The sequence below is a fragment of the Falco cherrug genome, chromosome 3 (assembly GCF_023634085.1).
Source record: "Falco cherrug isolate bFalChe1 chromosome 3, bFalChe1.pri, whole genome shotgun sequence".
Lineage (NCBI taxonomy): Eukaryota > Metazoa > Chordata > Aves > Falconiformes > Falconidae > Falco > Falco cherrug.
Window position 1 is genome coordinate 105,795,727 of NC_073699.1, and position 813,347 is coordinate 106,609,073.

The following is an 813,347-nucleotide window of genomic DNA, read 5'->3' on the forward strand; positions in this document are numbered from 1 at the left end:
CCTGGAAAATTATTCCACTGGGACAGGAAGACTTAAAAGTGGATTTGTCAGTTAAATGGACTCTGACCACCATGCACACCAAAATATTACAGGCTTCAGGAAGAAGGAGTACTAAGTGTCCTTCTCATTAGTCACCTGACTGAATTCAGTAGGTGAAATTGGCAGTAAGCGAACTGGGGCGAGCTGTAAGGGGATGTACAGCAACAGGGAGCAATTTGAGACTGTATTTTGCACACCTGAGAGGAGCTGTCTCCCTTATCCATATGACACCATCTGAAGGTGAGTGCATTGTAGATGAAAGACTGTGACAATCATTTCTTAAATTTGTAAGTCTAAACCATTGTGTTTCACTAAAATCTGTTAACTACTTATAGGTCCTCCAGAAGGCTGGTGTCATATGCATAAAGAATGAAACAGAAATGATACAGCATACAGACACTAAAGTATTTTACCCTCTGAAACTGCATGGTTTTCTAGATGAAGTCATAAAGCTTTGTGCAAACATAATGACTTATGTTCAACCTGCCTTCCCCTAGGAGTTAATCAAAGTTCACAGAAACTGTGTTCTGAAGTTGTCTCTTGTTGTGGTTTTTATTTCTTTATTCTTTTTTTTCTTTACACGCTTCTCTCCCCTGCCTCCATCAAAAGATTCTTGGGAATATTGCTTGGAAATACACCTGGGATTACAGGCACAAATCTGTAACTCCCTGACAGTAAGCTCTGCCGGCTGAAAACTGTTAAAACTATAGCAGAAATTGAAGGGAACTAGAAAAAAGCCAGGGGGTAACTTGGGTGCTAATTAGGAAAAAGGAACAATTTTGCTCTTGTCCCTCTGCAGTTACACAGGACGCGATCGAAGTTGTGTGGGCAAAGAGAATGGAAGAGTACCTAAGTTAATACAAAAGCTTGAGGCTCTCTCACCTACTTGAGATTTGTAGGTAACTGGGTGGAGAGATTCAGCAGTGTGTGACTGCATGGAAATGTCTGCTACAAATGGCTGAGCTTGGCAGAGAAGTGTAGCTCTGCTGCGCCAAGCTAGTGCCTGTGATGGTGTAAGAGTAACTTTGATTAAGAAAACAAAAGTTGTACCTGCTTGCACTTGGAATTAATTCGGTTGCCATTTTAAGTTGTTGGAAAGAATGCAATTAAGATACTGTTGATATCTGAAGTGTGCTTGTGTTGCTCTTGCTACCAACACTGAGATTTGTTGAAATGGCTAAAGGCTGCTTTGCATTTTTGTCATTTATTTTTAAAGCTCCCTGCTGAAGAAAAAAACCTGAAATGATACAGTGTTTATCATTTTAATAGCCTTGACATGGTTTTATTGCTAACTGATTAGAAGCAACAGTATTCAGATAATTGCACTTCCTGTTTCAGAGCCTGGTGATATACGTCCCTTAGTAAGTGCTAAAAGTGTTTTTAAATGATAGTTTCAATAAGATGTGATGCAGCTCTGAGGTGTTCGCTCCAAATGATTCAGTCTTTACCATTGAGGTTGCTGTATTCTGTAACAGGACTAATACAGAAGGGGTTAGGTTTTAGATGTGTCATACTGATTTTGTAATGAGTGTTGTTTATAAAGAAGTCATCTGTTTTGTTGCAATTCTACATCTATCAAATTGTAATGTTCTCTTCTGCTTCGCAATCCCAGTCCCCACAGGAATGCTCAACTTCCTAAAATGCTCAGGCTGTTCCACAGTGCTGTGGTATAGTCCATCAGCTCATCAAATTACCATAACTTGATGCCAGTGCCTCTAAAACTCCAGTTATTTTCTGATGGAGATTACTCCACTTTAAATACCAATGCGTAACTGTTCTTTCCTACAGCATGATCTTTTCTTACAAACGTAAACCTCATTTTGCTGCTTTCTGTTATTTCCATTGTGTTCACGCTGCAGGTCCCCAAGATACAACCTACAGAGGACAGGAGGTGGCACCAACATTTGTAGGTGCTCCTTATTACGTGAAGAATTATTAGATGTGTAGTGAAATCTGAAACTTTCAATGGGGGTAAGGAAAAGGGAGACCTGCAGAAAGAGTTCATTTTAAATATATATATTACACACACACAAGGAAGCTAATTTTAAATGCTGCTCAAACTATTTTTGGCAGAACTTAAGACAGCTACAGAAATGTTTTTAGCAGTAATTGTGCTGAAGATAACAATTTAGGAATAAGTCAACTATGGGGAGGCATCTTTTTTTGTATGCAACTTTATACATTACATATTAGCTGCTAGTTTATAGTGTACTGAGAAATGAGCCATTAAGCAGTAAGGTTTAGGACCTTACTTGACTGAGGACACTTGTGATTAGATGTTACAATGAGGAAAAAAAATGTTTTTCATCAGCATCTGCTGCCATTTCACACTGAGCCCAACTCAGTGACTGCAAGTTTCTCAGCCTGACTGCTGTGGAATGGGTTTGGCAGTCCACTTCCCAGCACACAAAATTCTAGACAAGACAAAAATGGCAGTCAGTCATATTTCAATGGCGTTGGCTGGACCACGACCTTTAAAATCAGAAGCAAACCACAAATCAGTCTTGGTAGTGCAGAAATTATGGATGAGACACAAGATTCTTCAGGTCTTGGGACCCTTATCACTACAGAATTATTTTTAGCATGACCTTATCTGATAAGGGCAAGTTTACATAGGTGCAAACAGTCCTTCAGTAGCTTTGTTGCTGCCCCGGTTATAAGCAGGATTTGAACAAATTCTCCTCCAAACCCCCCGCAGCCCTGATAGTGTGGGAGTGCACCCAGGCTAACGCATCCGTCCGAGAGCCATGGGCTCTAAGGAGCTCTGTGGGTAAACAGTTCCTGAATCAGTGCTGGCTTCTGTCCTGCTGCCTCAGAGAGCGGGCAGGCACCAATACACAGTTTTACATATCTGTCCTCGAGCGTGCAGTCCTGAGCCTCCATATCATACTTCACATGCCTATGAGATAAAACCCTCGGGAACCTTCTTCCTCACTCAGTAGAAGTCAAAGAGGCAGTAGGTGTGATCGGTTTCATGTTGTGCTTTGAATCCAAGCAGCTGAGAAAAAGCATGCTCTACAGCACTCTGCTCCCTCGCCGAGCCTTCAGCATCCGCGCTGACCTAGCTTTCTCTATTGCCTGCGCTGACAGACTACATAGACGAATGTGATAACAGCTTTCTGTTATGGAACAGTTGATGCAAGTTGTGATAATCCATTTGTATATATGTGCCAACAACTGGATGAAGTAAACCATACCTTCTTTCTTAAAGGAATAGGTTGCACCTGCAATTCCAGGGTCAAATACCTGACAAAATGCAAAGAGCCCCAGTGAAGGTGAAGGATAACTTGAACTGGATGCTTATTTGATGAGAGTTTACAGTCTGTACCTTAACTAAAGAGCCAGTTAAAGCAGGAGAGGAGGAGATTTTACTTAGGCCAGATAGTTATGTTGCTATCGCTGGAGTGATATAGACAATTATCTAGATGGAATATGGTGTTGCACACTGCAATTTGGTATGAAATTAAACCTCATATCTTGGCTTTGATCATGCCCTGATTTCTTGGTGCGGTTTGTATTCCTTAAGCACGGTGGCTGGTGTCACAGATGAAGATTTTTCTGAGGTTTTAAAGTATTACTTACGTGATACTAATTTCATCAGACTCTTCTGAGTTTTGTAGTCAGGGCGGCATGGGGCATAGTGTTTTGCATTTTGTTTTTATGGGTTTGGTATTTTGGGGCTTGGGAGGTTTTTTTGTTTTGTTACATTCTGGATCATAGTCTTTTGGATCCCCAAGCAAGATGAACCAGAAATACAGCTCTTGCTCTTCTGTTGAGTTTGCACAGGCTAATCTGAGACTTGAAGAGTCTGGAGTGTCCTATCTGCAGATTTCCACAACGTGGGTACAGAAGTAGAGCTTCCCAAACTGTGGACAACCCCACTTATCAGTAGGAAGCTGAGCGGAGGAGGCTCTGGGATGCTGCGTGTCTGTCCTGTACTCGCCTGAGCGCCGGCCCTCCCAGTGCTCGGTGTCGCGCTGCCGGTTTGGCGCGTGTGGCTTCTTCAGGCAGCGCAGCGGAGCTTGAGCAGGCTCCCAGGTGGTGTTTGGTGCTGGATGTGAAGGCTGCTCCTTGCCTCTGAGGTGGTAAAGATGGCCCCAGTACAGCCCCTGCAGCCCGCCGCCGAGCAAGCGGCTCTTGAGAACGCTGGGATTGGCGCTGGAACTGGCCTTCCAACACCCGCGCAGAGCTGCGGTCCTGAGGATGTGAGGGCTGGGGCTGAAGGGGCTCGTGGCCCCGTTTCTGCGGCGCACGGAGGGGAGCTGGGGGCTGGTGCCTCCTGCAGCGGATCCCTCTGGTCACTGCCAGGGTCCAGGCAGGCGCAGCCCCCCGGCACACGGGCTGGGGCTGCGGAGCGCGGAGCGGGTCAGGCAGAACTGCTGGGGGTACTTGGCATGTGCCTTCGCGCTGCTCCAGGTGCTGGGGCGGGCCGGGGGGCTGTGCTGCAGCCTGGCCGTAGCCATGCAGGGGTGGCTGGGGAGCGGTGGGGGGTATCTTGGGAGGCTGCGAATAGCACGCAGAGATTGTGGTAAACGGCAGCCCCAGGCGTGCGGGCAGCTCTGGTTTGTGGGTGCTTCAGTCCCCTGTAGCTTTGCTCTGCGTCTGTCTGGGTGTTTTTAATGGCTTGTCCCCCCGGAGTCAAAGCTGCCTGCTGGTTTCTGCAGCTGTACAGCCGATCCGAGATCCATCCGGACAGGAATGTTAGGTTGTGTATTTGCACTGTCCTCTCCCCCACCCAATAAAAGAAACAGCAGCAGAATTCAAACCCCCATTTTTCTTCCTTTTAGTTGTGCTTTCCGTACTCTCTTGTGTCGGTACTCGCGCTTTGTAGGGTGGGGGGGTGTGAAGAGAGAGCAGGGGAAGCACAGTCGGTGAACACTCCTTTCTAACGTGTTGCTTGTGGGTGGCGTCAGGAAAATTACTGCTGGATGATGTCAGTCTTCATCCAAAGGCTTCGTTTGGACTTTCTTTCGGGTTTGGATCAGTCTCCAGCTGACTGGTGCCTCTCTGTGGGCCTGGCTTTTACTCCTGGGCAAAACTGCTCGGGGCTTTTTTCCAACCCCAGGAAAGCACATCTTGCTGACTCTTAACCCTTTTCAAATTTATTTACCTTGGCAATCCTGAATCTGAAAGGGTTGCTATTTTGCAGTTAGACTTCCTTTATGCTTTACATAGTAAGAAAGACAGGTTTTATCAAAATAAAATGTTTTCTTAAGAAACCCCCTGGGAAGTTCAGTCAGCCCAGTGATGATGATTGTTTTTATGTTCCTGGTAGAAAGCTGACTCACGGAAAGTAATGGTGTAATTCTTTGTCTAGGTTTAACATTGTCAGTCTTGAAGATGGGAAGTGAAATGTGAAAAAAGACTAAGAAGACATAATGGAGAAATACTTCCTGTTGTAACCATGATCAGGAGAGCTTAATTGTGATTTTCGTTGCCTAATCTCACTTTGGTAAGGCAGAAAATAGCTGAATCCCCTAGCATCAGTTGTTGAATCCGTCAGTCCTTCAGGTGTCAATATTCTAGCTCTTCAAACTAGGTGAATGGGAGGTGGTTAGTTAAAGGCGGTTGATTTAATGCTAGTTACAAAATAAGGAAGAAAAGAAATCCCTGCCACCTGATTTGGGTGCCCTGGATTTAGCCTGCAGCCGGGCAGCGCTGTTCTCGCGCAGCTGAAGGGCTCTGTTATATTCTCTTCTGACTTGGGTGCTTAGTCGGCACTGTTGGAATCTTTACCTTGCCTTTCTCCTTCTCCGGAGTTTGTGATGAGGGTGCTGTGGGTGGTTCTGCCTGCCCTGCCATGAGTTGTAAATATGATATAGGAAGGAGCAGGGAGCGTCTTCTTGTTCCTACAGGTCACTGACAGTGCTGCATGGGGTGCATTACTAGCCCACGTCTGGGCTGGGCCAGTGCAGCGTTCCTGTTTGATACGAATGCGGAGAATCTCAGACAGGGGCCAGATTCACACACCATGAAAAAGGGGACTCTGAATAACTTGCTGGCTCCTGACTTAGTGGTCTCAGCCATGGTCAAAGATCAGGTAGGCTACCAAGTGAGGATGCATTTTATCACCTGTAAGGCACAAATTTTTGTGCTAGCAAAGCAGTTGGCTCTGTTCATATTGTTGCTGCTCTGCACTTCCATTCTTTATGGGCTGTCAATCATTCTGGCAGCTTTTAGGAGCTGTAAGTGAGCATCCATTGTTAATTATTTTTTCATCAATTTCCAAGGAGGATGGCAAAGATACTAAGTTAATTGTGTGGTAGATTAGGGTGTGCTCTGAACCACACAGAGTGTTTCACTGCTGAAAACCTTTGGAACATTAGCTTTTATCCTCCTTTTTATAAAAAAAATAAAAAAAGGAAGAAATTCAACTTCAATACAATTTAAAGGAAGCATTGTTTAAAAAAAAATAGCTACCAAGAGGAAACCAAGAAATTCCAAATGGTGTTGCTCCAGTCTACCAAGTGTACTATTATAGTTCTGCTTTCATAATTTGGAAAATGTTTTAATTATCTCTTGAGAGGCATCATCTTAAATCTGCCCTCAACAATACTCACAGCCTCAAGTTGCACCAGGGGAGATTTAGGTTGGACATCAGGAAAACCTTCTTTACCAAAAGGGTGGTTAAGCACTGGAACAGGCTGCCCAGGGAGGTGGTGGGATCACTGTCCCTGGGGGTGTTTATGATACGCATAATTTGGTGCTTGGGGACATGGTTTAGTGGTGGGCTTGGCAGTGCTGGTTGGACCTGGTGATCCTAAAGGTCTTTTTTAACTTAAATGATACCATGATTTTTTTTTTTTGGTGTGTGTGTGTGTATCAGTTTTTTATCATTTTAACAGCCCATTGAAGCATGGGGCAGAGGTTCAGGCTGAGCAAGAAACACGGGCATAGAGAACTACATCAGGCTTTCTGTATTTGTAATAGATATCATTGATGCAAGTTTGCAGCAGCTTTCATGAGCTGATGAATTTGAGGAGTGTTTACATGCCTGTTGATATGAATATTGTCTTGAAACTATTGTTTGTGTTGCAGTTTGTGCCTTCAGGTGAGGATTGGGAAATTAGCCTGCAGGCTTCACCCCTGTTCTCTCTTTATCTCTTCCATTGTGCTTCAGTATTAGAGTTATGTTATGCTCAGAACAACATCCCGAACGAATGAGAGTGTATTGCCTTTCTGTATGGATTCAGGGTGAGCAGAGGGATAATTCTGCGACTGCAATGCAAGAATCCTTCCTTTAGGCTTTCCTCATTGACCTTCAACAAGTTACGTGAGAACAAAAAGGCAGCATTATTTTCAGACTTAGTGGAGAGCATATTGAGGACTGGCAAGTGCTCAGGCTCTATGTAAGTGTGTGATGTGATATCTAGACTTTCTAGCTATATGGTGTTAGGAGTGCAATGCAAATAGAGAACTTAAGCACCACTTGAAAACTCAGGGAGTGAGTAGTAAATGGGAACAGCTTCAGACATTCTCACCTAAGAGTGTCATCTCGCAGTAGCTCTGCCTGTGAGCCCGTGTCCCTGCCCTCCTCGACATATCCAAGTCCTGCTATAACTGCAAAGGAATGCTGAAGTACTGGGGAAGAAAGGGTGAACAAGAAGATCTGTTAACAAAACCAGCTCATCCTGAAGCTTGCTAAATCCAGTGCCAGGCCAACAATAGAAGTCAGGGAAGTGGGGGAGGAAAACAGTAGTTAAAGTATTGCTCCACAGGGAGCCAAGCCACAAAGTAAACGCTTGAGGGAGGCAGGTTTTTCTTGGGGAGTTGTAGTTGCTCCATGGAGAACTGCTATACTCTGTGACAGAGGTTCCTATTGGGAGAATGGACTCTGGTGGTGATCTGAAAAATGGGCAGGAGATCTGGAGAGTGGTAGCTATCAGACATCAGGCTCCGAAGACCCATGAGTTGCAGGTTTAAACCAGGACTGAACATGTAACTATTTTGAGAGGCAAAGCAGATTTTTACTCTCCCATATACTCAGCCTGATTGCTTTGTCTTTCTCTGTCTGAAGGGCAAAAGCCATACCACTCGCATAACTGATGCTCCAGCCCAAATTCTGAGTAGATCTCATGTGAGTAGGTCCATGGTGAGGGGACTGGGTGACCTAGCTGAAAGGTTTTGACGTGCTAGTTATATTATTGTATGCATTCAACTCTCTATGGACTTTGGAAATGAGGAGGATTGTTGAAACTTCTTTATAATATTGCTCTTTGTGTAGATTACTTTGTGCATTTGAAGTATTTCCTGCGTTCCTCTGGCTCATTCAAAGTTAGAACAAAGCTGTTTGTTGTTCTTGCTGTTTAAAACGACCGTTATTATAAATTGAGTACAACTATATCAGCAACATTTAGAAGCTTCTCTCTTACATCACAGCAAACAAGTGCTAATTAGTTTTTAAGGCTTACTATAACACAGCCAGGCTCCTAACAGCATCTCCAGATTCATCAGATGGGATCCAACTTCAGACACAAGGGTAGGGGATTAGGTGCAGGCTCAGTCTTAGGACAGGTGTGGTTTGATGTTTTTGGAGTATAGCATGTATAAAGAGGATTTCTCTAGCTCTCCCTTGGATTTATGTAACCGAGCAAAGATTTGGCTTTTAACAGCAGAAATGCCCTTGTGAGTGTATTGATTTTACTGAGGCCAGACGGGCTCAAGGAGAGAAGAGGACTTGTCCTTTATATCTGTTTTTCTGGGCAAAGATTCTAGCTATTGGTATGTGGTTGATAATCTGCTACCTCTGCTAATCTTCCAAGTATTGGCAAGGAAGACTGAAGAGTCTGAGAAGCTCTGAGGCTGGTACCATATCTGCACATAATAAATCTGGAATACCCAATCTCACCATGGAAAATAATGAAATTGGATGATGCTTATTGCCCAGCGACAACCTGGGCTTCTCGCATGCATCTTCCTGAAATAAATGCATGCGAGGAAAGACCATTGCAGTGATGAATTTGTGGTCTTGCAGCCCTAACGATACTGACAGCAGGATCTTTTCTGAAAATGTGTGGGTTTAGGTGGACTTTTTATGTGGGGAGTCTTAAACCCTGTTCTTCTACACCAGAACCTGGTCTGTTGTCTTTGGTTTACTGAATTGCATGTGGGCAAATTGTGCTGTTTACCAGCTTTCTGTGTTACACGGACCCTCTAGCCTGCCACCAGGTTTATGACCAGCTGGTGCATGCACATCCCAAAGGCCAGGTATACCGAGACTGATGCTGCTTTTCCTCTTTGCTACTAGCAAGGAACTCTTAAATCTGCTGTGCATTGCCACCCTACCCTACCCCTTTCTTGTACAATGCGGTTCCCACTGCCCCAGGCGCTATCTCGAAGGCCTGTCTGATTGTTCTTGCTTTTACCAGCATTCCAGTAAATATTGTTTGAAGACAAGGTATATATTACTGATGTGTCATTTTACAGCACACCGCACAGCTCTTTATTGCTGGGTGACACAAAGTCCAGGACCACGACCTTTGGAAAGCTCTCACTCTCCCCTAAGGAATTTCACAAGTAAATCACTGACTTGTCTTGCTTTAAACAGTGGGGAACAAGTGCCCTGTCTAGTTTTTTTTTTAATATATATATATATATATATATAGCATTCTATCCAGTGAAGTATCGGGTATTCTGATGGTGACTGTCACTTGGTCTGTGTGTCCCAAAAGTTTTAGATTCTGTTTAGAGTCTTGATACTGGAGGCTTCCATTTCCTTCAGGACTGACTTTGTGTGTTTGTCAAACTGTTTTAAGTTTGATTTATGAAAATCATGATTCCTGCCAGCTACAAGATCCCCTTTCTGCCTTATGTACATTCTCTGCGATATCTGTGCTTTGCTGAAAATGCACCTTCTAAAGACAAGGTAAATGAGAATTTTGCATCTCCAAAACAGAACTTATTTTCAAGAGCCATCATGCAGGAGCAAATTGAAAAAAATTAACTGGATGCTTGCTGGAAGGGAAGCTTCTGCCCCTTCTGGAGGCAAGACTGTTCTCTGGAGTCAGAATATCTAACTAGGTATAGCTCAAAGCAAATGCTAGTCCTAATCATGAGTGCTCTCTCTTGACTTGTTTCTAAGAATTCTCCTCTTGTTGAAAGAGCTAAATCAGTCTGAAAACAAGTTTTACAGCTAAATCCCAGGGAAGAGATGGCTGGAGATACCTGTTCTTGTTTACATTTGAACACTTTGTAACTGCGTCAGTTCTTGAATGAATTGTCTTTAACAATGATGGCTCAAAGAGATAAGTGCTTTCTTTATAACCCCTGACTTACAGGAGTAAACAAAAAGCTGGTTATGACCAGTATGGAAACAGGACCTGTCCTGTTGCAGCAAAATCGCATTCCAGCCAGACCTGCAGTTCTTGGGGCTAAGAACAATTTGCCTAAAAGGGCAGTTGGGTAGGCACAGGGGGGTATGTGTTCGTTTGTTCATGCCCATCTGAGGAGCAAGGGTTCTGGTAAGCTGCTAGTGCTAATGGTGTTTACTTTAACTAAAAGGAAAGGATCTTTCATTGTATTCATGTTACATGAATACTACAGGAGGCCTGTGATGCTGAGTGCGTAAAAGCTGTGATGTGTGCAAGAAACCGATTCTAGTGATTGTGGTTTACACCACTTAGGATTTTTATTTGCGTATGGATCTTTGGTATCTCTTTAAAGCAAAAGCTGTAGGCAGATACCGATAACCAGTTCTGCCTCTAAATGTGTCTTGTAGTACGAACCTGTGTTTCTGTGGAAGGCAGGTGGTGGCCCGTGCCAGCAGGGTGCCGGGTACTGAGGACTTCATGCAGCATGTTTTTTCCTTAGGGTCCCGGTGCCCTTCATCAGGCTGTGGAAGAAAGCTAACTTCCATTTCCAGAGCAAGAGACTTTTTGTCCATGCAAGCCCTCTGGCTTAGACCCCAGCCATTTTGATTTCCAGTGTCTGTTTCGCAGAAGATGGCTTGTGTGCTAACGCACTTTGCTGAGCACTCGGTCCTGTCCTCCTCCAGAGTGCAGTAGGGTTAGGAGGGCTCCGGAGGGATACTGCCACTAGCTAGGTGGTGTTTCCTCCTAGAGCTCGTGCATCCTGCACCCCTGCAGCGGGAGATGGGGTGTATTATAGAGAAGCGGTTGCTCTTTATTTGATGTTTGCATGGCTGATGCTCCACCCCTTCACCATTGTTCTACCAGCACTTACCAGGGCTTCATTCAGCGCTGGTTCTGTGCCCCAGCCCGGTGTTGGAGGACTCTGCTTTTCCTGAGAGGTTCAGAGTCCTGTGGTTGTATCTGTATTCAGGAAGAAAGGCAAGCCTGTTCAGTTGGACAAAGCTGGCATTGTGCTACATGCTCAAATAGAGGCTTGTCAAAGGCTTCATGCTCTAAACATCTCCTGGGCAGCGCTTGCTCCAAAACCCCAGGCAGCTGAGCAGAGTGAGTGCCACTTAGGTGAGGATTCTTTGTCTCCAGGGAAAGGAGGCGGCAGCCTCTAATCAGAGTTTAATGCGCTCTGCTACCTGATGGAGTTGGTATCTAGTGTTTCTAAAGAGTGCTGTAAGCACTCGGGCAGAGAGGAGGGGGTGGCAGGAAGCCGTGGCACAGAAGCAGCAAAGGCAATGCAGGAATGCTGCCCCTGCTCCCAGCTGATAGAGGCTCCCGACAGAAACAGGCAGGAGCCTATTCATGCGCGAAGTTGTAAAAGATTTTCTCTACTCCTCTGAGCTTCCTGCCTGCGTGATTGCGCAAACTATCTTCATTTAAACTATCTCTTTGGTAAACTTCTGGGGATGTAGAGCTGCCTTGTAATTGGCATAGACCAGCTGTCAGAGGTTTTTCCTTTCAGAGAACAGCAAGCCAGCTTCACCAATAGTGCAAACTGCACGGCCTTAATAAGTCTTGCTACCACACTTTGGAGGATCAAATCAAATTGTCACTTTCCTTCTATGCTTATTTGTGCATGTTTGCACCGTGATGGTTGTTGGATGTGCAAAACTTTTTAGAAGCTTCTTCTGAAAGCTCATGTTTCCATGTTTCTAAAAGGTTGTTTTTCTTCTTTTCAACCAGTAGTAACTCTGTTCTGGTCAGCTGCACCGAAAACTTCTAATATTATTTTGAGGGGGATTTGAAAGAGTTTAGCATAATTCTGATGGCTGGGAAAGTTTTCATGCCAGGGTTAGTTCAGAAGGCTTTGGGGTGTCTGTCACCACCACTGAGTAAAACGGAGGTGCTACGCGTCATGTTCTGGACCACCCTTCCTTAAAAAGCTCCTTGTCAAAACTTTGACCAGCTCGGAAGGGAGGACCCGTTCTGAGCAGCGGATTCGCGGGATGGTCAGTGGTATGTGAGTGACACCTTGTGGTACACGCACGATCTCAAAACCTACGCTTCATCTGGCACACCAGGAGAGATGCTGAAGCAGCCCCCAGCTCTGCGATGAAGTGTGCGCGCACCAGCCTGATGTGTCTGTCACCAAATTTCATTGCCTGTCTGCTCCCTTGAAGCCAAAATAGAAGCAGCTGGTGGAGTTTTGCCAGTGCAGCGGTTGTTAAAACAAGAGATTCGTGTCTGTGGCTTTGGAATATGCGGGACGCCACTCCAGAGCGGATTCTTTGCACGTTGTAGCACCTCGCAGCAGTGGAATGGCAAGACAGAAAAGAAAGTATGAAACGTGAAAAAGAATCCAGTCTTTCTGAGTAGTGGTCTCCAGATTACATTTTTATAGTAGATCAGGAATCCCTTCAGCACAACTATTTGACATTTGAATTGGCTTTTGAATAATTTTTGATATGTACACCATGGAGATAAAATAATGGTGGTTGCTTTACTTTTCATTACAGATTATTTTGTCATTCTACAATACAATTTCAGTAAGAAAATTTATTTCTGATTAAGTGAGAGCGGTAAATAGAATCTTACTATCTGTCATGATGGTAGGTGAAGGGCTCTGTGTTGAATGAGGAGAGAAAAAGCCCTAATGTTGCATTTAATTTTAGTTTGCAACCTGTCAAAAATCTTCTACTTCATGAGGAATTCTCAATTGGAAAATATAACAAAGGGAACAAGTGGAGAGATAATATTTGAAAATCTAATTCAAAGCATATGCTGCCCTCAGATAACAGAGCAAGAGCTAATCTGGTTCTACAGGTAAATATCCTTGCAGGAGATTCAGAGCTGAACAGTGATTAAGATGAACGGAGCGTGTAATTTCATGAATTATCCAGATTCCCACTTCACATTCAGCAGGGAGAGTACTTAATCTAATTCCAAAAGGGAGACAAATGTCTGAACTGCTCTCTGATGGAACCTTCATTATCTCCAGTGTAGATTTTTAGAACAAATTTTAATTCTCAGAAACACTGTTGGCTTGAAGGCTTCTACATTTCAGGCAGAGCCCCGAAAGCATGGTTGACAGCAGTGTAAGCATAGCCCAGGTGAATGTGGGGTTTGGTTTAGTTTTTAGTCTGTGTTCTCCTGTGATGTGAATATCTACTGCACTGTGACTAAAGGTCAGTTAACACAGTGAATATAAGTTACTGAAGAATTGCTAGAACTGAATTTTTATTCAGCAGAGAATGGAAATGTAAGCAAATCAGTCTGTGATGCAAAAAGCATCAAATTTAAACTGCAAGAAAATAAGCACATTTGGAAGAAAAAAAAATCTTTCCTGAGTGAGCTTTTCTGTGGAAAACAGGATTATTTTTTTTTTCTAACCAAAAGGTGAGTAGATTTGGATCTAAGCAGTATGAATTCTGTATTGTCCTGACACTGCACCTCTGCAGAGGGATGTGTGCAATGGGGTGATGATGGCAATGGGAACTTGTTAATTGAGATGTTACTGTACTTCTTCTGCCTGGTTATTGGGACAGCCTAGGCAACCTAGAGCATGGATGTTCCATCCGAAGGGATCCAGTGCTCTCAAGTACAGGACAGCTGTCAGCGTTGCAGATCCCAGGTGCTGACAAGCACGCGGAGTTGCCTGCTGCTCGCTGCCCAGATTAGATGGCTGCTGCCTACTCAGCACCAAAAGCACCAAAACGAAGCAGAAACCTTCCAGTAAAGGTTTAGGATCCGGTCCGTGTGTGTGTGATATGAACCGAGCACTCCGGTCCCACATGCTGCGGTCCCTGGACACCCAAAACTGGTGGAACTGGAAGGGGTGCCCTTTTCCTCTGTGGGGGTGGTTTCAGGTTGGGGGAGGCTTTGCGACATTCTGACCTGGGAGACTTGGCCACGATACTCTTGACACGCTGGTAGCTGGCTGTAGGGAATGGCCTGTGTTACTGCTCGGCTGCCCCAGCAGCACTCTGCTATTGCCTTCTTATTATGACCCTCTTCCTTCAAGAACATAACCCTCCTGTAAAAGCATCATCTGTGGTGAGAGGCAGCCTGCTGAGCTATTGGTGCTCTGAACTTAGAAGAAATTACACAAGCCTTTGGTAAAAGGTTAGCCAAGCACTTGCTATTCACAAGCTGACTACCGTGAAGGAAAAAACCATAAAATCAGTCATCTACATATTGTAGCTCTTCCCTCATGCTGCTGTCTTTAGAATTAGTTCTCTGTTACAGGGGCTGTGATAATTGCACTTTTATAAGGGAGTAAATGTTTAATATCACTGTTTAATAGTGCATGTTAGGCTGATAAAACCCACTTTAAGAGCCTGAGTGCCCCTGCTGCTGCTTCACTTCTGTTTACCACCGATGAACACAGAGGGGATTGTGCAGGAGCTTGGCCAGTGGATTTTGCCATGGTGTCTCCACGGATTTACTGGATGTGCCACAGGGCACATTGAGGATGGGAGAACCTGGCTGGGAAAGCCGCTTCAAGCTTTATCTGTGGACCCTTACCCTGACGGTGAATCCATGCTGATGCTTTCCTGTTTGTGTAGTACCTTATTGGTGGGAATTTTGCAGAATATGAAATAGCTACTATATGTGGACTCTCACAATGAATAATTAAATGATTAAGTGAAGGTGGAAGTATAAGGACACCCCTCTACTGCATGTACATTTATGCACAGCAGGGCCAATACTTGTTGGTCTGCCTTAAAACAAGAAATCTGTTGCGGAGCTGGTCTTGTCCCGAATTTGGCAGCTAATTAATCTTTCTTAGAAAGTGAGTGCAGCTGCACCTTGAAAGCCGAAACACAGAGCAAAGTCTTACAGAGCTGCTCCACAGTTGACAGGACTGTGTCTTGGGGACAGTTTGGCAGAGCGTGGTGGTTTGATACTTGGAGGATTCAGTAACACAGAAAACACTTCAGGTAGCAGCCTGAGGGTAAAAGCCTTGGGGAAGGCATCTCGCTGAATCTGTGCCCAAGCAGAATCTATTACAGCTGGGCTTTTTTTTTTTTTTTTCCCCTGACGGAGCTGGGGAACCCCTCTGGAGCACAAGGGCACCCCAGGGGCTGCTCACCCCGGGAGCGGGGACCTCGGCAGGCTGTGGCAGCGAGGGTGCAGCTGCTGGCTGCTGCACTGCACCGGGGTGGGCACTGCCAACCTCTTCAGACTGAAGGGTAGTGAGTACAAGTGCCTTTTCACAATCAACTTGATATTGTTTTATTCTTCTCCCACCCCCCAGCCCCGTCTTTGGGAAGACAGTCTCTTGGGCAGCAGACCCCATCTATCTTAAGACTGGAGGAAGAGGATTGTGAACTTTTCAAAAGTGTTTTCCAGTCGTTGTACCAAAATACACTTTATAGGTGTGCTGCCCTGTTGCGGTTGCAATGCTGGGACTGGTATGCTGTATTTACAATAGCATGTCAGCACTTACTGGGCAGGGAAGCCTTTGGTAACTTGTTATAAAGCAATGTTGCTCCTTTGAATTCTGTTTCCACTTTCAGGAACTATCAAAACTGATTTAGGGAAGAAATGGAGTTACAACCTTAACTAGCTGGGGGACTTTCTCATAAAGTATTTTTCATTTTAGTCCTATGTAACGTATAAAGTTGCTCAGAAAAAAAAAGGAAAATAAGCACCATTCATTTCAAAGCTATAAAACATGCTTCCACAAATCTCATTTCACATCTGTTTCCTTAACCCCACGGACACCATTCTTTAACTCTTTAAGTAATTCTCGTGCTGAAGAGGATAGCCGTTAGAGTTGAATGATAATGAAAAAGCTGATGTGGAAGCAGGGGATCCCTAGAAGTCAGACTAATGAACAGGTGAGGTGATTAACATCTCTCCCCAAGTAAACTCCAGTGATCTGTCAGGAGGCTGTAATAATGTAGGGCTTGTAGTTCAGAGAGTGGTTCAATTAGGCAGTATACAGTACAATTAACTGCCTGCAATTAGAATGAGCGCCTTAATTACTATGTTTACATTTTGTAACCTCTCAGCTCTGATCAGACAAAGCCTTCTCTGCATATAAAGCTGGGCATAAACATTTTGCTTTTCACTCCTGTTTCCCTACCATATGCTAATTTAAAGATCTAAGATTGAGTTTTGGCAAATGATTATCTAGCTCAAATAACATAATGTAAAGCAACAAAAGCAGCAAAGTTCTGACAGTTGTTTTGGTCTGCCTTTTGCCTTTATACTTAATAGATATGGATGTTTGCTAACCACTTCACATTCATAACTATTTCTCCCAATTGCAAGCATACATAAAATGGATTTTAAAGCCTCTTAAAAGATATTTTGCCTGCAGTTGCTTTTCCCTAAGCACTTTGGTTGAACAGGGATCTTTGCCTACTGTTGCAGGCAGCAGAATATTTTCTTCCCCCCCTATCACAAGTGGCTGCCATCTAAGGCTTGTTTCTAAGGTGTTTCAGAAGTTAACAACACAATATTCTCAACTCCTTTGTGGTGTCAGATTTGACTTTTGAAAATCCAGAACTTCCATGCTATGTAAGTTTGGCTAATTGGCTTGATCTACAACTTCAAGACCAGTTTCCAGGTATGGCCATCCAAACATGTATCATCTAATGTGAGATGCTGAGATATTTATACATCCACTGAATGGACCAGAGAGCCCTATGTTGCTATATTGTAAAATGAATTGCTAACTTGCGTCAGCAAGTATTAATAACATCAAAGCTGCAGAGGCTGTCCCTGGCCAGGTGTTTAGCGACTGTGCCATCTTCTACCAGAACAACCAGGAAGCAAAACATCCTGCAAAATTTGTGGAAGAGCAGGGAGTGAAAAATGGGCCTCCAGGCAGGTATTCCCTCTTCTCATTTATGGAGCACCACCATTCTCCTCTTGGTCCAAGAACTGCACCATCATGGATGGTTTTGGCCACAGAAGTGCCTTTCACTTAAACAAGTTCACCTATGCATTTTTTCTTTCAAAAAGTAATATCTTTAAAAGTGACCGTGATAAGAGAAGGCATTCTTCCTGCCCTTTGTAAGCCTATGAAGTTAAGGGGTTTGTTGGGCACGTACTGGGAAGAAAGGGAAAGTTAGCCTTTGGCCACCAGTCCATGTGAATATGCTGAAACACTAAGCTAACGTACCAGGTTCATTTATGTTCGTTTATCTTCATAAGAAGAACAAAGCTTAATCTTTTGGCTTTTGTATCTACTCAGCCCATCTCACTTACAAGGAAAGGGGATTCTTTGCTACTTCTAGTTATTTGTTTGCTATCTTCAGCTCTTTCACATGAACTAACTGCTTTTGGAAAGCAACAGTTGTTTAAACTTGCATGATTTAGTTCCACTTTGTGTTGACAAGGACCCCTGTGCAAGTCTTTCCTGGTTCGCTCTACCACTGTGTGTTACATGGTAGAATATGCTCAAAAAATGTTTTAGTGCCGTGAGTGTTGCCACTGCGAGAAGCGGGAAGTCAATAACTACAAATCACTAAGTGTTATTGTCTGTGCTTTGCCCTGGAGAACAGATGTGCAAACAAGTGGTTCAGACCCGGTGGGGGAAAGGCAGGCGCTGAGCCCAGCTCTCCTCCTGTCCGCCTGGTGTCAATGGCACTGCCAGCTGGCACGCACCGGCACATCGCCTAGAGATGGTCTTTTGTTTGTTCAAAGCTTCTGCTCCAATATCAAAGCACTAAAAGCTCAAGGATATTTATGTCTAGGCTTATTTGAAGGCCTGTTTCGGCTGTGGTTCTTTTAAAATATATTTTTAAATGTTGTTTCTCTGTGTTCTTTATTGTAAAAACTCCGCTGGCAGCAGTGGTCTCTGTTGCAGTTGTTTTATCCTCAGCTGATAAACAGGAGTATGTGAGAGGCTGATAGGCAGCATGTACAGCAGAAGTTCTGTGATATCTCAAGATTTTGGGAAAGTGAGGAAGAGCAGCGTGTGTAAAATGTGTCTCATGGTCAGTGTATTAGGAAACAAAAGCTGGTACTGTTCCCATTGAAGCGGAACTGGTGATGTCGTGTGTCACCTGCCATACTGCACCTAGCTTCATACTTCTTGCATGTATCTTGTCATATTACCAAGCTTCCACCAAAAGCAAGACAAAAAACAGTTTCACTAAGACCCATTATCTTACTCAGTTGCTTGAACCTCATCCTCCTGCCAGCTCTGCTCACTGCTGGGGTCTGTACTGAGGCCCAGAAATTCTAAATCTGAGGGGAATGTAATGGTCAGCTGCTCTGGTCTCTTTTGATAACAGCCCCTAACCCTGGGATATGTCTTCTTAGAAGACACCTAGCCTTTATTCTAAAGATTTCACATGGGGAAATCACCTATGTTCTTAGGTAAATGGCTCCCATCCTTTAATTTTCCTTGTGATGCAGTGCTTTTTACATTTGCAGACCACTTCCAAATTAAAGCAAGATGAAGAATGATCTGTTTATTGATGTCTTTTGTGTCCCACCCCAGTGCCCTTGGCAATAGGACCTACCGCCAGGCAAATATTTACTTTACAAATTGGGTTAAACAGGATGGAGAGACTCAAGTATTTTGTGCTCTAATTGGAGTAAATTATCAGATTATGTGAGTAAATCTATGTGGGAGCGATGATTTATCTGTTTGCCTTATCTTAATGCATGCTCAGAAATAGGAAGGCAATAAGGGTGGTTTGTGAAGGGAGAGAAAAGGCTGAAGAGGCAGAAGTCAGAGGACAGAGGGATGAAAGTGAAGCAGCTTATAAGTGAATATCCCAAACCTCGAGGATTTAACTCAGTATTCTGCTGGTGTTAGAGGCTGCTCAGAGGCTGAAGGCTTGCATACTTCAGGGTAGGTAGAGTCGAATGCTTTAGGTCAGTGTTGCCCCCGCAGCATACAAGACTCTGTATTCTGAAATAGCTGATATTCTCTCTTTGTATCACGCCCTTTTTAAGGGTATTTCAGATTTGGCAAGTTGAATGACATAGTCAAAGAATTCTGAAAATACAGCTCCTCTACTGTAATAGCATCACGGACAGCAGAAAATGCTTTATCTTACTTATGCTGTTCTTTTCTTTGGTGACGTTATCTATTTTAAAGGTATTCTTATTTCACTGACTATTAATGAGCCTTGAGAGGGAATGCAGAAATAGAAACTTGGTAGAGACATGTTTGCATATGCAAGTTGATTCCATGAGCTGTGTTTTATTATTCGACTCGCTAGTAGTGGACTAGTGAGCTCTGCGGTAGCACATATTCTTGCTGCTTTGCTAGTAATAGGCATTTTTTTTAAATGTTGGGCAAACACATTGTGAGTGTGAGACTATGCAATAGAATTAGAAGAACAAGTGTATTCTTATTACTTTCCTTATTGGATAAATATCTATTACTGCAGCAGATGTCTGGTTTTTATCCTTACAGTTGCACGGTAGCAGTCTTTTGGGCTTCAAATGTGAGAGGCTTCATGCTGGATGTATGCCTAACTGTGACTCAAACTGCTGATGGAGAGAAGGAATGGAGTTAGACAAGGTGGAACAACAAGTGCTATAACTAATCAGTGACACGACTACGTGCAGGACTGATTAGTGTCCGTATTTGCTCTTTTCCTAGTGAAAGCTGGCAGATGAAGGAAGTCCTTGTGAGCATTTCTGAAGTACCTTTATTCAAGTAAAGTAAACCACTACAGCACTTTTACATTTTATGTGGGCTGTATAACTTCAGTGTCAGCTTGCCTTGGTTTCCCTAAATACCCTAAGTAGTATATGAGCCATTTATCCTTGGGCAGATACAGAGGTTCCCTCTTCAGGTACTTTTCTTGCTGGACAGGTATTTACATGCATAGCTGTCAATAACTCTGGGGGTTAAATAGACATATACAACAATGCCCATTTATTCTGTAAGAAATATAGCACCCTGACTGAAAGGAATGGTCTCTGCAGCATGCAGAGCATGAGTTTGGTTCACTTTATTTTAATTGGGTCTCCCAGGGAAATGCATGAGAGTCGTGAGCTGTTTTTTCTCTTCCTTGCTCCTCCCTCCCCCCATCAATCTTGGGGAACTTTTTTGCAGTTAATTGCTAATATTTTTGTTGTGTATGTGGAATATCACAAGGCTGCTGGCATAAGCTGACATAGGGCCACTGCTGTATTTAATTTCACTGAATGCTTACAATGATTCCTTATGTAGTTCTAGGCGGAACTAGGGTAAGTGTAGTGGTGTCACTTTGCAATGCAGTGGTGCCTTGCTTGGAAAGCTACAAGCTTTTCATAGTTTGCAACATGGCAAAGTATCTTTGGCATACCTTGGTGGCTGCAGGCTCTGTGGATTTCAGGTCTGTCTTTGGTGAGACTCAGGAATCGGAAGTTGTAATGCACCCAGAATTGTCAGTACCTCTGCTAGTGAACCTAACATGCAGCTGAAGAGGGAAAAAGCCACAGCAGGCTAGCAATTAAAATGGACATGGCTATAAAAGGAGGTCACCAATCTGCTGAAGCGGACAGAAGCGCGTTGGATGTATCTTTCCGAGGAGCTGGCTGTTCTCCCCCTAGTACGGGGACAGAGCTCGGGATTCGCTGATCAGGACCTTCCCTACCAGAGACCGCTGCTCACGGTTCTGCCGCTACCTTAAACACGCGGGCTTTCTGCTGTGCAAAGGCTTGTGTGTCCCCCTCCTCCTGCTGCACCTCGGCTCAGTGTCCCCCCGCAGCCCGGCGCTCCCTCCCCGCCCCCCCGCGCCGGGGCAGCCGCAGTCCCGAGCGGGGCGAGCCCGCGGGGCGGCGGCCGCTGGGGGGCGCCAGAGCGCCAGGCGGGGCCGGGCGGGGGGGCAGCTCCGTGTCCCGGGGGTGCCCCGGTCCCTGTGCCCGACTGTGTCTTCAGCGTCAGGAAACTTGGTGGTGGGTGGCGAACACAAACAGGTAGCAATTTAGAAAAAACAAACAAAAAAAAATCGTCTTAGCAATTCAAACGAAGCCATTCTCCTTCTGCAAGGGTGGGTTTTCTCCAAAGAGGTTAATTTTTTGGCTTACGCACCCACCTGGGCTGCAGCCAAGAGTCCCTTCTCTTGGTGGTGTCACACCCGCCCCTCGGTGTTGTTCGGCCCCATCTGCGTCCCCGACGGCAGTGACCCCAGCACTAGCCCCAGCACTGACCCCAGCACTAGCCACTCGCCATCTGCTGCTGGCCTTTGGCTGGGGCCTCAGTCCGGCTGCCACCTCCTCCAAAGGCAACAGGACACTAAACGCAGGCAGCAATGGTGCCGTTTCTGTACTGTGTTTGTGTGCTCCTGAAAAAATACAAGTGCTACTTAAGGGCACTCCTGTAGGAGAAAAAATAAAACTTAGGCTCTGATTAAACTTTGAACTAGAAATAGATATGGATGGGAGGAGCATGGTGAGCTTTTCATCCTCATGGGAGCTTTTGAATATTTCAGGATCATAAAACAAGTGGACTTTTTGAACGCAGAAGTTTTGTTGTAACCAAACTTTTCATATAATCATCACCAGCAGGTTAATCCTCCCCTCTCAACACACACCTCCTCCTGCAAGCTGTTCATTTGCACTGGTTGCCTCTTTGCTAATAAGCTTTGAAAAGCAAGTTCGTTAATGTGCTGACTGCCAGACTGTGCTTTAATGAGCCTTTCTCAATGCCTCCTATCTTATCTTGAGCTTGATAAGTACAAAACGTTCCTGTGACATTGCTATAAATCACATTTTATTGATGCATCTCAATATGAAATGCCTACTGCAGTTTGATGGTGTCTGTTTGCCTTGGAAGGGATAGTGTTGTACAAATACAGGTCTGAGGTTTTCTTGTGACATGGGGATTGCTGGGGAAAGATTTTTTTTTTTCTTTTGAGGTACATATGAGGCTTTTGCCTGCATTTGAAAAACGAGGGCGTTGCCAGTTGCCTTCCACATCAATCGGTTCTTGAATTGTGCAAGGTTATTATTGTTAATTCTGAGCACTAATTTTACCTGAAATTAGGGTTGGGGTTTTTTCCCCTTCCCCTTCCCCTTCCCCTTCCCCTTCCCCTTCCCCTTCCCCTTCCCCTTCCCCTTCCCCTTCCCCTTCCCCTTCCCCTTCCCCTTCCCCTTCCCCTTCCCCTTCCCCTTCCCCTTCCCCTTCCCCTTCCCTCAGAACTAGATGCAAATACTGGGTTGTCTTTGCTGCATACAACAGGTAGGCTGCCTGTGATTCAGTCTGCCGAAGACCTGAGCTGATGGTTAAATTAGGTACTTCTGCTCTGCTGTATTGGCACATGAATGCACATAAGATGGAGTAATTGAGAAGGCACGTGTAATAAATAAACTATCTGGTGCAAGCTGTACAAACATAGTGGTGATATGAATTATGCTCAACATGAGGAATCTACAGACAAAGGTAATCCATGCTGGACCTGTTTGTTTCCCACAGCGATCTTGGGCAGCTTTGACTGCTCTAATGGCTTACTGCATCAGTGTGCAGGAGAACATGGTGGCTGAGTATCATTGGGAGCCAAACCAGTTTGGCTGCACCTTCTACTCTGCTCCGGATAGAAAGGTGGAAAATTACTTTTACAAATGTTACTTAGCTGCTTTTTCCAGAGTGAAGATTCCCTACCTGCTGGTGCTGCACAAAGTAGCCCTGCTCTGGGACATACGTATCAGGAAAGTTAAGCTCCTGTAATTAATCCTGTAAGCATGATTTTAAATACCTCCATGCCTTCTGTATCCAGAAAAGAAACACAAGTTGTTTGTCCTTCATCACCTGTGTGGGTGGGGAAGTGAGCTGTGGCTTTGAACTCGCTGTGATGGATGTTGCTTAGTGATAGTTTCCAATTGCTATGGGCAGCATCTGTTTAAGAAACACCTGTGTGCGTGTTACTGAGTTGTCCAGAGATGGGCGTGATTAGGTTTACATTCAGCAGCGTCAGTCACGGATGTTTTGCAGGTTTTTTGTTTCAGTGCTTTCAGCTAATGTACATTGTTATTCATGCTGCTGTTTGTCTACCTGAAAAACAGGCCAGCCGGTCCTTCAGCCCTTCCCCATCGGCCCTTTTTTTTCAGTTGATGCAAATTTTAATGGCTATCAGGAAGTTGAATTTGGGGAAGTTTATTGTTTTCAGATTTCAACGGTAAATCTCTGCAGTTTTCATTGAGCCTAACTGTGCACATTTGTCTGTACTTGCATATAAGAGTGTCTCTGTGAAGTCACACTTCAATAATAATACAAAATAACTTTTAAAGTGTATGAAAACTGTCTATAGGCTCAAATGTTGATGCTTCTGCTAGTGCTGTAGTTGAGATGGAAATTGCTTATTTCTCTAAACTCTTTATTTGTGCTTTCATCAAATCCTACTTCTATGTGTTATTTATCTGTAACTGTGGTGCTGAGTGCTTTGAAAATAATGGTTCCAATCTTTTCCTGGGCTGGATGGAGTCTTCGGAAGCATTTGAGACTCACATTATGCCACCTCTTGCCTTTACTGTAAGCCATTTTTTTGCTCATTAGACAGACTAAGTCCGTACCCGAGTTTAGAAGCAAGCTCGTTCCCCCGCTTCGGCAAACACAAGAGCTGTAAGTCGCATTGTTATCTGCCACGTATCTGATGATCCATGTGTTCTGAACAATTCCCTTTCCATCATCCACCTGGAAGGTTCCACATTTTTTTTTATCCAGGTTCTTGCTTTTATGCTTTTGACACAGTTAAACAACGCAACCCATCAGTTCTGTATTATAACTACATGCATACCTGTTTATACATCCTAGACAAGTGTTTGCTCAACTGTGTTGTGCAATAAATGTGTGTGACAGTAGGTATACAGAAACATTCTTTTGAGTTAAGAGCACTGACAATTTGTTTTAAGAGGATGCTTCCCTCTTCTCTGAAATATATCTGGCTGTGCTATATTTCCAGCTCACTAATGAGGACAGACACTTCAACTTCCCGAATTACACATTCTCTATGTTAACTACAGAAAGCAAGATGGGAACAAACCAGGATATTTTGTTTGCTTCTTCCTGACCAGCTCCAAGGCTTTATTCAACTGATTTTTCTGGTCTAACAACATGTAATCAACAGAGAATAGCAGTTTTAAATGTCTCTTTTAATGAAGCTTTAATTGCGCAGGTGCTCAGCAACTATATTACTAACTCCAGAGCTTTCAGTGTGGAAAAGGGCAGCTGCTGTACGGAAGAAAAGCGATCAAACCTGGGTATAACAATGACGTACGCAATAATAACATGGTGCCTTGTGAAAGCGCTGAGATATTTGCAATGGGGCTCAGTTGGCATTGCCAGGTTTGTGGTTTAGTACGTCTGCATGTGCTTCTGCCTGCAGGAAAGGAGGCGGTTTCTGCATGGGGCTTTGTTGTGAGAATAGATGTTTCTTACCAGACGGACGGCAGAATGTACTTGAGGCCAAAAATCGGGGTGATGGGACAGATTGGTAAAGCCTTGACCGAAGTGTGCTGTTCTGTCCTGCTCTCTGTGGGCTTTGGGTTGGGTTGTGACTGTTTGCTGAGGACTTCACCACCCTGGAAAGAGAAAGACATCACTTGGAAACATCACCTACGAGTGGAATGAGCATGGGCCTAGGATTCAGGGGCTTCTTGGTTTTGTCTTACTGAATGGTGCAGTTCGCTATAACTCACAATTTCCTGGCCCATGTTGCCAGATGGAAGAGCTCTTGAATAATTCACATTACACAAAGGTATTTGAACATCAGTCCGTTTGAAAATCTGATCTTTTAAATGTCTGGGTACAGTTCAAGAGATGAGGTTTATTCCCAGCTCACCCACTTGTTTGATATGTAACTTCTTTGCAGGGCTGAGGTGACTTGTTCCTTTGTTTCTTGGCCTAGATTTTTGCATATTTGTTTTGTGCCTTAAGGTAGACTGCCCTAGTTGGTGTTGGTAGTGTGCCTAGCACGGCGGGGCCTGAATTTCAGCTGGCCCTCTACAGAGATGACATAATACAAATAATACAGTTGATTAGAATTGCTAACTACTGTTGGTTTAGCAGTTCTGATCGGATTAGGTTTTACTAGCCACAAATATCTAAAAAAAAGAAAAGAAAAAAAAAGAAAAAAAAAATGAACCAAGAAATGACCTAATGTACAGTTCCTGAAAGATGCAGTCTCTCAGCTTTGCGTTACCTCTTCAGTTTTCCCAGAAAAGTTCATCATCTTTGTGCTAACCTCTTCCCCTTGTTCCCTTCACCCCAGGGCAGCAGCTGGAAGGGATGTTGCCTGTGTTTCCCCCCCTTCACAATTAGAGTTCTCTTCCCATTAAATAAATAAATAAAACCTAATCAAGCAGACAGAGTGTACGAGACCCTGTTTTTCCTCCCAGAGCTGAAGTTAAAAATTATTCAATGTAAAATTCCTGGCCTGTGAAACAGAGGCTCTGTACTGTACCAGGCAAAGATTTTCACCAGCATTCTCTTGCTTAGCCAAGGCTGAGATAACAGACACTGTAAAGCACTTGGTGGAATAAATCTACGGTTCCGAGATTCCATCGGGGTGTTCATCTTCCACCTTGTTTTTCCTTTGCTTAATAAGGTATTGCGTGAACTTAGAGTTGATATTTGACTTGACTTTTTTGCTTAATATGAACAACGCCAAATGAGGCTACATGTTGTTGTTTTGGTGTTGTTTTTTTCTTCACATTTAAATGACAGGAACGACTGGAGAGAACAAGTAAGTGGTTAGACTTTTAATTAAGAATTTTCTTGAGGGACAGTTTTAATTGTGCTCTGCAATATTTTGATGCGGTTTTGAAAGTGGTTTAGGAACAAAAGGGTAAAAATTACTGAATTTTGAGACACTCAAGTCAAATGAAATAAGGCTGAATGGTAACAGTTCTCTGGTGTAAGGTGACTTCTTGAGACAGTGATTAGTAGCAAGCTGCTGACCTGTGTATTAAAAAGAGCTACCTGCAAATTGTTTCCTGGCTTTCCGATAATTTCTGAAAACACTCAGCCACTGATACAGTTGCTTGAGAGGCAGGAGGGAAATCACCATTGAAAGAAAAAGACAAAACATTTACTTTCTAACTTCTTTTTTAAACAACAGAGCTCTGTAGTGATTTATATTGTTTGTAACCATATCTTGGGTATCTACGTGGGGATGTGAACTTCCATTGTTGGCTTATTACTGTAATCATCAGTCACCTGTGAGAGCCATTTCCGATTCGGAGGGATCCTGGATTTCTTGTACAAGTGTTAGCAGCAGCGTCAGGAGATTTACATTGCTGTCTAGGTTTTTTTGGAAGTAGGATGCAGTGAATCTTTCAGCAAAGGAGTCCGAATACAAAATCTGTGCTCTTTCTGATAAGTGGATAGCTAAAAAAAAAATGTGGCTGGGTAGAGGGGGACAGTTCTTAACCAGATGTAACATGCATGCAAAGGTTAAGCTGTAGGAGTATTTCCAGCTTACTGTCTGAAAATGAGTGAGGTACTAGCAACTAGGTGCTATTTTATGGGGAACTTTATATGTCTGTGAATGCCCAACATCGACAGGGAAGGGAAATTATTTTTACTAAAAAAAAAAAAAAAGATACTGAAACCCTAGCAAAACTAGCTACTGTAAATTGCAAATTCAGGTTAATACTGTAGCAGAATGCAGGACACAGATGTGAGTTTGGGCTTGAAATACAATCATCGAGAAGAACATAGCAACAATAATTTGCAGCCCCTGCTGACATGGTGACAAGAGTTCAGGGCAACTTGAAAACACAAATTAAGCCCTAAGGTCACTTCAGCTTGCCCTTGAGAACACTATAGGAATATTTATTTCAGTGGGAAATTTTCAGAAGACTGAGTGTCTGTCCTTTCCTTTTGGGAATCTGTGCATACCTGTAAAAATTTTCTGGGCTTTATTAGTTCCAGTGATAAGCACCCTTCTTATTAGTGCCTTTTCTCTACAGTCTGGCAGGGAAAGTTGTGCACAACAGCTTCGTGCTGTTCCACATCGGGTACAGATACCATGGAGGCAAATCCCAATGTCAAAGGAGCCAGGATTTTTTAAGGAAGTGTTTGCTTCTTGCTGATGCTTGCATGCGATTATTTTGAAAATGACAACATATAAAAATGATGTGCTGGACTTGCAGGACCTCCTTTATTTCCATTCTTTCTTTCCTATGTGCTCTTCTGCTTGTGGGTCTCTTTGTGTTATTTCTAGGCAGGCGGTGCCACAACCTGCCCTGAGGTGTCCTGACCTTTCTTTTTAGTGCTGTGGCTTTCAGTTGAACTGAGGTGGTAATGGAGTAACATCAGCGATTCTGTCATTGGGGAGCTTTGCTTGAATATACTGGGCCAGATCCAGTTGCAGGGGATAAATTAACTTCACTTTGGACTACTGAAGTTTTCAACTCTTTAGATAAAATCACCCCCCTGGACTCAAGACTATAAGTAATATAGATATATGCTATATGTAATAAAAATTATAAAAAAAGCCCTGTAGATCCAAAGACCACAAAGGGCAACAGAAAAGCTCTGACCCACTTCCCTGGAATTTGGATCAGGAGTTTGATGAAGATCTGCTATCTCTTTTCCAACAGAAAAATGTTTTGTTTTGGTTTTATTTTGGCTCAAATGAAAAGGAAAATTATTGCTAATGATTTATATGACAGTGAGAGGTAAAATGAGTCAGGTTTCTTGGAAAAATAGTGGTGGCTTCCTCCCTTGGTTAACAATCCAGGAGAGTGTAATGATAACACCAAAAGGAGCTCTTTCTAAGTTTAAAGGCAACAGAAATGGTTCTTGGGCCCGTGAAGACCAGCATCTGGGATCACAGCACAGGCAGCAAACCTGGAGTCAAGGGCAGGACCTTCTGATCCTCAGCTACTAGCTGGAGTAAAATCTGTAGGTCAGAAGTGACTCCTGGTGCAACCACCACCAGCTATTGCCGTTGGCACGCCGAGGAGCCACGGGGGAGACCTGATGTCCTATAAAACATCTTAAACTATGTCTTGCGCTGCGGTGGCAGGGTATAGAAACAGGTTGTTGCTGCTTGTCCTTCAGGGGTTAAAGAAACTGCGTGAGGAAGCTGTCTTAAAAACCCAGTCTTCTGTGTGTCAGACATCCCTCCAGGTGTCCTCTGGGGTGTAGCTGGTGTCTGTGCAGGAGGCTCACCGAGATCCTTCCTCCCCAGCAAAACTGACACCTTTCTGCTTGGAACGTTTGCAACCTATAAAGTTTTTCACCTTTTGGTATTTATTATTAAACTTTGGCTGCAGGGCTGCTTCTTAGTGCAGAGGTTTGCCTCTTTGTACCTAAAGCAGGTTGAATATTTGTAACAACTTCTTGGCCAATGCAAATCGGTGTAGTTATGTGATGTGCACTCAGCTGAGCAGTTCATGGGCCTGAGCTCTGGAGAGATTTAGAAACCTGAGAACGCTCTTGTCCTTCTGTGCACAAATGTCAATTTGTGTATTGCATAGACCCTCTGCTTTTAATTACCTCTTGGAGCTACCCATTAAAACCTCAACCAGAAGTTTCTGCCTTCCCATGGAAAAACATTACTGTGCATTCCCTCTTATGCCTAGGTCATATTTTAATCCCTTCTTTCAGGAAACATCCCCCAGCAGGAAGAACCAAGTCTTTGAAACACATGAATCACAGTTGCAAAGAGCATTTGGGGTATTTTAAGCTGATGATGGTCTCTTCCAAGGAACAGGAGTGGCACATGCCCTATGAAAAGAAAAAAAAGATTAGAATATATGTAGTGAGAGATAACAGTGTGAAACTTGCCATAAAATTAATCATAAAACAAAGTAACTAGAAATCAAATTGGAAGTGGGTGCCCAGACAGAGAAGCTTTAGAAGTTCCACTATGAAACAGTTTTACCAACTCAGAAATGCCTATTTTGTGAAGTATTGCAACAGCACAGAAAATAACTCCAACCTGCACCCAAGTAATTAAAACCAAAATATTCTTTGGTTTTACAAGCTCAAGTAATATAATGAAGAAAAACGTGTAAGGACATTTTTGCTTCTCAGATGTAGTTAGATATTATAGGATGGAGTTCTCCATTACTCACAAAATGCACATCCTTCCCTGTCCATGAGCACCTGTCTGTCAACGTGTTACTTTTGGGTCTGTCATCGTGTCAGATCTACTCAGGTGAGTATGTTACATACATGTTACCTGTTTCTTCAGAATCTCATCAGCCTGTCAGAGTAATTTCCAACTCAGAAGGCTAGCAAAAAAGGGTTCATCTTTTTATAAAGATGCTCCGTTCTTGAGAGTTAAGAAGCATTGCAAACGACAAGAATGGTAGAAGTTGTAGTACTAAGGGGCAACCTGGAGCTTATGTAGAGGCTTCCCATTGATGTAAGACCTGGAATACAGCAATATTTAAATAACAGGTACAGTGTACATTTTCTCTGTTTCACAAACCGGGCGGTATGAAACTAAGTGTGCACGTAGGAATGTGTCTGGAAGGAACAGATTGCATGGGCTGCCAGTTGGCCATAACCTCCTTTTTTCCAGGAAGCGTAGGTGGCATCAGGGGGTTGAAGTCCTCCATTTTGTATCTGTTGATCTGGACTTCAAGCAGCCGGAGTGTGGTGCTGTATTAATGGAACTGTTCATTACAGTAAGTCACTCCTGGTTTTCAAGTTATGTAGGTGGAGGGATGCTTTGATTTCATGCTGGTCATGTAAATCTGGGCCTGCTGGAGGAGAAGCAGAATTAGGGAGAAGGGATTGACAATGGTAACCACCGATCTGAACCTCTGGTGATTCATGCCAGGGATGTGCAATTCAGAGCATTAGCTCACATGGTTTCTTCTTCCTGATTGTATAGATCTGCACTCTCAGTCTGAGGTTACTGGATTCAGGTCGCTCTTGCGTTATCCTGGTGGGACTAGCCCTTTTGATAGATTGCGGTGACTCACGCGAACCTTACAGTGTTTGCATGTAGGTAACTGGGCAAATAAATGTTCTAAAGGCATCTTTCCCCTACCTTAGTGCCTGTTTCCAGACTTGGACCTAGTAGCAGGACTGAGTTAGTCAAAGATTGCATCATATAATTAATCCTTCTCTATCTTCTACCTTTGGGACTGCTTTTTAATGCAGCCTTTGCTGAAAGGACAGAAACCTCGTTAATGAAAATACACCATAGGTTTGTTTCAAGGTCTAATGGTGTTGAATAGCCCCCAAACAATTGCTTTGCCTCCTGTCAGGGTGCTTTGAACCAGATATGCTTGTTCTGCATGTTAGTAAGGAACATAAATTCAGGAAAACAAGATAGTTGATGCACTTTACTGATTCCCTGCAGCCCATGATGGAGGTAGGGGTTCTCTCTGAAATGTCTGTTCTGATCAGCATACAGAGAATCAGGCTTGGCTTAAGTCTCTGGGTAGAGTGTGTAAATTTTTATTTTTATAGCTGAAACAGGGGGAAAAAAGCATTTTCCATTTCTTCTTGTTTCTGCTTAGTCCCCCTATGGGGAGAGGTGCTATAGGCTTTGGGGAAAGAACCCGGTGTGGGAGGCTGTATCCTTCACTTTGATCAGCTTCTGCAGCTCTCTGCCCAGCTGCCAGGCGGTTAAACACTGATGGTGAGAACTGGCCCAGCGGTCCTGGGCATTTTCAAGCTTTCAAACTTTTTGTTCTCTTGCTCCAGTGTCTTTATTTTCCAACTTCAATTTTCAACAGATTTCAACACCAAATCGATTTGTCTGAAACAAAAGGGTTTTGGCTTTTAAGAAAATAGGCCTTTAACCTTCTGAAGGTGCTGAACATTTGCTGAACTTAGTAGCAGAATAAAGTATGTGCTGCAGAACTCCCAGGAAGGCAACAAAGCTGAACAAACTCCCAGAGGTTTCCCCTGTGGAGTTCTCCATTGAGCTGTTCCCTGGAGAAGAAGAGGAGGGAGGAGGGAGTGGCTGACAGGATGGTGGGTTTTTTGGTCTGATTTCATGGTGTGTGTTTGCAGTGCTAATAGGAATTTCTACCCTGATTCTCACTTAAACAAACAGTTATATCGGGGAGCTGAGAACCCTAGACTATGTTAACTGTTAGGTGGAGTGCTCGTGTTCAGAATAGAGATCAAGAGCCCGTGTGCAACCTATCTGTTATGAAGATGTGGGCAGGATATATAAAGAAGTACATGAGGGAAATTTATTCAGGCTTTCAAGAATCCTTAGCTAAAAAACTTCCTGGAATGAGAACAGAAGTATCTACTCGGTCCCTCCCGATTAAATGATATTTCAGTGGACCTGAAGTTTACTGCCAATTGTACGTAGAAGTAAAGCGAATGAAGGTTTCATGGTGTTCCTTATCTTTTTCTCCAATCTCTACTACCAGGATACACACTTGAAATCTTTCCCCTTGTGGAGTTTCAGGCAATTCTTAGTTTTCTTTAAAGATTAGCAATGAAGACAGCATAGTGTTTAACCTTCTTGCCCTGATTAGGATGGAATGTTAATTAATACTTATTCACTACTTAATGTCAAGTGCTGTTGAATGTGCAAAAGAGCAATGCAGCTCAAAAATTATTATAATGAGGTTCATCAGATGGAACCTTTGATTTTACTACCGTTATAATTCCCTAGATTTCTGTTAATATTCTAACTCATTAGATACATACTTGATTTTTCCAAGCAATTGCTTTGCTTTGAATATATGTGCTAATGATCTTTCTTAGCAGTTTAAGCTTTCGGATGAGTTAATGGTGTCACACTTACTCATTCACTGGCCACCTACTTCAGCTCTTGTAGCGCTGTTCACACAAAGGATGCTGTAGTCAGTATCAAGTTGAACGTTTGGATCAATTAGCTAAGAAATGTAACTGCTGGTTTTCCACTTAGCTACAGGTCTGCCAGTGTATCACCATCATGGTTAGCATTACTTCTGTGGTCCTTAACTCTCACCTGCAGATACAGCTGTCTGCCTCGGTTCTTGCATTAAACATATCTGCTCAGCTTTTTCCGCCGTGTCTTAATTGGGCTCTGTGGAAGGACTGTGTTCCTAGACTAAAGCGGTTCTGCTTTCTTCTGCTGAACTTCAAGCACCTCTCTGAACCTGCGGTATATACCTTACTCATGTTTATTGTGTGCTAGTCCTTGGTCTCTCCTTGGCTGACATAGTCATCTTGGCAAAAGGCTGACTGCCTCTGCATGGGAAAGTAGGTTTAGAATTGCAGTATAGAAATGAGACAACAAATCCCACATATCCCATGTAAAGGGCCAAACCTTTGGTGATAGTGGTTTGGGAAAGGCAGCGAGACGTTTCAATGTGAACCTCCAATAAAGCAACACTGGCCCTTGGTCCCTTGTTATTTATCCAGTACAGCAAACCCTATACCATTAGGACAGTAAATCCAGTCAGTGGAGAGATGACCAGTGGATATCATTGGTAATTGTAGGATAAACACATCAATAAGGATGAAATAGCAAAGCGAGGGTTTAATGTGCTGTAGGTCAATTATTTTTTTTTCCAGTTCAACCCAAACTGCCAGTGGATCCGGTTCCAAAGCTTGGTTAAGTTCCTGCACAACCCCTGATTAAACAGGAAAAACCTGTGAATTGTTGGCTTTGAATCCTGGTCTGAGGACAGGGTGCACTTGAGTAACATGCATGCTTCAGTGTTTCATTTAAATTTCTAAAGCTTCAGAGGAAAGGGGAAAAATCTAGGTCTTTAAATAAGAGGGGGGAAAGATCTAATCTGTTTACACCCTGCATTCCTTACATTCCTTTGATAGTTTGCTACTGTAAAAGCCTTCAGTCCCACCTACAGCATGAGTTTAATGGAGCTACAGAAAAGCTAAATCCTTTTGTAGAGGCAGATACGACATGCTGTATCTAGATGTCCTGTCTTATTTAGACACCAGTGCATCTAAATTGTGTTTGTGATTATTTAGTGCTCTGAGCAATCTTGATTTTCCTTCAGAGGAGGAGATGGGCATGTACCCACCTTAATTCAAAAAGGCTCCTTTCCCTGGTGAGAACTTAAAAGTGTCCTGGTGTGGGAATGCCCTTTTTGGAATATGAAGCTCAGGTTTTTGGGGTTTGATTATTTTTTTTTCCTCCTGTTTGAACGTGATGACTCAAACTTGGTGCAAATCCAAGGCAAAAAAAAAAAAAAAAAAGGTGCAGGCACCTACAGCTGGTTAACTCCTGAGTTGCTGAGATCATGAAGTAGTCTGAAACTGCTTCCCACAGTGTGGGCTGCACCACTCTCGCTTCCCAGCTTCCCAGCCCTTCTCAGGTACTGTAGTCTGGGCACTCTCCTGCCTAAGACACTGAAGGACCAGATGGGAGCTGAAGCTTTCTTCTCTTCTGCTGCTTTGGTTATTAAATGGTCCCCTTCACTGCAGTTTATCATAGTGGTGGGGTTAACAGCACCTGGCTTACTGAAGTTTACTTTCCCATGTGCACTTTACTTTTGTAGAACGGAGCCAGATGTTTGGTTATTTTTGTTCACGTAACACTGTTGTGTCAGGCCACTGGAATCAACCGGCAGTGGTATGCCAGTAGGACTTGGATCAGAACCCATGAAATGTGAGCCTGGAGTGATTATTTTTGCCATGTTTAAACCGTGATAAACTTGTAAAGATTGAAGCAGAATATTTGGAAGTTGTTTTGGTGCGGGGGGAAGGGGCAGCTGAACCTACGTCTGGTCTGTAGCCGGGACTTACAGCCTGAGCACAGCTCCAAAGACTTGGATCAAGAAGCCACTAGAGCCTTTGGGGAGGGGGAGAAAGGGATTTAAAGACTGGGCTCTAGCTGTTGCTAATGAACTTTTAAAATACATGATCTCCACTTGCAGTGAATTTCACTTCTGCTCCACTTGAAGCACAGCCAAAAGATAGGTGTACAAAAAAACCCACCAAGCCACTAAAGTCCCTACCACCCTACCTAACAGCACCTCTTTCATAAGACTAGCCTGGATACTAAACACTTGGCTGTTGTGTGTATGTAACCGCTTTGGAAGGAATTGCTGCTACAACTGAGTAAACAGCACCTGGAATGCTCAGAAACAGTACAGTACATCTGAGTAAGGCAAACCTCACTGAAGGGCTTGAGTGAAGGGAACGCTCTATGCTTTGGTCCAGTTTGGGTAGCAATGTTGTATTTAACCTGGCGGTGTGGATGCTGATGCACTGAGCTTCAGTTCTGCAGAAGGTGGAATTAGCTTCTTCACCTATTGGAACAAAGGCTCTTCTTCAGGTGGTTGGAGGGGAAGGGAACCCAAAAACCTTAGCAGCAGTGCCATAAATGCAAAGGTAAACATCTCCAGGGGGTGTAATATAGCCACAGCTTTTAAGTTCTACAATATTAAATTCCTTGCTTTAAAGATCAATAGTACATTTTGTCTATCTTTATACTCACAGGTGCAAAGAGATTAACTTTTACTTTCAATGAAAGGACATAAATCTCACACATTCTACTTGTCTTCCTGTGAATATCTTTCTCTAGCTTTGCTTTGAGAAGTCACTGAAGAAATCAGTGGCTCTAATAATTAACATTGGAAATAAGGGTACACTTTGCATAACTAAACATTAATATCCTGTCAGGTGTCTCTGAAACAAAGGCAGTATGTGGAAGAAATGGGAGCAGAGTATCAACAGCTCCCATTGGAACTAATCTAAGTTCAGTGATCAGCATTTCATAACCAAAAAGTGATTTGAATAGCGTAGCCTTGAATCACAGCTTCCTTCTATGATTTACGGTAGGTCTGATTTTATTTGCAAATGAAGGCAATAGCACAGCAATATTTGTTTTAATATTAAAATATTTTCTGGAAAATACTCTGAATATAATGGAACAAATCCTCAAGGTGTTTAAAAAAAATCCATTGAAATCAAACAAAAAGAAAAACCCTCCTGAATTCTGCACAGCTCAATCTTCTTTTATCATTTGTGGGTCACGCTCATTTCTTCCTGCTACCTGCCTTTGCCTTTCCCTGTTCCTCCCGCTGTCCCCCTTAAAAAATGAAAAGTACACAGTCTTGCATGGTTTGAGATAGAGACACTTGTTCCTTTTGCACAAATCCTTGCTGGAATTCCAGCCAGGCCCCGGAGTTTTTTTCAGTCCTACCAGAACAGGGGAAGGACCGCTGAGCTGTGACCTGTTGCAACAGCTTCTTATTTTCTGCTTCAGAAAGAAACTGTGTATTGCTTTGAACTATTAATATAAGCTGAAGAATCTGCCTCTGCCTCCATAAAAATAAGTTTTCCCTCTCAACAGTCAGAATTAGGAAAAGACCTCGTTACTTTGAAGGGCTGCAGAGTTCTGCACAATTAAGGATGCGGAACTGATGTGCTAAGTCCTGCTTGCTGGGGTGTGTTGAGATGCAGCAGATGGAAGACCATCAGCCCTTCCCCGGGGGTCAGCATTCCCACCTGGGCTGGAAAGTGGGAGGGTAGGGGTGGTCACAGCAACAGAGCTGCTTTTGGAAGCTCTTGAGCAACCTGTATTGCGGTTGGGTCAGGACTTACCAGGCTAGCTAGGAAAAGAAGTATTTAAAACAAACAAACCAACCAACCTTTGCAGCACCACTAGTTCAAGAAGTGCTTAGGAAGAGTCTTATCTCCTGAGCTGAGCGCAGTGACGCGGTGCAGCCCTGCTGATGGAGAGCCGTGCTGCTTTATACCAGACACGAGCCTTTGGCTGCAGGCAGAGCAGGGAATTCATGTGCTGGCAGCTGGCAGGTGAGGGGGCTCTGGCAGTGATGCAGATTTGTTTTTCCTGTTCCGCATTTATACCCTAAGCTTTGGTTTTACTTGGTTTGCGTGTTTGTGCTGCAGCATTGGACCCATTCAAGTGCCTTCGGCTTTGGCAGGGCTTTGGTGCAGGGCCCCCCATTAGGGGAGCCGCCATGAAGTGCTGGTGAGAGGTCTGGGGCTCGGGGGGCTGGTGGGTGCTGCGCAGCCCAGGGCTGCTGCGTTTCTCCAGCTCAGCCGTGCCTGGCACATCACGCTCAGCCCCGCCAATATGAGGGGAGAGCACCATGCCTGGCGTTAGGGGCACAGCAAGGGCTGCGGAGATAAGCTGCAAGTTAATGAGTTACAGAGGCACTAAGAGGTGACGTAACCAGCTACAGGAAGCTTACGCTAGCTAAATGAATTACTTCAGAAATTTATTTATTAGTCAACCTGAGTAAAAAGATGCTTCCCAGAACGCTTCATACTCTCAAACCTCTCCAATTCCCTGTAGGGTGGTTTTTTTGTATTTTTTCTTTTTTCTTTTTGCTGTGATCTACAATTTTTCACAGGTGATTCACAACATTGTCACCTGATACCTCCTCCTCTGGCTGAGGGTTGGCTGTTAACCACCCATCCCACCTATCTGCCAGTCTAAGATTAGGCTTGTGCATTTTCCACCCTCTGTATAATGCTGTTATAGAGGATGCAAGAATAAATAGATGTGGCAGACAATTTACCAGCACAGTATTAGATGCCTCACCAGTTGCAGGCCTGGACTGGGCAAGGGCAATTTTCATTAGCCTGCTTCGATGTGGAAATGGTGTAGAAAAAAGCATCCTCCATCACTAGCACAGCCAGGCTTCCTGGTACCATGGCTGAACACAGGGCATGTTCCTCCTGTGTCTCCTATATATCCTGTGCACATTTGCATGGCCAGTAGATGCAAGTTTTTTATACTCCCTACTTCTCACTGACTGCAAAAATGTATAAGCAGGACTAGAGCAGCAAACTGCCATGGCATCAAGGCCTGCTGGGCATTCCCCTTTCTGTAATGTGCTGCTTCCACTGTGTGACAACATCTGATCTGATACAGTGATGTAAAAAAAGAAAAAAAAGAATTATTTCCAGTATGAGCACTTGGACTTGTCTAAAGGCTTGTTCCGCACAGCAAATTGGATAATGTACAAAAAAACCCAGTCCTCAAATACAAACTTTTTTTACAGCATTCTTCTTGTTTCATCATTTGCATCCCTTGGCTTCCATTTGTAATTTGTTTTCCTGCTTCTGTTTCCCCAAAGGAACCTCATCTCAAAGGAATGAAATGTTTTGAGCCAGTGCCTGGAGGCCCTGTGTTAATTTGTTTTATGGCCCTTTTCTCCAAGCTCATCCCTCCTATTTTTTGCAAGCAGAAATTCCTTTTTCATCTAGAGTAACTGTTTGAATCAGCAACTTGAAAACATCACCATCAATCAAATTCATGTTCAGTCTAATTTTCAAGCGTCCAAGTGATTTAGTGAGTTCTATTTGTAGAAGTGATCAAAGCCCATATGCCAGATTTGAAGGCATTTCAGAGTTTACATCCATTGATTTGCAGGGGAGTTCAGTTCCTAAACACATGCCGTAATGATTTCATGCTTAAGGGCTGACATCCTCTAAGGTATGTAGCTTTCCAGCACCTACTGAAATCATGGATGCTATGAAAAGATGATCTCAGTGTTCCAAGATGCATTTTTCAATATTATGGACTAAATTCAGTAACTGAGACTTTTTTAAGGTCCCGAGATCTACAGTTAAAATACATAAATGTTAGTGCAGGCAGGAATTTCACATCTCTTTCTCTGCCTTCCATCTCTTCTACCTGGTCACTGCCCCCACAGCTTTCCTTGCTTAGGAAGGATTCAGATCTTGGGGTACATGGAGGAATACTATCCTGTAAGCTCTTATTTCAGACACTGACTTGGATGGCTTTGTCTTTTCTGCTTGACTGACGCATGTGGACTCCAGCAATCCAAGTCAACCTCTGGCCTCAAATACTTCCAAAAAACATGCTGCATAAAATTATTACATTTGTCTAGGATCTCCTTACAAAACAGCATTATGTGACTTATTGATAATAATTTTTTGTGCTGTGTGAACATCCTGCAATAGTTGTTGTACTTCTCCTTGGTCGCTGCCTGGCTTGGGCTCAGCATGCAGCTCCGCTCAGGTGCTGTTCAGCTGCTTCTCAGTATTACCCAAGGCTTGGGAAAGGTAGTCTTGGACATGTGGGCTTTTTGTAAGTGGCTCTGGTGGCTGGGTACCCAACCTCAATTCAAACCACCTTCTTAATGCTAGGCCAAAGCCCCTCGTACAGGCAAAGTAGGCAAGTGCCTGCCATGGGCTGCAAGGGGTAGCAGTGGAGCGGTGGGTCCTACTCGCCTACGCCAGCTCTGCCACAGCCCTGGAGAGTTAGACTGGCAGCAGCTGCTCCAGAGCCATCAAGGCGTCAAATGCTCCAGGAGGAAGAAGGGAGGGAGTGGGTGTAGGAGGAGGCCGACTTCCTAGGAGTGGAGACTTCCCATCAACTCCCCTTGCCTGGGAGTGGGAGAGCAGCAGCCGCTTCTCCAGTTCCAGCTGCTTCCCCTTCGCTCCGTGCCCTCCCTCGGAAGGGGAGCTCCTCTCCTTCCCTTTCGCCTACTTTTCTGGGAAGGCTTGAGTTAGCTCAGCCACAGGACAGCAGACAGTCCCAGCCTAGCCTTGCTTTTAACAAACATCCATCTACTTTGCTACTTCTCCAGAGCAAAACAAACAGCATCACCTATATATATAGGCAGGCATTGGCCAAATAGCCTTGGGGCCGCAGCAAGAAAAACAACCAGCCTTTACCAAAACTGCTGACCCGGGTGTTTTGGCTACTGTCATATCAAGTTTGAGTATTTGATCCATTAAAAACCAAGGAGAGTGAATTCAACCACAGCGAGGCATAATCAGTCCTGCTCTGAATGTTTAATAGAATGAAGCACTCTCCTGCAGCTCTGACCTGTAGCTTAGCTCGTCTGTCACTTCCAGGTTTTATTTTGTTCTCATCAATAAACTACAGGTTAGAAGGAGGGTAGTTTTGAACCTATCATAACTTTTCTGTCTGATATAGATCAGTTTTTAGCCCTTTCAGCAGCAGAAAAATGGAGCATAGATTGGTAAAAAAGTTAATTTTAACTTTTTCTTAAGGAATTAAAGTAGTATAAGATACCATGTCATTGGGACAACAGATTAAAAACTGGATTTCTTTCAAGGCAACATACACAAGCTTTTTCACTGGATATGCAATTTTAAGTGTCAGATGGATTAGAAAAGTAAGAATACTTTTTTTCGCCCAAAAATATACTGATAAACTGACTTATTGGACCAATTTCTCCATTTCGTGAAAATTATCAGCAATTGGTTAAAAAGAAAAAGAGCAGAATGAATTATGTGTTATTGACCCTACTTCCTCCCTGTCCTGGTTTTGTTTCTTTTAAGAAGACAGGGAATCAGGCAAAGCAGTGAAAGAGAAATCTACATGTTTCATGATGTTTTAATAATCTTGCAGCATGACGCTTAAGGAGAGGATTGCTTTACAAATAAAACTTACTAATCCCCGTGCATTGCAAAGGGAACAGCCCGAAAAAGATACAGTCCCCTTGGTGACCACATTTACAGCTTCTATTGCAATGGGGATTCTGCATGCTACGCAACGTCAAACCGTGTGGGGTACTTCACAGCAACGTGCTGTAGGCAGCAAAAGGAGCGTGGGATGGTAAGTGGCGAGATGGCTTGGTGTTAGCTCTTGGCAAATTAATTCATCAGCAGCATTATTACTCATTTATATGTTGCCATCAGCTAACAGTAAAATACAGCAAACAAAATGTGCCTACCAAGTGCTAGATTCTTTGCTTGAAAGGGTCAAGTCCACTGGTGCAATGAGTTATTACAAAACAACAAAATGATGCAGGAAAATGATGAGAAAGCCATGGACTGTATGATGAAAAGGAGGACCTTGGGAGGTCACCTAGTCCATTCCTCTGCTTCGGGTAGGGTGAACTCTGAAAATCATCCCTAGCAGACCGTTGTTAATGCCACTGGTGTCTTTCACTGACAAGTATTTTGCATTTTCAGAACAAGTGAGCTTCCCTGTTTTCTGAGGAATGCACAAAGGAATACTTGTACATCATCTACGAGGCCATTTCAGGTGTCTTGGAGGTGAGCTGAAAACACAGTGCTGCTGGAGTTCACCTGACTGGAGAACTGACGAGTCTGTTGAGGTGATCAAGCGGGGCAGGCTTCAGCTGTCTTGAGCAATATCATTGCCCTCTGTCCCAGCCTGAAGTTAGATTGGTGGGAGCTAGAGGAAGAAACACTGGAGTGATGCTGGAGGAAAAAGTTTTGGCTTGCCTATGAGGAGGGAGAAGAATAGGAACAGGGGACATATACATAAATGTTTTGTAGATGTTTTGGGATTTTGATGGTAATGCATGCCTCCAAGATTTTTTTTCTCTAGCAACTATTAAGGGAGTAGCTTTTGTAAAGGGAGCTGTTTCGTCATCCAGACTGAAATCTTTTGCCTTTGGTACAGTGGAGGAATGTTTGTAAACACTGAAAATGCTTACAGTGCTGAAAATCATGAAATGATTTGAGCAAAATTGCTAGAATCTGATTTTGTCCAGCTGGGTGGCAAATATTTGCTTTTTCTCATACTCTCCTTTTTTTTTTTTCTTTTTTTTTTTTTTCCCCCCAGTTAGTTTCATTATAGTGATCCTCCTCTTTTTTAAATGCAACTAGGTGCCTCTTAACTTTCAATTTTAAAATATCTGCATTCAATTAGCTCAAGAGTTCCTGTCATTAGGAGACAGATTTCTAAAAGAGCTAAGATGGGAGGAGTAGCAGCACAGAGCTTGTCTTGTCTAATGAACCAAGCTAAGCAAGGCCATGCCAAGGTTATCTAGGTATGGTTGTATTTGATAATGACTCATCCAGAGAGCTTCCTGGCTGGCCAACACCCTTTCCCATTAACTGCTCTGGTGGGAAGCATGATTCAGTGTGCTCAGTGACATGCTTGCTGCTCTGCTGGGAACAGTGTTCTGGTGCCCTTTCTATAGAAAGGGGCTACCTTGGAGGGTGCCAAGAGAGAAAAAGACATGCTCTAACTAGCTGTCTTTTCATGAGTGAGGTACCTTTTTAAACAGAGATTGTTTTGTTCAAACTTGGAAAGTAAACCAGGAAATTCAGAGTTAAGGACAGTACCTTCTGATCTGAACCTGATGAATATCCGAATATCCGCTGGATCACACCAAAACGTTAGCATTCCCGGCAGGTTCTGTGGAAACATACTCTCCTTATGCTGCTAGCACAGTGTGGACCTGTGTCTCACGTGGTCAGCTACACAATCCTGACTGGTCAAGAGCAAGGAAGGGGATGTTTTTTCCCATCACACTTCCCTTGATTCACGTTGTACCTGAGCAGTCTGTCTGGATTTGCATGGGGCACATCTCAACTCAGAAGCTCAAATCTTGTCTCTGTGTGCTTGACAGCGTGTAATTTAAGGGCAAAACCTGGCCTTTTGTCCAAAGGAGTCACTTCAGGGAAGCTGCAATTCATCTCCACCTCCCCATCCCTAAAACAGGAAGAATGTTAATTTCCTTCATTAAACGGTTTAAGTTCTACCAATGACAGTGAGAGAGGTAGATGTTTCAGTAGCTGGTAACAGTTATCCCATCACAGTACACAAGCAACTCTTTGAAAACATAAAGTTGTAATCATATCTTGCTGCAGGAAAAATAGCAGTTTTAAGGCAACCCTTTTCCATCTCAATAACACTTCAGTGATGTTTTAAAGACATAAGGCTTGGGCTCCTCAGACATCATCAAATTAATATTTTTTCCAGAAAATGTTCTAGAAATATGTAGCATCAGATGAGATTTTTTTCAGAAACTGGACTGAAATGTCCCTGAGTCTATTGGCCCCAACTGTTGGCTTCAGCAAATCAAATGAAACCTTTTCAGAAGTTACAGACGCTAAATACTGGCTTTAACTGTGTTGTTTTAATCAGCAAAACCTGGACACAAACCTTTTCCCTTCAGAGTTATTTGTTTATGGCTTTTCTCCCTTATATTTTTTCTGTTTGGTTTTGTCCCAGATTTTTCTGGGTTTGATCCCCCCACCCAAGACCAGATGCTTAAAAGTTTGCTATAAGCATAGTTCTGTGGAATTTGCTCATGCCATCTGCTTTATTAACTTGGCAAGTTAATGAAAAATCAGATAAAACCAGGCTTTCTGTATAAGTATTAGCTTGGTGTATAAACTGATTGGTGCTACCCGACATACTTATTTTTTTTTCCTGGCTATAGAATTTCTAGGGTTTCAGAACTGCTGCAGTATTAATAGTGATTAGTTTTGGAGCTAATTGTTATCCTTGTTTATGTGCCTGCTCAAATCTAATTAAGGCAGAAGAGAAAATGCACTCAAAAGATACACTTGTATTCTGGGAAATATGATAATGCTTATAAGAAATGACCAAAACTGTTACCTTAAATACTCTGTATTTGTGAACAGATCTTTCGTTATGTGTAGAAACAAAAGGTTACCTTGAATAGTGAAAGTAATGGAATAGTTTGTTTAATTGATACTTGCACGGGCTGAACTCTAAGCACAGAGTAAAAGCCTACAGGCCATGCCATACTAGCTTCAACCAAAGACTGATGTTTGCACATGCTCGCTCTCTGACAGTGGTTTGGGTGTAATGTGCGAAAGAAATGGCTGTAAACAAAAAAGGTCTTGACTTAAGTCCATTGCAAGCAAGGGCAGGACTGACCGTAAATATCTGGGAGCAGTTTTGGTGAGCGGTTCACAAGAAAGAGAACATTCATGAAATCAATCCCTTCCCCTTTTCTCCTTTCAGGAAATTGTAATCTAAACGTTTGTGTTTAGAGGGTTTTGCATCTCTGTGTTCCGGCTTAGTCCCTGTGAAATCTCTCCAAAACTTGATGGAGAGGTTTCAAGCAGCGCTAAGTATCTTAATGTTTGCTATCAGTTGACTTTGATTGCTCTTAGTCTAAAAGCTTTTCAGGATGGAAATGCCCAGTGCACTACTTTAATACTGCTATAAGGATACTAAGGACGAGTTAAGACAACAGGTCTAGCTTCTTCTCAAATTTTAGATGCTGATGGGGTACTGTAGCTTCCACCCCTCCACCAAATAGCAAAGCTGATCCCATGCAGTTGGATGCCTGCTGCAGCACACTGTCAAGAAAATAAGATGCTACGTTGAAGACCCTGTCTTCTCAAGTAGCTCTCCTAAGAAAAGCACACCTGTGCAGGCATATCCTAGTCTGGAATAAGTAGCAGCATATGGAATGTTGTTTACACCTCAATTGGTGAGACACAAAACAAAATGATGTTGGAAGTAGTAATTATTTGATATGTGAAAAAAGAATCCATTATAACTGCCTAGTTCAGTTCTGCCATGTTATTGAACTGTGTGGCTAATCTGTAGAATGTCCTGTTTCAACGTGCTGGCATCATCTGGGCTTATTCTGCTGCCTTCTTTTTCCCTACAGAGTTTTTTAAAATGTATTTATTTTTATGCAAGTGTTGATGATTTAAGTAACAATATTTAACTCTTCTATCGGCAAAACCTGCTATGATGTATGTGTGGTGGAGGCTGTGAATTTAATGGTCTCCCCATCTGTTTGTTTTAAAAGGGAAAAAAAAAAAAGGTCAAACCCCATCTCACAGCTGATGTAAGGCTCAGCCTTTCTCCCCTCCTCCTCTCCCTCCCCAGTAATCACATTATTCACTGGGATGGAAAAAAGAGTTGGTGTTAATTTCCTCCATTCCCACACCTTGCAACCCAGCACAAGTTACTGCCATTTCTTGTCCTTCAGAGACCAATTATTGTAGGTGAAGTCAGACACAGAAGCAGCGTTGCTAGGAGTGGGAAATGGGGACTGGGGCTTTATGCAACTTCTTGAGACTGGCAAGATGCAAAACCCTGGGTTGACCCTTTGTAAGCCTTGTAGAATTGTTGGTGTGAACCTTTTCAGGAGTTTCACCGACTCCTCTTCCACACGAGCATAGAAGACTCTGCTCTGTTGCTTCTCCAAGACCCAGGTTTGTTTTCCCGTGAATTCTTGTGTATGTGCAGTAGGAGCGTGCAGCCCAGACCGTCAGGGAGGGCACCCAGCTCATGCTGGGCCACGAGCCAAGATGCTTGGACCCAAACAGACAGGCACCCACCATAGAAGTCATGGAGCTGAGAGCCTGTTATGGATGCGAAAGAATACCACAGGACCTAGCAAATCCACAAGAATAAAGTATGGAAGACCTTACTGTTACACAAATCCTCCATAGCATCCCTCTTCAAGCTGTATCAGAACCTGCAGGGCAAGCGCCATCTCAGGGTCCCATCCAGACGTCACCCCTCACACTCCTCAGTGCATCTATACGGCATCATATACGTGAGACTTGAGTCAGGCAGTTTCCTAGCAGCTATCATACATGCCATTTCCAAACTGCCCCTTTCATGCCTCTGCCCCTGCTGTTTTCCTCTGACATAGAAGGAAAAAATGAGCTATGGATGGCTTTAAAAAATGTCTAAAAAAGCAACAGTGGCTACCACGGAGAAAGGGGCACAGGGCGTCATGGTCCCTTGCGGCTGCTGCTGCTTTTGTCGGGTTTTGTCTCCTTCAGCTCAGACAGGGCGGGCACCCCTTCCGCTGCCCGAACGCATTTTAGATTTTGCTCGTGTGTGTCTGTATCAGGACCTCTTTCTTGAGAAAAGGCCCCTTTTCAGCTTTGTTCATATAATTACAGCGCAGAACAGGATAGACTGGGAGAGAAGGACCATAATTAGGATTTTTTTAGAAAAACATTTCCTGTGCTGTCTGCTGATCTACTAGTCCTGCCACTGATGTCTCCTGAGTAATACCTGCCTCCTTTCTGTACTTAATGCCACTGATGAGGCCAGCTGTCAGAAAGGCACAGTATGCCTCCTTATTTGCTTTGCGAAAAGCTTTCTTTTTTTCTTCTTTTTTCCCTGCTTCTTTCCCTGATGGTGTTGTCATATGAAGCTCACTGTAAAATGACAGTGCTCTGTGCTGCTGTAGCATTTCTTCATCTCAAGCCTTAAAAAGTGCAAAGTTCAGTATGAACTAGCTATGCTTTTATTTTTATTCATTTTCTGGATGGGTGACTCATGTTTCTTAGGTTAAAATTAGGGCTACTGATAGCTTTCTCAAAGGTTTTTTCAGCTACATCTTTGGAAACCTCAGATACAGTTCTCTTTCTGAACGGAGGTGAGCAGTGTTGGAAATGTGGTATTTAGACCCCTTGGAGAGTCCCATTGCTAAAAAGTTGTGGCAACAGTATCTACCTGAAGATGCTCCTTCCAGAAGAGATTTTCCATGTTGGCAGACAAATGATCATTCTAGTTTTTGGAGCGATTTCCAAGACAGTATAGTAGGCTCGAGTGGAGCCTAGAATCAAGCCCAGTAAGCAGGTCTAAACAATTGCTTTTTCCAAATAGCTTTGTTCCAGGTTTCTACACTGACAAATCCATATAACAAGAAAAATAGAGAGGTTTTCCTCAAGTGTAATGTCTTTGGGACAAGTTGACATTTGGTATTTATAAAACTGCTGTACCATTTCCTATATAATGAGAAATTGTTTTGATGGGAAGGAAAAATTAGCATTGGTTTTCTGTTGGTGAGCTGAAAAGTGTTATTTTCTGTTTTGCTAACTACATCTCTAATACTGAATGTGTGATTTGTAAAATGATGTGTTTGTGTTAAGTAAAAATATTTTAAAATGCATTTTGATACATTTTTTTTTTCTCCGCTGCTTAGTTTAAGTAGACCCCTAGCTTGCTGGGGCTTCATTTGAGACTCTCACTGCTCTGATTAATTTAAAAAAAGCAATCCTTTCTTTTTATGTCTACTTTAATGCACACTGTCGCTCTAGCAGTACATAGACTAAAAGGTCAAAAAGCCACTATTTGTGATTCCTTGTACAAAGTGTTTGGTTTTCCCAGTCCAGATTTCCCCCCACCCCACCCCAGGGAAGATATTAACCAGGATACTGGAGTTGCCCATTGCTTTCCAGGAAGAGCAAAAAGGTTCTCGCACTCCATCAGGCTGGGTAGCGTGAAGTAAGGAGAGAGGAGCTGCCTGGGGAGTGGCTGGGAACGCGGCGTGCTCCCCGCTCCCTTTGCCTCCTGTCAGTGGGGCTGCCTTGACTTGCCTGTCCAGGCTCGTTCCGAAGCATGCAGTGCTGCCTGATGGCGTATGAAGCTGCCAGGTGTGCTCAGACCCAGGCTGTCCTGGTGTCCCGGGTGCTTCTTTGGGTCTGCCCGGTACTGGCCTGTCTGGACAGTAAATACGGTCTTTGACGTAGCTTCCTGCATTTCTCAAAAGTCTGCAAGGATGTGGCTGCAGCTTCATCTTTGCTGATGCTTTCCCTGGGTCTGATCAAATGAAGTTCTAAGTGATTCAGATAACCAGAGAAACGATGGGATGCCAGATCTCAATGGGAAGAGAGCCCAGCCTGCAGTTAGGTAGAAGTGCATATTCCCCACCTTGGAGCAGGAAGGAAAAACATCTCTTCTGAAGTGTAAGATTTGATTAAACAAAAAGCCTTTTTTTCTAACCAATTTTACCATTAAACACTCAAGGAAGACCCTGTAGAAGGGTCACTGTGCATCAGTGTCCTATGGCTGAGTTTTTGGTGATGATTTGTGGTATTTTTCCTTTACAGTGTCCTAGGATCTGCTCAGCTGAGTCAGTTTGTGTTTTTATTGTTCTATTATTTGGCATTCAAATATGTGCAGTCAGTGAAGCACTAGTCAGCTCCCCCATTTGAATTATCCATGCAAAGCTGATCTGGTTTTGAGATGTCAGTTTACTCCCTGGCTTGTTGCCTGTTTGGGGTCCAGACAATCTAATGAAACTGCAGCGCTGCTGCTGGAGTTGTACCACGAGCTCTTGTTTCATGGGCATCATCCACACTTTATTTGGAGAAGAAGCAGGAGGAATTGGTCACCAAGTATAAATGTCCGTAGGACAAGGACTGCTATTAATGTGCCAGCTTTTGAAATCTTGTTGTAATAGAGTATGGTCTTGTAAGGACCTAGGAAACTGGCTGTATTCCTGACGTCCTCAGTTTTCACTGTGTAGCACGTTTATAGCTGTGATTTTGGTCTTCTTTCTAGTCCTAGGGTGGGTTTTTTTTCTTTACCACCTGTCTGAGGATGAGACTTGATACTGCTTGGCCTGGTGATGCACTTACCCTCTTAAAACTCTGTGAAGCAGATAGAAAAGGCACCGTGTCAGGTAGTGGTTTTGTCCCATTGTATATGAGACTGCCTTGCTAATACTGCTTGCGGTCTGCAGTCAGGTCTCTGTCAAAGATGAGTTATCAAGATAATTGACCGCCTATTCAAAATTTTGGGGAGTTTTTCAGCATCTGAGGGGGGGCATTTGATCAGGTTTGCTATTGAATTATTGGTTTGGATTACTTATTTTAGTCTTTCTAATACTGCTTTACATGGGTCTGAGTCTGATTAGCTTACTGGGCACTAATGTAAATTGCTTGAGATGGATGGATTTACTTCAGATCTGCATGACACATCAGAATGCAAGTGGCACTCCCACTAATTCTAAAATTTAGCTGGGATAGGCAAAGATAACTGGTAGCCCTTCCATCTCTCCCCTTAAAATTTCTCTTTGCTGCCATCTCATCCCTCCAAGACCTAATGAAATACCACGTCCGCATCATCTTTCTGCCCCTCCTCCTCACCAGTATGTGATTCTAGTCTTTTTGCCTTCTTGTGTTTGTGAATTACTTTGAGCTTGTCTGGGGAAACCAATATATTTGTATCATAAATGGGTGGGATGGCAGGAAGGAAACTCCATCACACCCACCTTCCTTTTGTATTTGCTCACATAATCTGATAGTTAGTCAGGCCCTGGCACCAGCCTTTGAAACAGCTTACATCTGCTGCTGAAAACAAGCTAAGTGCTTGCAGGCACTGAAATGTGCTTGGCTACTTGATATCTGTCGTGTCCCTACCTGCCTAGGGGGGGATGCATCCAGCGAGCAGTGACTGTCTCGCAATATTCCAAAATTGGTTGGACTTACCCAGGCTTACTACATCTATTGAAAACAGATGCAGTTGCCAACAATATGGGTAGTAGCAGGTGAACAGGTGTGAGTATCAGAGATTAGGAAAGCTGGTTTAAATTTAATAGCTGGACAGTTGGTTGGAGTTGAAACAATCCCAGTGGAAATAATCTCCTACATGCAAACCAAGTCTCCAAAGCAAAATGTTAGTTACCGTTATAACCATGGCCCCGATAAAGCACAGCTATGCTCAGAATTTCGGCCAGAGAAGTGATTTTCTGGGGCGGTGGTGTGTCTGTGCTGCAGGGGTGGCCGGGGACAGCATTCCCAAGTGGTGCTGCTGGGAAGTATCTGCCTAGGAAAGTAGCAAAGCTGAGGCACAGCAAAATTTTTATTCTCTGAAGCTACTGAGAACCCCACACACTTTACATTTCACAAGGTCAAGGCTGTTAATTCCTGGATAACTGCACATAATCATGTCAAGGGTCAGCATGTACTGTGGGCCTTCTCACCTACAGGGATCGATATGTGGCTTTGCTATCACTCCCCCACCCCCTCCCCCAAATAAAAGTAGAGCTCAAAGGTTTGCTAGCTGTAGTTGGGGTATGCCATTTGCTGGCATGAGGTAACACTGGTATCTTCTTGTCCTTTGCATATATTTCATACTATACAAAATGGTAATGACTTTCTTTGTACAAGCCTGGTATCTCCTTTGCAGATACACACTTACCATCACCCCCATCCTCGCCACCTGTGATTTGAATGACTAATTCCTGACGTTTTGTTTTCGAGCAGGTGGCTGTGACACACCCTGTCTCCTACATTCAAATACGGGAGGACTATACATACGGGAAGGAACATGGACATCACTTGATTCCATGGAGCTGAACAGGAACATCGCTCCCTCAGGTAAATGTACAAATGACACTGCATGAACATGTCTTGTGCTATAGGAAACTGAAGGGATACGTGCAATTGCAAAGGTGGATTGCTATGGGAAGAGTAGGTCTTCCCCAATCTCTGTTTTTACGTTAGAGACAGGTTCAGCTCAAAACTCCCATCAGACTCCTGACAAACCTTAGGAAGTTTTGTCACCTGCCACAAAATGACATTTGGGCTTGATGTTCCTGAACACTCATAACTTAAACCTTCTGCCTATGTCACATGAATAGTAAAGGTGTCTAGCAACTTTGGGCTGAAGTTGTGCGGGCTTATTGGAACAATTCTGACTGGAACACTGCTGAGTCTTCTGCTCACACAAGTAGGTGACCATACATTGTGAAGGAAAGCTGAGCTATTCCATACCACCAAACAGTCTCATGGCTGTGAGATGCTCTCAGGTCTAACAGACATGCGTTTCTTAGAGCAAAATGCTACCCTGATGATCTGTGACTGACCCTTACAGAAACTGTCTGTGCGCTGCATACTCATAGAGTAATATTGTTTAGAGTTTGGAAAAACTCATTAAATAATCTGTTTTTTACAGATGCTGTTTGGTTTTTATATGTGTTACTAGCAAACTGATTTTTATACACCCTTCTGTTGGATGCTGTTCCATTTCTGTGATGAAGACTATTTCAAAGGCCAGGTTCTGTGCACTGCTCTGGGTGTTCCCTTTCTGCCTGGAAGAGATGGCTGTTCCATGGCTTTTTGTCTACACACTTGACTACTCTTTCGCTGTAGATGATGGATGTGGATCTGGTACTTCTATATACACTGACAACTTCTTGGGGAATGCTGTATCTCAGCCATAAAGCAGGTGAGTACTGTGATTTCTGGCCCAGCCCTAAGATGAGGAGAAAACACACGGTCTACTTGTTCCATTTTTGGTGCTAGGACAGTTCCAGCTTGGCTCAACCAAAATCAGGAGGCTTAAATTAGGTCACTCATTACTCTGGCAGACTAAAGGCCTTCTTCAAAGCTAACTAGGTGGAGAGTCTTTCTTTGTCCAGCAGATGAAGACATCAGCACATTAAGTACAAACAGTGAAACCCCCACCTCAGCATGAAGGCACCTTTCTTCACCCGACACTGGGTAATCAAACACTTTATGTGTGTACTCAGCCGAGCCCAGAGAAATAATTTGTACAAAGTAAAACTTCAGCATTGCCTGTCCAATTAGGCAAAGCAGATTTGTTTTTTCAGTTACAAAGGGCTTCTTAGCAGTCAGTGCTAAATGCAGCTGATCTTGGCTGTTCAAAGCATGAGGTTAATCAAGGTGTTAGCTCTGTTTTTGCTACACAGGACTCTGTTGCTTTAAACAACAGTCTGTTGTATCAGACACGGGTAAAAATATACCAGGAAGCAGGATTTTTAAAGCTGCTCAGGAAGACAGTCATATGTTTGTTCAGCACTGCATGGATTTGTATGTCAGAGTTGATGGTCTCGTGCATTAAGCCAGAAATGAGACGAGCTTTTTGTTCTTTTGCCTCATCATTTTATCATTGGTAGAAATGGTAGGGATGAGCTTTGAATGTATCAGTGGAATTGTTTAGCTTCTTTATTTTTGCAAGGACAGAAACAAGATGTATTTCTGTCATGTAATGCAGCTGGTTTTTGCCTCTTCTGGAACACACAACACTGTCTGGTGCTGTAGGAGTCGTGAGCAAGTCTGTCGGCTGTGTTAGCTGGGGCGCTGAAAGACAAGCGGCAAGGCTCGTAGGCAGCTCTGAAGTGTGTGTGTCCTGTAGTGGCAGGGCCACTGCGCGTAAGATGGAGTGCGATCAGAACCTCTGTCATCCTGGCAACATAGACCAAAAGCTTTGATTAAATTCTTAAGGATCTGATCTGGAAGAAAGGTGTCATCTCTTCCTCCCAGGTTGTTTCTAAATATTTACAGGGAGGAAATATTCCATGAACTGCTTATCACTTACAATTTCAGTTGTCTGTGTTGTGGGTGTGAACCAAGGTTTAGCTGCACACAGGATGTTTGCTTATCCACAAGTATTTGAACTTGAGAAAAGAGCAGGCAACTTCCCAAAATCAAGCGTGATAGATTTTTAAGCATCTGTCTCAGTTGTTTCAACACTGTGTTCATCGTTCAGTAGAATTTTTGATGGTGAGGTATGGCCCACCAGAACATTTGTCCTACCCCACTTTCCAAAACAGTAGGCTATCAGCATCAACAAAAAACAGATGGAAGCTCTAGAAAAACTCAAGTTAGTCATATATATACAAATAGATATGTATAAATAAAATTTGTGTGTGTAGGTATACATATACACACACACTCACATAGCAATATCACAATGGGCAAATGACCTTGCCTGTATGCTCTGCTTCTTTTGTCATGGTAAAGCTGAACCTGCACAAGGATGGCTGTGAGGTGGGCAATTTCATATGGATACCTTGGGAAAAAAAACATTTGCCACATATGAAGAAAATGTGAGTAACTGTAGAAAAACAGTGGGTTATTTAAATGGACAGGTTGAACAAAGATAGGTTGAAATGTCAGTGATCCACAGTGGGCTAGAATATATACTCAGTGGAAATGCGAATGAGGGGAAACAAGAAAGGATAAAGCCAAGTCTCCTTCTCCAAATAGTATCTCTTCCTATAAGAAGGCTTTAAAAGTTCCATGGTGCAGTATCTAAGAAAACAATGAAAAACAAGTGTCAGAAGTCATACCTGGCAGGGTACCACATGCACTTTTAGAACTACCTTGCTCCAGACTGAGCAGAGCGTGCTTCTGTTTGTGGCCGGGTCCTAGGCATGCTAGGGGAGGAAGGCTCAGCAAGGTTTTGGACTTCACAGCAAGGATAAAAGTGAGCTGTAAAGAATTGGGCAATGCTATGGCTCAGAGCCTTGCATTAAATTTATGGGGAAGGAAGTGGCTAGCCTAAGTTGTACCAAAGCTGGCCTAAATCTGCTTTCCTGAAGTCAATGATAAAATGCCAGCTATCCTCAGTGTGAACAGGTCTGAGTGTAGTGGTGTAGACTGAAGTGAGTAAGCTTTCAGATGGGTGGAATTTTTTTGCCTCTAATGTAAACACTGGGTAAAACACTGGATAAACACTTTTATGGTATATTCTGTCTGTCAGGGTCTTTTATGATCTATTCTGGGTCCTGCACCTGACTCTGCCTAACAAGATTCTGCTCCCCCTGGTTGGTGTATCCCTACTCTTGCTGTAATCTGGAGTTTGCACGCTTTTAGGAGTGAAAATTGTGCCCATTGTTCTAGTTTTTGTGGGTGTTTATGCTGTAATTCACTGACTTGATCTGCAGCAAACCTGTTTTTAACTGCAGATCTAATGTGGGAGATTGTTCAAAAGGTAAGGTGTGTCTCGCTGATTAGCTGAGTTGAAGTCACCTGACCTTGAACAAATAGTTCCTGACCTGAATTTTATGTTAGCTTTATTTACTTAATATAGAAACATTAAAATTGTGCTGCAGTGAGCTGTGTCTTTAACCATTTCCTTTCTTGTATCATTTGTATTTTTATAGAGGATTTAACTTAAAGAGACAGTGTTAAGCATTGAATCATGCGGTGGATTTGGCGATTTTGCTGTTAGGTCGCTTCTCCCCATGGATTCATCAGCCTCCTAGGTGCAGGATTGCGAGTAGCAGGTACATACGTTACAACATGTAATGGAAGTGTGATGGGAGGGGTGGGGGAAGGAAGAAACTTACTCACTGGGGTGTACCATGGGCTGGTGATTCAGAGGCTGGCGTGCCATCAGCTCTGCCCGGTGAGCTGCAGTTTGGAGCCAGCACCCTTGCAGAACTAGAGTGCTGACTCTCCTGCTCAGGCTCACTCCTGGCACGGGATGGTGGTGAAGTCAGGGCTCTATTTGCACTGTCACGCGATGCCGTTAGGGAAGATTGGCTCCATTGGTGACTGCTGTCTGAGCTAGCGACTGTGTGTTAGAATTGAAACTGTCTCTGTGTGGGCAGAGATGTTGTCAGGGCTCCTTGGTTGCCCAATAGGTTCCTGATTACATATTAAGCAGGTCTGAGAGGAAAGGGAATACTGTTTGTCCTAATAAAACGATATAGTTTGTGGGTGGGGAGAAGAAAACTAGTGGTCAGAGGTTCTTTGCTGGACTGTGACAGCTGGAAAAGCACTGCTGCTGCTAATTCTTGAAAGGCACGACAGGCAAATAGCATGCAAGCCATTCTTTCTCTCATAATCTTAGGTAACTGGCTTTTCTTTACCTGTAGTATGTGCTGCAGCATTTGGAAGTCAGTCATTCCAGTGAACTACTGTGGCATTCTCAGCTATTGCCTTTATTTAGACTTGTGGTGCTGTGGGTATGTCCACATAGCCCTTTGCGGGCTTGCGAGAGTCTTGACCCTGCTGCCCTGACAGCCTTGCTGTGCTGCAGCACTGGGTCAGCGTGTGACCCGACTGGGTGAGCTGGCCAGCCCGCGCTCTGGTACCAGCCTGACCGCACTTACCTACCGGCTGCGCTCAGCGCCTGGTCCAGCAGCTCTGAGCACAAGGAACTGCTTCATGTCAGCCAATAAAACATCTTAAAATCTAAAACCCAGCATGAATCAGGGCTGCACACAAACTATGGCTGTACAACTTCGAAAGACAGTGCTTCTGTTCAACTGTAAGTGCTTGCAGTTGTGATTAGATTAGATCTTGGTGTGGGGTCTGTAAGAGTTAAAGTCTGGGGGCTGTTGGCATTTGCAAATTTGCGCTGCTAAAATAAGCACAATCCCATTTTTTGAAATAGTGTGCTACATGAGCGCTGCTGGACTGATCATCTCTAGGGCTATGAAATAATGCAAGAATATGCAATTATTGCTGTGGCCTTCACTGGTATTGCATTCAGGACCCTGCCATGTTCCGTGAATGGATTAAGTATCAGAACTTCCCAAAGCAGCTCAAAATCTCACTTCATTTTAGGAATCGTCATTTTAAGAGCAGATGTCTGTGTAAGGATGAACTGTGAAGAGGGAAACAACACAAACTGAAGCTGCATGCAAAGGGAAAAGCATTTAACAGGGCTGCTGGATGGGGCCGTTAACGTGGCTACCTGCCACGGCGGCGAAGTGCCTGGCTCCATTTACCTGCCTGGGACACAGGAGCAGTTGCTAGGCCTGTCTGAATGTACTAGAGATTAGCAGGGTAGGAAAACACCTGCTTCCACTTAACTGATGTGAGAGGAAACAAAGGGCAAGAAAAGCGATGGCCTGAGCAACACAGGACTGGATGGAAACTAATATGTAGCTTCAGATTGGCAGTTGGCAGCCCTAACCCTCAATTTAAAGCAGCTGAGTGTCCTGGCTCTTTAGATCTAAAATCTTGCTGCTATGAAGATGAAAGACTTTGTTCCATACACCCCCTCCCTTTTTCTTTTCACTCAACTGTGTCCAAATGGGGAGTAGGCAGATGGGAGCTCAGGCCAACCCAGATGCCAAGCTGTGCGCTGCAGCAGGCAGGGAGGAGTGGCAGGCAGCTCTGCCAGAGGGAAAAGACAGAAACTTTATGATCATTGTTTAGGAGCTCAGGGACCCCCTTCAGCTGTAGCTCAGAGGAAGAGGTTGGCTGGGACTCACCGGTGATCATGGTATAGGCTTCAGTTCAGGTGTGGGATTGAAATTCTGGTGGCAGAAGGGGAGGGAATGTGGTGCTTTCATTGGCTTCAGTGAGGGCTGTTGCTCAGCATCTCTGCAAGCAAGGTCTCAGGGAAGGTTTTTTAAGTTGGGTTCTCGGAAGTTACGTGCTGAGTCCAAGAACATTTAAAAGGTGAGCAAAAAGGCTGGAGAGGCATCATCTGAGGCTCGGTTTTGTTGCCTGGCTGTGCTGTGTTTCATTCAGAAATCAGATTTAGCATCGTTTTAAGTACACTGTCATTAGCCTCTTTTTTCCTCCCCTCTGTTTGCTTTGATTGGAACAGGAACAGTTCTTGTAGCTGTTAACAGAGATACACAACACTGCAAACCAGGCCCCTTCGAGGGTATTGTGCCTTGATTACTGGGACAGCTGATGGCCCCTCCTGCAGCTCCCTTCAGTGCCATGTTGCTGTGTGGGGTGTGTGTGTGTAATATCTTACCGTTTGCTTGCTCACTGGCTTGTGCCCTATGGAAACATGTCTGGCAGATTGGGCGGCTGCCCTTAAGTTCGTATGTTTGCAAAGAGAAGGTAAGGCTTGTAAGATTATAAAACTTTCTGTGTTCCAATAAACACAGGTGAGTCCGACTTGCCTGCCCACCGCTTGTGTCGTCTTCGAAGCAGTAAAACAGTGAAATGTACCTGTGACCTTACACACTAGCACTGGCAAAACATGTTTTAGCTGTGGAGTGTTTGATTGCATGCAAGCTATCCCTCCAGGTTATTGTACCTCTGCAAATGCTGCAAAGAGCAATATACTTCTCCCCTCCTCCTTTGCTTGCTTAACTTGTTAAGACATGGAAGGTTACTCCTGCTATGACTCCTATTCCTGACCTAACAGGTGGTGCCTTGAACTGAACTTTGCTCTCACAAACACAGTTGGGTTTCACGTATCAGCCTCCCATTTAGTGGACTCGCCCATCTGCACAGGATTTAGTAATTCTGGTGATGTGCGCTGCCGCGACCGTCTAGGTGCACCCTCCTGGGTGCAGGGCCTTGCTGCACAAAGAGATGAGGGCCAAGGATTCCACACGTTTAATCTCATGCCTTTAACTACAGATTGTGCAATGAGTTGCTGGGTACAGGTAGGAAGATGAAAGAGACTGAGGTCGTGCAGGAAGTGATACTCATGGCTATAGCCCCCAGATGAAAGAAACAAACACCTTTATGGATCTGCACCGCTGTGACCCCTTATGCAGAGCTGCACCAGGAACAAAGAACTGTAATGTTGGATAAGAAGCCCAATGTGTTTTGTAGCCTGAAGAACTGCTCAATAGGAGCTTATTGAAGAAAGATGAACTGCTATGAAGAATGGCTGTGAAATGATTTGTGATAGGAGATGTTTATTTTTGAGATAAGAAATGCTACATTTGTATTGTGTGGCAAAGAGTGTTTGCATCCTTCCTTTCTCTACCCAGTCTCAAGCCATAGGCATTCTCCTGTAGCCATATTCAGTGTTTTCTTTTGATCATTTGTTTCCTATCAAACTTTTGGTGTCAGTGACATCCTGTGGTCTAGTTACACGTTAACTGTGTCTGGTTTTGGTCTTTTTTTTTCTTTTTCTTTTATCTTTCCTTCTTCACAGTTTATCATCCTGGTTTTTAATACTTAGCCATATCGTGCTAGCCTCTCCCTTGATTCTTATTGTGAAAGCAGAATTAGCTATGCTGTTGGTACCAGTCACTATGTACCCCAGGACACAGCACTTAACAATACTAGTTTTTCTAACCCAAATTTGTTTTGTATTTGTTTTTCTTTTATTAATTACCATAGGTTTTGCCCAGATGCTATTTGGGAAAGATTCCTGTTCGCTTTAGCTTATCTGCATTTACCTGAAGAGGGACTATTAATGTGGGGATTTGGTTTGCTGTTGAGTATAGATGGCCCAGATACAGCTGAATTGTTTTGATAACCACAAAAATGAAAGTTTCAGTGGTAAGTGTAATAAGTTACACATTAATCTTTTCAAAGATGAACAGTACATAGTAAGGTCTTCTCTGCTGTGCTTCATGGAGCCTTATAAACTGTAGATCCAACATCTTCAGCATAAATACATCATTGCAGTGTTCCGTGAACAAAATCTCAAGCTTAATATTCAAAGATGATAAAGCCCTCAAGAAGTCTCACCTCTGCAAATGCCAAAAAATATTTGTTTGCTTTTGCTGTATTTTAAGAGAAAACCAGCTGACCAGATCATGATAAGGCACCAGTAGGTATTGTATAGCTTAGCCTTCTGCTGTGTTATATGTATTCCATGTAATGCTGCTGCTAGTTAATGTTCTTGCTCTGTAAATCATTTATTGAAAACTTGGGTACTTCTGAGTCCAGCTAGTCTGTTACTACTTCTAATCAAAATACGTGGTTCAGAGTGTAACAATTTCGGAAGAACAGACATGACATTTGTTTTTAATTATGTTAATCATGTCCAGTATGGCAGTATAATCCACTGGCTACCAATAGGAGTACTGTCTGAAATAGAGTAGGAAGGCATGAGAAAATCAAAGTACTGGGATGGAACACAATAGCTTGGATTTTTCTATATGATCTTGAGCAAGTCACTTCAGTTCTCTTAATCTCTCCCATTTGATTCCTCAAATATGAAACAATGCACTTAATCTTTATAGATGTTTTCAGGCTAACATCGTGACTTTTGTAAGGTACCTAGGCACTGTGCTGTTGCACTGAAAAAAAAAAAACAGACGCTAAGCCGAGGCCTTTCACAAAAATGGGTCAGTGGTCAGTGGCATTACCATACATGAGGTTTTCAAGTGGGAGCTGTAGAGACATCAAAGAACTTTGTAGACAAAATTATCATAACTCTCTTGATACAGACGTCAGATAAGACTTTCTGACCTGCACCTTATAGTGTGCAAAAGATGGGCTACTGTTCTTGGCTTGAATCAAAGTACAATAGCCACAGAGAGATGGGATTGATACGGTAGAAAGGTGTTGAGGATTATCATCAAACAAGTATGTCCTGTGTAAATATTCTGTCTTTGCAATCAAATGGCTCCTGTGTGTTAACCCAGGACAGGGTGCAGTTTATTGCTGATAATTAATTGGGTTTTTGTTACTGATAACAGAGAGGCTCATTTGCAGTCATTTCATGACTCTTTCTAAGGAAAGAGATGATTGCCTGTTTCTGTCACGATAATTCAGTTGTTTGTGTGTTGTCTCTCAAGGCCAACTAGAACATTGTAAATGAATGGAGGGTAGAAAGGTGCAGTTGTGGGGGGATGGGGTTTGGTTGGGTTCCTTAGACTGCTACTGTGTGGATTAGAATTACTGTTGCTCAAACTTAGGGGTGGCTTGAATAGGACACAGGAAAAAGAAGTCAGAAAGAGGGTGGCTCCAGCAGGTGCCTGTACAACAGGCAGGATGGAGATGGTGACCCATGGTGGGTTATGAAAATGGGTGGTGACTTATGCACTAGAGAAGGGGGAAAACGTGAATTTGTTTTTGCCAGCATGAGGTAGATCAGAGATCCAGGTTCTGTTCAGACAGGGAGAGAGAGGTCAGGAGCAGATGTAGGCCTTGGAGAGTGGTTGAATCAGAACACGGTTCATGTAGCTAAGCCATGTCCTGGCCATTTACTGATGCAAGAGAAAATAGGTCTGCTTGTGCGTCAAGTGCATATTGTCGATTGGTTGGATTGTTTTGACTATTCATGAACTGTCTCAAAATTTTCAGTGATGGGTACCTCAGAGAGAGAACAGGAGGGTGGTTTCTAAGAGATCAAACCTGCTGATCTCCAAACAGGTTAAAATCTCAAATAAATGTCCTAAGTGTCCAGATGGCCTCGCCTAATATGGATGCGGACTGTATCTATTTTGCAATACAGGATGGTGTCGCAGCATATGCTGACAGACTTCTGCTGGTTTTATTCATTTGGGTGTTGAATCACTTTCAAGACATAGCTGAAAAGATCAATGAGAAATAATACTTCAAGAAATGTAGGACACTGGGACCAGGATATTACCACCTGTGTCGGGGTCAATGTCACTCTAGCATCACACCTACAAACAACAGTTGAGACATGCCTCCAGAGACCTCTGTCACATCTCTCAGTTGCACTACATGTATCCCAGTGGGATTTATTTTTAGGGGATTCGTAGTTTTCTATAGTTTATAGATGCTATTCATGCTAACTATGCTTTCTAAGGCATTTGGCACAGAAATCCTGTATTTGGAAAGCTATTTATTAACTTTAACTTTTAAATTCTTTTGAGGGTTCACCAATACAGATTAACTTTAACTTTTAAATTCTTTTGAGGGTTCACAAATACAGCTTCAGTTATTTCAGGCATAAATTTCTTCCCAAAAATACTGTGGACTAGACTTGTCTGAGGTTAAAAATTTGTGTCTTGAAGCCACAGCTCTAGCAAGTTGGAGATGAAAAGGAACGAGCCAGCTTGCTCAGAAGCACAGCTGACAGTATAACTGAACTACAAACTGTGTGATACCCTTGCAGGAGAAATCAGTCTTTCACAACTAAAGGCTTCCAAGGTTTCTCTTGAGTTACTTATGAGGATAAGTTGTGTCTTAGGGGAATTCTTCTGCCAGTTGGACTAATTAACATGATAATTTGTTGTTTCATTAGCTACATCTTTCATGGGAAATATAAGTACATTTTCTTCATAACAAGGAGAAAACATTGTACTTGTTTTTCTTTTTTCATGACACTGGTAAGAATATTCTGAAAACTTCCTTGAAAGGGAATGAAAACAGCATTTAGAAAGCCACAGTTTTAATTTTGCTTTCTTTTATTTTAGGTGCTCTGTTACTAAGCATGCTTATAACTGAACATCAGTTCTGTCTGAACCCCTTTACCATGTCCTTCAACACTTTCAAAACTAGATTATGTCATTGAGGAGATTCCAGTGGTCAACATCCAAGAAGCATTTTGTGCAGGGAAAGGGAAGTATGGCTCATGAGAGGGCATGATATAGCTAAAATAGGGACTTTTTTTTTTTTTCCTTAGTCTTTCCATGTGTCCACATCAAAAATGACATTTCTACCTAACTCATCTAGGAGTAAATACCACAAAGATAATCACATCTGTCCCGTAGTCATTGTAACCTCAATCATGGTGCCCATGAATGGATGCGGGAGTCCAGTTTTAGGCCTCTGCTCTTACTAGTTTGTATATTGGGAGACCTAAGTTCTGGCTGGACTTTGTATTAGTTTCTGAAGTTCTGTTGCATGGCAAGACTAGGTGGTGATGGGATTCAAGCTTCTGCCAAATTTTTGGAAAAAAAAAAAAAAAAATCAGTCCTTTTGAATTTACCAGCAAAAATACAATGGATGACCTTCAGCCAGTCCTTGCCTCTGCCTGAGCCTTAGATTGTCCCTGCACATGTTGCATCTGTTTGGCAAAGCCGTCCTCAACCCATCGATGTCCCTGCTTCTCTGTTGCAGGGCGGATGGCCTAGGAGAGTTCCAGCTAAATAATCTGATCTCCGATTCAACGGGAGCCACATGCTGGTCGGCTGAACAATTAGCTGGCTTTTAAAATATCAGCGTAGCAGTGTGGTGGTTGTGGCAGTCAGTGGATGGGAAGTGGTTTGCAACAGTGTCTGGAGGCTGGTTTTGGAAGCGGAGGAAGAACGCCCCTTTGCCCTGAACTTGGGGGTGCTGGCAGACCTCTGCGCTTCAGCGCGCCCTAAGCTGCACAGCCGGCCGGGGCAGGAGCCACGCCAGCGCACGGCGGTGTGGGAGCCGGATCGGCGCTCGGTCAGTGATGGGGATGGGGAGCGTGGCGGGCCAGGCCCGGAGCCCCTCAAGAGGCTGGGCCGCAGCGTGGCTGGGCAGGGGCTGGGCCCGGCCGCTCCCGCAGGACACACCTGTCGGGGGCTGAGCCGGGGGAGGCTGGGCAGGAATGCACCTGCGCGGGGAGGGCGCGGGGCTGCATGTAAGACGAGCCTTAGACACTCGCCGTCTCTTCTCAATTCCAGCTTAAACAAGCAACATCGCTCTGGGCTGCGAAGGAAACTCTGCGCCTCTCAGGGCTTTGCTTTCCTTTTTTTAAAATTTTGGTTTTGTTTCGGTAGTCTAATACAATTTCCAAGTGTGTTGTTTTTTCAGGTACAGTTATATTTTTGTCTTCGTTTGTTTCGTGTGACTTTCACTGCGAAAGCCTTTCGCTCCAAGTTCGTCTTTTCCAGGACACGGAAAGATCGGAAGACGAAAACTCTTGTACGCGCTCTCCTGATGATCATTTCGTCCTTTTTGTTACCCACTCGAAGGCTGATGATCTTGGTTGGGGAGAAGGTGGTTGTGCTTCCAGCACTGAAGTGGCTTGCGTGTGTGTGTGTTCATGGTCCTGGTAAGCCATAGTGTCCAGGTACTGTGGTAAAAAGCTATCTGACTAGCGTGGAGAATGGCTTCTTTAATGCCTTTCGTAACCTGTTCATCCATACTCTCCTCTCAACGTAACTTTCTATAGGACTCTGTCCTCTTTTCTCTTCCTCCTTCTTTCCCCAGGTAGATTAAAGAGGGTTTTGTTATACATATCAGGTTTTGTCTGCTCGGAGTTTGGGGGGGAGGGGAGAACAGCACATGAATTCAAACGTTCATTTTACAACTAGCCAAACCAGTCAGGGCAGGTAAAAGCAGAACCGAGAAATTGAATAGGAGGGAGCCAGTGGGGGAAAGCTGGTTTCGCCGAGATGTCAGGGTGAGCTTGGAAAAAAAGGTGTCTTTGGAAAAGGTTTACTGTGACTAAAAGAACAGGAGTATAAAATTTAAGAGGGCTCTCTCAAAAGGGAATCCTTGCTTTTCAAAGAGCCTCCAGCTTCGGTACTAACACCACTGACGTTTCTAAATACAAGTGTGCTCGTGGCTCCCTTTCAGTTTCTGTGTAGCGATTGCCATTTCTCAATTAGTTTTTAAATTAGCTGGCATTTTAATGCATCTTATTGCAATTGCAAAATGCCTAATCCTCTAGTTTTAGCTTTTCTACTGATTTTTGGAGGCAGAAGTGACTCCTCAGCTAGGGTGCTGGAAGTGAGGGAAACAGATTTGGAATTTTTCAAACACCACCTTTGTTTAAACAAAGTGGAAATCAAGGAAAGATCTTCTGCTTTAGTCATCGGTTTCCGCTCATGGCATGGAGGAGCCATTTTGGGTTCGTTTTGTTTATTCTTTTCTTACCCGAGGCTTTTTTTTGTGCATGACAAAATGAGCATAATTAAGTCTTCTCTTCACTCTCGTGCTAGTTGACTCTCATTATGGAGCTCCCGTGCCAGCCGTGACTAGCCTTTACTTGCACTGGCTAGTTGGACACCAAAGAGACAGAAGACAAAACAAAGTGGTTTGCTTCATTTGTGAAGTGTGAAGTCTAGTTGTGGGTTGGATGCAATAGCTGTGCTGCTTTCTCAGGCTGGAAGATCGAGGCACCTAAAAAGCCCCTTCTCGTCTTTTATAATTTGCTTGGCAGCTGGTAGGTGATACTGTTGTGATAATTTTGGATGAGGAGTAAGAGGTGTTTTGTAAGCAAGCAGGCTTCTTGTATAATTCATCTGCCCAGATTCAGGAAGAGGCACTAGGCTTTGTAGACACTGAGGGAGTCAGCAGAAAATGTTTGCTCACTCGTTCCCTCCACCCCTTTAGTAAAACAGCCTTCTAGAAAGTTCTGTGAGGCACAAAGCTTGAAATAATTTCAGCTGTCGGCCAAAATAATTTCAGTGTGTCCAACTTTTCAGAAATAAGGAGGCAAAGCTTGTCCTGATCTGAAGGCTGCTTGATTTATTTAGTTTCAAGAAGGTCTTTAATAGCTCTTTTCTGAAAAATTTTGTCAGGAATGCATGAAGTATTGCTAGTTTATTTACCCCTCATTTTCAGTGAGGTTAATTATTGATTTCCCCCCCCCCCCCCGATATTTTCATCTTGTAGTTGCAAGTATTTAAATTCAACTGACTTAAATTTATTTGAAAAAACTATGATTTAAATATTTTTTCTTTATTCTAGACTCCTCTGTAACAGAAGATTAGTTTATGCTTGCTTCCATCCCAGAGAACAGCATTAATATAGAAAAATGGTGTGCTGTTCTATCTGTATGCAAATACCAAAATAATTAGGCCAGTTAAAAGGTTTTATTATATATTTCTAACATTTAATTTTGACTTCGCCAATTCAGAATGAGCTCAGTCTTTTTAATTGGTTTTGATAGCTTTTTTTAAATTTGAAATTTTGTTGCAGCTTGTGAATGTGGGTGTCTTAAGTGCCTACATGGAGCTGGAGGTGTTACATGACAAGACTTTCGAAAGCACCTTTGCTTTGTGGGGGTCTAGATCGTTCTCAAAATTCATTAATTTAACTGTTGATTTATTATTATAAATTGTTACCGAATGCGAGTTTTGGCTGTTAAGACACTCTTTGGTATATGTGCAACTAAATTCAGGCAACCAAAATGTTACAGAATTGTAGAAAATTATATGAACTCTGGGATTTTGGAAACTGTTAGCTGAGCACCGAGTTCTGTCCCCTCTTCCCATTCTGCCCAGTGAGCGATAATCCCAGTGAAGGCAAAGGTACCTCTCACGTGAAGTAACTTACTCGCCGAAGTAATCATGAACACAGCCTTGGCTATTTCAATACATTTGGGGAAATCTAACAATCAGAACTTAAAAATCTGGCATCTTACAAAAGTCACTGAGACCTGGGGGTGACCAGCACAGAACTCAAAATGCCAGATAGAGCGATGCTCTTCAGTTTTTCAAATGGAGCAGGGGCTGAATTCTTCTGATGGTTATACTGGGCAGTCCTGGTCTGGAGCCTGCCCCTGTTTAACACGAACTGAAATGTTGGTCTGTGCAGCGAGCGAGTTCAAAGGAGTGTGAGTCCTGACACTGACCTGGTGACACAGTTTTACTGGTATATATTCCTGTATAAAAGTTGAGTAGTAGTTCTTTATTTCAGAAAGATAAGGAAAGTCCTTCCTGAAGCAGTGCTTTTAATTTAATTGGACTCAAAATCAATGAAAGAACACATTAAGATACATACCAGTTAATGATAGTGTTTGAAAATTGTTCCCATATGCTATTCATAATACTTTTTAAAGTCTCCTGGGCTTCCCTTTCTTTGTGATGGTTTACTTATGCAAGAAATAGTTTTCTTAGTGTCCTTAGTCTAAAAAACTTCAAGGAAGGCTGAAGTGATAATTTTCTGCATTTCTACTAAAAAGGCACATGATGAGATTTAGAATTACAAAGATGCAAACTGGATATAAAATATGTGCAATCAGATGTTCATTTGTTAGACATTTTGTTTGCAAAACAAGTTAATTAGAGTGTTCTTACCATATTTTGGGCAGGGGAAAGTGGCCCAAGGAAATTATATTTTACAATTGAGATGCACATTTCACTTTAATCAGTAGGTTTTTAAATAGCTCTGTCGTTAGAGTCAGATAAGTCAGTTTTAGGGTCTTACTTTTATTTAATCTCAGCGTGTGGCAGAAATAATCATGAATCAACAAGCAGTCTGAACTCTAAAAGAGAACTTAGTTTGCATTGATGCTTTTAAGCTTTCAAATAAGCCTGTCTGTCCTTTCAAACTCCAGGTATAGCTTTTATCTGATGGAGCTCAAAGATATAAAGGCTTAAGTTTCACATGCTTTGTTCTTTTCATCGTCGTTGACTATTGATTAAGGCTCAGCCCTACAGGTTAACTAACAAGTTATTTTTTCCCCCTACTGGAGCTGCATTCTTTTTCAGACCTGCAGCTACCTGGGTAAAAATGAGCATCTCTGTATTCCTACTTGCAGGATAATTGATACCCAATTGTTTTAAGGCTGCTGGAACTTTGTCCTTGCACTTGTGAAGTGAGTGGGGGAGGCAAGTAAGGAAGCAGAAGATGGGAGGAGGAAGGAAGGTAATATAGGAACAAAGCTAATTACTAGTGCAGTTAAAAAAAAACCAACAAAAAAAACCCAACAAAAAAACAGAAAAAAGTGGGGGTGGGGTTCATTTAAGTCCCTTGTTTTCCACTCCTCTTCAGTCATTCTTTCCTTTTTTTCTCAAGGCCTGAACATTGGTAATAATGGTGATGATTAACTAAATGAAGTCGGTAACCTGGGCGACCATTAGGGTGGTTTTATATTTCATGGGTACCGAATAGCTAGAGAAAGCACACTATTGAGGACTCAGAAAAATGAGATGGGGCGTTTGGGGTTTTCTGGTGGTGGAGTTTTTTTGCATTGTGGTTTTTTACTTTGCATTTTGTTGCCTTGATGTTTCACAACGGTAAGGTTATAACCACCTTTTTCCGTGTTTCCCTCCTTCTCCTCTCTTCTTCATTCCTTCTCTTCTTGACTTGCCACTTCTGAAAAGTTCTGCATATGACTGAAGGATCGTTTCCCCTGTTTGCTGGCCTACCTGTAAAATACTATCTTGGGGAGAGGAAAGGAGGTGAAAGGGAGGATCTATTTCTCAATATATTAGGTATACACTAGATTAATTGGCTTGGAGATTTTATTTTATTTTTTTATGATGTATCTTAGACTTGTCCTGCTTCTGCCATAATAACTTAGTGTTATTCTCTCAAGACAAAGCATTTAATTGATTTAATTCTGCGCTGTTGTCACGCTTGCAATGAGTGTACTAAAACCAAGTGCCATCTTCTATGGAACCAGAAATTCTCCTAATTCTCAGGCCTCTGGTGGGCATGAATTGCATATTTCACTGGCAGTGGTAATGTAAGCAGCAAGCTGATTGGATAGTTTGCAATTTTTTTTTCTTTTTTTGGTAAATACTCATAATTCATGTGTTTGCTAGGTATTAAATAAGTCTCACTCAAAACAGACTTAATAAATGAGCTGAGACTGTTTATTAGTCCAATGGGAAACAAACATTTCTAACAAACTACTTTGGGTTTTTTTGCTGAACTAGATAGAAACAAACATGTGGGGTTTAGTGTTAAAAAAGCCAAAGATTGAGAACTACTGTTGGGTGTGAAATGAAGCTTCATCTGAGAAATGTGTGCATTGAAAGTGAATGCTTCCATTTGACTTGTCTTCATGCAGGTTGAGCTGGTTAATAGAATCCAAAATTCATTTGTGTAGTATACCATGCATTTTTGGGGGGTCTGTGCCTTATGGTTTGAAATGGCAAGCACAGCCTTGGCTAGCAGGTGGCTATGGTATGTTGATTATACAGCATTGGCTGTGTCTCTGAGTAACCTTCTTGGGGAACACAAAGCAAAGTATTCCTTAGTTTATGAAATTCTTGGCAGCTCCTGCAGTAAAGAAAAAGAATTGTGAAAGTTCTTTCCATCCGGTGTACAGAGTTGCATGTTATAGATCAAAATGCAGTTCTCAAAATATCACACAAAATTACACAACCATTTAATCTAATTTTTATAAAATTATTTTCCTAACTCATACTAGTCGCTGTTAAACTTTTAAAGTAGCAGCTACTCCATTTACTAAACCCATGATTAAAAAAAAAGTTAATTTTTGTTCTCAATCTTATGATGATAAGGGCAGTTTAACTTTATATTTGGTATTGGAGATGTATAACATCTTAGTAGGGATCAAGGTTTGGTGTTGGCCTTTTGCCTGCTAATATAAGCATGAAATTGCACATTTTTGTATGCAGGGTAAGTTTTCCTTGAATTCATTATCTATAATTCACCTCTGAAAGGTCTTGTTTTCTATATAAAGTGTCTCCCATGGTACTAATGGGAAAATAAACAAATGCAGGACTGTGCAGAAGATGACAGACTCTTTCTCTTGTGCTGGATCTGTTATTGACAGCAGTTAGGCACGCCAAAATTATTATTATTTTAATAGATAAACTTGAAGAGTTTCAGAAAGAGCCCTGCGAAGGACTTAGGTCTTCTTGAAAACTGTTTCACAATTTTTTGTCTGTTACAATGTTAGATATTTTTTTCCCCCTGCAAAAGACATCATTTTCATTACACTGTGATGATAGATAGGCCATAAGTGATAGGAAGTTTTGAAAAGAAAATTCACCAGCCGTTGTCAGGTTCAATAATGATTAACACAACAGCAAGGTATAAGGATGGCTTATTAGAACTGCATTACGCAGCTAAGAAATACGTGCCTTTGTAATTAATCGTGGCACGCTATCGTTCCCCAGCTTAGGTACAAAACCTGTTCAGGGGGGGTGGGGGGTGTTTTTTTGGGGGGGAGGGGCTTTTTGTTTGTTTGTGGGTTTTTTTGTGGTTTGGGGTTTTTTTTGTTTGTTTGTTTAAACTCCAGATGCAGGTTCTCCTGGTTAACTTAACCTTCAGGTATTTAGCTCCTGTCAGTCAGTACGGGAGATGGCCTTAAGGAGGGACTGGTGAAGCTCGGACTGGGAGTCAGCACAGCACTGGGATGCAGTTCTGATAGACTTGTGAAGGTGGTGGAAGCAGCAGCCTGACCTATGGTGTGGTGACCGTACTCTCTTGGTACACTGTACACCAGTAAAGAGTCGGTATTGTCACTGGAAACGGGTTTAGGAGAGATTGTGAAGAAGGTGGTTAATGCAGGGGTCTGCGGGAGCCGGGCTGGGTAGCCGAACCCCTGGGGGGGCAGCTCTGCCGGGTGCTGGGCATGGAGCGAGGGCCGGATGGCTTGGCAGGTCTCCTGGCTGCACCACAGCGCGGTGTTGTCTTCTCAGAGTCACACGCCATGAGCCAGACCCTGCTCCTGGCCCATCAGCCTGACACGGCAGCCACGGGGGTCCGTGCTGGGGCTGGCTGGGGGGAGTGGGGGCAGAACCGAACTGGCCCAGACCCCTCCGCCACCTCGTGCCACCTTCACCGTCCTGTTTCTGCTGCACCGGGGCTGTGCATGGCTGTCGGCGTGCAGCCTGCGGAGTCAGGACAGACACAATGAATGAATTGCAAAAATCATCAGTGGAGGGGATGGTATATTAAGAAAAGGATTTTAATTAAAGACACCTTTTTTCCGTTCCTATAAGGAGATGTAAGAAATTGAGTAATGCACTGAGGCCTTCCACCTGTCCGCAGTGAATTTAATCCAGGCTGGCATTTTTGGTTTTTTCAATCTTTCTTTCGGCATGTGTGAAGGGAATTGATTGATCCAATTTAATTTCTTTTGGAACAGGTGTATATGTTGCCTCTCGCTCCCTCATAGATTACTTAGCCTTTTGTTTGCAATTACAAAAGGCAAGGTAAGAAATGAAGGAGCTTTAAATGAAGATGGACAACGTTTCTCTCCAGGTCGTTGGAGAGCTGCCCGAACACCTGGGCTGAGGCTTTCTGACAGACTGTGCCTGGCTGTTGTGTGGCATGGATGAAAAATGCCCATTGCCCCTTCATGTACCTTGTGGGTTTTTTTGCAGTGAACCCATCTAATGTACTCTCCTTGCTTTAGGGAGGAAACTTTGACCTTTCAAGCAGCATTAGTAGAAGGAAGGGCATTTCTAGTGAGAGCTAGAGTAAGCTTAGAGCTGATTTGACCTCAAGAGGTTTTCTCTATCACAAAACGTGTCAAAGTCAGGAGGGTGAAAGACTTCTTAAAGGAAAAGGCACTAATAAACTCCTTATTTCCTATCCCTTTTGACTTCTCCTTCTCCCTACACCTGTTGCAGAAAGAACCAGCACTTTCCTATTGAAGTATCTCTTTATTTTAGGTGTTCTCCACCTCTGGTGAGCAGGAGGGATATGAGAGATTGTATAATACTGCTCGCTAGGTACCAGTGCACTCGCACCATTTTGTACATTCTGGATACAGAAAGAAGTGTCCTGTTGAAACTCTTGGCAAGATTTGGATTTTGTACCTTTTAAGTGTTAGTTTGAGGCATTTACATACATGGGTTATGGCTTGAACATGTGTCTGGGTCAGTGCAACAGCTCTGAAATTGTTGAAAGGTTCCAATAGTAAGAAACTGGCTTAGGGAAAGGTCCGCTGAGACCCAGGAGGGGCAGGATTGGTGCTGAATGCCATAGGGCAGTGACTTACTAGTTTAGCATATATACCTAGGACTTTTTCTCATGCTTATAAAAGCAGGAGATGTCACCTTCTAGCTGAGCCATTGATAAAAATACTTTGCATCAGGCTGAAATACTCCCATGACACTGGAAAACAGCAGGATCGTGCCAACACCTCTTCCTGTTGGGTTGATTCCCACTACATCAGAAATTAAATGGTGATTGCCTTGAATTGCCCTTATGGCATCTTTGAGATGTCATCAGAAATACTAAATCACAGAAAATTTAGTTTGGGTTGGGCTGATAAAACCCAGCCTTCTATGTTCTCTATAAACACTGACATCTCAAGTATTTTCTAGTCTGAGTTTGAGGGAGAAACGCTCCCTTGCCCACCTCAGCTGTAGGAAGCACTGGCAACCTGCATCCCTGCAGCAGCTTCCACTTGCAGCAAAGGGAAATCACACATCATGTTTGAGGGCAGAACTAGATCGGTACGGTGAAACGTATGATCCCACGCTCACTCTAAAGTGACGGGTTAGATCTTGTCATAGTGCATATTAAAGGGACTAAGTTTCATGACTTTAGACAAATCTACGAATGGATTTTTGAAGATACGCCTTCCGTGGAACAGCATCCTTCGCTGTAAGTCTGTAGCGTAACAACTCTCGGTTTGAGCTCTTGGATCAATGTCCAAATCAAGGAGCTTAAAAAAAGCCTTTTTGTTACTTGACAGTAAAAGGGATGGCAAAGGTTTGAGCGTGGCAACAGCAAAATTGTTATCTGTTCTGACCCCCCCCTCAAAATGTCTACCTCACAGACACATAAAACTCTCCCAACAGAGGAGACCGAACCCCCAGTCAGAATCTTTCAATGTGTTTCTGGGCTTTGATTCTGCGCTGCTGAACAGACCCTTCCACCCATGGTCTGGTTTCATTTGTTAGGGGTTTTAGGTCTGACAATCCAGGCCACTTTACATGGCTTCATCACCTTCATTCTCTAAGGATTTAAGGAAAATTCAGCTGTTCAGCCACCAGTGTGGATACCAAATAGGAAGGATTCACTTCTCAAGCAATGAAAGACGTATTGTCTGTGCTGTTAAAATATGACACGTCAGTACCAATGGGACACTGGCAGAGAACATCTTGTTATATCAGTTACTTAATTCTGGCCATTAAGTGGGACTCTGTATGATATGGTTCTAGTACAATTGTGCAAACATCTACTTTCAATGCACCTACCTTACTTGAAAAACATCTGTAAGATTTGAAAAGAAAATTGCCAGAGTGCAAAGAGAAGGGAAAGGGAGAAAAAGGAAAAAGAAAAGAAAAAAGCCACAAAACCTTCTAAAATAGAAGTTGAAGCAACAGAATGAGAACTTCAAACTTTTGGCTACTTCCACTTCACTGTTCTATCAATATGGCAGCAAAGAAAAAGGCTTACTAATCTCACCCTGGTGAGATGCTAGACCTCAGGCAACAAGGGTAAAATCAGTCAGAATCTTAGCTTATTCTCTACAGTGTTGTCAGTTAGCTAACATTTCCAGAGTCAGTCATGTGCAATTGTATGTTTTTGCTCTAATTATAACTAAGCATCACAGGATTTTTGTAGACTGTGGTCATTCTAGCAAATTGTGTTTATCCATATTAAATGGATAACAGATCTGGTTGCTATATATCAAAAGAGAGTTTAATAGAGCCTGGGGTTTTGTTGTTCAGAAAGCCTCTCTTCTACCCACTTTTATTTCAGTTGCAGCTATCACATCTAACATGTAGGGTCCTTTAGACAAAGAGCTATTGTCTCCATCTTGTTGACTGACTTTATTCCGTGTTATTGATGTAGGAAAGACACCTTCTGTTGTAATGGAGAAGTGGAGCGTGTCAGCTTGTTACCTGCTTTAGTGGAACTGATGAAGCGCAGTGTCATCTTGTTAAAAAAAAAACAAAATGCAAAAAGCAAAAGCAACCCTCCTTTTCTTTTTTTTTTTTTTTTTTTCTTTTCTTTGGTGGTGGTTTACTTAACTCCTTACAGAATGTCAACCTGAAATGGAGTGCGGGATTCAAGCATGTATTTGTATTCCAATGCCATGGTAAGGACACGGTGTACATTACAGGACTTTGAAGTATGGGGTAGCCTCATGGAAGAACTTTTGTAATGTAAGTTCCTTACATCAGAATTTGACTATAATTTCTCTGAAGTGAATCTTGAGGTGTTAAACGCTGTGTAGTGACCCATCTAAACTATCAGGTAATGTACATAATTACCTGACAGATGTTATCTTAAACTGGGATGAGATTCTAGTTGCAACAATGACGTTACTTGTCATTTCACCACATTTTGTTGTAGCTATTTTTCACTTTCTTTTCACCATCTATCCTCATATTGAATGCAGTCCTGCTGTTCAAATGGTTACTGTGCTGCCAAGAGTTCCGGAATGGCCTTCACCTTATGGCAGCGTTGAAGTCCTCAGTGCAAGCAGTACAGGTATTTTTGTTCTGGCTGCTTTTGCAAATTAAAATGCTAGCTCCCTTTATTCAGGAGTTTAGTCTTTCTGACCTGGAGTTGAGTTGAACCAAACAAATTTATCTTTCCTTACTTTTAGCTGCACCTTTTGCATTCCTCAACGTTTGCTGAGTCATTTTATTGTCATACCTTATCACTGATCAAAATGGCCTGGGTTTGGTTAATGCACTTAGCGACTGCACCGGTGAAGGAGGAAATGGGTGGAGGAGGAGGATGGCAAACACCACACGGTGGCCACTAGGCTGTGGAAGGTTTCTCTATCAGCAGTGTCTGGCAAACAGAGATTTCCAATGGGTTTCAGAATGCACTGGAAGGTATGTTTGTCAGGTTACAAGCCTTTTCTTTTCAAGGGTATTAAATGTCAATGCTGAGTTTCTTGGTGGTGAGCAAGATGTAGTAATTTCTTAAGCAGGTCCAGAGCTGTTTAGAGGACTAGGCATTTTTTTTTTTAATGTATATGAGTCAATTATCGTAAAAAACCCGACATATGGAAAAATCTTGTGAGCATTAAGAGTTAACAGGAAGAGTAAAAGGCTCCAAATATTCTTAGCATTTAAATATTCACAGTCTCTTTGTAATAACTACAGTCTGAAAGATCTTTGGACTCCCCAAATATAAATCTGATTAAAAGGTGACTGAAGGAATCAGCAAATATGAATTGCCTAATAAAAACATAAAGCTTAAATGGTTGGAGGTACTGGAAGAAAGGTAAGATTTATATACCTAAGTCTGCAAACATACGTTGCTTCTTGGATTTTGCATTTCCCCTCATCTTTAATTTGCAGTAGCAGACAGGGCAATTAGAAGCTCATGCCTCAAGTACCATTTTTCAGTTCATAAGGGTATTTTGTTAGGTGTAACTATAAACGAGACCACTTATTGGTAAGTGACAATTCTGAAGGTGCGTGTGGGGAGGCTGAGGCTGGTGGGAAGAGGCAGGACTATACAACCTGTACCAAATTTCTGGGATAACTTTTCAGAACATTGTGGCTTCTGGCTCTCCCAAATGAATAGCATTTGGTAACTCCTGAAATCACAAAGGAGGGACAGCTCTATGGGTGGTATTCTCCGCCCCCCCCCCCCCTTTTTTTTTTTTCTCTACTCCAAATAGCCAGGCTTTCTAGCTTGTGGTATATCTGCTGTTTGTAGACCATGATCCTGAGATGCCATTACCATCTTACTGGGCAGCATTGGATGTTTTCTGTTTTTCTAATACTGCCTGGTAATGATGATTATGGTGTTTCGTGTACAACGTGGAAAAGTTCAACAGCGAATTTGGAAACAGAGGTTAGTGGCCAACAGAGAAATCTATGCTTGACTGTCAAATCTCCCCAAGCATAAGTAAATTTAAAATTAAATGCTTTGGGTTCTAGAGTAAAGGGTGAAAGCAACCATAAGAAAATCTCATCCTTATTCTAGAATGGTAAAGTAATGTTCAAGTAAGCCTGTAAATAGAAAACTGTGCAGAACGTGGAGCAGAGCACTGCAATAATAGAATACGTTCAAATGAAAATGTTCCATTTTGTAGCAGTAAGATGAATGTAGGTAGTCTGCTCCAAACATTCTTTTTATTTACTTTTAAACAACAGTAGCTTTCCAGAGAATGAATGTACACATTTTCTTTAAATGTAACATTGGAGTTTTCTTCTTCATAATTTTCTCTCAGAAGCAAAATGTTCTTTTCATCTAAATATAATTTAATAACTAGGCTGCCAAAGTCAGAAGTGGAACTTACTTTTTCAGCTTTGCTATTGTAATTCACAGCAATTCCTCTAGACTTCTCCAGTACAATGTTCTAATAGCAAAGCCATTTATTTTAAAACTTTGAACTTTTATGTAATGTATACATTTTAAATTTTGCTTTTATGCAGATGTACTTTTACATCCACTTGTCACTTCCTGGAGTGGAGGGAGAAAGAGAATGAGACTTAACTCCCGTTCCCTTTGGTTGTTTTCATTACTTTAGTGGACTAATTTTAGAAATAATTTTAAAATATGATGGGCTTGATTCGTATTCTGTGAGGTTTCTTTCCCTAAATTAATTATACTAGTTAGAGTCACCTTGAAAGAACTAGCTCAGTCTAAAGGGACTTAGTGGAAATGGGAATGTTGTCTTAAATGGTTCATGGAGGCTTTTTGTTCTTTAACTTCCTGTATTGTTTCAATTCTCCATATAATTCCCAGTTATCAGATACTAAAGGTACAGTAAATAATGATTTATAAAGGCTATTGCTGACAAAGGGTATTATTGCTGCTAGATGTTTTTATCTGACACATGACTTTATGGGCAGGTGTCTCAGTGTACCTGCAGGTGTTAAGCACCAAAATGCAACAATAGCAGCATCCTGCCCACCCCCATCCCACCCTCCCTCCCAGGATCTCTTACCGATCTGTGGGGTGCTGTGGTTTTTAATTACTTGCCTTGAGAAGATTGGTTGTTTCCTTGAACCCGGTTCTGAGGTGTCAACTGAATGACTCACTGAAGTGTAGCTCGGATGCAGTGTATTCCTTTACAGTTTAGTTTGATAGAAAGGTTGTATATATACACCACGTGAAATGCTGTGCTGGATCCACAGACACTTATAGTATCTTATGGCTACAATAAATATTACATGCAGTATAACGTTACCTACACAGTATAGCTCAGATCAGAGCTCTAAGCTACCGCAGAGTGAGAGGCCGTTAGTACCCCGAGAGATAAGACTAACAATAAGTGGTGAAGAGAGGACAACAAAACAAATCGTGCTGCCTTCTCACGCGTGATGCAGCGGGTCAGTGCCCGAGCCAGAACCCTGGCGTCCACAAGCAACAGCCCCGCTTAGACCGACACAGAGCTCCCGCACAGGGAAATGCTCAAGGCTGAGAAACGTGCTAGGTTTTTACCTTCTCCGCTACATGTTGCGCTACAAGCAAACTTCCCTTTCTGAAAAAAAAAGAAAACAAAGCAGACACCTTATTATCTTTAGCATTAGTATTGACTATGCTTAATTACATTGCTGTCTAACAACTGTACACCTAATTCTGTTCACTGTCAGTTCTACGTAAGACTCAAATTTGTCTGCATCCCTTAAACTAAAGCTAATACAATAAAGTATTTGTTGTAAAAGCAACTAACTGTGTTAAACGCTAGGCCATCTTTGTCACTTTTCTGTGCCCTTAGTGCTGTTTTCATTACATACCAGTTTTCAGTATGTCTTTTTAGTTGATTGGAAAGACTTGAATTGGTATCTTTGCGAGTCAAAAGGGAGGAGGGCATAAGGAAACCAAGAAAGAAAAACACAAGAACTCTCACTGCTTTTATACCTCATGTTAAAATAGAACCTAACCTTATGTTTCTATTTTAGATCTTTATTAAATCAGCTTTTTACGTTACCTTTGTCTCCTGAAATCCACCATGATTTTCAAACTATTCTTTAATACCAAAAGTCTTCCTTCTGCCCATCACATATTCGGGAAATTATTTACACAACCAGCGATATAAGGCAATCTTTCTCAAGCCACTTCTGTTAGTTTTTATGGAACACTGACATCCTGAAGAATGTGGAATCATTAATAGATGCTTCATTTCTCCAACTGCTGGACAGATTATGGTCCTCTGTGGGCATCTTACTAGACAGTGCTGGATTTTTTGGATCTACTCTAACACTGTCTGGTAACGATGTTTAAAGGGTGAACCAAACAACAACATGCATCAGGAGGAGCTCTCACAGAAAGACATTGTACCACAAATTAGGCCAAAGTGGAACATTTGGACCAGAGGGTAAGGATGATGGCTATCATATTAACAAGTATTTTTAGATATCGTAAACAGCTATAATACTTCCAACAAAGAAGTTGCTGGAAACCACTCTGTTAGGTGCTACTGAACCTTGATGTGGCTGTGAAGGAGGTGGGACAGGACACGCCAGCTCTAACAAACAACACGCGTGTCTTCCCAGAGACATGGGGATGCCGCTTTCTCTCCCAGCGGTGGTGAGAGCTGTGATGTATTTGCACAGCACAGCCCTTGTCCAGGGGGCTGAAGGATTTGCTTGTAATGTTGCCACGCTTGCCGGTGGAAGGTGGTTAGGGCAGGATACTGGTTGTAAAGGTCATTTTTCCCAATTACAGTTCAATTTTGCCTCCATGGTTGAACGGCCTATGAACTTTCAACCTTATCACCTGCCCTGTTACGGGCAGCGCTTCCAGCTTATGGAACAGGTGGGTTAATCACTCCAGTCATTCCATTAACGAACAAAGGAATTTAACCCGGGTGAGGAGCAGCTACTGAATGCTTACCCTGCTCTACCTAACCAAGGAGAGGAACATGAAGAGCTGCTGCCTCACAAGAACTCATTCTGTGTAGCAGCTCACGTAGACCGCTGCACTGAGTGTGAGACTGGATGAGGTTTTGGTTACAAGCTGGGATTCCTCACACAAAGAAGTACTGCTCTCAAGTGACACGGAGGTCAGATTTAAACAAGTTTCCTGGGGTGACAGAGGAGCAAGTGCTTGAGGAGACCTCTTCTTACTGTAAGAGCATTATCTTGGTGACTTATTGCATCATATTTGAGCCAGGCAGTCCAGTTCCACCTGCTTTAGTAAAAAAGCACAGGTTTCAGCAGTGCTAGTGGCAATACTGCTTGCTGCATTAAAGATCTGATTCTGCAGGCAGATTCTGGGATTGCTCACATACCCAAAGCAAAGCATGTGTTTGCAGGCCAAATTCAGGGACTAAATTAGGCACAAATCTTGCCCTCCTCTAGTGATTTTTAATGGCTCCTGCCTGAACTGCATGTACATACCCAGGGCCTCTGCTTACCCTGCAGGTCCTTCCTAGTCCTTGACTGATTAATCCAAGTCAGTGTTTTGCAGACACCTTGGGCCACCTGTAGAGGATAAGAATTCATGTCAGAACTCATGAGCAGTCCATTATACAAGCCAAGATTCATCTTTACACAAAAAAGCGTTCATACTGCCCACGCTTCTGAAAGACCATAGAATTTTAGCCCTCTTGGGGGTCTAACGAGGTGGGATGGTGCACAGACCTTGTGCCGATTCCTCAGCATTCAGCTCCTTCCTGTGAGAAACACAAGGCAACGTTACACATGCACTCTGACCCCACGCTCCTCACCCCAGATCTTTAAATGGATTCCAAATATTGATTTGTGTTTGAATCACAGTACCAAAGCATTTTCCTCATCCTCAATTTAGTGTTAACCCCCTCCCTCCCAAATAGAACTGATGTAGCAACACAGCAGTGCACAAGCAAATTCTGCATTCTCTGCCTGTGTTGCTGGGAAAACTCTAAATGTTTTTTCAATACCTTGCAGTAAGCTGGGTGTATGATTTCTTGCCAAAACTACAAGGTAATATAGGAACAGTAGGAAAAATGAACCAATTGGTGTAACTTAAACTTTTTTCCATTACAATGCAACCAGCTTGAAAGGAGCTGACTGTGCCTGCTTTAACTCCACTGCCTGACGCATTGGAACAAGCTCAGGTTTGTGTTTGCCCTTGCAGGTTGTAATTCTCAGGAAAACAAGAGAGAGAAGGAAGAAGCAGAGAAGCATTTTTTGGTGATTAGCCTCTGTGTTAATGAGTAACTAGTTCACAAGGGATTAAGGAAATGGTGTGAAATTTGAGTGACTCTGCAAATTGGCTTTTAACAAGCATTTAAATAAGATTAATTGGAGGGCACACCTACCTCCCATCCATCCACCTCTTCTTAAAACAAACTGTGGGTCCTAATCTTGGATGGAGTTGAGTAAATAAATAAAAAGATAACTCTAACTGGGCATCCATAGCAGGCACAGGAATGGCAACTTAAAAAAAAATGAAAATGAAATGGAGATGAGGGAAATCCCCCCTACCCTCCCCCATGATGATGTATGCTTAGGAAAGTGTCCATTCAATCTTGTCTTAGAGGGAGACAGTTAGTCATGAGAGCCAGGGGCAACCCAGAAAAAAAACCCATCTGCCTTAGTATCTTTCTCTCCCTCCCCTTCTCCTCCAGGTTTTTATCTCGCCTAAATCAGTTCCACAGGAGGGCAATTCCACAGGCAGTACTGGTTCTTAGGATGGTTTAGGAGCTGTCGGAGGTCTGGTCTGCATCAGACTTCATTCTAAAAAAGTTGTCTCACTGAAGAGAGTTTTAATATTGATGAGTGCACAGTCTTTAGAGTGCAGCTGAAACACGTGCATCCGCAGTCTTGCTGTGCTACTGTTGACGGAGCTGCACCAGACGCTGGCATGGTGAGCCATTTCACAGCAGGATGGATGCACTGGACAGAGCTGTTGGTAAGTGAAGTTCTTTACCATTTTTTTGAACTCATATAGCAGTGAACTGGAAACAGTTGTGTTTTCATAATTGTACTGCCTCATAATCAGCAAGTATTTAAAGTTAAATATTTACTCGTTATTGCTTTGTCTAAGGGAGAGGCCCTCAGCCTTTCCCTGCCCTATCCTTTTAGTCCTGGATCTGGAGAAACTCCTTTAATGTTGGTGGTTTCCTTTAGCCTGAGTGCCTGCTGATTGCTGTCTTACCAGGCAAAGTTAGATCTAGCTATTTTTGTCTAATACTGTCTGGTAATGCCGTCAATTGCATTGGCAAAAATCTTCGTCTTGACAGAAATACAGAGAAAAAAAGCTTGCCTTTGTCAGAAGAATCAATGAAGTCCGATGTCTGGGTCTCCTCACTGGAGTTTGGGCTCATGTTGAAAGCTTATTCAAGTGCACTGGTCCTCTGCCTGTCTTATTAACACTCAAACATGTACTGTAATGCCTGCAGAAGTACAAAGAGAGAGGAGAAAAGTCAAGAGAGCATAACCCTGCACGCCCACAATTTGTAGGTAGGTCAAGATATGTTTTCTGAACTTGCTTCCTGAAGAAACTAGGCTCCTGTACCCACTAGTTATTGTATGTTAGTAACTTTTGGACCTGTTGTCAGCCTTTCCTGAAATTTGATGTGTACAACACAGTAGCTTTGAGAAAGACATCATAAAACTGAATCAGCTAAGCAGAGACCATAGGTGCTTGCGGTGGCAGCCAGAGTGCAGAGGAAGCATGGCTGAAAGCTCCCAGTGCCGTGGCACAGGAGGTTGATAGTTTCTGAATCTTATAATCTTCATTGTAAAGAGTTACTCATACTCAATACTGAAAACACTGAGGCTTTTTTGCTGTTGCTTAAGGTGAAGAGGATTTTGCTGGGTAACCTTGGGCCATTTAGCCATCTGAGGCTGCTGTCATTTGAAGTAGCTGCTTCTGTTTGGAAATTATTTGTTAAATGAGCAAAATTCCACAACAGATCAGTGCGCCCTGTTACTACGTTGCAACTTCAAATAAGGTCTGCTTTATCTTTACATTGACAGAAAAGTACTTTTAAGGGTAAAATAAATTTAAGGGTAAAATAAAAGGGTTTGCAAAGCCCCGAGTTCAGCAAATCTTCTATTTTAGATGTGGTTAGCCAAATTATGCAATAAGAAAGGTCGCCTCCCTGAGAAGTGCTCCGAATCCCCGCACATGGCTACCAACCTTTATCTTCCCCATGGTGAGAGCAGCAAAAGCCTGTGCCAGTTGTTGGATGTCTTAATACAGCACCCCTAGTTGTGCAATACAACAGCGGTGAAAGGCAGCAGCGTGATTCCTGACCTCAGCTGATGAGCGCCCTGTGCCCCGAGGCATGAGAATGAAGATAGCATAGTTCTCTACATCAAGTCTCACCAAATTGTCAGGAATTTCCCAGTTAGGAAATCGCCTTACTCAGATGGTGAAGATGGTATCTATGTCCTGGTTAAAATGACTCATGCTGGCAAGTCTCATTTTGCAGGGTACAAATGTTATTCCTTTTCATAGTACAATTAATTTATGGAAACTTGCTACTTCTTTCAGTATATTGCACTGTCTCATCAAGATACTAGTCCACTACATTTTATGCTTTTACCTGTGCTGTCCCTGAACTTCAGCTGTTGGATTCCTTGTTTTCCTTTCCTCTATATGCCTCTCTTTGTCCAACACTTACCCTTTGGATTTCACAGAAGCTACAGCTTCTTATTGGAAGCTTTGCGGTTTCTACTTCTGTCTTCATGAGATGCTCAATGTGATGTTCAAGGGGGTTTTTTGGAGATAATGGTGTTTTCCAAAATGAAACAAATTTGACCTTTCAGCCACATTACCCTTTGCTAATTACCTTTAACAGAAGTGAAAACAAGTACTACATGCCTTTTATTAAAATGTGTTCTTGGGTAAACTGGTAATAAAAAAGAATCCTGGAGATGTCCTATGCAGTCAGTTTTTTAAAGGACAGGTATGCATAATACCTTCACCTCTTTACCTGCTCTGAGAATGTATGACTCTAGTCCCTCGTGCTGCACTCAGATATTGTTACCAGTAGCCTACTGTAATTATTCTGATGAATACTCTACCATCACTGTTTTTATCACTAGAATCCATATGTGTGGATAAACACACATGAAGATTTCTTTGTAGAAGCAGGAACAACTGTTTCAGTAGCTGCTGTTGTATAGATACATTTTTATATCTTACATGCTATTTAATGTGCTGTTTCACTGCCTTAGAGCTCATGTTACTAATTTTAGGCATTTTAGTTGTCTATTTAATAAAAGATTTTAATCTTAACCCAGCTCCAAGTCGAATTTATTATTAATCTGTGTGTTTAAACCAAGTAAACAACATTCCCTGATGCTTTAATTCAGTCTAATAGTTCCTGTCCCAGAGCAATAGCTGCTTCCCAGTATGGATACAGCTCCGCAGAGGATTCTCCTGGTTGGGGTATGATGTGGCACTGACACAGCTGTATGCCTGGTGCACTCCGGAGCTCTGCTACTCATGCATTTGTGTCAGATGGGCTGTGTAGGGCTGACAAAATTTATGACCAACTATTCAAAGGGGTTGCACTTCTGTGAAGCTGAACTGGAGCTCTAGACAGCACCGATGAAATATTGCCTTATCCTCACCCCACTCCTAAAGTTCTAGCCAGCCACGTGAGACTGAAACCAACTCAACAGCATTTCAGCAAGCTGTACTTTGAAATACCCTTGATTTCTAAAAAAAAGGACCTGCCATTGAGTGTGTTGAGGCAGGGACGAAGAATTTCTCAATAAGCTCCCACATAAAAAACCCCCTTTACCCAGAAAAAATGGTCCTTACACAAGCCAGGAGCTAGAGTCTCTCACAGAATACAAGCATTAAACTCTCCCTTAGTACTCCTTGACATATACATACTTAATGTAGTCTGGAACAAGCCAAGGAGGCTTTTGACTTGAATACCCTCTTATGATTGTTGAACTAGCAAGGCAGATACCACCTTCACAATGGGGGACAAACCCCAAAACAATTCCCCTCTGAAGAAAGCAGCGAGAAGGGCACAAGCAAGATCTGTTCCAGCAAAACCACTATTTCTCTTTCTTTGGCTGACAAGTGAACACCCTGGGTGGGCTACCTGAATTGAGAAGCAGAGAGCAGAAAGATGTATTGCTATCGGATAGCATGGGCTTGGACAAGGTGAAAACCGAAGCGATATATTTCTGCCTAATCTAATTACATCTCACTTTGTTGACTGAGGACTTATCCTAAGAGCAAGGCAAGTAGGAACCTTCCAGCCATTTAGAATATCTTCAGCAATACTCAAAAGGCTACAGGAGACTCCAGACTACCTAGTACCATCTTTGGTTTGTAGGTACAAGCACAACTCCTTCATCCCTGCTTTCACTATTAGTACCTAATAGAATTTTTTTGTTATTATTTTTTGGTAACAAAATTTGTAAGCAAATTATTATATTGGGGGCAAAAGACACAGAGCAAACTTTCATTTTGGTCTGCCTCTATTTTATTAATCTTAGACTTATGTTTTGGTACTAAGAGTTTTGAAAAGCAGTGACAAATACTGGGTTTAAAGTTGTGAAAAGAAAATTTGTTCGGCCTTATTTGTCCCCCTGAAACCTTAAAGCCCTTAACTTGATGTGCTTAACATTCTGACATGATCACAGGTTCTCCTAAAGTTAAATATCTTTCTACCCGCCTACAGCTTGTGCTGTGGCTTAGAGTTCTGAATACTCTGTTGCATTACACTTTACATACCAGTAGGTAAAATACGCAAGTACATTCTCATCATCAGGCAGCAGGCCATTACACTTCTGCATGATTAAGCACAGCATCACAGCAGGGAGAGAATTGTACCAAACACTGCCCTCAAACACCTCCTGTTTGCTTGGCTCCCCCTAAGTACGCAAGTTTTATTGACGGCTCCTACTGCTGCTTATGAGCACTAAGAAGGGTTTCAGAATTGGCTTTGTTTGCTGTCATAATACTATGTAGCCGCATCACCGGTCTCTTAATGCTGTAGCCTTCATCTTACAAGAGCACCGTCCCCTTCTTCCCCAAACCCTTTGCAACTGTTAGCTGATGACAGCATTGCGATCAAACCACTGTGTGTTACCTACGTGTTTGTTGTGGTTTAAACCTGGCCGGCAGCTCAGCCCCGCGCAGCCGCTCGCTCGCTACCCCCGGTGGGATGGGGGAATAGGGGAGAGATTTGTGAGTAAAAATGAGAAAACTCACGGGTTGAGACAAAGGGAGTCTAACAGATATAGCAAAAACCACACAAGCAAAGCGAACAAGAATTAATTCACCGCCTCCCGCCGCAGGAGGTGCTCGGCCATCCCCAGGCTGGCCGGGCTCCAGCACGCCTGACGGGGACTGGGGAGGGCAAGCGCCATCGCTCCCAGCGTCCCCCCTTCTTCTTCCCCAGCCTGACATGCTGGGTGTGATGTCCTGTGCTGTGGGGTGTCCCTGGGGTCGGCTGGGGGCAGCTGTCCCGGCTGTGCCTCCCCCATCTCCCTGTGCCCCCCTGCTCACTGCGGGGTGCGGCGAGAGGCAGAAACCCCTTGGTGCTGTGCGAGCGCCGCTCAGCAACAGCGAGAACATCCCTGCGTCATCGGTGCTGCTTCCAGCACAACTCCAAACCGTAGCTCCGTACCAGCTACTATGGAGAAAATTGCCTCTACCCAGCCAAACCCAGCACAACGATAAAACTGGAGAAAAACTCTGGCCCACACAGGAAATAACTTGTCTGGACAGTTGCAGAAGAAAATAACCAAGAGACTTTGTTGTAGACTCCAAGTATTCAGGCTTCTTATTTGGCTTTAACTTACTATCATTAAAGTTTAATATACTGGTGTAGCAACATATGGGTTAAAAAAAAAAAACCAACAACGAAAAATCAAGTTCAGCACCTCCTTTCCTTTCCTACAATTAACAATTTTAAAACCAAATGAAAATAAACCAGGGATTTCTGCTGACCTCTAACAGGGAGCTCAGCAAAGACAAAGAAAAAGCATTTAGTTTTCCTAGAATTTTGTATGAACCAAAACATTTAAGGGGAAAAACAGCTTGAACCCTTATAAATAGCTTATTAGTCATCATGAAGCAATAAAAATTCCAGTTCATTAAAACCACTTCATATTACCGTTAAGCATGATGAAAGCACAATTAATACAAAGGATTGTTCTCAGTGTGGTATGAATGTTCTTTACATCTTCAGAATATCAGCCCTAGATGTAGTGTAGAAGGCTAATTAGACACTTGGACGATGGGTAAGAAAAATATACCTAGTCCCCTTAAGAAACTTCTCCAGGGAGAAGCCCTTTTCATATTCCCTTGTCAGTTTATTTTAGGCAAGGAGAGGTGGAGTCAGCTCCCAAGGCAGTCAATTTACCAAGCGCCTCCTGGCACAACTGTTAAATCTAAACCGATTCAAGAACAAAGTTCAGGACATTTAAACTACAGAAACTATGAACATGTAATTGATCATTTAAATCAACGAAAGTGGATTTAAGTATTAAAGAAGCTGCTTAAGGAGTAATTCACACTTCTATCAAACTCTCTACCTTTTTCAAAGAAACAGATATTTTTTTTTTTCCCCCCCAGATAGCGTGAACTTGCTTTAAAAGTACATGGGGTCAGCAGCACTTCCAAGTTCAGGTTGGAGTATTCACGGGGGCTGGGGTCACCCGGGAAGCACCTCCGCGGCACCTCCCCAGCCCAGCCCACATCTTCCTTCACCTTTAAACAGTGCTATAGCCACAGATCTTAAGGGAGGGGGGGTTGGAAGAAGCAAGAGGATCTGATATTTAATACAGGTTCAGCTTTGGTGTCCAAACACAAATCACAATAGACTACATCAAGCCCATTCCTCAGTCCCTCCAGCCGGGAGCCACAGCCAGGGAGAAGCTAAGCAAACACACGGGAGCAACAGCCTCATCTGGGTTGCTAATTTTGTTTGCATACCAAACACCACTTTAAACAAACCCATTTGGATGTCTGTGCTCGAGCCTAACCATTATGCACTGCCTGCTGTCGAGGGCTGGGAGGCTGTCCTCTTGAGTACCGCTGAATAAAGGGAACCTAAGAGCAAACTGGGATGAGTTAACAACACCCAACTCTTTCAGACTGGTTATTGTCTTTGGCCTTTATCTCAGAACACATCCTAACATCAGGACCATTTTAGAACTGTTTGAGAACAAAGGAACTGCCTGTAAATATACCTTTAAAAGCAACAAGCAGGACTAACTGTGGTGAATAAAGTGAATTAGGCACAGCCCGCATTTAACTTTTTTTCTTCTTCTTCTTTCTTTTTTTTTAAATTGGATTTCTCCCATAGCTGCAGCTTCGAAGTTTCAGGCATGACTACGGTGGGACTTAGAGGCCTCCTATTCCCTGTCACACCCCATTTTCCTCCCCTTTGTCTGGATAAGGGGACGGGGGGAGTGGGATGTGTTTTGGTTTATTTTCAATATTACTAACCTGGTAGCTAAATAATTGGGAAGAGGTTTAGTCCCCCCTCCTCCTCCCAGCCTCACGCTCTCTCAGTCACTGCGCTTGCTGCCTCCGTGCCCACACCAATGCCAGTGCTTGCGGGTCCGTGCTCTCTCTAGAGCACAGCAGGAAAATGAAGCAGACTGGGAAAAACACCTGCTTCTCCCCAACACGCACCTTTCCTCTGGGCAGGAGAAGGAACGATTGCACCACGTTGGAGCAAGCCAGCGGCCAGCACCAGTGCTGAGTTGTCCAGCACCGATGCCTCAGCTCCAAGGCACTACAGCAACAGGTCAGAGCGGTTAAAGACAGACACATTTCTTACCTGGAAGCGCCTCAGCACTGTGCTGGAGTCACTGCTGGTCGGGTTCTGAGGGCCAGGTGATTCCCAGTATAAATGACTGTGTGAGCCAAGTCCCTTCAGCTGTGCTTTGCAGGGACCCTGGCTCCCAGAGCCACAGCCTGGGCTCCTCACACATGCCTCTCTGCTGGCCTCCAGCTTGTACCCAACTTTTTTCACATTTCCCCAGCCCCGGTAAATTTGCTCATGGCCTGGACTCCTGCTTGCTCTGTTTGCTGTCCTGGAGCCGGCCCTAACTGCTGGTAGGGTCTGTAACGCAGAGGTTTTCCATTTGCTTGTGGTTACAAAAAACAAAGCAGTTTTGCTTAAGCTCTCAAATTTCCAGCAACCAGGAATCTGGTTTTTGAACACTTTGCAACCTTTTTATGGCCTCAGTCAGAACTATATCCTGGATGAAAGCTCCCCATCAGCAAAGGCTCAGTACATAGTGGGTATATTTAAGGGGTTTCAGAGAAATGTGGGTGTGAGCCTGCCATGTCCCTCATTCCTGTTGTGCCTGAGTATATCCTAATCTTTTTCCTGTTTGTACCTCCAGTGGATCTCTCTGATACGCTGTTTCTAAATTCAGCTAGTTCTATTAACGAGTACTATGGTCAAACCACTGCTGATACTGGAAAGTTTTACTTTTTTGCCAGTTAATGCTATAGGTTCAGCTTGAGAGGTCGGCTGTGATTCTAACTGTACGTTTTACTCATTTCTGTTTCTACTGCGAGGTGCACTTCCCTGCAGAAACACTGCATAAGCAGCCGGGAGACGCTGTTTTTGTGGCAATGAAATGGAGAGTTAATCATTCTTTCAGCACTGTAAGCATCAATCTTGGGGAGGCCATTCAAGGCCAGAGCTGTAGCTGTCAGACGTACTGATACCTAACCAGCCCTTCAGGGCATTTTCAAAAACTTGATAAATCAAAGACAAGTTAATCTGTCATCGAGCTACACGGTTATTCATAGCAGACTGTACTTTTCCAGTAAGGGACAAGTAGTTGGTGCAGGTAGCTGATGCAGACAGAAGCTAGCTCTGTCTGTAAAAAGCCACCAGAATACTGAATGTTTTTTTAAAAATAGAATGTACCGGCTGCATCTGCATGTAGCTCGATTCTTAAGGGAGCAGTCCACATCTATTCCAGGTTGATGTTGCCAAAATCACAATGACCTTCTACTGATATTTAGTGACCGGGCTGAAGCAAGGGTCTCTCCAGCCTAGCTTACAGTGACCATTTATGTCACAAGGACTTGAACCGGTAGATGCTAATTGAGCATCTTAACGGAGAAGCCAAGTTCTGGAGCACTACGAGGGAGTCTTTCCTGATCTGAAGCTATAGAAGGGCAGAGTAAACAGTTTGCAGATGACTGGCTGTGCCAAATAAATGGTTAAGTTCACTGGGTTGTTCTCCATGGGGGAAAAATAAAAATAGCTAGCAGCATGGCTCCGTGGGATGGTCTTTGTGGTTTATGCAATACACGATTGACAACATGCATGAAAATTTGGCCCCATCTGACACTGTGAAGCAACTGCTTCTTTGAACTGCAACACACTGCCAGTAACTCGCAGCAACAGATGGGGCCCTGTCAGGGTTTGAAGCGCTCACAAGGTGCTGAAAGAAATAACCAAAGTGAGACATAACCCATAACGATCTGATTGCCTTGAAACTCTACTGGAACAATTGCCATAGTTTGCCCCTAGACTATTGGAATATTAGCTTCCATGGGAAGAAATATTCCAATATTAATTTCTGAGAGCATCTGGGCATCCCTCTCACCTCACCAAGGAGGGTAGGCTGCTGGACGGTGGGTGGAGCCTCCGACTGCAGCTCACTGGCATCACTGCCGAGTCCTGGAGGCATCCAAGAGACAGGTCTGGACTTGAGCTGCTGTGGATTCCGAAATGAACCAAAGGGCTTGTTGAAAGGGGACGCATGCCGAGTTAGCCCGACTGGTACAGCAATGAGAAACTTGTCTAGTCTCGGGAAAAGTCCTGCCAAGCAATGGTTTGTACTTAGAAAGCTTTTGAGAGCCTCCCAAAACGGTATATGAAATAAAATGCCTGGAGAAAATACCACAGTAAATAAAAGAACACTGAAACTCATCTAGGCAGGCAAAGGTACATAGCTCGGTGCAAACAGGGATGGCTTTGGGTCTGTAACAGCTCTCATCCCTGACAGGCTGGCTCTCCGCTGGCAGCGCTGACAGCGTTGGTGTGCTGGGGAAGTTCAATAAGGTCACTGCGGTTATTCCAGCTTCACAGGGATGCAGCAGGGTGCAGGCACGACTGGAGAACTCACAGCTGGTGGTTTGGAAGGAGCCAAAGCAGCAAAGTGGCCAAATCAATGGGAATTCAGAGGGATTTGGGTGCTCAGTACCCCACGACCTTTGAAAATGCCACAAATTATTTGAGAACCTGCATCTCTCTGCCACTGAATCAGCCCAGATGCCTAATTTTATAATGGCTTCATTCCATAATGAAATGGAATTTCACCCTTGCCCATCCCCTGGAGTTTGACTGTATATATCAAGGGACAAGAGCAAGCAAAGGCAAATGGAGGGGGGGCACTTTGAATAGTGTAGTGACCCTCTGCTGCAGCAACAGGGAAGAGAAACACCCTGGCAGAAGTTTATCTGTAAAAAACAAACAAAACAGTTTTGGTTTTCATTCACAACTAGTACTCCTGCTCATGTCCATCCTGCATTTCCTATGAATTCTGGAAGTCGGCTCTCCTGGTGGGGAACTGAACCCAATGAAACCACATGTGATCTGTTCTGTGAGTAAAATCAGAACGTGGTCCTTGTGTGTTACACTGCTTTCTGTTTTGTATTAAACTTTTTGTTCAGTGTCCAATCCATATTTAAAAGGCATGATATATATATGTGGCAGTGAGTTGCTGAAGTTATTAATTTAGACATTTCACTGCTGCAAAGATGAGCCACACAATCCTGGGATCTTCCAGATGCCCCAGAATATGCAATATATACTTGGCTGAGGGGGGTGCACCCATGCGTCTCTGCCGCCAAGACAGACAGCTTTGCAGGAGAGCACAGCCTTAGCGTCAGTCTCCATGTGCACCTGTGATGGCAAGCAGTTTTGGTTTCTATTGTTGAGCTTATTTAAGAAGATTTGTAGTTCATGAGCATTGGCCCAAACCTCTGTCAGTGCCAGACTTGTGGCAGCAGTTCGCTGTTGCTGCCCTACGAGTCCGGGTACCTGTAGCAATGATTTTAATGCTCTACAATTCCACTGCAGCTACTTAGTGCTTCTGTAAGTGCTTCCTCCAGCTCTTTGTCACTTTCGTGAGTTACTGCCTTGTGTTGATTTCTGGTTTTCCTTCTGGCACAACACAACATGAGCAAAGCAAACAGGTGGCAGGTAAAAGCTGATCTTTATTTCTCAGGCTTCATTATGTGGTGTACATTGTGCTTACAAAAGCTCATAATCCTGTTTCATAGCCAATGTCAGTAAGACCCTGGTTTTCAAAGGCTGGGTTTTTTTACCTGGGAGACAGGTAAAAGAGGGTGTAACTGGACCTGAATGATGGGAAAGCTGCAAGCTAGGGCAGTGGATGGAAGTTGGCACAGGTTGGAATTGCTTTGTGTTGTGAGAGGCTGTGTGAGTTTGTTGGAACAGCAGCCTCAGCCCCGGTGCGGAGCAGCAAGCAGATGTTAGTGGAGTTCTGCGGGCAGGAAAGCAAAGTGCTCCTCCTGCCTGCAGCGTTCCTGCCTTTGTTAGCGTGGAACAAACACCTACAGGTCTTACGCACAGCCCAGAGTCACTTCTTCCCCAAAGCCACCAAACTCGGAGGTTCTGCTTCATTAACAGCTGCAGAGCAAACATTCTGCCCTCCCCAAAGCACGCTCCTCTTTTATTGTAAACCATCCTCTGCTTTGTTCTTCACAAAGCCATCACCTGCTGCATGGAGACAACTCTGACAGCAGTGGATTTCAGTGCTCTTGATAAAGCTCAGCATTTCATGTGCCACTTGCAGCGATGCACCTGCAGCTGCAAAGAGCCGCCTGTGGCGTGGCCAACTGCGGATTGAATCACCTGAAAAAAATGTAAAGGGCTCCTCAGGGTCCACCCAGAAACAAAGAACTTGGCAAGTCTTCTGTCGAGCCTGGCGACTGGGGTTGGCCACAGGCTCTACCTTCAATGCTCTGCCAAGAACAGGTCACTTCCTTACCTAAAGGGGAAAAGCCAGGGGAGCAGGAGGGGAGGGAAGCGGTTCAAACAAGGAGAGAGCATTTTTAGAAACAGCACAGAAAAACAAAGGCAATAACAGGCAGGGAGTATGACACTTTCCCAACAACTTCTCCCACATATTCTCTTATTTTGTCAAGACCCGAGAGGTCCTGGCTGCAGGGTGGTCCAGCTCCACCAGAAAATGATACAGCATGCCGTCCAGCTCTGCCCAGCTTCACCAGCCCTTTGGGTTCGCCCCTCCCCCCCAGTGGTAATCTTTCCATGCTGCCTCCAGCGCCGTGACCCCATGCCTTGTCCAACCTAGTGCCCTGCAGCCCTCAGTACCCTGAAGCTCTTTCTCATTGTCAGGGATAGGGATGAGGCCAGGCTGGTGGCCTTAGGTCTGATCTTCATGCGGAGGTCCTATGTTCTTGCTGGTGGAAGGTGGATGGCTAATGAGGTGTCAGGAGGTAAAGGGCTGAAACCTGTTCAGGTGGAGCCCTTGGTCTCTGCTTGGAAGATGAGGGCAGTTTGGTCAGTTGTTGGTGGGAGTGAGGGGGGACTGGTCACAGAGTCAATTCTTATGGCAAGGAGGAGGGGTGGAAGCTTGCTGGTAGCCACGCTCTGGACAGAGGACTACCTTACTACCTCTGTTCAGCTGTGACTCCTGAACTGAAGCACCCTGTGACACACAGCAGCGGCTCGGAGGATATACACACAGCAACAGGAGCATCTGTGCATCCACCAGGAGAGAGGCAGGTGGGGCAGCTGGCTCCCACACAGAGTGCTGCTGAGTTTGGAACTGAGCAGCGGGAAACCTGAGCAGCAGGAAGGACCTTGGTCAACGGCTGTTTGCTTGAGTTCTTTCTCACCTTTCTTTTTCCCACTGCCACACCTCAGATGATGGGTTGAATTTTGCTTAAGCTGGGGTGGCTGGCGGCATGTAACGTTACTCCAGTGGTTCGCTGCTTCTTAAGTTGCAGCTCTAAATCAGAGCAAGGCAGAAGAACAAAACATCAGGAAGGGTTCAGCACAAAAACAAAGCAGCAAAAACAAAGCAAAAGAGGTAGGTGATGAGGGAGAGAAAGGGAGAGCATTTTCTAGGGAATGTTCCCAGTTTCTTCAAAATACTGATATGAAGCCCTTGGAAGTTTCCCACAGACTTCAGTGGACTTCAGGCCAAATTCCTTTTCCCATCATTGACAGTCTTTCCTCTCACAACTCTTGCTCTCATGAAGTTACGCGCTCCTGTCTGCTGATTTCAAGCAGGATGGTAGGTGCTCAGCAACACTGAGAATTGGTCCTGTTATGAGAAACTGGTTTGGTGAAATCACTGTGCAGAGAATTCACCTGTTGATGCAGGTATGTAGGTGCAAATCGGGATTTAGCAGATCATCTCTGTTGCTGTTTTCCCACTGTGCTGCCAGAAACACTTGCGGGCAGGGGATGGGTCAGTCTCCCTGCAAACGTGGGGTTTCTGAGACAGGTGCATGGAACGGGCACCTGTGCTGAACCTTCCACAGTTGTAGGGTGGCGTTGAGTGGCCTCAGTACAAAACTATGACAGCAGCCAGCCAAAACCCTTGGATTTCATGTTTGAATCTGGAGGTTTTGTCTTCTCCTAACTTCACAGCTTTGTTTCAGAACTTGGGCTTAATCATTAATTTCCATGTGTCTGCAGCCTGCATGCCTGCTGTGCAGTGAGAGGCAGGGCCAGGCCAATGCGCTTCCCTGGGAAAGCTGGTACATGTGCACTGCTTCCTACTCCATCCCCTCTGGTACTGAAATAAAACCTACGCACACCATGACTGCGGCTTGATCCGGGGGGGGGACCACACAACCCACTCCCAGGAGGCCCAAGTATGCATTGTTTAATAAACATATCAAAGCAATTTATTGATTAAGTCCACAACATGTAGATATCAGGGGTTTTCCATTGTCCAGGTGAGAAAACTAAAGTCTAGGAGAGCGGCCGAGTTTCCCTGTCTCTCACAGTGGCTTTCTTGCAGACCCCAGGGGAGATTGTGCTTTCTGACCCCTGCAGCCCTGCTGCACGCCCAAGGAGACGTGGGTACGTGACCGTGCACAGCCCTTCCCAGCCACCTGCACCAGGCAGCCTTCCCCCTCCCAGATGGTGCTGTAACCCCTGTGTGTGTAAAAGCGTTCTCTGTAAAACACACTGCTACTGTTGGAAAACAGCAATGCCAAGGTAGGGGAAAAAAGACCAAACCCAAAAAATCGCATTGGAACTGACCTCATCTCGGCTCCAGAGATATTTTGGGACTTGCTCTATCTGTGTGTGCAGGGAGGGGGGTGGCAGTGGGAGAAGCAGCCTCCAACCATGATTAAAATCTTGTTTTCTGAGAGATGTGCCGTTCTGACCCTGCAGTGAGCGATGAAAAAAGGCACTCAGAGCACACACACCAGCACATGAGTCACTCCTAAAAAATCTTCGAATGAAAGAGATTGTCTGGGTAGCGCTGCGCTCCCACCGCCAGCACCCAGGGAAACCTCCGTGCTGTCGCCTCACTGGCACCCAGCCCTGGCTGTGCTGGTCCCAGTCCCCAGTGCTGGGTTTGGCTTAGTGGCTTTTGGATGGAATAGTGCCACTCATCTGAACACGGGTGATCAGGATCAGGGGCTGCTAAGGCACCTCTCCCAGGCCATGGAAACAGTAGTTTTCCATCCTCAAATTGCATCTATTTACAGAGAGAAGCACCAGAAAGCATAATACTCCTGCAGTAAAGCAAAAATTGTTTTCTTCAGCAAGAAGATATCACCATGTGTTTATGTAGCTTTCTTCCTTCCACAGTACACTTTGTGAAATCAGTCTGTTTGGTGGTTATAAAAACTGAGACAAATTCAGACCCTCGGAGACCTGCTGACTTTCTGCCTGCAGCGTGTGTCGCTGTTTGACGGGAGCTCTCTGTTCCATTGTTTTCCTGGCTGCTGAATACCAAGGCTCAGTTGCTTGCTTCAAGGTTCTGCATAAGCAATGATGTAGAAATTTCTTATTTTTTTTAAAGGAATTTTCTGTGGTTTAATATTTGAATTTTTACTAGGTTTTTTACTTTAGACAGTGCTCCTTGCTTTTGTAGCTTGGATTTCATAAGAACCTTGAAAAAGAATTATAACCTTATTATTGTTTCTTCTATAGTGGAAATATATTTCTTATATAAATCTTGATATATTTTATAGTCGAGGGACTAGTTTGTTATACTTGTATTTTGTATAGACACCATCAGACTTGCAGAAATAACGGAATACGAATGGGCCTTGAGCATCAAAACGTTCCAACTCTATATACTTCGACAACAGACCAAACGCAGCAGCAAGCTGTCCCACTGATTCCCAAAACGGATGACCTAAATGTAACTTGTAGAGCTAATCAAGTCACAGAAACCCTCTGACAGAAGAACCACCTTGGACTGAACACACGCTGTCTCTAACTGCACCTGTGTTGGCAGCACACATTGTTTCTATTGCATGTTATTTTTTTGACCCTGGTTTTCAAGGATAGTAAGGATCACACAGTCATTTTGTCTTTGTCACTTTGTACTGTAAGGAATTTTAAACCTATTGGTCAAGTTCTACAAAAGTTGGTTTTTAGCAGCCTCCTACGTTCCTGCAGGTTTCCTGTAAACAGGTGGCTGTGTAGAAGAGGAGGAGGTGACGAAAGCCCGCTCCCCCTCCCCACCTCCTCCCACCCCAAGGAAAACCTCCAGCATTCTTCGAATGCTCAGCGCCAGAGATTCAAAAGAAAAAGGCGGCAAAATCCGTGTCAAGGTGCATTCAAACCAGCCCATGTCAGGACCGCAAAACACAGGGCGAATGCAGAGTTTAGCCTTCTCTGGGAATTCTCTGGGAACATCTCATTTCGCTGGACACGAAGGGAAATGGAGGCAGCCCATAGGGATGCCTTAGGTGAATGAAATGCCTCCTTTAACTCTGTCGCTGTCGGCCTCTCCCCTTCTCCAACAATTAGGCAATATTTCCTAGAGGGTGTAACATTTGCTGAACTTATTTGCAGTGTGGAGGGTTGCAACACCGCCGCTGCTCTCGGTGTGGCCAGGTAGATCAGGCTGGGCAGGTCGGCTGGGAGAGGTAATCCAGGAAGGTGCAAGGTAAGGCAAGGACAGGATCCTGACCGGCTCTGCCCGAGCGCTGGGGCTAATTAGAGGCATTGTGCATGAACAGGAAAATACAGAGAATGTTCTTGAAGGTCACTGTGACCGCCGGGGAGGAGTGCCAGAGCATTCACACTGCCCTGGCGTGTCCACACGGGAGGACGCAGGGCCAGCCCAGAGGGAGACTGACTCTAAGCCAGGTTCCACCCTCCATCAACTTTTCTCATCCCTTTTGGTCTGAGGGGGTGAGGGAGTTTCCACAGAAGAAAACAGGGCTGTACGGCTGGATTCTCATTCTTCCTCCATTGTGGTTCGGATTGCGAGGAGCTGCCTGTGGTCCCTGGATGGGGATCTCATCCTCACGGAGCAGATTTCTGCATCTCAGGTGCTGCTGGCCGGTGTGGCAGCTGGTTTCTGGGCAGGCCAATAACTGAACTGTCGTGTTGGCAGCTGGAAGCCTGAAAGCCTGGCAGTAAATGCAAACCTTGCCGAGATCCATCTTCTGAAGTTAACCCTGAGCGTATACAGCTGAACTCACAAAAAAACCCGAAGCACACGTTATTTTTTTGCTTTTGCATGTGAAGGACAGAAAAATCTATATAGAGAGAGGAATTTAATGCTACATAAATAGGCCTTTCTATCTTTATATTTTGGACCGAGGCTCCATAAGTGTCAAAATCCTTTATTATAGCTAGTTTGGCAGCACTCAGCAGCTGCCTGCAAAAATCAAGGTCCCATTGTTTTAGCCACTTCTCACTGCACACGGGTAATTAATGGTCTAATAAAAACAACAATGTGAGGGGGGAAAGGCTCCTATAGAAATCGTGATTTGTCATAGCTGTAAAATGGTTCATTTAGTCATAAAACTGGCAATGGGTGCACTCCATTTGTTTTGAAGAAGCACTCACAAAAAAATATGGAGTGGGTTTTTTTCACATTTATCTCAGCATTCTCAGACTCCTGGAAATACATGTAAAACCTTATGAGGTTTGGGGTGAAGAGGGGAATGCAGGACTCTCTCCTATCTTCTTCCCTTGCCTTTCTTTCCCTTTTCTTTACGCCCAGTTAATCCCTGGGTTATTGTAGGTTCAGCTCACCAGTAGCTGCAGCTTTGTGACACAGTAAAACTGCTCAAGGGATTCAACAAGCAGTTGCAGGGAGTGTTCTAAGAGAAATCTCTGCATTTGGCAGTGATCTCACACTATCATTAGCTTACTCCTCTTTTTAAAATTATGTCTGAATTTATGTCTTCTATATAAATCGGTGTCATTTTGTATCAGCATGAGCTGTGCTTTGACATTGCCACCACTGCCTTTTTTAATGGCTATCAGTGAGTTTGCAGGTGTGCTTTTGATCACATCTGGCATGCAGTTTTCATCAAAATATGATCATTCCTCCTCACCACACTTTGGCTCAGCCCTGAGCTCACAGCCCCGATTCTGTTTGGATGGAGCTGAACCAGGGAAGGCATTCGCCCTGTCCCACCAGGAACGGATGGCCCTGAAGGGCTGGTGCCCACAGTACCCACGCTCTGGGATGGCGGGCTGCCTCTCCCTACAGAGCCGCTTCTATTGCACGGATCTCGCTGCTGACAGACCTCACCTTTGCGCAGAGCAGTTTCCTTGGCTCACGCGGCTGCTGCAGCAGCTGCCTTTGGCCTCTGAGTTGCTTTTCAGAACTTTGCGGAAGGTATTGCCTCTGTTCACTGAAGAAACAGAAGGACTTAGGAGGATTTAGGATGCTAATTTTTCCCTGTTACTGGTTTTCATGATCTGATTTTGCAAAGGCAAATTTAACAGTGCACACTGCACTGAACCAGCTCCAGTGCTCAGCATTAACGAAGTCCAGCAGAGCACCGAGCTGTTCAAACTCTTCCTCAGAAAGGAAAACTACATTATAGACAAAGCATATATTTTCATGTCTTTAGTCTGTTGTCCTATTGGTGATTGCACACTGGCGCGAATGCAGTTGGACTTTCTAGTTTGCTATTTGGAGCAGTGTAAGCAGCAAGGGCGTCTCAAGCAGAGGTGGAGCCTGACCTTTAGAACTTAAGGAAAGCCACAGGAGAGTGAGCAGAAAGGGTGCCAGCCAGCAGCCGCCCAGGGAGCTGAACTGGTTTCCCTGATTTTCTGTTACGCAATTCTACTCTGATACACACATGCCAGTTTGCTCGGCAGCCCTCTGGTAACGCTGCCATTGGACAGCTTTATCTAAAAGCACATACATTTGTGGAAATCCCTTCACATTTGTAGCATTAGAACCTCTTGTGTGATTACTGGCAGTAGCCAGGCAGCTGTTGGTAGGGGATCAGCTTGTGCCCACAGTGCTGAAGGATTCAAGAACAGAACCTTGGTATTACAAAGCAGAAGCAGGCTGGGTTCTGAGCTTCCAGTTGCTGTTGTGAATCCACCGTTCTTCAGGCAATTAAATAAGGTTATCTTTGCTCTTCCAGAGTGCAAACCTGCTCTACCACAGGATGGTTTGTTTCTTTAGAAGCTATCTGGGGTCTGACTGGAAGTCAAGTGCAAGTTGTCCAAACTGAAGGCAGGGCAGGGAGCGATTAAAGCTCTGCTAAAGTATTTAGAAACTGCTGAGGAAAGGGTAGAATTTCCATTACTTTTGGTTAACTTAAGATATGGTCTTAGCCCTGAAAGAAGGGACTAAAAGGCAAGAAATTGTGGTTGTACAGAAAGCCTTTCTAACCTCCATGAAAATACAGTACAGGGTGATTTATCAGTAAGATGCTGAAGCCACTTTGTGTCATCTGATGACAGGAGTGCTGACCTGGTAAGCTAAACAGCTATTTGCATCTATATTATGATATTTGGAGTGAATGTTCCAGGCCCTCCCTCCAAACACAACTTGGAAAATCCCCAAAGCCTCCTCTCTGAGATCTCGCCAGATCACTAAAACTGGGCAACCTGCTGCCATCAGATACACTTTGGTAAAAACACTGTTTTGTTGAGTTGTTGCAGGACACCTACCTCTCCAGACAAACAAGACAATGCCTAAAATGTTGTTCTTTAATATAAAAGGCTTTACATAAATTCTGGATACAGCAGCGCCATTTTTTTATATCACCAGCAATCACTGTATTAGTACCTGTTACTAAGAAGGTGCTACGGAGACACACGTCATTGAACAGACAGACATAAGGAGGAGGCATTTCACTTACTGCAGACTTTTCTTTCTACTGTTTTAAAATCCTTTTCTCTTGCCAGGAGAATGCATAAAATAAGTTCCATACAAGTTGGTATTGGCACACACAAGCTGTGAGGCCAGCAGGTGCATTTGTTCCTCACAAGCAGTTATTTGCCCATTTCGAGTCCTTCAGCCTCACAGGGAAGTGATGTGTATGTGCTCGACAACACAAGGAGAGAAACTTCTGAGAAGCATTTATCCTAAAGCGAAGCTACAGGAAGAAGCTGGGATAAGAAACAAGCAACTATTAGGATGCCAGCAGAACAGAAGAGCTGCTTCTGTCTGAGAGGAAGATTTCTGCTTTTGATGTTTGACACCACAGCAGGGACAACTGGAAAAGGAGCATAGAACTAAGCATCTTCTTCACATGTGTTTTCCAATTGCGTGCTTGAGCTTTGCTCTTTTCCTCATACGTGCACCTTGAGAAAGCACTGCAAGATTACTTCCTGCAACTGGCCTACGAAATGCAAACCCACCCGAACACCAAACACCACTTGCAATTCCTGTTCCCACTCCACGTGTTCCCTCTTCCCCTACAGCTCCACCCAGAGCAGCGCTGTGCTGGACTCATCACCTTCACTTCAGTCTGACAAATCCCTACTTTAAAAACTCTTGTCAATTCTTTCCCTGTCAGGATGCCTCCCAGTCTGAGGGCGAGGGCGTTGGTAGATGCATAGCTTCTTACTCCATCGCTCTTCAGGGGATCTTAAGAGCTTCATCTTAGGGTCTGGCAGAAGCCCTGGGCCAGGCTCTTTTGGGTGGCAGCTGCTGTGTGTGATGCCAGCGCCCACTCCTTACCTTCCACCGGCATCTGAAAGAAGCCTTTTCTTCTAATCTCCCTTGTGGCTTTGCCAAGCTGAGGTTTGGAGAAAGGCAAGAGCCCTGAGGTTCCACACCACCTGCCTTTCTCCAGACCTCAGATTTTTTTTGAGACAGCTTCTTTTTCTTTAACATGTACAGTCATGGGAAACTGCAGGGGTCTTTGGCCTCCGACTGGAAATAAAACTCCATTAGAACAAATAGAGCTGAACAGTCGGTCTTTGTACCACAAAATGAGAATTCCAGTCCCACCCAGGTGCAATTATGCAATTATCACTCAAACTTGCAGACAGGGGAACTGGCACTGCAATGCTTTGCAACACAGCCAGAGCCACAGGGAATCAGTGACACTGGCACGCTTGTCTACCTCCCCTGCCTACCCACTCCAACAAATCACTTTGGGGAGGACAGTTTTTAAAAGGAAATGTGCTTTAAATATATCTAACTGTAGATTCAGCAGCTCAATATTGTAACTCAGCTTATTGCATGGTACCTTCCTACATAAGAGTACTTACAGTAACTGGCACTTTTGCATTTGTCCTTCTTACGGACTTTAAACTACACAGTACCTATGCTCCATTTACTTGGCGTTCTTAGACTATATGTTACTTTTGCTTGTAAGTAAAAATAGCAAATATCTATTTTCCTCTCTAATTTCAGCTGACGTTTTAGTTGCCCTGTGCTTTCTAAGGTAAGCATCCTTCCTACAAGAATAGTTGCAGCCTTGACTCAGAACAAGTCCTTTTTTACAACTGGCTATTCCAAGCATGAAACTTGCTAAAAACATTCTGCCTCCCCTATGTCCAACAATTATCTGGGATTACAGTTTCTGTCTCCAGACACAATATCTCAACTGTTGTACCTATTGCAAAGATGAAAAATGAGTCTGGGCTTTCAAGCTTCCTGAAAAGAAGCCTGTCTTATCCCAAGGCTGAACAACTGGAGCCCAAGGATGTCAAAGACAATGAATACCAGATATATTTGAAAAAAACTCCTCTTGGATGCTGCTCCACCATGAGCAGCAGACTTGGGGAAAAGCGCCCAGTTACAGCAAATGACAAGGCAACCCAAGGCGTACACCAAGTGCTCTCAATGGGAAGGAAGCTGAAAGAGCACAAAGACTAGATACAAAAGCACCCAGATCCCCAGCACAGCCACCAGTAAGCTTATCACTAGAGACCGCCTATAAGAAGCTGTAGATGGAAAGTAGAGCCTATGTATTCCCAGCAAAACAACCAAGTCAAAATAAAGATTCTGAAGAAATGAAAAAAACCACAGAAGGTGGTGAAAAACGGCACCTACAATCAATAGAGCAAATGATGACAGAGAGACAAATAGATCATACAGACTTTCACAGGTCACTCATGACTGGCAAAGTGGCTGGCAATGATCTTTCCTTTTGCAGGCTGGGCTGAGATGGCGTTTGTGCCAGCCAACAGGACAAAGAACACCAAATCCACGAAGCACGGAAGAAACCAACAACAGGCTGGATCCTTATCGGCCAGCAGAGGTGGATCTTGTATCCTTGGTTTTAGTTATTAATCATGCCAAGTCCTACGACCAGGTTCTAAATTGATGCCAGTATCAAGGGAGTTGTATCTTCTTACACTAGCCAAAGTGCTGGCCACTAACTTATGGCATAAATTATAGACATGTTGCATGTAACTTACACCATTTTCCTTTAAACCCTGTGAAAATACAAGCCCATGCCTTTGCTTCTAAAATAATTAAAGACAGAAATTGTCCATATTGGCTGACAAATATCTAGCGAAATTAGAATATGCTATACTAACATTTTAAGTGTTTTGCTAAAAACATGAAGAAAAATACAAGCTATCCATTAGCAAGCAGTTCTTTTGAAAAGAAACCATTACTTTTTTATGCAGAGCTAATGTGGCCAAAATGCCACAGATCTTTCAATGACTAAACCAACAGTATTATTTATCTGACATATTCATTGTTGAACCCAGCTCTGTGCATTGGCAGTAAAAAAATAGATTCATTTATTTCAAATGAAAGTGTGTTTAATACAGAGGCAATATTTAGGGCAATGTTTGTCTTTAGAAAGATATCTACACCACTTAGCTTTCTTCAATGAAAATTTCAGCTAGACTTAAACTGGATTCTAGAGAAATCAGTCAGCTACAGTTCTGTTAAGCCTTGCTTTACATGGAAACATGGAAAAAGAAGATCCATCTTCTAAGGTCTGCTTTGTTTTTTTCTTTTGGTAGTAAGTGATACAAAGCAGACTGCATCTCCCTGCCGGTGTCTTTATCCCCGTGTGCCCTGAAAGATGAGCTGAGGTGAGACAGGGGCTGCTTATACAGACCCTACCAACACACAGGTACTGAAGAAATTAATGAGCCGAATTCAAAATTGTCTCAAGCAATTTAATTTACTGGCTGTACCCAGCGTGAAGATGATCTCTGTGGGCTCTCTGGAAAGAAAGCATACTGTTTAATCTCATGCTGCTAGTTCATGTGCCAAGTTAGAAGACTGTTTCCCCAAGGGCTCTCCCCCCTCCCCACCACAAACACCTTTTGGGCAGAGAGAGGCTCTTGCACGGGACAACGTAGAACCCAGTTCAGATGCACAAACGCAGCCCCTGAAATATCCACTCCTCTCTGCTGATTAGGTGTGCAAGCCAAGCCGCTCTGCCTGCTCTTCCTAAGAGCTCAAGTCCCAACAAGCATCTAATCCCACCTCTGATAAACAAGTGAAAAGGCCCTTGCCTGAAATTTATGCAATCAGGCAATGAGAATAACCCCCTGCATTCCTGTTTTTCCTTACCTTTTTAATAATTAGCCATCCAAGGGTGCAAAACACACAAATAAATGAAGACTAAGGGGACTCATGCTTAAATAATACATGTCAAAAGAGTCAATGAAATGAAGGTTCAGCTTGAATACTGGGAGATTCCATAATTAGACAGAAAAGATGGTAAAAGGCTCCCACCCCATGTGTCTCTGCATAAGGATTAGAGAGGGAGAGACAAGTGCGTGTTCAGACCGATGGAAGAATACCTTACCAGCACTTCAATCACTGCAGGAGATTTCATGTATCCGTGTCTCAGGATAAATGGGGCTGTTTAACATAGGTTATTTTCTTAGCAATCCAGGCAAGGAGAGAGATGATAAAAGAGCCAAAACTCTCGTAGGAGGTATGAATGAGCAATTAAATGTTAAAAATAGATAAATAAATATTTACATTCCCATATCAAAGAGTAACAAGAACAGCACTATAGTACACCGTGCTAAGGCAGACGAGAGAGATCAGCCTCCCTCGTGGAAGGTACCAGTAGCCGGAGGGGTGGTACAGCTTTGTGGTACAACCTTTTCGTAAAATGCATTGAGTCTGGGAAGCAGTTGAGCTGTACTCCTTTTCCACATGTCTTTTAATTTGCCTGACACTTATGCATAACGCATTGACCCCAGCTTTGAGCTACTTTCAAACAGTTTGTTCAAAAATTTTGACTGACACGCTAAGGACAGTCTCTTCTGGAGGAAATCAGGGTACGTTGTGAATTTGCCTGGTCTGGTGCTACGATGGCAAAATGAAATAGTGCCCAAAGAGCCAGGCACTGCTGGCCACTGGAGAGTCCTCCTGTGCAGCTGCCCCACTGCCCCACAACCAGCAACCACAGCCTCGGCTCTGCAGCACCAGTAACAGGCAGCTGGGAATTCACTGTGGAAAAACCTCATTTCGGCTGGTTACAAGACATCACCAAGGCAGTGTTCTCCATTGTGGACGTTGTGCCCTGGCTTGTTTGAACTGGTTGTTTAGTATGTTCTTTTGGTTTGTTTTGGTTTTAATTTAAGGAGGAAATTCAAGGCATGAGTCCAGGGATTAGCACTGATAATGCTGCAGTTTGTAACAATGCTACAGCTTTTGCTGTTAGAACCCTTTGGTGCCAAGTACTACATGAAGCAGAAATTTAAAGCAAGTCCCACCTCAAAGAATTTGCAACCTGCTCCTTTATTCCAAAGCAAACTGAGCCAGGTGTGGGCGCCTGCTGGGGAAGTCAGTAACTGTGGGCACACAGTTCACTGCGGACTGCACCTGTGCTCATAGGTGGGGTGCAATGAGGACATGAAACAAGTGCTTGTAAATTATGAGAGATAACAATGCCCAATACCTTTGCTCCACTTAAGTCAAAGCGGTTTTGTCATTGAGAGAGAAGGTTTTTCTCATGTGATCACAGGATGTACTACAACAAATAATGATAAAAGAACAGCCCAAGTAGATAACTCCAGTCTTGTCATGGCTTTACTGTTCCCAAAAGCTTTGTGCATAGCCAAGCTGAAGACATACCAGAGGCATCGTTTCTCAGCCCCAGAAGTATTAAGCCTTTGTATGTTTTCCATAGGTTTGGACTCAGTGATTTGGGTATCAATATCCCAAATGCTAGTGTGCAAACGCCAGACTCACAAATCCTATGAGTTACCAGCCAAGAAATCAGACCACAAACAGAACTTTCTTGCTAAGACCAAGACAATGGGTGACAAATCCAGCAATGGTTTTGAGGGTGATGACATTACATCAGATATCACTTCTGAAACCACAGGGTTCATCCTTCTGAATTCCTTTACCAGCAACTATATTCAAAATAAAATTTTCCATTACTGGCCATTCTTTCATTCATACCCAAATGTGATTCAAGTTCCAAACTGATAATGTTCTTCACATCATTTATGTGCTATAATGTCACTGGTCTGTTTTGAGAACATTTGAACAATGTGAAGATTGATCAGATAGAAATTGCTTATATATTGTATTTTTTTCCAACAGTACAGAGCGTATAACAGTCTAGTTGCATCAGGATATGACCCTGAACAACTTTTGCTACTTTAGTTAAAACAAATACATTATAAAGCATGGTGTTGGATCTCTGTCAGGGTGAGATGGTACCCAAGTTGCTTCATCTGCTTTGAAGCATCTTTATGCTCTAGAACATGATTGTAGACTGCACCAGAGAATTGTTTGTGCTGCCTGAAAAACATCAGAGACATGAAATACAGACAGAGCATGGAGGTGTTGGTGAAAAGTCATGGACTCTCATTTTGCCTTACAAAAGAAAAGCTTTTGCTATGTGTTATACAGGGAAACCTCTTGGCAGAGGAAGGTCTAGAAGTGATGTTTTCAGTTTAGATTATCATTCCTAGAAGGCCAAGAGTTAAAGTTCTTCACAACTGCTAAAGCTAGTTACAAGCCCTGACATTCTCCTCCACAAATAACCCAGCACTTACTGGTTAGGCAGATCTCATTAACTTTGTACTGAAAAACGTTATTATCCCTTACAGATTCACCACCTTTTGAGCCCTGGGGTCTGAGAATAAGTAACAGAACCCTTGCAAGCCTGCCGTGATTAGTTACCAATTTGAAGTAGAGTGTTTCCTATTGACACCATCACCACAGTTTACGTGTGCCGTTCCACTTTGCGGCCGCCTGCCAGGGGGACCTCACAGCTGTCACATCCTGGGCTTGTCAAAATTCCTGTAGGCTTTACCAGTTGAAAGGAAATCTATTTCAACGTATGGTGTGTGGCTAACACTTTTTAGAAGGCTCTTCTTGCCCTTCCCCTTTTGCATTTCCATAGCTCTCCAGACCTTGCAGTCTTTCAGACTCTCCCACAGCCGCCCCCAGCTTTCAGCTGACCGGCGCAACGCTTTGTGCTCAGCCTAGGGCAGAGCTGAGACCCACCTAGGCAAGGGACCTGAGAGCCCTGTGGAGCAGAGCCCCACCAAGTAAAAGAATGCCATTTAGCACTGACAGGCTAGGGCGCATTGAAATGTTCCCTTCTAATACATATTTTATTTTCTCTGGTTTTCCACTTAATATATCACGGTACCTGCCAGCAGGTTACATCAGCAATAATTTCTGAAATGTTTTGAGACAGTGCCTTAGTGATGGCTATAAAACCCATTGAGGTGGTCCTTTACCTTGTAGCATTTTCTTCTCTAACAGCTGTCTTTCTAGATGAGGATTTTATGCAGAAGATCCCAGATCATCTGAAGTTTCTTAATTTCCAATTTTGCATCTGCTTCTACCAACACTGAAGTGAAGCTTGACAAAGCCAAGTCTAGTGAGACTAGAACACAGGGTAAGGCATGCCCTCAAGAAAAACAGCCAGAAGAGATACCAAAAGCACCAGTGAAACCAGGACCATATTTTCATATGAGTGGATCTAACGGAGCCGAGCTGTAACTAGATCCTCTCAGCAGACTCCTATGAACAGTAGTACCACCATATATGAAGTCATGCGATGTTACCTGTTATCCATTGGCCTCAAATAATTTTCTTTTGATTTGCTGTCTTTTTGGAGTGGTACACCTGGGGAACCATTTAAAGATAAATGAAATAGAAGGTATCCACTGGAAGGCCACTAGTGGTAAAGTAGCTAACTACTATCTCTTCGCAAAGAAACAAAATGCTTCTATTTGTTTAATGACAGGGGTTTTTTGCTGGGGCTGTCCAGAAATTGCTTAGCTACACCATGTTGCAAATCTGCTAGCATCATCACTACAGCTAGGAACCACTGTTATTGATCAACATTCTGTTGTGGTAAATGTAAACCAAGAAAATAATAAGAAGAGATTTCTGCCCAAGAAAACTGTCGGATCAGAAGTTCCATTCATTCCTTCCTGAGTTCTTCCCAGCATACTGGCATTCTGCTCTAGATGTTGTCACCAGCAAGCACCACAGAAACTCTGCTGCAAACAGCACTTTCCTTGCTATGTTTCCATAGTTTTTTCTACAAGTAGTTTTTCTATCGCTGCTTGTCATCTCTCCCTAAACTCCTCAGCAGAGAGGCTCCTTATTAGGACTGGATGCTGAACATTTCTGTTCCATGGGTACCAGTTGCATCCTAATTGGAAAAACCCTGCTGAAATGGTACCAGTTCTCATTAGAGCTGCTGAATCACAATGTTCCTAGCATCCCCAGTTACTCCTCCATCCTCTCAAGTTCAGACCAGCAGGTACACTAACAGCCATTCTAACTACTGCTTCCCACCTTACCCCCCCACCCAGCGGCTTCTGGGCATGTTAGGTCACGCTCCCAGAGAAAATTGCTAGGATTTAGAGGGATATGAGCTAACTATGCATTTGTTAATAGAAGGGAGGCTACTTTTCTGTGTTGTTTTCCTTGTGCAGTGTGAGTGCCTATAGCCAGAGCAGAGGATGGCAGCGTATCTATGACAACAGAAGAGAGGATTATGCACTGAAATGGTGTGGAATCAAGTGCCGAGAGACCTATTACCGTTTCAAAGAAGGTAGAGGTGCCTGAGGGCCGTGAGTGGGAGAGGTTAGTGGGAAAAACCCGAGAATGCTGGACTTGTGACTCCCACGGCAGAGGAGGTCACCTGGGGGTAGGACAAACAGGTAACAGCTCCTTGGCAGACTTCAGAGGGGACACCAAAGCTGGACTGCCATGGTGATTAAAGGAAGGGATTTAGACAAGAAAACACTTTTGGGAGAAAAGATACCACTGAAATGAACTAAGTATAGTGAAATGAGCAGTACGGAGATTTTTAAACACAAATGGTCAGAATCATTTCTGAAAGGCACTCGTCCCTCTTTGGGTTTGAGCCCAGGCTGCAGTCAGACTGACACAGCACAGTGGCACAAGAACAGCACACAGCCTACGCTGGCGCCTCTCAAGCATGAGTCCAGTCCTTGCGTACCTTCGCAGTGTCCGACGTGTAGAGATGCTCCCCACGGTGGAGGTGGGAGAGGAGAAAAAGGAGGAAGGTACACTAAGAAGCAAAGTAAGCTCAGATGGGTCACCCCACACATCCCAGCCCCAGCTCTATCTAGGGGGAACACAGGCACTAAAAGCCAAACTACTGCATTAGCAAGCAACCTTCTGAATCGCACTCCACCCTTCATCTCATCAGTACATCCCGACCTCACCAGGTCCAGCCAGCTTTCCCACCAGAAAAGCATAAAATCAAGGACTCCCACAGGAAGCGTCTGGCTGGCACCCTCAGAGCCTAAGCACAGCCCCTGGGGCAATTATGTTCCTTCTGGGAGCTGGTCAAGACCTGTGCCCTGGCAAGCCTGAGCATCATGGCGCAGAGCTGTGGGCCTTCCTGCGGCAGGGGGAGAGTGTTGTCACCCCACCACCACTCCACGTGCAGCAGCCACCTTTCCCCTCCTGCCAGCTCTGATGGCGATGCGGTGGCTGTTTGCCAGGCTGCACCATTACAGCAGTTTGCCTGGCACACGGCGATGCGGACAGGCTGTGTTCCAATGCAATTCCGCAGCTGGAATGGTGTGACAGCAGTGGCACCTTTGGAGCAAGCAGGGGATGCCTGTTTCATGAAGCGCCACCAGGTCGGTTTGTCCCGCTGTGAGGTTGGACAGGAACACGTTTACACAAGTGTTCTCACTGCTCCGTGAAACTGTCACTACGGCCTTAAAGCAAATTGGTGAAAGTCAACAAAGTCAGCTTGACCCTCCAGATTCCACTGCACAGGACAGTGAGAGCAAAGCTCTTTTTTCCCCCTCATACAGGTGAACAGCTTCTCTACCAGATTCCGAACAACAGAGTCCTCACCAGTCAGATAGGGCTTTAGTGCTGCCTGAAAGAGCAAGAGCGGATGATGAAAAAGATCAGTAGGAACCATGATTCCAAGTAAGAACCTCTCACCTCTTTGAACCTTGACCAGAAACATGCCAACAGAAAGCGAGAACACGTAAACAAAGGACCATTTCCTTCTGGAAGCATAACAGTACAGGACTCGAAGTGTATGGGGTTTCATTTCTTTCTTATCTTCTAGAAAAATCACTTCCCCCCCTCCAAAAAAAAATAAAAGTACATGCATTATTAGAGACAGAATTTCCTCTTTGTCTATGTCTGGAGCTGTAGGAGTGTCAGGTCGCCCAAAGACAACAGCCATAGTAATTCCCCTGTTTTGGGTATATTGTCCTACTAGAAAGGCCACAACTTCTCATGCCATAGACACTGCAAATATAAGAGAAGCTTATTGTCATTTCTGCTCCTTTATTTTTGACCTACTAAAAACCCAAATAATCCTGTACCATGGTTACCTGCAGCCATCTCAACTAGTTTTCAAAAACCTGAGTATATGAAAAATGTCTGAAGGCTAACGTATATTCTTGAAAGCTTATGGAATGAGGTAGCTCAGAAAAAACATACAACAAACACACAACTGTCCACAAGCAGGGGAAAAAGCCATTTCTTGCATTTCTACTTGCACCATCCACTCTGAAAGTAACCAAGGAATGAATGTGTTGGAATAGGGTTTTCAACTTGTATTTGATTCTCCCAAAGGTTACTGAAGATGAAAGAATTCTTCCCAGAAACTTTTTGCCTGGACTTAGAGGATGAGAAACATGCTTTTTTTGAGCTTCACAAAGGTGAATTGTCTTAATCATGGTGGCAATCAATTTAAATAGCTATGTGATCCTCTGAAGCGTTCATAAAAGTATACACAGTAATAATTGGTATCTATATGCACGTGTATCTACATACATGCACACACATTTAAGTGAGCAGTTTCTAGAGCCCACTGATGAGTGCATCAGTGTTTCATACGGCTTTGTTATAATAGACTCATTCTTTCTGCAGAAGAACAGATTTGGATCTGCCAGCTGTGTTGCTCTAACTGAGGTCGAGGAATCTTCCTGCTGAGAACTGCAGCTGCTGTCAGCACAGCATCCTTCAAGGATTCTTGCTTCAATCCTCCGCAGTGCTGAGGACTACCTACTTGATAGAAGGGTGCCATACAGGGTTCCCCGGGCAAGAATAATGCAAAGGTAGAGACCAAAGCCTGGGAATTCACGTGTGAGTGTTTAAGCAGACTGGCCTCAGAGAGCAGAATTGTTCCATAGGTGTTTAATGTGGTTACACAACATCTCATCAACCCATGAAATTTCATTTTGTGGGAGACAGTCTATTTCTCTGGTTGGTCTCTCTTACATCCACATTGTCATCAGAAAGATCCGAGTTTACCTTTGTCTGGCAATTTAAGAATGACTTCAAAAGGCCAGATGTTACAATTCTGTACGAGTTCTATATATAAAGCCTTGTGCAAAGTAATTTAAATTAGATATTATTCCAGTTTCTTATACAAAGCTAGCATTTTACCAATTGTACAGCTGCAACATCTGTTTCATGCCATCTAATAAAGCCTCCCAAATATCTTTTTAACTCTGCCTCAATGCTGCAGAAGTCTGGACCTCAATCAATAGGCAGTGGCTAGCAGTCACTAAAATTTGGGTTGGCATGGTTTTATTTTTCATTCCTTGCATGAATAAAGGAACTGTATGTTCTTTGTAGAACATGCAGCCTCGCAGCCATTGCTAGAATATTTTCCAGAGAAGCAGAACAGCAGAAAAAGGAAGGGGAAAGTAAGGCAGCAGTCACAAGAACAGTGTCAGCTACTGAACGTTACTTGCTTACTGCTACACATCACTTCCCTTTGCCTCAGCATCCCTCCCTCAGCTGAGGCATGCATTATAATTAAATCACTTCAGTGCTTTGAGATGAGGGAATAAAACTTTCAGAGAGAAACACAAAAGAGATGTTTTCATTATTTACCTGGGAGCTGCAGTTCCCAGATGCCTGTGGTGTGCACGGCTAGGCGTACAGGGCACTCCAAATGTCATGGTGCCCATACATGCATGATATTGCCTGGCACAGTCATGACATGCCAGCAACGACCATGTGATACACTCATGACAGCGCTGTGGTGTTGGCATGGCAAAGGCATGTGATGGCTGCATGTCCTGGTAACATGGTGATAGCAGTTCCTCACACTGACCCTGTGCCACTTCCCTGGTGTTCTGCTGTCTTGACCTGGCACCTTCATCTTGCAAGAGAACACAGTGAATAGCAAGAGCCTTTCCAAGAGCTTCCCTCGCCAAAGCAAGCAACAGTCGCTCTTTATGTTCATCCAAACATGTCTTTTCATAACAAAGGAACGGTTGGCCTCACTGAAAAGAGCAAGAGAGATTTGTAAAATGGTAAATGGGAATGATGATTTTACAGGCTTTCTGAAACAGGCTGGACTGCGTTTACGCAGCAGTAAATGTAAAGTCAGCACAGGGGGCAAAAAGGTGACTGCCTGACAAAAGCAGACCAAGGGCCCTAGTCAGGCCAGTGTGGGGTCTTGGACATAGACAAGCAGCAGTACCAGGAGAACAAGTGGTTGGATCCTATCTATCAAGATCTCATCTTGATTTCTATTAGTGAAGAATGGCTTACATGCTGAAGAATGAGGCTCCATATTCCTTTGAAAACTGTTGTTAGCACTGATTGCTTTAACAGCGTATCCTAGTTATTTATATGGACATCCAGCAACCTTTGATGATAAAGAGAAACAGTTCCCAGACTACATCACTCTGGCAATAAAAGCAATGGTGCTGTATGAAGGGCTCTTTGTGTTCAGATGTAAACTTTGCATGTTTTCCAGTAAATATTAGTAAATCTTTAATTACCTCTTGCTCCTGAGACTCAGCACAGCTTCTATTCTTTTTGAAAGGAGCTGTTCTTGGCATTTCTATCCTCTCCTATGAGCACCCTCTGCTGCCACTCACCGAAGAGATTAGTTCTGTGGCATGAAATGGACTGGCTGTGGGGGTTTGTGCGAGCTTTGAATTGCCACATATTATGACTGCTTGTTGGTGATGCAAGTTAAAATACCACTCTCACAAGCATATTCACAAGCCTCTGCTCCTGGAAGGGAAGAAGTTTGATATCCAGTCTTACCTCCTCATTGCCTGCACAGCACCATACGTGTTACTTTTCACCCAGGGTTACGTCAAGTTGACCTTCATCAAGTATAATGCTGCTTCTGAAGGTCTGACTGTTCATCTGACCAACCAGGCAAACTACAGTCACTTCGCTCAGAAGAAGAGGAGGGTGTGTTGGCAGAGATGGGAAGCAAAAAGGATTTTTGAAAGGCTAGAAATAAATGCCTCATACATGCAAAATCCCTGCACCCAGGAAATGGATGTGGGCTTATGGTCAGGCATGGCAACCAGGCTCAACAGAAGCAATACCAGATCAGGTTCTGTTCTCTGTCATGGACCAGTTCTCTGCTTAACCTGAGAATTTCTCTCCCTGGACCTCTTCTTCCTGCCATTTTTCTGTCATGTATCTGTAGACAATAAGCTTCTTAGGGCAAGAAACCTTTGATGGCAACTACCTAGCACAAAGGAGCCTTAATCTTGGCTAAGGATTTTGCCAATCCTGTTGTGCTTAAATATAGTAATCATAATGGTGTAAGATATGGATGTATTCTTCAAGAGCCATCATTCTTAAACCTCCATCTTTGCTTGTCTTGCTTCTCAAATGAGAGCTGTAATAGAATGAGACTGTTCTGGCTTGTACCAGGATACATACATATCTTGTCAGACACAACAGAAGCTCAGACCTACCTGAGTTTTTACTTCAGATGAGGTGTTTCAGTGGTTAGAACTGGCCCTGATGAAAGAGAACAAACAGAATCAGAAGGAAGAAAACAGTTTCCTTTTAAAGCCCTTCTCCCAGTGTCATGCTGCATTCTGACAATGAGCAAAATACATATTACAAGCGGTACCAGCCAAGCCCGCTTCAGTTGGAGTTTACGGTTCGTGGAGAAGTGCAGTTCGGGACAGCAGATTATAGCTGCTTCCTGCAATATCTGCTATTATCAGTACGTGACTTGTTTTCCTGGAATAGTTTGTTTGCTCAGCTAGAGAGCTATCCACATGGGAATTCAGGTGCTCCGGTAGGATCCCATGGCACAGGTGATATTAAACAAAGGACAGGTGTTTATGAGCAAAACACAAATTACCTGGGTTCCTGCTGGGTGGAGGGAAACAAAATTTGCAGGAACAACTGGTAAACGGCCAGACCTTCAAATTACAGTTGATTCTGCTCTCATTCCCTCCCTACCCTTTCATCCCACCCGGAAATAGCCATTTTCCTACTATATTTCCAAAAGACAAGAGGTGGCAGAGACAGTGTCACTAACCAGCAGCTTTGCACCCTCACAGCAGGTGTCCCACAGAGGGAGGTGCAGCCGAGCCGTTTCACAGGGAGTGGGGACTTGCCTTTGAGTGAACAACGTAAATACCCCATTAAATGCCAGCTGACACAGATGAGACAGTGGAAGAGAGAAGCCCTCTCCTTGGTTTCCTCTGGGGATACATCCATACATCTCTCCCAGGCAGAGTCTCCTCTAAGAGGGTACTAGGCAGATGGACACTGGAATTGGATGCGCTCCGAAAAATACCATGACTCGGACTCGAAAGCCCCTCTCCCTCTCTGCCAGCCACTGGTCCAGACATAGCACACATACACGCACACGCACCCACACTGTTTGACAGAGCCCTTGGGTAACTGGCTTCGCTGCGTCCACGTGGCTCGGGCACATCTCTGCCCCGGCAGTACTGTACAGCGGGAGTCTGACATTTGCTCAGGTTTAGCTCACTGCTGGGGGACTCTATTCCCTCCACATCTGTAACTTAATCCTGGGGTTCTTCCCAACTCCAGATGCATGGAACAACTCAGGGCAGCGGGATGTCTGCCATGCAAGTCACTTCCAGAAATGCAATCCTCCCTTTGCTCTGCTTTCCCGTCTCTCAGTACAAGCAGAAGAAGAAACTGCTGCACAGCCAGGTGAGACAGTTTGGCACACGGAGCACTTCAACAGCTACGTTAATGAGAAGTTCAGAAAAACCAACGGCCTCCCCAAAGACTGGGTTTTCACTGTCTTTACTGTAAGTGCAAGCAAGTGTATGGTGTCCTAGTCTGCCTAATTAGGGTGACAGGAGTTGGGAGAAAACCCGTCAGTTCACTGGAGCCCTCAAGGAAACACATGCACTGAGCGAGAAGGTATTGATGGTCCCTTGGTAACCATTTATCCGCAAAATGCAACACCCTTCTGAGTCTAGAGAGGAGCTCTGCTGGAGGCTTGGGAAGGAAAAATGTCCCTAAACCAAGAGGACACCTATGACTTACAGTGACTTCTACACCTTGGCATTCACAAAGATCAGTTACCCCCATCCCCTGTCTTCCAGTTCTGAAAAGGATGCAGCAGATCATGTTGCGGTGCTTCTTGGCAGCCAAGCACAAACTCAAGCGCAAACTGGGCTACTTCGATCTCACCAGCTGTGACATTTTAATTGATGAAAACTTTAAGGTATGAATACAATATTGTCAAATACTGAATGTGATACGGGCCAGATGTCTAATGCCAGCAGTACAGCACGGTTGACACGGGCTCTGGTGCTAGGAATTAAACAGAGCATTCAGTCAGCCAGCTAGGAAGTACAGGATTCATTTTTTTTCTCCAGTTCCATTGTCCAGCACCAAGACACGGTACCTATGCTGCCTGCACATTTACTGCACAGAGAAACCCTGCATTAACAGCTCAGGATGGGAAGAAAAGTACTTACTGCAGGTGAAACTGTTCTGTGCAGAATTTGCACAGGGAAGCAGAGTTCATAGTGGAACATATGGGAATTTTAATGCCCATTCAGTTTTTTCTCTCTCCAGAAACCAAACACACCAGATGATCAGCCCACATAAATCAGTGTGTAATGCTTCTAACATCACATGAAGTATACTGATTTACACCAGCTGAGTATCCATCGAAGGCTACGAAGAACTCGCCCTCACCATACTGAAGAATCAGTCATTATCGGTTGAGATGTCAGTACCAACAACTCCATGTTCACTGTAGGTTCACCATATAGCAATAGGTCAGCCCACTGAGTCTATAAAATCTGCTAGAATTACAACTCAGACTTGTAAAGAGTGAATGAAACACAGACAAGAAAAGCCAGAAGAAAGGGAAATGTTAAACACAGTGATTGAGGTGCTTTCAGTACAGCACAGTCCTTCAAAACCACCTGGCCTAAACATAACAGAAAGCCATCTGGCAGATTCTGCTGTTGCTAAAGCAGAAAGGAACTCAAACATACTCCAGCAAAGGGCAGCGGGAACAGCAGACCCTATGAAAGAAGGGAACAAATGTATGCAGCAGTGGGTAAGGCACGCGAACAATAGGCTCCTTTGTACAGGGAGTCAATGGCAAGGGAGAGTAAATGGCAAAGACACAGAAACTGGTGCCTCTCAGATTTCAGTGGGGATTGTCTTCTGCAACGCTGGCATGCAAAGCCCGGGCTGTGTAAACTTTAAGTAGAATAGAAGATCTAGTATCACTCTATTGTGGCAATTCGTACTTGGCTAGTTAAAAACTTCAGTGTTTTTAAAGACCATTACCTCCCCAGGTATTTTACATATGGAGAGATAAACAAAATCTGTTTCTTGAGAAGTATTATCTGTAAGAATGATGATGATTTCTGGGCACTTAGTGGTGACAGAGTCAGCTGGAACCTGGAACTTCGCTTTGAGAGAGAGTAATGTAGATCTCTAGGCATTTATTTGGCATAGGTTTGTCTATCTTTTCTTGCCCCTGCTGGGGAGCAGAAAGCCTACGGTTTTATTGGTGCGGTGCCATCTCACGAGGCAGCTGTGCGCTCCCTGCAGATCAACAGCTGGGCACAGGACCAGCAGCTTCAACCCACAGTTAACACCGCTTGCTGCCGCAAACTCCCAGCTCGCTGTGGGCTGACCTTGACTTGGTGGCCTGACACCCTGTGCTTTCCACCTGTAACACACAACAGCCCGATTTCTCCCTGTCATCCTGTTTCACGGCACATGTAGAATCTGCTTTATGCTGATTTAACATGGCCTTATACGTTCAGTCCTAGAGCTCATCATGCCTTTCCCTCTTCCTTATTTGTCTGAGATGTAAATGCCCCCAGCATCATTCCTAATAATCCCTGAAAGGACGCTCCCTGCAGAATCCTGATTCAGTCTTTGGAAGGTGTTTTGCCTGCCTCAGAGTTCTTAGAAGTAGCACGGAGTATGAAAGCAGGGCCTGCTGAGAAGCTTTCTGTAGAGCCTTGCATATTCATGTGTAAGCTGAGAAAAGAGTGAAGTGCTTTAAGAGGAAAGGGAGCAAAAGTGATGGATGTGGTTTTGCTGTTGTTGGCTTTTTTCCTACTGTTTTCTCAAGCTTCCTTGTGCTGCCCTGTAAATGCCTAAGTCACTACACAGCTTTGGACAGTGTCATTTAAATCCTCAAGGAACCTGTTTTCCAAAAGCATTGCATCAGCCATGCAAAAGGGCTTCTCTCCAGAGGTATGCTGGGAAGACAGATGTGTAAATTTTTTATCAGCCATAAAAGGTTCAGCTATCTATCAGTAGAGAACAGACTGAACATAGATAAGCCATTTGCTAGTTTGCGATAGATGTACACAAATGAAGATAACACTCAAATCCCTAGTTAAAGCGGGAATGGTTCCTTTGATTTGAGTGACATAGCTTTTCATTCACCCCAGGAGTATGAGGTATATCTACATGGATACTGTAGACTTGGTTGTGCCCACCCCAGGTCACGACGATAAAAAAAGACTGAAAAAATTTGTTAAGACTGTGGAAAACAGAACACCACTGCCTTAGCCTGAGGTCTCCACTATCGCTAAGCAGGTCCCTTTCTGGGTTGGCAACATCTGAGTAGCCCTTCCAGTGCTTGGTTTATGACTGCGCACATGGCTTCTGCTGTGTCCACACAGGATACAGAACAAGTTATTTTATTCCTATTTCTGACTGGTATTTCAGTGCTGCTTAAAGCTTCAGCCGGAGGTCAGTCTCCCTGGACACCTGCCGCTACACAAATGCAGAACAGACAGCCCTGCTGTGGGTGGCTTTGGGCTGTGAAGCATGTTACAGTCATCCTCCCTAAGAACAAGTTCTGATGTAGAGAGATGCAGACATTCCCATGCAGTCTCGGCTATCAAGTCACTTGGAGCCTCTGGGAGCATGGACTGATGCCCTCGCCCTCCCTGAGACCACAGCAGGACGTTCAGCTTCTACCTGGTGAGCTCTAGCAAAGACCCACACAATTAAATTAACGAAGTGTTTTTCTGGCTCAGTCATGCATTTCCTGCACGCCAAGTAGCCTTACCTCTGCCATATCGGCAGGGAAAGGACCGACCTCTGAGATGGGTCTTATGTTGTCTGCTTGTCCCCATGTCACCACGTGACAGAGCCTAGTCTCATTGCCCAGTGCTCCTTTGAAAGGCCAAACTCCTGCTGTAAGGATGGTTCTACAGCAATAAGACAACAAAAGTAATCAAACCAGATGAAAATCAGAAGTATTCAGCAGATGCTAACACTGCATCTAGCACTATACAAAGCTCAAGACATGAGACCTCAGATCCTGGTGTGATGCAGGATCTGACTGCAGTTGGCATGTTGTTCAAGAACCCATGGACAAATCCTATTATTTGAAGTTTTTAAGCCTAGCTGTGATGTCTTGACAGAGCAAGTTTAGGATGTGACAGAACATGGAGCTGTACTGCCAGGCTGCAGGGAGCCTCTTCATCCCAGAGAAACATCCAGAACAGCCCTTCTGACCAAAGCCACAGGGTACTTGTTTTCTCATCACTTCAAAAGCCTAAAGAAAAAGGACAGTCCATGGTTAGGAGGTCAAGGACAGACATTCTGGGGTTTTGTTTCCTTTCTTTATCATATGTTTGCTAGGAAAGTTTGAGCAAGGCACCTGTATGCCAAATGGAAGGAGAAGCACAGGGATTCCATTCTATATGAAATTCCCATGAAATGGGATATTCACAGAGATATGGTGAATCCTGGCCTTATCCTCTCCGCCCTTCCTGAAATAGAACAAAGGGCATGTACTAACTCGCCCTGGTTTTGAGAGGTTAAGTGCATTTAAAAACTGAGACATTCAGACAGTACAATAATGGGGAATGTGGAAGGTGAACAGCATGACAGGTATCACAGAGAACTTTCTTCCTCCTGTTTGTCAGCTTTATATGTTTTGAAGGAGAAAACCCCAAAACCTAATCAAGGCGATTAAGAAAGTTCATTGATTTTGTCTGCCAGCACAAAATCTTCTGAACTTTTAAGAGGGAAAAAGAACACTTACTGAGAAGCAATGAGTTTGCCAAGAAAAATGCACGTAACTTAGGTGCCCTCTGTTGGCATCTGCAAAGCAGGGTTTTTTGAGCAGCTGTTCCAGTTCTCCGGAGGAGAAAAAAAAAAAAAAGAAAAAAAGAAAAAAAGAGAAGACATTTTACTGCCCTCACTATTTGTTCAAGAAAGTTTTTCAAAGAAGTGAAAAATACTTTTGTGTTTTATTCTCGGCAAAATAAAGGGCCAAAGAGAAGGCTATCATATTGCCAAAATCTAGCAAACACTTAAGACTTCATTTCGCAGGTACTTGCAAGCAAACTCATTGCTGTTTCATGAAAAAAAAAATTATTTTTAAAAATCAATTAAAAGAGAGTAGAATTCTCCTGGGGCTCTTATATTATTAAATATTCTTCCTTACAAAACACTGAATAGTTCCTACATGTCTTATATACAGGATGCAGCACACACGGTGGAGGCAGGAAGCAGACAAAAGAGTTTCTCTCACTATAGGGAAAAGAAATAGTAAACAGAATTATACACAAGCCAGCTGTTTGGTTTCACACAGATATTTTTAACTGGACCATCACATTCTGTGGATTGTAGCTTCAAATGTTGGCGTTTCAGAGGGAAATGGAGATGAGTCCAGTATGGGTATATAAAATCAGTATCTTACATGGCTCCTACCTGAAACTAAAGCTTACCCAGGAAACCAAGGCCAAGGGTGCACTGAAAACTCAGTACCAAGTTTACTTAGTTTTGATCCCATGTCTACCTCAAATCAAAATGATTCCTAGATTCCTAGAAACTTTATTTCATGGTATCAAAAAAACTCAACTAGAAGCTTTAATGGAAACCGGTATGTTAAGAAACACAGTGCCTTCACGCACCTATAGAGGAAGAGTTAATCTAAAAAGCATCGGCTAGAGACCCAAAATAATGTGTAGTGTTGTTTTCAAGTAAGTAAATGTATCCAAAAAGGGATTTTGTTTTAAACCATCCAGTCCTTATGAAAATTTTATCCTGCCTGCATTCTGTGTTATGGAATTCTGCTGGGATTTATTAGTACTTCCACCTCTCAAGGTGTTCACTAAGTCAGTAAAAGGGCATTGCTCTGACTCTGAGGTGATCCAGCCTAGTTTTCTAATGGGCATTCACTTTTCCTAGGTCTGGCTTCTGCAGATCAATGCAAATCCAGCATTGCCTATCAATGCAAAGCCTTGAGAGATGTCAGCCCAGCTGTAGTCTTCGAGAGCCTTGGTAAGCGGACAAGTCACAGGGTGGCCAGCAACAGCTGATCATGTCACTCCACTGGCTGCCAGATGGAACACTCCTGTTTATATCAGCTGTAGGTCCAAAAGGATCTTTGAATAAAGATCTCTCACTGCTGAGTTTATAGGCAACTTAGAAGGCACTGACAATTCTAATCCATGTAGACCTAAAAAAGCTACGGTCTTTTTAGCCATGCACCCATTAGAAAGAAAGAAGTGGTTAAATTTTTTTCATTTATAATTACTTTTAAGAATATATTTATGTACAAAAGGCTAAATGTTAAGACACGTCCCTATAAAGTGCACCTGCACGCTTTTCTCCTGCCTGTTGTTCCTCCTGCCAGGTTAAGTTGGTTTGTACAATGTGCCTTACACAGCCTTGTAATTCAGGTGGTGCTTGAATGCCAGCGTACTCCACTGCACTTCACCAACAGAGCTGGCAACTGCTAGGTGGACTATATAAAGACTGAAAAAATCCTTACACCGTCTGATATACATCAGCTAGAGCTGCTCTTGCCTGAAGGACCGCCATCTGTTTCACCCCCGATTTTCTGTGAGATCACTGTATGTGTAAGGAGTAGCAAAGGGAGAGCCTATGGCTACATGAAGGGTGTGAATGATAACCTGCTCATGGTTACTGTCATAGAGCCAGTTTCCTCCCTGTGTGCATGTGTATTTATTTGGGGGTGTATTCCTATCCTGTATTGCACTGTAAGCAGTTTTACAGTATTTTCTCTACCAATTTCCTAAAATGTTTCCAGTGGAGCTGAAGCTGCTGAAGTGAATGCAAGCGTGGTGTTTGGTTTTTGGTTTTTTTGTTTGTTTGGTTTTTTTAATTGTCTTAGAGTAATAGTCCACCGAGGCCCCAGATCACAGGTTGGAAACCACCTCCCCTCATCCTTCCCTCGCACACAGCTGCTTTGCACACACACGTTGCAGCTTGGGTGTATTTTAGTGCCAGAGTGTTCCCACCACCTCCTAACTGCATCTTCTTTCCCAGATTTGGTTCTTGTGGTTTTCGACAAGCGCCCCATAGGTCAGAGTATTTTACCTTCAGAGGCATTTGGCCACTTTGTGCTCCTCTGTCATGAGGATACTGCAGGGCTTGGCCAGAAACAACCCCCGAAGCTCAGAACTGGCCCGTGTACAGGCTGAAATACGCAGCCACAAGCAGAGGTGATGGCCACTCAGGCCAGAGCCCTGCCAAAGTGCTGGAGAGCTCTTCCAAGAAGCCTAGTGGCTCTAGAAAAAAGGTTGCTGTTGCCCAGAAAGAATTGTCAACAAACTGTCCCAACTATGCCACACGTGCAGCTCTTCAACCAGCATGAAAAACAGCCCTGAACCATTACAGAGCAAGAGGGTTTTCACAAGTTAATAAAACATGAAAAGAAAATAAAAGCTAAACTTGCCTGCGTTACGCATACCCAGCTTGCTTTCACCTGACTTGAACAAGCAGGTATCAACCTCAACTGGAAAACCAGTGACTATTTCTGGAAGTCCTCAGCTCTTTTGCAGACAGCAGTGCCTGCACCAGCCAGCCAGATATTATAGGAAAGTTACAGAAAATGAGACAATTGCTAACCACATTAAAACTCATCCCTTTTACAATGTTGATCTGACCGGCACAATCCAGCCACACTTTTTACATACAAAGCCCTTCTACAAAAACGCAGGGAGAGAAGCTGCAAAGACTAAACCTCAGGCTCAGCAGCAGAAATCCCCCAGGCTGGGCACCATCCTTGGCAGCTGTGTGACCAGCGCCCTCACTCACCAGATCCCCTGTGCCTTGCACCTTGAACCGCGCTCTGTTGACACTCCCTTTTGTTTTTCCTTCGATCGAGGTGACAGCCAAGCAGCAGCACATACTTCTTGTATCAGGCCAACATCTCAGCAGGAAATGATGATGCCTGGGGGACCAAGGAGAAGGGGAGGAAGGGAGAGAGGTTTAAAAGCGACATCAAATGTCAGACACTGCTCTTCTAACCCAAGAGGAATGTGAATGAGCAGTAAGCTGAAGGGTACGTGCGTGATTCCTTCCTCTCCTGTGCTTACTCTAACAGGGGAGTGCAGGCATGTTCACGTGATCCTGTGACAGCAGCATCGGTTTGAAGCGAGCATCATCTGGGGATGGCGGAGACAGCGACCGTACAGGCTGGCTGGGTCTGCAGGAACAGGGCCGGGGGAGGTGAGCTACTGAAGATGGGCAGGATCACATAGGTAGTAATTTGGGGGGCATGTGAAAAAGCCTATCAACTCTGCTCAAACAGAAAGACATTTGGTGCTCGAGCCTGAACCTCAGTGGCTGTATTCATTTTCCAAATATGACCCCCTTAAAGGAAAAGCTTGCTCTTCCCCTTTTCTAGCCAGAATTTACAGGAACACTAAAGCATCAGATTAATTTAAGTAGAGCCTCCCGGCTTCTCAACATGTTCCCCCAGGTGTCACAGTCTTTGAAGACAAAGGGTCAGCATCTGAGAAACTCAAGGTGGGACAGTCCTTCCCACCAGGGGTATAACCCTGCCTGTTTTGGGTGGGCAATCACAGCTAACTCCTGGGGATCTGGCAAGCACTGCTCGTGTTTTGTCAGGACACAGCCAGGACAGATGTTTTCCATCTGACTGCCACATGTCAGAGACAAATCGGAGGCCTGAAAAGAAGCTCAGGAGACTTCTAGTCCTGTTCCCACCTCTGGAGCAGCCTCAGTTCTTCCTATATCTTGCTTGACAGATGCTTGTCTGACCCATCCTTGAAAACCTCCAGTGACGAAGGCTCTGCAATGTCCCATGCGAGCCATCGTTTCTTCCTAATAGTTAACCTTTAATGCAGGTAAGGCTGCTGTCTCTATCTTATGCAGCAGACAAAAAGTAAAAATTGTTCTCCTCCTCTTTCTAGTGGCCTTTTACATATGTGAAGGCTGTTACCATACCACCTCAGTATTCTTCACTTCAGGCCAAGTGTTGTGCTACATGATACATTTCCTTCTATAATTTCACCATATTCTGTAAGAACAGGAGTCAACAGCAGAGAGAGTTAGGAAAAGTGTATTGGGGGACAGACATGGTGTACTAAGGAGAGACATATCCACAAGAGCTGCCCTCAGCACAGCAATGTCACCCAACGGCTGTCTTTGCTGTAAAGCTGCACAGACTTAAACCAAGCATGCCTTAGGGTTAACTAGAATTCCTCACATGCAAGGCAATATACATTAATGTTTTTCCTTTACTCCAGTTTTCTACTTAAACAGGTGGCAAATGCTGGTGCCTGGATGTAGAACAAGGGAAGCTACCTAATTGTCCCAGTGCCAGCCCAGTATCTGGCACCAGGAACAATGAGAGACAGATGCCAGCTTGTTTCATCATGAGATACCAAAGCACGGGTGGAAAGTGGCTACGGAGGGGATGTGAATGAGGGAGCAGGGGGGCAGCACACAGAATTCACCCACGAGGCTCAAAGGCAGATCGTGACGGTCCTTCCTCAGAGCCAGGGGTTGCAGGTTTCTTTGCACAGGGTCCCTAATGGAATCCAGGCTCACTTGCTGCCAGAATTCATCTGGCTTCGAGGTGGGTTCAGCACCTCCAGCACCAATCCAGATGGCAAATGCTCACTGCCCAGTCAGTCCCAACAATCACATCTTGTCATGGTTTAACCCCGGCTGGTAATTAAGCACCTGCAGCTGCTCGCTCCCTGCCCCCTCACCCGGAGGGATGGGGAGGAGAATAGGGAAGGAGTGTAAAACTGGAGGGTGTCCTGGTTTCAGCTGGGATCAGGTTAATTTTCTTCTTAGTAGTTAGTACAGTGCTGTGTTTTGGCCATGATGTGAGAACAACGTTGATAAAGTGCTGATGTTTTTAGTTGTTGCTGGGTGATGTTTATACTAAATCAAGGACGTTTCGGTTCCTTGGACCCTGCCAACGGAAGGGCTGGAGGGATATGGGAAATTGGGAGGGGACACGGCGAGGACAGGTGACCCAAGCTAGCCCAAGAGGTATTCCATGCCATATACCATCATGCTGAGTGTATAAACTGGGGGAAGCAGAAGGAAGGGGGGACATTTGGCATTGTGGCATTTGTCTTCCCGAGTAACTGTACATGTGGTGGAGCCCTGCTGCCCTGGGGATGGCCGAACACCTGCCCGCCCATGGGAAGTGGTGATAATTCCTTGCTTTGCTTGCGTGTGCGGCTTTTGCTTTGCCTATTAAATTGTTCTTATCTCAACCCTTGAGTTTTACACTCCTTTCCATCCCTCTGAGTGAGGGGGAGTGAGCAAGTGGCTGTGTGGTGCTTGGTTGCCGGCCAGGGTTAAACCACAACAGAAGGTTAAGAACAATTCAATTGAAATAGAATAAAAATGAAAGAACAATAGTAACAATAATGACAATAACAATTATAATGAGAAGGAGGGAAGGGGGAATAAAATCCAAAGGGAAAGGAAGAAAGAAACACGCAATACACAGTGCAGCAGCAATGCCCAGCCAGTCCCTGAACAATGGTCTGCCCAACCTGCCAACCCCCCCCCCCCCCCGGTTTATATACCAAGTGTGACACCCCGTGGTATGGAACATCCCTCTGGCCAGTTGAGGCCAGCTGTCCCAGCTGTGCCCCCTCCCGGTTTCTTGTGCCCCTCCAGCCCTCCCACCAGCGGGGCCTGAGAGACTGAAAAGTCCTTGACTTGTTATAAACATCACCCAGCAGCAACTAAAACCATCAGCACGTTACCAACATCGCCCTCACGTCAGAGCCAAACACAGCACCGCACTAGTTCCTAAGAAGATGATGAACTCCATCCCAGCCGAAACCCGGACACAGCTCTTTTCCGGTGAGCTCGTGCAGGAGAAATGCGAAGAGAATGGGATGAAAAGAGGAAAGAGGAGCAGCTTTGAAAGTGGAGGGGGGGGGGTTGGGGACTTTGAGAATGCAGGCTGGAAATGAACAGTTACTCGAAGCTGTTCGAGGCTACAGCAACTATGCTACACATAAATTCGCAACTGCTGCCCTATGCTCGCAAAAGAGTTTAGAAAAATTGCTGCTCGGTTTTGTTCCTGGGATGTAACTACTACACAGGTTAAAAAAAATAATATTACATTCCCTTACAGTCACAAAATAAAGACTTATTCTTCCATACGTGCTGTCACGCAAGTGACACGCTGCAACATGCACAAGAGTCACCAGGTGGCAGGGTCACACTGCCACCGAGCCACCCCCGGCTGCGCCCTGGGGAGCGGGCACACACCAGTGCTCCCAAAGCGTTTCCCAGTGTGTGGTGGTACGCTCAGATTCCTGAGGGGCAAGAGGCAACTGAACAGCCAGCTTGTCTTCGCCCCCTCCCTGGTGTTATTTACTAACAGTTCTAAGGTTTCTCCCTTTTTACACAACCACTTGAGGTTCAGCATGACATAGGCTCTACGCACCGTGGTACCTTAGTTGCACGCTTGCCTTCGGTCGGGGGGCAGAAGGTGCAGCCGGGACCACCCATCCTTAAGAGCTGCTGATTTCTGATGTTCGTAGCTGTTCGTAACCAGTGGATAGAAGCTAAACTTACAGTAGCTGTTAGCCCAAGCGGTCCTGCTCTGAGGATTCAACGCAGGTTGCAGAAACCCACCCAGGACCCAGCACAGCCACATACTGGGAGCCCACATCGAACCTCATTCCCGTTAGCTGGGCAGCAGTACTGGGAAGGAAAAGGAAAATATCCCCCCAACAAAGGGACTTGAATGCCAAGCCCAAAGGGCTTCAAACTAAGGTGAAATAAGCATACAAATCAAACCAGCATCTCAAACAACCTCTTCTGAGAAGAAGGGGGAAGATGAACCTTTTCCTTTTAATAGCTAAAGCTGTTTGGCTGTCTCAGCTGCTGCTCATGAAGCCACAGCACACATGATTTTCTTCAGGTGGGTAGGAAACCTGCTGCAAATTAAGAACTTCATCATGGGTTTCCCAATTTCCAAGCATATATCCTAAATATCTTTCTTTTACCACCCCATAACCCTGAAAAATATCATACTTGTACGTTTACCTTACTTTCCTCTGTCTCAAAAAAAAAAAAAAAAAAAAAAAAAGAAAAGATGCCATCTGATGAACAGTGGAAGAAAAGGGAGCTGGTGAGACATCTGTTGTGTAAGACTATTCTGAAGTGAGAAGGAAAACTTTTTCGGCATCTGGGAAGGATGTGAGTGGCTAGTGGCTGCACGGGGGTCATGTACAATGTGTACTGCTCTGACACCTGGGTGATCTTAAGAAGACTGGAACCAGCAGAAGTTTAGGCTCGCATGGAACTGATGCTTAAAGAAAAGGAAAAAAAAAGAAAGAAAACCCCCAGGCTAATTATGTCGAAGTCCCACAGTATTAAAGAGTTAAAAGGAAGTGCTGTTGTACTTCTGAAAGCTGCTTCTGACAATGTGTCCAAACAGTCACACCGCTTCCACGGGACTGAAGCTGGGAGGGACAGTCCATCCCTTTCCCACCACACAGCAAGATCAACATTTTCTAAACATATCCCTGCAGATGTGTGCCTGCCCTGTTCTAAAAAGACCCTCACCACTTGCTGAGATCCTACCAGCTTTCTAAGCAATGAATATCCAGCCTGAAGAAGAATAGTAACCATGGCTGGCAGAGGAGCAACTGGGAGCTGCAGACAGTCCTGAGTTCTGGTGTGTTGTCATAGTCATTAAACTTCATATTCTGCCTTTGACTGAGAGCCACTGAGTGGAACTTACTGCACATTTTTGCTGTCTCTGAGATGCCTCGTTTCCACAGGACTCCGAGGAAAGACTGCTGATCCTCTTTCCAGAAGATCTGCTTTTCTCTCTGTGGATAAGGACAGGGCTGCAATCACATACAAGGTAACAGAGGAAACATTGGAAATGGTCAAATAAGTGAAGAACTAAAAGGAGTTGGAACTAGCGAGCAGCACTGGGTGACGAAAATGTCTGAACAGCAAGGAGAAAAGGGAGAAGCTGGCGGAAAAGCATCCTTTTTCTTTTCTTCTTTGAAGGGAAAACTCCACCTAACTGGAATGCAGGCAAAGCAGAAGTCTGCTGTGTGGGGAGGTTACAGTTTGAACTTACACATATGTAACTGACAAAAACAAGAGCTATGAAACATGGGGGTGTCTGTCTGAACACAGGGAAACAGTTTTTTAACGGTGAGGGTGACTGAGCATGGGGACAGGTTGCTCAAAGAGGTGGGGCAGTCTCCAGCCTTGGAGATACTCAGAAGCTGCTTGGGCATGGTCCTGGGCAACTGGCCCCGGTGGCCCTGCCTGAGCTGGGGTTTGGACCAGGTGACCTCCAGAGGTCCCTTCCAACCTCAGCCAGCCTGTGATTCTAACGAGAAACTGAGCCACACCGGTGCTCAGGCTTGCCTTGGGGATGGGTTTTCTTGTGAAGGTCTCCCCCAGGGGATGGTCCCCGAGGCTTTCCTGGCTGGAGGCTCACAACTGTGTGCCACCGCAGGCTCTGCACACTTCCATCCCTGAACTGTTCCCTGCTATGTCTTGCAGGAAGCTTGACAGAACCAACCTTTATCACCTGTTCCACAGCAGAAGATTATGAAAAATGTTTTTTCTACCTACAAAAGTTATTTATCAGAGAACTTCACTGCAGCAAAATCTCTTTTCAAGCCTGGGATATTCAGGATTTTCCCAGCCATAGATTCATCTAAGACATACCAACCTCCCAACTTTTCTCCTCCTTTTCCACAAAAGACTCACCCGAGCAGGGAGTTGTCTTCAGGCCCATCTTTCTCCTGATGAGATTCATCCATTTGGCCAGTGAAGTATCAGTGGGTATTCAAAAAAAGAAAAATGCTCTGTCAGAAGGGGTTGAATTTGGGTCCTCTTTGGCAAAACACCTACCTACTCTAGGAGTGAAAGACTGATACCTAAGCGCTCAGCCCGCACTGATTTCGGTGTAAATGACATACTGAAATAAGTAGAACTGCTGAGGGGAGGAAGCAGGGCATGGGACTCTGCTTGATGAAGCTAGACAGGCACATCATGCCACTCTGCATCCCAAAACAGTTGGATCTCACTACTACCTTATGACCTGGTTCCCTGGAAGTTACAGCCATGTAAACAGGAGTTAATACCAAGCAGGTCCTTCAAAATGCCACCTTATCTAGGTTCTAGTTTGCAGTCTCACCATTTTTTGCTGGCCAGCAGATGTAGCACACCCTGCACAGTGGATAACCCTGCCTGGGCTCAGGAGAGAGAAAGGTGAATTAGCAGTGGCTGTGCTGAAAGCAGGGGAGATGTCGGGCTCAGCGCACTCATGGATGATATGGCTATTCTATAGTCCAGCATGGCTATGTTTGTTTATCCAGTGTGGAAATTCTTGGCAGAGCTAGAATATTCATGTGCTGAAAATATGTTCCAGCCAGAGAAAATCCTTGATCCTCTGGCTCTCCAGCTACCACCAACCATCCCGGAGAGACCCCAGCAGCATCACTAGGTGACAGTAGCATCCAGTGACAAGAAGAAGATATTTTGAATCCAATCCCAATAAAAAGTAACGAAGATGCAAGAACGAGTAAGACTGGACTGGAAATTGGAAGCCAAGTTTCTTTCAGACCGAGAGGTGAACAAGGATCTGCGCACAAACTGTGCTCCACGGGCTGTGGTTTTGAATGGGCCATTGCAACCAATGCAGGATCTTGTGATTCTGACCTCAGCTGTACACATATGCTTCAAGCAGAAATCTTTCTCAATTTTCTTAACCATATTTATTACTTCATTCTTATCAGAAAAAGAAACATTGTAAAATACTGTGTAAATACTACAAATAAAACTCTTTTACCTGAACCTAAACGATGTGTAGAAAACAGCATTCAGGTAAGTATCAGTTCGAAGAGCCATTGTCTTCCTTTGAAATGGCAGACACGCTGCAGTTCTTGATGGTGAATAGTCCCTTTTCTATAGCTTTTCTTCCTTGTGCAAATCAAGAAGAAATATTAATCCTGGAAGTTTTCATAAACCAAAAATCATTTCCCAAATACTCAAATTGCTGTCTTCTACCCTCCAGGAAGGACAACCCAAAAACCTCCAGGCTGAATCAAATCTATTCATTTTGATGATTTCAAAATACTTATTTGGATTGTGAACACCTTAGGAATTTTTTCCCTGACCCTACATATGTAGCACTGAAAAGGAAGCATTGCCACAAACCAAACCAACCAAGCACTGAATTTCAAACAGAAGTTCTTAGTTACCCGTAGCTTAATCACCCAGGTAGCATCCATGGTGCAACTGCAAAGTCACCTGAACGAGCTTTGTGTGGCCCTATGTTCTGTCCCAAGTTTTCCTTTATGCGGCTTGCACTGGCCACATGTCAATCAAGAGAACAGGCAACTGATTATACTGGGAAAAAAAATAATTCAACAATATTAGAAGAAAAAAAAAGAAAACTAACAAAGATATGCCTACAAGCACCATAAATTATGAGCCACCTTTCTGATGCTTTTAAGAACTGAACAGCTCTGCCAGGTTGGGCTGAAACTAGGCAGTAAGTTGTAAAGTTATTTGGAAAAAGTTGTGTAACCACACAGTTGCTTAACTTCCCTTTCCTTGGGAAAGGAGGCAAAAAAAAAATAAAAATTAAGGACAGGAAGTCCCATGAAAATATTGGTTTACCTTCTTCAGTTTTAGAACACAAGTAATTTTCGGGGAACATGAGCAGACATGGTAGCAGAACAAAACACTGCCTGCTCATATCCTTAGTTGCCTTCTGTTTGAGCAAGACCTCTAGCAGGGGAAAAGCCGTTTCTGTACCTCTGGCATTTCTCTTACCCTGTTACTCTTTTGCAGCTAAAAAATGAAGAAATCCCCAGAGCTCATGGGGCCCCCACATACCTGTGATCACTGTTCACGTGTGTGGGTGAATGGCTGTAGGAAAGGGTATTGCCTTGCTCTCCTGACCACTGCCCTGCATTCCCTAAAACTGTGTGGGAAGGTCTTTATCTGATTATGAACAGCAAGCCACTTCTAAATAACAAATATTATTTTAAACAAAGCTTAAAACTTTGTTTTAAGAGCATGACATTTCTTAAACATTTACAACCAGAGAAAATCCAGAACAAGTGTAGATCTCGAAGAATTTTTTCTATTAAACTCTCGGAGAAGGTGCATGAAAACAAGGACAGAAACATAACTCCTCTCCTCTGCTAGGTGCCTTTTCCCTGCCCTAAAATTTTGCCACCTTACCTTTTCATTTTAAAAGTAAAAATTTAGGAATACTGCTCCAGATTAGAAGCACAACATGCTAAATGGTATCAGGGAAATAATAGACGTTGCTCAGAGAAAAGCTGCTAAATTTGGTTCTGACTTCAGAGCTCGGTCCCTGGAGGGTGGCAGGGCTCACTGGAGGGTGGCAGGACCCACGGTGAGCCGAGGTTCTCCCCTGAAGGCCAGGTTCAACCCCCACTAGCCAGTCACTCTCCCTTTCAGGTGCAGGGAAGGGACTCTCGGGCACAGCTCAGCCACCTCAGCTTTTTAAAACACGTTGTGTTAGTAGCCTCCTAAAACTTACCCCTCACGGGTACGCAGCTCAAGAACTTTTTTTACAATGAGCTTCCCCAGTTCATAGAACCCACAGACAAGTTTAAGATATGTGCTGGACAACTCCTAATAAAACAAGGACTAAGTGTTACCAACTGTCCCACAAAAAATGGCATTTTTTTCCATAAATGTGAAATATACCTTTTAAGCTTCAAGTACACATCATGTAAGACTTACTGTGTCCTCAGTCGAGCCAACATTTGATGTTGTAATTTCCGAACCTGCATAGTTGCCTTTTTGTTAGGACAGTCAAGGAATCTTTTCTTTGTTTTTTAGATATCACCATGTATCGTTTAACTACTACTACTACATTTAACTACTCATGGCAATAACATTAATGAAGCGTTGTATTTCTAAATGTGTTTGATCACTCAGCCTCTAGAAACCTTGGGATATTTTTTAGGGGTGTTTTATTTTCTCTTTTGAAATAAGACTCATGCAAAAAATAAAATTGTTACAGACATCGAATGGGATGTAAATGATCTGCGGGAGAAGCCTTTTTTAACCTACAGTCCATATACAGAGATCAAACCGAAATTCAAATCAGACCTTGAAAAACGCCATAAAGTCTGGGATTTGAGCTGAAAATTCAGCCATGACCCGATTCAAATACTGCAGTAATTGCACACTGATTAAATAAATCTGTTGTCCTTTCTGAATGGAAACTTAAATCCAGTGTTTACTTACAAGCTCACTGTTCTCAGCCCATAGCTTTCATTTCCTTTGATGCAAAGAACAGCTTTTTTACAGAAATTCTCCAGGGCTTAAATGATTCACAGTTTGGGTTTTTCCCTCTGAATTGGAGCTTTAAGAAGTCAGGAAATCGGTGGCTTTTCCCATCAACAAGCAGCCGTCAAGTCAGGTGGTTAGGTAAGCAGGAGGTGGAACTGGTCTTGAAGGTTGGCACATAGAAACCCAAAAGGCCGCTGTGCAAATTTCCAGTGAATAACACAGCTCTGTTCATCGTGTTTCAGTATTAACTGGCAGTGGCGGCGGCCATTCGACACCCACAGCCCAGAAAGTCTTCTACACCTCACCAAGATCTGCTGCATGTTGCCAGAGGCACAGACTTCCACTAGACGCTCAAACCTTTCATTCCCCAAATAGTAATCTCTGCTGAATTTTTTTTTTTTGCCCAAAATGTTGCTGCTTCTCTGTCAGGAATGGAAAAAACGGTCAGTCCCAGCATCCAGCTGCATTGGGAGCAGGTGGCTAAGCAGCTGGTTTAGCCAGTAGCCAGGAATCGGTTTGCCCCTTGCTTAGAAACGGAAAAAAGCACAAGTGCACCACCCTAAAATCTGGTGACAGAAGAATTTGCTTGGGGGTGTGTTGCTGAAATAGCCAGAGTCCCATAAGAGAGGGGAAGTGAACTGGGAAAGGAAAACAAAGTGCACTCCAGGACACTGGGCTAGGATGACTTAAAGAATAAAACCTTACGTTTCCAGTTGGCTTAATTACATCACATAGGCACTTTGTTCAATTTTCAAGTTTATTTTAAAAGGTCACAATCAGAAATCTTGTCGAATACATTAAAAAAAATCAAGAAGGGTCAATACAGAGCCCAGAATAAACACGGCCAACATAGAAGGAGCAGTAAGAAGTGTCTTTATTAGCCAGCGTTTAGACTGATGACTATATTAAACCCTACAGAGAAACTGCTTACAAGGCAGAGGCAGTCTTAGACTTTTTAAAAGTTTTCACATTTAATCCAATCCAATGCTTTTATCTTTCTTTGGCTGAATCTCCAGTTCATCTCAATTAAGAATTTGCACATTTCCCAAAGCAATGGAGGAAAACACTCTCTTTTAAAGTGAATTTCACACAGCGATATCTATGGGGAAAATTATCAGTAACGCAAGAATTAACAGTAAGAGGATCAAAGAAGGCAAAAATACATTGGAAGTACTAATTATGTCTCACATCTTTTTAGGGTTGAGAAGTATCACTGCTCCCCTTCTGCATGAAGGGAAAGCTAAAGAAAAGGGATATCAGTTGCAGTAAACACAGCAACAGAGAAGGTAGAAGATTAAAAGTAGCACTATGGAGGAATACACTACAGTGAACAAGGATAACCGTTTGCATTTCATTTCCCCTTACAATTATTTCACGCAGTTACAAGATTCTATAATGTGCGCGCGCGCGCACACACACACACACAAAGAAAGGCAGAAGAGACAGGATAACTCCTCTTGACATAATCACTGAAGAAATGTTCAGCAAGAAAACCATGTCCATGAATCATAACATTAATCCTTCAGCTCTGTTCAAGCTTGCCAAGACCTCCTCCCGAGAAGGCTTCAAGAAAGACCAACTGGAAAGAGCTTAGAGAGAGAGAAAGAGGTCTAGAAACCACAACCTGTGAAGCTGGGTAAGAGCCTAGAGAGACCAAGGAGGTATGATAGCTTATGAATGCTTTAAAAGATGCTGAAAAATCCAAGTTTTTTTCTCATAATCATAATGGATAATATAAATGTTAACTAACAAAATCTCTCTCCTTCTCTGACCTGAAGTCAGTCACTGGACTGGATTGCCCAGAGAGGTCATGAAGCCACCTCTGGGCCAGCTGAGCAGGCAGATCGTTGTCCAGTCTCGCCAAGCCCTGGCGCACAGAGGCTATGTGAGTAGCTTACCCAGGCAATAACCTGTTCCACGTCCCAGGGTTCTCCGTTCACAGATGTGGAGGCAATAACTTCTGCTCCACAGCTACTGTAATTTCACAGAGGCCTACTGAAAACAGCATGTCATTCAGACTTGGAATAATCAATCCCCTTTGAGTATTTAGTAAGGTGATTAACAGAAATGTCATTATTCTGTTAGGGTTTAATTTAGAAGTCCTGTACTGTTTACATTATCTGTAAGAAATCATGAGGAAGTTGCTGTAATGTGAGATATTTATAACCTTTCATGTGAAGACTGAGTCAAAACTCATTTTTGCCTGGAGCTGATTCAGTCATAAAAGAGCCTACTCCAAGCAGCCTTCATCAGAAGGCATCCAGAGCCTTGAATCTATTATTGCAGTCACATAACACAAAAATAATTACATTAAAAAGACATTCAGGTTTTAACTAGTTGAAGCCACAAGCTAGGTTCATATTTGAAATCACTGTCAATTCACAGCAAGCAACCAGCTCCAGCTAAACCCCTGTCCCTTTAAACTCAGGCAAAACAATTAATTCTAGCCATGTTAGAGCTCTATGAAACTGGAGGAGTACTAATCTAACATTTAAAAAAAGTCCTCCATGGTACAATTTCCAGTAAAGGCAACATCTTTTAGCTGATGATCAAGTCACTGGAGCTATGCTGGTATATACCAGCAGATGCTCTCCTTCTTCTGGGGTGGAGAAAAAAGCATCAAGAACAAATGCAGGGCTTTTCTCTGCTTTCTACTATCTTTTTCTGCCATATAAACCAGGTGAGAAGAAAGCACAAAACCCAAGGATTTTCTCTTGGCAGCATGATCCACATCTGAGCCTTTCAGAAGTCTCCCTCTTGTATTCTAGTACTCCAGGTACCAAGGATTGCTGAGTTACAGAAGAGAAGGAGAGAGATGTTACTCCCTTCTTCCCCTGGTTTCCCTGGAGGGGATGAGAGGGTCACAGAACATGCACAGAAACACGTCTGCAAGCACAAATGATGGGCCGGTGGCACCCACACCGGCACCTCTGTGCACTGAGACCGGCCTAACCAACACCTTCTGTTGGGACTGGAGAGGAGGGTATGAATGATGGAGAGCCCTGGCCCTTTGCTGCGCAACAAAGAGGGCAATTTGGCAGGAGTGAGAAGTCCTGTCTGCTCAGCAGCAGGTAGGGTGGCTAGGCACAATGCCTCATCCCCTTAATGAGCGTGAGGACACATCCTGGGAACAACGATAGCTTGTGGAAGCTGTGAGAGCCCTACCGGTACCTCTGCCTTTCCCATGCACCAAAAGGATGACAGTGGGATGCCATCCTTCACCACAGAGACGTGCAGCAGATGCAGAGGGGAATAATGACAGGAAGGGTCCCTGGTCCCAAACACAGTTGAAAAGAGCATCAATGAGAAAAAAAAAGAGAGAGAGAGAGGAAAAAAAGGTCAGGAAACTTGCAATAGTGCCAGACAGCTGAACCAAATGTCAGCCAGACTTGGTACATTTTCTTTTTCTAAATGTTAAGTTTGTTGAGAAGAAACAAAGCGAAACTCCCCCCAAACCCATCCCTTGTTGCTACGTCTGTAACGATGCTTTATGCATCCAGCCCCTCCCTTCTGTTTTTTTTTGAAAAGCTGAGCTCAGCTCCCCAGCTCTGACAGCACATTGCAATTTATCTGTTTTCATTGTTGGCTCTGAGGGTGGGAGTAGCAAGGCTTTTCTTCTGGTGTTTTGTCTCCGTGTTCTTCTTCTGGAAACTGGCAGCTGTAAGTCTCTTCTCCAAGGTGTGACAGTTCTGGAGCCCCCGGCAGCCTAGGGAAGTTATGTTCCAGATCTGCAGTGAGAATAAGCAAAAGCACTGCACATACAAAAGGTCTTCACACATGTCAGCTGCCCATTACCTTTACCAACACAGCCTCTCTCTGAGGAAAGGACAAAGAAACTAACTCACGTGCCCAAAATCACAGAGTAAATCCATACTGACTCAATTTATTCAACTTAATTTATTCCATTCTGACTCTGAATCAATGGACACACTGCTCACCACTGAAAAGCTGCACAGAAGTCCACAAAGGTGCACTTACCGTCAGCCATGTGGTATTTTTCTTTCTTCAGTGACCATATGCAGAAATGCAAGAAGAAGGTCAGCAAGATGAGAACAAATACAGCCACTGCGGTAAGGATAGCCAGGATGGTGGTATAGAGAGAGTCAGTTGTAACAGGAGCTGCAATTAAATATATTTAATAAAGATTAAGAAATCATGTGCCTAGCCTATTGTTAAAGGGAAGGCAGTTCTTCCAAGGAAATTTAGAAATTCATTTCCTCTTTCTGTTGAAAACAATTTTACAAGGAAAAAACCAAACACTGCAGGTATTAACAATAAAACGGAGAAGCTCCAAGTCAAGGGTGCAGTAGGTCACTGTCTGCGGTAAGAAACATTCATGCTAAAAACCCACATGCCTGATCCCTTCGTTGTTCAGCGCCTGTCTCTCTTGCAGCTGTCACTTGTTCTATCTGCTCTGTTTTGGCTTTTGCTTTTTTTGGGGCATTTGGTTTCGATGTTTCCCTGATTAGCACTACAGCATGCCAAGTTTTCACACTTGTGTCTGCCTCATGAAAGTTGAAAGTAGCACCTTTCAGCAATTTGTCTCAGCAGAACTAGTAATTTCTCTGAATGAAGGGCCCAGACCTGAAAGGCACCAACACATCGCAGGGACAAGGGTGGGGGGGAAAGCAGGAGCAGTGCAGCTTGCTGTTTTCAAGCTACTCAGTACCTGCAAAGCCTGTACCCATTTATTCCTATATAATTTGATCTATGATAGGATGTGAGATTTCAGTTATGGGTGTTGACTCAACCAATACTTGCAAGGGAACTGGATGACTAACTAAGTTATTGCCTTCCTAAGAAAATCTAGCAAAACAGCAAGAGCAGTTCAATGGAAAACTCGTAATTTGCCAAATAAGCATGCTCTATTCATTTTCTTCATTAGTGACAGTGCTTTAATGGTGGAATCTTTGCCCCAGTCAACAATTCTACATATATTAATATTGCAAGAAACACAACAGTAATTTTCAAAGCAAATTTTCATGATAGCAAGCTCTGGGTGATAACTATGCAGCAAGTCACCAAGAAGCATAGAGAAAAGAAACAAATCATTGTGAGAAGGTACCTTGCTCCAGATCTTTAGCAGGGAAACCACATATTGCATTATGTGTACTGTTGCCTTGCTTGATTGTTAGAAATCCAGAACTTTCACAACTAAAAGAAGAATAAGAGTCACATTTAGAAGGTCCCTGCCTTTCCCTTCATTTGTCTCCAGCCTCTCTTGGCTCCCTTTCTTCCTTTCCTCCACTCCTCCCACAACCTGATTCCTTTTTTTCCCCTTTTTATAGCAGTGCATGTAAAGTTATGGCTGTTCCCGAACAAGATAACACACATCACAACTGTTTATGTGCACAATTTTTTTAGTTTCTTTGTTTCAAGTGATGTTCATATTTGGAATTATTTTGCATCAGTTTGAGCTGAACTTGGAAGGAAGTTGAACACACAGCAGTTCATCTTAAGTGCCGCTTTTAGTATTTATAAAGCCAGAGGAGGAAGAAATATCATCTAGTGCTGAATTTAAAAAACCTCATCATTTAATCTCATTGGTGATCTTGTCTTTGAATCAATTTTATTTTCTAATTTAAGTACTAATCATTTGAGAATTTTATCACACATATTTCCAAAGAAGAAAAGTATCAATAAATACATACTCAGTCCAGTTACGGCACCAGCCATTCTTAACATTGGAATAGGTTCCTATCTCACATGGTTTACATTTGAATGTGAAGTCTAAAATGCCTACAAGAAAAGAGAACATGATATTATCAGTCAGTGCCTTTACTGAAAGATGTGGATACAACAGATTAGAGCACGATGCATTCCCTCTACACTCTTTCTGCATTATGAATCACCCCCCTGGAGAAATACATGAGCAGTTCTTGCCACCCTCGCGTTTTGGGAAATGTATGGGAAAACCCCTTACAGAAGAGGTACGGAACAGTCTGATCTGACAGCAGAGGGTTTGAAGTTAAGAGGCAACACAGAATAAAAGTCTTCCACTGACAGTTCTAGCAGCTTGGAAGAAAAGTAATACCGAAAGTCTAAGCATAAAAGTGAAAGTCTCAGAATTTAGGAAGGGAAGAGTTTTAGTCACAGAGATGACAGTATAAAAGCCATTTCTCTCTGCATCATAAGCCTTCCCAAAAGTAGGTTGTAGCAAGTGATGGAAATTGCTGCTCAGCCAGCCACTTATACTGAGCCCTGTTTAGCGCCACTGGCGTTTCTTTAGTTACCGAGCTTAACCAGCTCCTCGCCCTCTGCGCATTCAGGAAGTTTTTTGCAGTAGAGACATGTGTTATCGATACAGCTGTATCCCTGACGACATCTGCAGTCATGGTCCTCAATATTTTGGCATATGCTGTTGTCTCCTGCCAAAAAGGAAGAAGTTAGACTTGCCTTTGTCATGGAGGACGGAAAACAACTTAACCATTTGTCTTACTGGCTGATACAGGTGAAATTACAGGTTCCTTACTGTACTGTGGTGGAAAAAATGGACACCAGCAAGATATCACTCCCATGCATACTGGATAAAGTTTAGAGTACTCAAATTCAGCACCACTCAGATTTTTACACCACGGTTATCTGAGCACTGCATGACTTACCACTGTAACCCCTCTCTCTTATCTGGAATACCAGCGCAGGTCGTGGCAGACAGAAGCAAGGCAGCAGGTTTGCTTGACTACATTGTGCAGATGTAGACATTGTGGGGTGAGGAGGGCACTGCCAGTGTCCCAGGGAAGCACTACACATTAACAGGCCGCCCAGTCAGCCCTCAAGACACTGCCAGCACCCTTCTCAGTTAGGCTCAGCCAAGTTAGACGAGGGATGCCCAAAAGACCCTTGGCCAGTGAAGCCAGAGCTCCTTTTCCATGCCTTTCCTAACAACAGCAGCTGCTTCCTACACTGCTGGCAGAAGTGGGTCTAAATCCAAGCCATAAAACCAGCAACCCTTCCTGCCCTCTGTCCTTCTATTTCTAGAGGAAATCTGCTGTGAACTTTGCTTGCACTCAAAAAATATCACCTCTAATTCTGACAGGCTCCTGGGTTCATGAAAGCAAAGGATTGATCATATATACTGATCCCATCAGTAAACAGTATCAAGCAGTCCTTCGGGCAGTTGGAGACCAGTTAGAGGAAAAGTGCTGTTCAACCAGGAAGCCGTATAACCTTAAAGGAAAAAAAAATACAGAGGGAAATGCTGGCTAGTTTGATAGCATGCTTAAAAACCCACAGTGAGCAGCAAAGATCAAGCAAAGATTATTTCCTGAGGTTGGTGATGGAACGTACAGGGCCACCAGGGCACTGCCCACATCTTCCTCTGCCCACTGGCCTCCTCTTACTGGCCTTCAAAGCTTAATGAAGACTGGCAGCTTGGGGATGCTTCCTTCGGTGTATGACCAGCGGGTGATTCTGGAGTTGATCCCACTAAGCAATGACTCTCCTACCTCACGCCGAATGACTTTATCTCAGTGGGAAGGGAAATACCTTGGGATCTCCACACTACTGAAGACTCTACAGCTCTTCACCTATTGCTCATTCCCACAAATCCCGTGTGCCTGCTCACTCCTTCCACAGGAAGCTCAGTGTCCTTGCTGTCAGTTGAGGCAGATATATTCAAGCTACGATTAGATGGGAGGCTGACTCCGATCTAGGCACCCATGAAAGATGTAACTTCCCAGATAAAGCTGTTGCTAGCCTGTGGGACACCACCACGACCACACCAGCCAGACAAGTCTTCCAGCAACTCTGTTTTGGGACAAGCACAGAAGGAAGGTGCGTTCCTTGCTGTAGGTCACACAAACAGTTGCATATTCCTTGCTGTTCAGCTCTGGCTACTGTCACAGACAATACTAAATTAGGAAGAATAGTATGATTGCTCCTGGGACCATGGAAGAGGCCCTCAGAATCACCTGTTCTTGGGCTGAAGCCCAAGAAGCACAGAAATGTTACCCAGTAAGTCCTGCGGCTAGCCTGTTCTACCTCTCATGCCTTAATTTGACTTAAAATTACAGGCAAGTGAGAATCCATTACCATCTCCCCACCATCCCAAGACCAGGCAAGGGCACAGGTTAGACCAGGCTGTTGAAACTAATGATCACCTGAGACCTTGCCTGTGCATCTACTTGTGGGCCAAGCACAGGTCAGCAGAATGGAGGGACTGAAGTGGGATTGCCTCCCACTCTTCAGGACCACAAATTGCGGAGGACAGCCTTACAGAGAGCATCAAGCCCCATATTTCCTCTGAGGCCTGAATGGCACAGACCAAGTTTGAAACCATGTTTGAATGGAGCAAGGGCTCAGAATCAGTGTTAAGCAAACGCTTTCTTTCCTTGCAAGCAAGACCAACCCACAGAAACTTAGCTTTTGCTTTCCCTTTCCCACTACAGGATAACAAGTGTAAGCACATAACAATTCTGAAACATCAGTCTACTCAGAAGTTTATAGCTAAGGCACATCATGAATTTAGGGGGCAGGAAGGAAGCCCTTGCTGCTTTGTTTTGCATATAGAGTTACTCAAGATACATTTACATACACGCACACACACACACTGCCTGTTCCCCATGCTCAGTTACCCTGGTTGACATAGAACAATGTTGACAATCAGAAAGACAACAGGCACATCATTCCCTTACCTTTACTTGAGCTACATTTGGGGCAGCATTTCTTTTCATATTTATTGATTATTCTCAGTTCACCATCCTGGCATGGTGTTGCCAGAGTTTGCTGTGTCCATTGCCATAGGCACACCACCAGCAGCAAGCAAGCTCGGATCTTGATGTGACTGACTTCACTTGTCTGTTCAGTCATGTCTTGAGCTATACAACCCCCAAAGCACACTAGGGGGCTTGTATCAGGACTTCCCTGCAAAAGTACTCTTTCCCCTGATGCTGTGGAAGGCGCTGTGCTTTTTGTGGCTGCACTCTTCCTGTTCCTTTAGGGGGCGGGGAAAAGATTTTATTTTACGTCATTAGTTTCTTAAAAAAGCAGGGCTAAGCAACCGCACAACTGTGACTCCATTAAGAGAGCAGCAGGTTAAAAGCAAGATGTAGTATCACATAAGTTTATTTTCAAGGGGTTTTGCAAGTTGATATACAACTAAAAATTAATGCAATGCAAATTAGTGTGTGAAATTCAGTGCTCTCAGACTACTTTATTCTGACTTAGATATCCTAACGAATGTAGAAACTTGCAAGGATTTAACTATCAGATTGCAATGTATAGTCAATCCATCCATCAGACATTTTGATTCTGTTAATTGTTTTCAACTTCCTTCACTCTGGATCAGAGGACTCTTGAATTATTTTCCAGAGCCAATGTAACTCCTGGATACCACGAAACCAAGAAAACAAATACTGGCTTCCCCATAGGCTGCAAGATCAGCCCTGGGACCAAAACTGAAAATAGCTGCAATGGGCTCTTCAGAGACACATACAGCTGCTCCGACCACTGACCACTCCACCCTTGGGATTTAGACAACAAGACAGCTGCTCAGCAAAACTGTACATAGGCACAGACATGTTGCCTGTAATCATCACCCGCTGCTGGGTTTCAATTCCAAAATGTGTTGCCTTATACAAACACGTATGGAAACACCCATCTCTGCTTTATGCGTAGACAGCTTGCTTTCCCCCTCCTCCCCTTCTACTTCCACTATACCCTAGGGTTTACTTCTACCCCTGTAGCTTGCGGTTGCTTTTATGTGTGCACAGTGATGACAGTATTTAAAATCTGACCTCATTCCCAACTGAACGGATGAATTCCGATGCAGAAGGAATTTTAAAGGGATTCTTTCCCACGCTGCCTGTGATGACGAACAGGTCAAGGCAAGGGCGAGTCAGACCTGTGAGAAGACCTGTCTCTAGAAAACGCCATGCCTACAGCATTTGACACTTGCCCTGTTACTTCCTTAGTTTAAAACACAGCCAAAGAAGCCTGAATAAACTTCCCAGACATCATCGCTCTTCCTTCAGTGTGTTCTATGCTTTCTTCCTGAAGATAAATCTATGGATCTCAAAGAGTAGGTCAGTCAACACACTCTTCACTTAGTCTTTGGTCTGTTCAGGGATCTGCTTGTGTTCCTGTCATGGACTGGAAGCAATCAGATTAGTTTGGTACACAACAGAGCCTTCTGGTTTTAAAAATATATGCCACAAAGCTGCTCGTAGTCTTAAATGTGCTCGGTGAACCCATTCTATTAAAAGATGACATCCAAACTAGCTGCAAGTGGGCAAAAGACACCTCTCTGCTGTCAGTTTTTCCCACATAATTAATGCCCCTAGAAGGCCAGCTGTTATGGTTCGGAAAATAAAAGCCTCTTACTTTGTACTTCTGCTGTACAGGAGATCCCCTCCTCTTCCCACACAGCACGGCTCCTCACACTTCTCAGAGCCTGCACCACTCACGCTACAGTGGAAACAGAGACTCATGGCCAGCTCAGCTGCTGCCCAGCTTACCAGGACTTTTTACGAGGATGTGTAGCGATAGAACAAGGGGTAATGGTTTTAAGACAAAATAGAACCGATTTAGATTAGATATTAGGAATAAATTCTTCACTCTGAGGGTGGTGAGGCACTGGCCCAGGCTGCCCAGAGCAGCTGTGGGTGCCCCATCCCTGGCAGTGCCCAAGGTCTGGCTGGACGGGGCTGGGAGCAGCCCGGGCTGGGGGAAGGTGTCCCTGCCCAGAGCAGGAGGTTGGAACCGGATGATCTTTGAGGTCCCTTCCAAACCAAACTATTCTATGATTCTATGATCTGGCCATAGAGAGTCCTGAACACCACGGTTCTTGGGTTCAGTCACCCAAGTCAGGATTCCTTTCACCAGCAATTCCAATCAGCATAACCATGATGCTGTGGGCAGCACAGGGACGGTTTACAGCTACTGGTCAGGGTGCTGCCCTTGGACAGAAAACACGGTGCACTCAGCAGCATACAAAACTTTCTCACCCTCTTCAGAACTCTGCAGTCTTACACTGAAAGACAAGTTATTAGGCAAAGCACTTCAATGCTGCAGCAACATGCTCTGCAGACCTTACCTCCTCCATATTCTTCAGAAGTACAGCAGTAGCAATAGACTAGACCATGGCTCTCAGAAAAGACAAGGACAGTGCAAATGTTCCAGATGGAGGAAATAGCCTTTCCCCATCAAGCTCAAAGACAGGTATTAATAATTAGCACTGCCTAAATACCAAATACAAACATTAATCAGACTTTTTCTGAGCATCATGAACACAGCAATAGAGAAGGGACCTCCAAAGGTCATATTGAGACAACTGGCAGGAGGTACACAAGGGATCACCAAGCCTGGCAAAGGTGGCAGGCAGGCAGGCAGTTAGCATATGTGTTATCTGATACCTGGTGTTTATCAGAACAGGAACTAATAGTTTCTTTCCTTCTATCTTTTTTGAATGTTGTTTTTTCCTGAATTGGTCTCTACATGTTTTCATTCTTGTTCAAGCATTACAGTCGTGCACAGATACTACCCAGATGATGGAACATTTACAGTTAGATCACAGACAATAGCTGTACATGCCAAGTCTAAAGCTCTAGAGTCAGCAGTGACCTTTCAGAGACAACCTGACTATCTGGCTTTAAAATCTTTGGGGGTTTTCTAAAGCTAAGCTTGCCTGTCTCTGATGTACAGTAGTGACATTTCATCTGTCAATCCCTTTCTCACTCAGTTCTGTATGTGATGTATGTCAGTACTGCTAGGCTTCATGCTGCTGCCTGATCCAGTAGGGTTCCCAGCTCTCTCTGCACCTATTGATAGAACAAATGCCTATTTCACTCATCTATAAGCAGCAGTTCTCACCTCACCACCACCTGACTGCATGGTGGTTTTATTCAGCAGCAGCTACAGGATTAACTAGACAATATTTAATTAAGACATTTCAGAAATCAGGAATCCTTACCATCTTTTATTTTCACACACAAGCAGAGGTTCCATGGCCTGCAGAGCTCCTTTTGATTCATGTGACCTGTGGTCAAAATGATAAGCCCAAGAGTTAAAAGGCCATTGGAAGCAATGTGGTCTTTGGGGTTGTCTGAGCACACATACCATGAAGTGCCTTCTTTGCATGAAACACGAAGGCAGAGCAGGGTCTTGAACAAGCAAAGAGAAGCAGATGGTGGCCGAGATGTTCAGCAACACCTCAGGGTTCAGAGTTTAGTTGCCACTAAAAAGGAGCATCCAAATGCTGCTGCTACTGTCCCTTTGAAGAGAGACTCTGCAAAGGCTTGTGCCGGTGTTTGAACCAAAGGGTCTCTTGTGTGCCAGGCTCTAGTTCCCATTCTTGAATGAAGAGGTCTTAATGTTTTATGACTGTGTCCAAGAAACAAACCTCAGTTCAGAGTGCGGGGCCTCAATTTATCAGGAGACCTGAGGAAGACAAGTTTCATCTCCTTCCTTCAGCGAAGGAAGGGAGGCACAAAAACACACGGCAAAAGACCCCAAAGGCAATGGCTGGCTTCCTCCCTTGACCTCCACAGAAGGACTCTCTTCCAGCCATGCCTGCCCACACCTGTACATCTCTCAGGGCAAATTAAGGCTGAGACGTAAATGCACACTGTGATGGAACAGAAGAAAAGATGTTACAGATCTCCTAATCCTTTCTTCCTCCCCTGTGCTACCATGACCTGGACATATAACATGAGGAGGAGTGCTCAGGGATGAGATCTGAAGGAAGAATCAGTAGATTCCTCCACCCAACTGAAACGCACCAATGTGGCAGCTCTTACCTCTCTCCTCAGGGCACACGTTCTTAAGAGTATTTACAGAACTGGCTGCAAATCCTACTTTTGCCCATCATAAGGATATCCAGCCATGAGCTGAACGTCCCACACATCGCCAGGTGCCTCATTTTACAGTTTCCTTTTTGCCTGGGGCCACTGGAGCCGCCAGTTTTCTGAACTGTCCGAATGACTAACCTTTTGGAAAGAACAAAGAAAAAGAAAACAAAAGATTGCAACCACTTCTCAACCACATAGTTAGTTCTTGCAAGTCCAGTGCCTTTAATGACACTCCTTGGACTTCACGTCATCAAGAGCATCGTTACTACAGAGAGTGTCTGGTTTCCTGACATGGAGATTTTTCTGATTACCCATAATGGGTGACCACAGAAGCCATGAAGTTCTTCTACAAGTGAAGAGGTTCTTCACATGAAATCTACGTAATTTCTGAATGACTATTTCTATTTGTTAGACCAATGTATAAATTGCCTTGTAAGCTCCATCTTTTAAGTTGCTTTCATCCCACTGTAGAAAAGTCCACTGCTAGCTACAGGATTCTCATTCTGTCATACAGAACTTGTCTATGCTCTCGGGAAACAACTATCAGTCGGTCTTTAAGATCCCTTTACTATGCCGTGATAGCTGTAAGAAATGTTACCTGCACAAGGGGAAGTGACTTGCCACACCAGGGAACCCGTGGTAGAACAGCAGTTTTAATGGGCTGCGAAAAGTGCAGAGAAACAGTCAGCGCAGGGGGTCAGGTCAGCACTGCAGCAAGGACGTGGTGGGGCTGGCAGCAGAGGGGGCACAGGGACATCGACTCCCCGGGAGGATACCACACGAGCAGTGACAGCTCACACAGTACTGTCCAAAGACTGGGGTAACCAAAAAGCTTAAGGACAAATAACCTGAAACTGTAAGTCAAAACTGTTGCATTCCTTTCAGTTCTGCTGCCCTCCAGGTTCAGCCTGGAGATTTTGCAGTGACTAGGACTGGCTGCCCGAGGGGTTTCCAGACGTTGGGGTATTTGCGTGCCTGCCCTCTTTTGGCACACAGGGAGAACCGCTGCCCTGCACACCTGCCCCGGGTGAGGCTGGGGGCACAGGGGGCAACGGGGCAGAAGCACAGGTGATCCACAGAGTGCCACACGTGGGCTCCTGCGGCAAGTTTAATTCTCACCCCGAAACATTTAGGGCTTTGTGGAGACCCCTGGGTCCTTCCTTCCAGCAGTGCCCAGGCCCCTGCGGCACGCACCCGCCAGAGCCACTGCCTCAGCCAACGGAACGAGGCTCCTGGTCACCTCTCGGGGCTGTCCACACAGCCTGGTCGCCAACAGCAGTGACTCCTTGCACGCTATCCCAGCGGTGCAGAGGCCAGGTAGCAACTTAACTGACATTTATAGAGGGAAACCAAATCAGGCAGAGGCAAAAACCCCCAAGTTCCCAACGCTACCACACTGAGTACTTCCTTTCCAGCTCAGCAGCTGGCACAGCGCGCATCAGCGGATGTGACCTTTCTCAAGTGTCTCATGGCAAACCTGAATCACTTTGATGCACTTCTCAGTCACAGGAGAAGGTGAAGAGAAAATGCAGGAGATAAAGGATCTGGCGTAGCCACAGCAGCAGAAACTTGTCATATATTCACAGGGAGGGAAAAAAAAAAAAAGGAGGAAGTGAACATAAAAAGCATAAACTTAACGAATCTGTGGTTTTGGTGTTGGGTCTTTTTTAATTATAACTACTGAAACATGAAATACATGTTAAGTGCCAAACCTGCAGTCTGAAAGGAGCATTCAAGAACTGCAAAACTCTGCTCATTTACCCAATTTTTCCCCAACAGCTCTCTCAAACACCATCTATTCTTGTCTTAATCCTTCTCCAAAACTGAATGCAGCAAAGCAGTGAGCAAAACAAACTTCCATGTTAAACACACAGACCTGTTAAAACTCCAGGCAGCCCTATGTGATAGATGTTCTCACATGCAAGAGAGAAAAAGTTTTAATAGAAAGCCCAAAGACAAGAGGGATTAGTGTTTTGGTTGGTTTTCTTGCTGTTTTTTTGTAGACCTAACCTCTGCCTGCAGCTAATTACAACCAGTGCAAGGGGCTGGCCGTGTGGCCTGTAACTCACGGCTGAAGTGAAATTATTCTTAAAAAAATGGCATTATTCTCACCCATAAACACAAACTTATGGGAATTATTAGTCAGTTTCATAGACGGTTCTTAAAACAATCAAGAGGCCAAATTTTAGTGACAACAGTTACACAGAAAGTTTGGTGTCTGCTTAAGTAACTTCCCAAATCAGGGCCCTATGGCAGCCAAGATGCATTTAATTTACAAATCATATAGGTTTAACTAAGTACTCTGACTGCCAATGCAGTTCACACTAAACCCAGTTAGCACTGGTTTGCAAGAAGAACCAACACCTCAGCTTACTGCATTACGCCGGAAAAAGTTTCCAGTACAGCCCTTTATTTATCTTCATTTGCTTAGATGAAGCCGCACAGCGCAGCCTGAGCGTCTCCAGCGCCTGGACGAGGGGAAACCGGAATGGCTGAACAGCAGGGACTTTGCTCTTGACACAGGCCCCTGCCTCTGAGGAGGGAAAGTTTCATTTCTGACACGTAGGAAGACAACCGTGGGCAGAAGGCAGCGCCAATTTGTTAAAGATTCTCTGCCTATTTTTAAACTACTTTCTGCCATGGTAGGGAAGACTGGAACAAAAAATCTAAGCAAGTTTTTCACAGAAAAGTGACAAGACTGAAGACGGCAATTAAAAATATTTGTTATTTCTCTATTCAGAGTGAAATATCTACATTAGTTTGTTTAAACCGGCAATCTACCAACACCCCAAAAAATACCGGACCATAAATGCCTCCACTCCTATCAAATGTTATTATGATTTAACTCTTCTGATAGCATGGGACGTCTTGGCACAGTGCTTGGACACAGCTCTGCACAGCCCTGCCAGCAGACAGGCTCTTGGGCGGGCGCAAGCACCGAAGCCAGCAGCCACAGCGTCTCCAATTTTCCAAATGCTGACGAGCAACCACAACCGGCCCTCAGCACCCTCAGCACCCTACCTCTGCCATGCACTTCCCTGGCCAGCACCAGCTCTTTCCTCAGCCAGGGAGAAGCTGCGCCCTCACCTGCGGGAAGCCTGATGGGGGGCTGAAGGAAAGCACTAGAACACGCTGCACCCCGGCACCTTCCTGTGCAGCTGCTCTAGAGGGCGGAAAACAAGTAAGATTCGTGGAAACAGCTGATGAGCCCACACCAGAGGAGCTCTGCTGCCACAGCAGCACTTCTGTCCAGCCAGCAGCTCCTCGGTTCCCGCGGGCTGTGTTCTCACCGTACCGCCCGCAGCCCCGCACAGCTCCCCAGTTATCTGCGCCTTGCTCCGTTACATGGAAATGCGGCACTTGCTGCGCTGCCGCTGGAGCACGGCCTATGAACTCGGTAAGCATCGTTTCTGAGAACGTGTTGGGTGTTCCCTGGAACGTGCTCCTCCGCTCCGTCCGTCGCGATTCGCCATCCAACCCCCTGCAAGATGACAGCACCTAGGCCACAGCACACTTGCGAAGACCTCTACACCCACGACAGGGGCTCCATGTTTTTGAAGGGGCTGAGCCTTATCACCTCGAATGCCCTGGCAACTCTCAGGTCAGAACTGCTGCCAGGCCAGATTTACAGAGAACACCACGACACAGCTTCCGCGAGTCGCACAGAAAGCCAGGGCAAGGCAGAACGCAAACTCAGCGCCCGCTGAGCTGACCATTTGGAGAACCTGCTTTTGAATAACTTTTTGCTCATTTGTACTCTCCAGTCACACACATCACGCACGTGCATCTAGCTGCTACCACAATTTATTTCAGAAAGACACTATCACACTTTGTGTATAATACAAATGTTTATATACATTGTATATGCTCTTCAAAATAGGAAATAACTGCCAAGTACACCATATGTATAACATATAAGAAAACATATGTTTAAAAACATGTTTCTAAACACCAGTTGTATTCTTGAATACATTTCCTATTGCATATTTTGGCATATGCTTTGGTACTGTGTAAATAAAATACTTATTTCTAATGAGTTATCTACTAAGGAGTTAATAGTTCAAGTAAAAAACACTTCCGTATTATATAACTTTCAAGTTTACTTCTTCTTGAACTTTTAAGCTGAGGTATGTAAATCACACCAAAATTTGCTCACAATAACGCTTCAGGTTACTCTCAGAGACTTTAGATTTTGAACTTGCTACCTAAAATTTGAATGCTTTCCAAAACTGCAGCCCGATTAACTTGTGGAAAAACATTACAGAAGTAAAGTTCATCTCATACAGCGTACAGGCAAAGAACCAGGTACTTTAACTGCACAGAGACCGAATCAACAACACTTGCTCAGTTCTGAATGCAGGTTGCACTGACAGCACGCAGGCACAAGGTGATCATCCAGATGAATGGTCGGAGCACTGCTACGTGATCTTTGCACGTCTTTGCTCAAATGCAACCCTTGAAGGCCTGGCCAGTAGGCACTGTGTTAGGAGTTCAGCTCTTGCTTCTTATCAACAGAGAACAGCTAAGGAGTTACTCTTCCCTGAACCATCACAAAAGTATCGTTCATCAGCAGAAAAACTCCAAGTGTCCACGTATGTGCTCCTAAGCCTAAGACATAAACAGACTTTCCCCAGATCCAGAGCACTGCCTGGAACCAAACTTGCCTGTGGGTTTCTCTCTACAGCCACTGCGAGCAATCAAGCCCCACAGAAATGATTTAAGCTAAACAATTTTACTGTGGAGATGTGCAAGTCTGACTGAAGCATCAGCCTTGCTGATGACAGACAAGCCCGGCTACTCAGCACAATGGCGTGTCCACCGCGAGGAAGCACACAGCGTGTCAGTTGCCCAGGGCTTATAGATAAAACATCAGTTATACATGGCAACTTCTGAAGTTTACAGTGCAGACAAGTGGGACCCTACCTTTCCTCCTATTTTCAACTACAGTTTCTACTAATAATATTCTAATCAGAAATTACCATTGTGTTTGCCTTCTGGCAGTCCACATATTCTACCTTCCACACACAGAGTAAGATCTTCAGGGATATAACCAAACACTCAGAGATCTGGAGCTACCTGGTGATCGTGAGTAATTCCACTTGTTGGCCTGACAATGGGGATGCTGCTCAGTGTGTTAACATGACATTTTCTCGATAGGTATGTTTGAAGAAATGCAGAAAAGAGAGGTGGCATTGAATAGCCATCTCCCAGCAATCACTTAACAGCTAGCACCAGAATCCCGGCACTGTTCTGGTGCATGGCTAGCACGAGAGTTACCAGCAATGACAACTATGTCTGAAGGCATAGCTGACATATGCCACTCAACACGATCAAGAAGGAATAACTTTTAAAAATGGAAGCACAAAGGAAGGTGGCTAGGTTCATCAGGGGAGATTCTCCACCTAAAGTGAAGAGAGTTCATTTGGGAACTACAGTGAAACACTGAAGGTACCTGAGAAGAGACACGTGCTCTGCTTAGCAACTGAGAATCCTAAGACAAAATATAAATGCAGTCATAAAGCAGGTCTTTTGATTTCCCTGTTTTTCCCTCTGCTCAATGATCAGCTCTTACACCTTTCTAAACACTTTCTTCAGTCCAGGGACAATTGCCTATCACTACATACAGAATTGCTAGCAATGCACAGAGGACTAAACTAACGCAGCCCTGGCAACAGGATCTGCCTAAGAGAAAGAATCACATGATTCCACCAAGAACAGCTACTCCCATGGGTCCTAATGCCAAAGGGGCCGCAAAACGAGACCCAAAGGAACCAAAGTGCAATTAAACAGTTACACACACCCACACTTAAAGTCACAGCACGCTCTGTCACATCACTTGTTACGATCGATTGGCTCAGAAATGCAGGAAACAGTAACGTAACATGGAGTCAGTTTTTGATGAGACTAGAATTGGAGTCAATATGTTCTTCCTGGATAGGAATTCGAAAGCTCTTTGCATCTGAAAAACAGATAATAAAATAAATAAAAAATACTGTATAGAGCAGAAGAAGCAGGAAAAGGGAAGCCAGGGACTTTTCCAGTTTCATGGATGACTAGGCACCTATGAATGACATATGGCTCAGTGCTTGTCTTTCCAGCCAGTGCTAGAAAACACCAAGGATAGGGAACAGTGTATTTTCATTCATTGCTCTATGAATGGAACACGAGGCAGCTGTGGGCTGACTCAAGAGCCAGGCTGCCACTTAGTTCTGAATACAGAGTTCAGCTCTTCTCAGTCAAACCTTTCCTGTGTTTACAGGAGACAGTTCAAGACAGTTCACCTCTGCGTAGGCAAAGACTTCAAAATACGCTTTTTAAAAGACTTTTAAATATTTTGATTCTGGGTCCTCTCTGTACTGAATTCCCTGCACAAAATCATTACATCATTTTTCAGGGACTAGGTGGGGGGCAAGGGGAAGTTATAAGGCATTAAAATCAACGAAAGAGAGAGAAAATGCTTCTGCGTGGCAACAGGCAGGGGAACCTGTGCTCTGTAAGAATGCAGACTTGAGACACTATGACCTCCAGTGCATCAGGACTAAATAGAGGATCAACCACTGGTAGTAACTGCAGATGACACTGTGCTACTTAGCCAGGTAAACTTCATGATTGAAATTATCAAAGTTCAAATAGGGGGCTGTGATCATTCTTTCCTATATATTTTTCCCCATAAAAAGAAACTCACCGTGATGGTTGTTTCTGAAAGGCCTCCTCTTGGTCTCTTTTTTGGCTGCTTGGATAATCAACAGGAGGATGGACATTCCACTCACTATGAGCAGTATCAGACAAATGAGGATAAGGAATAGAGACCCTGGAAGAAAACCAGAAGAATACACTAAAAAAGATTCGTGTTTCTAGCTGGAGTTCCCACAGCTTTCCAGCTTCAAAAGAAGGAACCAAGAACCCCACAAGTACCCCTGAACCACAAAGCCTAGAAGTCCCAGCTGCCAAGCAGACTAGCAAGAAATCTGGAATGCTGTGTGTGTCTCACTGAAAAGACTGTACACAATACAGACAAGGTTTCTAAGAAAGAGTGTGATTTCATTTCCAGTGAGGTCAGTTTCAAGTGAAAATTCCTGTCCAGCTGTAGTAAACGGAGACACTAGACTTGGCCATTCCTGCTCCTTACCCCAGTTAGGCTCTGTGGGGCTCTCTGTATCCAAGCAAGTGAAGGGAATCACACTGGGTCTGGATGGCGAGAACACTGTGGTCGACATATTATTCCTGTGGTCAGCGGTGGAGAGACTCAAAGCAGGTGTTGCATTCTGAGAGGCAGCTGCCTGTGTGACATGGTTGCTGCAAACAGCATCATCTGTTTTTGTCCCTGGTCGAAGAGTACTTTTCCCAAGAATGCTGCAGCTAGAGGTGGAAAATAAATCGGTGCAGTTTTTCAGACAGTTGCACTAACGACTTTGTAAGTGATCTCCATGGAACAAATGAGTGAACATTACAATCCTTGTGTTATCAATACAAACTCAGGCTTCACCTTTCCTAGATTCTACAGATATGTGAAAAATAACTAAGCTAACTGAAGTTATTATGGAAAAAAACTGACAATCTGTGTTTCTTAGCATCTATCTGTACGTGTACAAACGCCTTGAAGCACTGCTGCATTTGGCAAGGGAACCTTTTGCTATAGAAACAAAACATCCAGATGTTAAAAAAAAAAACAAACCACAGGCTGTTTTTGTTGCCGTAGGTGGAGAGAGAAAGGGCAGAAGGCAGACAGATGCTTCAAATCAGTATGCAGACTGCTCAAGGCTCCTGGGAGGCATGAGGAACATAGTCGCAGTGCACCCACTGCAGGTTTACTCTACACACCACGATTTGGGCATCAACTGCTTACAGAAGCAAACCTGAAACGTTGCTCTGAACATGTTTGGAGCAGGGATACATACTTGGTCCAAGGTCGACAGTTTTCATTTCCTCCTACAGAATAAGACCCTTCAGGACATGGTGAGCATACTGCAAAAAAAGGAGGCAGCAGTTGAGTTCAGTTAGCAACGTAACTGCATGATAGCTACACAGTAATTTTACTAGTAGTCTAGCCTACAGAACAGACACAACAAAACCCACACACCCTCTGAACGCCGTAGTCATTGGAGCAGAAGTAACACAACATGCTCAGTGTTCATTTCAGCCTGCAGCTGGCAAGGTTTCCTTTTTCGCTACTGGCTAATTATGGCTATTAACAAGGAGAGCATTAAGATTTCTGACAGCTCAGGAATCACAGGGCAACAGTTTGCTACAACTACCCTGCTACAACACTTGCGCAGAAATATCAATGAGACAAATGACAACAGCTTTCACACCAGAGATAACGACCTCATCTGAAGCGAAGGCAAGAGCTGGAGCATCTGACACGTCACTAACTTACCACTTCCCAGCGTGTATTTGGCATGTGGCATGTAGCCCGCAACACACATGCAAATTCTGTCAGATGTCTTCTCACACTTCTTCACTTCCACGCTCCCCTTCCCTAGCAACAACAGAATAAAGGGCAAGTGAGAGACAAGAAAAAAGTTAAGAAATAAAAAAATATATACATTTACTAGTCAGTGCCTATCTGTCATGTGTAGAAACAACTGCAGAGAACCATTTATTAACAATTCTGAAAACACCTTTTTTCAGGCAGTACAAGCCTGCTTCCTTCGAAGGCTCTACCATCAAAACCAACCAGGAGATATCAGCTATTGAAATGGTAACCCAGTCTTTGGGCTCGGTCATCTCAAGTGACAGGCTGTATGCCATCAGCCTTTGAGGAGCACGCAAAGAAAGCATATGAAGACTGGCTGCCTCCCAAACTCGTATCAAGAAATGTCCACCATGCAGCTGACTTACTAGTGTTGCAGATTGTACAACTCTTGCAGAAGTTGTGGTTGTGCTCACTACTGAAGTACTCGTCTTGACAGGGGGCACAGACTGTGTCTGCTGTTGCAGTGCAGCGCTTTCTCATTCTTTCACCTAAAACAAAGACCATGTAGAAAGGAGGAACTGATAGTTATCAGAAGGAAACCCTCTTTGTTTTCATGCACTAGAATGAAAATGTGCCCAGAAAAAAACGGTTCCACCTACAACTCTGGCTGAAAACATTCAGCAGATTTAGACATGCCAGAATCCCTGAAAGTTTTGACCCATAGCATCACTGTAGATGAAGCAGCTAAACTGGGCTAGCAGGGGCCTGGTGACTTGCCCAGAGTTGAGGCAATGCCCCAGATGATTCTGCCAGTGGATTCCAAATATCACTTCTCCAAACCACCTTTTCATATGGTTTAGACATCACAGCTTGCAGCCAGTGTCAGTTAGGAAAAAAAGCAGGGGTTTAGCATAGCAATAGGTCTGATCTCCAGCATAATACAATGGTTTTACAAAAGATCTTGCCTTTCCTTATGAAATAAATCATGCAATTCAACCCAAAGTAATCCCAAACAGGTACAAAAGATGGTAATGGACTGCTCAGGTTCACAGAAAATTCATTAGTGAAGCAGTCAAAAAATAAATGTTTCTAGTACCTTTGTGCTGGCATTCTGAAAGCCCATCAGGCATGAAAGAATGTGGTTATATTTTGATATGCATCTGTATTGGCACCCAACATCAAAGTTGTTACTAGCTTCATTTCATGAACAGTGAGACACAGCGCAAGACGCAAGGCACGCGTTTATTACTATTCCAAACAGTGTATCTGTATCACACATGACGTTTAGAAACAAGCTCTGAATGCTTGGTACCCCCAAATTTCAACCTGTACGATACACAGTACTTACACAGAATTCCAGATTGATGTGCTAGGATGACAAGTTTTGTGAGCAAAGCCATTTGCCCAAACTGAAACAGCAAGTTAACAGTGAATTTTGGAAAAGGAGTTAGACATGTTCCTTCTATCTCGCTAGCTTGTCTCCATACCGCGCAGCAGGAACTACGGACAGCTTTCATGACCAGCATTTTTACAGTTGAGCTTAAATACATCCTCATTCTCACAGACTGTTTCATTTTGGTTCTCCATTTTCCCATTCTGCACATGAACAATGAGCACCAAGTCTCTTGCTCGCTCCAATTTTCTCTTCATTTATTGAGTGCTATCAGTGGCAAAATACCAGATCTCTTTAACTATCACAATATAAGCAAAACATTTCTGCATTTCTACCATCTACACAATCAGGAAGAAACTATGAAGCAACAGCAGCAGATTTGCTAACAATGCAAAAAAACTGATGAAAGTTCTTTCAGTGTAAAGAGGAACAAAAAAAGTTTAGAGATAAAGTATTATCTGTATCTGCACGCAAATACACCTTTCTTTAAATTGAGTTCAGAAACACTCAGATTCAAACATTTTGAGAATGCAATAAATTGAATTTATTCCAATTAGCATCTTGAAGACAATACTACAGCATCAGTTCACACCATATTGTGTAGTAGACTTAATTATGAAAAGAGAAGTAACTATTCTGAAAAGATGCACATAAAACCATATGCAAGACTTCAAGTTGCAACTGCATTTAAGACATGACTTACACCCTCTCTAGGTGTGTACATGCATGTACCTGTCTTTTAGTACAGTCAATATTGACTGTACTAAAAATAACCCCCTTTGTTAAGGGGATTGCTCCTTGAACAGCTGTATTACCTGTTAATTCTTGTTACACTTCATCACTAAGTCATTTCTATAATGAAATCCCAACTATTAAAATATTTGAGGTTTGACATTTTGCATTTGTTCTTCTCAATACTGCATTGCCTTCAGAGATAGTCAGATTGTGGAAAAAACCACACACATGCAGAACTCAGAATTCAGGCTCATTATGTTTCTACAATAAGAAAGGAGGAAACAAATACATTACATGTCAAGTTACGCTTTGCTAACCTCTGCCTATGAATCAAGCATATCTTTTTCCTCCATAAAAACACTCCAAGCAGTATAAACCTCGTAACAAAAGGAAGCTTAAAATACATCTATACCACCAGAATTAATTACCTGACATTTTCCATTCTTCTGCAAGATTTCTGAGCTTCTTTCTGTGGCAGTAAAGGACAGTAACATAAATGCTACCATCTTTTCTCAGCTAATGCTCCCACAATGAAAATGCCCAGACTGACACATTAAGCCAGCTGAGCCACACAAAAGAAGTCAAAGAACATGTAGCTCTTTCAAAGAGGATTCCTAAATTAATTTATAGAAATAATCTCGGTCAGTCTATACTGAAAGTCTCCTCATCAAATGCTTTCTCTCCATATTATGCTTCCTACATTTGCATGGTATTTCCATCCATCAAGCTGTTTTCTACCAGTCATGAGTTATTAACTGATAAATATTACATCAAGCAAGTATAACCAACATCCAGTGAAAATTACTTACCAGGGGCACAGTCCTTGCAGCATTTTTCACCAAAAAGATATTCATGTTCTTTGCATTTCAGTCCCAAGCAATGGCTAACAGTCACTGCCAGCAGCAAGAACAGAACAGTAGAAAACTGTGAATAAAAACCCAGAGCTACCATAATGCAGCCCTACTGTCCCTGAAAAATTCTGATAGCAGCAAACTCTTGGAGAAGAGATTCTAAATCGCTGGTGACCAGCACAAATTCATGTCAGTTGCTGGGAAATTCCCAGCATGTGCTCCACGCCCCCATCCTTCTTCCCACACCCCACAAACCCACTTTTTTTCTTCTGTTCACAACTGAAATATTCATAGGTAGAAAGACAGCATGATGACTAGTGTTATGAAAAGATTTCCAGTCACAGCCTTAAACCAGAGTGGCTCCAGCCAGGTACGTACCTCTCTGCACAGTGCTAAACACAGGTCTTGAACGCCAGGAGAGCTGGAAGAGATGATCCTTGTTGTTGTGAAGAGTGATGTTAAAGCCATACAGAGGTAACACCTGAAAACCTTCATGAATGAGAGCCACAGGCAGAATGAAGCGTAGCCCACAGGCTTGCTGCTTAAAAGACGAAGTACAGATTCTCTCCCCTTGGTCTCACCCTAACCACAGACCCACAACTTATTGCTGCATAACAAATAAGGTTGTTAATACATTTCTCTTCCCAGGGAGAGTGCAGAATCATAGATCATCAGTCATCTTGGTATTGCCCTTGGTATTTGGAGACAGCAAAAGCTACAAATGAGAAGCGTTCGCAGTGTCCATTTCCCAGTCCCTTACCCCCAGGCTCCCCGCTCGGCCGCTGAAGAGCAGTAAGCCTCTGACTCCGGACTCGGGGACTTCTCTGTTACCCCCACCATTTGCTCCCATGGAAATAAAAGCTTCCAGCAGAGGTGTGCCCCATGAAAGCACAGGATGCAACATTCATGTGCCAGCTACTTCTGATGCCTGTTTTGTTCCACAGAAGCATGTTAACTCTGGAATCCACACCCCCAGAGGGCTTCTCCATCCAGCTGTGCAAGCCAGCAGTGACAGAGCAGGCTGAACAGCCCACTGGCACTGCGGTCCTGCCTGCGCCCAACACAAGCATGTGGAGTAGAGAAGAAAAGTGATCACACTAAGAATTAGTGGCTTTAACTTTCCAGGCTCACTACCGGAATTTTTGATCTAGGATCCAAATTTTAGGTCTTCCAGTTCTAAAAGACTTGAGCAACTCTTATGCAAAGGCCCAAGTAAACAAGACATCCTACAGCGAAAGATGTTTTATTTACGTTGGTTAAAAAAAATTGCCAGACCTCCCAGACAAAGCAGATCTACAGTCAGTTCACACCTAAAGGCAAAGGAGATGTGACTGGAACAGGAGTACACGTGGAATCCCAATTAGCCTGCACTCTTCGGGAGGACTGAACAGCAACATCATGGCGTGTTTTATCCAGAACTGATGCTTTTCATTTTTCTTAAGGTTCTGTAAGACTGCTTAAGAGTGGAAAGGACACAAAAGCGAGGCAAAACAGTAACTGTTTTCCTACTTCTCCTATTTTCCAAGCATTTTGGAAAACAGCCACTATGGAATGGAAGTTATACCTTAAAGACATTCTTTCCACAAGGGAGCAAGGCTCTGCCAGAGCAAGTAAACCACACCAGCTGGACTTCAGCTACCTTCACACTCGGTACTTGCATGTGGGAAATACCCAAGACTCTTCCCACTGCGGTATCATGCTCCATGCCATTTAAGTGGCTTTACGCCTTATGATTCAGTCACTCCTTCGAGCAATATTTAAGCAGATTTATTTTTCTCCCCAATTCTTTTTCACAAACAGCAGCAGGCTTTATCTATTCAATAAATCAATTATTATTCAACAAGAACTGAAAAAGCAAACTCCTATGGTGTTCACAAACCGGGTAAGGTTAAAATTCTGCTATATACATTTGAACTGAGAACTCCCAAACCACAAGAGCAGTGATGATGAAGCATTGATATTCTTGCTAAAGATACTTTAATACAAGTTAAATGCTCATTTAATAAAAGCAGTTAGCCACATACCATCTTCAGAATTCAACTTTTCTTCAAGGCACCCCTAAGCGTTACCTGGCTTGATACTGCCAGATTCCTTTACATGGCCATATTATGCAAGTAAACAAAACAAGGAGAGAACACAACAATTAGCCAAAACATTTCACATCTAGCACACTCCTTGGCTGGATTTTCACCAATGCAAATTAACCTCTCCAAAACGCTGCTTGGCATTGCCATGAGGATCACATGTGCCGCAGGCTGCTCCCAGAAAACAGCCTGCATGCAGCTACTCTGGGTGTAGTAAGAGAGGAGAGCTTCAGAGTGGTGAATTGAACCATGTTACGGGTCAGAAATAAGAACCTGTCCTGATTTTATTTCATACACAGGTATCATTTTTGACTATAGGTCCTTATCCTAGATGATACTCTATACAAGCTTTTGAATTCTACAAAGATGAAACAGATGATACAAAGATGATGTCCAGGAGACAGCAGCACTCATAAACCGAGACCTATTAACAGCAGGCAGATTGCCTGTGTACTTGAAGAACAACCAAACAGCAAAACCTCATATGGAACTTGTAACTTGTGCTTGATGAAAGGCTTTAAAGAAAAAGTCTCTAGATTCCTTAGACATCACAGGCAAGTAAGGGTTCACCTATGGGAAAGAACCTAAAAGAATCTGAGAAAGATTGAGTACCTATAAAATACTTAAAGGATTATTAAAAATAAACAAGTCTACGGACAAACATGGATAGTTTGTACTTCTAAAATTCCAAACCAGGAATATTCTCATGTACCTCCAAATCTCACCATGCAGTCCACTTTATCCTTACAGCTCTTAGTTAACATGTGATCCTGATTTCTGGCAGAGAAAAATGAAACATGTTAAGATGTATAACTCCATGCATACTTTAAAAATTAATTTTTCACAGTTGTTCCTCAAGTTTCAGATTTATCAGGTGTGTGGCAAAGACAGCAACAGTACATACTTTAACATTTTTGCAGTTACTAGCTAGATACTGCTAACCTTGTATTTTTCAAGAGATTCCATGCTCATATTATCAAAAGATTAAACTAAGATCGCATATGCATAATCATTGCCTTTACTGACAGATAAACTTCTAAATTTCATCATCATATTTCAGCTGCTCAAGAACCCCTCTGCAAACTAGCACTTGCTTTCTGAGCATCAGGTGTGACAAGTTAGAACTTGTCCTCTCAAATTATATCTAAATAATTGAATTGTGCAAACAACTGGAGTGTAATACCAGAATGCAGTCAGGACATTTATAAGATTATGAACTAATATTGCTAAAAATTTTGTCTTAACTAGACCGGGAACAACCACACTGCAAAACTGTATGTTTGCATGTACGATTTTGTGCTAGTTAGAAGTGCAGGCCATTATGTGCTTATGAAGTCTTAGTTAAAACAACAGCAAAGCAAAACCTAGACCTTTTGCCAATCAATCTAAACCAATCATACCTAGGACTTCTCCCAAGCACCATGGTTTTATACACTGGATTTTGGTTTTAACATCTCCAGACTCTAGCCATATTAAAATTTCACTACCTTGCAATCAAGTACCTGTGGAGCGCTGGAATGGGGGTGGAAGGGAGTGGGGGTTGAATAATACGGCAGACATTCTGAGCTCATTTAAACACAAGATTATCAACTAAATTTATCCCTCTCTTAAAGTTCTTTCAAAATCGTGTGTTAATTTGTCTGTCCTCTGAAGAGTTCAATTTTTTCCCACTCACTGACAAACCTAAAATCAGCAACATTTCCAAAGCATGGAGAAAAATATTTACTGGAAAAGATATGTATATAAAAAGACTGATACGGCCATTTAACACCCAAAATAAAAAAAAAAAAAAAAAGAAAAAAAGAAAAAGAGGGAATACTGAAACAGAAACAGGTAGCAATACTTATTTTTACATTATATTAAGAGAACAAATTTAATCAAATATAACATCTCACTTGGATTTTCAAGCGACTGTTCAGAAAGAGAGGTTTTTACAGTAAAGATGGAAGCAGAGTAAAAATACATTTTCTATTTTAAACAGTAGCGGATATGACCCTTGTGTTGCAAGATGCTTTCAAAGATTACCCAAAAGCAAACCGATTATAAGGCTTCCCAAGTGCTGACTGTGCATTGCTCTGGCAAAAGCAGCTCAAAAGCAAAGCCTGTATTTCCCCCAGCTTCAGCATGCATGAGTTCATCAGCATTGTTAACTTGCCCAGAGGCAAGTAATTATACTAGTTTTAACAATGAATTTTAGTTAAGTGCTAATCATACACCTAGGTGAATCCCATTGCTCTATCCAACATCTTTAAGTCCACAAAGAAGCCTTCCCCATTGTTTCATTTTAGAAGGAAATTTGATTTTTTGAGACATAAGCAATCACAAGTCTCTCATGTCCCCAGTGCAACTGCAAACAAAAAACCTGTCACACTATAACCAGTTTGCTTTTTAAAGGAGATGCAGAAGCTTCTCTGTAACATTTGAAGTAAGTTCTTCCTACAGCTCCTAAAGATATTCAGCGGTGAAGGGAGAACTCGTATTAAATTCTCAACAATATGTAGGCAGGTTGAGATGCATTGAGAAAAATACTGGAAGATTAGCCAGCCGGTCTGTGTATGGATATTCTCATGAGGTCAGAACACACATATTTGACCTACAATCCCCTTTACAAAAGCCAACACCTTTCAGTGTTATTTGTGATTTCCATAGATCAGCAGCTATGAGGGCTACAAGAAGAGTTAAATATTTGTGAAGCATCCACCAAATATGATTAGCCAAAAACAGCTGAATCTTCAGCTGGATTAACTATACAAACCAGGGTGAGCTGACGTAGTCCAGTACCTGCCCCATGTAATATGGGCCTTTTTTTTCCACTCACACTGAAGGCAACAGAGCTGTAGATCTTATGTATGGACAGAAGGTTTTTTTAAGTCTAGGACAACATGCTGTAGGCATGTAACACAGATAGCAGCAAAGTAACTTCCTGTTTGGGGGTTGGATTTTTTTTTCTTTTGTTTTTCTTTTGTTTTAATTGAAACCAAGAAAGTGCTTCAGAGCTCTGGAAAAGTGAGCAGGATCAGAACTCCTCATGACCATTACATACATAGTCCATAAGCCTGCTGTTTGCAAAGTATTCACTACATTTCAGGATCTCCTCCAGCTCTAAGTGATAGTTTTGATTTTCATCTGCTACTGCTGTCATTTGCTTCACTTCATTCAGGGCATTGTATTCATTCATAGGATCCATATATTCCTAAAACAAGTAAGAAAAAAATTTTCAATCACTAAGCACACATTTCCACACATCAGAATTATGAACCTTGGCTCTATGTAAGCTTCAGCAATTAGAAGACCAACGTAAGCCATCCCAAAGTGAAAGTAAGTCAGGTGTTAACACCTTTTTCTGTCTTTTTAACAGGCTTACATCTATCTCCTATTTATTTTTTTTTATTATTATTCACTGCTTCCTTGGCTGTTCTAACAGAAATCCAGATTCTCGGCTTATGCCAAGTGTCTACATTTTGGTTGCAAACTAAACTCATTATCAAATCTGGTGTCTTTTGTGAAGAAATCTCAATTCAAAATTCAGGAGCAGCCCACTGCCGATCTGTATGACATGAGTTTTCTGGTTTCTGGAGATAATCTTTGAGAACGTGTTCCATTCAGAACTTTCTTGTTCCATTTTCAACGACCAAGAAGACGTTACAGAGGTCAGAAGTCTCAGAAACAAAGGGGTTTGCTCCTTCACTTCACTCAAAATAGTTTAAAAGTTTTCAAGCAGTGCACTTTAGTTCATGCCGTAGAAGACTCAAGATTATCTTCAATTTCTTCCTAGAAGTGACATATACATGCATGCATCTATGTGTGCATACATATGCAAAGACTTCACAGATAAAGCACCTATTTTTAAAGGAAAGTTCTCAGTAAAAAGGCTATTAACATTGTCTATGTCACAATACAACCGTTTATCCCTACTAACACCATCATTCATACCCATGTATTTGCATACTGAGGTTAGGAAATTTAACATTCATCCTACGTCAGGGAAAAAGCCAACGTTTTACAGGTTCCCCTTTCACACTGCCTATGCTGCAGCTTGAATTCTGCTAATTCAATAATAACTGTCAAAGTACATTCTTACATCCAGAAAGAAAAAAAACAAGCCCAAAGTGAGCCACGAGCCTCCTCACTGGCCACGACACTGCCACAACTATAGGGTGCGAAATATTTCATGGTGTTTGGTAGACTCTTCTGCAGACAGAATTATTAGAAGAAAGCCTTTCTTCTGCAAACCAAAGTCTAAAAGGCCACAAACTAGAATCCACATTTGAAAATAATAATTTGGTTTTGTAAAAAGAAAAACACACTAAAAGACAAGAGATCTCTGCTATTTTCTAGGCTACTGGGGCCCAGGTTTTGTTGATTGTTGGCTTTTTTGTTGTGGTTTGGTTTTTTCGAGTGAGTTTGATTTGTGCTGGTTTTTCTTTTTTAAAATGAATATAGGTTGCCAGTTACTCCATTTGCAACTGAAAGTATGACTCATTCTCCCAATAACCAGTGCACCTAATGAAGTCTGTGACTTGCTTTCTTGCACTCCATATCCATACAAGTGTCTGTGTGACAGAAAACCCTAAAAGCATACCTGTGAATAACAGTTATGCTAGGAAACCCCCTTTAACAAAAAGCACGATGACACTATCTGCAAGCACTATTAAGCAATACTGTAACCCAAAGTTCTGTGAAGTAGACACACACTGTACTGTTAATTCAAATATTTTTGGACTTCATAGTCTCTAAAGCAGTTTCAATCCTGTATTGAAAAATTAGCTATTGGTTTTAAAGTCACTAGAACTGAGGAAGACTTACCTCCAACTCTGCCATTGTGACAACACCATCATGGTTAGCACCAATGGCCTCGTCAAATTCCATCCTTCTGTCTTTTACCCAGTCATCATCAATATCTTGAGCTTGCTGGTTCTCTGCAGTACCAACAGGTAATGAAATTAACTCTGAAAGGGTAAGTTTCTTATCTCCATCTTGATCTACAACAGAAGTACACAGTAACTGAAAAGTATTTGCTTAATGTCCATTAAAAATGAGAAATTCCTTCAAGTCAGAGATGCCATTGGTACAGTCTGCCTGGTTTCAGCAGTCCACAATCCTGACTCCAGCAGAGAAGAGTAGTTATCATTTGTATCTTTTGTTAGCAAAAAACTCTGTATTATGGTATACACACAATGTTTTAGAAGGCTAAAAAATATACACTCATCAATATACTAAAAAAGTATTTTTCCGGACCTGAAGGACACACCAGGTGGCAAGCTGGGCTTTTTTTTTATTATTTTATTGTTGTTTGATTTTTTTCAACAATCTACTGCAACAGCAATTTTCTTACATCTGTATCCAGTCTCCCCTTGCATTAGCGCTCAGGTAAATTAACTCTCATAAAAGACTGCATACTGGAGTCGTCTGTCTGTGCGTCACATACTCAAGTATCACTGGAAACTCTTCATATTTATTAAGCTAATAACTAGCAAAGTCGTAGCTTGTTGGGGGTTTTTTGGTTTGTTTGGGTTTTTTTTAAGACAGGTGTTCTAGCAGTTTTAAATATGCATCACTATTGACTCAATAGAAGAAGAAAGATGTGTGCCAATACTCATGAATTAAAAAAAATATATTTTCTTAGAAACCTCAACCATTTATTTCCAATTTCATGACTATATAACATGATTCTTACATGGCTGCTGTAGTGGGGAAGTACAAAGCAATTAATGCCCTCCTCATGGAACATTCACATCAATATATTTTATAGTATTTTATTGTTCATCAAACCTTTTTTACTTTTGCTACAGTAACCCTACAATGCAGTAGCACTTCAGTGTGCTACTTTACTGTCAGCTGATCTTCTTCATATGAAGTACTGAGAATGTCTTTCTAATAGGTAATGTTGTGCTGTTCTTTAACAACCAGAGACTAAATTCAGTTTTGAGATGCACAGACAATTCCATAGAGATGCCAGCATTTGTTCTAACAGTTTCTTTTTCTTACTCATCACATTAAAAGATGCGTAGAACAGAGCAAATAAGATATGCCAAAATTTCACATTGAACCATGACAGCATAATGACGTAAGGTTTACCCAATAAAATGGTTTACAAGTAAACAGCTCCCAAGAAATGCATTTTAAAATGGCATACCCAAATCTCAGATGATTTCTTTCACCATGAACTTCAGCATTCCCCTACTATGTTCTGGATGAAAAAAGGGCAAGAATTCTTCGTTCAAGAACAGATCAGGAGGTGGGTTGTCAGCTTGGTACCACTAGTCCCTCAGGTTATCTGAAACTTCCTGTGCTAGAAATTTCAGAAAAAGATTTAAGCTATCATGTTCAATCTGTTTAGAGTTCTTAAAAATATGTACTTTCCCCTGTTACTCAATTGTTTAAACAAGGATGACCTATGAAACAGTTATTTTACAGTTCAACTCTCAAGGAAAGTGGGTGTTGAGAGAAAACAAAGTGCAATTAGTTTCATCTAGTGTGCGCTGAAACACTAGGAAAGATCCTTTAACCAAACAACTGAACTGAAATTAGGAGATGAAAATAAAGACTCAGCTACACCTGTATCAAAACTTCAACACATCAAGTGAACACTGCTGTCCTACCAGCATTGTTAGCTGGTTCTGGTGGAAGGTAGGAATAATCCAGCTTTGTTCAGTACTTGTTGTTCACCTTTCTTATTTTCGTGTTTTGAAGCCCACCGCCAACAGACATCTTTCGCCTGCCTGAATACCAGTAGTACCTTTCCTCTGAAAAAATCATCTTTGTTTTCTACTTCACACCATCCCTGTGCATTGAAAGAGCCAAAACATTCTTCACATTTAAAATATACTTCAGATTCACTATCTCTTTGTATTGCAATTGTGACATCACACACCTGGTTAAGATCTACAAGAACGGAAGATGTCAACCCATTCTTCTCCTACCCAGATAATAACTGTAGAGCTACAAACCCTTTAACATTTAGCGTGTTTTCTTCTAAGACCAAGTAACACAACTACCATTACACCTAGAAAGATGCTGCTGATCCGTGAAGCACTCTGCACTAGTGCTTTGGCTAACATCATCACATAGGTTTATTCTACTCCACAGCACTCATTAAATCTACTACAGGTAAGAAAATATTCTTTGCCAATACAGCGGTTCCAAGCATGATCAAAAGGGGCATATTTTATTACTCCAATGTTACAACATTCAGCTTTTCTTATTTTGACTTGCCATTTCTTAATACAACATTATCTGAACCATAACTAGCTGTACTATTGTTTTGAACTCTTTTTAGGTATGTTCAAGCTCACAGGATCTGAATTAACAAAATGGTACAGAGATCCACAAAATGTTGTTATGCATACTACACACCATTTCGAATGTAGGTTTTCTTCTCGAGCCACACCACAATTCCAGACAGCACCCTCACCCTTCACAAAACTACATATGAATTAAGCTTAAGAATTGTATTAAACAGATTATAAAAAAGAAAAATCAAAGCCTAATTTTTACAGTGATCAGCAATACATTTCAAAGCATCTAACTGAAAAGACAGTATAAGCAAAGCCATAGAGGACTAGGAAAGCTATGAAGAGACTCCTGCCCTGCCCCTGCTCCTCCCTTCTTCCTTCACCCTGTCAGAGGCTCAGAATTCAAAAGAATCACCAACTCAGAGAGAACTTATACCCTTAGACTCAAGATGCATCATCCAGTATTTCAGCCTAAAAACGTCATTCATTGGAACTGTGAGAGATTTAAGAGTGTAGCTCTTCAAAAGAAGTTTGGAAACATCAAGAACAGATGCTAAGTCAAGCACCAAGAAACACATTTAGTTTTCAGTTACTTAAGGATGCAAGTACTTATTACTCCTTGTCTATTCTAAATCAGAAAACATTCTGACTTCAGACCTAAACCCTGCACATGTTTTAGTTAACACTATAATTCAGTAAAGGGAAATATTTTTGCTGCAAGGAGAAAACGCAAGTACAGGTGTACAGATACATCAGCACCAAAATCACTTCACATTTCCACTTCTTCATCTTACACCATGCAGACAAGCACTTTCAAAGTGCTGAATTTTTCCTAAACTCAATGGAGAATCATAATTTGCGCATGAGTTTCCGCTAAAACCATGCATCTGATCTGAAGAAAAAACCACCCTGCAACACACAACGTGACTGCTGTGCACCTAGCGGTCCTGAACATAACCAAACAGGAAAAAAATACCTGTACAGAGTATTCTTTTTCTGGTGTAGGCATTTTCTAAATGACACACTGGAAAAAATACTGTGTGTAGCACACTCTGCTATCTGCAAAATACACTAACACAAATCTGAACCATTGGCTTTTCACAAGTTTTAAAAACACTCTGAAAGACTAAAGTCTTCAGATAAACTTTTTTTGTTTTTAATTTAATAAACTGCCTTGAATTGCTCTTGCATGCTTTTGCTTTCTGAGTTACAGGTGGGGGAAAAAACCCAACAGTTACATCTACTTTTTTTAACTGCTAGCTGCACTTAAGATTTAAGTCTTCAATAAATGTTTTTTTATGAAGAGTAAAGAAATCCTTCAGAGTCTTAATATGAATTTTAGGGCAGTTTTTAAACAGCAAGTTTTACTTGTGTCCTTGATATAACTAAGCCCAGAATAATCAAACCACTTGCTTACAGTTTTCCAGTGTAGCCAACCCCAAATGTTCGAAGTCACAAGTCAGTCTCCCTTTGCCTACTTTTCTTAAATGAAACTCAGCTGTCAGTCACCAGTTGAAACTGTTGTTATCTGCATAAGTTAAGTTGTGCCCCTAGTTGGGGCCCAGCATCCAAACTACAGCACACTTCTGCGCGAAACTCAGAACATGCCTTAAGATCCACACATTCCTTTATTTTTTATTATATAGGCCAAAAAAAGGTACTTTTACACTGCACTAGAGTACAAAAATTTTTAAGTTTTGCTTATCATCCTCAGGAAGCTGTAGATAACTAATCTGACTTTCCCAAACAAGGCTTGTTACCCAGGTAGAAAAATGATTCTGTACACATTTCCCTTATTCAGCACATCTTTTATCTGATGAGCATTCCTGTAAACTGCAGTTAACCACACTGCCATAGAACACGCTACACAGGTGTTTTCCCTGCCATAAAATTCAAAGGCCCATTTGCATTTTAGTTGCTTTTTGATAAATGGAAAATATAACACAACCCACTTTTAAATGACTAATTCCTGCAAGGAAAGGCTAAGGCTTCGTGTTTTACTAACAGTGAATTTAAATACTTTTAGATGAGGGGAGCAGGGAGATTACTCTGTTAAGAGTTCCCATGTTTATACCAAGCCAGACTCAAATGAAAGTTTCAACAGTAATAAGGAAGAAATGATCAATCTCTCTCTAGAGAACTTAAATGAAACATAAAACAATTCTTAGGCAACCTTCTGCTATCAGCTGCTAGCGCAGTGCCCAAGCGCGTGCCCACCCAAACACAGCCCCTCCGCAGTGCCAGGACCAGGCTCGGGGTGCAGCAGCTCCTTTCATTCGGAGCAACAAGGGACCTGGGTCCCGTAGTAACAATACAACGGTCCACGCACAACACAGGTCTGACAAATTTTAGCAGACTGTTTAACTGAAAAATATTCAAAGAGTAACAAATAAGTAACCAAGATTTTCAGTGTTTAATATTTACAATGAGAGTGTTGGGAAGGCAGATGTGAGTCGGAAGGAACTCTAGTATTTCTGTCTTATGCCTTACACATTCTACATTTTTGTAGAAGCAGAAGCATAAGTAAAACATTCATCTTAAGTACAGTTTTGACATTCAAGTTTTAGGAAAGTAAAAGAAAACCCAACACACACCAACAGTCTGCACTTACTTTCTTCATCTGTCTTCAGCTCTTCATTGTTTCTGATCTTCTCTGCAATCACTTTTTCATTAAAGCCCTTACTTGCCAAAAATTTAATTTTGTATTTGGTCCGTGGCACCTGGCCTGTAAGAAAGAACCATTTCTCAGACATGACATAGTATGCTTAAATGACAAACTTTTGGTTTCATTACTTAAAACAGTCTGTGATAAAACATTTTGGTTCAGCTGCATGGCCATCACACTCAGCTTTATGAATGGCAACATGAAAACTATCACCTGATTCACTTTTGTGTTTCTTCAGACCAGACAGGCCTTGTGAAAACAACCTGTTTATGTCACCATCCTCACCCCATCCCCAGCAGAGCCACTTAACTTGTTATAATTTCCTATGACCGCAAGTGAAATAACACAGCGGTTGACATAGGACTCGGGTGCTGACTGGAGCACCTCACTTCTTCACTCTGTTGTCTTCTGTACGGATCAAATCAGTTGCAATCACACGCAGTCCAAAAGAACTTAGATTTTGTCACAGCACATCTGAAGAGCAGCCAGTAGGTCTGGCCACTAGCAACTGGCTTCAGATGTCATCAGGAGATGGAGGAATCATTCGTCTTACCATCACTATCAGGGCCCACAGCTCGGAAGTGCATTTCATTTTCTTCCACAGTTTTCCTCTGATCCAGCACCACATCTCTTTCGCACCTATCTTTTTATCATTATTTACACCCACCCTATGGATGAAGAGCAAACAAGATTTAGATTTGAGGACTGGGGGGTAGGTGGTATATTTTTTCATTCTAAATGAATTACTTTATTCTACAAACATAGGTTGCTACAGGAAAGAGTATATTTATAACCCTTTCTGAGATGTTGTACATTCTTTGAACTACAGAGTAAACAAGTAGCAATTCACCTACTTATTTCATAGTTAAATTTAAGTAACTACAACATGTAGGTTACTACTCAGTGAAAATCCAGCCACGCTTCATTTTGCTGTAAGTTAACCCATTTCGGTATTGTTTTTGAGTAATTGTTTTAAGCAGAGGAAACCACAGCCAGCTCGCTGATGGCATCCTGGCTCATTTCCGATTGGGTCAGAGTCGTCAACTGCCAGCTGCTGCAGACTTTCACTACTTTGAAAAATTTCTTCTCTAACATCCTCTCAAACCATTAACTCCCTCTCAATTTATCTTTTCAAGTCCTTTTTACCTTGATCTTCCCAAGATCTCTGAAGTTTACTGATGAGCTGCCTCCCTGTGTCTGCCTAGATCACATCCCAACAGTTATGACGATTAAAAACAATGAAAACATGATGTGAATAACTTTGGTGCAAGGACTTTCAAACTACTTAATACTTTGGCTGTAGTACTCGTAACTGGGAAAAAACAAACAAACCAAATTTCCTTTATTAAACCTTGATCTCTGGTAACACATTGCAGCTGACAGTTTTTAATGCTGAACACATTTAGAAGTTCTGCACATACGTTTCCTTACCATTAGGTTTCTGAGTTAACAGGTTCACTTTGTCAAAGGATATGCTCGTACTCAGTGCTACTGAGCTAGGGAACTAAACTTTTTTCTAACTGACTAAAATTATCAGTAAACAACCAATCTGATAATTCACTGTTCTCCTTAATGTACTACCAATACTGCTTTATTGTATCAAGATACACTGCCATACCATCAATTTCATTAACACTTATTTCATTAAAAAGGAGTTAATGTAAAAGTTACAGTTGAAGAACAAATACAAAAACAGTAACGTGCCACTTTAAGAGGTTTTTTATTGAGCATATCATTAAGTATTTATTTTAGAAAGATATAACAATATTTAAAACTGAAAAGACATAACTTTCAGGAGGCAAGATGTTATTCAGAGCACACCAAAACCACTCTTGTTCAATTAAAAAAAAAAAAAGAACCTAAGAAAAAAGAAACAACACAACAAAAAAACCCACCCAGCTTAACTCTGGCTTTTTTATCAGTTTGTATCACCGTCTCAACAGTACTGAGGTGTTATCATTGAAACTCAAGTTATTAGATATGTGATTTGCCTTTAAATGTCAACTAAATGTTAAAAGCTTAAGCCAAATAGCAACTCTAGCACCTAATCTTCTACAACACTTAGCTCTATTAATAAATGCAGTATTATTGTATCATGTCTCTCCAAATCTATATGCACCAGCTCAGTATTAGCAACTTTTCAGCACCAAAGGCAAGACCAGTAAAATGGTCACGTTCTGCTTGCACCACCTTGCACTTACTAGGTGAACAAATGTGGGTTTCAATGCAGAATAGGTACTGCCAAAAACGAGACAGGAAAACAAAGCGCCTTCTCAACATTTAACATTCTAGTTTCCTTAGATCAAAGCTATCATTGAACTTACTTCTTCCAAGCTGTACTTTCCATTTAAATCACATTGTAACTAGGGAGAAAGGTAACAAATCCCATTTACTGGTGTTCTAACGCACGAAAGCAGCCCTTTGTTCTGCTGCCACAGTGCACAAGAAGCCTCCAATGACTCAGATCCTCATGAACTAGCAGGCATCCACTGTACAAGATGAGCTGAAACCCTTCGGTGTCCATAAACAGCACTCTTAGTTTTGAGAGGAATATTTACAACCGCATGAAATATCAGATGTGATCCTGCTGTGAGGTTACCATCCAAGGCAATAAAAACAAAGGACTATCTATGCTTCCTGAGGTAACTATCTCGTTCAGAATGGACTGCTTGAAAACATTCCCACTAACACTAACAAGCTTAGATAATTACCTGTTTGTTGCTGAACAACTTAATACTGGTAAATCATGGAAAACTGATTTTCATGGAAAATGCTGATGGGCAATCACTTTTCTGAGGCACACAGGCCAGAACACTCAAAAGATCTTAGGAAAGAGTGGTACATTCTAATGCACTCCTTAAAAAAACTAGCAAAGAAAAGTACTGCCTAAAAAGAATTTAAGTTCAAGAAAACAAGATGAATCCAAGGAAGAATATCATCCCCGATTACAACTTTGCTCAAACCTTCCTTGGCAAACTATGTATAGAAATCTCGTGATGATTTCTCAAACTTCATGATATACCAGCTCCAAATCAAAACCCAAACAAAAAAAAAAAACCAAAAAGCTTGATTGCACTTTTTCTACAAGAAGCATAGTTTGCTGCTAGAGTGACATCGCAAATTTGTAAAACTTTAGGTATGTGACATACTGCTACCCAAGCTGACAGCAAAGAAAGTTTTTGTAAAAGCAGGGACTACCATTAGCATAAATTTGAATTAAGAAATAGACCACAGAGTCCTTTTTGATTGATCCATATTGATTACTTGTCTGATTCCACAAAAATTATAGATAAACCACAGCCCAGACAGTAGTTGAGGCAATGTGATAAATACCATTAGCATTAATACATTTCAGTAACAGGCAGCATCAGACATAACAGCTCCTTAAAATGTCTAAGTTCAACGTTAACACTTCACTAACTATTTAAACTATATTTCATTATCTATTCACAGCCAAAATGTTAATACTACTGTTGAGTAAGAAACAAGCAAGCATGCTACTCTGTAGGATAATTCTAAATTTTTCCTTAACAAAAGCCTGTAGTAAGGGCTGCACTGAATACAGATGTCAAGCCTGGAAGAACAGATTTTAAACACTTCAGCCCAGTTTCTCAGCCACAAGCCATTACAAATCAGATTTTTGTGGCCAGCTTTCAAAAGAGCCACCTCTGAAAGTATTATCAATAAACATTGGCCATTCAGGTTTTCAGATTCATGTTTGCAGGTTCCTAAATGACAACACCGCAATACTGCCCAAGGGCCTGGGGGGAGCAGGAAGGCAGTGTTCTTACCTAAAAGGACTAAAGATAATAATTTTCTCGAGCACCTAATGCGTATCACTTTAGAGTTGGTTTCTGCTTCACCCAAACAATGAAAAGCAGATCCAGAAAATATTTTTTAATAACAGAAACCAAAGCAAAGCCCTACATAGCAGGAGGTATGCAAAATTTGTTAGATGTATATTTAAATGTACAGGTTAGGAAAAAAACACAAATCAGGGTCCACACACTACTTAAAACCTTCCAATGGCATACAGCATAAACAGTTCTTTCACTGAAAAATACAAGTCTGTATTCTAAAGCAAAGATATCAAAATGGGGAAGCTTAAAATGTCGCCTCTCCACGTTCTTTATTCTACCTGCTACTGTCCAACACGGTCTGTCCATACCGGCAGCTTCCCAGCACAGATGCAACGCACAGCAGTAGAAGTGAATACTGCGTTAGGCCATGAGATGAACCCCATGTTAAGAAAGCCAGCACGGATCTGGCCAAAGCCACCCCGTCTGTGTGACACAGTCACAGCTGTGGAGCCCCGCGCTACCCTTACAGCACTGTGGCACTCCGAACGGGTTCTGCTTTGGGAAAGGGTAGGTTCATGACAAGGAGGAAAAAACAAACCAAAAAAGCTCTGTGCATGGCAGTAGTTACCAGAAGCTGTATTTAAACCCATGACCTGATGAACACTATCAAGGTAAGGCACTTAGCTAACACAAAAATTTTAATTTTTAAATGGCTACTGGGGCTGCAGCTGAGTAGCTGAAAACATCAGGAAAATGCAGATGCTAGGAGGATTTCAAACTCGCAGGGGTAACTCCAGCACAAAAACACCCTGAGAGAAACCCACACGTATTACATTCTTCTGTACTTTAATTTATTTGGTTTGTTCGTACATGTAATTTAATTTAGAATACAACTGACCCTTAGAAGCCAGGCTCACCAAACTGAATTCCAGTACCCAGTGCCACTGATTTAACGAAATCAGTGTCACCACAAGCACACTTGATGGCTTTCAATATCCTTCCTCCTGCCCTCCCATGAACACCTACCCACACAAGCTAAACTACACCACCCAGCAAAAGAATAGAAAATCTATAGATTCCAGGCTAATTTAAACTATTTAAATGGATACTATAGCAAAATGGGTTTTCTGGCAATTATGAGAAGAAGGAAGGATGTCAAGCAAGCCCCTCTCACAGATTTTCCTGACCTGAAGGTACCTGAACACTTACTCTTGGCGAGGAATGAAGACTAAAAAGATAAACCTAGGATTTCTTGCACCATGCCCCAGTTCCACAGGGCAAATTTGGTTGAAGTACTGGTTAACTTATAAAAAACCCACTTCTGTAGACAAGTAAGGCTTGTCCTCCCAGTAAAGAGTGACTTCAGAAACTAAAATACAAAATTGTGAAATGCCACTTGTTCTTTCAGTCACATGTAGGTTGCTTGCTTAGAAAAACATAGTTTGGGGAGCTTTGCTTCCATGGTTCAACTTTATTTTCAGTAATCCTATTAGACAATAATTTATACTTTGAATTGATTACTTTATACCATACTGGCATGCTGTAGAATCTCAGCTTTCATTAATCAAAACCATACTGTGTGTTTTCTTTGTCTTCAAAGAAAATATTTCCAAAGGATCTGGAAGCCTGTGGCTTACTAGCTTTTCACAGAAGTTCATAGTATTTCTCTTTTCCCTCAGCCTTTAAGAGTATGTCTAGAAAGCAAACAAAACCCTCAGAATGCTGTCCTACATTCCTAATCTGATCATCAGGTGGAATGTAATTTTGAGTGAAGCTGATCTTTAATCCAATTGCTTTAAGTTTCCTAAGACAATCGCTTTCATAACAAACAGGCAGAACAGCACAGAGCCTGCAGCTTGCGAATGACAGTTCACTAACCAACAGCTGAATGTTTCCAATAAGCACAGAGCAATGAACATGAAACCTTCTAAGCACCATCTTAATACTTGTATATATCCTACCAATGACACGAGTGGTCTGAACAGCAGACAGTTAATAAAGGATTCCACGCTAAATGAAAAAGGCACACTTGCCTATTTGCTTTAGCAACCTTTACTCAGGAGAACACCAGAAAGAAAAAAAAAAATCCAATGTTACTATTGATACTCCTTCCCTGCTAATGAAAAGGTTGCAGAAAAAAAGCTGTTAAGCCTTCTCATTTTATCTCAAGTATATGAGCATTCCCACACCATCACGAGCATTAAAAGCACCAATGTAAGTTTCTGTTCTAATTAATCTTCTATTGCAAAAATGCAAATAAAGCAAGTTCTACCACCTAGCGTCTGAAAGTAGGAACTCAAAATCAGTGCCGTTTCCATTACGTTCACTGAACTCCAAACATCTGACAGTCCATTAGCTGACACAAACCTTATCTAGCACAAGAAGTGCTTTAATGCCTAAAAGTAAAATTAGTATTTTTACACCAAGAGTAGAGCTAGATTAAGTTTTCAAAAAGGCTACAAAATATAAGTTTAATGTTTCTTTTCTCATGTTTCACTCTCATTCTCTTTTCTTTTTCTACATTCTGGGGAACTAAATGTTTTGTTAACTGCTAAGTGCTAACGTAATGAAGCAAGCTGTCAAGTTCTGAACTCTTGGTATGTGCAATGAGGCATAATTATTTGTAACCTGGATGTATTTCATGTGAAACACTCAAGTTTTAGACACTTCACATCTACTAGAAAGTTTTATGAACAGAAAACAACTGTTAGTCCATTTACCGCAATCTTATCCCATTGTTTGTCCCTTTTCATCCCTTTTCTTCCCTTCTGCCTTTACTACTGTCTTTTCAGTGTCTTTCCTCTGTGGTTATTTGCAGAAGTCACAACAGAAACAAAAAACAAGATCCATATGGAATATGAGACCAAACAATAAATAAGCAGCTTAGATCGTCAATTGAAACCAAACTTACAGCAAAGCCATAGAGCGTATGACTGCTAGAACAGAGCTGGAACAAACTCCCACCCTCCCAATTCATTGATTGCGTGGGCATCCCACCACTAAGGCAGCCCTTCCTTACCAATTCCTTGCTCTAAAAGGCAAGTGTAATTGACTATTCATTGAGCCAGGAAACCAGGAAAAAGTAATACTTCCATATCTGAAGAGGTTACATAGGCTTTTTTCACACAGAAACAGTACATTTTGTCATAAATTTTACTAGACCACAGCATTAGTCCTGTATTACTGGTTGTGACTATCGGCACATGACTTCTGACTCCTGAGGATGGCTTACGTGAGTATGATCAAACCTCCTTAACATGAACACGGCACTTGTAGTATGATACCTTCCCCTCATCATGGCGATTTTTAAATATTACAGAAAAAATTGCAAATTTTACTCTGATGATCAGAGAAAGAGGCTGCAGTGTTCTTGGCAATGTATGTAGCTTACTTTGAAAAGATGACCATGAGCTTCTTCCTTTTTTTTCTGGGGTCTGAATCTTCCTCAAACTCTTCCATCTCTTTTCCTAGAAAAACTTCTTGATGCCTCCAGCAAAGCTGAGAGCACACCAGGGCCGTTCCCTCGGCTGAGGAAGCAGGTAGCCCAAGCTCTCTTGTGCCAGGTCCGTGGCTGCCAAGGGCCAGCAGCGCAGCTCCTGCCTGGTGCCTGCCCTGTGGGAGCAGAGCCGGATGGTCTTAACGTGGGCGTCAGGCTCCATTAAGAGTGCAAAAGCGAGGGGGCTCTTTTCTTGGCTCACAAAGCCCCTAGCCCTGGTTTTGTTGCAGCAGTCCTATGGCTGCAAAGGGAAGGGGCAGGCCAGCGGCAGAATTCCTTCCTGGCACCTTCTGTGTGGGAGCAGTGGCTGTGTTACTGAAAATCATAACCAGGAAAACCCTCCACGCCAAACGATAGTTAGAAAGCAGACGTTGGTTAATTGCAGTGCCGGGTGCACAGGGGATCTTCCCTCCTAACGCACACACCAAGCTACTCAAGAGTACACATTACACACACTAGAGTACTTGCATAGTCATGGTACCTGACATTTCTTCACTGACCTTGGTGTCTGCAGGGCTGTTTCACACTCACATTTTCTCTGTCACAGCTCCTATGCAGCATTTTTTTTACCCCTCCCTAAACCTGTCATCACAGAGGTGCCAGCAGCATTGCTGATGGGCTCAGCTTTAACCAGCAGCAGATCTGTCTGGGAGCTGGAACCAGCTGTGTCCAACATGGGAGCATCTCCTGGTGTCTCCTCACAGAAGCCACCCCTGTGGCCCCTGTCCCTCCCCACCCCAGCTAACAAACCCCTGCCATGTAAACCCAATGCAGCCGTCAGCGGGCAGAGAGGGGGCACTGAAAAATAGGGAAAGGGAGCTACAGAGAGAGAGGCAGAGGTGGGGGGAAAAAAACAGTGATGGGCTACAGGCCAGAGAGGAGGAAGGGAGGGGGAACCAGGCTGAGAGATGTAGAAACCCAAAAAGTAGTGATGGGCCACAGGGCAGAGTGGGAGGAATTTGAAAAGGGGAGAGTGGGCTGGACAGAGAGAGGCTGAGTAACACCCAAAAAACTCTGAGCTAAAGGGGAGAGACACAGGAATTAAAGAATAGGGAGCAGACAGAGAGAGTGATGAAGAGAAAAACGGACTAGAAGGACTGGGGGATGTAGAAAACCAGTGAGGGACAGGGAGCCAGAATGTGGGATACAGCAAAAGAGAGGGACAGGGAGCAGGACGCTAAGGGCAACAGAGAGAATGACAGGGAGGCGAGCCAAGAGAAAAAATAGGGACAGAGGGTGGGACAGAGGTGAAGCAATAAATAGGTACAGGGAGCAGCAGAAAGAGTCAGTAAGGATAAAAGATGAACGCGAAAGAGGCCAGGGCAGTGAGATACAGAATGAAAGAAATGACAGTGAGCAAGACAAAGGGTTGGAGGGAGCAAGAAAAGGAAGGAGAGAGAAAAGAAGGCTGGGACAGAAAGCGGCACGTACAGGAAGAGAACACCAGGGAAGCGCAGAGGTGCAGAGGGAAGGGCAGAGGTGCAGAGGGAAGCGCAGAGGTGCAGAGGGAAGCGCAGAGGTGCAGAGGGATGCGCAGAGGTGCAGAGGGAAGCGCAGAGGTGCAGAGGGAAGGGCAGAGGTGCAGAGGGATGCGCAGAGGTGCAGAGGGAAGCGCAGAGGTGCAGAGGGAAGGGCAGAGGTGCAGAGGGAAGCGCAGAGGTGCAGAGGGAAGGGCAGAGGTGCAGAGGGATGCGCAGAGGTGCAGAGGGATGCGCAGAGGTGCAGAGGGATGCGCAGAGATGCAGAGGGAAGGGCAGAGGTGCAGAGGGATGCGCAGAGGTGCAGAGGGAAGCGCAGAGGTGCAGAGGGAAGGGCAGAGGTGCAGAGGGATGCGCAGAGGTGCAGAGGGATGCGCAGAGGTGCAGAGGGAAGGGCAGAGGTGCAGAGGGAAGCGCAGAGGTGCAGAGGGATGCGCAGAGGTGCAGAGGGAAGTGCAGAGGTGCAGAGGGAAGGGCAGAGGTGCAGAGGGAAGGGCAGAGGTGCAGAGGGATGCGCAGAGGTGCAGAGGGAAGGGCAGAGGTGCAGAGGGAAGCGCAGAGGTGCAGAGGGATGCGCAGAGGTGCAGAGGGAAGGGCAGAGGTGCAGAGGGATGCGCAGAGGTGCAGAGGGAAGTGCAGAGGTGCAGAGGGATGCGCAGAGGTGCAGAGGGAAGCGCAGAGGTGCAGAGGGAAGGGCAGAGGTGCAGAGGGATGCGCAGAGGTGCAGAGGGAAGGGCAGAGGTGCAGAGGGAAGCGCAGAGGTGCAGAGGGATGCGCAGAGGTGCAGAGGGAAGTGCAGAGGTGCAGAGGGAAGGGCAGAGGTGCAGAGGAATGCGCAGAGGTGCAGAGGGAAGGGCAGAGGTGCAGAGGGATGCGCAGAGGTGCAGAGGGAAGGGCAGAGGTGCAGAGGGATGCGCAGAGGTGCACAGGGAAGGGCAGAGGTGCAGAGGGATGCGCAGAGGTGCAGAGGGATGCGCAGAGGTGCAGAGGGAAGTGCAGAGGTGCAGAGGGAAGGGCAGAGGTGCACAGGGATGCGCAGAGGTGCACAGGGATGCACAGAGGTGCACAGGGAAGGGCAGAGGTGCAGAGAGAAGGGCAGAGGTGCACAGGGATGTGCAGAGGTGCAGAGGGATGCGCAGAGGTGCAGAGGGAAGTGCAGAGGTGCAGAGGGAAGGGCAGAGGTGCACAGGGATGCGCAGAGGTGCAGAGGGATGCGCAGAGGTGCACAGGGAAGCGCAGAGGTGCAGAGGGAAGGGCAGAGGTGCAGAGGGATGCGCAGAGGTGCAGAGGGATGCGCAGAGGTGCAGAGGGATGCGCAGAGGTGCAGAGGGAAGGGCAGAGGTGCAGAGGGAAGGGCAGAGGTGCAGAGGGAAGGGCAGAGGTGCAGAGGGATGCGCAGAGGTGCACAGGGAAGCGCAGAGGTGCAGAGGGAAGGGCAGAGGTGCAGAGGGAAGGGCAGAGGTGCAGAGGGATGCGCAGAGGTGCACAGGGAAGCGCAGAGGTGCAGAGGGAAGGGCAGAGGTGCAGAGGGATGCGCAGAGGTGCACAGGGAAGCGCAGAGGTGCAGAGGGAAGTGCAGAGGTGCAGAGGGAAGGGCAGAGGTGCAGAGGGATGCGCAGAGGTGCAGAGGGATGCGCAGAGGTGCAGAGGGAAGGGCAGAGGTGCAGAGGGAAGGGCAGAGGTGCAGAGGGATGCGCAGAGGTGCAGAGGGATGCGCAGAGGTGCAGAGGGAAGGGCAGAGGTGCAGAGGGATGCGCAGAGGTGCAGAGGGAAGGGCAGAGGTGCAGAGGGAAGGGCAGAGGTGCAGAGGGATGCGCAGAGGTGCACAGGGAAGCGCAGAGGTGCAGAGGGAAGGGCAGAGGTGCAGAGGGAAGGGCAGAGGTGCAGAGGGAAGTGCAGAGGTGCAGAGGGAAGGGCAGAGGTGCAGAGGGAAGGGCAGAGGTGCAGAGGGATGCGCAGAGGTGCAGAGGGATGCGCAGAGATGCAGAGGGAAGGGCAGAGGTGCAGAGGGATGCGCAGAGGTGCAGAGGGAAGCGCAGAGGTGCAGAGGGAAGGGCAGAGGTGCAGAGGGATGCGCAGAGGTGCAGAGGGATGCGCAGAGGTGCAGAGGGAAGGGCAGAGGTGCAGAGGGAAGCGCAGAGGTGCAGAGGGATGCGCAGAGGTGCAGAGGGAAGGGCAGAGGTGCAGAGGGATGCGCAGAGGTGCAGAGGGAAGTGCAGAGGTGCAGAGGGATGCGCAGAGGTGCAGAGGGAAGCGCAGAGGTGCAGAGGGAAGGGCAGAGGTGCAGAGGGATGCGCAGAGGTGCAGAGGGAAGGGCAGAGGTGCAGAGGGAAGCGCAGAGGTGCAGAGGGATGCGCAGAGGTGCAGAGGGAAGTGCAGAGGTGCAGAGGGAAGGGCAGAGGTGCAGAGGAATGCGCAGAGGTGCAGAGGGAAGGGCAGAGGTGCAGAGGGATGCGCAGAGGTGCAGAGGGAAGGGCAGAGGTGCAGAGGGATGCGCAGAGGTGCACAGGGAAGGGCAGAGGTGCAGAGGGATGCGCAGAGGTGCAGAGGGATGCGCAGAGGTGCAGAGGGAAGTGCAGAGGTGCAGAGGGAAGGGCAGAGGTGCACAGGGATGCGCAGAGGTGCACAGGGATGCACAGAGGTGCACAGGGAAGGGCAGAGGTGCAGAGAGAAGGGCAGAGGTGCACAGGGATGTGCAGAGGTGCAGAGGGATGCGCAGAGGTGCAGAGGGAAGTGCAGAGGTGCAGAGGGAAGGGCAGAGGTGCACAGGGATGCGCAGAGGTGCACAGGGATGCGCAGAGGTGCACAGGGAAGGGCAGAGGTGCAGAGGGAAGGGCAGAGGTGCAGAGGGATGCGCAGAGGTGCAGAGGGATGCGCAGAGGTGCAGAGGGATGCGCAGAGGTGCAGAGGGAAGGGCAGAGGTGCAGAGGGAAGGGCAGAGGTGCAGAGGGAAGGGCAGAGGTGCAGAGGGATGCGCAGAGGTGCACAGGGAAGCGCAGAGGTGCAGAGGGAAGGGCAGAGGTGCAGAGGGAAGGGCAGAGGTGCAGAGGGATGCGCAGAGGTGCACAGGGAAGCGCAGAGGTGCAGAGGGAAGGGCAGAGGTGCAGAGGGATGCGCAGAGGTGCACAGGGAAGCGCAGAGGTGCAGAGGGAAGTGCAGAGGTGCAGAGGGAAGGGCAGAGGTGCAGAGGGATGCGCAGAGGTGCAGAGGGATGCGCAGAGGTGCAGAGGGAAGGGCAGAGGTGCAGAGGGAAGGGCAGAGGTGCAGAGGGATGCGCAGAGGTGCAGAGGGATGCGCAGAGGTGCAGAGGGAAGGGCAGAGGTGCAGAGGGATGCGCAGAGGTGCAGAGGGAAGGGCAGAGGTGCAGAGGGAAGGGCAGAGGTGCAGAGGGATGCGCAGAGGTGCACAGGGAAGCGCAGAGGTGCAGAGGGAAGGGCAGAGGTGCAGAGGGAAGGGCAGAGGTGCAGAGGGAAGTGCAGAGGTGCAGAGGGAAGGGCAGAGGTGCAGAGGGAAGGGCAGAGGTGCAGAGGGATGCGCAGAGGTGCAGAGGGATGCGCAGAGATGCAGAGGGAAGGGCAGAGGTGCAGAGGGATGCGCAGAGGTGCAGAGGGAAGCGCAGAGGTGCAGAGGGAAGGGCAGAGGTGCAGAGGGATGCGCAGAGGTGCAGAGGGATGCGCAGAGGTGCAGAGGGAAGGGCAGAGGTGCAGAGGGAAGCGCAGAGGTGCAGAGGGATGCGCAGAGGTGCAGAGGGAAGTGCAGAGGTGCAGAGGGAAGGGCAGAGGTGCAGAGGGAAGGGCAGAGGTGCAGAGGGATGCGCAGAGGTGCAGAGGGAAGGGCAGAGGTGCAGAGGGAAGCGCAGAGGTGCAGAGGGATGCGCAGAGGTGCAGAGGGAAGGGCAGAGGTGCAGAGGGATGCGCAGAGGTGCAGAGGGAAGTGCAGAGGTGCAGAGGGATGCGCAGAGGTGCAGAGGGAAGCGCAGAGGTGCAGAGGGAAGGGCAGAGGTGCAGAGGGATGCGCAGAGGTGCAGAGGGAAGGGCAGAGGTGCAGAGGGAAGCGCAGAGGTGCAGAGGGATGCGCAGAGGTGCAGAGGGAAGTGCAGAGGTGCAGAGGGAAGGGCAGAGGTGCAGAGGAATGCGCAGAGGTGCAGAGGGAAGGGCAGAGGTGCAGAGGGATGCGCAGAGGTGCAGAGGGAAGGGCAGAGGTGCAGAGGGATGCGCAGAGGTGCACAGGGAAGGGCAGAGGTGCAGAGGGATGCGCAGAGGTGCAGAGGGATGCGCAGAGGTGCAGAGGGAAGTGCAGAGGTGCAGAGGGAAGGGCAGAGGTGCACAGGGATGCGCAGAGGTGCACAGGGATGCACAGAGGTGCACAGGGAAGGGCAGAGGTGCAGAGAGAAGGGCAGAGGTGCACAGGGATGTGCAGAGGTGCAGAGGGATGCGCAGAGGTGCAGAGGGAAGTGCAGAGGTGCAGAGGGAAGGGCAGAGGTGCACAGGGATGCGCAGAGGTGCAGAGGGATGCGCAGAGGTGCACAGGGAAGGGCAGAGGTGCAGAGGGAAGGGCAGAGGTGCAGAGGGATGCGCAGAGGTGCAGAGGGATGCGCAGAGGTGCAGAGGGAAGGGCAGAGGTGCAGAGGGATGCGCAGAGGTGCAGAGGGAAGGGCAGAGGTGCAGAGGGAAGGGCAGAGGTGCAGAGGGATGCGCAGAGGTGCACAGGGAAGCGCAGAGGTGCAGAGGGAAGGGCAGAGGTGCAGAGGGAAGGGCAGAGGTGCAGAGGGATGCGCAGAGGTGCACAGGGAAGCGCAGAGGTGCAGAGGGAAGGGCAGAGGTGCAGAGGGATGCGCAGAGGTGCACAGGGAAGCGCAGAGGTGCAGAGGGAAGTGCAGAGGTGCAGAGGGAAGGGCAGAGGTGCAGAGGGATGCGCAGAGGTGCAGAGGGATGCGCAGAGGTGCAGAGGGAAGGGCAGAGGTGCAGAGGGAAGGGCAGAGGTGCAGAGGGATGCGCAGAGGTGCAGAGGGATGCGCAGAGGTGCAGAGGGAAGGGCAGAGGTGCAGAGGGATGCGCAGAGGTGCAGAGGGAAGGGCAGAGGTGCAGAGGGAAGGGCAGAGGTGCAGAGGGATGCGCAGAGGTGCACAGGGAAGCGCAGAGGTGCAGAGGGAAGTGCAGAGGTGCAGAGGGAAGGGCAGAGGTGCAGAGGGAAGGGCAGAGGTGCAGAGGGATGCGCAGAGGTGCACAGGGAAGCGCAGAGGTGCAGAGGGAAGGGCAGAGGTGCAGAGGGATGCGCAGAGGTGCACAGGGAAGCGCAGAGGTGCAGAGGGAAGTGCAGAGGTGCAGAGGGAAGGGCAGAGGTGCAGAGGGATGCGCAGAGGTGCAGAGGGATGCGCAGAGGTGCAGAGAGAAGGGCAGAGGTGCAGAGGGAAGGGCAGCAATCGCTGCAGCACTGGCCGGCCCAGCACAGCCCCTGCCCACACCGGGCAGCGCCCGCCCCACGTCGCGGGGGGAGCGAGGCCGGGTAGGGGCCGCCCGGGCGAGCCCAGGGCAGGGACCGGCAGCGGCGGCCTTGGCACGGCCCCGGGGCGGGAGAGCAGCAGCGGCCGCTGCCAGCGCAGCTCGGCCCGCGGGGGCTCCGCAGGCGCCGCTCCCTGCCCGCACCGGGGCTACCGGCACCCGCGCCAAGGCAGCGCCCGGCGCACCGGGCCCGGCTGAGCCGTCACGGCAGGGCCGGGGGTGGGGGGGCTGCGGGCCCGGCTGCAGAGGAGGGGCTGGGGCGGGGGGCAGCTGCGCGGGGCGAGCGGGGCCGGGGCAGGTTCAGGGGGGCTCTGGGGAGGCGCCCGCCGCCGCCCCCCTCCCTCGGCTCTCGGAGCCCCCGGGCCGCCCGCACTCCGCTCGCCGCCCGCACACCGGGCTCTGCCGCAGCGGCGGCTGCAGCCCCCCCGTGCCGCCCCCCCGTGCGGACAGCGAAGAGGAGCCCCCCCGCCCCCGCCGGGACCGGCCCCCGCCGTTACGCGCCGACCCGCGGCAGCGCCGGTTACTCGCCGGGCGGCAGCAGCGAGCAGGGTGGGAGCAGGCGCGGCACCTGCAGTACCGCACCGCGGCCGCCGGTCGGCAGCAGCGAGCGCGGCGGTTTGTCGCTGCGCCGCGGGGGCGCGGCACTCACAGCGCTGCAGCGGGCGGCGCGGCGGGTCCCGGGGTGCGGCCGCTCCGCTCCCAGGGCCCGGCCACCGGCGCGACGCCCGCGGATCAACGCCCGAAACCGGCACCCAAGCTGCCCCTCGGGCCGCGCCGCGCAGCAGCCGAGCCCGCAAGCGCGGCAGCCGCGGGAGGTGGCCTTCCCCGCTGCCCCGAAACCCTGATGCACAACGGGCACCGCGCCTGCCTCCCTGCGCTCGGGCAGCTCTCGGTGCGGGACACGCATATGGTCAACACATTTCCCGGAAGGAAAAGACATACACCTTCACGAGATTACCCAAAACTAATGATAATATTCTCTTTTCCCCTGGTGCATGCCCCGTTGTCCAGAGCAGGGGTCTTTGGTGGTCTCGAGGGTCTGCAAATCCACCCGGTGCTCCACGCAGCTGGCCAGAGGTCCCCCTTGCAGTCCCCACTACAGCCTTAAACCAGGTCAGCTCAGCCTCTTACTCTTCCCTGGCCTGGAATCGCTGGCCTCCAGCTGGTTTTCCTTCATCCTCCAGGGCCACCCCTTTGTTAGAACCTGAATTTATTGCATACAAGTATACAAAGATTGGTTTCAAACAATCAAGGTACCTTCATGCTTAACTGTTCAAATCTAGGATGCATGACTACTTCTAAATTACTAAGATTAAACTCCAACCCTTCTGTAACAGCCCCCTCCTGTTGTTACCACACAGTTCCGTCTGTTCTAGCTTTGTAACTATAGTTCTTAGATATATATATTCTGGTTTAGCTTTGCATCTATAGTGTTTGTTTCAGTGTGGTCGCTATGTTGACGTTGCCATCCGACCCTGCTTATCTAAGAGCCATTTAAAACTTACGGTCACTGAGGGGACCCATCCCATGTAGAGGTGGCTTTGAAACAAACTTGCGTTCCCCATGTAAGGGAACTAAATGAAGGTTCGGTGATGGGTCAGCTGTAACTATAGGGTCGACTATTGTTTGAGACCCCCGAGAAGACTCAGAGATACCTGTAAGGCGCATGCATGATGCTTAATTAACATAGTACTACCTGTTGAATGAATATGATTGATTTTTCTAAGAAATGTAATGCATAATCATAAATGTGGACTATGTAATTTTGTTTGAATGAAACATATGGCACACACATTAGGTGGAGTGATCCATCGTGCATCCAGGGCTGCAATAAAGGATGCCTGCTTAATGCTACATTGGTGTTAAGGAGTCTTCTTATTTCTGATTTTGGTGACACCTTGGCTCACAGCAGCCCACCACCACTGGGGACACAGCAGCCCCGTTACAGGGAGGGGCTGCTGCCACCAGCCTCCCTGCCTGCACCAGGGGTCCCCCCACCCCAGCCCTCAGCTGGAGCCCAGCAGGGACAGGGGGCCATTTCCCGACAGCCCCCCATGCCTGACCTCCTCCCCTGGGCTCCCTCACAGCCCCTCACCTGGTGCAAAGGCAGTGCAAGCACAGCCAGGAGGGCAACGGAGACGGTGAGCGGTTATTTAGTCACACACGTAAGTTCCAGGAGTGAGTGTGCTCCGGGGCTCCGGGCCCCCGATGCTCCCCCTACCCCAGGATGCCTCAGCAGTTGTTCCCAGAGCTGCACTCCTTGGTCTGGTGGGAACAGGCAAGCAGGCAGTCCATCCCTGGAGTGACAGGCTGCTGGGCAGGGGTGGAGGCTGCCAAAAGTGAGAGGCAGGGTGCCGGACGCTGAGAGGCAGGGGGAGAAAAGTGGCACTGGCTGAGCAAGGCGTGTGTAAAAGGAAGCATGAGGCAGGGAACAATGAGGCAGGGAACATGAGAATGAAGCAGCACCGAGAAAGACAGGGGGCAGCAGAAAGAGGGAGAGGGACAGACACTGACATGGATGTCCCACAGGATATAGAAGCAGAACAGACGGGACAGGGAGCACGACAAAAAGGGAGGGGAAAAAACAGAGGCAGGGAGAGAAAGACTAAAAAAGAAGAGAGAGAGATTACAGGACAGAGAGGGAGGAATTAATAAATAGCAACAGTGAACCAGACAGAACTAAAGAACAGCAATGGGCTGCAAGACAGATAGGGGGAATGAAAAACAGTGGCACGGAGCCAGACAGAGCAAGATAGTGAATGAAAACAATAGCGAGGGGCTACAGGGCAGAGAGGGAGGCCCTAAAAAATTGGGACTGGGTGCCAGTCAGAGACTAAGAATGAAAAAACCACACTGTAGTCGACTGGCTTGCAGATATGTAATTAATAGAAGGCTAGTCTGTTACTTAACTTGAAACTTAGAAAAAATATGTAAATATCTAAGTGAAAAACAAAGAATTTGAAAAACAGAGGATGTTAGTTAATCCTTACAAACAGTTAACAAAACATGGCCTTGGAAGAAAGAATAGACATGGTAAATACCACAAGCTAAGAAGTAACAAGGTAAGCTCAAGAAGAAGCAAATGGTTAATAAGACTAAACAGAAAATTACTTGAATTACGTGTGAACTATCCTAATTAGCATGCTAAAAGATCCACCCTCGAACAAAGACCCCTACTCACAAAGCCCTTTCCTAATGTGCCCTGTGGGGGGAGGGAGGGGGGGAATGCTGTACTTTTAAATGGAGATGAGGCTTCTAAAAGCCAATGAAAATTAAGTGTGACTAAACATAATAGTGAACAACTGTTCAAACTGTGTAAAAAGTTTTACTGTGTGTGAAGAGGTGTGCCTGCTTTGTAGTTTTATGAGCCAGCACCCATCCCTGCACAGACACGTGAAAATACCTCAACTTGGTGTGTGAACTGGCGCTGCTCACCAGGTAACAGACCCGTTTATGGGACAGCGATGGGCTACAAGTCCTTACAAAAGGAGTTAAAAAGTAGGGACTGAGAGCCACACAGAGAGAGATGGAGAAAGGAAAATAGTGACAGGCTGCAGGAAAAATAGGGACAGGGAACCAGACAGATAGCAGGAGAGAAAGAAAAAAATTTGCAAAGGACTACAGGGCAGAATGGGAGGAATTAAAGAATCGGGACAAAGAGAGATGAAGAAAGACAACCCAAATATCCCGCTTCCACAGGGAAGCCACAAATCCAGCAGACTTTCTCTCGCAAAGTTTAGAGACAGCCAAACGAGGGGAGGAAGCTGCACATCCCTCCACATCACCCCGCTGCTCCAAATAGCTGCCACCTATGCCCCAGCCTGGGCTTCCCGTAGCCTCTTCTGATACCAGTGACACCGGAAGCTTAACGTGTAACCTTAGTATATGTAAAGCCTTAGTGTATTTATGAGACTGTAACCAAGAAGTCCTTTTATTGTATGGATGAGATCTATGATTCAACTGGAAAGGCACACCTGGGACGAAAGAGAACAGCTCATTGAATCTCATGGAAACCGAGCACGTTTTGCCAAGAAAACATCGTAAGAGAACTAAGATGACCGGCTGACGTGTCTAGAAATGGATTTGGGTCGGTGGTCGCAACAGCAGCCCTTCGGCTCACTTCAGGAGACAATTACGCATGCGCAAAAGGACGGATTCATGTAAAGGGATTCCAGGAAATAATCGAGTATGTACGGGACTTGGGGAAACAGCGCACAGGCATGCTTGCCCAGAACGCGAGGGACATGTACCGGAGGGCAAGGTGTCCGTGTTAGGGGGAGACACCCGCCGTACTCCCGGCGCCGCAGTGAGGAATGCCGGCCGTCTGAACTGCAAACAACCCTTAGGACGCGTCTTCGGCCGGCCTCTGGGTAGCGCCTCGAGCCCTCCCCGCTCCCGGCAGGCACACCCCGCGGCCCAGGGAGGCCAAAGACCCGCAGGGCAGCCCCCGCCGCCCGCTCCCCCCGGGCACACCGCAGCGGGCAGGAGGCCTCCCGCCCTCCGCGGCGCCTCGGGGGCGGCCCTCACCCGCTGCCGGCACGGAGAAGCTGGGCTTCGCCCCGCGCCCGCCTCTGCTCCCGGGGCGGCGGGGGGGGGGGGAGAGGCTGGTCCCCCGGGGCGGAGGAGGCCGGTACCCCAGGGCCGAGCCGCCCGCCCGCGGCCGCCTTGGCCGCCGCGCTTCCGGGCCCTGACACGTCATCGCGGCGCGACACAGCGACAGCCCTACAGCCGCACTTCCGGTCCCTGGGACGTCATCGCGGCGCGACGCAGAGAAGGCCTGGCCGCCGTCATGGTGCAGCTCGGTGAGTGCCCGGTGAGTGTCCGCGGGGCCCGGCCCGGCCCGGCCCCGACCGCCTCGCGTTCTCTCCGCAGGTGGCCGCCTCCTGAAGGGCTACCGCGGCGGGCACGTCGTGATCCGCTTCGCCCTCGGCGGCTGCACCAACCGGCCCTTCTTCCGCATCGTGGCGGCGCACAGCCGGCGCGCCCGCGACGGGAAGTACCTGGAGCAGCTGGGCTGCCTCGACCCGCTGCCTAACGCCTACGGCGAGAAGGTGGCGGGGCTCAACCTGGAGCGGCTGCGGCACTGGCTGGGCTGCGGCGCGCAGCTCTCCCGGCCCGCTGAGAAGCTCTTGGGTAGGCCCCGGGCGGGGGCTGGGGCGGGGGCCCGGTGCGGCTCGCCCCGGCTCACCGCGGCTCCTTGCAGGTCTGGCGGGGTTTCTGCCGCTTCATCCTATGACGGTGACCGGCGCTGAGAGGCTGCGGCGGCGGCGGCGAGCGCAGGAGGCCACCGCGCCCCCAGCAGACGGCTCGCCAGGACCCAGCGAGGCGGCCTGAGAGAGACCGCGGCCGCCGGGCGAGCAGAGCAGCCCCAGCCCCAAGCTGCGTCTGACCTCGTTCAGTGCCAGCTGCACGCTCTACGCTGCGTGCGTGCTGCTCACTCCAGACTCTGCTCTGACAAGTTTACTGTTGCTGTCGAATGTGGTGCAGCAGATATTAAAAGGGGTTTTCTTACTGTGATGTAGGTGTGGAACCATTCCAGCAGGTGTATACGGCTTTTCCCAAAGGCACGTTATTAGCTCTAGAGTACTGCTTTTTGCACGGCTCATTTGTCAGGTGTTCTGACTCGTTGCTCCAGTTTACTGGAACAGACAGTCCAGTGGTTCACAAGAGGCCTGGCACAAATGCAAATGGATGGCAGCTGCGTTTCTGTTTAATTTCCCCAGGGAAGTTCTGCGCCTATTTGTTCATTTACAAGCAGAAGGGAAAGATTTCCGTTTTGGATAAAGAGGGAGTGGGGTTTGCGAGACATGAGATACAAGTCTTACTACTTCATCACATATTTGTGAAACCCACTGAAATCTTTCTCCTGTCTTAGATACACATCTTGTTTTTTGGGGTTTCATTTGGCGCAACTTCTGCACAACTCTACAAAGGTGAGGCAAAGACAAGTTTTCCATTTTGCATCTTGCTAAGGCTTACAATGTAACTGTGCCAATACAGGAAGAATAAACAAAACACAAGGGGGCTTGCTTGCTTTTAACAGAATCACAATACTGAGAATGGGTGGGTTTATTTCTGCTTATGGGTGAAAGATCAAAGTAGATGATTAAAAAAATACTCAAAGAATATTTTCTTAATCATCTGTGAAAGGTGATGGTACTGCTTTTCTACTACCTTCCTGTTCTTCCATGCATTTGATATGTTCAGAATCACATTCTACGTCAAATGCTGACTGTACTCTGGTACAGGGCTTCTAGGAAGTTCCTTTCCAGCTTACTCTAGATTTCCTTGCTTCGAAAGTAACTGCATCTGCACAGTTCTTCCCATTGTAACCTAAAGGCACCAAGCAGCTTTCCCTTTCTGGAGCTTACCGCTTCAAACACAAGAAGGTAGATCTGTAAGGTTTCTTCTGATACAGTTTTGTGGAGGCCTGGCTTTTTTTCCTATTAAAGAAAAAATACTACTTTGTTATTAAATAAAGCATCCCACAACCACACACGAGGCAGTAAAGCAGTAGTTTTACGGGGGTGGTCTGTAATGCAGTAGGGTGAGTATCAGCATCAGACACTGCTGTTGCAAGACACAGTTACAACATCAGGTATGTGGAGGAAGGACCAAGAGGAGAGTCTGGCAGTGCTCAGGTTGTGCATTCTATAGTGGCTTCTCTCAGCTGTTCTCTTGCTCTGCCTATTGCCCTGAGTCCCCTGCTAAGGCACCCGCTACACTGAGAAACAACATGCACCTGATCGGAGTGGACTTAGAGAAAACGATGTGTTTCTCCTCACGTAACTCCCTCTTCACAGTCCATGCAAGTGGTGGGTCTATTTCTTCTCATGGACCAAACGAGTAGCTGTCAGGGTTCCTGAATTGTGCCTGTGGATCAGAAGGGTAGTGCATGCAGCAACACGCAGCCTCTGGGCCACAGTACACCCAGCCTGCCACAGGAGGAGTGCATTTTTCTGTGTAGATGTAGAGTGCTGTGCACTAGTGCAGGACAGCTCAAGCTTTTAAAAGAAAAATTAAAAATTGGCATACTGAGTTTGTAACATGTAATTCTCAGACAGCTGATGCTGTCAGCAGGTGAAGGCTGCGAACAAATTACAATGAGCAATTCTAATATCTCACAAATGGCAAGAGGTGCAGTGCTGGAAAAGGTATGGCTGAGGCCTCCCAGAGTTTGCTACAGAGAACCAGTAGCAGTTAGCTATGAACACTGAATGCCATTTATGCTTTGGGCTGAACCTGTCTTTTCAAGAGGTTAGTTGATGCATTTTCTTGGAGCCATGATGACCTGTTGCTTAAGGGGCTGTACATAGCAGCGTAACATACAGGGATCTAGGTTCAAGGGTGTACATGTTACTGTAGACGCTGCATTAAATACTCTAGAGCTAGGGAAAAAGGAGCAAGAATTTTCCTTTCTTGGTAGGAAGAAGCTACCACACTGACTCAGCTCATGTCACCTTCCCCTCCTCCACCAAAAGCTGTGTGGGCTAAAAAAAAGTAACTGTGTAAAAGGAGTGAGCGTAAGCCAGAAGCAGACTGGAGTATCATCAGGCTGACACACAGCAAAAGCTAGGGTTGAAGAAAGCCACAGATGAAGCTCAAATCTCTAGCATAGTATTTCTTCAGAGCATTTGACAGCAATACTGTTAAACTGCCCATTGTTTAAGTAGCTCTTGTAAGCTTGGTTAGCACTGTACTCACACAAACCAAAATCTTCATTTCTGCTCTGACGCTGTGATTTCCTCTGTTGGCTGTTCCATTGGCTATTGCAACAAAATTTGTTATCCTTTGTTCAAGAAAGCTATTCCTGGATCCTAGAAAAAGCAAAGACAAAACAAACAAAAAAAGCTTACATACAGCTTATATGCAGGGCAAATACCACATCATCCCCACTGCAGACTGCTCCTCCATCTGCAGACCAGTTCTCCGCACATCCTTCACATTTGAATTCATCATTTGAATTCATCTAATTAACATTACTCATAGCCCTGCTTTCTTCCCACTCCTGGAGTGCTTCCGTGTTCCAGACGCTGGGCAGGCTGACGAAGCAGTCTCCCTTTGGTTACCGTTAGCCATTAGCGCTGTTTGGGTGTTGGACTGTGCTGTTGCCTTTCAGATTTGAAGTAAAACTCCTTGGCTAGCACTGTGGGTGGAGGTGTTAGGCAGCGAGCCGCATACACCGAAAAGTCCATGCATTTACCATTTCTGCACAGGATATATGAGAGAGAGCGTGTTGGCAAGGCTTTTGATGTGAACTCCTTGTACAGCGTCGAACACTGTCTTCCCAGAACCTTCAAACCTGTTAGGAGACAGCATGGATGATACCAAGAAAGCTAAGGATTCTAGTAAAAGGCTTCCAGTCTGTCCCAGCACTGCTGCCCTACAGCTTCTGTTGTTGTCTTGGGTGTTGCAGCCTGAGATCTGCCACCCTAAACGCTGCCCCACTTTCACTAGGACCTTCCCTTCCACTGACCCTGCTACAGAAGCAGCAGCCTGGGGCAGAGGAACAGCAACGGAAAGTTGCTGCAGCCATTTCCTCAGTGAACGCCAACAAAAACCTTCCCAACAGAAAAGCTCAGCTAAATGACTCATTATGTCTTAACAACCAGAGGTATGAAAAATGTCAATTTAGATAAATTAAACAGAAGCTGGGGATTTCCCTCAGCATTTCAGCACCAGCAGAATTCTCAAGATATTTATTGTACTTGATGCAATCCATTGGGTGTTGTTACAGTAATGGTATCTAAAAGGCTGGCTTCCAGTCTGAGGGAGGGAGAACATACATTAAGAAAGCCACCTTTTACCTGAAGACAAATTATTTTTTTAATAAAGTAAGGTGCATCTCCTATAGAATACAAGATGACTAACTGCTTGTTAGTAGAAAATAAATTGTCTAGACAACTATTTTCAAATAGTTCCCTTTTTTTATATATACAGTCATGCAATTTTATTTTCTTTGATTCTTGAAAATACTTATTTTCTTCATTCAAAGATAACAGCAGAAGTTCCAAAATCGTTAGGTTGTCTTTCTTGAGAGACACGGCAGAGGCTGAGTGAACGCAGACACATGCTGAAATGGTTACAGCTAGCTTAATTGCAAACTTGAGACCATTGACTGGCGCTTTCTCCATCCTTCTCCCCATTTTCCCTACTTTTGTACATGTGTTATAAATACATTTATGAACATCCACAAGTAATTGCCATCCAGCAAATTTAATGATAAGGACTCAATCAAAATTAACCTTTAGGTACTGCTAAAGAGATTAAACTACAGCACAGTGTAAAATCACTTTACTGTCTAAACTCATGCATCTTACTTCTAAACAGCAGCGTGCAGATTTAGACAGAATATTTGAAGCATTTGGATTCCAAAAGGTAAATGTCACTTTGCAGCTCACAGTTCAACAGTGACCACATACAGTAACGTCTGTAAAACACAAAACGTATGACAAAGGAAAAGAATAAGCAAGTAAGCAATGCCTCTTTTTAAAGTTATGTCTATGGATTTGGTGCAACTTCCAGCTCTGCATGATGGTGACAGGATCTGGGTTTTTTTCCAGACACCCCCAGTATTGCTCAAAGCCCCAAATTAACATACGTTGATGCTGACTTAAAACTCCTATGTATGTATAAATACTACATAAATACATATGCAAAATAATGTCCCTATCCAATAAAACAGAAGAAGTAATGTATATTCTATTGGGCAATGCATATGAGCGTAGCAATAGTTTTGTAACTATATAAACTTATTTTGTAATATTATTTACAGATGGAAGCAGAGACAAACGTTACCATCAAATACATTGATTTCATCAATTCTATGAATCTTTTGAAAATCCTCGCTTGCAACAAAATCACCTTCAACTCTAGCGACCTAGAAAAGGGAAGTGCTCATGATCCATTTAGTGCAATAATGCTGGGTACAAAACTTAAGAGGAGAAAACAAAGAACCAGTACTGCATTAGCTAGCAGGAGACACACAAAAAAAACCCCAAACTCAAACACATTTTGGAGTTTAAAAGTTTGGTAAGATAAGGAAAAGAAATTAAGGTTACACAGCAGACCAACAAGAAAACAAAATTTCTCCAAAGTCATGTCTTTAGATTGTCAGAAATCAGAAGTAACAAATGTACAGTTTCTCATGCTACTTTGTTCCAGCTTCATCCTGAACATTCCTGGAGACAGCTGTCCCATAATCAAGGAAATGGCGCATCACAGATATTCCTGCAGATATGATACTACATAGGCCCAAACAAAGAAAAGAAAGATTAACAGACTCAGCAGTCTGACAGTCCTTTACCTCCAAGTGCTTCACTTCATAACTTCGGTAGTGTTCCTCCATTTAAGTAGCATGAAACTTGCTTCTCAAATTAAAAAAAAAGTAATACGCGGGGGCAGATGATAAAAACAAGAGGTTCTTATAAGTTGTGCATTATGCTTTCAGCACTGGAGTGTAGCAAGCCACAACAGCTACAGATCACACGAGTTATTTCATCTTGGCATCGTGGATCAAGCATCATAATAAACTTAAGTGAACAGTCAAGTACAACTCATCTAAAAGGAGTGACCCTCCAGAGAAAACCTTTCTTTTGGACCTGAAGATCAGGTGAGCAAAAACCAACCTCTGCAGGGGTGCCATGCACAGCACATGTAAACACCAAAATGCCCATCAGCCTTGGTAAACGTTGGCTGCCTACCCAAATACGGAGGCAGGCTGACAGGGCTTCTAAGAAACAGTTTTATTTCTGTTCTCATCTTTGCTCTCCAAAGTCTCCTGGGCTTAACTGGAACTTGTACAAAATTCTCACACACTTACCAACTTCCAAAATCAGAATAATTGAGAAATCTCTGAGAAAATGAAACCCAAAGCCCTTTTAATAGTTTCAATGAGATATGGAAGATGCAGCACTAGCTGACATGTACTTAATCACTGATGCCCATGCAGATTTTAAAATGTCACAAGGTACAGCTGTATGAAAAATGACTGATGATGTGCTGCAGGCTTTCACACAAATGATTTTTCTTCAAATCCCAACGTAACTTTGAGAGTAAGTTTCTACCCAAGGGGAGCTGACACAAAGAGACCCTTCTCCCCAAAGCTGGGTTATGGACAACTGCCCATCCTCCTGCAAAGTCATCACAAGCCCTTGTAGCCTTCATTAAAAGTCCCATGTGGAAAGAAATACACACATATTGGCAACCATCACCACGGACCACAGCCAGAACCTACAGAGCAGGGTTTGGGAGCCAGGCTGCTGTGTTTTCACCCCACAGCAGCCTCCTGGAGCAGTTCTGCTGGTGGCAGCTCTATGCGCCCAGAAGCACGGCTGCAGTGCTAGGTGGAGTGCTTACACCACCAGAGCAAGACCAGTCGTTCTCAGCCTTTCCAAAGTTTTGTAAAGCAACCTCCAGAGTCAGGCCTACCACGGGCAGAGGCCGGGACCTGCAGGTTGGCCCCACCACTCCCCGGGGCCTCACAGGAGTCACCGCTGCCTTGGTGACTGGGGCCTGGGCCTGGCCATGAGATGGCACCTTCTGCCCACGAAGCTGGCAGAGCACCATGGCCCCAGGTGCCCACAGCATCGTGTGCAGCCCTGCAGCTCGCTGTTGCCTGAGAGATCATGGTCACCCAGGCACCGGCCTGCCAGGTCCCCTGCCTCAGGCCAGACGTCAGCCGTCCCCCTGGGACACCCTGGGGAAGCTGGAGGGAATGGCCCCACGCTGACACCACCACCTCCTGTTGCCGTGGCCCCAGGGGCACAGACGTGCCTTTGCCACCTCTGGGGAGGGATGAGTGGTGCCAGGTGCTGCTGACTTGCCCCTCACCCTCCCACAGGCAGGGGAAAGGTCGGCGAAGCCAGCGCAGAGCTTCTCGGTTTGCCATGCCCACTGCTGCCATCCCGGGGGCGCATGAGCCCACCATGCTGTGACGGGGAGGCCGAGGGCGACGCAATGAGGCAGCAGAGGCTGTGGCAGCTTCTCCCATTTATTCATTCCGCGCACGGGACAAGAGCGGGCGCTGCTCCTCAGTGTGTGGCAGCTCCTCGGTGGGTGGCAGCTCGTAGGTGATGCAGAGGGAGGAGAAGAGACAGCCCAGGAAGGAGACCAGGCTAGCGAAGTACATGGCGCCGCTGGCACTGCCCACAGCTGCCGTCAGCGGCCCCATGGCCAGGGCCACGAGGATCTGCGCCAGGAAGTACTGGCAGCTCAGCAGGGAGATGTCAACGCCCATCCCGCGCCGCGTGCCCTCCGCCTGCGAGCCTACGAACTGCGGGGGGGACACAGCACAGCGTCAGGGGGTGGCATGGGAGCCCCTCTCCCCTCCCTGGCCCGGGGCTCACCTCACGGCTCTGGTAGTAGTCGCAAAGCAGGGAGTAGGGCAGCGTGCAGAGCGTGGCAAAGAGGATGCCGTAGGTAGCACACAGTGACAGCACCACATAGATGTTTCTGGAGAGCGTGGCCAGCCCTGTGCCCAGCCCGAAGGCCAAATACGCCACAAAGTACAGCGTCCGTGTGCTGAACCGCTCCTCCAGCTTCTCCAGTGCAGCTGCAAGACAATGGCACAGCATTCGGGGTGAACTGTGGCCCTTCCTGCTGCTAGCCAGTCAGTGGACCCCAGGGGTGCGCCTTTGGGACCCACAGCCCAGCCGTTAGGCAGCCACATTTCAGCAGCAACCCTCATGCCTTTGATTAACTGGTGGCTCACACGTGAGCGCCAAGGACCCCTTCCAAATCCCACTGCCATGATGCAACCTTGCTGCCCTACCTACATGGAGGGCACGGCAGAGTTGAAGCATGGCTATGCCCCTGTCCTGGAAGGGTAAATGGGAACTGCTGGGGCCAGGGGGACAGACACACGACACACACAACAAGGTGCTGAGGTGGTGCATGACACCAGGGTGCTCTGTCAGGGGTACATGGGCAGAGTGCTGTTGGACCAGAACTGTGCCTATGGTGGCTGCGTATATTTCTGGATTCAATGGACATTGAAAATGCCACTTGTGAAAGGAACTGTATATTAACAGAGATGTGTTTTCACTGGACTGCTGTCCTCGCCTGCTGTCAGCACAGGCCAAGCTAACTAGCAGAAATAACACAGTGAAAAAGAACACTCTGCTTCGGCACTTGTGCCATGCGGTAGCTATGTGCAATATAAAAGCCGGACTAGTTGTTGCAGAAACACTGCTTAAGAAGCAGGTGCACAGCAGTGGCTAAGGTGGCTGTACCAAGTACCTGAATAGAAAGCAGCACTGAACGCATAGATGCACATTCCCCAGCAGCCCATGGTGACCCCAGCGTTGTACTTCTGATACTCATCTGAGTTGTGAGGCGCTTTCGGATTCCCTTGAAACACTACTTCTCCCATGAAGTCGGTGTAGAAGAGTAACATCCCCTCAAATGAAAGCCATCCTGAAAGCCAGAAGTTAACCTATTAGGATGCGGGGTATCCATTTCCCCTTGTAAGCTTACATGGATGCTGTTAGCTGTGTAACAAACCGTAACTGAAGACAGGTTGTGCAAGTTATTACATAATGTTCAGCCACATTTATCTGAGATTGCTGTTCCCTGTGCATTATGCTACAATGTTTGTCAAAGACATTCAGGATTTTAAAGACCAAGATTTATCCTTTGAATTCCAAAGTGGTATCCTAGAGGCTAACTGGGGCCCACAGAATACTGGTTTAGCAAGACAGAAAGATAGATTACAGCAGTCTGAGCTGCTTTCAGGTTTTGACAGGACACAACGCTCAGCTTCACAGAGCAGCTCATCACAGAGTTGTTTCAGGTTGCTGTTTTCCTCCCACACAGAACTGGAAGCAGTGCTTCCTGTGTCGCGGCTTGCAGCCTCTAGAGCACCTCTGACAGAGTTAAAAACTCCTATCACAAACCGGTGTCAGGGCCACCAATGCAGGCAATCTCTTAATGCCTTTCAGAGCCAATGAGTATTAACTACCTGTTATCTTCTGTCCAATTTTGTGTAAACTGGATTGCTTGCAAGGGTAAAGGTAACAGTGCACTGGTTCTGGGCTCTCCTGCAGCGTCACATTCTGCACTTGCTCACAGCCTGTTCTGGGACCCCTACACATGCGCTGTCCAAGGGAGGAAAGTGAATGCCGGTCTCAGGTGTAAGGAAGGAAATAAAACTAATTCCTTTCTGCTCAGTAATGCCAGCTTCAGAGTGTTAAAAAAAAAAAAAAGTCAACAGTTTCAAGTTCTCAGTTCAGTGGTGTTGTCTCATCCTGGCATAAACTTTCCATTTAACAGATGTGCTGATTTAGGCTCTTATTCCCTTTCTAGGACTGTAGGCTTTACTGTTTTGTTCGTTTGGGTTTTTTCCTTTCTCAGTGTTCTAAGAAACTAAATACCAGAAAGTACCTTACTGGTGAGCGTATATGGAACAAACCATGCCCTCTCTAGTTAGCAGCCATTGCAGCAACAGATAAAAAATTTTAAAACATTCACCCAAGACAGGCTACTTCATGGTGAAAGCAAGACAGGACTTTGCGAATACCTAGGAAGTGGTTGATGCAGAGGTTACGAAGAGCCTTGGGCATCTGGCAGATGGTCGAACAAAGAAGTTTCACAGAGAGTGGTTGCTCCAAGGTCTCGCTTGATCCATTCAGCTCGCTCTCATACTTAACGCCGTTCAGCAAGATGTTAGCAACCTGCACCGTAAGAACTCCCAGGTCAACACATACAGTCAGAAAAACCCAAACCTATGCAGTATTACACACCTATCTGATCACCTGGAAGTTAAACTCTGCTGCTGCAGTATGTTGACTTGAAGACTGAGAACAGTGTATTTGGCTAAGTAGTAAGCTCAGCCTTGGAACAAGTGTTAAATGGCAGCACTGTGCCACAGCTTTCAGCATACTTGAAACAGTACTCTTCACTTCTCTAGGGTATTTGGCAACCATATCCAGTAGCATAGGGAAGGCATAAATTCCATTGTATTTAATAAAAGCTGTACCCACATCCAGGTGAATTTGGTTTCTGAAGTTCTAGAGACATCACGGAAGAAGAGGCTGGTTTTAACTGAAACACATTCGCATTGCTTGCTAACGTTGATGCTTGATCTCTGTGTGCACAGAATATAAAACCCTGGCCCTAAGAAAGCCTGCTCTCACAAACTGGGTCAAAGTACAGCAACAGTAACAAACTAAACAAAACAAACAACCCCCACCCCCCAAAATAAAAACAAAAACCAAACCACCAACCAAACAAAACAAAAAACAACAGAGGACAGTTTACCTCATCCCGGATCATAAAAAAATGGGCCAGCATACAGAGGTCTCAGACATTCCAAGTTATCACCAACAGTGGGAGGTGAGGCCAGAGTCTTATCCCTGGGTAAGGGAAACCTCACCTCCCTGATGGAACCAGATGTAATGACTGCCATAAGGAGAAGCTCATGGGAGAGTCCTATCCCTGGCCCTATCTTGCGGATATTTCTGTGGAAAGGGAAGATACAGGCTCAATAAAAATGTGTCTTTTTCTGCTCTCATGTGGTAGCTCCCTGGGTGGTGAAGCAGGGCTAAAAATACCAACCTAACTTTCACACATGGCCTGGTGAGAGCGGAACACTCCCATTTCTGCCATGGGAACAATGGCAGTTGACAGACTGCCAGTCATAATTCACATCCTACCCACTACTTTACCGATAAAGTCATATCAGGTATGCTGTTCCCATACTGACTTTCATAAGCAAACTGTCACGAGCAGTCTTTAATGATGAATTTGTATGTCACACATTTAAAACTATATGAAGAGATCAAATGAATGCTCAGGTTTACAGGGTCATATCATTGATTTTCTGCCCTTACCTGTTGGCTGAAGGTTACATTTCTTCTTCTATTATTTTCTGGACAGTGTCCTGTTACGATATCTGGAATGGCCAAGGTCTGAGGTCTTTTCAGGATCCCCGATGACCGTGGCTTTATCGCATCCAGTGAGCCCACCCTTAGCGGCTCGCCGTCAGGCCCCGGTGTTATGCTGCTCTCCCCTTGCTCCAGAACTCCGTTTTCTCCTTGGTAACAGCCATCAGGTACCCGAGGAAAGCTGACACTGACAGGCTGCCTGGGCAAGCTAGCTGGAAGTGCTAAATAACTACTATGCCCGCCTGTAAAACAGTCTATAAGCACACTGTCAATATTTGAAGTCCCAAATGATGATGCAAACTCATTAATTCCCGTCAAGGAATTGTCTCTGCTGATAAAACTGCCATATTTGGGTGTGAGTGGGCTGAGGGGGGAAACGGGACTTGTAAAACTTTCATATAAGTGAGCTGAGTTATGAGAAGCAAAGTTTTCATTTACACCCTCCTCAAAGAAGAAAGGTGGAGAAGGAGGGAGAGGAAGACTTGGACTCTTCATCACCTTTTTCTTCCTGCTAAAGGACCTTAAGGGTCTTTCTGGAATGCTGATTAGAGTCAGCACAGTAGTAATAGTCAGTATAACTGAGGTGAAGACATAGATGACTCGAAGTTGCCCTCCCACAGCTTTTCCAAAACTGGTTTTATCCCAGTGTATTCCTCCAACAACATAACCAAAGCCACCTCCAAGACCTGGTGGAAAAACAGAGCCGAGATTATCTTCCCTAGCCAATACGGAAGTCAGTAACAGCGCACACCATTTGTCTAATGATTATTCATAAGTAGAATCTGACATGTTACTTCTGTTTTACTACTCAACCCCTTTTCAATCCAAATGCAGTAATAAACAGTTATCCGCGCCACAAGGACAGTCTGGAGGTACAAACATGGGACAGAAAGAGGGAGAAGGTCAGTGCTGTAAAAGTGATGATACAAATAATCAAAAATGGTAGTTCTTTCTTTGCTAAGAACAAACCACTTTACCTTCAGCTATTTCAGTCCGTAAAACAGAAGTGTCCACCAGCCTCGTGGCAAGGCTCTGCAATCAGTCAGCTAAGACTGTTTTCCTGAAAGTAAGTGAAAATCCATTTTCCTCACTCAGTTAGACGAACGCAGATCTAACTGCGTCCAAGACAGACTGAATCACTTCAGAAGCGTAGCAAGCTCATTACTCGGCAACATGTTGGCAGTATATAAAACTGCCACTGCATTACTACCAATGAACACGGAAGTTCTGAGGGCACCGGATACTGTCTCACTCCATTCACATGGTGAAAGCCTTATGACACTATTCTTTCTTTCTTTCTTTCTTACAAGTACGTTCAAGAGTGTGAAACAATCTCATGACGAAGCAAACTAGACTATGGCAGCACAGTGACTGAAGACGACAACAATGAGGGATCATAGTGCCCAGTATGCGCTCTCCCCTGCAACAGAGCGACTGAAAAAGGCATTTCCCAGACTTGCAGAAAGCCGAACCTCCTCCCTGGAGGGATTATTTTGTTTCTGTAGGTATTATAAATAACATGAGGGACCTTCAGGTGATTAACCCAGGAATGTCTTGTTTGACTTTTGGTAGTTACAAAAGCCTTCTGCAGTAAGCAGAGTTTGTTTTCAAAGTTAATTAGCCCTACCTCTCCAGGTATTCGGTTATTATGCTCATACAAGAAAAGACCAGTGATTTACACTCTGCTTTCTCACAGTAGGTCTTGTTTACTTAAGGTTCACATCACCCAGGAAGCATCAAGCAAGCATACCTGCTAATAAAGCGTGGATGTTGAGGCCCCTGTCTTGATCCACTGGGCTGCACACATCCATCATGTAGGCATGACTGGGATTGTCTGCCGAATCTGCGCTGAAGTCCATGAGCACAACACCACAGACCGTAAGGATGATCCCCCATTTGTGGTTATTTGCAGTGTCAGACAGGGCACTCCCTATATCTTTGCCATTCAGCATAAGCGAGAGCCCAAGCAACGCTCCTGGGAACAAAACCAAATCAAAATCAACCAACTGCTTGTAAGCACAAAAACCTCCATGCTCCAAGCATTATACTACCTGCACAGCCTTGCAGCCAGCACTACTGTCCTTGTTGAGATCACCACAGTCTGGGGAATGAGCATGGCTTATAGGATATACATAATCCTTTTCCACTGTTCAAGCTTAACAAATGTCTGGAGCTGCTTTTGGCCAAAGACAATCATTCTTCACCCTCAAAACATCATCTCTTCAGACTCTGACAAAAGAAGCTTTTATGTGTGGATCTCCAGCTGCCAAGGCATCACCTCACCATCACTCACCACCTTCTTCAGACCCACAAAACCCAACATTTCGGGGGCATTTTGTTCAGGGACATCCTCCCTAGTGCCAGAGGGGATGTTGCAGAAGAGAGATGAACCATGTTTGTACTTTACAAGTGTTATGCCCGTTGTTTCTAAAAGACGCACCTACTGCTAAGACCAGAATGAAAGGTCTTCTCCTCCCAAATCTTGATGTGCATCTGTCACTCCAGGCCCCCAGCAAAGGCTGTAGCAAGAACCCTAGAAAAAACAAATCCTCAGTAAGCAGCATTTTTCTACAAGCCTGTTTCACAGGGGAGTTAAAACAGGTAGCTTAAAAGGCAGTTAAAGGCAGAAAACCATGGCACAATACTGTCCCCAGTTGGTACTAGTCACCCAGGTGCACACAGGCACACACAATGTACTGCCTGGCATTTCCCACATCGGGGACTGAATAACGTAATGTGCCGCTGCTCGTTGTCATGGCTGTTGACTCTGCATCATCAATACAGCAGAGACTGACATCAGGTGAAGAGTACAACAGTTATATGTTCTAAAGTACTCTGTTACTTACAAGCTATTTCATTTACCTCATCTTAGATGGGAGATCTCCTGCAGAATTAGCTTGGAAGACAGCACGAAGCAAACATACAAGTTAGAAAGGTGCATGTGTTACTCTGGGACAGCCTGTGAGTAGGGGTCTGTCTACTCTTGTCCTGGTTTCAGCTGGGATAAAGTTAATTTTCTTCTTAATAGTTAGTACAGTGCTGTGTTTTGGCTATGATGTGAAAACAATGTTGATAGGACACTGATGTTTTTAGTTGTTGCTGGATGATGTTTATAGTAAACAGGGAATTTTTGGTTCCTTGGACCCTGCCAGTGGAAGGGTTGGAGGGGCACAGGAAATTGGGAGGGGACACGGCCAGGACAGGTGACCCAAGCTAGCCCAAGAGGTATTCCATGCCATATAACATCATGCTGAGTATATAAACAGGGGGAAGAAGGAAGGGGGTGACATTTGGCATTATGGCGTTTGTCTTCACGAGTAACCATTATGTGTGATGGAGCCCTGCTGCTCTGGGGATGGCCTGCTAATCAAAACTAGCGAATAAATTCCCTGCTTTGCTTTGCTTGCATGCATGGCTTTTGCTTTACCTATTAAATTGTTCTTATCTCAACCCTTGAGCTTTACATTCCTTTCCGATTCTCCTCCCCATCCCTCTGGGTGAGGGGGAGTGAACAAGCAGCTGCGTGGTGCTTGGTTGCCGGCCAGGGTTAAACCACGCTTCTTCTGAAGCACATTCAACAAGTACAAGAACAGGCAGAACAAAGTTTCCAAGTGGTAATAGCCCATGCTATGGTTCTTCCCATAGTAATGGATATGCTCCCAGCCCAGCCTCTGTGTTAAGGCAGGTAATTCAATGCCTGTAATGGCAGCGTCAATGGTCCTTCTTCACTGGAACACCTTGTTTGTTTCAGAGAGTTAAACAGGGGAAGCCAACCCTACTCTGCTTTTTTCACACAGCCTTGGGAACTGTCTCTGTATGCTTTTTCTCACAGGGACCTAAATGGAGACACTGATACTCTTTTGCTAGTGTTTAAATATAGGAACATAGTAACCAAAGCTTACCCTCCTGCAAGACATAAGATGTCGAGAAGCCATTGAAACGAGGCCTTTTGATCACAAGGGCCCATTTCAGTTAAGACACAGCAAGAATTACTCTCCATTCAGTTGTCTAAAATTATGGCTAGTGCTTCTTAACCTCAACAGCACACAGAATGTACTTGTTAACAGCTGAGGCAGAGAAAACAAAACCATATGACCCCCATGTAGTGCAAAAAAACAGAAGAGAAGAAATAGCATAAAGAAAAGTTACCTAATATAGGGCTGATGAACCACACCATTCCATACAGTTGGTCTGGAAGCCCCATCTGAAGCAGAACAGGGGTAACATAGGCTGTTTCCATGGCATAGCTGAACTCCAGCCCAAAGAGAATGCACCCATTAAAGAGGAGTTCTAGGAAAGACCTCTGCGGTTGGAGATCCCCAAAGTCAATCAAATCAATAGGACATGGAGTGTTCGGTGGCGGTGGCGGTGAAGGGCGAATGTGTTTTCTCCTTTTTGGATGTCTCTTGAAGTTATTGGCCCGATGACTTATGTGCCCTGTGACCGATCCAGAATAGCCTGGAACTTGTGACCTCCAGATTTCCTGAGAAGCCCCGCTTGGCAAGAGCGCAGCATCACTGACGGGGGGTGTTGCAGATTGTGGAATCATCACGGGTAGATGTCTGTAAGAAAAACAGTTCAGAATAAAATGGTTGAGTAAGAAAAACTTTGCTTAATTTCATTTACTGAAGTTCAAGCCTTTTCTCAACACTCCACATACTGAGCGCAGCCTCATATTAGTCACAACCTTTTCTCTCAATCTCTTGACATAAGGCATATATGTTTTATAGGTAAGTCTCCATCTTTGCACAATTGAGACAGCAGAGATCCTATCTTGGTTACCTAGGCATTGCCTACCATCACTGGGGATATTATGACTGAAATATTTAAAACAATTAGCAGTTAGACATGTCATACTTCCCAGGAGTTCACATAACAGCAATACGTTTACATTTATCTGCAGTTCACTTAGACTGAGGTCATCTTAATTTAGTTCAAGTTTATAATAAAGCAAAGCTGTGGCTTGGCTGCAGATCCAGACCCCTAATGCAACGCAAAATCACCTTTCGGTATTGATCCTACCATTCCCGCTGCCTGTGCTGAAGCCAAGGCTCAATGCAAAACTTTTTTCATAATGACTGAGTTTGGTTTTCTTCCTATTTACATTCCTGAATTCAGCAGACACTACTGCAAGGACAGGGCCTGATCCTCTGCTTCTTTCTGGTTCTATGTCTGTTAAGACTTTACCAAAGCACTCAACAAATGTATTTTTGAAGTTCAGACTACACAAGCTGAACACCCGGATGAGGTCAGCTGACAACAAATATGCTTGGAACCAGAAGCTGGTATCATTTTTCAGTGCAGGAATCAAAGTTTCAAACTAATACCCGAGAAGAAGATACATGCCCCGCCACAAGCCACCCTCAGCACTGCTACTCCTCTCTCAGAGATGGATGGCATTCAAGTGCTGAACAGCCTCCTTGAGTCTCATTAGAATCACTCCTGTAGCCAAAGCTTGCATACTGTGGCAAGTGAAACAGCCAAATGGGTTCCCAAATAGCATCTCAGGATAGATGCCAATAGATCTGCTGAATTAACAAAGCACATGTGATTTCTTGCCTCTTGTTGCCAGAAATGGAAACGGCTTGTAAGTGAAGTCTGACCCTTTCTTTATGCTTTCTTGCCCATGGGACCAAAGGCTGCTGCCGCATGAGAATGGCTCCATACCACCCCACACCTCTTCAGGAAAACCCTCACAGCTGCATACTAGTAAGCAAAACAAATATCTTACTTTTTTGTTTACAGTTCCCCTAGGGAAAAGAATCCCAGCTGTTCTGCTACTTTGGCTGCACAGAACTCCCACAAATCTGCTTTTTGCTACTTCCTCTGGCACATTTCACATGCCAGTCTTTCTTCCTGTAGCCCTTAGCCTACACAGCGCCATTCTTCACTGCATATCCCCAACTATTATTGAAAGCAGAACTCTGTAAACCCACATTTACCATCACGCTGATGCAATGGCTGTTAAGCATGGCAGGATGATGGTCTACACAGAACAATCCCCAGCTCCATGCAAGCGTCCAAAGAGAGTTATTGCGCAATGCAAAATTAAATACCAAGCACATCACAGAAGACTGCAGTTGGGGTAACTTGACTGTGTTTGGTGCCTGAGGGGGAGGAGGAAGGGTGGGAGAGATAAGACATCTACTAAAGTGTTGATAACGTTGTACCACAGATTTCCTCAAGACTGCTCCTCTTCAGACTAAGATGCATACCACATGAGAGAGAAGAACAAGCAATTCATAATTGTAACTCCATGCCTTGACAACCCCCATCTCACAAGGCACTGACTGCAAGCTGCATTTTGGTGGGTAAGCTCATTAGATACAAAGGCCCCTCAAGAGACCAACAAAACGAGAAGCATACGGAGACTCTGTGAAGATGCCCACATTGCTGTTCCCCTTCATGCTGTTTTCACAAATTACTGAAAACTTCTTATGATTCATGTATTCCACAGACAGAGTACGTACTTTGTAGCAGTACCTTTATTAACCTTTGGGTCAAAGTAATTTCCTCACGATGAGAATTTGTTAAAAATTAGGAAAAAGATAGCAGAAAAACAGACATAACGAAAACCCAATGAGTTTCATGACAGCTGCTTTAATGACCCTTTCACAGAAACATCACAATGCAGTTGTGCTAGCACTCCACCACTGATACACCTTGCCATTTGCACCCAGGGTGTCGATCTCCCTACACTTGATCTATCAGTTCCATTTCATACCAGATCCTCCTTTATCTTCCTGCTCCATACTGTGCGTTGCAAAGAGGTTGTATCACAACTCGTAAGTGGCAACGTTGTAGTGACAGAAGGAAAGAACCCCTCCACGTGACTCGAAAATACACATGGTGGTGATCTGCAATTACTTGGAACGAAAGGCTGTCATTGACAGCGTGCCACTGGTCCCACAGAAAGTCAGCATAGAACTGCGAGCTCAGCCCCTCTTCCTCATCTCCTTTTCCCCAGCGGACACCTTCACAGGGCTCAAGCCTGTCCTCAGGTGAATCTACCTGGTGATCACAACAGCTGCAAAGCAGGAAAACTCTCCTTCAACCGTGTCATGGCTGTCAGCTTTCACTGTCAACAGCTATTTGCCATTTCTGGCACTCGACGTTGGCCACACCAGCAACGGCGCATCTCAATCCGCAGGGCCTCGCGAGGCCGGCCCTGCCACCCGCCACCCGCCCGGCCCGACCCGCACCTCCACGCCGAGAATGAGTTCCTCCTGCTTCCGCAGGGTCTGCTCCCGGTTCTCCTGCAGTGGGTCCCGCGGGCTCCAAACGCCCCACGGCCACCAGCGCTGCGGGGACCGGCCCTGGCGCCGGCGCTGGCTCGGCGCGAAGGCCGCCGCCCCGCAAACGCTCCTGTCAATGGCGAACGCGCCGCTCCCCCGCCCCGCGACCCCCAGGCCCGGCCCCGCCGCCCGCCCCGCGGCCTCACCTCCGGCGGCGCCCGGCCCGGCCCCGCACTGCGCCGCCGCGCCGTGACGCCGGCCCGGCCCCGCTGACGTCGCTCCGCAGCCGGCCCCCGCACCGCAGCCGGCGGAAGCGGCCGCCCCCCGCACCGCCCCGGAGGGCGGTCACGGCCGCGGCCGCCCATTGACCGCCCCTGCCCCGCAGCCCCGTCTTTCGGGCGCCCAGCAGCCGCCGGGGCCAAGCGCTGTCCCCCAGGCGCACCGGCGGCCCCCAGGCCCCGTCCCCTCAGGCCTCCCGCGGCCCCCCCCGGGCCCCGGCCCCTCAGGCCTCCCGCGGCCCGCCCCGTACCCGGCCCCTCAGGCCTCCCGCGGCCCGCCCCGTACCCTTCCCCTCAGGCCTCCCGCGGCCCGGCCCCGGCCCCCAGGCCCTCCCGCGGCCCCCGGGCCCCGGCCCCTCAGGCCTCCCGCGGCCCGGCCCCTCAGGCCTCCCGCGCCCCGCCATGCCCCGCGCTGGCCCTGGTACGGCGGGGCAGCTGACCGTGACAGTAATGCTGTCACCTGCAGCAGTGAGATTTTTTGATAGGCCCGCAGAGTAGATGCCGTAGATGATGCTACACTCCGGTAATGAACAGTAGCGCTCAGTCTTCCCCTGCTTTGGGTAAGGCAGTGTGGCAGCTTTGTTTTACAATGCCACGTTTTTTTGCTCGTGTTCAAAATTTCCTCATGGTTTGCAAAGAAAGATGCCACTATGTAGTGCTGTCAGCTGGGTGTATTTAAAAAAAAAAACACTTCAAACTCGGGGCATTAAGGATGCTTGCCTTTATCTCCAGAGGTTACCATAACACTGCATGGATCCTTATCATACATTAGTATTTAGCTCTTATAGAATTTATTGTAGCAGGACAATGGCTTCCCTGCACATACATCACTAGTCACAGTAGGAATAAATGGCACCATTTGCAGAAAACTAGCCCTCCTTTATGTGGTAGGTGGTGCAACCGCAAAGGCTGAAAAAGATGCCAGAGCACTGTCGGAGGCAGGTGAGGTTCAGCTAGTGCACAAGTACATAGAAAACCCAGCAAGAAATTGTGAGAAACGGAGTAATGTTGCAGCACACACAAGGACAGGCACAAGAGACCACTGAATGTTCCCATCGCCATGGATTCCCTGTCACATGATCTGCACTGTTCAATATTTTTATGTTAATTTGGCCATTATATTGGCCAAGTATAATTTATCAGTGTTTCTGTGACCCAATGGCAGTGTAAAGGACTGTTTACAACACTACAGGTTATTCACTCACAGCACTGACATTCACAGGGCAGAAGGGTGTTTGTACTGTCTAAATGAAAAGTGAGACGGTTCCTCACCTATCCTCACAAATCATCATTCTCAAAACCTCATCCCAGCCAGCACATCAACAACCACAGCAAAATTTTTCCCTTTACTGCTTTCTAGGACAGGGCCCTGTGTAAGCACGTTGTTCCCAAACATGTTCCTTAAGATACATGCCTAATTCTGCCAGACCAGGTAAAAGCGAGCAAGAAACTTGTCAAGCACCAGCGCTGCTGCTCTCAGCTATTTGATCCAGTTCACCTTTTCACCTCCTTCCTCACCCGTGTCAAAATGCTCATGCAGATGAACCAAACACAGATGGGAGAGTCAGTCTGATGTCACAGACATCTCTGAGTAACGGACTCATCCCGAAATACTACTCTTTGCCCCAAACACCACACATTCTTTTGCTGCCATGCCAGACACTGCTGCAGGCTTCAGTCAAAGATGCTGCAGGTTCCTCATTTGACAGACATTCTATCCCCAGTCCTTCTGGCAGATTTGAGGCAGTTCTGGTACTGAGATGTCCCTCACCTGTCTGTGCCGAGTCTTCCTTTCAGCTGCCCAGGTATGGGACTTCTGGAGCCTCCATCAACCCAGCCTTGCCACACACCACTTTGCAGTGCTGGTGGCTGTTGCCACAACAGGATGCTGTGTCTTCTCCTGCCAGAGGACCTCATCCACAATAGAGCAGTCACTGTTCCATTTGCTGCCTGTTGAGAGAACAAACTGGTTTTAGAAGCCACATTCTTAACGAATTGATTAAAACCATCGGTGTGGCTCTGCAAGAAAGCAGTCATGTTCTCATTCAAAACCATGGGCTGATGACATCCCTTTCATTTACAAGCCTCCAATGCCACCACCACTGGCAAGATCCTTCCTGCTTCTGAGCACCAAAGGCAAAAAAATGAAGATTTGCAACCCTAAGGATGAAAGGCAGGAATAGGGGATGGTCCAGGCAGGTGCTACAGCTGCTAAGATAAGACAAGCAGGCAGGTCTGCTGCCTGCCAAAGGGATCAGGCAGGTGGGGCAAGAGACAGCTGTTGCTGGGAGAAGCCAAGCCACTACCATCAGCAGTAGTTGTAGTAGGACCAGCTGTTGCTGACCCAGCTTCTAGCCCTCAGGGACAGTTAAATGGGCTGAGATTATGGCTGTCAGACCACCCACAACTGCTTGCAACCTTCTTTGCTCAAGCCCCAGCATCAGCCATCTCTTCAGTGACCACAACTGAGAACACGGTGCCAGCCTCTGTCCCACCCCCCTCCACGCGCTGGAGAGCTCCATGGACACTGAGCACACGAACCCAGTATTTAATAGCCCCGTTCCTTGTGATTGAGGACAACTTTCTGTTCCACCTGGGCATGGAGACAGGGTTATGTTATTAATGCTGGCAGGCAGTCATAGCCATCATATCCAACGATTTTTCCCTGTGGACACTTGAGACATTAAACTCTTACTTATTCCATGTTCAATTAAATAAAGTTGTCTGCTCAGAACTTAGAAGAATTAACTCTCACACCATTTAGCACAGTTTGTTCACTTGTGATGGTGGGACAGGCACTCTACTTCTTCCCAGGGTAACAACAATGGAGAGAACGAAAGCAATTCCTGCCATGCATTCATCTATCAGCATCCTTTGGGGTTTAGACAAAACAGAAAACACAAATCTCCTCTCCTCTGTGAGCTTACACATAAATTGCTGTTGAAATGTAAAGATATTCATTTACTTTGTACTAATTTAACCCAACAGCATTCAAAAGAGCGAGTTTTGGTGATGAATACCTACTGCTACGAATCTGCGCTGTTCCCTCCTACCTTCTCTGGGTGCAAGATCTTTTGCATTCATTAAACTCCTTGGTTAAGTCTTTCCATGAAGCAGCTTCTGACAGAATATTCATCTCTGCTCCTTTACAGCTTCATGTTAGGCTCACTGTTTCATTTGCGAGCAGACCTCATTATTTGCCTCACTCAGATCAGGACCATTCCTTTGTTTCCTGGAAACCTCTCTTACTATCTTCATAATCCTTTTCCCCGAGGTAAACATTAGCTCCAGTCAAGTGAAATTCTGTGCAAGCCACCAAGAGAGAGTATGTTGTTCTCTCGTTTGAAGAATTGGGTTTTAGTTGTGTGATGTTGGGTGTTCCTTTTACTCGTTTTGTCTTAAAATGCATTTTAAAACATCTTTCAGTTAGGCTCAATGGCTCTGCAATGTCATTCAGTGATCCGCCTGGAACCGTCAGCTTCTTTTCCAAGCCGATTTCTTCTGGGGGAGACACAAAGTCTGTACCAAACAGAATACACGCTGTGGAAGTTGTTCTGTGTTCGGGGGCTGCACCTCAGAACACTGAGGGCCATGTGAATCCTGGAGCAAAGATCAATCTGTGCTGGGTGACCCAAAGAGGGAAAGGCCAGATGGGTCACCAGGTTTTTATGTCTGCAGAGGGTCCTGTGCACACCCTGTGCAAGCTGTCCTCTACTTCCTACAGAAGAGCAGACAGCCTGCTGCTATACAAGCCAAGAAGTAAAGAAAAAACTATGACAGTAGAGATCACACATGATCCCTCTTCCTTCAGAAGGGCCATGAACGTGCACATTCTGCACTGCTGTGTTTCTGTGGGAGACCATGGGCACAGCCACAGAGCTCCTCAACAAAATGAACAGGCTTGTGATCACGGCATGGCTTGGCCGCCCTTGACACAAAGGCATTGCCTTGCCAATACTGTAAGAAAACCTCAGAAACTGTATTGTCTGAAAACACAAGGTGGGGGGAAGGCCCTCAAAGTTAACTTTTTTTTATTTTCTAACTTAGCATAATTCACTTCTTTTAAAGGGCTGGGGAGAAGCTGCTTAGTTTGGAGGACTCCAGTTTGTCCCCTCCTGAGCTCCACAACAAAGGAGGTGGAGTAACAGGGCAGTAGATGAGGAGAACCCAGAGCAGCGTAGGTTACAGAAGGACAATTGTCAAGCCTATCTCAAGTCAGTTTGCACAATTTCATCACAAACTAGAGAACTTTCCATAGCATGGGAAAGACTAAAGCTTTCCTGTACCCAGTATGAAACATTGTGTATTTCTTGCTCCACAGGAGGAATAAGAGGTCTAGCTCAATCTGTCATTTTTGACCACCCCAACCTGGCAATAACACAGAAAGAACTAAATATCCTTCTTTTCCTACTCCACATTGAAGTGACAAGTTAATTATTGTCCATGTGCTGAAGTCTTTCAAAAGGAAAAACAAAAAAGCCTTTGTCTTGTTTGGGAGAATGAGATTCAAGGTTGCAGGGGCCAGGGCGGGGGGTGGTGATGGGGTTGGGGCACCACTCCTTATTTGTTAATTATTAAGTGGAAAGTGTAAAGAATGCACTCAGAATTTATGAAAAAGTTGAGATCTCTTACCCATTTGTGGCCAGTGTTGCCAGCTGAAGGAGTATTTGACTGAGTCAGCTCGGCTGTGCTAGCCTTTGGTATCATAGCTGGTTTGGCACATGCGTTGCCAGTGATCTTACACAGCACGTAATGCTTTTCAGCACTTGGTGCTTTTGTAGTGTTTGGGAAAGAGAGAGATGTATACAGACACAGCAACTGTCTAAGGTTCTTTCAATTTGTGTGGGCTTTAGTGCCATGGATTCAAGCCATTTGTCTGATATAAATTAAATTGTCCAATAAATTTTGTGTGAGTTTTCAGAACGGATTAGGGAAGAAACAACCACTCAGCTTATATGGCTTTGTACAACAGCTTTTTTTGTTTGGTTACTGCCTCTGAAACCATCGCATCCCAGTCTGTTGCATCTTCCTATTCTACTTAGGCAGGCTTTGTCTTTCAGCAAAAGCACACTTTCAGAAAGCTACAGTCAGGAACTCTTACAGCAGAGAAGTGAGATACAAAGGTCTCAGCTCACATCCAGAGAACAAGGTGTCACCATCTGCACTGCCTCCTCTGGTATACAGGCATGACTCTAGGTATTGCCACATGCACAAAACCAGCCCACTGATTTTTCATAGTACCTTCGTAGGGGGAAAAAAAAATGCCTCATGCCTGTCATTGTTTAAGAGGCAGTTGGACTCTAGTGTGCTTGAACTTCTGGGAAGCCTTGAAATAGTCATGCAGTTGGACTGGATGATAGTTGTAGGTCCCTTCAAGCTGAACGAATCTATTCTACTCCCTGAGACTTTCTTGTTGAGAACTAGAAAGCAGCATGATTACTTAAAAAGATATGAGTAAAGCCCTGTACACTTGCTACTAGGCAACAGGCTCATCTCTTTTAAACACGGTCTTTTTCCAAGCAAATTCAAAGCTCCAAATATTCCTGTAATCCCTCAGAAAGCTTGATGCGACTCTTCCTTTTATGTAGTATATTCCCCATTCTGTCCAGTGCAGTTAACAAAAAGTCACATTATTGATTAACTTTCTTAGGGCAATGTTGCAGTTTTCTTGATACTATCATTCTTTGGCACTAGAATAGTTTAAACAGGTTCTAGCTCGACCCTAGACTATTTGCAAATCAGGTACCAAGGTGTTTCTTCCATGGCAAGTTCTTGACAATCTTATGCCAATGACAAAACTCGCAGGAATTAGAATCAGAGAATATCTGAAGTTGGAAGGGACCCATAAGGATCGTCCAGTCCAGCTCCCTACTCCTAGTGTAAGGACTACCTTACACTAAATCATATGAGTAAGAGCATCCTACAGGTGCTCCTTGAACTCTGACAGGCTTGGTGCTATGACCACTTTCCTGGGGAGCCTGTTCTGGTGACCGACCACCCTCGCAGTGAAGAACCTTTTCCTAATGTCCAATCTGAACTTCCCCTGAGTCAGCTTCCATTTCCTCATTTCCTATCACTGGTTACTGCTGGAGTTACCTAGATGAATACAGGCATTTATCATAGGGGCTGAAGCGTTGTGTCTATGGCACCCGTCCTTGCTTCTTCTGCAGTCCCCTTTCCCAGATAATTTCTAGAGCCAATGCCATTTTGCCTTCTTCCCTTGCATTCTTCCTGTGCCTGTATTCCAGGCACACACGAGCTTTTACTCCATTGACAAATCAAAAAAACCCTCTGCTTTTCGGATTTATGATATCAGTTGAAGAAGCAATTTGTATTTCTGTAAATGCCCAGTCATGCCAATAAGGTCTGTGGCCTATGGTATTGAACACAGAACAAATACAGAGTAAGACAGAAAAAAAAGAAGCAAGTTCAAACAAGGTGAGGTGCATTTCAATTATATATTCTTAATGCTTATATGGTAAGAGGAGCTTACCACGTAAATTACACCGCCCTAGCATCCCTTACATGCCAACTGAGTAGGCGTAAGGAAGTTGGTGGGAGGCTAATACAATGTAAGAACATAAAGAAGTCTCATATATGCCAGTTTGCACACCATCTCCATATCTGGCCCTTAGCATACTGTCGTATGACTTTAATAGCCCAGATAAATCAGTTCCTGAACCTGAATTCACCAAACTCCTACGCTGGCTATATTAATGGATGCAATTAAACATTTAAAAGGGCACTTGAATCTTTACTTATAAGAAGGAAAAACACAGCCAACTCCCCACCCCCCCCAAAAAAACCCCACACACCCAAAACACCACCAGAAACAACCCCCAGTATTTTGCTGCCGAATGAACAGCAATGGTACCAGCACTCATCCATTTGCATTAAAATGGCATTGTCAGTTCATTGAGAAAATAAATTCAACGCGGTGAACTACTGTACAAGAGAAGAACATGAATTGTGAAAGAAACAAGTATGCATGTTCTGACAACTGCTGTCTGCAGTTCCTAAGTCTGCACTTGTGTGGATATATATACCAAGGTTAGTGTCTGCTCCCATCCCTTCCAGGAACAGAGCAAATCTACCATGTTCTTTCCAGGTGAGGCCACGCTCCTGAAACAATCCATTAAGCAGTGTCTTCAAAGTGCCCCCGACAAGTGTGCTGGATAACTACAACGCACAACATTGCACGTAGAGCTCTAATAATAGGAAGAGACAGAAATGCTGCCGCTATTGACGAATACACAAAGCAGGACATAGTCTCGGACCATAGCTCAAATAGTTTTGTAAAATAGATGAAACCTTTTCTCTAAACAAGCAAAGTCTTTAGTAACAAACCAATTGGGTTTTAGAAACACTAGAATGCTGTCACAGTACAGGTGCCAGTAATCTATCAGCCTAGTCTACAGCTGCTGTATCACTTGAAAACCAGAATGCTGTGGCCCCTTCTCAGACCTTAGAGGATAATTATTCAGAAAAATGTCGCTAATGCCACACTTCACTGAAACCATTCAAGTGTTGTGCAGTGACAGCCCAATAGGGGTTTTTCCACCGGTTTGCACTTGATTTGACTCGTGTTTCGGCTCAGACGCGCTATTCCCACAATAGCAGCAGCCATGCATTCAGTCGTTTGCTTTCCTGAGCTTTGTGCAGTGACCCCTCAACGAGCATTACTCTGCTTCTGCAGCACAAACTGGTACTGCCGTCGGAACTGGGTAAGGACGTTACCCAGCCCCTGCCCCCACAGCCGAGCCCCCCCAGCGGCGGGTCCCTCCGACGGGGAGAACCCAGCGCGGTGAGGGAACCGTCACTAGAGGGCACTTACAGAACCCAGGAGGCTGAGGATGCTCTCAGTACCAGAAGGCTGCGGTCCTGCGAGCCGCTTGAAGAGGCCACACAACCACTTTTGCATTTGCTTCCTAACCAGCTCCTGCGACCAACACTTTAAGATACAGAACCAGGGAAATAATTATATTTCAGAAGCTCTTTATCATCTTCTGGTTTTCCAGCAACTGAATGAAAGCAAGATGAGGAAAAACTCTCTGAGACAACCTGTGTGCCAGGCTACATTAACCGTGCGTTCCCGGACAAATGCTGAACACACGTGTGAAGCACAGGTATGTAAGGTATTTCCCACACAACATACTGGTGCTGAGTGGTGCTGTTGGGCGCAGCTTTGCAGAAAGAGGTGCAGGAACACACAAAGCAGCGTGGCAAACTCACTGAAGTACAGCATTTCACAGTGGTGCCTCAGGCAGACCATGCATTTCATGTGAGACAAGAGACAAGGATGTGATTATGCCCCAAAGAACCTGCAGGGTTTTTTCTGGACGTGACAAACCACAGAAAGGTGACAGGCAGTACATCAGGAAAGCAGGAGCAAGAATCCTGGATGCAGGAACTTGTGGTCACCCAGAGCAGGCATAGGCTACATGTATTTTGGAACTAAAGTCAATTTTCACTTAAAGATAGAGCACAAACAGAATCTACTGTCATCCCTGCTATGTTACCTGAACAGCTCATTTCCTTGCTTCTCGTATTAATTGTGAGCTGCAGCTTCCAGCCAGTAGGTCCTGTCATTAGTAAGATCAAAGTTTTCTTGGCTACCAGGTGTCTTATTTCTGTGATTCAGTACACTTCTGATCTTCTGTTGAAGGAAAGCAGAACTCACATGATCAGCGAGTTCTGGAAAACCTCAAATCACTGCTCTTGTGAAGGCCAAGTGCAGGGCAGCACAAGGAAGGGTCAGGCCACTGCTGTACCAAGGGCTGATGTTTAGAGGTGGCCAGCTGAGGCACTGGGCTGCAGGCAGGCACAGCAGGCGGTGTCCGAGGTCCGTCAGGCAGCATCACCCTTGACAGAGAGGTGGGGAAGGGTACCACAGCGATGCTGCGCCGAGCTGCATTCTCTAGCAGCTGCACTGGCAGGGGATTGGGCTGGCTCTGCCCAGACAGAGACAGGGTACTCAGAGCTCAGGAAAGAGAGGCAGGATGGCACCGAGTGGTACGTGGTGGGCACTGCAGGAAGACTGGAGTTGCCTCTTCCTAAGCATTCATTAAAACTTTGGTTTATAAATTGGCTCTGTACCTTGTCTAAATTGACTTTGGAAGCCTATGGGAAGTATTGTCCCACTTCCCTGTGTTTACCACAGGGGAAATGAGAAACCACCAGGTCCCTGGGGCTAATTACTTTCTTCAAAACCCAGCATTGCTCTATGTTTCTGACTCAGTGCAGCATTCAATTTTCTGCTGAGATTGTATCTATATCGCATTACAGGATGAGTTGCAATAGCACTTGATGTTAATTGCAGTGCACAGACTGCTCCCTTCTCTCCTTTATACCAGTTATCAAGAAAAACCAGAAAGTCTACTTCTGCTGTTTTTAATTTAGCCTCTTCCATCCATACAGAGTGCCTGTCAGACAGGAGAGGCAGGGGCTGTCATCCCCTTTCTGCCTCAAAGTGTCTAGCAACAAGGCAGAGACTATAGGGGTGTCTATGTGCCACCCCAAACAATCAGTTACCCTATGGAGACAGACAGAGGCTGGGGTGCGGTATGGCCACCTGGTGTAAACAGATAAAGACAGGCACTTTAATATTCCTGGGTGGCCCCAGAGCCACTCGGACAGCCGTCCTTGCCTCTCACATCCACTGAGGCAGAGAAAAGGGCAGAGATGAAGTAACAGAAGCAGGACACCCCTGTGTGACTCTCAGAGCCTGGCAGTCTCTTTCAGGGGCTCTGTCTGCCTGAAACTCCAAAGCAACCCTCAAAGCACCCGAGTACGGCCATGAGCTGGCTTCTGCAGCGCACAGAAACAAGCAGGGGCTGTGCATCCCGACAAGTGCATGTGGCTCAGCAAATTCTACGGGGTCTAAATTTGAGAACATTTGTTGGGTGATGAGTATAATTGCCCTTTCCATGAAGCATGGTCAAAGGGATAAGTGTTTTTAGCACCTTGTCCTTATTTTGTTTCCCTCCTAAATGTCTATCTCTGACAGCAGTATTCCAGCACCTCACCATTGGAAACAACCATTTATATGACACAAGTCATTTGCTAGTTTATCATCTCCTACTCCCTGTCTGTCACTAGCAGCCAGGATTTCCACCACTTTCAAGTGTTAAACAGCATTGGTTACTACCACTTGCCCTGCATCACACGTACACCGGGAACGGTACGAGCTTGTATGGTGCTCCACACTCAATGCAGTGTATGAATAACATTTGAAGAAAATTGATTAATCAGTGTACTGGAAAGCAATGCCTGCAGGACCAGCACGGAGGTCTTTGGAGATCTTTTATGCAGATCTTTTAAACACAGCCTCCTACTAAAACAACAGGAGGGCAGCCATACTAGATCAGATAGCAGTCCTGTTTCCAACAGGGACTATTAGTGGACGCTTGGTTGCTGCTATTCTGAAGCCTGCTTTTCCCTTCTACTGATAAATAATAGAGTATTTCCTTTGGTATTCAAGTTGTTGAGTGTTTCCAGGTACATCAAAGTGCTGTAAGTTATCTCCTTTCTTCCAATTTCTTACCCTTTTGTTAAAGGCCCTTTCCCTGTTTGGCAGATCATTCTCAAGACATTTTCTACTCTCCTCCATCAGCAGTAAAGAAACTCCTCTGGCCAGAGTCCAGCCTGCAACGTGATGTTTTCAGCCTGGAGTTGCTCTGGGGTTAGCCTGCATTTTCTTAGGGGGGGGGGGGGGGGGGGGGGAAGGAAAGAAAAAGAAAAAAAAAAAGGAGAGAGGAACAGAACATTCTGTCAAGTAAACATTTGATAACGCTCTTGAGCAAGAGAAATGGAACAGGTAACAAACAGTAATGCAGATTAACTATCTGCTAGGGCAAATACACAGTACGTAAAGGTTCCCTGTACACTGTTTGGATGGCATTTCTGTGTTGAGCCTGATACACTGGTGTACTAATTGAACTCTTCAACAAAAGACATGACCTTTGGATACAAAATTGGAGGTCAGCCCTCAAAGTAATCTAACTAATCTCCTGCCTGGTAGAATAAAAACAGGCTTGCTGTTGGTTTGACTTCTCTAATTTTTATTTTTTTTTTTCTCCCCTCCCCTCTCCCACAAAGAAGTGATTTCTGCATGTGCACAGTTACTCCGTTTCTTAGTAATATTACCAGCTCTTTGGTGTAGGACTGGCAGAGGTTGCCGAGAATCCAGGGGTTTGATTCTACATGAAAGTTTAATGCAACTCCTAGGTCAGCTTTATGTCTGAAGATCGAACACATAAGAATCAGTAAATGAGGCACTGGTTTCTCCCTCCTGAGGCTGAGCCACACGGAGGCATTGCCCAGCAAGGGCTCTGATCACAGACCTGGAACACCTTAACCAGCAGCGAGGTTGTATCTGTACTAGAGCTGATACAGATGAAAATGCTTCTGGAGCCTGAGTCTAGCCCGGGGGTCCAAAACTGAAAGCTAGCATTGAAAAATGGCAGAAATTATTTATGAGTGGGAAAATATTTTGCAATCATCTAATTAAATAATTCTATCTGTTGAAGTCCTGAATAAGACACAGAGCAACATCTTCTAAAGCAGCTGGTCCAACCAAGGGCTGAAATTTAAAGCTAAGCAAATTCAAATTACAAGTAAAATACATGGTTTTCGGAGTTAGAAGAGATCAATCATTGCAGTAAGCTACTGAGGGAAGCAGTAGACATGTGCTTCTGTGGAACACATGCATTAAACAGAGATCGCTGAAGGAAAAGAGAACAGGGATGGAAGATGTTTTTGCTATATGAGAGCTCAGTTCCCGAGACTGATGGTCCTTTGCAGCTGTAAGGAAGAGAGTTTTGCACCTATCTAACCAATCTCTTCTCAAAGACAGTAGGGACAGCGCTGGAGCACATCCACTTCACTTTAAGCCAGTTTACTATCTTTTGCAAAGTAAAACAATAACTCCTCTTGAGGTCTTATGGTCAGGCAGAAGAACATGATAACCTGAAAACAATTTCTTCAAACAGACTATATTCTCCTGGCTGTCCTTTTCACATTGTCCAAGATGCTGGACAACCTTCCCATGGCCCACCAAGTGACAAATGCTTCCAACCAACCCCCCTGCCTTTTTTTTTTTTTTTTAAATAAAAATCCAAGTGCACTAGAAGAGTTGCTCATGTGACTGGGCTACATGGAGATGGTAAAACAGGAGAACTTTTTTATTAAAAATAAAGTGGACATCCTAAGAGACTGGAATATGGGCTCATTTAAATTTCAAGTATCAAATAAATGTGATACAGAGATCAGATTTCACAGCTGAAGAACAGCCACAGAGGACAGAGGTGAAAATTAGTATTTGAAATTTATACAACATAAAGTAGATTTTTGTCACTATCTTTTGTTCCTGGACAAGTTGGATAGGAGAAAAACAGGTTTGATACAAGTGTCTTCCTGCAGATTAATTTCCTGCCTACCTTTGCACAGCTCCTCAAGCCACCCACTTGCCTAAGGAGAAATGTTGCCACCAAATCTAGTCCATGAACCTCAGACAGGCCCTACCCTTTATTTTCCATGGATGATAACAACAATAAAGCCTGGATACACAGCTCACAGATACAGGAGCATGTAGTCATCTTCCGATACTGGTCCTGGGAACTGTGTGCATACCATACATTCTCCCAAACAGAAGAGATGACCAGGGCTAGTCTCTCCCTCAGCTTTAAGGCATACTGGGCCACACTGATCTGGGCATCCCCTCAGAATTACCTTCTCTTGAGAACTTCAGTAGGGCAGAAACATGTAGGCTCTTTTAAGACCTTCCACACCATCAATAAAAGGGAAGGAAACAACCTCCTTTAACTTGCAGAGTCAATGTTTGCAACCCTTTGCAAGCCCCCTTTAATTTAAAATCAAACCTTTCTACCAAGCCAAGAGACTCCCTCTCTCTCCTCTGTTCTAACGCAGCCCGAGATCAGGCGGCCAGAGCAAAACACAAAGCCCCTGCCGTGGGGGCAAAGCAGACCTACCCAGCAGCATTTCTCCCTTATGCCCTAATCCAGCCCCCTCACTGCAGGAGTTTGTCCTAGTGAGCACGTTGCATCATTTTTCACCCTCCACTCGAGGGTTTCCCCCATGTTTTCTGTCGCAACAGCATTTCTAATGCCCTGTCCTCTACCTGTTTGATAACAGCATTGCTGTGGACAGGTGTGTTTTTTACCATTACCGACCTTGCAGCTAAAACAACGATCTGTGTAGTAGTAGTTCTGTACAGGAAGAGGGAGCTAGAATTCTGACATGCTTTTACTACATATATCATACCCAGAAACAACGAGTTGGACAGCTGGTGTAGAAAAACATCACATTCTCCACGACGTTCTCAGAAAATACATGCATCTTAGATTGCCTCTACTTGTCATCCCAAATGGATCTTCAGCCAGATCATCATCATCTTTATTATTCTTCAAAATGGGATTTGCTTCCCTTTGCAATTCTGTATAAGCCCACCAACACCTGGACACAGCCTAGCTTTGCACACTCCTTGTGGATACTGAGAGGTGAAATGCACACAACTGGGAAAAAAGTTTTTTTCATGTGTTTTAGCTCAGCCACAGCTACAACCCCTGAAAGGAGACTTCCAGGAAAGAAGGAGTTGGGAAGGAAAGTTCTATTAAACAGACCTGCATCCGGCTCATCCCCAGAAACCCCAGCTGTCACCTTCTTCTATGTCCATTGACAGAAGTCGTGAACCCCGTGCCAGCTAAAGCGTACGTCAGAATAGCTGCTCATCTCTTTGTTTTGCACAGTGTGCACCTATGTAGCAACATACACATTACATAATAGTAAGTCATACACTAAAAGGAGTCGGATTGCTAAATCCATCCACTGTGTGGATGAGATTTTTACTTCCGTCACCTGATAATTTAATTGCTCAATTAGCTCTGCCTGAATGCCTTGGCTGTGGTAGAGGAATGTTCCCTTGCAGGTCATAGTAAATCAGAAGACAGGAGGTAAGCAAGTGATGCAAAGGTAAATGATTCCTCCACAGCAAACCAAGTGCATCACCCAATTGTATTTTCTCTCATCTGCTCCTTGCACTAGAGTTTTGGGGAGAGAACAGGCACCTGACAAATGAAAGACCATAAAACTCTAGTCAAAAGCCAGTGTCATAGGAGGCCTCCCCTACGCGGCTTAATCTCCAAACTTTCTTTGCTGATTCAAACCTAGCTCTGACATTTCTGTGTTTTTGATATTCCATAATATGCCTAATTTAGGTAACAGTAATCTCCTTGTTGATGAGGACTTTGAAACATCTGCTGCATCACTGAACATTACAGTATTGCTTTCCTTTAGCCAAGAGGCAAGTGGAGAAGATGTCACCAAAGTGGCACCTGTTGATCCCCCTGGAGCAGTGGGTCTGGTGGTGGGTGGGCTTGTGGATGTGATCCTCGCGCACCGACAGACTGCAGCACAGAGGGGTTCGGCTGCCGTGAGCAGGGCCTGTAGGTAGGAACAACTTGACGGACTTTGTAACTAAGTATTTTAGATGTAATGAGAAAGCAATTACTTCTGCTGCAGACACAACTCTTGAGCGTACTGCAGGCACCCAGATCACAAGAAACTGATTGCATCATAGCATTCAAAGAAATCAAAGAACAGGCAGTTACCAGAGAAATCTGTGCTTGTAATAGATGGGGTGCTGGGTCAGAAGGGCCTGGCTCTGAAGATGTGCGTGTGACACACAATTCCATTCTGAATGGTCTTGCCTGGCACTCTACAGCGGAGTGCCTGCTTCTGCCCCCCCGCAATCCCACCACCACCAATCCAACCCACGACCAGAAAATCTGACGCCCTCAACCCTTCCACTCGCACTTGCCCTCTTTCCCTTGCAGCCTGAAATCGGCTTCAAGCATTTTCTGGGCAGTGGCTTTCCCAGACTTCTGTTTCTGGATCACATTGATCCCAGGCTGCGCTGCAAGAAAAAGTACCAAATGGACAGATAACTCAAGAGTTTGGACAAAATAATCGGCATCCACTGTGTTGCCTTCAGGGCCTGATTTTAAACATTAGTAAATACACTTTCTCTGTGTGCTTTTTAAGGCATTATTCCTTCCAAGGTAAATCATTACTGTGTGCCCTGATGTGAAATACGACCCTAATCTGCACATCACTTATCCGTGTTTGTCTGGCTCTAATTTAGTCCCTTTCCTGTCTCTCTCCCACCTGTGTGTCTATAACACCAGTTTTACAACAATCCTCACTGGAGACAGGAAACACATTTTCATTCATGAAACCAGCAGGAGCAAAGATAAGGAAAACATGTCAGAATAAATGAAAATTCTTCAGGCGACAGAACCTTAAAGAAAATCAAGGGGCCTAGAGGTGAGGGGGGGGTTCATTACTGCAGCAAACTACACATACCTTAATGGTGCCCTTTCGTGTGGTGGGTGGCACTGGAACATAGAATGAAGCTACAGCAGTTGACTTCATAGCACTCTCCCTCTGCTGCCCACGTCAAAACCTGAGTGCTCCTGTACGATTAATGAAATCAAGTTGGTTTTTTTATTTTATTTATCCTAAGTTAGACGGGGGGGAAATATTTCTATTAAAAATAATTTCAAATTGCTTAGGGAGGTAGGAGAGTCTCTATCGCTGGAGACTTTTAAGATCATCTGCCAGGATGCTTGAGAGCAGATTAGGGTTATTAGATCCTGCCTTGGGCCAAGGAGATGAAATAGAGGAACTCTGTGACCTTGCAAGGTCTTTTCTAGCTTTTCCTGGAACCATTCAGTGAAAGTGGCCTGGAAAAGCAGCAAACTAAACACTGGTAAAAGACATGCTTCTGGTCTGTATTCAGCTGTGGAAGCAAAAAAAGCCAAAAGAGGCTTGGAAAGTCTACATCTAGCAAAGTGACAAAAGAGAAAAGAGTTTACAATTTAAGTCAAAGAGAGCGCACAAGGGAAAAACACACTCTGCCGCATGATCCCTATTTAAGGTCTTCTCATGAACACCATCATTAAATCCCTACCCACATTATCATTTTAAACAGTTCCTTCAAACCTCCATTTGTGAACCTCCCCCTGGTAGTGCTCCTTGCCACCATCATGAGAGCTCACATTAAGTTATTCTGCAATGTGCCTTTCCTAAATCCCTCCCTGAAGCCACCTATCAAACAGGTAGAGGTGAAACAGAACTTACTTGGCAATGACTGACCCCATTTTGCTTTTATTTAGGATGCAGTGTCTCCTGAATTCTTGATCGTTAGAAATCATCAGCCTGTTGATTCTGCAAGTACTCACCGTGCTAGAAAATCCTGTTTCTGCCTCATGCCATGCAAAGTCTGACTGGATGTTACTTTGACCTGAAAAACAAGAAACAAAGTAGGTTTGTAGCCAAACCTTGGGCTGCCAACTATACCTGTGGTAGGAAAAAGGTGCATCTCTAGCAACCAGAAATTACATTTAAAATACATCTTTTCTTGGTTGGCTCCTATAAATCGGTGTAGTTCAAAAGAGGCGAATTTAATTAGAAAACTCTTGTCCCAAATGTGGTATTGACAATCTTGGAAATTCAGGATTAATTCAAGCCAGAAAGGAGCTAAAAATAGCAGCAACTATACATTACCAGCTTAGTAAACAGGTAACGGAAGTAAAAGGCAGTGAGGATGCGGGGGGGGGGGGGGGGGGGGGGGGGGGAACCCAAAACCAAAACCAACAAATAAAACCCCACAACCACCTTCCAGCAATCAGAAGTGTTTAAATACATTGGGATAAAAACAAATATCACCATCTACAAATACATCTGTAATAATCAGATTGTCCGTTGCTATATTCACAGGGTAAAAATCTGTCAACAGTAATATTGAAAAGGTTGATATTTCTTAGTGACTTCCGCTCCGCACTGCAAGATGATACGTATCATAGCTTAAAACCAACAGCTCAGACCGATATTTAAATAGTACCGCAGGTGAGCTATTAGTGATTCAGCACCCGAGAGCCCTACGAGAGGTCTGAAGATATGATTGCTGACACAAGTTTCTGCAAGTCATTGAAAAATAAGTAAGCTCCATAGGTCAGAGGGAAAGCCAGTCTCTGGGAGTACAAACAGGACAATCTAGGAGCTCAACACCAGTCCGAAAGTGGGAGAAGGAACTCCCTTTTTGTGGAAGGAGGGAGGGCATTCCACAAGCAAGCAGCTGCCACCTAGGTACTCTCTGCAGACCACCCATCACACCCTAGCCAAACTGCTTCCCAGGAAGCCACAGGCACCAACTTTTTCACCAAAAGCCTTAATAAGCGATGCTCGGGGTCCTGTGTTTGGTCAGAGACGCTCCAGAGCCACTGACTGATGACAGCAGCAACGGCAAAGGGGGCAGAATTTTGTTCACGGATGGACACTGAACTGGGAGGATGCTGGGCTGTAGACCAAGGTTCAGCACCAGTGCAGTAGGGTGCAGGGAGCAAATAATCTCTTGAGTATTTAGTGACAATGGCCAGGAAATAACTAAAATACCTCTAAGTCTGCACCATGGAAAACTTTACTGAAAAACAGGAATACTTTTAAGAATCATGAAGAACTTGGGAAATCTTGCAAGGAGAGATGATGAAGAGACAAAAACCTGTGACTTCCGGCCTCCAACTAGAACTTCTCTGCTAGCAAATAACAGTGACATCAATAGTGACAGAACACCAAGTAAAAGCAATTTTAATTTCTAACGTTTGGATTAAGGAAACACAATTGTAGCTTAATGTATTCAGGATGCAATCAGAAAATCACAGTGAAGATGGTAAATTTGCCTTTTTATTCCACCTAACTTACAGAAAATTCTGCAGAACATTTCAGTGTAAAGATAGAACATTCTGGAAGAACTCGATGATTGTTACTTTACATATGAAAAGCGTTTCTATTCCATTCTTTGAGATTTTATCATGCAAATCATGCAGAAGTGGGTGACTGAACATTCCAAAAGGCTTAGCACAACTTTTACTGTGTTTGCTTAGGCAAATATTCTGATACCTGTCACCAGTTCAAATTTAATCTTGTCCAAGGGTTAGAAAACAGGTCAGGGTACGTTATGTTTGCCATTTTGTTGCAAAACTTTGGTGCATTTTTATACCAAGGACACATGAAACAATTTCTGGGCCAGCTGACTTCACTGGTACCCCAGCTTCCTCTGGACTGCTGCAGGATTCCCACATATTTGGCTTCTGTGAAGAGCATGGGAACAATGTGGTCCTTGAGTTGTTTACAGAACTTAGGAACGATTTCTCTGACTGAGCCCCAGCGAAGTGCCGAGTTTTAATTTCACCACTAAGTGCCAACCTGAGCCGGAGCCTGGCAGAAAGCCCCAGAGTTCTGGCGCTTGAGAACTGGTAGCACCGTGGGTTTCCTTTCGCGTTGCAAGCTCATCAGACCTGAAGCACATTTCCATGTTTATAAAGCAGCTGAGCTGACCCAACACAAACGAATAGGTGGAAAGCCACAGGAAACTGAAGCAGCACCAGCTGCCTGCAGCTGAATACCACTGCTCAGAGAGGCAGCGCAAGCCGCTGATGACATGCGGGTTCACCCCTGGCACGCGGTGCTGTCGCTGCGGGCTGCAGCCCCCGCCAGCTGACCCGCTGCTGGCTCAGGGTGACTCAGGGCTGGGCGCTGCCGCCCCTGCGCTCCCGGTTCCGCTCCCGGTTCCGCAGCTCTGACTCAGGCCGGCAGCCCCCGCTCCCGGGCAGGACCCCAGGGCCTCCCCCGGGAGCCCCGGTACGTGCCGCTCCACAGGCCCTCTCTGGCACGCCCGGCAGCCCCATGCCCGCAGCCTCTCGGGGAATCTCCCGTTTCAGCAATAACAGAGCAGAGTTCGTTAACAAAGTTAGCGCAAATATCTTCTCCTTCGGATCCGAAGGAGCGGAGCGCATCTGCTGACTAACAGCGGGACGGCGGGGAGGGAAGGCAGCTGGCATCTCTCTGAGGGAGGAGACACGTTCCCGAGTGATGCTGTGGGCAGTGCAGGAAAAGCTGTCATCTCCAGCAGCAGCGCATTGCCTGGCAGGGATCCAACACCCACTGCTTCCACAACGCTCCTTTCCCTCCTGGCAAAAATGCATGTTAAATGTGATGAGCCTGCAACACTGAAGGGGAGTTAAACTACAGCTGGAGCTCTCTGGCTAAAAGCGTTAAATACAAATGGAAAAACCGATGCAGTATTTGTGAAGCCCTGAAAAGAAAAACTCGGGGTACGTAAGTGTGCTTGTAGTGAAGTAACCTTCCGTGAAAAACAAATGTGAAGGGGCCTGATGCTCCCCCTCCCCGCGACCCCCAGGCACTGCCCAGCCAGCAGATGCGGCTCTGGCCAGCCACTGACGGCACCCACGCGCCCTCGCCGCTCCCTGCACATCAGCCCTCTGCCAGCCGGGGAGGAGAGCCCGGGCACAGCCTCCCAGACAAAGGCAGGCACATGGGCAGGGTGGCACACAGCACTTCCAGCACTTTTTGATTGAATTTCCTGAGGAAACTTTTACATGGCGAAGATTTCTGGATCCCTTCAAGCTTTCTGGGGTCAAAGGCACACAGATTCCCAGAATCAGAATCTCCCAATGCTATCAACCACTGCAAAAAAGGTTCAGTTTTTTTCAATTCTCTTCCTTGCACTTGACCAGCCAAGACCACTCCATCTTATCTACCTGCTCATGATCAAAACCTGCTAGTCAAGTGCTCCACAAGTCTCCAAACACCGTATACCCTTCACCTCGTGCCTCTACTCCATGCATCCTCACCACAAAGCAGTGACTCACAGTCTGCCTGTCCAGATCATGGCCTAGACAGCTGCCGATCAGGATGTGGAGGCATCAGCCACATCCTGCAAATGGAAGGGGCCACAAGGCAGGACAGACAGAACGGCACTGACAGGCCTGTGAGTCAGAAGGCAAGGGAGAAATGAAAGATGTTGTCGGTATCATGCGGAGCCCAGAGGTAACAGGGAGCCTAATTGCTAGACACGTACAGAATGGCGAAGCAAGATAAAACCCCTCCGCAGCGGATGCTGTAACTTCTCTCGCCACACGTTCCTGGGCACAGGGTCTCACCGTGGTGCCTTCGTACCGCTGCCAGGACGGCATGAGCGGCTCTTGAAGACCCCCACAGAGGAAGGCGGCTTTGGGGAGACTTCTGGGGATTATTAGTTATGTGGGAACAGACCAGACCTTTGTCTCTCTGTTAACTTTTTGAGTCAACTCAGTGGGTCACCAGCCAGAAAACCCAACATGAAATGCAGTCTGGTGTTTTGTTAATAATATACTCCGTGTTTGTTCATGCTCTTTAATCACATGGTTTTTTGCTCTGTGGAACATCCTGTCTCTCTGGCCTAAACCAGTTCGGAGGTAAAGGTGCTTTGGACTGAATCCAGACTACACACATGTATATTTTTGTCTTGCCCTGGAAACCCCATGTCAATTTAAAGCCAATCACCAGATTTTGTATTACTGTATTTTCCTGAAGAATAAAAGCAACCTGCGTATAAGACAGACGAACAGATAGCCCTGTGCCCCCGCTCCAAGGGGAAACCCTTCGCCTCTCCAAAGACAAGAAAAAACCCAAGGGGACAGGCCAGCACACCAATACATTTGTGAAGACTAACTGCTCGCCAGAAGCCATTCATCTGTTGCTACTGCTACGTTTCTTACACATCAGCAAAAGTGGCAACTGTTTAGTTTTCTGTATTTTCACCCGAAGGTCATAGCATTACTGTGTCAAACTAAAGTGTGGGGGGGTTGAGGTTTCGTGCACTTTGGGGTTTTGGGGCATGTTAAACTAATCTTAAAAACCCGTACTGTGTTTCTACTTCCAAGTACTAAGAAACCACCGAATACGGCTCCAAATCACTGACACTGTTATGAGCAGAACATATTATAAGTAAACTTACCACTAAACTGCTAACACCACAGATTGATGGATAACTTTCACAAAAATTCTGGGTTCTACCACTGCTGCTTCCTGAACCATGCATAACCCGGAGAGTATGCATGACGGCCACTGGAGAAGGGAATGTTCCAACAGCAGCAAAGCTTTCTTGAAGCCCCATCTAGCTGATTCATGCTTTCACAAGTTGGATAACAGGTTTTTATTCAGTCACTTCGACTTCTACCACATTGCTCAAAGTTCACAGAGCGCCTCAGTGTTTCTCCCTCTGCCCCGTTTGTGTAATACCTAATAGATAAATTACTGAAACTGTGTCGGCATACTTGGGGGTAGGGGGTAGGGGAATGGGATGGGATGGGACATGGGCAACACAAAACCCCCAAAAAAACCAACAACAAAAAAACCCCTCCAGACTTCCAGAGCTCTAAAATAAGAAAAAACCTGTAATTCAAAAGCTATACTAACATGGAGTTATTTTTATAATAAGACCCAGTAAATAAATGTACTGGACAAATGCAATTTCAAACCAAATTCATGTATTATTTGTAATGAACAATGCAGTAGCATAAAGGAACAGAATGACCACCAGGAATTTACAATAAAACAATTTACAGGGACATTTTACTTAGTCTGAAGAGACCTATTCTGAAACTGAGCAGGTGAATTAATCAATAATAAGCAAACTACTGCAAAGTGATTTATCCATTCCAAGAGTAAGTGCTGTCATTTGGAACATTTAGCTATGTTCCCCACATACCAGCAAGCATTTGATTCCTGTCTTACAGGCAATACTCAAGTTAGTCTTCACTGTGGAACAGGTACAAAAGTGTCCTTCCTATTAACTCTCCTGTCAGACATTAGCCATAAAATGACACAGCTACTTAGTGCTGGTGATCCACTACAAAACTGGATTTGTGGTTTTAATCTTTCATCACAAAATAGATTAAATCTGCAACTTTAAAGAAGCATGAGCACATAATCCTAATAAGAGCCTATTTATCCTACACAAAAATAATTAAATATTTGATTACTGATTTTCTGAGCAACAACTTCTGTTTCTCTGGTCAGGGACATTATTTCTCATACATAATTTAAAAGGCTAATGCTAATTAACATACGCTATATCCAGTAAGAATGCTGGGGCAACAGTGAGAAGGGATCTGTTGACTGCAGTGCAGCTCTCCCAAGGACTTAATCTTAATAGGAAACTTAATATGGAAATAACATGAGTATTTTATATATCCCAAAATTTTGCATTTAGGATGAATATGAACAAAGCAATTGTTTGGAGCCACTGGGATCACTGTGAACGAATGCCATTCTAATTGACAGGACCACCCCCACCCTGCCGCGTGTATTTGCAGACGGAGCCCCTGAAGCACACCCACCACAGGGCATTTCTACGGGTGCAGTTTGCTGCGGAGAGGTATGTCCCAGAACTGGCTATCGACACTGGGCATCTCTCCTGACCACCTAAGTTTGTTCTGCTGATCCTGCACTTGTGTCAATTTGATTTTGTAAACTGACTCCTACCAGGCCCGCCGGCACAGAAGGATGCTCTTCTGACCAAGAAGGAAATATCGAATACACACTGTGCAGCTTGTTTCGCTGCCATTTTAGCAGAAAACAATTTACTGACCTATCAAAGAAAGCAGCTCTGTGAGCAGCAGCAGTCGTGGAACCCAGGTTTTAATGGATTTTGCGGCTCCTGCCCGATTTACAGTTCTTTGCTGTCCTCAGCTCATGCCAGTGAAATTCCCCTCTGCTTCCCATCACAACAGGCTCTGCGAAGCAGCACGAGGGCTGCCACCCTGCCCGGAGAAACCAGCTGCCGGGAAGCGTGGAGAGACAATAAACTTGACAAGCTTTGACTTGGAGCTGTCTTGCACAACAGCTCCCTCTTTTCCAAAATGAAAATAATTCTACCTAAGACTATTTTTCTTCTCAATTTGCTAGAAATTGTCATAGATGGGATTGTACTCACTCTCACCAAATGCTCAGACACCCATCTAAAAAGCAATTTTGAGGAACAAGAAACACAGAATTCTGACATTCAAAATCCCTTGCTTTGTCCTTAAACCTATTTCCCAAGTAACCTGCAAAACACAGAAATTAAATAGAATTAAGTGTTACACTTTAATCACTAATATTTCAATTTATTTGAAAGCAAATACTAGGACATGTGAAATTATTCAATAGGTGGTCTGAGAACTCTGGACCTTTTATTCAAAGGAACGCTATTTATTAGAAAAAAAGATATTTACCTCACACAACCTGAGTTTTTACCTCTAGTAAAAATTGCCTCCCTGTTAGCAAGACAGAAGGGAAACTAATGCTCCCCCCCCATCCCCTCTTGGTGTCCTTTCATTTCTTTAAAATTCAGGCATCATTGACCTCTCCGGACACCTTTGGAGGTAAAAGCCTAGTATAAAAGCCTGCTCCCAAAAACTCAACGTCTCCCTTAAAGCCTAAGTTAAAGCTACAGACCCAGCAGTCTGTGTCTCACTTCTAAGTCTTTTTACAGCCTATCTGACAGATCCCATCCATCCTAAGCCTGTATGCCTGCAGCTGCTGTGAAAATTTTGGGACGGTAAAGCCATCGGAAGAAATAACAGCACAGTACTCTTGTCCATAAGGCATATTTTAGACTTGCGTAAACCCTCCTGTAGCGTGTTTACATTGCAGTTCTTTTTTAGAACTGCAGGAGAGAGAACAAGGGAAGGGTTTTGTTACCTCTTCCACAAAAAGCGAAGTGGAGATCCTTGGGGCAGCACAGAGCAGCTGTGTTGGTGAGGAGCGGGATGCACACCTGGATGGCTGAATTGCCAAAGACTGGGAAAAAGGCAGAAGTAAAAATAAACGTGAAACTTCCCAGGCTGCAAAACACCTGGTCTGGGACATACCTGCTCTCCTCTCCAGAAGAGGTGCAGGAGAGGACAGACTCCCATTTCTCCCTCTCCTCTCACAGTTCTGCCATCCATCCCTCCATCCCCCTTCCCCATCCTGCCACCCATCCTGTCCCCCCCCCCAGCTCTGTCCTTCTGCCAGGTCCTCCTGCAGCCCAAGACCTCCGTCTGCCTCCTGTCCTGCCTTAGTGGGTTTTGATTCCAAAAGGTTTCTGCGATTTCACTTTAAAAGCAACACACGCTTCAGACTTCTACAGAGGTAACTTTTGTAAGTAACAAAACTTGTCAGACAGGTGGGTCTTGAAAAAGAAAATTCTTAGAATTTGAATCTGGAGAAGACCTATGTGGCGCTCTGCTGTGCTCTGACACCACAGAGACCTGGAGTTTTACACAGTCATTTCTGAAGGCAAAGAGTGAGTGTGAGCTGGATAAAGCCCTCAGGAAGAAGCCCAGACAGTGTTTACAAATTTCAAATGACAAAATAATCACCTCAGAGTAAGAAGCCCTAGCAACAATTCATCTTCATTTTTCAAATACTGTGCCTTTAATAATTTTTTAGAACTAGCGAATTAAATATTTTTCTTCAAGGAAAGGCTTGTGGGGTTTTTTTGGTGGTTGTTTTTTTGTTTTCATGTGTATATATATCTATGTCTATGTATACGCCTTTTCAATCTTTGATCCTGACAGTTTACACGTAGTTTTCCTGGAAAAGTTGGACACCATCCAAAAGTTCAGTGGCAATGCTATGGTGTTATCAAAAAAATAGCTGGAGTCAATCCTATGAAGCTGTTTATTTAGAGAAGCAGAAAATTCTTTTTAAAATACCAGCTTTAAAACTCTCCTACTTGAGATAAGTCTAAACAAACCAATGCCAGTGCTTTGTTTCAAGTCTGAAAACTTAGGGTTGGATGAACTCCAGAAGGACCGAGTGAGTTTCAACAGGCAGGAAGAATCATAAATTTTGCTTCTGGAAAAAAAGGGCTGTGTTTTGCTTGCCAGCAGGACACCAATTAACCTTCCAAAGAGGGAAGGAGCTGAACAATAATTTTTTAAGCCATCCGTCTGCACAGTCTTCTATTAAATTTTGAGAAGTTAAAATAATCTTCCAGAGATGAAAGTCTAAAGCAGAGAGATTATGTCTCCGGAACAAAAGTAGGGAAAGAACATGGAGCAAACACACCGATTGGGACCTGTAACCACGCAGAGATGGCAACCCCACCCCCCAGCCCCAGCATGCAGGTGACACCCAGCGTGAGCAGCAGAGAGCCCATTTCCCCTAGGCACAAAAGGACAAAACCTTTTCAGTCTCTCTGTGAGAGATGACTCCTCCCTTACATTCCAGCCCCTAAAGTCAATTCACTCCTTTTCCCTTTTTCTTCACCCCCCACCCCCCGACTTTGGAAGACGTTTTCTGTTTAGACATAGTTACCCAAAACCAGAGCACTACAGGCAGGAAAGCCTATAAGGTGTAGCATTAGGAACAAGCCTTGGAAAGCTCTGTAAAAAAATCAGTGCAAATACAGTGACAAAATAAAACCGAGGCAGAAGTGAGGCAAATACACATGGTTAAATTTCTCGCATGACAGTATATAAAGAGCAAGATACTGTTCAGTCTGATTTCATTGCTTCTGCTAGGCAGTTGGCTTCTCCATTATTTCAAGTTTGGTAGAAACAAGAGGGCATAGCAGCTTATTTGCATAAAGTTTAAAAAAGTTTTCAGTGACTAGGATGGAAGAAGCATCGGTCAGCATCTGGCATTCAGGCAGTATCAGCTTCCCCCACAATCCTTCATCCACCCAAGCAAAAGCAAGATAGAATTTCCATGTCCACCCCTGATCAAAATTTGACTTCAGGAATTAATCAGCTTGCTACAAAGGATTAAAACATACATGAGTGCCTTCGTCCTGTCTGCGCTTCCAGCAAAGCCAGCCTTGGGCTGTAACATTCACTGCCAAGAGTCAGACCGCTCAAACGGTGCAGCTGTTTAAACTCCTTTTCTCTTTCAACATTTTAAACCACAGAGCAGAAGTAACAGGTATTATGATTTGTATACGGTATAATATTTTTGCACAGCCCACTTTCAATGCACCTATCAAAAACCCCATCAAGTTACAATCCAACAAGTCCAGCTAACAGAGTCACTAGCAGGCAGCAGTGAAACATTAGGAGAGCTTGGCATAGCAGTGAGCATGGTGGCAAGTGTGAGAAAGCAATGAACCTTGAAGAAAATGAATTTCAATGAGAGTTTAGTAATTTCAGACTGCTGTCTGAACTACAGCTCTTGAAGTTCATCCTCATTCAAATGGAGCCTGGCAAAGCAGACGACATGAGAACTCCGGCCGGCCTAAGTCACAAGAATTTGCAGAGATCTGCACGTCATCTCCTAGGCAGCTCAAGGTGCTCATCTGACAAAGAACTGATGCACAGTGGTATTATGAATGTACAACAATTTAATGAACACCCAACTGAGAAGACATCATTGCATACTGGGTTATAAAAAAATTCTTCTGTGACTAACGGGAACTCATTTACATTGGGTGGTGCTGGAAGAATAAACAGAGGAGCAATATGTTTGGAAAACTGGGGAAGTGTCAGTTTTAAAGCCCTTAATTTTTCTCACAGAGAAGTGGCAAGCTTGCCTTGCCAGGCTAGGGACTTGGCAGATCAAAGTACATGACATTTAAAAGTCCCCCTAGAAAACAGCTTGGGAAATACAGGCTTGTGAAATCCATCTAGGACCCAGTCTCAGAGAAAAAGAAAGTGGATCCAGGGAGTTCAAAACAACTAAGGCTTCCCCATTCACAAAATGGCAGGGCTCAGTAGCCAGCTGTGTATATACCGCCTATGTTGTTGATTTTTTGACATTTCCCCCAACATATTCTAATTCTGCATACATGGCAGAAGTAATGAATTTCAAGGATCATCCAGGGCAAGGGCTGTCCGTAGCCAGAGCTCAGAGGGAAAGATGGCACAACATGTGGACATCATTGGTCCCCAACTCCCTTCACTTTTTAAGAAAGGGATTGTCTGTCCGGACCCGTTTCACTAAGAAACGTTATTGCAAAGGTACATTGGCAGAATCGTCTGTGGGGAGACTACCAGAATACTAATTAGGTATGTGCACTAAATGAATTGAGAACTAAAGCAAGCAGAAAACCTACGGATAATACCAAAGTGCCCCTCACCTATATGAACACCACCTTGAATATCTTTTTTTCACTTGATAAGAAAACAACAACAAAAGAAAACTAAAATTATGCACAAGACAACTCCCTGACTGAGCAGACTGAGAATATACAGGTGCTGTAGAGAGGAAAAGGCTCTCTGGGGACCAAGGGATGGATACAAGGCAGATATTGTCACGCAGCTGGTACACCGCATTTTTTGCCCAAGGCTGATATTCTTTGAAAGCAACAATGGTCCAAATGTAGATTTGATTCAGTCTATCAAATTAATTACAGGAAGTCAGAAGGGACTGGCATCTGCCTTCTAGCACAGTTGAGAAAAGAAAGTAAAGCTCCTTATAAATGTAAGTGCATTAAAAGTCCACGAAACATGTACCATCCTTACTAACAAGTAATCTGTTTAAAAGCAACTTATTCATCAATCTCCTCTAAAATAAAAAAGCCTACAGTTAATGAAGTAGGACAGCAGACTTATCAGATGGGCAGGACTACGCTTGAAATGAATGCATTCCCAGACTCTCTCTTTCTGCTTGTAACGTTTCCTTACTGTACCTGCATGGACAGTAGACAGTATTTTAAAGGCAGGACAAAATGTTCTCATGGACTGTATGCAGAAACACACAAGGTTGGTGGCAGTGCCTCAGCCTTGGCCAGATCTTCTCCAGAGGCAGTTATGCAAGCTCCAGCATTACGACAGATCACCACAAGCACAGTGGAGGACTGGTATGAACTGGTAAGCCTGGAACAAGGGAATAGACTACTTACATCTAAGCTGGATGAACAATAGTTGAGGCAAATTTATAGCATTTTTGGAAGCTGGGGTTTTTATTCCCACTGAGAAGCCTACCTCAGCTAGGAATGCCGAGTCATGGCAGTGCTGAGATGAAGGAAATGAGTCTGAAGAATGACTCCTCTTTCTGCAAGGAACACATCTCAGCAGTTCCACTCTGGAATGGTTATATCATTAAAAAATCCAACCACTCCCACCAACCCCCACGGCACAGCTTTGAAGACTTCAGTATTGCAAACCAATTTCCTACGCTACAAACGAAATACTTTTGGAAGGGCCCTGGCCGTGGGCAATCCTCAGCAGCCCTGCTGTGTCCAGGACACTGCCAGGGACCAAGCCACACACCACTCGTATTTCTGCTTAAACTTGGGTCTTGCCCAACGAAAGGCCTGGCTTTCTTCCACTGCAGTGCCATTAGCGTTGCCAGCGAAGAGAATTTATGCAGCGAGAGAAGGGACTGGCCTTCCTGCCACAATAGGGCCAATTGTCCCAGGCTGCCACATCCAGTTAAATGTTTACTTTGTTGTTTCACAACTCAACAGGAAGCGAAAGGTCGGAGAGGCCCCACTGCAGGACAAAGATGTTGTCATTCATCTATTCACCTCAAGCCAGGATTCCAGTGGGACACTACTGCTTTCCAGTTTTTTCCCCTCCTATTCCAAGAGACAGGCACCAGGTAGTAAATTAACACTCCAGCAATTCTTCCAGTCTGGTTTCACATCCTAGAAGAAACGTTACTAGTCTGAGGGTATTCTATCAAGGTCCTGAAAGAGGAATGTTGCCAGGATTTGTTCACCATTACTGGTTAATGGAGAAAGATTAATCTCTTGAGACTACCCTTGAAGACCAGCTCTTTTGGCACACTTGAAAACGAGAGCTGTAGCACACGTAGAGCCGTAAGCATGCAGAGCTTCCTGAGACACAGAAGTTCTCTCAGCTTAAAATGGTGAGGGCCCTACTCAGAGTCCTTCATAAGCTGTATTTGCCAGCATGAAGGTAAAATAAGAACAACCATTTAATAGGAATGAGACTGCTATTCTGGGCTCATTACGAATGGACAACCTGCAGTGCTTCTCTCAGTCAATAAAGCATGAATCCACTTGGAGGGCCACTTGCCCACCTAATCCATTGAAAATAGCCAAAAACTTTCATCACCTGCATGTATATTCTTCCTCAGTTCATTTAACAGGAGGATAAAAGCCACTGAGTTTAGCCAATGCAAACCTATCACAACAGTAATCAAGCTATTAATTTCAGGAGGAATATGCATGGGTCAATTAAACATAATGTAATTTCCAGGTAATTGCGAACATGCTCAGAGCTCGTGAAGAAAACATGGCATATTTAGCCCTGGCATGAACAAGTCCTGCTCTGATGGAACTTTGACCACACTGTTTCGGATGGTCTGAGCGGCCAGACAGTCGCTGGGACACAGCCCGGGATGGGATGAGTCATTCCCCAGTAACACCTGTTTCCCTCCGCTGACTGGTGAGGAAACCGAGACACCTGCTCCAAAGCAGAGGTAGATCTGTGTTTGGAGAGGCAAATCCTTCCTGATTGCGCCCGTCCCGCGCACAGCACACGCCTGACAGGTTAACCAACAGTTAGTTAGTTAGTTAGTTAACCTAACTAACGCTAGGACCTGAAGAAACCGGTGTGCCTGTGGAGTCGGGGCAATGTCACCTTCCCCACAGACTGTACCCTCAAAAACACAAGGCAAGAGCTGTTCTGGCGTGCACAGGGGAATCCCAAATCTGGCGGGGGGGGGGGGGGGGGGGGGGGGAGGGAAATCCAAAGCCCCCCCCTCCCATGGCTGACTGAGCAGATGTGTATGAACCGAACCTTCCACCTCCTGAGCTGCTCAGGCATAAAGCTAGCAGTGCTTGCTCTGTAGCTGGTGAAAAGCACGGGAGCCCCATGCAAACTGGCCAGCAACCTGTGCACTCTTCCAAGGTGGCAAGCACGTATCCAACGCCCGCCCTCAGCACAGAGGCTGAAAAATCTACCATTGACCTAAGGCGGCAGCAGGATTATGCATCGGACTGGAAAAGCACAGATTCCTTTAGGACTGTCCGGTCTATAAACAGCCAGCCACATAACTCAGTGACGCACTGAAAATCCCTGGACACAACTCAAAAATCTTCCTCTCAAAGCTGACGGGAACATTCCTGGGCCAGCTATTCTGGCCACAAGTACTCTCTCCTCATCACTGGATATGAGCGTTGGCATTCACAGCAACCTTATGCCAGTAGAATCCTGAATCCCCTAGGTTATGAGGCAAAGCTCAGGTTTTTACAGATCAGACCCCACCAGCCAGACCAGGCTCTTTACTTCAAAATGGTCAAAAGTCTTCAAATAACCTTCAAGTTCCCATATGACAGTGGGCATATTTTGCCAAGTCAGCAGGATTCTCATTCCCAAGTCAATACTATTACAAGAGAAAAAAAAAAATCCTATACAAATATTATATTGCATACTATCCTATTCAAACAACATTTTAAGCTGTGTTTGGAGACCAAAACACCACCACTGGTAACCCAGCAAAAGGGTAATATGATATAGAGCACTTTAACAATATTACTGTATTCCATTCTAATTCCACCAAAGCACTTCATTTACAAAATGGGAAACAGAGATGCAAAAGGGCTGTTACTGTACTGCACTTGTGATTTCAGATTAGGTAAAAAGGTACTGACCTGTCACAGAAACAATGCCAGCAGATTCAGAATTTACATTTTGCTCATAGTGTCACCTAAGATCACCATGAAAGATACTGCATTTTTCTTCAAAATGACTCAAAAAGGACCACAACGCAATAAAAAAAAAAACCAAAAAAACTGTCGGCAAGATTTCTTGGAACATTGGATGTCTGCCACGTTACTCAAGAATTACATGTTTCTCAGCCTTTTGACTCACACAGAATTTAAATAGGAACATCCACAGTGGTTTTTAGAACATGCCACCATATCTTATTCTAAAAATCAGAAGGACAAGCCCTCTGCTTTACTATGTGTACTTGTGTGTTTCATCTGGTTGACTGTAAATACAGCTTCCCAGAGCTTAATCATTACAGCTTGATGACACCAAGTAAACGGTAATGACTCGTGCTCTTGTGCAAACAAGTGGGCAAGAACAGCCTCAGTAGGATGCTGCCCCTCATCTTTTGAACCTTCTCGGATGGGGAATTTGAGTGCGTGCAGCAGCAGCACAAACATCAAATACATTTTGTGAAGAGCCTGAAGAAGCCCCAACCTCTGTAGCGCAGAGATCTTGTGCCCTTCCCATGGTGCAGAACACATTAAAGCGAAAAGCGTAGTGGGGACACTTCTAGCCCTCTGTAACACTCAGCACAGCAGTTCAGGCTGTGATCCAGAGCCTAATTTGATACAGCATAGGTGTGTAACCTCGGCTCTGCTGTGCTGAGAAGACTGCTCTTAAGGTGTGAGAAAGTGTACAAAGCCATGCAAGATAAGAAAAAGTAAAATTACGGACAGAAGTGTAACCATCAAGACATGAATAACAGGACTCAAGGAAAGAAATACTGACATGAAAAGGTAACACAAAGCCAAAACATTCTAACAAAAAAAGAAAACAAAAAAATGCCATGTTTTGTGCCACTTCTACTCTCTGTGAGGTCCCAGTGCTCCTGCAGATGTTCATGCAAGTGTTCCTCACCCTTGGTTACGATTCACTAATATCCTTTCACAGTTGGAGAAGAGGGTTGGCATGAAAGCGAGTGCCACACATCTTCCTTTACAGCCCTCCAGGTGATTCATAAGCAATTATTTACAAGTCATAAAATTCTTCGTCTATGGGGGTGAGTCAGAGAGCTAGGAAGTGACTTGTATTCCAGACAGCCTCGGTGGGCCTTACAGTCTTTCGGCACGATTCCTACAAGACCAAAACTATTTCTAAGCCCAATTGCTTTGTGACACAAGCCCTGCTGCCAGCTGATTACAGAGACCCTGTAAGAAGGAGAGAGGTGAGGCTCAGGGTGCTGAGGACAAACACGTTTCACTGGCCATATTTACTTTTACACATACAGATTACGAACATGTTTCCAACAGCCTATTACCACGCAATGGAATGCAAATAACAGTTTGCTGATGTTATGAGAGTAAATAAAAACCCTTCACTGTTATGTTTATGAGCACAACCACTTAAAATTATTGATTACAAAGATAAACATTATCTACCATTTGGTAACACCTAGGAATGCATATGGCAAAATATTTTTAAAGAACTAGCCCTATGTGTGAAGGTCTTCCAGGCACCTTATGAGCTTATTTGTTGGGGTTTTTTTCCTCCCTTGAGAACTTAGCTGAGTAATAATAAAGGCATATCAATGTTAAACTCCTTTCTGGATGCTAAGTACTGCTATAGATTGACCATCATCCAAACGGTATATAATTCACAGACATATGCTACAGTCATTTTCTGCAATGCACACTCTAAGCAAACCAAAAGTAAACTTCATCTTTCCTAGAGCTTTACTCATGTTCAGTTTTAGTGCCTGTTCTTTATAGTAAGTGGTTCATGATAGTATGTAGGTGGAAACTCGAAGCAAAAGGCTGTTCCTCAGTCATGCCATGTGCCAAGAAGTTAATTTCATTATTCATGTGTTCCCAGAAAAGGCCAGATGGACACAGGCATGACTCTAAAACAGACTCTCCAGTAGTTTTCATATGGGGATTATTTCTTATCAGCAGGAAGGGGAAGCTTTATCCATCTGTCGGAAACCATTAAGGGCCATTGGCCCGTTACTATGAAATCGGAGTAAAACTACTCATGAATGAATTCAGATTGTAAAAAGATGATTATGAACCACAGAGGAAGAATGAAGCCCTCCAATTTCTGGTGTTTGTGGGATTTAGGTTCATATTACAACACTAATACACACTGAGCACACTTTTACTCATCTTTAGTCAGCCTGACGGCAGTAAACTGTGGGGCCCTTGATAAAACCCTGGTGTTTAACAGTATCAGTTAGCCAAGCTCGGTTACCCTTTTTGGCATGAATCACCAGAGAATGCCGGTTTTAAAAAGTAACTGTTACAATTGCAGCTATATATGAGAGATCAGCAATGCCTTTGAAATGTAACTTCATACCTGGTGGGCAGGCTTGCCGCTGAAGGCAAACTGAACTGAAAACAAGCAATATGAGTTGCAGTACAAATTGTGACATAGCAAATGCCAACCATCTTGTCAATCAGCTCCTGGGACACAAAGCAGATTCTAGAAAGGCCGTCTCTCAGCATTTGTGGTTTGCAGCAACCAATAGCCCAGAGCGTGAGGCTGATGATGAACGAGCGGGGAAGGGCGCGCTGTGGCAGCTCCAACACGCCGAGTCCTGCGCGCCGCTGCGCGGTGCTAGAGACCGAGGCTGCTCAGCCTTCGCTCCCAGGCGGCTCCGCAACACCCACAGCCAAGACCAGAATGAGCCTACTCACCCACGCTGCCCTCGCCTGTCCCTGGGGAACGCATACAGCGCTTCACGCCGTGCTGCGCATCACGCGGACCCCGCACCGCTGAACTCACCGAAGTGGGAGAAACAGCCTCGGACCATCTGCAGCAGTTCAAAGGGAAGAACTGCAAAGATACACACGCAGAGCATGACGACACAAATTCTACCACCTCACTGCCTGCCTTCCATGCGCACGGGTCCAACCACTCGGCCGAGGAGCCATGCGCACAGGAGCCAAGCCGCCAGCTCACAGCCATGCCACAGCAACCCTGGCACGACGGCAGCAGGAGTGGGGGCATTGCCTGTTCAATCTAGTTCACAGAGTTCAGCACAACCTTGGACTAAAGCTTTCGGGGTCTGCTGCTTATACAGGTTACCAGTTCGCTCTTTGCAATGAAATCCACCATTTCCAAAAAGAAGCCAGGAGTTTCACTGAGGCAGCAGTAACATGGAAATGTAGAAGCTGATTCTCAACTATCTATGCAAAGTTCAAAGTCATTTCTTGCTAACCTTGCCTTTTTAAAAACTTTCTAAGCATCGTTTAGCACTGTATTTTAAATTGACCACAGGAAGCACAAACAGGAAAGTCCAGGAGAAGCCTTGTCTACCCTCAGGCGCTTCCTGCACTAGTGACAAAACTGCTAAGAAAATGCTTCATGTTTAGGTTATATTTTCCCTTCTTTTTAGGCAAGAAATAATTGTTCATCAAAAATCAGAGTCTGGAAGCAACAATGCCCCCTTCTGCATCTCGGTGTCTAGCTAGACCCAGAGCTGCTGGGAGCACATCTCTGATAAACCAAGTTTGGCAGTAAACTCAGAGAATGATCCAAACCAAAGTAAAGCTCCTAAGTTATCCTCCCACTCCTGAAGTGGAATAGGTGTTAACAGTCACTCGATCTACTAGGCCACTCACTGCTGAAAAGGAATTACCTGTACTCCTCCTCTCCAATCCTTGTAATCCCTTGGCTGATGGAAGAAAAAGCTCAATGGTCCCTTTAAGGAGAAAGCAGATGATTCATACATTCCCATGTTAAAAACAGACACTACAAACAATTGAAAAGACCACAAATTGTTTCCCTATTGTCACAGCTATGCAATATCCCAAATCCTAATGCCAGTCAGCAGTGAATTCTCTCCTCCTGCTCAGGCATCTAGGCAATAAAAGCAAGGATACAAAAGACAAACATTCACAAGAACTTTATCACAAGTATTAATCTTTTTCCTTCCCGTACTCTCTACATGGTTGCTTAAAGGGCCTTAGTGTTACAGATTTTGCTCCGTGGGTGTACAGTTAGGCTAAGCCTCAACACGTGTTTGTTCCAGCCACAATTTGACCCTACACTGAAGTAAGAGTTGGGCATGTGCTAGCGATTCATTTCCCATCCCTGCTTCATTTCCACAGACAGAAAAGGAATATGCGCACCAGCAGGTAGACAGAGCACACTCTGTTTTAGGTACCTGACTTGGATGACTGGAGAAGCAGGATCTTGAAGTGTGTGCTGCTTAATCTGGACACAGCATCTGATCTCTGCTGAGTATCAAACAGGGATGCTGCTCTGCACTCTTCCCTTTCTCATGATGATTTGTGCTTGCCAACTCTCACTGAAATCTCCACATCCTAAGTAATCAGCACACTTCTTCCCCCACAGTTCCTGACAGTCTTGGACAAGACAAAACTAGAGAGCAAAGATTTAGTGGTTATTGTGAGTTGTGTGAATACACATGCAAAGGAAAAGGGGAGGGAAAAAAAGCCCAAACCAACCCCACTCCCCCCACCCCCCACTGGACTCAGAGAAAGCTTCCATTTGGTTGGGAGAGGTTTTAGTGAAGGCTCCAAGACGTTGTCACAGCTCACTGAAAGAACAGCACAAAGGTTTTCTCTTTAGGTAAACGCTCCTGGGGGCTTAACAGTCTTTCAACTCATGGTGGTCGTTACCACACAGATGGATTTGTGTGTGAGTTTCTGCCAGCCTTCTGGTACTCCTTCGATATGCCTCAAAACATGCTAGTCATCTTGCCACAAGTCAGAGGGGGCTTTCCTGTACTGTAAGGAAACGCTGCCTATGTTCAAATCCTTCAGCAATCAGCTGTCAACTATGGAAATCAGAAGGCAAAGACTTTTTTTACAAGAGGATATTTTCTAGAAGGCCTAGATAGGGTGGGGCAGACTGCAGCAGGAGAATCTTGCTTGTGCCGAGTGATTTCAGAGTGCAAGAGACAGATAATGCACATGAATCAGCAGCGCCTTGGGCTCCATTGTAACAGCATTTCTCTCCACATCAGGAGAAAGATCCTGCGCCTGACAAGAGCTAAAATCAGGCCAGGAATGCAGCTTTCTAAATCACCTTGTAAACTGAGGGACTGCAAATCGAGGACTTCAGTGAATTTGACTTCAGCTGATGCACACACAAACAAAAGGCATGGCGGGGCCTGGGGCAAGAGGAGGAGATCAGCCCTCTAAAATGCCCATGGTCATTCAGCTCCTTAACTGCATCTTGGTAGCACCAATTCAAACGAAATCAGTTCCTCTAATCCAGGCTAAAATGGTTCTAATGCCACATTCCCCCTCAAAGAAGCTTATCTTCCCTGATTTTTCACTAGCATAGACAACCCATAGACGCAGCCCAGACTGTCCGTCCTCCCTCCACCCTCTCTCTTCACAAAGCCCTACCTCCATGGAGTCCTCCAGGTGATGGATGCACAGTAACCTATTGGCAAATCATTCCAGATTGCGACCGTCTGCTGCAAGATGCTGAGAGCATCTATAACCTCGTGACAAGCTGACACCAGAAATGACGTGAGAACACGTGGCCATAGCAGCATATGGACAATACCCGAATCAGCACAGTTCTGCACGCAGCGGCACAGTTCCTGAGCAGGGGTAGTTGGCAGGACCATCATGAAGATGGCAGCACAGTTCTGTGGGCAAGTCTTGAACACAGACACGTTCATAACCGACGTCTGAAAAATTGAGAACAGCTTCAGGGGGTTTTACAAACAGTGAAGCCCACCACTCCAGACTGAAAAGACCACACCAGATAAATGCATTCCAGCTGATTAACATAAACCCCTTCAGAAATAATATTATATTACATTATATTCCCCCACTACAGAAGGTTCCAAACTATATAGTTCCTTCTCTGAGACATGATGTCTTCATTGCAACCTAAAGAAACATACAAAGTAATCTACATCAGAACACAGCAAAAATGTCTTCCATTTGGAATATTTTTATGTCCTGAGATCAAACTCAATTATGCCCTGGTGAAACCAGAAATAAGGCAGTTTCTATTTGCTTCAGAATAGGGGATATTCCTCCTGATTTAACACATTATGGTGTATGGAAGACATCTATCTGTCTGTCTGTCCCCAGTCTTGAACCCTTTGAGATCTGCCACCCTGCATCAGCAAATTCAAGCGCTGGTAGTATCATCACAGGGAAGCTTTAAAATAAGTAAATAAATAAAAATCCTTTTAGCAAGGTTTTAACTATGTCTAGAATCTGCTGTCACCTGTGTGGGAATGCAGGACACACACAACCTGGCACCTATATCCTATATAAAGAGTTCTGCCCAAGGTGAAAAAAGCATTCTGCATTATATACTTCCAAAGTCTTACCGAAAATCTGCAAAACATTCAGATTCATCATCATAATGAGAACTTGTACGGTAGCTAACTAGAATCTACAAGAAAGTGAATATTCTTATAAATGAGAAGCTTTGGAGGAATACAACATGGTATCATTCCCCTACTTCCCCAGGCATGCCTTCCCATGCAAGAATCCTCTCTCCTAGCAAACAGATATTCAGGTAATTGTTTTCCTGATGATGCAAGTGTTCCTTACTACTACAGACAACTCTCTGTTCCTGATGCTAGTGACTGACAGACTCGTGAGGCACGTAAGTAGCTAGGGGAAAATAAGACATTAGGACAGCCTGTAACTCTTTGTATTTGTTGGGCAATGTGACGCATATTTTGCACTCAGAAAAACTGAGATCTTTAGGGGCAGATGTGCCTCAGAGTGTGTGTGTTAAACCTAAAGACTGATTATTCTTGCAGGTTGGCCTTTTCGCTTTCCATGCAGCCTGCAGCATGCTGCTTTACAGATAACAGAGACTGCCTCCTGTACACAAAGCCACGTCAATGAGATTTCAGGAAACCATGGATTTTTTTTTTTTTTTTTAATCCACAATATAAATCCCAGACACACACCTACCAACTGCTTTTCTGTACAAGACTCACAGACTGCCTGCAGGTACTGCTGTGCTCTCTCTGGCTCCAGGAAAGGAGATAAATCTTACCAAGAAATAATTAGACGAGGGAGCGAACTGTACTGTCAGCTGAGCCAACGCTGGTACACCCTGTTACAGCTCCCTTGCTTTACCACTGCTTACTTGCTAAATAAACTGACCCAATGAGTCAGGCACTGCAACAAAATGATGTCATGCATAAAAATTCTGAACTAGTAGCCTCCAATACTCTTTGAACACTCGGGAATAACCCCTGCATTAGTCAGGGAGCAGCAAGTACAAGCTGCCACTGCCTTGGTGAGTCATGAACAAAAGAGACTTGGCATCTCCTACAGCTTTGTGTAACCCTCCTCCTTATGTTCTTCCACTACGAGCCAATGTTCCCAAACTGGGTACACAGCACGAGCACATCTCTGATGCTGGCTACATCCCTACTACATCCTACTGATGGCTCATCCATGTGTGCCCCAATCAACTCGTACTCTGTGATCTGTGCTCCTCTGTGTTTACACACATCTAGTCATTAGAACAGACACATGTTCTGTGCTGCATCTTTATCCAGCTAACCTTCACCTGAAGATACTTCGAGTCTCTAACTTAAACAGTCTAGTCCTATGCTTCCTGTAGGCGTTTTGCACCAACAGAATTAATTTCCAATCCCTCATGAAATCTACCAATTTACAAACAGCACTTTTCCAGTTATGCAACTGGTCTTCACTGGGTTTGTCAGTCCTTCTGTCAAAAGGCAAACTTCAAAACCTACCATCTTGGGAGATGTTTCTGAAAGCTTCTCCTTCAAGCAGCAGGCACTGCAGATTAACACCAGGTCTACTCAAAATGCCTGGATATTTGTCAAGGCCAAACAGCCACCAAATTGTCTCCTACAGCTCTTTCCCTGCAGGAATTGGAAACTGAACCTTTTGAAAGCTTCTAATTTGCTTAAAATAAGGACTAAACACAGTCTAAAGACATCTGCCAGTGTCTAGGAAGGCTGGGGCTCTAGAAATGCAGGATGTATGTTACAGTTACCCAACATTAATAGTTTTAAGAAACATAAGGCAGGATTGCCCGTTGTATTTAATTGCAGACTAAAATGGATTCAGTCAACATTTAGATGAATGTATCACTGCTAAGGCCTGAAAAGGTGGGGTCGGTTTGTTTGGTTTGGGCTTTGTTCTTTTCTTTTTTTAAAATAAAGTCAGAACTAGTTCAGGAGTTGAGCATGAGAGACTTAACATCTCCAAAACAGACAAAGAATGCCCAACAGAACAGATGTTTACTTACTGCCAGTGCAGTGTTTTAAGTTGGTATTTGTCTCAGTCACTACAGGTGATCTCAAAGGACACGCAGAAGAATTTAGAGCTATTAAAATGACAATTCAATAAAACTTCCTCTCTCCACACAGAACACAAAAGCAAAGGTTTACTCTACCATCCCTCCTAATTTTCTGGTGCTGCATTACTCTGCATGGATTGCTAAGACAACAAAAAGACTCCAAGTGTAGCAATCCCACAACACTCTCAGCAGGTGAGTTTATGCAAGGTAACTTGTGCAAGAAGCTCTTATGAAAAAAGCAGAACAGAGAACATGACATACATCATCAAGGAAAGCAGAACCCTTGGCTATGTGATCTGCAATTCAGATGATTCTTTGCAAAATGAACTCCCTTGTTTCCTCCCAAATCCATGGTAGCTGCTGGCATTCCATAAGAATTTCCCATTGTACTTTGTGATACTGTAATGTACCTGGATGCATTGCAGAGGGAATGTCCATCTCTGTGTCCAGGAACCACAGCCACTCTCTCAAACCAACATACACCGATGATAATAATCATACTTCAACTTATGATAATTGGATTCACATACCTTGCTTTTTAATCATTCACCGAAGGTGCACAGGACAATGAAAGTAGAAATGGGAAATGCATGATTCCATGCAGGAATCTAGTAAAGAACTGAAATGCCGTTTCCTAAAGGATATATAGAGAACCTTTACTGTGAAAGTAGAAGCTGAAGCTGCTTCTACCACTGCTTCAAACCGACAAATGTTAGAAAAGCACTGTTAATTCTACCCCTACCTTCCTTCTTTCCAATTATTTCCCCCATCCAGTCCCAGCTCTAAACTGAATGCTGAGAAAACTGAAAAGAATTCAAGGTATGTTGCAGAGGACCAGTGACTTCCCCCTTGCACTTTGAAATGGAGAATCACCCTTTTCCTGCTCCAGGTCATGATCAGTCTCACCAAACCAGAAAAACCTTCTCTGGCCCCAAGAATGCTCCACTTTTCTTCTCCATACAAAGGCACCAAGAGATTTAAAATTTTAAGTACTAAAAATTTAACTTAAAATTGCAAACAGTTTTTTTAAAAAATGCCTAGCAGAAAACACCTTCGTATTTGCCAAATTCTAACATAAACACGTATTCACTTATTCTAAGGCTAAATACCTGAAAGCTGGCAAGGCCAGGATGCAAGGCAAGCTTGCGCTGCTCTACCCGCCAGCTCCAGTAAGCCCGGTGAGTTGCCTTCTCAGCCACACAGGCCAGGATCTCTTAAATCTGAAGTGGAAAGAAAAGAAATTGGCATGTTCAATTAAGAAAAAGAGTCTGCTGTTATCCATGCAGCTGGAAATTTGTGTGTATTTGGACAGCAGACCTGAGTTAAAGCTTCTCTAGCCTCTACGGTTGATGCAGTCAAATCAGAGTGGTAAAGAAGCTTAAAATGAAAAAAGACAAATAGGAATGGGTAAAATTCTCACACACCCCGCAAGTAGTTTCTTACACAGCTGACAAAGTGCCCTCACAAGCTGCCTGTGCTCTCTGCAGTGACGCCTGCCTGATAGGTCCGTGGTGCCCAGTATCCTTGGAGTCCCACAGGTGAAGCTGCAGTTTCTGCACAGCCCTGATACCAGCGTTTGCGACAAGGCTGTGGGAGCAGGTGAACAAGGGAGAAGGGCAAACAGCTGAGCCAGATATTCTCCTCTGACCAGCACACACTGGTATAAGCATCACCTCCCACCTGAGGGACAGGAGCCTCTGAGAACTCCAGGCTCTCCATCACTGATCACCTCCAGTTTTTGCTTTGTCTTTCTGTAAATCTACTTCTCTTCCACACCAGAAGCTTTGTGGACTTCTACTTTCTTACCCTTAAAGATGCAGATAGTTAGCCTGACTATCTCAGCTTCAGAAAAATCAGCTCAGGACCTTTGTGCTGCTGGTCCTTGATGGGCACAAGTGCACTTCAAAAAGGTTGGAGGAGGCAGATATTAAAAGCATACCTTGCCTTGCCAACTTTCAACAAAGCAACAGATGACGCGTTAACCTCACACTGACTATTTCTTACAGAATTCTCTGCTCCTTTATTCCCTTTGGTTAGTAAGAAGCGGAAATGTTTTGTCCCAAGAACCACTGGCGGCTCAGTAAGCATTCCAGCTTTCCCTCTCAGCATTCCAAGCAGAAGAATCAGCCACAAAGGGTTTTTTCCTTTTCCTCTGATTAACACACACACACACATAAGCTTACACATGGCAAGCACTGCACATATTTTGGTATTGCTTAAGAAACATCTGGGTTAGGCAAGCAGAGGCTGGAGCAATGGAAATCACCTTACTGGTTCTATGAAAGACTAACTGCAGAAAAGGCCAGGAGGTGAGGACAACATTGCTGAAGTTAGCACATTCAGCACACAGGGGAAAGCTGCAGAGCAGACCCGAGCTGCCTGCTGTGACAGCTCCAGAGGTGCTGTTCCCAGCCCAATGCAAATAACTGCTCTAACTCCCGAACAGCACCACCAGGAGTGATGGCAGTCATTGCACAAGCACAGAAAGAGGCAGGCTCTCCACTACTAGTAGCGATAAAGGAGTAGACGTTCTGGACCAAAAAAAGAGATCCATCTAATTCTGTGCCTTGCCTAAGGGAGTTGCCAATACCGACATCCTTAAAGCAGGATGTAAAAAAAAGCCCTACAGGTAAGAGCTTTCCTCACAGAGGATGAGCTAACCTGGTTATCGAGTTTCCTTTGTGCAATGCCCCATCACTTCGAGCCAAGGAGGCCAACAACACCCACTGCACTCTAAGTGATCCTCCTGGCGCGCCTCCGGTGTGGAAAGATCACAGAAAGACAGACAGACTCAGGCCAGAGCTTCTCCAAGGCCCAGCTCCTGCTTCACAGCCTCGACAAACAGCTGTAGTAGTTTTATGTCTGGGGAAAATGAATCCTCCAGCAGGTGACCACGGGGGGGGACCGCCGGTGAGGCAGGATAGATCACAGGTGCGAAGGCCAGTACCCCAGACATTCTCTGACGTGGGTTTTAGGTAAGAGCCTCTCTCAGCTGCAGGTAAGGGATGCACGGGGCTGTGTGCGGCTCCTCCATCCACCACGGCTCACCCCTTCTGGAGGGGACTTCTCGAGGAACCCTGGCTGGCTCACTGTAATGGTGCTTTAAATACACAGTATGGCGAGAGCCTAGCCAAACCAAGCGCTGCCAGCCCCAGGCGGCCTTTCCGGGGCTGGAGTCACCCCTCGCCAGGGCTGCGGGCCAGCGGCCCAGCGTGGCAACCGGCTGGTGGGCTGCCCACTCCAAGACACCCACAGCCCCCGAGCCAGCGGGCTCCTCCGGGGCCGGCAGCGCCCACCCAAGCAGCAGCCCAAGGAGCGTGTGGCATGCCCCTCGCTGGGTGACACGCAGCCATGCCCCTTGCTGGGTGACACGCAGCTGGAGCACCGCTGCATTTTCCCCTTTCCACAGAGAAGCTGCGCTGAAGGTGATACTTAGGCCCAGCTTTTCCCTGGCTTCCCTTCCCCAGGCTGGTTTCTCCAGAGGCGGCAGGGCGCTCACACTCCAAGGAGGGCTAGAGGCCTCCTCTGAATCCGACCCGACCTGAAATACTGGCTCTGTGGGCCAGAGGCCCAGGTGAGGCTGTAACTATGACACTCCGCAGTACCTTTGCTTAACTTTTTCCCTCCCACACCGCCGGAATGCATTTCAGATATTTTGATATCTTAGCAACAAAGACTATTTCGTACACAGCTTTTTATTTCCCTTTCCAGCTGAGCGTGCCCAACACGCTGCTCCGCGGCAGGTGCCATCAGCGCGGTCCCCTCCAGCCTCCCAGCCAGGTGCCAGGCTGTGTCCCCCGGCGTCACCAGCACCAGAACTGCGTTGCCAAGTGCCTCCAGCCCGGCTCGGGGACGGGCTCAGCAGCACCCTCACCTTTGGCCAACTGCTCACTCTGTTCCACCCCTCCTGACTCAGCCTCACAGAGCAGGTGAGCAATGCCCTTTTCTCTCTTACCGTTTGGTCCAAGGAGGGGTCCGTAGGCTTCCAGACACATGGCACCCAGGTTCTCTGCACAGACGCACTTTCAGATGGAGAATCCTGCAGCTTCACGGAAACTCAAGATGTTTATAAACATTTCTTTAGCCATGCCACAGCTAGCTGACTGGGCAAAAAAAGAGTTAAAGTAAGTGTTCCAACAAATTCCTGGGACATATTAGAAGGAGCTGGGTCTGGCAGTTGTGAAACTCACTGTCTTGAACAGGAGGTTCTGTCCTTAGCTCCTTATCAGGGAAGAGGATTTCTTCTGAAATTGTAAGAGGGCTTTACTCACCATAAGAACAAAATGAAACAAAAAAACTCAAGAAAACAAAAACCAAATCAAAAAACCCACCCCCAAACACCAAAAAACCTTATGCTACTATATGTGATTCCTCAGTCTACTGTTTTTAGAAGGGAACTTCTCAAAAGTTGATCGCTGTGTTCGTTTTAAGCATTGTGAAAGCAAACAACGCACATATATCCTGGGCAGGGTCACCTGGAAAAACAAAATTCAAGGAAGCAGGACAAAGGCACTCCTAAAGCTTTCTGTTTTCCTGTGCTCAGTACAAATTGGATCACATGACAATTTACAGCGGGAGAGACCTCAGGAGAGACCAGGCAGGATCACCAGCCCAGCTGTTAGGTCAGACCAGGTTGCTCAAGGGCTTGATTCACTCTGGTCTTGAAACCCTCCAGGGACAGAGACTGCAAAACTCCTGCGAGCAACCCACTCCAGTGATGGATGCTTCACTGCAAGGCAGTTCACCCTTACATGCACCTGCAGATGACAGAATGGTCTTTCCAACGACAGTTTTTCTTCTGACAGTTTCTCCCTTTAGTCTCCTAACTTACACAGCGGCATACTCATCTTCTCAAATCCCTGCTCTCATCTGGCTCCTACTTGCCTCCTCACTCATTTGCTCGCCATTGACTTCTCACCTCCACCACATCATCCCCTACCCTTACAACAGCTTGCTGCTTTTTGCTTACAACTGCTCCTGGGATTCCCCACCCTTGTTCTCCCCTCAGCTTACTCCTTAAATCTCCTCATCTCTAAGGATGCCTGCAGGTCCCTGCCAAGACAGATCCTGTGTCACCCTTTCTGCTTGAACTCCTCAGTGCAAGATGAAGGATGCCCAGGACTTTTGCACTCTGCAGGTAACTGCATCCCCAAGCAGCACTGAAGTCCCTCCTTCCTCCCCTCCACAGCATTCCTCAGGGTGTCACCAAAATATCTCTCAAAAGCAAACACCGTGAACAGCAGCGACCTCCTTTCCAGCTCCTGCCCTGGAGATACCGGACAGAGCGGTGTACATGAAGCCACAACTTCTCCTGTGAGGCAACACTGTCGTGACTCCTGTGGCACGTGCTAGTTTCTACAGAACCTTGGGCAGATGAGACACGTAGCCCAGCTGTGCAAGCTACCCCTGAAGGAATTCCAGGTGAATTCACAGTAACATATGGAAAATGCTGACAGACTGCTTCCCCACCCCCACCCAAGGGGAAAAGGATTTCAACTTTACAACAACAACAACAAAAAAGATTACAGACTGGGATATCCCAGCTACCTTAAACCTGACTTCAGCCGTCAAGTCTTACTTTGGGTGACTCAGGGTTACTCAGCTATCAGGACAAATTATCAAGCCAACCCTTTCACTTTGACACCAAGAAATAATGACTCTCGTGACATTTCTTCCTGTTCACTTGCTTGCCAAATAACATTGTTGGTGCCTTCTTTACAAAATAAACACCAGCTAACAGAACCTGATGTACAAGCAAGCTGCTCCAGCTTCTCTCAGACACGGATAGCAATGGTACAGTTCCCAGAAACTGTAAATTCAAGTGATTAAATACACTTAACATGACTTTTATGGCATAGAATATTCTCAGGCATCTCTGTTTTAAAATGAGCAAAGCGGCCTCTAAAAATACCACATAGCAAAAGTACCCTGGAGAACCACAGGCACCCCTGGAGCTTTGGGGTGAGGTACAAAGCCCTGCTACCTCATCTGGCCCAGCCACCAGGCGCTGCCACCAACTCCAGACCAGTCAGCCTTACAGATGCAGATGAAGACTTTGGCTATTGATGGAACCTCGAAGAGGAAAAGGGAAAGCCTAAAAGAATCTTTCTTACCTAGGCAGAACCTAATTTATGCTATTATCCATGCAATCTCCAAGCACGTATGGAAGGGCACTCAGGTATCACACGGCAATTCCTCAGCAAGCAAACAGGCAGGGATGGCACCATCCCTGAGACATCTGTCAACCCCCTCCTCCTCCAGCACCCTGTGGTGGGGTTGCCTACGCAAGACCATTTTATCCCCACCTGGCAAGGTGTTCTCGTGCTCTACCATAAGTTTTGGTTTACACCAAATGTGATTTGTTTTACACAACACCATCCTCAACTCCATCCCTGCGTGCTGCCTCTGACAGAATGCCACTAGCAAACAGGGGAGTAAAATGCTGCAAATGAGGCAGAGGAACCTTCACCTTCTGTATACCCCGTTAGGGCTTCAGCAGTCAGCTCTAGTGACAGGTCACAGATGACGGGCTGATGGTTGGCCACCTGCTCCAGGCCCTCCTCCTCTTCCCTTGTACGTGGAGACACGGGGCACGCAGAACCAGCCCTTCAGAGCCACCATGAGCCCACCCTGCCCTGAAGAGGCACCTTTGCTGCTGGCTGTGCTGGAACACAGGCTGCTGATGGACACCCCTTCCTCATGCTGCATGTTTGTTTTAAAATAACCCATAACCAGCTCATGCGATAGAGTGATTTAAGAAACTCCAAGCCTTAAAATGTAAAGCATACCCTCCAACAACTCCCGGAAGAATGCCCAGAAAGCGAACTCAAAAGCTTGCAAAGAGCCGCCGTGCTGACTGCTGAGATTGGCTGGCAGCGATGCCCCCACCCCAGCAGATGGAACAGCCCCCTCATCTACTGTACTTCGTACTATTTAGCTGGCTGCTCCCACTAACACAAGCATACACTTTTATTCCTCAGCAATCTCTCTCTACACTGAAAATGCTTGACAGAGCTAAATAAAAAAGTAGATAAATCAATCTTCCTTCCCTCCAACCAGTAACAGGGTAATCACAAGTGAGCAATGGCCGTTGCTATCTCAGAGAAATTTCTGTAAAAGCAAAACTGTGTAAGTACATTGAAGCTATCTAAGTACATCAGCTCAACAGGAACTGTGGTGACCTTTCAAGGTCATTACCCATACATTGCAGAGAAAGTAACTCCTATGGCCTCTGCTTGCCTTAGGAAGCAGAGGAGCTTCAGTGCAAGTAACGCAAGCTAATGCATCTGGGGAAAATCAATGTGAGCCAGGTCTGTGCAATGTTGAACCCAGAACCGGCAGATACAGCTCCCAAAAGACCACCAAGCCATGCAGGAGAGCCCCCAGCACTCAGCGGCTCAAACCGGGGCAGCTGCCAAAAATAGACAACAAAAAATAGAAGGATACAGCCAGACAGACGGAGCGCCTGTCCCACGCCTGGCTGTGGTCTCTGAACCAAGGGTGATGGAGAGAGAAATGTAAATACGATGATGGAAGGAGCAAGGGCTCATGAGGAGGGTCCACTGGGGCTGGGGTTTCCGTCTGGAGGGGAGAGAGCGCGGGAGACTGGCAGGATTATGATCCAGGTTAACAAAGCCCATAAAGGCAGTAAACAAGCTGAGTGTGCAGCTCTCGCCGCGCGTAGTTATTTGCCAGAGCCTGTAATTTTAGAAGCGGGTGCTCCTGCGGAAACTAGCAGCAAATTGGGTTAGAGCAGATAAAAGAAAACATTTTTTTACGCTGTGAGCAGGGAACTCCCAGAGCCTGCTACCAGCAGCGGCTGTGGAGGCCGCTGTGCCCAGCAGGTTCAGACTGGGACCAAGTAAACGCACGTGGAAAACCAACCTGTGACCAGAAGACACAGGTCCAGGCAGGGATGGCACCCGGCTGCAGCAGCCGTGGCTCTGGGGGCGTGCGGGAGGAGGGGCACACAGCAGTGCCTAGGCTTGCCAGCTTTCCCCAAAGCAGCCTTTCCTACTGCTCCCACGGGAGCCCGGCCGCTGGCCCAGACGTGCTGCTGGTCTGGCCCGTTAGGGCATTTCTCATATTATGTTTATTGCCCTTCTCCCCTCCCCAAATCTTTTGGCTTTTGTTGGATCCGTAGCCAAACAGAAGATTCAAATTCAGCCCTTCAGTGTGTGCATGGTCTCGATATTCACGCACATGCCCAAGATCCGGAGCGGATGTTACTCTCATTACACATACTTCTGGATGATCCTTCTTTTCCATTGAAATACGGGCTGTCTTCTGGGAGCCAGCCAGCTGACTTCAGGAGACAATGCTGCCGAACTGCTGTCAGCTGCTGCCCTGGAATACAATACCATCTGACTGACAAGGAAAACGATTCTTAGCGTGTTTACCAAGAATGTGCCAGAGGTTAATACCACTGTTCCTTGTGTGTGGAAGACAAGCGAATAAGCAAATGCTCACATATACAGTGAGCAGCTTGGGAAAGGGCAAAATAACACGCCTGCAGAGTACTGTGCAGCCACCCCTCTGCATGTGTGCAGTTCTGTATGCAAAGCTTATTTTCCAAGTCGTAAAAAGAGGATTTAAGAGAAACCATTAACCCATCACCAGAGAACCTGTCCTCTGCGTAAGCCCAAAGTTCTCCATCAACATGCAGACAGCATCTTTCCCAGCGCTAGAGTGACAGGATACTAAAGCAACTTGGAGATAAGGCCTGTTATTACTAGAAATCATTTCACAGCAGAAACTTCATGAAGGCTTTACTTTGAAACTACTGTGTCCAGCAAGACCAGAAAACATTGGCGATCACACCAGAATTAGAAAGTGCCCGGGTACCAAGCCTGAGATTGAGCCACATACCTTTCTGTCCCCAAAAGACTATTTTGATAGCAGACTCTGTTCAGCTTATTTACAGGTTTGCAGGTCATTTTTTAACTTGTCAAAACACATGCCAGGCATGTGTGCAGCAGCCAGATAACTTATCATTTAAGTAATTTCTGAAAACAACATGCAGAAACAAACATTTAATACAGATGATTATCACTTATACTTTGATTTTGGCTTCATACTACTATCTTTGCATCACTGTATTTAATTACACTCCACATTTCCTTCATGATTCATCGTTGCATAACAAACTAGATAGCCACTTTATGGGTGTGTTGCAGGTTTGCACAATTAACTGAGTCTATTGGACTGGAAATGACGATTTGTATTAACTGAAAAGATCATGTGGCTGCATAGTTTGTGGGTGTTGGTTTATTAGAATGGAAAGTGCCAATTAGAGAAGGAGAAAACAAAGACAAACTCATTATGTTTTAAAGAGAAGTATCTATGACTTCCTGGAAATGTTAAAGTTTATCTGGGATAGGATTCCCAGTTGCTAAATTACAAAGAAAATCACTCTTCCTGTGTTCAGGAGCACGTAGGAATGGCAAAGGAGCAAAGGAGGAAGCATAGGTGATGGAGGGAGAGCAAAACACGCAGCGATCCAGGGGCAGGACGAGAAAAGAGCCTCCATGCCAAGGCCACCTCCATCGCCGCTGCCACCTCCCAGCCCTGCCCAGCAAAGCCTGTGCCTGCTGCAGGCCAGGCACATCAGTCACACTGATACCAAAAAATCAGAGACAAAACTCCCTAATACCTGGTTTGGAGCATGGAAAGCAGGGATGCTCTGTTTTCAGCACCAGATGCACAGGGTATATGTTCCGCCCAATGCACATCCCGACTTTGTTCACTGTTTATCTTTATATGTCCCATCTATACATATTAATGACATTTCTGAGAAAATATTAGCATATTCATTACAGTCCTGTGAATAACTTATCATAATCACACTCTTACTATGCATGTGTGGCCAAATGGGTCAGGGGTCCTCTGGTGGTCGTTTGGGACATCTTCATCCTCTTCTTTGTCATCTTCCCTTTCTTCTCATCCTTTTCATGACCTTCTCCTGGCCCTGTTTCAGCACTCTGGGCTCATGTCTTGGTTTCGGACTGGTGCTTAGCTACTTAGTAGCTAAGCTATACAACGCAGCATTCTACTAGTAGCTGAACTACGTAACACTGTGTTGTACAGCTCGGCAATGCCATGGATACGTTAGCCACAGCATCTACAGTTAAGCACACTGGTAAAATTCCCTGGGTACCAGCACAACCCACAGCATGGACCCACCGCTTGGCCCCAAGCACAGAAAGATGCTCAGCAGATCCTGGGAGGAAGAGATGGTGCTTCCATAAGGAAACCCGCAGTGACCCTGCAGAGGAAGGAAAGGGAGCACTGTTCCCAGGTGACAGTGACTTCTGGAGCGGTGGGCGCTGGGCTGTGGCTGCACCGCAGGCAGGGGCAGCCCCAGTGCCCGGAGCTCGCCTCCTGCTCCCCCCGCCAAGCTGCCTCCAGCCACCCAACACCAACGCTCTTTTCCTCCCTGTGTTTTAAGCTCAATAGCAAATTCAGTTCGAACATACTTTACTCTTTACATCTACTTCTAACAGCTTCATCTCATTACTACACATCTACATTAAAAATGTAAAACTCAAATGCCTACACATATATTTATAATTACCTCTCTATATATATCTATATACATAGATATATAGGGAGATAAAACTAAAGCTTACATATTTGACTATGGTACTCACACCATTCTGATTAGCAATTAGAAGGCGATGCTTATGACAGAACAAACGCCATATAACTTCACTAGTTAAAATCATAGATTATCTAAAAACTCAAGCTACTTAGTTGCTCAAAAAACCTCCACGATCATCTGGATCACTCTCACATCAAGTGTGGTATTTCCCATTAATTTTCTGCAACGTACTTAAAAGCAAAAGATTGTGGACATGAATTATCCCTTGTAAGTGTCTTTAACTTGAACACAGAAGGGAATTCAATTCAGCATTTGAACAAGTCCTTGATATATTTCAATGTGGTACATTAAAGAAGGATGAAGTAATTTTTTGGTTTTCTTTTTTTGGATGGGGAGGGGGAAGCAGGGAAACAGACCGAATCAGGTTGTTCCCTTAATTTGTATTTTTATAACTCTGTCCATGTTTATGTGAGGTGTGAAGATACTGAACAGCAGAGCAAGACCCTCAGAATGTCATGTTTCTCACTCCTAAAAGCAGATTATTATTCCCACAGCACTAATAAATCCTGGTTCACCTTGGAAACCTCCCCCCCCACCACCACCCTGGATTTCACTGTGCAGCCAATATACATAAAATATCAAGTGCACATCATGTAGAAATGCTCTCACAAGAACATAAGTAATCAAGTAGCTTATTTTAATGCAATTATGTGCAAAGGTATCTCTCTGTCGGGATTTCCACTAACTGCCAGTCAACACATCCCCAGCTTTGCTTTTCCTGCCAACGTGTATTGGTGACAGCTGGAAATCCCAGCAAACTGCCCCAAGGCTCAGAGACACGACCGAGCTCGGGGGTTCACTCTGCAATGCTTCTCCTGCTTAAACCAAGAGCTGTGTGGGCGCTGGCAGCAAGCACGGAAGGAATTGCATTTTCTGTCCAAATACATCAGGCTGCTGAATGGAGCTAGAAAATCAAAGACTAAGAAAAGAAAGGGGGAGACAAGTTGGGAGGTAAGAAGATTGTGAAATGATGCACGAAATCTTTGTGGAGAGTTACTGTGAACGCACCAGCTTCTTCCCCTGCTTATGTGCTTGCCACCAACGCTGCTATGCGGGAGCACAGCGAAGACCCGTCTTGTACGCACTCACGCATATATGTGTACACACTCATATGACATATACATTTAAGAGTGAAAAGCTATTCTCATGCCTCAATTTTTGAGATGCCCAGTTTGAAACGTTTTGAGGCAACCTGATCTTAAAGACATGACCCTAGTTTTTTCACTAAAACCTCACAAAGGTTATTTTGATCACATATAAATAAACCTTAACTAGAGACAGGGGACTAGAGACACCCACATTTAAAAATACTTCTGAATAAATATTTTTAATATCAGCTATTGAATTCCACGTGTAGACAAGTAAGAGCTGAAATTCAGAGATGTTGATTATTTTTTTTCCCAGCAGCATCATTAGGTCTCGCAGTGCTCAGCTTCTCAGAAAAATAGTGTTTTATTAGTAGGCACATAGATGCACTCAAGTACCTAAGTGTTAGGCTCTGGAATGAAATTTGTCATTCATAAATAGACATAAAAAAGACATGTCAGATTTTGACATGACAAAAAAAAACAGAAGCAAGTTCCGCAGCACAGTCTCACTTTGTTGGGGATGTCGGCAGCAAGGAATCAGTAGGGCAAATACAAGCACACATCTCAAAATACAAATCCGTGGCAGACTGTTGTGTCCCCTTCCACATGCCCTATACAGGCAGAATCTCAAATATGAATAAAATTAACTTTATACTATTTGGGAATCAAGTTACCGAACTATTAATTTCTACAAGGATACGCTTAGAACTGTTTCCAAGTACCGTTTCTATAAATATATAGCTTTTCAACTGAAATTACTGGTTCAGCATGAGACTCAGCTGAGCCTTACCCGCACTGCCCTTCCCACTCAGCCTGCTCTTACCTCCTCGGCTCACCGAAGCCACACGCTATTCCACCTTCAGATCTTGCAAAATCTCCTTCCCCTGCTCTTGGAGGTCTCACAGATACCCACCTGATACGTAAGGCATCCCAGACTTTCCTGGGCTGTGTTTTTAATGGCATGCTATACTTCTAGGCTGTCAGTTTTGCTTACTATTTATTTTGTAGAGGTCATAAGCCACAGCTATTGATGATACTCTATAAACAATTTTCTCAAAAGAACCCAGTATGGCATTGCCTTTAATAGGTCAAAAGGATAGAACAAGCCACAGGGAAAGGCAGAAAGCAAGCAGAGAGCTGACCGTTACTATTCTTTCCAGTCTCGGTAAAAGCCTACCGCCCAGCTATGACTGTAAAAGACTGACAACATCTAGGCTTGCCAATACAAAACACTGGAAAGCTATAGATGCTGACAATATTTTGTTATTTTTCAAGACTTTCTGTTTGGCCTCTTGACAAACGAGGTTCTGGCCACAGCAGCGCACGCATCTCATGCTGGGTGAGGCAACAAGGTGTGCCTGGAGATCGACTCAGTGGACATGGGGCCTCAGCAGCGTGTGCTGCAGTGTGCCAGATCACTCGGGACACTCCACAGACATCCACCTGACCTAACTGATGTCCCAGACCTTGGTGCCCTTGATCAAGTACTTTACCTTGAGCAAGGACCAGTTCAGAGGCCCCTGCATCAGATACGCTCCTTGCAGTGGGCAAGCCAGTTGAGATCTCTTGGAGCAGAAAGACATCAATCCCTCCCTGGCAGGTGTAAGAAATGCTACACACACACACACACAGAGTTTTGCAGTTTTCAGACGCAAGTTCACTTTGGCTGCTTATCAAAGCCAGCTTATGAGGCAGGGGATAACAGCTCAAGCTGAGCACTATGCTGCTGTTCACATCGCTTCTAGTTGTTTTGAAGAACAGCCACCACAAACACCTCTAGCTTCAAAATACCGTGTGACTGCATCCTACTATTCTTGGGCCGTTTAGCATTGGCACAAAGACGACATCTGCCTGTGTAAAGAGATGACCACGGCAGAAAAAGCCCACCAAAAAAGAAACGGCGTAATAGACGAAGGTAACAGAATACAACACGTTCTTGGGAAGGATGAAAAGGAACGTCACCGGTGCTGCAGACCCTAACTCTGCGTGTGGGTAGGCTCCAGGACATTCCCCAGACTGTCACTGTGCATAGCCCTACACACGTGTGAACCACTGTGCCCAAAGGGCACAAAAACACAGCAAAGCCAGCTGACAGCAGCCTCCGGCTCCACGAGGAAGGAGATGGGATGCAACAGGGCAGTTAGACGGGGATTTGAGTCAGCTCCTCTGCTTCTGCTGATTTGCCCAGCATCCTGCAGTGCAACACCTCTCAATGCTGCCCCAAAAGCCTCTAATCTAACAGACTAAGCGAGCTCCAGGTATTCCACCAGACTGGAGCCCAGCTCCTGGGTGACCAGTTTGCACACCTGAGAGCAAGAACGAGCCCAGCCTGGCAGGGCTGTATAACAACGGCCCTACAGCAGTGGGACGGACGCAACATTTCTGTGAGGCATTCAAATATTACAGAACGGATGGTAAAAAACAGATGTGGCTGTGGCCATTTCTGGGAAACACAAGTGTGAACAACCAGCTATTTTTAATCTATCAAGTTCCATTCCAGTCTAAGCTGCTACAGAATCCGTGTCAATCTTTGTGTCCTTTTTTGATCTCTTCCCTCACTGAGCTTATGCTTATGTACTGAAAAAGTCTGAGCACATGATTACCCCGTCCAGGCAACATGCCTTTGAAATGGCTTTTTAATCTAGACTCTCCACTCCCTGACAGACTGACTTTTGCAGTATGTCTGTATTTGCTGTCTAGACACTTGAATATGCTAACCTCTAATTTAGCCCTCCTTTACTGACCCATGAGTTTCCTCCCTTCTGTGGGTCTTCTGGCTAAACTGGAAATGCAACACACTCATTCTGCCCTATACCTGCCTGGTGTAACTGCATTCATACAAATCTGACCAGTGAAGTAAGCACATGTTCCTCATTCACAGCAACAATGAATCCTTACACAGAAACAGTTTTCTAGCACTCTCCTAATGCTGTTCCCTTCTTTGCCGTCTCCAAACCGAAATGACAGTGCAGTCCTTCCCTAGGAGGATTCAGAACACATCTGCAGAGACAAAGACCTGAGCTGAATCTTGTGAGCAGAATTAAATCATTGTGTACCCAGTTATGTCGGCAGAAAACGATGGAAGAGTCCAACTGACATACGAAAGGGAGAGCAAAATACAGCTGTATCCTAACAGTGGGCATAGCGCCTCAAATCCTAAGGTCCAGCTGACCCAGTACTGCCCTGTACCGGGGAAAAAGGAGGCAAGAGACATTTGGGGCAACAGTCTCCTCCTAATTCCCAGCAGCCTGACACAAGGCACTTTCTTTACAGCCTTAATGGATTTTTCTTTCATCAGGCTCCCTGTGCCTAGTTTTTGAAGCCATGTAAAACCTCTGGCCTTTGCAGCATTCAGACAGAGATGTAATCAAGGTGCACAGGCAGAGCTCACAAAGGCCACGCTGTACTTCCACTTTAGATAGCATGTTTGCATCACAAACCACTTCCACATGCCTGAAGCATGAAAGATTTGCTATCTGTGTCAGTTTCTACAGATGATTTAAGAGGCAATTTAGCGTTATCCAATTGCTTGAAAGTCTTGTAGAGGGCGAATTCGCACAAAGCCTGAGTAATGGCCCCTGTGGGAGGCTGAATTTCAGCATCAGGTCTGCACAGCAGTGTGCTGCTACCCTTGCAAGGCAGGAGTCTGCGCTGCTCTCTGGGTACGCCTTATGCTCAAATTCATTGTCTCTGCCCCTTCCTTGCAGCCTGTCCACCTCCCTCTGTCCCACAGCAAGCACAGCGTGCCACACAACACCCCCATATGGGAAGAACAGGAGTACTATAGAGTTTAACTCCTTGTGACTTGAGCAATGTGATTTCTCCACTCACGTACCAGCGCCGGAGCTCACCAGGACTGCACCAGTCTCTGGCCTGCTACCAGTTCAGTGAGACTACAGCAATAATGATGTGTCCCCTATGTATTGTTTTTACCTGGAATTAACAGATGCTCAAGCTGATTTCCCTCACTTCAGGGCGACAGACATTCAAAACTTAGGTAACTAAGAATGTTACTACCCGTGTACTTTGTTTACATTGCCATAATGCAGACATCACCAGAGCCAGTGCCATGCAGGCTCCTTCAGCTCAGTATTCATGTAGGTCCATTCTGTCTGACTACCACAAAACAGAACAGAAGGACCTGAACAAGACCTGCGAAAGAAAAGTACGTAAGGATCACACACAGTTTAACTTCTACAGTGCACATCTTGATCCTTCCTGAGGTAAAGGCCATGATTTTTAAGAAAGAGCTAAGAGGGACGTGACAATTCACTTGTTTTGGAAATCAGCATCCAAGCCAAGGCCAGTGTGTTGGATTTTAATCTATTGAACAATGATAGAATATGGGACTTCTCATGATGGAAAGATTTATTCACAGATCATCTTCTGCACTGCTTTTTGCTAGGCTTGCTTTTCCCAAGCAATCCCTTTCTAAAGGGTTCATAAAGGCTACAACTGAAATGACAAAAGCGACAGACTGTCTCACATCTGCAGAAGCACCTCTGGAGGTGCTGTAGGAGCGTATCTACACCATCCTCGTTCCCATAACCAGCCAAGCAAAAACTAGCACCACAGCACCCAACTTACACTTTGTTTACTTCAGAAAAGCTTTTCCTCTCTGATGACTTACCACAATTACCTTTTCTAGTCATTAATAAGGCAGACAAGAAGAGTGTCTAAGCTACCCATTCCCTTTCAGGTAACCAGACCAGAGGCACGCTTCCCAGAAAACCTGGGAAAAAAAGCCCAAGCTTCCTGCTCAAGAGCAGCTGTCACAGATAAGGAGAATTAAGCAATAATACAGCAGCAGCTACCGTAAAACAAAGTTATTCTTTACAGTAGTTGGCTCACCAAAAAAATCATGACTATCTACAGAATGACGGTACAAGAGCTGTATCTATCATTCTGTACTAAAAATACCTATTACTTCCCATGTTAACCTTTCACTGTGAAATTTTACTTCCATCGTTTCCTAGCTTCCTAAAGAGATTTTGCCTTCCGCTTCTCTGGCTGCTGCCTTTCTCTTCTGAAAACAAACAGAAATAGCAACCAAAGATCTTAAGTGTTGAATATGGGAAATATCAAAGGAGCTGAGACCCCTGGAAGGCATACGCTGCAAAGCAAGCTAGAAATAGGACAACTCTGATCAAAGAGCATCCAGTATCACAGGGGTTCCCTCTGCAAAGGGAATCCTTGCATGAAAGGCAGTATCACAAATGAAAGTCTGCGATACTCTCTTTTTTCAGAGAATTCGGACATTTCATTTATTACATACAGACAAGTCTACTATCCATCTCCAAAAGAGGGTACGAGAGGTTTAAAGCATCTTGTAATTCTACCTGAGCTGTTTGGGGGGGGGGGTTGGTTTGGTTTTTTTTTTTTAGCAGACTTGTTATTAACTCGTATTAACCAACCAGGATGTCCAAGATTACTTAGGAGTTAGTCTTCAGGGCAATTAGCAAATTGCAAAGAGTGGTTTACACATGCCTACAGAACCATGAGGTTGTTTAAGAGTCCTGAAATAACTTCATATTGTAAAGAAGGGAGAGAGAGAGGGGAATGTAACTGTCAGTGTACGGAAGTCGATTTCCTCTGTGCACAAGCCAGCCCAGGAACTCTGACAGGCGACACCATTACTAAATGTTTTTATTCAGTAAAACAATCAGAAATTGAAGGCAGTGGGGGTTTAGTGATAAAAGGCCACAGGTAAAGTCATTTCACAGTACGAGACAGAAATTCCACACCATTAGACGCACGTGCACTAACTCCTAAGTTACCCAACAGAGCAAACCCAGGCCAGCTGGTGGGCGCCAGGGGCTGTAGGGTCCCATCCACAGGGAAAGCCAGAACGCCTTCTCCAGGGCCAAGGGTTCTCAGGGACAAGCCAGTTAAAAAGCCAAACATCTGTTATTCCTCATGTTCCACCACTGAGGCACTGCAGGAGTTTGTCCCACTGAAGTCCTGCCAATGCTCTGAAATGCTTTTTTCACAAAAGGTTGTCCTTTGTATCCATTCATAATAGCATTTAGGGCCATTTGCACCACCAGTGAGTATGTACCTCAACACACCAAAATTTAAATTAAAATAGTAATTAAAAAAAGATGATGACTTTCTCCTCAATACGTATATGCCACCAGGACAATTTAAACTTAAAATAACTCATGCTGCACATGCAGTTCATCCACAGAAAAAATAGTCACAGCCTTCAAGCCCCGAGCAAGTGTAGCAGGGCACGGTGTGGAAGCAGCCTCTGAGCAGGGACAGCTCAGCGCGAGGACCCCCATGAGCTGCTGCCCCCTCTAAGCGGGCACCCAGGACACGACAGTGCAGTCCCACCGCAAACACTGCGCGCCCCAATTCGTCACAAACACAAACCCTCCCTTGTCGGCCCTTTCTTCTTTCTTTGGACAGCTTCCACACACACACACCCCAGTTATCTTCTTTTCGGTTTTCTCTCATCTACATAATGCATCCAGCCAACTTTTGAGGACCTCTTCATCATTTCTCACATCCAAGGGAAAAAAAAACACCCCCAAAATCCCTTCTGGTTTACATTCCTGCCCTTGCCTCTCACACTGCCTTCATCTGTACAACCACACTGCAGCTCCCACCACACAACTGCGCAGCACGAGCTCGCTGACCCTGAGAACAGTTTCTCAGGGGTGCAAGGGGGTGGTGGGGGCCCTTCAGCAGGGGTCGATGGAGACCCCGAGAGAGGCAGCAGAAGTCACCTGCAGACACACACCCACAGCACCACGAGCCCTCTGCCCTCCTGGTGTGATCGGTAACAGCTCCTGCCTGGAGCACAGAGTCAATCCCACCATGAACACATCCCAGTGCTGGGGGGTTTCCAAGCCCCACACTGACTTTTTTTTTGTCCAACAGAAATGACAGCACTGTTGATACCGGGGGAATGTCACCAGTGCCCTTAACTGTAAACATTGCAACTAACACATCCACCGCACTGCCGAGCTGCACAACGCTGTGTCATGTAGTTTATCACGGAAGCGCGATGAATATCCTAATAGTTTATCAGAAATGTCATTAATATGTATAGATGGGCCATGTAAAGATAAGCAGTGAACGAAGTCGGGATGTGCATTGGGCAGAACTTATCTCCCCCCTCCCCCCCCAGTGCATCCAGCACCAAAACCAGCATCCCTGCTTCCCAGCGCTCCAAGCCGGGCACGTGGGCATTTTGGCTCCAGTTTTTTGGTATCAGTGTCCAGCAAAACCCACCGCAAGCAGGAATCTATCACCCGGTCCCCACTCAGCAGGATCCCCCCGGAGCCCCACTGCGCGTCACCACCGCGGACGCCAGTGCCAGACCCGCACCAAAGCGCCACCGGGCAGCCCACCCGCGCAGTGTGCTGGCCGCCCCGGCAGGCGCATTGCCGCACCGAGCCGCGGGCAGCGCTGGCCCGGTTCCTCCTGGCGACACCGGGGGACACGGCCCGGCAAAGCAGGGGGAGGCGCGGGGGCGCCCCCTGCTGGCACCGGGACAGCCCCGCCAGCATCGCGAGCGGAGGCCGAGCTGGGGGGGGTGTCCCCAGCCCGGGGCGGGGGGGGGGGAACGACGCGGGGAGACGAGACCGGGAAAGGGGCGTCCCCAGCCCGGAGGCGGGGACGAGGAGGAAGGCAGGAGGGGACGGGGACTCCCCAGCCCAAGGAGGAGGGGGATGAGGCTCCCCAGCTCTCCCCGCAGAGCGGGGGAAGGGGGCGGGTGGGCGCCAAGCGGAGTGACGGCCACGGGCAGCCCGGGCAAGGGGCTCTCCCCGGGACAGAGCAGCACCGTTCCGCACCGGCCAGGGAAGGACCCGAGCGCCGACGAACCGGGCTCCCGCCCGCTGCGGCGCCGTCCCCAGCCGTCCCTCCCCCGAGCCGGGCCCAGTCACGGGCGGCGGCCACGGCCCCGCTCGCCCCCACCCCACAGGCCCGCCCCGCGGGGACGGGGGGCGCGCCGAGGCGGCGCTGCCCGGGGGCCGTTCCCGCGGGCGGGCCCGTAGGATCGGGCAGTGCCACCGGCGCCCACGCTCCCACCGGGGCCGCGCTCCAGCCCCACCCCCGGAAGCGGGGCGGCACCCTCACCGGCGGCGCGCGGCCATCGCCCCTTTAAGGTTTTTCCCGACGGCGCCCGACGTGCGGCGGGAGCGGCCCCGGCCCCGCCCCCCGGGATAAGAGCGGCGGCCCGCGCGCGGCGCGGCAGTGACCGGGTGCTGTCGCGACTCGGCGCATGCGTGTCGCGCCGACGGCCGAGCGGGGACATGCGGAGCTGCGCGACGCTGTCGGGGTAAGTGCGGACCCCGCCGCCCCCATCGCTGCTGTGGTGCCGGTCTCACGCCCCCCCGCTGGGCCGGGGCCACACCGGAGCCACTCGGTGGGTCTCGGCTGGGGCCACCCCCTGCTGGGGAGCGGAGCGCGGGGGCCGGAGCGGGCAGTCCCGGCGGGCCGGGGGCCTGGCACGGAGGCGCCGTCCCGGCGCGGCCCACGCCGGGGGTGGTGTGGGGGGCAGCGGGAGCGCGCTCGGTGCGCGGAGCCGAGGCGCCCACCGGTGAGGGGGCGGGAGCTGCGGCGCGGGGAGCCGGGCCCGCAGCCCCGGGGACGCGCCGCTCGCCCCCCCGGCTCCCGCTGGGCACCGCGGCTGTCCCGGCCGCTACCGCACAGCCCCGGCCCCGGGCGCGCTCGGCCGCCGCTTCCCCGCGCTGCCGGGGGCGGCTCCGCGCCGGGAGGTACCGGGGCGCATCCCGGGGCCGCCCCGCGCCCCCCGCCCGGCGAGGACTCCGCGCAGCCCGGCTGGAGCAATAAGCGACGAAACTTAGTGCGCTTGCTGTAGAACTAACCGTGCTTAATTGTATATTGATGAGCCGGGGGGGAAGGCGGCGGGGGCAGGGTCCCGCTGGCCAGCTGGGGGCTGCTGGAACCAGTGCCGCACTGGTGGGCGCTGCCCCGGCACGACCGAGCCGCCCCTCTTACCGGGCAGAACTTGTGACGAGGGAAGGCAGCCTGCTGGGACCCCCTGCTTCCTTAGGCGTTCCTTCCCAGGGATTTACCTCCACGGGGCGGTTTTTTAATTTATTTCACAATGGAAACCTCTCCCGAGGGGACGGATCCCCGCAGCGGAGCCCTGCGTCCGCCATCCTCCGCCACCCAGGGACCCGTTCGGGGAACGCTCCCCCTGCTCCGGGGCGCAAAGCAGAAGTAGAACTTATCGCAGCGTGTCTAAGGCTCGGGGCATGACTCTGAGTCAGCTACAGAGGCGGGTTTGCTTCCTGCGTGTAAGCTGGCCGTATTCACGTTAAAATTTGCAGGAGGGTGAAGTACCATACCTTAAGCATGTATCTGAAATCTGACAAGCAGAGGCAGGGCAATTGTCTTGCTGTTTAATTATTAGTTTTCTACTGGCAGTTTACTGGTTCCTCCCAGTTGCTGTGTAGAGCCCTGAAATGGTAGCCCAGATGTGAGCTGAACTGAAACTCCTCGGTGAACTGCAGTTCTTCGAATATACTCCGAAATAGCTGACTGTTACAATCTGAAATTGTTCGTCTGCTGTTCAGTTGATTTGTCTCTTTTGAGTTTATGTCCATCGGCCATCTGGGGTACACCCATAAAATTAATTTTATTTGCATCCTCTTATGATTTGAGCAGCATTTTTATCCGGCTTTACTGAGTGATTGTAGCCTTAAACTTCCTCCCGCAGAGTGGTCTGCTTCTGGTTGGCAGAACGTGTAGAAGAAAAGTCTTTCGGAGCTCAGAGTATGCCTTATTTATAAAACGACTGTAAAGAATGTAATTCCTATAAATGGGGGGAAAAAGTACCTTCTGAGGCCTGTATCTGAGTGTGACTTGGTGTGTGATTCCGAGGAATACTGAACAGCACTTAGGAGGTTTGGTGCACAGTTAATAAGATCTAATTGTTAAATGAATAGATTTAAACTAACCTTCTTGTGAGGCTGTTTCTGCTAGGTGTGGGTCGCTGAGCACTCGGCTAGCTGCAAAGGCAAAAAGCACTCAAGGGATGATACGACCACCAGAGATACAGGATTTTTTTGTTGTTGTTAAGTATATGGAGTTCTGAAAAGTGTACTAACAGCTCTTGGGCTTTGTAACGCCCGTTTAGAAGTCTGAAACACTGAAATGTTAAAAGGGGTGGCTCTATCTCAGGTACTTATTTTAAATAGAAAGTCAAAGGAAAAAAAGGAAATTACATCACGTTGTCAAATAAGGAACAGCTAGCTGGAGCAGATGACTTGTAGTGCAAAAATGTGCCCCTCCTCCTGTGAATTGCTTCTGAGATTTGTTAAAGATATGTGGTGGTAAGGTGAGCAAAAATAGGTTGTGGATTTAAGGTAGCCACATTTCTTCCCCTCCTGAAAGCGTTAAGTAGGTCTTAATCCCCGCCGCCTTCTTACAAGAGGTATATAAGCTGCTTGTCAAGAGTATTGCTTTTATAAAAATCTGTCCAAGATGTGTGCAGGCATTCAGAAATCTGTATTCCATGCCCGTGAAGTGAAACATTCTAGAGCATGCTTTGGGCTGCTGTGCATACTCCAGAAAGGTTTTCTTTTATTATGAACCTGACTTGCCTCAAATATTTGGTTGCATCGGGGCTGGGAGAGCAGGGAACCAGAGTAACAAGGTTCTCTGTGTGATCAGGCGTAAGTGTTGAGCTAAAATACACACAGATGCTTCTCAGTTTCTGAATGGAGGATTACTGCTGCTGTAACATGAGTATTTATTTAGCAATATGTATCTGTATGAAAACCGTATTTTGGATGTTTTCTCGTAACTCAACTTCATGTCACAAATTGTCTGAACTATTTATACATTCCTCCCTCTGTAGATACCCTGCTGTTTATGGATATATTTGACTATTTTCAGCTTACACATATCCAGCCTATTATTCATCACTCATCGGCAAGTCTGAAGGTATATTTGGCCTTGTAAAAAAACAAAAACAAAACAAAACAAAAAAAACCCACACCAAAAACAAAACCCAAAACAAAAAACCCAACCAACAATCATTTCCAATATTTAGAATAATTCTTATTTGTGAGGGTGAGCAGGCATGAATGATTAAAAAGGTGTCGCCTTTGCACACTTGCCTGGCCTTACAGCGGACGGTGTTGATGGCTTCCTAATATACCGACAGACCTTTGAATTGCCTTGGCTTGTATCTGCCCTGTAGTAATTACTGCTATAGTTTTAGTTAAACTAACTCAGTTCCTTATGAATAACACTGAAACATCTTCAGAAGTGCTCAAAGCACGTCGATCTCTGAGTGCTGTAATTTGTGCGTAACTAGGGCAGAGAAGCTGAGGCACCACAAACCCATTCTGTGCAAATGAGCAGCAGATAAGTGTGAGATCCCGAATGCTGTGTTTCTGCGCAGTGTCCATTTTCTTTAGCAAACATGGTTTGATTTTATTTATGGTTTAGATCCTTAAGTCTTTAAGGAGGCAGGATCGGCTAGCAGTTACAGTGGAAACTGTTGGTGTTTATTCATGACTGACTTCTGTAAATCTTTTTTTTTTTTTTTTAAAGCCCATTACTAGAAAATAGCAGCTTCGTGAAATACATACAGCTCGGCTTTAGTAAGGGCACACTGAAACGCAGCGTTTCTACTCCTGTACTCCCAAATTGCATGTCCTCATAGCTCCCTCTGAAGATACTGTTTCTTCAAACAAGCTTATGCATGTTTTAAAATATAAGCACCGACTCTCCAGGCTCTGCTGAAAAAGTAACTAGGCTATTTAGTGAGAGAGCACATGCCTCACCGCTCTCCATACTCCTGGCTTGAGGAATGGAGGACAGTTTCATAACTCCATCCATTCACAACTCCCTGCTGAAACATTGAGGAGGCAAGTCACCTTCTGTGAATTCACAAAGCAGTTATTGTTGCAAGCCAGCGAGTTTTATGGCTGCAGAATTTGTCTGTGCTTTATTTTTGAAAAATAAAGAGTTGATTGAAACAAGTGAAAATTACCTTTTCCTAGAGTATGTAAATATTTGTCTGTTTCAGAAGTTGAGCTTAGCATTCCAGAGGGATTTCAGAGAGGCAATTGTGCAACTGTCGGTCTTGAGAGCCGAGATTTAGACAGCATTCAGAGAGCTGACACAGTAATTATTAGCAGTGGTTTTGGCGTGGGCTCTGATGGAGGTTGGGCTTCGTAACAAGCCCTGCGAGGGCTGTGTGTTATCATAGTGAGTGCATTACATGTGCTCTCAAACTACAGTGCTGCCACCCCCCCCCGGCTTATTTTTTATATCATAATCAATGTCTCGCTGATGGTCTTGTCGGATCTTGTATGCGCGCTGAGGTGGAATACTATCGTGTGCTGACTAATCAGTGTTCTGTATCAGTGATTTGTTCAACTTGAGACTTGCATTTGACTTCAGAAAATACTGAAAGCGCAAACTCCTTTGCAGGCATTAACCTTAAGTACGTGCATTTGTTCTCCTTCATTCCTTTTGCAGTTTCATTGCTAGTAGGGCAAGGTCTGTGAGGCACGAGAAAATCACTGCTGGGTGCAGCGTGAGCCGATGGGACAGATGTTTTATTTGCAAATTGCGTTAACATGATAGGAAGGTAATTTTAGAATTGGTGCTATACTCGTCCTGCGCTGCTTGCATCCTTCTGACAGATGGGTTTCTCGTCTCCTGCTCCCTCACAGGCAGTGGCTCCGCTCGCGCTTACAGGGCTGGAAGGAGGAGCTGCTGGTACAGGGCTACTAGAGATTTGGAACTCGTTTGCTAATCAGAACTATGTTATTGCTTCCTGGGGCTCTATGTTTATATTTAATTTTACTGTGAAAATCTGCAGTTCCCATTACTGGGAAGGATCCAGCTTGACTGTGTAATGCAACAGTGTCCAGGGTTAAGCTAGCTTTTAAGGAGATTGAGAAGGAAGAACATAGTCTTTACTAAAATGAGGTGGGCTGAAGTAAGTAGGACTAAGGGTGATGCTCTGCTGCAGTAGAGAACATGGTTTGGCCCTTGTTCACATCTGTTAAGCTAATAGCCTCCTGTCTTAGTGTTCTTAAATGCCTGGCTCAAATATACTGCATATCTGGTAGTGAAGAAAAAAAAATAATAATCCCACTCCTGTTAACACAAGGGTGATGGCTGGTAGACATGATCAAGAAAACCATCATGCATAAAGCAAATGTGATGAGGTCTTGCACATCATAAACACACAAACAGACGAAGCTACGTCACATACACCATGTGCTCAGATGGTCAGTACTGGGCCCAGGTCAAACTTGGAAAATCACAGCAGATGGTCCTTCTGAGAGAATTGTTTATAAAAGGCAAAGAGTGGTGTTAGATTGCAAATGAATCCTGGGGCACCGCTGCAGAGTCCTGCCTAGGAGAGTGCCCATCCCTCCTGCTGCAAATAGGTAGAACAGATCTCTCCTTTTAAAGGCGAAGTAGGATTACACATCCGTGCAGAATGCCTGGTTCTGGACAGGTTTTCCGTAAGCGTGAGCTGGTCCTTGCTCCTGTACCTGTTTCCCTGCAGTACCCTGCTGTGAAGGGCTTTTCTTGGCACATACCCTGCACCGATGTAGACAGCCCTCACTTGTCGCTTGCATTTTCTTTCAGGTGCAGGTTTTTTCTTTCAGGGGAAGGAAGCTCATGTTAAGAAACTGGACGTACTCTTTGATTCTCAGGAGAAACAAATCAAAATGTTGGGGGGGGTGTGTGTTAGATTATTATTATTTTTTTAAAACAGCTACCATAATGTACTTGGTGAATTTAGGGTGTTTGTGTAGATGAAGCACGGACCCAGAGAACACCTTTGCTTACAGTCTTGAGGTTAATTTCTCCTGCTTTCGGGACATTGACTACTTTTACACTGTGTTGTGTCCCCCCCGGTCCATTCTGAATTTCCTAAAAAAAAAAAAAAAGCCCCGTGAGTCGCCTTGTTCCTTTGACTATGATGATTTATTCAATATAAAGCAGCTGCCAAGACATTTTTTCCTGTTGTAAATGGGCCAGATAAAGCATTCTTCGCACTCAAAATAAATCTTGAGTACAGCAAGACAGTTTAAGCTGAGATTATTTCAAATCACTAGATTTTCAGTTTGTTGGAAATAGCTGGGAGACTTGATGCTGATTTAAAGTATCTTAATGCTCAAGTTTGATAATAATAGCGACTGCTTTATATAAAGGAAATGTTGGAATTCTGATTTAAGTAGTCAGTAATTCTGTTTATTGGAGCAAGGGCCATTTGTTAGGCTATTGATGGTAATACTTAAAAACAGCCTAGGCTACACTGGGAGCCACAGACTGGTTAGCAAGGAGATACAGCTAAAGATAGATGTCTACTAGAAAATTGAAGAGATTGTTCTGGAAAGCTTATTTTGCCTGAATAACTAGCAGTTTATGGACGAGCACTGAAGTTGGCGATGCACAGTTGCCATATATTGATGGCTTTACTGAACATATTTTTTCTTTTTTTCTGTACAGTGTAATTCAGTGGAAGAACTCGCCCATTTTGCACGGCAGTTTTGCACTCAGACACAAAAACCTGGTAAAGTTTCCTTGTGGGCAAGTAATAGGACAGAGAGAGGGCCTTTCTGCAGAGCCATTGAATTCCTTGAAATACCAACGTTTCAGCTGTGAGATGGACTCGTCAGGTTTGCGTTGCTGATATTTATTTATGTGCTTCTTTCTTTTGAAGGGAATGAAAACCGCAGGAGGGCTGTCGGGGACTGACTCTCTGGGGCTGTGAGGTGCCGCCGGCGGCAGCGCACAATGTCAACGGCAGGAGTGGCTGCTCAGGAGATGGGAGTCCCGTTAAAAGCCGGATTTCTTCACACTGGTCAAGGCATGGGGAGTCTGAAAACCTGCTGGGGCAGCCACAGCGGCTTTGAGAAGTGAGTGAGGCTAAAATTTGATCTCTCCTTGAAGACGCGATACGAGATGAGCATGAATACCTGTACCTGTACCCGCCCGATGGTCTATTTACAGCAAAGGCTTTTTTCCCCCCCCCCAGTACTTTCTTTACCGTGGACCCTATAGCGATGGCGTATGAGCTGAGCCCACCGGCGGCGGAGCGGTTCCCACCCGTTGGTGAGTCGGGGGCGGCCCGGGGGGGGGCGGGGGCGGGGCCGCGCCGCGGTGCTGCCGCAGGGGCGCCCCCTGGCGGCGGAGAGCGCACAGTGCGCCAAGCGCGGTATCCTCGCGCTTTTCAATGATGCGATCGAGTTCAAACAAACCCCCGCATTCCGCCCCCCCCCCCCCCCTCTTTTTCTTGCGCTTAGAAGCCTCTGAGCTGCCATGACACAGCTGAAAGAAAAACCATTTGGTAAAACAGCGCTTGTTCTGCCGCGGGAGCTGCGCAGCTGCAGCTCTGGGCTTTGCATGGGGCTGGGGTCTCTCGGAACTACCTCGTTTCACTGCAGCACTGGCCTAAAACAATTAATTACCCTATTGTAATTTAGCCTATTGTAACAGCCGCTCTGATAACTAAATTCATAAATCCGCAACCAGGAAAGATCTAGAATAGCTACTTCTGGTTTCAGAGTCATTAAGCAGACATTACTCGTTGCGTTAGAAGGAATTAAATAGCTAAATATGCAGCGGCAGAGTCTCATGCTAGAGTGTTACTTAGAAAAGTGTTCCTACGGCTTTCTTGCCTTTTTAGGGCACTCTGCCAGTGACGCTTGCGTGACCGACCACAGCTTTGCTGAAAGCTGCACCCCAGTCCCGTCTCAGAAATCCAGCCCACCTCCTGTAAGCCCCAAAAATGAACAGCTGATTTCAAGATATGAAGACCATCTCATCCCTGGCTTTAGTAAACTGTCGTTAACTATGGGCTGTGTTTCTGAAGAAACACCTCCTCACATGCCAATAAAACATGGGCCAATTCAGTTTCTGTCTCCATCTTCCAATGACCGTAGCTCCAGACCGCTTCCCCCTCTGCCTGTTTCTGAAGACCTTATTCCCGATGAGATGGACAAAGAGGTGGAGTTCCTGACTAGCTCAGATACCGACTTCTTATTAGAAGATTATGAACTTCCCTCTTTTAAATCCAGTGCTCCGAGCCGGCGGAGCTTTAGGGGCTGTGGGCAGATCAACTACGCATACTTTGATACTCCAACAGGACCAAACCCAGAAGATGCCAACCCTACACAACGCCTAAATGGATACGTATCCAGTATTTATCCTCCTCCGCAGCAGCTGCATCGACGTTTGCGAAGGTCCCATTCTGGGCCAGCTGGATCTCTTAATAAACCAGTAGTAAGACTATCTGGACACTTAAACAGATCTTCACCGAATTCCGATGAAGATAAACCAGAGGTTCCACCAAGGGTTCCCATACCTCCAAGGGCTCTCAAACCGGATTACAGAAGGTGGTCAGCAGAAGTTGCTTCTAGCGCATACAGCGATGAAGACAGGCCTCCAAAAGTGCCCCCAAGAGAACCTTTGTCACGCAGCAATTCCCGTACGCCAAGTCCCAAAAGCCTGCCGTCATACCTCAATGGGGTTATGCCCCCCACCCAGAGTTTTGCACCTGATCCCAAGTACGTCAGCAGCAAAGCTCTGCAAAGACAAAACAGTGAAGGATCTTCCAACAGGGTCCCTTGCATTCTTCCGATCATTGAGAATGGTAAGAAGGCCAGTTCAACACACTACTATCTGCTGCCTGAAAGGCCTCCATATTTGGACAAGTATGAGAAATTCTTCAGAGAAGCAGAAGAAAGTAGTTCTAGCACCGGGGTTCAGTCCTGGTCTGGTGACTGCACAGCCACTTCAGCCCCAGCAAAACTGGACTCAAAGCCTAGAGTGGACATAGCTGGTCATCTGAAACGAAAACACCTGTCTTACGTGGTTTCCCCGTAGCCTCTGGGAGCACGGTCTCAGCTCGGTTGTTCAGGATGGAGCTGAACTTGATCACGTTACAAAGTTCTTCAGGTTCTCAGATAATGAAGTAGGACCAGTTTGTCCTCCGAGAACTGGAAAGTGGCTGGTAAAGTCCTCTTATGCTGCATATCTCTGATATGTTTCTTAAGACTGGTTTTTGTCTTGGTATATATAGCTGAAAACCTGCAAAGATTCCATAGAAACGTATAGAGGGATAGTCGTCACAGTTGGCCAGTTATATGCTACCTAGATGAACGTGTTTGGTAGCCACGTTATAACGAAAAATATAAATAAATCTAGCTTTGCTGAAGAGTCCCTTATAAAGCTGACAACAGAGCAGACCACGCAGTCCAGTTTTTGTGTCAGGCTTTTCCAAAATTTCTTTCATACTGTTAACTCTGCTGAGGACAGAGCCTGTCCCCTTTGACCAGGATACGCCAGCCTGGTGAGAAGGTAACTGCAAGATCCGATGTCTGCTGCAAGACTTGGCAAGCACACTGGAAGTGCATTTTGAAAGATGAATTTGTTTTACAACTGAATTTGACACTAATAGACGTTTGAAGTGAGTTAGGTTTTGTCGCTTCTCTCAGTTGCTAGACACACTTGACTCAGTTTTGCAGTTTTCCCTAGGAGAGACTCAGACCAGCTACTGCGAAGCCTCTGCTGCTGCTCTTTTCCTGCTGGATCTAGAAACTTGTGGAAGTGTCCCAAAAGCGGCAGAGGGTACACGCAGCTGTACGGTTGCTGTTAGGTAGGCAGTAACAGCTACATGCTCACCTAGAGTCTGAAATTCTGACTGTGTTACATACAGAACTACAGCACAAGCTGGTCTTGTGTTTTGGTTTCTGTTCAGTATTTTAGGGGAGGATGAGGAGGGTCTGAGCAAAACCCACGATTCCATTTATGAACAGTGTCAGTCCCATCTCTCGCTGCTTCAGATGCTGCTGCTTGCTGTTTAATTTTTCCTCATCGTGCCTCGGCGATCCGTTAAAGTTCATTGAGGTGCCACATTCGTGCGTTAGCAGTTTCTCATGCTCATTTTGATTACATTTATCCTCTTACAGATAAGCACAAGAGAAAGGGTGCTCATTAACGGAGGTACAGAAGATGAATGTGTTCCTCCTAACAGAAATAAAGAAGCTGTTTACAGTTTAAACTGCTGAATGAGATGTTTGAGCTGTTTTAAAGCTTACTTTTTATTTTAGTACAAACTAAATGAAGGTGAAATACATGCTATAGAAATGCACTGATATTTCTGCATCCTGTACAGTATTGAATAAAAAGAGAATTCACTTTGTATTTTGAATATTGTCATGTCTCGAGTTTAATAAAGTTATAAAATACTTATTTATGATACATTTTGGTTTTTGCTTTATTGAATAGTGCATGCAATTGTATGTGTGACTTCTGCATTTCCTGGAAAGTTCACAGTAAATACTGTTAAATGTGCAACAACTGTTGACGGCAGCTTGCATTTAAAGTTAAGAATTCTGCGAAAGGGTTCAGTACCTCACATTGCACACCATTAATTTTAATTCCTCCTTACTATCTGGTAGCACAGTGTCTCTACTTTTGTTCTGGCAATAAAGCATCCTGTAAGATTAAGTTACTCAGCCTATCATTATTAATAACTTCTGTTATTTTTAGAGTCATCCATAGCACATTAGGCACCGTCACAGAGAAAAGAGAGGGCAGCAGTGTTCCCACCTTCAGTTTCTCACCTGTTAAAAAAGAACTAAATTGTGCATGGAGGGTGATTGAAGAGGGGCTACTTATATTCGGGGGGGGTGGGGGGTGGGGAAGCTTGAGTATAATGTGGTAATTTTTTTTTTCTTCTTGAGAAAGAAATTGCCAATGCTAATCTCAGAGTATGTAAGCCATGGATAAGGTTGTAAAGTATGTAAAACTGTAGTATGTGAGCCATAGATAAGGTTACTGAAGATACGAAACATCACATTGCCTTGCTGTGTCTGCAGGTAAATACTTGCCTCGATCGGGCAGCCTGAAGCCCTCACGTTTGCTGTCATTGAGCTTATTTCCAGGTAAAGCAGGTTGCCATCCTTGGAGTTGTAATGGAAAAAATGTCAGATGTAGTTTTTCAGTAATGCCTAATTACTTGGCTTTTATAGCTGGAGGATTGCTAAGCTTCACTTACGTAAGTCCTCAAACCCCGCTGCTGTGCGGGGCTGCTGGGGACCCCTGCGCACCGGCCGCCAAAGCACAGACAAGTTCTCATCCTGTGCAAGGCTGCTGGCTGTAGCACTCGCCCTACCGACAGCTCCGCTTCCTCGCCACCCCCTAGGTTTTTCTACAGCAGAAAAAGTCAAATTTGTATCTGCCAGCTTCCCCTTAAACCTGAGCAGCTTTAACGCCAGGGCCCCACAGTAACACCCCTCTCCCTTACACCATTGCTGCCACTGCGGAGCTGCGGCTGGTTCCCTGTGGGCCGTGGCACCGACCCGGGAGCTGTGATTTCAGTAGAACCCCATCTAAAACCAAGCAACTGCCCTGCAGATCTCTAGCTTTTTGCCTCTGGGTCCCGCTGCATTTCCGAGGCTCGGCGCCCCGCTTTCAGCACATGGGCAAACTGCTCTTTGCCCCTTACACGGCAGCACTGCCCCCCCCCCCCCAAAGGCTCACACTCCATTCTGCCTTGAGTGGCGTTTACTCTCAAATTAGTAGCGAAGCCGCTCTTGCATGGGAAAAAGCAGCAAGCTTCCCCATCCAGATACCCCACAGTGAGGGTCTTCCCTGCTTTCTGTGGGGTTGGTTTGGCTTAAAGCATCAGGGGAGAAGCCGTGTGGCTAGTGTACCCACTGAGAGACGAGCCCCTCCGCCCAGGAGGGCAGCCCCGGCATTCTGATTGCTGCACGTGCGAGGCGTTGCGTTGGGATGGAGTAAACCTTCGAGTCGGAGCCATCGTACCTGCTGCCAGGTGTCACCCTCGGGTTTCCTTGTGGCTACAGTGATGGGATAAGCTTTCTCTCCTGGCTCACTGCGCTTCATGCTGGCCTAATGCTATTGCTTACTGTTTGGGCAAGGTGAGCCAGAGACCCCTCAAGTGACTCACAGCTGAACACATCTCGGACAAAACAGGGGATTTGCTTACAATTTCCCCAGCCCCACAGCCCAGCACTTGCTTTCACTTCTGTCAGCAGTGGAAGTTCCCCTAGTCATCGGGCTAAAGGCTTTTCTGCTAACGTAGCAGCAAGACACTTTATACTTCCTCAGAATAAGATCTACTTCTGAATACAAGCTTTTCACATTTATAGTGCCGAAAAGCTTAAAAACCTTACAGAATTTGTGCTTCTGAATGGTCCTACATAGCCTTTTCTGAAATTCAAAAAAAGTGTAAGAGGCTTAACCTGACTTCCATTATAGTTTTTCTCCTGGGGGGGGGGGGGAGGGAAAAGAAAGAAAAAGAAAAGAGAGAATTAAAAAAAAAAGAAAAGAGAGAATTAAAAAAAAAAAAGAAAGAAAAAGAAAAGAGAGAATTGCATACTCCTTTCCTGAAAGTATTGGTATTGTCTACTCAGTCCTGAATATTAAATCATTCCTGAATATTCAAAAAAACCCCAATAATAATTACTCTTCAGTCATGCTACCTTTCCAGCTGTGTGTCGGCTGCGTAACAGCACAGCGTTAAGTCTCACCCCCGAAGCTGAATGAGGAACGTAAGTTTAGTGCAGCTGTCGGTGGAGTAAAACAGACCAAACCTGAACTGAACGCAGTGATGGGAACGGCTCGGCTCCGGGCGAGACATTCAGGCAGGTTACAGAGCTCACGTGCCCCTTCGCTGTGAGGAAAGTCTTTCACAGGCAAGTCTTCCAGTATTTCAGTGACTTGGCCATTTTCCCTTGAAAAACCCAGAGCAGCAAGGTCTCGCTGCGGCCGTGGGTCCGCGGCGGGTGGTTCTCTCCGGGTGACGGTGGGGGGTCACCGGGTGGAAACCTCGCTTGCAAATTCTTAAGACACCAGATTCCTGTGCTTTGGGGGACAAAGTTTGCATGATCCAAACGCTGTATTCCGTTTTCCAGGTGAGTAATTAAGGCCTGTAGAGCTGTGGGGGAAGCTTGGCAAGTTCTGGCCAGAAGACATTTCCCTGCTCATGCCCTGGCACATGATAAGACTTGTCAGGACACAACGTGCTTTTGCAACAGCCTGATCACAGGTTTGAGTATTTAGAGCTTGGGCTCACCTGGGCAAGGCCCGACAGCTTGCCTCTGAGGAGGAAGCCCCTTGCCAGATAGATTTGACTGGAATAATCGTGCTTCAAAGGGCTGATATGCTGAAGTCTGAAGAATCAAAGAATTGGTGTGAAAGCAGGGAAGACAGATGTGCATCTACGGAAAGGCAATGCCTCCCACAGCCTCCCGATTCCAGAAGCGGGCTACACATACCGCTCGCTCCCCCACCCCCAGCAGACTCTTTTTTTGCCTCAGTGACACTGCTGTGACCGCCCAGCCATGTCCCACAGGTCCCAGAGGCAGCTCTGCCGGGGCAAAGGGGGTCGTAACGCAACAAACTGCAGGGGGGCTGGGTAGGAGCAGCCCCGCAGTGAGCCCCTGGCCTCTCAATGAGACGTGGCCGGCAGCAAAGTTGGCAACAAGGGGAGGGGTGACCTCTCCCACAGGCTCAAAACTGTCTCAGTACCACAGGCCAAGCATGCCCTGAGCAAGCAGTGGCAGCAAGCAGCGTCTGCCATGTCTACCCTGTGTAAGGGTGGGTGTTGCCTGGTGCTGCCTGGGCCGCCCTGATGTTGGCGAGATGCGTCCCCGTCTTGCTGAGTTCCAGACTAACAAACCTACCCAGAGGAGCTGAGCCTAGCTAGCAACTGAAAGATGGGCTGTTTGCCTCAATATACCTTTTCCAAAAAGGAAGAGGCTGTGTTAGTACCTGGTGACTTGAAAAACCTTAGGTTCTCCACCACGTCCACTTGCTTCTAAACAGTGTCAGGAAAGAACATGCAGCTGTAGTGGGACATCACTAAAAAAAAGCCTCTCAATCGTCAGTTTCTCTTGCATCATAGGAGACAAATCAACACAGAAAATAAACCTGATTTGGAAGCATGCTGATTGACAACGTAATTAAATTGTGCAGTCATTTAAAATTACCGATCACTGTTGTTGCTGTCACTGTTAGTTTTCCATTCACTCCCAAACTGCAACAGGCACAATTGCTGCCCTACTGGAATGGCAGAGGAGCTCTCACTCAGGCTGCATTTCCTCCTGCGGCAGCCTTGGGTTTGTTTTTAAACAGTCTGAGTGAAGTGGTAGGTTGGACGTACCAAAGGAAAGCATCCGTCTAGTCCAGGACAAAGAAACCAATTTTGCAAAAGCAGTTATTACAGCAGGGAGTAGTTGCTGATGGTGTTCAAACTGAGTCTTGTCAGGAATTCAGGGTTAAAATGATGACCAGATCAGTCACGGTGGAATTCCCACCCTTCAGACTCATGATTACAGACTGTGGCCCTTATAAACACTTTTAATAGTACTACAACCTGTACGTTAAATATATACTGTCTAGATTACCGTCAAGAAGGAAATCGGAGACAGAGGTAACAAGGTGCATCATTTTATCTACTTGCAGGGCCTCTGCAGTTGGGTAACCCAGCGGTTTCTCTGTGTTGTATGTTCCTGGGGTAAACGTCTTCATTTTTTTAAAGCAGGCTAATCTTCTTTTCTTGAAAGCTTGCTTTCAGTTCCAAAACAGAGAACATGTAGCAAATTTTCTGTTTCTCATAGGTCCTTGGCACTGAAAATCTAGCACATGAAGTTTAATTATACTTATTAATATTTGTTAAATAGCACTGCAGAGATTTCTGGCTGCTGAGCTGTGATTAGCATTTGTAAGCTGAAAGAGGTGTTACCCCCACCCATCCTGCGTTGTAATTCAGGCCTTGCATAATCCCCAACCAAATGCCTATTTTCATCCACACAGCTCATTATTTTTTCTGAATCATATATGGAAGCCACACCCATGATTGCTCATAGACTGTTGCTATATTATTTATATATTGGTGTGCACCTTGATCCCAGTTGCGGTTAATTTTGGAAAAGGTGTTAGGCATTCCAAATTTTAAGTGGCATGCCACTGAAACATGGGAACCATTACTGCTATTCATTTCCTTACAAAGTGATTCAGAGGAAGGGATGCTTCTGTGTTTAAAACCTGCAGCTTCTTGCTGAAGATTAAAACTGTCGCCCACAAATTGTTAGCATGTGAAAGCCGCAAAGGAAGAAGAGTGCAAATATATGTCCATGAAACAGCAGAGAAAAAACCAGGCCAGATCACCCCACCATCACCACCCTGAACATGCTCAAGGATGCTCACCACTGCACCCTGAGCCGTCGCGATAAAATACTGAGATCCTCCACGCACAGTCTCTGGATCAAGCACTGGATCATCAGGCCTGACCCAGACAAATCATCTCCTGCCCACCGCCTACCGTCAGGTGCCAGAGGGGCATGTTACTGTACCCAAAATATTTATTTTACCTTTGTTAATGATTTTATTATGCTCATAACAGCTTCAAGGGCAGGGGCAGCATTACAAATGCCCTTCTGGAAGGCAACCGGAACCGGCCCTATACACTTGGCAGTCTTTAGACTTAAAGCTCTCAGGGAACTTACTGGTTTCAGGGAAGTTCACACTAAGGACCACACCAGCTCGTGCCACGTCGAGTCCAGCTGCTGCACAGCAAGGTGTGAGGGAGACACAAGCGAGCAGCAAGGGACCTTTGCAAGGTTACTCATTGCCTTGCAATCCCTGTGTTGTCATTTACTGGCTGTTAAGCAAGGTCCAGAGGAACCCAAGACTCCAACCATATTAGGTTGCACTTGGTGACTTCACTGGCCATCTGTCACGTTGACAAGTTATTCAAGAGAAGTTTTCCTGCATCCTGGTTGCACGCCCCTGCACTTAGAGCTTAAGCAATTTGAACTGGGATGGTGCTCTGAGGATGCAGCATCTACATCACGCCAGCGCAGTAGCAGGCATGTGGCAGTGCAGAACCCTCTAACAACTCAGGGCTGAGATGAGATTATGGCACACACTCCAACACGTTCTGTTCCTCATGGGATTAAAATAGCCTGAGCTGCTTTTGCTGGTGGGAGGGAGGGCTGTGTTTCCACAGAGCATCTTCTCATCATGCTGAAGAAAACTAATTAACTGAAACCATCACTTCATTAAAAGCCGAAGGGACAGTCAGTCCTGTCCCAAGGACACTCTTAAAAATGGGTGGCAGTGAGGCAAGGGCCAGTGAGCTCTTGGCTTATGCAGAGGCTGATGGAGAACCAGCACGGGGCTGGCAGAGGAAGGGCTAGCCTGAAGGAAGAGCTGTCTAGCGCCCAGCTTGAGTTAAGTGGTTTAACACCAGCATTTTGTTAAGGACCAGCAGCCTAAACAGACGTGTCTTCAGGGGTGAGAAGACCATTTTCTTTATAGGTGTTATCAGTCACACGATGCCTTGTGCCGGGTGCAACACACAACAGTATCGTTCCGTGGGAATGGGCAAGGGCCCCGTCACTCCCCGGGCAACTGTTCCGCTTGGAGCGCGGGCTCCGGCTGCACCGGGCCAGGCAGAGCGGGCACAGGCAGCAGCCCAGCCCCAGCTCTGGGTGACACAACACGGCACTCGGGAGCCGGGTCGCTCGGCCTCGTCGGCTGCCCTCGACCACAGCGGCCGTTGAGGGTGCTCCGGGGTCTGGCACTGGCCCCCCTGCCCCCTGCCCCGGGCCGGGCCTCGACCGAGCGCAGCCTCCACAACGTGGCGGGGTGTCACGGGGGGGTGTCACGGTGGGATGTCACGGCGGGGTGTCACGGGGGGATGTCACGGGGGGGTGTCAAGGGGGGTGTCACGGGGCGATGTCACGGGGGAGTGTCACGGAGGGATGTCACGGCGGGCCCTGCAGCACACGGGGCACGGCGGCCGTTGTACACGCAGGCCCGCCCGCAGGGTCACACCGCGCTCTGCTGAGGGGCACCCCGCGGCAGCACGGCGGGGGGGGGCGAGCACCCCCGGGCGGGGCCAGCAGCGGCGCGCAGGGCGGCAGGAGCGGGACTCGCCGTGACCACACGGGGGCGCGCTGGCGCTGCTCCCGCTGCCACCGTTGCTCCCGCTGCTGCCGCTGCTCCCGCGGCCGCCGCTGCTCCCGCAACCCCGGCCCCGCGGGCTGGGCTCCCCGCTCCCTGCGGCCGGGGGCTTGGGAGGGGTTGTTTTTCTTTTTTTTCTTATTTTTGATTTTTTTTTGGTTTTCTGTTGGGTTTTGTTGGGGGTTTTTTGTTGGTTTTTGGGGTGGGGTTTTTTTGTTTTGTTGGGTGTTTTTGGTGAATTTTTTTCTTTTGGGTTTGGGGATTTTTTTTGGGGGTTCTGTCTATTTTTTGGGGTTTTTTAAGTTACATGTTAATGCTTTGTAGTCCTCCGAGGAGGAAGGAGAGAAACCCCACACTTTATTTTTGCTCCAAGGGGGTTATTTGAAGGCTGATGGCAGAGCCTCTGGCTTTGTAAGCCCATACAGGATCCTAGAGCCACGCTGTTCCTAGAGTTTCCCAGCACGAGCATTCCCTTCCCTCCTGCACAACCAAAAGCAAGGGAAAGCACTTTGCAAAACCCCGTGAAAGAGCGACAGATGAACATGTCAGATATGACTACGAGAGAAGCAAGCACAGGTGACAAACTTCTGTTGCCATTTCTCTTAAGGGACAGCAATTCCTCACCCAGCAGCAGATTTCCTGTTAAAAATGCAGGTGAGAGCACTGTGCCCATCAGCGGTCCAATTCACCATGGCTCGGGGCAGCTTGCTTCCTATCCACCAGGCACTGTCCTGCCTGGCTGGTGACTCCAGTGTGAGAGGGCTTTTTCCAATTTACATACAAAATAATGCAGGAGAAAGTGTGAGTCTGAGACTCGAGCTGTGTATACATGGAAGAGAGCAATGCTTCCTTAGGATAACTCATTATACCTTGGAAACATTTCCACGTGCACAAGCAGGCAGCTTCCAGAGCTGACAGTATTTACAGTGCAACGTGCACAGTTTAAAAAGTGGTTTTGAAACTACATAGACCAGACTCCCACTACAACTCATTGAAACTTCACAGAGAAGCCAAACACCTAGCTTAAAGAGCAGCTGTAACTGAAAAACCTCAACCGAAACAGACCTCCTAGGAGTACAGCAATTCAGAAATTCTAGAAGCAAAATCCACACAGAGCCTTTAAGAAGTAAACTGCAGAGCAGAACGCAGCCTTGCTGGGAGGCTCAGAGGCAGCGAACGCCGCGCTGCCCAGCACCAAACCTGCGTTCCCGAAGAGCAAACACTGCAGCACTGACTGGCAGGGAGCAACAGCAGCAGCTCCTCCATGGCGGCAAAGGGAGCCGAAACGCCAGTGATGCCAGGCAGAGCAGCACCCCGCGCCAGCGAGGGGCACAGCCCCACTGTACCTGGGCAAGGAGAGCTGAGCAGGTCCTGGGGACACGGGGCAGCTCCAGAGCCCAGAGGCAGGCCCAAAGGCAAACCAGGAACCCCCACAGCAAGTCAGACTCATCTGAGACCAGAGCTGGGCACCAGCCCCAGCTCACATGGAGCTCCCGGGCCTCGGGCAGAGGGGCTGGGGGGGCCTGGTGAGGCTGCTCAGGGCTGTGATGGACGCTCAGGATCCGCGGCTGCTGCTCAGCCCTGGAAAAAACTGTTTCCAAGCTGTTTGAAGAAATAATGGTCACCGCTCCAGAAAATTTTTATTTTTAGGAACCAGCAGCAAAATAGGCCAGAAATTTGGGTGTCCTGAAGTAGAAAGTGGTCTGTCTCAAGCACGTGGTGCTGTAATGTGCGTGAATTCAAAAGCTCTTCTCAAAAACCTGAAAAATTACTCTGGGCATTCCTGGTCAGAATGCAGATTGATTTGGACAGCTATCAGTGGGGAACCTTGCTGATGCTTTAGAAAGGAATTACTTCTCTTTTCACTAAGTCTTGAACAGCAAATAAAAATGCAGAATTAAAGAAAATTCAATTTGCTACTAGACTGGAAGGATTAAGTCACAAAATTACACCTTAAATTTATACTCTGCTGAAAAATAAAGATTTTAAGTATCTGGGTCTGTAGCTGGACTCGAACTACGCAGTTAATAGCAGAAGAAATCCTCTATTCAACACAGAGCAGACAAAATTGTCATTGGAGAAGCAACTGCAGAAACGCTCCTGTTCACATTCAGGGGATCCCTTTGATCCAGAACAGCAACTCTGCGAGATGGCAAGGAACACCGAGAATCCCCAAGAAGATTCTACCGTCAGCGCCCATGAGGATGGTCGCAGGCTTTACAGCTGTTACTGAACCGAGTACACACCTGGGCTGCAGGCGGGTTCTGCCTGTGCCTCGGAGCTCTTGCCAGTGTAAACTATAAAAATAGTTACACCATTCCTATTTAGAAGCCAGAAAAAATCTTCTCAGAAAACCATTATGTGCCTAATCCTGCTTCAGCCGCTGAGGAAAATGTCAGTGTCGGTTGTTACACAAGTCTCTTCCCAGACGTGTCTGCTCTTTCTTTAGAACACAGGTGCTTGCATGGGATCCTCCGACAACTTTACTTCTTCCTCCCTCTATCATTAGTGAAATGGCCTTGAATTAAATTGTTAAAGGTACGTATCTACAAGACTCAAGGGCCGTAAACCCTGTGTAGGGAGGAATTATTTAAGGTTGCACAAAGGTTATAATTAGAAGCTGTTGAAGGAAGTTAAGCAAAAGAACAAGCCCGAGTATAAAAGCTTACCTCAATCGCTGACGCCTTCAAGCACAAGCAGTTTTGTAGGAAGCACAAAGGCTCTAGAGCTGCTAAGGAGATGGAGCACAAGACAGAGCACTGTAACACTTAACTGCTGCGCCACCCAGACGGGTCCTTAACGCACCTCAATGACACAGAGGAATTGAGTTACCTGAAAAGATGATACTGGGCTTTACAAGCCTGAACCTGCTTCTGGAGCCTATCACATACATTAGCCCCGTTTCTCAAATAGTGGTGAGAAAAAAACAAACAAGTAATGCTGCCCTACTCCCAGTAATGTTCCGGTTAGAGTAGTCAGGAAGGAGCAGACCTGGATTCAGTTCCCTCACCTGTGGGCTGTGTGGCTGGGACTGCTCTGCCCGCAGAGCTCTGCTGAGCGCCCAGGTACGCAGAGAGGTGGATGCTCCTGGACGTGGAAGGGTCACGTACAGCAGGTCTGGCGGTTCAGTTTTATGCAGAGTCATTCCCATACTGTACCAGGCACTAACAATAAATTTCTCCTCCATTTCTCTTTGACATTTTGTTTTTTCATATTCTTTCTCCAATGAATGAAACATTCTGCCCTGCTCCTGCAACTGATTTTTCAGAGCCTGAATCTCAGGAGAACTGAGATCTGCCTGGGGACGCCCACCCCACTGAACACACGCCAACTGAAGGAGCGGGGCCAGCATCTGAGGCGGCACCAGCTACAGCGACCCAGCCAACCTGCCCTTGGCCCCTTCCCTTCCTTGGACGCTTCTCAGGAGATGGCAGGGAAGAGGCTGAAGGCCAGATAACTTGTTCCAGCGCAGGCAGCCTGTCTCTTTCTGCTGTTCTTCTCAGAAACCTCTTAACTTCCTGCCATGTGATGCTGCTGCAAGAACTGCAGAATCTCCATGAAAGGTCAGAGCGAGGAAACATCAGCAGAATCAGCCACTCGGCTGACACATCAGGGCAGCAGGCACATCTGTGCTGGGGCCTGCCCGGCTCTCATTTTACTTATTTTGCTTTCTTGCCGTAGTGCATTTTGCACAGACATACCACAACGCATCTTTTTGTTAAAAGAATATACAGAATAATCTGATTAAGTGGCCATTCTTTGCTCTGCCAGTCACTGTGGGTTTCACACATTGTAGTTAGATTATAGCAAACAGCATGCACGATCAAAATGGCTAGCAAGCCGTCCAAGGCTTGTAATTACTGGATGAAGCACATTGCCTTCTGTACTTTTACAGCTGTAAATACTAGCGTGCAGGCTGTTTTGCATCCGTTACGGTCGTGTTTGTCTCCACCTATTTTAAAAGTAATGCCTTTCTCTTTCTCTAGGAGAGCATTCTTTCTCTGTTGCTTGAAGGGACATATTCCTGGGTTAGGATTTACACTTGCTTACAGCACAGCACTGTGTACTTTGCTTTCCCTTTTCAGAAAGAAACTTGCCAAAGAATTGCAGCAAAACCAGATTGTTCACCCTCCACAGGTTCTTTGTTTCTTCTGGCTCAGAGCTGCTTCTTCGTTTACAAGCTTCTTCATTCTGAAGGAAAATATTTTTCAGTATTGCAAGTATTCAGTGCTGGTGCTAGCATCTATGCCATCTTGTGCACATTCTTGTTCCTAAGTCGTGCAATACCTCTCAATCCAGTGAAAGCACTCACCCTCAGTTATGCATTCAAGCCTACACAACAATCAGAATAAAGAGAAAAAACCCCACACTCTTCTTGAGAGGTGATACGAGGCATACAGCAGGTGCTAACAACTGACTACCTTCTCAGCAGGAAAACAAGCAGTCCTCTAGATCCTCTACCTGTCAGGGAACAAAATGGTAAATGCTAGCCAAAGAGTGGATGCACTCTCTGTACTTTAAGCCAAGTTCTGTGGCAGCAAATATCCACTTACCGTGGGCTCTGAAACTAAAGCTTGTCAATAATAAAAAGGCACAAAGTTTCTAGTGTTCACAAAACACTCAGCAGAAAAGTACCTCATCTCATCTTTCAGCAGCAGATGAAGGGGATTTCAGGGAAACAGGCTTGTAACAGTTAGGGAACCTCTGTATGAAACAGGTAAGAAAAGGAAAAAAGCATTTCACAAATTGGAAGGCATTTTTTTTTCCTCTCTCCAATCAGTGAACTCCTTCTTAACACTTCCCCTAGAAGAAAACTAGCCTCATCTTAGTTCATACACTTCCCTAACTTACAGGCTGAGTTAACGACAGCTTGGTAGAAACAGAGAACCCATGTAAATTCAGGCTTGCTAGACATCTGCAATGTAAAAGGTTGAGAACAGGGTCAGCTTTATAAAGGGAACTGTGGTGCACACCGCATAGCCACATTTCATTAACCAAGTCTTTTTTGGTGAACACAGTGAAAGAATCTGCGACAACCAGATAGATACATTAATGGACGCCAAGCTCATTTTATCGAGTGATTTTCCTATTACTGCTTTAATAGGAGCAGGAAAACCCAAACGTACACACTGAAAACTTCATTTCTGTAAGTGAACTCTCTCAGCCTTAGAATAAAAACCAAAAATGTAGAATCAGATTTCTGGCTGCTTTGTGAATACCTTATATTAAAAGATTCTGGAAGCTGAAATATAATACAAGCATGGAAATATTCTCCTTCTAATGCTATAAAGCAGTACTACAGCCTAGGAATGCACAGCTTTTCCTGTATTCTGAATCATGCCCATCTACAAGCCAAGTGTTTATTCCAGATTCTAGGACAAAGGATCTTTCCATCATTTGGTTTACATTTGCATGGCAATACCAGTTAGACGTGCAGATTTAACGAACAAACATGTCCAGTCTTACACAGATTACGACTTTTTGCATATCTTGAGCATATTTCAAAGCTAGAGAAACATATGAAAGATTTCCTAAACAAATTAAACGCAGAGCATACAGCTAAAGCAGTTCTTCCAGTAGATACTAACAATGTAGAGACATTTCTTAATTCTGTATTCAAAAGCACCCTATGTATTTCATTACCAAAATGCAGTAATTGAGAATGAACTTGTTTCCCATTAAAATGAGCAATCATAAAGGCACCTATGCAGTCATTTTCTAAAGTTCAGACTGTACACTTGAGACGTATGCAGAACCAGGTCTCCAGATGCTATGGTAACTCCAGAGCCCAGTGAGGTGCCATCTTGTAAGCATGACTGCTGACAGAGCCAGGTAACAGCAGTGTTATGTGGTAAAGAGAAAGGCAGCAAAGACAAAAATCGATCCCGAATTCTTAATTCCCACAGGGCTATAGCTCTACTACATCCTCCAGTGACCTGTCCAGCAACTCGTTTAGACTGACATATGCTCACTTAAGCCAGGCTTGTGGCGAGTTCCGATTTATAGCAAGCAGAAACAAGCGCTGCTACTGGCAGCAAACTACTAAGTCCAAACTTCCCGCTTTATGCTGATTATTAGCTGCCTACATAGCTCGATGGATCTCTAACCACTCAATGTAGAAAAATTCCAAAGCTATCACGGACAACCTGCTAGCTGTAGGAACTCTACGGTGCTTGACAAGGTAAGAATATTCCCACTTTTAATTTAGTTCCATGCTGCCTTAGAATTAACACTAGTTATTGGCCTTATTTGTATACAGGAAACAAAATATTCTAAATTACAACTTAGCAATCTATGTCACAGAAACACAGAACATCCTGAGTTGGAAGAGACCCATGAGGGTCATAAAGTCCAGCTCCTGACTCACCACAGGGCAAGCTAAAAGTCAAACCACGTATCTTAAAAGCTTTGTTCAAATGCTTCTTGAACACTGACAGCCTTGTGGCCATGACCACTTCCCCAGGGAGCTTCTTCCAGTGCCTGACCACCTTCTCATTTCAGCTCATACTTTAGAAGAACCGTGCGAGATTCTAGACAGAAGTTGTTTTGAATAGTTCGTTGCTAGCCATTAGGGGTAAAAAGGTTTCATAGGGCCGGGCTGGGAAAAAACACACAAAGAAAGAACACACAAGCAGGGTTGCTTCATTTTTATTTACTCAGCAAACATTTTCCCATGTGATTTTTAAATGCCATCCAAGCGTTAAGTAAGATTATTAGATGCTGGCTACTTTTTTTGTGATGAAGCCATTTGCTAACAGGATCTTTTTCCAGAAGCAAAGAGCATTGGTTTGCTAAGGTATCCCAGTTTACACAAGTACAATTGCTAATCTCACCCACAATTAAATTCTATTTACAACAGTGCATCTTACAGTCATTCTACAAAGGACAAGACTCTCTACCTGAAATTGTCCTACTCCCTGTCCCACACCAGGATTTCAGTCTTTCAGTATTAGGGGTGCCTTCACCTGTTCAGCCACTTCCTTCCCCATCAGCGTTTCAACAATGGCCAACCCAAATTCAAAGCTGGTACCGGGGCCGCGGCTGGTGATGATGTTCCCATCCTTCTCCACGCGGCTCTCAGAGTAGGAGTAGTGTGCTTGGGGGGACACACAACAGAAAGAGGGTCAGTCTCCACCACAGTGCCCGCAGCTGCTGCAGAGCACAGACCTGCCTGCCGCAGGGCACTGCCTCCCGCTGCCCGCAGGCTACAGTGGCTGAGGAGCGCGGCTGAACGGCTTGTGCTCTGCTGAAGGCACCTCCACCACCTGCGTGGGCCCGGCCTGCCTCGGGCTCTGCACCCCTGCCCCTCTGGAACCAAGCAGCTCATCACTGCCCGCAGTCCTCAGGGAGGAAAAGGGCCCGCAGGGAGCTCTGGCAGCTTATTCACGTGGTGTGGGAATGCACCTCTGATTCTACAGGCTCATCAAGAAGCACCCGCTGTGCCTGTCAGTTTCCGCGAGGTTACTTTCGGAAGCCAGACTGCTTTTGTATAGCTGTTCACAACTTTCTTTTTTCCAAATGCATGCAGAGGAAACTGGAGGAACCCTGCCATCTCCTGCTTGCCTTCAGACTCGTTAATGTTCACAGAATGACTTCCTACCAGTGCTTCACAACCACTTCCTTTAGGTACAAGCAAGAGGACTGGACACATCAGCTGCTCATAGCACCAAAGCACCGCTCATGGGAGAGCAGGAAAGGTGCTGCTGGGGTTTGCTGTTGGCACCACTGAGGCAAAGAACCAAAGGGGCAAGAGATGGCTCAGCCTCAAGAAGAGAAGGGCAAAAATGCTCCTAGTATGACACCAGCGGCGTATTTTCCCCAAGGATGAAAATGTTAGTACAGCCCTGTATTTTCAGGTTAAACAGACTTAGAAATACAGCCTTAGCATACTCAGCTGAATTTGGGTTACATTCAGGAAAGCATTAAGGAAATTCAGAGATACAAAATAAGATACAAAAGCTATTTTCCTTTCTTTAAATCAGGGGTTCAGCTAAAAAAACCTAAAATTCTGAGAAGGGGTTCAAGAGAAACTTACAAAAGTCATTACATACCTCCATTCATCATTTTATCTTTGGCCAAAGGATGTGTTGTGACTTTGCTTCCAAACGCTATCCCATGTGCAAGAAGGGCCGTAGGACCTGTAGAGGCACAAGGTTACACCAGTGAGGAACTGTTTTCTGCTACAAACACTTTTAAGAATGCACGTTCAGGCACTAGGCCCTCAAGGGGCCAAAGCTCACTGTGACAGACTACTTTTTGTAAAACCAATGCCAGCCCTATCTCTGAAGCAAAAAAGCCTCAAAAAGAACACAGCTGTATCATCTCTCTCATTCTGTTACAGATCTGCACAGAGACACAGATGAAGAAAAGAGAAGGTTTAGGTAACGCCCAGTTCACGCCGCTGTCCCACCAACGACTGTGCTGCCTTTGAAGGAGTCGAGACCAATGGTCATTTCATTTCCAGGTAACATGTTATTTAAAACTGCTTGAAACTAAAGGAACAAGAAGTCCGAGTTTCAATCTGAACATCACCTAGGTACAACTACTTTACGACCTCATTAGGCCTTGAACTTAGAGACTTAACAGACAAAATTTCATTTAAGGAAGTCTTTGCATGTACGTTGCAACTGTGTGCCAAGCAGTATTTTAGACACATCACAGGCTAACTGCCAAGTTTTTGCCTTTCACAGTCTTTCCCTTTTCTTTTCATACTTCCTCCTTGGTCTGACTTAAGGAAGGAGTTTGTATCAAGAAGTCTTAGGTCATCTGACAGAAAATCCTTACGGAAATTCCAAAAGAAACCGAAGGCAGGATTTGCCTAATATGAGTTTCATTTCTGTACATTTAATTCATTTCAGATATAGTCCAGGAAATAACCTTCTCTGTGTTCAGTTGGAATCAGCTCTAAGAATCATTATACCTAAAGAAATGAACTGTCCTGATTACAAGTAAAGGCCTTTATTGGGCAACTGTGGATTTGCCATCATTCTGCAAGAGATACAGATAGAGAAGTGGAAGACCACCACTGCCAAGTTCAAGAAAGTTCACAACTCTGTATGCATGGCATCTAACTGAAGAACAAAAGTAAAAAAAAAACCAAAACAAACCAGCAATGTACCAGAAAACAAAAGTGAAAACACACTCCACAAACACGCTTTTCCACACTCATCACCTCTCCTCCCTCTCCGCTACGGGTACCAAGGCCAGCCTCTCAGCTCAGCTGGGAGTATTGCCAATTGTTCATCTTGCTTTTTTACATAAAATCTTACACAGGAATGAACTGGGTGCCTAGCTGTGCAGAATATGTACACAGACAACGCTCAGAGCAATTCCATCTTCTGCAACCACTCAGATGACGAAGGGTGAGCCTGTAATTCTATATTTACAGCCTCCCTTCTGAAGCTAAAGGGCAGGAGAGGTGACGTGAGATAAATTTACACCAATGATGTTCTGCCAGCACTGTGTCCTTGCAGAAGGATCACCAGAATAAGCAAATATTTTGTAAAAAATCCTAGCACGTTACCTTTCACTTTTTATTTTAAAGACAGTAACTCAACTGATTGGAAAGAACTGGGTACCATGCAGAACTGGCAGGATGAAGCATTCACAACATTTGAGATTCTTCTGCTATTAAATTTACAAAAAAAAATCAGACACTGATGGGTACATATATAGTACAAATCCCTGCTACTAAATTACAGGAATACAGATTTCTAAGGTTGGAAACTGTGTGCACACCCTTTCAAAATATCCAAATGCTTTACAAAGCAAGACGCCTTGTTAACCCACCTGCACATATAGCAGCAATCAGGCCTTTTCTGCTTTCCTGGTCCTTCAAAATGTCTTTCACAGCAGGAGACTGTATGAAGAAACCGTATCACCAGTCATTGTTTGGGGTTGATTATATGAAGCACAGTTGAAATATTTTCCACTGCAAATTCATGAACAAGTTTTACAAAGAAAACCAGCTGACAACTCTCCATCCTGCCTTAGGACAGAGGGCAATCAAAACACTAAGGAGAAAACCTGAAACCAATAAATACTTGCTCCACAAGGGAAGAGCAAGGAAATCAGAAAGAACTACAAGGAAATACTTGGCCCGCATAGAAGCTTGGTTAATCCACGGCCATAGAAAGTTGTTGTTCAAAAACTTCACAAGACAAATAGGAAAGAGTATTCATGAGTTACCTCCAGACAGTCTCTGTCATTGTTAAGAAGATTATATGGGATATTTGTCTCATATGCCAGGGCTTACACACTGTGCGATACCATCTAAATCCTATCTGATAAATCAACTTGTTTGTCCACCTGCCTTCCACAAGGTATTCATGCCACCACTACAACAGCCTTGCACCACAGACAGAATACTTCAGCAAAGGAAAAAGAGTCCTGTGGGTTCGGCCTGTTTTATATTTCATGGAATTAAATTTTCATTTGCAACCGTTTCATCTCCATGCGATTATGAACAGAGATTTTCCCACAATACAGAGCACCCTTGCATTTTTATGTTGCTTAACTAGGTACTCAAGTCCAAGAATTTACCCAGTTGCCCCACCTGTGTATTCACAAGAAGGCTTAAGACAATTAAATTTACCGATTCATTCAGAAGAGTTTTCAGATGCTGAACTGAGTTTGCAGGATTTCTAAGGCAGTGTGGACCACCCCACTACTCATGAGGATGCCCACGAAGCGTTAAAATACCAGAACTTTACCTCTGACAAGTTTTGAGCTCCAAGGTTACCCCCAGGCAGGACCACAACATCGTAAGGCCCCTAAACAAACAAAAGATGAAACTGTTCTGTTGAACAGAGGCTGGTACATACATCACACTCTTTTAAGGCCACTACAGCTGAGTGTCCTGGTTTCAGCTTGATAATTTTCTTCTTGGTGGCTAGTGCAGTGCTGTTTTGGCTCTGGTGTGGGAACAGTGTTGATAACACGCTGAAGTTTTTGGTTGTTGCTGGGTAGCATTTGTACTGGGTCGGGGACTTTTCCAGTTTCTCAGGCCCTGCCAGCAGAAGGGCTGGAGGGGCACAGGAAACTGGGAGGGGACATGGCCAGGACAGCTGACCCCAACTGGTCAAAGGGATATTCCATACCATGGGATGTCACACTCGGTATATAAACTGGAGGGGTTGGTGGGGGCTGCTAATCGCTGCTTGGGGACCAGCTGGGCATCGCTCAGCAGCGAGGGCGAGCAATTGTATTATGCGTCACTTGTTTTCTTTCCTCCCTGCTCTTTGGGTTTCATTCCTCTTCCTTTCTCCCTCCTTTTCATTCTACTATTGTTATTATTGTACTTCTGTTTTTATTTTATCTCAATTGTTAAACTGTTCTTACCCCAACCCTCGAGTTTTACATTCCTTTCTGATTCTCCTCTCCACCTCCCCCGGGTAAGGGGGCAGTGAGATTAAAAAAAAGGGGCTGCGTGGTGCTTAATTACTGGCTGGGGTTAAACCACGACACTGAGTCAAGTGAGAAGCAAAGGGATCTACCTTTTCTTCCACTAAACAACACTTTACCATCACACAACCAGTGCCAGTTAAGGAAAAAAATACTGCTTCCTATTCCAGAGAGAGCCTATTGCTGATAAAGTCTGTCACAGAACTTTTAAGCCTAGTGCATTTAAGAGTTACAGTGCAAGAGCTGCCAATTGTTTGCTGAAAGGACAAGTGGTTTTGCTCCAACCTCACTGTACAGGTCTAACCATAGCATTGTTTAGCTTCCCACCGCAGCTTTTCAGTTGTTCCAGCTCATGGTGTTTTGCTGGGCCAACTAATGCACAAACTAAAGCTCTACATTTGATGTTTTGCAAAAACAAATACCTGTACAGAATTAAGAAATCTGTTTGATCCTAGCACGCTATGAAGCGGGACAAGACTGAAGAGGAGCACTGCAGGCGGTGCAGTTCTGTGATTCACTACTGCACAGAGCCAACATAACATGCAACCTATTTCTAAATGAACGCATAAGCTTCCCAAATTCACCTCTGAAACGGTGAGAAAAGCTATGTCGGCCATTATATCAGATCAGGGTGACGACCAACCTCTTTTCTGGCATCTTCAAGACTGGCATCAGGACAAATGAAAACATCTCGACTGCACTGCACTGGTTCTTTTCCTGTTAGGCCTGCAACAGTCACCTTGATCTAACGGAAGAATACACGTATCATTACAAGTCAAGAATTTAGGGCATTTTTCTTCTATGTTTGTTCTTAAGTAGTACACAGAATGAGCGAAGCAATGCTGAAAGCTGTTCAGAACGGAACACTTCAGCTTCCCCAAACCATGATTAAGTCCAAACACACAAGGTAAGCAGCGATATCTGGAAATCAACAAATTTACCTCTAACAGTTCAACTTTTCAAACAGGACATTTAGAGAATATCTGATCCCACAGGTTTTAAACAAAAGAAAACAATACAACCCAGGAGAGCCAGACTAAGGAGTTCTGATAATGAATTAAAGTCCCTCTGCAGGCTCAAGCCATTATCAAACCCACTTATGGTGTATTCTGTTTTCTCCCTTGACTTTTAGATGCCCGGTCACAATACCATAGGTGTGCATGGCACAGCTCGCATTCACTAAATAAGCAGACAAGCTTCTGTTTCTTACGGCAGGCAAAACGGGGAGTACATTAATGGAATGACAAAGGTGGTGGGAGAAGGTAGTTTTTGTTTTAGCCATTTCTATACACATGAAGTTGATGCATTTATTTAAAATCTTATTTTCACACCTAATCAGATAATAACAATCTGTACCACTACAGCTGCAAAAGTAACAAACAGCATGAGGAATCCCACCAGAAAGAATTCTAGTTAATAACAGAATCTCAAAAGGTGCTGAAGAAAAGCTAAATAATGTCACAAGCTGTAACGTACTGGTTCAGATCCCTACAAAAACATCACTTCTTGTTACTACGCATGGGAGTAGCCATGTTTTCTGACATGCTAAGATTTGCTTGACACCTCTGCTCTAGTCTACATCAGGCTCCTATTTTTAAAAGTTATCTATTGCCCCCATGTCAGTTGTCACGCATGCTTATTTGGGGCCTGGCACAAACATTTGCTAACCAGTACGAAGGCAAAAGTAAGCTTTCACCTCACATGACAGACTGCACCTTGAACTCCTAGCAACGAACACCAACTGGAGGCAAAGACTTTCCCTTGACCAAACACCCACAAAAAGATTTTTCATTGTCTGTATACTCACCCCAGCTCTTCTCATAACATCAGTGGGGATTACAGTTTCCATTTCCTCTGCCCCTTTTGCTAGAATGACCAATGCTCTTTTCGAGGCCATAGTTTTGAGGGGTTGCTATTAGGTGAGATGGTCGTGAAGGGATGGGCTGAGGTGGGCAGAAAGAGACAATGTGGTTAGAAGGCAAACCCCCAATACAAATCCTTCCTAATGCTGAAGTTTAACAGTGAGTCATTTGCATTTTTGCATTATCTTTCATTTAAGCCTTCTCAAAATGGTTCCACGAGCTTTAATAAATATTCACAGCAGTCCCACTTAACTAAAAAGCTTTTTACAAAGAATGCACTATGATATTAAGGGATTAAGATATTTGTGCAGTGGGAGGCACAAGCACATCAGCACCAGCAAGGGAAGCAAGCAGCCTGGCCTAACCAAGACTTTACGTGATGCAAGTCTGCCACAGAGAAGGGTTCAAGGTGGGTGGCATGTTGCTTTCAATTTGCACACCCTCGCTCATACCCAGACTACTGACACCTCTCCTACCCAGGTCAGCATTTGTAAAAAGGGCTTGCATGAGCTTTGACCTCACACCTGGTATTTAGTTTCCACACGGCAGGCTTCATGAAGAGTTTCCCGTGACTTAGAGTGACTTGCCCAGTGCCCCTGCAAAACCTCAGCAATAGATTTGCTGGGTATGTCATCATGTTGTGGGGGAGAAACGTCTGTGCACATGTGTGATGGGGGAGCAGACCACAGAATTTAGCAATGGAACAAACTAGGCTCAAGGCTTTTTTTTTTTTTTTTGGGGGTGTGCGTGTGTTCTAAATTCAAGTTAAGATGAATGGCCAAATTTCCACTTGAAGGTTAAAGTAATTTTAACTACATCACGTAAAATACACGCTAACTCATAGTGGTCTGACAGGTGCCTGTGAGAGCATCTGTGTTGTGAGAAGGCATTTCACAGGTCATCCACTCTATGAAGATAGGGATTTTTTTCCCTGTGTAGGGCCTTTCCATCCAGAAATGCACGTAGCAGCTGGGAACTCCTCATAAAATGAGATCCATGTTTAGTTGCCTACACAAAAGAAAACCATCCCCTCATCCTGCTTCAACTTCACCTGTTTCCAGGTTCACTCCCTGCTGTTAGCCTCATTTAGAAAGATGCTCTTTCTAGAATGCAGTAACACACAGTAGAAGGTCCTGTGGCATGCAGAATCAGCCCAAGCAGACCAATTCAGCATGGGCAGCTTGATGTACTGTCAACATAGGGCCAAGTGAAGAAGTACACTTAAATCATAGATATCAGCAGTAACTTCAGGACAACCTGAAACTTCTTAATAATTCATCTTGAAGGTATCTGTTGACTCTGCAAAATTAATTTTCGTATGAATTTGACAAACTAGCAACACACTACCTGAATAGCCACAATGCAGAAATACTGTATTTGCTTTTCATTGTAGAAAACTTTAGCTCATAGTCTGTATCCCTCTCTCTCATTAGTTCTTTAGATGCAAACAGGCACCTGATCCTGGAAGCTTTTCTCTTTCCAAAGTGCAGAGTCTCACTACTGTCCTTAAGACATTTACTGTAATACAGACAAATTCTTCAGCATTAGAACGGTACTTTATGTGGGTGCCCATGTAAATAGCTGTCACGCTGTAAATGCTGACAGGGTCAGGCTGTTTTCCAAGAAGGCTGAACCAAGTTACACAGACGTAACAGCCACTTTTTGACACGCTATCTACGCACAGTAAATACGGCTTCCACTTGCCTCTTGGTGCCAGCATATGCACAGGCTGTCTCAAACCTCTGAGCTAAACGTATTCTCTTACGTGGGTACATGCACATTTCTGAATCAGAAGTTCTAAGAAAACTGGCTTTAAAAAAATCACAGTGCCCTGACGAAGCAGCCAGCTACGAGCGGCCAGGGTCATGTTAAGGGCCATCAGCTCAGCCAGCCTGGATGGAGGCCGGGGCCCTGCATACTGCTGGGTTTAGTGGAGGCCACGGCGCCATTTGGCGCAGCGTGGAACCCAGCGGCCCCAGCGGCACGGGGTGGGCAGAGCCCCTGGCCGCGGCGGCACAGGGCAGAGGGGGCAGAGGGGGCAGCGGGCCGCGGCCAGGGCCCCAGCCCCGGGGGCGCAGGGCAGAGGCGCAGGGCAGAGCCCAGGCCGCGGGGGGTCAGGGCAGAGGGGGCGCAGGGCCCCAGCCCCGGGGGCGCAGGGCAGAGGCGCAGGCCCGCGGGCAGGGCCCCGGCCGCAGCAGCACAGGCCGCCGGAGACGCGCGGCCTTCCCGCCCCGCCCCGCCCGCCGCTGTGAGGGGGCGCCCCCCCGGCCGGCCCGCGGCCCCGCCGCCCCCCCGCCCGTCCGCCGTCCCCGGGGACCCTTCGGCCGGAGCCGGGCTGCGGGGCGGCCCGCGCGGGCGGCCGGAGCGGCGGCGGCGACTCACCTCAGCCGAGGCGCAGGCGGCTCTGGGCGGCCCCGGGCGGCTCCGCCTTCCCGCCGCCGTGACGCCGCCGCCCGCCCGGCCCCCGCAGCGCGCCGGTGCCTCGGGCTGGCTCGGAGCGGGGCCCCGGGCAGCAGCGCGGCCGCGGGGCCGGGGCCCGGCCCGGTTTCGGTTGGGAGGGGGCTGATGGTCTTCGTAGCTGGTGTGGGGCCTCGCGTTGGCTCTGGAGGGAGCGGCGCTGGCAGCGCGCCGGCGGGTCCGGTGGTCGTACCGGCCCGGGGCGCTCCGGGCCGCCGGGCCGCGCCGGGGGGGGCACGGGGGGGACCGCTGAGCCCGGCTGGCCACGGGGCGTCACGCTCGGTATATAAACGGGGGCGGGGGTGGGTTGGCCGGGGCTGCCGGGCTGGGGCTCAGCGGGGCTGGGCCACTGCACCGTGCATCGCTTGTTTTCTTCCCTCCCTTCTCCGTGGATTTTACCCTCCCCTCCCTCTTTTCATTATAACTGTTATTGTCATCAACATTATTACTGTTCTTCCATTCTTGTTCTATTTCAGCTATTAAATTGTTCTTAACCCTCCAGTTTCACATTCCTTTCCGAGTGCCCTCCCCATCCCTCTGGGTGAAGGGGAGAGTGAGCGAGTGGCTTCGTGGTGCTTAATTACCAGCCAGGTAATTAAGCACCTTCAGGTACCTTGAAACCACGCTGACCCTCGGGCAGCTCCCGCACCTACAGAACTGAACCGAGTGCTGCTCGTCCCCCATCCTGCCCGCAGCCCCCCAGCCCGGAGCATCCCCCAGCTCCGGGATAGGGCTTCCCCTGGTTTTAGGGAGAAGTGCCCGTGGTTTGGGGGACAGACAAAGAAGCCCGAGGGGCCCAGGGCTGCAGATAGCCCCTGGCCCAGGCACTGGGCCATCAGAACTCTGGCAGAGCAGCTCCAGCCCAGGTCGTGGTGAAAATTCCATTGCTTACTGTTTATCAAAAAGTCTTTGTCTTAGGAATCGCGTAACTTGGACAGGGAGCTCAAGGACAACTTGAATGATCAGGTGGGGTTTGTCCTGAACCCCTCAAACAAGGAAGATGTAAGTGGGACCATCCGGACAATAAATATCATGTGTGACTCTGTTGTGACAGTAACTCTGTGGCTCTCCGGCATCTGGCCGCCGTCCCTGGCCTGTGTGAGCCTTACAGTGCGTGTCTGCGCTTAGCCTAGACTTAAAACTTGACATACGCTAGGTGCATAAACTATTTTTGCTTTTCACCAAGTATAAAAGTGGGCAAGCTCTGGGGACTGGGCCAGGAGCCTCACCTGTGGACGGATGCACCGTGAAGGAATTTTCCCAGTTCCCAAGAGACTCCTGGCACCGGCTGCAACGGAGCTTCCAGCCGCAGGGTGGGCCTGGGTGCCATCAAGGTGGCAATCGGTGATGTCTCCTTTTCTTACTCTCTGTGATGCTTTGCAGTAATGAACTGATGCTTTGCTCCTATCGCTCTTTTATCATACTGTGCATAGGAACTAGTACTGTTTCCTTTTATCACATCAAACAGTATTTTCCTTTATGATACTGTACCATAATAAACTGCATTTCTTCTTATATTTGATTTGGAGTTCATTTGTGCTGGGCGTCCAGCCAGTCAGCAAAACACGGGGCACCGGAGGAGTGCGGGAGCTTTCCCGCGCTGGTCCAGGCACTGCCCTGCCGGGGCTGCCCCCGCGTCCCCAGCTGCCACGCATTCGGGATGCGCCTCCCGTGCTCCCGTTATCCCGGCGGTGCGGGAGCCGCAGGGGCCGGGTGGCGGGAGCCCCCGTCGGTCTGCGAGGCGGCCCCGGGGTCGGGCCGTTTGCAGGCAAGCCGGTACGGGCTGCCCCCCCGGCTCCAGCCGGTGCCCCCCGCACCCCCCGCCCCGCCGCGGGGATTCCGCGCGGGACTCACCGGGCAGCCCCGGCGGGGAGCGGCGGGCGCTGCCCGGCAGCGATGAGCGGGCGGCGGGCGCTGCCCGGCAGCGCCGGGGGTCGCGGCGGGGCGGTGCAAAGGACCGGAAAGCCCCGCCGGGCCGCGGGGTTTCCCCGCCGCCCCCGGGCTGACGCAGCGGGGACCCGGGGGCGGCCCCTAAGGGCCGGTGCCCGCCGCCCCACGCGCACTCGGCCGGGCTGCGCCGCTACGCACCGACCCATGGGCCCGGCGCTGCTGCCCGCCGCGCTGCTGGCGCTGGCGCTGAGCCCGGGGACCGCCGCCGCGCTGCCCTGCGCCGCCGCCTGCCCCGCGGGTGAGGGCCGGGCCGGGCCGGGCCGGGCCCAGGGGGGGGGGTGCCGGTAGCGGCCCCGTCGCAGCCACCCCGTGTCTCGGCCCGCAGGTACCTACGCGGTGGGCGCGGCGAGCTGCGGGCGGGCCGCGGGCTGCCGGCAGTGCCCGGCCGGCACCTTCTCCAGCGTGGCGGGACGGCGCGGCTGCACGCTCTGTCGGAAGTGCGAAGGTACCGGGCGGCGGCGGGGCCGGTGCGCGGCCCCCCGGCTGCCTCCCGGCGGTGGCGGGGCGTGCGCCGCTGTGGCGGGACGGGACGGGGTGGGTGCGGAGCCGCCGTCGCGCCTGCGGGGTTGTGGCCGCGGCGGGGCCGGTGCGGGAGCCCCGGGGCGCGCCCCGGTTACCTGCGGCTCGTTCCCACCCTCCAGGACGGTTCCAGTATTTAAAGGAATGTTCCTCCACCAGCGACGCGGAGTGCACCTGCCAGGAGGGCTACCGCTGCGGCGGCGCCGGCTGCGCCCGCTGCGACCCGGGCTGCGGCGCGGGCAGGGAGAGCGGCGGGAGCGGTAAGGGCGGCCCCCCCGCCGGCGCCGCGCAAGCGACCGGGCCCCGGGCCTGGCGGGGGAGAGGCTGGTGCTGAGCGGCGTGTGCGGGGCGGGAGCGGACCCGGGGGCAGCCCCGCCGGCCGCCGCCCCCAGCCCCGCCGCGCTTTGCTCGACGGCTCGTTTGCCGCCAGCGTGCGCAGAACCGAGCCGGGAACTAACGTTAACCGGGGTTGGTGGCGCCTGTGCCAAAGCCCGCGGAGCTGTACCCCAGCACTGCGCGGGTGACGGGGGGACACTGGCCTTGCCCGCTCAGAGCCGCTTAAGGAACAGCAGTTCTGTGAGCGGGGGGCACAGGCCTTGTACAAGCAGGCAAAAATGATGTTTCACGCGCTGTTTTAAACGCTCATCTCCTACACGTTTACCCATCCTTGTCTATCGAAGGTTGCCAGGCTTGCCCCTACGGAACTTTTAACGATCAGCCCAGTGGCTCCTGTAAAAACTGGACAAAGTAAGTAATCTCAAAATAAATGCTATAGGTATTGCACTTAACTGGATTTTTTTCCTCAGTGTTTTTGGGTTTTTTTTTCTGGATTTCCACCTCCTTGCTCCTTGTTTTGCTTTAAAAATGTCTTTCAGGTGCTCTGCAAACGAGGTCCTGGTGCCTGGAACTGCAGAAAAAGATGTCATTTGCAAACACTCTTCAGATAATCCTACTTCAGTCACTACCCTGCCTACCACACCTCCTGCAATTCCATTTTCTATCCCTGTGGCAGGTGAGTCATTGCATAACGTTGTTTACAGGGCAAAAGAATTGACGACCTACTGTGGAACATACTGTAGCTCATTCAGTTACCAGCTAAAGCAAGGTCCTTTCTTCTGTCCCTCTCTAGTGTCGCAGACTTCCCCCGAAGCAGAGTTGGAGGCAAAGCTGTCAGCTAATCCAAGGGCAGTAGGATTTTGCTCTGTAACACTTCTTAGAGAATGTTGTTTGCTTCCTAGGGAAGGACATCCAGATGGACATGCTCAGAATTTCTGTTGCTGTAGCTGGGCTGCTGTGTGTAGTGTTCCTGCTACCGTTGTGTGTATGCTTCAGTATCTGGCAGAAAAAGAAACTACACGCCATCTTCAAGAAAAGTAAGATAGATACACTCTTCAATTTTTCTTTTTGAAACTAGACAGAAATCCTGAAACCAGGTTTTTAAGTGTCTGTCAAAGATAGATAGTTGCAGATAGCTTCACGTTTTGGCCTTGTAAATTTGAAACAGCAACTGAAAGGAAAACAGTTTTGGAATTTTTATTGCAGAAAGCACTTAATTACCTGTGGGTGTTCTGCCAGCATTGGAGGTTAACTGCATGCATATCCATAGAAGGGAAGTATGCATGGGAGGTGAAAAAACTAGCTGAGCCTGGCTGAACTGGTTAAGGGTCAGTTCAGTTTATTATGTCCAAGTACCATCCTTGGCACGGGTGGCAATAGCACTGTGCCGTTCTGTCTGCTCAGCAGCAGTGTGCGTGGCCTGCGGTGAGCGCCTGTGGGCTTCGGCCGCAGTGGCAGCCAGTAAGCCCTGGGGAGGCTCAAAAGTTCAGCACAAAGATGAGGTGGAATTACATCCAACATTGTTTATAGTTGGGATTTTTGTTTGTTTGGGTTTCTCTCTCTTGCTCTGCCCTTTCCTAGAGATAAGGGCTTCATCTTCTCACAAAATTCTGAATACAGGAGACAACAGCATTACTGCAAAAATCTAACGATTCCATGTTGGTCTTCCTCTCATCCCTATGGCAAACAGCACTAGCCGCCCCTGTTGCATTAGGGAAAGTAAAGTATGATAAGTTAGTTTTATCAGATATACATGCTGTAGAGGAATAGTTTCAGGTTATTGAATCATTTGGAAGGATTTTTCTCTCTGACTTCTGCGCTTGTGGCTGAGGGAGGATGAAATAAGATGGCTAAATACATACAACAGATAGCGAGCGTTTGATCTTTTTCTTTAGTGCATACCACACCTGAACAGTCAATGCAGGAAGATGATGCCTGCAGCTGCCGCTTTCCTGAGGAAGAACAAGGTGAATATCAGGACCATGGCAAATCCACAGAATGCAGAGATCTTTTGGTGAACTAGGAATTGGACTGTCCAGGTCAACCATGTATGAATTTCCTTCTGGAATACAGAACAAGAACCTCTTTACAGAAATAGAGAAGGTATCAGAATCTATGAATTTTGGAGCACTAAATAGCTCAGCCACTTTTCCATCTCTTAAAAAAAAATAAAAAGAAATAAATACAAAGATCTAGTTTGCTGACTTCCTTCCTCTAGGATTAGGAACCATATTTCTAAGAAGCAGTGTTTGATACTACATATAGAAAGTAGTACTGCACTTGAAAGCAGTACTGGAAGGGCTTTCTGGTCCCTCTTACAAATGGTGCCTGAGTCACAATTACATGCGGTCTGAAAGCATTTGATGCTAGAAAGGAGATCTGTAGCGCATAGTAGAGCCGCGTGTGACGCTCACAGTCACTACTGCTGCTACCCGCCATCCTCTTACGTCTAGAGCTGTGGCTTCTGAAGTTTGGCTCAAACCCAACAGCCTTGGGTTTCTGGTGTAAATACAGCCAGACCTGATTTCAGGTCCCATCAGCCCTAGGAGCAGGTACCTGGCCTGGCCGCTGCACGCCTCCTTGCACGTGGGAGAGGGGAAGGCATAAAAATCTAGAGCTGCAAAGTGTTCCGTAACAGCTTGCATCTGCTGTTGTATTACACTGACTGGCGTAAGAGGCAGTGGAAACACTGAGAGCAGCTGTGGTTGACTTGATCTCAGAAACAGGTTACTGTGCAGCTGGACCGCACCACCTTCAGTCCTGCATCATTCCACTTTGATCTTTTAGGTGCTGTAAACATACTATGCACGTTGCAGATGTGGTATACGAAGATGTGATACATTTCTGGTGCTATTTTTGTAACTGAGGTTGGAAAGATTTTAACATCAGACACTGTATCTGTCTCTTTGATCAATTAATGCACCTTTGGTCTTAAAGATACATGTTTGAGTCATGGCATGCACAACACCATTTTTAACCTTTTACAAAAGCAAGTATTATATTTTATTGCTTTGGTAAATATTATTCAAAAAATAGAATGAAAACCCACCCATATGTCACGCAAAGTGTCATGTTCCCCTCTGTGATTTCAACTTAGAGAATGCTATTCTCGTATTTGGAGAATGACAGCCCCTCTCTCCATCCAGCAAAAGATGATGGTTAACAGATTATTTTCACCAAACCACACTTACACATGTTGATAAACTTGTATACAAGTAAATGTAAAACAGCATGTGAGAAAATAAATGTAATACTGAAGCCTGAACTGTGAAGTTATGTATAAATAAATCTCTTTTTACCCCTAGCCTAAGTCTCCTCTCCTCTCTGTTGGTACTTCCAACTGTGAGAATTAAGCGACCATTACATCAAGTTCACAGACTTAGAGACATGAACGGGACACATGAAAAGCCACCAATCTATTTATAAATCAGAGAGCAACCTTTGCACCAGTGGGCGATGTCTTAGACAGGATAAAACAGTCTTGCTTGTGATTAGTTTCTAATCCACATGTAAAGGGTGAGAATTACTGTACACATCCTGTAAAAACTGACAACATCTGGCATTTTCTCCTTGAAACAAAGAGGGAGCAGCTGGAATTTTATATTTTCTTAGTGCATTCTGCGTGTATTTGGAAATGCTCTGAAGACAGTGCAAACCCCTTATTTTCCTTTTCTGTACCTGAAGCAGAAGTAAATCTATTTACTGAACAGTGAGGTGCTCATTACAGTGCTTGTCCCAGTTTGATTTTGCTGGTTTATGCTGAAGCTTCAGAAGCAGCATAACATTCCCATGGATCAAAACAAAGCCTGTGGAGGGGGGGAAACATCTAAAAATCCTAAATAAGTGCAAATTGGTTTGTGAGAATAAAGGGCACACATAGACCAAAACTGGCTTTCTGGTCTGTTTCAAGGAGTCATTCACAGACAGAAAATACACCTGAATAAAATGTCAGGAGCAATCTTCCTTTCAATCAAAGGACTATGTGGGTAATTCTACTTGTGACTTCTGTCATTTGAGAGCGCAGAAACCTCAATTAGTGACAAAACAGATTTTGTTGGCACAAGAATCTGTTGTCAAACAAATGCAGATATGCCTGAATCTCACCCCAACGCACATCGCCTGGCCTCAGACACAGGGAAAGAGAAATACTTCTGTGAAATACGGCAGTTACATCTACAAAGCAGATGTGTTTATAAATAAGCAACGAGAAGCCCCGAAAGCAAAGACCAAAAGACATGTTACTTTCAAAAGTGAAATAAATCACAGCACCAATGCAAAGGGAAGACCAGGGCGCTTTACAGGCGGCAGCGCGGGCTTGCTCCCGCCTGCCTTGGCATCTGTGACCATCACCGAACTGAAGAGAGATACCAGTGAATTAATCTGGTTTGCTGCCGAGCACCAGAACAAGAGGTTACAGTTCATAGCAGCACCATTGTAAATACTCAGATAGTTAGAGTGCTTTGCAGTTTTCAGATTTATACCAGATTCAAGTTCTGCAAATTGTGGCTTTCTATGAAGAACTCAAATTACAGCCATAGAATCGCGCACTTCCTTACACATAATTCAGTGTTGTCTGTTGTGTAATTTACCTTCACTGTGATCACATAGAACAGATGTATTAGAAGCTTGTTCCCATTCTAGACCCCACATAGAGAGGTTTGTTATTTTGTTTGTTGTTTTTTTTTTTAATATTGAAGAACTTGTTTACATCCTCCTTTTCATTATGCACGTAGCAGACAGCTGTAAAACCGCTTCTGGCAGTATGCTATGGAAATGCAATGGGCAGACTCATCGATTAATTGCATTTGGATGCTTGCATCTGCAAAAAAAGCCACCCATTTGTAACTTCCTTTATTCCTTTTAAAATTATTCTTTTGTCTTCTTAAAAAAATCCACATCAGCTAATAAAACTGCAGTCAAAGCTAGAGAACGTGCAGCTCGCTACTTGATGAGCAGCTACTATCCAAGGCACAGCAGCAGGAATAGCGCTGGCATCTGACCTCGGTCATCCCGGGTGCCACAGGCAGGTTTTTTGGATGTTTTGTTCTCTCAAGTTTTTGTAAAAAATGTTGCACAGTAAGATTTAGGGACCTTACAGTGATTAAAGATTAAAAGAAGCACTGTCATCAGAATTAAGCATCTTCTAGCTTTTCTGAGCAGGATTTGTACCTGAACTCGCCTCTTTCTTCACACAGAGGACAACAGCCTACCTGCGGGCACACCGAGCGCTGCAAATCCTTCATCCAGCGAGGGCGAAGGGGAAGAAACTGCGCCCCATGTCTTTGGTTGTTGGGGACCGGGTGGGGGGTGGGGAGCAAAGCCTGGTGCCCGTAACAGAACCAGGCTGTGGAGGAGCAGTGCGTTTTGGTGATGACAAAGCCTCCATAGATCACATGCATCTCGGCTGCACGGGGAGCTTTTATTGAACATACAGATTCTTGAATACCTGGATAAACTTACCAGTTCATGTTGAAATAATGCGGATCCATCCTTCTAACTCTTTGAGTTCTAGGTCTTGTCTGCTTTCTGTGAACGTCTCTTTTTCTCAACAGTCTTTTTTATGTAGCAAGCAAAAAAAAACTGGGAATGCCATGACGACTCTCGGGCAGCCCAGGTGGCTGAGGATGAGGTAACAGGCCAGATGCAAGCTTTTTGCATTTCCATTTGTTTTTCTTGGAAGTCAGAAAGCATCCTCTTAGCCAGACTGTGTGCAGAGGCCCGGGTGATGTCAGGCAGAGTTCTGAAGGCATGGAAAAAGGAGGCAAATCCTTCTTAAAGATAAGTTTAAGGAGGGGAACCCACTGCTTTTTTATTGCTTCCAGAACCAGCACCATTTCCTGGCACAGTTATTGTCATTGCTAATTAAAACTGTGTTTGTCACATGTCTTGGCTTCATCATTTCTTGCAAGGGTTGTATGCTAAGGAAAACAAAAGGTTCACAGCAAAAGGCTTTCTGTTTTCCTGTTCTGCTCTCCCTCTCCTCCGCAGACATGCTTTGTGTTTCGGTGCCCAATACTTTTGGATGACAGAGACTCTGAAACTGTAACAGCTCCTCGCAAACACCTAAACACCCTATGATTTTTTAAAAGCAGAATACAATTTCTTATTTTCAGTCTTTCTATCAGATCCTTCATAGCCTTCTCCAACAGTCGTTCTGATACTAACACTGATGATGCAAAAACCTTCACAGGACATGGTCTGCTTGGAACGGACTTAACACATAGGAAAGAGTATTGAACAGGCAACTTGCACCACTCGGCTTGCATTTTAAACAGGTGATCAAAAGTCAAGGTAAGTTTCACTATTAAAATTACACAAAGTTGTATTCTGTCACTGAGTGTTACCTTGGTTCCTCTCAGCTATGAGCAAGCCTTCCCCAATACGGTGCTTTCTCCAGAGTCTCTCCAAGAAGGTTCTCCATCCCTCAGGTTTTGTGCTAGCCCTGCATCAGGAATAGAGGGCTGAGCATCCTTCTGTCCCTGCAACTGGCATGAAAAATGCTGCTGGATACTGTCATTGCCCTCACTGTAAATAAGAACTTTTAACACCATCTACAAAGAAAATGGAAATTCCCTCTAACCTCAATTTGGCAACAGCTTGTTATGATATCACCTACTATGTTTCCTTTCACCTTCCAGATCCTGGGCACCTGCCAGTTAAAGCAGCAGGCTACTCCTGCGATACCCTGAAGCAAACTGAATTGTATTTTAATGAAAAAACCCCCAACCCTGGCCAGCTGAACACCCACTGAAATCAGGGAAAAATCTCTCCTGTTTGTGTAACCCGTTTGCATTAAGAAAATAAATCAGGTTTTCTTTCATTTACCAAGTGTAAAACCCCATACAAAGACACCTAGTTCAATTGAAGGATGACTTATCATAGCGTACCTTAAACCTGTTAAATCTGCTCTCAGTTTACATAATCCCAACTTAAACAAGGCATTTCAAAACTGAAATAAAATGTCCAACTCCCCCATTTAAGTCAGTTTTAAAGCAACTCTTAGTTTACATTAGCTCACTTTTCTCCTGTACACAAGCATTTCGGCAGGTTTAGACACAATCCTGGAAAAAAAGAGGAAGGTGGATGGAGAGATGAAAGAGACAATTTACCTTTAGCTACAACACTATAGACTTGAGAAATGTTTACATTAGGGAAAAAAAATCTTTCTAATATTCGCAGTATTTCTATTTTGATACTTTAAATTTAGAAAAAGTATAAACCATTTAACCGGAAAAGAACACTATACAGGCCTGTAAGTAGGCAAAAAAAGCAAAAGAAATAAACCCCCAGATTTTACTCGGTGCACCTTTATACACATTTTAGAGCAACTTTGAAAGAGCAGAACACAATTCTAAAGAAGTACATATATGCCTAAAACAACATTTTCTGAAGTAAAGCATATTTTTGTTAAACTAGAACAGAAAAATACACTGCACAGGTATGTGAAAGGAGCAGTGGACAGAAACATTACTGACCCCAGAGGAGCTGCACCATCGCAGTGCAGCACCACAGGTGCCTTACCAAGCTACAGTCCCATCAGAAAGCCAGAGATTCCCCTGCCCCCCCTGCCATTTACAGGTGTTACAGCCACCCTTAATAATGCATCTCTTTGACTTGCTGTGGTACTCCTCAGGAAGTGTATTACCTTGTAGAGGTATAACAACAGAAGATGGTTGATGGTGCTCTCAAACTTAAGACTTCTCATTAGAGAAAAGGAGGCTGCTGCTCTTTAACTTGAGAGTTAAAGGGTTTGGAAAACTGAACAGGCACTCTTAGGAAGCCAGCAGATACGACAGTAACGTATTTTCTTGTCACTGCTTCTCACTCTGTCTGCACTTACTGATAGGGTAGGCTGTGATCAGAACACTTCTCATGTGAAACAGCGAGGCTGTAACACATAACCTTTACGTGCTTTTCAAGAGGGATTAAATAAGCCTCAGGGAATAACAGAACAGGAAAAGGATTTACTGTGCTGTGGCAGTACTAATTATCCTACCTTGCATAACTGTTTCTGCACCTTTTTCCAGTCATTCCTAATGACACAGCAAGAGATCATCATGCAAATAACATTGTAAGGTGGCAAGAACGAGTAGTAAATTAGGGTGGCTTTGGAGGCTTCTTGCACTGTCCTGTTTCCACAGATGGTGGCTGGCAATGGATTATTTCCTTCTAAGCATAAATCCTGCTTGTCTTGTCGAGGATTTTTAGAAAAGCTACATGGGTCCTGGGCTGGGATACTATATGCCTATATGCATGCTCAAGACTTTGTAAAGCAATCCACTTCCTCAGCTGAAAAGGCCAAGAATACAGCTGAGCAGTTACAAAGCCAGAAACAGCCCCCCCCACACACACACACTCTCCAGCTTAAAGAAAGGAGGATTGTCATGAGGACTAGTGGAGAAATGGATGAAATGAGAGCAGGAATCACAGAATCATTTCAATTGGAGAAGAACTGTCACAAACGGCACCTAAAAGCTAGTTTGAGGGTTGTTCTTTGTAAAGATCTGCAGCATTTCCTCTCCTGGTCCTGTGTGTCCTTCACCTCCTGCTATATGAGGGTTCTTCTTAACCAGGTGGTTCCTCTGCACCTTAGAAGAAAGGAACTACACAGGTGGCAGCAAGACCATAAAGAGAAAAGACAGGACTGTGCTAGAACAAGCACATCGGATATAGATCCCTCCTTGTGATACAGGTCCTAATCCCACTCTTCCAAGCACAGAAACTATACATGTCCATGCACAGGTGGATTTGTTTTGTTTCCATCTCTCTGCTGCAGAATTTGCTCAGAAGTAACCAATTGGTCCTGTCTGTTACAAGCCTTACTCATAAGAAATGCATACGTAGCAAAGGAGTGGGAGTAACAGGCTAGTTAGTGACTGTTCTTCAGAACTCTTATATCGTAAATCTGCCCTTGCAATTCTCACAGGAAAGAGGATTTTGCTCTCGTTACTTGGTCCCAGTGTAGCTAGAAACAGTAAACTTCCAAATCAGAAGACAAAGATCTGACATCTGCTTCCTTCACCTTTGTTAATTCCTACTCCTGTTGATCACTCCCACCCCCAGGGACAGCTTTTCAGTCCAGTCGAGTTCAGTCAGAAAATCAGTCAGTCATCACAGAGAAAATCAATTAATGCTTGTAGCAGGAATTATTTGATAAACTGGAATCTGTCTCTTAAAGAGTGAAGGGAAGATTCTATGTGGCTGACTGCCAAGAAACACGCATTCATTTACAAAATAACCTTGAAAGAACCACTTTAAACCTCAGGTTGCCCAGTGAGACCTATGCCAACTTTCCCCCGTTAAGTACACGTATTTGTCCTGAAATGTGAATCACTGAGTCTGCAGAGATTCCATTTAATTAACAAAAACCTCCAAGTAGTGAAGGATTAAAGGGATTATGCATTTGGAAAGCAAAGTAAAAAATTAAAGTCTGCTTTTGTGATCCATTCATTTACTGCCCACGCTAAGCAGGACAGTTAAATACCAATGATTAGTAGAATACCTCTTTAATTAGTCAGTAGCTCCAGCCCACGCACCAAACTTCTACAGAACTACCTGAAATTTGTCCTCTAACATCAGTTATGGATATTGGAGCGATAAGTGTTCCTATACCTCTGCGGTACGAACGGGAAGAACACGTGTACATCAAATGTGAAGATCTGGACAGAAGACTGAAGACAAGCACAAGGACACCTCTGACAAAGCTGCCTTTGGTCCATCCCCACTGTAGGTGCAAGACCTTGGCCTCTTGCTCTTATAGTCAATGAGACAGGGCACCATCTTTGAAGAGAGCAAAATCTTTATAGATTACCAATAAAATGGTTTGTAATGAGAAACTAATGAGGCAGAGCACCGTGCAATTAACAGAGTATGAGGTAATTTCAAGCAGGGGAATCCAGAAGACAACTCTTATGCCTCATCTCGCTTTTGCAATTTGCTGCTTTAGTATTTCTGCACTTCTTCATTTTGAGCCAGAAAAAGTGCAAGACAACAGCCTGGCCTGCTCACCCCATCATCCAAACAACTAAGAAAAGAACCAGCAGGGTATTGCTGCGTCCCTTTTTGACATTAGTAGTACCATCTTTTTAAAAGTTGCATTTGAAGCCTTCGGAGACAGAAATATTAAAGCTGAAATTCGTTCCTTTAAATCCTCAGCTGTATAGAGGTCTGCATGGGCAGGCTCCAGAGACATAGTTTGTATGGAAAACCCCTGAACAGTCTATTTAAAAAGTAACAAATGGTCTAAGTTTAAGAACAGAACAAGAGTGGAAACGTCCTATAATATATACAGATAGAAGGGCACTGCACTGTGCTTGGCCATCCACAGTGAACATGAACTTGTGCATTTGTGAGCTTTGTTTTGGAGCAGATCGGTTGCCTCTGACAGAAGATTCAAGCACAACGGCCGTTCCCATCATTTGCGGCTAAAACTGCTATAGATGCATAGCAGGCACAAAATTTGATTCCTTTTCTCCAACACAATGCCCCAAACTATCCCAGCAAGTGTTGCTCCTGAATAGATTCCCTAGACCATGTAGGCATCATCATGCCCTGCTCAAAGCCTCCAGCCTGTGCTTTTGCTGTGGCAGACAGAAATTGATTTAATTAAACCATACTAAAATAAAAATTATATGATCTGTGCTGAGATAGTATGGTGATGGACAGTAGTAGAAAAAACGATCCGGCAGTTTCATATGGCCCTCGCAATGTCATGATATACATCAACCTATAGTGGTTTTTTTTTTTGTCCTCAGGGCACAGGGCTATTCCTTCATGCTCTTTAGCTCTACAATGCACAAGGATTCTGTTTCAATGCCTATACAAATTAAAACCAGTTTCCAAATAATGTTACTACAAAATATATGAAAAGTACTATTTGTTTTATTACAGGTTGTTTAAACATGTTCAGAAAAAAGCTACTGACATGCTACATGATGTTTTCAGTTACAAAGGACTGTAGCTGATGGGAATCATCCAAGCTGAGCATCCTGAGAACCAACAGAGGAACTACATCCCACTGCTAAGCTCGTCCCTAGAGATGCTGTCAGACACCCTGGGAAGATGGACCAGTAGGGACCAGGGCTGACGGGGAGCTGCAGGGAGGCAGCGATGCAAACAAGCTGGGTGCTCAGGGATGGAGGGGAACAGAGAGCAGTGCCAAACGCAGCGGCTCTGTCTGCAGAGGACGTCCGTTTTCTCACCAAACTAGAAGGCAATTAGTTTTGTGGTTTTGTTTGGGGGTTTTTTTTGTTTTGTTTTGTTTTTTTTAAACGCCAAAAAACCCGCTTTATTGGGTGTGTTCGTTAACAAATACGACCGGCAGCCACGCCGCGCCCCAGTGCCACCCTGCGGTCCCTGTCCATGGTCCTGGCCCGAGGCACGGACCGACCCCGGCGGCACCTCCCCGCGCCCCGCGCCCCGCTCCCCGCAGCAGCCGGGGCAGGCGGAGCACCGCAGGCAGCGCAGCAGTGCCCCGGCGGGGAGGCGAGAGGTCAGCGAGTGCCCGAACGGAACAGGGGGTGAGAAAGGGCTGTCAAAGGAGCTGCTACGTAGGAGCCCCGTGAAGGTCAAGATTCTGCACAGAATGCTTTAGTTGTGGTATAGCGAAGGCAGGTCTTCCAGGCTTCTTAACGTGACAACAAGCCTTGACAGCTTCTAGAAATGCCAAGACAGTAAAGGCATTAGGAGAAGGAAAAAAATGGTCATAGTAAATGAGAAAGCGGAGCAGATCATGCCACTCTTCATGCAAGAGCCATTCAAGAGTGAAGACTCTGTGCTGACCCGACTGCCTGCTCTACTTTGTTCTACACAACTGATGTGGTGCTCTTCAGTAGACCGGCTTCCCATGCAGTTCCAATACCAGCAGCGATGCCGACTCCTATCAGTGAAGTCACTCAAGAAAAACTAATGTCTCGGGAATACATTGTATGGATCCTTCCTCCCAAGTGACAGACACTTGACCTTATTTAATCATTCATCAAAAAAAAGGTAAGAGTTCTTTAGCTGAGGAGTGTGTATCTATGCAAGAAGGGAAGAGAAATAAAATCTCTTTCAGAAGAGAAAAATGGAAAAAAACCCAACCCAACCCGAACCCAACAGCACAGGTTTGCTTTCCCCCGGTGCAGTTACCTTTTGCAGGGTGCCAGCCCACACCCACTGCCCACTGGAGGGGATGCGCTGGCCCATGGGCACCCTGGCCCCTTGCAGGAGGGTTCTCAATGCCACCTCCGGGGCAGGAGCCCCCAGGCAGCTCCCTGGCCCCCTGGGGACACAGCCAGCCAGTCCAGAGACAGGTCCCTCCTTTGTAACCAAGTCTGGAAAAGGAAGGACCCGTTACTGGCCGAAGCACACTGGAGAGCAATGAAATAGTACAGCCACCCAAAAGTTACCCTAACTCAAGTCAGAAAGCCAAATAGGACAATGCATTCACCTGCCCCAGTTCTTCCTCAACCGTTTTTCTCCCTTCACACCCCCACCACAGGAAGGAAAGGATGCCTGTGCTGTCTCTAGGATCAGAGCTGATTTGGACTGCTTTGGATTATTGGAAGGTCTCTCCAAACCCAGCACTTTGCCTTGAAAATGCCCCACAGCAGACTGCACTGCAAGAAAGAAGCCTGGATTGGAAACTCTTGTTATTGTTTCCAAGAGGCAGACACTCACCTCCGAAGGAAACGAGCCCAAGGCTCCAGCTTGCCCTGTGGCTGGGACTGGGTAGGCAAGGGTGCAGGTACGGACAGCCACCGGCCCGCAGCCTGTGGCTGCCTTCTGTGCAGTGCGCTGCCCAGGCAAATGAGATAAAGAAGTTTTTATTCTGCTTTTGTCCAAACCATAATTTCTTATTAGGGCTGAACAGATTATTTGGATATACCTTCAGAGAGCAGGAGAAAGGTAAAAAGAAAGTTCCATTCTTGCTGCAGAAGCAGTCCTCTCTTTCCCTACACTGTCTGCTCTCCTATTTTCAGTTTTAAAAATAAACTGTAATTGCATAGTTAGTTCCATTACACTTTTGGTGGAAGAACTCTTATTTCAAGATCTGGTTTCTACTCCTCTGTTTGTGCCTCCATTATCCAGAATCCGACTCCCATAAGATATCGGCGCTGTATTTCCAAGCTCCAGTCATGCCAGACTTAACTTTCCTTCATGTCAAACAGTGTGAAGTCACACCAGCACAGAGAGGACAGGGGAGTTAAGGACCAGTTTGTCAAGCTTCACTTGGAGAATATACCCAGACTACAGTGTGCCAGCCCAGCAGGGCCAAAAATCAAGACGATTTTTTTCCCCAAAACTGGTGGAAACTATGCTACAGAAGAGAAATGTTTTGGCAGCTGTGATCCTGTACTAGAGACTTTTTAAGACCACTTGCCAATTCTGTTGCAAATTAAAATATCTTCAGAAAGGCCTACGGACCCACCACCCTCGTTTGTTCAGTTCAGCACAGGCACTCCCTATGCACCTTCAGCCCACCACAGAATGAGAAAACCTAGGTAAGAACCTCTTGGAGATCTTACAAAACTATGCGATCAATTCAGAAGATCGAAGTATTACCGTGCGTACCCAAAGATGTCACAGAGTGCAGCTTGGCTAGGCAGAACGCACGCCACTCGTGCTCCGTTACAGCTCGCACACAGTGGGCAGAGAGTATGGAGGTTTACAGCAGGTGCCCGGCTCCAGTTGTTTTTTTCCCTTTGATTCACCAAGTGTCCAAACAGGCTGTTTTCAGTATGCTCTGAAATGCAGAGTATGCACAAGGCAATGCAAGCTCGTGGCAGGGAAATGCACGTATGACCTCACAAGGCAGCTAATTCAGTATGCAAAATAGATGTAATAATCACGTTATGGAGCTGAATAATTAGCTAAAATGAGAAATTTTATGTTAACTTCTTAGGTGTTAATGAGGACAGATACCTGCTAAACCAGCAGAGACAGCAAAGCAAAAACCGCCAAACCCCTAAACTATATGCTAGAGCCTAGCAGAGTAGTAAATAACACACAAATATTCTTTCTCTCACACCAGCCAACATGTATAACTCATTGAAACAAGACGTTCAGTCAAAAAGTCTAGTAAAATTCAAGGAAGAGCTGGACATGTGTGTGAGAAGCAGCTCATCTGCAATTACAGGATAAACACAAAAATGCTCCACTACATGCCTCTCTTCAGGCAAACAAAATCCAAGCCAAAAAGTTACACCAAAAGTCATGTCCTAGGAAGAAATAAGTCCCTTATACAAATACCACTGCTAAAACACGTCTTCTCTGAAATTCCTGCTTTTGCCAACTGTCACAATACTTGACTACAATAACAACTCATGCTTACTTATCACAAAGCACTTCAAATCAGGGGAAAGAACTGTTGCATGACATTAGATTTCATCCTCATTATTTTACTTAGATGGGGGATAATTTTGGGGGTGGATTTGGTTGGGTTTATTGTGTTGCTTTTTTTGTTTGGTTTTTTTTTAAGTTTTCTTGACTTCATTAACAACTTCTTCTTCATAAGCCATCACTTTAAACCAAGAATAGCTGTTTCTTCTGATAATGAAGGATAATCTTTTATGATAGGGTAACATATACTTATTATTTAGAGTTTGCTCAGTAATTTATCTGAACTACTGCTGCCCTGTTATTTTAAACTGAAGCACTTGAAAGAAAGTCTATTAGCATAAATAACAACTTTAAAAAGTTTCCCCACAAGACAGTAGTTTTGCCAAAAAATAAGAGTTTCTTGCAAATCGATTTCCAAGTTTTCAAAGTGCAATTCCCGTTTACCTCCCTCACCCATGCATTCAGGGTTGTGTACCTTTGTTTAGGATGAGCTGTTGCTTTGCTTTGCACGATGACGTGCGCACTGTCCCCTGAGGAAAATGCCTTTGACATTTTGGTAGAGGGAAGAGTGTCTAAAGTGACAACTGCAAATCTGAGTAAAGGCAATAAGCTGCGGGCACGCTGCCCAACCTCCACATGACGCACTTCACGATGGCTCTAAGAGGCTGAGTCTTCCTTGAGAGAAGACAAAGGACATAAGCTGCTTGTGAAGAGTGCTTCATTAGCTTTCCTTGGAGGATGCTCAGAGTGAATATTGCTAATGCCATTGTCATTGATAGTTCACTGAAGGAGAAGCATTTGTACAGAGCATCCAGCACCAACAGTGAGATCATGCATCAAATCAGACCTAATTACTGTCTGCAGTTTTGGAACAGAGAGTTGCATGACTCAGATGAGGAGAGAGAATTCCTCTCTTGTTTCTTACTGCTATCGTAGGGAAGCACAGGGAAAGGGGTGTCCAAAATGTATTAGGCTAATTCTGTAGAGAAATTCTTTTGTCATATCCACTCACTTCAGCAAAGAGAAGTCCAGTTTTTGATACCTGCAGCACGTCTTCTATAAGTCAATACCAGACCTCTCTGTGCACGCAGGACGATGGAAAAGCTTAGGCTGGCAGGACTTTGAAGGTCGCCTCTCCCCCTCCCCACCCCTGCACCCAAAGCATTAGAACCCACACGGGGATGCTCAGGGCCTTGTCAAGCTTTGCTTTGCAATTCTGCCCCATTCCATCCTTGAAGCTGTTCAAACCTGACTGGACACACTCCTGGACAAACTGCTCTGGCAGACCCTGCTCTGAGCAGCGGGGGTTAGAGCATGATTTCCAGAGGTGCCTTCCGACCTCAGCCATTTCCCGATTCACCAAGTACACAGCTTTTCTGGACAACCTGTTAACCACGCACATGTGGGGCACATTCTCCGAATCAGACCCGGAGCAGAAATACAGCTCTTACTATATGATCGATGTAGCTAATTTGAAATGTCTAGGAGCCACAGAATTTGTAATAGAAAAATTAATCTTCAACAGGACATATTAATAAAGGAAAAAGGAAGCAGGTAAGTTCAATCCTTTTGCAACTTACAATTATCATGCAATTCAGCACAGGGAAAGAGCTTCAGTAACATCAGCTGAGGGACCAAGGCAGCCAGTCCTTGCTCTTTGACACGAAAAATGAAATTGTGAATAGAAAAGGCAAAATACGCTAGACGGAGGGAAATAAAGACTACAGTTAAGAGATTATGTATGGCAACTACGGCGTTAGCATTAAATAAAAGCAAAAGGCAAACGGGGAAAAAACTTAGCTAGCACACACGGAATTAAGTAGTTAGTTCCAACTGATGGAAAGAGAAGATAAGTGAAATGGAAAAGGGTCTCCCAGTCTAGCGCAGGACCTGTGTTTAGTATCAGCCAAAGTAGTTTATATGTACCAAGCAAGTCTCCAGATGGAAGCTGAACTTTCTCTGCCAAGACAATTCTCTAGGGCAACATTGGATGAAGTCTTCTCAAATAAATAGATGTGAAATGCTACAGGGGGAGAAAAAAAAATTAAGAATAATTTAAATACTCCCCTTACATTCTCTTTGTAAATTAACTAGAAGTTTTAACTCCCCTTCTCTTTTACTTTTTCTGGCACAAGAACCCCAAATACAAGACAACACATCCATCCATCTCAGAAAAGGGGAAAAAAAAAAGTGCATTTCATATCAGATGCTTTGCGTCAAGCCTGCTAAGGCTCATAAATCAGCTGTCTTATTGCCCTGGTCATTTCAACCAATGTCTGACCCTTTTGTTAACTCATGATTTATAACTGGAAGTTACTTTTTTTTTTAATGCCAGATTTATAAACTTTACTGTGCTTGGTTTGATATAATACCCATTTTGTACACCAAGCTATAAGACAGTAAATTTATTGTCTATGAACTGTTACCTTGAAAAATTACATCAATGCAAAGTGGTTTCCATTTAGAATCAATGGGCAATAAATTCATTGGATTTTTTTTTTTTTTGAAGGGGGTAGAGAACATGATGATATTTATGAGGTCATGAGCGGCTATATAACGGGTGAAACTGGAAGCAGAGGCAACAGACAGGAGTTCTGAGTTACAGGGGTAGACAAAGACGAAATATATTCAACACAGCAACGATGCATAAGCTGGTATTCTGCTGTCTCATTATTATCAGCTTCTCCTGGCCTCTCTCATCTCTCCCCGTCATCGACGCCAGTGAGATGTCTTATCAGCTCTCAGGTAAGAGTCCTTTGATTTTAATGGTCATAGCAGGGGCTGGAGCAGACAAACCAGAAGAGCAGCAGGTATGCTTTCTGAGGGGCCTTTATCTGTGCTGAGCAGCTGTAGAAAAAGCAGGAATGTCTTCAGGATACTGGCAGCACCAGTGACATCATCAGTGGGTGCTAGCCTTGTAAAATGGGGAGGTTGGGTGCCCTAAACAGTTCTTCCTGCCGCTTGGAGATGCAGGAGACAAAGGTATCTGTGCCTTCTAGCACTGCATGCGAGCTGGCATGTACAGCGTCTGGCTTTGAAGCAGCATTAGCAGGCACTGGGTAATTTAGAGAAACTTGGCTATACGGTCCCTTGTCTTGCTACACTTTAAAATGAGCCACTTTTAACTGAAGTTCTAGTGAAGGGGGAAACCTACTGCAAAGATGCACACAGTCCTGCTTAGATCAAGAACAGGCGCGTCTGTCTCCCACTACAAAAATAGCACCGTACTGAGCGTACTGTTTGTTTGTACTAATGCAGATTCCATCCAGTCCAGTGAGAGAATAAATCTTTGCTTGAGAAAGCTGTCCTTAAAGTTTGAAATTATACTGTCAGTCAAGACTGAAACGGCTCAGTAACAACGCACGGCAGAGCCTGGAAGCTTGCCGTCATCAGACCTGACCTGTGCTGGAAGAGTTTCTGAAATGAGCTCTGAAAGAACAGGCAAATCAAACCCAAAGTTATTGCATCAGGCTATTAAAAAGCGGCTGTTCTTACATGCTTTGCAGGTGCAACGGCTGTTGCTCTGGCTCATAGGTATCGGTAGTCCCTCGTTTGCTTTGAAAATCTTGGACTCAGCCAGCAGCATCTTCTCAAGCCTTCCACTGTGTAACTCGCATTTACAGGCAACCATGACTCAGTACGGATAACATCTATCACAGCACAGGTTGAACAAGCTGGCTCTAACAATTACTGCATTTGTTTGAAGACATCCATTAAGCTTATTAAATCTTCCTTGCTAATATAAAGAATCTCGAGGCTGGGTAAGATAGAACTCTGTATTAAAGAGGGTTTTCTTTGGTTTTTTGTTTGTTTTTTTTTTTAAAGTTGTTTTTTTAAAACCTTAAAGCAAATTTACCGGTTAACACTGCTTTGAATCAAAAAATAATACAAGGCTAGAGGTACAAACCATCTCCACAAAGCATAGGGAAGTTATAGTGCTGTTATTCAGAGTCTCACACCAAAATCCCCACTGTCCTTTGGTACAGTGAACAAGCTAACAACATGGATGTCCAAGGTCTTCAAGTTCTTGAACTTGGTCCAAGTTTTTGAAACGTTGGGGGATTATTTTCAGCCATTTATGTTTTCTTATCTATTCCCTATTGAGGCACTATACAGTTTCACCCATCCCTGCAGGTAAGAACAACTACAACTCCACAGTATCATCTAAAAGTGCAACTACAAAGTGATATTCATCTACATAGCTGGAGTTTGATAATAGCACCACCCTCTTGTTGCCCACAATTTTGAATGTCTGCTATATATTAATAAGGAAGAAATTTACTGCTCAGCTTACAAAAGCCTTATTTACCTCAAGTATAACATCGCTAAGGGCTCCTGTTGGTAATCTGCCTTGGGGCACAGGCTAATTACAGAATTCTAAATTCTCTATGTACATACAAATTCATTCCATCAGGTATCAGCAGTCTGTTGTTTCAGAAAAAGTAATATCATCTGTACTGGTATGCAAAGTAAATGAGAGAGATGATTGAAATGCACTGAGAAGCCTAGCTGCCAAAATGTGGGTTAAGATTTCCTACACTTATTCCTGCCCTTCACCCCATTTTATTGCATTTAATACTTGGGAAAATGAGCAGGTTAATAGGCCTTGAGCAAGAAGTTCTGTCTTTATTCATAGAAAAGCTCCAGCATAGGAAGTAGTTGATAAAGAAATGGACTAAAAAAAATGAAAAACCTGCATGCAAGTCTGGGTTGCCTACAGCTGGGTACCAGAAGGATTAGGTTGTGAGTTTCCCAAGCAATGGGAGGGGCTGCTGTTCATCAAAAAAATTTCTTAAAGATGGATCTGCCAGAGAAACGAGAATCAGAGATTAACATCAGGAAGGTATCTCTCCCCAAAGCTTTGGGAGGAAAAAAAACCAACCACCAACCAACCAGCCATCCCCTACTATATTCGTTAAACGAGGAGGGATGACCAGTGATGTCATGATAATCTTCAACAGGTGGGGCCAAAAGACCTGATCAGAAATCCTCTGAGATGGATCGAAACCAGGATACAAAGCAAAAGAGTCTTACCGTGTGCCTGTCTCTGTCATCTTCCATTTGCAGCCGATGAAGATTCGAGATTAAATCTGGAGCGGTCAGGCAGCCTAGGGAGCCCTTCCCTGCTGCAGTTTCTGCCAGAGCTCCTGGGTGCTCTGCCTGAAGACAACCAGGCAGGTGAGGATTTGTCACAGCAGTTTACGGGAGGGTGCCCATGGTTTGTATGTCCAGCTTCCACAGGTGCCATGCCCCAGCTCCTGGGCATTTACTGAAACGCAGCAGCATTATGTGTAGGCAACAGACAGCAGTCATTTTGTCACCTGGGACCTTGGGGGAACCCGCTGAGCAGCCAAGCCTGCAGCTCAGTACTCGCTGGAGAAGTCTCCAAATTAGTTTAGCAAAACGGGGGCAAGGCAAAGACTGGCCTAGAAGGAGCTAGCAGGCCAAACAGAATAGCACAGTCTCTTAAAAAACGTCAGGACTTGCAGAAAGTACAGAATCAATAGCAATATATGGTTTGGGGGGCTACATGACAGATGCCTGCTGAAGAGGACAGCACACCTTGTGTCTGCAGCCCCATGTCCTGCTGGAACTGCGTGCTGCAAGAACCGCAGCGCTGTAGCAAAAGCGTTTTCTGTCTGGTCCTCTGAACACTCCAGTCCAAGGCTTCTGCCCGCTCTAGCACCATGGCACACAAGAACAGCTTGTGTAGGTTCACAATTTCCAAATGGTAAAACATTTCATCCTGTCTCCCCTCTACCAGGTCTTAGCCCCAGCAGCTACAACCCAAGGCAAAACATTAAAGAGGTAAGTGAATGACCATCTGTCACTGAAACAAGAAAAATAAGACTTCCCCATTTTAAAATACACGCAATTGTTACCAAGACATCACTTAAGATTCACAGATTTCATAAGCAGTATAGACTCGAGTATGCTGCAGTGTTCTGGAGGCTGGAATCACTTAGCAGTTAGATAAGCAGGGAAGAGAAAAGAAAAAAAAAATACAGAAAGAAGAAAATAAAAAGAGAGCAAGTAATCCAGAGCATTTCACTATAGACCCCCTGCTTTTTAGCCCAGAAAAGCAGCTTTCTAAATAAAGGCCAATTTCCAGCTTCCCCAGGCCACGCCAGTACATTAACCAGTATGAGCTGCGTACCATTCCGCACACCCCCCCCCCCCCCGCCCCCGGGCTACAGAGTTATTACTAGATTTGTTATGAATGATTAGATAAATGGAGAGCATCATTCCTGTTCATGTCTGCTGAATTAAATACAAAGGCAGAAGACAGGGACTGGTTTTAGTGCATCACCTAAACCAGAGGGCACACCGGGCAGCCACCTCTCCTTCCCCCATCAGGCTGGGTGCTGGGTTGGGGCAGCAAAGCATGCGCTTTCCCACTGGGAACGTTCCCCATGCACCAGTAACCTCTCTAATCTGTTTGACTTCAGACTTCCTATGAAAATCATCCTCGAATTGCTTTGCTGGGACGCTTCTTGACCAAGGACAGGAAGCAGTACAAGAAACGTGGGAATCTTTCCGAGTGCTTCTGGAAATATTGTGTGTAAACAGGAGGAGAAAAATCTCCCTGACTTTGGTTGCATAATTTATACAGATGTCTGAAAACATGTATATAGATTTGCTTGATTTAAAATTAAGACAGCTCCTAACTTTAGACTCTATGCTACTTGGAAATTAATAAATTCTTGATGTTTTGCAATTATGCTGTGAGCAGTGTGGTATTTTCTCAGAGTTCACCACTATGGGACGAAAGTAATGGGACAAAGGGATAAATATGCAACGCGAAGAGAACGCAGGCAGGGGAAGCAGGATTCCCACGGGGTGCTGTAAAACCTCCCAGAAGAGCGATGCCTCAGCTGCGTCTAAGCCCAGAGGCAAGAGGTCTTCCTCCTGTGCCAGGCAGATCAGGGTGCCAGGAAGAAAGGGTCATTGCTGCACGCCCTGATGGTGCTGAGCCGGTGAGGGATGGCAGCTCAACAGTGCCCAGTCCCCGCTGCTGCCATCCCCAAGGCACCACAAAACCAATAAGCGCCTGTCGAGTTCGCACAGCTGCTCCCACTGCCCCTGGGGGGAGAACTGGTTCTCTTGGTCACTTCAAAGACAGACCCACAAACCTATTTCCTTGCAGCACCGCGCCAGGTCCCCAGCTGCCCGGGACACCAGGGTTATCTGTGCATGGCACAGGCCTTCAGAATCGTGCCCCATTATCGCACAGGCAAACGTTACAGCTGTCCGTGCAAGGTTTTGCACCCAGACTGCAGATGCTCAGTGGAGGCAGACGGGGACGGCAGGACTTGGAAGATGCTATGACTGTGACCTGCACTCACGTGGCTCCGCACACAGGCGGTGACCCAGGGACACAGACCACCAGTGTTACTAGGGCAAGCCACTCACTCGGGTGCTCCAGGACAGCGAGATTTGTTCCCCAGAGCCACCACGGGGCTTTTGCACTCTTGTTGCGTCTTGGCACCTAAAGCAAAGGAGGGAGAAGACAAAACAGCAGCTGGCAAAAGGGTTTGTCTGACACTTTTGTATGTGGAGTATAACCAGCACCTTTCTCAGTCCCAAGTAGTTCCTGATAGTATCTGCAACGAATAGAGCTGAAGAGTCAGGAATTGTCTCTGGGGGACGCAATCCTGGTAACACGCACAAACACCCCGAGATGTGAAGCCCTGCCTTGTTCAACACACGCTTCACATAAATCTTGCACTAATCACGGCTCACAGAAAGCTTGAAGTAAATTTCACCTAACAGCAATACACATGCTACGTTGGTCTCAATAATATACATCATAAATCTCTGACTGCTGTTTAAACAAGGCCTACAGGCTTGATACAGTTTGTTCACTTCACGTAAATTGTAAGACAGATGAAGCCAGCTATAACAAAGAAAAATGTCCTTACAAATGCAGAGCAGCTGGATGCACTGTGCAGCTACTTGAAATCTTCTAAATATTCATCCTTCTCTTAAACAATGGAGCAAGTCCGTGCCTGTCTGGAAATTAGTCCTTTCCTGCCACCTCAGTCAATAAAAACTTGTAAGAAAAGATTTCAAATTTAGTTAAATGAATAACCATCTAAGACAGATGTATTGCACAGAGAGGGAAAGGTGTAGAGCCTACAAAGACTAGGGCGGCGGCAGGTAATCTGTTCAATCCCAATTCAAAAATTGCAAACATAAAGCAAAATAAGTAAAACCACAGTGAATAGTAATTAAAAAAAATATTACAAGTATTGAGAAGTTCACTAGTCATCTATGTAGGAGAGTGAAGGAATGAAGAGAGCTATCAGGTGGTGGGCATGGAGTCAAGACAAGGTGATCGAGCTACAAACCTTCAAACATTTCAGCTGTCAATACGGTAAAAATACTTGCTAGCAGTTAGGGCATCTAAAGCAGTGACACTCGCACAACTCAGGGTATCCAGGCTAGGCCAGGGCACCGCGGCAGGGGCTGCGGGGAATCCAGGTAATTCTAATTAGTGCAATTTCAGCAGAGCACGAAACCTCCAGCCATTCACAGTCCCCACCTCTGGTCGAAAGGAGTTCAGACCACATCTGGGCATGAGTGGTAGCTCTCCAACAGACAAGTGAGACGCTGCCGCACACCCAGCTGCATCCTTCCTTCCCGAAGGGAACGCTCGTGGCAGATGCCAGATAAACGCAGTTCCAGGGTCCATGAGAGGGGAGCCCTGCCAGTCTGCGAGACAGAACGGCAAACTGCTTCTCCCTGGTCCTGCTGCAGCCTCCAGCTCTGGCCAGCTCTCAGCTCCAAGCTTTTTCTCTCTTCCGCAGGCCAGAGACAAGGAGCTGCCGCAGAAAAATGCAGAGGCCACAGGAGCTGCTCCAGCGGCCAGGCTGCCCACCTGCCCGGGCTGAGCTCGGGAGCCACAGGGAGGAGCTGGGGAAGCCACAGGAGTCCCGGTGCGAGTCGCAGCAAACGGAGCATCCTGTGGCGCCCGGCAGGCAGACACCCGCCCCAGCCGCACAGGAGCGGCAGGTAACGTGTTCACTGAAACTTAATGCAACTGTGGAGCAAACCTACCACAGAAAACCCACAGCCCCGTTACTTTTAGCATTGGGGTAAGTATCTCGGGTCCGACAGTTATCTCTCGTCATCCACCAGCCATACAGCACACCTCACTCAGCTCACCTCTGACATCCACACAGAGGTGAAAGCTACAGGGTTTAACTGCGAGCAAGAACTTCAGTGGGCAGGAGCGTGACTGCCACTGACAAACCGGGGACACAGAACTTCAGTGGGCAGGAGCGTGACTGCCACTGACAAACCAGGGACACAGCTGGACCGACACTGCCTAGGTCTGAATAAAGACACAGCACCACCTTGAACTTTTTATTTCACAAGCCTGTCCGCTTGTCATCATTTTTGGACCAAAAATACCTACTAGACAATTTGGCTCACATTTGTAAGTATGTTTAGAGTTGCCAAAACACCCTTTTAAAAATTAGTAAGCCATCAGCAAAACTATAGCCGTTACTTTGAGACACCTGTATTTCCAGGAACCGCACCGCTTACCTTGCCAGAAGCACCTTCAGTTACATATACTTATCTAGGATTACTTCTTTCTTTCCCAATTTTAGTAAGATGCTACCATCTTTTGTTCTGTACCTTGTACTCCCTGCAGTGACTTTGCCTTTCTCCTACAGGCTTTTTAAGCACTGCTGACCACACTTCCCTCTAAAGTCCCTTAAAACAGAAAAAGGTGAGAGCAAATTGTTTCTCTGCAATTAGTTAAGAACTTCATCGCTCTGAGACATGCCTGCAAATTAAACCAATTTTCTTGTTTCTTTGTACCTCCTCTAGAACACCAGTTCTAGCACAGTGGGGCTAAAGCACTCCCAGAGCGTTTATTATTTACCTTTTCTAACAAAATCAGCAGACAGAAGATTTCAATCCTGCATGCCAACCCCCAACCGCTTACACACCCAAACATAATCCTATACATTCAGAAGGTACTTGCCCTTCCTCGTGAGATGCAATTAGAAAGGAAATAACATGTCTTGAAGTGGGCAAGGTAGAGCGAGATAAAAAAACCACCACGAAACTCCACACAGAAGAGGATGAATGGCCACTACCCGACCATTTTCACTGTACCCACAACCTCAACACTTACGTACAATCAGGAAAGCATAACAAATATTTTCTTACAAGTCTATTTGGTAGAAATTACCAACAACAAAAGTAAGCACACACTTGAAACAGTTCTTTGCCTCATATTTTTCAGTTTTATTTATAAAAGAGAAGCTCCTGTAAAGTGTACAGTTAAAATCACAACTGTAAATTCAACCACAGCCGAATATTATTTCAACAAAATATTCCTATCAACTGACATAAAAATTCATTCCATTGTGATTTAAAACTTGATTCAGCTGGAAGATAAACTTAGCAATACACTACTCATTCAGCAAATACTTATTGTGCTGTAAAAACACACTAGGGTCCCTCCTGTTCATAGCAAAACATAATTCTGTATTTATGTATACAGCAACAAAAATTGCCAGCGAAATCCAAGGGTTTCCAAACTGCTGACACCCCCACAGGGGGTAGTAACTGCATCATTACTGTACTTGTGTGTATTCCCTTTGATCACCAAAAAAGCGACCTTCCAAGCAGCTCTAAACTGTCTGCCACATTTTAATTATGCCAGGCAAAATAAAGTCACCAAAACAAAATCACAGGTGCAAATCTGGCTGCAGGATTTTACTCCACTGGCCTTTCGGATCAGAACTGGAGCTCACTTCAACTACTTTAGCAAACTACAGAGACTGAAAAAAATAATATAAGCTGAAGTAAAAACTACTAGTTCCTGAAAACTTAAGGAAACTAGGTCCTTCCCAAAAGGAAGGCTTGATAAGGCATTTGATTGCAAGACGTTGTGGTTCTAGTGGGGTAAAGAGTAGCTTGGGGAACTTTTTTTTTTTTTTTGGTAAACCTGGTTTTGCAGCAAAGACTGTTTGCGTTTTTGGGCAAATAATTTAGTTACACAGGGCACTAATTCACCTCCTACATTTTTCTCCCATACCATAATTTTTTCTGTAACCCAGGACTAGGGTAGCCCCAGACAAGGAACCTTGCACCTAAGATTTAGCCAGGATTACAAAGTTTGAATTTCAACTCCTAGGCACATGCACCGTCATTATTTATGGTCAGAGGGTATGGTGCTCACAGCACTACAAACTGTCTAGGGTTTCTGTTCTGTATGATCCTACTGGGCACAAATTCATACGGACAAGTTTCTACGTACAGGTCAGAATCTCAACTGCTTGTGGCAAAGGCAGCCCAGGACACAGCGAGTGAAGGTGCCCAAATGACACTCCCAGGTCTGGTATGAAGTGGGGGTATGCATCTGTGCAAGTCCTTTGTGTCTCTGCCTCTTTTTACACAACTGAGACATGACAGTCATCTTTTTGATGTGTCTCCAGAGCTACGGATGAAAAGCATTATTCAATTGTTAGGTACGTATTACCATGCTCCTACTGCTTTATAACATGGATGACATACATGCCTGCCAAGACATCGCAAACCATTTTCCTATTCAGGAAATAAACAGTAGAAACAATGTGCAGCAAAAGAGCTGATTATCTAACCTTTCCTTCTGGCTTACACTTTTAAACTATGTTGAAGGAGACAGCTGTCCTTACCTGGAGTATTCAAATTAATCTATTTCACAAAGTCTCAAAATACATTACAGCAGTCATTTTAATTTAAGCATAGCTAACTAGAATGGATTCTAGTGCATGAGTAATTTGACAGCTAATAATTAGATAAGAAGCTTCCCAGTTAAGAAAAGAACCTATACACAAAGCATCTTATTACACATTTTAGAGCAAATATTTTAGGTAGTGTGGTTATAAAGCAGAATACTGTATTTGGAAAGCGCTGGAGAAAGACTAGGAAAGGTGTACGGTACTGCCCACGTTTTCCTACTTGAGTACATAATTTGCTATACGTAAATACCTACGGAATTCTCTCATTTCATGAGGTGTTTAAAGTTCAAACACAAAAAGTACTGAGGATGTGTGGACCTCTTACAAACGCAAGAAAAAACAAGTTCAAGCTAAAACACCTGAAGGACAAAGAAATGCAGCTTAAGAATAAATAGAAAGCAATTGGTACAAACAGAGCAGGTAAGCGTACTGTAAAAAAAAAAAAAAGAAGTTCTTTTAAAAAACCCGCCTGAGTAAAAACAGCCTTCAAAACTAAAAAATTCTGTAAAAATAAACTTTCCTTGAAATAAGCTTTAATGACAAAGATTATTACTGAATTGGTTTTAAAAAGTGACAAAACCCTTTAGATAAATACAGTTTTCCTTCCAATGATCTGCAGATGACAGTATTTTACACTTGCTCAACAACTCGAGGCTTACTAGTAACTGGAAAAGTGAAAATTCTCTACACAGCAGAAAAGGAAGAGTTACATGGAACAAAAGGGTGAACAACTTGTTACATTCCAAACCCCTTTGTTGAGAAGGCTAAGGTGATTAACACCACCACCAGGAAAATTTGATTACATTTAGCTTCTGATAAACAAAGGGGAAATCAGACCAAATTTGCCAGTTTTTAGTGAAGCATGTCCTGTTTGAAGAGCACTTTGAGACATTCAGCTTTAAGGTAGAAGTATTAATGTGAAAAAAAGTCCTTTTACAAACTGACAGAGAAAGTGGTTACCACTTCCTGAGCAACAAACTTGCACTAAGCACAAACTCATTTTTCATCCATGGATTTCAACAGCCAGAGACTCCATGACAAAGAAAGAGGTTCAGACGTGTACAGGAAGTCAATAGTGGTAAGAAATAACGAATACGTGGTTTGATGTTCAAGTTCAGCTCCACAACATGTGACTTTTCAAGAAAGCAGGAGAAATGAAGCTCAATCTCTTTTTTTTCTTTTTGTTTTTGGCATCACCGCAACAAAAACAAAATAGGGAAATGGCTTAAAATTTCCTATTTGCTATGTCTGGATTCAACTCATATAACTACTCTAACACAACAACAAATTTCAGATACATATCTGCCTTCCAAAGTGCTAGCAACAGAAAAGATTGCAGGTGTAGCTCCTTGAACTGAGAACTAGGCTTTAGTGCCTTGATAGAGCAGGTTTTCCATGGGTCTTTCATTAAAAAGCTGATCCTGTATAAGGAAACAACACCCAAATTGTTACTTCTGGTTTGGTGGTTTTTTTTTTTTTTCTTGATTGCTATTTATAATTTGATCTCTAGTAGGTTTGCAAACCAGTTACCCTGAACTAATTTTAAACACCTCTCTTGAGAGACACAGCTTTAAAAGCAAAAGCTATAAAACAACTTGGTTCCAAAACACTCATCATGAAAAGCATAGGGAATAGCTTTGGTTCTTTTCACTGCAGTTTATTTTGTTGATGGGCACAAGCTGGCGAAAGGCATTTTGATGCAGAATAACTTGCCCAGTTTTCAACTGCTCATTAAAAAGCCTATTGGATTCTCGAACCAGCTACAGTGATTTTAGAGCCTCTGAGTATTAGGATCTTCAGTTTAGACCTTTAAACACCAAACAAACAAAAATGAACAGCACCCTGCTGGCAGCTTGGTTTCAATACATCTGCCTTACTCGGAGAGTAACCGCTCTGAACTGGTAGGTTCATCGCTGTAGGTTCTTAACCACTGCATCTTTTCAGACTCTCACTTGCAGAGTCCAAACAAACAAAACCTAACCCCAAAACACCTCTGTATTTTGCTCGTCACTGAGCAATCAAAAGTCAGAAACATAACCCATTCTGCACCAAGTCTGTGAGGTCAGGAAGGGAAACAGCCCCCGAGTGAAGGACTGTCTTCAAAGTCATGCCAGGAGCAGAGGGGTAATGGAGGAAGATTCAGTTTCACATGGGAAGAGATAGCCAGATAGATTCACCGCCAGCATGTAGCGAAGCCAGAGGAAAAGAGAACGGGAATTACACCAAGCAGTTTTACTGACACAAGTGCCAATGTCTTCAGTGTTGCAGGAGTGAAGGTCATTTTCCCTTGTTTTCCATACCGTCATCAGCCATTGCAGCCTCACAACTTGCTTCCCTGACGTCACATGTAACACAGCCCTTTAAAAAGGAACAAGAATGTAGTAATTTAAACTCTCCTTTTTATGAGTGTATTTCAAGAAGTCAAATCCTGATAGCATGATATGTTCTGGTATTGTTCTAGAGCCAAGGACATGGATTTCTCAGTTTTTCTGCTCCAAGAATAAACAACACAGCTCAGACACCCCACCCCGCCTAGCACACAGAGCATGCAGTTCTATAACAGACATTAGATTTTTCTGCTGTGTGAGTACATGAATGCAGCCCGCTCTGCCTTGACATTTTCTACACAACTCATCACTGGAGCTTTAGAGCTTTAACTGCAGGACTAGTTCTGCCTTGGTCTTTTCTTCTCCATAGCACCTGCGAGCAGTTTAAACTGATTAGCATGTTCTCTAATGGGTAGTGATATAAATCAGGAGTTTATCAGAGTGCCCAAGAGTTATACCAGATAATCAGGTATAAGATATCAAAATCCTTAAAGAATGAATCTGCCTACAAAAAGGCAGCTATTTTTGTGTTTCTTACTATATGGCTGAAGCTCCTCTGTGATTATGAGCATTTTTCAGCTTACTGAACACATCTGCTCTAATCTTCACTAACGTCCCAGTGCTACACGCTATTCAATCATAGCGACAACCAAGCCTGTAAGAAAAAGAGCAAAAGACCTAAGCAGAATAGAAAAAACATCACTAGATACGGTCTCCGATGTGAGAGCACGATACTATTCCCATTCAGCCAAAAGTGTGACTGACAAAACTTTGCTACAGGTGGTTCCTACATGTAGTTTGCATATCTTGCAAAAAATCCAATGGAAGGACCCGCTTTCTGGCATTCCTCATCTAGCTAACGTACTCGAGCTCATTTCCTTCTTATATTTACAAGTAATAACAATCAGCAGCCCCAGCACTACGAGACCTGGCATCAGCCAGACCTGGCACTGCCTCTGACTAGCCAAGGCATGAATAAAGGGTCGATCGCTTTCACAGCTCCTTACTTGGGTGCTGATTTGCAGCGGGACAGTCTGGGTCCGGATCCACGTATGCACCTCAGCGAGCTCCTTCTTTTGCCCATCTGTAAACCACGGCTGCTGCTTTTGCATGACTGTCAGCTTCTCCAGATCCTCCTTTAAAACTTCCTCTTTGATTCTGCAGGTAACAGACACCTGTGAACACAGCTGTACTAAATGAAGCAAGGCAGGCACTGATTATGATTGTGTTGTAAGAGCCTCTTTGCCAGACTCTACGGACAGCATCAGCCATTGAAAAGGAACTACATTTTGTTATCCCTTTTTTGCTTTGTAAGGCTTCTTTTGACACTGGTCTGTCAGGGGTTTTTTCTTGGTTTTGTTGGGGTTTTTTTGGGTGTTTGGTGTGGGGTTTTTTGTTTTGTGAGCTTTGGGGCTTTTTTAGGGTTTTTTTCTTAATGTGGAATCTCATTATGAATTATGCATAAGCTAATTGCAAGCAACTCGCAAATAACACAAGTATTTTTACCCCTTTATGCATTCAAATTACAGGACAATAATCAATCCCCTTAACACTTCAGCAAAAAGTTTACATGTTACTGTATTTTAACTGATGAGGGAAACAGGGAAAAACCAAGACAAAAGGAAATAACCAGGGCTTCAAATGCACAAACAGTAAATTAATACACCTTCTTGGAGTTCCATTGGTATGTACGCTGTTCCCACTCTCATTTTAATTCTACAGTTCTATGCACAATTCCAAACTACATGTCAGAAATGGTTGATGTTTTCCAACCTGTTTGGCATTTGGTAAGTCATTAGAACTTGTTCAGATGTGTGATCCATCATCACGCAGGCTGACTCATGTTTGGATTTATGAGCTGTCCCTTTTTCTTCTGCTTCCCAATTCTTCTCTTTGGAAGCTTCAGAAGAATCGTTACTGGCAAAATACTTGCTGCTTTTCCCACTACCTGCTGAGAATTACCACAAAAAAAAATGAACGCAGATGCCTGAAAAATCCTAGTAATTCAGTACAAAAAGTAAAAGACCATCAGTGTAGTCTTGTGAGCTAGTTCTGTGATACGAACACAGGTACTCCCAGGTGATTGCTCTAGCAAGCAATTACTACCTATTGAGAATTCAGACATAAAGTGCATTCTATTAAGTTACTCAAGATCTCCAAAGCTCTATTCACTCTTCTCAAAGTTAATTGGCTCAACTTCTCTACTTGTATTTCAAGAGGCCCTGGCCTAGGCAGATCTAGCTTTATCCAAATGAGACGTAAGCCAGTATCTAACGCAGAGTAAAGTAATAATGAGCAAAACAGATGAGTGACTGACAGGTTAAAGGAATACTTCTTAGATTCCCACTTCCAGCTACAGTGACCAAAACAAACTTGGCTTCAAACACTGTACACTGGTGAAAGGCAAGGTCTACAGGTCCTCTTACTGGGATTTCCTATTCCCATTATGGTATTTTGTTAAGAATTACCAACACGTTAGCAAGTAACCCAGCACCAAAGCACCCAACATCCAAATGTTCAACTCCCCTACCTGTGCCACAACCAGAAGTCTCGTTGGAGCTAGAGCCTACAGAACCAGATAAAGCTAATCCACTGCCTGATGCTGCTGAACCTGCACCTGAGTGGGAGTCCTCGTACAGCGAGCGCTCAGTAAATTCACTAGAGGTGCAATGGCTAGCGCTGTTACCACTACCTTCCGGATCATTGTCCTGGAGACAAAAAATCAAAACACATGCATCCACGAAGTTATATTTAAGTTTGAAACAGGAAGTTCATGCATTTATTGCATTTGTCACATGTCGACTAAGTTCTTGTATCAAAGCAATAGGTTTGGAGTTTCTAGCTCTGAAAATGAATGGTGGCCTAGAACTCAGAATTAATGGGAGAAATCAACAAACATCTGGACTCTAGGTTACTGCTGCAGATCCTTCCCCACTGGGTCAAGACATTGTACTGCTGTATTAAGTTAATATTTTTGGCTGACAAGAGAGCAGGAGTCAGTTACCTTCACGTCCAGTTAAGAGGGCATGAAGCAGCCACACACATCAAGCAAGGTGCGCTACAGGGAAAATGAGAGAGTCTTCCCCTGGTTTGCTACGCGAAGCTGACCGCTTCAGCGGCTGCGGGTACACCAACTCCCCTTTCAGGACCCTACCCTGCAGTTTCAGCTGATCCAGCCTTTCCAGCCCAATCTGGATTCAGGAGCCAACATTTTTTTCCTTGCCTGCAGAGCTCAGATTCCTGCCTCTGCGTTTACCGCGGAAGTTGGAGAGGCCTTTTCTATGCCCGTGTATGGAAACCGACCCACACGGATCCCTGTTCTTCGTTCATTAGCTGCATCCCTGGGAGACAGAGGGAGTAATTAGAAGCGGACCTTCCCTTTGTTTTGGTTCTCCACAGAGACTGTGGGACTGACTGAACAAGGGTGCGAATTGCGCAGCGCTAACCGATTTCCACATGCATAAAAGCCCCAAACCCAATATTCCGGCTGACAATTTAATCGAAAAGGCTGCTGCTAAAACACCGAGCAAAAGTGGCTTGTGGCAGCCTGGACCAGAATATCCCACATTTCTGTCATTTGCCAGGTGCCAACCCTGTACTGTTACAAGTTCCCACAGGCACAAGTATAACCAGCTTTCTCTGCCTCCTGTGCTATTTCTGTCCTGCAGTCTACACAGCACTGGAAAAAGCAGCTAACAAAATCTGGTGACCCTGAAACACAGATCACGTAACTGGTTTTGGTGACTGAACACCATGAAAGTCGGAGTTTCTCCTCTATGTTAAAAATTTGCGTTACTTACACATTTAGCTTCTGCATGTGCTTTACCATCGGTACTGATGGAAAGCTCCATAGGTTTTGGCAGCTCTTCTTGAAGCAAATTCAGCTGAAGCGGGGAGCTGCTCCGTGAGCTACTCAGCAGTAGGGCCGGGTTGTGCTGACCCTCTTGCTGGTCCTCCATGGACGTGGCAGAAGAGGTTGGAAAGGGCTGATCCACAGAGCGCAGGACTGCTGGTGCCAGAGGTGGTGGGGCTGGACACAGCACGGTGCATGGGTATGAAGCTGGGGGATAAACGTACTGAGGGCTAGGAAGAAAGACATACTGAGGCATCTGAGCACACGTGGGGAAACTCTGAAAAAATACAGCCGTAAACATGCCTACGTTTGGGGGACAAAGTGCTGGTGCTTCACAGTATAGTTGCGGTGACGATGTGGACTCAGGTTTTAACGAGCGGAGGCCAAGGTCCTCTTCTACGGGAGAGGCTGGAAAACCACATAGGGGATCTGAATAGACTTGAAATCCCGTAGGAGGAATGACATTCATACTGGAGGAGCTCAGATAGGACACTTCTGAGGGAGAGAATGACTGTTTCTGAACTGTTCTCTTCCCACATGGAAGACTATTTCTATTTTTATTAGAAAAGTGGCAATCTGAGGACTGTCTATGAGGTTTCTGGCGCTTGAATTTTCCGTGTTTGCCTTTTTTACAGCTGGCTGGGTTCATCTGCTTTGAAGGGGAATCTCCTAAGGAGAAAGAGAAGAAGACACGTTCACTGAAATGACTGACTGGGGGGTGGGGAGTGGGGGGGGGAGCGGGAAAGAAAAAAAACCCCAACCATCCAGGTATCTGAGTGTGCCTTATTCGGACAGCTGAATTTTCTCTGGGTAATTCTTCCATACACTACAGTGATGGATTTGCTGACATATCTACAATGTTCTCCTTCATGTCATCAATTTTTGTATCAATCATTTTGGCCTATCCCAATCAGATCTTTTCCATTCCTTCAAGGGGAGGCAATAAGCTACTCGGGATTTGCAGGATTTATTGCAATAATTATCTGCTTTGTAAAAAGTCTAAGATAGTAACATCCAATGTGGAGCAGATCTCTGTGGACAATGCTGTTGTCAGGCCTTGTCAGTTCAAAGGAAGTATTCTGTTTGCAGCCCTAGCAAGACGCTCGCTAAATCATACGAAGGAGAACCAGACTCCACTGCTAGGGTGCTCTTTGTAAGTCATCTGCAAAGTCTTTATTTCTCAAAGCTAGTGCCTACCTCGGCCACAGGAACGTCTGTTGTTACTTTTGCTCCCCTGTTGAAGGTAAGTCCTAAACGGAGACAGCAAGATCCTCTGTCGGAACTTGTCCACATAATTCTGCTCCTCCTTTTGGGTGTGGGCTGACAGCGTTTCTTTTGTTAACCCAACTGGCTTTAACTCCTCAGGCACCCCAGTGAGACTCTGAGCGTTCACAGGAGGCAGCTCAATGTGTTCACTTCCAACAGTAGTATCCTCCACTGTGGTCACTTCTTTGAAGAGGGAAGAAAAGAAATCACTCTTTGTTTCCTGTGTAACCCTCTGGGTGTTGACACCAGAAGGCCAGAGCAATCTCGTCTGAGCTACAGGCTGCAGAGGTGGGGACAGAAAACACCTTTACATTCAAACACAGTTACACTAACATCAACTGACCAGATTTCTTTGCGTGATCTGGAAAACTTCAAATTCACAAAGTTACAGACGCACTTCTTTCTTCATATTTTCTTAGTACAATACCAGTTAAATACTAATTTTTACACTTCTTTCTGCATTAAAATTAAGTAACACTGGCCCATTAGCCATTTTCATTTTAATCCTCAATGGCCAAAAGTATATTGTTGTGTCTGAGAGGGACTCTGTCAAAACCAGGTTTTATTACAATACTGTAAACATTTCCAGGCTCAAGTTTTCTCCACAGTGTCCCTAGAAGAACCTTAATTATACTTCAGAGTTCACATGCATGAGAACAAATCTCAAATGCACAAAACTTTCTCACGGTGTACTTCAGTCTGGAAACACTGTGTTAACTTAAAAATCAGCGAGTCTTTTGCAAGCGCGTACAGTACCTGATTCAGGGTGTGGGACATGCACTATAGTGCTGCTGTAACTGCACTGGCTGGTGACAGACACCACACTGGGAGCCTTGTTGGACAGGGTCAGGTCTGCCAGTGGAGACCCCACTGTGCCTGCAGCTGTCTGGTCCTTCAGCGTCTCTTCCTGATCAGCAGGTATCGGAGTTTGAGAATTAGCTGCTGAAAGCATAGCAGTGTCTATTGGTAACTGACAAAGCTTCTACGTGGAATTTCATTCCAAGCACTATGCTCCCAATTTATCAAGTCTGACTGGTTCAGAAACGATCATTAACCATGCAGACGATTAAATAAGACAGTCTAATATACAACTAAACGTAACATTCACATGCCAGTGCAATGTCAGCACATACTAAAAATGGCATAAAATATGCGAGCAACGGGAGGTTCATTTAGCAACAACAAACAATTCTTTCAATGCATTTTAAGTTCAAAGACTTAATATTGTAGCTCATGCTTCACTGTGAGATCTAGACAAGGTAAGCGGATATTTACCACATAACCACAATATCTGTGCTGTTAGCATGACAGCAATTTAAAAAAGTAGACTTAAACTCTGAAATGTGCAACAGTGGCAGGTAAAAAATAGATCAGTTGCGGTTCTATTATGCTTGTCAGTAGACTGTGTGTTACCTTCCAACGCCTCCACTTCCTGCTGACTTTGCTGGACTTGCTTGTCATCTTCTGAAGATGACGATGATGTATTTGCAGAAGATTTACATTTCCTTTTCAATGCTGGAATACTGCAGCTCTCTAGATATCTGAAATAAAAGCATATCACAGGAAGCTCTCCCTACTTCGTGGGTTTTCTCCATTTGGAGAGACAAACATTTGAACAATCCAATCTGGAGATCCAGGGGTTCTTAACTAGTATTTTAAATTCACTGGAGGAAGCTCTGAACATGTATCTGATTTCCAAAGAGTATTTTAAATAAAATCTATCAACTATGCTTCAAAAAAAAAAAAAGAAAAAAGAAAAAAAGAAAAAAAATACAATGTTATCCACTGGGTTAAAAAATACTGACATACTATAAATTGTATCAAATTTCTGGTTTACATGGATGTTCTCAAAGCATATATTGAGAAGACATCAACATATTATGCCCATCAAAATTCTCTTAAACTCCTATTGCACCAATGGTGAAACCAGCAGCACCCAAACATCAACAGCAGCAAACAGAATCTTAGGCCCTAAATTCTTCATTACTGCGTAAGGCAGATTGACTGAACACGGGGATGGATTGCCTAGAGAGGCACTAAAATTTACAAACAACCCCAAATTTATCTCACAACTCAAACCTCAGACAGTTTAGACCAATGCAAATTGCTTGGGTATTTACCTTCCACCGATTAATCTTAAACTTCTACTACTAAAACCACTTCATAGTTTATTACCTGATGATACTATCAACACAATTGATCTGCTGATAGGAAGGAACACGCGGAGTCTTCTTTGAATCATCATAAAATGCATCGCCTGTTTCTTCTGTGCTATCACTTCTCAACGTCTGAAGAAAACAGGAAGCAGTGTGCCTTTTCCCTGGAGAAGAAGAAATCCTCTGACTCCTCTCAAAGGCATCTAAACACCACCCCCACCGAGACACACACACACGTATCCATACTGGGATACATATATATATTATACAGGGATATATAGCCTATGACAGCTCTGCTCTCACTACAAAGTTCTGCATTTTCATCTCGATTCACATGTTTCAAGGCAGGGCATGGAGAATGGGAAAGAATGCGTCAAAAGACAGAAACCCCACACAGCACCTTAGACATCCAACTCAGAACAACTAGTAAACACAAGAAAAACAGCATACAAAAAATTTATTGTATTTAAATTGTAAACAAAGCTGCACCTAGTATTACTTTTATCTCAATTTATACATCAGAGAATCCAGTCCATTAACAGTGATTTACAGCTTTTTATAGCACAGATACACTGGTCTGAGCGGTATCAACATTCCCAGAGCAGTCCTCTTACCAGCAAGGCGAGGACTTACTAACTTTCATAGAGAGTATCACAGGGCAAGATGTTTTAATACAGACTTCTGTGACACTGAGCAAGCATCCACGTTTCTCCATATATTTGTGCTAGGTACTAACTGCAAATAATGTGTATTAGCATAACGTTAAGCACTCAGTAACTAAACCACTGCTTCAGTGGGAAGTGGGGCAGTGTTTTCAAACTGATGGATTGTTTCTGAGAGTCTACATGAAGTAACTAAGGGAACCTTCCATAGTGGACTTCTACTTGCTACAAGCAAGTCTGCATTTTCACTAGAAAAAGTTAAAATTAAAAAAAAAAGTCTATTAACCTAGAAGAGACAGATACATTCCTCCAGATCTCAGGCACAGTTAAACTGTCATTGCAACTGCTGAGGGTTTTTTTCAGGGTGGCTTTTGGGTTTTTTGTTTGTTTGGGTTTTGATTTTCTTTTTAAAACCCAAGCAAACAAAAACATTTCCCACATTTAAGCCATGCTAAAATGCTATCTTAAGTTCTTCAGCATAACACCAGCTAGCTAAACTCACAGCTATAGAACTACAGGAGTTTGTGTTACCTTAATGATCATAATTACATGAACTTACCTCCTAGCATTTCTGAGCTCACAGCCTGTTCATTTCCATTCTGTGGCTTGCTCCTTGATGCAATATACAGCTGCTGTCCCAGATTCTTTATTCGGTTGACATCCACACAAACTTGTTGCAATGTCATCTTGAGATACGTGAAAATGTGAAGTCAGAATAAAATGAATGAAAAGAGGCCACAGGAGACCATTAAGATGGGCCTGCATTCTTGTATTCTCCAGACTGAAAGGGAGTAGACTGTCAGCCTAAGCCTGATATCTATTGGTATTCGTAAATTTAATGAATCTACTTATCAAGGTTAATTTAATTAAATTAACTACGATAAAGCTCAAACAGCCTCAGCGCTGGCATGTTTTAATACTGATGCAAGCCTTGAGAGTGGGAATAAACCGAAGACTTACCCAAGAGCCTCACAAGGAAATTGGGTAATTGCAATGCTTGTTTTAGGACAGCACTGTGTTCACTCTCTTCTACAGCAGCCTACACTGTACCTCTAGTGCCCTTTTTAAAAGAAAACAAAATCCCAAGCAAACAGAACCCCTCCATATGCACCAATCCTCTTTCTGATTGCATGGTTCTTCCACTTTTTTCTCCCAGTCCACTGGTTTTTTGAGCAGGCTGGCCTTAAGCAAGCCTTCAATTTACTTTCGTGAACTACCGTAGTAGTTATCCGCTCATTTTAGTCAGCAAAATTAAGTGCAAAACACAAAAGCCAGCATTCTGTAACTGACCAATTTAAATATGTTTAGCGTGAACATAGCTGTATCTTCTCCCATCAGTAAAATTCATGATGAATAATATGTATGTACACAGTAAAAATTTTCATTTTTAAAACTGTATTTTTACTACTCTGCAGGCAGTGACACATTTATACACCTACTGGTTCTTGTATTTCATCTGCACAATTCCCATTGGAGTCACTTGAAGATGCGATGCTGATATAGTGCTCATAAGAACCATTGCTTCCAAGGCTTCCGTAACCACTGGAAACATTGCTGTGAACTGGCTGTATGGGGGGGGGGGGAAAAGTAATTAAAAAAATTATCCTCTTGGAAAACAAAATATTTGCAACACAGGACTTCAAGTAAACAAAGAATATTAAGCAAAAAGTCAGTATCGCTCTGCGCTCTACCACTTGCTTGGGAAAAATTCTCTACCATGCTTAAAGCTGTTTCAGGATGCAGATACAAAGATTTGGCAAATATGTCAAACAAAATATTTTTTTCAGGTGGGCTACCCAGAGCAACATTTTTAATGGCGTTGCACAAGCCTGTCTCCATTTAGAACTTCCCTTTCAGACTTTTTAAAAGATCATCCCCAAAGCTTTCTGCTAAACAGACCCAAGTTTCTTTAGCCCCTCCTTAGAAGGCCAGCCAGGGTTTCCACATTCTTTCATCTTCTTTACCTGCAGAAGCAGCTTGTAAATTTGTCCTTGCAATTCTCTTATCTCTTTCTCAACACTGCTCATTTCTTTACTTCTTGCAGCAAAGACATCTTCATTCAGAGGGCTTCTGGAGAGAGCCAACAAAATTTCACTATTAATTTTAATTTGATGAAGAAAAGGTAGCTATAAACAAAATTAGAAAAGATTATTACAATTTTTTTATTATCTTTATTTTATTCTGACTGCTTTGCTGAATCGACACAAAGGGCTGTCATCTGTTCCATGGCAGCTCTGCTGGGGTAGCGCTCCACGTGAAGCCCCAGGGAAGTGGGTACACCAGCACAGAGACACAAGTTAGTGCTGACAAACATCTACCCCTTCATCCAGAGTCTGAATTCACACCCCATAAAAACCCACATAAAAGATTACTTTGAAAAGACAAAAGGCCATCCCCAAAAGCCATTTTCTAGAAAAGAAACCAGGAAAGAGGAAGGCAGTCATATTTCCAAGTCTCTGATTTGAGAACTGAGGAGAAACATCTGAACAATTACCTTGGACATTCAATACTAATTGCATTTTAAAAAGAGGTTTCCTTGGTAAATATTTAGATTCTGTATCAAGTGAACATTTCAGAAGAAAACAAGCCAGAAGGTGATCTTGATTACATGTCTGTCTATTAGTGGGCTATATTTTTTTGGTGAGCTAATTATGAATGAATGCCAATTAATTATTTGTTAAAGTGATCTACTTTTTACTTTGCTTTTTAGCTTTTACTTGGCTTGTCTGAAACTGACATTTTGTTTTAGACATGTCTATTGTCACAGTATTTGAACATCAACCATGTACAAAAACATACTAAAAAAAGTTGGCTTTGCCTTTTGCCTCAAAGTAACTAACTTATTTTTATACTTAATAAACAAGACTAACACTGTTCTGAAGGAAGGGGCTGCAAGACAGATGCTAGGTAGTTATCACAGACTGCAGGAGCGACATGTCTCTAGTTCAGTACTAATACAGTTTTGTTTTGCAGAATATTCAATGAAAAGCACTTTAATAAATCAATTCTACAACTGACTTACGTCCGGACTTTGTGTCGGCCAATGATGAACGCTACTTTCCTGCTCCAAGGATTCACAAAACTGGACCAGCTGGTATCCAGTATGACATAATCACCATTTTGAGTACAAAATCTAATCGGTAAATGTTCAAAAGGGGGTTGGCCAGCAAATTTCAGGACTGAAAAAAAACCAAACAATCAAGAAACAAGGTTCAGTTTACATGATGACACAATAGTGCAAGCACTAACAACTGGGGTCCTTTAAAATGTTGGGTCTGAATTTGTTTCAGTCTGAAACTGGTTGCTTTAATTCATTAATTTCTGTCTAGACTGCAGATCTTCCATGTGTTAAGCAATATGATAACAATAGAATGTTAAAACCAGTAGAAATTCCTCTTACAACAACTGTACTTACTCTTCCGGTGAACAGCAATCATCAAAGGACGATCTTCTGGATGCAAATACATCAGTATGGATGTTCCAATTAAATCTTGAGGTAAGTAACCCAACAAAGGCACTGCTCTGAAACCCAAAAACATTACCACTGATTATAATATAGTTTTGAGTATTTATATCCTTAACCCTCTGCTTGTCAGCAAAGTCCCCATGCACGATCTACAGGGGCATGAACTAAGGCTACAGAACATTTTCCAGCACATGTAATGATCCTCCAGTGCCATGCAGACACGTAAATACCAATGACAAACATTTCTGTGCCCAGACATCTAACAGATTTTCACATTTTCAGGCAGTTTTGTACCTGTCTACAGGTAAAGAAAAAGAAAAAAAAGAAAAAGGGATCTTGAAGAAGCAGGTCACAGGCAGAACATCAGAAATCTGACACGGATGCTGCAAAGCACATTGTAAAAACACTCTTGTGGCTTTGCAGGAAATAGCTTTAATCTGGCCAAATTTATTTGACCCAGCTCAGTACAGCTGTATCTCTACACTCCGTGATCCTCAGAGCTTTGCATTATGTGGATTTTCCACTGCCTGTGTTATCACATTGCCCTGGATAACGAAAACTGACAGCAGTTCTGTTTAATTCACATTTGAAGTCAACAAAGGAGATTACATCTGTGGAGTTCTAGATGTTCCATGAGACGACTAACCCCAAACTACTTTGTTGTTTAATTAACTACTGCCAGCTGCAGAGTTCACCTACTTTACTTGGGTCTCCAGCTGCATCACCGAAGGATTTTTTGCTACCTCTCCATACACACCTCACAGGTCATATGATTCAAATCTCACCTGTCATCTATATCAAGAAAAACACATCCAGGGGTGTGAGTGGTGGTGAAGATTCTTTTATCCATAGGAATTCGAGGAGCTAATAGAAAAAGAAATATTTACTGAAACAAAATAAGCACCAAGACAGAAAACCTAACCGTTAACTTTTGCTCATGATAAAGAGGTTTTTGTCTCCTGAACTTTGTAATTGCTCACTGCTTTCTGACCAGTAACCCAAAGAAACGTTACAAATTTTAAGTGCTGGCAAAGAAGGCACAGATGCTCTGGATTCACACACACACACACACACACACACACGCACGCATGCGCACGCACACACAGACACAGACACACACAGACACACACACACAGACACACACAAAAAAAAAAAAAAAAGTGGAAGTTACACGGGTGAGACTAACCAAGCACTGTTCTAAACCAAGGAAGCAGACTTTCATATACTGCATTTTCCTACCAGCTTGGTTTTTTTCACTGGAGCCTCCCTACTTGCCTTCATATCCAGAGTGAATTTTCTCAGCCAAAGCTAAGCAACAGGATTCTGCATCCACGTGGACAGAAGTACACACGTGGACCAAGTACGGGGTGATCCGGAATGGGTAACAACGCATTTCTTGTTCTCGGTCTTTACCACCCCTGAGGAAAAGTAAAAGGGATTAATGCTCTGGTTTCAAGACTCAGATACTTTATGCCAGGGCTGAGAACTCTGCACAAAGAAGTTATGCTGAGCACACAGACCCAGACAATCAGAATCTCCCAAGGTCCTATGCACACTCCCCACGCGTAGGGATCCTACGCGATCCAAGGCCAACGCATTCAGCAATGCTGATCTCACTCCCCTTCAAACAAGTAGGTGTTCTGCCTCCAATACTTGCACCCAGAGGCTGTTCTAGAAATGCCAGTACTCTAACGGTTAAAGAAGACCTTCTAATTCTCAGTCCAATTGTATTCACAAGAACCACTCATTTGGTCTTGGGCTCTGCTTCAAGTGACACAGTCCTTTCTGTCTCTTGTTTATTCTGTACCATTTTTAGGAAACATCACCCACGCACCCCCAAAAATAAAACCTCTGTCTCTCAAGTTTTGTTTTGCTCAACTATGTAAGTAAAAGTCCTCCAGCCTCGGTTCACAAATAGTTGTTGTTCTTGGACTGTCCTCCTCCCGTGAGAATTTGTCTTCCTAGAACATGTGTGAGCAGGAGCAGCACACAACATTCTAGCAACGATCCTAACCACGGCTTCGCGACAACTGTGTTAGTGACTGCCTGGTCCTATTGCAAGTGCTTTCTCACCTGTTATAACTGTAGCATCTTACCTGGCTCTGACTGAAAGGATTGAGATGAATTTTTGGACATGATGCCTTACACTAGAAGTTACTTTCTTACTCCACACTAAGTTTTGTAAAATGTTTCTAGGGAGAAGTTACTGTCATGAAAACTACTACTGAGAGCTCCCCCTTTTGGAAAAAAGATACAAATAGAAACTGGGTACAGCAGCAGTTTAACCCACAAAAAAACACTTTCATACTTCAGCCTAGTGTGTGCTTGTGAAAAAAAATAATTTTACTCGTGAAGCCCACATAACCAAAAGCACCCGTTATACAAAGGAAGGAGAGATGTGGTATGAAAATCTGAAGAAAAACGATTGCAAAATGTTTATGTATGCTACCAAGAGTTTCCCCAACTTAAAACTGGTTGGTCCTGCTATAATTATTCCAAGCGCCCTTACATGATTCAAGAAACAAAGGTGACTTTAATGCTCGGGTTTTTGAAAGGCAGATGAATGACTCGGCGATCGACTGAAAGATGGAACAAGTATTAGGTCCGCTCAGAAGCAGACAGCTCTTACCAAAATCAAGAGACCACCCAGGTCTGTAACAGAGCTGCACTGAAGATTACAGGCCAATGTCAATTTTTTAAGATTTCTTTTAGCACTGAGATTAGCCAGAAACTGTATCCATAGTGACAGCAAGTAGTATCTCATGATTCAGGTCTCACACTCAGGTGACTGAGTATCTGTTATCACCTCTGTCACAAGCTCTCGAGCAAACTTAGGCAAAACACCCTTTGCCTCCACCCCCAAAGTGTAAAAGAGGGAATAGCAATTCTTCACAAGATCATTCTTCTCCTGCACAACAGCACTGAAGGAAACCAGCACATCCAAAAGAAACATGTACAGTTTTCCTTCTATGCCCATAAAAGTTTAAGCATCTATATGGGAAAGACATTCAAAATGTCCTGCTGGATGCCAATATTAAAGACAATAAGTCAGTTTTGTAATAGAGTTCCATGAGCTCCTGCTGGTCACTTGTAACAACAGAACACTATTTCTGCTCCATACTGTACCCTTTGCCCAGCCTTCACCAATATAAAACCATAACAATGTACTTGCCTGATCCTGCAGAAAAAGGATTTCACCTGGGCATACTCATACAGAGAAGCTAACAAGAAGAACACATTGAAAGTATCAGTTATTATCTATAAAAAGCTCACACCTAACAGAACTATTTTAAATTCTGCAGTCTCCAGACTTTCTGAGCAAGACCAAAGTCCCACAACCTGCTCTTTATCAGCTACCGAATGAGCTGTTCAACAGTCTGCTCCCACCTCAAATGCTATCTCAGCTCTCCAGCCCACTCACTCTTGGAGAAATGGCTGACCTGGAACTAAATTCAGAGGAAACACATATCATCTAAAAAACTCCTTTCCCCAGTGCACCACTATGGAAAGGAAGGGCAAAAAATTCCTGGTTTTGAGAGCCATGTACCAAAACAGAAAGAGTTATGGGGAGAGGAAAATTCAGTAACAGTTCACAGCAATAAAAACCCAATTCCATAGGGGTGCCACTACTCTGCTGGGTAAGCACATGACTGGCTTCCCAGTTGTGGAATCCCTGGCACATTAGCAGCCTTGGATGTCTCATGTCCTTTGGCAGCAAGAATTTTGGACTTCCCATTTCTGATGCCAGAACAGCCCCACAGCTACATGGGCAAACAACATGGCCTTGGCATGCAAGCTACAGTTGAATTGCTCACAAATAACACAGGACTCAAAAGACACCATTTAGGCATGTCCAGCACTAAATAGCAAGTCAGCTTAAAACTTGGGTTCAGTGAGCTGTGTTCACAGCAAGCAGACCATAAAGACAAAGCACTGAAGCAATCGTAAGACATGGATTAAACAACTCTAAGCTCACAATTAGAGACCTTTAGTTTCTTTTCAAATCAGCGGTATTTGGAATGAGTAAGATGGTACACAAAACAATGAAGTATTACTTACTCCAAGAGTTAAGCCTCTAGGAAGCTAGCCAGGACTAAGTGCATAGCTACTCGAGTTTTCTAAGTGGAAAGGGAACAAGTGTTGCCGATGTATGTTGCTGGCATAAGCATTTGCAACTAACAACTATTCTATCCTCATTCTGCAAAGACAGAAAGACACATAAAGCATTTAAGAGCGTTGCCAAGTCCCACCTGTTTGACTATCCATGTTCCAAAGCGGCAGGTGGGACTGATCAGTGTGTGTGTAGAACACACTCACATCCCGAGGGACAAGCAGCTCTACAAACCGGGAGGAGTCCAACACTTTCTTCTTACAGTTTAGAATGGATGCTGCCTGCTCAGAAATGTGCACTATGCGTCCAGAAAGCAAGGAAAACACAGCCACAAACGTGTCCTGGAAAACAGACAGTGTTAAAGGCAACCCTCCCCCAACACATAGTAGCAATATCGTAAGGATAAAAAACCAAACCCACCCTAAACCAACCAACCAAACCAAAACCCACCACAACCCAAGACAGAGGTTCAAAAACATGTTCTTAGCATCCAATTAAAGTTGTATGTGAGCTACTACAATCTCTAATGCTACAGTAGCTTACTCCTGATTTACAAATCCTAAGAAGACTGCAATATCAGAACTGAAACAGATTACAGCGATGCTTGCCATTGTCCAGAATGACTGGTTATCCCTCCGCACACTTCTTTGCAAATCTCACACAATTCCATGTACAAAAGTGTTTGGAGAACTTCTCAAGTATAAAGCATTTGCAATGTATCTGATACAGCATCTAACAGTACTGAATTGCAAGAAACACTCTTTTCTTTGAAGCACAGCCAGAAAGCACAACACATACCGCAAATCAAGAGAAAAAAACTTAAATCCAGGAGTACAAATAGAAACAAAGTCCTTCACAGCTATGGACTTGACCGACTTTGAAAACTTTCTGTTGTCTGTCTCAAGGGATTACCATGCTGTAAATGAATTCTCACACACGATTCTCAAAGAGATATGTATTGCTTCTGGGGTTGGGGTGGGAAAGAAAACCTGGTATTTTTTCACTTACTGCTGTTGGGTACCCTGAGTCAGCACAGAAAAGTAGTAGTCTTGATCTACCTTTAAAACCACAAAAGCCTGTTGGGCTAAAACTTAAAGGCTTTTCAATTTTACACATTCTATTTCCTCAAAACGATGTAAGGAGACTAAATAGAGAGTGAAATAGCATGTGATGAACTCCTTGAGTGTCCCTGAATTCCTTACAGTGTTTTTTGGAGTGTGTTCAGATGCAACTGCCACCAACTCTTCTATGCTGTATGTCATCCCATCTGTCTGAAACACTCTTCGGTCATTCAGAGCCTGGAAAAAGTCATTGTTTGCTAATTGAAAAAAAAAGAAAAACAAGAAAAGCAAAACAAACACAAGGAAGTCAGTAAGGAGACTATTTTTGAAGTATTTCTTACAGCCCTTGTACTTTTGTCATCTTTTTGGTGAAGTCCAAACTGAGATGAGGAACGTCTGTGTAGTGACAAAGGAAAAGGGAATACCAATTATACTATCGGAGCAACCTATTTATGTTAGAGAAAACAAGCACGAGGAAGTAGAAAGGACAGAACATGATGGCAAAAGAACAATTTTAGCTACTTAGTTCTGTTGGAAAACAGAGACTATCCAATAATTTTTCAAAGTATGACAGGAAGGCTGTTTTTTCAATATACACAGAGAGTTAAGAGTAAGCACCTATTAGCTGTAGGATTCTGAAGAAAAGAGAAGCAGCAGGTGGGCATTTCAATAGAAAAGATAACAGGATTATTTAAAAAAGAAAAACAACCCACAGTGCTTCAGAAAGTCAATTGTTTGCAGGTTAACTGGAATACTTTAATTTATTTTGATGTTATTTGTTGCCAGACCGAGCTGCTGTATAGCTTCTATGCTTCCAGATTTTTTCTACACGTACCTTGGACCTGTTGGACGCACTGCAAGGCATAGTTGAGAGCACTGATGGTACTGGGCTTGCTGGAACTCCTTTTCTCTTCAGGCAAACACCTTTTAATTTCTTGGATCATCATCATCAGATCTCTGTGAGACTGGCTCCAATTCAGCTGCTCACTGTTAAACACAGGTTGAACTTTACCAGAGACTTGTGGTACAGGAGCTTTTTTTTTCTGTCAACTACTTACGATTATTCACTAAATTAACATTTTCTGGGCTCAGCTGTGGAGTAGCAGAATATCCAGAAATGTCCTAATGCTCATTCACTACGTTTCCTGATGTATCTTTCTCACTTATTTCCTACTTAACCTTATGTCCTGTACTTTCCCCCTTTCCAACTCCGACATGTCACTGGATGGCAAAGTCACATCACAACCAATCTGCTCGCTAAGGTGCTGAGCAACTAAAAGTGAGCCGACATTTACTCTGGATTTTCTATATCTCACCAGTATTAAAATCATGAACAGATGCTGATTGTTTCTGTGTGTCTTTCTAGCCTTGAGGTCTGCATTGAGGGAAATGTGAGGTCCTCAAAATACACCTGATGCCAGGATCTCATTCCTCATGTGACTCCGGAGTCTTCTCAACAGAAACCTCAGCCTCAGCAGCTGCAAGGTTACTGTCAGCTGCAAAATCTCCCTCTTCTTACTTTTGCTTATTTCACTGACTGAAAAACAAGCAGTCAAAATCCTCAAAATGCAGATTGATTCTAATCCTACAGATCGGATACGAACACCATGATTTTAAATAACTTTTGGCGGTTTGGCATTTTTATTTGCAGCACACTTACTAAATAAATCACTAAGGAAGTTCAAGTGCAGCCTGTTAACTTTACATGCCAGTTCAACGTTGCATAAATTGTAGCTCCTGAACGGCTGGGATTTTCTTAATAATAACAGCACCTCACAATTTCTGAACTTTCAGGAAAACTACAAAGTCATTTCTGCTTTGCTACTGCTAGAGCCAGCCTTCAGCCGCGGCCGCCAGCGCGGGCGCGGCAGGGCCAGGAAGAGCCGGGCCGGGGGCAGGAGGCCGGAGCCGGGGCAGCCCCGCAGCACCGAACCGCCCCCGAGCGCAGCCCCCGCCTCCCCAGGCTCCGCGCAGCGACCGGGGCCGCGGCTGGACGCGCCGCCAGTTACCTGCGAGCTCCGCACCGCCTCGCCCAGCTCCCCGCCGAGCCGCCGCCCGGCGCCGCGGGCGATTCCCCGCCGGAGCTGGCCCCCGCGGCCGCCCGCCGCTCCCCCAGCCCCGCTGCCCCGCGCTGCCCGGCCGCGTCCATCGCCGCCCCGCGGAGCGTGGCGAGCCCGGGGCACGGGCCCCACCGGCGGCGGCGCTGACACCGCCTCGGGGGAGGAGCGGCCCCCGCCGCCGAGCCCACCGCCCTCTCGGGGTCCCCCCCCCACCCCGGGCCGCCAGCGCGGATGGCAGCGGCCGGGCCACCGCCTGCTCCCGCCTCCTGCCCCCCCCCCCCCCCCCCCCCCGGTTACGTAACGGCGGCCGCACGCGGCGGCCCCGCTCCCCCACACGGCGGCCACGTGCGCCGCGCGCCACACGGACTAGGCGGAGCCACTGGCAGGGTCGGAGCCACTTTATTGGAGGAAAACGGAGCGGCGGGGCGGAGCCAGGGGCCGTGAGGGGCATCTCCCCGCCCCCTCACGCGCCGCTGCACGCGGCCCCCGTGCGAGCCCCGGCCCCGCCGCCACGTGCGGCCCCGCCCCCGGGCGGCAGCAGCGCCCCCTGACGACGAGGCCGGGACAGCGCGGCTCTCCCGCTACCGGCCACCCCGCGGCTCGGTCCCCACTATGGCACCGGGAGGGGCGGGCAAGGAGGAGGAGGCGGCGGCCCAGAACCGTCCACGGAGCCTGTAACCGGTTACAGCAGCGACCGTGGAAATTCCCGGGCCGAATCCCCCTCGACAGCTCCGCGCCCCTCTATCAAGGCACTGTGCACGTGGCTGGCTGTGCTTGTTAGTAATTAGTGACAGGAGTGTCTTAAGGCAACCAGGTAAAGTTAGTTAGCATTTCGGTAATCAAAATAGGTTTGCTTTGAACAGCAGTGCGTGGGCTGGAAGGACAGCAGGCTCCAAGCGGAGAGGCATCAGGTGGCACCTTCAGCTGATCCCAGCTTCCTCCCGTAACTCACGAACTCACAGACCAGACTACAAAAGAAAAAGTAGGACAAAGGGTGTTCTCCTTCAGCCCATCAACCACAGCAACCCTGCATTTTAAGAACTTTAGGTATTGGGGATTTAAGAGTTTTTCCCATCTTGGTTTTCCTAGCTTTAGTCTCCCCTGGTGCCTGTGTGCCGACACTTCTCACCCAGGACAATGTTACCTGTTGCCAAACATTACCGCAGCGTCTGTTACTGTATTACAGCACAAGCTTCAGCTTCTTCCTCCCATGAAATACTTGGGGGTTATGTGAGAATTACACCAGCGAGTGAGTGGTACATTCCCTGCCTCGCTATTCCAACCCAACACTGCTATACCTTCACCCAGCAGCCAAGCCTCTACTTGTAGAATGCCTCCGGGCTACAGACCTGCTGCACTGAAAAGGGTTCATCCCGCAAGAAGCTGAGACAGATGGAAAGCAGCTTCCAAACAAGGGAGGTACATGGCATTCCTCCTTATACTTCTGCAATCTGCAGCTGTAAAAAGCTGAGGTTGCTCCTGGTTTCCAAGCCCTTGCTATTTGCACCTCACCTGTGTGCCACTGCACAGGCCTTGGAGATTGAGCTATTCCAGCTCCCACAGCCCGCCATTCATTGTGGGCAACAGCTGTTAAAGCAGTCGCTGCTATTTCAAATTAATGTCTTATGTGCTATCATGTGGGTATCCTGGCTTTACTTCCACTGTACCAGTCAGTGAATCAACATCATCTATTCCATCTCTGTGAGAAATCCCCATCTGGATGAAACTTACCAATAATGATGATGATGACAATGAGAACAACAGCTATCAATATTGCCCACATCTGTGAAAAAAGCCATACAACACTTACTACAAACTGCAGAGCAGCATTAACCGGCCTTTAGGGTGCAGGAAAGCAGCCCCTGCAAGGTGCTTTTGCACTGTGCGCCAGATCTAACAAGGCAAGTAGAACTTCTTCAGCAAGCAAGCTCGCTTCACTACAGCTTGGAGATGGGGGGCCACGCACGCAGGCAAAGCAGACCAACAGCCTCTTTTTCACTGAGCCTCCGTGCAAAGCCTGTTTCAGGTGACTATACAAGCAGGAGTCAAGAACTACTAAACATCATTTCTACTCTTACCCTATACTGCCTCTTTCAGAGTCTTGCTGCTCACCGAAGAGGATTCCAACCTTCGCCAACAGCTACAAGTACAGAAGTCTCCAGAAGCTCCTTCTACTTCAATGCTTCCTGCACGTTAACTCAACCTATGCTTTTTTGGCCTTCCTGTTCCCCAAAGCCTCAGGTTACTGAAGCATTTCCCTCTGGCCATGACCATCTTAGATAAGGTTCCCGCATCAAGTGGCACAGCTGGTAATCCAGCTCATGGTTACTTCACCTAACCACTATGCCATATTTTAAAAACACAGATGCTGGAACTGAAATAACGTTGGCTAAAGTCTCTTTTCCTTCTGCATTTTGAGACACAAACTGTAATGGCATTAACTGTAACACTGCGTAGCATAAGTACACAAGCCATGGTTACCTTACAGTTCTTCCACCAATACTTCCTTTTCAGCTTGGCTGCACTGGTCTCAAACTGGGATGCTCCTGCTTGCAGCGCATCAGCACGGTCATCCAGCTCTGACAGCTTCTGATCTCGCTCCAGCACCTTGTCCACATTCACTCTCATGATGTCAACCACCTACATCAATTTAATGTTTACAGTAAGTCACCGGCTGCATCACCCACTACTGAACTGCAGGCAACAGACAGCAACACACAGTACTCTTCATGCTCTCTTCTCACGAGGTAAGAGCTACTGCCTTTTAGTATATCCAGTCATAAGGTGAAACAAAACTCACCTGCAGCTGGAAGCCCAATATCTACTTTAAAACGTTAGTCATACCAGGCATTCCCTTAAACCCGGGAAATAAATCCTGACTCACTTCAGCAGTCGAGATGTATAAACATGATAGTCAACCATGTGTCAAAAGAATACTGTCAGTAGCCAGCCTCGACTTTGGACTCCTCAAATCTGGACATGTCATATTTGGCAGTCAGCCTTCATTGCTACTGATGAGAGAAAGGCTTGTTCTCTGTAAGAGCAAAAGTTTTTATCTTTACTTATGCCAAATCCTCAAGCACTGACCGCAGCTAGTGTTTGGACACCGGTAACCTCTCTCTACTGCCCCACTCCAGCTGAATGGGTATTTTTTTTTTAAACCTTTGCAAGAGTTAAGATGACACAAGTATAATAAAGCAAGCTGAATGATATTAGGCTTCTCTGTCGTATAACGAAGGGGAACCTGCTTTGGCCAAAATATCCCTTCCAGTTATACTGGTGTCCTGAAGGACAACAATGACACTGCTATCAGACTAGACTTTTACCTCATCTACTTGGTGTTGAGTCTGCTGAAGACGACGGTTACCACCAGCAGCCACATTTGAGCTTCCAGGAATAGTGGCTGACCTGCAGCAAAGAAAATCACCATTATTCTGTTTAGCTTTTGATAGGTTGTGGGTTTGGCTTTAAGCGGATATGCTTAGAGTACACAAGTTATCTCATTTTCCTGAAAACAGGAAACTTGTATTCCTAGAACAAATATGGGGCAGTTTCCTATTAGAGAAGTGATGTCTTAACAGCTGGTAATAGGTGTAAGTCATGCAGCATCCCAAACATCTTGCTTGATGTGCTAAAAGACAGCAGCAGCTTGCTAATGCTGGTTTACAGTAAGGCATATGGCAATTCCCTGTGAAATTGTTCACAGAGCCCAGACATTCCAGAGTCTAGGCTCAGGGCTGTTCCTCTTCTCCAGTATGAACACAAATACTGCACTTCAAGTTAGAGCAGTTCACAAAAAATTAAATACAGAAAGTTAACGGTTATTCTAACTGTGTGCTCTTCCAGTGGTTGCCTCCATCCCCGTTCTTTTGAAACGGCCAACAGGGAGCAAGAGAAAGCACAAGGAAGAAAAGGCACCCAGCATACACAATTTACCTCCAATCAGTCTGAATTCATACTCTCAGGCAGTCGAGTTCTTTTTACCAGCTGCAACACCCTTCACCTTTGTAACAGACACAAGAGCCTCCGTACACACATCTCACACCCTTTTCAGCACTCCACTGATTTTTTTTTAATTGTGTATCTCTAGAACCACCTGTACTCAACTTGCCCTTCCGTGTTTTCATTTCCTCTGCACCAGAAGCACGTACCATTTCATGCATCCTGACACTCAGAGGAGCTGGATTTGAGCACGGGCTGTACTTACCCACTTGCACATTGACTTCTAACGTACATTTAGCAAGAACTAACGCGCCCAGAGGCACAAGGGGCGAACCAGGAAGGTGTGACGAGGCTCGAGAGCAGCAGCAAGACAACCAGCCCTTCCGCGCCGTTCTGCTGCCGGTGCCAGCCCGGGGAGCCTCGAAGCGAAGCCTCCTCCTGAGAGCCGGGCACCGAGCGCCGCACCCGCCCGGTCACCGGAACGCGGCCGCCAGCGCCCGGGCAGGCGCCGAGAGCGCCGGGACCGGGACCCGGCCCGAGCAGCGGCCCAGGGCGTGCGGCCCAGGAACGGGCGGGCTCGGCCTCCCGCAACCCCACCCGCGGGCGGCGCCGGCCCAGGCGGGGGGCACCCAGCCACCGCCGAGCGCGCAGCAGGCCCCCTGCCCCTGGTTCCCGTCCGCGGGGTCCCCCCGGCCCGGCCCGGCCCGCACTCACATCCTGCCGGCGGGGCGGGAGCGCTGCCGGTCTCAGCCTCGGGCGCGGCCCAGCGACAACTGCGCGCCTCCCTGGCGGCGCCCAGGATATGACGCAATCGGGGGCGGACCCGGGGCGGGCACGCCCCCCGGGTGGGCGGGGCCAGCGGGCGCCGGGCGCGGCCCGGGGTGTCTCTCGCCCCTTTCTGGAACCCCGAGGGGAGCGGGCCGCGGGGCCGCGGGGGGAGCGGGGCCGGGCCAGGCCGCCGGGGGAGCTGCGGGCGGGCTGGGCTCGGCTCGGCTGTGGCGGGAGCTGCGGGGCCGGGCCTGAGGAGAGGCGCCCCCCGCCCGCGGCTGTGCTGGGGGGGCCTGCGGCGGGGGCCCGCGGTGCTCGTGCTCCTGCACAGCGCCCGTCCCGCGGCCGGGGCGCGGGGGCAGCACCGGGTGTCTAAACGTCCCTCCAGCTCGAACCGCTGCGAGGTTCTGACCAGTGGTTCTGTGTGCAGCCGCCGCAGCCCGGCCCCCCCCCGGGCAGGAGACGGCCCGGCCCCTGCCCGCTTTGGTGTGTTGATGCGCCCTGGTGTGGCTTCGGGGGTGCTGCCGGGGCGGGACACTCCGGTTCTCGGGGGCAGCACCCGCAGGGGCGGTGCAGTCACGCTGCCGCGCCAGCAAACGCCTGGCCCGAGCTGCTGGGCCCAGGTACGGGCGCCGAGGAGCTGGGCTTGGGCGGTAGAAGTGGGCACACTTGTTCTTTACGTTAAACCAGCGTGTGCCCTGCACCTGAGGGGGAACGCCTGCCCAGGCAGGCAGGTTGCCCTTATCCCTCCTGCGGGTTGTGGAGGGCTCTTGGCGCAGGCCAAGCCTGGGAGTGCAGCTGGGCTCTGCTCGCAGACCCGGGGCTCATGCCTGCACTGGCCTGGCTGGGACGGAGCTGTGTTCTCCATCGCGCCGTGCCGTCGTAACACCCGTGTTTTGGCTGTTGCATCAAGGCCTTGGCCGTTTCCCCAGCTGCCCCCACAGCGCAGGCTGGGGGTGGGTGAGGCTGGAGGGGACACGGCTGGGCAGCTGTGCCAAAGGGGCCGAAGGGTTGTTCTGACCCAACAGCAATGAACGTGGGGGGAGGGGGGTGCCATTCTTTCCATGGTATCGGACAGCTGCTGGGAGGTAGCACGTGACTGCTTTTTCATCACTTGTTTTTATTTTTCTTCTTTTCCTTTTTTCCCTTCGCTTACAAAACTGTCTTTATCTCACCCCAGGCATTTTTTCTCCCTGTTGCTCTTCAAATTCTCGTCCCCCACAACACTGGGGAGAAGGGGGGGAGGTGGGGGAGCGAGCAAGCAGCTGGTAGGTGCTTACTTTCTGGTCAGGGTCAACCCCCCACAATGCTAAAGAAGAACCCAGGAATTAACAGGCACGTAAAACGGAAAACATGGGAAGTATCACTGAGCAAATGGGGGAGCTTAATGCCAGTTTATTCTTGAAGCAAAACATAATTAAACTCGTTCCTCTGTAGTCCAGAAGAAACTCCTAATGAAAGCTCATCTTCTGTTGTGGTCCTGGGTTTTGGAAGAACTTACTCATAGTAGTACTAACATAACCTTTCACCGGCCAGATGATGAGTGTATTACAGCTGTCTGTCCCTGCTAGGCTGGCCTGGCGCTCAGCTGCAGGAGTTGCGTTATTGAGGGCTGGTTCCTGTACCGTAGTATCTGTTCCATGCAGTAGTTATTAGTATTACTGTGCTATTAAGAGAGACCTCTTAGGCTCTTGCATCAGCAGGGCTCTTGAATTCCACCAAGATTCACCTCTGCTTTGTACACAATGTAGGATTTAGTGTTCTACTTCTAGGTCTGCGTGGTTTCTCACGGAAAGCCTGGATGCCCTGCCCTGGAAGTGACTGTCTACTGGAGAGGAACTGAAAATAATTTTATCCCAGAAAAGCTGGTCGTCCACAGATGAACACGTTTATGCTACTGTATAGACCTGCTTGAAGTTGTGTTAGAGAACCTGATCAGAACTGGGGCCACCTAACAGCTGGTGAAACATTTACAAATATTATATAAACTTAGATAATTTCACAGACTTTCTGCATTTGAAAAACTACAGCCTATTGCCTTGAAAACTTTAATTTCCACCAAACCAGGCCACTAGCTGCAGCTGGGCTGAACTGGGACCTTAAGGAGAAAGGGATTTTTCATGCTTTGTGTAGTTGTGGTCATCTTGACTCACTCTGTAATCCGAGGCTCAGATTTATGGGTGGACGGGTACCCAGCTTCCATGGGTTGGGAAATTTTCCTTTCTGCTGCAGGGGTGCGGAGAACACACAAAAAGGAAAACTTTCTGCTTGGGGAGAGGGCCTCGTGGGAAGGAGAGCGGGCGGCTGATGGGTGCGTTTTGTAGAGCAGCAGCTCGCGTGGGAGCTGCGGCAGGGCCCTGGGTCTGAGCCGGTGGCGCACAGCAGCGTCCTGGAGCTGCGGGCTGGCCTCGGAACTGGAGCGGGCCCGGGCTGGCAGCACTGGGCAGGGCAGCAGCACACTCCGGCAGCGCTCCGGGAGGTGAGGAGCTCCCCTTGAACACGCTGCTTTACGGGCTGGATGAGGGCAATGTGCCGGGATACCGCAGCAGAAAGGGTGGCAGATCCAAGGGCTCGGCCCCTCCTCGTGGGGAAGCTGGGGGCTGCTCAGCTTCTGACCCCTGAGAGACTAGGTGCTACTTACAGGCAGGTGATGTAGTAGAAGAAACACATTTTCTTCACGGTTGCTTTACGGCAACTGAAGCACCCGTGTCACTTTTAAACTAGGATGGAAGAGACGTGTTTAAAAAAAGGCGCACGCTTTGTATGGGGAAATTTTCTTTGTTTTTAATTTACAGCAGAAAGAATATAAAGCATTCAGAAAACATTTTCCATATTTTAAGGGCAATTCAAAACATTTTGCATGGTTCCAGCAGCTGAGTTCTTCAACAGATCCATTGATTCAGTGATGCTTTACATGCACGGTTACAAAAATAAAACTTACAAAAGAGAAGACATCTATACTAGTTTTACATGCAAGTCTTGGGGACCCCCCATTGGGCACCAGCTATTGTGTGGAACTGCCATAAGCGTGCAACCAGAGAGGGGGTTCATGTTATATTCTGTATTTCTTTCACACAGTATTACTGCTGTCGAATGTGTTTCACAAAGGAGCAATTCCATTATCAGAAGACAGAAGATCTGGCTCCTGGCACTTGGGAATTCGAATTTTCCCGGAAAGCTGCACTTACTTATCTTCCGTGAAAACGTTAAGTTCCACAACCAAGAAAAGGGTGAGCAGAATCACTTCACTGCGGGGGGAGCCTTTCTCACTCCCCAGCGATACACTGAAGGGTTATGGCCCGACACAACAAAGCACTTGGAAGCTGTACTTCGCTTCAAGCATGCAAGTAGTTCTGTTGCGCCTGTGGAATTGCTTGCATGGTTAACAGCAAGTACACGCTTAAACGTTTGGCTGAAGCAGGATCTAGATTAGTAGATACACCACCAGGCCCATGGATCTGGAAGAGTAATTTGAAATAGCTCTGTATATTACTGAATCTTTTTCGGTAAAGAGAGGGAGTTAAAACATTTCCACTGAGGTCACTACTCTTGTTAGGAAAAGGTCGATTCTATATTGTCACGTATCGGTCAATGGGAGCAACATTTTGATTTCAAAATGTCAGTTCTTCCAGTATTAATACAGAGCATTTCCAATTCATTCCAAAGGAGATTCTTCGGCGTCTCCTGTTCTGTTTTTGCGTGAGAGGAAAATTTAATGGTTAAGGTCCCAATTCCATACAGTAAATCAAGGCTATGAGGCTGCCCACAGGCACAGTGTGGGCGCCAGGCCATTCGTTTTTCTTTTTTCCTTTTTTTTTTTTTTTTTCCCAAATTGAATTAGGTCATAAAGCAGCAGTTCAGAAATGTACAAGAGAATTCTGATAATGAGCTATAGCACATCTACTGTAATTCAATGCTGGCAGTGAAAAGAAGGAATTAAAAACAGGTACAATTATAGAAAAGGCACCAAGAGCACTGACCCCAGTTTTTTTGCCACAATCTTTGTTTTTACTCTTCTTTTAAAGACACCAGTTTAAAAGCTTCTTACGTGTGAATATTTTTAGGCTTCACAACAAGCCTTGTGTTTAAACATTGTAGTTGGTGGCCGGGATCAAGCAAGAACAACTATTCCAAAACTAACAATCTTAAATTTACACCAGTCCGTTCGGCAATTTGAAAATGCCACGAGCAAAACAAACACACAGGAGCAGTTTCTGATCTCAGACACATGTACGTAACCCACAGTAGCAACACGGACTTCAGGAGTTTCTTCCATTACATTCCTGTGTAAGAAAGATCAGAACCTGGTTCCCGTCGTTGAGAACGTGTGACGGTTTTAAATTAGTAGTTCAATTTAAAAAAACCCTAATTTCTTTGGCTCCTCACTATGTGGAAATAGCAATATACCATGACACCCCTACAAGATCAGTTTGCATCTTTTTTTACGTTTTACTTTATTTTTTTAAATTTTTTGTGCAATTTTTATGACATTTTCTGACTTCCAGCAGGAGATATGAAAATGTGAAACATATTTTCTACTTTTGTACTATTTTTTTTTTTTTTTTTTTTTCAGTTTATGTTCATTCTAAGTGTTCTTTATCGGAGTGAGTGTATGGTGTTAAGCTAGATACGGTTTCTGTACTCTTATGATTATCTGCTTTGCAAAAGTAACTTAATTTTCTTAAGCAATATTAGCATTCACATTACTTGGCACCATTGGCAAAAAAAAAGAAAGACGGGGGGAAAAAAAAAAAAAAAGAAGGAAGGAATCAATAAATTAAATCCAACCAAACCAAACTCCTGGTAGCCAAAATCAAATGTAAACATATCCTTTTTTTTTCTTTTTTTTTTTCTTTTTTTTTTTTAAGTAATGTTGCTCTGCCTTTTTTTCCTAAGTCTAAATACAGTAGCTCTTTTTTGCCATTTAGTCATGCTTTAGCAAAAATGTTCTTCTAAAGAACATTTAAAATAAAGTTTCTTATAGTGAAATAAAGTTTTTGTTTCATTTTACAGACCATAGCCACTAATGCTTTGCTTTGTTCATTTCTTTTTCTTGAGTTCATGCACATATCTCTTTGTTTTAATATATACAATATGTACAAACAATACATCCACACTCTTCTCGTTCATTCAGACAAAACTATACAAATAATAATTTTATCTTGCCAAGTTATTGACCCTTTGTGAATAAAATATTTAGTAATTAATCAATATATTCCCTTTCAAATATTTTTTTCTCATTTTCCATTTCTACCTTCTATATATACAGAAACTGCCCAGATTTTGATGAAGTAGCCAAAATAAGAAATTTACTGGCCAGAATGCAGCACCACTCTGATCTTTAGGTGGTATAAAATGTCCAGGCAACATATGTATGTGACTCTGCAAAACGACAAGAGGTTTGACAAGTACTTAAGAGAAAAAGCTACATGTTGGACCGACTCTTTTAAGAAATTAATCAAAATAATAATAGCACATGAAAGTAAGGCTACAAAATAAAGTGCTGAATATGAGAGAAAGTACGTGACAATTGATATGTTTGCAGGTTCTAGTAAAAATACCAAAAAAACGTTTTAAAACGTGCGTAAGCTGCTCTCTCGGTTCCTCACGCGTTACCCGTTTATCTCACACACCAACCCCTTCTGTACGTTCCCACGGGATGTATTAAAAACCTGCAGATTTAAAAAGTTGCATTAAGTGTGCTGTAGAGATTGAAATCAAACACAAAGGACAGGAGTGCGAAGGAAATGAGGATGCATGGACCCAATAAAGATGTCCTGATCTAAGCCCCTCCACTGAGACTCTCAAAGCTTCAGTTTCTTGGAGATGACTGACAGGTGCAGGAACAGCATTCTTGTGTTGCTTGTGCATTCCCACCTTTTCTCAACAATATTTTTGGTATAGTATTTGTACAGTTCCACATGTTGTTTAATACAGCCCTATATGAAAAGGATAATTAATCGCTTCTTCCTTCTCGGAGAATGAAGCAACTCACAATTTCCTCCTGGTGTCTTTTGTTTTCCCCATGATCCAACAGAAGATTGAGTTCCAAGATGTCTTGCTGAACAAATTAAAAGTTGTCCATGAAAGTGCAAATGCAATGACCAAAACATTACTGTTAAAATCCTGCAGCTGGTATTTCCAGAACTGCAGTGGGTATTTTTGTTGTTGTTGCTGTTGCATGTCTCTGCTAAAAACAGAAAATGAAAACAGTCTGAAAAGCAATGTCACATTGCTACGGGATGCTGCTGCGGATCTTCAAGTTCCTTGGCCTTTTTCAATTCTTTCACTCTGAAAAAACAAAGAGGAGCTATATAACACTTCTATCGCAAATCTCTTTCAAGACAGAAAATCAAAATGATTCCTCACTCTAACCTCCCGTGCAAAAGAGCCAGCTCCCAGAGAAATGGCAGGAGGCTAATACGTTCCTGACGCTGTGAACAGTTGGAAGCGCAAGAAAGGGCCACTAGAAATCTGAGACAAACGTGTTCGGAAAGAGCTACTTATGTCCGGCTGCTGTTTTTTCCTGACACTGGTAACTGCAGCTGGCCTTCCTTCTGGGGCTGCCCTATGGAACTGCTTGGGGGTCTTGGACTGCCGTTCACTAACTGCTTCTGCAGCTGCCTGCTGTCCCAGCTGCTACAGCAAAGGGGCTTCTCAGCGCTGACCCCTTTTCTCCACGCATTGCTGAAGCGGCGACAATTTGCTGTCGTGCCCAGCACGGCAGGGAACACCAGTCAGCTGTACTTACAGGGGAAGCACAACGCGATACAGAACCTTGTGTAGGAAAGCGTGCAGATGTCAGCAGAAGAACCGGTATGGGTGTGAAGAAAGATAACCTTCACACTTATTCCAGCTGCTAGCGCCTGTATTTTTGAGCATGTTGTTGGCAGCAGATTCCTATTTTTTCCCGCCAGCAGTGGAGGATACTGCGTGCCAAGGGACACGAACCTACGATGTGGAAGAATTGCTCTCCCTAGATGCGGCCCGATGCTTTGGTTCTCAGCTCTTTAAAACATGTGCAACACGTTACCTCCTCTAGCACTTGTCAGCATAAGAACTAAGTCATCACTGAAAGCTGAAATAATTAAAAATCAAATTAAACGATGAAGAGAGGGGAACAGTTTCAGTCCCATCGAGTAAAGCAAAATCCTGCATCAGTGCTGGAGCAGCAGCGATCCTCTGCTCAGGCCAACAACCTGGCTGCGTGTCAGGGAAGGCTGCCCGCCGGGGAGCCCAGCGTGGCTCTGCCTCCTGCTGCAGGCAGCCCCTCTCTGCAGTGCCCTCTCCCTTTGCCACCTGCCTCCACGTGTCTTCCCTCTGCTGCTGCGAGGGGAGGACCCCCCCAAAAAGGGGGAGAACACAGCCTGAATTCAGGTGATCTAGCAAAGCACATACATGCCCAACTGACACAGCAAAAACTTGAAAGGACAGATAACGAAGGAATGGCACGAAGAATTGTGTCAGAGCTCAAGTCTGTGTAACAGAATCCAACTCAGAGCAGATGAACTGAACAAAGCCTAAGTAAATACAAGCAGCAAAGGATGTCGGGAGAGCTCAGCAGCAGCAACGTCGGTTTGTAGCTTTTGTACGTAGACTTCCACTCACACATCTGCTTTTGGCTCTTGCATGAGCCTGCTACGTAAGGACATGATGAAGGCTGTAAACTGACCTCTATAAATACACCTCCATTCCACTGTTCTACTTACTCATTTTTCTGCACATACTAAGAATCGCAGTCAAAAGGGAGGTGGCTGCCCCTAACTGTTTTAGCAGACTCAAAGCTCTAGCACTCAGAGGTGTTCTTCTCTTTATTTGTGGAACTGGGGGAAACGGGAGTCAATGAGTAGTAAATCACACTAACTGATACACAGGTCAGGCCTTTGCTAATTACCTTAATTACACCAAACTGTTTGGGAATATCATGCACGGAAAAGACAGAGGGCTCTGCTAGCCCAAGTGCACGTGTCGTTTCCAGAGCCTGGGAGACCTACATCCGAGGGGCCACGGCACTCCTCCGCAATCCGAGGCTGGCGGAGGGCTGCCCCTGTACAGCTCCCCAGATGCCAAGCAGCGCTCTGACCCCCAGGCTGAGAAGGGGCAAGGCAGCCAGCAGCACCGCTAGCTCTGAATTCCCACCTGGGTAGCTGTGCTGAGCCTAAACGCCTGCTACAACGTCACAGAGACATTTCCTACAGGGAAATCCTGGCTCCCTGCAAGCTGGTGTCTAAAGGGCCCTGCTGCCATCGGGGTGCGGGGGCCGCAGCACCACACAGAAGGCAGTGGCAGGGCCAGGCTCGCCCGCAGCGGGTGACGACATCCTACAGTGCTACCTGCTGGGAACACCCAGACCAGCTTTTTACTAAAGGAAACGCAGGAGGACTGGTACGGTGAACTGAAAACGCTCACAAATGACAAACTGACCATCTTCAGCGTATTTGGGTTTCCTTCCTTTCTTGCAGCAGAAAAGCAGCTTCTCCCTTTTCATTATTACTAATACTTTTATTACTGCACCACTTCGAAGCAGAAGGTCAGCCTAGACCCCTGCTCTGCTAGAAAAATGTGGTGTGCCTTTGCGCACTAGGTAAATTTTAAGGCTTAGATTAACTACGTTCAAGATACCGTCAATTAATACATGATTTGCAGTGCAACTTCCAAGTGTTTTCTGTTGCACTTCAGTACTGTAATGTAAAATTAACCTGTTATTATCAATCTCTTACTGAGAACATGCACATTAGATAAGCCAGTGGCTCTTTCACTGAGACATGCTACACCTTAGTTTAGCACTTCAACATGCAAGAGCTACACTAACAAAGCACTTTTGCTGGAAGAATGCAAGACATGCTTCGCTGCAAACTTCAACCTACGGCATGCAATTATCTGTACTGGTGCAGACCTCTTGAATCCGTTTAACTGCAACACACATGCCAAAGGACGTTAATTACTACAGCACTCAATATTTGCATGAGTACAGATCCTATTCAGAAATACGCAACACTTCCCTTGATCAAGTTTTTTGCTTTATGTTGGTTTACAGCCTTTCAGGCTTCTAAAAATGTTGCAGGTGCAATGATAATTACTGCTTAAAAACACAAGCACATACAGTACAGAATTTCCCTACGGCAAAGTTACAGGCTTGGGAATTTGTCACAGGTACATTACAGAGAGATGCTGTTTAGTATGTAATGGCTTAAAACAAACCCTGCATTTACAAACTTAAGCTTCAAGGTGATGACCATCCAAATTTATTAAGCTACCACATATTTTTTTTTTATTAAACTAACCTCTGTGGTCCATGTACATAGTTGTGCATGTTACCTGCAAACCAGGAGTGCAGTAGGTACCACAAGGCCTGCCTGTGGGGAACACGCTGCCTGGCAGGTAAGGAGACCTGCGCTGACCTCCCCCCCGTGCGCAGAAGAGGTGGCGTGGGAGGCCAGAGAAGTTGCTCTTCCCTCTCCTGGCAGCTGGCTCAAGGCAGCCTCGCTCGGCTGGGGGATCTGCAGCGCAGCATGGCCAGAGCGGGTCTGAAGCCCCTCTAACTGCTAATGAGTCACTGACGAATGCACAGCCAGACCGACACCTGGGGAGCACCAAAGCAGTGCTGCAGACGCCCTCCTTCCCCAAAGCAGGGCTAAACACAAAGTGCCAGGACCACTGTATGCATCAAGCTAGATAGCAGACCAACGTCATCCGTTTATTTTATCCTTTAAAATAACTGTTCTTAAACAAGTCTCTGAATTGCTTCATCAAGAGAACCTAAATCTAACTGCTTTCAACCAATTAATTCTTTATTGGATACTCTGTAGTGCAGCCCTCCCTGTGTCTTAAAAGTCCTTGTAGTCCTCATTTAACATTTCTTTTCAAGTAAGTTCCTTACTCGGTGGGACTCTGCTTTGATTTTGTTACAACAATACAAAGTGTCAACTGGAGGGGGGGGGCTGGTATTTCCTCTTCATTAATGTTTGGTGTAATAAACCCTCTACATTTTAAAATGCGCTTAAAAATACAGTTTGACCAGGGAAGAATTTTGTATGAATTAGGCACTTGAAAACAGAAATCCACTGAGTAAGCGCTGCTAGAAGAGTTTATAAGTGTACAGTACGGCACTGCCTTCATGCTAGAAGGCGATCTTTGGTTCCTATTTCTCCACTCTTAAATTTGGGCAGGGGAAGAGGGCCAAAGTGTGGTATTTGCAGTTACAACCATTAATAAACTGCTCTAAGAAAAAGAACGCTACTGGAATTTATAGAATAGTACAGCAGAAAGGACGTTCTTGGAGAAGATGTTTCAATCCAGGTTGGCAGACTTACAGTGACTTTCTAATTTTTTTAAAATGACAGAAAAAACAAAGAGGGCTGAGAGCAAGTAATACCAGCAGGCCACATGCTGACGGATGGCACGCAGACCTTTCCAGAGGTCTACAGGCACTGGTGTGCTGGTTTGGATCAGTTCTGGAAGTGCCTCCAGCGGCACGGGGACTGGATGGAGGTGAGGACAATTCAAGTGACACAGGGCTGTATGCCAGAGCGCACCAGAGAGGGCAGCGGGCTCCGGCTGTTGCAAGACTCAACCCAAGAAGTACCATCCTAGTTCAGCAGCTACTGAAACCATGCACAAAATCGCAAGGACCGTACGTTTAGTTTTTCACTGATGAAGCCTTCGAAAAAAGCCCTCCTCAGATAACATTCCTTCCAGACAGTGAGTGCCTCTAGGGTACAAAGTCATTCCCTCAGCAATTGCTGAAGAGCGGATGGACGGAAAAAGCACGTGCAATAGGGATGATTACTGAAGGTGTCGGAATCACAGCCGTGGTACTGACACACAGAAAGGGAAAAGAAGATTATTTCAACTACGAGCTTCGAATCCTGACCTCAGGAGCTATGTCTCGGCTCCCAGATCACTCCAGCCAGACAAAGCTTCTGCCCTTCGAACAGTGTCCCCTGCCTGGGCGCCATACAGGAGCTTGCGTTGTTACGTGCTGAAGCAATGTGGAAAGCGACAGCCCCAGAAGCGAGCACAGCAGCTCCTCTCCCACGTGCCCTCCCCGGTCTGTATGGGGTGTCAGCAAATGAACCAGGCCTACTTCGGAAAAGTTACAGCAACGATGGCTTCATGGGTAAAGCGTAACACAAAGCTGCTTCATCAAATTTACTCCGTAATGCCCAGCCAGGGAAATGTTTAATGAATCTGAATGCAGAAGATCAGTATAAAGGACAGGGTGCAGGAGCCAGAGGAGGCCGTCTGGCGAGTTACCTGTTGCTCTGAGAGCTGAAATGGCCTGTGGGACATTTAAGAAAAGGGAGCTCTCGCCTTTTTCCAGATATCTCATTTGGGCAGCAAAACAAAAAAGACAGAAAGGCCCAATAAGAATGACACCCCAGAGCATGCGGTCTGCGATTTAACACACCCGTTTGAGCTCCAAATACATTCAGCCCCTGCAAGAGGTAAATGAAAACAGAAATTACTTTGACAACTGTTGTTGCAGGTACAGTGACGCACACCCCTATATGACATTTTCTCACGTCATCCTGAACTCGAACCAATGGGACTTTTCAAGCCCGTAAAATTTTCCCCCATTCTCCATCTTCCTAAGAGATGCAAGAAACCAGGTACTTAAATGCAACAGCTGCTGCATAGCACATATTAAAAAACCACAAAACCCACAAGTGTGCACAGGAGTAGGAAGGGTTTGTTGCTGAAATGCCAAGAGAGGGAAGGGTATGCAGACAACAACAGAATATAGTAGATGTTGTTTATTCAGGTATGAAATAAAGTTGTACTTACCAGAGAAACTGACTTCAGCTGTTACATGCACACTCCCCAAACCAGAGAGCAGCATTTAACCAAACCGTAAGAAAATGCGGTGGGGGCAAGGGGATCTATTTTTAAATGAAAGATGCCGTGAAAAGAATACATCCTTCATTACTCATGATCGGAGGAAACAAGCGCACTTGTTCTGCCCCAGAGAGGACCGAAGTTTCGCCGCAGGCAGGAAGCGGTCAGCTAGCCTAAGGACTCAGGAGAAGACTCACTCCTCGCCCTGCTCCAGATCACCTGCCTACCGAGAGCACGGCAGAGGGTGGCAGCTCAGCGGCCGTGTGTTTCTGTTTGTGCCCTGGACCTGGACCTTGAGCAAGGCTCTCCTTCACAGGAGGCTACAGCAGATGCCGTAACTGTTGAGCAGGGAAAGAGCAGTGTAGCAGGCACTGTGATTAGCAAAATCTGTCCGCTGGAGTGCGTTCCCCTGAGAGGAAAACTATTACTTTAGGGCAACAGTAACTTGATATAGTTTGGTTCCCCCCCGCTGCCCCCCGAGAGTCTTTTCATTTCTCCCACAGTTTTGTCTCACATGAGTTGGCCAATAAAATCTCCCACCTCTCCCTCCTTACTGATCCTGGTGTAACGTAGCCCAAATAAATCCGGAAAAATTAATGAAATCAATTTGAAAAGAGGTTTTCAAACTGAAACGTGGAAGCGAGTGCTGTGATCATTTCTCTGCGCGCGCAGACTACAAGAGCATGGTGTCAGGGTACAGAACACATCAGATTGGTATATTACAGACAGACATATGCTTGCATGCATCCCTGCAGCACATATGGACATGTCAGCTTGTGCACATCAGAAGGCCCAGAAATACTTTCCTTATGTGCATGCACGCCAGCAGCGTATGCACATAGGTTGCTATCAGAATGCAAAGCAGCAAAGAATCATTTGCTGTAACAGACTTATTTTGGCAGAACAGCAGCTAACACATTTTGTGATAGCTCACAGCTTACTTTTTCCAGAGAACTCCCTGATTTCCCAATCAATCCCACACCACTTGCCATTCAAGGCAAAACCTGCAAATGCTACTAAACTTCCAGAATCTGCCTCCTGCTAATTTCTCATACACAGTTACATACACAAAGCCTTGAAACGCACTAACTAATGCTCCTCCAACACTGACGTCAGCTGCACCTGGAGCAGAACCACCACATGGTACCTACCCTCAGGGCTGGCTTCCCCACCTCGCTCGAGCCCAGGGGTCCATGCACTAGCTGCAGGCCTGGACCCTCTGCTCCCTCCTCTTTACAGTCCCCTCTACCATGCACTGACCATGCAAGTCAAGTCTGTTTTAGCGTACCTGGAGACTGCAGCGTGCATCTCTCTTTTAGGAGGAATCCCAGCCTTGAATGGAAAGGCACAACAGCACAACTGCTTTACTCTCCTACATTCTAGTCATGGGTGGCACACTCTTTTCAGTTTTGAATATGTCTAGCCCACTTTGCTGGGTACATTTTGAGTTTATATTATTTTTCCTACTTGTAGGACAAAGGTCTAAAAAATACATCCCCTCCTGCCCGGCATGCAAAGGTTACACGCGGTGCAGCCAGTGGCACACGCAGCAGAGGCTGCAGCCTGCGCCATTCCCCGGGGTGCGGAGCACGGGGAGCAGGGTGTCCTGCTGGCAGCCAAGCCTGTGGCCACCGGGGCAGGCGGAGATGCCCCAGAGCAGGGCACAGCAGGAACTGTGCCGGCGTGCCTCCACGCAGCCAGCCAAATCAGCTAAGCAGGAATTCTCTGGAGAGAAGGAAGACTGCGAAGAGCACCAAAACTGCAACATTAGGAGTAGCTGGAGGCAGGAACGTATTTGGAGCATACCAGCATCTAGCTGCCAACATGCACGCGACTCCCTTTCCTCACACTCTGTGGTCCATGGCTAGCCAGACAAAACCAAGAAAGACTGGGAGACCCCAGTTACTGTGTGGTTGAACCAGCCCCAGGCAGCTAGCCCTGCAGCACACTGCTCTACCGCCTGCTAAAGAAAATAATTTCCCTGCAGCATTCATTATCGTCCCATGGATATGGTAACTGACCCCAAGATTAAAGATGATTAAACATGCTAATGTTTTTTCACATAAAAGTAGGCACTTACTTACGCCCCTTACAACAGAGAAAGGAAAATTTATCAGAACGAGGTGGGTTTTTTAAGTTACTTACAGGAAATTTTATTTTTCAGAAACAGATTACATTTTTTCTGCAAGAAGCTTCTGAAACCAGACACCCAACTGCAGACCAAAAATTACCAGCCCTAGTTACACACAAAGCATCAGGTTAGTAACAAACAAGTCACTCAGTCAGTTGCACCATTAAGAAAATACAAGCTATTTTTACACGGTTCCTAAATTAACCTGTGTTAGTTGTAAAGCACATTACCATACGTGCTAAGACCTGGAGCTAAGGTTTTCCAGCTAGCAGATTCACAGCACTGGTGTCTTTGTAATCAGGAGTAATGTGTCTTTTCATCAGAGCAAGATCCATGGAAGCAGCACTTAAAGAGTTAAGGTGCATCCGGGCCATTTCCCCCATTTCATCCAATTCTTACTTCCTTGATCATTAGTGAAGAACCAGAATTGTTACTTGTGAAAAACTGAGGATATGCAACAAAACATGGCAGCACAAGGGTCAGTTTGGAAAGAAATGTCACTATTGGAAAGAAGCGACATTAGAAGTCACCACTCCTCCTCTGTTAGGCTCAATAGTTAAACAAATAATGATGCCTCCAGCATGCTTAAACCCTGTTCATACTCTCAGTCCCGAGCCATAAAAATAATCTCTGCAATTCAAAGCCAGTAAAACCCCACAATGAACAAGTCTGTTTTCTTTTCTGAATGTTATGTGGAAGTAGGAGTCCAGGTCATCCCTCCCTCTGTCCCTCTGCCTCTCCTCCCTTGCTGAAACAGCAGGAATAAACACACAGGTGGTGTTATTTCCAACTGCGGTGTCTGACAAAAACCCTGCTGTCCTACCACCTCTCAAATGCAAGACGGTACTCGGCAGTCCTGCTGGTGACCTGGGCATGTGCCTCGAAAGCTGCAGCCTTCCCCGCTCATACAGAGATCGTGACCTGCCATGGGAATGCTTTGGCATATTCCCACGCTGCTGGCGGAGGACTGCCCAGCCTGCTGCTGTGACTGAGCACAAGGCGAGCGGACTCTTTTCGTGCCAAGAACAAGGCTCCCGACAGAGGCTCACCTGGCATTTGCTCCAACACAGTTACAGCATCTTCATTTCAGGTGTTTTGTTTTCCTTCCCACTACACAGGTTAACAGCTGAGAGAAGCAGTTGTCAAAAAGCTGGCTCTAGTAAGGTAACCAGACGTGTAACTTACCAAAGACCAGCTTCTGGAAGGTAAGCATTGGTGCTTAACCACCTCAGGGAGTAAAAAGCAAGTGTGAAGAGCTCTTCTGCTTCTCTCTGGCTCAGGCAGAAACAAATACCCATCTAGAGTAGGCTGCATCTGTTCTGCAGCTTCCTACGATCTAGCCTGAATGCTGTCACAGTCCCATGACAAAGGACATCGTTACTCATTGAGCGTGTGTGAGCGCAGACCCCATCAAGCTCCAAAATCTACTAACAGCCATTTTGGATACCAAAAAAATATCCCACCGCCAACGCCACCTAAGCATGCCCATGATGAATATACATGTCCTTTTTCACACATTCATGCATTGGTAACATCTACTGCAGAGCTCTGTCCTGTTATCAAAGCAGCAGTGTTAGTCATTGCAGTAGGGTTAGTTTATACAGGATTCTGTTTTATATAATTAATGGAGGTGAAACTTACTGGCATATCTCGGCTGCAGCCCCATGCAAGCAAGCAGAAAGCAAAAATATTTAAAATGGAAGAGAGGAACTGGCTAGCAGGCAGCTACACTCACCCTTTTGTACAGCCTATGGTCCACCAGTGGGCTTCAGATTGCAAAACAATACCAAAGAGCTATTAGCACACACATGGTAATAACCGTACCTTACCAAGAGCTTCACTTCAGGGAGGAGGAGACAACACTTCTGCTTGCCTGGAGAGAAAGAACCCTTCCCACTCCTGCCTACTGGACTCCTCCTCCTTACCAGGGAAGAGTAGTCCTGTGCTTAGGTGTTTTAGGGCAGGAAGTAACAAGCAAGTAAAACAAACCCCACACTGTCATCCCCGTGGCATTTCTAGCTGCATCCTGCTTCCCCTTGCAGCCATTGTCTGTCTTTACCTCATTGCAAATGCTACTCCGTAAAAACCACTGCAGATCATAATCGCAGCCTAGCAATGGTGTCAATAGCTCTCAGAAGAATAACATTTTCCTAAGAATCAGAGAAAATAGGAAACAGGAGGTTGCCTTCCCAGTGAAAGCTGACTGTACGGACCATATACGGATTCAGCTCTGAAACCCAAACCCACTTCAGAGCTCCTGGACTTCCTTGCAGCTCTAGATGTGCTGTATCTGGGGGTCACTAAGCAGGTGGAGCCTTTCCAAAACCATTAAATTGCAAACCCTTGATCCTGCCTCATACAGGACAGCGTGCCAGGAGGCAGCTCAGCTCCCCGTGGGTGTAACGGCAAGTTGTGGTTGACAGTTAGCCAAGCGCCAGCCAACAGGTTCAGGCACCACAGGAAGATGGGCAAAGCTCTCCTGGGAGGCCAGGAAGTTTCTGTTTCTCATTCTGAACAAACAACACTTCTGTGACAAGTCATGTTGATACCATGTTATGGCTGATGCATGTTTTTCACCAGATTTTTGATAACATGACAATAGATGGATAAATAAGTTTGTGGGTTTTTTTTTTCCAAAGTCAAAAGGAAGCGATACATGTCTGACCATCGGAATGACTGCTGCTGATGAATGACCACTTTTGTTTCCATGACACCTGATAATATCCAGCTACCAGAGCTCCAGTATCTTCTCTAAGAATACATTAAACTGGAACTTCCCATTTCTTTTCCGATTTTCATCAACGTCTACACATCCATTGCTGAGAGAGCTCCAACTGCAGAACCTTGCTCATTAACTCTTAAAACATCTGAAAAACCATCTGAGCAGGCAACAAGCCTAAGTTCAGGGGGTCCGAAAACACACGACCAACATGCCTATGCACCCTAGATCCTCAACCAGACAGGAATCATGTTTGCACTACCAAACCTTTGTGCCAAAAAGCTAATAAGCAAAACAGGGCAAGACGACCATTTAAGTGGTTCTGAATGCTAGCAGAGAAAGAGTTCTCATAATTGGCTTAAAATAGACTAATTTAAAGTAGGAAAAAACACAACCAGCTAGAGGGTTGCCAGAGGAAAGCCTGAGTAAATTGTGCCTAAAGGCTACAGAATAAGCTCTTACTAAGAGGCATTTATTGGCCCAGCAACAGAATCTGCTTGTGAACAAAACCCCAGGTTAAACAGTTCTATCACTTAAGGCTGAATTTCTGAACTTTAAGAATTTACTGCCTTTTCACTTAACTCACTATCCTTACAACAGACTGCAAGTGGCTTTTACACCCTCCTCCCCATCTCTGTCTATCAGCTGACAGAAATCTGCTACAACATCCTGTTTCTTTGATGTTCCTGTGCATGCTCTTTTTTCCTCACTCCCTCAGATTTTCTAAAAATATCTTCATTTCTATCCCTTGTACTGACGAGGCACTGTGTGGTTTTATAAGTGGCTCCATCATACCATTTTATGCTACAAAGCATTAAATAACATTAGATGCTAGTTGTTATGGCTTGCTTCTGGATGTTCAGGAGCTTGGATGGCTGAAGTGTTTCTTTACGGAACCTGGGGCCGCCTTATTTGCTTGTTTATAGCAGCAGTGTGCTAATTTTGAGCATTTCAAGAGGATTCCATGATGAGATTCCAACAAGCAGTACTCCTGAAACAGTGTGTGGGGCTGTTAGCCTAAGTACATCATCACCTGTATCCCATGTGAGCATTGCACAGGACGCACAGTAGACTGAATGGACATAATTAGGAGGCTTATACAAAGGTAGATTTAAACTTACTTAACATGTATGTTTTATTACTCTATCCTTAGAAAGAGGTAAGCAAGGAAAGTCAAGCAGTGAGGAATAAACATAATTATTAAGACACAGAAAATTCAGAAAGCTTGAAGAAGAGCAGATGAGAAGGAAGCAATTCCCTCATCTTCCCCCCGGTATCCCGGTGCACGTGCAGCACAACTATGGATGAATTCCCAAGTAACCACAACCGCTAACAAAGTGCCTATGGACGCAGACAGGACTGCACTGTTGCAGAAAGTCAAGTACTGCACAGTGTGACAAGCCAGAGAGAAGCTACTGACAATGGATCCCCCTGCCCTGCTTCTTTGTTTTTATTTCTTGTCTATAAACACCCAAGACCTGATCTCCCAGAGATGCACAGCACTGACCGTGCTGCTGAAAAGAGAGAAGACTGATGAAGGAAAGGGAAGGGTCCTGCCTGCAAACCTCAGCGATGCAAACGAGTAGGATCTCACTCTGCAAAGGAAACAGGAGATGCTGAGAAAGAGGAAGGCAATGAACTGAAAGCAAGGAAAACTGCTGGAATCACAGGCAATTTAAGCCCTGGAGAGTCCTGACAGCTGGAGACTTAACTGAGCATGGCTGAAGCGCATGGCACATCCTAGACACTGATGAGAAACTCAGGGATACAGCTAGTTGTGAGATATTCTCTGGGCTCGTGAGAGTCAGCTGTTAAGAGCCGTGGGCATGCTGACCCAAAGCCTCCAGGGATGTAAACGGGCACGTGGCTTCCCCAGGGACTGCCCGACAAACACCGTGAAACAAACCTCCTCTTCACATGCCCTGCCGAGAGCAAGAAGCCACTTGTGCTTCTTCATGAACAACTGTGGCTGTTTCAAGTGCATTTGGAATTGGCCTGGAAACTATAAAGCCCTCTTTCTTGTCTCCACATGTGTTATTCCCGATTGAACCTGCAGGTAAGACGTCCCTCCACAACATGAGCCACACTGACCTCCTGCAAACTGCAGCTTTGAAATCCTACGAAAAGGACTGAGTCTATTTCTAAAATAAAATTTATCACGTGCCTCTGCCTCTCAGAGCTCTCCTTGCTCAAACATCACTGGGCTGAACTAGACATGCTTCAAAATGCATCAGGTTTGACCAGCCCCCGAGTGGATGAAATGCATGTGTGGTGAGAATGGAGGGAGCAGAGCCAGAAACATCTGAATTCACTTTTGTCTAGGCAAAGTTCCAGTTTGCAACCTGATCATATATGGGACCCTTTTCAATGAAAATCAAAACCAGTGCCCTGCGTGTAGCAGAGTGCTGGTACGGTAGCGCTCGCTGCCACACGTAAGCACTGTGGCAAGCCTGCGCAGGTTCCCACGCTGGTAGGGAACAATTCATCTTCATGTCTGTGTCTGTACTCCCAGCTTACTGACATGTGTGGAGTGGCTGATGTGAACTAACTTGTCTACTGCTCTGCTGGCACATTCCACTCATCTACATTAAAAAGAACCCGTATTTGATGAGAGTTTACCAAATGATCCTGTGACCAAACTAAAGGCATTTCCAGCGTACACCAGATGCTGTCACATTTTGCGCATTCCCACATACCACGAATGCTTTGTGCAGCACTTACAAGCTGTAGCTATGATTCGTTAAGTTTTTTTCCAGACTTCAAGTCCAACTTTTGTAGTCATGTGCCTTGCTTTGCTCAAAGTTTCCTTATTCTGTGTTTGCCCAACACAACCTGGGCTGCTTTACCATATCAGCAATGAAGCTGAATGTGATTCTCTTTCAGTAACAGTCCTAAGTTAGAGATTTCATTTTTGTCAGTGTATCCTGGAAGCAGCTGGGCTTCGTTGATTGATTACAAGATCTGTAGTGAGCTGATTCTAAGATCCTTTATATTGCACTCATTGCTGACACACTTGAATACTGTTGCATTGCTCTAATGAAGGGCAGATACCAAAAGATAGTGTCATACCTGTGGCGGCAGCGTCGTAAAAACCGCATAATCTTGCGAGCAGCTTGATCCTGCTTCTTGGTAAGCAGACTGCTTCTAAACACAAAAAACCCCAACACTGAGGTGTAGGCAAAACTGGGGAGAATAATACTAAATGCAAGAATTATTATCCTACGAAACACTGGTCTTTTCCCACTGGCCTTTGTCTGTAAATTACAGCACAGCCCTGGTGACTGTAAAAACAATATATGAAGATTCCTGGTAGAATCTGACATCCCACCAGCTCACCTGAGTTTCTGTTGTACAATGGTGGCTGCCCGACGGTTTTGCCTCCTCTTCCCACATTCTTTGTAGCTGCGATAGTACTGCTGGATCAGCATCGCGGCTCGTCGGCTCTGCTGGAATTTTTTCTGCTCATAGTAACTTCGGAATTTGCTCTGGATGAGAATGGCAGCTTGCGTCATCTTTTTATAAAGTGCATACTAGAAGAGAAACAAAGAGAAGCTGAGGCGGTCCAATAAAACCAGCAAGAAGCAGGTTCCTACAGTGAAAGACACTTGTGCCACTAAGACGTGATGAGAAGCAAATGAGTATCTACTCACTGATTGGGAACTGCATGAGAGAAGGGTGACAGCAAACTGCAACAACTGTGAGACCAGCTGCAGAACCCAGTTGGCATCAAGAAAGCAACTACCTGTTTTGCTGCCTGTGGAACAGTCTGAGGGGATTTGTAGAATCATAGAGTGGTTTGGGTTGGAAGGGACCTTTTAAAGGTCATCTAGTCCTCCCCCGCCATAAGCACGGACATCTTCAGCAAGCTCAGGTTGCTCAGAGCCCCGTCCAGCCTGACCTTGAATGTTTCCAGGGACTGGGCATCTACCACCTCTCTGAGCAACCTGTGCCAGTGTCTCACCACCCTCATTCTAAAAAACTTCTTCCTTACATCTAATCTAAATCTACCCCCTTCTAATTTAAAACCCCCTGGCCTACTGCAACAGGTCCTGCTAAAAACTTTGTCCCCATCTTTCTTATAACCCCCTTTAGGCACTGGCAGGTGCTGTAAGGTCTCCCCGAATCCTTCTCTTCTCCAGGCTGAACAACCCCAAACTCTCACAGCCTGTCCTCATAGGAGAGATGCTTCAGCCCTCTAAGTATTTCTTTAATATCTAGCTAGCAGACTCTACATATACATGCCAATGACCAGATCCAGCTGTACTGTACTTATGAACAACTTTGGATCAACTGGAGCTGATCCTGAGCTGTTTTTACACTGCTCCATATTTGTACTGCCGTGGGTCTGTGTTAGAGATAACCCACCTGACTACACTTAGAGGAATTGTCTGTTTCCCTTGCATATAGAAATTTCATTACAAACTTCAGGATTGCTTATTTCTCTGCAGCAAAATATGCCCAACCAAGTGCTTGTAAGGATAAACCAGTGAGTGCATAAGAGAAGATTAAGTGACCACTCCAAAACGCTAACAAATTAACTAAAACCAGAATACAATTTTTTGTGTCTTCATTTAAAAATATCTGTTAAACAAATTGCTTTACTAAGAACTAAATTTGCTGGTGACAAGCGTGTGGATATACCTTCTTAGGACAATTAACTCTTAAACAGCTCATTTCTTGTTTCTATGCCATAGCACAATATTACAAAAGTTTTGATTGCTCATGTATCTATTTAAAACCAAGCATTTAAAATGGAATAACACACAATTCTAATTTAAAAAAAAACAGAACCAAACCCCCAAACCCACAACAGTTAATTAAGCAAGTCTAATACTGAGCCTGTCACAGGCAAAACTAAATCTCGTTAGAGGTTTGTAACAAGCATCCACTGAACTTGCACATTTGCATGAGCAGTCACACACATCCAAAATTCCCTCTAGCACTTTACTATTTCTAGCCCCATGATTCCAAATAAAGCAGGCACAAATGCTTAAAAAGAAAATCTTCTTTATTCTACATCCTTTTCCTTTTAAAGCACACAAGTAGATGGCCGCTTAGCAGAAATCATATGCATTCATACGTATTTTTAAAAGTCCTTTATAAGACGGAGATGTAGAATAATGTATAGATGATGCATCATACCTCTGAACTAACACTACAGCAGAGGTTTTCAGTGTTTATCGATCTTATTTTGAAAGTTCTTACACTTTCAAAACTTATGTGTCTTTGTTCCTGGATATTTTATCAGCTATGACTTTGCTCACTTTATCAGACAGATGAAATGCAGAAACAGCAGCACTGTGCCCTGTACTGGGTAATGGCCTAACACATCTCAATGGAGTTTACTGTCTACTGGGGAAAAAACCCTGAAAAGCAAACAAACACTCCCACCCCCACCCATCACCCCAAAGCAAAAAACCCTCCAGTATCATCACAGACCACCATTTACCAAATTTCACTTTTTGGAATTGAAGCAGTCATTAGGTGCAGTTATATTTTGCCATTATTAATTTCCATTGTTTTGTTTTGTTTTCAACATTTTTAATTAAACAGACCAGATTGTGGTTTTCAATTAGCTATTTTAAGTTTAAGTCCACTCAGGGCTGGTCATGGTTTTCCTTCAAATTTTTAGCCCAGATGGGACTTCTGTGGCTGAGTTACAAACCCCTGAACAGAAGGGTTCAAATATGAAACCGTGATGTGAGCTATGACTGTTCAAATCTAGTCATAAACCTGCGCTGATCTCAGCAATACGGCAATGCAACAGAGGAATAAGGCATGTGAAAGGGAAAACAGCAGTCACTGGATAGACTAGACCCCCAGTGTCTTTGCATTCAACTCTAAGACCCACTTAGCTGATTCGCTGCTCTCTCTCCTCTTTTTCCCTCCAGCTGGGAAGAGGGTAAACGGAGAAGCCCCCTACCCTCCACGAAGTGCCAAGCCTCAGCTAGTACAGCGGCCCCAGAAAGCTCAGCTTGCTTGTGCTGATAGAACAAGTACTCTGACCGATACACAACCACAGTGGCAGGAGGAAGCTGTGGATGGAAAATCACCCTGAGGACACATTCTCTCCAGGAAGAGCATGCCTTGCCTCCTGGGCAGCTCTGAGAAAAGCTCAGCTGATTCTAGTATCTGATGAGAGCAAGATGTGGCACAGCTGGGAAACCCATCTTTACAGTAGAAAATTATTGGCTGTGAACAATTTAAGACCAGCATCAACAGCCATGCCTCCAGCATGAGAGGCAACATACATCAGGTAGTGGTCTTAGGAATTCAGGGCACAGGTATTTCAAAGATGAATGTTCAGAATACTTTGGTAGGCAGAATGCAGAGGATGTTGGCTGCATCGGTGGGATAAATGTTCTGTAACAGCAACAAGGGAAAGCTTGTCCTCTGGAAACTGGCTTCAAACCTTCCCCGCACCTTAGCCCATCACTGCTTATGAGTACCTGTAGAGGGAGGAGACTTTTCTTTTTCCCTTTTTTTTTTTTTTTTGCATTTTTTTTTTTGCATTTTTGTATTTAATTGTACTACTACGTTGATACGTTGTAGCACAGCAGCCCCTACATATCTCCCGTAAGGTTTGGTTTGCCAGTGACTTCTCAACCACAGGTATTTATTAGAGGACACTATTAAAACATTTCTTTAAATGCCAGGTTCTCCTGGTTTATATTGAACATGAAAGTTAGTGACCCACGGGGAACTGTTTCCAAAATAGTGTTTGTATTTGTATTACCTTCAAGGCTATCCAAGTAAGCTTAGGGAGAAACAGAAAAATACACAGTTAATGTTAGTTCTGCAAATAAAGAATGAAAAAAATAAAAACCCCAAACTATCTTCTTTCAAAAAGAAGTGATTCCAGGATCCAAGACAAAGCAGTTTGTCAAGCAGTTTTTGAAAGGAATTAAGCTTCTCTATTACAGGAAGCATCACTCCAGAATAACAGCCATGTGACAGGTTGAATGTGAATCAAGATGCAGTCACCTAACACTAGAAAGGCTTCCCAAATAAATGTTTTCGAAGGTTGTAAAAGAGCACAGGCATCTTGCCTTTCACTTTACGTAAACACGCCGCCAGGTATCAGACAGCTGGAGTCTAGCTGGGCATACTGAAAAGAGGGATGTGGGCTCTAGTCCCCACAGCAAAACCCAACCAAAAACCAACGAGGAAAAAGCAAGAGTATCTTCTTTTTCTGGGGTTGAGAACTCAGCCTAAAAGCACGTCTCCAGCTAGAGTCTGGAGAGCAGTCTCAGTCCTGGAACAACTCGCATCAAGTTAAAACACGTGACTTCCCATAGTTTAAAAGTTTAGTATGTGCAAAATAAAACAACTTATTTTTCATCTTCGCCTTTATCAACGGCAAAACCAACTTCAATTTCACAATGAAATTTGGCAAGCAACTAGTCAGAGAATAGTCTCACCAGGCTACAGCATGCACAAAGGCCAATATGGAATGCATCATTGCCCTCTATCTCATAGCAAAAATGCAGGTATCATCACAAACAAAATCCTCTCAAGGATTCCCTCCAAAATTAAGATTCAGGACATGAATTTTCTTCCCTTTTCAATTTTGCCTGAGCAGGGTATTTCATGACTGCATGCTGAAAAGCATACAAGAGGAACAGTGGGGTAATTCCCATCACAAAGGGCTGTGTTCATGGCACTTACGTGTGCTGCATAAAATTTCACTTCCTTGATTACCTGTTTGTATTTTCGGTAGCAACGCTGAATAACAGCGGCAGCCACCTCTTGCTGTTCCCGGAGAGGACGACCCTACACAGAAGGAAGAGGCAGTAAGTAGTCAGAGTACACCAAACACAAGACAGATGATAAGTGGCTCACAGCAGCTTGCAGGGCACCTGCTTCTAGATCTCTCCTATCAGCGTGACCTGCTCCGATTCAGGTCTAGGCACTTCTTGTTTCTACTGTCAGTTCATGTAAGGGACCAACCCTCAAAATTGATCTTTACACCAAGCAGGCAACCAACCAGAACCGCTGGGGTATATTTTGAGGATATGCTTTATGAATGCTGTTCCAGCATGGAAGGCATGCTATGGCACAGCATGCTCTCTCCAGTATGGCAGCTGCTGGGTAAACTTTAACAAGGAAATGCTAGAAACATTGAAAAGGTTATGAGAGAAATGGTATTTTTGTCCTGGGAGAGGGTATTATCCACACTTTGGTTTGTAAGAAATTATACTACTCTTTCACCCCTAACAAGGAAGACATTGGACATTTTGGCCACGTACCTTGTATTTCCTGAACACTGTCTGGACGAGTTTGGCAGCTTCATAGAGTTCTCTCTGCTCATGATCAGACAGAGTTAACTGTGCAAACTCATTTTCTACCTTCTCGCTGGTGGATGCACTCAGAAATTCAGACCAATCTGCTGCTGAGGGAAGGCTGGGTTTCTCAAAACCTATTTCACTGATTGGTGAGCCTGCAGGGCTCAAGCTGGTGTTCGAAGAAGGGGTCAGGGGTTCACTATACAGATTTCTGAAATACCAATCACAGTAGGAATTATTGGCTCACAAAGCACCTGGGCTGGCATCACAGATAAAGACTACAACATTTCTGAGTTCAAGGCAGGCGCCCAAGCTCCCCTCCCTCCCTCCCTCCACGCAGCATCCCACATTCCTGAGCCTGCCTGTAGTAGTGCACCGCACAGACTTGGCGCTGGAAGAAAAGTCAGACCCTGCGGCCACTTTCCCCTCCTGCTGCATGCACTCCCATTCTTCCATGAATCTGTAGCTGTGCTGGCAACGATACGTTTGACCATGAGAGTGTGGCTGGGCTTAGAACACCAGCCTTGAGTCCCACTGAGAAACAGCATCTGCAGCCTAAAGAAATCGGTACATGCTGCACAGCCTTCAGACTACTCAGAAACCCAGAGCATCTTCACAGCTCTTACTGACCTTATCTGTGCAGCACTCGGCAGATGATCGACATCAGCAAGGTAACTGGCCAGCCAGCTCATCGTGGTGCTCATGGCAGCACTGTCCGTCCTCTCCACCAGTGGTGACTCCATTGGCACAAAATTCTCCCGCTTGATCCTGTCAGGCGTAGCTTCAATAATGTGCTCTGCAAGTGTCATCATGTTCACCTGGGAAGGAGGAGAGGAGAACAAACTTTTGCTGCCTGGTATCAGGAGCCTTGTGCTTGCATGCTACAGCCCAGCTTTAGACAGACTGCCCCATTTTCCCTAAACTTGTGGTAGCTGGAGCCTGCTGTTTGTCTCAGCATGGGAGACAAATTCATTAACCAAAGCTCATTTGCTTTTCTGTCTCTTCTGACAAAGCACTGCAGGGTTTCATATTCCCCAGACCTCTTTTTTGTTGAGTGTATGGGGAGCCCAAGAGATCTGGTGAAAGGTTTATGTCATTGGGCGTTTGCTGCACGCTACTGACAGTGGTCACTACTATCTTGTTTCTAAAGGAAAAATGATCTTGCCACTCTTTGCCAAGAAGTGCAGTAGAGCATGACATGACAATAATGGCACATCAAGAGATGTTAAAATCCTTGGGATCACAAGTTTGTCAGGAATCCTTCTGAACCACATCCCCCTGCCCACCAAGGTTCAGAAGACTTTTTAATACAGAGGTCAGAAAACAGTTCTTGTTTTACAAAGATCTGCTTCATCTGCGTCACGCCAGCAAGATGAGATGTTTAGAGGTGCGAAGGCAGTGCATGTAGGCTGCCCTCCCGTTACTCTCTGTGCTCAGAAGACCAAACACAGTATCTTTCAGCCAGTGACTATTTCTCATTGGTCTGCCCTGCTTCTGCTATTTCCTCTATTCCACAGCTGGCGGGATCTTTCCTTCCCCAAAGCCACTGTTTCTCCCCTTCTCCACGCTCATCTCCTTGCCCTGCAAAGTGCAGTGGCTTGGCCCGCAATGACAGCACTGCCTCTCTCAGGTCGCGCTGCCTCTGCAGGGACTGCTTCCCAGCTCCCGAAGGACTGTGGGGCCACCTCATTCGCCTCATTTACTGACGTGACCAGGAGGCTCTGCTTTTTCCTTTTAAAATTGCAAATTTTATGCATTCTGTACACTGTTGAAGCATACACCAGTGCATGACCCTAAATGCTAACCATTAGCCTTTGTGTCTGCGTTGATACCCTTTGAAACCAGAAGAAAACATTCATTGATTGTACGGCCACCTCCTTTCCCAGAGCACAATTCAGCCTCTAAAGGCAGCCACAGAATTTGCTCACAGTCAGGCTCCTCTGTGCAGCCACCATGTTCTCTGAGACTGCTGATCCTGGTGCAATGGGTATGTTTACCTGCAAGTCATCCATGTGGTGTAAGCAGTCCTCATCCCCTGCATTGTCCCTATAGGACAAGAGCTCTGCATCCACCATCTCCCTGTCAGCCATCATCAGCACGTTCATCTGCTCTCGCTGGCGTAGCCGATGGGCTACAGTGTCCTTCCCCAGGGCAGCTCCCTTCTGGCTCCCTGCCACCTGCACTGCAGACACACCAATATAAATGTCTTTTGGGTTCCATTTGACACCTGCTTGGCTGCCAGAGCCTCGGTACCCAGTAACTTCTGGGATGTGCTGGGAGAGCTCCCGGCCATAGTCCCTGATCCCTTCACTGGGGCTGATTGTCTCAGTGGTGGATTGCTTGGAGCTGGAGTTCTGCTTCCTAATGCTTGGCTGTTCCAGGCTCAACGCAGTGGAAAGCAGCTTCTCTTGCCGGGCTTGAAAATATTCAGGGCTCAGCTTATGTTTTTTGGGTGCAGGGTAATCTTTCTGAGTCTCACTACTGTAGTAACTGGAAGGTTCTGATCTTGGTCGTCTCAGCTCTAGAAACAAACAGATCAACGGTCAAAACAAAGTAGGCAACCGGTGTTCACTGTAGGAACTACAATAGCTTCTGCCACAGAGCTGCAGGTGCAAGTTTGGGCCATGCCCTAGGATACCTGACAGTATGTGCAAAGAGAGTAACTATCACCCAGGGAGGATACTACCTCAACCACTCTTAAAATACACACATCTTCCTAAAGCAGGCATTCACTCCTCTTCCCGATGCTTATGCAAGTGCATGGAGCGGGTGACAGAGCCCCCACCAGAAAAGAATTAAGCATGGACAGCAGGGATACAGGTGGCATCTGCTGCCTAGGTGAGCCCCTTGTCCCCAGGTTTTCACATGTCAAATGTCAGCAAAGCAGTGCATGCCCTCAGGGTTATCTTACCTGTGTTTGTACTGGAAATCACAGTGACTCCCTTCTGAGGCTCCTGAGAGGCAATAAGCTCACTGTGCCACTGGGACACCCAGTTCTCTGTGTTGGAGTCTGTGCTCGAGGGGCACTGAATCCTGGGGGTTTGCCCAAGCTGAGTTTGCTCATCTCGCTGCAGCTGCTCCAAGCACTCTGCCAACTTCACGTGGCCCCGAGACCGGGCAATGGCCAGTGGCAGTCTCCCGAGGGAGTCAGGAATAGAGATGGCTCGGCGGTCCCACTTGTACAGCACGACGGCTGCATCCATGTGGCCCAGGGCGCATGCCCACATCTAAAAAAGATGACAATTGACCTACTGAGTGACCTGCCTTCTCCTTTCTTTCTTGCTAACACAGTGGAGTCTGGTCCCCAGCTCATGGAAAAATCTCTCTGATAAGCAAAACCACAACATGCTTGAACTCCAGCAACTGGCTTCTATAGATGTCCTGTCCCAACAAAAGGCCATTACAGAGGATTAGATGCATGTTATTCTCTCCTGTGACAGAGAAACCTCCATCTTCCAAATGAAGCTGACAGTCTGACAGCTTCTTAATTAGCAATAAATGTTTCTTGGGTTTGGATTATTTGGTTTTTTTGGACACTGGCATCACTGCAGAGACAGAACAGCCTCATACACAAAGGAATCTTTGTGATCAGAGATCACAACAGAATCTTTGTGAGATCAAAAATGCGCAGACAGGACCAAAGGTTGGGAACAATAAAACCAATGCTCTGCCATTGTAAATTTGCACTTCTGGTTCCACCTGCTTTGGCTTTTTGCTTGTCTAATTCTCAGTCATGATTCCAATGACTAAGATATCGTAATGACTTTACAACCTCTACAGTCCATTAGTCAAAGAGAGCAACCTGAAAGAAGGCATGGAACCTCCTTTCCCCAGCACAATAGTGGAGACTGGATTCTGGGTACAACTCAAACCAGGGCTACCTGTCCCATTTCCTCATGTTACTCAGTGACGAGCTTCCTCCTGTGTAGCCTCTCTCAACAAAATGCCAGGAAGCTGATAGTGCCATGTCTTACCATTTACACAGCAAGGACACACAAGAAACATCTACTCTTAAGCATGAAAGCCATTAGGAAAATAACACACCAGGAAGAACTCCAGAGGGTCCTCGGACTCTCTCAGAAATTTCAGTCTCTGCTCTTACCAAAGGAGTGCAGGAGAAATGATCCACATTCAAAGGGTCAACTTCCAGCTCCAGATCAATGCTGTCTGCATGTTTGGTGCTGCAGAGGAAACAACAGAACAAATGATGCTCCGTAGCCATGTTAGGATCACTACCTAACTGCACAGTTTTGCCCAGTGCACCATACCACAAAGAAGTGGCCACGCACATGCCCACAACACACATTTACTATGGATGGTGCCCCCACCAGAGACTTTAAGAGCATGATACATCCAGTGATTGGACTCGCTCTCTTCCAGAGACAGGGCCTGTCAGATCAGGGGACAGGAATAAGTTCAGGGATTTGGCTGTTTGTAAGGGACACCCAGAAATCTGAACCAAGCGGAGCTGACATATGTTTCTGCCATGCCTGTACTGACACCCAAGAGTCCAACGGGCTGGGTCTTACCGCCATTTGATGAGGGTCTGGATCAGTGTAGCATAGCCCTGGGCAGCGGCTAGGTGGAGCAGTGTCATTCCTCGGAAAGTCTTTGAATGGATCAAGTGTTTGGACTTTGCCCAGCAAGCACGACTCATCATCTTCTCGCACACCACCACCACGCGGCTCTCAAAGCAGCTGCCCAGTGTCCCAGTCCCAGAAACGCACTGAAACACCACACACATCCCAGTTTAACCACTGAGGGGAGCTGCAACCTGCCCTGAGCAGGCAGCCTTCCACTTTCAGAAGTACTGAGACAGTGGCAAACGTGAGTGAAAGCCAACTGCTGTTAAAAGACACCCACAAGCCAGACTTGTTTAGGAAAAACGATAATCCTTTCCAATCCCCCCAAAACCAAGCTCTGGCAAGAAAGCATAAAGGTGCCATGTCTGGACACAGTGGGGGTCATACCTGCACCTGCGTTCCTCCGTTCCCATTCCCATTGCTCCCGCCTCCTACTCCTTGTTTGTGCTGCTGGGAGCCTGTCATTTCAGCCATTCTCCTCTCCATCTGCTCAAGTCGCTCCAATATTGACATCCTGAACTGGTTATCTAGGTTGGAGAAAGCCAGAATAAGGACATTTCCATAGAATGAAAGCTCAGGTTTTGGCAACCTACTGCAGCAAGCCACTAAGCTATCCTAGAAGTCACACAGAGCTGCTTTGCTTGGCAATGCACAGGGACACTTGCCCCGCAGCATCCTAGCTCTTCAAGTTCCTGCAGCAGCCCTTTGACTGCAATTCCTGAGAACTTCCTTAAGGAAAACAGATAGAAAAATGAAAAATACAGGTGGAAGATGGATCCCTTCCCTTGTGATTCCAGCCGTATCCACACAGTAAAGTACTGGGGTAACGCAATTTCTTTGAAAACACAAGTAAACCCTAAGCAAATACAAGCATTCAGACATCATTTCAACAGGATCATAGCTGTCAAAATACTCTTCCCTTTTAGAGTCAATCCCCCTATTTTACAGGAGTCCTGAATTCAGCTTGACTGGCCTCCTAAAACCATGCCTTGATTCCTCTGCCTCCTTCCATGCTTAGAAAAAGGAGCCTTTAAAGGGCAACTGCCCCAGCAGGCTCCCTTTCCTGGCAAACAGCTTCAGCCAAGTGTCAGAAACAGAACTACCGGAGATCACAGACTACAGGCACTGATAACCCAGTAACATCATTGTGAAAAGCAGTACAACTCTTGAGCCCTGTGGTCTCTGCAGAAGTCTAAAAGCTGTATTAATTACTTTCTCCTCACTGCATTCTAACCTAGCACGATGATACATCTACCAAGGCTTGATTAGCGGAGCAGGGAGATTTAGATACAACCTATCTAAATAGATAGGACAATAAAATAAATAAATAGGACATTGCTAAACCTGACGCTGTAGAAATCAACTCAAGCAATCTTGTGTTTTGGGCCAGTCAGTGCAGCTCAAACTGTGGCTGCAAACACGGAGGGCTCCTGTCTCGTGACCCATGAGGGAGAAGCTTTGTGTAGCTCATGTGAAGCTGGGCCGGGTAATTTTGTGGATAGGCAACATTTAATGAATCTTGCTATCACGCTAACAGTGTGCATAATAAACTGTGGGGAAAAGGACAACTGTCATACTGCTTGGTTTTATGCATCTGTGGAGATGACGTGTTGGTGCAGAGCACTGATAAGCTTAGAAGAAAGTGCACTGACAGCAATACGAATATGCGCATTGAAATGAACAAACTCTGATCAAGTTTTGAAAGAGAAAGTCTTCTCCAAGTGGTTACACGCAAAGTCCTCCCTGGATGGTTGCAGGAGTGCTTGTATACTACACTCTGCAAGGCACAACTCTCACTACAGGGTATTAGAGATACAGATCTCTGCTGCGCCACGCTGAAGACCATCCTGCAGACCATCGGTAAGGGACAGCTCAGCCCCACTGGCTAAAGACATCCCTTTCTCCCTAAGAAGCTGCTGCAGCCTGGCAGCAGATGACATCTGCTCCCTTCTGACCAGCTCCAACGGGCTGTAACGCAGCATCCCACCCTGGCAGCTCCAGAGCCAGGGACAAAGGAGTGCGGCCAGCACCCCCCTCTAACCTCATTTCAGAGGTGAGCTCACTACGGTCTTGTTTTGCCTAGTCTGAAACATGATTACTTATTATTAGTGCCTTATTAATAATTCAGTCGTCCTGTTAATTGCAAAGCCTCTGAGAAAGCAACTGACAGTTACACAAGGAACTATTTGTAACGCAGATGCAGTCTCCAGGCCCGTCTTGAGCTGCGGTCAGCACGCAGCAGCAGCAGCAGCAGCGCCAGTCGTGTTTTCCCAGCAAGCCTTTGTTCGGGAGTGCTGCAGTGTGCTGCAGTGCAGTCCATGTCGCTGCCTCCTCCTTCCCCATTGCCAGGCGGAGCACGTACGCTGCAGAGACTGACAGAGACCTGGCATCGCTGAGCCATCCCCCCACTGCGGGCCTGTGCCAAACACAGCTACAACAACTCAGGCACCAGGAAAAGCAGCTGCGTTTGCCATGCAGGTCAACGGCTCCGTTCGGCACATTTCACACCACTCTCTCTGGCTGGGTGGCCAGCACTCGCGTTTTATTAGAGCTAAGAGTAGCAACACACACAGGGTATTGCAGCTGAGCCTTCAACCTCCTTTGGGCAGAAGTAGCTTCTTTTTAAAAGAAGAAGAAACGTGGCTTGTTAAAGAGCAACAAGCCTAGGCTGCAAGATGCTAGGGATTTGCTCCTACCCATTTAGCTGTCAAAGAGAAAAATTATTCTGTACAGCCAGAAACAGCAGGAGAAAACAATTCTAAGTGAGATGCAGAAGTAGACTGTGCAGATTATTGGGGTTTCTCCCTATTTTTTTTTTTAAGCCGAAATCACTGTGGACCAGAAACGGAGGGCCCCATGTTTGTGTCTGTTTTCCAGGCTCTTCAATTTCTAATGAGTGAAGCCGCCACTTTCCCTGATACTGAGCTAATGACACTGAGCACTTCCCGGCACTTTTTACCGGAAGACTGAAGTTACTAAAAGTAGGTCTGTCACCACTGCTGTCCCTGGCTGGGCACACTAAAACAAAGAAAGAAAAGGAGGGAACTTTTCTTAGGAAACCAAATTTGAAACAGCATCTAGTGCTCCGACATATTCCTATGCAGACGCCTGGACAGTACTCCTGGGAAGTATTTAGGGCAGGACTACCTGATTTTAGGTAGCAGAAGGTATCTGTTTGACTTAACAGCACAGACATAAACTCATCAGAGTCTTAAACCTGTAACCAGCATCTTGCCACAACAACAGTGTTTTTCATAGATGGTTGTAAACCGCTGCTCAGTCTACAGGCAGGTCAGAAATACACCACTAAAATGGGAAGTGGAAACAAACACCAACACAGAGCAGAGAGCCCCTTCCATGTTCAGCAGAGACTGCCAGCACCTACCCAGCAGCAGGGTGTACCCTTGGATTAGAAAGCTTCAGGCAGCAAATAAGGTAAGTGGGGCAGGAGTGCATGGGAAGTATCTCCATGCTGCCTATCTTCCAGGCGATTAACCTTGCTAGCTAAGCAGCTAGGACAAAAGAACAAAGCCACAACTGATGGCAATTTCAAAATTATTTATGTATATACCATTTTCATAATAAATTCTGTGGTTATCAAGTACACCAAGGTGTCCCCTTCAAAAGTGACTGGTCACTTGAAGCGTATGCACTGTGCTAGTCTAGCAAAAAAATATGAAAAAAACCCACAAAGGTGGTGGGGAAAGACCTAGAACAGGAAAGGGGTGACAGCAACTCACGATGCTGCAAGGGCTGGTACATCCTCAACAAAACAAGGACACCTAAGCGCAGAGGAACCGCCAAAGGGAAGGACACCTTCCCCCAAGGTTCCCCCTGGCCTCGGCAACGAGACAAATGACAAACGGTGGCTCCTCCTGTTCCCCCCGAGGCCTGGGCACACTCCAGACCAATGGCATTTGGACCTCGGTCAGCACAACTCACACACTGCTAATAAGCTGACAGATGCCTTGCCCAGGGTGCAGCGAGAACACCACACGTCACTGTTTGTGTGGAAGATCCCTGGGTCACTCAGCTCCACAAAGAGCAGATCTCCTTCCTTCCTGGCTTGGAGCAGGGCCACGGAACCCGCTTGCTGTCAGTTAGGCTCCCAAAAGTAAACCACATATGAATACCGATTCCTACAGACTCTCCTCCTGGTGTACTCCTGCAGCACCTCTCAGGATCATTTTAGAAGTCAACTGTCCATAGGCAGGTGAACTTCCAAACTGTTTTACCAGGCTGCACTAGTCCTGTGCTGTTAAAATAAAGTTACAAAGAATAAAGATTATTTTGTACCATGAAAACTTAAGATTTTGCAGGGGCCTAATTAAAGGGCAAATCTTTACGTGACCTCCTAGGCATCAATATTCTTTAAGTCCCAAGTTTGCCAGTCTGTATCAAAACATTATCACTCCTGTATTCTCAGCAACAGGATTTGGCCAGCTTCATCCCTAAGGACAACAGCATAATGTTGAAAATAAAAGTACAACTGAAGTCACAGAAACTGGTGCAACATCTTCCCTTTATATAGTCCTGGGTTCAACAGTGTCAAAACAAAATCAGCTTTACTTACCATGAGTCTTATGAAATACGCCTGGTTTATCTTTAAAACTGATGTATCTGTATTCGTGTTAGCAGCCAATATAGAAAGATGACTGCTACAGCCACGTAGGAGGAACCAGGCAGAAAGAAAACCCCTCACATTTGGGAAGCAAAGGGGTTGTGCTTTCTTTTTTGTATGTTGTGTGTGTTATGTACTAAATATAACTGGGATCCAAACCAAGATCCTCCAGCTCAACAATAAAGGTACCTGATGACACCACAACACATTCTTTAAGCAAAATACGACGTTCCATCACAAAAGAAAACAATGTTTTCTGGTAAGGAAAACATGACAAAACCTGTCCCAGTCCTGCTGACTCTCTAATGTGTTTTCCTGTGAAAACCCTGATTGCCAAAAAGCACTGCCAGCAGAGCCCAAACACCACAAACGGGATGAAAATAAATTGCAAACCAAAAAAGACAAGCTGTCTGCAGTCATGCAATTTACCTTGCAATAACTAAGAGATGGGCTGTAAGAGCCATAGGGCTAAACGTTACAGGTATTGCTCTCAGAAGTTCAATACCCTTTATCCCTTATTATTTATTTTGCTAGTCACACATTCTCTGTCTTGCTTACTTCAAGGGTCTGCAGAGAGCCACCTGCTTCACAGGCAATGAAGTTACAGGAACACAGCTTCCACATTCTTGTCTTCTATATTCAGAAGACCTCAAGACAAGCGTGTGTCTCACAGTGCACTGAAGGCAAGAGCTCAACAGCATACCAATCATCAAAACGAGCTTTTCTCCTGCTGCTAAAATCTAAACAGCCCCAGCCCAGCACAAGCAGCTCTTTTGCTCTGGAAGCACCCTAACTCTTTCCAAAGGCAACAAAGATGCACGTGGCTACAAACATATCCACATATTTGTGGTATTACCCAAGGACTCTGCTTTGGATGATACAATTTCAGACTTTTTTGTGAGCCAAAAAATTGCAAGTTTTTCCATTTCGTGAGATCTCCCATTACATATAAATCTGAAGAAACATTACAATAACATTTAATAACATGTGGTTAAGAAACCACAAAGAAGGTTTCTGAAGCTGTTCTTCAGGGCTGTGCCCACCAAAGGTGATGAAAATGACCACATTTCTCTATCTCCAAGACACCTCATAAATTCACAGAAAACATTCTGAACATTGTGTCTTTTCTGGAAATCATTCTATTCTTCCTCAAATTTAACAACAAAAATGTAACACCAAAATTACTTCTGTTACTCCTTTGCACAGCAGGAAGAGGTGGTGGCTGTAGGTCCTCAGAGCCTGTTCTGTGAACAGCCCAAGCCCCGGCAAGGCAGGAGAGCCTGGTCTCGCAGAGCTTTTCCACCAGCAGCTGCTTCCATCGGATGGGAGCTCTGAAGCTTTTGTGATCTGATCGATGGAGCCACAATACTCCACCCCTCTCACGCTGCACCTCCTGTGGAACTCTGCAAGCCCCAAGCACACCCCTGGCTCACAGGTGAATTTAGGGATCTGTTCCATCACACACAAAGCCATTTTCACTGCCATTGTCCTCAGCCCTTCACAGGGGAGCGAGAAGCTATCCCACGGATTCAAAACCAAGCTTAGGAAACACAGTAAAACTACTCATGGTGGTATTTCTTTGCAGGGTCCAGTCCTCCTGAGAAAGCCAGCCGCTGCAGCGTTGTCAGGGCTGGGATGCTCCCCAGCGCTGGCAGCGAGGGCAGCCCGGCTGTCCCAGCAGGGAGGAACAGGAAGGAGACACTTGGTCAGATTTTGACCCGCGCTAAGAAATTGGTTTGAATTTCATCCTCATTTCCCTGAAACATGAACAAACATTTGAGAGCAGAACAAGCTTCTTTTTAATTTGTACTCAAGGGAGCCTACTACTGATTACAGTCACGATAGCAAGTCACGGACAAAACATTTCTAGAGATGCAAAACTACTCTGGTACTAGTCTTCTAAGGATGCATGGCTATTTACACCAGCTGGCATTTTACAGAGCTACAGCACGTACACTTGCAGTTACACCCAGACAACCTGGATATAGTTTTGCACTGTCTCTTTTGGCAGGGTTGCTTTAAACCAGTGGTGTTTTCTTAGCCCAGATCCCTTCACCAATGAATTTAAAGCAGACCTGCACCAACAGCTCTATGAGCCATCATGGCAGGCACAGTGAATGGAAAATGCAGTGAGCAGAAAGGTTAATCTAGTTTAACTCCAGACTCTGGAAGCCTCACCTCCACTTTCTCCCTTAGCGACCTCCATTAAATACTGAATTTCCTCAGTAAGAATCTAAACAGATGCTTGCCATTTACACGACAAGTTTTCACTGGGTGGCTGCAGAAGCACCTGCCTTGTGAAGGCTGCTAACAGCTTGTGACAGCTCCTGATGGCATGTACCCTATACTAAAAGGGTAGCTAAAACGCAGCACTTGCATAGCAAAAATCTGTATGAGGTTCACAAGGTTGCTACCAGGAATGCATGTGATTATACATCAAGTGGGACAGTTCCAACAGAACTACAAAAAGACACTCCATCACTTCCTTGCTCAGCCATGTGGTCCCACCAGCAAGAGGCAAGACACTCCAGACTTTGGTAAGGGTGGAATCCCCACCCTAAATGCTACAGAAAAGCAGGGACCAAATCTGGGGGAAACTGCTTGTGCTGCAGATCATAGTTATAAGCATGATGCTTCACCTGCCCTCTCTGCAACAGCCCACTCCTCTCATGCACTCCCCCCCCCCCCTTCTAACCCAAAGATCTCTTCCAAAGACACTGCATTATTTCCCTTTCTGAGTTATGCATGCACTGTTCCCAAAGAGCGGGCACCAGCTCAAACCATTGCCTCCTGCTCACACTTTATTACAAAACACAGTAAAGCCACACGTTAGCAGCCACTGAGTCTCAGATCTTGCATTTCTTTGTGCGGTAGACGAAACACCACTATGGTCCAGGTACAGAGCTAAGAGGATACCAACACACAGCAGTAAGTGACAAGACCTCCTTTGCTTGACAAGCTACGTTTAAGGAGTTACACAGAGGGCTGCTTTTCTAATCTCTGCACACTGCTTTACTGGATAAGTAAAGACTTCCTTTTGCCAAGCAAGCGTCAACCAGCAAGAAACTCTCTGTACCTCTCATGATGGGGAAGTGAAGCCAGAGCTATTACAGAGGAAATGCTGCTTTGCACTGGTGAAAAATAAACCAGCAGTTCTTAGCAGTGAGCAGCATCTATACCACTTGCCTCTGTTTTTTGAGGGGAGGTTGTGGGGTTTTTTTGTTTGGTTGGGGTTTTTTGGGTTTTTTTTTTTTGTTTTTTTACAGTCTCACCTGGAGGTCTGTTTTTTTTGCCATGCTGCACAAGCTAAATGATAGGCAGCATTTGACTGGAAGGACTAAGGGATGAGGGTGCATGATCTCTTCTTGCACATTCCACTGGGGCAGTTTCTGCCCAGGATATAATTATTTCCCCACAGACTTCTAAAGACTGAACTAACGGTGCCATGCGAGATCTGCATCTGCACATGTTCCCAAGTACTGGCCTTAAATATTCAAGAGATAAGAAGCTACTCCGAGGGCACTGGCTTCTCAGCATGTGCAGTTTCTGTGTTACAACATTCACTGTATGAACACATGCAGACCGAATGTAACATATGTGATAGCTGAGCACCATAAAAAAAAAAAAACCAAACATGCAGCGCAAAGACATTTTTCTGTTTTGCAGAGCAAGACAGGTACACCATGTTCTCTCATCCAGTGCAAGCTATGGGTGGGGATGGAAGCAATCTAAGGGCATGTCGCTTCTCGTAGTGCCACTGCTCTGTTCCTGTTTTACAAATCATCTGTCACTTGCCTGTAAAATCTTGCTCAATTCCTCTATACAGTAAAAATCCTGAACACCTTCCATGCCACAGTATCAATTTGATCTGGTTTAGTAATTAGTTCTGAGGTGTCGTCATTGTAGGAACATATATTTCTGAAATGTAACTGTAGTAACATCCTCAATGCATCTTACAAAAAAACTCTTAGCTTTTTGTACCGATAGCAGTAAGCTATCACAGGTCATGCTCTCTACCAAGAAATATAAGCACTTAAAATTTTTAATTAATATTCTAAGACATCTGTGCCAGCGAGGCAGGTCACTTCCAGACCTTTTGATAGTGTGAAAAGCCACAACTCCCAAAGCACAAGATGAGGAAAACACTACTTACACTCTAAGCCTAAGCAACAGCTGAACAAAGTCCATGCTTTCACAGAAGAAAAACACTGCTGGGCACAGGCAGGAATAATGATGCAATCCAGACTGGCACATATAGCCATTGTCACTGATTTTAAGCCATTAATCCACCTACCAAGCAAGACTTCTTATCGGCAACGCTTCATAGTTCTTCCAAAGCTGTAGGACTTCAGCTATTACTCACAGGCCACCTGGGACTATTCTGTTCCCCTCTAATCCCCAGAAAGGGACGGTTCAGGCTGACTTCTCCCCGCACCCCCACCCCCCCGCCCAGGCTTCTCTTCCCCAGAGCTTAAGGACAGCAAGATTGTCAATACTATCCAGGAACAGCTACTTCAGCAAACCAGGGAAGGTTTTAGACACACCATGTGGACCTGATGTATTTTAGAGGTCGGGCAGATTGCTAAAGATGTCACTTCTTGTGCTACTTTGTAATTTGTACAAAACCAGTTGGCTGCCTAAGGTCACTCTCTGCATCTCGGGTCAGAAATTGGCTGTGCTTTCCCGTAAGTGTCAACACTATGAAAGATGTTGTGTTTGTGCATGTACGCAAAGAGCAACAGCCTCGCAGGACATGCTGTGCTGCTGCTCACCTGCACAGTGCTGCTCACTGCTCATGGAGACTCCCTCCTCCACGGGTTACATGCTAAAAGAGCTATAAACAGGAAAAAAAGCACCTCACAGGGCACTATGCAGTACCTGTGCTATGGTACTGCAAGTACGATAAAAACACTGACCCAAGTTTTCTCTCACAAAAATTGCAAACATAAGAATCAAAATATTCCCTCAGAAATCACCAGACAGATGAGCAGAATAGTATCAAATAGGCTGTTTGCTGCAAAATCAGGTAAATAGCAACTGCTGCAAGCTACAAAACTGTGAAACACTAGAACGGGTCAGCAAAAGGGACCGAGATCTCCTTCGCTGGAAGCATTCAAAAAGTCAGACACCAGTCATCTTCACCCCATCCCTATACTGGGAGTGGCCTACACCGTCTTCTGAAGTCCTGCTCTTTTTGATGAAGCGCTCTGCAAAACAAGTTTTGCAATAACCTGGCACGGAGCAGGCGCGTGCTTCAAGCATCCCTAAGCTCCCCAGGGAAGGTTTGGGCTACTGACCTCATCCTACAGCGTACCGACTCAGGAATGCTAGACTGTGGAGTTAGGATGCAATCTGTCCTTCTGCACACGTGATGCTACAATAAAAGTGCTGTCACAACTTGAGCTTGTGTTGTGACATTGCCCTGGAAGGACTGGGGGCCAACAAAGGAGGGCGAGCAGACAGAAACACGGCCGTGTCCCACAGCTGGGGGCACAGGGAGAAGAAGCGGGAGGCACAGCAAGCTTAAGAAGGCACGCATTTACATTGTAATTATAGCAGCGTGACAGACAACACAGAAGCATGCAGATTTAAACCCAAACAAATACTGCACAAATAAAACACATCACCCTTGTAATACTTACTGGAAGCAGTACTTTGTCACATCTGCACATCCACTTGCAAAGGGTGGGGGTCCCGGACCCCTCTGTAGTACCTCTACCTGCTTCCAGGTAAATAAAGCGACACCCCTGACACCAGAGGACTGACCTGGGGGTCTCCAAAGGCATCAGCGGAGGCTCCAGCCAGCACCCGGCGCAGACCCTGCGGCAGGGGCGGACACAGCGGGCTCGCCCCCAGGCCGGGCTGTCGCCCTTCGCATCCCCGCAGCCAGCCGGGGCTCCTCCGTCCGACCGCGGCGCCGGCGGGATGAGCTCTGCCCCCGCCGCACCTGTGCGAGCGCGGCGCTCGGGCTAGCGCCCGCTGGCCTGCCCCGGCACCGGCCCGCCCGCCGCAGTGGCAGCCGCCGCCGAGCGCCGGGCGGCGGGCAGGGGCATGGCGCTGCGCAGGGCCGGGCGGCGGGGCCGCCCCGGGGAGAGGCGCGAGTCCGGCCACACCTCGCCCGCCCCGGGCGCACCGTGCCCGCCCGCCCCGGGGCCAGCGCCGCCTCACGGACGGGTCCCGGGCTGCCGCCCGCCCAGCCTGTGCGGCGGAGCCTGCGGCCGAAGAAGCGCGGGCGCGCACGGCCCGCAGCCGCACCGCTGTGCCGGGCGGCGGGTCAGGCGAGGCGGGGGGAGGCCGGGAGCCGGCGGGGCGGCGGCCCCGTTACCCCCGGCGCGCCCGAGGGCCCATCGCCGCGCCCGACACCCTCTCGCACCCGCGGGCGCCGGTACCCGCCCCGGGCCGCCCGGACAGCGGGACTCCGCCGGGCTCGGGCCGCCCGGAGCCCGCCGCCCCGAGACCCCGCCGCCGGGCGCTTCGGCTGGGGCTGCCTCGACGGGGAGCGGGAGGGCGCGGGAGGGCGCGGGGTCCCGCCGCCGCCCCTCAGCCCACACCGGGGCCCCCCGGCGCCGCCATAGCGGGAGAGCAGCCCCGTCCGACGGCCTCCCCACCCCGCGCTCAACGGCGGCCCGGCGCGGCCAGGGGCGGCGGGAGGCGGCTGCGGCCGCCGCCTTCCATTGTCTGTGCCGGCGCGGCCGGACGGGCGGCCCTGCCCTGCCCTGCCCCGCTCCGCTCCGCTCCGCTCCCGCCGCCGCCGGGCCCCGCCCCGCCCCGCCCGCCCCGGGCGCTGACGTCACCGGCCCCCATTGGCAGCCGCCGCTGTGTTTACAGCGCGCGCCCCGGGCCCGGCGGCCGCGGCTCTGGCCGCCCCCCTCCCCCCCCCCCCCCGCCCCTTTCTCCGGGGCCCGGCGGCCGCGGGACACCCCCCTGGGCCCGGTGCCCCGCTTCCTACCCGGCTCCCCGGCCGCCTCTCCCGACGCCGTGCGGCTGCGGGACCCCCCTCCCCGGGCGGGGCTCCCCCGCCGGCCCGGCCTGGGGCTGGCGGTGGGCCCCCCCCGGAACGCGGGGGCCATTCACACACCCGTGCCCCAGCTAGAGTGGGGTCGGGCCTGCGGCACCCCTGAGCGAGCGGCTCTGAGGTGCAGTTCTCACGCCCTACACACGAAATAACGACCCTGTTACTAATTGCCCTAATGGGGGCCGTTTGCAGGGCCGGTAAAACCGAGACTGAGCTCCAGGGCAGGACGGTGGGGTACCTGGGCCCCAGGGGCTCCACAGCTCCCACCAGCCTGGGAATCCACAGCGGCTTTCCAGGGGAGTCGGTGTCTGCCCGGGCAGTCGGGCTGGCTCAAAAGGCAACCACCAGCACAGAACACAAAACGCTCCTCACCGCGATTCAATCGCATTATAGCCAACGTGGAGAAGGACAGACTGGGAAATGCAGCCAAAGCAATAGAAGACAGGCTTCCTGAGACACCTGTAGCACAGCAGCCTGTCCTGAACCATCCTCTTGAAAGAAAAAACCAAACAACCCTCAACAGGAAAATAAAACAAGGCAAAGCCTCCGCACAGGCTAGGTGTAGTAAGTGTGACAGGAGGATGGATAGAAACGTTTGAAGCCCACAGGGTAGTTCCCAGCAGTGAATGAGGTCCCGAACGAATGCTCACGCGTCCCAGCAAGCTGCACCACAGCCCTGTAACACAGCACGAGACGTTCATCCCTTCTCCTGAGAGCCCGACACACCATCTTTTCTGGGAAAACCCGAGATGTAAAGTTAGACACACAGTCACCTCAACCTGGATGGAAAGAGGAGCGATAAACAGAGCAAAAAAATTCTACTGTGTATGGACTTTTTTCTACCAAAAGTCTCTTACAGCTGCAGAACAACATTTCTAAGGAACCTCACTGATACTGAACATGTCTCTTCTACAAGACTGTGCTGTCTGCATCTCATCACATCTGCATGCTAGGAAGGCAGTCCGGTCCCGGTAAACAGACCTCTGCCGAGGATTTGGTGATGAACACCTGCCATCTTGCACGCTTACAACTGCGTTACAGAAATCACGTACCTGTCAGACTGTGAAATGCCACAGGTCGCACGCACACGCTGTACTGTCACAGTCACTTGAATGCACGTGATCCCATCCACCTCCTGGTGCGCCGAAATGGGAGCCTGGGTGCCACAGGTATGGCCACGTCATGCTAACGCAAGCGAGCCACCAAAGACCCCAGTCTTTTTTATGTTTTCCCGCCACAAAAGACAGCCAAATCTTAAACTGAGAATCCAACAGTAGCTGAAAGGCTGCCTGTTAATGCTCTCCTGCATCAGAACCATTCACGTTCGGTACCAGTCACACCCTTGTCCATCCCATACACGCTTGACTCATCAGTTCGCATGTCGTCGCCTGCCTGTATTTTTAAGTCCTGTTTGGGCTCCCTATGGCAGCACTCACTCCTCCACAACCTCTTTTCTGCAGATGCATAAGCATAATGGCAAGGAGCACTCAAACCAATCTCCCTGGAATTTCTGATCACGTCCCATGCCAAGGAAACGTCATCTCTACAAATGCTTTTTGAAAGCAGTAAAGGCTTCAGCGGAGGGCAAGCATACGTGCTTGCCACTGGAAATCTGTACTAAAAAGCCTTTCTAACTTATTACACATCTGTCACTAGAAGGTCTCTGTCCTTCAGTTCAGAAGGGGTCTCATTTGCCTTTTGTTTTTCTTTCTTAAGAGAACCTCTCTACAGACAGTGAATGAAAAGTGAGGTCAAATGGCTATAGCAGCACACAATAGCTTCTGAAAAACTCAAGTTTTATACAGAAAAAAGAAGAGGCTGCCAAGTTAATCAGAGGAGATCAGGATCACATGGGAGTGATGAGAAAGGCTTTCTTTGAAAAGAAAGAACACCACTATTCCAATTAACTGGGAAAAAAATGCAAGAACAGCAGCAGCTGGTGTCCACTGCCCATTTGTGAAAGATCTAACTCATCTGTGGTGTAAAACAAGGAAAACTTGGAATAAAACAAGTGTGGCTGTGTACAGTTCAGAAAAGGGTGCGCTATCCTTTATAGTGCAGCACAGACAGCGAAAAAGGAAGAAGCCCTTCAGAGGATGGCCACCCAGCGTGCTGCCCCTTAGAACTCCTTCTCTACTCATTCCTTCGCTTGGCTTGACACAGTCCTAGAAACAGGAGGCATGGAGGGATGTGGTCTCACTAAACTTCCCAGTCATTTGCAGTACTGCTCCCTGATCCCAATGGCCAATATTTGCTCTGTGCTCAAAAAGGTGGGATTTTATCCTCACCTGAAGCTCACCACTTCCACGAGTAGCAGTTACTACAAACAAGGAAGTAAGTTAATGGAATGTTTTTCTCTGGGGAAAAAACACAATTCCAGTTGTTTCACTCAAAACACCCTCCTGTTCATTGTATCTCTCCCAGACCCCGAGCCCTACAGGCACTGGTTTAATGTTCCCTGAATAATCGTTAAGAATTACCTGCCTTTTAAAAAACCTTAACCCAAAAGTTCCAGTAACTGCTTATAAGAAGGAAGTGTGATAACATCATACCACTGCTGCTCTCTGCTAGCGCAGTAGACAGGTGGAAGCAGACCCTGCTGTGACGCTGCACAGGCACATGCGTGGATCTCATGGCATTTCTCTGTGACAGAAGGCACAGCAATGTCCCCCAGCGAGCAGCGTCTCTCCTCTGAGCTGGCACCAAGAGCTGCTCAGCACGCAAAAAGGTTTGGGCTCAACTTTTTCCTGCTGGTCACCATGGAACTCCAGTTTTGAATGTTTTGTTTCAGACGCTTCTTTGCTAACCCATCTTTGTTGACATCCAGAAGCTTCTACAGAGATGTGATTCCAAGTGTGCCTACTACCTTAGCATGAACTGGAAGCCATCCATACCTGAGAGCGGCAATTTTATGTACATACCTATTTTAGTTATTGGCTTTGTTCACACCATATTCTTTCATGACTGAGCTACTATTTTAATGTCTGGAGCTGTGCTACAGCCTGTGTAGCACAGCCTATGACTGCAGAGGCCTGCAATAACTACACGAGTCCTGTAACTGGACATTCTCAAGAAGAGCTTGCAGAGAAACCGAAGCCACTATGCTGTGAGCTGGATACGGTCAGGCAGGTACAGACTTGCCTCCTTAGGAAAGAAAGAGAGGCTGAAGGTTTTCAGGTATCTGCAGAACTGAACAAAGGTGGCGGATTAATTTTGTCTTACTGTAACTGAAAATACACGGGTCACATGTAGGAGGTCTTTGTCTTTATTTTAAAGAGGTTTATGGAAGACAATGGTTTATCTAAACTTCTGTACGATGGAAATTGCTTATCCTTTTACTAGGCTGTTCCTGGGGTATGGTTGGCTGTTAACCCTGCCTCTCTTGCAGTGGTCCTGCTAGCTGGAATCATTAACTTTGTTTTAACAGTGTAGTGCAATGGAAAAGTGTTCTACTGAGTTAATAAAAAAGAATTTTAAAATTCTAGTCAATATTTTGGACTATAAGTATTCCTTGAAAAACCTTCCCTCAAGACTACGTAACAGGCAGTAGGGCAAGGATTTGAATCAGGGCAATTAAAGTCAACAGAGGAGGCAGGGATTTGTGTATTTATTCTATTGATAGAATCAACTCACATCAGCTTATACCTTAGCTAGCTAAGCTAACATTTGTTCTCTAAGAATAAACGGGAAGATGATGCTGGTCCTTTAAATAAGAATGTAATGTGCTCCCTTTGGAGCACTGTGCATCAAGGCAGAGCTTTCTGATAAGTCATGGTTAGTATAATTATTCAGTCTTTTTCCCTGAAGGGCCTCTGCAATGCAGCGGTCCTTTTACTTTTTTTTTTTTCCTCCCTGTTAGCAATGCCCCAGTTTGTTCACTGCTGCAGTCCCCCTCCCTTCCACTGTCACCACATCATAACAATCTCTTAATTGAGAGCTTGTCTGCTAACCAGGAGCTCCCAGACAAACTGCAGGCACACCAGAGACAGCACTCACAGCCACCTTCTGCAGCTCCTACAAATTCACCAGCACTGGGGGAATTGTCAAGCAAGGGTTTTAAAACCTATTCACTTTGCATGCTATGCTGGAGGGACTGCTAACAGCTGAATGTCAATCCCCATCACACCCATATGGGCTGTACTTCACATGCAGCACCCAGCCTCAGTAGCAGATGAAAAGCACCTGCAGACTCTTCCAGTACCCAGAAATCAAACAAACTCAATTGTCATGGTGAGCATAAGACAATGTGCACTTCCTCTTTAAGAACCATTTCCATTTCTGTTTGCAAGTATGCCTCTACAGCCAAGTCACACACCTCTCTTTACACTGCAATAAGCACAGTGATCTGTCTCCATTCTGCTCGCATCCACAAACGTCGGAAGCAGTGCCGCCCCAACTTCCTTGAAACGTCCCTCTTGTACGTGGCGTGAGAAACACAGCAGGCACAGGTCAGTGGAGACAAACTAAATGTTTGTGTTCTGTGATGCTACAGGGAGGGGGAGAGCCAGGGAAGGATGCTCCACTCTGCTGCTAATATTAATGGATAACCTTGAACAGCTGAAGATACAGGTACTGTGCCACTGAAATCATGCCTGATGCTACTTTGAAGGAAATTCTATTTCCTTACTATTTCCCCCCCAATTGTCTCCGAAAGCATCAGCTCAGACTCTGCACATGTACATACACCGCTCTGCCAGGACCCAGCTAGAAATGGCTCCTCCTCACCTGCCCATGGCGCTCACGTTTTACAGATGAGCTGTGGATGCTCTAATCAGTGGTGTCAGGGTGCTCAGATTTGACTTGCCTCACTAGTCCCCGGGCTCACAGCTGCTAATCGTATGGAGAAAGCTTATAATAAATGCTTTAATGAAGAAAGCTTTTCCTGTCAGGGCTTCCCAGACAGAACAAGAGAGCCCACCAAAAACCTTTCAGACACCACCTGCCTACACTGACATGTAGCTGGCCTGCATTAAGCTTGAAACTGTCAATATTTCTCCCGTTAAATTAAAACAGTTCTAAGCATTTGCCATGTCCATCAAAGATCTAAAATAATAACAACGACACAATAACATATGCTTCAAATCTTCACCATGATAGCAATATTTTAAAGGCATTGAACTGGTGTCAAAAGTAATATCCACAGTAGATTTCCCAAAGCACGTGTAGTATTACAGTTACCATGTTTGCAGCTGACAGACAAAGTAGGATGAGGTTAATTGCCTGAGGAACAAACTGCATCAGTATAGTAGCTCATTATTTCTCTTGCCTGCAGTATGGCCCTGTGCAAACAACTACTCCCATGACCTCTTTTGTGTAACACTTTGTAACATCGATATTAGTTTCTCAGCTACCAAATCTGTGAAGACTAAGGATCCAACCTTACCACATTTGTCCCCTTTATTTAGCAGAGAAAACAGACACTTTGCAAATGGGTCACCAAGCTGGAGTATTGGGACTTTGCTAAGATTGCACAAAACGCAGCGCCCCAGTAGCTGACTCCCACTGAAGAAGAAACATGAAAGCAGTATTACTGGTCCTTTCCCAGCACGTCATACAAAACAGCTTTTTCCCTGCATCTCCTTGGTCAGAGTTGGAAGCTGCATCTCTCTAGCAATTGTGCACAGGAAGGGAAATGAATGTTTCAGGCTCTTAAGTTCCCCTGCTATCCTTCTCATCTTGCTCCTTTATAAAATGCATTTTGGGGGCAGAGCGTTACCAGCTAAACCTGAACCTAAAACCTGCATGCACCGAGCTGCCATACAAATCCGGAGCCTGTGTTCCCATCCCTCAGTGTGACATTTGCGTTGTAGAGAGATCTATTTCTGATCAATCATGGATTCTTCTGCCAACTACTTGGCTAAGAGCTAATGCTGTTAGGGAGTCCATCTCGTCCCTGCAATGCACAAGGGATGCTCTTATGAGTCCAAAAAGGGTGATTATGGCTGTCATGTGCCACAGCTTGCCATTAGCACTGACTGGTCTGACACTGAGACTCTGAAGCGTTTAGCAGAATGTGTGTCTGCCCCATTTGGTAACTCCTAGGAAACAAGGTGGATGTGGACATCACAGCAGTGGTTGGCTAAAGTCCCCTCATTCCTTAAATTGTCTCACCATCTTCCCACTTTCTGCGTATGTTAAATACACTTTTTTCTAAACAAGCTCAAGTTTCAGAGTTCTCAGGGAAGACAACTGCAGGGTAGATGCTCCTCTGCTGTTAGGGACTGGGTAGTCCCTGTTCAGCCTTCTTTTCAGACAAAGAAAACACCCCTTTGTCTACTTCCCATCAAATGCAGCCACATAACGTTCACATCAAATGAACTAGGAAGAAATTTCAGCCAGAAGACTTTGATTAATTGTGTAACAAACCAACCAGACCTTCCCCAGAGCACAAACTTGCCCCTCTACATCCCTCCCCCACAACAGGAGCTGCCTCTCACATTCACAGTCCTACCATTCATTGAGCTCTGTTAAAGACTATCGCATGCTGCTTACCATCCAAGGACAGCCAGTCATGCTGGGAGGAAGGCAGGGTTGGCAGAGCTCTGGCTTTATATTCAAACACCACAGAATTGGAGATGATCTGATTGTTGAAGGCAACTTGCAAAGTCACGAGCCCAGTGTCATGAGCTAAAAGGAAAGCGCATGTGGTAAGACAGAGACCTCCCCACAGAAATGCATGGCTAGGTATTATCCTATTGATCTCCTCATGTGCTAAGTGGCAGGCTGAGAGCAGATGCAAAGAGAGGAGAGGGGGCATTTGACAATAATTTTCTGACTAGACAACCAAAGAGTCCACAATACCAGTCTGTATTTTCAAACACAAAGGTTCTAAGTCATCTAATGCGTTGTTTTGGCAGGAGGCAGAATCACATGTGTTCCTAAAGATTAACCAGCCTCGCCGCATTTCCAGTGGGAAGCTGGGGCCTAACAATAAAGCTAAGTTATTTTCCATACACTTGATGCCATATACTGAGGGCCAGCACTACTGAAAATCTCTGCAGGGAGGTTGAAGGTGCTCTCCTGTGAGTGCCAAGGACAAAGTGCAGAATATATGCGAATTAAGAGTCAGTAGAACAGTGATCGCACCCCTGAATAACAGCTGCTCTTTAATCTGCTATTTCAAAACTACATAAATGCTTAGAATGACTTTATATTATTTCCAATAATTATCTTAAAGCTAATTCAGAGCTTCTAAATATTTGTTGTGATCTGCTGTGATGTATCAAGATCCAAAATTGCTGTTCTCACACTGAATAGGCCAAAGAAAAAGGAAAAGCTTCTCGATGTGTACACACTACCTTTCGCAATGGGCCCAAGGGTTTAGTTGAGACATATACGCGACACTATCAGGCTAAGAATTTGCTCTAAAGCCACCAGCTCTAGGAGAGGGGTGTTCCTTACCTGGGCAGTAGCAGCGCAGTACCCCTGGCTGAATTAAAGATGCAGGCACTGAGATCTGATCAAACAGACAGCTGTAATTATTGCTGGCTTCCTGCCATGGACCAGTAATTAGGACTTTTACTCCTCCCTGTGTGGAAAAGAGGGAAAGAAAAGGAACATTATGGAAGAAGCGATCCCCAGGGAGGAGCATGCACTGAAAGGGCTGAATTGCAAACAGCATCATGAGGGCTAACAAAAGTGCCAACTTAACACAGTTCCTTGGCACCAACCAACACAGATGCCCCAGTATCCCACCAGCATGGGAAAATTGCAAATAGCATTCCGTAGCAGAGTATCTTTGTTGTAGAGCATCTTTATTTCTCTTCACTCACTCTGTTCCCCACTCCTGCCCATACACTCAAGCCCAGTGCTTGGCCAGCGTGACCCTCGCTGCAGACCCAGCACCGAGACCAATCATGGCAAACCATACCAACACTGCAAGCCACACATCCCTCCCACCGGGCAGTTCCTGGGAACTTCTGGGTGCTCCACTCCCACCTCCCGCCCACCATCGCCTCCTCAGGCTCCAGGTTTGTCACCTTGCCACGAGCAAGTGCCGCGGGTCGGTCACAGCAAGCGCGCTGTGTTTGCCACGGCTGCCCTGGCCCTGCTGACGGGGATGGAGGCTGCGTGCGGGGCACTACACATCGCCTCCAAAGTCCCAGCTGGAAGCACCAGAGGAGCGGGACCCTGGGCCTGACCCGTGGTGGCGGCAGATCTCTGCTGAACACAGCAGCCCGCAGCTGGTGCTTTGCTGGGTGCTGGGGCACTCGGTCAGGCAGGGACGCGGAGCGGCCCCGAACGGGGCTGTGGCTGGGGGGGGTCCTTCGGCCCCGGCACCCCGGGCCTGCCCCGGAGCTCTCCCCCTCCCGCCGCCGGGGCTCTGCCAGGCTCCGGTGCCGCCGGGACAGCGAGCCCCGGGCCCCACGCCCGGCCCCTCGGGCTGCCGCAGGCCCGCAGCGCCGCGCTCCCCCCGCGGGGCTGCAGCGACGGGCCCGGCTTCCCGGGGCGGCGGGGGCAGCGGGGCCGGCCCCGCTCAGGGAGAGCGGCTGCCGGGCCTCCCCCCGCCCGGCCCGGCCCCGGCTTCCCCTTCCCTTCCCCGCGGCCGTGCTGCCCTCGGGCGGCCGCCGGCGGGAGCGCGGCCCTCGGAGGCGGATCGCGGCCGCCTCGCCTCCCGGCAGCCCCGTGCGGGGGCAGCGGCACGGCGCCGGGAGGTCCCCGGTGGCCATGGCGCCCCGGGAGCCCCACCGCCGGCGGCAGGGCTCGCCCGGAGGCGCGGGGGCTCCTTCGGGGGCTCCTCCCGTCCTGCCTGGGGTCCCAGCGAACAGGGCGGACCAGCCGCTGAGGTGTCGCTCCGAGCCCCCTGCAAATCCAAACCTGCAGCTCCGCGCACAAACCCACGGCACCAGAACGCGATCCTGGACCTGCACTGGCTTGGGAAAACGTTCTGGTGAGTCTATGCAGACAGATTAAGCCTTGCGGTCTGGATAAAACAGAAATAAAACAAACTCTGCTAGCAGGTGTGGAACAATTCGTTAGTGTAGCAACGGGTAACAGAAAAAGCGTTTCCATGGTAGCAGCAAAAAAGAAAAGACTTGCACCAGAAAGGCTGAAGGATTGCTGTCAGGTCTTTTTTGTTGGTTTTTGGGACCTGCTACGCAAGCAAGCAGGAGTCTGACTGACTGTCGGACAACAGGTACGGCAGAAGCAGTGTCTGTAGCCCAACACAGCCAAATGGCCCCGAAACACTCTGCTTCTTGCAAATGAAGCCCAGCTGGGTTCAGTTGCTAGAAGGCCATCCTTGCATTGCTGAAAGTCCATCATTGCATTATTCACAGAATCACAGAATCGTTGTGGTTGAAAAAGACCTTTGAGATCATCAAGTCCAACTGTTAACCCAGCACTGCCCAGCCCACTACTGAACCCTGTACCTAAGCACCACATCTACGCGTTCTTTAAACACCCCCAGGGATGGTGAATTGTTCCATGTTACTTAGGTGGCACCAGCAGTGACCACCACAGGGCTGACACTTCAGCTTGGATTATACTCCAGAGAAGCATGACTGGCACATTCAGACCCAGTTTTCCACCAAGACCCAGAGAAGGTAAACTCCAGCTGGTGGTGAGCGGCACGGTCAGGGACCACCTTGTCTCTTAGAGAGGCCCCTGGGTTTGGCAGCTGGCAGAAGTGAGGCCCCTGGGCACCTCCTGGCCCCGGCAGTCCCAGATTTCTCAGTCAGCTGCGGGCCACGCAAGCGGTGGGTGAGGCTGTAGCGAGCAGCAGGATGCCTTCAGCCACCCACTGTGCCTGAGCCTGCACCGCCGCCTCGCTGGCCACGATTGACTTGTCTGGAGAGCGAGCGACTAAATGGAGGGCAGAAATTCCCGAAGGCGGCTCTTCATCTGTGCCTGTCAGCCATTCCTGCATGCCAGAAACCTCAGTTTATTTCCACCTGCAGAGCGAACACCCATGTTTTCACACCAAGTCCCTTATTGCAGAGTATGTGAACTCGCTGAGCCACTGAATACCAACTCATCACCTGCTCCTGTACCAGCATGGTCCTGGAGCTGTCACAGGATCATCCAGCTGAAGGTTAAACCACCTCATCTGCTTATTACTGTGTATTTCTGCGGTCTCGCCCACTAGCAAACTTGCCATCCAGTGGTGTCAGATGCACACTTACTGGGGGTGGCATCACAGGACTGATAATCGGATAGCGCTAGTCAACAGGAACAGAGAGGTCTTTTCCTGAGAAGTTATGATACGTCTCTGTAAAGTAACAAATACAACAGTGCTCCAAGGCTGGGCTTACAAAACCACAAAGGACCATTTTTTCCTTTTTACTCAAAACAACCTGCTTCTCCATTACTGGCTCAAAACAGCCTCTTTCCTCCAGCATTCCTTCACGTCATTCTAAGCCTGTGCTGCTGCCATTTTTAACTTGGTGCGTGTGACTGATTTTGGATAGTCTGTGGGATGGAGGTAAGTGCTGAACTCATCGAGGCAACGCAGGTCAGGAATTATTCTACTAAGAACATCAGAGCTAGATTTCAGGATCAGCTCCAGTTTGCAAACTCTATTGCTCTAATGTGGATAGGTAGCACCATGAGGCCCTTGCGTGGGAAATACTTTGCTTTTCAATAATACAAAACATTTCTTGTTGGATGCTTCCTAAGTGAAGAAAAAGCCCTGTCAGGGTAATGAAGTGCTTAATTAAAAGTACACTCAGACATGCAAATGGCCTTGGATACTCTGACTTCTAAGAGAAATGTTTTAAAAGCCTTGTCAAAGCTTTAACAAAACAGTTCTTGGGAGCCCTTATGAACAAAGCAATGAGAGATAAGGCAGCAAACATTAATGAGTAAAAGCCCTAGACTTACCTCAGGGTAAGACCATTCTGGTGAATAATCTGTCACCATGAACAAGCGCCCACTCTGCTGTAGCAACCCCAAAGTGCCTTGTGCTGCAGCTGCTGAGACCACCTCAGCCACATGCATGTACGCCATCGTGCTGGCTCCGTTCTCTGTGCTGCTGAGCTGCATGTTGGCTTGCTGAGGACTGCAGCAAGGAATGCACATTTCAGCCTGGTTGTAGGTTGCTCTGTTACTGTCTTCAGGCTGAGACAGTCCGGCACTGTCACCTGACACCAGCTGGTGTCCATAAAGAGCATTGCTCCCACCTTCTACTGATATGAAATCATTAATTAGATCAGAAAACTGGTTGCTGAAGGAGATGTCAAAGTGGTCCAAGTTAAGCTCCATGTTGGAGGAGTTATTTAAGCTGGGGTGGGCCACAGGATAGAGTCCTTGTACCATGTTTCCTTGGAGAATAGGGAGATTGTTCCCATTCCTGATACCCCCGTTGGCCTCGGGCTGCAAGTAATGCTCTGTACTGCAGGCTTGAAGATCCCCTGATTTAAGTAGATTTTCATTCCCTTCTGCCTGCTGGGAGGTCTCCATGGGAACTTCAGCTTCTGCAGTCATTGCCTGGAAGTTTGCTTGGAACTGCATGAGCTGGAGAGAAGAGGTGGACTCTATTCTGGTTTCCACTGTGCCGTTACAGTTGGAAGTAGTTTGGGACGAGGACTCTGTTTTCACACTGGGGATTCCTAACGTGTTCACAAATGAGCCACTTGTGTCATTCAAATTGTTGTGAGCGTTTTGCTCAAGGGGAAGAGGTTTGCTGGCATCCTGCAGAAAGAAGCTGGGGGAAGGGGTCTGATGAACGTGAGGGCTCTGGACGGTCTGATTGAAGCTGGAAGAATAGTCCTTGTTGGAGTCAATGGCACTGAAGTCCATCTGCTCCAGGGTGGTACTTGGGCTCAGACCTCCTCCAGATGGAAGCAAACCTGAACCAGTAGTGAGGGTGAGAGTGTTAGATGCAGAAGTGGAGGAAAATGCTTCTTTGGACATCTGTTGTTCGAAAGATGTGTCCTCAGTTTTAATTTCTTTTGTGAGGGTTGTGTTGAAGTTGAAGCTACGTTCCGTTGTGGGTGACTGCCTTATGTTGGTACTGATGCTGTCACTTTTCATACCTCCTCCACCATAAGTCTGCCCTTGCTTGGGATTGTTAAGAAAACAGTCCGGGTCAAAATTCATGGTGGTTTCTGGAATTTTTCTATTTCCATCTAAAGTTGTGGAGAGCACAAGTTCCTCGGAGACCGTGCTGGGTAGCATCGACAAGCTCTCTGAACTGCCAGTTGTTGGAAAAGCAAATTTGTGTCCATCTGAACTCACAGCAAGTACCAGTCCTTGTGCAGCTGCATCTGAGGACAGAAGGTGTTGATTTGGGCCAGAGGTGGGTGACATGGTATACACAGCTTCACTGGTGACTTCCGACATAAATACGGTGGCACTTTGTGACAAGCTTCCCATAACTGATGCTACAGCCATACTGGACACACCAGTGACAGCCGGGCTATCTGCCATATCCGGGTCGCTATTTAATCCACTGCTGATGGACACAGGAGAATTCTGGGTCGTGTCAGGGACCTCCACCTGGTTGGTGGAAGAAACCTCAGTGCTGTTTTGATGGAGCAACACTGGTTTCGCCACTTTGCCGTTCCTCTTCTCTCGGCTGGAGGCCTTGCCATGACTGTGCTCATTCTTGCCTTCAGAGACATCGTTATTTTGTACCTCTGAATGAGCGCTGTACCCACCTGTCCTTGGTTCGACCTTTGGTGATATGATGCGATGTTTGGCACTGTTACACTTGTGATGCACACTGCTTCCTGCCCCTGTGCCAGAAAACAACATTTGCCATTCAGTAGATAAAAAATTAAGGCAATGCTAGCTGCAAGTGTTACGGCTGTAGCAAAGGAGAGCCGTGCTTACGCACGCCTGTGTGTCAGAGTGAATGAGCACACATACAAGACAGCAAGCACACACATGAGAGGTGTGAGGGACCTTGGAAATAAAATTAGTTTCTCGCCAGTGCCAGACTGACAGCTCCCTTTCCATCTAAAGCATAAATCCACTGCATGCAATGACAGCCACCGGGCATGACTGCACCCTTCCCCTTGCCCCACCTACCCCTACTTTAGCACCTACCCCCTTCCTCCCTGCCCTGATCACACAGCACATCAGAAGGAGAGGAACTGGCATCTGCGACAGGTTTTGGACTTATGTACGTGTGCCTGTTCTCAGTGCAAAGCCTGCAATGTGAGGGCTGCTGCTGTCAGCTGTGGCAGAGTTTCTGCCTCGCAGGCCCTGTTTCATCTGCACCATGGACATAACCTCAGCCCCCTGTGACACAGACGCTCAGCTCTTCATGCTGGCTGACATCGGGTGGCTTGACAATCGCTTGACAATCGGTGGTTTGGATGCTGACTGGCAATCTGGAGGTGACAGGTGCTATATCATGCTCCTGTCCTTGGCATGACCCTGGTGCCTAGATTGCAACCCTTATCTTCCTGTCATCATTATGTCCATTACAGCTGCCAATCAAATTCTTAAAGAAGCTTTATTAAATTATTAAAGCAGCACAAAGAAAGCTTTCCTTCCCACAGGGATGGTGATGTGTTTCTCTTGTTCTAAGCTGTTCATATGCTGGGAGATAAAACATTTTGTACTTTGAGATGTCGCACCCAGAGTCAATGATTGCTATCGGAGTGGCTGAAGAACGCTCAAGCAAAGGTCACCAGAAGACAAGCCCTCCCCTGAGTTCAGCCAGCTGGTGCCTTTACTGGCCCGACAGAAGATGAACATCCCCCGAGTTCCTGGGAGCTTGGAAACCAGGTAGGATGAAGTAAACACTTCTGCCTGCAAAGACATCTTAGCCACAAACTGGTACAGGGACTGCTTTTGTTGTTTAAAGAAGAACAGTCCATGAATTTTTGATGTTTCTTTCTTTAATTGATCCATTTTCCCTAGAATGGAGTAAGAACATTAATTATGGTACTGTATAATGACTAAAGGGGGAAAGAAACCTCCTTCTTACAGCTAATGGCTACAACTGTAAATGCCATCTTCTGGGTAACATAAAGCGTCTGTGTAGCCGCTGCAATTTGCTAAATCTTTTGTCCCTTGCCCTTGAAGGGGAACTTCTCTATTATGTGCTCAAGATTTGAATCAGGTCACTTAAAGTAGTTCAGGACACTGCTTTTGAGACTAAATGCAATATTAAATCTCTCTATTCTCCGAGGCATAGAGATGAACAGGAACAAGGGAGAGGCTTTCATGCCGCCGTCTTTGCGGATGACAGTAAGGAATTGGGAATGTATGTGTCAATGTGCAAGCCGTTACAAAACAAAGCAATACTGTTATGTTAAGAAGCATGCAGCAGACTTAGCACAAGGCAAAACATCAAAGGGAAGAATAAAAGGATTCATGTTCAGATCCGCAAGCCTGGATCAAATGCTGAGCCTTAAGGGTTGAATTTTAATACAAACTCAGGTATTTCAGAGGTCATAATTCTTACTTAAGTCTTGATTGTATAATGCAACTGCCCAAAAAAAGAAGAAAAAACAAACCCTTTGAAGCAATGACAGCTTTCCTCTATACATTTTGCTAAAGACTCATTAAAGTGTCATATATTTTACTTGACCAAAGTACTAGGAAGGGGTGCCCTTAAAGCAGATGAGTTGGAAAAGTGAATCACTCAGCTTCCCACTCTCTCTATAAAATGATAATACTAAGGATGCCATTTCTTGCTGTTGTAGTTTCACTCAAAACAATGCCATCTTCTTTAACAGGAAAAAAATCTCCCACATTTTCAGGATACCTAAGTAAGACCTCTTTTATCCTGGTGATACCTTGTGATTAACCACCTGAGCCCATTTTCTTCAGCAAAGTGGGCTGCAGGGCAAGGAGTTCAGAGGGTGAAGTTGGAAGAACATTAAATTTTGAGGCTTTGGTAACAAAATTTGAGCACGTAGAAGAGAATATGCCTGTCTGAGCAGGTCACATACAGACAGCATCTATTAGAACTTGCACATTACAAAACACTGACATTTTTTTCCAGAAGTTCCAGCTGCATCTTCTTGTGCTCAAGACTTCTGTCACCTCTGAGTTCACTGCGTCTCAGCATTTCATGATACAACACTTTCAGGTGCTTCAGTACTACAAACCCTACTCCAAGTCTGGATTAAGCTGTGATCATTTTGTGCCCTCCCAAGGTACTCACCCAAGGTACCAGTGCAAAGACAGTTGTGTGTCCGAGGCTGCGGTTTGGTCTGGTGACTATCAAGGATCTGCTGCACGAGCTGTTCCACCGAGAACCCTGAACTGCTGTTTCCATTGCTGCATGTCCACTTAATGCCATGAACTGCAAAGAGAACAGTAAAACTTCCCATCAGAAATGTGCCAGAAACCATCAAAAGCTACTCCGAAAGAACAGCAGAAACCCATTCCTGCTGCTTTTTGCCAGAACTGAAGGAGAGCAATAAAAAGCAACAGTAATGGTTGTTGTTTTACTATTCTCTGCTCCCTGATATCCATAGGCTTCTAACTAGGATTCCTGGATGAGGTACATACAGAGAAAAAAAATCTCAGTAGAGTATCTTGCTCTGCTTCAGTTTGCTGTTAATGGTGGGTCTTGTAACTAGGCTGAAAAATTGTAAGGACTGCCTAAGCAGTGCATGTAACCTTCATTAAAAACCTGAAAGCAAGAAAATACTTGTGTTTCATCAAAACAGAACAGTACAATTCCAAGGAGCATTTTGGAATCTTTTTCTGTCTAATATGAAAACAAAATTACTTAGCTTTATAATAAAATCAGCAATCAAAAATATACCACTATAACAGCAAATACAAACCTTTTGCCAGGTCTTCATTGTCACACCCTGGTGGGCAGCAGTGAAGACTGACTCATTTTTGGGGAGTCACTAACAGACATTGTGTGAGCTTCTCCTCAGCCTTGGACAACTTTTTAGTAATTTGGGAAAACAGGCAGGAGGGTGACATTACAGAACTAGTTGCAAACTGAAGGTCTTCTTCCTTGGCTTCTCTCTCAGACTGTTAGCTATTTAAATAAGAATGCTAATCCGCATGCACATAAATTACTTGAATAAAGGCTCCCTCTCAGAGGTTTTTTAGATGCAGAATTTCACCTAACAGTGATACTCTCAACCTGACTTTCAATGGAAGTAGCATTTATAGAATATTTTCTCCATAACAAGTGACTCAAAGCATCTTCTGTCTCCTTTAACATCTCTCTAAGCAATTTATATGTGCATATTATTTACTTATCCTTTGTGTGCACTAGAGCTCACTTGCAGATTTTGGAAAGCACTGGTTGGTGGCAACATTTCCAAGATGTCCCCGTGCCTGGCAGCTCATGCCTGAAGAGCCGCTTCCTTGCACGAGTGTGTCATACTCCAGCAAAGCAAGTTCCATGGATGTTGTGTTCTAAACCCCCTAAACAGAATATGCTGAATCAAAGTCAAAAATCCTACAGACTTCCCTTTGTAGGATTAAGCACTAAATACACAGATCACTGCGTGGTGAAGGTCCTCGATGTGAGGTCGTGAAATACTGCCAACAGCACATCGGGCTGATAATCCCTCTATAGCTAGACTCTGCAGACTCTGGAGCGACAAGCTGTAAGCTGCTTCATGCAAGAAGATCAGAAGCAAATGAAGGCATGTTTATGACACCTAATGACCATCGTCAAAGAGGCAGGATATCGTGTGAATCTCCTACTCTCCTCTTCAGTGTTCCTTATTTAGTATGTCATAAGCAGCCGGCAGAACAGAGTTCCTGGATCTGCTCTGTGAAGCAGTTTTATTGCCTTTTCTTTATCACCTGTTGCTGTGTTGCCTCATCACCCACTAATGTTACTTTGCCTAACAGCATCTCATCTTGGTATAGTTTTATATTACAGAATCTGTATTTTTATTGGCCAGGCTGGATAACTTGCAGAAATATTGTAAATAAGGTTTACAAGTATTCTTCCTCATATCACTGTTTAAAGTGCTGCAGTTAGTTTAGTAATGAGTCCCTCTATGCTTGCCTGACAACCACATTTACTGTTATCGTACCCAACAGATTTTGCTTTCTAGTACGTTCACAATTTTGAATTTCCTCTTAACGCTCAGTATCTGTTATTATGTCTAAGTTTAAGTTCATATACACTTACCACTTCAGTACCTTCACTCACATTCATTTTACTGTTCCAGGTACATTATTCTGTCACATGTGATGTTATGCCTAATAAGTGATGTTCAAATAGCAGTTTTGCAAAAAATACATTGGCAGTGAGATTAAAGTGCAGTAACGTATTTGGAATACTTTCGGCTGTACTATATAAAGTTACTGAACTGTAATTATTACGAAGAAACTTTTCACTAAGTTATTTCCGGTTACTCCAGAAATGCTTTGCTAGAGAAGTGAGCTCACACACGTGTTACTACGCATAGGAAGTCTGTTTTACCCCAGTATGTCAGAGTTTGTGCCCTACTGCTGCTAAATCCTGCGATGAGTGGCATGTTACAGGGGGCAAGTCTGGCAAGTGAATCACATCTCACGGGTTGTGTATTCATGATGATGATTCTTAAGTCTGAACCAAGCTGTGAGGTGGAAGCTAGGAAATAATGGACGGCTTTGTAGTTGGATACTTATAGTACCATGCCCATTATTTTCAGGTCCTTCCAGTATAACCAAGTCCCATCACGGATCTGTCGCTGCTAGGAAAGGTCCTTCTCTAGCCTTGCTCCAGCTGATCCTAAAGGCTCCGGCTCCAGCCTCTGTCCACCTGGTGCCACTTCTTTTAGTGCTTATGCTCCCTGTGTGTTATGAAGGTCATAAAATAAAAAGCCAGTGAAGGGTGACAGATTGAAAAAAAAAAAAGAAAAAAGAATGTCTGGATGCTTAATGCAAATGATCTGCTATCTTGGCACATCCAATATGCAGATTTTCTCCCTCCCCCTTTTACAGAAAAACTCCTGTGAGCTGGTGAGCTGTTAGTACTGAATACCAAATACTATCAAGATGGCTTTTAACGTGTCATGCTTGGCTTCCTGACACATAATGAATCAGCAGGAAAGGAGATTTCTATAGGGAAGAAAGTGCAATATGAAAGGAAGGTTAATAAAAAGCATACACACAGAGTCTTCCAGTTTCTTAGCAGTTCAAAAAGTGAAATCACAGTAGAGCTACATTTCATTAAATACAGCCATAATGTAGGAACAAACACACACACACACACAAAAAAAAAAAAAAGGAAAAAATATTGAAGCTTAACAGAAATTCTGGGAAGTATTTTCATCTGGATTTCTGTTCAGTCTCCTCCTGCACTTCCTTATAATTTAAAATGAAAACTGTGAACTGCTCCAACACTTTCCAGTGATACCACGAATGGGTCTAAAAACTGCTGCATTACAACAGCGTCATATTCCTTGCCACGCACCCTCTGCACAGCGCCTGTAGCACTGAGGTGACAGAGCAGGGCGGAATTACTGGTATTTCACTGGGTGCTTGAAGGAGAGAAGTGAGGCTGGAGGAAGGTCCACAATTCAGACTGTTAATGCTGCTCCTAGCAGAAATACCTCCAATCTTTTGTGAGTATGGGCTCACACCTTTCTTCTAATTCTTCCCTTTTGAAGAAAAGAGAATAAAAATGACCTTCCGATATTGGCCCAGTGGCTCCCCATTCATTAACGCTGTCGGGACTGTGCCCAACCATCATGAGCAAAGGAATGAGAAATCATCTAAATTACCAGCAAAAAGGCAGCTCACAAGCCAAAGCAAACTCACACGCAGACAAATATTATTGTTCAGGTTTCTTACAATGGGCCGGTTACTTCTGTCTTCTGCTGCTGGTGGTACTCAGACCTCTGCAGCTACCAGGTCTGCAGTCCTCCGGTCTTGCAGATACCTTCCTCCCCCCCATCACTCTCCACCACTTCAAGCCTACCTTGCTGTCTCACCTTCACTCTAGACCGATCATCATCAGTGGCTAAAACCCTGACCATTTCCCTCTCTGCAGTCTCCTCCACACTAAGCAAAACTTGTCTCTGAAATACCTTCCCACATCTAAGTCTTACCGTTTCACTCTTTCTGAATGCTCTTTGGCACTTCATCCATTTTATGCTTCCTATTTTGATTCCAAACCTCTTGCTCTTCTGTATTCCATACATACAATGCAGCTTACATGTACATGTTCACTCCATAATGAAGCCATTCCCTATACCCTGCGTGCTGCTCCTTTGCCCCATTTTGACAAGTAAGGGCCCAGCTTTTGTTTTTTTGAGTAACAGTGGTGACATCCCCCAGATGAGACAGATAAGTTGGATAGACCGACAGAGCTAGAATGTTTGGAATAATCAAGGTCAGATTTCTGTTCTTCTGTCCCTCTTGATGTATTCTAGGTGGCCCGCTGCAAACCCCTGTGTCAGAGTTCTGCCCTCGGCCGCTCCTGACCGATGCAAAATACTTTAAAAATCCTACAAGTGCTGCCGGTAGTGCGAGCGGGTCCTTTGTCCTACGGCCCTGGGAAGGAAAGCCCTCGTGCTTCTCCTGCTCCTTCAGCTTTGACACCGAGAGGCTGTTTCCATGGCGATGGTCAATTGGAAATGGCAGCCTTGTCCCTTCAATTTTCACCACATTGGTGTTGACAGAAGTAAAGGCCTCGCTCTGATTTCTCAGTTCGGCTGGAGGAGATTTCCATGAGATTCATCCTTCTGTACCCAGGTGCCCACATGGAATTCAGCTTGGGTTTTCCAGCTCTGCACTTCCACCCATCATTGCTTGGGAGGAAAGGTTTCCCCAGCCTCGCTGGGCAGGGAAGGTCCCCTTGCACATTGCTGCCTCTTCATGACACTTCCTGAATGTAACATCTTCCGAAGGACTCGTACAGGTGTTTCAGCCGTTCCTTAGAAAGTCATCTTTCCTCCAAGTCAGACCTTTCCGTGAAGGCTCGCTCAGGTGCAGCGGGACGCTCCACAGCCGGAGGGAAGTGCGGGGGTCAGTTGCGCCCAGAGGACCGGCGGGACGCGGCTCCCCGAGGCCGGGCTGAGGCCTCCGCGGCCGGGCTGTGCTGCAGCCATTTTCTCTCCCAGCCGCCCGGGGTTCAGGGCTGCTGGCGGGGAAGCGCAGCCCGAGGCCGGCTCCCCCCTGCTGTTCTAAGCCACACGCGGCACAAACCCCTGATAAATGGGGCGTTCTGGCCTCGGTGCAGCGGGTCAGGACAGCGTCGCTACTGCCCCGCTCCCTCCCTCAGGCCTGGAGCACCCCAATGGCCGCCCCTCAGCCGGGCAGGGGGTCCAGGCCCCCCGCCTCCCAGCTGCAACCACCCGCCGCCGCTGCCCAAGCTCTGCCTCCCCTCAGCAGCGGGCCCCCTCCTCCGCTTGCAGCTCAAGGGCATCAGCACCAGCACCAGCACCAGCACCAGCACCAGCACCAGCACCGCCGTCCTGCGGGCCCGGCACCCGCTCCGCGCCGCGCCGCCAGGTGGCGCCAGCGGATAAGGAACGAGCGGCGGGCCCGGCCCGCCGCCCAGGCCCGCCCCCCTGCGGCCTTTATTTATTTATTCCCCCCCTAATTATTTCCCAGCGATTTGAGTGAAAAAATAAATAATCACACCCGCCACCCCCCCCCTCAGCAGGGTGCACGAGGAAGCCCAGCGCTTCCAGCTCTCCGGCTGGGTCCCCGGCAGCACGGCTCCGGTCTGGCGCACCCCCCCCGCCGCAGCCCCCTCACCGCACCGGGAACAACCTGCGGGAACTGCCGGGAAGGGCGGCCCCGGGGCGCTCCGGGAACCGAGCCCGGCGGCTCCTGCACCTGGATGCTAAGAGGGGAGATAAAACACTGAGGAAGAACAGAACGTAAAGGGTGGTGTGCCCAGGGCGTCCTCAGAGAGGGTCTGCAACTGCTGCGCCTGGTTAACCCCCGGCTTTGGGGACGGTGTTTAACCCCCGGCTTTGGGGACAGTGGTTAAAACCGGCTTTGAGGAACAATGGTTATCACCCGGCTTTGGGGACAGTGGTTAACACCCGGCTTTGGGGGGACAATGGTTAACACCCGGCTTTGGGGGAAAATGGTTAACAGCCGGCTTTGGGGGGACAGTGGTTAACACCCGGCTTTGGGGGACAATGGTTAACAGCCGGCTTTGGGGGGACAGTGGTTAACACCCGGCTTTGGGGGACAATGGTTAACAGCCGGCTTTGGGGGGGCAGGAACCCATCTGGTTCAGCTTTCCTCAAGGTAAGCCGCACTGCTGCCACCGCCCCTTCACGCCGGAGCCATCGTCGCTGGGCTGCAGCCGGTGGGGTTATGTCACTGCGCTATTCCCAACGTGCCCATCGCCGCTCTCATTCTTTTGACAAAGTGGAACTCACCCACCAGGAAACCGCGTGTCCCCAGGAGCAGCCATACAGGCATGGGCACAGGCTCCTCTGGGGACAGAAAGGCCACCATGGATCTAAGAGGGAGAGGGAAGGTGAAGTGCTTGCCTGTGAGCCACGTTTAGAGCAGCGCACCTGCAGTAACGAAAGGGTTAAGAGATGCATCTTTGTGAGGAGATGAGGAACCCAGCGGGTAGCTGATACTGGCCATGGGTGGCTGATACTGGCCACGAAGCTGATGTGAACAGTAGGCACTCAGGGCCCGAGTGGCCGGTGGGATATAAGAACCTGTCTAGCACGTACTATTGTATTGTTGTTATAATAAAACCCCCACAGGTTATTATAGTAATACATAAATACTATTCCAGCAAAACCAGACATCTGCATTCCTAAAACCCAGGCCCTTTTTAACGAATCTGAAATTATGTTTTAGGTGGAGGTCTGCTGGAACCAAGCTGACAAGCTTCAGTTTCCATGGAGGGTTACTTTGTAGCTTTGACAAACTGGTTGGGAAACAGTAAAAATCACCCCATGTAGCATTTTTGTACAACTGATCTTTTAGGATTAAATATAAAAAACTCTTTAAACACAATTACTGAAATTGAACATAAATTTACGTGAAGATAAAAACACCCAACGGCTCGATTCTTCAAACCATATTAATGCCCATTACTGCTATTTAAACTTCGTTCTGAGTTACAAGCGTTTAATGGCCTCTCCAGTTGTGCCAATGCCAGGATGCAGTTTCAGGTCACCTCCAGGAGTCCCAGATCATTTCATTTATGCAGACAGAACAGAGTCGGTGACTCCAGGGAGAGGCAAGAGCTGCCTATGCCCAAAGGTGTTAAGTCTGATGGGTGCCACGTGAAACCTCCAGCTTCCCCAGCTGTGGTTGCGTGCGGGCGGCACGAGCAGGAGCAATCAGTTTCCAGGCAGCAGAGGAATGAAAAAAGCTTTTTTCCAAAAGAAAGACAGCTCTTAATTATAGTGGACCTGAAACAAGGATTGCAACGTAGCACCAGCTGTGAGCTTGTAACTCATACTTTGCCAGCTGAGGGATGAGAAAGCCAAAAGGGGATGATTTGGAGAAACCCCCAACATGAGCTGGCCCACAATTTGCTGATCATATGGAGTTTATATACAGAATTCTGCTGTGCTGGATTCTGCCACTGCATTTTGCTTTTACCACCAGATGCCTCTAAGGACATCTGCTAGTCTGTTCAGTGAAATCTCAAAGCAAGACTGTAACGGGGCACAAGAGGGGGGGAAATATGAAAGCAATGCCAAATTGAGGCCCGTTCTTCATACCAGGCATCCTGAAATGACTTACAGGTGTCTCGGACAATGCTCCCACAGAATTTTCATGTATTATCACTATTCATTCTGCACAAATGTCCCAAAAGAAGCAACACGCACGATGACCCTTTTGAAACAGACAGCCGACAGTCAGGTTATCACAGGTCTGCCACCAGGAGCAGCGTGTGTGCTCCCTGACCACGCTTACACCTCTAAGACCGGGTGCCCCATCTCCTGACCTGGAAGGAGAGGGGAATCATCCTGCTGGACGTCATGAATAGTGCATCCAGCCCTTCCAGGATCTTCTGCTTCAGTCTCAAGGACCACCGAACTGAGGTCTGACTAGCCAACAGGAATAGCCCAGACAGGACAATCAGGAGGTCATGGATGTCCCAGTGTGAAGGCAGGTGACAAATACATCACAATTAAATCAAAAATCCAAAGCCATGAAAACTGAAATCAGGCTGATTAATTAATTGATTATTTCGATTGGAGATGCTGAGAAAACCCCAAATCCTCAGAGCATCTGCAGTGAGTGTTTACCTTTGACGGATGTTCAGATGGGTTTATTTCAGTCTCTTAATTAGTTCACAGACCAGCTATGCTATGTTAGAACAAGTTAATGGTGCTTCGATAAAGCCCTCAGAGCTGTATGGTCACCTGGAAAAGGAATTTTTTCATCCACAACCACCAGCACAAGCACAGTCACAGCATTAGGAAAAACCACTCTGGAGCCAGCCCAGAAGCTCTGGGTTCGCAGAAGTCTCCTTCAAGACCAGGACAGGAGGAGCCACCTCTCAGCAGCCCCGACCTCACGGCATGGCTCTGCTCATGGAGGTGATGCGGTCTGGCACCAGGAGCCGTGCCTGTCCTGGATGCCTGCTGAACACCTGCTGAAGCCTGGACTGACTTTGGGATGATGCAGAGGGGAAGGAAGAGGGAACCAAGTGAATTATGGATGCAAGAAATGTGAGCAAACTCCCTGCTCATCCCAGTCAGGGTCTCTCTGCGTTTCAGGAAAAACAGTTTGATATATTTGTCTGGCTCGGACTCTCAGACTGATGCCTCTCTCCCTGCCAGCCATCTGCCACATCACTTTTAGTTCTCCAGGCACACACGGCCAAGAGAACATGTTCTCAGCCTTTGGCTGCCATACCACTGACTCTCCACTATCCTAGATTCAGATATAAAAGCTCTAATACCTGAGAGAGGTCAAAAGCTTTAATACCTGACCAGTCCAGGCTGAGTAGGACTTGAATAAACAGCACTTGCTCTCGGCGAGTCAAGAACTGGATGCCGTCACTAGCCTCTGACCAGGAGGAGGCATGTGCCCTGAAGGCAGAACTAGTATCAGCTTCTCCTCATAATTCTGAATGACAGCAACGGTCAGGATTGCAAAAACCTCCCTGCAGGTACAGCATTTGGCCTCAGACCTCCATGCACACCCTGGCTGTATCATCACTAACTTGTCTTAAACATGAAATTCTTATGAAAGATGGCAACTAAGAAAACAAAAGAATCAACAAAAATCTCACACAGCTTCCAAGTCCAGAGGAATAAAACTAGATGAATGGCAACACAGAACAGGTAAAAGGGTGAGGCTGTCACTTCAGCAACACCAGTCATACCACTTTGATTAAGTCACTGACAAATCTGCTTTAGGGCAGAGAAATTTGGAAACATCAGGCAATCAAACTGTGAAGTCTGTGCAAGAATGTGATTAATGCAAAAATGTGATGAAACTAATGTGCTTGGCTCCAGAATTTCATGGCACACCCAATACTGGAACCAAATCTGATGGCTTCTTGGCGAGCAGTGCCCCTCTGTGTTCCCTGAACATGGTTATCTGTGTCCTCTTTGTTTTCTAGGTCTGATCAGAATCCAAAGCTTTTATTTTAGCTACATTTCTAAAGATGCGTTTCCCAAGATATGTACCCATAAACAAAGACGTGTACATGCATATAGACACTGAATAATTGTGCAGAATTTCACTCTTCCCTCCTGAGACATAAAAGAGCCAAGTGTTATTAAATTTACGGCGAGTTCGTTGTAGTTTTCACATAATTTTCTTGATGCACTGCAGATTTTTTAACAGGCTGCCACTTCCTCTCCTGTTTAATGTTAAGGTACTCGTCCAGTCTCAGCTACACCTTCAACATCTTGGATTTCTGTCTAAGGTTATTGGTCCCAGGGGCAACATTCTGTTTAGCAAATGTGTCATTTTCTCTCTTCTGCTTGTCTTCTGCCCTCCAACTTTGCGTGGAAAAGGAATACATGGGCCTGCAGAGCTCAGGATGCAACAAAGGAGCCGTGCAAACATAGATTATTAATGCTGCAGTCAGTGTGAGACTGATCTTTCACTAATGGTGGAGACACGTCAGAATGCACTTCATGGCTGTGACCTCTAATTATAGAAAGCTGGGCATGACACCAGTGTCCAACTGGGGGCAGGGGTGAGGGAGAAAAGCAGACCTGGTCTTTGTTGACTCAGGTGCAAGCACCTAGATTTAGTATTGTGGCTCCTGCAGTTAATTGCTCTTGCTTACAGATCCAGGTTATGCATAATCTTTCTTTCATTGCAAAAAGATGTTTGCATGCACACTGGGACATATTCTCCAAGGGAAGACAAAATGTAACGGTGACATGGAAGAAAATATCACACTCCAAGGCAGATGCAGAGAGGTCCAAAGGACCACCTGTTTGCAGAGCAAACTTCCTGATCACTCTGCCCACCTAAGCAGCCTTCTCTTCAGACTGCAAAAAGTTTACAACAGTAGTAAACGAAACCCACCCTGAAACATTCAGCTCCACAGAGTCCGTCTGTAAGCAACAGCAACCTGTTTTGATGTTGAACCACAGGAACATGAAATGCCTTTGGGGGAAACCTCTCTGCCAGTACCGCAAAGGCTCTTTGCAAGCGAGTAGGTACCTGCAAAGGGCGCTTGACAACGCAAGACCATAGGTACAGTATTTTCCAGTGTGTGGAGGGGACCTTTTTTAGGACAAGACCTTTTTGGCACAGTCTGGGTAGCTCTCATACCACGCATCCCAGAGGCATTGAATATTGGGAGGAAAGAAAGTGCATGCAGATGTAAGTTGAGTTTGATGGTGACAAATGACTCCTTCACAGGGATGGTTCGTGGCAGTGAGAGACATTATATTCTAAATTAACCCTTTGCAAAGCAAAAAAGCCTCCAGATACTCACACATCGGTTTGAGCTGTCCGATGAGTTCCTCTTTTGTCCACTTTGCCCATTCCTTCTTGTCTGTGTTTATTGAGCACAAGATGGGGCCGCATGGTTTCCCGCAGTCCTCAATGGCAGGGACGTTCAGGTAGTGCACCAACACGATGTCTGGGTTCTGCAGGGCATGGAGAGCAGAAGTTACATCGCTGGGCCTCTCCCCCACTCAGGGCTTTCTGCATTTATCTTCCTAATTAAAACTATGGCAGAAAGCATCATAATTAGATCCCAGGATGTACCAGCTTTCCCCAAGATTGGAGCTGTTCTTTAAAAGAGGCGGCAAAAGACGAGGCAGAGGTGGCACACAGCTTCCCCCATCCCGACCACCCTTTGCCTGCAACTCTCCTGCTCCCTGTGTATGCTCAGGGTGAACCTTTTCTCCAACCCATACAACACCAAATACTTGCAAGAGTCCTGCAAACACCAGTCGTGACAAACACCATGTAATTTGCTTTGATTTAAGGGACCTGTGGTCTGTTTGATCCAATATTTTCATCAGTTCTGGTCCATATCGGGCTATTTAGAATATATGGAAATTCACCCGAGGACATCAGTAACAGCCACGCTTTCCTATGGCCACAGGGAGAGGGAGGGAAGAGCCAAGGAGGCTCACAAACAGCATTACAGAGTGCCTGAAGGACAGGCTCTTCTTAGACAAGCCCAAAATTTCTTGTCTTTTGAAGATTTTGCAGCTTTGCGATGCAAACAGCGAGCTGCAGAAGGTTGGGAATGGAAGAGACCGTGTCCTTTGCAGAACTGCTGCAGAACGACTGCAAGGCGCTCGCTCCTGCGGGGCTGTTCAGTGCTCCCCTCTCCCCCCGCGCACCTTCCGACGGGGCTGACAGAGGGGATGCAACAGCGCTTTGACGCACTGCGGCGCCGTCCCACTGACACAGACGCTTCAAGTAGGGAGCTGAGCAGCGTGTTACCACCCTGTGAGTAAATGAATCATCTTAACAACAGCAACAGAAACAACTCTGCTAGTTTCCCAACAGCATCCCAGGGAGATTGTACAATAGATAATAACAAGATTGAGAGGCCGCCTTCTTTCCCTTAAGTCATTTACTCCTAAGTTCACCAACTTTAATGACTGCTTTGGAATTATTTATAAAAATAAATAGGATAATGGTGTAATTAAAACTCTAATGTTTCATTAATGCTGTTAAAGCCCTGTTCTGAGTGGGAGAGGGAACACGAGCCATCACTCGTTTGCAAAGGTTGCACTAATGGGAGCACTTGCTTACGAAACCCGCCAAGGGCTGGAGCAGTATGTGGACACCCGCACTGAGGAAAGACCAGCAGAAGGGAACTTCTGACGGGCAAACCACGGCACTGAAGCCAGGCACGGCGTGCTGGGCAGCTGCACCTGGAGCCAGCCCGGGCCAGGGCAGCGCTCGGTGCTGCTGGCTGCGGGGGTCACCACGCACCCCGTCCCGTGCCCTGCGCGCAGGGAGCACCCTGCAGGTCCCTGAGACAAGGGGGCAGCTGGTTGTGTCTCCCAGCTCCTCGAGGCTTGCCAGGATGGTGCTGACAGCTGAAGGGCCACCCCTTCACGTGGTGCCCACACACAGCAGCATGACAAGCACGGCAGCCCCCACGGATGTGCACTCCCTCTGCCCACACCCTCTTCATGCTGGTACTCAGCAGGGCTTTAGTAACCACACGTGTCCCTCTGCCCTTTAAATTAGGAAGACATGCAAGTGGGAACTTGCATTTTTTCCCCTCTATTGATGGAAACTGCAAGCAGGTGATTTTCAGTGAAGATTCAGTGAGATTGCAGTGTCAAATTCTTGCAGTCTGCATTAAAAAGAGTTGCCTTGCCCAGGGAAGAGGCAAGAAAACCTAGTAAGAAACCACTAGCAACTTATTTTTGAGCTTTATTAGAAAGCACTAAAGCAAAGAAAACCATTGTTTCTTTTATTCCTGAGATTCTCCTGGAGACAAACAACTGGATCTTCTATGTTCAATTTTTACGTATTCAAAACCTTCCGTTTCAGAGGGCACATCCACCCTGGATGAGAGACAGCCAGAGAAGGACACATTAAACCACCGTATCCTCTCTTTCCACACCACAGTGCAAATCCTCAGGTTACTACGCAAAGTGGAGCCACATTTTCCTTTCAGCTCTCCTGTTTTACCCTTTAAAGGTGATGGAGGTGACAGCCAGGGCTCCCAGGGAATTAACGGGGCGGTCGAGCTGCTTCCAACACAGGCAGACAGCACTGCTCAGGACTGGGGAGGTGATGAAGGGGAGGTCTGAAACATTACGGTCCTCATGCATAATTCAGAAAAGATTCAGATAATAAAAATGATTACCTATATACCCAAATAGTCTCCATCAGCTAATTTAACGTAATTAGTGGTTTAGATGATGAAGTAATAAAAAGTAATATGCTTCAGAGATTTCGTGTAAAGACACCTCTTGCTCTCAGAGAAGTTTCAAAAAAGAGAGCAAGGACACGCTGCTGCTGCGGCGTTGGGTGACCTGGCAGTTCTGCAGATGCTTCTTCCTTCGTTTCAGATAAACTGTATTTTTCACAGCCTGATAGTGCCTGTTAGTCACCAGCCAAGTCAGGACAACGGGGCTTCCTGACTTCACTGCAGTGGAAACAAGTGGTCCTCAGTGGTGGATTGGCACTGGAATTTATACCTTTTATAAATAAAAGCATGTAACATAAATAGAGAGCCAACAGGTTTGTTCCTTATGTCTACATCTAAAAGTTGACCTCAGACTGGCAAGTCTCACAAACACCAATCTATGTAGTAAACGGAAATGTTTTGACACAAATGAAGAGAATACGTGTGTTTTGGGAAACTGTATCAGCCGAGAACCACTGCTTCTTTGTGGAGACCTACCAGTAGAACAAGAGACATGCGAAAGACTAAGAGAAAAATTACAAGCATAACTTCCATGTGGGAAACCTGCCAGGACAGTGGACATGCCATGGCAGAAGCCCTTCCCTAGCAGTGGGGAAGTCCCACAGGGAGCCCTGGACTGGCTGCAGACAGCTTTGGAAATGTGCCCATTGGAAAGCTGCCCGTAATTTCAGTGCCCAGAGCCTCTGCAGAGCTGCTCCGCTTCCCACGCACCCGCGTCAAAGTTGCTGCCATCTGTCCCTGACCTGGGCAAGGCTCCTTGGCACGCAGCACCCGAGGCATCTAGTCCTCCTCCTCAGCAGAGTCTCCTCAGGGTGCTGGAGGAGGACTTTGTTCCACCACCCCTGGTGCTGTAGGATAAGCAGGAGATGGCACAACAAGTGGTTAAAAAACGCCACAAAAAGCTGTTAGCTTTGATAAAAAAAATGCAGCTGCAACATCTGTCTGACTCTTGTTTGCAGCTTCATCAGCACTAAGTGGTCAATAAATCAGACTGGCATGGTGTTATGTTTCTTCCATGGCTTAACTGTTACTCTAGTGCCAGTTCTCATGAAAAATGAAGGAGAAAACCTATGCGATAGTGAAAGTGTATGCATTATCCAGAAAGTAATAATAGCGCGTAATGGCGCTGCAGACCTCCCTCCCAGCATGATCGCTGGAGCAGCGATGCAGCCTCCCTGTGCTACCCACGACACGCTATTTAAATTAACCAAGTAAATCAGCTATTGTTTGTTCCACCAGCCCACTCCATGTTTGTATTTTTCACATTAGCAGAAACACAAAGCTGAAACACGCTGGCCTGCTCCAGCTCCCCAATTCCAGCAGGTGGGGAGGGCAGAAATGCAAAGAAAAGAATGGACAGCCTGGGAAGGGCTGATTAATGCTTGGATGGAGGAATGGCAGGTACCAGCAGCCCTCCAAGCTGGCAGGAAAACCTTTCTCCTGTTTCAGCAACTGCCTTCTGCTTGCTGGTTACTACCCGGTCAGTCCCCTACACAAGGGGAAATCTCCCTTCTCAGGCAGGGCAGAACAATCACAAAAAAATCTCCCCCTTCTTGCCGTCCTCCCATCCCGAAGCATGTTTGGTTTTTTTTTTTCCTGTTCTTTTTTTTTAGAGAAAAAAAAATGCAAGCAAAAATCAAAAGCCATTTCTGGCCAGCTTTCAGCTGCTCTTCAGCTGTTCAGCAATGGCAATCAGCTCAAGGCTAAATCTCACTGGCAGGGGCTTCCAAATCACCGATGACCACAGCTGAAGATATTTTATTTTGAAAAATACCTCTGAGCTGGAAGTTTTGCATTTGTACTCCCTGCTGGAAGGATGAAAGGAAATAAGTCATCCTCAGGGATGATGAGCGTTGGTGAATTTAATCCCAGCCACCCTGCAAGGAAATTACCCCCAGATAGAGCCCTGGGCGGCGGGAGCAGTAGCCATGGGCTCTGTGCTGCTGTGCGGCCAGCTGCCCTGGCCTTCGCTGGCTACCCGTGTTATTTCTGTTGTGTCAAACTTGCCCAGTACTATGCATTATTAAAAACGTGGAAGGTGAAACCAGCCTTTTCTGGCCCCAACAGCTAAACCACAAAGCAAAAGGGCAAAAGGAGCAGAGGAGTGTGGCAGGGAGATGCAGAGGCGGCTCTTGTGCCTCTTCCCTCTCCTTTCACCCCCCACACTCTAAAACATGTTTTTTTTTTTTCTTTTCTGATGGCTATTCATTCACAAGGTTTACTTTGTATTCCTCAAACCATCCAAAAGATTGTAAAGGAATCTCGGCTTTCTGGGAACATAATTCACCTCTGTGACTGTGGGATGACTGGATTAATACCCAACAAATTACCACCCAGAAAAAGCTAACAGAAAACTGTTTCCCCAGTTTTGGAAGGCTGACGTTACATGATGCTTTGGTACCCAGAGGTAACTCGGAGACAGGTACTGGGAGCACTTGTGTATCATCTAAAAACAAACCAAGGAATGAAACCATTCCCAGCCATATGGAGGTGTGGATGACAGAATCTTTGGCTATTTATAGCAGTGTCTATCTGGAGGGTTTCCTCTGTATTTTTAATGCTTTGAGAGCAGAACCTGGGATACCTGAAGTACAAGGCATGAATACACAACACGGACACAGAAGTAATGGGATTTTTTCCTTTCCAGAGACCAAATGCTAGCTTTGGGCAAGATTACTGGTTTGAATCCCAGCAATTTCTTTATCCTTGAACTAATTTCTAATTGAGGTCATGCTACAGTAGGCAACCTGGCGGCTAAGGCGGTAGAATACATTAATCTTTCACACTAACAGTGAAAACCACAAAGTCTAACACTGACTTTAACTGCACAACCCATTGCCTTAAGTTATCTTGAGCTGGGCATGTTTAATTAGGGAGAACGAGACAACAGACACATAGCACAGCCCTGGCACCTGGGAGATGAAGCACCGGAGCACCTGGAAGAGAGGGGGACCCCAAAGCTGGATGCAAAAGCAGAACGTGTTCTGCAGAGCAGGACCCCTTTTGCTGGGAAATCCATTTTAGCCTGTACAGCTCTTGGAATTAACCTTCCATCCTATGCCTCCAGCTGCGTGAAAGAGCCGGTGGAATTTATGCCCCTTCAACAGCTTCCTCAGGAGGAGAGGACACCTGGGGTCAGCCAGGCAGAGAGAGACATTGGTGCATACATGGTTTCAAACCTAGCTAAATCCCCCCCCTGATATGCACTGGCTCAGAAGAGGTTGCTAGATGTCCCTGTCCTTGCCTGGGCACCAGGTCCCTCCAGGGCGCTGGCCATCCCCTCCATCTCCCCCCCAGCCACATCCTGGCCATGCCTGGAGTCACACCCTATGGATACCACAGCTGTCTCCAAAGGTCAGTCAGCCCGCCACACCAAAACAGAGTCATTTTCCCAGTTTTTCAGCCCAAAGAGTTTTGAGGGTTTTTTGTTTAAATTCACTAATTTTTGAGACAAGAGACTGGCGACAGGCCGACGCAGCTCCACGCACCGCAAACAAGGGAACAATGAATTGTGAAGGGCTTAGAAAGCTAAAAAATTATTTCAACCCTCATGTAATTATAAGAGTGAGATTTCCTGCAATTGTTTTAAAGGGAATCAAGATTTAATAGGGCTGTATGCTTTATAACGTGCTCCCCAGTTCCTCTTCAATACCTTGGTAAGGGAAGATAGAGTGTAATCAGGAAAGTAATTGTACTCTGTTCTACATTTCATGTCTCAAAAGAACAACTAGGGGGTACAGAGCCACTGCAGGGCAGGGTTTGGATTAGAAAAATACAGGTTTTCCTTTTGTTATTTTCTTTTTTAATCCCTCTTCCCCTGGGCTGCTCCTGGTGTCCCTGGACAGCCCCTATGTTTCTCACAATAAGAAACACTGCCTGTCCCATCCCTGTGATGCCAATGACATGGGCAAATCCCCGTTGCTCTTCAAGAGTGCTGCTCTTGGATCCCTAACAGCCAGCCAGCAATGAGCATCCTTGGCTGCAAGGCTGACTTGTCCTCCATGTGCTGGCAGTGACACCTGGACACGAGCGGGAGCGAGAGCCCCATCCCGAGCACCTTCTCCTTGAGGCCTGCAGAAGCATCGCCCATGCAAGATCTCCAGCAGAGCCAGATGCAGAGGATCCCACCAGAAAATCTCAGGAGAAGGCAGCTGGGGAGTGGGAACGGTTAAAAAAAAAAAAAAAAGTTTTTTTCCCCCCCCCCTCCTTAAAAGAAAGGTCCAGGGTGGTGTCCACGATTTAGCAGTACAGGTGGTTTGATTTGCATCGCCCCCAGAAACAAGCAGGGTGCTGCCCAGGGGGAGTCAGGAGATCCCTGAATAAGCTTTTCTTTGTAGGTGAGCCTGGCAGCAATCCCGTGGGGTTACAAACAGCACATGGATCAGCCCGGTCATCATCAGGCAGCATTTAAATAGTGCAAGCAGCAAAGTAAGAGAGTCTTAATATAGAACAAATACCAAATGCTTACTAATACATCATCAAATGTGATATATTTGAAGGTATTTTATATACAAAGAGCTGCCTCTGAATACTCCTGGGGATCATGTTTATTTAACATGCACTTTGAAAGATACAGAAAAATACAGCGCTGTAATTCCTGGCCTTCAAAGTTCCAAAAAGAAATTGATTTCCGAGTTGCTTATTATCTTTCATAGCAATACCTCTTCTGCTAGTAAAAGGTATAACAGAAGGACAATACTGCACTGCTAGAAGCATGCAGCAAAATAAAACAAAAGGCACTTCTCTTTCTCATGCAGGTATTACTCTTCCGGACAATAAAATTTCTTTTCATCGGTGTCACTGCTCCCAGCTGGAAGCTTTAACTTACACTGGCAGCTGACAGGGACAAGGTAATTCTGCCACAAGCCGGGACTGCTTTTGTTTATCTAGAAACATCCAGCAGAGCCGGTGGCACTGATGCAGAAGTCCCGTGTCCTGGTGCCCAGGAACAGAAATGTGGCAGGGAAGTCTCCCATCCTGCTTATTGCTCGGGAGCAATGAGCCCACCAGAGACCGTGAGCGTGCTCACCTGGGAAGGGCCAAAGAGACCTGAGTCTTGGGCCCCCGAAGGCTCACGGTGCCGGCAACACCCAGCCCATGGGCACTGAAGAGCAGCGTGTCCCTCTGCTGCGGCACCTGCCACCGCGGCACAGCTCAGCTCCAGCCTGCAGCGCCTGCAGGGGGGTTTCTCTGAGAACAGCGGCGGGCTCCAGGCTTCAAACCACAGCACAAGGCAGAGGAGCTGAAGGAGCAAAAGCTGCTCTTGCCTCTTTCAAAACCATGGTTTCACTGTTTTCCACTCGATCCTTTATGACTGTACATCTGGATTCTTAAGAGGCCAGCCTGAGTCTTCACTAGCTCTTGAACAGTCGGTCACAGAAGGTGCCTGGGCAGCTGTTGAGTTAGTTCAAAAACCATCTAAAGCTGCACCATTGCTCACGTATAAAAACACAGCCCTGATAAAAGCATGCAGAGAAAGCTTACGGATAGCAACTTGCCCTACTTTGGCTTGCTTAGAGATATTCTTTCTTAACACACACCCTGCTCATGAAAACCACATAACAACGGCAATGGATGCACTTAACCCAGCTGCTGCATCTAGTATCGATTGCCTTTTAAGTGAGACAAATTTGCCGTGGAAATCATCAAAGCATCTCCTCCTCCTTTCTGTCACTTGCTCTCTCCAGTTGTCCAAGGTTTCACAACTCATTCTGCAAAGGCCCTGAGAATTTTCAAACAATAACTCTGAGGGCAAAGCAAAGGTTCCTTTGGGTTGGAATTCCTTCGAGGTACTCTGCCTGACAAATGAGGCTTATTACAGACATATGCATTTCCTGCTATACTGTGCATATACTGCTGCTCCAACTCCCCACCTCTGAAGAACTGACACTTAAACAAAGCCTCTGCGTCTTCCTATATTAAACCTGCATGCTGCGACCATTTCCAGAACGGTGTGATTTCTTCTACGTGGAGAGTGGTGCAGAGGAGACAACCAAAGCCATCTTATATTTCAAAGTGTCCTACACTTGAATTGTGCTTTTAATTTTCAGAACATCTCAAAGAAGTTGCTAACTGATGCAGCCAAAGTTATACACTGCGATTACTTAATAGCAAAACACAGCTCTTTCGAGGGTAAAGCAAAGCAAAAGCCTGAGAGCACACAAAGTGTCAGTAAGAAACCTCACGGCCACCAAAGCTGCAGATGCAGAGCAGCGCTGCTGCCCTGCAGTTGCATTAATAGTTCAAAACTACGCTGCACTATCCACAAAGCAGCATCAAATCAGTGCAAATGTAAACAACTGAGGTACTGAATACGATGTAACCGTGCCAGCCTCTGCAGATTGCTACTCTGCAAAAGGTGTGCTACTGCATTCAAACTGTTCTTCCCCAACAAGTGTCAGCCAGAGATTCCTCAGCTGACGTTTGTGAGGAGTTTTTATTTTCTTCTTCATTCTGAAGTCCAGAATCTCCTCCCCCTCCTGCTTTTACCGCAACCTTTACATGGGAATTCTGTCATTGCATTTCAAACGGGCTCAGACAGAGCTGAGCTTGCAAACACTTCCATCCTCATCACCTTCCAGAAATGCCAGCATTATAAAGCATGCCCCAAGTGGCTTCTACCCTTTCCCGGCTCACCCAAGCCAGAGATGCAACAATAGCTAGTCTGAAATAAGAAGAAATTTAAATTTCAAAGCTCCACTGACATTCACCAAGTGCTTTCTAAGTTTGTATCAACAGAATGCACAGCTTCAATTTCTGGTTTGAATGCAGATGGTGCAAGTTTTTCTCTCATGTGCTGATGGCCTAGTTTGCCTCAAAAGCAGTAGTAACTTTTAAATATTAATGCATTTCTGTGACTTAAGAACAGTTCGATGTGTACCTAAAGATACCTCAACCTTTCACTTTTAAAATCGGTATTGTTATAGGTGGACCAAGCAGTAGCAAGCTGACATTTCCAAAGACCAAATGGGAAAACCCTAGGAGAACGTACCCAGAGCTTGCAAAAAGCTTTCCCTCCAGAGACATGCTGTGCCTCAGCACTGCTCCTAGAGCTTCAACAAGCTCTAAGCTATTTTTGTAAGTATGCAAAAGCATTAAAATCATCTGGAAGCTGATTGCCCCTCAAAACCTGTGAATGCTCCCCACAGCAGCACATGAACATCAGCATCACAAGGACGTAGGACTAAGGATGCACCCAAGGGTTTGCACGCGTGTGAGATGAAGAGAAGCAGCAGCACGGTGTTTCACAGGGTGCTGTGGACTCCAGCCCTGCACAACCCACTGGCACACACACCGGCCAGCCAAGGAGCCTTCTGCAGCCCTGGGGGGCTGGAGCTGTGCCAAGCAGCCCACTCTGCCACGGCTTCCCACGGCCAGCCGGGAGGATGCGGGACGCTCCACTGCCTCTCATCAGGCATGACGGACACCCCATACAGCCGTGCTCTGCTATTATGTGACTACCTATTATTGCTGGTTGGCAGAAATCTGGATCAGAGGAATGGCTTTGACAAGCCTGATGGGGATGTGCTGTCCCTCGCGACACGTGCCACTCCTTCCCCGACTGGGACACGGTGCTCATCAGACCTGGCCTCTCCCCAAACACCTGCACAGCACAGCAAGTGCAGAGACACGGGCTCCAGGTGCCTGGGAAGGATGCAAGCGTGACCTTGATGCCTGCCTGGAGGAATAGGAGATAAATGCTATTTAATGTTCCACACAGCCTATATGGTACGTGGTAAGCCAACGAGTCCTTTTTATTTTCACTCTTTGCTCTTGCTCCGAGGGCTTTGTCATTTATAGCTTCTTTAAATTTGTTACTTTTGATATCAGTGACTGGTAATACAATTCCCGGAGGAAGAACATCAATAACCTTCAAAACCCTTTCATAATGTTGGCTTTGATAGTCTTGCAACATTTTTGTTCCTATGGCATAACCCTTATGACACTGCTATACAGTATATAGATTATTTGCTGAGGGTGGTGTTGTGTCTAGATAATGTTTCCAGACAAGAGTAACCCCCAGTGCCAGAGAATCCAAAGTTCTCCTCCTACGGTACAGATTTTGGAGTCCAACTTTACTTTGTGTTGGACATGAGGGCCCATCAAGATGCATGAGTCCAGATTAAAGAGGCACAGGGAGGCCAGTGACACTGGGGCTGTCTCCAGCGGTGGAGACGGGCAGGCACCGGTGACACACCAAAGTGCCATGTCAAGGACACGCAGGACTCCTCCATGCTCACTACAGCTGCTGGCTTTTATTGTTAGATACGGTGCCCTAAAACGGACTCACAGCAACCAGCTGGGAACTGATGCAGCACTTTAGACTGGAAACATCGAATCCTACAGCAAAAAAAAAAAAGTATCAGACTTTAATTTCTTCTGAATTGCAAGAAAAAGATTATTAGACACCCTTCTTTCTTCTTCACTATCACTCAGAAGCCTCGAATTTCCCCAGGCAGAGGAGATTAACAAACAGAGATTAGCATCTAAGAGCTCCTGCTGTAGGCTGTGTTAGACTGAGCTCAGCTCTCCAGGCCTCCTGTATATGTATTTCCAGATCCCAGGCGGATGCCTTGAAATCTTAAAAGGAAACGTGAACCCTGCCAGTGCTGCTGTGAGGCTCAGAGGGGCTCCTCCAACCTGCTGACGAGAGCAGAGTTATCTCCTTGTCAGACCTTTCCGATGACTCCAAGTCCTCTCCAACCATGTAGGTATTAAGGGTTCTTTTAGGGAGATCTTCTCGTACCATCTGACGATCAGATTCTGTTTCCCTGTTTCATGTAAAAGAGGAAATAAAGAACCACTCCCAGAGTGGACAACAGCTCCGGTTAGCAACTCTGAATTCAAAGGAGAGGCAAGCATTCCCTCCTGACTCCTTTTTTGCCCCAAATCAGGGCACTCTTTCCCAGGAGTCTCTTTCCTACGCTGAGAGAAGAGAACGGTAAACTGGATAGCAAGCCCGTCCTGCCTCAAACTCCCAAGGTAGAACAAGCAACCTGGCTGCTCACTAGAGATATTATTATTATTTACGATGAGCAGAAGGGGTGCTACAGCTTGGCTAAAGCAAGGTAAATTGCCCTTCAGCCTAATCCATCAGTCTCAAATCCACTGCATGGGAGCAGCCTGGTAATTTCCTAGCAGATGACGGCGTACCGATAACCTCAAAAGCTGTGTTATTTAAGCAGAAGAAGGTGAGCTTTGTTTAGCCCTTGGGCTCAGGCTGAGTGGATGACAGATGCCGATGCTACATCCAATTAGATTTTTAAGCAGTGAGAGCAAATTTATCAGGTGAGCGTTTGGAGACGCGGCACATGGGTAACTCCATGGCTGTGTCACACCTCATCCCTTTGGAGATTCTCTCTGATCTCCATTTCACAGCATGCTCTAACATTAAGAGTGAAGCTTTGGCAATAACTTCTGAAGAACATAACAAAGAGCAATGCATTTGCTGCTTTATGCACAAATTCTCTTTTTCTCCCTTTTTTTTTTTTTTAAAGAATTTACTCACCAAAAGTGTCTATGAAGTGGAGATAGTTTATAAATTGAGTGCTGCTGCCTGTGGACTACACTCAAGACTAGCAAGAGAAAAGATGACACAATGCCCATAACATTGTACACTTTACAAAATATGAAAAGGTAGGGAAGCTTCTGAATTTCAATAACAGACAGCGACTATTACACACAGCGAGTCATTATTCATTTTACCCATCAGCTGCTTGACCCAGCAACATACACGGGTATCTTCTGAGACATCCCAAAAAAGCAGCAGTAGTCGGAACATCCAGTGCCAGACACAGAAATAATTAAAGTTAAACACCAGTACTTTTAAGTTTGTAAATGGTAGGGAAAGTGAGCGCAGATCAAAGTTTTTTTAGCTTAGGCACTGATGCATCTATGGCAGCATCAAAGAAACAGGTAACTCCGAGGAATGAAGAGCTTATGAAAAGTCCTTGAAATGTGAGAAACAGCAAAATTCTCCACTACCCAGACTCAGAGTGCTGCGTGCACTTCCAAATTTACTGCTTTTGCATTTTTTCCTTGCTGCACAGAATGTGGGACAGGAATGGAGACCCTTGTCTTACTGTCCTTTAAAAAAAGGATAGACCAGTTTTTCCGCTTCAGCTTGCACATCTCAGATCCTGAACTTCATCAGACAGTGTTTCTTGCACATAGTTACAACCCTTTCAACACCACGAAGAATTTTTAGTATTATTAATTAGTATTAATAGCTAGAAACACCACCCCTGCAGGCGTGGGACACAGGGGGGAAAGAAAGAAAAGAAAAACTGTGATTTGGTGCTGCAGTGAGGGAAGTTGTTGCTTCCACCCCTATGGCAAAGGATGTCTGCTGCCGTGGGCTGTGGGCCCGCAGGGCCAGACTGCAAAGCACACCCCCCCCCCAGCCAGAGCCCCCCACAGTTCACCAGGGCTCTGCCCACGGCGTGCCCCGTGCCAGCAGTAACGCTGGAGCATCAGGTGAGAGGCTGCAGGAGCTTCTGGCTACTTATCAGCCACGTATGTAGGTCACTTTTCACCATGCAGTGCCTCGAGAAAAGATAAAACCAAGAGAACTGATCACAGGATCTGTTGTTAGATGTGCCACACGTTACTGCAGGTGAGATTATTTTTGAAAGGAATTGATGTTCTGCGCCTGCCCTCCTGGCTGTTTCTGGACACTCGTGGCAGAGCGTGTCTTTTTCTCTTTTGCTCCACTTCCCGCTCCCTTTCGCTGGGACAGATTCTAGTCCCCTCATACCAGTGCAACTGCACTAAACTCCAGTTTAAAGGCACAATCGTATCCTGTACGCTGAGGGATGGAACTCATCAAAAGGCTTTTTGCGAAGTTATCTTCATCTACCTTGAACAAATATACAGCACTGCACGTTGCCAGAAAATGCCGGTATTCAGCACTGCAGCATTCATTCACATCCTGCACAGGTCTTCTGCCTGGCAACATTTTTCTTCCCCCAGCAAAGGCTGCCTTTTTGAGTCAGAGACCCTGCCCAGATGCCTCCCATTTGTTGCTAGATAAGAGCATCTTCACTCATCCAGCCACAGATCATTACTCTCTAATACTGTCGGAATGGAGGCTTGGTGCTCACTCAGCAACAGCGTGATTTGGGGTGACTGCCGTCGTGCTTCCTCGCAAACAGCTCAACAGGAAAGATGTTCATCTTGGCAGAGACACAGGAGCTGTGGATGCTTTCTCCATTCATCAGGAACATTTCTACTGCCATCAGGAGTGTTCCTGTCACCTGCCACGACTGCAGATCACAAGAACCGGCAGAAACGTCAGCGACAGCAGAAATTCAAGTCACCGGGATTCCCCTTGTTATTGCCTACTCGTTCTCAGAAAAACAGGCATACGAAGCGGCAGATGCCCTGCACAGGAGCGGCTGCTCTCACCGCGCCTGCTAGCACCATAACGCCAGCACAGCCGGTACCCACCGTCCGCTCGGTGCGGTTATGCCAGCACTGCCATCCTTCTGCCTCCACCGCGTGTTCGCAGTGACAGACACAGAGCAGCAGAAGAGCAAAGGGGATTCTGTTCTTGCTGCAGACGGAGGAGCTGATTACATTATTCCTAAACCCTGGGGCTGGAGAAGGGGCACTGCCCATCCCAGGGCTGTTGGAGATGTTGTGATACTGAAGCCCGAGGAAGACCACTCCAGCTTGAAGGGCAGATATTCCACGTGATACATGCTGTCTGCCTGCCACAGCAGGGAGTATTAAATAAACCTGTAAAGGAATATGTAACGAGACTACAGGCAGCAAAAGGAGTGTGGGTGAATGCACGGATTCCCTGCGGAGTTTCCTTTTGGCTCTGCATTAGTGAGCGTGCTCTCCAAGGAACGCAGCATCCCTCTCTTTAGGCAGAGGATGTTTAATGATGAAAAGCCCTGCACAGCCAGAGGAGATCCTCCATCACAGCTAGTTTGAATTTTGTCTTCTCCAGGCTTCCTGATGTTTTGGCGTCATGTCAGAAACATTTCCACTGGCTTAGTACTGCAAGAACTTGGAAAGTGTCACAAAAATCTCCCCTACCAACTTGCACACACAATTTGGAAATGACCAGAACAACTGCCACACCTAAGGCAATTAAAGCCAGGTTGTCACCACGTGCTGAAAAGCAAAGCACATCCCTGCCATGCAAAAAGCTGCGAGGTACCAACCAGCGTTTCTAGTACGACGGGTAAAAAAGCCTGTATATCACCACAGTTTGGTGACGTGGGGATGGCAACAAAAGCAGACCCCAGAACTTGAGGGCAAGTTCTTGGTAACAGCACCAACTCCCCGCTAAGTTCACTGTGTCGTCAAGTCATTCTTTTTTATAGATAGAGACACAAGGAAAAAATGAAATCTAAAAAGCATTGTCAACTTGAATGATTTTCCAGGTTCTTGTCACTAAACAACCATCATCCCTCAAAGCATAAGAAAGGCAATAAAACCAATAGAACTAATAAAGGAAAACTGTGTGGAGCTTGACGGATCTGGCTGTCCCTGGCATGTGACAGCCTATTTTACCAAGCAGGCAAATGGAAGCTGCAGCAGACTTGTCCACAGGATAAGTGAGACCCTGACAAAACCAGCACGGACGCCCAAGATTATTTTTTTAACGCCGTTAGGTTCTCCTAAAAACAGGTCCATTTTGAAAGACCATTCCAAAGATTTTGCAGAGTGTATTTGCGGCTGATACAAACAGCAATTATTGAGCAGCTGTTAAGTTCTCGCCTCTGCTGAACATCAGCGCATGGACCTAGCCTGTTTCCCAACACCAGTAATTTTCCACAGCTGCTAAAGGGATGCACCTCACCTTGTTAGTCGTCTTGTCCAAAAAACCCCAGTATTTTTAGCTGAAGCTGAAACAATGGGGGGAAACCAAACTAAACAGCATTGCACAATAAATACAGTGTGAAGAGGTATGCTTCGAAGCTGCAGACATCAGTGGGAAGCTAAGCCCTGTCCTGTTCCCGAGGCTGGCGCTCAGGCGTCCCTCGCTGGTACTGGTGGGATGGGCTCAGTGGGAAGGGGCGCGTCCCCCAAAGGTGCCCACGGGGGTGCCCAGCGTGCCCCTCCGCAGCCCCGCAGGCTGCAGGCTCCTGGGCTGCTCCAGAGTCCAGCCCTGACTGCTCCCTTGTCTCTGCGTTTCTCTGAGCAGGGGAAAACCCGTCAGGAGCTTTGTTTGTTCTGGGGAAGGTGGAATCCTCGGAGCTGTGCGGCAAGCAGACCCTAAATGGTTTGCAGCAAAAGAGTTACCAAATCAGAGACTTAATTTATCCAAGAACCTGTTAACATTTCCTCTGTGCACTCGCTGAACGAACACGTTTTTGAAGTCACTTATTTACCAATAAATTACAATGGTCTGAAATCATTAGCAACAAAGTAAATTGTTTTAATTGATCGGAACTTTTTTACGATGCGGGAACTTCGTTTCTATATAACTGCACTTTCTAAAGGACTAAAATAGCAAATTAATCACTCTTGGAGCTTGCGATCTTTAAAATGTTCCTTGTTGTGAAAGGCTGCATGGCTGAAATGAAGAATAAAGTCACACTTTCACGACTCCTCCGCGTTCATGCTTGTAACGAGCCTTGAACCTGCCGCAGCAACCCTGTCAGGGTTCAAGGACTTTCCTGCCTCACAGAACGCACCGAGCGCGTCACACACAGGTATTTTGCAGGGCAGGAACAGCATTTCAAGCCATGCCTACCCCCGTGGCGCTATCAGTACACAATATTTGCAGGAATTTTTGCTTTATTATTTTTTTGGGGGGGATCAGAGAAGATGAAGACTATGCGGATGTAAATCATTTCCAGATTTCATTTGGGATAACCTCAGCCAAATACAAAGGTGCAGGGGTCCTATTAATAAATACCTACACCTAGCTCAGCCCCCTCCTGTCTGAGTAACGGCAGGCTCTGCAGACAGCAGCAAAGCAGCAATCTAAACCAAGCAAGGTGCACTGCCATCTAGCATAAAAACATTTTCTATTCAAATTGTTTTTTGGGGGTGGGGGGGGTGGGGTGTCTGAGGAAATATTCAATTTATGAATAGAGTATAAATGGCATCTTTCAAAATAACAGTTTTAGGCGCGGATTAGCTCTCCGTCCTCGTTGCTTCTGATAGGGCTAATCACCACCCTAAATCAGTGTTTCAGCTGAACCTGACATTGGAAATCACATATAATTATACTGATTAATTTTGCTGAAAACATACAGCGTTTTGCTATAGAAATGTAAACATAATAAGGTGAAAGGGTGATACAAATAGCAAAAGCTGACTGCTGTTCAGAAAAAAAACCACTCAGGTGCTGAAGACATCAGAGTGATTGCATTTATTACAAGAGCGATGCCAGTTCCCACATCTGCCTGCCGATTTCTGAATGCACACCCCCAACAGCGCCCCCCACCCCCCACCCCCCAAAAAAAAAAAAAAAAAAAGAGCAGAGGAAAATTGATAGATCTATGACTCGGCAGTATAGCTGCAACCTACTAATGGCATCCAATTATTTACATCTACACACATCAGAATAAAATCAAGTGGAACAGTATAAAAGGACTGCTGGAAACAGCACCAGTCCTGCAGACCATTTGCATAATAACGTGCCTGATGTGGCCAAAGAAACAGGTAGTTCAAACTGGGGAGCCCTGGCAGAGGGAGCTGAAGAGAGAGGAGCTCCAGTCAGCTCCCTGGGAGTGAATTATTTAACAGCTAGTAGAAGAAATGGAAAAGGCATTGCAACACAAGGAGATTACAAGAGGAAAAAAACCCTAATATTAGGAACTCCTCTGTCGTCACCCTTGTGTAACAGCAGCATTTCAGAAGTTGTAGCAGCTCTAGAAACACGCTTGTTGTCAGCACCGAGAAACAAGATACAATTTCTGCGAGGGGCAAATGGGTGCAGAATTTCAGCTACAAAGCCTGGTAATTTCACAAAAGAAACCAGCATTAACACATAGCACTTAAACCGGAGAGAGATGCATTTCTGTATGCTGCATCTTGCCGCCCAATGTTCTTGAAAAGCCACTGGAAGAAAATTGCTCGGGTTTCACTTTTAAAGCTACACTTAACTAAATACTATCCATCTTCAGACATATTGGCAAGGAAAAGTAGCAAATTACTTGTTTCTCCTGTAGTACCTAAAATTACAACAGCTATCGTGTTGGTACCTCGTTACCCCAAATCAGCGCTCAGGGAGAGGATAAATGGCTGTGACCGTTGCGGCGGCGCGCTGCCTCGCGGGGCGGTGGCTCCGACCCTGCGGATGGTTCGGTTTATTTCCTCCAAACCCCAACCTACAGCGAAGCACCTGCATCCCACAGAGCAGCAGTGCAGATTCCACTGAACGGAGCATTTCTCCGGGGACCTTTCACAGAAATTCCAGCGTGGGACGTGTTGCTCCCATGAAACGGCATCGCCTTGGCACAGGGCAGCACTCTGCCTCCCTAAAGCACCGGCACCAGAAGTCATATTCTGGTTTGCCGTAGATTATCTCTGCAGCAGACAGCTCTTGGTAAGGAGCACCCAGGGTTTGCTCCGTCCTAAACCAGAGCCTGAAGATAAACGGAAGGGAAAGGCAAACACAAAGCTACAGCTGAATAAGTAACATTAAGTCTGACATGGGGAAGCTGTGATGCATTACTCACCCTGATAAGTTTAATGTATAATTTAGAAAGATATCACCAAAATGGAAAAGAGAAGCTCTTAAGCAGCTCTGAAGGGTATTCAGCTCAGGCATCGCACGCAGTTAGTGTTTAAGGGAAGCTGCCAGCCCCGTGGCAGAAACCCACCCCTCGCCCAATAATTTGATTTAGCTGTGTCTCAACACTGAGGCACTTTAGAAAGAAACCATTCCTTTTCATAGGCCAGATTTAGGCTTTTTATTGAGTCTTAGGTATTACCTCCCTGCTTGATAACCAAAAGCCATCAGATCGGAAAGCCCTTATCCTCCAAGTGCTGCTCAGCGCTACCAGGCAGCCCCAGCCAGGCAGTTTGAACCTGCACCTTGGAAGTCGCAAATAATCCCCAATTACATTAGAAAGACCTTAGAGGACACATTGTCACAAATAATAAAATAAAATAAATAAAAACACAGTTCACAATACATCAGGTGATATTATTTTGGTTTTAAAAAAGCGTAAGTGACAGCCACCTTGCCATATTCCTTTGAGGAAATATTTATGTTGGGGAAAAGGAGAGCTTTGCCAGGGCTTAGGGAATCTTCTGTCCTTTCTGCTTTGGAGGGACGGTGCGGAAGAGGGACGGTGCAGCTGCTTTTTGAGGAGGGTTGTACGTGGGTGTCTGTCAGTCCAGGACCTGCCTACAGGGGAAGCATTAGCAAGCAAAGGGGTTTTGCTGGCTGAACTTGCCGTAAGTGTCCCCCCGAGTCCACGTTTCAGAATTAATGACTTCTGATACCACTCACGCGATCACCAGAGCTCCTATGAAAAATATTTTGATGATTAGGGATGCCATTCATTAACAGGAAGAATATGAAGAGCACCTAATGGAGTGAGGACACCCCCAGGGCACCTGCTGGCACAGAGCACACCCACACCGCCGACACCGAGGAGGGGACGGTGCAGCAGGGTCGTGACGGCGCCTGCTCAAGCCCGGCATCAGTGTTAGCTCAGCATCATTTTCTTCCTGCTGGAAGAATTCCAGCAATGCTGACGAATCTTTAGCTGCCGCCTTGAATTATCTCTGTATCGCAGCGCTAGGGGAGGGAGCTCAGTCAGGTCTCCAGCGGACGCCCTGGCCTCACAAGGAAAACCATCACCCCTAATTGGGAAGGACTGGCAGGCTGTGTCGGGGGAGCGCGGTGCCGGCATTTCAATGCGATCCAGCCCTGTCCCACCAGGGATGCTCCTCCACCCGCCCACGTCCACATCTGCGTCACGGCTGCCACGGGCCACGACAGGTGAATTTCAAGCAAACTAGAAATGATGGATGGCAGCAGGCTACACCTGAGACAGGGAGGAAATTCATCCACGGAGCCGAAAAAACGCTGTGGCATGGGAGGGAGGGAGGGAGGTTGCACAGGGGGAGGCTGACAAAAAGCCCCAGGTGGCCCCAGAAGTACGGCCAGGCCCAGTAACATCAAGCTTTGACGTCCCTTCTGGCAGTCCCCCTAACAAGGTTCCTTGTCATTTCCCTGGATGCTCTCACCATCCACACGTATTTTCCTTCCATTTTTGAGTTCAGCACACGCAAGAGCTGAACGACATCTCGCAGCAGTTTCATGGTGTTTTCTTTCCTTAAATCACATTTGACTTTTGCTGCTCTTCAGTAAAATTCATTGTCCCCTTATTCAGTATTGTAAGATAAAAAGGACAGAAGTGTCTTCTCTACAGTTTTGGGAACAATTCCTCATTTTACACAGTATGTGTATGACACCTTCTTTTCCCTTTTCTTAGTTTAATATTAATCTTCTCAGTTCTCTTTAGGCAGGACCTTTCCAGGGAGCGATCCCTGCTGCCTCCCTCAAATCCCCACCCAGCCCCAGCTCACGGGACCAGCCCAGCATCACCTGCAGCATATCGGATACGGCTGCGCCGCCGAATTATGGAACTGTTTTATGGCAGGCTTTGTTTTATTCAATCCCTCTGCTTTTTGGTTTTATGCAAATATCTTTTTTGCTTCTTGACCTCAGTTCACATTAAGAGAAACACTGATAACCCATGATTGTCTCTAATAATATCTTAAAAAAAACCCCACTCCAAGCACCTACAGAACTAACGAACAGCTTTCCAGTTTTGTATCCCTTTCCCAGTCCACCATTAATAATATAGATTATAAAAGGTGTTGATTCTTGATGGCCCAGTAGCCAGAGCATCCCAGGCTCGGACACCAACCTGACCCCGAGAAGTGGTTTCCTACCCCAGTGGCATGGCTCTCCTGGGCTCACCCATCCCTGAGGAAGGTGGAGATGCTTTTTCAGGACCCATCATCACCGCAGCTGCTCCGTGAAGTGTTTTATCACACATGTATTTTAAACTCTTGATAACACTCATGCAGAGATAAGCAAACAGGAACCTGGGCCACAGTTTTATAACATTTTCCCGATTTCTAGTGGTTTATCTCCAGAAAATATCAATATGTCTCTCAAATCCTTACACATTAGTACAGCTGGTGATATCAGCCTTTCCGACCTCAAACAGTACTGCCTGCAATAATTTACTCAGAAAGATGTGCTCAGAAAAGAAAGCCCTTGTACCAAAAGCTGCCTGCCTCCATCACTCCAAACCCCAGGCACCCATCCCCGCAGTGAAAACGGGAATTTGCTGGGCTGATGTGCTGCCATTTACTCAAAGCAAGTCCACACACCTTTCACACAATGACCTCTGGCATGCAGGAGAAGGGCAGACAGCAGCCCCAAATTTCCATCCTTTTGGAGGTTCTGGTGCGGCTGGGAATTAACTTGCAGTGAGCGTTTCTGTGCTGTGCAAGCCAGGGCTGTAAAACGCCTGGAAGGAAGATGCTGGCTGCTGCGTCAGGCGGCTTTTACAGACCAGCCCTGGACCCCGAGGTGCAGCCAGATCACGCAATACACAAAAAAGGTGCCTGGGACAGAGAGATACTGAACACAAGAATAATCCAAGCCAATTCATCTGAAAGCACACAGCTGGACCGTGTAATTCTGGATATGGCAGACAGCACCTGGGAACAACCCAGCCCCTGAATGTCCTGCGGCTGAGCAGCACCAGCACCTGACTGCTGGGGACATGCGTCTAATCCCTGGCACACTGCTAAAGCCTGCGCTCCCTCTGGATACGGAGAGACTAATCCTTGGGAGCTCTCAGCGGAGATTTGCGAAGAGCTGTTTTACTTTGCGTTGACCAGGACCAGGAGTGCTCACGCAGCCAGAGCAATCCGAGGCTGCACTATTTTTATTTTTTTTTTAAACGAGCACAGACTGTGCCCACAGAATCTGCCATAATTTGGGTTCAGAGATGCAAGAAAAAATAGCACACCCTTCCCAGAGCTTTTAGACTCAAAATCTCATCAAAAAGAAATGCAGTTTCATAAATTATGCAGCCCTACCCTGCCTATCACATTCGGCTGCTGCACAGAGTCTCTTCACCTGGCAGTGGTTTTAAATTATGAGAGCTCCTTGAAAATTATGAGGGCTCCTGCCTCACGCTGCTGAGAGGGCAGCCCCGCGCTGGGCTGCTCAAGCCTGCTGAATTCAAACATCGTAACCAAAGATGACTATTGCTTTTGCTGCAAACACTCCTGAACAGCTATCCGGCTCAAAGGGGTAACGGTGCTCGTGCCACCATAGCCCAGCCAAAGCATCCTCTTGGTAGAGGAAAGCAGCTTTCCCTGAAAGTGTCCCCTGAAGGATGCTGGCCCCGGCAGCATGGCAAGCGAATACCCATGCCGGTGCCGGGTGCTGCTGGTGTTACCTGTGCTCACGCACTAACGAAACGGTGCAGCACTTTTTGTTGTAGCCAGACCTTGGCATGGCACGTGACAGAATCCTTCCCAGCATTGCCAGTGTGCTGAATTTAGCAGAGAAGGGAGCTGGGGAGATGGGATTCCTACAGACCAAAATAGAAAATTTTAAAGCTGCAGCGAAGAGAAAGACTGCTGGAACATGGAGTCCTCTTTAGCAGTATCCAGCCAAGCAGCAAGAACCAAAAGGCAACAACCTATAAATAATATAGAGCAGATCTGCTCTGATCCAGTAACCTACTTCAGGACAGGTTTACAGTGAAGAATAAAAAGAATTTAAGCTTGATTGTGGTGATTTAGAAAATGTCTGTATGGTGCTGATGTATGTTCCTTGCCCTGGTTTCTCAGCTGGAATTAAAACAGATAACTGACTCCAAGTTCAGGAAAAAGAGCTTGTCCATCTTAGGTTTCTTTTTTTCAGAGAAGGGAGAGGGTGCATTGCAGGTGCTTCACTGCATGGCTGGGAGAGGTGCCCTTGGGGAGGATGAGACCCTGGATGCTGTGACTGAAGCACAATGGGATTAGAGCATCTCCACCAGCACCGCAGCATCCCCAGAGAAAGGAAAGCAAACGCAAATACGTCACCATTTATCAGCTTGTAAGAGCTGCCCTGGGATACACAGCACGTGTAATGCTCGTGTATTAACAGGACATAACAGTAAATAGAGTATGGGTGGTTAATTGCCATTATGGAGTAACTGGTGTTTCTTTATAGTTACTTGACAGTGCAGGGGGGTGGAGGGGGGAGAGAAAAGCCAGCTCACCCCTTCTGCAGGCTGCAAGGCCACGTGCAGACATCGCTGAAGCCTTCTTTCCACCGTTAGGAAATTCCTTAGTTTTGCCAGCTGAATGCGGGGCAGACCCCCTACGACAGCAGTGCTTTTGCCAAAGCATCCTCTTGCTATGACAGGACCGTGGCGAACCCAGAGAACAGCCCTGATTTTACTTAGGCAATCCTGAGTAGAAATTCCCTGTAGATTTAGACTGAATACAGCAAAATGGTGACCGGTAACTCTTGGCAGTGTCGCTGGATGCCTCAGTCAAGAAATTCATAGAATCATTTAAGTTGGAAAAGACCTTTGAGATCATCACGAGACTGTTAACGCAGCACTGCCAAGCCCACCACTAAACCACGTCCCCAAGCACTGCATCTACATGTTTTTTAATCATCCCCAGGGCTGGTGACCCCACCACCTCCCCAGGCAGCCTGTTCCAATGCTTGACCACCCTTTTGGTGAAGAAATTTCTCCTAATCCTCAATCTAAACCTCCTCTGGTGCAGCTTGAGGCCGTTTTGTCCTGCCCTACCACTCATCACCTGGGAGAAGGGACCAACCCCACCTCGCTACACCCTCCTGTCAGGCAGCTGTGGAGAGCGAGAAGGTCCCCCCGAGCCCCCTCCTCCCCAGGTTGACTCTCCCCAGCTGCGCCCCGTCAGCCCTGTGCCCCAGCCCCCTGCCCGGCTCTGGACACGCTCCAGCCCCTCAGTGTCCCCTTGCAGTGGGGGGCCCAGAGCTGACCCCAGGGTTTGAGGGGTGGCACCACCAGTGCCAAGTATGGGGGGATGGTCACTGCCCCGGTCCTGCTGGCCACACGTTTCAGGTACAAGCCAGGATGCTGTTGACCACCTTGGCCACCTGGGCACCCTGCTGGCTCGCATTCAGCTGACCACCAGCCAGCCCCCCCAGGCCCTTTCCTGCCAGGCAGTTCCCAGCCCCCTGCCCGCAGCTCCTGGGGCTGGCGTGCCCCACGGGCAGGCCTGGTGACCCTCACACCACTGGCCTCGGCCCCTCGGCCCAGCCCCCCCTGCAGAGCCCCCTGCCCCCCAGCAGATCAACCTGGTGTCACCTGCCAGCGTCCTGAGGGTGCACTCCATCCCCTCGCCCAGATCACTGATGAAGATGTGGAAAGGGCCACCCGTAGCACCGAGCCCTGGGGACACCCCCTGTGCCCGGTGCCAGCGGGACGTGACTCTGTCCCCCACCGCGCCTGGGGCCCAGCCCGTCACCCCGTTCAGGGCACCCTGGTTCCTCCAGGAGATGCTGTGGGAGATGGTGTCAGAGGCTTTATCGAGGGCCAGGCAGACACCCCCGCAGCCTTCCCCCAGCCGCTCGGCGGGTCACCCTCTCCTAGAAGATCAGGTTCCCCAAGCAGGACCTGCCTTCTGTGAGCCCGCGCTGGCTGGGCCGGTTCCCCGGTTGTCCTGCACGTGCCACATGCCGGCACTCGGGATGAGCTGCTCCATAACCGTCCCCAGCACCCAGATCAGGCAGTCAGGCCTGGAGTTCCCCGCATAAATTCATGGCATGGAACCCCCTGGGTCTTACGTCACCATGTTCTGCCCTCCTCAACCCTGAAGCTTCCAAAAGGTGCCAGATACCAGCTAAAAAGTTCTTCAAATAGTATTAAGTAACACAGGTTACGTTAGTACAAGTAACATTACCAAGTACCCTTGGCCCAGGGCCCTCTGCTCCTCTCTTTTCCTCTTCTATTCATCAGCAACGTCTTCATTTTAAGCACATTCTGCCAAGGCAGACTGAGCCTTAAATGACCTCATACTTCATCATTTCTCTTCTTTCAGCAGCTAACTGCCGCTGGTACCAGCAGAGGCAGCCAGCTCTGCTCCATCTGAGGAGGGAAGCCATTTGCTGCGTTTTGCTTAAGTGCATTTTAATAATGCATTTTTGCATGTGAGGAATGGCGAGCCGAAGCATGGTCAGGGAGCTGGAATGCACAGCTAGTCCAAAAGGGAATCTCAGGATGAGCAGCACTTGCACAAGCTTTAAAGATGACCAATTACTGTTACTTTCCTGAAAATGCTTTGAAAAATAATTGTGAACATGGTTTGAGCTTAACAAGCAAACATGGCTTGTGCACATTGACATGGGCAAGTTCTAGACAACCACATTGATAACCTGTTTGCTAATTTATTACACGAGGCTCCTCAAACCTGCTGTACCTTCTTAGCCACCTCCTCTTCCTATTTCCCATATATTTCCATTTCCTTTTGACCTGAAGGAGAACTTTTGAAGAGCAGTGCAACCTGAATGGCACGGAAAAGCTCAGCCCAGGTCTTGCAGCTGCAAGATTTCGGGTTGCACAGGGTGGGTGCTCTCAGGAACGCCGAACACGAGTTTCCTTCTGCACTGCGACCTTGGGGAGGTGTGAGCAGCACATCCCACCCCAGCTCCCTGGCTCCACAGCATGCTCTCAGGAGGTCCAGGAATTTTAGGAGCAAAATGGACACGTTTAGGTGCAGATCTAACCCCCAACAGCATGCAGAATGAACACAGATGTCCTGCATCCATCCTTAACCCTCCTGCATTTTTCTCTTCAGTCCTTTCCGCGGCTCCCCTAGAGTGGTCTCTGGGCCATAGCGTCTCACTGTAAGCGCTGGCTCAAACACCACAGATGCAGTAAAGAGTTTAGCTATTATTTTTCAAGGACGGGGAAAAAAATAATCGTTAAATTAGTTTGCCACAAGTATTTTTAGAGCCAAGTCCAGATGCCAATTAAAAATATCCTTGTGCAATAAGATGACATATGGAGCAGCTGTGAGACAGCCTCTGGTTTTGGGTCCTGTGAGAAGGCTATACTGCAGCTGCCACAACCTGTACGGCAGCTCAGTTCATCCAGCTAAATCTGCTTGATCATAGATATGCAATAGTCTATTTTCTGTTTGCTTACAGAAATAGCAGCCAAGAAAGGAAGCATCCACATTCTGGGGAAAAACTGACCCTAAAAGCTTCCATCAGAAGTGAATAGTGATGGCGAGCAGAACCCTACATGGAGACCATGTGAGACCCATTAGAGGGTGGGATAAGAAAGACGAGCATCGTGGACACAGATCTCATGCACGGCTTGCAGAAAGGTAACAAAAGCTGGCTGTGAGTGCCGTACTGGCCGTGCAATTCAGCATGGCCCAGCAGAACGGGCACAGGGGTGGATGCACACGGTGGGAGGCGGAGGGCTGTGGCTGCTCAGAGCACATGCAGGAAGATGGAGCGGTTACGTTGGCATGGTGCTGCTTGGCAGCCCGAGCAGTACAGAAAAGCCTGCGAGAGGTGGATCTCACAACACCCGTGGTGAGATGCTGGGGCAGGGCAGCCTGCACCGCTCCAGTTCCACCCGCCCCTTGTTCCTGGAACTGGCACCTTGATCAAGAGCCCTGCAGCTCCTGCCTGCCAGCCATGGCCACCCAGCTGGGAACTGGTGGCACTGCCCGCTCCCAGCGTGCCGACAACGTGCTGCACATAGAACCCAGGCTGTGCTGCTCCAGTGGCTCCAGTCCACATCAGAACAGGCAGACCAGTTTTGCCATCAGGCATTTCTTTAGCTCAAGAGAACCCAAGAGTCCCACACTCAAACTTCACTGCTGCTCCATATGGGAACACACCCAACCACGTAACAAAATACTCACTCATGTAATCAAGCATCATATTGCATTATTATATATGTTAATGCTCCACACAAGGGAGCAGATCCTCTGCTTTTGTACGCATACGTTCCCATTTTCCCAGTTAACAAAGTTTAAGCAGACGCTACTGTTTGGGTTGGGGGATGCCTGTAAGTGCTACCAAAGCGTGGCTCTGGCAGTAGCAATGCACCCTGGCTCACCAGGGGTTAAACACCGATCCCACCCAGGGACCTTTGGTGGATCCCAGCCACAGCAGCAAGTCCCAGTCCCACTCTCGGACCTTTACCCCTCCGCCAAGCTGCGGGATAACCAGCAGGCGCAGGCTCAGAGGGGTCGCCCTGCCATGGGCCACGCTTGCCTGGCCCTGACGGACTGTCCCGTGTCACCAGGGCAGGCTCCGGGTGCTGGGAGCCACAGCCTGCTGCGACCGAGCTTATGCACTTTTTTGTACAGCTACGACTGCTGTGTTTTGCCTACATGACATGCAAATTTGCACAGTTGTGTGGGCAGATAATTTCTGTACAACATTCCCAGCGATCATGCACGGAGTCTGGCACTTCTGGAACAGATTCCTGGCCTTCCACAGCACCCGCCCTCCGCTCCTCACCCGCTCCGTGCCGGTTCTGGGATACGCCGCCTTGCCACCTCGAACTCCTGCCTGTCCTGCTGCTGAGCTCTGCTTCCAGCTAACCCTCCCTGACTAACTAGCTGTGCTACAGTTACAAGCAGCATACATCGCAGACCTATAGATGGCATATGAGGCTCAAACGACATCCCGGATCAGACCGGGATGTGAAACCAGCATCCAGCAGCCCAGGGAAGGGAGACTCCATGTTTTCTTCCTCAAACAGCCCCCGGCTGCATGCAAACATGCGGCGAGCCAAGCGTTACGCTTCTGGACTTTTCTTCCAAATTAAAACCAAAGCCATGCACGCTTTTTGGTAGGGGGAGTTCATTTCCAGTCCAAGCACGTGGGAGCATGTCCCTAGGGAGGAGCGTAATGAGGCCCTGGTGTTGGTTGCAAAACAAATAGATAAATCAATGTTTCAATTTGCTCCACGAGAGCGAATGGACCACAGTTGCTTAGCAATTCAGGGGACGTGACTGCAGGCTCCTCCTGCGCAGCCAGAGATGCTGCCAAAGGTGCTGGGGTTTTTACCATGGTAGAATTAAAATAAAACTTACCTTCTGGTGACAGCAGCAACTGAAGGGCCAAAGGAAGACGCTACGTCCTTGTGAAACTCCCTGAAAGCCTCAGCTCATAGCCAAGCAGCAAATACTTTCTGAGAGTATTTTCAAGTGCAGGCCGCATGTTGCAGCGATGGACGCGCCAGGTTCCGTGGTTTGCCGGAAAAGTCATCTCAGCATCAACGCAGAGATGCTATGGCCACACAGGCCCAGACAAAGCCAGACACCACGTTCATCGAGCCTCCCTGCCTGGGTACTGGGCCAGGACAGGGCTGACAAAGGATTCATGAAGCTATGCTCTGTATTACAGTGATTAGATCTCTGGAATGCTCTAAACCCATTCAGGTGCAGCAATGCTGGTAAAACTGGGGGCTGAAACCAGCTCCAGGTGCCTCCTCAGGCAAGCAGACCTCTGATGAAGATGAGATCTGCCTGGTTCTTTTAGCTTAGGATGGGGCCATTTGGGCAAGCATTTCTCCATACTGAGGACAGGGGGAAAAAAAAAAAAAAGATTAAAGAAATAAAAGAGATCCCAGGTATTTCCTTGGCTAACAGGGTCTAAGCAGTCTCGCTGTCACACCGGTCTTGTACTCAATTCCCCCACAGCCTGTGCTGCAGATAATTTAGTGGCTCCTTTTGTTTTTATTGCCTGCACGACATCAAGGTTTGCTGGCCCTGTGCGAGCCATGAGCCCGTCCGCCCTGGCACCCCCCCTGCTTCGGGCTTGTGCCATCCTGTCCCCTGCCGCTGGCCTGCCAGAAGCAGTCAGGGAAATTGGTTGGTTGGGTACCCCCACTTCCATCTGAAGGCTTTTTTTCTTTTTTTCTTTTTCTTTCTTTCTTTCTTTTTTTTTTTTTTTTCTGGACCCCACAGAGACGCCCAGAGCCCACCCTGAGAACAGCCAAACCCAAAAGGGCTCCAGCTCACCCTGAAGCCAAATGACCCTTCATGGAAAATAAACCCCCCGAATTTTAGCTATGCACTCCTGGGTTCTTCCGATTAGAGAGCCTGTGCTAAACACTTCTAAAAGCTCTTTTGGCCCCAGGTAATTCCCGGCATAATAACCTTGCTGGTAAATTGGTTTTGGGGGGCAGGGGACTCGGTGCAGACTAACTCCCTGCATTTTGCTGCCAGGTCTGTAACAAAGACATGCTCCATTGTTCGAGAATATGGCAATCCCTCTCTCTCAATCAAATCTGAAATCACAAAAACACATTCCCCCCTTAATTCAGTTTAAACCCTGAGCTGTTCCCCAGGTAATTAATAATGTTTGCAAATGTGCCTCCTTTGAAGGAATATTATCGTAGTTTAGGTGACAAGCTCAGACTCTTACTCCTCTTTATAATTCCTAACATCTACTCAGGCAGCATTAATTGGATTCAAAGCAATTACAGAGGAGTCATGTTGGCCACTTTATATCAAATCCTAGAAGAAATTCTGCTTTGCACTGCTCCGAGCCGTGGTGCCGATTCCCAGCCTTTCCCCTCCCAGCTGCCTGGCGGGCACCCGACAGGAGGCACCAGGGCAGGTTGTGCTTTGGCTTTGCAGAACCAAAGGAGCTGAATTTATTGACTGTAGACAGATGCCTATAGTGTATTTTTTATGATTACATGAGGCAGGACCACAAGATCGAGACCTGTCATCTGAGGCAATGAACAGGCAGCTCTGTCTCTGGGCATCTGCCCCAGGATGGAGGAGTAGCAGCAGCAACGAAGGATGCGCGCGGTGTCATTCTGTACGTGCCCTGCGCTTCTGTGATCTCCCTTGCCCTGGAAAGCCATAAAGCATTGCTGGACGTTCCAGGAACAGACTTGGCTCCAGAAGGGAGAAAAAATTAAAAGGGATGTCTGTCTCTGTATAGCGCTGACCCATTTCTCTGTGCTCAAACGAGAAAGTTCCTCGGTTGTTTTATGATGCGCAGACACACGCATGCAGCCAAGCAAAATAAAGCCAACACAAGGGCCTGATGGACGCGTGCCTGGGAAATGTCTGGAGCAGGGACTGCTGAGAAGCGCGTAACATTGGAAGAACACCAATGCGATGCTCCACTCACTTATTTCATAATCATTAAAGATATCCAATACATGATCCAACAGAATTTGAGGATCCTGGCTGGTACCAGGAACAGGCAGCCAAGCTTCATCTCATAAACTCTGCTGTAGTATCTCTGGCTGATTGAACATGGTTTGGGGTTTTTTTCTGCAAAGAATAAGCTTTCAATTAAATTCCACTCTTTGTAGACAAGACGCACCGTTTTCCTCAGGTGTATGTTCTCTTTTCTCATTAGAGACTATTGAATAAAAGAGATTATTTTAATAGCGAGTCCAATATGTAGCGCTCATTCACTCCCAGAGCTGCTGGGCAAGTCATGCTGCCAGACCTGGCAAGGCTACCTGAGCCCTGAACGACTTCCAGGAAAGGGCTGTGAGTGACCCTGGGATGAGGATGAGGGCTGGGAGAAAGGCACAAAGCATCCCTTCTGGTGGCGAAGGGTCCCAGCCAACAGGGCTCCAAAGCCAAGGTCAGAGGACCCAATGTCTGGGGCACACCATCAACGGGGGCCCTGGAAGAGCAGAAAGGCTGTTGGGGGGATGAGGGAGAAGAGGCTGAGGTCTGGGGTCAGGGGGTGCCAGCTGACCTGCTAGGAATGGAGCAGGGCAACATTGAGAGGTGGCAATAGGCCTGCCAGAGCAGAGCCAGAGCCTCGTGCGAGGGACGGGGGGCACAGGGACCTGGAGGCCATGGCATTAATACAGTATTAAACCCAAGGAGCTGCAAACCCATTTGGTGAGACTTTTACACCGTGCCTTGTTTTGAAGTGGGGGAAGTTAAACCCAGCTCTGAGCCATGCTGATGGCTTTCAGCGCCGTAATACTCTGTCTCTAATATCACTGTTCCAATTATCCTTGGGAACGTGCAAATAATCAACATTTTGCAGTGGTTTCCAGCGTGCGCCTGTAGAGGAGGGATCTGCAGAAACTGCTCCGATAGAGTTAATGGGCTGCTCTGCCAGAGCCTATTTAAAATTCCAGGCAGCGCTAATTTAGTTTTAATGGGCACAAATTCAATTCCAATGGCTAAAGTATGCAAATAACAAATAAAAGGGAACCCCTGCTCCAGCAGCTGCCGGAGAGAAAACGAACAGCCGCCCAGCTCCCCACCTTGCCCCGAGCCGCTCTCTCCCCACCCATCACCTCCAGCAGAACCTGACCCCGCGGCCGCCTGGGCTGCTGGCAGCGATGGGGCTCGCCCCCACACCACTGCCTGATGTATTTATTTGCTGATGAGCACAGAACTGACACTAAAGGGCCCTCAATAATACCAAGCCTCATTAAATTTTAATCAGGGCAGCCTTGCGCTCACTCTTCAAACACCCAGACTTTGTGAGGGAGGAGATGCTGCGGTGGGAAGCCTCTGGCAGGGCAGGGAATGCCTTGGGAAGACCCTTCCCGAAGCATGCACTGTTGTCACCCTGCCCGCTGGACCCAGAGGAGACAGGCTGCTACCATGAGGTGCAGCACTGGTGTCACTCTGACCCTGCCGCTACATCAACCCCCTGCCCTCCCGTCGCAGGATCCCCTGCAAAAGGCAGTCACTGCCACGGTGTCTTACTGGAACCCACAGAAACGATTTTCTGCTTTGAGCAATACAGCAAAGGGCTTTTGCTTGAACTCTGAGCTGCAAACAGGACGGATTGTGCCAATGCTTAGGACGTGGTCACCTCTGCACAGACCAGGAACCAGCACCACTACCAGTGCCTTCCCAGCTGGGAGGTGTCGGCTCCGGCAGTCGCTCGTGGCTAAGCTGGAGCAGCATGCACATGCCTGTATGCACTTGTGCCCTTATACCGAGAGCTGGAAAAACATGTGAGAATAGAAAGATGGATGCCTAAGAAATCCTTTGCTTCTTGCTAAATATCGTATCAGCACCACATGATAGATGCAACACAGTTAGATCCATTCAGAGACCACGTGCAGGCAAACCTGGAGGTGACGTTAATAACCTGCTGGCTACCATTGCGGCTACGCCACTCGTTTGTTGGGAGAACGTGAAAAATAAAGAAGTCAGAGCCAATGAACCAGCTGAGAACAGACCAGAGGCATAAACAACCAGCAAACCCCAAGCCATTCTTCAGGTGAGCACAAGCTGGGTATCAGAAAGGAGCTGGAAAAAGGCCAAGTCTCAGGTTCGCCGCAGCATGACATGCCAGAGCGGGTGAGCAAACCTGTCAGAGGGACACTGACATTGTGGCAGGACTTTTGTGGGTAGCAATCAAAGATCACGTTTCCCCAAACCCAGGACCCTTTTCCACGCTGCTGCTACAGAAGCTGAACTCAAACTGAGTTATGCTGCCCAGCTACACAGGAAAAGTGCTGAAATAAACAGCCTAGTAACTTTATGCACTCAAACCAGGGCAAAATACCATAAAATATGCTGAGTAACGGTTGCCTAATGTAGATTTCTTTCTTAAAAATGGCTAAGGCAGCAGAAACTAAGCAGGCGAGCACTGAGAGTTTACATCCTCTGCAGCTACAGCAGAGGCAGACCCTGTCCCTCTCCTCTCCTCGACATTATCTCTGCAGCCTTTCCTGAGATCACGGCGGCTGCAAGGACGCTAAAGGCAAACCAGATGTCAGCAGCTGGGACACAGAAAAGACTAGCTTTTATCCAGGGAAACTGAAGATGCTTCTCCCTGTTAATCACTTCGACCTGTATTTAGCAAGGCAAGGACTGCAGTAATTTCCAGCTTCCCATCCTCTGTCTACGCTGACTGCTTGCTTCCCAGCAGCTGCAGAGAAAGACAGGCCAGGGTATTACAGTTCTGGAAAAGGCAGCTCCGTTCGGCACCTGTGGGCTCGCCCTGCTCCATCCCAGGCAGCATCACTCACCGCTAATCACTCGCAAAGCGTTGGGTCAGGTCATTCCTCCTCTAAACTCATTTACTCCTTGACAAAGGCTCATTATGTCACCGGAGCAGCACCAGAAAAATACTGATGGATAAAGGACTCTGCAAGGACACCTCCAGAGCCTTTACACAATGCTGCCAGGCCCAGCAGGGAGATGGCGGGGTAATGTGCCACAGGGATGGAGGGATGCAAGGCTCTGCCACCCCAGAACCGGGCAGATCACAGCCCTGCCCGGAGCCTCCGCTGTGTGACCCGTAGCTCTGCCGTGTAGAGGGAAGAGCAGGCAGTTACAACGAGGGTGCATCCTCGACTCTCGCAGGGAAAAAGGGGATGCAGGGCTACGCACAGGGGCTGCGGTGAGCACAGCCAAGCCTGGCTCCTCACGCCTCTTGCCATATGGGGTTACACTGTCCTCATCTTTGTCCTCGGTGCAGCAAAGCCGGTGCCGATGGCCAAGTACAGACGAGGCACAGCGCTTCTGCCCGCTGGTGGCGGCACCTGCAGACACATGGGTTGGGCATGCCGCCAAGCACAGCACCCTCCTGCTCCGAAAATCCTCCTCGCCCTGCCAACAAGCAAGGACTCATGGAAGGATTTTTCCAGCAATTGCCTCGGCAGACGTAAAAGGCATTAATATTGCTGTCTGCTCCCTGCAGGTGCTGTGAGCCTCGCGCTATCCATATGCTGCATTACTCCCATCAGAGAAACGTCAACGTTCTCCCCGTTGCTCACAGTTGCTCTTACTCGTTTCAAAGATGGGGTTTTCCCTTAAAAAAAAAAAATATAAAAAAAGCATCAAACTGGGATGCAGTTTCTAGGAATCACTCCAATTTGGCACTGGAAGACACACGCTCCGTGAAGGGCTGGCACCAAAGGCCCATGGTTCAAGCGAGCCGGAGTGTGTGTCACGCCACGTTCCCCTGGCCAGAGATGGATGCCAGGGATGCCAGGGATGCCCCAGCCACCCCACCACAGCAGTGAGCCCCGGAGCTGCCTCTTTCGTCGCCGTTTTCCCTTGGCCTTGTTGTACCTGACTGCCAGCAGAAGCTCACCGGGTAAAAAGGCGCATGCAGCAAAGAGGTGTGTGTCCCACCAGCGCCTGGAAGGACGGCTGGAAGGATGGCTGGTGGGAGCCCCACAGCTCTGGCTGAACGTACAAGCGGGGAGGCAGCGCCATGGTGAGTAACCCACCACATCTGCACAAGCACCTGGCAAAGACCTGCTATCGGCACGCGATGCCTCCTGTCCAGTGCTTCACTTCTTCTGGGGTACGCAGGTGGCTGCAGAGCGATGGAGCCCCGTACAGCTGAGATTGGGATTTGTTTGCTCTGGCACCAGCAGCAAGACCGGGGAGTCCCTCCCTTCTGCTCCAGGCACAGCATCCAACACCTCCTGACCTCTGCTACCACGAACACCTAGTGTGGGATTCACGTACGTTTACAGCATCACAAAGGAAATGGAAATTTAGGTGAAATCACTGAGGTGAACTATGGAAGCCTGGGACCACTTACTCCAGACACGGGGAACGCTTTCTGCACTTCTCCTCAGCATCAGCAGATCTCCCAGCACAGATTTTTCTCAGGCTACAAGTGAACTCTGAGCTGTGCTGGCCATTACTCTCAGGCATCCCCTTCTGCCCTCCACAACCTCAGCAAAGCCCTCCAGCACACTCCTAATTTAAGATGTATCACATTTTCTTTGCCTGCCCCACTCAAGTAAACCCAGACATCCCAGACACCACGTCTGAGCTGTCGCAGGAGCAGCCACGGCCGGGCAGGAGCAGGCTGCAAGCAGGGCACGCAGCACACTGCAACCGCCTTACGCTCCTAACAGGGTCGCACCCTTGGCATGTTTCTTTGTCTGCAGTTATCAGAGGGCAGAATGAACGTGTCCTCTTTTATAAGTAAGGATAACATTTTGCAAGGTACAAAGAGCCCTGGATGTCAGGAAATTGAATCTTATTCAAATTCAACAAAGATACTATGAGCAGAAGAAACGCACATCGTCAGGGCAAAGCCCGGCTGCAGAATGGACCGCGTGATCCTGATCAAGGGCTGCACTTACTGTATTTGAAAAAAAGAGAGACCGGGTCTTTTCATACCTTTGGCTGCACAATATAATTCTAAGGCTGTGGGATTATCGCAACCAGACTTCTTCAAAGACTGTATCTTGAATACTTTGTGTCAGTGATTTCAGTTTAAATCTGAATTCACAATATGATTTCCATGTATAGGCTCCCATTCTATTTTTGAGAAATAAAGGAGTTTATTTCAAAAGCAACACCTAGAGTCATGAAAGATCCGTCTTTGCAGAAGAATTAATCTCTAAAACGATGCACACTGTTCACCTGAAATGTAATTTTACAATTAATTGCTGCAAGATTGCCTTCCAACAGCAGAAGATCTCTTTAAAAAGTCTTTTCAAATCAGGGCCACAACTCCGGACTATTTATTGTAGCACATCTAATTTCAGAAAGCATCAACTACATTTGCAAATGCTAATATAGCAAGAAACGATAATGTGTGCACTCTCCGCGGTACGGAAAGAGCCCATGAAGGCAGAAGGTCAATGCTCAAAGCACGGCCGAGCAAGCAAAACCAAGAGGGAGGAGGGAGGATGCAGCACGACGCTGAGCAGCGCCTGTGTGACACACCGTGTCCCGTCACGGGGAGCCAGCAGAGCAAAGGGCCCGTGGCACGTCCCCCCGGTCAGACGGCCGCTCCCCTGGCCCAGGCAGGGACACAGCACGCAGCCCCCGCCGCCTCCCCACACCTCCCCAGACACGACACCTTGCTGCTTTCCCGTCTGGAGCTGCTGTCCTCAGCTTGGGGACGCATGTGGCAGTGCTACTTCCCGCTAAGATCTCCTAATATTGGAAATCAGTACCGTGTTGCAGGACCTTGTCTCTTTTCTCAAATTAAGAAAGAATCCAATTAAACTAAGAACTGAGGACCCAGTAAGCACCGCCCTATCAGAGGGCCTTTTATCATATTGACTTTGGCTGCTAAAATCACTCTCTAGATATCACTGTTTTTTGCTGCAGGGGAGTGCCGATTTCAGGGTATGACAGTAAGTGGAAAATCCTGATTTGAACCGTCTGCTTCACAAGAGAAAACGTTGCTCCTTCCGCAGGTGCTTCATCGCCCCTGGGGAGGCGGCCGCCGAGTCAGGTCCGACATCAGCCGCAGAAGCTGCCCCTGTAAATACCAGCACGACCCCGCTCGCCTGGCTTCCCAGTGTCAGCCCCTCGGCAAGGACAGGGTTAACGCTTTGTGCACAAGTTGGTGAGAAATAAGTGTCCCTAAAGAGATATTACTGGGTTTCCTTGTGGGAAGGGCTGCCCAGCACCATGCGGTGGGGGGGCTGAATGCATCCCTGCGGCACGGAGCAGCCGCCACTCGTTCTGGCTCTACGGGAGAAGAGCACGCGGGAGGAGAGAGGGGGCATCCCCAGGGACACAAGGGTCTCCTTCTCCCGCTTCCTTCAATTCCTGCACCAGCCTGGCAGAGACGGAGGGACGAGGAGCCTGGCGATGGGGAGGTGATGGTCGCCCTGGGACTACAGGCATCATAGCTGTCACCACGGGTGAGCGGCTGCCCCAGAGCGAGATGGGATGTCTCCGGCTGGAAACACAGGGAGCGACTTGGGAGAACAGATCCCCTGCAATGTGTGATCTCTTTAGTACTTCAAAAACCGAATCAAAAAGCGGCACAGAAGGCAGCAGCAGCGTGAGGTGCCCATCCCACGCTGCCATCACTTGAATTTGCTTGTTCTCCTGACCCGTGGGAGGCAGCGGAGATCTCGGACCCACCTCTGTGCCTCCGGGTACCACCTCTGCTGGCCACCGCCTTGGACTGGCTGGGAAACAGCAGACAACAAGGAGTAAATAAAAGAAAAATCAGTTGCTGCTAATTATATCCCAACATTCTCACCTTTAAGCTTTTAAATCACAAGTGACATTTCCAAATCAATCCTATTCTTTTTCAGAGAGTTTAACAAGAAACATTCAGTCTCCGAGAGCACTTGGATTTATTCTGATCAGTAATTTGACAAGAATCCATTAAAATATACTGGAGGTTGCTTTACCCCCTACGGAGAGACTTTAGTCCAAGGGCTTTTTCACAGCTGCCTTTTGGCAGAAAATGTAAATGGAAGCTCATTTTAAAAGTGCAATGACTTGTAATGAGCAAGCTCCAAAATGCTAATCCTAGCAGTCCCTTTTCATTCAGCGCCTGATGATGAACTGTACCTGGGTGCGTCGAAGGGAACAGAAAACATTTTCCTCTGCTTGGGTGTACCCAAGCGTTTGGCAGCTACACCGAGGGTCCCACCACATCCCAGAAACGGGCTGAAATTGGCCAGGAAGGAGAGGAACAGAACAAAGCAAGCCCAGCCCCGCACCCCGAGGAGCACACGGTGCCACTGGGGCATCTGCAGCTCTCCCACGGAGCAGGTCAGGGCAAGGGAAACCCTCGCTGTTGGGGACAGAGCGACCCAGGACAGGAGTGTCCTCCTGCTCCATTCCCATCGTGTCCTTCCACCCTTAAATCACAGGGGAGCAACCTGCCCTGCATTCGCAGCAGACGTTCCGTACCCAATTTCATCTGTGCCTTTTCCCCAAAATTATGAACACAGGCAGAAGCCCAGACTCACACTATTGCACTTTAGCATCCCCGCATAAAACTGTTATATCATAAGCATGATTAACCTCAAACTGTTACACCACACTGCAGCATGCCAAACCCAAAGCAGATTTGCAGCATCGCTCCGCAGTGTGCGTTGGTACTAAGTTTTTGAGCCCAGCAGGAGAAGTGTTACAGGGTATTTCTGAATGCAAACTGTAACTGCATCACCAGCGCGTACCTGCCACATCTCCACCTACACTTTTATTCCTTTTACGCAACAGAGCGGGCCTTAAATGTATCACAAATGAATAAATACAAATGAATAATAATAGCTGTGCTTTTCGTGTCATCAATAACTCTAATTATTCAAGTAATCAAGTTATTCTAATAAGGAAACTGGGATTTTCATTTAATGTGCAGCAGATCGCAATGACTCTGTTTGTCTAACACGTGTACAAATGCTGTTCTAGTTCCACTTTGCTTTATTGATCAGATCAGGTTGGAGGGCCATGACACTGACCCTTCTACCAATCCCACCCCACAAATTCCTGCCCAACGACTGTGACTATGAGAGAGACGACATTTTTCTTTTAAAAATGGGCTGCTATTGATAAAGGTATTTTTGGAGCTATAATCAGATTTTAATTCATGGTCAAAACCTATCTGTTTAGGTAATTTTCCAGCAGCATCGGAGAATGAGCTTTCCTACTGAATGTACGACAGAGCTATGCAGAACAGGAGAGAGGGCGGCAAGTTCTTCAAACACATCAATGCAGCAAACGATGAGGCAAAAAAGAAGGGAAGAAGGATGGAAAACCGGAATGCACAAGCCAGCTAGTCTGACCAGTGTTGGGATGCTGGAAAATAACAGAAGGAGCCGCGCACTGCAGGGTTTGCAGAGTTTTAATGCACTCTTCTCTGTCACGCTTTGCACAGGGTCTGGGAACCTCATTCACTCCACCGGAGTGAGAAAAAGAAGTCTGCCTAAAAGCATCATTCTGGCAGTTTCCAGTCGAGGTCATTTTCTGGAGACCAACCACCTTCCCTGCTTTGCTGCGGTGAAACAACTTTCTGTAACTAATCAACTAATTCATTAAACTTCCGTGAGGTAGGTCAAAGCCTCTCTAATTTAGCCAATTAATAAAGCTGCTACGGCTCCATTCAGTGCTTAGGTCTTGACAATCGTTTCTGTGACCCCCTTGACCACGAAACTATCCCTCTGAAGCCTTTAGCCCAATGCATTATTCATTGCCAACCGGCCAGTTGGTTGCCACCTGCACAGAAGAGAGCACCACTGATAAGGTCTATGGATCCAAGTTGCTGCCAGTGAGAATTAAAGCCGAGAAACGGGCAAACTCCAGCTGCCACGTCTGGATGGAGGTTTTCAAAGCCAACTCTGGCTTTCTCTCCTGTCCCCAGGACATGAGAATCCAGCTCAGCGCCACTTGTCTTCCCTGGTGGCATTTCTGGAGGTCATCCTGATAGGTGCCTGGGCTCCACCGCCGCATCTGTCTCCCTGGGGACACCCTCCTGCCGACTGGTCCAGAGGGATGCGGCTCCCCACAGTTAACCAGCAAGTGCCTGTTTTGCTGAAATGCACCACCTCCAGCAGCACAGCCTCAAACTCGGAGGAACACAAGGACAACCAACATCACCTGCCACGCTGTGCCAGGGGAGAGACGGCAAGCAGAGCTGCACGTGGGGTCTCGTTAGCCCAGCGCCACCCCTTCTGCCCTGTGATGCCGCTGCCTTTCTGCGGCTAATGAACTTCCAGGCAGCACATCCCGTAATCAGAAGCACCACTGCTGTGGTCCACCAAGGGAAGCTATTTGGGATGTCGTCTCTCTGAGACACCTGAATGATGGTGCTGGGAAAGGATCGTTCAAAAGGGGAAGAGTCAAAAAGGTTCCTGCCCAAATTCCCCCCCGTACCTTAAAGAGGACACTGACCCACCTCGGCCCACACGCAGCCTGGTTTCTAAACTACGTTGGAAAAGCTTTACCCCCTGGAATTGTGCTTGCCCTCCTGAGGAGGAACAACAAACCTACAGTGAAAGGTGCTCAGGGTGGCAGCCTGGCCTCTCAGAAGGTGCCCACAGTATTGCACTCGTCCCCGTTGAGCTGAGATACAGTTTCACAGTCCCCGCCAGGCTCTCCATACCCCCAGGTACACACACCTCTCTAACGGGGTGCTGCTGCGCCTGCGCCCACCGCTCGAAGCACCGCACCGCCTCCGCACAGGTTAGGGAAAGCCTACGACTGCTTGCAGCTCATGATCCAAGGGAAAGGGAGATGAAGCAACTTGTTCCAAGCAGGGCTAGGAACGCGTGACCGGCAGCCAGCCCCTGGCACAGCACCAGGCGGACGGGACGGGGCCGAGGAACGCCGGTGGCGCTCAGCACCCTGCAGCTCTGCAGGCACAGATGAGCACGCAGCCTGCAGAGCCCAGCCGAGACCAGAAATGCCTGGAGAGAAAACAGCAGCCTATTCACTTGGGCTGTATCCATTTTACAATGCCACGTTCATTTTCAACGTGGAAATCTTGTAGCCCGTGGATGCGGTTCTGAAGCATATATAGGAGCATCGTCCCACCTTATAGCTTAAAGCATCTAGTTTGTTTTCTGCATTAAGTCCTGAAGCTGGGAATGCCTTCCTTAACGGGATAAGAGCAGAGTAACCTTTTGCTCTCAGGTGGATCTCTTGTCAGGGAAGGAAAATGTTCAGTTCTCCAGCAGGTTAAAGGTGCTTTCCGCCGCGTACTGCTGCAGCCTTTCAGCTGGCATTTATTTCAATGCTGTGCACCTCATTCATAATTCAGATACACAGAGTAGGGCTTTTTAACGAAGTTTATTTAGCACCAGTTGGAGTCTGCAGCTGAAAAAAGCAACCGTCGTCAAAAAAGGTACAAACCTCTTCTAAAAGATCTTCTGATTAGCAATATTTACCAGAAAAAAAAAGATTGGGAGAGTCAACACCCCGAGCCTACAAGGAGATCAAAGTACAGATACAGTCACAAACTATCATCTGAGCATGAACTTTCTTTTAATAGCTGCCAGTGGATCCCCAGTAATTAATTACTTATCGTGGTGCCCTTAGCTTTGTGCCTAGCCGAGGAACATATAAAGTGAGCGTAAGCCATGGGATAATTATGGGATGAAACAGGCATCAATCTTCCTGCACCAAAACCTGGCACCCTTCAGCAGGAACAGCCTGTGTCGAGTCAGCTTCATTAGGTATTGTCTAGAGCCCCAGTCCTAATTTGTTTGCATCAATAATACATTCAAAGGGTTTATCTAACTTGCAAATGTGAATTCATTTATTGGTCCCATAAGCAAGAAAGAGCTGTGACCAGAGAAGTGTTTCATGTTACAGGTTGGGTACTAAACTGGGACTGCTCGCTGGAATTTCAACAATCACACTCGATCACAAATGTTTATATTAGTATAATTTCCCTGTGCACATTCTAATAATGAATTTTAACATAATGTTAATCTGCAATTTTAAAGACACATATTCCTTATAAGAGCAGAGCAAATGCATCAGTATTAAAGAGATTTGTTTCCACAGAATAACTCAGAAATAAAGTTCGGTAACAGAGTCAACAGCGTAAATCTGCAGGAGGTTAGCAAACTGCCGGTGTTGACCCTAGATTTTCTTCATAACACCGATCCTCTTCTGCACAGTAATTTTAATTACAGTCCCCTTCCCTGGTCTCACTTTCTACACTGAAGCATCCAGCAATGCTATTCCTCGTCTGGAAGCATGGTCCTTGCTGCGTGTCACAGCCTGGCGGTGCGGCGTGAAGTCACACGTATGGCTACTGGTTCTACCTGGGATTAGGCAAACAGGTGAACACCGCAAGATCACTCAGTGACCAAGGCTCTGAATCGCCTCCTTCCAGCCTGGTGCGTGTCCCAGCCAGATTTGTCACCCTTTTGGCATCTTTTCACCCACGCCGTGGGGAGCTTTGGGACAGCCAGCAGCGTGCTGCTGCGCCCGGCTCCAGCCCAGGCTGGTTTCTGCTCCGACTCCAGCAGAAGCATCGGCAGCACGTCGGATACCTGCATCTGGCGCCCACCTGCCAGGGCTCTCACCCACAACAGATGCTGTAAAGACGAAGCACCATGCAGAGAATGTCTGTTGCTAAACCCCTGCTAGAAAGGCAGATCAAGAGGCTGGTTTTATAGGTGGTCCCACATTTTCTTCTTGTTGCTTGCTCCAAACTTGTGTCAGGACGCAGTGAATCCTCACAAAATGGGAAAAGCCCAGAGAGAAAAAACCATCACGGACTGGCAAGGCTCAGATTCTGCCATTAACTGGATTTCTTCCTACAAAAGGAACTGGAAAATAGCAACAAACCTGGCTGAAACATTCACCAGCCACAGCAAAAGCACTCTGTGATCGCTGTGGCTGTCAGAGGCTCTTCTGAACCCTTTTTTTGCAGCAACATGGTTGAAATTAAGATGGCAGGGCAATATTTTGCTCTAGCAACATGCTCTGAGGTTTCTGCCTGTTTGCTGCAATCGTGAGATGTGGGAAAGCTAAGGGATGCTGCTGCTAGAAGGGTCAAAGCCTTCCAGGTCCTACCGGTTGCACTTCTAAGAAAAGAAAGAACTGTCACTTGCTTTAAAAAACCCAAACCCAAATAAACCACCAAACAAACAAAAAAAGAAACTGGGGACTAAGACAAGATAAATTTCTTTGACAATTAATGCATCACTGCAATGCCTTTCCCTGTGTCAGCAGAGCTTTCTTCAGCACCTGCTTGGAGGGGGCGGGGGGGGGCTCAGGCAGTTCAATTCTGCTGGATTGAAAATTAATGCTCCGAACTGGACAGTGACGTAGGTTGAACCCAGCAGCAGAGCCCGCATGATTTGGAGCGCGTCATCTGCTCGTGTTTAGCAGAATTTTGCTATGATTCTCACGTAAAGGGAAGACTAATGGATTTCTTCCTTGAGGCAATTAAAAAGTGATTTGTCACAGGCCAAGATGCATGGTGCTGTGTTGGCAGCCCCTGCTCCGCTCTCCCCCCGCCGGCGAGAGGGAAAGGCGTCAGGAGCCGATGGCAGAGGCGGTTGTCCCGGGGCACCAGGAGCGGATCCGGGTGACAGTGCAAGGCACGGCCACTTCCCTACGCCGCAGGTTGCCACAGCAGGAGAGATGTACCAGCGGCAGCAGGACCCCGAGCCTTTGGAAGCTGCCAAAAGTTCTATTCCCGACTGCTTAACTTCTCCAGGCAGCCATGCGTTTCTGGGACTTTGGAACTAATTCTGATGATATTTCTGAATAATGCTGAAAATTGGCTTAAGTGTGGGTTTAAAAAGAGGCTTCCCAAATTCACTAGAGCCCCTGAAAAAATGGAGCAAGAGCGCTGTCCAGAGATAGAGCAGACTTTGTCTCCTCTGCCCCCCCAGCCCACAGCCAGACCCTCGCTGCAAACATGCCGAGCCCCCGCTCCCCCTGCCCAGCCCGGAGCTGGCTTCTGCAAGAGGGGCAGCACAGCAAAGGGAAGGTGGCACTTGCATGTCAAGGTGCTTGGGACGCCACACAACCACCGAAGGTGGCACAAAGAAGAGGGAGAGCCCATCTAAGCCCCGCGGACGCCTTCCTGGGTAAGATATGCTACAGACAGCGTGAAAGCCTTGGCTCGTCCTGCAGACCCAGTCTCAACATCTCCCTTACGAAGCAGCTTCTCCGGATAAAACAGCTTTGCTGAGAGCTTCAGCTGGGGCCAAAGCAAAGCTGGCAGACGCTGTGGGAAAGGGACGGGGGCCCTGCCCTGCCCGCCAGCCCCGACCCCTGCCCGCAGCAGGCTCGCTGCCCCACGCCGGCTGCTGAGCAACCCGGTGGCTTGGGTTGAGCCTGACCGCCCCCACGCCGCCCAGACGCTGCGGTGGCCCTGAGCTTGCAGCCGTGTTTCCGCTGGGCAGCAGGCAGGACGTCCCGTGTCACCCATCCCAACAGGACCCCATTAATGCCACCAGCCCCCCCCCCCCCTTCTCCCGCCATTTCAAAATCCTTTGATTCCCCTCAAGGCTCCCAGCGCATCAAACATTGAAAGACTAACGTTATTTTGAGCACACAACAACGCTGAAGTTCAAGATACTCTGCAGATGGATTTTAAAATCTTTTAATCCATTGTGAAGGCAAAATCCTGCCATAAACACTCTGCGGCATGCTCCAGTTAACTGCTCATGCAGATATAAAAAAAAGCCTTTCCAGCTTATTCTCTGCAGATGACCTTGCAGTCCCCCCACCCCACGTCTCAGGAACCTCAGGGGACTGGCGAGGAATCAGATAAAAGGATTTCATTTATTTTTGTTGGCATTGTTTTACGAAGCTTCCCTTTTATCGACACCTCGACTTCAAACCATTTTCAAACGCCGACTGAGGCACCAGAGATCAGCAGATATTGGAGGGACGCGCTGAAGGTGCCTTGTCTTTATTCCCACCAACCCTTCCCGTGAAGGAAAGTCCGTATCGCATGAGTGCCGGGCTCTAACCCAAACCCCGGCGGCACCACGGTGCTGCTCCCCTGGTGCGCAGCCCACCGCCGGTGACACGCCTTTGCAGGGGGACGAGCCGTGCCAGAGAGCTGAGCAGAGATCTGCAGTCAGGCCTTACACGGTCCTGGAAGCTGCTCCATCACAAGGCTAAACCCTACCTCATTTTCCCAACAGAAGTCCTAGCAAAGATTATACTGGATGTTTTGTCCCGGCTTTCTAGAGGAGTAGTTGGGACATCGCGGTCCTTCCTATCGTGCTGGATGCTTATGCACGTCATCTTTTTCCATGCTGCTCGTGGAGGGGGGAACACTGAAGTGCAAGCCTGGCCTGTGCTGCTGGAAATGGGAGGCAGCTGTTTTCCCAGGGGCTGGGGAGACGTGGAGGACACAGACAAGCGGGTGTGCGTGCGCGTGAAGCACTGGCCACCTGTTTCCAACACCACCGCATGCAAACACCTCATTTAAAAGGCTCATGTATCACCAGCCTCCTGAGCTCCCGCTGAGCGTCCTCTGATCTGTTCTCCGTGTGCCAGACACGCGGGGGTCTCTCTGGAAACCAGGCAGGAGGTCAACTCCCAGCCTCTTGCTCCGGGAAGTGGAATGATTTCAATCTGCAGAACACGCTGCATCTTGCGCAGTGCTTCCTCCAACGCACCCTTCGCTGCCAGGAGCAGGGACCTTGCTTTGTGCCCAGCAGCCTGATTTCCTATTTGATTATACACTGGCAATCACTCGGATCAGTTAAATCCAACACTGAAATACCAACGCACGTAAAAACATCAGGTTCTTTTAGCCCCAGGTTGCCTTCAAACATGAAACCACAAAGGAAAGGTGCCGCCGGCCGAGCACATGCCCTCTGCACAGCCTCTTCCCCCCGCTGCGGCTGATGCTGGGCACCCCTGCGATGCTGGCACTGGCACTGGCCCCACGCCGGCAGCCCCAGCCCCCTGCCCGTGCCAGACCTCATCCTCCCGCTGCCTGGCGAGCTCTGGCCCTGCTGGGGTGGGGGGGGTGCACCTCACGCCGGCCTTCACACCCTCTCTCCGCTTGTGATCTACAGTCCCACGTGCCACGCTCCCTGCGCAGCGACTCCATCGGCACGGGCTTGCCTGCGCAGCCACGTCCTCCCTGCATCTCCTTCCACCTGGAACAGCCCTCGGACTGGCAGCCTCAGGCTTCCCAAGATCCTTCCGTCAGAAAATACCCGATTCCCGCACTCCAGGCACGTGGGTCTCCCCGGGTGTGCGGCCACTGCTCTGCCAGCTCAGGCTGGGGCATCGGCTGGGATGCTGCAGCAGCATCTCTCCGCTGCAGAAAACTGACAGATCTTTGACTGGAGTTCAAGATGGAGAGTCGGGAGAGAGGCAGGGACCAAGCTTGTGCTAAAACACGGAGCGCACAGTCCAGCCAGCCCCTAGCCAGGGCAGCCACCTTCCTCCCCCGCCACCGTCCGCCCCAGCCGCAGCAAACGGCAGGAGAAACCTCAGGGCTACCAGAGGGCTGTTTCATGTGTGTGTTGAAATGGATGTTTTATATCCTTTCTGCCACTGTTATTTTTGCTCTCTGAGTACGGATTTTCCCCCTTTATATTAATATCAGTTGAGTGGCACAGCTTTAAATGTATGTAAATATACCCAAATACTGCACTTCAGAAAAAACCAGGAGGCTGTGCTTTGTTCCAAGAAACCATCCAAGACTTCTTAAAAGAACATTTGTGTTCAGAACACTCCAACTGAAACTGATATACAGGAAAATACACTGGGTTTATACTTGTTCCTAATTGGTATTTATCCTTTTAATAAAGAGAGTTGCAACACAATACAACCACTGAAGCCCGAGGCACCCGGTGTCACCTCCTGCAGCTCTCGGACGATGGGAAGGGGATGGTCCACCAGGGACGAGGTCAGGGCTACGGCACACCAGCCAGCGAGGTACCAGGGCAGGGCTCTCCTCACATTGCACTTGACCCTCATACCCTCCCTGTCACTGTGTCATGCATCAGGACTGAAATAGCATCAGGAGAGTGCTCAGATAATAGTGCATTTACAATTATAATTGCTCGTGTCCAGGAGTAATCCAGTTTAAGCCCTTTACCATCTCAAATATTTAGAGAAATCCTGCCAGCTGCCTGGAGGGGAGAAAGTTAGGAGCCCTGGGAGAGCACAACAGATTTTCATCTTTCCAGCCCTGACAGTCTTTCATGCATAAATATCCTCCCAGCTCTGCTTCCCCGCCGCCCCCCCCCCGCGCCCCCCTGCTCCGCGGGCAGCCCACGGCAGCTCCGGCTGCTCTGGGTGCAGTTGGGCAGCAGGAGGGGGGCTGCTGCCCCACACACCGGCTGACGGGCTGGGGTCTCGCTGCCCGTGCCCCACACCTGGCACACATCACCTGCAGCCCAGCCCCCCACAGGAGCCTCTGCCCCAGCAGCCTCCCCTGGAGAGAGGCTTTGTTTGGCTGGCACAGGGAGTTTTGGGTTTTTTTTTTTTGTTGTTTCTTTGAAGCAGGCAGAGCGTCAGCATCTCCCGGCCTTTCTGCTCCCTGAGAGGCGGCACACGAGGGTTGCCAAGCTCACCGGCATCGCCACCCCCAAAAACCCCACCACGAGCATCCCTGATGCGCAATTCCAACCGTCTCCCTCCTCTCGCCCAGGCTCTCGCTGCCATGCAAGAGGTTTGGGCAGAGACCCCGCAGACCTGCCGGTTCCAAGCTCTGTCAATGACCACCAGGCCGAGCTCAGTGCTCATCCTGTGAGCGTTTCACATTCCGTCTTTTTCTGGCTTGTAAGGCCGGAGAATGGCAGTGCCAAGCAAGCCTGACTCCCCGCACAGCAAGCTGCTGCCCCCGCCAGCGACCCCCAGCCACGCAGGACGCGCATCTCAAAACCACGGCGTTCATGCTCAAACCGCAAACACAAGCCAAAGTTTTAATTTTGCCAACTTCGGCCACAGGTACTGCCTCTCTTGTTGAGCTGTTCTCTGTTAAAAATGCCTAAATGTGAGCGCAGTGAGTAGGCTCTCCTCTCTGAGCTGCTTCATTCTCTCACTAGAAGCTCTTCTCTAAAACCTCTGCCATTTCCCACCTTTACCAGTGCAAGGACCACAGCTGGGCGCATGCTAGCACTACTCATCACAGAACCGTGTAGCATCCCAGCTTCCACAGACTGGGACATCTATGGATTGGAAGCTATTCCCAGAAACATCGCTGGTTGCTGCTACCCTGCAAGCCTGCTCTCACCTTCTTTTTGTTGCAAAAGCTTGCTTTTCAACTACAAAACCATGTTGATAACTCTACCCATCTCTAGTAACCATGTTCAGATGAATTTCTGTGACCAATCTTCATCAATATTTATTACCTTGCAAAACTTCACAAATGGAAGTGGCGATAAAACTTACAGATAATGATTCTACAATTTCTTTCAGATGGTTGATAAAATATTGAATACTACTGGGCTCAACAGCAGCCTCAAAGGGACGCTACCAGAACGGCCATGACAAACTGATAAATTCCCCACTAGCGAGGAAGCGGGGAGACCCGCCAGCACGCTGCTGCAGCCTGCAGGGCACGTGCCAGTTTGACAAACCCTGTGCCTGGCATTCACACTGATGCTAAGAAGAGCGTGATGATAAGTCCAACGCTAATCCTTCCCCAGCCTGAAGTTTGGTGAGCGCTGCTCTGCAGCCCGGCAGGAACACACCTCTGGGTGTGCTACAGGAACACCACGTCTGCACTTCCATGGTACGGCACGGTATTTCCTTGCTAAATGATGGGATGGTCTACAGAAGGAGCAGCAGTTGCTCTTGAAGACAGGAACTCTGCAGGGATGAGAGCGGGGCATGGACATTCCTTGCCTTCGAATCCACGGGGACTGCTGGATGGGACTTGCAGCTCCACCCAAGGATCACCCCATGCCCTGAAGCACGCATCCCATGGGCTCTGTACAGGACCTGTGCAGGATTGGTGCACAGGCTGTGAGCTCTGTTTTTTTTCGGTACTGCAGCTGGACTGAAGCAGAATGTTGAAAAATATATTTCCATGTGCTTCACTAAAATGACATCTAGTATTTCTTGGCTTTGCATCACAACTTCCAGTCGTCACAGCACAACCAACACCCTGGTACAGGGAGGTTAGATTAAAAAAATTATCATATTGGCTTCCTACGCATTCTCCATTTTCTGTCTAATGCTATTCCAGCATCTGACTGGATGGAAAACCTTTGCAGCTGATGAATGCAGACAGACTGATATTAAGAACTGTGGAAGTTTTGTCAGCGAGAAACCATCAGGCTATCAATGCAATATTAAAGAGAGAACACCTGGAGCTCTCCCGAGCTATTACGAGAGCACAACCATAGCAAAGCGAATCCCCCCGTCAATCTCACACTGCTGAAGAGAAATAGTCACCATTAATACTTCAAGCTGGTAAGATGAAGCACAGTCAAGAATGCAGGTCTACCTTGTAAATTTGCTATCAGTGCTAGGTAAGACCACTTGCATCTTTTCGCATTTCCCCCATTTATGTAAGTCGCTTTCTTCACAAAGGAACCACGCGTTCTGTTTACAGATGCGCTAACGGGGCACCCTAAGCTAAGGATGAACGGCTTGGGGAAAAGACGCGTGGGCTCACCCTAGCGCGTCATCTCCACCTCTGCTCATGCTGGGCAGCAAGAACCCGGGAGGGACACGCTCCCAGCCCGACAGAGCAGGCAGCATGCCTATCGGTGCCAAAAGCCCCCTCCCTCCCTGCACTGCCCACTTCTTCCCCTGCCAAGGCACGGCAGCGGCGTTTGTTTCCACTGGGAGCTCGGCTGGAGGCACTGGCTTTGGGTGTGATGTACGGAAAGAGGGGAGACGTGTTCAACGGCCAACCTGAACGCAGCCAGCACCAGGGCAGGTTTCTCAGGGGGGTCTGGTAAGGCACATTCACACCTCCCTCTTAGCAGACACCAAGTCCGAAAGATCAGTGACTGCCAGGAAAACAAGCCCTGCTCCACATTCTACGCGTCAGTGGTTTACCACCAGGCGTGCTCCGGCACCAGGGTGCAAGCAGGGAGCAGAGGAAGGCACGCGCGGTAATAGGCTCCAAAGGGACCAGAAAGCACGAAGATGGAGAGAGAACCGCTTTTCATCCCGGTACGCCTTCTCTTTCCAACCAGACGATAAAGTGCTTGCACGTCAAGAGACAGCTCCAGCTGTTGCTGCAATAAGAAGATCCTACGACTTCTCTTATATTCTTGCTTACAGAAAAACATCCTACACACAAGCGGAAAAGATTTGCCAGGAGCAGCCTCCTCTTTGGAGTCCCCATCTGAAAGCCGCCCGACACGTTACCCTCTGCCTTGCTTAATACTCCTACAAATTCCTCCAGGCCTGCCACTGTTATTCTGCAGTATTTTTGCACTCCCCTTCTGCAGCACACATTTAATGAGAAGTGTGACTTCAACTAATGTGCTCCCCAAAGAGAAGGGGTCAAGGCACATATGCGAGGAATTTCTGATCCGGTGATGCGGGAAGTGGGGAGATCTCCTCTGACAACCTCTGACTGCACAGAAAAATTCATTCCCCTTTCCCGCAGAAGTTTATAACAATAAAGCCACAATATCAAATTGTTAATGATTTTGCAGGCACCAAATCAGTGTCGCTGAGTGAAATCTCATTCTCTTAACTTCACTCGTAATGAAAGACTGCGGATGTTGGATATATTTATATTACAACTTGAGAAATGTTTCATAGTTTAGACTTCATCTATGCGGTTCATTTACGGTGACCTCGATACCTGAGCTAATGTGCACAAATTTTCAATTGTACTCCTTCGCAGTGGCCCAGACAGTCTCTGTGCCAAACCCGAACAGGACCTGCTACCTCCACGGGGAGAGCCCACCTCAGCCCTGCTGGTTACTGGAAGCATTCTTCATGACTTCTTTGATAGCCGTAACTGGAAGCAAAGCGCCAGCATAACCGCGCAAGCCTCAGAGCCAGCGGAGCTCAGCCCTGCACGCAGGGACCCCACGGCGCAGGGCGCTGCACTGCACCAGCACCGAGTGAAACCAGGCACTCGCCGCAAACCCCAGCCTCACCCACCAACAGGCCAGCAAACGCTTGACTTAGGAGAACCTTTAGGCTTTGGACAAACCCTCGGCACCCTTTGCTTTGCCGTCTCTTGCATGCTCCAGTGTGCACCGCCATTCCTGAGCAGAAATAAGGCACTAGATGATGTGTAACGGCAGCACGCCGCGGCACTGGGGATGTGCAAGGGCTGGAGGAGGGAAGTCCTGCCTCACAGTTCGGTAGCCCAGTGACTGCAGAGCCCAGACTGAGGGGATTAACCATGTTCTTGAACCAGCTTTTTGCTTCCTGTTGCTGCTTCAGGCTGCTCAGAGCCCAGCACGTGTCCTGCAGACCCGCTGAGCCGCCTGCATTCACACATACGCAGTGTACGGCCCTTTGCCGCGTTGAGCTTCGTGCTCTCTGTGCTGCACGCCAAAGCCGGAGCCCACTGCAGCCGGTACCAAAACTTCATTAATGTCCACGCACACAGGCTTTGGCACTGCTGGCGGGGCAGGGCGGGCAGCGTGCACGGCGAGGGTGCTCAGCCATGCGGTCTGGACGAGGTACAAGCCGTACTGCCAGCTATAGCTGTCCACGCTCTCGGTGCCCTGGGAACAGCAGCGCAGAGATGATCCGGTCGGCTTCCAGCCACCGACACAAACTTTCCTGTTGAATTATTTGTTTGACCTGCTCTTAAATGCAACCAAAGAATTCCATTATTCCAGGTAAAATGAGTCCTCCTTTCCTGCTTATACACTGAACTGATAAAGCTTAAAACCATTCTGCTGAAAACCCTAAACTCAGCTTCTCTTCCATTCAGCTTGTGCAAGCCTGAGGCAATGCTGATAATATTATTACGGAGGCCATTTGCATAGGAAGAAATTTTTCTTTTGATTAAAAAAAAAAAAAAGAAAGCCTTTCTATATTTCCTGGTCTGCTCGTGGTGGAGAGAACCATAGCAGTTGCATCACTATGCAATTTTCCAAAGATCTGAAACACCGCACCACTGGAGTTTGCAAGTCTGGCGCATACATTAGCGAACCACCTACTCCACATCACTGGATGCACAAAAAGCACTAAAAAGACACCAAAGTGCTTGCCCCATTCTGACTCAGCTCCCCAGCAAGCACACACAATGCTTTCAGACACAAAAGGAAGCTCCAAGCCAGCAGGTGAATGACAGAAGAGGTCGAGTCTCTGCGCCCAGGGGTGCCGTGGGTGCCTATGAAGGACCCAGGAGCAGAGGGCAGCACACCTTCCCGACTGCTGCTTCTGGCAGGACAGGGGTTACTGGTTTATGCAGCTCTGTCTAGGAAATCCTTGGATCCAGGCAGGCTCCAGGGCACATCTACTGGCTTGGGTTTGGATTCCATCACACTTTTGGGAAGTGCTCACTCCAATCGTTTTGCTGAGCCTCTCTATAATAATCACATCTCCCTCCTGCTACTTAGATGATTAATGGCTGGATTTGATTGAAAACCTGGTGCCGAGCCCCGTTTTCCCAAACCTCCCTGTCAAGAAACCTTATTCTGCTATTTTGAGAGGAGACCTCACCTTGCTGCCCATGCCATTAATTGAATAACTATCAGTTCCAATTTATTCCACTTGGCTACAAATTAGATTTCAGCTGGCTATTTCCAAGCCCCGCTTCAACAGAACCTTATAAAGCTGTGTCCCTTGGCTGATGCCACTTGTCAACCTGCATCTGTTCTTGGTGTATTAAAAGACAACAAAGCCAGAAACCCGCCAGTCTCTTAATGAACAGAACCCAATACGTTTGGCTTTGCTCTTTTTGAGTTTATCGTTGCTTTAATGAAGACAACTAGGCTTGGTATTTAGGAGGCTCAGCCTGTCTACCTGCATCCCTCAACTCTCTGTTTAGAGCAGGGATACAGCAGGATCTTAAAAACCGATCTCAGGAAACCCAACAGCATCAACACTCGCCCAGAATAAAATGCCTTAAAACTCAACATGTGCAGAAACGACGACTTGTTTGCAGTTAATGCACGGAGCTACGCCTGCGATGCCACTTACTGCTCACTCGTCTGGGGCGCTCCCCACGCCAAGGGAGACACTGTGCAAGGGAACTCCTGCTGTCCCTGGGGGATTATCACTTGGAGAGACAGGGCATTCCATGCGTTCCCCAGAACCACAACTCCTTAGCAGCACAACTTGCCATGCTAATGAAGAAAGCCACACGCCTCGGAAAACCTGTATTTCATTTTCAGGCGGCTTATATTCTTAAATTCTTATCTTCTCAAACTTTTACCTAACTTTGCAGCAGCTTTATTTCTGCCTGCTAAGGACATCTTCACAACATCTTCTTTATGGCAGTTTCATCATTGTGCTTTTACTGCCATGGTCATGTGGTCATGTGTAACTCAGTTTGCTCTCCTCGACAGTGAACGCGTGCTGGAAAGACTCATCAGAATCTGCAGGACGGGTCGGATAAGGCATCTGGGAAAACGGTGGAGGACACCCACCGCAGGTGAGACGTGGAGTCTGCGTATTAGAGAGGGAAGATTTTTCTTCCTTGATAGCCGCTAGCCTCCATGCATGCTCTTCTAAGATTGCTGGGTTGACCATCTCAGAAGGTGCCCAGGTTCCCCATTTGACATCTCCTGCAACTTCTGATGGGAAATGGAGTCAGGCAGAATACGGACAGCCACCAGCACGTTTCCTTAGAAGTGTCTCAGCACCGATTGGTGGCACAGTGTAGCACGAGCAAATACTTCTAACAGAAATGCAGCATCTCGGGCTTATTTTTTATACTTGCTAGAGAATCCTGCATTTTTGTTGGTATAAAAGCTTTAAATGTCCTTTGAGGAATTAATATGTTTGTGAGGGAAAAGAAGCTGTGAAGCTCGAAACTGCATCCTTCATATAAATTAATCACATTTGAATGAATTTGGAAGGTGTGTTTCCCAGCAAGGACTGAAAGAAGATGCAATTAGGGAAACCACTGCCAGGTGAAAGTCTTACCTGGACAGAAGAGGCGTTTGTTTAGAATACACTGTCTTGGGACAAGGTGTGGTACAATGCAAAATATTTTGTCCACTGCTTGCAATAAACTTAAGAATACTCCTCCTTAAATGACTGACCAGGTGACTGGAGGATTTCACCAAAGCCAGTTCTTTCCATCGCCTTCAGAACAAACCCAAACGAAATCCCAGCACTTTCTCTGTAATTTTGTTGTCTTCTTGCAAGCTGCCAGCAAACCTTGCACCTCGCTGCCTGGCGGGAGGCCCACGGCCTCTCCCCAAGCCCCTGCAGGATGATGCTTTCCGTTTGCATCCCTGCTACCCAACAGGGCAGAATAACGCCATCCCGGGCTTTAACGCTGCAGCCTTGGGCAGCGAGGGCTCGTAAGAGCATCCTCCCCAGCCCCACAACAGGCACCTCCAGCGCCGAGTTCAAACTGTTGTTCTATGGTCGCAGGCTGATTTAATCCCTATTAGAGTATAAAAATTAATAACAGTAAAATGTCATGATCATCTCAAACTAATTACGCATCTAATGAATAATTAGCTGTGGACACATTTGACATTTTTGGTCATTAATTTGAGCAAGTGTTTTAAGCCTTGAACTCCTCTGCGACTGTGACTTGGTGCTGAGCAGCACAGAGCTCTGGCATCGAGACTCACCCATGTCGGACAGGCAGCACCCATCAGCTCCAGCTCCTCTTCCCTGCGAATGGGGGGAGCCTCTTCCCAGTGAGAGGGGCCCAGCAGCAGCCCCAGCACCTTGGGTTCAATTCGGCAGAGCGGCTGAGTGGCTCCATGCCTGCTGGTGCCGTGTCAGTGGATGGAAAAACTGTGGTTTAAGAGGAGGATTTCTGCACGCCACCCTCTGCGCACCACACCGGGATCTCCAGGCGTGAAGCTGTGAGAAATATTATTTCCTACATGTGCCACAGATTTTGTGTAAACCAAAACTCTAATTTTCTGCTATAACCTGTAGCTATTTTTTATGATAACATCATTACGCAAAAGCAGGAAGAAGGCAGACCTCTGCATCTTATATATGCATGCATTCCTATGTACACACCTCTTTCCCTGCCTGGCTCAGGACTCTGTGCCTCCTTTCCCTCCAGCTCCACCTCTACCATTCTGCTTGTAAGGTCTCGGGAATGAAGGGAAATAAGAAGAGAAGAAATCTCTCCTAGAGGTTAGACGTGAACTCTGAAGCAATTCAGTTCAAAGGTTGCAACACACATGCACAGCTAATGAGCAAAACCCGACTCATATTTAGGATGAAGAGACATATAAAAAGGTCACAAAAGGCCAGAATTAGCACCAGATTGAGCACTAAAACTGAGACAGAAAGCAACAGATGTTTCCCTCCTAATTTACTCCATTAGGATCTTCTCCAGATAACATGCAACGTTGCTTGCTAATGAAGCATCTCAATCTTCTTGCTGTATCGCTCATAAATAAGCATCCCTGAGGTCAGCGGCAGACACACATCCACTCCTCCTGGGCAGGCTTTGTCTAATTTTATAAATCCTATTTTTTGTAAAAGAGAAAATCAAAATCTGTTTCCAAATTCACAAGTAATACCGACACAACTTAATTAACTCCTCTTGCTGAGTTGCCTTTCTTGAACAGCGACGCTTTCACCTCATGGCGACCCCCCGTTTCCTTACACTCATCACAGCGGCTCTCCATGGCGCAAACAGCTGCGTATACACCAGGCAGATCCATTTTTAAGCTACAAGAGTGAGCCTCCACATACCTAAAATGAGGAAGTATTTTACCTCCCCTATCGCCGCTCTCGGTGTTTTATACGCAACTGACGGGACACCCCAAGCCGGCCCCACAGGGCACCCTCCCACCCCTGCATCCCGCCGCGGTACCGGCTGGACCCGGGCTGCAGCCGATGTGGAATAAACCACCCACAGCACCAAACCCAGCGCTGGGACTGGCCTTCCTGCTGCTGGGTCGCCCGCGAGCGCGCCGGGGAGCTGCAGCCTTCCCTCAGGCCAGCGGCTTTTCGGAACTGCTGCCTTCCCGAGGCTGTTCTCCATCTCTCCAGCCTGCCAAGCACAACCTGAGACCTGTGGCAAGCAGAGGCGCATCGCTCCGGGCAGGCGGTATCTCTCGGATCATCTCCCACCACACAAGCCCTGGGAGTGTAAGGGATCGCCCTTATGATGAGACAGCTCCGAGAGACACCCTTTCCAAGCATGGCACACTCCTCCCCATTGCACTACAGCTTAATTATAATGCCGTTGCAAAGAATTTCAATTTTTCCTGCCATGGGAACAAGCTCTGTAATGAAAAGGCTTTATTAAAACGAAATGTAAAACATGATATTAATTAATGAGGCTGTGCAGGTGCGTTCAGGAAAGCAGCCTAGCTCCGTGCGCGTTGACAGAGCCAGATTAGGGGTTAGCCGCGGCGTAACGCCCCGATCACCGTGCAATCCGGAGTTCCCTGTCATTACAGCTTACACACGCAACACAATGTTGTTACTCAGGTTGGAATTCAGATGAGGAACGCTGAGGAGCACCTGAGGAAGAGACGGTGGAAGTGTGCTCCCTGCAGCAATTCAGTCTGACTCCCAAAGCAAAGCTGCTGCAGGGAGAGCGGCTCGGGTGCCTCGTCCCGGGCAAAACCTCAGCGCCGGAGCACTGAGTCCCAAACGCCTTCACGTACAGAAAAGCACAAGCTTCAAGCCACCTATCCAACACTGACATTATACAGATGGAAAGCCAACAAGAGCCAAAGTGTCAAGCAAGATGCATTTAGCTGCAGTTAGTTTAATGACAACTTGCAGATTGTCTATTTTTTCCATTTATTTTGTTTTTCTGTCCACGTTCCAACCGAATCGGCATCCTTCATCATTTGGCTGCCTGTACATATGAAACCGGTTCTGTGCTGATGACTGAACTGCACGTATAAAGACATATTCACAGTCGTGTGATGGCTGCGTACAGCGCAGGGCCACAAATAGCCCCTTTTTGTTTTCTTTTGACAGGAGCGCTTGCAGCACTGTGGAAGGATATTCTTCATTCCTTTGAACTAGCTTATTTGTTGAAATGCAGCAAATTATAGCGAGCATTATGCAAGGCTATTAAAAGGAGGCTGTTGGTATCTTACTCATGTCAACATAAGAAAACCTTCTGATTATACACATTCAGAGGCTCGTAAGCACGTACATAATATCGGAGGTATAGCCTGTGTGGCAAATACATTTTCAGTGGATTTATTTATGTGGAAATATTTATGGACAGTTCTTACCGTGAAGGCTAGATACCCCTCGTTACAATTAATACTGCTACCAGCTAATCACTCCAAGTAAGCAAAAGCCATTAGCAGATCCATTAGCTTCTGCCCTTCAAAAGGTTGCATCCTGTCTCATAACTCCAGCTTGAGAAAAACCGACCCCAGCCTGAGAGGCTGCAGCACCACGGGGTCTGGGAGGGGTGCCCGTCTGCAGGGACCCCCGCATCCCGCCTGGGTGACCTCCACGCCAGCTGCCTGTGCCCTGCCCGGAGGGATGGAGCAGGGCTGGGCTCCGGGCGCATCCTCCGGGGCCAACACAGCCCTTCCTGCTCCCAGCGCTCCCTCCCCAAGGGCAGCAGCCTTGCTCTGGCTCCGGGCACAGGCAATCCCAGGCAGTCTTTAATTACACCCCGGGATCTGTTATTCCTGAAGCTGCGCCCTGCCTCAGTGCACAGAGCAGGATGGCAAACAGCGAGAATTAAAGCGGCACGGGCGGCCAGAAAGGGAGCATTCCCTAACTTCCAAGCAATTAACTTGAAACCAAAAGTCAGGATAAACTTACACGGGTTTTTAATATAATTATACAGACCTCTATGTACAAGCGTACACACAGAGCGGGCTTTCCTTTGCTTGTAAAAAATACATGCAAACATGTATTTTTTTTCCAAACAACAACAACAAAATACACCCTCTGCACGGTGGAGATGCAGCTGTTACATTCTGAGTCCCAGCATACAGTGAATTTTTATAGCTGAGCTATAAACCTCTGAAAAATGAGGTTTATAATAGAAACCCTGACACCATCTAAAATATAGCAGCACTATTGGGTGCTGCTGTAATATGGCCCTAATTTATAAACCACAGAGGAATCCTGTTCCATTTTGAAACTTACAGACAGTAATCTAGAAAAGGGTAAACCACGAGGAAAAATGGTCATGTTGTCCGTGAGCTATAGCGTCTAGTTCATCCACCAATTCAAAAATCAAATAGGATGCCACAATATTTAGGCCACGCACTGAATCCTGGACTGTCACAAAATAAAAACACGGCGTATCCTAGGACAGGGGGATATTTCATAAAGCCATGTGCCATTTCCCATGCCTCTGGGCAGTGTTTTTCGAGTGAAAATTTGATACGAGAACACTAGAAGCGGGGGGGTGGGGAGAAAGGGAAAAAAAAAAGACCAGAGAAACACAACCCAAACCCTCTGGTTTTGCTTGACGCAATAAATGTTTTTGCAAGAGGGCTTCAGTGTACTCCTGTTTAAATTGAAAAAAAGTGGCAAAGCAAGCAGATTGTTTACTTGCAGGAGACAAAAGTTTATCACTGAACATTAGGAACAGGCTCTCAGTGCCTCGAGCCTCCAGCTCTGTGTTAAAGTGTACGGAGGAGACGGTAATTCATGGGGGCCTCACTGATCGGGATCCATTCCTCCACAGCACGCTGGACCAGAAGCTTGTTAGAAATCTTTATGGTGACCCTGAAATGCTCAGCAGAGGTTTCAACCCTGGAATTTATGTTTGGAGAGTCACTTTGTGCCTCTTTGGTCATCACTGCCCTGGGATGTCTCTCCCAGTGCGGCGTGCGAGGTGGGAGCTGGACAAACAGCCGTCTAATAAAGCGATGCTCACTCGCAATTTTGGGAAACAAACGGGAACCTCTGGGCACAACAGTCAGAAATCAAGAAGGCGAGCAAGGATTTCATCCATCGCTGTCACTTGCTTTGAAGCCTGGAAAAAAGTCCCTTCTCCCCTGTGCATGGGAGTTAACTCATCCTAGATGCCAGGACCGCCCCGCTTACTCACAGGGACGCTATTCCACAGCAAGAAATGGCACTTCAGGGGCTCACAGCTGTCAGCTTTACCCTGACATTTTCATTGTGGCCATCCCGGATGCCTTTCCTACTTCCCCTAAACAGTCTCCTTTTGCATCCTGAGCATCAAAGGAGAATAAATCCAGATATATTGCACTTTTCCTGCTGAAAGTATTTCCCAGTAGACTTGCCATAAATCAAGCGCACCATATTCTTGTCGGCCACATCACTGCCTGCCAGCGTGGTAACCTTTTACCTACCGCAGGCTTAGCCCCATCTCCTCAAGCAAGCCCGAAGCCCTCTGGTCTCTTCATTAGCAAAGAACACGGATTTGCCTGCAGAAAAAGCCAACAGCAGCAACCCTCAGTGGCACTCGGCGCAGCTGCCCCTTCCCCCCCAGCTGCACCAGCAGGCACGGCAGAAACGCTCTGGGCAGCGCCGGGATGCTGGGATCCAGGTGCGAGAGGGGCTGAGCTCTTCATAAACTGTTAGCAGGCTAACGAGGGCATCTGCAGAAGGAATAGGCACTAAAACTGAAACTAGATACAAAATAAATATCCCAGAGCTGGATTTCTTAAAAAAGATTCTGCTGAGCTATAGTTCCACATCAAATTTTTATTGAATACATTTTCTACTGAGAATTTGTGCACTAAAACCAGTCAAAATCATATGAGAGGACTATAAATTTCATGTACAGTTTTCACTGCAAATATCCTTCAAGAGAAAGAGCTAAAACACTTTTTAATCAAGCCCACTCCACAGCCTCTCCTCCCTTTCCCCTGCAACACCAGCAGCAGGCTGGAAATCGGAGCCCCAGTCCCCAAAGCCCCAGAGGCAGCGGGAAGCCTCCGTGGGAAGGATGCTCTGCTTGAAGGTCACAGCAAGGGGGACAGATTATCCACCCTTTGCCATGCCTAAAGACGGTGCCTTCATCTGCTTCACGTAGAGTAAAGCTACAAGGTAGGTGACATCAAGAAACAATGAATGTTCTTAGCTCGTGATGTTAATTCATGCGATTTCAGCAAACCACTATGAAAATCCCAACTTCATACTGCTTCCTTCCCCAAACTCGAGAGTTGCCCCTCCAAAACTTACACTGGTCACAGTAATTCCTGAATCTGGAATAATGGATTTCACATTTGATTCCACAAAACCCAAAAATGAGGGCTTAGTTGCATGGAAGGATGATGATGATGTTGCTCACTGTACAAGCAAGATTATGGGTGACTTTGAGGTCGGAAAGACTCTGGGATCTAAAACGATATTACAGACAGAAAAGCTGTTTTAGATAACTTCTTTTAACAGCCTCCCATCATTTAACAGCTGTAACTTCTTCTCCCCAGTGACTACAAGGTGAACTCAGAAAAAACTTCTTCTCTCAAAGGTCTCCAGATTTGTCAGCATAATGTAAATATTAAATGGGTCTAAAGTGGAGCACCTTTCGGAACTGAAGCGGGTCGCAGCCTCTGTGCTGCCCCGGACACCCGTACGGCCAGTCTGCCCTGGGATGTTCAGTTACCTGGGCTCCTGAGAAGAAAATTACACTGAAGAAAAGGTCAATAAACGGCGGACAGGAGATGATATCCTGTAATAGTTATAATTACTGTTTATCAGAGTGCCTCACTGCGCAGGTAGCAGGTTACAGGATGCATTTGCTGTATTTTTCCATGGAAAGAGGAACATTGCCACGCAATTTGGAGTTCGTACTATGAAAAGTATGGATTCCTGCACCAACGCCGCTTTATTACAGAAAGCCCAGTGCAGTAACATCGCCTCCAGGGAAACAAGTGACCTTGAAAGATGTTGTGTTCATTTTTCTTTCTGCATATTTTTGTGATGGATTTAATGTTCAATAAACCTGAAAGAATAACAGCATTTGAGGCTCAAGCTATTTGTGTAAGCGGCAAGCACTGCAGGAGTTCAGGGCTGATTTCTGCACCTCGCTCGACCCGTTCTCAGCAAAACTGATGTGGTGGCTCCATCCTCTTCACTGAGAGTAGGCTGAGAAGGCGATTTGAGAAGGGGATTCATTTTCTACACAGACTCCTTTTCCTACAAAGTTTTACACTATGCACATGAGGCAAAAATTCCTAGCAGGACAGATGCACGAAATGCAAGAGCATGAGTTAAGCAAAATCTGACTGGTGCGTTTCAGAAAGGCAACAGTTCTCCAAAGTATTAAATATCTACATGTGCACACTATGGAGAGACACTCATCGTGTCCACCAAGACTGTGCCTCCGTACTGGACCGCGGAGGCTGAAGCACATGGTGACCCTGGCTGACCGACGCCTGATGAAAGCCCTCCTTGCGCTCTGACACTGGTGCTGTATCCTAAAAATGGCAAAATCCCTAAGGAAGAAGGCTCAAGTGTAGGTTACAGAGAGAAATAAGCACAAGCCTTCTGCATTTGTAAATAAAGGCTGGGATTACGGAGCTGTTGATGTCGGCTTCTAAAGAGCACCAGGAACAAATATAAATGGAGACCGGTGAAAATCCCGGCAGCCTCCTCTTTCCCTTTTCCAGCAGAAAGCGCCTGTGACAGCTCGCTGAGTTATGAAAGGCGATTATCACAAGCACCAAGCGAAAGGGCAGCTGAGAGAAGCAGCGTGGATGCCATCCCTCTGGCCAGGACAGCACCGGGACCTCTGCCAGTGCCGGGAAGGCTGGAAACAGCCATTCTGGTCTTCCGTGTAACGACGGGCACGCGGCTCTCACCGCTGCAGCATCCCGGCACAGCCACCTGCTTCCTGCATGGGACGAGCTGCCCGCAGCCTCTTTTGCAGGTTTAAGTCCCTGATGCAGTACTATTTTGCAGGTTTAAGTCTGTGATGCAGTATTATTTTGCAGGTTTTAGCCCTGATGCAGTATTCTTGCAGGTCTCCTTCATAGCTCTCATGCTTTTCTCAACAAGGCTTCAGCATTCACACACTTGCCTGTCTGGTGGCTGACCTTTGCTGCAGCCAAGGCTTTATTTAACCTGTTTGATCCCATATATTTAAAGTAAAGCTCTAGAACAGCCTTCCCTCCTCAGACAAGTACTTCTGACCTAAGAAAAACACCATTTCTTCAACCATTCATAAATCAGGCAGGGCTGGTTTTTGTTTGGGTTTTTTTTTGTTTTGTTTTTGTTTTTTTTGTTTGGGTTTGGGTTTTTTGTTTGTTTGGTTTTGTTGTTATTTTGTTGATGGTGGTGTTTTTTTGTTTGTTGGTGGTTTTTGGTTTTTGGTTTTTTTTTTGTTTAATTACTTTTTAAAAGACATTACAGAAGTTACAAAATCACTTTCAATCCTAGTCTCTCTTGTCAGGAAACAGCCTCAAGCATACCTAAAAAGTAGCGCTGTGTATTCCTGTCCCTTCCCCATCAGTATCTGGCATCAGGGCTGGTAGTGCTGGTGTGTCCCCTCTTACTGCAACAAGGGTCAAACTGACCCTGGAGTCCTCGCCCTGAGCCCTGGCAAGAACCAAGCCAAAGTGCTGTGATACTTACAGATAAATAAAAGTAAAGGCTTCTCCCTGAGAATCATCTGCTGTTTGAAAACTGGGCAGGATTCTGCCAGAATACTTGGTTTGGTCTGGATACGATAAATAAGCTTTTTCCAAGGTGATCCCACTACCTACAGACACATTCACTAATGAACAAAAGGAACGAGATAGGCTGAGAGCATCTCTGGCATCTCCAACCTCCATATGGATCCAGCACAATCTGAAAGAGCATCAGCTGAGTTTCTAAGAAATAATGAAGTGGCACCAGAAAAAAACTTTGGTTTTCACTTCTGCTCGGCACTCCGGACAGCCGCCCACGGCGCATGCGCGCACACGCTGTGTTTGGGCGGACGAAGTGACTGCCAGTGCATGAGCACTGTTTTTCCACAGAATATCAAAATACCAGAAAGAAAAGCTTTTACGTTAGCAACACAGGCCTGTTTTGCGTGGAAAACATTCTAACCCTAGACAATCATCCAGCATCATCCAAATACTGCAAATAGTCTCGATTTCGTCCCTCGCAGGTGACTGACTGCTCCAGGGCTTGGATTTATTTCTCTCCTCCCGTTGCCCTCAAAGTGGGTTTCCTCCACCTTCACCCATTGCAGCCATGCCCCACGCAATAGCACGCGCCGCCCTTACACAACCCCTTCTCCCCAGCTTCTTCCCAAAGCACACCCACTCTCGAAGCGTCCACCGTCAGACAGATGCCGGCATGTCCCTCACCAAACAGCCTGTGATGGCTGCAGTGCCCGGCACGTGCACGCTCACGGCACCCCGACCTGACGTGGCACCCCCTGCCCAGCCTGTCCCGGGGAGCCCCCGCCAGCAGGAACCAGCACGTGCCCGAAGCCCCAGGGCAGGTCCCGGTCACGCAGACTGATCTGACCTTCTGCATTTCCTCCCCCAACAACACAACAGTGATTCCACACTTGGAGAACTGACTTGTTACAGGTGGCCCCACTGGGTCGGGCAGAGCGTTTAACAGCCGTCCTTACCAACGCAGCCAGTACCAGTGATGCCAGCCAAACAGATTTTTCTAATGCAAATATTGTCCTGTGGGTCCCCAAGGACTGTGGGCAGACAATACAGGCAGGGGCTATGCGCCCACGCTGGGTCACCCACAGGCTGAACGTCACCCAGGTTGTCCTCCAGCCACCAGGGCCGTCCTCTGGCCACCTGCCCTGCCCTCCAGCCACCCGCCCCTGTCGTGAGCGCATCAGTTTCACTTGCTGCAAGGAGATCAGAAACACTTGCAATCTTTCTCAGGACTCCTTTGCAATATTTGGTTGTAAAAGGACGATATGAAGATGTATTCAATCCAACAGACTTGTTTTGTGCTGGTTACATTATCTGGAAATCTAATTTCCTGGGAAGAGGCCATCCCATTTTACAGAGACTAAACTGCTAAGAACCTCAGCCTCTATTTTACTCTATCTAAATTGTGCTTTCCTTGCTGCTGATGGCTAATAACTCCGGTGTGAGCTAGCAGACTGTCACACAACATACGTCTCGCAGCAGCACAAGGAGCAGATGCAAACCGGCTGACATTTAACTGAAAAGAATTACAGTAAGAAAAATTTTGCACTTTTTCCTTGACACACAAAATGATGCACTGAGGTACGAAGCCTGTTCAGGAGGGAAAGCTGTTTAGGTCATTCTCATCTGGCTTTTGTTCCTTCTCTAACACGTTAAAGACAACCATGGAATGATCTCACAGAGGACTATGACTGCCATCCGTATACACCATTCCCACGGCTTCAGAGATGGGCACATCGTTTTATAGCGCCAACCATGAGCTCTGGGCCATTTTTAATAACCCCTGCTGACTTTCACTAAGGGTAGCGCACCATATATACGTTCATGTATGTGATGGCCCCTTTCCCATCCATCGGCCTGACGCGAGACATCATCACAGGCATGGACCAGCCAGAGGGATGCAGTGATGAAGGCGGTGGCCGTGGGAGGTGGCTGGGTCAGAGGATCCTCGTGCCAGCGGGGCTGGGCGAGACAGAGGCATCGCAGCTTCATTAACTGGGGGCAGGCGGCAGCAGCGCAAGACACGGGTGACCGCTGAGGGCAGACATTCAATAGAAAGGGAATAGAGAGATAGTCCTGCAGCAACAAAAGATGATTTTGAGAATAAAAGCAACCAGGGTAGTAAGCGAGACACTCATGCAGGCAGAGGGACAGCAAGAGAAGCACTCAAAACTGCAGGCACCTGGGAAGTGATTTATTCGAAACACTTATAAAAGCCTGCCTTAGCAGATAAAATAAAAAAGGGGGGTAACGTGCTGCAGGCCAAAACACTGCATATTAAAAGAAGAAAAAAAATAATAAAACCCACCCTGCGCTAGAAGGAAAGACTTCAGCCTTGGCAGCATCTGCTACGAGTCCTCCTCTGCCCACGCCAAAACAAACTCCAAATCTCCAAACTCAAATTATAATTTGCTTCACTACAGAATTCCCAGCCCAGTCCCCAATTATGCCTCTCCGGCGAGTGTGAAACTTCAGCCGACAGTGTAATACATTCACCGACACCTGCAGACCTAATAATTGACCAGGGAGGATGTGGATGAGATCAGCACAACTGCTGCATTGCTACTGCAAGCCTCGGTGTCCTACACCAGGAAACAGCTTTGCTACTGCAAGGTGCATAATTTAATAAACCATTAACTCAAACCTGAGGTGAAGTAAATTCAGCGTATTATGTATTTCAAAATAGCATTAGAATTCAATTTAAGTGTCACCAAAAGCCTAATCCTCAGTATACAGAGCATATTAATAAGTGTCTTGGAGCCTGTGGTTTGATTTAATTTCCAGCTGAGTTGTGCTGTCGCATGACTGCGATCCCTGCCGCGAGGATATCTCGGTGGTGGCATCACCGGTCCAAACCGGAGCAGAATCGGAAAGATGCACGGTCCCGCTTTCTGGGGTCTTCCCAGGTAAACAGGTGGGCGTACGCTCGAGCAAAAGCAACCCAGCTTCCTGTCGCGTCCCTCCCGGGTGCCACCCTTCAGCTGCTGATGTTCCCCCTGTGACAGCAGGGTCCTCAGCAGGGTCCCCAGGCTTCCCCCGAGCAACCCCGCTTTCACCTTCCCTTGTTGCCACGGGGACAAAACGCATCTTGGTAATGTGGGTGCTCCTCCAGAAGCTGCTGGGAACGGGCAGAGGGCAGGCTGCGCAGGCCAGGCTGCCGTCACATCCATGCCGTGCTCCCTGGATTATGCAGAAAGAGCCACCGCTGGCTTGGGCAGGGGCTGCCCCCCCCCCAGCCCTGCCGACCGAGATGCTGCTCACAACCCCCCAAGTCAGGCATAACGTGCAAATGGTGCATCATTTCCACCAAGGGCCAAAAGCATCACATCTGCTTTCCATTTCTGTGGGAGCTGGCCACGTTTTGGACTTTTTTACACCGCCCCTGTAATAACTCCTCTTGATTAGCAACCCAGGCACGTCCCGCAGCAGTTTGGGAAACGCATCTCTTCTATAAATGACAACAGATTATTTAAGCAACAACTAAAGCACTCTGACTGCTTTTTAGTTTGCTCGCATTAACGTCAGTCTCCTCGTATATCTAGGGAATGAATCCGGGATTTTCTTGAAAATGGTGGAGAGCGATACAAAAATAGCAGACTACTCGTCTAAAATAAAGTTATGTGTTCGAAAGGGTTGGAAATTGTTTTTTAATCACTGGCGTCTTTCTTCTGGAATATAATCTGCCAGCTATACATTTTGCTTTTCTATCCAATTTCTCAGGAAAATGCAGCAAGTGTGTTAATAAATAATTTATAAAAACATTACAAAAGATAAAGCACTCCTGCTAAAATGTTTCCAGCCTCTGAGATACCAGTTCATTTGTAATCCTCTCCTCCTCCCCTTCGCTGGAACATCAGCAGAGGGTTATTGCTGCCTTTCTCCGCAACCCCATTTTACTCATCCCGCAGATGTCAAAGCACATCTTTGTTTTGCAGGTAGCCAGACTGATAAAAGGGGACGGTCCCAAGCTCAACGTTCCCCACTACAGAGTTTTGTCACAGAAACTGTTTCTCAGGAAAGCAACACTGATTTATTTTCGCGGTCCTGTGTGCAAGGAGGGGTGCGAAGCGTGGACGCGCCGCTGACTCTCCTGAAAAGCTCTTGCAGCTGCTGCTCACTCCAGCGTCGCATCCTTCCCCCAACAGCGAACGCCCCACACGCCCCGTGATGCCAAACGGGGACTTTGGAGCGGTGCACAGGGCGGCTTCCTTAGGAGGAAGGAGATGGCCGGGAGGAGGAGCGCGTGCGATGAGCACTGCCAGATGGATCTTAATTTTAGTGAAGGTGCAGGCTCTGTGAGAAGCTAGCATTAGTGAGCAAGTAAAACTTAAGGGAGGAAAACCCAAGCAAAAATAGCCTTCAGCTTGAACAGGTCCTCTCCGTGCCTGCACTGGAAAACCAGACTGCAGGACCGGAGCAGGGCTTCAACCCACGCAGCCGCTCTGAGCGCACGTTAGGGGCTGAGAAGACAAGTGGAACACAGAGCGTTACTCAATGGGATCACCCCTGGGCGACCCCCCGCAGGCACCGGGGCTGCCCCCCTGGCCGTCCCTGCAGCCCTGGCCGGGCTCAGCCACGACGTCCTTCACCTGGGTGCCCAGCGCCTTCAGGCAAGTGCCCTGACCAGCAGGAGCCACGGGGCAGCTCGCCACTAGCCAGAGCTGGCAATCATGCTGCCCCGAGCGGTGGCCCAAGGGGCAAGCTGCAGGCTGGCAGGGCTAGCAGGGGCGGCAGGGCTGACAGAGTTAGTAGGGCTGGCAGGGATGGCAGGGCTAGCAGGGGTGGCAGGGCTGACAGAGTTAGTAGGGCTGGCAGGGATGGCAGGGATGGCAGGGGCGGCAGGGCTGACAGAGTTAGTAGGGCTGGCAGGGATGGCAGGGCTAGCAGGGGTGGCAGGGCTGGCAAGGCTGGCAGGGATGGCAGGGATGGCAGGGGTGGCAGGGCTAGCAAAGCGGCAGGGCTGGCAGGGTTAGCAGGGCTGGCAGGGGTAGTGGGGCTGGCAGGGCTGGCAGGGCTGGCAGGGCTGGCAGGGGTAGCAGGGGTGGCAGGGGTAGCAGGGGTGGCAGGGCTGGCAGGGCTGGCAGGGGTAGCAGGGGTGGCAGGGGTAGCAGGGGTGGCAGGGCTGGCGGAGCTAGCAGGGGTGGCAGGGCTGGCCGGGCTGGCAGGGGCGGCAGGGGTAGCAGGGGTGGCAGGGCTGGTGGGGCTGGCAGGGCTGGCAGAGCTGGTAGGTTAGCAGGGCTGGCGGGGCTAGCAGGGGTGGCAGGGCTGGCAGGGCTGACAGGGCTCCCGCCACTCGGCTGCGAAACCCAGGAGGTGTCACAAAAGCAGCGAGCGGGCGCGAGTGTTGGGGAGGAGAGCGCGGCTGTCACCGCCTGTGATGCTCAGTGCCCATCACGGCAGCAGGCCGCGACAGCAGCCCCGGGGAGGCACGGGGGCGATGGGGAGGGGGGTGACGAAGAGCAGCCCGGCAGCAGCTGGTTCCTCTCAAAGCCAAACAGCTCCTCTCCAGCTTCTGCTGCCCAAGGCGAAGGCGAGAGGTCTTCCAGCAGCGCAGCCTGCAGCGTCGTGGCTTTTGCTTCATTTTTGTTTCACTCAAATGCTGTGGTATGGCAGAGCATGACGGGAACTGTTACCGCCACAGCCCTCTCTAGCGAGAGTTAAGATGAAGTTTTGGGGCATCCGTGCTAAACCGAACTCCAGTTCTACCCAGCATGTGGAGCCACAAAAAGGCTCCTTCAAACCCACTTGCTCGCCCCGGGGTTCAAGCTTTGCTGAGGGCAGTGCCAGCGGGGCCCGGGGCTGGCTGTGGTGGGCAGCTGGGCACCAGTCCAACGCTCCCAGCAGCTTCTGCCCGCCGGCCAGAAGGAACGAGAAGGGTTAAGGTGTCTGCGAGGAGGCACGGCTAACACCCCTCTGACACGGTTTCTCTGAAATTCATTTCCAGGAGTAAATATTGGTTAGAAACATGACCAAAAATCCCCTGCCTCACAAAATAATGAAACCAAAAAATTACTACAAGAGTGAACAAAACCCCTGGGATTTCAGTTGGACCGGGCAATACTTCTTGCACAGCTCCACCGACTCCAGGAGTATTTCAGATCTTTAATGAGCCCTGAATAATGTGATGGGAAGTCTTGAGACACGGTTGTTCCTGTGATCGCACGGCAGCAGAGACATGGCAAGGAGCACTGTGCCTTCAAAAAGAGCTGTCAAGAAGCTGAAAGGAGAGAAAGGAGAGAGTGGTCTTTCAGAGAGATCACGTCAAAGGAATATTAAGGAAGCATGAAAGGGGCATCCACAACTTTTTCTTTCCTCCAAAAACACTTTTGCACACAGAAGCATCATGAAGCCTGGCAGAGACACAAGGGGACTGCTGGATACCATTGACTTCTGGCCGGAGCAGGTATCAAAAGCCCTTCTGCTGCTGCAGCTCAGAGCTAAATTGGTGCAGAAGACAATTCTCTCTCCTGGCAGCACCGTGTGCTCCCGCCGCACTTACCGTCTTCTCCCACAGCACAGCTCCAGGTGCACACTTTACACTAACAACAGGAACCTGAGGCAATTAAAGCACCTGTTGGTGGCAGGTCCTTGTCTGGTCCTGCAGAAACGAACCTTTCCAAAGGGATGCCTGCGCTGAAAAGGCACCAAGGTGGATGTGTCTGTCTGAGAAATATCACCAGGGGTTCACATTCGCTTCTCCCCATCACAGCACTGCCAAAGGAGAAGGCAAAGCTCGGGTCGGACAAGGCAAGAGTGTTACAGCAGTTGGGAAACCTTTAGAAATGGTGGCATTTTCATGAGAAAGGCAGGACTTTTTCTGCCTTTCAGCCATGTTTGTGGCCATATGTTAGGAACACGGGAGTTTCTCTGTCCGTTTGGTATCGTGGTCCATCTCGTTTGGTGTTGTGGTCCATCTTGTTCAGTGTCATGGTCCATCTCGCTGGGGCTCTGCCTGTGACACACTCTGCATTTTTCAGCAGAATTTAACCCTCTGATACCCACAGCCTCTGACTGTATAAAGACAATAAACTGTATAACACCTTGTATTCTCTTCTAGATTTCCTTAGCTTTACGGCAAGCAGCAGCCAACAGCCTCTACAAGGGGGCAGAGACCAGGCATGAAGACATGGCAGAAGTAAATAGCGTAAAGGCCACAGGTCCCGAAGTGCCTCTACCACAAGTCACGAGTGCTGTTGCTGCCATCACTCCTGGATGGGATCCTGGACCTTGGACTGTTCAGTCGCTGCCCCAAGGTCACCCAGCCCATCTGCACTATGATGCTGTGGGTCGTCGCAGCAGCGTGCTCAGGATGCTGAGCCACGCTAGTGCTGGTTAAGTACCCCGTGCCCTACTCTGCTATACATCAGTACACACTTAATTTCATCATGCCGGCTAAAATTCACTCTGGGAAAATGTGCTAGCATAGCAGCAACAGTTTATATTCCCGTTAGAAAAAACGCAAAGGCTCATTATGCTGAGAGCCTAACCTACACCTTTCTCCCCAACAATATGGGACCGATCTAAAGCGCCCACACACTGAGCACCATCTTCAATGCTTTATTGCCCAGTCATTTCTATTTTACCCCAATGAAAAATAAAACCCCATTACTAAGCAAAAGTCTCAGGAATTTTTATGAGGTTGTAATGCTTCCAATTTATGTTGAAAAAGACCAAAATCCTCAAGCTGTCTGTTGCTCCTCCAGCCAGGGACGTGGAAGATGCTGCTGACACAGCCCAGCACAAGCAATCAGACAGGGAAATGCTGCTCTGCCGGGGCAGCAGCAAAAAGGAATGGGAAGGTTTTCCTCTGGCTTAGGTTGTAACAGAAAATTTGAGGCCAAAATATACAGAATGAACACCAAATTTCTGCAGGGCAGCTGCGGACATCATGTAAAACATTTTAACTGATTTTCAGGCCTTGATGCTTTCTGCCCACAGCTTTCAGACGAGCTGCATTTGAGGAAGGGAACACTCAGGGAACGTCAAGCATCGGTGCAGACATTAACACTAATAAGCAGCTGAATATTCAAGTGCATCAGAAGGAAGAACCCAGGAACAAACAGTTTAAAGAGAAAATATTGCGTAAGTCTCTGACATTAAATCAGTGCCGGTGGATACCCTGCAGGGTACAGCTGGCACAGGCAGAACCACAGGGGGGGTAACTGAAGACTGCGAACAAAATATTGCCCTGCTACAGCATCCCCTGAGCGTCTCCCACGCGCTCCTTCCAGGGCAGGCATCTTGCCTGGACCTCACCACTGGCACAGCCGCCGGTGGCCCCTGACTTTCCTCTGCCATTTTCTACGCCGCGGTAAAGCATCCCAGTGGCTCCTGCGGCTGCTGAGAGCACCACGTGAGCGTGCAAGCAATAAAGATGAAATGCAATTCCCCCCCCCCCGCCCCCCCCCGCCTCCGAGAGGACTGGATTATCACATTTCAGCAATTACTGCGAAAGCCAAATTTATGAGAGGGCTCTGAGGGGCTCCGGCGTCTCCCCATGCCAGCACAGCTCAGCCCACACCCCGCTCCGCTTCTCCCCCTCGCCCACGAGGACAGTGCCGCTCACATGCTTCTTCATCGATTTTGAGTAATTCGGTGAGCAGTTCGTGCGCACACCATGTGCAATGGGTATCTACCTCCACATTGCCCTCGAGGGCTGGTGGGTCTTTGACCAGCGGAGATGAACAGGTAGACACCAACAGGCTGACCATCCCTACCCGCTCATATCGGTGTTCCCCGCTACTCCCATGTCCACCTTTATCAAGAAAATCCCACCTGTTGGCAAACAAATAAGCTAATGAACATTCTCTGAACAAATGCACGGGCTTTATGGGAATATATGATCATAATTCATTCTGGTTTATCGCAAGTTTTCTCTAGCTGAATAGGAGGATGGCCTATCCTGTCGGCAGCACACTGTCAAGGATTCCTGATCTCGCCCTGCTGTGACTGTTGCTGTTATTAAATTACTGGAGAAAGTGGGGAGTCATTCAAAAACCCAAACAAATAATAACATTAATGAAACCTGTGTGCCTAAAACACTTTCCCCCCATATTTAGGCAAACAATTACAGAAAAGATGGCAATATATGAGAACTTCTGCCCCATGTCATGAAGAACTAGTATTTACTTACTATCCAAATTCACAAAAAGTTTTTAGCACGACCTTACAGCACACTTCAAGTGCTTAATTAAAAACAAGGGCAACACTTTCTTTCTTTTCCCCACATTATTACTTCCCATAACCGCAGTACCTTAACACCAGCACTACAAAATATATCAAAACCTGCTAAAGGCAGGATGGAAAACGATGAATGTCCAACAACCAGCTGCATGGCACAAGCGTGGAGGAGAGCAAGGGACACATCGCTACTAATGGGTAAAGACAAAGCCTGCCTCCAATAACCCTTGCAAACAGCAGCCAGCCCTGGGAGCCTGGAAGCTAAATTAATTTCCAGTTCCTGGGGTGCCAATTACCAATACACAGAAGGGAATGCTGCGTTTTGCCACTCAGCTCTGCCAATGTTTGAAAATTGTCTGTATCTGAGAACCCACATTTTCCCTGCATTAGTCATTACGAGCACAAACAGGTTTTTTTCCTCCTTTTTCCGTCGACAGAAAAATCTGGTGCCGTTTTGAAGGTCTAAACAGGCGTAGCGCAGGTGCCCGGCTGGTGGACAAACCCAGTGCAGTGTCTGCGCCAGAGCCTGCCCAGGAGCTGGGGACCGGCCATCACCCACAGCACATCACCGGCCTGCGCCCGCCAACAGCCAGGGCACCGCTTTTATGGAGCTAACAGGGAATGCAAACCAACAGAACCCCAAACAGGCTACTGAAGGGTCCTACCCAGCACCCCCTGAAGAGCCCATCTGCAGCCCCAGCCCCGTCCTTTCCTCTGCCTGTCACCCAGGGCGTGATCTTCTGTTTCTAGGCATCAGGAAACTGGAAGAAGAAATGTGAGAAAGCTGGTGTAGGACACCACCACCACCACCACCTCGGCTCCAAAAGGTCCATGTGAGAGGCCACCAGCACCCAGGGCTGGACCGTCTCCTGCTGAGACACTACAACACTTGCTCGGCAATTACAGCATCTATTAAAAATACTAAAGGTGTTTGGGGTGAGGAGGCATTTAAAATCCATTACCAAGAAAGCTTGAAATGTCTCAGAAATGTAACCCCCTTCTGAACAGCGAGGAGACCTGCGCTGCAGTGCCTTGTGCAGCAGAGCTGCCACCACCACGGCTCCGTGCCAGCCAGCACTCGTGGCCACCGCGCCACAGCCTCTGCCGACGGCAGGGCAACTGCTGGCACCAGAGACTCACACAACTGCGTCTTGCCCGCTGACGGTTCGAGCTGGCTGGTTTTCATTTCTTATCCCTTTGACCAGTCTGCAGGGAGAAGGCACGTTGTGTCAATCATAAATGACAGGGCAAAGTTGTTTCGTCAAGAAATCGGCTACCACCGTATAATTAATGGCTACAGCACAGCATAAATGCACAGGAGAGACTGCTGGTCTCTGTGGCTTGTGTGAGTCTTGGCCTTTATGCTGAAAACGCTAGTCAGAAAAGATCAAGAACAACTGCATGGGGATTTTTAATCAATATCTAACCTGACAATAGGATTTGGAGGAAGATCATCCCATAAAACACAGGCGGCAGCACAGACTAATTGTATTTGCTTCCTATTGACCTGAGGCTCACGGGCAGAGCGCTCCGTATCCCAGGAACGTACTTACACGCCTCTGTAAAAAAACGTGAAAGTCACCCATTCGCCTCTGCGAACCGAAAAGCTCTGCCGGAGGCTCACGTGAAACACCGCCCTGCCCGTGCCCGTCTCAGAATATCAAAGTCATCTGCTGGGTGGTGCTGAAGCAGAAGACTCAAGACACAGAAACCACCTTCTCCCTCTCTCCTTCTGGTCTCGCTCCCCCTGACTCCGATGCAGAGCTGAACAGAAACATTGTGCAGATGTTAGAAAAGCGTCATCTATTCTTGGCCAGCTTTTTTCTCTCCGGCTGCATAACCTTGAGCGCATGATTGAAGGATGCCCATTTATGCCTGGGAGATGCTGTCATGAATCACAGACCCCTATTCCTCCCACAGTGAAGGCACAGCATGTCCTTGTTTCAGAATACCGGCATACTACATCCCCAACGAGATGTGCTGCATCACATTTTATAAATAGGCTCGTAAGAAACGTACTTCCCATCCACTCATCTCAATCCAAAGCAATTACCAGGGCAAAGAAGATGCTTAAGCGTCGACAGGCACCCTCGGAACGTGAGCCAGCCAGACCTCAGGGTACAGGTAAGGATGCTGTGGTGCTGCAACACAACTCATTAGATAGAAGCTCGTTAACTGCCACAACAGCCAAGTCCAGCAACACTTGTAGGTAGGATGCAACAAACCAAAAAGCAATACAAAGCTTGCAAGATAAGAGGGATGATGTACGAGGGGAGAGCCAGCCCACAACTGCGCAGGACCTGGGACTGCCCATGGCCAGGGAGCACTCGGGCTCTGTGAGCACCACTAAGGCTGCTGGATAACGGGTTGAAATCATGGGAAAATTCCTGATGGAGAGATGGGTGAAGCTAGAAAATGCTCTCTCAAAGGTAATGGAAAAAGCTTTGCGGTTTGGGAGCGAATCTCCCTAAAGGTCACAGCCCAATTTTAGTTTGGAGCTCTGCAATTTGATTTTGCGTCATCTGTTCCTCTTGGGATCTAATAGGAAGGACTCTGCTGTCTGCCCTGAATTTCTTCAGAAACAGGGCCCTCCCTTAACATTTTCAGTTTATGTGAACACGTTTCATGAGCCGTCCCCCAGGGACTCCAGAAACCTCCCGGCACCCATATGGCGACTGCACCTGGGCTGACAGGGGGACCTGCGGCACCTTTTGGCCCTGGGCAGTGCTGGTACCTCCCCGAGCTCTTGGGGCAGTGGATGGAGGATGCTCCCACCCAGCCCCAGCCCCAGCTCCTGTTCTTCAGTTGGCAAGAGCTGAGGAACCAAGTGACCTGCTATCCTGCCCACTGTGGTCCTCCCTTCCTTCACAAGGATGCCCAGGAGAGACGCTGGCTCGGGAAGCACCGCCATGCCATGCCAGCAGTTATTCAGAGAGAATTCTGAGTTTTCTTTGGATTCCTGCATCACACCACACATCATGGGCACTGGCAGAGATGGATGCTGAACAAGGCGAGCAGCTGCCTGCCGCCCTGGGCAAAGGGGACCGTAAGTTTAGTGGTTTTGCGCAGCTCGGCACACCGAACCACGAACATTTAATGGCTTCTTTAGGCACACCTGCCCCCACTCCCCCTCTTTCTTCTGCATCCAACCATGGATGCCGGTCAGGACCTCGAGAGGCTACAGGGAAAAGCGCTAAATGTCTGTGGGATCAGTGCGGCCGTGCTGTGTTTTCAGTGGAGTCACAGCTTACCTCTGTGGGGCTGAAACACTGCTCCCACTGCTGCAGCAAAGCCTCTTCCCCTTTACTTACACACAGCATTTATAAGCAGAGGATGCAAACGGAGCCGAGACGCACATAAACATCACAGAGGACAGTGACATTTTGTGAATGTTCCCTTTGATTACATCCACGGTGTGGGCACCACCCTCTGTGGGTCGTGGGGTGTCTTTTGTGCAGCAGTGACAGCAACAGCAATTTCTTTTTTAATATGCACGTGCAATTGCAAAACCAGGGGCAAAAAGGCAATGCTTTCCATTTGTTTCTTGAAACAGATGTGGCTTCCCTTAGACCTGTTTGTTTTCAGGACTGCAGGGGTTTCATCTTTAAAACAGTTGTATTATTACAATATGTGTCAAACGCTCTGTTCTAACAAAAGAAAACAAACTGCTTTCACTTTGTAAGCAACAGTAACCAGTCAGTAATATAAACAGCTCTGCAAACATAAGGGTGAGCATCTTGGTCCAGCCAATGCCCACCCTGGGCAAACTCCCACACGTGAACTCCAGGACACCCACCGCAGCCCAAGGAGCCTGGTGGGGATCAGGTCACTACCCAAACCCTGCAGAAATAAAGAGGAAAACCGCCTGACTCCTCCAGGGGCTTCACTGTGCGCACAGCAACCAGAAGAAAAGTCACTGAGCAACGCCAAACCCCTCCATCGAGACTGAACGCCCCACTGGAGGAAAGCAGATCCCCTGCCAGGCTGGCCAGAGGGCTGCCCCAAACACAGCCACGGGGTGATCCTGCCCCACAGCATCGCACACCGGTGCAGCACTCGGCAACCCGAGCTCCTGCGCCTGCCTCGCCTCAGAACAGAAAAGCACAAGCAAAAACCTAAACGTCTTCAAAATGGGAAAACCCAACCGAAAACCTTCAAAAAGTCTCACCTGAGCTGACTCTGTTCAGGGAATGTTTGAGCTGGCATCAGCTCTGTATTTGCAAGAGAAAATGCATCATCCCTCTGAACAGACACACACAACAAAGAAAAACCACATCCCCTTGGGACACCCCCGACACACACCCCACACCCCCCCCCCAACGAGAGGCAGGAACGCCGACCTCCCCGGACGCAAACCCGGCCAAGCTCTGCCAGATCACCCCCGGGGCGAGGAACTTTTCATCATCCTACCTGCAGAAGCCAGTAGCACCTTCTGTGAAACGTGGGGATGATGGAGGAATGGACGTAGCAGCCGTACAAGCACTAGGGACACAAAAAGAGAGAAAGCAGAGTGGGGTTAGCGAAGGAAACCATCACCCGAGGTGGCGGCGCTGGGGACGGGAGCAGCGGTGTGCTATCCGCTGCAGGACGTCATTGGGAAATCGGCCCAGGCAACACCAAACACCAGATTCTAGCACCCCAATATATTTTTTTTAAACATTGCTACAGGTTACCGAATCTCTCTGCAAGCCCCCCGCCGCACCGCCACTCAGCTCCCCGCGGTGCTCTGATCTTTGCTTAGCTGCATTTTAACCTTTGCTTCAACATATTTTTATTTCCCAAAACACATGGCACAAATATCTCTTTTTCAATCGTTTATCACCTGGGTCTGTAAACTGAAAATTTAGGGTTTGTAAACTGAAAAAATTGCTGTCAGGTGATTTATACAGCAAAATGCCAAGACAGTTGCTTTCTTTTCTTCCTTTTTTTTAAATGAACTCTGCTTCTCTGATTAACTGAAAGCAGTAAGGCTAAGGAATTCCTTCTGCAGGAAAAAATCAAATTTCCAGTACGTTAAAACTTTTCAACACTGCTATGGGTTGGAAGCCAAGCCCAGCGCAAACCAAACACACAAAACTCTTTTTAATTTAAAAGATCCCAGTACAATTCCTGTCCACAAGATTTGTTTATTATTAAGAAAGTAATATTATTTTCTGACTCTGCTGGCTTTTAATATAGCACGCATGGGGGATGGGTGTGCACATAATGATATATTCTGCCATACTGAAGGTGATTAGTTTTCCTTAAATGTGAGATTGCAACAGCCCAGCAATCTGCTCGCAGATATTTCCCCTGGAAGATTGTGGGCCATGTATATTTTAGGCACACCAGTATTCTGCCATTACAGAAAGAAAAAATAAATCAATCCAACTGCAGGGATTTTTACGGGGAATTTCCTTTTTTGTTGTACTCCATCAATGGCATCGATGACGACTCTCACAACGAATGCGCACTCCACTCGCTGGCTGCCCTGCACCCTGCGGGGCGTCCTCACCGCTCTGGGTGCGGGCATCGCCACCAGGCACCCTCCCGGCAGCAGCGGCTGCAGGACAGGACTGCCCCGGCCAGACTTCAGCGAGACTTTAAACCACTGAAGTGGAACTTGAGCAGATGGATACTGGAAAAACGTATTGCTGTATCACCGTCCCAGTTGTCTCCAATACCTGTTTTTGCAGATACGGGTGCCATGGATCGAAGGCTGATGTGTGGCACTGAGGCTTTACCGGCACTGGTGGGGGTGACCCACTCTCAGTGCTCCAGGGACACCATCCACCTGGCCAGGTGGGACACGGCTCTGTCCACGCCATCCCTCAGCGCAGGGCGCCGGCCATTCGGCATGAACACAAAGGGGCCAGGAGATCTTCATTTATGCTCCTTCTGCCTGGAAGGCACCTCACAAAGCGCAAAACCACAAAGTGCAAACCCACTCAGAAACTGCAAACCCACCCAGAAACTGCAGACCCACTCCCAAACTGCAAACCCACTCCACAAGCAGCGAGCTCACCCGCCCTGAGCCTGCTAGCGTGCCCCGCGACGCGGCGGGCGCAGAGGCGCATCGTCAAGCGCGCGCTTATCGGCGAGCACACGGGGAGGCTGGCGGCAGCGTCTCCTCCCCAAGATCACCGCTCACAAGGTCGGCCTGAATTAAAAAGGATTTAAGGACCGCTGGCTGCTATCACCGAGTTATTTTTAAAATACAAATGACAAAGATTAATAATGTTTTTAAATGTGTCAAGGGTACATCCCACACACAGGAAAAAAAGCAGGGAGGAAAAATAAGAGGGGGAAAAAAAACCCAACACCCTGCGGAAAATAATCCAGAGAAAAGCTTAACATTAAACCCCCACCGCTCAGCCTGGGGACAGGCAGTCACCATTTAAGATAATCCTTGACAGCAACTCGGGGCTGCACGGCACCCGGGGCTGCATTAAAAGGTTTTTCATGTTCAGTTCTGCTGACCCAGAGCGCGCCCTCCCCCCTCTGGAAAGCGGCTTGGCGGGTGCAGCATCTCCCAGTCCGACCAGCTTCCCAGCGAGGACAGGGAAACTGGTGCGGAGTGTGTCATGGGAGGACCCCTGTGACAGCTGGGAACATCCGTATCATCTGGTCCGACATATATCCATATATACACCGGCACCCCCCCACGGGCGTCCCAGCCCCCATTTGCTGTGAAGCCCTTTGAAACGCCACCTGATAACAACACACCCCCACGACAAGCCCTGACACCGAGCTGCCAGGCTCGCTGCATCCACAGGTAGGAACGCTGCTCCCCGTCTCCAGATCTGTCTCGCACATCATTCCAGAGGTGTCAATAATGAATTACATAAAAGCATCCCTCCTCCATGAAACCGGTTTTCAACATCTCAGCAAACTGTTAAGCAAATCCTAACGGTTCACAGAACTGACAAAGCATCCAGAATACAGATACAATTTTTTTCCAGTTTTCTTTTCTCCGTGCCTCCCCCCTGCCAGCAGCACGGCATGGGAATCTAGTTCTAGATGGATGTTTTGGGCCTGGATGTTCTAACTTGGGCAGCTGGGCTGAAGGAGACCCAGGCACAAGCCAGCCCCCCGCCTCGCAGAGACAGCGGGAAGCGTCCCCACGGCACCGGGCACTGGCACCAAGGGAGACCACGGCTGCGGAGAAATGCGCTGCGGCGGGAGACACGGACCCTGGAAACCCAGCATCTGGGAGGGAGACAAAACGAGTGATGGTGGCAATAAAACCGACATTAATTTACAGATAAAAAGGCGTATAAAAAAATGTTCAAGATATAAATAGAAACCTTAGAAAACTGAGCTTCGTTGTTTTGGAGGATTTTCAAGGTTAATGAGTTAAGCGCTGTTGGACGACGTAAAACCTGAGGTCTGACAGCGCGGTACGTGGGGGTTCACAGGCAGAGGGTGCACGGTGGCGATTTTCCTGCGCCTGGCTCCGCTGACCCCCGCCTCCGAGATGGGGTGGCGATGAACCCCCCTGCCCCGCACCCAGGCTGGGCCACCAAGCGCCCGGGCAGTGGCGGCCGGCTCGACACACCACGCTGCAACTAATTAGCAGAACGGAATTACCTCCCTGGCTGGCCTTAGGAGACAGGGAATCAGGGCACACTTAATGCCCCTAGCTAAAGGAGTCTTTAAAATGAATTCTTGCTCAAAACACGCAAAAGGGGTTTCATTAGCTGAGTTTTCTTTTTTTCTCTTCTTTTTTTTTTTTTTTTTTTTTTTTTTTTATAGGAGAGGTAAAAAATGCGTAGGGCTGTGTGTCTGTGGCTATGTTAATGCCAGGCTGGGCGCTCAGCCAACGCATTAAGTGAAATCGAATTCCTGAAACCAGCTTTAATCAGCAGATTTTTAAGGTTAGAATGACTCTCTCCTCTGGAAGGCTTGCCAAGGTTAATTCTGTCCTGAGCAGGCTGAATTAATGGGCTGGACAGGGGAGAGCATTTTTTTTTCACAATTCTCTCTTAAGTTTACAAAATCTCCAGCAGAACAGAAATGGCATTTCTGAACCATCTGAGGAGAAACGCCACTTCAGCAGCTTATCGATTTCTGGTTTGAGAACAGAGACCGAGACGTGAGCGGCCGCCACTCCCGTGGGAGCCGGCAGCACAGCGGGTCCCCCGGCGAAGCCCCTGGCGGCACCGTGGATGCCGCCCACAGGGATCGCTCCCATCCCTGTTGCCATGGCAGGACCGGGATGCCCACGGCGGCGGCATGGTCCAGTGCTAGAGCATCGGCGCCCGCAGCCGCGGTTTGGGGAGGGCTGTGCTCTGTGCGAGCCGGGGCTGGGGGTGCAGGGAGCCCGGCGTCCATCCCAAAGCCCTGCGGTGGTGGTGGGTCCCTCTGGGGGCTGAGAAACCAGCCGAGAGCAGCCGTGCAGGCAGCTCCCCCTGAGCATGAGATCCATACCTGCCCCCAGACGTTCACGCTACACGCATCAACTCTGCAGCCCCCGCGCTGCTCCTGGGGAGCCAAGCCCTGCCAGCTCTACTTCATCTCGCACCTTTTTAAAATCGACAGATAATTAAAGAAAAAAGGCCCTTCTCTGGGCAGAGGGGGAGAGCTGTGCAATTACAACTGCCTGCCCCTCCATTTATATGCAGTCCACATCTCGCATTATCAAACTTCTGAAAAGTGGAGGGAGGGGAAAAAAAAAATCAAAGTATTAGTGGATTTTTTTATCCTGAGCATCTTAAAGTGATTGTGGCTTATTTAAAAATAATACAATAATGCTGAGGTATTCTCCCTTAACAAGAACACCTTGGGAATGGGAAAAGGAAAGCAAGAGTATAAAAAATTCAAGATAGGGTTGGACAGGCTTTGAAATTCTTCTCCCTGGTGAGTTACACTAGTGGATATTTAAAAAAAAAAATAAAAACTGCCTAGATTTTGTTCAGATTTTCACACTGAATTCCCAATTCCCTTAATAAGAAGCTAAATCAATCTTTAGAGAACAAATCACATAAGACCTGTGGCTCTAAATTATTAAAATATACTTGAGTAATTTTACGGTGTGAGGCTTCAACTTCCAAAACCCCAGCAGCCTGAAGGCATCACCGACAGGATCCGTACAGGTTTTGGGGGATAAAGCATGGGGGGGGCAGGCAGGGATGGACCAGGCTCCCTGCTGGGTGCTGCACCCTCCTGCCACGCTGCCCCTCCCAAACAGCAAACCCCGGGGATGTCCCCTTCCTCCCAAGGGACACCGTGCTGGCCTCCCTCTCCCCCTGCCAGCAGCGTTTCGGATCCATCTTGTTTCTTTTGGAGAGGGAGGAATGAACCTGCGGGGAAAGGGCACGCGTTCCCTGCGCGCACCCTCCCTGTGCGGGATTTGCACGGGAATGCCTGAACGAACAGTCTCTTCAAACGAATGTGGGCATGGCAACGGCAGAAAACAATGGCCCAAATAATGGAATCAGTCGACCAGACAAGTGAAATCCAAAACATGGTCTAAAAAGAATTTAAAAAAAAAAAAAGAAAAAAGAAAAAAAGCAAAATCACCCAAATAGGGGATGTGAAATTCCTTATGAAAAGGTTCCTGAATAAAGCGAATGCACCTGCAAAAGGAAGGGCTGCTGCCTGCTGCGGTAGGAGCCTGAAGCCCACGTAGAAATGGCCACCAAACGCCCCAAGGAGCCCAACACAAGGGAAGCATCATGCCCTAAGATCCGCCGGGACGTGCACTCCGACACGGGCTGGCCTGAGCCATCCCGCTGCCCCGCGCCAGCGGGGTGTGCAAGGCAGCGCTGGGAGCTGCTGCTGGTGCCGGCCGCCCTAGAACTGGGCGCAGCGCTTCCCACAGCCCGCAGCAGGACCCCTGGCAGGAACGTGATGCCGATGTTCAACATCCAGGGACAGGGACAACGACCACTTCAGTGGCCTGTGACACCGGTAGCGTGGGAGGATGGAAAGCCACTGCCACCACCCTCGGCTCTCGTGGTGGTGCTGAGCAGCACTCACTCAAGCCTAGCAGCTCATCGCATCCCCGTTACAGCACCGCACTGCGCGGGATTGCTCCTGTAATTACATCAACCATTGCAGAGCTTCTCCCCCAACTTCCATCAGGGAATAGCATAGTGCTTGCAGCAGCAGCACTGCCACCGTGCATCCCGGGAAAGCCAACCGAGGCGTTAGGTTCGTTCTTCTCACCATCCTGAGGACAGGGCATGGGTCTCCCAAATTAGCAGCTGTGCCTGAGCCCAGCTCTGCTCTCCCCAGCCCTGCCGTCAGCTGCGCAGCCATGCACCGCCCTGGCACGGGCACAGCACGGGAGCCGCAGCCCTGCAACAGCATGCAAGGCTGCAGCTGGCACAGGTTTCTCAGACGTGGTAAGGGAAAGTGGAAAAGCAGCTTGTCGGTTCTGTCGGCATCCTCCAATGCAGTAACCTGCGTTTTGGAGACACCAATCAAAATGCAACGATCAAACCCACTCTGCCATCCCTGTCACAGGTACTTCCATCACCTGTTCACACAGACACCACTGTTATCCCCTTCTTCTCACCAGCTTCTTCGCATCCCAGCAAAGACACCATCCAATCTTCCCAATACCGCTTTCCCTGGTTTTCATACAAATCATGATCAGAAAAACGTGTTAAGTTGTCCATAGTAATACACTTCTTTTACATGTACGAGTGATTTTCCATCTGCATCTGTAACAAGCACCCACAAAATTCTCTGCCGATCTTCTCCAAGAGGGCAGAGCGCGGTCGGAAAAGCAAGGCGACTGAAACCCTCCAGTCTCTAACGTGAGCTGCCTCTTGGCCACTGCATCAGCAAGCATCGGAGAAACCCCTCAGATTTTATGTGTCACCTCTCTTTTCAGAGAGCGCCAAAGCAAGCACCCTCTGAGATCGGGTTATCTTGTAGCAGATGGTCCTTCCTTCAGGACGGGGTTGCTGGAGCCACAGACACGTTCCAAATCCATTTAAACATCAGATTAGGCTCGCCCCTGTCAGCCGCAGGAGCTGGGAGACGGCAGCGGCTCCCGCCTGCTCCATTAATCAAAATTCAGTGAGAAAAGCCAACGTGCTGCTATAAACCCCCCTGACTCGATGCCAACACCACGCACGGGGAACCTAGTGCCATCAATCTTAGTTTTCCTCCCCTGGCAGCGAGATGTGGCTGGGGAGGGGGGAGCAACAACGGGGGCTTGGCCAAGTGAGCGGAGAAGCAGGTTCTTGACAAGTCTCGGAGGGCAAAGCGATGCACAGTGACACCAAGCTGATGGGGATGCAACAAGAAACCGACCTCAACGTTTCCCCGTACAGATTGGCGCTGGTTTGGCTTTTTAAAAGAGGGAGGTGTGGTGGCGGCTGGAGCCTGCGGCGCTGAGGGACCACCGGGGGGGCAGGCGGGTGGCACCCGTGGGTCTTATTTTGATCTACAACAGGGAAAAGTGTCATAACACAGGGAGGCATCCAAAATTTCCCGTTACTGCAGCAAATCTTCAACTGAAACACTGCTAAACACGTTTTCTCACTCCTGATCTCAGCCAAACACAGATGTTAGGCAGGTCGTGTTTCGCCCCAGCCGTCTACAGGTGGTAACTTTGGTTCTGCAAAGCGCAGGAGCGATGCTCGGCTCTCAGCGCTGGGCTGATTCACACGGCTGCCTTTTAGCAACGTCAACAGAACTTAAACAACTGCTCGTAGTTTGCCACTTAAGCTGTAGCCCAAAAACAAAGGCTCGGGTTCTGCGGGACTCTACAGCCGGCACGGCTGCGGCACTGCAGCACGGCCTCTCTGCAGCACCGGGGCACCAGCTGCTGCTCAGGCACTCAGCCTGGGGCAAGAATCTTGGTTTTAATCCTACTGGATCTTTTTCTGGCGTGTTTGAAATGCTCCTGATGCCCTTGGTGTCACCAGCAGTTACAGCTAGATAAAGTTTCTGGATTGAGCCCAGGGATCTCGTTGGATGGCTAATCGCAGGAGAGGTTACCGCAGCCTCAAAATCTAGAGCCAAGCTCCATTTGTTGCAGGACCTTGTCACTTCTGGTAGCTTTTGTTACCAAATATTGTTCTGTTTACCTCAGGAGTCATTAGAAAGCAATTTTTGAAATGTTCAATATTTAATGAAATATTTAAATGTTTAATGGGTTCTTTTTCAAACCCTGTTTTCCCTCTGTGGAGTTCTGAAGTCACTGCAAGGATTGCGGGTTTTAACTTTCTTACTGTTAGAAATGATTCCTCTAACGACGTCAGCTAATGGGCAGAACTCTGCATATATGGGTACCGATCTTCAGTGCCCCAAATTCCAGAATTTCTATTTTATGCCTGCAGCCCCACACTGTACACCTGACAAGACGTGTCCCCCCGTTCCCAGTCTGACCCTCAGACCTTTCTTCATGGCAGCCCCCTGCACAGACTGCAGCTCTTCACTCGAAGACTTCTCACTCAGATCCCCGCGAATGACTCCTGTCTTTGGCACACTTCCCTGCCTCTTCCTTATATGCGGGAAGGAGAGCAGTCCCTAGAAAGTGATGTATTTTAGCATCTTCCCTTGATTTTCCCAGTGAATGCCATTTTCTTTAAGTCTACTCTTTAGCCTCTCTACGTATTGTGTTGATGCATGAAAAAGAGATACGCTAAACTGCGTTACCTGCCTAACACTGAAGGACAGTGACATTTTTCCTCTTTAACATATATGAGGGGTTTTTCCCTCGTCCAAAACCCGCAGGTCTGGGAGTGTGGTGCTGCAATCGCTGAGGCTGGCTGCGCAGGCGGCACGGGGTGCTACATTGCAGGGAGAAGCGGATGGGGGCTCGGCAGTTCCACCCTGGCAGAAGGTCCCGCTGGGTTCCCACCTTCCCTGTTAAGATGCTAACGGCGTGTGGCCGCTCCTCCCGCAGGACGGGGCTCAGTAGCCACAGCCCTGCCCACTGCCTTGTGCGGCCGGGCACCACTGGATCCTTTCCACCAGCCCTGCCGCCAAGGAAAAGTTACGCAGGAACGTGATGATGAACCCAGCGACGCTGTCATGCAGTGAGTTAAATTATTATTTAATCATCATGTCAGTAACGGCATTTTCCAGCCTGCCCAAACCTCTCTTTTCTTCATGCTGGCAGCCTGTGCCTTCAGTCAGAGCGTTTACCAGTACCGTCCGCTGGCTCCTGCATCCTCCAGCACTCACCCACCCATCTCCCACCTGCAGCTCCCCAGCAAACCGCAGCCCAAGGTCGAGCCTTCCTGCAGGCTCCTCTCATCCTGTGCAAGCCCCCTCCTCTCCCCATCTGAGGGTGCCTGGAGCCGGACCCAGTCGCTGCCCCGTTTGCCACCGCCAGCAGCATCACCACAGAGAGGTTTGCCTGGCTGCGGTGGCGAGAAGCACGTTGGCTCCTTGACCTTCCAGCGCAGACTACAGCCACACGCTACGCACCAGCTATCAAACTCTTGATTTTTTTTTATACTGGTAATTCTTTTAATAAGAATTCTTTAAATATTTATGGAAAGAAATGCATGAGGTCGGTTTGAGAGGAAGCGACAGCTATAATCTTGGCACGCTCTGCAGCAGTCCTGCCAGCCGCTCTGCAACAAGAGCAACGACTTGCAGAGCCTCCCGATCCCGCGGCAGAGAAACTTCAGCCCTGCTGCAGCTGCTGGCAATTCTGGGCCTGGCTGCAGCGTGGCGGGGCTTCAACACCCTTCCCAAGTCACCTAACCCACGTCCTGCAGGACGTCATGGTATGAAAAGCGCAAGGCGCTGTTTCTCCCGAAAGTGAACACTAGACAGCGTCTCTACAAGTGCACAACGTTGATACGGTTTTTCTGTTATTTGTGATGCTGTCAACTGTGAGACGATCCAACAGGAACTGCCCACGCCAGCCTGCTACTTTATTGCTCAAATTGGTATTAGCCACACACTTGCAATTGGGTTATCCTTGAGTTTTGACTACAACTAACCTCATAAAATCTTTCATGAATTCCGTAGGAAGCAAAATCCACAGCCTGGTCCTGCTGTAGGATCATTGGTATGCAGCCCTGCACACCCACCTGCAGTAGCTGCCTGTTCATAAATGCATATTTCTTTATTAATATGGGGATACTTTAATCTCAGTCTAATTTTACCTTTAGGGAAGCTATATCCCGAGGCTGCCAGGAGCTAAAACCCTCCAGATGCAGCGGTGTAATTTGTATTCAAAGCAGCAGGTCTATCTGTCAACATGTTTGTCTTCCCTATCTGCCAACTCTTATTTATAATCCCATTCAGATTAATGAATGACAGTAGTTCTCATCACAAGAAATTTGATTAATCAATTTAAGTGCTTAATCACCCTGGCCTGGGTGAGAACTGCACGGGAGGGATGCTGCCTGGATAGGGGCAAAGTTGTGAGAGGTAGGAGGAAAACGGCACAGCTTTCCCTCGGGAACAATGCAAGCAGGGAGCGTGCACGGGATCCTTGACAGGATTACGAGCTTTCTGGTTTCCTTAGGGCCAGCAGCCACGGCCAACGAGCCACGAAACACCCTTTTCAAACTACCTCCTAATCTGGCTTCACACTACCCTGCTACTCGCGTTGCTCATCACCAGCCCCCAAACCCATAAATCATAAAATACCCCACAGCAGAGAGGATGACGGTGACAACCCAGTCAGGCATCCTGGAGGCCGTTGGACTGCTCCGAATCGGCTGCCAACCCCGCCAGGCACCCTGCACCGCATCCTGCTCCGAATCAGCTGCCACCACAGCCAGGCATCCTGCACCGCATCCTGCTCTGAATCAGCTGCCACCACAGCCAGGCATCCTGCACCGCATCCTGCTCCGAATCGGCTGCCAACCCTGCCAGGCATCCTGCACTGCATCCTGCTCCGAATCAGCTGCCACCACAGCCAGGCATCCTGCACCGCATCCTGCTCCGAATCGGCTGCCAACCCTGCCAGGCATCCTGCACCGCATCCTGCTCCGAATCGGCTGCCACCACAGCCAGGCATCCTGCACCGCATCCTGCTCCGAATCGGCTGCCAACCCTGCCAGGCATCCTGCACTGCATCCTGCTCCAAATCAGCTGCCACCACAGCCAGGCATCCTGCACCGCATCCTGCTCCGAATCGGCTGCCACCACAGCCACGCATCCTGCACCGCATCCTGCTCCGAATCGGCTGCCAACCCTGCCAGGCATCCTGCACTGCATCCTGCTCCGAATCGGCTGCCACCACAGCCAGGCATCCTGCACCGCATCCTGCTCCGAATCGGCTGCCAACCCTGCCAGGCATCCTGCACCGCATCCTGCTCCGAATCGGCTGCCAACCCTGCCAGGCATCCTGCACCGCATCCTGCTCCGAATCGGCTGCCAACCCTGCCAGGCATCCTGCACTGCATCCTGCTCCGAATCGGCTGCCAACCCTGCCAGGCATCCTGCACCGCATCCTGCTCCGAATCGGCTGCCAACCCTGCCAGGCATCCTGCACTGCATCCTGCTCCGAATCGGCTGCCACCACAGCCAGGCATCCTGCACCGCATCCTGCTCCGAATCGGCTGCCAACCCTGCCAGGCATCCTGCACTGCATCCTGCTCCAAATCGGCTGCCACCACAGCCAGGCATCCTGCACCACTTCCTGCTCCAAAGTAGTTCCTGCCAGTTGCCTTCCTGTACCGCAAAAAAAGACCCCCATGCCTTGGCGACTGCCAGCCTGAATATTCTAGAATAATCTCCAGGGTTTTCTGGAGACCTGAGAGATGTTTCAGATGATGGGTAAGAGCAAGGCTGAGCACAAATCACTGGTTTTGAGGAGGATTATCCAGGAGAGAGGCCATGCAGTGTGAGCACTGCTCCAAAGCTACTCTTGTGGATGCTCTGAATGACATGATAAAACTAAAAAAAAATTATAAAACATCTGAATCTCAGCAATAACATCGTCTTCTCTTCCATGAAAGAGAAGTTTACAGAGAAGTACTGCTCTTTGCTGGCAGACAAGATGTATCTGAACTCTGTGACAAAGAAGCAGGCGTTCGTCATGAGCTGGTTCTGTGTATTAAGATAACAGGCATCTTGTGATTGCACCAGTCAATATTGCTCCGAAATAAGCAACAGCTGTCCGACTGCCAAGCCTCGTCTCGTGGCCACTCACTGGAAATTAAGATCAGAGTCTCCCAGTCACGCTCTTCAGGAATCGAAGCCCAGCACCATTAAATCTTTGCATCAGTGATCTGACGACGAACAGGGAATTGCTGTAAACAAAAGCTGCAAGCGACCAAAGGAGCTGGGAGGCACAGGCAGTGTGAGCAGGGTCGTCATGCTGAGGGAACAGGGTCTTTTGGGAAGATGAACTCTCCTCAAGGAAAACCAGCGTCTGGGTAACCATTTCTCCAAGATGGGGGAACATTTCTTGGAGGGTAATGAGGGCTCTGGAAGGACTGCACAGCCACAGCTCTCACACACCGCTGCACCCAACGGCTGCGCAATACTGGGGTGAAGGGAGGCAAGCTGGTCCCTGGATGCAGCACCAGGGGATGCTGGAGAGATGAAGGAAACCAGACATAAAAAAGAAACAAACAGATTTGGTACCCACAGCTGAAAAGCTGGACGGGGCATAAGGGAGCAGACTGGAAAAAACGGACTGTGGTGGGAGAGCTGGAGCACAGCCTACTGGGTTTATTTTAAAAAACATAAAGCAAAAAGTTCACAGAAACCGAATGTCTGTACCAAAAGTAGTCATGGAGAGGCAAACATTGGCTATTTAGTGACAAAAAAATTTAAACTAAACTACCCATGTGAAATATCAAAGGTTCCTTACTAGAACGAATTCTGGGAGAGGTGCGTGGTCTTATCTCCACCTCCCGCTCTCTTCTGTGCCCCTGCCAGCCTCTGCGAGACATGTGCTGGAGACAACCAAGCGAGGCCAGACCCAGGTACCAAGCTGAGATCCATCATGTCTGTGGCATGCATGAGGTCAGGCCACACCTCATGTCTGTGGCATGCATGAGGTTACGACCAGTCCTGCGCTCGTACCGTCCCCGGGGGACACAGGGAATATCGGTACGGTGTCTGGGAAGCTGCAACAGTAGGTCAGGGTTGGAGCCCCGGTGTCATCAGGAGAACCGCCTTGGCACAGCTGAGCTAGAGGCGTCGGGGGCACTGACTGCTGCCATCAGTCGTGCAAGGGTAGGAAAGCTCATCGGTGGGTCAAGCCACGCATGCCGCGCACTCCAAGCGACCTCTGCGCCACCGGGTACGGAGGACACAGGGATTCTCACTGGGAGAGACTTCCAACATCGACCTCCACCATCTCACCTCGAAGGGACTCGGGGACAGATGTCCCGTTGGGACCTGGCTACAACCAGGGTGGCAGAGCTCTCCGGACGGATGGTCTGACAACACCTGTCAAACTGCTGTTATTACGAGCAGCCCTGGGTGATGTAACCTTAACGCGAAACCCAGACTCCCGTATTCTCACACTGGGAAAAGCATCCGAATGACCTCGGCATCAGCAGGGGGTTAATACGAGGAAAAGCGGGACGAGAGGCTGCTTTGGCTCCACGAGACGGTTTTCTCACCCAGCGCCGCCTTGGCAGTCACTGAAGTGGGATACATAAAACCTACAGGACAGAGACATTACCCGGGTCCCTGCACATCATCTCGACGCCAGCAGCTTGTGCAATCGCATGTTTCCCCAGGTACGAGGGTTTCTTGACTGTCACCACAAGGTTAGAAGAATTGTGAGCTGGAAAATCATGGAGCATATTAATGTCAGGCTGAAATATGACCACAATACGCAGAAGTGTTTTATATTTATTCTCTTTTAGAAATGTTATAAAGACAATATAATGAGAACGTTGCAAACAAGTCAAGTGTTTTCCTCCTAATCTGGCAATAAAAATATGTCAAAGAAATGCCTAAAATCCTAATAGAAGAACAAAAAAATAATAGGCTAGGCTATGACAGGATTTAGCTGTGATTCTTCTCGAAGGCTTTAATCATCTCTACTACAACGTAAACGGAAAATCAGACACAAACCTGTACGAACCGTTAATGTCTGTGTTGGTCATCTCAGCTGTTAGCGGGGCTGAGACCCAACAGATTAAGCAGAGGTTAATGAAGACAGTTAGGAGTCTAAATACGTTTATATCTGAGGACCCATCGCACACAAAAAAAAGATTATTGAGCCGGCCTTAGTGGAGACTTGACTGTGGTAGCAAATACACAATTATAAAAAGACTTAGAAAGTGATTAGTCATTCCATTTTAACATCTGCTGGAAGAAAAGAACAAAGGGTTTCTTGATTCAATTAATGTCTGATAAACTTAGAATGAACAAAGAGGCAATACTCTTTTTTTTTTTCAGGGGACAGCCAGGCTTTGGAAGTCAACACCACGGAAATGGGGGAGTGCGCCGTCAGACATGGATCGCAGAGGGCTGAATGCTGCACCACCTCGGCGCGCAGCGGAGCTGTGATGAAAGCTGGGGCCAAAGGCATCGCCAGGGAGAGCACCAGCACCTCTGCCGGACCTCGGGTCTGGGCTGCAGCCAGGGTTCCTGGCGGGATGCCCTCAGCTGCGCTCTGCTCAACAGTGACACCAGGAGAGGGGGGAAGCGAATCCCACGGGACATCCAGCGCGGGGCCGGGAGGGCGAAAAGCAAATACAGGACGGGCTTGAAGTGAGAACGTCAAATATCCGCTGGCTGCCATAACAACACCACCGCCCTTCTCAAGCCCAGCTGCCCCAACCGCGGCCGTCATCCAGGCAGGTTGTGCAGGAGTTAGAAAAGTTTTTATTATCCAGCTGAATCTCTTTTTGGGGAAAAAAAGGACCATTGCAGCAGGGGGAAACAAGGCAAAATCTGACAGTGCCCTGGGGAAATGCAGGCTGAGCCAGTATTTTTTGCACGTCTGTGGCAGAAAAAAGCCACATCCACTAATGACCGCAGCAGGGTGCTGGGCACAGGCTGCGATCGCGCGAGGCACACAGCTCTGTGCACTCACCGTCTTTCAGGTTCGGGGAAATAAGGACAAGTCTAACAAATGCAACTTACAGCAGATATATAAATACGTAAAAGAACTTTGGGGAGCTATTAATTATACATGCAGTTTTATCTTGGATTAATTTTGTGCTGGAATGGACCAGAAGCCTTAGCCGAAATATTTTTTTGGCAGTCTCCCCTGTGCAAAACAAGCCCTGGAGTTACGTGCAGACATACTACACTGTGCCTAAATGACGCATTCAACCAGTTTGTGAGATACCCAGTGTCTTGGTCCTGTTCTCTTTATACCCCTTAGTGGCATTTCAGACCAGAAGCTGTTGGAGTCAGCGATGCGATGGTCAATACGCAGTCTTCCCCGCCAGCTCACTTCAGACTCTTTGCAAAGGCAGCGTAACTTGCATTACAGCATCACAAATACCGAGAGGAAAGACAGGACGGCTGTGGCAAGCCATCTACGCCATCAAGGGAGCTTCCCAAGTCAATATTCCCTTCCCCACTTCAGGAAGTCATTTAAGGTCTTCAGCAGGTCTTGAATTCTGAAAGCTGAATCTAAGTGCACGGAAAACCTGGAAGGACCTGACCTTCAAACCTCCTTCCAACGAATCACTTAATTAAAAAGCATTTACACAACCTAAAACAAATGATTGTGTACGCCAATATTAAATCGTCCCATTCCCATTTAAAACCCTCAGAGCTTCACTATTCCTCACAAGCAATGGCAGGAGCTACAGTAAGCAAGCATTTAGGAACATCTTTGTGGACAAGCTGTTGTAGAAACACTAATCTTATATTGCTTGCAATCAACTTATAAATATTTCATTCCTGTCCCACAAACCCAAACAGCAAAGCATTAATTTCTCCAGATCAGTGTGCCTAAATTTACTGAAGTTCACCACCAGCAAACAGCTGAGTGTTTTTGACATTCAATAAGCAGCAAAAAAGGTCGACATCTGACTTGTATTAATTTTTTATCAGAGAATGGAAAGCTCATTTTCATGACAGATAACGAATGTCGGAAGAGGTCTGCTACGGCAAGATACACAAGACTGGTGCATCCTCCGTACGAACAACGGCACAATTTCGGAGGCCTGCCTTGCATCTTCCTGAGGTGACAATATATCTAAGATTTTACAAGTTATTTCTCTGCCTTCTGAAGAGTTCTTCAGGACTATTGAACTGTTATGACGCTTGGACTGTTGAGGAAGGAAAATACAGCTCTTAACACAAAAGCCAAGCTCTTCCATATGCCGAGTCACTATGGAGACCACAAGCAAAAATTGTGAGCTAAGAGCATATTTCCTTCTCTTGTACAGTATCAGCGGTTTCTAAGACCAGCATTCGAAGTACAGATGTATAAAGAGGATCTGTCTACCCGTGACAGTAAAAAGTTTATTTGTGCTCCTCCAGGTGGCATGGGATTTCAAGCGTGAGGCACTTTGGACCTTCGGTCTGGATTGTCCCTTCCCTGCCGCCCTCGGGGCTGCCCAGCCGGGGGGCAGAAAGGGTACCGGGCTGCACCGAACGGGCTGTCCCCATGGACCTCTCCATTCTCCTGGAGCCTCCGACTCAGAGTCCCACCATGTATTGCCCATGTAGCACCAGAGGTCTTCGACTCCCCCGTGCCGGGGCCGTGTTCCCACCACCGGGTAAGGCTGTATGCCCCCACGCTTCCCCAGCCACTCGGCTGCAACAGCAACGACCAGATACATCCCCACAGCCAAGGTGCACTGATGAAGGGCGTCATCTGCAACGTCTCCCAGACACAAATGTGACATGAAGGCATTTAATTTTGCTTTAACTAACTTGTCACTAGCATCCAATTATAGAACGGGTGGGCTTTGCTGATTAATGGTGGATTAACTAGGTGCAAGCCTTCACACAAATTAATCTTACAAATTGCTCACACAGATGGGATCTTACACATCCCTCCTCAGCCTTCTATGCTTTTTAACCAGGAGGCTCAAAATGCTAACAAAGGGCATCAATTGAACCCCTAGGTTATTTAGCAGGTCATGAGGGCTGCAAATTCCATGGATCTGCACATTCCATGCAATGGGAGGTCACACAGACCCAGCTGCTTCGAGGGGATGCAGGACCCGGGCAGTGCCCCGGCACGGCACAGCACGGCATGGCATGGCACAGCTCAGCACGGCATGGCACAGCATGACATGGTATGGCACGGCATGGCACAGCATGGCATGGCATGGCATGGCACAGCACGGCACAGCATGGCATGGCACAGCACGGCACGGCACAGCATGGCATGGTATGGCACGGCATGGCACGGCACGGCACAGCTCCCAGCTGCAGGGTCCTGCCATGGTGACAGTGCGCGGGGAAGGAGACCCAAGCTGTCACTGGGCACTGGCAGATGAAAGTCAAGTGATAAGCTGGCAGTTTCAACAGTTCTGCTTCTAAACTGCTTTCTGCTTGTTTCCTCAATAAGAGCAAGACAGTGCTGATGAGGTATTTGACAAAACAGAACGCTGAATCATTTTTAGCACATCACCTCTTCTCAGGCAGAGGGAATCTTCTGCCTTCCCCATCACAGCCAATTAAAACATTCAAAACATTTCTTCTAGGCTGAGAGTGATTGGGAAAGACCACAAGACTTCGTAAAATAAACCCTTAAGCTTCATGCTGTTAGGTCTGTTCTTTTCAATCCCTCTGGTGCTCGGCACGGCAGATCAGCATTTTTCTCAACCCAAACAGCTTTTTTCCGTGAATGCAAGTACAAAGTATGGCTGCACCCATGTAAACAGAAAAGGCATTTTTCCTTTAGAGCAGCAGCAGCAGCATGACCAGGTGGTGAACTGCTGCACCGTGTCTCATCTCCCCATCTCCTGCAGACGAGGCGCTCCCAAAACGCCTGCTCCTTCTGCAGGGATGGACGCAGCTGGCCCAGCACACAGAACTGCTGGAGAACAGCGCTGCCACGTTATTCCTGTTCCTCCCTCTCCCAGCGCACCAGACAGCTCAGTTCGGACATCAGCAGCTCTGAGGTCCTCGTTTTCCCCATTTGTAAAGGCCGACTTCCCTGTTTCAGAGGGCTGCTCCTTGTCTCAGCTCCCCGAAGGTGCAATGCACCGATCTAATTAAGCGTGTCATCTGAGCAAGAACGGAAATGTTACTTGGACATGAAAGTCCTGACTATTTCAGCTTTTTTCAAGACTGAACTGGTGAAATGCCATCCCTTGAGAGCAGTCCCCTCTTATGAAACCGGTATCCATACAGGGAAACTTCAAACACTTTCTACAATTTTCACTGGTTAAATATAGCTCAGAAAAAGATCAATACTTTCACGGATAATTCACAGCGTCCAGACATTCACGGTGTCCAACAGATCACAGGAAGGCACACAGCAACATGCATAAATTTAAAAATTATTTGTTTCATTTTTGTAAACAGGAGTTTTCCAGCGTTTGGGAGCCAAGGCAAGAACATGCGCTCATATACTTGTTTACCGCCAAAATAAAATGCTTCATTGAGACCGACTTAAGCCAGCTAAAACACAAAATCGAAAAGCAGTATTTTCTCAGTCACTGAAGCCTACTCATGTTCAATAGTCAAGGAAAAGCAGAAGATAACACAGAAAATTCTGGGTTGCTGGCTTCCCCAAACCACGCGTTACGACCGCAAGAAGTGTCATTAGAAACGAGTCCCTGGAGTGGACAGAAATCTGTTCCCTCAGCCGTCCAATTCATCATTTCCATCCAATACGCTGCCTGTAGGTTTACAAATCACAAGGAATTTACTGAGGGTGCTTTCATAAGTAAAAGTGGACAATGAATCATCATCGCACCAAACCTCCTCACGTAACACGCACAGGTCGGTTTCCAAGCCAAATTTCATTATTGGTAACTGTAAAAAAATCCACCCCAACAAATCCCCCCGTCTGAGTGGTCTTCAAAAATCACGATGAAGAATACTATTAAGGCTGGATACGAGCCCAATTATTCCCATATTCCTTCTTCTCTAATCCCACGCTGAGCCCAAAGGGGTTCACAGCCCCCACAGAGCCAAGGCTACACTTTGCTTCGAAGAGTTTTTAAGAAGTAAATGGTTTTATCTGCATTAAGCATAAGGGTGTGAAGGACAGGGCTGCTCCCTCTGAAACTCCTGCCACCGCTGTGCGGCGGCTGCTGCACCTCCACAAACTTTTGATAAATCCTCCTCCAAAACCACAATTAACACCTTCTGCAGGTCGCCCCACAAGATTAATTTTCCGAGCATAGATTAATGAAAACGCATACAGAAATGTTTAGAAAATATTTTCTCTATTAATCTCCATCAGCAGCAGATTACCAGCAGGGCGGCTAATGAAGACATTGTACCGTTAAGGTGAGAGCAGACAGGGGGAAGGACGGGGACGCTCCTGGGCGCCGCGAGGAGCACCTCTGACAGGGACAGCTTTGCCACTGCCACATCCCAGGACCCTGCTCTGCGCAAGGTTTATTTGGGTTTAGAGCCACACGTGAGAAGAGTGAAACTTTGAGACCCAAACCACAGCCCCTGCAAGACCCCGCTGCGTATTTAACATAAACTTAGAGGACATAATGCTATAAAACATTCCTTTATTGGGAAGCAAGCGGCATCATTCCTTAAAAACCCATCCTTTGCTTCTTCAGGGTTTTTTCCCCTTTGTGCTTTGTTTTTGTTTCTTGCAAAGCCTGAGAATCGCCGAGCCCGGCCGCAGCGGTGGCTCAGGAAGGCTGGAGGGTGCTCCCCGTGCACCACGTCCCACAACGCAGGGGCAGCCGCCGCTAGCCCACCGCCGCTGAGATCTCAGCTCCCCAACAACAGCTCAAACAAATATGCTTAAAAATCTCCAGCCCCCCCCTAAATCTACCAACAAGCAGATGCTATTTTACGTTTGTGTTGAAGTTTACCCTTGGGACGCAAAGGCTCCTCTTCTAAAGAACTTCACCCCAGACCAATCTCAAAGAGATGTTCCACAGGATTAGATAAATAATTTGAAAGAAACACGAAGAGGATCCTGCAGAGCAAACCTCAGCCCTGACAGGAGCCCATGGTTGCCACCGAGCTCACGGCAGAGGGCTCTGTAAAGAGGACTGAGTCCATCCGCCTTCACGAAGCAGGACCTCCTGATCCCCCAAACGCCTTTTGTCCCCCAGTTGACCAGAGCATCTTTCACGGTTCTTTCTCTAAGAACGGCATCTCCTGGAGTTCAAGCACATAACTGTTTGTTTCCTCATTATCTTTTCCTTTACAGCATTAAACTCTCTTTAGAATCGAAAACCGTTCCTTTGCCTTCATTTTCCCCAGCTCACTGGTTGCAACACTGCGTTTTGATACAGTCTGGCTTACAGCCTTGTTTGCTTTTAAAAACAGCAGACGTGGCCCTTTACCTACCCTGCCTCAAGGAAGGAAGCCTGCTCTCACCTGGCTCGCTACAAAATCAATCACAACGTGTACTTAATGCTCTCCTCGAAGGAAGGGAAAGCAGCGGGATGAAAAGCCGCAACCACATCCTCTGTCCTTTGTCAGCAGCACAAAGCTCTGCAGCTCCCGTACCCTTCAAAGCTCCTTGCTCTTTGCAGGCGGACGGCAAACAATTACCGCGGACCTGCCTGTGCCTCCTCCTCGGCAATTCCCCCGTCCCCATGCCGCTCCCTGAACCAGCGCAGCCTTTGCAGCCACACCGAGGACTTCTTCCAGGTCAGCGTTGAACCAAACAGGGCTACGGCCAAGAGTAATATTAACAAAGGTTATCTTCAACCCCTTTTTAAAAAAAAAAAAATATTCAGTATGCACTCAATAAATTAGGCATTGCCTTTTTAACATTAAGGATGCCACCTCACAACACTAGTGCTTGCTTTATAAAAAGCAAGTGTCATTGCTTTATTTCAAGGTTCACTTGCAAATGGAATTTGGAATAAAAAGGTGTTTCTCTAATGACGTCAAGGAAACGAGAGGGACTGACTCGTGCTAAGGCTGCTTTTGACCATGATGATCAGCCAAGCATCTGGCTCTGGGGAGGGTAAGAGACCCTTGGAGGCTCTTCTGAACCACACTGGTTTCCCAGTGCTCATTCGGGGCCGATTTTGGGCACCTGACCACAACCCAGGCTAAAACGGTGGGCACCTCGTTTCTTACAAATCCTGGTCACTCTTGGGCATCTTCAACTGTTTGACAAAAGAAGCTGCACGGCGCAGGCGAGCGCGGTGCTCCAAGGTGTCTGACGCATGGCTGGCACGCAAGAGCCCATGCCTGCAACCTTCGCCATGCCACCCAGCCGGCGTCACCCTCAACCGCTGTAGGGCTGGGAAAGCTGGGATTTATCCTGCTTCAGCTCCAGCCCCAGAGCCCACACGGACGAGCTGCTCCTCAGCATCCCGGCAAGCACTTTGCTCAGCAGCAGCTCTGCAAACGGCTCCTTCCTTGGGCCAGTGGACCAACACTGGCGCCGTCGGCTGGAGGTGAGCGGGTGAGAAACACCAGTAGGTGAGAGATCTGTCACAGGGCGGCTGCGTTCGCATCCATCAGCGAAACCCACCAGAAACGACGCCGGTACGGAAACCCCGTACGACCCGGCGCAAGCCGCCCTCCCCTGACCAGATGTGCACTTCTCAGCTCCATGTCCAGCACGATGTCCCTTCTGTCAGCGCTTCCCAGCACCAGCCAACACAGCGTGATTTAGGATCCCAGACGTTTCCCGTGGGATGTATTTTTGCCCTCATTGATGTACCCTGCAGCACAAAGCGTCTCTTACGTTCAAGTCTTGCCCTACATGACACACGCAGCAGGGAGACAGTGATGTGGCACCGAGAAACAGCTGTTTCATCACTCCTGCGTGCAGATCTATGATCCTGCTCGTGCAGATCCTGCAGCCAGCACCGAGCCTGTGCTGCCGAGAGGTTCACCGGCAACCCAGACCTCCTCTTCCTCCCGTCTCTTTACACTCACGATGCCGGCAGAGCCAGACATGTGCAAGAAAGAGGGACTGGAGAATGATGGATGCACCACGGTGACTGTTGAGACACCAACTTATCTCTCCCTTGCAGAGCAGGGGAGGTCCAATCAGTATAAAGTTTAATGCTACCCTGTTTAATGATATTTTCACTTCAACCGAACTGTAAAATTAACTGAGAACTTACAGTAAAAAAAAGACTTTTATTTTATGCTGATCATTAACTAAGGAGGTTTCACACTTGAGATCTGTTATATTAAAGAGAACTGAAATTGCTTGTATCAATTACCTTATTCTAAGCGGACAGACTTCTCATAAAATATTGAAACTGTTTTGTGACTATGGAGAAGGAGAGAACGGCCGCATTATGGGTGGGGAGGGACCCCCGGCCGCTGCCTGTGCAGTTCAGCCAGCACGGGGAAGGCCATGAGCAAAAGCAGCTGCCCGAGGCGTCTGCAGCCACCGGCTCACATCGACCACGAGTGGGACGCCTGTGCTGGTACTGCACCATGCCCTGGCGCTGAGAGGATGGTGGGCAAAGCCTGGGCTGGGTGACCACTGATGTGGTCGCTGCTTATTTTTCCCTTCATATGGGCACTGGTCCAATATCCAAGGCATCAGCTTGGGCAGGATTCGGAGCAATGATACTAGCAGCGCCCCAGGTAACTGCCCCAACCCGCCAAGCAGCAGCCCCATCAGAGTGCTTTACCTACCTCTCCAGCCTGATTAATGCCACCTTTATAGCTTGCTAATTCTGTGCAGCGCACAGATAAACCTGCCTCGGAAAGAAAGAGAAGGAGGTTGGAGGAAAGGGGAACCCATGGTCCTGCTTGCTTTGTCCTCGCTCTCCCTCAGTGAGAATTCACCCGAGTCGTTCAGGGCTCAGACGCTGACTTCAAGGTGCCGGCAGGACCCGCGGAGCTGCAGGGTGACGGGGTGGCAGCCGCTCGCGCTGCCGGGCTCGTTTGCTCTCCCTCACAGCACTTCTAATAACCAAGACAAATTACTCTGCACGCCACGTGCCCCAGCAGATCTGTCCTGAAGCTTACCTTGCCTGGGAGCTGCAGGCATCTATTGCGGGGGGACTAGTCAAGGGTAAACCAGTGAAGCAAGCTATGCCCATTATTCATTAATTATAGCTATTTATTTAACGATAATAACGCTCTTCATTATTTGAATAACAGCGTAAGTGCTGCAGGATGAGGAGAAATGCTCTCTCATGGAGGGGAGTTGCTGGTATCTCAGGCCAAGAGACCTGGGAGGGTCAGTCACACCAAGGATTAGAAAACACGGAGTAGCACCGATACCCTTAAAGGCTTAACCCCCCCCCCCCCCCCCCCCCCCCCCCGGCACATGTAAGGACATGTAAGGAGGTGGGGCTTTCGCCAAGGGCAGACACTTGCCTGAGCAAACACAGCTGCAGGATGACTTCAATAAAACAGTGCTTTTGGGCTAGTAGTTGTGAAATATATAAAGACACAAGAGTAAAAATCAATTAACTTGACAAAATTTCCTAAAAGTGCTTCAAAGGATTCAGTCTAACCCAAATCCTTCCGGAAAATACACGGCAATGTTTTTTAGAACTCCTTTCATTCATAGCTCTCTGCACATCTGTGCATAGTCTTTGATATTATCTCAGCACTATCAATATTTAGAAATCTGTTTTCTGTGTTCATTCATGTATTTCCATTGGACACAAGAGCCTGACTTTGTGTGACAGTACATAAAATAACGCTCCTTGCCTTGATAAAACCTAATTCCTACAGAACTCCAAGACTGGTTGTGGACTCTTTGCTTAAGGCAATTCCCAGCACAACGTTTATGGAGATGTGGATTTTCCTTACACAAGGGGTCTCAGTCTCGGGCTGCACGCGTTAGCAAGCAGACGGCCCAAGTGCAGCATCGGTCACTCACACATCATTCAAAAAGGTTTTCTTTTTTTTTTTTTGGCCCTATTTCCCAAACATCTGAATTAAAGCTGAAGAACGTCTCGCAGGCTTCCTCCCTCCATTGCTACGAGCAGAACACGGAGGGGGGTTGGTGACACGAGGCATTTAAACCCTGACCGGTTGGGGGGGGGGGTCGCAGCAGGGACCTCCCCTTGCCCCAAGGCAGGCACTGCAGCTGTTGGTGCTCGGCACAGTCCCATGCTACCTTCTCTGGACCACAGGTGTTATATTCTGCCACTTAAATGGTCTTCTTCAGGTTCTAATACTTAATACAAACAAAGGTAGGTACAGTTCGAGCCTCATTACTTTGTTGTTTACCTTGGTAAGTAAATATACCTACAGCAAATGCAGTTCAAAGACTAATAAACTAACAAGCTCGGAAGAACCATCCTCAGCATAACACAAACACTTAGCAAGTGGACAGGAAAAAATACTCAGGAGAAAATTGGTTAGACAGGAAAAGCACGGAGGGAAAGCACGGAGGGAAACCGGCAACTGGGAAAAAGCCGCTGGTTCAGAGGAGCACAGTGCAGTGAGCAAGCGGAGGAGAGTATTGCCTCGAACATCAGCATGGTGAACAGGAGCTCAGCTGGGGGCTGAGCATCCCCCTGCGCCTGTGCCCGCCACCGGGACCCGGGACCCCAGCACCCTTCGGCTACTTCTGCTGCAAAATACCTTCCCTGGCTGTCAGGATTTGCTATTAAGAGTGACAAACCAAGGTGAAATAACTCACCTAAATTTACACTGTCAGTGTCATACAGTGTTATGCACAGAGGAGGAAAGATCCTCTTCCTTTCCAGCCAGCGAGCGTTTCTGCTGAGCACCCAACGTCTCTTTACAGGCTAGCTCATTCTGCTACCCTCTGACATTGAGGGGGGAATGACTTTACGAACTGTTCCCCAAGATGCCTGTCTCACCTCACTTGACAGCCTTTGCGTGTGATGAGGAAATTTCAACATTCAAACTGTCCCTACAGAGAGGATGCTCAAACAAAAAATGAATTGAAATAAATGTATTAATGCTGAAAGATAAAAGCCTAAAGCAAATACCTGTGCAGACTTATTCATCCAAAAAAACATTGGTTGCTGTTGCCCAGCTAAGATTAAATACTCTATTACAGTCAACAGACAAAAGGAATGAGCGGTACAGCTGCCGCCACAATGGCAGCAGGGACCCAGGGATGCTCCTATCAGTCCCAGGACCAAACACCACCCCACCTCTTGGAAAGGATGCTTTACCCTTCAGTATCATCAGTTCAGGTAAGGAAGCTGACCATGCCTTAACAGAGAGAGCAGAGCCCAGACACAGCCTGCCAGGAGGGGTAAGAGCATCGCCTCCGGCAGGCAGCAGGACCCCGCGGCACATGCGGCACACGCAGTGTGCCGGGCGCTGGAGGCAGCACACGCCGCTGCCTGCACTGAGCAGATGAGGACTGGGGCTCCACGAGCATCCTCAAGACATAAACCAGGCGGCAACAGCCACTGATCAGCTGCTCTGGAGAGCAGCCCAGGTGGCCTCCCACTCCTCACCGCTCACTTTCCAGTATCCATACTGGAAAGGCAATTCCTGATCTTCCCAGCATTCACACGACGTGACTTGCTGGGTTATGGGGAACATACTGTGCTGCCCAGGTCAGGAAGAACAGCAAGCAGCCCCGCAAAAATTAAAAGTGCTCCTGTAATTCTCTTGCTGTAGAGTTTCTGATACAGATCTGCGTTGTTACAGGTACGCAGTTAATTACAGATCAGTTGTTATGCGCTTTGCAAACAAAAATTCTATTAAACTGCAATTAATAATTCTATTAAATGACAATTACCAATTCCACAAAGATGTAATTATTATTTCTACAAAAAATGTAATTATTAATTCTATTACTACTACAGCCCAGGGCACAAACCCAGTTTGAGATATAAAACTCCCCCCTCAGGCAACTTAAAAGACACACAATAAACAGTGCAAGGAAACAAAGTGTTGTTTGTGGCTCATCCGACCACCACAACTTCCCAAGCACAACGCAACTGGCACAAATAACTAACTGTGCTTGCACAACTATCTTTATAAAAATATTTTTTGGTGCAGGTAGCATGTATACCCATTTTGTTGTGATCATCCTCTTCGCCTTATTCTCTTTTAACATATTAAAAAAGGCATTTTTAGTATCAGAAGGTGCTGACTCGGCAAGATTGGGTTTGCTGGCTAAATACTTATTATCCACTGGTTTATACGATCACGCGCTCCTGATTTGGGTGGGATGAGCACCGGGAAGTGCCCAGCTATCCGGCTCAGCTGCTGGCACCTACAAGCAGAACTGCTCCTTATCGCACACAGCCATCCAGGAGGTTTCATGAAGCCAAGCCCTAAATTTAGAAGTCATCACCTAGAAGTTGTACGTGAAACGATTCATCACAATGACAGCAGCAGCATGAAATGGAGTCATTTGGAGAATAATGTAGACAGGTATTTATAAAGTACAGGGATAACTGCAATTTTCGGAGCCTTCTAAATATTGCTTGTGCCGCCCCAGGAAGGTGTGGCTTTTCCAGTGTCTTACGATGAATCTGCCATGAAGCATAATTAACCAGCAAATAATGTTTCGGCACATCCTAACACACATCAAAACCCTAACTATATTCTGGAGAGGGGGTGAAAAAAAAAAAAAAAAAAAAAAAAAAAGAAAGAAAGAAAGGAAGAAAAACCTTCCTGGCCTGAGCAGCCCATGCCGTAGCTTTCCCCAGCGCTGATGATTTCTGGCCACTGAGCCCATTGCTCCAAATGGAAATGCCATGGGCAACCTCCATCCTTGGCTCCCAGCTGGCTCCATCCTCACACGAGCCCTGCGGATCGCAGCCTGACACCTACAAGAAGGCTCGTCCAAAGGCTCAAGGCTCCGAGATGAACAGAAACTACCTTCCCGTCCGCAGCGTGCGTTCGCCCACAGCTGCTCTTGCTCCGTCTTGTGCCGGTGCCAACCTTCCATTGACGTGGCTCTTCAGCTCCCACTTCATCCCTTTGACATTGGTAGATGGAACGATCGTACCACCTCTCAGCCTTGGTTTTGCCAGATGAAACAAGCTAAACAAGCTTTTTACTTCTGCTCATAAACCAACCCACTTTCCCTATCTCTTCAACTTGTCCTTTTCTGCTCTGCTCTCCACTGATGTCTCTTGAGCGCTGCTCTCCTCCGTTGCGTACCGCTGTAAATAATGACATGCCACTTTGCTCACTGGCCTCATCGTGCCCTACGGCTACCGAGTAGCCCTTCATTGAAGCATCCCAGGATTGCATGTGCCACCATACAGCAATTAGCACACGCTGTCTGAGGCGAGGAAACTCCAAATAACGTGCAATTACGTGTGAAAGGCATCCTATAAGAACATACGATGTGTCAGTCTTGGCTACAAAGATTTCCCGGTGCACCAAGTATTGCTAAATACACGCGTTTTAACCAAGTGTGGTTTTACACAGCGTGCAAGTGGAACATACGTGGGGTAGAGGGAAATCAGAATGCATCTCCAAGAATAAAAATAATTTAAAAGCTAATCTCCTTCTTTCTCATCGTTATATTCCCAGTCACAAGCTACGCGTTGATTATCTCCCATTAACGTATTGTGTCCTCTCCCTTAACTTCCTAATAACATGTTTATCTCCAAGGAAATTCTGTAGAAAGGATTGAATTTGCATATAAATAATAGACATGTCAAAACATAAGATGCCAGGATTTTGTATTCTGACTAGAAGTGTTATACATGATTTGTATTAATTTCCTGAAATTCCAGTGCACCTCCACAGAACTCCATCGCCACCAGTGGCCCTGCCCAGCTAATTGCATTGCTGTTACATCTGCTGAAGTTACGCCTGTTAATTAGGAGCTGCCCTTTCTGGCTATGCATATTCTTGGGCGATCCTTTCCATAATCTAAATGCAGCATCTTGATTCTGCACTTCACGGAAGGAAAACGGGACAACAGCAAGGATGGGATAAAATCTGAAAAACACACAGAAGGGAAGGTTGTTTTTCCGGAGGCGGAGGGAAGCTCTGAAGGCAGGAGCACCACGTGCAGGGGACCATGGTGGAGCCAGCCCCCCGCAGTGGGCAGCAGCCCCCAGCCCCCTGCGTGCAGCCCTCAGAGGGGCTCTCACCACCCAGGGCGGCCAAGCAGGAGGCGATGGGCAAGCCCAGGACACGCGGTGCGTGGGCTGTTTCTCTGGCTGTGTGCGTTGGAGCTGCAGCATGGGAGGAGGTCCCACGAGAAAGCTAATCTCGCCAGATAATGATCCACTGCCACAGCTTTCAAACTGGAGCCAGAAGAGCCCTGAATGCTAAAGGTGAACTTCAATTAAAGATCTGCTGCACATTTCACTCCAGACTATGATAAAAACTTCTTTCCCTGCCAACAGCAAAGTCTCCTGTGAGTTCTTTTTTTTTTTTTTTTTTTTTTTTTTTGAAAAATGGCTATTTTTAAAAGCCAGCTTAGAAAACACATGTGCTCTAGGGTATAAAGAAGGCAGTGCTGTGTGTAAGATGTAATACTGGGAGGTAGAGCTTAGTATATTGACATTATAAAAACCGGGTAGCAATGGGAAATAATATTTTTACAAAGGTTACAAACATGAATGTAAGACCTAAGGGCAGTTTTCCAGATGCTGCTTAGTAACACAGTACTGTGCATTCCCTCTTCTTCTGCTGAGCTAAGTGAGGTGAGTAACACAGAGCGGAGCTGCCACGCTCACCAGCTACCTGGCTGTGCTGACCAGTCTCCCGGCACCAAAAGCAGGCGCCGTGTTCACTGGGGAAGTACCTGAGCTCTCAGCCGGCAATTCCCAGCACCAGAAGCGTCCTCCCAGCTCCCACAGCTGTATCCCAGTCCATTCGCACCCCTGGTACCCATGGCTCCTGCAGTTCACCTGCTGTCACTTCTGCATCTGTAAATCAACTCCACATAACACACCGACCCGGGAACAGTGCAATAAAACGCACCCTTATTATTGGAATATCAACGTTTGTTTGCAAAGAAACTGTTTTTTTCTATCAGTTCCCAAGGCAGCTTCCTCACTTCTGTCGACCTTTGCACATAGCACGGCACAGCCGTCTGCTGCACCGTACAGGGAGGCGGATTAAAACCCCAGGGAGCAAACTCTCCTGAACACCGGCCACCACTCCCAGTGCTTCAGCGCCGAGGAAAGCAAACCACACACCACCCCTGGTAAAATGGGGGATAACAGAAACTTCTTACCTCCATATTTAAAAAAACAACACCACTATTTCAAGTAGTCAGGCAAACATCACCCAGATGGCAAGTTTGCTGCATCCTTGCTGAAAAATACTATGCAGCCAACAAACCCATATGGCCAACCAGGGAAGCCACATAAAGATAACGATATGCCTGTACAAGCAAAATGTTAATGAATTGGGCCCAAAGTAGATAAAAATCTGCTACCTGGTACATTACACCTGTTTATGAAATCCATACGTATGTTTATTTTAACGTTTAGGAAATCATGAACAAGGGACAGGCAGGTATAGTAAACTCAAAGGTGTTGGCCGCAGGCCACCTGTGCAGCACGTTCTGCTCCCCCCCTCACACACGTATTTGCCCCCTCTTTCCTCTGGAAGTGGGGTCTCTCAGTCTGTACATTCCCCTGAATAGGAAAGGGATGAGACATTCGAGCAGATGGTCGATAAATAAGATTCTGGAAAAATCTTTCACTGCCTGTGGATTTATCTTCTTTAAGAAAGTCTGCCCAGTTCGCTGGAGGATTATTATGCTCACTTCCACGTACCTGCAGGCAGTAAAAGAAATGCAGAAAGGGCTGCATGCTTTCAGCCACTGGCTCAAACGAATGCCAATTACCGATGCCTTCAAGGCAATGCGTAACACGAATAAATACAGTTAGCATCAGACAAGGTGAAAAACCAGTGACAGTATTTAACCATACCGGGAGTTAAAGCACAGAGGGAGCGAGAGACTCATTATTCACCCCACCTTTATTTAAGCTACATGGAAAATCAAGGTGGCCCCAGGTCCCTCGCTGCGATTATAAATAACGTTATAACAGTGCTGTGGATGCAAGAGACAGCGGACGGGGACCGGACCCTGCTGCGTCACGTAGGAGACCCTGTGAGACATATGGAGAAGTGATGGGAAAAATGATGTTCTGCCTCACAGGCGACGATCACAGCACTTCATGGGATGAAGCACTGGGAAGTCCTCTGTGGGCATCCCGGTGGAGGACAGTGGGGAGGAGAAGCAAGGATGCGCCTCACCCGACACTCATGAGAAAGGCGTGAGGAGAAGCAGGTCCAGCCAGCGCGCGCAAGGGCGTTTGGCATCAGGGGTAACAGGAGGCACAAACCAGCCTCTGAGCACAGAATGAGACACGCACCTGGTGGCAGACAAGCCAAAAAGAAAAAACGAAAGAAAAAAAAAAAAAAGAGCTGCAAATGCAAGGATGCACAGAGGGGGGAGGCTGTCGGAGGTGTCAGAGGCTTGAGACAAGGCGAGGAGCACAGGGGGAGAGGGTGGCTGAGAAGCATCTGAGCGAAGATGACTTTGGATGAGCTTAATGTGGGAGAGGAGAGGGCAGGGCAACAGAGGGTGACTGCAAGTAGTATGCTCAGTAAGGTCAGACATGAGAGGGAAAACAGAGAAGAGGCAGGCAGGGATGTAGGTGCTTTGTTTTACAAAGGGAAAGGCAAACTTTGATATTAATATCTGAAAAAATGAAAAGGCTTTGCATAGGACACCTTCTCAGAAGCATGCACATAGCTCTGTGATTTTGAGGGAAGCCCTTCACTTGTTTTTAAAATGTTGAGAAAACATTGATGCAACCAAGGAATGAACACAATAAGGGAAAACAAGGATAGCTTTCTCCTCTTGCTTCTTTTTCCAACAGATAAATTCTGGCTGAAGCCGCAGGATGCATCTAGATGCAGGGGCAGACTCTCACGAGGCTCCTGGGTATCATCCTGCTAGTGATATCATTACCTCAAACATTTTTATAGCCCTGCTAGACACAGAAAACCAGCTGACCACCTCCTGTGACATCCCAGGAGAAAACCCCTGGGAAGGTGGGTAGCCACCACAGGATTTATAGGGAAGGCTTGGGGATCAACGTGCCAAGGTAAGACCAGCAGCCACAAAGAGAAACCTGCCCTGAAGGAAGAGATGGGGCGGGCAGTGCGCTCCAGCAGCTGCAGCTTGGTGTCCTCTCTGGTTTTCATCACTGGATGACCCGCCGGTGCAGTCAACTGGCAGAACAACTGCAGTCGGCTCCCGCCAGCAGCGGCACAGCATTTGGCACTCGGGGAAGGGCACTCGCACCCAGCTGCTGCAGAGGCTGCCCGGCTCTGCCACTGCCACCGTGCTCTCCATGGCTCATGTCAACGTGAGAGCCGTTTTTGTAGGCTGCCGAGATGACACTGAACCGAAAAAGCTGTGGAGGGAGCTGACAACATGAATCTTTTATATTAAGATTAATCAATTAAAAGGCCATTACAGCAGGAAACGTCAGGATGCTAGATGGCCAAACAAACCTGTATTTATGCCCTTCTGCCTGGAATTCCCCACTTGCTATTCACCGTCACCCTGAGTCATCCCTCATTTAGCCTCCTCTGAAAAGGAGGGGTTGCCTGTCTGTGAGACCCCGGGCACCGGGGGGAGAAGGGTATTTCTGCCGCCCCGAGCCGCGCTGCGGGCACGGAGAGGTCCTGAACAGATGCACGGTCACACAAAGATGCACTAAAAGGCACAAGCCCTTTAACGGGTTTTTAACCTCCCAGAGGCTTTTGAAGGCCGTACGTGCTTCTGCCTCCCCTGCACTGAATTATCACAGATGCCCCCCTCCAGGTCGGGGGGAGCCCACGCGGGTACCACCGCGGCGGTTTCCGTGGCAACAGTGCGATCTGGAGCAGGATTCCTTTCTCATCAGTCGAGATGGCTCAAGTATCCATTACATATTACTGTGGCGGATTGAATAACAAACACAAATGCTAACAAATCAATGAGACGCGCAGAATTTTAAGCCCTGCAAAATGCTTGCTTTCTTCTGTATTCCCACAAGCCTGCGGCTCCCCAGCCGAGTTAGAGCGAAGGGATTTCAGATTTGGCAAGAATCTAGGTGACAGATCCTCCTGAAGTGCAAATTGCCACAGTTCCACTGAAGTCAGCAGAGATATGACAATTTACACCCACTTAGGTTCTGCCACCGGGTAATTAGCACATTGCAAATAACTGGAAACATATTCCCAAATAAGAACACTCTTAAGCCTGAAGCAAGAATGTTTAAATAGGAAAAAAAAAAACCCACCAAAAAACCAAAACCAAAAAACACTGCATTTTTTTTTCCTAGGATTAAGCAAACTTGCAGGCTTCTCTGCTGGCTTGTTCTAATACACTACTGGATGGAGCCAAAAATTAAATCAGGTTACTGTTTTTTTTGTTTCCCTAATGAAACCAGAATGAAGCCCCAACAGTGTTACCTGCCCTGACACACCTGATGTGCTGCATTCGAGCCATCTCCCACTAGGTCCAGCCCCAAGGCTCTTTCACCGCTGACCCGTTTAATCCCCCCCTGTGCCACCCCAGCACCCAGCACCCCCAGTCGCTGGCTCCAGCCAGGTGCTCCATCACACCCACGTTTTGCCGCCTACCCAATTTTACAGACTTCTGCCTCCGAGACAGAGGTACAGTGCACATTTGCAGGAACGCTAAGAGATTTTGCAGTTCTTAGCATCATGGCGCTCTGCTTTTTATCAAGTCAGCAGAAAAATTTTTGGCTGGCATTAATTATTAACTACACCAAATACCTGTATGCAATATATAGCAGTATGTAATGAGAGGAAGTAAATAGACTGTCATGTTTGCCTCTTGTAACGTGGGAAGGGCTACTAACTTTTAATCACATGTAATGCCTAAGTTGTGTATAATTTCTCTCTTAATCAATACCCAAAAAGGTCAAGCAGAACGAACCTCTCATTCTTTCACGTTGGGCTGACTGGTTTAACATCAGTCCCGGGCAAAGCAGTGGAAAACATTGATATGAGATCCAATTAATAAGAAATTAAAGGATGTGAATACATCTAATGCTCGCCAACCTGGTTTGGTGGAAAACAGCTCCTGTCAAGCAAACCTGATTTCATTCTTTGAGGAGGTTCAAAGTCTGGTTGACAATGGCAACGTATTTGTACAGCACTTAATGTTTTGTATGGCACTTGACTTAGCACCAAACAGCTTTCTAATATTAAAAAAGTAGTGCTATACATTATCTGTAAAACACACGTTTAATGGATGAAAAGCTGGCTAGCTGACAGACCTCAAAAGCAGTGGTCATTTGGGAATTATAATTGAATAGTGAGCTTTAGGAGAGGAGGCTGCACCCTGGAAAGCAATGACTCTGGAAGAGTTAAGGCTTTGGAGCAGACAAATGACTCAGCCCACATGTGCATGCAGCCGTGAAACCGAATTGCTGTCAGGATTGGCACTCGCAGTGGAGAAAAGTGGCTGGTGAAGGCTTCTGCGTGACAGCTGGATGGAGACGCCAGCAGATCTCTTCCCTTTGCCTGAGTGATAATCGCACGGCTCTGCCGTACTGGTTTGCCCAGTTTGAAAAGTTTTGAAAAGGGGAAATATCTAAAGCAGCATAGCAAGGGATGCCCTTCCCGGTCTCTTCCCAGGATATGGATGCTCCCTGTGCCTACCAGCGTGCACGAGCTGTTAAATGGTGCAGGCCAGCCATGCGAGAGCGAAGGCACCCACTGCCCTCACCCATAAACCGTGCGCAGGCACTTCATCGATCGCCCCATGTGCGAGCTCGTTGGTGGGAAGTCAAAAAGGCAGAGACACCTGGCAGTCAGAGGTCCCTGGTATCTGCTGCTTCCCATCATTGTCAGTGGATGCTCAGGGACTCCCGAGAGCTGCCGAGCTGGCCCTGCCTGCGGTCCAGCCCTGGCACCGAGCGCACCCTGCCCCACATCAGGCTCCCGCGGAGGAGCCAGCGATGCCCCGGCCATGGCTCTGATGGCAGCAGCTTGTGCTTCACCGGCAGGTTATTCCCAAGGCCCAGAGCGCTGAGACTTGGAAATGTAAAGTGATTTCCACACCTCCACAGGAAACAAACAAAGCCACTAAAACGTCCCTGCCTTCACCCGCTAGCAGTGCATTATCTCCCTCTCTCACCTGCTTGAAGGACCTTCTGCAGGGAGAGCTGGGGGGGAGCAAGCGCAGGGCAGGGGGTCCGCCAGAGGGGCTGGCGGTGGCTGATGGTCGGCGGCAAGATTTGCTGTACCCACCCGAGCCCCAACACTGGTGGAAAGAGAGAGAGAAAGGGAGAAAGGGAAAGGAGAGGGGAAGGGGAAGGGGAAGGAAGAAAGAAGAGAAAGGGATGGGGTGGGGAGAGAGAAGGTAAGAAAGAGAGAGAAGAGAGCTGCAGCCCCAGAGGTACAAGGCAGGGGATGTACGGCCCCGAACGACCAGCGTTAAGCCAGCACCTTCCACCTGCAGCCCTGCTCGGGGTGCCCGACTGCCAGAATTAATGCCTGCTGCAGCAGTGCCTGCAACAGCAGGTGGCTCAGGGCTCTAAGCAACGTCCGCGTGCCGTAACGCCATCCGACAAGAAGCAGGAGCTTTTCTTCCCAACGCCTGCTTTGCTGCCTTCCCTCGCAGCAGAGCCATCCTTCCCTGTCCCCTCCCTCGCAGCAAGGTTCGTTATTAGCTGGGGAAGCAGAGGGTGTCCGATGGCGAGGGGGGAATAAATCATTGTTCTCGGCTAAATGGAGTAACGCGGATCTGCTAGAAACGCCGCCTTTTACCAACAGTGCAAATAATGAAGATTGCATGCACTGGGGACAATGCAATGAGCCGCCGCACTATTGATGGGGTATTTGTACAACTCCAGGAGTTATGTTTCAAAAGCAAGCTCTATTAAAGGCAGCATCTTTGTTCAGAAGCTGAGGATTAATAGTGCTCCTCAGACAATGCGAAGGTTTCCCCGGCTAGACCCAGGAGAAGTCTGAGGAAAAGCAGCTCTTGCTCGTCTCCGCTCCAGCCGTCGCTGCCTTTCCGAGGGGATGGCCGCACCTCCCGCCCGGTGCCTCTGCCTCAGGGAGGATCATCAGAGCATGTCGGTAAATGAATCTTCATGGGAACATGTTCAGCATTTAATCTGTGGGGGATTACCCACTGGCAGACATGAAATAAAGACATTATCACACGAGACCCATCCCCATTTAGCCTAGCCTCCCATCTCTGACAACCACCAGCATGAGATGTGCTGGAGGAAGGCGGAAGACTTTTGCTTGAGACATCAAGAGCTCCTGCAGGCATTATCCTAAATCCTAAACCACCTTCCATGCCGCAGCTACTCTGCTAGCAAAGAGCATGAGATCTAGGAGAAACACAACTTATCTATACAATTATAATTTACATTTTAATTAACGATGCTGCAACAAACACATCAAGCTATCTCATCTCTAGCGTCTAATTTTGTCGATGCCAGTCAGCATGTTCCACCGCTTACCATTTTAAATTTGAAACTCCTGGGACCACTGACTTTGTAACCTTTTACGCCATTCTCCAGGCAGGCCAGCTGTGTTTATGTCCAAAGGAAAAAAAAAAAAAAAAGAAAAAAAAGAAAGCACCCAAGTGGTTGACAGGTTGACAGCCACCGTGCACTGGAAACCAGGACCCCATCCTGCTCCCATCTGTGAGCCAGGACAGACGGCCCCGGCAGGGCACCCTCTGGTTGTCCAAAGCACGGGTGAGACCACTGCACCAACAGCCCAGGGACGCGGCTGCCCTCTCTCCCTCCTTGTCCCTTCTCCTCCCGTGGCCACCCGCCCACCCCATGGGACCGGGTATGTGGGGCCTGATCCGGCGCCTCACAGCGGTGCGCAGGGTGCACCAGCATCGGATTGTCATCCCAGATGGGTCTGACCTGACAAACGCTCGCGACGCAGCCGGTTTCAGCTGTATATAGGAAGAGGGGTTAATGCACTTCGCTGCCATCAACCTGCTAAGAGGCAGAGCTGAGCCGCTACACTTATGGAAATGCTTTTAAAATATTGTCTAGTCTGCGTATACATCCAACAACTTTTTATTACACAGAGACAGTGGGAGCTTCAGTGCAGCACAACAGAGAAGCCCAGGCTATGGCAGCCGCCTGCCAGGACAGTCACCGTCACCGCTAAGCCAGGAGAAGCAGCGGCTGCTGCCCCACTGCCAGCCTGCCGGGTCAGCCCCTCCTTCCCATAACGCAGCTTGATAAAGTGTAAACTTCATCAAAACATGCGTTTATACCAGTACTTTTAAAGGGAAGTGTTCGATCTGGTGCCCCAGCTGCCGCTCAAAGTCAGTGGGAAGCCTGAGCCGCGGACCTGGGACCGGATCGCACAGACCCAGCCTGGAGATGCTCAGCGGTCGGGATTTTTAAATGCCAAGTAACTGAGCAATTTCATGGCTCCCATTTTGCAAATAAAAAGTTTGGATAACTCACCTGAAAGAACTGGGAAGGCCATTCCAGCTGTTGGGTACATCACTACACGAAAGAGCAAAATCCAGTTAGGTCTGGATTCTTTTCTTTTTTTTTTAGGGCGGTTTTTATTTTTCCAATGGCATTGCTACAAAGCAATGCGCTCAGTAACAGGACAGAACACCTGAACTAGTATCAGGGAAAGACTTATGGGCTTAATTCTCTGCAGTAGTTTGCAAAAACTGCATAAGAACATATTATTAGCGTAGAAAGATGAAAGGACTACAAATCTGTGCAAGAAAGCACAATATCTTTAAAAAAGAAATACAATGAGAAATAAAATTACAGATGAAAACTAGGCATCAGCTGTGACAGCGCTTGCTCAAGTCAGAAACGAAAACCAGTATTTCAAACCGTTGAAATACATCACTCTGGGTGAAGCAGCTTCTCCTCCTGATTTTTTCAATGTATTTTAAAATACCGATTAGCACACTATTGCAATTGTGATGGTGTTTTTGGATTGTTTCTTTTTTAAATAGAAGAACCATAACACAGTAGAGATACTCCGAGCCTTCAAAGCTTTTCAAAATGGTATTCTTTAAGTAGTCATACACATTGGTAAATAATTACCTGTGAAACAGAACAAGTCAAAGAGGCTTTTCCACTAAAAGCATCTCTGCCTATATCCTACCTGCTCTGCAGCGGAACCTTTTATTCTACTCCTTTATATGCATGCTTTTTACATATATCTTGAAACCCTTGGGTTCAACCGTGCCTTATTACATTTTAAAGCCTTTGGATGGCAGCAGAAAAGTGTTCTGCACTATAAACCAGAACACAGCTGAGGTTTGATGGGTTTGCTTCTCCTTTCTACCCCACAAAACACTTTCTAAATGCTATTAAAATTTAGCATACGCCATAATAACCAAGCTGCATTTTTTTCCACATTTAAGTCAATTGACTTTCAAGTTTTATCTTTCCATATACTTTGAATCAAATAAAGTTGTTTCCGCAGTTCAGGAGGAGGATACTAAGGAGTATCTCATTCTGATGAGAAGCAGTTCCACGAGCAAAAGTCCAGAAAGTCAATTAGAAGTGCCAGTGGTCATCGGCGACAAAGTAGGAAAGTTCAAAAATTTTCTGTCTTTTCAGCTAAGGTTAGCTTCAAAAAAAAAGGCAGGAAAATTAAATACAAAATATTTCTGTGAGAAGAAAGCGAGGTGTGGCGCCAGAGCGTGCATGGGGATGGCCAGGAGCACCCTGCCCCTCGGAGCATCTCACCCTTCGGCTCCCAACACCCAGCGCCCACCGAGGATGTCGAGGCACGTGCTTTTGGAGGACATCGCGGTGCCGGTTCCATGCGCAGAGGCCCCAGCCTGACCTTGCACGTGTCGCCTGCTGGCCTCCCTGTAGCCCTGGCAGCTCACAGGGTTCACGGGCGCGCTTCCCCACCAAGGGCACTACCTTAGTGAACCTTCTTCTGGGGTGTAAACGAGTTTCAGCAGGATGCCTTGGCTTCCAAAAACCTCGACCCCTCTACTTTTACCTTATCTCAAGTCAAAACAGTTTCTGCTCCCCAGCCCGCGCAGGGCATCCAGGACTGCCTCCCCCACCCTAGGTCAGCACCGCAGCTGCAATGCCAGCACCGCAGGAAAGCCGTGGGGTGATCGCAGGGAAGCCGCGGGGTGATCGCAGGGAAGCCGCGGGGTGATCGCAGGGAAGCTGCGGGGTGATCGCGCAACACGCGACTGAGGGGAGGTTCAGAGCCACAACCCCCCTGGGAACCCGTGCGAAACGGCGCGGGCATCACGCGAGATGCATGGTGGGTCAGCACAGCAGCGAGGACGGTGCACAGCATCGAGCTGCCTTGGACAGCTGAACTAGAGCACCAGCGCCCCAACAGCACCTGACAGAAGCACAATGAAAATAGAAGTGAAAATAAAAGTGAAAATCAAATGGAAGGGCTGCTGCAAGGGGCAGCTGGGCTTTGTGCCTCTTGTGGGTCAGGATGCTCCGGGCCAGGCTCTCTCCCCTTACCAGGGGCTTTACAGCAGACAGGACCTCTCCCTCGGAAAGACACCCCCCCTCGGAGGAGGGGAGCCGCTGGGAATGCTGATGTGAGGCCCAATGTCACCTTGCCAGTCAGCGAAGGGCTCTGCCTTGGGCTGCCTCCAGTGCCGGCTGTGCGCTCCGGATGGAGGTCACCTCTCCGCAGGGCTCACCGACGGTCTCCAAAACGGCAAGGAAGGATGAGAGCTCCTGTCAGCACCCTGCGGGAGAGAGCCTGCGAAGGGAGGGCGGCAGCAGGGGGAAAGGCAGGCAAAGGTCACTCTTCACGTAAATCGGAGGGTTACTGATGCACGGCCGGGTCCAGCATTACCTCCCGGCAATACGGAGCCTGGTGCGGCCGGGGCAGGGGACCCCCAGCAGGAGCTCAGAGCCCCCGGCTCAGCCGGCGGGACCCTGGGATGCCACCTTGTCGGTCGAAGCGGCACAGGGTGCGCTGTCCCTGCTCTGGGCTTCAAGCACCCGTACAGCAGAACAAGCAAACGCAGGCGCTGCGCTGCCCGAGAGGGGAGCAGCACCAAAGCGGCGGCATTCAGGGACGGTTCTCGTGATCTGCGCAGTTACACCATCCCTGCGGCGTCTCTAACGTTACAAATATAATTACAACTGCCAGCTTGTGCTAACGTGTGGGAAGGGGAATGATTCGCATCCGAACTGTAGCCAAGTCAAAGCAGAAGCCGCTCCAGAAATAGGACCCAGCAAGGCACAGAACTAGAAAATCCTCCCCTTCAAAGCTAAAACGTAGGGAGTCGCATGAGAAGCATTCCTCCTTCCAGCTGAGTCAGGATAGAGATGCTAAAGGCTAAAGCGAGCTAAATCAAAGTTACCTTCAAAATATCCAACACTGGGGAAGAAAGAAAACCAGAACCCAAACCAGCGCAAGGAGCCTGGCCCCAGCCCAGCCCCCCGCTCTGGCTGAGGGAAGGATGCCGCTGGAAAGCCTGCAGAATAGAAATCATCAGACATCAAGACAAGTATTTTTGTAGGTGGTAGGGAATTTACAGTAGGGAGAAACAAGGAAATTCTTCCTCAACTCAGGCAGAACATGAAGGAAACCTTGGTGGCAGTAAGATTGATTATGTTTTAGAATCACCTCCTGGCCTGGTGAGGGAAGTTCCATCATTTGGAACACTTCAGGTGCTGCACAACGCTAGAAAATACACTGCAGGGCATAATCCACCTTTGGCTCAAAAGGCAGGAGAAATCACTTAATAGATTTTCCCTGCGTCTGGTTCCTATGATTCAAGGCATTGGAATTACGAAGTAGGGAGGAAAGAAAATTTGTACAGATCCTATTGCCGATGGTTTCCTTCCTCTGCCGCACTATTGCTGGGGGCGCCGGGGGGAGCAAACTGGAACATATGGCCCGGTGGGCTGCTTATGCCCCAATCCGAGGGGATGAACCCGCATGCTTTTAACAAGTACTTATTTATTAGCAGTTTGAAAACCTGAGGCCTTTATCCCCCTGCCATCTCTTCTCAAACGACGCGCCAAGCCACACGCGAAGCTCACCCTGTGGCAGACCAGGAGCGTGCGCTCGCTGCGCCTCACCTTCTTATCTGCAGGTGACCGCTGACTGCATGCTGGATCCATTTGCTAGGAGCACACGAGAAAGCCCTAACTCAAAAGACTTGGCGAGCTCTTTCCCTGGCTTTTGCCTTCTTTCCTGCCTTCCCAAGGCCAGACAATACAGCAAGGGGAAAACACAGCAGCTGTAAATCCCAGTTATGATCTAGTGTCCCACGGATGCTCTTAGACACTCTCCCTAACTCACAGGGTCCGGGGACGTTCTCAAGCTGCCTTCCTCTGCCACATGTATTTGGTCCCAGGAGGGTTGTTTATAGTCACTGGCAGTTCCACAAACATCCGTGATTTAGTTCCCCAAATATTTGTCTCCCATGAAAGTTGGGAACCTCTCAATTTTGCAAGAGTTTTTACAAGTCAGACAAAAGCTATTAATAAGAGCGAAACCTACAATATCCCCCAAAGGGGGATTGGAAAAGAAATCAACACTGGAAGTAAAGATCAAGTGACGCTCCAGTGACAGATGGTGCTCTACAAAAGGTCAACCCTTGGCTCATTCTGCTGTTCATTATTTATTAACAATCTTTCCGACATTGGCAATACTGCAAGAGTCCAGCGTTATGCTGCTATTTTATAGTTCAACGTCTCCTGCAGGCACAGCAAGAAGTTTGCAAAGTGATTCCAACGTGTTGCATGGCACTTCTGAGGATGCACATGCTAGGAAGTGCATGGGCAGCTTGCAAAGTGAAGGCAAAATGGCAAAGTTTCATGGCTCACCTGCCTGGCCTCCTGCTTACCGACACTTTTCCAGCACCGTTTCCCCTTTCTCACCAACAAGACAGCCAAGGTTGCGTATGTGACAATCTGCACCAGCTCGGACACCACGCGGGTTACCTCTCCTGGAGTCCAACAGGAAACCTTCCCTATGCAGCTCCCTTACACCCGAGGTCATTTTAAGAACAGAGACTGCATTGTTCCTTCCAAAGCAGCGATGAGAGCGGCAGGGAGAGGGAGCTGGCGCAGACAGCAATGCAGCACAGCAGAAGAAACCCTCTCCAGTAACTCTGGAATTCTCGTATCGCAATAAATGCGCCAGAAGAGTTTCACGTTTGCCAACAGTCCCAGTGACGAGAGCCCAGCCTCGCCCTGCCAGGAGCAGAACACGACCCTGCCAGCCCCGCCACCAAACCCGCTTCCCCAGAAAGTCTCACCTCCCCGGCTCAACGGGCACCTGCACCAGCGCGGAGCGGGAGGCTGGCTCAGGTCTGGGGTGTGCGGCTGGGGGGTATCTGCAGCCCCGTGCCTGCCTGCAGCTGCCCCTGATGGCTCCCCCACGGCAGGGACCGTGCCCGATGTGGAAGTCCCAGCCGCACCAGGGGTACCCAGGCACGTCCTCCTCGGCTGTGGCTCAGGACCACAGCCCTGGCTCCTACGGCACACGGCCCTGCCTTGCCGCCGCTGCCAGCACGGGGTGACGGCTACCCCAGATCAACTGGCAGAGCCCGCGGGACAGCTACTCAACCTCCCCTGCCCACACAGGCCCAGGTAACCAACGCCTGCGTGCGGCCCTCCTGCCTCCCCCCAGCCTGCTGGGTTAGGGGATGCCCCGAGCCGGGGGGAGGAAGAGCGGACGGCAACCTGTGCTGCTGCAGCAGGAAAAGATCTCTGTGCTTGCTTTCTCAGTCTAGCGGGACAGAAGGACAGCAACAGGCTCACCCCCACATGATGAATGCAAGCAGAGCAGGCAACAAAGAGTGAGACTTAGGCTGTGCACCCGGCAGCCCCCTGCCCCGCAGTGCCTGCGTACGGGATCGCCTCCCCACCGGGCGAGGAGCGTTTGGGAAGGAGCCTCATCAGCCCAGGTGAGAGACAGGAAAGTGACGAGAAGCCAAAAAGCAGATGGGAATCCGCATATCTGGAGTATCTCCAGATCTTGCCAAAAATAACATTCAAATACATCACTCGGCATCTCTGCAAGGCGCCAGGTACCAGTGTCCGACACCGAGGCAGCACTTTTAGGCTTGGCCACAGTGCTAAGGCTGGGCGGATCAGCAGCACGACACACAGCGCTGAGGCAGAAGCCCAGGGAGTAAAATCTGCATTTGTTCACTTTTTTTTTTTTCTTTTCTTCATTTGGAGGACATTTCATCATAGAATCGTTGAGGTTGGAAAAGACCTTTGAGATCATCAAGTCCAACCGTTAACCCTGCCCAGCCCACCACTGCATCCCGTCCCTAAGCACTAAGCCCCGCATCTATGCGTCCTGTAAACACCCCCAGGGATGGCGATTCCACCACCTCCCAGGCAGCCTGTTCCAGTGCTCCCATTTCTTTGCATTCTTTTCATTAAAAAAGAAGCAGAAGCACAGCAGATCGCAGTTCGTCATGAGTTAAAAAAATGAAAAGGCAGATGCGTTCTGCTTCAGCATTAAGAGTCCTTCCTCTTTACTGGAGGAAACAAAGTGCAATCTGTTTTTTCCAGCTTCAGGTGTGAGTAATCAGAAAGATGAGCTTAAGCAATAGCAGTGTTACTGTAAAGACTGCCAAACAACAACAAAAAACCCTGCAAGATCCCACTGACAAAATCAGAGACATTTCTGTTACAGTGCGCCTGCTATTGCCTCCGAGGAATGATCGGCATAACCGTGATTATATCAATAAAAAATAAAAACATCATAAAAAGTAGTCAGGCAGAGATAAGTTTATTACTAATTATGAGCAGCATGACATGCCCTGACTCCTTGTAAAATAAAATGCAGTCCATTTTTAATATCTGCTTCCACGACTTCCAGATAATAGACAAATTTACTTCCAAGGTCATATCTCGTGTAACACGTCAAGAGTTTTAACCACATGTAGGGAAACCACCAAAGGCCTCCTGCTGCCCACAGAGCCGACCGAACGGACGAGAGCGTGACTGTGTTTTATCTTCCTCCTTAATTAGTGGTTATCAGCAAGTATAAATGGAAGTTCATTTTAGAGACAGGGCAAGTTTGCCATGTAGGTCTACAGGATTTATAAAGTCCCACAATATGTAGGATACCCTGGGTTTCCACCCAAGAACAGGAGCAAGCACCCGCTGCTCCTCCACAAATGCAGATCAGGAATTGATGCTGGCAGCGGTACGGGAATCGGAGCTACAAAGGGAGAGGAGAAAGGCTGGATCCTACCACGGGCTGATCCTGAAGATCACACCCTGCTTTTTTGGGCTTCAGGCAGTGAAGAGCCAGCAGAGCCCTTGCCGTGCCAGCAGCGTGCGACACCAGCGTGCCAGGGATGCACAGCGCTGGAGGCTGCCCTGCGCAGCCTGCCTGGCACTTCCCAAACCCGGCTGGGAAAGGTAAGAGCACGCTTCCCATCATCGGCAAGCAGTGGCACGGCTTCCCCTGCCGGCATTTCCAGCAGCATCGCCACTACCTCAGACTCAGCACCTCCTAGAAATCATCGATGCTGCACGAGTGTCAGCCGCCGAGTGCTTCCCCCACCATGCGCTGATGCTACGCACATGCTGCCTCTTCATCGGCGCAGGCTTTTCTTGCCATGCCCCAGCCCTGACGCTTTCGGGATGGTTTCCATTTCCTGCTCTTCGCTTCTCTGCTTTACAGCCAGGGCTATTCAAAACCAGAGCACATGTACTCTCTTTTCGACAAAAGCTGCTTTCACTCGTGCTCTCTGGCTTGCTTTTTCCCTTGGAGCCTTCACCTGACTCTTTCAGCATCACAAAACAGGTACCGTTCAGCCAAACTTGTCCTAGTCCTCAAATACTCTTGAACATGAACAATGACATTTTCTGGTTCAATTTTAACTAAGCAGATCTGTTAGAAAACCGCTCAGGCAATCCGCCTCCGAGTTGTGTCAAAAAAGTACAAATCCAGCCGCCCTGTTAACCTTGCAGAAAGAAAAATGAAGGTAAAATTTGCTGTGTTTATAGGTTCATGTGTTCCTTTCACAATTCTGCGTTTTGCTGTGGGATTTTTGTTGTGGGAAGAAGTTTTCTAACACCTTTATCAAGTATATGGCTTTGAGTCCAGATGTAATAATACGGATTTCAAAGCGTTGCTTCTGTTGGGAGTCTGGGGATTTTTATTCTTTGCTACTGTGCACTTGTGGGTGGGACAGCACCAGGAAGGACCTGCTCTTGCATACTGGTTTGAACTGGTCTATAGGAAGTAGAGTTTTAAATTGTATTTTATCATGTACGTTATTGGGCTCTACAGTTGGACTCAATCTTAATGGTCTTTTCCAACCTAAACGAGTCTCTGATTTGGTTGGAGCAACACAATGTTTATAGTCACCATAAATGTCAAGCAAAAGTAACACAGAACAATTGTATTTTATCCCACAACGCTGCGGTTCACCTACAACTATTAAAAAAGCTCTGGGAAGTACTAAATACTCTTTTTATGCTTTCTCCTGAAGGTGCAGCACAGGGCACAGAGCCGAGATCTTGCTCCTCCGACCAGGGACCAGTCACATAGAGAAATCCTCACTTTCAGTTCCATCTGGAACTTGGAAATCGCAAGGTTAAGGAAAAAAGATCAGTGAGTCATTTACGCAGCTCCCGTACGTCAACAACTTCAAAACGCTGATTTAGCTCTTGTCCTGAGACAAAATACCCCCAGCACGTTTCCACTGAGCACACGGCATTACCTGCCGGTGCTGCCTCCGCGGTGCCGTACGCCACCATGAAACAACGCCACGAGCTGGAAGCCAACGCACGTTTTCCCAACGGGGTGCCCCAGTTTAGCCATCCAAACTGTTTTACAGCGACTAAGTAAGATGACTCAACAAGAAACGGAAAAGCCTTTCATATTCTCCTCGCATTTTCTAAACCCCAGCAATTTTCAGCACTTTGAATTTATGTCTGTAAAAAGTTTAATGAACTTTTAATGGATTCCTGAGAAGGAGCAAGCAGCAGCTGGCGTTATCTTTGGGAACTGGTCCTCCGATATCACAAGGGTGAACCAAAAAATGAAAGAAATGGAGGGCCCCCTTGGACAACTCGGAAAATGGCCTGTGGTGCAAGGAGCTGAATGACAATGCTTGCAGCCTAGTAACGGAGTACTAGCCATGGGATATTCTACTTATCAGGTGCTTTTTAGAGCCTGGGTTCTGCTGACTGTGAATGAAAACGTGTATAAATAAACGTAGAGCACACTGGCAATGATGTTAAATGATGCTTCGTATAATTATCGCTATTCTGTGGTACCATTAACAGGCAAAAGCACAGAATCCTAATGACCACATTCGCATGGCAGTCCGGATTTGTTGTCTGACACCACGTGGCCGTAAAACCTCCCCATGACTGCAGCTGCTGATGGCACAAGACCCACAGGCAGACGGCAAGAGTCTGTTTTGGCAACAGACAACCCATTTTGTGCATGAAAAACAGCAGCACTCTTACTGCCACAGACTGAAATAAGGCTTTCTCCTTTCCTCCGATAATGGCCAGAGCACAGGCAGCACTGACAGGACTCAGGCTCTCACACAGCAGCAGTATCTTCCCCGTCCATAGTGTGTAAGTTCATGTGGCCAGCACAGACTGGGATGCTTGTGGACCAGGATGCTCGTGGACCGGGATGCTTGCAGCTGGGATCTCCATGACCAGGCTTGGGTCCTGCTTCCCAACACCTCAGCCCTTGCTTCAACAATAACAACAAATCCAGGTATTTGCAGTTCTCAAGATCTATGTGAGTGCCGTGACAGCTTCTCTGACCTGAGGCAGCGAGCTTCAGACCGAACATCTGAAGGTTTCTGTGACAGCACCAGTGCAGACCCGTACACCACGTCTAGTTACAAGACAGCCGGCAGCAAGATTGGACTAAGTCAGTACTGAAGCCCCTTCCACAGGAAAAAGGATCGTCTTTACATCTTGTAACTCTCCTAAATGAAACCAAGCCATCATCACAACATAAAGCCCTACACACCTCCAAGGCACTAAGCCTTGGTATTTTATTTCTCAACTGTGTACCTACCACTTAACGCTGAAAAATATCACTTATAAAAGATGATTCCTAAAAGCAAAGTTTGGAATTTTATTACGCCTCTGGGCTAGATCAGCTGATCTTTTAAGAAATAAGGTTGTACCCTTTTCATTTGATATCCACAGGACAATATTTTAGTGGTGAGACAGGTCGGAAGAAGAAGATCCACAGGGCTCTTGCCATGTGATGCATGTTTCAGGCAGCAAGGCCAGAATCACCAGGCTCAAAGGGCCCCCAGGTAGCCTTAATAATGCAGCACGCTGGAATTTGATGGATTACCCCTACCAAGGTGGGAAAATACCTCTCGAAAGGCTGCGAAGCAGATGGAGCACATGAAAAGCACTCAGAAATGCTAACAAAAAAAGAAACGTTCAAAAGGTTAGAGCAAGAAGTAAGAAGGAATCCTTGTGATGCCACGCTTGTTAGCAGTTCTTAGAGACTTCTTAACCTCAATAATCAAACATCCCTTCCCACTTTATGGAGTGCTCTGTTTATAATAAGCACTTCTATTATTATTACTGTGTTTTAACTTCATGTTGCCGTGTGAGCCACCACGTTTGTCCTTTTCAGAGCCTTATTCACTCCTCGGAGACCGCGGGGTGCCCAAATGGAGACAACTGTGACGGAGAACTCTGCGGAGGAGCTGCTGGATGCCAACCAAAGCCCCACATCGCCTGCAGGTAATGCCCGCGGAGGATGCTCATGGTGGGGGAGAACAGTCACACAGTTGCTCTGGGCCCGTCCCGCACTGCACAGCCACCAGCCAGCCGGGCTCAGCGACTAGAAAGCAACAGCAAAAGGAGAACCGGAGCGAGGAAGCCCTTCGCCAGCCACAAAAATCAGCTGCCAAGAGAAGGCAAGGGCAGCAGCGGCCGTGCATGGGCAGCAGACGTAGTGAGCAGCCTATGGCCTTCATTACATGGAAACCTGGTTAAAATCATGCCCTTGCTTTTAAAAAAAAAAGAAAAAAAGGAAGGGAAAAAGAAAGGAAGACTCCCTCCCTTTAATGCTCTTCTACAGCCTCAAAAATGTCACCGCATCTGCAGGAAGGGAACGGCTTATTGCAAGGTCATTTAGCTGAGTTCACTCTGAAGGTCAAAGCATTCTGCTATTTTAAAGCCCCGTTAAATTGTATTTTTATTTCCCTATCAGTCTCTAATCCCACATCTTCCCAGTTACAGTGATGCTGCAGAGGGACCAGTGCAACCAGTAAGCATCGCCAAGGTCACTACAGGCAGCGCTCTGGTCCAAAGAGAGCCGGTGAGCCATCTGCCCGGGACGCTGGGACCGCGGTGGGGAATCCACAAGGGGACACCGAGGGAGCCGCATGCTGCGATGCCTTCCCCTTCCCTTCTCCCTCCGCACAGCCAGCCGCCGCTTCTGAACACAGAAGTTAAAATTCTGCCGGAGGATCTGGTACCTTATCTGCATTTGAAACAGCGCAAAGCATTCCCACCGCCGACTGTGGGGAAAACCAACGGAAAAGCAACGTGTCGCCAGGCTCCGCTGACAAACGCGCAGTGCTTTCCGTGCCCAGACACCACCACAGGAGCAGAACAAAAGGGAGACGTGGGCACAAGAGGGTCCCCAGGGGATCCCAGGGGATTGGTTCCCACCGTGCCTCCTCTGCCACCACCTGCCGGGCCAGGAGCTGGACATCGCCCGCGCCGAGGAGCTGCCGTGGTGCACTTCAGACAGTGGTGAGGACCTGGGTAACTTCTCCTTGAATTGAAATTCTTCTTACTAAAAAAAGAAGGTAATGATTTGTTCCCAGTGACCTAATTCATGTGCTTCCCGGGGTGAAGAACACGCCTTGACTCGGGACACGGCGCAGCACTACATGTCAAAGACCAGCTCAAAAAAGGCAGAGTGTAACGAGCTGACGCTTCACAGGAGCAAAAGCTGAAAGCTGCTGCCTTTCAGAAATAGCTTGAAATCGCTGTATATTGCAAACTAGCTTCTATTTTAAATACAATTTAATCCATACTTTTTCTTTGGTAAACATGCCGATAGGTGTTTGTTGCTTGCAAATTGTCATGCTAAGCAAAACACAAAGTCAATTTGCTTTAAAAGAAATTGATTCGAGAGCATTAGATTCATCAACATTCACTTTTTCCAGCGGAAAACAGGGTCTGAATAACGATTCAATATTCCACCCCAAAACTTTGGTTTCACTTTCTAAAGCACCTGATAAACTTTTTAAAGCAACGCTCAACTTGGGGGATGCTGCCTATCCATCACCACCGCAATACCCATCAAATCAGCGCCGAAATGTTTCCAAGCAGGAGCTTTGCAGACAAAGCCGTTTGTCCTGAGCAGACCTGTATCAGCTCTAGCAAACAGATCCATCAGCCCAAATTGCCTGCAGATTGCAAAATCCAGGCTTCCTCCTAAATCATGCCATGCCACGTTCTGGTTAGAGCACCGACTTCTGCAAGCCCTGCGGGCGGTGAGACGTGCCGATGTGCCGCTGGCACCGGAGCGGTTCGTGGCGTGGCCTGGCAAGGCTGGCTCTGATTCAGCTGCACCCACGGGTGCACGGAGCGGCAGCCGCCGAAAGGTCACGGCACAGCATCGCCTGCCCTCAGCCCATTCTGCTTTTGCTGCCAGCAACCGGGCCTTCCAACCAAACACCTGGCAAGCCGATTTCTAAATGGCATCTGCGGTTGGAACGAGCTGCCTCCTGGGAACGTGAGGAGAGGCTTCCCCAGGGAACGTGGCTGCTCACTCCATGCCCCATGGCGACAGCAGGAGCTGCCAATGGGGCACCGCGCCACCGGCACCACCACACAGCATGGCGCCACCGGCACCGCCGCGCAGCATGGCTCCACCGGCACCACTGCACAGCATGGCTCCACCGGCACCACCGCATAGCACCGCGCCACCGGCACCGCCACGCAGCACTGCGCCACCGGCACCACCGCACAGCACCATGCCAACAGCACCACAGCACAGCACTGCACCACCGGCACCACCGCACAGCACCACGCCAACAGCACCACAGCACAGCACTGCACCACCGGCACCACCGCACAGCACCACGCCAACAGCACCACAGCACAGCACTGCGCCACCGGCACCACCACACAGCACCACGCCAACAGCACCACAGCACAGCACTGCGCCAATGGCACCACCACACAGCACCACGCCAACAGCACCACAGCACAGCACTGCGCCACCGGCACCACCACACAGCACCACGCCAACAGCACCACAGCACAGCACTGCGCCAATGGCACCACCACACAGCACCACGCCAACAGCACCACAGCACAGCACTGCGCCACCGGCACCACCACACAGCACCACGCCAACAGCACCACAGCACAGCACTGCGCCAATGGCACCACCACACAGCACCGCGCCACCGGCACTACCGCACAGCATGGCTCCACCGGCACCACCGCACAGCACCGCCGCGCAGCATGGCACCACCGCACAGCACCGCGCCACCGGCACCACCACACAACCAGCACCACCGGCACCACCGCACAGCACCATGGCACCGACATGCAGCACCGCACCACCAGCACCACTGCGCAGCACCTCCCGCCCTAGGGAAAGGGGCACAGGCAGCCCCTGCCTGCCCATAACCCCACCACATGGGCATGGCACCGGGATCGCCCTCAGACTCAGACTGCAAACTGCTCCTTCGCCTGCACGTATCCAGCAGGGTTTCCCCACCAGAACAGGAGTAGTGCCGCCAAATAACCCTTTGCTGGGTTACCTCTGCCCTTCCTTCCAGATGTTCTTCAGCATCAGACAAAACGCCCCCAGTGCTGCTACAAAGGCAAACCATCCCTCAGCCACAACATATTCTGAACGAGCTATTTCAGAAGCTTACGTACTTGGCTTAATTTTGCTTTTCCAAACGAAGGTATTGGAGGTCTCCTTTTCGGCATGGAACAAAGAGATGTGATCGTCTGTCTCCTGCTCATTTTATTCCGCCCTGACATTGCTGAAAATTTTATTTTTAAATGGAATTCTTTTCTGATAACGGATATCAGCAATCAAATACAGGCACAGCACAGTTACCTGACACGTTAAAAATTCTATGGGATTTTCCCCTAAACAGTTTCATGTACTGATTACTTAGAAAAGCGTATTCTCTGCCAAGCAGCAACCAGGCACTCAGTTTTTGCTCTTACTGATAAATGTAAGCAATAAAAACATGTTCTATTCTACAGCAGTGCCTATTAAAATGTAAACACAGCTAGAAGATTTTGAGCAGGCTACAAAAATGCTTTATTCAATAGTCAAAGCGAGAGGCTGTCTCAGGCTGCTGAAACCTGGCACGGCATGTAAATACGTCAGCTGGCGCGTTCCACGGGAGGTCAATGTCATGGTTCTGTGGGTGTTAAACCAGGCAGCGCTGGCTCTGGGGCTCTTCATACCCTGCTCCCTCAAACTGGGAATCGCCAAGGTGAGCGGGATGCAGGTTTGATGGGTGCAGCAGCACCCGGCGCGCTGCTGGGCTGGGGCGAGAGCAATCGCATCGGGACGCTTCCCCATCATTGAATGAAGCCCTTAGGGGAGCTGCGGGGAGGCGAACGTGCCCGATATTGTGGTGAATTTTCCTATCTCTGCGGTCAGAAATACATTTATAGTCTGCGTTAAAGCAAGATGCTGATGAATTAAAATTCAAAATGTCCCTCATGAATAATTCACGGAATGTGTGCAAGTAAATTATAGCAATGTAAATATATAGACGTATATAAACAGATACGTATATATGCAAATTAATACATTAAGGGGCTCAAGTTATCCACTAGGAAAAATACCAGCCACATGAGAATGTTTGCTTAATACCAGACCAAACATGTAAAACTATCACTAAAGCAGCAGCCTGTAAATTTATCAAAATATGGCGTAAAGCGGTCCTCACACCATGCGTGATTGTGACGTTACGAATCCTCCCAATTTTTTACATCTATTTTTTTCTCCCCGGTTCAGGTTTAACTCTCACCCAAGCCAACCTTGGTCTGCTCCGAGGTGACGGCTCTGCTCAGGAGCGCAGGCTGCAGTCACCCACCGGCTGCGGCGCTCCGCAGAGCTGCCCAGCCACCAGTCCAACAGCACCTCGTCAATCTGTGCTCTGCGGCTAAATTACATGAATAACAATTACCGCGGTAAACTAGCAAGTGCATTAAAACCCTTGAATTCTTATAAATGACAGAAGAATATAAATGCTAGACATAGGTGCGGAGTCCATCGATCATCCCTTTCTCCCTCACAGCAAGAAAGGTGGGATCACATTAAAAATAGAACAGACACCTGCAAATAGACGGGTATTTATATGGAATATTGTGACAACTGTCATTTCGCATTAGTCAGAGAGATCCCACAGGACTCCGGCAAGTATTAAATGTACCAGTTTTTGTTTACTGGCAAAATATAATAAAATCCACCCTCCCCAACGGTTTCCTGGTGGGGATTGCTCTCTCCCTAAAGTCATTCATAAAATAAGGATGTTCCTCCAAGATCCTGGGTAGAAAACACTTTATCAGGGCACCAGGCTACAGAGGGGGTGGGGTGGAGGCTGTGGGGAGTGTCTGTGATTCCTCACTTGGGCTCCTCCATGTTTTCCAGGATGGTTTGATGCTGGGTGAAAAAGCGACCGTCGCTCACCCAAAGTCATCCTGGCCCCACAGCGTGGTGCTGGGGGGTCCTGCTCCCCCGCGCTGGTGTGGAGCCACCTCGCAGAGGGACGGCACCCTGGGCACACACAGCAGCACCCCCTGCGCTGCCAGAACAGCGGTAAGTTGAGCGACGCCGCGGCCAAAGCTGCCGTGCTTTCTGGGGGAGACACCTGCAACACCCCCCATGCAAAGCTGCAAGCGGCGCTGCGCCTGTGCGTCCCCTCAGCTCTGACGGAGACCAGAACTGTGACAGCAGAGCTGCACTCTGCGAACCTTGGCAGAGGGATTTCTGTGCTGGGTTTGGCTGGGTAGAGGCAATTTTCTCCATAGTAGCTGGTACGGAGCTACGGTTTGGAGTTGTGCTGGAAGCAGCACCGATGACGCAGGGATGTTCTCGCTGTTGCTGAGCGGCGCTCGCACAGCACCAAGGGGTTTCTGCCTCTCGCCGCACCCCGCAGTGAGCAGGGGGGCACAGGGAGATGGGGGAGGCACAGCCGGGGCAGCTGCCCCCAGCCGACCCCAGGGACACCCCACAGCACAGGACATCACACCCAGCATGTCAGGCTGGGGAAGAAGAAGGGGGGACGCTGGGAGCGATGGCGCTTGCCCTCCCCAGTCCCCGTCAGGCGTGCTGGAGCCCGGCCAGCCTGGGGATGGCCGAGCACCTCCTGCGGCGGGAGGCGTTGAATTAATTCTTGTTCGCTTTGCTTGTGTGGTTTTTGCTATATCTGTTAGACTCCCTTTGTCTCAACCCGTGAGTTTTCTCACTTTTACTCACAAATCTCTCCCCTATTCCCCCATCCCACCACGGGGAGAGAGCGAGCGGCTGCGCGGGGCTGAGCTGCCGGCCAGGGTTAAACCACAACTGCAAAGATTTTACCTTGACCTGATTAAGCTTAACCTTAACGATTGGGGCACTCCTAACTTCCCTTAAGGCATTTGCCAGCAGTTCCAGAGAACTTCCCAGCTCCAGAAGCAGAGGGTCATTCCTGCCCACCCACCGCGTGCACCGTTTCCACCCATTTTTCCTGATCCAGGCATTTGTCACCAGTGGGGAGAAGCTACGGAAGGAAACAAACGCGGTGACACCAGCCAGCCCGCCCGCAGCAGCGCCTCGAAGTTGCTGAAATGACAGAAACACGTTGTTCCCCACTTAGCCTAATTGACAGGCTGTAACTGTTGATTAATTACGTAGGGAAGGAGCAAGGAAGCCGCGAGGCAGGCTGCTTGGATTTCCCACATCTTCCAGGTACGATCTTCAGACCCAGCGGGCAGCATCCTGCTGGACGCGCGGCGCTGGCAGGGGAAGCGCCATCTCCTTTCATTACCCCAGGTTCGGCACACACTTCTCCTCGCAGCTTCCCACCGGGCTGTCTGACGAGGACTGCTTCCTTGTTTTCCTAGATTATGCGGGGAATTACCGACAGCCAAGCTCTTGGTTTAAGAGGTTCAGGTTCTCGCCGCCTCCTGGCCATGCCCTTCCCTGCTCTCTCCAGTCCAGCATGGAAAGCCACAGTCCGGTGTGGAAAAACTGTACATCTTGAAACTCGTTACGTTTAGTGAAAGAGCAAACCGCTATCGGAATTCCTCCATTGTAAAAAAGATGGTTATCTGATTAACAGCTCAAATGGTGACCCCCAAAAAGTGAGGCTCAGAAGAGGTCTGTACACTCCTGAGGGGCGTGTTTCTTGAACATGTTCCTCAAGGGTCTCGGGGAAGAAAATCCCAAAATCCAGAGCCAGAGCTACTTCTGTTTACGTACAATAACAAAACCCACTCGCCTGTACAGATGAAGCATTTCAAGGTCTTGCTTGTTACCCTGAGCCTCGTGCAATAAAACCAGGACTTTCGTGAAGGTCCTAGATGCTCCTTTCAGTTGGTGAAAGATATTTACGTCACTCAAAGCAGAATGTATCCTCAATGGCAATGTAGCTCCTACCCAAAACCACGCCATGCCCTACATTTCACCGTCAGCGTGGTTAATCATTTATACAGCCCTGCAGATGCACGCAGCGCTCTCCAAAGAAGATGAAGGCACATTGTGTGCCCCACAGAACGCACGCGTGTGTCCCATGTAGCGCAGGGAAGGCAACAAGGGCAGAGGAAGGAAAGGCGCTGGCTACAACCTCAGATGGACAGGGCTGCAGAGGTGAGAGATGGGGACAAGGGGACAGGATTGGAATGGAAGGGGTGAAGGGAATTACAGAACTAAGTGGGAAATCAGGACAAGAAGACATCAGTGGGGTAAAACTTGAAAAACATTAAAGGTGAAGAAGAGCGCCTTGAAGCCGGTGTGGAAAGAGCCAAGGTGCCACCAGCACGTTCCAAAGAAAAGGAGACAACTGGGATGGCAGGCAAGGACAGTGTTGGCGTGGGTCGAGGAGAAGGACAAGGGAGCTATCAGAGCGCGTGGGAAGGCTTTTAGCAACAGCGGCTAGAGGGAATGGGGAACAACAGTAGTCTTCTGGAAAGAGCAACAAAAATAATGTTTTAAAACAACTCACGCAAGAGGAGAGACAGAACTGCTCAGATGAGAAATAACACATAAAAAGTAACGTGGCACAGCAGAAAACGGAGAACTGATCCACCTGCCATGCAACGCCACCAGAAGCATTTTATAAACACGCATTAAAATTCACGTTCTGTTTCCCAGTGCCTCTCCCAGGTCGGTTTTGTGCCTCTTGCCGAGGTGACTGGAGAGGGCATGGCCTTGACTCATCTCCTGGCCAGCACCGAGGTCCCCGGCTGTGCCGGCTCGGATACGTGCCCCAGACAAAGGCGATGTGTCAGCGGCCTTTGACACCCGGGTTTTCCCTCTTGCGTTGTCCTGATGTCCAGGGCATCTGCGCCTGTTTGTACCAACCATGCTCGTGCCACTGCACAGCCTGTCGAGCAACTCCCTGTCATCTGGGCTGGGAATTGGCTCAGTGATTTGACCACATCTCCCTCCCGCCTCGTTAGCGGTCGGGTGGGATGTACGCCCTGCCCCAGCCCCCTCCCGCCCAGCAGAGAGGGACCAGCCGCCTCTCTCAGACCCTGCTCAAGCAGATCGATGACGTCCTGATCATTTTGCCTCTTCCCATGCAAACCCACCAGCCTGACCTTTGCTGGGCAGCTTCTTCAGCTCCACCGATTCTGCTCAAAGCACATGCTGTCCTACCTCGTAAATTTTCCATCACAGTATTTTTACAGCCCACTAAAGCTTGATTTGGTAGACTCTCTTTAGCTTCATGCTCTTGCCAGCAGTTGGGTTACTTCTCCACACCACACAGACCAAATTTACCTCTTTTTCCCACGTGCATCACCAAGGGCTCCGGCTGCATAGCAGCATCAGCTAAAATCCACAGACTTCGCTTGAGTTTTCAGCAGGAAAAAACCCACCAAACATTAAGTAAAGCTATTTCTTGCAACCTAAACATCACACTTAAAAAAAAAAAAAAGTAAGAAAACTGGTTTTCTGAACAAGAACAGAACTTTGCTCTTCTTTGAGAAAATGTGCCCCTTTGACCTTCGCCCCTTTGGAAGGCAGCCAAAGACCCCCGTGGCCAGCAGCCTGGGAGCAAGGGAGACAGACCTTGGGAGGAAGGGGGAGAACCTTTTTATGGAAGCCAGGGGTCCCACAGAGAAGGGATGGGTGGCAGGGAAGTAGCAGGAGTTGGGCAGCACGTGCCGTGCACAGGGCAAGAAGCCCTCACAAAAGCCTGGGGCATATAAACTCAGAAATACCGAGCAGAGGGAAATTGGGGAAAAGTGGCGAGATCTGCGCAAGACTCACAAACGCATGTGCATGGCCTGCATTACCCAAGGGAAAATAAAGGAAGGGGGAAAGCTGCAGGTGTTTAGAAAGGTTCTCTTCAGCCTAGCTAGGTTTAGGACAGCTTATTTCCACAAGCCCCTTCCACAGCCAAAGGACTTCATAGAGGTATCTTTATTGTGCCTGCAGTTGACGTCCTCCTGCCCACCACCCTGCCGAGCAGCCCCCGCTCTGCACCTCCATCTCCACGAGGGGCTTATAGAGACACTGGGCTTCTGAAAGCACCGTGAGCCTCCACGATCGGCACTTCACCTCCCCTAATCACGGCACTGTCAGCCCTGCCAGGTGGAAGACATCCAGTGTAGGCTACCAGAAGATAGGGGACAGAGCCAGCGTAGCGATAAATGAAGCATTTGAACGGTACAAGCAATTAGCCCCTTGACGCATCACTCCTAAGCATGCAGCAGATTCTCCGTCTTTTCCCACCTTTAAATCATGACCAACATCTTTTTGAAAGGCAAACGCTCAGTGAGAAGTCAGGGACTGAATTCAGGCATCAGTAGGTGGAATTTTCCAACGTGTGCTACGCAGGTCGGATGATCACAGTTGTTCCCTTTGACCTTGCAATCTGTATTTTAATTAATGTACCCTCCCAGTTATAGGATATCAAGAAACATTACAGCTAACAATCTTCTGATTGGGGTTTTTCCTCCTACAAAGGACTTTCAACAATCGTTACATGTTTTTCTTTGATTTTGAGAATCTAACATTAAAATCATGAACTATCCCAAACCCACTTCAGATTTTTGTTTGCTTAATGAAGGGTTGAGCAATTTCAAAGGTGTTTTTACAATTCAAATACTGGGTGGTTGCACGCTGAGAAGATCCTTTGAAATCTGAACAGTCCTCCAATGACAATCTCATAGTTTTAATCTTTCTGGTATTGAAGGCAATCCAGTTGATCTTAGAGATATTTTTGATGAAATGAACCTTCTTCTCTTCCCCAGTTTTCACACAAATGTATAAAATATTTACAAATACCATACCATGAACTTTATATCCTTCTTCTGCTTAGGGCCACACAGGCAGCTGATATTTATTAGCCATTAAAGAAGAAGAAACTAAACCTAAGATTTGTTAAAACTGAGTATTTTATTCAATACTCTATTGGGATTTTCCTGTAACACCACTCGCTGCACAGCCCATAGGTTATACATAAAAAGAGTTATTTTTGTGGATAAAAGTCAACAACAAGTCAATAATTTTTGGCAGATAGCCTTCCCTGTTCTGCTAGCACAAGCGCATCCAACTGCTGATGAACCTTAATGTTTCCCTGATATTGTTTTCTGCTATAAAATGGAAGATCTAATCTACGGTGAAGGTCAGTCCACACCGAAGGCTGCAATCAGTGACAGCATTCATAAAACCGACTGAAATTTGTAATATTGTGCAACATCCCTTGGACTGTCACAACAGCAGCTCTATCGATATGTCCTCTACCCAGGGCACTGCAGCGCTGGGAGCGCCCCTACTTCTGCAACTCTGCTTATGCATGAGAAATAATTGATCCCTGGATCAAACCGGAGTCCGTGGAAGCTGCCGGCGCAGCCAGTTTAACCCCATAAGGCTGTATGAAGAACGATAACATCCTGACCGGTTTCGCCAGCAGCACCTGCCTCGGGTAGGGACACCCACCCTTGTTTAGAACATCAGCTACTGAAAGTCCATCCCTTCCAAGTGATCACCTTGTACAAGTCTAAACGCACTACATCTTAAAAAAAAAAAAAAAAAAAAAAAGCAGCATAATTAAAACCTAGACTTCTCGCAATACCTTGGAGTCAGGCAATTATGAGGCACTTTTAATGAATAATTTAGGTAATTAAAGAAGTCAAACACATAACACGTGAGAAGCGCTATCAGTGAGTTCCTGCTCCGTGGCCCCTCGCCCTCTGACCCCGGCCACGGCTCGCTGCGGCACACGAGCACCGGCTTCTGCTGCGGTATCGCCTCGGCCAGAGAGCGGCTCAAGAGGCTTTTCCGCAGAAGCTTCAGCGGCGACTCATGTTTAAGCGTGTTTAATACCAACATGTATAAAGTAGGCTGGGTAATTGCCGCTGGAATTCAACATGTGCTGTATCTCATCTAGGATATGCAATTTACTGGCTATATTCTAGTAAAATAACTTTATGGCTTTCTGTCATGATAAATAACAGTTTATAGCATAATGGAATTAATATTTACTTTGAAACCTATGCAGAGTATTCAAATAAAGGTGCTATATATAGAATCATCTCAACCGCTGCTGGTTTTTTGAATGCTGTGAATTGACAAGACGACACACAAATATTACATTCCAGTGCCCTCCAGCCATTAATAAACCTTCAGATTTTGGATTTGCAATCAAAACCCTCCCGTATATTTCATACAGTCACCGTAGTTCAAAGAGCATTAATTCAAAAGCGTGACGAGCTGGATGCTGCAGGGCCTCTGGGGTTTGGGAACCTTTCTGTGCCCGCTCTGCCTGCCCCAAGGATGGAGACGGGGTGGAGCTGCGGTTTCAGACTTCAAGGCTCGAAGCCAGAAACCTCAGCAAGCGTTCACGAGAATGTTCATGATTTACCACACAAAAACTGGTCATGTTTTTGTTTTTGTAGTTGTAGATGTCTTTTTTTATTGTTCCAACAAGGAGAGATTGAAAAGACACTGAAGTCTAAACATGGCTCGATATGAAAGTAAGAGGGGGGGAAAGGAGCTGACTCGGTTTAGATGGATGTTTTTCAGATATTTTAAGTTCATATACCCCTGTCAAGGCTCAACATGTATTTTTATCAACCACGTACTGCATCACCAAACTCCCATCAAAAGCAGCGCATCACGCAGTCCTGCCTGCCTCGCACGGGTGCCTACAGACTGCCAGCCTGGGAACTTCTACTCAACACACATCCCTGCTTCTGGCATCTTCAGCCACAGGAAATTCTGTTATCATAGATGGAGAACAAAGCAATGAACCAAAAAAGCATCATCATCAGTGGCCAAACACTGAGCCATTCTCCTGAGCCCCAGACGCCAGTCCCCGAGCACACAAGGTCACCGCACGCAGAGCTTGGCCACCAGTGTCTCAGGCTCAACACAAGCTGAGCCCAATACCCAAATTATGGGCTGAAGGTCAAGACAGATGGACGCCCACACCTAACAGGTATGTTACAAATAGATATCTTAATCATCAGGTAAAAGAGACATACTTGTTCTCCTCATGGTTTTGCATCATGTGTGTGGCTCAGAGCGCAAGGCAGCTCTGCAGCGGCATCGTCCTGTGCCGGCACCCCAGCGGAGGTAAATGCCATCTCCTCAACTGCCCCAGTTTGTAAACGTTTTGTTAAGTTTAATACTATTCGTTTGGTTTCTGAAGAGTCTGCAGCTCTGTCTTCAGAGAGCTACACATAGCCTAGAAAAAGCTGCACAAATGGAAAGTCTCTGGTTAAGTCCAAGCATCGGACACAGCCTTCTCCCAAGGACAGGATGGGAGTGAAGGGAAGCACACGGGAGCAGGAAAGGAGAAAGTATTTCATCTTTTTAAGCTCAAAGACATGCTTCCCTTTAGTAGGAAAAAGCTAAAATAAATTATGCTGCCCATGACAGGTAAGACATTACATACAGAATGGAAACCTGTCCCCGAGGAGGACAGCGAGCCTGACCACCACAGGGCATGGAAGGGGCAAAGCTGTTGCTCCCGTCTGGCACGCTCAAAGGGAGAAGCAGCAGGAGCATTAGCCCATGCAGCAAAAGCACAGGCATTTGTATAACCAGCTTCCAATGCTTAAGCATACCAATATTTCCTCATTCTTGTTTTATTCAAAATTTGTTTATGGCAACAGGCATACAAAAACTGCAGGCAAAGTGTAACCATCAACAGAAACGCCCACGCGGTATTATAGAATATACTTAGGTCAGACAGAAGGCATAATCTTCAAAAACATATTTATAGTGCTCTAAAACGCTGCAGTTCTTGGTAGCACGGGGACCTTTAATGGAAAAATACAACACATTTGTTGCGGTAAGTGACAAGAAGCAGCCACGAGCAGGCATGGAAAAGCCGGTCTGAAGAGGTGCGGGGTGGGAAGGTCACGGCCGGGGTCCGGGGTGGGCTGGGATGCTCAGCCGGAGCCAGGGAGCCGAGGGATGGGTGCCTTGGCACAGCCCTCCAGCCCCCTCCCTGCCAGGGTGGCCGTGGCGTGCCGGCACGTGCCAGCGCCAGCCCTCGCGCTTCGCACCTTTGCAGAGCCGGATCTCCATTTATTAATTAATTTGGAGGTCTGACTCTTTAACGCCATGAAACCCAATCCTCTTGTAACAGGTCAGGGTTACCGGACCTTCTTTTGAGAACTCACCAAAATCCTACACCAAGCGCGGCTTTGCCAAGCTCTGCCATGGCAGGTGAGCATCAAGGCTCCCCTGGTGCTGAGCAGGAAGAGCGGGAGCTGCTGTGCCCCCCACAGCCCGGCAGCCCCCGCAGAGCAGCCCCAGAAGCAGCCGGTGGCTCCGAAGCCCCCCGAGGGGCCGGGGGAGGCTGCGGTGGCCAGCGGGGAGCACGACGGCGGCACAGGGCCGGTGCGGGGCAGGCACTGACCGCTCTGGCCATGGAGGGGTGGGGGTCTCAACCCACCGGCAGCCCCCCCAGCTGCCCTCAGGGTCTCTCCCCGCACGGGAGACTGCTGTTCATGCCCGGCAGCCACGCGATGGCAGCAGAAATACGGGAACACCGGAACAGACGCATGCATTATCATACAGTTATAATGAAAAGATATTTCGCAAAGACAAGGGAACTGCTAAACGTAACCCAATGCCCGTGACATTTCTGAGATAAGCAGGGAGCAGAAAAACAGGTTTTCTCTCTGAAATACAATAATTTACATTTGCTCCATTGCTTTAATTGCCAAGAGGGTCACTTGTGCTTTCTTGTCGCAGCAGTGACACACTGCAGCCCTCTCCCCCTGGGATTCCCACCTGCCCTCTGGCACACGGCAAGGTGCAGGGGACGGCTCCCCTCTCACACCGATTCCTCCAGCTCTGGGGACCTGACTTGTCCCAGCTTCGGCTACAAGCGCATCCCGCAGGGTCTGCGTGTCTCCTGGAAAACACCAAACAACCTGGGTTCACCCCAGTCCCCATGAGCACATCTGTTCATTTATTCTAAGACACGGAGCGTGTGGCTTGCTCAGCGGCTATCTGTACCATCTGCACCATGGTTTCAGACCCAGCGCGTCCACTGAATGGAAAACACCCACAATCTTGTTCCTGTCAGCTCCGTCCCATCACAAGCCATTATCTCAACTACGTTTGCAGGGGCCAACATCTCATTAGTGCCCTTTAGTTTAAGATGCTTGCCTGCTTTCTGGTTTGTGGTTTGGATTTTTTCATTTGCTTGTTTGTTTTTTTGGGGGTTTTTTTTGCAACAAGGTTATCTTCCAGGAGCCTGTTGAGGTGCTTTTTTATTTTGCAAACTGTTGGCACCCAAAGTGAGACCATCTATAAAACCCTGACAAAGCACAAAGCTGAGCCAGTAAGCACAGCTCCCACTGTCTGCTGCTCACAGGCACACAGCATCCCAGCGCCGTCACAGCATCCCAGCACCAACACCAGCATCCCAGTGCTGTCACAGCACCCCAGTACCATCACAGCATCCCAGCACCGACACCAGCATCCCAGTGCTGTCACAGCACCCCAGTACCATCACAGCATCCCAGCACCGTCACCAGCATCCGAGCACCAGCACCAGCACCCCACCCTGTCACAGCACCCCCTCGCCATCACAGCATCCCAGCGCCGTCACCAGCATCCAAGCGCCGTCACCCAGCATCCCAGAGCTGTCACCAGCGCCCCAGCACTGTCAGAGCATCCCACCTGCATCCTGGGGCATTTCAGCTCCCCAGACTTCATTCATGCACCCCCATCACTAAAAGCAGGTACAGGCATTTCCTGGGGACTACAACTACAACTCCAAACACAGGAAAGGGGCACTGGCACGCACAAGGGAACCACTGTGACCCCCGCTGCGCCGGGCTGTGCCAGGCAGGGCTTCCCGCACAGGGCAGAGGCACCGGCTGGGAGCCCGGCGAGGGCAGGTGAGCCCCGTGCCAACGGCGCTGCCGGGCCACCACGGCCCCATGCCTCTGCACCACGTTAGCCTGTCGCTTCCAACGCTGGGTATTACCATGCAATTAATGCTTTATATTTCTAAAGAGTTGTACAAACACCGGCTAATTAACTCCTATCTCTTGCCTATAAAAAGGGTGAATAAATAATATCCTACAAAGTGGTCGCCACTGAAACGTGCAGACATGCAGGACAGGGCCACGCTTTGAAACCCTCTTCTGCCAGCCTCTATGCCTGTACCGCGTTTTGCAGACAACACCAGATTTTGGTTAGGATCTCCAGCACCTCCAAACCCTCGACGCGGCTCTGCTCCTCCTGCTTCCCTCCCCATGCACACTTCGGTAAGCAATACCCGTCCTTCCAACAGGAACTCAGGAAATTAAAATGTTTAATGCATCTCTGATGCATACAAAATTAGCAGCAATACAGCAAATGAGGTCTGCTTTCCTTTCCAACACACCGTGAAATAAATAAAGAAATATAAACACATTAAAACCCAGGCGCATAATGCAGAGACACTGAGGCTCCTCGTTTCCAGTGGAAGCCCTTATCTCCGTCACAGCCCACAATGCAATTACAAGATTACAAGGCACATGCTGCTTCAGCATCTGGATCCTCCATGCAATCACAGGGATCCCTACAGAAAAAGGAAACCTCTTAATCTTGCAAGGAACGGCAGCGCTTTTACCTCGCCGCGCTGCACCCCACTGAAAGCGCCCCAGGAGCTGCGTGATGGGTGACCTGCGGTTAAAGGCTTCGCTTCGGCGCTACGCTCTCCCTGCGCACGCACAGGAAGGCAACGGCGTGGCCAAAGGAGTGACCACTGCCTCGGGTCCACAAAGTATTTACGTTTATTTTGTTTTGCTGTAAACTCTCTCATCTAAACCGCAAACCCTGGGATCAAATCCGGACCAATAAACCTCCGCTCCCATCTCCAGTCCCCAGCACATTAAACCAAGACCACAGACCCAGCAATCCAATCTCCATATATTGTATTCTCAAAATATTTCATTTCTGGCCACCAATCTTTAGATCTCCTATTGGATTTTGTTTTTGTAAATGGATTTTCCCACAGAGCTGGCAGAAAATAGATTTAATTTCGAATTTCTCTAAACTGGAATAGTCAATATAAATGTCAATGTGTATTTGTGCTGTGTAGCCTTTGCAGTGACACAAACCTCATGTTTCAGAGGGGGATACGGGAGTGCCTGCCAGCTTCTTTTGTGTCTGCACACTTGTTCTAACTTTTTATTTAATAAAGATGGCTAAATAATATAAAAGTTGTATACGCATTTTTTTTTATTATTATTATTTGTTTTAGTAGGGGGGGGAGAGTGTCCAGGAAGAAGTATGATGTCTACCACTGTTCAGCAAGCACATCAAGAGGAAGATGCAGAATTTGGAGCAACACCCATCCCAAGGCATGGACCCCAGCATGGGGGCTGACGTGTGTCACCCCACTTCTTTAGACCCACCCAGCACATTCAGCCTCCCAGTTCCTCCTCAACAGAGGAGTGTGCGAACTCACGTCATCATGGAATCGTTGAACGGTTGGTTTGGGTTGGAAGGGACCTTAAAGGTGATCCAGTACCCTCCTGTCGTGGGCAGGGACACCTTCCACTATACAAGGTCACCTGGTTCCTCCTCTTTTTCCTCCCCAGTTTGTGGTGCAGTTGCAGCAACAACTACTCAAGCAATTTCAATCTATCTAAACTCTAATGTCATTAGTCCACAGAGATCCTTTTGGAATAATTCACATCGGAACTGCCTTTACATGCTAAATGAAAAACATTCAGACTTTAGTGAATGGGAGTTGAATTACAATCCTACCACATGTGGCTCAGCTTTATTCATGCTATTTATTAAACAGGGGGAAAAAAAAGGTGATGCAGTCAATTACAAAGCAATTACCCGAACCACCACTGCAAACCTGTTGCCTTGCGCTGAAGGGACCGTTGCCCTTGACTTGGGCAGAACTTGCCTACGAGCCACCTGCCCATCACCCAAAAAGGGTCCTGCCCCCCCATATGCTCAGAAGAACAACACACACCCACCCACCATTTCTGGCTGGCTTTGAAGGCTCCTCACTAGTACCCTACATCTACATCCTATATCCTTTAGCCCCCATTCCTCAGCCTTTCTGCTTTTTTCACCAACCTCCAGCCACAGGATGAAGCGATACCACACTCTGTAAGTGGGCGTAGCCATTTGCCATCTTACCCCAGAAACTTTGCTCACCACATGACTGCTCTAAATGCCTTTGCTCTGCTTCTCCAACATATTTTAAGATGACTTGCGAAGTCGAAAGATCACTTGGTTTTTTCATCTTATTGCAACAAAGATTTTTGTTTGCTAAATGATATTAAAAAGTTTGTTTTTTCCCACTGTGTTCAAAATATCCTAGCTGGTATAGAAGCAGTAACTCCATGCAAGGCTTCACGGCACTGTCACGGCATTCAAACCACAAGGATAACGAGGGCACACAAGCCCAGCCTGCCCTACAGGTACCCTCTGCTGCTCCAACGCGTGCAGACGCCAAACCCGTTTATCTTCCACTGAAACCAACAAAAATGCTCAAGCTGAGCCGCAATCCCAAAAGATCTTGCTCTTTGCTTTGCTTCATAGTGTTTCTGCAAAACCCTCAGCTGTTGCTATGAAGCAAGTTGTTTTCAGAAAAGACAGTTCAATCCGTTAAGTTTTAAAAGTTGTCTTTCGTTAAAGGCAGAGTAGGAAGGGTCAGGAGCCCTTACCCCATGGAAAGCACAGAACTAACAGTGGAAGGAATCAAACTCCAGGAGGAAAAGCCCAAGAAAGCAATTTAATACTTTTATATCACCTTTTCTCCTGTCATACAAAACCAAAAATGTTTTCCATTCTGGTTCATGTCCAAAATGACGTGTGAACTAATTGAGCATAAAAACAGCTGCTTGGCATTACATCGGTTAAAGTAAACGCAACGTTTGCTCTTCCCACCCCGCAGCTCTCCCCCGTTCCTGCTTCTGCTGTAAATCAGACCATTCCCAATGTGTCACTGGAAGGACTATTTGCAAAACGAGGCATAAGAAACAGATTCTTTATTTCTTTCTGAAATTATTTTCACTTCTTTCAGTCTAAGGCTCCCCCTGTTTACCAAGTGCCTCCATCTGGAAGCCTCCCAGTAACCCAACGTTAGAGGTGAAGTGACGATCCCTGAGTGAAACACTTTCATCTGGCAGATGGTATTGAGTTACCCCGGACTGATGCTGCCAGGCTGAGAAAGTGAAAAAATATGCAGGATAGAAGCTGTATTACACCATCTCAAGATTTAACCATTTTCCCACAAATAATCACTTACCTGTTACGGGAACCCCCTTCTCCAGAGCTCGTTGCATAGCACTGACAAAGGAACCAGAGGGGACGCAGACAGGGGATGCCAACAGGGACATCCAACCCAGCACAGCACTTGCGCAGGCACACCGCTTAAGAACAGGTCAAAGCACAGGAGTAAAAGCAACCTGCAGCTGTACGTCCACCCATCCACCTCCTGCTAGATCGAGAGTCCTTCAGACTTTGGACCAAATAGAAACATCAGTGCACAAGCACATAAAATCAAGTGTGGGCTCAAGCTGCTTTGCAAGAGCTGCGACTAGGACAGCTTTGCACGTGCCAGGGCAACGAGAAATAACGTGGAGCCTCCTTCTTCCCCCTGACCGCACCGGCATCGCCGGCGGGACCACACTGAGCCGGCGGTCCCCCACCTCTGCCAGGAGCAGCATCCTCAGTTCCTGAGCCCTGCGCCAAAGTAAATGAATCCCGCCTGACCAAAAGCAGCCCGACGCCAGCTGCCTGAACCTGCCGACATTTGTCCTACCTGTTACCTCCTCTCCCCTCCTCCGCGCTGCCCAGCAGCAGGATCGCCGCTTGCCTGCCCCGTGAGCAGCGAGTCTGCAGCAGCTCAACTCGAAAAGTTCTCTCCCAGAGATGAATTTTCCTGGAGCGTTGCACAGCAATGCACCAGTGCCTTGGTACAGAGCAAGTCCACGCAGGAAACAAAGCCAAATATTTTATAGCGTGCCTTTGAATAAACAACTCCTGCATGCGCCTGCCTGCTAAACCCGAGCCAGCGCGTCCATTCCCTTGCCGAGGCAAAGCTCCAAGCGGATGCCATCCCGACTGCGCCAGGCCCGGGCAGAGCATCTCCTCCAACATCACACACAAGCCAGTGGCCCTGAGCTCAGCTGAATATTCATCCTGAGGCATCAAGGTTTTAAGAAAGCTTTTATTGCTGAAGTTACACACCGTAAAAGAAGCCACGACAATCAAAGGATTAGGGACGTCACAGGTCTGTTGAAGAATAAAATCTCCTCGGCATGTGCAGGGTGTTAGGAGAAGATGCCAAAACCCACGACCATTTGCTGTGAATTTATGTTACTGCAAGCGAATACATTAGAATCCCGATATAGAAAACGAATTATTGATATGTATGTTCCCTTCAGAAGAGACTCTCAGGAGACCCATTCCACATTTAATGATAATCCATATTCCCCTTCAGAAACAGCAAACCAACTCTGATTTCCCCAGGACTGCCACAGACACATGAATCACTGAGATGCCATCACAGCCTTACGTTCTGGCTGCTGTAAACACTCCCTAGAACAGGTGACAGAACAAAATCCGACCACAGCTCACAAGGAGCCACCACCTTCCACGTTTCTGCATGAGCCTCTGCCCATCACAGATGTACAAGCCACAGCAAAGACAGATGGGGAGATGCTCTGTGCCCTCGACTGGCTTATGGGGGATTAAGGGAGAGGCTGGTTAGAAGTGGCAAGAGCCAAATATTAGGAGGGATATAAGGAAAATACCATTAGCAGTGGTGATAAAGAACAGATCTGAACAAAAACTGTCACATCCTTGAGCTGTTGTTCTCCTTCGCTTTCAGGGCTGCACTTGTTTGCGTTAATGTATGCACACGTGTGGGTCATGTTCTCAGAAAGCCTTTCGCATTAAACTCTCATTTCTCCTCCAGTGCCATTCCGCAGGATTTCTCTGGAATGCACCAGGCAGCCCAACTGAACAATGCAATCCTAATTAGTTTGCAAACTACACGGCTCACCTCTGAGGGCGAGCAAAGCCCATGTAAATTAAAGCGAATTGGATCAGACTGTCCTAGGAATAGTTCTCCAGATTAGTGCTGCTTGAGCATGTGATCTCTGAAGTCGCTTCCACCCGCCAGTAATAACTTACAAGTAAATTTCGCCAACAATAGCAGGGAATTGAGAGATGTAAAAACATTTTGCAGTGTAATATTCCATGATGGGTTATTTTACATAATACAGAAAAGCCCGTTTGGTCATTTACTGAAAGGAAAAGTCATCTTGTTCTTCGCACGCGTTCCCAGCTCGCGAGCTGGAAGAGTCGCCATCAGCACCCCGGCTGCGCAGCACCGGGCTCAGGTACCTGCATCCCCAGCCCCACATGCTAACGAAACCTTTTGCAAAGTTTTTGATGGTGATGTCCCAGGGTTTATGCAGTAATTGAATAATCTAAAATTTTCATTCCTGTCCTCGTGGACTAATCTGTAATAGTGTTAAGGGACTGTTATGATATTAATTAAATACAAGTCCTGCATACAAAATTGATACTCTGCATCTCCATCTCCACAAGGGAGTTTCTCTCTTAATAAGACCGAAATCAAGTTTTACTTTTTTGTTTTGTTTTGTTTTTTAAGGAATTCATAAAGATTATCAGCTCGTACTGAGACAGCACATATTTATACATGAGAGAACCAGGTATTTGAAATATACGAGCTCTGGCGCATTCATCTTTCCCTCTGATCACTCTGATCCGAAATTAGCGGTGTCAGACTAAATCAAGGCTGACAAAGGAGCACGCCGGAGCCAGGGCCGCTGGTGGTCACTGCTGCGCTGCTCCCTCTGCCACCCCCGCACAGCCTCCGGAGCGTCCCCACCGAGGCTGCGATGCTGCTGCTCCAGCCACCGGGGGTTGGGGGGCACCAGGCTCCCGCCAGCCGTTGGGCAGAGTCACATCACAGGTGGCGTTGCTGGTGCTCGGAGAGGGACCCTGCATGGCACGGCGTTGCCCCAAGGCAGAGAGAAGCCTTTTCCCCAACTTCTCCTCAGGCACTGGGCTTTGGAGAGACCAAAACACCCTCAAAACAGGACAAAGAGCAACAGAATAGGTGCCGACCTTCTAAAACGCAGAGGACGAGAGGGACATTTGCTATAAAAATATGACCTCGTTTTAATTTTAGCAGCGGTTTACCGTGAATTCATGTGAACACGCCGTTTATAGGCACCCAGAAAGGTTCAGGCACAGGAAGAGGCAAAAGCATCAGCCAAGGGAACTGAGCGTCAGGGCAGCACCAGTCCGGAACGATGCTAAAGCTACTGCAACACTCCCCTTACTATTATTTATTAGTTAAAATTTTTAATTATGTGAATTGATTAGGAACACATCACCAGGGATCCTAATTAATTAGAATTTTAAAAAGGATCACGGACTGGAGATTTTTAATGGATTCCACAAAGAATTGCACAAAGAGGTGTATTAAGGGAAAGGCCAAATTAACTTCTCCTTTCTGGTTTATCCAGCGTTTTCTAACAGGATTGTGCATCAGATTAACCAAGTAATACCCAAAACCCTCATGCGCAGTGATGCTAACCAAGACAATAGCTTGAGGATTTCAGGCAGTTATCATTTAACATCCGTTTGGTTAATTAGTTTATTCCTCTTAATCCTTATTTATTTAAATTAGTGTATTCCTATTTTGATTAGTTTATTCCTTATTTATATCCGAAATTTGCTTTAGCTGCATCGTCCGCGCTCACAAAATCCTTCTCAGTGGCACTGACAGACACCAACATCTCCAAGTATCTGGTGCAAACTCTTTGTTTCAAAATGGGTTTTTCTCCTTACTCAAAATTTGGGAATATGCAGAAGCCGTCACATTGATGATGCTTGGGAAGCAATTAATTATTAAATCTGCTAATACAAATCCCTTTTCAGAAGTGGTTGGTCAGTAGTTTCACGGGCCAACGTGTTTCTCCTTCCCGGCCATTAGCTGCAGCTTCCAGAGCTCTGTCTGGATGCTATCGATACTCTTGGCTGTCGGCTTTGCAAGTATTTTTCCATCAGCACGACAATGATACCTATTTATCTTCTGGCTGCGAGAGTCGCTGAGATGATCTGGCAGGGCCACAAGGCAGACAGTTATTTCATGCCCTGTTAAACCCTAATGCAGCTAACTACAGTAGCACTCCAACTTTGAAAAAAAGCCTTTTTTTTATGATTTTAAATCTGTGGCCCATGTATGCAAGGAAAGAGACTGCTGCCCATTAGGATGGCATCAGAATCCTGAAGCTGTAACACTATCCGTGAAGTAGCACAGTGTACCGATCCAGTAATTAATTAAGAAAGGTAAAACCACGTACTTGTGCCCAAGCAACGCTCAGAGGTCACGAGGTTGGACTTCCCCCGTGTCGCTCGGTGCCCCCTGGCAGCTCAGCAGGATGGCAAAGGGGCGTGAGGGCGGCTCCGCACGGGGCCGGCGCCAGTTCTTCCTCCCACCACAAGACCCAGACGCGCTCTCAGGCACAAGGGACCTTCCCACAGCGGACCCAGCTCTTCCAGACCCAGATTTATGCAGGACTTGAATTTCACACCCAAATCTCTATTTGCTGGTTCCTGTTCGTTCCTTTTCTCCCACCTTCACGTACAGAAATTACGAGGACTTGGACCATCGGCTCCTTTGTACGCTCTGACAGCTGGCAGGGGGGGAATATTAATTTCTTTTCAACACTGAGATATCAGTTTGGATTTTGATAACACTTAGTGCTGCTTAACACAGAGATTTATACAGAAGCTGTGTTCCTTCAGCTGGGAGCCCCAGTAAAAGTTGCCGTTAACTGTTGCGAGCGCTGGCTCGGAGCCAGGTCCATGCGCGGTTGTTGCTTTACCTGCCGCAAGAGCTATTGGCTGTGGACCTGGCCGCATCCTGCATCCGCCAGAGCCATCAGAGCTGGGGCTGTCAGGCTTCACAGCGAGAAGATTGAGGGATGACTTGATGAGAGGGCATAAGTACCTTCTTGGAGATAAAATATCAGGTACTAAAAGGGCTCTTAAGCGGGAGAAAGACATAGGAATGAATGGCCAAATTCTGGTACCTCCAAGTTGCAAAGCAAATACTTAGACACTTATTTTTTAAAGTGGTGAATGCGATCAGCCCCGGGAAGAAACCCTGAGAGCTGTGCATCCTCCAGCTCCTGATACATCCACTTGGAGATTTGTTGCTTTCTAGAAGATGTACTTCAATAAAAGAGAAATCACTGGGTTCAGTGCAGAGCTACTGGAGTTTAACGTGATTGCCACGCACATCCACACAGCCAGGCACTCAAGGGGCTGCTGGCTCAGTCTTTGAAAAAACACGTCAGAAAGTATTTATTTAATCGTGTGTGTGTGTGTGGTAGGCAACGGTCACCCCACCCTCCTGCAGGCAAGTTTGGCAGTGCAGGTTTTGGTATTCTGCATTGCTAAAGTTCACAGAAGTCGGTTAAATCAGTCTCTGCAAACTCAAAACAAAAACAATGCACAACTTTTATTATGCCGATTTCTTTTTTTGGGGTGGGGCGAGGTTGTCATGGTAAAATATTATTACTGGATGTAACAATTACGGAACAAAATTATGCCTCCCTGGTGTGATATAATACAATCCACTTAATACTATTTTAAAAACCCAAAACCTCATTAAAGCAATGACGGAATGTAAGAATGACAAATCGCTCAGAAGGAAGCTGGAGCACGAGGTGTATTCCAGGTGCCTGGTCGCTTCGCATCCCCAGCCCCAGGTGCAGCGGTGGCCCCCCGAGGTGCCAGGAAAGCCCCAGCCCAACTCCCAGCGCCACGGGGGAGCGCAGGCTGCCCCGGCTTAACCCAAAGCCCAGCCCCAAAGCTACCAAACATGCCTTGAGCTGCCGGGTTAAGCTTTGCCTGTCCTGGAACACCACCGATTTTTCCAAATGGATTATTCCAAACGCTGCAAACCCTGCTGCGCTGCGCCTGCCTGCCTGGCTGTAGCCACCTGCCCGCAGCAGTGCATGCAGCCTGCTAGCCGTGGAAATCAATACAGCTCGTACACATACAGACCCTGACGACTTTGCCGGTCGTTTGCCAAAACCAGAAGACTTCTTGAAGACAGCTGAATGCTACAATCACACATTTTAACCCCCTCTTGCCATCTGAGCCCCAAGTTCAGTACCAAACACAGGGAATACAGCCCTATTGTCGCAGGAACTAAGCTAGGCAAAGCTCTGCAGCTGGACTTCTACTATCAGAAAAGGTAATTCCCATTCAATAAAATACAAAAGAAGTTAAATAAATGTACTTCTCCTCCACATCTGTGCAGACCTGTAACGCCCAAAGTGATCAGTGCAATCCAACAGCCCCGCCCTCACACAGTCAGCGATTAAGAAAGAACAGCTGTGCCAAACACCACCGTATTTTAGAACAAACGGGTGAATTGCAGAAATACTGTGTCAAGTGAAATCACCTAGCTGAATTTCCTTGAATGGCTAAAAACCATCGGTAGAGCAACGGTCTCCTTCAAAACACCCCTTGAAGCAGAGTCTCATTCTGGTCTGAATTTCTGCTTCTGCATACTGTAAGACCAACACTTGGTAAGCACATGGAAAATTTTGGCAGTTGCTACCAAAAGCTAGTGGGTATTTGTGACAATCAGATCTTATACAAAGCTTAGATGCTAAAAAAAAAAAAAAATGCCTTACAAGGCACTTTGAGATGTTTGGTCACCCTTGGGAAGTCCCCGTTACAAAAAACACATATGCCACCAAGAGATGCTTGCTGCAACGAGATGTTGGTGTCTTGTCTTCAACACGACAACCAGCGAGCAGCAACGCAATCAGACGGTGAAGCCATATTTGAGTTTTGCTCAGAGGATTAATTTTGGGGGGATGAGGGAGAAATATCTGGAATTCAGCAAATAGAAATAATTTTCTGAACATGCAGACAAGTCCACGTTGAATGTATTTCAGGGAGCCGCTGCTTCCCAGCGCAGCCCACCCAACCCCGCCACCCCTTTGGTCTCCTACCTCCACTCCTTGGACTTTCAGTTTCATGTGATCCTCTCTGGTGGTTTTCCCATCTTTCCTTTTTTTCCAGCAATATCCATCTTTCCTGTATTTCACCTTCTTTCTATTGTACAGGATCATAGAACCATTCTGCGGTCTGCGAACAGGAAACAGTTTTGGATTACAGAGAGAAAAAAACGACCCTGAGAGAGTTTATGAAGCAACGTACTACAGACCGGCGAAAGTCTCCCCAGAAGAGCAATATTCTGTATTTGGCATAAAATAAAATTTCACCTTTTGTTGCTGTTAACTGGATTAACTGATGTTCTGCAATCTGCAAGATCTTACTTGCAAATCTTTTACCTAACAAAGTAAGTGCACCAATGATAGCTTTAAAAAAAAAAAAGGGGGAAAAAAAGGACATCTTATGATGCATCATGAAATAGCCAGCATTTTCACAGGATATATTATGACTGGGCTCAGCTATATGCTGAAAATTAGAAGGAAGGAAAGGTTAAGGAAAAAAAAAGGATTGTTATTATTTTATTATAGACATTCTCTATCTTTTTAATGCAGCAGCAGGATTAGATAACAACCACCCCAAACGCAGCACCAGAATATGGATGTTGGCTTAAAAAGGCAATAAACAAGCAAAAAGGAACAGAAGAAATGCATTAGCGTACACACTGGTTTCACTGCTCCTGCTTAGAACCGCGTTAGGCTCAGCGTAACTTTCTCTCTTCTGAGCACCTCCCTGACTTCAAAGACACAGGAAAACAGTTTCTGCTCAGAAACTACGTGGACCCTTTAAAATACCCACACAGGCACACCGATCCGTGCCCAACAGACAGCAGTCAGCGTGGCTCTGGTGTATGATGATATTGCACAGAAATGTTTTGCCATCTGCTAAGCTAACGCACAATGGGGGCATTTCTGCTGTAACAGTAGAAAGTAAAAAGCTAACAAAAAAAACCCCCAGCACTGCAAAGACAGCATGCATCCCACGCAGGCAGCAGTGCTGTAGATGCTGCAGACACTTACAGTGGTGCATTAGTCACAGTAATTTGGCTTTAGGACACCAAGAACAGAAAGAAAAACAACAGCAGCAGCAGCAATAAACAACTTTCACAGGAAAGCTTTGGCTGGAGCCTTTTGGTATCAAAGCACCTGAACTTGTACAAACAAGCCAAACAAACAGAACGAAGCCTTTCAGGAGAGAGCGAGAGAGAGGGTCCCCCGCGCTCCATCAAGTCCACACTGCGCACCCCTCGGCTTTTTGGATGTCAGCAGCCACGCGTTTTCAGACAGTGCAGAGCGATAGCTGGAACTGCTAAAAAAAACAGCAAAACCCACCACGTATTTTCACGCCCAGCCAAGGCAAGGAAGCGCTTTAAATAAATAAGCTGAATTAAGCCGTTTGTGTCCGTGCAACGCTGGCTTGGGACTTCAGAGCCACACCAAGGTGCAAACTCAGTGCCTGGCCCAGCTGAAAGCGCATCCTTCTTCCCTCCCGCTCCTGTTTTGAACAGCACGACACCATGAAGCAAGCACACGAAGAAGCTTCTGCAGGTACCCTCTCCTCATTTTTCTCTACCAAAATACTCCGTTTGAAGACAGCCGCCTTCACCCGCGTTTATCACATAATAATAGGGCTGTAACATTGATGTAAAAGCTGTTAATTATAGAGTAACTCATCCCGATGCTCCATTAAGCACATAAAGGCACCCTACTACTGAGGAAGATAAGCTCATGATGGTTTTCTACCACCACTGGCCAGCCAAAATTACTTAGCTCAACCAACACAACGCCCTTCCTCCACCCAAACAAACCCCATCAGCTGGACCTGCTACCAAACCCCATCCTCGTTCCTCGCCCCCGCCCCCCGGCATGCCTCTGCGGGTACGTGCCCAGGGACGCCCTGCCCGATGCCCGCTCCGCGCCTCCGGAGCGCTCGTGCACATCGGCGCCGATTTAATGAACGTGGGTGGGAAAGCGCACCAAGTCTCTTTTAGCATGGCTTTCAGCAGACTTTCTACTTCTGCGTACATTTGCAAGACTGAAATGATCTTTGATCTAAGTGATAATTAGCACATATTATTTTTTTTTACTAAACCAGAAATTACACATATTTCCCCCACCACCACATTTTTTTCCACATACGTGCAGATACTTATTCCCTGTGCCCAGAAACCCGCACCCCGTTTCCCCAAACTGCACCGCCCCCTCCTCCTGCAACCCATGCCCCAGGGCTCGGTGAGGCTGCTCCTCGCTGCTCCTGTGCATCACCCTGAAAATAAACACTCTGCAGCCAGTGCAACCACAGCGCCTGTTTGACAGCGTCGTAGATAGCGCAGGATTAATTCAGTGGAGATACTACATATCTTGTTTGGGTGTTTATTCTATAAACCTCCAGTCGCTGCACATGTCAGCTCAAACCCTTTTCAAAACATCAAAGATTTCCCCTTGTTGCCGTCGCGGAGATGTGCCCTATGGCTTACGATGAGTTACCTGCGTGTAACGAAAAGACAGCACGGGAACTCATCTCCTGCCTAGTGCCTCGGCACTCACACACGCGGCTTCTCAGAGAAAAGTACGCTCCAAGGACCTGAAAGTTTTTTGATGTGAGCAAAATCGCAGTTTTCTCACACTGGGTGCCACGAGAGCACAGGGTGAAGGGACGGCAGAGCCCAGCTCTGCAGTTGCCGTTCAGCAAAGCTGGAATCGGGGGTTTGTTGGCTTATTTCTGCGACGGGAAAAGAACATGAGAAGAGGTCGCCGGAAAACAGTTAACGAGATCTCTACCGCAAAAAAGCACAATGAAACAAAATCTCTTCAGGATCTCTGGAGCAGTTGTCAGTTTTGATAAGAGTGTATAGAGCTGCTCTAAGGCTCACAAAAAGCGACTGGTTTTTAAGGGTATCTTGGTAAAATGAGAGGCAATTTTAACCTGAGCCACATTGCTATTGTATTTCACTTGCTGTAAGAAAGACCAGGGAGGGAAGATCTCCGGTGCTTATCTCTGTGGCACACACACAGCCACGAGCAGCAGACTGATGGCTGCGGGAAGGCTCGGCAGATGAGGTCCGACAAGGATCCCCAGGACGCGCAACGGGTGCAACTCCAACCCACATCTCTGAAGGTTTCGCTGCTCAGCCTGAATTTGAGAATTTCATTCATACCTTTGCAGAAGAGGGGGACAAAACCACGCGCCTGAGCATGGGCTCCCCTGGGATTGCAATTTCCTACCAGCTCCCTGCTCGGGAAGGCTGCAGCCAAGGCAAGGTCAGCTCGCCTGTGCGCCACCAGGCAAGGAGAGCAACCGTCCTCCCCTGCACTCCAGTCCACCTGGAATCATGGCAATAATAACAAGTACTGAAACATTAACGGCAATTTACTTGATTTGATTAGCTACTACTCTGCAGCTACACAGCACTCTTTTCATTAATGCGGGACTAAATGGAAAATAATAAAATAGTATTTTAATATTATGGTACACCTGAAAGCAAGCCAGAGTGATCCGAGCCCACCGAGACGCCTGTTTGTGCTTGTCACATGAGGCATGGGGGCTACTGGAGGGGTCGTTCCTAAAACATCGCTCCCAAATCCAATCCTCGTCCTTCCCAGCAGCAGAGATGAGAAGCACCGTGCCTGCCTCACTCACGGACAGTAAATCACCACATTCCACTTAGGCCAGGAACGCCAAGGAGCAAAGCCTCGCAACGCCCGCTCCTCCACCAGCAGAGATGCGCACCCCATCCTCAAATTCACAAACCACCTCCAAAACCCCACGAGCCCGGCTGCAACGGCCACGGCCAGGACATGCGCTCGGTGCCAGCAGCCGGGCACGTCGCTCGTCTGTCTCCCCAAAAGCTGCGCGGAAGCCCTGAAATCAGGGCAGCCGGTTCTGGGCAGAGACGGTGCAATTATTTCTGATCCCACTGTGTGGAGCTTGCAGGATGGTCTGCTTGCTTATGGATCCAAACAGCAGCAGCAAAGTTACAGCTCTGAATTTCCTCTCTTTTATGAGCCTGTGGCATTTAAAAGCTGCCTGATCTCTATTTAGGCTTCTCGCTTGTGGCCTGGGGGAAGGAGGGGAAAGGACAGGAAGAGTAATTGCAGAGCAGAAAGCCTTTTGTCTTAAGTATTGATGAGATCTGAGATGCTTCCCTCCCTCTCCCCCTGTTATTTACCACCACAGCTCTTGCAAATTGCCACAACAGCATGAGAGCTACTTTTGCCCAAATTGTTCCTGCTACAGCCGGGAAGAAGATGCTAAGTTCCATTTTCAGACTTATTTTAAGGTGAGCAATCATACCCTGCGGCTGCTGGGTGCCGGGACCTGCTGGCTGCTTGGGGCTCCCTGGGCACCAAGGATGCTCACCTCCAGCTCAGGACCGGTCCAGGTCCCCAGATAAACTGGGGTTTCTCTCAGCAACGTGGGAAGAGGCAGTAACAGAGCACTTGCACCGGTGGGAAACAGGGGATTTCCAGGGAAGGTTTTCCAGAAATGTCATTTTGGATTTGGCCCCCCACCTCAGCTGCACGTACCCACCTCTAGCACCAAGTCTCATTCTGAGAGGGGGGTTGTTTCTTTTATACAGAGTCCCTTACTTGGATAACAGGAATCTAAACCTACTTATCTGATCATGAACATGTACTAGATACAAGGAGGGAGTAAGCAGAAAACAAGATAAGATTAGGCTATTTTGGTCAACTGATGCTTCTCCATTGTGCTCATAAATTAAAGTCCCTTTGGCCTAAACGACCGAGATGTTCCCCTAATCACATTACCGCAATATTAATAAGGCTTTTCAATGCAACTAGCTCCCTCTAAATTGTCACAACAAGATTTGGTAAATGTCAGGTGTACCATTTAATGAAAACTATGTCTTACAGCCTGGGGAGTTTGGGTCGCCGAAAGGGAATTGCAAATACTGCAAAGCTAAAAGCAACTCTTTTTCCAGGACAACGAAATAAGAGCAGCCAGAACCCTTCCTCGAGAAGGTCTATGGCTCTAAAATTAATTTTTTATCTTGTATATATCTATGCATGCTAGCCCCTGGAGCTGGGAGGTGACAATAAAGCCAAAGGGCATCATGGACTGGACACATTCTGCACCGTGCTGGGGCAAAGGCAGCAGCCAGCCCCAGGGTGTAGGTGCGCAAGCCCCCCTCCATCCCGCCCTCCAGCCCCAGCCACACACTGCACTGGGAAACCCCTCCTGCTACCCGGCTCACACTGGTTTTTGTCCTGCATGACTGTGAGCTTCCTTTTCTCTGGCTATGAAGTTATCGTGGAGTCGAGGGACAGCAAAAGGAGACTATTTTCCATCTTCTGAATCTACGCATGATAATAATGAGAAATTAACTTCCACTCTCCCAAAGGAGCAAACTACTGATGCTGAAACTGGCTGGGAAAAGCTGGAGTCTTGGAGGAAGCCCTGGAAAGAAAGATGGAGCTCAGTAATAAATCACTGCTCTGAATCATCACTCTTCTTTCCCAGTGAAGACAAAGAGAACAAAGTCCTTGAACTTGCCGTCATCCTGAGACCCCTAACCCCTCCCACGGGCGCAGAACAAGGCAGCGACAAGCACCAGGACACCCTCCTCCAAAAAGCTGTCTTGCTGGAAACCAAAGCCACCTAAGAACTTGCAGAATGCACTGTGTTTGTGTCCCACAGTACAGCACGACCAACTGATGACATCACAGTCCAACACACCAACATCACTCATACCTGCGCCTCAGCTAACCTGAGCAAGCGCTAAAGCCGGAGTCGCGGCTAACGCTTGTGTGTTTCACAGGTTTGTGTCAGCTCCTAAAAGAGAAACGCCATCGTTCTCCTGCTGAGCATGACTGGAGCTGCTTCCCAGATTTGGGTGAAACAACATGCAAGTCATGACACATCACAACGCTACTATGTCATCACACAACATGACGCTGCTACGTCATTCTCTCAAGTAACAAGCAGTAGGACAAGAAGAAATGGCCTGAAGTTGTGCCAGAGAGGTTTAGGCTGGTTATTAGGAAAGGTGTCTTCACCAAAAGAGTGGTCAAGCACTGGAACAGGCTGCCTGGGGAGGCGGTGGGGTCACCATCCACCAGGTGTTTAAAAGACACATAGATGTGTCACTTAGGGACAGGGTTTAGCGTGGGCTGGGCAGTGCTGAGTTAATGGTTAGACTAGATGATCTTAAAGGTCTTCCAACCTCAACAATTCTGTGATTCCATGACACATCACTCAACACGACACCGCTCTGTCAGGAGCTGGTGCTATCGCACGCTACAAGGTATTTCTACATTTTAGCTTCCAAACTCGCCAAACACACAACCTCCTCTTGTGTGTTGTCTCACGTTACTGGCAAGGAATCAAAATCCTACCAAGAAGATAAAAACAAAGAATCTGATTCTACAAAAAAGTCAAGACAGACTTAGCAGAGAAGCAGGGAAGCCCACAAAGCAGAGAGATGGGTCAGAGCCCACCGCTGGGCTCCACCGCAGGCGCGGTTACAGCTCCCCCAAGAAGACGCCTGCAATACAAGTGTGGGGCAAAGTGGAAGGGAAAGGTGGCTCTGGAAGGGGTTAGTGAGGTAAGAAATATCCTGCAAATACTGGGGAAAAAAAGTCATACCTCAAAATATTCTTCTGAAAAGTTAATTAACTAAAGAGAGAGGACCAAGAACACAATACTCACGGGAAATCATATACTTCCTTGAAAGCACCAAGAAAAATTGTGTGTGGCCAATACGGGGCACTTTAAAATAACACAGAGCATACATAATAACATCGGAAAAGACTGACGCAGGCCCATAATTCCCTTATCCAATACTTGGACAATTTGCTTAAAAGCATCATCTGTTCGGTTTATGTCACTGACTCGCTTTGCTTCACTGGAAATCACATTTGGTCGGTTCCCGGCCATACCCAACAGCATCAGCCCCTGCTGGATCTCATCCGGCAGCAGAGACCCATCGCCTATGACATGCCCCCTCCCTGCGCACCGGCTCGAAGGGGGACGGAGCACACAGCACCAGGAGCGAACACCCACGCCGTGGACGTGGGCAGGGGGAGCAGTGCCAGGAGCGAGCGCTACCGCACGCCTCCCACGCCAGCTGACGCCTCCCCACCTGGGCAGGCAAGGTTCACCCTGTAGAGCTCTGCTCCAGCAGGGGCTATCAGACATGCCAGGTGATGGATTTCAATCAACATCTATTAATTTTTTTGTTTGGTTGGGCGTTTTTGCACCGTGCGCAGCTTTCAAGCCCTTGCATAGCAGCTCTCGCTCGCAGGGCATGGGGTGGGCACAGGGCTCTTGGTCAGGACGGCTCTGACCGACATCCAGATTTCAGAAATGCCTCATCTCTTATTTCTTGTTGCTGCAGACAAAAAAAAACCCCCGATGACAGAAGTTATTTCTCCCCTGAGAAATGCTGCTCTCTAAGTCTTCATTTACCTTGACATTTCCCCTCCGCTGTACCGATGGCTTATCAGAAGATTAAAGCCCAAATGAAAAAGCAAAAGAGGAATCTTGAGCAGCCCCAGACCAGGATGTCTCACCCCTGCATCTCAGATCTAGCCTGTCCTTGGCCAAGCAGACTCCCAGACACTTGGGGTCACTTTGGGAGGTCACCAGGCTTCTCTTTGAAGGCTGCACAGATGAAATAAAGACTCCCAAAGAAGTCTTCTTATCCATGTAGGAAGAGGTATAAATCACAAGCAAACATAAACACACTGGATTTTTTTTTTTGTCTTTAGACTTACATGTCATTTGCATTTAAGATGAAAGTGAATTTATTTTGTATCTACAATATTTAAGAAGTTGAAGTCTAAAATAACAGACTTAGCAATTTTATCCAGAGTTGCAGTTAACGCAATGGCTAATCCCATCAAGGGGACATTAATTGGTGTCTAGATGCTCCTTTTCATAGCAGCAGTAGGCCATAAAACTTAATCCTTACCTCCTCTTTCCAGCATGTAGCCTCCGTGTTCATCAATAAAAGTAATGCTATTCATTAAGTACGGAGTAATTACCTACGGCTCCAACAAACAGGACTGAGCAAGCACGTGCCAGTGCAAAGTTGGCTGCTGTACTGTCACAGAGGACTGCTCGTGGGCTGCCAAATAAAGGACTTTTGTTAAGATCAGGATAAAATTTGAAGGCTGAAACACAAGCTACAGAGAGCTGGGCATTTGTTTGGTGTGTGCTGGGACAGCCGTTGACAAGCCTCACCCCCAGAGCAGCCCCTCGGGGCTATTTAAGGAGCGATCAGGATGCCAGTGCCACGAAAACACATCCTCCAGACCCCTCTGTTTGCACGGCACATTGCCACAGAGATTACACCAAGCAACATCTGGGGCTCTGCTGACTCAGGCAGGACCAAAGGCTGTCCTAAAGCATCTTCCCTACTGCAATGTCCCTGCAGCACAATGCCACCAGGTGCAAAGCACAGCGGCTTCGGCAACAGGGCAGCAGTGCCTTGCCCGTGCCTACCCAGCGCGTCCTCAGCAGGCTGCAGAGAGGGAAAGCGATGGGGCAGGTACCTCCATTTAACAGCCTCCACCAGTGCCACCTTTCCTGTGCCAAGACCCATTTTTATCAACGTGCTGGAAAAGCCTGTATGTTTTTGCACTCTGTACTTGATCTTGACACAACTAGAAAAGAGGGAACAGCAACAACAGCACTAATAATAGTAATACAACTAATAACAGGATTTCACTTCTCGGTAAACATTTACTCTGCCACCATTTACGCTCAATGGTCTCACGTTCTGTTGCCAAAGAGTGAACTCCACAAAAGATTCATCCGGTGTCTTTGCATATCGCGGTTACTCAGCCGGATTAATTCAACCATTAACGACTCTCTTATTTTGAGAGCCAATCAAAAAAAATCAAAGAAAAAAAATGTATCTGTATCATCAGTGTATTTGACACAAGAGATGACCATCTTCTGCCTCAGCCCTGCTTAGGTTTCTGGAGTCACCACTGTGTCTCCCTCCACAGCATCACCTGGATGTCGCCCTTCCCCAGCCTACCCCACAGGGCACCCCACAGTCAGGTACAGCATCTTCTGAAGGTACCAGCAACCAGACTCTAGAATGTGCTTTTTTGCAGGAAATCATTTCTATGCACTGTTATGGCTCTGAGCAGCCCAAAACATTTAATATCATAAACCTCCCAAAGGGGGGAAATGGAGGAGTCAGGCAGCTCCGCTGCCAGACCTCACATCGGCAAAGACACGAAGCACCCCCGATCACCCTGACTTCTTCCTATGCCACCATTTATCAGATCTACTTCTCGACTCAGATATCTGTAACTTGAGACCACAAACGTGTCTATAAAAAGAAAACAAACATCTGCTGAAGCAATGTTTCATTGTGGAGGTCAAGAGGAATTTCCAGGGTGCTTACAGGTTACGCGTCATTTTAAATCACTTTTGTGCACCAGGTAGCTTGATGTACTTTACCGGTACAAATTTATGCCGTGTTGACTTGGGAACACAGGTCTCTGCCTTCCAAATGAGCTCTTCAGCAGAGCAATCTCATTCAAAGCCCTTGACGTTGGGGATGAACATCCCTGAGCTTCGGGGGTCTGGAGTCCAAGCAGAACTCTCAGCCCTGCGCACTCCTCGGGTGAACTCGGGTGCTGCCAGGCACCGCTGGGGAGCAGCCACCCCTGGCCCTCCGTGCTTGGGATAACGCAGCAGGACAGTCACTGAATTAAGGGAAAAAGCAAAGCTAAACCCAACCCTTTGTGTTTTGGGGGCGGAGGAGAGTAAGAGACACAAGACAAAACCACGCTGAGCTGCTGGAGCTGGGAAGCCGCGTTCGGAGACGCGCTTATTGCAGCGTAATCTGCAAGGGAAATGATCCCCCAGTTCAGCCAGTGGAGGACGTCTTACGCTCTCTGGTCACCAAGAGAACACACAGTTTTCTAAAGTGTCACGTTAATGCACGCAGGGGCAGGAGCACACACGGTACTGTCGGCCGGGAAGGGGCAGGCAGCTTCACCCAGGCAGGCGAGCTCCCCGCCCCAGCAGCGCACTCAGCCCGAACCTGGCTCAGCACCTTGTCCCGAACCTGACCGAGCAGGAACGTCCCACTGCAAACCACGCTGTCCCAAAGCTGTAGATTTAGTTCAAGCAGCTAACAATAGTATTCCAAACATTTTTACTGAGTAACGTGATAACTCTTGCGTCGATGGCTCTGAACTCTGTATCAGATTTGAAAAAGAAATTAGGAACAATCTTTATGAACTCTTCAGCATGCCGAGCAATTGAAACCTCCTCGTAACGACGCAGGACCAAAGCTAGAATATTAAAATTGTCATTAAGTGGAATGCACATGAAATGCTAAAAAGTCTTTTGGCAAATTATTTCTTGATATAATGACATGCTATAGACCTAAATCTTAGTACAAGGTATGAAAAAAGACACTTAAATCAACTTTGTTCATTTAAATATAATTTTAAAAGAACTGGCGTTCATCTCTTTATTGCTCAAGGATCTTTATCAATTTCTTTAGCCCTCATTTATTTCTCTTCCTTACTCCCACGGGGATGCCGTTTGATTTATTGGGGATTAGTTCTTACAACTCATGAATGCTTTAAACTGTTTTCAGATTAATCATTCCCATATCCGTTAGCGAACTGAGGAGAGCCCCCATTTGATCTATACGTTCACGTATACGTGAAGGGCTCCCAACCCGCTGCACACCAGCAGCCACTCTGCATTACTGATTGCTCTCGCCATGGAAACGGGTCATAATGGCAAGGACCTGGGGCTCCAATTAACTTTTAAAAAACTTGTTTTGAGGTGGCCTCATTCTGCAGGCATTGTTTTGGTTGTGGCTCTACCAGAGGCAGACGCGGTGTTAAAGTCAGGTCACTTCCCAGCGCAGCGGTGATACAGATGTGCAAATGCTGCCGCTTTCTCATGGGGGAGGGAGGAAAGGGAAGAAAAATTCTATTTATTTAGCTGACTTACTGCCAGTTCAACTTCCCCGCTCACTGCAGCCGGTGGCTCAAGGCTAACAAGGGTTTCCCCAGTGGTGCCAGTGGTGCCGTGTCTTGGTTTTGTCCAAAATACCAGGTACCAGGGGAATTTCCCAGGATGCCACTAACACCTATTTCTCTGGGCTCTGACGGGCATTACCTTCCCATGCAGCGGCTGGTGGGAGCTGCACGGGGCTCGCTGGGAATTGGGAAACCTTGGAGGGGACAGGAGGAGAGAGGAGCTCTGTGCCAAGAGAAAGGAAAAAGGTTTCTGGTCCTCCCTCTGCTAGCAGTGCAGAGCTTGGCTCATGACTTGAGACACCATAAAGATCTGTAAATATCTGAAAATTGAATAATAACTCATTAATTATAAATTTCAATTGAGAACCACTTCAAATCGGAATTGCAGTTCGACAGTCAATGAACTTCCAAGGCTGCAGCCAGCGAATGGCTGGCAGAGCAGCGCCGGCAGCCCTCAGCATCCTCCGGGCACGTGGAGGGACCTCGGCTGTGCCATGGCACCAAGGCTGACTGGGAAGCCGGGGGTAGCAGGGGGGTGCCGAGGCTCCAGCTGGAAGAGCTGGCAATGCTCTGGTGGGAAGGAGAAAACTTCCAAACTTTGCTCCAGCACAGGGGGAGGACGGAGCCCACAGACTATGTACAGCCGAGGGCACTGGGGAAAAGACGCTAAGCGTGTAAAGCGTATCAAGACATACTGTGCTTAACTATAAGGAACCATTTGTTTGCTCTCTCTTCCATGGTTTTGAAGCCTTACAAGTTGCTCTCTACGAGCTTCCAGAGCAAACGTAACCCCTGAGAATGAACTGAAAGAGCAGCGCAAACACCGCGCAGCACCACGGAGAAGTGCCGCATCCCACGCGTGCCAGCACAACAGCGCGGCAGCTGTCAAAACAAGACATGTGGCCTGACAGCGCTGGAGAGAGCGGAGGAAGAAGCCGCCGAGGTGTCCTCATCCCAGCAGCGTGGCTGCTCCGTTACACCCAGCCAGCAGGGCACAATGCCTCGGTCCCCCCAGCCCGGATCCCACGCAGCCCTTCCTGGCGCCTGGGGGGATTGGGGGGGGAGGTATTTTCTTTTTCTTGCCGTGCTCACAAGGGATGCACGAGGCAGTGGGAGGAAGGTTCCCGCAGAGCCCCCGGGAATGCTCCTCCAGCACGAGGCTTGGCACAGCACTCAAGCTCCAGCCTGGCAGCGGCGTCAGGATGCGAGTGCAGAAATCCGTCCCCTGCCAGCAAAGCCAGGCACGGCGGAAGGTGTGCAGAGCACCACAGGAAGGGCTGGGAGAGGAGACACCGCGCTGCTCACCCACCACCAGCAGCTCTCTCCTCCCAGGCAAAAAGTATTTTATGCGATATTGCAATCTAATTAAAAAAAAATGTCGATTTACCTTTAGACTTAGTTGATTGCCGATTAACAGTAATTATATACATAAATCTGGATTAACCTGCAAACCGGAGGCACTCAAACTGTCAAATAAAGCTGGGCTGAGGGGGCTGGCGGAGCCCAGTCCTCAGCCAGGACCAGTGCCTGCGCACCGGGCTGGAGCACAGGATGGAGCAGAGCTGACAGCTGAGGTCAGCTTTGAGAAAACGGGGCAATTCCAGCAGGTCCGGCCTCCCCAGGGCCAGGCGAGCGCTCCCTCCCCTCGCCGGGAGGGCAGAGCTCGGCTGCATCCAGCTGCCAAGCGGATTTAGGAACGGTGACACCAACTGCGCCTGAACGTGACCTTGGCGCACAAGCTCTCTCCAGCACATCAGGGGCACACGCTTAAACACCCTGCAGCAACCTGGTTTAAGCCCCTCCTCCCTTTCAAATTAACCTCAGGAATATAATCTATTTATTTATATCAATTTAGGCCCATCAATTAATGATGACAAGGCAATTAACTAGAATGCCAGACAGTAAAAAATAACCACATAATGCCTTCTTTAGAGGAAATCTATTATGTAATCCCAATCGGTCTTCATTAACACAAAGTATTCCAGTAAAAGGTAGTAATCTAGTTATGGTCTGTGAAATATGAAGATCCGCAAAGTAATTTTTCAGAATTAAGGGTAAAGTATTTTTAGTAAATGGAAAGGAAACATTTTTGCATTTTTCCTGCAAACCATTGCAAAAACCGAAAGAGCGCCATAGCGTAACGTACCAGTACTGAGCAGATTGTGCGATATCACAAAAGAGGCATTAAATTAGCCATTATCACTACGACGAGATGCGAGGCAGCTTCCTAAGCATCTCCCTTCCCCATGCTGTTTGGCTTCTGGATCAAGCCAAGAGCAAGAGGGCGTCGACTTTCTCCATCCCTCGCCCAGCACCCATTGCGCAAAGATGAAGATGCCAGCATGAGGAAAACGAATCTCAAACTGCTAATGGCAGCGGTCCTCGGACACCCTGGCAGTCACTTTGGGCTGAAAGTGTTCAATTCGGTGTCCCACCATTTTATTCAAATTATGACTTAATGTATCACTCATCCTTGTCAGCAGCTCCCCTTTGCGTGGGGCTCAGGACCATCCCAAGGGAAGGATGCCGCGGCATGACCTGACCCTGACTCCGTTCCTACGCCCCCGGCTTGACAAACTGAGCGAGTGCCTTGTGTGCAGAGAAGAGACGATTTACTCGCTCCAGTATTCAACATGACACGCTTCAGAATTAACACATCGAGTATTTTAATGATACCAATCTTACTGATCAATGCCAATCTAACCGATCAATTTTATAGATTAAAGATCCAATTGTTTGAAAAATTGGATGAGAAGCTTACACAAATCCACAAAGCAGCCAGTTTCACATGGAAACACACATTTTCAAATTCTAAGCATTATTTGCCTTCGAACTTATTAAGAACCTAGCAGACAATAAGAGAATTAAACCCAAGTTCAGAAAATCCTTCAAGCAAAGAACACAAACAAACGTAAAGGTAGTCAGCCACTTCTCCAAAATATGCCAAAGCTGTTAAGCGCTCTCGACTTAAAATTTGTAATGAAGCAGCTTCAAAAATCCCAAACTCCCATAGGAATGTGTTTACAATACAAACTCAATTATTGTCTTATTCTGATGCTTATCTTTTCTTATACCCTCTCAGCTCATCCTACTTTGGAATTTAATTACATTACAGTATTTTTAGTCGAGATGAAATTACACATTTTCAGATTAATTTAGCCTGAACTAGCTTTTGATAACAGAAAATCATTTTTCTATCATGCCCTAATTTGAGACCATCCAAGTTAGCACAAATCACTCTTTAAAACCTCGTGTCAGCCCCCACCCCCCCCAATAAAGCTGCACTTGCTGTCTTTCAAACCCAGTACAGCACACCGGGCATCAAAGGGTAAACGTTTGCCCAATTTCCTCTGATGGAAACCCTCCTGTTTTGCTCTTTCCTCTGTTATTTTCCAAGCCCAGGTTGACAGAAAAGAGTCAGGCAGTGACTGTTCCCTACACACAGGCACCAAAATGCTGCTAAGAAAGGCATGACCTTTTCTGTTTGCTTAAAAAAAGCACTAAAAAAAAAGAAAAAAAAAAAGAGAAGAAAAATAAAGCCTTGTATTTTACATACACAATATTTCCAGAAATAATTTAAAAATTTAATTACAATGTCATTCTGGCCATTTACTTGGAAAAAAACCCAACTCAAATGCCCAATCCTTTCATGATTACTTTTCTTAAAGTGAATTGATATAATGCAGAAAATTCCCACTTTAAAAGCATACTTCTTATCCCTCGATTGGGGTTCTTTGCTGGTTTTGCAGCCGAGGTATTTTAGTCTTGCTGTATTTAGCAGCGATGAGCCCACGTGGCCGCTACTGTCACCATCCATGTCAGCGCCTGCCAGAAGATGGGGACGGACAATCCAGACGCGCTCAGGAGCGCTCCAGGGACTGGCCTGCATCCCCCGCCGTTTATGTAAAACCATTCCATGGCATTTCCACCTGGTTAATTCCAGGTTTTATTATGATAGCTAGGGGGGTTTTTTTCCCTGCAGTTCAGGAAAGGTTTTGCAGCAGCCGTGCTTTAGGAACGAGACGCCTCCCTTCCTCAGCATGGGATGCCGGGAGAGTGGCCGGGATGATGCTCACCAGCTTCAGCGAGCGGGCAGGAGCCCATCCAGGGAGAGCAGCCACCCATCCCGAGGGAAGTGAAGAGCACTGCGGCTCAAGACACGCGTTCGCTTCTGTTGTGCCCTAAACGCTCTGGGTTTGCAGCAGTCGGAGGAAAATTGGGGTTTAGGGGGATTTGCCATCCTTCCCCACTTAAAGAGCGATTCAGAGGTTTTGCACTTCCCTAAGTTCACTTACAACCACTGGGCTCATAGCAGAAACAAGATTTATTTTAGGGAATCAGAGGGCCATGTTCCTGTGATGGTATTTCAGGTTTGCAGCCAAAGGAGAACACGAGAACACAGGCTGAGCACACACCCGAGACCCAGCTCAGCTCCAAACCAGCCACCTGAAGCCCCTCTCTGCTCTGCAGGACCCCACCGGGACGGGAAGCCTTCCCCACTGGATGCCTCCCGATTCCCATGGGATCGCCTGTGCCAGGAAAGCCAGCCTCTCCCAGGGCTCTCCCGGGCTGCGTCAATCCAACCGCGGACACCACAGTTTTCCTCTCACCTGCCTCCCACAAATTGTTATCTGACGCGAGCATCACATCCTAAGTGCATTTAAAATCTGCTTTCTTAGTGCCAAGCTTAGAGGCTCGATCTAATTATTGTAACTGAATTACGAGCTGTAATTGTGCTAGTGCTGTGCAAGACTTTCACTTTTTAAACCCTGACCAAACTATGATTAATAACAGCGAGAAACTCAGTTAGCTTCTATATAAACTATGCAAGCCGAAGGAAAAATCCCACCCCCCCTTATTTTATATATTATATAAAAATATACTTATTCTGCCTGCATTACTGAGAGCGCGCGAACACCCCTGAGAAGGGCAGGACCCCTTTCCACACCGACACCACAGCCTGCTGCTCCGCTGTTCGGGCTGGGTTTTCGTTGCCCAGCTGAGCCGTTTTAAACACCTGCAGAAGCCCCAAGGTTATGGACACAATTGTCACCGCAATCCCCCCGCTCGCTCCCTTGGGATGCTGTCCCAGGCTGAACCACGGGTCAAAGCCAGGGGGTTCCATACAGGCAGCAAAGAACCCAACACATCTTCCCAGTGCAGAAGGCAGAAATCTTGGGTACTGAGCGCAGGGGTCCTGGGGCTGTGCTGCGGAAGCACCCCAGGCATTCTCTCCACCTCTTCTGATGCTGCTGCCTGTGCAGCAGGGGAACCTCTCCCACACCTTCAGGAATATAAAATATTTCCATTTGAGGGCCAGGTATTTGCATTCCAAGCACAGCAGTGGCCAAAAAGTTGAAGATGCTCATCACTCAGCCATCCCAACAGCCACAGGTGGGGTTTAACCTCCCAGAGGAGATGAGGGAGGGCTTCTGCCAGCGGCCCTTGTGAAAACACTGCCGGAGCATCTCGCGCTTCATGGAGACAGCAGCAGCAGGAAAGGATCCTCCATCCCTTTTAATTTAGGCAGATACACACGTGCCAGCCAGCCGCAGAAACATCCTCGTGGCGTGCCACCCGCATCCCAACGCCGCGTCCGAGGCTCACAGGCAGCAACATCCAGACACGGCACGGTACCCGATCAGGCACGGTACGGGCTCCCCCCCTCGCTGCCCCCCCCCCCCCCCCCCCCCCGCGCTCACCCATCCACAGCTTGGAGCTAATTACCCACCCTAATTTTCCCCCTCTCTTCCAACAGCATCCTAACACTATTAAGACCTGATACATTTATTACCAGGACTCTCAGCCAGAGAGTATTAAAACTTGTGAAAGTGACTTTGCAAATTAGCAGCCCGTCACCGAGCTAACGAAGCGGGGCTTTTACAGGGGCGGAGAAATAATTCCCGTATTATCAGAGCGCAATCTGCTGCACGAGGAGAGGTTTGGTTCAGAACAAAAATGCTCCACGGTGCGAGAAACTATAATCCGCGTGGAGTCAGGCAAGAGAAATGAAATAGGAGGCGAATTTAACTCTGATGAAGCACAGCTTAGCGAAGAGCTGACTTGATAGGTAATAATAGCAATAATTAAAGCAGCAATAAAACTGTGTACGTCACAGTTTTACTGAAATTACTAATTTCAGCAGGTGGAGAGACTGAACTGCTTCAAGTAAACTTGGTGATAGTTCAGAAAGTCCTGAGAGCAAGTGAGGGGGTTTGTTCAGTTTGGGTTTTTGGGTTTTTTTGGTGGAGTTTTTGTGGGGTTTTGGGGGGTTGTGGTGGTGGTTTTTTTTTTATTTTACTTCAGATGAGACATCTTTTGAAGTTGTCAAAAGACTCTACCGTCATTAGTGGCTCGTAAACAGTAGGAAGCAGGATTCATCATTAAAAATAGATTAAAAAAAAAAATCTAAAATGCATCGTTTGCTTGTTAGTCTGAATGTCATGAGCCTGTTCAGCAGAAACGTGCCAGGGCAGCAGCACCAGGAGCAGCACAACAAAAGCAGCGGCCACTTCTCTAACCCAGGGGAGCTCCCATGGGAACAGCAGCAACAACACAAAAGCCCCAAAAAGAAGCGGTCAGGCCTTGATCTCTTCCAGAGCGCTTCTCTTTGCAAAAATCTTCTTGCAAGAGGCAAACGCGAGGGTTTAAGAAGAAATATTAAAAAAAGAAAACCAAACCACCTCAGAGAGGGGAAGGGCAGCCCAAAGGCTCGCTGGGACCCAGCCACGGCACCGGTCTGGCACCGTCAACCTCTGGAGCATCTCAGCCCACCAGCAACAGCAAAAAAAATAAAGTAATTAAAGAATTGTTCAGTAAGGGTGAGGGTAGGAAAGCCCGGCCAACAAAACCCTGCTCCGTGCTGTGAACATCTCCAGGTCCGTTGCCTGCATCTCCCGGGACAAGCGGCCGAAGCTCTCGCACCCACTCCCACCGCGGGCTGCAGAGGGATCGGGACCTCCGCGCTGTGAGGGACATCCACAGTTCTCCTGCCAGGTCCAACGGCCACCCAAACAACTGCCCTGTGACATTCCTTGCTCTGAGAGGCTTCCCCGACTCGCAGGGCCGGGCAGAGCTCACACCACTGTTTCTTCCAGTTACACGAGACAGAACGTGGCAAGAACATCTACACTGGGAAAAATTTCCCCCCCAGTTCCAACGATTCTTCCAGTGCTTAAAATAGTTACTGGCTTAGCTGGCGAGGAGTGAGTCCTCCAGCACGGGCACAAGCCCCAGCCTGCGGCGAGACCCCTCAGCACCCCTGGAGCTGACTCCCCTGTTTGCCATCGCTCCCGCCCCCTCCCGCTCCCATCCATCGCTCCCTCCCGCAACCGCAGCCCGACTGCGCCCGCGCCAGCCCGCAGGGGCGAGCCACAGCCGCTCCGCTTAGGAAATCTCATCCCATAGTGGGGATTTTGGCAGAGGCAGGTGGACGGAATAAAGGCAGGCGTATTAGATAGAACTGTCCCTTCAGACCCAGGATCTGCGCAATGGCACTGCAGGCTTATGCACTGACTTTTTTTTAATTGCAGGAGTCAAGAAGAGGGAGGATTGGAAAGAAGAAGAAAAGGAACAGAGCAGCATTTAGAAAAGCCTGGGAGTAAAACTGGAGGGAGAGGAGGTGGCCTGGAAAGCAAGTGGAGCCACAGTTATAAAATCCTCCAGATCTTTTGAATCCTAAATTTAAAGCAGAGCAGAAAGCAATGAACGACCATTCACTGGCACCGTTATCAAAGGGCACAATTCATCAAAAAGCATTTGCCAAACAATTCAGAGCTGGTTAGATCCCCTAATGCTGCCTGGGATTACAAACACCGCTGCGCAGGGAGCCGCGTGCCCCTGCTGCTCCATCGCCGGGCGGCCGCAGCTGGAGCCCAGCGTCCGTATTTCTTGTTTGTCTGCACGTCCCTTCCCAGAAATAGCAGCAAGGTCGGGGCGATGAGGTGGAAAGGTCGGGATGCAAGAGGAATGAAAGCCCCAGCCAGAGGAACGGGCTGCACATGGCTGTTCACGCGGCACCGCCGCTAACACCGAGGGCTCAGCAGGGGTGAGGCAGCCTCTGGAGAGCTCAGGACAAGCAAGAAATAAGAAATATACTGTTTCCTGGGGGGGGGGGGGGGCGCGAAAGAAACCCAAACCAACAACAAAACCTGCAACCACAAAAAAAGCCCAAACAAGAACCCCAAGGCCACCAACCATGGGCCCCTCCTGAGACTGTGTGCCCTTGATGTCTGAGGATGCCATGCCGGGCGCTGCCCTCCTGAGGATCTTTCCAAATCTCCCCCCCAAGAAGCTCCTACAACAACCGAATCTGGAACATTTAAGATGGCAGCTTCTGTTCCGAACACGGCGCCTCTGTGTTTCCAAACACTGAGCGGATTACAATGGGAAGACACCAACCCAAATGCCAGAGTGAAGGTCTTGGCAGGTTCCTGAGGAGAAGCAACGTCTCGGTGGGGCTGCTCAGGAGCTGCCACATCTGCCCCGCGCTCGCTGAGCGCTCAATCAAAGCCATCCAGCCCGCAGCACCAGTATGGTATGGAAACAACTGCACCAGCGAACTGGAGAGCAAGAAGTCAGCAGCCAGGTAAGTTATGCCTAAGAAGTCAGCAGCTCGCCACCCAGCCAATCCCTCTCTCCGCCACAATGCCCGCGCTGTTGGCTTTACGAGCTCCCCTCTGAATGTTGCAAAGCAGAAATGAGAAGCAGGACAGTGAAAAAAACCTGACTCTTGGCCACGATTCACCTTCACGTTGGTGGCTGGGACAACGCGTTGTTCAGTGACCCAAACTCCCCCTTACGCACCAAATATTTTCTTGCTAACTGGTCCAGCAGCTTCAACCTTCCTCAGCTGCCTGCAAATCCCATTACACAGCAAAGATTTGTACCAGGGCTTTAATTTACTTACTGTAAATAAACCCAGCCACCTGGCCAGAGTGTTTTGTTAGTCACCAGCACACACCAGTGCCCAGAGAACCGCAATCCCCGCTCCAGCAGCACGTGGTGCAGCTCCGCGCTAGAACCTCAGGTAACGCGCTGCTCGTAGCATCCCCACCATTCCCAAAGATCCAGACAAAACCTTTAAAACATATTCGGGGTTAACATGCCCTTGCAGTACCGTGGGGATGTCGGCGTGCCGGGAGCAGCTGGCTTTGACTCCTGACCACACCACGGAGCCGGGGGCAGCTCGGCCGGTGTGCTGAAGCACCAGCGTTTCCAAAGCCTTTGCAGAAGCGTGTGGATCACGAGCCCACCTCGTGCCTTGCTGCCACACTTTTTTTCAGCCAAGGCTGCTTTGGATGAGCTTTGCGGGGCTGCAGAGAGCTGACAACACCCCAGACACAAATCAAACAGATGCCCCTGGACACGCTGCCCAAACAAGTTTTGTCTCTCTTAAGAAAACATACAATGGTTCTATTAATTATCACTTCACTTCCTCGTAACCCCCTTTGCTCACTGCAGCAGCAAAAGGCAGAAGGAAATGCAGGAGCCTTTTAGCCAGAGACAGTTAAGTAAAACAGAGGGAACATCCCACAAATACCAAAGTCAATTAATTCATTTGTTACAGAGCAAGAGTCCTGCATAATTTGTCCTCTGAGTAGTTTGTTTTAGCTAATTGCTTATCCAGCAAGAAGATCTCCCCTGCATGACCCATTTGCTGCGCAAGAGGCTCAACTGATGAGAAACGAACGATCACCTTCCAGAGGGCACCGCAGCAATGGCGCAGGGATGCTCCATGCACCACTCGGGTCCTCAGACCCACGAGCATCCCAGATGGGAGCGGAAAACACCGGTGACCTGCTGCGGCTTCGCAGGCAGGGTGAGCACCAGTTTCTCCAGGGGAAACCATGGCTCCCAATTCCAGGACACACATCTCCATGAAGATGGAGAAGAGAAGGCTGTGGATAAGGTGCCACATGGAAGGCTTTACCCCCCCCCCCCCCCCCCCCATCCCCATTGCTGCAATGCAGTCGCCCATCGCTGGCGCGTTATGATAGTGCTTAAAATGATACAATTTCACTTGTAAAGATAGTGTTCTTCCATCGTCTGCATCACTCCCTCAACTTCTCTGCTGATGTGAGATGAAGCATAGACAAAAGCAAATGGCTCAATACCACATTTGTAAAATCCTCTGTTTGTAAACGTTGTTGGAAGACAAGCTGAGCCGAGCTGTCAGACCTGCTAACCATCTTCCAGGCAGCCGAAAGACAGGATAAGTACTCATGTTATTAGTCTCATTAAAATTTTGTAAATTAAACAGTGCAAGGGAACAGCCTTATTTATCTTAGCTTAGTTCATCATCGACATTTATAAAATAAATACGGAAATAACACTATGGGCACAATCCACTCTCACGGGCAGCAGCAGGACTCACACGTGCTCTGATGAAGCAGAGGAAGGGATGCTGCTGCCCACCCGCTGGGAGAGGAGCCAGATGGTGACAGCAGATCCCATGGGAATCCACTGCCCCATCTCACCTAAACACTTCCCTGCTGTTTGAAATCCTGCAGTGGGCATGCCTCGATGTTGGGGGTTCATCTGTGGAGATGAAAGTTAACAGCCTGCAGTACTCAGAGGCTCAGGTGCGACGGGCCAGTGGTCCCTGGCTCCATCAGCAGAGAAAAATGCAATTCATCACACCCACAAATCCTCTCCTTTTGATCACCAGAAGCCACAAACCCACCCCTGCAGTCGTGCACGGTCTGTTCAGTGCATGCACCAGCTCCCAGCCATTACCTGGCCCTCCTGGGAGAAGCAGTTTCTATCACTACACCTTGACCAGTGCTCAAGAAATTATCATTGCTTGATGGTTTTAAAAATACAGCCATGCTGCACATGGCATTGTTAAATTAGGCTGGAGAAAAGCATTCAAATGGTGCACACAGCTCATCTTGGCTCTACAGCGAAAAGATACAACAGCTTTGCCAGAGTCGATAGATTTTCCTGTCCATTTTGTAAAAGTGCCAGGCATCCGAGCAGAAAGCAAACAAGACGCCCCGGGATGACAGCACACTGGAGAAGACAGAAAGGACCAGTGCTTTCCAGGTAAGATGAGTCACTTTTAGGCAAAACTTAGATTTTCCACAATTAAAAATAATTCCTGAACTGTAGGAGAAAAAGTTTTAACTTCACACCACGACAGAGGTGAGGCAGGAGAGGGCAGGGAAGGATCACCTCCAGCAGCTACCTGGCAGGGAAGATCCCGGGAAGCCTCTGCAGCATTGCTGGACCCCAATCAAGTGCCTGTGGGCCCACCCACCCAGCAGGGACATCGAGGAGGTCACAGCAGCACCAGGCTCATCCTCGCTGGACCAAGCCAGGCGATGCTGGGAAGAGGCAGAGGAGGAACGCGAGGCGATGCTCGCTTTGAGACCGGTTGGGTCCAGCATTTGAGGAGTCACCACCAAGGAGACAACAGGATTTCTGGCAGGAAAGCTTCCAGTTCTCACGTTCCACCAGGAGGCTCATGATGGGCTTTTATTGCCGCTTTATTTCCCTCAGAATCAATAGAAAACAATAATCCTACGGCCAAGCATAAATCACGTTGCAAAACTCGGCGAATCACCACGTGGGACGCCTCGGGACGAGGCCTTTTTTTTAATTCCAGAAACGGCACCATTAATGATTTAGCAGATCTCCATCCCACCTCCAGCAGGGCCGCCACTGGCCAGGCAGTTCTGATTATTGCTGGAGCAAACGCCCCCAAAGTTTATTCCAGCGCCGGGAGCAGCCCCCTGCAGCAGCGAGCAAAGCGCCGGGGCTGGGTGCCTGCGCACCCACCTGCCCGCGGGCTGCACGGTGGCTCCCACAGCCCCTTCACTGGGCTGTACTGGACACGGCGTGGGGGCTCGCCAGCCCACCCACCCCCACCCCCCCGCCCAGCACTCTACAAGGCTGCGCTGTCTGTGAACGGGCAAAAATGACGGAAGGTAAAGCGGGCCGCGTCACGAGTGGGAAACAGACCCCTCGTGCGCCCAGCCCACCGCAGCAGCTCCCGCGGACCCCCGGCAGGACCCCTCCTCTGCCCCCACAGGGGGACAGCAGGGCCCAGGGGAAGGGGCTGTTCCTGCTGCGAGCACAGCCAGCAGCCCCAGATGTCTGCACGGCAGCTGCAAGGGCAGGCCAGCCCTGCGAGCCCCCCCACCCCTTGCAAGCCCCCCACCCCTGCAAGAGCCCCTCAGTCCTGCAAGAGCCTCCCAGCCCTGCAGCCCTGTGAAAGCCCCTCAGCCCTTGCAAGCCCCCCAGCCCTACAATAGCCCCCCACACCTGTGAGCTCCCCAGCCCTGAGAGCCCCTAACCCCTGTGAACCCCCCAGCCCTGCAAGAGCCCCCAAACCCCTTGCAAGCCCCCCAGCCCTGCAAGCACTTAAATGCTGCAAGAGCCTCCCACCCCTGCAAGCCCTGCAAAAGCCCCCCAGCAGACCCCCACACCTGTGAGCTCCCCAGCCTGCAAGAGCCCCTAACCCCTGTGAGCCCCCCAGACCTGCAAGAGCCCCCCACACCTGCGAGCCCCTTAACCCTGCAAGAGCCTCCCACCCCTGCAAAAGCCCCCCAGCTCTTGCAAGCCCCCAGCCCTACAATAGCCCCCCACACCTGTAAGCCCCCCAGCCCTGTGAGAGCCTCTAAGCCCTGTGAGCCCCCCAGCCCAGCAAGAGACCCCCAAGCCCCGTGAGAGACCCCCCAGCCTCGCTGCTCAGTGGGACAGAAGGAAACCCAGCACTGACTCACCCAAGGAAAACAAGGCGGCATTTATCCTAATTAACAAACTTTTTTCCCCTGCTGTAAACAGTACTTACAACCAGCAGAAGAATCGTGTCGTTTTACATTCTGTCAGTAAATTATAAGAAACAAAAAGGCATGGTGGAATTATCTGAGGGTGTGAGATTTAAGGTACATTTTTAATTAAAACAAAAAGACCAAAGCTGCGATGCAGCGTCATAAAGCAGATAATTTTACAGCTGGATGGTCTCCCTCTGATGTACTTGAAAACCATTTTTAAGTGACATAAAGTTTAACATACCGGTACATCTGCCTACCCACCAGATTCTACATGGAATTTAAAATTTAATTATATTAAAGTATTGTTACAGCGTGCATAGCAAGAATGCCAACTGAGTGTAACTTCAGGAGAATCTTTGCCAGATTCCTGCAAATCTGTGTTTCTTAGGACTAGGAAGAACAAAAAAAAAAAGATAAAATCTTGGTATTAGTGCTCTCAGCCTTTGTATTTCTTGCTCACCCACCAACTCCTCCACATTTGGACCCAGCAGGCTCACGTACATCCCCGTGCAAAGCGGCAGCGTGTTCTCGTGGCAGCCTCTGCGCAGGTAACCAGCCGCGCTCCCTGCTGCTCCGTTACGCACAAGGAATCTCCCACAAGATTTCCCTCTAAATGCACGCACGGGGATGTATGGATGCTGGAAAACCAACCCTACACCTACAGGAAAATGCATAAAGCCACGTGGGAATGGAACACCGCAGGCAGGGCAGTCTGTGGGTGAAGCCCAGAAACGCAGCAGCGAAATGCAAAAATACATCACTCCGTCCCCGACGGTGCCGCTGTGAGGACCGCCGAAATCAGCCCGATTATAACGCTGGTATTGCACAGCCCCAGCGAGGGCTGGGGGGCTTTGAAACCCCCCTTGGGAACAGGGAGGGCGAACTGCAGAAAGCCAAATCTGATTATCAGGGAACCTACAGGGGCTCACGGAGCAGCGAGCAAGGGGCTGGGAAGGCGAACAAGAGAAAGAGCCGCAAGTTTTGAACTGGAGTGACAGCAGCCCCCTCGCACGCACCGCTGGGTCCCAGGCTCATCAGGCATTTCCTGTGAGTTGAATAACTAAAGCCAGCAGCACTGCTTACACCACCAGTGACAAACGTCCCTCAACGCACTGGGTCACAGCGACTGCAATGGGACATTTGGAAAGCTCGGAGGGAAAGGGAAGAAAAAGAAAAGCGCAATGGGAGGCTGACATTAGCACCTCGCTGCAGGAGGAAGGAAGCTTTGGCTGTTTAGATACGCCAGAAGCAACAGTAGAAACTCCTGGTGCAATGGAAAGAGCCTTTGGGGAGGGAAAAAAAGGAGTAATTTCTGTAAATATGCAGGAGCCCACAACCCCGAGAGAAATCAAAGGGCACTACAAGCCCGGCAGCGTGCACATGAACAGCACGTGCACCTGCCAGGCACGCCAGCTCCCACGTAGGCAAATTATTCCTCGTGCCACAGCAAGATAAAAGCCTGCTCATTACCTACAGACACTGTTATTCAGCACCAAAAAAAAAAACCACCCAATAATAAAAGGAAGGAAGAAAAGAATTAATATCACTCTCTCTGTAGCCAGCTCCCCATCTTCTGACAAACGCGGCTTGTTACACAATTCACTTTGTATTCTTTCAATCTGAACAGCAGGTCCTCCGTGATGGGTGGCTCCCGGCTGCTCTTCCCATGCAAGGGGCACAAAATCCCTCCTCCCGATCCCAGATTTCTAGCACGTGCTTGCCAACGCACCCATGTACAATTCAAATAACGTTGTATTTCCCATAAATATTACGCCATCCCCATCGGGCAAGCGAAGTGTCCGTCCTCCGGACACGACGCACCCTGTTGCATCAGACCTTGGGCATCCTGATCTTGGCTGGCCAAGGATGGGAGAGTGGGAGAGCCACGGTGCTGGCTCCAGCCCAGCACTAACTTCAGTGCCAGATTTCCTGGAGGGAAAAAAACTTTGTCAATAAATAATCCAAATAAATAGCTTATTTTTAATCAGCTGGTATTTGCAGGCCATTAAGATGCAACGAGCAGGCTCAGGCACCCTTTCTGTACGTTGTTGTTGATGCAGAAAATGTATTGGAAAAAATGAGAGAATATCATTAAAGGTTAATTATGAGCAACTTAAAGGTTATTTTTGCATATCTCACCTCCTGGACAAAAGATGCTTCTTCATTACCATACCAGAATATAAATTAAGTTGCAAAGCCTTTAAAATGTAACAAAGACCTTAATTTTGTTGCTATTTTAAAGAGTATGAACAAATAGCGGTTTTCCTAGCCCCTCTGCAGCCTCTGCACGTTACGCAGAAAAGGGCATCTCCTAAGTGGTCCCGCATCAGCAATTAAAGCCTCCATCCTTCTCGGTACCCTTCGACTAGAAGCACAAAATGCATGGAAATACTGGGATGGTTTGGCAAGTCGGGTTCCAGCCGTCGGCAGCCCCAACCCAAAATCTCTCCTTGCACGTTTTTACTTTTCCTCTGCTCTAACCACGACAAAGGCAGCTCCTCTCTTACCTGGCTCATTAAACCCAGATCGCACCGCCAACACGGGGGGGAGCTGCTCATACTGAGCATCCTCCCACCCCCGTAATGTTTGGTCTAGAAAAAAGTCAGAGCCTGCCCAAATTTTGGATGCCAGTTTTGTCCAAAAACGAATGCCAAGTATTTGCCTTGGCCATATTTATTGACAGGAAAAGCTTATTGTCTGCCTTCCGCAAGCTTGGTAGTTTTCTGAATAATTTAATTGCTTTATTATCAGATAATTGCTTCTTTTGACAATTCCATGTTTTCTAGGGTTCTCTGCCTCTCCAAGGGGTGATGCTGCAGGACTCTGCCCTGACTCTGTGTGAAGAGGAGGGGGAGCCTTCGCGCCCTGGCACCGCCACCCCGGCAAAGCTGGGCAGTGGGGACAGGAGATGTCCACACGCATGGACCAGTTGCAGAACTGGCATCTTTGAAACCATACCTGGCATCTTTGAAACCATACCCGGCATCTTTGAAACCATACCCGGCATCTTTGAAACGTTCTTTGAAACCATCCCCAGCTGCCAGGCTGGAGCAGACGTAGGAAGGGTCTCCATGAAATACTTGAAGACTGTTGACTGACCTGGGCCAGGCATCCCGGTGGCTCCCAGCAATTCTGCCATTAGGTCACATTAAAACAAACGGGGTGAGCTATTAAAGGAATTAATTATTGGCATCTCAACACCCCTGGACCATACTGGCTAAAAATCTATATGAATCAATTCCTCTTAAAACCATCTCTGTACTGTTTATCCTCTTTGGGGTGGGAGAAGAGGAGGAAATACTGAGAGCAGCGAGAAGAAAGTGTTGAGAGTCATGAAATCTTTAAAGTGTAAAGAGAGATGTGCCACATTTAGCAGGGATTATGTCAAGCAGCATCCCAAGCCAGAAAGAGCTGACAGCACACACATTGCCTTTGACAAAGGAAAAATAGGTCATACGCGACCCCAAACACGTAAACAAGAGATTCCAGCAGCACGGGCAGAAAATCCAAAATTTCAGCACTGTGCATGGGTGAGGCTGATGGTCCCGGATCCCATGGAGAGTACGAGCTATGTGAGAAAGCGAGGAGCTCCTTGAAAGCCTAAACAAGGTCTGGAGGGAATTCTTCCTTGCGACAAGCAGAAGGGGAGATGGATGGAACTTTTGCCACTGACCACAAGCTCTGGGCGGTCGCCTCTGCACAACTCCCAGCCCACGGCACAAGGACCAAGACACCCCCGCAGCATCATCTCCCCAACCCAGCCGGACGGCTCCCGCACGGAGCGCATCACGGAGCCGGCTCGCAAGGTAATGGCTTAACGCGGTAAATTAATTCCAAAGCACAATTGTTTTCAATCTTCATTTAAACCCAACCTTAGTTAATCTCACTTTAATGACATAGGAAATGGAAATCCCCTTAATAAAGTAAGTCATGAATATTTATTACCCTATTTTTTACCTGAAAATTGAATAATTCAATTAATTTTACTATTAATTATTTAATACAAAATTAATATACTGCAAGATCCTAACTTATCTTTAAGAAGCCCCTGGTAAAGCTATCCAAGATAAAATACGTTCCTTAAACTGGACCGGCGGACAGGTAAGGAACGGGGTAAGCCCCCAGCACCCATCCTGCACCCCCCTAGGCCAGAGGGGCCGGTCGATGCTGGCGCTGGCACCGGGGAAGGCTGAACCCCTGCACACAGCGATGCTCTCCAGGGGAGGCGGATGTGTTATGCTCACTTTTACATCCCCCCAAGCAGTTTTGCTAAAACAATAATCGCATCAGGTCCTGCCATGCTCCCTTCTAAATCACATTGTGGGCTGGTACCCTCCGCTCCAGCCCCGCCACCAGCCCACATTTAATGTAACAAATTGAATTTCTCGGGAAATTTCAAAACTCTGAAGCCAGCAAAAACTGCTAAAAAAAGCAACGGAGGAAAACAACGATGGTTGTGAGTGCATGTTCAATGGGGAAAAGTTATTTCTACCCAGTCTAATGTAATCTGCACCCCCCTTCTAGCAACCAGCATCAGCAATGAACGGCAGAGCGGTCCTTTCCAAGACACAATGTCTATGACAAAAGCAAGCCAGGTGACTATTTTTCTGCTCTTTGCTACCCTGGCACATTCTTAGGACTCGCGCCGGGTCCAGCCTCCCTGGACCCCGGGCTGATGAGCAAAGGGATCGCCCTGGCACGGGGACGAGCCCTCTCCGCTCCCACCGGCCACGCAAATGCGGCTCAGCCCAGTTCTGTTGTGGCACCGCTGTCGTGAACCAGGTTCTGATGAGTTCGTGATTTATTAGGTTGGGATTCATCAGTGGGAAACGCTGCCTGGGCTGCTGTCCCTCCCCACGACACCAAAAGCCACACTTGTCTTCCTGAAGCCAGGAGAGGGGAATAAAAGTGCTAAAAATAACCCCGCAGGTAGCAGAAGTAAAACTAAATTACCCCAAATGCATACTGACAGCGCATGTAAATCGCTACAGATTTGCAGGAGCAGGCTGCTGCCCAACCTTTTTAGTTGCGGAAATATTAATCACTGCCAAGTCTCACTGCCTAAAAACAGCGTTTGAGCTCTTCCCGGGCTGAAAAACCTGCATCTGGGAACTTCCCCAGCCGCTTGCCTATCGGTACGAGCGATGGCTTAGCCCCGCGTCAGCAACCCGCATCATTTCCCCAGAAACATTTATCTTTTGGGTTTTGCAAGGAAGGAAACAAGAGCTTGGTGCTTGTCTCCGTCCCGTCCAAAACCCTCTGGTTTTGCCGGATGCGCGGCAGAGATGCAAACGCAACGCGGGAAGGGGCGCACTCACCCCCCATGGCATTGCATTCCCAGTTGGAAAACTAACCTCGCAGCTTCTGGGCACGGCCAAGTCTTTTTGGTTACCCCAGTCTTGCTTGTGAAACACAGGTGAGGCTACATCAGATCACTCAAGCGTATTTTAAAAATACTCTATAAAGACGATAATTACAGAAGGCACTTGGAAACAGGTAAGCAAAGTATCTTCAACTAGATGAACAGTTTTTGGGCTAAAAGTCAGCTTTGTCATTGAAATTCCAATGTAAATAACAATTAAGTTCTACTTGATACACAAATGTCAAGTAATTTTTATTTATTTCTTTTTTGGTCATCATGATTTGCATTTAAACTTGGAAATGTCAGATACTTCAGCCTTGCTGCATTAGCAGAAAGCTTCCCCAGTTCACCCTGCTGACTGGAATACCCAATGCGGATTATCCTGAACATTCTCAAGTAACCAAACACCATTTCAAGGAAGCATCAAGGTCGATGCCTTGCGAGGTGTACTTGTTAATTTATGTTGATAAACGGGAGCACTCAGAAGACTGTTGTAATAATATTCCAGTATATTATTTTAGCGTATTTTACCAATTGGAGTCATTCCACAAGAAGTTTCATCAAAAGGCAATTTCAGAAGACTTTGAAGGCTTCCTCACAGGTCCCCTAATGCCCCCCCAGCAGCATCGTAAGAGGGTTCCTCCTCCACCCCTGACCAAAGCCACCCCCTGCCTGGTGCCACGGACCATGGGAATGTCTTTACGAGAAAGCAATGAAGGCATTCAGAAATGGCTCGAAACAAACTCTTCCCTCTTTTGCCCCCTTCTGCATTGGCTCAGTAACCCGGGAGGTTCGGCCACCCGCAACGCCACCTGGCACCACCATCAACCATCAGCCGCCAGCTCCTGACACCCGCCGTCCAGCGCGCCCAGTGCCCCCTACAGCGATCCACCTCGCCGCGATTCCTCGGATCGCGCTATACATCATCTTATTAAGAAATTCCATAGGTGTCAGTGGTGCAATTCATTTTTATTAATTTTCTGAGATGAAATTAGTGGCACCCACACCGGCACACAAAGAATGGGGAGTGTTCCAGTTCAGCGCCGGATCGATGTCATTAATTCTGTAAAACTGAGAGCCCCGATTGTATGAACTCAGCATTTAAGTCTTCCAATTAATTTTTATGTTAAAAAAAAAAAAAAGGGAAAGAAAACTAACTCAACAATTTAAGAAGGTCCTTGAACAGCCGTCACAACTTTTCTTCTCCTGGGACATTCTTTCTTTCAAGTGTAAACACACAGGAGGAAGGTATTGTAATATTAATCAGAAAATTATTTTTGTGCATTGCCTTTAGCAAACCAACTCTTAAAAATCACAGGACGCTGCTACAAAAACATGTATAATCTCTTATCTTTAATGATGCCATGTATACCCAGACTAGTTAATGTTTTCTGACCGCGTAATAGGCTTATCTGGCAAAGGTTCAGCAAGAAATCGTTTTGCATTAATTCTGAAACTTGGATTACCAGGTCAGAAAAAAGCCTTCTCCAATATTATCAAATTACCTGCTGTCCTGCAGCCAAGAAGGGGAGTGAAATAAAGCATTTATGCACTCGCCAAGATGAGACTCTCAGCTGCCGTCGATGGGAAAGGTCCATCTAAGGACCCTTCAGCCACTGCAGCGGCTGTGTGTCTTGGTGATCCATTTGAGAAAGCAATCAGGCCTCAAATGTCTCCCTTTCCAGGTATCCCAGACACATTTTAATATGACAGGCAAATGTATTATTTAAAGATGTCACAAAAAATACAGTAGAGACTGGGGGCAGTGGGGGGGGGACAACCACAGAACCTAAAATAACACAGCTCTCTATTCCCTGTATTTCATGGAAAGCAGGTCCTCCTTGCGCCCCGACCGCTGCGGCACTGCCCGCCTCCACCTCCGTTCTCTCCTCAGCTGGGAGCTATGGAACACCTGGGGAATTCATCCGTACTGTTTATTAGAGGCAATACCCATTCTTTGCGCCTCGCTATAATTTCTGCCCCTGCTAAGGACAGAGTGAGGCAATGCCAAACCCAGCCACCAGCTGCCCAGGACGCCTCTGGCAGCGGGTCTCTGCAGCAGATGGCAATGGGATGCAGGATGCTACAAAAGGCTTTTCTCCCACCTTGGTCCTAGCAGGCTCCCTCCAACAACCCTGCCCTTTTCAAGAGGAAAGAGGAAGATTGGGAAAAAGAAGACAAGGAAAAAAAAAAAAAAAAAAAACCAAACACAACAAAATCCCCACAACATTAGAAAGCACGAGTTGTTTTTTTGCGTTAGTACGGAAACTTTGCGAGCCTGAAAGCGGCCAAAACGGCAGGAAAACAGCCACAGCTGAAACTTCACGTCTCGGTTCCCAGGGGAGCAGAGGAGTTAAACATTTATGGTAGTGCGAAGAAGACATGACATTTACTGAATAATAAACTGCAAACATGTCTGTTAATGCGGCTTTTTGGGATCTCCTCGCCATCAAACACTTAACCCCAGCAAGAAAAACACCGAAACGCAAACAATCCCTGTGACTGCATGTTAAACAGGCAGAGCACACAGGGGAGGGCTTTGCGCTTTTTGAGTTCTTTAAAGCTGGAGGCTGTAGGGAACACTGTCAAGATAAATAGCCTGCAACCTCGCCCAAAGGCTTTCAAATCCGTTCATCTGAAGGCATACAATTAAATCCTGAACAATCGGGTTAAAACTTTAACCTGTCAAGATCGCAGCTGTTCCATTTTTAATCAATCTGATTTCATTCAATAAAATGCTCATTAAGTCAATTAATGAGAGTTTGGTGTCACAAGCCGTCAAGCATGACTGGGAGTTTTCACTCGGTGGCCAACGCATTGATTAGCAAGTCAAGTCATCAGTGAGAATGAGTCAATGGGCTGAAGCATGAGCAACGTTACCTTGTTTTAGGGGAAGTTGTTAGCCATTCTTCATGCTTTTCAAACGTTATTAAATAAGCTGCAATTTCCTGAAAGAGAAACGCAGAAAGAAAAAAAGAGTTATTTCCATGGCTGTGTTGGAAACTGGAAAGTTTTACAACAAAAAAGTTTTATAACAGAGACCAGGAGCTGCCCAGCCCCGGGTTAGGTCTGCAGCTTAAATCAGGTTTTGACTGAAACGGCACGCTCGGTCAACGTTCGTATTCACGCCACCAAAGCCAGACTTAACTAACGTAAGGAAGAGATGCAAACAAGGAAAGGCATTAACATTTTCCAGCACAGACAACTTGCTTGCTGGTTAACTGCGGTGACTGCAGCATCGCCGAGAGCCTGGTGTTACGTCAGGAGGCAAAGGGGAGGGCAGCGACAACGCGGACACGGGAAGCTAAATTAAATATTTATAAACAGAACAGCATCACTGCAGAGAGAATTACTGAATTATTAATTGTTGCCATAAAAAGCCAGCGGGTGACATCAACATAAGTCATCGCTCCCACTTGCAGGAATGATACGGGCGATTACTTCCAGATCAGAACCGATTTGTTTGCAGGAAATTATCAGCTCCGGCGAGATAATTCACGGCGGTGCTTGTATGTATGCCTGATGAACGTGGAATGGTCGCCCATCAGTCTCCTTGGTACGAACCCAGAGCGGCTGTGGGGCGGCCCCACCGCAGGCAGGCTGAGCATCGCCAGCAGCCCTGGCAGAGAGCGGGGCGATGCATGCTGCAGGAGATGCGGGACCAGTGACCGTCCCTAACCACGATGGCTGCTGTCACCACACCAGTGACATCCCGACACCTAGCGATGGCCAAGGACCCCTGGGGCTGAAGTCCACAGGTTGCTGGAAACAAGCTCCCCCCCACCCCCTGCCAAAGATAGACTCAGAAGTACGTAGTTTTTTGACGGTTCTCTTCCAAAAACCGCCGCCCAGCCAGGTCCAGAGTCTCCCTCTCAGAGAGACCTACAACAGCAAAAACTCTGCAGAAAGGTCAGTGAAACTGCCTTGAATGTTTAATTGCCTCAAATTAGACCCCAAACCCACATGCAGTTTAACATCCAGAGCCACTGCAACAGAAGTGTCTACAGGCTGTGCCATCATGAAGGGAATGCACACATCAGAAACGGGTCTTTCAACCAGGAGATTATTTTTTTTTTCTTTTTTCTTTTTTTTAAAGATAGTTCTATATAAGGGTTGTAGCTGTATAGCACCAAAGCTAAAAAAACCCACAATGCTCTCCAACCAGCTGGCCCAAGCATCTGCTAGAGCCACAAAACGCAATTATATTACTCCCAAACGAGACGTAAAAATATCTTGTTTCCAATACTCTTGGTTTTAAGACTCATACTTAATGTCCTCCGGGTATTGCAGCGGTGCCAGATCTCCGTGTTATGTACTTTATTAGAGTTGTGTGAATGTCATATTAATGACTCCTGACCAACATGTTTACACTGCAAATAAATTCTCCCAGAATCCACCGCCGCACCCCTTGTCTCCCAGTTTTAAGCGATTACCGTAGCAGCAGGCAATGGGAGCAGCACCGCTTCTACGTGAGCCAGGAGGAGAAGCAGCACCACGAGGCTCTGAAAACACCTCTTTTTGACTTCTGGCTAATTGCCGTGTAAAATTCAGTATCAAAATACCCCGGTGCAGCCCTCCACTGGGACGGTGGCTGCTGGCACAGCATCTTTGCTCGCGACCTTCCCAGAGAGAACACCAAACCTCGTGCTTTGACAGGAGCTGCGGTTGACTCGGATGCAAGTGCTAGAATGTGGGCACTGCATGGCCAGGAAGGTCTGGCCCCAGATTTCCAGCTGGCTCCACAGAGGCATCGCCCATCAGCCCCCACAAGAGCCACTGATGCCACATTAACTCGTGGCTTTGATGCAAGGTGCAAGCTGTAGGAGCCAACCACTGATTTTATGCATATATATATATACAAAAAAATTAAAATACTCTGCATCTAAAATTCTTTAGAAAATATGAAGCAAGATCTCTGCTTTTTTTTTTTTATTATTTTTTTCAAGCCAGTACAGTATTTCCATGAAATGTGCTGTGGTCTGCAGAATTTTATTCCCAACCCATCCCACGTTATGTCCTTGACTTGCTATGTTACAAATCTGCGTCATCTCGCATCTTGCAGCGAGACGAGCTCTGGGGACACCAAGGCAGAGGCACCAGTGCCGAAGGAGAAGCGCTCCCCATCCTCTCTACCACCCAAGCCCCCCGGACGCTCGCGGCAGATGGTCTGCGTGAACAGGCGTTTACAGAAATAAACCCCTTCAACACAGAGGTGGATCCGACTCAATCCACCCTCAAAATCCCACAAAAATAGGCAGGTTTGGGTGTGGGGGCGTGTGCTCAGATTAGCGTGGGATTTTGCCCAGTCCTACTAAAAATCAACTTGCCGTAAGGAGAATATAAAGCCATTTTTAACTTTTGTGGCTGACTATACTGCTGTAGCGCAGAAAATTGAAGTATTTCAGGTGAATGAATGTCCGTCTTACCCAAGGCTTACTTACTTTTATTCCTTCCAGCCCGCCTGGACCCTGCATGCTTGAAATCATCCCAAAACCACCGCTGATGGGAGGAGCTGCGGCAACGAGATGCTTCCGTTTGGAGGCAGGACTTTTGCTTCCATGCCGCTAGCCTGGGCCTGCTCTGCGAATTTGGGCAGAGCAAAGCACACGCTGCGGATCAATGCTGCGCCGAAACACCCGCACGCGTTCCCGGACCCTGCTGCGCCAGCAGGGAAAGCCGCAGCTCCAACCAGACTCCAAGCTGGATCTCCCGAACACTCAAAATGTATAATTCAATTCTTCTAACAGGATAAGAGAAGGATTCGCACCAACTAGGATAGGAGCTCCCCTAGGCTTACTGCTTAATGATATATTACAGCCTGATTTCCCTCCTCCAGAGGAAATACCTGGGATAACGAGGAAGATCTCACTCATGGCAGTGCTATAAATTAACACATATGGCAGAGAGACAGCGGATCCTCCACACCGCCCTCCGTGCCCTGAGCACTCAGAATTACAAGGACTGGCATACAAGTCAGGGGGGAGGGAAAACCCACCCAAAACCCCTCTGCTCGCCCTGCCCATAACCCCATCGCCCAGAGCGCCGCGTCCTTCACCGGGACATCTCAGCATTGCTGCCAAGGGGAGGCCAGCGCTCTCGGCGTCACGAGCTACCCATTTGCCTCCTCGATCCAGTTCACGTGGCTGCTGGTCCAGCTGGAGCCAAGCCCCAGCAAGGTTTGGTGCCAGGAGAGCTCCACCGCGGCGGCTGAACACCACAGCAGCGGCGCAGCCCCACGCCGCGTAGGGAGAAGCGAGCAGGAACGCTTATTTATGGTTTGACACCGATGTGCCAAGTTCTGTCGCTACAGAGCACCGAGACTTGGGGAGAAAAAAAAATCTCCTGTCTGCCACCTCAAACTGGAGCAGAACTGTGAGAAACAGATGACTCAGTGATGCTCAGCGATGCTCGCGGCCAACACTCACGCACGCACACACACAAAGCCAGGCAAAGAGGCGAGTTTCCAGCGAAAGGCAAGTCCTGGGCACTGGGGTGAACCCGAAATCTGGTGCTGCACAGCAAAATGCTGATTTTCTAAGGGAAATAGATAGCAGAGCGGCGTGCTCCGGACCCAGGGGGCAGAGGAGCTCAGCAGTGAAATGCCTGGCGTCAGCGCCCACAGCCTGGATGGAGAAAGCCTGTCCCAGGGATGGGATGCAGAGGACCAGGGTGGGGAGGATGTGCTGGGGAAGGCTCCTCTGCTGCCAGCAGCGAAGCCCCTTTAAATCCCATTCTTTAAGTGTCTGGCTTTCTGTGACTACACAACTTTGCGTCTGTTACCCTGGAAAGTCCCAGCAAAGTGCATAATCCAGGGCTGCCAGAAAAAAAGGACAACTACCGCACGCGCAGCCGATGGTTGGAGGCAGGAGCGAAAGGAGATGCTTTCCATGGAAGAACTGATGCCGGCGGCACGCACACACAAAGCCACAGCCAAGCAGCTCCTCCAAGCAAAGCCCAAACCAAGCTAAGGGCAAGCCCAAGCAGCTCAAGTTATCAAAAAAGCTCTTTTTTTTTCCTCCAAATTCATTGGCATGCTGAGGAAAGCACCACCTGTGAGATGCAAAATACGAGGATGAGGTTTCTGAGAAGCCTTGGCGCTCCCAAAACCCAGGGTCAGACCTGCCCCAAGTGGCCTAAGGCTAGAAATTTTCCTCCCAAACACCACATCCCACACAGCTTCTTGCACTAAATCAGTTCCTACAGAGGTTTTGCTATATGCAGAATAAAACCTGAAAGGCCCAGAAGAAAATGGTCAGAGTAATGCTGATGTTTTATCAGCAGTTTGCAAGTGATGCTTTTTTCAAAACGCGTGCCCATCCGTACAAGCAGGGATGCTAATGACGAGCCGGTGCTCATCAGTTGCTTGGGATGAGCGCCCCTACACCGGTTTTCCTTTTGAAAAAAAAGGGGGAAGAAATAGATTTATCACTGGAAGACACAAAGTCATTAAATAATTAAAAACAAAACTATAGGCACAATAAAAGCCCTTTGATAAAAAAAAAAAAAACCAAAAACAAAAACCCAACTGCATTTTAATGTGTCTTAATTCCCTTAATGATTCTCTCTGTGTCTTAGAGGGTCAAATCAATGTCTTCGCCAAAAAATTCAATTATGTCTCATTCATCGTATCTTTGGAGCAAGGCTATTGTTTGCTTTTGTCTCCTATCAAACCCTTTTTCCATTGCTTCTTGCCCGAGATTACAAACAAAAGGCAGCGTGGCACCAGCAAGGTCAGACGAGACAGAGCCAGGCTTTGAAGAGCCCAGCTCCCCGTGCTCGGCTTTGCTGTTTAATTACGGAGCCAGCCAAGGAAATGAAAGGACAGGCGCGTTCGTCGGGAACGCCTGACTCGTCGCGGCTGGCGCGTCCCTCCGAGGCAGCGGCCAGGGCGAGGGGCACGGGGCGCACCCCAAGGCCACCCGCGAGCATCTCTGCAGGCGAGGGCACCGCGGACCAAGGCCGGGGTGTCCCCCGCAGCCCCGCACCCCTCCTGAGCCCAGCCTGGGGAATGTCAGCAAGCAAACTGCGCCAGGGAGGTCGAAATGCCGAGGTCTGTGTGGCCGCAGCTCTGCCATGACCCTGCTGGCCGATTTCACAGCAGCGCTTGGGGCCAGGCTCTCCCGCTGCGGGACTGAGCCCTCCGTTCACAGCTTGTGAGACACTGGCGAAGAAAAAAAGGTTTAATTTGATCAGCTAATGGAAGTACCCCATAAAGCAATCAGATAATTTAACACTGGAATCACACCAGTGATGTTTTATCCTAAACTTGGTCATATAATTCAACAGCTTAATTTATACTTCGTTGCTTGGGCTGAAAGCACTTTATATAAATGAACATTTACTTTTCTTTTGCATTCCCTGTTTGTTAAGATTATTAGTTGGAATGCACCAAAGAGCCATCAGCTGTAGAGCCAAGTTAACCACACCAGGCAGGACACGCACAGGCTACAGCATCTCTAGGTGGCTGCCACCGGTGATGTCCCCGTTGTCGCTGCTCCAGCTTCGCCCCAACAGCCCGTGCCAAGCTGCACCACCAAAGCCTCGTGCGAACCGAGCGGCGGGACGCGCAGCCGTCGTCACCAGCCCCACACGCTGCGCCGGCCCCACGCTGCCCACCCTGTGCTACGTGACTGCAGCGCCTCAGCCGCTTCAATATTTAACGACGAGACAAAAGCCGCCGGAGCCGCAGCAGCGCGGGTGACCTGATCTCACCTCCCGTGTCCCTGCGGCCGCCGAGGGGACGAGCTGCAGCACGGGACAGGCAGCACCACGAGCAGCTCATGCAGAGTGCGTGGCCCTGCGTGCTTGTTTTTAGGTACGGGAGTGAGACGGGACATTGTCTCTGAGCAGGGATGGCGGGCAGGGCTCCAACACACCAGCAGCAGCGGAGAGCCCCGTTAGCCATCACCCGTGCAGGAAAGCTGCGGACTCTGCTCTGGGTTGAAGGACTTGCAGCAGAACACACACATTGCAAGAGCAAGTTATAATAAAAAGCTCTGAAATTCGCAACAAATAACCCAGCCTGACAGGAGACATCTCTGAACCTGAATTCCAGCCCAGAGGAGATGTGAGGCAATGCTACTGCATGGGACGGACGCGTTCAGGAGGTGGTCGCAGTCGCAGCTCCTGCCCACACTATCAGACGGAGCATCCTGCCCCACGGGGAAGGTGTGGGGAGAAGAGGCGGCACCCCGAGCTCTGGGGCGAGCAAACGCTCGTGCCAGCTTGGCTTCCCGAGCTCTGGAGACAGCAAGGCTGCAGGGGCATCCCTGGGCAGAGCTGGCAGGCAGCCACCCCCACGGCATGCACCTGGCACCCCCAGCGCAGGCACCCCTTGGCACAAGGACCAGGGACCACCGGTGCCCTGAGCCCTGCCGAGGGGCTGTCTGAAGCCACGCATTCAGGTGGTAGCCCGCTCCTCCCAGCAGGACCCCCGCCAGGTCATCCCTGCGTCGCTGCAAGGGCAGCAGCAACTCCCACCCGACTTCTCCAAAGAAAAAGAAAAACTGGAACCCAAAGAAGATTCCCCGCACCAGGTAGCTTAGGCTGGTCTCAAAGTAATACACCATTATATTGTTGTTTTTTTTTAAAAAAAAAAAAACACAAAAAAACCCCAAGTCTGAATTTCAAGTTATTACTTCGTATGAATTATACACATCCAAATTAATAAGCTTGAAATATATGCATGTTTTAAGAGAAAGCAGGAGAGTTTGTACACATCTCTGGATTTATACCACAGAGCTAATAAAGTTGCGATCTCTTAAGCAAGCACATTTATTCTCTTAGGAAATCTCCATGTCCTCACTGCTATAAAGACAAATTCCAGCCCATCGTTTCCTTATCGTCCTTCCACCCTGAAATGAAAATACAAATTCATGTTGATTATGCAGCATCTTCTCAGCTGGGATCAAGCCGTTTTCATTTTCCAGCCGTCCCCGCTCTCAAAGCCATTAATATTCTGAATATTACAACTACAAACTGATCTGAGAGCCGCACAGAGCAAGTTCTCACTACCTTGTTTCGCATCACTGGAACAAAAATTGCAATACCATTTCATTCGTCCAGTTGTTTGGCCTAAAATAGCAGCACAGTGGCAAAGGGATGTCGCATGGTGAGCTGGGGGGAAATCAGAAGCAAGAGCAAAGCCAGCACAGCTTTTGCAGAGAAACGCAGGTCAGGCTGCCGTCCGGTGACAAACACCCGTCAGCAACAAAAAAAAAAAACCTTTTAAACCAGAATGTTTTACTTCCTTCTGCAGGCAGTGCTTTTTTTTTTTTTTTTGTCGGTCTTGAAGCATTACCCACCTGCAGCTTTCTAAAGCTAAAACGCTGGGCTGCGCACTCTGAAGCCGAGAAGGGAAATAAACCCAAATATTACGATGGCGTTAGGGACAACCTGCATCAGCGATGGAAGCCGGAGGGAAGGGGTTTCCTAGTGCTGCATTTTGCCAAGGCAAGCCAGAGCAGGTTGTCAGGCTGGACTTGTGTGGCTTTGCTTTTCCAAAGCGCGCTGTGAATTTTCTTCCCAAAACCCACCCAGCCTCACAGCAGCAGCTGGTCTTTGGCGGGACTTGCTCTAATCATCCCCAAAAACGCAGGGTGGGAAGCAGTGTTACCTCCTCTGGTGCCTGACGCAGGGCACCCAAAAGCAAGCTTTCCAGTTACTACACTCCCTCTTCCATCCGGGTGGAATTAAAGACAAAAATAAACTAAAACTTCATCTAAACACATTTTTCTAATTGAGTAAGTAGTTGTACTAAAGTTCTGTCTAATGAGATGGAAGCTGGGTTTTAGCATCAATATCTGCAGCTAATTGGATCATTCACCGTCGCTGCCACACGGAGGGGCGCCCTGTCCGGGGAGGGGGTGCAGGGGCTGCCGTGCACAAAGCCTCTGCTGTGCCCGGTCCCCCACGCGGACCACCAGCATCAGCCCCAGTCTCCTCTGCACCCTCAGCTGGGGGAGATCCGCTTTGTAATGAGGTCCCTGCCTTGTAGGGGCTCGAACTCCACCTCCTCGGAGCTGATACAAATTCCTCCTCCACAAAGACGAGATGCTATTGGGAAACATGGATCCCTGCATCCCTGAGGGTCCTCCCTCCAAGCATCCTCCATCCTGGAGTGATGCTCTCGCCCTGGGGATGCCTTTCTCCATCAGGCGCCTGATGGCATCTACGCGAGGATGCTCTCCTCTGCCCTGCGCTCCGCACCACAGCTCCCACAGCAAGTGGCTGGTTTTTAAATGCCCGTTTTCCAGCAGACAGGAAAACCCACAAGTTGCCAGGACATGGTGACTTCCCAGGCCAACACTGCTGGGGGTCCTGGCGAGTCGCCTGGGGAAGAAAAGGCTTTTCTTTATGCCTAGAGCAATAAGCCAAACTCTGCTCCGGAAGGGTCTTAAAGGAGATTTATTTTGCAGAAGCTGTTTTAGAGCCTCTGCGTAGGAGACAGCGATAAATATTCCAGCTTTCCCCAGTCTCCACTGCTGCCACGTGCCCCCCTGGGAAGCGGCAATAGGAGAGGGGAGAGGGAGAGAGGAAGCGTAAAGTGGAGGAACAAAAGATTCCTGACCAAACCTGGGGCTGGTGAACACGACCCGGTAACGTTCACCCACGAGGATGGGGCATGGGGGCACAGACCTCACCCCTACAAACGCAGTGCACACTTGCACACAGCAGAGGAACTTAATTATACCCGTGAAAGTATCATTAAAGGGCCTGAGCCAAACCACTTGGTCTATTGCGCTAACAGATGAAAAAAAACCACAGTTTTGGGCGCCCAAAGTGTTTCTTGCTTTCCCTTCGCCAGAGCGCAGAAGACGAACTGCAGCCCGCTGGCTGCTGCCAGCTCCTTCGCCCAGCCTCGCCCGGCAGAAAACACCTCTGCAGAGCTTAAATCTTGCAAAAGAGGCGCAACAGCAGCCCGGGGACTGCTAATTGGCACCGCAGGAGAATAAAGCCACGGAGTGGAAAATGCATTTGGTTGGGGAGATGTACGCCTTGTTTCTCCGCGTTGCGCATGGTGACGAGCGGCTGGATTGCAGGCGGTGGGATGTTTTCATTAATAACAGCGTCTCGCTAACCATCTGCTAAAGGTCCACACTATTAATTTAACAGAAAAAAAAATGGAATAGATTACTCTTACAGTTTTCAATTAAAGTACATGATGTCTTCAAACTGCAACCTTAATTAGACATTATAGGATGACATTTAGGAATCCTGAGCTCCAATAGCGGATCAAGTCATCTGACTGCGAACGTGTTTTGCAGGAACGCCAGGGCAGCACGTACCCAGGGTGCTGCCGCAAGGGCTGCCCCTCGAGTTCCAACACCTGAGCAGCTTGGCATCGCTCCTGAAGTTAAAGGAGTAGAAGGGTGGAACCAACAGCAGCCTCAGCACAACAAAAAAAACCAGCTTCTAACAGGCTTGGACACATTCCCAAAGAAAACTTACCAGGAGAGACAGAAGTGCACAAGGAAAAAAAAATTACCATTATCATCACTATTTAACATTATATTGTGATATATTTATATATTCAGTGTATTGTTGTTTAATAATATATTATTAAATAATAATAGTAAATATGATGATGATGATAATAAAAAGGGTCAGATGCACAGCCAACACCATCCCAACCAGAGCCACAACAGCGTTTATACCCACGCCTAAACCCTTCCAGGGAGATTTCATGGAAATTAAGAACTTCATCCATCCAGATAAAGCTGCCCCATAGCACCTCTGCTTCACAGCCACTCTCCTGTACCCCAGAAAAATCAGATGCTCTCCACTGATAATTAATAATTATGAATTATTTTACATGATCCCAGCTAGACCTCATTCACAGATCTTTTCCCAGCACACATAAGACTCCAGCCCACTCTGCTACACTTTGCATTGAAATTCGAATCTGAGAAGTTGCTGAAGATGGTTTATGACCAGCAGGAAAAGGCCGCGGGGGCTGTTGAGGCTCGTAAGGCTCAGCCCAGCTAAACCAAGGCATCGCATCCCACTCGGCACAGCAGGGCTCACAGCGGCGAGCCCTCGTCACTCGTACACTTCTGGGAAGTAGCAAGTGGACAATTAAATGCTTTTATTTTCAAGGCTAAAGCTAGTATGAAAAAGCTGGATTCAGACGAGAAATAATTTTCTCCAAAACACACGAAAAGGAGAAGAAAAACCAAAACATTTGAGTGACTAGGCGGTGGCTGACAGATACAGCTATACGAGATCTGCTCAGCAATTCCACTTGCCAAACGCACACGGGAAACAGCAAACTGGAGCGCACGACGGGTCTTTATAACAGCAAGATCGTAACTGGGCACAAAGGCACTTGGCAATGGTTGTCCTGAACCGCTCGGCTCGGAAGGACCCTCACACACAGGAATGAGCAGAGTCAGACCTTGAATCAGCCAGTGCCCGACGGGATTAGGACAGATTTTATCTCCCATTTCAGTCCCAAACTGAGGGATAGTCAGTAAAACAGAGCAACATTAAATAATGCCCAATCTTTAGTTACTGGAAAACACCCACAGATCATCACATGACTATCTTATTATTATTCTTTCTTTTAAATGACCTTGAACTAAACTCTGTGATTTAAAGGAAGACACGAAGTGTTCTCTGGGCGCCGTTGCTGCTTTAGTACCACAAACAGGACTCCTCTTCCATGGCCTGAAAGACTCAAAGATGCAGTGGGATAAAAAACCCAGAAAATTCAGTAAGATGTACACACCTATGACGCATTAATTGCAGCACAACAATAAATTCCTCAATTATTTTACATAACTTGAAGAATCACATGGTTTGAAGATGCTGAAGAGCATCCCCATACTCCATGGGGAGCTGCTGCCCTGCTCTCTGCTCCCACAGGACCAAGAGGAACACCCGGGTTTCTGTTGCTCTCCTCCATCGAGCACCAAACCCCATGCTGTGTTTGAATGATATGCTGGTCAGACCGAGAGCCACCACGGCGGGACAGAGCAGGTCACCTTCTGCTAACCTACCTCTGTGGACAGCGCAAGGCTGCCCACCCTGCTCAATACAAACCAAAGGGCGCTCTTTGCCTAAAAAATTCAGCAAAAATATGGATTGGGAGAGATAAGGTCCCAAGTGACTCTGCCACCGAACTACTTTGTGTTTACTCTAGCGGTGTCCCACTGAGCCCAGCCAAGCCATCACACGAGGGATCTCTCTATAAAACATATCACGGTAATGCTGCGCATCAGGATTTTTTCCCCCTTCACCTCTCATTCTTCTCCAGCTAAGGCACATGGGCTATATTGTTAAACATCATCCAGATAGTACCTCATATTTTTATTGTCTTCTTCAACTGAGGATGACAAATTGAGAATATTTAGCTCTTTTGGCTTGTTTCAATAGAACAGCCAAGTTAATTTCAGCTGGAAGAACAGTGGCTGAAGTAGTACTTCAGGCGGTATCTGTGTTATTAATCTTTTTTTCCTCTTTATTCAGGTTTAAGCACCACAGCATCAGCAAATGCACCAAGTTTAACTTTTTATTTTCCATCCAAATTGGAAGAGGTCAAACACCCTGAATTTCCATTTTTAAGGGGAAGCAGCAGCTTGCTGCAGGCAAGGAAGCACCTACGACTGCACCCCCATCAAGGGCGCAATCCCAGGGCAGGCACCGGAGGAGATCCGTGGAGCTCTTCCTACCACCTCCCGTGGTGCCACCCAGCATGCTCTCCCACCAAAGGCAATTCCGTATCTCCATGCAACGCCGGCCAAGTCCAACACTTCCAGCTCCGATAAACAGGGGGACTGAAGGATGCCGGTGGATTTTAAACTGTAAGAATCTGGACTGCTGGTCATTTTGGCGGAGAACATTGGGGTTTGTGTATGTGCAACCTGCTACTACCATCGTTTGGCTGGGAGCCTGCAGAGATTTCTGCCGTTGGGGTTTCCGAGAGTAAAATGTAGACACAAAATGAACAGCACTGGTCAGAGCAGGATGCTGGGCTCGGTACGCACAATTCTCCTTTTCTCACTTGCTAAATGCATGTCTCAAATCGCAGTTGATGGTGCTAGGCTAGAGAGATGCCCACCCAGGAAGATCTCCATCCAGTGCCACAGCAAAGCCCCGGCTGGCCCCAGCTCTCATTCAATCAAGAACCAGAAGCCTGGTGCACGTTCCCCTGTGGATGAGGAACGCGGTGGCCTCGCTAACAAGCACGCGCGTGATCCCTCAGAGCCAGGTGCCCTCTGCTTCCAGCCCCCTGGGTAGCAGCAGATCCTGCCCTGGCCACGAGCATCCCCCTCCAGCCTGGCTCATCCTCCTTCCCCCTACGCTGGTGAGACACAAAGTCCTGCCCTTTGCAATGAGGCAGCTATGCCAGAACACCAGATGAGGTGAAAATATCAGCGCTTTCTCAATTTGCCTTTTCCTGCAAGGAGACAGGAGCAAACCCTTCCACCAAAGAACTGTGCAAGGTCCATTAAAAGGAAAATATCCACAGTAATTGCCCCTTTCTGCATATTCCTCACTCCAATATTCTCTAACATAATAATGTTCCACATTCCTGCAGAACTGTCTTTTCAGCATGTTTTTGCATTATGCCTAATTTTGTAAGAGTTTTTCAGTCCCACATAACGACACAGTTCAATGCAGAATCAGATATAAATCTAGCTTAAGAGACTCTCAACAGGAATTCATTTAAAACTGTAAATGTTAAAAGATTCTGTCTCTGATTTATGGCGTTTTCTTATTTCAAACAGGGAATTAAAATCCTTCTTAAAAGACACATATTAAATCATGATAAAAGCTGTGTTCGAATGATGATGCTGGTCAGACCGAGAGCCACAAAGCACAGAAATCTGGAAAGAGCAGGAACTGGGACGTTTTACTTTCTCAGCTAAAGCGGCGCGGTCCTGCGACCAGCTCAATCCCCCGTATCTCAATTAGTGTACGATGGAGTCCTGGGTGCTGCTGCTTTCATGCTTCACATACACCCCCGCTGCCCCTCCAGCACAAGGATCCCTCTTCTGAAGGTCTAGCTAAAGGAGGGAGCTGCTTTACCTGAAATAATTAAAGGGTTTATTCCTTTTGTACTGTTTACACTGAAGACTCTCCCAGCTCTCCAGGATGCTCTGTAAATACTGCACCAGTGCCCCTGTACCATTGTGCAAGCAACATTTAATATTCAAAAAAATTATCAGTGCTACTCATTATTATCACTCCTATAATAATTTTTAACGTTTTGTACTTGTGAACAGATAGAATTGTACCCACCGAATCCCAAGTGGCCCCATACCCGAGCGCAGTGAGGCTGACAAAAGTTTACAAAAAGCATGTGAAATGAAGCCGTGCAGCGCACCGATATGGTTCCCAAGAATTTTTTTTAAGTATCCAAGATCCCAACGGATCAGGGTCTTTGGGCTGTCCTTCCCAGAGGCGCACCCCCCGCTGCGCCAGACACTGACCTGCTGCAGCATCTTGCATCGCTCTGTTAGAATAAAAAAAAATCTAAATGGAAAAAGGACCATCTCAAACATAGGAGTAAACAAGTAAAGCACGCCAGAAAAAAAATATGTTATTCAAATATTTATATAATTAATCGCTTGTTACTCGCAGGCCACAGAGCTATTAGCAGAAACCAGGACCTCCCTGCCACGCAGCCTTCAGAGATCCAACACGAGGTGCCCGTTCACTCATTAAAGCCTCTCTGGGTCACCCCGATGCTCAGACCTGAAAATGCTCCAGTGAACCGCGGCGCTGAGGCTCCGAAACTCTATTTCTAGGGCACACCTATACCTTGCAAATCATCCCAGAGACAACATAATGGAGTTTAAGGTCTTCTACTGCCATTCCTCTTCATCACACACCTGCGCGAGCAAAATCAAACCGCAGCCGGCATTTGTTCTCCTCCCCAAACATCCGCGCAAATAAACCTCAAACAAAACCTGGGGTGTCAACGGGGGGGGGGGGGGGGGGGGGGGGGCGGGGACGACGACCGTGGGGCGGGGAAAAAGACGACCTTTCCCAATTGTTGGTATTATTACCTAAAACATTATAAACAATCCCATCACACAACCACTTAAGAAATAAGTCTTCTGCTGGGCAGGATGGGGTGGCTACGGTGTGCTGGGCCCCCCAGCCCTCCCCACCAGGAAGCAATCCCCCCAGCAAAAGAGAAAGGAAAAAAGAAAAACCACACCACCTTATAAAGTAGAGTTTTGTTCCCAGGCTCAGTAAGACCCAAGGCATTTGTGTTGTAAATCTATGTGCCAGGCTCTTTCCTCATTTTAAGCATTCATGGCTCGTTAAGCTCTTCCACCTCCTTTTAACTGTTACTTGAGGTTTAGCGAAAGAGAAAAAAGAACTCATAAAAAAATGAGTCTTGAAACCCAGCTGCAATTTCCCACTCCTGACCGGTGCTGCTGTGTTGGTTGTTTGCGGAGAGTTGTTTTATTTTGCTTTTGTGGGTTTTTTCCCCAGTAAATCGGTGGATTCTTCACAGAAACGGGAATGCCAAGTCAAGTTTCTGGACGCAGCTCACAAATGCTGATGAACGGATGGGATAGGCTCCTGTGCAACTCGTGATGCTCACGGCTGCGATGGAACCGGCCTCCCTTCTGTGCAGGGCACGAAAGTGGAAATATTTCTGCTGTGGGCAGGTACCTGGCCATGACTAATTAACCCAGGGCCGTTAGCCTGGGTGTCCCTGCTGGCCTGACCCCCAAGAAGGACCTGCTGCCACCGGCTGCTTCTCATCTGCTGGACACTCACCCTCCAACCCAGAATTATTTGATGTGCTGGAACAGAAAGTAAACCACCTAAAGCCAGAGCAGCACCAGGGAACCATAAATTCTTTGCAAGTTATTTTCAGACTGAGGAGATTTTCCTCATTTCTCACTTTCAAGAAAAGATTTAAGAAAAAAAAGGAGAAGTGGGGGGGGGGAAATGAGAGGGAAAAAAAAGAGGATGGTATTTGTGCAATAAAAGCCGTTTGCAATTCTGAGCAGCGCTAGGGCAGCAAGTTGCCCAGGATTTCTTGCATTTCTCCTCGGAAAGGAGTCAGCCAGAAGGTTGACGCCCGTGTTACCTGGGGGGAGAGCAAGGGACACATGCTCCCAGAGCGCTCCGGCCGCTCTGCCTGGACAATCCCGGGTCACCTTTTGGCTGCCAGCAACGGCTGGAAAATCACTGCAGGCTGTGCCGGGGCTGCCTCCTGTTTTATTACATACAGCGGGGACAGCTGAGAGCACTAATAACATTTTCCAAAGGTTAAGCATTACAGGCGATTTCATGGTCTTTACATTTTTAAGTGCTTGATTTCTGCTTTTTTTTGAAAAAATAATCATAAATCCAAACATCTGCTCCTGGGGTGGGAGCCCTTTGGGTCCATGCTCAGCCAGGGAAGGGAAAGAGGCTGCCAGGGGCTGGTGCAGGTGCTATTTTTAGTGCAACAGCTATTTACTAGCTCTGTTCCCAGAGGGAATTCAGGGAGGAAAAGGGATGCTGATGTATTTCTTACTAAAGATGGAAAAAAGGTGAGCCACAGTACACCATGTGAGTGCAGCCCCCAGCTCCCGCCAGGGATGCAGCCCCGGCAAGGGGGATGCCCACTCCAAGTGGTACCCAACACTGCAGCGGAGCCACCCGGCAGAGACCCCCCCACGTGTGGGGCTGGATGCTTAGTTCGCTGCATTTTAACCTTCAAGCTCTTGGTGTTTAGAAAAAGCTTTTTAAAAGCAGCTCTTATACCTAATTGGTTCCAATTTGAAGCCTTGATCCTGTAATGAATGGCTCCAGAAATCAAACAAAGCATTTTCAACACAAACAAAATTGCCCGTTATGAAAGCAGAACAGTTTTTAGGGCAATATTGACTTCAACACACTGCCAGGCCAGATCGGCAGCAGGGATGGAAACAACCCTCCCTCTTCTAAAGCAGCCCAAATCCAGCTGCCGAGGGGGGACCCCGAATACTCATCCAAGTCTGTGTTCCATGCCTGCAACGATGGGCTCATTTCATAACCTCTTTAAAAATATGCATCTTTAAAAAAAAATAAAATAAAAAAAAAATTTAAAAAATCTTGTTTAACAAAGGAAGGGCTGGCTTTCAGAATCACTCTAACTTTACGCATTTGAAGTTCTCAAGAGTCAGTTTTGACATCAGGTTGCTCTGTACTCCCAGCTAGACGGGGATTCCCTGTCTAACTCCCTTTATGTTTAGTCTTCAGGCTACATCCTTTATTGCTTAATATTTACCAACGACCTGGAAAGCGAGCAGCGAGAAGGCAGCATTTCAGTACGACACAAGGCATTTACAAGTGAGGATCAGACAGGCTGGAAAACCAGCTGAGAGACCTGAACAAACTGCAAACAGGGCAAATGATCAACATGATAGCAACAGAGTGCGTGGCTGGAGAAAAGAGAAGGTTTTTTTTTTAAAAAAAAAAAAAAAAAAAAAAGGCAAAGTAACAGGGATCGGAAGAGAAAGCTGCATTATTCATACAGCCTGCGAGGTCTGCGCTAATGGCATCACCTCCAGGTGATCCAAGATCATCAGAGCATCGGGCAGACAGCTCTGCTCAGTGTGCTGGGGCGGTAGAGAAGAGTGAGAAGAGCCAGGCTGCAAAGGAGTGGGATAAAGCAAGAAAAAATGATGGTGCCTTGGCATGAGTCAATGGCGCTGCCATACCCAGATCGCCACGTGCCAGACTGGTCACCCTCGGGTCCACCCTGCGCTCCCCAGGGCTCAGTCACCAGGTGGCCACCTGTCCCCACCCATGAGATACCTGTATCTGTAGACAGCTATATGTATCTCCATAGATACCTCTCTCTGTGTGTGTATATAGATAAAAAATATAGATACAGTCTCTCTTCGCCCCCTCTCCGGGTCACTTGAATTCACCGTGTAGTTTACAGAAGGGTGGCCACTTACAGAGAAGAAGAAAGAAAAGAGTTTAATGAATTAAAGTGCACTTAAGTTGTGGAAAACTAACGGAAAGTTCCACATTAATTGGGCATAATTGAGACTCCAGCCCTGCCACTGTTTTGATTATGAACTGCAATTTCTGAGCACATGTAAATTAGCAACTACCTCCTCCTAAAGGGACCTGCTGAGAGCAAATTACTTGGTCACCTAGTGCCTGTCAAAGCTCAATTTTTATGGGGGAAAGCATCAAGGTTTACCTCTTTTTACCTTTCCTGGGGTTTTCACTGCCTTAATTGGTCCCAATTTGCCTTGTGACCATCCCAAAGCAGTGCCGGCTCAGGGACACCCGCTCTCGAGGACGCAACATGTGCGCTCAGCATCCCTTGGGGCAGCTCGGCCACGAAGCCCACCTCCCCCCACAGAGGGTCTCCTGGACGCGCAAGCAATGCCGAACACGCCGGGCGCACAGAGATGGCACAACCGGAGCCATCTGGGAGCAGTGCCCAAAGGGAGAGCCTGGCAGCCCTGTGCTGGGGACGGGTTTGTGTGGGTTTGCTCCCACTGCTGCCAGAGCTCTCCAGGAGTATTTGGGCACGGCGGAGCGCCCAGGCTGTTTCATGCCATCACACCGAGCATCGTGCTGCCAAGGAGTCTTCAGCCTGTGGAGATCTTCCAGCTTCTCATGTGCACTTCAAATACCATTTGATTGAAAAAAACAGAATAAATCTATATATATACACACATATTAAAAAAAATAATTAAAAAAAAAAAGTGTTTTGTGGGACAGAGCCTTCAAGAGCAGGACAAGCAGCAGAAGCAATGCTCGCCCTGACCTGCGCTGCCGAACCAAAACTACTCTGGCCACGTCTGCTCACACCCTTGCCTTCAGACAGCAGCGTGTCTGCTCGCTCAGTTCACAGTGGAAAGTCAAAGATGGGGAGGAAAAAGCGTCACTTCCCAGTCGCCACGCTGGAGATGAGCACCGTGAGAATCACAGAATGGTCTGGGTTGGAAGGGACCTTAAAGACCACCTAGTCCGACCCGTGCCAGGGGCAGGGACACTGGCCACCAGCCCCGGCTGCTCCCAGCCCCGTCCATGGCCTTGGGCACTGCCATGTGCTGCTGCGAAGGGAAGCCGTCCAGGTCCGTACCCAGGAATTCCTGTTTGTTCCTCCCGGTTTTCCTCTCCAACTCAGAGTTACATTGGTTACACTCCATATCCCATCACTTAATGTATGCAAATTCTGTTAAATATTTCATTCATTAAAGGGCTCAGGTTATTACTGAACTGTACGTTAAGTCGTTCAGAAAGTCAATTCTTCTTGCGCTTACTTGGTAACGCGAAGTGACCAACTTAAATGAATATTTTACAGTTTGTGCAAGACAGAGCATATATTAGAAATTCTATCCCTTTTAGAGTTACTTTTTTAAGCAGGCTTCACTGCACCGTGTGACTTAAATTATCAAGAGGGCATGTTTTTTAAAAAGAAGTAATAAAAATTAAAAAAAGTTTGTTTCACTCCCAGTATGGAAGAGCCCAACAACCTGCTGAGGACCCAAACACACATCTGCTGGGAGAGAACAGCAGTTCCAAAGCTGTTTTCTAAAAACCGAAGGCAGGGGAGGAAAGCAGAAAAAGAATTTGAGAGCTTTTTTGTCCTCCTGTAACTTTACAGAGAGCTTTGCTGTTTGAAACAAAATAGCTCCCGCAATAGCCCATAACATGCCACGAGTCCTTTGGGAGTTTAATAAGAATAATTTGAAGTGACAGGGCTCCGCCGCCCGCGCATCATCCCCTCCTGCGCACGCCGCCACCATCCGTACGTAAGCAAGGCGAAAGGGATGGGGGGCAGGGGAAGGCGCAGTTACGGGGACAGCTCAGGCTATTTCCAGCCTCACCAAAAGCCAGGGCAGCAGTGTCCTCGCCAGCGATGACAAGGTCGTTACCATTTCTAATTAAGGGAACAGGTCCTGGCTAACACACCAGCAGAGCCTGGCAGCTCCCAGCCCTACGGACCACCACGCAGATCCCCTTCCCCAGGGATTAAGGCAGGATAAGACATGCTCTAACGTATGCCCAGGGGATGGCATCGCACAGGCAGCAGCCCAAGAGGCGACGCAGACATCCTCCACTGTCCTCCGTGCCGGTGCCTCCTCCCATCGCATCTCCCGATGACTTAGCTGCCTGCACGCCATGAGTGGCTCCTGGGAAAACCCACCAGGCTTCAACCCATCTCCTCACCACCTCGTGGCAGCCACATCTACGAGCTGCCAGGCTTAGAGGAGAGGTAGCCGGATAAAAATCGTTATTGCTGGAATAGCGACACAAGCATCTAAGTAAGTCCAAAGGCATCTCCCTCCAGCACGAGCGCATCCCCTGGGATGGAGGTTTACAGCCTCAGCTGTGAGCAGCAGCAGAGCTGACACCCTGGAACCACAATGTCTCATCAATCTCGGCTGGGAAAAACCTTTCCATTTCCAGTGGAAATATGCAAACCAGGCGCCGCGCTGTAAATCTTCCTTTCCGGCGCTAAGGAGATAAGTAGGACCTATTAACCTCCCATGTTATTTCCAACTTCATTATTGGAGCTGACACGATGAGAGCGCACGGTGACGGCTCTTTTTGGCAGAGTGCATGTAAATCGCTTTCTCAAAGGAAATTACTTCTCTGGGCTGAATGTTATTAATCTAAATTCTCCCTTAGTCAAATTGTTGCCCATAATAAATATGGAACAGGTTGTTCTGCTCATCTCTGAGGGCATCCCAATTCAGCTGCAGGTTTCCCCACTCATTTGAAACCTCCTGAGCTGCTGCTCTACAAGAGCATCCTTCACCCAAGGATGGGGACCATCCACCCCGGCGTTGCCCCATGCTCGAGAGCCCCACGGTTTCATCATGAAAACAATTAATTTAATAATTTCACACTGCCCGCATGGAACGCTCCAGCAGCAAAACCGTAAGCAGGAGCAGGTCAGGGCACAGCGAGGCTGGGGAGGGACACGAGGCGTATCCTTGACCTTCAATGTGACCTTCCACCACCGACACCTTCCACAGCCAGCACATCATCTGTGCCAGCTTCGGTACCACAAAAGCAGCAAAACTTCCAAGGTGTAAGAGTTTAGGCTCTTTCCCAGTGGATACACACTGGCATCCTCCTCATGCAACTAAAAAACCTCAGAGTTCAAGCAATTAACAGATTTTAAAAAAAACCACATCAAAAACAGATCAAAAGCCAATGTGAGCGTTGCCAAAGATACAGCTAGAAAACAGAAATTTCACATGTTACATTCTTGGAGGAATTATAAATTAAGGGGAATTTTATTTGCACAGTATTCCTTCATTTTACTGAGAACCAGCTCATCGCCAATAAAGGTTTTCACTAAAAATACTCACAGAACACCTGTTTTTTTCCTCTCCCTTCCATACAAAGCAAGCAATCCCTTCTGCTGGAATGCCAGCGCGCCACAAGGCGAGGACACGGGCCTCTGGCACACGCTGAGGTACAGAGCAGATTCAGAGCATTATAAATCCAGCAGTACAGAAAGCCCTTCTCCTCATTTGTTAGCCAGACGAGTGTGAAAATGTTAATGAAGGCAGCTATAATAATCTACAGGAATTTCGCGATTAAGATTTTGTTCACGTCCAACAGTCCCCGCTCATGCACAGCGCGTTGCGCATCAACCCTTCCACCTAATAGCAGCCGTAATTGCCGTGCTTCGTCCAGCCACCCTCACCCTGTGGCCCTGATGGGGGAAAATTACTGTCAATCTATTAACTCGAACTTTTATTACATGTATTCCTAGAAGAAAATAAATGCAGAGAGGTTTTACGTGTGTATCTACCCTCCTACATGAGTATTTTTTAAATACAGCATGCTCACACAGAGCACCAAGTCAGGCGATACCATGGCACCTACTTGCATTGAAAAAAAAAAAAAAAAAAATCTTAATTTTACAGGGGGCTCATGGGAAGCTGGTGTCTTCATCATTCAGCGGGATGAGCCTTTAAAGCTCGGCCGGGTACCCCACTGCGGGGTAATGAGCCCCTGACGCAGAGCGGCACGCCATGGAAGTCAAACCACATGGGTCAACTCTCACACTGGCAAAGCAGCGATCTTTCTGAAGCCTCCAGCTTGTCACCAAGACTATTGTGATGCCTCTCCATCCCCCAAATGTCCCAGCCCGATTGCTGGTTACCTGGAAGCTTCTGGCATCTTTATTAGGGCTCACCACAGCCAAGCTGCATTTTTACAGGGATGTGGGCACAGGCACGCTCCCTCCGGCTCCTTGCACCGAAACTGGTTCTTGGGGATTCATTTCCAAGTCGGGACACAGATCGATCCCACCTTCCCCAAACACCTCCTGCGCTCGCATCCCCCGCACAGGCACCCCACGGCATGCCCACCGGGAAAGCTGGGCACAGCAGACGTGCCAGACCCCTACAGCCATGGCTGGGCACTGGCTACTTCCAGCTCTCGCTCCGTCAAAGCCATTCATTTACCACTGCACATAGTGCATCATTAGGGCTGTCCTTCCTCTACACGCGCTTTAAACTTGGTGTAAATAAATGCATTTTGCAGAGTGACGGTGGCTGCTGCCAAGGTGCACACCGGCACGCTCCGGGCAGCACTTGCTGCGCGGTCACACCGAGCATGGGGCTGGGTGGGCACCCTCAGCACAGACCCTCTGCCCCGAGCCAGGGGAGCCGTCTGTCCCGGCAAAGACAGTCCCAGGACCGCAATGCCACAGGCTTGGCAGAGCCGTAGGAAGCAAGAGAGCGTCGGCAGCACCTTGCCACCTCTGCCATGACAGGACAAGGCTCAGCACCATGGCTGGCAGGTGGGCTGGAGGCTGAAGGTACCAGGAAAGCGCTGTTCAGGTGGAGGCACCAGCAAGAGATGCGTCTGCCCTTGGAGCAGGCTTGGAACATCCCAGGGTCCTGCAGAAGCTCCCCAGTGACCCTGCAGCATTGCACCATCCTTTTTTCAATCAGTTTTTCGCATGATGCCTTTTCCCATGAAGCCTGATCTCTGTTGATGTGTCGCCAATTCTCAAACACATTATTCTCAAGCTATGAGCACCATGACGGTGCAGGCAGGAGCTGCCGAGCAGCGCGGAGCCTGCTGTGGGATGAGGATGCTGCCCCAGTGCAACTCACAGCCAAAGCAGAGACGGCTCACGGCAGCGGTGGGAGGAGGACCAGCAGCAGCAGCAGCAATCTCTCAGTGGCAGCCCCTGACAGAAGACATGCATCTCTCTTTTGGCAGAGAAGTGAGGGAAAGAGAATGCATGATAAAACGAAGGCATGCTCACAAAAAATTACTTCCCTACCACAGCCGTGTGATTTTTAATTTTCCTCTAATTTCAGGACTGCAGCACTGATATAAAAATCCCTATAAGTGTTTTAGGGAGATGGTAATGGTCCTATACTAAAATAATTCAACCAACACTATAATTTTAGTACCACTATCAAAATGAAATAATGGCTGTTTACTATGTTACACCTTTCAAATGACCTTCATTTGAATACAAATTGTGGCTTGAAACTCTAAAAGCTGCTCCATTTCAGGAGGCAGCAAATTGAGGATGTTTACCCAGGCTTTACTCTGCCAGCAGATTCCTCAGTATAACCACACAGGCTAAATGTTTTTTTGCAGGGGGTTTCTTTTCCTCTGAAGCTGCCAGACACTCGCTTAAAGGACCCACGTGGATCTGACCAGGAGCCCAAGGGAGACGGAGCAACAGCCCTTTGCTCCGCTTGCGATGGGAATTGCACTTCCCATTTTACCTGGAAATACTCGCGAAGCCCCGCTCACTCACATCTCCCTGGCTTAGACGGTGGCTGAGGATTATTCTGCCAATAATCAAGCTCCCAGGACGCGAGGGGAAGGTGGATGGGTCCACCTCAACCTATGCCTGTGAAAGCACTTAATTTTACATTATTTTTTTAAGGTTCAGTTCAGCTCTGTCTGCCCATCACGGGCTCTCGTGCCGGTTCCGGGGACCCTCCCCAGCTGCCTCTCCCTGGAGGAGCTGGCCGGTGCCCGGGCGGCGGGGAGACCCTCGGTGCAGGGGACACGGGGGTGCTGCGCAGGGAGCCGTGTTCCCAAACACCCGGGGTTGCGTGGCTCTCGCAGCACGAGCGGGGTCTGCCACCAGCAAGGCTTTGCAGAAGAGACTTCACTACAGAAGCTCCCCAATATTTACTCAACCACCTGGGAAACACCAGCCTAGCATCAGCTGTTTCTCTCTAATAACGAATTTTTGCCCTTTCATCAACATTAGTCAGAACAAGCACTGAAAAAAATTCCCATGCGGTGCCAGGACTATAAAAGAAAACATTGACATGACCAGCAATAAGCAAAACTAAGCAGTGTGCTCAGCTGCAAAGCAGCACAAGCTGCTAGCACCCAGTTCTTAGCCCTTCAAAGATCATTCCTAAGGGCAAGGAGGGGGAATAAAGTGTTTAAAAAAAAAAAAAAAAAGAGGTTTCCCTGTAAGGCACTAGAAGTCACGCTATGAGCTCCCCTCCTGCAGAGACACTGACAGACAACGATCCTGCAAGGATGCTCTTTCCTTAGAAGCTCAGGGACACTCGTCTTTCCCTCCTCTCCCCAGCTCCTAAACAAGAAAACAAACAAACAAACAAACCCCATCCCAACTTAAAAAGATGATCCAGGCTTCAGGCCAAGCAGATGCGGTGCCTTTGGTCCTGCTTAGAGTGCCAGCACCACAAAGGGAAAAGCCTCACGCTCCGAAAAAATATCTGTAAACACTCCCCCTCCGAGACACCTACGTCTAATTACTCAGAAGGAACGAGGAGGAGGAGGAGGAGGAGGAGGAGGAAGAAGAAGAAAAACTCTACTTTTTGCTTTTAATTCTCTGTCCATAAAAGCTATTGCAAGAGAAGCCCCGGCTGGCTGACACTTGTGGAGAGGAAGGGCAACACGTGGCTGCCGCAGCAGGGAGGGAGGGACCTCGAGCGAGGGGAATAGTCTGGCAGCAGCCCCATTTTGGGATGGAAAAAAGGGAAATCCCTTCTGCAGAGAGTGATGTCTGCCCTTCCCCAGAGCCCCCCTTCCCCAGCGGGTGCAGCCCTCCCGAGGGGAGAGCAAAGCCAGTGACAGATGCTGTAGCTGGAGATCCAGAATGGCCACCGGTCTCCTTCATGGTGACATTGTGGAGAAACAAATGGGATTTAAACAATAGGTGTTGTATAAAACATCTGAAAACAAGACAAAGTAGTCATTAAAAATTAATTTTGGAAAATTACAGTCTTGTTAATAGATGCTGTTATGGCTTTGCACGTTCCTTTTCAAGCAGGAGGGAGGAAGGGAATTTAAAACACATTTTGTTGTATTTCATCAAAAACTGAAGAGATGGAGACCAACACCTTCAGAAGCCTGAGCTTCTGCTTTGCACAAATTTGCAACCCGAGAATATTCGCATCTGCAGTTTGCACTTGCCAGGAGGAAAAGCCATGTACTGAGTGATCCTCCCATCTTCCACAAGCTGCCTCTCCATCCCTCCAGCTCACAGTGTTCCAGCGTGGTCCGATGTCACTCCCCGTTACACCTCAGGATTTCTGGGGGGTTGAGGTCCAGCACCGCAGGGTCTCCAGCACCAGCTCCTCCTGGCTCTGCTCCACCAGGAGCTCTCAGCCGGTCTTCCAACACGGTATGGGAGAGACGAGGGAAATCCATTGTGCCTGCCTGAACACCATCAGCAGGCAACAGCTGGAAAAGTTACCCGAAACTTCAGGGAACCCTGGAAGCTCTTTGCACATTTGACAGCAAAAGGCAGCATCCGCTCCCAAGAAGATGGGAAGGTGCCTTCTGGCCTAACGAGGGATGGGATCCCCACTGCAAGGCAAGAAAACTGTAAAGACGCAGGAGGACAATGGAGTGGATCCATGCCTTGCGTGGAGCCAGGCAGGGATCGCTTCTCCCAGTAGTGTCCGCCTGTTGCTCCCATGTTCCCCAGCCTGCAAACCACGGGGCCGGAACCATCCCCCCGTGCCACGTCCAGGCGCCAGGAGCACGGCCCCGTTTGGCAAGGGCAGCGAAAATGAGCTGGTGCCAAACGATGCGACCAGGGGAAGGCAAGTGCCTGCAACCGTGTGCTGAAAAGCCCCACCACCAAACCAATCGTGGGATGCTCCGACGTTGTTTTTGTGCTTTCAACAGAGAGGACTACGCCAAAATACTCAAGGTCAAGAGACCAGCATGGTTCGAGGCAATCTGCGCCTCTTAAAACAGTGACAAATATGTTATTTAATTTTAATGAGCTTTTTTGCATCTCCAATCTAATTACGGCATTATCAAGTACTGCTCCGAACTGCAGGTGGCTTCTCATTACTTGGGGTAAGGCTGTCACAAGCATTTTTCATGAATACTAAAAACCGCTTCATTTCACTACCCGCTCCGAAACTTCCCCAGCCCGGCTCGCCCGCTCCCAGTTAGAGGCTGGTAGGGAAATGATGCCCCAGCCCTGGCCCCCCCAGCCCCCAAACTCCAAAGAAGCAGAAGCATTAACACCACAAGCTTTGAAGACTTCTTAAAAGCCTTGGTTTTTCTGGCAATTGCTCCACTTTTGAGTACGGGTTTTACTGTGGCTAATGGAGAGCAGCACCAGCCCAGCCCCATGGGAAGGAAACCCCCGCGTCCACCAAAACGTGTGATTTGTTCTGTGCGAGATGCTCCTGCCAGGTGAAATCTCCCCCAGAAGGAAATCAAAAACTCTTTTTTAAAAAATCATTATTAAAAGCCAAGAAAGCACTTCAACGTCAAAAGCATTTTGGCAAGATCAAAATACTTCAGTTTTTCCTCTTAAGCTTTGGGAAAAAAAACAGGTTTTTCTCATGGTTTCTGGCCGACTCCTTTGCCCACCTCTACTCATGGGTTAGTTTCCTCCACACGGTTTAAAGCTGCTGGAGTTTGCGCCCAAAGAGCCTCTGCCTGCACTGTTATCCACGCACCATCAAGAAGCAAATGTTTTAATTCCCCCCAAAAAAAACTTTCCCTGAGCAGTTTGGTGAGCACAGGCAACACACAAGTGCTAACAAAGCCCCAGCAGCAACTTCTGCTCTTACCAAGCACGAAGATGTGGGAAGACGTACAGCAACTCCAAACCCCAGCCCTTGGGAGCCGGGGGCAGCCCCTGCGCAGCCACAGGGATGCAAAGACAAGGGGAAGCAAGCCAGAGGATGGAGGACCCCTTCCCCATGAGCTCCCCTTTAGACACACACACACTCCCCCAATTAAAACCTGGATTTGTTGGTGGGTTTTTTTTTTCAAGGGCTTCACAGAAAGCGCCATAGGCTGCAGCCCATGGCAGGGAATTACACACCTGCCTGCATATGTGATGCATTCCTACGCTTCCCGGTAACGGAAAACAACATCTTCTGCCTTGGCAATGCCCACAGATACCATCCTGCCGCTACGCACAGAGCCCAGCATCAATCCCCACATGGGCACCGACAGCACCCAGCACCCTACAGCACAGCCTGCAGCTCCAACACCAGCCAACACACAGCCCAGCTCACCCCCAAAACTGCCTTTTTTTGCCCCAAAACAGCCACAACCGGAGGCAGCCCGCAGGCTTGCCCAAGCGGGAGCACTCACCAACATCGAGGGTGCTGCAGGGGTGCTGGTAGAGGGGCGAGGGGGGCACAGCAGCACCAGGCTCTGCACTGCAGGCACGCTCCACCAAAGTGAGCTCAGCCCCGGGCAGGTGCTGGGCTTGTCCCAGTTCCCCCAGCAGCCTCGTCAGCTCCCAGTGACCACAGCTGGGAGAGGCTGCAGCATCCCAGGTGCTGGGGATGAGCTGGGCAGCAGCAGCTGGGCCACGTCCCATGATCCAGACAGAACAGATATGTGTATACGTACCTAGGTAAATGCATATATATATATGTAACTTTGCACAGATGATGCATGCTCGGGCTCCCCAGCGCCACGCACGGCTTTGTATCGCAACAGAAAAAGTTAGCACGGGAGGAACCGTCATTTGGAAACGAGCCTTATCAGTGCCTCTGCTGCAGTAACAGCATGTGCCTGTCTCCCCTGACCTTGCTGCAAACTGCAGCTGCCTTTGAGACGCGCCTGCCCCCCCAACAACTGTAGCCAATTACTGCCGCAGGGTTGTTTAATCACATTTGCCCGGGCGCTGCACGAGCTGCTGCTCCCGCTGCCCCACGGGCCGGGGTGACGGCGAGGGAGCAGTGGGCACGTCCAGCCGGGAGTGGGCAGCCTGCCCAGCCCCTCCAGGGAATCCTGAATTTGGCCTTGGAGAGGGCGCGTTTCCTCACAGAGAGGGAAGTTGCCGGGAAGTCCGGCGGCGGAGGCCAGGAAGACAGGTGTAAGCAGTCGGCGTTTGCTCGGAGGAGCTCGCCACTCCCCCCAGCCAATTTACTCGGGGAGATCGGGCCCTTCTCCAGATAAGCACCTTGACTTTAAAATAAAGTGCGTGCCAACAGCTGCAGCACCGCGGCTGGAGCAGACAGAGATGTGGCGCTGAATGATAATTAAATACATTTTCATCATCTGTCATTTTTTACTGCAGGTGCCAGTGTAATAAATCTGAGCTCGACTCTTTTGTCAGCTGGCAGTGAACACGTTTTAACACCAAATCCCAGGGGATGAATTCAGAGGCACTTGGCCTTGCACGGGGAAGGAGCTGCCTCCGACATGCCAAGCGGGTAACTTATACCTGATTGCTTTCGTAATACTTCTATTATTTTGGTGATACCTCTGCCTGACACAGCGTTTCAATCCGCTCCCGGGGGGGAAGGCAAACACCTCCAGCGAGGCTCCGCACCGCACTGCAGCCCCCCCTGCTTCCCTGGCACCTGGAGCACCCACCACTGCTTAGGGGTGGTATTGGGATTTTGGTCAATGAGAAAAAAAAGTCAAGGGAAAAAGGCAGGCAGAATTTGCAAATTAACTTAATGAGAATGACTGCAACTCAGAAAATTCAAACGTGTAAGTTAATATGCTGTAAATGCAACTTGTGAAGCCAGCAGGGTGAAGGAGCAGCTGCTTCCTTGGGGATGGATGCAAACCACTCATGGTTCATCCCATGGAGAACAGCAAGTTCTTCGCTGGGACACCCCGCATGACATCATTTTCTACGGACACCCACCTATGATGCAATGCCAATCTGTAAACATACTGACGCTGCAGACCTCGGTCCAGAATTCCCGGTGGAAATGAGGTAGGGCACATCCAACCCTGCTATGGCTGGGCAGGAGCCAGCAGAGCTGCACTCGGCAGCCACCTTTGCCCCGCAGAAGGGATTTCCCTGAAATGCTGCCCTTCTCACCCGACTTTGAAAAATGAAAAATTTTGGGTCTCTGTCACAAACCAAAGAAATAAGAGAAGCACGGAGAAAAATCTCCCTGAGCCTTTGCTGGGCTCCTCCATTTTAACCTCTTGTTTCACCTGCCTTCAGCTGAGCACATCAATTAAAAATACGGAGCGCTGAAATCGGTGTGAGAGCGCTCACGGGTGAGGAGCCGGCGCTGCGCCAGCTGTAACTCCAGCCCACCTCACCCTCCCTGACAGCGTGGTCGGACACGTCCCAAACGGAACCATCTTATTTTGTTCCAAGTGCCACAGCCTACAGCAACCTGTCATTTCATCTGAGGTCAGAAAAGGATTTCTGCCCCATTACCTTGGCAGTAACAAAAAGCCAGCAAAAAAAGACCTTTCCAAACTTTCCCCCCCAATTCTCTTTAACAAAGAAAACTAAGTAAAGGTGACAAAAGTGGGCACTTGTGTCCATGCAGACTGATGTGGGAAATGAAACCAGCGCAGATGCAGATGCTCCAGCTCCTCGTAACAAAGCCACCCTGATGGGTGATTTGCGATTTTGGGGTCGTGGGTTTTTTTTCCGGAGCACTGAAACCTTAGCTGCAAAAAGTCAAAACCTCAGTGATCCTCCTGATGCATCCCATCGCTAAAGAAATGGGGATTTTCTTTTTTCTGTTATAGGCAAAACCACTGCAGACAAATGGTTTGGTGTATTCTACTGGGACAAAATGCCTGGGTTATTGCTTCCCCCCCCCCCCCTTTTGCCAGACTTGGCTAGCACTTTCCACAGATACTAAAAAATAGGCAGCTCATTAGCGTCATTTGGATGGCAGCACAGGGACCCCAAGCCGGGCAGCAGGCAGCCACAGCACCCCTGAGGGAGCAGCTTCTGCAGGGAAGCCATCCACCGGAAAGTTTTAACACTGAAACTGGGATGCTGCAAAGGTAACGACCCTGTGCAAGCCGTGCAAGAGGCAGCAATCAGCTCCCTTTTCACCCCAGGAAGAAAAGCGTGGTAACACGTACCTACGAAATACAGTCAAAACTGGCAATCTCTTGCTCAGGAACTCATAAGAAAAGTTGTGATGCTGAGTTTACGTTATTCTAAACGAAGTACTTCATCTCAATATTCACTCTTGCAAAGAGTAAACTATTTTGTTTTGAAATACATTTATTGTTTTACCAAAAGCTTTCTTCTCTTTGGCTTCCATGGGCAGCCCAGCTGACACACAAACAGGGAACCGATTCGGGCGCTGCAGGGATGCTCCTGCCTCTGAGCTCGGCCCCAGCCCCAGCCCCAGCCCCAGCCCCGGCAAGGGCAGCTACCGCTGGGACAGGGACCATCTGCAAGGAGCTCGGGCTGGCAAGTGCACAGAGCACGAGGGGAGAAGCCAAAACACCGACAGAGAATTGTCCTCCCGGTTTTTGATACCGAGCACAGGGTAACTCAGCGTGCCGATGAGTGGGGCTTGCCAGATGCACCTGGCTATTTATAACACCAGCGCTGACATAATTAGAGCTTGACAACTTACAATGCGAGCCTGGAAATCAGAGCACTTTATTTACTTGGACAAACCTATGTTAATGCAGTTATCTTTATAAGATGGTAGAAATGGCGTTTACGGAGCATTTGTAGCTGCCTCTGAATCCAGAATGGCATCTCCCCCCCGACAGCACAGGCTGGTCAGAAAGGCGCAGTGATAAGCTTCGGCAGAGCTTCAGTCTTCCAGGACTTGCTGGGCTTTTGCCCTGAAAAGATCCCAATCTTTCTACAAGGCAGGTAATGCATCAGAAGGGACGAGCGGCTGCTGGTCCTGCCCTTGCCACCACAGCGGGCACGGGCGGCTGCTTTCACACCCGTGGGGGCTCCTGCCCACATTCGCTCTGTGCTTCCCCCCCGCCATACGTTTTGAATTTGGCCCGTTACTTGGCCAGCAGCATTTGCATGCTGGAGCTATAAATGCCTTTTTAAAAAAATAAAACTCTGTTTCAGCATAAATAAATGGACCAAGTAGCTATAGATGAGTGGAAACCCCCTTTTGCATCACAAGAACCTAATCTGACACTAAGAAAACTCCGAAGAGCCGGCTAGCATGCGCACGGCTTCAGCTCTCATTTGCTAGATCAGCAGCGATTATAACGCCATCGGAACACGCATATAATCTCCAAACATAAACCTCCAGAAAAAGCTGTGATTAAACTTGCAGGCAGTAATCATAAACAATTTACAGCACGTTTACAGACCTCTCCCCATTCCCCAGAGCTGGAAACCATCCTGAGCCGGGTTTCTCGCCGCTCTCCCCATCAGATTCCTAAAATCCCATCACCTATACACCAGCTCGCAGACGGTTATCTGCCTCTCCTGACATGCGCATCCTGGCACCGGCTCTAGCTCAGGGGAGGTGAGCACCGGGCATTTGCAAACCAGAACCACCATCCACCCCACCATCCACCCCACCATCTCCTGGGGAGGCAAACCAGGCACTTCCAAACCCTGCTGCCGGCCTGTCGCTTCCTCCAGCACCAGCGGCGCAGCTGCGGGCGCCCCGTGCTCTGCCGCTGCCAAAACCCGCAGCCGCGCCAGTGCAATTCCCACCTAGGAAAGTGCCGCTACTCAAACCATCCCTCGGACAGCTGATAACACCTGGTTCAAACAAAAGCCCATTTTCCTTTCATTATAAACGTTCCTATAAAGATTTGGAATGCCACAGCAAAGCAAGTTAAACATTTACTTTCTATTAAAACAGCTAAATGAGAAGATTAAAACCTGTTTTACGTTTAACAGAAAGGCAAAGGCAAATCAGCACAGGAGCAGCTTAGCAGGTACTTAAAGCCAAGGCGATCCGATGCTGAGAGGTAATCAATTTAAGGAGGGAGGGATTTCTCAAAACTACTGAGAAAGGGGGGAAAAAATAATAATACACGAACATTTCAAAAAAAGCTGTCAATTATCCCTCCCAAAGAACGCCTCCCAAAGCCCTTCTGCTGCCAAGTCTAACAGGCTTGCTTCAGCAGACAGCTCCTGCCCCAGATTTCCCCGTAAAATATTTTCACAGCTTATTAGTCTATTTAGCATGTTGCATGCTTAAGCTCTTTTGTTTATTTTTCATTTGAGATGGCAGGAGGAAAAGATCCTATAGAATACATAAGGGTGTTATCGACTGTGTTTAATGGCAACTGTTTGCAGTAACAGCAGTTAGAGGTCATGGAGGCGATGCAAATGACACAGCTGATTGCTGTAAGAATTTATGCTCTAATTTTCTAACACCCAGATAGACGCTGCTCGGTAACCAAAACCTACCCAAACTCCAGTGGGTTACCGCTAAGGCAAAATTCCTCTGGGAGGCAGAAAGGCTCACTTTACAAAGCCAAAATCCGAGTCTATTTGCAATAACAGGCGGCCAATTTAACACGTGTAGGGATACGAGAACAGCTCGGTTCCACCATGCCAGTAACGAGGCAAAACTGCAACGCTGCTGCTGGGCACTGTCCTTCCCCGGTGTTTATTAGGTAAGTTTTGTGATGATGCACCCCCAGCAACGCAGCGTAACCCAAAGCACCCTCTGCCCAATACAGAATCCAGACACTCAGTGTCCAAAATCTGGCACAGCACCAGCACGTGCAGCGCTACCCACATGGCCAGCAGCGAACCCCACGGGGACTCACACACGGATCCTGGTCCCCAGGTTTAAGGGGGATGGATTCTTAACTATTGACTAGTTGTTTTTAAAAAACCCACAATAATACAGCTCCATCACTTTATCTCACGGCCATTAAAAGAAAGAATCGGAGCATCCATATTCTGTATGACAGAATTAGTTTTAATCCCCCACACGTGTTTTAGAGGTCATCCCAAAGATAAGTCTCTACTCTAGTTACATAATCCTCAGCTTAAAAAGTTTATTTAAAAAAAAATAAAAATGTGACAGGGACTAGAAAGGAGCAGGGCTGGGGGCAGAGCGGAAGCTTGAGGTGGAGGAGAACAGCCTGCAGCTCTCCCTGGGGTGGGGGTTCATTTTCTTTTCAATGATGGTATTTAATTCCCGTTTGAAGCAGCACCCCGGTGGAAGAAAGCAGCGTGTGGGAAACACTATGTAACCGGCCTTGTCAAATAAAAGTATTCTGGCGCAGTGTAAGTATACCAAAGGAATAACCTCTTTCATCTAAAATATTGGAAAGAAAAGTTCCACAGCTAAGAACTAGAGAGGGCTTTCTCTGTTATTTGTCATTAGCCTTTCCGATCAGGCTGAGCACAACGGTCTAATTTACAAAGTATTTTAGGACAGAACCTGGAGGTTCTATTTGCAACCAAACGGATTTTGCAGCTTCTGCACATTAGATATTCCCTACACAGACAAGAAAGGGGCGCTCCGAGGCTCGCCAGCAAGCAGCCATGCGACCCGTTGGCCATGGAGGACACTCATGGTGAAGGGTCCCAGGGCCCACCGCAAGTGGGAGGCGGTAACAGACCCGGGACGCTTTGCCGGTTACCGCTGCGGTGCCTGAGCGTGTTGGTTTTCTTGCGGGTGTCACTTGCAGCCCCGACACCTCCACGCGAGAGCCCACCTGCACGGGCAGCAGGGACGTGGGCAGCGCCGCAGCAGCACTGGACCTCTCCCCGCATCCCACCCAGGGGACGAGTCGTGGGCTGTCCTTGCCGAACGACATAGCTTTTGGCTTCCCTATAATCGCCGTTTCCTCAAAACTCGGATCTTCCCTGCAAACTCTGCACATTAAATGCCTTCACAGCACCCTCCTGTGGGGATTCCGCGTCCGTACAGAGACGGGGGCAGCTAGAAATGGGGCGTGCGAAGGAAATCATCCTCATCCTCCTCCTCCTCGGGCTACGGTGGCAGGCACAGGCAGCAGAAGCCACCTTTGCCGGTGGCTCCAAGCGTGCCAGGCTGTCCTGCCGGCACATGCCACGTCCCCGGTCGCTGAGCGCGGCTGGGGTTACGAAGCGATGCCAAATGCACCGCAGCCACCAGGCGAGCCGGGGGTACGGCCAGCAGCACCTCCGCTCAGTATGCATGGCGTGAAACTATCCCACAGGTTTGTCTATAACTTCCCGATTCACAAAACCAAGTAATGACAGGCAATTAAAAAAAAAAAAAAGAAAAAAGAAAAAAAAGGTTAAAGCAGATCTTCCCCATAGTAACCACCAACAAATGAAAACATCACCTCGACTCTTTCCCCAAGGTTTGCAGTTGCGACCCAAACAGGGTATGGTAATGTTTAAAAACCTGCTCTCAAATCTAGAGAAATCTCCATTTAGCAGGATGTTATTTTGGAATCACTTAAGCCGTAATAATTCTGTTTTCGTGGTGATGCTGCATTTTAATTCAGATACTTGAAAGCGTTTTTATCATCAGCTACAGCGGTTTTATGCAACGCTTTGCCATCGCGCTGAAAACCAGACAGTTCACTAATTTCTAAGAGGAGCAAGACTTGAGTTTATAATTGTTAGGTTAATAAACATTTAAGTTTTGAAAAAAAAGTTCATCTGTTACTTACACTGTTGATTTACAGCGTTCAGACATACAGAAATCACACAGACATCATACACCTTCTCACTTTTTGCAAGAACGCTGTAAAATTAAGAGCTGAATAAATCTTGAATCTGAACTATTGATTATCCTTTAGGTTATGTTGTAATTTAACGTGCCTCACAAGACTTGCAGAGCGCACAGAGATCAATTCACTTGTGCAATGTGCAATGAGAGCATTTATATGGCATTATTCACTTCCGAAGTATCTCACACCAAATTAATTAATCTTAATACACGATGCTTCTGCAGGAACAGTTTTTTGCTTCCCAAATCAATAGCATTTAAAAAAAAAAAACAACAAACAAATTAATATTAGGTGAAACACACAGACAACTACCTGATACTGTAGATGCTTTGAAATGAGGCAGTAGTGACCGCAGGAGGGATGCTATTCCCTTGTTTACTTTTTCCTCCACCTAACAAGGCAAGTTCTTTCCACACACTTATTACTTGGTAATGACTGCTTTCACTCGTGAGAGGAATCACACACTGCTACCCGTCGCTGGAGCACACAAATATTCTGTCAGGAAAAAAACCATTCACTTATGAAGAGCAAAACTACAAATGCAGCCAGTGCCCGTTTGCCATGGTTGAAGCGGCAGAGGATGGCGGGTTCCAGGAGCACCGAGGTGGCACATCACCCGTGCAGCCACAGGGCATGCAAAGGGAAAACATGGCACAAAATCTGTGAGTCAGGCACGCTGCGGGCAGGCACCTGGCGTGCGGCGTGGTAGCACTGCTGCCCACACGCCTGTGCTGTACGCCCAGCGGCTCAGGTCCTGGCGCAGTGAAAGTTTCCAGACAGGACCACAACCTGCGTCAGTGTAGATGGATGTGTCAGTGTGGATGGACACACATCTAGAGAGTGGCAAAGAAATACAAGTGTGTGGTGGGTTTCCAGTTATGATTTAAAAAATACTTGTATTTGGTGAGTTTTCAGTTATGGTTTTAAGTTTTCAACCTAGAAGCCTTGGAAAAAACCTGTACTTGGAACCATTCATCTCCCTCAGTTATCCCTAAACAGAATAATAATTGAACAAGCTGTATTAGATGCATTTTGCATTGCCAACCACTGAAATACTGCGAGGATGCGATATACTCCAGATTGATTTCAACATGTAGAATCAATTGGAAATGAGCTACTGGAGATGAGCATCTAGTTTGGAAAATTCACGTGCAAAACTGCAATTAAAAATTGCCTTTCCATGGCTGAAAAGTCTTTTCAGATTATCATACTGGACAGTAACTAAACCCACCTCTTGATAGTTAAAAATTCACTGCCATCATGAACTATGGGAAAGCGAGAGCTGCTCAGTGCATCGCCTCTAGCTTGCTACCACCACATTCCAGCATTACCAAGATCTACGGCTGCTCTTCCAAGGCAAAGAAAGGCTGAGGACGATGGCAAGCGCGTGTGTGGAGGTGAGGGGGGAAATCCAGAACCCAGAAAGGCAGAGCGAGCAGACGTGGCAGCACTGAGCAGGCAGGCACTGCAGCAAGACAAACCAAGACCATGATTTTGTTGTTACTGTGCCACAATGTGTGTGCCCAGAAGGCTGGTACCAGGTAGGAGCCTCTCATCGTTAACAGATGTAAGACATTACTCATTATTACTAGCGTTGGAGAGTACAGCATCCTCCGGGGAGTAGCAGCAGTATTTTCTGGATGAGAACACTCCATTTCTGCCTTAAAGAACATCAATTCTTCCGCCACTACCCAGCCTTGCTTAATGGATAGCAGAGCTATTCCCAGCTACAAAGAAAGCATGTCCTAAATAAATGGAGAAGAGAAAGGCAAATAAAACGTTTGATAATAAAGTCTTGCAAGCCGCAGTCTCTTACAGGAGGGAAATAACCTCAACAGCTGGAAGGACAGCTTTCCTCCCATCAAGGTCAGATCTTCCAAAGGAAGGGAGGCCACCAGGTAGCACGCAGCTTGGCCCCAACCCAGCCGGTATCTCAGAGTACTGCTCCCCATCTGCTTCCTTCTACACATCTCCAAGGAGAGGAGCGGATGCCCAAGCACGAACCCTTGTTAGAAGCTCGCATGTTGATCCAACTACTGAATTGGTAATTTCATAGCCTCTCCTCAGCCCACCGCCCTGCTAAGGCACGAGGACCGAGGAAGGTGGGAAGTTAACAGAGTGGCTCAGGTGAAGCAGTAGTAGAGCTTCTCATCAGGCATTTACATTCAAGTGCCGCAGCACCTTCCCCTTCCAGGTCCCTCACAAAGAATGGAGAAAGGCAAGTTTTAGTATTTGTTTTGTATGTTCATCACAACAGGAACATAAGCCAGATCTAGACTAGGTCCAAGTAATAATTACTGTAATTAGCGCTTCATTCATATAATTACCAGCAGACCCCATAACATTTTACAATGGAGGTAATTACCCATATTTTACAGCTGAGGAAACAGATACAGTGCAGGTGAATAACTTAAAAGAAATCATGTAAATCTGTGGCACAGCCAGAGACTGCAATTATCCTTATTCCCAGCCAAGGCTCTCCCCAATAATCCATGCTGTATTCACTTCTGTCTTGTGGGAAGGAATCCAGAGAAAATAAACACAAACGGGAATTTCCAATATCTAGGAGAGCTGAAAAGCAGACAAGTCAAACCTGAAGGAGAAATAAAAACACATTTTTATCACCGAACATTTTCTCACCCGAGCTCTGCAGCTAAGAGTGAAGGAAAGACAGAGGACCCTAAGCTCCAGCACGGACAGAAAGCCAAATGCGGGGTTTTGACTGCTACAGGAGTTCTACTGCTGTAAGCAGAGTAAAAGCAGAAGCACAAGACTGAGTGGGGGAAAGCTGCCCAGCTGCATCGCCTCACCCCTTCAGCACCCACAGACCTCCGCACCTTTTGAGAACGTATAGATTACAGCAACAGCAGTAACTAAATTATTGAAGGGCTTTGCAAACAATATATGCAGAGAACAGCAAGCGGGGCGAGAAGCCTGGGAAACTGACCCCAACCCCCGGGGAGAAGGTCCCCAAGAAGTCAACAGCCAGGGCACCAGCTCTCCCACCGGTGGCTGGGCACCACTGCTGCGAGGCTGGCACGGCACACCAGCCTTCCTCCAAAAAGCGACCATTCCCCTTCCCTTCCAGGCACGAGGGCAACGGGATTCTCACCCCGAAGCTGCCAGCCCTCCACCGCAGGAGCAGGGCATGGCTGCCCACTTGTTACGAGCACTGGGTACCGACAGGTTCTGTACAGAAATCTGCGTTTCCTCAGGTGCAAAACTGGGCGGGGGGCAGGGGTGTAGAGTCTGTCCTGGATGCTTTTTCATCCTGCATGTTTGGATGAGTTTCATTACTAACAGGACAAGAAAGCCACTGTTTGCTTGTGTTGACCAATACATCTGTTTTTCAGAGTAGTCCAGACTGAAGTGAGCCATTTGTCTGTTGCCTATGTGTATTTTATTACATGAACAGCACATACAGATGACTGATACCCAGGTGTGTCTATTAGGTTGAATAAAGCAGATTCGGTTAATCTGACCCCAGCTGCATTACCTGAACAGCAGGACGACATGCAATGTTCTAAATCTAGTAAATGTGCCAAGTATTTCATTTCAGCCATTTAGCCTTATGTTAAGGTTAGTATATAAAAGCATCCAGCAGTACAAGATGTTGCATAAATATCAAAATTAAGACTTGTTTCAGGAGTGGATGTTATCAATATTCTGGCTTTGAATAACAGAAAAACCTTGTAGGCAGGAACAAATCTCTCAATAGAGCATTCTCTTAATATTTAAATAGACAAATGTTTTGCTTTGCCAACATTTTGCAGCATTGTGTAGTTCTTTGATTAAGCGTTTGAAGAAAACATGTATTTTCGCTCCTGTTCAGTAAAAAACAAGCTCAGTAAAATGAATTCAGTTCCGTCACCTCCTGCCATAAAACAGACAACTGTTGCTGATGTTCCCTACTGTCACCCAGTAACCCTACAGCAGAAACCCAAAGACAAACTTTAAGCTGGTGTAAATGGTAATGCCACTGCCGTGTTAGTGAAGCAGCTTTTCTTACTAGCATTTACTGTTGTTTAAACTGAGACCAATTCCAACCCTCCCTTTCCAAGGGCTCTACCTCCTCCTTCCCCAGCAGGTCTAGCATCCTGGAAGCCTGTGCAATAGCTAATCAGGCGTAATCCATATTCATTACGCTGATTTCTGTGAATAACCCGATTTCTGTGAATAACCATCTGTGCCTAACAGAATACTTGGAAAGATCATGAAGAAGAAAGCATGCACTATCCTGTGTCACCCAAACACCTTGCGAGATATACCCAACTACTCCCATCGCTAAGAACGCTTACCTTATGAAAAGAAGGCTGGATGGACATGACAAAATATCTCCTGAAACAAGAAATTCTAGCCATCTTTTAACCTCATGTGTTTTTATATTGACTCCAATTCCCAACACCAGACATTTTTATTCCATCGCTTATTTTTTTTTCCCTTTGCAATTTGTTCTACCAGGAGGCAGCTGAAAGCCAGCCCTCTGCACAGAGAGAGATTCCCTTTCGTTTCCAGATGTCTAAATAAAGGTTTTTTAAAAATTGCTTTCCTAGAAAGTCAAGGCATTCACGTCTAACTGCTGCTGATATAAAATGTGTTACAAGGAGGAGAAAAATAGTCTTCAAGGAGTTTTCTTGAGCAAAAATAAATATTTTTTCCACTGAGTTTTAAAAACCCTGTTCCAAAAGAAATAGCTCGAGATGATTTTGGAGGATCATACTTCTCAGGCTGACAGGCAGCATTAAAACCAGGGTAAAAGCCAAATCCCAGCTATCCAAAGCACATTCGATGTAGGAGCTAGAGCCTTGTATACCAGAATCGATGACTCTCAGCCTAAAAAAAACCCTAAAATCTGGAACAGGAGGGGAAAAGGAAAAAAACACCTGAACGCTTCAAATGCCAGTGCAGGCTGCGATGTCCAGCTTGGCTCCTAACCACGGGGTCAAAGAGAAACACGTACATCAACACGGAGGAGATACTGGGCAGCAGAACATGGTGCATACTGGTTGTAACTGCCACGTTACTTTAACAGGTGACTCTGCAAACACAATGAAGGGCAGTTTGAAAACAGAGATCTTGCTGGTTAAGCACAAAGATTAGTGCCAGAACTACCGTTTTCTCAACCACAGATGCTAATTAAAAATAGGAGATGCTTCCTGAAAGAGACTCGGGTGACGATGGTGTGCCCCCACCACTCAGGGGCAAAACCCTCCGAGCCCTGCAGAGGGCTGGCAGGTAAATGAGGTGGCTGAGACCCCACGGCTCAGCAGCAGCCCCGGACCATCAGCAGGAGGGTCTTCAGATGGGCTTCAGCCTCCTCCAAAAGAGGTCGGACACAGGCAGCGGCCAGACGAGGTCAGCGGAGCCGACTCGGAACATGTGAACAGCTCACTACCATTTTAATCTGCAGGTCTAATGAACAGTGTGAAGTTTTATAAGCATCAACAAGGCTCAGGGAAGACCTAAATCCATTTCAGCGCTCATTTAGCAGCTTCATCAGTGTGCAATTAAAACTTCAGCATTAAATGTTAGAGAATAAAATAATGAGGCACTTAAAAAATAATCTGTACTTCAGTGGGCCGTGCTCAGTAGATTTCATATGATCACTTACAAGATAAAAACAGAATCTGGCCAAAACCTGTCTTATACACCAGTACCCTTTCAATGGAAAAATGCAAAGAAAGAGCTGCTAAACTTTGGAAGCTTTACTATCCCACGTACACTCGACACTGCTTCTTTAAGCACATCTGTGCTTAAAGCACATCTCAAAGCACTGATAACTTTCCTCTTGGCTTCAGTGATAATGTAAAAATAAATGTAAATTGAGTTTCAGTCGAGATTTTCATTTTGGTCTAAAGCCTAATCTTTTATTAAAATAGCTATCAGTTTTAAGCTGATGGTTAGGAAAAGTTATCTTCAGGACAAGGAACAAAATTTTAACAATAAAGAGCATTTCTTATTCATAAGAGTATCTTAAATGCTCCCATGATTACTCTGAGCTATGTGACTGAGTGGGAAGGGGGACAGGACCCAGCATATGTTTTAGTGACCAAAAGGACTGTAGAGAAATGCAAATTAAAACCAAAGATGTACAGAAATATCAAAATAAATTAGAGTAAGTACTGGGAGAACACAGGTCAAAAAAAGTAATGTGCTATACAGGAAACATACACACAGTTAAACTTAAAAGAAGCAAAAACCAATGAAAGTTATATACTTTATTTTTTTTAACAACTGAAATATTTTTTATTTAAGAAAAGCCAACATTACATCTCTTCATAGGGAAAAAAAAAAAAAAAAAAAAAAAGACATTTGGGGAGGTCAAAGAACGCTACAGTTTAAAATGATGAAATGTTACAGCTTGCACACCAAAATTAAAAATGACATGAAATTAAAAAATGAAATGGTTACCAAAGTAATGCAGGTCAAGGGATCAAAGGTGAAGGGTCACACATTATTAAAAAGAAATCCAAAAGGGCGTCTGCATCAAGATCTCTGCAAAACAAAGGAGCTTCAGTGAGTAAAACTCGTACCTTCCGCGGAATCCCATCAAAGCTCTCGCAATTCCCCGCTCGGAGCAGCGCCCTCCGGCCGTCCTGCTCCCACCCGGGATGCTGCTGGCCCTCCTGCGCCGCCACCACCCTGCCGACCAACCTCAGCTCCAACCTCTACCAGCTCTTTTTAATATTTTTTTTTTTTTTCCTTAAACCTCCCTGTAGAATGGCTTCTACAAGCCTTTCCATTTCCATACTGGTGCACTGGCTTCTTACTATAGAAAAGGTGTTTTCGGAGCTCGGGAGAGACAGCAGCGCGGCTGGGGTGCTGGAGCCGGGATGCAGAAAGCACGCAGCCCCGCTGCAGCCCGACAGCCCCCTTCCCTACGGAGGCGGCCGCTTCGGTGAGAACACAGACGCTGTCAGTACAACTTCCAGGTCGCCTGTTTCCAAAGTATTACACACCCTTTTGCAAGAGTTTGCTTTAGTCGTCGTAACTGTGGAAATACAGTGATTATTGACACACACGCACACTGAACTCCTAACATCATATCATATTGGTTGAACGCTACAATAAAAAAGTAATTCAAATGTGGTTACCAAGACAAAGGCCTCTCCTCCTGGAATTTCAATTACATAGAAGCTATAAAACAACCTTTGGTACCCATTTCCAAGCAAGATGCAGTCAATTATCTATACTAAATTTATGCAGAGAGCGTAATATTTACATCAGATAACTTTAGGAGAAAGACAACCACCAAGGGCATTACATCCCTTTTTGTTTCAGCATCTCCCCCAGCCCTGGCAAGGCGTGACATTTCGGGAGCCTTTCAGCACGACTGGCATAGCTTCATGACTCAAGCCAAGAAACCAACCCACCCCACGAAACTGTGTCTTTGCAAGGCCAAGAAGCCACCAATGACAGAAAATCACCATCTTCAAAGCTGAGGTGTAGTTCAAATTTGCCTCTGGATTCTTCCAGAAACACATCCTTCTGCATCGCTCCCGCTTTACGCGCATGGCAGGCGAGAGGCCCCCGGCCCAAGCGGGCAGGTCTGTACCTTTAACACCCGCCAGCAGCACTCTCTGGCAAACTCTCCTGCTAAAGTTACTGTCACACACTGGAATTCAAACTTAAGTTCTTGCCATTGCTTCCAACATTTACCCATCCCAATTTTTGCGTACACTTTTCCACTGTTACCTCACCCGTGTGCTGAGGCTGGGTCCTTGAATCAATTTGCCCCACGGATCTGCGGAACGGGCTCATCCTGGAGGAAAGCGGTTTGGAAACCAAGTGACTTTGAAATAATTTGACAACAAAGGCAGAGATTTGCAGTGACTCAGCAGCTAATTAAGTCCAGAAGGTATTATCATGAATCATATGCTCAGGAAGACCCCGTACCTCAGGAATTCCTCAAAGGAGGGAGATGGGGAATGAACACGGTCACCCTGTGGGCAGCTGCGGCAGTGGGGCAGGGGCTGCTGGCACAGGCAGCTCCGGTGCGGCTCCCGCAGCCCCCAACACCAGTCAGGCTCCCTCCCGACTTCTCAGGTAAGACAAAGTTTGCATAAAGATGAGTTTTAAAGAACTCCAAGACCATTTTGCGCCCGGGATGGCAGCCGACTCCACTCATGCGGGGCAGACCCGCAATGCCCAACACTCCACCAGCACTTTGCTAACTCCACTCTCCTGCCTACGGGGCAGCAAACAGCCCCCGGCTCCTCTGCTGATCACCCACCACCATGCTCGTCAACAACTGGGTACAGACCTTAATTCCAAGGGAACGAACACAGAGACTTTGTTTTCTATTTTTTTTTAAATTATTATTTATTTTTTTATTTCTCCTCCACTGCAACAGATTCCTGCCCTCCCCGCCCCCCGGTACACTTTGTTCCCCGCAGTGATCACTCCTTATGCAGAAAAACCACCAGTTTCACTGTTGGTCCTTTACCTTCAGTTCTACCCCTGCATAAAAGCTCTGCTTTTATTGGCACTAATTTTTCCTTCATATCTAGTTTTAATTTTTCATCTAAATCCCCTGATTTTTCTTTTCAAAATGAAACAGCCACGCTCAGAAGTAGCGAACATGAGACCAAGACGACAGGATTTCAATCACTTACAAAATATAATATCCTCAAGTTTCCATTCATTTGACAAGTGAACCAATTCATTCGTGTTTATATATGCCAGTCCCTGGCAGAGAGACACTTACAATTGACTTTGTAAATTGACTTTGGTGTAACATTTTCCTTGTCAAATGCAATACAAAGTACAACTCGCCTAACACACCGCTGAGTATTCCACTCCGTGCTGGGCAAGCCAGAGACCCAAATACGTGATGCAGCAGTACCTACCGCTACCGTTGGTATTCCTATAGATAAAACAGCTAAATGATAATTAAATTTACGGACTCTGCTGATTCTCATGTTTGAAAAAGGGCTTACATAACTGGTAACTCCAACTTTTTATTCCCCCTATACATCCTCTTTTGTAACTATACTTCAGAGTATTCATGTACCATTAAAAGGATGAGCCGCAACAGCTGATGCAGGTTAGGAAAAGCACAGCAGATTTATCAATTGGAGGAAATAATATTCCACCTTATTTCCCTGTGTTCCTAGAGCAATCTACGATACCCTTTTTTTTTTTTTTTTTTTTTGGGGGGGTGGGGTGGGTGGGGGTGGGTGTATTAAACATACAGTAGGCAAAGGATCAGAGTCCATTTCTACAGAGAGTACACGCCTGGACATGCTTTTGCTGCTGCCGAACTATGGCTGCCTACACGACAGACTTTCAGCAGAGGAACCTGGGGCGCCTGCCACGGCACAAACCAGACCGTCCCCTCTGAAAGGGCAGCTCAGGTTTGCTGGGAGGTTTTGCCCTCACACCCCAGACCTGGTCCTGCCTCCCCATCGCTTGGAGCAGCACACAAAACCAGTATCTCCATCCCCTGAACGCCACCAGCACAGGCAGCTGCGTCTCTGCAGACAGGAGCAGGAGGGCACTCGCTGTGAAGCCTGGATGCATGGCACGGCTGCAGGAGCACTCAAAGCAAACTGGACCAATTCCACTCCAAGCTAATTACTAGAAAGCCTTAAAACTTGTAAAAATATTCAGAGGCATTTTCATAGGTTACTGATGTCAAAAAGTCAGCGAGCTAAATACCATCAGCATCTTATACTTTGTGTATAATATGCTAAACTAATTATGAAGAAATTTTCTTCTTTAGCTATAATTAAGTCTAAAAAAAAGTTAATTTAATTAATTCAATTTAGTTTGCTTGGGGAAAAAAAAAATAACAGGAGGGCAGGATGTTATCCAAAAGAGTGTATTTCATCTGTTTGCTATGCTTTACAGGATTCAGTCTGGTCCCAGGACTCCAACACACTAACTGCACAGAAGTGCAAAATCAGCCATTTTTAAAGACTTATTATTATACAATTACAACATGGGTCCTAACATTAACAAAAGGGAAGGAAAAAAGTTAAGATTTTCCGAAGAGGAAGATGAGGAATCTCTATTCAGCACAAACAGCAGAGCAGGTATTACTGTTTTTCTTGAAAACTGGCAGGAGCAGTAACCTTTCAATTCTGCTAAATCACCGAGCCTGCTCACAACATTTACTAATTATGTAAACATAACTGAGAAACCGCAAAAGCAAAGCCAGTAGCAGATTTTCTGCTTTGTACATTAAGCAAAGTGCAGAATTTCATTAATTTCACAAAATAAACCCATAATGAAGTGCTTCTGTTCAAGAGAAATTTCCATCTCGTTCACTGATCAGTCTTAAATCCTAATCACACGCAGCGAGAGAAGCCACCCACATGTGCTAGACTGCACCAGTCAGGTGTACAAACAGCTTACTCCCCACTCGGCTCCACTCAGGGTGGAAATGTTAGTATTTCCTTTTGATCTCACTTTCTGAGCTTTTTCTTCTCCTCTGCAGAATGTGGGTTTTCTGACATTTCTGTTGGCCAAGGGGATGGACACGCTTTGGTAAGTGCCGTACCAATGGCTGGTAGAACATCCAACCAGTGACAAACTCTGCTGCCTTCCCCAGCTACAACACCTAGCAGAAGACCACCACCACCACTGAAACAAGGGGTGTGAATCCACACCGATGTTCTTGATTTTATAGATGCTCTGGCTCTTCCAGGCACTTTAAAGACATTTAGGATCGATCATCAAGTCCAACCATTAACCAAGTACTGCCAAGGCCACCGCTAACCCATGTCCCTAGGTGTGCCACATCTACACCTCTTTTACATACCTCCTACATAGGAAGCATGCACAAGCCAGGCTGCGACCGCTTCCCCACCACTCCTCCAGCCAAGGATCATCAGGCAGAACAGAAAGCAAGAAAACGTCTAATAATAGCGTTTGCCAATACCACCGTTGTATTTTATACTCCGTGACCACACAGGCAGCAGGCAATTAGTCAAAATTAAATATTCTCATTGCTCTTAAGAGATCACAGAGCCGATGCAGGCTGCGAGGACGCTCTGTAAGTGCTCCATCAGCGCAGAGCTCCTGCAACAACAGCCAGCCTCTGCCTTTGGGGAACTCCGTGCTTCAGCAAAACACACCTGAGTTAACTTGAGCTTAATGAAACAAAAACACTGAGTAACTTTACAGTCCTCAGGAAACTGTAATGAGCACTGTTGCTTTCTGCATATTGCAGAGGGGATGCTGTGACCGGGACAGATGCCCCTTGCTCGCTCTGACTGTGGTGATGAGAAAAGCCGATCCCGTACACTCGCCCAACCCCTTGAATGTGTAACACATTAAGCTACTTCAGTAAATAACGTATGAACTGGTACAGAAATGTTGCAAAGCGTTACAATAAACTCTACCGTCCAGGGCATCCTTAAAACAAATAGGTGTTTTAAGTTTTCAGACATAAGAGCTAATTCTAAAAGGCACTTAAAAGCATTAAATAATAATAAAAAAAGTAGTATGTGGTACTGCTACCCAGAGTTGTACTTTGATGAACAAACTTGTCACAAGAGAAGCCGTCCCCCTTACGGGCTGCCTGATGTGTCTCTGCCAGGAGGCTGAGGGGGAACTGGAGGCAGCAGGCAGCAGAGGACACATCGCTTTCACCCACTCCTTGCTGGCATTTCATAGCACAAAAGCCAGCGCAAACACTCGAGACTCACTTCCCAAATCAGTCTGAGTGTCTTACGTCCCTTGGGCAATTCTCCAAACCTTCAAGACCTGCGTGCTTTAAAGAAAAGACGGGAAATAACTTGATGTCAAGCAGAAAAGGAGAATGTCACTGTCGCACAAGCGAAACAAAAAAGCAAGACCACTCACAGATGGCACTGAGCAGGCGACTCAAGGTCCCCAGCGCAGCACTGTCAAAGAATTTCTTCCTATGCTAAATAATGCTCAGATACAGAGTTTCATAACTGTGCTTATTTGCACACTAGCAAGTAATACCTAAGCCTGAAATTTGTAAGAAGTTGATGCTAGATAGCACATTGGAGAACAGGTCGTTTCCGCCGTGCCCCTCAAGAAAAGCTTAAGCACATGAAGCAATTACTACTGGTTTTTTCTACCGTGGAAATTCTGGCCTTCTCCCAGCAGAGAACGTAAATATAGAGAACTGTCAGAAACAAAAGCCCTAGGTAGCATTTTACATTTCCGATGTTTAACTTTTTCTTCTTTCTCGTACTGCGTCATTAAGTGTTTACAAGGATGATTAATGACTGCGGCTGCCAACTCTATTAGTGAAAGGCATCTCTGCTCAAAGCTGCAATCCCGCGTTTGGCAAGCGCCATGCAGAGACAAGGTTACTCCGACACCCTTGGGCCCCTGCACCCACCCGCGCCGCCAAAAGCACAGGATGCATTTCCCATCCCACAGATGATGCCTCTTGCTGCCCAAAGTGATTAACGCTTAACGAGCCGGCGACCTTCATCACCTCCGTTCAGGGACAAGGCGCGAGGGAGTGCCGACAGCCCTCGGGTCCCTTTGGCGAGAGCTCAGCTGATGCCAGCGCTGCGTGGCACTGCTTTGGCACCACCGAAGGGACCAGAGACCCAGCCCTCCCAAACGCAGGCTCCCCCAGCACGCCAAGCGAACTAGAAGCGGCACCGTGCCATAGGAAGCCTTTGCTCCGTCCACTCACTAAAACCAAACCAGATCTGCATTATGCAAACACTGAAAAGGTTCAAAATGAACAACAACTAAAACCCAAGAGCAAGGAAATCCCTCACATGCACACAGCATTGCAGAATTTTCTGGCAATTAACTGATTTGTCCTAATGTGAGAAATCATATGAAAATCCCCTTTCTATCCTCCCCCAGAGCAAGAGAAATAAGCACACACACACTTTCACAGGCATCTCAAAAAATGTAAATCTGTAATTAAATTGCTTGGCTAAACTTATGATTTTGTATCTCTGGTTAAAAAAAAATGAATTAGAAGGAACGTTTCCTTCACTAGGAAATATAAAACCACTATAAACTTGATTTAAGACTAGGTGACATCTTGATATGGAAATATATTTCCATCAAACATTTCAGTTAAAACTGCATAATCTGACAGAAAGCAAACATCTCGATAACGTGTTCTAAGCATTTTTAAATGCTCCATTTCTCTTGCTGTTCATCGTATTATTTTACTAAGTGTAAAGTCAACCACAACCTATTCAGCTCTCAAAGGATATTGTTTCTCCATCCCAATTACCCAATCCGGAGAAACGTATGACCATTATATCCTCCATCTGCAGATGAAAGCGTTCAGAAAAAGTTATTTGTGGCGTTCCCATGGCGATGCCCTGGTAGAGGAAAGAACAAACTCCAGCTGCTCCCTGACCTCCGCCTTCAGCACGACGGCAGCATCTTATTTGCAGATGCAAGAGAATCAGCAGCAGACTGAGCCTACACGCCAGCGTGCAACGCGTGCCCTTCATGCTGCCCACCAGCCCCAACCGCTGAACACACACGCCTGCGCTTCATTTCAAGGACCCGCAGATGCATGCAAGGGCCATGTTTCCATTCCCTTGAAACATCCCCGTGCAAAGTAGCAGAAAAAGCAACGTGTAAGGGCTTCGGAAAGCAGCCAGGTTGTAGCTGGGTTAGAAGGGATGCATCCCGCACCGCACCCCATACCAGTGCCCATCGCGCTTGCATGTCAGAGAAATGTATGGTGAGACCAGACATCCGTGAGTTTGTCTGAGCACACAGGAGGAGTTTGAGGGAGGACAGCAATGTCACAGACATGTTCACATCTGTAAGGTACTTAACGTGTTTTATTTCTTCTACATCTTTTCATAAATCTCCCTATCAATGAGCCACCTCACCAGCAGTACCAGTGATTCTGAAATTAACAGAAAGATTCCAGAAATACCACTGTATAAAATACATCTTTTTTATACATCTTTTTTCTTCTATATTTTACTTCTGTATTTTACAGCTTCTTCACCAGCACAGACAGAACACCTGTATACTCAGATAAAAAAAATACATTCCCCTAGGAATGACTCTGAAATGTAGTCCAACATTATTATTCAATTATATCCTAAGAAAAAATCAAGTTTTATAACAGCGAACAGAATTTAACTTCCAGGTTGGGGGTGGGGAGGGCAATAAAATCTGTAAGCTAAGCTCCCTCCTCCCCCATAATTAACAGAAATTTTCCAAGACTTCATCTAGGCATAGGATTCTTTCTTTTTCTCCTCTGAGCTAACAAGGCCTAAAATCTCTGGCCACAAGAAAAGCTCTTCCTTCTAAATAATGCGATAGGGAAACTGCAACCGACACGCCACATAGGCTGGCAGAGACAGCACCAGTAACAACCCACATACAGAAGCAGCTCCTTGTCCCCACTGCGTGGCAGCCGCAGTGACAGATTTTGGAGGAAAGAGAGATACAAATGACTGTGACAAATTGACATTCAAAAAGACAGAAGTGGGATCGTTTTAGGTTTTTAACATACCAGCTGATGCTTTGCAATTATCAGCAAACAATCCGTCTAGAATTAAGGTATGAGACAAACACCTACAATATGCTGGCAAGCACCATCCAAACCATTCACTTTCCCCCTCTCCAGGACACCGACACGTCCTTCAGAAGGGAGGCTACGTACCCATGTGTTTCTTCTAGCCTAATACACCTTGCAAGTGCCTACTCTTTCCCGTTTGCATCATGCTTATGAAGAATAAAGTTTTCCAGCTATATGATTAACTTTGTTTGCCACATCCTGTGCCCTGGGAAGCTACATGCACCAAACATTGTTCAAAAAGAAAAGCTGAAAGTCTGGGTGTGTGTAAATGTATACACAAGGCTCCAACGAGGGACAACAGAAATACTAGAGAAAGTCACTAAAACCCAACGAGCTGTTTCCCATAATAAGGAGGAGCCACATTCTGCCAGAAACCAATGCAAAGAGCTTTCCTTCAACTGTCTTCGTCAAAACATCATCTTCTAGAGCCACTGAAATTGCTATTAGTCCGTGCCCTCTTCCCATTACTATAAACACTATCATAGAATAAACTGCAACCCACATTTTCTACAATTTACATTTCAATTCAAATGACCCACGACAAAAACATCTACACAGAAGAGCCAGTGCCAGCAGCTCCCCAAAAGGCCCCATAAATTCTGTCACAGTACTTGGTATGTTGAAACCAGAAAGGGGAGGGCAGGTGAAGGACTCCAACTTTGAAAAATACACACATGAAGCGATCCATATTTGATTTTGTGCTCAGCTTGCCACTTGCAGTCGTTAAACTCGTGAGTACAGTTTTTGTTAACACGTTTAGATGCTACGAATGACTCACTGGAGGGACACAAACAGCTAGCTTGCAGGAGGCAGGCACTAACTGAAGTTTTACAGTAATTTCACAAAGTCGGTTGCTTCTATTATGAAACAATTCCCACAAACATGGCAAAGGTACTGTAAGACAGTGCTACTGAAAACTAAAACTATACTATAGGTATCGCCATGTAACTTCCAGCCTTGCTGCCCAGAGGGAATAAAGGCATGGGGATCACAGACCTATTTGGACTGCTCTTCAACTTGACCTTGGCCCACCAGACACCTGAATTTGAAATCGTTCTGTTTCATTTCAATGATCCAAACCATGATGTGTTAACAGGAGACAGGCAAGCTAGCACATTCAGAGTAATGGGATTCCAGTGTAAAAGACCCCGAAACTCTGTCCCTCCCTATCCTTAACAAGGTTCCTCCAACACGAGTAAGCTAGTGACTTTCCAGGACCCCGCTGGGCAGGAAAGAACACACACTGGTTTTTGTTCGGAAGTCTTTACGCACTATAAGACAACACTTTGTTCCACACAGTACTAGAACACCTACCTAATTTTAAACAATTTTGAAACACATCAATAAGATGATAAAAGACTTGACCCTCTGAGACAAGCGACATACGCACGCACACACACAAGCAATGGACTCCTGCTATACTAGTAGTCACCTTCCCCATTTGGCTTCAAGTCTAGTTTAATTCTCACCCTCAACATGTAATAGGTCTTTATTACAACAGGCTCCAGAGCCAGGGAGTTTGTACATGGCACACTCTCAAAAAATAATCCATAAGCATCAAATAAGCTGGTACATTCAAGAATAAATAAGAGATTTAACTACCTCATTAGTGTTCCAGCGGTGCCTCTCTTTCGGTAAACTTGAACATTTTGGTAGACATTCAAGCAGCTTCTTCGGTAAAAAGATTTTTACATGACTGCCATTGCTGTTCCCATGATCATCTAGAAAGAAGAGAAGACACATGATGTAGACACAGGAGACCAGATGGTTCCCACCAGCAGACCCTAGCTACAACAGGACTTGGAAACCCACTGGTTAACTTCTCAAAGAGCAGGCAATTTGTCATTGCAAAGCAGAACATGGCTTTCGCTTGAAATGGCACCTTTATTTCAGAAGTATAAATACAGTTTAATTCCTTGTGGTTGCAAAGTTTGAGAAAAGCTTTGATGGATTTGTGCACGAGGAGCCTGTGTGTGTGCTTACCTATGCCTATTTTAGCTTATTATTTCCCTCAGTGACAAATTTTACAAGCAATAGCGACAAAACGTTACAGAAGCTGTGACCACAGCAGTATGACCTGCCAGGAAAGTCGTAAATGAAGTTCACACTCGACAGGATTTGCAAGTAAATAAGCACAAGAGCCCCAGTACCTGCTATAATTTTGTCAAGCTGCAGCAGAAATGCAGCTCAAGGTCTATTAGTTCATTTAAAACTAAAATGTGCTGTACCTGATTAAAAACAGGTTACTTTTCTTTCCACGGACAGCTCAGAAAGTAAATGTAGTTCCTCAACATAAGAGTGAGGCAGAGGCATGGAAATCTTCCTACCTCACCACACCTGGGGGTCTCAAAACCAGAAATACCAAAGGAAACAAAACTATTCTTTGTGGTTGCTAAAATTGTAGGAAGTGCATTGATTCCCCTTAAAAAACAAAAGACGCACCCCAAAACCCCCCAAAGTCCAACAACGGCATGCAGAAGTCCCAGAAGCATGACCCTGACCCTCTATCACCACCTAAAGAAAGCAAGCATCCACGAACTGCACATCTTCATGGACCAAATCAGCCCCTGCAGAAAAGGGAACTGGAGCAGCAGGACAGGACATCCCAGCCACAGCCTGGAAGCTTTCCTAGTTCTCCTTTCAAAACCCATCATCTCTGCCTTCTTCCACGATGCCCACACGTCGCGTGGCAGATGCTGGGCAGCGGTATACGAGTACACTTACTCAGTGACATTTTACCCTACAAAATTAATTTATAGTCATTTTCCATTTGGAAGTGTACAGAAAAAGGACATTAACTTTTTCCTTTTACACATCTAATCATTTATGTCATTAAACAGATGTCAGCATCATGATAAAACTCCCCTGCAATTACGCACAATACAGAAATTTCCCGTGACCTGCAGCAAACCAGAGAACCCGTCCCGCAATCATTTTAGAAAGCGGGCGAAGAGCGCAAACCGGCAGCTAGACGTCCCTAGTATTTTTAAAGCTTGATTATACTCTTGGATGTGTCAAGTTCAACAATATACATGCTGTTAAATCAACTACTCGTGCAAGCACAGCAGATGAGTTTACAAGATAAGCAGCGATGTGTATGATAAACGTGAGCTGCTCTATAATTTACGAGTCCTGTGCGCTCCCTGAGTTATTGGGAACTTTCCTGTACGACTGCGTTAGACTAAATCAACAGGGTTGCCAGCTCCGTGCTTCTTCCTGGGTGAACGAGCAGTCGGGCAAGCATTGATCTTCACTGAAGTGGTAAAGGAATCGGGAAGAAGGTTCTCTCAGTTGATTTTTTTGTATACCACTCCAGGATTTCTAGCCTGACACTGCATATCTCAGATCATTACTCTACAGGGCTTTCTGGTCACATCTTTTTCCCAGTCAACGTTCCGCGCATGTGATCATCACCTTTGTTATTTCCCACCACCCCGGGCGGCTCAAAGCTTCACAGACACGCACGTCATGACACTTGGGGCTACCCACGCAGAGACAGCAACGTGCCCGGGGCAGAGAACCGAGGTGGGTAGGGCCCCATTGCAACAGCAGCCCCCAGCCTTTCCCACCAGTATTTCCAGAGGCACCGTCCAAGTGAGCGGGTACCTACTTCACGCTTCCTGCATTAATTTTATACCATTTTCACATCTCATTCAAAATATTGCATCGCACTACATTCAATTCATTAAGGCGGCAAAGTATTTTACAGCACACATTATTGCTTTTATCAGCCAAACTACATCCCCAGTTACATCTCATCAGCTTATTTTCCATGGGCACATTCTAATTGACATTAATTGTATTACTTCCCCTTACCTCCGTATCAGTCAAGTCCTCTATCATTCATTCCATTATTTTGCAGGGCTGGCAGACCTCTAATTATTCAGCTCGTTTTATTAACTTTCTTCCACTGTCATCAATTACCAGTATTATTAATCCAGAAAGTGCCTATGGATAATAGATCCCTTAAAAATGTTTTGGTAGAAGTTACCAGAACTTGCTGACTCTAAACCTTCCGACTCCTGTTGTTAGCATCTTGTACTTTTGCATTATTATAGCAAGGGAAGGTCATTTCCATCGCCCTGTAACGTGCCTACATCTCACGTACGCTCCCCTTTTCTGCATTTAGCAATGACATTTCTTCATTCCAAAAACCCCCCAACCTGGAAAACAACAACTGCTGCCTGTCTCCATCTGACAGGCTTCTCGTTAAAGAACCCTCCAGCCGCGTGGTCAGAACGAGACACAATAATCGTGCTATGGGAAGGGAATCCTAAATTCAGCGACCTCTGGAACAGGCATGACCTTGGAGAAGGACGAAGCGGGCCAAGCAGTGGTGAGGAGTAACAAGAGTGTGCCTTGCCCCGAACGATGCACGCACACTTGCTTTACAACTCGCCTCTCCACCCGCTGGCACCGTTCATGACGTATTCCCGAGTGGAGGAAGATCTGTGCAGGTAAAACAGGGAAGCTGGACACCGAAGAGGAGGCTTGCTCTGCCAGCTGCAGGAACAGTGCTGGCAGCCCCTGGCTACCCCCGGACCTCCACCCCACCTTCCCTCGGACCGCATTTGACGCTGGCAGATCCCCCGCCCCACGCGGGAGCTGTGCCCCTGCCTGCAGACCCGCTACCCCACTGCACACATTCCTCCAAACAAGCTTTTGCTTTGCTATTCACGTTCCTCACAACAAATATCGCAAACGTTTCAACCAAAATACATTTTTAGGGAGGTGGAGCACCAAAAAAAAAAAAAAAAAAAAAAAAAAAAAGGTTGTCCTTTCATTTGAATCAAATCTGTCATTTCTAGTCTCCCCGATGTACCCACTCACCTACTACAGAGTCTTCTGATAAAGGCAGAGGAATGAGAATCAACATCACTCAGCAACCAGGCCAAGCTTTCAGAGTAGCCAGCATGCACTCCAGAGGAAATAGTTTACATTTATTTAGAATTAAAATGTCCTCTGTAGTGTGGGGAAAAAAAAAAACCTGCAACTGCACGCTTATTTGATTTTACTGTCCAAATCCAGGCCAGATCTGTACTTGAACTTTCTTCCCTGTATTATTTTTGCTATGGGTCCAACCTACAACACTGTGACCTGCAAACCTATCCAGTGTCGATAAAAAGTGCTTTTGCAAGCAAAGCTGCATTTGCACAAGGAGGATTTGCCAGTAAAGCTGTATCGACACGGGGGGACTTCAGTGCAAAGCTGGCCACAGTTCAAAAATGCTTCCCAAGACATGCACAGCCCATTCGGAACGCTACAATAAGGAAGCTATATACTAAAATCTAGCAGCCTGCAATGTAACTTGTTATAATTCAGGATGAAACTCGAAATTTAAGTTCCATTAGCAATCTTCCAAGATTACTTATTAGCAAAGCAGAAACTTGCGTAAAATTAAGAAAGTACAACTATTATAAAGTTCATGGAAAGTTCCATATTAATTATACCACATAAACCCTTCGTAATTTTATGGGTTTCTTCATGCTCCTTGCACTTTATCCTCCCAAGGGATGCAACATGGACCATAAAACTTTAAAGCGCACAACAGCAAATCACACAGCAAGTCTGTGCTCTACCCCTGCTCTCCAAACAATCCCCTCCCTGCCCCCCCCCCCCTTTTTTTTTTTTCTTTTAACTGGTTCTTAAATCTTCTGTGATCCAGAGGGTGAATTTAGATCTGGAAACCATTTAACTACCACAGTTTGTCAATATAACATATAATTGGAGAGTACAGAAATGGCTGAATGGGTGTTGATCAACTGCTGATTTGCAGACAGTTCTATACTGGAAATAAATATAAGGAATAAGCCTATAAAATCACGAACACAAGTTTTATAAACCCATTATTATGAAGCGATAACTTAGGGTTGGCCACCTCCTTAACTACCTCACAAGAGAGGTAAAAGGTGGTTAAACGTTACAAATAGGCTCTTTCATATAAAACAAACAGCTAAAATAACCATGTAATTATTAGCTACTTAAATGGAACGGGAGGGCGTCCAGTTAACCGCGATGCCACTCACCACACTGCTGCTTGAGCAGAACCCAGGAAATACAGCTCGGATGCGGCACCCATCCACGCGGAGCAAGCGGAGGCTGCCCGAAGCCATCCAGCCCTTGGCATAAGGCAGTATTAACCTGTGTGCCAGCCCCCTCGCAAGGAAAAGAAATGACTGCATGCCTTATTTAAGGGAGTTCAGAGGTGGCCACATCAATACCCAACGCAGAAGCCCACCGCCCTTATTTTGGAGCCATGGGTCTCAACCCTGTCGGCTTTCCTGCAACTCCCTCCCCTGTGCAAAAAGCCACTCTTCCAATGACTAGCCCTTCTGAAGATATACAAAGACATAGACAAAAATGTAAGTCAAGATATCCAGATTTAGTCAAAAGATATTAATTTCTTTTACATATTGGTATTTCCCACTGATTGATTCAGCTCTGCTAGGTCCTAAGCTGTGGGCAGGAGTACAAAGTCCCCTTGAATTCCCACATTCTTTCACTTGCTGACCTCTGGATGCAGACAAAACCAGTCAATTCAATCTGGCAGAATGAAATGCAAAGAATTTTCCTCGATCCAAACATCTGAAGGACTGGCATGCTATTTCTCATCGTTAAACTTCATTCCTGGCATTTCCAATCAGTAAACAAGTAGCAATATAAGCAAAACCAACAGCTTTTGGTCTGTTTTCTAGAAATATTTGGACGATTACAGTTGTAAATCTCTTGGCAACAAAAGCAGATTTCTAAATATCAATAGAGGGTGGCTAAGATAAGATAACCAGGTCCAGCTCTACAGTGCCGCTTTCTCAGCGCGGCTCCGCCGGGAGCCAGCACCTGAGCCAAGGCATTCCCGATCCTTCACCAAGGTGTTTCCGATCCTTCACTGCACAGGGCACAGGATGTGGGCAGCCCCAGAAGCTGCCTGGGGGCTGAGGGGAGGACACAAGGGAAGAGTAAACAGTTCAGGCAAAGGTAAAAAACGTGAAGTGGGAGCAAGAGAGGATGGACACACAAAGCAGCACACATGCAGCTGGGCAGCAAAACACGAGGAACACCAGCAAGGATGAGGAGGAGATCACAGGAATGGCAGTAGTATCAAGAACAAGCAACAAAACAATCCTCCTCTAGCAAGTTATGGAGTCTAGCCTAGTTTCTTGGAATATTTGTGATAACTATTTTCTTGCTATGACAAGCCCTACAAACCCATTCTAAAACTCAGAAATACAAATGTAGCTAAAACTCGGTTGCTGCGTATCAGCATCCCGGTGCTCCCCGCCAGGAACACACTACTTCTAAGTTATTTTATCCTTTTCACATAGCAGAAAGTTTCTTGACATTTTATAACTGAATTCAATTTAAACAACACAGTTCTGTAAAACTGCAAATGGTGCGTTTTGGGGAAGAGTCGATAGCACAATTCTTCTTAATGAAAGCCTACGCGCTGGTTGAGAAGGCCTGGTTTACACAATTAGCTATTTATTTCTTACACTGTACATTTATCACTGTGCTCAGCACTCAGGAGCCTACTTCCCCCAACCAGCAAAAGTGGCTGCTCTATTTCACAGGCTCCTCTTTTCCTCTCCCGCCTTAGCAGGCAGTTTGAAGCACCCTGCTAACCACACAAGAAAGGAGAATTTGGTTCAATTCAGAAGGGGCACAAAAGTAACCGTTTCAAAAGCAATCCCTGGCAGCGCTGAAACTGTGCCGTCGCTTCAGGTTTCTCCTGCAGCTCCAAAGTGTGTTCACGCGTGACTTTCACCGTGTTGCTTTTAAACATGACAAGCGCAACAGAATGATTCAACCACTGCTCACTGTCGCCAACAATTCATTTGTTTTAGACCTGTCATCAATTCCTTCACCCTCTGGTTTTCACTAAAATGCCATCATCAAATTCAACTACAATGAAGCTAAGGAGGGATGGCTATTAACAGTCTAGCTGAGCAAAACTAAACCACCAATGGGTTTAGTTTTCAATACTACAAACATTCTCAACACCAGAAGTCCCAAAGTATTGGCTGAGGCTAGTGAAATTACTTACCACTGCAAACAGTTTGAGTTTGGAAACCGACCTGGAGAGCTGGCAGGAAAAAAACCCAATACCCCTGAACCAAAGATGCGACAAGAACAGGAGAAGGACACCGAGCTCTCCACTCCCAGCAATAACGGGAGTTTGCTCTTGCTGCCATACCCAGAGCTCTAACTGCTCCCCAGTATGAATCCGCACCTCCAGCATCAATCCAGGAAGAGGGCAAGCGCTGCACCCCAAAATAACTGGAGTTAAGAGAGATGCCAGCACCCGCAGGCATACTTGCCTTTCAAATCCCACAGGGTTTAAAACAGGTTAAACACAACAGAGGGCTGAAGGAGGGCAGGAAGCCTTGGAAGGCAGAAACAGGAGACAATGAGGGGCGGGCGGGGGGTGGGTGACACGAAAAAGAAAAAACTCAGCAAAGTCTGGAGGAGGAGGCCAGGAAATACTGAAGATGCAAGAAGCTGCTGGAAGCACTGTATTTTAATTAACCGGCACAGTATTCCACAACGCACTCCACCAGCCTCATTTCACTCCATGAAAAGGTTTGGGTTTGTGGTTTGGTTTTGTTGGTTTTTGTTGTTTTGTTTTTTTTTTTACCCCTGCAGATGTATTTGGTTTATTGAAGCAGAGACAGAAGGGACACTAAAAAAGGAAGGTCACATTACGGCACCCTCCCTCTGAAGCCTGCCCGGACAGAAAGGCAGGATAGGTACTCCCTCTTCCTCCAGTAACACGTCTTTGTAAGCAGGTGTTTTTAAAGGACTGCACTGTTTGAGAAGAACCATTTAAAAGTATTAGTAACAAAGTTAACACCAAGTCTTGAAAGCTTAAATTTTAAAAATACTTGGTTTAACCTTACTTGGACATAAGCCTCTCACTGTTCCCCGATATAGGAAATGAAATCTGAGTCACAACATCTGTACAAAACCTTCCTACAGAGATAGCTTTAAAACCCCACACAAATAAACAAAAACACCTTTGAGCCAAAGCATTTGGGAAAATCATTAACAAGAGGAGATGTGGAAGTGGCTTAAAAAACCTAGCGCTTTAAACAAGCCCTACACCTTACATCAGAAATCTTGCACGTACAATGGTTATAATGCCAAAAGTACTCAAAAAAAAAAAAAAAAAAGAACAACCCACTAAAACCCCAGACCTCACAGACAGACGTAGTTCCTGCTGTTTGGAAAAAGCAAACCAAGTCCACCCTCTGAAACCATCCTGCTGGCTTGCAGCCCTCTGAGTGGGTCTAGAAGCTTCACTAGAAGGCAGTTTGCCTCTGTCCCTGTCAACAGAAATTTTGGTAAAATCCCAACTGCTGAAATTCAGCAAAAATTCTGGGGCAGCGAGCGGACCGAGCCGAGTGTCAAACCCTGCCTCCTCACCGTGACGGTCCAATTTTGCCAAGAAGGACAGCAGTACAGAAAGCGCGGCACAAAATCCAATCCGTCATGCTCACAATAAGCTCAGGTTTGTTTAAGTAATAAAACGTTATGCAACACTTCCGCAGAGGGAAGTAAATATTTGCTGTTTAACAACCAAATCAAGAATGTTTTGTTTTCAAAAGGCATGTTGCCCAAACAGTCTCTCAGCATTCAATAGTATTTGAAGCTCTAACTGCCTCCTCGGTCAGGATGAACAACAAACCCAGAACAGCTGCCAAAATCCCTACCACCATCCTCCCTCGGTATCCTCGGCTCACGTGGGAGCTTTGGGGAGAAATTCCACCTCCTGACTTGCCCACCTCTTGACCCTGCCTGAATTAACATACGCCAAATTCAACAACTGCATATAACCGAACACAGCGGGCACGACGAGTACAGCGCCCAGCTCCTGCGCCAGCTGCACGGCTTAAACACACGGGCACGGCTCTGCCTTAAAGCTGGCGGTTTCAGGTACCTGCCCGTACGAACACACAGTCGTACACACAGAGTCTAAAGAAAGGTTCCACATTCTATTCTGAACTTAAAAAAAAAACAACTTTCCTTTCTCAATTTAAAGAGCCCCCACCCCAATCATGCCCTGAGCCTGGTGCAGCTTCCAAGATGGCACCTCCGAGGGTCAGTCCTGTAGCACTTCAGACGCGCAAAAGGCGGCAGAAACTACAAAAGCCGTAAACCCCTCTGCTGCAAGGATGGCAAGAGCTGCTTGGTCATCAAGCCCAGCTTCATTCTGCCTAAAAACCAGAAAAGAGGAAACTCACCCAGGTTTTCCAAGACGTGGAGATGTCTCCTGCAGCCAGGGAACAGAGACACCAGCCTCGTGTAAGCCCTCACCTACTGCTGGGGTTTTCCTGCTGCTAGCCAGGCACGAGGAGCCCTGACCGAAGCTTGATGGGGCAACGCCAAAACCAGGCAGGTCTGCAGAGCTGCTCGCTGCTGTTCACAAGGCTCACTTCTCCCGTACCGCTTTGGGTGGATGGAGCGGGTTGCCCCCCCAACAAAAGCAGCGCTTCTCCACACAACTAACCTGCTAGGTCCCATTCACACACGCTTTTTTCAAGTAACAAAAACCTAAAGCGACTTGCGTGCTCTCCTCCAGCATCTGTACTACTGGTGAAATGCTCGTTCTTGAGTCACGCTTTAAAACGATTCCCGTTTAAGTTTCCGCCAGGTGGAGTTTAAGTTTAAAGAATGAATGGTTTATATCTCACCTCCTTGAAAATATACCACAGAACTAGGTCAGCGCGGGGAGCTGCTCCGTGCACTTACTACGGGAACACCACAGGCGCCAGCGCCGAGCCGAAGACTCTCCGCTCCCGCCTCAGCGACGCTGCCCGTGCTCTGCGCGGGTACAAAGCCGCGAGCCAAGGACCGGGCAGCCAAGCGAAACGCTGGATTACGATATGGGGTGGGTGCCTTTAAACGCCGGGCAGAGCAGACGTTTCTCCAGTTTCTCCAGCGACTCACGTACATCACAAATGCAAATGCTGCTGCTGACCCGTCTCCTCAGCCAGAACACACTCAGACGGCCCACAAAAATTACTTACCGATATGAAAAATGACGGAAGTTGCACTAAATAACAATGGTAAAGGCTGAATTACCTTTCAAATCAAGGAGCGCTGAGCTGCGTGGCTCTGTAAAGCCGCGGCCGCACAGGGACGGGTATAGCAAAGCCTCCGCTTTACGTAGGAAAAAAAAATGTCATCATACATTGGCACAGGAAGCCCGAAAAGAGAATCAAGCCTGAGTGTGCTTTGGTGACAGTACTTTCATCCACAAAAGAACCGAAACTTCACAGTTTGAGCTAGGAAGTCCAGACAGACGCTAACTCTCTGATCACTTACACCCAGCGTTAACCAGTTGACATTCTACTACTTCAGCGAAGTTAATCATTTACTTCAACACAAATGAGAAAAGAATGAAGCCCAGCGTTTTCCAGACCACAGGAAAGATGGAACTAATGAATTTGGGAGCATTAAAGAGATTAATAAAAGATGAAGCTGACACACTCCCAATCACCACTACTACTTAAAATTTGCATTTTTGGAGAGCACGGGGCCTACGTCACGCTGGACGAGGCGCAGGCAAAAATCAAACCGAAGGTGGCCATGCCTAGGGAGGCTCTACACCTCCTAAATTACGACAAACACCTTCCTGATATAAAAAAAATTTTAAAAGGTATTCTCAAAGCTCTTTGAGCAGAAATCCAGGCAAAGAGACAGGATAACGACCCTTGTAATCTAAGAAGGGGTTTCCCGGTGAAGAGGGCAAACGGATTAAAAGTGAGGAAGCACATATACTGTAGCGAATAAGGAAAAAAAACCTGTATTAGCCATATTAAATAGTGGTACCTGGCGTGCCCAGCTGCAAGTGCTGACAGTTCAGGCGGCGTTAGCGAACGCACCGGTTCGGTTACACAACCGGCTGTGGCGGGACAGGCCCGGCCGCCGGCCTCTCCCCCGGCCCCGGTAAGATGGAGGCGCGAGCACCGGGCACCGGCCGCGCTCCCGATGCCGGGCCGAGGGCGGCCCCGCGAGTGGCGGCCCCGCCGGCGGTGCGAGCGGCGGCCGGGCCCGCCCGGGGTGGCTGCGGGGCCGCCCGGGGGGCCGGCGGGGCGCACGGCGCTGGGGTCGGGGAGCGGACGCTGGCGCTTCCCGCCGGCCGGCTCGGCCAAACTTCGGGGAAATTATTAAAAAAATTAATAATAATAAAAGGCATTAACTGCGAGGCGAGCGGGCCTGGGGACGGGCCCTGCCCCGCTCCTCGCACCGGGCTCCCGCCGGGCGGCCCCGCCGGAGGGGGGGGCGCGGGGCCGCGGCCGGGCGGAGCAGCGCTACCCCCTTGCGGACACGCCGCCGCCCGGCTCCCCGCCGCGCCGGTAACTTTCGCCCGGAGTTGGGCGCCCGGACTGCCCCCCACGGCCTCCGCCTCCTCCCGCCAGTGCCGCCAGCGGCGGCGGCCGGGCCGGGCCCTCCCCCCGCTGCCCTCCAGGCCCCGCCGCTCGTCGGGCGGCGCCGCGCCGCTCCGCCCGCCCCAGCAGCGCCCACCCCCGGCCCGCCCGCTGCCCGCCGGCGCGGAGGCCCCGGTGCGGCGGGGCCGCGGACAAGGCCGCCCCGCTCGTGACGGGCGCGCGCCCGCGAGGCACGTGCGTCGCCGCCGCCGCCGCCGGGAGGGGAGGGGGGGGGGGGGGAGGGGGAGGAGGAAGCGAGGCCGGGGGAGGGGGGGGGCCGGCGAGGGCGGCGCGGCCAGGCCCGGCCCGGCGCGGCGTGACCCCCCGGGCGGCGGCGAGGCCCAGGCCGGGAGCGGCGGAGCCCCGAGCTCCGCGCCGCACCCTGTGCCGGCCACACCGCCGCAGCCTCCATGTTGGCGGCGGGCGGGCACGTGCCGGCGGGCGGCGGGAGGCGTGCCCGTGTCCCGGCCCGGCCCGGCCGCCGCGGCCCCGGCGCCACGCGGCCTGCCCGCCGCACATGGCCTGCCCAACGGCCGCCATCCCCCCCGCTCCCTTCCGTCCCTCCCCGGCCCGGCCCGACCCCGCGGGGGCGCCCGCCGCCGCCAAACTTTGCGCCGCGCGGCCCGGCCTCCGCCGCCGCCGCCGCCCCGCGGCCGGGGGTCAGGGGCGGGGGGGGTGGAGGGCGGCGCGGGAGGGCCCGGCGCGGTGGCAGCCCCGCGGCGGCGGCGGCGCAGGCCCGGCCCGGCCCGGCCCGGCGGCACGGAGCGGGAGGCGGCCCGGCCGCGCTCTCACCTTCCGGCTTGTTTTCGGCAGCCATTTCCCCTCCGCGCGCCACATCCTCCTCCGCCTCCTCGCGACCGGGACCCAGGCGCGCGCCGCCTCCTCCCGCTGCCGCCGCCGCCGGGCCGGCCACCCCGCGCGCACGGCGTACACCCCGCGCCGCCCATTGGGGGAGCCGCCGCACTGACACCCGCGGCGGCCAATCGCGACGGGCGGGAGGTGGGAACGTGGAGGGGATGGGCGCGACGGACAGCGCGCCCCTCCAATGGGAGCGCGGCAGCGCTTCAGTGACACACGCCGCAGCCACTCAGCGGCGCCGCCGGCAAGACGAGGAGGGCGGGACCCGGCGCTTTACTGACGGCCGCAGTGGCCACTGGGGAAGCGGCGCAGCACGACAGACGGCCGCCAGAGCCAACCGCGCCGCGGAGGAAGCGGAACGCGCCGATTGACGCACGGCGCCGCCGGCACCGGCAGCCAACGAGGAGCGGCGTCCGCCGGAGTGACCGCGCGCGGGGCCAATGGGGCGGGCGAGCCGGGCGGCCGCCGGCGCCCCCGCCCCCGGCCCCGGCCATTGGCTGCGGGCGGCCCCGCCGGGCGCACGCCCCCTCCGCTCCCTGTAACCCTAAACAAAGCCTCCGATTGGCGCGGTGGGCGGCCCGGCCGCCAATCCCCGCACCCGCCCCGCCCGCCCGGCGGGGGCAGCCCCGCGGCCCGACCCCGCCCGCCTGCCCTATTAAAACAGACACGGTGCCGCTCCCAGGCCACCCGCCGGCAACAGCGGTAGCGCGTCGCCCCCGCGGGCTCCGGCGGGTGAGCGGGGTTTAAAAGTCACCGGTTCCGAGTCGAGACTGAGAAGCTGCGGGTTGTTCTTTCGCCAGCGAACGGCACCCTCGGCCAGGGCACGGCGGGACCCGCCTCGCCCCAGCGGGCTCCGGCACAGGCGGGCCCGGTGTTAGTGCCGGAGCGGCACCGCCCCGGGGGCCGCCGGGAGGGGCGGGGGCACAGCTCCCCCACGGGGACAGACGAAGCACCGCGCCGGGCTGTGGGGGCCCTCGCCGCCGTGCGCCCCCCCCCCCCCCCCCCCCCCCCGCCGGCCAGCTGGGGCGGGCAGGGGCTGCCCCCCCCCAAGGGGAGCCGAGTTACCGCTGCCAGCGAGGCGGGGAAAAGTTGGAGGGAGCCCCACCGCTCCTACGGGAACGCGTTCGTGCCGAGCTGTGGCACATGCTGTCAGACACAGGGTGACACGGGCAGCCGCGCTGATCCCGGCCGGCAGCACCTGCCTGGGAATCGGGATGTCGAGGAGCTTCCGCTCTAAAGCGGCGCCCAAGACACCGAGATAACGGCCCTGTCCTCTTCCAAGCTGGCAGTGCCGTGGCAGAGCGATGGACTCTGCCCGGCCAAGTTTTGTCCACACCGCCGGGGGGCACAGCCTGAGGAGCGCCGGCAGCCGCTGGAGCAGAGCTCGGCGTGTCTGCACCGCGCCTCGTGCCTGCGCAGCGCTAACGGAGAGCGGAACGGCCCCTTCCTTTGATGTGTGTGACTAAACACGCAAAAAGGATATTTTCCCCTCAGATCCCCGTGAGAGTGGAACTTCTTTAAAGAAGACCTGTTGGCTCTCTGGTTTTGCTAAAGACTGAAGCCGTTTCCGAGCCAAGACAAAAGAGGAACATGGTATGATGGGTCTCTTCTAAGACAGAAGAAAGGAAAATTCCTTCTTCCTACTTCCAGCGGCTGCTAATCTCATGGAGCGTGAAAGGCACATTGATGAAGCGGCTCTAGAATGACAGGCTCACTCCCAACGGTCATAAAGCTAATCTAGTATACTCTGTCCTATAAATATACACAAATATTAATGCAGTTACAGGATCAGCTAAGATAATTGTTTTCTTCAGCTGCTTGAGACCTGCCAGAAACTTTTCTGGTTGCCACACTGGCAAAGAGCTATCATTTTCTCTATGAGTTGCAGGGAATTTATGCCTCTCCTTGGATATTCTTCAAAGATGATCCATACACTTAGCACAGACACAAGGTATAGCCCATACAGTTGGTGCTCCTCGTGGTTTGCATTACAGCAAAGAAAAGAATACTAGATTAAAATAAGCATACCTCCCCCTTAAGAGATGGAAGTCAACTACCTGGTGCAAGGGTCAGATGTTTAGGTGCAAAGATCTTAACAGGACGCAGAGGGCTATCCCGCATTGACCTCATCCCAGCGCTCCACATGGAGTGGCAGGCGCCAGCGCCTACACCCTACAGCCAGGCCTGCCTTGCTCTCCCTTCTTTGGCAAGAAACAGGCACCCAGATCAGTCCAGAAGCATAGCCTGTGGTGCCTTCAGAGCGCCAGTCCTATCTACCACCTCTCCTCTGAATCAGCTCATCTCCTGGCATCTCAGTATCCTGCCCAAGACCAACATCAGGCTGGCATTTGGAAGGGGCTCAGGCTTCCACCTGGATATTCAGGCAAGACTATGCAACAAAAAGGAGACAAGAGAAACGGTGGGGCTAACGCACCTCCTCTGAGTGACAAAGATTCTTCCTCTGCTACTACGCACAGTACTGCCGGGGAGCTAATTGGATGTCATTTTGCAGACACCCATGCTTGTGGCTGAAACGCAGGCAGGAACCCAGGCCACTCCCAGGAACGCAGACGGCAACTGCTGCCACAAACAGTCCTTCCCTTCTGTTCAGGGAGACGAGCACATTTATTTTGGTCATAGCCCTCGCTGCATTATTCACTTACATATGCCTGAGAACAAATAACCACGAGGTACTCCACATGGGGTTAGACCTTGGGATCACCCAGCAACATAATTAAATGCAAAATCAGCCACATGTGTGCACAAGAGTGTCCATCTCTCTCTTCTCTCCAAAGCTCAAGTAGTTCCTTATGTGCTTCCATGGCTCATTAGAGTAATGAGGTCCATGTGGGCTGATTGACAAGGTTGTTCAGGACACCAGCTGCCTTCTCTCAGCCGTTACAGCCCACAGAAGGAGGAACTGGGTGGCAATAACTCTGCTTCCACAACTAACATGACCTACCTTGGCTCTACCAGTGGCGTGCAACCTGCTCTATGAAGAGTCGTTGGGAGCGCTGTCTGGCTTTCTAGATCCTTCCTGGTCCATAAAGACGATGAGAATTTGTGTGGAAGAGGATGAATAAAGCATTTGCAAGGGGTTACCACGATAGTGTATGAGCTCTGCTACATACGGCTAATGAACTCATTCTCTTCCTCAACATAAGCTTTCCTACCATGAGAAAAAAACAAACTAATAAACTGAATCTTATATACCTGAAATCACACAATTTTAACAGTAGTACATAGGTTATTACAGCAATGTGATCTGTGTAATATCATGGATGCTATTTGAACACAGATTTTTCATCAAGCATGCCAGCAAAGTCCCAAATATTTTCATTTAATTCCTTGTGCAATAAAATGATAAGGAACAAGCCATTTGAATTGAAGTGCTGCTGGTATCTTTCAAGTTTCCCAGCTCCCCACTGTTTAAAAATCAACAGTCTAATCGCTATTAAGGCACAGAGGTACCAAACCGCCGGAGATTCTGTGCATGTACGGTACAGGATAAACTGACTTGGTCTTGCCTTTCTAGGGGCACAAACACAGAGCTACCTCCAGCTGATAAGCAGCAAGAAAGTAGATGTGCCAGGAGTTTTCGCAGTCTGAATCATGAATAATTTTTAACAGCATACTGATAAAAGCTGCCGCTGTTCTGATGTACGGCGTTTGGCTTTTTTTGTTGTTGTTGAGGAGGAGGTGAAATAAAAAGTTCCTTAAAAAAAAAACCACCTTCATTGTCATTCCATGGCAGATGTGGGTCTGGCTTGGTTAATTGGGTTAATGTGATGATTTGGCATGCTTAGTAATATGCAGAAGTAAAACTGTAAAGAATATATTCAAATATCCTGTTATGGATATTCAGCAAATTATACATCCACCGTTGCTATGGCAAGCATCAAAAAGCAAAACAATTCAGACAGTTTTAATAGCTATAATGACAATGTTGGAACCCCATTTCTTTTGAATTGTTTGCACAAAGTTAGTCCGTGATTTAGAAGCAAGGAATGCCAAGTGTTTTTACAAAAATACTCTTAGAAGTGTGAATAGAGATGCTTAAAAAAAACCTCACAGTGATAGAAATGAAATGCTTTTGCCCTTTCCTCTCTACACTTCCAGAATCAAAAGCTGTTTCTTCTAGGAATAAACCCAAGACTTAACCAAGGCAATGTGCATGTATAAATTCACTGTCATTTCACAATACTTCACTGCATTTGGGAAATATAAGTGCCAATTCCCAGGTTCATCAAAACCAGGTAAACATCCCAAAACACGCATTTTTTCAGAAGGGTTCTCCAGAGAAGTATACTCCGTTTCGGGCTCTGCCATCCAAACAACTTGCCCCAAATGATGTGTGGAAGTTGAAGAAGAACACACGTTACCGGGAGCTAAAGATCCCAGATTACACTCAGGCTGGAAGAAACTGCATACTACCCTAGCAGGAGGCCAAACTTGCTCATCCTCCGTATTTTGGAGTTTGGATACATTCTTCTCCCCATCCCCTCTGCAGTTCTGAGCCCATTTATTTCCCTCAGAAATACAAACACTACATTCAAATAACCTCTAGTAAAACACTGTCGGCTATCGGGAATTTATACCAGGCAAAACTGAAGCATAACTCCAGAGCCTAAGCCATTTTAATGGACCCTGGAGGAAAGATGTTTTTGCTGTGCAAAGCCTCATAAAGTTTTTGCAGATACTTAAGGCAGTAGCCTCAACACGAAACGCAGTATTTACCTGTTTAACCAAGAACAAGGGCAAAAATGCTTTGTTCCTCTACACTGGCACCGACTCCAGAGGGAAACAAGCGGCCGCCTGGGGGGTTGCCATGCTGGAGCCCCATTTATTGCGGTACAGGATCAAACAGCTTCAGAACTGACTTACATGGGTGCCAGCCGCCGGCATTTTGCTGCAGCCAGCAATGCCAGGGAGAACGCCTGCCACGCCACGCACGGCAGCACGCAGCCTCTGCCACAAGCCCCATTCTTCCTTCCTCTGCGGTCCTTGGTCCTTTATCTCCCTATGAGAACAGGCCAGGTTCTGTCTTCACTGTGGTTCATGCTCCAAGCACCCTGGTGGCACTAAGAAAATAACAATTATTTTGCTCTAGTATACACCCATAAGCCAGTTAGAGGAGAAAAAAACCTGAAATATGAGGTAAATTAAAGCTTCCAACTAAGGGGATTTACCAGTAAGTCACCATAAAATTCAGATAATTTATTTTTTCAATTCTGCAGCAACTTTCTCCAATTTGTTTGGATTAGCTATTAGAAATTATGTCTCAAAAATTAAAGAAAATGTCTATTGACCATTATATCAAATTCTAATTTTAGCCAGAAAAGAAGAATAATCAGGCTGTGATTTACTCTGGTAGTCAACTTACATTAACAATTTCCCCCCCATTTATGTAATTCTGGCAAAATCAAATAATATATACAATGCTCATAAATGCCTTGCTAGATTTAGTAAAGACAATTTCCTACAGTATATTCAGGACATTTTTCTTTGCTTTCTTTTATAATAAGACAATCAAGTTATTTAGTTTAAGGAGGTAATATGATTGTCATCCACAGTAGCCTCAGTTATAATTTTAGCACAGTCTTCAATAAGGTACATGGAAGGATTTTATTTTTGTTTGTCTGTTTGTTTTTGTTTTTAAAGCTGTTGTCATCCTGTAATAAGCTATATAGGCTGGCTGCTGCTCTCTGGGGTTGTTTTTCCCCTACATACTAACCCCTCTCCCCTGCTAGTGCGCAAAACTCCCCTTACTACCGAAGAAGCAAGAAGAAAGCGTAAACTCTATGAATGCGCATTAATGCAAAGCCATCGTGCACAATGTTGGTAGGCAACTGGCTGTTCTGGGCAGTGGATGAACAGCTCCCAGCTCGGGACTGGCCAGGGAATGTCACTCCACAAAGGTGGCAGTGCCAGCTCCTTGAATCCCAGCCAACAGCGTGCACGGAAATCCACACAGTAACCAGTTCTACCTTGAGGAAAAGGCCATTTTCCATAATACTTATTTTCCCCTCAACATGTTCAAGACAGCATAATCCTCACGTCAGTTTGATATCAGATCTCTAGTGATCACCAAAGCAAATAATAACAGGGAGATATGTTTAAGTCAAAGATCCCTAAAGCTCCTAAATTTCTGTTTGTGCTTTTAAACAAATGTCTTTTCCAGGATACTTGACTCCTCTGAAATTGGACTGCTGTCTATATAAACTGAATGAATACTGATCTAGGAGCCAAACTTTAGTCACTGAGGTATGAAAATATCAGCCTTGGGCACTGAAGACAGAAGAATGAGTAATGGAAGACAATGACAGAAGAACAAAAGGAGATCGAAGGAAGAGAAATGGATGATGGTAACAGAGGCAGAAGGTGTTCGAAGCCACGTAGATTCAGGAACTGGAAGCCAGAGGCAAAGTCTGATTAAAAAAAAAAAAAAAAGAAAAAAAAACAAACCACCAAACCACAAAAACCTGAGTCAGCCTGCTCCCAAGGAACTCCTGGTGACGGCACTGTCCAGGCACTGCCCTTTGCCCAAAACCCTGTCCTGGAGCTACCACACCAAGTCTTACTTCATACACTCCCATGACTTATGTGGAAGCACCATTAACAAACAATAGAGCACTCATGCTTTCAATTAAAAAGCATTACTGTTGAAGTAATCATCTCAAGTCTTTAAAGAACTTCACCATGCCTGAGTTCTGCCATGCTATAAATTCACAATGAGAAGGAACTTCCCTGACTTTTTTTTTCATCATTATTTATGAATAGATAAGCCAAATGGAAGTTTAATTCCAGTATCACAAACTAGAATCAATCGTCCTTTGCTTACAGTGGTACTATGGCGGTGCAGCCACTCAAATTATCTCTCGGGTGCCTGTCTGGTGCCTTATTACACAAACTCCTTCTCCTCTGTCATCAAGGATATGCACTAGTTCTTATATACAAAAATGATTGGTTTAATATTTTCTCATTAGTTTTTTTGCTATGGAACAGAGTTTTCTTTCTAGATTTGCCTATTGTCTAACCATTAAAACTATTCTGTTCCGTATGGCTCGGAAGAGTTGCATAAAATGAGAAATATGGAGAAACTGTATATGCAGAAAAATCACTGAAATAATTAAGTCTCTGCTTCGATGTTGTCATCTGCGAGTTCTTGACTTTCCCCTAAGCTTCCTCCCCTGAAGGACTAGAACAGTAATACTCCCCCCACCCCCACCCCACATGGAGTAAATCAGTTCCTACACTCTTAGTAGCAGAGTGAAAATTAAGATGTAAAGGAGTAAAGAATTCAGAACAACCCTATTATCCAGCAACAATACAATTTGCTGCTGATCTTCAGTTGCTAAGAGAGCCACGTCAATTATTTATAGAACCAAGAGCGTTAAATGTGAAGTATTTCAGCCTGGGACAGCATGAAGGTAAAAGCAGGAACGTGATCTTGTCAGAACTGCAGAACTGTAGGCAAGGACAGAATATCCCTACACAGATTACCCTTTTTATTGAACTATAAATTGAAAAAGGTCCTTAAGAAGTGTCACTTTCTGTGTTAAGTGATATGCATTCTCTTTTTTTGACGTTTATCTAAAGGGCTATTTCAGCCAGGGAAACAATGCACGCTATCTTCCAAAAATGTAAGTTAGCATAACCTCATCCGAGTATTTACATGATGCTCACAACCTTCTCTTTCTCCGTGCTTATGTCTATGAACAGCCTGTCACCCGCACCTTAAAATTTGCTCTGAATGACCGTGACTCTGCCATTCTCATGGTGCTGAAAAGACCTCACCAGGCAACACTGAGCAACACCATAGCACTGCCCAAGGACTGGATATATACTGCCAACTCACCTGTAGTAACCACAAAATACAGCTTAAAATAACTTCCACCAATTGAGAGTGGGAGACACATTCAAAATTAGCAAGTGCTCCTAAAGAAAAGAATTATGCATTACATTATTTCTTTTTAGCTGCTAAGAGAACTTTTAATATTGGAATTAGCTTTCATAGATGCAATGATGTATTTCAACTTCTATCTCTGATTAAACAGTAAAACCTGTGACCTAGTGTTGCACAATGTCAATTTTGGTAACACCCCTTCCTGCTTAAAAAGACTTAAGTAGATTTATAATAATATTAAAACTAGAAGTTAATCCTTCTGTAGGGTTACCGATTGGTCAAAATTGACTAGAAGTATAAAAAGTAAACAGATCTTAGTTGCAGAAATTAGTGTGGGATCAATGGAAATGGGCGGTCACCTGGATGACAAGCCTGAAGAGCACGTTTCAGAAATGGCTCTGCAAGATCTGCCTATGAATTTTAAGTGCCAATTAGGAGCATAACCTAAGGACTGCACATACTTCTGGTGTATTCGGTATTAAGCCCTTACAGTCAAGGTGAAAGCCTGGGGGATGAAATTATGTCCCTAACCTTAAGCACCCATCACCATCCAAACAATTACAGTTTACGTGAACGATACAAAGGTGTAAGAGACTCCAGTAACCACAGAGTTTAAGGTATGAAATCTGAAAGAATGTAAAGGCTTGCTTTTAACAAATGGCTTACCACTGTCTATAATAAATAGATTTTAGGAAATAAAATATTTCCCACCTCATTTGGCCATGTGTTTGCTCAGAAAACAATGCTTCCTTTCTTGCACCATTTAAGATGAAAGAGGCAAAAAGGCTTTGTGTATGTGTCGCCATTACTGGGAAGCTCCTTGAATGTGGGGTCCCACACAGCTCCATCCCACTCCCTTCCCCACACGGGCTACACTCTCCCTCATTAAGGGAGGTGTTGAAACGCTAAGGTTCTTCACACCAGCAATACATGAACGTGTGGTTTACGCCTCTCTCGCACTGAGATTTAAACCTCTCACATCTGAAAAGTTTAAATCCAGTATTGTCAGTCAGCTGACTGGATACCCAGGAAAAACAAGCACAGGGTGCAAAGCACCCACTTCAAGTGCGGGCCAGACAACAGTTAAGCAATCGGGAAGGTGAGCACTCCGAGGCATATACTGCAAGACTCTTTCATTTCAAGAATGTAAGTAATTTTACCCCAAGCCTTTACCTTGGAGTCACACAGATAGCATAGTTGACTTCTTACATGGTGCAAGCCCTACAATGCATAAAAGAAAGGTTACACTGCTGTACAGACTGAAAAGAGTTTAATTAATCCCAAAGCATTCACTTCTTTGGGAAAATAAGGCACACAACAACCTCGTGCTTACTGAACTAGACTCAGAGCCATTGTATGTCAATCGATGACAGTTTCTCTCCTCAAGGGATTTTTGTTCAGTGGCCGGGTAGGCACTTCCAATAAAAATACATTTTCTATGGGCAATGATGATTAAGAAATACTGAAAACACCGTTCATCTTTCACCAGGAAAAGCTGGTGTGGTGGCATTCAAAGCAGAGTATTGCAGATCACAATGGGGACTATTTTGGATTTTCCTCCTTGTGCACTGACTCTACAAAAGCCCCTATTTACTAAACTATTATAAACAACTCATTAGCCACACTAATCCCATAAAGCCAGTGGTGCATTACTGGTAGGTATCCACCATCTACTATGGGAAAAGCTACACAGTCTGTCTCTAAAAATACCTTGGTTATTTTCTGCCAGTCAGTTGGCAGCTTTTATTCAAAAAGGGCGATTTTTACTTAAAAAGCATATGGTTGGAAGCAGACAAATCATGTGGCAGATATTAATATAATCATCATAACTTCCACAGAATCAAAATTTCAACTTACGTTTTCAGCAATGATACTGGAAGTTTATCTGCACAGGAGGTGCTTGTATCATTCATAGCAAGTTCCGTGAAAGCAAGGAGTTGGATTAAACACCCAACCTTGAGGCAGCTGGATTAAACACCCAACACTGTGGTGAAAGATTGTCTATGGCTCATGTCAGGAACAAACGTGGACTAGTCAAAAACATCCAGTTTCTTCGGGGGGGGGGGGGGGGGGGGGGGCGGGAACACATGGATGGATCAAAACCAAACCAAAAAAAACCCACAAACCAACCCAGAGAACCTTGGAACCCTACCTTGTAGGAACAACAACTGTGGTAACAGCCATGGATACATGATAGTCTTCCTAAAATGCATTCATGGGTCCATGAAATATTCTAAGCTAAATCAAGTATTTCAACAATGGAAGAATTCTAACCGCATCTCCTCCAATTGCCTTGCCTCCAACACTGAGGGCAAGATCATTAAATACAATTACTATGAATTTTTGTCTGACAAGCCACTGACAGAAAAGGAGTAATACTGAACTTCAAGATCAAAAGTATACAAGCGAGTGATTCACCTTCCTTTCTTGTATGCTTGCAAGACGGAGGCTAAACATGAACATAGTATCAGCTGCCTTTAAAAGCTCCACTTGCATTTGAGTAAGAGAAATTGCATCAAGTGAGAAGATGAGGCTACACAACCCTGAATGCGACTCTATCTTCGATAAGCGTCCTCCTTCACTAGCTCAGGAGCTTTGTCTATCAGACCATGTCACCCGAATGACTAACAGCACACCAACTCCCACTGCTGCCATCTCTCACCAGCTCCAGTAAGCTAAAGCGTTAGCAGGACAGCAAGCAAAATAGAATTCGTATTTCCCAGTGCTCCCCTGCAACAGAAAACCTGATAAGACTGAGGGGAAAAAACAAAAAAAAAACCCCACAAGCTAGTCTAGTAGGCAACTGTCTATCCTCAGGGCCATGTAAAATACCACATGCTGGAAGAAAGAAGAAACAGCGAGGAGCTGGCAGGATCCAAAGCGCAATGCCCGCAGAAGCGATTATGCTGATGCCAAATCTGGTCCTATCTGAGCTTTCCAGCCACTGCTGAGTTGACAGCACGTGCTGCAATGCCAGAGCTGGCAAAGGTGATGCTGAGCACAGCTAGCGGCCACTAGCCACCTTAAAGCAATAGCACCATGCATCTTCCCCATGCCAGCGTCTAGTGGCAGGGATAGTAAAATAACATGCATATAGTGCTCTTTGTCAAAACCAATAGTACGTACTGAAAACCAACTCACCATTCTCCATTTCACCCAGCCTGGTGCGGTGCTGGACTCGCAGGGTGCTGTGACCCACCACCAAGCCGGGCTGGCTGGGCTCCAGGGCCCCAAACAGCGAGCGGGAGGAACAGGGAACAGCTACGAGCCCTAGCTCTGGGGAACCGGCACAGCCGTAAGGACACAGCGCCTTGCCAACACTGACTGTACTCCAATTTTAGCAGACTTAAAGCTTTCCAGATTGATGGTGAAGAATTTGAAAACTCAAAGAGCGTAATAGATTTACATCCGAGTTTATAGAAAGAGCTGAATAATACACCAGCAGCTATAACATACACATACACAAAACAAGAAAGAAGAAAACTATCAGATCTTCCAAAATACAGACTGACAACAGGAATTTGCTAATTAATATTTTAAGTATGCCTGAATTCTCAACTCTTGTGTTATTAAACTAAAAATTATATCATCATGTATTTTAACTACATGATAGCTTACACAAGTTATGACCATTTAAAAAAAATATTCTGCATTTCTTATGATTATTTACACAGTATTTCAAACATGGTTACATTTCCCATAGGACAAACTACTACTTTTTCACCAAAAGCGCTGAATCTGGTGTTGTTCCTCCCCTGTGACACCATGTGGTCTACACATAACAAGGATTTTAGGGCGTGCTGTAGCGTCCAGAGCAGCTCCTTATCATGGCACCAATGGGAAAGTATTTTACTAGAGAGGCAAAATTAAATGGCACAATTGAGCCCAAATAATATTCTTACTGACACAGTAGGAGAAGTCATTGACAACTTCTCAGAGAACTATTCTGCTGGGGGTAGGCTGGAGGCCAGCTTTGGAGAGAAAAGAGCTGGTAGGGAATATGGGTTCCCAGCTTCCAGCCACCAACAGAGCACAAAATCCAGAGGGCTGTCCATGGAAAATAGCATCTTAGTATCTGTAATTCCTACATGTTTCTCATCTTCAAAGTGCAAAAGGTTGGCTTTCAGGCAAGCTGTATGTGTTCTGAAAACAGCTTCTGACAGATGACAGCAGTGCCCTAACGCAGAGTGCTGTCCCCATGACAGGCTCTTCACGTACTCGGCTGACAGGGTCCAAAGACACCGAGCGTGCCGTTTAAGCTACACTGCTGCAGGAAACGCGCTGCAGTGGGAAACAACGAGGTGCCAAAGGCCACAGAAAGCCAGCACCTCCCTTCCCAGACACGCGGCGTGCGGACGGAATGGTTGGATCTTTCAGATTTCCTAGCATTATGAATCAGCCTGAAGAAGTAATTTCTGACACTGTCAAAACTGCACTAGTGATCTTCAGGAAAGGCTGTGGCGGTAGCCTATTCAAAAGCCCTAACCCTGCCCTGCACAGTGCTCTGTATGACAGACCACAGCTTGATTAGAAACAATTTAAGCTCATAAAAATTACAACTGGCACCAAAACCTAAACTATAGCAAATTCCTCCCCGATTCTTGTTTTGAAGACGACACTTGCAGCAGAATAGAACTGTTATTTGTATCTATCAACCATTCACACCTCATCTTGCTTCTTGTACCGTCAAAATCTTCTGCTTGCTGCAGAAATGCCCTTCTGTCCCACACCCCTGCTGCCAGAAACAGCCCGAGAGGCATGGGGCAGCACGCAGTTAATGACTACAAACCTGGAGCATTTTCAAGGAGAATGTTTGCTTTTGACTTTTTGGGGGATTAAAGTCAGTCTTCCATAAACAAGCATGAAAATATCCCAAGGAGAGCAACGTTACTAATGATGATTTTTCTTGCTTCTTGCCAGTTGCTTCAGCCACTTCTGCTGCCATTGGAGGAGCGTAACAGAGGCCCTTCTACCACACAGCTCTCTGCAGGTGTGAGTAAATCTGCCTCTTACTTCCCAAAGTCCTCAAGCGAACTACCACACCTCAGCGACAGAGAGAATTTCTCAGAATGAAAGAGCCAATAAGCAGTGATTCCTTTGGGCACCTCAAGAGCATTAACACAAAATGCAGCAAAAAGCACCAGAATAGCTGAAATCAATTCCGTCCTCACGGAGGCAACTGGTTTGCAATGCATTCCAAACATTTTAACCACGTGTATCTGCCGAGGTTTAAGTCAGAAGACAGTACAGGCAATGACTGCGCTGAACCGTCACCTCAGGAGAATGACACTGGCTGCAAATTAACCCACTGAGTTCATCCCTTATTTCTCTTTTTGTTCTCATCACAAAACATGGCAGCAGAAAACCAGGTATGATTGCCAAACTAATTTGGGAGTGCAAGCCACAGGTCACAATGAGACGGCTGCCGGACCTGCAAGCCCATGCATGCAAGGGCACATTCAGAAGTACGAGTCTCGCAAGGGCTTTAGGTACAGAATGGTGCAGCTTTGGGGAAGACCTAAGCATAGAAAGAGTAGGTCGGGAGTGAGAGGCATCACTGGGACTTCATGCAAAACAGAGGAGGAGGGAAATCAGAACACTCAGCTATGGTTTGAGGGGGCGTGCCATTTGCCTTAATGAGGGAATGTACCACATGAAGTCCCACAGGCTCCAAAATGCACTCAATTAGCTGTTCCTTTTACCTTTTTGTTCTACCCAGCATTTCTTCAAGAGCACTGTCATCTCTGGCTTTGGCATCCTACTCATCATCTATGAATTCATGTTGCTGTTTCCTCCCTGAAAGGAAAAAGTCCCATAGTCAGTCATTTGCTACACAGAGGAAAGGACAAATTTGACAGAGTATTTTTGCCACTGTTCAAGTTCAAAGAGCAGGCAGCAGTACAAGTTGCGTTCTCCACTAGTGTCATTCATCCGAAATCAATCAGCCTGTGTTGACTCAAGAAACTTACCCCGAATTTACCTGTAAGCAACTGAAAAGCTGTCAGTGTCTCAGACCTGCCTGGAGAGAAAGAGCAGGGCAATGACTCACCCAGAGTAAAAAAAATGCCCTGCAACACGAAGAGAGACTCGCGCCAAGCAAGTATCTTTATTTTATTTTCAAACATTCTGAAAGCGTTAGTATGAAGAAGCAGCAAAACACTGAGAAAGCACATTTAACGTTAGGAAGGCCTCCCTGCCATATCATGTGAGCCAAATTAAAAATAAAACTAAACACAAGCGTACAAAGTGGAGACAAAAAAAATCAATTTTCTCAAAGAGATAACGTGAGGGACTCCCAGAGGGGCTGGCAAAATCTGGGAGAGAGAAAGAGATTATATTTTATGGGAAGAGATTCAATAACCATTCTTTTCCCATAAAGCTAGTGATGGAGAATTGTCACCGCTCCATAGACACACAGTGCACATTTCAGGACAACAGTAACAGAAAATCAATAGCATCTTTTATACGTGAAAAGACATTATCGCTATGGACTCCTAATACTAACAAATGGGACCAAAGAAGACCTTTACTAAAATTTAGTAGTCAGCATTAATCTGGCTGATAAGAGAGGGGTAGTATGCTCATCTACATCCTCAGATATTTTTTTTTTTTTTTTAAAGAAATAACTCTGCTCAGAGCTTCACCCTCTACTGAAGCCAAAGAGCCCCCAGATGACACTACATTAAAAGTCTAACAATGTTGAACCCTGGCGCTGTCGCTCGAAAGCCCCATCGGCATACATTTCCTCTCTGGCTGATGGCTGTAATCATTAGGAGGTAGGAGCTTTATCAGGTGGTAATTTGACAGCTTTGACAAGCTCGGCTGAATTTATGGCACTTTCTAGTTTTTCCCTCCATTGAGCTGAGATGGAACTAGAGTTAATATTAGCAAAAACACTTTGTGCGGGGGCAATTTTCCAGCGATGACTACATGATTCCAGTTACTAAGAAAATCTGCTAAACAAGGCCTCCTCATAGTCACTTGCCACTCTCACCAGCCCAGGGAAGATGGTTCCCCATCCAGCCGCTGCCTTAGAGGGAAGCCTCAGTAGATAGAAGGTATCTCTGGCTCTAAGGCAGCACAGGTGAATCAATTCTGGAACACCTCCGCACCTTGGAGAAGAGTCACCAGCATCCCAAAGAAACACAAGCGTGGATCTTTCCCTTAGCTTAAAAAAAATAACTTGTAGCTCCAAACGCCATTTTCCAGAGAGGGACATTCACAGTTTGCCCCCATTTTCACCAGGCAGCACTGTTCGCCTGTGCTTCAGCCCAGGAATGCTGGCACTGCCAATGCACTCTTCCAGCACTCCCAGCCTGCGTGCACCCTCCTGAATTCCCTTTCAGCCACATTCCCCTACCCACTGCTAACATGGAACAAGCACCAAACCCAAGTGTATGAACTCAGCACCTCACACTAAGGCTGGTAATGTTCAGGATCACTACACTCAACAATCTTTCTAGGTACAGGCTCAATGTCTTTTAAACAGAGCACATAGTTTCTTTCCTGTTTAGAAAAGATCTAGGACATTAAAGCTTAGGAAAAAAAACAAGTAACAATGAGAGTCTCTTATATCTCCATGGATCATATGGTCCACTCCAAGAAGGAACCTAACCAATTACATCTGGGGAGAGGTACCAGTAGATCATGACCTCTGGAAAACACCAGGGCTGTACCAGGACACTAGTAAGGCTACTCACAGTTTACAAAACGAGCATGCTACCTACACTGGAGCAGAAGCCACAGTGTCACATGTCTGACAGCACACGCGCTGGCCAAATCCAGAATCTGATTCCTGGAGTCCGCTTCTCTCGTCACAAAGATTGCATCCCATCCAGCACCACAATGCTTCCTCACACAGTGTGAAGAATCTGTGAGTAGCAACTTGGGCAAGAGGAACACTACACCCTGAACCAAAACTTGGCAAGTCAGTAAAGCACAAACAAGTACTTTTTTTTCCCAAAAATTGCTTTTTACCATAGATGTTACATTTCCTCTGTTATAATTTAGGGTTTTAAAGAGCTATCTCTACATGCTTAGAAAGCACAGTTCCCATATAGCTCCCTAAAGTCATATTTCTCTCTTCCTATATTTCCCTGCCAAGATGTGACATCTGTGGACTGTTCCCAAAAAATTCCCCTGAATCATCTGCGATGCATGCAAAACAGCGGCCAGAGCTGGCAACGAGCAGCTGTGTCTTTTTTGGAAAGCGTTAGATCAATCTGGTAAGGGGAAGGATTCCCAGTAACTCTGCCACTAACATCCCCAAGGACCACACAACTCCCAAATCACGTTAGAAAAAGAGCACAATTACGACAGGACCAAAATCCATGGGAAAGAGCGTTGCCACGGCAACTAGCATCCTCGGAACTTGATTCTTCTCTACATTTTTGCACAGACTCCCAAACCACGTGGAAAAAATGAGTCTAGCAGGTGGGTTCATTCAGGAAAAGCATGCTGCCAGGTGATTCCCTGTAAAACAGACTCACTTCTACGTGCTTTCTCAGAAAGTGAGCCTTTGAGGACCTCTTGTTCCAAGCACTGCATCTCACTATGAGCACAGTGGTACTTCTATAACATGATCAATACTTTCTTGCTAACTACCCTTGGATCAGAAAGAAACCTATTAAATATTAAAACACTCCTGTTCCAAACAAAAGTTACGTGAAGATAAAAGCCAAAACAGATTAGCTGATCTTTGGAATGGGAAAACATGGTTTCAGCTTCACGCTAGACTACACTGGTGACCAAGAGTGGTCTTTTAAAGCTCCTCCTCCAGGACAGCAGCAGTCTAAACAGCATCCCCGACACAAACATCTGGTCCAGCTGCTGGGGAACATGAGCAGGAATGGCCTTATTTTTCTTCCTGACCACCTTACTGCAGCCATGAAAGCCCACAAACACCCCACCTGCCCACCATGTTTTATGACGAGGCACAGGTCAAAGCACAGACTAGAAAGCCCTTTTGCTAACACTCCTGTCTGCTCCCCACATTCGTGGGGCACCTCTCCCATTGCACTGCTGCGTAAGACTGGGTAAGATGCCCTCCTGTGGTTAACCCGCCATCAGGGCTGTTTGCTCTTCGGAAAGCAACGCGGCAGAAATTCTAGAGCCATCATCTCTACTCTGTGGTGAAAAGCCAAAGTAGCTCTACTGACCCAGAGCTGTTAAAGCGCCTCTACTGACCCGAAACAAACCGCTCCAGGTTTCTACGGTGGCAGAGGCGAGCGAGGCCCGGCAGCGGTTTGCTCCCCGCCCGCGGGGCTCGCGTCGCAGCGTTAACCTGCCGCTCGCCTTCGGGCGCCGTGCGAGTGCTTTGCCCTCACCATGTCGCACCGTGCCAGGCTGCAGCGTTCCTCGGCCAGGCTGGGCACGGCAACCCCCTGAGAGCCAGAGTCACCCAGGAAATAAAGGCGCTCGGCCCGCAAAACGGGCTGGAACCGCCCCCTCGCTAGGCCAGCCGAGGGGCTTCGGGGCAGCGCCTGCACCTACCGGCCCCACGCGGGGAAGGCAGCCCCTCAGGGCCGCCCCGGGGCCGCCCCGCTGGCCGGGCAGGCCCGGCACCGCCGCACGGAGCTCACCAAGGCGATGACCCCAGCGACGGCGGCCGCGCTTCCCCCTTCTCCTACCCGGTCGCCGGGCGGACACAGGCCCGACCGGCGCCCCGGCCACAGCCACAGCTGCCGCTCCCCTCCCGGCACGGAGCGCCCGCGGCGGGGCAGGCACCTGAGGGGGGGGGAGGCGCCTGAGGGAGCGGGGCCGCCCGCCCCGCCGATCCCGCGCGTTCCGCCTCGCCGCCGGGACCGGGCCGTGCCGGGCCGAGCACTCACCGCGGCATCCCGCGCCCGCCGCCGCCCCTCGCCTCACGGCGCTCTGGGGCGGGGCCTGGCCGCGCACGCGCAGGGCGGGGCTGGGGGGGGGGCGCGGGGCGGAGGCGCTGGGGCCGCCGGGCCGCCAGGGGGCGCGGCAGGGAGAGACCCGCGCCTCGCTCCCGCTCCCGCTCTCGCGCCGCCGCCCCGCCCTGCCGCGCGCGGCGCGGGGTGAGAGGTCGGGAAGATGGCGGCGGCCTTGGGGGAGGAGGTGCCGGACAACGAGGACTACTACTCGCTGCTCAACGTGCGGCGGGAGGTGGGCCTGGCGGCGGGGCGGCGGGCGGCGGCGGGCGGCGGGGCGCCGCCGCGGGGCGGGGCGGGGCCGGGCGGGCCGTGACCCCGATGCCCGCCTCGGGCAGGCCGGGCTGGGCCGCTGCGTCGTGCCCAGGCGGGCGGCGGCGGCGGCGGCCTGAGCCGGGGCTGCGGGCGGCCGGGCCGGCGGCTGCGGCGGGGGCCGTGTGCGCTGCCCGCGGAGCGGGGGCGCGGGGGCGGCGGCCGGGCCTCCCCTCCCTTTCGGCCCGGTTGAGGGGTGTTTTCCCGGGGCGGGCGGCAGCCTGGGCCCCGGCTTCTCTCCGGTTCTACGCTCCTTCCTCTGTGGGTGCTTCCCAAATGCTTCCACATTGGAAACCCCTAGAAATTTTGCATGACACCTCTCTTGTCAAAAAAAGGAGCGTCGGTCATCCTTCATTGCATTTGTAAGAATAGAAGGTTATTAATTGATGCAGCCTTGTTCCACTAGAACAGCTTGGAGCTTAATGGATCTTAGTCTTAACTACTTTTGTTTTATAGTCTTAATTAGGTAAATCACTAAAGATCTGAATGTATAAACTGTGCTGTAGTTTGTTCCATCGCAGGCAGTAACAACGTGTGTGTATATATATACACCAGATATGTCTATATGTGTGTATATCTAACCAGATTTTTGCGTGTTTCACTGCTGTCTGTTCACATGCGTCGGCCTAGATGTTAACAGCTTGAGCTGCAGGCGGCCTTTGTTGAACTGCTACTGCTGCATATAACAGGAGTTCAAACATTAGAAGCAATTCAGTCTGACAGCCTTGGAAAAACTTATCTTTGGAGTCCATGTCAGTACTTACGGCCGCAGTGGCGATCTCCTGTGTCTCGCTTGTGGAAATCTTTTGCATTTCTGAAGGGAAGAGGTGCGGCAGTCACCCTGTTTGTGAAACGATCCAATGCCGTGCAATGGACCATGCTCTTTTTAGAAAAATTTCCGTGCGACTCTGGCCCCGGCCTTGTTAAAAGCCGGTGGGCCGTACTTTTAGATCACTCAACAGCTGTTGTAACTCACCCTCCCAAACGTCAGCAGTGTGCAGACATAGAAGTTGGAAGAAAGGCAGAAATCAAACGAGGACTGCCACTGCTTGGGAGATTTAACAGCGAAGGCTTAATCGTTAACTTAGCTAGGCTCCCAGCTCTTCGGTAGAGACTGAAACATTTGGGTTTGGTACAGCAGGGAGCTGGAAACCAAGTTAAAATGGTCTTCAAGGGAGTAGTTCCAACTGAGAGTAGTAGTTGCTTTGTTAATTACCCCTTGCTAATTAAATTCAGTTGTACTATCCTGCGCGAGCGGTGGAATGCAGTGAACTTGCACTGCTGTATGCTGAGCCAACTTTGTGTGATGTGGCAGCTGAGCTTAAAATAATAGTTAACCACTGAACTTTGCAGCCCCAATGAGGAGAGTAAGACTGCCAAGCAGCAGGTTTTGTGTATGCATGTATGTAAACATTTAATCTTTTATAGATTTCAGTCCACTAAAAATGTGGTGGGAAGTTTGAGAGGTTAAAGGAAGCTGTTTAAACCCCAAGCATGGAGATGGGATGCCTTTTAATTTTGCCCGGAATTTTGGTAATAAAAATGTAACTTACATATGATTATTACTGACTTATGTATTTCATTGCAATTTGAAATGATGTCAGTATTTCTTTAGCGGTTTCTAAGAGGCTATTGCTCATGAAATATTGAACAAATGACCTGAGCTATTCAATGATGATGAAATGCCCAATCTAACATTTTATTGAACGTGGCATTCATGAAAAATGAAACTGCTCATTTCTATTATATAATCAATAGCACATTAAACCATTTATCATTAATTTGATTAAAGAATGCCATTTTAAACCTGTATGTTCCCCTGCCTTCCTAGTTGAATTTAGATTTGATGTCCAAGAAAGCACAAGGTAGTAAAAAGAAAAAAGCTAATCCATAGCTGCCTTTACTGTCTTGGGGCCAGCAAATTTGGCAGGTCCCCTTTTGCTGTATCATTTAGAAACAGTAATGTGAAATAGTACAAGCATGCAAAGAAAACATTTTTTCTAAGTTGTCCTCAAAATCCAACGGATTTCTAGTTTTGGTACGCAAATGAATGCATTCCTTTAACAAAAACCCAGACCCTCCTTACCACAAGCTGGACAAAAGACGTTATTTTAAGAAATGAGTTTTTAGGGCCTTTGTTTCCACAGTGGAAGCTTGGGAACTGTGAAGGCTTTAGTCACTGAAGCACATTAAGAGTAAATGGAATTTGTGTCTCTAAACTCTGTTAGGGAAAGTCATTTTCCAGGTGCCCCCTTCTTGCTTGCTGGCATTGTATTCCTGTCTGTTAGAACCCGGGGCTGTAATAAAAGGGATGACATTTGCTTGGAGGAGGCCAGCGAGTAAACCCCTCGTGCTGTTTTGCTTATTCTACTCTTTGTATTTTTCCTCGTGTGGAGAAGCGGCATCCTGCTTCCTCTGCCCCAGAAACCGATTCTTGCTGGGAGGGACAATTTTGGAACTGGCCAGTTGGTAGCTCTGTGAAGCTGCATGTGCTGCCTGCACCTTTTGGGGAAGTTCTGCTTGATTTTGGCAACTGCACCTCTAAATGGGTGTTAACCAGCCCCCAGGGAACAGACAGCTGCTGCAGTACAAGGGCTGTTGCAGGAATGAGATGAGAAAGGGCCCAGGACTCTTCAGAGTCAAAAAATAATATTGCTGTGAGGTTGTCTCCTGAGAGATGATAATGGGAAGAGCGGGGGTTTTATTCTGTCAATTCTGAAAGAGCCATCCGAAATCTGTTCCCACCACATGTCTTTGGCATGAGGCCAGGTGCCGGCTGAAATTCCAGGGTGGTTGCGGTCAAGAACAGGGCTGGGTTTTTTTCTTGATGCATTTAGTGGCATGCTGTTCTTCTGGTTATCCATCTGCTGCAGGTGAGTGTGTTTTTGCGGGTGCCTTCATTTCTTACAGCCCAACAGAGTCCTTGCTGTACAGGAAGGGAGGTGCTAGGCAGCACAGCAATGAGGGCATGAGTATAAAACTGTATGTTTGCATTTCTTACCTTTACTGCTGTGGAAAGTCAGCGCTTTTACAGTATCTACTTGAGGGTTTGAGATTGAAATACAAGTAGAATTTGAAGTATACCTCTGGTTTTAAGTGGTGTGATCCTGAGGTGACTTTATTTTTTTCTTGCTCTTCTGCACTGAATTGAGGAGACAGTAGTTGCCTAATAAAAATAATGTATGAACACAGATGGCTTGTGTATTTGCCTTTCTTTTTTTTTTTTTTTAGTTTTTATGCCTAGGTATACACTGATGAGCTGTTGCTGTCACTTGTTGTACTATAAATAGTGTGGGGAATACTGATGTGTATAACTGAACAGTTTATTAACTTATGTAATGAAACAAAAGTCCGTTCTTGATTTTGGGTAAGTAAAACTAGCGTAATGTAATAGCTGATGGACTTCTCTTTCAGGGCTGATCTTGTGAATGGCCTTTTTTCAGTAGCATTGGTTGTACTTTAATTCATTTTTTCTGCTTTTCACAGGCCTCTCAGGAAGAGCTAAAAGCTGCCTACCGCCGGCTGTGTATGCTGTACCACCCAGACAAGCACAGAGACCCAGAGCTCAAAACACAAGCTGAGCGCCTGTTTAACCTTGTTCACCAAGCGTATGAAGGTCAGTGGAAGTCCAAAGTTTGCAGAAGCTGTTTTCAGGGGTTTTCTAGGAGGGCTGTGTCTTTATGCATTTTGAAGACTATATATATTATTACAAAGTAATAATTAAATTTGCTGATACTTAGCAATGCTTTGTTTCCTGCTTCTGTCCTGTAAATCAGAGGAGCAATGCAATATAAATCCTGCAATGAACGACATGTGGAGTCTCTGTCTTATTTCCTGCATGTTTTAAATAGTCTTTTCACCACTTCCCTTACTTCTGAAAAGGCTCTCCTCTAAGAGACTGAAGACTGAACAGCTTCGAACAGAAAGACAATTTCATATTTTACTTTTGAACTGATGCATCCTGAGCTTCTGATCTCTTATCACCTGATTACAGTGTCCATTGATGTTCAGCAAGTTCTTCCATATGCTAAGACTGAGATAAGGACAATGGATTCATAGTCATTAGAGGGTTTTTTCTCATCCAAGGATGCCAAAGCCCTTTAAAAATATTCTGTATTAGGCCTTCATTTACTTAAACCCATAGGTAATACTAGTGTAACTGAGGCACAAGGAAGTGATTCATTAGAATTGGCTTGGAGCATTTTTGCACATGTCGTAAGAGGCACCTGGAATGCAAGTGGATTAGGACTCTTCTGCACTACAAAACACCAAACTAGGTGCCCGGTCCTGTAGCCTAAAGAGAAGGTAAAGCAAAATGATGAATAAATAATATTGCTCTATTAAACCTCAAAGATGAGCTAAAAACATTTTTTTTTTGCGCTCACATTTTCTGAATGATAAGTATTTGTTTCGTCTGGCTGGACATGAACATGGGTGGATTATTTTACGTTGTCCCTAGTTAGGGATTAGGACATATGGAAGCTTTTGCTGGGGAGAACAGAGAAGATCTTCCATTGGTGGCGTAGGGAATAAAAAGCCAGGATGCTTCAGTAATTTAATTTTAATGGGGTGAGTGGGTCTTACATTAGAGTCAGCTTTCCCTTTGATTTCTGTAGCTTTGCTTGGCTCTGTGTGGCAATGTATATGTAAATTGTTGCTCGTTTAGTACCAAATGTGAGTGTAATACTTTACAAGCAAAAGATTTTGACGTCTTGAAAATAAGCCACCCCACCTCCTGCCTATTTTCTCTCCCTCCTCTTCCTTCTTTTAATATCACATGACACAAGATGTATTTTATCAGAATTCATAAAAAATAGTATCTGCCTGTGACATTTAGCAAGTTCAATAATCTTCAGATAGTTCAGCTCAAAGCTCAATTACTAGTGTAAGCCTCTTTTTACCTTAATATATGCATCCAGCTCCCGAAAGACTCATCAGTTCCCCCACAGTCAAAAGAAATATATGATAATGGTAAAGCTGGTCTTGGAACCCAGTGGGAAAAATACTGAGGATTTTTTAATGTGGGTTTTATTTTTTTCAGGAAGGATTGGTATGAGAAATTATGCATTTAAATATGACTTACATTCTAAGATTCTTCTTAATTCTATGTGCAGTCTTTTTCCAAAGCAGCTGTTCTCCATATATTTTATTTTCTTCATTGCATTGGGTGACTTCTTGGGAGATTCAAATTCTACATGCCTTTTTGCAGTTACACTCTAGCTGATGTTTGGCCAGGCATGAACTGCCTGATGGAAATTGCCTTGTTGGTGCTTGGCATGTCCCACAAGTTTAGACTGTGTGGGAAGTGGTCAGTGGACAAGGGGTGGTGAGGAAGGCCAAAGAGAGGGAGCAAAGCACCGAAAAGCTTTGAAAGCTAGACAGAGGTAAATGTCATCCCTCCTCAGAAAGTTTCCAGGGACTACTATCTCTGAATTGCTAATAATCCCATTGATTGTTAGAGGGCTTAGGCCACCCTAGGTCAAAGAAAGCAATATTGAAAACCCCTGCTGTATATTCAGTTAGTCTGCATGTCTCTTTTGTGTCCTTTTCACTTACTGATTTTAGAAGTAAGGGGCGGGGGGGGAAGGAATTTGTCGGGGGGGAAAGTGTGTCCTGTTAATACAGCATGTGAAAATGTTAAAGGGAGTTAATGTAAAAATTGGATGCAACTGTAGAACAACGTGTTTCCAGGATCTGTGCTTGAATTCCAGATAACACTAGCATGTTAGTCTGAAATTCGAGGAGAAGACCAAAAACTGAGTTCTCTCCTCTCTTTTGATTTCAACTTGCAGTGCTTAGTGATCCACAGACCAGAGCCATCTATGACATATATGGGAGGAGAGGACTGGAAATGGAAGGATGGGAGGTGAGAGAAATTTAGCAATTTACGGCCAGTGGAATTGACTAAACCCATCTTTATCTGACATTCTTGTTATATTGAGCTACACTGACACCTTGATGGTAATAAATGCCTGTTTGTTTGAAGGCATCCTTGTTTAGTTATTTCTGTCTCTGCTGAAACACCATGATGGATTTTCAAAGAAAAGTTAGGTTTTTCACTTGACAAGAGAGCAATAAACCTGACATTCAGAGTTCCCTAATAGGATATTACCATGACAGGCAACATCTCTGTCTGAGACAAATGCATCATTATTGTCCATCTAGCCTCATCTTTTTCACCTGAAACTTTTTCTTTCAGCATCAGCTAGCCTCTGAGTTTGACATTACTTTTTCTTTCTGAGCTTTTTGGGGTTGCTTTTTTTTTTTTGGTTGGTTGGTTTTTATGGACTTGGAAAGGGAACTTGTCCATTTGTGGCTTTCCTGTTGTTAAGTCCCCTTGCTAGCCTCTGCCAGTCTTAAGTTGATTGCACTACGCTGCTTGCTGCAGAATGGTATTGTATTGGGTCAGGTCAGTGCCGACGTCGAGTTTGAAGTTAGCAGCAAGAAATGTGGAGCAGGGACAGCATGTAACAGACATTTTTGAGCTGCTCGTGGCAGACTTGATTTCATTTTGAAAAGCCAGATCCAATACTCTTTCTATCTGTACCTAGAGCCATATCTGCTTAAAACCCTCATTCCCTAAGCCACATAAGGTAAACAATAGCCTAAAACCACAAAACTCTCATGTATTTATTTTGTCTCGGGCCAGAAACATTCAGTTGTTTTAATTTTTGTGTCTATACCTAGTAAGTTAATGGATAGCTGTTGGTAACAGCTGTGCTGCAGTATCTTGTATGTGTGGTTTGAAAGCTATTTTCCCTGGTTTTGTCAAGGGAAAAGAAATAAAAAGACCAGTTTCCCTCCACTCAAAGCACAGGATTTTCTCTCATGCCTGCCATTTGATCTGGCCCAGCTGATTGCTTCCAAACTGTGAGCATTGACATTTGTGCAGAGTGGCTCACAGCAGCCGCAGGGGCAGCCAGGTCAGTGGACCTCTGTCCCATCAGCAGTGCACTACCCTGAAGATCCTTCTCCTGGTAATTTATTTTTTTTTTTTTTTGAGCAGGTTGTGGAAAGGAAGAGAACTCCAGCTGAAATCAGGGAAGAATTTGAGCGTTTGCAGAGAGAGAGGGAAGAGAGAAGGCTGCAGCAGCGAACTAATCCAAAGGTAAGCAATGACTTTATCCTAGTCTCAAGAGGAATCTGTAAGTTATCACAAATGTGCAGGGTGTGAGAAGCCTAGATGAGGGGTTACAGTAAATGGCCTACAGTAAAAAGCCTACACTTTGTGAGTTACTTTTCCTTTTTGAATATGCAGTTTCTCTGGAGAATGTAAGGAAAACAGCTAATTTTTTGGACAGTAATCTTCTATTGAAAGTTCTTTTTTTTTTTTTTTTTTTTTTCATTGAAACACAGTGCCTCTTTTGGCAATTCCAAGAAAACAGACCTAACGCTGAAATATTTATGATTTCTTTCCAAGTATTCCAAATGAAAATGAAACTCCCTGCAGTTACCTGACAGGTTTTCCCTTCAGCACTGCTGTAGTGTCACAACAATGCGGGGAGATAATCAAAGGCAGCATTGAAACCAATGAAACATGCGAGGCAGCTCCCGCACCAGCTGGGTAGCAGAACTCTTCCGGCTGCAGCTCAGTGAGCAAACTCAGCCTGAGCAGGGTTGGGGTCTTGCCAGTTTCACAGTTAGTGCCTGTTTTAGGAAAGCTTGATCACGCTCTCAGGATGAGAATCATCCGGTATTCCATTCCCATCTCTCAGCCTGTTTGAGCAGCCATAAACTGGTACTAAATGACTCACCTCGCAGCTGAATCTTGGCTGTTCAGGGAAGATGAACAGAACCGTGCTGAGGATGATGTCCTCGTGGTAGCATTGGGATGGCAGAGAGAGATGGTGATGGTGATTGACCGCTGCTTCCTCTGTCACCTGCTGCAACTGGGATACTCTGACAGTTCAGAGTGCTAATGGCTTTGATGGCTCTGGGCTTGATAAGTACACTAGGCAAGCCCGGGTTTCATCAGGATTGTCACCAACAGGTTTCACAGCTTGTTGAATCACAAAATTCTTGGTTTTCATGCGGTGAATAATGTTAATCCAAGAGCTGCATCTATGCTCACCAAATTTAATCATACTTCAGTTTATCTATATTTTTCCTGGGTTTTTTTGCTCGTACTATTGGGGTCTGGTTTGTACCTGTTTTTTGAAATGTGTTGGAAATCTGTTTCTACTGCGTGGTATAGAATTGCCCCATGGTAGGGTAGCCTTAGTTTTCTTCTGTCTAGCCCAAGGTAACCGTGCAGATACGTACGCACACAAACTTTCTCCATTGTGAAAAAATAAACTGTAATGAGACATCAATACTTGTTTTCTTTTTAAATGCTTCTGTTCTTGGTGGAAAACTGGGTATCCCCAGAGCTCTCACTGGAGGCTTGCAGTCAACACAGAGTCTGCATCCTGAAGCACGGATGTCTGTACTCTTTCGGTGGCTTTGAAAGAGGAGGTCACCTGTGTCATTGCGTTCATGTGTGGACTTGTTGAAACTTAACTTCTGTAACCTGAGAAACAGACTACCAGTTGATTAACTACTGTTGGTTTTGAAGACTGATAGTGTTTTTTATGGTCAGTTTAAAATCACAATGTTTTCTAGTGGACAGAAGCTTGAGTGTAGTAACGCTTAAGACTGCATCAGAAAAATGCCCATCTGAGAAGACCTGTAATGTTTTGAGATATTCACCTTGGTGCAGACTTTGGATCTGCGCTGGTCTTAGCAAAGCAAATCGACTAATGCAGGTCAGCAGGCTGTCATGGATAGTGCACAGACACTGAGAACTTGTTTGTACTGGAAAGGTAAATAAGCGTAAGGTGTTACGTGAGTATCTGCTGAGAGCATTGTTCCAGGCAGGAAGGGATTTCTGGATGCCACAAAACAGGCAAGTTGAACTCTCTCTGCTGGCGATGAGGGTGATTGGGGTCAGCAGCGTATTCTTGGAGAGGGGAATGGTTATCTCCACCTCACGAGTCCCTGTGACTTCAGGAATTTGACATTTTATCTGGGCGCCTCACTGTGGCAGTGAGCAGTAAAAAGCGGAGCTGCATCATGAGCCTCAGCCTCTGTGTCCTGTGATAAAATTAGCCATCTGGGTGTTTACAGCAATTGCTGATTGGCAGCCTATAGAAATGGCTCTCCAGGCAGTGTTCCTGTGGAATTAGGTAGCACAGCTGTGATCATTTCATACACGAACACAAGTTATTTTAAAATTTCCAACATTTTGTCAGTTCTAGAAAATGGTTCCAGCAAAATAAAGCATTTTAACCAGAAATGTTGAGCAATAACCAGATGTAGGCAATTTGGCAGGTTTCGAATTGAGTCTATTATTTGCTTTTAGAGCTTTGTTTTTGCTTTCAAAGAGATGCAGAAGGGTTGAAAAGTTCACTCCTTGATTTGAGAAGAACCACTTCCTGTTAGCAGAAATTAAATCCCGTTATTTTCCTGCTGCGGAAGGTCAACATCTAAGAAACGCAGTCCCTCAAGGCTTAGTCTGGCACAGCTTCCATATGGCACATTCCAGAAGGTACATCCCTAAGAAAAAAGGCAAGGAGGGAGTATATTCTTCTCTGGCACACCTCTTAAATCCATCAGTAAACTGTGTTTCATATTCACAGGGTGGAAAATGAAGGTGATATTTAAAAGATGATATCAGATAACAACAACTCTGATGGTTCTGTAGTGCTGTTCCCAGCTTCCTGCCCTGTGGAGCTGGTGTGCTTTGCAGCATGTTGTGTGCGTGCACCGCCGACTTCTGAGCAGAGCTTTACAGCTTTTTCCCTGCTGCTCTTTCTTTGGGGAGGGCTTTTTCATTTCCAGTGCTTTGAGCAGGTGGCTGATGGGGAGTTGCAAGCGGCAGCGGTCCCCTCTATTATCCGGTGGCATAGGGGCTGCTGTCGTTCTCTGGGAATATTTTTAACTTTACCATCTGCTGCTTTTCCTGTGCTTGCACCCGAGCCAGTTTCCTTGCCAGGATCTATAGACCTCTGAGGGTGACTTCACCTGCTTGGCGGGAGGTGAAATGTCTACACGGAGGCCACCACTCACTTCAGAAAAAGGCAGCTCTGTGGAAGTTCTGCTGAGGGAGGGAGCAGAGATGCTCCTTTCCTCAGAATGGGACTTAGGGATTTTCATGGATAGGTTCAGGTGTTTCCTTTTTTCATTGGGAGTGATATTTCTTCTAAATTTCGTAGATATGAAAAAGGAAATCATAACATTTTGAGTATAATGGAAAGGAAGTGCATTGATTTTCAGGAATGTGTGTGAACCTTGGTGCATCTTGACAAAGGGTACAAGCATTGCAAGACAAACAAACATAGTATAGTAAGATGTTTTTCAGTGGTGGTCGGTTGGGTTTTTTAAGTGCGAACTCTTCAGCAAGCTTTACTGCTGCTTATATTCTGGTCTGAGTTGAAAACACGCAATTTTCTGTCTTTTTGCCATTCCAATTCAGCATGCTTACTACTCAGCTTGATATCCCTTGTTTAAAAATGTTTAACTTGGAATTTAAAGTTGCAGTCTGGCAAAGGTTCTGCACTGAATGTGGCACTCCCCATGGAAAACCTTTCTTTCCATTGATCTTGGGTTTGACACTTCCTTGAATTGCAGAGCATCAGGGAAAAATGGAAATAGTTCTCTCTTGCTAAAATAAACGCTCACCTGTATTCAGACATGTTTGATTGGTCACTCCGGAGTGCATTTGCTGGAATTTCAGTGGTTGTGCACTTTTCTCTTTCTCTCTGGCTGTTTTACTCCGTGTCTTTCCAGAGGGCTGGAGAGCACTGCGAGGCTGCGCCACTTCCCAGGCAGTTGGCAGTTTTGCTTTGCTTCGCTTTTATTTTGGCCTCGTTTCAAGGAACAGCACAACGTAGGAGAGGGCTGAAACCGAAGAAGGTGTAGCGTCTGGAGAGCAGATCCTTGAAGGTGACTTTGCAACTAGTTCCTGAAAAGTAGTCTTCTGCATAAAGGGCAGGAGCTCATCCGTGGTGCTGCCACAAACAGAACAATGAGCGTAATTGCTTTGAAATTAGCCAGGCTGCCAAGAGAAATTTGTAAACAGTTGGGGCACAGCCCCTGTTCCAGAGTTCTCCTGGAAATAATCACACCTTCCCGTGTAAAAATAGTTATCCAGTTTTCGCTGTGTAAGAAATCAGAAAATAAACATTGAGAAGAGGTCTGGAATCTCCGCAGCAAATAAAGTTGGAAGCCAAACCAGGGAGAAGTTTTGAGCCCTGTCAGACACTGCAATTCTTCCTGTATTTATGGTTCAGCATTTGATTAGAGTGGAATGAGCAAGGAAAAATGCTCGCTCAGATTGAAATAAGAATTTATTCCATCCATACTTGGTCTCTGTGCGAGTGGGTTTTGTACCTACCTAGCCACTGAGTTTCTTGATACAAATTGCTCAGAGTTCATTTTGTGCTTGTGCACAGAGGGGTTTTTTTTTATTGCAGCTGGTACATTTTATATGAGCTGGAATGCTGTTTAATAGGTCTATAGGGAAGGTTTCCAAAGCCTTTTGAAGTTATATGACTCAGACAAGGATCTAATTGTGCCCTTTCCAAATAAACCCACTCTTGCAGTTAGTCTGAGTGAGCACAGCAGCAGGTAGCCAGACTGTTTAGCTGTGGCCTAGTTTTTTGGGGGAGTAAGCTTTTCTATGGTCTGAGAAAGACTTTTAGCAAGTGGTAAGTATTTTCTGTCTTTGTCAAGCTTTTCTGATTGCAAGATACAAACAAGGAAAACCAGATTTTTGACCAACAGTCAGTTGCAAGTGGATGATGCAGCTCAAAACTAAGTTCTTTCAGATAACTCATAAGAAGAAAGCATTTAGAGGAATTCTGGCTGAGTTCTGCTGAGGAAAATAAATTCCTAAAATATATTATTTCAACTTTAAGATACTGACAAAGCAGAGTCAGTTGTGGGGGAAGAGGAAAGCTGCTGTGTAAGTGTGTTCTACCTATTTCTGTCATGCGTCACAATAGAAAAATTACCTACTAGTATTACAAGTTGCATTCCTGCTGAAAAACTGTCTTCTACCCAGTGTATTTAATGATTTATATTGCTGTTTTGGAATACTGTAATCATTCCGTTTTGTTTGTCTTGAATGTGTAATAAATGCATTTTAGAGTGGAAAAGGTAATTGCAGAACAAGAAACACGGCAAAAAAATTTAATCATATACAAGAATGGTTTAGCTATTTGGCCTGTATGTCTTGGATGTTTGTTAATGCTAAGTACTTGTTCCACTTGTCGTTCCTTAGGGAACAATTAGCGTTGGAATAGATGCCACCGACCTCTTTGATCGTTATGACGAAGAATATGAAGATGTGCCTGGGAGCAGCTTTCCTCAGATTGAGATAAACAAAATGCACATATCCCAGTCCATTGAGGTAAGGAGGGCAGACACTGCTGCTGGTGTGGGGCAGGGCTTGAGCTAATGAGGCACTACCGCACAAGCAACGGAAAACGACACGCTGCTCAGGGGGTCCTCGTCTTAATTTGTGGAGGGATGCAATTACCAGCATGGGTGGGAAGAGGAGGCTCAGTTCCAGCAGAACGGCGTGCTGACTGTTCAGCTTGTGTTTGTGTGGCTGGTTTGTAGGCTACAGCAGTCCTGCCTTCCTGCTCACAGGGAGGCTCAGTCATGATCGAAAGCATGTGTCTAGTTCTCGCTAAACATGGAGTATTTAGCGTATGAAAACAAATGATTCCCAGTTTTGAGGGTGTGGATAAGGAAAGCAGGGGGAGTGTTTCCTCTGGTACAGAGAACCGAAAAAGTTTAGTCTGCTAGCAAGATTAGAAGGGCTTGTAGCTCAGGGTCAGGACTTCAAGATGGTCTGTTAAAGGTGTCACAGATGTCTGGTACAGTAAGAATTATCTCATATTTTGCCATACTTGATCTTCAACTACAAAGTTTAGAGCAAGTGTGGCCATGTCTGGTTCAAAAACCTGGCCTCAGTGGATGACAAGGAGTCAGCTGGAGTGTTTCCTATCTCTCTGCAGTCATGGTTATGTCCTTGCAGAATATGCATTAAATGTGTGACTTGGCATCAGAGTAATTGGCAACTATATATTCATTTTTTCAGGCACCGCTGACTGCCACAGACACAGCAATACTGTCTGGTAACCTTTCCACCCAGAATGGCAATGGAGGTGGATCCATTAATCTTGCTCTGAGACGAGTGACGTCTGCCAAGGGATGGGGAGAGGTAAGAGTACTAGCTGTTAGGCATTTTTCTATCCTGTCTATTTCAGGCTGCTTGGATTAGTTACTGAGTATTTATTTCCTTTACAGAACTCTAGCTCTGTTTCGTCTTTCATTTTCTACATTCTGTAGAATGTAGGAAAAGGAGTTCTCAGAGGAATTTGACAAAAAGGGAAGGCCACACCTTGTGTTTTTTCTTAATTTTTTCCCCTTTCCACTTGGCTGTGCATTTTGTACTTCACTTGTGTTACCTTTGTCTCTAGCCTTTCTGATTTCACTGTCTGAAGGCTCTTGGGTGCCTTCTGGTGCTGTGAGCGTGCACCTTAGGGCAGCGTGACAGTTTGCCTTCACGTCAAAAACTGCTCTGCTCACAAGGGAAGAAGTTTTGGGGGAAAACATTTTGACTCCCAGGCAGATATGATCTAAGCAGCTGGAAGGTCCCATGTTACCACCTGCAAGTTGCACTCGCTGGACCTGTAGCTTTGAGATGCTCATGGCATCGCTGCAATGGCTGGCAGTTGGCTGCTTTCTGTGCCTTTTTGCACACTAGGTCCTGCTAACCTGTTTCCTCATCCTGTGAGAAATGGGATTTTTCCTCTTGTTTGAGAATTCATAGACTGGAGGCATTTGATTTGCGTCATGATATAATATGGGTAATATAGTGTCGTGGTTTAACCCCAGCTGGCAACTAAGTACCACGCAGCTGCTTGCTCGCTCCCCACCCCCACCAGAGGGATGGGAAGGAGAATTAAGAAAAGGAGGTGAAACTCAAGGGTTGAGATAAGAACGTTTTAATAACTGAAATAAAATTTAAAAAATAGTAATAAAACAATTGCAGTGAAAAGGAGGGAGAAGGAGGGAGGAATAAAATCCAAAAGGAAGGGGGGAAAAAACCCCCAAGTGATGCATGATACAATCGCTCACCCCCACTTACCAATGCCCAGCCAGTCCCTGAGCAGCTATCAGTGAGAAACTGAAAAGTCCTTGGCTTAGTATAAACATTACCTAGTGACAACTAAAAACATCGGCATGTTATCAACTTTGTTCTCACACCAAATCCAAAACACAGGACTGCAAAAGCTGCTAAGAAGAAAACAAACTCTATCCCAGCTGAAGCCAGGACATACAGGAGCTTCTGGATATTGTCATGAGCCAGTTGACTAAAAAGGTTTTTTTAAAACCTGTGCAATAAACTTATTTGGGAGAGGCAGATGTAGTAGGAACTGCTTGTGCAGATTTTGTCATAGGAAGTGTCAGGTCCAAGAACTGCTTCTGTTAATGAGACCGAACAGCACCAAATAAACGTTGACTGGCAGCCCTGGAAGTCACCCGGACTGGGGGATGAAGCAGCGGGCGCATTTTGCAGACACTGAGACGGTGCTGCAGCAGAACTGACAGCATTACTGTGAGGCTGTCCTGGGAAGGACGCTTGTCCTCAGACAGCAGCAGCTAAGCCTTGTTTGCCATTGTGGGGCGATGAGGGAGGTGTTTTCTCCCTTTGCACTGGAGCACCCAGAGCAGATGCTCGTAGTAGTAGCCTGTAGCACCACAGAACTGGCTTTGTTTTACTCACGATGACCCTACTCAGTGAGACATCTCTTATTCTGAGGGCAAAGGTAGCAGAAAAGAGAGTATGCTGATGTGGTAAATGTTACTCAGATCTGTAAAATGTCTGTGTTGTAAATGACACTTGTGAAGTACTTCATCATTGTTGTAAAAGGTGTTTTCTTCTAACAATTTGGCATTGTGCATTTAAACAGTTGGAGTTTGGAGCAGGAGACCTTCAGGGACCTCTCTTCGGTCTGAAGATATTCCGTAATCTTACACCAAGATGGTAAATATTAGAAAAATGATCTAATGATTAACACTGCACACTGAGGAACTAAACAGCTTGAATTCTCTTCCATGTTAATTCTGGATTTGTTTTCTGTCCTACAAAATAGGTATTTCTTCTTTAGAATTAAGGTCATGCTTTAGTACTGATCAAGACGCTTGTATTCTTTTTGTGCATTAGTGTCTTCCATTTTCATACTTCCAGTTTAAGGAAGGTCTGTCTTCCACATCCTTAGATTTGTATTTGATCTTGTCATGATTCATAATACTTTAAGAGTGACCTCACAGTCAAAGCAACCCCCTCTGGGAGCAGAACAAAAATTGGGGGAGCTCTTCTGGAGCTTCCATGTGTGAGACAGAGTTTCTGTCAGCAAAAGAGGAGACGATATGTCATATTTTAGGAAGTGGTGCCAGATTTGCCACTATCCTGGCGTCTGTTTACAAATGAATAGAGGTCTCGCATTGCAAAGGAGAGTGCAAGGTGAGGGTTGTGATTGAAGACATATGTTAGACCATCATAGGTGCTGGTGTGGACTTTCTTCTTTTTATATTTTCTAATTTAGTAAATATGCCATTCCTCAGAGCTTATGCAGGAATGTTGCTCCCTGTAGAATCCGTTAATGCTGGGTTTTGGAGCTGATGCTTGATGATTATTAAATATCAGGGCTCCTATCTTCTAGCAGCTGAGTGTGCCACCTCTGTGGAAGACCAGGACTTTATCTGCCTAGGACAAGAAGGGTAAAGGCTGAAAGGTAGCCTGCTGCGCTGGCTGCAGTGTTGTGGCACAGACCAATAAACTAGGGCATGAGCCTGCTCTTCTGTGCGGTGCTTTGGTCAGTACAGTCTCAATCCTGAAACTACCGTGCTCTTTGCAGGGTAGTCCCTGCATATTCAGCTTGGCTCCTGGGCGAGAAGGAATTTGAGGCCATCTGGGAGCCCGAGTTTTATCACTGATAAGGCTGTCCTTATTTCTCCTAGTTTCATCACTACAAACTGTGCCCTGCAGTTTTCATCGCGCGGGATCCGCCCAGGCCTCACCACGGTCCTAGCCCGCAACCTTGACAAGAACACCATGGGGTACTTGCAGTGGCGGTGGGGCATCCAGTCAGCCATGAACACTAGTATTGTCCGGGATACAAAAACCAGCCATTTCACTGTGGCATTACAGGTGAGAGTCCTGTTGCTCTACACGGGGGACAGCGAGACCACCCCAGGGGAGTGAGGTGCCTCGGCTTGTCTGTCCCGGCAGTATTTTGCCTGGGGACTAGAGGATAACGGAGCGGTTGGTACTGCCTCGTGTGAGCCTGGTACATAGGTAACCAGCTGCATTTGGCAGAGCACAGCCCTGCACCAAACACTGTCATATCTGGTGTGGGGCAGATTGGATTGGCGTCAGGACGCACAACACAGACTGCAGAGATTGCAGGCTGTGGCAAGTAAGCGGCAAGCATCGTTACGTTTTTTGTGCCACTTAAAGGATAGGAAAGGAAATTGGGGGGAACGTTCAGTGGTGCTGAGGGAACATTTTCATTCATTTGTTCTCTTGCGTTTCAGCTGGGAATCCCCCATTCTTTCATGATGGTCAGTTATCAGCATAAGTTTCAGGATGAGGATCAAACACGAGTGAAAGGTTCTCTCAAGTAAGTGTGCAAGAGGAAATTCACATTGCTCACAGCCTGAAGAATTGGTCGTCTCCTGCTGTTTTAGGCTTCCAGGTTCCACACAAATGCTTCTGTGGTCTTTGGGAATGTGCTTTTTCATTGATTGAATCTGGTGAATGCTGAGGTAAATGTCTTGGAGGCTTAGCTCTGTGTGCCTCTGAATAAGTGGGACTGAAAATACTTGTGTGTGGTACCTCTGCATCATCACCAATTAGAAAGCTGGAAGTCCTTCTAGTCTGTTTACTTCTTGACAAACTGCAAAGGCTAATCTTATCTTGTAGGTACACAGTGAATCTTCCAATAGCGAACACCTGCTGAGCACAGATGTATTTCCATGTTTTGCTTGTTGGGGAACAGGATTCGGGAAAGAGAAATTCAGAAGTTTTCCCTGTCTTACCAGTTTTTGGTTCTGTCGTTCTAGGGCGGGTTTCTTTGGGACCATAGTGGAGTATGGAGCAGAGAGGAAGATTTCCAGACACAGCATTTTAGGAGCAACCGTCAGTGTTGGTGTTCCCCAAGGAGTGTCTTTGAAAATCAAGTCAGTTCACGATTACAACTCTAGATTGCAGAGGCTGACCATAACCTGCATTATTCTATTTCTGATATTCAGGTGGGAAGGTCCCAGTCTTAGGGCAATACAGGTATATTGATCGATCACTACAAAAGGCTGCAGCTGCCCTCACCTCTAACACAAGCGGTGCCCGTCGGAAGCGGTGTGCCTTTTGCTGGTGTTACTCTGGGCCTGAGCCGCCTCTTTCAGGACTAGTGTGTCTGCATGTCTGTGCATGAGCACGCATCAAAATTGGCTGAAAATAACAGCTTAGAGTGAGGTTCGGAGCATTATGGTAAGAAATAGTAGAAATAGTAGAAATGGATCTGATTGCATTCTGGTTTTATAATGCTGTACACAAGTGTATACTGGAATTATTGAATTACCATTAACTAATTAGGTAATTTTACTATTAATCAGATGCAATTCCCAGAGAGGGGCAGAATTCTTTGAGGGTTCATGTACTGTGGTGCACGTTTAATGAGTGCCAGCAGATGCTGTGCCAGGATGCCAAAACTACTGTAAAGCCACGAAGAACTTGATCCCCAGAAAACTAATGTTTTCTAAAATAAATATTATTATAAGCATCAAAAGAGTATTAATGTATGCCTTCCTTAAAGGCACATACCAGTATTGTGCACAAAGACTTTCTGTATAAGCATTTTTTTTTCTTTTGATGGTTATGTTGGTCCCTGTCCCTGGTGAAATTAATGACTAAATAAATTCTTCTAAGATTTTTTTTAAAAAAAAAAAAAGAACACTTTAGAACGGTCAGGTACTGTCTCAAGAGATGTCTGCTACATAGAAGTCTGGCTATGGTTGGTGTCAGCTGTCTGTCTTACCATTGTCTTGTTTCATTTTGTTGGATTTTCACATTTATGAGCTCACCATTCACATCTCCTTTGGTTCAGCAGTTGTTCAGCAGCATACGATACTGCTAAGTGTACTTAATCAAGTACATGAAACACTGCATTTCCTCTTACCTTTTTTTTTTCTTTTTTTTTTTTTCTCCAGGTTGAATAGGGCTAGCCAGACCTACTTCTTCCCTGTCCACTTAACAGATCAGCTGCTTCCCAGTGCTGTATTCTATGCCACCGTGGGACCTCTAGTTATCTACTTTGCCATGCATAGGCTAATCATTAAACCCTACCTCAGGGCACAAAAGGAGAGGTGAGCTTGCAAGACTGTTTTTACATTCGGAGCTGGGAAGTCCCACTCGGGTTCTTCTGAGAGCCTGGTGCAAAGGTTGCAATATCCAGCTAAGGCACTGTGGTCCTCTGCATCATCAGTGCTACTGAGTTCCGGAAGCCTACAAAAATACCTTGAAAGGTGGGGAAGAACCTTAAAACCAAGCTCATTTGTGTTGGGTTGGGGGTCAGTTGTAATTGGGCTGGGTAAGTAGGCATCTGCCACTTCGGGGCTGAACCCCCACCACTGTGTAGAGCTGATGTCATATTGACTTCCTTATGCCAGAGAGCTGGAGAAGCAAAGGGAGAGTACAGCCAGTGACATGCTCCAGAAGAAGCAGGAGGCTGAAGCTGCGGTGAGTCTTTTTTGTAACTTTCTCCCCTTAGTTAAAGGAAGGTGTTTTCACTCCAGCTTTTCTCTTCTGGATGGTGTCTGACACTGCTCGATTTTGCTCTGCCTCTTGTGTTGGGACAGGTGCGGTTAATGCAAGAGTCTGTCCGGAGGATAATTGAAGCGGAGGAAGCCAGAATGGGTAAAGATTACAGCACCATTTACTTGTTCCGTAAATTTGGAGAGAGGAAGGAACAAAACAAAGGCTGGGTGGTTGAGGGAGGGAAATGCAAAATACCGTTTCTTCGTTCCCTCTCCTAATGAAGCACAGCATAATCGCTGTTGCACGCGTAGTGGGGGTGTTCAATTACAATTCAGCTTTATGGTGTCTGAGCGTGGTAGGGATCCACTGAATGTTATCTTGGGATAAGCTGTGGGCAGGGTGAAGACAACAGTCTGGAATCGCCTCTCCACAAAAGAGGGGTGTGTGTGCAAATACATGCAAAAGTTCTTGTCTGAAGTTTAGGTTTCACTGATCTCTAGCTTACACAGTTTGCTCCTGGCCCATAATTGAAATCTGCTTTCTGATGTTTGCTAGCAATTTCCAAGAGAGAATGTTCTGAAGTGAGCTGGCACCCACTTAGACTGCCACATCAGTGTGGCATCGAAGTCATGTCACTCTGTCCTAGTGCTGAAGATTGCTAACAAACAGCCAAGTAGAAATGTTCTTCCGTCTTGAGAAGCGTGGGTCTAGGCAAGGAGATTTTAAATATCATAGAAAGCAAGGGAAAATGCTGGGATGGTCTTTTCATCAGTGTCTTGTCTAGCTGTTGGTGGGAAACCTCTCATCACATCTGTGATTTCATGTGAAATGCAGGTTTGATTGTAGTGAACGCTTGGTATGGGAAGTTTGTTAATGACAACAGCAGGAAGAATGAGAAGGTGAAAGTAATAGATGTGACTGTGCCCCTGCAGTGCTTGGTGAAAGACTCTAAACTCATCCTCACAGAGGCATCCAAGGTACGTAGCTGTTCTGTCAAAGCCCAGACTCAAGGGCTCGAACATGTGGCACAATTTCTGTTGAACCATATGCGTTTTCTCCAGTGTGCTTGAAGCTAGTGACTCTAGATCAATGTACAGAAGCCATTTACATACCAAGTGATGTAAACCTCCAGGGACTTCTGTTTCTGTGGGCATTGCCAGTGCCAAAGAAACAGCATCTCTGAATTTGCACTGTCCCTGGGACAGTGTGTGTTGCAGACTGGAGCTGTGCACCAGAAACTTCCCCACCCCCTGATTCACTCTTTTCTTCATTTAGAACTTGCCACTGTGGAGGCAATTCCTTAGCTTCTTGTCTCATCTCATTGGCAACAAAACTCCCTTTTTTTAATGATGCCTTGTTCTGGCAGTAGTAGATGGTTTTGGTCAGCTGAGGAGCTGTGAAAGTCCATTCCCTGATGCTCAGTCTGTCCTTCTGTGGTTCAAGGCTGGGCTTCCAGGTTTCTACGACCCCTGCGTGGGTGAGGAGAAGAGTTTGAAAGTGCTTTATCAGTTCCGAGGAGTTCTGCACCAAGTGATGTCAGCTGACAACGAGGCCCTTAGGATACCAAAGCAATGTAAGTAGCAAGAGCCGCCCTGCTTCTTCCTTCAGGGACCAGTAAAGGATCGCTGCAGCCCTGTGTGGTGAAGCACACGGAACTGGGGTTCAGAACTGGGGTTACTGCAATGCCTCACGAGTGACCTAAAAGAGCTCAGCAGCACCACAGCAGCTGTTTATACCATCTAACCTTATACATCTACCTGGAGTTGGAGGCAGAGGCCCCCTCCAGCTGCTGGTGTGCCTGCTGGGCAATTCACAGCATTGGGTTGCCCTTTGAGGACCAAATTGAATGTATGGAGGCAAGTTGGAGGCCTGAGCCAGATTCCTTCCTCAGCCCCATTTATCCATCTGCCAAAATATTTTCCCTGCCAGATTAATTTTGTGAAACTGGTATCTGCTAGTGACAAGTTTTCCTGGCACCCCCGTAGGCCTGGGGGTCAGCTAAGGAGCACAAACCTCTGTTTACTCTGTCCCAATTCCAGAGGCATATCCAACTTACAAAGCTTCCCTAAGTATGTTGGAGGTGTATGTGAATCGTGGTTAATTGGTGCCCAGAAATGTTCCCATCTGTCCCTGGTACGGTGGTAAGTTCAAGCTAGGATGCCTCCCGTCCAGCAGAAGGGGCATGCATCCACGTATTGTTCTCATCCGACAGCTCACAGAATCGATGCAGATGGCTAAACTGGTGAGAGCGGTGCGTTCCGTTACAGTACCTGCGTCAACAGAAATGGCAAAACCTTCCCCCGGACGCTACAAGTTTGAACAGAGACATTTTTATTTTTACTATCCGTATAGCAGGTGGTGTCCTCCCGGTTATGTTAAGAGACAAAATGAGAGAACCTGCTTCTCCAGGTGGCACCAAGGCAATACTTCTCTGAATTGTGGCTCAGTAACCAATAAAGCAACGTGACTCTGAATGCGCAGTGCTTTCTGCTGAGGTTGCGCGAGAGGGCAGTGAGCACCACCCGCCACGCAGCCAGCTCTTTCCTGCTGCGATTTGGCCACAGTCCGTTTGTGCAGTCTCACCTGTATCTTCTTGCACTGAGCAGGGAAGAAGACGTGTTGTTCTCACCTGTCCACATACTTCCTGGGGTAGGTAACACACCTTTTTCTGCTCCTGAGGGGAAGTTAAGTTCTCTGGCCACCTCCTGGAAGTCCTCTGTGCAAATCCTTTTGTTGAAAAGAGGACAGAGATGGTTTTCCATCTCAAATCTGTATTGGAAATGTACTTGTTAAGAACAGGTATGTTTGGAATGAAGTTCTTTGCCTTTTGTAGTAACATGGACCTCTTCAGCATGAATCCGTCCAGCTGCTAATTTCAAACACTGCTATTCCAGACAAGGACACGAGGTATAATATTCTTACTAATTCTTCTGCCACCTAGAACCATGTACTATCACGGTTTTCAAGAAGAGAGGAAAGCAAGTGGGGCAGAAGGACAGCAATTTTATTTCCTTCGATTCTGATGCTGCAGCTGTCTCTTCCCATCTAATTTATTTCTAGGAAAAAGAGGAACGTAGGTTATAGGAGTAAACCAGACCAAAGCGAGGAGAGATGCCAAATGGGTAAAACGCTGAAAACATAAAATTCAGCTGCCCTTTCGAAAAAGCACCAGTTATGACATAAATCTATTGGATTAACCTTGCGTAGAAGCCATGCCAATGATTTAGCAGCAGAAAGGGCAGTCCTGTTCTAGTGACACAGCAGATGGGAACAGCAGCCTTGTAGTATCTACTACACACTGTGCCCATCAGCGCTACTGAGGCTTTTTCATAGAGGAAAGGAATAATTGTAGCTGTTTCCTAGTCACGGTTCTGCTCTTGGTGAGTCCTAGAACAGCCTTCATTGCTTCCATGTCAGAGACCCGGGGGGGGGGGGGGAACCCCAACCTGTGCCAGCAGTGCATCATTGCTCTTGACAACTATTACCATAAATCATTTCCCAACACGTACCTGGCCCCTTTTTCTTTGCAACTGTGGTTCTCTTTGCTCAAGTCATTGTAGCAGAATTAGATTTCCAAAAGCAGACTTAGTTGAGTCAGTCTGAAAGAGGTGTTCCCCACTTCTAAAAAACAAGTTTATACGATGAATTTGTTTTAGTTAAAAAAAAAAAAAAACCCACAAAAAAAACCACCAAAAAAAGCCAAGCAAAACCTTTCAGCTGTGAGCAGCTCCTGGTGCAGGATTTTATTTCACTTGCAATCAGTGTTCTGTTGATAAGAAATTAAATGTAAAATGTGCAATAAATTATATTCAGCTGAAAAGCAGCCCACATTCCCTTTGCATCTGTGGGACACTCTTGAAAATAAACTCCTGAAAAGCGAGAGTTGCAGGTTTTGTAAATGTAACTGCACCCTCTGTCACGTCCTGCTTATTGACTTCTGTTGATGGCTTGTATGTGTGACAGTTGAACTGGGCAGGAATCTCTACCAGAAATTCTTTTTTCATGTCTTACCACTACATAAAGTGTATGGTCAAGAGTGAGAGCTGGTCCGTAGTGACTAGGACGTGGCAAAATACTCCCAGGCGAGGACTGAGAATTAAGTTTTGCTTAAGCAAATGCAAAATAGCGACGACACAGCTACTGCTAATTAAAAAGAAGAATCTTGGCATAGCTCTATCTAGCAGAGCAATGACACTGAGGAGCGTACTCATGAAAAATATTTGCACAATAAACCAATTCTCCTCATTTCTGACAACTTCCTGAGATACGGTTTGTGCTGTCATGAAAGTGTTTTCTTGCATAGTCTACGTTAAAATGCAGAGAAATGGCGATGTGATTCTTAAAACTGCTTCAGTACTTCAAGATGTCCCATGGTATTTCTACACTTGAAAAACAACATTTCTGAGGGGCAGAGCGCGTTGCTCCTACCCCAGCAGTTAAAACTTGTAACAGGGTAGCATCTTCGGGTGCAGACTTTAAAAACGTGAGGTGACCCATCTATTTGACCCAGCAAAGGTTTCAAATACCTCGTGAGGCTCCCAGAACGCACGTGTCACTTCTCAGCCAGAGCCTTTCAACTGTAAATTCTCAAGGTGGAGGTACAAGTTCAAGATTTACTTTTTAGAGTCTTCCCGTACTGGCTCAGCCAGTGGAAGGCTACAAAAAGGCAGTGCTCCAGGTACCGCTTCTGCTGTAAAAGCCCTCTCAGCCTCCTCCTGTGTGGCTCAACCAGCATGTTCATAGCTCCAAGCCAGGGCTTGGAGTCGGGCAGGTGCTTTCCTCTTCACTCCAGCTGCATCCTCGTCAGAGAACTCGCTGGGTTCTCCTGCCTTCCCCCAGTACCTTGGAATTCTCTTTGTCTCATTGCAAAGAAGTCTGTGCAAGGGACAGATGAACCTGAACTTTGTGCTTTGAACTTTTCAATTTGTGACTCTTGTTAAAGTAAAATCCCTCATGATTAATACTGACACAGGCATTGCCCCGTTCCCCAGCTAAACATCATTAACAGTATATAGCCTGGGGTTTCCTGCCAGATCAGCCCGGCAAGGATTCACTTGCTCTTTTCCCCTCCTTTCAAGTAGTGCCAGTGCCCTTTCCCCATCCATGAGGCTGCTGCAGCAGGTTCTTCTTTGCAGTAGTGAAAGCGTGAGCTGTGGTTTTGCTTTCTTGCAGTGTTTGTAATTGTCAAGCGCTGCTGAACTGTATCTGGAGGATGGAGTCCACTGCCTGTCCTTTCCCTCTCCTCCCTTGAAGCGAGGTACTGTGTCAGCCTCTCCTGCTCAATACTGACTCCAGGCCACCTCCTCCTCTCTTATTTATTTTCTGTCAGCGCAAAGTTCTAGAGACTGTAAATAAGAGCCCCACTGCTGCTTTCAACACCATTTCTGCTCTATGAGAAGCTGCCATCTTAGAGCTACAACTCCTTTGGGACTTCTATCACTATATAATGCAGAATTACAAATAAGAATTAAAAGAGAAGCTATAAGGAACCAGATCTTGGCTTCTAATATGATCCCAGTGCCATTTCCAAAGAGTCGAGCCATCTTTTAAGTTTGCCAGGGTGTGAAGGCCGCAGCTTTGAAGGCAGCTGACTGAGCAGCAGTGCCCTCGGGGCCGTGGCACATACAGGAGCTGAGGGGTGGCAGCGAGGCACCAGCACCCTTCGGCGCTGCCCTGCAGTGGGGCAGCGGTGGGAGGGAAGGAGGTCTCCTTCGGCACGGCCCCCGGAGGGCTTGCAGGGGCTTTGGGTTGGGTCTGGCTGAGCAGACCAGCCTTTGCGAGGCAGATGCAGCATGGCCCCATTAGCTGAGGCTGCGGTGCCCAGCCCTGCAGGGACCAGGCGCTCAGGCAGCGGGGACAGGCACACGCTCACCTTGGCCAGCAGTCTCGCCTGCCATGAGTTGCCCCACGCCCAGCTGCTGCACGCCAGGCCTGCTCTCAGGCACTCTCCACGAACAGGACCATGTGCCGCCACCACCACCGTAGGCAGCCTGACACAAACCCTCTCCCCCCAGGTTCACACCAGCCTTTGCACCGCCCTTGGCAGGTCCCTGTCAGCAAGCCCAGTGCAGCATCCCGCTGCCTTTGGCCGCGCTGGGCTCCGCAGCAGCAGGCATCGCCTGCATCCCACTGCTCCCCCTGCCCCACGCTTGTCCCTACACCAGCGACAGGGCTCCACCACAATTTACTCACAGCAGAGGCTGGGGAAGGAACAACTGCTACAAAGAGAGGTGGGGATACCTGTCGGCACACAAAAGAGACATTTGTGGCGCTTCCTACCCATACCTGACTTTGCATACCGTTCAGGGAAGAGCGCTTGAAGCACCACGACTTGCTGCCACCTGGCACAACTGCTTTACACACCAGTAAATCAGAACAGCAGACTCCCGAGTTTGGAATAAGACAAAATCATTGTTCACTTGCTTCACATTTAAGAAAAAAACATGGTTCATTAAAACAGCTTTAATGAAAAAATAAAGTTCTGAATTAAACTATAATTATACATGGCTGAAAGTGATGAACTAAAAGAATGGAGGTGTTACTTTTTTTTTCTCTCTGCTGATACTGTAATGTGCTGGACTTCTCAGACACCACCTATTGGGATAAATCTGAAAAGGTAACAGAACAAGAGTCAGTCACGTGGATTAGTATTGAACCTCTGTGAAAAAGAGCCAGTTTGCTTGGCAGTTCGCCATTTCTCCCATAAAAGCTTCAGGAACACGTTCCACGGAGGTCCAGCTGAATTGCAGACACGCTGTAAACACAAGAGATGCCAATTTTCAGAGCAGGTCCAACCCTTACACAGCTTGTGACTGGGATCTTCCAAAGCCTTTCTGTTTGCAGAGTGAAATGGCAGCATTTAAGAACTTTGGTTATTTTTCTGGCTGCAAAGAACAGTCAGGCAGCCGTCAGGGGCAAGTCTTTGGCAAACTCCTTAGTGGTTCCGTGTAGCTTCCAGAGGGCAGCGTACCACAGTCATGGTCTTAAGATTTTACAGACGCTGGAGCCGGTTTTCAGAACCCAGAGTCGGTTGCTGCAGGTTGGTGGAACTGGATTTTTGTGAAGAAGCAGGGCAGAGGCACAGTTGCACATCGTGCAGCTCTGCCATCCCGACCTGGGCCGGCAGATGTTTCCTGCCCCTGTGTTCCACGCCAGGGAGCCGCAGGGCACCGCAGTGCTGGGCCGTCTGCCTGAGGCTTTGGCAGCGCCGTGTCAAACACCTGAAGGAGGGTACCTGACTCTGTGTGCTGCCAAGATGTCCGTCATCACCAGGATGCATCTCCTGACGAACCAGCGCTTGGATAAGGCAGTGGCCTAATGCGGTGCATCTGCAGGACCAACATGGACACTCCTACCAGTACGGCTCGTCTTGCTTTGGCTGTGGTACTCGCCAGCGATTCCCCTTGCCTCATGGTCTCACCAGACAGGGCGCGTATTGTTCAGCAGGCAGAACTTCAGAGAAATACCTCGAAACGTCAACTGAATTTGTGCGATATGTACGGCTCACTCTGTTTAGTCGTCGAGGAACAACACTGCCATCTTGGTGGCCTCGCGCACGAGCCTCGACTCCCTGTCACGTTCCTGAATGGATTTCCCTTGGGCTGGGGCCCCAGGAAGTCCTGTCGAGGGACTGCAGTGTTGGTGGGGCCTGGGCGCTCTCCTGTCCTCCCCCGCACTGGATGGATCTTCATTGCACTTCACCTTGCTGGCTGCGTAGCATTTGCTTTTGTCTGTGTAATTTGCAACCAATAGGTTACAGATTCCATTTTTTTTTGATTACAAATCCAGTCTCATAAAACAGACAGCAAAACCAAAAGTCAGCTCAGCTGTCGTACTTGGATGGAAATGATCAAATCCCAAACCAGACCTGCCAGGTTCTAAGTTTACTATGGCCCCTTTTACAGTCCACGTTGGAATTCTGGACTGAGAAAAGGGAGAGTCATCGTCTTCTTAAAACAGGACCTTAAAGTTTAACGAAGGGCCAGGAAATGGAGCAAACGGTATTCCTCCATACACACATCTGAGCCAATCATGCAAAACAAAGTCATGAAAAGTCACTGTAAGGAGAGACCTTCTAGGAAGAAATCTGGTGATGCTTAATCCCTAGTGCTGCCCATCCAGAAGAAGGGCTGCTCTTGTCCTTCAAACGTGCCGGTCCCTCAGTGCAGGAAGATGCCCCATTTGCACTTGAGCGATGCCAAATCACAGAATTCCCCTACAGCCTGAGCCCGCTGAAGAGGGGGCAGATCACACAGAGGTCAGTACGCATTGGCGCTCACTCCTGTGGAGCCTCAGAATCTCTAAGATTGATACATACGGACAAAAGGGCAGGTATAATATTACATTAAAATTAAAACACATGGCCATTTACTTTTCAGACTCTTCACACAGATTCCCTCCTCCTCCTCCCCCATCTTTGGAGGAGGAGGAGCTTCCTAGGACAGAGAAGGTTTGCGGTTTCCCGATGGGATGAGAAAACATACGTGGCAAAGGTATTATACATTCCCCAGACATCACCCAATTCATAGTCGTAACCGGACAAAACCCCACCGAACCCAGACAGCTTAGTCTGTCCCTTGAACTAATCAGTATCTAGCAGCAGTTCTGACCGGTCAGCCTCTTCCAGCCCCAGCCGCCCGTGACTTGGTGATTCTTCGTCCCTGTTACCACAGGCCGGCGGGGTGGCCCGTCAGCCTGAGCAGCAGCAGTTCGGGGGAGCTCTCCCCAGCCTCCCGGCCGGTGTCCACAACTCGCCCGCCCGCCCAAGCAGCGCACCAGCACACCCCTCCCTCCCCTAGTCCAGAAAGCGCCTGCGCGAGCCCGTCCGGGAACGGTTCGAACGGCGAATGTCAAACTTGGAGTCCCGGCACTTCTGGCATATGTAGACCTCTGGGACATTCGACTTGCGGATTTTGGCGCAGGAGAGGTGGATCCAGGTATGGCACTCGTTACACTCGATCATCGGCCGCCCGGCGAAAGGCTTCATGCAGAAGCAAGTGACTAGGTCCCACGAGTCATCATCTGCAAAAAGAAATGGCAAGTAATGGTTTTAACTGCCAACACCTCCCGCCTGCGCTGGGAATTTTGCTCTCCTTTCCCACTAGATTGAAACCTGGGTTTCAAAGACAAGCACTTTGCTGATTTTTTCCAGGTCTCTCTTGTGCAGGCAGAGACTCTCAGCAGTACAAAAGAGGCCGTAATCCATGAGAGGAGAACTGCCTGCTTTTATACAGTCACAGCTTCTCACTCAGTTTTACTGTGAAAGCAGCCAACCACCCCCCCATTCCCCCAAAAACCCCAACTGCTACTGAATCCTGCCAGGCAGCACACCTTGGCGTTCTCCTCCCACTGCAAGTAAACTGCAAAGAGCTCGGCAAGAGCAGCACCACTTCCACCTGCCTAATCCCCTTCAGCCAGCCAGGCCACCTACCCGAATCCACCATGATGTCCTCATCATCACCAGTGCCATCCTCATCCCGAAAGACCACCTGCTTCCCCTGTCGAATGACCGTTCGTTTGCCGACACTCTGGATCTCCACCGTCTGCTCAGCCGTCACGGCAGGGTAGGAGACGCTGGATGGCGTGTCAGAGTCCCATACCGAGCAGTGCTCGGTCGCAGACTGAGGGTCACCCTCAGACGAGGGGCTCATCGGCGTCTCTACGTAAGAGTCCTCTGTCTCCAGGTCCAGCAGCTTCTCCTCATAGTCCTCCTCTGCAGACACTTCTGTTTCCCTCCTCTTCAGCTTCTTCTTCTTCCTGATCTTATCAATTTGCTTTCGCTCCGGCAGGAAGTTGCTGGGTTTTGCCCGCTGGAACAGGGAACCGTATGGTTTTGCTCGCTTAAGCTGACTAAAGTTCTTTCTGTTCTTGGTGGGCAGGGCAACGGAAGAGGGGATGTCATTGAAGCGGGGCTCCCAGCTATCGCTGTCAATCGTGCCCCCAGTGCTGTTGGGAGGGCTGGGGCTGTTCCTTAGTGGCGTTTCCTGGAAAACATCGAGAAAAGCAGATAAAAGCCTTTAATTGGAGCCGGCTCGTGTGTGGCACTGAGGCACTGTGCCCTCTCCCCCGCAGCACTGCCTGGCGTGGCCCATCTCACCCAGGCTCCTGCTCTCCCTGTGCTGCCGCAGGGATCTCCCTCGCACCCTCCCGCAGGGATCCTGGGCAGGGAACGGCGACCCCGGGCTCCACTCTTCTCACCCCGCCCAAAGAGCGTCCCCCTCCCGGTGCCTCCAGCCCTCCCACCTGCTGCGGGTCCCCCTTTTGTCCCGGGGACGGCAGCCGATATTCGGGAAAAGCGCAGCAGACCCTGCCGCGGGGGGGGGGGGGGGGGGGGGGGGGGGGCACGGGGGATCCCCGAGGTGGGGGGGGGGGGCCGGTCCCGGCGCTTCTCACCTCCTGCGGGTACGGGATGTAGCCGGCGTAGGCCAAGACGAAGGTGCAGAACTTGTTGAAGTCCTCCACGGTGCGGTGCCGCCGGGAGGCGGGGGAGAAATCCTGCGGGAAGGGGGGTCAGCGGGGCCGGGCACGGCCGGGGGGAGGCGCCGCCGCCGCCGCTCCCCGCAGCCCGGCCCCGCCCGCCGCCGCCCCACCCCCAACCGCCACCAGCCGCCGGGCAGCCCCCCCCCCCGCGCCCCCCCCGCGCCCCCCCCCCCCCCGCCGCTCTCGGTACCGGGCCCTCCGGCGGGCCGGCCCCCACAGCAGGGCACGGCGGGGCGTGCCGCCGCCATTCCTCACCCCGCCGCTCCGCGTTCGGGCGGCACAAGATGGCCCCGGCCCCGCGCCGGGGCGGCGGCGGGGAGTGGGTACCGGCGACCGAGCCGGGCCGGGTCGGAACGGGCCGGGTCGGGTCGGGCCGGGCGGCGGGAGACGCCCCCCCCCCCTCCCGAGCCCACGGGGCCCGGCTCACCTCCGGGGCGAACGGGGAGGCGCAGGAGTCGGAGTCCATGTCCCGGCGCGGGAGGCGGAGGCGGGGCCGGGGCGGCGGCGGTAACCGGGCAGCGCCGACACCCGCGAACCGCTCGGTACCGGCGGGAGGCGGCGAAGGGGCGGCCGCCCGCGCGGGGGCCGCCGGGAGCCGTAGTCCGGGCGTGCGCAGTGCGGCCGCGGGGGCCGCCGGGAGCGGGGGCGGGGCGGGGGCGGGGCGAGGGCGGCGCTGAGCGGAGCCGAGCGGAGCGGAACGTGGAGCCCGGCGGTGAGCCCGGTGGCGATGTGGGGGGGCACCGGCGGCCAGGGGGGTACTGGCGGGCGGGAGCCCGCCGCGGAACCGCCGCTAAGGCGTTGGGGGGGGAGCGGCCTCTCCGCCGGAGGCGTGAGCCCGGGCCTCCGCCCGCGGTGAGGGCCAGCCCGCAGGGCCAGGGCCTGGCGTCTGAGGAAAGGCCCCCGGTGGGCGCGCCGGGAGGCGGCGGGGGTGCTGCTCCCGCCCGGGCACCGCGCCGGGGGACCGGGCCGCCTGGGCCCGCAGCGCTGCCGGCCCGCGGAGCTGCGGGCGGCTCCCGGGGGCCGCAACCCGGCGGAGTTGCCGCACGGGCCGCGTACAAACGCCGCCCGCCTCGGCGGGGCCCGCGCCTTGGGCTGCTCCGCGGGGCAGGGGGTGTTTTCCAGGGCTGCGTACTTCTGTCCCGCTTCCCGGGCTGGGAACGTTTCTCCCTGTGCTAACCCAGCCTGTCCTCTTTTTTTCTTTCTTTCCTTAGTCCTGTAAGCTGCTCCTGGGGTGACCCCTGAGGGGCTCCGCGCAGGGCGTGACACGGCGTGTGCTCCCACAGGCACGGCATGGCGGCGAGCACGGGCAGCGGCGCGACGGCGGCGGCCACCGGGGAGCCAGCGCACGCGGTGTCCCTGCTGCGGGGGCTGAGCGCGCTGCGAGCCGAGCGGAGCCTTCTGGATGTGACGGTGGTAGCGGGCGGCCGGGAGTTTGGGGCACACCGTGCCGTCCTGGCTGCCGCCTCCGGCTATTTCCGTGCCATGTTTGGCGGGGCGCTGCGGGAGGCACGGGCTGAGCGGGTGCGGCTGCACGGTGTGGAGCCCGAGTGCCTGGCACGCCTCCTCGACTTCGCCTACACCGGCCGGGTGGGAGGGCTGGGCCCCGACATTGCCGAGCGCCTCCTGCGCGCTGCTGACCTGCTGCAGTTCCCTGCAGTCAAGGAGGCCTGTGGCGCCTGGCTGGCACGCCAGCTGGAGCCCGCCAATGCCCTGGAGATGCAGGACTTTGCCGAGGCCTTCGCCTGCCCGGCACTGGCGGCTGCTGCCCACCGCTTTGTCCTGCGCCATGTGGGCGAGTTGGGCGCTCAGCTGGAACGGCTGCCGCTTCCACGCCTCCTCTCCTACCTGCGGGACGATGGGCTCTGTGTGCCTAAGGAGGAGGCCGCCTTCCAGCTGGCACTGCGCTGGGTGCGTGCTGACCCCGCCACCCGTGCCCCGCTGCTGCCCCAGCTCCTGGCCCATGTCCGCCTGCCCTTTGTGCGCCGCTTCTACCTGCTGGCCCACGTGGAGGGCGAGCCACTGGTGGCCCGCTGCCCGCCCTGCCTGCGCCTCCTGCGTGAGGCCCGCGACTTCCAGGCTGCTCGCCTTGACCGCCACGACCGGGGGCCCTGCGCCCGCATGCGCCCTCGGCCCTCCACCGGCCTCGCCGAGATCCTCGTCCTCGTCGGTGGCTGTGACCGTGACTGCGACGAGCTCGTCACCGTTGACTGCTACAACCCACGTACTGGCCACTGGCGCTACCTGGCAGAGTTCCCTGAGCACCTGGGTGGGGGCTACAGCGTCGCTGCGCTGGGCAATGACATCTATGTCACTGGTAAGGCGTGTGGGGCGCAGAAGAACTGGTGTTAAGATTTCCGTTGAAAACACATGGTTCTAGCAGCAAGGCTTGGCTTTTCTTGGGGTAGCAGGGCGTGTGAAACTCTGCTCAGGCTCAGTACAACTGCAGCCTGAAGATGGGCGTAGGGACTCCTGGAGTCAGTGCTGGATTTAGCAGCTGATCTCAATCTGGGAGGTATTTTGTCGCAAGTAATGCTTCTGAGCACAGGGGCAGAAGTCACAGCTCTTGCACCAGTGGATCTTTCTAATTGCTCACTCTGGGGGACAGGAATGACTTGAGAGGGTTTTGAATTTCTGTCTGCGAAGAAGCTGTTTGGGTACAGAGCCCCATGAATCACAAATCCAGCGCGTGCTTGAGGCAAGAGGCGTGTCAGAAAGCCCCAGGTTCCTCAGCCAGTCACTGCCTATGAGTCACAGTACCTTCCCCAGCACAAATCCTGCCTCCTCGCAGTCCGCTGGGGCTATAATTACTTCTCTCAAGGTGACACGGATGTGTAATTTTGGCTGTTAATCCACGTGTAGATGCCTCCTTTGAACTACATCCCCATAGCTGGAGCAGCAGCCTTGCGGCAGCCTTAACAAACCAAGGCCTGGGAAACCAGGCGCCGCAGAACAGCTTGCTCTGGGTGTGCAGGACGCACTGACAAAGATTTGAAGGGCAGGTCAAATGCAGGTGAACAGAAAACTGTTTATTCCCTAGTCATGAGCAGAAAACAAGGATTTGCCTTAAGGGCAGAGCTGTAAAAATGATGGGCTACCACACAGCTCGTTTGATGTCCCTTATGTCCCTTGGGAGTTTCCCAGAACAATCCCAGGCAGGTCTGGGGGTGCCGATGCTGCTGGGAGCCCTGTGCTTCGGTGAGGCTGCTGCTGGTGGGGATCTTTGGTCGCTCTGCTTAGTGTTGGTGTAGCGCTGGCAGTGGGGAGGGTTGGAAGGCTTCCGTGCTGCCAGCCGTAATGCTGCCTGGGCAGCCAGGCACTGGTGAGCATTGGTGTCCACAACATTGCAGCAGCCTCTGGATAGTAGTGCAGCAGGGGTTGCAAAATGGGAGAGAAAATTGTTATTTAGAAGGATGGAGGTAGTCAGCCCTGGGAGATGTGTTTTGAGTTGTGTCTGAGTACCGACTAGGAACGACATGGGAAAAGTCCTTCCTGGCTGGCTGGGAAAGAAATGGTGCAAAGCTTCCATTAAAATCCTGGTGGTGCATGCCAGTGTCCTCCAGTACCAACATATTTTCATAATCTGTGGCCCCAGGAAGCAGATGAGTGGGGGTGGGTATTAAGAAGGCGTAGCTGGAAGACAGAGCAAAGATGCCAGTCCCGAGCCAACCCCTCTTCCATCACCCCCTAGTACTTCCCTTTGTGAAATCACACTTTGAAACGTGGCATGCTGTGCTGCAGGCGGATCGGACGGCTCCAGGCTGTACGACTGCGTCTGGAGGTACAATTCCAGCGTCAACGAGTGGACGGAGGTGTCTCCCATGCTGAAAGCCAGAGAATACCACAGCTCCACGGTTCTGGACGGGCTGCTGTATGTGATCGCCTCCGACAGCACGGAGCGCTACGACCACTCGGTGGACAGCTGGGAGGCTCTGCAGCCCATGCTGTACCCCATGGACAACTGCTCCACCACCTCATGCCGCGGCAAGCTGTTTGCTATAGGCTCCCTGGCTGGCAAGGAGTCCATGGTTATGCAGTGCTACGACCCTGACAGTGACCTGTGGTCCCTCGTGAACTGCGGCCACCTGCCTCCCTGGTCCTTTGCCCCAAAGACCGTCACTCTCAACGGCCTCATGTACTTCATAAGGTGAGTAGCGGGAGCGATAACCTCCCTCCCTGTGTCCTCATGAGGCAACCCCGGGGCTTCCTTTTTTCCTCTTTTGCCTAGAGAGGTTGTGGATTCTCCTTCTCTAGAGACATTCAGAATCCACCTGGATGTGACTGTGCAGCCTGCTCTAGGAGAGCCTGCTTTAGCAGGGTGGTGGACTGGATGATCTCCAGAGGCCCCTTCCAATCCCAACTATTCTGTGATTCCCCGGGAAGGCATGTGGATTTGGTGGGTGGTCATAGGAGAGCACTGCATTGGGAGAGCATGGCAGTGCTTCCTCTGGCGCAGGTGCGTCCGTAAACTGCCACCCCTCCGTCTTTTGCTTCTGTTGTAGCTAGACCTCAAAGAGCCACGCTTAAAACTGTGTAAAAATGTCTGAATCTAAACCCATGGGCTGGGGAACAGCCAGGTATAGATCCGGCTGAAGTCAGCAGCCCTGCTTGGAAATAGACTTCTCGGTTTTCTTGGCTTCTGGTTCAACCCCCACCCCTTGTTACTATAAATAAATGAGTAAGCTCCAAGAAAACGTTAAACTGTAGCGCAGGCGAGGACATCTTCCGTCTCAGCAGAGATAAGAGGAGTGAAGATGAAATGATTGGTCACTATTTTTAAGCGCCTTTCCAATTAGGGACTTAATTACCCATCTAGAGCTATCCTGGTGGCGCAAATACTTCAGTTATCCACTTAATTAAAAATAAACTGAAAGGCATGCTAGCACTGAAGCATCTCATCTTGTCACGTTGACTCTGAGCAAACAGAGTTCTGTGATGGCCTCCAGACCCTTTTCTTCTTTTCGTCTCCTCTTGGCTTTGCATAAAGCAGCAACTTCTACCCAAGGCATTTTCTTTGATTGATTTGGGTTCAGCCAAGTGTCTTGGTTCCTGGCAGTTGTTTGCAGATAGCCCTTGGAGTCACCTGGTTTTCAGTAAATACTGGCAGGGGTCTTCTAGCTCTTTGGCTATTTGTCACAAGCTGATTCTATAGGTTTTCCTTTTTCCATTTTAAAAGACTGATGATTGACACTTTAGCATTTCTGATCACTTATGCAGGAGTTAACAAGGAGATTATCGGGACCAAATTTTTCTCCCCTCATTTCACATGCTGTTCTGTACAGCTATAAGGTAATCTTTGGAGGACAGAGGAATAGGTTACCAGTAAAAGTCACAAACTCATTTTTTGGTTACTTTTAATAGCTCAGGCTAAAGCTTCTGACTGAAGATCCCCTCTAATGGGACTAGTTTTATAAGTATAAATACAGCACAGCAGGGGGGCTTAGGTCTTCCGCTGCATCCTTCTTGGAGCTAGCCCTGAGATGGGAGCGGAGCTTCTGGCCTGTCACCTTGTTTCCCTTCCATTTCTTCAGGGTTTTCAGCTTCAGACTTGGAAGCATTTGACTCGCCTGCTGCTGTTAGTTACGGGCAGTGATGTGAGCAGCAGCGGTTTGTTCAGGTACAAAGGGCTCGGCAGCAGCGCTGTGTCCCAAGGCAGGTGCCAGCTCTTGGTTCTGAGCAGTTCGGAGGAAGAAGGGTTGGTCTTGGTGCCACTCGGTGGGGCTTGGAGCGCTCACATACATGTGCTCGTGTTAAAGATGTTTCGTTCAGATGAGTATCAGCTTGGTTCCAGGCACATCGCAGAAGTAACTCAAACTAAAGAAACTGGTTTTCAGGCGTGTGTCTTTCGGGTACCTTAGATACGCTTGTGTGGAACGTACCCAGAAAGCCCCGTGGCACGCAGTTGGCTGCGCCACAGGCTTAGCAGACTGATTGCTGATGTAATAGTTTGCTGAACAGGCACTCCTGTTGCAGGTCAGACTTCTTATTTATTTTCACTCCCTCCCCTGCTCAGATTCACATGAGCAGTCGATAGCAGTACCTAGTGACCAGCACATGTCAACGCACCATGTCACGATAGATACAGAGACAATGAAATATTCCTTGCAGCCTTTTGAATCTGTCTATAGCAGGACTGTCTTGCAGTAAGTGATGGCACTTCTCCGGCTGCCCTGACCTTGTCCTCTTCACATTCCTGTGTCAGCAGCATGCGTTTCTGGAGCACAAACTTCCTCACCTGTTGCTGTCGCCCTCCCATGTCGCGGGTGGAACGGCTGAGAGAAGCCTTGGGGGATTACGCTGCCACCACCAGCTCTTCCCTCACGGTCCAGTCCTCTGGCCCATCTAAATTTGGCGTTGGCAAAAAACTCCAACAGTAGGGATGCCATTACTTTGAAGTACACAGAGGTTTAAGCCTCTCCAGCACAGCAGTAATTTTTCTTCTAGACCCTGAAGCACTTGGCACTAAAGCTGTATTGGTCTGGGTGGGAAATGGCATGTGCTGTCAGTTTGCTCTGTTTCTGGTCATTTTGTCTGCTGCCTTCCCTCCTAGGCAGTGTCCTAAAACTCAGCGTACACCAGACAGTATAGAGCACATTGCTTTGCCTGTAGAGAAGCTCCGGAGGGGCACTCGTGCTCTTTGGGTGTAGGTCACTGGCTCTGAGAATGGGCTGTGCTCCTGCGCTAATATGTGGTACATGCACAAGGCCTGTGCCAGCCTGCCTCGTGGGCAGGGGCACACCAGAGAGCTCCAGGCGTTTCCTGGGGCTGAGCATCACGGCTGGCGCAGGAGAAGGCTGGGGTCTGCGTCGAGACCTCTGCATTTGTACAGGAACCCTTCGGTCTCCGATACAAGTCATGGGATTGGAGCAGAAGTGCTTGCGGTGGCATTTCAGGCTGTTGAACTGGGGGCTTCACAAGACGGGAGGTTTGTAGAACTCAGAAGAGTAATTTTGTGTTATCTCCCACAGAGATGACTCTGCTGAAGTGGATGTTTACAATCCAGCAAAGAATGAATGGGATAAAATCCCTGCCATGCTTCAGGTAGGACGCTTACCGGCCTATGGGATGCCCATCAGTGTTAAAAATTGGCTTAAATTCCCTTTGGAAAACCAGGTGCTCTTTCAGTTGTAACCCCTTGCATGTGAAACGCATTTCAGCGTATCGGAGTCACCTGGAAGAAAAAATCCTGGCCTGTAGTTGTGTGGCCGGGTGTTCAGCCCAGCGTGCAGGAGCTGGGTGCCACTGGAAAGCTCTGTTCCCCCCGTGGTTTGGTTCAGAGCCAGCAGCTGGTGGGTGCTGAGCCCGGTCCCAGTGAGCAGTTGTGGGACAGTACCCAACATTTCATTGTCTGCCTGCTTGGGCAAAACCCTCCTTTCTGATTGTTTATGTTTATTTTTATGTTGTAGGTGCATGTTGGGGGGAGCGTGGCCGTGCTCGGCGGGAAGCTCTATGTCTCTGGCGGCTACGATAACACGTTCGAACTCTCAGACGTCCTGGAAGCCTACGACCCTGAGACACGAACGTGGAGCGTGGTGGGCCGACTCCCCGAGCCCATCTTCTGGCACGGCAGCGTCAGCATATTCCGGCAGTTCATGCCAGAAACCACACAGGAGGATGACGGCATCACGCTGGACAACACCATCAACTTGAACAGGCAGCGTGAAAACCTTCACAACCAGAACCTTAACGAGCTTCGTTAGTGGGGGAAGGCGCTGTCCCCCTGGCTTGAGGCGAGTTCGCTATCCAGAACCTGTGTTGCTTTGAGAGAAGGCAGAGGCAAAGCAGTGCCTGGAAACAAAAAAGTACTGATCGTAGAGGGAGTGAAAACTGAATGCTTGACGTGCTGTTGTGGAACCGCAGCCGGCAGCCAGCCAGGCCTCCGCTGCAGCTTCCCTCGGCCCTTCCCTGGGGCAGGAGGAGGCACCGCGCTGCCCGCAGAGACCCAAGAGGTGAACTCTGAGGAAAGCGAGCACGATGAATGTCGCCGCAGCGTCGCAGCTTATGGCTTTTGGTCAGACACCTTTCGCCTGGAGTTCCTTCACCCCGTAACGCTTTCTTTGCCACCAAACTCCTTTCTTCGGTTTCTTTTCTTGGGAGGGGCCTGTCTGTTAGGACGGTGGTCTGGAACCCCTCTGTCCTGTGCCTCGGAGGAAGACAGACTTCCCGTGCATGCCTTCCTCTGCGTGGTTAGAGCGGGGAAAGGCCTTGCCATGAGAAGCTGGAGGTCCGTTAGGGGCCTTTCCTGCCTGTTGCTGTGGTCCTCAGTTCCCCTTCATGCCTTCAGGAAGAGCAGGCATCCTGTAGCAGGGACCTCGCTGAGGTCAGGTGATGCAGCTTCACCTTCCCCTCTCTCTGATCCTTAGTTCTCCCTGTGTTTTGGTGAGGTTTTTTAAGTTGTGGCATTTAAATTTCTGCAGGTATTTGTTTTCCAACCCTTCCTAACAGAGCACTTTTCCTTCTCAGAAGAAACACCCTTATTTATCTTTTAATCGTGTTCTCCCAACTAGATTGTTTCCGATCACCCCAGCTGTGCCCCCCTTTAAGGCGAGAAGCAAGTACCCCCCTTGGTTGGCCCCAGGAGCAGCTGCCCCGTCGGGGAGGAGCCCTTCTCCCTTCCAGGTGGGACCCGGTGCCTTGATATGGAGCTGAACTAGGCAGAAAAAGCCCCTTCTTGTGGCGAGGGCTGTTTGCTGGCGGTTCTGCTAGGCCGAGCCCTCGGCCAGCGTGTGGGGTTGGGCAGGTTGGCCCTGTGCAGCAAGGGATGATTTTTGTTTCTTCACCATTTTGAAGGAGCTAAGTTTTTTAGTTTAGGGAAAAAAAAAAAAACAAACCTAACACCTTACCAGGAAAGGTGAGCGCAGCTTCCTCAGGAGATTCTCTGCCAGCTTGCAGCATTGCTGGCAGTGTTGAGACACCGTGATGCAGAATCGCTTTCAAATTCATCGCCTCCTGTGAAGGAACCCGCCAGACCTTTGGAGAGGTGTCGTGCCCGTCGTGCCTCCGGTTTGCGGGAGCTCTCAGGATCTGGGCAATCAGAAAATGCCGCTGAGGCATTTTGGTAAAGGTGTAGCAGGTAGGCAGAGTGTTGCAGATTGAAAGGTAGTTATTTTAGGGGTTTTTTTCTTCTTCTTTGGGGTTTGCTGGTATTTTTTTTGGCCTGTGTAAGATTTGCCTTTATACTTGCCCAAGTGACCTAGCTAGCTCAGGCTGTATTTCCTCTATCTACCTTAGCTGAAGAGAAGCTGCGCGCAGTTTACTGGCAAACGTTTCTTTAAGGAGCAAACAGTCAAAGCCGCGGTAGGGCCCGCCTCAAAACGAGCGTCGCACCTTTGGGAGAACTGCAAAGTGTACCAGTGGCCGAACGTTGGCTGGATGTGTTCGCTTTTTCAGTCTTTTCTTCTTAACCAATAGGAAAAAAAAAAATTGCATTTAAGCTTAATTGGGAGATGGAAAGCCCATTGACTTGATCACGTGCCCTCTGGCTTGCCCTTGGATCGCCTCGTGCCGCAGCCCCATCTCCACAACATCAGCTTCTTCACAGCTTTAAGAACATCTGTTGTGCCCCGAGTGCTGTTTTATGCCACGCTCCTCAGCTGTGGAACTTGGGAAAGCCGTTTGCGAAACCCCGGCTGTTCTCCAAGCCTGAAACTTTGACAGTGCCTTGAAACCGCTGCACGCCAGCGGAGGATTGCGGAGGGGCCTTGCCTGGCTGCTGCAGCCTCTCGGTTTAAAACCCTCCCCGGCGCTGCTGTGGGCTGGGAGGCGCGGGGGAGGCGCGGGGGCCTCGCAATCCAGGGTGGCTCCTTCGTTTCTGGGAGTAATGGCCGTGTCCTGCCACGCCGAGCCAGGAGGCCAGAGCAGCCCATCCCCGTGGCGCCATGTCGTGCCTGGAGGGAGACGGCGCGCACTGCGCAGCTGGACTCGTGTTGCAGACTGAAGTATTTATGCTGAACTATAAATAGTACGCACACTCTGTCTCGTACTGTAGTGCTCGCTGCTAGACCTGCCACCCCCAAATTCCCCAACTGGCTGAACAGTTACCAATCTATATTTATTTTTTGTAAAATTCATTGTGTCTGCATCTTTGAGTACAGTTTAAATACCATCCTTTGAAACAAAGGCATTTTACAGATAATGTATTTTTATTCTGAGTTTGTTTTTAAATTTACTTGCAGCAGTCAAGTTAAATAAAATGTGTTACATAAATCTCCCTTTTCTCTTTGGGGGGAAGGTTTCTGGAGTCAGTTCTTACTGTGACATTTCTCTTTCTAGGCCTGAGGTGCATTTGAAGTGGAGCCTTTCAGCTATCTCGGCGAGTAACAGAGGGAAAGGGGAGAGAGTGTGGCTGTGATTTTGGGGCAGTTGGCTGCAGGCGGTGCTCTTCCCCCCTCTGGGAATACACAGAACAGTTCTCAGCGTTACAGCAACCCTGGATCCTGCTGCTTCAGAGAAATAGAAATCTTCACACCTAAAAACCAGAGCTGAGCATTGTTGGGCTCCTTGAGATAATGTGTTTCAAGCTAAGCAGCAGCTGAATTACCTGGATGGTGAGAAGGTGAAGGTCCGGCCCTGCCTTTCATGGGCTCCAGGAACAGCAGTTGGCAGCAGTTTGACAAAACAGAGCAGAACTAAGGCACAAATTTAACGCAGGGAACAATCCTTTGGGCAGGTGTTGAAGGAAAGGGGCAGAGCCATGCTCTTCGGGGCCAGGTAAGCTTTAATGCCAGCCTCCCGGCTCAGAGGCGAGGCGGGAGCACCAGAGGAAAGGGGAGGCATGCGCCAGCCATCCTGCCAGCCGCAAACGAGAGCTCGAGCTCGTTAGAAAGCAATTCAGTGTTACACAGAGAGGCACCGGTCCCCTCCTGCCTCACACAGCACACGTACGTTTATTTCAGTAGCTTTGTGGTTGTTGCTTCACTTGGGAACCGATTACAACTTCGTTGTAACTTCATTTCCCTGCCATCTGGGGCAGGAGCTGGCAGGGAAGGAGGGGGAGGAGTGGATGGCACAACATGAAAAGAACAAGCGTGGCAGAGCGGCTCCGGCCTAACGCTTTATTGTGTTTTGGGAGGAAGGACGCGCGCAGGCGGTCGCGCTATGTTTCACAGTCTTCGGGAATTGTTGTTGTTATAATTAGCGACTGCTCAATCACATCTGCCGTAGAGAAGTTCTCGTTTGAGCAGAGTCTCTGCATGGGGATCTCCTCGGGCAGGGAGCCACGGGCCAGGGACTCCACTATCACCTCGGCTGAGCCCACCTCCAGCTCTGGGGGCGGCTGCAGTGCCACCACCACAGCCTTCTCGTCCTCGATGATCAGGTTCCGCAGCTTGCGCTGCCGGGGGTTGTAGTTCTCCACCCGGTCGTGAATCTCCATGTGGCGCCTCAAGTGAGCCTGCAAAAGTGAAAGGCACGGTGAGGGCTGGCTCCCGGGCGCAGCGCTCCGTGGGGGTCCCCAGAGCCGGGGACGGCCTCACCTGCCGGGTGAACTTGTAGCCACACTCGGTGCACTCGAACTTCCTCACGCCCTTGTGCCGGCGGACGTGGACGCGCAGCTGTTCGACAGCTGAGAAGGGAACCCAGAGCCCGTTGGCAGCAGCACCACGTACTGGCTCGCAGCGCCACCAACCCACGCCGTGGAAAGACGGGCAGCTTTGCCAGAGCCACGCGCAAGCTCCACGCCTGGCCCGTTACCTTTGAACGTTTTCCCGCAGATCTGGCAGAAGTGGGGCCTCCCCTCCTGGTGCCGGCTGGCGATGTGCCTCAGCAGCGGCCCCTTCTCCGTGAAGCGCTGATCGCAGAACTCGCAGCGGAAGGGGCGCTCCCCGGTGTGGGTCCGGTTGTGCTTGTCCAGGCTCGCTGCCATTCGCAGGGAGAGAGAGGGGCAGAGCTGCGGGTCAGCGGCGTGGCGCGTGCCCCCTGGCCCACGGCTCAGGTACGAGCCGCACCACGGCAAAGACCGCAAGTGCCCAGCGCAGTCGGTCTGTGCCAGGCGGGTTAGGAAGGCTTAGAAGCAGCACAGGCAGCAGCCTGCTGCTTCAGGCTAAGGGTTACTGGGGGAAATTCTTTAATTTCTTCCTCTTTTGTGCCGTGGGGGCGAAGGAGGTAATGGGAATGTGCCTTCCTCAGCGGTAGCACACACTCAGAAGAGCGTGGCTTTGCTCCCTGGGGGAAGCAGGCAGGAGGAGAAGGTGGGTTTTGCAGCAGGGCTGTTTTCTGGACATCCCCGATGCCCCAGCCGCGCGCCTGGGGTGTACCTTGCGTCCTGAAGGTCTTGCCGCAGAGGTGGCACTGGAAGGGCTTCTCGCCGGTGTGCGTGCGCAGGTGCATGTTGAGGTTGGCTTTCTGGGTGAAGGCGTGGTGGCAGAACTCGCAAACATAGGGCCGCTCGTTCCTGCGAGCAGGGGAAACGCTGCCATCAGCTCTGCCTTTGCCCGCTGCAGCCCCTCGGGTCAGCTGCTGCTCCTTGCCCGAAGTTCTTGTCATTAAATCCCGCTTCAACCCATCTCGTCCTACAGCATTTTGGAGGCCCACAAACGCTACTCTGCAGCCACGGGCTCCCGAGCAGAAGCCTCCCGCCCCTTGTCATAACCAGCCCAGGAAATGGGCATGCTAAGGATGAGCATGGAGAGCAGCTGCTGGTGTGCGCTGGCTGCTTTGGTAACTTGAATTAGCTGAGCTGATGAGCTCCAGACATCGCCTGGGTTACTACAGTCGCACCCCCAGAGGAAGCGCCAACAGTCTGCTCTTCATCTGGAAGGGAGAAAAGCAGAATGCCGCCTGGCCCCTCGCCAGGTTTCTGGCAGAAGTTTCAGGCCTGCACCTCTGGGAAGGGGCTGCTTTCTGCCCTCCAGCCAGCTCCTCCCCCCAGCACCACCCCGCCGGGCCCTCAGGGGAGGAAGCACAACCAGGAGAGCCAGGGTGAAGCAGGTGAGGACACGGTCACGTCGTACCTGTGTTTGGCCTTGATGTGCATCTGCAGGCCGTTGCGACTCGAGGCCCTGTGCCCACACTCCTCGCAGACAAACAGCTTCTCTCCCCGGTGCTTGAAGGCCTCGTGCAGGCGCAGCTCTGTCCGAGACAGAAAGCACTTGGAGCAGGTCGAGCACTGCAAGGCCACAGGAGAGCGCAGGGTTAGGCAGCTCGCCCGGGCGCGGTTTGCAGCGTACACTCACAACAGAGCCGCTCGCTGCCCAAGACCTGTCCCTCCACCCGTCACTGCCGCTTTGGGGCCCTCCCCACGGCCACCTGCAGCAGCACCCCCAGCTCCAAGATGCCTCGTGAGATGAGACACCCTGACAAAGGTGAAATGCTGGCCAGTGTGTGGGTCTGTCAGCCAAAAAAATGATGAGGGCTGCTCCTGTATCCCCAAAAAAATTTCCAGCAGCTCTGGAATTCCCTGCCTCGCCAAACAGAGCCGGCAGGACAGTGGGTGCCATTCTCTAGGCCAGGCCCAAGGACGGGGCTATTCCTTCCCAAAACCCCACCGCTGCCCGCCTGCTCCCCTTACTGCGTGGGGCTTTGGTGCGCCATGCAGCTTGATCATGTGGCTCTGTAGGTCCTTCTTCTGCATGAACTGCTGGGCACAGGAGGAGCACTGAAAGACAAGAGGGGAGAGTCAGCTCCCAGCTGCCCCCCAAACAGCAATTTTGGTGCGAGGAGAGGTCCAGCAGCGCGCTGGTGCAATGGGCAGGGGAGTACCATTCTGACAGAGATCACTAATCCCTGGTAAGGCCACAGAATGCAGCTGCCTTTGGTGCCTCCCTGAAGCACATTCTGCTCTGAGATGGGGAGCGACCCTCAGCAGGCAGCCACAGACCGGGGAAGGGAGCAGGTACGCTCGGTTCCCCATCGGCTGGGCCAGGCTGCCCCAAAACAGCAAGGCTCGCCCCCTCTTCCTTCACACCAGTGTCCAGTAGCCATTTGTAGGGATGCTGAAGGCTGGCACTGCTGACCTTGTATGGCATCTCCCCCGTGTGCGACACCATGTGCAGCCGCAGCTCCATTCGCCTCTTGAACACCTCCTGGCAGACTGAGCATGTGAAAACCTGTTAAAAGGCAGGGGAGGCATCAGCTTCCACAGAACCAAGAGTCCGACGCAAAGCCCCCAGCACAAACCACTGGTTATGATGTTTAACCTGTGCCCACAACAACCTGGATCTTTCACAGTACAGAGAGTAGCCTTCTAGGCTTGAGAAAACAGGCAAAATGAGAGTTGTCTGGTAAATTGGACAAAAGCTGCCGCCATCCACTTTGGCAGTGGACGTGGGGGGAGGTCCTGGCTGCAGCGCACATGCCATGCAGCGGTGCTGAGGGCTTTTTGTTTGGCAGCAGTGTGATGTGGACTGTGGCTGGACAACGGTTCCAATTATGCTCCTGCCAAACGGCACCCACTTTCCAGACCGCCAGCGGCAGCTTCCCGGGTGTACCTGCTCAGATCGGTTCATGCAATTTCTGGCTTCGTGTTCCAGGAGATTCTCTTTTCTAAAATAACATTTGCCGCATTTGGAACATTCAAATGGCTTTTCTCCAGTGTGTTTCCTAGGGGGAATACAGAGAACATCAGTCACTGCCGGTCCAACAGCAGAGATGCACGAATGGGCCCAGCGAGGACACTAGGAAGGAACTGGGAAGGGAGGAGGAAGGACCAGACAGCTTTCACACACCGTCCACCCCACACCAACATTCAGTGCCCAGAAGCCGCCTTTTATGTCAGCTTTGCTGATCCCATCAGAGCACAGTCGAGCTGTTTGTGCTTGCTGCGCTCTGCAAAACCTCGATTTCGTAGGGCTGAGGTTTGCCCCTCACAGACGAGCGAAGCACCCTCTCTGCAGGCACCCGCTTTGCTCTCCGCTATCAACCGCGAAGCTCCTCACAGCACCTGGCCGGTGCTCCCCACAACCCAGGCAAACTCCCCCCCAGCCCCTGCTGATTTTGAAAGCCCAGAAGGAGAATTTTCCATCATCCACCTGCAGCCGGCATGTGCTCAACACCTTCTCTTTGAGTCAGGCTGCTCCACTGCCCGAGAGCAGAAGCTCCGGGCAGTCAGCACAGCTCGCAGAAGCATTTCAGAGACATGTAACCCCCGCCCCAGCTCAGAGCAAGCCCACCCTGGTGGGGCAAGCAGAGGGGACCTCCTTTTCCACCCTGGGGGACAGAGGGGACCTCGTTTTCTATCCCAGGGGGCACCAAGGCCTCAAGACCGGCCAGCGAGCCAGGCCAACCGCTCACCCCCTGTGGAAGAAGTGGTGGGAAGAGGCGGAGCCTCGCGGGGTGGGGCCCTACGCGCGAACACGAGGGAAAGGAAAATTCGGAGCGTTTACCTGTTGTGCACTTTAAGGTAATATTTGCTGAGGAAGGTTTTATGACATGTGGGGCACTCAACCGGCACCGCTGTACCTTTTCTGCTCCCCAGCGTCCCCGCCGCCCCCGTGCTGCCAGGCACCTTCCCTGGCAGGGGGGTCTTTTTGCTCCGCAGGGCTTTTTTCTCGGGAAGGGACTCGGCGTCGCTGTCCCCCCGCCCGTCGTCGCCCGCCGCCGCCTCCTCCGGGGCCGGGGGGGTGGCCTGCGAGGGAACAGGCGGCCGTCACCGCGCCTCCCCCGCCGGGCGCTTGCCCTCTCCCGCTCTCCGCGCCCCCCCCCCCCCCCGCTCCCGTCGCCCTCACGCACCGCCTGCCCGCCGGGCTGCGGGGCTGCCGAGGCCGCGCTGTCCGCCTGCCCGGGGCGGCTCGGGGCGGCGCGGCGGGGCCGCTGGCGGGCGGCGGTGGGGCGGAAGGCGCGGCAGAGCGCCACGGCGTCGGGCACGCCGAGCTGCTCGGCGGCGGCCAGCAGGCGCGAACGGTTGTGGGCGGTGAGCGCCAGGCGGCCGGTGTAGAAGAAATCGAGGAGGAGCTGGAAGGTGTCGGCGAGGCCCTCGGGCAGCACCACCGGGCCGCCGGGGCCGCGGGCGCGGAAGAAGCGGGAGCAGCTGGCCAGCACCGGCCAGTGGGCGCGGAACTCCCGACCGCCCACCCCCAGCGTCGCGTCACAGAACTGCCCCGCCGCGCGCTGCCGGTTCAGCTCCCGCAGGACGCGGACGCTGTGTGCCGCCGCCGCCGCCATAGCCGCGCCGCTACCGGGCCCAGCGCGCCGCCGCCATCTTGGCAGCACGCCGGATGTGACGGCCGGGCGCGGCGCGCCGGATGTGACGCGAGGGGGCGTGGCCGGAAGGGAAGGGGCTGCGCGCGCCTGCCGTCTCAGCGGCCCCGCGGCGGGTCGGTGGCGCCGCGTTCCGCCGCCTCGGCCAGGCGCCGCGTGTAGCGCTGGATCGCCATCTGGAAGTGCTCGGGCGTGTTGAGGTGCGGCCGCAGGAGGATGACGAAGGCCTTGGGGAGGAAGTAGCCGCCTAGCAGGGCGCTGAGCGTGCAGAGGGAGCCGAGCACCCGCGCCACCGCCTCCTCCCGGCCGCGGAAGGCGTCCCGCGTGCAGAGGACGGCGGCGGTGCAGGCGAGGTGCAGCAGCAGGCTGCAGGTCAGGCACTTGGCCTCGTTGTAGCTGGCGGGCAGGTCCTTGCCCGCGTAGCTGAGGACGAAGCAGCAGGTGCTGAGCAGCAGGGTGTAGGCGATGGCGGCGGCCCCGCCCAGCGCGGCGCTCGGGCCGCACTCCAGCACCACTCGCTCGGCCGACACGCCGTAGTCCCGCCACGGCACGGAGGGGCTGGCGGCCTCCGAGGCCAGGCACAGCACCGCCTGGGCCGCCGTGCTGGTGGCCACGAAGAGCACCGGCCCCCTGCGCCGCAGCCAGGCCTCGTAGAGGGCCGGCCAGCGCGTGTTCAGCTTAAAGATGCAGATGATCTGGAAGGAGCGTGTCGCCACGCAGGAGAGGAAGACAGTGAAGCTGATGGCAAAGAGGGGGAGGCGCAGCAGGCACGTGTGCCTGGTGGGCTCCCCGAAGTAGCAGAAGATGCTGCTGCAGGTGCTGGCCAAAGAGCCCAGCATGAGGAAGCACATTTTCCCACCCGCAGACTTGACTACCGGCGTGGAGGCGTTCAGGGCAAAGAGGATGGCTAGCCCTGCCATGAGCAGCATGAGGAGGACGGTGGGGGTCAGCAATGCCAAGGAGAGGGGCTCGGACCAGGACAGAAACTCCACGGTGCGGTTGAAGCAAGCTTCACTCCTTGCTGGGGCCCACTCATCTACCCCACAGGACTGGCAGCCATAGAGATCTGCGGAGGATACGAGCCCAGGTAGTGACAGAGGCACATCACACACCACGGAGCCCGGTAAGAGATCCGCCACGGTGGCGCACCCTGCCCTCGCAGTCCCCCAGGCTCTCTGCAAGAGCTGCCTGCTCCCCACGTGCTGCTCCTTGCCCTTGGGTGCTTCTAAGCCTTGAGGTGCAGAGAGGGCTCTTTTCCCAAAAGACACACACACACCCCACCCCCAAATCCCCTGCAGTGGACTTTCCACAGGTCTGTTGCTTAGGCTGAGAAGCGCGAGGCCCGCAGGAGCTCAGCTGGGTGAGCCGAGGCTCAGGGGCCTGTGGGCTGCAGGCGGGAAGGGGCTTGTGCATGCAGCACTAACCTGCAAAGGCAGGGAGGGGTCTGCAGCAGCCTTCTGCAGGCAGAGGTATGGAACAGTCATGCTGACTGGCTGGGACTGGGGGCTCCCCGCTCCGCTGTTACCTGGAGCTGGCCATTTCCACCCTTCTCAGCCCAAGAGTGAGCCAAGGCTGCCAGCCAGGGCTTTGTTGTTGCGGCTGCTGACTCCAAGACAGGAGATTGTTGCCACCTGACCTGGGCAGGGGACATTTCCATATACCAGCTGCTGGCAGTCGTGTGGTGTAGAAGCCCCGAGTGCCATCTGGGGCACAAATGCAACCGCCGACTCGAATTTGAATTTCCCTCCCATAGGATGTGGTGGAAGAAACAGCTGTCAGGCCGGACATCCCTTGTCCACCAGCCGTGGGAGAAGGGGCTCTGCTGGCTCTTTGACTGCGTGGGCCCACTGTGGGCAGCACTCCCCGGAAAGCGCAGGGCACAGGCTTTGCATACCCAGGGGTAAGCAAATAGGAGTCAGACCGATCGTGGTCAGGTCAGCTCAGAGGTTTTTACTGACCACAGGGAGGAAGAGGAAGCAGGAGGGAAGAAGCTGGGGGAATGGCAAGATGCAAACGAGAAGCTGAGAGGAGGAGGAGGCAGGGTGCGGGCAGGGGAGCCAAGCAGGAAGGAAAGGGAGGTAGCAGCCCCCTGGGGCATACTGACCCGATCTGTTCAGGAAGGTTCCTGATGGACAGGCCACGCAGCTGAAGCAGCATCGGTGGCGGGTCTGCTGTAGCCGCTTCTCCCCTGGCTGACAGGCCTCGGAGCACACCGAGGCGGGAGCCTGCCAGGAGCACAGCAAGGGTCAGGCAGCAGGAAACCTTGCTGAGCACCAGGCCCAGGCTTGACAGCATTCAGGCAGCTTGCTGCCAGCTTTCAGGACAGAGCCTGGGCAGGAGCTGAGAGCTTGCCACACTGTGGTTGTTACAAAGGTGGTGGGAAAGCGAGTGTTTAAAGGTAAAAGTAGGAGCCTTTGCAGTTCTCACACAGTTTGTTTTTTGGAAGGATGAAAACTGATTCTTGGAACGTGGACTGCCCTCCCATACTGCCTGCCTCTCCCCCCTTTTTTGTCCTGCTGTGGGGAAATACCCCAGAACTGGCAGTGCTGGGGTGCAGCTGGCTCAGCAGTAAGGAATAAGTAAGATCTGGATGCAGAACAGTACCTGGCCATCTTTTGTGTGCCACAGGATTTTGCCCTGGTCAATGCTCAGCCTGTCGGGGTTCACATGGAAAGTTCCTATCACATCAAAAGCCCAGCTTGGGCCGCTCCAGTTCCACATGACTATGTCATAGCCTTTATGAATGTCCCCATTGGCGTCAAAAGAGATGTGGCTCTTGTACAGGGTGAAGTTTACTTGCTTGATTTTTTGTAGGAGCTGTAAACCAGAAAAGTAAAAGAAGAGCCCTTCCCAATGACAAGATTCTCACTGAGGAGTGCCTTGTCTTGGGAGGGAGATGTGCTGGAAGGCCCCCTTTCTGCTCTGGCTCCTCTTTCCAGTCTCCCAACAGCTAGTGTATGCCCCGCTGCAGAAAGTCCCCTTCAGGTTTCTGTGAGGGGCTGAAACAGAAGTGATCTAGCGCAGGGGGCTGTGTCTAGGTCCAGGCTGCTTTCTGACAGGCAGCTAAAGCCCACAGGGTTCTTCAGCTGGGACACCAGCTTTTTGGAGGGACAGAAAACGCCTAGGCACAAGGGGGAAATCCTTCCCTATGAGGAAGGATTCTCATGGATCCTCTTCCACAAGCAATAACCTTTCTCAAGTCACTCTTACCTGCCAGGGATAAACTGTGCCTTTGCTGCATGTCCCCGAGGCACAGCCCAGCAGGTCATGGAGGCCGTGGGCCACGGCGTACACAGCAGAGTACACGCTGAAGGAGGCTTGAGCATCGTATGTGTTGGGGACAGCGGTGAGCAAGTGGCACGCAGTGCAGCTCTGGGTGCAGTCCAGCTGAGCGCTGCCTCCGACTCCCTCACCTGCCTCTGTGCTGCCTGCACATTCAGCTGCAGCACTTTCCTCTGCCGCCTTCCAAGATTCAAAGCGTTTCAGCATCGTGGAATCTGTCTTCTCAACCAACATCCCAATCACTGAGCCGATACTCTGGATGCCAGGCACCTGCCAGATTGTTCGGGCTAACGACCAGTCTTCAGAACCCACCCACACCATGCCTGTGATGTTCCTCTGGACCACCACCTCAAAGAAAGGGTGGGCGCTTTTTCTGTTGGAGAAGACGACGGTGACGTTGACCCTGACGTCCCTAAGGATTCTGACCAGGTTGTGGAGCTCTGGGCTGTTGGCGTCCTTGTTGGTGGGGATAATGCCTCGGTAGGCAACGCACACATTGCTTGCGATCAGCAGCTTGTAGAGGGCATCCAGGCCGTCCCTGCCGTAGGCATTGTCGCTGCCCAGCAGCGCAACCCAAGTCCACCCAAACTGCTGCAGCAGCAGGAAGATGGCCTTCACTTGCTGCCTGTCGCTGGGAATGGTGCGCAGGAACGAGGGGTAGAACCGCTTCAGGCTTAGCGTCTCCAAGGAAGCTTTGTAGCTCACCTGCAAAGGGAGCCAGGAGAAAAAGGAAGGGGGTTGCGCTCCCTGAAGAGCTGATGGCACAGGCAGCCCGTCTCTGCAAGACACAGGGGGCTGGGCGAGCAGCGGACCTGGAGCCAAACGTGCTGCTGTGAGAGAAACCTTCAAAGGACGGTGAGCCGGCTGCAATTCCTGCCCGCCAGCTGACAGCGCCCGGGAAGAGACCTGGGCCAGCGCCTGCGGGGAGGGGCTGTGCTTCCAGCTCACCCGGCTCGGCTCCTCGGCGCCAAGCCCCCCATCCCTCAGGCCATCGCCCCTCGGGACAGGTGCGGGGGGGAGCCGCGCTCACCTCTGGCACGAGGAAGATGCCAAGGACGGCCGCTGCGGTGAGGGCCAGCCGGGTGCTGTCGGGCCCGATGACGGCCACCACGTCGGGCTCGTAGCGGCGGAAGGGGGGCAGCGCCCCCACCTCCTGCCCACCCTTGCGGGCGAGGGCGTGCAGCACGGCGCGGAGGTTGGCGGCCTCGGAGCAGGTGGCGCGGATGTCGTAGCCCAAGGTGACGTTGGGGAGCAGCGCGCTGGAGTTGTTTATCTCCTCCACCGCAAAGCGCATGGCCAGGGCCAGGCAGGAGCCGTGGCTCCTGAAGGCAGCGGCGCTGTGCGGATGGAGAGCGGTTTTCAGGGGGGAAAGCGGCGGGTGTCGGGGGGCAGGCGGGGCGAGGGGCACTCACGCGTCGCAGCCGTGCACCAGCGGCCGGGCGGCGGCCCGCGGCACCGGGAAGAGGCCGGCCAGGCGGTAGTCGCCGCGCCTGGCGGAGGAGGCGGCGGCGGCGGCCGCGCAGAGGCAGAGCAGGGCGGGCAGCGGCAGCATGGCGCGGCGGGGCACGGCGGGGCGGCGCCTCTTAACGGGGCGGGCGGCGCCGGGCCGAGGGGCGGCCCCGCGGGAGGCGGAGGGAGGCTGAGGCGGCCATGCCCGCACGGCGCGGCCCGCCGGCCCGCCGCCCCCGCCGGGCCCTGTCCCGCGGGGGCCGGGCCGAGGCGGCCTGGAGGGAGTTCGCCGCCTCCTTCGCCCGCGCCGGCATGGTGCCGCCGGCCGAGGGGGGGCTGGCGGCCGTGGAGGCGACGGAGGGCACCGCCGTCCTGCTCCTGGCGCCGCGGCAGGTGAGCGCGGCCGGCCCCGCCGCCGCCCGCCTCACGCCCGCCGCCGCCTCACGCCGCTCTGCCCCCGCAGGCGCTGACCTTCACCGGCAAGTGCCGCCTGCGATGCCTGTACGGCGCCGTCCGCCTGCTGGGCTTCGCCGTCGCCTCGCACCAGCCGGGGCTGCCGGTCTTCTCGCCCGCCACCCACTGCGCGCTCAGCCTGGAGGCGCTGCCCGCCGAGCGCCCGCCCGCCGCCGACCTCCGGCAGCTCCGCGCCGCCGCCCGCGCCGCCATGCGGGCGCACAGCGTCCGCCGCCGTGAGTGCCAGCGGGGCGGGGGGGGAGCGGAGCGCGGGCCGCCGCTTGCGGGCCGCCATTTCGCGCGCGGCGCGGTGCGGGACGGCGGCCATTTCGCGCGCGGCGCGGTGCGGGGCGGCCGCCATTTTGTGTGCGGCGCGGTGCGGGGCGGCCGCCATTTTGCGTGCGGCGCGGGCGCTGCCCTTGAGCGCGGGCTGAGGGCGGCGCTCTCCCCCCTTGCAGAGGCGCGGGTGAAGGTGATGGCGCGGTTCTCGCCCGAGTGCGCCGTGGTGCTGCTGGAGCACCTGGACACGCCGGTGACGCGGTTTCTGCTGAGCCACCCGCCGCTGTCACGGCTCTTCGAGCCCCAGGTGAGAGCCGGAGGAGCCGTGTGCCCGCCCCGGCCTGCGCCTTCCCAAACAGGCCTCGCGCAGAGCGAGAGGCGGCCGCCCCGGTGCCCAGCAGCACAGCTGCCAGGCCTCACGCACGCCCCTCCTGAGCGTTTTTCTCTCTTCCCCAGAAAAAGGAAGAATCCAGCTTCACGCCAGAAGATGCCGTTCTGGCATCTGTTGGCATCGTGAAGTGCAGCTCCGAGCGCGGGCTGCTGGTGTCAGAGAGCATGTTGGTGGCTCTGGAGGAGCTGATCCAAGCATGCTGTGGTGAGTGGTGTGCGCCAGCTGGGCCTGCGGGCTTTAGTGACATCAAGTAAGGAAATCGGTGAGGCTTTTCGTGAGGTAAAGTTAGGGAGAGTGTGCCCTGCGACAGGCACTCTAGAGGGGTCATGGTTTTCTCCTACATGCTGGGAGTCTTCAGCTTGTGCATCGCTTCAAGTGCGTTTGTTACTGTCCCTCCAGACAGGCAGCTCGCTGCTGTAAAGGCACTTCCCAATCTGACATCGAAGCTCTCGTTTTGCTCTTTTTTGTAGCAGGTAGAAAAACTCCCCTTACTTACTCTTACTTACCCAGCATCATCTAAAATCGTGTGAGCGGTTGGAGTTCACACGTGCTGGCCTGTAGTGCTAGAGCTTGCCTCTCACTTCAGGAGCCTTTCGCCTTTACGCTTGTACACTTATTGTGCTTGTCTTTGATAGATGTTTTCCCATTTATTTAAAATATATCCTAGTCAGACCACAGAGTCTGTAGGGTTTTTTGGGCTTTTTTAACAAACTTCTATAAATGGGGCACGTAAGAGTAACTGACAGCATTGATCAATTTCAGAGTATATTTGTTTTTCCAGCGGAAGATGAAGGTGTCCCTGTGGTTCTGGTGTGTGGCCCAAAAAACACTGGGAAATCAACATTTAACAGATACCTGATTAATCTGTTACTGAATCGGTGAGTCTTTTCACATTCTACAAATTTTTAAGTATTCAGTGGGATTTAGGAGAAGGAAAAAACCTGCCTGCCAGGATTCTCAGAAAAGCTGTTAACAACTGGAAGGTGGATATATTTTTAAAAACAAAAATTCAGAAAAACAGGCAATCTTGTCTTGGGTTCCTTTCAGAAATGCTGCCTACTGAAAAAAATTCTATTGAAATACTACTAAATTGCTGTTTTGGAGTATGTGAACTAGAGTTCATCACGAAGCAGTTAGGGTTCAGGAAGGAGTTGGGGGTTAAAATGCTTGAAAACATGCAGTAAGGCATAATTAGGTAGTGTTTTTGAAGATTCTTGGCAGAGCAAGATGTAGAAGCCTATTTGATGCCCGCTGCACGCTTAAAATAAAGATTATAGAGTTTATAAGTCTCAAATGGCTGGTCTTGGGGTGCCCAGTTAACATGGGAGAGGTGGTACACTGATTAGTACCGCCTCTAATTATTGTTGTAGCTGCTTCCCTTAAAACTGGGTGGGTATGGAGCTGTTGTAATAGAATACTGAACTGTAGGTGAGCCTTTTACGTTCTCGCTTAATGCTCTTGTCTAGTGAGGGAAGGAGAGAGGCAAGTGGTGGTTTGATTTTATTCAAGAATTTATTTTTGACAACCTGGAACAAAATCAGACTGTGTTTCTGATGTGTTCCAGGTCACGTCCTGTTTCTTATTTTTTTTAGTGGATGCTAATATGCAGACTTCTTTCCCTGCAGCCTTCCCTCAATTGAATATATGGAATGTGACATAGGTCAAACCGAATTTACGCCGCCTGGATGTGTGTCTTTAAGTAACGTAACGGAGCCAATTCTCGGTGCGTGTTTTGGCATTTTTTGCAGTTGCCAGAAACCTGTTTCATTTCCAGAAGGTGCTTTCTGAGTAAAGGCTGTACTTCAGCGGGAGTTTCCACGTCTGCCTTTCACACAGTTTTCTTGCTAGGGGCATCTGAGCTCTGTGTGAAAATCTCACTAAGTAACATGGAGCTACTCTTCCTGCTTGTTTTTTCTGGGTTTGGATAGTGAAAGTAGGTGGTTGTTTATAAGGTAGTGGAACAGGCTGTGGCATGTCAAAGTGGATTTTCAGCCTTTCAGATTTTAAACATCTCTATGGGAAAATCTTTCCCAGTTTTCAGTATCCATAGATAAAACTAGCTTGAGAAATACAAAGGGGATCCACATAGGTTGGGGGCCGTTGTTACGAGTGTAAAAAAACCAGAGTGAGAGAAATCGCTGGTATTTGTGCTCTTGTGGATTTGGGTAGCTGTCTAAAAAGGATATGGCCAGACTGGTTTACTTTTTGGGTAGTCTGTGGTAAAGAGTTGTCTTGAAATTCACAAGTGTGTAACCAGCGATTGCAAACAAACTAAAAGAAAAATCCTAAACAAAACTTTTAACATGGAGTCTTGCAAGTGACAGAAAATTTTCTCTGTAGGTGCAGGCTGTACAGGAAGAACCATTAGCACGTGAAAGGAGAACAGATTATTTTGGAAGGGATTGCTTGTAGAGGTGCTACAGGGATGGGAGGTTTTTGATTTGACATGCTGAACCTCCAAGAGGTTTGCTGCTCGCTGTTTCAGGTCCACCGTTCACCCATCAACAGATGCCTTGTAAGATGGTGTATTACGGACAGACAAGTTGTGAACAGGACACAGAAAGATACCTTGATGTTGTGAAGTATGTGTTCAGCTCCTACAAGAAGGAAGTGCCTTTGGTCATCAACACCATGGGCTGGGTGAAAGGTAAACGGGATAAATCTGTTCTTAAAAGGTGGTGTGGAAGGAAGGTAATAATCGTAGCGGTACACCACCATGCTTTCTAGAGTCCAGAACCAGAAAATGCAGCTTGCCCACCTTGAGCTAGTACTGGTTTTCTGTAACAGCATTCTGAGCGTTTATGCAGCGGCAGCAATAGTGTTTTCTCTGCTCCCTAAAGGTGAGGGCTTGCTGCTTCTGATTGATATCATTCGGCTGTTGTCACCCAGTCACATTGTTCAGATGGACGTGTACGACTGGAAAGCCATGGCTCCGCTCACCCCAGAGTACGTTCATCTCAGCCCGGGCCTGTACACCAAAGGCAAACAGCAAGCCAAGTGCAAGCAGGTGGGTGCGAGTGAAGTGGAGAACTGGAAGTCCTCTGAAGGGGAGGGAGATGCATCGGCTCCTGAGTACAAGTTGCTGTACGTCCACCCAGAATTCCCTCGAGCGGGGATTGCAGGTGAAGCGTAAGTAGAAGGTTTAGTGCTGCGTGGTGGGTAGCGGGCGTAACAACATCCTGCGTAGTCCCGATGGGAAAGGCTCTTGCTTTGCTTTGGCCTCAAGAGCTCCATTACATCAGTCAGAGCTGGTTAGTTTACTTACTAGGGGGTGGTTTGGGTGGTAGGTGTTTGGGTTTTCTGGGCAGTGTGTTTGGGGGGATGTTTGTGTAGGGTTGGGTTTTCAGGCCGGGGAGAGGGGATTGCTTTTTCCCTTCTCCACTTCCAGTGAACTGCTGACAGTTACTTAGTTTTACGCTGGAGGTGACTACCCCATGAAATCATTGATACTATGTCTCCTTTGGGTTTTTTCCCCAATTGAGGGGTTCCTTATCCATTTCTCATGGATCTAGATGATGATTGCATTATATCTCAATTTCTTTGGTACTTGAGTGTCTCGGAAATGTTTATTTTCCTGGATTTTGGGTCTTTATTGCCAATTCTAAGTACTCTTTTTTTTTTTTTTTTTTGACTCTGCCTTGATTAATGAGCTCGTTAAGAAAACAGATACATTACTCTGCCTGAAAGGCGTGCGGACATCTGGGTAGGAGAAGTGAGCTGTTACCCAATAACAGACTTTGTTAAAAAACCCCACCACCCTTGTTAGTTAATGCCTTTTTGAAGTTGAAACAATGCCCTAAATCCTGGGATCCCTTAGAGGTAATAAAAACGGAGCTCTACATTTTCTTCAGTGATAGAAGTTTTAAAAACTAGTATGGAATTCTGCACGGCGTACTGGGGACTGCCTGGGGTATGAACTGTTGTGCGAGGGTGTGCTGCCTTCCCTTGACTTGTGGTTATTTTTGCAGGCGAGTACATAGCAGCATCTTGCGTGACATGTCCATACTGGGTTACCTGGGTCAGCTGCAGTCCCCAGACATAGGGGCAGTGCTTCCGCTGCACAGTCTTGTGCCCTATCAGGTAAATGACTGTTTTTGAAAGGCTTGGAGATGTTGCAGAGAGCCCGGCTCATAGTAACTGACAGTTCTGCTTGTGCTGCAAGTGGTTTTCAGAAGAGGGGAGAACATGTTGTAATCTGCAAAAAGATAAGGACTTTATTCAGTGTATCTGGAAGTCGGGTTTCTGTGGAGGTGTCGGCATGGCACGTGATTTCTGTGCGTTTGGTTGTTAATGTTGAAACTGTTGCATTTGCCGCTGAGGTACAGCCTGTCTGTAGGTGTAGGCACAGAGCATTCCGTTTTTGTGTGCTTGGTGTTATCTTATCTCTGAACTCAAACTGAACTGATGATGAACAGTTTTTTCCTTCTTTTTCTTTACCCCCTCAGGTACCTTTCAGTGCTGTTGCACTCAGGGTGATTCACAGCGACGTCGCTCCTACCAACATCATGTACGCGGTGAACGCCAGCTGGGTCGGGCTCTGCAGGATACCGGATGAAATCAAATGCGAAAGCGAGGGGCCGGTCTTGCTGACACAGACACCGGTCTGTGATTGCCTTGGCTTCGGTGAGCAAGCCCCGGAGAGCTCAAGCTGCATTCTCGCCTGTTGTTGTTTTGACAGATAGGTTGCAGAGTGACAGAATTGCCTGCTCTTTCAAAAAAACTGAAAAAGTGGCATGAGAGAGTATCTCTTCTGTTACGAGCTGTGCTCGAGTCCTGTGGTTTTTGTTACCTTGTGGTAACAGCTATGGGGGATGTCACCGAGCAGCACCTTTTGTAGCTTGCTTCTCTCTTTCATAACTCGGCAGTTTACTTGCTTTCTGGATTCACATTCTCCAAAGCAGATTCCACGTGGCTTACGCAAAATTCCTGTAGTTGTCTCTCAGTTTCCTCCTATGATTTAATATTGCGGGTCTGACTGGGAGTTTGATGCTGAGCTCGGGTTTCGGTAGGAGCGTACCGATGAACGAGGATGCGCCGTTTGGGAAGTTGCCGCTTGTATGTAGCGGTGCAGTTAAGACCGAATTGTGCATTTGTGGTTGTTGGGTTTTTTTAAGGAATTGTCCGAGGGGTGGAGATGGAGAGGAAGCTTTACCACATTCTGACGCCAGTGCCTCCAGAGAACCTGAGACAAGTGAATTGTTTGCTCCTTGGAAATATTTCCATCCCAAACTGCATTCTTGTGGGCCAGGTAGGAGCTGTACGGGAGGCTGCGCTTAGGCTGGCTGGCAGCTTTTCCATTTCCATATTTTTGAGGCTTATGCATGCTTGGAGATGCCTGGGCATTAGCAGATGGTTATCTCTCTAGGAAGTTGTCCTTAGCAGGTAGAAACAAGAGAGAGGAGGGCGTTCTTCTCGTGTTTCAGATACCAGAGCAGGGTTTGTTCAGTGATTGCTTGCTCCTTCCTTCCCACCAGTCAGCTTGGTCAGTGTGTAGAGGAAAACGCTTCTTGTTCCATTCAGACTTCTTAAAGTTGTTCCTGGTTTTGTTTTTTCAGCAAGGAGTTGAGGGAGAGATCCCCTATGTCACATCCGATTATAACTACAGCATCTTGGGGTCTGGGAAGCTGAAAAAGAAGAAGCATTTCAAGAGGAGGGAGTACGCGTTTGAGTGTGATTATGCCTAAAGCCTTGGGGAGCTCGGCCCGCGGGATGAGTTCTGTACAGGGCCTGGCAAGAGCCCGCTGCGGCCACGGAAGCCCTGGGTGCTCAGAGCTCTGAGAGACCCTGGACAGGCGTCTGGTGGAGATACTGCAGCATGTCCGGTTTTGATAATGTTTTATACTTTCAGTTTGTATTTTGGTGTTTTGTAATAAATATCCATTAAAACCAGTGGTTTGGTCTGAGTTTTTTCCCCGGCCCGTGTTGACTTGGACACGCTGGTGGAGGCTGGGGGCGGTTCCCATGAGAAGCACTCCCTGCCTGGAAGGGGAAGCGGTGCTGTTCTCCGTTCGCGGACGAGCCGTTGGTTGGCATGGTCACAGCTTGCGCTGGCCATGGCCCGCTGCAGCCCTCTGCGCCTGGGGACACCGCTTTGTTCCGCCGCGCGGCCGGCTCTGCCTGTGTACCCTGCGCAGCGCCTTGGGTGCGGGCCGGGCTCTGGGCCTGGCTCGGTGTCACCCAGCTCTGTCCACGCGGGCTGTGCTGTGGCAGAGGCTACGGTGGGGTGGAAGTGAGGAAGAACTGAGGTGCCGCACAGAGCGTGGGGCTGCTTGGTCTTGCCCGAACTTGTTAGCTGGGCTGTGCCCCGTGGGGAAACACAAGGAACTTCTATTTTTGGATGTTTTGTTTTGGTTTTTTTCCCAGCACTTTGGGCAGCGGCCTACTCCTGAGAGAAGCTGAGGTTGGCGGGAGTCACGCAGGGGTGAGTGAGCGTCTCACATGGAGGTGAGGACCTTTTTGGGAAAACCACTTCTGGATGGGTGGTGTCAGCACGTTTGAGGGATTTAAGTCAGGCGTTTAAGGGATCTATGGCTGCAAAAATACAGCTGCTAACGGGGCGCGGCCCTGCCCATGTCCCAGAGCAGGGGGACAGTCCAGCCCCAGGCTCTGCGGCCCCCCAAAAGCGTGCCTGTCCAGATGCCCTGTGGCCAGGTCTCTTCCCGCGGAGGAAGGAGGGATGCGGCGCACCGCTCGGTGCCAGATCTTTTCAGCTGGAGGCTGCTGTGGGCGTGAGTAATGTGCAAAAAATGCTTTCATCTAGTTTGCAAGATTTCCTAGCGCTCCAGAAACGTCTACCTGTAAACAAACTAAATGGGATGACTAGCGGGGAGGGGACGGAGCTGGAGAGGAGCTGCGAGGGGCTGTGCAGCATTGCTGCTTTCAAAGAGTTAAAGCTTTAACTTAATCCAGGCCTAATTATCCCCATCTGGCTGGGTCTGGCAGGGAAGAAAGGACTTGGCCAGCAACCTGGCCCGAGCAGCAGCTAAAATAAATACAGGGGCCGTGGCGGAGCCGGGGGAAAAAATCCCGAGCGGGGCCAGGCGGGCATTGAAGTCACAGGGGAACTGGTGGAAAAGGCACTGGGAAAGGTGAGACGGGTGAGTGGTGCGGTTGAAATGCCTGGCACCCACCCCCCCTGGGGCCAAGCATCCCCCTGGGTGCTGTCACCGGCCCCCCAGCATCCGCTGAGCCTGGCCGAGGGTGCCAGACCCCACGCTGGCTGGGTGGGGGTCCTCACCTTGGAGATGGGAGACGAGTGAGTAACCCACCCGTGCTGCGCCTCGAGTGTCCGGTTCTGGGCCTGTCTGGGGGGACCAAGGTGGCAGTGCTGGGGCCTGGAGGCAGGTGCAGCGGTCTGGGGCGGAGGGGACCAGGCCTGGTGCTGGTGCTCACCGCGGGTCTGCCCCGAGGGGGACGGTGGCAGCGGGGGGCTTTGGAGCGTAAACCACAGCATAGCATCCCGTTAGAGAGGGTTGGGGCACTCGGCAACGTCACGGACACGAAATGGGTTCCTTAGCACTTAGAACATCAAGGACTTGCTAAATAAAGCGGGAATTTATTTTTAATACTTTGGCATCTCTTAACTTCAACGATTTTTTTCTTAAGTTCTGGCTACCTTTTCTGGCACAGGGTGCCTAGAAGTAGCGAAACAACGGGGAGCGTGGAGCGCCTTTGGGAGAAGATGCTGTTGGTGCCAATGAGTTTGGGGGCTGGGCTGGTCTTATCCCAGCTGATCATCCTGCGCGCTATCTTGTTTTTCTGCCTGGTTTAGGGAGAGTTTTGCATGGGGCAGGACAAAGGTGCCATCCTGCGCTGCCTGTGCGGGTTTTAAGCCCTGTCTGTTGCTTTCCCGTTCGCTCAGATTTAGGAGGGGGGAAACCCCCTCTAAAGACCCCTGGCTTTCCCTACGCCGGCTGGGAGCCCAGACGTGCGGGGGTGCAGCCGGGGCTCAGAGCGGTGCATTCCTGCCCCCCCAAAAGCCATCTGACGATGGAGCCGCCGAACAGCCCCCCTCTTCATGCCGATTATTTTAATCACAAGCGCGTCTTGTCTCCGCAGCCGAATGTCTTTCATAGACGGCGGAAAGTGAAATTTGTGCAATGTCTGTAGGAGGCTGAAGAAAGGCCCTTTGTGTGCCCCCCGCGCGGGCGCTGGGCAGCCTCCAGCAGCACCCTCTGCCGCTCCACGGCTCCCGGCCGGCCACCGGCGTGAATGCACCGCTTGTCCGGAGACCAGGATCTGCTCTTAAAGCCGGAGCCGCTCTCCCCTGGTTAGTCCCAGCGGTGGCCCCAGCGGGGCGGGCACGGCTCCGGGGGGCCCCCCAGCCGTGACCCCAGGATGTTTCTGTACTGGAGGAAGCGGGGTGCCTATGAGCTGGAGGCTTTGCCTGCTGGGCTGGCGGGGCTGGAGTACGGGGCGGTGGAGCGCTTCTCCTGGAGCTCCAGCCTGGACATCAGCGAGGAGCTTGGGGGTAGGTGGCTGGGGGGCCGCGGGGGGCCAGCAGGCTGCGGGCAGCCACACTTGGCCAAAAACCTCCCGCCCTGGCAACGAGGGCGAGGGGCCAGGAGAAGCTCCATCGGGAGCGGGGATGCAGCAGGGATGCTGTGGGGATGCTGCAGGTGCAGATGGGGAGCGCTCAGCAAACCGACCTGTGGCGCCGGCCCTGCTCCCTCCCAGCTCAGACAGGCATCTGAAACGGCGAGCTGCCACGGTGCGCTCTGGTGCAAGGACGGTCCGGTTTCAAACTCGTTTGCTGTCACCGGGAGAGCCAGGCACGATAACACGGCCGGCAGCAGCGGGAGGAGGAGGAGGAGGAGGAGGTGGTGTCTGGCTGGGGAGAGGAGCTGCTGGGGTCAGGATCCCTCCTTCGGTCCCTGAAGTGTCTGGTGGGGACCTGGGCACCCTCCTGCCTCTGCCAGAAACTGGGGGTCCCCTGGATGCTCCCTGCCGAGGAGCTTCTGCCTGGCACACCAAAGGCCTTAGTGTGCGTGTGACCCGCTGCCAGGGCCGGCGTTCAGGGAAACCCACGCGGCTCCGGCTGTGCCGGTGGCTGCAGCGTGGGGCTGGTCCCTGGCACCACCGGCTGCTCTGGCCGGCCTCGGGTTTTCGGTGAGTTTGGAAAAATTTCCCTTGGGTGCGTGAAAGAATTTCTTATTTGTTTCCGTTATTATTCCCGATAGGTCAAGTGAAACGGTGGTGGCGGGGGGCAGGGGCCTGGCCCAGCCTGGCGGGCGCTGCGGGGCGGCCGCAGGGACAGAGCCCTCATTGTGCTCCCGCCGCAGGGGCAGCGGGTACCCCGGCTCCCAGCCCTCTCCCGGGGGGTGGCAAGCCGAGCCCTGCCTGGCTGCTCCCGCACCATCGCCCAGCAGCGCCTGCCATGCTGCCGCAGCCCCTGCTGGCGTGGGCACCCTGCCTGCGCCCGGCGCTGCCTGCGGGCTGGGAGCTGGGGCAGCGGGCACCCATCCGGATCGCCTCCCTCTCCCCCAGCAGAAGCAGCAGCTTTTTCAGCGCTGCCCCAAAAGACGTTTTTTTTTCCCCGCAGACTGAGTCTAACCCCGGCCTTGGCCGCGGTCCCGCTCGGGCCGGCGCGGATGCTGTTTTTGTTGGCAGGAGGGATGTGGGAGAGGGGAGCGGTGCAGCGGGGGAAGCCCCTGTGCCGGCTGCCCTGCTGCTGGAGCTGGTGTGGCCGCGCTGGCCGGTGCCGCCTGGTGCAGCGGTGCTGCCGGGCCTCTCTGCATCACCTCCGGGTCTGGCAGCGCAGCTTCCCATGGGAGCATCCCTGCCCCGCAGTGGGGCTACCCTGCAGGAGGCTTCCTGCTGCTCGTTTGCTAGTGTCTGTTATTTTTAAATGATTAGATGCGACGCGTAACAAAAGCCTTCAAAATAGGATTTGTCCCTAAGGCCGATTTAACTGTCAAAGCTTAAAGTGGCTCCTAAGCCCGGCTGGGCGCTGGCAAGTGGCACATTTAGCGTTCCTGCTGCAGCCCCGGGGGAGCTGGGGCAGGTCCGCATCCTGATCTTACAACTTGGGGTGCTAGGAAGGAGGTGCCGGAGCCTGATGCTGCGGAATGCACGGTGCCTTCCCCCAGCGGGGATGTAGCCCTGGCTCTTGGGCACGGGGTTGCACCCCCCTGGACAGGCGGCGGGGCAGGCGGGGGCAGGCGGGCCCAGCCTTGGCATTGCCAAGTTCTGAAGCCCAGGGACTGCGGTGTGGGAGCCCCCTGCGCGGGCAGGGCTGGGAGCGGGGCTGGGGGCGGGGGGCTCACCGCAGCACCCTGGCACTGATCCCTGCTCTCTCCTGCAGCCGAGCCGTGCCCACCAGAGGAGACAGTGCTGCGCTGCCAGAACCCTGACTGCACCGGCGAGAGGAGAGCGGTGAAGGTGGGTCCGGTGGGGTGGTGGGCAGCACCGGGCAGCTGCCACCTGGCATCGGTCTCACGGGTGAGAAGGGGCAGCGTGCGGCTCTGCCTGACCCGCCGCTCTCCAGAGCCCCCCTAGCATGGCTGGCAGCCCCCTACCAGCCACATCCCCCTGGCCCATGCTGGGCGTGCATTCCCTGGTGGGTTGCGGTCCTGCCGGCATTTAACGGCACTGGCGGCATCTACCTGTTTCCCCTAGCTGGTGTGATTCAGGCTAATCCGCTCCAGCCTGTCTGTCCCTGCTGCCACTCGCTGCCATGGCACCGGAGTGGATTTAGGGTCCCTCCTCTCCCACCGGCCGGCCGGGTGCGGGGCCAGGCTGAACCGGCACCGGCTCCCAGTGAGCCCCTGGGGTTCCCGTGCTGGACCGCGGGCAGTATCTTTGGCGCAGCAGGCAGGACGGCCGCCCGGCCACGCTGGGAGGTGTGCCGCTGCACTGCCTTGGCATGGCTGGGGTGGCAGAGCCAGTGCCGGTGAGGGCAGGTGTGGTGCAGGGCTGCGGCTGCCTCGGCGTGCGGCTGGGACCACCAGGAGGGACCCTCTGGGGCCACCCTGCTGCTGTTGCCAGAGACCCCCAAGGGCACCTGGCAGGTAGCGTGGGACTCGGGGCCCTGGCTGGGCTGGGGGCTCATCCTGCACCACGTCCCCCTCGCTTCGTGGGGCAGCTGCCGAGGGCAAAGCTGCCACGTGCTGGGAGCGAGGTGGGGCTGGGGGCCGATCCCTGGGGTGGGCAGAGGGGTTTGGGCATCCTGCCTGGCTCCTCCTGCGGGGCGAGCCCAGGGCTGAGCTGCCAGCATGGGGTGGATGGGAGCCCCACATCCTGGTGGGGCGGCTGCTGAGGGTCCCAGGGGGTGCCCACCGAGCACGTGCCAGCTGCAGCCACCGCCTGCAGCCTGCGGCTGTGCTCCTTGTCTCGCAGGTGCCGCAACGGCCGCGACGCTGGCAGGCTGGGACACGTGGTGGGACGGGAGGAGGGGGACACGGGCCATCCTGGGGCTGGGGCTGCCCCGTGGCCTAGGGTAGGACACTGGTGGGTGCTACGGCGGTGGGTGCTGCGGAGGGACTGGCGGCCTCTCGGGGAGTGCGAGGGTGGTGGGAGCGCGTCAGCTCTGACCTCAGCAGCGCCGGGAGGAAGGAGGGCAGGAAGCGGGGGCGGCTGGAGCTGCACGGGCGCTTCCTCCCCGCAGCGCACAGTGTGCTGCAGGCAAGCCTGGACAGGGCTCGCTCCTCCCCGCAACCCCTCGCACCCCTCCACGTGCAGGGTGGCGATGGGGGTCCCGCGTGGAGACGGGGCCAGGCCGGAGGTGCAGCGGGGGTCGCTGGCAGTGGCCGGCAGCGCCGCGGTCCCTAGGAGCAGGGCCAGCTGGAGGTCCCAGTGAGGTGGGCGCTGGCTGAGGGTCACAGGCCGTGCACCGTGCTGGGGGCCCGGCCAGGGGTTTAAAAATAACCTGCTGTGAATGCCCGGCGGGGCTGGGGCCGCGGCCATGGCCAGCACACAATCGGAGGAAATGCGCCGGCTTCAAGCATTGTTTCAGTGCAGACGCTCGCTTCCTCCGTCCTGCTGCAGGGACACCGCTCTCGCCAGCACAAAGGGGCTGCGGCGTGGGAGGGTGGCCTCCTGGGCACCCAGCAAGGTGTGGGTGGCACGGGTGCAGGTGGCCGTCCCCCGGCTCCCCTTCCATGCTTAGGCCTATGCAGCCTTCCCGGAGTCCTTGCTCAGTGCGGCAGAGCGGGGAGGGGGCTCTGCGGTGCAGAACCCCCAGCCTTATGGCCGTATCCTGCTCACGATACTCTCCCTACACCTGCTCTGGCCTCAGTGTTGCCTCTGAGCGTTGTGCCAGCAGCGGCTGGGGATGGGAAGGGGGGTCCCCGCTGCTCATGGTGCCATAGCTGGTAGCCCTCGAGCAGCCCATGCCTGACGGCCACGTGCACCCGCAGGTATGCCACCACGTGGAATGCCGGCAGCTGAACCGCAGCGGCCCCCTCAGCCTGTGTGAGCTCTGCGACGGCCGCCTCCATGGCGCCATGCACTTCGATGGCCACATCCGCTTCAACCTGCCCCCGCAAGGTGAGCCAGGCTGGATGTGGCTGGCACCGCTGCTCCCAGCAGCTCTGTGGCACCAGGATGCGCTCGGGGGGCCGGCGTGATGCAGGGATGGGAACGGGATGCACGTGGGGCTGGTGCAGCGCAGGGGTGGGAGAGGGATGCAGCCGGTGCTGGCACAGCCTGGCTTGACGCCCATTTGCAGGCTCCATCCTGGCCCGCAACATGTCGACGCGCTCGTGCCCCCCACGCACCAGTCCTGCCTCCGATGTGGAGGAGGAAGAGGAGGGACCGGCAGAGAGCAGAGGGTGAGCCCCTGGCCCTGCACGTCCCCTCCATGTCCCCAGCACATGGCATCCCCATCAATCTGCCCACCCTGTGCCCCCAGGGAGTGGAGGAGCTCGGCGCTGAAGCTGCCCAAGAAGAAGGCTCGGCGCAGGCACACGGACGTAAGGCACCGGCCCCGCTCCCCAGGGTGCTCGGTGGGGCAGCAGCAGCATGGCCCCAGTGGGTGGGAGCGACCCCTGGGTGAACGGCTGCCGTTCTCCCCCAGGACCCTAGCAAGGAATGCTTCACCCTGAAGTTCGACCTCGGTATCAATGTGGAGGCGGAGATCGTGCCAGCCACAAAGAAGAAGTCCCTGGGGTGAGTCTGCCGGGGATGGATGCAGGGACCGATATGGGGACAAATGCGGAGATGGACGTGGGGCTCGTGTCCCCACAGGGAGGTGCTGCTGCCAGTCTTCGAGAGGAAGGCAATCGAGCTGGGCAAGGTGGACATCTACCTGGACCAGTCCCACACGCCACTCTCCCTCCAGTTCGAGGCATACCGCTTTGGGGGGCACTACCTGCGGGTGAAAGGTGCGGCGGGGGCCTGGTGGGAGGCTTGGCCGCCCCAGGGCTCCTGGGGGACTCTGACCACCCAATGCTTCTGCAGCCAAGCCTGGGGATGAGCTGAAGGTGGAGCAGGCGGTGCGGGATGCCAGGTCAGCCAGCTTGCCCATCCTGCACCCTGCTGGCACCGCTGCGCTCCTCAGGCCAGCACTGGAACTAGTGCCAGGACACTGGGAGGGCACCGACAGCCTGGTGAGTGCTGGTGCCAGCCCTTGGTGGGGTGAATTGGGGAAGGGTGGTGGGGCGCGGGGTCCCTCTGTAGCTCTCCTTGCTGAGAGGATGGGGACATGGGGCAGCAGCACGGTGTCTCCTGGATGGTTTTGCACGGTGTGGGCTGAGGACCCCTCCAAGCTCTCTGGTGGCAATGCATGGGCAGTGCCCTGTGCCAGACATAGCAGCTCCACTGGTGGCACCAGCCCCGCAGCTGTGCCACGTACAGGCTGGCACCAGAGCAAAGGCAAACAGGAGCTGCAGGGACCCCAGCAGTGGTAGCCACTCAGTGCCACCGTGGCTCCGGGGCTCGCGCGACTCTGCGGCTCGCCCTGGCCACCAGCCCTCCTCTCACCACCACGCCTGGCAGCTGCTGAGCACAGCTGGGTCCTGCCCCATGGACCCTGGCCCCAGATAAGGTGTGGGGCTGGGCTGGCTGCCACTCCCCATGGGAGCAGGCTGCCAGGCGCACGGGGAGCAGCTCAGTGGGGCCAGCGGGGAGGACCTGGCGCTTGGCCCCACACTGGCAGCCTGCGAGGGTGGCAAGCTGGCTGTGTGGCCAGGGCTGGTGGCTGCCCGCGTCCGGCACTATGACTCCTGGCTGCAGGACCGGCACGGCCCCAGCAAGGCAGCGGGGCCAGCAGGCAACCGGCCACCCTTGCGTGGGTCTCAGCCCCGACCGCCTCCCTGGGGGCAGGCGGGAGCTGGGCCACGCCGGGGCGATGGGGCTGGCAGGGGCTGGGGCGCCCGGGGACACGGCGGTGCGGTGAGTGGTGGGGATGGTGCCGTGGTGGCTCTCCCGTGGCGGGGATGGTGCCGTGGTGGCTCTCCCGTGGCGGGGATGGTGCCGTGGTGGCTCTCCCGCCGCGGCCTGGGGATGTGGCACGGCGCGGGGCTGTGCTGGGCAGCGGCAGCGGTGTGCTGTGCCCTGTGACAGGCAGGCAGCCCCGGCCCTGCTGCCCTTTGAGTTGGGGCAAGGCGACGGCAGCGGGCACATCCCTGCACAGCGCAGGGGGCTGCGGGGCGGCCGCCGCTGCGGCGGTGCCTGGGACGGCAGGAGCCGCTTGGCCGTGGCCCAGCTCTCACGGCCGGCTGGGGGGCTTTGATCTCTGCCGGTGAATTGTTTGGTTCTGGTTAGCTTATCTGGCGAGGAGGGAAATTAGGTTTTCTGCGCTGGCCCCACCTCCTTTTGTTTCGGAGGAGCCCGGCCGCAGCCTGCCCGGCTCCGGCTCCGCTGTCCGAGCTGGGTGCGCGGCTGGGTGGGCGGCTCGGCCGGGCGCTGCTCCCCGCGGGATGCCCTGAGCCCCCCAGCTGCCGCGGCCGCTTGCCCACACCTGGCCTGGCTGGGCCAGGCGGCACCCGGGGCCCTGCGCCCCCAGGATGCAGGTAGGCAGGTCAGTGCGGGCCGGGGAGCGTGGCCGGGGGGGTACCCCGCTGCCCGGGGGTGCCGTCCGGGTGGGTGTCTGTCTGTCCCATGGGTGCTCCAGGTCAGCCCTGCTGTGCTGTGCCGTGCTGCTGTCCCCATCCCGGCGAACGCCTGTGCTGGGCGCTGACCCCGGGGGCACCGGCTGTCCCCGCTGCAGGCACCGGGCCGCCGGAGGAAGAACATGACAGAGTTTCTGGGGGACGCCAGCATCCCCAGCCCCGAGCCAGCCCCGCACAGCGGCAGCCCCCTGCCCGCCAATGGCACTGACACCTGGAAGAACCGTGCTGCCAGCCGCTTCAGCGGCTTCTTCGGCTCCAGCACCAGTGCCGGCTCCTTTGGGCGGGTAGGTGGGAGCGTGGGCGCCAGGAGCGGACATGGGAGCTGCTGGCAGCTGCGCTGGGGAGCTGGGATGGGTCACCCCGGGACTCGAGCCCCCCAGCTCTGCGGGCAGGGTGAGGGGGGGGTCCACGGCATGTCCCTGCCGGTCCCTTAGCCAGCCCCTCGCTTTCGGCCAGGAGACTGAGAAGCTGGAGCAGCTGGCGAGCAGGCTGCATGCCTACAGCACCTTCGGGCTGCCCAAGCTGCCACCCCAGCTCCGCTTCGACCGCGACTCCTGGGAGGAGGATGGGGATGAGGCCGGGCTGGCGCTGGAGGAGAGCTGGCAGCAGATCATCCATGGCACGGAGGTAGGGCTGGGAGGCTAGGGGACCGCGGTGGCTCTGCCCAGCCACCGGCACGGTGCTGACGCTCAGCCCGGCAGGCCCTGTCACGCCGGCAGTGCCACCAGCAGGAAGCCATCTGGGAGCTGCTGCACACCGAGGCCACCTACATCCGCAAGCTCAAAGTCATCACTGATGTGAGTGCCAGCGGCAGCCACGCCGCACTGCAACAGGGGGCCGGGGGTTGCGGCTGCACCCCCACCGACTCCCCCCTCTGTCCCTGCAGCTCTTCCTCTGCTGCCTGCTGAACCTGCAGGAGTCGGGGCTGCTCTGCGAGGTGAGCGGTGGAGGGCGGCGGGGACTGGGGTCCCCCTGGGTCGGAGTACGGACCTCGGTCTGGGCGCGCTGGCAGGGGGAGGGTGGCGTCCCCGTGCAGCGGCCCGCCTCACCCCTGCAGGTGGATGCTGAGCGGCTCTTCAGCAACATCGGGGATATTATCCGGCTGCACCGTGAGCTGTGGCGCGGCGTCATGGCCCCAGTGCTGGCCAAGGCACGCCGGACTGGGGCACTGCTTGACCCCATTGACTTCCTCGATGGCTTCAAGATGGTAAGTGGAGATTCTGTGCCGTGGCAGGGGGTTGTGCCGTGCTGCACCCCTCAGTGACCCCCCTGCACCCCCCAGTTTGGCTCCCTCTTCAAGCCCTATGTGCGGTACTGCATGGAGGAGGAGGGCTGCATGGAGTACATGCGGGCACTGCTGCGGGACAGTGAGCTTTTCCGCGCCTACGTGACGGTAAGGGGAGCGGGTGGGGGCCGGGGGGCTGGTGCTGGGGCCAGTGCCAGGGCTGACACCTGTGTGCCGCAGTGGGCTGAGAAGCACGAGCAGTGCAGCCGCTTGAAGCTAAGTGACATGCTGGTGAAGCCCCACCAGCGCCTCACCAAGTACCCGCTGCTCCTCAAATCCGTGCTGAAGAAGACAGACGACCCACGTGCCCGCGATGCCATCACTGCCATGGTAAGGGGCTGGGGGCACAGGGCAGTGGGGTGCAGCATGGGGTCGTGCTCCCTGACCCCTCAAACCCACCACCCACCCCGGCTGCAGATTGGCTCTGTGGAGCGCTTCATAAACGACGTCAACTCGCGGATGCGCCAGCGGCAGGAGCGGCAGCGCCTGGCCGCCATCCTCAGCCGCATCGACGCCTACGAGGTAGTGGAGGGCAGCACGGACGAGGTGGACAAGGTGGGCTGGGCACAGTGGAGCTGCCATGCCATGCTCTGCCACCCTGTGTCTTGCCACCCTATGCCATCCCATGCCATGCTACCCCATGCTACCCATGCCACCTCATGCCATGTCATGCCACCCTATACCATACCACGCTATGCCACCCTATGATGTCATTTCATGCCAAGCTAACCCAACCCATGCCATGTCATGCCATCCAATACCACACCATGCCAAGCCACCCCATGTCATGCTATGCTACCCCGTGCCACCCCATGCCGTGCCTGGCGCTGACACTGGGGGCTCCTGGCAGCTGCTGAAAGAGTTCCTGCGGCTGGACCTGACGGCCCCCATCCCTGGCACCTCCCCGGAGGACACCCGGCAGCTCCTTCTCGAGGGCAGCCTGCGGATGCGGGAAGGTAAAGACAGCAAGGTGAGGACTGCGGGGGACGGGGAGCCCCGGCCCCTGCCCGCCCCCGCCCACCACGCTGGCCGGCACCCACCGCCCTGTTCTCACCCCCAGATGGACGTCTACTGCTTCCTCTTCACCGATCTCTTCCTCATCACCAAGCCCCTCAAGAAGGCTGAGCGTACCAAGGTGGTCCGGCAACCCTTGCTGGTGGACAAGGTCATCTGCCGGGAGCTCAGGGACCCGGGTGAGCGGTGCTGGGGGTGCTGGGGACCGCGGGGGCAGTCCCTGGACACTGCTGATGGCCCCTGCCCACAGGCTCCTTCCTCCTCATCTACCTGAATGAGCTGGGGAGCGCTGTGGCCGCCTACACCTTCCAGGCCAGTGGGCAGTCGCTGTGCCGCAGCTGGGTTGAGGCAGTGCGCAACGCCCAGGTGAGGGGCGCGGGGGGCAGGCGGGGGGCCTGCGGGTGCCCCGTGCCTCTCTGATACCTTCCCCTCCCCAGAACCTGCTGCAGCGGCTGAGGCAGCGCCGGCGCATGGAGGAGGAGGAGGAGGAGGAAGAGGAGGATGGCGAGAGTGGTGCCTCGGCTGCCAGTTCACCTACCATCCTGCATCACGGCAGCACCAGCCCAGACTCTCAGCAGTGGTAGGGAGTGGGAGGGGGGCACCACGCACCCCCAGCCTGCTGCAGCCACCTCCTGACCCTGTTGCCCCCACAGCCCCTCTGATGGCTCCACCGAGACCCTCGCCATGGTGGCGGCAGACGGTAGTGACGAGCTCTCCTCCCCGGACTGGGATGCAGGACCCTTCAGCTCAACCTCAGATGGTTCCTCCATTGGCACCAGCACCTCCATCGGCACCGGCACCTCTGCCGACACCCCCACCTCCACTGAGACCCCCACCCGGCAGCTGCCAGCAGGCGCCCTGCCTGTACCCCTGCCCCATGGTATGGCCTCCTCGGCCGGCGGCTGCCGCTCGTCCTCCATCGACAGCGCCTATGGCACGCTCTCACCCGCCTCCCTGCGGGACTTCGGCCGGCAGCCAAAAGGGGCAGCTGAGGAGGGGCGGGAGCCCCCCATGGCCCCCCCAGCCCCCCAGCCCCCCTCACCCCGGCTGCGCCGCCGGACGCCCGTGCAGCTCCTGCCCTGCCCAGCCAGGGTGCTCAAGTCCAAGTCGGAAGCCAGCCTGCCCCTACTTTTGCCCCCCGGCCCCCCAGCCCCCCTCAGCCAGAGCCGCAGCCTCTCTGACCTCTGTGCCAGCCCCCCCCGGACTAGCCAAGCCCCCGGCCCCCTGGCTGCCCCTGGCAGCTGTGGCAGCTCCACCTCCGAGCTCTCGGAGCCAGAGGAGCCAGTGGAGAGCCCAGCATCCCTCCCAGGGGATCTTGGTCACAACCCTCTGCCCGCTGCCCGCCGGACCTTCTCAGACCCGCAGTCGGCACAGCACCGCAAGCTGACGCTGACACAGCTTTACCGGATCCGGACCACGCTGCTGCTCAACTCCACGCTGACTGCCTCGTAAGCGCACTCCTGCCTGTGTCCTCTCAGAGGAGGCCTTGGCCTCCCAGAGGCTCGCCAGGGCCCCCAGGTCCCAGCTCTGAGGGTCTCTCTCCCTGCTTTGTGCCTTGCAGGGAGGTCTGAGAGCCACCGGGGCGGTAAGGATGGACGTGCGGATGCACCAAGGAGCTGCTCCCACTTCTAACCGTAGCGTAATGCTGGGGCCGGGCAGAGCGGGCACTGGGATGCCACACCGGTGGGGACACGGATGGGGATGCAGACTGGTCCCCTCGGCAAGGACGTGCCCTGGGCAGAGAGGCGTGGGGCTGCCCGCTTCTCCCTGGAGCGGGGACAGATGTGGCACATGGCTTAAGCTGAACCCTTGTCTGCAGAGATAAGGGTTATCGATTGGGGTCCAGCCACCCCATGGTGCATCGGGCGGGGGGCTGTGGGGGACCGGGGGGCGGCTCCCATGGGTGAGGAAGGGATGACGATGTTGGTGGTGGTGAGTGGGGAAGGTGCTGAGAGGGACGCAGCGCTGGTGGCACGGTGCTGTGGGCAGCATGGGGAGGAGGCTGGGGCTTGTGGCAGGAGGGGATGGTGCTGGGCTGGAACAGGGTTTACCCTGTGGGGTGGGATGGATGGCAGAGCCTGGGGCTGGAGCGTGGGAGCCACGGGGGGACGTGACGGCGGCCGGAGCCCCAGCTGCAGTCCCGTGCCGGGCTGCGCTCCGTGTCCCGGCCGAGCAATAAACCCAGCTGGTGCACGCTCACAACCGTCTCGCCTCTCCCTGGGCCATGGCAGCACCGTACGGCTGGGCAGCACCGGGGCGGGCATGTGGCACGACTGGGGGAGCCCCACCAGGGCAGACATGGTGAGAAGGCTGGGGACAAGCTCCAGCCTCATGCCCCAGGGCTCCCTGTGCTCCCCACATCGCCCATCCACAGCGTGTCTGTGCCAGCAGGAAAGGGAGGGCGGTGGCCGGGCAGCCCATGGTGAGGCAGCACAGGTCCCTCCCGCGCCTGCTGCTCCCGTCATGTGGTTTCACACCCCCTGGACTCATTTCCAAAAAAGCATTTCCTCCTGCCGCGGCTGGGTGTAAAAGCCTGTGTGGGGAGGGCTGGCGCTCACTTGCCACGCGTCACACACTGCCGGCAGCGATGGGGTGCCAGGGCACCCTGCCCAGGTGCTGAACTGCCCTGACACCCCACTGCGCCCACTGCCCTGGTCCACTCGCCACCCCGGCATGACCCAGCCGCATCGGCCACAAGGATGAAGCTCTGCTGCCCAGGGGTGTCTTGGGTGAGTGTGGCAGTGCTGGGGTCCCACGGACCCCTGGCACCGATTGCAGGGTGCCCTGGGGCTGTGGCTACAGCGGGTCTGGGGGGTGGGGGTCTGGGGGCAAGCCCAGTGCAAGCATGCCTAAAAAGCTTGCTCCCCCCTCAGCTGAACACCTGGGAATGGGCTCTGCCTCGCTGAAGCACCTGCAGCATGGCACAGCCGCGGGGAGCACGGGCATGGCACAGCCATGAAGGACTGCCGACACGGCCGCGATGCAGCCGAGGGAGTGTGGGCTCAGCCACGGGGCTGCAGGCAGGGCACCGCCACGGGGACTGGCCGTGCTGGTGGGCTGTGGGAGCGGGTCAGGGCTGCCAGTGGTGGCAGCTGCCAGGGCCACCCTGGGGCTGGCTGGGTGACTGCCCCAGCACACGGGCACCAGGAGCAGAGACGGCACGGGGGCTGCGTTACGGGCCAGGGCAGCGGCTGCATGGCAAAGGAGCCGGTGTCTCCCCACGGTGCAGCCAGCGGTGGGGTTGCACCTGTGCCGGCGGCTCCCGCGCCCGTGGGGCACCTGCTCCGGGTGCTGGGGAAGGGGCAGCTGCCCGCTGGCAGGCAGGGCGTGCAGGCAGGACCCCACCATGGGAAGGTCGTGCTTCAGCGGTGACTCAGATGTGCTGCTGGCAGCTGGGGCTGAGGCGGCTGCCCCGATCTCCCAGCAGCGCCCTGCAAGCGGGGCGGCCTGCACGTGGTTTCCAGTCTGCTGCTGGTGGCGGCTTTAATAGAAAATGATTCAGCTGCCGTAATCAGGGCTATTGCGGCTGGGAAATCCAGCCCCCAGCGAGGAATCCCCTGGCTCCCTGCCCGTGCTGCCAGTGCCGTGGCCCTCCCCGGCCCCCTGCCTTCCCCGGGATGGGGGTGCCGGCGTGGGCACCCTGTCGCCACCGCAGCCGTGGGGGGAGCGGGGCTCCCCTGGGTGCAGCAGCTGGTGCCCCAGGGTGGGGGAGTGGTGACCTAGTTTGGGACGCACGTACGAGGCGCGATAGCATCGGGGAGAGCGTGAGCCGGGCACGGCTTCCTCTTGGGGAGGAAATCGCCTCCTCTGCAAGGAAGAAAAACCCCAGGAAAGAGAAGCCAGCAGTATTAACCCTCCCGCGCTCAGCTGCTGACACCTCCCCAGGCTGGTGAGCCCCAGCACCGCCATCAGCCCGTGCACCCCCTCCCTTGTCCCCGTCCCCAGTGGGGCAGGCAGCCGAGCACCCTGGGACCGCTCCCAGCCAGCCTGGCGGCACTGTTTGCAGAGCGCGCGAGGATTACCAGGGGTGGCACAGCAGCCCCCATGGCATACGTGTCTTGCAGCACCAGCAGGAAGCCAGTTGCCTGCGTAGGGCAAGGGAAGCACGGCACAGGGGCTGCTGCGGGGCATTCCCAGCCCTGGGGCACCACACCTGTGCAGCTCTGGGGCACAGAGCTGTGGCTCCAGCCGTCCTGCCCGACACAGGCACTGGTGTCCACATGGCCCAGCATGTGCAGCCGGAAGGGTGGAGGGCACGGTGCGAGGGCTGCCCCCGCAGCTGCATGGCTCCTGGGGTGCCCCAGCTGCCGGCATCCCTGCCCTCTCCCTGCCCACAGGTGATCCTGGCAGCGCTGTGGCTGGCAGGCAGTGAATCACAGCCCCCAGGGTGCCAGGACCGCCCTGTGCCACAGGGGCAGCAGGTCCTGGTACGGCCACCCACCCGCCTGCGGAGGCATGTCACCAGACCCCCCTGCCCCGCTGGCATGAACTGGATCAAGGAGGCTCACCGGTGCTGCACCCAGTGTCCTGCAGGTGAGACCTGCCTGGCCGGCACAGCCTGGCATGGCATGCTGTGGCACACTGGGTGCTTCACCCCAGGTGGCCATGCTCCCTGTCACCCCACTGTCCCCGCAGGGACGTTCATGTTTGCCCCGTGTTCGAGCCACAGCAACAACAGCGTCTGCACCGCCTGTCCTGCCGGCACTTTCCGCGCCCAGCCAAACACCCTCCCCAAATGCCAGGCTTGCTACGAGTGTGACCGGCAAGGTGAGCTGGCGGTGTGCTGCGCCACGCCACACCGTGCTGTGCCACGCTGCATGGCGCTGCGCTGTGCCCTGCAGCACCACTCACCGCCTGCCTCCTGCAGCTTTCCAGAGCGTGCTGAGCAACTGCTCGGCCACCAGCAATGTTGCCTGTGGCTGCGAGCATGGCCGTTTCCGTGACTGCCTTGATGAGCACTGCAATGACTTCTTCTGCCGGCAGTGCCAGCCCTGCGTTGGGCGACTCATCCAGCGGCCATGTGAGTGCTGCTGGCCAGCCCGTGATGCGCCCTCACCGGCTGTGCCACCTCTGGCTGTGCCACCCTGCCTGATCCTACCCTCTCCCCAGGCTCAGAGGTGCAGGACACGCTCTGCGGTAGCTGCAAGCCTGACTTCTACGCTGAGGGCAGTGAGTGCCGGCCGTGCCACACGTAAGCATTGACCCTCCCTGTGCCCCAGCCAGGGACATGTGCAGGGCCCATGGCAGAGCGCAGCACGGCACCCACGGCTCCCCTCTCCTTGCAGGAGCACCCAGGAGACATGCGGCACAGAGTGCCAGCGTGTGTGCAGCGGCAGCAGCAGGCAAGGTGTGGGGGCTGCAGGGCTGGGGGCAGTAGTGTGGGGGCCGCTGCGCTGGCTGGCTGATGAGGACGCTCCTGCTTCTCCTTGCAGGCACGGGTCTGGAGTACCTTCTGCTGGCGTTCACCGGGCCCTTCTTCCTGGGTGCCCTTGCCATCTACCGCAAAAGGAAGCGGCTCCGGCACAGCACCCTGGCAGGCAGCCCCCTCCCCATGGCACAGGTGGCCACCCCCACCGCCGGGCCCGTGGCCATGCCGTGGTACCAGGCCAGCGCCCAGGTGTGGGACAGCTCATGCTGCACCCAGCTGTACTCCCCTAAGGTGACGGAGCATGCTGCCAGCACGGTGAGGCAGAGCCCCAAGCACCAGCCTTTATTGCGGGAGCAGCCCAGTGGTGCGGCACAGCCGGGTGGTCAGGTGGAGCCCTCTGCTCCCCTGGAGCCCCGTGGTGCCCTGCTGCATGGCAGCCAGCTCTACACCATCATCGACGTGGTGCCGGTGCGGCGCTGGAAGGAGTTCATGCGGGTGCTGGAGCTGCGGGAGGCAGAGATTGAGCTGGTGGAGCTGGAGGTGGCCCACATCCGTGACCAGCAGTACGAAATGCTGAAGCGCTGGTGCCAGCAGACCAGCGCCACGCTTGACCGTGTCTATGCTGCCCTGGAGCGCATGGAGCTGGCTGGTTGTGCTGAGGCGCTGCGCCGGAGCCTGCTGGCGGGCCCCTGACCCCCACCGATGACACCACGCCAGCAGAGTGAGGTCCCGGCACCTCCCTGGCTTACCAGGTGCCTTGGCTGAGCCGTACCCCTAAGTATTGTTACTTAAACCGTGTAGACATTTTATGTCAGTTTTATGTCCCCTCCCTGCCCACCCCCCCTATTTATGTCCCCCTGCTCCCAGGGCCAGGGGGGGACCCTGCACCCCAGCACACCGGCTGCCCGGCCGCTCGAGGGATGAGCGGGGGCCGAGCCTGCCGTTAACCCATGGGATAGTTCTCGAGGCCGCCCGCTGACAGGCGCGCCTGCCCCTGCCCCAATAAAGTGGCATGTTCTCCATCTTCTGGCCCCCGGCCCTTCTTCCCAGGGCTGCGCCAGCCCGGCTGAGCACCGAGACACTGCTGGCATCAGGGGTGACGTTGGTGGGTGACGTGGCCGCGGCAGGTGGTGGGGGCAATGTGGGTGGGGGTGGTGATGCAGGCGATGGGGATGTGCGGGTGATGGTGGTAATGGGGGCGGTATGGGCGATGGGGGCACCGCAGTGGGTGCAGCACGGTGCAGGCAGGGAGGTGGCATGGGCAGCCCCAGGAAGGCGCGGGGCACTGCTGGCGGGGTTTATCGTTTTAATTGCTGGAAAGGCAGGTGGTCCGGGGTGGAGTGGAGCCAGGAGCCAGCCTCAAGTGGCTCCAGAGGCGGGAGGGGCAGGAGTGGTGGTGAGTGTGCTGCAGCTGCAACGGCGAGTGGTGCCTGCGGGGAGCACGGGGAGCAGGGCAGCATGGCGAGCCCAGCCTCAATAGTCGAGCCCAGCGGCGCACAAGGAGCCAGGTGCCCCACACTGCGGCAGCTCGCTTTGCGAAGGGCAGCACGGAGTGGCAGTGGGCCGACGGCAGTGGGACGGGAGCTACAGGTGCTCGGGGTGGTAGTGAGGGCTCCTCTGGGTTGGGCTATGTGGCCATCCGCGGTGGGAGGAGGGTGTCGAGGTGCATCCCGGTCCGTGGTGGGACCTGCTGGCCTCCTCCCGCCGCAAAGAGCCAGGGCGCGGCGTGGCGTGGCTAGTGCTTGGCTATGTCCCCCTTCTTGAGGATGATCTGCCGCTGCCAGGGCGCCAGCTTTGTCTCATCGTACCCGAGAGTCCTTAGCTTTTCCGACTGCTCCTTCTCCTTCTCCTCCTCCTCCCGCTTCAGCTTCTCCTGCTCTTTCCTGCTCAGCAGCGGAGGGCACGGGGCACCATGGTCACCAGAGCGCCGGAGCCGCCGTGCCCACCCACCTGCCCAGGGAAGGGGCTTGCGGCACTCACCGTTTCTGCTCCCTGCAAAGGCAAAGGGAAGAGCGGGGTTAGCGGAGTCGCGGGGGCGGCTGGCTGATGCAGCGTCCCCTGCCCCCGGCTCACCTCTCCTCCTCCAGCTTCTTGCGCAGGATGTCCCTCCTCCAGGCTGGCATGCTGGCCAGGCGTGCCTCCTCCTCCTTCTCCTGCAACAGACAGCATGTTACTCGCACTGCCAGGAGCCTGCCCTTGCTGCTGGCACCGGGAGGCAGTGGCATTGCCTTGGTACGCGGCACCACATCCTGCTGGTCGTCGGGCTGAGCCGTGCTCCCGGCACAGCGCTGGTGGGGGCTCACCGACATCGCCCCTCGCCGCCTGCCTTCTGCCGGCGCAGGGAGGAGGAAGGAGTGCGCGGTGTGGCCAGCCCTTCGCAGCACACCACAGCTTTATTGCACTGACACGCAGGGGCCCACGCCGCCCCGGCACCGCAAACACCACGCCAGAGGGGAGCGCAGCCCCAGTGCTGCACCCCCTGCACAACACACAGCCACAGCAAGCGGCACACCGCAACCTCGGCCCGGGGCCACGCGAAACAACACCAAGCCCTCCGCTGAGCCAAGCCACAACGCTGTCAGAGCCGCAGTCAGCTGAGCACACCCAGGCACCGGGTCCTGCTGCCCCCGGCTGCCCCCGGTGCCTGCTCCTGGCCCGCCCCCACACTGCTGGCACAGCCCACAGCATCCCGCTGGGCTCAGGTGTCGGACATCTCCGCCTCCTTCTCCTTCCAGAAGGAGAAGCTACGGTCGATGAAGCGGCAGACGTCCTCCTCACTGAACTCGCCCAGCTCCGGCACCGGCACTGGCACTGATGCCCCCTCCCCTCCCAGGGCTGCCGCGGGGAGCTCCGGAGGGCTCTCCGCCACCATGGTGGGGCCGTTCTCGAAAAACTCCTGCACGAGGTCCTCAAAGCCGTCGAGCCAGTGGCGGTGGCCGGCTTCGACCTGCTCCAGCACGGCACGGTGGAAGTGGCGGACGTGGTGCCAGCTGTGGCTGCCCAGGCGGTCGAACATCTCGTAGCAGAGGAGGTGGCGGAAGCGCCGTTCCTCGGGGCTGAGAGGCATCTCCAGCAGCTGGAAGTAGCCCAGCATGAAGAGGTCGAGCGGGAGGCTGTCATGGGGCATGGGCGAGCCACCGATGTGGGGCAGAAAGTGCTGGGGCCAGTACAGCACCGTGGCGCGGCTCAACCGCCGGATCTGCCGTCCCGGCACCCGGCGAGCAATGCTTCTCCAGCGGGCCAGCAGCCGTCCTGCTGCCGGCCGCCGCCTCCCCGGCCGCCGCGGCCGCTCCTCCCCGGGCACCGCTGCCAGTGCCCGTTTCTTCCAGTGCTCCAGGAAGAGGAAGACGGCACGCTCCTTGTGTGCCTCAGCATGCTGCCGTGGGCCCCTTGGCTCCGGTGGTGCCGGCCGGCTCCGCCGCAGTGCCCCGTCCCCATACTCCTCCTCCAGGACAGGCTGGCGGGTGCTGCTGGGGGGCTGTGCCCGCTTGCGCTTGGTGACCCTGGGGATGGGTGGGGAGGCCCCCCCTGGGCCCTCATAGTTGGCCTTGAGGCTGCGGACGGAGACGCCACAGCCCAGGATCTCGCGCTGGGCATCATGCTGGGCACCAGGGCCGCCTGCTGCCCCCCCTGCCCCCTGCCCCTCCTGGCTCCCCGGGGTGGCCGGTGGCACAGCCACGCTCCTCGGCAGTGTCGGGGGCTGGCTGCTGTGGGTGGGTGGGTTCTTGTGGGTGAGGGCGAAGTGCTGGGGCGCCAGGGTGGCAGGCAGCGGCAGGAGCGGCAGCGGCTCCTTCTCCAGCCGCCCCGGCAGCGGCTGCACTGGCTGGGCCTCATGCATCACCCGCAGGCTCCCCAGCCGCCTCTCCAGGTGCCGCAAGTCCTCCTCCCGCATTGGCTGCCCGGCAGGTCCAGGTGTGCCCCCGCGGGTGGGTGGCCTGCGCTGGCACAGGGGCAGCGAGTGGCTCCCAGGCTGCGGCGGGAAAGAGGGCAAAGGGGCTCTTGAGGCCACACCGCGTGCACCTCATGCCACCACTGCCGCCGCCACGTGCGGCACCCCTGGGACACAATGCCCCTGCATGCGGGTGGGGTGGTCCCCTGGCACAGCCAGGAACCAGAGGCAATGCCACACACACCATCTCGCCAGGTCCTGAGCTGCTGGGCCATACCCACGCCACACGCGCCGCCACAGCACGCGGGACCCCCCTACCTTGCGCCGCTGCTCCTCTTCCTCCTGCATGCGGAGCTGCAGCTTGCGTACCATCACCTGCCGCTTCCACTCGGGGATGGGCCGGCCCCGCTCGTCATGGCTCGGCACCAGCGCCTCCGCCTCTGCTGCCACCCCGGTGCCTGCCGCTGGCACCGGCGAGCTCCCATTCAGCACCAGTTCTGGTGAGCCCCCTGCCAGGCAGCGTGGTGGCCCGGCAGCCTCGGGGGTGGCCGGTGGGGTGGGCGTCCTGGTGGGTGACGGGGAGGACACCGGCGACTCTGCCTATGGAGGAAGGAGGGAAGAAGGGTGGTGGGCACCCGCTGTGCCATGATGCACCGCCACCGGCTCCCCCACCACCCACCCCTCCCCCCCTTACATTGGCCCCTGCCTGGCCGCTGCCGGAGAAGACGGTGGTGAAGCCTTTGCTCTGTGGCGTCGGCTTGAGGCTTTTCCCGGCCTTGATCTCAGCCAGCAGCTCTGAGTTGTCACCAGTGGGGGACATCATGTTGAAGGACTTGGTGCCTGGGGGGAGGCAGGGTGGGCAGTAAGGGCCCTGCTGCCAGCAGCCCCCCACACCCCCAGTTCCTCTGCCAGCCTGCGGCGCACGGGGGTGACAGGGTGGCCAGCTGACTGCCCCCCATGCCTGAGAGCCCCTGGGACTCCTATCGGAGCAGCATCCCAGGTCCATGGGACCTTGCTGGAGCAACATCCCAGCACTCAGCAGCCTGGCACCCCACCTCCCTGGGTCCATGGGACCAGTATCCCAACACCCAGGTTACCAGGTCCATGGGACCTTGATGGAGCAGCATGCCAGCACCCAGATCTCAGAGCCCCAGCCCCAAGGGCCACCCACCTCACAGCACCACGCTGTGACAGCAGTGACCTGCCTGCAGAGGGATGGGTCTGTGGCTGGCAACAGCCCTGGCACAGCAGGATGACACTGTGCTGCCTCACCGGGGGCCCTGGACCCCCTACCCTCCCCCACAGCCCACAGCAGCGATGCACTGACAGCCTAAGCCAGCCCCACTGCCAGCCCTGAGCCCCAAGATCGTCATGGCAGCGGCGCTGGAGCGCGGCAGTGCCCCTGAGGATGCCCTTGCCACCGCTTGTGCCACCCACCCCACGAGCACCCACCGTCTGTGCCAGCCATGCGTGGGTCCCTAATGGCCCATGGTGCCGTGCCAAGGCAGAGCCCCCTCCCTGCCGCCGGCTCCCGCAGCTCGCCCTGCTTGGCTGCGCCGTGCCGGGGCCAGAGGGCTGTGGGTGCTGAGGCCCCAGCAGGGCGCACGCGCTGCCATCCAGTGCCGGCTGAGACCCCCCAGCCACGGGAGCCGGCGCTAATAAAGCAGGTGCTGAGCGGCAGCCAAGCCCGGCTGCAATCAGCGGTGGGGGAGCGGCCGGTGCGCTCACGTGGCGGGGTCACGCCAGCCGGCTGAGCGCAGACAAAGGCCCTCTGTGTGCAGGGCCGGCGGCAGGGCCGCGGGGGCCGCGGGGGGCATGGGGCCCCGGCCGCCTGCCCAGCCCTGCCAGCCCTGCCGGCTGGCTTCGGCAGCCCCATGCCAGGGCTCGGGCCACCGCGTGGCACGCCGGCCTGGCAACGCAGCAGCGAGGGCTCAGCAGGCAGAAGGGCTGCGGCCAGCTGCCAGCCACTGGGGCTGTCAGTGCCCCGTGGCTCCGGCATGGGATGGTGCCGGCTCGGGCCCCGCTGGCCATGCCCAGCGCCGGGGCACCCCCAGAGCAGGGAAGAGCGTGGGGCCGCGGTACTTACTCTTCATCTGCCTGAGCGCCTTTCCTCCTAGGGAGAGAAGCAGAGAGGCGGCGCAGGGCGCGCGGCAGAGGAAGGATTTAGCCACCGCGAGACAAGAGAGAAGAGAAGCGGCCAGCAGTGAGAGCAGGCAGGGGCGGGCGGGCATGGGGGCCCCCACGCCGACACCGGAGGAGAGAAGGACAGAGAGGCTGTCAGGAGCCACACAGCCAGAGTGCCGCAGAAGGAGACGCGCCGGGGCGGCTGGTGCCGTGGTGCAGCCGATGGGACAGTGCCAGGGATTGCTCCCCGTGCCTGCCCGGCACCCCGCCACTTACTTCCTGTAGAGGAGGAGGAGCGGCGGGGTCCGGCAGGGGTCTCAGCCAGTGGTGGCGGTGGTGGGGGCATCGGACAGGCAGCATCAGGCAGCGGTGGGGGTGGCGGCGGGGGGTGGCAGCTCAGCACCAGGCTTGCTCTCCCCGTTGCGCATGGTGTCCTCTGAGATGGGCGATGCCTGAAAGAAAGCATGGGCAGGCGTTGCGGGGTGCCGGTGCTGCTGAGCCACATGAAGGCTTGCGGCACGAGGCTGGGGCTCACCTCCTCGCTGTGTGCCATTCGCCGGGGCCCGGGCTGCTCGGCTGTGCCGTGCCCTAGGTGCTTGTAGTAGTCACCGGTGCTCGGCTGCTTGCCAAAATTCCTTGACCGCCTGCTGGAGTCGGCCCTGCGCAGGCCCTCAGGGCTGCTCTCACGCGAAGCCAGCTGCAATGGGGAACATGGCTCAGCACAGCCGTGCCCAGCTGAGCCCAGGGTGGCTGTGGGGCAGAGCTGTGGCAGAGCAAGGCCGTGCCCAGGGTGGCTGTGGGGCAGATGCCAGGCTTGGGGCACAGCAGGCACATACGCCATGGGTCCACTCAGCACAAGGCCGCACCAGGGACTGCATGTGGGGCTGGCAGGATGTGCCATCAGTGCCTGGCACTGTGACCCTATAGCCTGTGCCCAGGAGCCCAGCCGAGCCTCCCCTGGGATAACCCCCTGGGAACAGGACTGCCGAGCCCTGGCCCCATGGATTACCTGGAGCTTATCTCCCATGGGGCCTGGTTCCAAACCTCCCTCTGAACGGGGCTCTTGGGCAGCACAGCCTCAGCTCACCCCAGCACATACCGCAGCAGCTTTGTGGCTCGTGCTGCCGAGCACCGGCGCTGCAGGGGGTCATGCCCACTGCCCGGGTCTGAGGTGCCGCGGCGGCACGGCCTCACTCCCCATGCCGGGGGCCCTGCTATTTGCATTTCCCTGTGCGCCACCTCCACCCGTGGCATTTGCATGGTGAGCCCAGGCGCTTGCCACTGCCACCAGCCCCAGCTAAGTCAACAAGCGACAGCTCGGTGCTTCCTGCTCTGTCTGCCGTGGGCGCTGTGCCAAGCCCAGCTCCCACTGCCACAGCACCAGCCCCAGTCCGGTGTGAGGGTCTGTGCTGCTCAGCCCCCCTGCCTGGGGTGCCCACATTGCTCTGGCTGGCACATGCCTGCCCCTCCCCAGGGCAGCCCGGCTCTGTAGCCCCCCAGGCAAGGCCACTCATTACCCCGTTAGCGAGACATGCACAAAGAGCACAACAGGGTCCTGAGCCCTGCACAGGCCTGGCACACATTGCTCTGCCAAGACCCTCCTCCCATGTGCCCCCATCCCCTGTAACTCTGGGCTCTGCCGGTGGCCTGACCACAGTTGTGCACCAGGTTCCTGTCCCCGGACAAGTGGCGAGAGCCATACTTGGGGGTCAGGACGGCCTTGAGCCCACCGCATCCCTATGCCCCCCCCCAGCCCGCCTCAGGGGCTGCACCCCTCTTACCTGTGCACGCCCGGCTGAGCCCTCTCAGCTCCTGGCAGCACCAGCTGAGCCACCTGACACCTGCTGCGCAGGTGACACCGGAGCTGGCTGCTCCAGTTACAGCCTGCGCAGCTGCCCACACCCAGCTCGGCATGGTGCTGGTGGCATCGCCAAGGCCACGTGGGTGCAGCCGTGACAGTCAGCCATGCAATGGCCTGCACGGTGCCTCCAGGTGCCCCAGCTGGTGCAGCAAGGCCTCCCAGTGCCGCAGAGGCCCCGTCTGGCTGCACCCTCACTGCCGGTTGCACCTTGGACCTGTGGTGCAAGTCAGCATCGCAGGCATGTGGCCTCAAGCCGGGGCTGTCCCCTCCCGGTGCCATCAAGAACTAACAGCTCCCCACGGGAGATTGGTGCCCAGTAGCATGTCCCCCCCTAGGTGGCACATCCCATGAGCTCCGTGGCCAGGAGCAGCTGTGCATGGGGCACAGTGCGTGGGGCACAGGGGGCACGGCGTGTGTGGGACGTGGTGCATGGGGCCGTACCTCTCGGCGCAGCGCCTGGCTCTCCACGTGCCGCAGGTTGTTCTTGGCCCGCACGTAGATGTCGGCGGTGTGGGGGGCGGCGGGGGGTGCGGGTGCGGGGTAGTCAGGGGGCGGCGGGGGCGGTCGGGTGGCAGGGGGTGGGGGTGGCGGGGGGGGGAAGGTGGGGGGTGGCGGCGGCAGGGGGCCCTCGCCTGCCAGCCCCCGGCCCCGCGGCCACGTCTCAGGGTCCAGCATGTCCATGTACGCCTGCATGTCCGCCAGCGCTGGTGCGGGCACCCCTGCGCAGGGCAGGGGGTCACGGGGGGCCAGCCCCGTGTCCCCTGCCCTGCACCCCCCGGCCCCGCACTCACGGGCAGCGGGGGCCCCCAGGGGGCCACCCCTCTTCTCCCCGGTGCTGGACTGGCTGGAGTGGCAGGAGTCGTAGTTGGAGAGGGTGCTGGCAGGGGAGCCCACCTCGAAGCGTGCCTGGGGTGCCGACGCCGTGGTGTTGGGCGATGACATGCCCGAGTCGGGCTGCCGGCACTCCCCATCTGCCGAGGGGTCTCGCGACAGCACGCGGTGCTCCACGCTCTGCTGGCACAGCCGTGCGGTCAGGTGGTGGGGCGGGAGTGGCAGGGCCCTGCGTGGTCCCCACGCGCGTGGCCCCGCAGCACTGCCATACCATGTTCTCCACAGTGCGCAGGTACTGGGCACAGTGGCCATGGCCATTGTAGTCGGCAAGGTCGGCCGCCGTGTAGCCGTCCTGGTCACGGATGCTGAGGTCGGCGCCATTCACCACCAGGATCTGGCAGCACTGGGGAGAGTGGGGGAGCATGGCAGGGCCGGAGGGCACTCCCTCTCCCCACCCTGGCACCTTGCTGGCCACCAGCACCCACCTCCAGCTCGCCGTTCTCAGCAGCATCGTGCAGCGGTGTGCCACCCCAGCTGTCAGCAGTGATCTCCCCACCATGCAGCAGCAGCCAGCTCAGCACCTTGGCGTGACCACGGCTGGCGGCGAAGTGCATGGCCGTGGCCCCCTCAGCGTCCCGCTCTGACAGGCTCACTGTCGTGAAGCTCATCTGGGCGGGTGGGTGGGCGGGCTGAGCGCTGGCACAGCATGCCCCATGCCGTGCCACCATGCTGTGCCCAGCCCACGCTTACCAGCCAGACGATGACAGTGTTGTGGCCCATCTGGGCAGCAGCGTGCAGCGGGGTCATGCCATCATGGGCACACGCATGGGGGTCAGCCCCGCAGTCCTGCACCAGGTACTGGATGATCTCCAGGTGGCCCTCTTGGCAGGCGAGGTACAGCGGGGTGGCCCCTGTCTTGGTCTGGGCACTCAGCGTGCTGCAAGAGGGGCACAGCACCCATCACCTGCAGCCACCACCAAGCACACTGGGAAGGGAGGTACAGGGCGTAGGGGACACACAGGTCACGGGGAATTGAGGAACACAGAGGGAACATGCTGTCTGGGTGCAGGCAGGGCAGTAGCAGAGCTGGGCAGTGTTGGGTGGGAGCCATCCACCCCCTGGCTCCCCGCTGGGTCCCCGCAGCAGCGGCTGCTGCAGTGGGAGGTCACTAAGTTAATCAGCCTGCTTAGGGTAAGCTCCTTCCTCCGGCTGTTTCTGGACATTGCAATTTAGCTGTATTTTTAAATAAGCGGCTTAGGCAGCGCTGGCCACAGGGGAGCCGGCAGGTAAATGCTGACCTGCGCCATGGCAGTGCTGGCCCTGCTGCCCACTGCCCCCTGCCAGTCCGGCTGCCTGGCACAGGTGTCCCCCCACTGCTTGTGGCAGGCCTTGGCATCCTCGCATGCCTCGTCCCAAATTGTGCATCCTACATCCCACATCCCCACCGTGCAGGAAGCTGTTTTACTAAGTGCTTCATAAAAAAACCTGTTGAATATTTAAAAAAGGAAGAGCAATAAATACTCCGCTCTGTTATCGCAAAGATCGCGGGCCCTTAATAATTGATCCCTGTAACTGTGAGATGGGCTGTGGCCAGCACTGCCTTCCCACCGTGCCGTGCCGCAGGGCGCCTGCCCTGGGGTGCCACAGCTCTGGGCTGGGATGCTGCTGGGCACTCCCAGAGCAGGAGCTGGGCCAGGATGGTGGCAGGCTGGGCCGTGGTGCAGGGGAACAGCAGGGGTACAGACATGCATTCAGACCCTGATTACCATCTCCCACTAATTGGGAAGGGGTTAAGCCACTTGGGCAAGTGCCGGTAAACTGCTTTGCCAGATGGCCGTGACTTCACACCGGGCTTCTGGCTGCTGGAGACCCTGCAAGGCCAGTGCGAAGGTGGGCTGGGAACGCCAGCATCCCACAGCAGCACCCGGGGATTGGATTTCGTGGCCGTAACAGAGCCTCCAAGTGGGCACAGGGCCGGGAGTGGGGCCAGCCCTAAATAATTCAAGGGGAAGGCGGTGACAGCAGTGAAGCAACCCTGGCAAGAAGCATGAAAACCAACGTGGGAGGGCCACCACCAGTGCTGCGCTACACCAGGACTGACACAACAGGCACCAAGCAGGAGCCATGGTTGGGCTGGGGCCAGGCTGTGCGCCACGGGGGGTTAATCCCCACAGATGTCCTGGGGCTAAGCCAGCATGCCTGGGGGTAAAGAGCTGGGACTGGGGCTGGGGAGGTTGCAGCTGGTGAGTGCCATGGGGCAACAGGGACCATACAATGGGCTCTGTGACCCTGCCTGGCAGGAAGGGTCGGGGCTCTGGGGTCACAGCACTGAGGCACGGAGGGGTGCTGAGCCCTGGTTCACCTCCCACTGCCTTGGGACCCCTCTGGATATGAGGGAGCTGTGCACCCCTGTGCATCTGCAGCCCTCAAGCCTAACTGGGCACAGCACAGGGCAAAGGCGCTACCCTCCGGGCTCCACATCGGCCGGGGCAGTGGGTTATTTCTGGCAGCCTCTGCCTGCCACAGGAAATCGGATTAGGGGCTGGCTAAGTGCCTGCTGCAGTCCCACAGTGAGGCTTGCCATGGTGGGCCTGGTGGGCTGCAATGCCATGTACCCCAGGGGATGCGCTGGGCCACGGGTACCGCTCGGGAGGCAAAGCAAGGATGCTGCCGTGCTGCCAGCCGAGCAGGGCTGCTGCCTCCAGCAGTGCTCGTGGCCCTGGGCAGGCAGAAAGTTCACCTCCGGTGCAGGGAGCAGCCTCTCCTCGGCAGGCAGCCTAATCCATTTACGTAATGGCTGGTGGACAAAGGCGGCTGTGTTATCGCCCTGCACCAGGAGCCCAGGGAGCCAACCAAGCGGCCAGTGGTAATATTTCTGTCAGCACTGGCCGCTCTTCTCCTCGCCCTTTCTCTCCGGGCCATAAAGAAGGTGCAGCTGGCTGCCTGGCCTGATAATGCAGCCGCGTTGCCCTTGGAGCTGGGGGCTGAGGGTGGCTGCGGAATCCATCCCCAGTGCTGGCATCTTGCCCAGTGGCTGGAGGGAGGGATGGGGTGGCAGTGGACACCCCATTCCCCTGCCAGCCCCCGGCATGGAGCCCCTCTCACCTGCCAGCAGCAGGGGCTATTACCTGGGGCAGTGTCCCAAGAGGAGTCGCAAGGAAGGGAAATCCCCTTTGGCCGCAGCGTAGTGGACAGGCAGCGCTCCCGTGTTGGTGGCCGCTGTAGGGTCACTGCCTCCAAAGCGGAGGAGCCAGTCGATCACCTCGTGGTGACCAAAGCGGGCTGCCAAGTGTAGGATGGTGGCACCAGAGTTGTCTGTGTCCTGTGGGAGGAACCGGGGTGGCTGTTGGCACCAGGGACCCGGCCCCCTCCGGCAAGGGTGTGTGTGTGGGACCAGGGACTGTGGGCAGCTGTGGGCCCCCCCACAGCCGGGAGCTGGCCCCAGGGAGGGCAGGCTGCCCGGGATGGAGGTCTCGTCTGCACAGAAGAGGGCTAGAGGGAGGGGACAGGCCATGGCAGGGGCCGTGGGACAAGCATGCCTGCCATCCAGCAGGGCCTGCACCCGCACACTGCAAGCGCCGCACAAAGCCCCCCTTGTTCTGCCAGCGACCAGCAGCCCCTGCCTGGAGGGGCTCCCCGCGGGGTCCCGCCGTGCCGCCAGCCCGGCCACCCTCCGTACTCGGCGGGGTGCGGGCAGAGCTGGCCCCCGCCAGGAGGCTGCCGAAGCTGCTGACCCCATCCTTGCAGCTTAATCCCTGCTCCCAGCCCCTCCGCCGCCTCCTTTTCCTCTGGCCCGTCACATGTCGTTAGCTCTCGGTCGGCCCCGGGGCAAGCCGCTTACCGCCCCTCTCCCGCCGTTGCGTAACCCCGGGAGGGGCCGGCAGCCCCGGGCACAGCCCCGGAGGCCCTGCGCCCCCCTCGGGGCTGCGTCCCGCCGGGATCCCGGGGGCTCTCCGCCCTCCCCCCCCCGGCCGCCCCCCGTTCTGCATGGGTAGGACGCCACGTCGGGGCCCCGGCTCGCCGGGCGGCAGAGCTGGAGGGGTCCACACGCGCCCGTCCCCCCGGTTGCCTGCTGCCCCCCCCTTCCCGCGCTCCCGCTCGCACCTGCACGCCGCAGCCCCCCTGCGTGAGCAGCCACTGGAGACAGGCGAGGTTGCCGGTGGCGGCGGCGTCGTGGGCCGGCGTGGCCCCGTTGCGCGCCCGCGCGTCGCCGCGGAGCGTGGCCTCGGCCGCCAAGTACCGGAGGCAAGCGAGGCGGCCGGCGCGGGCGGCGTGGTGCGCGGGGGAGGCGCCCAGGGCGTCCCGCAGCCCCGGTCGCAGCAGCCCGGCCGCCCGCAGCCCCCGTAGCGCCTCCACGTCGCCCTGTCGCGCCGCCAGCAGCGCCCGCTCCAGCGCCATCCCGGCCCCGGCCCCGCCGGCCCCGGTCCCGGCCCCGGCCCCGGCCCCGCCGGCCCGGCCGCCGCTTGGCACTGCGCAGCGCTCCCGCCCCGCCGCCCCCCGGCCCCGCCGACTCCTCCTCCTCCTCCCTCGGGGCCGCCCCTCCGCCCGCCCCGCCCGACGGCGCGGCGGCTGCCTACTGCCCGGGCCCCCCCCGCCCCGCTGCCCCCTGCCCCCCGCCCCCCGCCCCTGCCACGGCAGCCGGGCTTTGCCGGGCTGCGACCCGGCCTGGGACCGGCCCGGGGGACCCCACGAGCGGCCCGTGTCCAGCTGCTGGTACCGCCGTCTGCGGCTCTGCGAAGCTGCCCCACGGGTGTCCCCCTCCCCGCCAGCCGCCGGGCAACGCGAAGGGCACGGCGGTGATGGGCTCCTCCTGCAGCCCCGACGGGCGCCTGCCGGTCCCAGCAGCGCGGGCAGGAACGAGGGGCGGGAGATGCCGGGCGGGCTGCCCTGCCTCCTCCTGCCACGGGAGGGCCGGCCAGAGGGGGGAGACCGGCAGCGCGGGAACGGACGGCGGGACCTGTGGCAGCGCGGGCAGCGGCGGCGGCTACCGCGGGCACTGGCACGGGCAGCGCGCGGCGCGGGCAGTGCGGGCAGGCTGGGACAGCCCTCGCCGTCAGCACCGCGGACAGCGGCGGCGCAGCGCGTTCAGCACCGCGGACAGCGGCAGTACAGCTGGTGCAGCACCACGGACAGCGGCGCGGCGGCCCCCTCCTGCCTCCCTGCCTGCCCTGCCTGCCTGCCTGCCTGCCTGCCCTGCTTGCCTGAGCTGCCTGCCCGCGCTGCCTGCCCTGCCCCGCCAACAGCCCATAAAGGCGATGGCGGTACGGGAGCACCAAGTCTCCCACCGGCCCTCGCGCCCCCCTCCTGCCACCACCCGGCTGCACAAGGTGAGAGCTCCGGCACTCCCGGACCCACACAGCCCCGGGCCGCCCGCCCGCCCTCACCACCCCGTCTCCTCAAGCCCCTCATGGATAAGAGCCGCTGCGACCGCATCAACCAGAGCCTCGAGCACCTCAGAGTGCTAATCCTGCCGCTCCTCGGCAAGGAGGACGTGAGTGCCTCGGCTCCTCCGGCCCTGACCCGTACCTCTCCATCCCTGTCCTCATCCCTATCCCTGCCTGCGCTCGGCAGAGATCTGTCCCTTGCTGCTTGGGGCCATCACCTTCACCTGCCCCCAAAACCCTGGGTGACCCATGGAGCTCTTTCCCGACCGAATAAAGCCGCCAGCAATGGGGAAGGATGGAGGCAGGGAGGCTGCCACCGCACCGGCAGCCCACACCCAGCACGAGCCTGCTCCAGCAGGTGCTGGTAGCTGCCCGTGCCGGCCTGAAGGCCGTGACCTCCGTGAGCCCCCCCGCAAGCAGGGCGCACCCCAGGGCAGGCAGCTGAGTGAGTGAAGGTGAAGGGGCTTCAGTCCCAGTGGGGCACACACTGCTCCCTGGGCAGAACCGGAGGACCGCACCCGGGCACTGGGCACTGGGACACCAGCCTCCCGGGCAGCACCGGAGCACCAGGTCCCCGGGCACCACCGGAGCTCCGTCCCCGGGCACCGGGACACCAGCCCTTCTCTGCGCTCCCAGGCGGCGCCAGGCGGTGGAGCGCTGCCCCGCCCCCCTGCCGGTGCGGGGGCGTGGCGAGGCGCTGTTCGCCAATGGGATGCCTCGAGGGCATGTCCCCCGCGGGGAGGCGTGGCGTGGCGAGGCGTGGCGGTGCCGCAGCGCCGTTGCGGGCGGGGCGCCGGTGCCGCCATGTCGGAGCGTGGGGCCGCGGGCCCGGGCCCGGCCGCCATCCAGGTCTCCAGGTACGGCCCCGCCGCGCCACCCGCTGCCGGGGGCCCGGGGGAGGGCAGGGGGGCTGGGGGTCCGCGGGCGGGCCCGGGCCGGCCTGCAACCGGGATGCTACCGGTGGTGCTACCTGCACTGCTGCCTGTGCTGCTGCCGGCACCCGTCACGCTGCCTGCACTGCCTGCGCCGGTCACGCTGTCTGCACCAGCATCGCTGCCTGCGCTGCTGACGCTGGTCGCACCTGGCACTGTGAAGCAGCGCTGTGCGCTCACTCCGGTGCCTGTGAGCTGGCAGGGCGGGCAGAGCATGCCCCGGTTTTCCTGCCTTTTGCAGCTCCCTGGCATGGCCGCCTTGCCAAAGTGCAGCTCCTCTCTGGGCCGGCACATGGTTGTTGCCCCATCGCCACCGTGCCTCACTTTCTCTCCTCCCGCTGATTATTTGCTGCTCCAGCAAAACCACTGTGGCTGCCAGGCGCCAGGTCAAGGGGTGGCATGTGCCCGGCTCTGTCTGCCGCAGCGAGGTGGTGGTGACACACCATCCTAGCTGAGCAGCCGGCCGCACCCAGCAAAGGAGCAATGCCTCCTTCCACTCCCAGCTATAATTTGGGGCGGTTTCCACTGCCGCTCACAGGAAGCTGCATGCAGGCAGTGTCAGTGACGTTGCCAGCATCAGCGTGGTGAGATGGCCCAGCAGATCATCCGGTAGGGCAATAACGATGCTTCCGAGTGGCTGCACTGGGACCCGGGCTGGGGGCATGGCAGGGGAGTGCGAGCTCCTTGTGTCTCTCCCCTCGCAGGATCATGCGGCCGGATGATGCCAATGTCGTGGGGAATGTCCATGGGGGAACCATCCTGAAGATGATTGAGGAGGCAGGAGCCATCATCAGCACCCGCCACTGCAACTCCCAGGCTGGGGTAAGTAGGCACCGGAGTGCCCACTGGGCTCTGGCTCAGTGACTCTCTGACCCCCTTGCCACACCTCAGGGGTCTTCTGGCAGCGGGAAGTCCCCTGGGACCACCAGTCATCCCTGGGGTCCTCTCCAGTTGTCACACACACAGCGGAAATCCTTGCTGCTGTGTGCAAACCACTGGTGGCTCCAGCTGGTGCTTTTACGAGCAGAAATATTATTACACTGCTGTTAGTGTTTCAACTCCCATGACGGGCGAGTCAGAGGCAGCCCCAGCATTGGTAACGGGTGGGGAAGGAAGCATGGCCACCAGCTGATAAGGTGGTAGTTGAAGTGCCGGAGCTGCACATAGCATGGGCCAGCCATGGGGAGCCACTGGCTGCGATCCTGCTTGGCATGGCTGTGGCTGCTACTCTTGCTGTCTCGCCGTCCCCAGGAGCCCTGTGTGGCCGCGCTGGCGCGGGTGGAGCGGACGGACTTCCTCTCCCCAGTGTGCATCGGTGAGGTGGCCAACGTCAGCGCTGAGATCACCTACACCTCCCGGCACTCTGTGGAGGTCCAGGTCAACGTCATGTCCGAAAACATTTTAACAGGTGGGCGGCTGCCGGCGGCTCTGTCCCAAAACTCCAGGAATAATCGTGATAAGCTGAGAGCTCGTGGCAGTGACTCCATCTTCCACCCACCGTTGCTGGTAGCATTGGGCAGAGGGGAGATCTTGCCTTTTTATTGAGATTGTTGGGGGTGGCACTGGGAAGGGAAGCCAAGCAGGCTCCCTGGGGATTATGGCTCCATTGATCGCTTTTAGTGAAGAATGGAAAAATCTGCTGTTAGCTCCTCCTGCCTAATTTGCTGCTCGTGGCTGCTTTTGGCCAGAAGAAGACCCTTTTCCTGCTGTTGCTGTGGCAACTGGCTCCACTTGCTGGGATGCCTTGCCAAAAGCGCATTGTCACATCTGCTCCAAGCCAAAGCTCAGCAGGGCAGGGGGCTGCCCAGTGCCGGTGACATTGCTAGTGTGCAGACAGCCCCAGACTGCGACAGCGCCAGTGGCAGTGAAGCGCTGCTGGTGCTGGCATGGTCACCCTTTGCCCCCCTCTCCTCCAGGGGCGAAGAAGGTGACAAACAAGGCAACGCTGTGGTATGTGCCACTGTCCCTGAAGAATGTGAACAAGGTCCTTGAGGTTCCCCCCATCCAGGTAGGACAGCTTGCTTTGGTCTGAAAAACGAAAGCTCACCCTCTCCAGGAGAATGGCTCTAACCTAGCCCCGCTGGCATCCCCGGCTGTGCCATTGGCTTTGCTGACCCTCTTCTTACCGGCCTTTCCTTTCAGTATGCGAGAAAGGAGCAGGAGGATGAGGGGAAGAAGCGATATGAGGAGCAAAAGCTGGATCGGCTGGAAACCAAGCAGAGAAACGGCGACATGATCTTCCCTGTCATCAACCCAGGTAATGTGGGCGGTGTGTGGCCTGTGGAAATGGCCCGGTGGTGCTGGGAGGCTGAACTAGTCCCCAAGGCAACTCCAGCCATCCGCAGGCACCTGTGGCTGTGAGCGTGCCCTCCAAAATACTGTGTTGGGGATGGGGATGGGATTTTGAAGCCACAGTGCATGAGCACAGGGGGAGCTGGGTGGGCACCTGTGATCCTCTGTTGGGGCTGGTGGGTCGGTTGCCCTTATCCAAAATATAGTTCTTGCCGCCACTCCTTGCATCCCTTGTGCAGTCCTGGGCAGCAGGAACTAGTTTTGCTCAGCATGGGGTGAACACAAGTGTCAGATGAGGATTTTTCACACTCTGCAGCTGCAGCCCCTCTCTGGAAGTCAGTTTTTATCAAGAAGTCATAGTCCGGTGTTTGAAGGGGAGGATGAGCTACAGGGAGGAAGTGGGAGTCATGTTCTCACTGGGGGGTTGCTGGGGATCCTTTTCCTCCCAAAAGCATTGGCCCAGCTTCTGGAAGCACGATGGTGGTGCTGACAGAGAGCTGAAGGGGCAAGTGGCCAGTGGCTTCCAGGACTGGCCGTGGTCCTCAGGCAGAGACAGAGAGATGGCATGCGGGGATTGTTGGGCAGGGGGTGATACAGGACGAGAGTTGCTCAAATGCTTTTTTTCCCCTCTGTTCTCCCTGCTCACAGATAGGCAGACAAAAGGTAAGGCTCCGCGGGCACTGCGTCTTCCCTGACAAGGTGATGCCAAGCGGTTGGGGGCTTGGTTGGTTTTTCTTGCACTAAGTGCCTTTAGCTTCTCTTGTTAGGTGGAAAACCACCCCCAAGAGCAGTTTTCCTTTGCTGGCAATTGGAGGGTGCAGTTTCTGTCGTCTGGATTTAGTGGCAAGTCAGATGTTACCAGCATGTGCTAGGGCTGGGGGGGCTGGGGGCCGAGGCCATTGCGCCAAGGGGGAAGCATGGCTCTTGGGAGATGCCACTAAGTGGCAGGTTCAGGGAGATTCAGCTGCATCTAGTGGCCTGAGGATGGAAAGCGTACAGCCGCGTGTCAGTTCCCTCCCTTTTGCTTTTGGGCTCTCTGAAAGCTTTAAAAGAAGAAATTAACTGAGCTGGAATAAAATTGATGGGTGGACATTAGAGGGAGGTGGCAGCCCATTAGACGGTGAATAGCCTCTGCTCTCAGGACTTCTCGGGGCCAATTTAAACACCGGTTTGAACATACTTCACCTTTGCATAAGGCAGCCCCATGCTTTCTTCCTTCAGACAGTTTAAGACAGGTGTGTACAGTGGCATATGGGTGCTGGCTGAGTAGCTCTGACCTCCACTTTGCTTTCTTCTTCCAACCAGAGCCACACACGGTTGGCTACAGCCAGTCCAGCCTGATCCACCTAGTGGGACCATCGGATTGCACGCTGCTGGGCTTCGTGCATGGAGGTGAGTCCTGCCTGCCCTGTTCAATGGCTGGGTTGGTTCTTCCCCAGAGCAGAAGCACCATTTGAGAGCAACTTGTGCATCATCTGGGTGTTTTTGGGAGGCAGGCTCTGCCTCTGAAGGCACACAGGCTCGTTTGCACCACCTGTAAGGTTCGACGTTGCTTTGGCTGAGACAAACGCTTTGTCTTTTTCTGTGCTTAAAAAAGGCCCCGAAAACTGACATACTCAAATTGTAAATCCTACAATTTTGTCATTTGTCTCTTAAATTGCAGATCTCTGATTATAAACACGTACATTATAAACATGTACAATGACTGCAAATTGCTGGAGTAATTTCCTCTTGGCTGGCAGTGCCCAGTGTCTGCCAGGCAGGCAGAGCAGGGCAAGGCGGATGCGTGTGGTGTGAGCCTGGGAAGAGGTGCATTCGCCAAGGGCTACACACCACTATTTGTCTATTTGCATCCATAAGAAAAAGCAAAACAACATGGCTCAGAGCTGTTTCCGAGTGGGAGATCCGTGGGACTGATCTTGCCTTACAAGGCTGAGGTTTGCTTAGAGAAATTCAGGAGAGCCAGAGCTGGCCTCGGTCATAAGCCTGGGTCTGCGAGGATGTCACCCTGATGGTACTCTTGACAGGAGTCTTTGTGCTGGTACCAGGGGTTTCCTGCAGTTGAAATTCAGTCACTAGTCTGACTCCCTGGCGTACCTTTGGTTGTGCAAAGACATTACCAGCCTACCTGTGTTTTTTTTCCCAAATCCCTCTGTTTTACCTGAGACAGGACCCTCTGTTTCCCCTCCCCAGGTGTCACCATGAAGCTCATGGATGAGGTCGCTGGGATTGTGGCTGCCCGCCACTGCAAGACCAACATCGTCACTGCCTCAGTGGATGCCATCAACTTCCATGAGAAGATCAAAAAAGGTACCAGAGAGTGATGGCGGGCACTTCGCTCTCGCACAGTGCCACATCCTGGCTCCCTTGGGTGCATGCTCGGGACACACAGGCAGGGCAATTTATTCCCTGTTAAACTAGTCCTTTGTCGATAAGCTCCACTTAAGACATGGCTTAAGCATGTAACATGTAGAGCCCCTCGCTCCCTTCCTCTGAGCAGAAGCAGGGGCCATCAGCTTAACTGGCCCCTCTCCGCTTCGCAGGCAGTGTCATCACCATCTCAGGACGCATGACCTTCACGAGCAATAAATCCATGGAAATCGAAGTCTTTGTAGATGCCGACCCATTCGTGGACGAGCCTCGGGAGCGGTACCGTGCTGTCAGCGCCTTCTTCACCTACGTCTCCCTGAGCAAGGAGGGGAAGCCTCTTCCTGTCCCACAGTTGCTGGTAAGAGCTCTCCCAACCAGGCTGCCAGCCTGCTGGGCCAGCCCCACTCCTGCTCCTCCTGGGGCAGGCCCCAGGCCAGCTTTTTTGTCTAGGAAGTCCTCTTCCCTTGAATTATTCAGCAGAAAAAAATGAGCATGAATGAGCCTTTCCAGGGCAGGATTCAGGGTTGGGGTATTTTTTTATGTTTCTTCTGAAAATTGTTGATGTGTCAATTGGGCATTCTTTCCTTTCTCACAGCTGAGGACAGGCTGCATGCAAGCTCTGCTGCTTCCTCTCCTGGGGACACGCAGGAGAGGACCCTGAGCAGCAACAGAGGCCCTCTCATCCCTGTTCCTTGTGGCATTCCACGCTGCAGCCTCCCTGACTATTTTTAGCTCTCCTGATCCTGGCAGGTCTTTGCTGACATGGCGCTGCTGACTGGGGGCTGTTTCTTTATTAATATTTTATCCTGTGCAGGTCTCCTCCTGCTCTGTGCAGGAGTACCTTACCTGTCAAAACATGTAGTTCACGGAGTGCAGGTTTTCCTTTAGTTTTCTTGTTTCTTGTAATGGGAGGCAACGTGCAGTGTGGGAGAGCTGTGATGCCCTGAGGCAGCTAACACCTCTGGCTTTGCTTTCTTTATGTCACCGGCAGACAGAGACAGAGGATGAGAAGCGGCGCTTCGAGGAAGGGAAGGGCAGGTACCTCCAGACGAAAGCCAAGCGGCAGGCGCAGATGCAGCAGGCTGCCCAGCAGTGATCCCAGCCTGTGCCGCCCCGTGCTCTTGCAGCCTTTGCCCGCCAAACGTCCAGGTTCCCGTTAGTGTCGTGTCCGGTCTGCGCCGGGCCTCGCGCCTTCGCCTGCCCCAGCCTGCTGCCGGAGCTGCCATGGCAGTGCTGTTGCTTCGCTGCTGATCGGTTTAGCGCCGTAGACCTTGTGCTGTAGGTGGCTTAAGCACCCTGCAAGGCTCCAGGAGCCTTCCCGGTTGCTCGCCATTCGCCTCTGGAGCCCCGTTTTCACAGTTTAATCTCGTAAGCGAAGCTTTTGCCCGTGCCGTATCAGGACAGAGGTGCGTGGCGGCACGAGGGACTTGTGAGGCCATGAGTCTTTGTGATGCTGTGTTAAAACTTGCCGGTATGTCCTACAACTGCACACCAAAGCTTACGTACGATACTTGTGACGAGAAACGTGCCCCTGTATCGTACTGAATGTCTCGGACTGTTTTGTTGACACCTCTAGGTAGTTTCTCTGTGCACATCTAAGTTATTTAAGGAATCTTGTGGCATAAATAAAGTCTGTTGTTGTTGACCAAAATAAAATGGGTGTGGCTTTTTTTTTTTTCAGTCTCGAGTAGCAGCAATTCCAAATGAATTGCGCTGCTTCCACCCTCCTGTTTTTCCGGCTTCTCCCAGGGTCCCTGAGCAGTGCAGCAGGCTCCCCACTTGTTTTTAGGAAAGCCTGCATCCTTTAATGGGAATCCTGGGCTAGCTCCCGCAGTTTGGCAGCCAGCCTGTGGGATCGCAGCCCCACAGTCCCCCTCGCCGTCCCGGGACTGCGGCTGGGCCCGCCGCTGCTCCTCACTCTGGCCCGGCGGCCGGGTGTGAGCCCTGCCGGGCCGCGGGGCCGGGGCAGCACCACCGGGTTCCTCCGGTGCCCGCGGGGCACAGCACCGTTTCTCTCGGCCTCCCAGGCACGAGGCAGGTACCGGCGAGAGCCGCCGGGGCGGGGGCTGGACGGGTGTGAGGGTGCGGTGGCCCGAAGGCTTCAGCCCGGGCCGGGAGCGGCAGCTCGGAGAGGCTGCCCAGCGGGGTGTGCCAGTTTATTACAGTAAACAACAACAATCAAGAGCAAAGAGGGCCCAGGGCCGGAGGCGACACCCGAAGTCAGGCGGACTCAGAGAACTCCTCGGTCCCCCCCGCGGCGGACATTGCGCCTGCGCGAGACGGAGGGTCGCGAGAGTTGCGCCGCTCTCGGGGCTACTGCGCCTGCGTGGGACGGAACTCTCGCGAGAGCGGCAGCCCTCATGGGGATACTGCCCCTGCGCAGGGCGCAGCTCTCGCGAGAGCAGTGCGGCCGTTTCCCAGGCGACGCGGGCGGGGCGGGCGCCGCCATGATGGCGGCGGCGGCGATAGCGGCGGGTCCGCGGCGGGGGTGGCTGGGCCGGGAGGCTCGTGCCAGTCTGGCCGCCTTCCTGCTGGGCGCCTCGGTGGCGGCGCTGCCGGTGGTGCTGGGCTCGCCCGCCGCGCTGCTGGCCGCCCCCGGCCTGCGCGGCCGCCTGGCGCTCGCCCTACACGTGGCGGGCGTTAACGCGGCGCTGCTGCTGCTCTACCCGCGGCCGCTCTACAAGGTGCGGGGGGCGGCTCCGGAGCGGTGGGGTGGAAGGAGGCTCGCGGGGGGGGCGGGCCCGGGGGGCGACGGGGCGGCACCGGGCCCGTGGCGGGGTGACACGGGGCCCGTGGGGCGGCAGACGGGCGGGGAGGAGCAGCAGCAGCAGCTCCTCTGTCTCCCCTTCCTCTGCCTGCAGATCGCTGTCCGGGCCTGCTTCCTGGGGTTTGCCTTCGGCTGTGGGCTGCTGCTTAGCACCGGCCGCTCTGCCTGGCGCCACTTTGGATGGTAAGGGAAGGGCTGGCAGGGCTCGGGGGAGCTGGGCGAGCATGATGACCCCCAGCCATGCCCAGCGTTTTTTTCCCTCCTGCCGCAGGTACATGTGCTCCCTCTCCCTCTTCCACTACTCGGAGTACTTAGTGACAGCCATCAACAACCCGCGCAGCCTTTCCTTGGACTCCTTCCTGCTCAACCACAGCTTCGAGTACAACCTGGCCGCCCTCTCCTCCTGGGTGGAGTTCACGCTGGAGAAGCTCCTCTTCCCAGGTTGGCCACCCTGCCCTTCCCAGCTGCCCACCCTTCTGCCTGCTGTCCCCTGGGTCTGCCTGGCTGCACGTGGCTTGCCCACAGACCACCCGCCTGGTAGAAAAGCACTGATGATCCCTGCTTAGCTGACCCATGCCGGCAGTGGAGGAGGGCTTTGACATGGCCTTAATCTCTCTGTGCTCAAAGCCTCTTGGTTTCAGGCTTGGGGAGAGCGCCCCCCTCGCTGTTACACGCTGGGCTGTCTTTGCTGTGTAGCAGGTCTTCAGCCCTGTTCTGCCTACCTCTTTCAAGCTGCTTTGTTGGTACAAAGAGCGACGCTTCAGTTACATCTGGGTGTCGTCTTTTGACCTGGAATAAAATCAAATCAGCAGAAACTGTTGCTGTTTGCCCAGTCTGGGCTGCTTCCTTTTTTTGGGAGAGGAGAGATGTTCTCCTTCCCCCCTTCATAATACAGGATGGGCTGCAGAGCTCCCAATGTCTGGCCTGAGCACATCGCCTTGGCTGTACTTTATGACAGCTTTGCGCCATAAAGCTGGGCTCCCCTTAGGGCACTCCGCCACAAGGACCTACAGACTTTGCGTCGGGTGATACAGTGGCAAGGAACACTATTTTTATTTGTTCCGGTGGTGGGACGGTGATGCATGGAACGCTGGCTGTGTTTTACTAGTTGTCATGCTTTGAGATTTGTGGAGTGGGAAGCCCACCCGCTGCCCCAATCCCCTGGTGTCTTCCCCGCACGTGATATGTGGAAACCTGTTGTGACCCGTCCTTATTCACTTGCAGAGCTGAAGCAGATCACCTGGCTGAGTACTGTAGGGTTATTGATGGTGATCTTTGGGGACTGTCTGAGGAAAGCGGCCATGCTCACAGCTGGTTCCAACTTCAACCATATTGTTCAGAATGAAAAATCGGATACTCATACTTTGGTGACAAGTGGAGTGTATGGGTGGTTCCGGCACCCGTCTTACGTGGGATGGTTTTACTGGAGTATTGGAACACAGGTACCGTATACAATGTGCTCAGATACTTTCATCTTATAATCCAGGTCTTTCTTAATTCTATCCAGTGTCTGTAATGGGATGCAAATCACTGGCGGTCAGTGGCAGTGGTGGCCTAAGCGTGGTTTTTGGTACCTCCCACTGCATGTAGAGCATCGAGAAACCCTGAGTGCTCTGCCCCCAGCCCATGAATTTGGGAAGACCCCATCGGTTTAATTTTTTATATGGAATAAGCAGGGGTGGCAGGGCTCGGGTTTGAGCCAGAATGCCCTGGGAGGCTCAGGGTACGATCTACTGCTAGCCTAAAGCTGGTGTCCAGTTTCCTTGCATCCCTATGGCCAAAAAGCCTTCCATAAGCAGTCAGACTTGACCTCGCTCCTGCCAAATACCAGTCCTGTGCTGGATGGCAAAGCAAACTCCCTCTAAGAGCACCCAGGGCCCCAGCCAGAGGGTAAACCTGGGGGCAGCTGCAGTCAGGCTGTAACACAGCACTGCCTTAGTTGCACTTTTCTTGTGGTTAGCACTTGTGATTATTTTTCTGGAGGGAGACCATGGAGACCACATGTGGAGCTGTGTGACCTCGCATGGGCTCTCTAGTGCTGGGGTGCTGCTCTGCGCCAGGGTGGTAGGAGCTGGCAGCTGCCTGCAGGCCACTTTCTTCATAAGCACTGATTTCTTCCCCAGATTGAAATTCCACAAAAGGTGCTGGGATTTTTTCTTTTCTTTGGAGAGTGTTTGGACCTCATGGCAGTTATCGAAGGGCGATGAGCATGTGGGGCTGGGGGGCAGCCTCAGTTTCTGTGAGAGACGAGGGGACGCTAACAGTTGGTGTCTGTTCACAGGTGTTACTCTGCAATCCCATCTGCATGGTGGGCTATGCACTGGCATCCTGGCGCTTCTTCAGGGAGCGGATCGAGGAGGAGGAGATCACACTTATTCACTTCTTTGGAGAAGAGTACTTGGAGTACAAAAGGAAGGTGCCATCGGGTCTCCCTTTTATTAAAGGAGTCAAAGTGGAACTGTAGCACGGGCAAAAACCAGACTGGCCAAGTGAACGCCCAGCTCCAGGCGCCACAGGGTGAGGGATGATGTGTGGCAGTGGCACCGGGAGTAGCCCGCTGATAGTTCCCGGCCGCCTGGGAGCAGCTGGCAAAGGGCTGTGGAGCTGCCCAGCCTGCCAGGTCACTAGCAGATCAGAAGCTCATTCGTCCTCCTCGAGATAAGTCCTTCGTTGCACATTCAGGGATCTTGCAGATAACTTAGCCTGTAGCGACCCTAAAGAGAATCGAACCTTTCTGCCTGCAGCAGCTGAGTTCTACTGAAACGCAGTGCAGCGCCAATTGGTTCTCTCCCAGGCATTAATGTGCACGGGGAGGTTTCGTTTCTTCCACTTGCCTCATGCTGCTGGATTGCGAGCGCCTCCGAAACGCAGCAGGAGGGTGAGCCCACTCCCTCCTCCCTCAGCCGCTGCTGCTGTGAGTTCGGGAGTCACAGTTTCAGCTGCCGCCTTCCCGAGCCTCCCCGCCACCTCCAGTTCCCTCTTCCCGCTTCCAAATCGTGCTGCTTCCTATCCTGCCAGGCTGCCTCCATCCTGCAGAGATCCCAGGATTTTGGGTTGGGAAAGAGCCGCAGCTGCCAGGCTTGCCAAGGGCTTTAGCGCTTGAGATCCTTGCCTGCTTTTTTGGGCAAAAGCTGGGATGTCAGTGTGACTAGGAGGTGCTTCTAGGGAAATTCTCCAAACAGGGACAAAGGTTTGGCTAGCTAATGCTATTTTAAACGTTGCCATTTTGGAAATGGTTCCTATGCGAGCTTTGTGGTATAACTTATTCTGTCGTTATATACCAAAGAGGTTCACTTGTTTTCTTGAGTTTTACATTATTCTTCCTAGCTGGAATGGAAATGAGTTGCTTGTCAGTTCATGCTTTGGGCCAATGGTGTTCCTTGGTAACGTGCTGTAGTACGGCTCAGGAAAGGGGGCACTGGTGGAAATTGCTTTGATTTTAATTTTTTTTATAAAAAAATGAGAAAAAATATTGCTGATCTGTCTGGTGGTTATTTGGAGATCTATTGAGGTACCGGTGACATCACTGAAACTGGAATCCTTACTTTTGTAAGTCCCAGTGGGTTTTTGGAACAGTCCAGTGTGGTGCTGAAGCACAACTGTAACTCACAGCAACTTGCAGGGCTGTACAGCCGCAGGGATGGGGCATATTCTCCATCACTCCTCACTTAACTGACACAGAGTCCTTCCTCCACCGGCTTTGCTTTGTCTTGCAGAGTGCATTCTGCATGAAGCATCAGCTTAACGCCTTCACTGGTCATTTGTCTTTTACTGAGCATGCCTTTGGCTTGGGAGAAAGGGGCAAACATGAAAATGGCCCAGCTGAATAGCACTGGTTTCTCTGCGTAGTCACTCATAGACTCCTGCTCAGGCTTTTCTGTGCCTCCGATGCACGTCCTCACAGAAGCTGCAACCTGCTGTTGTAGCCAGCATGCCTCAGGCAAGTGAATTTTTAACTAATCTTTTTGTAGGTGTTGACATTTCTGCTGTACGCTGGCACAAGTGTACTTTGAAACAAGCAAAGTAGTTGTTGCTTGGGTTTGACATGAGCTGACAACAGAAGCTAAGCTTTGTTCTCAAGTCATTCTTTGTAGTAAACATACCTCGTTTGTGTGTGCGCTGGCGCTAGCTCTGACCCCGGTTCCAGCTCTGCGGCAGTGGGGTCTGCCCAAGGTGTGATATGCTGGCACCAAGAGAAAGGGATAAATTTCACTTGAGCCAAATCCTCAGAGCGCTCTCAGTATTGTTGAGACCTGCAGCCTCTCATCCTTTTATTTTCCTGAATCCTGTGACTAGAAGCTCAGTGAGGAGACAGGCGCAGGGAAGGAGTCTGAACCTTTAGTGAACAGACGGAGGAGTAACCTGCCCTCCTGCACGACAGCAGTTGGTGAGTTCTTAAATTGCGCAGATGCGCAAGGAGCAGAGCCCTCCACCCTGCCTGCATTTGTGTTCTGCTGCCTGTCGGCGCTTCGCAGGATGCACCAAGATCCTGGCTCTGCCCAGCCAGGGTTGGGTTTTCCCCCCCTGTTTGCCAGCGTTGTGGTTTTAGGAGGGCTGGGCACCTGAAGCTGGCAGGCCTGTTTTGTCCAGAGCCACAGAACCAAGCGGACACATACACTTGCGCCCTTTTATTTCACTTTACCACACGAGCGGGAGAGTATGAAGGCAATTATTTTTTTCAGACTAACAAAGTCTTCCTAAGGCAGGCTTTTGATACACTGTGCCCGGGCTGTGTGTTCCTGCCTTTGCTCATGGCACGAGGCAAGAGGAGCTGGTTGACAACCAGGGCATGGCTTCTGTGGCTCTGTGTGCTTGCTTGGTGGCGGGCTCTACGGTGCGAGCTCTTTCTGGGTGGTGCTCTCGGCCCCGCTTTTCTGCTGGCCCTTGCAGCAGTCTTTGCTCTTTGGGGAGGGGTCTCCAGGGGTGCTACTGGGCACGCAGCCCTCCCCAGGGCTGGCCAGAGCCCCCTCCTTGCTGCCAGGTAATACATCCCTGGGGAAGGGAAGGCACCGTGGCAGGGAAAGGGCATGGGGGGAGTTTGTCACCCAGATGCTTGAAGTCACCTACCTTGGCGCTGCTTCGCTGTCGTCGCAGATCTTGAGCAGCATCTGTGTCTGTTCCTCCTTGGGCTCCCGGGGCTCCTGCAGCCTGCAGCAGAACGGGCATGAGCCGTGGCCGCAGCACTCCCAGCCCCAAAAGTCCCCCTGTGCCCCTCACCTAGGCTCCAGCCGCTCCTTCACCTTGGCAATGGAGCGGACGTATGGCGCGATCTGCTTGGTGATGGTGGTCAGGCAGCTGTTCTCCTGCCGCAGCTGCAGCAGGTCGTGGAGCTGGGCTGGGGGGCGAGAGGAGCGGGCCTTGGCTGTGGCTGCGCCGCCGGAGTGGACACAGGGGTTTTGGGGCTGGGGGAACAGCGTTGGCAATACCTTCGTAGATCTCCTGCTCATTTGCCACCCGCTGGTACATCTCCTCCCAGATCTGAAAGGGGGAGAGGGAGCCGGGCAGTGTGCCGCGGTACAGCACGGAGGGACCCTGCTCTACCAGGATGTGCCAGCTGTACCTCCTCGAAGACGCTGCGCATCATCTCCACAGCAGAGTAGTGAGCCGCAATCTGCACATCCATCTGCAAGGACTTCTGCAGGATCTCACTCATGATCTCCGTCTTGATGAGTGAGTGGTGCTTGGTGAGGTCACGGTGCAGTTCCTGCACCTGGTCCTTCAGGCCCTGAATCTCCGTCTGCAGCATCTGCGGGGGCCGGGGGCCATGCCACGTGAGCAGCACCCTCTCCTCCCATCGCAACCCATCCAGCCTCTCCCGACCTGCGCTTCCTTACCCGGTAGGTGTTCTCATAGTTGCGGCAGTGCTCGGCAAAGGGGGTCTCGCGCCCCTCGGCCAGCAGGACCTTGGTGCTGATGTACCGGTGCATCGTTGGTTTCCGCACCATGGGGCCAGCAGACATTTTATCGCCAGCAGCGGGGCAGCCGGGCACCATGAGGGTCTTGGAGCATTGGCCGCCAGGGAGCCTGCATGGAGAGGGCAACAGCCGTATGCTGCAGGCAAGCAACAGTGGGGGCAAGGTGCCAGGGGCCACGCCGCCGGCTTGGCCCCACCGCCCCTCGCCCCCAGTGTGCCTGGGGACACACTGACCCCGTGCGTCCCTTCCCTTGCCTGAGCCCACGGGATCAGCCGGAGGTGCTTTACGCTGCCCTGAAAGTCAGCTTTCTGTGGGTTGCTCTCCCAGTGCCCACAGCTTCGGGACCAGCAAGAGCAGGGAGACGGCAGGAGCCGTGCTCAGCACACTCCTGCTTCTAAAGGGAAGGATGCAGCCCACTCCCTCGCCACCCGTATCTCCTGGCCCCTCAGTGGGCACCGCTGCCCCTGCATCTCCTCCCATCCCGCAGCCTCCCTGCAGAGCCCACCGCCCCAGCTCTGCTGCCCTACCACCATCGATCCTACCGTGCAGTGCCGTGCTCCCTCTGCCCGCGCCAGGGCCGGCAGCCCCCAGGAGCTCAGCTGCCCTGTGGCACCAAGCCTGGCTGGGGATGAGGAGCGGTCCCCATGGGGCGGCAGCGCCTGTTTGTCCTCTCCGGATGGGAGTGCCTGGCAGGGCCGGTGCTGCCGTGACATCAATGGGCCTAAATATATCCCGGGTGAGGAACGGCCGGGCACTTCCCTGAAATTCTGATAAAAATAGTGGTGGGCAAAGAGGCTGCGGCGCCGCGGATGTGTGGGTGAGCAGGAGCTGGACCTGGCCCAGTGCCCATGGCAGTAGGGGCAGAGCTCTCTAGGGATGGCAGCAGGGGGCCGGGCTGGGGAGCAGGGTGCAGGCTCATGGGGGCACCCAGCTGGCAGCACTGCAGCCCACCCACTCTGCTTCTCAGAAGTGTCACTTGAAGCCCCTGGGCCTGTCGTTTGTCAGCACAGCTGTGCTCCATGCTGTCCCCGCACCACTGCCGAGGTGACAGGCTCAAGGGCAGCAGCGCGGGCAAGCTTGGCACGGTGGGATTCCGAGGGGGATGCGTGGCAGGGAATGCAGTGGCATGCGTGGCAGGATGCACCCGAGCAGCGGGTGCGATCCTAGCACCTCACATGTTTGTGCCAGCGATGCCAGCACCGATGCCGCCGGCGCTGCTGACCACGGAGCGGCGTGGGCTGAGCATCAGCAGGGGCTCCAGGCAGCGGGCAAACTCTGCCCGGTACTCGCTGTTGATCTAGGGGGGTGAGTGCAGCTGGGGCCAGGCAGAGCCAGCACGGCTCCACCTTGGTAGAGCTGCTCTACCCGGTGCTGCGGGCAGGGGCTTGGCCCCAGGCAGGTGGCAGGGCTCTACCTTGCTGGTCTGGGCTGGCCGCAGGCGGTGTGGCAGCTTGACGATCCTCTGCAGCCTCTCCATCAGTTGCTGAAAGGCAGCAGCGAGGTGCGGTGAGGGGTGCCCGGCACCCTGCCCGTGAGCCCAGCTCTGCCGCAGGGTGCACCAGCTGCCCCACAGCAGGATGCTCTAGCCACCCCACAGCGCTGGCACCACTCACGTAGCCCAGGTCCAGAAACTCTGCTTTGTTGGCGGAGCTCAGGAATGCCGAGCAGGTCACCAGGTGGACCTGTGTGTGGGGGGGCGTCACTGCTGGCACCCCTGGGGGCTGTGGCAGCCCAGCCCCTGCCTGGCTCCTGGGGCTGGGGCATCCCTGCCTGGCCAGGGACCTACCTGCAGGGTGGGCAGCAAGGAGGCAAGGTGGGCGAGCTGCTCCTTGAACGCCTTCTCCTTCTCCTCATGCTGGCTGCAGCAGAGCAGGGCATGGCACAGCCTTTGTGGGGCACCAGGGAGCCCTCCGGCCCCAGGGCAACCCAACATGCCCTGGGCCGGGGGGGACCCCTGGGAGGTGGCCAGCCCAGAGCCCCTCACCTCTGCACGGCTTTCAGAAGCGCCTTCTTCCTCTCAGAGAGCTGCTCCTGCAAATGGCATGGCCACCCTGTGTCCCATGGCCACCCCGGTCCCCTCCCGCTGCCCTGGCTCGGCCGTGCCCATGCATCAGGCACCCATGGGTGCAGGGCACAATGTGCAGGCAGTTGCTCCACACCTGCATGCGGCCAAAGAGGGAGTTGATGGCCGCCTCCTCCTCGCTGGCACTGTTGCGCACCTCCTCGATCATGGCCTTGAGGAGGACGATGGCTTCGCGGGTGGAGGTCTGCAGCTCCTTCACAGCCTGTCCAGGGGAGGCGAGGCGGCTGCGGCGCTGTGGGCAGCACTGCGTCCCCATACCCCTCCCCAAGATCTGCCATCCCTGCCCACCATCACTGCCTGGTCCAGCCGCTGGCAGCCCTGCATGTACGCTGTCTCAATGTCGATGCAGTGTGCCCGGCTCTCCCTGTGGGCACAGGTGTCAGGGCACAGGACAGGGTGGGGCACAGGGCAGGCGTGGGGCTGCGGCTGCTCACCCCTGCATGTCCCTGAAGCAGTTGATGCAGAGCATGGACTTCTTCTCAGTGGAGAACATGATGTAGGGCTCCTCATGCAGCGCTGCAAGGGATGGAGGTGTCAGCAGCCTGGCACAGCGTGCGGCGCCATGGCATGATGCAGCACGGCACTCACAGCACTTCTTGTGGATGTCTTTGGTGCGCTTGGAGAGGGAGACTATCTCGTGGCGGGCAAACATCTTGGCACGGTGGGTCTCCTCGCGGCACGAGGCACAGAGGGGCTGCCCACAGGTGTTGCAGAAGTACATGGTGTCCAGCTCCTGCGTGGGGGGCAAGGGGGTGGTTGGTGGCAGGCATGGTAGTGGTGAATGGTCCCCTGCCCACCCTGCTGCCCTCACCGCCTTGGCGCAGCGCCGGTCGCAGTTGGCACACTGCACATCTTCCTCACTGTCAGCCGAGCTGTCCACCAGGAACTGCAGGAGCCGGTCCACGGGGGGCAATCCTGTGCCCCCCCTCACCACCGAGGGGTGCCTGCAGGGGTGGGATGGGGATGAGGACAGGGATGGGGCGGTGATGCGATGGGGATGAAGATGGGGCTGAGGACAGGGATGGGATGGTGATGAGATGGGGATGGGGATGAGGACACCTGCCCAAGGTGCAGGTGGGGGCAGCTTTGGGAACACTGGGAGCAGTGCCGTATCAGGCTGCTGGATGCGTGGTGCGTGCCCTTGTCCTGGTGTCTCCCCGGCAGGGTCTGTCCCTTACCCGCAGAGTGGGCAGTGCAGGCGGCCGTCGCTGGCGCGGCCCCGCAGGCAGCTGGCGCAGAAGTTGTGGTAGCAGTCAAGCAGGCAGGGGTGCTGGTAGGGCTCGTGACAGAGCAGGCAGACCAGTGGGTGACAGTTGGCCTTCTCCAGCTCCGAGCAGCTCCCCAGTGGGGAGAAAATGCCACCAGCCATCTGCGGGGCAGAAAGCGGCCCCCCCCATACCCCACTTCACTCCCTTTCCCCAGGGGAGCCCCTGTGCGGCACTGCGGCCACCATGGAAAGGACAAATCCTGGCCCCTGGGGCCTGTGAGCTGCTGCCTATTTTTAGGTTATGAGCTGTGTGGCATGAGACTGCCTCGAATGCACCCCTTCCCCTGGCACCACAGGTTGGGGGGCAGCAGGGCTGGGTGGGATGGCCCCCACAGTGGGGGTGCCCCCCAGGCTGGGTTTCCCCAGAACAGGAGCATCCCCCGGGATGGGGTGTGCACTGCAAAGGAGCATCCCCTGGCATGGGGTGTCCCCTGCAAAGGAGCGTCCCCTTGGGGTGGGGTGTCCCCTCCAAAAAAGCATGTGGTGTCTGCCAGGATGGGGTGTCCCCTGCAAAGGAACATCCCTTGCAGCAGAATGTCCCCAGGGGTGGGAGATCCCGCAAGTGATTCCCCAGGAGGGAGCATCCCCTGCAGCGGGGAGTCCCTGTCCCCATCATGGGGCACCGTGGCTGGGCGAAGGCGTTACCTCTCCCTGTCTGCAAGCCGGGGGATCGGCTGTGCGGTGCTGGGTCAGGCCGTGCTGCTGCTCCCCACGCGCCGGCTGGAATGAGAGCGATGCCGAGGCGGCAGGGCCTGGCCGCCCCCGTGACGTGGGGCCCCTGGCACTGCTGGGCCACGCTATGGCCCAAAAATAGCCCTGCGTGTGCCTGGGCGGCCGGCGGCGAGTCTGGGGTGGCATGGGACTGCATGGCCCTGTGGTACGCCCAGGCTGTGGGGACACTGGCACCCAGGGGTGAGGGTGCAGCCTGGGGTGCAAGGAGGGCACCCCGCAGGCAGTGACTGGGGTGCAGTGACATGTGCACCCCATGGGCAATGAGGCATCCTGGGTGCAGGGGGGCACCCTACGAACAGGGGGGCGCCCTGGGTGTAGGGAGCACGCTGCAGGCAGTGAGGCACCCCTGGGTGCAGAAAAAACCCTGGGTGCAGGGGGCCCCCCACGGGAGCGGGAGCACACCATGGGCGGCAAGGCACCCCCGGGTGCAGGGGGGCACTCCAGGCAGTCAGCAGGGGGCAGCCCACGGGCAGGGAGGCACCCTGTGTGCTGGGGGCACCCTGCAGGTGGCGAGGCACCCTTGGGTGCAGGGGGCACCCCATGAGCAGCGAGTAGCCCATGGGCGTGAGGGCACCCCTGGGTGCAGGGACACGCCCCGCCGCAGGCACCGAGGTGCCCCGGGGAGGCCGCAGTCCCCCGGGCCCCGCCGCCGCCCTCTCCGGCCCCGCCGGCAGGCCTCCCCCCGCCCGCCGCCGCGCGCCCGCCCCGCCCAGCCAGGCAGCACTATGCGCTCGCGGGGCAGTCGGAGGCGTGCGCGGGCGGGGCCGGAAGCCATCGACTCCCTCAGCGATCGGCTGGGGGAGCCTGCGCAGGGCGCGCGGCCCGCGGCGGCCCGGCGGCAGCGTGGGCGCAGGCGGAGCGGCGGGCGGCGCCTGCGCAGTGGCCGCCCGAGGGTGCTTGCGCGCGTGCGCGCGGCGCGGCGCTCCCTTTTTGCCCCTTCGCTGGAGCCGCCATGGCGCCCGTGGTGAGTCTCCGGCGGCGGCCGGGACGGGCCGCCTTCCCTCCACCCCTTCCCGGGGGCTGCCGGGCCGCCGCCCTCCCCGGTCCCGTCTGTCCCGGCCTGTTCGCCCCCGGCGCGGCTCCCCCCTGCCCTGGCCTGCGCGTGGGGCTGGGCCTGGGCCTCCTCCGGGCCGAGCGCCCGGCGTGCGGCTGGGAGCCCCGCCCGCTCCCCGCAGCCCCCGGCCCGCATCCTGCCCCGGGGGCCTGCCCAGCGCTCTCCCACCGGCCCGCAGCTCGGCCCGGTCCCCTTGTCTCCGGCCTGGAGCTCGGTCTGGCCCCCGCTCGTCCCCCGCGGGGCCCGTGTTCTGGAATGGATCTCTCACGGCTCTCTTCCCCTCCTCCCTGCAGAAGAAACCTGCAGCGAAAGGTGGCAAAAAAAAGAAGCAGGTGTTGAAGTTTACCCTGGACTGCACCCACCCCGTGGAGGACGGCATCATGGACGCTGCCAACTTTGTGAGTGCGGGGCCTCTCCGCTGCCCCGGGGGCAGATGTGATGGCCCTGCCGTGCCCCCATCCCCCGCCCCATCCCCTGGCCCTTCTTCTAGTGGGGGCTGCCAGCTCCATTCCCAACAGCGTATTGGGGAGCATGGCCTCAGCAGGCCCCTGCTGTCTGTTTCAGCCCCTCACTGTGGTGCAGCGTAAAAGCCTGTGTCCCTGGGAAACGCCCAGCAGACAAAAGCAGGCTGGGTGGTGCTGGAAGTGACAAGGTGTTTATTGTTTTTAAACGCTTTGCAGTTAAAGCACAAGTGTTTTCCCGACCTGTCGAACAGTACTAGTGCTATTCATCCCTTGTGGGGTGAATTTTCCAGTTCGGTGTCGGGAGCGGTGAGGGCTGGGAGTGCTGAGTTTCAGCACTGTCTGATGAACGTGTTTTCATTCAAACTGCTGGAGCACGTGTTTGAAGTGCAGGGCTGTGGCTGAGGTGTCCTCAGAGTATCCCAGCCCAGCTGTCGCTTCACTGGCTGTCCCCTTGGAAGGTGGGAAACGGTGTCCCTGCCTTGTAAATCTGGTGTGTTCAGACCTGAGAGCCTCACTCGGGTGCAGGTCTGAATGGGCCAGCTGGGTTAGCTGTGGATAGCATGGGCAGGCTCAGAGCCTCGTGCCTGCAGGAAGGTGGCTTTTCTCCACTGCCTCTGGAGATAATGGCATTTCTGTCTCTTCCCCAGCTCTTAACAAAAAGCCAAAGTGTCAGGCACAGGCGAGCTTGGGAGGCCACGTCTGGTGGGAGCTGGCAGCCCTGGCTAAGCGGTGGTGTTCCTTTTTTGCAGGAACAGTTCCTGCAGGAAAGGATCAAGGTGAATGGCAAAGCGGGAAACCTGGGAGGGGGTGTGGTGACCATCGAGAGGAGCAAGAGCAAGATCACAGTCACGTCAGAGGTCCCGTTCTCAAAGAGGTGAGGCGGCAGGGCAGCCCTGTGTCTCAGAGGTGCTGGTCACAGCTGTGAGGCTGTTTCCGGTGCCGGGAGCTGTGGTCAGTTGCTACCAGCAGCATTTGGCCCTTGACGGGGGATTGCCAGCATTCATACAGGATCCTGGCTGGCAGGAGGGCCCTGTAAGTGATGTCTCGGTACAAGAATTATGCCAAGGGTCTCGGTTACGTGTTGTGTGATGCTTGGTGTGGTGGCTGCCATTTTGGAATGATTTTTGGGAGAGATATGTGGGTGATGCTTTGCTGGGAGGGCTGGTGGGGTGGGGGGCAGGAGAGGATGCGCAGCCGAAGGGGTGCCAAGTCTGGAGTTTGGGGGTTGATCTGCAGCCATGCTCTTCTGCTCTCGTCAGAGTGGGCTCCTGCCCTCTGCTTCCTCCTTGTGGCTGCCTGTCCTTTGTCTGGCTTCAATAAACGTGGGTTTTGCTGTGGCAGAGACAGCACGGTGAAGCAGCTGGAGATCTACAATGGTGGGAAGAGGAAAACTGTGTGATGCTGGGGCGGTGCTCTGCTCTGTGAGCACAGCGCGGTTGCTCCGTGTTGGTGCCGCACCTGGCATGTCCCAGCAGCTGCTGTGGGAGCTGGCAGCGGTTAGCTACCACCGAGCAGGGATCTGTGGTGTGGAGATATGGCACAGTGGTCACGGGGTTGGAGGGTGAGGGGAGGGAAATTATTTCACAGGCTCCGTGTCATGGTGTCACCGATGTGATTGACCCGGCAGCATCTTTTTCCAGCCAAAGCTTTGCCGGGTTGTGCCCAATGGGATGCATTGCTGCTGGTGGCGGCAACCCACGGAACGGGTATTCGCGTTGGCCCAAACCGCAGTGGCGGGGCAGAGCGCACCCCGAAACGCCCGTGCGGTGCTGCTGGCAGAGCAGGGGGGGCAGGGGGCAGCTTTCAGCCACTCTTCTCCCCGCAGGTACCTGAAGTACCTGACCAAGAAGTACCTAAAGAAGAACAACCTGCGCGACTGGCTGCGCGTGGTGGCCAACAGCAAGGAGAGCTACGAGCTGCGCTACTTCCAGATCAACCAGGACGAGGAGGAGGAGGAGGAGGATGATTGAGCCGGCCCGCCGCCCGGCAGCCATTTTGTACAGTTTCGCTTACCTGGAATAAACGGCGGGGATGGTTGCAGAGAGCCCGCGCTCGGCTGGCGCCCGCGGGCCCCGGGGCCGTTTTCTGGGGGGGATTCGGGGCTTTTCGGGGAGGGGGGGGGGGGGGGGGGAGGGGGAGGGCGGGGCGCGGTGACGTCCCGGGGGGCGTGGCGTGGCGGCCGCCATCTTGGCGCGGAGCGGCCGCGCCCGCCGCTCGGCCCCGCCGCTGGGGCCGCTCCCGGCATGCGGGGGCCGCCGGGCGGCCGGGAGCTGCTGGAGGACGCGGAGAACGAGGAGGACGTCTCGGGTAGGCGGCGGGAGGGCGGGCGGGGCCCCCCCCGAGGGGTACGGGGTGAGCGGGCTCCCCGGCCCGGCCCCGGGGAGCCCCCGTTACCCCCGAGAATGGGTGGTGGGCACTTGGCGGCGGCCCCGGGGGCGCCCGGTGAGGGCCCGGCCCCGCCCCGCTCCCCGGCCCGCGGGCCCGCCTCAGGGCGGCGCTGGCGCCGGGGGGCAGCGGGCTGTGCCCGCGACTCCCTGTCGGGGGGCTCCCTGGTGTCTTCCTCGGGGGTGGGGGCCGTGCGCGGCCGAGCCCCCTGCCCTCTCGGGGGACGCTGGGGGCCGGGATGACGCCCCCCGCAGCAGCGAGCGGGCCGGGGTCACTCCTGGCGCTACCGGTGAGGTTCGGGCCCCTGCCCGGCCAGGGCTGCCATCGGCGTGGGGCGGGAGCCGTGTCCCGGCGGCTCCGGGGTGATGCTGCTGGGTGAGCTCAGAAACGCAAAATAAACATCCTGGCGTTGGCCTTGTGGGGATGGACAGGGCAGCAGCGGGATCGCTGCGGGCTGGGTTTGGGGAGAAAACAGGGATGGGAAGGTGGTGGTGGGTGTGGAAAGGGTCCCTGAGCTGGTGCGTGCAGCCCAGCCGCGTGCCAGCGGTGCTCCCCCAGCACAGAGCTACAGCAAACCAACCTTGGGTGAGCCCTGGCACCCATCGTCCGCACAAAGCCTTCCCTTCGTCCGCCTTCCCTTGTGTCTCTCGGTGGGCTTTCCTTGCAGATCCCAAAGGGAGAAGCCTGCTGCTCCCCAGTTACCTGCGGACCCAGATCAGGGAGAGCAAGCAGCGTGTGGGGGCTTCCCCATGCCCCCATCTCCCGGGGGCAAAACACAGGGTGGCAAAACCTGGGGTGTTGACGTGCGGTGGCAGTGGGGAGCTGGGTGCCAGGAGTGCTGGGGCAGGGGTCTGCCAATGATCCCTCGAGGCGCAGCAGCGGATCATCTGCCCGTGTGGGTGTCTCCAGGAGAGGCCGTAGAGCTCCATCTCTCATGGCCTGATGCTGCTGCTGGGGTGTGCTCCTCTGCTCAGATGAACGTGAGCGTGGCGCCCCGTGTGCCCGTGCCATCTGCCCGCGTGAGCTGTGCCTTTTGTCCCCAGAAGATGATGACGGGGTGCTGGAAGGACTGGATGAGTTTTTTGTGGAAGAACAAGTTGCTGTGCAGAAAAAAAAGAAATCCAAGAAGCTGAAAGACAGCAAGGCTGCCAAAATCAAACGGAGGAAGAAGGAGGTAACACTACATGCTCGCATACTGGGCTGGGGGGCTCCTCAGCCATGGCACAGAGGCAGGCTGCTCATGGTGCCAACGGTTGCTGTCAAGCACCTCTCCGCTGTTGGTAGATGGAAAGGGGGAGCGTTGTCTGCGCATTCCCTCATCAAGTAGGTGCTCTCCTGGCCTTGGGAGGTGACCCAGAGCCAGGGCATGAGTGGTTCTTGTCCAGCTCAGATTGTCTGGGCTGGAAGTCTGCCCTCCAAGCAGTCTCTGGAGAGCAGCTGTGGGGAGAAGTGGCCACCGTGCCTTCTGGCAGCTCTCTGGCTGCCCGCCCCCTCGGGAGGGGCTCGGCTTCATCCAATGTTGATGCATGATGTTGATGCATGCAACGGTATGTTGAAGCCCTCCTGCCTGTGCTGCAGTGCAGCACCTCCTTGCTGCTGTCTCTGGGGACAGGCAGGAAATCTTTCTGGCATGTCCTGTACCGATGTGGTGGCTGGAGCTCGTGTTTCTGAGGAGGGAGGTGTGAACAGGGGGCATGACTGGGGCAGGACTTGGAGTTTTCTGTGGACATTAGTGTCAGCCATACTTGTCCAGGGTGTTTTGCAAGCGAGTTGGTGTAGGGGTTTCTAGGATTTGGCCTTCTGTAGGAAAACAAAGATGAGGCATTGTATGCTCAAGGACCAGGCCTTACTGAGGCTGCGCTGGGGGTCCTCTGTCTGGCTGGGAAGGCTGGCTGGCTCTGCGTGTGCTCTGCCAGGGCACTTGGCTCAGACATGGCGTGGCACAGGAGCAGAGCTCGCTGCCACATTGTGCCGTGCGGGCTCTGCCACTCGCTCTCTCATCCCTGGGCAGTGCTGGGTGTGAGGACAGGAGCAGCCATCTTGTGTGCTGGCCCTCTCGCTGAGTAGGTGCCAATAGGCTTCTGGAAAGAAAGGGTGAACGGCAGAGAGGTTCCTCGTCCCCCTTCCTTCCCCAGTGATGCTGTGGCTGGGGAGAAGTCACTCACCTAGGACAACTAGATGCATCCCCACCCCTTCCCTTGCCAAAGCAGGGCTGAACGATGCTGAGCGACTCTGGTCATCCCCTCCTCCAGCTGCTCCCTGTGGGATCTAAGAACAGATTGGCTGGATGAGGTGGTGTGGTTTTTTTCAGTGCTTTTGCTGCTGATGGGAGCATGATGAGCTGCTGATGGGAGCATGATGAGCTGCTGCTTTAAAGAAAGCCAATTCCATCCTGCCAGCCTTTTGCAGAAGTTGTGGCCCCAAGGAGGGCTTTTTTTCCTTCAGGGGCATGGTGGTGTTGTCTGCGGATACCACGCAAAGCTGGCTCAGGCCCTGCCTCTTCCATCACTGGGTGCATTTTTTGCCTGTGCTGTTTTTCTGGGGAGATGCAAAATAAAATAAAACCTCGTGGTGCTTTGATCTCTGTTAATTTTCTGTCAATGTAGCAATGTGTACAGTTTGTGCTGAGTCTGACTGTTCCCTTACTGGAGGTGGGGAGAAAATAGCAGGCTGAGTATTGAGTGTGCTACTTTTTGTCATTAATGCCTTGTGTGGGCAGTTTTAACCAACCTCAGCTCCGCGTGTGGGAGACTGTTCCCTTGTCCATCTAAGCCAGTGTGAAGCTGGTGCTGTAGCTGTCAGTAGGCACCGAGCAGCACCCAGACTGCCTTTAGGATGAGAAGATAAAAGATGGGGGGACCTTGAATGTGGGTTCCTTTTCCTAAACCCCTCCTTAGGAGTTTTGTGGGGTGCATGGATTTCCCCCTGCTGTTGGTCAGTGGGAGTGAGGTGGAAGCCTGCAATGTGGGGCCCAGTGCCTGTGCTACAACTGACAGGTGCCCTGTAGTCCCCTGTGGTTTTGCCGTTGGAGTGTGGGGCAGGAGCACTGCCGTGCTGCACTTGCGCCTGCACTAGCTGCAGTGGAACTCGTCGTGTTTGCGGTGGCGCTGGCGGGAGCCCTGGTGCAGGAATGGATGCTGCAAACCCCTGGAAAAATCTGCATGAAATAACCAGACTGCGGTTAGAACCTCAGTGTATGGAGATGAAGGCCCTTGTCAGCGAAGGGAGCAGAGAGGGGGGATTTCGACCTGTACTGCGGCAGTTACCATGACAACCAATTATTCCATGCCAAATGACAACTGTTTATAACCCTGCTGAAGGAAAGGCTCGGTTTGTTCCGAACCGAGAAGGACCATGAGTCCGTAATGGCGGCTGGGTGAAAGTGTTTCTCGGCAGCTGGTGCTTTTGGGCGTTAAGATAAAGTCTGGTTGCCGGGCAGGGGGGCCGGGCGCGGAGGGGCCGGTAGCGGCGGCGGCAGCTAGGCCGGGCTGGGGCTGGCGGGGCCGAGCGCTGTCCGTGGTGCTGAGCCCGGGGCCGGGCGCTGTCCATGGTGCTGCGATCCAGCGCCGCCCGTGGGGCGGAGGCCGGGCGCTGTCCGTGGTGCTGAGGTCGAGCGCCGCCCACGGTGCTGGGCCCGAGGCCGAGCGCTGCCGGTGCCACAGCCTCCCGCTGCGCCCTGGAGCTGCTCCGCACGCCGGCGGGCGGGCTGTGCCGTCCGTGGCCGGAGCGCTCCGGGTGCGGCGGAGGGAGGCCCCAACGCACATGTCCTCTCGCAGGCTCCCTTGGGACCCGAGTGCTCCACCCAGCAGGCGGCGGCATTCCTTAGCGTGGTAACGTGGTCGCTGTCGGTGTTGTGCAGCGCGTTGTGGTCTCTCTTCCAGATAGAAAGCTCAATTCCACCTGACCAGTCTCCACTCTAGCTCTCCCCAGCTTGGTGTGGCCATCTGAGCCTAGTTCCCGCTGGCTGTGGGGGAGCAGGATGCATCCACCAACTATCTAGCAGTTGGCTCAGGTTGCTGCCGAAGCTGTGTGTGACCAAGGCTCTGCTGGAGATGGGAAGCGTCATGTAGCTGCTTGTCTCAGAAAGTGAGGGAACGCATCCAGGCTCACCTGACTTACTCTGCACTCATGCACCCTTCAAGACTGTCTGTGCACCCACCAGGACTGCTTTGTTCATGTGTCAGCTGAAATCCTCCTGCAGTCACACATTTTGACTGCAGCACATAGTGCCCAGCTGGGCAGAAAAAGAAAACAACGACAAAGCAAAACCCTAGCACGATACCTGTCTGAGCTAAAATGCTGCACATGACTGAAGAGATCTGCTCTTCCTTTTGTTTAGTTTCTTAGCTGTTTACACTGTGGTAGAAGAATGCAACCTTATCCATGTAAAACTAAAATAAACACAGGACAGAACGTTGTATATTACCCGTGCTATATCAGTCAAAAATGTTGCCAGGGTGTTGTGTGTCTGACAGTTTGGGATTTTTTAGCAGAGCAGTTAGCCGCCTCTCAGAGGCATTGCTCTTTGCTTTACTACGCAGCTGTTTTTAATGTGCATGTTCACTTACTTGCCTTTCTGTCTCCTGGTTTTCTGTTTGTGCCACTGCTCACTGCAGTGGTCCCTGGCTGCTGTGCTATTGCAGCATCTGGGTGCTTTCAGAGGAGCACATTACAATATGGAGGCCAAGCAGGCTTCCATCTGCATGGCTGTGGCTCATTTCTCTTGCCTCTTTTGGTGAGTAAGTCTTGAGGCAAAAGCATAAACTTTCCATTCTGTATACCTTGGTCTAGACAAGCTTTTCCAAAACAGAGTTTCCTCTTTATTGTGTAACCTTCTCCTCTGGTTTCTGGCACTTCCCTCAGGCATGGGTTGCCTTGTGTGAGCGGATATGTTCATAGTGCTGCTGGAATGGAGGGAGGGAATGGCTCTGTTTACAGATGGGGACTTGGGGCAGAAGGTTGGCCAGGGATCACAGAACTGCCCTGACAAAACAGTTCAAATAACCCAAGGATTTCTTTCTGTCTGCTCTGCTGTGGTCAGGCGCTTCTTGCTGTTCCTGAATCTGCTTTGCGTGGTGTTTTTCCTCAGCCCCACAGCTTAACGGCAGGGTTATTTGAGAGAGGGTTGACTATGGCTGGTAACAGCAGTGGCTTTGTGCTGGCTGGGAGGGTTTGTTGGAAGAGAGTGGGGGGAGGGGGCGGGGGAGGCCCTGCTCTTTCTCCACTGTCACTTTCTGTTTTAGGGCAGCAATGATGAAATGTCAGACAATGAAGAGGAGATTGAGGAGAAATCTGAGAGTGAAGGGAGTGACTATTCACCCAACAAAAAGAAGAAGAAAAAACTGAAGGACAAGAAGGAGAAAAAGCCAAAACGGAAGAAGAAGGATGAAGAGGAGGATGACAATGAGGATGGAGTTCTAAAGGTACCGAAGATTCCTTTATCCTGAGCTGGTGCTAGAGCATGAGACCTCAGGGTGTGGCCAGATACTTGTGAGTTACCTCGTTCAGAGGAGCTTGCCCTGGGTTTGCAGGTGGAATTGCAGGTGAATGACTGGGAGAGGAAAGGTTGTATTTTTCTGTTGTTGTCTTGCATGCAGAGAGAAATTGAGTTTTGTTTAGATATGACACCTGCTGAGGCTTTGTGTTGTATTCCATGGTATGGGGAGCATTTGGATGGTGCCACGTTAATTTCCTTCTTGGAAGCCTGTGAAGCATTAATTTGTTAAGCCATGTGCGTGCTCTGTTTTTTAAATCACAGAAACGGATCCCTGTGCATTGCTGACTAGGGAGAGCATTTGATATGGAGCATGTGACGGACCCAGCCATGTGCTGCTCATCTGCAGAGCTGCAGTCATTTACGTTAACGATCTCTCTGTAAATCTACAGGAGCCCAAGAGCTCAGCCCAGCTGATGGAAGAATGGGGCCTTGATGATGTAGATTATGTTTTCTCAGAAGAAGATTATCATACTCTGACTAATTACAAGGCTTTCAGCCAGTTCCTCAGGTAGGATACTGTTGGTCTGGACGGGGCCTTGTGTGGTGGTTGAGGTTTGGGTGTTGCTCAGTCAAGCAGGTGAAGTTGTGAAGTCAGTTCTGCACTGTGAGCTCCTTGTTGCCTCTCCCCATGTGAGTTGGTCCTTGAGATGCCATTTTAGTGCAGGATTGACTGGAAGACAGCTGAAGTGTTTGTCTCTCCCTCTCCCCAAAACCTCATTTTGTGCATGCGCTTATTTGAAACGTTTTGTGCGAAAAGTGATAATGCATTTTTGCTCACACTATGAACCATCCAAAACACAACAGGCATTTCAGAAGCGGGTCTCTGAGGAAGTTTAGGTGGGCCCCCTTTTGTATATGTACTTGTTTCAGAAACCTCTAGTTGCTGCTGCCTTTCCAAGGGAGCTGCTCCCAGAGGACCAGAGCAGCCTGCTGCTGTGTGAGGCGGGCACCGCTGGTGTATTTCTTGGGCTGAAGTACCAGCGCACAATACGCAGGAGTGGATGCACAGCGAAGTGTTTCTGTTATCACCTGGTTCTCCCTCTGCCCTTCCCTGCAGGCCTCTGATTGCCAAGAAGAACCCCAAGATCCCCATGTCCAAGATGATGACTGTGCTCGGTGCCAAGTGGCGGGAGTTCAGTGCCAACAACCCATTCAAGGGCAGCTCGGCAGCAGCGGCAGCAGCGGCCATTGCTGCAGCTGTGGAGACCGTCACTGTCACCCCACCGCTTGCTGCCAGCCCCCAGCAGGCTGCCTTGCCCACTGTCGTCAGGAAGGCCAAGACCAAGGAGGGCAAGGGTAGGTGCCAACTGCGGTGGGCTGAGCGGAGGGGCTGTGCTCATTGGTGGCAAGCTGTGTGCCTGCTGGGCCTGCAGTGCTAGCCAGCTGCGTCTTCAGGCTGGTGGAGGTGGGAAAGCATCTCCAGGCAGGAGACACACTTCAGCAAACCAGGGAGGTGAAGGTAGGGCCAGAGGTGTATCTGCAACTTCCTTTTTCCCTTGCAGAAGTCCTAGAGGGGTTGTGGTTTGTGAGCCATGCCAGATCACTCTGGCAGCCCCTGGACATTCTGGACTTTTGGCAGTTTGTGGCAATTCATGCATAACTTCATTCCTATGTTTTTAATAAGTGATTGGGACATGTATTTCTATGCCAGCTTCTCTCCTGGGGGATTCTGCACGGTTGTAAAGCTCTCCAGAAACAGCAGTATGCTCAGAGTCCAGTGTCCAAGCTGAAGGGGATTTGTAGGTTAGCAAGACTAGGGTGGAGGTGTGTTGGCAGGGCAGGTATGGTCTGGCCACATGAACACACACTGTTCGGCAGTCAAGCCAGGCGTTTTGTCTCTGAGACATCAAGGAATTCTGTGATGGAAAGGCAGTGGCAGCAAGGCTGTGGCTCTTTTTCATAATAAAGGATATATCCTCCTGGCAGCTGGGTGGAAGTTGACTGTCTTCAAAGCCCACTTGCAAAGAGTGAGCTAACTGTATAGATTTGCAGTAGTTCCTGTGAAAATAGCCTGGTTTGTATTGAAGGGGGTCTCCTGCTGCAAACGTTTTCCTGTTTCTGACAGCAGGTTGCTGCTGCTTTCCCCATGCTTGCAGGGGGCTGTGGGAGTCGCTGCAGAAGCTGGGCAGTAGTGGGAAAGGGAGGGGTCTCCTTTTGTTTGCACTGTGTTCCTCCTCGGTAAGGTTGCTGTTCCACTTGTGCAGTTGTCAGTTCCTGATGCCTTGGGAGGTTTTAAACAAGCAGCTCGGAGCTGGCAGCTGACCAAGAGTACAGCTGCAACAGCCCTCCCTCCTGGCAGGCTCAGCGCAGCAACGTTCCTGCCTCTCCATGGCTGCCTCTTCTCCCTGCCTTGCAGACCCCTGAGTCCCTGGTTGGTGTTTGTAGCCGTGTGCTCTGGGGGGCTCTGGTCCCTCTCCTGGATCCCAGGGCATATGCTTTCCTCCCCCAGTTCTTGGCAAGCAGTGGGTCTGGGTGTGCAGCCCTTTGCTCCCAAGGCCATGCTCTGTGGCTGGGGCTAGCCGCTGCCCTGCTCCCCGTGGTCCCCAGTGCTCTCTCATCTTCCCTGTAAATCCTGGGGTGGGGGTGAGGGGTGATTTGGGAGTCGAGTTTGTTTGCAGAATGCCAAACAAATCTTCTGTTTCTCCAGGTCCAGGTGTGCGGAAGAAAATCAAGGGCTCCAAAGATGGGAAGAAAAAGGGGAAGGGGAAGAAGATGGCAGGCTTGAAATTCCGGTTTGGAGGAATCCCCAGCAAAAGGAAAAAGGGCTCCTCTGTAAGTCTGCGCCACTTTCTCTGCGTTGGCCTTTGTTGTGGGGGGCTGTGGCAGGGACGTGCTGGGATGAGCCCTCCCCCTAGGAGCCTCCCTCTTGCAGCGGTGTCGCAGCCTTGTTTGTGCCCCTCTGCGAGGCAGCAGTGTCTGACCAGCACGTTCGTTTGTCCTTTTGATAGAGAGCTGTGTCCAGGCTCAGAGTTGTAAAGACATCGTGCCTGGGTGCAATTTCTGTTAAAATCATGTAACTGCATTTGCTTTCAGTGATGAGGTTTGTAATGCCATGAGTTCAGATTTCATTTGCAAGGGAATTCTTTGGGGCTTGCGCTCCAGCTGAACTGTGCGTCAAAAAGAATTACCAAATGCTTTAATTGCATTAGTGTAGCCTGCCTTCAGGCATCTGTGATCCTGCAATGTAGCCCAGGGGTACTGGAGCTTCCCATTAAGAGCATGGCAACAGGGCTCTACCACGGTTTCAGTGCTCTGCCCTTGTCAGCACATGAATATCAGGTGCATTTTAAAAAATAGCAGAGCACTGCAAATAATAAATCTCTCAAATAGCTACTGAATAGGGGTGGAACTCTTGTAGGTCTTGATAATATTATTGATCAAAATCCTGTTAGTTCAACCTTATTGGAGCTCGCTGACTCGCCAGCTCTAGTTCACATGACACAACCTGTTTGTAAATACCTTTGTGCATCAGAGGCTGAAGCGAGAGGAAGAATGTGATACAGATTCTTGATGCTGTATTTTTGCAATTGCACATCACAAAAAATTAATCCCATCTCTGGGTGCACTCTAGATCTGTACATTCGCCTTTGTGAGAGTTACAAAGAGCTTGGGCTTGCTCCTGCAGCTAGAGCGCTAAGCACCTGACTCATAGCAAATCCCTGATTTGCATGCTCGCATAAGTCTTTGGAATAAGAATTCAGACGTTGCTATGTTTTGATGTCATTGCATGCTGGGCTTGTTTAACTCCTTTCATGTTTTAAGGAAGGTCAAGTGTGATTGCCTGTGTGCACACCCACAAACAGGCTGACACAAGCTGAAACAGGTGTTGAGAGAGAGAGGGAGCAAAGTTTTGCCAAGCAGTGGAGAAGGGAGCCCCTGACTGCACAGAAGTGGGAGTAGGGTGTTGTCCCCCAGCATGTCTGCCTTGCAGGTGCCTGCACTCGGGATAACATTGTCACAGCAGCGGGTTCTTGCAGCTGGCTGCTGCCTGCAAGGTGCTGAGCCTTCCCAACATGCCTGGCTGGCTGCGCCATGTGGTATCTCTGCACCCCCTGCTAGTGGAGGTGGCAGGCTGCAGGGGAAACCCAGAGCCCAACTCTTGTCAGGGAGCCTGAGCAGGGACTTGACACATTTATGTGTTTTAAAGGTGCTCTGAGATTTGCTCGTTGATTGCACATTGATGGTGCCGTGAAGTGGGTGAGCTGTCCCTGTGCTGGGTTGAGCACTGCAAGGTAATTGCCTTCAGGCTCTAGCCATAGTCCAGCTCTGCCCTTATTGATTGCCTGGCTGGGACATCGATCTGATAGAGGAGATTTCCCTGCTTCCTAACACCTCGTGACACACTCTTCTGAACCCCGTCTGGTGGTGCCAGGAGCGTGCTCGTGCTGCCACCCTCCCTGCTGCTCTGTCTGGCCTGTTCGGTGGGAGGCAGCGTGCCCCGAGGAGCACAGCCGATGATCCCACACGGGTTTATGTGGCTTTCTGGGGGCTTGTTCTGCTGCAGAGCGGCGATCTCTGGGAGCAGCCGCTGCGATGCCAGTGCTTGGACTGTGCGTGCTTTGGTTCTATCCTCTGCAGAGCGAAGAGGAGGAACGGGAGGAATCCGACTTCGACAGTGCCAGCATCAACAGCTCCTCAGTGCGCTCCGAGTGCTCGGCTGGCCTGGGGAAGAGAGGGAAGAGGAGGAGAAAGAAAAAGAGGAGTAGGCCATCCTTTGTACTCTGTTCCTGTTCTGTTTGGATTTCCCTCTTCAGCTGGTGCTTTCCTGGCCTTTGCAGCTCCAGGCCATGTCTGGCGCTTGCTCGGTGGGAGAGGACGTGCTTGTGCTTGTCTGTGTTCGTGGAATGCGAGGTGCTTTCTTGGCGTCCGGGCCCTGCTGCTGGTGGGCTCCTGCCTGCCAGAAGGCAGCAAGCAGATCCTGCCACGGGCTGCCGGCTCACTCCCACAGCGCCTGTGGTGGCGGAGCAGCCTGGCAGCAGGGCTGTTCTGTCCTGGGGCTCATCTGCGCCCAAGCCAGCTCTGTGGCACTGCTCTGGGAGAGTCGTGGTGCTGGTGTGCTGCCCTGCCGTGGTGCTGTGGCTCCCAAAGCCCACCCACCCTGCCTTGCTGCTTGTGCATAGCCCCAGCCACCCAGGGTGGCCAAGCCCCCTGCCCGCCCCGGGACCCTGCCTGCAATTTGGGCACCGGGATGTGTCACGGGCAGCGTGGGCAGTTGGCACCCTCCCTGCACGTGTGGTCCTGCCAGGATTTGTCCTCTAGCAGCAAAGTTCCAGAATTCGTGGGGCTTCCAGGGAAGTGATTTTCTGAGGAGCAGCCCCTGGAGAGACGGGGCTTGTGGCAAGCTCCTGGCGGAGCAGAGCAGGCTGTGGGCGAGAAAGTGTTAAGACGAGGGATTTTTTGTCTGTGTGAGATGTGCAGCCAGGCAGCAGCAGGCGGTAGGTCTGTGGTAGCAATGTAGGAAGACGGAGTCATGCAAATAGCAGTGGGAAGCATCTGTCAGGGGCTCCCAGCAGCTGCGTGGCCGTGTTTGTGTGTCTGTTCCTTCATCCCGTCCCTTGTGGAGGGCTGTGGGTGGATTCTGCACGATGGCGTCTCCGTCCCTGTGCTGCTGTTGAGAGCAGCCCCCCTGTGCCGCGCTGGCTCAGCACCGGCAGGGACTGCCAGGGCTTGGTGCTGCCCTGCCAGGCTTCCCATGCCATCTCCGCCTCCTGTGCCGCTGCAGGACGCGCACTGCCTTTCCACCTTGTGTCCTCATTCGGGATGAGATGCTTCAGATCCAGGTGCATCCTTTGGCTTCTTAGCTTTGCTGATGGGTTTTTGCTTCTGACAAATGGAAGGGCGGCTTCTGGGTTGGGGGACGGTTAGGGCGTGATGCTGGCCAGCCCCCTCCATCGGTCAACAAGGCAGGGCCGGCCGGCTGGCTCCATGTTTTGCCTGTGAGGGGCATTGCTTCTTGTCCCAGCTTGCTGCTGTATGAGGGTACTGGTGGCGGAGCTGGGCAGCCCCTGCCGTGTGCTGGAGGAGCGGAAGGTCATAGGTCTGTGCCAGGAGTTTGTGGCAGAGCTGGGAATCGAGATGAGCTGTTTCGATGCTTACAAGACTTTGTCCCTCCCTTCCTCTTCCCGTTCGCGCTGAGCTGAGAGAGCTCCTGCCTCTGCGCCAGTGAGCACCCAGGAAGAGCAGAGTAGTCCCAGGAGAGGAGTCCTCCTCCTCGGCCGTGTCACCCTTGCATGGTGCGTTTGCAGTTGGTGGCGCTGGTACCTGGGGAGGTTTCTCTGACTGGCCTCCCTTGCAACCTCTCCAGGTTCTGGCATTCTCCATTGAGAGCCTGAAGGAACCAAAGGATGATACAGTGTGGAGAGAGAAAGAGAGACAGAGGTGAGATGATGCTGTGTGCAAAGATGAACTGTGGTGCTGAGGGACAGAGAGGTAGGGGGACGTAACAGGAGGGGTCTGAGGCGAAACGCTTTCCTTATTTCCTTAACCATATCGTAGAGGAGCAAGTGTCCTGTTCCCTCCCGGGAGAGCAGGCAGCTCTGCCGTCCCTCTGACTGTGTGCCTGTCCCTTGCTTGCAGTCGAAGAAGGGGACGGCTACGAGACGGACCACCAGGACTACTGTGAGGTGTGCCAGCAGGGAGGAGAGATCATCCTGTGTGATACCTGCCCGCGTGCCTACCACCTTGTCTGCCTGGACCCTGAGCTGGAGAAGGCCCCTGAGGGCAAGTGGAGCTGCCCCCACTGTGTGAGTGGGGTCGGGGCCCCGTGGGTGCAAGCGGATGAGTGGGTGGGCAGTGGAAACCCCCGGCGTTACACTGGCTGTGCTTTCCCAGGAGAAGGAGGGCATCCAGTGGGAGCCAAAGGAGGAGGAGGAGGAGGAGGAAGAAGGTGGCGAGGAGGAGGAGGATGACCACATGGAGTTCTGCCGTGTCTGTAAGGACGGAGGGGAGCTGCTGTGCTGTGACACCTGCCCGTCCTCCTACCACCTGCACTGCCTGAACCCACCGCTGCCAGAAATACCAAACGGTGAATGGCTCTGCCCTCGCTGTACAGTGAGTGTTACCAGCATTCCTCGCCCCGTCCCTGCTCCTGCTCCCGCACCCGCCCAGCCTGGCAGTGGGTCTCCTGGCCACCGCTGCCCCTCTCACCCTCTCCCCGTGTCCTGCTGCCGGGCTGTGTCCTGCCCCGTGCCACAGACCCCCTCCCTTGGGGAGCACTACCTGCCGGTTGCGTGCACCCAGGGGACCCAGACAGCTCTGCCGCCTGCACTGTCTCCCCGTGGGGGCTGCCGGCTGGTGTCTTCTGGCCAGTTTTTAGATGGGCTGTCAAGCCCCATTCGATGCATGGCCTGTTTAGAGGTGGTGGCAAGACCATCTCCATGGGGATGCACCAGTGTTGTGGACACTTCTTGGTGGCCACAACCCCTGCCCACCCTCTGTGTCTCCTTTCTGTCCACCCCGTTAGAAACAGCAATGGAGCAGCTGGGCCCAGGACCTGGGCAGCACCTTGCGTGTGCCAAGGGGCGCTGGCCCTGTTTGCGGGGTGAGATAGACACAGCCAGGGCCTGGATGATTCAGGTCACACCTGGCTCCCCATGGCCAGGGGTGAATCCGTCGTCGCTCTCTGCCCCAGGGCTTTCACTGTGGCACCGTTTTTTGGCACAGGCTGTGCCGGCATGCTCCCCAGAGCCCTGGCTGTGCTTTTCCCGCTGCGCTTGGGACGGCTGCCATCTGCTTGGCATTGCGAGACCCCTTCTGCCCTCCAGGTCTACCCTGCTCCCCGAGGCCCCTGACAGGGGCTCACCTTAAACTCTGTGCTCTTGCTTGTTTGCTTTTTTATCCCCAGTGCCCTCCCTTGAAGGGCAAAGTCCAACGCATCCTGCACTGGGCCTGGAAGGAGCCACCGGCTGCCCCACTCCCGCCTGTGCTGCCCACCTCGGATGCGGAGCTGGCTCTCCCCCCGCCAAAGGTGCTGGAGGGGATCCCAGAGCGCGAGTTCTTCGTGAAGTGGGCAGGCCTCTCCTACTGGCACTGCTCCTGGGTCAAGGAGCTGCAGGTGAGCCTGTGTGTCATCATTGTCACTGTGTCCCTGCCTGGCCTGCTGCCCCACCACCCGTGGGTTGAGCGTGACTCCCTCCTGCCGCAGCTGGAGCTCTACCACACTGTGATGTACCGCAACTACCAACGGAAGAACGACATGGATGAGCCGCCGGCCTTCGACTACGGCTCTGGGGACGAGGACAGCCAGAGGGAGAAGCGGAAGAACAAAGACCCACAGTACGCCAAGATGGAGGAGCGGTTCTACCGCTACGGCATCAAGCCTGAGTGGATGATGATCCACCGCATCCTGAACCACAGGTGAGGAGCTGCATGCAGTCCAGGAACGGGCCACGGAAGGGTGTGTGCCAGGGTGCCTGAGCCCCTGCTAGCACTGATGCGGAGCGATGCTCTTGCGTGCCAGGGAGGAAAATGGCAAGGGTTAGCCCTGCTGCGCTCCCTGGGGCTCCGCAGGTGGAGCTTGGAGCAGCGCGTCTGGCCTCTCTGCAGGTTTTCCCTTTGTGCGCGGTTCTCGCCTTGCCAGTTTGCACGGGTAGCTGAGCCTCTGCGCTGGCCTGCTGCGGGATTTCTATGCTTGGTTGAGTTCCCCACCCCAGGGCTGGGAAGTTCGTGCCATCCTTCTGCAAAGCCAAAATCTTGGGCTGATGGAATAGCAGCTGCTGGCTTGTTTGGAGGTCTCTGTCACCTTGAGGGTTTGTTCCCAAGGCGAAGCCAAGGCCAGAAGTGAATTGACACCTTCCTTTATTTTCCTTTCTGCTGTGTTGCATGTTAAAAATAGAGACAGTAAGTTTTCCCCCAGGTGGGTACATGGAGTTGTTCCACTCTTCCCAGACATACTGTTTCAGTCCCTGTTACAACCTAATCATTCCATAAATCTCTGCTGCAACCCTGTGATGGGTCTTGCTTCCATCGATTGTGCCCTGTGGCTACTGCCACTCACCTAAACTTCTTTGGAACAGCAGCCCATGTCTCTGTAGGTCATTTGTTCCTCTCAGAAACCGCGCAGCCCCGCTGCACTCACATCAAAGGTGAGGCACCAGCAGGGATTTGTGCACTGCTCGTACTGAGACGGACGTTTTTCCTCCTTGCCTCCTGCTGATGCTGATAGGGACGATGCCCGAGGAGAGGAGTCTGAGCAAGTGCCTGGCTCCCTGCTGAAGCCTTGACATTTGCATTTCTTTTCTGTGGAAGAAATTTCCTGCCTATGAAATGTGCTGTGCAGATGGTTTTGTTTTTTTTTTTTTTTCCATCGAGTGGCTAGAGACACCTTGTTGTTGAATTTCTATGTTTCAAGTGGCAACCTGAAATTTCAAGCGACAACTCTGCTTGAAGGCTGCTTGGCGGAAAATAAAGCTAGCTGCCTGGGTACTTTTCATGTGAGCTTTACGTTGCTCTGCTAATGAGGCAAGGGTTTTTTCCCTGTAGGCATATAATCAGACTCGGCAGTGTGTCGATTCATTTTTCAGCGTAAGCAAAACTTCATAGAGCAGTGAGTGCTGGTATTCATCCAGTGCTGGTAAAATGGGAAAATGAGGTTGTTCAGTGGAATGGAAGAGAGCAGCCTTTAAAGCTTAATGATTTAACACATGCAGCAGATTAATAGGCATTTCTGCCGGAAAGTGTTGATACTTTCTTTACGTTTTCCTACCTCTGCTTGGGTGTCGTGGTCTGTAGGTAAATGCAGAGGATGAAGCATCCAGTTTTATGGAAGCAGGTTATGGTTAACTGCTTCCCAGGGGGCAAGTGTCATTTCACTGAGAGTCTTTTCGTGCCCTGCATTACAGCTTTGATAAAAAGGGAGACATCCATTACCTGATCAAGTGGAAAGACCTGCCGTACGACCAGTGCACCTGGGAGATCGATGAGATAGACATCCCATACTATGAAAACCTCAAACACCTTTACTGGAACCACAGGTACGACCCAGCTGGGCGGTGGAACCACAGCAGAGCTGCCACAGCCTGGCAGAGGCAGGCAGAGCTGGGGCAGCCTGTGCAGGCGCTGGTGCCCCCCTTCTGAACACACCAGCTCTGCTCGTGGGGACCTGTCTTCAGAGAGCGGTGGCTGAGCACTTTCAGAAAGCTGGCTCTCCTGAAATGCCATTTCAGGGCTGCTGGGAAATCCTGCCTGCCTGTCGTTTTCCAGCCTGTGCTCCCCTTCCCCTGCATTTATGCTGCTGTAGTACTCATGCTCTTGGCACGCTCCATGGTGCAGCTGCCCGTCTGTTTTGGGGGAAAACCACAGCCCTCTGATGTGATTGCTGTTCTTTTTGGATGACATTGTGTGGACTGTTGGGAGGAGAAGATTCACACTCCATGAGAGCCCAGGCTAACTGGGCCAGAAAGGCTCCTGTGGGGAGAGAGGCAGTGGAGTTTGGGAGGTATTTCTATCCCTGGGCTCAGGGACTGGGAGAGGAATGCTCATCATCTGCCTTTTCCCTGGCTGTTGCAGGGAGTTGATGCTGGGGGAGGACATGCGCCCTCTGAAGAAGCTGAACAAGAAAGGGAAAAAGCTGAAAGAGGAGAAGCTGGAAAAACCTCCAGAAACACCTCTCGTGGATGTGAGTAAGAATGGCAGGAACAGTGAATGGCACGTGAGCCCAGAGAGAGGGACATCTGTCTGGCCCCCCCACTCTGTTACGTTTTTCTCCTCTAGTTCCTTTGGGGACCCTGGATTTTTTTCATTGAAAGCTCTGGGGTGGCTTCGCTGTAAGGAGCATGAGGGCAGTGCTGTGCTGGGGACCATGTCTGCATCCCTTTGGGGGCTGTTGGGTGTCACAAGGCTGAAGAGGGATGTGCTTGGCCGCAGAGAGAGGAGGAGGAGTTGGCTCTCACTGCTTTGTGTTGTGTCTCTCTCTTTTCAGCCTACGGTGAAGTTTGACAAGCAGCCGTGGTACATCGATGCCACGGGGGGCACGCTCCATCCTTACCAGCTGGAAGGGCTAAACTGGCTGAGATTTTCCTGGGCCCAAGGGACGGATACAATCCTGGCTGACGAGATGGGGCTGGGGAAGACTGTGCAGACTATTGTGTTCTTGTATTCCCTGTACAAGGAGGTGAGTGGAGCATCCAGCAGTCCCCGAGGTGGCTGAGAGCCACTTGGTACGGGGAGAACAGCTTGGCCTTTGTCTCCCTGAGCAGGGCCACTCGAAAGGGCCGTACCTGGTCAGTGCCCCTCTCTCCACCATCATAAACTGGGAGCGCGAGTTTGAGATGTGGGCGCCCGACTTCTATGTCGTGACCTACACGGGGGACAAAGAAAGCCGGTCGGTCATCCGGGAAAATGAATTTTCTTTTGAAGACAATGCTATCCGGAGTGGAAAGAAGGTTTTCCGGATGAAGGTGGGAGCTAAGTCTGTGCCATACCCAGTAGCTTTAACCATCAGTAAGGAGGGGAGAGAGGCGAATGTAACCTGGAGAGGGAGGTTGGGCAGGTCCCTAATTGCCTGTTCTCCAAAGAGAGAGGCTGGCACTGTTAAAAAATGCAGGACGTTTGTGATGGGCTTGAAAGATTTCTGCCACAGCCTTTGCGGTGTCTGTAGTCCCCTGCTTGGTTCTAACGTTCAGATGGGTTTAGGTTTTCTGCTGACACGACTTGTGCCTCAATCCTGCTGCTGGTACTGTGCAGTACGGTGCAGGCAGCCCCCCCTTTTCTCCTTGAGTCATGTGCAGCAGCAAAGGTGGAGGCCATCCCGGTCCCCGCTGTCTTAGCCTGGCTTTTCTCTCCCTTGCTCCCCCAGAAGGAAGCCCAGATCAAGTTCCATGTCCTGCTCACCTCCTATGAGCTGATCACTATCGACCAGGCAGTGCTGGGCTCCATAGAGTGGGCCTGTCTGGTGGTGGATGAAGCACACAGGCTGAAGAACAACCAATCCAAAGTAGGTGGCAGGCGGTTGTGAGCGAATTTTGTGGTGCAGCTGTGCAACACCCAGTGCTGGCCGTCTGCTGCTCTGTGCTTTCCTCCCCCGGAGCTGAAAGATGCCCACACCTCGCACAGGTTCTGCCTGGGACCTGTGTTTGGGTGGATTTGCTTTCTTTAACATCCTCTGGCATTAAAAATCCTTCAGCGGTGGAAGAGGCGGCAGCCTGGCTGCCTGCCTGGCTCCTGATAATCCTTGGATGGGCTGTCGTGGAAGGGAATTGATCCCTCTCCTTCCTCTCTGCCCCTGGGACCTTCACGCAGGCCCCAGCGCTGAAGGCAGCAGGCGGTGTGACCCATGGATATTCAGGATTTGCTGCCTGTGCTCCGAGGGGATGGCTCGGAGCAGGACACGCGAGCTGCAGCCTGGCTTTGCATGCCCAGTGGGGGGAGTGGTGGCTGTAAGGTCTCTGTGGGCACAATCTGCAGATACCCCAGGGGACTAATTGGCTCCTCGGAGCTCTTTTCACCTCCTCTCATTTCTTTTCCCAGTTCTTTAGAGTATTAAATAGCTACAAGATTGATTACAAGCTGCTGCTCACTGGGACACCGCTCCAGAACAACTTGGAAGAGCTCTTCCACCTGCTCAATTTCCTGACTCCTGAGCGGTTTAAGTAAGTTGCACTGGTTCCCCCCCCCACCCCACCCCCGAAAGGGACGAGTGGCCGGGACCTGGCCCCTCACCAGGTAGGGGGGTGGCTCAGCAGAGCTTCTCCCATTTCCCAGGGCTCCTGTCTGTATGGGGCTGCTGTGCCACTTTGCCGTATCCCCATATCCAGTTGCTGCTGTGCCAATGTCACCGGTCTGCACCAGCAGGCAGGCAGCAAAGCCTGTTGCCCCCGTGGTCATAACAGCTACGCATGCCTTTAACGTGACCCCGGGTTTATTCCCGTGGGATTTTGGGGTCCTGTGGGTGGCTGTTGCCTTGCTATCGGTTGGGAGATTTGAGAGTGAGGAGCTGACGCCTGCCTTCTCTTCCCTGTCTCCGAGCAGACAGAGGTACTTTGGGGAATTGTTCAGACCTCGGCACATTTAGCCTGGATTTCCCCTCAGCCATCAGCACGGCTCCTCAGCCTGGCTTCTGCTCTGCTTGGATGCAAGCACAGGAGTGTCATCTCCTTGTATACCATGAGAACTTTGCCCTTGTTTTTAAGTCTTAAAGAAGCAGATGTCTTTGGTGTGTCCTGTTATTGCTCAGTGCTGTGTGGTTCTGGCTGCTTCCACAGTAACCTGGAGGGATTTCTGGAGGAGTTTGCAGACATTTCGAAGGAGGACCAGATCAAAAAACTCCATGACCTGTTGGGTCCCCACATGCTGCGGCGGCTCAAGGCGGATGTGTTCAAGAACATGCCAGCCAAGACGGAGCTGATCGTGAGAGTGGAGCTGAGCCAGATGCAGAAGTGAGTAATTCCAGCGCAGCTCCCGTGGGGTGGCCAGCTTCCCTCACCCCACCTCATCTGCAGCACGGCGGGGCGTCCCTGGGGCCCAACAGGTCAGGCCCCCCGCTGTCCTCGGGCCTGCTGCGGGAGGAGCTGGAGCGCTCCGTGTCGCACCGGGGAGCGTGTTCAGCCTGGTTAAACTGGGCTCTGCAGTCCTGGCTGCTCAGCAGAAAGCGTTTGATGCACGGCAAGCTGTCAGCGTGGCACTGCTAGTGCTGGGGGGCACCGAGAAGACGCTGATGCTGAACCCCCTTCTCCTCCTGCTGTCGACACCGGGGCAGCAGCCGGTGATGCCAGCTTGCTTGGTGTCAGCCTGGAGCATCACTGCTGCGCCAGGGGATGCTTGCTTGGCTCTGTTCGTGTCGGGCTGCCTGGCTTAGCTTCAGCAGCATCTTTTGCCAAGGCTGGGGGCCTTGCAGCGAAGGGGGGTTGCTTCTTACCACCATGGCGGGACAAGGCTGGGTGTACACCCAGCAGCGAGGAGTGTTCCTAGCCACTGTGCCCCCAAGTGCGTCCCACTTACAGGACTGTGATGTCCACAGAGCAATCAAATAAACCTGACCCTGAGCTGAGGGTGCTGAGCTGCTGCTTTGAAAAACCTCCAGATGTCCCTTTTGAAGCTCCAGTGGTGCTAGTGGGGTTTCATTCAGCACCGTCCTGTTTATGCCAGTCCTGCTGCTGGCTGAATTCACAGGGGTGTCTGTCCCATCCCCGTTCCTGCAGGAAATACTACAAGTTCATACTGACGAGGAATTTCGAAGCCCTGAATTCAAAAGGTGGCGGGAACCAGGTCTCACTGCTCAACATCATGATGGACCTGAAGAAATGCTGTAACCACCCGTACCTCTTTCCCGTGGCAGCAGTGGTACGTCACCTCTCTTTGTGCTGTGGGGACATTTCTCCGAGTATTGTGTGTGAGCTGTCGATGGGGGCTGTATCCATCGTCTCGCTTGGGTTAATGGTGTGGGTTTTCGTGCGAGTGGTTCTGTACAAGGATTTTGGCTTTGAAATGCCTGTGCACTTCTCCGCGGAGGTAACAAGCGTTGCCCTCAAAGAGGCTAACCAGGGTGCCTTCACAGGAGGCCCCGGTTCTGCCCAATGGATCCTACGATGGGAATTCTTTGGTCAAATCTTCTGGGAAACTGATGCTGCTCCAAAAGATGCTGAAGAAGTTACGGGATGGGGGTCACAGAGTTCTGATCTTTTCCCAGGTGAGTGTAGGGTAGAAATAATAATAAATAATTTTTTTAAGGATTTTCTTAGTTCTATACGAGGATTTTGTGCTAGGAGCAGATAGAGGTAGGTGGAAGAGCTGGTGGCAGCTTGTCCCCAGATAGCGTGGCAGCTGTGGCAGTCAGGATGGATGGACTGCATCCCAGCTTTTCCCCCCGAGGGACTGCCTGTAATATTTTATTTAAAACTGCTGTTACCTGTGGATAAAGAGATAACAGCAATAGTGCTCCCCTGTGGGGAGGGCCGTTCAGACATGATTCCCTTGCACTGGCAGAGCTGCCTGCAGAAGATGAGACGCCAGTGCTGCTTCTCTGGCAGTTGCCTGCGGCCCTACGGGGCTGTTGTTGGTACTGCCATCACCATGGCCTCCAGGCTGCAGGCAGGGGCGCAGCGGGGGCAGGGCAGGTCCCCGGGGCAGGCAGGGAGCCAGGCTGTGCAGAGCGGCTGGTGCCAGCGTCACCTTGCCCTGCAGATGACGAAGATGCTGGACTTGCTGGAGGATTTCCTGGAGTACGAAGGCTACAAGTACGAGCGGATAGATGGGGGCATCACCGGCGGCCTGCGCCAGGAGGCCATAGACAGGTTTAACGGTACTCACCTTTCTGCCTTGCGGGGTGGCTTGGCAGCCCGGGGTCGGCCGGCTGTGCCCACAGTCGGGCAGCGGGGAGGTGGTTGCCTGCACGCCAGTTGTGCCGCGCTCGGCAGGTCCCGCGTCCCGAGGCACAGCGCGGGCTGCTCCTACCACGTCATGAAGCCCTTGAGATGCGTCCCTCAGTGAGCCCTGAGCGTGCCCACAGCAGGCTGCTTAGTTTGGGGGACCCCTGCGTTTCCCTTCAAGGCCTCGGTAGACGACAGAGCTTCCCCTTTGGCACTGGAGCTGCTTTTCCTCCAGTCACCCGTTCCCAGGGACGATGCATTTGCCCTCCTTGCCTTCCCTGCCTGTCGCTGGTTGGCTTAGACCAATGGTCCCATCGGTTTTATCCCTAAAGCGTGGTACTGCACCTTTCTACGTAAGCTGCGCTCCTTTCTGTCTCACTGTTTGCCACCTGTGGGTTTGTCTTTCTCAGCTCCTGGTGCTCAGCAGTTCTGCTTTCTCCTCTCTACCCGCGCTGGCGGTCTGGGCATAAACCTTGCTACGGCCGACACAGTCATTATTTATGATTCTGACTGGAACCCCCACAATGACATCCAGGTTTCTGACTTTTCCTTTTCCTTCCCATATAGTAAGTACCTCTGTGGCTCTGCCCTCTGTTTGCACACCCTGCACAGGGAGGTTGGTCTCTTCTCCCAAGAGCTGCTGGTGCTTTCTGCTGTATTTGTGGGGGGTGTTTTTGCCCAGCAGCGCCCTTCCCGCATCTGCTGGCCTTGCCCTGGCCTGTCTGTGGCACAGGAGAGACCTGGCACGTGAAACTGGCTCTCTTCCACGGCTTCTCACTTTCTCCTGCTGCTTGTTCACAGGCGGGTGCCCCCTTCTCTTCTGGGGAGCTTCCACTTGGGTTTCCAAAAGCCCAGGGCAGAGCCTAGCTAAGGACTGTCCACCAATGGGCAATGGCAGCTGGAGCGGGCGAGCAGCCCATACCTCTGAAAGTAATGGAAAAGCAAGGAGTCATGCATGTCCCTCCCGTGCTTGCTGGTCAGGAGAAGGTTCTCTCCAAAGCTACATCCACTGTTGCTGTCCATTTGTGCCGGCGTTTCCTTTTACTGGGTCGTAGGCAAGCAGCCGCGCTGGTGCGGGGTGGTGAAGGAACGGTGTGGGTCCGGTGAACCTGCAGCCGGAGGGTTCCTGGGTGGGGTGCGTCCTCGCTGCCTGCCCTCAGCGCCTTTGGCTGGAGGCCTGCCCGGGGAAGCTGGCTTGCCTGCAGCCAGCCTCGGGGGCTGGCATGTTCAGGCTGGCTCTGAGGAGCCCCTCTTGCTCCACCACCCTGTAGCAGCCTTGAATGCTGAATGCAGCCGTGTCCTTGTGGTGCCTTTGCACAGCCTGGGGAGGTGAGGAACAGGCCCCTCAGCCAGCGTGGCACGGTGCCGCCCTGAACAGCTTCATTCTCTGCTTGCAGGCATTCAGCAGAGCTCACCGCATCGGGCAGAACAAGAAGGTGATGATCTACCGATTTGTGACCAGAGCCTCTGTCGAAGAGCGCATCACCCAGGTGGCCAAAAGGAAGATGATGCTCACCCACCTTGTGGTCCGCCCAGGGCTTGGCTCCAAGTCAGGCTCCATGACCAAGCAAGAGCTGGATGACATCCTCAAGTTTGGGACAGAAGAGCTCTTCAAGGATGATGTGGAAGGTGAGATCAGGAAGGTGCTGGGGATGCTCTGCGTGGGGTGGGGCCCTGCCTCAGCTGCTGGGGCTCATTCTCCTCTTCGTACACCCGCAGGCATGGTGTCTCAGGGACAGCGGATTGCCATGCCGGACGCTGTCACCGCTTTCTCTGACACTCTCTCCACCAAAGGGGGTGCAGTGACTCCTGGCATGAAAAAAAAGCATGGTGGCACCCCCCCAGGTGTGTAGCCCCCCTTGCTGGGGTGACCCGTCCCCTTCCCTGGCCCTGTGCCCTGCCTGAGCTCCCTGGCTCTGGGAGCAGGCTGTCACCATCATGGTGATTTGTGTTTCCAATCCCCTCGCTTTGCTTTCCAGGTGACAATAAGGACGTGGATGACAGCAGTGTGATCCACTATGACGACGCTGCCATCTCTAAGCTTTTGGACCGAAACCAGGATGCAACTGATGACACGGAGCTGCAGAACATGAACGAGTATCTCAGCTCCTTTAAAGTGGCCCAGTATGTTGTGAGAGAAGAGGACGGTGTGGTAATGTGATTAGTATCATGTCTTACAATCGCACCTCTTTGTATGTCCCTCTGTGTTTCTTCCGCTCCCTCTTCTGTTCTGGCGAGTGTCTGCGGCTCTCCTCCCCGCGCGCCAGCTGTGGCTGCTGTAGGTGGCTCCAGATTTTGGGGGCCCAGGGGACCGAGAAGGAGCCCACTTGTCTTGGTCCTGTGTGGCCGATGGTGCAAGCCAGGCTCTGTCCCTGTTGGCCCAGGACCCCATTTCGATCGAAGCGTCCGTGGCACCTTCTGTCCTGCGGAGGGCCCTTCCCTGGCAGACTGGGAGCAGGCGCGATGCTGCTTGCAACCGCGCTGCTGTCGTTCGCCTGCCCAGTAGCCGCGCAGGAGCAGGCTGCTGTTCTGGGAGGTCTCTGCAGATCTGTGGTCTCTCCCTCGATGTGAGCGCGGGTGCTGTGGGCAGGATGGATGGCAATGTTTGCGGAGCTTTTTCTTGGGGGGGAGGTTGTCGCAGCCCTTTGACAACCTTGCACTGAGGTCAGTAGGTTTGGGCAGTGCCCCAGGAGCCCAGTTCCATCCCAGTGGCTCGGTGCCCTCCCTCTCTCCCTGGAGTGCTGTTAGAGGACAGGCAGTGGGGTAATGTGGGCAGGTCTGGGGCTGCCCGGTCTCAAGCTCCTGGTCTCTTGCTTTGCAGGAGGAGGTGGAACGTGAGATCATCAAGCAAGAGGAGAACGTGGACCCTGACTACTGGGAGAAGCTGCTGCGGCACCACTATGAGCAGCAGCAGGAAGACCTGGCCAGGAACTTGGGGAAGGGAAAGAGAATCCGCAAGCAGGTCAACTACAACGATGCCTCGCAGGAGGACCAAGGTACGGCTGTGGCCATTCAGCTCCTGGTGGGGCTCGTGGGCGGGCAGCAGCCCTGCAGGCTGGCTCTGAAAAGCTGCACAGGCAGGTTCCCCGATGGATGGATTGGCCAAGTCACTGGTGTTCCTCTGCAGTTTGGTAGGCTGTGTGGCTCTGTACTTCCCAGATTCTTAAACTTCCCAGGACAGAAATTCTTCCAAAACTTTTTTTTTTTTTTTTTTGTCTGTAAACTCTCGTTTTGCTGGAAGAATGTAGGAAAGATGTGTCTGCGGGTGGGATATTTCAAGCTGGGTTTTTCCTGTATACTGATTTTGGAAAACCTGAGACTGTGATTTCTTGCTTGTTGTATCCTCCTCTCGCGCTGCCTGTTACACCCGCGGGCAGGCTCTTACCTGTCCTGTGTGTCCCTCCTGGGCAGGATCCCACTGCTTGGGAGGTCTCCTAACCTGACCTCCCTTGTGCTCTGCAGAGTGGCAGGATGAGCTCTCTGACAACCAGTCGGAGTACTCCATTGGCTCCGAGGATGAGGATGAAGACTTTGAAGAGAGGCCAGAAGGTCAGAGTGAGTTAATGCATTTGGTCCTCCACGGGATGTTGCTCTGCAGGGAGCCCTGGGCACTCAGGTGCAGCAGAAACATCTGGGTTGGAGGGACTGGTGTGCTTCTGGGCCTCCGTTGAGGGGGAGCTATCCCTGCTTGCCTGCCAGGTGAGGAGATTCCTAGGGCAGGGAGTGCAGCCGGCCGTTTCCTTTGCTGGCCGCTGCAGGACCTTGGTCTGGTCCTCATGGTGGAAGGTTGGGGACCGCAGGGAGGACAGGTGTGGTACCCCCTTGCTTGGAAAGCGCAGAAAAGAGCCCCAGCTGGGGAAGGCCAGTGGGACAGGTGGAAGGGACTGCTGCAGCCTGGGCTGCTGCTCTGCCCAGATCTCGCTCCCATCGGGTGGGAGCGCAGGAAGCTGGGGGTGCGGGAGGACTTCGGGCACCCTTCCTCGCTCCTGGGCCCACCCATCACTGAGGCTGCTTGGCTCTAGGTGGCAGAAGACAATCCCGGAGACAGCTGAAGAGTGACAGGGACAAGCCTCTCCCTCCTTTGCTGGCAAGAGTCGGGGGGAATATCGAGGTGAGCATCAGCACGACCAGTGCAATTGTGCCAGGGCTGCGCTGGGCTCGTGGGCTGGGCTGCTCCGTGCCGAGTTGCTGGCGCCTTAGTCCTGGTCCAGCAGCCGCAAGGCTCTGAGGTGCCACACACTTCCGAGGGTGTGTTGTGATCCCAGCAACGCCTCCACTCCCTGCAGGTTCTCGGCTTCAACGCCCGCCAGCGCAAGGCTTTCCTGAACGCTATCATGCGCTGGGGCATGCCGCCCCAGGACGCCTTCAACTCTCACTGGCTGGTTCGGGACCTGCGAGGGAAGAGCGAGAAGGAGTTCAGGTGCGGGGGGTGCCGGGCAGGTGGGGCGAGGTCTGTCCTGGGCTCTGGCTGATGGTTTGGGATGAGCTCTGATCACTGTGTTGTCTTGCCACGTCACTGTCTCTGCCGTGCTTCCCAGGGCCGGGCAGAGGCTGTGCTGTGACACAGCCGGCTGCGCAGCAGTAGCCCAAGCACCCGCACGTCCCCACCGTGGTTTCTTTTTGGGGAGGCAACACCTGTTTCCTCGGAGAGGGCTGCTGTCATTCTCTTTACGACAGGCTGAATCTCAGCCTGGGTGTGGGGCTCTGCCCTCGCCCGCGGCTGAGAGCAGGCGCTGTGGGTCCTCGGCTCAGCAGAGGGTCCGTGCCAACGGGACCAAGCTCTGGCTTTCCTTCCACAGGGCGTATGTCTCTCTCTTCATGAGACATTTGTGTGAACCCGGAGCAGATGGTGCTGAAACCTTTGCGGATGGCGTTCCCCGGGAAGGGCTGTCCCGCCAGCACGTGCTGACTCGGATTGGAGTCATGTCACTAGTAAGGAAGAAGGTGGGTGAGTAAAATTTCATATGTGCCGTTTCAGGTGTGTTCTGGAGACCCGTGGGTTTCACTGGCTGCTGAATGCCTCTCGCCAGGGTTCCCCTGCTGAATCTCCCAGGTTTACCATAAATGTATAGGTGACGGTAATGCAAACTGCCTTTCAAACCCTGCCGCGTTTTTCCTCGGTAGGGATGTAGGATGAGCCAGTATTTAACAGGCTGGCTGGCAAAAAAGAGGAATCATGCAGGAGAGTTGTTGGGTCTCAGAGCTGTAGTGTTGACTGTGCCTGGCGGGGGGTGGTGGTGCAGCGATCCTGCTGCTTTGTCAGTCGGCGGGTGAAGCAGCCTGAACATGCTGGCTCTGCAGCAGTGGGCTGGGAATGTCTCTGCTGTGTTTGGCTTGATGCTGTGCGTCTGCCCCAGGTCCAGGAGTTTGAGCATGTCAATGGCAAGTACAGCACCCCAGATCTCATTCTCGAGGGCCCGGAGAGCAAGAAATCCAGTGAGGTTGTGTCTTCAGATCCCAACACCCCCATCCCGGCCAGCCCAGCACACATGCACATGGGACCTGTGGCTTTTGCTGGTAGGTGTGCCAGCAGGCTGCCTGGGCATCGTGGCTTTGGTCTGGCTTGAGAAGCCACCAGAAGGTCGTGCAGGTGTCTGCCTACCTCGGCAGCGTGCACGGCTCTCTGGGGCCCCATTCGATTGCTTCCTTGCTTTGCTGCTGCTACAGACAAAATAGAAACGCAGCTGGGGTTCCAGGAGGAAAAGGATCAAATGGAGCAGAAGTCCAGGAAGGTGTCTGACGGCCAGGTAGGGTGGCTTCTCCCAGCATCTCCTCTGGGAGGGCTTCTTGTGGTCTCCCAGAAACTCAGAGCGCTCGCTGGGGAAGGCGCAAGGCTGGCCTCATCTGGTGTGGGCGCTTCATGTTAAGGTGCCTGTGAGTGCCGAGAAGGTGGAAAGCGAAGAGCACTTAGAAAGCTGCGACAGCAAGGAAAGACCGAGGGAAGAGCATCAGGAGGAGAGTGAAAAGGTTGAGCCTTCTCCCGAGCCGCTGGTGAAAGGTGAGTGTCTGTGGCTTGGGTGGGTGCCATCCCTGCGCTCGGGTTCCCCTCAGCGTGGCTGGGACTCCTGCGGGGCTGTGGCACCCAGCGACGGCACCGGTCTGTGCTGGAGCAGTTCTGCAGCTGAAGCTGCGTGGAGACCAGGGCGTGCACCCCTTCTGTGTTGGATGCGTTGGTGCTCCCAACGGGTGGACTTTCCCTCTGGTGGGTGGCTCCAGTGCTTTGTACCTTGCTTGGGTCCTTCTCCATATCACTGCGGGAAACCTGCATGTCACAAGGTCCTGCAGAAGTTCCTGAGACAACAACACTACCAGGTTGTAAATCACGAGAAATGCTCACTGTGGGGGGGCATTTTCTGTTCCTAGCAGTGTGTTCCTCCAGATGTCTCAAGGAAGAGGGAAAACTGAACAAATTTTCTTGATAAAATGCAGAAGAATATTTTGTTTGAAGTTTTCTGAATGCCTTGAACATACAAACAATATAATCACTTTACGCTAAAAGGGGAAGTCTCTCCAGACAAGCTGCTCTTCCCCAAAGAGCATTTTGCATGTCAAGCTTTTCGTACAGTCCTCTTCCTTTCCTCAGATGAGGGGATTCAAGAGAAAGAGAAGCCTCTGGAAAAGCTGGAGTTGAACAGCAGCCCAGGAAAAGGGGAGGACAAAGAAGTCAAACCAGGTGAGATGCAAGGAGGCTTTGGGGCAAGAAGGGTCTCCAAAACAAGGCAGGTGCCCGTTGCAGAGGCGAAGGAGCAGGTCCATGGGGTGATGGTGAGCACAGCCCTCAGCACCCGCAGCAGCTGGTGCTCGCCTTGTGGCGAAGCGTGAGAGCCATGAGCGGAAACAAGACCCCAGTAGGGTGGGTGCTGTGTGCTTGCCGTGCGAGCAGTAGGACCTGTGGTGGAGCAGGGTGCAGACTGATGGCTTTTCCAGCAGTGACTTTAGTGGGGAGTTCCTCTGGCAGCTGATGGGGCAAGGAGGGTGCCAGTCGGTCTTTTGGTGGAGAATGGTTAGACAGGTACAATTTTTTGTGTTTGCCAAGCAGAGGACGCCAAGGCAGAGGAGAAGGAGCAAAGTGACGCTCAGCAAAATGGTGACAAAGAGGAAGAGGAGGATGGCAAGAAGGATGACAGAAACATGAATTTCCGATTCATGTTCAACATCGCTGACGGTGGCTTTACAGGTAAGAGCAAGAGACGAGGCATCAGCTGCTCCTGCAGAGCTTCTGCGCAGAAGCTCTACAGCCGTGCAAGCAATGTGAGCCATGTGAAAAGGCTGCGGACAGGACGGTGCTTCACCTCGCCGCAGGCTGTCTTGGTTTTGTGCTGTGCCCGTGGCTGCCCGGGAGATTTCACCGCTCGCCCTGCCCGGTGTGCTGGGTGATGTCCCCAGCAGCCCCGCTGCCTGACCGGGCTGTCTCACTTCTGCTTCCACAGAGCTGCACACGCTGTGGCAGAATGAGGAAAGGGCTGCCATCTCCTCTGGCAAGATCTATGACATCTGGCACCGCCGTCACGACTACTGGCTGTTGGCAGGAATTGTCACGTACCCTTTGAGTTGGTGGGAGCGTGCCTCCTGCCGTCGGGCAGCGGGGGATGGGGGAGCCTCGGCAGGGTGCGGGTGCTGGGGTCAGGGTGCAGTGATGAGCAGGGTGGGGGTTTGGTAACGTGGTGTGGCTGCAGGGCGGTGGGCATGCTGTCGGCTGGCCAGCCCTTCCCTTGACGCTCCCTCTGCATCAGTCACGGCTATGCCCGCTGGCAGGACATCCAGAACGACCCACGCTACGTGATCCTGAATGAGCCGTTTAAGTCGGAGATACATAAGGGGAACTACCTCGAGATGAAGAACAAGTTCCTTGCCCGGCGGTTCAAGGCGAGTTGCAGGTCCAGGGCTGGTGAGTCCTTACCAGCGGGGGGGACCAGAGTGGCACCCCAAAGCTGGGGGGCAGCCCACCAGCACCTTCTGGGTGCAGGGCGGGGAGTGCTGTGGGCTTTGCAAGGGGCTCACAGTCGCCGGAGGAGAGCAGGCACCCAGCAGCAGGAGCTCAGTCCTGGGGAGCTCGCCGGCTCTGTGGTGGGGTGCACAGGATGCGACTGGCTGCCCTGGGCTCCTCTCTGTGAGTGGGCTGGGTGCTCTGCCCGCTCCCAACATGTGCGGTGCTGTAGAGTTGCTGCCCAGATCCCTTTCTGGGACGCTTGGTGTCTGCAGATAAGAAATCAGAAGGGCTAAGCCTGTTCTCCCAGGAGTGTTTGGGTGTGAGGCTGGTGGGGAGCACGGCAGGGCAGAGGCTCGTTTGGTGTGAACCACATGGGCAGCTGGAGCCTGCGGAGCAGTGCTGGTTTACACTGGAGCAGGGTCTGGTCCTGAACCCTTCCCCTCCTGCACCTCCCAGTTGCTGGAGCAGGCCCTGGTGATCGAGGAGCAGCTGCGGAGGGCTGCGTACCTCAACATGACCCAAGACCCCAATCACCCGGCCATGGCATTGAACGCCCGTCTGGCTGAAGTGGAGTGCCTTGCTGAGAGCCACCAGCATCTCTCCAAAGAGTCCCTGGCTGGGAACAAGCCCGCGAACGCCGTCCTGCACAAGGGTGCGTGCCGGCAGAGGTGGGGTGGGAGCCTGCCCCAGGGGGCTGGGAAGGGTTTGCGACCCTGACCACTGGGAGGATCCGGCTGGGAAGTTGTCGGTGTCTCGCGTTCCCTTGGCCAGGGTCTGACTGCTCCACCCTTCTCGCTCACTTTGCTGGCCAGGGCACTGGAAAGTGGCATGCTGCTGCTGCTGCAGCCAGCGGTGGCGGGGGTCTTTGCCATCAGCTCCCAGCTGCTGGAGCTTGCTGGGATGCTGGGGGTGCTCCTGCCTTTGCCTGAGCACTGCCTCATTCTGCTTGCAGTGCTGAACCAGCTCGAGGAGCTGCTAAGCGACATGAAGGCTGACGTGACGCGCCTGCCCTCCATGCTGTCCCGCATCCCACCCGTGGCCGCCCGGCTGCAGATGTCCGAGCGGAGCATCCTCAGCCGCCTGGCTACCCGTGGGGGGGACCCCACTGGCCAGCAGGTCAGCGGGGTCCGGGACGGGGCCCCATGCCGGGGCTGGCAGCGATGGGGCCAGGGCTGCACATCAGCGGCTCTTCTCCCTCCTTGCCTGCCCAGGGCTCCTTCGGCTCCTCCCAGATCTACAACAACAACTTCGGGCCGAATTTCCGAGGTCCTGGGCCAGGCGGGATTGTCAACTACAGCCAGATGCCTCTGGGACCGTATGTGACCGGTAGGTCGGGGTTTGGAGCGGGCACTCCGGGGCAGAGGAATTCAGGGGGTGGGTTTGTGTGGGCCAGGAGCGCTGCGAAGGGCGGCGGCGAGCGAAGCGTTTCCCCTCTCCCACCACAGATATTTAGCCGTCCCCACAGTTCTCCTCCGCAGCTCCCATTCCCAGCTGAGGTAAGGCTGTGCCCGCTGCTCGCCGCGTTCTGTTTGCCGGGGCCCCGTGGGAACACGCGTGCAGACGCGTGAGGGGCTGTTTCCCCTTGGGGCTGCCCCCTCCGAGCGCCGGTGTCTGGATGTGGCCCCTGGCTCAAGCAACCGCAGCGGTTACCGGTGGTGGGGGCAGGATCCTTCCCGCAGCCCTCGGGCTGGCTGCCCCTGCCCGGGTGTGGGCTCACTCCCCCTGCCCCGGGGTTTGGCGTGGGGAGGGTCCGAAGCCTGGCTGACGGCAGCTCTCCCCTGTCCTTGCAGCAGCCCCCGGGGGCCGCTCGCCGGCCCCCCCAGCCGAAAGCCACCCTGTCGCTGGAGGAAGGGTGGGGGAAGCGAGGCGGCGTTGCCTGCGTGGAAGACGAGCTGCTCCTGGCGCTGCCGAGCTCTCCCGCCCCCGCTTCAAGTGTGCTTCAACCGATGCGACCCCCCCCCCGCCGTCGCTGGAGCGGCCGGGATGGGGGTTTCATTTCCGTGTACATTTTTTGCACTTTCTTATTGAAGACTTGAAGAGTTTGTCTGGGCGAGATGGGCCGAGCTGAGAAGGGAGGTCGAGTCACGGTGTTTGTGTCTGGGTTTATTGGCACGTGTGGGGTGGGAGCGGGGTCCGGCGGGTGCCCTGCTTGCCGGCCAGCTGTGCCAGGGCACTTGTCTGGGGCCGAGCTGGCTCCTGCGCTTCTCTCTGCGGTCCATTTCTGCGTCCTCGTGGTGTTTGAGCAAGTGCGTGCCTGCTGCCAGCCCCGCTGCCAGAGCCGCCGAGCCCCGCGGGAGATTGGTGTGTGCCGGCGTCAGCCCTGGCACTGTCCCGGCAGCGGGGCCGTGGCAGGGCTGGGGGTCCGGGCGTGCTGGGTTTGGGGTGCACAGGTGGAGGCGATGTGGGTGGGAAGGAGGGGACGGCCGGAGCTGGGACGGGGACACCTGCGAGCGTGGTGACACCAACCACGCCGAGGTGGCGGCCTCTCGCCGGAGGCTGATGGCAGCAGTGAGCAATGCCCCCGCGTTCACTTCGTACTGCGTGTGTCCCGGTTTCTGTTCTCTGTGTTTTAATAAATCCTTTCGGAAGGATGCAGTGGGAGCCTGGCGGGGTGAGGACGGCAGCGGCGTTGGTGGCAACCGGGGGGCCCAGCTGCACTCACGGCCCCCCGCCACCATCCTGCACACACACGTGTGCACACGCGGACACAGGGACCCTGGCTGGGCGGCAGCGGAGCTGCCCCCTCCCCAGCCCAGCAGCCCCCACTCCCACACGCGCTTCCTGCACGTGTGGGCACGCATGAACGGGGGGCGGGGGGCATGTGTGTAAATTGAGTGTAATTTTTACACGGGTGCACGTACACATACATATATGTGCATCTATCTCCATACGTACGAACGTAAGTACCTCTGCAGATATATAGAGAGGGGCATAGATCTATATGGATACACACACGTGTAGATATACATAGAATTATAGTTGTATGGATGTATAGGTCTGTATCTGCATAGGTGTATATACGCATCTATGTATCTGTGTACGTGTACATATGTGTGTATATATGTATTTGTAGTTTACCTATGTGTATATATACACACATAGATGT

At 48.9% G+C, this 813,347-nt stretch overlaps 26 protein-coding genes, 1 long non-coding RNA gene and 1 pseudogene across 92 annotated transcripts; 14 read left to right on the forward strand and 14 right to left on the reverse strand.

Annotated features, from left to right (window-relative positions):
• Nucleotides 1-100,940: 100,940 nt before the first annotated feature.
• On the forward strand, nt 100,941-116,920 carry TTLL10 (tubulin tyrosine ligase like 10). The gene is given in 14 exon segments (XM_055704868.1): nt 100,941-101,104; nt 102,554-102,739; nt 103,691-103,809; nt 105,053-105,173; nt 105,834-105,919; nt 106,131-106,228; nt 106,230-106,320; nt 108,220-108,399; nt 109,363-109,388; nt 110,165-110,273; nt 110,570-110,691; nt 115,662-115,695; nt 115,698-115,754; nt 116,766-116,920. Coding segments are annotated over 14 exon segments (1,548 nt in total).
• Nucleotides 116,921-129,639: 12,719 nt separating this feature from the next.
• TNFRSF18 (TNF receptor superfamily member 18) lies at nt 129,640-143,092 on the reverse strand. 13 transcript variants are annotated; one of them, XM_055704100.1, is made up of 11 exons: nt 142,853-143,005; nt 140,430-140,492; nt 139,781-139,969; nt 139,101-139,421; nt 138,955-139,020; nt 135,680-135,978; nt 133,280-133,414; nt 132,698-132,785; nt 132,112-132,200; nt 131,025-131,165; nt 129,640-130,798 (listed from the first exon to the last, which is right to left on the reverse strand). In XM_055704100.1, exons 5-11 carry the CDS (start codon nt 138,987-138,989, stop codon nt 130,623-130,625), a joined length of 963 nt encoding a protein of 320 aa, XP_055560075.1. In that variant the 5' UTR covers nt 138,990-139,020; nt 139,101-139,421; nt 139,781-139,969; nt 140,430-140,492; nt 142,853-143,005; the 3' UTR covers nt 129,640-130,622. The 13 variants fall into 13 exon arrangements, with proteins under 13 accessions (XP_055560075.1, XP_055560076.1, XP_055560070.1 ...); XM_055704101.1 differs by adding an exon at nt 136,781-138,802 and having other exon boundaries at nt 138,955-139,421; XM_055704095.1 differs by adding an exon at nt 141,309-141,399 and having other exon boundaries at nt 138,955-139,421; nt 142,853-142,970.
• A 2,416-nt stretch (nt 143,093-145,508) lies between these two features.
• On the reverse strand, nt 145,509-152,335 carry TNFRSF4 (TNF receptor superfamily member 4). 3 transcript variants are annotated; one of them, XM_027803311.2, is made up of 8 exons: nt 151,605-152,335; nt 151,185-151,268; nt 148,673-148,795; nt 148,209-148,310; nt 147,730-147,796; nt 146,961-147,190; nt 146,517-146,642; nt 145,509-145,790 (listed from the first exon to the last, which is right to left on the reverse strand). In XM_027803311.2, exons 3-8 carry the CDS (start codon nt 148,785-148,787, stop codon nt 145,720-145,722), a joined length of 711 nt encoding a protein of 236 aa, XP_027659112.2. In that variant the 5' UTR covers nt 148,788-148,795; nt 151,185-151,268; nt 151,605-152,335; the 3' UTR covers nt 145,509-145,719. The 3 variants fall into 3 exon arrangements, with proteins under 3 accessions (XP_027659112.2, XP_005437791.4, XP_055560079.1); XM_005437734.4 differs by lacking the exon at nt 151,605-152,335 and having other exon boundaries at nt 151,185-151,488; XM_055704104.1 differs by lacking the exons at nt 151,185-151,268; nt 151,605-152,335 and adding an exon at nt 150,804-150,995.
• An 851-nt stretch (nt 152,336-153,186) lies between these two features.
• Nucleotides 153,187-178,392, reverse strand: LOC102053516 (45 kDa calcium-binding protein-like; annotated as a pseudogene).
• A 47-nt stretch (nt 178,393-178,439) lies between these two features.
• Nucleotides 178,440-182,122, reverse strand: LOC114015487 (uncharacterized). Its single transcript, XR_008731240.1, has 3 exons — nt 182,013-182,122; nt 179,581-179,815; nt 178,440-178,689 (listed from the first exon to the last, which is right to left on the reverse strand). It is a non-coding gene; the product is annotated as an uncharacterized LOC114015487 (long non-coding RNA).
• A 50-nt stretch (nt 182,123-182,172) lies between these two features.
• On the forward strand, nt 182,173-183,002 carry MRPS16 (mitochondrial ribosomal protein S16). Its single transcript, XM_055704103.1, has 3 exons — nt 182,173-182,287; nt 182,358-182,618; nt 182,689-183,002. Exons 1-3 carry the CDS (start codon nt 182,275-182,277, stop codon nt 182,817-182,819), a joined length of 405 nt encoding a protein of 134 aa, XP_055560078.1. The 5' UTR covers nt 182,173-182,274; the 3' UTR covers nt 182,820-183,002.
• A 2,186-nt stretch (nt 183,003-185,188) lies between these two features.
• On the reverse strand, nt 185,189-217,206 carry SLC45A1 (solute carrier family 45 member 1). Of its 11 annotated transcripts, XR_008731239.1 has the most exons (12): nt 217,142-217,206; nt 216,264-216,373; nt 202,654-202,832; nt 197,519-197,931; nt 195,810-195,902; nt 195,120-195,344; nt 193,316-194,055; nt 192,004-192,157; nt 190,725-190,901; nt 189,833-190,038; nt 186,806-189,759; nt 185,189-185,302 (listed from the first exon to the last, which is right to left on the reverse strand). XR_008731239.1 is itself a non-coding variant. In XM_027803274.2 (11 exons), the coding sequence occupies exons 2-11, from the start codon at nt 216,330-216,332 to the stop codon at nt 189,478-189,480; spliced, it is 2,538 nt and encodes an 845-aa protein (XP_027659075.2). In that variant the 5' UTR covers nt 216,333-216,373; nt 217,041-217,056; the 3' UTR covers nt 189,464-189,477. The 11 variants fall into 11 exon arrangements, 10 of the variants coding, with proteins under 10 accessions (XP_027659075.2, XP_055560060.1, XP_055560061.1 ...); XM_027803274.2 differs by lacking the exons at nt 185,189-185,302; nt 217,142-217,206 and adding an exon at nt 217,041-217,056 and having other exon boundaries at nt 189,464-189,759; XM_055704085.1 differs by lacking the exons at nt 185,189-185,302; nt 217,142-217,206 and adding an exon at nt 203,936-204,383 and having other exon boundaries at nt 189,464-189,759; nt 216,264-216,354.
• A 42,357-nt stretch (nt 217,207-259,563) lies between these two features.
• Nucleotides 259,564-269,656, forward strand: ERRFI1 (ERBB receptor feedback inhibitor 1). Of its 2 annotated transcripts, none has more exons than XM_055705452.1 (4): nt 259,564-259,721; nt 266,115-266,310; nt 266,430-266,506; nt 267,081-269,656. In XM_055705452.1, the coding sequence occupies exons 2-4, from the start codon at nt 266,189-266,191 to the stop codon at nt 268,277-268,279; spliced, it is 1,398 nt and encodes a 465-aa protein (XP_055561427.1). In that variant the 5' UTR covers nt 259,564-259,721; nt 266,115-266,188; the 3' UTR covers nt 268,280-269,656. The 2 variants fall into 2 exon arrangements, with proteins under 2 accessions (XP_055561427.1, XP_055561428.1); XM_055705453.1 differs by lacking the exon at nt 259,564-259,721 and adding an exon at nt 259,788-259,808.
• A 13,370-nt stretch (nt 269,657-283,026) lies between these two features.
• On the reverse strand, nt 283,027-292,168 carry PARK7 (Parkinsonism associated deglycase). Its single transcript, XM_055705613.1, has 7 exons — nt 292,042-292,168; nt 289,605-289,740; nt 288,441-288,542; nt 287,107-287,166; nt 286,184-286,253; nt 284,446-284,532; nt 283,027-283,490 (listed from the first exon to the last, which is right to left on the reverse strand). Exons 2-7 carry the CDS (start codon nt 289,692-289,694, stop codon nt 283,330-283,332), a joined length of 570 nt encoding a protein of 189 aa, XP_055561588.1. The 5' UTR covers nt 289,695-289,740; nt 292,042-292,168; the 3' UTR covers nt 283,027-283,329.
• A 1,949-nt stretch (nt 292,169-294,117) lies between these two features.
• TNFRSF9 (TNF receptor superfamily member 9) lies at nt 294,118-298,226 on the forward strand. Its single transcript, XM_055705614.1, has 7 exons — nt 294,118-294,304; nt 294,392-294,511; nt 294,708-294,845; nt 295,266-295,332; nt 295,461-295,597; nt 295,824-295,958; nt 296,817-298,226. Exons 1-7 carry the CDS (start codon nt 294,211-294,213, stop codon nt 296,942-296,944), a joined length of 819 nt encoding a protein of 272 aa, XP_055561589.1. The 5' UTR covers nt 294,118-294,210; the 3' UTR covers nt 296,945-298,226.
• Nucleotides 298,227-311,837: 13,611 nt separating this feature from the next.
• UTS2 (urotensin 2) lies at nt 311,838-315,913 on the forward strand. The gene is made up of 4 exons (XM_005437730.4): nt 311,838-311,988; nt 314,311-314,421; nt 315,008-315,051; nt 315,693-315,913. The coding sequence occupies exons 1-4, from the start codon at nt 311,886-311,888 to the stop codon at nt 315,807-315,809; spliced, it is 375 nt and encodes a 124-aa protein (XP_005437787.3). The 5' UTR covers nt 311,838-311,885; the 3' UTR covers nt 315,810-315,913.
• Nucleotides 315,914-319,469: 3,556 nt separating this feature from the next.
• Nucleotides 319,470-342,170, reverse strand: PER3 (period circadian regulator 3). 9 transcript variants are annotated; one of them, XM_055705294.1, is made up of 21 exons: nt 341,899-342,169; nt 340,725-340,876; nt 340,031-340,146; nt 338,968-339,169; nt 337,890-337,938; nt 335,993-336,135; nt 335,503-335,581; nt 334,667-334,773; nt 334,274-334,430; nt 333,216-333,321; nt 332,691-332,816; nt 331,811-331,937; nt 330,609-330,753; nt 329,847-329,974; nt 329,190-329,375; nt 328,365-328,613; nt 327,115-327,836; nt 325,845-326,022; nt 325,088-325,265; nt 324,322-324,472; nt 319,470-323,345 (listed from the first exon to the last, which is right to left on the reverse strand). In XM_055705294.1, exons 1-21 carry the CDS (start codon nt 342,036-342,038, stop codon nt 323,265-323,267), a joined length of 3,522 nt encoding a protein of 1,173 aa, XP_055561269.1. In that variant the 5' UTR covers nt 342,039-342,169; the 3' UTR covers nt 319,470-323,264. The 9 variants fall into 9 exon arrangements, 5 of the variants coding, with proteins under 5 accessions (XP_055561269.1, XP_055561270.1, XP_055561267.1 ...); XM_055705295.1 differs by having other exon boundaries at nt 327,115-327,833; nt 328,365-328,616; XM_055705292.1 differs by having other exon boundaries at nt 325,088-325,262; nt 328,365-328,616.
• A 162-nt stretch (nt 342,171-342,332) lies between these two features.
• VAMP3 (vesicle associated membrane protein 3) lies at nt 342,333-346,708 on the reverse strand. Of its 2 annotated transcripts, XM_055706009.1 has the most exons (5): nt 346,606-346,708; nt 345,276-345,357; nt 344,431-344,589; nt 343,681-343,732; nt 342,333-342,917 (listed from the first exon to the last, which is right to left on the reverse strand). In XM_055706009.1, coding segments are annotated over exons 1-5 (315 nt in total). In that variant the 5' UTR covers nt 346,608-346,708; the 3' UTR covers nt 342,333-342,897. The 2 variants fall into 2 exon arrangements, with proteins under 2 accessions (XP_055561984.1, XP_055561985.1); XM_055706010.1 differs by lacking the exon at nt 343,681-343,732.
• A 2,709-nt stretch (nt 346,709-349,417) lies between these two features.
• On the reverse strand, nt 349,418-674,304 carry CAMTA1 (calmodulin binding transcription activator 1). Of its 17 annotated transcripts, XM_055705087.1 has the most exons (25): nt 672,147-674,304; nt 666,668-666,761; nt 641,376-641,494; nt 591,371-591,438; nt 559,364-559,499; nt 488,286-488,357; nt 413,575-413,728; nt 402,916-403,056; nt 398,673-400,528; nt 395,253-395,379; nt 394,344-394,478; nt 376,603-376,742; nt 376,162-376,358; nt 375,735-375,813; nt 374,544-374,859; nt 373,630-374,153; nt 372,263-372,450; nt 371,597-371,843; nt 371,049-371,120; nt 370,084-370,104; nt 366,684-366,877; nt 366,417-366,491; nt 362,364-362,394; nt 357,916-358,097; nt 349,418-352,950 (listed from the first exon to the last, which is right to left on the reverse strand). In XM_055705087.1, the coding sequence occupies exons 2-25, from the start codon at nt 666,732-666,734 to the stop codon at nt 352,887-352,889; spliced, it is 5,205 nt and encodes a 1,734-aa protein (XP_055561062.1). In that variant the 5' UTR covers nt 666,735-666,761; nt 672,147-674,304; the 3' UTR covers nt 349,418-352,886. The 17 variants fall into 17 exon arrangements, with proteins under 17 accessions (XP_055561062.1, XP_055561050.1, XP_055561051.1 ...); XM_055705075.1 differs by lacking the exons at nt 357,916-358,097; nt 672,147-674,304 and adding an exon at nt 670,796-670,874; XM_055705076.1 differs by lacking the exons at nt 357,916-358,097; nt 362,364-362,394; nt 672,147-674,304 and adding exons at nt 666,946-666,984; nt 670,796-670,833.
• DNAJC11 (DnaJ heat shock protein family (Hsp40) member C11) lies at nt 670,961-693,861 on the forward strand. Its single transcript, XM_055705089.1, has 16 exons — nt 670,961-671,093; nt 674,657-674,786; nt 676,963-677,036; nt 678,177-678,278; nt 683,433-683,561; nt 684,258-684,380; nt 686,137-686,210; nt 687,188-687,377; nt 687,764-687,849; nt 688,292-688,408; nt 689,435-689,590; nt 689,894-689,963; nt 690,083-690,140; nt 690,816-690,958; nt 691,425-691,554; nt 692,194-693,861. The coding sequence occupies exons 1-16, from the start codon at nt 671,022-671,024 to the stop codon at nt 692,217-692,219; spliced, it is 1,680 nt and encodes a 559-aa protein (XP_055561064.1). The 5' UTR covers nt 670,961-671,021; the 3' UTR covers nt 692,220-693,861.
• Nucleotides 693,862-696,428: 2,567 nt separating this feature from the next.
• Nucleotides 696,429-701,054, reverse strand: PHF13 (PHD finger protein 13). Its single transcript, XM_055705090.1, has 4 exons — nt 700,888-701,054; nt 700,374-700,475; nt 699,412-699,964; nt 696,429-699,002 (listed from the first exon to the last, which is right to left on the reverse strand). Exons 1-4 carry the CDS (start codon nt 700,924-700,926, stop codon nt 698,776-698,778), a joined length of 921 nt encoding a protein of 306 aa, XP_055561065.1. The 5' UTR covers nt 700,927-701,054; the 3' UTR covers nt 696,429-698,775.
• A 58-nt stretch (nt 701,055-701,112) lies between these two features.
• Nucleotides 701,113-710,663, forward strand: KLHL21 (kelch like family member 21). Of its 3 annotated transcripts, none has more exons than XM_055703531.1 (5): nt 701,113-701,172; nt 701,672-702,774; nt 704,199-704,604; nt 707,426-707,498; nt 707,864-710,663. In XM_055703531.1, exons 2-5 carry the CDS (start codon nt 701,751-701,753, stop codon nt 708,155-708,157), a joined length of 1,797 nt encoding a protein of 598 aa, XP_055559506.1. In that variant the 5' UTR covers nt 701,113-701,172; nt 701,672-701,750; the 3' UTR covers nt 708,158-710,663. The 3 variants fall into 3 exon arrangements, with proteins under 3 accessions (XP_055559506.1, XP_055559505.1, XP_027659103.2); XM_055703530.1 differs by having other exon boundaries at nt 701,115-701,172; nt 701,744-702,774; XM_027803302.2 differs by lacking the exon at nt 701,113-701,172 and having other exon boundaries at nt 701,196-702,774.
• Nucleotides 710,664-711,497: 834 nt separating this feature from the next.
• ZBTB48 (zinc finger and BTB domain containing 48) lies at nt 711,498-716,555 on the reverse strand. The gene is made up of 10 exons (XM_055703529.1): nt 716,124-716,555; nt 715,778-716,019; nt 714,884-714,995; nt 714,410-714,502; nt 713,965-714,051; nt 713,408-713,562; nt 712,712-712,848; nt 712,149-712,313; nt 711,932-712,020; nt 711,498-711,849 (listed from the first exon to the last, which is right to left on the reverse strand). Exons 1-10 carry the CDS (start codon nt 716,553-716,555, stop codon nt 711,553-711,555), a joined length of 1,809 nt encoding a protein of 602 aa, XP_055559504.1. The 3' UTR covers nt 711,498-711,552.
• Nucleotides 716,556-716,684: 129 nt separating this feature from the next.
• TAS1R1 (taste 1 receptor member 1) lies at nt 716,685-721,425 on the reverse strand. Its single transcript, XM_055703526.1, has 6 exons — nt 721,286-721,425; nt 720,904-721,210; nt 719,802-720,578; nt 719,196-719,408; nt 718,696-718,816; nt 716,685-717,657 (listed from the first exon to the last, which is right to left on the reverse strand). Exons 1-6 carry the CDS (start codon nt 721,423-721,425, stop codon nt 716,690-716,692), a joined length of 2,526 nt encoding a protein of 841 aa, XP_055559501.1. The 3' UTR covers nt 716,685-716,689.
• A 30-nt stretch (nt 721,426-721,455) lies between these two features.
• Nucleotides 721,456-728,334, forward strand: NOL9 (nucleolar protein 9). The gene is made up of 12 exons (XM_055703528.1): nt 721,456-721,715; nt 721,786-722,011; nt 722,234-722,361; nt 722,511-722,649; nt 723,227-723,323; nt 724,071-724,168; nt 724,931-725,092; nt 725,286-725,574; nt 726,414-726,525; nt 726,891-727,068; nt 727,560-727,693; nt 728,001-728,334. Exons 1-12 carry the CDS (start codon nt 721,524-721,526, stop codon nt 728,127-728,129), a joined length of 1,884 nt encoding a protein of 627 aa, XP_055559503.1. The 5' UTR covers nt 721,456-721,523; the 3' UTR covers nt 728,130-728,334.
• A 1,061-nt stretch (nt 728,335-729,395) lies between these two features.
• On the forward strand, nt 729,396-741,996 carry PLEKHG5 (pleckstrin homology and RhoGEF domain containing G5). 6 transcript variants are annotated; one of them, XM_055703523.1, is made up of 22 exons: nt 729,396-729,533; nt 732,749-732,825; nt 734,802-734,931; nt 735,113-735,215; nt 735,296-735,356; nt 735,461-735,552; nt 735,631-735,767; nt 735,844-735,992; nt 737,594-737,779; nt 737,952-738,122; nt 738,197-738,292; nt 738,382-738,432; nt 738,553-738,702; nt 738,778-738,888; nt 738,961-739,110; nt 739,198-739,335; nt 739,631-739,750; nt 739,841-739,973; nt 740,045-740,160; nt 740,232-740,374; nt 740,448-741,242; nt 741,356-741,996. In XM_055703523.1, exons 3-22 carry the CDS (start codon nt 734,889-734,891, stop codon nt 741,363-741,365), a joined length of 2,955 nt encoding a protein of 984 aa, XP_055559498.1. In that variant the 5' UTR covers nt 729,396-729,533; nt 732,749-732,825; nt 734,802-734,888; the 3' UTR covers nt 741,366-741,996. The 6 variants fall into 6 exon arrangements, with proteins under 6 accessions (XP_055559498.1, XP_055559495.1, XP_055559494.1 ...); XM_055703520.1 differs by lacking the exon at nt 729,396-729,533 and adding an exon at nt 730,643-730,915 and having other exon boundaries at nt 738,796-738,888; XM_055703519.1 differs by lacking the exon at nt 729,396-729,533 and adding an exon at nt 730,645-730,915.
• A 145-nt stretch (nt 741,997-742,141) lies between these two features.
• TNFRSF25 (TNF receptor superfamily member 25) lies at nt 742,142-746,184 on the forward strand. 2 transcript variants are annotated; one of them, XM_055703532.1, is made up of 7 exons: nt 742,142-742,523; nt 744,132-744,327; nt 744,430-744,561; nt 744,662-744,814; nt 744,904-744,985; nt 745,080-745,141; nt 745,227-746,184. In XM_055703532.1, the coding sequence occupies exons 1-7, from the start codon at nt 742,494-742,496 to the stop codon at nt 745,853-745,855; spliced, it is 1,284 nt and encodes a 427-aa protein (XP_055559507.1). In that variant the 5' UTR covers nt 742,142-742,493; the 3' UTR covers nt 745,856-746,184. The 2 variants fall into 2 exon arrangements, with proteins under 2 accessions (XP_055559507.1, XP_027659086.1); XM_027803285.2 differs by having other exon boundaries at nt 742,142-744,327.
• Nucleotides 746,185-746,451: 267 nt separating this feature from the next.
• On the reverse strand, nt 746,452-758,349 carry ESPN (espin). Its single transcript, XM_055703525.1, is given in 15 exon segments — nt 746,452-747,045; nt 747,143-747,154; nt 747,236-747,315; nt 749,370-749,651; nt 749,746-749,891; nt 751,138-751,164; nt 751,452-751,563; nt 751,565-751,627; nt 751,711-751,872; nt 753,478-754,047; nt 754,139-754,270; nt 754,353-754,535; nt 754,618-754,804; nt 756,996-757,189; nt 757,972-758,349. Coding segments are annotated over 15 exon segments (2,592 nt in total). The 5' UTR covers nt 758,266-758,349; the 3' UTR covers nt 746,452-746,897.
• Nucleotides 758,350-759,998: 1,649 nt separating this feature from the next.
• On the forward strand, nt 759,999-766,037 carry ACOT7 (acyl-CoA thioesterase 7). Of its 3 annotated transcripts, none has more exons than XM_055705994.1 (10): nt 759,999-760,108; nt 760,888-761,005; nt 761,435-761,591; nt 762,100-762,191; nt 762,326-762,440; nt 763,124-763,138; nt 763,781-763,867; nt 764,669-764,785; nt 765,019-765,203; nt 765,837-766,037. In XM_055705994.1, the coding sequence occupies exons 1-10, from the start codon at nt 760,056-760,058 to the stop codon at nt 765,939-765,941; spliced, it is 1,044 nt and encodes a 347-aa protein (XP_055561969.1). In that variant the 5' UTR covers nt 759,999-760,055; the 3' UTR covers nt 765,942-766,037. The 3 variants fall into 3 exon arrangements, with proteins under 3 accessions (XP_055561969.1, XP_055561970.1, XP_055561971.1); XM_055705996.1 differs by lacking the exon at nt 759,999-760,108 and adding an exon at nt 760,758-760,792; XM_055705995.1 differs by lacking the exon at nt 763,124-763,138.
• A 1,224-nt stretch (nt 766,038-767,261) lies between these two features.
• On the forward strand, nt 767,262-771,084 carry ICMT (isoprenylcysteine carboxyl methyltransferase). Its single transcript, XM_055705610.1, has 5 exons — nt 767,262-767,529; nt 767,707-767,795; nt 767,884-768,053; nt 768,837-769,054; nt 769,894-771,084. Exons 1-5 carry the CDS (start codon nt 767,293-767,295, stop codon nt 770,074-770,076), a joined length of 897 nt encoding a protein of 298 aa, XP_055561585.1. The 5' UTR covers nt 767,262-767,292; the 3' UTR covers nt 770,077-771,084.
• Nucleotides 771,085-772,023: 939 nt separating this feature from the next.
• RNF207 (ring finger protein 207) lies at nt 772,024-778,314 on the reverse strand. Its single transcript, XM_055705612.1, has 18 exons — nt 777,523-778,314; nt 776,789-776,979; nt 776,422-776,554; nt 776,199-776,343; nt 776,045-776,126; nt 775,899-775,974; nt 775,687-775,812; nt 775,512-775,558; nt 775,314-775,386; nt 775,141-775,209; nt 774,942-775,010; nt 774,703-774,824; nt 773,447-773,636; nt 773,173-773,358; nt 773,039-773,090; nt 772,830-772,947; nt 772,680-772,760; nt 772,024-772,604 (listed from the first exon to the last, which is right to left on the reverse strand). Exons 1-18 carry the CDS (start codon nt 778,012-778,014, stop codon nt 772,442-772,444), a joined length of 2,415 nt encoding a protein of 804 aa, XP_055561587.1. The 5' UTR covers nt 778,015-778,314; the 3' UTR covers nt 772,024-772,441.
• A 103-nt stretch (nt 778,315-778,417) lies between these two features.
• RPL22 (ribosomal protein L22) lies at nt 778,418-781,171 on the forward strand. The gene is made up of 4 exons (XM_055705611.1): nt 778,418-778,573; nt 778,957-779,061; nt 779,877-780,001; nt 780,953-781,171. The coding sequence occupies exons 1-4, from the start codon at nt 778,562-778,564 to the stop codon at nt 781,095-781,097; spliced, it is 387 nt and encodes a 128-aa protein (XP_055561586.1). The 5' UTR covers nt 778,418-778,561; the 3' UTR covers nt 781,098-781,171.
• Nucleotides 781,172-781,273: 102 nt separating this feature from the next.
• CHD5 (chromodomain helicase DNA binding protein 5) lies at nt 781,274-812,832 on the forward strand. Of its 6 annotated transcripts, none has more exons than XM_055704539.1 (42): nt 781,274-781,434; nt 782,556-782,686; nt 786,756-786,935; nt 787,399-787,517; nt 788,067-788,305; nt 789,657-789,781; nt 791,588-791,711; nt 793,586-793,752; nt 793,841-794,059; nt 794,853-795,062; nt 795,153-795,364; nt 796,849-796,980; nt 797,516-797,624; nt 797,928-798,119; nt 798,205-798,405; nt 798,804-798,941; nt 799,475-799,596; nt 800,209-800,382; nt 801,145-801,286; nt 801,501-801,632; nt 802,127-802,244; nt 802,722-802,846; nt 803,709-803,940; nt 804,031-804,156; nt 804,291-804,463; nt 805,133-805,307; nt 805,774-805,866; nt 806,334-806,422; nt 806,598-806,731; nt 807,111-807,255; nt 807,669-807,828; nt 807,979-808,058; nt 808,180-808,309; nt 808,895-808,984; nt 809,351-809,488; nt 809,742-809,850; nt 810,045-810,177; nt 810,698-810,893; nt 811,194-811,357; nt 811,453-811,567; nt 811,687-811,737; nt 812,032-812,832. In XM_055704539.1, exons 1-41 carry the CDS (start codon nt 781,371-781,373, stop codon nt 811,692-811,694), a joined length of 5,865 nt encoding a protein of 1,954 aa, XP_055560514.1. In that variant the 5' UTR covers nt 781,274-781,370; the 3' UTR covers nt 811,695-811,737; nt 812,032-812,832. The 6 variants fall into 6 exon arrangements, with proteins under 6 accessions (XP_055560514.1, XP_055560517.1, XP_055560516.1 ...); XM_055704542.1 differs by having other exon boundaries at nt 805,774-805,860; XM_055704541.1 differs by having other exon boundaries at nt 798,807-798,941.
• The last annotated feature ends 515 nt before the right edge of the window (nt 812,833-813,347 follow it).

Bases quoted from the DNA above. Each gene is read 5' to 3' on its own strand.
- TNFRSF18 (XM_055704093.1), bottom strand. From the start codon at position 139,121: ATGCAAAGAAGGCACTTCATGGTATGTGTGCTCAGACAACCCCAAAGA. The intron at 135,979-138,954 runs GTAAGGATTCCT...CGCCCCCTAAAG, and splicing joins GTGTGTGAAAATAAAAGATG to GAACAGGAAGAGTGCAGCCA. The intron at 132,201-132,697 runs GTATGTATTTAT...TTCTTCTTTTAG, and splicing joins TGGTGCCGTAACTGGACTGA to TTGTGAAAGTTCTGGATTTC.
- TNFRSF4 (XM_005437734.4), bottom strand. From the start codon at position 151,326: ATGGTAGCTCTGGGTTTTTATTCACAGTTTTCTACTGTTCTGTTCTTG. The intron at 148,311-148,672 runs GTAAGTCAGCTG...TGTTGTTGCTAG, and splicing joins TTGTACAATCTGCAACACTA to GGAAGGGGAGCGTGGAAGTG. The intron at 147,191-147,729 runs GTATGTATCCCT...TTCCACCTCTAG, and splicing joins AACTGTCGACCTTGGACCAA to CTGCAGCATTCTTGGGAAAA.
- MRPS16 (XM_055704103.1), top strand. The intron at 182,619-182,688 runs GTAGGCCCCGGG...GGCTCCTTGCAG, and splicing joins GCCCGCTGAGAAGCTCTTGG to GTCTGGCGGGGTTTCTGCCG.
- SLC45A1 (XM_027803274.2), bottom strand. From the start codon at position 216,332: ATGAAGTCAACTGCTGTAGCTTCATTCTATGTTCCAGTGCCACCCACC. The intron at 192,158-193,315 runs GTAAGGGCAGAA...CTTACGGTGCAG, and splicing joins ATGTAACCTTCAGCCAACAG to GTTGCTAACATCTTGCTGAA. The intron at 190,902-192,003 runs GTATTCGCAAAG...TCTGGCTTTCAG, and splicing joins CTGCATCAACCACTTCCTAG to GATGGCTTTCATTTGAGGGG.
- ERRFI1 (XM_055705452.1), top strand. From the start codon at position 266,189: ATGTCAACGGCAGGAGTGGCTGCTCAGGAGATGGGAGTCCCGTTAAAA. The intron at 266,311-266,429 runs GTGAGTGAGGCT...CCCCCCCCCCAG, and splicing joins AGCCACAGCGGCTTTGAGAA to TACTTTCTTTACCGTGGACC. The intron at 266,507-267,080 runs GTGAGTCGGGGG...TTGCCTTTTTAG, and splicing joins GGAGCGGTTCCCACCCGTTG to GGCACTCTGCCAGTGACGCT.
- PARK7 (XM_055705613.1), bottom strand. From the start codon at position 289,694: ATGGCCTCGAAAAGAGCATTGGTCATTCTAGCAAAAGGGGCAGAGGAA. The intron at 287,167-288,440 runs GTTGGTCGTCAC...TTGTTTGTTTAG, and splicing joins TTGAAGATGCCAGAAAAGAG to GGGCCTTACGATGTTGTGGT. The intron at 283,491-284,445 runs GTATGTAATGAC...TGTCCCCCCAAG, and splicing joins AGATAAAATGATGAATGGAG to CACACTACTCCTACTCTGAG.
- TNFRSF9 (XM_055705614.1), top strand. From the start codon at position 294,211: ATGGGCCCGGCGCTGCTGCCCGCCGCGCTGCTGGCGCTGGCGCTGAGC. The intron at 294,846-295,265 runs GTAAGGGCGGCC...TGTCTATCGAAG, and splicing joins CAGGGAGAGCGGCGGGAGCG to GTTGCCAGGCTTGCCCCTAC. The intron at 295,333-295,460 runs GTAAGTAATCTC...AATGTCTTTCAG, and splicing joins TCCTGTAAAAACTGGACAAA to GTGCTCTGCAAACGAGGTCC.
- UTS2 (XM_005437730.4), top strand. From the start codon at position 311,886: ATGCATAAGCTGGTATTCTGCTGTCTCATTATTATCAGCTTCTCCTGG. The intron at 311,989-314,310 runs GTAAGAGTCCTT...TTCCATTTGCAG, and splicing joins GATGTCTTATCAGCTCTCAG to CCGATGAAGATTCGAGATTA. The intron at 314,422-315,007 runs GTGAGGATTTGT...CCCCTCTACCAG, and splicing joins GCCTGAAGACAACCAGGCAG to GTCTTAGCCCCAGCAGCTAC.
- PER3 (XM_055705291.1), bottom strand. From the start codon at position 342,038: ATGGACGCGGCCGGGCAGCGCGGGGCAGCGGGGCTGGGGGAGCGGCGG. The intron at 340,877-341,898 runs GTAACTGGCGGC...TGTGTTTAACAG, and splicing joins AGGCGGTGCGGAGCTCGCAG to TGAGCAGCTGAATTGGAGCC. The intron at 327,837-328,364 runs GTAGGCACTAGC...CTTTCTCCTTAG, and splicing joins CAGACGTTCCTGTGGCCGAG to GAGATTCCCCTTCAAAGCAG.
- VAMP3 (XM_055706009.1), bottom strand. The intron at 344,590-345,275 runs GTAAAAGTCTAG...AAATTGATGTAG, and splicing joins CTCAACACCAAGTAGATGAG to GTGGTTGACATCATGAGAGT. The intron at 343,733-344,430 runs GTAACCATGGCT...CTTTTTTCACAG, and splicing joins ATTGGTGGAAGAACTGTAAG to ATGTGGGCAATATTGATAGC.
- CAMTA1 (XM_055705087.1), bottom strand. From the start codon at position 666,734: ATGATGAGTAGGATGCCAAAGCCAGAGATGACAGTGCTCTTGAAGAAA. The intron at 376,743-394,343 runs GTAAGCAGCATG...TCTCCAACCTAG, and splicing joins TGACTGGCTGTCCTTGGATG to ATAACCAGTTCAGGATGTCA. The intron at 374,154-374,543 runs GTAAGATAACCC...GTTTGTTTCTAG, and splicing joins GATTTCCAGTACAAACACAG to AGCTGAGACGACCAAGATCA.
- DNAJC11 (XM_055705089.1), top strand. From the start codon at position 671,022: ATGGCGGCGGCCTTGGGGGAGGAGGTGCCGGACAACGAGGACTACTAC. The intron at 671,094-674,656 runs GTGGGCCTGGCG...TGCTTTTCACAG, and splicing joins TGCTCAACGTGCGGCGGGAG to GCCTCTCAGGAAGAGCTAAA. The intron at 687,850-688,291 runs GTAAGTGTGCAA...CTGTCGTTCTAG, and splicing joins CGAGTGAAAGGTTCTCTCAA to GGCGGGTTTCTTTGGGACCA.
- PHF13 (XM_055705090.1), bottom strand. From the start codon at position 700,926: ATGGACTCCGACTCCTGCGCCTCCCCGTTCGCCCCGGAG. The intron at 700,476-700,887 runs GTGAGCCGGGCC...CCCTTCCCGCAG, and splicing joins CCTCCCCGTTCGCCCCGGAG to GATTTCTCCCCCGCCTCCCG. The intron at 699,003-699,411 runs GTAGGTGGCCTG...TTCTTTTTGCAG, and splicing joins GGACATCATGGTGGATTCGG to ATGATGACTCGTGGGACCTA.
- KLHL21 (XM_055703531.1), top strand. From the start codon at position 701,751: ATGGCGGCGAGCACGGGCAGCGGCGCGACGGCGGCGGCCACCGGGGAG. The intron at 704,605-707,425 runs GTGAGTAGCGGG...TATCTCCCACAG, and splicing joins GGCCTCATGTACTTCATAAG to AGATGACTCTGCTGAAGTGG. The intron at 707,499-707,863 runs GTAGGACGCTTA...TTTATGTTGTAG, and splicing joins AAATCCCTGCCATGCTTCAG to GTGCATGTTGGGGGGAGCGT.
- ZBTB48 (XM_055703529.1), bottom strand. From the start codon at position 716,555: ATGGCGGCGGCGGCGGCACACAGCGTCCGCGTCCTGCGGGAGCTGAAC. The intron at 716,020-716,123 runs GTGCGTGAGGGC...GTTCCCTCGCAG, and splicing joins CGCAGCCCGGCGGGCAGGCG to GCCACCCCCCCGGCCCCGGA. The intron at 712,314-712,711 runs GTACACCCCAGG...TGCGAATGGCAG, and splicing joins CAAGACCTTCAGGACGCAAG to CGAGCCTGGACAAGCACAAC.
- TAS1R1 (XM_055703526.1), bottom strand. From the start codon at position 721,425: ATGCTGCCGCTGCCCGCCCTGCTCTGCCTCTGCGCGGCCGCCGCCGCC. The intron at 721,211-721,285 runs GTGAGTGCCCCT...CCATCCGCACAG, and splicing joins CTGGTGCACGGCTGCGACGC to CGCCGCTGCCTTCAGGAGCC. The intron at 720,579-720,903 runs GTGAGCGCGGCT...CTCCCTTTGCAG, and splicing joins GCATCTTCCTCGTGCCAGAG to GTGAGCTACAAAGCTTCCTT.
- NOL9 (XM_055703528.1), top strand. From the start codon at position 721,524: ATGCCCGCACGGCGCGGCCCGCCGGCCCGCCGCCCCCGCCGGGCCCTG. The intron at 722,650-723,226 runs GTGAGTGGTGTG...TTGTTTTTCCAG, and splicing joins GCTGATCCAAGCATGCTGTG to CGGAAGATGAAGGTGTCCCT. The intron at 725,093-725,285 runs GTAAACGGGATA...TGCTCCCTAAAG, and splicing joins CACCATGGGCTGGGTGAAAG to GTGAGGGCTTGCTGCTTCTG.
- PLEKHG5 (XM_055703519.1), top strand. From the start codon at position 730,783: ATGTTTCTGTACTGGAGGAAGCGGGGTGCCTATGAGCTGGAGGCTTTG. The intron at 738,293-738,381 runs GTGAGTGCCAGC...CTGTCCCTGCAG, and splicing joins AGCTCAAAGTCATCACTGAT to CTCTTCCTCTGCTGCCTGCT. The intron at 738,433-738,552 runs GTGAGCGGTGGA...TCACCCCTGCAG, and splicing joins AGTCGGGGCTGCTCTGCGAG to GTGGATGCTGAGCGGCTCTT.
- TNFRSF25 (XM_027803285.2), top strand. From the start codon at position 744,015: ATGGCCCAGCATGTGCAGCCGGAAGGGTGGAGGGCACGGTGCGAGGGC. The intron at 744,562-744,661 runs GTGAGCTGGCGG...TGCCTCCTGCAG, and splicing joins CTACGAGTGTGACCGGCAAG to CTTTCCAGAGCGTGCTGAGC. The intron at 745,142-745,226 runs GTGTGGGGGCTG...TTCTCCTTGCAG, and splicing joins CAGCGGCAGCAGCAGGCAAG to GCACGGGTCTGGAGTACCTT.
- ACOT7 (XM_055705994.1), top strand. From the start codon at position 760,056: ATGTCGGAGCGTGGGGCCGCGGGCCCGGGCCCGGCCGCCATCCAGGTC. The intron at 760,109-760,887 runs GTACGGCCCCGC...CTCCCCTCGCAG, and splicing joins GCCGCCATCCAGGTCTCCAG to GATCATGCGGCCGGATGATG. The intron at 764,786-765,018 runs GTACCAGAGAGT...TCCGCTTCGCAG, and splicing joins CCATGAGAAGATCAAAAAAG to GCAGTGTCATCACCATCTCA.
- ICMT (XM_055705610.1), top strand. From the start codon at position 767,293: ATGATGGCGGCGGCGGCGATAGCGGCGGGTCCGCGGCGGGGGTGGCTG. The intron at 767,530-767,706 runs GTGCGGGGGGCG...CTCTGCCTGCAG, and splicing joins ACCCGCGGCCGCTCTACAAG to ATCGCTGTCCGGGCCTGCTT. The intron at 769,055-769,893 runs GTACCGTATACA...GTCTGTTCACAG, and splicing joins ACTGGAGTATTGGAACACAG to GTGTTACTCTGCAATCCCAT.
- RNF207 (XM_055705612.1), bottom strand. From the start codon at position 778,014: ATGGTGTGCTCCCGCTCCCGTGGGGGGCCCCCTGCACCCAGGGTTTTT. The intron at 775,975-776,044 runs GTGAGCAGCCGC...CTGTGCCCACAG, and splicing joins TGCTTCAGGGACATGCAGGG to GGAGAGCCGGGCACACTGCA. The intron at 775,813-775,898 runs GTGGGCAGGGAT...TCCCCTGGACAG, and splicing joins GGCTGGACCAGGCAGTGATG to GCTGTGAAGGAGCTGCAGAC.
- RPL22 (XM_055705611.1), top strand. The intron at 779,062-779,876 runs GTGAGTGCGGGG...CCTTTTTTGCAG, and splicing joins TCATGGACGCTGCCAACTTT to GAACAGTTCCTGCAGGAAAG. The intron at 780,002-780,952 runs GTGAGGCGGCAG...TTCTCCCCGCAG, and splicing joins GAGGTCCCGTTCTCAAAGAG to GTACCTGAAGTACCTGACCA.
- CHD5 (XM_055704539.1), top strand. From the start codon at position 781,371: ATGCGGGGGCCGCCGGGCGGCCGGGAGCTGCTGGAGGACGCGGAGAAC. The intron at 801,633-802,126 runs GTGAGTGTAGGG...CTTGCCCTGCAG, and splicing joins GAGTTCTGATCTTTTCCCAG to ATGACGAAGATGCTGGACTT. The intron at 802,245-802,721 runs GTACTCACCTTT...TGTCTTTCTCAG, and splicing joins GGCCATAGACAGGTTTAACG to CTCCTGGTGCTCAGCAGTTC.